At 42.2% G+C, this 1,109,287-nt stretch overlaps 6 protein-coding genes and 1 long non-coding RNA gene across 17 annotated transcripts; 4 read left to right on the top strand and 3 right to left on the bottom strand.

Moving 5' to 3' along the window:
• The first annotated feature begins 4,966 nt into the window (after positions 1–4,966).
• Positions 4,967–29,156, top strand: LOC140739822 (zinc finger protein 367-like). The gene is made up of 5 exons (XM_073068383.1): positions 4,967–5,253; positions 8,000–8,150; positions 20,067–20,186; positions 21,914–22,055; positions 25,716–29,156. The coding sequence occupies exons 1-5, from the start codon at positions 5,023–5,025 to the stop codon at positions 25,930–25,932; spliced, it is 861 nt and encodes a 286-aa protein (XP_072924484.1). The 5' UTR covers positions 4,967–5,022; the 3' UTR covers positions 25,933–29,156.
• Positions 29,157–69,361: 40,205 nt separating this feature from the next.
• s1pr4 (sphingosine-1-phosphate receptor 4) lies at positions 69,362–78,922 on the top strand. The gene is made up of 2 exons (XM_073068382.1): positions 69,362–69,529; positions 74,863–78,922. Exon 2 carries the CDS (start codon positions 74,956–74,958, stop codon positions 76,090–76,092), a length of 1,137 nt encoding a protein of 378 aa, XP_072924483.1. The 5' UTR covers positions 69,362–69,529; positions 74,863–74,955; the 3' UTR covers positions 76,093–78,922.
• Positions 78,923–79,872: 950 nt separating this feature from the next.
• On the bottom strand, positions 79,873–121,874 carry LOC140739821 (uncharacterized). 3 transcript variants are annotated; one of them, XR_012101758.1, is made up of 5 exons: positions 115,525–115,629; positions 97,890–98,039; positions 92,222–92,281; positions 83,799–83,975; positions 79,873–81,899 (listed from the first exon to the last, which is right to left on the bottom strand). It is a non-coding gene; the product is annotated as an uncharacterized lncRNA (long non-coding RNA). The 3 variants fall into 3 exon arrangements; XR_012101757.1 differs by lacking the exon at positions 115,525–115,629 and adding an exon at positions 121,638–121,874 and having other exon boundaries at positions 79,873–83,975; XR_012101756.1 differs by having other exon boundaries at positions 79,873–83,975.
• A 31,483-nt stretch (positions 121,875–153,357) lies between these two features.
• ncln (nicalin) lies at positions 153,358–202,874 on the bottom strand. 3 transcript variants are annotated; one of them, XM_073068378.1, is made up of 15 exons: positions 202,558–202,874; positions 193,884–194,074; positions 192,507–192,654; positions 181,126–181,220; positions 177,434–177,514; positions 174,676–174,779; positions 169,835–169,923; positions 167,537–167,679; positions 166,159–166,337; positions 163,197–163,284; positions 161,858–161,896; positions 160,255–160,418; positions 156,885–156,938; positions 155,560–155,638; positions 153,358–155,296 (listed from the first exon to the last, which is right to left on the bottom strand). In XM_073068378.1, exons 1-15 carry the CDS (start codon positions 202,730–202,732, stop codon positions 155,237–155,239), a joined length of 1,689 nt encoding a protein of 562 aa, XP_072924479.1. In that variant the 5' UTR covers positions 202,733–202,874; the 3' UTR covers positions 153,358–155,236. The 3 variants fall into 3 exon arrangements, with proteins under 3 accessions (XP_072924479.1, XP_072924480.1, XP_072924482.1); XM_073068379.1 differs by having other exon boundaries at positions 192,507–192,651; positions 202,558–202,873; XM_073068381.1 differs by lacking the exons at positions 192,507–192,654; positions 193,884–194,074.
• Positions 202,875–203,312: 438 nt separating this feature from the next.
• On the top strand, positions 203,313–276,499 carry haus8 (HAUS augmin like complex subunit 8). The gene is made up of 15 exons (XM_073068377.1): positions 203,313–203,436; positions 211,197–211,384; positions 221,361–221,391; positions 222,263–222,447; positions 224,877–224,907; positions 235,500–235,537; positions 236,293–236,357; positions 237,867–237,900; positions 240,004–240,102; positions 240,826–240,881; positions 247,905–248,000; positions 251,100–251,258; positions 259,133–259,274; positions 268,607–268,748; positions 276,275–276,499. The coding sequence occupies exons 1-15, from the start codon at positions 203,417–203,419 to the stop codon at positions 276,393–276,395; spliced, it is 1,407 nt and encodes a 468-aa protein (XP_072924478.1). The 5' UTR covers positions 203,313–203,416; the 3' UTR covers positions 276,396–276,499.
• Positions 276,500–333,549: 57,050 nt separating this feature from the next.
• On the top strand, positions 333,550–913,159 carry LOC140739817 (CUGBP Elav-like family member 4). 7 transcript variants are annotated; one of them, XM_073068372.1, is made up of 14 exons: positions 333,550–333,880; positions 379,110–379,192; positions 648,817–648,865; positions 847,184–847,309; positions 847,950–848,029; positions 852,168–852,260; positions 860,718–860,864; positions 892,771–892,918; positions 893,753–893,902; positions 894,805–894,867; positions 898,452–898,529; positions 902,191–902,334; positions 905,989–906,154; positions 909,024–913,159. In XM_073068372.1, the coding sequence occupies exons 1-13, from the start codon at positions 333,604–333,606 to the stop codon at positions 906,114–906,116; spliced, it is 1,566 nt and encodes a 521-aa protein (XP_072924473.1). In that variant the 5' UTR covers positions 333,550–333,603; the 3' UTR covers positions 906,117–906,154; positions 909,024–913,159. The 7 variants fall into 7 exon arrangements, with proteins under 7 accessions (XP_072924473.1, XP_072924472.1, XP_072924474.1 ...); XM_073068371.1 differs by having other exon boundaries at positions 847,181–847,309; XM_073068373.1 differs by having other exon boundaries at positions 648,817–648,868; positions 847,181–847,309; positions 893,771–893,902.
• Positions 913,160–956,847: 43,688 nt separating this feature from the next.
• On the bottom strand, positions 956,848–981,740 carry rgmd (RGM domain family, member D). The gene is made up of 3 exons (XM_073068368.1): positions 981,565–981,740; positions 980,775–981,304; positions 956,848–957,766 (listed from the first exon to the last, which is right to left on the bottom strand). The coding sequence occupies exons 1-3, from the start codon at positions 981,650–981,652 to the stop codon at positions 957,107–957,109; spliced, it is 1,278 nt and encodes a 425-aa protein (XP_072924469.1). The 5' UTR covers positions 981,653–981,740; the 3' UTR covers positions 956,848–957,106.
• Positions 981,741–1,109,287: the final 127,547 nt, after the last annotated feature.

Below are 1,109,287 nucleotides of genomic sequence, written 5' to 3'. Positions count from 1 at the left end.
ACTGGATGACCACAGTCTGCGGATTGGTGATAACATTTCCTCCTCGGTGACGATCAACACTGGTGCACCTCAGGGGTGGGTTTACTCGTAGACTACTGCTCTACTCTCTCTATACCCGTGACTGCATAGCTCAAATACCATCTATAAATTTGCTGATGATGCAGCCATCGTTGGTAGAATCTCAGATGGAGATGAGGGGGCGTACAGGAGTGAGATATAAGACAGACAGACATACTTTATTGATCCTGCAGGAAATTGGATTTCATTACAGCCGCACCAACCAAGAATAGTGAAGAAATATAGCAATATAAAACCATAAATAATTAAATAATAATAAGTTAATCATGCCCAGTGGAAATAAATCCAGGACCAGCCTATTGGCTCAGGGTGTCTGACACTCCTAGGGAGGAGTTGTAAAGTTTGATGGCCACAGGTAGGAATGACTTCCTATGACGCTCAGTGTTACATCTTGGTGGAATGAGTCTCTGGCTGAATGTACTCCTATGCCTAACCAGTACATTATGGAGTGGATGGGAGTCATTGTCCAAGATGGCATGCAACTTGGACATCATCCTCTTTTCAGACACCACCGTCAGAGAGTCAACTAGTGGAGTGGTGTTGCAGCAACAACCTGGCACTCAACATCAGTAAGATGAAAGAGCTGATTGTGGACTTCCGGAAGGGTAAGATGAAGGAACACATACCAATCCTCACATAGAGGGATCAGAAGTGGAGAGAGTGAGTAGTTTCAAGTTCCTGGGTGTCAAGATCTCTGAGGGCCTAACCTGGTCCCAACATAATGATGCAGCTATAAAGAAGGCAAGACAGCGGCTATGCTTCATTAGAAGTTTGAAGAGATTTGGTATCCCAACGGAAACACTCAAGAACTTATATACATGTACCATGGAGAGTTCAACAGATGTACTATGGAGAGCATTCTGACAGGCTGCATCACTGTCTGGTATGAGGGTGTTGGGGGGGGGGAGGGGTGACTGCACAGGACCGAAAGAAACTGCAGGAGGTCATAAATTTAGTCAGCTCCGTCTGGGTACTAGCCTGCAAAGTACCCAGGACATCTTCAAGGAATGGTAACCCAGAAAGGCAGCATCCAATATTATGGACTCCCAGCACTCAGGGCATGCTCTTTTCTACTGTTACCATCAGGAAGGAGGTACAGAAGCCTGAAGGCACACACTCAGCGATTCAGGAACAACTTCTTTCCCTCTGCCATCCGATTCCTAAATGGACATTAAACCCGTGAACACTACCTCACTTTAAAAATATATATTATTTGTTTTTGCATCATATTTAATCTATTCAATAGATGGATATTGTAATTGATTTACTTTATTCATTATTATTTTTTCTTCTATATTATGTATTGCATTGAGCTGCTGCTAAGTTAACAAGTGTCACAATACATGCCGGTGAAAATAAACCTGATTTCGATTCTGATTCAACATCCACTTTAAATTCATCTCTTTGACCAAACATTATTTTTGATATAATCATGTCACTTTCCCTGCCCCAGATTTTCCTTGTTTCAAACTACAACTGTGTGAAGAATCTAGGGGTAATTTTCTACATTAAATGTGCCATATAAATATAGATTATTGTTGATTTTCTATGTTGGTGTAATACCCCAGTCTTGTCAGCAGAGGGTGTCAAGTTATAAATTAAGATTAATGTTAAAGACAAATCCTGCCAGTGCTAGAAAGCTAAATGAAAATAACAAATTCTGTTTAAAAAAAAACAAAAAAACAGCGCAGCAGGTTAGCCCAGTTCTGTGGAAATAGATTAAAGGAACGAGGAGCAGTATTTTAGCCTGCACCTGCTGGCCAGGGTTGCCAATGGTGGTTTGTGGAGGAAGCTTGGATACAGAAACATCCATAAATAGTTTGACAACCAACAAGACTGGCACCCAGCTTTGCCAGCTGTCAATTGTTTTAATTATATTTAAATAATTTCAGTTAATTAAAAAATAAACATCTATTTTTTTAAATAATTTAAATCAAAATGATTGGAACTTTGTTTTATATCTACAGCCTTGTAATGTCCATCGAAATAAAAGCATCTTGGTTCCAGCATTAGATTAACAGCGCAGGATTTGAGAACTGCTTTCACAGTGATCCTGTGGAATCTTAGCTAGATTGAACTCTGCTTTTAGATTTCACTTTGGGAGCATTGCCTGTTTCAGTATTCCATATCTCAATAAATCCAAGATTTTCAGGATTGATAGTATTGTGAAGAAGTCGTAGCTTTGTATCCAGTTACTCACAAGATCCAGGCCAGCAGTTCAGGACAATGCTCTGGTGTCAAAACTGGGGTGGTGGTGGTGGTGGGGTGAGTATGTAATAATGTTTAAGATACAGAGAAACCAATGATTTGTTGCATTATCTCCTTCTACCTTGTGTAGTTACCCCTGGCTCCCATTCTGTCAAAGAGCTTTTCACTTTTTCCTCTTCCTGATGTCTGTATATATATTTTAAAGTGTCTAATCAATATGAAATACAAATCGATTTCACTCTGCAGGTGCTCTGCAACTTGCTGAGTGTTGTTAACATTTTTCTTTCTTTTTAATTTCATATTTACAGCATCTGCATTATTTTGCTTTCGAGGTGTGGTGTACTGTCATAACTTGTTATTCACCCCACTTCTATTTTTTAAAAAATGCCCGAATCTCTACATCTTATCTTGATCCGCCTTGATAGGAAAAGAAGAACAAGACTTCCTGTTTATTGTTGGGTTCTGTGATCCACACCAAGAATTGCAAACTTATGGACGCAGTCCAAGAATAGAGAACAAAAAACACATACCCCTCCACGAATGTTCCTCGACCTGCTGAGTTCCTTCAGTTTTTTTTGGATCCAGATTCCAGCATCTGCAGATTCTGGTTTCTCCAGAAGGATTATTCAGGAGAGAGCTTCCTGCAATAAATAACATGCATTGCACTCATGCAGAAAGAATGAATATTTTTCTGGAGAGATTTAAGCAGCCGGTATGAATCAGGGATGATTAGTGATAGCTGCTTTGCCTCTGAGTCAGAAGACCAAGTTAGGCTGGACCATTTATGGGTTGGTTGACTCACTCGCGGTGCATCTGAGGCTCAGAATCAGGTTTACTGATGCGTGTTGTGATATTAGTTGTTCTGCGGCAGCAGTACATTGCAACACATTTTTAAAAAATCTAAATTACGATAAAAAATGTATATTTTAATTAAGTAAGAAGAGCAAATTAAAAACAAATAGTGAGGTAGTGTACATGGGTTCATTGGAAGAAGCAATGAGAAGGCAGCATGTCCTAGGTGATGGGGTCCTTAATGATGGACGCTGCCTTTTTGAGGCGTTGCCTTTTGAAGGTGTTATCGATGCTGGGGCGGCTGGTGTCCATGATGGAACTGGCCGAGTTTGCAATTTTCTGCAGTTTTTTTCCGATCCTGTACAATGGCCTCTCCATACCAGGTGGTGATGCAGCGAGATAGAATGCTTTCCATGGCATATCTATAAAAATCTGCGATTGTCTTTTATGCAATACCGAGTCTCCAATTTATCACTAATCTGGGGAGACTGAGTGCGGTGTATCCAGTTTGCAGGTAGGATAGTGAGCTGGGGATTCCAGGAGTAATGCAAGGAGTCTTTTTAGGAGTGATTGAAGTGGATGGTATAGAAACATTCTAGAAGAAACTGCACACTGCTGTGAGATGGTGGTGGTGGCATCCGTCAGTCTTGAGAGACCATGGATCTGCGTCTGGAGTTTCCAGGGCGCAGGCCTGGGCAGGGTTGTATGGGAGACCAGCAATTGCCCAAGCTGCAGGCCTTCCCCTCTCCACGCCACCGTTGTTGTCCAAAGGACGGGCACTAGGACCCATGCAGCTTGGCATCTGTGATGTCGCAGAGCAATGTGTTGATAAGTGCCTTGCTCAAGGACACAAACATGCTGCCTCAGCTGAGGCTCGAACCAGTGACCTTCAGGTTACTAGTCTGATGCCTTGCCCACTAGGCCACGCGCTGTAGAATTAATAAATTTAGGCTTGGGGAAAGGGAGCACCATAAATTAGTTAAATGAAATGCCCCCCTTTCTGTGCCAGAAATTGTTTGTAATAATCTGAAACTAAAATAAGTCACAAGTAGCAGATGGAGTATGGAGATTACTGACATTGTTAGAAAAACAGAATTTATTTGGAAGGTGTATGTGGTTTTCAGAAGGGAAAGTGATGCACCTTTGTGATTAACGTAGGACACAAAGAATTCGGACTGCAAACAATTTGTTAGTTTTTATTACAAGGGATTAAAGTGAAAGAAAATGTTTTATTGCAATTATAGATATTGTGCATATTAAAATCTAAAGTCAACATGCTTTTAGATGCCAAGTCAAGTCACTTTTTTTTATTGTCATTTCGACCATAACTGCTGGTACAGTACACAGTAAAAATGAGACGTTTTTTCAGGACCATGGGGTTACATGACACAGTACAAAAACTAGACTGAGCTATGTAAAAAAGCAATACAGAAAAAACTACACTAGACTACAGCCAACAGATTGATTTTAGTAAATGGGATAAGAGGGAAAAAGCCATGTGACCTATTCCTGCCCCTACTTCTTAATCATGCACAAGGGTTACATAAGGATTATGTCGACAAAAGAATTGCCCCTTTAAACTGAAAACATACTGTATTCCAGATTGTTCGATGTTACTGTGCGTTAACTGTAAAGAAGGCGCTTTTTAAAAGCGTACTTTTCTTATTGCTAACACAGGATAATGACTGGTTCCGCATTAGCCTTGCCAGCACGTGAGTCATTTGGAGAGTTTTTAAAGGCGCTCACAGCTTTAAAGATCGATTTAAATGCCAGCTTTGACACACAAACTCAGCAGCTGATTGGGCGAAAAGCGCGGGTGCTCCCTCGTGTCTCTGGTCTGATTGGTCAATGAAATTTCCCAGAAGCCAAAAATACGCGGGAGAGACACGGAGGATAGGAGACTTTACAAGAACTGTACTTTTCTGTTTTTGAAACGAAAAATCAATGTATATCATTATGTCTGGCGCTGCAGGTTGCGATTCACCCAAACGGATGATCGTCTCTGTAATTAAATCTACGTGCAATGCAGAGGAGGTAAATCTGGGTCACTTGTCAATGTATTTACCATGCCAATGGCCGGAAAGTTCCAACAGCATGAGCCCCAGTCCGACTCCCAGCATCGGATCGGCAGGATCACTCTCGCCCGGGCAGAGTCCTGACCTCCCCGCCTACAAGGTAAATGAAAGTTGCCTTTCTGGCAATCGTTTCTGTCTATTGAACGATTCTCGAAGAGGAGTTCTGCAGAGATAAGGGGATGTCAAACAGGATTTTAATATCTTATCTGCGGAAAAAAATAGAAAGACATTTAACAAAGACATTTAACCAAGATCCGTTTGTGTATTAAATCGTTATTAATGTTAAGTTACTTAAAAGTGTTTCCGTAGTTTCAGTTACAGATGTGCGTTTGGTCCGTTGCCAAGCAAGTTTGCTGGAAATCTTAGTTTCATTTCCTCCGCTCAAAGCAATGTGCCTTTCATATGCTTTTAAATTTAAGAAAACACATGATTGTGGTTTCTAAACAGAACGGTACTTTTACAGATATTATTATTTTTCAATTAAACGTAAGCAAACCCACAGCTTGCAAAGTCTCCTCTTTTCTGATCATCGTTGTGATTGTTAAACGTAGTTTACGAAGATTTTAAAATCGAAATTAATATTGTTGCTGAATATGCTGGGGTGTCGTTTTGCTTTTGTTATTGAATGACCTTATGTTGCAAAATATCCGCCTAGAACCCGCCAAAACTGCGGGCGCCATCATTCTATCGCCATGGAGACGCGTGGCCCCGTCCCGAACGGAGACGTAATTGATTGGCTATCGTGGGAGCGCCAATTTAAAGTGACTGTCAACCTAGAGGAAATTTAGGGACTTTCTGCAGTGTTGATCTGAAACAAAACTACTGCCTTTTGAATTTGCTAATTTTGATTTTTTTAAAATTAAAAGTTACTTTGTATTCATAATCTGATCCCTCTCAGTCACTCAGTGCGTTGAAATAACTTTTTCAAAACTCCGAGATTTCCACCAAACAGACACACAATCCCGACTGTAATGGCAATAGCTTAAAAAAAAACTAGCATTTATTTAACATCCTCAGCCGGTATTTTTAATCAAAAGATATTCATTAGTTTGTGTCACAGAAATTCTGGCTTTTATTTCCCTTCGTATTCGCTTTTACACAGCAAATAATTTGTGGTCTTGGAGGCACGTTCATAATGCACTCTGAAGGGAGTGGGATAATCTGAAATGGAAGATCTTACAAGTTTATTGAGAGCGGGCAGGGGAGTGATTTTAGTTGGATTGTTCTCATTTAGACTTGGTACCTTGATGGTTTAATATCTCCTGGCATTCTGTGATCACAAGGAGGCGGTAGTGAGCCGCCTTTCAGTTCAATATGTAGCCGTTTCAGATTATCTGATTTATAATGTCTATCTAATGTTTGAATGCAACAAGGTTCTGCCTCTGGCATCTTTTTCCACCCTCTGAGAGGTCTTTTCTAATTTTGTTATCCCCATAGGTAAGGGGTTCACTGTCACAGTTATATATAAAAAAAACAGTCTTTGTCCTTTCTTCATTAATAAATTCTTTTAAAGCCTACAAGTTTTTGATGATTTGCCCAAATAATTTTTTGGGAGTTTGGGGTTAGTTTTTAAAGTCACTGGTGTGTCACGTCTGAGCATTCTACTTCGTTTGAAAATATAGTTGAACCAAATGGAAGTGGTTATTTTCGTGACCTGGTACCAGTATGTTTCAGATAAATTTGTTAAGCAGTGTGAAAGGAATGGGACCCTGATGGGCAATTTGCATCTTTTTTTAATTCAACCTTCTTGGTTCAGTGGTGTTCAAGCCCATTGGAATATGCAATCCTATTCACCTAGTACATTATCTCTTTTACCTCTTTCATATCTCCAATTTGCTTCAAAGATTTACAAACATTTAGCATGGGTCAGCAGAAATATCCTCCAACTAAATACGGGGGAAGTCTAAAGCTAGTGTCTGAGAACTTAGCAACAAATAATTTTGTTCCCTGGATATTGATAACCAGGAAATTGTTTGAAACTGACCTGGACTATTTACAACCTACAGAACTACAACCTACAACCTACAACCTACAACCTACAACCTACAACCTACAACCCTTGAACTACAACCTACAACCTACAACCTACAACCTACAACCTACAACCCTTGAATTAAGCTCTGGACCACCTGTGCCTTTTGCCAGCCCCTGCTTTCCTGGTCAGTCTTCCTGACATCTACACACTTGTTACCCAATGTTCTGGCATCTTTTAAGCTCAAGAGATTCTGTGCACGCTGGAAATCCTGAGTGACACATACAAAATGCTGGAGGAACTCGGCAGGTCAGTCAGCATCTGTGGAGGGGGATAAAGAGCCAGTGTTTCAGGTTGAGACCTGTCACTCAGGGATGAAGGGTCTTGGCCCAGAGTGTTGACCTTTCTACTGAGTTCCTTCAGTGTGTCATTCTGGTGTGTCTGTTCCAATTCAAGGTAAGTCCTGTTCACCTATCACTCCAATATTCAAAAAAAAATTAAATTCTCCTTGATTCTGTGTTTCTCCACAGCCTTGCCTCTCTGTATGTCTGTAACCTTCTCTAAGCTTTTCAGCTTCCCGAGATATCCATGCTCTTTGCAGTCATCCCAGACTCCAGAATTAGTGGCTTTGCCTTCAACTGTCAGAGTTTCCCAGTTCCCTCTGCCTCCTGTACTCTGTCCTCTTTTGCTCATTTTCTTTAAACACCTATTTGTGTTGATTTCTTGTTTTGTGATGCTCTTGAGTATTACTTTGGGGCAGTAAAGTTTCTGCATAAATAGAGGTTAGTGTGATAACCCTCAGTTCATTCAGGGAGGTTTTCAACCTGGCAATGTCAGGATTTCACTGCTGATGCCCTCGGCTTGTGTGTTTCAGGATGGCATGCGGCGTGGCCGTCCAAGAGCGGAGATTGTCCGTGATTTGATCACCGAAGGCAATTTGTCCACCAGCCGGATCCGCTGTCACGTCTGCAACCGGGTTTTCCCACGGGAAAAATCACTACAAGCTCACAAAAGGACGCACACCGGTAAGCAAGAGAGGAGAGCACAGCCAACTTTTAACAAACTTTCAAAATGTCTATAACGCCTGCAGTTACCCCAAAACATTGCCACCTTCTCAGCTTCCATTGCAAGGCCCGAGTGATGGATCTCTTTCGATTTTGATCTTGCCTTCTTTTTGTGATCTGAAAAGTCTTGGCAATGTACAGTCGACCCTCCTTATCCGCAGATTCTGGATGCGCGAATTCAACCAACCGCGAATCATGAAAACCCGGAAGTGCTCTTCCAGTGCTTGTTGTTTTGAGCATGTACAGACTTTTTTTCTTGTCATTATTCCCTAAACAATGCAGTGTACCAACTGTTTTACATAGCATTTACATTGTATTAGGTATTATAAGTAATCTGGAGATGATTTAAAGTATTCGGGAGGATGTGCGTGGGTTATTGTGGATCGGGATCGAAATAAATTGGAAGTTCTCTTACTAAGTAAGTCAGAACAGGTACATCCGGTATTATTTAGCGTCAGTTAGTCAAATGTTCGTCTTAGTATATAGTATATATTTTACCTTTCTATGCATATAAAACACTTAAGAACGTATGTTTCAGCGCTGGGCTGGGGAACGGAAGTTCAGTCCAGTGACAGACCGCTCCCTAGCGCACTCTCCACTGTGCTGGGTTGATGTGAGGATCAAAAACCCAAAACACAATAATTAAACCACTGTGTTGCTTAGTAATAATTGTAGCTTTCATTGGGGCAGAGCCTTTCTCACTTTATCGTTTAAAATTGTTCTGATCGTTGACCGACGTAGCCTAACACTTTTCCAATGACCGATGACGTTTCACCTCTTTCCGATCGTTTTATTATTTCCACTTTATTTTCAATCGTGATTGTGATTATTTTCGTGAACAGAAACACTGCGGATTCAGAGTTCTGCTGCCGGGTCCTAATGTCCACCGCACTGAGACAGGTTAAATAAGGTCTGGGGTTCCGCTGGGTCCTAAGATCCACTGTATTGAGACAGGTTGAATAAGGGACTTGAGCATCCGCGAATTTTGGTATCCGCAAGGGGTCCCGGAACCAATCCCTGTGGATAAGGAGGGCCGACTGTAATTAAAATTGTATCAGATTGTTCCCTATGAATTAGGAGCACTGACCTTTCCAGTGAATTTCATTACGTTATGTCCATGCTAAAAGAAGGGAGATATCTGGCCTACTCCCACATTTCAGCTCCTGTACCACCACCTGTAGGTTGTAGTACTTCAGTTGCTTATCATTGGACTTGAGGGTTAAATATGATAAAGGTTCCTGCCTCCACTACCACTTCCAAAAGTGGCTTCCAGCTCATCACCACCCTCAGTGAAATCTATTTTTTTCACTTGCCATCTAATCCTTTTCCCACACATGGTAAATCTAATTTCCCTAGTTATTGACCCATCCTTTCTACTCACCATTGTCTAGACCACTCATTAGTTTATACACAGTAGATACAAATTGCCCATCAGGTCCCATTCCGTTCACGCTGTTAGCAACTTTAACTTGATTAAGTTTTAGCTTTTGTTCTGAAGGAACCAATGCTAGCGTAGCCAATGTTTCCTAAACCAGGCTGTTAATTACTTTTTGAGGTTAGCTTTTGTTTCATCTGCAGGCTTTAAAATTTGGTTATCACTCAACACTGAAACCTCTCTTGGGCTACTGTGGTGCCTAAGTCTTGAACTTTAGGCTCTCTTTCTGTCTCTCTACTTCCTCAAGACCCCATTCCTCCTAATTTGAAAGCAAACGAAATCAGGCTGAAACTTCTCGGTGAGCCAGACAACTTCTGCAGTAGAGAAGCAAAGTTAATATTTCAGGTCAGTTCTGCTGGGAAGTTACTGATCTGAAGAGGAATCAATTTCTGTCTCCATAGAATGATAAGTGTTTCACTTCCGATTTCCAGAACCTTCTTATCAATAATAAGTAAATTGCTGGGCCAGCAGCCAGAAATTCAGGCTGTTGATCTAGACAGGAGTTTAAAGTTTCACCTTAGCAGAGGTGGATATTAATTAAATAAACCAGTATTTCAAAATCTAGTAACAGTAAGCACAATACTGGATTTTGGTAAAAGGCATTCTAGGTCACTGATGTGCATTTCGGAAGGAAATTTGCTGTCCTTGCCCAGTATTGTTGATAGATTCTTAATTAGTAAGTGTATGAGATGGATAATAAATCAGCAATGATGGAGCAGACTCGATGGGCTGAATGGCCTAATTCTGCTCCTATATTTTATGGACTCCAGGCACACCATTGTGGTTGGCTACTAACTACCTTCTCAAAAAATGCTGGAAATGAAAACTAAGTTCAAATCCAACTAATGGATAAATGTAGGAATTTGCCAAATAAGCAAATCATGCCCACCTTAGCCTGATCTCTGCTGTTAACAGATTTAGCTAGGAATTGGCTTTGCTGATTTTGGAACAGCAGAGCTAAAATTTAAATCCATTCCTTCTGGTTGTGCAGCAATCTTCTCATAAGTATGCAATCCTGATCTGCTCTTGAAGTTTCTGTTTTTGTCCAAACTTCTTGGGTATGAATGAAATGAGGATTGATTTTCACTGCTTCTGCCTGGTGTTGGGGGTAAGGGGCTGAAGGACAATTGCTCCATATGAGGGAGTCAGTATTTATGGTCCCTTTAATATGGTTGATGAAACCAACAGTTTTATGTTTTAAAGGGATGGAGATTTACACTTGACCTTGCTACCAGGTCTCCTTGCCTACCTTTATCTGGGTACCATGACTACTGTGTTCTGGGATCTAGTAGGTTCTGGACAATCACTTCTGATCAGAACTGCACCTGCATTCAGACCAGAAATTGAACACAGGAGCTGAGATCCAAGGGAGGTGCAGGATTGTCGGTTCCTTTAGATAAATTATAAATAAGTGAATAACTCCTTCTGACTTCAGTTGGCTGTTGTTGGCCTTGTATCTTTATTTCCAGATCTTGAGAGTAGAATTAAGGAACTTACAATGGAGCAGGAGGCAATCTGGCCAGTCCCGATTGTGTCGCCGTTTGGAAAGGACATCATCCTTGTTCTTCACTCTGCTCTAGACCTGATTCTTCCTGACTGTAACTCCCGTTCCTTAACATTCAGATTCAGGTTTATTTATCACGTACATTGAAACATACAGCGAAATGTGTCGTTTGCATTAACCACCAACACACCTAAGGATGTGGTGGGAGCAGTCTAGAAGTGATTAAGGTGCCAACGTAGCGCACCCACAATGCTCGGCAGAATGCAACAAACAACATAACAAGCCCTCTTCCTCTCTTCCACCCTCACACATGGACAGTCCTTCAACTCCAGTGCAGGCCTCCAATCCTCTAGGCTTTGACCATCAGGCTATGACTTCTGGACTTCCAATCAACCTTTGGTATCAACCCCCTTTCTAGCCGAGGGTGGGAGCCCATGGCTCTAACTCTGAGTGTGCTGACTGACCAGCACTCGTGCCTCCTGATCTCACAAACATGTACTGATCTGGGACAGCCAACAACCACGGATGTCCTCTGTCTCCATGTCCTTTCGAGCGTGGAGTGGACATCTGGATTTTGGATGTCCTTCGTCCCATGTCCACATTACCTTTCGAGTGTGGAGTAGACGTCTGGACTCTGGATGTCCTTTGTCCCATGTCCACGTTACCGGCCTATCGAGCATGGAGTGGACGTCTGAACTCCAATGTCTTTCGTCCCATTTCCACGTTGCTGCCCTTTCAAGCACAGAGCAGAGGCGTTGATTAAATTTTTGATCCACTGCCATTTTCTTTTTACAATATTTTTATTCAGAAGAAAAAAAAACCCAAGATTTACAGAGTGCAACACATAGATACATCTCAACATAACTTGTGTACATTCATATATTGTGATAAAATTGATCAAAATGTTATAGCATAACACATAAAGGTATACCACTCTGTAATCAAAAATTTAAAGACAGGTCATACATCATAAAATAAATTTTTTATATAAAAAAAAGTCAACCCCCTACCAACTACCAAAGCAAAAAGCTGATAGATGATCATGGATAAGTTAGAAAAGAAAACGTATTCGCTTAAGAAGAGAAGATAAAAATATACATAAAAGTCTGTGCACTGTTAAACTTTATAAATTGGAAAGTAATTTAGGAAAGGTCCCCAGATATCATAAAAAGATTGTTTTGAATTTAAGACTGAGCAGCGGATCTTTTCTAAATTTAAATAAGACATAATATCATGTAGCCATTGAAGATGTGTAGGAGGGGTAAACTCCTTCCATTTAAGCAAGATTTCTCTTCTTGCTAAAAGAGTGGTAAAAACTAAAACCTGTAGGTTAGGAGTATTTAAAGTTATATCTTCATCTGCAATAATACCAAACAAGGCAGTAAGGGGATTTGGGTCAAATTGGATCCTAAAAAGTTGTGAAAAGGTATGGAATACTTCCCGCCAAAACTTTTCAATTTTAGGGCAAAACCAAAACATATGAATTAAAGAGGCATCAGCAGAGTTGCATTTATTACAAAGTGGAGAAACATTTGGATAAAAACTGGACAGCTTCTGTTTAGAAATGTAAGCTCTATGAACCACTTTAAATTGTAGAAGAGAATGACGAGCACAGAAAGATGATTTATTAGCCCGTTTAAGAATTTTATTCCATCTATCATCAGAAATCTGACAATTTAGGTCATCCTCCCAAGCTTTTTTTTTTATCTAATAAGTCTTGTCTAGATTCAATCAACAAGTTATAGATACCGGTAATAGAACCATTAACAAAAGGTTTTAAATTTAAAAGATTGTCCAGTAAATTTTTATCAGGACCTATAGGAAAAGTAGTTAATTGGAAACGTAAGAAATCTCTAATTTGGAGGTATCTGTAAAAATGTGTTTTTGGGAGTGCAAATTTAGTTCACAATTGGTCAAATGAAGCAAGAGATCCTGAAATAAACAGGTCCCAAAAACACTTAATACCTGGTTCATCCCAATCCTTAAAGACTTTGTCAGTTATGGAAGGGATAAAAAAAAAATTAAGGAGAATGGGAGATGATAATGAAAAATTCGCTAAACCAAAAAATTTCCTAAATTGAGACCAAATCCTTAAAGTTTGCTTAACAATTATGTTATCTGTTATTTTATTTGCTGAAAAAGAAGAATATGATCCAAGAAGAGAGACAATAGAGGAATTTTTTACAGAATTAGCTTCTAAGGAGACCCACGATGGGCAATCTTTACGATAAATATAGTAAGACCAGAAAGTAATATTCCTTATATTGGCAGCCCAATAGTAAAACCTAAAATTGGGTAGGGCTAATCCACCCATCTCTTTATTTCTTTGTAGGTAAACTTTACTTAAACGAGCTTGCTTATTATTCCAAATATAAGATGTTAAAATTGAACCTAAAGAATCAAAGTAGGTCTTACGAATAAAAATAGGTAAGGCCTGAAAAAGATATAAAAATTTAGGGAGAATCTTCATTTCAGTCGAATTAATTCAGCCAATTAGAGATAAAGAAAGAGGAGACCATTTAGAAAGCGTCTTTTTCACATAATTCAATAAGGGGTTTAAGTTTTCTTTAAATAAATTCTTGAAGTTTTTAGTAATTGTTACACCTAGATATGTAAATTGACTTGTAACAACTTGGAACAGAAATTTGGCATTTGATGACATTAGGTCATTTAAAGAAAATAGCTCACTTTTATGTAAGTTCAGCTTATATCCTGAAAAAGAACTAAACTGGGAAATTAAAGAAAGAACCGAAGATAAAGAAGTTTCAGTGTTCGAGATAAGAAGTAAAATATCATCAGAATATAATGAAATTTTATGAGTCATACCTTCCCTTAGTATACCAGAAATGTCCTTAGATTCTCAAAATGCTATTGCTAAGGGTTCTCTAGCTAAAGCAAAAAGTAAAGGACTAAGAGGGCAACCTTGTCTAGTTCCCCGCTGTAATTTAAAGGGCTTAGAAATTTGAGAGTTAGTAATAACCTGAGTGCTAGGAGACAAGTAAATTAATTTAACCCAACGAATAAAATTAGGCCCAAAATTAAACTTTTCTAAGGTCTTAAAAAAATAATTCCACTCAATCCTATCAAAGGCTTTTTCTGCATCTAAGGATAATATACACTCTGATATTTTTTTGGATGGTGAATATATCACATTCAATAACCGACGTATATTAAAATGTGAGTAACGATTTTTAATAAATCCTGTCTGGTCATGTGATATAATAGATGGTAAAATATTTTCAAGTCTTCGAGCTAAGATTTTGGATAAGATTTTTGCATCAACATTTAATAAAGAGATTGGTCTGTATGAAGAACATTCAGCTGGAATTTTATTTTTTTAAGAATAAGAGAAATAAAAGCTTCATAAAAAGATTGAGGGAGTTTACCTGATTTAAAGGACTCTGATAAAACAGAGGATAAATAAGGTGTAAGTAACATAGTGAAAGTTTTATAAAACTCCCCAGGGAAAGCCATCAGGTCCTGGGGTCTTACCAGAATGTAAAGCACGTATAGCCTCAGCCACTTCTTCATTGGAAATAGGCTGATCTAACTGTGTTAGGCTATCAGCGGACAATGTAGGAATGTTGATATTACTGAAAAAAGCATTCATATAGGTATCATCTAAAGAAGAGTCAGACTGATACAACTTAAGGTAAAAGTCTTTAAATACGTTGTTAATTTCAGAATGGTCGGATATCTTAGTACCATTATCTTTAAAAATTTCTGTGATTTGACGATTAACTGTAAAAGATTTTAAGCGTTTGGCTAATAAACTACCAGTTCCATCCCCGTGAATGTAAAATTGAGTTTAATCTCTCAACAGCTGTCATTCAATTGGGTAAGTCAGCAGAAGATTATACTTGGATTGGATTTCAATACGCTTATATATAGTTGGATCTGGAGATAGGGCATATTTTCGATCAAGATCTTTTAATATCGCTGCTAGGTCAGACCTTTCTTTATCAGCTTTTTTCTTTATATAGGTAGAGTAAGAGATAATTTCTCCACGAATATATGCTTTAAAAGTATTCCAGACTAGTACCAGCAGTATCTCCTTTAAAATTTTCTTTTAAAGAAAAAAGTAATATGGTTTTCCAAAAACTTTAGAAAATTTTTATCAGATAACAATGATAAGTTAAAACACCAACTTCTATTTGGTACAGAGTAAACAGGTAATCTTAAAGCCAGAAGCACAGGTGCATGATCAGACAAAGCAATCTCCTTATAATCACAGGATCGAACCAGTGGAAGCAAGTTTCTATCTATAAAAAAGTAGTCAATCCGAGAGTACATATGATGAACCTGAGAGAAATATGAATATTCCTTTTCTTGGGGGTGTAAAAAACGCCACACGTCGAGAATACCACATTGAAATAGAAAAGATTTTAAAAGTAGGACTGATTTATTAGTGACAGGGGTTTTACTTGAAGAGCGATCTAATATAGGGTCAAGCCAAAAATTAAAATCTCCACCCATCACTAAGGAATACCAATTCAAATCAGGCAGAAAAGAGAAAAGACATTCAAAGAACAAGGAGTCATCTGTATTTGGAGCGTATACATTCGCAAATACGATTAGTTTATTCCCAAGACTACCCGAAACAATAACAAAGTGCTTATTTGTATCAGAAATTACATTATGTTGAATAAAGGATACATTCTGATCAAACAGGATAGAGACGCCTCTCGATCTAGATTGAGAGGGTGAGTGAAAATGTATACCCTTCCATCCTTTGAAAAAGCGTGAAATATCATCTTTATGAATATAGGTTTCTTGGAGAAAGATTATACGAGTTTTAAGTTTCTGGATATAAGAGAAAATCTTATTTTGTTTAACAGGGTTACTTAGACATTTCACATTAAAACTGAGTATATTAATAAAAGAATCCATCAAGTATCCTTTAGTATTGTATAAAAGGTAATCACAGACATGTAGATAGCAATAAATAAAACAGTAAAAACCTCCAATCAGCTTTCTGGAAGAACCCATTTCCCCCCTTCCCCCCAAAGAGAGAAATCAGCCAAGGGAGGCTGAAGACTAATTCTAACATTCCCAACTCAAAACTCCGGTGGCTCCAAAAAATATATATGTATAGCTGAGCTGAGTAAATGATTGTAAATATATGTATACAAAAACAAAATATCAAAATAAATAAGTTCACTATTTATGAGAAAAAACCATGGGAAAATATAAGTATTAATCTTGGTAAAAAGGAAAGACATAAGGAAAATCAATAAGTAAAAACAACATATACTTATGGGTGCAAAGAAAAGGAGTAAAGAAACAAATAGAAAATAATTAGAAAGGGAAGCGGTTTAGATAACTTCCTACATGACTAGTTTAAGGCATTCAAGGGAGAAAAAAAATCAAAATGACAAAATGTAAAATAATGGAAAAAAACAAAAACCAGCAATAGAATATTGTATACTATTGAAAAACAGTAAAAGACTGAAAAGTGTATAATCAAAAGATAAGAAAAATCTGATTGAATTTAAAGTAAAGCAAAACACCCTATAGTTTCATTCCTCAGTAATTACTACATGTATACCCTACATAATTACTTTCAGTCAAATTACTAAAAGGAAGGTAAAAATAAAAATAACACTGAGAGAATATAATGTTTTGTTTAAAAAGAGCTGCGAGAAAGTAACATTAGAGGACCCATATAAAGGCGGAAAACAACAAAAGAGAAAATGGATGCAATCTGCCTGCATATTTTGCATCGTTTGAAAGATAACAAGGCGCCAGTTACTTAATCAAACAAATGATTAAAACTTCGTAAAACAAAGAAACCTTGTCATCAACAAAGCGCCAATTACTTGATTGAACACCTGAAATTAAAACATTTAGCATAAAGCAACTCAAGGTTGAATTTAAGCATGGAGACTATGTAAAAATTTCTTAGCTTCTTCAGGCTTCATAAACCAAGAAACCTTATTATCAGGAGTAGTAACCTTGAGTTTACACGGATCTCTGAGAGAAAGGTGACAGCCAAGCTTAAAAAGATCCAGACATGACCTCTTTAAAAGCTCTTAGAACTTCCGGTGGATAATCTTGAACAATCTGAAACTGTTGATCACGAAATTGTAATATGCGTTTCTTCCTTGATTCACAAAGGATCTGTTCTTTAATCTGATAGTCATAAAAGCGAATGATAATAGAGCGGGGTTTGGCAGGATCCCAATTAGGCGGGGTAACTCGGTGAACGTGCTCAAATTTTGGTAGTTCTGATAATATATCAGGGAATAAATCTTTCAGCATTTGAGCACAAAAATTGATAGGTTGATTACCCTCCAGTTTTTCAGGAAGCCCAAGAATTCTGATATTGCACCTTCGGTTCCTGGTCTCCAAATCTGTCAGTTTCTTCAGTAACGCGTCATATTTTAAAAAGTTGTTCCTTAGAAATTTTCTTGAAACCTTCGATATCCGTTTGCAACACCAGCAGAGATTCTTCGTGTAGCTTAATACGAATTTCATGGTCATTCACAATCTGCTGTATATTTCCAAGTTTCCGATTAAGCGTTTTCAGTTCAGATTTAACCAGGTCGAAGGAATTCCAAGTCATCCAGTTTATCCAATTTTTTGAGTCCCTCTGACATTTGTTGAGACATTTCAGCCAAAGTCTCTAAAGTAACCTTTTTTCTAGAGTGTTTTGTACTCATGGTGCCCTCACTGAGATAGGTTTAAACAGCAAAGTAAGCGAATAATGTAGTAAGCGAATAATGTAGTAGTAAGCTACTACAACCTACTCCATTACAGCCACCGGAAGTCCTCCCCCACTGCCATTTTTATCATAATTTTGGAGAGTTGCAGGTTCTGTATATTTTTTAAAAAATCTCTAGATCTTTTTTCTCCCCCTAGTGATCTTAACTGTTTGTAATTGAGATCTGGTTATTAACCAACTTGCACAGGGAGTGGGTTTTTATTAATTAGACTTCCCTCAAAAATACATGCTGCAAGAGGATCTCAGAGGTTGGGTTCTAGCTCCTGACTTACAAATTACCTGTTGGAGGTGTGATGAAATTCTTTCCATTTACTTGGATTGGTACAACCCAACAACCCAACAACCCAACAACCCAACAACCCAACAACCCAACAACCCAACAACCCAACACCAAGGAAGACGTTTGCACCCCTACAGAACGAAGCTACTGAACATCTGTCTGGCACTTCATTCCCCACATTAACCACCCATTCCTTCTGTCGCTGTGGCCACAATGTGCCTTATCTACCAAAAGTTCTGCAGTAACCAAGGCTTCTTCCCTAGTGCTTCACAAGTCCACGACTGTTGCCAGCTCAAAAGAACAGAGACAGGAAGCACATTGGGGAAAGTCACAGTGAACAAATTCTCTAGAAGTCTCACACCATATTGATTGACTATACACTCAGTGGCCACTTTATTAGGTAACTCCTGTAACTAATAAAGTGGCCACTGAGTGTGTATTTGTGATCTTCTACCGCTGTAGCCCATCCATTTCAAGATTCGATGTGTTGTGTGTTCCGAGATGCTCTCCTGCACACCACTGTTGTCACACTTGATTACTTGAATTACTGTTGCATTCCTGTCGGTTTGAAACAGCCTGGCCATTTCTCCTCTGACCGCTCTCATTAACAAGGCATTTTCGCCCACGGAACTGCCACTCACTGGATGTCTTTTTTTTTGTTTCTTGCATCATTCTCTGTAAACTCTAGAGACTGTTGTGCTTGAAAACCCAGGGAGTTCGGTAGTTTTTGAGTTACTCAAATCACCTCTTCTGGCACTAGCAATTATTCCACAGTCAAAGTCACTTGGGTCCCATTTTTTCCCTATTCTGATGTTGGGTCTGAACAACAACTGAACCTCCTGGCCATGCTTTTATGCATTGAATTGCTGTCATATGATTGGCTGATTAGTTATTTTCATTAATGAGCAGGTGTACTTAATAAAGTGGTCGATGAATATATATGACAGTTTCTTCATTGTTGCTGGGGTTTCTTCCCCTCCACTTCTGTCACACCTTCACAACTGCCACGGATCAAGAAAGCACTTTCCACCGCCGTCTCAAATGCCACTAAGAATGGGCACTATATCCCTCGTCCCAGGAAGGAATTAATAAAAGCAAGTTGCTTTCAATTTGAGTATTTTCTTACTTTCCATTTCTCAAGCAGAATTGTGGAGTGTTTTCAAAACCCCTTTAACTGATCTCTCGTTGCCCTGAAAATGTTATCCCTCAGGAGGGGTATGATTAATACAGGCAGGTGTTTTCCACTGAGTACAAACAAGCTGGATGAACTCAGCAGGTCAGGCAGCATCCGTCGAAAGGAGCAGTCAACGTTTCGGGCCGAGACCCTTCATCAGGACTGAAGAAGGAGGGGGCAGGGGCTGTATAACAACTGCTCATTTCAACGGCTGCTGCCCGACCTGCTGAGTTGATCCAGCTTGTTTGTACGTGTTGATTTGACCACAGCATCTGCAGTGTACTTTGTGAGGTTGGGTGAGACTAGATATAAGGTAAAAGGTTAAGAGTGAAAGGTGAAATGTATAACAAAAACCTGACAGGAAACTCCTTCACTCAGAGGGTGGTGTGTGAGAGTGGAACGGGCTGCCAGCAGAAATGGACGATGCAGATTCAATTGCAACCTTTAATAGAAACATGGATGGGTGGGGTATGGAAGGCTATGATCCAGATGGGGGCCGAGAAGACTAGGCAGAAGGGTAGTTTGGCATGGATCAGATGGGCTGAAGGGCCCGTTTCTGTGCAGTAGTTCTCCATGTATGCCTGACGCCGGCCCCCTAGGCCTGAGTCGACGTAGTAGTTCTCCATGACTGTGTGGTAGCTATAATATGTTTAGCATTTTTGATGTTTATGATGTCCGTATCATGTGCTGAAGTGATTTCTTTTTAAATTGTGTAACTTTACCTTGGCATTCTTTCCCCTACCTTTCTGTGTGGCATTAGGTGAGCGTCCGTACATTTGTGACTACCCCAGCTGTGGGAAAGCGTTCGTGCAGAGCGGGCAGCTCAAGACCCACCAGCGCCTACACACCGGTGAGAAGCCCTTCATCTGTTCCGAGCCAGGTGAGTGCGTGAGAGGCCGAGGACTGGTGGGGTGGACGTGGATTATGTGGCAACCCTACAGTTAGGTGCAGGGGTAGATCGTGGAGTCTCAGGACTGATCCACCATTCAGTTAGATCATATCGATCTGACCTTGGCTTCATTTCCCTCCCTGATCATGATAACCGTTGAAGACAGGCTTTTGGATTAAATGGATGTCAGCTTGTTATAAGAAATGGAAGCAGGATGTTTGTCTCTCTATCATTTACGCAACAACCTCCTGTATTAATCTAAGGTCCCGCCATTCACGTAAGATCTAAAAGACTATCGATCTGAAATATTTTAGTTAAGTGCTTACCCTTCACTGTTGCTGGATTTGTGAACTCTATGGGATTTGGTGGGAACCACTGAGAATGGAGGCTTGAGAGAAGGACCACCTTATGTGATCGAATAGCCAGTGCATTCTCCAGGAGCGTTCTGCCCTATTCTTGTATCGGTATCTAAAATTCATCCTCAATCTCATCGCTCCTTTCTCTAACCCTCTGCAGCGTGCAGATATCCAGAAACCCAGTCCCCAACCATAGCCGATTCACGCCTGCTCATCCATTGTACCCACAAAGCTTTTGCTCACCATCCACTTATCCATGGATGCAAATATGGTGCTTGGGATGCTCCGGTGTTGTACTTTCTTCTGTTGTCTGTGACAGTGAGAGGCTGCATAGGGAGAGAAGACAAAGCTCGATCTCTTTTGGGTTTGTGTAATACCCTGTGTGTGTATTGCTGTTGATCAGGATGGCCTCTGTAACTGTTGAGCTTAATACACTTAGTCACACACGGGATGTGGATGCCACTGGTAGTGCTTTCGTTTAATGTCCATCCTAACTGAGGAGCTATAAAAGGTAGATCTGGAGTCACGTATAGTCAGAAGGGTATGGAGGACAGATTTCCTTCTCAAGTGAAGTCACTTTTTATTGTCATTTCGACCATAACTGCTGGTACAGTACACAGTAAAAATGAGACAATGTTTTTCAGGACCATGGTGTTACATGACACAGTACAAAAACTAGACTGAACTACGTAAAAAAACAACACAGAAAAAAAACTACACTAGACTACAGACCTACCCAGGACTGCATAAAGTGCACAAAACAGTGCAGACATTACAATAAATAATAAACAAGACAATAGGGTAGTAAGGTGTCAGTTCAGGCTCTGGGTATTGAGGAGTTTGATAGCTTGGGGGAAGAAACTGTTGCGTAGTCTGGTCGTGAGAGCCCAAATGCTTCAGTGCCTTTTCCCAGACAACAGGAGGGAGAAGAGATTGTATGAAGGGTGCGTGGGATCCTTCATAATGCTGTTTGCTTTGCAGATGCAGCGTGTAGTGTAAATGTCTGTAATGGCGGGAAGAAATGACAGATGTTAGTGAACCCAATAGGGTTTATTTATAGCGTTATGGTGGGTACCATGGCAGCATAGCCGTTAGCGTTGACGCTATTACAGCTCGGGGTGTCAGAGTTCAAAGTTCAGTCCCGGGGTCTGTAAGGAGTCTCTGTACGTTCTCGCCTCAGAATGCATGATTTTCTCCGGGTTCTCTGGTTTCCTCCCACAACCCAAAGATGTACCGGCAGGTTAATTGGCCATATCTCTAATAAAAAAAAGTACTTTAATTTATTCAGATCCAAGTATGTCATTTATAATTTATTTATTTTAATTAAAATAATATTGAAACTTTTCCTTCTAATGTCACCAGGCTGTGCCACAAAGTTCGCCCATGCCAATCGGCACTGTGCCAAGCATCCGTATGCCAGGCTGAGGCGGCAGGAGGGTGCATCGGACCAGGACCGTGTCACGGCTATCGAAGAGGACAAGGCAGTGGCGGCGTGGCTTGCAAGGTAAAGGATTAAGTGCCTGATCCAAACCTCGCATCATACAGGTATCAAGGTGTAAGGGAGCCCACTCAGAGCCTTGGTGCCTGCTCGTGCTGCCCTTCAGTTGCTTCCACCCCACCACACTGAAGTTCACCACAGTGATCCCCCTTCTGCTTGTGAAAGTTGGTGAGCCTCAGGGTGATGGAAGGGTTGGTGATAATCGGTCTTCCAACCAAATGCGCCTGATAGGGACTGGATATGGAATCCTTGGTGGGTGATTATTGAAATACCACCAACACATCACGCAACCAGAGGAACAGAGTGAAGTCCATGGTGAAGAGAAAGGAAGTTACATAAATGAAGTGATGGTTAAACCTCAGTTCCTCAGATCTGAACAAAGTCTACAGTGCAGTAATAGGCCATTCAGCCCATCTGGTTCTTGCTGTGCCTGTGCTTGTTTCTCCCTACTATATCGATCTCCATTGGTAGAAACGTCTAATCCTTTCTGCTTTCTCTGTTTTTCTCCTTAAATATCTTAATGCTGCTTCCTCAACTCCTGACCACAACACATGGGAGTATTGTGTGTGCAGGGACACAATCCACTCCCCAACAGTAATCACGTTAACGACGAGCACATGTGTGTAATATGCATAACCATTTCACCCCCCCCCCCCCCCCAGAAGAGATGATTTAACATTCCTCTACATAGCCCTCTTGGAGTGAGTTCATGTTCTCAGGGGAACAGTTTATCATCCATCCCTTCACCCGCTTCCCTCCTGTTTGGAGGCCCAGTCACTGGGTATATTTAAAGTTGAGGTTGATAGATCCTTGATTTGTGATGGTGTCAAAGGTTATAGGGGAGAATGCAAGGGAATGGGGTTGAGAGGGATAATAAATTAATCACAATGAAATGGGGGAGCAAACTCAGAACGGCCCTGTGTCTTGTGGTCTTTTTATAGGATTCTTTAAAGCCCAGCCTTTTGGTCAAGCCTTTTGCATTTGTCCATATGTTTTTGGGTGATTTTCCTTGTTAAAGTTGTTATGTGACTTCAGCTGTAGCGGAAATACAACCCGTTGGAATAGGGCCGAGACAGTGGGGTGCAGTGTGAAGTCCAGGAGTGATGGGGCTTTTCCAGTTGAAAACAAGTGCTGTCAGACTTAGCTTTGTAGAATGTTTCCAATACAGAGGAAACCCTTTTGACCCATCACGTTATTGCCAGTTCTCTATTAATACCTCATGGGTTATCATTTAAATACCACTTCCATGCCTCTCCCAACCAGAATGGAGTGAATTCCATGGGGATTTATCCAATCAAGTGATGGTTTAAGTGTCAGTGATTTTACCACCCCATGCTTGGCCCCTTCTATGCAGTTCCGCAAATTTTTATTCGGCATAACTTTTATCTACTTCACTCTCGAAGACCACAACAAACTCTGCTTCCACTGCATCTGCAGGTCGTGTATTTCATGGTCTCATATAACACTGCTTAAAAATCATTTTCCCTCTTGCCACTCTTAATTCTGTTCCATGTTTATTTTATATCTGTCCTTGAACCCTGTACCATTGGAAGCAGCACTCCCTCCCCAGCCACCCCCACCACCATCTGCTCTGCCCAGACTCCTCGTTACTGTATTTACTATTACCAAGTCTCCCTTCATCTCTTTAAGGCAGTCTGCACATCTGCAGATGCACAATTCCTTGAAAGTGGAATCACAGGAAGATAAAGTAGTGAAGAGAGCCTTTGAAAACTGTATTGAAATCACGGATTGGATGAGCCAAAATTTCCTCCAGTTAAACAAAGGGAAAACTGAAATAATTGTTTTTGGTGTCAAAGATGAACAATTAAAAGTCAGTGCTCACTTAGAATCCCTGTCATCTAGACCACAAACCAAGCCAGAAACATTGGTTTGGTGATGGATTCAGACTTAAGTTGCGACAATTACAAAGTCAGCCTACTACCATCTTACAAATATAGTGAGAGTTAAAGTGCTTCTGTCTCGGCAAAATCTAGAAAAACTAGTCCATGCATTTATTTTAGTAAGCTTGACTACTGTAATAGCATTTTCACAAGTCCCTGTAAAAAGAAAAATCCCTCAGATAGCTACAGTTCATTCTGAACACTGCAGTTCATTCCGAACTCTGCTGCTAGAGTCCCGAGACCAAGAAAATAGAACACGTCACTCCAGTTCTCAGATCGCTACACTGGCTTCCTGTCCATCAGAGAATTGACTTTAAAACATTACTACTGAATGGTCTAGGGCCAAAATGTATCTCCGATCTTGCTGCATTACGAACCTTCCCGAGCTTTCAGGTCATCTGGGGTGGGTCTGCTTACCGTCCCCAGGGTCAAAACTAAACATGGTGAAGCAGCTTTTAGTTACTAAGCTCCATGTATCTGGAATAGCAGTCCAGAGCATCTGAAATCTGCCCCAGCTTTAAGTTCTTTTAAATTGAGGCTTAAAACTTTTCTTTTTGCTCTAGCTTTTAATTAGAATCTCCTGCACTGTAACTTACATTTATCATATCTACTCTTGTGTGATTTTATTCTCTTATATATTTTCTGAAATTTGATGCTTGATTTTTATATCGTGTTCTATGTAAAGCACTTTGAACTGCCTTGTGTTTGAAAAATGCTAAACAAATAAACTTGCTTGCTTGCTTTTAGTACACTGGCCTTCATAAATCTAGATGTTGAGTTAAGGATGTTATGTTGTTGTTGTGGAAGACGTTGGTCAGGCTAAATTTATAGTATTGTGTGCAATTCTGATCACCTACCTATATGAAAGATGCCAATAAGCTTGAAAGAGTGCAGACAAAATTTACAAGGATGTTGCTGGGACTTGAGGATCTGAGTTATAGGGAAAAATTGAGTAGGTTAGGACTGACTGGACTTTATAGCAGTGTAGGAGAATTTTCATAGCGGTATAGAAAATTACGAGGGATATAGTGTGAATGCATGTGCACTTGGGTTAGATGAGACTAGATCAAGATTAGGTTTAGGGTGAAAGGTTAAATATTTAAGGGGAATCCAAGGGTGGCACGAGTGTATAATGAGCTGCCAGAGGAATTAGTAGATGTGGGTTCAATTGTAGCATTTACAAGAAATTTGGATAGGTACTTGGATGGGAGGGGTTTGTAGGGATGTGATCTGGATGCAGATAAATTCGATTAGAGTGAAGATCGGGTCTGCATGGATTGGATAGGCTGAAGATCGGGTCTCCATGGATTGGATAGGCTGAAGGTCGGGTCTGCATGGATTGGATAGGCTGAAGGTCGGTTCTGCATGGATTGGATAGGCTGAAGGTCGGGTCTGCATGGATTGGATAGGCTGAAGGTCGGGTCTCCATGGATTGGATAGGCTGAAGGTCGGGTCTCCATGGATTGGATAGGCTGAAGGTCGGGTCTCCATGGATTGGAAAGGCTGAAGGTCGATTCTGCATGGATTGGATAGGCTGAAGGGCTTCTTTCTGTGCTGTAGTGCCCTACGACATGCAAATTTTTCTTTGTAAATGTGTTCCTTCATCCCAGGAAGCATTCTTGTAACTCTTTTATGGACCCCTCTGAATCTTTCTGGTTATAGGTGACAGAAATGAACACAGTTTAATAAAGGATCAGTCCAACTTTCTTGCTTTAATACTGTTTGCCCCAGCTTGACGTCCTTCTTCAATTTGTGACTCTCTCAGGTACTGGCAGAGCCGGGAGCAGAGGCAGACCCCTATGAAGGAGGGGACAGGTTTCCAGAAATCTGACCAGGAGCAGAAGAACTCAACGTACAGCCATCCGGAGGAGGAAGAGTTGGCCCCCTATTCTGGCCACCAATTGCAAGAGCAGAAGGAGCGCTGGCACGGAGCCCTGGCACTTATCCAACTGGCAAGCCTCTGCTCGGCTCAGCCGCTCTGAGTCACATAACCCCTCCCTCCTAGTGTTTGCTCATCCACCCTTTGCAATTCCCCAGCTCCTCAAACAGAACCACAATCCTTTTCTTGCCCACCTCATTCCCACTCTCCCTCCTGGCCATTCTTCTGCCTCTTCTACCCCACTTCGCCTGAGAATCTATAGGGGTAGGAGTCTATAGGGAAATCAGCACGGAACTTTGCACACTGTTTGATGTTGTTTTCCCAGTGGATCAGTCCCATAATTATTCTGAATCACCAAGTCCCTTATAATCTGTAGCTTTTCCTTGACCTGAACTCATTTTAGTTAATTTTGTGTTTATCTTTTGTGTGACAAAAATGAGGACTTTAACAGATCCCACTTTTTTGATCCTTTACTGAGTCTTAATTAAGGTTGCATTGACTCTGAATGCCACCACTGCTATTTTAATTTTAAAATAGAAAATTTAATATATAATTATTAATTCTTTGCAACTACTCCCATTGATTCCTTAAACTGTGAAGCTCATGCCCACCTCTGGCTGAGTTACTACGGTATCTGTTCATCTCTCCTCTGAAACTTCCACTTATAAAGCACTTTCATGTCTTCAGGGACTCCCAAAGCATTTTGCATCAAATTAATTCTTTTCGAGATGGACAGTCACTGAGAGTGATGAGAGGATTTCAATGCAGCAGGGAGATAATCGCCAGATATTCCATCTTTGTTGTTTATATGAGGGGTGAATATTAGCTAGAGCACCTTTTTCAAAATAGTGGGGCAGATCTTTTCCATTTTCCAAAAAGAACAAATACGTGTGAAAATGGTATCAGGAAATGGTCACTTGGCTACTCAAGCGTATCCACCATTCAATATTATCGTGGCTGATCTATACTCGTATTAGTAGCAAAAACATTTCACTCTACCACATCCAGCCATATTATATTCAAACATTATGTTTGAATAAGGCTAATTTTGGCCTTGGATTTAGAACAACATTTTGTCTGCAATATCTGCACATTATTCAGGGTGCTAGAGTGTTAACTTGGGTTATTTGCTGGAGGGCTGCTTGAACACACAATCTTTGGCATGAGGTCAGAGAACAAACCATTGAAAGTTAATGGTTAAATCACTGATCTCCAATTCCAAGAAAATGGTTAAATGAAACTAGTTAATGTAGGGGTTGAAAAAGTTGGGCAGAGCCATCAGAGGTGGAGCTATTTAAACATTGTCACTTCTGTGTAGTTCTGACCACAGAGACAATAACTGTCAGGATATACTGCCACCATCTGCTGTGCTCAGAAACTGCAGCACGTAACCCCTTTCCACATTACACTTGTTAATTACAACTTTTCTTGCTCTTCATTCAGCTAATTGTCACCTTTATCGTTTTGCTCACGTGTTCAAGGTTTTAACCATAATGTTTGACTTTGTGCTCTTGTGTTGTGGATCAAAGGTTTCGTGGTAGCTCAACCCTCTTGGACTATGGTGGCGGGAGGGTTTTGGACGTGTCCGGGATCTGGGATGTTGCAAAATGACAGATTTTGTAACTGTTTGAAATTACAGAATGTTAGAGGAGTCTGGTACAATTTGTTGCACATTGCTTGCATGTTTTTTTTGCTCATTGGTGAGGGCAAGCTGAGAAGGTAGTGTAGCAGCAAGAAAATGGGGAAATGCCGGAGGAGGGAATAGAATTAAGGGTAGTGGACCAATAATGTTACAAGCCACATCAAAATGCCCCAGGACTCGAGCACTTAAAATAGTCCCTGCTACATTATTTGCTTAATCCATACATTTCTCTGACAGAATACAGTGAAGTTCTGTTTCTTAGAACAGAGACAAGTAAGGTTTTAGTGATGGGATTAAATGCACGTTAAAAAGTGTGCAAGGGATTGGGGAAGAGATGATAGTGATGAGTCGATGAAGATTTTCATTCCAGTGATATCTAATACAGCCAATGAAGTACTTTTGCAAGTGATAATCTGGCACACAGGAAGGACTCTGAAGGACAAGAGCTTATTACAAGTGGGTGAGAGCAGAGGTTGATAGGCAGGGGGCTGAGGGCAAGTGAGGCAAGAAAAAGGAGTTGTAGAGGAGGAAACAGGAGGGGAAGGGAGAATACAGTTTGGATCTGAAATGTAAAGTGGGAGAGAGCAGGTGAGAAGGGCAGAAGCTGTGGAGTAATAAAGATGAGGACAAGGGATCGTTCTGTAGAATTAAAACAGGTTTTGAGCTTTGCAGGTCATACCCCTGCAGATTTGTTCACAATTATGGTGAGACCTATGTTTTTAAAAAAATTTTAGAACAGCAAAAATAGCACTTTTTTAAATGAGAAATTAAGCTAGTACATCCTGATGAATTAGTGATAAACCCAGGAAGAGCAGTGGGTTTATTCACAATTTAATAGTAATTGCAACCAAGCTTTTGTTTGTGATTTGCACAGAAAATCACACTTATTGGAACAGCAGTGAGATTTTTAAGTTCCAACTTTTGCACTACAGGGTAAAACCACTGCTGTCTGTGCAAGGTGGGGTGAAAGGTACTGAATAGGGTCCTGTGAGGAGAGTGGAAAACAAACTGGTGGTCGTTGCAACTTTTTAAGTGCACTCTACCGCTGCATTATTTTGTTTTGCTGAGTGGTACATGTTAAAAAGGTATCCAAGGAGCAAGTTCCTTCTCCAGTCGTTGAAACGGAGTGGAACCAAGATTTAAGTCCTTGTGTTCCATGGGGAGAAAGAGGCCAGCGCAGTGGTTCAGTGTGACTGAAGGCTGCAGGTCTGGCAATTCAGGATTTTGTGTACAAAACTTTGTTTTTGAGAAAGGTTGTTTTATAAATTAGGAGAAAGATTAAATTTATCCTGAATCCCTTTAAACTGTACATAAATATTCAGGAAGGGGAAGACTGATCCACATAATGATCTTCTGAAATTAAGCTCTTTAAAATATGTAGGGTTTAAAGAACCTTCAGTTCCATGACAATTTGAAAATCAAAGAGTTTAACTCTTGGACAGATCTTACTGCACCAGGTTGTGGATTAAAACATTTAGGGTGAGCAGGGCTGACAGTAATTGGGAGAAGCTTCCAAAGCATTAATGTCCTGGATCTAACTCATTCCTTTATGTACTACAGAGATGTGGGCTGGGGTGACCAAAATGCAAGAATTTGGGGCTTGGCTTCTGTGAATGTGTAATTAGTTTGTTAAAGTGATTCTGCAAAGATGACTAATTTGATTGCACTGTATATAAACTATTTAATAAATGGTGAAAGAAATTTAATAAAATATCTCTTTAGTTTAAGAAACCTGGCTTGTTTTTTTTCCTCCTCTTCAGGGATCCGGGTTTTTAGTACAGGCTCTTCCAGCAGCGTTCACCTTGTAGGATCACAGAAAGGATACAGCATGGCAAGAGATCATTTGGCCCTTCAAGACTGGACCAGGCTCGCATAGGAGCAACCCAGCTGATTCACTCCCAGTAGTCCTGGAGAGTCCTTCCTTTCCTGTACTCACCCATCTCACCTTGAATATCACAATGGGATCTGCCTCCACTAAAATTCCTCGTCTTGTTCTTATCCCGAGGCTAGGCGCCTTAGTTTCAATCTTCCCTCACCCGAACACGCTTACGGTATTTACCTTTAAAGCTTCTGCATAGTCTTGTGTAGGATAACCACCTCTCATTCTTCCAAACCCTGGAGAGAAAAGAGCCAGCCTGCTTAATATCCCCTCATACGATAATCCTTTCATGCTTGGAATTGAACTAATTAACCTGTCTGTGTGTTTCCATCAAAGCTAGTATACCTTTTCCTGAAAAAAGACAATAGAACTCTAGGTGTAGCCTCACTAAAGTCCTTCATACAGTAACTAAGCTTCCTTCATGTGGATTCCAACAGAAATTCCATTTTTATGTTTTGGATCCACCTATGATTACAACTTTCTTAATGCAAGTTGTCTTCCTCAAGTAAGATTATCAGTCTGAACTTTCCCTGTTCTTCAATGTTGTCTACCATCTTGAGTATATCTGGCATTTTCCATTTTGAGTTTGGAACGTGCCTGCATTGGAAAACCAGGCTTCCCATTGTTAACAAATCTCACAGTATCCAAAATTCATTATTCTCCTGCCCCACAAACAGAATGCAGTAATGAAGGAATTACTATTTTCTCTGCTAGATTATGTATTGCATTGAACTGCTGCTGCTAAGTTAACAAGTTTCACGCCACATGCCGGTGTTAATAAACCTGATTCTGACTACTGAATGAGCCAGTCAAGGTCCATGTTGAGTGATCTTTCTGTCCATCTCTGCATTTTTTTCAAAATCTCTGATGTCCCTCTGAAAGTCATTGAATTACCAGTTGACCTTTCAACCTTCGTAATCCATTGAAATTATAGAGTTGTTTGTGTTGAGGGAAGCTCTTGCACCCAGTGAAGCTGTGACTGCTTTATCCAGGGGTATAACCTCAGTCCTACTTCCTGGTTCTTTGTAGTTCTGCATTTTCATTCATTTTGAAGAACTTTACTGAATTATTTTTGGAAGTTATGATTGCACCTACCTCCACCTGCATTAAGGTAATCAGTTCTGTATCACAACTACTCATTTGTCAGAAGGTGTTTTTCTTTGAATATTTGTTGACAACCACTTTGCGCCATCAGGTGTAATTCCCTTCTGCCAATGGTTAAAGTTTTATTATATTTAACCCTTCATCATTTTGAATACCTTTATCATAACTACCTTGACACTTTTTTCCTGCTCTAAGGAATATTCCCACTCTCCCCATTCCCTCATGTAACTGAAGTCCATCTCAGAAAATTGACTGTTGGAGGAAGTGCAGGCGGAGGCTTATGTGAGACATACATGCCAACATGGGCCTTCTGGACTCAATGGCCCGTTTCTATTGCTCTAAATAATAGGGAATGACTTCTCCAGGTCCTTGAAGCTCTCTGTAAACCATTATCAACTCTGATCAAAGCCCCAGGCTGAGAAATAGTTCAAGCTGTCGGCACTGATTTCAGCATCTCACCACTCTTTGTGTAGCAGACAGAGGAGGAAGGGGGAAAGAGGACATATTAAGTCCTATCTCTTTCCCCCTTTGCACAACGTGGATTTCCCCAGGTCGCTAAGTCTTTATCCAAGTGAAGCGGTCCCTAATCTGTGGATTCTGCCTCTTCTTTGTCAGCAAGGCAATCACTGCAAGTGTCCCCGATTGTCGCCTCATAGACTTAATTTGACAGGAATGCATTCAGAATCCTGGAGGAACTCAGCAAAGAGACAAATGTCCTTTTTTTTAAAAAAAAAGGAGAAATAAAATACTGATTAAGTTTGCAACTTATCATCCAAAACCTTGAACAGAGGTTTGAATTTCATCATGGATTAAAAACTTCAGTAAACAGAAATTTAAAAAAAACTAGTCCCAGCAACTGTCGCCATGAAACAGATTTAAACATCACTAGTGCACCAATACCTTTTAGAGAATATTCTTCACAAAGTACACTGCAGATGCTGTGGTCAAATCAACACGTACAAACACGCTGGAGGAACTCAGCAGGTCGGGCAGCATCCGTGGAAACGAGCAGTCAACGTTTCGGGCCGAGACCCTTCGTCAGGACTGAAGAAGGAGGGGGCAGGGGCCCTATAAAGAAGGTGGGGGGAGAGGGAAGGTGCAGGTGAAAAACCAATCGGAGGAAAGATCAAGGGGTGGGGGAGGGGAAGCAGGGAGGGGCTAGGAGAAGGAATGTAAGGGGAAAGCACTATGGGTAGTAGAAGAGGGCAGAATCATGAGAGAGGTGATAGGCAGCTGGAGGAGGAGGCAGAGTGAAAGTGGGATGGGGAAGGGAGAGGGAGGGAATTACCAGAAGTTGGAGAATTCGATGTTTATACCAAGGGGCTGGAGACTACCCAGATGGTATATGAGGTGTTGCTCCTCCAATCTGAGTTTGGCCTCATCATGGCAGTAGAGGAGGCCATGTATGGACATATCTGAATGGGAATGTGAAGCAGAGTTGAAGTGGGTGGCAACCAGGAGATCCTGTCCGTTGTGGCGGACGGAGCGTAGTGTAACTGATTCTTAATGGCCTCCTGTGATCAGTGATAATTAGGGATGAACAATCAATATGAACGTGGACCTCGCTTTATCCTACTGTTATTAGACTCTGGAACAGATCACCTTTACACTAAAAGGGTCTCGGCCCAAAACGTCAACTGTTCTCTTTACCATAGATGCTGCCTGGCCTGCTGAGTTCCTCCAGCATTTTGCCTGAGTTGCTTTACACGAAAGATGAACTCTTGATCTCTGTCTACTTTGTTGTGGCCTTTGCATTTTATTCCATCTTCATGGTACTTTCTCTGTAACCGTAATGCTATATTCTGCAATTTATTGTATTACCTCGATGTCCTTGTGTAAGAAAGTATCTATCTAGATGACACACAAGCAAAAACATTTCACTGTATCTCGCAACATGCAACAATAATAAACCAATTACATTTATGTCTGGGTAAAGTATCATTAGTCCTCAGCATGCCAAGATCTGGGCATTTTAAGTGTTCAGCTGAATCCTTCATGCCTGTTCTTACCCTTCCAAAAACTACAAATCTGATCTGTATTGTGTTTGTAGCGATCCAATTGCCGCTGCGGGCAACCCTACAGATTTGATATACTTGCAGGACGTCCCCCCAGCTCCAACAATGATCGCTTCAAAGGTCGAATCCATTATTACTCATCAGCAAACATACGATCGTGGAGCGATGAAACATAAAGTGCACCCACGTGTAAGCTAAGCGTCAGCCAAAGATATGACAACAAACTCTGATGAACAAAGCATGAAGGTGCAACTTATTCCCTCCGTTTTCAGCACGCCCCCACTCATGAGATGAGTTCCTATAATGAATGCTCAATGCAGATAGAGAGCAGATGCATGGCTCCTTCAGCACTGTTGCCAACCATCCAGCACTCTCCACTCTTGGGATTAGTCTCCAAGACAGAATGGAAAATGCATTTAGCAAACTGGATGCTTTTTTTTTTTAAATTCCCCCTCCCCTCCTTTTCATTTCCTTTGGTTCATTTGCAGTATGTTTTGCAGGTGGAAACTTCTGTTTCTGGGTGGGTAAGGTGGCTTGTGAATCTAATTTCCAGAATTAGTGTTCTTGGCACGTACCGAGATATAGTGAAAAACTTTTGTTTGTTTGCCATCCAGACACATCATTCCATACGTAAGCACACTGAGGTAGTATCAAAAGGAAAGAATGCATAATAACACACAAAATTTAGCAGAATATAGTGTTACAGTTACAGAGAAAGTGGGGTGCAGATAGACAGAAAAGAAAGACTTGGCATTACTAATTAGCAGTGGAGCTGAGAAGCTTAGCAATAAGTGCTTACTGAATCTCACAAGCCTGCTGCGTAAGATTATCATTGATCACATGTTATCATCTCCCTGCAATAGATAGATAACTTGTGTCTGAAGTGAGCGAATAAACAAATTTGGCTTCTCAGATGCCCTCCACCTAAAGGGAGGGAGCTTCATGACCAGACAGTAGTGTGATGTAACTGTCCGTATCAGTGATCACCACCGTGATATCCAGGAAGTAGTTAACGCTGCCGGTTCAAGAGAGGCAGAACTGGGGAGAGTGGGGTGGGGGTGGAGGGTGGTTGCCGAGCTTTGCTGCTGGATAGTGGGGAACATGACATGTAGAGAAGAGTGACTCAGCTATAACATGACAAACATTTAATTCACAAATGAGTAATGACAAAAATCCAGGTGTTTATTGACTCCAATGTTTGTTTCTTTAAAAAAAGACAGATTATTTAATTATATTTCAATTCTAAAGCCCTTAGTGTGTGTGCTTTTAAGAGACACAACACAGTAACAGGCCATTCTGGCCCAAAGCGCCTGCACTTCTCCGTAATCAATTAACCTGCTAACCCTCAAACACGAGGGAATCTGCAGATGCTGGAAATTCAAGCAACACACACAAAACGCTGGTGGAACGCAGCAGGCCAGGCAGCATCTATAGGAAGAAGCACTGTCGACGTTTCGGGCCGAGACCCTTCGTCAGGTGCTTCTTCCTATAGATGCTGCCGAGTCCTGACGAAGGGTCTCGGCCCAAAACGTCGACAATGCTTCTCCCTATAGATGCTGCCTGGCCTGCTGCGTTCCACCAGCGTTTTGTGTGTGTAACCTGCTAACCCTTATGGCTTTGGAATGTGGGAGGAAACTGGAACACCCAGAGGAAAGCCACGCGGTCATGGGGAGAACATACAAGATCCTTACAAACAGCGGCAGTACTGAAACCTGGGCCGCTAGCTCCGTGATAACAACAGGCTAAACACTAGGCTACTGTGCCATACATATTAAAAGTTATTTCTGAGGATTGTTGGACCAGCCCTTTGGTTTACTGGACAGGCAGTGTGAGAACTGCACCTTTGCCATAAGGATTATAAATTAAAGTTCTGTTATCTGGAGTCATGAGCAGTGGTTGGCATCTGTCTCTCTCAAAGGACAAGGGTGATTATCGTCATCACCACAAGCCTAGGCAGAAGGTATGGAGATCCTGAGATGCCCAGTCATCAAGATCCCCCTCTTGGACCCACCAGTGTTGTCCAAAGGAAAGCTTATGAAGCAATGTTTGGTATCAGCTTGGCTGCAGGAGCTGCTGGAATAATGTTCAAAGACAGCTAGTCCACTCTGGATTTAGAAACATAGAAAATAGGTGCAGGAGTAGGCCATTCGGCCCTTTGAGCCTGCACCGCCATTCAGTATGATCATGGCTGATCATCCAACTCAGAACCCTGTACCTGCTTTCCCTCCATACCCCCGATCCCTTTAGCCACAAGGGCCATATCTAACTTCCTCTTAAATATAGCCAATGAACCGGCCTCAATTGTTTCCTGTGGCAGAGAATTCCACAGATTCACCACTCTGTGTGAAGAAGTTTTTCCTCATCTCGGTCCTAAAAGGCTTCCCCTTTATCCTTAAACTGTGACCCCTCATTCTGGACTTCCCCAACATCAGAAACAATCTTCCTGCATCTAGCCTGTCCAATCCCTTTAGAATTTTATACGTTTCAATAAGATCCCCCCTCAATTTTCTAATTTCCAGTGAGTATAAGCCTAGTCGATCCAGTCTTTCTTCAAATGAAAGTCCTGTCATCCCAGGAATCAATCTGGTGAACCTTCTTTGTACTCCCTCTATGGCAAGAATGTCTTTCCTCAGATTAGGGGACCAAAACTGCACACAATACTCTAGGTGTGGTCTCACCAAGGCCTTGTACATCTGCAGTAGAACCTCCCTGCTCCTGTACTCAAATCCTTTTGCTATGAATGCCAACATACCATTTGCCTTTTTCACCGCCTGCTGTACCTGCATGCCCACCTTCAATGACTGGTGTACAATGACACCCAGGTCTCGTTGCACCTCCCCTTTTCCTAATCGGCCATCATTCAGATAATAATCTGTTTTCCTGTTCTTGCAACCAAAGTGGATAACCTCACATTTATCCACATTAAATTGCATCTGCCATGTATTTGCCCCCTCACCTAACCTATCCAAGTCACCCTGCATCCTCTTAGCATCCTCCTCACAGCTAACACCACTGCCCAGCTTCGTGTCATCCGCAAACTTGGAGATGCTGCATTTAATTCCCTCATCTAAATCATTAATATATATTGTAAACAACTGGGGTCCCAGCACTGAGCCTTGCGGTACCCCACTAGTCACTGCCTGCCATTCTGAAAAGGTCCCGTTTATTCCCACTCTTTGCTTCCTGTCTGCCAACCAATTCTCTATCCACATCAATACCATACCCCCAATACCGTGTGCTTTAAGTTTGCACACTAATCTCCTGTGTGGGACCTTGTCAAAACCCTTTTGAAAATCTAAATATACCATATCCACTGGCTCTCCCCTATCCACTCTACTAGTTACATCTTCAAAAAATTCTATAAGATTCGTCAGACATGATTTTCCTTTCACAAATCCATGCTGACTTTGTCCGATGATTTCACCTCTTTCCAAATGTGCTGTTATCACATCTTTGATAACCGACTCTAGCATTTTCCCCACCACCGATGTCAGACTAACCGGTCTATAATTCCCCGGTTTCTCTCTCCCTCCTTTTTTAAAAAGTGGGGTTACATTAGCCACCCTCCAATCCTCAGGAACTAATACAGAATCTAAAGAGTTTTGAAAAATTATCACTAATGCATCCACTATTTCTTGGGCTACTTCCTTAAGCACTCTGGGATGCAGACCATCTGGCCCTGGGGATTTATCTGCCTTTAATCCCTTCAATTTACCCAACACTACTTCCCTACTAACATGTATTTCCCTCAGTTCCTCCATCTCACTAGACCCTCTGTCCCTTACTATTTCCGGAAGATTATGTCCTCCTTAGTGAAGACAGAACCAAAGTAGTTATTCAATTGGTCTGCCATGTCTTTGTTCCCTATGATCAATACACCTGTTTCTGACTGTAAAGGACCTACATTTGTCTTGACCAATCTTTTTCTTTTCACGTATCTATAAAAGCTTTTACAGTCAGTTTTTATGTTCCCTGCCAGCTTTCTCTCATAATCTTTTTTCCCTTTCCTAATTAAGCCCTTTGTCCTCCTCTGCTGGTCTCTGAATTTCTCCCAGTCCTCAGGTGTGCCGCTTTTTTTTGCTAATTTATTTGTTTCTTCTTTGGACTTGATACGATCCCTAATTTCCCTTGTCAGCCATGGATGCACTACCTTCCCTGGTTTATTCTTTTGCCAAACTGGGATGAACAATTGTTATAGTTCATGCATGCGATCTTTAAATGCTTGCCATTGCATATCCACCGTCAACCCTTTAAGTATCATTTGCCAGTCTATCTTAGCTAATTCACGTCTCATACCTTCAAAGTTACCCTTCTTTAAGTTCAGAACCTTTGTTTCTGAATTAACTATGTCACTCTCCATCTTAATGAAGAATTCCACCATATTATGGTCACTCTTACCCAAGGGGCCTCACACGCCAATATTGCTAACTAACCCTTCCTCATTACTCAATACCCAATCTAGAATGGCCTGCTCTCTAGTTGGTTCCTCGACATGTTGGTTCAGAAAACCATCCCGCATACATTCCAAGAAACCCTCTTCCTCAGCACCCTTACCAATTTGGTTCACCCAGTCTATATGTAGATTGAAGTCACCCATTAACTGTTCCTTTTTTGCACACATTTCTAATTTCCTGTTTAATGCCATCCCCAACCTCACTACTACTGTTAGGTGGCCTGTACACAACTCCCACCAACATTTTCTGCCCCTTAGTGTTATGCAGTTCTACCCATCCTCCAGGCTAATGTCCTTACTTTCTATTGCATTAATCTCTTCTCTAACCAGCAATGCTACCCCACCTCCTTTTCTTTCCTGTCTATCCCTCCTGAATATTGAATATCCCTGGATGTTGAGCTCCCATCCTTGGTCACCCTGGAGCCATGTCTCTGTGATCCCAACTATATCATATTCATTAATAACTATCTGCACATTCAATTCATCCACCTTGTTACGAATGCTCCTCGCATTGACACACAAAGCCTTCAGGCTTGTTTTTACAACACTCTTAGCCCTTATACAATTATGTTGAAAAGTGGCTCTTTTTGCTTTTTGCCCTGGATTTGCCCACCTGCCACTTTTACTTTTCACCTTACTACTTTTTGCTTCTACCCTCATTTTACACCCCTCTGTTTCTCTGCACTTGTTCCCATCCCCCTGCCACATTAGTTTAAAACCTCCTGAACAGCAGTAGCAAACGCTCCCCCTAGGACATTGGTTCCAGTCCAGCCCAGGTGCAGACCGTCCTGTTATACCTGTCCCACCTCCCCCAGAACTGGTTCCAATGCCCCAGAAATTTGAATCCCTCCCCCTTGCACCATTTTTCAAGCCATGTATTCAACTGAAATATCCTCCTATTTCTACTCTGACTAGCACGTGGCACTGGTAGTAATCCAGAGATTATTACCTTTGTTGTCCTACTTTTTAGTTTTATCTCCTAACTCCCTAAATTCACCTTGTAGGACCTCATCCCATTTTTTACCTATATCGTTGGTACCTATGTGCACCACGACCACTGGCTGTTCACCCTCCCATTCCAGAATGTCCTGCAGCCGCTCAGAGACATCCTTGACCCTTGCACCAGGGAGGCAACATACCATCCTGGAGTCTCGTTTGCGGCCACAGAAATGCCTGTCTATTCCCCTTACAATCGAATCCCCTATCACTATAGCTCTCCCACTCCTTTTCCTTCCCTCCTGTGCCGCAGAGCCACCCATGGTGCAATGAACTCGGCTGCTGCTGCCTTCCCCTGATGAGACATCTCCCCCAACAGTATCCAAAACAGTATATCTGTTTAGGAGGGAGATGACCTCAGGGGACTCCTGCACTACCTGCCTACTGCTACGCTGTCTAGTGGCTACCCCTTCCCTTTCTGCCTGTGTAGCCTTTACCTGTGGTGTGGCCAACTCACTGAACGTGCTATTCATGACTTTCTTAGCATCACAGATGCTCCAGTATGAATCCAATCGCAGCTCCAGCCGCTCAATGCGGTCTGCCAGAAGCTGCAGCTGGACACACTTCCTGCACACACAGTCGTCAGGGACACTGGAAGTATCCCTGATTTCCCACATGCTGCAGGATGAACAAACCACGGGGCCGATCTCAGCTGCCATGACCTACCCAATACTTGCCTCAACTTTTGAAACTTTCTCCTTTGAAAGGAACTTATCCGGCCTTACCTCACTTGGAGTGAAGCTCGTCCTCAGCCTCTTCCTGTCGAAGCCTCTTGAGTCAAAGCCTCAAATCTCCACTCCTTCACTGGCCCACTCACTCACTGGCCGCTTTCCTGTCTGGGTTTACTCCTGCAGCTTTCATCTCTCCTGAGGCTGCCCACAGGGCAGTGGGGCTATTTACCCTTAGCAGGGGAATCTGGTTCACGAGCAGCAGGGCGTGTCCACACACCAGTGGGCCTGCGTGCTACGTGTGCAGGGGCCAGACCTCCTCCCCGTCCTCTGTAGCTCAGCCTGAGTCCGAAAGGAGTTCCGTTTCTGTGAGGAGGCACTGTATGAGGCTTGCCTTTGGAGAGGCTGTGTACTGGCAGGGGGAGACTTCCACATTCAGCTCTCCTTTTCACAAGACTGCTAGCCAGCGGTGGAAGCTGAAAGTGAGAGTGACAAGCACTCCCCACTACATTACCACATTAGATGCATCACAACAACCATTTTGACAGCATGAGCAGTAAAATGTAGGTACTGTGAAAAGCTGGGTGATACCGTTTGGATTTTACAAGATAAAAGCAAAAGGGCATGAACTTTCAGGCCAGGTAAGGGATGGTGAGATAGACAAGCAAACACAAGAGAATTTCAGATGCTGGAAATTCAGCGTAACACACACAAAATTCTGCAGGGACTCAACAGGTCAGACAGCATCTACAGAAAGGAATAAGGAGATGATGTTTACGGCTGAGATCCTTCAGTAGGACAGTCCAATCTCATTGAAATTTTTATTATGATGAAAGATTTCAACAGAGTAGATGTGGCAAAGATAACTTCCAGTGATAAGATAAGCGCAAATAAAACCAAGGAAAACATATAAACCTGAAGAGTGGTTAAAATACGGACGTCACTATAGTGTGATGTAGTTGAGGCAATGACTGCTGATGCACTCAAGGGGAAGTAAGACAAATACACAAGGGAGAAATGAATAGCACAGAATTTGGATACTAAATTACTGTTTAGGGTGGAGAGTCTAGAATTAGAAGGCACAGTCTCCAAATGGCAGGTAAATTCTAATTCACTGAGGACTGAGTTGTGGAATGACAAATAATTATCAATGAGCACAAGCAGTCTCTTCTTCCCATTACTTATGTTATTATAGTATATTACTCAATGAAGATGGGTGGCAGTAAACTTGAGCAGAGTTTTAACGCCCAGATCAGTTGAACCATTCTACTGTAATAATTCCTAAAAATGCTTAACTACCAAATAAAATAAACTGTGTACAGAAGGTACAGGGTCCTGAGGTCCAACACTAGCAGATGCAGGAACAGATATTACTCCACAACCATCAGACTCCTAGACCAGCATGCCATACTAAACTGACTCTTCAACCTGTAGACTCACTGTCAAGGACTCTCCAAATCATCTTCTCAGCATTAAAACAAGGTCAATAAGTTATTGCATTTAGGTGGAACCTTTAGCATAGCTGAGTATTTATGGTTACTTTTATTTCACAAACCAAATTTGATGCTGGGCCTGAGAGAGAGGCGCTGGGACGCGTCCAAAAGTGGTGGTCCAATTGGTAGGTTATTAGAAGGGAAAGGAAAGGTGGAGAGGTAAAAATTGCATTCTGAAGCTGTGACCTCTAGTCCTAGACTTTCCCACTATAGAAAACATCCTCTTCGCTTCCACTCTATCTGGACCTTTCAATATTCAATTGGTTTCAATGAGATTACACCCCCCCATTCTTATGTAGATATCTATCTTCTGCATCCTCCTCTCTCCCTAATCTAGTCATCTGTGGTAATGATCTCCACAGGTTCGCCACCTTCTGTCTAAAGAAGTTCCAAATTTAATAACATAAAATTTAGGGAAGAAATTCCAGACCTTGGAATGATGGCAGCTGAGGCCACAGTGGCCTGTGGTGGAACATTTAAACCTATGGATGTGCAAGAGGTAGAACTGGAAGCACACCAAGGTTCCAGAGGAGTAGTGACTTCACAAGGGTAGGAACATCATGAGAAACTATGAATAATGAGCAGGAGTAGGCCACTTGATATTTTGACTGTTCTATATTTTGTAAGAATGTGCTAACATGATCTTCAACTATACCTATGTACCTACGGTAAGCTTTCAAAAATATTTAACTACTTCTGCTTTAAAATTATCGAAGGATCTTGCTTCCACTTCCCTTTGAGAAAGAGATATCCAAAGATTTAAGACTTCTGAAAGAAAAAGAAAATCACCTAATAAGTGTCTTAAATGACAACCTCTTATTTTTTTTGCCGCAAACACGAGGAAATCTGCAGATGCTGGAAGTTCAAGCCATACACACACAAAATGCTGGTGGAACCTGCTGCAGACCAGGCAGCATCTATAGGGAGAAGTACTGTCGACATTTCGGGCTGAGACCCTTCATCAGGACTAACCGAAAGAATAGATAGTAAGAGACTTGAAAGTGGGAGGGGGAGGGGGAGGGGGAGATCCAAAATGATAAGAGAAGATGGGGGTGAGGGGGTGGGGATGAAGCTAAGAGCTGGAAAGTTGATTGGCAAAAGGGATACACAGCTGGAGAAGGGAAAGGATCATGGGACTCACAATCACTCCTTGCCTGATCTCCATCTCCCTCTGGTGCTCCCCTCCCCCTTTCTTTCTCCCTAGGCCTCCCGTCCCATGATCCTTTCCCTTCCACCAGCATTTTGTGTGTGCATTCTGGGTCCATACACAAGAGGGAACATATCTTCCAAATCCACCTTCTCAAGGCAGAGGCCAAATGGCCAGAACTGTTTGCAATTCTTGCACTCTTATGTTTAGTCAACATCAGAGCAAAACTACCCATGCCTAGCCTTGCTTCCCAACTCCACCCTAACCGCCTCTTCCTGTGTGGGTAGCTGTGTTTCTGTTCAGAGTGAGCTATTTATACCTAGAGAATATTTCATTTACTAGTCCTATTTTGAGAATTCTACTCTATCTAAGCCACTGAAAGTGGAGGAATGTCCAAATGTTTTTGCTAAGTGCTGTCTATGCCCTTTGCTCCTTAAAGGAATTTAGTCTACAAGCACCCACTGGCCACAAACAACTGGCCAATTAGAAGGCTGCAGCTGGAGTTGCAAAATCCCCCGACTGCCTGGGCTCTCTCGAAATGAAACATTATTTTCCACATTTAGAACATAGAACAGTACAGGCACAGTACAGTACACAGTACAGGCACTTCTACAAGGACAAAACCCAGGAACATTAACAACATATTTTTCATTTAATGTTGTCTAAGAGTTATATAGTCATAGAGCTCTACAGAACAGAAAAAGGCCCTTCAACTCATCCAGTCCCTGCCTAACTGTTATTCTGCCTAGACTAATCAAACTGCACCTGGACCATAGCCCTCCATACCCTTCCTATCCTCATATACGTATCCAAACTTCTCTTAAATAATTCAATCAAACTTGGATACACCACTTCCTCTAGCAGCTCAACTCGCACTTCCCTTTGAGTAAAGAAGTTTCCCCTCAGGTTTCCCTTAAATCTCACCTTTCAGCTTTAACCTATGACCTCTGTCCTAGTCTCACCCGGCTTCTGCTTATCGTATCTATACCCCCCTCATCATTTTGTATACCTTTATCAAATTCTCCTTCCTATTGCTACACTTCAGAGAATAAAGTCCTAACCAATTCAGCCTTTGCCTATAACTAAAGTCCTCAGATCCCAGCAACAACCTTGTAAATTTTCTCTGAACTCTTTCAATCTTATTGATATCTTTCCTGAAGGTAGGTGATCAGAAATGCACACAATACTCCAAATTTGGCCTCACCAATGTCTTATACAACTTCAGTACAACATCACAGCTGCTCTGATTTATGAAAGTCAATGTACAAAAAGCTCTTTTACAACCTTATCTACCTGTGACTCATGATCCTATCTTTCTGTTTTCCTTACCTGTCTTAACATTGAAAATGTGGAAAAGATAAAAGGAAATTTGACCAAAAATCAATGGTTGTCCAATCAGATAAGACAGTGAGATTCTGTTTTCTGATTGGGAGTTAGTAGGTGATATACCATGTACAACTCTCATTGGCCAACTACTGGCATAAACAATGAAGCTTGACATGTTGAAGTCAAAAAGACCTGTGATGAAGCTTCTAGAATATTTGCTCCTTCTTAGACAATTCCTTGAGATCAAGGATGATTTGATCCTACTCAGATCCATGGGGTCTGATGTGGCTGAAACCTTAGGTGGGATCTTCAGACAGTTGAAGGGGTGAATAACATGAGAGCTTGTGTGTTTCTCCCTGTTCTGCCTGCACTTCTCATAGCCCTCATGAAGAACCTTAAGATTCTCAGGGCTATCCTGGATGTTGCTTCTCTCTCTTGAGTGGTCCTGAGCCATGACTTCCCAATGATCAGTAGAGATGCTACTATTTTTTTTTGAAGGAGACTCTGAAAACATCCTTAAATTATTGCCGCTGTCCCCAATAATGCTGGACAACAAAGATTTTGCTTCCTGAATACTTTTGGGTGTAGCTTATGGATTTGGGACTGCTGGTCATGAAACTCAGCATGATATTTCCCTGTTACATAACATTGTTTTGAAATTGCCTATATTTGTTATTTCAATTCATAATTCAAGTCAATTAAACTGTAAGCTGAGAGGTTTTCTATCTTGTCTAGGCATACTAAGGCAGAGCAGATGCTGTACGGCAGGTTTTAGAAAGGCTGCTACTAGGAATCTTGCTTAGGTACACCAAGTACTATTTCATTTGTGAACGGGACAGCCATGCTAAAGAATCCCATTACATCAAAGAGGATTGGCCACTTCACTCCATGAGCAGCTGGTCCCAGGGCAGAAAACTGTGGCACATAAGCCACTTGTAGACCCAAAGATATTTTTACTCCTCTTCATAAAAAACCGGGGCTTATGTCAAATTTTGTGAAAGTGATGAATAAGGAAAGTGAAGGATTTCAATATTTCGTATAGATGTTTCCCCAAAATAACTGATGTTAAGATTAAGGAAGACATTTTTCTTGGTCCACAAATCAATCAGGTCATCAATGACAGGCAATTTGGAGAACTTTAAGTAGAACTGGAGAAAATCACATGGAAGGCATTCAAGAATGTTGTTGAAAAATTTCTTGGCAACTACAGAGCACCAAGCTGTGTGCAGCTGGTTGACAACATGCTTCAAGCATACAAAACCATGAAGTGCAACAAATCACTAAAGATTCATTTTCTGCACTCCCCCCCCCCCCCCCCCCGCAAATCCTGGCGCTGTCAGTGATGAGTCTGGTGAAAGCTTTTACCAGGACATTGTAGTAATGAAGAAATGGTATCAGGGAAACTGCAATCTATCAATGCTGGCTGATTACTGTTGGACACTTAGGCGAGAAGCCTCGGGCACTGAGTAGGAACAAAAATCATCAACAGAACATTTTTAACTTTGTTGAACTGTTGCAAAGCATCAGCACCGTAAATACAATTAAGTACATTATATTCAATAAAAGTTAGTTTCTTGTTTCTCCAAATTCCTACATGATACAAATAGTCTGAAATTATATTTGTGTTCAGCTTCAAGTAATTTATCATAAACAAAAAATAATCCTGAAGAAACAGCACTTCTGAAAAAATTAGCTACCAGTGTAATCCGTGAATCTGATGGAGCTCAGAAGAGTATTTGTTCTGGAAGTTTGGTTTTGAGCAGTGAGCAAAAGGTATAGGGGAAGGTGTAGGCCATTTGGTCCCTCATTCCTGTTGTCCCACCATGTTTAATCTTTCACCTCAAGAATATCCACATGAAACCATATAGTATTTAATATCTACGCCTGATGTCCCGCTCACTCAGGGAAAGTGCACATGCAACACATCACCTCTCCTTTCCTGGTGTAGTGATCACCACATGGTCATTGTCTGGCTTGCTAGGCAGGAGGCCACTGCAAATGGCCTCTCCTACACTACTGCGTCCGTAGCAACACCTTCTCATTGGTGCCCCCCGTTTCCACCGAGTTTGCTACGTCATGGCGCGGCTGAGTGTCTGGCGGTATAACTGGATGCGTAGGCTGGGCTTGTTAGCCTTGGTTGGCAGCCAGCCTGAGAAGGACAACTCTGACTCCAAACCTGGGCAGGTGGGGCTCGTCAGCCTTGTCAGGCCATCCACCTAGGAGAAGGACACTTCGATGTAACTCCTACGACCCGAGGACCTCGCTGTCACCGTCCCAGTTTGCTAGGCTACGGCAGATGAACCATAAAGAGTGTAAGGAGTGGGGCCAGTACTGCACACACTGCACTCCACCTAAAAAAAACCATTGCGCAGGCCAAAGTGGACACATGTCCATGTCTACGACCATCCTTGCAGCATCTGCGGCCAGGTCTGCCTGTCCCGTATTGGCCTTGTCAGCTACCAGCGAGCCTACAGTAGACGTGGGCAGCCCCCTTCCTAAATCTTCATTCATGTAGCCAAGCCATGATGATAATGAAATATTCATTACCACAGATAGCTTAGTCTCCACAGCCTTCCTGGATCAAGAATGTCAAAGGTCCACCATCTTCTGGAGAAAGACATTTCTGTTCATTTTCTCTCTGGACCTGGTTCCAGACAACCAGCCAGTCAAATTATGGTCCCATCTCCAAATTCATTTAGTATGCTTCAATGACATCACCTCTTAATCTAAGCTAAATAAATTATTCTTTGACTGCTTATAGGTAGTCAGGGAAAACTAGTGGGTGTGTGCATTGGTATGCAGTTGTGTAAACACACGTTTGTTAATTGAACCAATGAAGCTATTTTCCAGTTAGTATAAATTCTCTGTGTCTAACTGATCATTATTGTTGTGGGTTGGTACCTGTGAAAAGAGAGCATCCATTTAGAACCGAGGTGAGTGGAATTTCTTTAGCCAGTAGATGGTGAATCTGTGGAATTCAGTTGTAGAGGCCAAATCATTGGGTATAATTGAAGTAGGTTCTTGATTAGTAAGGGCTTCAAAGATTACAGGGAGGAGGCAGGAGAATAAGATACGAGTGGGAAAATAAGTGAGTGGCACAGCAGACTTGATGAGCCAAATGGCCTAATTTTGCTCTATGTCATATGGTCTTATGGTAAGATAGCTTAAGCATAATTAACTTGTTTTTAACCTTTCCCAAATCTGATGAAAGAACATTGTCCTGAAACTTTAACTCTCCCCAGATGTTGCTGCAGCTGCTGATTAACTTTTGGTCTCTGTAATTTCTCATTGCTAAGTTATTTGAGCTCTTCATTAACCCTAAGCCTCCATTATTTCTGGGAGGTTGTTTTTGTATCTTCTATGAAGACAGACACAAAGTATTTGTTCAATTCTGTCCTTGCCAGCAAATAGAAGCATCTCCACACATTCCTTTAACTACCCTACCAAAATCTATTGTCTAAAACAATCTCCTCATCTTCTCTTTCCTGGAGAAAAGAGGCTGAATTCAATTCAACATTTCATGACCTCTGTATAAAAGTTTAGCTAAACTACACCTGGAGTATTCTATGAAGTTCTGATCGCCACACAACAGGAGGATCTAGAGGCTTTGGGAGAGAGTATAGAGAAGGTTCAGCAGGATGTTGTCTGGACTAGAGAGTATCATCCATAAAAAAAGACTGTACAAAATTGTATTGCTTTCTCTAGTGTGGCTGAGGAGCAAGTTAATGAAGCGTAACACAAAATGCTGGAGGAACTCAGCAGGTCAAACAGCATCTATGAAAATGAATAAACAGCTTCATTCTGAGAGGGGAAAACACCAGAATAAAAAGGTGCGGGGAGGGGAAGGAGGACAAGTTAGGTGATAGGTGGAAAATGTAAAGGGCTGAAGTGGAAGGAAGCTGATATGAGAGGAGAGTGGACCGAGGGAGAAAGGGAAGGAGGACACGAGGGGGGTGAGAAGAGGCAAGAGGCCAAAGTGGGGAATAGAAGAAGAGGAAGAGGGAGGGAAAAAAGAGAAAAAAAATACCAGAAGGAGAAGAGTAGATGGTCAGAGTAGAAATGTCCAACACTAGAGGGCATACTTTTAAGGTGAGAAGAGGACAATTTCAAGGTGATTTGTGAGAAAGCAAGTAGGCACCTGAAATGAAACACCATTGCCAGGGAAGTGGTAGAAGCAGATATAATAGCTGCATTTAGGAGATATTCAGCCAGACACTTGAACAGGCAGGAAACAGAGGGATATGGACCAGGTGCTGGCACAGACTTGATGTGTTGCAGGATCTATTCCTGTGCTGTACTGCTCTGTTCTATGTATGTTCTGACCTATAAATTGTGTATAGTTCAACAAAATCTTTTGGCAACTTTTGAAAGCACGTTTGTAGGAGCCATGCATCTGTTTTCTACCTGCATTGTATTCTGTGTTGTGAGTTTATTAGACTTCTTATGGTAGTTAGTCACATGGGTAGCGGGGTGTGGTAAAGGCAAAGGGAAGGAGTTATATTTATGCTTGATTTTGGACAGTTTTAGAGACGGGGCCGGTGGATGTCATATCTTTTGCTGACCACTTAGTTACGCTTAACTTTGCTTAGTTACATTTGAAATCGATTAACTCTGCTTAACTTCGCTTAAGTATGTTACATATTGCTAGTTTAGTTTCATAAGCTTTATTGCTTCAAGATTGTATGTTTCGCTAGTTGCTGCTAAAGGATAAAATGCACTTCTTCGACTATGTGGAACTTTATTATTGGATGGATCAGAGGACGTGTCATACAAGGATAACAATCCATTGGTTTGCTAGCAGTTTTGTTTGTTTGAGTTGCTGCTACAATGTTTATAAAATGGCAGTGCTTCAATCGTGGTCCAACTAGGATTTTATCTGTTTAATACAATTTCTCCGCAATTCAGCTCAAATCCTCTGGGAATTAACAAAGCATCTGTGAAAAGACGAACAGTTTTTACATTTCTGGTTGAAAATCCTCCATCAAAACAACATGAGGCAGTCTATCAGATATTGATAATGGATACGTGATGCTGATGGAGCATACAGTAATATTGCCTGACCAATCCTGAACCAGTTCCACTGTCCATCTCCCATTCCCACAGCCTGCTGTCCTGAACCACTGTCCATCTCCCATTCCCACAGCCTGGTGTCCTCCCTTGCAGTCAGCTTTCTGTTGTTGCCTTCCATTCTTACAAAAGAGGAAATACCTGTTTATCACAAAGTACTGATAGGGCCGTACATGAGGAGTTCACTTTCCTTATTCTTAGAATTTTAACTTGTTACCAAGAAACATTTGACCACATCAAGATTAAATGCTCCAAATTATTTGTTAAAGTGACCAATTCTAAGAAAAATGAAAAGCCTACTTTTATTTATTTGTGTAACACACCAAAAAGGTTATCTGTTTAACTTCTCTGTTGCTCGATGCTAATGCACTAAAACAGAGTGCTCGAGTTCAAAATGAGATGCAGGCTTACAGTTCAACAGCTTTAACATCAAGCCCCATGAGGACATTAGGGCAGTGCATCTCCAGATGATGAACAACCACAGAAGTATCATCAGGAGCAAAGTCACTTTTGTAATAAAGGAAAATATGGCTTTTCCACCACCGGCACAGCGGCCCAGGCAGTGTCAATTTTGGCACTGCAGGTCATCTGATTTTAAATTATTAGTTTAGGGAGAGATTCAGTCGGTTTATTGGAGATAACATGCCCGCTTCTCACTTATCCATGAGTCCATAAGACATAGGAACAGAATTAGGCCATTCAGTCCATCATCCGCTCCACCATTCGATCATGTCTGATTTATATTCCCTCTCAACCCCATTTTCCTGCTTTCTCCCTGTTACCTTTGACACCCTTACTAATTAAGAACCTATCAACTTTAAATACATCCAAGGACTTGGTCTGCACAGCCATCTGCGTCAATGAATTCTATAGATTCACTACTCTCTGGCTAAAGAAATCCATCCTCATCCCCGTTCTAAAGAGACGTCCTTCTACTCTGAGGTGGTGCCTTCCACTCTTCATATTGAGTTACAGGATTGTCTTACATGCCAACAGGTATAGGTGTCAAACGTACTAGACCATGACAGCATAAGACACAGGAGCAGAATTAGACCATTCAGCCCATCGGGCCTGCTCTACCATTCTATCATGGCTGATCCTGGATCCCACTCAACCCCATACACCTGCCTTCTCACCATATTCTTTCAGGGAATCAGGAAACTATCAAATTCCACCTTAACTATATGCATGGACTTGGCCTTCACCGCAGTCTGTGGCAGAGCTTTCCACATAGATTCACTACTCTCTGGCTAAAAATTTCTCCTTTCCTCTGTTTTAAAAGGTCACCCCTCAATTTTGAAGCTGTGCCCTCTAGTCATGGATACTCCCACCATAAGAAACGTCCTCTCCACATCCACCCGATCTAGTCCTTTTAACATTTGGTGGGTTTTTGATCAAAGATGGAATAAGAGGAGGAAAGAAAGAAAAGCTTCTCAGTGAAATGTTATCCTAATATTGAGGGGAGTCACTCATCACATTGTTGAAGTTCAGCTTTTAGGCCAATGTTTGGACCTTCCCTTTGATGTAGCCCTGGTGAAACCCAAACTGAGCATCTGATGTCAAGCGAGGATTCCAAAAGACACCCAATATCCTGAAACCTGATTAGCAGTAATCACTTAGGTACACATTTCTGCCTTCCCATTTTTAATATAACCTGTTCGTCTGCTCCAAAAGTTTTGGTTCAAGTAATGGAAATCTGCAGTATGTGAACTACTCAATATCCGATACATTTTATAGCCCAAGTCATGAAGGAAAACTAGCAGCTGTTTTGTGTATAGAATGCTCCCCTGCAAAAAATGCATTTGAAATAATCTTTGCGCAGTGGTTTTGGCATTCTACAAAATAGTAAAATATTATCTCAATATGTCTTATCTAAAAATAGCACAGCAGATAGTGCAGTGCTCTCTCAGAATTTGAAAGTGTTTAATTTCCTGGAGATAGGATTCAAACCCACTATCATTTCACTCATACACATAGACACCAACTAACGCTTAAAACTCCACTCAGAAACTGGGTGGATCCTGCCCATTCAGGTACTCCTGTGCATGGGAGTAGAGGGAAACTAAAGTGTCCCCATTTCCCTGCTGCATGTCAAATGGATCAACTTGGAGTATTGACAACAAACAATAACTCTTGGAAGCACATCCAGAATAAATCAATAGTTCTATCGAGAACCTTAGCAGATAAATGCTTGCAAGAAGGTAGCTAGTTGTTGCGATACTTGTAGAACTGTGTGCAATCTGTTAAAGGGAAATTTATGTTGAAATGTTTCAGCCAAGTCAGCAATACTGTTTACCGACTAGAAGTGCAATTTCACCCATGGAGTTATTGTGAAAAATTCTGGGCAAGTTCATGAAAAGATAGAACATGAAGTTTTATTCGCACCCATAGTACTCTTGCTTTTCCAATTTTATTTCCTCTTCCATGTTGGATGAGCTGTTTGCCATAAAACATTTCTTCTGCATTGACAGTAATTGATGAGGACAAGCACATTCATAATCAGTGACAATTTATGCAATGAGGGTCCTGTTTTCTATTAAGATTCATGCAGACTAAATAAAGCATGATGATTGCAATTATGTAATACCTGCATTAAATGGAAAAAGGTTCAGGAAACAACTTTTGAAGTGATCTAAGATTATGTTTTTGTCATCAGAGGGTCAAATGATAAGAACCAGGAACAGGAGTAGAACATTCAGCCCCTCAAGCTTGCCCACCAATCAATGGTTGACGCTCCTTTCCTCAGGTCCCTATCCCTTGACTCCCTTATTAATTAAAAATCAATCTAGCTCAGCCTTCAACATATTGAATAATTAAGTCTCCATTATTTTCTGAAGCATAATGGGTATGGACAAGGTTGGTTAATGTTGTTTGGATGCACATGAGCCATAGTCTTCAAAGATTACATTGTATGGAAAGACTAGCCAAACCATTGTTGTTACAAGGTAACCTAGTGGTTTGATAATGATTTCATGATATGGAGTTGTGAAGATAAGGAGAAATTATTACTGGTGCTGGGAAGTCTAGAGAGAAGGAACAAGATCTAAAACTCAAAGGCAAGAGAAAATTGGGGATCATTCCTATGAATAGAATGTGGTGGAACTTCCAAAATTCTCTTCTGCAAACAGCCATTGGTGCGTGGCTAATTTTTGAAGATTTTTAAAGATTTAAAGATCAACTTTATTTGTCACATGTACGTTGAAACATACAATGAAAGGTGCATTTGCATCAAGTCAAATCAGCAAGGATTCTGCTGAGCAGCCAGCCAAGTGTCACCACAATTCCAGCGCCAATGCAACGTGCCCACAGTTCACTAACCTGAACTACACACCTTTGGAATGTGGGAGGAAACTGGAGCTCCTGGAGGAAACTCACATGGTCACAGGGAGAAGGTACAAACCCCTGAGAGACAGCAGTGGGAACCAAACACAAATTGGTGATTGGTGGCACTGTAAAGCAATTACACTAACCATTACACTACCATACTGCCCATTCCTCAATGTGAATGTGGTGAATATTGGTTAATACAGGGTAAAGCTATATATGAAGAGTTAGATCAGAGATAACTAAAATGGTGTAATGTGTAATTGCTCATTGATTAGTGTTCTATTACAGCTAACAACCTATTAACCTTTTACCCAGAAAGCAGCAAGGACATGGAGAGGACTGAGAACATCTGGAGGCTATGCTGAGTGGGCTGATCTCCATGGTAACAACTGGCCTTCCAGAAATTGGCTTAACTAGTCAGAGGTTAGGAAGAAGAAAGAGAATTGTCTGTGTATTAAGTTCTATAGATAGCAGGTAAGTTCCACCACAATGATACACATACATAACCATTAGCACTTACTGTCAGACCTCACATATAAACAAAAAGTGCATCATGACCAGGGAGTATCAACAGACCTGTGCAGTGAGGTAATAGGAACATAGGAAGCAATTTAATGCATTCAGACTCTCAAACCTATTCTCCCAATCAATTTTTAAAAAAAGGCACAGGAAGAAATCATTTACCTCCCACGCTCCTACCTGGGGTGTTTAAGAACATAAGCAATGAATTGGGACATCAGGTCCTTCGAGCCTGTTCCTCCATTCATGGGGACGAGAGCACAGTGTAATGAGCTTTTCAGGCTTGTGTGGGGAGCAAAAGAGTGTTAGACTCTGAGGTTTTTAAGAGCACCTGAATTGGTTAATTGTTATTTAATGACAGTTGTTAATTATTTAGAGTTCCTTGTGTTTTTTCTCAAGCAAATTGCTCTTTGTAATGCAGTTTCCTAGAGCTTTCTGTTTAAACCTAATCAGTTTATTTTGATAGGTTTGGGGATGCCATATTATTTGCATTATTTAAGTGGATGCCTGAGTAGTGCTAACCACAGGGTCCTAGTTTTAAGAATGTTACGTCTCGTGATGTCACTCGGGCGAACCACTGATGTTCTGTTGGAATTCTGATGAATAAGCTCTGGTCACCATCTCTACATTGGGAATCTGTCTTTCCTCTGCACTTGGGCTCCGACATTGCCGGCGTGCACAGTGACAGCTCAGTGTAACACTCTTGCGGCGACCTGGGTTCAATTCAACCACTATGTATAAAGAGTTTATCTATTCTCCTCATGACCACATGGGTGTCCTCTGGGTGCTCTAGTTTCCTCCAAGTTCCAAACTTGTATGGGCTAGTAGGTTAAAATGGTCACCTAGGTGTAATTGGGTGGCATAGCTGAAAGGGCCTGTTACCATCCTGTATCTATAAATTAAAAAAAAAGATAAAACTATCATGGGTGATTTTCTACTTCATTTTCCCAGCACAATCCTCACACCACCTGATTCTCTTAATGTCCAGAAATCTATGGATTTGTGCTTTGATAAGCTCTGTGGCCAAGTCTCCACAGCCACCTGGACCAGAAACTTCCAAAGACTCAGCAGCCACTTAGAGAAGAAACTTGTCATCTCAGTCCTGAATGTTAGTCCTTAGTCCTTAATCTGAAACCGTGTTCTGATCCTGGAACTCAGATGCGGGACATGTCTTTCCTTCATCGACCGCTAAGCTCATTAAGTAATTTGTAAGTTTCAACAGGATCTTTGCTCCTCACTCCAAACTTAAAAGACTGCTGTAGTAACCTACTCAATCTGTCCTCACACGGCCAATCCGCTAGTCTACATTGGTAAAATGTTAATACAAGGGGGCATAACTTCAACGTTTGGAAAAATAGTGGCCAGCACAACGCTTTACAGTCCCAGCAACCCGGGTTCAATTTCCGCCACTACCTGAAAGGAGTTTGTATGTTCTCTCCGTAACAATGTGTGTTTCCTCCGGGTGCTGTGGTTTCCTCCTACAGTCCAAGGATATACTGTTTGGTAGGCTAATTGGTCATTGTAAGTTGTCCCATGATTAGGTGAGGATTGAATTGGTGATTGCTGGGCTGTGTAGCTCCAAGTGCTGGCTGTACCTCAATAAAAAATAAAATAAAAAAAACAATCGGACTGAGCAAATCCTACATGTATTCATGAAAGCAAAATCCTGTTTGACTATTCTGCAGGTCCAGAATAGACATGAAAAGGAACCAGTGAACGTGGTAGTTTTGGAAGGTGTTGTACAACATCCTGCATATGGAGGTATCAGCAATGTTAAAGGACCTGCAACTGGAGATAACATATTAGCAAAGAATTAGAATAATTAATCAAACAGAAGGCAATGGGTTTGGCCAGCTATGAGCAATGCGCACAAAATGCTGGAGGAACTCAACAAGTCAGGCAACATCTATGGAGGGAATAAACAATTGACATTTTTGGGCAAGGCCTTTCATCAGGACTGGAAAGGGAGGGGGAGGAAGCCAGAATTAGAAGATGGGTGGGGGGGGGGAAGAAAGAGTTCTAACTGGCAGGTGAGGGGGGAAGATGGGTGGATGGGGGAGGGAGGCTTGAAGTAAGAATGCGGGCAGTGATAGGTGGAAGAAGTTAAGGGCCATAGAGGAAGGAATCTAATAAGCGAGGATAGTAGACCATGGAAGAAAAGGAAGGGGAACCAGAGGGAGGTGATGGACAGGTGAGGAGAAGAGAAGGGGCAACCAGAATGAGGAATGGCAAAAGAGAGAAGAGGAAGAAATTACTGGAAATGAGAGAAACTGATGGTCATGCCATCGGATTGGAGGCTACCCAGATAGAAAATAAGGTGTTTCTCCTTCAACCTATGTTTGGCCACTTCATGGCAGTAGAGGAGGCCACGTCAGAATGGGAATGAAAAGTCAACTTGTAATGAGTAGTCACCAGAAAATCACCTGGAGACTTGGTAAGCTTTGAGCAGTTGAATATTTCTCTGATCTTTGGCCACCAAAGATCAATGGTTTGGCTCAGGCAGAATATGTCAGATTCTCAAGTTTAGCAATGATACAAAGCTAGGTGGTAATGTGAGTAGGACAGAGGTTGTTAGGAGGCTTTCATGGATTATGGGCACTGAGTGAGGGGGTGAGAACATGCTCAGTGAAACCTAATATAAACAAATGTAAGGCCATTCTCCTTGGTGTATATAACAAAGTAGAGCATTTGTTAATTAGTGAGAGATTGGGAGGTGTTAAAGTTCAAAGAGACCCAGGTGTACTTGTGCACATGTCACTAAAGACAAACATTCAAGTGTCATTTTAGCCTTTATTATAAGAAGATTTGAATACAAGATTAAAGAAATATAGGTTTTAGTGAGACCACTGCATCCAGTTTTGTGCTTTTTTGTTTGGGAATTGTCAGATATGAGACATCTCTTAGCAGTTACAGAAAAGGGATAACAAACAAGAAACCACCAATGTTAATCATAAACTTTTTGAAATGTAAGAGCAGTAATCAGTTTTGAAATCAGATGTTTACAGAGCACTGGCTGCTGGCTGCTCAAGATATGGTTTTTAAACGTACAAAAACACAAGACATTCCTGACTGACATCTATGTCAGATCTATGTTAATTGACCTATATCAAACAAAGCACTTACAGCATAAGTTACTTTGCACCCTTCTTCTAGAGATGAAGTGGGGATGTCGGACAAGACTAAATGTTGTAGCTTAGCATATCAAACATAGACATAGGCATACATATTCTACCAGGAGTTGGGACACAAACTGCTGACACAAAGTTCAACACCATTGTACCTATTGAAAGTGTATTGAGTCACCTTCTGTTACTATTGTCCTTAAGAGTGTAATGTTTTGATGTACTGAGTTTGTGAGACTCTACTGACAGGGTCTCCAAGAGGATGTCTGCTTGTTATGATGAATAAAGATTTCAGATCCACTGGTTTCATAGAATAGTGTAGCATGATAGAAACCCTTCAACTCTCAATGTCCTGACACATTAACCTAGTCCAAGACCAATCTAACCCTCCTTTACCACATAGCCCTCCATTTTTCTTTTATCCATGTGCCTTGCTAGGAGTCTCTTATTGCCCCTATTGTATCTCCCTTGACCACCACCCCAGTAGCACGTTTCAGGTACCTGCCTCTCTCTGTGTTTAAAAAAAATCATACCTCTGCCATTTCCTCTATACTTCCCTCCAAGCACCTTAAAATTATGCCTCATGTGCTTTCTTCTGTGAAGGTCTCAAAATGACTCAGCCATTCAGGACCATGAAGACATTTCCTTACAAAGAAGCTAGTGGCTTTTTGGAGGTTCATTTGCTGAGTACATTCAAGGCAAAGATGGATGGAGTTTTGTACATTAAGAAAATGAAGGGATATGGAGTTAATTCAGAAAAATGGAGCCAAGGTAAAAGATCAATCATGATCTTTTAAAATGGCAGACTCCCTGTCCAACAAGTTTTTCTCTTCATCTTTGCAAACAGCTCCCCTTAATATCTCAAGAAAATCTAAACTGCAGGGGATATTTCAGTTTATGTAACTTATCCTTGGGGGTGAATGCTAATGAATTCAGACCCCATAGATTCTTAGCAATCAAAAGTCTATTACTCTCTCATTTGAAATTGCAGAGTGCCTGCTGACATTTAGATATACAAAAGTAATTCCAGGCATTTTGCTCATGACCAATAGTGCCATGGCTGTTTAATAGCGAGTAACTTGGTGACACAGTAGTGTAGGAGTTATCGTAATGCTTTACAGCACCAGCTGTAAGATCGCGATACAATTCCCACCGCTGTTTGTATGTGACCATGTGGGTTTCCTCCGAATGCTCTGGTTTCCACCCCAAAATTCCAAAGACATGCAGGTTAATCAGTTGCGGGCATCCTATGTTAGCACCAGAAGCGTGACAGTGCTCGCGGGCTGTCCCCAGTGCATCCTTGACGCAAACACTGCATTCTGCTGTGTGATTTGGTGTTTCAATGGACATGTGACAAAATAAGCTTATCTTTGTTTCATGCCTGACATACTACTGGGTTTACAGCATACTGTCAATTATACTCCAAAGTTAATTTACTTAGAAAAAGGTATTGTCTAAAAAATTGATTGAAATGCATTTTCCTGTGCCATGTAAATGAGAAGCTCTTTATTTTTGTTGAGTGAAGCATGACAATGACCACTTTTTCGGGCATCTTCTTTCACTGTAAAAATTCAACAAGAATCACATATTATCCTAACAGAATTTTTACAGCAGGGTTTTGTTCCCTATGCAATACTCTGGTTTTACCAGGTGCCCTTCTGAAATTAGTGGAGATCTTAGCTTCCATCCTTCTGACATCCAGCTCAGATTCAGATTTAGATTTACTGTATTTATCACATGTACATTGAAGCAAACAGTGAAATGTGTTGTTTGCATTAACAACTAACACACCCAAGAATGTGCTGGGGGCAGCTTGCAAATGTTGCCACACATTCCTGCACCAACACAGCTTGCCCACAATTCTCAGCAGAACAACACAGAACACAACAAGCAACAAAACAGCAACAACAGCAATGTAGGCCCTGTTCCTCCCCAGGACAGGCTGTGTTAGGCCTCCAGGTTCAAGTAGATTCATGGCTTTGGACTTGCGGAGATTTGCGGGCTTGGTGTCCGGCGATCAGGCCTTCACTTCTGGACTTTCGATTGACCTTCAGGCTTCAGTCTTTGGTATCGACCTGGGATTCGCTGATGACGATGAATGAGGGCCCTGGATGCAGACCCGAACTCCAGGCCTCGAGCACCAGACTTGCCAGTGACGGGACCCCAAACACTAGGCCTCAAACTCTGGTTTCACTGATTTGCATACCCAGAGGCTCAGAATCGCTCATGCCTCTTGCCCGCAAGGAACTCTGATCCTGGAACCCGCCGGCAATTGGCTGCCCCAGCAGGGGTGGGGGAATGAGGTGGGGGCACCAACCCTCATTCATGCTGATCTGCTGGCCTGACATCTGATCACGCCTACATCACTGGCCTTCAAATGCGGGGCAGAGGCATCGATGCCAACCTGCCCCTAAATCCTAATCTGACCTTTAACACTCCTCTGTCCCCAAAGACGTCCCAACGAGCCTTTAAAAAAAAGCAATTGTCTGAGCCATAGTCTCCCAGTACTCACTTGATCTGATGTCCTAATTCTTTGATCTACTATCAGCACACCTCTCTCTAAGCTAAGGGTTCTCAACGTGGGGTCCATGGACCCCTTGCTCAATGGCATTAGTCCATGGCATAAAAAAAAGTTTGTAATCCCTAAGCTATCAATTAACATGAACATAATCCTGATTCCACCTGTACACAGACCTGTGAACGTCAACCTTTCTGAACCCAGCTTTGGGGTATCAGGCACCATAACTTCAAACTCAAAGTTGTGCAGTTTCTGGTTAGTGGCATCCAAAACCCTTACTTTATACTAGAACTTCTAGATCAGTTTGTTGCGGTGGTGGAAGCTAAAGTTATGAAGACGTTTCATAGCCAGTGCCTGCATAACCAAATCCAAGTCCGCTGGAGGCTGAAGAAGTTGGCTTGCCTTGGGGTTGGAGGATCGTGTATGTGCACGCTTTGCTGTTGATGGTTTTTATTTTTGCTCGTTGTTGTTCTGCTCGGTTGTGTTCTGTGTTGCTCTGCCAGACATTTGGGCCACGCTATGCTGGCCATCGAATGTATGGTGACATCTTTAGGCTATCCCAAGTGCACCTTCGAGCGTGTTGCATGTCAAGGTAATTGATGCATTTCACTGTATGCGTGATAAACTTGAATCTTGATCTTGATATTGAATTTTGAAACTGCGCAACCTTCTTTCATTGGAAGTGTTGCAACTTCTACAGAAAAATGCAATGAATGAAGCATGGTTATGTCTAGTATTTCTACCAAAGTGTCCAGTGACCTTGACCAACAAGGAATTATCTAATCATTCCTCTCTGACTGGAAATAGTATCATCATTGGCAACCTTACAGTTATTAATTGAGCTGACATCTAATGTTGTTTGTGGCACAGAGGTATATATGTTTTCTGATGATTGTTTCCTGAAGGGAGATGCATTGGAGGAGGGGTGCATGAGGGGGAAAGGCAGAGCGAGGGAGTAGGGCAGTCCCTTGACATTATGGATCAATATCCTGTACCTCATCACAGAGAGACTATGAAGAGAGTAAACAGGAAGACCTTGTATGTTTTTCATTTTTGCACAAGACGAATGACGTTGGGAGTTGGTGCAATAAGGGTGTTGTTTGCTAGAAGCATTCTCAGAACGTCAGCGGCTCCTCACGCTCACCATTCAATACTATTCTTTAACACCCACCCCCCCTCCCTTCATTTTCTTCGGTTCCCCATGTCAGTTAAGTTAACCTTTGCACAGGGCTGAGGTGCAGACTGAACACTGGTCTGGTTGCACTTTCTCTATGACTTGCTGATGAAAACAAAAACCAACCCAGGTAATAGAATGACAGGGAGCACAACATGGTCCAGGCCCTTCAGCCCATCATGCCCACACTGACCTTCAAACAGCCACTTACATTGATCCTACACTAATCCCACTTTACTCTCCCTACATTCCCCTCGGATTCTGCCGGCCACTAAGGACAACTTACAGCGGCCAGTTAACCTAAATCCTCATATGTCTTTGGCACGCTCAGGGAAATTGGAGCACTCGGAAAAAAAACCTTACACAGTCACAGGGAGAATGTGTGAGCAGCATGTATGCAGCACCAGAGATCAGACTGAACCCAGCTCACTGGACTTTTATGCCTGTGATGCTGCTGCAAGAAAGATTTCCATTGCACGTACTTGACAATGAACTCAGCTTGATTTGACCTTTAACTCAGTGAACACTCTTCACATAGACAGGTTACATGTGCCTTGAGCACATTATACACAAAATGTAGTATCGCACACGGACTATAATGTAGATTGTCATCCCACGCACCCAAACATTTGCATTTCCCACATATAGTTCATTGCACCCACTTTCGCTGCTGTCTATCATGGGTCTGGGCTGCCGCACTTGCACCAGAAGCCCAGATTGTTACGAGATTAACGATTAGTATTATTTGCCACATTGAAGCGTACAGCGAAATGCGTCATTTGTGTCAGCGACCAACACAGTCCGAGGATGTTCTGGGGGGCAGCCTGCAAGTTTTACCGTGCCTCTGGTGCCAACATAGCATGCCCACAGCTTACTACCCATACGTCATTTGAATATGGGAGGAACACAGAGCATCTGGAGGAAACCCATGCGATCACAAGGAGAATGTACAACATTCTTTACAGACTGCAGTGTGAATTGAACCGCAATGGCTGGCACTGTGAAGCATTTTGCTAACTGCTATGCTACCACGCTAGCATTTCATGATGTGTGCTGGCAACAGCTGAACCCGGGGCGAAGGAACGACAGAATCACATGTAGTGTCACGGTATACGCTGGCAATGACTGGACCCAGGTGCGGAGGAATGACAGGCTCCCACTTAGAGACAGAAACAAGAGTTTTTTCATAGGAATTTCAACATCGGTGGAATGTTCCAATCCAGAACATCAGTGGCTCGCCTGAGCAACACTGCAAGACAAATTATTCTAGAAACACAACGACCCCATGATAAGCACTAGTTGGGAGTCCACTTTAAATAATCATAATACATGGAAAACCTATGCACTTGACAAGATTACAAAGAAAGCACAAGGGCTTAACAGCTCTAGAAGAAGAAGAAGGATAGCTCTTAACTCAGCAGTGGAGTCATCGGGGCACCACCATGACGGTGTTTCCGTAGCAAGCTATTCTTGTTTTTACGAGGCTGATTTGCTAGCTCGACGCTCAACCCGACTTGGATTCAAACTCAGGAACCTTCGCCCTGGAGTCCGGCGCTGATATTACTGCACCACCAAGCCGGACTAATGACTCTAGAGAAGGTACTAATTAATGTATATAGGCGCACAAGCCTTGCAGGGCTCAAGACACACCATCCATGTTGATCCGTGGACACAAGTTCAATGAAATTCATAATGTCTCAGGAATCCATGAAACTTCTGAGCTGCTGTTAAAACCCACCTGAAATCTGCCATCCTCACCAGATATGTTCCGTGCAGACTCTAGATTCACCCCCATGACAGTCCCTCAATTTCAGGGGCAATTAGGGGCGGACAATAAATGCCAGCATTTTCAGCATATTGAATGAACAGATAAATACAAGACTATGATGGCCAGAAGTTCTGCCTCAGGTTTGGGTCCCTGAAACAGAATAGACCAGCATTTACAAATAGTCCACACCAAATCCCTATGACTGGTGCTGGAGTTTCCTGGGCCAACATCTCTTGTTCTGCACATCACCGTCCTACAACGACCCATGACGGACCTGCATCTCCCTTACCAAAGAGAAAAGTCTTTCTTCTCCATTCACAAACAAGAGAAAATCTGCAGATGCAAGGAATCCAAGCAACACACACAAAATGCTGGAGGAACTCAGCAGGCTAGGCAGTATTTTTGGAAAAGAGTATAGTCGACGGTTTGGGCCGAGACCCTTCATCAGAACTGGAGAAAAAAAGACGAGAGGTCAGAGTAAGAAGATGGTGGGAGGGAGGAAAACACACAGTGATAGGTGAAACTGGAAGGGGCGGACTGGTGAAGGAAAAAGCCGGGAAGTTGATTGGGGAAAGAGATACAGGGCTGGAGAAGGGGGAATCTTATAAGGGAGGACAAGGCCATGGAGAAAAGAAAAAGGGGAGGAGTACCAGAGGGAGGTGATGGGCAGATAAGGAGATAAGGTGAGAGAGGGAAATAGGAATGGGCAATGGTGAACAGAATGGGCCATTAATGGAAGTTCGAGAAATCAATGTTCATGCCATTAGTCCATGGCCTCCTCTACTGAGGCTACACTCAGGTTGGAGGAGCAATACCTTATATTCTGTCTGGGTAGCTTCCAACCTGATGACATGAACATCATCTCCCTCTGGCGATCCTCCTCTTTCAGTAAATGTACTTGTGTTCTGGAGCAACAAACACAAAATGGAGGAACACAGCAGATCAGGCAGCGTCTGTGGAAAGGAATAAAGAGAGAGAGAAGAAATGGGCTAAAAATTCTATATCTGAACGCACGAAGTGTCAGGAATAAGGCGGATGAGCTTGAAGCTCAGGCGCGAATGGGTAACTATGATGTTGTTGGGATAACGGAGACATGGCTGCAGGGAGATCAGACCTGGGAAATGAATGTACAAGGGTGTACGTGCTATCGTGGGGACAGAAATGTGGGGTGGGGTGGCCCTGTTGGTGAGGAATGAGATTCAGTCCTTTGCAAGGGGGGACATAAGATCAGGAGAAGTGGAGTCTGTGTGGATAGAATTGAGGAACAGTAAGGGCAAAAGGACCCTAATGGGTGTTGTCTATAGGCCACCAAACAGTAGCATGGATATTGGGTGCAAGTTGAATAGGGAGTTAACATTGGCATGTGGCAAAGGTAATGTCACAGTAGTTATGGGGGATTTCAACATGCAGGTGAACTGGGAGAATCAGGTTGGTGCTGGACCACAGGATAGGGAGTTTGTAGAGTGCCTAAGGGATGCATTCTTGGAACAGCTTGTATGAGAGCTGACCAGGGACAAGGCTATTCTGGATTTAGTGTTATGTAATGAACAGGATTTGATAAGCGATCTTGAAGTAAAGGAGCCATTAGGAGGTAGTGACCATAATATGATGTTTTTATCTGCAATTTGAGAAGGATAAGGGCAGCTCGGAGGTGTCAGTGTTGCAGTTGAACAAAGGAGACTATGGAGCCATGAGGGAGTAGCTGGCCAAAGTTAACTGGACGGATATCCTAGCAGAAAAGACAGTGGAACAGCAATGGCAGGTATTCTTGGGAATAATGCACAAGGTGCAAAATCAGTTCATCCCCCGGAGAAGGAAGGATTCAAAGGGGGGAAAGGGGCCACAGTGGTTGACAAAGGAAGTCAGAGATTGCATAGCATTAAAAAAAAGGAAGTATGGCAGAGCTAAGGTGAGTGGGAGGACAGATGATTGGGAAATTTGTAAGGAACAACAGAACTTAACTAAAAAGGCAATACAGGGAGAAAAGATGAGGTACAAACGCAAGCTAGCCAGGAATATAAAGGAGGATAGCAAAAGCTTTTTTAGGTATGTGAAGAAAAAGAAGATAGTTAAAAACAATGTTGGGCCCTTGAAGAATGAATTGGGTGAAATTGTTATGGGAAACAGAGAAATGGCAGAAGAATTTAATAAGTACTTTAGATCTGTCTTCACTAAGGAAGACACAAGCAATCTCCCAGATGTATGGATGGGCCAAGGACATAGGGTAACAGAAGAAATGAAATAGATTGACATTAGGAAGGAAACGGTGATGAGTAGACTGATGGGACTGAAGGCTGACAAATCCCCAGGTCCAGATGGTCTGCATCCTAGGGTACTAAAGGAGGTGGCCCTGGAAATTGCGGATGCATTGGTAATCATTTTCCAATGTTCCTTAGATTCAGGATCATTTCCTGAGGTTTGGAGAATGGCTAATGTTATCCCACTTTTTAAGAAAGGAGGGAGGGAGAAAACAGAGAACTATTGACCTGTCAGCCTAACATCAGTAGTGGGGAAGATGGTAGAGTCCATTATTAAAGATGAAATAGTGGCATATCTAGATAGCAGTGATAGGATTGGGCCGAGCCAGCATGGATTTACCAAGGAAAAATCATGCTTGACTAATCTATTGGAGTTTTTCGAGGATGTAACCAGGAAGTTAGACAAGGGAGATCCAGTGGATGTAGTGTACCTTGATTTTCAGAAGGCATTTGATAAGGTCCCACATAGGAGATTGGTGGGTAAAATCAAAGCTCATGGCATCGGGGGGATGACATTGACATGGATAGAAAACTGGTCAGCAGATAGAAAGCAAAGGGTAGCGGTGAATGGGTGTTTCTCGGAATGGCAGGTGGTGACTAGTGGGGTGCCACAGGGCTCGGTATTGGGACCACAGCTGTTTATGATTTACGTCAACGATTTAGATGAAGGCATTGAGAATAACATCAGCAAATTTGCTGATGATACTAAGCTGGGTGGCAGTGTGACATGTGATGAGGATGTTAGGAGAATTCAGGGTGACTTGGATAGGCTGGGTGAGTGGGCAGATTCTTGGCAGATGATGTTTAATGTGCATAAGTGTGAGGTTATCCACTTTGGGAGTAAGAACAGGAAGGCAGATTATCATCTGAACGGTGTAAAGTTAGGTAAGGGAGAAATACAAAGAGATCTCGGAGTCCTTGTTCATCAGTCACTGAAGGTGAATGAGCAAGTGCAGCAGGCAGTGAAGAAGGCTAATGGAATGTTGGCCTTTATTACAAAGGGAATTGAGTACAAGAGCAAGGAAATCCTCTTGCATTTGTACAGGGCCCTGGTGAGACCACACCTGGAGTATTGTGTACAGTTTTGGTCTCCAGGGTTAAGGAAGGACATCCTGGCTGTAAAGGAAGTGCAGCGTAGATTCACAAGGTTAATTCCTGGGATGTCGGGACTGTCTTACGCAGAGAGGTTAGAGAGACTGGGCTTGTACACGCTGGAATTAAGGAGATTGAGAGGGGATCTGATTGCAACATATAAGATTATTAAGGGATTGGACAAGATAGAGGCAGGAAATATGTTCCAGATTCTGGGAGAGTCCAGTACCAGAGGGCATGGTTTGAGAATAAGGGGTAGGTCATTTAGGACAGAGTTAAGGAAATATTTCTTCTCCCAGAGAGTTGTGGGGGTCTGGAATGCACTGCCTTGGAAGGCAGTGGAGGCCAATTCTCTGGATGCTTTCAAGAAGGAGCTAGATAGGTATCTTATGGACAGGGGAGTCAAGGGATATGGGGACAAGGCAGGAACCGGGTATTGATAGTAGATGATCAGCCATGATCTCAAAATGGCGGTGCAGGCTCGAAGGGCCGAATGGTCTACTTCTGCACCTGTTGTCTATTGTCTATTGACTTTTCGGGCTGAGATCCTTCATCAGGACACAAACAAGAGAAAATCTGCAGATGCTGTAAATCGGAGCAACACACACCAAATGCTGGAGGAGCTCAACGGGCCAGGCAGCATCTGTGGAAAAAAGCACAGTCGACATTTTGGGCTGAAACCCTTTGGCAGGACTGGAGAAAAAAAGCTGAGGAGTAGATTTGAGAGGTGGAGGGAGGGAGAGAGAAATGTCATAGGTGAAACTTAGAGGGGGAGAGATGAAGCAAAGAAGTTGGTTGGAGAAAGAGACAGAAGGCCATGGAAGAAAGAAGTAAGAGGGGGGGGGGGTGGAGAGCACTAGAGGGAGGCGATGGGCAGGCAAAGAGATAACATGCGAGAGGGACAAAAGGATGGGAAATGGTGAAGGGTGAGGGATTGTGGAGGCATTACTGGAAGTTTGAGAAATCGATGGTCATGCCATCATGTTGGAGGCTACCCAACCAGAATATAAGGTGTTGTTTCTCCAACCTAAGCGTGACCTTCTCCCAACAGTGGAGGAGGCCATGGATGGACATATTGGAATGGGAGTGGGAAGTGAAATTAAAGTAAGTGGCCACTGGGAGATCCCACTTGAACTGGTGGATGGAGCATAGGTGCTCGGTGAAGCGGTCTCCCAATCTACATCAGGTGTCACCAATATACAAGAGGCTACACCACTCACTCCATCAGGACCTCTTTTGTTTATTATTTCTTCCTCATAGCACACTTGACAATTCTACAGCCAATGAAGTGCTTCACAAATACAGTTATAAACTACAGCAACATACACAAAATGCTGGAGGAACTTAACTTCAGTGGTTGGTAAGTTGATGGAGAAGATCCTGAGAGGCAGGACTTACGCACACTTGGAGAGGCATAACGTGATTAGGAATAGTCAGCATGGCTTTGTCAAAGGCAAGTCGTGAATTACGAGCCTGATTGAATTTTTTCAGGATGTGGCTAAACACATTGATGAAGGTAGAGCAATAGATGTAGTGTATATTGATTTCAGTAAGGCATTTGATAAGGTACCCCATGCAAAGCTTATTGAGAAAGTAAGGAGGCACGGGATTCATGGGGACATTGCTTTGTGGATCCAGAATTGGCTTGCCACAGAAGGCAAAGAGTGGTTTTAGACGGGTCATATTCTGCAAGGAGGCTGGTGACCAGTGGTGTGCCTCAGAGATCTGTTCTAGGATCCCTTCTCTTCGTGACTTTTATAAATGATCTGGATGAGAAAGTGGAGGGATGGGTTAGTAAATTTGCTGATGACACAAAAGTTGGGGGTGTTGTGGATAGTGTGGAGGGCTGTCAGAGGTTACAGAAGGACATTGATAGGATGCAAAACTGGGCTGAGAAGTGGCAGATGGAGTTCAACCCAGATAAGTGTGAGGTGGTCCATTTTGATAGGTCAAATATGATGGCAGAATATACTATTAATGGTAAGATTCTTGGCAGTGTGGAGGATTGGAGGGATCTTGGGGTCCAAGTCCATAGGACACTCAAAGCAGCTATGCAGGTTGACTCTGTGGTTAAGAAGGCTTATGGTGTATTGGCCTTCATCAATCGTGGAATTGAATTTAGGAGCCGAGAGGTAATGTTGCATCAATCAGTGCAAGCTGGCGAGCACTGTGAAGGTCATGTTTTTTGACTTCTCCAGTGCGTTCAACACAATCCGCCCTGCTCTGCTGGATGAGAAGCTGACAGTGATGCAGGTGGATGCTTCCCTGGTGTCATGGATTATTGATTACCTGACTGGCAGACCACAGTACGTGCGCTTGCAACACTGTGTGTCAGAGAGTGGTCAGCAGCACTGGGGCTCCACAGGGGACTGTCCTGTCTCCCTTTCTCTTCACCATCTACACCTCAGACTTCAACTACAACACAGAGTCTTGCCATCTTCAGAAGTTTTCTGATGACTCTGCCATAGTTGGATGCATCAGCAAGGGAGATGAGGCTGAGTACAGGGCTATGGTGGGAAACTTTGTCACATGGTGTGAGCAGAATCATCTGCAGCTTAATGTGAAAAAGACTAAGGAGCTGGTGGTGGACCTGAGGAGGGCTAAGGCACTGTTGACCCCTGTTTCCATCCAAGGGGTCAGTGTGGACATGGTGGAGGATTACAAATACCTGGGGTTATGAATTGACAATAAACTGGACTGGTCAAAGTACACTGAGGTTGTCTACAAGAAGGGTCAGAGCCGTCTCTATTTCCTGAGGAGACTGAGGTCCTTTAACATCTGCTGGACGATGCTGAGCATGTTCTATATGGATGTGGTGGCCAGTGCTATCATGTTTGCTGTTGTGTGCTGGGGCAGCAGGCTGAGGGTAGCAGACACCAACAGAATCAACAAACTCATTCGTAAGGCCAGTGATGTTGTGGGGGTGGAACTGGACTCTCTGACGGTGGTGCCTGAAAAGAGGATGCTGTCCAAGTTGCATGCCATCTTGGACAATGTCTCCCATCCACTCCATAATGTACTGGTTAGGCACAGGAGTACATTCAGCCAGAGACTCATTCCACCGAGATGTAACACTGAGCGTCATAGGAAGTCATTCCTACCTGTGGCCATCAAACTTTACAACTCCTCCCTCGGAGTGTCAGACACCCTGTGCCAATAGGCTGGTCCTGGACTTATTTCCACTTGGCATGATTCACTTATTATTATTTAATTATTTATGGTTTTATATTGCTATATTTCTACACTATTCTTGGTGCAGCTGTAATGAAACCCAATTTCCCTCGGGATCAATAAAGTATGTCTGTCTGTCTGATATAGGACCCTGGTCAGACCCCACTTGGAGTACTGTGCTCATTTCTGGTCACCTCACTACAGGAAAGATGTGGAAATCATAGAAAGGGTGCAGAGGAGATTTACAAGGATATTGCCTGGATTGGGAAGCATGCCTTATGAGAATACACTGAGTGAACTTGGCCTTTTCTGCTTGGAGTGACGAAGGATGAGAGGTGACCTGATGGAGGTGTATAAGATGATGAGAGGCATTGATTGTGTGGATAGTTAGAGGCTTCTTCCCAGGGCTGAAATAGCTAGCATGAGAAGGCACAGTTTTAAGGTCCTTGAAAGTAAGTATAGAGCATATGTTTGGGGTAAGTTTTTACGCAGAGAGTGGTGAGTGCCTGGAATAGGCTGCCAGTGACAGTGGTGGAGTCAGATACGATAGGGACTTTTAAGAGACTCCTGAATAGGTACATGGAACTTAGAAAAATAGAGGGCTATGGGTAAGCCTAGGTAATTTCTAAAGTATGTACATGTTCAGCACAGCATTGTGGGCCGAAGGGCCTGTATTATGCTGTAGATTTTCTATGTTTCTATGTTTCTACCAGGTCAGGCAGCATCTAGGGAGAGGAATAAAAAGTCAACATTTTGGCCTGGAAGAGCTTTGACTGTTTATTCCTCTCTATAGATTCTGCCTGACTTGTTGACTTCCTCAAGCATTTTGTGTGTGTTGCTCAACATTTTCAGCGTCTGCATATTGTGTTTACAGTTAGGTTCTAGTATAAAGAGCAAAGATGTTAATACCTGTGCAGCAAGAACCCATTTACAGGAATGTGATAAAGTCTGGATAAACTAGTTTTGCAATTGAGGAATACACATTGACCAGAAGATGATCAACAATTTCCTTCTAGATAGTTGTACCTGATCTTTTACATTCGTCTGAGAACGCTGTCGAAGGTTTCAGTTTGATATCACTCTGAAAGGTTGTGCCGCTGGCATTAATGTCTTTCCACAGTATTGCCTTGAAGCACCAGGTCTGCTTTTCTGCCAAGCCCCTGGAGTGGGATTTGAACTCATGCCGGGCAGTCAATAGAGTGATGAGCCTGGCATCTGGTGCAAAAGGCAAACTGCTGGAGGAATATCACGAGTCAGGCAACATCTGGGAAGGGAAATGGACAGCTGTCATTTCAGGTCTCGGCGATTCTTGGGTTCCTTCCGCAGATACTGTCTGACCTGCTGAGCTCCTCCAGCAGTTAGTTTTTATCTTCCATTTGAATTCATTTCCAACTCAGGTAGGAGTGCTAACATCGAGCCTCAAAGTGCAGCTGCATGGATTTTAGTAAGGCATTTGACAAGGTTCCACACGGTAGGCTTATTCAGAAAGTCAAAAGGCATGGGATCCAGGGAAGTTTGGCCAGGTGGATTCAGAATTGGCTTGCCTGTAGAAAGCAGAAGGTCATGATGGAGGGAGTACATTCGGATTGGAGGGTTGTGACTAGTGGTGTCCCACAAGGATCGGTTCTGGGACCTCTATTTTTTGTGATTTTTATTAACGACCTGGGTGTGGGGGTAGAAGGGTGGGTTGGCAAGTTTGCATAGGACACAAAGGTTGGTGGTGTTGTGGATAGTGTACAGGATTGTCGAAAGTTGCAGAGAGTCATTGATAGGATGCAGAAGTGGGCTGAGAAGTGGCAGATGGAGTTCAACCCGGAGAAGTGTGAGGTGGTACATTTTGGAAGGACAAACTCCAAGGCAGAGTACAAAGTAAATGGCAGGATACTTGGAAGTGTGGAGGAGCAGAGGGATCTGGGGGTACATGTCCACAGATCCCTGAAAGTTGCCTCACAGGTAGGTAGGGTAGTTAAGAAAGCTTACGGGGTGTTAGCTTTCATAAGTCAAGGGATAGAGTTTAAGAGTCGCAAGGTAATGATGCAGCTCTATAAAACTTTGGTTAGGCCACACTTGGAGTACTGTGTCCAGTTCTGGTCGCCTCACTATAGGAAGGATGTGGAAGCATTGGAAAGGGTACAAAGGAGATTTACCAGGATGCTGCCTGGTTTAGAGAGTATGCATTATGATCAGAGATTAGGGGAGCTAGGGCTTTACTCTTTGGAGAGAAGGAGGATGAGAGGAGACACGATAGAGGTATACAAGATATTAAGAGGAATAGATAGAGTGGACAGCCAGTGCCTCTTCCCAGGGCATCACTGCTCAATACAAGAGGACATGGCTTTAAGGTAAGGAGTGGGAAGTTCAAGGGGGATATTAGAGGAAGGTTTTTTACTCAGAGAGTGGTTGGTGCAAGGAATGCACTGCCTGAGTCGGTGGTAGATGCAGGTAGACTAGTGAAATTTAAGAGACTACTAGACAGATACATGGAGGAATTTAAGGTGGGGTGGTTATATGGGAGGCAGGGTTTAAGGGTCAGCACAACATTGTGGGCTGAAGAGCCTGTACTGTGCTGTACTATTCTATGTTCTATGTACCTCTAATAAAGTGGATCACTACACTGTATACTTAATGGCATCTTGGAAAAATCCCTACAGGGAAGAAATATCTTTCCAGAGAAAGTCAGCAGCTAACAGGTTAAGCTGGACAGGGGAGTTGTTTCTATCCTGAACGGTGCAGCTGCATGAAGTTCATGTGCAAGGACTACGAGTCTTATCAGTCCTTTCGGTCTGTCTTGTCATCCTGGGTGGAGTAGACTGTTCACAACAAGTCTGCTTGCAACTTCTGTAATTTGAAGAGACCATGTGTGCAGTCAGAGCAGCTGCGGTGAGTGGAGGCTGCTGCAATGTCAGCACAGAGTGTGTAGCAGCTCAGATCATGAAACAACAAGTTGTCAGTATTACTGTGGTAAGTTCAACTTTCCCTATGATTGTACTAAATAACTACAAGTAAAATTATTGTTGCCTTAACTTTACAGCAAATTTACAGCATTTCACTTGTCAGAAAGAACTTAAATTGATTTAAGCTCTGTTACCTGTGGATTCAACCTCTTTGCACTGATAGGCACCAGTGACATAATTAAGTCTGTATCCAAGTTTTAAGAAAAAAATTATGTATAGTTCAGTTTTTAAAATTTTTTTAGACTTTCTTTACATATACTGAAAAAAAATCCATGTTACCATCATGAATATATGAGTTGTAAAAACGTGGATTTGTTATGTGGAAATATGTCAGAATGGAGAAATAGTGCGAAAAAGGAAAGGACTTGCAGATGTAAAGAATCTTTTACAGACTTGAGACAGCTCAAAGCACTTTACAGCCAATGAAGTTCTTTGCACGGTATACAGAGAGTTGGAACGACTCCAGGTGATTAGTGCACACCGAGCCCCCAGTGAACCCTGGTGCAGCAAATGCCATGTCATCTGTTTCAGAGATTAGGTTGAGAGACATTTAATGCCCAGGGCATTGGGGATGGCTTCCCTAGTCTGCTTTTAAAATATTGTCGTGGATCTGACCCATCCAGCTGAGAGTGCAGGTAAGGTCTTAGCTTAGGGCAAGTTCTTTCGGCCACGGTGGGAATTTATATCATTGGGCTGAAACACTAATGTAAGATGCTGGAGTGGGATTTCCGTGTGTGACAATATAATTCAAAGGTAAGGGTCCTGTGTAGGTGTCCTTCTATTTTCCCCAGCATCTTGTACTCTACCTCCTTTACTTTTCACTCTCTGGATTCATTATCATCCCAACTTGATTCCTTCCTCATTTCTTCAACCTCTGTTTTCCTCTCTTTCCTTTTTGTGCCTCTCCTTTCCTTTCTCTGCTTCTGTCCAATCCCTTTCATTTCTCCAGTCCATCTCCCTGCTTTTCTTGTTTCTCTGATCTCCTTCTACCTCTCCCCCCCACATCATCAACCCACTCTACACACTCTCCCTTCTTCCTACCCATTCTCTTCATGTCTCTCTCTCACACACACCCACACACAGACACACGTATGAATGTATGTATCCTTCTATTCTCTGCATAATGTCCAGGCCAACCTCTCTGAACAGGGCATTTCGATATTTGTTACTGAGCTAAAGGGCGTAGTGCGAACTGGAGAATGAACTTGTCAACAAGTAGAGGTGTGATTAGTGGTAAATGCAGAGGTTAAGTAAGTGAGTCAGAGGTGAATATAAAACCGTTCACACCCAAGAGCACAGATAATCTGAGAGTCATCTAGTTTAATCAGTCTGCTGAACTGTAGGCTATATGTTTTTTTGCGACGTCAGCTAGGTATGTTTTATTCCGTTGCCATGATCTAAAATAAAGCCAAAATAAAATGGGTGTGTGGGGGCTCTGGCATTTCATGTGCCCATCCCACTATTTTCAACTATGGTGCAAGCTCCTGTCTCCACCATCCTTTCAGACCGAGCTCAAATCCCACCAGCTCTTGAATGGACCATTTTCCCTCAGCTACTCTCCAATCCTAATCCCTGCTTTAATTTGCTGTCGCCATTGTCAGTGAGATCAGATAGCTCCACCGCTATCTCTGTAAATGTAGGGATCCACTCTACCTGCTCACTCTGCTGACAGATTTCCGTACAGTACCACAAACGCCGGTGGGTCACAAAGCTGTGGGTGCTTGGGAGCGTGCCAAGATGATGATCAGTGCTGTGTTAGTACAGGGCCAACGAGTGAACAATGAAAATTCTTGTGCTGAAATGTAAGACAAACGAAAGGGAGAAAGAGAGAAAGCTGAGAGGGCCTCCCTTCCCTTGCCAGTTTTGTGTAGACCTAGAAAGGATGCATATCTGGGGGAGGAATGTGTTCCACTGACACCCGGCACACAGCAGAAATTCTGATGCAAGAAGTTAAAGCGTACAAATGAAGTGACCAAGCAGATTCACCAAGTTACAGCTATTGTTAAAGAGGAAGTTGAATTGTGCAATGAAACCTGACTGGTTGTGCTTCCAATCTGCCAGTCATGACAGCAGCGTGCACAATGGAGTGCTGGCCTCTTGTTTTGTCAGGGCTTATAGTTGAAAAGTGCAAAAATAGAACTCTCAAAGCATTTTGTGTGTGTTCTCTTACAGCATTGCTAGTCAGTCACCCAGCCATTGCAAAATTTTTATCCTGGCCGTTTTCAGATGGAGTAATATCAGGATTATACCTAGATGCCTCAATGGGAGACTCACTAATCCGAAGGTAGCGGGTTCAAATCCCACTCCAGGGACAAGAGCGCAGATCTACACTGACAGAGATGGAGAGAGCTGTAGATGCTCGGATACTGTTAAGGGACGTCATATTTTGCACACAGAAGGAATGAGAGATAAGGGGATCAGGGAGGCGAGTGGTATCTAAGTCAAAAGGCAAACATAATCGAACTGGATGTTTGAAAATTTTCAGAAATATTTCTTTACTTTCCTCTAAATGCCTGCAAGTAAAACACTTTGATAATAAATTAACTTTGACTTTGAATAATGGGGTGGTTTTGAGAGGCAGAGTAACTACTGCTCCTACTTTATTATATTGGCTGTATTACACATTAGAACCAAGGCTGGGGAACATATTGTATAAATTCAAATAATTTCTTTCTTTAAGTTTGTATGTCTCCCATGCATTTTATTTATCTTTCTCTGCTACAAGAAGCAGCTTCATGACACCCCTTCACTGGGTCAAGATGATTCCCTTGAGTGCCATGCGGTAAACTATATTTACAACATCTTAAAACACACATGCGCCTGTTTCTTCATGTTCTTGATGCTTTCGTGGTTTATACACAGCTCAATGTATAACAGGGTTTGAAAGCAAATTTAGTTTTCTTGCAATAAGTCTGTGTTCAAAAGTATGGATGATATCGTCAACAAAAAGACCAAAGAGGCTTTGTTTACAAGAGCAGTCAGTGATATATTGAGTGCTTCAAACATAATAGGGTCACTCCAACAATGGTGCCACTAAGGAATAGGTATTGATTGCCTACGTAGGAAAGATTCTGTGTTTCTATAGCCCTTTTTATAATATTCCAAAGCAGTTTGCAGCCAGAGATGTACTGCAGGAAGATAGGCAGGCAGTTCGTGTACAGCTAGTTTCCACAAACAGCATCATTATAACGACTACATTATCTGCGATGTTGAGTGGGGGAGGGGGGAAATATTGGCCAAGGCTCTGGGGAAAACTCTGAAACAGTGTGATAGTTCTGATGAGCGGGCAGAAAGGCCTTGCGTTAACGCTTCGTGCACAAAGTGCACGGTTCCCTCAGGGCTGCCCTGGAGCTTCCTTATCGCCGTCATTAGCGCTCAGCAGGTCAGGCAGCGGCTGTGGAGAGAGAGGCCAATTTATTGTTTCACTTCAATTAACTTATACCAGGCGTCGTTGCGTGAACGAAGTCACCGAAGAAAAGTACTGGTAGACGTGAAAAAGCCTCTTTACTCGACAAAACAAGATACAGCAGGTATCATATGGAAACGCTTCCAATAGAAAGGTCGGCCTGTGCCCAGCACAACACAAATCATATGTGCTAAGGAATGAAGAAAATTCAGGACAATTCAAACAAATCCATATTTACGATCTTCCCACCGCCACACCCACAACAAGAGTTGATCACTGTCACATCCATGCAAGCGGAATGCTGATTGGACATGTGCATATGTAGATAATCAGCTAAGTGGCTGTTTCCTCGTCTGCTTGGTCTGTGAACCTATTCAGAGCGGCATTAAAATCAAATCCACAGTCCATATTCAGATGTGAAGATTGGGAGCTGAAGTCAATTGCTAAATTTAAACGTGCTAAACCCAAAAATCACTCTGAAAGATCAGCTGTTTTGTGTCAGGTGTAGCAACAGGAAATTGTGGGGTTGAAAAGGGTGGAGTGCTGTGAAGTAAATGGGTGAGGTACTGGAGTGATGATAATGATAAGAAATGAAATGATACACGGTAGCAGGGAGGTTGAGAGTGGCATAGTAGCGCCACACGATTACAGTTACAGATTACGGGTTTATTTTGCTCCAACATTCTTCTCATGATTGTGTGGGTTTCCTCAGGGAGCTCTGGTTTCCTCCCATATTCCAAAGACGCATGCATGGGTGTAATTGTGCAGCATGTGCTCATTGGGCCAGAAAGGCCTTTTACTGTGCTGTAGCTCTAAAATATAAAACAAAAGGGAGGAGAGAAAATTTTCCATTTATATCTCAGAGAGTTTTTGTTAAAATAAACTAAGTTAGGTTTCCTGGAACGCTTATGAATGTTAGAGTAATCCAGGACAAGGTAGGCTGCTTGATTGGCACCCGTCCTCTCCATCACTGGCATACAAGGCTGTGGTGTGGACCAACTCCACGTATGCACGGCAGTTGCTCGTCCTGGCTACTCTGGAAGCACTTTCTAAACTTTCCTCCCCCCCCCACCCCACCATTCTTCTAAACTTCTGTGAGTACGGGCCCAGAGTCATCAACCATTACTCACATATAACCCTTTCATTCCCAGGACCATGCTTGTAAATTTCCTCTGGACCCTCTCCAATGCCAACACGCCCTTTCTTAGATAAAGGGTCCAAAACTGCTCACAATACTCCAAAATGTTGTCTGACCAATGGCTTATAAAGCCTCAGCTTTATCAACTGACCCCAGTCCCTCTCCCAGCCTCCCCTGACCCAACCATCCTTCACCAACTTGACACCTTTACAATGCCAACAACATAGGCAGGACAAAATTGAATTGTTCTACTGTTGCCAGTTGTAGCTTCACTCCCCGTGCCCCAGGCTGTAGAATCCCAACCCTAAATCCCCCCCTCTACTTCCTTTTAAGAGATTCTTAAAACTTGCATCTTTAACCCAATGTTTGGCCTCTGATGCCTCCTTATTGGACCCGATTTGGAATTTCACCTTAGGAAATACCAATAAACACCATTAAATTTCATACATAAAAAGCTGCCTCACTGCGTCAGTGTTTGCACTTTAGGAGCTCTCCAGCCACAGGTTTCCTCTGTTATCGTTGGGTAACCGATCAATCATATATATGAAAAAATCTACTAGGTGCTGTGTACCCTGAGACAGAGTGTCAACATTCTGGATGGTGAGAGTATCAACAGTTGAACAATGAATAATACAACCAACATATCAGAACAAAAATTCAACGTTAGACCACAATCACGTGAACACTTTAGTTTCTGGTACCAGCACTTGACAACAATTGCATTGACTTTATCTATACAGATATGAGATAATGTTATCAATGAAGCTGGTGATAATGTCCCTCACTTTGCTTGCAGGATCTTTGAAGTTTGACACCCCGGGTCAAAGGTCTGCAGGCTCCGTTGGCCACGTGCATTCACTGTTCCTCTGCACCATCGCCTTTCAACAAAATGAAGAACATCAGTGAATGCATGGCATTGTTTGCCAGGCAGGAAGCAAGCATCATCCTCCAACATTATAACCACACCGGGAAGCTGGATAAAAGGCGGCTTCCTGGTGAGGGCATGGACGTCATCAGAATCATTTTCGTGATCGTCAGTTGCTTCGTTGTCATAGAGAACCTGCTGGTCTTCTTCGCCATCCTGAATAACCGACGCTTCCGGAGCTGGGTTTACTACTGCATTGCCAACATTACCCTCTGCGACCTGTTGACCGGCACCGCCTACATCGTGAACTTGTGCCTATCCGGCGAAAAGACCTTTCACCTCTCGCCTACGCTCTGGTTCCTCAGGGAAGGGGTCCTGTTCTTCGCCCTGGCTGCCTCGACATTCAGTCTGCTTATCACAGCCATCGAGAGATACGCGACCATGATCAGACCTGTACCATACGCTTCGGCAAACAAAACGTACCGTGTCTACTGCCTGATTGGCTTGTGCTGGCTGCTGGCTTCCCTCATCGGTCTCCTGCCGCTGCTGGGCTGGAACTGCGTGTGCAACTTTGAAGAGTGCTCCACCTTGCTGCCTCTGTACTCCAAGAGCTACATCCTCTTCTGTATTGCGATGTTCATCATCATCATCATTGGGATTGTGCTCCTGTACAGCGGCATCTACCACCTGGTCCGCAACAGCGCCAAGTCCGCGTGCAGTAGCAAGAGCAGGCAGAAGTCAGTGCGGCTGCTCAAGACCGTCTTCATGATAGTGGCGGCCTTCGTGGTCTGTTGGAGCCCTCTGTTTGTGCTCCTTCTTCTGGACGTCTTCTGCAACTCACCGCTTTGCATTAAGCTGCACACCATGGAGTGGACTATTACCTTGGCGGTGGTCAACTCGGCCATCAACCCCATCATTTACTCCTTTGGCAGCAAGGACGTGAGACGGGCCATCCTCAGGCTTCTGTGCTTCTGCTTCATCAAGGCCGGCACTCCCTTACCCAACTTCCTGAGCCGCAGCGAGTCGATGCTCGGGGCCTCCACCGACAGCTCCTACAGACTGAGGGAGAGCTTCCGAAACTCAAAAATGATGAGCCCAAAGAAGACCTTGCCCAATCCAGAAGAGAAGCAAATGATTCCAAATGATGCCCCCCCCGCATGAACCTCACCACTAGAATTAGTGACATCATGGCAGCCCAAGCCAGTGAGAGAATTTTCTCAGCCTACCTAATGGCTGCATATTCCTGGCTCTCTACTGAGCCACAGACTGTTAGATTCAAGCCTCACTCCAGAATTTTTGGCATGTGGTCCTGGTGACATTATTGAAGGAGCAGTGCCTGAAGGGAGGAACTGTTTTTCAAATCAGATGTTGACTGAAAGGTTGGCTGCTCTTTCAGGTAACAGATACTGAACTTCATCTGTTAATACTCCTGTGAAGAGTTTCGAGAACTTCTTTTCATGACTCCAGTTTTGTTGTTGGAGTAATACTGTGAAGAATGGGACAGTTCTCTCTGTAAACAAATAAAAAGGCAGAAACAAAAACAGGTAATGCTGGAAGAACTCAACTACTGAAGTGGCATCAGGGAAGCTATGTCCGCCTTTTCGTAGGCTACGTGGAACAGCTCGTGCTCCAGTCCGACTCTGGTAGCGTTCCTCGATTCTCCCTACACTGGAAAATGCATTTGTGCCGCTTCCTGCAGCCAAGCTGATCTAATCAGTTTCATCAGCTTTGTCTCCAAATTTCTGCCCTGCCCTCAAATTTACTTGGTTTATTTCTTGCGCCTCTCTCCCCTTTCTCGATCTCTCTGTATCCTTCTCTGGAGACAGACTATCTAGTGATAACTTTTACTGACTCTCACAGTTATCTTGACCATAATTCTTCTCGCCCTGTCACTTGTGAAGATTTTACTGCCTTTTCTCAGCTCCTCCATCTCCACTGTACCTGTTCTTAGGATGGGGCTTTGCATCTTAGAAGATCTGAGATAAACATTTTCAAAGAATAGGGATTCCCTTCCACCACATCAATGCTGCCCTCATGTCCATTACCCAAACATAATGGGGAGAGAGTTCCACTTGACCTTGCCTACCAACCCACGATCCTCTATATCCAGCACATCATTCGTCGCAACTTCCATCATCTACAATGGAATCTTACCACAAAGCATATCCCCTCCCCCGCCACACTCTCCATTACTTTTTCCATATCCAACACGTCATCTTCCACAATGTCCGCCATCTTTAATGAGATCCTACCTCCAAATGCTTCTTTACCTCCCCTGTCCCACTCTTCACTTTCTGTGGCGATTACTCTCTCTATGATCCCCTTGTCCCTCCCCACTGATCTCCCTCCTAGCACTTGAAAGCAGTGCTACACCTGCCCCACGCCTCATCTCTCACCACCATTCAGGGCCCCTGTCCTTCCAGGTGCGGTGACACTTCACCTGCGGGATTGTTGGGGTCTACTGTATCCAGTTCTCCCAGCGCGGCCTCCGATGAGACCCGACGTAGTCTGGGGGATCTGCTTCTTCATTTGCCACAAAAGGCAGGATGCCACGGTGGCCACCCATTTCAAATCGACATCTCATTCTCATTCTGACACGTCAGCTCATAGCCCCTTTACTGGCACGATGAGGCCACACTCAGGATGGAGCAGCAATACCTCATATACCATCTGGGTAAACTCCAACCTGATCACATGAACATTGACTTCTCTAACTTGCAGTAATTTCTCTCCCCTGCACATTCTGTCTTTTCCCATTCCTCATTCTGGCTTCCCTCTTACATCACACCTGTCCCATCACTTCTTCCCTTTCTTCCATGTCCCGTTATCCTCTTATATTGGATTCCTTCTTCTTCAGCCCTTTATCCCCTAGACCTATCACCTCCCAGTACCTTGCTTCACTCCTCTTCCTCATCCATTCTTCCTCCACCTCACCTGCCAGCTTGTACTTCTTCCCCTCCCGTCATCCCCGCATACTATTCTGGCTTCTGCCCTCTTCCTTTCTAGTCCTGACGAAGTGTCTCGTTCCAAAATGTCAACTGTTTATTCCTCTGCATAGATGCTACTTGACTTGTTGAATTCCTCCAGCATTTTGCAGGCTTGTTTCTGCAGAATCTGTTGTGTTTAGAAACCCATTAATGTTTCAGTCCGGTACCCTTCCTCAGATCCCATGTTGAGGCTTTAATCGGTTAATCTCATTGCTTTGCAGAATTCTGCTGCATTATCAATTAACCGACTTTTTTCCCAGCATGACAGCAACAGTTTTACTTTAGTGGAGAGACTGAAGATCTGACTGGTGCTGCAAACTCTTGGTACCTCAGAATGCACTGCTATTATGATTTTTAAAATGTTTTGATAAGATTTTACAGCCAATGTCCTCCAATTATTAAAACCATATGATGGGAATAAGTTTTAAGCTGAATGTATCTAAAAAGATTATTGGAAGGTTCTGTAAACCAACATAGCCACATGAGAATATCTTTACTGGACATTGCAAATAATTGTATTAGGATACATTACAGCAGCATTAAAAAAGATTGGCTGTAGATATTGAGCAAACTCTTGTTATTGTAAACAGAAATCTCATTTGTATATAATAGCAATTGCTCTTGGAGATGAGAGGTGCATAGTAGACATATTCATTGGGATGGAGCAATACAAGAGGCTGTTCAGCCCTCGAGCCCCTTCTACCACCTACAGCTGAACCTTTTCCCTGTCTTTGCATGATGACTCTCACTAGCCGACTGACTGGTGTTTCAGAAGCCCGAGCTGTTGAGCAGCATCCCTGGACTTTTCATCATCACTGCTGAGGGTGTTGCAACTCCGCTCGTTTCAAAATGTGTTTTGACATGAAATGTATGGCTCCACATGGCCACTTGGTAGAGAGAGAGTTGAGAAGCACTTTCAAAGGGGAATTGGTTAAGAAGCTAAATGGAAGAAATTTGCCTAGGTGGGAAGTAGGGGGAATTACTGGAGGGCTTATTCAAAATGGTTAACGTTGAGGGCTAAGTATCTTCTTAGAAGTGACTGCCCCTGTACTATGTAACATCTAAAGGGGGAAATCAGTCTTTGGTCATGACTGCAAAGCAGGTGTAATATAATGTGTGGGTGGTTGTATCACTTCCCACATTGAATCCACACCAGATTAAACACGTGGGAGGTGAACACAACTGACGGCTGCTGCTGGAACATATACTTTGCACTTACCCAAAGACATTTTGTCAAGCTCTTGCTTTATAGATGGGACGCTGGAATGCCTGAACCACCTTTAGGCTCTTTACACAGGTGGTCTTAACAATAAATGATACATTGGTCATATAGGAGCCTGGGCTGTATTTATGTGAAAGCTAAACAACCCTTGGTAGTTTCAGCATTGTGGCTCTCTGAAATACCAGGCTGGAAACTTGAGTTCCATGTTCCCCACGGCATAAAGATTTAACATCCATGGGGAAAACTGGTGAACCAAAATGGGAGGAATAGAAAGCCAAGGTGGGTGGGTATTGATAGTGTGGAGCATGAAGAGCAGACAGGCTAAGAGCAAATTGCATTTTATAAATTATGTATTGAGTCTATACATTTATTTCGCATTAAGACTGTTAACAATCATTTTCCTAATTTTGGACATATAAATTTAAATGCCTTTATATTGAGAGTTTGAGAGGTCAATTATATTGGTGTTACCTATAGTTCCTATATTTTGCCAGGTTAAAATTTAGTTTAACAAGAAGCATCAGCGCACATAACAGTTCACGAGGGCAAGTCACCACTATATCATCAACATCGGCAACTGTGGTCGGACTGCAAAATTTCAGCTTTCTATGCCCAAAGTGCGAATCATTTTTAAAGAGACTCTGACTTAAGATTTCATAATTTCCACATTGATCCATTTACCTCAGGATGTGCCAATATTATAATGTATGCAGATACAGTGAAATAGTCAAATGCTGTTCAAGGGTTCATTTATTATATGCAACAATGCAGTTTGATATCACTTGACACTCACGTGCAAACATCTCCCTCGTATGGAGAGCTTCCTTCAAGTGCCACAGTGATCGCTTGTGATACTAACAAGATGGATGCATTGTTTATGGCTTATGTGCGGTGGTACAGTATTAAAGAATTATGGCATTTCTGTATTTTCTCCATTAAATGCCATCAGATTGTATTAAAACATCTCATTTTTTGTCACAATTGTTATCTACTTTGTAAACTGTGAATAAATATTTTTGAACAATAAAAAACACTATTGTGTATTTAATAAAAACACAATGCTGGCAGAACTCAGCAGGCCAGACAGCATCTATGGGAGGAGGTAGTGACGACGTTTCGGGCCGAAACCCTTCATCAGGAGTGAAGTAACATGGGATGGTCGAGGGGGGATAAGAAGTGGGGGGGGGGTTTGAAGTAGAGAGCTGAGAAGTGATAGGCTGAAGGGAAATGGGCTAGGGGGAAGGTGGAGAATTATGGGAAATAAAAGAGAAAGAAAGGTAGGACTGGGGGAGATTATAGTGAGGGGGGAAAAGAGAGAGAAAGAGAACCAGACTAAAATTATAGAGGGCAGGGGTATCAACGGAGGTCTGTGAGTTGAATGTTCATGCTGGCAGGTAGGAGGCTACCTAGGCGGGAGATAAGGTATTGCTCCATCAACCTGCATGTGGCCTCATCTTGACGGTAGAGTAGTGGGAGTGGTCTGTGGAATTGAAGTGTGTGGCCACAGGCCACAGGTGTATTCAACCTTGCCTTGTGTGAGTCACTGCAGACATACTCTGTATAATTCTAATTGTTGAGATTCACAGATGATCGGAACATGTGTTGGGTTTCAGTGGGAAAGGATAGTGCACTAAGGAGAGCTGTATGGTGGATGATGCCATCATCGATCCCAAGTCTTACCTGAGCAGGAAAAGAGATGTTATCAAATCATTGGTCAGCAGGAACTACATTTCACTGTTCTCCTGCTAGTCATTGTTAATCAGGAACTAATTCTAAAGTAAAGATATTCCAAAGAACTCAGCATAAAAAATCTACACTGACTTTGCATTCTGACGCAGAGAGCATTGTACCATTGTAGGCGTGACCTTTCAGGTGAGATGTTAAATAGAAGGATCATCTTACTATCTTCTGGGCACAAAAGATCTTGCAGCACTATTACAAAGCAGAGCAGAAAAATCATTTCTAGCGTCTTAAGCAATAGTTACCATTAAAATTAACATTTGAGAAAAAGATTAGATTATCATATTGCTCTTTTGTGGGAAATTGCTGCGAATACATAGGCTGTATTGTTTCTAACACCACCACAACAGGGTATGTTGCAAAAACACTTCAAAACAACCTGGGGCTGTGATAGACGATATATAGGTACAAGTCTTTTTCTCATTAATGTCTGAAAGTGTACAGTATTTTATTTGTGCTGGAGAGTTCAGGAACTAAGTTTTCAACTCCATTCATTATGAAAATATTGAAGCATCAAATTGTCCGATTATTAGTGAAGAGTCTGTTCTCCATTTGCTGCTGGATCTTATCGATGGTTGTGCCTAGGAACCACTGACAGGAGAGGGTGAGAGGTAGATGGTCAAGTAATGAAAGATTTTGATGACCCTAACCAGATTTAGAACTCTAGATCACAGATTCCACAGAACTCACCTTTCAAAGGCAGAAATTGGTCCAAACCTTTGGACATATGCCCCTAAACCTTTATGACAGCTTTTACATAAATCTCCATCAAAATATAGTCATCTGTTTTACTTCAAGATTTTCCCCTTCAGTTCACTGAAATATCCAAGGATAACCAGCAGAGGGACCAAATCACAGCAGTGGGACTTAATTCCATTTAATGCCCTTTTATTGCTTAGAAGAATATCTTCATCTGACTTACTTTCTTGATTATGTTGGAGGATGGTTACCATTTTATCCACGTGGTTCTTCACAACCAAGATTTAACAGAAACTTCAAAATTACATCTCAGGTAATTCCTTGGGATCAGAATGAAAATTGGGATTATCATCACTGAAATTATCACATGAAATTTACTGTTTGGTAGTAGCGGGACAGTGCAAAGACATAAATTACAAAATAAATATTGAGAGAAGGAATAACAAGGTAGTCTTCATGGTTTCATTAACTGTTTCGAAATCTGATAATGGAAGGGAAGAAGCTGTTCCTGGATCGTTGTGTGGGTATCAGGATAGAACATGACCTACTATCATTCCAGTCATGTGGGTAATGAGGTGGCCAGTGAAGCCAAAGTGGAAATGATGGGCTTTTCCACTGTTGAGGCTGGTGTAGCTGATGGGGTAGGTAGGTAGATAGGTTGTGATTTTATATTAACATAGGGCTTCTACAGTATTGTGCAAAAGTCTTAGGCACCTGTAAGAAATTCTTTGAAGCAAGGATGCTTTAAAAATATTGCAAAGTTTCTAAATATCAAAACAATACTATGAAGAGCAGTAAATAGTAAAAAAACTAAATCAAGTCAATATTTGGTGTGACCACCCTTTGACTTTAAAACTCCCATCAATTCTCTCAGGTACACTGTCGTGCAGTTTTATTAAGAAAATTGGTTGGTAGGTTGTTCCAAGCATCTTGGAGAACTTGCTGTAGTTCTGCAGACTTTGGCTGTCTCGCTGGCTTCTGTCTCTCCAGGTAATCACAAACAGCCTCGATGATATTGAGATCAGGGATCTGTGGAGGCCATACCATTTGAGGCCATATAAAAATCTGGTGTGTCCAAGATTTTCCCACAATACTGTTTATACTCTTGAAGCATGGCCTCACTTTCTCAACAACTATCCACTTGGAGTTGACATGGGCTGGGGCATTCCTTAACGGAGGCTTTGAGACATCCTGGGAGCTCTTCCTCTGACTACCTGTTTATCTCAGCCTATGAATGAGCTTGGGATAGGGTGCCTGTTTTAGAAGTCTGCTGTTGGGTCTGCAAAGGAGTGTGGCCTTCCAATGTAGGCAAGTAGGTGTAACCAGGAACTTAATACTGGGGATGTTAACTTGGGCGAGGTACTGGTTAACGCACACACAATAATGCTGGAGGAACGCAACAGGTCAGGCAACATCTATGGAAAGGAATAAACAGTCAACATTACTGTGGTGAACTACATATACCTGTCTGGACACGCCCCCCCCGCTGACTGCTCCTGTGGCTCCTCCCACAGACCCCGGTATAAAGGCGATTGGAGCCTGGGCCCTGCCCTCAGTCTCCAGGATGTAGTATGGTGGTCAATTGCTGCTTGTTCTTTCTTCCAGCCAATAAAAGCTGATATCTCGCCTCACGTCTCGGAGAGTTATCGATGGTGCATCAATTACACAGCTTCATCGGGCACTGGAAAAGAAGGGCAGAAGGGGGGTGGGAGGAGAGAAACCTGGCAGATGAAAACTGAGACCAGGTGAAGGGGAGGCTGGGTGAATAGAGGATGGGATGGGTGGAAGAGGTAAAATCTGAAGTAAGGAATCTAATAGGAGTGGACAGTGGATCATGGAAGAAGGGAAGGATGTGAACCAGAGGGAGGTGATGAACAGGTGGTGAGAAAGAAGGAGTGAGAAGGGTTTATTCCCCCTCCACAGATGCTGCCTGAATTGTTCAGTTCCTCCAGCGTGTTGCTGAGGATTTCCAGTACCTGCAGCTTCTCTGGTATTCATGAGAGAATATTGATGCTGGTCTGCTTATCCTTCCAGAGAGCTGAGAGGATTTTGCATCAACAACATTACTGATATTTTTCCAGCACCTTGAGGCGTCTGCTATGGGAGAGCAAGTTCTGAACCCAGCAGAGCTTTGTGCCAAGTGTGAGGTTTGGATTTTCAAATGCTTTTTTTTTTCCCCCTCAGCGGACCACATTGAAGACTGTAGTATTAACATTTACCTTTCCCTTGGCTCGATCTTACCACATGGGAAGTGGTCTGAGTTTTTCAGGGTCTGTTTGCGAAGCTTTACTGTCAAAGTACATCATGATACCAGTAGAGGATGTTTGTCTGCCAGATGCTGAGTGTATCCTCTCGTACGCCTCAGTGAATGTGCCAGAGATGTCTCGGACCTCAGTCTGTGAACATGAGCAAGCACACACATCATCTGTATACAAAGGCTCAACTACTCAGGTACAGTGTTGTAGAGGCCACATCGTCTGATAACCAGAGGCTTTGTATTAAGATGAGGTCAAATCCCACCACAACAACAGGAAAATTTAATTTCTGTAACCCAAATTCTGAATTAGACAGTATACTGTTTAAGGATTTGTGTTTAAAAACTTTATATTCAGTTGTATTCATTTTTATTCTTTATACTTCACTTTTTCTGTCATCTCAGCAACTCCAAAAAGTCATTCGGGCAAGTTGGCGTTCCAGTGATAGCAAGTATTTTGAAGTAGTACATTGCTTGAATTGTATGCTCTGAAAAATCTAGGGAAATATTAAACGGATGCCCAGGAATGACACACACATAGATGGGCACGAAGTGATGGCTGCATCTTCTAAAAGAATATTCAACACAGAGACAAAAATCACAGTTAAACAGACTGGGAGATACAAGGTATTTGACTGGCTGCCATATTGCAGAGAAGCTTCAGATATTGACCATCATTTGTGCAAGACGGGCTGGACTCCCGATTTCTCCCCTAAATATCTTAGCAATGTTTTTTCCCATCAAAGAAAGGCATAATTCCTTTGTATGTGCTATGCACATCCTGACACAGGAATTTATTGGTGACTGGGACAATGGAAATGTCCCAGAGGCACTGCAAGGGATCTCCTTCCATTGTCTTGGTTAAGGAAGGTTTACCAAGCCAGGAGGAGGAGGGTCCTGGCAAGAAACTTTCTCAATCAACACTGCAGGTACCAAAATATCTGACCATTTTAGCTTCTCTGTCATTTTCAAGTTCTTGCTTATCATAAAAAACACTGCTGCATTTGTTATAACTGTTGATTCCACTTCACAGGTGTCAAAGCAGTTAATTGGCTGGAACAGGTTTCTTATTGAAACATAGGTCTTTTTGTTCACCTGCTTACCTCCATGGATATCGTTAGGCCCGACTCCAGTTCCTGCTGAACTGAGCCAGCACTTCACAGACTCACTGTTATCAGCTCAGTAGGCACAGGAGATCATGGTCTGTTTCAGTGACATCACCCGCTGCTACCACTGGGGCCTGGTTCAGTCTGCAGGCCTCCACGAAGAGTTTGCAATATCTGGAAAGTATCCTTGGAGTTCTTCAAAATGAGGCCATTCAGCCCCTCTAGTCTAAAACAGCCTTACTTGAAAGCCTATAAATGGCACCCTCTCCATCATTAGTGTTCAACACATCAATCTAGTTCCAAAGAATATATCAGAAAGTGCAAGATTCCTTCTATTTCAACTTGGTTCAGTCAACTAACATCAATCCCAATCAGCTTCTAGGGTTTCTCAAACTAAAGTGTTGAAAGGAAGTTTAAAGAACAGGTATTGGACTCAACTTGGGACATTTCCCTTGCATGGATCTCTGTCATACCCAGGGGTTGAATTTCCAGTTCCCTAAATCTGCAAGATAATCCTGAGGGGTCAGCAAGCCGAAATCCAATTTGAATATAGTCTTTAGTACTCCATAAATGTCTAGAGGCGAGCCCTAGGAGCATCACCAAACATATACTGTTCCCTCCTTCATTTGGTTATATCTTAGAAATATAATGGGAAGAAAGAGTAGTTGTCAAACTAAGTCAATGTGAAGTTTCTACGGAAAAATTCATTCAGTCTTAGTTCCCTTTGTTTCTTCTTCATAGTCCTGCAAATTAGTTAAATGTCCTTTGAAAGTCCAAATGTCCTCCTAAATATTCTTTCTGAAAGTTCCAGTTGTTCTCTACGACTCTTATATGGCTTATTGTCACGTTTTTAAATGTTCCTGCAAAGAACTTTGGGAAATTTTTGCTACATTTACCGATGCTGTTTCCCAACTTCTGCAAACCAACTCTGGTGTGGGAACAGTTAACGGAAAGGGAAAGGCTTTTTCTTCGATGGAACTGAACTTAGCCACTGTGAACAGGATTTTAGACGAGGCTCTGCTCTCCAAATAGCTCAGTTCTGTGCCAGTCTGAAGAACACATTCTTTGGACATCAGAAGATGGAAGAACAGAGAGAGGAATCTCTGCCTCAGGAAGTAATTGGGGGTCACCAACAATTGTTGCACCAGAAGACCACACATGTCAAGTAGAATCAGATGCAAATAAATCTATTCAATTCTGCCCAAAAAGCAGAAGGCCAGCTACATGTCCATCATGGTACACAGCACCATTTTGCTATCTCCAGGTCTTAATGCATTTGACAAGTGACTCAATAGAACAAAACTATGGTTTACAGCCTTCTAATGGATGATTCAAATCTCATTATCCCAAGGCTTGATTTGCTACCCCAATCTTTCTAACCATTAATACAGAATACAGCATTAATACCATTAATGCAGTATTCTGCATTAATGGTAAGACTCTTGGCAGTGTGGCTCCAAGTCGATGGGACACATAAAGCTGCTATGAAGTTGACTCTGTGATTAAGAAGGTATGTGGTGCATTGGCCTTCATCAACCGTGGGATTGAGTTCAAGAGCCGAGAGGTAATGTTGCAGCTATATAGGACCCTGGTCAGGCCCCACTTGGAGTACTGTGCTCAGTTTTGGTTGCTTCCCCGCAGGAAGGACATGGAAACCCTAGAAAGGGTGTGGAGGAGATCTACAAGGATGTTGCCTGGACTGGGGAGCACACCTGATGAGAATAGGTTGAGTGAACCCAGCCTTTTCTCCTTGGAGCGACAAAGGATGAGAGGTGACCTGATGAAGGTGTAAAAGATAATGAGAAGCATTGATCATGTGGATAGTCAGAGGCTTTGTCCCAGAGCTGAAATGGCTAGCATGAGAGAGCATAGGTTTAAGGTGCTTGGAAGTAGGTACAGAGGAGATGTCAGGGGTAAGTTTTTTTTTTACGCAGTGAGTGGTGAGTGCGTGGAATGGGCTGCCAGCGGCGGCGGTGGAGGCGGAAACAATAGGATCTTTTAGGAGACTGCTGGATAGGTACATGGAGCTTAGAAAAATAGGGGGCTATGGGTAAGCCCAGGTAGTTCAAAAGTAAGGACATGTTCAGAACAGCTGTAGGCTTTTTATGTTTCTGTGCAACTAGACAGCCATGGTGGTCAACTACCCAGAAGTGGGTGCAATTAAGATATGTAGGATGAGTCTATATTCTAGCACATCCATAATACAAGAGATTCTGCAGATGCTGGAAATCCAGAATAACACACACACACAAAATGCTAGAGGAACTCAGGAATAAAGAGTAAATGTTTTGGACCAAGGCCCTTCATCAGGACTCAGGTCTTAAGCCCACACCTTTTATCACATAAAACTACTACACGCCTCAGAGTCACTCACATCTGACCCTCACCTACTCATTATGTCAGCTATGGCTAAGTAGGTAGCAGCTTTAAGACCATCTCCTGTTGGAGTGCACCCATGCATTGAAGGTATTACATTCTACTGGTATGTGTATTCCGTCACTGGAAGCTTGATAGCACGGAATTGCGTTGACTGCTCCCAGGACAGACATTAATTACTGCTGATCATCAGCTCTGAGGAAGGGTGTTGAGGTCCAGCTGGACCCTGAATTCCTCCGGCCAAGGGGACCTTCTGCCACTGTGCATCATTGTCCAGCAGAGTCCATGGTCCAAGGGAATGTGCTCTAGAACACACTCAAACAGGTTCTACAGTAGGGGGTGGTAAATTCACAGTGAATTTTTGGTTCTGTGGCACAGCACAGAGAGAAGGGAGGGGGTAAGCATGTTGCAGAAAGATAAAAAGGTTAGTACGAGGCAATGAAACTCTGTAACAGGCTCAACAGGCCTGAGCTACGGACTGTAGTCTGAGTGAACTCCTGCTCGGTTAGTAGCCTAGCAAGAGCTTTATAAGACTCCAAGATGGGAGTCTGCAAGGCAAGGCAAGGCAAAAATAGAACTGCTCACAGCTCGCATAGAAGATGGGCACTGAAACTTGACACTACCTCACTGTGTGTATACATAGCACATGCAGGGTAGAGATAGTGGGGATGGAGGTAGATAAGAAATAATATACAAATAATCAAAACTTTGGATGGGGAGCATTTATTCTAGGACGAGTAACTCCCCCTGTTGATGTCACCTTGTAATAAAGAGAACGCTCATACAGATGGGAAACCCCAGACTCTGTGTGAACATTTCTCATGTACTGGGTCCAAACAACACAACTAGCACAGTAACTTTACAGTGCTAGCAACCTGGGTTCAATTCCCACCGCCGTCTGTAAGGAGTTTCTACGTTCTCCCTGTGACTGTGTGGGTTTCCTCCGGGTGCTCTAGATTCCTCTCCAGTCCAATGATGTACCTGTTGATAGGTTAATTAGTGGTTGTAAATTGTCCCATGATAAGGCCAGGGTGATTCTTTTAATTTATTGAGATACAAAAGTGGAATAAGCCCTTCGAATCACGCCACCCAGCTATCACCCAATGTAATCCTAGCCTAATCACGGGACAATCTGCAGTGTCCAATTAACCAACTGGTACGTCTTTGAACTGCGGGAGGAAATCAGAGCACCTGGACGAACCGCATACGGTTACGGGGAGAGCGTTACAGGCAGTGGGAGGAATTGAACCTCGGTCACTGGTGCTGTAAAGCATCGTGCTAACCACTATGCTACTGTGTTATATCAGGGTTTACTGAGCAGCGCGGTTCGAAAAGCCAGAAGGGCCTATTCTGTGCTGTATCCCAATGAATAAATAAATTTGGGGTAAAGCTACTGTGCAATCCTTCTCTCACCAAACATTCTTTACATTCAACTGAAATGTTAAACTGAGTCCTACCTGATCTCTACAGTGGACATTGGGCATTAATTCAAAGATGACTAGAAGTCTTTGTCCCAGTATCCAGGCCAGTGTTTCCATCTTACCCACTATCAGTGAAAAAAAATTTGAAGTCAAAGACAAACATCTACACAGGCTGGACATCTGAAGCAAAAATCAGAAAATACTGGAAGTTTTAGTATCCCAGAAAGCATCCGTGGAAAGAGAAACAGTTAATGTTTTGGGCTGAAGATGCCTTATCACACCGGCACAGATACGGCAAAAGGAGAAAAATAGTTGTCTTGAAGTTGCAGGGAGCTTGGGGAAGGATGGAGAGGACAAAGAAGGCCAGCGATGTGGGCGTGGGGTAACAATGGCAGAGTGCGACCATTTGAGTTGAGCATGATATTCACCCAAGGGGTTGTCCAATGGTGGATCTTCAGGGGGCTGTACAGGCTGATCCAGGATCTACATATTCTGAATTGAAGGGCTTCTAGAACTCACTATGCTGCCTCTTTTGCTACTTGTTGATTGCCACAGTATTTAATCCAGGCTGTTAGGGTGGATTCTCTAAATGGAGTACGCCACTGCATTCCTTGGTTTAACATGGAGAAGCTGATGAACAGGCAGTCGCCACACTGTCTTTGACAGATCGGGGTCAGGGTCCAGTGGGATGGAATGCAAAATGACTAAGGATCCTGCACTGCTTTGGGATGTGTTATCATCTTCTGCCAGCTTCACCACTGAGGTCTTGGTTGGATCGCTCTTGGCCTGGAACCTCTCCCTTGACCTTTACTGCGATGGGTGACTCTACCAGGAGCTAAATGCCAGATGGCGTCACCCTCTGGATCTCACAAGCATCTCCACCACGATAAGGTGGCAATCCTCGGAGAATGAAGGATACCCTTCAAACTACATCATCCGGTTAATGGGTGAATGGAGTTAGTTAGAGACTTGCACAAAAGACCATACAAGTGGAAGAGCAAGGACACAAATGCTGCTGCACTAGCAGGGACAGAAAACACAGAGCAGTTATCATCGATGGACTGGATATAGATAGAGGAGGTACGTTAAATAAAGCTGATGGTCGACTGAGTCCGGAGAGGCTGAAACTTGCCCGGATTGAAGATGAGGGCTGTTCAAGTTCATGTTGGGCCTCTTTATAACAATGCAAGAGGTTACAGGGTGGTACGGTAGCGTAGTAGTTAGCACAATGCTCTATGGTACCAGTAACCGGGGTACAATTCCTGTTGCTGCCTGTAAGGAGTTTGTACGATCTCCCCATGACTGCGTGGGTTTCCTCCCACAGTCCAAAGGTGTACCAGTTGGTAGTTTAATTGGTCATTGTAAACTGTCCCATGATTAGGCTCACGCTAAATCAGGGGTTGCTGGGCAGCATAGCTCGAAGGACCAGCGTTCTGCACTGTATCTCAATAAATAACATGATAGGATGGAGAATTAAAGTGACAGACAACAGGAAACTCAGCATTGCTTACTACAGACTGGACCCAGACGCTCCATTAAATGGTCGGTTAACCTGCATTTGGTTTGCCTCTGTAGAGACACTTCGTGAGTGGAGGAAGTGCCAGTGAATCATTGCTTCAGCAGGAAGGACTATTAAGTACCTGGATGGTGAAACGGGAGTAGGTGAAAAGACAGATGCAAGTAAGATTAGCTTCATTGGTCAAGTGTATATTGAAGCATCAAAACATACGGTGAAAAGCATTGACTGACATAGTCTAAGATGTGCTTGGCAGCCCACAAATGTCACTGTGCTTTCAGCACCAATACTGAATGCTCTTAACTTAGTAATCCTAACTCGTAGGTCTTTAGAAGGTAGGAGGAATCTGGGGCACCTGGATGAAACCTATGTGGTCATGGAGAGAATGCACAAACTCCTTACAGACAATGGCGGAAATTGAACCCCGCTGTAAAGTGTTATGCTAGTGACCTCTTGCAAGAAAACTGCTACAAGAAGGGGAGAGGTTGGCGGAGAAGGAAGTAACATAGGGAATGTTTTCTTCACACTGTAGAAAGGGGAGAAGAGAGGGAAGTCCATTTGGTGGTGGAATTTCATAGAAGGTGTGTGACGTTGTGAAGAATGATCAGTTGATTTCAAAAGCTGGTACGAAGGAAGGTGATGACAAGAGATCTCTGCCTTTGCTCTATCCAGGAAAGAGGGCAAGAACAGTGGGTGGGAAATGGATGAGATGCAGTCAAGGGCACTGTCAGTGATGGTGGTTGAAGGAGGAGGAAACTATCTTGTAGCCACACACTCATACAGTGGGTTGACGTTATTCCTGTGTGATAGCTTGCCAAACCATAACTGCACTGTCACTGATGGTTTGATGGTGTTATTGGGGGTGGTTGTTAGTGTACCAATTTATTTGGCCATTGTCTCAGTTTTCTGTGTATAATCCACCATTCTATTTTGCACAATATGGCAGTGAGTACACTTCCAAAGGACATTTTTGACAGTGAAGCCCTTTGGGAGCCAAGGAACTAAAGAAATGTGGGCATTTCTTAAACACAAGAGATTCTGCAGGTACATACACAAAAGGGTCTTGGCCCGAAATGTTGACTCTTTATTCCTCTCCATACATGCTGCCTGATATGCCGAGTTCCTCCAGCATTTTGTGTGTGTTACTCTGCAAGCATTTCTATTCGTTCAGTGATGCCAGACCTCATCCATAGCCAGGAAATTAACTCCAACTCCAAACAGATTCTGCTCCAGTCGTGTGCGCTATCGAGCTACCCATTTAAGCACAGATCTCAGGGCTGACCAGATGTATGGGCTGTTAAAAGGACTCCACGGCTAAAGGAACTGTTTCTGTTCTGAGCTGATGAACACTTAATACTCTCTGCAGAGCAATACAGTTGTGCACACACATTTAAGAACAAATTTAAATAAAATATTTTCTAATTCAAAACCTCCTTCTTCATGAACCTAGGATGAAATTGACATGAAGGATAGCGATCTCCTGCTTCCAGTCTAAGGGCAAAACTTTCATCACAGTCACATTATTTATCTTGTTTCTTCTAAAAAAAGTCATTGGGAGTTCGACTTAAAAAACAAGCCAATGACCTCACACCCTGTGACTCACTTTAACAGGAAAACATTACTTTGCAAGCTTTAAGTTTTGCTGCTAGGTCTGTTTTGCTACAGCTGGCCATGTCTGCAACTGTGTGGTAATCCCTGGCAATGTGATTTCCCATATTCCTTTAATTACTAAATCACGATGCCAGGAACCCCCACAATCACAGTGAGTGAGTAGGCACATCTTCCACGCTGAGCAGCGAGAGCTTTTAAGCTTCCATCCAAGATGAGCAAGTGGGCAAACTTGATCTTTGTGAGGTTGAGAAAGGGAGAGCAAAACACATCTTAATACAGATAATCACAGATCACTTTAAATAATCATAACACAGGAAACAGTAGTATAACATACAATTTCATTATGTGTACCTCTTACCCAATCATGCACTGTTCTGCAGCAAGTTTCAGTCCTCACTCTGCGTGAAGCGTGCAGACACTAAAAAGGGAGTGAAACAAACGTTCACTGTGGTGAAATGATGGATTTCAGACACAGGGTATGACTGGAGAAGCTGGATCGATCTGTTCTTGAAGCAAAGGAGGTTGAAAAGAGATTTGACACAGGTTACAGCCTCAAGACTACTTAAGATGGAATGGCTAAAAGCTGTTCCCAAGCACCAGGGAACACAGACTCAGAATATGGAGCAAATAATACCAAATTGGAGAGGATCTTCCCTTAAATGCAGATCGTTACGATCTGAAATTCACTGCCTATTGGCTTTGGGAAAACAGAAACATTTGGGGCTCTGAAGAGGAATTGGAGAAGGGTTTGAGAGAAAATAATTTGTAGGGCTATAGGGAACAGGATTGACGGGATTGCTAACCCAGAATCAATGGGCTGAGTGGCCTTTGTTACATAATGATTCTATCGGACATTGAGAACATAACTGCTTTAATTTATTCTGTTTACAATTCAATAGAATTCTTGTTACCTAAAGTGTCTCATTTCTAATGGAGTTTCACTTCTGCGTGTATCACTACCTGCTTTCGAGAGCAGTCATTTTGCACTACAGTGTGTTTCTAGACCAGCAGATCCCAACCTTCTCTATGTCAGGGACCCCTACCATTAACTGAGGGGTCTGTTGTCCCCCAGTTTGGGAACCCCTGCTCTACAGGGAAGCGCCAAGTCTGTCAGTCCAAGCTGCAGAACCACAAGAGAACGATGCACACCTGCACATGTTCCAGCAGCGTCATTCAACCCAGAGATCAGGAACAGAAACCTTTGGGACCTACTTCCTCATCTCCAGCACAGCGAGTTAAAATAATTGACAAAAGAGACATCAGAGGAAGATAAATGAAGTGACTTTAATTTGTGGGCATCAAATGTATTACCCGAGAGGATTATGGATACAAATTCAATTACAATGGGTCTGTTTTTCCCAAGTTCACTAATATTGTTTGGAACCCTGAAAGCCAATCCATTTCTAAATAATGAGGTCCTGCACTGCGTCAGGTTTTCCTGGGATACAAAGAGAATCTTTGCAAGAGTTCCAGTGTCCCAGGTCTTCAGTCACTTCCCTGCCATCCAACAAGTGGTCAGTAGTGGGGTGTTTGCCACTGATTGCACAGTTTTCAATGGCATTCACAAGGAATGGTAGCCATGTGTGCGTGCTTGCAGTAAGACCCAGGCAACATTCAGGCATGGGATAAGTGGCAAGCAACATTTGCACTACAGAGGTGTCAGGCAATAGTTATCTCCAGCAAGAGAGAGTGTATCTGCCTGTCTTTACCATTCAATGCATTACCATTATTGGGTCCTTATCCATTAATATCTTGTAGTGTCCAATGGCCAGAAGCTCAGTTGGACCCACCAATGGCAACAAGAGTGGTCAGTGGCTGGGTGCCCTGTGGTAAGTGAGTAACCTCCTGACATACGACCATAAAACATAGGCCATTCAGCCCATCGAATCTACTCCACTTTTCCTCCATGGCTGATTTTTTTCCCCTCTCAACCCCATTCTCCTGCCTTCTCTCTGTAACCCTTGATGTTTTACTAATCAAGAACCTATCAACCTCTGCTTTAAGTATACCCAATGGCTTGGCCTCCACTGACATCTGTGGCAATTAATTCTACAGATTCCCTATCTTCTGGCTAAATAAATTCCTCCTCATCTCTGTTCTAAAGGGACATCCTTATGTCTTGAGGCTGTGCCCTCATGCCTAGACTCTTCCATTATTGGAAACATCCTTTCCATATCAACTCTATCCAGGCCTTCCAATATTCAGTAGGTTTCAAGAGATCCCCCCCCCCCCCATTCTTATAAACACCAGAGAGTATAGGCCCGGAGCCATCAAATGCTCCTCATGTGTTTACCCTTTCATTGCCAGGATCATTCTTGTAAACCTCCCCTGGACCCTCTCCAATGCTGGCAATCCTTCCTTTAATATGGGGACATCTCAAGGCCTTTCTGTCATCTGCAAGGCACAAGTCATGACAGATTACTGTCCACTCTCCAGTGGTACTCCACCAACCATCTCAACTGCTCCTTCTCTTGCCTATTAGCAAATAACGGTTGCCGTGTCAATGCTCCGAAAAATGCATTGTGGTTGTTCAGGACATTTGAATGATTCATCCCAAATTCATGACTCTTACCACCAGGGAGGAATAGAGCAGCACGTGCCTGGGAAAGCCACTGCCTACAGGTCACACATCACCCATACTAGGAAATATATTACTGATCCTTCACAGCCACTGGGCCTAAATCTTAGCAACACCGTGAGGCTCCTTTCATTGGAAAGATTCCAGTCATTAATCTTCTGGTTCACCATTACTTTTTCAAGGGCAATTAGGAGCAGTAATAAAAAGCTAGTAACATGTCCAGATCCCAAAAATGAATACAAAAACACAATGTCATGTGGATGACAATCCGACACTTCCAACCCTTCAATGAAAGAAAATGTTTTGAGCCTTTTATGGAACACTAGTCTTTGTCAGTTTCTAACGAAGTAAACTCTGAAGATTTCTAAGAAGCATTCAAAAATTATTATTAAGCATATACACAACTAAAATGTGTTCAAATTAATAGATGGCTTTTAAAAATATTAAAGCAAATTCACTGATTCAAAGAAGTTACAGTATGCTTCCAACTGTACTGCACAGCCTCATCTCAGAATCAGATTTAATATCACTGGCATATGGTACAGTGCAAAATTATAAGATACACACCCCCCCTCCCCCCAACCAGGGTGCCTAAGAATTTTGCACAGTGCTGTAGTAATTTTACATATTTCACTGTAAAAGGGAAGGGAGAGGGGAAGGAGTGGGAAGCACCAGAGAGAAATTCTGTAATGATCAATAAACCAATTGTTTGGAATCAAATGACCTTGCCTGGTGCCTCAAGGCTGTGTGTGTCTGCAACCGTTCCCCCCCCCGCCCCCACCTTTACACTCCTTCTCTGCTACCTGCCCCACACCCTTCCTGTGGCGCTCCACCTTTGCCATTCCCAACATACTTTGCTCCCGTCAGATTTACAAACTCGTTCTCCAGTCCACGTTGACAAATACAGAACTGCGCATGCCTTAAACACCGTAGCTGCATACATATGCCTACGACTTTTGCACAGTACTGTATGTCATGAAATATATTTTGTGGCAGCACTGCATTGCAATACATAATTTAAAAAACTATAAAGTACAATAAGAAATACTTATTTCTTATTACACACAAATTAAATAAGTAGTGTTCATTAGAGTGCACACATCTAACCTTGCATGGGTTCAGTAGATAGATTCTCTAAAATAAGCAATTAAGTTCATGCTTTGTGCCATGATGGAGCACAGTCAGGAAAATGACAAGACATTTGGAAGGGAATCTTACACTGGGAATTTCTGCCAGTCCCCAGTGGAACTGCTACCTTTCCCCCAGAAGTTCTAAAAAGTCAATTTTCTCAAGGAACTGGATATCTACTTAAGGGGAAATTTGTAGAACTATGGGAATAACACTTTTAAAAGACAAAGTCCTAATGGGTCAAGCAACACACACAAAATGCTGGTGGAACACAGCAGGCCAGGAAGCATCTATAAGGAGAAGTCCTGACGAAGGGTCTCAGCCTGAAATGTCGACAGTGCTTCTCCCTATAGATGCTACCTGGCCTGCTGTGTTCCACCAGCATTTTGTGTGTGTTGTTTGAATTTCCAGCATCTGCAGATTTCCTCGTGTTTGCTCCTAATGGGTCAATTATCTTTCTTGGCTGGCTGTATTAATTGATGATCACTCAATCTTTCAAGAATAGCTTCTTCCCCTCTGCCATCAGATTTCTGAATGGACAATGAACCCATGAACACTACCTCAGTATTACTTCTCCCTTTTTGCACTACTTACCTAATTTTTATATATCCTTCCTATTGTAATTTATAGTTTTTATTATTATATATTGCAAGGTACTGATACCACAAAACATATTTCATGACATACAGTACTGTGCAAAAGTTTTAGGCACATATATGTCGCTAGAGTGTTTAAGACTTTTGTACAGTGCTGTGGAGCAAAGAGTGAGTTTGTAAATCTGGTGGTAGTTTAACGTGTATCGTAGATAAGATAATGGAAACATCAATAAAGAATGAGTTGGAAAAGCAGCTGATAAGAACAGGCATGTTAGCAGAAAGCCAGCATGAGTTCAGAAAGGGGAAATCATGCTTTACTAATATGCTGGAGCTCTATGAAGAGGCAACTAAAATTTATAATAACAATAGAGCAGTTGATACCATTTACTTGGACTTTCAGAAAGCTTTTGACAGAGTACCCTCATCAGAGGTTACAGGAGGTAGGGATTCAGGGTCAGGTGTACGAACGGGTGCAGAATTGGCTCAAAAACAGAAAACGACGAGTTACGGTGAGAGGATCATTTTCACACCTAGAGATGTTAAAAGTGGGGTTCCGCAGGGATCAGTTTTGGGGCTGCTGCTGTTTGTAATTTACACTAATTATTGGGATAAGCACATAACAAATAAACTATTAAAGTTTGCTGATGACACAAAATTAGGGAGATGGGCTGATAATGTTCAGGCAGCAGAATCAATACAGTTAGATCTAACAAAGTCCAGATGTGGGCAGATAAATGGCAGATGTAACTTAATGCAAGTAAATGTAAAATATTACATATAGGAAGTAGAAATATTAGATATAAATATACATTGAGTTAGAAAGTGCACTGTATGAGAAGGATTTGGGCGTCCTGGCAGACCCATCACTATCAACATCTAGACAATGTACAGAAGCGATTAGGAAGGCCAATAGAATGCTGGGCTATATAATGCGCTCTGTGGAGTTCAACTCAAGAGATGTTCTCCTTAAGCTGCATAATGCACTTGTGAGGCCACACCTTGAGTACCGTGTGCAGTTTTGGTCTGTATTGTGTGAGGAATGTGAAGGCACTGGAGAGTTCAGAGAAGGGCAACGAGACTCATTCCTGGTCTGCAGGGTATGAACTATGAAGACAGATTGAAGGAATTAAATCATTTTAGTCTAAGTAGACACAGAATGAGAGGAGACTTGATGGAAGTGTTCAAAATCATGAAGGGTATAAGTAAGGTGGATGCCAGCTACTAATTCAAAATTAATCTGTCATTCAAGGACACAGGGCCATGGGTGGAGACTGGTTAAAGGAAGATTTCAGACTAACATTTCTTTACACAGCAAGTTGTGGACACATGAAACAAACTACATAGGGTGTTGTTGAGAGTATTACCTTAGAGGCTTTCAAATCTAAACTCAATAGTTATTTCAACACACTATATGAATAGGAATGTGACAAGCTTTGTTGGGCCAAATGGTTTGTTCTTGTCAAAAGCTTTCTAATGTTCTCAAAACAACACATTTCATGACATATGTCAGTGATATTAAACCTGATTTTGATTCTGTACAGAATGATTGGCAACGATTAATGTTCAGGTTACAGCCAAGGCTTGGAAACCATACCTGCTGAAGTGACAGTACTTCCAGCTGGGACTAGCTGACACACACAAGGTAGATAATATAAAATACACAAAAGGCTCCACAAACCAATAAATCTATTTACTCCAGAAGTCAGCTCAAGGTTGCATCTTACCCAACCTCATGGAGCAGGCAACTAATCATAAGCAAATTGTCCATGAAGTTGAATAGCTGTGAAATTTGTTCCCCAACTTCAGTCTCCAGGACTTGCTGCAACTTCTGCAAGCAGAAATTCAGCCCCTCTCCGTACAGTTTCTCCGCTTACCTGAAAGAAAAGTAAAATGTCTATGAGACATTTGATTGTTCCTTGCACACACTTTCACAGACTGCAAATAAACACTCAAAATATCTCGCATCCAGCTTAAATCAACACAGTTTAGTTTTTTGAAAAGTTAGTAACTTGTGAATCACGGTGAGAAAAGTCAACAGATCATTCAGTTATAAAGAAGTATGGAGCTTTGCACATCCTCCTGGGTTTAATATGACATTTTTTTGGTGTTAGCTATGGCTAGACTTGTCAGCATTAGAAAGAACACCAAAATTTAGGCTGACCTTCCAATGCAGTGGTGAGGGAGTTCTGCACTATCAGAAGTGATATCTTCTAGAGGAGATAATGAGCCAAACTTTGACTGCAATGAGCCAAATCTTTGACTGCCGTCTTGCCGATGTTACAGGTGCAACTGTGCCAATTCAGTAGGGAGCATGCAGAATTTTACTGGTATACCAAAGAAGAGGAGTGGTGAAAGCAGAGTCTGAGGTGATTGGTGGACTGGTGGGTGGTGGGGGAGGGGGAATGACAAGAAGGGTGTATCAGGTAGGGAGTGGAAGCAGGGGTAGAGTTAGGATACAGTGTCAGGTGAATAAAATTCAAGTTCAAAGTACGTTTATTATCAAAGTATGAAGTGAAAGCCAGCATATTCTTTTTTCATAAAGCAAATAACATCCGGTGAAGTATCAAAGTTCAAAAGTTCTTTGATAGATGATTAAAGAGAAAGAGGGAGAGCAAAGAGGAAAATGGAAAAAGTACACAAGAACAAATCTTGCTTCATCCATTTTGTTTCTTACCCCTCACCTTCTTCTCTCTATCCTGGCCACCTCGCCTCAACACTGTCAGTTTGGCTGCAGGGTTTCGACCCAATTCCTTTCTTCCCAGAGATGCTGCTAGACCTGCTGAATTCCTTCAGCAAATTGCTTGTCACCCTGGGTTGGTGAAGGAGAGTTACACTGAGATACAACTAGAAGCTCGAGAAGGCCTTTGCAGACTAGGCCGCAGTGATGGTTGGTTTCAAGTGTTTCACTATTGAAGAGGAAGCCACATTATGACCAAGGAATGCAGTAGATAAGGATGGAAGAGGCACAAGTGAATTTGTGCCCTGTCTAGAAGGACCATTTGGCTCTTCTATGGAAGTGAGGAAGGAGATAAAGGAACAAGTGTTGCACCTTCGAAAGGTGCAAAAGAGCACACCAGTGGAAAGGGAGGAGTAGGTGGGGAAGGATGAGCAGACCAAGGAGTCACAAAGACTCCTGAAAGAGGGCAAAGGGGAAAGATGTGACTGAAGGTGGGATCATGTTGGAGCTGGCAGGAATGGTTGATGGTGGATGCAGAAGCTGGTGGATGAAAGGTGAGGAACAAGGAACTCTATTATCGGGCAAGATGGTGTGAAAAGTGTGATGGCAGGAGGATAGTGAGGAGAAAGAAGGGCTGGGATAGTGTCTCCTCTCTCGTGTAGTCCATCAGGACAGGGAACTGTTTACTTCCATTCCATTTTTGTGAGTTATAAAGCGACCGATCATCAGATGGGGAGTCTATGTGGTGCTGTTTCTTCCACTGTTTACACACCAATTCAGTGTGCCTACGGTTCCCAATATTCTCTCTAATCCTCCCTATCCACTGAGGTTTTTAAAAATGTGGCCACAACTGAAGAGTAGGGGCTGCAGTAATCAATTTACATGCAGTAAAACCAACAATGTGATAAAACTGTTTTTAGAGTTGACGACTGAGGGATAAAAAAAGTGACACCATTACTGCGCCAGCTTTAAGACCCTGGTTCAATTCCCACCACTGCCTGTTAGGCGTTTGTACATTCCCCACATGACCACGTGGTGGATTTCCTCCGGGTGTTCTAGTTTCATCCCACAGTCCAAAGGCAAATGGTTAGTGTCAGTGAACTGTGGGCATGCCATCCTGGTGCTGGAAGCACAGTGACACTTGCAGGATGCCCAGCACAATCCTCGCTGGTTTGATGCAAGCGACATCTTTCACTACAACACGCACAAAATGCTGGTGGAACACAGCAAGCCCAGGCAGCGTCTATAGGGAGAAGTACAGATGTCCTCGTGTTGACGTTTTTCACTATATGTTTTGATGTACATGCGATGAAAAAGTAAAGCTCACCTTACCTCATCTGAAGTATTGAGCAAGACACAAGAAGAACTCCTCTACTCTTCAAAGAAGAGTCTTGGGATCCTGAGCATTGAATTCAAGACGGCATATGGGCCAGACCTTAACACCCCATTCAAAAGGCTCTGATGCCAACAACACAGCATTGCCTGAGTACGAGTTACAGCCAGGAGTTTTTTGCATTGATGTCTCCGAATTCATGATTCTGGTTCCAAAATGGGTACATTACTAACTGCGCCCCGGTTGATGCACAGGTACAGAAAAATAGAGCTGTGTTATCTTTACACTCCATGCGACACCAATGCAAAAAGAAATCTTGTATGACACAAACAGACAGGAAGCAAAATAATGCATTTATGGACTCCAATTCAATTACTGGGAAGCTGGTCTGAGTACTTGGTCGATTTGCTGAGCCGTAGTTTCATATTTAATGAGATTCTCTGGCTGAGAGGCATCATTTATATGAATATTGTGAAGACTGTATTGATGGATTGGAAACAAAACCAGATTGCACTTACAATCCATTTCCTTACATAAAAGCAAAAAATGAAAGAACCACAAATAATCAACAGAAATTGCCACGAGGCTGATTTTCTCTACTGTATAATAGAGTGGATTTCATGTTTCCCTCCAATGTTTTCTTTCTCCTGCAATCGGAAGGTGCTGGCAGATGTCAATGGATTTTTGAAAGGTATCTGGTCATCCAGATATGCACATGTGGTACATTTCTCACTTTGATTTCACTAAGTTCCCACCGACACATCCATATTTCATCACGGGACACTGGATTAGAAACAAGGACAATTTTATTGATTTGTCACTTTCCATTCCAACATTCCCATTAAATTGGGATTATGGAAACAGAATTCAGTCATTCAGTGTTGATACCATTTGATTGGACCATTGGATCAAAGGCTAACATCATTTGAAATCTATCTATCTGCCTTGGTTCAATCATCTCTATTACCCATGCAATACCTTTCATCTGTTCACTGAACGAACAGGGTTTAGGGTTACAGAGATGCCAAATCAAAGCTTACAGTTGGCCTGCCATTGGGACAATGTACTATAATTTTGATGGATGGACAGACGGTAGCGGCTATGCTATCATTCGCAGTTTTGAAAATTGTTTTGCTGACTGCTAGCATCAAGGTTACACGGAGAAATTAGTTCCTAGTTTCTGCTCTTTTGATGTGAAGCAGTGCTCTTGACATCATCCATGAAAGAATTTGCTCCCTTGTTTCTGAAGTGGCCTAGTAGATGAAAGGGCTTATCTTTACCAAATGTCAATTCTTCATTAGAAGTCCTGCAAGTCTCCTGTATTGTTTGGACCAGTCAAAGCAACCTACACACACACACACACACACACACACACACACACACACACACACACACACACACACACACACACACACACACACACACACACACACACACACACACACACACACACACACACACACACACACACACACACACACACACACACACACAGTCTGGCAGTATCTATGGTTTGGGCCAAGACTCTTCATCCAATCCAGCCAGCTGCCTGCATGCTTTCCATCTTTCCATGGGTTGAGCTTTCCAGTACAGCAAACAAAAACACGCAATCTCACTGAGGTGTGCTATACACTTCCTCAATGGGAACGATTGCCTTGATACTCATCACAACTCACTAGAGAGGAAGAAATGGAGGGAAATTCAATAGGAACAGTGGATGGGAAATCAAGCAGTTCTGCAAACCACAGAGAAAATCTCTTTATAGAACTTCTCCCGTATTTAGATATAACAAACACTCAAAGAGACTGAACACACACAAAGTGCTGATGTAAGGTCTCAGCCCAAAATGTCAACTGTTTATTCCCATCTCTAGATGCTGCTTGATGTGCTGAGTCCCTACAGCATTTTGTCTGGGTTACCAACATCTGCAGAATCTCTTGTGGTTACTGAGAGGAACTGGCTTGTATATTCATGGACTTTCATACTAGTGCTCATTGTGTGGGTATAGTTTTAAGGTAATTGGTGGAAAGAATAGGGGGCATGTTAAAGTTAAATTCTTTTTCATGGAGAGTAGTGAGTGTGTGGAATACCCTGTCAAGGGTGACCATTAGGCCATAAGACATAGCAACAAATTTAGGCCATTCAGCCCATCGAGTGTGGTCCACCATTCCATCATGGCTGATTTATTAACCCTCTCAGCTCCAGTCTCCTGCCTTCACCAGTAATCTTTGACACCCTTACTAATTAAGAACCTATCAACCTCCGCTTTAAATGTATCCAATGACTTGGCCTCCACAGCTGCCTGTGGCAATGAATTCCACAGATTCACCACCCTCTGGCTAAAGAAATTCCTCTTCGTCTCTGTTCAAAAGGTGGTGGTAGAGGCAAATACATTATGGTATTTAAGGCACATGGATGATAGGAAAATGGAGGGCTATGTAGGAGGGAAAGGGGGTAGATTGATCTTATAGTAGGCTAAAGAGTCAGCTCAACATCGTGGTCTGAAGGGCGTCCACTGTTCTGTAAAAATCTGAAATGTAACTTAACTCAATGCATTCTTGACTCTGAGTGAGAAGATTGTTGGACTAAGCTTCAGGACAGAGGCTGTATTAAGAGAGTGCCGCGTGCCATCTTTCGGAGAAGATGTTAAACTGAGGCCCTGCCTTGTTTCTTTCTGGTGAATGGACGCAGAATATCCCATTGCACTGATTCTGAAGCACCAGCCAGCGTATCCAATAATTATCCTCCAAGCAGCAAGATTAAAATAGATTATTTGGCCATTGTCACAATAGAGTTTGTTAAACCTTGCCATGTACAAATTGGCTGCCAAGTTCTGTACAAGACAACAATGAGTACACGTCTACATTACTTCATTGGCTGAAAGGAGCTTTGAGAACTCAAAGCTTTAGAAATCCAAATCATTCATCCCCTTTACACATCACAATATGATCACCCCGTTTCCAAGAGATTCACAGAACAAAATAATCCTAGCTGGTACAAATAATAAATGCCATGCCGAAAGATAAGACAAGGAGTAGGAGGTTCTTTGAGCTATTTGATTTCCCCTGAAACAATGGTGCTGGCCTGCAGGTATCCTGGTTTAGATAACAGACTCAGTTGCCCTTTACAATCTTCACTTCTTTTTTGGCTTTTATCCCTAGGCTGCGATGCTGTGAGCCTTTTTTTGTTGTTGCAATGGGCTTGGTGTCAACACAAAGTCTCAGTCATCTACACCGCTCAGTCTGGATTTACTATCCACCACCCCGCTCCACAATTATTCGCAGCCCCCCCCTCTCCCATTTCTGTATTGGCCTTCAATCTTGCAATCGTCCAGAATTTGAGCTGCTCCCAATTTAGCTCCTGCCTCTTTCCCAAATTCTTAAAGCGTTTTAACATCCATAGCGAATCACAAGAGGTTCTGCAGTGGCTGGAAACCATGAGGAAGTGCAGGAGGAAATCAGCAGGGCAAGCAGCATGCACAAAGAGGGGTAAACGGCTGACAATTCAGGCTGAGACCCTTCATCGGGCCTGGAAAGGAAGAGGGAAGAAGCCAGAATAAAAAGAGGGGGGAGGGTAGGAAGTACAACCTGGCAAGTGATAATTGAAACCAGGTGAGGGGGAAGGTGGGTGGCTGGGGAAGTGGGGAGGAGTTGAACTAAGAAGCTGGGATGTGACAGGTGGAAGAGGTAATGGACTGAAGAAGAAGTAATCTCACAGGAAAGACAGAAACCACAGAAGAAAGTGAAGGAGAAGGTGTACCGGACGGTTTGTGATGGGTAGGTGAGGAGAAGAGGTGAGGGAGGGTCCAAATTGGGAATGGAAAAAGAGAGAAGGGGAGGGGGAGAAATTCACCATAATTTAGAGAAATCAATGTTCACGCCATCGGATTGGAGGTTACCCAGACGGAAAATGAGGTGTTGCCCCTCCAACATGAATGTGGCCTCATTGTGGCATTAGAGGAGGTCAAGGACCAGCATATCGCAATGGGAATGGGAAGTCGAATTGAAATGGGTGGCCAGGAAACTAAGCCTATTGTGGCAGGCAAGTAAAGGTGTTGTGTCTTCAGGTGTCCGGGTCGCAAGCTCTGGAACTTCCTCTGTCCTCCTTTAAAACTCTCCCTAAAGTCTATTTCAGAATATCTTTTTGGTTGCCTGTTTTTAGTATATCCTTCTATGGCTGTAGGTGAAAAATTATATGATAGATAAACCACTAGGCTGGGAGATAGATGATAGATACAACACTAGACTGGGGGATATTTAGAAAGAAATTTGCTTTGTCCTTTGCATAACATGTCAAAACACTTGACAAAATGACTGCACTTCATTAGCTGTAATGCAGGAAATGCAATATCCATTTATTACATTGCAAGATCCCAAAAACTGCAATCTTTTAAGCCACTGCTACTGGCAGATTTGGTGGGCTATACAGTGTTTCCTGGTACCTAATGGCAGCATGTTACTTTCATGGTAACATAGACAAATGATTTATGGTTATCGGTTCATATTCCTGAGAAAGTAAATCATAAATAAAAACAAAATGCCATCCGTAATGCTGACCGGACACTGCAGAACTGTTGTGTAAATTTGGTTGACTAATGTCTTTCAGGAAGAGGTATCTTCCATCCGCACCTGACCTATGGGGCAATGCTTATTTGTTAACCCAACATCAACAGGAAGGAAAATGCTGGCACCTATTACTAAGGAAGTGGTAGTAGTGTAATTAGAAAACAGTATCATCAGATAGATTCAGCATGGATTTATAAAATGGGAAATAATGTTCGACATATCAATTAAGTGTTTTTTTTTTAAGATGATAATGAGCAGAAGATGGAGCTGATGATCTATTTAGACTAACAGAGAGCATTTAATTACAAATTAAGCAAGAATTTAGTAAAGAGAATTAGACCATGTGGAATTGGGGATAACACATCGGCAAAGATTGAGAAATGGATAGAAAATCAGCCAAAATAAACATTCGTTTTTAAAAAAAAAGTAGGCTTTCACAATAGACAATGCACAGTTTGACAGTGGTGGGTAACAGAGGAATGTTAATAGTAATGGTGCGATCATTCGAGCGAAGTATGATGTCCACCTAAGGGGTTGCCCATTGGTGGGTCGTCAGGTGGAGTAGAGGCCAACCGGGATGTCAAATATCCTGATGCAGCGTGGGCGCGTCTAAGTGGTGGCTGTGGTCGGTGGTTGGGTTTTTTGATTGCTCAGTCTTTCCTTTTGCAGCTGCCACTTGCTCTGAGGCACGGCACAGGCTGCCCTCCTATGCTGCTGCTCTCACGTGAACAGATTCTCTCCAGGTCCATCTATTATGTGCAATGTCTTCCCAGTTTTTATGCTGTCATGTTCAATTTCTCCGGACTGATTTTGATGTTATCCTTGAAGCATTTCCTTTGGCCTACAGGGGCTTGCTGATCTTCCTTCAACTAGGAGTAAGGGATCTGTTTGGGGAGATGCAAGCTCGGCATCTGTGGTGAACTACATATACCTGTCTGGACACGCCCCCCTGCTGACTGCTCCTATGGCTCCTCCCACATACCGTGGCTCCTCCCACAGACCCCGGTATAAAGGCGATTGGAGGCACTGCTCCTCCCTCAGTCTCCAGGATGTTGTGTGATGGTCTCTTGCTGCTGACAGTGCTCTCTTCCAGCTAATAAAAGCCTATCTCTCGCCTCACATCTCCGAGAGTTATTGATGGTGCATCAGCATCCGAACGACATGACCTATCCATTGGAGTTGATGTTGCTTTATTGTAGTGGAGACGCTGTTCTTGTTGGCCTCCTCCAGCATACTGGTGTCAGTGGGCCTGTCCTTTCAGCTGATCCTCAAAATCTTTCCCAAGATTCTTTGGTGGTATTGTTCCAGTGCTTTTAGTTGTCTACTGTAGGAATACTAACCCTAGACAACAGAACACCCTTCTCTTCTTGGACTAGTGCCAAGGGAGGGACACCTGAATGCACCAAAGCCTTTCTGCCCAAAGACCAATGTGAAACATAACACTGTACATCCTCAAATTATCATCGACTGGATAATGATTGAATGCCTCTAAGTCAGAATCCCACCTAATCATAACAGGCTACGCGAAGCAGGACCCTAGGGTGGCACAGTGACAAAGCCACTGCCTCACTCTTCCAGCATCCCAGGTTCGACTTGGACCTGTTGGGCTTGAAATTCTGCCCTGTGTTCGTTTAGGAAGAGAGACAACCAACACCGGAATATTACAAAACTTGGGTTTATTGCAGAATTCGTAATCGACGGAGTCGCTGGAGAAGGCGCGTTCCGACTTCCCCTTACAATCTGCTCTTATTTATATCCCTTTCCCCCCCAGCACAACCCCCCGCTACATATTAGGTAATATCGGGCACTTGTGTCCATCTTATTGGCCCGCAGCCATATGCTCACGAGTTACCTGTTTCTTTTGTTTACTGAATCGCGTGACACTAGTAGTTTCGGTGTAGCGGGGTCCCCAGTTTCGCTCCCCCCTCCCTCGCATTCCGGCCTCCTACTATTACGTGAGCCACTCCTGACCTGTAATGGCGGTCTCGAATTAACCCTAACATTAACCCTAACAGACCTCAGGTGCTGTTTGTTTACACATTCTCCTTGTGCCCACAAGCTCTGGCTTCCTCCCACATCTCAAAGACATCAGAACCACAATCAGGTTTAATATCACCAGCAGATGTTATTGTCTTTGTGGCAGCAGCACATTGCAATACACGACAATACTGCAGGAAACAAACCTGTAAATTACAGTAAATATAACTATTCCATTTAGCTAGTGCAAAAATAGAGGGAAGAAAAAGTAGTGAGGTGGTGTTCAGGGGTTCAGTGTCCATTCAGAAATTGGATGGCAGAGAGGAAGCAGCTGTTTCTGAATGGCTGAGTGTGTGCCTTTAAGCGTCAGTACCTTCTTGATGGTAGCAAGAGAACAAGGGATGAACTGAGTGCTGGGTGTCCTTGATGATGGATGTCGCCTTTTTTGAGGCTTTGCTCCTTGAAGATATCCTGGAGGCTGGTGCCCATGATGGAGCAAAGTTTACAACCCTTGCAGCTTATTTCCATCCTGTACAGTAGCAGTAGCCCCCCCCCCCCCCCCCCCCACCCACCACACCAGACGGTGATGCAGCCAGGTAGAATACTCTCCACGGTACAATTGTAGAAACTTGCGAGTGTCTTTGGTGACATATCAAATCTCCTCAAACTAAGATGAAATATAGCCACTATTGAGCCTTCTTTGTAGCTGTATTGATATGTTGGGTCTAGGTTAGATCCTCAGAGGTACTGATGCCCAGGAACTTGAAATTGTTAGCAATGGGTTAGGTAGGAAGAGCTAATCGGAATGTGCAGATAATGAAGTGGAATACACTCAGTAGCCACTTTATTCTGTCCATTCTGTACAAAAAGGCCATTGAATGTACATTCGAGGTCTGCTGCTGTAGCCCACCCACTTCAAGGTTCGACGTGTTGTGCGTTCAGAGATGCTCTTCTGTACGATACTGTTGTAATGCATGGTTATTTGAGTTTATGTCACCTTGAAGCAGTCTGGTCATTCTCCTCTGACCTCTCTCATTAACAAGGTGTTCTCGACTACAGAACTGCCATTCACTGGATGCTTTTTGTTTATTGCATCACCCTCTGTAAACTCTAGAGGCTGTTATGCATGAAAATCCCAAAGAGATCAGCCATTTCTGAGATACTCAAACCACCCCATCTGGCACCAACAATCATTCCACAGTCAAAGTCACTTAGATCACATTTCTTCCCTATTCTGATGTTTGCTCTGAACAACGATTGAACCTCTTGACCATGTCTGCATGCTTTTATGCATTGAGTTGCTGCCACATGATTGGCTGTTTAGATATTTGCATTAACAAGCAGGTGTACAGATTATTCAATAAAGTAGTCACTGAGTGTAGATTTTGCCCACTTTGTTTTCAAGGGGGTCAGAGAGCAATAAAAATTATAACATTAGGAAATTAGCATTCTAGAATAAGTCATCTACCAATATTGCCAGGTAGTAAATTTAAAATGTGAGTCCATTAACAAGATATATCTATGGACAAATCCCACCAAGATTTTCACTGTCAGCAAGTTTGCTTATTCATATATAATTCATCATTTTTAATTGGGAGGCCATTTACCAAGCTGTGTGAATACTAATAGGCGAATGGGTAATGGCTGGCAGTCTAATGCTTAGTGCTGAGACATTGATGGAAAAAAAATCTCAACAGCACTTAACATCTATTGCCTTGTATAGTCAATGTCTGTGGTGACTGCTGGGCTGTATAAATAAACAGTGATACATATTACTTCACTAATCCTGTAAAAGTTCTTCAGTGAGAAGCGAGAGACTGACACATGGGCAGCTCCTAGCTGAAAAATCACATCGAGATCACAAAGAACTGAGCATGCAAATGGCAGATTAAATATAAAACAAAATGACATGCACTGGGTCTCGATGCTCTGAATACAGACACCTCCCACTCCCAATAGACTTTAATGAGTACAAATGTGAAAGGAATTTGAAATGCCCTGAAAATATTATGAACAGAAATTTTATTGAAATATTCAAACTATTAGGCGAAGCCCCATTGACGGGGCTGACAGTAACGGAGAGAAGATATTTCCACGGGCTCACGGCTCATTGCTGCAGCCGGCTGTGGAGGTGAGGTCACTGGGTATATTTAAAGTGGATGTCACTAGATTCTTGACTGGTAAGGATGTCATGGGGAGATGGCAGCAGAATGAGGTTGAGAGGGAAAATAAATCAGACGATCGATTGGCAGAGCAGACTTGATGGCTAAATGGTCAAATTCTTACGGTCAATGTCTTATGGTGTTGTGGTCTTTTTTAACAGGAGCTGCTGAACAGCAGTTGGATGGGAGGGTGGTGGAAATTGAATACCAAAAACAGTAACAGATGATTTTGGTATTTCCTATCCAGAATTTCATTATCACCAGGTGCGGGCAAGATGTCGTTCGTTTAAAGCTGTGTGTGTGTCCTCTCCTCAGCCTCCTGTACCTCCTCTCTGATAGCAGTAATAAGAAGAGAACTTGTCCTGTGTGATGAGGGTCCTTGATGATGTCTATTGTGTACAGTTCTGGTCGCCCCACTATAGGAAGGATGTTGAGGCTTTGGAGAGGGTGCAGAAGAGGTTCACCAGGATGCTGCCTGGTTTAGAGGGCGTGTGCTATCATGAGAGGCTGGATAAATGTGGATTGTTTTCTCTGGAGTGCTGGGGGCTGAAGGGAGATCTGATAGAGGTTTACAAGATTATGAGAGGCATAGATCGAGTAGACAAAGAATATCTGTTTCCCAGGACTGGAATGTTTAATACCAGAGGGCTTGAAGGTGAGAGACAGTAGGTTCAAAGGGAATGTGAGGGGCAAGTTTTTTTTTACCTAGAGAGTGGTGGATGTCTGGAATGCGCTGCCTGGTATGGAGGTAGAGGCAAATACATTAGAGGCTTTTAAGAGATGTGAGGAAAATGGAGGGATTATGGACATGGCGTAGGTAGGAGGGATTAGTGTTTGGGTGTTTTTGATTTCTTAGCTGGTTCAGCACAACACTGTGGGCCGAATGGCCTGTTCATGAGCTGTACTGTTCTATATTCTATGACGGATGCCGCCTTTTTGAGGCATCGCCATTGGAAGATGTTCTCGATGCTTGGGAGGCTAGTGCGCATGATGGAGCTCGTTGGGTTTGCAACCTGCTGCAGCTTTTACCAGTCACATGCAGTGGCTCTTTTACGTAGTCTCTCAGACCACTATTTGTGGGAACTTGCTGTGTACAAGGTGGTTTCTGTATCTCTTACATTTTAACCTGACTATATTTCAAGAGAGCATGATTGAAACTGCATTATGGAAGTGCACACAAATTAGACTGTGTAAATGAATACCACCGTGGCCTCTGGCCGAGATGTCTCCTTCACAAATTGGTACAGAAACCTGCTCAGAACGAATTGCAGTGCAATCTCTTCAAACAACAAGGAATCAGGTTTTGAAAATAATGGAAAAATTAAAAAAAATACTAAAGATCTGGGACAGGACTTTGTTTCTTTAAGTTAAAAAAAAAAATCCTTATTCCTTCTTCAAAAACAAACAGAAAGCTTGCCAGCGTTCCAGGAGGAAACATCCGGAATAAGAATCAATGTTGTTTTTTTGCACCGTAATCCAAACAGGAACTCAGATTTCGGATTCAGAAATCCATTAAACACAAACCCTTCCAGGCATTATTTACAAAAAAATATTCCTTCCTGTTTTATTTAAACATTTAAATCTTGCAAGATATTGTCAATGCCAAGAAGTACCAAATGGATATCATTTAGAATAGGAAAGATAATCAGCCTCATAAACACAAGAGATTCTGTAGGTGCAATGTTTACAAAATGCTGGAGGAACTCAGCAGGTCAGGCAGCATCTATGGAAAGGAAACAGGAATCGACATTTTTGGCCGAGACTCTTCATCAGGACTGGAAAGGAAGGGGGAAGAAGCCAGAATAAAAAAGCGAGGGGAGGGGAGGAAGTACAAGCTAGAGGGTGATAGGTGAAGCCATGTGAGGGGGAAGGTAAGTGAGCAGGGGAGGGGGGATGAAGTGAGAAGCTGGGAGGTGATGTGTGGAAAAGTTAAAGGGCTGAAGAAGAAGGAATCTGATAGGGGAGGAGAGTGGACCATGGGAGAAAGGGTGGGAGGAGGGGCATAAGAGTGAGGTGATAGGCAGGTGAGGAGAGGTAAGAGGAGAGCCAAAATGGGGAATGGAAGATGGAAGAAGAGAGAAGGTGGTGGGGGGGGGGGGGGGGAGAGAAACTAATGGACGTTAGAGAAAGTTAGATGCTACCTGACCTGCTGAGTTCCTCCAGCATTTCGTACGTGTTACTTAAGATAATCAACCTCTTCCATTTTGTGGTGCTAGATCCAAACTGAAAAAAAATGTCCTCATCCTCCCACTGCTCCTTATTTTATCTCTTTGGTCTCAGTCTGGCACGTGATCCTGCAAGTGTTCAAATTGTCGGAGGCATTGATAAGGTCTGGTTGGTCAGCGAGATGGCAATACATTCTACCGAGAAAGGTCAGAGGAGATGTTTTGTTTATGACGAGCCCCGTGACTGTGACAACAGCAAAAATGCCTAATCCCATATGTGGACAGGAGTAAGATCCATGATAGGTTTAAAATGGAAAGGTTAACATATGAGCATGTACATGTTTATAGTGTTGTCACACACACACACACACACACACACACACACACACACACACACACACACACACACACACACACACACACACACACACACACACACACACACACACACACACACACACACACACACACCCCCCCCCCCCCCCCCCCCCCCCCCTACCTGGTGTGCCTAGGACTTTTAAACACAAGAAAATCTGCAGATGCTGGAAATCCAAGGTAGCACACAGAAAACCCTGCAGGAACTCAGCAGATCAGGCAGCATCAATGGAAATCAATAAACACTTAATGTTTCAGGCTGAGACCCTTCATCAGGACTGTCCAGGAGTCCTGATGAAGGCTCTCAGCCCAAAATGTCACCTGTTTATCAATTTCCACAGATGCTGCCTGACCTGCTGAGTTCCTCCAGCATTTTGTGTGTGCAGCCCAAGAGCTTTGCACTGTACTCTAGTCATTTTATGTACTGCATTGTACTGGTGCCACAGTAAAAACTGCATGACATATGTGAGTGACGATAAACCTGGTTCTGATCTGGGTCTCCATGTGGACTGAAAGTGGGAGGGGGACAGCGAGGGGGGGATTATGTTAGGGAAAGGGGGGAAGAGAGAGAGGGAAGGGAGCGTGAAGCACCAGAGAGACCTTCTGTAATGATCAATTAACCAATTTATTTATTTAACAATACAGTGTGGAGTAGGCCCTTCTGGCTCTTGAAGCCAGGCTGCTCCAGCAATCCCCTGCAAACCCAATTAACCCTAACCTAATCACGGGACAATTTACAATGCCCAATTAACCTACAAACCGGCATGTCTTTGGACTGTGGGGGTAAACTGGGGCACCTGGGGAAAACCCATGCATTCTACGGGGAGAATGTACACACATGCCTTACAGAACGACGTCCGGATTGAACAAACAATCTGAGCAGTAACAGCATTGTGCTAATCACTGTATCGCCATGGCACCCACTCAAACTTCTTTTGACCCCATATTGATGAGCTGGAACAAATTTAATGGGTAAATATCATCCTTTTGTGCCATGATATATTTGGAGAGGCTGCAGATGAAATTTCCAAGAATTATTTGAGGGCTGGAGAGTTATAGTTATGAGGAGTGATTGTTCAAACTGAAGAAGTTTAATTTGGAACAATGGAAACTGAGTGAATATTTAACTGAAGTGTATTAAATGATAAGAAGAGTAACAGAGGTAAACAGAAGGGATGTATTTACCTTAGTAGACAGATCAGTTACCAGGGGACATAAAAGTGTAGGACAGATATTCATTCAGTGAGTGGTGGGAATCTGTAATTTATAGCCTAATGAGTTGTGGAGGCAGAGGTGTTGGTCACATTTAAAGGGTAATGACTTCCAAATGATCTGGCCAGGCACTAGAAGAGTCAATCAGGACTGCAGGAACTGGAAAGTGGAACCAATGTTATAGCTGGCTTCAACATAATTGAAGGGCACAAAGGCTTAGCAGTTGGTGTAACACCTTACAACACTCTACAGCACCAGCGATCGGGGTTCAATTCCTGTTGCTCTTGTAAGGAGTCTGCACGTTCTGCCCCTGAGTGTGTAGGTTTCCTCTGGGTGCTCTGGTTTCCTCCCATATTCCAAAGACATACAGGCTCGTGAATTCTGGGCAGGTTTGGTTGGCATCGGAAACATGGTGATACTTGCAGGCAGCCTCCAGCACATCCTCTGACTGTGTGGGTTGTTGACACAAATTACACATTTCACTGTATGTTTCAATGTACATTTTACAAATGATACTAAATCCTTATAATCGGTTCAGTGGACTATTTCTGTTAGTTGACTTACTTACGATTTCAATGTTAAATATTGTCCAGTATTGTTTCCTAAATTATGAACTTAAGACAACAAACCTTAGTGAAATATTTGAAAGCAGAAAGCATCACACCAAAATAAATTCAAATGTCACCCAAATATAACGACTTCTCTGTAGTGAATCATTAGATCATGATCTGAAGTCTCAGAAACTGCTGTTCTTAGTAATATCTGGATGTATTATTTAGGATATTTTACAGCAGGAATTCCAGCAGGCTGTGTAGTCATGAATAGGTTCCCCAAGTTTTCATAAGTATCTTAATTAGTAAACATTAGCAAATGAGAACATCTTTGTGTGTTTACAGTATCAACGTCAATAGAAAACTTTCTCGTCACATTTCCATTATTTTCATTGTGGAAACTGCAAGCTATTAAATTGGGAAGCAGCCAAATAAGTAAAATTGGGTCAGTTGTTTGTCGTAACTCCCACCTCATCTGACTCTCCTTTTCAACAAAGTCTCAGAAACAAATAATTATACCAAAAATGTAGTGGGATAGGAATGCAGTTGATATAAAGCGTAATCTTCCTTCAGTCTGAGGAATGAAAGGGATTGAAAGGTTGAAGTGAAGGAAGAAATATATGGTGCTGATTTATTTCTCAAGCTTCCACCATAGATTTTTCTGCTGTCTTCACCCAGCTCCTTCTCCCGGTGGTCTAAGCATCTTGTTTCCTTTTGATGCCTTGCAAGTTATAAGCCTACATCACTTTATGCTCAGGGTACCATTCCCAAATTAAAATGCACAACTACGGTGCTCTCTAACTACTCTCCACCACTATCAGATCCCTTCTTCGTCACCCTTTTGCCTTTTCTGCCATCACCTCCCAACTTCCACTGCATCCCCTCGCCCCCACTCACCAATCTTCCCCCCACATGGGTTCACCCATCACCTGCCAGATTGTACTCCTTTCCCCTCCCCACTTTCTTATTCTGGGCTCCTCCCTCTTCCTTTCAAGTTCTGGTGAAGGTTCTTGGATTGAAACATCAACTCTTTATTCCTCTCCACAGATGCCGCCCGACTTGCTGAGTTTCTCCAGCTTTTTGTGTTTGTTGCCAACGCTAGAAATCCAGAGTAAAAACCAAAAAAATGCTGCAAACACTCAGCATGTCGAGGAACAAACGTGGAAATAGGAACCAAGATAATTGAAAATTAATACTGTCCCTTTTTCCACAGATGCTGCCTGATCTCCTGAGCATTTCCAAAATTTTCTGTTTATAAACTGTTCTTGAATCACCCCTGGCTGAATGAAAGCATTGTACACCAAACAGGCACTACCACTCTTGCTAATCCTCTCACCCACAACACCTTAGCTCTGTAGAGACATAATGGGAGCATCAGGTTGTGATCAGCTTTTGGGAACACTACCAGATAGTTCGGATTGGCAAAAACATCTCCTCCACAATCTCCATCAGCACAGGTGCATCACAAGGCTGTGTGCTTAGCCCCTGCTCTACTCACTTTACACTTATGACTGTAGCTAAGTACAGCTCCAGCACCATATACAAGTTTGCTGGTGACACCGCCGTTGTGGGCTGTATCAGTGGGGGTGATGAATCGGCATACAGGAGGGAGACTGAAAAGTTGGCTGAGTGGTGTATAGTAACAATCGCCTCTCACACAAAGTCAATACGACCAAGGAACTGATTGTAGATTTCAGGAGAGGGAAACCAGAGGTCCATGAGCCAGTAATAATTGGAGGATCAGAGGTGGAGAGGGTCAGTAACTTTAAATTCTTGGGTGTTATTATCTCAGAGGACCTGTCCTGGACCCATCATATAAATATTATTGTAAGAAAGCACGACAGCGCCTCTACATTTCTCAGGAGACTGTGGAGATTCAGCATGTCATCAAAAACCTTGGCAACATTTTATAAACGTATTGTGGAAAGGGTGCTGACTGGCTGCATTACGGCCTGGGTATGGGAACACTAATGCCTTTGAGTGAAAAATCACACAAAAGGTAGTGGATTCGGCCAGTACATCAGGGGTAAAACCCTCCCAACCACTGAACACATTAACATAAAATGTTGCTATAAAAAAGCAGCATTCATCATCAAAGATCCTCAGCACTCAGGCCGTGATCTTTTCTCACTGCTGCCATCAGGCAGAAGGTACAAGTGCCTCAGGACTCATACCACCAGGCTCAGGAACAGCTACTACCCCTCAATCCTCAGGCTCTTGAACAAAAGGGAATATCTACACTCATTCTACTTCTGGTGCTCCCACAAACGATGGTCTCATTTTATGGAATCTATAACCTGTTATTTCATACTCATTATTTATTGTTATTTAATTATACTTACATTTGCACAGTTTGTTGTCCATTGATCCTGTTTACAGTTACTATTCAATAGATTTACAAAGTATTCCTGCAGAAAAAGTATCTTGAGGTTGTATGTGGAGACATGTAGTACTCTGGTAATAAATTTTACTTTGAACTTTGGTATTGGCACGGAAGATCTTAAATTAACTGTGTCAAAGCGTCTGGTGTGACGACTGTTTTTGTCAAATGCAAAGTTAATAATTAAATTCTCACTTCTTCTAGCAAGATTAAAATGAATCTGGTATGCAGATATAAAGGCATTTCTTATGAAGGCACATAGGGCAAAATCTCACTAACAACAGTGAAATAAGTGAGCTGTTATTCAGTGTTTGATGTCTGTTCTCTATTTTCCACTATCTACTGCTATAACCTGCACTTCTGCCCTGCACTCACTGATCTCAGGGTCAACTATCTAGCAACATCATAATTTAAAAATTCTCATCCTCCAGTTCAGATCTCCTCATGACCTTGTCCTTCCTATCTCTGTATCGTCCTCCAGTCCTACTCCTCTCCAGAGATTTCTGCTCTCAGTTCATACAGTATATCTGTAAATCTCTGGAATCCTGCCAGAAAACTTCTCGCTTTTCCTCCCAGACTCTTCCTAGAAACCATTTTTGGACCAAACTCCTGTAAAAACAACTGCTGATGAGACATTGTGTCAGGTTTTGTTTAGATGAATCATAATGTTTTTCACAGGACAGGAACAGCCTCTTTCAGCCCTTCTCATCCATGCTGAATGTGAAACCTATCTGCACTAATCCCATTTGCCCACATTAGGCCCTGGATGCCTTCCCATTGGCATCTATCCAAATGCATTTTAAACATTGCAATTGTATCTGCCTCCAGCACATCCTACACAGCTTGTTCCAGATATTCACCACCCTGTGTGTGCAAAGCCTACTCCTCAGATCTACCCTCTCATCTTAACACTGTGCCATTTAGTTCTAGATTCTCTTACCCTAGGATAAAAGGATTCTGATTGTTTATCCTATCGATGTCCTCAGGAATTCTATAAACATCAAATGGGCCACACTTCATCTTCCTATGTTCGAGTTTGAAAAATCCCAGCCTATCCAATCTCCCCTTACAACTACAGCCCTCCATTCCGAGCCATATCTTGCACTCTCTCTATTCCACCACATCCTTCCTGTAATGTGGCAACCACAATTCCACATTATGCTCAAAGTGCTATCTAAACAATGTTTTGGGCAGATGCAACACGACACCCCAACTCTTATACACAGTGATTTGGTCTATGAGGGCATGCATACCAAATCTAAGCTATACTGCGTGGGTAGCCTACAGCCCAATGGTATGAATTTTCCAATCTTACGCTGTGTTGTGTTTCCCACTCACATCAGTCCACCCGGGGTACGTCTGCCTTTGTTCAACATTTCTACGGCTCCTCCCTTGTTACCTGAGCATCATCTTCCCCCTTCTACCTCCATCTGTCCATCATTCACATACCCACCTAGCTATGTTTCTTTTCCCTTGACTCGCCTTTCCTCTCCCCTCTCACACCTCGGTCCATCAGCACATCACTCCTCATGTATCTGGTTCCACCTATTGTCCTCTGTCTCACCACCCCTCTCTCTTTTATCTACTGACCATCATCCTTCTACACTCAGTCTGGATGCAGGGTCTCGGCCCCCAAAACATCAGCCATCCCTTCGCCTCCACAGATGCTGCTTGCCCTGTTTAGTTTAGATTTGCCCCTGATTTTAGCATCTGCAGCCTCTTGTGTATCCAAAAATACCAAATGCCTTTTCCATTACCTCATTTGCCCGTGCCACCACTTTCAGGGTGTTCGCCATTTGCTCCCCAAAGTAGCTCAACATTCCTGCGGTCCCTGACATTTACTCTATACGTCCTTCCAGAAATTAGCTTACCACAGTGCATTAGTCATTCTTTTCTGGATTAAATTCCACCAGCAGCCACTCCACCCAATTTTCCAGGGGATCTATGTCCCACTCTATCTACTTCACCATTCACAACTCCATATCTGCAAACAGACTAATCAGATCACCGACATTCTCAGTCAAGTTATTTACATATATTACAATAACAAGGATCTACTGATCCTTTGTACACATTTCCAGTCGGAGGGCCTCAGAGTCAAAGTCATAGAATTGTTCAGGATACAAATGGGCCCTTCAGCCCTTCACATCAATGCCAGTCCTTTAGCCCATCTACAGCAATCCATTTGCCTGTTTTAGGAAAGTATTTGTCCTTGTTTTGCCTGAAGTGTCTGTCTGGATCAGCAGTTCCCAATCTGTTTTTTTATCATGGACACCCTACAATTAACCAAAGGGTCTGCGGACCCCAGACTGGAAGCTGCTGGTCTAGATGTTTCTTAAACATTATAGTTGTATCTGATTCCGCTATCTTCTCCAGCACCATGTTCCAGATATAAACTTTCCCTCATATCTTCTTTAAAACTCATCTTAAATCTATGCTTCTTGTCTTTAATACTCATTTCATGGGAAAAAAAGATTCTAACCATCTACTCTATCTATCAATCTTATAATTTTATATGCCTCCATCAGGTCACCCCTCAGCTTCTTTCACTCCAGGGAAACCACAATCTACCCAGTCTTTCCCCAAAAATATAGTTCTCCAGTCCACGCAACATCCTGGTACATCTCCTCCACCCTCCTTTCAGAGCAATCATACACTTCGTATTGTGTGGTGACTCAAAATACACACAATTCTTCAGTGGCAAGTTGCAACATAATGTTCCAGCTTTTATATTCTATTCCCAGACCTCTGATCGTAGCACACCACATCCTATCTACCGTGCTGCTGGAAAGTTTGTGAACCCTGTCGAATTTTCTCTATTTCTGCATAAATATGGCCTAAAATGTGATCAGGTCATCACACGAGTCCTAAAACTAGATAAAGAGAACCCAATTAAATAAGCACAAAATATTATACTTGTTCATTTATTTATTGAGAGAAATGATCCAATATTACATGTATTTCTTGGAAAAAGTATGCAAACCTTTGCTTTCAATGACTGGTATGACCCCAATGTACAGCAATAACTTCAACCAAAAGTTCCTGGTAACTGTTGATCATCCTGCACATCAGATTGGAGGAATTTTAGCTCATTTCTCTTTACAAAGCTGCTTGAACTCTGGGATATTGGTGGGCTTCCTTGCATGAACTGCTTACTTCAGGTCCTTCTGCAACATTCTATAGGATTAAGGTCAGAATCCTGACTCAGCCATTCCAAAACACAATTTACCCTTGCCTTTTGGATCATTGTCTGTTGTATTATCCAACTTCTATTAAGCTTCAAGTGACGGGCTGCTACCCTGACATTCTCCCGTAAAATGTCTTGATACAAGTTTGAACTCATTGTTCCCTCAATGATTGCAAGCTGTCCAGGCCCAGAGGCAGCAAAGCAGCCCCAAACCACGATACTCCTTCGAAGAAGCTTCATAGTTGGGACGAGGTTTTGGCGTTGGTGTGCAGTGCCTTTTTTCCTTCAAACAGAGCAATTAGCATTTCTGCCAAAAAGTTCAACTTTTGTCTCATCTGTCCACAGAATGTTGTCCCAGAAACATTGTAGAACATCCAGGTGGTCTTTTGCAAACTTGAGATGTGCAGTAATGGTTTTTTTTGGGAGAGCTGTGGTTTCTTCCTTGATGTCCTTCTATGACCACCATTCTTGTTCAGAGTTTTTCTTATAGAGGACACATGAACAGAGACTTTAGCAAGTTCTAGAGATTTCTGCAGATCTTTTGCTGTTACCCTTGGGTTCTTTTTCACCTCCTCCAGCATTGCACGTTGTGCTCTTGGTGTGATCTTTGCAGGACGCCCATTCCTAGGGACAGCAGCAACAGTACTGAGTTTTCTTCATTTGTAAACGATTTCACCTAGTGGACTGATGAACACTCGGGTCTTCAGAAATGCTTTTGTAGCTTTTTCCAGCTTCATTCATCTCTACAATTGTTCTTTTAAGGTCATCCGAAAGCTGGTTTGGTCGAGACATGGTGCACTTAAACAAATCTTTCTTGAGAAGAGCAGGCTCTGTCAGTAACCTAACTTTGTGTGTCTTTTTTACAGGGCAGGGCTCCTCTACAACTCACACCTCCACTCTCATCTTACTGATTGGAACAGCTGATCCCAAATAGCTTTTATAGAAGGCAGACCTTCACATACTTTTTCCAACAAATACATGTAATATTTGATCATTTTTCTTAATAAATGAATAAGCATAAGGTTTTTGTGTTATTTATTTAATTGAGTTCTCTTTATCTTGTTTTAGGATTTACATGAAGATCTGAGCACATTTTAGGTCATATTTATGAGAAAATTCTACAGGGTTCACAAACTTTCCAACACCAGTGTATCAGTGTTACTGCTTTCAGAGAACTATAGACTTGAAAGCAAAGTATCTTTGTTCATAACACAAAATAACACAAAAACCTTATGCCTGTTCATTGCTTATCACCCCACCTTTTACTATACGTGTCCTACTCCTGCCTGACTTCCCCAAAAGCATCACCTTACACTTGTCAGCAGGTGGAACATAACCCCAATGCTCTGCCTAACCTTGCATCTGATGGAGGTCTTGCTGTAGCCTTGGTTGATCTTCCTCATCATCCACAACTCCGCCATTGTTTTGTGTCTCCTGCAAACACACATTATTCTGCAAACACTTTAATCTGACGTTCACATCCAAGATATCTCACAACTTCTTTAAAGGCTGCCATATAAATGCAGGTTGTTAATGCATAGGCTAAAAGATAATAGGATGATAGACTTCACTCTGTTTTGAACAGTGCCATGAATTTTACCATCCGTGTGTACACCTTCCCCAAGTTCCAGCAGGGCTCGACTGAGACTAGTTATGTTAACTCTGTTGTCCAGCTTGCCGTACATCCCGTTTCTGCTTGCTGTCTCTCCCAAGATGAATGATTTGAAGTGGGCAGTGTAAACCGGTTGGCTAGCCTTTTAATATAATGGAGCAAATTACCTCATCCCTACTTATAATGAATCCGACTACTTAATACAGACTGAAACAGAAGCATCCTTAGCAAATCCTTACTTGGTCAAATAACCAGTTTACAATTACTACCAAGTTAAATTTTGGAATCGACATTATGAGCAAGGAGAGGCGAGAGATGGGAGTGTCGGTCACAGTTAAAAGCGCAAAGATTGAACTACACAGATTTAAAGTTCGGGGCCAGATACGAAGGGGGCATTGAGGAATACATTTTCTTTTCAAAATCCGCAGAGTGGTTCTGTTATTGGACTCACCGTCAGTCACAGCAGCGGTAACGGGAAAAAGAGCGGTGTTGGGCTGAGAGAAACGAGGGCACGATTCGCCCGCTTTGAGGAGCACCCTGTGATTGGTGGGAGTTCCCCGGAGGGAGAACCATGCATCCATTTAGTCATTTAAACAGCACATCCAGGCATCTGAATTTGAGCCATTTGAAGAAGCCAGTGAAATCCAGATATTCTCGAGAAGTAGAGGGAGGACGATGCCGGGAATAAATTAATTGGAAGCCAGAGACAAAATATGCGCGTCCAACAAACGCAAGCTTTCCAAAGTTAACTTGCTTTCTTGAGAACGCAAGACCTGTTTAGTAAGGCAGTACTCGGACAAGTTTTATGACACAGTTTCAGCTTGACCCATAAAACGCAGGCGCACGTTACAGGCAATTATGTCCGTTTATATCGCCAGCTTTATCACCAGAACGCATTTACATTACAACGAGGCCTCTTTTGGGGAGGAGAAGAGTCAGGGATTTGTACAGAGAACGTTTACAATTATCTACGCCCTAATTCTCCCGTCCACTAAAATAACTCTCACACACATAGTGCAACTTTAAGAACCAACTCAACATTCCTCCTGCAGTCGATAGATTTAATCCGAAATCTATTTACCTGCACAGATCCGAAATTAAAAACAACGAAAGTGCAGAGGAACGGCCGTTTTCGATCAAAATTGCAGTCAATTACCGACAACCTCTACTAGGTAAATCTTCCGTTCCCACGGAGCTGACACTCCGTGGCTTTTTAAATCGTTCGTTTTTACGCAAATTAGTGCAAATTTCGTCGGAGCCGTGACACGCCACTTACTGACAACTCCGTCTCGTTAATGCAACTTGTTAAAGGTTGTCGATCCCCGCGGGAGAACAAAGGCTCCAACCCCGCGGTCCGGTGCGTCCGATCGACCCCTCTCTCAGCCCATTTAGCAGCGCTGCGCTCGGCTCCTCAGAGACTCGCGATCTCGTGGTTCGGCTGCAATCAAATTAGCTTGCAATTTGAGAGACAGAGGAGCCCAGCACGGTTATATGATGCACCCGGGACGCTGAATCATTGTGTTCTCTCTCTTCGAAGAACCATTAGAATTTCTTTCAGGGAATGGGTCACAGCTGCAGCAAATATTCATATTTATACAGCATCTTGAACGTGATAAAATATCCCAAAGAATGAACGAAAAGATGAAACCAATCTCGCTTTTCCCATTTCTGCTTAATACAGTTCCTGACCTACCCTCTTGAAGGCTGTTGGCACATTTAATAGAATATACTGCCGTTGCCAATCCCTTGGTCTCACCACCCATTAAGTGAGGAAATTTTCCCTCATTTCTGCCCTAAATGGCCATCCCCGTTTTCTGATATGATGACCGGTGCATCGGGATTGGTCAATCAGGAGAGACAACTCTTCCTGATTCCCAGTCAGAATGTTTCGAGTTTCAATGGGATCTCCTCTCATTTTTCCAAAGTCTAGTGCGGCACCGTAAGCGGGGCGATTAGAGACCCGGGTTCGATCCCGATGCTGGCGCTGTAAGAGAACTGCGCTATTACATAGCGTATGGAACTCATTGAAGAAGGAGGGGTGTGCGTACGTTCTCCCCGAGACCGTGAGGGTTTCCTCTGGAAGCAACCGTTCCCTCTCGCATCCCAAAGATGTACATTACGGACATGATATATTGGCGCCGGAAGAGTGGCGAAACTTGCGGGCTGCCCCCAGCACATTCTTGGACTGTGTTGGTAGTTGACACAAACGACGCATTTCACTGGATGTTTCAATATACCTGTGACAAATAAAACGAAACTATAATCTCTACCACAGGCCCAGGCTGCTCAATCATTGCTCCTGTAGCAAACCTGAAAACAGTGTAGTGGAACTCTACCACATTTCCTCTCAGGCAACACATTCTTTGAAGACCAATATTACAAATACAGGCTCACCAGAGCCCTGTGCAATTGCATTGAAACATATTTATTCCTGTACTTTAATGCCCTTGTAATAAAGGCCAATATTGCGTTTGCTCTCCTCATTGGCCATTGGTTTAATTGCCTATGTGCAAGGACATCAAGTTGGTTGTAAACACACGAAAGTCTGCAGATGCTGTAAATTGAAAGCAGCACATACAAAATGCTGGTGGAACTCAGCAGATCAAGCAGCATCTATGGAAATGAATCGATGGTCGACGTTTTGGGCCAAGACCCTTCTTCAGGACTGAGAAGGAAGGAGGAGGATGCAGAAATAATAAGGGGGATGGGAGGAAGGTGATAGATGAAGCCAGATGGATGGGAAAAGTCAGGGGCTGGAGAAGAAGGAATCTGTTAGGAGATCCAGCCTAGTTCAGTTGGATGACATTACCTAATCTCCCACCATATAAAATATACTTTGCATTTCCATTTCATGCACCAAAGTGGAGACATTACAGTGCCCCAGAATCAGACAGCCCAGTCCTTTAGCCCATCATGTTCACATTGACCATTGTAATTCATCACATTTACCACATCTGCCAAGTTCTTGGCCACTTACTCAGCTTGACTACGTCCTCCTACCTACTTATGATCCCAGACAGTTTTATATCACCAGCAACCTTGGAAATACTACATCTGGTCTTCCAAGGACATCATTAATCAGGACTAGAAACTAACAATTTGGCTTCAATGAGATTAGGAACATTGTGGTGAATATTCAACTCACCAAAATCTGCCCACCATCTACAAAGCTCCAGTCAGGAGAATGTGGAATACTCTTCACTTGCATGGGGTTCAACAGCACTCAAGAAGCTTGATGTCATAGCAGCCCTCTTCATAGGCAACCCATCCATAACCATTCACTCACTCTGACAGTGACATGGTTTATGCCATCTGCAACAACTTGCCAAGCTCCCTTAGACAGCTCCTTCCAAACCCATGACCTCTGCCAGCCGGAAGGACAATGGCAGCAACACATAGGAACACCTCCAGCTCAAAGTTGGGGTCTAAACCACTCATCATGCTGACTTGGAAATATTGCATATTGTTGTTCCTTCGCCACTACTGGGTCAAAATCCTGAAACTCTCTCCCTAGCCGCATTACGGGCATACTGTATTTACAGCTCAAAGACTTAATGGTTGAAGAAAGCTCACTATCACCTTCTCAAGAGCAATTAAGGGTGGGAAATTAAATGCCAGCCCAGCCTGTTAAGTCCACTTCTATTTAATGAATGAAACAGAAGTGAGCTTCAAACACTGATCCCTGTGGTACCCCATGTGAAATTAAGAAAAATCCGTTTCTTTCCACTCTTTGCTTTCTGACTGATGAGCACATGTATTTTTTCTGACCAACCTACACTGGATTTCATCTGAAGCTTTTGCAAACCCAGATGCAGCACATCATATCCACAGGTTCCACTTTACTAGTCACGTCAACAGAATACTTGAGTTGATTAATCCAACACGATTTTCCTTTCCATAGATCTGTGCTGACTCTGCTCAACCCTACTACCCTTTTCAAAGTGTTCTGTAGTTACAGAATTGCAGTTGAAAAGAAACCTGCAATTTAGCAGTATGGACCCAATGTGGAAGTGAGTTTTCTTCAGTAGATACTTAACCACCAACCTCTGTGACAAGTAGTTACTTCCAGATGGCTGCAAGTCCAGAATGTCAGCCATCAAATGTGGGAGCATCAAAAAATCATGAGAATAATGAAAGTCAAGCATTAGCAATTAGTTGGGGCAGCAGGGCAAAGTTCTGGCTTGAATTCTGAACAGACAAGGCAGGTCTACAAACTTATCAGAAGAGATGTCCATTCTGAGGAACTGATAAGCCAGATCTTTAATCTTATTTTCCATCTTCATAAATGTTATTAGAGTCTTCCCATTATTTCTACAGTAGTTCCCCCCCCCCCCCAGGAGTTTTGTTTAAATTACTTTTCAGGGAAGAAAGCAAAACTTTGTGGAATCTTCTCCTCAATAGAAAGAAAATTAAGATAGGTTTATTCTTCTGTAGTAACTTTTATTCATTCCTAAGTGCTTCACAGCCTGTGAGCTACTTTTGAAGTGCAGTCACTGATGTAAAGTGGCAAGGTTAAGTGAGTATGGTAATCTCGGTGATGGATCATGCTATTATATCTTTAAGTGCAGAGAGTGGAACTATTGGGCTGAATGGTGTTTTAGTGTTCAGTTTGTTGTCTCCGTCTTTGCAAGGCTATCCCAATGAGAGCTACTTCTTTGACAAAAATCTCATTGCTTTTACAGCTAGCTCAAGTACCAGCCTAAATAGGTTCATCATTTCACAGCACTGAGCAATAAAACAGCATTTCCAATGAGCGACATAAACAAGACACTAACTTATTGTTGTTCCCATCAGAACGAGCATTGCCAGTTGACATACACAGAGTGAACTGTGCCCACCGCAATTAATCTGGAACGAATGACTCAAATTTCTTACTCTTCATCTGGCTGAGTAAATGAATCCATTCATGTTGTCTTTCCGATCAAGAGCTACTGGTGGGAGGTCAGCTGCTGCCCATTATCAGAACCTTGCTTGTCCCATTAAGCATCCTGCTCTGGTTGGCTTGTGTGTTGGAACAGAGGACAACATTTAGAACAATGCCGTGCCTGCCTAGTTTCTCTGGGATCTGTGGAGAATATGCATCGTCACCAACAGTGGATTCTCAGTGCTTTTCACATATTTATTCCATTTCCTTCCACGGGGTTTGCTGACATATCCTGTGCCATGATGTTGACAGACTGTCACACCTCATTCAGGTGCAGGCGAGGTATTAGCACAGTGGTGAACTTACTGGACCAGTATCTGAAGAGTGGGTCTACTGATCTGGAGATTCTCTCAGAGTGACCAGGGAATAAATTGCAGTTTGATGATCAAAAATAATGATTATGAACCTACCAAATTTTCATGAAGACATGCCTGACTCATGAATGCCCTTTTGGAAAGGTGGCCTGACACTCTTACCTGCCGTAGTCCAAGTGTGATCCCAGATTTAGCAACATCGTTGATCCGTATCTGATTCTTGAGGATTTTTAATGGCCTTCTGAAACTGCTCAGTGAGCCATTATATTGAGTGGGGAATTGGAGGGGGGCAGTAAATTTAGTTATTTTTTTATGTAGAGCTCCAGACCAACAAGCCCGCACTCGTTGGGAAGGAGCTGCAGCACCCAGGGAAAATCCATGTGATCATGGGCCGAATGCACAAACTCCTTACCGATAGCAGCAGAACTGACCCTGAGACATAAACACAAGAAATTCTGCACAGAGTGGAAACACAGAGTAACACACACAAAATTCCGGAGGAACTCAGCAGGTCAAGCAGCATCTACCCTTTATTCCTTTCCATAGATGCTGCTTGACCTATTGAGGTCCTCCAGCATTTGGACTGAATCTGGGTTGCTGGTGCTAGTCACGCCAACCGTTACGCGACTGTGCCACCCACAAGTGTTGCCCTTGGTAGCAATATTCATGCCCTGTGTAGAAATGATTGAAAAAAAATCAGACAGCACAGTAGCAGAACTACTGGAATTGCTGCCTCACAGTTTCAGTAACCCAGGTTCAATCCTCACCTCTGGTGCTCTTTGTGTAAACATTGCACATTCTTCCCATAACTATGTTGGTGTCCTTTAAAAACTCCGGTCTTTACCCATATCCCATAGCTGATTGGTGAGGTAATTGGTTACTGTAAATTGTCCCTGGTGTGTTGGTGTGTGCTGGAATTTGTGAGGAGTTTCTGTAACTGTGGGAAGAATAGTACTGGTGGATATTACATGGAGCCAGAATTGACTCTGAGTCTATGTATGGACAAAGAATGACATATGAGCTTGTGAAAGCATAGTTTTGTATTTGCTGGAAATATGAAATAACAAATTTAAAAACACAGGAATTAAAGTAATTGCTGAGCTGTTAACTCCATTTCTCTGCTGTTTGAATTGTTGAGTATTTACAACATTTATTTGCAGTACAGTTTTTATATTTTATTGAAAAAGAGAGCTCACTGTTGGACAGTGTGGAGCATTGGAGTACATCCTGCTCCAGGTTTTGGCAACATGAAGCCAATTTTTCCCCGTAATGTTTACTGGATAATGAGCCCTAGCTGAATATATTTTTTGCCTTGAGATATTGAACATAGAACATAGTACAGTACAGGCCATTCAGCCCACAATGTTGTGCTGACCCTTTAACCTACTCTAAGATCAATCTAATCCTTCACTCCCGCATAGTGCTCCATTTTTCTTTCATCCATGTGCACATTTAAGAGTCTCTTAAATATCCCTAATTTGTCACCCCTGGCAGTGCATTCCATGCACCTACCACACTCTGAGTAAAAGATCTACTTCTGACACCTCCCCCCATACTTTGCTCCAATCACCTTAATTGAAGTTAATTGTTTTACTCCTGATGGAAATATGGGGCAGCATGGGTGAACAAGTTTCACGCGAACTCGATAGCTGAACTAAATGACTTACACAGAATGTCACCTAACACCTCACTAAAGTAATAATGTTTTGTAGTTCGGGCTAGAAATCATGTTGCAAAGATAGGAAATGAACCACAGGACTATACCTGTGGGTAACAACAGTGCCCCCCCAATATCCTTTGGGTATTATGGTCATAGACTGTGCCCCCATCTGCATGGTGGCATAGGTGGCATCCTGGTTCAGTTAGTGACCAGCAGTAGAAGTTCTCACAATTGATCGAGAAAGATGAGCTTCAGATCTCAGCATAGCAGCATGAAGGGTGAATACTTAAGTAAACAGATCTGAAATAAAGGTTGAATATCATCAATGATGATTATGTTATTATACCCATCTTTAAAACTCCTCTAGTTCAGTAATCTTTTTGGAAATCTTCAGGCCATTACCTGATCTGGCATTTGTGTTGGACTCCAAACTACCCTCTAAAATTGTTCGTTAAACCAATTATAAATGCCACCCTTTCAAATGATGACCATCATCTTATTACATCATCATATTACTGAATAGGAAAATCCACCCTGGTGACTGCTGTCAAAGATGGTTTGTACTGTCGAAGAATGTCTGACTGCATTTGTATGGGAATTGCTCTATTACTTTCCCAAGTGGGATGCATCCTAACCTGAGGTGTAACAACACACGGCAATAATAAACACACGAGCTTCTGCAGATGTTGGAAATCTTGAGCAACACACTCACAATGATGGAGAAACTCAGTAAGTCAGAAGGCACCTTTGGAGGACAATAAACAGGTGGCATTTCAGGCTGAGATTCTTCATTAGGAGGAATAATATAAAGGGTTTAAGGTAAAATAACTAGAGGCACCATGAAGAGAAAAAGTTAAATCAAAGTTGACTGTACCACTCACGACAAAAGGTTCTAAGGAGAAATGGATAATGCATGAAAGAGAAAAGCATTTTTTTCAGGGCTTGATAGAAGGAGCAATCATCTGCCAACTCTTTCAGAGAACTGGCACAGATATGATGGGCCAGGTGTCTTCCTCCCTGTTGTGTGGTTCTACGGTTATCTGAGATTCCATACTTGTTTCTGGTTGAACATGATCAAAGAATTGAGAATTAGATCGCAAACTTCGCAGCCATTTAATGGTTCCCAGTGCCAAACCAATCCAAAAGTAGGGAGAGGAAAAGGCATGAAATAGATGTAAATGGGACAATGGAAAGTGGAAAATAAACACAAAATACTGGAGGGACTCAGCAGGCCAAGTGGTATCCAGGGAGAGGAATACACAGTCGATGTTTCGGGCTGAGACGCTTCATCTGCACCAAAATGTTGACTGTTTATTCCTCTCCTCAGATGCTGACTGACCTGCTGAGTTCCTGCATTATCTTGCGTGTGTTCTTCTGGACTTCCAGTATCTCTTGCATTAATAAAACTGACAAGAGACAAATATTGGCAATATGCACGTTTATTTACTGAACATTAAACACCTTAATGGAAGTTGGGGTTATACTAAAGGAATCAAAGAGGAATTTTGCAGGTTTACAAAGTGAATGCACAATAGAATGTGTCAGCCTTGGAATATAATGGGGTTAATTCTGTTAAAATACAAAGCAAACCCTGGAATATTACTTCATATCATTAGTGATTGAAGACATAGGTTCAAAGCAAGACAAGTGCCATTCACTCCTGAATAGCTCAGAAGGTTTCTGAAACTTGGGGATTTTTCAATCCCAGACAGGACCAAAACAGATATTAAAGCAACAAAGGCTGGAACTTCTTAGCAGGTCATGCAGCATCTGTGGAGAGAGAAGTAGAGAATACTTTGGGCTGACTGACATCAGGACTGTGATTAACAGCTGGAACAGATTTTCTGAATGGTTGGAGAGCCAAATACTCCAATGAGTCATTTACAGTAAAAGACAACAAATGTTTTGATGAGGTTGTTGCAGTTTATTGTTAGCAGACAAACTTAAATATGATGTTTGCCAGTGGCTCTCACAGGAATTAATTAAATAAATAAAATAAGTAAATCCAGAGCATATGATTTCTACTTATCTGTTTAGTGAGGCAACTGTGCGACTGCGATCAGATATGCCCTGTCCTTTTCCTGCATCTGCACTCTAGGAAGACGTTCTGACATAGTCAAGAATCCCTTCAAAACTATATTGCCACACCCAGCCCCACTTTACAATCCAATATCTGTTCTCAGAGCCACTACGTTCCTGGGGGGCATGATTCCACTCTGCAAATACAACTCAATCTCTGCTTTTAGACTTAAATGTTGATTAGAATTCAGTTCATTGGTTTGGACCCTTACCGTGAATAGAACAACAACAACTGCACTTGAAACATTAATTACTGATAGTGAATAGTGGAGAAGTCACTATATAAATGCAAATTCTATCAAGTCAAGTCACTTTTATCGTCATTTCAACCACAACTGCTGGTACAGTACATAGTAAAAATGAGACAACGTTTTTCAGGACCAAGGTGTTATATGACAGAGTACAAAAACTAGACTGAACTACGTAAAACACAACACAGAGAAAAAAAATTCACAACAACTGCACTAGACTACAGACCTACACTGGACTGCATAAAGTGCACAAAACATTACAATAAATAATAAACAGGACAGTAGGGCAAGGTGTCAGTCCAGGCTTCGGGTATTGAGGAATCTGATAGCTTGGGGGAAGAAACTGTTACATAATCTGGTCATGAGAGCCCGAATGTTTCGGAGCCTTTTCCCAGACGGCAGGAGGGTGAAGAGTTTGTATGACGGGTGCATGGGGTCCTTCATAATGCTATTTGCTTTGCGGATGCAGCGTGTAGTGTAAATGTCCGTGATGGCGGGAAGAGAGACCCCGATGATCTTCTCAGCTGACCTCACTATCTGCTGCAGGGTCTTGCGATCTGAGATGGTGCAATTTCCGAACCAGGCAGTGATGCAGCTGCTCAGGATGCTCTCAATACAACCCCTGTAGAATGTGATGAGGATGGGGTTGAGACAAACTTAAATACGATGTTTGCCAGTGGCTTGCACAGGAATTAATTAAATAAATAAAATAAGTAAATCTAGAGCATATGATTTCTACTTATCTGTTTAGTGAGGCAACTGTGCGACTGTGCCTTCGCCAACTTTCTCCTCAGCCTTCGCAGAAAGTAGAGACACTGCTGGGCTTTCTTTGCTATGGAGCTGGTGTTGAGGGACCAGGTGAGATTCTCTGCCAGGTGAACACCAAGAAATTTGGTGCTCTTAACGATCTCTACCAAGGAGCCGTCGATGTTCAGCGGGGAGTGGTCACTCTGTGCCCTCCTGAAGTCAACAACCATCTCTTTTGTTTTGTTCACATTCAGAGACAGGTTGTTGGCTCTGCACCAGTCCGTTAGCCCCTGCACCTCTTCTCTGTAAGCTGACTCGTCGTTCTTGTCATTGCCACCACTGTCGTGTCATTGGTGAACTTGATGTGGTGCGAGCTGTGTGTTGCAGCACAGTCGTGGGTCAGCAGAGTGAACAGCAGTGGACTGAGCACGCAGCCCTGGGGGACCCCCGTGCTCAGTGTGATGGTGTTGGAGATGCTGCTCCCAATCTGGACTGACTGAGGTCTCCCAGTCAGGAAGTCTAGGATCCAGTTGCAGAGGGAGGTGTTCAGGCCCAGTAGGCTCAGCTTTCCAATCAGTTTCTGAGGGATGATTGTGTTGAATGCTGAACTGAAGTCTATGAACTGCATCTGAACGTATGTGTCTTTTTTGCCCAGGTGGAGGGTGGTGGCCATGGCGTCATCTGTTGAACGGTTTGGACAGTACGCAAACTGCAGGTTCTTCAGTGAAGGGGGCAGCAGGGTCTTGATATGCCTCATGACGAGCCTCTCGAAACACTTCATGATGGATGTAAGTGCAACGGGATGGTAGTCATCTAGGCAGAACCCTGAAGACTTCTTCTCGTACGGGGATGATGGTGGCGGCCTTGAAGCACATTGGAATGGTGGCGCTGCTCAGGGAGATGTTGAAGATGTCAGTGAGAACATCTGCTAGCTGGTCTGCACATCATCTGAGCACTCTACCAGGAATGTTGTATGGTCCAGCAGCCTTCCGTGGGTTGACCTTGCACAGGGTTCTTCTCACATCGGCCATGGTGAGACCCAGCACCTGGTCATTTGTAGGAGGGGTGTACTTCCTCGCCGCCACATCATTTTCCGCCTCAAAACGTATCTTTTGTCTTATAAACATAAGAAATAGCTTCTATTTCTATTCCTTTATGTCAAAATAACCTTCTTCCTTTTCGCTGCTGACATCATGAAGAAGCTACAGGAGCCTCAGAACTCGTACCACCAGGATCAGGAACAGTTACTACCTCTCAACCATCAGGCTGTTCAACCAAAAGGTATAGCCTTTCTCAACTTCACTCGCCCCCTCATTGAAATGTTCCCACAACTAATGGACTCATTTTCAAGACTCTTCATCTCATCTTCTCAATACTTATTGCTTACTTATTTATTTATATCATGGTTTCTTCTTTTTGTATTTGCAGAGTTTGTTGTCTTCTGCACTTTGGTTCAATGCCCTAGTTGGGCAGTCTTTTATTGATTCTGTTATAATTATTACTCTCTAGATTTTTGAGTATGCTCAGAAGGAAATGAATCTCAGGGTTGTATTTGGTAACATACATACACTTAGATAAGAAAATTTACTTTGGACTTTGAACTTAAATTTTATCCATAATAAAAAGTATTTACATGAATAACCTGTGCAATATCTTTCATTCTTACATTCATAGACAATGTTCGACTACATTCCTTAAAACCAATAGGACTGCTGCCTCTCGTGTGACTCTCTGGGGTGATACACTACTACTATAACTGAGGGGCTTCCTCACTCAACCTAGTCCCTCCCTTTTCAGTAGCAGAAGAACTTTATACTGTGGTCCTCTCACTGAGACCTGAAGCAGGGCTAGATTCATTCAGCCTCTGGTGTGTTGGATCCAGATGTTCTTGCGATCCAAGGTTCTTCGGAATTCAAAAATGATGCATAAAATTTGTTGCTTATGATCTTTTTATTAAGCTCTGCAAGAATGGAGACAGTGAAGATCAAAAGCAAAGCATAGAGAACAGAGACAAAAGAGAGAAGAAGAGACGAGGAGAACAAATCAAGGTGGTTTGGCTTTCGTATACCAGGCTACTTGATAACACACAGTTCATTCAAATTCCACTGCTTAAATTAACCAATAAAATGGCCCCTATTCATGTAATGCAATACCCGCCACTGAAACTGTGAAGTTTCCAAGTAGATACAAAGAGAACTGCAAACACACTGAACAATTACGAGTATATACTGTAGGTAATTATATAAAAATACAATAGCTAAATTACATGGAAATGAGCAATTAAAAAGTCCAATCCCACAGGTGCCTACCTCAGTTTTCAATAAGAAAATCACTAATTCTTCGCCTCAGTGCTGCCTACTTGGCCTGTTCCCCATTGTACAAGGCAGAGTAACAGTTCAGCATGGATTAGATGGGCCAAAGTGCCTGTTTCAGTGTTTCGTGATTCCATGATGTGGATTTTCATTCTCAGATTTATCTGTACTCTCAGCTGTTACTCCCCAGAAATACTCGAGTTTGGAAACACAAAATTGACAATTATTGAGAAAACATTGGATAGCCTAGGCTTGCATGTCTTGGAACAATGGAAGACTTACTGGAGGTGTGTAAGCTTAGTAAAGATTTAGGAAGCACCGCCAAATGCTACAGGAGATCCTTCCTCCCTGTGGCTATAAGACTCTACAACTCCTCCTCCTTAAGTACATGAGTATATGGTTTCACTGCACATCTGTATTTTGCATGATTACTTTTTAATGCACATTTTGTATCTATTTTTGTACCTCAATGCTTACATTTTTTTTTAAAGTACATACTTCTGACTGAGCAACCTTGCAACAGTAACTTCCTTCTGGATAAATAAAGTTTCACCTCATCGTGAGTCAAAAAGTAATTATTGGGAAGGTGAGGGTGGAGATAAGGAATTTTTTTTAATCAAGAGGGTGGAAGGCATTGGAGATTCACTTCCTAAAAGACTGTTTTTTTTGGCAGAAACTATCCCATCTTTAAACAGAACTTAAATGTGTACTTGAGAAGCCATGATCGACAGGGCAAAGGACCGGAAGCTTGGGTGAGCTGGACAAACCGACATGGCACAGATGAGGCAGATATCCTCTTTTTGGGTCAGAAATTTTCTCAGCTTCTATGTGGTACTGTACCTTTTCACATGGTGAGCGGATGCAGAATGTGGGGTGCCTGTTGCCGATAACATGAGTGATAGTGGTGTGAACGAAAGACAAATCAAAACTGTACAACTGAGCAAAGCTCACTTCCGACCTTAGATGGTTGATTGTGAATCCAGAGGCCCAGAGAGAGTATTTCACATGATGGGCACTCTTCAGTGTCATTATCACTTGAGACTTTCTTAAGTGTGACCAAATCACTTCTTACTTCAACTGAAAGTGACGGTAAGAAAATTAAAGAACAAAGGATGGGTAAGGAGAAGGAGGGGGCTGTAGTATCATGATTCGTGAGCTGATGCTCCTAATATAAGAAAACAAAAATACTGAAATGCTCCCTGCATCTCCACTAATGTTAACATAACTCTCTCTCACTGCTGCCAGTAGCTTTCATCAGCACATTGTGGCTGGTTTCATGTGTTCATCTGGTAACTGATTTCAAAACTTACATCATTTGTTCTGAAAAGCAATAGGGATAAATGTGGAATAAATATCAAGTTCCAGAATTACTTAGGCAGCATCAGTGGACGCTAATCAATAGGTGACATTTTGTGTTCATTTCTTTCCATAGATGCTGCATCCTGACCCATTGATTTCCTCCAGCAGTTTGTTTTGTGCTCTGGATTTCAGCATCTGCCGTGTACTATGTCTCAATTTGTGGAATAATTATATTTCCGATAGGGTATTGTGAGATTATAGGCTTTTTATTGTGTTCTTTATGCTTATTTTTTTGAGCCCTTAACCATCAGGCTTTTGAACTCTCTGGCTCTTAGGAGACCTGCATCCATCATCAAGGACCCCGACCACTCAGGACGTGCTGCTGCCACCAGGTAGAAGGTACAGGAGCCTCAGGTCTCACACCACCAGGTTCAAGAGCAGCAACCACCTCTCAACCATCAGGCTCTTGAACCAAAGGGGATAACTTCACTCAACTTCACTCATCCCATCACTGAAATGTTCCCATAACCTATGGACTCCCTTTCAAGGACTCTTCATCTCATGGTCTCGATATATATCGCTTATCTATCTATCTATCTATCTATCTATCTATCTATCTATTTATTTATTTATTTATTTATTTATTTATTTATTTATTTATTTATTTATTATTTCTTTCCTTTTGTATTTGCACAGTTGGTTGTCTTTTCCACACAGGTTGAATGCCCAGGTTGGTGCGGCCTTTCATTGACTCTATTATGGTTATTATTCTATAGATTTATTGAGCATGCTCGCAAAGAAATGAATTTCAGGGTTGTATATGGTAACATATATGTACTCAGATAATAAATTCACTTTGACCTTCTGAACAATTTTTTATGCTGCATCAGATCCGGAGTGACAATTTGTTTGTCTTTACACTTGTGTGCTGAAAAACGATAATAAACTATCTTCAATCTTGAATTATTTTAGATAGAAATAACATTAAGCATCATTGGAATGACAATATTTAATCCTAAACCAATATCACTGAAGCAAATAATCTAGCTATTATCATAAAGATCTTTATGATATCATTCTAAATGAAAACCAGCAGCAGTGTTTTCCACATTGTAGCAGTGACAATGCCCAACCCACTTTGTTGACTGTAAAGTGATTTGGGATCTCTTGTAGAAAGAAGCAAAAGATTTAACGCAACACGAGTGAATCTGCAGATGCTAGAAATACCGTAAATAAAAACACAAAATGCTGGCAGAACTCAGCAGGCCAGACAGCATCTATGGGAGGAGGCAGTGACGACGTTTCGGGCCGAAACCCTTCATCAGGTTAAGGGGTTCTGATGAAGGGTTTTGGCCCGAAACGTCGTCACTACCTCCTCCCATAGATGCTGTCTGGCCTGCTGAGTTCTGTCAGTATTTTATGTTTTTAAAAGATTTAAGGACTTCTTTGTGTTATATTAATCTATGTAACAATGCTACTTCTGACACTGGTAATGTAAGTAGTTCAAAGTTCAAAGTACACTTATTATCAAAGCATGTTTGCGATATACGACTTTGAGATTCATCTCCTTACAGGCAGTCACAAAACAAAACAACCCAGTAGAACCCATTAAAAAAAAGACAGTCAAACATCCAATGTGCAGAAAAACAAATCGTGCAAACAACACATGTAAGCAGATAACATTCGTAGCTGAAATTCACCAAAGTGAGTCCATGGCCATGAAGCCAATCACAATCGATCCAGGAGCCAATTACTTGCTGGCCACAGGCTCAGTTCAGCACAGAGCTGAGTAAACCTTGCCGAGCAGTGAACTGAACAACAGACTGTCCCTCGCCTCCGGTCCCAACACCCTGATCTTTTTAATCTAGCTTGGCACTTAAAATGGCCGAAGAGCAGGTTGTTCCTCAGTCTCGGACCTGGGCCCTGCCTCTTTGATATGCTCTCGGGCCTGGGATCCACTGCCTTGATTTGGCTCATTCCCGACCTTTCCAATCTGGCCTGGCACTTAATTCAGCCAAGCATTGGCTCGTTCCTCACTCTCAGACCCCGGGCCCTGCCACCTCGATTCTGCCTCCCCTCGGATCTGCCACTTTGAATCGGCTCTAGGTCCATTCCAGCAATGGCTGTACCTTGGCTCATTCCTCACTCGCAGGACACAGCCCCGCCGCCTCGATTCAGCCCGTACACACCACACCACAACTGCCCTGTGCCTTTGAGACTTCAGCTCATCCAAAAATGCTGGGTCGTACAGGCAGTTCAAAAGCTCAACTTCGAAAACAAAGTTAAAAGCAATTGCTTTTGAGAAAAAGAGAGAGGAATAAAGCAGTCAGGAGTTTTGTTCGCTACCAGTATGTCGTCACTGTATTTCACCAGCACCATCTTAAACCATAGGTCGATTGAAATCTGTGCCTTAGAGGACATGAAGAGTGCCTGTGAATGAATTTATGCTTCTGAAGGGTCTTGTAAGTACAGCTGTCATTAATGGCCACTGTGAATAGAGTCAATCACCACTGCCTCATTGGATTTGGCAAGATAGGAGTTGAATGAAGATCCGCTGAAACTTGGTGACCTAATCCACAAAATTACAATGCAGCTGTGTTTCCAAATGCATTTCCTGAAAGTCACACCTACAGACTTAGAAAGAACGGACTTGTGCATAATTCACTAACCTGTGGAGCTGGTTGGAGATGAGTTTTGGAATGAGGGTTTAATCCTCTGCAGTGGAAATACTCAATCTGTGGCTGTGAGGGAAAAAGTGTTCTCTACCATGTCCTGGCCAAAATATCTCTCTCCTTCACACACAAGTGGGCATTTTCACATTGCTGTTTAAAATTGGTTAATGCACTTCCTGCTTTATTGCATGTTAAAAGTACAGTACATCATTGTCTATAATGCGCCTGGGGACATTGTGAAAGAAGCACAACTTTCATTTTCTTACTAATTGCTCTGCAGTGTGATTGGGATATTAATAGGAAAATAGCAAGTGAAATGATCCTTGAGCAACCTGGCAACCTGCAAGTTCCTCTCAGCCAGAACAGAACTGATTCAAGGACTGAGTATGTTCATTAAGTTAACTTTAGAGTTAGAGAGATTCTGCAATTATCCTCTGAAGTGTAGGACCCAAGATGAAATATCATTAAGGATAGGAAAGGATTAGACTACGTGGCTCTCTGGGCTGCTTCAGTGTTTTGAAAGAAAGTGATGGCTGGTCTTCCCTCAGTACTTTCTTGCTAACAGCCTGCATTCTACATTTCCAATCTCTGCCCTGTTATCCTCCCCTCCCCATTTACTGACAAGCATGGCCCGGAGGATATTACCTTTGCTTAGAAGTGACAAATTGAGGGTTTTGATCCAGCACGAACCCAGACTGACACTCGGTTGTTTAGATTTTTATGCTTTATTTAGAAATACAGCAAGGTAACAGGCCCTTCTGGCCTAATGAGCCCGCTGCTGCCCATTTACACCAGCGTGAACAATTAACCGACTAATTCCCTTTGTAATGTGGGAGGAAACCAGAGCACCCAGAGGAAACTTACATGGTCACGGGGAGAATGTACGAACTCCACGCAGACAGCGGCGGGAATTGAACCTGGGTAGCCGGCACTGCAAAAGCGGAACGCTACTGTGCGGCCCTAATGTTGTACAAGGAGGTGCTGGCTTTCAGTAAAAGGATAAACTGAGGCCTCGTTCACTCTCTCGGGCGGATGGCAATGGTGCTAACTGAACCCCAAAAACAGTAAAATGGATCATCTAGTCATTATTGTGGTGCTGTTTGTGGGTCCTTACATATTTTGGATCCTGGTGTTATTGTGATCTGGAAGTTCTTTGGAGGACGAGAATGAGGGGTAAAACCTGCTGCTTAGGGCCGTTTTATTAAGTGTTACAAGAACACATAAATGGACAAAGGGGAAAAGCCAACAGAGTGCAGAAACTGTGGTCGTCTTCGACAAAAATTAGCTTCCACAAAAAAATACAACATTCTAGTGGTAAGAATTAATCTATAGATTCAAGTGGTGTGAAACCTACTACAGAAAATCTGAGCAGCTTCTAGAAAAAAATACAGAAGCAGCCATTCCACAATTGGTAGAAAATTCACTGAACAATTACACGTACACAGATAATAACGTAAAAATATAAGCAAGCATCAGAACATGCATCAGAACATGCTGAGGTTCTGAAAGATGCTGAAGAAATAGAAGTCTTTCTTTGCTGGAATACACATATCATCAGGATGGATATAAATGGAGATTTATGCTTTAAAATGCTTTCCTTGTGCTTTAAAGTTTGGCTGACATCACAGACCCAGATGATATAAGGTGTATGTCCCATGATGAGGTGACTCATGTCACAGTTTAGTGGCCTGTCTTCAAGAGGTTCGCTATTACTTCAGCAGATAGTGGCGTTGGGAGGAAATCAGTTACTGATTCTCACCCCTTTTCCAGATGACAGACAGTCATCTCTGGACACTGTGCACAGCAGAATGAATCTATATCGTAATTCCCATCAGAGTGGAATTGTCTTTCAGCTAAAGCTGTGGAGGTGCATGGGTGAAGAAACATTTCTTGCTTGGGGCAATGTTCTGGGAGGACCGAAGAGAAGAAAGGAGAAAAGAGGGGCCAAGGGCATTTTTAAACAAATTTGCATAGAGGCTCTGATAAGCACGAATCTTCTTCTCAGCTTATGTTTGAAATAGAGTTCACTTTTTAATGTTTTCCATCAAGTGAATTCTTTTTTTATGCACAAGACAAGACAAAGCATGGAAACAATTGAAGCCAAGTTCCATTAACTCAGAATATCCAACATCACCCATCCATTATTCATCCATTTATATCATTATAAACAGTTCATTATTTTTCTTTCAGTATCACAGCCCTTTCATTCCAGCAAGCCAGTCAAAGAGGCTCTTATTGTGTTTTTACAGCCAGAAAGCCCTTTTAAGCACATTAATTCCCTGTAGGTGTATTGCGTGACTGGTGGAGAGCTTTAGCTTTTGGAAAATAAGGTCTCCTTCATCCAATTTGACTTGGCATTTGTACAGGACAAGCGAGCAAAAGAAGGAAATTGATCTTTGAATTGAGCAGCTGTCTGTGTACTGGCAGAGTTATGGGAAGGAATCTACTGTTTTCTACTGAATTAAAAAAAATCTACAGAAAGAAACTGCACTGAGTGGAATTTTAACCTCTGAACGGATGTAGCTAATCTTCTGTAACCTGCTTCCTCTTGTCTTTGAGAAGATGAGGTGCTATTTGATAGCCAGCTTTTGTTGAATATTATAGAATCACATAATCTGTCATTTGAAGTTCAAAGTTCAAAGTAACTTTATTATGTAGATGTCACCATATACTATCCTGAGACTGATTTTTGCAGGCAATCAGTGTAGAATTAAAAAATACAACGAAGTCAGTGAAAAACTACACACATAGACGGGCAAACAATTAATACGCAAAAGAAGATAATTTGTGGAAATACAAAATAAAACAAACAAATAAATAAATGAATAATACTGAGAAAATGAGTCATGGAGTCCTTGAAAGTGAGTTTGTAGGTTGTTGAATCGGTTCAGTGTTGAGTGAAGTTATCCACACTGACTTAGGAGACGCTTTAATGTGAAAACCTCAGTCTTTAGGTTTGATTGGTGTTAGTTGGCATGGACTGACGCATAAATTTGCAAAACCTTTGTTTTTTTAAATTTCAAACAACATCTTGCCTTAGCATTCAGCTGATTGATGCAGGAGCTGTCTAGTTCATTTATCTAAAATGTTAATTCTGTTTCTCTCTTCAGAGATGTTGTTTGATCTGCTGACATTTTCTGGTCTCTGGGACATTGCTAGAGAACAGGCCCTCGGATTGCATTGGTGCTTCCTTCCCAAATGTTACCTTTTCTGGATGATTGTGAGTTAATTAATTTTAACTATGGCAGTCATTATAATTGTAAGGCCAATTACAGTGACTGTTGATGTAATCCAGGGATCTCTTTCCGCTGCCAAGGCCATAAGCACTGGAAAAGAAAATACCGTAGATATTAGCAGTTCAAAAAAAAGCAAGATTTTCCGCAGCCAGGCAGCATCTGAGGAGCAAAGAACTTTCTACCTGAAACTGACATGAAATGTTATGTTTGTCTCTTCATAGACACTACCTGTTCTGCTGGTCATTTCCAGTATTTCTTTTTTTATGACCCAAGGTTTAAAAATCCTCTCCAATCCAGTCTACTCATCTCTCTTTCCTTAAAACACTTCCCACAACTAACCACTTTGGCCAAATGTTTTACCACCATGTGAGATTACTGAGAGATTTAATGTCAAATTTTGTTTAGTATGCATTTTGCAAAGTACCTTTAAATGTTTTGCTATATCAAAGGCAGTTTTTAAATTCAGGCTTTTCTTTTTGCACTGCGAACGTGTCTATTGTGTGTGATGTTAGGAAGGAGCTCATTTGTAAGATCTGATTTGTGCAAGGGAGTACTGGTGACTTGGATGAAGAAGGGTCACAGAAAGTGGGAAATTTATAGGTATCTTAACCTAATATCTGTCATTGAGAAAGTGCTGCAGTTTATTATTAAGGATAATTAGATAATTAGAAGATCAAGAGACACTCCAGCAGAATCGACATGGTGACAAGAAAGTGAGATCCTGTTTGACAAATATCTTTGAAGATGAAACTAAAGAGGGTGGATAAAGGGGGACCAGTGGATGCTACATATTTGGCTTTCTAGAAGGGATTTGGCAAGATACAACATGAAAAGTTATAGCACAGACTAAGAGCATACAGATTGGGGTAATATATTTGAATGGATAACAGATTGCCTAACTAAAATAAAGTCAGAATAAATGGGTCACTTTCATATTGGCCATTAGTGCATATTCTGCTGCTACTATTCAAAACCTACATTAATGGCTTGGATGAAAGGATGAAATGTAATTCCACCAGATACAAGGACAGGAGAACTAGTAAGCAGGGATACAGATAGGCTAACTGAATGGGTGGCAAGTTGACCAATGAAGCATATCCACTTTTGGAAGGAAGCTTGAGAAAGAAACGTGTTACTTAAATGAAGAGAGATTACACCATGTTGTAACACCATTGTCTGAGTACATGATTCACACAAGGGGTTAGCACACAGGTACGGCAAGTAATTAGGAAGGCGAACAGAATGTTGACATTTATTACAAGGGTGGGGTTAAAATAGGGACATTTTGATGCAACTTTAAAGGCTGCTGGTGTAACCTCATTTGGAAAGATGTACTTGCTTTTGTGGAAGGTTCAACAGGTTGACTCCTGGGTTCAAGTTCAAGTTTATTGCCATCTGACTGTATGTATATACACAACCAAATAAAACAATGCTCCTCCTGACAATGGTGCACCCACAAAACATATATCGCACACAGCACATAAAGCAAAATATTATCATAAATAAGTTAATACAGTATTATTCAAAATGTGTGTAGAGTGCAGCACAGATGAACGGTAATCAGCTTGCTGTCCTAGTGACGAGACCTTGCTGGTGGCAGGGTGTTTGTTAGTCTCACAGCTTGAGGAAAAAATCTGTTAACCAGTCTGCTTTCCCAGTCCTGATGCTCCTGCACGTCCTTTCTGATGGTAGTGGCTCAAAGAGATTGTGGGATAGGTTGTAAGGATCCTTAACAATGCTTCTTGCCCTTCAGCTACAATGTCACAAAGAGTTGGAGGGACACCCCAGTGAAACTCTCAGCGGTATTTATTATCTTCTATAGGGTCTTGTTGGTCCAGTGCCCTGCAGCTCCTGTAACACACAATGATGTAGCCAGCCAGGACACTTGATGGTGCTCCTGTAGAAAGTTGTTAGAATGGGGGCGGGGAGCCTTGCATGCCTCAATCTCTTCATAAAATGTAGATGTTGTTGTGCCTTCTTGACTAGTATGGAGGTGTGGGTGTAGGTTAGATTGTCAATAATGTGGACGTCGAGGAACTTTGTGCTCTTCTGTGCAGAGTGGTCGACCTGCAACTTCTTGAAGTTCACAGTCATCTCTTTCGTCTTGTCCACTTGGAGACTCAGGTTGTTGTTCTCCCACCATTTGACAAGCCTCTCCAGCTCCTCTCTGTGTGCACGACTCATCATTTTGCTGATGAGGCCAACCGCTGTTGTATCACCATCGAACCTAATGATGCGGTTTGAGCTGGATCTGGCAGTGCAGTCGTGAGTCAGCAGCGTGAACAGTGAGGCTGAGCAGACAGCCCTGGGGGGGTGGGACCAGGGCTCAGTGTGAAGGAGCTTGAGATACTGCTGCCATCTCAGGCTGAATGGATCTGTTCATCAAGAAGACAAAGATGGGTTTAATGATAGGAGTGTTGAGTCCCAATGAGGATAGTTTACTCACCAGCCTCTGAGGGATGATCATGGTGAATATCAATGAAGTCGATGAACAACCTCCTGGAGTGTGAGGCAAACACAAAGTACACTGCAGATGCTGTGGTCAAGTCCTGACAAAGGGTCTCGGCCCGAAACGTTGACTGCTCCTTTCAACGGATGCTGCCCGACCTGCTGAGTTCTTCCTGCTTTTTTGTACGTCTGGCGTATGAGACATTGTTTCCTAGGTGGGATAGGATAGAGAGGAGGGCCAAGACTATGGAATCTTCAGTGTCCAATGTTGGAAGCTGGCATTTTATACGATCCATTACCAGCCGCTCAAAGCACTTCATGATTGCTGAAGTCAATGCCACTGGGTGGTAATTGTTTAGGCCAGTTACCGTCACTCTCTTGGGCACCAGGATGATGGTGGTTGCGTTGATGCCCGCAGGGAGAGTGGATGTTTCAAAAAGATATTAAAGATATCCATTAAGAACTCTTGTTAGCTGGGCTGCACAGATCCTCAGCACATGACCAGCTATGTTATAACAACTTTACATCTGAAAGGTTGAGCAGTTTTGGCCTGTATTCATTGGCATACAGAAGAAGAGGAGGAAGAGAATCTATTGAAAAATTTAAATACTATATCTGAAGGGATGGACATTTATGATGCTGAGAGGATGTTATCCCTGGCGGGGATATCAAGAATGATTTCAGAATAAGGGGCTTTACACCTCAGAAACAGATGAGGAGGAATTTCTTCTCTCAGAGGATTGTGTGCCTTTGAAATCCTCTAGCTCAGGAAGCTGTGGAGGATGAGTCACTGAATATACTTGAGACAGAGATGAACAACATTTGAACTGTAAAGGGAGTGGAAAGATGATGTTGAAGCCATAACTGGATTGGCCATGGTTTTATTGAGGAGTATATTGGCTGATGCAACGCTCCAAAGAACAGTATGGAGTCTCTAAGAACTGAAGGGAATTTCTAGCTATGGATAATCTGCAGGAGAAACAAAATAATCATGGACTGTGTTTCTCATTTTTGTGTCAACATTTATCTTAAATATCAAAAATAAACTGAAGAGTCCCACACTCACAGTTGTTCTATGTCCCTTTGCACGTTTGTGATAGAGGAAGAAAGGACACTTCAGATATCTTTTGAAACTACTTCACTTACGCTTGTTGGTAGCAATTGATATCAGAAATTGATAGTAATTGAAATTAATATTTATTGTTTATTTATTTATTGTTATTATTATTTTCTTTTTTGTATTTGCACAGTTTGATCTCTTTTGCTCACTGGTTGCTTGTCTATCTTTGTTGTGTGTGGTTTTTCATTGATTTAATTGCGTTTCTTGTACTTACTGCAAATGTCCATAAGAAAATGAATCTCAGAGCAAATTATAGTGATTGAGATATATATATCAATAAATAAATGTGTGTGTGTATGTGTGTGTGTGTGTGTACTTAGATAATAAACTTACTTTGAAATTTGAACTTTGAGCTTATTTTATGCAACAGCTTTTGAAGCCTTGGGTGCCAGCTGAGGCTTAGCTGGTAGTATTCTTATCTCTTTGTCTGAAGATTGAAATTACAAGCCACTCTAGAGACTTGAGCACAAATGATAGTCTGTCACACTTGACCATTGTTCTGAAGAAGTTCTGTATATCTGATGTTTTTCAGTTAAGACATAAACTGTGACCCCTGTGATTTATAAAAAGTCAAATGGACGTGTCACTGCCTGTTATAGGAACACACCGGAGTTGGTGGTTGAAGGTGGTGTGCAGTCTAACTGCCAATGATTTTCTTGCATGTTTCTCTTGCAATTGTTGGACATTGCTAATGTAAAATGTTGCAAGTCTGTTTCCCTTGTTTATTGACAAGACAGATGGCGAGGGAGCTGCGTGGCTTCGGTTGTAGCAAGGACTAGGCCTCAAGCCGTGGGCTTACCTGTTGCAGCAATCCAGGAGAGGAGATGCCAAAGGCAGTGTAGTGTGGCACCCATGCTGAGTTGGGGGCTGGCCCCTCCTATCAGTGCTGCCCTCCAGCGTTCTATCAGTGGAATGACAAGCTGGATTGCGTGCGTGTGTGTTTCTGTGTGTGCATATGTTCATCTGTGGATTGCTCATAATGCCACACCCATGCTGTTTTGTTTGGCTATATTTACAGGTATTCATGTATAGTTGACTGATAATTGAACTTACCTTACTTATGGCACCATTTCTTGATAACTATTCCCAGCCAATCACAAACACTGGCAGCTCTTGAATTCCAGTACCCCTCCAAATCTTCTTTGCCCCTTGATGTTCCTCTTATTCCACTCCCCTTGTTCTACCATATCATGCTTTCACCATCCCTTCTGACTTTCCCTTCTCTAGTCCTAGATGCTTCCTCAGAGATGTCAGTTCCACCCCCATCTAAATGAATTGCAATGAATTCCCTCTCAGTCACAAAAGACCCCACGATATTTCTTCCTCATCAACGCTTCAGACGAGCGGTCTACAACCTGAATGATTAACACTGTTTCTTTGCCCACACATACTACCTGGCCTGCTGAGAGTTTCCGGATTTTCTGTTTATTTTTCAAATTTCCAGTCAGTTTTTCAGTTTCGCATTTCTTACCAAAATGTGATGCGACGTGAACTTGATTGCCTATCTTTTTGTTGCCCGTTGCGCATAAGGTAATGGTGGTGTTTGTTGCATTGCAACATTGACTGTGTTACCCAGATTGGCCTGGGATATCTTGAGGCCTTGAAAAATGAAATGGAAAAGCCTTTGTTTATAGTCTTACATCCATCAAATCCACTCCAACCATGCCACACTAATTTATTCCTCCTCACAATCCCCTTAACTTCCCTCAATCCTACCACTCACCTACACACGAGGAACAATTACAGGGTCAATTAACCTACGTTTAACCCACATGTCTTTGGGATGTGGGAGGAAGGCCGAACACCTATAGGGAAAACGTGCAAACCCCACACAGACATTCCACAAGGCCAGGATTGAATCTGGGTGGAGAGCTGAGAGATAGTAGCCCGGCTGACTGCGTCGCTGAGCTGCCTGAGTTCTCCGATGTGATTTGCTTTCACTCTGAAGGGAATACTATTGGGTTGTGTACTACTAAGCATTGCACAGCCTACGATACTTTATAACTGCTGAATTATTACTTCAACGATCAGTCACATCTGATACATTTATCCCAGGGATTTGTTTTTCCCTGATAGCCGCCTCTTTTGTGGTTCTTTCCCTGGTGCTGACTGAACAGCTTTTGATTCACTTGCAGAACAGAAGCAGGAAAATGTAACTGATGGGATTGCTTTATTTGAAGATGGCACAGGTTCAACGGGCCTAATGGCCTCCCTTGCGCCATGACAGTTTAATGATACTTCTGTTCAGAGACTACATTTTCGAACTTAATTGGTGTAAAGTGCTTTGAGACATACTGAGGTGATATAAGGCATTATATAAATGTAAGATTAATCACTGCTCTGATATAACTGCTAGGATAACCTGATTACCATGATTTTATCTGCTCTGTAAAATACATTTGTAGTGAAATACCATGTTAACATTAAGATAGAAATGCATAAAACTACAGATGCTGGAAATATTCAGAAGGTCAGGCAGAATTTGTGGAGTGGGAAACAGAGTTGACATTCCATACATTCGATTCCTAATGATCAAAGGGTCATTTTCTACCAGAAGCATTAGCTTTGTCTAAACTAACAGAGCTGAAACTACTTGGGTTAACACTTGGCTTATTAAACATCAGCAGTTGTAGAGAAATACAGTATGGAAAAAGGTCCTTTAGTCCAATACACCCATCCCAACCGTGGTGCCCATGAAGGAAGTCCTATTTGCCTCATTAGACCCATGTTTCCGTAAACCTTTCCTATTGATGAACTTATCCAAATGCCCAAATAAGGACTTTACAGCTCAAAAGTGGGTCATTTAACCCACTGAAGAGCCAAGACTCTGTCCAGCCTACTCCATCTCAAGCTTTCAGAACAATCCCCTGACAAAAGAGAGATGAGGCCCGGGTAAGGCCAGCCATGATTATATCTTCCAGATTGCATTAAGTTGGTTATGGCTTGAAATTATCGTGGGACAAACGATTCATAGAACTTTCTGAGGCAGGTTATATGAAGAGTTTGGATATGTAACTCAGTCACTCCCCAGCACTTTGCACTACAGCATTGAGAACAGGAAGCCTGGATACATCTTGCAAAGTTTAGTGTTGTATTTTGATTTCCAGCTTCTGTGGAGGTTCCCAATGGTGTTGATTGTTCCAGATGGAAGAGCAATGAAGATGATCTTTATTCACTATCATCTCTTTGAAACTTATCACTAAACACCAAGACCAGGGCCTCAGTACCTGTCTGTGCAACTGCATCTTTGAGTTGCTAACTGGCAGACCTAGTTAGTCCGGATTAGCAACATCTCCTCCACACTCATCATCAGCCCAGGTGTGCTACAAGGCTGTTTACTTAGCCCCCTGCTTTACTCAGCTTATACATATGATTGTGTGGCCAAGTACCACTCCAATACAGCACTTAAGTTTGCCGATGACACCACTGCTGTAGGCCAGATCAAAGGTGGTGAAGAATCTGCATATAGGAGGGAGATTGAAAATCTGGTTGAGTGGTGCCACAACAATCTCTTACTCAATGTCAGCAAAACCAAGGAGATAATTATCGACTGCAGGAGGAAGAAGGTGAAGGTCCATGAGCCTGTTGTCGTCAGGGGATCAGAGGTGGAGAGGGTGAGTAGCTTCAAATCCCTTAGAATTACCATATCAGATGATCTGTCCTGCATCCAGCATGTAAATGCCATCACAAAGAATGCAGAATGTGCCTCTACTTCGAAAATTGCATAGATTTGGCAAGACACCAAACTATAGATACAGAGTGGAGAGTATCCTAACTGGTTGCATCATGGCCTGGAAGGGAACAGAAAAAGAAACTACAGAAAGTGGTAGATATAGCCTCGTCCATCACAGGCTAGTTTGCTCCACCACTGAGTATATTTACATGGAGCATTGCCACAAAAAAGCAGCATCCATTATCAAAGACCCCCATCGTCCAGGTCATACTCTCTTCTCACTGCCGCTATTGAGATAGAGGTACAAAAATTAATCAAACTCATTCTCCAACCTGCAGACTCACTTTCAAGGACACTTTTATAACTCATGTTCTCAGTATTTTTAAAATTATTTCCCCGGTTTTTCATATTTTGCACGCTGTTTTTTTTTTGTCAGTCTTTGTCTATGTATTTTTCATGGATTCTATTGAATTTCTCCTGTAAATGCCTGCAAGAAAATGGATCTCTAGGTCATATATGGTAACGTACACGTACTCCCACTGAGAGTACGTGTGTGGTATTCCACGACTGTACCCATCCACTTCGAGGTTCAATGAGTTGATATTTAGAGGTAATTTTCTGCACACCACTGTTGTGATGCATGGTTATTTGGATATTGTCGCCTTCCTGTCAGCTCGAACCAGTCTGGCCATTCTCATCAGACCTGACTCATTAACAGGTATTTTCACCCACAGAACTGCTGCTCACTGGATTTTTTTTTTTGTCTTTCACACCATTGTCTAGAAACTCTAGAGACTGTTATGTGTAAAAATCCGAGGAGATCAAACCACCCTACCCAGTGCTAACAGCTTCAGGATGTTGGTCTCAATACCTCCTTGTGCAATTGGATCGTTGATTTCCTCACTTGCAGACTCCAGTCAGTTTGGATTGGCAACAACGTCTCCTCCACAATCTCCATCAGCACAGGTGCACCACCATGCCACAAGGATCTATGCTTATTCCCTGCTCTGCTCGCTTTATACTAATGGCTATGAGGCTAAGCTCAGTTCCATTGTCACATCTAAGTTTGCTGATGACACCACTGTCACAGGCTGAATTAAGAGGTGATGACGAGTCAGCATTTTGGAGGGAGAATGAAATCTGGCTGAGTGGTGCTACAATAATGCCTCACTCAATGTCAGCAGGAATAAAGAGATGATTATTGACTTCAGGAGGAGGAAATGAGAGGTCCCTGAACCAGTCTTCATCAGGGGATCAGAGATGGAGAAGGGCAGAACTTTTAAATTTCTCGGCTTCTCATTTCAGAGGACCTGTCCTGGGGCCAATACATAAATGCAATTACAGAGGAAGCACAGCTTCCTTAGTTTGTGAAAATTTAGCATGACATATAAAACTTCAACAAACTTCTATAGATGTGCGGTGGAGAGTTTATGGACCGGTTGCATCACTGCCTGGTCTGGGAACATCAATTCCCTAGAATGGGAAACCCTACAAAAAGTAGTGGATATGGGTGAGTCCATCATGGGTAAAGCCACCCCACCAATGAGCACATCTTCAAGGAGCACTGCCATAGGAAAGCAGCATCTGTCATCAAGGACCCACCACCTAGGCACTGTTTTCTTCTCACTGCTACCATCAGGAAGACAGTACAGGAGCCTCAGGACCCACAGCACGGGGTTCAGGAAGTTATTAACCCTCAGCCATCAAGTTCTTGAACAATTGGGGATAACTTCTGGACTCACTTTCAAGGACACTTCATCTCATGTTTTCTATTTATTTATTACTATTATTTTTTCTCTATTGTATTTGCAGTTTTGCTGTCCTTTGCACATTGGTTGTTTGTCCATCCTGTTGTGTGCAGTCTTTCATTGATTCTATTGTTTCTTGGATTTACTGTGTATGCCCACAAGAAAACAACTCTCAGAGTTTGTGAGATGTATTACCAAAGTGCATATATTTGCTTTGAACATTAAACAATCATTTCACGATCAAAGTCACTCAGATCATATTTCTTCCCCATTCTGATGTTCATTCTGAACAATGACTGAACCTCTTGACCATGTCTGCATGCTTTTATGCATTGAGTTCCTGCCACATTATTGGCTGATTAGATATTTGCAGTAATGAGCAGGTGTACCCGATAAAATGGCCTCTGAGTGCATTTGGATAATAAATTTACTTTGAACTTTGGTGCAGCTCAAGTACGTGATTGTTTCTGTTTTAGTGGGAATGTAATTCTATATCTGTATTGGCAATGGAGACAAATTATTTGCTTTGTTACAGTTAATTTTCGGCCTGTTGCTCTGGCTGTATCCTAAGTGTATTGAGGCAGATTGTGGTGTTTGATTTGAAATAGGAGCACAAGATTATCTGCAAACGAAGGCCTTCAAAGGATCTTAAGGCTATCCATCTGACTTACCTGGTATGCTGTGTGCTTTACACAGCATTATCCGATTGATGTCAATACATAAGAGAATTGCTGGTGTGGCATATCCTTGAAATGGTTCTATTTCAGTTCATAACTGAGCTTATCATGACTAACAATGCGTATAAAATTGACGTACAAGACCATAAGATATAGGAACAGAATTGGGCCATTCAATCATGGCTGAATTATTTTCCCTCTTCATAAACTTTGGTATCCTTATTAATGAAGAAGCTATTAACTTCCGTTTAAATATACTCAGTGGCTTGGCCTCCATAGCTGCCAATGGCAATGAATTCCACAGATTCGCCATCCTTTGGCTAAAGAAATCGCTCCTCATTCATTCTAAAGTGACATCCTGCTATTCTGATGCTGTATCCTCCGGTCCTAGACTACCCACAAAAGAAACATACTCTCCGCATCCACTCTTCAGCTAGGATTTTCAACATTTGATAGGTCTCAATGAAATTTCCCCCCCCCCCACCCCGCCCGCCTCATTCTTCAAAACTGCAGTGAGTACAGGCCCACATCCATCTAATGCTCCTCAGATGTTAATCCTTTTATTCCAGGGATCATTCTGGCAAACTTCCTCTGTGCCCTCTCCAGTACCAGCTCATGCTTTCTCTGATATGAGGCCCAAAAATGTGGAACAACATCATGTTGATAATACCAGGGAGGATTCTGTTCACCCGCTGGATGTGCAACAGGCTGGTTCCATAATAAACTACGATTATTTTTTCTAAACCTATGTATTTATATTTATTTAGAAATATAGTGCAGAACAAGCCATCCTGGCCCTTTGAGCTACACTACCCAGCAACTGACAGATTTAATCCTAATCATGGACAATGACTTAATGACCAATTAACTTATTGAACAGCTCATCTTTGGACTGTAGGAGGAAACCAGAGCACCCAGAAGAAATCCATGTGCATACTTGAAAAAATGTACAAGTTTGCTTACAGAGGATGTCAAAAGTGAAATCAGAACACTAATGCCCCAAGGTGCAAGCGTTGCTCTAACTGATATGCTACTGTGACAACCATATTAAGATACTTTGCCTATCGAAGAATTGATCTATTATGGAGAGAAACAAATAGTTGATATTTTGGGTCAAGACCCTTCATTAGGACCCAAGATAGAGGGGAGATGGTCAATACGAAAAATTGAAGAGGTGAAACGAGCTAGTGAGCAATAGGCAGATTCAGGTAAGAAGGGGTAATGAACAAACGGAGAAGGGGAGAGTGAAATAGCAACAGAAGCTGGGAAGTGATAGGTGGAAATGACACAGGGTTAAAGATGTTGAATCTGAGAAGAGAGGTCAGTGGAGCATGAAATCAAGTGAAGGAGATGGGGAAGGCAAATAGGAACAGTGCGGGAAGATAAGAAAATATGCAGATGCTGGAAATCCAATCAACACACACAAAATGCCTGAGGAACTCAGCAGGTCATGCAGCATCTATGGAAAAGACTAAGCAGTTGATGTTTTAGGCCGAGACCCTTCATCAGGACTGGAAATAAATGGATGAGAAGTTAGAGCAAGGTAATGGGGAGGGGAGGAAGAAGTACAAGGTGGTGGGGAGAGGGGGAGGGGTGAAGTAAAAGAGCTGGGAGCAGATAGGTGAAAGAGATAAAAGGCTAGAGAAGGGAGGAATCTGACAAGAGAGGGTAGAAGACCATGGTAGAAAGGGAAGGGGAGGAGCACCAGAGAGAGGCGAGGGGCAGGTAAGGAGATGAGGTGAGGGGGGAAGAAATAGGAATGGGAATGTTGAAGGGGGAGTGCAGTTGCTGGAAGTTTGAGAAATTGGATATTTATGCCATCAGGTTGAAGGCTACCCAGACGGAATATAAGGTGATGCTCCTCCAACCTGAGTGTGGCCTCATTGCAGCAGTAGAGGCTGCCATGGACTGACTGACATGGATGAACAGTGCAGGTTTTGAGTTGGTATTACTAAGTATATTCACTGTGACGAGAAAGAATGTTCAAACAAAAATCCATTGACTTTTGGACATTCAAGGGAGTCAGGGCCACGTGGGGTTTGTACGAATTAATGGCATTGAGACTGATGATTAGCCATGATTTTATTGAATGGTAAAGTAGGTGAAAGGTTTAATCCTGTGTCTGATTACCTTCTTATCTAATCATATTAGTGGTAATCAGTGAATTCCAGAAAAAGTTCCAATTTACCACTTACTCTAAAAAACTTCAAAGGAAAATATAATCCTACACACAATTTGTGAAAAACATGAAAGCAGATAATTCGGCACAAGTCTTATGTCGTTATTGCCACATAGTACATAGGTCAATGGATGGGAATACTGCACCCTCTCCTGGCTGTACTGTGGTACTTTAAGTTTACAAGCTGAGTCAGAAATGATCAAAGTTCATTCACATTGTGCTTTTTATTCCTCACCAGCCGCCAACTTTAGACTTCTGCAAGCATACAACAGCCCTGCACTGGCTTGTCAGCCGCCCATTCCACAGCAAAACTCCGATAATGTGGCGGGACTTCAGTCACACTGGATCTGCAGATTACTGGATGCTATTAATACCCAATGTTTTTTAAAATTTACTTTTAAGATGTTGCAGTTTGATAAAATTTCCTTGTGAACCTGTTAAACTTTAAGGGCAGAGTGGGGAGAAGGGAGGCATGATAGCGTAAAGGTTGACATGTTTTACAGCACCAGTGACCTGCGTTCAATTCTCACCACTGTCTGGAAGTTCATACGTTCGTCCTGTTAATGCAAGTATTTCCTCTGGATGCTCTGGTTTTCTCCTACATTCCAGACGTTCACTTTGCAGGTTAATTGGTCACAGAGGTGTAATTGGGCGGCACATGCTTGTTCGGCCAGAAAGGCCTGTAACGCTGCTGCATCTCTAAATAAAATTAAAAAAAAATAAGGGCCCAGGTGATTTAGAAGAGAGTATGGCATATATTACCCAGTGAGCCAGATGTAAACTGTCAGGAATTCCAAATGGTGGAATAATGGATTATTGGCATTTTACTCAACAATCATCATATAGACTAATTCTCTATGCACGCACATTCTTGTAGCCCCATGATATGTCTTGTTTTTCCTCTCTTGCCAAGTCTTAAAGACATCCACTTTTATGGCAGTGATGGCTCTACAAATTAGAGCAGAATCACACAAACATGCCATTGAGTAGAGGTCCACTTGATATGATCAGGAGTGGATATTTTTTTCTTTGGGTCAGTTATGCCAGCTGGTTCAAGTCATTAAAGACTAAGAACTACATTGAAGACTGGAAGTGAAGTTATCTCAAGTGATATGCTTATATTTATCCTTACACACAGTTTATTTTCATGTTCAAATAAAATACCTAGCAGTAAAATTCTTATAGCCATCTTATGGTGAGAAGGCAAGAGAATGGGTTTGAGAGGAAAATTGGATCAGCCATGATGGAATGGCCTAATTCTGCTCCTATATCTTATGAAGGTCGTAATATTCAAGATTGTTTAATGTCATATCTGCTACACAAGTGTAAAGAAAAACAAAAAATAATTGTTACTCTGGATGCAATATCGCACAAAAGACACAATAGTTAAAAAACACATTAGATATAAATACACAAGTTAGCTTATGCATTATTGCATGAAGGCAGTTAGTAAAGTTGTTTCAAGGCAAGTTAGCAATGAGTGTGCAGGAATGCAAGAGGTGAGTGAGAGGTTTAGAGAGAACGTAGGGATGTCAGAGAAGAATTCAATGAGCACAGACATCCTTATTGACTGTAGATGGCAAAGACAGGTGGTAGAACTGGAACTGGGGGGGAAAAAACAAAATTCAATAAAAATGATCACACATCAACTGCTGAGTCCATTTTCCAATCAATTTATTGTTTCCCTTCTATGTATAGAAGTCATGATGAATGTCGGTGTTCAATACAACTCCACTGTTATCCCATAATTCTTTTCATTACAAATTAGAAAAAAACATCAATGCCAATAATTTTCAACAAATAACCAATGCAGACATAAATAACAGTTTTGACGATGCAGCAATTCATATGGAAAGAAAAGGCCCATCAAGTTCCTACAAAATATGCTTTGCACTGACTGCAATATATGACTGAGAATGAAATAATATACTGGACATTTAGGTTAAAAGCTGCCATTTCTTACAGGTTAAAAAAGGTGGGTGGATACTTTAGAGGTTTTGTTCTTAATAGTACAGTTATCATTCCATATCGCTTCACAGAAACTGGGTCTGTATGAGGAGGATCAGGACATGTCAATTGACCTAGCTGTCAATGGCCTGGCAGATGAATGCAGATTCAGATTCAAAACCTGGTCAGTGCAGAACTAACATGTATAGCTAATGCTAGCTGCTTCATTTTGCCCACATGACACCTGTCCCACTGATTTTTAACTTGAATTTCTAACATCCACAAGATTTTGCGTAATATGGCCATTATATGTCATGGGCGAGGCTAAAGAAGTCAGCTAGGTTTTCCACCTGATTCTCAACTGTTCAGACATGTTGTGTTACCAATGCACCTGGGCCAATTTAAACCTTTGAACAGCTTTGCACTGTGATTCACTGAAGAATAAAACTTTATATTGCACCCCAAGCAGATGCAATCTGAGCATAGAAGGGCTTTTAAACAAATTTAGTATTGCAATTAACTAATTTCAATGATCTTTATCAAGAAGTTAGAAGAAAAATAATGCCAATAGATTAAATCCTGAGGTTTCTGGTGTGCTCATAAAAAAGATGAAACCTGGAAATGCTGGGAAATGGAGCTCTCTACCCTTCGGGCAGCAATCTTTACCAGGCACATTTAGATTAGGGTCAGCTTCACCCATCATAGAATAATTTCCACTTCTGTACACAGCAGTAAGCTATAATGTACCCCCCTGTGCAAAGAGTGTAATATGCATGCAAGGATTGCACACAGAGAAAAGGAAAACTGGCTCTCTTCAAATCCAAACAACTTCAGTAATCAGACTTTTTCCCATTGCAAGCTTTTGGTCTTGCATATTCTGTAAGAAAATTTCTTCAAATAGGCTCACACTATAAACTTAGAAAACAAAAATTAATAAGAGTGTGAATTTATCTATTATGGAATTCCATGGCACTCAAAGCTCTTCATCCAAGTGCACATGGCAATGCAAATTTATACAGTTCAAGATGAAAAAAAGACTTCCGTATCACGAGACAACTTCTGTACAAGCATCTCTCCGCTTGTACTGAAGTCACCTCTCTGAATGTTCTGTAGAGACAACTTCTCTGTACAGAACTTGCGCAGTACAAACTTCTACACAAGTATTTTTTAAAATTAACAAGTGTACCAAACGTTGGGTAGCTTTGTGCTCACAGTTTAATTTACTCGGGAGCTTTAAAGTGGCAGCCGAACAGATTATAACCAAACATACCTTCATGCATTCAAGCCATGACTGCTTTCATTCTACAGGAAACCTTTAAATCTATGTATTATATTAGAGGGCAAGTGGCCCAGTTTGAGTAGTGCTTAATGTGGATTGTATTTGGATTAACATAGAAGAGAATTTTGTGGTACATCAAACAGTAACAGTGCTGTTATTTATGGAACATCTTCCAACACTTAAGTTGCCGATGCTGCATAATCAGAGTTTTGGCTCAGTGCTGTAGGTCAGATCCAGACACATCAACAAAACGATGTTGCACAGGAAGAATCCAACCACCGCGTGAAGGTGCTAATACAGGGTAATGTTGTTAATGCTGCTTCTGCTTCAGAGTGATTCTTCGAACCGTATTGTAAATAAAGCCAAAATTCTGCAAAAGAAGTACATATTGGACATTAACCGTGAGTGATACCTCCAGTCAGTGGGAGCATCTGAATTAATCCAAATTCAGCCCTTGACGGATTCCCACTTTCTTGATTTTTGAGAGGTGCATAGCAATCTTTTAATTATGCAGATAAATATATCAATAATTAGCAATACTTTTCCTACCCCATTCTTATGCTGGGCAGCTTCACCTCACTGAAGTTGAGCACTATACTCCCCATTTATTGTCTACTTGCAGATATTTCTTACCTGAGCAACTAAATAAGTAAGTCCAAGATATGCTGCTATACATAATGCCAACAGCAGATCGAAGATGGCAGGTTTAACCCTGTAAAAGAAAGAAAATTAGTGGCAGCATATAGGAAAATCTAAGATAAAAGGAGACAAAATTGTTTTGTGGTACTCATTTTCAGTGTTTGAGGTGCACCACAAAACAACCACCAGGCCAGTATTCAGAACAAGGATCTTATATGGACTCTTCAATGTAATAAAATAACTGACACTGTGGCTAGAGGAGGGCAGGATTGGGGGAGAGCTTTGAGGACAAAACAAATGAAAAACCAGTCATGAAGGTGACTGGTCATCTTCATAGAAAATGTAGTATTCTGATGCTTTATAAATGCAAAGACTAGTATGGAGTAAGATGACATAACTTGAGAAAGATTGCAAACTTTGCCACAAAAATTAAAGTGAAAAGTGCATAATCTATGGTTATACCAATAAGAATGAGGGAAATGGAACCCAGGAGTAAACAGAGGTTTTTGAGATTAGGGAACTTAATAACCATATATACCTTCTTTATAGGACAGTATGTGGGGGAGTCTGTATATTTCATCCATAGCGAAAACCATACACCTGTTGTAATTGGTCAAAGGTCTGGGTGTATTTAATGAATATTTAAAATTCTACAACCTGTTCATTGTACTAAGCCTAACAGGTGTGTACTGAAGCCATTCTATTGATCTCAACAGATACATCACCATATTTTTCCTTTCCTTGAAATGATTACAGGGATGTTGGCATTGTTACCCTGGTTTGAATGTCCAATCTTGTTCTGATTATACTGCAAAATAAAAACTACACAAGGAAATGGTGCTGGGAGAGAGAGAGTGTAAGATCAGAAAATATGAAAACAATTTCTGGCATCTGTGACCATCAATCAAGTACTACTGGTAAACAGCCTGTTTTTTTTGTGGATGTGTCACAATATGCCATGTCCCTCTAATCGGTCAGCTGGTGGCACACTTCCAAGATAATAACATTCCCCATCTTCCGGTAACTCACCAATTTCTAGTTTTGGAAATTATTCAACCATGGATAACGTCACAGCTGAACCTGATCTAGTATTCACGCAACATCCACACAGATGTCTTTAGTAATAATTATTAGTTCTGACCTAATAATCAGCACTAATAATTCATACAGACTTTTCCAACCCAAACACACAAATCCACTTCTTTCCACTAGTCGTCCCAACCTGCTATGATGGGGAGTTTCTAAACCTGGGTACCATGTTTTCAGTATGGCCATGCACTGGATCAAAGTAGTAATGACTTCTGGACTGTGTTCTGTACCTGTATGCGTTCATGGTTTGCTTCAGTTGATCGTAGAAGAGAAATTCTGGATCTCTGCAAATCAACATAAAATGATTTAATCAACCATTCCAATTGAACTTTAAAAAACTTGGCTGACTTGCAAGTTAACATCCAGCTTCAAAAGGAAAAAAAAACACACAGATTTTTAGACCCATTAGGATTGATCCCAGCCGTCTACATATACTGTTACCTATATTTAGCTGAATTTTGTGGAACAATTTAATTTTGCGATGGAGGTAGGTGTAAGTAAATTCAATCTGCTGCCATGGTTACCCCATTTGCTTGAAGGCATCTTTTAAAGAAAGTAGCTCAATTTATGTGGCAACTTCTTTCAACCATCTTAAGTATTAATCAATAGCATCCAGGACACAGAACAATATGGTCTTTTAAGAGACATGGAGCTTAGAAAAATGCTATTGGTAACCCTAGGTAATTTCTAAAGTAAGTACATGTTTGGCACAGCACTGTGGGCCAAAGGGCCTGTATTGTGTTGCAGATTTTCTATGTTTCTAACAGCTTTAGTAGTGCCGAGAAATCTTTAGCACTCATGTTGAGGGAGCACACAACTACTTTACTGCACCAATGAAAAAAAATATATCCATGTTCACAGAATCTTGGCAGTTTTTTGCTAAAACCAAAATTTATTACTCATTCTTAATAGGCTTTGAGAAACCGACAGTGAATCATTTTTTGAATATTTATAGCCCTTTTAGTGAAGGTAAATGCACTGTGCTGCTGGGTAGCCAATTCCAGGATTTACTGTAGATCCTGCACCAGTGAAGGAGTGAGGTACATTTCTAAGTCACAATGGTGCGTGAATTAGAGAGTCCGCAAGCGCTAGCATTCTCTTATGTCCTGAGGAAGGGTCTCCTCCTGAAACGGTGACTGCTTCTTCCCTCCATAGATACTGAGGTCTTCCAGCATTTTGTGTATGAATCTCATCTGAAGCCTTTCCCCTTCCCAGTGATAGGGATCACAAGGTTGGGAAGCACTGCCAAAGTAGCCAAGGTGAGAATCAGTAGTACATTTTGTAGATGGTCCAGACTTTAGTAACCTGGACTAGTGACAAGTCCAAAGGAAATTCACATGCTAATTCCTGTGATGAAAGAGCTGTCCTGTTAAGATAAGCTAAACCATTTGGGTCAGTATTTCTTGGGAGTTAAGAATGAGAGGAGATTTTATTCAAACATACAAGATCCTAAGAGGAATTGACAGAGTAGATGTTAAGATATTTTCAGCAATGCAAGAGTCACAAACAAGGGGATGGGACCAGTCATATAAAACTGAGATGAATAGAAATTTCTTCCCAGCAAGAAAAAAATGAATCTGGAAATTATGCTCTTCAGAGGGTAGATGCCAGATTATTAGACATAATTCAAAGTACATTTATTATTAAATTATGTATCTAATATACAACTGAGATTTGTCTCCTTACCGGCAACCATAAAGCAAAGAAACTCAATAGAATCCACTAAATAAGGATTGTCAAACACCCAATGTACAAAAAAAAGTACAGAACTCATCGTGCAAACAATAAAAAAGTAAGCAAATAACCTTCCGTTCACGAAAGTGAGTTCACAGCTACAACGCCAATCACCACTGCAGCAGGTCCAAGAACCCGTTATTGCAGGCTACAGTCTCAGTTCAGCACGGACGCTGGCTTGTCACTCGCTTCCAGTTCTGACACCCTGACCTTTCTGCTCTGGCCCAGCGCTTAAGTTGGCCAAACATCAGCTCGTTCCTTGCTATTGGGCCCGGGACCTGCCGCCTTGACTCTGCCTCATCTCTGATCTGCTGCTTCAAATTGGTTCCAAGTCCACTCCAGCAATGGGCAAACATCAGCTTGTTCCACTGCCTCGATTCACCCCACACGTCATACCACAATCACCCTGCAGCTTCAAGACTTCAGTTCACACTGCAAAAATGCCAGGTCATGCCGGCGGTTCAAAAGCTCAACTCTGAAAGGGAAGTTACAGGCTATTGATTGCAGCGATCATTGTTAAGAAAAAGTATGATTAAGAGTAATTTGTAGTTTTGTATGCTGCCAGTAAGGTGTCGCTGTGTTTCACCAGGGCCACCTTAAACTGTCATGTCATGTCACGTAGTCTGTTAAGGTGGAGAGAGATAAATCTTTGAAAGATCGAGGAATTGAGGGTTTTGGGGAACAGGCACATAAGATTTGTTGAGCCCAGCATAGATTAGCCATGATCATATTGACTGGTGGGGCAGCTTTGAAGAGTTTGAGGCAGTCTACTCTATTCTCTCATGTCCCTGTGTAATGATTCAGAAGTAGTAGTTCAAATTGCACAACTGCTTGAGAATCTAAACTGCAAATGAAATATACCTGGAATTGCAGAAGTAATGCTCATCAGAAACAAAGCTAGTGAATTGTTGCAAACAGTCATCTGATTATCCAATGCCCTTTAAAAAGGCAAACTGTTGTCCTTAATCAGATTGTTGTTAATCTTAGAGCCAGGGAGCAATAGTGGAGAAGTGTCCTTTATACTGGCATAATAAACCACTCAATCCCAGGGCAACAGGGGTTATGCAACAGAAGTTTAAAATTCATCCACAACTGAGAGTAAACAGAACTTCATCTGGCAGTTAAGACCTTGATGTATCAAGAAAGTGTGGTCACTTAGCAAGGTACTATTGTGCCAACTTTGGTGATACACTTAGGTCAAGGATTGTGGAGGCCATTGACAGTACTTGGACAAGAGAGAATCTGCAGTTACTGGAAATCCAAAGCAACACACACACACAAAATGTTGGAGGAACCTAGCAGATCAGGCAGCATCTACGGAAATGAACAGATGGTCGATGTTTTGGGCTGAGAAGGAAAGGGGGAAAGACGCCATAATAAAGAGGTGTGCGGGGGGGGGGAATGGGAAGGAGGCTAGCTGAAAGGTGATGGGTGAAGACAGGTGGGTGGGAAAGGTCAAGGACTGGAGAAGAAGGAATCTGATAGGAGAGGAGAGTGCACCATAGGAGAAAGGGAAAAGGAAGGGACGGGGGAAGTAATAGTCAGGTGAGAAGCAGTACAAGGTCAGAGTGGGGAAGGAATGGGAGGGGGGAGGGCAGGGTAATTGCTGGCTGGAAGGAGAAATAGATATTTATGCCATCAGGTTGGTGGAATATGAGGTGTTGTTCCTCCACCCTCAAGGTGGCCACATCTTGGCACAAAAGGAGGTCATGGACCAACTTGTTGGAATGGGAATGGGAATCAGAATTAAAAGGTTTGGTCAATGGGAAGTCCTGCTTGTGGTGGATGGTGCAGAGGTGCTCGACATCTCCGACTACATGGAACCTGTCCTACTGATACGGTAACTTAATAAAAACTAGAGAGTACCTTTTGTCTGCCTTCACATAATGACGCTTGACATCTTTCAAGTATCGATTCATGTAATACTCCAATGTGGAGATCAGGGTGCTATCCTTATCGATGAGCTGTGCTGCTCTTGGCTGTGCTGTTAGCCAGTCAAGTACTGATGACAGCTGGTCCTCTTGTAGTTGCTGAATTAGGAAAAAAAGAAACCAACAATGAGTTGCAAGCACTTTTGGAGTATGTCCTTTCTTTTTTTGTGCTTGATTTTAAGTTGTCAAGCATGCTAGAATTTGAATAGTGAATTACTGCTGGTTAAGAGTGATACTTTTAACAGGTCAAGGCTCACAAACACCAGGAAACGAGCTGAAAAGCAGATTCAACTCAATCCCTTCATTTTAACTTCTAAAGATGAGCTAATTCTAACCCTCACAAAACAATATTCACACTTTACTTTTGTCCTGCACTGTTTAGACAAAGCCTCCATTTAAAAATGATCACTCTTTTTACAATCAGTTCTGGCCTTGCCACCTCTCCTTCCAAAATCCCTTCCAGCACTACAATTGTTCCTCATGCTTCTCTAGTTTTGGCGTTTGACTGATCTGAAATGACTAACTTCAGCAATGTCATTCGCTGCTTTGGTTCCTCCAGCTCAGAGCTCTGGTACAGAGACAGAGGTTTCAGAGATGTTTCCACTCTTTTTTCTTTTAGATTGCTCCTAAAAAATGATCCCTTTTCAAGGAGGCTGCTTGGGCAGCTGATTAAAACCTGACCACAGCCATTCTGAACCAGATCAGAACTTGAGAACTGATCACGCCTGACTTTACATGAATCCAACAAATGTGGTGGGCTCCATTGAATCTAGAGGCAGCCAGGCTTTAATCCCGTTGACCAAGGTTATCAAATTGATCTAGGTTATATACTTCAGTGTCGATACCATTAGATAACATACCACGGTCAAATTAGTGGCAAATAAAATTTAATAGTGAGAAGTATGAAGCATTATATCTTAGGATAAATAAAAAGCCCTGATGGATTAAAGAATTTAGGGCAGTTCAGTGAGAGAGAGTTTAGAGAGCAGCTGCCTTGGCACCAGAGTGCCAGGTTCAATCCTGGAGCTTGCATATTCTCCACGTTGCCTAGGTACTCCAGTTTCTACCCACATCCCCAATGCACACAGATTGGCAGATTAAATGGCCACTGTTAAAATGCCCTTAGAATGCAGGCAAGTGATAGGATCTCTAGGGGGTGGGGCAGAACTCCAATAGAAGCGGATTTGCAAAAAATAAAAGTTGGATTAGTGTAGATGGAAGCTCGATAGTCACCACAAGATCAGTGGACCAAGAGGCCTGTTTATGTGCTCTATGACTCAGTAAAAGCTAAAAGACAATGGGAGAAAGTTTCAAATAATATCCATGGTTGGTTAGTTTTCACAAAAGCTGATACTAATGGTTTGGGACATCAACACCAACTTCATTCTCTTCTTGTACATTAATATAGAACATTATTTCTATTCCCTTGATATAGACTCACTGTAGCTACCAAGCAATTCAAAAGTGAGAAGCAGTAACTGGGATTTCTTTTTTGAAGAGAGATAAGTGTGAATGTTACAGAAATGCTTTCTGCTTACCATTTGTTCTGTGAAGATTTGCAGGTCCTCTGGGGCACCCTACAAAATGGAAACAAACAGAAAACTCTAAAAATTAATCAGGAAAACAAGACACCTCTGGAACTACACAAGCCTGCACTCTTCACTAATGATTACCTCCTCATTCAACTTGTGTCTTTAGTGGCCTAATCACTCAAGCTGCGATATGTATCTGGGTCTGAAAACCGGTACAAGTTTATTGCACTTCAGAGAGAATGTATTTAAGAAAGAAGTTAGAAGTTAATTGGAGCAGGAACAGGCTTTTTGGACCCTTGACCCTGCTTGATGGCTGACTTTTAAAACCAACATTTTCACACTTTATCCTCATCTACATCGATTCCTCAAACATCCAAAAATCTATCCAATACCTCCATTGCCTCCCAAAGGAAAAGACAGGGTAAAATTCAGTTAGAACACTTCATGCTTTTTCCAATCTATTTATTTATTTAGTGATAAAGTACACAGTAAGCTCTACCAGCCCTTTAAGCCACATTGCCCCAACAACCCCACAACCCTGAGTAACCTTAATTTCATCGCAGGACAATTTACAGTGACCAATTAACCTACCCCGTTATGTCTTTGGACTGTGGGAGAGAACCCAAGTACCCAGGGAAGGCCCCAAAATTCTTACAGAACAGCATCAGAATAACTTTTAAATGAATAGGTACTGGTTGAATTTTGCCTCCTTTTCACTAAAAACGCTTCTACTTGTGCCCATACCATCTCCATGTTTATATGCTCTTTGGAGTGTTCAGAAACATCCCAGAGATGGGCCTGGAAATTATTCCAATTCTGAGCACATGCATCAAGCCATTAAGTGGAGAAACTGAAGCAACAGCAGCAACTTGACTAATTTAAATCACGGATATTCATCCAAGAGAGGTGAAACAGGCATTAATCAAAAGATTAAAGTACACTATTATTAAAAGGAACAAAGAAGAAGGGGGTGGGGTGGGTAGGAGGTCCAGTAAGTAGCTTTATAAGAGGGTTTGGAAGGAAACCCAGGGTAGTAGCAAAGCATTTCTGACACCCCCTTTTCCCTTTAAGCAAATGCATTTCCCTAATGTTTGACTGAAGTAGGTTACACAATGGGGTAAAATTATAGGTAGGAGGTTGTATTCTAGTACTTCACTGCAGAATACAGGGGAATTTCATATCAAGGGACACCTTTTATTTCAGGCATTCATGAACGGGTGCATAACCCAACGGAAAAGCAAATCCTCCCAACCAAGGAGCATGTTATGTCATTTCATTAAAAGAAATACATTTTTCTGCAATAAATTGCAAAAAGTAAAAATTAAAGAAATTAAAACACCTGTACCTTCTCTGTTAAGTTGTAAATTACTCGTGCCAGTGCCTCAGCAATTACTTTGGTATTGCGACACAGCTTCTGAATATTGATTTGTGACCTAAATTCGAGAGGACAAAGAACACTTTACATTCGTTACAAGACACAGAGAATGCCTGCTGCCAGCATTTGAGGGGCAAATCCCTATTTATTTTTGGATAGGTCAGTACTGTGTTCTAATGTCTTTTCTTTAGTCCTCTCTATCATCCGTCTCAAATTCATTAAGACATGTTTCAATAATCTTCCTCGAATTTTTCATTTTTCCCTCCCTCCAGTACCACACTTAACATTTGGGAGCAAATATCCACAAAAGTGCACATAAATTGACTATTCATACAAGGTATGATTTGAATCATTCACTTCCACTCAGCAATTTATTTTCATTTCTTTCCCCCATTGCAATCTTATAAGTTTCAGTTTTATAACCCATTCTCCTCTCAGGCTTCTCCCCCAGTGCAACATTGCCATAATATAGAGGAAAGGGCACCCTTTCTAGATAAGAACAGGTTTCCTTATTTAGGGAATCTATGCAACGACTGCTTTCAAACAATTATATAAGCTTTTGGTTAGCAGGGTCTTCAGGATTTTGCATGGATATCTTTATTAAACCAGCAACCAATTCCAAAAAGGAAGTTCCATGAGTTTAGAATGGGGAATTTGCATATTCAGTTGGATATTCAAACAATTTGTCAGTGATTAACCCTCTATGACCTTTTCCTGCTCCCCTGCAAGTTTGCTATTGGACTAATCAGTGAGTCACACTGCACAGCGTTCCCCTAATTTACTCGGACAACCAGAGAAGCAGGGTCACTTTAATTTAAATTAAAACAAAATTCAAGCACAATTTAACAAATTGCAGAGAAATCAAAATATTAACTTAATGGCCAAACTTGTGGTGTGGCCACAGAATGCACTGCTGCACAGAAAGGTGGGAACAGAACTGGAAGAGGGGATGCTGTGATGCGCAGAAGAGGTAGTTGCTTTTGTGGCTACTCTGGTGCTAGGGTCAAGGATGTCTGAAGCAACTGCAGGCCTTTCTGAAGGAAGAAAATGCTGCATGTAAGTACTAATGACAAAGGTAAGGGATGATATCTTACAACAAGAGTTCAGGAAGCTAAGCAATCATTTTAGGAACAGTTTCTTCCCTTCTGTCATCAGATTTCTGAACAATCCATGAACACCATCTCATAAATCCTCTTCACACTAATTAATTTATTTCTTTTTGTAATTTTTAATAATTTTTGATGTCAGGCACTGCACTGCTGCCACAAAACTGCCGGTAATCTCATGACATACATCAAGGATAATAAAGCTAATTCTGGTTTTGTTTAAAGAGTGGAATTCCTGGATTGCCTCCAGTGCGTGGAACTCACGAGAATAGGAATAGGATTGGTGAAATGAATGTGTGGCTGAAGGGATGGTGCAAGAGAACAGGCTTCTGGTTCCTGGATTACTGGGACCATTTCTGGGAAAGATGGGACCTATACATGAGAGATGGGTTACACCTTAACCTTAATGTTGCAATATTTTTGCAGGGTGGTTTACAAGCACTATTAATCTAAGTTGGCAGGGTGTGAGGCTCAGAGCAAATGCTTGGCTGGGGAAATAGAATCACCTAGAAGTGAAACAGCTTTAAGCTCAGTTGTCAGCAGGCAAATGCACAACAAGGGAATTCCAAGCTAAGTTACATCAACTTCAATGCAAGGACTCTAACCAGTTATAGAGTCATACAACATGGAACTAGGCTCTTTGGTCTAAGTGGTCCAAGCCAACAACAATTCCCATCTAAGCTGGTCCCATTTGCCTGCAATTGACCCTTAATTTTCTGAACCCTTGCTATCCATGTACCTGCACAAGTACCTTTTAAATGGATTCTTATGATTGATTAACTTAATGCTTCAATAAATGCAGGGATTGATACTGTTGTATCACTAAGACCTGGTGGGGTGGGGGAGGGACGGACTGAAAACTCAATATTCCATGTGGGTGCTGATTCACATTACAGTAATGTGCAAAAGTCTTAAGCGGACATATATATAGCGAGGGTGCTGAAGACTTTTATGTTTTATGTATTGCACTGTACTGCTGCAGTAAAAAAGAATAGGTTTCATGACTTAAGTGAATGATGATAAACCTGATTCTGATATGGGTCTCTGTTGTGGACTGAGAATGGGAAGGGGCCAGGGAGAGAGGAATCACGGATGGGAAAAGGGGAAGGAAGAGGGCAGGGTGCAGGAAGCACCAGAGAGAGACTCTGTAATAATCAATAAACCAACTGTTTGGAATCAAATGACCTTGCCCAGTATCTCAGGGTTGGGTGTGTGTCTGCACCTGCGCTAACCTCCCCCCCGTTCCTGGCACTCCTTCTCTGCCACATGTCCAATACTCCACCCTCGCCATTTCCAACATTCTTTGCTCCTGCCAGATTTACAAACTCGCTCTCCATTCCATGTTGACAGATATAGAACTATGCAAAAGTCTTAGTCACACTAGATATACATATATATTAGTGGTTGAGCTTTACTTCTTAATTATTTTTACTTCAGATTTCCAGCATCCACAGTAATTTGCTTCTACCCCATTTATTTGCTGGCTTGAAGTTTATGGGATTTGAGATAATTTTGACTGATGATAAATTGGAAGTCAACGTAGTATTGAGATCTATTGAAGTGGCTTGGGACAAATTCAGCACGAGGATGCTCTAGTAAAACTTCTTTGACAATTTGGCTAATTTAATTTTTTCAAATAAATGCAAGTTGTTGTAAGAAGCTGGAAGTGGGAAAAATGAATCTACCTATTACTTTACAGGCAACAAGTGCAAAAAGTTAGGACTTTTGTTGTTTTTCTGGTTGTTTTGGAAACATACAATGGACCCTCAAACATTCTAATAAAACACACCAAGCAAAATAACCGAAGCAGCAGTTATGAATCTCACCTCATGTCCATAATACTGGTTCGCAAGCTGTTTCTATGGCTTTCTAAGCGGGATACTGTGAATGCTGGTAATCGGCGAATCCCAAATCGCTCATGCTCCCAGGCCAACATGTCCTCTGCCAAGTTGATTTTTTTATGGATCATAGAGAATTTGACTTCTGGAAACCTGTTGGAGGTCACCTGCATTTTAAGATTCAAAATGGTTCAGATTTTCAACAAGTAATTAATCTTATAGTTCAGATACTTAACTATGCAATCTTTCCTTGACACGCAAGGACTAGCTCCAACTTCCATGTTAACTCACGTGCTCCATACACACCAACCCAACCTTGTGGTTAGGTGGAGGTGAAGAACTAATGAATGGTAATCGAGAACATTAATTTAGGGTGCTGTAACCCAAAACTATAGAGATTGATTCAACTGGTACATGCCACACCGCAGTGCTCCTCAGTCTGAGTTTTAATAAATGCAGATTTTTTTCCTTTTAATTATGGGTATTAATTGTTGCCTCACCCAAAAGGTGTATTTGGATTCCAGGATGGTGTGAAGGATGAGTTCAAAGAGAAAATGCTGTAACTTGTGACCCAGCAATTCACTTGCACTTTTTTCAGAACACTGCATTATATCTGATGTGGTCTCCTCACTGTAAATACCAAATGTAATCTGGACAAGTGTTTTGCAGAATTCCTTTGTACAGACTACTAGTAAGACCCTGAGCTTCTAGTCCCCCTTCACTTTAATTCTTCATCCTATTCTCACTCTGATCCATCCTTTTAAGGTCTTCTGAACTGTTTCAACAAATTCCAACACAAGCATGATTAAGAGCACCTCACCTACTTTCTGGTTCACTGCAGCCTTTGTGACTCAATATCAAATTAACCTGTTTCAGTTAACTGCCTTTGTTGTTTCAGAACTAGCCAGTTTTCCTACAAAGTTTATTGTAATATTATCCCAGGTTTCCTCTATCTGCAGATAATACTTAATCTGCTGGGCATTTTAAATATTTTCTTTTTAGGTTTGATATCTGAAACAGTTTTACCTACATTTGACTTCTATGTCCCTCTGTTTTCACTCTTGCTAACTTTTTCATTAATCTATCAACCAGACGGCATTATAAATAGTGCATCACCATGACAATTCTGGCAGCAGATCAGATACTCTCTTTGTCCCATCCATCCCTCTCTAACCTATAATCAACTCACTTTATCACTTTTCTAGTTCTAGCAAAGAATGTTCAATCTGAAATGTTAGCTCCACTCTCTTTTGACAGATCTGTCAAGTGTTTCCAGCATTTTTAATTTGATCTACTGCTACATGTTACAATTTGTTAGAACTTCAAATTCTCTGGGAACCTTGACAATGAGGTAATATGCACTTACTGTTTCTAGCTCCTTCAAGAATGCATGTTGGGGCGTGGCTTCTTTAGGCGGCTTTGAAACATGGAGATACAGGCTATCATCACTGCCACCCAATGTGTCAAGGCACAAGACAAAAGCAACATTATCCTGAAGAAGGCTCGAATCTGGAAAACATGGTGCCCAATCACAAGTTTACAGCCAAATTTACACATCGATAAACACCTTTATCGTCTCCCAAAAGGCAAATACAAGTCATTTTAACTGGTACATGGTATCATATAATTGTACAATGCATAAAACATGGAGTTAGGTCCCCAGGAGTGCTTACAGACATTTTTAAATCTCTCCCTCTCCCAGTGTAGAGTGCCCTCCTGCTTCAAAACATCCACCATTGTTCCTGTACCTAAAAAGACTAAGGTAACATGTCTGAACGACTGGTGTCCTGTCACACTCATCTCAATAATAAGCAAATGCTTTGAGAGGCTGGTCAAGGACTGCATCTGCAGCATGCTGCCACCCACACTGGACCCACCACAATTGATCAACAGATGATGCAATAGCCACAGCTCTGCACAATGTCCTTACATATCTGGAGAAGAGGGATGCTTATATGAGAATGCTGCTCTTGGACTATAGTTCCGCATTCAACACCATAATTCCATCCAGGCTCATTAAGAAGTTCAGAGACCTTGGCCTTCACCCTGCCTTGTGTAGCTGGATCCTGGACTTCCTGTCAGATCGCCGGCAGGTGGTAAGAGTGGGCTCCCTCACTTCTGCCCCCTAACCCTCAATACAGGAGACCCTCAGGGCTCTGTACAAAGCCCCCTCCTTTACTCTCTGTATACCCATGACTGTGTCGCCACCCACAGGTCCAATATTCTAATTAAATTTGCTGACGAAACTACACTGATAGGCCCAATCTCAAATGATAATGAGGCAGCCTGCAGAGAGGAAGTCATCATCCTGACACAGTGGCGTCAAGAAAACAACCTCTCCCTCAATGTTGCAAAAATACAGGAGCTGGTTGTGGGTTATAGGAGGAATGGAAACAGACTAGGTCCTATTGACATCAATGGATCTGGGGTTGAGAGGGTGAACAGCTTTAAGTTCCTTGGCATAAACATCACCTTCCTCAATCGCAAGACTCTGCAGAGAGTGGTGCGGACAGCCCAGTGCACCTGTAGATGTGAACTTCCCAACTATTCAGGACATTTACAAAGATAGGTATGCAAAAAGGGCCCGAAGGATCATTGGGGAACCAAATCACCCTAACCACAAGCTGTTCCAGCTGCTACCATCCAGGAAACGGAACCGCAGCATAAAAGCCAGGATCAACAGGTTCTGGGACAGCTTCTTCCACCAGGCCAACAGACTGCTTAACTCATGCTGACACAACTGTATTTCTATGTTTTACTGACTATCCTGTCGTACATACATTGATTATAAATTACTATAAATTGCACATTGCACATTTGGATGGAGACATAATGTAAAGATTTTTACTCCTTGTGTGTACGAAGGATGTAAGTAATAAAGTCAGTTCAATGGGTTTATGTAATTATCTTTAATCTAACCCCATTTTACATCTTACTTGTGTGTTTTTAACTTCTTCAATACACCCATGCTGCCTGCCTCAAACTCCCCATGAGGACTGAACCCCACTTTTTCAGTACATCTGAAAAGTTACTCAAAAAATGTTCTTTTAAAAAAAAAATATGGGGCTTTATTGCAAGTCCACATCATAAAAGGCACAACTATTTGCATTATTTAAACAACAGCCTGCATCACTAGCAGAATTAACAGGGTTCCGTTATAAGCAATGGAACTTATTGATTACAGTATGCAAACCTCCCATATCCTTATCAATGCAGGAAGGTACTGATGGCTTTATTTTTAAAAATTCAATCCAAGTAATTCTCAGTTTGATACGAGAACACAATTAACCAAAAGAAACTTAACAACACTTCGTAGTCCTATAGTTTATTTACTGCAGCTGAATGCCCCAGGGTCATTTATAGAAAGATAATGTAGCATCAAGCTATATAATACAAGTATGGATGATTATATTTCTTTATTTTAGTGATGTGCAAGCTACTGGTTGAACAACAGTTTATGGCCAAACAGCCCACGTTATAAGCAGCAATAGTGTTGATTGAAAACTGCTTGTCGTATTTGTTGCATTTAAGTGTGGATAGCTAATACGAGGAGGATTGTAATTTGACTTCTGTAACACAAACTCCATTTTCAGTAGGATTTGCAGCTTTTCTGAAGAATCTTGATACCCTTCCCAATTCACAGACATACAACCTTACACTTTACCTGTATGATCTAGGTTATCCTCCAGCCAGCGTTTTGTGCCCTGATAATTGAATTTTCCACCACCCGATACAAAAAACATTATATTATACCTAAAGAATTATTGAAGAGAAAGTAATATTTTAGCAAATATTTTACCAAATCACATTTATAAATACCCAAATGCTTGACCAAGATTTTATAAATTCTATTTCCATAAGTCCAAACGTTCTCTAATGTTTTGCTGACGGAGTGAAATTCAGCTCTATCTTCATTCCCACCCCTCAATGGAAACAGCAAACAACATTTGTGTGCCCTTTCACACGTGGGCCAATAACATGACATTCTCTATAACCGTGCACGGACAAAGAGAACATGATTCCAATTAGATTTTTTTTTTAACATAAATGAATAGCAAAACCGTTATCCTACTCAGTAACTTGGTAACTGCTAGACCCAAGTGCTCATATAGCCCTACTGCTGTCATGGATAAGATCAGCTCTGAATGGGAAGCAAAACACACAAAATCCTGGAGGAACCTAGCATGCCAAGCAGCATCTATGGAAATAGATAAACAGCCGACATTTCGGGCCGAGACCCTTCTTCAGGACTGGAAAGGAAGGGGGAAGACAAAGGAACAAAAAGGTGTGGGAAGGGGAATAAGGACTAGATGGAAGGTGATAGGTGAAGCCAGATGGATGGGAAAGGTAAAGAGCACAAGAAGAAAGAATCTGATAGGAGAGAGGGGACCATGGGAGAATGGGAAGGAGGGGCACCATGGGGAGGTAATAAGTTGATGAAGAGAAGAGGTAAGAGTCCAGTGTGGGAAATAGAAGCAGGGGAGGGGACTGGAAATCGATGTTCAAGCCATCAAGTTGGAATACGAAGGGTTGCTCTTTCACTCTGAAAGTGGCCTTATTGTGTTAAGAGAGGAGGCAAATGAACCGACATGCTGAACAGGAATGGGGATAGGCATTAAAATGGTTGGTCACTGGGAAATTCTGTTTTTGGCAGAAAGATCAGAGGTCCCCCCCCAATTTAAACCTGGTCTCACCAATGAAGAGGAGGCCACATCAAGAGCATCGGATATAACAGATGACCCCAACACATTTGCAGGTGAAGTGTTGCCTCACCTAGAAGGCCTGTTTGCCACCCTGAATGGAGGGAAGGAAGAGACTGGCAGGTATGACGTTGTGGACATCACTCAGACATGGCTGAAAGAAGGTCATAGTTGGGAGTGTCGGCCAGAAGAAATTACAGTCTAATCAAGGACAGGGGAAACAGATAAGCCAGTTCTCTTTGTTTCCCCCCATTTTGTGGGCTCTGAACTGATTCTTGCTCTTGGTTAATCTAATCAGAGCAACTGAAAGTGGACAAAGGAAGCTTCAGGTAAAGATCTTCTAAACCCGAGACCATTCTCAAACAAGTAGTTATTTGTTACGTAAAGGGCGTGGACTCTGGACTGATTCTTAAACAATGTAATCAGAGCAATAAATCCGAGACCATCCTCGGAGGAGTAGCTACTTGTTATGTAAAATGCCAGACCTACCAAAGAAGCAATCTAATCTCATTGCCTCATTTAACTGGTTTGGACCAATCTGAATGTAAAGACACAAATATCAAGCGGAGTTGGGCAGAATCATGAAACAATGTTGGTTGAAGCCCAGTACAATGACCAGTAAGTAGGTGACCTAGGTAGGTCAGGTGACCCTGATTCAATGGGATGGAGATCCAATGGTTCAATTGATGAGGAACAGTACAAGACTCAGGAGCTTCAAATATGCAGGGGCGATAACTCTCCAGCAGCCAGAGACCAACCATCGTGGGTGGAGATTGGGACCACGAGGGACGCCTGGCCAGTGTAGACTCCTTTCCAGGGTAATACTTCTTCTCTTCATTGACTGTCAGGGAATTCTAGTAGGGTGCACACAGGGAGATAGTTTATGAACTTACACGCTTTTTAGTTGAAACAATAAAAGTTACTTGTAACAGGAGCTTAACATCCAAGGATACACCTTGTATCGAAAGGACCAGCAATTATGCAGAGGAGCTGGGGTGGCTCTGCTGGTAAAAAATGAAATCAAATCCTTAGAAAGAGGAGAAATAGGATTGAAAGATGTAGAATCCTTGTGGGTAGAGTTAAGAAAGTGCAAGGGTAACGATACCCCAACTGAAGTCTTATACGGGCCTCTGAACAGTAGCCAGGATGTGGGGTACAACAGGAAACAAAAAAGGCATGTAAAAAGGGCAATAATATGATAGTCATGGAATATTTCAATATGCAGGTAGATTAGGAAAATCAGGTTGGCATTGGATCCCAAAAGAGGGAATTTGTAGAATGCTTATGAGATGGCTTTTTAAAGCAGTTTTTAGTTAAGCCTACTAGTGGAAATGCAATTCTGGATTGGGTGTTGTGTAATGAAATAAATTTGATTAGGGAGCTTAAGGTAAAGGACCCTTAGGTAGCAGTGATTATAATAAATAGAATTCACCCTGCAGTTGGAGGGGGAAAGTCAGATGTATCAGTATTGCAGTGGAGTAAAGGGAATTACAGTGACATGAGAGAGGAGCTGGCCACAATTGATTGGAAGGGGACACTAGCAAGGATGACGGCAGAACAACAATGGCTGCAATTTCTGGGGACAATTCAGAAAGCGTAGGATAAGGCAACCGTGGCTGACAAGGAAGTTAAAGACAGTATAAAACCAAAGGAGAGGGTATTACAATATAGCAAAAATTTTTGGGAAGTTAGTGGATTGGGAAGCTTTTAAAAATCAACAGGTGGCAGCAAGGAAAAACATAAGGAGACAAAAAAATGAAATAAAAAAATGGAAGCGTGCCAATAATATAAAAGAGGACACCAAAAGATTTTATCAAATATATATACAGTGGAAAAAAAAGAGGCGAGCGCAGATTATCGGATTGCTGGAAATTGATAACGGAGAGTTAATTATGGAGAACAAAGAAATGGTGGAGGAACTTAATAAATATTTTGTCGGTTTTCACTATGGAAGACACTAGCAGTATGCCAGAAATTTGAATGTGTCAGGGAGCAGAAATGAGTGTTTTTGTTATTACTCCGGTGAAGGTGCTTGGGAAGATGAAAGGTCTGAAGATAGATAAATCACATGGACCAGCTGAACTACACTCCAGGGTTCTGAAAGAGATAGCTGAAGAGATTGTGGAGGCGTTTGTAATGATCTTTCAAGAGTCACCAAATTCTAGGATGGTTCTGGAGGATTGGAAAATTGCAATGTCACTCCACTCTAAGAAGGGAGGGAGGCAGAAGAGAGGAACTTATAGGCCAGTTAGCCTGACATCAGTGATTGGGAAGATGTTAGAGCCCATTATTAAGGATGAAATTTCAGGGTACTTTGGAAGGACATAATAAAATAGGTAAAAATCAATATAGTTTCCTTAGGGAGAAATCAATCCCAAAAAAATCTGTTGGAATTCTTTGAGGAAACAACAGGTAGGATAGACAAAGGAGAATCAGTGGATGTTATTTACTTGGATTTTCAGAAGGCCTCTGAAAGGTGCTGCAAAGGAGGCTGCTTAACAAGATCAGAGCCCTTAGAGCCCATGGTATTACAGCATAGATAGAAGATTGGCTGCTGGCAGGAGGCAAAGAGTGGGAATAAAGGAGGCCTTTTCTGGTTGGCTGCGAGTGAATAGTGGTGTTCCGCAAGCGTTGGGTGTTGGGACTGCTTCTTTTCACGTTGTATGTGAATGATTTGGATGACGGAATTGACAACTTTGTGGCTGAGTTTGCAGATGATACGAAAATAGGTGGAGGGGAAATTAGTGCTAAGGAAGCAGGAGTTGTGCAGAAGGACAGACAGATTTGGAAAATGGACAAAGAAATGGCAGACAGAATAAGGTGCAGGGAAGTGTAAAGTCATGCACTTTGGTAGAAGGAATAAAGGTGTATATTATTTTCTAAACATGGAGAAAATTCAAAAATCAGAGGTGCAAAGGGATTTGGGAGTCTTTGTGCAAGATTCTACATAGGTTAACTTGCAAGTTGAGTGGGTTGTAAGGAAGGCAAATGAAATGCTAGCATTCATTCTGAGACAACTAGAATACAAGAGCAAGGATGTAATGCTGAAGCTTTACAAGACATTGGTCAGACCACACTTGGGAGTATTGGAAGCAGTTTTAGGCCCCTTATCTTAGAAAAGATGTGCTGGTATTGGAGATGGTCTGGAGGTTCATGAGGAAGATTCTGGGAATGCAAGTGTTAATACATCAGGAGCTTTTGATGGCTCTGGGCCTGTACTTGCTGGAGTTTGGAAGAATGAGGGTGGGGTGGGGGTGGAAATCGCATTGAAAACTATCAAATATTGAAATGTCTGGATAGGGGGATGTAGGGAATATGTTTCATAAAGTGGGTGAGTCTACGATTAGAGGGCACAGCCTCAGACTAGAGGGGCATCCAGTTAGGACGGAGATGAGGAATTTCTTTAGTCAAAGGATAGTGAATCTGTGGTATTCATTGCCACAGGCGGCTGTGGAGGCCAAGTCACTGAGTATATTTAAAACAGACATTGACAGGTTCTTGATTAGTCAGAATGATAAAGGATACAGGGAGAAGGCAGGACAAAAGGTACTGAGATGGATAATAAATTAGCCATGATGGAATGGCCGAGCAGTCTTGATGGGCCAAATGGCCTAATCCTGCTCCTATGTTTTATGGTCTATACAAGTAATTTATTTAAATAAATTGTACTTAGGTGGAGTAGAAGTAAAAAAATCTCTCCCAGGTTTTGATTTCCATTCCGCTGAACATGACAAATCAATATAAATTGAGAACATAAATGAGCCAAAAATGTAAGAAAATTAGTTGTTGACATTTTTGCACTTACCCAGCATGTGTCCTCTTGTAAGTATAGAGTTTGGAAAATAGCCTAGCCAGTTCCAGTAAAGCTGCAACACCACTACCGTTGGAATCGGCACCATAAGACAACCACTGTTAGGTTAGAGCAAGGGGCAAGGGATGGAAAATAATGCAAAAAATAAATTCCATATCCTAGTTTTAAGATATACTGTAAAAAGCAAGAACAACAAATCCCAACCCTATCTACCCAATGACCCAACTTATCCAGTCTAGGTGTTAACTTACCCTTAGGACGCCTCAATGCTAATGCTTTAAATATCCTGAGTGATATATTGTTCCTATGTGTTGTTAATTTTTGTCTGAGTAACAATTTTCTCAGGCTGTCCACATGGAATAGAGTTGATCAAGGCTGAGATGCACAGTGAAATGCAGTACCTCTTTTCAATATACAATTGCCCGGTACATCTGATTCAGTATTTCGTCATTGTCAGCCTTGATGATTGAACAGATTCATTAAGTGATCAACTTAATGAAGGCCTCCCCTAACTCTGACCTTGAAAATATTCTGTTACTTCAGTTACACTAATGCAATTGGCATGTGTGGGAAGGTAGTTAATATTCCTGCTGAAGTCCTGATGAAGAGCCTTGGGCTGAAAAATCAACCGTTTATTCATTTCCATAGATGCTCCAGATCTGCCAAGTAACTCAAGCATTTTGTGTGTGTTACACTGGATTCACAGCATCTGCAGAAACTCTTGTGTTTACTCAGAATTCTTGACTAGTTTTATTTAACAGTTTATGCAGATAATCTTAGGTGCAGTGTGCAGAAGTGAGATGTCACCAATTCTCATTCCCAATCCCTCTCCGTCCTCTCCCAATGCTCTAACAAAGCCCACAATCAGATTAAGGTACAGTATCTCACTTCCTGACCGGGCACGTTTCAGTTCTCAGTAAAACATGGAACTTATCATGTCAGATAATTGGACATTCCATTCTGCATCAGAAAAGGGTAGTTTTCATGAAAGTTCATCCACCTGTACCATTAACCATCTTGAATCACTCTATAGATACTACCTGACCTGCTGAACAGTTCTAGCATTCTATTTAATTTTAGATTTTGTTTCCCTTCTCTGTTTTCATCTGCATTCTGTTTAAATTCCCTGCAGACAGATCAGCTTTTGGTGGTTGTGATTGAGATAGCAAAGTTCACAAGCAACACTGTGGCACAGCAGTTAGCGTAATGCTTTACATCACCAGCGATTAGGGTTCAGCTCCTGCCACTGCCTGTAAGGAAATTGTTTGATTGTAACATCGTGGGTTTCCCCCAGATGCTCTGGTCTCCTCCCAAATTCAAAGGCGTATGGATTAGCGTTAGTAAGTTGTGGTCATGCTCTGTTGGCACTGTAAGCATGGCAACACTTGCAGGCTGCTCCCCCACCCCACAGCACATCTCCAGACTGTGTTAGTCATTTACACTAATGACATTTCACTGTGCGTTGCCAAACTAATCTTTAATTCTTAAAGTTTCTTAGCTGTCTTAGTCATCACCACTACCTGGGTCTCACTTTCTCTACCTTCTCATAGAAACTGCCGGTGCTTTCTTTCTTTCTACTGTTCTATGCAACATGAAATGTTTCATTTCTAACTTTTCCCAATTCTGATAAAAAGCCATTGATCTGATATATTGTTTATCTCTCTTCAAATGATGCATAAACCTGTTGTGAATTTCAACATTTTTCTTTTTTTATTTCAAAATTTTAGCACCCATCATCCATTGTTTTTCAGTTTTAGGAACTATTTATTCATTTACATACTGCATGGAGTAGGCCCTTCCAATCCTTCGAGCCGCACAGCCCAGTAATCCCCTGATTTAATCCTTGGCCTAATCATGGGACAATTTACAATGACCAAATAACCTACCAACCGATACATCTCTGGAGTGCGGGAGGAACCCGGAACACCCGGAAGAAACCCATGCGGTCATGGAGAGAGCATACAGACTCTTTACAGGCAACGATGGGAACTGTACCCGGGTCGCTGGTAGTGTAAAGCGTTGTGCTAACCACCATGCTAAAATGCTACCCATTGTTTGAAGTGATCCACAATTAGACATGATTATACACAATACAGTTTAAACAGTAGAAATGCTCATCCTTCCCATGACCGAGAAGCTCAACTGATTAAGCAATATACTTATTATAGAAGCAAAAGCTTAAAATAACAAGCAACATAGTAATGTCCAAGTTATGAGAGATAAAAAGCTAATGTTTTTTTTAAAGCTCTCCACATGCTCTGCAGAGCTATTATACCTTGCTGGGTAATGGTTCTGTAGCAAATGTCTGGAAGTTTTCACATACAAATCTAGACTAACTGTCAACATGATATTTGAGTATAGGAAAACATATAATTAAGTGCAAATGTAATCACATTCATTTATTTTTCAGCCAACAGTACAAAATTTGGGACTAAAACAAACCTTAATCCCTCAACCCAAGATAATTAATGCCAGTTTAGTCATATTGCTTTAGACTGCAACAGTTCAGATCACAATCCAAATGACATGACTCAATACTACAACATTTAGTTCCATTATCTGCCACAATGTTGTCTGATAACCCAAGTACTCAGAGTAAAGGTTAGCTTTTGAATACAGGATAAAGTCCACATACAATAAACTCTAGACCTCACAGAAACCTTTTTGTCAGTGAAAAGCTTCAGAAGACAGATTTAAAATACACTATTAACAGCAATAATTATCCACTGAAGTGATAAAGAATGGTACTTACAGGAGCCACTCCAAAGGAGTCATAGTGTGCTACAATTACAATAGTGGGAAGGTCCTCTCCACCCAGACCAGTCAATCTGCCCTACATGAAGAACAGAGGTATAGATTATCATGACATACACTGCTCATAGTTTTAGGAGTTACATTTGTTTAATTTGCTTAAAAAGGAATCACAAAGGGTAGAGCAAAAAGACTAAAATAAGGGATGCTAAATTAATAACTGAAACAGATGTATTTCTGTGAATATATTGTAAATGAGAACATAATTCTGTAACTGTAGAAGTCAAGTCAACATTAAGATATACAAGTGAAGTGCAAATGCCTACAGCATTAGTCAAGTGGAAGCCAAAAGAAGAAAGTAAAGAGAACCAAAAGCAGAAATGTGAGACAATTTCACGCTGCGGTTTTAAAATCATTCAGACCCAGTTCATGCTATGGTAGTCCACTCTTACTGTCACATTTATAGATCCCAAGTTCAATCAATAATGTTACTCTTTCAGCTGGTGCTACTTTAAAAGCTGCTCAATATCTAGTTCTTCAACCACATTTAGCCACTCCTCCTACTCCCTCTGTACTCATCAGGATTTTCTTTGTATCAACAGAATTATAACAAAAGCTGAGCAATGTTGCAAGAAAATTAACTATGTTTGATTCTGACTCTCAAGATATTCTACAAGAAGCACTTAATCTTACTGAAACAAATGTCCCTTCACTACACAGCCGATCTCTCTGATATTTATTTATCCCAACAAACAAACAAACAAACAAATAAATAAATAAGAACTAAACATTTGCATTTTGATTATTGGACATGGAAGTGTTGTAGAGAATGAAACCTTCATGATGCTGATTTAGATTTCAAGGTAAAATTTCTGATATTGTCCACCTGTCAGATCTTCCTGTCTGCTGGTAAGTGGTAACAGTGGGCTCCCTCACCTCTGCCCCTCAACATAAGTGCCCCACGGGGCTGTGTCCTAAGCACCCTCCTTTACTCTCTGTATACCCATAACTGTGTCGCACCCACAGCTCCAATCTGCTAATTAAATTTGCTGCCGATACTACATTGATTGGCCCAATCACAAATAATAATGAGGCAGTCTACACCCTGACACTGTGATGTCAAGAAAACAACCTCTCCCTCAATGTTGCAAAAACAAAACAGCTGGTTATGGACTACAGGAGGAATGGAGACAGGTTAACCCCTATAGACATAAATGGACCTGGGATTGAGAGGGTGAGCAGCTTTAAGTTCCTTGGCATACACATCACTGAAGATCTCATGTGCTCTGTACATACCGGCTGTGTGGTGAAAAAAGCACAGCAGCATCTCCTTCACCTCAGACGGTTGAAGAAGCTTGGTATGGGCCCCCAAATCCTAAGAACTTCCTACAGGGGCACAATTGAGAGCATCCTGACTGGCTGCATCACTGCCTGGTATAGGAACTGTACTTCCCACAATTGCAGGATTCTGCAGAGTGGAGTGGATAGCCCAGCACATCTGTAGATGTGAACTTCCCACTATTCAGGACATTTACAAAGACCGGTGTGTATAAAAGGCTCGAAGGATCATTGGGGACCTGAGTCACCCCAACCACAAGCTGTTCCAGCTGCTACCATCTGGGAAACGGTACCGCAGCATAAAAGCCAGGACCAACAGGCTCTGGGACAGCTTCTTCCACCAGGCTATCAGACTGATTATTTCATGCTGATACAATTGTATTTCTGTGTTATACTGACTGTCCTGTTGTACACACTATTTATTATAAATTGCACAAGATTTTTACTCATGTATATGAAGGATGTAAGTAATAAAGTCAATTCAATTCAATCAAGTTTCAGCAATGGTGAGAAAGACAGAGTCAATTACTTTGCAGCAGAACTGCTGGAGGCGGAGTGAAGTTAAGATGGTGCTAAACAGCGATTCCTTTGCTTGCATCTTCAGAAACAGCTCTATTGCCATCTTTAATATCTTTATTTTTTCCCTTTCAGGGTTCTTTTGAAGACCCTGATCTGGAGCTACATGTGGAATTCAGTTCTTTGCCGGAATGGGACCCGTTCTCGGGGATTCAGGACCGGCCGTTGTTCGCACACCAAGGGCTCGGCCTGAGAGTCCAGCTCAGATTTGGAAGCCTAAGATCTTGGGGCTCTGGAGACGGGCGAATCGAGGATCGGTGACATGGTAGGAGACCTGTGTGTTGTCGGGGGAGTTGGAAAATCTACTGCTGTGTGCCCAAAGACCCTGGATCTTTGAGAACAGAGCTCGGAAAAAGTGACGTAATGGACTTATTTCATTGCAAACCAGTGCGTTGGTTATTATGTCTCCCCACTTGCTAGGAGAAATGGAGACACCCCCTTATGAGGGGGGGAGGAGAGAGAGAAAAGAGGGGGGGAGGGAGAGGGAGAGAGAGGGGGGGAGAGGGGGGGAGAGGGGGGGAGAGGGGGGGAGAGGGGGGAGAGGGGGGGAGAGGGGGGGAGAGGGGGGGAGAGGGGGGGAGAGAGAGGGAGAGAGAGGGAGGGGAGAGAGAGGAGAGAGAGAGGAGAGAGAGGAGAGAGAGGAGAGAGAGGAGAGAGAGGAGAGAGAGGAGAGAGAGGAGAGAGAGGAGAGAGAGGAGAGAGAGGAGAGAGAGGAGAGAGAGGAGAGAGAGGAGAGAGAGGAGAGAGAGGAGAGAGAGGAGAGAGAGGAGAGAGAGTGGGAGAGAGTGGGAGAGAGTGGGGGAGAGAGGGAGAGAGGGAGAGAGGGAGAGAGGGAGAGAGGGAGAGAGGGAGAGAGGGAGAGAGGGAGAGAGGGAGAGAGGGAGAGAGGGGGAGAGGGAGAGAGAGAGAGAGACAGACAGAGACTGTGGTATGTCGAATGCCCAGTGAACAATGTAGTTTTTTGGGTAATGCAAGTCTGTGTCTTTGCTATTGCTTTGCTCATGCTTGAGTGCTTGGTGGAGGGTGCTGATACATTTCTTTTGCTGGTGGGAAAAGGGGGGATCGTTGCTTGCTGCTGCTTATGTGCGGGAGGGAGGGGAGCTGGGGGAGGGACTTTGGGGTTCTTACATTTAACTGTTGTTCATTCTTTGGGACTCTCCTCTGTTTTTTGTGGATGTTTGCAAAGAAAAAGTGTTTCAAGGTGTACATTGTATACATTTCTCTGCCATTAAATTGGACCTTTGAACTTTGATGTCTGTTATGATGGAATGCTATTGGTCTGAAATATTAACTGCTTCTCCATAGATGCTGCCTGATTACTTCCAACATTTGTTTTTAATTAAAATTTTCCACCATCTTTGGTATTTTGCTTATCTATCATTAGATTCTTGTTGGGTAAGTATATAAAGGGATTAGGGAAACATGTTAAGTAAAATGGAGCTGAAGAAATCAGTCATAACCCAATTTCAATGGCTGGACAGAATGCAGTTCAATCTCCATATTCTTGTGCCTAATAGATATGGAAGGTGCCACATGTTCAGTGAGGGAAAGCATCTTTGAACACCAGCTGAAGTCTGTGATGAGGAAAAATATACAATTTAAGCCATAAGAAAAACACGCTATGGGATTAGATTTCACACCTAGCCTTTGGTCTGTTTTATTTTAAATAACTTCAGACCAGCCAAGTGTTTGGTGATGGTACTATCTGGCAGTATATATTTCGCGTAGCATCATCACCAATTATTCAGAAATGCAATGAGTAGAGTAATTCCAGTTTACCTCAAGGCTGGTTATTGACCAGTCATTAATGGCTTTGCTCTGGGCTCCACTCGTAACCATCTGAAAGCCATTAGCTGTGGCTGTATGCAAGAGAACTGAGGGAGAAACAAATTGCATTTTATTCATTCTATCACGGTACTGGTAGAGTCAAGAAACACAAAATACACAGAACAGTAAACCTTCAATATTTCACTTTCTGACTATTCAAAAATTTCAATGATTCAGCATCTGCTCACCATGTGATGCTTCCTGTATTCCCCAAAACTTGCTGGCGGCCTAGCTCCTGCACTCCACAGAAATTCACTGGGGTGACTGAAATGTTTATCATACTATGTAAAACAAAGTGCATTAGGATATTAATAAGAATAATATCCAATAGTCTAGAAAATCTGTGAATCCCGATCACGCCAAATTAATCTATTAGTATTAACACATTATGGGCATAAAATTACTCAAATATTTCAAACTGTGCCACCACTAGCACCTGCAGAATGATGAACACAGCTCAGAATGCCCCAGACAGGAATCAAGTCTGGCAATACAGTGCTTTATTTTAATTAAATGGACGTTATGGCAATTTTGGAAACAGTTTATTCCAGGGGACAGGACATAGAAGTATTTGTATACGAGGGCCTGATAAGGGATAGTCAACATTGTTTTGTGTGTGAACCGATCTTACAGTTTTTCTAGGAGGTTACCTGGAAAATCGATGAACGAAAGGAACTTTAGTAAGGCCTCTGACGAAATCCTGCATGAGTGGCTGGTCCAAAAGGGTCAGTCACTTGGCATTCTGGATGAAGTAGTAAATTAGATTCAATATTGGCTCCGTGGGAGAAGCCAAAGGGTGGTTGTAGATGGTTGATTATCTGACTAGAAGCCTGTGGCTAGTGGTGCATCGCAGGGATCAATGCTGGTCTGAGGTTGTTATCTATATTATGGATGTGGATGACAATGTTATAAACTGGATCAACAAATTTGCAGATGACACCAAGACTGGGGGCATAGTGGACAGCAAGGAAGGCTATCAAAACTTGCAGTGAAATCTGGACTAGCTGGAAACAACATGCTGAAAAATTGGCAGATGGAATTCAATGCAGACAAGTGTGAGGTGTTGCTCTTCATAAGGACAAACCATGGTAAGGTTTACACAATGAATGATAGGGAACTGAGGAGTACGGTACAACAAAGGGACCTGGGAATACAGATCCATAATCCCTTGAAAGCAACTTAACAGGTAGACAGGCTAGTGAAGAGAGTTTTTGGCACATGACCTTCAAATATAAAAGTATTGAGTGCAGGGTTGAGATGCTATGTTGAGGTTGTTGAGACGTTGGTGAGGCTGAATTTGGAGTATTGTGTACAGTTTCTGGTCACCTACCTACAGGAAAGATATCAACAAGATTGAAAGAGTACGGAGAAAATTTACTGGGATGTGCCGAGACTCGAGGACCTGAGTTATAGGGAAAGATGTAATAGGTTAGGACTTTATTCCCTGGAACTTAAGAGAATAAGAGGGGAATTGATACAGGCATACACCATTATGAAGGGTACAGACAGGGTAAATGCAAGCAGGCTTTTCCCACTAATGTTGGGTGAGACTAGAACTGGTGGTCATAGGGTGAAAAGTGAAGTATTTTAAAATGGGACTTGTTCACTCAGAGGGTGATGCAAGTGTGGAATGAACTGCCACCAGAAGTGGCGGATGCAGGTTTCATTGCAACATCGAGGAAGAATTTGGATAAGAGGGATATGGAGGACTACGGCCCAGGTGCAGACTAGGCAGAAAAACAGTTCAGCATGGACTAGATGGGCCAAAGGGCCTGTTTCTGTGCTTTAGTGCTCTACGACTCTGCCTTTATGATTTTAATTTATGCACATTACAAACAATTGATATGGATTGCTACTAAAACCAAAATCACTTCTAAGTATTCAGCAATCTTATGAGCACCTAAAAGGTGGTACAGGTTAATGTTTCAAGTAGAAATCAGTCCAGATTTGAAGCTACTTTCAGTCACTGCCAGAAATTGGTTGACTATTGCTGGAAGCTTCTGTTTTCAGTTCAGGCTTAGTATCTTCTGCAGCCTTAGACGAACAGCTTGATGTGAAAAGCTGGTAAAGACATGGCTCTGTGTTGTACTTAACTGATTAAGATAACAACATCATGTTCAATTCCTGCCATTTTTGCCATTTTCAGAAACCTTGGCTGGAAAAAAGAAAGGAATTTACTTTGGGTGTAAAAAAGTGTGAAACAAAAGATGCTCAGTCCTTGTGACTGATTGCCATCCAACGAACCCTGCTATGGTTATGTGGACAGTGGACACAGAAAAGATTAGAATCAGCTATGGGCATTCCACAGTCAAATGCGAGATACCAGAACTCATTATCTGTGAATTGTACCAAGATACAAAGCTCCTAGGAGAAAAGGAGGAAAGACAGCGTAGCATTTTCACTAGATAAATACACTTTATAAGTATATTATATATAATACATGTTTGCCCCTTTTAGAGTCATGGACCACTACAGCACAGAAATAGATCTTTTGGCCCATCTAGACAGTGCTGAACTGTTTTTTGCCTAATATTATCGACTTGCACTTGGACTAAAGTCCACCATACCCCTCCAATCCATGTACTTATTCAAACTTCTCTTAAATGTTGCACTCGAACCCGCAGCCACTACTTCCACTGGCAACTCATTCCACACTTGCATCACCCTGAGTGAAGAAGTTTCTCTCAGGTTCCCCTTAAATTCTCTTTTGATATTACTATACACAACTCACAATGTCGTGTTGAACTAATTAAATCATACTTGCTTTATGCACGTGGTCCAAACCCCTCAATCTTAGGCGTATTGAAGTTCCTATCTAGAAGCCCCCTACCACCTACCTCGACCACCACCACTCCTGGCAGTACATACCAGGGATGATTTTACTCTATGTTAATAAAAATCTTGCCTGTATACTCTTCTGAGCTCCATCACTTCACCTAAAATGCATGTCTTCTGGTATGAGAGATTTTAACCATGAAAAAAAAGGTGCTGGCTGTCCACTCTATGTTTCTCTTAAGAATATCAGCTCCTTTTTGAATTAAAATTTCTATTTCTTTAGATTTCGGCAATAACATTGTTTGACCTAGTTTTTCTCTTATATAAGCCCTTAATTGAAAGTAACAAAATAAAGTGTTATTTGATATTTTATATTTATTCTTTAGTTGATCAAATGACATTAATATACCTCCTTCAAAACAATCTCCTATATATTTAATCCCTTGTTGAAACCAATTATATAAAAGTTGGTTATCCATTGTAAAAGGAATAAGTCTATTTTGAATTAAAGATCTCTTTGCTAATAAAGATTTTTTTGTCTCATCATCAACATTTATCTTATTCCATAAATCAATCAAATGTTTTAATATAGGAGATTCTTTCTTTTCCCGTATCCATTTAGATTCCCATTTATATATAAAATCTTCTGGTACGTTTTCTCCTATTTTGTCCATTTCTATTCTAATCCATGCCGGTTTATCTTTCTCAAAAAAAGATGCAATAAATCTAAGTTGATTTGCTTTATAATAGTTCTTAAAATTTGGAAGTTGTAACCCTCCTAGATCAAATTTCCATGTCAGTTTTTCCAACGATAAAGGAAATATTAAAAAATTTATATCTTGTATGTATAATTTGATTCAAAACCAGGCAAATAAACAAGGAGTCCATAAGTCAAGACAAAAATGGGAAAGTGATTTGAATATTAAAATTGAAGAAACAAATTGGTCAAGACTGTGTCTTGACAGTATGACAAATACAATAAATGTTCGGTTAAGATTAGTGCAATATAATTTTTTACATCAATTATATATTACACCACAAAAAATAAATAAATTAAATCCAAGTTTATCTGATCAGTGTTTCCGATGTAACCAAGAAACTGGTACATTTTTACATTCTACATGGTCTTGCTCTAAAATTCAACCTTTTTGGACAAATTTAAGACTTTTATTGGAACAAATTACGGGAATAAAACTTCCTCATAATCCAATATTACTTTTACTAGGTGATATTGAAGGGACAAAACCAAAACTCAAACTTAATAAATATCAGAAAGAATTTATAAAAACTGCGCTGGCTGTAGCCAAAAAGGCTATTGCAATTACTTGGAAATCAGATACATATTTAAGTATAGATTGTTGGAAAAAAGAAATCTATGGCTGTATTCCATTAGAAAAAATTACTTATAACTTAAGAGATAAATATGAAACATTTTTGAAAATCTGGGGCCCTTATTTACAAAAGACAGGATTAAATATATAGGTGCTCTGAAGAGAAAATTAATGGCTACTTGGGGAAAAAAAAATAAATATATATACTAAAGTTATTAAGAACTCCATGGAGCATGTGGAGACCTACCAACAACCAGGCACTCTTTCTTTCTTTCTTTTCTTTCTTTCTTAATTTTTTTTTATATAGGGTAGTTAGGGGGGAGGGATTAAGGGGAGGGGGGAAGGGTCACATATCTTTTTTTTTCTTCACTTGTAATCATTTAAAAATTTAAATAAAATTTAGAAAAAAAAAAAAGAATATCAGCTCCCATCAGATCTGCCCCATAGTCTCTGCCACTTAAACCATAGTTTAATCTAACCTACTCCTTACAGCACATGCCCTCTAATACAGGCATTATCTTGGTAAACCTCTTCTGAACTCTGTCCACTGCCTCCACATCCTTCTTACAATGGGGAGATCAGAATACAGACTAACCGGAGTTCTATACAGCTACAACACAACTCCTTGATTCTTGAACTCAATGCTTTGACTAATAAAGGCAAGCATGCTATGTGCCTCCTCTATTATCCCATTGAATTATACAGCCACTTTCATCAAGCTATGAACTTGAACTTCAAGAACCCTCTGTGCATCAATGTTACTAAAGGTCCTGCCATTAACCGTGCACTTCCCATTACATTTGATCTCCCAAAGTGCAACAGATTAGACTCCATCTGTGGTCTCACTGTCTATATCTGCAACTCATTCATATTCTGCTGTACCTTTTGGCAAGTTGACAGAGTCACACCCATGAGGGCATACAATGATTTACCAAAAACTATTTTACATAGAAATTCATGTCTCCGGCAGAATTATATCTAAAATGGTTATCAGTAATGAAGGAAGATCTAACCTGGTAGTCAACTGTACAATCATTGTATGTTAAATATTAACATAACATTTTCCAGTTGTACTGCAGCACATTTTCACTGATTTATTCAACAATTAAAAGTAGTAACATGAACAAAGTGATCATTTGGCATACACTTCAAAGTATCTTTTACTGTCAGCCTTTAAATGATACATTTCCTGTTGTGTTCTTTTCCCTGCAATAGTGCCACATATTTTATTTATATATAATACACTATCCCCCTCCCATTGTATCATATTAATCCCAATCTCAAACAGTTGCATTTTCATCACATTTCCAACACCATCTACTGTCCTTTGCTGCTGGGGTTTCAGAAGAGATGCTATCGAAATGGCAGCGACTGTTAAGTTCTACACATTTTTTGTTCTATTCAGGAGCCCTACAATAGACAGTTCAGCTGTCACATGAGCAGCCAAATACATTTGCTTGAACCAGAATTACACAAATAGCAAAAGAAGAGTACAATCACAACTTGGATCACTCATTCCTCTTACTACCTCTTGCAAACTGAAGGACATAATTGGGTGGAAAGTGAAAATCCCGCCAATCACCAAATTTTACTCCTATCTTAACAGTGTTGTTGGGCATTTTTTGTTGAAGTTTATACTTTAGGCCATAACATTACAGTTTTCCCACTTTTAGAAGGCTAGAATAAGGGATATAGCAGCACTTTAGTATTAACTGGAAGCAAGCATCCTTAAGTGCATGGATAATGCTGGACTGTTCATGGAGATCTTTAACCCCTCGCTTTGGCAGTGTGTGGTACCCACCTGCTTGAAGGAGGCTTCAATTATACCCAAGAGGAACATAGTGACCTGTCTCAATGACTATTGCCCAGTAGCAGTTACTTCCACAATGATGAAGTGCTCTGAGAGGTTAGTGATGAAACTTCTGCCCGAGAAGCAACTTGGATCCACTCTAATTGGCCTACCACAGCAACAGGTCCACAGCAGACACCATCTCATTGGCTCTTCTCTCAACCATGGACCACCTGGACAGCAAAGAGCATCAAGATGCTCTTTATTGACTACAGCTCAGCATTCAAGACCATCATCCCCTCAAGACTCATCAGTAAGTTCCAAGACCTTCGCCTCAATACCTCCTTGTGCAATTGGATTCTCGATTTCCTCTGTTGCAGTCCACAGTCAGTTCAGATTGGCAACAAAATCTCCTCCACAATCACCATCAGCACAGGTGCTTAGTCCCTTATTTTATTCACTTTAAACTTATGACTGTGGGGCTATGCACAGCACCAATGCCATACTCAAGTTTGCTGATGATACCACTGTCATAGGCCAAGGTGCTGAGTCAGGAGGGAGGGAGATTGAAAACCTAGCTGAGTGGTGCCATAACAACAACGTCTACTCAATAACATCTTACTCAGCAACGTCTTACTCAGTATCAGTAAGACCAAGTAGCCAATCATAGACTTCAGGAGAAGGAAACCTGAGGTCCATGAGCCAGTCCTCAACAGAGGATCAGAGGTAGAGATGGTTAGCAATTTTAAAATCTTCAGTGTTCTATAGATGCACTGTGGAGAGTAAATTGACTGACTGCCTCACAGCCAGGTATGGAATCACCAATGCCCTTGCAAAGAAAATCCAACAAAGAGTAATGGATATGGTCTAGTCTATCACGGGTAAAGCCCAACCAACCACTGAGCACATCTATATGAAATGCGGTTGGAGGAAAGCAGCATCCATCGAGAGGGACCTCCACCACCCAGGACATGCTTTCTTCTCACTGCTGCCATCAGGCAGAAGGTACAGGAGCCTCAGGACTCACACTGTGTTCAGGAACAGTTACAACTCCTCACCCATCAGGGTCTTGAACCAAATGGGAAAAATCCCCTAAACTTCAATTGCCCCATGATTGAAATGTTCCCACAATCAATGGATTCACTCATTTGTTGATACTTATTGCTCATTTGTTTGTTTGTTGTCTTCTGCACTCAGGTTGAATGGCCTAGTTGGGCAGACTGACATTGATTTTGTCATGGTTACTATTCTATAGATTTGTTGAATATGCCCACAAGAAAATGTATGTGGTGACATATATATATATATATATATACACACACACACACTTTGATAACAAATTTACTTTGAACTTTGAAGAAGTGAAAAGTATGCCACTGTGCTTCTCAATAATTCACATAATTCATGAAAGCATGATTGGCTCGGCTCCGAATATCAACTCAGAGCAGGAGTACAATTTGCTCTGCTGTTACGATCCCAGTTAATCTGACTGTAACCACAACTCCACATTCCAGTCTACCCCAGTAACCTTTTAACCTCTCCCATATCAAGCACCTTTATTTATTTATTGTTTAAATATATAGGTGATTGTTTTGAAGGAGGTATATTGATGTTGTTTGATCAATTAAAAAATAAATATAAAATATCAAACAACACTCTTTTGTTATTTTCAATTAAAGGCTTATTTACAAGAAAAGCTGGGTCAAACAATGTTGATGCCAAAACCTAGTGAAATAGAAATATTAATTCAAAAAGGAAAAATTAAAAAAATTACTTGTATGTACAATTTGATTCAAAAACAGATAATTAAATCAGGAATTCATAAATCAAGACAAAAATGGGAATCTGATTTGAATATTAAAATTGATGGAAAAAGCTGGTCAAGATTATGTTCTGATAGTATGATAAATACAATAAATGTTTGACTTAGATTAGTACAATATAATTTTTTACATCAATTAACATATAACACCACAGAAAATAAATAGATTAAATTCAAATACGTCTGACCAATGTTTTCGATGTAATCAAGAAATCGGTACTTTTTTACATTCTACTTGGTCTTGTTTTAAAATTCAATCATTTTGGATAAATCCAAGACTTTTATTGGAACAAATTACTGGAGTACAACTCCCACATAGTCCAATATTATTTTTATTAGGAGACATTGAAAGGACAATACCGAAACTTAAATTGAATAAGTATCAGAAAAAATTTATAAAAATTGCATTGGCAGTAGCCAAAAAAGTTTACGCAGTTACTTGGAAATCTGATTTATACTTAACTATGGATCGTTGGAATAATGAAATATATAGTTAGAAATGAATATGATATATTTTTGAAAATTTGGCTCCCATGAAGATAAAATTATAAAGTAATTGGGGAAAGTAAAAATAAATATTAAAATTATTTTGAACTCCATGGAGCATGTGGGGGGATCCTCCGATATCCAGGCAATCTTTCTCTTCTTTCTTTCTTTTTTTCTTTAGACAAGGGTTAAGGGGGGGAGGGTTAATATTATTTTTCTCTTTCTTACTAATTACATTTATTCTTTGTAATTTTCTAAAAATTTAATAAATAAAAAAAGCACCTTTATTTTAAACATATCCAAAGAGAATTTTCATTTCCAATGAGGAAGGCAGCTCCAGAGATTGGATTGTCAGAGAAAAAAAAAGATTGTTTCATCCATCTTAAACAGCAGCGTCTTTTTGAAACAGTGAATTCCATTTATGATCTCCCCTTTAAGAAGAAGTTTCTTCTCTTCACACAGCCTGTCAAGACACATTTCAATCTAGTCCTGCTGCACCTTTCTAAATACCAGATACAAGTTTAACCTGTCTATCCTTCCTAATAAAGACAACCTGCCCATTCCAGATACTGGTGTAATAAATGTCTGGATTGCTTCCAATACATTAAAATAGAAAATGTTGGAAACACTCAAGGTCAAGCAGCACTTGTGGAAAAAGAAACAGAATTAATGATTCAGGCCTTAAGACCCATTGCCAGTTCCACAGTTAAGAATGTTGCCTCAGGGTGATCCTGGAGTGGGAGGGGAAATATCCATTTGTCAGTTCCCAGAGAGACCACCTGACAATTACATCAGACAAAGGAAAGTCTGCTGCAAGAATACAAATACAAACCAGTCACATGCAAATTAGTATTGCATGAATATGATCAGATAATATGGCTTAAAGGTTGGACCAGGAGAAAAGGGTTTTATTTTATGGCACTAATATACTAACTCAGGGGAAATTCACCCATCTTATGACTGATACATTGCATGCATTCAGAAAAAGGAACATTCAATTTTGTCTCTGTACTTTTTTTCAAAACCATGAATCTAATTAGAGTTATATTTGTGTGCACTGCCCTTTCTTGACAGACTTCAGTTATCATTATCCATTTCAATATCATACATAAGATAGAGTTTGAACTTAGCTGCATTAGGTGGCCTTGTATTACAAAGCAAAGCATTAAACCAAATGGGGTGAGGTGGTGGGTAACAGCTTCTGATAAGGGAAAATTTAGAACAGATAAAGATAAAACAAAGTGAAAGAGGAGAACACAAATAGAAAAAGATATTTGAGAAATATTCAGTGACTTCGTTTCTAAGTTTTCTATGGTACAGAATTACTTAAATTCATCACCTTCTCAGTGATGAAATTTCTCATCTCAGTTCCATTCACTTCACCTTGAGACTGTGGTGCCTGATTCTAGATTTTCCAGCCAGCAGAAAGATTCCTCCTACATCTTGCCAAGGCAGATTGTTGTTTCATTTCACTGAGGTGAAGCTCTTATATTTTTCAGAACTCAAGTTTTTCCAAACTTTTTCTGAACCCAATACTGAGCAATTCCATCTCTCTTCAAACAACAGCCCCAACAGTCTGCTGAACCTTCACTAATCAGTATACGTCTGAGGAAGGATATCAAAGGAGAGGTTTTAATGGGATATACACTGGCTAAGTGAATGAGCAAAGGCACAGATAATGGAACATAATGTTGAAACAATACATGGTTGTCCACTTTTAAGACTAAAAAGTGTTGGTCAAATAGAGACAAATGTCTTACTTTCTAGAGTTAAATTTAGAACTTTACATAAGGAATCTAATGATGTTAGGGCATGACGAGATATTTTTATTAAATGACAGCCCTGTGAATGATGGTCCTACAGCTAGTAATAGAAGAGCATTCATACAAGAGACCAGGACAACTGATGTATTTGGCACATCACAAATCTAATTCTGCTCCATTGGGTTCCCACTCACTCTCTTTTACCTCAATACCTTTTTGTGCAACTGGATCTTGGACCCCAGTGAGATTACATTGAAAACAACACCTCCTCCATGATCTCTATCAGTCCAGGTGCATTACAGGGTTGTGTGCTTAGCTTCTTGCTCTACTCACTTTACACCCAACTGTATGGCTAAGCACAGCTCCAATGCCATATTCAAGTTTGCTGATGACACCACTGTTGTGGGCTGAATCAAAGGTGGTGATGAACAATCACACAGGAGGGAGATTGAAAACTGGCTGCGTAGTGTCATAACAACACTCAACGTCATTAAGACCAAGGAACTGATTATAGACTTCAGGAAAGGGAAACCAGAAGTCCATGAGCCAGTACTCATCAGAGGATCAGAGGTGGAGAGGGTTAGCAGCTTTAAATTCCTGTGTGTCACTATTTCAGTGGACCTGTCCGGGACCCAGCAAGCAAGTGATATATAGTAGAGTGTATTGACTGGTTGCATCACAGCCTGGTATGGAAACACCAAAACTTTTGATAGGGAAGATCCTACGAAAGGTAGTGGATTTGGCCCAGTATGTCACAGGTAAAGCCCTCCCAACCACTGACCATATCTACATGAAAAACTGTTGTAGAAAAGCAAGCATCCATCATCAGAGATCCCCACCACCCAGGCCATGCTCTCTTCTTGCTGCTGCCATTAGGCAGAAGGTACAAGAGCCTCAAGACTCACACCACCAGGTTCAAAAACAGTTACTACTCCTCAACCAATGATCTCACTATTAAGGACTCTTTACAGCACAGTTTGTCTTCTGCCCTCTGGTTGATCTTTGTTTGATCCTGTTATAATTACTATTCTATAGATTTGCTGAGTATGCCCACAAGAAAATTAATCTCGTAGTTGCATATGACTTATATGTATTTTGACAATAAAATTCACTTTGAACAATTAATATGTTAATGGCAGCCAGTTCCAGAATGGAGGCAACTCACTTGCTGTCCATTCTCTCAAAGTAAGACCAAACAAAGATTTCAACAGAATCCACTCAATGAAGCAAAATTTGAACCTTTAAAAAGGCATCGTCAAAGCAGGATCCACTTGCAGAGGGAAAGCAATCAGGTAATCGAACACAGGCTGTTGAAACTCTGCCTGCCTTGTCTTACTTGAAACTCAAATGAAATAGGTTCAACTTACCTTCTGCAGCTGAAGCAGTGCCCTGCGAGACAGAAGCCGAACGTGTTTGTTCATGTATAGATAAGAGCTCATCATCCTCCAAGGCAAAGTACACTGGTACAATTGTCTCTGTCGCCAAAAGTTCTGGCTCGATTTCCATAAACTGCTGCTAATTTAAAAAACGTCAGTCTAGTAATCACTATTAAATTAGGAAAGTGCCAAATTCCATCAATTTAAAATTACCCAAAATGCTGCTTTCCTGAAAATTATCACTAAATAAGGAATATGTAGTGAATCACTCAATAGTAACAAGCTTTAGTAAAATGTCTTTATTTTTAACTCCATTCAACTCAAAGCCAAAGGTAACATTATGTTGTACAACTCAGAAGAGGAACTATTATAGAAGATGATGTCTACTACTTGTTACCATATAAATTCTATTATTTACCTATTGAGCCAGAGGGCCCAGATGTCAAAGATTTTGAATTAAAAATTTAGGCCAAGTAAGATTTGGCATTACAAATATTCAAGGTACAAATCTTTTTATATATTTAAAAATATTTCACTGTGGGAAGTATGACATGCATTTAGTTTCATTTACTGTCATTCCTTAAGCTTCATTTTACAGTTTAAAAAAAAGAACTTTAAGTCCAAAAGTGGGGAATGTCAGTACAGGTGAGAACAGAAAACACTTATTTTAGATGTTCATCACTAGAATCATGCCTAGCAGACGCTCTCAATACTGTTTCATTAGACACAGATTAAAATAACTTCTTTTCCTGCCACAGAAACTTACTCATCTCCAACTTCAGAAGAACCAGCGTAATATTTCTCCAATTCATATATTTACTTGTCTAAGTAAAATGCCAAGGACCATTTTATGCTGTTGGACCCATTTTATATTGATTGGAAGCTGACAGTAGATGGACATTGACTCACAATACATGTCCCATTGCCTCTCAAAATTCCAACTCTACGTCCCCATTGTGAGAAGTGGAAATGGGTAAGGCTAGCCAACAGTACTCTGGTGAAGCTGTATAGGCCAATCTCCTGTATAGTAGATATAATGGATTCCAGAAACATTGATGAACTCTATCCACACCATCAACTTTAGACATGGAGATAGGAGGTCATCAATGGCGTTTGGTTCACTGGGAGCTACGAGGCTAAGAAGATATATCCCATTAACAAAACAAATTCACTGTGCTGCACACCATCTACTTATGTGTATATAAAACACAAATAAATTTTGGAAAATTTACTGCTGTAATGCTAACCAAGCAAATCAACAAAAACTGTAAGACTTGTAATTACTCCAAGGTATCTCTTAATCCTTTTGTGCTTCTATGTGATAGTTTTCTATAGAACAAATGATAAAATTAAAGAAAGCTGCATTACCTGAATAATATCCTGAGGCATCATTGACATGTTCTGGGGCAGAATTATCACCACTGCCCCAGCACTTTGTCGTATGGCTTCCTGAAATTTGTCAAATGAAAATTCTGCTAATCTCATGAGCACACACCTGCGGCTCAGCACGTCAGCTTCAATTGTTCGCGCTTCTGTGTTCAGCACAGCATTCCTTGTACCTGAAAATGAACAGCTTTTTAAGTAGCCATCAACAAACATCATGTCTGCAGTTGTCCACCTGGCAATGTGAAAGTAATTAGAACAAATTGGATGTGGGGTCAGTCACCCAATTCCTTTAAACAGGAGACAAAAAATACTCTGTACACAAAATGATCTCCCAGCAAGAGGGTAGTAGTGCATCTTGATGCACCTTGTTCTTTGCAATTGTGTGCACTTATGGTAAGGTCATTTGCTGCAAACAACAGTAAGTAAATTAAGGGCCTTTTAGGCAGTAGATTAGACCTTCTAACTTCTGCGACTGCAGTTATGCACTGTTCAGGGCATCAAATTTATCATCAGTAATGGTTGGGAAGTGTTAATAACCAATGATTATGGAATAGTAGCAGAGTGGTTATGTTATGAAAGTGGCAGTTGGAGTTCTGAAGCATCGATCCGGAGGCATTAACCAGGGCAGCTGCTGATGTTAATTTCAAACAACAAAATCAAGTTTGGAATTTTAAAAAAGCTCCCCCACAACGACTATGAAACTTCATTGCGTAAGAGCACCAGATTATGTCCTTTAAAGAAAGAAGCAAATCAGCCATTCTTTACCCAGTCCAGCCTGTACAAAAGTACAGATCCATCACTGTGGCGCACCTTGAATCGTTTCATGGGCAATGGGCAATAAACATTGGTATTATCAATAATATTCACACTCAGTGAGTTAATAAATAAATAGTGTGAAGTATATGCAAGTTATAGATAACCCAAGGACAGGAAAAAAAATAACTAGCACAGACTGGAGTTGGGTTGCAACATTTACTGCACTTTAAGTTAGTTATTACTTTTCTGTAACTTCCTCTTTCTCACAAGCTCCACTCTCTGTTTTGTGCTTTTATCCTTTTCATCATACATCCAGCAAGCCTTTGGCATTGAAATTAAAAATACACTCTAGATGCTGCAAATCTGAAATAAAACAGAAAATATTGGAACCACTCAGTAGGTCAGGCCACATCTGTGGGAAGAGAAACAGATATTTCATGTCAAAGATCCTTGATTAGAACTGGATATTAGAGCAAAGCCTCTTCCATTGCCTTCTATGGCAATTTATTAATTTTCAGGATCTCAAGAGAATGAAGCTGTACCTGTCATGGGATCTCCTACCTACTAATTTCCACAACTTTGAACTAATGGTCGGCATTATCTTCTTGATGACTTAATCAACTTCTTTGATACTCTTTACAGCCCGTTATGGTACTCTCATATAAAATTTAGCTTAAAGTTAAAAAGTCAACGATTTTATTGTATTTGTTTCAGGTGTCCAGTCATTCATTTTTTAATTTCCTTCACACTATGATTGAGTGATCTATAATTATGATAACTATGATGAACTAGCAGAAATACAAATCAAGCAGCTCATAATGGGATCTTTTCACTCAGTTGTTCGGGATTACATTTCCAGGATTAATGTGTTTCAGGATATCATAAAGACTGTCTATACGCTTGCTCACTTGCAAAGGGGAGTTAAGAACAACAGTCAATTGCGTAGTTGAATTCAGGAAAATAGAACAATAGCAACGTGCAGTATTGTATGGCGTCTGTTTAGATATTTGCATTGACACTCAAGTGAGGAAAGTAATATCACTTAATATATTGATACTAAGTACTACATTTCGAACTGATGCCTATGTCAAGAACAGTGAGTGGTCTGTTGCAATACAATTTAAGTTTGGATCAGATTGTTCATATATGCCTATTTCCCTCTGACTTAATTTAGTAATGGTTTTGTTGCATAGATGATAATTTGAAGTAATATATGAAAAGGAAGTTATTTCTGTGGCTATTACTAATGATATTATCATAATATTATTGGAGTCTCTAATCAATAATAAAAAAGATAGCTATGGCTGCCATTAGGAGTAGCAGCCTGCTGCACCATTTAGTAAGATAACAATTCATCAGACTGCAACCTCACTGCAAACCAAGCTGATTGTAACTTTACATCTATCCCATAAACACAAATGGAACAATGAAATGCCAACTCCAACAAAGCTCTGAAGATCATATGGATCTGCATTCCTAAACCTGAATTGTAGACATTCAGATTTTTCAGCACACACAGAACCTACATACATCCAAACAATGAACGTCATTTGCGGTAACACATTCTGTGCTATCTCTTGTAGATTAAATGACATGCTGCATTTCATTCCACTCTCTAATTATAGGGCCTATAGTTACATTACTGTCTGATAGAAATATCTAACATCTTTTTAACTGACACCTTCAGCCATGTAATTATAACAAAAAAGGATATTAAATGAAGGGCACTAAATATATGCATTTTAATATCTGTTGAACACTTTGTGTCCCCAACAAAGGTTCAATTGAATACAACTTGTAAGTTCAAGATTCAATTGCAATCCAACCAACCCATTACTGCAACATGCTTCACAACTATGACCATTCAGGTATTAGTATAAGCTAACAGTAGCATTCCAGCTTTTATGTCATATATCCTTACTCCAGAGAACTTGTATCGGAGCCAGTAATGTATTACTAGTGATATCACCTAAGGAGTGTGACATGAAACCACATGAAAAGTGTATAAACCACTGCTTATACACTTTACTGGCAACTCACCATTGCCAAACCTTAATTCTCTTTGCCTACCATGGTGTGCATCTATAATATGTTGCAAAATCTTGTCTGGATTACTGTGAGCTGTATGATGCAGTACAGAAGTATGATAATATGTTTTCAAATTGGGGTGGGCACATATTGGAAGGGAACTGCCTGCAAGTTTTCTTCCAAAATGTACTGATCCCAATTTGTAAATATATAATTCCTTCATTGTCACTGGCCTAAATCCTGGAATTCCCTACCCAATAGCATTGCAGGAGTACTTTCATCAGAAAACAACAATGATTCAAAAAGGTTGCTCACCACTCTCTTTTCAAGGGGATTATGGATGAGCATTGCTTCCCTAATATTAATGTTTGGATCCTAGAAAAAGAATGAATTATTTGAAAGATCCAAATGGCTGGATTTAAAGAAAGCAGTACTGAAGATAACTAAATTACTTTTAAGATATAAATGGGCATCACAGAAAGTGTTCTGTTGCATTTACCCACAAGTCAACGACGACATTTTGAATTCAATTAATTGTATATTTATTTCATGCCTTTCATTCAATCATCTTTTTTTTGTCGGTTCTAATTATATAACTGAAGGTATCTGTTAAAAGGATGCACGACATTTTCAACAGACAGAAATTTAACTATAGGTCTTATAATTACAGAGTAGAATGAAGTGGAGCATGTCACTTCATTTACAAAAGAGAGCACAGAATGAACAGAAGAACTTCAGTAATATTCCATTTATAATACAGAACCCATGGTGCTTGATGCCAAATCCAACAAAGTCAGACACTGCAAAAGCAGGGTAACTTTTGGAAAATGATTTTCATTCAAGTGGGATTTAATAGAACAGAGATATGTAAAGTGGAATGGCAAACAGTTAGATTTATTTTACCTAGACCAAATTTCATGCTTTCCCTGAAGCATGACAGAATGGGTCTCACATTCAACATTTACAAGACAAAGTTCTTCTACCAAATTGCCCCTGCTGTATAAAATTATCCTTCAATGAAGATTCACAGTGAGACCCTCAGAAATGCCAAGCCATTCCGAAATCTCAAGAGCCATCACAATCTTACAAAGACAGACAGAGACAGTGACTTTTAATGCTGTATGCAAACTTGCCAGGACAGCCTTTAGCCAGTGGAGTTAGAAGGTCCTTGAGGATCCACAACTTACACCTGGCACAAATGTCATGGTCTACCAGGCAGCATTGATCCCTATCCACAGCAGGCATCTCATGGGGCTAGGAAAATGACAGTAATACCATTTCGTCAAAATCCTCCAAAACACTGGAAGACCAAGAGAATCAACATTAATGTCTCGCTCCAGGACAACATCCCGAGTAATGATGCTCTCGGCTTCTTTGGCAGTGAAATCCAGCTCCGAAGCGAACTGCTTGGCGGTGTGTTCTGGGCCTGGAGTGTTTTGACACAGAGAGGCCAGGGTCCTAATGCAAGGTACAATCTGAACACCAGTCTGTATAGACTGGAAGGGCAGGGCGTCGAGAGTCGGGCGAGGTTGGATCACTTTGGGCACCGAGCTGAGTTGGAGAGGCCAAGAACGGTTTCTTTGGCAGTGAAATCTATATCTAGAGCGATTTGCTGCAGCTGGGTCCAGGTCCTAGTGCAAAGTGTGATCTGCTGTTTGGGCAATTTAAACTTCTGTCCAAATACACTGGGGATTTCTCTCTCTGCAAAGCTAAGGCTGTACGACTGCCTGTGGCTGCTGTGCTTCATGGCTGACAACTCTGGAGATTTGCCCCACTAATGTCATGAACTGAATACTGAGGCTTTGAGCCTACTCCGGGGATTTGGATCTAAGGATTCAATTTGGTTCAGAACGCTGTTGTTGTTGCTCGCTTCAATTGTTTACATGATTTGCTCCCCCTCCCCGCATTTTCTCTGTGAACATTGATTGGTGGGGCGGGGGGGGGTTTGTTTTCGTACATTAAAAAAAAATTAGGTTCTTTCGGGTTTCTTGATTTGCAACTGCCTGTAAGCAAATAAATCTCAAAGTTGTTTAATTTATACATTTATTGATAATAAATGTACTTTGAAGTCTCTAAGTCAGGAACATGTCTGCCAAAGACTAGATTCCAAAAACTCCATCTTAAGCTCTGCCAGGGAAGAGACTACCAGGTGCACAGAGGAAAAAAAAACATTAAAGATGTGTTCAAAGCCAATGAGAAGAAATCTAACATCCTCACTGACTCCTGTGAATCTTTGGCCCAAAACCAAGCAAGGAGAGGCAGCAACAGTTAGAGCGCTATTGAAAAACTTATGGCCATGCATTGGGAGCACACAGAGGGCTTTGTGAAAGGAGACTTCACCATACATTATCCATCCAATGCTTTGACAGCAACCACCTGTTCCATCTACAGCAGTGTCTGTGGCTCTTAAATTGCCTCATTAGCCACCCCAGAATCCACAAACTAGAAGTGGAAGCAAGATGTTGTCAACTGCAAGGGTCTGCCTTAAAAAAACAACAGTTATCATTAAATGAAAAAAAAGATCAAAGTTGTCACATTATTTAAAAAAAAATCTCTCAACTGACACCCCCCCCATTGGATGAGAAAAAAAACTGGCCATCGGTGCTATAATCTTCTCAAAAATATTAAGCAAAAAACTTGTGCTTAAGAAAGTCAATCCACTTTGGGTATCTATTGGTTGACAACAAATGCAGTTTTATCAGTCAGCCACAACCTGATGATATTAAAATGGTTGTGCAAAATTTCACTTTTCTCCCTGTTAGGGCCCAACCCACACACGTCAGGAGTACTGAAACTCTTGCAGGCTTGCCATAAGATGATGCCAGCAATATCCATTCATTTGCACTAGCAAGATCAAGTAAAACCTGAAAATGGAATTCTAAATATCATTAATGCCAGGTGTAACATCTTGCTGTGCTGACACAGCAAATTCTGGGTATTTTTAATTACAAGCTCAGCTAACTTTCCACAAATCAGCAGGCTGTGGATGGAGACCACGAGGCAGACAGCATAGAAATGACAGTGAAAATGGCACCAATTCTAAATGCCTCTTCCCGCAAGGCCTTTTGTGGTAATCCAAATTTACTATTACTAGTTTTACAGATGCACTGTTTCTGCCATTCTTGGAACTTCCAGCTTTTCAAATTTAATTAAAATTCCTTTTAGTTGTTCTGTGAATAAAATTTTTGTTAATAGCTTTTCTTAAGTATCTATAGATAGATTTAAATTTGGGGAAAAATGCTACTGCCATTAAATTATCAAAGTTTAAACAAAAGTTTTATTTTAAAAATCATTAGCCAGTATTATAGTCAGCAAGTTACTCTTCACCCATCCCAGTCCAATATTTGTATTAGAAGAAAAAACAACCCACTCCCACAAGTGTCGATGCTCAGTCAAGTGTTTGAGCTGTGGTTGCTTATTCTCTCCCTTCAATATAGTTTACATGGAAACCTGGAAAAAAAGTATTAAAACGGACAAAGTTTCACATCGCTTGGCTCGGAGTCTATCCACTTAGGCTTGATTTCTTAGATTGTAGATTACCCATTAGATGTTTAGTGTGGCTACCTGACACACAGTACTAGTATTTTACTATTTAGAGCCAAGGCCTTTACTTGCCAAGGCATTAAGTTATGAAATACTTTGCGTTCCCCAATCTATTAACAAAATCCTGACAACTTACTTTTTAAAATCTCTAATCATTTACACATGAATCTCCTTACCTACTATTTGACAGTCTTCTCAAAGCAGCAAAATACTCATCTTCCCAACCCCAACCACCACTGATATAATTGTACAGACAGAATAGCTGAATTTACACTCAAATGACCCAAAGTTTCTTTAGACTAGATTGAATCACTGTATTTGGTTTGATCGACCAATGTACATAGAAAATATCACCACTGTCATTTCTACTTGTTCCAGGTAGGAAAAGTGAAGTTTTACTATACTGTAAACCAATAATGTGATTTTTAAAACCAACCCTTTTATGTTTACTTACATGTCATAGGATTTGATGGCATCAATTACGGTAGTATAGCTGTTGGCACCATAAATACACTTATTTTCAGCATGGTTGCCCTCTGAACTTGGTCAAAATGGACATTGACCATCCACTTATCACAGTGCCTATTCAGCACAAAGGAACAGAAAGAAACTTGCACCAAGACATTTTTAATGAATACTCAAATCTGTCATCTCAATTGCTTACTCTACCAGTAACAGATGGAGACCTGTATCAGATCCACAGTTACAACTAGTAGAATACTAGTAACAGATGATGAGACAATATTTCACCTGAGTATTACACAAATCAGGACTCTTGTCATAATATTTGAGGAAACAAAAAAATTAATAACACTTAATTTTTGTGTTATTTATTAGCTTACAATATTGCAAGGCTGTACAAGATAAATTGCTGATGCACTGCAGTGATTGTTATGCAATCAGATGCAGCAGCCATCCTGTGCTAGAACTGCCCTATGAAAAAACAATGAGATGTATTCCCATAGATGTGGTGATACTGGTTCAGATTCTGTAACCTACCTCCTACTCTTTATCAGGTAGTGACAGTTTTTAAATATACAACCAGACCAACTAAGAAATCAAAATTCAGTTTACATCTTGGCTTGGAGTTCTCATGGTGAGAACCTGAAATTCAAATGCATTTCGCCAGTATTATATTCAAATTTCCTGCAAATCCCATGAGAAAAGATGGAATATGAAATGAACATAAACGATTGCTGACCAAGCAAGTGCCAAATTCACTCCATAGTTCTTTGTAAACCAAAATTAAAGTTTCTTAACCATTATTCATGCACATTCAGGTACAGCACATTTGAGAACTTGCAATCAGAAAAGTGTCTCAATATTTAATATGACCTACACCATTAATGTGACTCATATTATTAAAGGGTACTCATTAAAAGAGGAAATATGGAGATCTTAGATGAAAGTTTATTTTGAATGCTTATAACATTAAAATAATAGAACATTAACTCATTTCAGAACAATTGTTTCATAAAATTGCTTCATCTATTTTCACATTGCTAATTGTTATGACAAACTGGTTACCCATTTCCAACCTCACAAAATAACAGCTCCACTTCATAAGAAGCAAATTGTCAGCAAAGTCCATTGACCATGTTAATGTCATATTATATTTCCCCCGTCACACTATCTATGCCTGATTTCATGTATCTAATACTTAAAATTTAATTTATGCTTCAGTTATGCCCAAAACTATTCCAATACTAACTTTCCACTTAACAGCGTTTAAAGTGAGACGATACAAACTTTTGCTAGACATACCCTCACCCCAAATCCCATTCACCAATTTCGCATGCTGCTGACCAATACTGGCCCTGGTCTAGCAATGACTTGCAATTAATTGTTACCATGGGCTCAGATCCCTTTACTACTTTACGTCCCCTTATCTCTATGACCAAGGTCAGTCAACAAACTTAAAATTCTGTTATATCTTCAATTACTGTCTCTCATGCAGCTCCTACTCCTCCAACCTAAAACCCAACACATTCTCCACCGTCCAGGAAAGAATTCGCTCTCTCTCTCGTGCGTACCCAATGCCTATTTCAGACTCTCGACTGGTTCTATTCCACCACTCATGTCGGCAATGAGTTTGAGATCGCACCACTCGCTACGTGACAAGTTCTTCCTCACGCATCCCAAGACACCTCTACACCTCCCACTTCTCCGCACCTACACAATGCACTTCTGGGAAGGGAAATAAGAAACCTTTCAGTCCGATGATCAAGAGGCTGCGTGAGGCGCTGAGCATTTTCTGTGCGCGCCGCGGGGCTTGTGCTTTTGCTCGGAATTTTAAAACGGGGTGGAAGGAAGCGGGTGAGGTACTCACCGTAAGCCTGGCCCTGTAGATCGTACTGCTGCATTCTGTACACTGTAAACTCGTGGGCCGCCTCTATGGGCAGCGGTGAGACCAGGATCAACACGGCAGGGATGAAGACGATGAAAGTCAACGGGAATGAACCCTTGAACATGTTGTCAAACACTTCACTTGCTTCCTCGAACATTCTCGGTCCTTCTTCTAACTAATCACTACTGTATCTAATTATTTGTATAATATTTCAAATACTATCATTTACACAGAAACGTACCCCTCCCCCGGTCCTAACCCACCCCTACACACACACACACGTTGCCACACTACCCCAGCGTCAGAGGACTTACAGGCATAACACGGACAACCCACTTGGAAGGGGGGGGCGGATCGAACATTATCCCCACCCCCTGCGGTTTGATAGGCTGGTCTGGATAATATTAGCATAACAGGACTATTGCATACATGCTTCCAGTTGGCTGATGAAATGCCAATCCCACACAACCCTGCCCGACGTCGCTTTACCTTAAATAATCTTGTTTTATTTGTTCTGCGTTTTTTTCACAATAACAGCCCTGTTTTGACTGAGAAACAAAATATAGCTTTATAAGCGCTCGGAAAACGATTGATGACAGAAATTTGCAGCGGCAGACTCGCATGCGTGCTAAGATTCGCCTTTACAAAGATTGACGTCTCCCCTGTCCAGTTAAAAATTCAAACCTTGAAGGGGCGGCCCCGAATCTAAGGGAGGATGGGGGGTGGGGTGGATGGGCTGGCGTGAATCGTCAGCGAAAGCGCGGCGGAACCCAGCGCTCGCGACCAGCGGGAGGCGGGATTTCCTGGCGTGAAGGGAAACGCGGCAGTTTTTGAAGTAAAAATGGCGGATCGGCCTAATCTGTGAGTGGAATTGGTCAATGTCTGTCACCAGATATCCAATAATTCGCAGGGCCTTGCTGTAGAAATTAGGGGGTGCATTCTTTGTATGTCGTAAAGTTGATGAGGAAGTTTCTCAGTCCGAAACGCGACTCTATTCCTGCCTGATCTGCTCTGCCCCTCAAGTATTTTGTATGTGCTACACAGGATTGCTAGCATTTACAGAATTTCTTGTGTTTGCCAGTGCCAGTATTGTATTATGGCATTCGACGAAGTTCTAAACGGGAGCTTAGTGAATAAAGTTAGAAAGAGGATATAGGATTTTTTTTTGGCGGAATGAGTTGGGAGTAGATGAAGGTAGTGAAGAAAGCTTTTGGTATGTTGGCCTTTATAAATCAGAGCATTGAATATAGGAGTTGGGATGTAATGTTAAAATTGTAGAAGGCATTGGTAAGGCCGAATTTGGAGTACTGTGTACAGTTCTGGTCACCGAATTATGGGAAAGATGTCAGCAAAATAGAGTACAGAGAAGATTTACTAGAATGTTATCTGGGTTTCAGCACCTAAGTTACAGGGAAAGATTGAACAAGTTAGGTCTTTATTCTTTGGAGTGTAGAAGGTTGCGGGGGGACTTGATAGAGGTATTTAAAATTATGAGGGGGATAGATAGAGTTGACGTGGATAGGCTTTTTCCATTGAGAGTAGGGGAGATTCAAACAAGGGGACATGAGTTGAGTCTTAGGGGGCAAAAGTATAAGGGTAACATGAGGGGGAATTTCTTTACTCAGAGAGTGGTAGCTGTGTGGAATGAGCTTCCAGTAGAAGTGGTAGAGGCAGGTTCGGTATTGTCATTTAAAGCAAAATTGGATAGGTATATGGACAGGAAAGGAATGGAGGGTTATGGGCTGAGTGCAGGCCAGTGGGACTAGGTGAGAGTAAGCGTTCGGCACGGACTAAAAGGGCCGAGATGGCCTGTTTCCTTGCTGTATTTGTTATATGGTTATATAGATAACATAAATGACCAGTCCTTTTTTGGAGTAGTAAGACTTTGATTAGTATCGTGCCTCAGAGATCTGTACTTGGACTCCAGAGATTTGTAAGCTGTCATTGGTTTTGCTAAGAATGGCCACAACATTTGCAGTCATGAAATGTAAGGAGCAATACAGATTGAAAAATGGCTGTAAGGGTATAAAGTAGTCTGGGCAACAACCTGTCAGATGGAGTACAGTATCAGGTATTTCCAATGTGGTCTCTACATTGGAGAGAGCCGACATAGCTTGGTCGAGCACTTCCGTTCCATTCACAAAAAACGGGATTTTCCGGCGCCCAACCATTTCAATCCTATCCCAGTACCCGTTCTGACATGGCGGTCTATGGCCTTCTCTTCTGCTGCGGGTTGGAGGAACACCTCATACTCTATCTTGGTAGCCTTCATTGGTTTCTTCAACTTCTGATAATCTTCCCCCTCTTTCTGCATTCTATTACCCACTCAGGTCTCTTGGCTCTTCCTCACCTGCCTATCACCTAACCCCTGGTGCTACTCCTTCCCTTTCTCCAATATCCACTCTCCTATTCGACCCCCCACTTCTTAAGTCCTTTAACTTTTCTACCTATCAACTCCCAGCTTCCTACTTCACTCTTCCCCCCCCCCCCCATCCACCTGGGTTGACTTAACACTTTCTAACTTGTCCTCCTTCCCCTCTTCGCACCTTAGAACATAGAACATCGAAATCTACAGCACATTACAGGCCTTTCGGCCCACAATGTTGTGCTGACCATGTAACCTTATTCTGACATCTTCACCCTTTCTTTCCAGTTCTGATGAAGGATTTCAGCCCAAAATGTTGACTGTTTATTCATTTCCATAGATGCTGCCTCATCTGATTTCCTCCAGCATTTTGTGTATGTTGCAGATGAAGTACAGTATTAAAAATTAGAAATACTGAGTATTTTTAAAAAGAAACAATGGGAAATTTAATTTTAGTGTGATGTTAATTCAAATATTTAAAGCTAACATGCGGATGCAGCAGTAAGTGACTGATGTGTTGGAATCTTCTGTTACAAAAATAAAGATATATCCTTGTATATGTTTTCAATGAGAACATACCTGGAATGTTGTATAAAATTTTGTTCTCCTTGTCCAGAAAAGATATATTTACTTGTGTTCAAAGATTCATCCATGAGGCTCTCCATTGTTTGGGGTTAAAGATGGGTATTGTGTGTAGCTGTCTTATATGATGTGCAAGCCAGGGCAGTATGACATGGAGAGCAAGTTGTTGCCCATGGAGAAGGTTCCCCTTCTCTATGCAGCTGATGAATCCAAAGGAACAGCAGTGTGGTAGCAGTGGCATTGCTGGAGTTGCCAGTCAACATTGAACTCAACTTGGGTCTCCCTTAGGGGCTCCAGATTTTTCCTAGGGGTTTAATTTTGAAGATTTTCCCCACGAGTGGATATAGCTACAAGGCAATGGAGGTTTGAAAAGTGAGTTTCTCTTCTAGATGAGCTGCCACCCATGGCTAACCGTGAAGAAGGGTTTTTGGTCTGAAATGATGACTATCTGTTCATTTCCATAGATGCTGCTTGACCTGCTGAGTTCCTCCAGCAGTTTATGTGTTGCTTTGGATTTCTAGCATCTGTAGACGTTCTCATGTTCATGGTTGATGAGCCCCATTTGCCTGAAACAACTTGTTTTGAAGTGCCAGTAACCCACCTTTGCCCATTCTGCCAGGCTTAGTAGCTAAGCCACACATAAAGACCAGGAGCTGGACTTGATTGTCAGAGGCGATTTGAGACACACACCATTGGGAGCATTTAATAGGCAGTGGGAGCTTATTCCCATTACCTCTGACGGTTATGACAACCTTACGGAACCAAAAAGATTAACCACTCTTTCTTATAATGGAAGGTCTGTCATTTGAATAGTTCAGGCCTCTCTTCTTTGGCAGTTAGAAACATAAGCAGTAATTCAATTGAAGAAAATAAGGTTTATTTTGACATTTTGAGCCCTCTTCTGGCTGAGCAGTGTGAATTTAAGAGGCTGTGTCTTAAAATTACAAGTCCAGCCTCTGCATCAATGACAGTGGTGCCTCATTTCCTGATAAGCCAAATGCTTTCTATTCATGATTTGACACAATGAATGATGTGACATCAAGGAAAGCCCTGTCACCCCCTGGGAAACAGGTACCCTCTCTGTCCACAGCTGAGGTGAGGAGAATCCTCGCCAGGGTAAACTCATGCAAAGCTGCAGGGCTAGACAACATACCTGGTCAGGTGCTGAGGGATTGTGTGGCCCAGCTAGCAGAGGTCTTAATGGACATCCTTAATATCTCTTTGAAATAGTCCACTGCCCCTGCTGTCTTCAAGGCAGCCATCATCATTCCCGTGCTCAGAAAGCGACAGTAACTGGCCTCAACAATTACCACCCAATGGCACTGACTTCAACAATGATGAAGTACTTTGAATGGCTTGTAATGGATTGCATAAAGTTCCACCTTCCGGCTGCACTGGACCCTTTATGGTTTGCATACCACTCAAACTGATCCATTGACGATGCCACCTCCACCTCGTCCTATCCTACCTAGAAAATGATTCCTCATATTAGCTCACTGTTTAATGCGATCAATCCTCAGATGCTGGTGGGTAAACTGGCCTTGTTGGGACTCAACACCCCTCTCTGAAATTGTATATTGGACTTCTTGACAGAAAGACCCCAGCTGGCAGCAACATCTCAAGCTCCAACAAGCTGAGCATGGGTGCCCCACCCCGATGCTGTGTGCTCATCCTGCTGCTGACTCGCAACTACACTGACAGGTTTAACTCAAACTGCATCATTAGGTTCGCTGATAGTATAATGGTGCTTGGCCTTATCAGCGACAGTGATGAATCAGCATACAGAGGATTGTCAAATCTGAGAACAATGACTTGAGAATCAACATGGACAAGGCAAAAGAGATGATTGTGGACTTCATGAAGGCACAGGTTGGCCACTCTCTGTTTCACATCAAAATCTCTGCCATGGAGAGAATAAAGAACACAGAGTTCCTTGGTGTGTACATAACAGGCAGTCTAATCTGGGCCCACAAGACCATGTCATTAGTCAAGAGGGCACAACAGTGTCTACACCTTCTGAGGAGATTAAGGCATGCAAGGCTCCCTGCCCCAATTCTAACAAACCTGCAGGAGCACCACTGAGGATGTCCTGTCTGGCTGCATCATTGTGCAATACAGAAGCTGCCAGGTATCCAAATGCAGAGGACAGTAAAAACCACTGAGAGGACAACCAACATCTCCATCCCACTATTTGTGACAGTTACTCGGAGCATTGTAGATGAAGGGCTTGAAGTGTTGTTGAGAATCCTTACCACCCATTCCACAATCTCTTTGACCCGCTACCATCAGGAAGGAGGTGTAAGAGCTTCAGGACTAGGACTGCCAGACTGTAACAGCTTCTTCCCCCAGACTGTGAGACTAGTGAATACTCTGCCACCACTGAGGTCTTGTCTCTAGGACAGTGAGCTGTTTAACAGTGTTGCACACTAGATGCTTTTTATTAACTTGTGGGAATATTTTTATGTGCTCTGTGTGATATGTTTTGCAGTCTGGAGGAACACTTTCATTTAGTTGTATGTACTTCCAGTCAGATGATAATAAACTTGAATTTGAAACTAAGTGTGTGCCACTTAGGACTATAATGAGCAAAATCTTTAGAATTTGTCATTTTGGACTGCCGGGTCTTAGTTATTATTTGCATTCAAAGCTGACATCAATAGATTTTTGTATTTTGAGGGAAATAAAGAAAAGGTGTAAAGGTAATAGAACTGTCGTGATCACATTAAGGTAAATAATGGATGACTCCTTTTTCTGGCAAAAGTTTGCATTGAAATATTCAAGACAAATCAAAAGTGCCCTCTGCCATAGTGACAATTGTTCTAATCCATATCTCCTAACAAGGCATTTATCTCTGTATTCATAATGTATAAAGTATCATGAGACAGGAAGATGAATTTTGTACTTTCGATATTTCAAGACTCCAAAACTGAATTAATTTCAAACCTAATCAAAGTTTCCTATGTTTGTCTTGTTTGTCAAATTAATTTGAAGGCTTAATTAGTTAATTTATGTTGTTATAACTGTACAATATATTATGTAATTCATGTGTAACTATAATAATTACTGCAGAATAGAAGATGCAATTAATCTATGCCTATTTCCTCTAGACAAGAGTAATTCATTCTGCCCTGTTTTGCTGCCTTGTGTGAATTATTTTCCCTTGAGTTCATTCCAAATTCTGTTTTGAAAGAGAAATAATTTTCACTGGTTGTCAGTAATTCTAGGTGTTGAATTAAAGAAAGGAGTGGTTTTTATTAGTATATTCAGTCTCAAAGTATTCCACACCTTTCAGTGTATTTCATTGACCATAGTATGGGAAATAAATATGCCAATTGTCATAAGAAGAATGGGGGGGGGGGGGGGGCAAGGGAGATCAGATGAATAACTTGAGAGTTTCTGGGAAGAGGTGTGGATAGATTGCAAGGAAATTTTTAAAACATGCAAAAAAGGGTAGGATGAAATCTGGAAAACAAGCATGGGTGATCTTTATCTCATTTAAAAATTTAGTATTATAATTAAACTGCTAAGTGCACTTAAATTTCATTGTGTAAAATTGAAGGATAAAATTTGGATCTATAGATGTTTCTTTTTTAGTAGAACTAAATGAGCATGTGTATATTGGACTTTTGAATTTGCCAGTGTAATGGGAGTTAATCCGTATCTAGGATGTGTCTGTAAGCCAAGGAAGGCCTGTATTGTTACGGAATGCAGTATTAATGGTAGAATTGATTCAAGAATGGTCATGGAATATGTATGGATATTTCTTGCTTGATAAATGTAAAAACTTGAAATTGAGTACTGTGACACTGGAGGTAAATATCTAGTTATGCACTGATGCCTAGGCCACTGTTTTTTTGTCAGTAGTCAAGTGTTGCATTGTGCTTCACAGTGCAATAATCAAACTCAACCGTTAATGCTTCATGTATTAGAAGGTGACCTTAGTTTGCCCAAAAATATTGGTTTTAATATGTATCTTTATGGGAGGGGGTTGAGAAATAGAAAGGATTAGTGAGGAGTTGAGGGCATGTCCTGATGCAGGTTTTGACCCAAAACATTGACAATTTCCTTCCTCCTACAGATGTTGCTTGACACTTAAGTTCCTCCAGCAGATTTTGTTGTTCTGGCCAAAGGCATAACTGCTCTTGTGGAAGTGATGAAAGTCTGTACTCTCCAACTAGTCTGGATTGGAGAAATCAGGATATCTCAATGAGAAGTCAGGAGTAAATTACAGACTGGGGGGAATGGGGGCCTGGAGGCTGATACTTTTCAAATAAGGCTATGCTGAACAAGGAGCAAAAATGAGTAAGGAAGCAAAGGTGGTGATGAACACACAAAAATTTTGCATATGTTGGAAATCCATAGCAAAACACACAAAATAATGGAGGAACTCAGCATGTCAGGCAGCCTCTATGGAAGTGATTAGATAGTTGACATTTTGATCCAAGCCCCTTCAACTGAAGAAGGGTCTTGGCCTGAAATGTTGACTGTTAAAGGTGATGACGAATGAGATTTAGTTCCAATTAAAATATTGCCTGAGGAGTTTTGAGTAAGCTCAACTTTGTGGGCTGTAAAAATTGTTACTGCTTTTTACTATTTTAAGTAGGCATATTATCTGCTAATGTGATCATGACAGATGTACAGTAAGTGTGATGGCAACTGTGAACATGAGATTCAGCGGATGCCAGATATCTTGAGCAACACACACAAAATACTGGAGATATTCTGCAAGTTGGGCAGCATCTATGGAGGGGTATAAACAGTTTACGTCACTGAACTTTGTTGCTGATATCTGTTGAAATGACAGTATTGCACCTTTTATCTAAAATGAGAGGTGATAGAACTGAAATACAGAGGAAACTTATTGACATTATGACACTGGACTAACGAAGGGTCTTGGCCCGAAACGTCGACAGTGCTTCTCCTATAGATGCTGCCTGGCCTGCTGTGTTCCACCAGCATTTTGTGTGTGTTGTTTGAATTTCCAGCATCTGCAGATTTTCTCGTGTTTGCTATTTGTCCTTTAACATCTCTTTGGTCGAATTCTTTTGGTTTTGCTATAGAATTTAAAATTTCTATCACTGGGTATACTTAATAAATTGACACATGGCTTAAGCTTTGGAAATTTTTTGGTAATTTAATATAGAAATTATTTTCTTTGCTGTAGGATTGTTAATTTTTTTTAATGCCTGGTGACATGTATCATGTGGCCAAATAAGGCACAACTGCTACAGAACATGTCTAAAACCCTGTTCAACAGTGTTCATTTGATCAACTGGCAAGCTTTTCAATAAACATGATATCATTAAAACTCAATATATTTTCATCATCTTTGCCTGGTAATCTCTCAAAACTGATGGTTGTTCACTATAAATATGATTGCCCACTAATTGAATGTGAAATTTAAAATTTAAAGTCTTATATCACCATGTAGTGTCAACTGCTAACTAATGAGTTATTAGCTTAAGAATAGCCTCTACCAGTCTTGCAGTATGCTATGTAATTGCAATCTTTTCAGTACTCTGGTCAGATCTTGCACAGATTATCTTCTGTACCTCTCCGCAAAAGTAAAACAAGTGTTTTAAGATGAGAGCAGTTGGGGTTCTTGTATAAATTTATACTCTGTATGCAAAACTGTGAAATCAAACATGTTTGAATTTTGTGACTTTATTTTAAGGAGAACGAGCAGATCTGCAAACCTGACTGCAAATAAACAGCTGAAGGCTGAGAATGAGCCAAAAACAGACCATAGATCTTCAAAACAATCTTCCCAAAAAATGGCCACGCAGGCTGCTTCAAAGCAGTTGACCAACAAGCCTAGCACACCAAATCCAAGGCAGAAAGGCTCTTTGGGACAAGACAAAAGTAAGTAATAAAATATTCCTTCCAGGTATCTTTTTTGCCTTTTGAGTCATTGATTTCTGCTTTGAAACAAATGATTGAGTTCCTGTAGTTTTTTGTTGTGCAACCAAAGTAGGTCACCCTGGAAGTCCGTCAGGAATGACGATTATGTCAGTGACGCCTCTGACAGCGAAGCTGAACTGGGAAGCACAGGTGTGCCTGCAGGTCGGGCATGTTACGTATGGCCATTGAAGGGTTGGGTAATTTCTCTTGCGGTCCTGGTTTTTGATTGAGGTCCTTCAGCCACTGCTCTTCAGATGTGCTGGTGCCTTTGTAGACTGCCAGGCGTGGCAGTCTTTGGCCAAGGACTCCCAGCCAGACACGGGGATTTTGCATGCCTTCAAGGACACTTTCACATAGACCTCTCTGTTTCCTGGTGCCATGTGCCTGCTCAAAAAGAATACCATCTTTGGAAGGCGATTGTCTTCCCTCTGGACCACACGTACAACCTATTGAAGATGAGCCTTCATGATTAGTGTCTCTGTGCCAGAGCTCTTGGCCTTTCATAGCATTTCTGTGGTGGGGACTCTGTCTTGCCATAAGATGCCCATGATCTTGCGAGGGCATCGCAGGTGGAACTGGTCAAGCATCTTCACGTGCCTGCAGTATGGGGTCCACATTCTACAGCCATACAGCAGAGAAGTCAGGGCGACTGCTCTGTAGACTGTCATCTTGGTCTTCAGCCGGATGCTACTTTCTCCCCACATGTGTCCATAACCTGCCAAAAGATGCCCCAGCTTTTGCAAGTCTGTTTGGGACCTCCCAATCTAGACTGCAGGAGTAGGTGAGGCAGCTTCCCAGGTGGGTGAAGGCATCAACATTGAGCTGTGTGCCTTCAATCTTATTCGTGGTTCCACAGGGTTGATATGGGGTGCGGGCTGAAAACTTCTGTTTTCTGCAGGCTGATGGTTAAGCTGAATTTTCTTGCAGGGCACTCAGTGAGCTCTTGTAGGTCCCTCTCACTGTGCGCTGCCAGAGCGCAATCATCTGCAAAGAGGAAGTCTCGTACTGTTGCTTCCAGTGCTTTGACCTTGGCCTTGAGGTGTCACAGATCAAAGTGTCCATCAGTCCTGCAGTGAATTGTTATTCCCACATCCTTCTGTGAGAGCAGAGAACAGCATTGCGGCAAACAGCCGCTGAACAGAGTAGGTGCAAAGACACAGCCCTGCTTGGCACATTTATTTTGTAGGAAGGGGTCAGAGGTGCAGCCAGATTTGATGACCCTGGCCTTCATGTTGTCGTGGAATAACCTGACCATACTGACCAGCCTTTAGGGGGCAGCTTAACTTGGTAAGGACGCGCCACGGGCCTGCGCAACTGATGGTATCAGATGCTTTTGTCAGGTCCACAAAGAGGATGTAGAGATTCTGGTTTCATTCCTGGCACTTCTCCAGGATCTGTCTGACACCAAAGATCATGTCCACTGTCCCTCTGTTAGTTCTGAAACCACATTGACTCTGAGACAATGTCATCAGGTGCTGAGGGGTAGTCCTGTTGAGTATGATACAGGCCATGATCTTCCCGGCTATGCTCAGGAGAGATGTGCCTCTGTGGTTGTCACAGGATGCCCTATCCCCCTTGTTCTTGTACAGTTGATGATGTTTGCATCCCTAAAGTCCTGTGGTACACAGGCTTTCTCCCAGAATTGCTGCATGAACTCTGTCAGCCTCTGAAGCAGGGTTTTGCCACCCTGCTTGGTGGGATCCCATCTGGGCCAGGGGCTTGCCTGGCTGCAGCTGGTTAACTGCCTTCCTAGCTTCTACCAACGTGGGGGATCATCAAGGGCCTCCAACACTGGCACTGAGACAAGTCTTCTATGACCTGGTTGTCTCTCTGGATGGCCTGTTCAGCAGCTGGTTAAAATGGTCTGGCCGGCGTTGGACGATGTCGCCTTTGTCAGTGAGGAGTGCTGCATCCAAGGAGCTGACTGGTATTATGATGTTGGAGGAAGGTCCGTACACTGCTTTTAGACCAGAAAAAGCTTCTTTGTGTTGTTCTGGTCAGTGTAGTGCTGAAGCTCTGCTGCTTTGGCCTCCCGCCACTGACTTTTCACCTTCCGCAGCTAAGCCTGGACCTTACATTGGTGGTGCTTCAAGTGGTCATGTTTGGCGGTTGACTGCTTATCACTGAGCCAGCTTGCAAAGGCTTCCCATTTCTGCCTGAGAAGGCTTACAATATCAGAGCTCTTCTCATCAAAACAATCCTGATGCTTCCTCTTGGGGTGCCCAAGAACAGCACTTGCAGTGTTGTGCCAGGTGTCTCTGAAGATGGCCCATGCTGTTTTTGGGTCTGTTTCCTCGGGCAGTTGCTTACGTTGTTTCTCCAGTTTGCTGATCAGATCTTTTTTGACGCTGGGGTCAACGAGCCGTTGAGTGATGAGCTTCTGCTTAGTGTCACCCTGCTGGCACCTGTGCACTCTGGCGATCTGAAATGACAGCTTGCTTCTCAGCAAGATGTGGTCAGTCCAGTTGTCTGCACCCCTCATCGTTCTGGTGATGATCACATTCCTGTTTTCCCGGCGCCTTGTGATCACGTAATCAATCAGGTGCCAGTTCTTGGAGTGCGGGTGCATCCAGGTTGCCTAGTGGGTGTCTGAAAACTGAAGGAGGGTGTTGGTGATTGTCAGCCCATTTTCTGCACAGAAGGTGAGTAGTAGCTGCCAATTTGAATTCTCCCTTCCAAGACCATGCTTGCCAATGACTTTTGGCCAAGACTGGCGGTCAGTGCCTACTCGGGCATTAAAGTCGCCAAGGAGCGGGATCTTTTCTTTGGGGACAGAGTGTAGTAGCTGGCTCAGTTCCCTGTAGAACAGTTCCTTATTGTTCAGAGGTGTAAGTCATGGTAGGTGCATAGGCACTGATCAGAGTCAAATGAGTCTTGGCTTTCAGAGGCAGCCTCATTACCATAAGGCGATTGTAGGTGCCTCTCGGGAGGGACTCCAGGTTCCTGACTATTATGGTCCGGATGGCAAAGCCAACTCTGGCTTCTCTAGCCTTGTCCTTGCCCATGCCACTCCAGAAAAACATGTAGCTAACCCCTACTTCTGTGATTTCAGCAGTCTCACTGAGTACTGCAATGTCAGCGTTGTACTTCTGAAGCACGCCCTATAAGTTCAGTTCACCTCTGATCTGCTACTGTTCACGTTGCCGGTGAGTGTCCCGATATTTCTGGCTCCACAACAGAATGTGTTCAGCTTTCTGGTGGTTCATTCTTTCATGGTTTTTGAGATAGTTCGACTGCATATAGATGTCCAGTCAGCTGCGGTATGCCTACAGGCTAGGGTAAGGCAAGCTTTCTTTAGGTTAATTTTCCCAGACCCTTTCCCATGAGGGGTGAGAGTGCAGTCCCTGAAGAGGGCTGCTCCATCACTAAGGTGGCAGCCAAACACTGTTCTTGCCTCGTGAGAAGAGAGTGACCATCCTACCTTGGCTGCCTGAGTGCAGGTCCTTGACTAGTGGCTCCCAACACCATCTTGTGCCTGCCACCATTGCCACTTGCCCATCGCCCCAGGTCTTGAGATGGTTGTGGAAATTGGCGTCACCAAACCCTGGGCAGGGGATGTATGAAGACCATGAGTTGCTCAAGCGTCACAAACCCCCTCTCGGTTCTTACGCTGATGACAGAAGGGATGCCAGGCATAATGTTTTGATGACACCTGAACTTCAGGAGCTGCCAGAATGATGTTGAATAGACATCAGAATGTCTTAGAGGCTCCGACTCCAGATTTCTTCCCCGGGGTTTACTCCTGAAGCCTTTCCCATGAGTGGGTATAGTTGCAAGGCAGCGTAAGTTTTAAATCAAGAGTTTTCTTCTAGGTGTACTGCCTTTCCAGGTTAATGAGCCCTACCTGCCCAAAGCAGTTTTTAAGGTGCCAGTGACCTGCCTTTGGCCCTTCTCCTGTCAGTGTTAGCAGTTCTGCCACGTGATGGCCAGGAACTCGACTTGGTTATCAGAGGTTAATTTGAGATGCATGCCTTTGGGAGCACTTTATAGGTAGTGGGAGCTTATCCCCACTACTACCCTGGCTATGACAACTGTTTGGAACCCGAAGTGAGTATTATATATGTGTAAATTATAGAGAGAGTAATATCTGGCTTTTTGTGGAGTACATTAGTCTTGGATTAATTAGGGTTGTTATAGCCGGGGATTAGCTCCCACTACCTAATTAAATGCATTCAATGGCGTGCGTCTGAAAACTAAATCGAGCTCAGGGCCTTCATGTGTGGCTTAGCTTTAAACCCAGCAGAACAATTTCTGCTGATAGAAGGGGTAAAGGCAGGTTACTGGTGCCTTAAAACAAGTCACTTTGGAGAGATGGGGCTCCTCAGCTGTAGTTGGCAGCTTATCTAGAAGGAAAACTATGATCTCAAACTTAAGCTGTCTTGTAGCTATACCCACTTGTGGCGAAAGCTTTGGATGTAAGCCCTGTGGGGGGTGGGGGTGGGAGATGGGAGATGGAATCCAGAGCTGGAATTCTTAAGGCTGTCCTATGTTGAGTTCAACACTGACTGGCAACTCCAGTGATGCTATTTTTGCCAAACTGTATCGTTTCTTTGGATTCATCAGCATCGTGGCGAGGGAGAGCCTGCTACATGGGCAACTCTTTGCTCTCTATATCATACTGCCTTGGCTTGCGTATCATGTAGACAGTTGGGACATCCCTGACCAATGGAACACCTCAGCATTACAGTGAAAGTGTGAAATATCTTGAGACAATGTTTTCCTTTCTAAGAAAATAATATTTTGTATTTTTTTTAATGCATCTCTGTATCTCCCCTTGCATTTAAAGTTAAATTCTCTCCCATGAAGGAGACTCACAAGTTTGTTGCTTGGATTGGAGAACTCTCAAAGTTCAAAGTAAATTTGTTATCAAAGTATGTATATGTCACCATATGCTATCCTGAGATTCATTTACTTGCAGGCATTTACAGGACAATAAGAAAATAGGTAAAATTTTTCATAAATTCTTATATAACAGAAGAGGAGGTGGAATTAGATAAGTTACCATTAAAATGTATTTAAACAAACACATGGGTAAGGCATAGAAGAATGCAGGCAAATGGTATTAGTGTAGATGGGCAGGGCTGCACAGTTGTTAACACAACGCTATTACCGCTTGGGGTGTTTTGGAGTTCAATTCTGATAAACTGTAAGTATGTCTTCCCTGTGGAATGCTTGGGTTTTCCCCGGGTGCTCAGGTCAGGTTTCCTCCCACTGTCCAAAAGCCTGCTGGGTAGGCTAATTGGTCATTGTAAGTGATTAGGTTAAGGTTGATCAGGTTTCGGGTTTGCTGGGATGCTGTAGCTCAAAAGGATGCAAGAGCCTACCTCGCACTGTATTGCTAAAATAAAATTTTTAAAAATAAAAGGTCAGCATGAACTTGGTTGGCTGAAGGGCTCATTTCTGTTGTGTATGACTCTACAGCTCTGTGTTAATTTCATAAAACCGAGCATCGTGCTTTAAGTGCTATGGTTGTGTAATATCACATTTGTCTATGTTTAACTATGCTCAGCTAGTCTAACTAAGTTTTTTGTCTATAGGATGCTGCTTTATGCCGTTGGTGCACTTGCTCATTGGTTTCCATCTACCTGTTTAGTGTTTTCTTTGCTCCTCTAATACCTGTTTGCCTTGTCTGCTCCTCTAGTATCAGTTATTTGTCATGTCATAGCTGGGTATGTTAAATGGCTGCTGTCAGCCTGATGGGTTAGTGGATTTAATTCTCAGAATTTGTGCAATAAAGATTAGTGAGTGGTGTTTTAAAATTTTAAGCTTGGAATGTAATCTGTGTGGCTGCCTGGTCTGCTAACTTGATGCCAACATTGAAAATTTAATCTTTAAGCAGCAGGCTGCATTGTGACTAATCATCGTTGCTTCAATCCTAAAAGATGTGCAAGGTAAATTGTGAGAATTTTGGTGGATTCGTTTATGAAAGATGCTTCATCTTGGTAACGGCAATGTGGCTGACTACCATCCATTCAAGCTTTTCCTTTGCTCCATTGCTATTTGAAAAGCATTTTGTGGGTTATATTTTGCCAGGGTAGTAATTGGATTTTAGTGGTCTTCTTGGGTTAGGAAAGATGGCTGATTTGCTTGGTAGTTGTAGCTTGTCTTGCATGAGAAGATCAGCTACATTGGCACTCCCTGTAATGCAATTAGTTGACCGCTAGAATCTTTAGTGAAGAATAGTTAGAAATTTGATGTCAAATTAAAATCACACATCATGGATGCAGCCGTTCGGCCAACTGAGTCCTCACTGACCATTAAGAACCTTCCTATGTAACCTTATTTTAATTTCTTCACGTGCCAATCAGCTGCCCTCAGATCTTAATACTTGTCTATGCATTGAGTAACTTGTAATGACCAATCAAACTACCACTCAGCATGTCACTGAATGTGGGATGAAACTGCAGAACTTGCAGGATATCCATGTGGTCACAGGAAGCAAATGCGAACTGCACATGGACAGCACTAGAGTCTGGGTCATTGGAGTGGAGAGGAAGTGAATCTCAGGGTAGCATATGGTGTCATATACATTGATCATAAATTTACTATGCTGTTTCTAAAGTTGTGAGCTGAGAGTTACTACAGTATATTTTTAAATGTATTCTTATTTTCTTCTGTGTTGGCACTGGCTATGTTTTAAGTAATCAGTCCAATGGATGTAGTTCATTTGTTCCTGGCAACTGCGACCGATAGTGACATATTATAGTAAATCTGCAACACATCTCTAATTTATAATTACAACAAGCTGTCAATACCAGCTTCAATAGATTATTCAGCTGGTAACTCAGCACAGAAGAAGAAAGTTGCTGACTTCATGGAAATGGTGTTTGTAATGTAAGGAGTTTGTATGTTCTCCCTGTGACTGTGTGGATTTCCTCTTGGTGCTCTGGTTCCCTCCCACATTCCAAAGCTGTACAGGCTAATTGGTCACATGGATGTAATTAGGCAGCATGGGCTCATTGGACCAAGGGACCTTTTACAATGCTGTATCTTTTAAAAAAAACACAAAATAAAATCACATTCTCCCTGTATGTTACACTCCAGCTGACTTGAGGCTGGAGAGCATCAGTTGGGGAGATGAGCATGACTGTTCACTTTGCAAATTATGTAGTTTGAAAATATATTTATCTTGCATTTAAAACAATTAAAACATGTTGACTGTCTTTGGAAAATGACATTTTATTTTAGGCTGATAGTTTACTTTCTGTCAATGGAATAATTGAGCAAGTGAGATTTTTACATCAAAAAGATGAATTCTAGACACTGGGCTATTAATCCTGTTAAGTATCCATTTGATCATCTGCTGAGCTGCAAATTTGAACTGTCCTGCAAACCAATCCCAGTCTGCTGCTGCCTGACCTGTGACTGCAATCATGGAAGTGCCCCTATGTCTAGCGATATTGCAGACTGTTTTGGAAATTGGTAGGGGAATTATATGAAACTTGATATGAAGTAACCATTGGACATGATTACTTGTCCGGCTGCATTGTTTAAACTCCCCAAGGCTTTTCATTACCTTTTTAAATGTCTCTTAGGATTTAAGTGATAGACTTCATAATTTGGAAAAATTGCAGCAGTGTAAAACTCTGCTGTGGTATTCAGTGGTGATTTAATCTAAAATGGCTTTTTTTTTAAATCAAACCTGGTCTCTTCAGTAACTTGTACAATAATACTTCAAACCAGTTCATTTTCTTGTATCAAGACAGTAAATGTTGGGAATTCTTAGCAAGTGGGTGGGGGTCCTAGATTCCGTTTTATTTTAAGGTTTCAAAGGAAGATCTGTCTAATAACTTTGTCATTTGCAAGCATATCCTTTTGGTACTTGAGTCTCATTTAGAGCTTACTGGTTATAGAACTAAGTGAGCCTATAAGCAGATATTTTGATAAAAGCAAGGCTGGATTTATGTTGGTTGAGTCCCTGGTCTTTAGACCTTTTTGATTTTTAAAAAAATGTAGCATATTGTGCCTTTTTACATTCTTGAGGATATAGATAGTGACCTGGAAAGGAGCTCCTGAGCATGTGGTCAATATAATTCCCCTGGCATGTTGATTAACAAAACAGATGTTGGCAGGATATAAAACTTTAGTTTTAGTTACTGCTGGCAATCCCTTGAAATCTTTTAAACGCAAAAATCTGCATTTTATAGATCACTAGCTATCTCACTCCCTCTCTTGAGGTTGCTCTTGTAACCTGTTTCTTTCAAGTAAATGAATTGTGATAGAGGTGACCCCCCCCCCCCCTTACAAAGGTAGAGCGTTCCTATGAAACCTTTCTTAAGCCGAAATGACGTAAAGCGAAGAACCATTAATTTATTTGGGGAAAATTTTCCTAAAAGCGAAAATCCTCTTTGTAATGCAAAAACAGGTTACTAATGTAGGTCTTTGTAAAAGCGAAGTGGCGTAAAGCGAACATTTGTAAAGTGGGGGGACACCTGTAAAGCAAAATGAAAAGTCACTGCTTGGGGTGATGCAGGTGGGCAGTTGGCATCTGAAAGAAATTGGGTTAGTTTTGATCAGATTTTGTGGGATTATGAAACAGTAAGTGAGCATCTCTGCATTTATTTGACCAGTATCGGTTTGCAGTTAACTCATTTTATCACTGTTGTCATCAAAGATCAAAGTGAATTTATAATCAAAGTACATATGTTACTATATAAAACCCTGAGTTTCATTTTCTTGTGGAGAATACTCAATAAGTCCATAATAGAATAACAACCATAACTGAATCAATGAAAGACTGCACAAACTTGGGTGTTCAACCAATGTGCCAAAGACAACAAACTGCCAATACAAAGAAAGTAATAATAATAAATGTTGAGAACATGAGATGAAGAATCCTCGAAAGGGAGTCCATTGGTTGTGGGAACAGTTCACTGATGTGGCAAGTGAAGTTGAGGGAAGTTATCCCGTTTGGTTCAAGAGCTTGATGGTTGAAGGGTAATAACTGTTCTTGAGCTTGGTGGTGTGAGTCCTGAGGCTCCTATATCTTCCTGATGGCAACAACAAGAAGCGAGCATGACCTGGGTGGTGGGGGCTGCATGATTAATGCTGATTTCCTGTGACAGCATTCCGTGCAGATGTGCTCAATGGTGGGGAGGGCTTTGCTTGTGAAGGACTGGGCTGTAACCACTTCTTTTTGGAGGATTTTCCATTTAAGGGCATTGGTGTTTCCAAACCAGGCTGTGATACAGCCAGTCAATATACTCTCTACCACACATCTTTCGAAGTTTGTAACAGTCAGACCAAATCTTTGCAAGCTCCTAAGGAAGTAGCGGTGTTGCTGTGCTGCTTTTGTTTTTTTGTGATTGTGTGCTGTGCCCAAGACAGGTCCTCTGAAATGATAACACTGAAGAATTTGAAGTTGCTGATCCTCTCCACCTCTGTTGCCACGATGAGGACTGCCTCTGATTTCCTCCTCCTGAAGTCAATTATCAGCTCCTTGGTCTCGCTGACATTGAGTGAAAGGTTGTTGTTGTAGTGGCACCACTTAGTCAGATTTTCAATCCCTCCTACATGATGATTCATCACTACCTTTGATTCTGCCTATGACAGTGGTGTCATTAGCAAACTTGAATATGACATTGGAGCCGTGCTTAGCCTCACAGCCGTACATGTAAAGCATCAAGAAACTTGAGGCTTGTTCACTGATGTTAATTTTTTTTGTTTGCTATTCTAACTCATTTAGTCTGTATTCTATGAAATGATGTTTGATAACTTAGTTTAAATGATTAAATTGTAAACTGGCATTAACTGGTTGCTTATTCATCAGTGTACCAACAATGGCAATTTTCTAGTAATGCAGAAATAGCTCTAATTCTGTATTGTTGAAATGTCTAGTTTTGTGTCCTTTTCAAATTTGTTTTTATTGAACTGTTTCTGTTCATAGTTGGCCAAAAATGCACGTGCCAGTGTAATTGTGGTTATCTTTGATTTGCAGCTTTAAAGGATGAATTAAGTGGGTCTGGCAGGTGAGTATACAGTTGTTTTCTTTGAATGGATATATGCACAAGTTTGCAAAAAAATGTGTGTTTCTATTAAAAAGATAATGGTGGCATAATGTAAAGTGTCATTGCTGAGGAATAAATGAAAAATCACTGAAGTTTATTTTATTAACTCTCTTCCATGTATTGTCTTGTAAAATATTTGACAGATTGAGGTAATTTTTCAGTATTTGGATTTCAGACCATGTGAATCTATCATATTTGACAATGACCATATGTGCAATTATGTTCTCTTGTGCAAATAAGGACTTTGGTTATTCTGGAGCAAGCATTTAAGCTCTACATTGATGGTAGTTAGTGTGAGTATTGTGATAGATTGAAATGTGCAGGTTTTCCATGGATATTTTCTGCAACATGGGCCCCATTGTGTTTTTTTACAGAACTTTCCGTAAGCCAAACAGTGTCTACCAATGTGTTGCAAAGAGATACCCTATTTAATTACTTGAGAATTAATTGTAATCTGTTTGTAGTAGAAACAGTTCTATAGTAGGGCACTATTTCAAAGACATTAAAACCAAACATAGTGAGGGGAAAATCATCTAGGAGTTTTCTTTTATGATATTATTTAAAATCTCTAGATTTAACTTGCTAGATCTTACATCTCAACATTAGGTGAATGTACTGTAGGGTTCTTGAGGGTCACTAATATTGTGCAACAGAAATGCAAGAATAGTGCCAACTGGAGGATAGTGTGGGAGGAAAACGATACTTGTTGCTTCAGTTATGACCGATTTCTATTTTGCTAACTATTAAGTATGCTGAATATTTGCAGTATTTGGTAGAAGTAAGTTTTATGGTACACTCTCACTGACATCCATCTTTTTTTATTCCCTCCTAGAAAGATTAGAAGTTCATTAAGTGTGCCTGATTTAAGTGAATCAAAGAACTTGCCCACTGCACAAAAATCATCCTTGACAGCAATGAGGCCGACTACGATACCAACTCCAACAAGGCTAAGCTTGAGTCGGTGTAGTTCTACACAAAAAAAGTATGGCACTTCTCAAAACAAAGCAATCAAAAAATGTAAGTGTTGTAGTTCTGCTCTAATCTAATCTTTTCTCATAGAGCTTCTGTGGACATATCAGTGGATTTTGCTGTGAATGCTGAGTTTGTGTATAATTCCCCTCCTTAGTTGCAAGTTTAAGCTTTACCAGGAGACGTAAGTGTCTTTTGGAATGCTAATAAAATAGCATACAGGCAGTCCCCGGGTTACGAATGAGTTCCGTTCCTGAGTCCGTCTTTAAGTTGGATTTGTACGTACGTTGGAACAAGTAAATCCAGTATTATTTAGTGTCAGTTAGTCAACCGTTTGTCTTAGTATATAGTATATATTTTACCTTTCTATGCATATAAAATACTTAAGAAGCATATGTATTCCAATAATTAAACCACTACGTTGCTTAGTAATAATTGTAGCTTTCATCGGGGCAGGGCCTTTCACATGCTCCATTATTCCCACTTTATCCTTTATCCTTTAAAATTGTTCTGATCGTTGACCGACTGTAGCCTAATGCTTTTCCAATGACCGATGGCGTTTCACCTCTTTCCAAACGCTTTATTATTTCCACTTTATATTCAATCGTGATCACTTCCCGTCAATGGAATAGAAACACTGCGGGCGGCAGGTCCCGACCTCCATCGGCTCCCCAGATCCACCAGGTCCTAAGAACCACCACAATGAATTCCCCGGGTCCTAAGGACCACTGCACTGAATTCCCTGGGTCCTGAAGTCCACCGCACTGAAACAGGTTAAATGGGACAAGTGGGGGCTGTGCTAGGTTTGGGTATTTCATCCTTCACAATATTCTGCATGGGAGTTTAAACTGGAGGTGGCAGTGTATTTTTTACGAGGTCAAGTGCGAGCTCGACATCAACCTGGCACGGATGGTATGGGAGTCACTGGATTGACATCAACCTGGCACGGGAGCGGTCTGTTACTGGATCGAACTCAGGAACCTTTGTTCTCAAGTCTGGCACTGATCTCACTGCACCACCAGCCGACCAGAATGGGGGGGGGGGGGGGGGGTCAGGGGGAATCTTGCTAAGAAAAATTTAAACCAAATACAAAGTTACACACTCAACACAGTGTCGACGGCAATGACTTAAATGGCGGACAGCGTTCTCCTTCCTCGGTTCGTAAGTATGAGTTGTCCGTAAGTCGGACGTTTGTAACTCGGGGACTACCTGTATTTGTTTGTTTCTTATTATTGTTGTACATAACAGGATTGCTATAGTTTCCTGCAATAAAGCAATATTTTAAGTGCTTTAGCTTTGAGGTTTGCTATGGACGGCATCAAAGAAGTGTAAGTTCATGGGTTTGATCTTTTAATCCTCATATCTTTCTCAAGATAGGGAAGTTTTGATTTTTCATTTTGTCTTTTCATCACTTGTCCTTGTTGTCTTTATTTCTTCATCAGAAAAGATGCTGACACATGAACAAAACTTGAACTAGTACAATGGCAAGGAGTCAAGATGCTGATCTTTTTGTTCCTCTTGCAGTAAAATAAATTTAAATATAGCAGTGGAATGTAATGAATTAAAAAAAAAGTTCTTGCATCTCATGAATCTAGTTATAACTATCAGGCAATCCTAGAATCATCATTGCTCCTGAGTTTCATTTCTCTTGATGCCCTGTTTTCCATTTTTCTCTTGATTTATTGTATTGTTTCCTCTTTACACTGATGGTAAAGATTTGAGTAATGTTCCTGCTGTTGCAACTGCTGGATAAGTAATGAGAAACTTCGAATATACTCAGAATTCCTAAAATGTTTTGCTGGTGCTTGGTAGCCTTGTATTAATGCAGTATTGATTTATAGAACTAACTAGCATTGTAGCAATTGCCTTCAAAACCAATCATGGGAAGTTATGAAATTGAATTCAATACATTTATGGGTAACTGCCAAAAAAATCTTGAGCACTAAATTCTTTTTATTAAAAAAAAAAGAAAATTCTCTGGTTCAAGGAAACTACTAATATTTTAAAACTGCATCAAAATGCTTAACTAATGAACAACTTGTTATTTTTAAAATATTTGTTAATGATATGCTTAATCATCTCCAAAGATTCTGGTGATAACACTAAGTCTGGTAATGTTTATGTATTATGAATAAATATTTAAAAAATGTGGGCAAGGGGATTCAGGGTCTTTAAAGTCAAAGGAAGTATAGTTCTTCAGCCATTATGTAATTATGCTTGGCAAAGTCATTTGCCCTCTTCAGCATTTCAAAGTAGTTGCTTTCTAATACAGAAATTACTGCCTGAATTTTATTGAATGTTTGTCAGAATTTTACAATTTAGCTAGTGGACAGCAGATTAAACTTCATATAATTGAAGCACTCAAATGATTATATAAATGTGACAATTTTATTGGAGTGGTCTGCATGTCATATTTCGGATATACTGATGCAATCTTGGTAGTTAGAATCTGTTACTATGATTTTTGTATTTTGCAGCAACTAAAGAAGAAAATGAAGTGTCGGACTTGTAAGTGTTAAAAATGCTTATATGGATTCTTTGCTGCTATTGAAGTGGGATGTTAAGAATGCTCCTTGACTGCTTAATGAGTGTTTTACTTTATGAAACTACTGCATCAATATTTTATATTAGATAGTAAGGGTGTGTATTCGTCTCGGCAGGTCTTGTATACCAACTTGGCTCATTGGCTAACTCCTAACAGTCACTTGATTTAGCAGTGAGAAGGTCGCCTTTCATAAGCAATATACGTCTAGGGTCAGTGTGATTTGGGGTTCAACCAGAAAGGAATGATGTGAACCTCTATTGAATGAATGCTGTGTAAATACTGCCGATACAGTTATCGCTAGCCCAGAAATGACAGATCATACGCCAGCATAAAATTATAAAGTGTATTTGCCAAATTTACAGTTACAGGAAAAAAGGACCTCAACCAGTACACTGTGCACATAAACATCAGAGCTTATTTCTGGAGTAGTTGGGGCATATCACTTTACTCATGCACTGGACCCATGGCCTGTGTGAAAGCACCTGCCATAGTCTGAATTTCCCTTGAAGACCATCTTGAGCAAACTGGCTCTCTCAGGAGTATTGGCCCTTCCTCCCTAGAGCCATTCATTTTCACAAAGCACTCCTTGCACTGGGGACTCTCTTAATAGCTTTTTGCAGCATCTTTCCTTGTGCACCACTCCGTAACTCCTGCCAAAAGGACTCCAAACTAGACTGCTGTCCTTCAGAAATCTCTTCTTGCCCAGCTCTCTAGAAACTTCTCTACATCCCAAATTCCTGACACAACATTCCGAAGTTGGACGACATTGCTCCTTGTCTTTAGCTGAAGCCAAAGCGCTGTTACCAGCAGGGCACACTGCTTTTACAGAAAGCTGCCAAAATAAAATGCCTCACAGCATAGCAGTGGAAATTTTAACCAGGTGAATGCAGTTGCAATAAGAATTTGGACTATGTAGGGTAGTAGGATGATAAAAAATTGGCTGGAACCACACTGATCAATGCATATCAAGTCAGCAGGAGATATTTTCAGTTATCAGATGTAGTAGATTTTTATTATATAGCAGTTACATTTTTATGGAGTTAGACAACATACTTACTGAAAAAGGGCAAAAGGCAAATGTATTCCATGATGTGATCCTAAGTGATCACCTAAGTGGTGCTTTGGAAGGATAGATTAGAGAGCTCCTCTAGGGAGGCTATTTGGGTGGAATTGAGGAATGGGAAAGGTGTAGTAACACTGATAGGAGTGTATTATAGGCCACCTAATGGGGAGCATGAGTTAGAAGAGCAAATGTGTAAAGAGATAGCAGATATTTGTAGTAAATACAAGGTGGTGATTGTGGGAGATTTTAATTTTCCACACATAGATTGGGAAGCTCATTCTGTAAAAGGGCTGGATGGTTTAGAGTTTGTGAAATGTGTGCAGGATAGTTTTTTGCAACAATACATAGAAGTACCGACTAGAGATGGGGCAGTGTTGGATCTCCTGTTAGGGAATGCGATAGGTTAGCTGACAGATGTATGTGTTGGGGAGCACTTCGGGTCCAGTGATCACAATAGCATTAGCTTCAATATAATTATGGAGAAGGACAGGACTGGACCTAGAGTTGAGATTTTTGATTGGAGAAAGGCTAACTTTGAGGAGATGCGAAGGGATTTAGAGAGAATGGATTGGGTCAAGTTGTTTTATGGGAAGGATGTAATAGAGAAATGGAGGTCATTTAAGGGTGAAATTATGAGGGTACAGAATCTTTATGTTCCTGTTAGGTTGAAAGGAAAGGTTAAAGGTTTGAAAGCGCCATCGTTTTCAAGGGATATTAGAAACTTGGTTCGGAAAAAGAGGGATGTCTACAATAGATATAGGCAGCATGGAGTAAAGGAATTGCTCGAGGAATATAAAGAATGTAAAAGGAATCTTAAGAAAGAGATTAGAAAAGCTAAAAGAAGATACGAGTTTGGTTTGGCAAATAAGGTGGAAGTAAATCTGAAAGGTTTCTACAGTTATATTAAAAGCAAGAGGATAGTGAGGGATAAAATTGGACCCTTAGAGAATCAGGGTGGTCAGCTATGTGTGGAGCCGAGGGAGATGGGAGAGATTTTGAACGATTTCTTCTCTTCGGTATTCACTAAGGAGAAGGATATTGAATTGTGTAAGGTGTGGGAAACAAGATAGATAGATAGATACTTTATTCATCCCCATGGGGAAATTCAACTTTTTTCCAATGTCCCATACACTTGGGAAGTTATGGAACCTATGACAATTAAAGAGGTGGAAGTACTGGCACTTTTAAGAAATTTAAAAGTGGATAAATCTCCGGGTCCTGACAGGATATTCCCCAGGACCTTGAGGGAAGTTTGTGTAGAGATAGCAGGTGCTCTGACGGAGATCTTTCAGATGTCATTAGAAACGGGGATTGTGCCGGAGGATTGGCGTATTGCTCATGTGGTTCCATTGTTTAAAAAGGGTTCTAGAAGTAAGCCTAGCAATTATAGACCTGTCAGTTTGACATCAGTGGTGGGTAAATTAATGGAAAGTATTCTTAGAGATAGTATTTATAATTATCAGGATAGACAGGATCTGATTAGGAGTAGCCAGCATGGATTTGTGCGTGGAAGGTCATGTTTGACAAACCTTATTGAATTTTTTGAAGAAGTTACGAGGAATGTTGACGAGGGTAAGGCAGTGGATGTAGTCTATATGGACTTCAGCAAGGCCTTTGACAAAGTTCCACATGGAAGGTTAGTTAAGAAGGTTCAGTCGTTAGGTATTAATGCTGGAGTAATAAAATGGATTCAATAGTGGCTAGATGGGAGATGCCAGAGAGTAGTGGTGGATAATTGTTTATCGGGATGGAGGCCGGTGACTAGCGGGGTGCCTCAGGGATCTGTTTTGGGCCCAATGTTGTTTGTAATATACATAAATGATCTGGATGATGGGGTGGTAAATTGGATTAGTAAGTATGCCGATGATACTAAGGTAGGAGGTGTTGTGGATAATGAGGTGGGTTTTCAAAGCTTGCTGGGAGATTTATGCTGGTTAGAAGAATGGGCTGAACGTTGGCAGATGGAGTTTAATGCTAAGAAGTGTGAGGTTCTACATTTTGGCAGGAATAATCCAAATAGAACATACAGGGTAAATGGTAGGGCATTGAGGAATGCAGTGGAACAGAGAGATCTAGGAATAACAGTGCATAGTTCCCTGAAGGTGGAGTCTCATGTAGATAGGGTGGTGAAGAAGGCTTTTGGAACGCTGGCCTTTATAAATCAGAGCATTGAGTACAGAAGTTGGGATGTAATGTTAAAATTGTACAAGGCATTGGTAAGGCCAAATTTGGAATATTGTGTACAGTTCTGGTCACCGAATTATAGGAAAGATATCAATAAATTAGAGAGAGTGCAGAGACGATTTACTAGGATGTTACCTGGGTTTCAGCACTTAAGTTACAGAGAAAGGTTGAACAAGTTAGGTCTCTATTCATTGGAGCGTAGAAGGTTGAGGGGGGATTTGATCGAGGTATTTAAAATTTTGAGAGGGATAGATAGAGTTGACGTGAATAGGCTGTTTCCATTGAGAGTAGGGGAGATTCAAACGAGAGGACATGATTTGAGAGTTAGGGGGCAAAAGTTTAAGGGAAACACGAGGGGGTATTTCTTTACTCAGAGAGTGATAGCTGTGTGGAATGAGCTTCCTGTAGAAGTAGTAGAGGCCAGTTCAGTTGTGTCATTTAAGGTAAAATTGGATAGGTATATGGACAGGAAAGGAGTGCAGGGTTATGGGCTGAGTGCGGGTAGGTGGGACTAGGTGAGATTAAGAGTTCGGCACGGACTAGGATGGCCTGTGATTGTTATATGGTTATATGGTGATAACACATCATGTAATATTGTCTGAGGATCACAAGCAGGAATTGCCAGACTAAATGTCCTCTTAACAAATATGGGCAAGGTTCAAGGGTAGTAGGAGACAGATCTAGGCAGCCTCCAAATGCCTAGTTGATTTAGCCTTGGAGAAGAGACCACATTGAGGTTAACGATGTTAAAAATTACTTTAACCTGATTGGTTCAGTGCTGATAAGAGGATAACTGCATTGGATGGAGATGCCATCACTCGACATAATGTATTTTAGAATGTTGTGAATCAAAATGTGTGGTACATACTTTGTAAGATGAATGCAGGTGCAGCATCAGAGAAAATAAGGGTGTTTGTGCTTGGCTTAAGGATGGATTGTGTGAGTGATCAGTTTCTCAGACCTGGTGGAAAAAAAAACTCTTGTCTACTTGACAGCAGAGATTCCTGCTTTTCTGACTTTGACACTCTATAGCATATATGTCAAACTCAAGGCCCTCGGGCCAAATCCGGCCCGCGGTGGAATTATCTTTGGCCCGCGAGATAATATCTAATTACTATTAAAGCTGGCCCCAGTAATCGAAGCGCCTATGGTGTATGATATGGCTAATGCTGAGTTTATTCAGGTACCTGGTTTTCAGGGTTTTTAGTGTTTATTTGGCAGTCTTCTTCATAAGAAACGGAATTTGTAAAGTGAAACACTTTGTAGTTATAGCAGAGACTGAGACACATGAGAGCAGGCTGAAAAAACGGAGGCAACGAAAGCTGCGTTCGCACGCGTCCGACTGATCCGGCCCGCATGAAGCTGCATTTTGCTCAATCTGGCCCGTGACCTAAAATGAGTTTGACACCCCTGCTCTATAGTAAGCATCACAAAGCACTGGAAAAATGCTGCTAATGCTGTTTCTGTAAAGCTCTCCAATTTTTTTTTTATTTTGGCTTGTCCTCTCCCAGCCCAACGGCCTCCAAATGGAGGCTCCAGTTGCATATGGTTGGCTTTGTTTGGTAGCTTGCATTGCTCTAACACTTGATTCCTGAAACAGGCAGTTTGTTTGGAGCTCTGTCATGGGAAGATATTACCAAATGGACAGGAAAAGATTCAAGTATGTTCCTAAAGCCTCAAAGACATCCCACATCCCCATATACTCATGAGAAGCTATCTTCAGGATGGTATTGAGAACCTTACATCCATGCATTTGGAACATACCAAAGCCGTGCTTAAGTGGCAGAAACCATTGCACTTTCCCAACTGGAAAAGCAAGGACTTAGTTTGCCATCTCTAGTTCCACCTGTGGGAGAGTCTACTTCCACATTTGGTCTCATCGGCTATCTTGGTAGCCACAAAATTAGATAATTTATTCTGAGGAACTACTAAATGAGGAAGGTTCCTCCTTCAGTTTTCCCCATGAATTTGGTGTTTGAAATTGAATTTGAGGGTGTAAACTAATTTGTGTATAGAACAGGATAAACTTTTGGGAAATGAAATATTATAAAGAGAAGTGATAGCAAAATTTAGAAGTCCTCTTGAACTTTGGTTAGAATATGAAAAACACTATATCTGCAGATTTGGTGGAGTTAGATGAGGACTAGAGAGAGCTGGAGGGTGGGATGAATTTGTTGCACTGCTAGAGAGTCAGCATTAACAGGGTGGACTGAATGGTGGGCTTTACAAGTTCAAGTATATTGTCACTTCAACCACACAAAGCAATGTTTTTCTGGACCAATGTGCACAGCATGATACATGCTGTCACACAAAACGTAAAGAAGTATTGTCACAAATTAACAAATAAGATGCATTTGTGTCGCAAGTTTAAAAAATAAACAGTACACTGCTACTGGCACTTCATCTGTGGTGAGAGCTGGGTGATGGCTGGGAGTTCTTTTGTCTTTCTGCCTGGGAGAAGAAGCTGTTTCCCATCCTAACTGTTCTTATCCTAATGCTGTGGTGCCTTCTGCCTGATGGTAGGGGTTCAAAGATTGTGGGATGGATGATGTGGATTATTGACAATGCTAAGGGCTCTGCGTATGCAATGCTTACTCATTCAATGATTCTATCAACTCATAAGTGCTGTAATTGGCTTTAAGTATTGCAAAGACAGCTTGCTGATGTGTACAATAAAATTTGCAACTGGCCCATTAATTTCACACATGGGTATACATACAGGCTGGAAATTTGGAGATCTTGACTTTATTTTTACATTGACTATAAACAGTTTAATCAACATGGGTTCCTCTTGTACAACTTTTTTTTTGGAAATTTCCACTTGGCTTTGTATTCTGATACCTCTACAGCCCTCTGAATCCACACCAGACAGTCTTAACTGATATTTTGAGACCTCTAGGTAAGACAAACAATTCATAAATCATTCTTTTCAATGATAAATTTCAAATGTAAATGTTATCCCTTTTAAGCAGAGTTAGTGTTATTGCGAATAGAACTTCCCATCTATTGTTTAATCCAGTACGACCACTGAATATTCAGAATCAGGTTTAATATCATTGGCATATGTTGCGAAATTTGTTGATTTTTGTGGCAGCACTACATTACAATGCATTATAGAAAAAAGTTACAGTATGTATATATTAAATAGTGTAAAAATAGAAATGAAAAGTAATGAGGTGGTGTTCATGGGTTTAATGTTCATTCAGAAATTGGATAGCAGAGGGGAAGAAGCTGTTCCTGAACAGTGTGAAGGTTTAGTGTGCCTTCATGCTTCAGTATTTCCGCCCTGATGGGAGCAAAGAGGGCCAGGAATGACATGGGTATTCGGGGTCCTTAGTGATGGGTGCTGTCTTTTGGCATCATGGCTCCCTGAAGATGTCTTGGATACTACAGAGGTTAGTGCTCATGATGGAAATGACTAAGTTTACAACTCTCTGCAGCTTACATCAATCCTGTGCAGTAGTGCCCCCCTCCCAATGCCTAACAGTGATGCAGCTACTTGGAATGCTCTCCATGGCTCATCTGTAGAAATTTTCAAGTGCTTTTGGTGACATACCAAATCTCAAACTCCGAATGAAATGTAGTACTTGTTGTGTCTTTATAGCTGCATTGATATGTGAGGTCCAGGTTAGAGCCTCAGAGATATTGACACCCTGGAACTTGGAATTGCTCACTTTCTCTACTTCTGATCCCTCCGAGGACTGCCCGTTTTGAAGTCCACAATCAGTTTTTTGGTCTTACAAATGCTGAGTGCAATATTGTTGCTATGATGCCACTCAACTAGCTGATGTATTTTGCCTCTGTACGCCCTCTCATCACCATATGAAATTCTGCCAACAATGCCGTCAGCAAAGGTATAGACTGCATTTGTGCTGTGCCTAGCCACACAATCATGAGTGAGAGGGAGAGAGTAGTGCAGTGGGCTAAGAACGCATCTCTGAGATCTGCCAGTGTTGATTGTCAGCAAGGTGGAGATGTTTCTGATCCACATAGATTGAAGTCTACTGGTTAGGTAGGCAAGGATCCAGTTGCAGAGGGAGGTACAGAGGCCCAGGTTCTGGAGCTTTTTGATCAGAACTGTAGGAATGATTGTGTAGTCAATAAACAGAATCCTGACAAAGGTTTTGTATTCAACTGCTATGATGGAATGTCTAGATATTTTGGTAGATATCTTCCCACCCCACCCTCAGTGTATCTGTGTAATATGTATCCTTCCATCTGTGGCTTACTTTGCTATTGATTAAGGTTCATAAGCAATCTTATTTGCTGTCAGTATTTGCACTTAATCTTTTCTGTTTTTAATGTTTACTATTTAACTCTAACTAATTTTTACAGGTTGAGCTGATTAATGGAATTCAAATTTTTTTAAAAATCCAATTTTTTTCATTTACCTGTTCAGCTATGCTAGATAGTTTTAGATTTCCACTTTTTATTTGTTTGATGGGGGGTGGACAGTTCTCTTTGTTCCTAAATGGCCTAACTTTGATTTTAAAGTTGTGTCCCATCATTTTTAATTCCCCTGCATTTAAAATTTTACTTATTCTTTTACATTGCATCATCGTTAATTCACATCATCCGGCATTTGGAGAGGCTGACTTGAATGTTTTTTTTTTAAAAAGAAAAGGCGTCTGGTGAGAAGAGCAGATAGAGATAGGACAGGAAACATGAAAGAGCCACTAAGTTTAACTGCATTTATTTTAATGCAAAGTTCCTTGTACAGTGGTATTAAAAAATTTGTGAACCCTTTAGAATTTTCTCTGTATCTGCAAAAATATGACCTAAAATGTGATCAGATCTTCATGTGAGTCCTAAAACTAGATAACCCAAACCATGATGCTCCTTCCACATGCTTCATGGTTGTTATGAGGTGTTGGTGTACAGTGGCCTTTTTCCTCCAAACATAGCAGTGTGCATTTCTGCCATAAAGTTCAACTTTTGTCTCATCTGTCTACAGAATATTGTCCCACAAGTGTTGTGGAATATCCAGGTGATGCAAACTTGAGATGTGTAGCAATGTTTGTTTGTTTGTGTGATTTTATTTTTTTTGGAGAGCAGTGGTTTTCACCATGGTGTCCTACCATGAAAATCATTCTTGTTCAGTGTTTTTCTTGTAGTGGACACATGAACAGAGACTTCAAGCTTTAGAGATTTCTGCAGGTCTTTTACTGTTACCCTTTAGTTCTGTTTCACCTCCTTCAGCATTGCACCCTGTGCTTCTGTTGTGATCTTTGCAGGATGCCCTCTCTTGGGGAGAGTAGCAATAGTACTTAACTTCCTCCATTTGGAGACAATTTCTCTTATTGTGGACTGATGAACTCAGCTCTCTTGAGATATTTTTATAGTCTTTTCCAGCTTCATGCATATCTACAATTCATCTTCTAAGGTTCTCTAAAAGTTGATTTGATCGAGGCATGGTGCACATAAACAGATCTTTCTTGAGAAGAGCAGACTGTCTGTAACCTGACTATGTGTGCCTTTCTTTATAGGGCAGGGCACCTCTACAACCCACACCTCCAATCTCATCTCATTGATTGGAACACTGGACTCCAAATACATTTTATAGAAGGATTTGCCCCAGAGGTTCACATTTTTTTAATGAACCTTGACTGTAATTTTTTAAATGATGTACACCCTATCCACGTTATATGCCGGGTATACGTTCCTCGTAGTCGACGCATAATGTGAAATCGCATGATATAAATAATTATAAATAATTTAAATAATTATTTAAATGGAGAAAATAGGGATGTGTTCCAGAGGGCTTCCTGAATATGTTTTATCTGTAATTTATTCACATTTTCATACCAATATGCCACAAAAGCAGTACCACAAGGCAACATTTGTATTATATTTCATAAATTTAAGGTAATATTCAATGTAATAAATCATAGAAAGTTAACATACTAGGGTGTACAGTAGTGTAAAGTGCTGAGGGTTGTTTGCTTGGCAGTATTTTGTTTTTCAGCATAAATTTGCTTGTAGGGAAGAACGGTTGATGGCAGGGAACGACTGAAATGCTGACTCCATTCTAAACTTGGGTCTGTGTCCATTGCCATTTGTGCCAAGTGTTCCGACTTCCACCATTCCCTCACCGTTGGTAAACTCCAGGGATTTTCAAAATCGTCTGTTGCTTGCAGCATCTGAGAGATAGTACGCTGTAAAAAAAAACACGCCTTGAATGTGGATCACACCATGGTCGAGTGGTTGAATCAGCGATGTTGTATTAGGTGGCAGGAAACTCACTGTTATATTATGATGAATGCTGTCTAAGTGCTTAGGATGGGCTGGCGCATTGTCAAGCAACAGAAGAATTTTAAAGGCAAGTTTCTGTCCTGGCAGTAGCGTCCCAGAGCTGTGTTACTTTTACCAGATGTCGCTGTTTATAATTTCCAACTTTTTTTCAAATGTTAAAGCGGTTCTCTGCCGCTTGGCTGATGGCCCAGGACATGACATCGGATGCTTAGGAGGCACAGTTAAATACTTCAAGCACAAAATCACTGCACCGTAGGTAAAACCAACAAAAGTTTAAGAGCGCAAGATCGCACATCCACACCTTGCCAAAACCAATGCTGTGAGACTGTTGGGAGGGAGACTGAGTTGTGCACACCTGACTTGTATCGGCGGGAAAGCGGTGCTTCTTATCCCAACAGTGAGACTGTGAGGCGTGTGCACGTGACATGTATTGGTGGGAAAGCAGGGCTTCTCGCATAACTGTGAGTTTTGGACACATATAAGGAGACGTTGGTAGAAATATGTTCCTCGCATAACTGCGAATCTGCATAGTCTGAAGATGCATATAACGGGGATAGGGTTTACTCAGTATTGATGAGAAGTACAATTGTTTGTGCGTTATTAGTTTAGGCAGATTGTGCTCGTCTATTGTGACTTGGATGAAGATCAGACCACAGACCATGAGTAACTAATGCAGAAAACCAGGTAACTGCAAAGGGTTCTGAAACTTTTTATTGTAACTATAGGTATGATATGTATAAGGTTTCTAAAAATTTGCTGCTTGGATTGCTGCTAATAATGTAACAACTATTGTATTTACACTCTAACTTGGTGTGATGCCATTGCATATATTCAAGAGACAAATCTAAAGTTGAGAAGAGGAAAATATGTAATTTTATGGCTGGTTGTTTTTATAGCTGTAGTTGGGATAATATGATTTATCATGTACACTGTGGCATTAATTTTATTGTACAGTATTGCATTTCTTCACTAGGTTTTATTACTATTTGAACCATGAATGAATTTTTTCAGTCATCAGGTTAATGCTTTAATGCCTTATCTTATTTTCTTTTCCAGAGCATCCTCAATGGAGGTGTATAATAAAAAATTAAAAGGTGAGCGTTAGTTGTAATTATATTCCAAGGACATTTTTCAGTGATCATTAATTTAAAAAAATGGTTATTAATAACATCACCTACTATCTATGTTTGAGACAATGTGTTTAAATTATATAGGTTAGTTGGGTAAAGTTAGCTACTTTTTATTGGAAGACAAAGAAATGAAGGCTACACAGCTTGGGTCTATATTCCTTAAAGTTTAGAATAGTGAGGGGTGATATGTTCAAATATACTTGATCTTATTTGGAAGCCAGTGTAGAAGTTTGTTTTTAACTAATGGGCAAATTGCAAACAAGGGTATATGGTTACAAAATAAGGTGCTGGTCATTTAAAATTGAGTTCTGGAGCAATTTCTTGGAGAATATTGAATCTCTAGAAATCTCTACTTCAAGGGGAGTTGGAGAACAGATCATTAGATGCTTTGAAAATCACAATGGAGAAATACTAGAACACTTGAGGAATTGAGGGTTGTAGGAGCTGGCATAGAGAACTTGAGGCTGATGGAGATCAAGCATGATCATATTGAAAAGTGGAGCAGGCTTGAGGGACTTGGTGGCCTGCTGCGATTTTCTTGTGTGTAAGATTTAGTCGGAAGTTACTTATTGGTACTCAGTTGTGTTCCACCCACTCAGGCTATATAGTTATGATCTTCATCTGCTGAAACATTTGTATTTCTTTTGAGAAAAAAAATTAAAATATATCTTTTCCTGCATCTTAATTTTTGAATCATTTCCCCTCACATTTCCTTATAGGGGCCCGAGTTGTATCATCTCGCTTTCGAGAAGCTGCAGCCACGAGGAAGAAAGTGGTCAACAAGGTGAGAGGTGAACATAGGTTTACATTGTTTCCCAGCTTAAATCTAAGTATTTGTATTAAACTGGATAAAGAAAAGGTTCCCAACCCAGGCTCCATGGACCCCTCAGTTAATGGTAAGGCTCCATGGCATAAAAAAAGGGTTGGGAAACCCTGGGATAAAGAATGAATAACAGGTTTATAAAACCATTTTCATAATTTTACTTTCTTCATGATGTGATGATTTGATTCAGCAGATACTCCTTTCGGTGTTAATTTTGCTGAGCTTAAGAATGCTCAGATTTTTCTTTTGTATTGTTTCCATGAGACTCGGCACAAAGGATCCCATGTTTTTCCCTATCCTTGATATTTCTATTAATATTATGTATTTGTCAGATTATTTCTAAAGTTAATTTGTTGCAAGGTCTAGAGATAAAAAAGAATCTTAAGCAAAGTATATTTTGGGTAAGAGATCTCATCCTTGGAGATTTTGCATCTTAACTGTGGCCTCTATACGTAATGATTGGTAGTAAGAATTTGTTTGGATCAATAGCAGACCAAGATGTACTTTCTTTGAAGTAGACAATAGCTATTTCAGATTCATTATTTAGAATTTATGATAAAGTTTTCCTCATTGAATTTGAATATTGCTGGGCATTGTGTCAATAGTGCTGTGCAGAAATAATTTAAGGCATCCTGAACTCTTTGTTAATGCAGAGGTTAATATGCAGCCACCAAAGTGATTTCCAAGGGTTGCAAATGTACCAGAAATTAATTTGGAAGCAAATAGATATGTTACTTAACAATTCCTAAATCTTAACTTCACAGTTGTATAAATGGAATTTGAGTAAAGCACAAATTAAATATGACCGGATATGTCAATGTTTAGCCAAAATGTATTGACATATACTTAAGATGGATGAGTTGTTTAGAACTGGATTGGGGAGAAATGTCATCACTCAGTGAACATTTGAAATTCTCTGCCTTGATGTCTTGGCCACTACTCAATTGATGAATTTCAGGACATTTAGATAATCAAGATTATCAGGATTGGTGCTGAGGTAGATGATCAGCTATGATCTTATTTGTGGAACAGATTCAAAGGGATGAATGTTTTATTCCTCCTCTTATGACTCTTGGGAATCCATGGCCCATAACTATGTGGCAGAAAGGGAGCATTTGGGATGGCACTGATAACCATCAAATATTGGTTGGGAGCACACAGAAAGAAGTCCAGGTGAAATGGCAGAAGAAGTATGTTATCTGAAAATATCAATCCACTCATCCTATCAAGCACATCTTCCCCCTCTGCAAGTCCTACATTTTCCTCGGAACTTACAGAGCTGGAGTCAAAGCATGTAACTTTCAAGCTTGAGGGACTGCCTAAAGAAAAAGCCTCAGCATTGAGTGAAAAATTTGGTAAAGAGGATTATTAAAAAGGGGTTAAAATTGATTTCAAATCTGTCATATTAGAATACTAAAGACCTGATTGTTTTCCTGTTGGAAATCTGATTTTGTTGTGTGTATTTAATAGGGTCATGAGAAAAGTTCTGGACCTGAATTGAAACGTAAGTAGCTATAACCATTGGATAATTTGACCAGTACTACAGCCAAAAGCTTTTGCAAGTCAGTGACGCTGCTCAGAACTAGGTTTTCCTGTTTAACTTGTCGTGAATAATATTTAGGGTATGGTTTCCATAAGAGATGAACAATGCTTGATCTTAATAATAAAAATTGGCTGAAGCCTTTTCACTTGTACAGTGACTTCATTCTTTTAAAGTAGCTTTTAATGTGATTACTCTCCTGCCTTCAATTTGAGGTCAGTTATTCTACAGTTTTTCTCTTTTCCTTTCCTGAAGAGAGGCTTTGCTAAGGCTTTGTTCATAGATATTGCTTTACTTCAGTCTAGTGTTCAACTGAGTTGATGGGTAGGGATGAGAAGCTTTAATGCTCTTGATGGATTTTTATTACAACTGTAACCAAGATATGTTGGCTGTGAATCCCAGATCTGTGGCTCGAGTACTTGTTGCCTTAATTCATGATTTATTTCAGTAATACCAATTCATGAATCTTCTGTTATTTATCTCTTCTGAGGTTTATGGTAAATGTAGCTAATTCCTAAAGTCAGTGCAATACTACTTGCCTGACATTTTTTATTTAAAGAAAAATTTATCAACAATTATTGCAATTTTCCCAAACTAGCATTTTAACTTATGCTATCAGCTGTGTTCTGTCTATTTAAATGCTTATAAACATTGCATTTAAACAAACTAACCTTGCATTCTCCATTATCAGCTCCTCAGAAAAAGGTGGAGGAGGGGTGGAATCAGTCTCTTTTCTCCATTAAAAATTCCCTTTAAATCAGGGGTTCCCAACTTGGGTCTGTGGACCCCTTGCTTAATGGTATTGGTCCATGACACAAAGGTTGGGAACCCCTGCTGTAAGTGGAGGACCAGATAGTATCCATGAAGTCTACCCATCAGACCTCAGTTGACATGGGAGGGTAGTGTTCCAGAATTCTTTCTAAATACAACCATTACATTGACATCTAATCTAGGACTCTCAGCCTATCATACAGTATATTGAACACCAGTAAATAATTACTGATCATTAGATGTCATACAAACCTCTTAATGATGATTTGGTTCAAATGTTTAGTTATTGACAATTTGATATAATACCTTTGATAATTGCTTCCCAAATAACTCCCATCCTATGTAATCTTAAAGGAGCAAAGCCAATATTTTTAAAAGGAGCATGTTGTAATGATGGCAATATGCAAACGTGATTTGAGAGGAGAAAATACTACATTTTATGTAATTTGGTTTGGGGGAATAAATGGTTTAATTGACTGTATGTTTCAACACACCACTTCTGCTTTATTTTCCATAAAACGTTAGAAACTTTGTACCTTTCCATAAGAGAACTACAGTAAAATTCTGTTAATCCAGTGTGCTTGGAACTCTGATGCTTCATTGACAAATTTGCTGTCTATGTTGTTTGTTGATGTGAACATATTAATTTTCTGTTTAAAAATGTTACTGTGTAACATTTCAGAACTCCAGTGAAGTTTAAAGTGAACACAGGAATCAAGACCCTGACTATGGCAACATTGCCTGATGACCCAGTTACTGAATCATTTGGGTTTCTGAATGATTACTTACTGCCCATTATACCGCTGACGTTTAGGGCAGCAATGAAGGTCCTCCATCTCCTGCAGTGTTCAGTGTTTCTTTCATCGTGTCAGTAGCTTCCTCTCAGTTTTCACTATTGTTAGTCATGCAAGTTCAGCATGGATACTCAGGAATACTGTTGCATTCAGGTGAAGAAGGATTCTTCACTGCTGTTTCTGTAACAATTTTATCTTGCCAGTCAGTTGTTGGCCCTGAGTTGAACCCCCAAGCCTGGAGGACCAGTGGAGGACTCTTGGTTTGGCTTCTACCCTTTGACCTATTTGGCATGAGTGGCCCTACCAAGTGCCAAAGCGTAAACCTCTGACTCCAGCCAACATAGGGTCATTGAGGCAATGCATGCCTCCAAACCCAACAACAACATTGTGGTCCTTTTGGAGGTTCTGAATGGTCACTTAGTGAGCTATCAGAGTTTTGCTGGATGTGAGATGTTGTGTTGAATAAATTTAACAATGGGTTGTTTGTAATTTATTTTAACAGGACTAAATACAGCAAAAAAGAACATAGCCCTGCACTCTACAGGTATTGAAGAAAGCATGCTTATGCCTTCTCTAGACTGGGATTTATCAGTAATGAAACGTAAGTACCACCTGCAGTACATTCCTTTCTCTTAATGCATCTTCGAGCTGAGTTTCATTAACAACAAATGATATAATAACCTTTTAAGATGTTAGGAATTGGGGTGGAAGTACTTTGTGGGATGAGGGTGTGTTTGAAAGTTTGAGCAGAATGGAAATAAGCTTTTTAGAGTAGTTTACAATTAAGGAGAGGTAATATGATTGAACTATAAAATTCAGTGACGCTTGTAGAGTAGATGCTGAGCAGATCTTACTTTATAAGAGAAACTAGAGCCAGGGGTTGTAGTATTGAGATGGAGGAGATGCATGCATTAGACTAAAAATGGAAAGAAATTTTTCTCTTAAAAGTTGTAGATACTTAGAATTCACTATACCAGAGCTGATGATGCTGAGTCATAAGTATGTTGAGGTTTGAGAGAAGGTTTTGGACTGGAAGGGTATGAAGAATTATGGGCTTCAGGTAAAAAAAAACCAGTTGAGACAAAAGACCAGATGAGCCTGTCATTCAATGAAATAATAGCTAGTGTACAGCTTTCTCATCAAGGAAAAGGAGCTAACATGAAGTTGTGTTGTATGTACATGTGTTTTTGGTGTGCCAATATGACCTTTGGGCTTTTACTGTTTATTGAAATGTAAATAAAACACTTTTTTGAAAATTTATGTTTTATGATTGCTGCTAGTAAAGGAGAAGATGATGAAAATAATTACCTACTGTGTATTTCAGCTGAAATTTCTCCAGTTGAAGTCCCAGAATGTACAGGCAATATGGAATCTGTTCTGGTAAGGATCTCCTTATCTTATGTAACAGGAACAGTTCTGTCTTGGGACTTGCTTAGGCTATTATTATCTATATTTCACCTGGACTGGGCTCCTTAGTGCCTCCTTAGGAGAAGAACTTAGAAGGAAGATTTAAGACTTTGATTTCTACTGCAAGCTCCCGACTTTTCCCTATTTATGTGAGCTTCCATTCTCATTGAGCAGAATTTTGTTATTGGCCAAAGTTCTATGAAATACATTATGGATATTTTAGTAGCACACAAAATGCTGGAAAAATTTGACGTCACATAGCATCTATGGAGGGGAGTAAAAGGTTGACATTTCAGGCTTAGACTCTTCATCAGGACTCATCTATGAACAAGACTTTTTGTGAGGACCAGCATCTGAAGAATCTCTTGTGTTTATAGATATTTCAGTACAGTATATTTCTGGGTTTGATGAGGTGTGTGATCCGTTGGAGTGGAAAAATTATTGTATAAATTCTTAAATTTAATGATTGGATTACAATGAGAATATTTTAGTTCTCTGATTTACAATAACCCTCATTAACATGGCAGTATATAGAGTCGTAGTTAAAGACCATGGAAGCAGACCCATCAGCCCACCTTGTGTATGCCAGCTGTGTTGCCCAGCAAGTTAGTCCTGTCAGCTTGTGTTTGACCCATAAACCTCTAAACCTCTTCTACTTAGATGGCCTTTAAATGTTGATAATCAACCACTATTTCTGGCAGCTCATTATAAATACCATCCTTTGCTTGAGGAAGCTTCGGATGATGTCTCTTCTTAAGTCTCTCAACTCTGATTCTAAAGCAATGTTTTGGTTTTGGGTCCCTTTCCATGCACCCAAGGAAAAGGTGTTCAAGCTCCCTTTCCTTGGAGAACAGAATGTATGTGATTTCACCTTGTTTATGCCATCTATCAGGTCACACTCACCCATTGTGCAAAGGAAGACAAATTTTTCAAAATAAGAATACTGAGAAGATGAGTTGTAAAGTGTCCTTGAAAGTGAGTCTATTGGTTGTAGAATCAGTTGAGTTGGTGGTGAATTAAGCTATCGACACCAGTTCAGGAGCTTGATGGTTTTAGGGTAATAACTGTTCCTGAGCTTGGTGGTGTGGGGCCTTTGGCTTCATGCCTCCTGCCCAGTAGTAGTGGGAAGAGCTATAGCAGTTATGTATCAATGGGCCTTCTTCAAGAGACCTTGATTAAAAATGTGTTTGGCGGTAGTGATGAGCAATCTGAGCAGCTCAATTGTATAATTGCAAGTTGCTGATCAAACTTTAATTTCATAGCTAAGTTGTAAAGTAAATGTAAACATTACGTTTCCAGCATTGGTTAAAATATGGATCTTTTATGAATATTCTCCCACCGCTGATTTTATTTTTCTTCCCTTCCTAGAGCTTTATGATTAGTTCTTGGGCTATTTTTTTATATAGGAAAATATAGTTGTTGTGCTTTGCTATGGACAAGACAAGATGCTGACAATAGGCCTGCTGTTGAAATACAATGATCAGGTGGTTGGTTGAGTGACAGGGATGCATTTCCTTGGGTGGTCAGATATTTCATCTGTGTGAACATTGATGCAGATGCCAGTAAAACCAACCTGCAATGGCAGAAAAGATTTGCATAAAACTGATCTAATGTTTGCATGTCATTTTTCAAAGATTTATGCCTAAGCAAGCAAACCTTTCCTGTTTTTCTTTTGTCCTTGTCAGTCAGCTTCAGCAATCAATTGTCCATGCCAGCAACTTCTTTCTTCTGTGGAAAGTGGGCTTGAGGCGGCAGTAGAGATGGGCGGGGCAGTTCATTTGTGTATAAAACTGATAATGGAGCAATTATTTGGGGAATTTATTGCTAATTTAGATATGGGAGCTTGCAGTGTCAATCTGGCCCTGCACCTTTCTGTACATTTTATGTTTGGGACTGAGATGTGGAAAACTGTGTGATGAATTGAATTTTGTGGAAGATAGATCATTTAATTTATTTGAAGCAGACTTTAGCTTAATAACAAAGTCTGGGAATATAGGGATGAGGCAGGAAGTTATGATGCTGAGATAGAAGATCAGCTATCATCTTAATGGCAGAACAGGCTCAAAGAGTTGGATGTCCTTGTCATGCTATTTCTTGTATCCTTGTATTAGTTTAGGATTGCTATCTACTAACCTCTTAGATGTTAATGGTATCTTTTAAATCGTAATAGTTAAAGTGCAACATCTGCCTGTTTAAATTGTTTAGCAATTCTGCTTTTCATTCTGGTGACCTTGATAAGATTATGGTTGACGGTAAGTCCCATTAAACAATTAATCTTAATTTGCATGATGTAGGAATGGTAGAAATAAATTTTGTTGGGCTGTGCACTTTTTATTTTGCTCTTACACTTGAAGATGCTGGAACTTGAACAAGTGCCAGTAACCCTCCTTGCAGTTCTGTCATGAGAAAATTAAGTTCTGTCTCAATTTACCTGATCCCTCAAAAGGATGTAGAAGTGAATTGAACATTTTCCTTTATTCCCTTTTTAAGATCTTGGTATTGCTGGCTAGGTCAGCATGTATAACTGTCCATGCTTAATTGCCCTTGAGAAGGAAGTAGTGAACCACATTGTGAATTGTGGCAGTTTCCTGTTAAAGATACCCCTAGCAGTGCTACTGGGGAGGAAGTAAATGATTGGCAATATATTTCCAAGTCAGGAGAGTGGGCAGCTTGAAGGGGAACATGCAGGTCATGGTTTGCAAGATGGGAGATGCTATCAGAATAGCTAATGCATAATTTCAGTGCATTTTGTGGGTGATGCACACTGCTACCCTTGTGTGTCAGTGGAGGAGGAGATGCATATGTGGTGGATGGAGAGTTTATCTTTTGTCCTGGATCATGTCAGCTTTATAAAGGTGTTGGAACTACATTCAAAGTAAATACAAAATATTTGATCATTCTCCTGACTTCTTGCAGATACTGGGAAGGGTTTGGGCTGTCAGTATGAGTCACTTGCTACAGGTTACCAAATCTCTCATCTGGCCTTGTTGTCATATTATTCATGTGGAAAGCCCAGTTGAGGTTTTGTTCTCCAGTGATTCTCCATGCCGTTGATAGTGGATAGCTCAGTGATATAGTGCTTTCCCGGCGTATATGATGAATAAACCCTTCTTGGGCTTCCATCCAGGTACAGGGATTGATTATAACTGGCGTTTTGATGACAAATTCTGCCATATTCATCAGGGATGATGCCAGGTCATGTCTAGACTGGTGGTATACCCCCATACTCAGTCATTTCTGATTGGTTAGTCCTCACCCAATCAAGTTTCCACTCTCTCATCTTGTTTACAATCAAATTCCAGTTCTTTTTTAGAGTAAGACCTTTGTCTTTGTTGAAATTCTTATTCTCTAGTCTTATTTCAATGGCTTCCTTCACCGGGCAGTCCAAAAAGCCATGTCCAGACATCATCCCTGATGAAGATGGCAGAGTTTGTCATCGAAACGTTGGTTATAATCGATTATAACTGTACCCAGATGGAAGCCAGAGAAGTGCTTATTTGTTACCTCTGATGTTTATACCACTGAGTGTTAAGTGTGGTGGTTAGACTCTCTTGGTGTGATCACATTCCCATTCGGATATGTCCATACATGGCCTCCTCTACTGCCATGATGAGGCCAAACTCCGGTTGGAGGAGCAACACCTCATATACTGTCTGGGTAGTCTCCAGCCCCTTGGTATGAACATCGAATTTTCCATCTTCTGGTAATTCCCTCCCTCTCCCTTCCCCCATCCCACTTTCACTCTGCCTCCTCTTCCAGCTGCCTATCACCTCTCTCATGATTCTGCCTTCTTCTACTACCCATAGTGCTTTCCCCTTACATTCCTTCTTCACCTCTCCTGCCTATCCCTTCCTGGCTTCCCCTCCCTCACCCCTTGATCTTTCCTCTGATTGGTTTTTCACCTGGCACATTCCACCCTCCCCCCACCTTCTTTATAGGGCCCCTGCCCCCTCCTCCTTCAGTCCTGACAAAGGGTCTCAGCCCGAAATGTTGACTGCTCCTTTCAACGGATGCTGCCCGACCTGCTGAGTTCATCCAGCTTGTTTGTACGTGTTTATTTGACCACAGCATCTGCAGTGTACTTTGTGTTTGGTGTGATCACTGCTTGGCACTTTAGTGTGAATTTTAATTGCTGCTTACAACCTAAATGCAGCAACATCTGGACAGCCTGCTGCAGTCATTTGCTGATTAGTCAATGAAACAAACATCCTAAATATTGTCAAACTTGAGTTGTGATACATATCTTGAATGTCTATCTTAATTGATCTTGCATTTGGATGTCATCTGTGCACACTCTTCTAGGAGAAGTAGGCTTTGAGTTCATCATACTTGTGTGGAATTCAGGCTAACACTCATTTATATGAAACATTAGTGAAAATGAGTGTTGGGTAGAAATAGCAATGCCAAGGGATTGTTTCAAGTACAGATATATATGTTTTTGACTAACAAATCTTTCACCTAAATTACTGGATTTGGTGATGTGGGAGGTGAGGATGGTGCTGGGGGGAAATAAAATCTTATCAGGTTGTCATCTTGTTATTGTTTAGAACTACTGTGTATGGATTGGCTGCCATGCTATCCAATACTATAGCAATGACTACACTTTAAAAAGTAATTCATTAGCTCTCTTTAATTCAGTTGTTTAAAGTTGTTAAAATTGTTTAAAGTCAAGTCTCTTATTTGATCAAGGAGTAACAAAGTTGTACAGCTTGGAAACTGGTCTTTTGTCCTAATTTATTCATGCTAACCAAGGGATCCACCTGAGCTATTCTCATTTATCTGCATTTGGCTCATATATCTCTACCTGTCTGGCTCATGTCCCTGTATCAATGTCTATAAAACATTGTAATTGTACTCCCAATACCAATTCCTTTGACAGCGTAATCTGTATTTGGTACCCACCTCAAAGGTTAAAAACTTACCCCTTACTACTACTACTACCACCACCACCACCACTAGGTGGCAGATAGCTCAGGGTGGCGTAGACAGTGCCCCGCTAGTTGCAGTCTTCTAGCCTCAATAGTGAGCATCGGTAGGTCGTCATAGAGCTCAATGTTCATCATGTGATGTTGCCAACTCATGTCCCTCAGGTCCCCTTTAAATATTTCCTTCTCACCTTGAACCTATGTTCTCTAGTTTTAGACTTTGCTACCTTAGAAAAAAAATTAATCATTACCTTATCTAGGCTCTGTGTGATTTTTGTATAGCTCTAAAGCCACCTCTTGGCTTCCTATGTTCCAACCTACCCAGGATTTACTTGTAACTCAAGCCAAGCAATCTTGGAAACGTAGGAGACTTTTAGGTACCCTTTCCAGTTTGACGACATTCTTCCTTTATTTAGGCAACCAGAGCTGTACACTATACTTGAACTGTCTTGTACAGCTGTAACATGATATTAGAACTTGTACTCAATTTCCTGACCATGTGTACCAAATGCTGCCTTTTCCACTGTCTGCCTGTACCACATTTAGTTAACTATGTGGTTGTTCCCCTATATCTCTCTGTTTGACAAAACTTTGCAGGAAGGACCCTGCCATTTACTGTACAAGTCAGCTCTAAGTGTATTTTCCCAAGTGCAACGTTTTGCATTTGTCTGAGCTGAATCCCATCTGCCATTCCTTGGCCCATTTGCTCAATTGATCTAGATTCTGCACTGATCTTGGGTCACCACCTTCATTGTTCAATATGCCATCAATTTTGGTATCATCAAACTTTCTAATCCTATCATCTGCCTTCTCACCTGAATCATTAATATAGATGACAAACAGAGGGCCCAACACAGATCATTCTGGCACGTCATTGGTCACAGGCTTCCAATCTGGAAAATAAACCTCCTCTATGACCTTCTGACTCCTACCATCGTGCCAACTTTATATCCAATTGGCTAGATTGACCTGATCTAACCTCCAAGACCTGCCACAATGATGAATATTGACAAAGGTCTTGTTAAAGTCCATTTAGACAGCATTTACCCTACCTGCCCTTGTAAGTCCTCTTGGTCATGTCTTTAAAAATCTGTCTGTGAGGCATGATATCCCATGTGCAAAGTCATGCTGACTATCGCTTATTGGTTCTTGTTTTTACAAATGTAGGTAGATCCTGTCTCTCAGAATCACCTCCAGTAACCTTTCATCATAAATTTTAGGTTCATTGACTTGTTTTTTGTAACTTATCCATGCAGCCTTTGTAAACAAAGGCACAATATTAGCCACCCTCCAGTCCTTTTGGGTGGGGGAGGAAGGAGGAGGGGAAAGCATTTGTTTGTAATGATGATATGAATCGGTTTGCCAGGGCTCGTGCCTTTTCTTCCCTTTACCTCCACAATGTTCTTGGATACACTTGTCAAATCTGTGGCTTGAACCACCTCATGTGCCGGCACTTCTGATTTTAGGGAAGAGAATACTGATATTCTGAAATGTACTCTGCAAGTATATTTCAGGGCAGCATTATTCTCTGTGTAACCTTCATGGCCACCTCCATGGTAAATATAGATAAAATGTATTCATTTCAGACCTCGCCTGTCTCCTGTTGCTCCACATGTAGATGACAATTTTGATCCCTAAGGAAATTTATTCTCTCCCAGTCACCTTTTTCTCTTAATATAGAGAATTTTTTTAGGATTTATCTTTATCTTGCTGCCAAAGTTATCTCGTGTCCTCTTTTTGTCCTTCGATTTCTCAAAGTATATTTCTAAATTCCTTGTAATACTCAAGAAGTTCACTTGATCTCAGCTTTTATACTTGATGTATGCCTCACTTTCTCTGACTAGAGCTTCAGTATCCCAGGTTTCCCTGGTTCTGCCAGTCTTACCCTTTGCTCCAGCAGGAATGTGTTGGTCATGAAATGTGGAGGATTGTCTTGCAGATTTGCTGATTTAAACTTGTATTGAAATGTTTTAAAATCTGAAGCTTCAATGATCACATTTTTGAATAATGCTTTATTCATGAAAATTTTTATGTGTTAATTGTCCTTATTTCACCCCACCCCCTCCCAAAGAACGTCACTTCTCAGATGGCTCCTATCTTGTCTGAAGAAGACAACATTGAACAAATGGATTTTGATGAATTGCTGTTCTCCTATATGACCATTAAGGTGAGATAAAATACTTGATCTAATGTTTGTTTTCTCAGATGTCCCATACTCTTGCAAAAGAAAATGATTAGAAATGTGTGGATATACCTGTTTGATAAAGACTGTTGAGTGTTTGAAAACAAGCCACATCAGGAAACTCAATGTAGCTTTTTCTTGCATGCTTTGAACCCTTTAGCACATGCCTTATTCAGAATTTATAATTTAAAAAAAAACTTTTTTTTTAAACATGGGAGACCATGACTATGATTCATCTTCTCCATTTCCTTCTGACTTCATATATTGTCTTCAGCAAAGACCTTACATTAATTTCTGTGCAACTGCAGCTGAATTAGCTTAGAGCTATTCTGTCATCTTCCTAACTGATGACTTGGTTGTCTTTCCACCTCACTGCACAGAAGAGTCTTTGATGTATTTAATTTTTTTAGGAATGAAAATCCTTTCTCCAGTCCCACCCTCCCTGCAACTTTCAAACTTTTTTGTCCCCTTACCAGTTCTGATGAAAGGTCTTCAGCCCAAAATGTTACATCCGATTCTCTTCCGAGGATGTATTGTGACCTCGGACTACTTCCAGCATTTTCTGCTATTACTTCAGTTGTGATGCTTGAGGCCATACCTGGCATATTTTCAAACCAAGTATTAACCTTATTACTTTCATTATTTAGTTATGAACTATGCTCTAATTGGGAATCCTTTCTTTACTCTCCCCTTCCCTATTTTCATGATCTTGCATTAGCTTTAAAGCTACTGATATGTATTTTTCCCAATTCTGATTAATTGGCATAGACTTCAAATGAAAAGCCCTAGCTTCCTCTTTATCTGAACTGAGCATTTCCAGTTTTCATTATTTACTCAAGTCCTCTCTTTAGCTACTAATTTATCTTTTACACTCACCCCTCGGGTTTTCTTGGAACTTTTGGTTTCTATATATTGTTTTGAATGACAGCTGTAGGTTCCTACAATCTAAAATATTCCACTTGTCGTCTTGGTCAGTGTGATTAGTAGAGTGAATGTTGGTCATTCCTCAGTGCCAGTTTGTGAAGTGTTGGGCATTGTGTGTGAATAGTGGGGAGATAATGTTTCCATCTTCTATGTACAGTTACTACTTTGTGGAAGGGAAGCAGATTAATGGACCCTGGTGTATCAAACATCAGGATGCAAATACTGCTATAAAAGCACTTGCTCTCTACCATGATATTCCCCCAGCTTGTCTTCAGCTACTGGGTTTCCCAAAGTTCTGCTATCTAACAAGCAGCTGTTAAAGCTGAATAGCTTAAGTCAGTGACTTCAAGCCTTGCCAAATTATTCAACTCTCAATTACCATATGGGAGCACATTGGATGTCTGCCCTAGTTGGTCCACTTAAGACATGAAATGAGTGGATTGGTGCTGGATATCTGATGTTTTAAAGTCTAATGACTTGGCTAATTCCAGTTCAGTGGCTTCTAAAATTGTTTCCAAAAATCAGCAGTTCAATCAAGACAAGGCAAGGCTGAAATGCCACTGAAAATTTAGGCCAGTTTATGAATTGGTAATTTATTGAGTGCATTTCAAGTAACTATTGTGTTAAATATGGTTTGTATTATTTACTTCATAATCTATTACTAATGGCATTTCACAAGAAATGTGTTGGCCCATAGTGACTGGAAAAAGACTGATTTAGGTTTGTATGGTGAAGTGAATCTGCACATATTTAAGTATACTGGGTATTATATACATAACTTCTGCTAGTCTTAACGAGGTGAGTTGTAGTGAAATGATTCCCTACAGATTGATGTCCTGACAGAAATCTATCCAAAGCATTCCACCAACTCTAGTCTGTTGCTGCTTTGATATTCCCACCAGGATATTAGAGGATGATTGCATCAAAAAAAAGAAATTGCTGTTCTGATGCAATATCCACAGTTTGAGCTGAATGTATAAAAATATTTATTTTGTAGCCAAATGTAGAGTCTTCCCCGATATTAGATCTGGAAATAAAAATGTTCCATTCTTTAGACTTGACATCTTATCAGTTTTAGAAGTTCAATTTTGTTGTGGTCTTTGAAACTGTAGTGGAGGAAGCAGGTGTTTAGATGTAGAGAGTGTTCAGTGTCTGAGAATTCTGTTGGGAAATGGAAAAGAATAACATGGTTAAATTAATTTGTCCCTACACTCAGTTAGCTTTGTTTTCTGTAGAATGTTAATTTGAATAAATAATACTCAATTAATATTGCAAGATTTGAAGGCTTTTTTGGGTGAAGCAATTATTGAGTTCTCAACTTCCTGAGTGGAAAAGTTAGTTTGAAATTTTATTCATATCCCTTACCAAATTTCATTTCCCTGTCTTGCTTCTGTTTCAATTCGAGACATTTCAAAATGGTAGTGAACTCCTTGGTAGTGAACTCCAAGGTAGTGAATGATAGCACTGCTGCTGCTATCACAATGGTCTATAAATTGGTGCTGAGTATTCCTAAGAACTTCCCTACATAGAACCTCATTTGTTGTTTTACTCCAGTATTTTTTTTCTGTATGTAGTGTATAGTCTACTCAGTAGTCCATAGATGGATGAAGGTTAAATCAAAATGAATCATTTTTAGGAGGGATGCCAACTGGCAGCCTACTGATTTTTTTCATTTTACCAGCATTTTATCTTAATTGTGGATCTGCTGTTCATACTGAGGAAAATTATATCTAAACCTGACCATTGTCCTTGTCCAGTGATTTGGAGCAGGATATTCTATTATGTAGCCCAAAGGAAGTGAGACCAATTGTAGTACACAACAATAAGTCAGGGTTTTGAGCTTGGGATCTTCTGGCCTGTGGTTACTGATTAAGTCCAAGGCTGATCTGGTTGTTCCTTTTCTCAAAAATATTCTAAAAATATTTGAAGGCTTATATCAATCAGAAGTAGCTACTTGGAGCTAGGAGCTAATAATCCAGTAACTTCATTGGCGTATTTTCCTCTGTTCACCTTGTATCGTTGTCAGTGAGTAACTGACAATGCTCTTTGTTGATGCTATCTTTTTTTTAAATCTTAAGCTCCTGAATATTTATTGTAGTGCACATTAGTATGATGAAGGTCTCAGAAATGAACTTTTTTTTTTCTTTCTCCATTTCCTAGAGGGAAAACTCTTTGGAAAAATACCAAGATGATGCAGAACGGAACTTGCTGCTGCTTGATGAACAAAACCAGCGTTTGCGCAGAGAGATATTTGAATACAAACAAGAGTACATTATGCGGGAAAAGAAAAAGCAGTTGAGTTTGATAATAGAGCAGCAGGTGAGTTAACATTAACTGGCTGCAGTAAGAGCATGATAGGTTTTAGAGATCCTATCCATTGTGTAATATCTCTTCACTATTCTGCTATGATAGACTGACATTTAAAGATGTCTTCAGTTCTGCTTATAAATAATTTGCAGCAGATTGATAACCTTAAATACAGCAGAAGCTAGAAATCTAAACTAAAACTAAAGGCTTGAGACATTCAGCAGATCAATCAGTGACCTTGGAGAGCGTAATTGTTAGCATTCTAGACTTTGTTTAGAACTGGGGAGAAGTTAGTTTGAAACCAAACAGTGACTAATTGGCAGATTGTTTTGTTCAGTCCTTGAAGGTGAACTCAAGCTTTCAGTTGCTTGTTACTTAAATTTTCTACTCCATCCTTACTCCAGTTTGTCCTCCTATTCTATACCAGTGAAGCTCAAAAGTAGAGTTCATTGTCATCTGCACAAGTACATGGACAATGCAAATTTTACACAGGCATATAGCAACATTTACAAGAAAAACATGGATTAAACATAAATTATATATTATTTTTACAAGAAATTAGAACAAACTCTATTTTAGTGCAAAGTGATCAGTGGTCATAAAGTGATTGTGGTTGAAAAACAATAGTTGAAAAGCTATTCTTCAACCTAGTGGTGTGGGATTTTTGTTTTCTGTGCCTCTTGACTGATGGTAGCAGAGAGAATATTGCATAGCCTGCATGATGGAGATTTTTGGTGGATATTGAGACAGTGTCTCCTGTAGATGGGGAGGGATGTTCTCAGTGTAAACTGAAAGAGCAAGTACTTTGATCATTTTGGACTAAAATTGACTTTTTGTTCTAATTGTTCCTTTTTGTAAAGATTGTGTAATTTAATTTGTTTTTCTTGTGGATGCTGCTTATGATGGTATGTGACTGATGCTGCTGTAAGTATCTCTGTGCATACGTGAGCTTATGCAATAAATTCAACTTTGACTACAATCTTTGAGACACATTACAACCTTCTCTCTACTGTAATTAGCCATTCCCTAAACATCTCCTTTTAGATAGTTTTGCCAGCAGTTTTGTCGTCAAGATTCCTGATTTCACTCCTATCACTCTACCTTTAATTTTGTCTATGTGCAAATGAAGAATTTGTTTATTTTTAAATTTCTAGTATAGGGTATTGACTTAAAATGTTAGCTTCTTTGGCTGTAGATGGCATAACCTCTGGAGAGTGCATGCAGCATTCTACTTTCAGGTGGTATCATTTGCCATTCTTTGAAATGTATCCATCTATCCACCACCTCACTTCTGTCTCCCAAAACTGCTTTGGGTATATGGGCTGTCTTTTATAATCCTAATGATCTGACTAGTTCTAAGTGCAAATGTGGATAAACTATCTTGATATTCTAATATCAATTATATGCCCTCTGACTCTCGTTACTATTCGACTATATCCTCTCCCACCTGTTCTTGTAAGAGCACTATTCCATTTAGTTTCTGTAAATCCATTGTATTTTGATCTGGTGAAGTGACTTTTCCAACTAGTTGAATTCTTCCTTAATCATTGGTTCTCCTCCACATTTGGCAGTGCTCTCATGCTTTTGCTCCATTTCTTGCACTTCTGCTGTCACCCTCTCCTTCCACCCAGAGAAGGATTATGTTCCTTTTATCCTTGCTTTCTACCCAATTATCCACTCTAATTTCTGCTATCTTCAGCAACATGTTACCAACAGACAAATAATTTCTTTCCCCTCCCATTTCAGGGTTCCAAAGGCCATTATGCTTCAAGCCTCTTCCATTTCTACTGTCCAAGGACCCAAACAGTCCTTTAGGGTGACGTAGGAAGGAGCAGTACTCAGTTTAATGAACTGCATTTAGTGCCCAGGATGTAATATCTATATATGAGGCAACAAAACTATGTTGTTTTGCTAGTCAGTAGAACACATTTTCAGTCTGCACGGGTGACGATATTCCAGTTGCTTTTTACTTGAGTTGAACTATTTCAGATAATTGGCTTTTCCTGTATGTCACACCTTGCCAGTTCTGAGTCAAGGCCCTCCATTTGTAGCACTAACTCAGGCCAGGTAGCAGTTTCTCCACAGATGCTAAGTGTTTCTAGTGGGCTATATTTTGTTTTTTTTTAAAATTTCCATTATAAAGTTGAAGGAAGCCATTTGCATTAGAGGTAATTTAAGGTAGCTGGTTAATTTACCAAATAGCAGGTCTTTGTGATGTAGGAAGAAAGCACGAGCACCCAGGGGAGATCTATACAGTCATAGGGAAGATGTGCAACTTTAATACAGATGGCTTTGGAGCTGAGCCCAGGTCTCTGGAGTTGTGAGACAGCTGCACTATAATAGGTTGCCTAGTCTTCAGCAGCTGCTGTGTTCTGCAACTTACAAATTCAGCCTCATCTTTCCCTCTGCTCCTTTATCCATTTAAACAGATGGAATAGCTACAATTAACAAATATTCTGTTTCTCACTGACTTCATGACCTCCACCCTATCTGAAACTTTTTCTGTTTCCCATTTTGCTCTCTTCTCTGTAGTTTAAATTTCTTCACTTTTTAAAATCTGATAAAGGGTCACCATCCTGAAGCATTAATGGTTTTTCTTCGGTGTCTGATCTGAGTTTTTCCTTAATTTTCTATTATTTATTTGTTTTTAAATTTATGAATGGGGTGTGGATGTGTCTGCAATTTTTGTCCATCCCTAATGGCTCCTAAACCAAGGAAGCAGTTTGGAAAGAACCACAATGGGTTTAGAGCTAAATATAGTCCAGACAGGGCAATTAAACAGACAAACCACAAGCTAGGTGAGGTTTTATGACAATACAGTAGCTTTTTGATTACATGTTAATGTTGGCATTGGAATGTGATGAACATAGAACATAGAATAGTACAGCACAGTACAGGCTCTTCGGCCCACAATGTTGTGCCAACCCTTAAACCCTGCCTCCCGTATATTTCCCCACCTTAAATTCCTCCATATACCTGTCTAGTAGTCTCTTAAATTTCACTGGTGTATCTGCCTCCACCACAGACTTAGGCAGTGCATTCCACGCACCAACCACTCTGATGGTGGAAAAACCTTCCTCTAATATCCCCCCTTGAACTTCCCACCCCTTACCTTAAAGCCATGTCCTCTTGTATTGAGCAGTGGTGCCCTGGGGAAGAGGTGCTGGCTGTCCACTCTATCAATTCCTCTTAATATCTTGTATACTTCTATCATGTCTCCTCTCATCCTCTTCCTATCCAAAGAGTAAAGCCCTAGCTCCCTTAATCTCTGATCATAATGCATACTCTCTAAACCAGGCAGCATCCTGGTAAATCTCCTCTGTACCCTTTCCAATGCTTCCACATCCTTCTTATAGTGAGGCGACCAGAACTGGACAGAGTACTCCAAGTGTGGCCTAACCAGAGTTTTACAGCGTTGCATCATTACCTTGAGACTCTTAAACTCTATCCCTTGACTTATGAAAGCTAACATCCCATAAGCTTTCTTAACTACCCTATCTACCTGTGAGGCAACTTTCAGGGATCTGTAGACATGTACCCTCTGATCCCTCTGCTCCTCTACACTACCAAGTATCCTGCCATTTACTTTGTACTCTGCCTTGGAGTTTGTCCTTCCAAAGTGTACCACCTCACACTTCTCTGGGTTGAACTCCATCTTCCACTTCTCAGCCCACTTCTGCATCCTATCAATGTCTCCCTGCAATCTTCGACAATCCTCTGCACTATCCACAACACCCCCAACCTTTGTGTCTTCTGCAAACTTGCCAACTCACCCTTCTACCCCCACTTCCAGGTCGTTAATAAAAATCATGAAAAGTAAGGGTCCCAGAACCGATCCTTATGGGGCACCACTAGTCACAACTGTCCAATCCAAATGTACTCCCTCCACCACGACCCTCTGCTTTCTACAGGCAAGCCAATTCTGAATCCACCTGGCCAAACTTCCCTGGATCCCATGCCTTCTAACTTTCTGAATAAGCCTACTGTGTGGAACCTTATCAAATGCCTTACTAAAATCCATGTAGATCACATCCACTGCACTACCCTCATCTATATGCCTGGTCACCTCCTCAAAGAACTCTATCAGGCTTGTTAGACATGATCTCTCCTTCACAAAGCCATGCTGACTGTCCTTGATCAGACCATGATTCTCTAAATGCCCATAGATCCTATCTCTAAGAATCTTTTTCAACAGCTTTCCCCACCAGAGACGTAAGGCTCACTGGTCTATAATTACCTGGACTATCCCTACTACCTTTTTTGAATAAGGGGACAACATTCGCCTTCCTCCAATCCTCCGGTACCATTCCCGTGGACAACAAGAACATAAAGATCCTAGCCAGAGGCTCAGCAATCTCTTCCCTCGCCTCGTGGAGCAGTCTGGGGAATATTCCATCAGGCTCCAGGGACTTGTTCGTCCTAATGTATTTTAAGAGCTCCAACACCTCCTCTCCCTTATTATCAACATGATCCAGAACTTCAACCTCACTTATATTGTCCTCACCGTCACCAAGTTCCCTCACATTGGTGAATACCGAAGAGAAGTATTCATTGAGGTCCTCGCTCACTTCCACAGCTTCCAGGCACATCTTCCCACCTTTATCTCTAATCGGTCCTACCTTCACTCCTGTCATCCTTTTGTTTTTCACATAATTGAACAATGCCTTGGGGTTTTCCTTTACCCTACTTGCCAAGGCCTTCTCATGCCCCCTTCTTGCTCTCCTCAGCCCCTTCTTAAGCTCCTTTCTTGCTACCCTATATTCCTCAATAGCCCCATCTGATCCTTGCTTCCTAAACCTCATGTATGCTGCCTTCTTCCACCTGACTGGATTTTCCACCTCACTTGTCACCCATGGTTCCTTCACCCTACCATTCTTTATCTTCCTCACCGGGACAAATTTATCCCTAACATACTGCAAGAGATCCCTAAACATTGACCACATGTCCTTAGTACTTGCAGGCTACCCCAGCACATCTTTAGGTGTGTTGGTTGTTAATGCAAATGACTCATTTCACTGTATGTTTAGATGTACATGTGATGAATCTAATTCTGAAGCCAACACCATTTTGTCTTGTACTTTAGTTAAAACCTTAAAGTACCTATTCTCTTTTAATTGTGTGACTATAGAGAGATACAGCAATAATTTTGACTATAAAGTTTCACCAATTTCTGTCGAGGGAATCTTTCATTTTAATTCTATTTAAAACTACTGGCCATTCTATATCCAGAATCATTCATTCCATTTGTGCAACCTTTTGAATGCAGATATGGGTTATTCTACTATCAGAGTACAACTATAGAATTTGAATATCCGTCAGCCAAACAATAAAATTGCTGTTGTTTTATCCAGTCTGTCACATGAGGCTTGCTGGTATATCATCGTTATCTAGCAGTTGGATGCTTTACTACTCATTTATGCGGAAATAGCTGAGACAACATGGCAGGATATAATTCTGAAATGGGTGTGCAGACTCAGTTTGGACTTTTTCAGAATGTGCATATGCAATCATTTTACAGTAAACCATTTGAATTTTGCATTGATCAAGATTTTCTGCGGTGGAGACATAGAACAATCATTCACAATGTCTTCAAGACTGGATTTTAGATGAATTATGCTACTTTCAGAAATTTTGCACGCTGGCCAATTATGAGAATTCTGGACAATTTGGTTTCAATATTTAGTTTGTCGAAAACAAAAAATGAAAATGCTGATGACACCACCACTGACGTGAAGGTGCCTGATGCAACAATTTTGTGTTGATTTTTCTCAAGTTGACAAGAATTTTATGGTTTTTAGTGATTTTTCATTTCAGCCAGATTGAGGTTAAGCATGTGAGATCACACTGCAGCAGAGCATGCAGCTGAGGAGCCAAGATTGACTTTTGCCACAGTGTGGCTGAAAAGTTAGTTTATGAAAACTTTGACATACAAGTGTTATATGTTCCATTTTCCCCCATACCATCTAGCTTCTAATGATGAGGCCAAGAAGGTTGTTTGTTTTCTTGCGGTAACCTTGAAGATGTGTGAGTTTCCCATGAATCATTTGTTAAATTTACTAAATTATTGTGCCATGTTCTGCCACAAGTTTCACCTGGTAATTTGTTGACGCTCTGAAGGTGCTGAAGTTTTATACAGCCTAGTCAGAGGGATTTGAATTTACAGCAGTTGAAATGAAGTCAAAATCTCAACTCGTAACCTTACTTTGGAAATAGACAAAGAGAAGCCATTCAGACAATGAATGGGAGAAAGTATGAAGGCTGAACAGGTGTGACATGCAGAAGTGAGATATTGGTGAGTGTACTTCTGCAATGATAGCCAATTTCTTATGAGCATTGCAGGTAAAGTGAAATGTATCCATCACTGTATTAATGAAAATACCAAAACATGGACAAGAAATATGAAGTTAATTTATTCCATGGCTAGTTTTCAGGGAAGCTGTTGTTGAAGAAGAGGCACAAGTCAACGGTGAGTTGAGTCAGGATGTCACATGTTCTTCAGATCAAGAAATAATTACAATCCCAGAGTTCCAAGCACTCAGTAAGATCTAAGTGTTTGAAAAAGCTAGTTAATAGGCTGAAGGTATAATTACTAAGTCTGATTGAAACACTTTATGGAAAAGCTGTCCAAATACAAGTTGTGCAGATAATGTCATGTATGTTGTTGTCATGTATATAATGCTGCTGGTCTGTAATAAAGTACTCGCCCTTGTTTTAAAATTTTCTGCGGTCTCCTGGAGATTATTATGATTAGAATTTACCAGCGTGCAAGACCTTTTCAGACCATCTCCACATCTTCAATGCAACACTGTAAACAGGATGTCAAATCTTATTTATGACACACTTGTCACCTGGCAAAGGATTTGTTCTGCAATGTAATTGAAAAGGAACTTGTAAAGATAAATCATATTACCATTTCAGTGTACTTCACAAATTTCTGTTTTTGTTCCTTTTGTCAATTTTAAATTTCTAATGATTTTGCATCCATGCCAACATAGTAAAACATTCAATTTGTGATTCTGTCAGTAATGATAAACAGAATTCCTGAACCATAGATCATAAGTGTGTAAATATTTATCATAAGGGAGTTCCATTTTAATTGGATTTGTGAACAGTCATTGTGTGCTACATGTGAACATAGACCATAGTACAGTACAGGCCCGTCAGCCCACGATGTTGTGCCAACTTTTAAAATGCAATATCTGGGTTCCTTTGCTGTAGGGAAACCCAATAAGCATTTACATTTAATGATTACCTATTTATTAAACATCAATGTTCTATGCTGGCTGGAACTGCACTGATTACTTCATTGTCAGCTCTTACTTGTTTCCACCTATCATCCTCCTACTTCTAATGAATAGTCCCACTCTCTCCTCCATCTGCATCTCTGCTTTCCTCACATGGATTCACCATTGCTTGCTAGCTATTGTTTCACCCCTTCCCTCCGCTTTTTTAAAACACTGGTTATCTACTTCATAGCTTTCAATCCAGATGAAGGGGCTCGACTTGAACCATTGACTTTCTGTAGATGCTGCCTAATCTGCTGAGTTCCTCCAGTGTGTTGTCTGTTTTAACAGAATTGACATTTATTGGTCCCATTGAAACAAGGGTCCTGTCTTGACTGTATCTGTGAGCTGAGATTGAAGATCATGACTTTGGCACTACTGTCCATAGTCAAAATGAATTCTTAATAAAAAGCTGTGGCACCTGTATTTGTTCAGCTGTGCTGAATATCCATTTTTTTTGAGGAAGGTGAATTATAGAGAACAATTGTACTAATTTTAATTTTTAATATTTTTTATTTCATAACCGGTACGCATTTTCACTTACTGTATTTGATCTTATTGTAGTCAATGTTTTTGTAATGACTGAATTCATTTTACTTGCAGATGGAACTTTTAAAACAAGTGGTGCCATGTCTCAAACAATTCAAAGTTCAGTACAAATCTTTGGGTCAAGCTCTTGATGCTACAAGGCATAGCCTTCCAGTGCAGAACATATATATTTCAGAAGACCCAAGAGAGGACTTGGGTAAGTTAACATAATTGGCCACATTCAGCTGGATGATGTGGAATATTCAATAGTTTTATATTTTGATTTTCTGACGGCCAAGCTGATCAGAACAAAGAGCATTAATACAGTGCAAAACTGAAAATGTCGGTATCATTTCCAGCTTGTGCTAAAAGGGCTGACCTTTGGTTGGCAGTTCAAGTTTATCATTCAAACCATACACATGTTATTTAGCTAAGTGAAGCATCGTGCCTCTGGGGCCAAGGTGCAAAACAGTGCATACAGTTAGATGGCACATGTAATTATGATATATATAGTCACAAATTAATATTTAGTGCGTCCCTGAGTGCCATGGCCTGTAGATTGATGGTGCATGGGATGTTGACTTAGAGCCACGTTTCTGCAGGAACAAGTATGCAGCAGTTTCCCATCTCGTGCTGGTTCAGCTGCAGACAAAGACAATCCAGCTTGTCTTCCAGGAAGTGAACACTGGAGAGCGGTGCTGACGGGAGAGCTGGCCTTCAGGGCCAGCCTCCAACACAGCACAGATTCCAGAGCGCCACTGCACCTGTCCTCTCCCAAACGGCCTCCTTTTGGTGGCTGCGACAGGCGATGCTGTCGCATGAGAGCCTGGTCCATGCAACGACTTGAGGCAGACTTGAGTTCCTCTGTCATCAGTTACACTGATGAAATAATGAAACAGATTTATAGTATGTTTTTATTATCAATGTCGAACAGGGTCTTGTGGTCACAAGAAAAACATTTAAGACAAATATTTGCATTATTTGTTAGTGTAGTGAGGCCGCTGTGACTGAGCGTGCTGCCATCTTACAGGAAGTATAACAAGTTGATTGTAGAACATTTGCATCTTGCTCTCACTTTCCTCAAACTCTTAAGCTAATCACTGTTTGATAATCTTTAATGGAAAATGGGTACACACAGAAAGGAATTGAGATTTAGAAGTGATATCTTCTGTAGTAAAATCTTACTGGCCATTGGGTCTCAACATTTGTCTTTATACTAAAGTACCTGTGAATACCGATGATCAATGATGAATCAGGAAGTTGTTTAAATGGAAAACATGTAAATTCCCTGTTCTGAAATGAACTTTAATTTGGATTTTTCAAAGCCTATCTCCTGTAAATTAATAAAAAATAATCATGGCTCTGTTCTGCTTGGCTGATATGACCTTTGCTGCAGTCACATCATTGCATTTCACAGAAAGGAAAACAAAGTCAGGCATGAGCATAAAATGTTAGAGACATAGACTGGCTTCATAATGTGGATGTCCTTGCATTTTTCAGCATAATATTTCATTTGGCTTTTCTTTGGTAATTCACTTAGCTTCATTGTGTCCCCGTGAAGTCTCTCCATCTCATTCTCACAACTCTCACTTTGGCTCTCTTTGTTGTCATAGCACATTTGGATTTTGTACTTGATTATTTTTATTCAAATCTTCAATGCACATTTGGAACAGGTGGGTCCCCAGCACATCAATTTGGCATCCTAGTCGTCATAAAATCCCCAAATGATCTATTTATTATTCCAACACACAAAAAATGCTGGTGGAACGCAGCAGGCCAGGCAGCATCTATAGGAAGAAGTACAGTCGACATTTCGGGCCGAGACCCTTCGTCAGGACTAACTGAAAGAAGAGATAGTAAGAGATTTGAAAGGGGGAGGGGGAGATCCGAAATGATAGGAGACAGGAGGGGGAGGGATGAGGCTAAGAGCTGGAAAGTTGATTGGCAAAAGGGATACAGAGCTGGAGAAGGGAAAGGATCATGGGATGGGAGGCCTAGTGAGAAAGAAAGTGGGAGGGGAGCACCAGAGGGAGATGGAGAGCAGGCAAGGAGTGATTGTGAGAGGGAAAGAGAGAAAAAAGAGAGAGGGGGGGAAAAGGAGGTGGGGAAATAAATAAATAAGGGATGGGGTAAGAAAGGGAGGAGGAGCATTAATGGAAGTTAGAGAAATCAATGCTCATGCCATCAGGTTGGAGGCTGCCCAGACCCCACTAGGAGCACTAGGCCATTGTCTCCAAACCATCAGCAACCTCATCAGCTCTGGGGATCTCTCATCCACTGCAATCAACCTTATAGCTCCCACACCCCGCACTTCCCGTTTCTACCTCCTACCCAAGATCCACAAACCTGCCTGTCCAGGTAGACCCATTGTCTCAGCTTGCAACTGCCCCACCAAATTCATTTCTGCATACTTTGACACTGATTTATCCCCCCTTGTTCAATCCCTTCCCACCTATGTTCGTGACACTTCTCGCTCTGAATTTTTTCAATGATTTTAAGTTCTCTGGCTCCCACTGCCTTATTTTCACCATGGATATCCAGTCCGTATATACCTCCATCCCTTACCAGAAAGGTCTCAAAGCTTTCTGCTTCTTTTTGGATTCCAGACCTAACCAGTTCCCTTCTGCAACCACTCTCCTCTGTCTAGCGGAATTAGTCCTTACTCTTAATAATTTCTCCTTTGGCTCCTCCCACTTCCTCCAAACTAAAGGTGTAGCTATATGGGTCCCAGCTATGCTTGCCTTTTTTGTTGGCTTTGTGGGACAGTCCATGTTCCAAGCTGATACTGGTATCCATCCCCCACTTTTCCTTCGCTACATCGACGACTGCATTGGCGCTGCTTCCTGCATGCATGCTGAGCTTGTTGACTTCATTAACTTTGCCTCCAACTTTCACCCTGCCCTCAAATTTACCTCGTCCATTTCTGACATCTCCCTCCTTTTCTTGATCTTTCTGTCTCTATCTCTAGAGACAGCTTATCTACTGATGTCTACTTATAAGCCTACTCTTACAGCTACCTGGACTATTCCTTTTCCCACCCTATCTCTTGCAAAAATGCCATCCCCTTCTCGCAATTCTTCCATCTCTGCTGCATCTGCTCTCAGGATGAGGTTTTTCATTCCAGGACAAAGGAGATGGCTTCGTTTTTTAAAGAAGGGGGCTTACCTTCCTCCACCATCAACTCTGCTCTCAAACGCATCTCTCCCATTTCACGCACATCTGCTCTCACCCCATCCTCCCACCACCCCACTCGGGATAGGGTTCCCCTTGTCCTCACCTACCACCCCACCAGCCTCCGGGTCCAACATATAATTCTCTGTAACTTCCGCCACCTGCAACGGGATCCCACCACCAAGCACATCTTTCCCTCTCCCACCTTTCTGCTTTCCGCAGGGATCACTCTCTACGCAACTCCCTTGTCCATTCGTTTCCCCCCCCCACCCCCCCCCCCCCCATCCCGTCCCACCAATCTCCCTCCCGGCATTTATCCTTGTAAGCAGAACAAGTGCTACACCTGCCCTTACACTTCCTCCCTCACCATCATTCAAGGCCCCAGACAGTCCTTCCAGGTGAGGCGACACTTCACCTGTGAATCAGCTGGTGTGGTGTACTGCGTCCGGTGCTCCCGGTGTGGCCTTCTATAGATTGGTGAGACCAGATGCAGACTAGGAGACCGTTTCGCTGAACACCTACGCTCTGTCTGCCAGAGAAAGCAGGATCTCCCAGTGGCCACACATTTTAATTCCACGTCCCATTCCCATTCTGATATGTCTATCCATGGCCTCCTCTACTGTCAAGATGAAGCCACACTCAGTTTGGAGGAACAACACCTTGTATTCTGTCTGGGTAGCCTCCAACCTGATGGCATGAACATTGATTTCTCTGAATTCTGTTAATGTCCCTCCTCCCCTTCTTACTCCATCCCTTATTTATTTATTATTCCCCCTTTTTTTTCTCTCTTTGTCCCTCTCACAATCACTCCTTGCCTGCTCCCCATCTTTCTCTGGTGCTGCCCTCCCCCTTTCTTTCTCCCTAGGCCTCCCGTCCCATAATCCTCCCCCTTCTTCAGCTCTGTATCCCTTTTGCCAATCAACTTTCCAGCTCTTGGCTTCATTCCTCCCCCTCCGGTCTTCTCCTATCATTTCAGAATCCCCCTCCCCCTCCCACTTTCAAATCTCTTACCATCTCTTCTTTCAGTTAGTCCTGACGAAGGGTCTCAGCCCGAAACATTGACTGTACTTCTTCCTATAGATGCTGCCTGGTCTGCTGTGTTCCACCGGCATTTTGTGTGTGTTGCTTGAATTACCAGCATCTGCAGATTTTCTCGTGTTTGCGTATTTATTACTCCCCCTTTTTTTAAAAAAAAACACAAACCCGAATTTCAAAAAGATCAATGGCTTGACTGTAGAAAACTGTCAGTTGAGCTCTCATGATTACCCATGAAATATAAAAGGGGGGGATTTGAGTGTAAATTATGATTGTGCCAATGTCAAAAGTTGGTTCTTGATTCACTTGTGAGTTGTAACCCATGGCGTGAGATTTGCTGGTCTGGACTCCAAGATCTAAGTAATTTGTCTGAGTTACCTAGCTTCTGACATTAATGGGGCTATATATCCTAGCAAAAGAATGCATCATTAGGAAAAAGTAAGAGAATATTTTATGGAAATGGAAAATAAGATCCCTTGACATACAAAAAAGTTGGACGTACTCAGCAGGTCGGGCAGCATCCCTTGAAAGAAGCAGTCACTGTTTCGGTTCGAGACCCTTCGTCAGGACTAAAGAAGGAGGGGGCAGGGGGCCTATAAAGAAGGTGGGGCGAGGGTGGAAAACCAATCAGAGGAAAGATCAAGGGGTGGGGGAGGGGAAGCGGGGGGAATAGGCAGGAGAGGTGAAGAAGGAATCTAAGGGGAAAGCACTATGGGTAGTAGAAGAAGGCAGAGTCATGAGAGGTGATAGGCAGCTAGAAGAGGAGAGAGTAGAGGTGGGATGGGGAAGGGAGAGTCTGGGTAGTCTGCAGCCCCTTGTTATGAACATAGAATTCTCCAACTTCTGGTAATTCCCTCTCTCTCTCTTCCCCATCCCACCTCTACTCTGTCTCCTTTTCTAGCTGCCTATCACCTCTCATGACTCTGCCTTCTTCTACTACCCATAGTGCTTTCCCCTTAGATTCCTTCTTCACCTCTCCTGCCTATCCCCTCCCTGCTTCCCCTCCCCCACCCCTTGATCTTTCCTCTGATTGGTTTTCCGCCCTCTCCCCACCTTCTTTATAGGGCCCCTGCCCCCTTCTTCTTTAGTCCTGACGAAGGGTCTCGACCCAAAACGTTGACTGCTTCTTTCAACGGATGCTGCCCGACCTGCTGAGTTCGTCCAGCTTTTTTGTATGTCTTGATTTGACCACAGCATCTGCAGTGTACTTTGTGTTTAAGATCCCTTGATATCTTCATATAAATACATTATCTGGAAAATGTCATGCACTATGATTATTATTTGGAATATGGGAATCATTGTCAAGGCAAACATTTATTGCCCTTCCTTAATAGCCATTGAGATGAGCTATCACCCTGAACTAGTTGAAGCAGTTTTAGTGAAGCTTCTTTGACAATACTTTGGGATAGACAATTCAAGGGTTTAGACACAATATTGAAAGATGAACAATAGGTTTCCAAATCAGAATGATGTACAGCATGAAGGCAGACCTGTAAGTGTAGTGCTATTGCTTTTTGCTGTCTTGGTGGTGGAGATCATATATTTATGAGGTTCAGTTGGGCTTGCCTGGGTGAATGATTGCAGTAGATATTGTCAGTGGTGCCTGACTGTGTTGGTGGTATAGAAAAGTTAGAGGTACCATTCAGTTTGGCTTCTGTTTTCTTGTTAGTACTGAGCTGCTTGACTTGTTGGAGTTCTGGTCATCCATGTAAGTGGAGAGTATCTCTTTACATTCCGGATTTATACCTTGTAGGAGTGGTAACTAGGGTTAAGTCACTGAATGCAGGTGAGCCAGCCTCTGACCTGCTCTTCTAGCCATTGTATTTGTGACTGGTCCATTTTCTGGTCATTTGGTAATACCCTGTGATGCTGATACCAAGGTACCTGGCAAGGGTAATGCCATTGAATTCAAGGGTAGGTGGTTAATCTCCCTTGTTGAAAGTTATTATTGCCTGACAGTTTAGTGGAGTCCATGTTACTTCCCACTTATCAGCCCATTCCAGAGTATGTTGAGCTCTTGGTACTTGTAGGCATCAACTATTTTGTATATTGCGTTAGGTTATAACGGAGATTGAGCATTGTGCATAATCAAGGAACATGCCTTTTTTCTGACATTAAGATGAAAGAAGGGTCTTTGAAGGAGCAGCTGAAAATGCATTGGCCTAGCACACTGCCTTGAGGAACTTATGCAGTGGTTATACTTTGGTTGAATGATTCACCTTCACCAACCATATCTTTCGTGCAAAAAATACCTTCAATCAATTTTGTGGATGACATTGACTTCATTTATTACCAGGGCTCTTTGATACCACACGTTGTTAAATGATATCAAAGGCAATCATGCTTCTGTTACCGCTAGAATTTAAGTCTAGCACAAGGCAGTGATGAGATGTGGAGTAAACTGGTCTTGGAAAATCACAAACCTGGGTATTAGTGAGCAAGTTATTGGTCAATGAATAATGGTTGATGGCAGTGTTGCTATCACCTTCCATCACATTATGGTTGATTGAAAGTAGACTTGCTGTGTATCATGATGGAATTGTCATGATTTTTTTTCAAATAGAACATGTCTGAGCAGTTTTCAACATTGTTTTAGTCGATGATGTTGTAATTGTACTGGCATAACTTGGCTAGTTCTAGAGCAATAATGAGGGATCTTGTTTTGTCTCAATGCTTTTGCTGTATTTGGTACTCTTGAGTGCATCATGACACTAGAAAGAGTTAATATTAAACCTTTGCAATTTATATCATTGTATGTTGATAGCATTAACTTATCTGCATTTTATTCTTGGCTTCCTTAAACTCTATTGTACCCATGTCTCTCAATATTTGTTGTGTATTGTATTCATCATGGCGATCCAATATATAATAGATAGATAATAGTCACATACTTACTAGAATTTGCAAAAGCTACCTGACTACTGTGCTATGGTAGTACTTTGTATCTTCCCCTTTGGTACTATTTGCTTAATTCTGGAATTCTGTTCAATATCTTTCATTTGCCATTTGTGAATGCCAAGAAATTATTCAACTGATGGCATTACACCCTAAATGAGTATATTATACATGTCCTAGAGACTGTGATTTTTTTCCCTCTCTCCTCTTCCAGCATGGCGAGTTAGACAGTGATCCGAGCAGCTGGGCAATGATCTAGGGAAGGATGCTGCCCAGTGAATCGCTGTATGGGTATTTTATTTAATCACCTCATTGAAAGAGTCTTGTAACTTGCAAATTTTCCATTAAATGTAGTTCCATACTTCTGCCATTTCAACAAATTAATGTAGTTGTCATGAATGGATTTGGCTTGGGGAAACACTGATAATCTCACACCGGTCAAAATTTATTTTGCAAAGCAATATTCCATTCTTGCAAGATCTTCTTTGGTATCTTTTATTGTCCAACTGTTTTAACTATTGACCTTGGGCATTTCATCATAACCAGGTTTATTAAGTGTTTATTTCATTTTATAGGGTGTTTATTATACTTCAGTGCCAAACTGAAACTCTTGAGCTAGTTATGAGCCCTTGATAGTGATGCTGAAGGACAAGCACATCAAGGCTCACTTTCTAAGGCTTTCTCTTCATTATGGTTGATGACTTGTGTTTTGGGAAATCTACACTTCCTTTCATCCTCCTTTAGGTGCTGGCTTCTGTAGCGATATAGCATGCATTAATAGCTGATTTACAGTGTCAACCATGTGTTGTAGCAAAACACTTAATACTGCTCTGGAGTTATACATTGCTAAGATTGCTAATTAAGTGCTCAGTGGGGATTGCTTTGAGCTGTGGGCTGGTTTCCAGTATTGCCTGGATCACAACTGCCCAAACTCTTATGTAGGATCTTTGCATTTAGAGGCCTTTTTTGTGTAACCTTATTATGATTTAAATACAGGCAGTCCCCGGGTTACGTACGAGTTCCGTTCCTGAGTCCGTCTTTAAGTCGGATTTGTACGTAAGTCGGAACAAGTACATCCGGTATTATTTAGCGTCAGTTAGTCAAATGTTTGTCTTAGTATATAGTATATATTTTACCTTTCTATGCATATAAAACACTTAAGAAATGTATGTATTCCGATAATTAAACCACTGCGGTGCTTAGTAATAATTGTAGCTTTCATTGGGGCAGGGCTTTTCACATGCTCCATTATTCTCACTTTATCTGTTATCCTTTAAAATTGTTTCGATCATTGACCGACTGTAGCCTAACGCTTTTCTAATGACCGATGGCGTTTCACCTCTTTCCAAACGCTTTATTATTTCCACTTTATATTCAATTGCGATGGCTTCCCATCAATGGAACAGAAACACTGCGGGCGTCGGGTCCTGACCTCCACCGGCTGCTGAGGTCCGCTGGGTCTTAAGGACCACCTCACACTGTCAGTGGAACAGAAACACTGCTGGCATCGGGTTCCGACCTCCACTGGCTCCCGAGGTCCGCTGGGTCTTAAGGACCACCGCACACCATCAACGGAACAGAAACACTGCTGGCATCGGGTTCCGACCTCCACCGGCTCCCGAGGTCCGCTGGGTCTTAAGGACCACCTCACACCATCAGTGGAACAGAAACACTGCGGGCGTTGGGTCCCGACCTCCGCTGGGTCCTAATGACCACCGCACTGAGACAGGCTGAATGGGACAAGTGGGGGCTGTGCTGGGTTTGGGTATTTGATCATCCACAATGTTCCGTGTGGGAGTTTAAACTGGAGGTGGCTGTGTTTTTTTTTTTACGAGGTTGAGTTGCGAGCTCAATATCAACCCGGTACGGATGGTATGGGAGTCACTGGATTGACATCAACCTGGCACGGTTGCAGTCTGTCACTGGAACCGTTCTCCAGCCTGGCGCTGATCTCACTGCGCCACCAGCCGATCAGAACGGGGGGGGCGGGCGGGGTCAGGATGAATCTTACTAAGAAAATTTTAAGCCAAATACAAAGTTACACGCTCAACACAGTGTCAATGGCGACGACTTAAAATGGCGGACGGCATTCTCCTTCCTCGGTTCGTAAGTACGAGTTGTCCGTAAGTTGGACATTCGTAACTCGGGGACTGCCTGTACAAGAAATGTGTATTTCAAACCATACTGTAAAACTATAGCATATGCAATTCTGGTATTTTAATATGGAATTGATTTGAGGCTGTCTGGGCAGGCTGAATCAGTTGCTTATGGGAATGGCTGTGCTGTGCATTGTACTTTTTGTTTATATGTGTGTAGTTTGCACAGGCTGGCCAAGTGTGGCTTGCATTCATCTAATTTCCCTTTAGAAGAAAAAAAACTGATATTTTCCAATTGTCCTATGGTAGTTGTATTATTGTAGAGATTTGTAATGTTGTTCTCCTTTTGTAGCAAAGTTGAAAATTGACCTGGAAACAACACAACAGCTTCTAAATGGACTTAGACTTGGAGTGGACAAAGGAAATTCCAATGCTTTGGCTGTATTTAAGGAGCTCGGGGTGACTGTTGAAAATACAGTTAAAGAGATGAGAAGGTACTGGTTTCTGAAATTTGTTTTGAGTTATTCTGTATCATTGACTGATCTATTTTGCTGTAATCTTAACTCAATTTGCTAATTGTAAAGCTGTTAAATTTAACTGATGAATATCAAAACTTTAAAATTATAGTTGTTTCCTTTTCTCTTTCAAATTACTCTGCCTCTTCAGTGTTTCATCTAGTTTTATCTGTAACAAGACAACAGAGGGAATGTACCTACTGATCTAATTAATTGGAAAAGTTCAGCTTTGGATAATATTGCTAATGGATTAGCACAGTCCAGTTAAGTCAGCCAAGTTTCAGTTATGGTAATACATAAAATGGGGTAACTTTAATTGTAACACTTTTGCCCACATTTGTTTTTGAGGAGTGATAGGAGTGAATTGCAAAATGGTTACTCCAACAGGCATCTGACACTTCGCCTCATGGTCAACATGCTTTTGTGTTTTCTGTTTAAATTATTTGCCACATTTAAGATGTTCACAGTTAAAGACTAAGGTGGCAATATACAATAGGAAAGTTAAGTACAGCACACAAAATGATGGAGAAACTCGGCAATTCAGGCAGCATTTTGGAAATGAATAAGTAGTCAACATTTCGGGCTGAGACCATTCATTGGGACTGGCAGAAATTTAAATGTTATTTTATGATGAGTGATTATACATGATGGTACTTTACTTAAGTGGACGGTAGAACAGAGGAGTTATATTTAGGAGAAAAGTTGGATTTCAGTCTCAAAACACCTTGTAAGTATAGAATAACATTAATGGGTTGAAACATCCAGGAAAATTGACATAATGAACATGACCACAGGGAAGTGAAGATTATTTATGGAGTTGTTAAAAACTCTAAATTATTGTCAGTGATTATTGTTAAATGACCTCCATACAGAAATTCTCCTTTCTGGCTGGCAGTCTAAGTAGATATTTCTCTTGATCACTATACTTCTTGTTTACAGAAAGCAAAGACCATTAAATTGAAACTCACTTTTCAATTTTGACAGGGAATGTTAAAGATTACAACCTTTTTTTTGTTTAAGTGGTTATATCAGAAGCTGAGTCAAAGCTATTTGTGCTACCTTTTTAAAGTAGTGAACTGGAGTGAAAGCAAAATCCTGAATGTGCTGGACTCATTAAGTAATGAACAGAAGGTCATGTTTCTCCACTACAGCACAGTTAACTTGAGTGATCTAGACCACAAAGGAACAATTAAACTGGAGTGCTCTGGTTCTATCTCCAATACCTACTTCTCCTTTAGCAATCAACACAACAAAATGCGGGAGGATCTCAGCAGGTCAAGTAGCATCTATGGAAAAGAGTACAGTCGACCCTTGGGTAGGACTGGTTGGGGAAAAAATCAGAATCAGTTTTATTATCATCAGCATGTGACGTGAAATTTGTTAACTTAGCAGTAGCAGTTCAATGCAATACATAATCTAGAAGAGAAAAAAAATAATAATTACAGTATGCGTATATTAAATAGATTAAAAAACGTGCAAAACACAGAAATACTCTATATTTAAAAAAGTGAGGTAGTATCCAAGGGTTCAATGTCCATTTAGGAGTCGGATGGCAGAGGGAAAGAAGCTGTTCCTGAATTGCTGAGTGTGTGCCTTCAGGCTTCTGTACCTCCTTCCTGATGGTAACAGTGAGAATAGGGCATGCCCCAGGTGCTAGAGGTCCTTAATAACGGACGCTGCCTTTCTGAGACAATGCTCCCTGAAGAAATCCTGGGTACTTTGTAGGCTAGTACCCAAGATGGAGCTGACTAGATTTACAACCCTCTGCAGCTGCTTTCAGTCCTGTGCAGCAGCCTCCCCCCCCCCCCCCCCCCCATACCAAACAGTGATGCAGCCTGTCAGAATACTCTCCATGGTACATCTGTAGAAGTTTTTGAGCGTATTTGTTGACATTCCAAATCTGTTCAAGCTCCTAATGAAGTGTAGCCACTGTCTTGCTTTCTTTATAACTACGTCGATATGTTGGGACCAGGTTAGATCCTCTGAGATCGTGACACCCAGGAACTTGAAGCTGCTCACTCTCTCCATTTCTGATCCCTCTGAGGATTGGTATGTGTTCCTTCCTCTTACCCTTCTGGAAGTTCACTATCAGTTCTTTTGTCTTACTGACACTGAGTGCCAGGTTGTTGCTATGGCACCACTCCACTAGTTGACATATCTCACTCCTGTACGCCCTCTCATCGCCACCTGAAGTAAAGAGCTGGGAAGTTGATTGATGAAAGAGATACAAGACTGGAGAAGGGGGGAGTCTGATAGGAGAGGACAGAAGGCCATGGAAGAAAGAAAAGGGAGGAGGACACCAGAGAGAGGAGATAAGGTGAGAGAGGGAATGGTGAAGTGGGTGGGGGGGACATTACTGGACGTTTGAGAAATCAATGTTCGTGCCATCAGGTTGGAGGCTACCCTAACGGCATACAAGGTGTTGTTCCTCCAACTCCGGGTGTGGCCTCATCGTGACAGTAGACGAGGCCATGAATTGACATATCAGAATGGGAAATGTAATTAAAAAGTGTGGCCACTGGGAGATCCTACTTTTTCTGACAGATGGAGTGTAGGTGCTCGGCGAAATGGTCTCCCAATCTACATTGGGTCTCACTGATACAAAGGAGGCCACACTGCAAGCACTGGGTGCAGTATATGATCCCAACAGACTCACATGTGAAGTGTTGCCTCACCAGGAAGGACTGTTTTGAGCCCTGAATGATAGTGAGGGAGGAGGTATTGGGGCAGGTTTGGCACTTGTTCTGCTTGCAAGGATGAGCGCCAGGAGTGAGATCAGTGGGGAGGGATGAATGGATAAGGGAATTGCGTAGGGAGCGTGGCGGAAGTTTCATAGAATCATGTGCTCATGCGGAGGCTGGTGGGATGGTAAATGAGGATAAGGGGAACTCTAGCCTTGGTAGGGTGTTGGGAAGATGGGGTAAGAGCAGACGTGCGTGAAGTGGAAGGGATAAGCTTGAGGGCAGAGTTGATGGAGGAAGGGAAGCCCCTTTGAAATAGGAGTTCTTGAATGAAAATCCCCATCCTGAGAGCAGATGTGGCGGAGACTAAAGAATTGAGAGAAGGGGATGGCGTTTTAACAAGTAACAGGGTAGGAAGAGGTATAGTCCAGGTAGCTGTGAGAGTCTGTGGGTTTATAATAGACATCAGTGGATAAACTGTCTCTGGAGATAGAGACAGTGAGATTGAGAATTGGGAGGGAGGTGTCTGAAATGGACCAGGTAAATTTGAGGGCAGGGTGAAAGTTAGAGGCAAAGCTGATGATGTTGATGAGCTCTGTGTGGGTGCAGGAAGCAGCACCAATGTAGTTGTTGATGTGATGTAGGAAAAGTGGGGATAGACACCAGTGTGGGCTTGGAACATAGACTGTTCCATGTAGCTCTTTTAGCAATACCTTCCTGTACAACTACAAGAAATGTAGCATCTTTCCTTTGCCTGCTGCAGGGCGCCAAACACACATTCCAGTTGATGCAGAGATTTTCCCTGTACTATTTAACAATTTAGTATTTGGTGCTTATTGTGTGGCTTGGAAATCAAACCGAGATTGAGTGATTTATATTTTGGTTCAACTTCCTTCAGAAAACACCTTAATTCTCCATGCCATTCCCAGTTTGACCTTTGTTATCTCTCTTGCATTGCTCAGTTGAATCCCAATGTAAGCTTGAGGGAAAGAACCCCTTAATTTCGTAGCACCCATTCTGCCTTGTATCACATTTATATTGTTTTCTGCCCGTCTTGTAATTTTGGATTTCACATGGTCTTCTATTTACATCATTTGGCAGACATACCTTCTGCAATTCGCTTGCCTTTGCCACCCTCTTGGCTTGTACAATCACCACATGTATGGTGTAACTTAAAACTTTTTCCCTCAGCGTTTCCCATTTCTGATGCAAGGTAATCAAATGAAATGTTTAAGTGCTAGAAATAAACCTCTGGCAGCATCTATAGAGTGAAATGGAAAGTTGACGTTTCAGATGGAGCTTTTCATCAGGTCAGACTGAAGGTCTGCATTTCCTGCTACTGATGCTGCCTGATGTTGTTTTTCTCCAGCAGTTTGCTCTTTGTTTCCATAGGCATTGACTAGAATGCTATTTCCAACACTTTCTCTTTTTATTCTATGAACAGTTATACCTGTAATCACATTCAGTGCTGAGATCTGAAATTGTTCTGATATAAAAATGGAATATCTGTGAGTTTATTCTCAAATGCACACTAACTGCCCTAGAGATGCACTAACTTATGGAAGTAATTTTATTTATTGATAAATGTAAAGTAAGTTTTGACAAACTTGTGTCCAGAATAAGCCTGATTTAAGCCTGCAATATCTGCAGTCTTTCCAAATTAAGTTTGTTGAAAACTGCATCTGATCTAAAAACATTGAGTTTCTTTCACTGTGGTCAAAGAAGCAATTGATTATCAATCTAACTCTTGCAGTTTCATGACAGAGAGAGATAGCATGGCGATGCAATGAATGCATCCACACTGTGAATTAAATAATTTTCCTTTAGTAAGTAACTTTATAGATGGTGCTCACCCTAAGTGAAGGGAAAAAATAAAACTTGTTGTGGGAGTACTCAGTAATTAAGGCAGCACCTGGGGACGAAGATTAGAAACAGAAAGTACAACTACTTGATTGGTAAGGCAACAGGTGGATGGAGAAAACAGAAGTTGATATTTTGGGTCTGATTAAAGTTGTTTGACCTGAAATATTAACTCTTGTTTCTTTATCCACAGATGTAGCCTAGCTTGTCAAGCATTTTATGCAATTTCTCTTATTACAGAATTTCCAGTATCAAGTTTTTCAATTCCCCATTCCTCTGGGGAAAGGGTTAGAGCTAATATTTTACACTACAATTGAGAAGTTAAAAATCAACCATGTTTTAAGTTGCAGAGAAGTTGAAAAAATGAAATATCTGTGGGGTTCAGACCTAGAGACTGGTTAAAGTAATGGTGCTGGTTGAGGGAAGAAATGGGATATTTGTTTATAATCTGCCTGAAGATGAGTGGAGAAATGTAAACAGGAGATAGAAAAACAACACTGCTGGAGGTCTGATATGAAAGACTTCAGATAATAAAAGTTTGAAATAGAACAATGAACAGGAGGTTCAGTAACATGCCTGAAGATACTGCTTTCATTGGAACAGGTAATTCTGAATGAACTGCTGAAGGAATTCAGCAGCTCAGCGAGCATTTCCGGGAAGAAGTTGTCTGATGAAGGGTCTTGTCCCGCAACAAACATAGGCTCATTATTCCTCTCCATGGATGCTGCCAGACTTGCTGAGTTCCTCCAGCATTTTGTGAGTTTCTCTTGTTTTCCAGCATCTGCAGAATCTCTTGTGTTTACACAATTCTGATAAACTGGAACGGCAAATTTATATTAATCTATTGAATTCAGTAAGTTCAGATCTCTGCACAGTGGACTGATAGGAAAATTCCCAAGCTTGGGCTTCATTGGAGGAAAGCAAAGGTAGTTTAGAGTAGGACAAAGGATTTATGACAGGCAAATAAAAGCTTGGAATTGTATCACACCGCACTGTGATATTTTACAAAGCAGTTGGCTACTCTGTTTAGGCACCATGTGCGGTCCATTATATCTAGCTAAGTACCTGTAGTTTGTTCCATGGGTGGGAAGTAGCGTTTTGGTACATGGATGGGAAGACAGAGTGAAAAGACTGGTGTTGCTGTACCTGTGGCTGCATGGAAAAAGTTGATGGAGATGGGTGAGTGCACAAAAAGTTGCAGAGAAATAGTTCCTCAATGCTGAAAGAAGAGTGGAATTGTCTTGTAGTGTAATTTGCAGATGAGCATCTGTTGAAGATGAGGTAAAAGGTGAAGTCAGTGGGAATATTATGCTGAGAGCAAGAAAAGAGGTTATAGGCAAAAGTATGGGAAGTAGAGCAGATCTGGTTGAAAGCTCTTTCAGTTATGGTAGAGGAGATCGCACAACTAAGAAAAAGGGATGGCCACTCTGAAATAGTTCTGATGCAGGAGGAATTGAACGAATGGAATGGAATCGTAAGAGGATGCAGGTTCAAGGAGGTTTAATCAAGATAACTGCAAATCTAATGACATCGAGTGAATACTGATTTGCTTCTCAAAGAACTTGCTAGTTCTGATGAAAAATCATCAATCTTAATGTAGCTGTTTTTTCTTTATCTGTCAATTGCTGTTTGATCTTGATTTTTTTTCTCTTATTCTGATACATAGCTTCTGCTGTGATTTGCTTACAGTGAAATGAGAAATGGACAACCTTTTCTCAAATCTGTCACCTGGAAAAGTATGTGTGCCATGCGCAGGAGTGGGCTGTAGTGCTAGTTTGACATTCAGGCCTAGATTAGCTGCACTTCCTCCATTTAAGCACTGGGTAGACTGATGACATTATATTTGACTTCACAATCTCATTAGCTATGATCTCCCTCCTGGCTAATGATTTGTTTGTTTTTCTCAGATTTATTTATCAATGCCTTCTTTTGTCCCTGCTGAGCTGTGAAACAAACCATCATTGAAAAAAAATAGCAAATTGCTTGTCTGTATATAACATTGCCTGTCTGCTACACCCTCAGACATGGTAATTCCCTTCAAGCTTGTCTAGTCCAGCATTGTCTTGGCCAGCCTCCTATCCTCCATGATTCATAAACTACAGCTGTCTCAGAGCAGATTGCCTTTATTCTATACTGCTCACCAATATAGCACATTTAGAACTTTTATTCAGTATAACCGTTATTGCCCTCTCTGAAATATTTACGCAACCTACAAGTTTCTGAGACCTTCTAAGTCTGGACAACTATGCATCTCCATTCCCCTTGTCCCATCGCAAGAGGCCATGTCTTCAAGCATTTGAGCCCACTCTCTGGAATTTCTTCCTAACATTGTACACCACTATTTTTCACTCTTTACCTTGAACATTTTTGTTTTCGATACCTTTTGACCAAACTGCACATCAAATCTCTTAATAACTTACCCCTGTGGGATAGTGTGAGTTTTGCTCTGTGCCTAAATAACCTGTACTGTACATAATGTACAAGTGGCAATTGTCACTATTGTCATGCTCACAGCTGACTGGCTTGATGATGTTTGTTATCTTGAATTTCCACATAGAAACTAAATGCTTGGATAAATTGATGAAAAATGGTCAGTATTTGTGAAACAATATTGCTTGGATTGGTGTGTTCAGGAACAAATGGAGAGCTTCTGAGACTGAGAAACTACAATAGCAAATTCCCACAAAGTTCTCTCTGGTTGTATCCATATATGTATCTTGATGATAATGGATATAAATTCCAATGATATTAAAATGATGCTATTTTGTTTCTTTCTGTGTTAAGCTAGACTCTCATTTTGTTTTCCTTTGGGCAATGCACAGTTCTGCAGTAAACACTTCTGGGTTGTCATCTCAATTGTTTGCTTGGTGTGAAAATGTCAGTTTTTAGAAAAATGTATTTCTGATCCATTGACTAGGCTATCTCATTACATTTTGTGGAAAAAAATCTTCTTTTATTTTGCAGTTTTTTCCGGAATATTGAAGAAATGGCCTCTTTCATTAGTAGAGAGACTGCTCTGATTCACCAAGAACTAGACGAAGACGTTTTGGGGATGGATGTCTCGATGAAAGGAATTTTCAAATAGCCCATTCCTTTTTGTATTAATTTAATTGCACACATGCTGCATTCTAGATTATATTGTGCACAACATTTGCTTTGTAAATAACATGAATAAAATGTAGCTTTGCATATCATAGTTTGTATTTGTTATTGACGAAGAGTAGATGCTTCTCCATGGCGAGCAGGGCAAATCTCAGGTACAGGTAGTTGATGGGCAGCCTTTTTCTTTTGAAAAGGTGTTGCAGGCAGTTCCTTACTTTTGATTTTAGGGTAGCTGTCATGGGGTCAATCAAGTATGGGACAATGATTACATTTGTTAATTTGTAAAAAGCCATTCTGTTGATCTTTATTTTGTCATCTAATGAATATTTTGAAATTGTCACCAGTTAACTTAAACTAAACTTCAGGATGCCCACAGTTAGGAAATCATTAGGTAAATAATCTCCAAAGCTGCCTATATCTAGTAATTCCTTTTTAAAGAACTGGCAATTACCAGAAAGCCAACACTGAATGCAAATATCTTCCATTTTTAATTTAATGGGAACTCGCACTTCCGAGATATAGCATTTGACTGCAGTTGGTTCTATGAGCTGTTCTCTCTTAATATTTATACATTCAATCAGGTGAAAAGTTCATTGGTAATAAGCTCCAGTTTGAGATGGTTTTCAACTAAATATTTTAACAAGAGATTCTGTTTGGTAGGCTTGTTTTTTTTTGTATTTGGGTTTTGTGCAAAATAATGATTTGAAGTTGTATTTTTAAGGTAAATCCTGTTTTGGGTATTTAAAAAAAAAAATTATACTGCAATGCTAAATCTCCATAGGCTTTTCTGACTAAGCCATAAACATCTGTTTTGCAATTCAATTGGGCCCAGACAGAATAATCAATCCCAGCAGTAGAGTGCTGTAAGGACTTTAGAAGAAATCGCTGTTGTCCATTAAAGCCAGTTCCCGAACTTGCAATAAAGTAGTTTTATTCCTGTGTTGTGTATCATTAAAGATTACTAATAGTAATTACATCTTTGTTTACACTTAAGTACAGTTTTGTGGATTGGTATGAATCCTGAAATTCATAAAGGATGTAAAAATAGTTGTCCAATTTTCCCAGGTTGACTTTTTTTGAATCAGACATAAAGAGAACATTGGCAGAAGTCAACTGTCTTAACCTCTGATTCTGCTTTCAGGAACAGGCTGTTTGACTAGGTGTAATTTATACTTTTACTTTGTTTTCTTGCTTTTGGCATCATGCCTGGTCTCTGGTGTGCCATCATGGGCAAAAGCAGCACTAAAGTAAAGGTTGTTTTGTGAGCTTATTGCAGATAGAAAATTGCATTGCAATTGGTTATCTTCTCACAAACTACATAGTGTGCATTGGCAGGGTCTTCTGCAGAAGATTGAAATGGAAGATGATCTACTGCCAAACCTATTTGTTCACTTCCATTCCATTTCCAACAAATGTCAATAAATTGTCAGCAGAATCCTTTAATTTTATACTTATTAATCTTCTCAACTTGGGATTTCTAATACTGTACATTGGAAGTGCAGTATGCTAATTAGTCACTTGAGGATGTCCCGTCATTTTTCATATTGGTTCCAAATCTTTGTTTATTTACTTTTTGGGATGTGAGCATCACTGGCAAGGACAGTCCATCCCTAAGTGACTTTAAGAAGCAAGATACCCTAATCCAGGGGCTCCCAACCTTTCTCATGCCATGGATCCCTACCATTAATTGAGGGGTCTGTGGACCCCAGATTGGGAACTCCTGCCCCAAGCCTTTGCAGTCATTCTAGTGAAGGTATTCAGGCAATGTTGTTGAGTAGTGACTTCTAGGATTTAGACTAGACGATGAATAAAGAACAATGGTATTGTTCCAAATCTAGATGGAATGTGATTTGGAGGAGAATCGCTGAGTGGAGATGTACCCATATCTCTCCTGCTCTTCAAAGTAGTAGTATTTGCATGGGAGGGTGCTGTTAGATTCCTCAAGGTAAGTAATTACGGTCGCGTTGTGCCAAAGCTGTGGGGAAGTAAGATTTTTAGGGTGGTGTATGGGATGCTTTTCAAGTAACTTGCTTTGTCCTGGAATGTGCCAAGTTGTTAAAATTGCACTCGTCCAGGCAGATTATAAAACTAACAAGGTGGTGATTTGCACATTGTAGGTCATGGTGTTCAGTATGTATATGACTAAAACAATTTTAAGTATTGTTTTAATGATAATTGGGGTGGGGCAGAGACACTTCTCCATTAGAAATGGGAGCATAATTAGGCCATTTGGCCCATCGACACTGCTCCATCATTTGATCATGGCACCTCTTTCCCTCTCAATGCCATTCTCCTGCCTTCTTCCGGTAACCTTTCATGCTCTGACTGATCAAGAACCTATTAAACTCTGCCTTAAATACACCCAATGACCTGGTCTTTACAGCCACTTGTGGCAACAAATTCCACAGATTCACCACCCTCTGGCTAAAGAAATTCATTGTCATCCTGCTTTAGTGTGTATGGCCCAGTCTATCATGGGTAAAGCTTTATCTACCATTAAGAACATCTTCACAAAGCATTGTTGCAGGAAAGCAGCATCCATGATCAAGGGACCCCCACCACTTAGGACGTGCTCATCTCACTGCAACCACCCAGGGAGAAGGTATGGGAGCCTTCAGATTCAGGAACAGTTATTACCCCTCAACCAGCAGGTTTTTGAACCAGAAGGAATATCTTCACTTAACTTCACTTGCCCCATCATTGAAGTATTCTCATAAGCTATGGACTTACTTCAAAGGGAATCCATCTCATGTTTTTGATATTTATTGCTTACTTGTTTATTATTATTATTATTTTCTTTGTTGATTTCACAATTTGTGCTTTGCACACTGATTTGATGGCCTTGTTGGTGCAGTCTTCCATTAATTCTATTATGGTTATTATTCTTTATGGGTTTATTGTGTATGCCCATAAGAAAATGAATCTCAGGGTTTATATGGTGACAATTTATTTTAAACTTCCAAATGGATGTCCCTCTATTAAGGCTCTGCCCTCTGGTCCTTGACTTCCCCCATTATAGGAAACATCCACTCCACATCAACTCTGTCTCGGCCTTTCAACATTTGTTAGGTTTCATTGAGAACCCCACTCATTCTTCTAAATTACAGTGAGTACTGACCCAGAGCCATCAAATACTTCTCATACAATAACCCTTTCATTCCTAGAATAATTTTCATGAACCTCCTTTAAACCCTCTCCAGTTTCAGCACATCCTTTCTTAGATAAGGGGCCAAAAACTGCTCATAATACGCCAAATGAGGCTTCACTAGTGCCTTATAAAGTTTCAGCATTACATCCTTGCTTTTGTATTCTAGCCCCTTGAAATGAATGCTAGCATTGTTTTTGCCTTTCTCACCACAGGCTCAATCTGTAAGTTAACGTTTAGGGAATTCTGCACGAGGACTCCCCAAGTCCTTTTGCACTCTGAATTTTTGTATTTTCTGCCAGTTTAGAAAATAGTCCACAACTTTATGTCTTCTACCGAACACTTCCAGACACTGTATTCCATTTGCTACTTCTTTGCCAATTTTCCTAATCTTAGTCCTTATGAGGTCCCTTGCCTCAACCTTATCTGCCCTCCATCTATCGACATATCATCCACAAACTCATCAATTCCATCATCCAAATCGTTGACAAAAAATTAAAAAGAAGCAGTCCCAACACCAACCGCTGTGGAACATTCCTTGTCACCAGCAGCCAACCAGAAAAGGCTCTCCTATTTCCCACTTTTTAACCTGCAAATCAGCCAATCCTCTATTCATGCTTGTTACGTACATGCAACCCTGTAAATGTATCAGCAACAATAGAACACACCTAGAGTCTGGTTTTGCTGTTAACAAAACACTATCTTATTAGTAACTACGTCATATAGTAACTTAAACCAGTTAAATCAAGAGTTAACGGTGTTAGGCATATATAGGTGTAAATATATAAATCCCCAAACTTTTTCAAGCTTAGGTGGTAAGCGATACAGTCTTATGAAGGTATATAAGAAAATTCAGTTCAAATGCACAGGTTAATTAATGTGAGATGTTTGTAATCCACAGGCAAATGATGTGAGAAGGCAATTATGTCGATATTCCCCAGATTCCATGACAGCAGTACAAAATAACAATAGCAGTAGGTTTTATCTCTGAAGTTGTTCCACTCCACACACAAAATATCACCAACAGTGATCTTCAACGAATATCCTTTCAAAGCAAGTGGTACCACACTTGAATCCAGCTACGGGATATCTCAAAGTGGTGGCCACAGGATACTCAAATGGAATCCACGTATGGATTATCACCAACAGTAGCTTATCACAAAGGGGACCATCTTCAAGGGAACCGAACTCTCAGGCAAGGGTTGACACACCAGTAGTTTCCACAAGGTTACCCCAATCACACAACGTGATAGCCACTAATCCAGTTCCATGACATACGAAATAACTCCAGTAGTGATTTGCCACAGGGGTGCCTTTCTTCAGTGAACTACCACACCCAGACAAAGGGTAAACACACACATGGTATTCACAGAGGTTCCCCCCCACCAGAGAACTCATTCCTGCGGATTAACTAAGTGACAATCACAACTTTGTAGTCGAAAGAAAACAAACTCACCCTCACGGGCTACTTAGAGAGTCCAAACAGTGATCTCTTTGTCATTAAGTTTCTTCTGTTTCAAACCTTCCTCTCCTCTCTCATCTTCTCTCTTCTCTGCAAACTTCTATTTGCAGCAAACTTGTGAGAGTCATTTATCAATACTCTGGATCGAAGTCAACTCACCCCTTTTGGGCTACTGAAAGTTTAAACCAGCGACTGACTCACTGGTGTCTTCCATTGAGCGAATCTATCTTGACTCTGAGCATGTGTGTCTAGGTCTGTGACTGTCCTTGTAAAAAGTAAACAAGCTGCAGAGAAACCATAACATTGATTGTCCATCAAATAACTCCATACCCCTCTCCCCCCAGTGTCCAAAAGTCAGTATGATTTTCTTGGCATTTTAAAGTGACAGTCCACTGAAAATATGAACCCTAGGGGTATATAACAATGCTAATTTTCCTGTAATGCCATGAGTTCTTGTTAAGCAGCCTTATGTGGCACATTGTCATAGGCCTTCTGAAAATCTAAGTAAGCAATGTCCACTGACTCCATTGTCTATCCTGCTTGTTACTTCCTCAAAGAATTGCAACAGATATGTCAGGCAAGATTTTCCCTTAAGGAAACCATGCTGACTTTGACTTGTTTTATCATGTGCCTCCAAGTACTCTGAGACTTCATCCTTGCAATGGGAATGCTCAATACTTTTTTTTTCCAGATGTGTCTCTAGTTTTGAAATTGTCCCATTGGGTGAAAGCATTCCAACATTCTGAGCAGCCCACCTCCAAAACTTTTTAAAAGTTGATTGAACCAATGTAAGTTTACAGTAAGTCCACAATATGTCTACAATAGTATAACATGAGAAGAAATTGCAAAAGGCTTGTCATATTATCCTGTATCATATAACAGTACAAAGTATGAAATATCCCAATAGCATTTATTTTTTAAGCTATCTTCCACAAATTTTATCACTCTGGTATTAACCCCCATCTGTATAGGTTGGTTGTTTTGTTTTTTGCAAAGCTGTCTAGAGTTGCTTCTAGACTCCCCTTTTTAACAAAACAAAAAAAAAATCACATTTAAGATGATTGATGCAAATCAATCATTGATTTTTTTAAAAACTCCTTTCCAAGGCTAGCTCTGAGTTTAACCACGTTTGGAGAAGTTATTCACAATCTAAAAAGCTTACCATGTACAGCCTGTTTGCAGAATCTTTGTGGAGAAAATGGATCATGTAATCACAATGACACAATTTTCTTTGGATATTTTCCTTGCAGTAAAGGACTCTTTCCTCTCAGCCTTTCTCAACTCTCCATTTCAAAGGTTCATTTATTATCAAAGCATATATCCATATACAACTCTGAAATTTGTATATGGATACATATCTGGATAATAAATGAACCTTTGAAATGGTGAGTTGAAAAGGTTTTTTTTTCCCTTTTTAAAAAAAGCAACATGTTGGGTAGAATTTCGTCTATGCTGGTCAATTGGATGTTGCCCTACTGGTATTTTAATAACTCTGGTTATTAAACATGTGACCAGTGTATCCTTTGTAATGTGTGGTTTCCAGAACTACATAGTATTTTAATTGCTGTCCAATAGGAGTCTTCTATTTTTTTGTAGTATTTTATGTCCCTTTTGGACCCAGACCTCTAGATATAAAGGCCAACCTCCCTTTAGTCTACATGATTATTTTTCTGTTCCTGTACCACTTTAATGACAAGTGTCGAATCTCCTGCATCTCCACTGCTACCTTTTCACCATTTAGTAAGCACTTCATTTTATCGTTTTTATTTACAAAGGTGATGATCTTGCATTTGCCTAGTGAATGGCAGGAATTTCAAAGTTAACTTTCAAAAAGGAAATTGGATAAATATCTGCAATAGTAATAATATGACCTGTCATAATGAGAAAGTAAAATTAATGGAATTGCTTTTTTAAAGAGTTGGCACTGGTATAATGAGTAAATAGTATTCTTCATATTGTTTCATCCTAATTTTGAGTTGGCGTGCCAAGTTATCACAATATTTCTCCGAAGTTGTGTTCAACCAACTGCAATTAACATCAAACTGGGAACCTTTAGTTCACAGTTAATCCAGTTTCAGTTGAAACTTGGCCATGTGAAAATTTCAGAGGCACATTGTTACCTTTAAACAAAAGTTTCTTGTAATGCTCTTTGAGGGCCTTTAGATTCATTTAGTCTTTATGATTATGGCTTTAATACCATGAGCTAATAGCCTCATAATGGAACTTATAATGTGCAAGTCTAGCTGTTCTATTACATTTCATGATGTTCTGTATTTACTGCCTTATTCAGAGGCTTAAATATAGGAATGTTTATGTAAGCTGTGCGTGAATGAATTAGAAACATTATAATACATGTGAGATAAGTGCCTGAATTATAAAAGGAACCTGTATTCCAGATATGCAAGAAGTTTTTTTGGAAGAAAGCTCAATTCTGCTTCTGCAGAGTTTGGCCTTTTTATTCTTGTGGTCATTTTATTAAACAGCGTTGCAATAGTTTATACCTCAGTTTTATCACATTTGACATCAGCGCTGTAGAAATTGCTCTTCTTCCTTTAGTGAAAGTCCCAGGCTCCCACATTGGCTTTAGCAATGGCAGAATTGATGGCTGACCGATTGCTAAAGGCAGGACTAGGGGTCTCTAAATTGTCTCAGGAATGAGAACAGAAGCTAAGAGTAATACAGCACGGAAATGGGCCTTTCAGCCCAACTACTTAATGCTAATTACAGCATCCTCCTTCTTAGTCACAGTTGCTCAGGTTTGGCACATAACCTTCCAAGCCCCTTCCCTCCATATGCCCATCCAAATGTATCTTAATATCAGGCAAAATTCTAGGGGCGTGTGTCTGGAGTGAACAGGCAATCAAATGTAGCCATTACAAAACCTATTAATGGTTGTTCTGGCACAGTAAACAGAAAAATTACAGTTCCACAGAGTTCTCAGAATATCTGAATGATACCAAGAAAGCAAGGGTTACTCGATTTGTAATGAGTTAGTAGAACAGATCAGATTGATTTCTGGTAGGCTACTGGTTCCTTTCCGATGAGCAAAGCGGTTTCCATTTTCCCCCAATTAATGCAGATGAAGCAGAACTGATTATCTTAATTATATATCAGTTCAAATTAAATTTGAGTGTACGTGTACTTCTGCAAGTGGACATAACTTTTGGCGAGCCATTCCTCTCAAGAGCCTCTTGAGGGAGCTGTTTGTATGTTAAATGGTAAAAGCCACTCGCTATCGTGCATTTAGATCTGATGTTCTTGTCAGTGTGTCAGGCCATATGTTGTGTCTGCTTCTTGAGTGCAGGTAATTCATATGGCACCAGCCATTTTGCTGAATGAGACTGCGTGTTTTTCCCCCTTAAACTCATTCCCGTCTTCTCCCACCTTGTGGCGTAGACCACCCTCTCCAAACGTCCAGTTCCTCGCATGTGAGCTTAAGTAATTCATAAAAGTTAAAGTATCTTTAATTCTAAAACTTAAAAGATACAGATTCTAGTGTCATTTTTTAGAAAAAGAAATAATGTCCTGCACCAAATGTTGATATAAAAGTTGAAATAAACTTATTTACTATGATTGACTTAACTTCACCCTTTTCTAATGTAGTGTTTCCCAACTTGTTAAGATCTCCTTTCATTTGCTTTTCTTTGCTGTTTCATTTCCTCTATTTTCATATGTAAATATCACTATTTTAATTTGGCAACGATACTTGAATTTAGTATTACTGTACAATCAGTAACTAGCTTCCTGATTAGTTGCTTTTGGAAATATTAAAGAAATGGTTATTGAGGTACTATTGAACAGATTTAATTATAAAACAGAATTTTAAAGAAGCAAGACTGCACTTCCAAGCTTTTTAATGTATTTACAATTCACTGAAGACTGGAGTATTCCTGTTTAAAAATGTTGCATGTTAATCTGTAGTTTTATTTAAACCCTGAAGTTTGCTGGAATGCTTGGCCTGTCTTAATGCTGTAGTACAGAGCTCAAATTATCTACCAGTAAACTGCTGTAAATCAAGCAACTTTTAAGTGTTGTAGCCAAAATCTTAAGGAAAAATAGTGTATGGTGGCTTGCTTTTATGGTTCAGCTGGATAGAGCAGTGTGTAGTTGAGTAATAAGAGGTGAGGATATGCCAAGTTTGGTTACTCGGTCTGTACAGGCAGCCCTTGTATATGACCGATGGGTTAGTAAAACTTGCTCCTGCAAATCTCTACCCAAAAAATTGAGGTACGGAATAAAATTTGTTTCATGCAATTTGCATGGAAAGCTAAAAGTAAACGAATCCATACCTTTTTTAAAAAAAAAACTTGCATTTCATGGCGATGTGGCTTCACATTATGAATTGTAAATACAGATAGTTTTCTAAGAATTCAGTTTAGCATAGCAAGGGGGTTGCCTGTACTGGGTTAACTAATTTGTGAAGAAGCAGTCGCTTGAGCAGGAAATGATAATCAGACTCTATTCTAGGGTGTTCTTTTTCCTCTGGGGGCATTGTGAGTAGTCATAAATAGATTAATGTGGAAAACCTAGTTATTGTTATCCAAATTCTTTCTTGGATGTGGAAATAGGACATCTTGCGCCTAATCAATTCCAGCTCATAAACTTAATACTACTGCAGCAAGACGAAGAGAAAATGAGGGTTGCATGATGCTACTATCTGATAAGTTTACTTGCATCTTCAACAAATTTAGATGCTGAATAGAGCTTTACTGAATTTTTTGGTACATTTCCTGAGTTATTTTTATTTAATTAAATTTCCAGTATATTCATATTAGTTTAAATATTAGTGTTCCCTTTTAATGAATGAAAAAATATCTTGCAATAAGCTATACAGTCCTATTTCACTGGCAGAACTAGTTTGTAGGCCAAACTTGTGATCAGTGCAAAACTTAATGTGCTTATCTTCAAGAGCAAACATGCTTTGCATATAGTCATTATCCACCCTCCTATTATTTGTATGTTCCCCATTCAATGTTGAAATATTGAGCAAATTATTACTTCAGGCAAATCGAACTTGGAAGACCTGTTCTTCATGACATGGCTCTAAATTGGCTCAAGGGCAGACAATGCCTCAAACTGAAGCTATTTCCAGCCTGGGAATGCATGGTTGTTTGTTTTCATTTATAGGTTGCCTGGTTGTGCGCTCTTGACCAAATTGTCGTTGAGCTTCACTTCTTGCTCCTTTTAAGCAGATATCATTAAAATTAGGATGCTGACGGTAATTTAACTTGCATTAAACTAGATGTACGTGTAGGTGGTAAGTTTTGCAGATAGAATTTTCCATGTTACCTATTATTCCTAAGTGAACACTTTGGAAGGAAAGAGTTCTGCTCTTTTTGTGTTTATCCATGCTCTCTGATGACCTTTGACAGCTCTGGACTTATTTAAAAAATGTTATTCAATTTCAACCGATTTTAGATACCCAGTGTGATTTATTTCATTCAAATTTAAGAAGCATTTACTTTAAAACATTTCACTGTATATGTTTCTAGTTATGAAAAACAAATCAAAACTCTTCAAATGTTGCTGGCCCTTTTCAAATGTATTGTGCTGCACCAGAAAACCCAATTATGATTGATATAATGCTGAGGGGTGACGTATAAAGTTAATGTGGCCCATGAACTCGGTGATGTCCATGGAGATGGTGGAAATTCGTATATGTTGACCGTCACAAAATGCTGGAGGAACTCAGTGGTTCAGGTGGTTTTAATGGAGGGAATTGAACAGTTAATGTTTTGGGCCAAGACCAATTGCCCAAAACATTGATGCTGCCTGCCCTGCTGAGTTCCTCCAGCATTTTGTGTGCTGATTCAGATTTCAGAATCTGCGGTCAATCTTGTGATTCAGATATGTTGATCTTTGACTTCCAGCACCTTCCATACCTTTCATGTAGAATGCAGAAGTTCAGCGTGGTAAAGCTGAATTTTTGAGTGTGTTAACTGTTCTCCATGTTATGATATTGATGGAGACCCTGCAACCAAACCAATCAAATATGATGGTTTTGGTCGATGCTGGATACCAAATGGGGAGGCACAACAAGAACAACTGATGTTGAGGATTTCTGCTGCTTTCTACTTGTAAGAATATTTCTAGATTTCCGTCAACCACAATATAATTAGACCCTAGGATACTAAAATTTGCCCTTGTGCAACCTTAGGTGTTGCTGTGCATTAAAGGGAAAGTAGAGATGAGCTGTTTAGTGTGAAATTGAAAATGGAATGGAGTTACAGAAGATAAAATAACAATTCGCACGTCTTTGAATCCTTGCCCTTTCATCCCTATTATCCTAGATCTATGTTTGATTGCCTTCGGATCTGCTGAAAGTTGCGTGTTTAATTTGTTTTGGGAGACCCCAAAACAAGCCACAATGGGCACTTGCTCTTTTTTTTAGCAGTTTTGTTGTGAGTTAAAGTAAGAGGCACGGAAGTCTCAGATGCTCTATTTCAGGGCAATTTGAATGCATCTTGCATTATCAATATTGTCTTGCAGCTTGATAAGTTTGTGTTTGTAAATGAAGAAATGGCACATTATAGATTCCAGTTTCATAAAGAAATGCAACGTGCCATATTGCCTTGTTAAGTTGCCAACAAGGTACTATTTACACATTGATTTATTATCAATCTAATGTATTAATCTCTCTATGTCATTACTTGTTAAATTTACGTGCAGTGCAGAGACTCATAATAAAATAGATGCAGAGTTAAATTGTGTTACATTGTTAATGCCTGTTCATAAACTAAATTAACTACCACAATTTAGGGAAGCTTAAAAGGTGCCTTCTATATTTTCTTTGCATAAATGTACAATAAAACAAAACTGAATTGCTCTAGTTAGGTATTTAATGTTGTTTTATTACACTTTTTCATCTTTTTTCCCACCCAAGTGTCTGTCTTTTTTGCCATACAAACAGTGTGTTGGCTTTATTGTAAAATAGGTGAAAGTATGTAGTTGTCACATCCTATTCTTAAATGATAGACTTATCTGCTGAGGTAATTACTCCATTAAATAATTATTTTGGATTCAATGGGTTTTTAAATGTATTTTTGAAAGGTAACCTTAATTTTTATAATGAAGCCTCATACAGTGGTTACCTTGAATTGATTTGGCTTCCACTGGTTAGCTTAAAATATGCCAACGGATATAAGAAATTGAAGTTTAGCTATAGATTGGAAAGATGTGAAGAGGCTCTTTGAAAGATTGAAAATTGCAACAAGGCGAAAAGGACTGGAGAATTTAAGGCTGTGCCGTTGACGATGTGAGAGGAGGGCTCTAATACCCTGGACTACAGAGCAGAGTATGTAAGCTTTGAGATCAGATGCACTAAGTCCATGCAATCTAAAGTAGGTGAGATAGGGAGAAATCAGAGATCTTGGTGAATGATGCAGGAAGTTTGGTACTGAAAGACCAACTGCTTGTTTATGCTCCCTATTGTTCTGCCATCAAAATAGAACTTACAGCTTCTTTATTGTGTAATTTACTTGGGCATACCTTGTATGAATTTACCTTAAGTAACACACCATTAAAAAGTTCTACTTTATTTTTTCAGTACTTTATCTTAATTTTTAATCATGGGTTATCTGCGGTTTTGTTTATTAGAAATCTAGCTAAGATGGTTAGCTGACCTGGCCCTTTCAAGTCATTCCTATAAATGAGTAAATCATAATTACCTCTAAACTGCAGAGATGAATTTTAATGTTTCTTTATTGCTACGTTTATGTGAAGAGTAAATCTGAACGGTTGTAAATGCTGGTAAATTTCAGACTCTGGGTCAATAACTTGCTTTTTGGAGGTTGGTCTGCAAAATCTAGTTGCAACTGCAGGTGATGGCCACATTGCTCCCTTTTACAGATCTATATTATGGCAATTATGACAAAATTAAAGAATGATAGTAAATTTGTTGAAAGAAAACTCATTACATTAAGTTTTATCATTGCCAAGGGTGAGTTCATTAGAACCATAAAGAATAAGTCTGTTTTGATATCTTCACTCTTGGAATTTCTGTGTTATTTTAATTCAATTATTTTTCTTGTCCCTGCAACAATTTTCCAAAATAAATTTATTTTTTGCCTACTTTTTTATTCTCTTGATGGCTGCCTTCTAGACATAAACAGTGCCAGGGGTTTTACAACCTTCAAGGACTGTCATTGCAAATAAATGTTTTAAAACAACCATATCAAGCAAGACTTTTTAATATTATATAGACTGAATAACTTTTGTATGGGGAGGTTTTTTCACATTCTCTTGTGTTAAATCTTCAATTCTTCCCATGTGTCCCTTAGCAAAACTCCATTATGGCAATGATGTAGATAATGTATGAGTCCTGGCTCAGTGTTGTCCTCAGATCATGAGATTGAGTTCAAACCTCACTCCTGTGAATTTAGCACTTAATCTGTCATAAGATCAGAATGAATTGAAGTATGAGGAGGCATTCAGTTCCTTATCTGGTTGATCTGTGATCTTCCTTTTGTGGAGCTATCCTGAACCAAACCCGTATCATAAATGTGAAGTGTTGCACATTGTTAGAGCAGATGCAAGGAGACATTACACTGTTAAGGGCAAGACCCTTAACAGTATTGCTAAGCAGAAAGGTTTTGGGGTCCAAGTTCATAGCTCCATGAAAGTGGTTACACAGGTTTATAGGGTGATTAAGAAGGCTTATGGAATGCTTACTTTTATTAGTCAAGGCATTGAGTTCACAAGTCAAGAGGTTATGTTGCAATTTAATAAAACACTGCTTAGACCATATCTGGAGTATTGCATGTAGGCTTGTTGCCCCACTTTAGGAAGGATGTTGAGGCTTTGGTAAGGGTGCAGAATGGGTTAACCAGGATTCTGCCTGGTTTAGAGGGCATGAGCTACCACGAGAGACTGGACAAACTTGGGTTGTTTTCTTTGGAGCAGTGGAGGCTAAGGGGAGATCTAATAGAGGTTTATAAGATTATGAGAGGAATAGATAGAGTGGACAGGGAGTATCTTTTTTTTCCCAGCAGGGTAAAAATGTCTAATACCAGAGGGCATGTATTGAAGGTGTGAGGGATCAGTTTTCATTTTACTCAGAGAGTCATGGACGCCTGATATGCGCTGCCTGGTATGGTGGTAGAGGCAAGTACATCAGAGGCTTTTAAGAAACATTTGGATAGGCACATGAATGTGAGGAAGATGAATGGATATAGTAAGAGGGATTAGTTGTTTTGGATTTTTTGATCTACTTTTTAAATGGTTCAGCACAACACTGCAGTCGAAGGGCCTGTGCCTGTGCTGTACTCTTCCATGTTCTGAAATTGCGTCAGTATCTGGAGTTCCTTTACAATATTTTGGAGGTGCCGACTTTAGCCTCGGAGGACGGATAGACTTCTGTGGAACATTTTATTCATTCTGAACTGTTTTGTAAATGAACAGAGATGGTTTATCTGGTTCTGATGAGAGGTCTTTGACCTGAAGCTGCCTGGCCTGCTGAGTATCTCCAGCACTTCCTGGTCTTGTTCCAAATATTTCACCCGCTGCGGCATTCTGCTTTTCTATAACAGTATTTTTGTTCCTTCGCCATATTTAAATGTGGACACAAAGGAGTCGTGATGTGCAAGTAGTTCACCCATGACTTCATTAAATGAAGCAAGCTTGAAGGGTATGGAGCCAATTGCTATTTGTTCTGATTGCTGTCGTCATAGCTCCCTCTGCACATGAGGCAAGCCTTCTAAGCTTCAGAGAGTGCAGCTTCCTGAATCTTGTATCTACAGCAACTCTTAATGTATATTCCTTTAGTTTTGAGTGCTAGCATATGGAGTGGTGTATCAAGACTTGGTCTCAAAATAACATTTACAAGGGAAGAAGACACTTGACTTCAAACAGGAAAATGTAGAATGGTCAGTAGGAAAAGCACTGAGTGAACAACCTACACAGACCAGCCTCCTGCCCTGCAGAGGTCTAGGCATATTGAAAATTTAGGGCATCTTGCGGAATAGTATCAATTTTAATATGATTGATTAATTTCCATATCAGAGGTAGTGTTGCCGAGCTGTCAGCATGCATATGTCTTGAAAGAGTCAATAACTATAAATCGAGTGCATCTCATTTATTAGTGTTCATCTCAGTAACTACAGTTCTATTAGGAATATGGTCTTACTAATCCACGTTCAACTTCAGTTCCTTCAACTTGGGATAAATGTGTGAAATGGTAGTGTGTTTCAATTATGCTGGCCGGTGGTGTAGTGGGGGACTTCGAGGCAAGTGGTCCCGGGTTCGAATCCAGCCTACTTTGCTGGGTTGAGCATCAATCTAGCAATTTGGTCTTATTAAAAAAAAACCAGACAAAATGCTAAAGAAATGGCAAGTTGCCGCCCAAGGCACCACAAGGCACGTAGAGGAATAACACAGGTGTGTTTCAGTGGTACATTTCAATATTTCCCATTATGTATGACGGTGAAAATTAGCTATATTTGACCCAAGAACCTGAAATAGGAAAAGATGCAAGTTACAATAATGGAGTGAAAACTCCCTAATTCTTTCACTCATTACCAAATTCAACATGGTTTTTTTGCTCGCATTTAAGTTTATTTACTAAGAAACACATGAAGATCATGAAATTAAATACAGATTTTGGGAGGATCGATATCTATGCATTTGCACTCCTAAGATCCGGCAAGTATTTGTGAACCTTTTGGAACTATCTTGCATCAGATGTATATATTTAATAGAGTCATAGAACACTACAGCCCATAAACAGGCCCTTTGGCTTCTAAAGTCTCTGCTCCACTACTTAACTGCCTAGTCCCATGGACCTGCATCCAGATTATAGCTTCCAGACCCCTCCCATCCATGTACCTATTCAAATTTATCTTCAATGTTGAAATTGACCCTGCTTTCACCACTACCACAGTCAGTTCATTCCACCCTCCTATCAGCCTCTGAGTGACGAAGTCCCCTCTTGTGTTGCCTTTAAATATTTCTCCTTCCACCCTTAAACCATGATTTCTAGTTGTAGTCTCACCCAAACTCGGTGGAAAAAGCCTGCTTTCATTTACCCTATTTAAATCCCTCCTGTTTTCTATACCTCTGTGAAATCTCCCCTTCGTCTTCTACATTCTAGGGAATAAACCCCTAACCTATTCAATCTTTTCCAATAACACAGGGCCTCAAGTCCTGGCTGCATCTTTGTAAATTTCCTCTGCACTCTTTCAATCTTATTTACATTTTTCTTGTAGGAAGGTGACCAAAACTGCACACAATACTCCTAATTGGACTTCACCAACGCGCTATACAAATTCAACATAACATCCCAACTCCTGTACTCAATACATCGATCTATGAAGGCCAATTGGCCAAAGCTTTCTTTATGACCCTATCTACCTGTGATACCACTTTTTATGAATTGTGCACCTGTATTCCCAGATCCCTTTGTTCTACCACACTCCTCTGTGCCCTAGTGCTTACCATGCAAGACTATCCTGCTTGGTCCTCCCAAAGTGTAACAGCTCATACTTGCCTGCATTAAATTCTATCTGCCATTTTACAGGCCATTTTTCCAGCTGGTCCAGATCCCAGTGCAAACTTTGATAACCTTCCTTGAAAAAATATTGATTTAATAAGTGTTAAGCATCTTGCTTCAAGGGAACTGAAATGACCTAACTGCATGTATTGCTTCTATTTTACCATATTGGTGATATCTTGCTACTGGTAAGTGTCATGCAATGTGGGAATTCCTTCTGTGTTCATTGTCCATTTTTCCATGTAAATTTACTATCAAAATACATATGTCACAGTTTAAACCCTGAAATTCATTTTCTTGTGGGCATACTCAATATATCCATAATAAAGTAACAACCATCATAGAATTGATGAAAAATCATTTGTCTTGTTCAAACAGTCTGCAAAAGATAACACTGCAATTACAAAAAGAAATATAAATAAATAAATAAATAAATAAGCAATATATATCGAGAACATGAGATGAAAAATCCTTGAAAATGAGTTCATAAGCTGTGGGAACATTTCAATGATGGGGCAAGTTAAGCTTAGCGGTTACCCCATTTTGGTTCAAGAGCCTGTTTGTTGAGAGGTAATAATTGTTCCTGAACCAGGTGGTGAGTCCTGAGGCTCCTCTACCACCTTCCTGATGGCAGCAGCAAGAAGAGAGCATGTCCTGGGTGTTGAGGGGAGTCCAAGATGATTGATGACGCTTTCCTGCAAGGCTTTCATGTAGATGTACTCAACGGTGAGGGTAGCTTTACCTGTGATGGACTGGGCTGTATCCACTACCTTTTGTGGGATTTTCTATTCAAGGGCATTGGTGTTTCCATACTAGTCTGTGATGCAGCCAGTCTATACATTCACTACTACACGCCTATAGAAATATTGTCAAGGTTTTAGATGTCATACTGAATCCTCGCAAACTCTGAATAAAGTAGAGGCACTGCAGTGCTTTGTAATTGCTCTTGTGATTATACAGATTAATATGTGGCTAAGGAGTTGGCTAGGAGGAAGAGCATAAGATTTTTGGATCATTGGTATTTCTTTCTCTAATGGTGGGACCTGTACAGAAGGGACAGTTCACATTAGAATTGGAGGGGGACTAATATCCTATCGGGAAGGTTTGTAATGCTTCATGGTGGGGTTTAAACTAGAGTTGCAGGGGTATAGGAACCAGAGTGTCAGAACAGTTAGTGGAGAGGTTGTGGAGGCAGATGTTGGTAAGACCTCAGACAAAGTTAGGAATCAAAAGGTTGAGCATGGTGCAACAAAATGGAGAAAGGTGTATACAGGACTGAAGGCATTGTATCTGCGTGCAGTATACAGAATAAGGTAGATGAACTTGCAGCACAGTTACAGATTGGCAGATGTGATGTTGTAGGCATCACTGAATCATTGCTGAAAGATTATAGCTGGGAGCTCAGTGTACAAGGATGTACACTCTATTGAAAGGATGAGCAGGAAGGTGGGGGGGGGATTGCTCTGATGGTAAAAAATGAAATCAAATAATTAGAAAGAGGTAACATAGGACCAGAAGATGTTGAATAACTGTGTATAGAGCTAAGGAACTGCAAGGGTAAAAAGATCCTGATGGGAGTTGTATATAGAGCCCTCCACCCCCCAAACAGTAGTCAGGATATTGCCTACAAATTATAATGGGAGATAGAAAATGCATGCTAAAAGGGCAATAGTCATGGGGGACTTCAATATGCAGGTAGATTGGGGAAAATCAGGTTGGTGCTAGATTCCAGGAGGAGGAATTTCTAGAGTGCCTACGAGATGGCTTTTAGAGCAACTCAAGGTTGAGCTAACTAGAGGATCAGCTATTCTGGATTGGGTGTTGTGCAATGAACCAGAATTGATTAGAGAGCTTAAGGTAAATGAACCCTTAGTGGAAAGAGATCATAATATGATCGAATCCGCCCTGAAACTTGAGAAGGAGAAGCTAAAGTCAGATATATCAGCATTACCGTGGAGTAAAGGGAATTACAGAGGCATGAGAGAGGAGTTGGCCAGAATTGATTGGGAAAGAACACTGGCAGGGATGACGGCAGAGCAGCGATGGCTGGAATTTCCAGAAGCATTTTATAAGGCACAGGATATATACATCCCAAAGAGGAAGTAATATTCTAAAGGAAAGGTGACATAACCATGGCTAACAAGAGAAGTCAAAGCCAACGCAAAAGCCAAAGATGGCATATACTGTAAAAGAACAAAGATTAGTGGGAAGTTAGAGGATTGTGAAGCTTTTTAAAAAAAACTAACAGAAGGCACCAAATAAAGTCATTAAGAAGGTAAAATTGGAATTTGAAAGTAAGCTAGCTAGTAATATTGAAGAGGATTCCAAAATTTTCTTCAGATGTATAAAGTGTAAAAGAGAGGTTAGAGTGGATAATGGACTGCTGGAAAACTATGCTGGAGAGGGAGTAATGGGGCACAACAAAATGGCGTATGAACTGAATAAGTATTTTATATCAGTCTTCACTGTTGAAGACCATAATAGTATGGTGGAAGTTCCAGGTGTCGGGGCATGAAATATGTGAAGTTACCATTATTAGAGAGAAGGTTCTTGGGGAAACTGACAGGTTGGAAGGTAGATAAGTCACTTAGACCAGATGGTGTACACCCCAGGGTTCTGAAAGTAGTTCTGGAAAATTGCAAATGTCACTCCACTCTTCAAGAAGGGAGAGAGGCAGAAGAAAGGAATCTATAGGCTAGTGGTTGGGAAGATGTTGTAGTCCATTATTATGGATGAGGTCGCAGGGTACTTGGAGGCATATGATAAAATAGACTGTAGTCAGCATGGTTTCCTCAAGGTAATATCCTGCCTGACAAACCTTTTGGAATTCTTTGAAGAAGTAGCAAGCAGGATAGACAAAGAAGAATCGGTTGCTGTTGTGTATATGGATTTTCAAAAGGCCTTTGACAAGGTGCCACACATGAGGCTGCTTAACAAGCTATGAGCCCATGGTATTGCAGGAAAAAGATTCTAGCATGGATAAAGCGGTGGCTAATTGGCGGGAGGCAAAGAGTGGGAATAAAGCTAGCCTTTTCTGACTGGCTGCCAGTGACTAGTGGTGTACCACAGGGGTCTGTGTTGGGACTGATTCTTTTTACATTATATGTCAATGATTTAGGTGATGGAGTTCATGGCTTTGTTGCAAAGTTTGCAGATGATATGAAGATAGGTGGAAGGGCAGGTAGTTTTGAGGAAGCAGAGAGGCTACAGAAAGAGTTAGATTAGGATAATAGGCAAAAAGTGGCAGATGGAATGAAGTATTGGGATGTGTATGGTCCTGCATTTTGGTAGAAGGAATGAAAGGATTGAATATTTTCTAAATGGAGAGAAAATACAAAAACATGAGATGCAAAGAGACTTGGGAGTTCTTGTGCAGGATTCCCTGAAGCTTAATTTACAGGTTCTGTCTGTGATGTGATGTTAGTATTCATTCCAGGAGGACTAGAATATAAAAGTAAGGATGTAATGCTGAGACTTTATAAATCACTAGTGAAACCTCACTTGCAGCATTGTGAGCATGTTTTGGCCCCTTATCTTAGAAATGATGTGCTGAAACTGGAGAAGATTTAAAGGAGGTTCACAAAAATGATTCCAGGATTGAATGGCTTATCATATGAAGAGCATCTGATGGCTTTTGGCCTGTATTCACTACAATTCAGAAGAATGAGGAGTGACCTCATTGAAACCTATCAAATGGTGAAAGGACTTGACAGAGTGGATGTGAAAAGGATGTTTCCTATGGTGGGAGAGTCTAAGACCAGAGACAGGCCTCAGAATAGAGGGGTGTTGTTCTAGAATGGAGATGAGGGATTTCTTTAGCCAGAGAGTAGTGAGTCCATGGAACTCTTTGCCACAGGCAGCTGTGGAGGCCAAGTCTTTATGTATGTTTAAGGCAGAGGTTGATAGATTCTTGATTTGTCGGGGCATGAAGGGATACGGGGAGAAGACAAGAGATTGGGGCACAGAGGAAAATTGGATCAGCTGCGATGAAATGGCGGGTAGACTTGAAGGGGTCAAATTTCCTAGTTTTGCTCCTGTATCTTATGGTCTTAGTTCCATCCACAGCTACGCAGTTTACTGGCAATCTAGCTGATGATTGGAAACGCTTCATACAGTGTTTCAATATATATTTAGCAGTGAGCAGAGCCGGAGGCACGGAGGAAATATTGAAAGCGTCTATCTTTCTACATGTACTTGGCGAAGATGCTTTGGATGTCTATAAAAACTTTCAAATTGATATGACAGGTTTTACATTGGACACTGATGACAAAATTTGAGGAGTATTTTGTTCCAAGTAAAAACATCGTGTTTGAAAGATATAAATTATTTTCCTGTGAACAGAAACAAGGTGTTAGCTTTGACCAATACTGAGCTTCACACACTGAATCAGTCCCGTGAGTTTGGAGACTTGAGAGACTCCCAAGTCAGAGACAAAATAGTTTGTGGACCCCCAGATGATGGACTCGGAGAAAGCTTTTTCCAGGAAAAGATTTGACGCTATGAGTAGATATGTGTAGGGCAGTGGAGACCACACAAGCATAAGCTAAAGAGCTGCACAGGGCAGAAACAACAGTGCATGCTGTGAAAACAGGGACAAAGCACACAACGTCTCCTAAAGGCACTGCAAAGCAAAAAGGAAGGTTTAAACAGCAAATGTGGAGGTAGGTACATCCCAATGAAGTGTCTTGCTCATGACAAGTCCTCCATTAATTTGGGAAGAGGAATTATTTTGTTAAGTACTGCAAAGCTACCAAGAAGGTGCACACTATTGAGAAGGAAACTGAGCTAGGTTTTGTAGATTTCTTGCAGACTGTTGGTACTGGTAAGACAGAATGGATTGTTCCACTGTCTGTGAATGAGATAGTAATTCCATTCAAGTATGACACTGGAGCTCAGGTGAATCTGTTGTCTATGGATGATCACAAGACTCAAAATAAAGAGTAAGATTTACCCAGTGAAGTTGAAAGTGGCAGGTTGTACTGAAGAGAACATTCCAATAAACGGAGCTGTATGTGACCTTCAAGCATAAGAGGTAGCACCTAGAAGCTACTGATTGTTGAAAAGCAAGCACAGCCAATATTAGGTCTGAGTGCACGTGAAAAGCTCAACCTGGGGAAAAGTGTTTTTGTAGTGGCTTCACAGATCAAAGATGACCATATGGAAGAGTATGCAGATGTTTTTGAGGGGCTCAGATGCTTATCTGGTGTACACAAAATTCATGTAGGTGAGACAGTTGTTCATGTTGTCCATGCATGCAGGAAAGTCCGTTTGCTCTTCGAGACAAACTCAAACAAGAACTAGCACGCTTGGAATGGATCAATGTCGTACAGAAAACTGAAGAACCGCCAGATTGGGTGAGCTCACTGGTCATTGTGCAAAAGAAAAATGGAGCATTGTGGATATGTCTGGACCTAAGAGATCTCAGTAAACCCATCAAGAGAGAACATTTTAAATTGGCAATAGGGGAGGAGATCATATTCTGGTTTGCAGGTGCCAAGTGGTTTAGCAAACTCGATGCATCATGTGGGTTTTGCTAGATGAGGCAAGTTCAAGAATGTGTACTTTTAATAAACCCAGGGAAGATGTCGCTTTCTTTGGTTACCGTATAGGATTCTGTCCGCACCAGAAATCTACCATAAAACCATCCACATGATCTCTGAGGGCATACCTGGTGAAAAGACCATGATGGAGGACATCATCAGCTGGGGGTCCACCAAGGAAGAACATGAAGCAGGACTGAGACAAGTGCTAGATGTGACACAGAATGTCAATTTGAAATTTGGAAAAATGTGAGTTCGGTGTTAAAACACTGATTGTCATAGATGTCATATTGGAAGAGGAAGTGAAGCCTGACCCAAGAAAGACGTCAGCCATTGAGAATATAGAGAGGACCCAAAACAAAGTGGACTACATTCATCCCTTGACTGTCTACTGCATCAGCACCACTTAGGTTACACCTGGAACAGCAAACTGAGTGGATTTGGTCTCATGGGCAAGAAGAGTGTTTCCAGAGGCTGGAAAGAATCCTAACTGAAGAGCCTATGCTGAAGTTTTATGATCTGGAGAGGTGTACTATGATCTTGGCTGATGCATTCTGGTATGGCCTTGGAGCTGTACTACTACAGCAGAATGATGACACAAGGCAACCTCTGGCTTATGCATCATGGGTTTTAACAAGTGTGGAAGCCAACTATGCATAGACAGAGGAAGAGTTTCTTGCCAGCACACATGCATGTGAAAGGTTTTATCAGTATATCTATGAACAAACTTTCGAAGTGGAGACAGACCACAAACCACTGAATGACTGTCCCATGAGGATTCAGCGCATGTTGATAAGGCTGAAGAAATATGATACGAAGATGACCTATACACTGGGAAAATATGTTTGCTGCTGAGGCGTTGTCTAGAGCAGCCAACAAGAATGAAAAGAGTGACCAAGAGATTAAGGCGGACATTCAGGGCTTTGTGGACATGATTGTCACCTCCATTCCAGTATCTCTCAATAGAACGGAAGATTCAGACAGCAGTAGAGACAGATGAAACCAAGTATTCAAAGAGACAATACAGAAAAGATACCCAACAGCTAAGAACAACTGTCCAATGTGTATTCAGGATGATTGGGCTTGCAGAGCTGAAACGTCAGTAGAGGAAGATATGGTTTTCAAAGGGTACAGGTTTGTGATTCCAGTGTTGCTATGCAAGGAAGTGCTCCAGAAGATACATGAAGGGTATCTTGGTGAGGAGAAATGAAAAACAAAGAGCTTGTGAAGGGATGTACTGGCCAAGAATGAATTGAGACATCACCAGATCACTGCTTCATGTGTGATGTGTCTTACCTACAGACCAAAGCAGCAAGCAGAACTGCTTACACCACACCCTGTACCAGACAGGCCGTACTTCAAAGTTGTAGTGGATTTGTTTGAATGTAATGGGAAGGGTCACATTGTTGTAACAGACTACTTTTCCAGTTACCCAGAGGTTGCAACACTGCAATCAACATCCAGCAAAGCAGCCATCACCTTCCTGAAAGCTGTGTTTGTGAGGCATGGAGTTCCATGTGAAAAGGTATCAGACAATGGTCCACAATTTTCGAGCTGTGAATTTGAGTCCTTTGTCAATGATTGGGGGCTTCAACATGAACTTCAAGCCCACATCACCCAAAATCTAATGGCCTAGCAGAGAGTTTAGTCAAGGTAATGAAGGGCCTCATGAAGAAGGCGCAAGGTGGATGAGAGGACTCCCACAAAAGCCCGGCAGTTTACAGAAGTGTGCCACTGCAGAATGGACTTTTGCCGGCCCAAATGCTGATGGTATGACATATATGCTTTAACATCCTGTGCAGGAAAACCTGTAGACACCCAAGGTCAAATTGGCTAAGGAGAAAGGGAAAGAAAATCAAAGAGATCATGACAAGACTGTGAAAAGCCTACCAGTCCTGAAAATTGGAGATCGTGCGAATCTGAGATCGCAATACATCTGTAGAGACAAATAGCAGACCAAAAAGGATCATCAAACCCACCTCAGAGTTGATGAATGAGTATGGGACTGTATTTGCTTGTTACAATTGAAGTTAATGAAAATATCTTTGTTGGAAAGCATTATTCTGGCTTAAAGGTTTATGTGGATGTACTATGTGTTATTATATCTGTACATAATAAGGAATTTCAGTACCCCATATGCAATGTGGTCAGTTCACCCAGAGCAGGAAGTGATGTAGGTCGAGGGACACACATACGCTCTTGGTAGGCTGAAGGTCCGAAGTAAAATGTGGCTGAACTGGAGCCTTTCTGTAAATCTGTAATCAAATAGTTCTCATGGTTTTACCCACACAAGTTTGCCTTGGTTAAAGAACAAACATAGCACCAATTGCACAAGGAGGTATTAGGGTTAAGGCTTTGGAGCTTATTGATTAGTTTTGAGGGGAAGATGGTTTTGAATGTTGAGCTGTAATTTGTAAAGAGCATCCTGATGTATGTATCTGCTGTTCAGATGTTCCAGAGTTGAGTGAAGAGTCAATGAGAAGGTATCTGCTGTGATCCGTTGCTCCTGTAAGCAAATTGGAGTACATCTGTCACTTCTTTGGTAGGAGTTGATAGGTTTTATCACCAACCTCTCAAAATACTCGATCACTGTGGATGTAAGTGCTACTGGGTGATGGTCATTAAGGCAGATTGCTACATTCTTCTTGGGCACTGGTATAATTGTAGCCTGCCAAAGTGAGGTTTAAGATCTCAGTGAACACTCAGTCAGTTGATCAGCACAGGCCTTTAGTACTTGGCCAGGTACCCCATCTGGGTCAGATGGTTTTTGTGGATTCACCCTCCTGAAGGCTGCTCACACATTGGCCTCAGAAACTGAAATCACAGGATCATTGGAAGGCTGTGGGAGTTCATGATGGTTCCTCCATGTTTTGACATTCAAAACGAGCATTGAGCTCACCTGGAAGCAAAGCCCTGTTGTCACCTGCATAAGAGATGATAATATTCAAGTCCTGCCACAACTACCAAGCGTCCTTTGTTGATTCAGGTTTAGTCTAGAATTGCCACTTCACCCATGAGATGGCTTTCTGGAGATCGTACCTGGAACTTCCTTAATCACCAGACTTGAATGCCTCTGATCTGGTCCTCAGCAGACTGTGGATCTCGTGGTTCAATGAGGGCTTCTGTTTGAGGAATACTCTGAACGATTTTGTGGGACACACTTGCAAAGGACTCTGTTTCAATAAAGTCAGTGATAACCATGGTGCATCCATTCCAATCCATAGAGTCCTTGACTGGAAGCAATCCCGTAGCTGCTCCTCTGCCTCTCGCGACCAATTCTTCATCGTCCTAAATGCCGGAGCTTTGCTCTTTAGCTTCGGCCAGAAGGCAGGTAGGAAAAAGACAACCACATAATCAGATTTACTGAAATGTGGTCTGGGCATGGAATGATGAGCATTCCTTAACTTTGTATAACAGAGATTATAGAGTCATTGAGTAGTGCAGCACAGAATCAGACCCTTTGGCTGATCCAGTCCATGCTGAAACCATTTAAACAGCCTACTCCCATTGATCTGCACTGGGACCATAGCCCTCCATACCCCTACTATCCATGTATCTATCCAAACATTGAAATCACACTCATATGCAGCACTTGTACTGGCAGCTCATTTCACACTCTCGCCATCCTCTGTACTCTTTCAACCTTATTTACATCTTTCTTGTAGGTAGGCAACCAAAACTACACAATACTCCAAACTGGGCCTCACCAATGTCTTATACAACTTCAACATAACATTATATCTCCTGTACTCAGTACTTTGATTTATGAAGGCCAATGTGCCAAGAACTTTCTTTACAACCTTATCTCCTGGTGATGCCACTTTCAATGAATTACGGACCTGTATTCCCAGATCCCTTTGTTCTACCGCGCTCCTCAATGTCCTACCATTCACTGTGTAATGTTATGACCCGGCAACAATGAATATAGAATTGAGACAGGTTTTTATTAACAAATAAAACATTTATTTAAACACTGCTCTGTAAAAATGAAAAGTAAACAAACGACTAACTTAAATGGAAGTTAACTGCTATATGGCAACTCGAACAGTTCTCAAAGCGATGAATGCGAACACAGTTCTTAAAGCAATAAATGCAAAAGTCCAAGTGATTTATATAGTCAATTAGGAGAGACTTTCCTGAAGTAACAAACTCCTCGACAACGTGATGTTACTGCTGATCCTAGCCAAAATATGCCTTGCCCAAAGGATTTATGATGAAGGAGATAAAAACGGCTTAAAGGAACTGACCTTTTTCCTTTGGCAAATAACACACTGCCCCAGCTCTTTCTGCTCTTACAGCAGGGACTATCTCAGGTGCAGGTTACTATCTTCTGAATGAAGATTCAATAAGTTTGATCCTGTATTACCGCCGACGACACCAACTTTACTCAATCCTTCGGCTTCCCGAACTTCGATAATTCTTCACTCTCCGAGTGGACTAAAACTGGCAGTGTTGTAGCGAAACTGCCGGCAGTACCCTTTTGAGACTTAAGATAGAAATTAAAACTCCACTTTAAAACAAAATCTGCGTCATGAGATGAATACGCAGCATAACGGAGTCACTGATGAATTAAACAACGAACTGACCTGCGTCACAGCAAGGTTTTCCCCTTTCATACCTGTTGAAACAGGTCATCACGTGACCTCAAGCTGGTGGGAAACTACATCACTCCACCATCACAAGACCATTACATCATGCTCACCAGATACTCAATTACATCATGGAAATAAGACAGTCACAAGATACCCACAGGGTATGTAACAGTAAGACCTACCCTCCTTGGTCCTACCAAGTGCAACCCTTTGCACTTGTGTGCGTTAAAGTCCATCTGCCATTTTTCAGCCCATTTTTCCAGCTGATGCGGATCCCTCTGCAAGCCATGATGGTCTTCCTCGGTGTCCACTCCACCTCCAATCTTGGCGTCATCTGCAAATTTGCAGATCCAATTAACCGCATTATCATCCAGGTCATTGAGACAGATGACAAACAACAATGGACACAGCACTGGGACCTCTAGTGCTACAGGTTATATGGTAATTGGCAGGGTTTCCTTCAAAGAAGCCTGGCTGAAGTCCCTGACTATGATTTGAAATGTGTTGGGATGGACTGTTTGTTGTCTGGAGATAACAATATGCAGTATTTCAAATGCTCGATAATAGTTGGCCGCTGGTGATGTGTAAACTGCAGTCAGGATTATGGAGGAGAATTCCCTAGGTAAATACTGTTTGACCATTTTACCAATAGGCGTTCAAGATCAGGGGAACACGAGTTCAACCAAGCCACCACATTAGAGCACCACCAAGAGTTTATCATGAAACATACTCCTCCACCTTCTGTCTTTTCTGAACTAGCAGTTCAGTCCTTTCTGTAAATTCAAGCCTACAGGTCTGATCGCTGATTGGGGCACCTTAAAAAGAAACATTTACTATGCACAGTGGCCTGGTACATATCCATAAAATGGATCAAGCTACACGTTATTGAAATTGTATACCCAGCATCCAATTTATATTTATTTGCAGTATATAATGAATTCATTGAGTGGCAGTGAGCTGATAGAAGTATATTTTCAAGGAACATCAATTCAAAGCTTTTTATTGTAGCTGTCCATAGAATGTCAGTGCCAAAAACATGTCACTAATCCATATTTATCGGTTATGAATCTCAGATTTCCACCACCCATGATAATCTGGTTATCATAACTTGTTAAAGCCTCTTCCTGCTTAAGGGTAAATGTACTGAGTCCTACAAGCAAGCAACCTTACAAATAAAATTTTTGGGTAGAGCAAGTCTTTGTGGGCAAAATGTATCTCAACAATTGCAATTGGCAAGTCTCCGGTGCATTACGTTTAGGCCATTGGGAGAATGGGATGTGAAAGTGCCTGATCACATTTGATCTCAGAAGATAAACAGCCTCTGTCCTGCCTTGTCTGGGAGTCCACCTGGGAACACCAAGTATCCTTGGGTTAGATTTCCAGTAGCCTGCGTTCAATTCTGCTGCTGCCTATAAGGAGTTTACATGTTCTCCTCATAACCACATGGGTTTCCTCTCACAATCGAAGGACATACAGATTAGGGTTAGTAAGTTGTGTCCATTCTATGTTGGTGCTGGAAGCATAGCAACGTTTACAGCCTGCCCCCAGCATGTCCTCAGATGTTGTTGGCCATTGACACGAATAACAAATTTAATTGTAAGTTTCAATGTACATGTGACAGTTAGAGCTAATCTTAAGAAAAGGTTAGATTTGTTTTTGAGTAATTGATAGCCTGAAGTTTATAGCACATGTAGGAGAGCATGGTGGAATATTATACTATATATTCATTAAATACTTCGAGGTCTTCTGTTGGACAAAGACCATTTTGTAATTATATTGATGTGACCAAGTACTGCTAGTTATATCATGGTGGTAATTATTTCCTTGAATTATGCACATGAGCACTTAGTTGCAGTTATAATACTTGATTGAAGTGTTCCTGTCAGTTAAGATTAATCCTACCTTCTCATGATTGTCAACAACTTGCTTTAATGTTGTAAAGGATAAACATGAGATTCTGCAGAAGCTGGAAATCCAGAGTAACACACTCAAAAGGTTGGAGGAACTCAGCAAATCAGGCAGCAGTTCTGGCTTTTCCTCCTTTCTTTCTTCCTGATGAAGTTTCTTGGCTTAAAATGCTGACTGTTTATTCTCCTCCATGAATGCTGCTTGACCTGCTGAGTAAATAGAATCATTGAGCACTACAGGCCTTCAGCCCATCTGATCTATATCGGACCATTAATCTATCTGGTCCCATTGACTTGCAGCTGGACCACAACTCTCCATACCTTTCCTATCCATGTTGTACCTATCCACATTTTTCTTGCATGCTGAAATTGAACTCACATTTACCACTTCCATTCACATAAAGATGAGAAAATCTGCAGATGCTGGAAATCCAAGAAACACACGCAAAGTGTTGGAGAACTCATCAGCCCTGTTGAAGGGTCTTAGTTCAAAACGTTGACTGTTTACTCTTTTCCATAGATCCTGCCTTGCCTGCTGAGTTCCTTCAGCATTCTGCGTGTGTGTTACTTCCATTAGCAGCTCATTCCACATTCTCACCACCCTCTGGGTGAAGAAGCTCCCCATCATATTCCCCATAAACATTTGACCTTTCACTCTTAACCCATGACCTCTAGTTCTAGTCTTACCCAACCTCAGTGGGAAAGGGCTGCTTGCATTTACTTTATCTATACCCCTCATCATTTTGTATACCTCTATCAAATCTCCCCTCATTCTCCTACACTCTTAAGGAATAAAGTACTAATCTGTTCAATCTTCCCCTATAACTTGAAGTTTAAAGTTCAAATTTGTTGAAGTATCTTTACCATCTACAGCCTTGAGATTCATCGCCTTGCAGGCACTCACAAAACAAATAAACTCAGTAGAATTCATGAAAAAGCTAAAGTTCCCTATACCTGTTATCTTTGCATACAAACATACAAGGACAGGAGCATATAAACCCTCAAAATTTCACGTTTGAAGGCCTCCTATTTACTAAGGACACACGTCAGAAATCAGCCTGCCCCAATCCACAGTTGCCAGATCCATTCTGATACCATCAAAATTGGCCTTTCTCCAATTTAGAATCTAAACCTGAGCACCAGACCTATCCTTCCCCATAGCTGTCTTGAAAATAATGGTATTATGATCACTAGTGTTCCCCTACACCAATTTCTAATTTCTCATTTCTCTAATAAGAGATCTAGTATTGTGCTCTCTCTATCATTGGAATCTCTATGTACTGATTAGGGAAACTTTTCTGAACACATTTGACAAATTCTATCCCTTCCAGCCCTTTTACTGTATGGGAGACCTAGTCAATATATGAAAAGTTTAAAATCACCTACTATTCCAACCTTGTGTTTCTTACAGCAGTCTGCGATTTCTCTACAAATTTGCTCCTCTAACTATTGGGTGGTCTATACTATAATCCCATTAACTTGGGCATCCCTTTCTTATTCTTCAATTCCACCTATATAGCCTCAGTAGGAAAATCTCCAGCCTGTTCTGTCTGAGCACTGCCATAATGTTTCCCTGACCTGTAATGCCATCCCTCCTGCTCTATGACATCTGAAGCAGTGGAAACCTGGAATACTGAGGTGACAATCCTGCCCCTCCTGCACGCAAGTCTCACTAATGGCTGCAATGTCATAATTCCACATGCTGATCCGTGCCCAAAGCTCATCAGCCCATCCTACAATACTTGCATTGAAATGTACATAATTACGAAGAAAACATGCTAGTGCCTCTACTTCCTTGGGCGTTTGCGAAGATCACAAGACAAAGTAGCAGAAGTAGGCCATTCGGCCCATCGAGTCTGCTCCGCCACTCCACCATGAGCTGAACTATTCTCCCATCTAATTCCAATTTCTGGTTTTTTCCCCATATCCCTTGATACCCTGACTAATTAGATACCTATCAATCTCCTCCTTAAACACCCTCAATGATTGGGCCTCCACAGCTGTATGTGACAATGAATTCCATAAATCCACCACCCTCTGGCTAAAAAATTTCTCCTCATCTCTGTTTTAAATGGGTACCCTCTAATTCTAAGACTGTGACCTCTTGTCCTGGACTCACCCACCAAGGGAAACAGCCTTTCCACATCTACTCTGCCCAACCCTTTCAACATTCGAAATGTTTCTATGAGATCCCCTCTCATTCTTCAATACTCTGATGAATACAATCCAAGAGCCGACAAGCACTCCTCATATGTTAGTCCCTGCATTCCAGGAATCATTCTAGTGAATCTTCTCTGAACCCTCTCCAACATCAGCACATCCTTTCTAAGATAGGGGGCCCAAATCTGCACACAGATTTGGAATGTCATCTAATGCTCTGTCAAACTCTATAGATGTGTAGTGGAGAATGTATTGACTGGCTGCATCACAACCTAGTACGGGAACACTAATGCACTTGCATGGAAGTTCCTACAAAAAGTAGTAGATACGGCCCAGTCCATCACGGGTAAAGTTTTACCAACTATTGAGCATGTCTATATGAAATGCTGTCACAGGAAAGCATCTTCCATCATCGGGGATCCCCACCATGCAGGACGTGCTCCCTTCCCATTGCTGAAGATTCTCAGGACTCACACCACCAGGTTAATGAAAGTTGTTTACCCCTCAGCCATCCAGTTCTTGAACCAGATGGGATAACTTCACTCAACTTCACCTGCCCCATCATTGAAGTGTTCCCATAACCAATGGACTCAATTTTAAAGACTTTTTACTTCATGTTCTTGATATTTATTGTTTATTTATTTCAAGGTTTCAAAGGTATATTTAATGTCAGAGAAATGTATACAACGTATATCCTGAAATGCTTTTTCTTCGCAACCATCCACAAAAACAGAGGAGTGCCCCCAAATGAATGACAGTTAATTGTTAGAACCCCAAAGTCACCCCCCCCAGCTCCCCTCCCTCCTGCGCATAAGCGGCAGCAAGCAACGATCGCCCTCCCCCCACCGGCAAAAAAAAGCATCGGCACCCACCACCAAGCGCTCAAACGTGAGCAAAGCAACAGCAAAGACACAGACTTGCAGTACTCCAAAGACTACTTGTTCACCCAGTACTTGACATAACACAGGCTTTCTCTCTCCCTAATAAGGGAGAAAGAGGCGTCTCCGTTTCACAGCGAGAGGGGAGACATAACAAACAACTCGCTGGTTTACAATGTTAAAAGTCCATTTCACCACTGTTTCCAAGCTCTGTTCCCAAAGATCTCTGGGCACACAGCCTTAGATCTTCCATCTCCCACAACGTACCGATCTGCCCGGACACCAACCTTTGATCTCCCTTCTCCAGAGCCAGGAGATCTCAGCCATCCGAAGGTGAGCTGAGCCCTTGGTGTGCCGAATAATCGCCAGTCATGAAACCCTGACAGTGGGTCCCATTCCCGCAAAAGAACGAAGTCAGCGTGTAACTCCAGGTCAGGGTCTTCAAAAGAACCCTGAAAGAGAAAAATAGAGATATTAAAGATGGAAGTAGAGATGTTTCCAAAGATGCAAGCAAAGGAGTTGCTGTTAGGCACCATTAATCCTCCTAAGCTCCTCCTTTATTATTATTATTTGTTTCTGTTTGTATTTGTACAGTTCGTTGTCTTCTGTGGTTGGATACCCGCATAGGTGAGGTCTTTAATTGATTCTATTATGATTATTATTCTATAGATTTATTGAGTGTGCCCACAACAAAGTGAACCTTGGGGTTCTGTATAGTGTCATATATGTACTTTAATAATAAATTCACTTTGAACTCAGAACCTAGTCCCACCATACTCAACATTTTGATCCCTGACTTTGTAGGTTTAATGACATCTTTCTCCCCAACCACTCCACTATCTGCTCTGGCGCTCTGGTATCCATCCCCTTGCAGATCGAGATAAACCCACCCCTCTCACTCCGGAGGAGTGCGAGCAAACATTCCCGGAAGGCTATTAGTCCTCCTGTAATTCAAGTGCAAACCATCCTACCTGTACAGGTCCCACCTTCCCTGGAAGAGAGCAAAATGATCCAAAAATCTGAAGCCCTCCAGCATTTTGTGTGTGTTAACGTAGCAAACCATGCTTGTTTACATCACCAGAGTAGTGCCATAGAAAACTTAATACTAAGCTTCCTATAGGTTATTCAAACACAAACAAAATCTGAGTCACTGAGGTATATATTCACTAGATATTAAGGACAAGTGGTTGAAAATATCAATTGGAAAAGTTACAGATACCAGTTTGAGAAATGCCATTATTATGGAAGGTTGATTCGAGATGGGAAGATAGGCAGTTGAGGGAATTGAAAAGCATGTTTAAAACACAAGATTTTCTTGGATTTGGAGCCAACAGAGACTACTGTGAATCTGGGCCTTTGGGCATGGAAGTTAGAAACAAGTACCTTGCTACTTTTAACGGCACCTGAAGGAAACTAACATGCCAATTGAATGCTTAGCTGAGATCAGTTTACACAAGTTATGCCAAAATCTCCTTAGATTTTGGAAAGTACATTCTTTCCATACTATTTCTATTCATTAAAAAAAAACTAATACAGGATCCCTTTGCTTCATTTTAAATCCCTTTCCTAACCTGCCCTGCAACTTTCAACAAACTCCAATTACTCTTAGAATTGTGATCTCCCATTTATATCGCTCTTCCTGCCAAACTCATCAGTTTTACCATTCTCAGCATTAAAATTCATCTGCTCATTCCACCAGCCTGTCTATATCTTCGTGAAGTCCATTGCAATCCTCGCAGTTCACTACATTGCCAAACTTTATATCCTCAAAGTTTGAAAAGTGCATTCTGCACACCCAAGTTTGAGTCTTGAATATGTTTCAGTAGAAGTAGTGGGGTTAATGTGTTCCACTAGGAAATTTTACTCTACTCCTCCCTCCAGCCTCAAAATAATAATCCATCTCTATCTCTGTTCCCTGTTACTTAGTTAATTTTCCAGCCTTTTGGTTCCACTGCCTTTAGTTTTGAGGATAAGACCCATTTTCTCATTAATTTCTATGTACCTCAAGGAGCATAAACTGGTACATATGCACATGTATATCTATATCTGGCTGACAATGCAAGGAACTGGAGCTGAAACTGGATGTATGTGGGACCGTGCGGGAGGCTGAAAAACTCATAGCTGTAACTTTTACTCAGCTGGTCATACCCAGTATACAGGTTTCAGACAGTAGATGGCTACCCACCAGTAGATGTAAGGGGAGTAAACAATCGGTGAAGGGATTCCCTGTGATCATTCCCTTCAGCAACAAGTATGGCCCTTTGAATACTGTTGGGGAGGGGGCTTGACCGGGCCAGTGGCAGCGTGTCTGGCTCTGAGGCTCAGCAGGGAAGGGCAAAGTCAGTCAGAGCGATAGTGATAAGAGACTCGATTGTTAGGGGGAACAGACTGTGACCGCAACAGAGATGCCAGGGCGGTGTGTTGCCTCCTAGGTGCTCAGGTTTAGGATGTCTCCGAGTGGCTGCAGAAGGGGGAGGGTGAGAAGCCTGAAGTTGTGGTGCGATTTGACATGGGCAGGAAGAGGGAAGAGGTCCTGCGTAGTGAGTATAGGGAGTTAGGAAACAGGCCGAAGAGAAGGACATCCAAAGTAGTAATCTCTAGATTACTCCCAGTGCCATGTGCTAGTCAGGACAGGAAGAGGATGATAGTACAGATGAATGAGTGACTCAGGAACTGGTGCAGGGGCCAGGGTTTCAGGTTCTTGGATCATTGCAACCTTTTCTGGGGGGCGGTTGGCCTGTACAAGAGGAATGGGTTGCGTCTAAATGGAAGGGAAGCAATATCCTGGCCGGGAGGTTTGCTGAAGCTACTTGGGAGGACTTAAAATAGTTTGGCAGGGGGATGGGAACCAGAGCAACAGGTCAGAAAGTGGAGGGATAGAGAGAAAGGTGGATGTCGGAGCCAGTAAAACCAAGCAGGATCAAAATAATAGATATGATGGGACAGATAGTTTAATGTATGTGTAATTTAATGCTAGACAATAGGTGCAGGAGTAGGCCATTTGGCCCTTCAAGCCAGCACCACCATTCAATGTGATCATGGCTGATCATCCGTAATCAGTACCTCGTTCCTGCCTTCTTCCCATATCCCTTGACTCCGCTATCTTTAAGAGCTCTATCTAACTCTTTCTTGAAAGCATCCAGAGAATTGGCCTCCACTGCCTTCTGAGGCAGAGCATTCCATAGATCCACAACTCTCTGGGTGAAAAAGTTTTTCCTCAACTTTGTTCTAAATGGCCCACCCCTTATTTTTAAACTATGGCCTCTGGTTCTGGACTCACCCATCAGCGGGAACATGCTTCCTGCCTCTAGCGTGTCCAAGAGCATAGAGCATGGATCAGTTCATGGAACTATGATGTTGTGGCCATTACAGAGACTTGGTTGAAAGAGGGACAGGAATGAGTGCTTAATGTCCCAGGGTTTCAATGCTCTAGAAGAGAGAGGGGGACAAGGTAAAAGAGGTGGAGGAATTGTTATACTAATAAGGGACAATATCAGAGGGGCACTCAGGGGACATAATGAAGGATTCGTCCACTGAATCTATATGGGTAGAACTCAAAAATAGGAAGGGTACAATCACTAATGGGATTGTACTACAGGCCACCTCTTCCCCACCAATAGCCACCGGGACGTTGAGGAACAGATAAGCAAGCAGATTAAGGAAAGGTGTAAAAACAATAGGGCTGTTGTCATATGGTACTTCAACTTCCCTCCTGTAAACTGGAATCTTCTGAGTGCAAGAGGTTTAGACAGGGCAGAGTTTATTAGGGGCATCTAGGAGGGTTTTTAAAATCAATATGGAGATAGTCCAATAGGAGGAGGGGCTGTTCTGGACCTGATGTTGGGTAATGAGCCTGGCCAGGTGGCCAAACCTTCTGTGAGTGCGTAGTTGAGGTACAGTGACCAGAGCTCCTTAACTTTTAAGATAGCTGTAGATAAGGATAATAATGGACCTTGGAGGAGAGCATTAAATTGGAGCAGGGCAAATTACGAGAGCATTAGGCAGGAACTTGGGAGAGTTCATTGGGGGCAGCTGTTTTGAGCATGTCCCCATCTGTCATGTGGAATGTGTTTAAACTCCAAATGCAGAGAGTACAGGATAGGTATGTGCTGGTCAAAAGAAAGGACAAGGATGGTAACGTAAGAGAACCTCAGATGTGAAAAGAGGTGGTGAATTTAGTCAACAAGAAAATGGAAAGTTATGTAAAGATTAGGAAGCTAAAATCAAACGGAGTCCTTGAGGATTGTAAAGAAGTCAGAAAAGAACTCAAGAAAGGAATTCTTAAAGCCAGGAGGAGCCATGAAAAGTCATTGGCAAGTAGGATTTAAAAAAAATCTCAAGGCATTCAATATACATCAAGAGCAAGAGGATAATGAGGAAGAAGGTAGGACCATGCAAGGATAAGAGGAGAACACTTGCTTGGATGTGGAAGATGCTGGTGAGGTCCTTAATGAGAATTTTGCATCAGTATTTACCAAGGAGAAGGACTTGGAGGATGGGGAGATCAGTGTGAATGTATTGATAAGCTAGGGCATTTTGAGGTGAAGGAGGAGGTAGTGTTGGGTCTCTTAAAGAGCATTAAGGTGGATATCTCCCCAGGACCTGTTGGGATATACTCAAACTTATTGAGCGAGGCAAGAGAAGAGAATACTGTGCCTTGATAATATCTTTGAATTCTCTCTAACCACAGGTAAAGTCTCGGAGAACTGGTGAGTAGCTAATATTCCATTATTCAAGAAGAGAACCAGGGATACTCCTGGAAACTGTAGACCAGTGAATATCATGCCAGTGGTAGGGTGGTTATTGGAGAGAATTCTTAAGGATAGGATTTGTGTATCTGGAAAACCATGGCTTCATTAGGGAGAGCCAGTATGGATTTGTATGGGGCAAGTTATGTCTTACTAACTTGATTGAGTTTTTTTGATGAGGTGATGAAGACGATTGATGAAGGTAGAGCTGTGGATGTTGTTTACATGTATTTTAGTAAGACCTTTGATAAGGTCCCTCATGGGAGGCTCGTCCTGAAGATTAAGATGCATGGGATCCATGGTGAAATGGCCATTTGCCCATAGAAGACAGAGGGTGGTGGTCAAAGGGACTTCTTCTAGCTGGAGGATTAGTGGTGTTCCACTGGGATCTATACTGGGACCTTTGCAGTTTGTGATATATATAAATGACCTGGGTGAAAATGTAGATGGGTGGGTTAATAAGTTTTCAGATGATACGAAGATTTGTGGTGTTCTGGATAGCATAGAGGATTGGCATGGAATACAATGGGATATATATCAGTTGCAGATATGGGCAGAGAAATGGCAGATTGCGTTTAACCCAGTCAAATGTGAAGTGTTGGTAGGTCAAACGTTGGTAGGTACACTTTTAAGAGCAAGATCCTTAACAGTGTTGAGCAGAGAGATCTTGGGGTTCAAGTTGGAAGCTCCTTGAAAGTGGCTACACAGGTTGATAGGGGGGTTAAGAGGGTCTATGACATGCTTACCTTTATAAGTCAAGACGTTGTGTTTAAAAGTCAGGCAGCTATGTTGCAGTGTTTTAAAAGTCCAGTTAGGCTGCCGCTGGAATATTGCATACAGTTCTGGTCGCACCATTATGAGAAGGTCGGTGAGGCTTTGGAGAGGATGCAGAAGACAATTACCAGGATGTTGCCCCTGACCAGAAGGCATGTGCTATAGTGAGAGGCTGGATAAACCTGGGTTGTTTTCTCTGGAGTGGCGGAGGCTGAGGAGAGATCCGATAGAGGTTCATAAGATTATGGGAGGTGTAGACAGACAGTATCTTGTTCCCAGGGTTGAAAGGTGTAATACTAGAGGGCATGCATTTAAATATGAGAAGGGGTCACTTCAAGGGCAATGTAAGGGAGAAGTTTTTTTTTACAGAGAGTGGAGTGTACCTGGAATCTGCTGCCTGTGGTGGTGCTAGAGGCGGAAACATTAGGGATTTTTAGGGGACATTTAGATAAGCACATGAAAGAAAATAGAAGGATATGGACATAGTTTAGGCAGGAGAGATTAATTTTGTTAGCCATTTGATTACTAATTTAGTTGACTAATTTATTACTAATTTAGTTCTTGTGCTGTACAGTAAGTTCTATACAGTAAGTACAGTACTGTGCAAAAGTCTTGGGCACATGTAAAAAAAATTTGTAAAGCGAAGATGCTTTCAAAATAATGACATTAAAAGTTTCCAAATATCAAAAAGTTTACTATAAAGGGCAGTAAACAGTTAAAAAAATCAAAATCAAATCAATATTTGGTGTGACTACCTTTAAAACTGTATCAGTTCTCTCAGATACACTGTCATGCAGTTTTATAAGAAAGTCGTCTAGTAGGTTGTTACAAGCATCTTAGAGAACTTGCTACGGTTCTTCTGCAGACTTTGGCTATCTCTCCAGATAATCCCAGACAGCCTCGATGATGCTAAGATCAGGGCTCTGTGGAGGTCATACCATCTGTTGCAAAACTCCTTTTCACTGAAAAAGCTTTATGGCTGTGTGTTTGGGGTTATTGTCCTGCTGCGGAATGAGATTGGGACCAACCAGATGCCTCCCTGATGGTGCTGTGTGATGGATGAGAATCTGCTTCTTAGCATTGAGGATTTCATTAATTATGATCAGATCACCAACCCTCTTTGCAGAAATGTAACCCCAGAGCTGCAGCGAAGCTCCACCGAGCTTCATCGTTGGCTGCAGACACTCATCCACGTAGTGCTCTCCAGCTCTTCTACGACCAAGCTACCTCCTGCGTGAGCCAAAAATTTCAACTTTTGACATGTCAGTCCAGAGCACTTCTTGGCATTGTTCAGCACCCCAGTTCTTGTGCACAGGTGAGTCCCATGGCTTTCTTTCCACCAGAGGAATGGCTTTTTGGCAGCAACTCTTTGATGAAGACCACTTCTGACAAGACCTCTCTGGACTGTAGACGGGTATAGTTAGATTCCAATGGTTTCTGTGAGTTCAGAGCTGATAGAAATGCTGGACTTCTGATTTAAAAGTGACGCCAGGTTGATGTATCCCTTGTCTGCTGCATTTCTTTGTGCCTCTTCAGAAGAGCTTGGTCAGCCCACATATTGGAACTCCTGTCTGCCTTGTAAGTTCTGCTTGGGAGAGACCTTAATGATGCGGGATGACCAGCTTATGACTTGTTACTGTGCTCAATCTTGGCGTGGTGTAAGAATTGATGATTTGAAGGTTAAACTGTCTCATCTGTCGCACCCTCACCCTTTTAATTTGGTTGTCCTTCACCCAGTTTGTTTCCTTTTACACCCATTTCTGTTTCAGTTAATCAGTTTATTTAATTTCTATTCTTTGTTTAGTAGGCTATATATCTGTAAAATAATCAAGTTTTTAGGTTTTTATTTGACCCCATCTTTACCCAATCTTCCCGTCACCTTAACAGTGATAGAGTTTCCATTGTCCTTACCTACCACCACATGAGCCTCCACAACCAACACATCATTCTCCGCATCTTCCACCATCTGTAAAGGAATCCTACCCCCAAACATATCTTTACCTCCCTCCCCCTCCACTTTCCACAAAGATCACTCCCTCCATGATTTCCTTGTCCATTCGTCCCTCCCCACTAATCTCCCTCCTGGCTCTTATCCCTGCAAGTGGCTAAAGTGCTATACCCGCCCATTCACCTTCTCCCTCACCTCCATTCAGGGCCCCAATCAGTCCTTCCAGGTGGGGCAACGCTTCACCTGTAGATCTGCTGGGTTCATCTATTGTGTCCTGTGTTCCCGATGCAGCCTGCTCTATATTGGTGAGACTCGTTGTAAGTTGGAGGACCACTTTGTCAAGCACTTCCACTCCATCCGCCAAAAGCAGAACTTCTCAGTAGCCAAACATTTTAAATCCGATTTCCATTTCTGTTCCATGGCCGCCTCTTGGGACACAATGAGACCACACTCAGGGTGGAGGAGCAACACCTTATATTCCGTCTGGGTTGCCTCCAACCTGATGGTATAAATATTTATTTCACCTTCTGGTAAAAAAAATAATTTCATCCCACCTCCTCCCCTCTTCCTGTATTCCGGTCTCTGGCCTCTTTCCTCTTCTCACCTGCCTATCACTTCCCCCGGGTCCTCTTCTCTTTCACTTTCTCTGATGGTTCACTCTTCTCTCCTGTCAGATTCCTTCCTCTCCAGCCCTTTACCTTTCCTACCACCTTCTGGCTTTCCTCCTTCTCTTCTCACCATTTTTTATTCTGGCATCTTCCCCGTTCTTCTCCAGTCCTAAAGAAGAGTTGTGGCCCAAAAGGTTGACTACTTATTTCCATGGATGCTGCCTGACCTGCTGAATTTCTCCAACATTTTGTGCGTGTTGCTATTACTTACTGTGTTACTTCCTTTAATGAAATAAAAAAAAGATCTCTGTGACATTTAATTTTTTGAAAAATGAATGTTTGAAAATATAAAATTTGCTCTTTTCTACTGACATGCTAATGCAGAAGACAAAAAAAATCTAAAAAAATTTATAAATAATCTAAGGTGCCTAAGACTTTTGCTCAGTATTGTATGCTAGAACCAGTTATCTCCAAACCGATAGGCTCATTAAAATCGAAAAGGACAAACCAATGATCAAATAATTGTAATACTAATGAGCTGCTGGTGCTTTGAGGATTAACTGAGTCAGTTTTGATGGCTACACAGGACCATTAGTTGACTTACTAATATGTTATAGTAAATCAAATTTTCCAATAGGTACAGGTTATATTTTCAGGAGAGATTCCAGAATGCGTAGTTATGGTAATCATATTTATCTTTTTCTAATCAGCCTTTTTAAAGTTCTACCAATAGTATTTTTAGAAAGTCTAGGAAATAAGAAGTTTCAGGAATGTTTTAAAAATTGTGTCTTTTTAAAGCTACAATAAAGCAGAAGTAAAGCTATATACATTCATTGAAAGTGTTTCTGGTACTTGTATACAGACACATTCTTAGAAAACTTGCCTTGTTGAGAGTTTAACCTTTGTATTTCTTTTCCCTTTTTTAAAAAGCATTTTCACTCATGAGACCAGCAGCAATCTGTGCTGCTGACATTTTGAAAAAGTGGGCTGAGCCATGGAGTAATTAGATTGGAGGGGATTTTGAATGAGGAGAGATATACTTGGATAGAGTAGATTGTGGCATTGCTTTGTTAAGCACCTCTGCTCCAACCACAACAAGCAGGATTTCCAGATGGCCAACTATTTTAATTCCACTGCCCATTTCCATTCTGACATGTCAGCCCATGGTCTCCTTTACTGCCACAATGAGACCACTCTAAAGTTGGAGGAACAACACATCATATTCCATCTCAATAGCCTCCAACCTGATGACACAAACATCAATTTCACTAACTTTCAGTAATTTCTCCCCATTCTCCCTCCTTTCTTTTTTTATTCCCAATTCTGGTTCCCTTTTAACTCCTCTTCTCCTCACCTGCATATCACTCTACACTCCCAACAGATCCCTCCTCCTTTAGCCTCTCATCTTTTCCACCTCTCACCTTCCAGCTTCTTCCTCATTTATTATCTTCTAGTTTGTATTCCTTCCCCTAAACCCCACCACCTTATTCTGGCGTCTTCCGCCTTCCTTCCCAGTCCTGATGAAAGGTCTCAGCCCAAATTGTCAACTCCTTATTCCTTTTCATAGATGCTGCCTGACTTGTGCAGTTCCTCCACCTTTTTGTGTATGTTACTCTGGATTTCCAGCATTAACAGTCTCTAAACATGGATGGCAGTCTGATCCTGTTATAAGTGGTCAAATGCAGAGAAAACTGTGCTTCTCTAGTGCAATAAAAGACATTAATGAGCAGAAGTTCACAGGGGCAGAGTGCAATTTCCAGCTGTGTACCAAATGTCCCATTTATTCCCAAGAACACTGCTCCATTTCAAGTACTACACTAAATATAGCCAGTAGTATATTGAGGGTAATAGTTATATTCTGGGCCTTGTTTGATTATTTCAGGGAGTTGAAGAGTTGTTTCCTAAATTTTCCTTTGGTCAGATTCTCTTCTCTCTCTCACTTATTTTCCTCTACAAATGGAGGTGAATGAATGAATGAATGACTGAATGAATGAATGACTGAATGAATGAATGAATGAAATTAATTTATTTTGGTCAGTACAAACTTAACAATAAACATCATTTACAACGATGATTTCATAGGACAAAATTACAGCAAAAAACATAGATATTCTTTAAAACAGACCGAAAAGGTGTAGGCTGAAGCTACAGCTTATTACACCTACCCCTCTTACTTATACAACAACGTATTTGACCTCAATCATCACATCAAAAACAAAAAATTTCATAATCTTTTCACACAAAATCCAATTCCAAATATAATTTATTTACATTACTCCCATTCATTTTAAATAATGTATTTTACATTTGTTCATTAAATAATTTTTAAAATTAAGTGTGGTGCATGTTTTTAAATTCTTACTACAACTGTTCCATAGGTTCACCCCTCTGACTGAAATACAATGATTTTTTACATTTGTTCTTATCCTTTGTTTTTGAAATATACCTGTTCCTCTCAAATCATGTTGACTTTCTCTCATTTTAAACAACCTTTGGATACTTTATGGTAGTTGTCCATTTTTTACTTTATACGTAATTTGTATTATTTTAAAATCTACAAAATCTCTGAATTTTAAAGTGTTTAGTTGAATAAGTAGTGGATTGGTTGGCTCATAATAACTTGTCTTATTTACAATTCATATAACTTTCTTTTGGAGTAGAATAATTGAGTTTGTATTTGAGGTCATGTACAATAAGAAATATTGGTATTGTGTATTTATTATTTCAGCAATATTGTAAATATACTGTTTTATTAAGTATTCTTTGTTTACATATTTCATTATGGGTTATATGTAAAATTACGTGAATGGCACAGGTTATTATGCTACCATATCACATGTGTGCGCCATGCTAAATTAAAACAAGATTAAGACGCGCATTCCCTGGTTCTGTCTTTTTATTTCAATTAGTTTTATGCTTTGGAATTACAAAACACAATGGTGGCACAAGTAAGAGTTAAAGCAAACCCACCACGACTACCTACCTGTTGAAGCACAGCATGAATTTTTCTTCACAAAGGAAAAAGAGACATTTGAGTTAATAAAAAGAGCACAGCACATAGTTTCTTCAGAAAAGGAAATATTATCGAGATTTTTAAAATGGCATAAAATGGATGAATTCACAGTGAGTACTAGGTGATAATGCATCATGAATTAAAAAGAGCAGAAGTGGCTGGCTACATCAGAAAGATAGACGTGTTCAATTGCGCAAGAGAAAACTGAATATTGTATGCTGAGGGAAGTGAGCATTATTTTGAAGCAAATGAAATAACCAATGAGAAGCAAGTGCAGATTTGCTGAGTGCATTGGGTGGAAGAGTATACAGTTTGTTTAGAAGTTTGACTGGTCCAATCAAACCAGCCGAAATGAGGTTTGTTGATATTCTGAAAGTAATGCAGGAACATTTAGAACCAAATCCATTGTTGATTGCAGAATGCTTTGGATTTCATAAGTTGAATCAAAAGGAAGAGAGTCTATTTTTGCTTACATGATTGAATTGAGCATTATTAGTTCAATCATGGGCTTAATGATGCACTGAGAGATCATTTAGTTTGTGGAATATTACAAGAAAGCATTCAAAAATGACTCCTATCTGCAACACAGTTCACATTTATAAAGAGCAGTTGAAATCACTGTATCAATGGAAAAGGCAGACAGGGGTACAACTGAGTTGCAGTCAGGAATGAAAGTGAGCAAGAACAAAATTGCAAGGTCTGAACAAACTGAGCTGGATGAATAAATTTCTTTACTGTTGTGGAAGGAGTTCACAGGCACCAGCTTTAAAGACAAAACTTGCAGAAAATGCAGTAAAGTAGGACCATGTTGGACAGACAAAAATAAATGGTCTGCACAGAGAAGAGAGAATGATAAGTGAAGTGACAGTTTCAAAAAGTGCACTGATCTGCATGTTGTTGATAAAGAATCTGATAATAACACCATAAAACATTGGAACAGAATTAGGCCATTCACCCCACTGAGTCTGCTCTGCCATTTGATCATGACTGATCCATTTCCCTCTCAACTCCATTCTCCTGGCTTAGAAGGAATCTATCAACCTCTGGCTTAAATACACTCAGTGACCTGACCTCAACAGCCGCCAACAAATTCCACAGATTCACCACCCTCTTGCTGGATTGTCTCGTTTTGGAAAAGGAAATTCCTGAAAAATTTATAAAAGAGCATTTTCCTCTTGACATATTCTTCCTAATGCAAATCGAAAGTCTCCCTATTACGGCAGAGGTGATCCAAAGGGAAACCAGAAAAGACACCACAATGTTTTGTATCTGCATGGCCACCCAAATTGGCTGGAATATGTAGTGGAGTCTCCAATTCCCCTATTTATACCAGTGCTGTGATTAACTTACCCTTGACGGAGGTTGCTTTATGTGGGGATAGAGAGCTGTTGTACCATCCGAGCTGAGGGAGAAGCCATGTGTTGGGTATTTAGGCGTGGTCAAAGTAAAAGTGTTGGCTTGATGCCTGGTCAAGTGGCCTGGGATAGATCAGCAGATCGAGCAGCTTGCCACGCACTGTTTGGGCTGCCAGCACGTCCAGAAGAAAGGAGTCCGGAGCTGTCAGAACACTTATTGCAGTCCTAGAATCAACCTCTACAACCACCACAGAGGAGGCCCCAGAACTTAAGTTTGTTTCACAGTCACAAATCTCAATTGATAAACAGAGTGACCCCTTATCAGGAAAGATGTTATCCCACAAGAGTAAGAAATCCTCTACAGTGATTGCATCTTCTTGCCTGAATAAGACAATTTAAAATTTACTATGCTCTGGATGTCTATATCATAGTTGTATTATATAAAATACTACATATAGGCATCCCTCCCTTTACAAAGGTACAGCGTTCCTACGAAACCTTTCTTAAGCCGAAATGGCGTAAAGCGAAGAACCATTAAATTATATGGGAAAAATTTTCTTTAAAGCGAAAATCCTCTTTGTAATGCGAAAACAGGTTACTAATGTAGGTCTTTTGTAAAAGCAAAGTGGCGTAAAGCGAACATTCGTAAAACTTTATACATATGTATATAACTTGAGATGCATTTTATATTGAGCTGGAGTTTATAGCTAAGCAAGGAAGAGTGTTGTGTATTTAATATTTCAGTAATATTTGAGTAATATTGTAAATATATTGTTTGATTAAGCATCCCTTGTTTACATAATTAATTGCAGGTTATATGTAAAAGTATGTGAATGGCATGCATTATTATGTCACCACCTCATTTCTGTGTGCCTCGCTAAAGTAAAACAAAACTATGACACGCAATATCCGGCTCCATGTTTTGCTTTCAATTAGTTTTATGTTTTAGAGTTATGAAACATGACAATTGGGAATAATTTTTATCTTGTTCTGTACATCGGAAAGTTACTATGTACTCTCTGCTTGGGTGGGAGAAATTTTCCCTATGCCAGATGTCTGAAAATTATTGCATATTTTATAAAGAAACGATGTATGATTTTATGTTGGCATAATTGCTCATGCTAATTGCGTGCCCTATCCAGTAGGGGCCAGTGTTTACCTAAAGAGGGAAAATGTGGGTTTCCACTCTTTGGCAGCCCCTCCCTCTGTCCTCCCGTCCCTCAGAAGCTGACACATCGTCTAAATGCAGTTTTTCTTTTGCAATGTTGCCCCAGTCACAATCAGCTCACTCAGCACATGAATGTCACATTTCACTTAGCCTGGACTCTGTTCTCCGCTGTACCATCCATTAAGCCATTGAGGCACTTCATGGCTCAGCAAGGTACATTAACCAGGGGATAGCAAAAGAAAGTGAACTCTAAGCATTGAGCTTGCTCAATGTAATTTTCTTTGCCTTCCACTCATTAGGTTTAGGTGAAACTATAACAGTTCTCTAAGTTATGCTGCTGTGAGTAAATTTCAGATTCAAATTCAGATTCACTTACCACATGCACATCAAAACATACAGTGAAACGCATTAACGGCTAACACAACCTATGGAAGTGCTGGGAACAGCCTGCAAATGTCGCCACACATTCTGGCGCCAGCACAGCATGCCCAGAACACTCAGCAGAATAACCCAGAAGACAATTTCTCTTTGCACCTGTGCGTACATGCTGCCACGATAGCACACAACGACACAATTGCAGCTGGGAGTGTCTGAGTTTGGAGTTCAATCCTGGTGTCCTCTGTAAGGAATTTGTACATCCTCCTCGCGGAACGTGAAGGCTTCCTCCGGGTTCTCTGGGTTCCTCCCACCTTCTGAAGATGTACCGGTTAGTAGGTCATTGTAAATTGGCCCATGATTAGGCTGGGATTAAAATCGGGGGTTGCTTGCCACGTGGTTTGAAGGGCCGAAAGGGCCTGTTTCGTGCTGTATCTGTAAATAAAATAAAAACATAGTGTACATGACAACAAACCCAACTTTGAAAGTTCAGAAAGTAGAGGGTAGGAGATGTGCTTACATGCATTAGTTGGCATGAGGCTGTTTTCCTTAATCAGCCAGGTAAATAAAATAAATATTTTTGGGTTGAAAAGTTCATTTTTAGTCCTCCAATCCAGCAAGACCTTAACAAACAATAATTTATTCATAATCTTCCTTTTCCCTTCCCTTGCTCTCAATGCCCCCGACCCCATAGCCATCATTAAACCCAAGTCCGATAATCCTATTTTTTCATATTAGTCCCGACCAAACACACGCAACATTAAATCTCATAACAATAGCTGTTTATTCTCCTGACTTGTTGCCAGTCTTGTTCTGGTTCATGAACCTCATCAGGACAATGAATATATCTCAGTTACAGTGGCGGCAAAGCTGACCCTGATAGCAAGATGACAACTTGGTCGATATTTCTCAATACTATCCTGGGGACCTTAATGCTAATAGAAGCACTGCCTGTTAACATTCTCACTCAATAAATACAACAAATCCTGGGTCCATACCCTGGAGATTATTGGCAGCTTAAAGACTTAATGTTGCAATAGTTCCTAGTAACTACATAGTGCTCATTCTGCCCAGACACTGATCCTTTGATATTGGTAAACAGAGCTATCTGATACCACCTGTACACCTCCAGGTAAACACTAAAGATCTATCCTGTTGTGTTATTTCAAAGAAGAGTACTCTGGTGTGCTATCAGTCAAGATCACTAACATTACTGAGTATTGTCATATTTTTTTTGGGGGGGCTTACAAATTGTGAGCAGAATTAACTCGATAAAATTCTTTGGGAGGTTGAGAAGCTGCAAAAGATGCTATAGAAATGCAATAAAGAATCAGTGGGTCGAGCAGCATCTGTAGGAAGAAAGGAATTATTAATGTTTCAGGTTGGAACTGTGCATCAGGGCTCCATTAAAGGAGTCATCAAACTCTCAGTAAAGAGCTTCAACCTGAAATGTCAACGACTTCTTTCTTCTACAGATGCTGCCTGAGCTGCTCACTTCCTCCTGCAGGTGCTGGGAGCTGAAGCAACAGTTTTTTGTGTCTCGTCTGTGTTTGAAAACAATTCTTTTAATCAGGACTAGAGACTTCTGTGCATTGAAGTTCAAAATCATGTGTTATCTAAATATGTTAATAATTTTGGTATATTTTGGGATGAACTATCTTTCAGATGGTTCCAAGGATATGACTTCTAAAAGGGCCATTTTCCTGAATCCCTGAATCTGAACTTATAATGTAATAATGATGAACATAGAACGTTGCAGCCCAGTACAGACTCTTTGCCTTGCATTGTGTCAACTTCTTAATCTACTCTAAGATCAGTCTAACCCTCCATTTTCCTAATATCCATGTGCCATAACTTGCATACCATCTTCATTAATTGAAAAATTCCAAAGTAGAGTCAGAGAGGCAGAGGGGGTAAAAAGAAGACATGCAAACAAAAAAGGGGGACATGAAAACTGACAAATGTTGGCTTAAAAATTGATTTTTTTAGGTAGTCTTGAATGAAGAAAGGTAGAGTGATTAAGATTTTTTATATATAAAAAGATTGAAGATATTGGACCAATGGGTGTAAACAGTTGTAGGCATAACTGTAAAGAGAAGGGAGAAAGAGGCAAGGAAGCACTAGCTGTTCAAGGGAATAAAGGGTTTGAGGATGTTTTGGGCCTGGAAGAGGTCATAGAGAGCCAAACCAATAAACAGATCTACACACAATGCTGAAACTTTAATTAGGAGTTGTTGTGTGACTGAGAGTCAATATATTTCAAAAAGAACAAGAGAAGGATTGTTTGAGAGTCAACTTGGATTAACAGAATTACATTTTAAGGTTTATGTTAAATAAATGGAGTTTGAAGTTGGGATGATGGTTTGCAAGGGCAGGGAAGTTCAAAATAGACATTTTTCAGGTCTGGTGAATTTGGCAGATTTGAAAGGACTTAGAATTTATTATTGATAATAGCACTATTTATGTGGGTGTTGTAGGGAAATTGGATGGTTGTGGGTTCAAAAGGTCAGGCTGGGTCACAGAAAGTACCGGAGAAAATATAGAGTCTAACAGATTCTGACAGAGAATCACTAAAGTGATGAAACAGTTGAATGAATTGACTTTATTTCTTACATCCTTCACATACATGAGGAGTAAAAATCTTTACATTATGTCTCTGTCTAAATGTGCAATGTGCAATCATAGTAATTTATAATAAATAGAACAGTCAGTGTAATATAGAGTACACTCAAATCAGTGTGAGTTCATCAGTCTGATGGCCTGGTGGAAGAAGCTGTCCTGGAGCCTGTTGGTCCTGGCTGTTATGCTGCAGGACCGTTTCCCGTATGGTAGCAGCTGGAATAGATTGTGGTTGGGGTGTCTCGGGACCCCGATGATCCTACGGGCCCTTTTTACACACCTGTCCTTGTAAATGTTCTGAATCATGGGAAGTTCACAACTACAGAGGCACTGGGCTGTCTGCACCACTCTCTGCAGAGTCCTGCGATTAAGTACAGTTCCCATACCAGGCAGTGATGCAGCCAGTCAGGATGTTCTCAATTGTGCCCCTGTAGAAAATTCTTAGGATTTGGGAGCCCATACCAAACTTCCTCAACCGTCTGAGGTGAAAGAGGTGCTGTTGTGCCCTTTCCGCCACACAGCTGGTGTGTACAGACCACGTGAGGTCCTCGGTGATGTGGATGCCGAGGAACTTAAAGCTATTTACCCTCTCAACCCCAGGTCCATTGATGCCGATAGGGGTTAGCCCGTCCCCATTCCTCCTGCAATCCATAACCAGCTCCTTTGTTTTTGTGACTTTGAGAGAGAGGTTGTTTTCCTGACACCACTCTGTCAGAGAGATGACTTCTTCCCTGTAGGCCACCTCATTATTGTTGAGGGTTTAGCTGCAGGAATGAGAAGCACTGGTGCCTCCAGGTAAACAAATTGGCTGAATATGTTTAGCAGGGAAGTTCTGGCAGACTTGCAAGATGACACCAAGATGTATTTCTCATTTCCATTTCTGTTGGTACATAGTTGGTGTACATTCCAGAAATAACTATGTGGAGATGGAAGAGCCATGCATCAGGAGGCTAAATTTTAATAGATTGACTAAGATATATATTCTTTCCCAAGGAAACACTACAAATCTTGTGCAATCCAGAAGGCTCTGTAGACTTGAATATTTATGCTTCAGTCTGGAAACATTGGCACTGTAACCCAATCTAGTTGCTTATAGATGCATCATAATGACAAATACTTTATTGGGGGACTAAAACTTTGATGATGTTTAGCAGTGTTTCAGGACTGCACATCTTGATAATCCTGAGGGATGCACAGGATGGCATTCATGAACTGTAACCACCTGATATGGTGAATATGGTCTAACTGGTCCATTTTCAATGATCATAAACAAGGGGAAAAACTGAAAAAAATCTCTCATCTAGCACCCACAAAAACAATTATGATATATAACCTCTTTAATATAGAAAAATATCCCAAAGCGTTTTATTGCAGTATTATCAATCACGCTGTGATATGAGGGCAGATGAACAACATGTTGGTTTAATAAGCTCAGGAGATTCTGCAGATGCTAGAAATCCAGAGCAACACACACAAAATGCTGAAGGAACTCAGCAGGTCAGGCAGCATCTAAGGAGATAAATACACAGTTGGTGTTTCAGCCTGAGACCCTTCCTCAGGACTGGAAAGGAAGGGGGAAGAAGGTGGGGGGGAGGGGAAGGAGAAGGTGATAGGTAAAGCTGGGTGGGTGGGGGAGGGGGAATGGATGAAATATGAATCTGCGAGGTGAAAGGTGTAAAAAGGCTGGAAAAGAAAGAATCTGGTAAGAGAGAAGAGAGGACCACAGGAGATGGGGACGGAGGAGAGGCACTAGAGGGAGTTAATACGTAGGTGAGGAGAAGCGGTGAAGGAGGGGTGTGCTGGAATAGGGAATTGGAAAAGAGGGAAAGAGGAGACATTACCAAAAGTTGGAGAAATCGATGTTTGTGCCATCAAGTTGGAGGGTAGCTGGACAGAGTATGAGGTATTTGCACCTCCAGCTTGAGAGTGGTCTCATATTGGCAGTAGAGGAGGCCATTAACCAACATGTTGGAATGGGAATAGGGATTGGAATTAAGATGGTTGGCCACCGGAACATTTTTTTTTTGTCGATGGAGTGAAGGTGTTCGACAAGGCAGTCCCCCAGTCTATGTCAGACACTGCATTGGGAGCACTGGATACAGTTGGTGATCTCAGCAGATTTGCAGGTGAAGTGTTGCCTCACCTGAGCGGAGGTGAGAGTTTGTGTCCCTGAATGGAGATGAGAGAGGAAGTGAATGGGCAGGTGCAGCACTTATACTGCTTGGAGGAATGAGTGCCAGGAGAGAGATTGGTGGGAGTGAATGAATGTCAATGGAATCGCAGAGGGAGCAATCCCTACAGAAAGTAGTGGGAGGGTGGGGGAGGTACAGATGTGTTTGGTGGTAGCGTCCTGTTGAAGGTGGTGGAGGTTCCACCATCTTCAATGGGATCCTACCACTAAACACATTATTACTTTCCTTTCAACCAGGATTGCTCCCTCCATAATTCCCTAGTGCATTTGTCCCTCTCCACTGATCTTCCTCACCTCCATTCAAGACCCTAAACAGTCCGTCTAGGTGAGGCAATACTTCACCTGCAAATTTGTGGGGGTCATCTGTTGTATCCAGAGCTCCTGATGTGACTTCCTCCACACTGGTGGACCCTTCTGCAAAAAAGCAGGATTTCTGGTGGCCAAGCATTTTATTTCCAATCCTCATTCCCATTCCAACATGTCGGTCTATGGCCTCCTCTATGCCTCAGTGAGGCCACTCTTAGGTTGAAGGAGCACCACCTCATATTCCATCTAGGTAGGTTCCAACCTATTGGCACGTTCATTTCTCCAGCTTTCAGCAATATTTTCCCCCTCCCCCTTCTCTCTTCACCAATACCCTACTCTGGCTCTCAGCTTACCTCTTCCCCTCACCTGCTTATCACCTCCCCCCGGTGCCCATCCTCCTTCCCTTTCTCCTATGGTCCATTCTCTTCTCCTATCAGATTCTTTCTTCTCCAGCCCTTCAGCTTTTCCACCTATCACCTCCCAGATTCTTATTTCATAACCCCCCCCCCCCCCCCCCCCCCCCAACCCCGTCCCAGCCACCTGGCTTCACTTCTTCACTTATCACCTTTTAGCTTGTACTCCGTCCCTCCCCACCCATCATCTTATTCTGGCATCCTCCCCCTTCCTTTTCAGTCTTGATGAAGGGTCTCGGCCCAAAATGCCGACTGTTTATTCACTTCCATGGATGCTGCCTGATCTGCTCATTTCCTCCAGCATTCTGTGTGCTGGTTAACAAGAGGTTTTAAATATAATCAGAGAGGCGGACATGGGAGCATGCACAACAGCAACTAAAGTTCGCTAGCCTCTCCATTGACCAGAACCTTTCAGAAAGTGAGTATTTGGACATGAGCATTTTTTTCCCATAACAAGGACAGATATATGTATCTCCTATAACTTCTCCGGTTAAAGTTTCAGCATCTAAGCACGGGTGGAAAGGATTAGGGAGAATTTGTGTCTTGGATATTAAAGGCACAGAATTCAGTGGTGAAACAGTCAAAGTCTGGGAAGTGCAGAAATCCGAACTTGGAGGAGCTGGAGGAGTTTGCAGCCACAGGTAATGTTGAACCAGTAGAGCGATTTGAGAAGAATGACAAGAATTTTAAAATAGAGATGTTGCTTAATACTAAGCCAGTGAGCACTGCTGAGTGTGACTAGGTGTGAGCAGCAGCATGGCAGCAGAACATTTTATGACCTCAGGATTACAGAAAGTGGGGGGGGGGGGGGGGGGTGGAATACTGGCCAGATACAATGGAACAATCAATACTGGAGACAAAATGTTTCAGCAGCCAGTGACCTGAGGCAAAAGCACCGAGGCTGAAAAGGGTGGGTGTAGGGATGGCAAATAGCTGCTTAGTCTGGAGTCAAAGTCGAGTTTATTGTCATATGCACAAGTGCACGTATCCACAGGCGCAATGAAAATCTTAGTCGCAGCAGGAATGCAACTAGATAAGCACCAATATTCACAAGAAAAGCAACTTAACATAAATGATGCAAAAAAGGATACAATTGGAGAAAACTGTAAGAAAATAAAATCTATTGTAGTGCAAAGTGGCCATGATGTTGCTCCACTGAGGTAGTGACTAAGGAGTCCTGACGAAGGGTCTCGGCCTGAAACGTTGACTGTACTTCTTCCTATAGATGCTGCCTGGCCTGCTGTGTGCGTTCCACCAGCGTTTTGTGTGTGTAGCGACTAAGGTTGTCTGGGTTGATGAAGAACCAAATGACTGAAGTGAAGTAAGTAGCCGTTCTTGAACCAGGTGGTGTGGGACTTCTGTATTTCATACCTGACAGTAGCTGTGAGATTGCGGCATGGCCTGGGTGGTAAGGACCATCGATAATAGATATTGCCTTCTGGAGGCAGCATCTCCTGTAGATTCTACTGATGGTGGGGATGGATGTATCGGGCAAAGTCTGCTACTCTCTGCGGCTTATTATGTTCCTGGGCATTTGATTTGCCATACTGAACTATGGCACTAATTTGGAGAAGAGAAGCATAGTTGTCCACACAGTACTCTTATGCCTCAAATAATATAATTGACTATCACTGGTATGGTGTTATATTCTTGAGTCAGTGCCTCATAATGTCAGTAAGGTTTCACACAGTCTGGTTCTGCTTCAGCTGGTTGCCAGGGAGACAGAAGAAATCAATGATGAGGAAACAGAGTTTGTGACAGAACAACGGCATTGACTTCCGTTTTTCCCAGCGTTTAGTTGGATAAAACCTTTGGCCATCCATCTCTCTTTTTTTTTGTCAGATGGATACAAGAACCGAGAGTTGTCAATATCCAGGTCTGTGGTGTCTATCTGCTGTACAAAGCAATTTTGGAAGGAGAGACTGTAAAGCAAGAGGATTCTTTATCTTACTCTACTTGAAGGCTTGCTCTGCTTGGCTGGTCAGCTGGCATTCCTTTACCCTTCCCACAATCACAGCCCTTTGGCAGCAATTATACATGGGACTTACTTCTATCTATTCTTCCCAGGATCCTCTGCACTACTGGCTCAACTAAAACGGACCTACCATCCTGCTGAAGTCTCCTACTTACAGCCGACTAATAGACTATTTTCCTCTTTTGATTGGCTGGACAGAATCTTGGGAGTTATGGAATATTATGATGAAGAAAGGGGATGTTCAGGCTATTGGTCTAAGCTGGACATGGATTGCATTTAAACACAATCATTCAGTGTTCAGATCATGTTACTTGGATGCTGGTAAAAGAAGTCATTCTCATTCACCTTTGAAACCCAGAGTGACTTCTAGGCTTAGTTCCAACCCAAGCCTTGACTTACTGAAACAATGGTAGGAGATTCAGTGGGCCAGTTAGCAGCTGTGAAGTGAAGGGGCAATCGAACACATTTGCATAATATGCATTATTTTAGATGAGGAATGCAAGTGAAGCAAATGAGTCCTGAACCTATTGTATCAGTCTGTTTGAGAGGTTATTCACTAGGCTAATTCCTGAGGTGGAGGGATGTCCTAACATGAATGGCTAAGAAAGTAAGTTCTCTGTTCATAGAAAAAATGAGAGCTGATATTATTGAAACATGTATCATCATAAATGGCCATGATAAGATAAATGGGTAAATGTTTCTGAGAGGGGGATGGACGTAACTACAGGATAAAGGGATGGAGGACGGAGAATCTCTGGGGTTCTCCTCTTCTTCGGAGGGCTTGGAGTGCAAAATCATAAGAGGTGTTTAAAGAGGAGGTATATAAATTTTTAAAAGATCAGGGAATTCAAAACAATGGGGAGATGGCACAGAAGTGGTGCTGAGGCAAATCAGTCATGATCATATTGGATGGCAGGGCAAGCTCAAGGGACCAAGTGTTCTACTCCTGCTCCCATTTTCCTGTATTCATGTGTTGACAGTCAGATTCATGCATATAATTTGCTAAAATGTTACCTTGATTGCTAGTATATACTCTGGCTCTGTCAACATGATATCAGTTTCATGAACAAGGGTCCCATTTGGGGCTAGGTGTCCTGCTGGGAGGAGTGTTGGTTCCATTTTAGCTGCTACATTCACTTTGCTGTCAGCAAAAAGAAATTAATATTGTTGCCTTTGCTTGTTTGAGGTCAGGACCAGTATCTTGATTGCACTTGGGGATTGAGCTTCAAGTCAGTTACTTACCCTGCCAACACCTGCTTATCTCTCTGAATAGTCTATGTTTAGTAAGGAATGGCAGCTATTAAACAGCATCAACACTGAAAGCAGCTGCAGTGTACAGAGAAAACAATGCTTAAGTGCCAAGTGCCTACCTGTGAAATTAACCCTTTCAGTATACTGAAAACTGCCATTTCCCCTCAGGAGTGGAACTAATCCACTGGGTGAAGGAGACGCAGTTCAGACGGTGCCATCTCCCCTCCAGATCCAAGATGGCTCTGACCTCAGTGGTTGAGATACAATATGCAGGCGACCTCACGTTCGTGAGCAAATTGCCGTTCACCTAGATGACAGGTCTGACGCTCAATATCCACAAAGCAAAGCTCTTTAACCAACCTACCCCCTTTAACCATAAAGTTCTAAGATCAGAGGGTGAGAAGCACGGACTATCCCATAACTTGGTAACAACCTCTCCTTACAGACATCAGTGATAAAATTTACCAACTGTTTTCAATATTCCAGTGCGGTGATTAGAAGGAAAAGGGTTCTGAAGATCAGGATTCCATATAGTTTAACGGGTGTACACTTGGGCTACAACTGGCAGGCATTTCAAAGTATTGGAGACACTCTGCTAATACTGGTTCCACAAAACTATCCAAAACCACTGGCAGGATAAGAGGACCAATATCAGTGTCTTCCCACAGACCAACATCCCCAGCATTAAAGACTTTGTTCATGCAGTTGCTTCCAGTTGGAAAGCCACAATGGTTGCACACCCAATACCAGTTTTCTGAACGCAGGAGATTTTTCAGATGTTGGAAATCTTGAGCAACACACACAATATGTCAGAACAACTCAGCAAAGTCAGGTAACATCGATGGAGGGGAATAAGCAGTTGATGTTGGGCCAAGACCTTTCATCAGGATTAGAAAGGAAGGGGGAAAATGCCAGAATAAGTAAGTTGGGGGGAGGGGAGGACTACAGGCTGGCAGGTGATAGGTGAAACCAGGTGAGGGGGAAGGTCACTGGTTCGGGGAGGGGGTACGAAATAAAAAGTTCGGAAGTGATAGGTGGAAGAAGTAAAGAGCTGAAGAAGAAAGAATTTCTCAGGAGAGGATAGTTTACGATAGAAGAAAGGAAAGGAGAGGGGCACCAGAGGGAGGTGATGGGTAGGTGAGATGAAGGGAAGAGTTGAAAGGGGAACCAGAATGGGAAACAATTTTCTGCATCAGACACCCAATTCTGAACTTGGTTATGGGAAGACATTAGCAAGTCAACAGACGAAAAGTTTCAAGAGTTTTCTTTAAAGGATTTCCTTGAATGAGACAACATCACTATTGACTCATGGCAAACCCAACTCATGGCTGTTCAAAGTGGAGAAGGAACATTTGACAACCTCAAGCCTGTGTGTTGGGAGCACACAGAAACCCGTTGTAAACAGTAGAGAGAGCAGATGACCTCACCAACTATCCACTCTGCTCTGCAGAGAACTGGCATGGATTCAGTAGGCCAAATGGCCTTTGGCTGTGCCTTATTGTGTTGAATACCCTCACCTTTGTTCTAAGATCTTAGTAGACACTGTAGAGGTGCAGAATTCCCCTTCCATAAAGGCACCACTTGATTAGAGTAGGCTAAATTATACACAGACTTTCCTATGAAATATCATTCATTGGAGACAGGTTTTTATGTCTGCAGATTCATTCCAGTTTGATCCATTTTAGCTGTGGCACTGAGTAAAGACGCTACCTTCTTTAAAAATTGAAAAAAAGTGATGCATATCTATTACTAGTAGACTACCAAACTGGATTAGTCTGTCCCAGCTCCAATAATGCATGGACTAGAGTAGAAGGATTTACTGCTTCAAAAGGTTAGATACTGTCTTTTTATCCCTGGGGCTAGGGTTCAAATCTGGCAAAAACTGATAAAAGTCTGCTGTCTTTAAAGGTCTTGTGTGAAATAAATTTGTGCAATCTCAATTCAGAAGCCGGTAGGGGTGGGTGTTGGTATTAAATTGGTAATCTCCCATAGAGATTGCAAGGGTTTTGGAATGGGGCAATCATAGTGGTGCAGGAAATAATCCTTAAGAAAATGATCTAGAGGGATGTGGTTGGAGCAGAGAGTGGAAGCACTGGTCCCTGCCTCAGGGATTATCTGCTGCTGCTGGGAAACTGAAATGGAAAGTGTGTTACTGCTAAGCTTTATGATCCCTCAACCCTGTGAGTTTAAACTAAAGGACGAAGGAAATTATTCAATTATTACGAATGATAAATTATATTACTTTTTCTCTTGGAAGAAACTATTAGCAAGTGTTAATTGGTTAATGTATACATTTTTAAAGCCAAAATTCACTGTTTCGTGTTCTGCCCCCTTTCTTCCTGTGGGGGTGAATAATCCTGTGTCCCGTGCTTGTCTCAATGGATTGTCATTATCTTGATGTTCGGATGAGAACATTTAAAAAAAATATCTTCTTCCCTCTCCCTTACTCTGTGGGGGATTTGGAGGTGGGGGTGGGGGGTAGTGATTAGGTTGTGCGATTCAAAGGTGAGCTCAAATAATAATTGCTGCTGGGTATAAAAAGGGCTCAGCTCGAGCAGACATCTGAAGATCTGCGCGCCGGTGTTCTATTTTGTACAGACTGTAAAGCAGTGACAGCGAATGAAGCCGCGTGCCACCCGAACAACCACAGTAGCCCCTCTCAGCAACAACACCCCCCCCCACCCCGCCCACCGACCCTGGAAAGAACAGCTCATCCAAACCAGAAGTCGGTGACCGGAAACTAATTTTAAATGGCAAATTTGAAATTTGGATCACCCGAGCGTTCAGTCTCCTGTGGCGTCCATAAGGTTTGCAGTGAACCGGATTTTACACTTCCATATTCCATGGTCAGTGGGGTGTACGCCAAATGACTAAAATGGGCAGGATTTAAGCAACGCAGCTTGACTAGCTAACTGATGTACACACAAGCCCTCTTGTATGTCACAAGATGCATGTGATAGATTTTATTTTGATCACTCTCTCGCAGTCTTAATTTCTCCTTTGCATTTCATGTCTGATATTATGCACTTGCTTCCCACATGCGCTGCGCAAAAGTTTCTGATGGAGGCTCAAAAAATATTCCATCTTCCCTGGATTAATTAAAAGCGATCTCTTTAAACCCCGCTTGTTGCTAAACTGAACGGGAACATACAAGCTGCCTTTCCAGACAGCCAGTCCTCAAGGGGTGTCACCACTGAGCGCGCAGGCTGAAACAGGAAGTCTTTCTTTTCTCTACAGCTGAGTGGTGCCTCCTGTGCTCTTCATTCTGTGGGTTAGCGATGGCCAGACTGAGAGAGGCAGACGGAGCTCAGCAACAACAGCAGCAGCAGCAACAACAGCAGCAGCAGCAGCCGCCCCAGCACCAGCTAAAGCCCATGAACGGAGCTGATCTCCAGCACAACCACAGCCAGATGAAGGACCACGACGCCATTAAGCTGTTCATTGGCCAGATCCCACGGAATCTGGAGGAGAATGATCTGAAGCCCCTCTTTGAGGAATTTGGGAAGATATACGAGTTAACTGTGTTGAAGGACCGATTCACAGGCATGCACAAAGGTTTGAACAGCATCAGCACCACCTACAGCATAGGGCAGCATAGCAGTTAATGGGAAATCATAAAGAGAGTGATATTAATAGAATTTTAAGCATTATTTCTTTAGTATTATAAGATATTTCAATTCAGTTCTTTTTAGTTTTTTTTTATTAAAATGGCAATACTAATCAGAATAAATTTATTTCTTGAACATAATAATGATGAAATTAAAAGACACGAATTAATCAAGGCATAAAAGTATTTGATTAAAATTACATTTAAAATGTCGCCACTCAATGTTTTTGTTTCTCTTTAGACTAATTGGTAACATAGGGAATTGTCATTTATATCTGCTCTTATCTAAATAATATTTCGGGGTTTCGTCAAGTTATCAAGAAGCACAATTTCTCTTTTTTTTTCCAAAAGAGGTGTAAGTGTTAAAGACTTAATTTAAAACTGATAATTTATTTGCAATTTACTAAAAATTCTAAGGGAATGAACTAAATACATTCTATGTATTAATGTAAATGTTGCAGGTTAACAGTTAAAATAACCTTACACAATTTTAAGGTTTGCAAGTTACATTGATTCCAGAATCGTCGTTCACGTTTGCAGCCGAGTTTAAAGAGGCATCGTGTTTAGCGAGAACCGCCGTACATTATCCCTCTCTTTCACTGTAACATCCCATGAAAGTAACCCAACATCGAAAGATCATTTCTTTTACAAATCAATCCCAAGATTTGCTGCAATTTACTTGCTGGCTCTGCAGATTTACTGTTCACTTTTACTACAAAGAGACGAAACCCTTTAAATGAATGTCGAGCCACATTGTTTTTTTTTGTATTGTTCTCCACTTTCCATATCTCTTTAATGACAATACTACTGCTTTGGACTTTAGGAGATTTTCCATTTTAAACTTATTACAGTAAAAGCCGGTGGGATAACCAGGAAACCCCATTTTAAAGTCGACCTGTGCCAGAAGCCCGTCTATGATGAGGGATATGTCACAAATATTTATTTTCTGTTCTTACTTCGATTCTCGCTCAATAGGCAAAGCTGAACCATTCATTGCGTGTCACGTAAGCGGGCCAAGTGCAACCTGGAAATGTGTGCTAGATAGATTTTTCTCTACAAATGCGAATGCCACTAAGAATGTAAGGTTGTGGTTTGTGAGTATTATGGCAAGGGGTGTGCTACGGCGAGATGCGTTAGCTGGTTCCTGTGTTAATGGCTGATTATAAACAAAGCACACTACTTCCAAGGTTGTAGTTCATCACAGGGCATTTTGGAATAAATTCGCTGCGTATGAGTGATGTTAGCATAGAATCCTGGTGAAGTGTTCTGCGTTGAGATAGAATATTTACAGTTGAGATATTTTACAGTTAACATTTATAGTGTGATCCATGGCGGTGTAATTTTTAAACCAATTTTCTGCTTTACTGCTTAAAAGCCTTGTTTACCAAATGGTACAATATGTAGTAATGAGTTCCCTGCATGAAAACACTTGCACAAATACTATCCCAACTGTTTCTCTCATTATTTGCTTTATATAATGGCACGTACCATTTTAGGAGCAGCACCTGCCAGATGTTTGATAGGGCTATTTTTTCCTCTATGTGGTCTTTAGTCAAGAAGCAAGTGGTTCAATGCTTTGGTATCAAATTTATATTAAACAGAGAAATAATGTTTGTATTGTATGTCAGCATTGGGGTGATTGGCATTCTTGGCTCAAGGGACGGCCTGCCAGTTAATCTGACATTCCAAGGACCAGCCAGTCAAATCCATATATTCATTCCTGTCTTGCAATGTGTTGTTGATGTGTACAACTCCGAGAATGGATTGTTTTGCAATGATACATCCTTTCCTAAATATCTCGAAGGATTTCAGACTTGGGATTTCATTTCTAGACAAAGCCCCTTTGGGTGACAAACTTCTGCCAAATTTCTTCACATACTCCAAACATTTGGAAGAAATCTCTTTTTTTTCCCCCACAGTTTGAGTCTATGTATTTGATCTGACTTTTCTGGTTTCTGCATGCCTGAATGAACCAGTTCCTTACTTTTGATATACTCATTTGTATCTATTTTGCATTTTCACGCAGTGGGGATTACGTCCTTGTCAGTGCCCTCCTTGGGTTTAAGATTTAGTCAACAGTCATTTTCTTTGCCTTTAGAAAAGTTTTAATTGCAACAAGTAAATTGCTGTGAATGTACCATATACACTAGTATATTTTCAGCTTTAAGATCAGTGTGGTCTAATGTCTGCTTCTTTATCCTTTTCAGTCTTAGTGCTGGTCTGTATTATCAGGCATGGTCCTTTGCTTTCATTTTCTAAAGTACAAATGCAGAATTGGATCAGTGTAAAATTGATGCCTTAACAATGAATGACTATGATTAAAAGTCTTGTTCCCCCACTCTAACCCACAGGTCTGCTTCCTTCCTTCGTTATTTCATTGTTATTTTCATTGTGAACCATTTTGTTAAAAACATGAAGTAGCTTACTGTGGTAGTGACAACAGATGTAGCATTGCATCAGTAATTTACTATAGTTCCAGGTAAGGTTGCTGTGGTTTGAGGAAGGAATTGGAGGTAATACAATAGAGTCTTTCCAGTTCCTAATGGAATTGACTCCAGTAAATGGTTTACAGTGCTGAAGGATTCAGAGAGAAGGACATCACATTTTAAAAAGACTAACAACATAAGCATTCAACAGAACTTTCCACCCAAAGAGTAACAAGCTTGAGGAATACATTTTAACAAATGTACAATTGGTTTGGCCTTCTTGCATTTTTGTGACTAAACTTTAAAAATACTTCGGTTATTACAATTCAGGAGAGGAGCAGGGAGAGCTGTTACATTGCATTTTGATAGCAGGGGTCACAATAAGTTGTCTCCTTGCATCCTTCAATCCTCTGTATTAAAAACACAGATCAGCAGCCTTTTTATCGCACCTTTCATGTCCCTTTCAGGATGTCCTGAAGTATTTTAAAGCCAATAAAATATTTTTAAAGTTTAGTCGCAAAAATGCACGAAGGACAAAACAATTGCATATTTGTCAAAATGTATTCCTCAAGCTTGTTACTCACTGGGTGAAAAGTTCTGTTGAATGCTCTTCATAAACCCAGTTTACGTTTTTTTAATGTGATGTCCTTCTCCCTGCAAGCCCCAGCTCTGTAAACCATTTACTGGAGTCAACTCCATTAGGAATTGTGAAGACTCCATGGCATTACCTCCAATTCCTTCCTCCAAAGAGAGCAATCTTAACCTGGAGTTGTCGTAGTTACCCAACCTCCTCAAAAGGATAGCCACTGAAATTGGTCTTTGATTGTAAATGTGAAACAAGACATGGGCAACCCTTCTTGCTCCATAGCTGGCTTTTTTTATCCCCCCAGTGACGTCAGGAACATGAAACATGGTATAAAAATGTTAGATTTTGTTATTGCCTATTTTGTGCTATCAAGTACGTCCAATTTCGCCCATTTTGCCCTCACTGTGATTAGGAGGCCAACATAGCACACTAAATCTATTCAATATGTATAAACTATTGATTCAATAAAAAATGAATGTCATTTATTAAAGTGTGTTTGATTTCTATAGCTATCAATATGGAGAATTAGATTCAGTTATATTTTAATATTAAATGCATGTTTTAGAGTCTTTAACCTATTTTATTGGATTTAAACATAGGATCAGTCTCACAGATTAATTGATCAGGTTTCTAGTTGCCAGTCTTTTGATGGACTGAAGTCTACGTAGTGAGATTTTGTATTGATTGTTCACTCCTGGTTCCACACTGTTGTCTGGTTTGGTAAATGAATAGGACTTAAATTTGGCAGCATATTCTGAACCCCTCCTTTCTGAATCTAGGTAATCACTTGCTTCATTTCTGTGTATTTAAGGTGGTGCATCATAATGCTGGACACTTAACTGGAGAAACTGTGCTGGAGATCAAAAAGTATTCATTTGTCTGAAACGGGGCTTTTGAGTTCAGGAGATTGTCACTGCCTTCATGTATATTTTTATATAAGAAGGTAGCCAGTTTAGTGGAAAATCCATTATCAGTAAGAAGTGTTGAGAAGCCCATACTTGGAGAATGAGTGTTTACCTGCATGTTCATTCTCCCTCTTTAGGAATATAAGGAACTTGGGTTTCAGAATTAATAAGATGTCCTCCTCCTTCAAAGAAAGGGACTTTCCTTCCTCCACCATCAACGGTGCCCTCACCATAATCTCTTACATTTCGCGGACGTCTTCCCTCACCCCATCCTGCCACCACCCCACTGGGGATAGGGTTCCTCTTGTCCTCACCTACCATCCCAGTAGCTTCTGTGCAGGCACATATTTCTCTGTAACTTCCGCCATCTCCAGTGGGATCCCTGCATCAAGCACATCTTTCACACTCCCCCTTACTTCCCGTTTTCTGCAGGGATCACTCACTATGCGACTCCCTTGTCCATTCATCCCTCCCCATTGTTCTCTCTCTCCTGGTACTTGTACTTGCAAGCAGAATAAGTGCCATACCTGCCCTATGCCCTTCTCCTCACTCCTATTCAGTGCCCCAAGCAGTCCTTCCAGGTGAGGTAACATGTGAATCTGTTGGGGTCATCTATTGTATCTGGTGCTTCCGGTGTGGCTCCTGTAGATCAGTGAGATCTGACGTAGATTTGGAGACCACTTCACAGAACACCTACGCTCCATCTGCAGAAAAAGCGGGATCTCCCGGTGCCCATCCATTTCACTTCTACTTCCCATTCCCATTCTACTTCCCATTCCCATTCCAACATGTCAGTCGTTGGCCTCCTTGACTGCTGCGATGAGGCCACACTCAGGTTGGAGGAGCAACACCTTATATTCTGTCTGGATAGCCTCCAACCTGATGGCATGAACATCAATTTCTTGAACTTCTAGTAATTGTTTCTCCCCCTTCCCATTCCATTCCTGTTTCTCTTTCTCACCTTATCTCCTTACCTGCCCATCACCTCCCTCTGGTGCTGCTCCTTCCCTTTGTTCCATGATCTTCTACTCTCTCCTATCAGATTCCCTCTTCTCCAGCCCTTTATCTCTTTCACCTATCACCTTCCCAGCTCTTTACTTCACCCCTCCCCTTCTCCCCTCCCCTTCTCCCGGTTTCACCCATCACCCTGTACTTCTTCCTCCCCTACTCCCCAATTTCTTGCTCTGACGTCTCATCTGTTTTTCCAGTCCAGATGAAGGGCCTTGGCCTGAAACGTCAACTGTTTACTCTTTTCCATAGATACTGCCTGGCCTGCTGAGTTCCTCCAGCATTTTGTGTGTATTGCTTGGATTCCTAGCATCTGCAGGTTTTCTTGTCTTAGGTTGTAGTTGCTGGCTTAGGTGAGGCCAGGGTTTAGTACCATTCAGGTATTGCTGGTCTCACTGTTTGATACGCGTGGTATGTATAAAAGAAAATGCCACCAGACCAATCATTAATGCCAGTGGTAGGTTGGAGTCGTCCTTGCTCTCTGAAATGAGCTGCCAGTATCTGAGAAATGCTGTGTATACTGATTATCAAAAAGGTGAAACAAATTAAAAACTCATCTCAATGTAGAACTCTGCCTGACCAACTTGTAGAGTTAGTGAATTGTACATAACTATTTGCCGATTAGCATGTGAGATGCAGGGATATGCACTCACCAGATTGATAGTAGGGCAAAGTTCAGTGTGAACTGCCTTAATTCATTGAATCTATCCCAGTAAATATTATACTGAAATGGCAAAATTCTTGGAGGGGAAGGGGTGTAGCTCTAACCTAACCCTGCATTGGGTAGAAGATTGGTTTTTCACCAAAGTACTTCCGAAGAAAGCACACTTTAAAGCTCTGGTGAATAACGTTGCCTAATTAATTAATGGGGTGGAGAAGACTCTCAATGAAATGACTTAATACTTCCCCTGAAGCCGAGGACAGGGGTTAGCCATGGTTCAGCAGTGGCATTGTGCCTTTGAGTCAGAAGTCAAAGATATCTAATAAGCCTGGCACTTACTGCCACGCTGAGAGAGCCGAACAGAAACAGAGATGCCATATTTTTAATATATGAAACATCGAACTAAATCTGCCCCTCCAAGTGGATATGCAATGTCCCGAGTGGATTATTCAAAGATGGCATCGAATTTTTACCCCTGTCCGATCTGACTCTGATTTCAACAGAAAGGAAAGTGGGGTGTAAAGGCAGCTCTCTCGGCGGCTGGGATTTATCACTAAACCATAATCACTAACGTTTGCCATTTAGTCTGTTGCTGTTGATCGGACTCTGTAAGGTCTGAAGTTCAAAGGCACTTGATTGAAGTCTGTATAAATGCAAGACCTTTTTCCTTTATCAAGACCAAATCATAGGTCACTAAAATATCAGAGAAGCCACACATTCCAAGTTTATGCTCCTGACGCATTGCTCGTGATGATGGGAGCATCGGACGGGAATATAGGTACAGAGGTTAACAAGCTACACAGAAAAATTTTGTCCATTAACTTGTGCGATGCAAGGACTTCCACTCCCTGGATTCATAATACATACTCTCAGTAGGTGCCCAGAGCACCAATTCATTAAATCTGCTCCAGTAAGTGGATGATCTTGGCGTGTAGGGCAATTCCAACTTTAACTCAGCCTTTGGGAAAATGCTTTTCCATCACATCTGTCTTTCCTGTTTTCTTTTTAATTTTTATTAATTAGAGATACAGCAAGGCCCAGTGAGTCCACGCTGCCCAATTACATGCATGCGACAATTAATCTACTTAACGCGCAAGTCTTTGAAATGTGGGAGGAAACTGGAGCATCCGGAGGATGCCTCCTGCAGATCCGTGGAAATCTGGAGAAAACGCACACGGTTATGGGGAGAACATCCTTACAGACAGTGGTGGGAATTGAACTTGGGTCACTGATGTTGTAATGGCTTTGCTACCATGCCACCCTATACTGCAGTCAATGGACTGAAATGAACATTCCACTTCATCTCATGGGTTTGCCGCACGGCAAATCAGATTAACATTACCCCCTATATGACACAACATAAACAGAACAATGGAATGCAGTCACATTGTATGTCATTATAAAACCATGCAACCCAATTAGCTTCACACAGAGCAGATTATTTTGTAGTGTAGATGATTTTGTTGCATGTGCAAACACTTTGTGCATAACAAGACTCCACAATGAGCAATGTGCTGAATTTACTGCCGTGTCTTGCTGGGAAGATGTTGGCTAGGATGTTGGGAAAACTCATTCCTCTTCTTTGAATAATAACGCTGGCTCCTCATTTTGCTGAATGTTGGAGTAGGTGGTTGTGAAATGCAAATTTTCAAAAGGTGGCCGGACCTGTGCAACCAACAGAAAGAGTTGCAAACAGCTCTCTAGGTCTAAAATGTTCACTGCAGTCTTAAAAATGCTTGATAAAGATGTGTATTGGTAAGTGCAAAGAAAAGAAGGAAGATTTGCACACACAAGAGATACTGTAGATGCTAGTAATCTAGAGCAGTACACACAATGTGCTGGAGGAGCTCAGCAGGTCAGGCAGCATCTATGGATAGGAGTAAACAATCGACGTTTCAGGCCGAGTCCCTTGACCAACTGAGCTCCTCAAGCAAGTTGAAGGAAGATTTGCATTAATATAGAACCTTACAGAACAGCATGAAGTCCTTTACAATTGAATTAAAATCATGGTGTTTCGGAAATGCAATGAGAATTCATTTGCTGAGCTTTTTTTAATTGATCCTTTTTCTTTTGTTTGAGCATCACTGGCAAGGCCAGGTATCTTTACCAATCCTTAACCACCCTTTAAGAACAAAGTGGTGAGGAACCTTCTTGAATTTTTGCAGTCTGTCTCATGAAGGTACTCTCATAGAGTGCTGAGGAAGGAGTTCCAGGATTTAGACCTAGGGACAATGCAGGAACTGTGCAATTTCCAATTATCTCTATGCAGCTTGGAGGGGAATCTGCAGGTGGTGGTGTTCCCAGGTGCCTGAAGCCTTTGTCTTTGGTGGTGTGGGAGGCTCTGTTGGAGTAATCTAGGCAAGTAACTGCTGTGCATTTTTGTAGATGGTGCACTTTTCAACTGCTGAGGATGGTGGGCAGGTACCACTCAAATGCATTGCTTTGTTCTAGATGGTGTCAAGCCTCTCGGGAGTCATCGGCACTCCACTGATCTGGGCAAGAGGTCAGTAATCTATCAACTCCTGACTTGTGCCTTGTAGAAGGCGGAAAGGTATTGGGGTGTCAGAAAGTGAGTCACTTACCACAAGACATCCAACCTCTGACCTGCTATTGTAGCTGTCATATTTGTATGGCTGGTCAGAGTTTCTAGTCAATGGTGACTCCATATTGTTGATGGTGGGACATTTACATAGAACAAAGAACAGTACAGCATAGTACAGGCCTTTCAGTCCACAATGTTGTGCTGACCTTTTAAACTACTCTAAGATCAATCTACCTTTCCCTCCTACATACCTTTCCATTTTTCTTGTGCCTACCTAGAGGTCTCTTAAATGTCTCTAATATAGCTGCCATTCCTGACAGCATCTTCCACACACTTACACTCTTTGTTTATAAAAAAAACCTACCTCTGTCATTCACCCTCTGCTTTCCTCCAGTCGTTTCAAAATCATGCCCCTTTGATTTAGTTGATTCTGCCCTGGGGAAAAATGCACTTGCATTTATGTCTCTCATCTTCTTATATACTGTATCTCTGTCTAGTCACCTTTAATCTTCCTTCGCTCCAAAGAGAAAAGCCATAGCTTGCTTAACGTAACCTCATAAGACGTGCTCTCTAATCCAGGCAGTATCCTGGTAAATCTCCTCTGCACTCTCTCTGGAGCTCCCACATCCGTCCTAGAATGAAGTGACCAGAACTGAACATAACACTCCCAAGTAGGCTGTAACCAGAGTTTTATGGAGCTGCTTTTACATTACCTCATGTACTGAGACCCCTGACTAATGAAGGCCATAGTTAAAAAAAGTTAAAGTCTGTCTCGAGCCTTATAGGCTCACCAGGCTGGTGCTTATGCTGGTTTCCGTGGCGTGAAGCGACTGAGAGTAGGAGACACCCCCCACCCCCACCCAATAGGACGCCGGTCTATTGTGAGGTTAACCTCCAGCATTTTGCCGGTACCCATTTTCAGTTGTATCCTTAAGTGCCTCAAGAGTACAACACGCTGTCTCGGCTGGGGCTCGAACTCACGACCTTCAGATCGCTAGTCCAACGCCTTAACCACTTGACAATGAAGGCCATACACCTTCTTTAACAGCCTATCAATGTGTGCAGCAACTTAAGGTATCTGTGGGCCCAAGGTCCCACTGGTAAGAATCGTGCCATTAACATTGTACTCTGCCTTTAAGTTTGACCTTCACACTTTCTGGATTGAACTCCATCTGCCACTTCTCAGCTGAGTTCTGCACCCTACCACTGTGTGTGAAGGGTAGTTGGTTAAATTGTCTTTTTATTGTGATGGTCATTTGTGGTGCAAATGTTACTTTTCACTCAGCAGCCCATGCCTGAATGTTGCCTGGGTTTTCTGTCTGAATGTTGTTGGTTGATGTTTTATTTTGCCTGAACGCTGGACTGGTCCATTTGCTGAAGAGTGCATTTAACTTTTCTACTTTTTCAAAAAAAGATAAAGACTGGTTATTTCACCAAACTGGTGCACGATTAAGTTTAAGGCTGCGCTTAATGACAACACTGTAATCAATCAGACTGGAAATATTTGGACAATTTCTCCGTCAATCAAGATTAGTAAACACTTAATTGTAAGATTAATTTTATTAACTTTATTTAAGTACCTTTCAATTGCTGCACTTTATCCAGAGAAGATATTTGGCTTTTATCAGAAGTTGCTGCATTTAGAGCAATGCACACAAAATACTGGAGGAACTCAGCAGGCCAGGCAGCATCTATGGAAAAAAGTACAGTCGATGTTTCGGGCTGAAACCCTTCGGCAGTTGCTCAGATTTCCAACATCTGCAGATTTTCTCTTGTTTGTTGGTATTTAGATTTTATTTTCTAGATGAAATGACACTGCTTGGTGTACCATTGACTGCTTTCTTACCATCGCCGCCACCCACTTCTATTTATCAGGGTGAAGCAGTGTTGTCACTACACATTCTGTAAATTCTCGCCCAATATATTCTTCCTTCACATCTGTAAGCTCTGACTCTGGGTTATTCAGCACAGGCCTGGAATCTTCCAGTTCCTCCAACAGTGGCAGTTATCAAGTAGCTTTAATGTGGGAGGTGGGAACACAATAGCCAGAGCTGGTTTCATTCCCCTTGTTTGCTGACTACACCTGTAGAGGTTATTGCATAGTATTTGGGAGCAGGGACACCAAAGGAAGCTTAATATCAAAGTACATATACATCACCATATACTACCTTGAGAATCATTTTCTTGCAGGCATTCACAGTAAGTACAAAGAAACACAACAGAATCATTGAGAAACCGCACACAACAAAGACCCACAAACAACCAACCTGTAAAAGCCAACAAACTGTAGAAATACAAAAAGCGAAATAAAAAATAAATAAACAATAAATATTGAGCATTTAGATGGTTCAAGTGCACGTTACTTAATTTAATTTATATAATTCATGTTAGTCATATTTGTAATGTGCTATGCTGTTGATCGAGCCACACTGATCCACTGATTGTCTTTGGAGCCTGTATAATAGGATGATAACAGCATCCGGGTGAGGAAATAAATTACTCATAATTAAACTCAGAGTAAGTTTATTATAAAAGTACATATTGTACACGTCACCATCATACGACCTTGAGATTATTTTCTTGCAGGCGTTCACAGAAATACAAAGAAACACAATAGACTTAAACCAGCTTGACTTTAGCACTCCTCACTCCTTGAAACTTTCCCCTTTGAATGCACTGACCTCCATTTTGTCTGCACCATTCCCAACCTTACCATCAAACCCGCAGACAAAGGGAGTGCTGCTGGCCAGGTGGCAACTCTCAGACACCTCATCATAATTACCCCTTGAAGAGGACCCCAGTCCGGACCATCAGAAAACTGTCTCCAACACCATCACTGAACTCATTCACTCTGGAGAACTCCCATCCACTGCCACCAAACTCATAGTTCTCTTAGCCTGCATTGCTCACTTCTACTTCCCACCCAAGATCCACAAACCTGACCATCCGGATAGACTCATTGTTCCTGCTTGTTCCTGCCCCACTGAACTCATGACTCCATTCCATCCCCATTCAGTCCCTTCCCACCTACATTCTCAACACTTCTCATGCTCTCCATCTCCTCACTAACTTTCAGTTCCCTAGCCCTGACTGTCTGGTTTTCAACATGGATGTACAGTCCCTATACACTTCTATCCCACATCAAGAAGGCTTTAAAGCTCTCTGCTTCCTTCTCAATAAAAGAGCCAACCTGTTCCCATCCTCCACCACCACCCTTCTCCGTCTGGTGGAACTCGATCTCACCCTCAACAATTTTTCCTCGGCTCCTCCCACTTTTTCCAACTCGAGGGGTAGCCATGGGCACCTGCACTGTTGTTCCTTCTCGTGCCTTGTTTTTGCCATTTCTGTAGCATTTTGACTTTTTTTTTTAAATGAGGCCAAGTTGCTAGCTCGATGCTCAACCCAGCACGGATGGAAAGTATACAAAGAGCCGGCAGGATTACTTTGAGTCAGTGCTACAATTGTTGCAGATTAGCAACAAGCATTATTTTTTATATGTCTGTACATCAGAGTTAGCGAACACGGTGGAAGCCCCCATTTATATTAAAGAACTGCCACTTAGTGCCTATGTTGTTGTAGTTGGCCATTTCAATTCCCTTTGGCTGGCCTTATCCAGTGTTTCACCATGCAGATTGCATAGGGATGTGCTTTCTACTGTGTGTTTAATTCTGTGCTTTGTTGAAATGTTTCCCCTTCCCAAGCAGATTGGTCTGAGGTGCAGCACGTTGGCCTATGCAGTTGTTTAACGATCTGAGCAGCCGCTTTCCATGCTGGGACCGTAAACAGGGAGAATTGTGTTTCCTTTGTTCATTGAGTTGCTAATTTGATCACACAATTTTAAGATAATCAAAATAAGAGAAACTCTTGTATCTTTGATTAAAATCACTGGAGACAGGCTGAAGCTAGTGAATATAGCAGTGGTTTATTCAGCAAAAATGAGTAACAGGCATCACATTGAGATACTCTTGTAAGGAGAGGCCTCCTTGGCCCAATATTACATGACATTTTTATATGCTAAACCTCAAAAGTAACAGCAAGACAGTTCTATAGTTACAATGTATCTACAGTGCTTCCTTTGAATTGCATATAGCTTTCAAACACATCCTTCTTCATACCCACAGTCCAGACACCCAAAATGAATGTTAGTCTTAGCTCTTTGGATTCACGCGTATGCGTATATCCAGTGAATGGGTGTTTCCTGGTTTGTAACCAATCCCAATCTGCGGCTCCAGGGAGGCTTTTGTTCGGAGCTGCATTTAAAATCCAGTCTACAACCCACATTCAAATCTGAAGATTGGATGCGGCTGAAATTAATATCCCCTAACTCCAGAATACATTCTAACAGAAACCTATTTATAAGAAAAGATTGTGAGCAAAGAGCAGGGGAGAATGGTTCGCACAAGGTCAGAAAGATTCAGTTGTTCTCTATAATGCTGTAGAATGCTCTGATTTAATGTACAAGCCCGGACAGTATTTGTCATGAAGTTGTTCATCTTTGTGGATCATTGCGATTAGGGTGTACACTCTTTCCACCCAATGTATGTACGCACACTCTCTACTGATAACCCTGAAGCATATCAGCCCTGGCAGAGTTCAGCAAGCCTAGCCTGGACCAGTACTCAGATCTGGAACCAACCCCTCCATCCTTGAAAACTGGAAGCTGCATGTATTGAGATGGTTTAACATTTTAAGCCATCATTCTAGAACTAAATACAGGCAAATAACTGCCAGCTAACATCAGACCAGTAATTCACTGGATTTTGAAAAATATTCCTTTATTGAGTCTGTACACCACTGACTCACCAAGCAGCTGTGCCTGGCTTAATAACTTGAGGGAATGTCTGGGCCTCTGCCCCCACCCATATTGTGTATAGGAGTCACTGAGGAGAGCATGGTTTAAGGAATTATAGGAATATTTTACTGAAAATTCATGTTTCTTTTTGTGCTTTGCAGATGAATATTTCTATTTTGAATACAAAGAGTTAATGATGTGAGGGTCAAGGGTCAGACAGCTGACATTTCGAAAGTTGCTACTATGCAGTGCTGAATTAGCGACTGCAAAATATGTAAACAAAAGTAGGGATTAAATTTGCTTTGACATTTCTTGAGTATGGCAGCATGAAGGTTCTGCGACTGGGCTGGTAACTGGACTGGCCACGGTGATTTCGAGACATGGTTTCAAATCCTACCACGGCAATTACAGAATTTAAATTCAGTTAATTAAATATTCTGGAATTTAAAAAAATAGGATTAATGATGCTGACCTTATTGTTATTTGCCTCACGGATGTTTTTGATGGAAGCAATTCTGAGAACCTCTTCTGGTCTGGCCTATGTTTCCAGATATAGATAAACATATTGATTCATAGTTGCCCTTTGAAATAGCTCAGTTTGCCACTTGGCTCGATGCTAATTAGGTAACTGAGCAATCAACAAATAGAAACGGCTTCCTTACTCCTGAGGTAAACCAATGCAAAGCAGAAAGACAAGCAGATGTTCAAATTAATTTTTAAAACTCTTCCATGAATAACTTCAAGTAGGAGATGGCAGTTTGAGGGTCTGATTTGTGCCTGATGCAGGGTTTCAACCCAAAACATCAACCATTCCTTCCCCCACAGATTGTTCTGGGCCTGCTGAGTTTCTCCAGCATTTTGTTTCTTGCTTCAGATTCCAGTCTTTCTTCTGTCTACACAGATCTATGCTGAGTTAGATAAGCTTGGTAATAGAAACAGTGATGTGCTTTATACAGGGTTCGTGCTGTAGACCACTAAAGTGTGTTTGCATGGGAAATAGCATACTTATGTTGAAAAGCAAAAAAAAAGAAATGGCACAAAATTTGAAGGGAATCTTGGAAAATGCCAAACATCCTCAATATGCACGGTATCTGTGGAGAATGGAACAGAGTTATCACCCCAGTAGATGATCTTTCATCGGGATTTGATAAATGGGGAAACTTGTAATCCTTAATTTGGAGAAAACTGGGAGGGGTGGCAAGAACGAGTAGGATGCCTCTAGATAGGGTGGAGACGGTGATGCAGCTGGTGATGATATCAGTTGGGAGATGTGTTGAAGGCATCTTAATTACAGCTCATCAGTCTGGAGGAGGTGTAAGAAATGAATAAGAACAGAAGTGGGGAAAACATGCTGGAATTAATGAGATAAAAATATGTAGCTGCTTGAAATTAAAATGTTAGAAATATCCAGCAGCTCAGGCAGCATCTGTGGAGGGAGAAAAAAAACTTGTGATGATGTAACAGGTTGCTGACCTTCCTGCAGAATAGTTAGATCAGATGGATATTGGCAATTCTGAAGTGGTTGAATTCAATATTGACTCCTTAGAGGGTATTTACATGTGTATGTTTGTGGTGTGGCAAAGGCTTCCAATCAACTGAATTCACTGACAAGTTGCAGTAGAATTCAAAAATAATTGTTCAGTGATTTCCCTCAGAATTTTATTTTGTGTGGTAACATTGTGTGTTGTGCAATAAAGCTGTAGAGAAAAATAAACTAAGATTTGATGCCTACAACCTTGACCTTGGGCAGTAGTCGGTGAGATACAATCAGCTTTTGTGTCTGAGACTGGAATAAGGAAACTGGCCTGGTTTCCATTCCTCTATCGTATTTACCATACTCTTTTGAGTTTTAAGTGATAGGCAGGTTTAGGCCAATTTTGTTGATTAACCAGAGTATGTTGACAAAATGGCAATGAAAGTCAGTGTTTTTGGTCTTTATCATGGGAAATTTTTCCTAACAAAATGATGATCCAAATAATTCACTGTGTTGTCAAATTCTAATTCAGATCATGCAGTCATCAGATAAACCTGTTGGAGTGGACAATAATAAACCAATTTCAATTCCTAAGATTGCTTTTCAATATTTGGACCTTTTAAGGGCCAAGTTTGTAAGTTAATAGAAAATCAAGGGCACCATGTGCAGTTTCCTGTCATTGTGTAGGACTGCCAGCTTTGATGGCATGTATCTCCCGGAGATTCACATCCCACGGCCTCTCACCTCTTCCAAGCCCACACCCACTCTTATCATCAGTTTTATTTTAGAAAAAAAGCTATTAACCTTTCAGGATCCGGGCGTCAATGGCACTTACTCTTGAACTTGCTAGCTTATTCATATAGTAAATGTTTAGGAGCCTATTACGAGACATCAGAACATACCAACATTAGGAACAGAGGCTGGTAGTAGGCCAGTTTGCCCTTTGTGCTTGTTCTATCATTCATCAAAAACAAGGCTGGTCTTTACCCTCAATGTATTTCCCTGCTCTGACCCCGTATTGCTTGATCCCTTGAGATCTAGAAACCTCTTTACCTCGTTCTTGAATGGACTTGGAGAGCCATCTTCCACAGCTCTCAGGGGTAGATAATGCTGAGCGTTTAGCACTTTCAGTGTGAGGAACTTTCTCATTGTCTCCTTTTATTCTCTGACTGTGACCTCTATTTCTAGACTTCTCACCCTGGGGAAACATCCTACATCTAGCCTGTCTTGTAAAAAAAAAATTGTGGATATTTCTATTTAAGCTCTAGAGAATATAGGTCCATTCTACACAATCTCTCATTATATGCCAAATGCACCATCCCAGGAATTAGACTTGTGAACTCCCTCCGTGTAAAAATGGTACGTCCATTTTTGGGTAAGTAACCAAATCTGCTGTATGTGCAGCACCCAGGGAGCCTCCTCACCAAGGCCCTTTTATCATTTCAGTAAAGGGCTCTTGAACTCAAATACAGAGTACATATTATTTGCCTTCCTCATCACTTTCTGGACTGGCACGTTGCCTTTCAACGTGCAAGAATTCCTAGGTCCCTTTGATCATCAACATTACCCTGTCTTTCACCATCTAAGAACACTGATTTTCTGACGACTGGTGCACCAAAGTTGCTAATGTCACATTGTCACACAATATATTGCATCGGCCAAGTTCCTGCTGACCCACTCTATTTCCCTCTATCTCTTTAAAGTATGGTTGACTTACTTGCAGTCTCTCATTGGTAGTCCTGAGGCCCCACAAAGTAAGAATGGCAGGCTGCTTCTTCTGAAGGACGTCAATGAACCAGATGGGTTCAACGCACACAAAATAGAGGACTATGCGGTAGGGAAATTCTAGGCAGTTTCTAGAGTAGGTTACGTGGTTCTGCACAACATTGTGGGCCAAAGGGCCTGTAATGTGCTGCAGATTTCTAAGTTTCTAAAACGCTGGAGCAACTCAGCAGGTCAGACGGTGAATAAATGAGTCCTGCTGAAGGGTTTCAGCCGGAAATGTCGACTGAACTCTTTTCCATAGACGCTGCCTGGCCTGCTGAGTTCCTCCAGCATTTTGTGGGCATTGCTCAGATTTCCAGCACCTGCAGATTTTTTCTTGTCAAGTGAATAAGTGGTTGATGTTTGGGCTGAGGCCCTTCATAAGGACTGGAAAGGAAAGGGGAAGGGTGGAGAAGGAGAACAAGTTAGAAAGAGATAGATTAAGCTGGGTGGGTGGGAAAGGTAAAGGGCTGGACCACGGGACAAAGGGAAGATGGAGGGGCAGCAGGGGGAGGTGATAGGCAGGTGAGGCGAAGTGGTAAGGAGCTAGAGTGGGGAATAGAAGTAGAGGGAAGTGGGAGAGGAAAAGCAAACAAAATACTGGAAGGAGAAATCGATGGTCACGCCATCACATTGGAGGCTACTTAGAATATGAGATGTTGCTCGTTAACCCTGAGAGTGGCCTCATCTGGCAAAAGAGGCTATAGATTGACATGTCCAAAAGGGAATGGAGATAGCAATTAAAATAGTTGGCCACCACTTTTGGCGGATGGAGCAGAGGTGCTTGATAAAGCGGTCCCCCAATTTATGTCAGGTCTCACCAATGTAGATGAGGCCACATCGGGAGCATTGGATACGATAGATAGCCCGAACAGGTAGCAGATGAAGTGTTGTCTCACCTGTAAAGACTGTTTGGAGCTCTAAATGGAGGTGAGGAAGGAGGTGAATGGGCAGGTGTATCATTTCTGATTCTTGCAGGGATATGTCCCTGGAGAGAAATTATAGGGAAGGACAGATGGACAATAGAATCACGGAGGGAGTGATTCCTGTGGAAAGCAGAGAGTGGGAGGGAGAGGTAAAGACGTGTTTGGTGGTAGGATCCTGTTGAAGATGGCGCAAGCTGTGGAGAAAGATCAGTTGGATGCAGAGGCTCATGGGGTGGTCAGTGAGGACAAGAGGGACTCTATCCCTGTGAAGGCAGCAGGAAATTGGAGTGAACCCGGATGTCCAGGAAATGGAGGAGATGCGGGTGAGGGCATCATTACGTGGGATTTCACAGATTTTGCATTCATTATTACTAATGAATAGTTTTTGTTTTGAACTCCAGGATTACTAACTGAACATAAACCTCACAGCTGCTGTGGTGACATTAATCTCCTGTCTATGAATGGTCAGTCCACACCTCTGGATTACACATCTGGTAATTTTACTGCTGTGTCACCATGGGCCCAAAATTCACACAATCTAGTACGCAAAGAACACGTCATTGCAACTATTAGTATCATTAGCCTCAAAATTAAGCGTTAATACTGTGAGATTCCAAGGCAATCCTGGACACACCATAAGACCATAAGAATAGCTCCTTTCGACCCTTTGAGCCAGGCTGCCCAGCAGTCCCCCTAGCCTAATCATGGGACACTTTGCAATGACCAATTAACCTACTAACTGGTACGCGTTTGGGCTTTGAGAGGAAACCAACTCGGTCACGGGGAGAATATAAAAACTCATTACAGACAGTGTTGGGAAATGAAGCCAGATTGCTGGTGGTGTAAAGCATTTTGCTAACTTCTACACTACCTTCCCGTTCATAAGACAAAGGAGCAGTATCAGGCCATTCGGCCTATCAAATCCTCTCTGCCGTTCCTTCATGGCTGATTTATTGTCTTTCTCAACCCCAAACTCCTGCCTTCTCCCTGTAATGTTTGACACCCTGGCTAATCAAGAACCTACCAATCTCCATTTTAAGTATACCCAATGACTAGGCTTCCGAAGCTGTCTGTAGCAATGAATTCCACAGATTCACCAGCCTCTGGCTAAAGAGATGACCTCATCTGATAAGATTCGCATTGGCTGTTGGAACTTGGAAATTTCCCATGTATAGTGAGTAAAAATTATAGTTTCTGATTTCTTTGTGTGAATGCAGGAAATTTTTCAGAGGTGTGAAAATCTTGCCAATCAGAAGCACCGTGGGTTGCATTAATTAGGAATCTGTCTTGTGTGAAAAACGTCTTTAATGTACTGCTGCTAATGTGATATTCTTTTTGCAGTACAACCTTTCCTGAGCCCCAGGAAAGTAATTCACGTAGGATGTGGGATGTGAACAGGAGAGGTGTGAATTCAGGAACGTGGTTGTATTTTATTCATGTTATTTTGCAGCATATGTACACTGCTATATTGATTGCTCATTACTGACTGAGTGACACTTCAAAGGGAGTAGAGTCCTGTTTGGAACCAGACTTTTATATCAGCCAGAATAGGACAGCCGGCTCACTTCTTTTGAAGAACGTGAGCAAAATGAAATGTCTGACTATCCAGCAGCTTCCCTTAACTGCCAGCTTAATGTTGCAAATTCACAAATGATCATCTTTATCGCGTCAAAATTTCCTGTGCTGCTATTGAACATACACTCTTTAGGATCTTAACTGTAGTATCATGACCTCTATAGTACTTGGTCAACAGTGCTCCAAATTCAACTTTGCCCCTCAGATTTTCTCCAGTTTGCACCTTAGATGGAGGGTATAAATTCCTCACCTATTATTTGTTGCCCTCCTGTGACTCAAGCGAGTGGACTAGAGGTAAATTGTGCCCTTGCTCATAACACTTGAACCTTCTAGGTTAGAGTACCACACCGGGTTCATGCTTTAGTACTGCTCTGAGGGAATTCTGTGATGTTAGAGATGGTGGTAAATGTAATGATTGCTGTTGGTGGGATAAAACACACAGTGATGGGCCAGTTGCCTGTTATTTCCATGACGATCAGTAGTTGTAAATAGTCAGACTTGCTTTGTAATGGGTCACACTAATGAGAATCACTGAGTTAATATGAAGCAATTAGAAAGGCAAATGGTACGTTGGCCTTTACTGCAAGAGGATTTGAGTATAAGAGTTGAGATGTATTTTCCCAATTATGTGGAGCTCTGGAAAGACTGCATTTAGAATATCGTGTACAGATCTGGCTTTCCCCGCCTGAGAAGAGCCATACTTGCAATAGATGAAATGGAATGAAGGTTTGCCTGATTGATTCTTGGGCTTACCAAATTTCACAACATAGGTAATAAGTCTGATTCTGACGATCATTTCAATGTTCAAAGTAAATTTATTACCAAAGTAGACCATATGCAATCCTGAGATTCATTTTCTTGTGGGCATACTCAATAAATCTGTAGAATAATAACCATAACAGAATCAATGAGCGATCGCAGCAACTTGGGCGTTCAGCCAGTGTGCAAATGATAACAAGCTGCCCAAATATAGAAAAAAAGTAACAATAATAATCAATAAATATTGAAAACATGAGATGACGAGTCTTTGAAAGTGAGTCCTTAGGTTGTGGGAACATTTCATTTCAATGAAGTTCAGTGAAGTTATCCCCTTTGGTTCAAGGGACTGATAGATGAGGGGTAAAGCTGTTCCTGGACCTGATGGTATGCGCTCTGAGGCTCCTGTACCACCTTCCTGATGGGAGCAGTGAAAAGAAAGCAAGACCTAGGTGGAAAGGGGTCCCTGAACAAGAGATTAAGCTTGTACTCTTTAGAGTTTAGAAGAATGATAAATGTAGAGAATTCTTAAGAGCTTGGTCAGGTGGATATGGAGCTGATGGTCCCCTGATTAGGAATGATAGTCCCCAAATAAGGGCCTCATGATTTAGGAGAAGAAATTTCTTCAGCAAGGGGGTAATGAATATTTGGAATTATTTATGCAATAGGACTGTGGAAGCTCAAAGTTGAGGGGTATCTTCAAGGCATAAATTAATATGGTTTTAGATATTAAGGGAAATGGGGAGGTGTATGAGGTTAGTGCAAGGAAAAAGCGCTGACTCCTGGATGCACAAACAGAAAATAAACCTCCTCCAGTCTGTGAATGCCAGCACCCAAATCAAACATGGGGTATGTACCAATGTCTGGTGCACGAATATGAAGTGGGTATCATGGCGACAAACTGTTGTTCGTGATCCAGTTGTCAGGATCGCCCACCCGAATGTAACATCATATTTGATATTCTGTAACCGCATCCGCAACGAGAAAGGAGTGAATAAAGAATAGAGAGGAGCTACGGCTGAATAATGCATTTTCCGTAGATATTCAGCATAAAATCAGGATTGCTTAGGTAGCTCATGGAATTCGAGAAAGTTGCAATATTTTTGGCCCATTAAGTTTGCACTGATGATTATCTCTATTTCTGAAGCTGTAGCCGATGTAAAATGTGCAGGCAGCATGGTAGGTGTCAATGTGTAGATCATGAGTAATTGATTTCCATGAATGCACCTTCAGGTTAAAGCATTAAATTTGCTGTATTTGCATTGAAGATGGCAATTAGGTTCATAATTTCTACAGTGAGAGTTGAATGCAATGGGCACCTTGAATGTGAATCGAAGAGGGAGCTGTACAGTGCTGGGGAAGTGGTCTTTCTCAACAGATGCAGTGGGAGATAGACATTGTATGAAGTAGATCTACCAAACATTCTATGATAGAACCATTGGAACGTGCGGCATGGGTGAAGGAGGCACTATTTGTTTCATGTTAGTCGTACCTTTTTCTGTTCGTATAATTCAGACCTAATCCAAAACTCAAGAGTTTCTGCTGATGCTGGAAACTCAGAGCGGCACACACAAAACACTGGAGGAACTCAGCAGGTCAGGCAGCATCCAGGGAGGGGAATAAACAGTTGATGTTTAGGGCTGAGCCCCTTCACCAGGACTCAAGAAGGGTCTCGGCCTGAAACTCCGACAGTTTACTCTTCTCCATAGATGCTGCCTGACCTGCTCCAGGATTTTGCCTGTGTTTCTCTGAACTACTCCAAATGCATTGCTTTATCCCCCTGATCAGCAACTTTCAGTGCTTGAGCCGCTTATCCAATTTTACATTGAATGATACAATGGCGTCTGGTCTAACTGCACCCTTTGATAGGCATGTCATGCTCAAACAATACCCTGCTAAAGCGGATTTTCATTACCTCTTTCTTCGAGCAGAGTGATCGTTTTAACTCGATGACTCATCATCACCATCTTCTTTGCCATTTAAAAAGTACCTTATTCGATACTCTATTAAAATGTTCATAATTTTTAAAATCTCATTAAATCTCCTTTTAGTCATCTCAGTACAAATTGTTCTGATAGATTGAGTTTGTCCTTAGAAGTGTAGCTTCCTACTCCTGGTATCATCTTGCTGAATCTACACTCTACCCTCCATATAGTTTTAACTCCCTCTCCGTATAGGTGCCAAAAAGAGAATGCAGTGTTGAAACAGTGGCCCATTCAATACATAACGCAGCTTCATTATTTCTTTGTTCTTGTAAGGAGCACCACTGTTTCTTGAAACTGGAGCCAAATATTGAAAAATACGTTTTTTTTGCAACGGATGTGCCTCAGCAAGGAACTAGGCATTTTTTTTTTGTTGGGTGGTTCGAAGAGGCACCTGTTCAAAGAAGATGAAAAATGTAACAGGAGGTGTCTGGAAGTTGGTAAACACATCTGATCTGATCTGTCAGATGGTGCAGGATGAGCTAATGATCTCTACCACTGTTGAAGCATCTTTTATGGAGAATTGTTACATATATTATCCCAGCCTAGTCTTTGGTATAGCAGTCTAGTGATGGAAATCCAGCTAATTCCATCTAGTGATGGAAATGGAGAACCATTGAGCTGTGGCAATCCCTTCTGAGGGGCTCTGGAATTTTTATGAACTACACTGTACTTTTAAGCAATCCATTTTGAACCAAACAAAAATACTGTTGGATAAAAAATGAATTATGAATTTGAGTTTCAGTATCTTGAAAGCATTTGCTTAATTGGCAAAGGGCTCCATGATTATATTTTATGACTGAATTGTTCATTACAATAGTAAACCTGTGTCAAAAGAAATTGAAGGACTGATTTCAAAACAATAAATACTAATGGTTGATACAAATCTTTAGTACTTACGGAAGTTAGAACTGAGGGAATATGACAGGAAAACAGAAAACAACTAAAATACATAGCATGGCCCGAGAGAAGATGAACTGTGATGTTAGAAATGCTAATGTTTTTGATGAAATTAGTTCTCTTTCACCTTATATACCGGCTGGGTAGCCTCCAACCTGATGGCATGAACATTGACTTCTCTAACTTCCGTTAATGCCCCTTCTCCCCTTCTTACCCCATCCCTGACATATTTAGTTGTTTGCCTGTTCTCCATCTCCCTCTGGTGCTACCCCCCTTTCTTTCTCCTGAGGCCTCCCGTCCCATGATCCTTTCCCTTCTCCAGCTCGGTATCACTTTTGCCAATCACCTTTCCAGCTCTTAGCTTCATCCCACCCCCTCCGGTCTTCTCCCATCATTCCGCATTTCCCCCTCCCCCCACTACTTTCAAATCTCTTACTATCTTTCCTTTCGGTTAGTCCTGACGAAGGGTCTCGGCCCGAAACGTTGACAGCGCTTCTCCTTATAGATGCTGCCTGGCCTGCTGTGTTCCACCAGCATTTTGTGTGTGTTGTTGTTCTCTTTCCCCCTTATTTCTTCAACTGAAATGTTATCCAGTATCCAGGAAGTACATTGCTGGAGGCTGTTTATGGAGTTAGACAAGTCTAAGAGGATGGGTGGAAGCAAATAAATGTCACCAGCCATAGGTTCTTAGGAGATGCTGAGTCCTTCCTCTCTGAGGAACTTCTGGCCAAAGCATTCTGGCATTAGAGCAGGTGGAGAAACTAAAGGATCTCCTGGTCCAAAGGCCTGGAGAATTGAAATTACTGGATTGTTTTAAAAACTCATCCTGTTCTGAGGGAAGGAAATTAGCTGTTTCTGGTAACATACACAAAATACCGGAAGAACTCAGCAGATCAGGCAGCGTCTATGGAGGGGAATAAACAGTTAACGTTTTGGGCTGAGACCCCTTATCAGAACAGTTGATCTGCAATCTGCTGTTAAAACCCACTTGCTCTCCATGTGGTTCCAGACCCACAGAGATATGGCTGATTGTTAAAACTGGTCTTGCCGTGAGTACTTTTTGAAAATCTGCTCAAAACGGAAAACTTTGAAGACATGGAAGCGCGAATGGAGCCAATCTGAAACAAAAACATGGCAAAAATGACAGCAGTGACCAAGCGAAGACATCTGTGTTGGTAGTAAAATGGTAATGTGTTGCCATACTTTGACCTGATGTTCCTCTGAGAGGGAGAGATCAGTATCCCTGAGGAATTTACTGTAGATGACCTTTCTTTGATCTCAGTCCCTCCTCTTTGCCCTGCCTAACTCTATAAGCAGCCTGCAGCATTTTTGCCATCTGATTACACCCACCAACGAGTTTTCCCTCTGTCTCCTCGGATACTGGTGATTTTGCAGCCGAAAGAGGATGGGGTGGGGGGGGGGGTGTAGGTGGGAGAGTGGGGAAGAACTAAAAAACATTAACAGGTTTAAAGCATCAGATTTAGAGGGTGTGTACAGAGTTGTACTTAAATAGAATTGGCGCTTCTTCAATATGTTGATAAAGGACGCACTGGAAAAGGGACCTGGTACATATCGTTGAACACATCGAAGCTCCATCACCTGACTGGGTATGCAGGAGCCACTGAGTTAATTGCTCGTATTTTGTAGTCAGTGACAAGCCAGTAGCAATTGTCCCTGACCTTGAAGCAAGCTGCCTGCAAAGACCATGCAAAGCTAGTGTCCTAGACCAACTTTGTCCATTGCTTTCAGGCATCAGTTCAAGGAGATCAATGGTGTGCAGCAGTTATAGTGTCTTTCGTTAGATTGAACAGTCAGTCACATTGAAGAATTCTCATAGAGCAAACCCGGGAGTAGAATTTTCAACTTGGATTTTACTTTAGAGATTACAAAGTAATGATTGAAACATTCTCATGAGATCAAGCTAGAAGGTGAAATATATTTTAATTATTTTGAAATATTTGCTTGACAGGAGTTGTAATCTAAATAAACAAAATTAGTTTTCCCTTTTGGAGAGTTTTCTGTCATAATTATAACTTAACCATTAAAAATTCAAAGAACTTATGTAACCGAGTGACTGTTGAATATCAGGTTTATAGCTGAAGCCACAGACAGCTATTTTAGCATTACCAGGCCGAATACATAAGTGCACTTTAACAATAAAAAAATATATTCAACGGTCACCTGCTTACACTTATTTTAAAAAGTTTTATATTTTCAGGGTATTTTACAGAAACAATAATATAAAACTAAAGTGGGGTCTGGAAACTATAGCCTGAAATGAGTAGAGGAAGAAACCCTTGTATAAATTACTTTGATGCGTGCTCGAAGGCCTGTGACTTGCGCGGCTTATGAATTGAGTGTTGAACGGTGGGATTTATCTGAGCATTTTGTTTATGACTAGCACAGGCACAGTGGGCTGAATGGCCCCCCTGTGACTTGCATCTGATTGGCGTCAGTTCCCTGATATTTGGAGCTCTTTCAGCAGAGACAATGAAAGCAGGTCGCCCAGTGTGGAGGAGCAGAGATCACCTCCATGTTCCAGAAGTTTCTGTCAGCGTCGTGGCATCGTGGAAGCAAGCTCTGTCACAGTTTCTCTGCCATTATGACTGCAAGGTCTGGTCCACTGCCATTTTCTTCGTGTTGTCATTTGGAAGCTGCTCCCAAGCTTCATTACCTTTAGTCTTTGGGAAAAAAATTACAATCTGTGGGATCATACAGCATGAAATTGCCTTTCTCAGTCGTCTGTTTAACCTGTCCCTCCCTGGGGTGATGTGTGAGCCAACTAACTCCAAGCACTGGCTCATCTCCTCTCTCAACTCCCATAGCCCTCTCCTGAGATTTCTCTAAATATATTTTAAATTTTATGGGTTTCTCTTACAGCACCATAGGTTAAAAGGTTGATATTGTGCTATCCCTATCAGTTAAATGACTCGATCTTTTTTTAGTAAAAGCCACTTAGTCATTTAGCAATTGTTTAGGTATTTTGCAATAGATTGTAAAATCATTTCAGATTGCCTTGTCTTGTAAAAAGCTTTTAGCACCTTACTGTAAAAACAATTTTACATTCGCCTGTAGCCATTTTGTCTGTTTCTATTAGTTTACAGCTTAACCTTCGTTCTGCTGCGGAACATCTTAAGGATGGTATTACAGTGTGTGATTTTCCTTCAGCCTTTGGTAATCCACATGTTCTTAAACTCCTATTATTGACTTCATTTACATTTTTTCATTTGAATTTTCAATGCTTATAGTACTGTGTCCAGTCCTGCCTCTGTAGAGAGATGGTGCAGGCTTAGGCAGAAATGCTAGGAGTCCATTGACTCCACAGCAATGATTTACAAGGAACCACTTGTTTTTGCTTTATAGAAACAATTGACAATTACAATTATGAAAGAAATATACAACAGAACAAAAAAAATCTAAACCCAGTGTATCAGTTCTAAGTAGGAGGGTCATCTATACGTATGGAAACAGGGCATTTTGGCCCACAGGTCCATGCTGAACAAGATTCCCCATCTAAGCTTGTTCCATTTACCCAGTTTGACCTTTATACCATGTACCTGTCAATGTGCCTATTAAATATTGTTGTGTCTGCCTCAACCACTTCGTCTGGCAGCTCATTCCATACGTAGACCTCCCTCAGGTGATAATGTTGCTCCTCAGGTTCCTCTTAAATCCCTCCCCTCTCTCCCTAAACCTATGCTGATTCCTCAACTCTGGGAAAAGACTGTGTGCATTCACCCTAACCATTACGATTTTACACACTTCCATGAGACAGCTTCTCAGTCTCCTCCGCTCTACAGACTGAAGTCCTAGTCCATCCAATATAGCTTAGTGCCTCAATCCTGGCAGCATCCTTGTAAATCCTTTCTCCAGTCTTTCCAGTTTACTACTAGGTTGACCAAAGCTGAACACAATACTCAGTGCGGCCTCACCAGCATCCAGGCAACTGCACTATGACCTCCCAACGTTTACAGAGTGCCCTGACTGAAGGCCAGCATGCCAACAGCCTTCTGCACCAATTTCTCACACACTCATACTCCAAAGTCCTTCTGTTTTCCAACGTTCCCCAGGGACCTACTGTGAACATTGTTACTTTCAGTTTAAAAACAATTTATGACTGACTTGAAAAAACCCGTTCTGTGGTGACTGATCAGTGTGTTGGAAGAACTTCATGACAAACCAGTCCAGGAAAAGCTATTGCATCGATTAGACTCTATACTTCCAGAACCTAGAATACATTTTGAACACCCTGGAGTCCTCTGGAATCTGGAATGGCTCAAATCTGCTCATCGTTTTCTTTCTCTTGTGGCGCAATGAATTAACAGTGAAAAGGTCAATTCCTCCTGAAAGATACTTCTTGTTCTTTCATGGGAGGTGGGTGTTGCCGATAAGGCCAGCGTATTTTATCATCCTTGTTTGCCTTAAACTGCAATCTTAAGCCAACCATTTGATGGGTCTTGAGTTCCAAATACAACAGAATGGATAAGAGGACCCATTTCTTTCCCTAATAATGTACAATTTATGAATCAGTTGCTTTTTTTATTATGTTACTCCATTTTTTAATTCCAGATATACTTGATTACCTGAACTTAAGTTCCCTTGTTTCCATGGTAGGATTTTCCCTTGGATGAGGCGGGATGCAAGAGTTTTGCATTCTCTTGTGAGCAGTTTATGCAGTGTAACTATTTTGGCTTGAAGATATTGTGTATATCTTGGCTAGGAGTACTGGATCTTTGACGATATTCCTGTGTGGATGCGTCCATCTTACACTGTCTTCATCTGGTATAGACTTGCCCCTGCCGATTGAATCGAGGGGAAAGGTGAAATCTGTTGAGAACTAATTAATTTCTAAATTCTAACGAAGTCTCAGTTGTGGCCTAACATGGAAGAGCAGCATGTTGCACTTAACCTGTGTCTTATTGTACAATCTCACTAGGTGAGAGCAAGTGGAGGAGAAGAATTTGGGAATTTAACAGAACAATGAGACAGTTTTAAGAAGGGCTTTAAAGGTGGAAAGGGAAACTGCTTGATGATGAAATTTGAGAAAAGCAATTCTGTAGAACAGGATTGGTAAGCAGTGTTCTGGAAACTGGAATATTGGTTACTACGATCTTGGTAAAGAATTATAGGAAGGTTGTAGAAGTTTTGAGAGGGTGCAGCAGAGATTTACCAAGTAAAAAGAGCATATCTTATGAGGATAGTTTGAGCGAGCTATGGCTTTTCTCTGTGGACTGAAGGAGGATGAGAAGTGACTCGATAGAGCTGTATAACACAGTAAGAGGCATAAATCAAGTGGATTTCCAGAGTCTTTTTTTCCCCCAGGGTAGAAATGGCAAATACCAGGGGGCATAACTTTAAGGTGATTGGAGGAGTACATAAGGGTTCTTTACACAGAGAGGTGTGAATGCATGGAACGTCCTGCCAGGGGTGGTTGGAGAGGCAAATAAACTTGGAGTATTTAAGAAACTGTTAGATGGGCACATGGGTGATGGAAGGCTACGTAGGAGGGAAGGGTTAGATTGAGCTTAGAGTAGGTTCAAAGGTCGGCATAACATTGTGGACTGAAGTGCCTGTACTGTGCTGTAGTGTTCCCTGTTCGAAGGTGCACCTAAGATAGGATACAGGTGGGAAAATATGTCTGGAATGGTTTATTATTGTCAGCTATACTGAAATACAGTGAAATGCTTTTATTTGTACACCATCCAGGTAGCCCATAACATTTTAAAAAACATTGAGGTAGTAAAAAGGAAAAAACCAGAATGTGAATAGTGTAAACACGAGGAAATCTGCAGATGCTGGAAATTCAAACAACACACACAAAATGCTGGTGGAACACAGCAGGCCAGGCAGCATCTATAGGGAGAAGCACTGTCGACGTTTCGGGCCGAGACCCTTCATCAGAATCTAATCAAGTCTTTCCTTTCGGTTAGTTCTGACGAAGGGTCTTGGCCCGAAACGTCGACAGCGCTTCTCCCTATGTGAATAGTGTGTTGCAGTTAGAGAGTTCAAAGTTCGAAGTTCAAAATAAAGGATAAAGTGCAGTATGGGTAGGCAGCCAAAGTAAAATGGCCTCACCAAAGTAGTTTAGGACCACAAAATTCTGTGGATGCTGGAAATCTAGAGCAAAGCACACACAACATGCTTTTTGTGTATGTTGCTCTAGATTTCCAGCAAACAGTGTTTTCTGCATGTTGAGGTAGATTAGGAGATCAGAGTTTAATTTTAACATACTGTATGAGAGGTCCATTCAAGAGTTTGATAAATGGGGATGGGGTGGGGCGGTAGAAGCTGTCCTTCAGCCTGGCGTATACATATACCATATTGGCAATTGGCTGTTGTCCTCCCTGTTCTCATTCAGGGTACCAACATGATTGCCCCAAATTTTACCCACGATCCGAGAATTCTGGTGGCTATCGACCCAAATTTCATGCACAATGTCAATTCTCTACTGCAAAATCTTCTTGGGCGAATGTTGGATAAGGATTTGCTTATAGCCAAGTAACTTCTTGCTCATCCCCTAGGCTTCAGTGTGAAGGCTGGCCAATGGGCTGTATTCTTGGTTTAAGGGTTACCGGTCTCCATGGTACGGCTTTCCCATCATCAGAGTGACGCACCATCAATAACTCACTCTGAGACGTAAGAAGCGAGATATCGGCTTTTATTGACTGGAAGAATGAACAACACTACATCCTGGAGACTGAGGGCAGGGCTCAGGCCTCAATCGCCTTTATACAGGGGTCTGTGGGAGGAGCCACAGGAGCAGTCAGCAGGGGGTCTGTGGGAGGGGCCACAGGAGCAGTCAGCAGGGGGTCTGTGGGAGGAGCCACAGGAGCAGTCAGCAGGGGTCTGTGGGAGGAGCCACAGGAGCTGTCAGCAGGGGTCTGTGGGAGGAGCCACAGGAGCAGTCAGCAGGGTCTGTGGGAGGAGCCACAGGAGCAGTCAGCAGGGGTCTGTGGGAGGAGCCACAGGAGCAGTCAGCAGGGGGTCTGTGGGAGGAGCCACAGGAGCAGTCAGCAGGGGGTCTGTGGGAGGAGCCACAGGAGCAGTCAGCAGGGGGTCTGTGGGAGGGGCCACAGGAGCAGTCAGCAGGGGTCTGTGGGAGGGGCCACAGGAGCAGTCAGCAGGGGTCTGTGGGAGGAGCCACAGGAGCAGTCAGCAGTGGGTCTGTGGGAGGAGCCACAGGAGCAGTCAGCAGGGGTCTGTGGGAGGAGCCACAGGAGCTGTCAGCAGGGGTCTGTGGGAGGAGCCACAGGAGCAGTCAGCGGGGGTCTGTGGGAGGAGCCACAGGAGCAGTCAGCAGGGGTCTGTGGGAGGAGCCACAGGAGCAGTCAGCGGGGGTCTGTGGGAGGAGCCACAGGAGCAGTCAGCGGGGGTCTGTGGGAGGAGCCACAGGAGCAGTCAGCAGGGGTCTGTGGGAGGAGTCACAGGAGCAGGGGTCTGTGGGAGGAGCCACAGGAGCAGTCAGCAGGGGGTCTGTGGGAGGAGCCACAGGAGCAGTCAGCAGGGGTCTGTGGGAGGAGCCACAGGAGCAGTCAGCAGGGGTCTGTGGGAGGAGTCACAGGAGCAGGGGTCTGTGGGAGGAGCCACAGAAGCAGTCAGCAGGGGTCTGTGGGAGGAGCCACAGGAGCAGTCAGCGGGGGTCTGTGGGAGGAGCCACAGGAGCAGTCAGCAGGGGTCTGTGGGAGGAGCCACAGGAGCAGTCAGCAGGGGTCAGTGGGAGGAGTCACAGGAGCTGTCAGCAGGGGGTCTGTGGGAGGAGTCACAGGAGCTGTCAGCAGAGGGTCTGTGGGAGGAGCCACAGGAGCAGTCCAGACAGGTATATCTAGTTCACCACACAGAGTAAAGCACACTGAGGAGAAAATGAATGGAGAATTGCCACCCAGATTAAGACTTGTGTATGCCCTGCGTTAGATAAACCAGATCTTGAATTACCACTGAATGCATTTGACAATGTTTAAATGTCAGTTACCTTTTTCTAATAGCCTATCTTTATTAGTGTTCCATTTTCTAGCCAATCGCCATTACCTGTCTGCCATAATGAGGAATAGGGTTCAAAGGTCAGTACAACAGCACATTACTCGGTTGATGACAGTTGTTAATACTCCAGTCACTCCCCCCATAAAGATAATCAACGTAGCTGTAATTTATCAATAATGGAAATTGCTTGGAGAACACACTGCACAGTAGTGTATGTCACTATTTGTTGTAAATCCTTAAAATGTGCTTAAGGATAAGAATGGTCCTTTGCGGGTTTGCTTTAAAGAAATCCATTGAATAGGTTTGGTTTGCTTGTGCTTATATTAATGTAGACGATTATGCGTGGGTCCTGTCAGATAGTCTATAGCTGGGAGAGAAATACAGCTCTTGCTGTACTGCAGTCATGAGGCACAAGAACTCGACGGCCCCACAGTGCTTCAGGGTGCTGATACCGATGGCTTAGTTGGCTGCTGGGCTTCGAGGCCGGATGTGTGCAAGGGAGGAGTTTATTCCTGCAACTTCAGATAACTCTGCAGGTCAAAGGCTCAGTCGGTGAAAGTACTTGCACCGATATACTCTCATCACCATTTCAGTATTATGCAAAGGAGATTGCGTACACTGAAGTGCGTTTGAAGTGTAGTCACCGTCTTAACATGAGAAATGTGGCAGCCAATTTGAGCGTAGCAAGATAACGCTGACAGCGGTACGATAATGATCTGGTCATTTAAATGAGTGATAAATAGTTGCCGGGACATCAGGGTATGTCACCTGCTCATTTTAGAGCCATAGAGGCATACAGTGCAGAATCAGACCCTTTGGCCCATTGAATCCGTGTTGACCGTTAAGCATCTTTTAAACTACTCCTATACTATTCCCACTCCATCCTTCCAACGTTCCCTTTAACTCCACCCAGATTCTACCACGCATCTACACTAGCGGCAATTCAAAGTTCAAGGTAAATTTATTATCAAAGAATATAGTATCACTATACAATACACTGAGATTCATTAATCTTGCAGGCGTTCACAGCAGAACAAAGAAATACAATAGAATCTGCTGTGTCTGTGCACAACAACATACCAAATAAATAAAAGCACGCACGTGGGAGATGGGTTTAACAGCTGTATTCACATTGCAGCGAGAGAGAGAGAGAGAGGAATGTGTATATGCAGACAACAGATCAATATGTAGTGCTGGGGGGGGGGGTCATTGCTCTGAAAGAAATAGATCCATATATTACACTTCCTCCCCCTTTATATTAATACAACATAAAACTGTATATGTACAAAACATTCAATTTCCCTTTCATAAACCCATATCCCAAATAAACATGCTTTCACAATAATGGTCCGTAACTGACTTCACAGTTCTAAACGTTCAGTCTTTTGGGTGGCGCTCTGTTTCTTTCAGGATAGCGCCTCTGGACCTGTGGAGTGGCATCAGGTTTGGCAGGTGTCTTGTCTAAGACGACGTTCTCAGTTTCCGGTGTCACGTTGTTGTCAGTGGCATCATAACTGAGAGGTAAGTCTGGTGACTGTAATGTGTCCGTCTTGTTGGATGAATTCAACTCAGGTGTGTTCTTCGGTTGAGCATCCAGTATCTGGTCCACATGACGTCTCCATATCTGATCTCCAACATCCACTGTGTACATCAGCGGTCCAGTCCTTGTAGCTATCCTATTGGGTGGGTGTCCACTTGTCTTCTCGGTAATCATGCACTAGGACTTCCTGTCCAATCTCGAAGCTCCTTGCTGCTTCACTTGGCAACTGGCTGAACTGTTTATTCTGCACTTCCCTCTGTAGATCTGGTTTCAGGAGGTTTATGAGAGATCTCAGATTCCTGTTCATGAACAGCATTGCAGGTGTTTGATTTCTCGTCGCATGCACAGAGTTCCAATACGCAAAAAGGAAGTTGTCCACTTTGTGCTGTAGAGAACTGTCCTCTTTGCCTTTCGCTTTAATGGACTTCTTGAAGGTTGGGATAAACCTTTCAGCTAATCCATTCGTTGCTGGGTGGTGAAGAACTGATTGAAATGTCCATGCCATTCTTCTTCATGAATAGTCAGAACCCTACCTTTTCCATAGGTGGGAGGAAGGGGAATGAGAACAGAACTTTGGGAAATGGAGCAGGGACCCAAGTGCAAATGAATCGCTCTTACTCCTGAAACGATACTAGGGCATGGTCTATTTTCTTGTCAGAACAGTTCAACATTTTGTAGTATCAACTCATTTTTGTTCACTCTGCAGATTATTGTGTAGGGTAATGTAATAGGTGGAAACATACATAATTCACAACCACCAGCATTGTGTTGGAGTTCACTTGAAGAGGCTAGTCAGATGTGATGATCTATTACATTAAGATCTGTTACTGCACTCTTTGCGTTCAGCGTTTGGAGTACAATAAATGAGTTGTTAAGGATTTTCTTAAACATAAAATGCCTCACGTTTTATTTGTGAAAACCTGCATTAGCATCCTCTTATATTGCAAATTTCCAACGTACTATGTTCTGAATCTGTCTCTTCGAGAACTGTTTGCTTTTTTCCATTCTTTCTCATATATAATTTGAAAATCAAAAACTGCATCTGCTGGAAATCTGAAGTAAAATCAGAAAGTGCTGAAAATACTTATCAATCAGGCAGCACTTGTGGGAAGAGAAATACAGTTAACATTTCAGGTCAAAGACATTTTATCACAGCATAAATAGCTCTTGAGTAATTGCTGAAAGTGCATTAAAATGCTTCTTCATGGAAAAGAGAAGCTGGAAAAAATGTTACTAAACATGATCTGAAACATTGATAGAAAGAAACTATTTCCTCTATGATTGATTCAGTAACCAGAAGCTACAAATTAAAATCTATTGCAAAAATTCTTAAAAGGAGATGAGTAGAAATTTTATATGTTGTTCCAGATGCCATCGGGAACCCTTAACCAGATCATGGAAACTGATACCAAAAATAAAATGAAATTTGACAGCTACACCGATGCTAGAAAGTTTCTGAACCCTGTAGAATTTTTTCTATTCAGATCTTCACATAAGTATAATGTTTTTTGTGTTATTTATTTAATTGGGTTCCCTTTATCTAGTTTTAGGACTTACGTGAAGACCTGATTACATTTTAGGTCATATTTATGCAGAAACAGAGAAAATTCTACAGGGTTCACAAACTTTCTTGCACCACTAAATACTATGCAGTTTTAGGCATGACAGGTCACCTTTGTCTGACTCTCTGTTGTCTGATTATGTTTTACATTGAGTAAGTTTATGCATTTGCTTAGTTTGTGTTTGGGACTTTTCACCCAGTGGGGCTTTTTGTCTGCATTGCACATTCTTTCTGTGTGACCTTGTCTGTAACACATTCTACAGACTTTTCTTTGAGCCAACAGTTATTTGCATCATGGGAGATTTGCCATATCTATAACATCTTTGGCTTTTTGCACCATTCAGTGACATTTTGCGCATTTCATATCCGAACCTTTTCTGTGGACTGCTGCAGCCTCTAACAGTATTGCAATGGTTAATGCCTGTTCTAAGGTTAGGTCTCTTTCTGTAAGTAGCTTTGTTTGAGTGCTTTGATTATGCATGCCACATACAAGCTTGTCCCTTAGTGGATCAGAAAGTCTATCTCTGAAGTCACAGTACTGGGAAAGTTTGCACAGTTCTGCGATGTATTCAGTAATGTTTTTATCTTTTGACTGGTTCCTTTTGTAATATCTAAATCTCTCAGCTATTACTAGTGGTTTAGGGCTCAAGTGATTTTATAAAGTAACAATTCATCGAATGTCTTAAACACAAAGTACACTGCAGATGCTGGGGTCAAAGCAACACGTACAACATGCTGGAGGAACTCAGCAGGTCGGGCAGCATCCGTGGAAACGTTGACTGCTCGTTTCCACGGATGCTGCCCGACCTGCTGAGTTCCTCCAGCGTGTTGTACGTGCCGGATCGAATGTCTTGCTTGCTGGCTTTGTAGGGGGTTACTATGTTGCATAAGAGACTGTTCGTTCTCGGGCCCATTAACTTAAGAAGTACAGAGGCTTTCTTTTGCTCTTCCACATTGTTTGCTTTACAAAACAGTTCCACCATCTCAATATACAACTCCCAGTCTTCAATAGTGCTATAAAATTTGTCAACTTTCTGGACTGAAGCCATCGCAACGTTTTGTTCACTTTAAATTCAGCATGTCTTTCACTGTTACTATGCACTGTACTCACCCGTTTATTAGCATCTGTGACGGCTTTCTCGTCCTGTTTAACTCTTGTTGTTTTGTCCCATAACTGTCGGTGCTGTTCATGCTATTTTCCAACAGTCGGATTTGTACTCGTGGCACACCTACTTAATCAATTAATAAAAAGCATGTGCGCCAGAGATGGCTTTAATTGGTGTATTCACGTTGTAGTGAGAGAGAGGCGGCAATGCGCATGGGTAGAAAACAGCATATGTGCAGACAACAGATCAATACGTAGCGCTAAGTGGGGGGGGGGGTATTGCTCTAAAAGAAATAGATCCATACATTACAGAATCAATGAAAAACTATACACAAAGACTGACAAGGAACCAATGTGCAAAATAAGACCAACAAATAATAATAATAAGATAATAGATTTTGTAATTCTAAATCAAGCCCGGAGAAAAAGCAGAAATCTTTCATGTTGCCCTATTGACTACCAAAAAGCGTTTGATTCTGTCCCACACTCATGGTTAATAGAAGTTCTTAATATATATGAGCTACATCCAATACTTGTGAAACTCCTACAACATCTGATGAAGCATGCTCTAATCACCTTATCTATAAGCAACCAGAAAATGACAACCACTGTTATCAAAATAAACCATGGCATTTTCCGGGATGACTATCTAAGCCCCCTGTAGTTTTGTCTAGCTTTAAACCCACTCTCTACTGAATTGGATGAAAACAGGGTACCAAACCAGAAGCAACCAAATGAATTGTACCTTGACCCACACCTTCTATACATGGACAACTGGAAATTCATCAGTAAAGCTACAGCAATTTACTCAAATAGTAGAACTATTTTCTAAAGTTATAAACATGAACTTCGGACAAGATAAGTGGAGAACATTAAACATAAAGAAAGATGCAATATTGAATTGAATTGACTTTTTTTAGTAACATCCTTCATATACATGAGAAGTAAAAACCTTTACATTACATCTCCGTCTAACTCTGCAATTTATATTAATTTATAATAAATAGTATCTACAACAGAACAGTCAATATAGCATAGAAATACAGTTGTGTCAGCATGAGTTAATCAATCTGATGGCCTGGTGGAAGAAGCTGTCCCAGAGCCTGTTGGTCCTGGCTTTTATGCTGTGGTACCATTCCCGGATGGTAGCCGCTGGAACAGTTTGTGTTTTTGCAGTGACTTGGGTCCCCAATGATCCTTTGGGGCCTTTTTGCGCACCTGTCTTTGTAAATTTCCTAAATGGTTGGGAAGTTCACATCTACAGATTTGCTGGGCTGTCCGCGCCACTCTCTGCAGAGCCCTGTGATTGAGAGAAGTACAGTTCCTGTACCAGACAGTGATGCAGCCAGTCAGGATGCTCTCAATTGTGTCCCTATAGTAAGTTCTTAGATTTGAGGGCCCACACCAAACTTCTTCAATTTTCTTAGGTGAAAGAAGCACTGTTGTGCCCTTTTCACCACACAGCCGGTGTGTACAGACCACGTGAGATCCTCGGTGATGTTTATGCCGAGAAACTTAAACCTATTCACCCTATCAACCCCGGATCCATTGATGTCAATAGGGGCTATCCTGACTCCATTCCTCCTATAATCCACAACCATCTCTTTTGTTTTTTGCGACATTGAGGAAGAGGTTGTTTTCTTGACACCGCTGTGTCAGGGTAGAATATAAAACAGAGCAGCTAGATACAGTACAACCGATGCAAGAATGTGATACATTTAAGTATTCGGGATGTCAACAAGCAAGGAAAATAGATCATACTGCGATAAAGGGAAAATGTTTGACAGAATTTACTTCAAGGCTTAAGAAAATCTGCTAAACAGAACTCTAGAGTAAAAAAATAAAAATGGTGATAAACACTTTAACTATACCTATATTCATGTATTTATTTAGATAGATAGATACCGGTAGATACTTTATTCATCCCCATGGGGAAATTCAACTTTTTTTCCAATGTCCCATACACTTGTTGTAGCAAAACTAATTACATACAATACTTAACTCAGTAAAAAATATGATATGCATCTAAATCACTATCTCAAAAAGCATTAATAATAGCTTTTAAAAAGTTCTTAAGTCCTGGCGGTAGAATTGTAAAGCCGAATGGCATTGGGGAGTATTGACCTCTTCATCCTGTCTGAGGAGCATTGCATCGATAGTAACCTGTCGCTGAAACTGCTTCTCTGTCTCTGGATGGTGCTATGTAGAGGATGTTCAGAGTTTTCCATAATTGACCGTAGCCTACTCAGCGCCCTTCGCTCAGCTACCGATGTTAAACTCTCCAGTACTTTGCCCACGACAGAGCCCGCCTTCCTTACCAGCTTATTAAGACGTGAGGCGTCCCTCTTCTTAATGCTTCCTCCCCAACACGCCACCACAAAGAAGAGGGCGCTCTCCACAACTGACCTATAGAACATCTTCAGCATCTCACTACAGACATTGAATGACGCCAACCTTCTTAGGAAGTACAGATATTTGGCATAATATCTTGGTCTGAAACCGATCTGGAAAATTTACAAAGAAAAATAAGAGCTGAAAAGACAAATGTTAGAAAATACTATGTATGCTTAAATGTACTTAGATTAACACTACCTAGGACAGAAGGAGGAAGAGGAATAACAGACATAAAATATTTACACAACAGTCAGATAAAACTTCTAAGGATATGCTTTCATCAATGAAAACAGGATTCAGCATTCCGAGCGAGCATAAGCAATTCTGATAAAAGTCCACGCCACTAAACTTAAGTGAAAGCACAGCCCAGAAAAATAAAGAAATTATCACTATAGAAGGAAAAGTTACCCAATGGAAGAGCATGGCCCTCCATGGAAGACATTCCCATAATCTGAGCAGGCTGGATGTTGACAAGGAAGCGTTGGCTCAGAGTTGGAGACCTCTTCCCAGAAAAACGAGGGTGCCTTGTGGCAATGTAGGACAAGGTGATTAACACAAAAAATATCAAAAATATTAATAAAAGACCAACAAATTCAAGATGATAAATGCAGAAAATATCAAGAGAATCCAAAAACAATCCAACACATCCTGCAGCAGTTTAACTCAAACTGACTGATACAGGCACAGTCAAGTGGCAAACATCATTCACCAAAATTTTGCTTTAAGGTACAAACTCATAACAAACACCGTAAGTTAGTATAAATGCAAGCCTGATCCAGTTTTAGAGTCAGAATCCTCCAAATTATATTACGACCAATCCGTTATTAGAGATAGGACAATCCATAATATCCATCCGGATACAGGATAAACAAGCACGAATAACTTACTTAAAAGATATCGCCATTCCAAACACACAGAACATACAGAAATCAGTGAGTGAAAAACGCCAGAAATATGCTGAATTAAAGAAGGAAATTGAGAGACTGTGGAACATGAACAGGGTATACATTGTAAAAATACATTAATAATAATAAATAAGTGAATAAATAATAATATTGTGGACATGAGTTGCAGAGCCATTGAAAGTGAGTCCATAAGATGTGATCAGTTCAGCGTTGTGGTGTGTGAAGTTAGTGACTAACCAGGTTAGTTCCTGAACCTGATGGTATGGTAGCAGCAAGAAGAGAGCATGGCCTCTTCTCACCAACTACCAAAAACTAAACAGGGAACACACCTGGTTACAGAGTGTGGTGAACTACATATACCTGTCTGGACACGCCCCCCCCGCCGTTGACTGCTCCTGTGGCTCCTCCCACAGACCCCGGTATAAAGGCGATTGGGGCCTGAGCCCTGTCTCTCAGTCTCCAGGATGTAGCATGGTGGTCAATTGCTGCTTGTTCTTTCTTCCAGTCAATAAAAGCCGATATCTAGCCTCACGTCTCAGAGAGTTATTGATGGTGCATCACAGAGAGAACATGCATAGTCCACACAGACAGCACTAAAGGTCAGAATAAAACCTCGGTCACTAGAACTGGGAGCCAGCATCCCTACCAGCTGTGCCAATGTACTTATTATTTTCTATAACAGAAAGCTTAGAGGTTGGAGGAGGGCCTTGGTTTAACTGTTCATTTGAAAAATCTTAACTTCAGCACCACATCACCTTGCCAGTATATGCACGGAAGAGTTAGACTAGATTTTTATGGCCACTTCTCTGGTGTTGGATTTAAACCCACAATATTGTGAGTCAGTGGCTAGTGAGTTACCCATTGAGTCCTAGCTAGAAGAGTTGGTCTGGCCCATATTGTTTCAGCTGGGTATAGTTTGCAATGCTTCTTCTAAATTTTGCCTGTTCATTCCCATTTTATCAATGCACCATATGTGTGGTTGCCTAATGGCTTGATATGGTAACTGCTCTGCATGTGACCGCAAGAAATTGCAGAGAGTGTGGACGCAGCACAGAAAATTACAAGAACCAAACTTCCCCCCCCCCCATGGACTCCATCTACAGTCCACTTCCTGCTGCCTCCAGCATAATTAGAGGCCCACCCACCCCAGACTAAAAGCATGTACAACCAAACTCAAGAACAGCTTCTGTCATACAGTTGTCATACTCTTGATTGGACCTCTTGTACGACAAAGTAGATTCTTGGCCTCAGAATTTACCTGTTATGATCTTGCACTTTATCGTTTACCCACACTGCACTTTTTTGGTAGGTAGCTTTTACACTTTATTCTGCATTTTTATTGTTTTATCTTATTCTAACTCAAAGCACTGTGCGATGATTTGATCTGTATAAACAGTAGGCAGCTTCTCGCTGTATCTTGGTACATGTGACAATAATAAGTTAATACCAATGGTTTGGGATGATGTTTTCCTCTGTAGGTGAGTGTACAAATTTTGATTAAGTGAACAGAAATTCAACATAGAAGTGGGAAATACAGCAAGTCAGGCATCTTCAATGGAGAAAGAGAAAGAGTTGATGTTTAATCTCAAGTACCCTTCATCAGAATCCAAAAGTGAGAAATCAAACTCAGAAAAGGGGAATGGTGGGTGGGCTGAATAGAGGGGGCATCTGTGAAAGGTTGCAGACCAAACTTTTTTATGATAAAAAAAAGAGAGAATGCAGATGCTGGAATCTGGAGCAAAGAACCATCTGATGGAGGAACTCAGTGGGTCAAACAGCATCTGTGAGAGGAAATGAATTGATGATGTTTGGGACCAAAACCCTGCATCAAACATGCATTGAATCTTGATGCAGGATTTTAACTGCAGACACTGACAATTCACTTCCTCTCACAGATGCAGCCTGAATCTGCAGAGTTCCTCCACAAGATTGTTTATTTATCCAGATTGCAGCATCTGTCCCTCTTATATCTCCCTTGTATTTCTCCACTGCAGTCTCTTCAAGATACACCGTACCGACTTGAAGAGTTTTTCTTCCTCACTCAGACAGATCTGTGAGTTCCTCTCTCACTGCTCCCTCTCTGAGATTTCCACAGTTACTTTAAGATTAAGTTATTGGAGACTAAAAAAAAGATTGTACAGAGATCTACAGCCAGAACTGCGAAGGGAGATAGTAAGCCAATAGTATTTAACTGAAATTGTTCGTTGCAATATTGATGTACAAGAGCTGCAGGTTCCCAGGTGACGATGGGTGCAGCTCCTCAGAACCATCATTGCAGCAACATAGAGAGTCAATGACAGAGTTTTGAGTGGACTGAGGACTGAACAAAGTTCTACAAAGCTATCACTCAATCAGTATTCGGTTTTGCCAGTGTGGAGAAGAGCTTGCCTTTTCTGATCACCTCCATTCGGCCTGCAATGATGACCTTCAGCTTTCAGTGTTGCATTAAGTGCTCATGACGTGGTCATCTCTCCATTGCTGCTTTTCCCTTTTGCTCAGTTGACCTGGTGTAACTCATTACCTGACTGTAGGAAACTTTGTATAACGGTCCACCAAATATCTAAAGTACTGCATTCCAGTTAGTGGCAGCAGCTGGCGCCTTGTGTGTAATTCACCAGTAGCCATCTGGCGTCTTGTGTATAACTGAATTGCCTTGTATAAGTCATTGCCAACCATCCGATGCCCTCTGTTTAACTCTGCCAACCATCTGTTGTTCCATGTATGATACCCTACCAGTCATCTAGTGCCCTTGGAACTGACTGCCTTGCATAAATCATTTCTTATTCTCTAATACCCTGCTTATAGTTCCTTGCCAGTTCTCTAATGCCCAGCGTACACCATTTGCCAGCTCCCTAATGCCATGCTGTGCAGATAGCTCGCTATCAGAGATCCAGTGCTTTCAATCAATCGATGAGCTTCCCTTGCATCGTGACAGTTGGTCTGTGACCATCTTGTATAATACTCAGTGCGCTCTCTATTAATCTGAATTAAAGGTAGTAGTTTTGGAGTTACCACAAAACAAATTCCCCATGAATACAGTGGAACCAATCTATAGCAAAGAGAAAGATCCCTGGCCAGTATAAGACCATAAAATATACCAGCAGAATTAGGCCATTTGACCAATCGAGTCTGCTCTGCCATTTCATCACGGCTGATCCAATCTCCTGCCTTCTCCCCGTATCTCTTCATCCCCTGAATAATCAAGAATCTATCAACCTTGCCTTAAACATACTCAATGACTTATCCTCCATGGTCATCTGTGGCAACGAATTCCACAGATTCGCCACTCTCTGTTTAAAGAAATTTCTGCTCATCTCCATTCTAAAAGGACACCCCTCTGTTCTGAGGCTGTGTCCCCTGGTCTTAGACTACCCTACTAAAGGAAACATCCTCTCCACAGCCACTCTGTCAAGACCTTTCAACATCTTAGGGATATTTGTTGGATTGAGGGACCCAGCGCTTGAAGGGGAAACTCAGATAGATTACTGCTTCTCAATATGGCCTGCTTATAAATAATATATTGGTGGAAATCATGTTGGAACTAGGTTAGACTTTGCAATGCCACCTTTTGTGGTTGGGTAGATTCTAATGCATGCTGCCTGGACATCAAGAAACAGAACATAATGTGGATGCCACAATAGCGTAGTGATTAGCATGACGCTCTTACAACTCGGTGTCCCAGAGTTCAGAGCTCAATTCCAGTGCTGTTCTGTAAGGAGTCTCTGTACGTTCTCCTCGTGGAATGGGTGCGCTGGTCCCCCACCCCAGTCCAAAGGATTATCGGTTGAGTTAATTAGTCATTGTAAATTGTTCTGTTATTAGTTTAGGGTTAGTTGGGTTTGTTGTTGGTTGCTGGGGCTGCATGGCTCAAAGGGACAGAAGGGCCTTCTCTGTGCTGTATTGTTGAATAAATGAGTAAACAAACATTATCAATTTAAAAATAACTAAATTAAACTGAAAGCCATAGAATAACAGAAGGCTGTAGGAAACAGAGCACAAATAATATATTTTCTCCACTTCCACCTATAGATCCATTTATTCAGATTTGACTCCCTAAGTTACTTTACATCTTGAGGAAAATTCTGAGGTAGAGTTATCAACTGCATTTAATTATTATCGTTTATAATCTCAGTCATTCTACTCCCTCCACCACCCACACCAAAAGCATTGCAGGTATGGTAACACAGTGGTACCATTTCTGGATTAATAACACTTAGGTTTAGCTCGCAGTCTGGAGGCAGCAGTGCAAATCCCACTGTGGTCATGGGAATAAATTATATTAATCTGGAGTGAATTGTTGTTAACAGTGACGGTGACCATGAAGCTGCTAAGTTACTGCAAAACCGTATCTGACTCACTAACATCACTTACAAAGAAGGAAAATTGTTGTCCTTACCTGGTTAGTCAGATTTGCCTCCAAGGACTAACTATTAACTAGCCTCTGAAATGGACCACACATCACTCAGCTGTGATAAAATTGTTATATACTGTGGGACTGTTGCAGTTCTAAAATTGGCTCCTGACTGCTTTCTCTAGATCAATTGCAAATGGGCGTCCCGTAAATAAATTAAGAAAATGTAATCATGCTTGTAAATTAAGGTAGGAGCCAATTTATGCGCAATAAGATATCACAAGCAACAATAAATTAGCTGGATTATCTGCTTTAGTCGTCAATTGATAGATATTGGCTGAGACACTTCTTTGACTACAGTGAACTCTTCATCAACAAGGTGCCACCCTACAGGGAAGACTTCCCTCAGTATTACACAAAATGCCAATTGTGATTAGATAAACTTAAATTCATACCTGCTGATACAGAGATGAGAATACCACCTTTGGGCCAAGGCTGTTACCTAATAGGCATGGGAATGAGTTAAACTATCCGGGAAATGAAGGATGGTTGAACAGACTGCTTTAAAATCCAAGAAGATGCAATATTCCAGATGATGCAAAATGTAATAAGGGTCTGAAATACAGGTTTCCCCCGCTATCCGAAGGTAGAGCGTTCCTATGAAACAGTTTGTAAGCCAAGATGTCATAAAGCCAAGAAACAATTACCATTAATTTATATGGGAAAAATTTTTGAGTATTCCAGACCCAAAAAATAACCTACCAAATCATGCCAAATAACACATAAAACTTAAAATAACATGAACATATAGTAAAAGCAGGAATTATATGATAAACATACAGCCTATATAAAGTAGAAATATTGTATGTATGGTGTAGTTTCACTTATCAAAATCAGGACGACAGCGAGCCAAAATCAATGTGGAGGAAAAAGTTTGGCACATACATGCATGCGCACATACACGCATACGCACGTACACGCATGCACACACAACTGCCCGCACAAGGCTTCAGGGTCAGGGTAGTCTTTCTCAGGGTAAACACAAGAATAAAGCGGGCGTCTTTTTTTCGTAAAAGCGAAAATCCTCTTTGGTTAGCGAAATCAGGTACTAATGTAGGTCTTTCGTAACAGCGAGCTGTCGTAAAGCTAATGTTCGAAAAACGGGGGCCACCTGTAGTTGTAATTATAAAAGATCGGAGCAGAACTATCTGCTTAAACACATGTTTAATTCCTCAAGTGAATAAAATGTTCATTCTTTGCAATTCTTTTGTGTTATTCCTGCCTTAATCAAGGTTTGAATACACGGAGACAATTGTTTTTGATTCTGCATATCAAACTGTTCTGCATGAGAAAGGGAGAGGGAGTGGGAGAGGATGCTGGATTAGTTTGAAGCTTGCCAAGATTCACGAAGAAGTTTATAGTCATGAGTATACATATCCAAAGTAAAAAATCATGAAAATGAGCTTTAGCAGCCAGAGCGCAGTATTTGGCACACATGACAAACATAACTTACAAACAAGTAAATTAATATAAATTATACATAACTTATATGGCAAAATGAACAACATAAACATAATGGCAGTAGTGCAAGTTGAGGGAAATATAGCCTGAGGTAGAATAAGGGGCTTTCAGTTGCATCCACGAACTTGATGGCAATGGGGAAAAAGCTGCTGTTGAATCTAGAGGTGTGGCTCTTCAGTCTCCTGTACCTCCCGTGTGTTGGTAGTAACAAGAAGAGTGCAGAACTCGATTGGTAGAGGTCCTGCAGATGTCCTTGATGTGGGGAGAGCCGAAGCCATGATGGAATTGGCTGAGGCCATCTTTCTGTGCGGCCTCTTGCATTTTTGTGTATTGGAGCTTCCATACCAGTCTGTGATGCAAAATGATGCATCAAGGATATTATGGTCTCCTGTAACCTCCAGCTTTATAACTTTGGGACAATTTTTTAAGAAAAATACTTGTGATGTGCTTTGGGCTGTTTTGCTGTATTGTAGATACTAACGTAAAAAACAAAATCAGGAGTAGGAGTTCTTAAACCAGCTCTACCATTCAATAATATAATGACTGACCCAATCCTGGCTTCAACACCACTATCCTGTCTTCTCTCTATATTCCTGGACAGTATAGAAATATAAGCTGTTGTGCTTGTTGATTCTTTTAAAAAGTTAGAGATGAAAGATCAGTTTTTTGAAATTCCCCAGAGATTGCTTTTAACTCTTGTAGAAGTTAGGCATGAAGATAGTCAAGGTTGTGTAGCAGGATAGGGGTATCCTATCAACATCACCATGTGGGTGTCAACATTTGCGTGGATCTATCCTGGGTTCAACATATTGGTTCAATTACAAAGAAGGCATGACAATGGCTGCATTTCATTGGGAGTTTGAGCAGAATTGGAATGCCACCAAGGGCACTTGCAAATTTCTGCAGATATTCGGTGGAGAGCGTTCTAACTAATAGCATCACTGTCTGCTATGGAGGGGCCAAGATTGGAAAGAGCTGCAGAAAGTTTTCAGTTCAGCCAGCTCCATCAGGCGCCATCATTCCTAGCATTCAGGGTGCCCTCAAAAGACAATGCCTTACGGACCCTCCTCCCTCAGGGCATGCCCTCTTCTCATTGCTACCATCAATGAGGAGGTCCAGGAGCCTAAGACATGCACTCGATGTTTCAGGAACAGTTTTTTCCCCACTGCTATCAGATTTCTGAATGGACAATGGACCCATGAACTCTTCCTTAGTATTTTTCCCCTCTCTTATTGCACTACTAATTTAATTTATCTTTTTTAATATATTCTTACTGTAATTTATAGTTTTTATTATTATGTATTACCTTATACTGGCTGCCGTAAAACAACGAATTTCATGGTATATGCTGGTGATGTTAAATCCGATTCTGATTATTGCAATTTTATGAGGTTTTCACTACCTAATCAATTAGCTTGGTTACGTGTTCTCACCTCATTTCCCTTATATTTAAATCATTACTTGTCATTAAGTTTTTTTTAGTGGAATATTATTTCTTTTCACACTGTACATCTCTTTCCCTCCAGGCTGTGCTTTCCTTACATACTGTGCAAGAGAATCTGCTATCAAGGCACAGAATGCATTACATGAACAGAAGACGCTGCCTGGGGTAAGAAAGGCTTTTATTTTGTTGTTTGTTTTTCCAGTTAGAACTGGATTCTGATGCCTTTTGTTAATCGGCAAGAGCCTTGACAAACCTTAAGCAAAGCACTGCTTGTTTACAGCTGAGTGTGGCTCAGATATGTATTTTTGTGGCGCCTTTGTTGTAATTAATGTAAAATAGGGGCCCCTCAGGGATAATTTTTGTCTGGGTAACTGCAGGAGATTATGATTACAGGGCTGCTTTGATGCCAACTACTTTTGCTTTCTATTAATGTTGCAGGTTTTCAACGTGACCAATTTGGGATCAATTTAGGCAATGCTTGCAAAACTGTAGGGGTTGGCCTTTCCATTGGTTTATGGTTCCTTTAGAACTGCAGCCCTCGGTCCGTGGTTCGCTGATCTGCCTCTATGTGCTCTTGCACGACTTTCCTGCAGCAAACAAGCAAATTACAATTGCACCTTACAATCGACACTTGCCTTGACTTACTTATCCAAAAATAATCCATTTTGTCTTGAAATGGCTTCAAAAATTTGTGAGGTTTTTTTTGTATCTTTAAAAAAGGGAAAATGATCTTGGATAAAATATTAAACCAGGGAACTGCCTTTCCTTAAAGAATCATTGCAGGTAACATTCCTGGTGTTCAAGACAATAATTCATTCCTTCCCCCTTCTGGATACCGACCAAACAAATTAAAATGTCTGGATGGCATGCAAACAGACGTTTTTCACTGTATCTCCAGTACATGTGATAATAATAAACCAATTATCACCATCCAAGCATGCTCTCTGGAAGGAGGTACAACACCAGGTTCAGGAGCATTTATGGCTCCTCAGCCATCAGGCTCTTAAACCAGAGTGGGTAACTTCACTCACTCCAACACTGAACTGCACCCATAACTTTGGACTCACGTTTAAGAACTCTGCAACTCATGTTCTGGATATTTATTGCTTATTTATTTATTATTATGTTTTCTTTCTTTTTGTATTTGTTCAGTTTATTGTCTTTTGCACATTAGTTGTTGGTCCATCTCTACTGTGTGTGGATTTTCATGGATTCCATTGTGTTCCTTTGTATTTACTGTGCACGCCCGCAAGAAAATGCATCTCAGGATAGTATATGGTGACATATATGTATTTTGATAATGAAGTTACTTAGAACTTTATGAACTTTGAGTTAACAATTGAACAGGTAAATCGGTTTTGCGCCTGTTCACTTACTGTTGTGGACTTTCACTATGTATGAAAATAACATTTATATACCATTGGCTAGGCCTCAGTCTTTCAGAATAGATGATTACTTGTGAACTACTGTGTTGTAATAAGGTACTGTCTGTCTTTATAAGTTATCTATTGGACAGTTGTATCAGGTTTAACCATCCTGACATTCAAGAAGTCGATCTGTGTATGACTGGATTGGTTATTGGTGTACTGGGACTAGACACAGTGTAATAACAGGGAGACAAATACATTCTATCCACTTAGAAACTTTGTGCCATTGTTCATGTCTAGCCCCAGATATCAGTTGTCTGTTGAAAATGCAGCACAGGAATTGGAAATTCTAGAAACATAGAAAACCTACAGCACAATACCGGCCCTTCCACCCACAAAATTGTGCTGAACACATCCCTACCTTAGAAATTACTAGGCTTACCTATAGCCCTCTATTTTACTAAGCTCCATGTACCTATCTAAAAGCCTCTTAAAAGACCCTATCGTATCCGCCTCCACCACCGTTGCTGACAGCCCATTCCATGCACTCACCACTCTCTGAGTAAAAAACTTACCCCTGACATCTCCTCTGTACCTACTCCCCAGCACTTTAAACCTGTGTCCTCTTGTGGCAACCATTTCAGCCCTGGGAAAAAGCCTTTGACTATCCACACGATCAATGCCTCTTATCATCTTATACACCTCTATCAGGTCACCTCTCATCCTCCTTCGCTCCAAGGAGAAAAGGCCGAGTTCACTCAACCTATTCTCATAAGGCATGCTCCCCAAACCAGGCAAAATCCTTGTAAATCTCCCTGCACCCTTTCTATGGTTTCCACATCCTTCCTGTAGTGAGGCGACCGGAACTGAGCACAGTATTCCAAAGTGGGGCCTGACCAGGATCCTATATAGCTGCAACATTGCCTCTCGGCTCCTAAGTTCAATTCCACGATTGATGAAAGCCAATACATCGTGTACTTACGCCTTCTTAACCACAGAGTCAACCTGTGCAGCTGCTTTGAACGTCCTATGGACTCAGACCCCAAGATCGCTCTGATCCTCCACACTACCAAGAGTCTTACCATTAATACTATATTCTGCCATCATATATGAGCGTTTGTATTTTTTCTGCTGTCTTGACTGTAAGTATTAGAATTCCCTCCTTAAATACTTTACTGAGCCACTCATTAAAACCTATCTTGTTGACTATGCATTTTGTTCACCTTTCCCAATATGCAACCTGGGTTCAGATTTTTTCTGGAGTACAGCTGTAAAGTGACCTGACATTTTAGACCAAGTTAAGGATGTTACAGTATTGGATGCAAGTTATTGTTGGTAATCTTGGTTGACAATTATTGATAGGCTTGCTTTGTGATTCTTTTCCATTTCTCAGCTACTCTTAACCTGCTTCACAGGTGGAAAAAAATAGATCTCTTATTGCAAGTTGTGCTTGCAGTCTGTTGGTAGATGAAGAATTAGAAAGTTAAGTTTCTTTTTTAAAATCTTACCTTTATGTGGAACCAGAAGGAGTAGAAATACCGCTCCTGACACGGGATAGGTGCTGGCCTGGGCTATCCCATACCATCCCATCCTCTTTCTCTTGCCTACCAGGTCCCAAATATTGACTGCTGCTGGCATTATGGTCTACCCAGACTTCTGGGAACCTCTAGATCAGGGGTCCCCTACCTGGAGTCCATGGACCCCTTGCTTAATGGTATTGGTTCATGGCATAAAAAAGGCTCGAAAACCTTGCTCTAGATGATTTAAAATGCACCGTTCCTTAGCCAAACTATAACCTGATTTTGGACACACATGGGTCATGGGATGGACCTTGAATTGTCAGGCCCAAGATCAATTATACCTGATCAATGAAGGCTGGCTAGATATTCAGAACCTTGCTTGGTATAATTTTGGAGAAAATGACAGAGTTGTCATGTGATCAATGGAAGGAGCAAGTTCAATAGGTTAAAATAGTTCTGGCTTTCTTCTGTACTTTAGTCAAATGAGACCTGTTTAGGTACATAAAAAGAAATACCTCAGATTTTGGAAGCTGAAATAAAAATGGAAAATCTGTGGTCTTAAGCCTGTAATATCCTATCCCTTAGAAGTAAGCTTGTGGAGAGTAGACAGGCTCGTTAGAACTGAAGCTACCAGGCTGCTACACCCCTGAGTTCTGGAAAATTAAGCTGCCCCCTGCCTCCTGACTTTAAAATAGGGTATTGATCCCATCTCTGAGGAAAGCATTGTCATTCTCCAAGCATATTTCCTAAAGTTTAACTTTAACCATTAATGATATTTTGAAACTAGATAGTGATTGATTTTAAGTTGTACAATTTTCTTCTACGTGGAAGGATCATTTTAGGTGTTTGAAGGAATCTTCAAATTGTCCTTTAATTATCTTTTGCAAGTATTCTAGGACGCTGGTAGATTTAAATGAAATGCCCTTTGCAGAGTTTCAAAATCTACACCTGTTCTCCGCTAACAATGAGTTGATGTCTGATTTTATAGTGTTGCATTTAATGGGAAATTTCAGGTGTCATAGGAACATTATCATCTCCAAGTTGGGCATAACTTGCTTTACTTTCAATGGTACTGGGTACAATTCCTGTCTAATAAAAGCCATTGTGGAAAATTTAGAGGTAGTTGATACCTTCTAATACTTTATCATGATGACAAAAGATGGGAATCAAGTGTATCTTCCCAGTATTGTCTCACTTCCAGGAAAAAAATAGTTGAAAACATTTGCATTGCCAATAATGGGCTGAATTGAGCTGACTAAGATCAAGCGGTTCCATAAGAATTGGCTGTTTGTCATTCAAGGCTGAGCTCTTTCCAGACTTCTACAAATGCTTGGCCAAAGGCAGGAGTCATTTCAGAAGTCTGAAATGACTTCAGGCAACAACTTCTAGTTCCCAGTTGGAGGGGTTCTGTAGGCACTTTGCACTCATTTCCCATCTTTACATCATGGAAGGCAACTCCCTTACTGGAGAGATTGGTGGTAGCAGAACATTGCACTCACAATGGCCATAGGATTGACTTCTATGGCATAAAACTACTGAGCTGTGCCATTGACATTTGGGATTGCTCGGTGAAGGTTGCCATTGAAATAAAAGTAGAGTACAGAACTGGTATTTGATTGTAAACAAGGTAGGACAGCAGAATCCTGATTGGATGAGGATTAACCAATCAGAGGACAGACTACAAGGGTATAAATACCACTGTACGAGACATGCTCAGGCATCATCCCTGATGAAGTTGGCAGAGTTTGTCATCAAAATGTCGGTTAAAATAGATACCTGTACCTGGCTGGAAGCCTGAGACAAGTTTATTTATTAAACCCTTAAATTTTTGGATGACCATTAACTGTCCATTCATAATGTCCTCGAATGCTTTACAGCCAATGAAATAATTTCAATTACTCTTGTACCCTTGGATCACAACGGGCAATTTGCACACAGGAAGTTAGCACTAACTGCTAATTAAGTAATGGCCAGAAAAACTACTGATGGTGATTGAAGAATCGGTATTGGCCAAGTTACAAAGAAGACACCACAGTAGCATAGCGGTAACCGTGACACTATTACAGCACGGGACGTTCCAGAGTTCGGAGTTCAATAAGGAGTCTCTGTATGTCCTCACCATGGAATGTGTGGGTTTTCCCCAGGTGCTTTAGTTTCCTCCCATGGTCCAAAGACTAGTGGATGGGTTAATTGGTCATTGTAAATTGTCCCGTGATCAGGTTAGAGTTGATCAGGGTTGTCAGGGCTTGATGGGGTGGCACAGTTCGAAGGGCCAGAAGGGCCTACTCTGTGATGTATCACTCAATAAATAAATAAGTCTCCCTGTTGTTCATCAGATTATCTTCTCAAGTGAGACCAGGGACTTTAACAGCTCATTTAAAAGACAGTCAGTTGGCACTGCAGCACCCACACAGTGCTGGCATCACATCGAAGCCAGGTTTCAGTGGTGGAGCTGGGCAAAGATGATAACTCTTCACAGTAGCAGTGAAGCTGGAGGAAGGCTGCAACAGTGAAGAATCCCTAGAGATCTTGTACTCCAAGCCACTAGACTCTGACCCTGATCTATCTAGGACCATGTGGTGGCTGCTCATGCATCAGTTTCCCCACAATAAACAAAGTCACGCATAGGCATTCTCCGTTAAAGGAATCCACCCTAACACCCCTGATGATCAGCAAGTGGCAAAGTGCACAGATTTATGAGATCTGGAAGCCTCTCAAATTATGTGGATCCTGGATCAACCTCTGCAGCCACCTAAAGACCCACCAGTAAAAATAGACAACCCCTTAGGAGAACATCATACTCGACGCAAGCGATTGCACTACCAGTGGGACAGGAACTTGCAAACCTCCACTCAGAGGGAAGTGTGTCACCCACTGAGGATTGAGCATTCAAAGGCTAAAAGTTGTAGATGATGGAAATCTGAATAACACAGAGCAGGCTCTGTAGCATCTATGAAAAGTGAAACGTTTTCACTTTTTGGATGATGGCTGTTCATCAAAGAATTGAATATCTTTTGGTTTTCTTTTGGAGTCGAAGTAGAATGTCGGAAGAGCCTCTCAAAGTCTGGAAGCAGAATCAAAAGTTTCATAGCACACAAGTACTCTGCACACTTACAATAAAGCAAGAAGTGAACTGCAGCCGAAATCTGGAGATAAGGATCACACAGGGAGCAATTCGAAGAAAGAATTAGCATCCTCAGATTTGCCCGCTGGGATTGTGTCTTTAATCTATCAACGCAAAATCTATCATCTTCTTTGCTGGGCTAGAAGAAAACTCAAGTTATTTCACATACTTGTTCTGTTCACAAAAACTTTTGATCCAAGTCGATTTCACACAAAATCTAACATGCAAGAGCACAAAAGTTCATCCACCCAGAAGTGATGGCTTTAGACTACCATTCCCTGTATTTATGAATTGGACACTGTTTCCAGAAAGTAATATGGGTTTCTGTCAGAAAATTGTGGCCTTCATAAGGCAAAACTATGCAATGGCATTCACAAAGTGGTCAACAACGTTCACCATTGAGCAACACAATTAGCTAACAGGACAGATGGCCAAAAGGCTTGTCAAAGAGGTAGGACTTAAGATAGGTCTGTATTGAGGAAAGGCAGTTATAGAAGTGGGGAGGCACAGGGAGAAGAAGTGATGGCTGTCAGTAGCAGAGAGCTGAAAGCATGCAAGTTGCTGGGACTCTAGGCCCAAACATCTCAGAGGCTTTGTGTGGGGTATAATTCTGCTGTCGGGAATGAGCAGGCAATGGAAAGGTTTAAAAGTGATGTTAATGGCTTCAAAATCAGGAAATATCTTCCATGTTGCTTCAGTATTTCAGGTATTAGAGGTCAGTTTTCCGCTAATCGTTAAGGTGAACCGATTGGTTGTTGTGAGTGTAAAATGCGAAATATGCTTCATATTCACAGCCATTTAACTCACATTAATGCTTGTGGTAAAGGATCAGATTGGCATAACCTGCTCTAGACCCAATTCAGAATCAGAATCAGGCTAATAATCACTGACATATGTTGTGAAATTTGTTGTTTTGTGGCATCAGTACTGTGCAATATATACAATTTTCTGTAAGTTACAATAAGAAATATTAAAATAGAGCAAAAATGTGTAATAGTGGTGACAAATCAGCATATAAGAGGGAGAATGAATATCTGGCTTAATGCTGCCACAACAATACCCCCTCACTCGATGTCAGCAAGACCAAGGAGCTGATTATTGACTTCAGGCAGAGGAAACTGATGGTCCATAAGCCAATCTTCATCAGAGAATCAGAAGTTGAGAGTGTCAGCAACTTTAAATTTATCTATGTTATTATTTTAGAGGACCTGCTCTGGGCCCAGCACATAAGTGCAATTATGAAGAAACCACGGCAGCTCCCCTACTTCCTTAGGAGTTTGCGAAGATTTAGCATGACATTTAAAACTTTGACAAACTTCTGTAGATGTGTGGTGGAGAGTATAATGGCTAGCTGCATCACAGTTTGGAACGGGAACAGCAAAGCACTTGAACAGAAACTACAAAAAGTAATGGTTATGGCCCAGTCCACCACAGTAAAATCCTCCCCATCATCGAGCACATCTTCAAGGAGCACTGTCGCAGGAAAGCAGCGTCCATCATCAGGGACCCTCACCACCCAGGTCCTGCTCTCTCCTCACTGCTGCCTTTAGGAAGAATGTACAGGAGCTTCAGGAACCACCCCCCCCCCAACCATCAGGCTCTTTGAACCAAAAGGGGGTAACTTCACTTGCCCCATCATGAAATGTCCCCACATTTGCGTGCAGCAAAGCATCAATAAGGGCACAGACTTGCAGTACCCTAAAGACTACTTGTTCACCTGGTAATTCGACATATCACAGGCTCTCTCTCTCTCCCTAATAAGGGATAAAGAGGTGTCTCCGTTTCACAGCGAGAGGGGAGAAATAACAAAGCACCTCGCTGATTTATGGTGTTAAAAGTCTGTTGCATCACTTCTTTCGAGCTCTATGCCCAAAGAACTCGGGTCTCTGGGCACGCGGCCAGCAGCCAGCTCGCTGCTTGCGATCTTCCGTCTCCCACGCTGCATCAGGTGGCAGCGGTGCCAGCCTTGAATCCACCTGCCTCCAGAGCCACGAAAACCTGGCATCCTGAAGGTGTGCTAGTCTTCCAGGCCACATCCTTGGCACATCAAAAGGCAGCTGGTCGTGAGGCCCCGAGAACGGGTCCCATTTCCGCAAAGAACTGAAGTCAGAGTGTAGCTCCAGGTCGGGTCTTCAAAAGAACCCTGAAAAGGAAAAACAAAAGAGATATCAAAGATAGAAATAGAGGTGCTTCCGAAGATGCAAGCAAAGGAGTTGCCGTTAAGTACCATCATCCGCCTAATGTTATTTCCGATCTGCACTGACTATGGTCTCCTGGTGAAGTCAAGGATCTAGCTACAGAGGGAGGCACAAAGGCCCAGTTTTTGAAGCTTGTTGATTGGTACTGAGGAGATGATGGGCGTTGAACTCTAAACTGTAATCAATAATCAGTAGCTGATGTAGGTATTGCTTTATTGATGCAGTTGTTACTTGCATCAGCAAAGTAAGGCCTTTACTCCTGTCCTTACCCTGTACAATGAATAAGCATCAGATGAGCGAGAAAGCTCTCAAACTGTTCACAATTATTGGTGGAATTGGCTCTCTTCCTCGACTACCACCCATTTTAGAAAAGTCCCTATGGGTTTTCACTTGCGTAATGCTGTTTCTTTCAGCTTCTTGTGAATGGAAAATGACATCAGAGTGAAACAGGATAATTTCCATTTCCAATTAATTAAATCATTCCAGAAATTTGGCAGGTGCTTCTGGCCGTGAGTTGGCCTTAGAGCAGGGAATGATATTACCCCCATAAAAGTGCCGGTGACATCATTCTCCGTTGCCATGCTCCTGTTGAGGTATTGTAGAGTATTCTAGAGGTGGCACAGTGGTGCAGCTAATCGAGCCGTCTTTCACAGAGACCCAGACTCAATCCTGATCTCAGGTGCTTAAGGTGTGACATTTGCAAGATGTGTAAGGTTAGTGTAAAATTCAGTGCTTGATGAGTAGCACAGGCACATTGGGCAGAAGGGCCTTTTTTTCATGCCGTATCTCTCTATGACTCAGTGAAAACATTGTTAGGTACCTGGGTTATGACCAAAGAAAAAAATGGCTGCAGTCGTTTAGCACTTTAGTGCAAGGCTGTTTATTACGTGTGTCAAAAATCAAACTTACAACAATTAGCAAAAATAGAGAAAACTGCCAATATTTACAAGAAGATAATCTACCTGAAAACACAATAATATCTCCGTACTTACATTTGTCCAGTGTGAACTCTGGGTAGCCCTGATCTATCTCCCCTACTGCGGGCGATCAGCCCCTCTGTTTTACACGAGGACATGCCATCTTTAATTACCAACAAAGTTAACTTAAGACTGCACCTGAATTAGAATAAGATGCACCCCATAATGTAGTTACAATCATATTACAAAATAAACAGACGTATCCACATAAAATACAGAATACAAACAGCAGAAACATATTTACATACCCCAATTACTAAGGAAAAGGAATATTCCACCGTGTATGACAGGAAAGGCACCATAAAGCCAACCCGAGCGTATCAGCTCAGTTTAGGACCCATTATGAGAATGTACCGGGGAAGATGTTGAAGAACGTGCACTTGGTGCAATGGCAGCAGAATGACGGCGGGGGGGCGGAGCTGTGTGTGTGTGTGTGTGTGTGTGTGTGTGTGTGTGTGTGTGTGTGTGTGTGTGTGTGTGTGTGTGTGTGTGTGTGTGTGTGTGTGTGTGTGTGTGTGTGTAAGGAGTGCAATTACTGAGTGCTCTCCATCACAAACATGTTGGGCATTTCTTGGATAATCTGCTCTTTCCAGTGCATTGCTGGACGTTACCTCGCTTTCCTTGAGTATCCCCTGTCAACCCAGCCTCACGACTCTACTAATACCTCCAATGTCCTTCAGTGTTGCTGCTGCTCCTGTGTTTCCCTCCAAGGTCCCGGACCCCATCGAACATTCCTGTGACTTTCGTTCTTCCTGAGGCCCCAAAGAGGCTTTGATATGCAATTAGTTTCCCCCTCTCCATTCTATCTCTGTCCTTAGTGCAGCCCAGCCCTTCTTTCACCACCCCCACCAGATCATCATGTCTGTAGGCACTTGGCTTGCCTCCCCTCCCAATCAACCATCAGAGCCAAAGCCCCTGATGTCACCACCGGTGCTGTCAAAGCACAGGGCATTGATGCCCCCTCCATCAGGCACTGTATATAGGGCATGTTGGCTCTCTACTACTGCCTCAACCACAGCTGATCAGGCTGTGGACCGTCCCAATCATATCCATACAGTGGCACCCAAACCAGCCCCTGAGCCAACACACAGTTGGTACAACATCAGTGAGGAAAATGGGCAAGACTGGTGCAGTGTTCTCATGGTCTAGGGCAGAACCAAAACATGCACGAGGATAAGAAGGTGAATGAGCAAGACGATTGCTGGTGCCCTGCTACAGTGCCTATCGAAGGACATGGTGTAGGGTGCTGCAGAATTTCTGGGTCAGTATCTTTGTGCAGTCAGATGTGGGAAGCCTCCTATTAGTTTATGAATGACGCACCCAATTGAAAAAAGTCTTTCACCTGAAACTGTATCTCCCTTTCTGTTCCCATGGATGTGGCCTTGCCCACTGAGAACTTGCACCATTTTCTGTTTTTGTTTCAGATTTCCAGTATCTGTGATTTTATTTTTCATTTTGGCAATGCCATGCCTCTTGATTCAAGTAACCCTCAATTGTCTTAACAAATTGTTGAGAAAGGAATCAAACTCTGAAAACTACAGATTTACTGCTTTTAAGAAAGGAATGACTTTTTAGATTAGTATTCTGATCGAATCGGCATTTCCAAATAATAGAGATCGAGGCAGTTGATTGCTAAGCCAGCACATTTAATCAGCCGTCGAGCAGCTGAGTCTCATCGCCAGCAGAAGACTCTTGATGAAAATATATCTTGCCCGGCGGACGATGTCATGTCTCGAAGGTGTGGTTGCCTGGGTGAAACTGAGCATTTGACTGGCCTTGTTACAGATCAGGCTGTTTAGAATCGGGACTGGTTTTTCACCAGAATTCGGCGGGAGGGAATTGGAAAGGGTGTGGGGTGGGAGTGGGCTTTGACTCTGCACTGTTCTGCCGGGATCAGGTAACTATGCTTAGCTGGCGCCCACTGTGCCCAAACAGCTGTCACTAGACTATGTGGGCATGACTGAGCCTGCAGGCTGTTGACAGATTGTGGTGCCCATGAGTCATACTCACGTGGATGACTTATTATTCACAGATAAACAAGTACAGGAACCTTTACATCCCTTTATCCCAGCGGAATTAAAAGCTGATTTCCTTTTTAAAGTAGGTGCTATTTTGAGTCAGGTCTGAGTACCATTTCCCTTTAAGCAATGAAATAATCGGAAGATTTTAACCTTAATAATATGCTTTCCTCATTTTTTTTTCTTCCTGTACAAGCACTGAGACCTTTAAATGATTCTAAGGAATTGTTGAGCCCAGCAGCATGAGCAGCTCAATAATCATTAATGATATTTTCATTAAACCCAACTAAATAATGTTCTCATATTGTTTATAAGGTTCTCATCAATGGGGTAATAAATGAAAAACAACTAGCCTACCTGCACCTTATGAATGCAGCTTATTTCCTCTGGTTCTGACTATAGTTCAGAGCTAAGCTGCATTTCCTAATTACATTATGGTGGTATTTACAGAATCATGGCGTAATAGAGATGCTTGCAATTCCCATTTTGGCGGCTGATTGTGTTCAGTATGGATTAAACAGATGCCTAATTACAACTGATGTAGTAGCTATTGGTATTCTTAGAGTTACACAAATTAAGGGCCTGTGCCATGGTAGGTATCAAACTTACAAACAATTTTTCTGTCTTTTTCTAGTAAGAGAATAATTCTAAACACTCAAATAGCCGAACGATAATAAATGGCAAGATAACATTTATCCTTGGATTTTAAATGATAATGGCCTGAAATTTTGTTCCATTAACATTAAAAGGATCAAACTGAAATTTGAAGACAATAGACAATAGGTGCAGAAGTAGACCATTCAGCCCTTCGAGCCTGAACTGCCATTTTGAGATCATGGCTGATCATCTACTATCAATACCCGGTTCCTGCCTTGTCCCCATATCCCTTGATTCCCCTATCCATAAGATACCTATCTAGCTCCTTCTTGAAAGCCATAAGGCATAGGTGCAGAATTAGGCCATTTGGCCCATTGAGTCTGCTCTGCTATTCCATCATGGTGGATTTATTAAAGATTCAGAGTATGTTATCATCAAAGTATGTATACAATATATAACCCTGAGATTTGTCTTTCCATAAACAACTATGAAATCAAGAATACCATGGAACCTGTTCAAAGAAAGGCATCAAACTCCCAATGTGCAAAACAAAAGAGCAAGAAACATAGAGTATAAAGCGTCAAACCACAAGCTCAACGAAACAGCCTAGGAATGTTCAGTTTCAGCTCAGTTCAGTTCAGTCTGTGTTGTTCACTGACTGCAGGCTGCAGTGCCAAAATTGTAACAAAGAAAGGAGTACCCAGGAACAAGAAGCACATCATAACATGAACTATAGAGGTCAGTCTGTGAACTTTCTGTAGGATGTCCCTCTCAGTCGCATTATCCTGCCTTCTCCCATTATCTTTGATGCATTTATTACTCAAGAACCTAACTATCTCCACTTTAAATATATCCAAAGAATCGTCCTCCACGGCTATCTGTGGCAATGAATTCCACAGATTCACCACCCTCTGGCTAAAGAAATTCCACCTCATCCATTCTAAAAAGATGTCCTTCTATTCTGCGGCTGTGCCCTCTCATTCTTCTAAACCCCAGTGAGTACAGACCCAGAGGCATCAAAATTTCCTCATATGTTAACCCTTTCACTCCCTGGATCACTCTTGTGAATCTCTTCAATGCCAGCGCAACCTTTCTTCGATAAGGGGCCTGTACTGCTCACAATACTCCAAGTGCAGCCTGACCAATGCTTTATAAAGCCTCAGCCTTGTAAGGCATTATAAATTAACGACAGCAGAAAAGAACACAGAGCTGCCACCATGTTGTCTGTTCGGTGCATGGGGCTGGGGCGATTGTTTCTCTCTGCTGTACACATCCAGTCGTTTCATTGAATTGTGATACAATATTGAAGAAGGCTATTTGACCCATTGTGCAAGCACATCACCTCTTTGGTAGAGCTGGCCAACTTCCCTCTTCTGCTCCCACAGACCCTGAATTATTCCCTTTGGCTGTCTATTCAATTTTCTTTTGAGAATTACAATTGAGTCTGTTGCCATTGGCAGTGCATTGTCAGCCACAAGGACTGAAATTTCCCTCATGTCGATCTGGAGACTGTGCCAATCACCTAAAATCTGTGTGCACTGCTTACTGTTTTCTGCTTATTTGTTGTATCAAAATGATTCAAGAGTTTAGACATCTCTATTGATCCTCTTTTTGAGAAATGCTGCTTTAAGTCCAGCCTTGCCAAGTAGCTGAGGCATCTATCCTTGACACTATTCTAGTAAAAATATTTTGCGTCCTCGCCCAACACTCAGTTTTCACTCTTCTCTTGGATGAGATGCCCACAATTGATCACAAGATGTCAACGATTCTGATCTTCGTTTTGAAGTCACCTCAGATCTCCTGCCACCTTCAAATGCTTCCAGGTTCCTTCAGAAATCACGCCATGTGGTATGATCCTGTCTGTCCTCAGTCTTCCAACCGAGATGTACTTCACCAGCTGTGATTTCTGTTTCATTAGTTTGCCCATTTCCCCTTTATGTGTCCTTCTTAACCGATGATGTCATCAGTGTTTGCTGTGCAAGCAGAAGTCTATTTACTTGTAAAAAATTCAGAGTTACAGACTATTACTCAGTGAGCATTTTTTCAAGCTTGACTGTAATAACTTCCAAGCAGATAAGTCAATCGATGATGTATTAAGATTGTTGTTTAGCAACAGAGACCTGTTTAATAGCGTTACCACATAGATTAGCTTTATTTGTCACAGGTACATTGAAACTTTGAAACATCCAGTGAAATGCTTCATTTTGCCTCTGAGAGATGTGCTGGCGGCAGCCTGCAAGTGTTGTCGTGCTTCCGGTGCCATTATTGCATGCGCAAAATTTACCAAACCAAAGCCGTACGTCTTTAGATTGTGGGAGGAAACCATAGCACCTGGAGAAAGGCCACGTGGTCACGAGGAGAACATGCAGACTCCTTACGGACAGTAGCGGGAAATAAACCCTAATTGGTGATTGCTGTTAACCACTACAATACCGTGCCACCCTTGTCAAAGTGTAAAGCTCATGGAGTTACAATTCTGGTGGTTTCCTCTCTTCGTCCCTCATTTCCAAAGGCATTGGCAATCCCTTTATTATCTCGCCCGAATGCACTGCTCGATGTGGAAGCCTCTCAGGAAGAGGCTGAAATAAAAGCAGACTACGCTTGTGATATTCCACAAGTCAGGCAACACTTATGTAGAGAGAAACCGACCTGATGTTGTAATTCGATGGTTTTTCATCAGACCACGAAGAGTGGAAATGAAGAGTGCTTTACGTTGCAAAGGGAGGTAGGGAATGGGAGAATAATAAGAATCTCCATGATAGGTTGAGATCTGTGCAGTCCAGGTGACTCAAGTGCTGTGATGCTAGGAGAGGGTGATGGATTTTGGCCAGTTCCGGCACCAGCAGGAGAAGTTAGCTATTCAAAATTCTTGAACTCAATAATTAAATACTGTGGCTGCCAGACACCTAAGGTGGAAGGCAAGGTGCTGCTTTCGTGCCTCCACGGGACACGTAACATCCGTCTCTCACTACAGCTGCCACCTGATCTGATGAGTATTTCTAACATTCCCTTTTATTTTGGGTTTCCAGCAGCTGCCAGGTTGCACATCTCACAGTCTGAGCATTATGCTTTCCTCTGTATATCGATTAGCATTATTTATTACATGTACCTCGAAACATTGAAACATGCGGCGAGATGTGTTGTTTGCATCAAATCAGACCAGTGAGGATTGTGCTGGGGGCAGCCCACGTGTCACTATGTTTATGGCGCCAACATACAATGCCCACAACTCACTAACCAGAACCTGTATGTCTTTGGAATGGGGGAGGAAACCACAGCACTCAGAGGAGACCCGTGTGGTCACGGGGAGAGTGTGCCAACTCCTTACAGGTAATGGCAGGAATTAAACCCTGATCAATGATTGCTGACACTACAAAGTGATTATGCTAACTGCCACACTATGGTGCCTCACTTACTCGTATACAACTACTGTCTGGCACTCCTTCATCTCCCTGTATCTGCACATCTCCAGCAAATCTGCTGTTAGTAACAATCATTATCTTCCACCATTAAGCTGAACTGAATATGCCTGGACTTCTTTGATTGTGTATTGCAGTATATTCTGCGTTTTTCATTCATATTATTTTGCCGTTTGCACAATTTGTTGGGTTTTCTTTTGCATGTTGTGGGGTGGGTGGGGTTTGATGTTTATCTTTGAATGGGTTCCTTGGTTTTCTTTGTGTCACGGCTGTCTATGGCAAGATGAATCTCAGGGCTGTATACTACATACATACTTTGATAATGTTCTTTGAAACTTTGGAGTGGCACTAATTACATTGGAGCCAGCTGGACAATCCTAGTCTCCACTGGCATTCCCTTTCTTCTCCACATCTCTTCCTCTTTCTGTAGCTTCAAACATTTTTTCTGTTCTGAGGCAAGGTCATCAATCTGAAACATTTAACTCGTTTTGTCCTTCTCCAGATCATGTGTGACATGGCAAGTATCTCCAGCGTTTTCCATTTTTATTTCAGATTTCCAGCGTTTGCAGATAGTTTTTGTTTGTTTTTTTAACACTGCAGTGTGATCTTGTCTTTTTTTATTTTATCTGAGGGAGAATAAGATTTGAAACAAAAAAGTGGGATGGGTAAAGTGCCACTTTTAAGAAGCCCAACCATTATTACGCTCAAAAGCTAATTAATGCTTTCTGTTTTTTTCTTAACTCATAACAACCTTTCACTCCAATCCTTGCTTTCTGTTGGTGCTCTTGCCATCTTCTATGTGATGCTTTTCTCAGTTGCTAGCTCTATCATCAAAAAGTCATACATTTAACAGTTGCCCTTATTCAAGAGTGCAAACTTACTGTCTGTTACACCACTGGCATTTAGGGCAACAATCTCTCTCTGTTCTTTGACCAATGCTGTTGCACAAAGGTATAGAAGGATTTTTCATGACTGTTTCCGTAACATTTTTTTGATCAGTCGGTTGTTAGCCCTGAGCTGAACCCCCAAACCTGAAGGGCTGGTGGACCACTCTTAGTCTGCCTCCATCCATTGACCTGTTTGGCATGGGTGACCCTACCAAGAGCCTAAGCACAAGGCGCTGAATCCGGCCAACGTAGCTCTCTGGGTCATTGAGGCATGCAAGCCTCCAAAACCTATGGCAAGGTTATGGTCCTCTTGGAATTGTCCAGAGTGCAAAATCTAAGCTATTGCTAGGAAGTTGCACTAATGGAGGCTTTTCACTGGGACAATATAGCAAGTCCCAATGGGTACCGGATATCCCACAACACTCTTTAAAGAACAGGATGTTTCACCAATACATTTGTTTCAATGAATAGCATCAAAAGTAGTTTAGAAAATCAACCATATAACAATTACAGCACAGAAACAGGCCATGCCGAACGCTTACTCTCACCTAGTCCCACTGACTCGCACTCAGCCCATATCCCTCCATTCCTTTCCTGTCCATATACCTATCCAATTTTACTTTAAATGACAATACCGAATCTGCCTCTACCACTTCTACTGGAAGCTCATTCCACACAGCTACCACTCTCTGAGTAAAGAAATTCCCCCTTGTGTTACCCTTAAACTTTTGCCCCCTGTCTCAACTCATGTCCTCTTGTTTGAATCTCCCCTACTCTCAATGGAAAAAGCCTATCCACGTCAACTCTATCTATCCCCCTCATAATTTTAAATACCTCTATCAAGTCCCCCCTCAACCTTCTATGCTCCAAAGAATAAAGACCTAACTTGTTCAACCTTTCTCTGTAACTTAGGTGCTGAAACCCAGGTAACATTCTAGTAAATCTTCTCTGTACTCTCTCTATTTTGTTGACATCTTTCCTATAATTCGGTGACCAGAACTGTACACAATGAATGTACACTTGCACCAGAAGAAGCAGCGAACCCCCCCCCCCACCTCCCACATGCAAGCAAGAGCAAAAGCCCCCAAAGAGGGTTTTGATCCAGAGTCCATCAAAATCTACAGCACATACCCAGCACTTCAGTATCTCAGACAGGCTTTCCTATAATTCGGTGACCAGAACTGTACACAATACTCCAAATTAGGCCTCGCCAATGCCTTGTACAATTTTAACATTACATCCCAACTCAATGCTCTGATTTATAAAGGCCAACATACCAAAAGCTTTCTTCACCACCCTATCCACATGAGATTCCACCTTCAGGATACTATGTACCATTATTCCTAGATCACTCTGTTCTACTGCATTCTTCAATGCCCTACCATTTACCATGTATGTCCTATTTGGATTATTCCTACCAAAATGTAGCACCTCACACTTATCAGCATTAAACTCCATCTGCCATTGTTCAGCCCACTCTTCTAACTGGCCTAAATCTCTCTGCAAACTTTGAAAACCTACTTCATTATCCACAACACCACCTACCTTAGTATCACCTGCAAGGAAATCCCCTTTCCTTGATGCACATTGGCTTCTCAGCTGGGAAACCCTTAGTTTTAAAATTCTTGTTCTTGTTAATAAGTAGAACTAAAACCATTAGAATAGACTTTTAGAACTAGAAGTCATGGGTTAAGGGTGGACTATTTAAGGGGAGTATGAGGGGAAATTTCTTCATTCAGAGGGTAGTGAGAGTGTGGTATGAGCTGCCACTGGAAGTGATGGATTCAGGTTTGATTCAAACAATTAAGAGAAATTTGGATGGGTACATGTATGGGAGAGGTATGGAGGGCTATGGTCCTGCTGCAGGTTGATGGGACTGGGCAGATTAATAGTTTAGCATGCATTAGATAGGCTGAAGGGCCAGCTTCTGTGCTATAGTATTCTATTACTCTAAATCCTTCAGAGTTTTGGTCCCTCCTTCACTGTAACCTCTTCCAGCACTACAACTGCTCCACCAATTATGTGTTCAACAGCCTAGACCCTTAGTTCTGTTTCCTCTAAACCTCTCAGCATACACTTCTTCCTGTCTCTCTTTACAAGGCAAACAGGGTTAGCTGAGGAGATATGCCGTTACTTGGCAAATTTTGTCTGATAACATCCTTGTGAATCACATTGAGATATTTGACCAGATCGGATGTTGTGAAGTGAATTAACAACTGAAAATGCTGGGAGCACTCCGAAGGTCAGGCAGCGCATGCGGAGAGAGAAAAAGTTAACATTCCAATTTGCAGACCTTTCACTAGAAACTGAGCAAAAGTGGTCACTGTTAATCATTATGTGGCCGTGTGCCAGATTATTGCCATGTTCACTTTCATAATAAAAACACTCCAAAGCAATTCATTACTATGAGGGACTTTGAAATGACCTGAAAAAAATGTATGGTAACGTAAAGCAACTGGTCTCTTTCTTGCTGGTTCCAATGCTACTATGTGCTGTTTCTTCCCCAGTTATTTGGCTAGCTCTTGATCTGTCAGAGAGTCCACTTCATTATGGGGCATAATAGAGGTTCAACCTAAGAACCAAGTTTTCAGTTCCAGTTTCATTCTAAGCCAAACAATTGTGTTCCCGGAGGAAGCAAAACAGAGAAAGCAATTACAGGATTGATTTCATTTAGCGTCTTTTATAACTTAAAAATGAGATACTATTCTTTAAAAACGCATGTTGGTGACTGCACTGGGAGCAGCAGGCCCGGGAGACTTAGTGATTGTGGGCTGTTTAACAGATATGATTTAATAGGTTAATATGCATGATGCAATTGCTGACACTCAGGGGGTTAATGACCATCTTTGCTGATGATTAATTTTCTTCGATGTGCTGGACCTGGCAACTCCTTGTTAAGCCCTCAGGGAGGTCATCTTCACTGACTGTTTAAATAAGAATATTTCCTTCAAAAATTCAGTGGATGGAAATAAATAGAAATGTTGCTCAAATTCATGGAAATTACTAACATCCCTTCAGAAGAAAGCAGCCCTGTGGATGATGCTGTTTGTTTCCCGTTGTCCTGTCACTGAGGTTTTAACACACTTTCACATCGCATGGTAAGCATCCTACTCCCCTGCTTGCTGTTACTTCGCCTTGCAAGCCGCCTTTCTATATTTCATCAAAACCCCTCCCGCGTCTGAGCTTGTCTATCAAACCTCCCTTAACCCATGTTGGTTGAAAGGATCTGAAAATGAAGCTTATGCGGCTATTTGGATTAAAATGTAGGAAAGACATGGTTGACAGGGTGGTGAGTGTGGAAAAAGGAAGCAGAGGCTGGTTTGAGTTGGAGGCAAAGGAAGGTGGATAGAACAGTAAGAAAACAAAGCAGTAAAGAGGGGAAAGAGACAAGCAAGCCAATAATTTAAAAGAGGATACCAAAAGTTTTTTCAGGACCCTGGGGTGCAGTCCATCTGGTCCTGGTGATTTATCTACTTTCAGACCTTCAAGGTCCCCAAGCACCTTCTCCTTAGTAATAGCAACTACAGTCATCTGATCACTGGCACTCTCAAAGTGTTTTCAGATATATAAAGAGTAAAAGAGAGGTGAGAGTGGATCTTGGACTGTTGGGGAGGTAGTAATGGGAGACAAAGAAATGGTGGGCAAACTCAGTAAGTATTTTGCATCGGGCTTTGCTGTGGAAGACACCAGCAGTATGCCAGAAATTCTAGAGCGTCCGGGGGCAGAAGTGAGTATAGTCGCCATTACCAAGGAGAAGGTGCTTGTGAAGCTGAATGGTCTGAAGGTAAATAAGTCACATGGACCAGATGGACTGCACCCCAGGGTTCTGAAAGAGGTAGCTGAAGAGAATGCGGGGGCATTAGTAGCAATCTTCGAAGAATCACAAGGTTCTGGAATGGTTCCAGAGGACTGGAAATTATCAAATGTCAACTCTGCTCTTTAAGAAGAGAGGAAGTCAAAAGACAGGAAATTATAGGCCAATTTGCCTGACGATAATGCATGTCCCGGCTAGTGGTGGGTCCTTAATGATGGATGCTGACTTCTTGAAGCACCTCCTTTTGAAGATGTCCTGAAAGGTGCGGGAGGGTTGTGCCCATGATAAAGCTGCCCTAGTCTACAACCCTCTGCAGCTTCTTGTGATCCTGAGAATTGGAGGCTCCATGTCAGAATGTGATGCAACCAGTCAGAATGCTCCCCAGGGCAAATCTACAGAAATCTGCAAGTTTTTGGTGACATAGTAAATCTCCTCAAACTCCTAGAAGAGTAAAGCCGCTGGCTTACCATCTTCTTGATTGAATCAATGTTTTGAGTACAGTTCAAGTGGATGTAACAGGATTTGTAAAATAATAGACAGTGGCCTCACTGGCAATAAATGAAAGCAGCAAATACTAAAAACCACTCTGCTGGTCAGGTAACATCTGTGCAAAGAGACACTGACCGGTAATAGTAACGGTTTCTCTTTCCATACACCAAATCTTTCTTGTTTTTTTTGTGTGGGGGAGTGTGATTTGGCAGTTGACGTTCCTGTTCCATTTTTGTTCGTTATTTTGTGCAGGGAGGGGGGATTTGGGAGTTGATGATCATATTTCTGTTCTTTCCTTTCTTGGTTTCATGACTATCTGGAGAAGAAGAATCTCAGAGTTGTATGCTCTGATAATAAACAAACCTTTGAATAAATGAGCATTTGAACATTCTGCCTGGTCTCTTGAGAGTTTAGTTTTCATTCAGATTTTCAGCATTGCTTTTTTAATTTTTATGCCTTCATCAAAATTTCCCACAGCCAACATCAATAAAAATGATTATCCAGTCATTATATTACTGCTTCTTACAGCTTGCTTTGCAAAGACTGACTGTTACTTTACCTTCAATAATGTCGGTGACTACACTTCAAAAGTACTTTCAAGGTTCAAAGGACATTGATTATCAAAATATGTATACATTATACAGCCTTGAGATCCGTCTCCTTACAGGCAGCCACAAAGCAAGAAACCCAGAAGAACCCATTAAAAAAAATCCAATGGGGAGGGAGGGAGAGGGAGAGGGAGAACACAAAACGTGCAAGCAATAAGAGCAAACAACCCAGCATTCAGATCAAAAGTGAGTCCACAGAAACAAAGCCTGGAGCAGGCCCACAGCCTCAACCTCAGTTCATCACACAGCTGAGCCAAACGTCACGGAGCTTTGACTTTGAATTCAAGGCCAAATTCAAAGTAAACTTATTATCCGAACCACCATATACTACTTCGAGATTCATTTTCTTGCAGGCATTTACAAGAAAATAAAGGAATACAACAGAATTTATGAAAACTACACATAAACACGGTTTATACTTAAAAAGATAGTTCTCATAAATATGTTTTACATAAACAGAGAGTTTATGCATATTTTTCATAAATCCTATTTAATGTCCTATAAATACTTAAACTTAATTGATTCCAAAGTGTTTGTGAAGTTCAGACACTGGTGAGCTGCTGGGTAAATGCAAAGCTACTTTGCTTTTGTTCTGCAATCATTGGAGAAATTGTCATCATTGGAACAGAAAGGGTTAAGGGGAGAGCTGATCAAAGTTACAGGGGTTTTTCATACTCTGTCCATCGGCAAAGTGTCAGTAACCGGGTGGCACAGATAATTTGTGATTAAAGAAAGGCGAGATGAGGGGAGATCTTGTTTGAATACCCTGTGTTGTTATGATCCAGGATACCCTGGAAGAAGATTAGACTATGAATCTGTAAGAGGAAATGAGATAAATGTTCAAAAGGAAAAAAAATACAGAGACAGAACTAAAAGCTAGATGTGAGGGGAAGGGGGATTAACTGAATAACTCTTTCGCAGAACTGTTCGCCGTAGTCAGCCAAATAGCCACCCTACTGTTATTGTGTGATTCTATATTCTGAGAAGTAAGAAGTAAGGAAATAAATGCCAGGAAGAAATTTTATTTATTGCTAATATCAACAAGATAAACTGATAATATCTGATGGAAATAGAGATCTGTCTCAAGATTGCAGTTCTTTCTTCCCCTCCCAAAAGGCATCCCCATGCACTGCTCCCTGATCTCTTTTCAGTGATCTCTTTCTAAGGTTTTCTTCTACATTCTGGCCAGTACCAATTCTTTCCACTTAAGTTACATTGTGATTATCTTGCATGGGAATAAAATGCTAAACAAATATACCTTCGCATCGCCAGGATGAAGAACAGTTATCACCTCTCAACCATCAGGCTCTTGAACAAAAGGGGATCACTACAGTCGTTTAAGGACTCTTTTATCTTGTTATTTCATGCTCATTATTTATTGCTATTTATTTATATCTGCATTTGCACAGTTTGTTTACAGTTTACAGTTCCTGATGTTTACAGATCCTGTCTACAGTCACTGTTCTACAGATTTGCTAACTATGCCTGCAGGAAAGAATCTCGAGATTTTATGTGGTGACATGTATGCATTCTGATAATAAATTTTACTTTGAACGTCGAACTTTTTGAAGGATGCGAAGGTTTTTTATTCATTGAAAAGGGATGTAGTCCTGATATTAAGAGATGGTTTTCCATTCGGTTCTTTCACCTCTCCCAGGGGACTCAAGACTCCGGGTGGATAGGGAATGTCTTAGTTACAATGCATGGGACTTTGTCGTCATATTGGTCAGGATAGATGGACCAGCTGGTTTGCTCCTTTCTGTCACCTTCATTTGCTAGTATGTAGCTGGGGGTAGGTGAACTCAGGCAGCAGAGCAGTGGGACACCATACCGAACGTTCATACCCCAGTAAATGGAGTAGCTGTCAGCTTAGGACAACTCCCAGCTGAGAATGGTTTAGAGCACACCTTGAAGTCAGTTAGCAGTGACCTTAATTCACACACAACCCTTCGTAAATTGATTCCCAATGAAGAGCTTCTAAACCTCCAGGTTCTGATTTTGCTGACCAGAGTCTCTTGCTTGAGCGACGAGGAATTTGAATTTCAAACAAGACATATTATGAATAGAGTGTCACTACACAAAAATCATGTTGTAAAGTGTCAGTGTAGTAATTTCATTTTTGAGGACTAACCTTCTCCTTTTCCCTGTTCTCTTCTCGAGCTACAGCTTTCAACGTTTTCCCACTGGCCACAGATTAGAGGGTGTTTATTATACTGTCAGGCTCTGTGTTTTGACAGGACACTGGTGATATCACAGCTGAACCCCAGTCTCGCAACCAGACTAGAAAGAGAACTAGAGAACTGAAGGGTGCAGTCTAAGGACAGGGTGCTGATCATTTAACTCTGAGAAGAATGCACACAAAATGATTTAGGGACTCAGCAAGTCAGGCAGCTTCTACGGAGAGTGTTGTTGTGTGAACAAAGTCTCTGGAAAGGAAAAATGGTGGATATGAAACAATCTCTTAATTTGACAAAGTGAGACAGAGCTGTCATCATTTTGAGACCCCCATCCAGAGGAAAAAGGCCTGACTGACCCAACATTACTCCACATTTTATGTGCCAGATGTCCCAGGATAATTCCATATTTACAATGCATCCACAACGATTTCTTTGAACTACACACAATCGTGACACCTCCTACTTGGCACCCACACTACAGACATCTGAATGAATTTTAATCAGCATTGTCTGGTCTTCCAAAAATAAGTGGTGTTCGCGGTTCTTTGGAACCCATTGTTCAGAGGTGCTTTTTTGATTTAATCTCCAGTTCATATTCACGTCTGAAAACTGGTGACTGAAGGCAGTTGTTGAAGTTATTTGCTCTATGTGCTGACCAGGTCTGAGGAGCCAAATGGCCAATACCCATTCACTGTCTCAAGCGCACTTTCCACATGATATGCAACCGCAGGATCTCTGGCTGATATTCGTCACCCTTGGCCTGATGTAATGTTATCATAGTATTATCGCTGACCCAACTGAGATCAGCTCACATCAGATAGAGAGTGGATTTATTCTTGGATCCTGTGGTTTAGTTTAACAATGGGTGGATGCCAAGGTAGAAGAATCAGAAGAGCTGCTTAGGGGAGTGAGGGCTGGCAGTGCGGCACATGAAAGGAATGCTGATTGTGTCTTGCTCTTTGCATGATGAGAAAAGCAAAGAAGGGGTTAAGATTTTGACAGTAAATCTAAATCTAAGCAAATTGAGTGGCATGGAAAGTGGTGGTTTGGTGTTGGCTCTGCAAAGGGGGTTGTACTAAATGTGCAGAATAAAACAAACAAGAATGAATGTAAACACCTTGTTGTGCTGTCAATATTTATTATCTCCAGGAACGTTCTCTGACATTTTATGTAAATGATATCACTTTCTTCCAGGTCCTCTCAGGCTTTATTTCCCCCATTATAAGACCATAAGATATAGGAGCAGAATTAAGCCATTTGGCCCATCAAGTCTGCTGTGCCATTTCATCATGATCCATTTTCCTCTCAGCCCCAACATCCTGCCTTCTCTCCATATCCTTCCATGCCCTGACCAATCAAGAATCTATCAAACTCTGCCTTAACTATACCCAATAGCTTGGCCTCCACAGCTGCCTGTGGCAAAGAATTCCACAGATTCACCACTCTCTGGCTAAAGAAATTCCTCCTCAATTCCATTCTAAGTGGATGTCCCTCTATTCTGAGGTTGTCCTCTGGTTTTAGGCTCTCCCACCACAGGAGGCATCTTCTCCACGTCCACTCTATCGAGGCTTTTCAACATTCGATAAGTTTCAAAGAGATTCCCGCTCATTCTTCTGAATTCTAGAGAGTTATGATGGCAAGTAAGAGAATCAATTTACAGACTGTGTCCACGAGTTGCTATTAGACAGGAATCTTCTCTCAATCTTTTTCCTTTCTGTTAATTAATAATAAATTACTTAAAAATCACTGGGAATCAAATGCCAGGTAGTACAACACAAACTGCAAATCAAATGAAAGCAGCTCAGCATTGTTTGGGAATTAAAACAATGACCATTCTTAATAAATCACATCTATAGCACATTGAAGCCTGAAAGAGAGTTTGAAATACAAGGGGTGATTGATAAGTTTGTGACCTAAGGTAGAAGGAGTCAATTTTAGAAAACCTAGCGCATTTATTTTCGCTACGTTTACACACTTAGTCCAGCGGTCGTGGAGCACACGGATCCCTTCTTTGTAGAAGTCGGCGTCTTGGACCTCCAGAAGTGGTCCACAGCATAGGGTGATTGATAAGTTCATGGCCTAAGGTAGAAGGACATGAGTTACTAACTTCAAACTTTCTGCTTTTTCACTCAAAAAGTTGAACTGCACGTGCATGTAACGAGAGCTGTATAACTCATCTCCTTCTAACCTAGGCCACTAACTTATCAATCACCCCTCGTAAAGTGCAAAGTATCTTCACATTCAGATTTATTTATTACATCTACATTGAGTGATACGATGAAATGCGATATTTGCATTAACAAATAACTTTCCTAGGGATGTGCTGGGGGCAGCTCGAAAGTGTTGCCACACATTTTGGCGCCAACGTAGCATGTTCACAATGCTCGTCGGAACTACACAGATCACAGCAAGCCACAAAACAGCAACAGCAAAGCAAGTTCCTTTCCTCCCTCCCATCCACCCACACACATGGACAGTCCCCCAATTCCAGGACAGGCCCCTGGACCTCCAGGCTTTAGCTATTGGACTTCAACTTCCGGATTTGATTGACTCAGATCCTTGGTATCAACCCCTAGGCTAGCCAAAAGCGGGGCCCCGAATTCTTGCTCAAAATGTGGGCATGCTGACTGTCCAACCCTCATGCCTCCTGTTCACACAGACATCCGATTCTGGGGACCTGGTGCCTGACATCTGTGGATATCTTTTGTTACCTGCTATGTCATAATGGAGACCACAGCTCGGTGTCAGTATAACTTTTGTTTGATTTCATGGGATCACAATTGCTTAAAAGGTCAGGATAGAGGAATCTTGTCGGGTAGCCAGCAATTTTAGCAAAATAAAGTGAATGATTTATTTTTGTTTGAAGCTGTTTGAGCTTTTCATTTCTATTTTCTGATCTCTCATTTTTGCTGATACTGTATACTACTCCTGATGTGGCTTTCGGTAAAAAATACACGTGAATATGCTGCTGTGTAGCACCTTGGGATGCTTTTCCATATTATGGGCACTGAATAAATGCAAGCTGTTATTGCTGTTGAATTAACTAACTAGGCTATGAAATAATGTTGGATTGGTACTTGCAAAGTCTGCCAATCAGTGGAAATTGACCATTGTTAGTATGCACAGTTCAGAACAGAATTCCCTTCAGCTTAAACAAATGCAGAAAAAGCCTAGAACTTTGGCTTCAGCTTTCACCTCATTTAATAAGGAGATCAGAAAATACAATTAGACATATTGGCTTTGGAAAGTCTAAGACTTGTATTGAAAACTCAATGGAGACCCGCACACGTTATAAAACAAACAATAAAGGCACAATGGTGACTCCCTAGCTACCATTTGCACCCCATCACCAGCAACCTGGAGAGGAAATGTTGGGGTTCAGACCAGAATCATGACCTGAGCTGCAAGGAGAAAAAAGGAAAGAAAATTGAAGATAACTGTTTGCTCAAATCTGATAGTTTTACCAAGGTGGGGCATGGCATTCCCCACCCTGGATCTTGCACACTCCACTAGATTCTCCAGCCTGTGGGCAGCCAAGAGTCATGCTTCAGAATGCCAGCGTTCTGCTGAAAGTTAGATGATGATCTCCAACCCTGCATATCCCACCAATAGAAGATGCAGAAGCATATTTGCAGCAATAATTTTCAGATCTATCAGGGATTTTTTTGGAAATATTTCTTGTGTAAACGATAGGAATTGCATTTGATCAATTTCCAGCCCACAGGAGACTAAAGAACAGGAGTTCCTTGCTAGGAACTGATTGGGGTTTTTTTTTTGATGAAGTGATTGCTAAGCACAGCCTATAATCATTTGCCCTATAGATGATGGAGGCAACCTCAAGCAGTGACATTAGAAGGAGCTGACCTTGGTGCTGATTTACATAAGTAGGGTGAGGGTTAAATTTGCTAGGAAATGTTTCATAAGCCAGGCACAAAGGAAGGATACATTTTGCTGCAGTGCGTATTTTCAAGTATAATGTTATCCTTTTATGTTCATGAATATTTGTAATGATAGGGTACCAATTTATGGATCTGTGCTCTTTTCTGTAACTGCCTATTAATCTATTCAGACCTTTTATCTGAAAGCTTGTGTCTTGATATTAGTAATCTGACTGTTAAGCTGTCTTCCTTTTCTTAATACTAAAGGAATAACCCTGTATTTTGAGTAATAGGGCAGAGGTTTTTATATTGATGAGGAGTGGTACTCATATTCAGAGGTAGGAAGAGTGTAACAAACTGGGGAATGTGAGGTATGACTTTCTTTGCATTGTTCATCTCTACCTCTTCTAGTTCAGTTTTTCCAATCTGCTGGATGGACCCTGCTGAAAAACCACATACATTCCTTTGCTTACACCTTAACTTAAAATAGCATTTAGAGCCGAGCTTCTATCGTTAATGAAGGACCAAGCTGTAGTATTTTCATGCAGTTATCTCTCCTTGCTGTTCAGATAGAATCAGAATCGGGTTTAATATCACCAGCATATATCGTGAAATTTGTTAACTTAGTGGCAGGAACTTAGATGAGCAGGGAGGTGAGTCAGCAGCACTTGTTGACCATTTAGTGAAGGAGCTAGATGCTTGGATTAGTGAGCCAGCGAGGCTGAAAAAGGGTTTATTTTCCTTAATTGGTAAATGCATCAGAATCAGGTTTAATATCACCAGCATGTGTCATGAAATTTGTTAACTTCGTGGCAGCAGACATAATAATAGGAAAAAAGTCTGTAAGTTACAGTAAGTATGTGTGTATACGTACATACAGCAGGCATACACACAAAATAGTTAAATAAGTAGTGCAAATATAGAAATATAAAAAGTAGTGAGGGATTGTTCATGGGTTCAATGTCTATTCTGAAACTGGATGGCAGAGGGGAAGAAGCTGTTCTTGAATGATCGAGTGTGTGCCTTCAGGCTTCTGTACCTCCTACCTGATGGTAGCAATGAGAAGAGGGCATGTCCTGGGTGATGGGGGTCCTCAATGGTGGACGCTGCCTTTTTGGGGCATTGCTCCCTGAAGACATCCTGGATGCTATGGAGACTAGTGCCCATGATAGAGCTGACTAATTTTACAACTCTCTGCTGCTTATTTCGATCCTGTGCAGTAGCGCCCCACCCCCATACCAGAGAGTGATGTAGCCAGTCAAAATGCTCACCATGGTACATCTGTAGAAATTTGCGAGTGCTTAGATGATATAGCAAATCTCTTCAAACTCCTGATGAGTTATCACTGCAGTCATGCCTTCTTGTGGCTGCATCAGTATATTGGGCCCAGGTTCGGTCCTCAGAGATACTCACACCCAGGAACTTGAAATTCCTCACTCTCTCCTCTTCTAATTCCTCAGTGAGCATTTTGCAGTCTGAGCATTTTAATATGCAAGGTGTAAGTTAAATTTAAGAGAGTTATATGTTACAATTAGTGGAGAAGTAATAAAAGGAAAGAACATCTAACAGTTATTCTACCTAACAGTATACGAACAAGATGCTTGGTCACTGTATTTGCGTATGTAACTCTGGTTCAGGAAAAACGAAAAGAGGGAAGCTGTGAACCGAAAGCTGGAAATAGCAACACAAAGTGCTACAGGTACAAATGATCAGAAACAAACAAGGAAGTTTTCTTTTTGCTGCAAACGTCCAGTAGTGATGTGATAAGGGAAACATCTCCATCTGATTCTGAGAGAAAAAAAGACAACTGTTGGAAGGTTCAACGCCAGCTACAACATCTTCCACTGACCTATAATGTAAAAGTTATGGGTCGGTAGTGTTGTAGTTAGTGCAATCACTTTACAGCGTCAGCGATCACCAAATTGGGTTCAGTTCCTGCCACTGTTGTAAGGAGTTTGCACCTCCTCCCTGGGACTGTGTGGGTTATCTGTGTGTTTTTCTCCCACATTCCAAAGCTGTACAACATGTGTAACAGTATGGTTAGCGTTAGTCTGTTACAAGCATGCTATGTTGGTGCCAGAAATGTGGCGGCACTTGCAGGCTGCCGCAGCACGTTCCTCACTGATTTGGTTTGATGCAAATGATGCATTTCACGGTATGCTTCAATGTTTTGATGTACCAATGACAAATAAATTTAATAAAGCCAAGCTTTATCTTTATAATGCAGAGTGTTATCATTAAAAACAAAAATGCCAGGCTTTGTAAGGATTTGTTGGGGTATTTGATCAAAAGATGGCAGGGAGGGAGATTTTAAGGAGTATGATGAGAGAGGGGCAATGAAGTTGAGAAAGTTGACTTTCGCTGCCTTAGGACTTATTAGCTGGAAACTCAGCTGCCAGTGTTGGAGTGGTTAAATTTGTTATTGATCAAGGGGGCAGAATTAAAGAATCAGGAGATTAGTGGAAATCATAATGCTGGACGAGACAAGCTCTTGAGGAAATTGAAATCAAGGCGTTCCTTAACCAAGCTCTATGTGAGTCAGTGAAATGAGCTCATAAGTGACGGGTAAATGGATCTTGCTGTAGTTAGGATAAAGACAGTGCAGTAGGATGGATTTTTTTTTCAGAAGGTAGTATGAGGAAGATGGCCAGGTTGTTGGAGCAGCAAAGCCTGGAAATAGAGGATTGAGTCAGGATTGTTACTGTGGAGGGTAGGAAGACTAAAACCAGGATTTAGTATGACTTTAGTGTCAGGTATTGGTTCAGAAGTCCAGCATTTGAACTTAGTAAAATTTCCACATGAATGTTGATCGAAAGCCATAAGTCTAAACCAGGGATCCCAACAGGTCACGGTTTAAACTAGCTTTGGCTGGAAGAGTGATGAAAAGTTTATGTGGCAAAGGAACCTACAGTTGCAACAACCTTTATATGTGTATCTCTTTCACCAGCGCAAAGCAGAAAGAGTTCCACAGGAGCATCCTGAGGTAAAGGAAACCAAATTCTAGAGGGCAGAGGTTTACGGTGCAAGTGAAAAGATTTAAAAGAGATTGTAAGAGGAAACCTCTTCACACAGAAAGTGTTGCCAGAGGATGTGGTTGAGGCAGGTACAATAATGAAAATTAAAAGAGATTTGGATGGATAGATGGGTAAGAAACGTTTGGAGGGGTATGTGCTAAATGCAGGCCAATCGGACTAGCTTAAATGAGCATCCTGGTCTGTATGGATGTTAGACTGAAGGACCTTTTTCTATGCTGTCTAACTCTCTGACTCCTTTAAACTGCCCTCCACGATCGCCCTCGTATATTGTGTCCATCGCTATGAGTGGATCTAAGTTGTGTGCTCCATTCAGGCTGGTCACAATGTACCCTAACCCTAATGCTGTGTGTGATTAAAAGACTTTGTAGTGGAATACGTATGTGTACCAAATAAAACAGATATGGGCACATGTAGACAGCAACACATTGATTCACAATTCATCACGGGCTCTGGAACTTGTTTTATTGGGAATTATAAATGAAAGTTGCAGGCTTCACCTTATATGGGAGAAAAGGAGGAATGACCTTAGCCCATCTTGATACACCAATGATGTTATCAAACGCATGATCGTTGATCATGTACACCAATGATTCCAGAGTAAACGGAGGCAAGCCCAGGTGAATGGTGCCCGCTCTAATTTCCCAATGGTCCAAGATGATTGCAGTTGCATCAAAAACTTCTAAATGACTTTATGAGCACAAATAGATCCAATCACTAGGCAGTTAGATGTTAATGAGTGTTTAAGGAAAATGGAATTCTAAAGGTGGAGAGATATCTGAAATGTTGACAAGCTTACATAGATGTGTGGTGGAGAGTATATTCATTGGTTTTATAGCCTGGTAAGGAAAAAACAATACCACTGAATAGAGAATCCTACAAAAATTAGTGGATATGTCCCAATTCATCATGGGTAAAACCCTCCCCACCATTGAGCACATCTACATGGAGCACTATTGCAGGAAAGCTGTACCCAGCATCAAATGCACCCACACCCTGGCCATGCACTCCTGTCATTGCTGCCACCAAGAAGAAGGTACAGAGGCCTCAGAACCCATATTACCAAGTTCATGAACAGTTATCACCCCTCAACCATCAGGCACTTGAGAACCAATGGAGATAACTTCCCTCAACTTCATCTGTCCCATCACAGAACTGTTCCTATAACGTATAGACTCATTTTGAAGACTCTTCATCTCATGTTCTCAATATTTATTGCTTATTTTTTATTATTATTTCTTTTTTTCCCTTTGTGTTTGTGCAGTTTGCTGTCTTCTGCACATTGGTTGTTTGTCCATCCTGTTGGGCGCAGTTGGGCAAGAAACATTTTATTATGTTTCTTGGACTTTCTGACTATACCCGCAAGAAAACGAATCTCAGGGTTGGATATGGTGACATACATGTTCTTTGATAATTTACTGTGAACTTTGAACATTGGGAGTAATTCCCAGAACTTTGAGCTTTGGAAGGTGTTGATTAGATTGCCAAAGGTGAAACTGAAAATGGGGGAAGCTGAAGTGGTCAGAATTTAAGGAGTGTGTAGATTGAGTGGCGTTGAAGGGAATTTCGGTGACAAGAAGGGGCGAGTCCATGGATAGATTTGACAGCAAGAATGGTAATTTTTAAAATGAGGCAAAGCTCAACTGAGAGCCAATGTAGGTCAGCAAGCATGGCAAGATATTCTCTTCACAAGAGTAGAAGTCAGTGCAAATAAATTGTAACGCTTGCAGTGAATACTTCTAGTCTGCTGTTACACAGTAGTTACCACTATTTATGAAGTGTAATGTACAGCCTACAGTAAAGTTTCAATTATTCTGATAAGGTCAACTATAAAGCTTCAGTGTGTGTTCAATCTTGAACCTATGGTTCAGGTCTTCATTCTGAAACCCAATTTCATGTAATGTTAGGAGAGAACAGATTTGTAAACAATTTTGTGGAAAGTTTCACTGTTCTTAAGGGCAAATCTAATGCTGAATTGGAGTTGTGCAGGAGATAATTAGATGTGATGTATTGCAGGCTGTCTTTCTTGTGGTAGCCTCCTGGGACAAATTGTGCCACTCGATGTACAAAACCTCCCACCAGCTTCCTGCTGAATTTTGTCTGCAAGGGTTCCTACAGTGTATCAGGGACTATTTTTTTCTATCATTACATTTCTTCCTTCCTGGGATTCCCTTATTCCCTAGATTTTGCTTTATCCCTCTCGGATGCTAACAATTAATCATTTTGCTATTGCTTAATATCTGACCCCAGGTCACCAATACATTTCATGATCGATTGCCACTTTTGAGGAAGGGGCAGTATAACTTCAGTTCCAGTGCATCAGTCATTTGTTGTGAGTGCCCAGATCTTGTATGTGACCCTTCATATAAGATACCCTCTTATCCCTTCTCTTGTCCATGCCTGCCTTTCTCTTCCCTCTGGTGCTTCTCCCTGCTCCCTTTTTCTCATGGTCCACGCTCCTGCTCTATCAGATTCCCTCCTCTTCAGCTCTTTACATTTTCCACCTTTCACCTATCAGCTTCTCACTTCATCCACCTCACCTGGCCTCACCTATCACCTGCCAGTTCGTACTCTTTCCCCTCCCTTTATAATTTGGCTTCATCCCCCTTCCATTCCAGTCCTAATAAAGGGACTTGCCTGAAATGTCGACTGTGTATTCCGCTCCATAGCTGCTGCCTGACCTGCAGAGTTCCTCCAGTGTTTTGTGTGTGCAAGTCTTGTTATTAGGTACTGTTATACCAGTGCTGGGAGAATGATAACTGTGCCCATTTCTCCTCTTTTCACTGGTGTTGTGAAGCATACAGGTGCTCTGTCCGAAAAAGGGTTTTGAGCTTGCGTCCTGCTTATCAGAGGAAACCAAATCTCAGTCACGGGAGGTGAACTCATACTCCACACTGTTGGATGTTTTGCCTGTAACTTGTAGAGCTGTGAATTAAAAATCAATAATTCGGTTTCTGGCTCTTAAATTAAAATGTTACCATATCAATATAAATAGTTCCCTGTCCCTTACTTTAGTGCCTGTTTTTGTCTGAGATGTATGCCTGATAAATGCCTGCGCTTGTTGTTGAAGGCCAGCACGTTATTCATGTTTACCGGGTGGCCAATGACATTTTAAATTGCCAGCATCACTTTAATTTTGTCAGTGAACCAAACTGAATGGAAGAAATAAATGCAAATTTCTCCCACAAATCCAGCACCTCGAAAGGACAATAGGTGCACAAGAGACTGTGGAAGCTGGAATCTGGAGCAACTGAAGAATCTCAGTGGGTTGAGCAGAAACTGTGAGAGGAAGTAAGTAAGAATGCACGGTGTAGACCCGAGATGTAAACTATTGCCGCCTGATCCGCGGAGTTGCCCCACCTAACGGGTGCAGTTCCATGAGGATAAGGAGTAGGTGGTACAGTGGAAGTCTAAAGGGGTCTGAACCCTCGGCAATAATGAGTGAACTGACCTCAGCTGGAAGGCAGCAGGTGATGTAATAATAATAATAATAATAATAATAACTTAATTTATAGAGCACCTTTGATGCAGATGATGTTTGTAGCTCAAAGTGCTTCACAATGGGATAAAAGTACAAACATGAAGATAAAATAAAAATAATGAAAATAAACATGAAAATAAAAGACAAAGCATTGTTAGTTAAATCAGGGTTAAATAACAAGGTTTTCAGCTGGTGTACAAAAGTGTCAACTAAGTCTACATCCCTTATAGTTTTAGGTATTGAATTCTACAGTTTAGGAGCATAGTTTATACAAGCTGGCCTGCCAATTATCTTTTGAGGGAGATGGTTTAAATTTAATAGTCTGGCAGAAGAGGACCTAAGAGTTCAAGCTGGATTATAAAACAAAAACGATTCTGTGTTGTACCCGAGTCCTAGACCATCAAGAACTTAAAGACAAGTTAGAGCGCCTTGAAGTCAATTCTAAAAGACAGAGGAAGGCAATGTAGGGTAGCAAGTATGGGAGTGATACGTAGCCTTACCCTGGTTTTGATTAAAAGTCTTAAGAGCAGCATTCTGAATGATTTGAAGTTTGTCAATAGATTACTTTGGAAGGCCAGTAAAAAGCGCATTGCAGTAATCTAGTCTATTAGATATAAAGGTGTTAATTAGCTTTTCAACATCATTGACAGAAACAAATGTACCTTTGCGATATTTCTTAAGTGTAGAAATGCTGCTCTGGTCACTTTCATTATGTGGAATTTAAAATTCAAATCTGAATCAAGGATAACACCCAGTCTGGTTACTTCTGATTTTACAAGGGAAATCAGGTTCCCAAGTTTATCAAGAAGTTTATCTCTTTTGGCTTTGGGACCAACTAAAAATATTTCATTTTTATCTTCATTTAGTTTTAGGAAATTATTCCTCATCCATTTGTTTATTGCAGCCAAACCAGAAGTCAGAGAAGACAGGGTGATGTCATTGTTAGCCTCAACTGAGACATAGAATTGTGTATCATCTGCATAACTGTGGAAATCAAGTTTATGCCCTCTAATGATGTCTCCTAAGGGGATTATGTATAAGGAGAAGAGCAGGGGACCAAGACAGCTTTCCTGAGCAACACCAAAAGGCACATTGTATCTCTTAGAAAATTGGTCTCCAAGACAGACAAAAAAATGTTCTCTCTAAGATACGTATATGAACAAAATCAATTAAGGGCAAGACCAAAGAGGCCAACCCAGTTCTCAAGGCAATAAAGGAGAATGTTGTAGTCAATTGTGTCAAAGACAGCACTTAAGTCAGAGAATTAGAACTGAGACTCTGTTGGCATTAGCGCTGAGCCTAAGGTTGCTGACGGTTTTGGTAAGAGCTGTCTCCTTGCTGTGATTTGCTCTAAAATCTGATTGAAAATTTTCTAGAATATTGTTCTCATTCAGAAAGTTGTTGAGTTAGTTAAAAATGACTTCCTCAAGATCCTTGCCTAGGAAGGGAAGATTTGATACAGATCTGTAGTTAGCTAGTACCTCACTATCAAGGTTTGGCTTTTTAAGCACGAGTTTGACAGCTGTAGTTTTGGAGGCATCTGGAAAAATTCCAGTTTCAAGGGATGTATTAATAGTTTTCTTAACAGAATTGAAAACACTATTAAAAGTATACTTAAACATATGTAAGGATAGGGTCAAGACAGCAAGCAGATGGTTAACTCTTGGTTACAATCTTACAGAATTCTGAATCAGAAATACTTGTAAATTTTGTCATGTCTTTTTAAGAGGTTGGCTGTTGAGGTACCAGTATCTGTAGCTATACTTTCCTTAAAGGATGTAATTTTGTTGATAAAATATATTGCAAATCCTTCACATTTCGTGGCAGATGCTTGACTGAGGACATTATAGGTTGGGTCAGTTTATAGTTGAGATTAATATTCTTCAGTCACTGCTGTTCTCTTTAATAATCTTGGAAAATGGGCTCTTCTTACAGGGCATTTGGCAGCATAAAGGGTGCCTAGTTTTTTCTTGAGATTATTATGGTGGACTTCTAGTCCAGTTTTCCTACATTTTCTCTCATGATCTACTGAGTTCGCAGACTGATTTGTTTAACCATGGTAACATTTTACTGTGATTTTTGTTTAACCCTAAGTGGGACCACTGTGTTTAATATATTTGTCAAGTTATTGTTGAAAGAATCAACCATTTCATCTACTGAGTGGTTTAAGTCACATGGATCAGATAAACTAGCCAACACAGAGAACTTAAGTTGTGATGCAGCATCAAGACACCATTTTTCAACTGCAGTTTCGGTCTAGATGTTTGACTCCACTGGCCCTGGGCTGGAGGATGTTGGAATGAGTCTGGGGGAGAAGTAGCTGAGAAAAACACCAGAATCTCAAACCTAGACTACAATTCAGTGCTTCCTCTGGAGACATTGTTATGTTGACTATCTGCCATCATTTTCCATATGGTAAAATAACCCCTTGCTGGGGTCTATAGTAGCAGAACAGTAGCCAGAAAGTTGGATGTTGTTCCAGAGACACGACTGGATCCCAACATGGGGAATTCAGCTTCAAGTAATTAATTAAATATCTAGGATTAATTCAAGCTAGTCTCATTTATGGTATCCATAAACCACCTGGTTTATCAGTAAATCGTACCTGGCCTCATGTTCGTCAGGGAAGAGAATCCCTAAATCTGAGCTGGTCTGGCTCATGTATAACACCATCCTCCATTTCTGTGGTTAATCTCTATCTGTCTTCTCAGTTCAGAGGCCTTTAGCGATGAATTGACAGCGACATCCACTTGCCATGAACAACTATTATAAGAAGCTTCCCAGTGAGGGATTTATCCTTCGGGTGGGGCATTAGCTTGCAGCTCCCTTCTCCCGCACAGAAGCCTGGAAAATGTCAACTCACTCAGAGAAGTGAAAGAGCAGGGGGAAAGAAAAGAATCAAGTTTGAAATCAGATGAGCTCTTTGCAAGAGGATGCTAGCATTTTAGAAGAATGAAGGGGGATTTTGTTGATACCTATTGAATATTGAAAGACCTCGATGGAGTGGATGTGGAGAGGATATTTCCTATTGTGGGGGAGTCTTGAACCGGTGGGCACAGTCTCAGAATAGAGGGACGTCCATTTAGAACAGAGGTGAGGTGGAATTTCTTTAGGCAGGGGTGGTGAATCTGTGGAATTCACTGCACATGTCTGTGGAGGCCAAGTCATTGAATATATTTAAAGCAGAAGCAGATAGATCCTTGATTAGTCAGGGCATCAAAAGTTACAGGGAAACAGCAGGAGAATGGGGTTGAGACTGATAATAAATTAGTTATGATGGAATGGTGCAGCAAACTGAATAGGCGGAGTGGCCTCATTCTGCTCCTATATCATATGGTCTTATTAAATTTAATATTATCGGTTGTAAAAACTCCTCAGACATAAGCAGATTTCTTAAAAATGCGTTTGAGACATTACGCAAGGATCGCAGGCTAAATTATACACTGTAGTATTCAAAATTCAAGCCTGGCTGAATAATGATCTATACTGAAATATGAAAATTGAACAAGTTAGGACTTGGGGACTAACATGAGATGGTTCACAGGTCAATAATCTCCACAATGTAGTGAAAATAACTTTAGAAGAATTGCTACAAATGCCAGATAGCAAATTAGACATATGGGGACTGAGAATATAGTATTTCCAAACCCCACTGCTCCCCACCCCTTTATATTGCATGCGACTATGTTTGAATTAAATACATTAATGCGAAAGCACCATCTTTGCAATCTCTTGTCTCTTTCTCTGCCACTTCACTGGTTCAGTCAGTGCGAGCCCTGATTCACAGTCTCTTTGCTTTAAAAAAAAAGAGAGAAGCTAAGATTAGTCTTTGTTGCAGAGTCCTGGTGAGATTGAGTCTCTGTGGAAAAAATGATGACATCTGCTTCAGAGAGGATTGCATTGAATTGCCAGATAATCACAGCAGGAGAGACTGAAGATAATTAGCATTATTACGGGTGAGGGCTTTAACCCCAGCAGCTAGACCTTTGCCTGGATAGCTGGGCTGGCAGATGGGTTAGTTTAATAAATGTATTGTGTTCCTAGGTTCTGATGCATGAATAATTAGACTGCTGTGAATTCACCCACTGATTACTCATTAACTAAAGCTGGATACTAGGAACATACAAAGGAACATTGTGGTGAGGATGCAGTCAATCAAATCATCAGCTCTGTTAACATGAACTTTTTAATATTCTGATTGGATTTGAATTTATGCATATCCCTAAATAGAATCCAGCATGTAAGAGATGATGCCTTCCTTTTATGAACATCGCAGGGTGTATTTTAAGTGCAGGCTTGGGGTGTTTTCCATCTCGCCACAGATTTGGCAGCTACTTTGATTGCGAGCTATTAGATTGGGCTCGATCTGCCCGCGCGCCGAGCACGGCCCCTTGCCAAAGGGGCAGGAGAACATCGCTGGAGGGGTGAACCACATTATGATTGACGATCGCGATGGGATGCACAGATTTAGGTGCAGGTCCGGGCTCAGTTGGTAACAGCATTGCTCCCGTGTTAGTGTGTTGCCTGCTCAATCTCTGGTCCTCTGAGGCAACACCCCTATTAGAAGACATACTGCTTGGAAACAACCTTAAACTGAGTTGTCACCTACCCTCTGAGATGCTCTTAGACCTCCCCATCGAGCATTTGAAAAGCTGCACTGTAGCGTCCCACCTAATATTCATCCATCAGCACTTTGTGGGATTGGCTGCCAGGAACCTGCCTGATGAGAATGTGCTTTACAATTATTGCTTTGCCACGCCCTAAGATAGAAAGTGCTGTATAAGTTCCATTTGTTTTCAGGGCTAGTTCCAGTTTAGCAGTGCACTCTGAACACCTTCGTTGTGATGGCAGCCAAGGACCATTGTCACAGAGTTGAGGAGAGGAGATTATAAGCTCTTACTATCCCCGTGGTGACTGTGGTGAAAAGTCTGAGGCTGAATGCCCGCGTGGAGGAGCACCACCTGACTCTCAGCAGGGTGGCAAGTTAATGAAGCTCTGGTTAAAACATGGTAGCTCCTGCTCTCTGATTGACTCCCATGATAACTCGTGTAGTGGGATTTATGTTGTAATTCTTGGAACAGCATCAAAGCATCCACCTCTGAATCAATTGCATGATTCTGAAGCTAAACCCAGTGGACGGCACTGTAGCCTTAATGTCGACTACTTGAGTTGGTAATGTTTGGCCACGGACCTTACTTCTTGTGCTGTTCGTGTGGAGTTTGCACATTCTCCCTGTTAACCTATGATTTCCCCCCATATGTTCAGGTTTCTTCCTATGTCCCAAAGGCACATGGAATGTGAGGTTGATTGGCCACAGTAAATTGCCCTAGTGAGTGATAGAATTTGGGAGAGTGATAAGAACATGGAATTAATGCAGGATTAAATGGGGGTTCATTGACCAGCATAGACTCAGTGGGCTGAAGGGCCTGTTTCATGTTGTATTTTCTCAGGTCCTTTGACTCTGTGACCACTTGACTGTCTAATTTTTTTTTAACCTTCACCATAGCCAATGTTTTTAGAACAAAAAGAAATAAGTAAAGAAATTGAAAAATGGAAAATTTATTTCTGAAATGCACTGATCAATTTTTATAGGATTACCACAGCAGTGACTCAGATGCCAACCTTTAATTTTGCCTTCTTGTGACAGAGGAAATTATTGCCTGTGCCACATAATTCAATGATTTAGTAATTTCACATTTGCCTAGATTATATGAAACCCCCTCCGCTGCCTGTAAGGAGTTTGTACATACTCCTCTTGACTGCTTGGATTTCCTCCAGGTGCTCCAGTTTTCTCCCACAGTCCGAAGACATACTGGTTGGTAGCTTAATTGGTCATTCTAAATTATCCCGTAATTAGACTAGGGTTAAATCGGGGGATTGCTAGACAGCGTGGCTTGAAGGGTCCAAAGGGCCTATTCTGTTCTATATGTCAATCAATCAATCAATTGATCAATAAAATAAAAGCAGAAATCCTGGAAGAACAAGGAGCATCTGTGGAAAGGAAAACTGGTTAACGTTTCAGGTCAAAGACCCATCAGAACTGAGAAGCAGGGGAAACAACACAAAAAATACTGGAGGAACTCAGCATGTCAGGCAGCATCTGTGGAAGGAAATGAAAGTAGAGGGAAGCAGGTGAGTCTAAGTAACAGCGAAGCTGGAAGAGAGCCACAGGTGGAACAAAGAGAATGTTTCTAATAGGGTAAAATGATGGACAGCCATTACGTCGACAGTTAACTCCTTTATATGTAAATATGAGCAACACATACAAAATGCTGGAGGAACTCAGCAGGGGAATAAACAGTCAATGTTTTCATCCTTCAGTAGATTTATTTATTTCTTTTTATTTAGAGATACAGCATGGTAACACGTCCTTCCAGCCCAATGAGCACGCGTGGTCCAATTACACCCATGTGACCAATTAACCTACTAACCCGAATATTTTCGGAATGAGGGAAGAAACCAGAGCAGCTGAAGAAGATCCACACGATCGCGGGCAGAACGCTCAAACTCCTTGCATACAGCGGGTCGCTGGCATTACGCTAACCGCCACACCGATGTGCAGGTAGTTGTTTCCCAACCTGCATTCTGGGCTCAAGTAAGCAGGCGACTGGAAATTCTCAGCTGACTTGAAAATGGTTTATAATTTCAAGGCAATAACTTCGCATCAGAATTTTGAAAAGTCATTAATCAGAAAGTTACTTCACTTTCTTTCTCCTCGGAGGCTGCCTGACCTGTCAAATCTATGCAGTATTTTCTGCTTTTACTTTAATTTGCTAGCTATTTGTAGTTATTTTGTATCATCATTACTTATGGGTTTGGTGCATAGAGTAGGGCTCAGGTCTATTGTTATCTGAATCAGGAGTAGAGGCTGTTGCCACAGAACCTTGGCTTATACCTCAGAGGGGATTATGAGTACAGTACAGCATCTTTGCACAAGGCAGGGTAACAGTGTGATCTTGGAGTGCATTCCTGCAGATTGCTGAAGTTACATCAGCATGCTGACAAGATGATTAAGAAGGCACAGATACACTTGCCTCTTTTGTTTAATGCTCAGAAGAGTGGGGTGATTATGTGAAGACAGTATAAAACATTAGCTGCTGTTCTATAACATCACACAAAAAGCTGGAGGAACTCAGTGAGCCAGGCAGCATCTATAGAAGGTCACACACAAAATGCTGTAGGTACCCACAGTTCAGGGACAGTCTGGGGAGAAAAAATAAACAATCAAGGTTTTGGGTTGAGACCCTTCTTGGAAGAAAGGTCTCCCTGATCACATCCTCCCAGAAACATGCGTAACGCCTTTACGCAGGTAAAGGTTCTCGACCTGCAAGGTCAACTGTCCATTTCCCCCCATTCTGCAGAGATTTCTCTCTGTAAAGGCTGCCAGGCCTGCATTTTGCGTGTGTTGCTCTGGATTTACAGCATCTGCAGAATCTTTTGTTTCTATCCAGGGAGATGGACAGTTGACCTTTCAGGCGAAGGGATTTTACCTGGATGGTGGCAGTGCTGCATGTATTTCTGGGAGGATGTAATAACCTTGGGGGAACATGCAGAGGAGATTTTGAGGGTGATGTGGCCAAGAGTGGAGAATTACAGTTATGAGGGGAGACTGACTAAACTGAGACTTGGAATGAAAGAGACAATGGGGAGATGTATAACATTATGAGAGAATGAAAGAACAGGAAGGAACTGTTACCCTTGTCAGAAGGTTAATAACGGTGGGACAAAGATTTAAGATAATTGGTGGAAGGTTTAGTATTGGGATCACTCGAGTCGAGTATGATATTTTCCGAAGGCGTTATTCCCTCAATGGAGAACGTCTGTGTGTGACATAGGGAGGCTGTTGTACGGGCAGCCACTACCCAGTCCTTGACAGATTGGGATCAGAGCGCAGTGGCCTGGAATGCAAGATGTCCGGGGAACCTTCACTGCTATCACTGCCGTGGCGATATGTATTCATCTTCCACTATCGAGGTCTTGGTTGGACCACTCTTTGTCTGTAACCTTGCCCTTAACCTTTCTGCCATGGGTGACCCTACCAGGTGCCAGGCTCCAGACAGCATCGCCCTCAGGATCTCAGGAACTCACAAACCTCTCCACCATGACAAGGTGACAATGCTCAGAGATGGAAAGTTTGTGTGTGTGTGTGTGGGGGGGGGGGGGGGGGGTTAAAATGAATATTTCTGTGGTGTGGTTTGGAACTTGCTGTTTGAAAGTATGGAGTAGTCAAAAACCCTCACCACGTTTAAATACCTAGATAAGCACTTGAAGAGCTAAAAATCTGTAGCACTATGGACCAAGAGCTGTGATGTAGGATTGACCTAAATCCCATTTTTGTTCTGCACGATTGGCTGATTTGCCCGTTCTACGTCATAAGTTTCTATGATTCTGATTTTGTGTCGTTTCTTGAGGGTTTGCAACTTCCTTTGCGTAACTGCCCGCTAACTCTCTGATTCCAAAGCTTGACACTTGCGTTTGAGTATTGGTTGAATTGTACCCCAATAAAAGTAAATGGGGTAGAAATTTGTCCTCAGTCAGCAGTGCTATGTTAATGGAATTGGGTTTCTGAACCACAGTACGATTCATGCTGGTCATTTAGTGCAAATGACTGAGGTTGAATTTCTGAATGTCCTCAAGTAGAGGTGGTAGGGATAGTCTCCTCCAGGGATGTCTACTCTGAAGGAGTTTAAATCTTCCCTTGAATGAGAGTTCAGTGAAACCCTCTCTCACTACTCCCCTCCGTGATAGTCTCTTGCAGGGATAAAAATCCCTCAGTAAAATGTGGAACAGTTTCTGAATTTGAGGTTAGGACAGCTACAGTCTAAAAACAATACAAAACTTGTCCTAATGTGAGATACTGATTGCATTAGTCTATCTACATCAATTCAGATGCAATACCTTGTGCAGAAAAACAGATTTATTGGATTGATTTCTCTATATATCACAAACCCTTCATAATGGATAAGTTGCTTGAATAAGACTCTCAAGTTCATTGAATATTTCCCTGAATGTAAAACCATACAGAGAGTAAAGTCTAATGTATTTCATGAATTGATATCTTTAAAAGTAAGCCTGTCCCCAAATATGGTGTTTGCACTTGCTTAATTTAATAGCTAGAACATATCCACCCTGAATGATGAAAGGGCACAGGGAAACTGTTAACGGAAATAAAGGGGGCAAAGAGAGAGTTGGGACAGATCAATAGGTAATGGAGAATAGATTCTGAAATAAAACTTTAATACACACTCAGTAGCCACTTTCTTAAGCACCTCCTATAGCTAACAAAATGGCCACTGAGTGTATGTTCATGGTCTTGATCTTGTGCTGCTGTAACCCAACCACTGCAAGATTCAGCATGTTGTGCGTTCAGAGATGCTCTTCTGCACACTGCTGTTGAAATGCATGGTTATTTGAGTTGACTGTTGCCTTTCTGTCAGCTTGGACTAGTCGGGCCATTCCCCTCTGCCCTCACAGAATTGCTAATTACTGGCTGTTTTCTGTTTCTCACACTATTCTCTGTAAACTCAAGAGACTTGTGTGTGAAAATCCCAGGAGATCAGCAGTTTCTGAGATACTCAAACCACCCTGTCTGGCACCAACAATCATTCCACAGTCAAAATCACTTAGATTGCATTTCTCTCCCATTATGACGTTTGCTCTGAACAGCACCTGAATCTCTTGTCTGCATGCTTTTATGCATTGAGTTGCTGCCACATGATTGGCAGATTATATATTTGTACTAATGAGCAGGTATACAGGTCTGCCTAGTAAAGTAGTCACTGAATGTATAAATAATAAAATGGTTTTCAAATTATTGGTGCCTATCATGAAGCAAGAAGGAAATCGGCTGAGGTCCAAACACTTATTTTGCTTCTTTTATTGGAGAATTGTGGCAATATCACCAGAAAAGAGAATGGAGAAACTCGATAGGAGAAAACCAGATTAAGAATAATTCACTTGGTCCAAGGGAAGAAATGGTAAAGATTCTGGTCAAGATACGGTGCTAGTGATGGAAGATTGGAGAAGAGCAAATGTTTCATCTCATGTTCAAAGAAAATAGAAAAACACAAAAGAGTAATCACTCTGGACAACAAATTTTTTCAGAAGTGTTGCTTCCTCAGAATATTTTTTGTTTATGATAGACACCTTGAAGCTGAACACAAATATAATTTCAGACTACTTGTATCACATAGGAATTTGGAATTTGAATATAATGTGTTTAACTGCATAATGGTGTTGACACTTCACAATAGTAGAACTAAGCTAAAAATGTATTTGTATTCGGTGTCTAAGGCTTCTTGCTTAAGTGTCCAACAATAATCATCCAGCATTGATGGATTCCAGTTGCCCTGATACTGTTTCACCATAACTGCAATGTCCTGGTGAAACCTTTAACTATACTCGCCAAGGCTTGTAGGGAAGAAGTCTAACCAGGAATGTAGAAAAGGAATCTTTAGTGACATGTTGCACCTCATGGCTTTGTATTCTTGAAGTATGTTGTCAATCAGCTGCATGAAGTTTGGTGCTCTGTAGTTGCCAAGAAAATACTCAACAGCATCCTTGAACGCCTTCCATAATGTTGACATGAATTATGAATTGAAATGAGAGGGGACTTGATAGAGGTCTACAAGATTATGAGAGGCATAGATAGGGTGAATAGTCAGTACCTGTTTCCCAGGGCACCAATAGCAAACACCAGAGGGCATATGTACAAAATTAAGGGAGGGAAGTTTAGGGGAGACATCAGGGGTAAATTTTTTACGCAGAGGGTTGTGAGTGCCTGGAATGACTTGCCAGGGATGGTGGTGGAGGCTAAAACATTAAGGTTATTTAAGAGCCTCTTGGACAGGCACATGGATGAATGAAAAATACAGGGTTATGGGGTAGTGTGGGTTTAGTACTTTTTTTAAGGATTATATGGGTCAGCACAACATGGAGGGCTGAAGGGCCTGTACTGTGCTGTAGTGTTCTATGGTTCTAAATAACAAATATAGGTGATTTTTAAAAAATGGTGTGTGATAGGGAAATATCATGGCAATTTTCATGATCAGCAGCCCAAAATCTGTAAGATACACCCAAAAGTATTCTGGAAATGAAATCTTTGTTGTCCAGTGTTACTTGCTGCAGAGACCTTTAGAGACAACATTCTGAGATCTGGGTCAGGAATGAATCAGTATGGGTTTATTAATGCACCTTCATGTTTGACTAATTTCTTTGATTTCTTTAATGAAATGTCTATATTCATAAGACTGTATGAAATTTCAAAAAATGTTCGGGGAAGTAACAGAGGAAAAACCTGTTTGAAAAATTGAAGCACACCAGGTCGGAAGGGCAGTGCCCGCATCGGGAGGAAGTACGTTGAGGACAGAATACAGAGACCATTGTTGATCGGTTATTTTGCAGATCCAGGTATGGTATTGTTCTTCAGTGGGGGGTGTAAAGATTCCTGCTCTCTTTAATATCTATAAGTATCTGACCCTGAGTCTTCAGAGACAATGCTTACAGCATTAGGCATGGTGAAATGGGCAGACAGAAGGCAGACAAAACTTGGACAGCAAAATCTGAAGAGATTCATTTTGGTCTGAGATATGAGAAGGTGCAAGGTAGATTACGTGGGGCAATTTGAAAAGAACCAAGATGGAAATAATAACTATTGGATTTTTATTTTCTCTCACATTGCTTCATTATCCAGATAAAGCATTTTAAATATATATCCTCTGGTTACCAAACCTTTTGCCACTAGAAACTATTTAGGCACATTTATTCTATCAAACCCTTCATAATATTAAATGCATTATTAATTTTTCCTAAAACTTTATTTTTGCAAGGAGAACAGTCCCATTTTTCATTGTCTCTTCGTGTTACTGAGATTCCATGTCCTTGCTAGTGTTTCAGTAAATCTTCTCCCCAGGGCCTTGATATCCATCCTAAAGCTTAGTATTGGGAATAATATTTTATAAACATTATCTAACCTTTTTCCATGATTATGCATCAGTTTAGAGCTGGCTTTTTAGCAGCCTTCTCAACTGTGCTGTCATCTCTAAAGATTTGCAAACCAAACTCTAGGCATTATTACAACACAATGAATTTGCATTTATGTAAGCCCTTAAACATTCCCAGGGCTGTCAAAAGCAATGTTGTGCCAAACCCACCATAAGGGCATAATGGCTAGGACAACAGTGTCACCAATCAGTGTTCAATTTCCTGCCTGCAAGGAGTTTGCACGTTCTCCCCATAACCACCTGGGTTTCCTCTGGGTGCACCACGTTTGAAAGATGTATGGGTTAGTAAATTGAGGGCATCCTATGTTGATACTGAAAGCATGGTGACACATCCTTGGGCTGTGTCAGTCATAGACCTAAATGAGATACTTCACTGTATGTTTCAATATTTTGGTGTACATGTGACAAAGTAAAACAAAACTTTATTTAAAATTAGTGTTCCAGCTCTGACTCTACCCTTTCTCAACTCTTCACCCCTACCTGGGAGTGACAGTGGTGCAGCTGCCCCTCAGCTCCAGCGATTCCGGTTCAATCCCGACTTTTGGTGCTGTTTGTGTGGGGTCCGTACATTGTGTTTGCAAAATGGATTTCCTCCTGGTGCTCCTTTTTCATTCCACATCCCCAATACACTACTGATTCTCCTAATATGTAGGTGAGTGACAGAATGTGAAAGGAATTGATGGGAATAAGGGAAGAATAGAATGCATTGTTGTAATTGGGTCCCTGATGGTCACCATGGGCCATTGGTCTGGGGGACAGTTCCTCATAGTCTCTCTGAGACCATGATTCTTTGGAAAGTGGTTAACGACCAAGTGAAAGGATGGAAGATTAACGATCTGAAAAATTAATTCTCTTTGTCACTCGAGAGGCGCTGCCTGACTAGCAGTGAATTCTTAGCATTTTCAGTTTTACTTTACACTTTCAGCCTCTGCAGTTTCTGCTTGTTTTAGTTACTTGATAATTGAATGGGTAACTAACATTCTGGTCGGAAACTGATTTATTAAGGAGGATGCTATAGGTAGGTTAGTTATTTAGATATGACCACATCCGGAGGGCAAGGTTTTAAAGTAAGGAATAAGAGGGTCGGAAGGGATCAGAGGGAAAAATATTTCACCCAGAGGGTGGTTGCATTGTGGAAGTTCTTGCCAGAGAAAGTAGTGGAGACAAGTTATTATCATCTTTATGTGCCAATTCGTATGATGACGGCAATCATGATCTATCCATGACCATGATTAATTTTGGCAAATTTTTCCACAGAAGTGGTTTGCCATTGCTTTCTTCTGGGCAGTAACTATACAAGACAGGTAACCCAAGCCATTATCAATATTCCCCAGAGATTGCCTGCCTGGCATCAGTGGTCACATAACCAGGACTTGTGATATGCTCCAGCTGTTCATAAGACCATCTACCACCAGCTCCCATGGCTTCACAGGCCTTTGATCAACAGTATAAGCAAGTGCTACACCTTGCCCAAGGGAGACCTGCAGGCTAGCGGAGGGAAGGAGCACCTTACCCCTCCTTTGGTAGAGATGTATCTCCACCCTGTCTCCCAGGAAACAAGTACTCCCACAAAATTTAAGAAATACCTTGCCAAGCACTTGAATCACCAAAACACAGAAGGCAATGGACGAAGTGGTGTTAAATGGGATTCGTATAGATGATTCTTGATTGTTGACCTGGAAATAATGGGCCATGGTGTTTCTATTCTGTATGACTATGGTTCTAGGATAGGTCATGGCTGGTGCTGAGAGCTAGCAGATAGCCTGGATGAAAGTTTGCATTTAACATGGAAAGAAGAGTTGTTCCAACCTTTACTCAGCAATAACTTGCACGCAACATCTTCTCCCACAGTTATACCAAATACTACGAACATCATTGCCTCTCCTCTTGGTCATCAAGATTTTGGATAGTCTTCTAATATGATTTGAAATGCCTGTCCTTCCACCATGAATAACTTTATGCTAAGCTATAAATGGTGAATAAAGTTAAGAAAATGCTGCTTCTCTCTCACTTAATTCTCTATCTAAATTTCAACTCTGTTTCGATCTTAAATATTCATCCTCTGTCTGGTACACATGCAATGAAGTTCAGGAAACAAGTAAGGCCTTTGCATTCCATGGGTGATTCTTTTCTCATTGCACGTCCTCTCTTCACTACAGCCACTTTCATTCTTTATTAAATTGATAGTTTGTTCATCACTGCTTGAAAAGCTCCTTTCATGTTCTACCCCCTCTTTAACTTTTCAGGAAGCCATTTTCAGTTTCACTGTAAGATCTCAAAGCTCTGGGAAGTTAATGTTCCATTTCTTCTGAATCCAAGGGTCTTTGACAAGAAGTCAGTACTTTATTTTCAACTTCCTCCCCCACATGTTAAGACACATCTTTCTCTCATATGTTCTCCCATTTATTCTAAGCACCTCTTTTTGACGTGTCTCCTCATTTCACTTTCCCACAAGGTACAAAGTATCTGTTTGGACAGAGGAGATGATTTTAATTGAATTTTAGAAATTACCTATGAACGAAGACAAATACAGTTAGCATGAAATTGAATTACTTTGTACAATATATATTTTGGAATAGAATTGCAGCAGATAAAAGTGAATTCTTGATTCTATTAATTCCAGAGGACATAATCTCCACTGAATTTCTGTGTTATACTGTTGCATCATTGGTCTTATTTTCCTGTAGATGTTAAATGGTGTAATAGCCAGGTTGATATTCTTCAAGGCTGAGATCAAATGAGTCTTCGCTGACCAATCTGGGAAGATAATAACTAACAATCTTATAAGGAGGAAAGAAACTATGAAACAAGATTCTGTCCTGCATAAATTCTGGTAATCAACGAGAAATGCTTAGAAATATGTATTCTATACTGTATCTTTATTATATAAAAGTGTTGTGACCTAGAAATTCCCAAGTACAACTCAAACAAATGGTGTTGTGTAGATGAAAATAAACTTGAATTGGAGGCTTATTTCTGACTTCTCAGAACTCAGCTTTGAGTTTCCAGGCATTAAAAAAAATATTTTTCTGTATTTTTTTTGGGTAAGCTCATCCTAAGTAACAGGTACCAAATACAAAAGCTCCTCTGTTTTTTAATTGCAGAAGACACTGGTGTTTGTTCAAAGGTTCAAAGGTTTGTGTTATTATCAAAGCATGTATCCATATACAACCCTGAAATTTGTCTTCTCCAGATAGCCACGAAACAAAGAAAGAACAGGAAGGTCATTCAGAGAGAAACATCAAACCCCCCCCCCAACTAAAAAGGAATGGTATTCCAACCATCATGCCCCGAAACCCCTTTCCCCTGCACAAAAATGGAACAAGAACGTCAACCGCCCCCCCAAAAAAACAACCCCTCTCCCATACAAAAAAAACTAACAGAGCATCAACTCCCAAGCACCCCCCTTCCACAACAAAACATTACAGCAACAGCACGTTAGCTTAATACTGCTTTTAAATGTCCCATGAAGGTTATGAATTTGAATTGTGAGATTCCCTGAGGAATATTGTCAATAATTGGAGTCTGGACAATGGAGATTTTACTTTGTAATGAAAGATTGGTACAATAAGACTATTGTGGTGGTTAACAACCTCTGTTTAGTTCAGCATGGTGAAGACAGACCTCACACAAGGTATTATTGTCCAAAATGTAAGTGATCTTTAAATGGTGAGTCATGGAAAATTCCTTCCAGGTTGGTTTAGGATTGACAGGGATACAAGTTCTGTTAATTCCCATCCACGTACTTGTACTTACAATTCCCTGTGTGGGCTTTTTTTTTGCATGAGGCTGTCAGAATGTAGTAGGGCAATGATTCTGTCAAGCCTTGGAACATCTTCAAGCCATTAAATATGCAGCAATTTGCATTCACTGTTTTTAAAATGTGTTCCTTTCCACACAATATAAAAGGGAGGTAGAAAGCAGTAGGAAATGTTTATGTCAAGGCAACTGTTGCATCACGACATTGTTTCCTTGGCAACAGAAAATTAATTAAGACCTACATCAAGTACCATAATGATTGTGAGCGCTTTCGTGAGCTGCAACAATGGAAACAAATAATTAGCAACTTCTTTCCCTGATGGAAGATCATGCTATCATTACCCACGACATTTCTGTACCATCAGTGTTCTCCAATTTTCATAAAAGAAAGTTTTTTAAAAATACAGCAGTTAAATTTTAATGGGAATGCATTTATGAATAGCTCCCTGAATAGATTTATGAGGAATATGAAACTTAATTCTACAGGAATAAATGATCTGCAAGACGGTAGTTATTTCTTTTAAGAGCCAAAGAGCATCTCCTAAGAGTCCCATGTACACAGAAGGTAGAACATTGCAACAAAAGCACATGTCCTTCAGCCCACTGGGTCTGTGCAAAGCAAAATGTAATTTCATCTGCCTGCACATGATTTGTGCCCCTGTTTCCTGCCTGTTCATGTGCCAGTCTAAATGCCTCGTAAACAATAGCATCTCCCTTGGCAGGACGATCTATGTACAGTACCTACTTGGTTGCACTTCTCCTATAAGCTTGCCTCTCTCACTTTAGACCTACAGCATTGTGCAGAAGTCTAGGGTACATACAGTATATCTTTCAGCATTTGGCATTTCCACCCTGAGAAAATGACTGACTATCTAACTTACCCTTTCAGAATCAGGTTTATTGTCGCTGACATATGTTGTGAAACTTATTGTTTTGTTGCAGTGGTACAGAGCAAGACATTAAAAAAACACTATAAATCATAAGTAAATAGTGCAAAAGCAGAATAGTGAGGTAATGTTCATGAGTTTATGGACCATTTAGAGATCTGCTGGTGGAAGGGAAGAAGCTGTTCCGAAAATGTTGACTGTGGTTCTTCAGGCTCCTGCACCTCCTCCCCAGTGGGAGATGCAAGAAAAGGGCATGCAGAGAATACTTAATGATGGAAGCTGTCTTCTTCAGGCACCACCTTTTAAAGATGTCCTCGATGGTGGGGGTTGTGCTCATGATGGAACTGGTTAGGTCTGCAACCTAGCCTCTTTTGATCTTGTATAATGGAGCCTCCATACCTGGTGATGATGCAACCACTTAGAATGCTCTCCATGGTATATCTATATTAATTTGCAGGAGTCTTTGGTGACATGCCTTATCTCCTCAAGTGTTGGCACGTGGCCAAGTGGTTAAGGTGTTTGTCTAGTGATCTGTAGGTTGCTAGTTCGAGCCTTGGCTGAGGCTGCATGTGTGTCCTTGAGCAAGGCACTTAACCACACATTGCTCTGCGATGACACCGGTGCCAAGCTGCTTGGGTCCTAATGCCCATCCCTTGGACAACATCGATGGCATGGAGAAGGGAGACTTGCAGCATGGGCAACTGCCGGTCTTCCATTAAAAAAAACCTTGCCCAGGCTTGCGCCCTGGAAACTTTCCAAGGCTCAAATCCATGGTCTATCGAGACTAACGGAGGCCTACACGCCATCTCTTCAAGAGAGTAGAGAGAGTAGAGCATTGGACTGAACATGCATCCTTGTGGTGTGCCTGTGTTGATTATCAGTGAGGAGGAAGTGTTATTATTGATCCATCCTCCCTTACTTGTATGTATTTCTAATATTTATTCTGCTGGTGGTTCGTAGCTTGTATCTCCACCCTGGTCTCTGTAAACGTTTCTGAACTAAATACTTGTTCTTGTTTATTCCTGGGGAACAGGGACAGTTTATCTGTTACCCATCCTAAGTGATGTGCTGCCTTTCATACAACTGAGTGACCCCTTCAGAGGGCAATCAGTGATCGGTCATGATGCCTAGTGATCAAGTTACTGGACTAGCAGCCAGAGTTCCAGCCCATTAATCCAAGGTTGAATGAGTTTGATCTCACCATACCAGAGGTGGAATTTGTTCAAGAAATGAAATAAATATGGAATTTATTCTACCTGGCACCACAAAACAATTTTACTATTATAAAAACCCATTCAAAGATAAAGATCTTAAAGGTTAGCTTTATTTGTCACGTGTGCATTGAAACATACAATGAAATGCGTCGTTTGCATCATTGACCAACATGGTCCAAGGATTGTGAATTGGGGGCAAGTGTTGCTATACTTCTGGTGCCAATCTAGCATGCCCACAACTTACTAAACCTTACTGCGTGCACGTCATTGGAATATGGGAGGAAACCGGAGCATTCGGAGAGAATCCACGCAGTCACGGGAGAATGTATAAACTTCTTAAAGGCAGCGGCGGGAATTGAACCCCATTTGCTGGCGGTGTAAAATGTTCATTTTTCAATCTTTTTTATTGATTTTCAAATAAAGAATATACAAATTGGAAGAGGAGGTTAACAAGTAGATAATATAAAAGACATATAAACAGCAATAGTAAAAACAGAAAGTATATAATGTCAAAATCAAATAGATAAAATATTATGCTGTTATATATACAATGGTCAAAAAAAACCTACAACTCCTCATAGCAATCATAAAAAAGAAGATTGGAAATTTTATTGATAAGGAAAAAAACCCCACTAACTAAACTGAAACAAAAAAAAAGAGAAAGAGAAAAAAAAGAAAGATTGGGCAGTCCAATTGAGGATAAAATTAGAATAAAAAGAGAGAGAGAAAAAAAACACACCCTTCCAGTCATCTCTCTGAACCTTCATGGATAAGGATTTTCCCCAAAGAGAATAAAGAAAAATAAATTTTAAAAAATAAATTAAATCATGTGAAAATATTGAATAAAGGGTCGCCAGACTTGTTCAAAATTAAAGGATGTATCAAATGCCCGGCTTCGAATTTTCTCCAAGCTTAGACATGATATAATAGAAAACAGTAGGCGGATTAGATTCTTTCCAGTGTAGCAAAATAGCTCTCCTAGCCAGTAAAGTTGAAAAAGCTATCACATGTTGGACGGAAACAGACACTTTGCTTGCTTCCTCTGGAGTAATCCCAAAAATTGCTGTAAGTGGATTAGGTTGAACATCCATATCTAGGTGTAAAGCGTTTTGCTTATCACTATGCTTCCATGCTATCTTCCTCTACTGTCCTTTAGGGAGACAGTCGATACTTGGACCCACCAATGTGACTGGCTGTGAAGTGCCTTTTCATTCACAGCAATTAGAAATGGACAATAAATGCTGGCATTGTCAGCCATGTCCACATTCCCTAAATTAACATAAGGAACTTTGGTACGTGGGTCAGGAGTTCAGCGTGGTAGCGAAGTGGTTAGCGCAATGCTTTACAGTACTAGTAAACCGGGTTCAATTCCCACTGCTGCCTTAAGGAGTTTGTATGTTCTCCCCGTGACTGCGTGGGTTTCCTCCGGGTGCTACCGTTTCCTCCCTACATCTAAAGCCGTACTGGCTGGTAGGTTAATTGGTCCAGTGTAAATTGTCCTGAGATTAGGTTGGGATTAAATCAGATGATTGCTGGGCCATAAGGCTCGAAGGCCTGAAGGGCCTACCCCGCGCTGTATGTCAATCAATCAATAAATAAATAAACAAACAAACAAACAAGCAATCCAGCCTGGGTAAGTCATGGGTTTCTTATCTTAAAGGGTATTTAGTGAGCCTTGTGGAGTTTTACAGTGGTTTTGCAGCTCTGTGGCTCCTTTCATGCTAACTGGGATTTTAATTCATAACTTTTTCAAAATATTTGCTTTGGATTTTTAAGGTATGTAGCAGTTTCAGACGAGAGGCTACAACAACATAGCACCATTCACTAAAATGTCACAAGGCATTTCACAGGGGTGCTGTCAAACAGAATTTAACACTGAAATGCATAGTGAGGATAGGTTATCAGAAGTGTCACTAAACCTGGAAGTGTTAGGCAACACGCAGAAACCGGAGGAATTCAGCAGATCGGCCAGCACCTGTAGATGGAAATGGACAGTCGATGGTTTAGGTCGAGCTCCTGCATTTGGAGAGCCCAGGTGAAGTGTCTTGACCGGAAACTTGACTGTCCATTTCCCTGCATAGATACTGCCTGACTCACTGAGTTCCTCCAGCAGCAACTTGTGTGTTGCTCTAGATTCCAGCATATGCAGATTGTGTCTCCATGGGTCGTGTTAAGAACCGTCTTAAAGTGCAGGGGAAGAGAGAAAGGGGGGCAGTTCATCAAAAGTTCAAAGTCTTAAGATTTAAAAAGTTTTAAAAATTCTGGAGTCTAGGATAAAAATCGATAGTGGCACCAAATCATTTAGTGAGCAGTGGGATTTGAGGTTTTACTAAACGCCTTACTGAAGGAGTGCTAAATAATGTTGCACAAGGCTTCCAATTTGGAGAGAGATATGCGAATGCAGGGTACATGCCTTTAGCATAGGAGGGGCTCACTCCATTGAGTAAGGAAGTAGACCCCTTGATGAAATTACAATTAAAAAGAAAGATGTAACATCCTGCCAAAGAGTTTCAGCCTGAAACGTCAACTGTACTTTTTTTCCATAGATGCTGCCTGGCCTGCTGATTTCCTCCAGCATCTTGTGTGTTGCTCGGATTTCTAACATCTGCAGATTTTCCCTTGTAAGGATAGAAAGGATTTAATTTGGATGTGAAAAAATAGACAATGGGGCTTTTATGGAACAAATATTAAAAGAAAACCTAATAGAGTATTTGAAATAATGGAGCAAAGATAAGAAATGAATAATTTCCATTCATCAGTGAGATAGCAGCTAAATTCCATAAAGTTAATGTCCACACTAACGAATGAAGGGAGATCTTAGGCAAATACATGTTCTACACAGGGAATCATTAAAACATAAAATTAGAATTTTCCTTAAAAAGGACTGAATGAGTATCTGAAAAATAAACAGTTTAATAGACTGTAGTCAGATGAATGAGGCTGAGCAGGTGAGACTGAATGAATTCTTCCTGCGCTGTAAAATTCTATGATCCAGTAAATAAAGAGATTTGGCCATATTATATAAAAAACTGCATTAAATTCATGCAATGAAAGGAATTCATCACAAAGACTGGCTTTTTAACACTTCTGGTAGGAAATTGTGAGCCTTCCTAATTGTTCTTGTTATTAGTAATGTAATTATTCTCTGTCCCATTGTAAGAATTCAATGGCTGAGCAGCATAGATTCAATCTTCATTGGAGCGCCTTAAATGGAGATCTGCTTTTGTCTATTTTGTCTCCTTGTGTAGCTCAGTGTTAAATTTTGTTTCTTGATGCTCCTGAGAGACACTTTGTCTTACTATATGTCTGATTCTGTTGAACCTAACTATCACCAGCCAAGGGGCCCATCCTGACCTTTTCTGGATGTGGAGGGTCAACTTGGCTGACTTTCCCACCCCAAGAAGCATCCTGGGAGATGGAGAAGGGCTCAAGTGGTGAGGTGACCTCGGGTGAAATATCCCAAGGCCCTGCCCCAGCTGACAGCTGTCAAAGGAGTTTAAGTTATTTTGAATAATTTTTAGTAATTTTAAAAAGCATTTTAACAAATAAGTACATTAAATAAAATTGAGTAAAGGAAAGTAATACAAATTGCACTCATTACCCAACAGGTCGTGGGGTGGTGGGGTGGAGATACGTCTCTACCAAAGGAGGTATAAGGCACTCCTTCCCTCTGCTAGCCTGTAGGCCACCCTTGGGCAAGGTGTAGCACCTGCTTCGACCCCCGATCAGGGTCACATGAAGCCATGGGAGCAGGTGGTGAGTGGTCGTATGAGCAGCAGGTGCATATCGCAAGTCCTGGCTATGCGATTACTGACACCAGAGAGACGATCTCTGAGGAATATTGATAAAGGCTGGGGTCACCCAAGCCATTTACAAGGCACAGCCCAGAAGAAGGCAATGGCAAACCACTTCTGTGGAAAAAATTTGCCAAGAACAATCGTGGTCACAGAAAGACCATGATCACCTATGTCATATGACACGACACATAACGAATGAACAAACCCCACAGAGTTGCACACCTCCTGAGTGAGGAAGACTCTGCCCTCCTGTGGACCTCCCCTGTGTAAAGAGGAAGGACGATGACAAAGCAGGAAGTTGGACAAAATAGGATATGATCTGATGGGTCACAATGCACAAGTCCCTGGACAATGGGGGCAAAAACGTACCCGGTGTCACCCTCACCCCGATGATCACGTTCATGTGTGGCAGAGTCAGGCTGTGTGCGAATCCTAAATACATGGGCACCAAGTGCCAACTGAGGGATGTAGCCACCAGAAGGGCTCAGTGGGGAGGACCATTGTGTAGTGTTCTTCTCCTACTGGGCCAGGTTGGGGAGGAATTCTCTCAATTATTGTACCAGTATACCACCCCAGAGTGGCAACAATGCTATTGATGTGTAGGAATGTAATAGAATAGTACTGAAAGCATTGACCATGTAATGAATGAAAAGGCATTGAATGGCTTATTCTTGTATGTGAATAAAGTTTATTTTATAGAACATAGAGTAGTACAGCACAGTACAGGCCCTTCGGCCCACAATGTTGTGCCGACCCTTAAATCCTGCCTCCCTTATAACCCCCCACTTAGATTCCTCCACATACTTGTCTAGTAGTCTCTTAAATTTCACTGGTGTATCTGCCTCCACCACTGACTCAGGCAGTGCATTCCGTGCACCAACCACTCTCTGAGTGAAAAACCTTCCTCTAATATTCCCCTTGAACTTTCCATCCCTTACCTTAAAGCCATGTCCTCTAGTATTGAGCAGTGGTGCCCTGGGGAAGAGAGGTGGCTGGCTGTCCACTCTATCTATTCCTCTTAATATCTTGTATACCTCTATCATGTCTCCTCTCATCCTCCTTCTCTCCAGAGAGTAAAGCCCTAGCTCCCTTAATCTCTGATCATAATCCATACTCTCTAAACCAGGCAGCATCCTGGTAAATCTCCTCTGTACCCTTTCCACATCCTTCCCATAGTGAGGCGACCAGAACTGGACGCAGTACTCCAAGTGTGGCCTAACCAGAGTTTTATAGAGCTTTTTTTTGTAAAGTGATGCGATTTGATCTCCTGCCTGTCTGACTCTCTTGAGATGAGCTGAGCCACATACTGTTGAGGCTCAGTGATTCTCTATATCTGCCGGTTGGCCCTGATTTTGTTGTTTCCCTTGACGTTTGGTAGGGTATTATTGCCACCCTATCAGACTGGAGATGAAACGAGGGGTTCCTGAATGAGAGCAGCGTGTGATCCTGAAACGGCCGTCCCACAGCATTATTTTGTGAGGAAGATCTCTCCTTTCTTATCGACCATTTTGGTTTTTTTTTAAGTTAATTATTGAAATTAATCAACAAAAAAATCTTGCTTTTACATAAAATGCCCCTGATTTAGGAAAATTAGCATGGTACGGTAGCATCGCGGTTAATGTAACGCTATTATAGCACCAGCCACCCAGGTTCAATTCCTGCTGCTGTCGGTAAGGAGTTTGCAAGTTCTCCCCGTGACCACATGGATTTCCTCCAGTTGTTGTTGTTTCCTTCCACATTCCAAAGATGTACAAGTTACGGTTAGTAAGTTGTGGGCACACTATGTTGGCACTGGAAGCATGGCAAGTTCTGCAGGCTTCCCCACACATCTGCAGATTGTATCGGTCATTGACGTAAATGGCATATTTTTAAATGTTTTGATGCACATGTGACAAATAAAGCAAATAAAGCTAATCTTTATCTTTTGGATACTTCCCCAGCTCCCTTCTGAACACCACTTCTACTCTTGGTTGTGCATTCCACACTTAAACACTGGGTGTCAAAATAGTTCACCTTTGTGAAGGGTCTGCTTGACCCCTCTGCCAGTGGGTGCTATCATTCACCCTCTCCCTTTCACTGTCGGATCCTCTTAAGCCTGCTCTGTTCCAGGAACAGCACCAGATTCTCCAGTCAAAGTTCAAAGTAAATTTACAATCCAAGTACATAAATGTCACCATGTAGTGATGTACTACATACAGAGCTAGAGACGACACGCAGTCGGTAAGTCGTTTTGAGACTAGTTTATTCAAACTTCGCGGCGCTGGCATTTAATCCCTAGCGCCCGCCCTCTCCGGGCAGAAATGACGTCAGAGGTGTATTACCAAAGTCTCTCCCCACGCGCTGGCTATTTGTGAGCCGGTTCGCCTGCACAGAAAGTGGGTCGCCACATAACCCCCCCCCCCCCCAGAACCGGCGATACACCCCCCCAATGTCCACAGTCTGGATCGGCCTCTGTTTGGGAGGTCTGCCTCTTCGCCGCGGTGCCTGAACCTCAAAGTCCACATGGGCTGGTTTGAGTCAGTCCACCGTGAAAACCTCCTCTTTCCCCCCAATGTCCAGAATATACGTGGACCCGTTGTTGTTGATCACCTTGAACGGCCCCTCGTACGGCCACTGTAGCGGTGCCCGGTGTTCACCCCTTCGTACAAACACAAACTTACAGTACTGCAGGTCTTTGGGTACATGGGTCAGGGTCCGTCCGTGCTGTGAAGTTGGTACGGGGGCCAGGTTGCCGAGCCTTTCGTGTAGTCTGTCCAGGATTGCTGCGGGTTCCTCCTCTTGCCCCCTTGGGACTGGTATGAACTCTCCTGGGACGGCCAGGGGTGCGCCATACACCAACTCGGCCGACGAGGCGTGCAGATCCTCTTTGGGCGCTGTGCGAATTCCAAGCAGGACCCAAGGAAGCTCGTCCACCCAGTTAGGTCCTCTCAGGTGGGCCATGAGAGCCGACTTCAAGTGACGGTGGAAGCGTTCCACTAGTCCGTTCGACTGTGAGTGGTAGGCAGTAGTGTGGTGTAGCTGCGTTCCCAACAGGCTGGCCACAGCCGACCACAGGCTGGAGGTGAACTGGGTGCCTCTGTTGGAGGTAATGTGGGCCGGTACCCCGAAACGTGCTACCCAGGTTGCAATCAGTGCTCGGGCGCAGGAATCGGCAGATGTGTCGGTGAGCGGGATCGCCTCTGGCCACCTCGTGAACCGGTCTACCATAGTTAGGAGGTACCGCGCTCCTCGGGACACTGGTAAGGGGCCCACGACATCCACATGAATGTGGTCGAACCTCCGGTGGGTGGGTTCAAACTGCTGTGGCGGGGCTTTAGTGTGCCGCTATACCTTGGCTGTTTGGCACTGCGTGCACGTTCTGGCCCATTCACTGACCTGCTTGCGAAGTCCGTGCCACGCGAACTTGCTGGAGACCAGCCGAACGGTTGTCCTGATAGATGGGTGCGCTAAACCGTGTATGGAGTCAAAAACTCGCCGCCTCCAGGCTGCCGGGACGATGGGGCGAGGTTGGCCAGTAGCCACGTCGCACAGGAGGGTCCTCTCACCTGGTCCTACGAGAAAGTCCTGCAGCTGCAAAGCCGTGACTGCGGTCCTGTAGCTGGACATCTCGTTGTCTGCCTGCTGCGCCTCCGCCAATGCTGCATAGTCCACCCCCAGGGACAGGGCCTGGACAGCTGGTCTGGAGAGTGCGTCCGCCACGACGTTGTCCTTCCCCGAGACATGCTGGATGTCCGTCGTGTACTCCGAGATGTAGGACAGACGTCACTGCTGGTGAGCCGACCAGGGATCGGATATCTTCGTGAACGCGAAGGTCAAAGGTTTGTGGTCTGTGAACGCGGTGAACGGCCTGCCTTCTAAGAAGTACCTGAAATGCCGGATTGCCAGATACAGTGCCAACAGCTCCCGGTCGAAAGCACTGTACTTGAGTTCGGGTGGTTGTAGGTGCTTGCTGAAGAACGCTAGGGGTTGCCAGCGCCCCTCGATGAGCTGCTCCAGCACCCCACCCACTGCTGTGTCGGATGCATCCACCATGAGGGCGGTCGGAACGTCTGTTCTGGGGTGCACCAGCATTGCGGCATCTGCCAAGGCTTCCTTGGCTTTAACAAAAGCGGCCGCGGCCTCCTCGTCCCTAGTAATGTCCTTGTCTTTACCCGACATCATCAGGGTGTACAAAGGGCGCATGACACAGGCTGCTGAGGGGAGGAAATGGTGGTAGAAGTTCACCATACCAACGAAATCTCGCAGGCCTTTGACCGTGTTGGGCCGGGCAAAGTGGCAGATCGCGTCTACCTTGGTGGGCAGAGGTGTTGCCCTGTCTTTGGTAATCCTGTGGCCCAGGAAGTCGATGGTATCGAGACCGAACTGGCATTTGGCCGGGATGAACATGAGGCCGAAATCACTCAGGTGGGAGTAGAGCTGGCGGAGGTGGGACAGATGCTCCTGGCGACTACTGCTGGCTATAAGGATGTTGTCCAAATAGATGAACGCAAAGTCCAGGTCGCGTCCCACCGCGTCCATTAGCCGCTGGAACGTCTGTGTGGCATTCTTCAAGCCGAACGGCATTCGGAGGAACTCAAACAGGCCGAACGGGGTGATGAGTGCTGTTTTGGGGATGTCTTCAGGGTGCACCGGGATTTGATGGTATCCCCGGATGAGGTCTATTTTGGAAAAGATGCTTGCCACGTGCAGGTTTGCTGCAAAGTCCTGTATGTGTGGCACGGGGGTAGCGGTCTGGAGTTGTAGCCTTGTTCAGTCTGCGGTAGTCGCCGCATGGTCTCTAACCCCCGGCTGCTTTGGGCACCATGTGCAGGGGGGAGGCCCATGGGCTGTCGGACCTCCGTACGATCCCCAATTCCTCCATCCTCTTGAACTCTTCCTTCACCAGGCGGAGCTTTTCCGGGGGGAGACTTTGTGCATGGGCGTGGAGGGGTGGTCCCTGGGTCGGAATGTGGTGCTGTACCCCGTGTCTGGGCATGGCTGCCGTGAATTGCGGTGCCAGAATCGATGGAAAGTCCACCAGGATTCTGGTGAATTCGTTGTCCGACAGCGTGATGGAGTCCAGGTGTGGGGCCGGCAACTTGGCTTCACCCAGGGAGAACGTCTGGAAAGTCTCAGCATGTACCAGTCTTTTCCCTTGCAAGTCGACCAGCAGGCTGTGAGCTCACAAGAAGTCCGCCCCCAGGAGTGGTTGGGCCACCGCGGCCAGTGTGAAGTCCCACATGAACCGGCTGGCGCCGAACTGCAGCTGCACTGTACGGGTGCCATAGGTCCGTATCGTGCTGCCGTTTGTGGCCCTCAGGGTGGGTCCTGGCTTCCTGTTGCGGGTGTCGTACCCTGTCGGGGGCAAGACGCTGATTTCCGCTCCAGTGTCGACCAAGAAGCGGCGTCCCGACTGTTTGTCCCAGACGTACAAGAGGCTGTCCTGGTGGCCAGCTGCCATAGTCATTAGCGGCTGCTGGCCCTGGCCCTGGCCCTTGCAGGGCGGCCGACAACGGCGGGCTTCTGTGCCCCACCGCTGGTGGTAGAAACACCACTGCTCACTGGCCTCCTCACTCCTGCCTCTGTGTTGTGTGCGCTCCCCTGCCGGGCCTGGTCTGGTCTGATGTTGGCTGCGTGGCCTGGTAATCTGACTGATGGACGCCACGCTCTCCCTCTTGGCTTTCCACAGCACGTCTGCCTGGGCTGCCACCTTCCAGGGGTCGCTGAAATCTGCGTCGGCCAGCAGCAGATGTATGTCCTCGGGCAGTTGCTCTAGGAACGCTTGCTCGAACATGAGGCAGGGCTTGTGTCCGTTAGCCAGGGACAGCATCTTGTTCATCAATGCTGACGGCAGTCTGTCTCCCAAACCGTCCAGGTGAAGCAGGTGGGCACCCCGCTCACGCCGTGAGAGGCCGAAGGTCCCAATGAGCAGTGCCTTGAATGCTTCATATTTGCCTTCTTCCGGGGGCGACTGTATGAAATCCGCAACCTGGGCGGCCATCTCCTGGTCAAGGGCGCTCACCACATGGTAGTAACGCGTGGAATCAGAGGATATCTGCCGAATCTGGAACTGGGCTTCTGCTTGGCTAAACCACACACGTGGTCGCAGCGTCCAGAAAGTTGGCAGTTTTAGTGAAACTGCGTGAACAGATGAAGAGTCGGTCATCTTTGGTCCAAATCCCGTTTGGACTGTCAGGGTCACCAATGTAGCAATGTACTACATACAGAGCTAGAGACGACACGCAGTCGGTAAGCCGTTTTGAGACTAGTTTATTCAAACTTTACGGCGCTGGCATTTAATCCCTAGCGCCCGCCCTCTCCGGGCGGAAATGACATCAGAGGTGCATTACCAAAGTCTCTCCCCGCGCGCTGGCTATTTGTGAGCCGGTTCGCCTGCACAGTAAGTGGGTCGCCACAACCACATATAACCCTGAGATTCATTTTCTTGAGGGCATACTCAACAAATCTATAGCTATAGCAAAACCAACTATCTACCCAACCAGGGTGTTCAAACAAATTGCAGAAGACAACAAACTATGCAAATACAAAAAGGAGAAACAATAATAATAACTAAATAAGGAATAAATATCAAGACCATGAGATGAAGAACAATCACATAACTAAAGTCCTTCTCCTTGGAATTATTTAGTAATTTCATCTGCACTCACTGTAAAGATCCTGTAGCACTATTTTGAAGCAGTTTTCAGGCCAATTTTAATCCTTCAGTCAATGTCACAAAATATATCATTTAGTCATTATAGCATGTGTTGCTTTTAGGTAGGGTTAGGGTATTCCAATTAGCTGCTAAGTTTCCTACAATAGTGATCATAGCTGCTATGTTTTCATTGTCTGTGAAGTGCATAGGGTTGTAGAAGGTAATACATATTGCAAGTGTGTTCTCAGTTTGTGTTTCACCTCATTCAGGGTCTGTTGGCATGGTAGGGTGCTGTACTGCTGGAAGACCATTTCTTCACAGCAGTTCTCCAATGTGTTTCTGATACTCACCTTGGTCTTATTCTCAAAGTTTGGATGGGATCAACATCATCACCTGTTGGTGGCCATAAGGTTCCAGGGTGCTGACATATGGAACTCTGGAAGTTTAGGAGTTACCTCCATGTTGAAGCCCTGAATATGAGATACACATTAAGAGGAGTTGAGGAAGGAGAAGAAAGTATGAGGCATGCCAATTGTTCTGAAGCCTGTTTATTGTCTTGCTTGCATTTCTTCCTCTCTGTTTGAATGCTTCCCTGGGGATATGCTGGGTTTATGTTTCGGAAATACTCAGGCCAAGGAGAAGTAGTCCACTGCTCAATCATCTTCAAAAGCAGCACCAGGTCAGCTTACCACCACCAGATGTCTTCTGAATGATATCTTTTCCTTTGTGTCTTTGGATAAATCTTCTCTTCGATACCAGCAAGATGACCTGTGCTGGTAAAAAAGGCTTATAACATAGTTTGTTTATTTATTTACTGAGACAGAGTGCAGAATAGGCCCTTCTGGCCCTTTGAGCCACGCCACCCAGCAATCCCCCAATCTAACCCTAGCCTAATCACGGGACAATTTACAATGACCAATTAACCTACCAATCGTTATGTCTTTGGACTGTGGAAGGAAACCGGAGCACTGAGAGGAAACCCACGAGGTCACGGGGAGAACGTACAAACTCCTTACAGGCAGTGGAGGGAATTGAACCTGGATCGCCTGTACTGCAAAGCGTTGTGCTAACCAGTACACTACCGTGCTGCCCCCTATATCCATTAACGTGGCTTGTCTTACGACATGAATATGTATAGATCTTGACATATGCCTAATTTATTTTGCATAGATGTAAGTTATCCTATTACAACTGAGTTTTAAACTGCCCCTGCTGTTCAGTGGGAGAGAAGCTACTTAATGAACGAGAAAGATTATTCCTTAACTGTTTGCAGTTTACAATGAGTATTTTCATTTATAAGTACCTGTGATTTGTTGGTAGCCTCAGTACTTTTTCCCTCAGGATCATGTGGATATTTTGGAGGCTTTTTTGTTTGCATTGCACACTGAGCAGAATAAATTTATCTCCAGCTGACTTTAAAACATTACCACGTGTGGGAGGCTAATCTCTGCCTCTCCTCACTCCTCCCACCTCTTATCTCACTGCAGAAGTGCAGAGTAAACAATCATAGAAGGAGGTTGTCTAATGTTAGTGTTTATACAGTGCCTTTAATGTAGAATGTTACTTCAGGGGAAGGTTAGCAAACAGAAATCGCCTCCGATCTCAATAGGGAGATTTTTAGGGCCCCGAGAGAACTGATTAACTGAGCTATAGAGACAGATGAGGGAGTGCAGGGGTTTAGGGGTGGAACTGAAGTATCTAAGTCAAATGAGAGGTCATGCATGAGGAGGGTGAGCAGAGACCATCCACCTTTAATCATCACTATTCACGTTAAGTACCTGTGTGTATGTACATGATATGGCATCTACTCAAAAAAAAAGCTGGTTAAGTTTAAACTTCCACACCCATTCCTAGACTCATGTGCTTGAAAACTCAATGACATCAATTGAAGTCGGGGAAGTACAAGAGGCTAGAACTGGAAAAGAGTTCAAGGGTTGAATTTTTTTGGGGGGCCCCAGCTCTGCACTGACTTCTTTGTTTCATTTCAAAGACCTCACTTTTGAACGTCTCCCAGTCCAACCAAATTTGGAGTACCTCATGCATCAAGTTGAAGTGATGTTCCAAGGTTTGAAATTATGACCTCAATGACAATTTGGGCCAGTGAGCATCTTACATCTTTAGAGCATGACGCAACTACATTGTGACTTGATGTCAACTTTGTCAAAGGACTTTGCCCAGGACTTCCATGCAGTATTAGAGTTAAGATACTAAGTCCATACATTGCATGAGTCCTGTAGTTCTTTCCATTTGTATAATAATTTGTATATAACAGCAGAACAGATGTTATTTACTATTTCCCAGAATAGCCAGCATGCTTTAAAAAATTTTTCCTGGTTTTTCTGCCAAGTCTTTGCGAGTAGGAAGTTTGGTGCTGATCATCTCTCGCTGAGGACATTGGAACTGCAGTTGGCTGGGGGCAAGTTGGAGTTGATTTAAGGGTCCCCATCACCATTTGTGTGGCACTATGTGGCTGAGCATCTAAAATCGCTGTAGGTCAACGGCAGGACCAGGAGATAGAGCAGTATCTCAAATTTCCTACCAGCATGCTGTGGGTCCAATCTCGGGAATCAAGGCCCAAAAAATCACTGATTGTGTAACCTTTAAATCCCAGCGAGGGTATGTACCAAAAGGATCAAAGAACTGATGCTGGAGCGGTCTAACTCTCTAATTCAGAGCTCTGTTATGTACAGTTTTTCATAAGTTCGGGTGTATTTCTTGATTTTCCTGCAAGTGCCTGCAAGAAAATGAATCTCAGCATTGTATATGGTGACGTACTGTATACATACAGTACTTCGATAATAAATTTATTTTGAACTGAACTTCAAGCATGCAATCCCTTGCTAGGATGGTTAGATTGGTGAATATAACCAAGAGGGAGAAAATTAGATGAATGTTGCAGGTTAGACGGTGGGAAGATTATTTGGTTACTTACTGGTTAAACAGTAATCATCTGCCATATAGGATTTCATCAGATCTGCGTAAAGGTTACTAGGAGGCATTATTAACACAAGTCAAATAAAACATTGAAATCCGGAAGAATTTATCCAAACACTCATTGCAAGCACAATATTGCAATGAATTATGATAAAAAGAATAGATCTATAGCCTTTGAACAGGATCTTGAATCATTTAACATTACATTATAAAAAATACAAGTCATTGTTAATATTTTCATGAAGAAAGGGATAGAGTTACAGAGTGCTGATTCTAAAGAGGGCAATAAAAAACTCGCATTCACTCTAGCCTCTATCTACGACCAATCCAGCCAACAGAGAGAGCCATCTTTTATCCGATGGGCCGGCTCCTGTTCTTAAAATGTAAAGGCCCATGTTTAAAGCCAGTGTATAGCTGGTCTTGACGCTAGTTCATTACAATGGAATATCTAACTGGATTGTCTGAGAAAAGGATCCAAATGTCTAACTGGCTGCATCCTATCTAAAACTGTGGCTGTACATTGCTAGGCTGAGGTGTTGCTGACTGTGTGTGGATCTGAGTCACAAGCATGCTTTGAATTTAAAGGAGGAGCAGATCCAGTTGTTAGGGACGAGGAGGCAGGCAGCAACTCTCCACAGGCTGTGCTAATGCACTACATAAAAGGTTAGTTTTTATTTCATCTTGACTGCCATTTGCAGCTCAGAGGGTGTTCTTAGAATTGTTCATTTCCTTACTGTAGTTTAAGTCCAATGAAAGGACAGTGGTTGGGTAGAAACAGGCCTTAAATTGTGTGTGTGTGTGTGTGTGTGTGTGTGTGTGTGTGTGTGTGTGTGTGTGTGTGTGTGTGTGTGTGTGTGTGTGTGTGTGTGTGTGTGTGTGTGTGTGTGTGTGTGTGTGTGTGTGTGTGTGTGTGTGTGTGTGTGTGTGTATAAAAAAGAGAGGGAGAGAAAGGGGACAGATGAAGATAAAACACAGGATTATAATACGGCCTGTAGCAGCTCAAGTGCCTGCCTGTTAATGGAAATAGAGATTTGATTGGATTAACTTGCTGATTAAACTGACCTAATATTGTGTAAGCCATAATATCAACATTCGGATTTGGCTGAAAGCTCAACATGTCTCCATTCATTATACAGACATTAAATGGGTCACTGATTGTAAACTCTTCCACCCTTAAATGCAGCTATAAGTAGGGTTGAACATGTTCCTGGTGGTGGCAGCACATGTCCTAGTGTTTCCAATCAAACCGGCTCCAGTCTCTTACTACTGGTCACCACTCAATTCATGGTACCCCTGCCCCCCTCCCTTAACAGAATCCTGCAACCAACAGGAAGATTCTTGGCTCCCCCTCAGAGATTCCCCCTTCAATCGCTCTCACACCCTTATTATAATTGACAGACATTCAGACGTTGTTTTTACTTCAGTTTTGCTTGTTCAGTGATTAGTCTTTAATAACTTGGAGATTGACCAGCCAAGCTGTGACCACAAGTGAACTCTTTTGTTGTTATTTTATAAACAGTCTAGCAATGATTTTGATGGCAGTGACTTGGTTTTCTCATCTCCTAATAATTTAAATTTATTATATTGAGCAGTTCTATGTGAGTTAGACCTGTGATAGGTTTTTCAGCATTAGTCATTGGACTTCTGGTGAGTCCCGCGGTCCCAATCATTTCCTATTAGACATAAGAGCAAGAACTAGTCCATTTGGTCTAACAAGTCCATCTGGAATTCCACATCCAACATTCTGCACTATGAAACACGAGGTCACACTGCAGTCTCACTTTAGTGAAATTAATTGATATTAGTGGCTCTTCATAAGAATAAAAAGAATCTAAAGGACAAATAGTTCTACTCAATGGCTTTAATTTTAATAATGTCATTAGTGTATTTACAGAGATAACTCTGGTACATAATGGAGATAATTTGTTGTGTTTTGCATTTTTAAAAATTCAAATATGGAATATGGATGTTACTGGTATGGGCACCAATTACTGCCTACTTTTACTTGCCCCTGAGAAGTTGGTGGTTTTGCTGCCGTCTTGGACTACTGTGATCCAAGTATCTCTAAGTTAAAGGTTTCCAGATTTTACCCCAGTGACAGCGAAGGAACGGCCGTGTGAATGCAAGTCATCATGGGATATGATTCGGAAGGGACAGTTCAAGGTGGCAGCATTCCTGGGCGTCTGCTATTTTCGTGCATCTAAGTTAAGAGCCGTTGGTGAGTTCTTGCATTGCTTCTTGTAGAACACCGTAGCGAAAGGAGGTAAGGGAAACAGAAGTTCAATGGACTGAATGTAAAGCAATCTCTCTCTTATGGAAGGGGAATACAAAGAAGACAATCTTAAACACAAGCGATTCTACAGATGCAGGATACCTATAGCAGCATACTCAAAATACTGGAGGAGCACACCAGGTCAGGAAGCTTCTGTGGAGGGGAATAAGAAGTCAACATTTTGGGCTGGGACTCTTCATCAGGACTGGAAGGAAGGGGAAGAAGCCAAAATAAGAAGGTGGGGCAGGTATTACAGGAAAGTTACTAACATGGTTAGAGCATTGGCTGATTGGTGGGAGGCAGCGAGTGGGAATAGAAGGATCCTTTTCTTGTTGGCTACCAGTGACTAGTGGTGTACCGCAGGGGTCGGTGTTGGGACTGATTCTTTTTATGTTGTATATAAATGATTTAGATGATGGAATTGCTGGCTTTGTTGCCAAGTTTGCAGATGAAACGAAGATTGGTGGAGGAGCAGGAAGTGTTGAAAAACAGGTCGGATGACTTAGACAGATGAGGAGGATGGCCAAGAAAGTGGCAAATGAAATACAGTGTTGGAAAATGCATGGTCATGCACTTTGGTAGTAGAAATAAGTGTACAGACTGTTTTCCCAATGGGGAGGAAATCCAGGAATCTGAGATGCAGAGGGACTTGGGAGTCCTTGTGCAGAACACCCTAAAGGTTAATTTGCAGGTTGAGTCGGTGGTGACGAAGGCAAATGCCATGTTAGCATTTGGTTCAAGAGGTCCAGGATACAAGAGCAAGAATGTGATGGTCAGGCTTTATAAAGCACTGGTGAGGCCTCACCTTGAGTATTGTGAACAGTTTTGGGCCTTTCATCTTAGAAAAGATGTGCTGGCATTGGAGAGGGTCCAGAGGAGGTTCACAAGGATGATTCCAGGATTGAAAAGGTTATCATACGAGGAACGTTTGATGCCTGTAGGTCTGTACTCACTGGAATTCAGAAGGATGAGGGGGGATCTCATTGAAACCTTTCAAATGTTGAAAGGCCTAGACAGCATAAATGTAGAAAGGATGTTTCCCACGGTGGGAGAGTCTAGGACAAGAGGTCACAGCCTCAGGATAGAGGGGTGCCCTTTCAAAACAGAGATGCGGAGAAATTTCTTCAGCCAAAGGGTGGTGAATTTAGAAGAATTTGTTGCCACATGCAGCTGTGGAGGCCAGGTCATTGGACGTATTTAAGGCAGAGATTGATAGATTCTTGATTGGACATGGCATCAAAGGTTACGGGGGGAAGGCAGGGAACTAGGATTGAGGAGGAGTTAAAAAAAAGGATCAGCCATGATTGAATGGTGGAGCAGATTCGAATAGTCAGATGGCCTAATTCTGCTCCTATGTCTTATGGTTTTATGTCAGTGGTCCCCAAACACCGGGCCGCAAAGCATGTGCTACCAGGCCGTGAGGAAATGATATGATTTGGCGATATGAAACAATATGAGTCAGCTGCACCTTTCCTCATTCCCTGTCACGCCCACTGTTGAACTTGAACGCACACAAAGTCATTACCCACGTGAGGTCATCAGTCACCTAAATGCAGTGATACCCTAGCGCCAGGGATCACTGGTTGGCCTCGGGTAACCGGCTGCCTTGCAAGAAGTGCCGTTGAAACTGACCTGGAGCGTGGACAGATGGGTGCCGCCTCTAAACCTGTTTAGCACACCGAATGTTCACGGGGAACCCGGTGCTAAAATATTCGCAGACGACCTAATTCGGGCTCAGGGTTTCGGAAGTAGCAGAGCAGCTACCTCGCTGCGATCTACTGAAAGTCATCCCTCGAGCCAAACTTTTGTTGGCCGATGGATCCTACCTACCTACAAGGGGGGGCGGGCACATGCTCTGTCGCACTCCTCGCTCGCTCGGTCGCTCTCTCCAGACTGCGAGCGCCGCGGCCCCAGCACGGGGACCTCCGGCCCTTACCTTGCCCTCTCACTGGTGCGTTGCAATGATTTTATATGTTCATACGAGGAAAAGATGTGCTGTGTGTTTAATATCCAAACATTACTTAAAATGTTATGATGCTATTGACTTCTAAGTGAGTTATAATTGACTTATCACTATGTTCATGCGAGGCAAATATGTGCTGTGTGTTTAATATTAAATTCGTTAGATAAACCCTTTTAGAAACAAAATTGAGTGTATTAGCCATTTATAAGTGACTTATTGTTGACTTATCACCTATATTCCTGTCGTGATTAACACCTCCCCTCCCCCGTCAGCCGGTCCACAAGAATATTGTCAATATTAAACCGGTCCGCGGTGTAAGAAGGTTAGTGACCCCCTGTCTTATGTAATAGGTGAGATGAGGTGAGGGGGAAGGTGGGTGAGTGGAGGACATTCAAGATTGTTTATTGTTATTCTTCAGTACAAGTGTGTAAGGGGGAACAAACTGATTAAAGATGAACTTTATGCAGATGTGGTCAGCTGAGGGTGTGGAGTGGCTTTGTAAGTGCCATGTCTGTTCATATAAGCATGGCCCAGTCTGGAGAGTCGGGGTAATGATAGGTGGAAGAGATGAAAGGGCTGACGAAAAGGGAGTCTGATAGGAGAGGACAGTGGACCATGGAAGAAAGGGAAGGAGGAGGGGTGCCAGTGGGAGGTGATAGGCACATGAGGACAAGAGGTGAGGAGGAACCAGAAAGGGAATGCAAAAGGAGAGAAGGGAGAGAGGGGAGGAATAATTGCAAGTTAGAGAAATCGATGTCCATGCTTTCAGGTTGGAAGCTACAGAGATGGGATATGAGGTGTTGCTCTTCCGACCTGAGTGTGACCTCATCGTGGTAGTGGAGAAGGGCATGGAATGGGAAGTAGAATTGCAAAGTGTGATCACCAGGAATCCCGCCTTTTGTGGTAGACGGAGTGAAGGTGCTTGAGATCTTTTAAGATGATTTTAAAAGTAGAGCTAGGTGCTTGAGTGAAACCGTGAAACACGGAACCCACTTCCTTACCTCTGATGTTTGGGGTCAGTCAAATCTTTCCAGACTGGGGTTGACAGGATACAAATCAAATAGGACAAGGACGGATAAATGGAGCTGAATAGTGAAATTAGCTTTAGGGCCTGAGTGGTTTTCTTCATTTCCTGCAGTTCTACACTCCCTGCTGTCTGCAGCTTGATTAACAGGCTGTAGGTATGTCCAAAGGCTCCGGCACTGAGAACGATGCCAAAGGTCAGGAGATACTGGAGTGATGTGGTTTCCAGACGTCACTATGTTCAGCAGGCAGACCAAACACACATTATAGCAAAATCGCATCCATATTGTGGACTGCCAGTGCCTTCTTCCTAGGGCAGGGATGGTTAATATGAGGGGGCATAACTTTAAGGTGGCAGATTTAGATTAGATTCAACTTTATTGTCATTGTGCTGAGTATGGATACCAAGCCAAATGAAACGCAGTTAGCATCTAACCAGAAATGCAAAGAATAGTGTTATTTACAAAATAACTGCGAATAAAAAGTAAGTGCTACAGCACACAAATATAAAAGTACTGAGACAGTACAATATGGGTGCAATACTGCTTAGCGCTGTGATGTGAGGTTCAGCAGGGTCACAGCTTCAGGGAAGAAGCTCTTCCTGTGCCTGCTGGTGCGGGAGCGGAGGCTCCTGTAGCGCCTACCGGATGGGAGGAGAGTAAAAAGTCCATGGTTAGAGTGAGATGCATCCTTGATAATGCTTTTCGCCCTGCCCAGGCAGCGTTTATGGTAGATGTTCTCAATGGTGGGCAATTGGGTGCCGATAATCCGCTGGGCAGTTTTCACCACATGCTGGAGTGCTTTGCGGTCCGATATGGGACAATTGCCATACCACACTGAGAAGGTATAGGGGGATGTCAGAGGTAGGTTTTTTACATAGAGTGTGGTTAGAACGCACAGCTAGAATAGTGGTAGAGACAGATACTGTACGGACATTTAAAATACTCTTAGATAGGCACATGGATGAAAGAAAAATGGAGGTCAAAGAAGGAAGGAAGAGTTAGATTGATCTTGGAGTAGGTTCAAAGGTTGGCCTAGAATTATGGGCTGAAGGGCTTGTACTGATCTATGTTCTATATGGATTACATTTACAATAAGGAAAGACTTCTTTTCAGTGAGCTTTTACTGAATAAGTTTATATCATGGAAAGATATAAGAAAAATGATAACGAGAAAGTTGCTATATTGGTCCAACTGGAACTGGATTCCCCACAGTGGTGTCTCTCAATTTTTGAAATATTCAAGGAAGTATTTGTAATTCATTTTGTATCATCACATTCTAGCTCTGTAATTGAATATATGATTTTTTTTTTAATGTAGATTTTGCTTTGGGCACTTTCATGGTTTTTGATGTCTTGATGTTTCGAGCATTGGTACCCAAACGTAGATGGTCTATGTCCAAAATAAAAGCTCTTGATCATATGTTCTATTTTTGGTAATGTTGCTGATGAACTTTTCATTAAACTGCACCAAATACTAGTGACTTTTAATTATTTGGGATGGGTGTAATACAGTTTGGGATACTGCTGTAAAGATAATGGTTTTAATCCAGACACTTTGTCCAAAAATCCTTTCTTTTTTCACTGTGAATCTATGTTTCATTCTGTTTGCAGGGTCATGGGGGAAAGAATGACAGATGGAGACTAACTCTCCACATATCTTTGTCTTCAATGCTGCTCAGTGAAAGAATGAAAAAAATGCAAATCTCCAAAACCTTCAAAATCTTGGAATGTCCCAGTGTTTATAGTCAATGAACTTCTTTTGAAGTATGGCTGGTGTTGAAGTGGATGAAACATGGTACATAATTTTCTGGAGAAACTCAGCAAATCAAACAGCATCTATGGAGGGGAATAGATACTCGACCCTCTTCCTCCCTTTCTTCCATGGTTTATGGTCCACTGTACTGGATTCTTTCTTCTTCAGCTCTCTGCCTCTTTCACCTACCCCCTCTGAGCATCTTATTCATCCTCCCTCCCCCACCCAACTACTTCACCCTCACCTGATCTCACCTACCACCTGCCAGCTTGTGCTCCTTCCCTCCTTCACCTTCTTATTCCGGCTTCTGCCCCTTCCTTTACAGTCTTGATGAAGGGTCTTGGCCTGCAACTTTGATTATTCCTCTCCGTAGATGCAGCCTTACCTGCTGAGCTCCTCCAACATTTTAGAGCACAGAAAGCCTACAGCACAATTCAGCCCACAGTGCTGTGCCGAACAGGTACTTACTTCAGAAATTACCTAGGGTTACCCATAGCCCTCTGTTTTTCTAAGCTCCGTGTATCTATCCAAGAGTCTCTTAAAAGACCCTATTGTATCCGCAATACCCTATTGTACCCTATTTCGTGTGTGTTGTTCCTACTGTTGCTGGTTTGGCAATTCAGAGACAGTTCAGTAAAGGAGTTTTAAACTAAAGTATACCGATCAACACCATAGCCAGGGAGTTGGAGGTGGGGTAAGGACATAACCACACCTGGCAAATTCAATTTATGAAGAGCAGAACAAATAGAAACTATGGCAGCTTTTCCAAGTAAGAAGTTGGTAATTTCTCCAGAAAAATGCAATGTGGACTCTTCACCTGGTCCACCAGACTCTTCACCTGGTGAAGAGTCTCGGCCCACAACGTTGACTGTTTATTCCCCTCCATAGCTGACATTTGTCCTTCTGACACTTTGTGTGTGTTGCTCAAGATTTCCAACATCTGCAGAATCTCTTGTGTTTATGGCATGCACAGTAATTTGTATGGGGGCATCCGGGGTACCCTTGTATAAGTCACAGAATTTTAACATGCTGCTGCAACAAATGGTAAAGTTGGCCTTCATTGTAAAAGGGATAAAATACCAAAGTAATGAATGTGATAGTGTGACTCTACAGAGCTTTCGAAAGACCACACCTGGAGCACTGCATAGAGTCTCAGTCTCCTTACTGATGGATCCATTGGCTTTGGAGATGGTACAGGAAAGCTTGGTTCCTAGGATGACCTTGACAAGAAAAAAAAGTTCAGCTGAGTATGTGTAAACTCTCTGAAATTCAGAATCGGAGGGGATCACAGTGAAACAAAAACAGATTGTGAGGGTGACAGACAGGGGAGATATGATGAGGATGTGTCCTATGCTAGGGAAAAAAAACAAAGTTAGAGGCCTCAATCACTTATGACTGAGATGAATTCTAAATTCCAAAAAGATGTGGATGTTGAATCATATATTATAGCCAGGGCTGGAATAGACATAAATTGGAAGATTTTAGAGGAACTGAGGGTTATTGGACTGGGTTGCAAAGAAGAGCTGAGACCAAAGATGAGATCAGCCATGAAGTCAGCACATTGCCTGCTTTTACTCCATATTCTTATTCTAAACAAACACTCAGAAATGCTGTCTACTGGGATCGAATGTTACGAGTATGTCTCCTGATCTCGGTAATGGTGGGAAGGAGAGGTTATGGTGACCTGAGCAGATTATATGAATGCAGCAGGGATTGTGTATAGAAGCAGAGGAGCTCACTACAACTGTGCTGGATGATGGTGAGACCACACCTGGAATACTACGTAAAATTAAATCTTTTTAGGAAGAATGTGCTTGCAATAACTATGGTTCTGAGGCATTGGTGGTTTGAAGAAGATTTCATATGGGGAAAGGTTGTAAATGTTTGGAATTCCCTTTGTTGGAGAGCTCTGGAGGCTACTCCATTGAAATATTCAAAGCTGAGAAGGATTTTTGATTTATGGAATTCAAAGGTTGTGAGGAACAGGAAAGTGAGATGCGGCCTAGATTGGATTCATGATCTCAGCGAATGGCAGAGTTGGCTTTAGGTCACATGGCCAACCCCGCTCTTATTTTTTATATATGCTTATGAGCCCAATGGTTACCTTTGGTGCTCCATGATTTTATATTTTAGGGTAGCTCTCTTCTGGTTTTAATGATTGTTCTCAGCGAAGTTTGTGGTGAAGTGGATTGTGGAAAGTAGTGCAAATGGCGGTGGTGAATTCTGTGAATGAAGGCTAGGCTGTTCAATATCATCACGTTTTGTGCCAAAAACTTAAGACAACATCATCTCTCTTTGTGACCTCAGTACCTGTAGGACTCTTGATGTAACCGATTATTTGAATCTAGCCGTAACCATCAATCGGTATCAATCTTAAGTGAGGCCTCACTGTTGATACCTGGTGGGAGCTTCATGGATCTGTCCCCAGGGTCCCTTTCAACACTTGTCCTCAGTTTACACTTACTGGTCAAGCACTGAGCAGGCACTGTTGTGCTCTACTCTCTGCTGGCTTGTCAGTGTCGTGTGATCTTACACAATTAATTCTAAATTAGAAGAAATTCAGTGAATATCAGAATCAGAATCAGGTTTAATATCACCTGCATATGTCATGAAATTTGTTGTCTTTGTGGCAGCAGTACAATGAAATACATAATAATGAAAAAAATTGTGAATTACGGTGAGTATATATCTAAAAATATATAGAGTAGTTAAATTAAAATAAGTAGTGCAAAAACAGAAATAATGATAATGCCCAAAAAAGTTTTGTGAAAAGTAAAATTTGCTGACTTTAACCACTCTGATTTTATTGTAACGCAGAATAATTCCTATCTACACAGGTTGCTTATATAGGTCACAAAAGCTTTAATATATTCTTTTGCATAATTGTGCACTTTCAGGAATCTCAGTGGGGGTATTATAGCCCATTGGTCCCCCTTCTAATTTTCTGACTTGAAAGCATATTAAGATAAAACTTGAGTTTTTTGAAAATAATTTACTATATTTGCAGATCAAAGAACTGCTGAAATGAATAAATAGCAGCCAATATCTTTCTTAGGTCTTTTATGTTCAAGTCTACACACAATTGTTAAATCACTGCTTAGGATTGAGTGTGTGGTTTAATTAAATAAGTACTGAATTTGCATTCAGGGCGTGTGAATAGATCTGGAATTCGGGAGACTGGGCAATGTAGTTTGAAGATCAGAGATTTTTGGGTGGAATCCATATGCTGCACCATTCAGCCAATTACTTCTAGTCACTGTAAGGTTCTGGAGTGAAATCATATCCGTCATGGAAGAAATGTCCCCAGCTTTGGGCCTGATGCACCATCAATAACTCTCTGAGACGTGAGGCGAGATATAGGCTTTTATTGACTGGAAGAAAGAACAAGCAGCAATTGACCACCACACTACATCCTGGAGACTGAGGGCAGGGCTCATGCCCCAATGGCCTTTATACCGGGGTCTGTGGGAGGAGCCACAGGAGCAGTCAGCGGGGGGGGGGGGGGGGGGCGTGTCCAGACAGGTATATGTAGTTCACCACAGGGCCTCAAACAGGTGGCATCTGTCATTTATGACTCCCATCACCCAGGACTTGCCCTCTTCCCATCAGGGATGAAGTACAGGAGCCTGAATATATACACTCAATGTTTTAGGAACTGCTTCTTCCCTTATGCCATCAGATTTCTAAACGGACAATGAACCAACCCATGAACACCCCCTCACTATTCTGGCCCTTTTTTTTGCACTACCTATTTAATTTTGTAATTTACGGTTTTTTTGTGGGTATTGCATTGTACTGTTGCCGCAAAACAACACATTTTACGACATATGCCGGTGATTCTGAGATATGTCGGTATAAATGCTTATTTTGAATGTGGCGTAGCACATTGAGAAAGTGGTTAGTAAAGCACGTGGGTTCTGGGCTTTGTAAGTAGATATAAAATATGGGGGTTTATGTAGAATCTATGTAAAACATTGTGCCGCATATGGAAGACGGCATTCATTTCTGATCACTTCACTATAGGAAGGGTGTGAAAGTCTTAAAGAGGGCATGGGAAAGATTAGCTGGATTAAGACATGTCCTCAAAGGGCTGAGGGTGGAGAACTGGGTTTGTTTTCTTTGGAGCAGGGAAGCTTCAGAGGAGATTTAGATGAGGTGAACAGAATTATATCTGATTTAAGGAGGGCAAATAGTGGTAAGTTATTTCCACTGGTAGGATAATTCAGTGACCAGAGGCACAGACTTAAAATGTGTGGAAATCTGAGGAAAAACCCTTTTAAAGTAGCAGTTATAAAAAAAACTAAAAAACCAATAGCAGTTATACAATAGATTCCCCCCCCCCCACCCCCAGCCATAATGGAAATTGAGTCAGTCACGGTTTTCTACTTTAAAGTTCAAAGTATATTTTTTTATTAAAGTATGTATACTTTATACAACTCTGAGTTTCGGCTCCTTACAGGCTGCCACAAAACAAGAAACCCAAAAGAGCTCATAAAATAAAAAAAGACCATCAAGCACCCAATGTGCAGAGAGAGAGAGAGAGAGAGAGAGAGTGAGAGAGAGAGAGAACAAATGAGTTCTCAGACATGAAGCCTGGAGCAGATGAGGCAAGCACCAGCCCCAGCATCAGTGCAGCACATTGTGCAGTAAACGTCGCAGAGCCTGGAGCAGGCCCAGAGCCTGGTGCAGGCCCACAGCCTCAGGCTCAGTTTATCACACAGTGGAGTAAATGTAGTGGAGCCCAGAGCAGCTTCACTGCAGCGAAGAATGGAATAAAAATCGCAGAGCAGCGAGCAGAACCGGCTCGACCCTCGCCTCTGGTCCCGACACCCTTTCCTAACACCATCTTGCCCAGCGTTTAAATCATCCAAACATCGGGTCATACCTTGCACTAAGAACTTGGGTCTTGTTGCATCGATATACTCTGGGCCTGGACCCTGCCACCACGTTTCAGCCCCTACCCGGCCTTTCCAAATTGGCCCAGCACTTCAATTGATCAAACCTTGCTCTCAGCTTAGGTGAACAGGCCCAAATCTGCCTCTCCTCTGCTCCGAGTTTGCACTGCTCCACTCACCCCAAATTCACCTTGAACATGCCTCGATCTCACCTCAACTTCTCCCCGAGCGTGCTTTGGCCTTGTCCTGATTTCACCTCACACCCGCACACTTTGACCCTTGACTCAGCCTCGAATGCACTTGCCACTTCATCATTTGCAATAACCGTTTGCCATAATTTTTTTTACCGAAAAGGTGATATTAATAAAGTATTTAGTTGTATTTCTTGTTTTGTTAACTGCTGGTACGTTGTCACTCACCTTCAGCAGCACCATCTTAGACCGGAAGTTGATTAGACACTTAAGGGAAAATAATTTGTAGAGTAAAGGGGAAAATAGATACTGAAATGTGACAGACACTCACCAACTGGGATACGCCCTTTTCTTGCAAATGCCATCAGAGAGGAGGTACAGGAGCCTGAAGACCCACACCAAACGATTCAGAAACAGCTTCTTTTCTTTCACCATCAGATTTATGCACAGTCCTTGAAGGCTCATTATTTCTTTTATTTTCATTATTTACTTAATTTTATGATTTACAGTAATATTGTGCGTTTGCACTGCATCACTGCCATAAAAAAATTCACATCATATATATGATTGTGGTTTGGAATGACTGGATTACGCCACAAGGATTTAGCAATGGCTCGGTTGTCTCCTTCTGAACCCTAACAATACCATGACTTCATTTTATTTCTGGTTAGATTACAGATCCAAATAATGTGAGACGTTCTGCTCTTGTGAAGTGAATTTCAAGACAGTCTACTAATTTTACCTTCCCAGTGCTGCCTGTATCATGTAGATTTTAGGTCCTTTATTTACACGCGCACAGGATATATTTTTTTCCGCGTGGGCCTTGGATGCATCTTTTTCATTTCTTTGCCAATATGGCACTATGAGCATCAAGTGCACAGACACAGAGCTGCTAAATTTATAGACCACTAACTGTTTCTCCAACCCATTTACATAAGAAGTAAGAGCATATGTAGGTCAAAAGGCCCCTTGAGCCTGCTCCACTATGCAATATGTTAGTTCATTTTTCCCCTCAACTCTAATTTCCCACTTAATTTCTATTCTCTTTCATTTCCACATGTGGGCTCTTCATTTGGTCTTGATAAGTTATCCCAAATAGTGATAGTAGTGTTTGTGAAAACCACTCTGCTTGAATGTTCTTCCTAATCACTATTTTTCTAATTATAATTTGAATCCTCTGGTAATTGATGTGTGTAACACTGGAAGGGTCAATGTTATCAATTCCCTTTCAAAATGGCACATGGAAGCCATCAAGTAAAATCCTTCCCAGTCTCCAGTTAAGGACTATAACTTACAATGATATTCCTGGGAGAAAATACCTTGAGCGTAAAGAAAGGAAGAGATATGGCGATGAAATGTTTGCAAATAGATTCCCCAGATAGACGAACAGCTCAACACAACCATCAACCACCCAAGCGACCCATTTTCCAAGTTATTTCCAAGGGATTTGTTGGCCTGCTGTTATGCTAATGAGTAGAGCCAGGCAAAAATAAAGAATTTTATAATCTGGTATTGTTATCGCTTTAATATTGTCACATGTATCAAGACACAGTGAAAAGATTATCTTGCATTCTGTTCACACAGGTTAAGTCATTACACAGGATAGAACAATAGAATAAAGTGTAAAAATAACTGAAAATGTGCAGGTTGTGAGGCCAAGAGTCTAGCATTTTGCACAAGAGGTCTGTCCAAGAGTTTGATAACAGTGGGATGGAGGCTGACCTCGAGTTTATTCATTATGAAGTGGCCTCTGCCTCAGCAAAGAAAACTCATTTCCAATTTTGTGAAGTTTGTTTGGATATATCTCACACACCCTAACCTTGACATATGGTTGAAATTAGACCTGTAAGTTTACAGTCTTGGTACTATATTAGATATTCAAAAGAGTCTTCTACTTCATGCACATGTTATCATTAAGACAGTCTATGTCCAAATTTGTAAAATATCTATCCTGTCTCAATGCAGCATGGTAGGATAGTGGTTAGCACAACAGTTTAGAATGTAGGTGATCCAGGTTCAATTCCCACATTCTTCCTGTGACCTCCCACAGTCCAAAGATGTGCTGGTTGGTTGGTAGGTCATTTAGTCATTGCAAATTATTCCATGATTAAGCTGGGGTTAGGTCGGGGGATTTCTGGACAGTATGGCTTGAAGGGCCTATTCCACACTGTATCTAAATAAATAAATAAGTAAGTAAGTGCATCCATTGCTAAAACACTAGTCAGGCTTCTGTTACCCTTATTTCAAAGTTTAAAGTACATTTACTATTAAAGTATGTATACGGTTTACAACCTTGAGGTTCTCTTTCGTCTTCTTTGAAAGCACTTTAAGTCATCCTCCTTTCTTTGGGCTGTGCTGTCTTCCTCAGAAAGGAGTAGGTTCTTTAATGAATGTTGAACCAGGGGCTAACACAGCAATAACATTCTGCTTCCACTTTTATAGTTCACTCCCTTCACAAGGTGTGTCATTGGGCTAGAATATTGCAAATGACAACCATTATGCTTCCAGCCCCATGCTGTAGGGATGAATATATTTTCTTAGGAAAGAAATTTTCATCTCCAAACTCTTTATAATAAACAAGAAAATTAGCTGTTCTGTCAGCTTCCAAGTTCAAGGCATTCCCACTGAGACATTGATAAGTTCATCACTCACACAGTAAACAGAAGATATCGTGGAAAAAGATTCCCAGCTGTTTCAATGTTGTTTTGTGTAGGCCATCTCCAATACCAGCACATCCTTTCTTAGATAAGGAGCCCAAAACCGCTCACAATACTCCAAGTGCAGTCTGACCAATGCCTTATAAAGCCTCAGCATTACATCCTGTGGGGTCTCAAATGTCTAGTGTGTTCACAAATAATAACCTAACTTGGTCCAGCTGTGGTGTAGACCATTGACTCATAAGGATGTCATCCAGTCAGATGAAATACTAATATAATCAAAGACTTAAAATTCAATTTTTTTTCCTAAATAAAACTATACAGATGGTGTGACATAATGATTTAAAAGAAAATAAGTGAATGGGGACAGCTAGGAAGAAGTGAATTGTTTTGGGTGATTGAGAGACCCAGAAGGAGGGATTATAGTCCAAGGTTAAAAAGGAAAAGAAATTTTAGATTCTTAACAAAATCTTTCACCGCCATTTTAGGATGTCCCAAAGTGCTTCACCTCCAATGGAACGTCATAAAATATTATCAGTATTATAACATACGAATCACACCAGCCAATCTGTGCATTTAAGGCTCTTTCTACTGCAATATAATAGATTAGCTGCTTTAGTGATTTTAATTGAAGGCTAAATATTGGGAGAGTCACTAAAGAGAGTTTCTGCTGCTCTTTGCAATTGTACCTTGAGATCATTCACTTTTACTCAAGGGAACAGATGGATCTTATATTCAAAATATAAATTTGCTCTATTTAAGTTTGCTGATGGTATTGCTGCTGTTGGACAAATCAAGGGTGGGGATGAATAAGAGGGAGATTGAAAATTTGGCTGAGTGGTGTCACACAGCAATCTCTCACTCAGTGTCAGCAAGAGCAAGGAGCTGATGATTAACTTCAGGAGGAGGAAATCAGAGGTCCATGAACCAGTCCTCTTTGGAGGATCAGAGGTGGAGAGAGTCAGTGACTTTAAATTCCTCAGTATTATCATTTCAGAGGGGCCCAGCATACAAGTGCAATTAGAAAGAAATCACGGCAGTGCCTCCACTGCTTTCGAAGTTTGCGAAGATTCGGCATGACATCTAAAGCTTTGACAAACTTCTATAGATGTGTGGTGGAGAGTATATTGACTGGTTCCATTACAGCCTGGTATGGAAGCATCAATGCTCTTGAACAGAAAATCCTAGAAAAAGTAGTGGATATGGCCCAGTTCATCACAGGTAAAGTCCTGCCCACCAGTCATAACATCTACATGGAGCATTGTCCCAGGAAAGCAGCATCCAGCATCAGGGACCCCCACCGACCAGACTATGCTGGCATCAGGAAGAAGGTACAGGAGCCTCAGGACTCGCCCCACCTAGTTCAGGAACAGTTATTACCCTCAACCATCAGACTCTTGAACCAGAGGGGGTAACTTCACTCAACTTCACTCGCCCCATCACTGAACGGTTCCATCAACCTATGGACTCCCTTTCAAGGATTCTTCATCTCATGCTGTTGATATTATTTATTTATTATTATCGTTATTTACATTTCTTTTCTGTATTTGGACAGTTTGCTGACCTTAGCACATTAGTTGTTTGTCTTTCACTGATTCTATTGTACTTCTTGGAGTTTCTGTGTGTGTCCACAAGAAAACAATTCTCAAGGTTGTATATGATGGCATATATGCAGTTTGATAATAAATTTAATTTGAATTTTGAAATCTTGCTTGAATGTTCGACAGTGGAACACTCCCTGAGTACTGCACTGGACCGTTAGCATAAACCATGAGTTCAGTCATTGGAAAAGACATTGATCCCCCAGGAACCGGGTTCAAAGGGAGTAACCTAACCAAATGATCTGCAACCAACACTATAGATTCAAATGTTAGGGGGAGAAAAAGCTTTGTAGAGATTGATGTAAGGCTGTGTCCAGTGCAGCAGGATCTGGGTCAGGATTTGTTTTGATTGGATTGTCGGATGAAGTTAGGCACCAAGGAAAAAAGTGGAAAATGGAGTTAGATTGCTTTCTTTGTACGGGAGCTAAGAAGCGAATTTCAATTTTGGTGTTGTGACTTCTGTACGCAGTGGCTACCTGCAAATATTTCATCAGCCAGTCATGTGGCAGCAACTCAGTGAATAAGAGCATGCAGTCACGGTCAAGAAGCTCAGTTGTTGTTGAGACAAACATCAGAATGGGAGGAAAAGTGACCCAAGTGACTTTGACCGTGGAATAGTTGTTGGTGCCAGACGGGGTGGTTTGAGTATCTCAGAAACTGCTGATCTCCTGGGATTTTGATGCACTGGAGTACCTAGAGTATACAGAGAATGGTGCAAAATAAACCCCAAAAACATCCAGTGAGCAGCAATTCTGTGGGTGAAAACGTCTTGATAATGAGAGTGGGCAGAGGAGAATGGTTCAAGCTGACAGGAAGGTGACAGTAACTCAAATAATCAGGTTCGATTTTGTCATTTAAAAAAAAATTGGATGGGTATATGGACAGGAAAGGAATGGAGGGTTATGGGCTGAGTGCAGGTAGGTGGGACTAGGTGAGAGTAAGCGTTCGGCATGGACTAGAAGGGCCGAGATGGCCTGTTTCCGTGCTGTAATTGTTATATGGTTATATGTTAGATGGTTAATCACACGTTGCAACAGTGGTGTTCAGAAGAGCATCTCTGAATGCACAACACATTGAAACTTGAAATTTTTGGGCTGCAGCTGCAGAGGACCGCACCAAGCTCCATTCCTGTCCCTGGTAAAGTGGCCACTGAGTGTATGTTCCATGGATCTACTCCCCTACAGTACTTTGTTCCATTAATACCTTCCCCTTTTAATTCTCTGCCGAGTATCATGCTTGGTTCTGAATCAGTAGCCACTTACAAGTAAGTATTCTATAACGTAATGACCTTTTCATAGAAAATTCCTTCCTAACCCTCACTTTCAGGTTCTGACATTTCAGTTTAACATAAATCAAAGAAATAGGCAAGTGGTTTGCATTTAAATTGCTCACCATCCTAGAAATTCTACAGCACCGGAGAAGGTTTATTGAATTGGTAATATGCTGAGGACCTCCACCTAGTTAATGTGATATAGGGGTGGCAATACTCCAGCGTGCAGTGGAACCTGCACGTCAGATCTGCACAAAGACCTTTCTTTTGCATGGTCCACAAATGCGGAGCCTATTCCTTCCTAATTTATTCCACATTATAAAAAGCAGTCAGCATTTTTCATATTTCTTTGCCACTCATCCCACTGACTGAAATTTTGCCCTATCATGCGCCTGTCCTTCCTCACAGTGTCACTACACACTAAATCTACTTTACTTATTTATTGAGATACAGTGCAGAATAGGCCCTTCCAGCCCTCTGAGTTGTGCTACCCAATAACCCCCGAGTTTTAAAACCTAGCCTAATCACGGGACAATTTACAATTTGCTCATGGAGTCTTGAGAGATACTGTGCAGAGTCTGGGTGAGTCTTCATTTACTCATTACATCCTACATTAATCTTGTGATTTATTTACCCCACATTCTCACCACTGCCCCCCAGATCCTGAGACTGACCTGTACACTTGGGGCAATTTACTGTAGCCGTTTAAGTTACTTTTTTAGGATGTGGGAGGAAATCGGAGCATCCAAAGGAAACCCACGCTGCTCGAAGAAGAACAGACAGCACCCATGGGTAGTCTGAACCCAGGTCTTTGGCTGTAAGCCAGTGGCACTACTGGTTACTCTATTAGCTGTCGATATTCCTTCTGAAATGTCTCTTTTGCCTAGGTTCAGTAATAGGATCGACAATTTAGCATCTAAGTAATTCTTTTACATGGTGCAATGTATTAACGTTTTAGCAAAATAAGCTCAACTAAAACATCATCATCATATGACCAGGTGCTCCCTGAACAATTTTCAGAGTTTGGTAAATTGGCTCTGCGTTCCCTGGATTTTAAATGCACGTGCATGAAGTCCAAAATGTGGAGTGAAGTAACTAGGCTATTTGGAGACAAAGCGAGAGAGAGAGAGAGAGAGAGAGAGGGAGAGAGGGGAGGAATATTTGGAAATTTTGGGGGGCTTTGCGAGGTAGCATTGTCTAGAATATTACTGGATGGTTGTGGAAACTTTGAAAAAGCTGTAGAAGAAGTTGGACAATCTTGGCTTGTTTTTTGGGGGGTATCAGCGGCTGTAGGACGACCTGTTAGAACTATATAAAGTTTTGCAATGGATAGATTGAGTAGATAGTGAGGGTCTTTTTCTTAGGGTGGAAATGCCAAATACTAGAGGCAAAGGGGGAAAGTTGGAAGGGGATTTATAAGACAGGATTTTTTTTGTGCAGAAAATGGTAGGTGCCTGAAATATGCTGCCAGTGAAGTGGTGGAAGCTAATAAAGTAATACTGTTTAAGACGTATATTTAAAAAGCATACAAATGGATGCATAACGTCTTGGTACTGCAACTGTTCTGCGTGTGGCCCCAATAAACTGTGGAGAGTTGTGGACACAGCACATCACAGGAACCAGAGGAAGAATAGCCCTTAAGTCGGCAGTAGAGTTATCGGGGCACCACCATGACGGTGTTTCCGTAGCAAGCTATTCTTGTTTTAACGAGGCCGAGTTGCTAGCTTGACGCTCAACCCGACTTGGATTTGAACTTGGGAACCTTCGCTCCAGAGTCTGGCACTGATATTATTGTACCACCAGGCGGGCCACAGGAACCAGCCTCCCCTCTATCGACTCTGTCTATACTTCTTGCTGCCTCAGTAAAGCACCTAGTGAATCAAAGACTCCACCTAGCCTGGACATTCCCTCTTTTCCCCTCTCCCAATGGGCAAAAGATACAAAAGCCTGAAAGCCTGAACCACCAGGCCCAAGGACAGCTTCTATCTCTCTATTGTCAGACTCTTTTGAATGGACCTCTTCTATGAAGAAGTGGACTCTTGACCTCATGATCTACCTTGTACTTTAACATTTACCTGTATTGCACTTTATTTTGGTAGCTTTTGAACTTCATTCAGCACTTTTTAACCTTATTCTAACTCAATACCCTGTTAGTAATTTGACCTGTACAGTGTGCAATACAAGCTTTTCATTGTACAGGCAGTCCCCGGGTTACGAACGAGTTCCGTTCCTGAGTCTGTTTTTAAGTCAAATTTGTACGTAAGTCAGAACAAGTACATCCGGTATTATTTAGCGTCACTTAATCAAACATTTGTCTTAGTATATAGTATATATTTTACCTTTCTATGCATATAAAACACTTAAGAAAAGTATGTATTCCAATAATTAAACCACTGCATTGCTTAGTAATAATTGTAGCTTTCATTGGGGCAGGGCCTTTCACATGCTCCATTATTCTCACTTTATCCGTTATCCTTTAAAATTGTTCCGATTGTTGACCGACTGTGGCCTAACGCTTTTCCAATGACTGATGGCGTTTCACCTCTTTCGAAACGCTTTATTATTTCCACTTTATTTTCAATCGCGATCGCTTCCCGTCAATGGAACAGAAACAATGAGGGTGGCGAGTCCCGAGCTGTGCCAGCTCCCGAGGTCTGCTGGGTCCTAAGGACCACTGTAGTAAATTCCCTGGGTCCTGAAGTCCATCGCACTGAGACAGGTTAAATGGGACAAGTGGGGGCTGTGCTGGGTTTGGGTATTTGATCCTCCACAATATTCCGCGTGGGAATTTGAACTGGAGGTGGCAGTGCTTTTTTTATGAGTTCGAGTTGCGAGCTCGACATCAACCTGGCACGGATGGTACGGGAGTCATTGGATCGACATCAACCCGGCACGGGAGCGTTCTGTCGCTGGATCGTACTCGGGAAACTCTGTTCTCGAGCCTGGCACTGATCTCACTGCGCCACCAGCCGACCAGAATGGGGAGGTGGTGCAGGGTCAGGGTGAATCTCACTAAGAAAAATTTAAGCCAAATACAAAGTTAAACACTCAACACAATGTCAATGGCAACAACTTAAAATGGCAGATGGCATCGCAATCCGACTTAAAATGGCGGACGGCGTTCTCCTTCCTCAGTTCGCAAGTACGAGTTGTCTGTAAATCAGACGTTCGTAACTCAGGGACTACCTGTGTCTTGGTACTTATGACAATAAAAAGCCAATACTAATACCGTTGTAGGCAGAAACCTCAGCAGACAGAGAGTGGAGGGATAAAGACCTCATTCGGGCAGACAGGATTACTTAAAATTAGTGTAATTATCAGCACAGATATGGCAGGCTAAAGGTTAGAGCTGAAAAGTTTGAAGGGGATCTTTAAGGCAAGTTTTATTTTTATATCCAGAAAGAGATAGATGCCTGGAATATGGTGCCAGGGAAGTAGTGGAAGCAGGTAACTGTTCAACGTTCTATAAAGAGAGCCAGAGAAGCAGTCAGACTGAATTCTAGTGGTGAAGCATTGAAGAAGCTTGTAAGGTGGGTGACATTGTCAGGGAGGGAGAGGAGGATGGAAGTGAGGTGTGTGCAATGATCAAGGAAACTATCTTCAAGATGCAAAACACACAAAGTGCTGGAGGAACTCAGCAGGTCAGGCAGCATCTATGGAAATGAATAAACAGTGGACGTTTCAGACCAAGATCCTTCATCAGGACTGGAATAAAAGATGAGAAGCCAGAGCAAAAAAGGTAGGGGGAGGGGCAAGAGTCCCTATTTGAGAGAAAAGAGACCTATCTTCAAGAGGAAATATTTGAGAGAAGAAGCATTGGACTTCACACCTTGGGATAGGTAGGTTTGGTCTCCTTTAAATAATTTGGATGCAAGCCTCAATTGCTTGTCAAGGCCCCAGACAAGCAAATAAATGTTGCAGATAACATCAAAATGTGAATTGGCTGCAGATTGGTAACAGTGTGGACTGTGCACATCTGGTGGTCCACATCGCCTGTTTGAAATGCATGGAAAATCTAGAAAAAATGTATTCAATTCTAGCATTGTATAGACATGGGCTGGTCAGAATTTGTGATCAGGTTTCAGGATAAGTTTGCTTGTTAATACACGCACAAGGTAAAAGAATTTATTGGCAACTATCTATTGTTACTTCTTCCTCCTTGATTCCTCCCTTTTCTGCTGTGCCTTCAGCCAGTGTTTTGCAAACTGTTCTATTGTGTTGTTTGAACTTCTCGAGAAGATGGTTACTGCTTCCTACGCTAAGCTTTATGCATTTGCTGAAGCCGCTATGTTGGTGCACTTTGGGAAGTTGCAAAGCATTATCGTCCCTCATGTTGCTGAGCACAGGAACACAAAAATGATTGCTTGATAGTTTTCAGATATGGCTGATGTGCAGGCCTATAAAACCCGATATTGTCTTTTTAAAAGACTTGGTTAGGACAGTACTTCATTCTACAGATTTACCCAGAACCAAGAATAACTGAACAGCTGCTGTATTAGAAAGATAAGTGCTCTGATGAACTGGATAAGTATTGATTATTCTGTGAAAACATCACCCCCTCAAAGTGGAAACCAATGCAGATTAAATAGGTTTTTCCATTTCATTCCTATCTGTTGTAATGTGCAGATGTCTATTATTTGATGAGATGGTTTACCACAGACAGGCATTTACTTACATGTAATTCTGTCAGCGATCAATAGAGTAAGAAAATTTGTTGCTTACATCTGCCTGGAGTTGTTGGGAAGTGAAAAGTGGTTTCTCGCTACAAAGCACAGTTATTAGCTCCACTTGTCATTTGAGAAATCGTGTTATAGCCCATTCTGCTTTCGAGTAAATAAGCTTTCCTTGTAATATGTTCGGTCACAAGAAGCATTAACCTTTATCTGATTGAATGGGTACTAGCTTCTCTCCACACACCATGGGTTCAAGAAATCCTTCTACTTCAGGAACTACTCCTTTTAGAACTTCCATGACAAGAGGTGAGGATCTTGGCATAAGGGTTTGGGACCTCCAGGTTAGACGTCACTGGATTTGAACAGTATTGAACACAATGGTCACAAGCTCTATGTGAGTAATAAGAAATCAAGATGTGGCTAACTAGATTTAAGTTGAGTTGGTTGCTAACTATAATTAAGTTAATGATGAATGGATAGTACAATTTCTGGCTGCAATCTCCATATTGATTCACGCAGGAGTGTGTATGTACAATTTAACCTTGTTGGCAAAACGGCAAGATGAAAAAGAAAATATGCACTCATTCTGAATGTCTTAATCAGTTTGTAACTTGAGGAGTTGTAAATGTTAAGCAGGTAGAATTTAACAACAATGGAGTATTGTAAAGGAGATTCAGAAGTCCAAAGGCACACACTCAGCGATTCAGGAACAGCTTCTTCCTCTTTGCCATTGATTCCTAAATGGACATTGAACCCATGAACACCACCTCCCCTTTTTGTTATTTCTGTTTTTGCAATATTTTTAATTCAACTATTTAACATACATATATACTTATTGTAATTGATTTACTTATTCATTTTTTCTGTATTATCATGTATTGCATTGTACTGCTGACACTAAATTAACAAATTTCATGACATATGCCGGTGATATTAAACCTGATTCTAATTCTGATTATCAGTAATTTGGTGTGGTGACAACCAGCTGACTAATTTCTTCATGCTAGAAGAGAGCATATCCAATCAAATCAAGTGTTTCAAAAAGGCCGAATCCTACTGCTTTCTCGATGGAGAGTGGGGCAGGGCTGGTCAGGACAGAAGTGGAGTGGGGAGGGTTTGGATGGGGGTTCAGAATAGTTCAGCATCAAGATGGAGGCTAAGTGTTAGGTGATTCTTGGAAACACTAGGGGTGTATGTAGGTGAAGAATAGGATTGGGCATGGAGAGGAGGCTTAAAAGAATGGTGTTGAGAAGAGATGGTTGGGGATGTAGAGGAAGGTGTTGGGGTGGGGAGTGGTTGCTGAGTCTGGATAGAAACTGGAGGTTGCTCTGGCTTGTCTCATTTTCTACAACAATGCTTTCAGTTGTTACACTTTTGATGCTTGAATGCTGATTTGCAATTTCTGAATAAAAACAAAACAGCTTCATGAAGATGTGCTGTATTTGATACATTTGTGTCAGGTCTCCAAACACTGGTTAATGAGAGAGACCACAAGGTTTTGCATCAATGATGGAAGATTTTCATAAATGAAGTAAATATCTCAATAATGTGGAAAGGTTCTTCAATGAAAGCCAACTCTTGTCACTACCCACATTTGACAAATCAACTCATTTCCATTAGCTCATCAAGCATGATAACTGGAATTGAAAAATACTTTTTGAGAGTCTTGACTTATAAGTATGTCCTTTTTTTGTCTTTTGGGAAATCTGACCACCTTCAACACTAATCTTTTGAACATTTCAAATTTTGAAAGTCATGCCTTCAAACACTGATGCCTTAAACTCTAGAGCAAGGGTTCCCAACCTGGAGTCCACAGACCCCTTGCTTAATGACATTGGGTCATGGCATAAAAAAAGGTTGGGAACCCCTCCCTACTCTAGAGCATTTTCTCTGGAAAAGAAATCTCTTCACCTCTTTCTAGTATTGTTTTTAAAGCAAACTCCTTAAACTGAGTTTTGACGATCCATTGATTCTGTAGTTTAGTGTCACAAGTGTTTGATAACATTTCAGTGAAGTGTTTTGGATGTCTTGCTACACCAAAAATTGTATATATTCATTCAAATCGTGGGACAACAAGAGGCGATTATACTTTCCATTGTCCACCATACTGGTCTCAATCCAGATATTGCTCAGAACATTCCAAAAAGCGGTGATAAGGAAATGCAAGTCCTGCCAGCTTTTCTGCGCCTGGCCCATGATGGAAAAGGGGTGTCAGCTATAAAATGGCTGATAGATCATGTGGGCAATTGCCATGTTATGTGCAGGTCAGTTACCTCAGTGCAGGTGATGCCATATAACTAGAGCCAATGACCTAATACTGATCCATTTGAATATTAGAGTAAACTCAAAGGGATGGAAAATCTGTTCCACTTTCTTTGTCCATACGACCTTAGGAAAGAAGTGAACAAAAGTGAATTAGGAGTGGGGATGATAAAGAAAGGAGGCCGTTTGTTTGAGGCAGCTGCATTCATCATCAATAATGAGTTGCCATGATGGCAAAACATATAGACCAGGTGAGATATTTGTAATTTATTCCATCTCATAGCATTTCAGCACATTCAGTTATATATTACTGTGCCACTGAGGTTCAATCTGATTTATATTTTTTTCCCTTAACAAATCTCCTTGCATCCTCTTAAGAAACCAATGTCTTTTGACCTTACAAAACACCAGCATGCAAGGATTGGTTAAATATTTGACTTCACTCAAAGACAGAAATCATCAATTCTCATCTTAGCATTTGAGTCGATTTTTTTTTTTGAAATGTCACCTCTCCTCTTATAGCTGCTCTGTTTTCATTGATCTGTGCGTGACGCTTAGGCAAAACCTAGCCTGATAAAAAGACTGAGGATCCCATTGCTGTAAGATGTGGATTCAGTTCTGTGAAAAAGTATTAAGAATTTAGCCGGGCACAACCATAGATGTTTTCTCCTTTTTCAAGCAATGGTGTGGAAAAGGGGAAAAATCTCTCCTTGTTTCTCGTGTTTCCATGTGGTTGTTTGCCGTTGACCGTAAGCTAGGGATGGCTCAGAGGTTGAACGAAGAAAAATGAATGTGAGCACAAGCCATTGCACAAACCTTTCCACCAAATTCCTCTACCTTGATAAAAATAAGATTTTTTTCTGGTAAATTCTTCTATTAAGATAATGGAGGCAAAAAGTTGGAACGTTTCTACTCAAAATGTAAATAGAAGTCTGGATTTGTTATGCTAATTTTTCTGCTCAATTTGCATGTGTTGTGGTTTATTAGCATTCAGCAAAACTTACATTATTTTCCCACAATGGATTGATATTTAATGCAGTATGATCACTGGAGGGTATTTAGGAATGTTCTGGACAAAGTTATAATTATCTGGATGCTGTCCTTTTGGAGCTGATTGTTTGTCCATTGTAGAATATAACCAATTCTTTTTCTAATAAAATGCATGAGCAATTTCAGGCTCATTCTTTGCCAAGGAACACTCATCATTTTGGGAACAGCTTCTTTCCCTCTGCTGTCAGATTTCTGAATGGACAATGAACCAACCCATGAACAGTACCTCATTATTATTGCTCTCCTTTTGCACTCTTTATTTGATTTTTAATATATATTTCTTATTGTAATTTACATTTTTCTTATGTATTGTGCCACCGCAAAAATCAAATTTCACGACATATATCAATGGTGTTAAATCAGATTTTGATTCTGACTCTGATCTACTCTAGCATATTAGTAGGGTATGATGTTAAAAATAATCCCTTGCTTCCAAAATTTGATATTGCGTATGTCAGAATTACAATCTAATCCTTGAATTATTTGCAATTAAGTTTCATTCTTTTCAAACCGTAAGTCGATAAGGGTAGATGAAGGTTCATGTGAGCCATAAGTTATTATGACAAAGAGTCTATTCCAGTCCTTTAAGTTCTAAAGAGTTCTCTGTCGATTTAGTACCAAGCATTGTATTCCTAAATTTCTCATTAAGGCTTAATGAAAAGAAAATGTTCACCAATCACTAAATTAACATGTAGTTAGTAGTTACTAAATCTTAAACAGTAGGAAATGCTTAGCAGATCAAGCAAGAACTACAGAAAGAGAAATTGAGTTTACATCTGGGGTTGAAACCCAATTTTCAGAAGGGTTCTGACAAAATGCCTTCAAACAGAAATGTTGATGATTTTTCTTTCTTCACAGACGCTGTCTGATTTGATGGGTGTTTCCACCATTTTCTGCTTTTAATTCAGAATTATAGCACTTGCAGTTTTTTTTTCATATTTACAGCCAGCCACCAATTCTTGGCTCTGTATTTGTCACTGTAACACATAGGCACTAGAAAACTGCGTTAAATGTTCCTAATTCTCTCTGATTGATTTGTATCAGGCTGCAGGACATAGTTATTAACAGGCTACACAATCTTATGCGTCTGTGTCCCGAGCCTATTCTGGAAGGTGCATAATTGGAGGTTTCACTGCTAGGAGCTGGGGTTAATCGGTTCTTTTAAAATCGAGGCAGACTCATGCTTTTGAGCAGAGAGACTGGATGTTGTAGTGGCATTAACTGCATTATTTGTTGCAAAGAGGCAGAGAAGTAAATTGAAGGCAAACATTTAGCCAGATGAGTCATGCAGTTCAGTGATTGCCGTTCTTGGCTGGTGCTGGAAGTGCCAAAGTGGGAGATCTAATGACTGATATCTCCTGAAGTCAATGGTGCTGATGGAGAGAATTCATGATGAAGGAGGCGACGTGGATGAAATATCCTCACTTTGTTTGATTTATTCATTCAAGGGATGTGGATGCCAGTATTTAATGCCTGTCCCTAACGGCCTTTGAGAAGGTGGTGATGGGCCATCTTCTCGAAGTAGAATGATAGGCTTAGCTCCTGCTGGCAATGATCTTCCTCTGTTTCTGTGAATGATGTGCTTCAGTTAATAATTTATACTAAACTTTCACCATGATATAAGGTACATAATTTTAAAAACATAAGCAGCACACACAAAATGCTAGAGGAACTCAGCAGGTTGGGCAGCATCTATGGAAATGAATAGATAGTCGACGTTTCAGGCCGAGACCCTTCTTCAGGACCGAAGAGTGGTCCTTGCCTGAAACATCAGCTATGCTCCACTTACAAAGATGCTGCCTGGCCTGCTGAGTTCCTCCAGCATTTTGTGTGTGTTGCTTTGGAATTCCAGCCTCTGCGGACTTTCTCGTGTTTATAATTTTTAAGAGCATGTTTTTTCTCCCCTTTCAAACTAATCAGATAAATCTGATCATGCCTTCATTTCCTTTGTCCCAACCGCTCTTTGAAAATGTGCTGTTTCATGCAACTCTGGCTACTGTCTGTGAAAGCACTTCTTTTGGTTGCTAAGGAACTGTTAGATTTTCACAGTTGGCACTTCAGATGTCTCAGGATTTTAAAACTTAGCCTCTGTCAAAGCTTGCCTTCACATCATTCCTTTCACCCTTTTTTTCAGGACGCAGCTGTTGCTAGCAATGCCATCATTTATTGCCCATCCCTGACTACTTGAGAAGGCAGTGTGGAACTACTGCAGTCCTCCTAGTGAAGGAACTCTACCCTACTGTCGGGTCAGGAGTTCCAGGAGTTCGACGAAGGGATAGTGTGTAACTAGGAGGGAAGTCTGCAAGTTGTACCCCATGTACCCACTTCAACTCTGCCTCTCATTTCCATTCAGTTATGTCCATACATGGCCTCCTCTACTGCCATGATGAGGCCAAACTCAGGTTGGAGGAGCAACACCTCATCTACCGTCTGGGTAGCCTCCAGCCTGGTGGTATGAACATTGAATTCTCCAATTTCCGGTAATTCCCTCCCCCTCCCCCTTCCCCTATCCCAGGTCCCTCTCTGCCTCTCTCCCCTTTCAACTTTCTGCTTCTTTATCTCTACAGTTCTTTCATGCTTATCCCCTCCCCATCCCCCTTTATCTTTCCTCTGATTGGTTCTCCACCTGGCGCCTCTAGGCCCTACCCCCTCCCCTATCTCTATTACTGGGCTTTGGCCCTCTCTTCCCCCCCCCCCCCCCATTCCTGATGAAGGGTCTCGGCCCGAAACGTTGGCTACTCTTTTCTCATGGATGCTGCCTGACCTGCTGAGTTCTTCCAACGTTGTGTATGTATTCTTTGATCCACAGCATCTGCAGTTGTATTTTTGTGTTTTGTACCCCATGTGTCTGATGCTGTATTTTCCTCATGTACTTGGGATATGCTACTGGACTAGTCTTGTTCAATAACTGCTTATGCTTTTATTTTAAAGTCAGCACTTTATAGTGTAGAGAATGGTTTCTCTACACTTAGTTTAAAAAAAATTTAGTGACACAGCATGGTGGTAGCCCCTTCTGACCCAACGAGCCCATGACACCCAATTACACCTCAGTGTCTAATTAACCTACTAACTCCCGTACATCTTTGGAATGTGGGAGGAAACCAGAGCACTCCGAGGAAACCCGGGCAGTCACATAGAGAACGTCCAAACTCCTTACAGACAGCGATGGGAATTGAACCTGGGCCACCGGTGTTATGCTAACGTGCCACACCACTCATTATTTTGGTGACTAGGTCTAGATATAATACTCAGTGTATAGTTCAATTAGAATACTGTGTAGATTGCTACTTTCTCTAGATGTTAGTGCTTTTGACAATGGAGTTCAATAGTCTATTGGCACTTTTGATTGCTGTTCCGTATTAGGGGGAGTTTTGAGTCTGCAGAGACCTAGATCCTAAATTATTTTGACACATTCATGAAGTAGTGTTATCCATTATCCCATCCCACCCCTGTAATACTTTCCTTGATTGCACTTCAAGGGTCTGTTTTTGGCAGTTTTCATATTTCAAGCCTGCTGGCTTCAGTTCTAGCAGGGTTCAAATGTGTTTATTGTGTTCAAAGCCCGCAGTTCTGTCTAGTTGGAAGTCCCACACATGAGGTTCTTCACCAATTACAAAAAGAGACGTGGTGACCTCTTACAACGTCCATGCAGTTTTATCCCATAGTATTTTCTCCTAAAGGTCTCAAGCCAAAAAGAAAGCTATTGAACTTTATAATGAAGAGTAGTTTATTGATGAAGATCCTGTCATGGGTTGCTGACAGATGACTGCAAACTAGACAAAGACTAGCAGAGTCAGTCTATTACACTCTGCCAGTTTGCAACCTTCTCCAAATGCATCATGTTTGCATTGAGATGCTAGATCCAAATCCTCAGCGTTGGAAGTAGTAGCTACTCAACAATCTCCACCCTCCATGCTTCCCATCCTTCCCATCCATTACCCATCCAACCAGTGTCCTTAAGCTAGTTTCTAATCCATGACAAAATTTTGCCCAAGACACTTTAATTAGTAGTTTCTGGCGTGCAACCATGTCAAATGCCTGAAGGCATCTTCTTGCAGATTTAAGTTGATGTCACAGAGTTTAGTGGATGAATTGACCAGAAAGGGAATAAATAAAGGGATGAAAATGTGAAAAGCCTCCAAGGCTTAAAAGTCCATCATTCCACTGTCAGAAAATAACACGCTGTTGTGAAAATTCATCCTCCCTCCTACCTTCACTGTAGAAGATTTATTTTTGGTGACTGAATGATATAAAATGCTTACAACTAAACCGGAATTACGAACTTTAGGAGAATAAAGTGGTACAACAATAAACCCAAACATCATCTATTTGATTGGTCCATCGATAACCATTGCATTAACCTTAACAGTGTTCTTTACAGAAAATAATCCATACTACAAAATGCTTTGGGTCTTTCTACTCTGATGAGGCCTCGTATGAAGGTAAGTGTGATAGTTGGCACACTCCTGCTACATTAGTATATATTGATGACCCTTGAGACAAGACAATGAGCCTCCAAACATGATCAATAACCTACCGTTAACATAATCAATTCAGGGAAGTGTGTGCCAGGCACAAGTGAAACAGACTCTTTGGGAATTTCCTTAATTACCTTAAACAGTAGTCAAAGATTTTCAGATCTTACCAATCCTTCCCACCTCAGCTCACTCCCCCTACAATAAGCTCTACTGATGTTATGGTGGCCTGTTGGAGAATTCCCAGTGGCTGTTTAAAAAGGACAAAGACAAACCTTTGTATTCATGCCAGGAGAAAATGTTAACAGAGGGGATGACAATGGGGGAGCAGTACAATATTATCTTGACTGGAATGACATGGCTTTCGGGGTCAGTTCATTCTGTAAGTGTTTGTTTCTTTATTTTGAATGTTGAAAGTACTTATTACATCTCACAGATGTCTACAAATTATTATAGCTAAAATATTGACCTGATTGCGCACAGCAAGATTCATAGGTGAATTAGCCATTGTAAAATGTCCCTTTGACAGAGGCAAGTGGTAGAATCTGGAGGGAGAATAGGATGGCAGTGTGGGGAAAATAAAATGTGTTTAATATAGGGTTGATGTGTGCATGGATGTGTGGGTGGAGCGAGGAATGGGTTTGTTTTGTTGTTGTTGTTTTGTTACTTTTGTTGATTGTGTTGGTCTGTCAACATGGTGGGCAGACTATCATGTGGACTGTGTTGGCAACACTTGGTGGACTGCCCCCAGCACATCCTATTGTTAACGCAAACTACGCATTTCACTGTATTCTTCGATGTACGTATGATGAATAAATCTGAATCTACTGTGGATTGGTTCTTGATGATTGGCACAGACTAGGTGGGTCAGAATGCCCATTTCTCTGCTGTATGAATACCACTAATTTGTTTTTGATGGTAGGAAGTATCAGGTTGGAAGCAAAGGGCACTCTTGTTCTGCTAACTGTGCCTCCTGACAGCTAGGTCCAGGTATAACCACTGTTCTGTTCCCAGTTTGCTAATCTCAGTTAGGAAAACAACCAGGATTGCTTAATTGATCAGACCACCCTTTGGCAGAATACTTCTCACAGTTCATTCTTAGAAAGGCAATCCTGGGACCTCTTTGACAAAGCACATTGGTTGGGAGTGGCGCTGGGATTAGTGAAGAGCAAGAGTTGGCTGGCTGTGAAGAGACTCCAGAAGCTGATCCTATCAAGTTCTATCCGGTCTGTGTTTAGCTAGGATAACTCCCTCCCCCGCCAAAGCTGACTTGAGTGGAGAAGGGAGATTTGGAATGGTGGCAAGAATCTTGGAGGCCATGCTCAGATGTACCCTAGGTAAGAAGAAGAAAGGGGACTGCACCTCATGAATTTTCCACCCACCCCATCTGCCACCTCCTATATGTGGGTGAGTTTGCTGCTCCAAAATTGGCCTTATTGACCACCAAACTAGAGAAGAACCTCAGGAATGGCTTCAGAAGAGGATGAAATTAGACTCACTATTCCCCTCCACCTCCTCCCCTAGTCCTCCTGCCACTTTCAGGTCCAGAGAAATGCTGCTGGATGCAGCTATACTAGATCCATAGCATTCCAGAGACACAGAGCAGGGAAATAGACCCTTTGCTCTTCAGCTTACTGTCTGTCATCCATTTGCACTAATCCGACATTGATATTTAATGTTTGTGCTCCTGAAATCAACCCCCTCACCCAGATTCTGTTACTCATGGGGGTAATTTGCAGTGACCAGTTAACCAAACAACCCGCACGCCTCTGGGAAGTCGAAGAAAACTTGAGGAGAAATCCATGAATTCACAGGGAGAAGGTACAAGCAACCATACAAGCTGCACCTGAGATCAGGATTGAACTTGGGTCCCTGGACATTTAAGTCAGCACCTCTACTCATTGCACCATAGTGCTGCCCTTCCTAGTTGGGTGATCCAGATTCATCCGTAAAACGTGGTCACTTGAAACTCACAAGGGCTCTTGCTGCCAATTCAATAGCAAATTAGGGCTTTCAGAGCAGGAAGGAAGAAGATAAGTAGGGGATGAGGTATGGAGCGGGAGAGAGGAATAGAGGTAAAGACAGGACACAACCAATATGTTGGATTTTCGATCTGTCTGAGAATGCAGTGTCAATGAAGCACAGATGTCGAGCCAATCTTATTCCTATTGTCAGAATGAACAATCTGCTTGTCTGGTATTCCATACATCAGAAGGGAAATGGTTCAAAAGGTCACATTAAAATATGTGTGAGAGAAAAGAAACATCACAGCTGATCCCTATGTCCCGCATACTATTTTTTCCCTACCAATTAGACCAGGAAATGGGGCATGGAAGGTACAGGGTTGCCGGGGGCACCCTGGCACAAGTTGGTGTGACAATTTTTTTATGGCTTCTCAGCTGGTTGTTGGCTCCCTGGGGTACAGTGAATATAGCAGGTTAAAGTCACCACAGTAAACACATGCATTAAACTTCTATAGCAGCTGCGGGTTCTGTGGGAGGATTGTTTAGTACCATCTGTCTATCACACTGATTCCATGGGCCATTTGCTGGATTCTTGAATGCATGCCTCCAATCCCAGAAAATGCAAGGGTGAGGCAGCGTACTAGTCTGCCTCACTATCTTGTTGAGTATCTCTGACTTTGCCTCCAAAGTGTGACATTGAATAGTAAATTGGTGGCTGTAATCTAAATTTGGGGTTTTTTGGTGTTCTTTTAAACGTTTGTGTTAAAAATGTATCATTACCTTTGAAGTCTGCAGACTTAGCTAAATCAGAATTCAGAATCAGGTTTATTATCACTGACATGTCATGGATCTTGTTTTGCAACAGCAGTGCAGTGCAATACATAAAAAGAATACTATAATTTACAACAAGTAATATATGAAAAGTAAGTAGCAAAAAAAGAGAGCAAAATAGTGAGGTAGCAAAATAATGAACAGCTCAAATTTCTCTGGTATTTTTGATTCTCTGGCCTTTTGCTTTGGAGTTTCAGTGGGTAAGTGCACCACCAGGCTTATTATACAGATTCTAGAGGAAATAGGATTAACTAGGAGGGAGGTGGGGTGGAATTAAATGGCAACATTCAAAATCAAGAGGGTTTTTGATAAAATAAACCTGAAGGAAATTTGCTTCCACTTGTAGCAGAGTCAAAATCAAAGCATGAACGTAAGATAATTGGCCAATGATATCGGCAATAAGAACTGGCAGAGGCAAAGGGAAGGAGTTAAGGATGATGTTTTAATGATGTTTTTATTATCAAAGCCACAACAGTCAATGAGTTGGAATTGGCACAATATAAATGAGTGACTGTAACAAGTGTAATGCAGAGCAAAATGCAATATTTGGAAAATTGATATATTTACAGTACATAAAAGTGTATATATGTGTATATATACAGTATATAGAAGTTTTAGGTATATATATATATGCCTAAGACATATGCATAGTAGTGTAATGATTTTATTTAGTACACTGTGCTGCTGCCACAAAAATAATTATGACATACGTGAGTGATGAAAATCCTGATTCAGATATGGTTCACTATTGTGGACTGAGAGTGGGGAGGGGGCAGGGAGAGGGGAACCATGGTCAGGAAAAGGGGAAGGGAGAGGAGAGGGAACAGGAAGCACCAGAGAGACATTCTGTAACCCTTGATCAATGATCGATAAACCAATTGTTAGGAATCAAGTGGACTTGTCTGGTGTTGTAGGGTTGGGTGTGCCTGCATCAGCACAACCGCTTGCCCTGGTGCTTCTTCTCTACCAGCTGTCCTTCACCTCTCCTGAGTTGCTCCGCCGTCGCCGTTCCCAACATCCTTTCCTCCCATCAGATTTACAAACTTGGTCTCTGCTCCACGTTGACAAATACACTATTGTGCAAAAGTCTTAGTCACACTAGATATAGCTTGGGTGCCTGAAACTTTTGCACAGGAGTGTACCTAGTAAAGGAATCAGAAACAAAGGCAACTCCTGCTAATAAAACAGGGTGACATCCTCATTGACATATTTGCATAAGGAGTTTTCTGCAAGATAGTGGTGATGAGCCGGGGTGTGGTATAACAATAGTATTTATAAAGTACCTTTAATACAGGTAAATATCCCAACAAAGCAATCTGGTGGTGATATTCGAATGGCCCATCAAAATTTGGTCAAAGAGGTTGCTTTTAAAAATCTGTTTTAGAGGAGGCAAAGGAGGCAAAGAAGTTTTGGAGGCTTTTTATGCATTTATAAGATGAGGGCATCTCAGAACAGGACCATATTTATTGCTCATCTCTGCTTACTCTTGACAAGGTGGTGGAGAACTACCTTCTTGAACCTGGTGAAGGAACTCCACTCCATGTATTGGATTGGGAATTCCATTGTGACACTGAAGGGATAAATTCCAGAGTAAATAATCCTGGCAATTTAAGGCTCAAGGGCCTGACATGGAAATATTTAATTTGGGGTGATGTAGTCAGTACTTAGAGGGTTTGAGTTATATGGAGAGTTTGGGAAGACTAAGTCTTTATTTCTAGCATTGGAGAACAGTGGATAACCTTGTAAAAGGATAAATAAAATCAAAGGGGCATAGATCAAGTGAATGCATACAGGTTTTTTCCCCATAGGGAAAGAGAATCAAAAATTAGAGGGCACAGGTTTAATATGAGAGTGAAAAGATTTGAAAAGGACCTGAGAAGCAACTTCACACAGAGAAAACATTTGAGAGGAGTTCAATAATAAATTCAAAGGACGTTTGGATAAGTATATGGAGGGGAAAGGTTTAGAAGGATAGGGGCCAGATGTCAGCAATGGGACCAGTTTGGTGGCACCTTGGTCAGCATGGATGAGTTAGGTGAAGGGACTTGTTTCTATGCTGTATGACTCCATTATTGTATAATAGAGAAGGCTGAATTAGAGGAGGATGGATCTCTTAGTAGGGATTATGAAAAAACGAGACGTTAAGACTGTGATGTGTGGTTGTAAACTGGGAGTCTTGGTGATGACTTGGAGATGTGGTCTATTCCTCATGTTCGGGTCAGTTTCAAAAGTATAGTGGCTTTGTCCAGGTTTAGATAGCTGCCATGGAAAGAATAGAAACTTGCGACTGAGATACAGAGTTTGTGATGTGAACCATTATTTACTATGAGGAAATTCCTGCTCATCCAGCATTATATGTTGAACAAGCAGTCTGACAACTTAAACAAATGTGATCAGAGAGGTGATTGTGAGGTATAGCTGGCTGTCATCAATACTCTTGGAAGCTAATGCCATATTTTCAAGGGTTATAGATGAGAAACAACATGTAGTTTAGAAATAAAACCAGAAAAAAATAACTGGAACCACTCAGCTGGTCAGGCAGCAACAATGAAAAGAGAAATAGAGTTAATATTTCAAGTCTAAGATCTTTCCTCAGAACTGAGAAGTAAAAGGGGAGAAGGGATACTTTTCTGCGTACCATTTTCTGTTCAGCACATCATTGCATAGATCTATCAAAGAGCAAGCTCAAGCATGGTGGGCCAAATAGTGAGGTTCTATCAAAGTGTCATGTTCAATTTCCCTTTGTTGTCTCTCTGCCTGCTCCTGTGAAAGCACTGACTCAAGAAAGGATCCAGCGCACATCCATAAGAAACCGTTACTGTAGTAAGTACTCTTCCTTCGCGCGTGACGCTGGATTCACTTACGCTGGCACATGCCCTCCGATGATGTGGAGAAGTGGGAGATCAATCACCAGCGATCTGTGCTGCTTTGGTCATGACACCAGATGTGTAACATCACTTCATTCACCTGATCACTGAACACAACCTATAGACTTACTTTCAAGGACTCTGCACTCATCTTCTCAGTATAATCTATTTATTTATTTGTTTGCTTATTATTATTATTATAATTTTTTTTGTATTTTCACAGTTTGACCTTTGCACAATGGTTGCTTGTCAATTTTTGTATGTGTACTTTTTCATTGATTCTAGTTTTTTTTTTAAACTGTGAATGCCTGCAAGAAAATGAATCTCAGGTAGTATATAGTGACATGTGTGTACACTCAGTGGCTATTTTATTGGCAATCTCCTGTACCTGAGTTACTGTCAGCTTGAACCAGTCTGGACACATCCCTCTGAGTTCTCTCATCAACTAGGCCTTTTCACCTACAGAGCTGCCACTCCCTGGGTGTTTTTCTGTTTTTTGCACCATTCTCTGTAAACTCTAGTGACTGTTGTGCGTGAAAATCCCAGGAGATCAGCAGTTTCTGAGATACTCCAACCACCCTGTCTGGTGCCAACAATCATTCCATGATCAAAGTCACTTAGATCATATTTCTTCCCAATTCTAATGTTTACTCTGAATAACAACTGAACCTCTTGACCATGCCTGCATGCTCTTATGCACTGAGTAGCTGCCACGTGACTGGCTGATTAGATATTTTCATTAACGAGCAGGTGTACAGGTGTACCTAATAAAGTGATCGGTGAGTTGACAGTACTTTGATAATAAACTTACTTTCAACTTTGAAGATCATAACTTCAGCTCTTTCAAAGCCAACCCTCAATAAATCTGGTCATTACTGGGCTGGCGCTATATTCCTTCAGAATCAAATCGATGGGGAATGACCAACACCAGAAAAAAATGAAGCAAGACCTCTAATCTAATGTTGGAGGAACTCAGCAGGTCTGACAGCATCTATCGAAATGAATAAACAGTCGACGTTTTGGGCCAAGACCCTTCGTAAGGACTGGAAAGGAAAGGGAAGGTGTCAGAATAAAAAGGTGGTGGTGGGGGGGGGGGGGGGGGGGAGGAGGATAGGTAGAAGGTGATAGGTGAAGCCTGGCGGGTGAGAAAGGTAAAGGGCTGGAGAGGAAGGACTCTGATAGGAGAGGAGAGTGGACCCTAGGAGAAAGGGAAGGTTGAGGGGCACAAGGGGGAGGTGATAGGCAGGTGAGAAGAGGTAAGAAGCTGGAGTGAGGAATGGAAGACGGGAGGGGGATGGAAAAACTTTATTGACAGAATGAGAAATCAATATTCATGCCATCAGATTGGAGGCTACCCAGATGGAATATAAGGTGTTGTTCCTCCACCCTGAGGGTGGTCTGATCATGGCACAAGAGGAGGTCATGGACTGACTTGTTGGAACACAGCTGGGAATTGGAATTAAAATGTTTGACCACCGGGAAGTTCCGCTTTTGGCGGTTGGAACGGAGGTGTTGGAGGAAGCAGTCCCCTATTCATGAAGGGTCTCACTAATATAGAGGAGGCCGCTGGATACAATAGACGGCCCCAACTGATTCACAGGTGAAGTGTTGCCTCATTTGGAAGGACTATTTGGGGCCCTGAATGGAGGTGAAGGGGCAAGTATAGCACTTTAGCCACTTTCAGGGATAGGTGCCAGGAGGGAGATTAGTGGGGAGGGATGAATGGACAGGGAAACCATGGAGGAAGCTATCCTGCAGAAAGTTGAGATTGAAGGGTTGTAAAGATGTGTTTGATGGTAGGATTTCTTTGGAGATGGTGGAGCTTGTGGAGCATGATGTGTTGGATTTGGAATGATGTGTTGGTGGTCGCAGCAACAACCTGGCACTCAACGTCAGCAAGACCAAAGAACTGATTGTGGACTTCAGGAAGGGTAAGATGAGGGAACACAAACCAATCCTCAAAGAGGGATCTAAAGTGGAGAGAGTGAGCAGTTTCAAGTTCCTGGGTGTCAAAATCTCGGAGGACCTAATGTGAATGCAAAATATTGATGCAGCTATAAAGAAGGCAAGACAGCAGCTAAATTTCATTAGGGAGTTTGAGGAGATTTGGTTTGTCAACTAAAACACTTAAAACTTCTACAAATGTACTGTGGAGAGCATTCTGACAGGCTGCCTCGCCGCCTGCCATGGGGGGGGGGGGGAAGGGTAGTGGGCTACTACACAAGATCAAAATAAGTTGCAGAAACTTGTTAGTCAGCTCTGTCACGGCTACCAACTTCTGTAGTGTCTAAGAAGCGGTGCAGTGTCCATCACTAAGGTTCCCCACCAGCTGGGACATGCTCTCTTCATACTTGGAAGGAGGTACAGAAGCCTGAAGGCACACACTCAGAGACTTGGGAACAGCTTCTTCCCCTCTGCCATCCGATTTCTAATCGGACATTGAACCCGTGAACACTACCTCACTACTTTTTTATTTCTGTTATTTTTGCACTACTTATTTTAACTTAACTATTTAAAAATACACACACACACACACACACACACACACACACACACACACACACACACACACACACACACACACACACACACACACACACACACACACACACACACACACACACACACACACACACACACACACACACACACATTACGAATATTCGCTTTACACAACTTCGCTTTTACAAAAGACCTGCATTAGTAACCTGTTTTCGTATTACAAAGAGGATTTTTGCTTTTATGAACATTTTCCCCATATAGATTAACGGTTCTTCGCTTCACACCATTTCGGCTTAAGAAAGGTATCATAGGAACGCTCTACCTTTGTAAAGGGGGGGGGGGGGGGACATCTGTGCTTAATGTAACTCGGTTTTTTTTCTCTATATTTATTGATCACATACTTCATTGTACTGCTGCCGTAAAGTTAACAAATTTCAGGACATATGCCGGTGATATTAAATCTGATTCTGGATGCAGAGGCTCATGGGGTGGTAGGTAAGGATAAGAAGAACTCTAACACTGTTAAGGCGGTGGAAAGATGCAGTGGGTGTGGATGTCCGGGAGGAGATGCTGGCGAGGGCAGCATCAATGGTCTAAGCCTCTTCAGCCTGGGCATGTCGGTCTTACGCCACGATGAGGTCACCCTCAGGGTGGAGGAGCATTTTGTCTGGATAGCCTCCAACCTGATGGCATGAACATCAGAATCAGGTTTATTATCACCAGCATGTGTTGTGAAATTTGTTAACTTAGCAGCAGGAGTACAATGCAATACATGATAATATAGGGGAAAATATAAATCAATCAATTACAGTAAGTATATATATGCATATTAAATAGATTGAAAATAGTGCAAAACAGAAGTAATATATGTATAAAAAAAGAGAGGTAGTGTTCATAGGTTCAATGTCCAATTAGGAATTTGGCAGAGGGGAAGAAGCTGTTCCTGAATCACTGAGTGTGTGCCTTCAGGATTCTGTACCTCCCTCCTGATAGTAACAGTGAGAAGAGGGCATGTCCTGGGTGCTGGGGGTAGATAATAATGGACACCGCCTTTCTGAGGCACCGCTCCTTGAAGATGTCTTGGGTACTATGGAGACTGGTACCCAAGATGGAGCGGACTAATTGTACAACTTTCTGTTGCTTCTTTCGATCCTGTGCAGTAGCCCCTCCCATCCCCGTACCAGACTGTGATGCAGCCTGTCAGAGTGCTCTCCACGGTAAATCTACAATTTTCAAGTGTTTTAGGTGACTAACCAAATCTCTTCAGACTGTTAACGAAATATTACCACTGTCTTGCCGTCTTTATAGCTGCATTAACTTCTCCTTCCAGTAAAAAAAATTGCTCCTCCTCCCCTTTTCTTCTATTCCCCATAGGAGGAGAGGTCTCTTGTTGGTTCTGTTGGTTCATCTCCATGGATGCTGCCTGACCTGCTGAGTTCCTTCAGCATTTTTCTTGTGCTTTGCTTTGGATCTCCAGAATTTCTTTCATTTAATAACTCATCTTTCAAGATTTCAAAGTTTACGTCCAATAAAAAAATATACTTAATTCATAGCAGGGCCACTGGCTTATTGTGGAAGATGCTGAACATTGGCAGATTCCCCTGCCCCCACTCTGAGAACTTCTAGTCTGTATGCCTCAGCGACAAACCAAATGGTGCATTTATTCACTGAGACATCAGGACAATGATTGATGTTGGACAGTATAAAAAAAGCATTGAGACAGATGAGCCTCCATAGCTATGACTGGTCTATGATTACTGCTGCCAGTCAGACTTTGCTACCTTAATAGAGGCACTAACCTGTTTATTTTAGAGTACAAGGAGAGGACAGCCCATCACTCCATTAAGATGTGATCACCAGCAGGTATTTCTATGCTCCCTTGTTTTCTTTGAAAACAAAATGGTTTCGCAGCAGGTAATGTGGTTCTTGTTTTGAAGCTGTCAGAACCCAAAGCTGGTACGAAATTCAGCTGGTCAAATTGTTTGTCAATTCCCAGGATCAGGGTTTCTTCAGCCTGGCTTCAGAGGGAAGGTTGTGCCAGTACACAAATAAACCAGCTCTTCAGAAAGGGGGTGGGAGACCACTGGTAAAATTGTAAGAGATCATTTCAAAATCTGCTGTTCAGTAATGTTAACAAATGTGGAAGAAAGGTGAAAAGTTGGCATATTTCTGGTTAACGTTTTTTTTTTGCTATACCATATACCAGGATGTAAATTTCTCCTTGTGGCTACACAGCTTATTACTGTGAAGTAAAACTCAGGCCATGAAATTTAAAGGATAATATCATGGTTATAGATTGCTTGGTCGTATTGATTTCAGGAGTGAAATGTTCGCGATAGCAATTGCATTTTTTGACTTGCTTCTTAGGCTGTCACCTCTGGTGAAGCAAAAAAGCCTAAGTGGCACTTGGATCAGGAAAGGAGGAAAGGCTGGGAATGTGGATGGACCAGAACTGTGATGGGGTAGTGAGTGAGAGTAGTGATGGAAATGTGATTGAGGAATGAGTAACATTGGGAACGGAGTATGAGATCTAGCACCACTGATGGAAAAGGGTTGGGGTTTGAAACGAATGAGGTTTGGGATTGCTCCTAGACCAAATGTTGATGTGGAGCAGTGTCTGGGACAAATTTGCACACTTGAGTTTCAAAGTAATTAATTGTGTTTGAGGCATATTAAAGCGTTCCCGCCCTTGGTATGTTGCAAGTGCAATAAATATATCTTCCTTCCGGTAATTTCTTCCCCTTCCCAACCCTATTTTTTCCCCATTCCCCATTGTGGCTCATGCCTTACCCCTTCTCCCCACCTGCTTATCACCCTCCTCCTTCCCACTCTTCTCTCCTACCAGATTCCTTCTTCTTCAGCCCTTTACCCATGAGACCGTAAGATGAAGGAGCAGAATTTGGCCCATCGAGTCTGTGCCGCCATTTCATCTTTTCGCCGTTTCTCCTCTCAGCCCCAATCTCCTGCCTTCCCCCTTTTACCTTTTCCGCCTATCACTTCCCAGCTTCTTACTTCATCCCCACTCCCTCACCCGCTTACCTTTCCCCTCACCTGGCTTCACCTATCACCTCCAGTTTGTCCTTCTTCCCCACCTCCCACCTTCTTACTCTAGTTTCTTCCCCTTTCCTTTCCAGTCCTGATGAAGGGTCTCAGCCCGAAATATCGACCCTTATTCCTTTTCATGGGTGCTGCCTGACCTGCTGAGTTCCACTAGCATTTTGTATGTGTTACTCTGGATTTACAGCATCTGCAGAATCTCTTGTGTTTAATATATCTTTCTTTTTGCTTGTACTTCTGGTGTTAGCTTTGCTGCTGATGAAAATTCATTGAAATCTTTAATAATTAATGTGTCCACAGAAGTAAAGAGAAATGAAGTTTTATTTCAAGGAATATGCTTTTGGATCTGCTTGTATCTTTACAATTCTAAGAAAACCCACTGAAGGACTGTCCAATTTCTTTCAGCCCTTGTCAGGCCTCCTTTTCGATTTTAATTGCTGTCAGCAATTGTCAGCCTTTCCTAATTCCCCTGGTCAACGCAGGGACTGCTTGATCATTTAGACTGTTTCAGTCCGTCTGACAAGCCTTCGCTTCCCGCAAAAGAATTGTGGTGTTAGTTTGTTCCAGCTCAATTAGAAACCCATTCTCATTTGAGAAGACAAGCCTCTCACCAATTCTGCACGGGAGGCTGTAAAATTCTTGGTGGCACCATTGTGACACAGGCCCACTGAGGCAATATCATGGCCAATTAATAACACAAGAACAAGGAATGACCATTCTTCTTATCACTGGTCAGAAATTGGAATGTTTTGTTTTTCTCTCTCTAGATGAGCCTTACTGCAGTTACTCTTTACAGTAACCAGTTCAGTCTGGGTCACCCCTGGACACTGGAAGGACTTGACACACTGAATCAAGTAGGAAGCAATGTGTTCTTTAATATATTAAATAATGATATATATGCAGTTGCAGTATGGGCATAAGGCAATTTTCAGCGTTGAATCAGTAATCTATCTGATATTAACACAGCCCCAGAAACACATAGAAGTATCACCCTAATTTAGGAAGTAGCAGTCTTGCAGATTCTTGGGAGGCATTTTTGGAATTTACAGACATCTAATAATTTGTGCCGATGTGTTTGTATTTTGGAAGAGGTGTTTTTCAGGCAGTACCTCAATTTTGTTTTAATCTATCAGACACCGAGTCCATTCCCCATGAGAGATAGGCAGTAAAATGGCCCTTCCATTTTCTCCCCCTTGGGCTGTAATCATGTTGGGGAAAGTGAAAAATTTATTGTCCCTTTTCTCCCCAGGGGCTGACAGATTTTACTAGTTTTGTCACTGGCTGCAGGCCTCCAAGGTGATTAAATGTCAACTTTTAATTGATGAACAAAGATACCCAGTTCAGAATTGTCTCGTTCCCCCTGAGTGTGCCTTAAAGCTGGTGCGTGTTTATAGCAAGCAATTTTCAGCAAAGTTTTAGCGCGGACACTGTAATTTGTCTCATTTTTACAAGATGTATCAAGGCTTCCACAACAATAAACCAGCTTCAGGGAAAACCTTAAAAAGTAATAAACGTGACTGTTTAACTCCGTGTGTGTGAGTGTGTGAGTGTGTCATCTCTGGGCATTTGTGCATTTATGTCTCTTTGCATGAGTGTATCTCTGTGGTACAAGTATGGTGGGTGAATGAGACTATTTCTAGCTGCCTAATTTCTTATGGAAACTCATGAGACCTAAGTAGTCTCTACAAAACATAAAATAGGCTTATCCAAATTTATTTTATACTCTTTGAAACTTATTTCTGCTCTGAAGATGACAGCAGTGACTCAACACTTCATCTACCTTTTTGCTGCAAGTCTGCCTTTGACTAAGACATCTAGAAGTAGGAAATCCATTTGATTTCTCAGCTGAGTCCTTACCTACAACCCCCAGCACCGTTGACCCACCCGTGAATTTCATTGTGAACACAACCTCAATCTGAATGTTCCTATCAGATCTCTGTTGGTTTTTTTGTTACTTTAGACGACCAGTTTCCCTAACCTTACATGACCATTCCTTGTTTCCTAACTCCACACTAGAGCCATAGAAAATAGGTGCAGGAGTAGGCCATTCAGCCCTTCGAGCCTGCACTGCCATTCAGTATGATCATGGCTGATCATCCAACTCAGAACCCGCTTTCTCTCCATACCCCCTGATCCCTTTAGCCACAAGGGCCATATCTAACTCCCTCTTAGATATAGCCAATGAACTGGCCTCAACTGTTTCCTGTGGCAGAGAATTCCACAGATTCACCACTCTCTGTGTGAAGAAGTTTTTCCTCATCTCGGTCCTAAAAGGCTTCCCCTTTATCCTTAAACTGTGACCCCTCGTTCTGGACTTCCCCAACATCGGAAACAATCTTCCTGCATCTAGCCTGTCCAATCCCTTTAGAATTTTATACGTTTCAATAAGATCCCCCCTCAATCTTCTAAATTCCAGTGAGTATAAGCCTAGTCAATCCAGTCTTTCTTCATATGAAAGTCCTGCCATCCCAGGAATCAATCTGGTGAATCCATAAACACACAGCGGCCACTTTATTCTGCGGAACCTGGTGTGCACTTCTGCTGCCGTAGCCCACCCACTTCGAGGTTCGACATTTCATCCATTCAGAGATGCTCCTCCATGCACTACTGACGTAATGTGACGTAATTTGAGTTACTGTCACCTTCCTGTCAGCTTCAACCAGTCTGGCCATTCCCCACTGACCTCTCTCGTTAACAGGTGTTTTCACCCACAGAACTGCCACTGGATTTTTTGTTTGTTTATCGCACCATTTTCTGTAAGTTCTAGAGTCTGTTATGGGTGAAAATCCCAGGAGGTCATCAGTTTCTGAGATACTCAATCCACCCCGCCTGACACTAACGATCATTACACAGTTAAAGTTACTTAGATCACATTTCTTGCCCATTCTGATGTTTGGTCTGAACAACACCTGAACCTCTTGACCATGTCTGCCTGCTTTTATGAATTGAGTTGCCGCCACATAATTGGCTGATGAAATGTTTCCATTAACCTGCAGGTGTACCTAATAAAGTGGCCACTGAATGTAATATGATCCATTTTTCATTGTGGTCCCTGCTTCAGCCCATTCAGCTATTTTAGCATTGTATTTAACAGCTCACTAACCTTCACTCGTTCGTTTGGTATGTGCCATGTTGTATGACGTGAGCGATTGCGGTCTTTCCAGGACCATGATTGTTCATGGCATATTTTTCTGCAGAAGTGGTTTGTCATTGGCTTCTTCTGGGCATTGTCTTGACAAGACGGGTGACTCCAAACATTATCGATACTCTTCAGAGATTGTCTGCCTGTCGCGTAACCAGGGCTTGTGATATGCACCAGCTGCTCACACGGCCATCCACCAACTGCTCCCATGTCTTCACGTGACCCTGACAAGGGGGCTAAGCTGGTGCTACACCTTGCCCAAGGGTGACCTGCGGGCTAACAGGAGAGAGGAGTCCCTCACACCTCCTTTGGTAGAGCCGTATCTCCAACCTGCCACCCAGTCACTAACCTTAAGGTAAATTAAAGCTTTCTCATGCTGTCTACCCTAAATCTCTTCCACCTGATCTTATGCCTTTATATCTCTCTTTGATTCAAATTAAGGAAGGAATTTACTGAATTAAAGATAAGCTTACATGAGGGAAAACAACTTTGCTGTGGTTTACTCTCATGCGGGTAGATCAGTTCTATTCTGTTCTACACTGAAACATCCATTTCATCATAATGCCGTTGTTTTTTACACACCAACACACCAACATTACATAAGCTGCATATGCTACACCTTCTGCCAATGCCCCTGTTGTGTGGAGCCCTCAATCACTGGGAACAGTTCCATCCCATCCCTTTATAATTTTAGCTGCCTCACTTAAGTGCATCCTGCATTCTAAAGTCTCTCTAGTCTCTTAAAGAAAGGTTCATGATAATTTTATGAGTTTAAATTCATCATTTAATATCAATGAAAATTAAACAATTGAAGCTAAAGAGGGATATTTACAGAACCCAGTTTTTTCGTTGTTAAATTTCTGTTAACATTTTACGGAGTGAGAAGTCATGGTTGCCATAGATTTTAAGATGAAGGTATTGGATATCAGTCCCCATTAATCCCCATTGTGCTTTGACGTAAAGTCCAGCAGATGATGGCGTTGATTAGTGAAAAGACTGCATTACAGCAGAGATACCCTTGGTGAGTCACTGCAGATGACACTCGCGGCAGCTCCTATCCATTAGTGTGATTCATCCCACCTGGATCAAGCTGGCAAGAGCTCTTTGCCGCTATATAACCCTGAGCTACTGATGTGCTCTAAGAAATGATGAACAAAGAAATAAGCACGGCAGAGAAAGAGGGAAGAAAGAAAAAGAGAGGGGAGAGACAAAGAGAAGGAATGCCTAGTCCTACTGAACCACTAAATTGCAAGTTTAATTTTGTGCGTGCCTAACATAAACAACGATCACGTTACCGCTGTATGTGGTTGACCAATCCATATTCTTGTTACCTGTTAACATTATTTCAATTGTTTCCCTGTCAGGTGTTTACACAAGGCCCAGACGGTGATGGGGAGCCTCCTAATAACTGTTATGCATCAGGTATAAAACTAGCCAGGATTCCTGCTGTCCACTGACCTCTGCTGGTTGGTGTGTGAAGGTGGCACATAGTGAGGATCATGTACAGCAGTCAAAAAGCCTGCTAACCAAGTGCAAAGAGGCATTAACAATCCAAGGCAATTATAGTGCTATGTTAATTTAAATGAGAGGAGTTTATGAGCAAAGGTTTGGTGGGAATAAATTAGACGTATGCCAGTCCAGGTGAAGGGTCTTGACGTGAAACATCGCGTGTCCTTCTCTCTCCACAGGTGCTGGAATCTGGAGCAAAAAAACAAACAGCTGGTGGAACTCTGGGTCAGGGAGCATCCGTAGAGGGAAATGGGCAATTGACTTTCTGGAACAAGAGCATGTCTGCAGATTTTCTGGAAATCCAAGCAACACGCGCAAAATGCTGGAGGAACTCAGCAGGCCAGGCAGCATCTATGGAAGAAAGTACAGTCGACGTTTTGGGCCTGAAATGTCGACTGTACTTTTTTCTTTAGAAATTGGCTTTTTGGGTTGAGAGCCTTCGTCCGGGTTAGAAGAAGTATGCTCTCCGTACGTCTGAACTCCTGGCTCAAAAGTACCCTTTCTGAACAGTTGCAGGGCTGAAACAATGGAGAGCTCTTTCCATCAGTGACATTGCACACTTGTACAGAAAGAACATCTTTACGGAATCTTTTTACCTTATTTAGAGATAACAGGTCCTTCTGGCTCAATGGGTCTTTGCCACCAAATTACACCCATACGACCAATTAACCTACTAACCTGTACATCTTTGGAACGTGGGAGGAAACCAGCGCACCTGGAGAAAAGCCAGGTGGTCACAGGGAGAATGTAACAACTCCTTACAGACAGTGGCTAGAGATGTACCTTGGTTGTTGGCCCTGTAATGACGTTACACTACAATGCTGCCCTAAAGCCACAGATGCCATTCAAACTATTGTGACTGAACTAGCTGGGAAAAAAAGAGCTACCCAGTATAATCTCTCCACCAGCACCAAGTCCACAAACAGTGCAGATCACAGCTTTTCAGGTATACACATAATCCCTTTTTAAATGTAACGCAGTATCCTATTTCTGCCTCCTCGGGTAATAAGTTCTGGGCCCCTGCCAGTCTCCAGATGGAAGTCCAGCACTTTGTGCTTGTTGCTCAAGATTTTCTGCATCTGCAGAATCACTTGTGTTTAAGGCATTTTTCCCCCTTCTCTCTAATCCTCTCCTAATCACTATAAATCCATACCCCTGATTTTTGACCCCCTTCGCTAACAGATGTAGGTGGTTCCTACTCACTCCATCAATTAGATCGTCACTGTACGTTTCCTATGGCAGAGGTGGGAAATAAAACTGAACGGGGAGGGGGGAGAAAGAGAAGTCATATGCATGATGGTGAAAGCATGCTGTTCAATTAATTTAAGTGCACGTTGGGGGGGAGGGTGTGGGGGGAGGTTGGGAGATGCAAAAGGTGATGTAAGTGGTTTGGCAAAGTCAGCACTTTCATCTTCCTACTTTGAAGCTAACAGCATAATGGAGGCTACCACTACTGTAATATGAAAATGCAAATGAATGATATTGACAGAGAAAATCCAGCCTGAGAGGGGGGAAGAGGCAATCCGGACGATTCATTTCCTTCTGAAGATTGATGGCAACACAAAGTGTGAGACATGGAATGCACCACAGATTCAGCAGGGGTGGAGGAGACCTGACTAGGGTTTTGTTCAGCCTGCCATGGGCTCCAGGTTTTAAAGAAAGGAAGCATTAAAAACCTTCTCAAAAAGCATTGGCCTTTAAAATATCTACACTCACAGAAAATGAAGAGACCTCTCAGCCCATCGCAGTCTGTACTGCTATTAAATGAGATCCTGATTGTTGTATATCTCTGGTCCCTTGTTCCTCTCTCCTTGACACAGTTTTTTAAACCTGCTTACCTTTTCAGTGGAGAATATTTCTTATTTTTGTCAGATGAGGGAATCAAGAAGAGAAAAAGACTAAGAGAAAAAAATCTTGAATTCATGCAGTAGCCTCTATTTCATTCACAGTTATTGCCGAGGTAATTTACAGCTTGGGTACACTTTTATTTAAGTGTAATCACCTCCATGGGTAAAGTGGCAAGTGACTCTCAGCGGGGCAGGCTCCCTTGTACACTAATCTGAGAATGACCAGGAGACATAATGATTGATAGATTGATAGAGCTCCTCTTTCAAATGATGGCCCTTCTGACAGCACAGCACTCCCCAGTACATCGTGGGCTTTTGAGCTTAAATCCCAGTGGTGGGCCTTGAACCCACAAAGCTTTGGCACCAAGGCATCAGTGCTACCCAGTGAGGCAAGAGTGAAGGAGGGAGAGAGTGTGAGGGAGAGATCGAGAGTAATGATTACTAAATGTACTTACGTAGTGCCTTTCATCATCTCAAGACAATCCAAAGTGTTCTACAGCCAACTAAGTAATCTTGAAGTGCAATTACTACGTGGCAAGCTCTTACAAATGGTAATAACCAGACACTGGTTATATGTTGAATATTGACCAGACAATGGGGAAAATCTCTCCTGTTTTACAGAATCGTCTCATTTATGCTCACCTCAGAGGGAAGATGAAGCTTCAGGGTAGGATTTGGTGGCACATCCAGCAGGGCAGTATCCCCCCCTGGAACATTAGCCTAGGTTATGGCCCAGAATTTTTAAATATCCCAATTGTTGCATTTGCTAGTCTCAGCATTGGCCAGTCAATAGGCAGCTGGCATGTGGCTCCAAATGTGGGGTTCTTTTGGGGAGGCGCCTGACGGTCATGACCCTCCTCAGGGCCTGGGGCGGGGAAGATGCTCGGATCAGTATAGTTTTGGGGATGGGTGGGGGCAATGGCGTTGGAGAGCAGTAATGCTGCTGGAATAATGAGGAAGATGTTAAATGGGATCGATTTAACATCATGAGTGCCATCAGCGAGCAATATCAGGGTAATTTGAGTGGTGGTTGTGGGCAATAAGTTTCAGCAACTGCAACTGATACAGAAGCAGTTGGGGAACATTAACATTGTGGCAGGGGAAGTGGTCAGAGAGCTGGGGCAGGTATTGTTGGGAGAAAATTTGGCAATGATGGTGGCTCCCAGGACAACTTGATCTAACTCCTTTCGCAATGCTGCAAGTAATCACTGCAAATAAATTCTCCCACGATTACTGGAAATGATGTAGTTTGATGGTTTTCTGCTGGGAAGTGCCCTGATGAATTTCTGTAACATTGTAAAATGATGTAGCTGTAACCATTAACACATTCCTCTCAGTGGTTTGAATTGTGCATTGCTAAAGTGAATGATCTAACTTCTAGTGAGCGGAGGCACAAGAGACTGCAGATGCTGGAATCTATAGTCCTCAGTTCCTTAAGGGAGTCCTGATGGACTGTTTCAACTCAAACATTCCAGTTCTTCCCTCCCCCCTCATAGATGCTGATCCTTTTCTTCTCCCTGTACTTCATTTCCTTCCTCTCCCCCCCCCCCCCCCCGTTTCAACCAGAAATATTGCCAGTTCCTCCCCCTCCTCACTCAATGCTGTTTGATCTGCTGAGTTCCTCCAGCAGATTGATTGTTACTTCAGGTTCCAGCATCTGCAATCTCTGCACTCATTGAGCCATGGCTGATGTTAGAAGAACCCTTCAAAATGTGAAATTCTATTGGCAGCAGACTTGATAGACAGAGAATGTATGCTACTGGCGTGGTCAAAGAGGTAGATGCTTGAAGAGAAGAGAGCGTTACGGGGCAGAGATGGTTAAAGGTGAAATTCTAGAACTTAGATCCTTGGAAACCGATCTTTGAGCAGGAGTAGGAGTCTCGAGAGACGAAACTGAAAAGGGCTCAGATATTCAATGTTCAAAGTTCAAAGTAAACTTATTATCGAAGTACATATGCAACCCTAAGATTTATTTTCTTGCAGGCATACTCAAATCCATGATAGAATAATAACCATAATAGAATCAATGACAAACCCTGCAAACTCTGGCATTTAACCAGAGTGCAAAAGACAACACACTGTGCAAATACAAAAAGAAAGAAATAATAATAATAAATAACTAAACGATAAATACCGAAGGTATGAAATGAAGAGTCCTCCAAAGTGAGTCCATAGGTTGTGGCAACATGCCAATAATGGGAGCAAGTGAAGTTGAGTGAAGTTATCTCCTTTGGTTCAAGAGCCTGATGGTTGAGGGTTAATAACTGTTCCTGAACTTGGTGGTGTGAGCCCTGAGGCTCCTGTACTTTCTTCCTGATGCCAGCAGCAAGAAGAGAGCATGACCTGGATGTCGGACAGTTACACTGCTGGAGGATAGAGATAGAGTTACACTGCTGGAAGATTTGCTGCCTCACCTCTCCAGTAACTGAGGTCCTCAGAAGCTACCTGGCAGGGAAATCTCAATGTAGATGGGTGTGTGATTTAGTATGTGCTCTACTGGGTAAAGGACCTGTTTCCATGTGATAATTCTATGAGATTGCAGGGGTTGAGAAAGTCAATTCCACAGTTGGGTTTGAAACTCAATACTCAATTGAGTGTCATTGGACGGGGAGAACAGTGAATCTGCTAAGCTTTTGACAAGCTGTGTGATTGCATGGATGGGGGTTCAGTGCCTGTGGCAGGGACCCGCACGCAGAGATGGAAGCAAGAGTTTGTGAATCAATCAGTTAAAATAAAAGAACTTCCCAGAAAATCTCAACAGAAACCTTAACCAGTTTACAGTTATACTGTTGGCAGGCACCAAGCCTCTCTGCTTGACCCGTTCACTCAAACGCACAGTGTTTGAACCATGTAGCAGAACTTCCTCCGAACGCACAGCTAAGACAAAAGCAACCACTGTGCTCTTGGTACTTAATTGCTCATCCCTGCTGTGTTTGAACAGCCTGCTGACCCTGACTGCCGAGGCTTCTCATGAATAATGGCCCCTTTGATGCTGTACCTTACAGCAAGCAGCGTCCATGGAACTGGACCCCAGTGAGGTGCTGATGCCTTCAGGACAGTTGGGGAAGAAAATTGATGGGAGAAAAGAAAAAAAAGAGACTAATTAAAATGGAAAAATCTTTCAAGTTTTAATTGAATAACAATAATAGACTTCTTGTGAAGTGTCTTAATTGCCAGGCTGATAGACTGGATGATTGACAGCCTTGACCTTTTTGCTTGATCTTCAGTCATCGAACCTGTCCTTGCTTTAGCAACATGATGCACGCGTACATCTGCAATTGCCTAATTAATACAACGGGGAGATCTCATGTGCGCAGAGAAGCATTATGTGGATCTAAGTGACAGTGATCTAAACACTTTTAGATATGGAACAGCGCGTTGAGAACGAAAGCTGTTAAAATTTACTGTAAGGTTCCCAGGCGGTTCGGGTGCTTAAGAGAGTAGCTTGCGGAGCTGGGTGGGGCATGAAGTTAACTGGTCAGCATGTGCTAAAGGTTATTTCTTTCCTTTTCATGCCTTGTGGCGCATCGGGTGGAACTTTTGCCGTTTCTGTAGCATTTGACTTTTTTTTTTACGGGGCCGAGTTGCCAGCTCGGAATGGAATGGAAAGCGTGCGAGGAGCTGGCTGGATTCGAACTCGGGACCATTCGCCTCGAAGTCCAGTGCTGATGCCACTGCACCACCGGCCAGCAATGTGTTAAGGTTGAGGGCTGAGATACAGTTTAGCCACGTTTCCTGCTTCTGATTTCAACCCAGTGGCTGTCACTGAGTTCCAGAAAATTAGCTCCAGTAGGTCGACAGATTGGTGCAGCTAGTAAGCTGCTGCCTCATGGTGTCCGAGAGCTGTTGGGTTCAATCCTGACCTTGGGTGCTGTCTGTCAGGGGTTTACACGCTGTCGCTGTGATGCATGGGTTTCTTCTGAGTGCTTCTGTTTCCTCCCACGTCCCAAAGCTGTGCAGGTGAGTAGATCACTGGGCCACTGTAAGTTGCCCCTTGGGTGCATGGAAACAGTAGAATTTAGGGGGGAGTGGGATGAAGAGAGCGTAGGGAGATTAAGAAAGTGGGATTACTGTATGATCAGCATAACGACTGGTGGTGGTGGTGGTGGTTGATAGCTTGTGGGCCAAGAGGCCTATTTCTCTCTCTGACTGTATAAAGATCTTTCCTGTTCCAAAGATCTGCTGTTGTTCACTGTTGCATCATTCTATATGATGTCTCAGGAAAGCAAAGGAAAAATACATCAGGCATTGGGGGTTCAAGATGCAGTGCTGTATTCAGAATCAGAATCAGGTTTATTATCACCGACAGGTTATGGAATTTGTTGTTTTGTGGCAGCAGAAGGGTGCAATGCATGCTGTCAATGACATTAAGAATGTTTATAAAAATAGTGAAAAAGGTAGCAAAATAGTGAGGAAGTGTTCATGGGTTCATGGACCATTCAGAAATCCGATGGTGGTGGGGAAGAAGCTGTTCCTAAAACATTGAGTGTTCATCTTCAAGCTCCTGTGCCTCTTCCCTGATGGTAGTAATGAGAAGAGGGCATGGCCTGGATGGTGAGATTCCTTCACAATGGATGCCGCCTTCTCGAGCCATTGCCTTTTGAAGATGGCCTTGAGGAGGAGTGGGGATGGCTAGTGCCCATGATGGAGCTGGCTGAATTTACAACTCTCTGCAGCTTTTTCTGATATCAGAGGGTGATGGCAACCAGCCAGAATTCTCTTCATGGTACATCTGTAGTGATTTGCTAGAGTCCTTGGTGACACACCAAATCTCTCAAACTCCTAAGGATGAGTGGGAAGGATTTTATCAAGAAATGCACGTTAACTGTTCAACATTTTCTCTGCCACTCTGTATATTATGGCCTATTTCCTCTCTGATTTGTACTTAAGGTTGTTCTGGTCAACTTCCAGTGTTACATATGGTTGACTAGCTTGGCAACTAAACACGTTCTTGGAGTATGCTGTCTATCTTTGCTTTCAGCTTCCAAGCCCCAAATTCCCTTGGAATTTCCTTGCATCACATTGCAGCATTTTAACTGCTTCAGGTGATCAGGAGAATGGGGAGAGGGCAAGATAGAAATTAGAGGGAAGAACTCCTGTGTTTTACCATTGGTTTACAGAGCCCTTTAGTGTGTTATCTACTAATGCTCACTTAAGCAGCTGCTTACAGGTTTGTGTCCTTAAAAAAAGTCTTTGGCAGTCAGGCAATGCATTCTGTTCCTTTTGAAATAGCTCATCATTTAAGACCATAAGACATAGGAGAAGAATTAGCCATTTGACCCATCAATTCTGCTCTGCCATTTCATCATGGCTGATTTATTTTCTCTCTTAATCCCATTCTGTCTTCTCCCCATATCCTTTGATGCCCTTGCTAATCAAAAACCTATCAACTTCTGCTTTAGATATACCCAATAATTTGGCCTCCATCGTCATCTGTGGAAATGAATTCTATAGATTCATCACCGTCCTGCTAAGGACATTCCTCCTTACCTTTGTTCTAAAAGAACATCCTTTTATTCTGAAGCCGTGCCCTCTGGCCCTAGATTCTCTCACTATCGGAAACATCCTCTACAATTCCATTCTGTTTCGGCCTTTCAGTGTTCAGTAAGTTTCAATGAGATCCATTATTCTTTTAAACTGCAGTGAGTACGGGCCCAGAGCCATCATATGCTCCTCATTCATTAACTTTTTCATTGCTGGGTTCATTCTCATGAACCTCCTCTGAAGCCTCTCCAGTGCCAGCACATCCTTTTATAAATATGGGGACCAAAACTGCTCACAATACTCCAAATGCAGTCTGACCAATTTCTTTTAAAGTCTTAGAATTGAGGTGAGGTGTGGGCCTCCACTGGTCAGGTTGACCATGGATATTGCGCCCTGGCTGTCTAGATACGTGAGCCTGGGCAGTATGATATGGGGAGCAAGCTATTTCCCATGTAGCAAGCTCCCCCTCTCCACGCATCTGATGAACCCAAAGGAATGGCATAGAATGATACAGTTTGGTACCAGCAGGGTTGCAGGAGTTGCCAGTCAGCGTTGAACTCAATGTAGGACTGTCTTAGGGACCCCAGCTCCGGATTTTTCCCATGGGGCTTACTCCTGAATCCTTCCTCGTGAGTAGGTATAGCTGCAAGGCAGCAGAGGTTTGAGATCAGAATTTTCCTTCCCCTAGAACTGCCAACCATGACTGATGAGCCCCAAAGCGGCTCGTCTTAAGGTGCCGGTAACCCAACTTTGCCCCTTCTCCTGTCAGTAAAAACGGTTCTGCTAGGCTTAGTAGCTGAGACAAGTGCTGTCCAACCATTGTCTTTTAAAGTCTCTGCATTATATCCTTGTTTCATATTCTAGTCCTCTTGAAATGAATGCTACCATTGCATTAGCCTTCCTTACTACTAACTCAGCCTGTAAGTTAACCCTTAGGGAATCCTGCACTGGGATTCCCCAGTTCCTTTGCACCTCCGATTTCTGAATTTGCTCCCCCTTTACAAGATAGTTTATGCCTTTATTCCTTCAAAGGTCATGACTATACACTTACTTACATTATCTTCCATCAGCCACCTCTTTGTCCATTTTCCTAATCTGTCTAAGTCCTTCTGCATACTCCTTGCTTAGAAACATAGAAACATAGAAAATAGGTGCAGGAGTAGGCCATTTGGCCCTTTGAGCCTGCACCGCCATTCAGTATGATCATGGCTGATCATCCAACTCAGAACCCTGTACCTGCTTTCTCTCCATACCCCCTGATCCCTTTAGCCGCAAGGGCCATATCTAACTTCCTCTTAAATATAGCCAATGAACCAACCTCAACTGTTTCCTGTGGCAGAGAATTCCACAGATTCACCACTCTCTGTGTGAAGAAGTTTTTCCTCATCTCGGTCCTAGAAGGCTTCCCCTTTATCCTTAAACTGTGACCCCTCATTCTGGACTTCCCCAACATCGGAAACAATCTTCCTGCATCTAGCCTGTCCAATCCCTTTAGAATTTTATACGTTTCAATAAGATCCCCCCTCAATCTTCTAAATTCCAATGAGTATAAGCCTAGTCGATCCAGTCTTTCTTCATATGAAAGTCCTGCCATCCCAGGAATCAATCTGGTGAACCTTCTCTGTACTCCTTCTATGGCAAGAATGTCTTTCCTCAGATTAGGGGACCAAAACTGCACACAATATTCTAGGTGCGGTCTCACCAAGGCCTTGTACAACTGCAGTAGAACCTCCCTGCTCCTGTACTCAAATCCTTTTGCTATGAATGCCAATGGTATCCTTTTGCTTCAATGGTATCTGCCCCTCCACCTATTTTTGTCTCTTCTGTAAACTTGGCTACAAAGCCACCAATTCCATCATCCAGTTCATTAACATATAACAGGAAAAAGTAACGCACCCAACATCAACCCCTGTGGAACACCACTAGTTACTGGCAGCCAATCAGAAAGGCTCCCTTTATTCTCCCTCTTTGCCTTCTGTAATCTTTTGACCATGCTGGTATAACTCTTATAAAATCATGGGCTCTTGCCTTGTTTAGCAGCATCATGTGTGGCAACTTCTAACCTTAAGTTAGTATCGGCACCAGAATCTGCAATTTTATCTAAAAACCTAGAGTGTGCCCCGGGTGAACAATTTGGGAATAGTAACCACATCTCCTTAAGTTTTAAGATAGGATAGATAAGGATTGGTATAGACCTTGCAGGAGAGTATTAAATTGGAACAGGGAAAATGACAAGAGCATTGGGCAAGAATTAGGGAGAGTTATTTGGGAACAGCTCTTTTTGGGCATGTCCACCTCTGACATGTGGAGGGTGTTTAAAGACCAACTGTACAGAGTACAGGACAGTTATTCCCGTCAGAAGGAAGGACAGTGCTGGTAAGGTAAGAAAACCTTAGATGTCGAGGTCAAGAGTTTAGTAAAGAAGGAAAAGTATGTAAAGCTTAGGAAACTAGAATCAAACAGCGCCCTTGAGGATTATAAGGAAGACAGAAAAGAACTCAAGAGAGAATTAGGAAAGCTAGGAAGGATCGTGAAATGTCGTTGGCAAGTAGGATTAAAGAGAATCCCAAAGCATTCTATACATACATCAGGAGCAAAAGGATAACTAGGAAGAGGGTAGGACCACCAAATGAAAAAGGGGGAAACATTTGCTTGGATGATAAAGACGTGGATGGGGTCCTTAGTGAGTACTTTACATCAGTATTGATGTGGAGGATCAGTGCTAGCATATTGATTTGCTAGGATATTTCAAGGTAAAAGAGGAGGTAGTGTTGGGTCTCTTAAAGGATATTAAGGTGGATAAGTCCCCAGGGTCTGATGGGATATTCCCAGGTTATTGAGAGAAATTATTGCTAGGGCCTTGATCAATATCTTGTGTCCTCTCTAGACATAGGTGAGGTCCTGGAGTTACTGGAGAAAATTCTTAGGGATAGGATTTATAAGCATTTGGAAATTCATGGCCTAATTAGGGAGAACCAGCTTTGTGCAGGGCAAGTCTTGACTTAATAACTTGACTGAGTTTTTTGACACGGGTGACGAAGGTGATTGATGAAGGATTCGGAACTAGCTTGCCCACTGAAGACAGAGGTTGGTGGTCAAAGGGACGTATTCTAGCTGGAGGTCTGATAATTGGTGTTCCATAGGGCTCTGTACTGGGACCTCTGCTGTTTGTGATATATATAAATGACTTGGAAGAAATTGTAGATTAGTAAGTTTGAAGACTGATATGAAGATTGGTGGTGTTGTGGATAGTGTAGAAGTCTGGTAAAGAATAGATCAGTTGCACAAATGGCAGAGGAATTGCAGATGGTGTTTAACCCGGCCAAATGTGAAGTGATGCACCTTGGCAGATCGAATGCAAAGAGACAGTATGCTGTTAAGGGCAAGATGCTTAACAATGTTGGTGAGCAGAGGGATCTTGGGGTCCAAGTTCATAGCTCCCTGAAAGTGGCTACTCAGGTTGAAAGGGTGTTTAAGAAAGTATATGACGTGCTTGCCTTTATTATTCGAAGCATTTGAGTTCAAAAATCGGGAAGTTATGTTGCAACTTTATAAAACTGTAGTTAGGCTGCACTTGGAGCACTGCATACAGTTCAGGCCACCCCATTATAGGAAGGATGTTGAGGCTTTGGAGAGGCTGCAGAAGAGGTTTACCAGGATACTGCCTGCATTAGAGGGCATGTGCTATTTACACTACACGGTGCATCCGCAAAGGAAACAGCGTTGTGAAGGACCCCATGCACCCCTCATACAATCTCTTCTCCCTCCTGCCGTCTGGGAAAAGGCTCCAAAGCATTCGGGCTCTCACGGCCAGACTATGTAGCAGTTTCTTCCCCCAAGCTATCAGACTCCACAATACCCGAAGCCTGGACTGACACCTTGCCTTATTGTCCTGTTTATTATTTATTGTAATGCCTGCACTGATTTTGTGCACTTTATGCAGTCCTGTGTAGGTCTGTAGTCTAGTGTAGCTTTCTCTGTGTTGTTTTTTTTAACGTAGTTCAGTCTAGTTTTTGTACTGTGTCATGTAAGACCATGGTCCTGAAAAACATTGTCTCATTTTTACTATGTACTTTACCAGCAGTTATGGTCAAAATGACAATAAAACAATTAAACAAGGAGTCCATAAGTCAAGACAAAAATGGGAAGGGGACCTGAATATTAAAATTGAAGAAAAAAATTGGTCAAGACTATGTCTTGAGAGTATGACAAATACAATAAATGTCCGATTAAGATTAGTGCAATACAATTTTTTTACATCAATTATATATTACACCACAAAAATTAAATAAATTAAACCCAAATTTATCTGATCAGTGTTTCTGATGTAACCAAGAAATTGGTACTTTTTTACATTCTACTTGGTCTTGTTCTAAAATTCAACCTTTTTGGACAAATTTAAGAGTTTTATTGGAACAAATTATTGGAATACAACTTCCACATAATCCAATATTACTTTTACTAGGTGATATTGAAGTGATAAAACCGATATCCAAATTGAATAAATATCAGAAAGAATTTATAAAAATTGCATTGGCAGTAGCCAAAAAGGCTATTGCAGTTACTTGGAAATCGGATACATATTTAAGTATAGATCGTTGGAAGAAAGAAATTTATGGCTGTATTCCACTTGAAAAAATTACTTATAATTTAAGAGATAAATATGAAACATTTTTGAAAATTTGGCGCCCTTATTTACAAAAGATAGGATTAAATATATTGGTGCTCCGAAGATGAAATAATTGGTTACTTGGGGAAAGAAATAAATATATATACTAAAGTTATTACGAACTCCATGGAGCATGTGGGGATCTTCCAATATCCAGGCATTCCTTCTTTTTTTTCTTTCTTTCTTTCTTCTTTTTTTTTCTATAGGGATGTTAGGGGGGAGGGGTTAAGGGGAGGGGGGATGGGTAACATACATTTTCTTTTCCATACACTTTTATTCTGTAACTACTTGAAAACACAATAAAAAAAAGTTTTTTAAAAAAATGACAATAAAAATGACTTGACTTGAAGAGAAGTTGGACAAAAGCAGAGGCTGAGGAGAGATCTGATAGAGGTTTATAAGATTATGAGAAGCATAGATAGGGTAGATGGACCGTATCTTTTTCCAAGGGTTGAAATGTCTAATACCAGAAGGCATGCATTTAAGGTGAGAGAGGATAATTTCAAAAAAGATGTGAGAGGCTTGTTTTTGTACTGAATGGTGGGTGCCTGGAATGATCTGCTTGGGTTGGTGACAGAGGCAGAAGCATTAGAGGCTTTTAAGAGACGTTTAGATAGACACATGAATGTAAGGAAAGTGGAAGGATTTGGACATTGTGTAGGCAGAAAAGATTACCGTAGTTTTATTCAGAATCAGAATCGGGTTTATTATCACCGGCATGTGACGTGAAATTTGTTAACTTAGCAGCAGCAGATCAATGCAATACACAATCTAGAAGAAAAGAAGTAACCATAAATAAATAAGTAAAGCAATTACAATATATGTATATTGAATAGATTAAAAATCATGCAAAAAAACAGAAAGAGTATGTATTAAAAAAAGTGAGGTCGTGTCCAAGGATTCAATGTCCATTTAGGAATCGGATGGCAGAGGGGAAGAAGCTGTTCCTGAATTACTGAATGTGTTCCTTCAGGCTTCTGTACCTCCTACCTGATGATAACGGTGAAAATTTTCATGTTGAAATTTCTTTGAGCTTGCATTCAAATCTGTATATATCTAGAGAAGCAGCATGGGTAACAGGCCCTTCTGGAATTTGAGAGAAAATCAGAGTGCCTGAAGAAACCTATTCAGTCATAGGGAGAATGTACAGTGCCCTGGGTGCTGGAGGTCCTTAATAATGGACGCTGCCTTTCTGAGACACCGCTCCTTGAAAATGACCTGTGTACTTTATAGTCTAGTACCCAAGATGGAGCCAACTAAATTTACGACCCTCTGCAGCTTCTTTCAGTCCTGTGCAGTAGCTCCCCTCCCCCCCCCCCATACCAGACAGTGATGCGGCCTGTCAGAATACTCTCCACAGTATATCTATAGAAGTTTTTGTGTTGGCTATTTGATTGCTAATTTAATTAGTTCGGCACAACATGTGGGCGTAGGGCCTATTCCTGTGCTGTACTGTTCTATGTTTAATGTCCTATTTGTAACTCCAAAATCCTACAAGTGTGTAATCCACTGCACAAGACCCGAACAAATCACACTCTGAAATCTTTCAAAAGTACACAGAAAGAGACAGTGCAATTTCCTGCTGTTTTATCTGACCTCGAGATAACCTGCAGAAAGGTTGTTGAGATAACAAGATGAGGCAAGGAGCTGCCAATATAACAAAATATCCAACAGCAGCAATAATTAGCCTCTAATTCAACTCAGAATTTATTTAGACCACATCTCCACGGGGAATGCTTGTGCAGTGGCTGTAGTGTGACAGGTCAGGCAACCAACTGAACACATCAAACGCACTTCACTCTACTGGTCAGCTGGTGTGTCAAATTAAAATATAGCCTGAATCTGACATGACCATGGCCAATCTGATCCTAATCCATACTTGGCAACTTATAATTCTTTACTCTATGCGACCTGACCTGACTTGATCATCAATATAAAAATAAAATACTCAAACGGTTTTGCAGAAGACGCCTTTCATCCACAATTTATGATTTCATCATTGGGGGTAATTTCAGGACAGACTCACACGTCCAGGCATAAAACTGAATCTGTGACCCATCACATCCTGGATGTAAATGCACGTGATGAGATTCAGACCTGAGTGAAGGATGGACTGAACTTATCTGACCCAAGCCCAAAGGTATCACACAGGATATGCATCAGATTTGACCTTAACTCAAAGAGAGATGCATGACACTACCTGTCCTGACCCAAACCAGAGTGTAAAACAAAGAATATGTGCCCAATCTTCTCTGGGTGAATGACAGAATATTCATCTGACCCCACCAAAAACTTAATTATATGATGCAGGAATAGACACGAGCTGGTCTATCCCAGGCCAGAGTGGATGACACAGGGTAAACATTCAATCTGAGGGGAAAGTAAATATCTGGCACTGAATATACATCAAACCCAAGCTAAATCCAAATGAATTGCACAGAATATAATAGCAGTTATAGTATGATCACTCCAGTTGAGTATGATGTTAGAAGATTTCGGAATTAGAAGATTGAGGGGGGATCTTATTGAAACGTATAAAATTCTAAATGGATTAGACAGGCTAGATGCAGGAAGATTGTTTCCGATGTTGGGGAAGTCCAGAACGAGGGGTCACAGTTTAAGGATAAAGAGGAAGCCTTTTAGGACCGAGATCAGGAAAAACTTCTTCACACAGAGAGTGGTGAATCTGTGGAATTCTCTGCCACAGGAAACAGTTGAGGCCGGTTCATTGGCTCTATTTAAGAGGAAGTTAGATATGGCCCTTGTGGCTAAAGGGATCGGGGGTATGGAGAGAAAGCAGGTACAGGGTTCTGAGTTGGATGATCAGCCATGATCATACTGAATGGCGGTGCAGGCTCGAAGGGCCAAACGGCCTACTCCTGCACCTATTTTCTGTGTTCTCCAAAGGGGTCGTCTATTGGTGGCTGTCCAGGTAGTTGTAGAACCGATCCAGGATTCACATAAATGGAGAATGCCTGTGCTTGATTTTGTTTAACTTGGGGGGGGGGGGGGGCTGATACACAGGCAGATGTAACACGGTCTTTGACGGATCTGAGCCAGGGTCCACTTGCATGGAATTCAAGATGACTGAGGACCATTCTTCGTTGTTGTGATGTGTCTTCATCTTCTGCCAACTCCACCGGCGAGGTCTTGGTTGGATCACTGTTCATCTGCAAACTCCCCCTTGACCATACCGCCACGGGACACCCTACCAGGAGTAAAGTGCCAGATGGCTAAACTCTAGAGCGCATAGCTCTCAGGATTGTGAGAACTCACAGGTCTCTCCGCCACGACGAGGATCCTTGGAGAAGGGCATAGAATATATACAGGACCTTATCTATATCCAAATGTAAGATCCAGAATGTACATTGACCTGACTGGGACACATATGGCCAGGCAGTACCCACCTGACTCACACAAAACTGAACGAACAACACACAATATGTACCCAATCCCACCTGAAGGTGGACTTGTTAAAGAGGACGTACAAATGAAATGACTGCTTATCATAGACTGTACACTTTATCTGACCTGAATCCATATGAGTGTCACAGAACAGGCACTGGGCTTGTGCTGAAGGCAATGATAATGAATGTACAACTGATGAGGCTCAAAGTTCAAAGTAAATTTATTATCAAAGTACATCTATGCCACTCTATACAACCCTGAGATTTATTTTCTTGCAGGTATTCACAGTAAGTACAAAGAAACACCATAGAATCAATGAAAAACTGCACACAATCATACAGACAAACAACCAATGTGCAAAAAACAACAAAGTGTGCAAATACAAAAATAAGCCAAAATAATAATAGTAAATAAATAAGCAATATTGAGGACATAATCGGCTGGTGGCGTAGTGGCATCAGCGCCGGACTTCAGAGCGAAGGCTCCCGAGTTCGAATCCAGCCGGCCCCCTTGCATGTTTTCCATCCGTGCTGAGTTGAGCGTCAAACTAGCAATTCGGCCTTGTAAAAGCAAGAAAGCCTTTTAAAAAAAACACTGTGTTGACGGCGTCCTGATGACTCCACTTGGAGTTAAGGGCTTTCTTCTTCTTCAATATCGAGCACATGAAATGACGAGTCCTAGAAAGTGAGTCCATAGGTTGTGGGAACAGTTTGGTGTTAGGGGTGAGTGAAGTTATCCCGTCTGGTTCAGTAGCTTGATGGTTAAGGGGTAATAACTATTCCTGAAATTGGTGGTATGGGTCCTGAGGCTCCTATGCCTCCTTCCTGATGGCAGCAGCAAGAAGAGAGCCTGGCCTGGAAGCATGGGTTAAGCCCTGTGAGACAAAACATACATCTGAACTGAGCTGGAAAGAAGGGGTCTGGATCAAATGTAATATTTCCCAGTCTGCCAAGGGGAACTAATGTGGGTCAAAGGGTTTGTACTCTACCGTCTGATTCTATGTTCTGTTACTAACTAGGAATGTGAGTAGTGGTGATGATGCAGACAAGGTATTAACAAGCTGAGGGAGGAGGCAGCAACACTGCTACTCCTGATTCTGTTCCGTTACTCTTAAACACCCGACACAGAGCCAAAGCGAATGAATGGTGCCGAATAATCACCTGACCCATCAGAAAATGTAGGCGCATGGAAATGGACCCATCTTGAGCTAGAATGAATGACACAGAGCAAACGTAACGTTTCCATATTTGCTGGTGACATGAAACTAGTGTGAATGTGAATGAAGCTGAGCCAGTCCAAACAAGACATAAGCACTCAATCTGACCCCTATCTAAATTAATTAATATACCCAACTGGACCTTTAACTAAATCCATGATATAGAACACTACAGCACAGGAACAGGCCCTTTGGCCACACTGTTGTGCCCAACTAATTGGTAATCAAGTGGCCAACTAGGCTAATCCCTTGTGCCTATGCAATGTCTATATCCTTCCATTCCCTTCATGTCCATGTGCCCATCTAATAGCCTCTTTAACACTTCTATTGTATTTGTTTCTGTCATCTCCCCAGGCAGCGCATTCCAGGCTACCACCACTCTGTGTCCATTTCCTATGAACTTACCCACTCTCTCCTTAAATGTAGGCTCTAGGGGTATCTGACATTTCAAAAGATATCAGCTATCTACTCTATCCATGCCTCTCATAAACTTACAAACCTCTATCAGATTTTCCCTCACCAGTCCCGCAAAAACAACCCACATTTCTCCAACCTGTCCTTATAGCACATGACCGCTAATCCAGGCAACGTCCTTGTAAACTTCTTCTGCGCCCTGTCCAAAGTCTTGTCGTCCTTCCTATAATGGGGCACCCAGAAATGAACGCAATACTCCAGATGTGGCTTATCTCAAGTTTTATAAAGCTGCACCATAACTTCAGTTCCTTAACTAACAAAGGCAAGTATGCCATTTGCCTTCTTTACCACCCTGGTAACCTATGTAATAACTTCCATGGAGCAATGGACTTGAACCCCAAGATTCTTCTGCACATCACTACTGTTAAGGGCCCTGCCATTGACCTCGTAAAGTGAAACACTTCATACTTGCCATTTCTACGCCCATATCTGCAACTATATCCCACTGTATTATTTGCTAGTGTTCTCCATTATCCACACCACCACCAATCTCTGTATTGTTTGAAAACTTACTAATCCCCTCATCTACATGTTCATGTAGGTTTATATATATGTCACAAACAGCAGAGATCCCAGTATGGATCCCTGTAGAACCTCATTAGTTAAAGTCTTTCAGTCAGAATAAGTTCCATCGACCACTAGCCTCTGTCTTCTATGAGCAAATCAATTCTGAATCCAAATGGCCAATTCACTGTAGATCCCAAGCATCCCAGACTTCCCATAAGAAACCTTGTCAAATGCCCCAGTAAAATCCATGTAGGCAAAATCCACAGCTTCACCTTCATCAGTTAGCTTTGTGACCTCCTTAAAAAAATCAATCAAGTTTATGAGACAGAACTTGACTGTCACTTTCCAAATGCTCACAATTCCTATCGCTAATAATCCTTTCCAGTAACTTTCCTACAACTGACGTGAGACTCTCTGGTCTAAAGTTTCCAGGATTATCCCCATTTCCCTTTTTACATAATGGAACAACATTAACTACTCATCCATCCTTGGTGGCATGGAAGGTATATCTACCGGAATGGGACCCTAATGTATGATACAATGTCTGTATCTGATTGAAGACAAACTTGAATATATCACATGGAAATTAAACTGACAGGCTTCATCATGATCATATATATCCAAGCCACCCTAAAAGTGAATAAATGATGCAAAATTTAGATCCATTATGTTCCAATCCAACGCAGAATGGGATCCCCAAACAGGGATAAACCCAAATATTTGCCACAGAGTAAATACCAGATCAAAACCTGTGAGTTTTGAGCTTGCAGGAATGAAACAAGATATACACTCAACCCCACACAAATCTAAATATACAATGTAGAGTACATACCTGAGCTTGTCCAAACACTTTGTTTTTGCCATTGAGTCATACCAAGTCCACACTGACTATTAGGCGCCCATTTACAGAAACTCAGAGTGAATTATGCAGAATATATCCCTGCTTTGACCTTTGTCCTAAAGTATAACTCAGAATATAAACTGTGAAGCCATGTGTACAACACAGAACATGCTGACCCAAGGTCACAGAATGTATATGTCCAAGCTGAGCTAAACCTTAAATAATCTGACTCGGAATGTAATTCCAATGCAATCTGAACCCAAGTGTACATTCAGTGTGACTGAAACTCAAATATGGCACCTGATCTAACCGATAACACAAATGTATGTCACAATATGTGCACCTAGTTCAATCCTAGAATCCAACTTGTACAGTTGTGTCCCATCAGGCTTGGGTTGGGTAATCAAGCCCTGTTCACTCCCTGGGTATCCGCAAGCAACGGTGCAGCAGATAAGTTAATTTTATAATAAAACAAAATCTTTATAGCAGCAGTTTTTATCTCGACTGGGTATATTGTCGTTTTTGATAAAGTAGCGGTACTTTGTAGTGTTTTCATTAACTGTTTTGATGGCCCTCATGAGATCTTTCAAAGCATTTAATGAAAATATTGGGAAGTGTCCGTATTTTATTAAGGGGCACGTCAAATCCAAACAACTGCTCATCCGTAATATTGAGACTAAAGAGCTAAAGTGAAATAATGGTCTTCCTGGAAAAGAATTACACGTTCAATTGCTGCATACTTGCTGTTTCTCCTGAATTTAACTTGATTGAAATTTCCATTCATCTTTGATATGCAAAATCAAATTTTCCAGTGCACGTATAGTAATTCTCCGTTCACCGGTTTAACCTCCTCATCTATAAACTGAAACCTGAAAGTTGGTGCTTTGTGGTTTCACTCAGAGGCTATTAAGTAGTCTTTGGATTTGTCTAGTACATAATTTGCACCATTTGTTTTGGTGTCGTGAGGAACGTATGGATGCAGTTATGAGGGGACGGGCTGTAGAGTTTTATTGAGTGGTTATAAAGATCAGCTGAATGGCCTCCCCCTCAGTAATTACACTCTGTGGCCACTTTATTAGGTACACCTGCTCGTTAATGCAAGTTTCTCATCAGCGGATCATGTGGCAGCAACTCAGTGCATAAAAGCATGCTGGTGGCGATGGTTGTTGTTCTGATCAAGCATGGTGAGATAAACAAAGAAAAACATTAAGTGAGCGGCCGTCCTGCGGGTGAAAATGCCTCATTAATGAGAGAGGCCAGAGGAAAGTGGCCCGACTGGTTCAAGCTGACAGGAAGGCGACAGTAACTCAAGTAACTACACGTTACAACAGTGGTGTGCAGAAGAGCATCTCTGAATGCAGAACATGTTGAATCTTGAAGTGGATGGGCTCAGGGGGCAGAAGACCACGAACATATTGAAATACACTCAGTGGCTACTTTTTTTAGGTACCTTCTGTATCTAATAAAGTGGGCATTGAGTGTATTTTGTAATTATGGTGAATCCTTCTCTGAATCTGGAATATTTTGTTATCCTCATGCAGTGTGTGACTTCAACAAGCTGTGCTGAGGCCTGACAAATTGTCAAGATGCTTCCAAGAACCGAAAAAAAAGCAAATTGCAGTTCTCTTAAATCTTTCTCCATCTCAGGATATCCCAAAGTCTTTTACACCTAAAGATACGCGAGAGGTGAATTCACTAAGATTCAAGATGGAATGACTGAGTAATTGCTGACACGGGTTCCCCAAGCTGAGGGATAAAGATCTAAGGAGCATATTCCCAGGATAAGGGATGAAATGAAGAGAGAGATCCCTTCAGTGGAGAGTCACGCATCTTTGGAATTCTCCGTGCTAGAGGCTGTGGATGCTGCCATTGAGTAAATATAAGACTGATGTCGATAGAATCACGTCATGAGGATTGAATTGAAGGGTGGATCTGAAGCCTATGATTAGCCATGATTTCACTGACTGATGGAGAAGTCAGAGGGCTGAATGGGCTTCTTCTATTTATTTGGTTCTTCTCATGTATCGTCACTGGTATGATGCAATGAGCCATGTAAATGCATTCATAGTGCGGAATTCTGTGGCCACTGCTGTTGATCTCGATTTAGTGATTATTATTACTTTCCCTGAAAGATCAAACAATGTTCTAAAAGGAGTATTCTAAAAACAATGGTATGTAGGTGTTGGAAATCTGATGGAAACTCATCAACTCAAAATGCTAACTCTATTTTCTGGTTATATTTTTGAACAATTTGCATCTTGTGTACATGTGCTGAAAATGTAAAGAGTATATATAGGTTATCCTGTTGATCATGCTGCCTTCTCACTGCTAAATTCCCAATGCAATTTGGAATTGTTAATGTAGAAAGGCTCTCTGAAGTGGCTATCCCCAGCCACAATAAGGTAGATCTGGAGATCAGGAGTTTATTTTTAGTGTATAAGAGGTCTATTTTGACTCAGTCTCATTCTAGCACTCAGTCTACTGAACCCTTGTTGCGTCCTTTCCCTGCTAAGGACACTTAATGTGTGATCTCAGGAAAGCCCTTTATGATTGCAGAAGTACTTTGTTACTAGACTATAAGACCTAGGAGCAGAATTAGACCATTCGGCCCATCAAGTCTGCTCTACATCACACATGGCTGATTTATTTATCCCCCACAACTCCATTCTCCTGCCTTCTCCCTGTAACCTTTGATGCCCTGATTAATTAAGAATGTATCAACTTCCACCTTAAATATACCCAATGATTTGGCCTGCACAACCATCTGTGGCAAAGAATTCCACAGATTCTCCACCCTCTGAATAGAGAAATGTTTCCTCATCTCTTTTCTAAGTGGATATCCCTTAATTCTTAGGTTGTGCCCTCTGGTACTAGACTCCTTCACATTAAGAAACATCCTCTCCACATCCACTCTATCCAGATCATTCAATATTTGATAGGTTTCAATGAGATCCCCCACCCCTTCTTTCTTGTAATCCCTAGCCAGTACAGTCCCAGGGCCATCAAACATTCCTCACATGTTAACCCTTTCATTCCTGGAATAATTCTCGTGAACCTCCGCTGGACTCTGTCCAATGCCAGTCCATACTTTCCTAGATAAGGGGTCTAAAAGCACTATAAAGGATACATCTCTCCCTAACCATCGACTTTTTACTCTCCTCCCATCTGATAGGTGCTACAGGAGCCTCTGCTCTCCCATCAGCAGGCACAGGAAGAGCTTCTTCCCTGAGGTTGTGACCCTCCTGAACCTCCCATCACAGCTTTAAGCAGTATTGCACCATATTGTACTGTCCCAGTACTTTTATAATTGTGTGCTGTAGCACTTTCTTTTTATTCACAGTTATTTTGTAAATAACACTATTCTTTGCATTTCTGGTTAGATGCTAACTGCATTTCATTTGGCTTTGTATCTGTACTTGGCACAATGACAATACAGTTGAATCTGATCTAATCTAAAAACCGCTCACAATATTCCAAGTGCAGTCTGGACCATTGCCTTATAAAGCCTCAGCATTACACCCTTGCTTTTGTATTCTGGTCCTCTCAAAATGAAAGCAAACATTGCATTTGCCTTCCTTGCCGCCGACTCAACCGGCAAGATAACCTATAGTGAATCCTGCACAAGGACTCTGAAGTCCCTCTGCACCTCTGATTTCTGAATTTTCTCCCCATTTACAAAATAGTCCATGCCTTTATCTCTTTTGCAAAGTGCATAGCCATGCACCTGCCTACATTATATTCCATCTGACTCTTCTTTGCCATTCCCCCAGTCTGCCTAAGCTCTTCTGCAGACACACTGCTTCCTCAGCACTAACTGCTCTCACACCTTATCTACATATCGTCCGCAAACTTGGTCACAAAGCCATCGATTCCTTTATCCAAATCATTGACATACAGCATGAAAAGAAGAGGTCCCAGCACTATACGGCACACTGCTAGCCAAGCAGAAAAGACGCCCTTGTATTCTTTCTCTTTGCCTCCTGCCAATTAGCCAATCTTCTGTCCATTCCAGTTCCTTTCCCATAATACCACGGGCTCTTATTTTGTTAAGTAGCCTCATGTACAGCGCCTTACCAAAGACTTTCTGAAAATCCAAATTATAAACACGTTAGTTTACTAAAATTCGCATGCAATGAACTATTCCTCTCCTTATTGAGTGTTGCACTTGTGCATTAATATCATGATTTATGGTACTTTGCTTTGAGCAATTGGCTGCTGAATTTCCTTACTCTGAAACAGCAACTACATTTCCAAAGATTTTCATTGGCTGCAAGGTATTTTTGTGTCATCATGAGCTTCCACACATACATTATCTTTTGATGTGTTGTCATTCATAGAACTGTGTGTGGGGAATGAGTATTAACACAGAGAAAATAAAATATAGAAGACTTAGCAACTATTAGTTGGCAGTTATTTCATTACGTTAGCATTAAAGATCTCCAAGGAGTCCAGGAATCTTTACATGTTTTAATCTATATTGTGTTTTGTCATTCTCTATTTGTTTATCTGCTGAGATATTCCATTAGGACCTCAAAGGATTAAAAGCATCCTGTGCACAGGATTCTGAGTGAGCTGTTGTAGCTGCAAGAAGCGTGATTAGCAGTAGGACAAGGTGCTTTAAGTGCATCGTATAATGAGTTCCTTGCATGTCACAGGAGCAAGAAGGGTCCACGGCTTTGTCCTTTGTCAGTGCTCTGAGTCCAGCCTTCAAAGGTTGCATTGAAGTGTCAGAGATCTAAAAATTAATTTCCTGGAGAGTGCTGTGAAGAAAAATATCGGGGAGTGAAAAAACACCAGGATCCTTGAATAGATGTGATTTTTAAGAAATAAAGAACAGGAACAGGTGAAGGCAGTCAGGCTGTTGATTCCCACCATTTAATAAGCTTGTGACTGACCATATATCTGAAATCCACTTTCCTGCTGAGTCTCCATGCAAATTGATACTTGTAGTGCTCAAAATCTATTACTCAGCCTTAAATAAACTGTCTCCCCAATTTCAGAGTTGGATATAGGGAAAAGATTGTTTTGCAGAATGTGGCAGCAAGAGACCAGCACTACCATTGAAACGTATAGTGCAGTAAGAGGCCATTTAGCCCATATTTCTTTTGGGAACCTTTGAAGTATTGGTCATGATTGGTGCTGGATCCCAATATTTTGTTTTCAACCCTGATGTTCCTCATCTATAAACATTACCTCAATTCCATATTTACACTCTTATGCATTCAGTTTTAACCATACTTCTTGGGTTCTGTGGAAATACAACGCAGATATGCAATAAACCAGGGACTTGGCTTTGATTCTGACTTCAAGTTACTGTCTATATGGATTTGCATGTCCTTCTTGGCCATGCAAATCCATATTTGTATGTTGCTCTAGTTTCTTCACATGTTCCAAACATGTTCTGGTATAGCGGTAAATTGTCCTTTAGCATAGGTAAGTAGCAAAATAATCAATGAAGTTGGTGGGCATGTGAGAGGAAATACTTTGCAGAGTGAAAATGGAATAGCTAAACAGGAAGTGGAACCAACAGAGTTGCTCTGCTGGGAGCTGGCATGGACTTGATGGCCTAAGTGTCTTCCTCCTGTATGGTAATAACTATGAAAGCTTTTGGTCCGAGGAATCCATACTGGCAGTTTTGAAGAGAAATCCTGTTGATCTCAAATTGCTTTTTTTCCCCATATTTTGTATCTTTTTTTTGTTTATCAGAATTTGTATTGAAGCCTACTGTTGATTCTGTGGGCCAGATCATGTATAATTCTGAGACTGTTGCTCCTAAGCCATGTCATTTATTCCAACATCACGGAGGGCTTAGTCTTCTGCCCGGAGTCCAGGTCTTTGACTTATCACTTCAGCCATATGAAACAGTTTTTCAATTTATTCTGTCTAAAAACTTTTATTAACATCACCTCCATCCCAGCTCTCCTAGGACAGGGGTTCCCAAACTGGGATCCATGGACCTCGTGCTTCATAGTATTGGTCCATGACAAAAAAATAGGTAGTGAACCCCTGCACAAGGTCTTCCTGTTCTAAGGAGAACAACCTGTTCTTGCAATATAACTCAAGTCTCTAACCCTTGAAGTTTGTCTGTTCTAACCACAAAAGTTACAGCCACAAAAGTGAGGTTCCACCATTGGCCTTGCCACATTTTAAGATTTTTTCAAAAGAACGGAATTAGAATATTTGAGTTAATATGAAAAAAAATCTTCTGGAACAACTCAGCAGGCCAGGCAGCATCCATGGAGGCAGAGAGATGTTTTGTGTCGAGATCCTGAATCAGGATTGTTGAAATTAATGTTTGTTTTGAAGGAATTCACTGCTCAGAAGAAGGGTATCTGGAGCAAGTCAGGTGGAAATACACTATCCAGAAGTTTTCCTCTGAAGCACTTCCCTGGGGTTGAGGATAACTTGCTTTCCCTCTGATACTGAGACATCTTCGGTGGCTAAGGAGGTAATGTGGTAATGTGGTCTCTGTCTGTGAAGAGGAAGGAGATACTTGATTTGGGGACGGGGAGTGGAAAAGCGGGAAGGAATGGAATAAGAGAAGTGGTGTGCACTTTCTGCTGTTTTTGCTGAATTTCTGCATCTCCCATTAAAGAGAGTTGACATACCTACCCAAATGCTGCTTCTTCATTTTGACCAGGGATTTCCATGAGTCAATGATGATGTTACATGTTCTCAAGGTATCTTTAGGTATCTCCTTGAAGTGGTTACACTGTGTTGTGACACAGTTCGGAGATGAGTGCACGTATCAAAGATCTGGTGTCATATGATCTTCCTATTGAATGTAGTTTGAGCTTGATCGCTATTGGTGATGAATAAGCATTTCTGTGCATTGGGGCAGATCTTCTCCTTAGGAAAATCTTGTTCTCTGTGAGGTGTGTGTGGAACAAACTGAGATAGGTGATTTTACTATAATATCAGGGGGGAAACAAAATATGGCTTAAGATCAGAGGGGAAGTTTCTGTGCTGTTATTTCTGTCCTGTTGTGGTTTTGGGATCCATTCTAGAAATTTAAATTGCAGAAATAATTTAATTACAGAAATGGGACCTGGGAATACAGATCCGTAATTCCTTGAAAGTGGCATCACAGGTAAATAGGGTCCTAAAGAGAGCTTTTAGCACGTGGGCCTTCATAAATCAGAGCATTGAATCCAAGAGTTGGGATATTATGTTGACTTTATTCCCTGGAGACCAGGGGAATGAAGTGAGATTTTATAGAGATATAGAAAATTATGATGGATATTGATAAGGTGAATACATGCAGGCTCGCACCCCCCCCCCCCCATTATTACAGAAATCCTAGATATGGGTGGGGTGCCTTGGTTTTAAAGTTGCAATCCTAATGTAAAATGATTCTATAGTCTCAGTACTCCCTGTTTCTAAAACTGCTTCAGCCATATCTTTTTGAAAAAAAAACTCCAGATTGCTCCAGTTCTGACCTCATGTGCTTTCTGCAGCCTGAACATTGGACCTCAGCTACAGATCTGGAACTTTCTGCTGAAACCTCATTGGCATTATCTTACTTCATCAGAGATCTCCCATAAGGTTTTTATCTTTCACCAACATATTTTGTCGTGTGTCCTTAAAATCCTTTGATCTTGTGTTTAATTATTGTCTAATTGCTTTCCTGAGGTCACATTAGGCATCTCCCACATCTAAGATGCTATACATATTCAAGTTGCTGTTGGTGAGAAAACGAGGCAGCCACTTAGTAACTTGATTATCACTAAGGCAGCCATTGTCTGACAGCAGCCAACATTTATTTAAGTAAAGTCAGACTATGCTCTGCAACCATTGAATCTCAAAAGCTGAGAAGGTGCTAGATCTGAATTTGTTTTAGATCAGAGAAACAAATCAGTTACCAACAACTCCACCTGATTCCTGAAGTCAGTGGGGAATTGGAACAATGACCTGAATTTGAACTTCCAAAGTAGAGTTTGATCTGCATTGCCAAATGTACCAGAAAATCGTGGGTGGGCACTCCACAATTTCCAGTTGGTTTTCAAAGATGAATGAGACCTTCAAAAGTTGTGAAGTTTCTCCCAGCTGATTGCACCATCAATAAGCCCTGTTCAGGATCTTGCATTAAGATTCCACACAAGATGTCCATGGCCCAACAAGGTATCTGTAACTGGTCAGGAGTGAATGCATTCGTGATAGATCGCAGTAGATCCTGAAGATGGGAAGTGACATTGGAGAAGGCTGAGAGATTAAACATAAGGTTATTATCAGAAGTTAAAGGGGCAGATATGTCTCTTCATTATACAGTGTTCTCCCATAAAGGAGCTGATGCTGAGGACAGGGATGTGGTCGTAAATGTATTTGTTAGGGTTCCTCCTTTCAAAATATGTCCATTGATCTTTGATCATAGTTTCCTTACATGTGCTCCTTTCAATCCTGGGAGTGCAAATTTGTAACCACCGTTTCTAAACACTAAATGTCATCTTCAGTAGGTGGCATTCTCACCCCATCAGAGGTTTGTGGTTTCAGCATCCACTCCAAAAATTTAAATCACAGAAATGATTAAATGCCGAGATGGGACCTGGGAATACAGATCTATAATTCTCTGAAGGAGGCAGCACAGGTGTATAAGGTCATAAAGAAAGCTTTTAGCACTTTGGCCTTCATAAATCAGGGCACAGAGTACAGGAGTTGGGATGTCATGCTGCAGCTGTATGAGACGTTGATGAGAGAGAATTTTAAGAGTATTGTGTGCAGTTCTGGGCACCTACCTACAGGAAAGGTGTCAATAAGCATGAAAGAGTGCAGAGAAAATTAACAAGGATGTTGCCAAAACTTGAGGATCTGAGTTATAGGGAAGGGTTAAAATATGGTTTGGACTTTATTCCCTGGAGTGTAGGAGAATGAGGGGAGATTTTATTATGTAGATGTATACAAAATTATGATGGTTTTGAAAGAGTGAATGCTTGCAGGCTTTTCCCTCTTAGGTTTGATGAGACTAGAACTAGAAGTCACAGGTTTAGGATGAAAGCTGTAAAGTTTCTGGGGAATCTAAGGGGAAACATCTTCACTCAGAGGGGGGTGCAAGGTTGCAACCAGTTGCCAACAGAAGTGGTAAATGCAAAATCAATTGTAAGATTTAAGAGAGGTTTGGATGAGAGGTGTTTGGGGTGATATGATCCATATGTAGGTAGATGGAACTAAACAGACAATCAATGACTAGATGGGCCAAAGGGTCTGTTTCTGTGCTGTGATACTCTGACTCCAAATCTAGGTTAATACACCAGTGCATCCCAGAGCTGTGGTCATTCAGCTATGTTAAATGGAAACCCTTCTGGTGGGTATAACATTTCACTTAGGAAGTTACTGTAAAGAACGAGATGTTTCATGACATCCTGATCAATATACAGTCTATTCCTTCAGGTTAAGGAATGTCACAGATTGTCCCTGTGAGACTCTTCATGAGTTTTGGATCCAATGTAATTATTAAAGGCAATTAAATATAAACCAACCATGGATGTGATTGTATTAGAAAGGATGCAAAAAGAGCATATTGACATATTTTGGATTTATTTTGACTCCAGGGAAAATTGGATAAGCTGAGGTTGACTTTTGATGCAATAAAAGAGCCATGGTAAAAATCTAAAATTATGGAGACCTGGACAGGTACTGATAGGAAGGGTCCTTTCCCTTAACAAACAAGATCAATAGCCAGTGGATATTCACTCAATGAATACTTTATTAAGTATCTCTCTGTAAACTCTGTGCATCCTAGGAGATCAGCAATTTCTGAGATACTCAAACCACCCCATCTGGCACCAGCAACCATTCCAAGGTCAAAATCACTTAGTAGATCACATTTCTTCCTCATTCAGATGTTTGATCTGAACAGCAACTGAATCTCTTGACCATGTCTGCATGCTTTTATGCATTGAGTTGCTGCCATATGATTGGCTGATTTGATAGTTGCTTTAATGAGCAGGTGTACAAATACCTAATAAGGTAGCTACTGAGCGTAGGGTTGGAGTAAAGACAGAGAGATCATCATTTTGGCTTAGAAATGTATCACCTTTGTTGTTGCTAGGTCTAAGTTTTAGAATTCCCTACCGAATAATACTTTAAAGACACTTTCGCTAGCAGTAGTTCAAAAAAGCAGCTCACCACCGCCTTCTCAAAGATAATTGAGCTTGGAGTTAAATGCTGACCTTGCCAGCAGTTTAAAAAAATAGAATAAAATAATAAGAAAAGTGACTGAGGCTTGATGAAAATGCTTTATTTTCCAAGGAGGAAAGGGTGAAGAAGAGGTGGTGGATGCAACCATCTTTTAAAAGTATTTGGACATACACTCAGAGTGTTGCAACCTTCTGGACTATGAACTTATGTTGAGAAAGTGTATTAGGATGATAATTCTCCATGACTGGCATGGAATTAAATGCTTCTGTACTGTGGATCTCCTACATCCCAAATATCTGGAGATGTCAAGCATAGATTCCCTAAGTCATGGTCAGTGTTTGCCCATTGCTTCCAGCATTAGCTACACGTATTGCAATTCTGGCATTCTATGTACTCATGTAGCGCTCTCCTTGCTTGACCAACCATTTTCTTTTTTTTTTAAAGATTCTGTGTCTGTATTCATCATCATCAGGGATTCTGTACTAACTTGTTGATTAATAAGCATCCTTAAGCCACTGTGCTGAAAAAAATTTCATCACCCAATGATGTTCCTTAAACCTAACCTCCAAGGAGCTGATGGTGTTTCTGCAAACACTAAAACCTCATCTTGCCAGACCCACTGTCCATGCATTTGCAAAATCTGGCATTTTCCATTGGAAGGTGTGCTTCATTGCAGAGACATGTTTCTGACAGGTGCTTATTTAGGATGAATAGCACAGATTCAAAGCTGTTAACTTCACTGGTCATGGTTGGTCTTTTGTTCCACTTGTATCTCTTGCTACTCAGCTTCATCGCACCCCATCTGGATCAGTTGTACGTGTACATTCTGTGGTGAACTACATATACCTGTCTGGACTGCTCCTGTGGCTCCTCCCACAGACCCCTGCTGACTGCTCCTGTGGCTCCTCCCACTGACCCCTGCTGACTGCTCCTGTGGCTCCTCCCACAGACCCCTGCTGACTGCTCCTGTGGCTCCTCCCACAGACCCCCCCCGCTGACTGCTCCTGTGGCTCCTCCCACAGACCCCCTGCTGACTGCTCCTGTGGCTCCTCCCACAGACCCCTGCTGACTGCTCCTGTGGCTCCTCCCACAGACCCCCCGCTGACTGCTCCTGTGGCTCCTCCCACTGACCCCCCCTGCTGACTGCTCCTGTGGCCCCTCCCACAGACCCCCGCTGACTGCTCCTGTGGCTCCTCCCACTGACCCCCGCTGACTGCTCCTGTGACTCTTCCCACAGACCCCCGCTGACTGCTCCTGTGGCTCCTCCCACAGAACCCCTGCTGACTGCTCCTGTGGCTCCTCCCACAGACCCCTGCTGACTGTTCCTGTGGCTCCTCCCACAGACCCCTGCTGACTGCTCCTGTGACTCCTCCCACAGACCCCCTGCTGACTGCTCCTGTGGCTCCTCCCACAGACCCCCGCTGACTGCTCCTGTGGCCCCTCCCACTGACCCCCCCTGCTGACTGCTCCTGTGGCTCCTCCCACAGACCCCTGTATAAAGGCGATTGAGGCCTGATGCCCAGCCTCATTCCCCAGGATGTAGTGTTGTTCATTCTTCCAGTCAATAAAAGCCAATATCTCACTTCTTACGTCTCAGAGTGAGTTATTGATGGTGCATCACATTCCCTCTTCTGTCAGAAAATGGTTCAAGTCGCATTCTTTAAGTAGAAAGATCAAGGTTGACACTCCACTAAACTGTCGTGGGAGTTCTTAACCAATGGAATTGTTTTTTCCCCAAGTGAGCCTTTAAAAGGATGCCCTTTGTACTTATTCTAAGGCATTACTTCAAGGAACAATGGGGGTCAGTGGGTAGGGGAAGGGATACTTTCTCATCTCCCATTAAGAGATTATCTGTTTGATGCGCCATCAATAACTCTCGGAGATGGGGGGGCGAACGATAGGCTTTTATTAGCTGCAAGAGACCACAATTAGTAGCAAGAGACCACCACACAACATCTTGGAGACTGAGGGAGGAGCAGTGCCTCCAACCGCCTTTATACAGGGGTCTGTGGGAGGAGCCACAGGAGCAGTCAGCAGAGGGGTGTGTCCAGACAGGTATATGTAGTTCACCACACTGTTCCACATTGCTCAGTATTTATATGAGTTTGTTGTGTACAAATTAGCAGTGGCATTTCCTATTTTTAACAGTGGTCACAAGTCAAAAGTACCTCACTGGCTGTAAATTCTTTGGGATGGGCCTGAGGCAGAGAAAGGTGCCCTATAAATGAACAAGTTACTTGCATATCTTTTTGTTCTTTAAATACTGAGAGGATGTTTCCCCGGTTTGGAAAATTTAGGGCTAGCGAAATTCTCCAAAACTGAAATAAACTGAATATAAACTGAATATTACTGGTTTGATGTCTGATAGTCTATGTGTCGTTCGCTTGCTTTCTGCTGTTCGCACAATTTGTTCCTTTTATTTCACTTTGGGTGTTTGATGTTTTCTTGAATAGGTTCCATAGTGCTTCTTTGTTTTGTAGCTGTGTGCAGGAGAGTGAATCTCAGAATTGTTTTCTGTATACATACTTTGATAATAAATGTACTTTGAATCAAAGGATTATGAACCCTGGGGAATCTCTTCCTCAGGGAGATGTGGGTGGTCGGTTGTCGTGTATACTCAATATTTGATTTTTGATTTTCTTCTGGATATGAAGGGATATGGGGGCCATCGAAGTGGGTAGAATGTGGTTGAAAACTGGGCACGGCTTTACTAATTAGCAGAACTGGAAAGACAAAATCATACGGAAAACCAGCCCTCATTTTTTATCTTGCGAGGTTCGTATCTTCACCATGCATTCAGTTTTCTTTAAATGCCTTTTGCCTAAACTCTCCCTATGGTAGCGATTCCCAGTTTTCTGCGGGTAAGAATATAATCTGCAGTTAATGCACCATACTCTTCTTCTTGATCTTGTTTTAACATGAAGACACACACTCAGTGATTCAGGAACAGCTTCTTGCCCTCTACCATCTGATTTCTAAATGGACGCTGAACCCATGAACACTACCTCACTACTTTTTTGCACTATTTATTTAATTTATTATATATATACATTTACTACAATTCAGTTTATTATTATGTATTGCATTGTAATGCTGCTGCAAAGTTACCAAATTTCACGACACATGCCAGTGATATTAAACCTGATTCAGATTCGGATTTTTCTTAACAATTCTGGAATTAAGGAGCATTAAAGAACTTAACACGAGTTCAGTTGAATGGATTGGAAAAGTCAAATCTCTGTCAGCTTGGCGTCTTGTTTTGAGGCAGATGCTGAGACAAGTTGCTGGGATGTTGTGGAGAGACAGGCTGACTGACCAAGCTGTGGTTAAGTGATGCCAGTGTATTTAAGTAAGGATTTCACTCGCCTGCTTTTGAAAATTCAGCAGGAGAGCAGTGACAACACAGCCTCCCTGTTCCTTCCACGAGATCTCTGCCGAAGTTACAGCAGACAAGTAGGATCAGCCTTCCAGAAACTTATTTCTTCGTGTGTCTGAACAGGGAGGGGTTTTCTTTTACCTGCACTGCCATTCCTCAACATAATGAGTACAAAATTCACAAAAAGAAAGACTTAGACACGATAGGAGTTCATTATTTTATATTTATTAAAAAGGTACTGTGTAGTGGGATTCTTAATTATTTAATAAATTTAAGGTTGTCAAATAAATTATAAAACAGAGGATCACAATATCCATGAATATATGAATAAGTCATTAAATAAATAATGTAAAGATGAAATCATTAAATCAATAAATCATCAAATATGGCCTTATAAATAAATTAGCACAAATAAACGCCATCCTGGCCTGAAAGGAAGAATGAAAGAAACAGAAATTATCATTCAATGGCATTTTTCCATAAAACTTGTACTTTGGAATCGTGGCCCCGGTGAAATTTTGGGATTGTCCAGGTTGATTGCTCCGTAAATGCTAGTAAACTGTGTGGACAATGCAGGAAAGAAAATGCTAAATGGATATTTTTGTGCCTCATCCATTGGAATCCAGATTAACTTGGGTTGCTTGTTAGTCCTTTGCATCTCTTTCATTCATTCTTTCTGCATTTCCACAAAGCACAAATCACTGAAAGGTAATTCATCACTCTAGAAGCACGTTTAGATATTTTAATATTTGTGGTGACACAGTGATGAATTCAGTAGAGCTGCTGCATCACAGCTCCAGTGATGTGTCTAAAGCCCGATTCAGGTGCTGTCCGTGCAGCATTTGCATGTTCTGCGTGTGTCTCCCTCTAATTATCTGGTATCCTCCAACATCAGGAAGGTGTGCATATCGGTAGGTTAATTGGCCATTGTTCGTTGTACATAGAGTATAAGTGAGTGATAGAATCTGAATGCGATCGTTGGTAATATGGGGAGAATATAATAGAATAAAATATAATGATATATTGGAGCAGACTCAACGGGCCACATGATTGTTCCTGCTCATATTTCTTGTGTTCTTACGTTGTGTGTATAGTGGTTTGGCGCAGAAGGTGATTTGCAGTCCCTTTTCTGCCCTGTACAATATTAACTGTAACTGATTCTATATAAATGGAAGATTTTCCTCTCTTCTTCCTTCCCCTCTTCTCATCTCTCTCCTTTAATTCCTTTTCTTCCTCTCTTCTTTTCTCCTTCCCCTCCCGTTTTCCCTCAGCCCATCTCCATCCTCTTATTCCCTTCCCTCCTTACTACTTCCATCTCCTCTTCTTCCCCTCCTTCTGTCCTTGCTTCTGTTGTAGCTAGGCTGAGTGGGGATTCTTCAATTTAGTGATTGTGGTCCTGTCTGTATTAAGCTCTCATTTCAAATATGGAGTAGCATCTAACCCAAAATGCATAGCATCAGTGTGCAAGTGTTTCCATATGATTCATCTGGAGCCTTCACACCAGCCTTACTCCTCACCCTCTAATCCCATTAACCAGAATTAACGGGAAATCCAAAATGATGGTAAGAATGTGAGAGTGATTGAGAAGAACGAGCCATCAAATGACTGTCTCAGTCTAACACCTCCCAAGTACTTTGCTTGGATAGAAGTAAGCTGAGGAGAGGACTCTTCACTCTATAGATGTAGGTTCACTTTTGACCTACTACCCCTTAAGCTGGTGGCACTTAGGGCAGCAATGAAGGTCCAACATCTCTGGTGGAGTTCAGGACTTCTTTCATCGTGTCAGTCACTCAGTTTTCACTATTGTCAGTCATGCAAGTTTCGGGTGGAATACTGTTGCATTCAGATGTAGAAGGATGCTGTTTTGCTGTTTCCAAAACAATTTTGTTTTTCCAGTCAGGGTTATTAGTCTTGAGCTGAACCCCTGAACCTGAAGGAGCGATTGACCACTAGGCCTCTACCCTTTGACCTGTTTGGCATGGGTGACCCTACCAAGAGCTAAAGCATAAAGCGCTGAGTCAAGCCAACTTATTTCTCCAGGTCCTTGAGGCACACAAGTCTCCAAACCTCAACGTGGTTGTCGTTCTCTTGGAGGTAACACAATTGAACAAAGAGATAATATCTGCCAGGTTGAGTTGGAGAAATTGATCTGACAGTACAGCTCATTGTGTGGAGAATCCATCAAATGAGGGATAACATGATCCAAGTATTAGAAGAATGTAGTCTTGAGGTTCATGAGAAAGGAGATTCCTTGGGTGAAGTTGAGAATGATGCAAGGACTTGAACAAGGTCTTCTGAATGATATTTGACCTGTGGTGTGATTGCTATCACTAAAGTGTTTTGCTTTTATACCACCTCTGTGTACATATGTATGGAAAGATCTGTGTACATATGTATGGAAAGATTTGTATACATCTGTATCTAAGAGATTGCCATTGGAATTATTCTGAGGTTCACCCGCAGCTATGGCCATCATATGGCTATAAGTTGTAGTCCTGGCATGGACATAACAGTCTCCTTCTCAGAATTAACTTTCTATGGATAAAAGGTGCCATCTCTTTTCCTCTTCCATCCACACTTCAGTTAAAGCACAAATAGGAAGGTCCATGAAAGGCCATAGGTCTGTGGTAAAGGGGAGCAATAAAATAAACTGGTGACTGTTGACAGATCAGGGTAAGGGTCCATGCTACTGAGCTAGACCCTGATCCTGGTCTGTCAAGGGCTGTGTGCCTATCAGCCTCCACACGTTAAACAAAGTCACGTGCAGGAATCCTCCGTTAAGAGAATCCACCCTAACGTCCTGGATTAAGTCCCACTTGGCGATCAGCAAGTGGCGAAGGAGGCAGGACTGTGAGGTCTGGACAAGCACAGGATCCTTAGTGTTGGGTTTCCAAGGACAACTGAAGGAGGAGAAAGGTTAATCTTGCACTAGAATATGCGTATCCTGGATCGTTCTCTACAGCCACCTGAAGACCGACCAATGGACACCCCTTTTGGAGAACGTCATACTCGACTCAAGTGATTGCTGTACTACTAAACAAAATAGATTGCTGGCTGTCAAATAATCTCAGCACACGGGAGTATTCTCTTTGGCTAGCTAACATTATCTTCTTGTTCCATGGACAAAGAGCTAATTTGGTGATGAAAAGTGTAATTATATATCATAGAATGACAGCCGTGTGGAGAAGTCCATTGTATGCACAGTGCATTTGCGCACAATGCCTGCCTAATGGGTAGAGTAATAAGACAATGCTGAATGTCTCTGTAAACCACAGCAACCCTACTGACCTGCAGAATGAATGAGGTTAGAGAGCTTTCATCTATATGCAAATGGATCTCTCCCTGTTCCAGAATCAGGGGATTTTATTTTACTTTGTTTTCTGTTGCCCTGGATGAGTCTTTCCACTGATTTTGCTTGGTGGCTTTAACTAATAACAGCTTTATTTACATTTTAAAAAATGCTCCTTCCTCTTGATGTTCCTGGCTTGGCAGGTATGTCGATCTTTGGCCAAGTGCCAGTTCTGTGATGGAGTGTTGGTTGGCTGCTTGACTGCAAAAGATGCATCGCAGTCAAGGTTGAGCCTGCCTCCACTTTCCATGCATAAAGACAGTCAAATACACATTCAAGTTATGAATACATATTCTGTTAAACATTCTCCGTGGCCACTTTATTAGGCACACCTGTGCACCTGCTTGTTAATGAATATATTTAATCAGCCAGTTCTGTAGCAGCAACTCATTGCATAAAAGCATGCAGACATGGTCACGAGGTTCAGTTGTTGTTAAGATCAAATATCAGAATGGGGAAGAAAAGTTCAGACTTCAAAGTCAATTTATCATCAAAGTAGATATATGTCATAATACACAGCCCTGAGATTCATTTTCTTGTGGGCATACTCAATAAATCCAATGCAGCAGACTAGGCAGTATCTATGGAAAAGAGCAAACAGTTGGCGTTTTGGGCCAAGATCCTTCAGTCTTGATGAAGGGTCTCGGCCTGAAATGTCGACTGTTTACTCTTTTCCATAGAAGCTGCCTGGCCTGCTGAGTCCCTCCAGCGTTCTGAGGGTGTTGCTTTGTTTTTATTGTCAGATTTTCCCGTGTCAATAAATCTAGCAAGCATAATAGAATCAACGAAAGACAGGGCGAACAACCAGCGTGCAAAAGGTAACTGTGCAAATTCAGAAAGAAATAATAATAAATAAATAAGCAATAAATATTAAGAGCATGAGATGAAGAATCCTTGAATGTGAGTCCATAAGTTGTGGGAACAGTTCGGTGATGGGGTGAGTGAAGTTGAGTTAAGTTATCCCCTTTAGTTCAAGAGCCTGATGGGTTGAAGCTGGTGGTGTGAGTCCTGAGACTTCTGCACCTTCTTCCTGATGGCAGCAGTGGGAAGAGTTCATGACTTGGATGATGGATGCTGCTTTTCTGTGACAATGCTCTGTGTAGATGTGCTCAGTGGTGGGGATGGCTTTACCCATGATGGAGTGCATTGTACCCTCTATCTTTTTGTAGGATTTTCCATTCAAGGGCATTGGTGTTTCCATAGCAGTTTGTGGTGCAGCCAGTCAACATACTCTCCACCACACATCTGTAGAAGTTTGTCAAAGTTTTAGATGTCATGCTGAGTCTTTGCAAATGCCTAAGAAAGTATCAGTGCTGTCGTGCTTTCTTTGTAATTGTACTTGCATGCTGGGCCCAGGATAGGTCCTCCGAATTGATAACATTGGACAATTTAAAGTTGCTGACCCTGTCCAACTCTGATTCCCTGATGAGAACTGGTTCATTGTCCTCTGTTTTCCTCCTCCTAAAGTCAATAATCAGCTCCTTGGTCTTGCTGACATTGAGTAAGAGGTTCTTGTTGTGCTGCCACTCAGCCAGATTTTCATTCCCTCCTATATGCTGATTCATCACCACCTTAGATTCGGCCCATGACAGTGGTGTTGTCAACAAACTTAAGTATGGCATTGGAGCTGTGCTTAGCCACACTGTCGTAAGTGTAAAGTGAGAAGAGTAGGGGCTAAGCACACAGCTTTGTGGTGCACTTCAGTGAAATGTAATCTAAGTGACTTTGGAATAATTGTTGGTGCCAGACAGGGTTGCTTGAGTATCTCAGAAACTGTTGATCTCCTGGGACTTTAACACACAGTGGAAATAACAAAAAAAATCCAGTGAGTGGCATTTCTGTGGGTGAAAATGCCTTGTAAGTGAGAGAGGTCAGAGGAGAATGGCCAGATTGTTTCAAGCTGACAGGAAGGTGACAGTAACTCAAATAACCATGTGGTGTGCAGAAGAGCATCTCTGAAAGCACAGCACATTGAAGCTTGAAGTGGATGGGCTACAGCAGCAGAAGACCACGAACATACACTCAGTGGCCACTTTGCAAGGTACAAGAGATACCTAATAAACTGGTAACTGAATATATATTCGCTTGCACTCCAGGACTGGATGGCAATGAAATTTGTTCAACTTCTATTTCACTATGGGATTCAGGTTTATTGCAATGCCTCTACTGCTGTCTAGCTGAGATAGACCGCAGTTTAAACCTGGGAGCCTCTTGATTTCTCTGGCAAAATTACTATCTAACTATTGAAGAGAATTCATTGTCGTTCCTTTATGCTGTCTCTTGGAAACCCTGACCAATTATTTCCTCTCCCCTCTTTGTTTGAATTTATAGCTGGTTCCCTTCTGGAAGAAGTCCTTATCTGCTTGCACCACCACTCTCACAGATCGTTAAAAACTCACTGCGTTAAAAAAAATCCTTGGCTTTATTCCAATTACCTTTAATCTGTGTCCTCTGATTATCATCCCTCCTGCTAGTTGAAACTGTTTCTTCTGATCTACTCTGCCCATAAATTTGAGTGCCCCAATCAAATCTCTCTTAGCTCTCTTTGCTCCAAGGAGATCCTCAGTGTTGTCTGCAATGTCTCCACACAATAGCATTAACCCGGTCCTGAGCAGCCATGAAAGCAGGTCTGTTAGATTTGACATTCAGGCTTATTGAAACTGGGAAGTACTGTGATGCAGGAAGGAGAAACAAGCTGGTGCTTGCTGCGTTCAGTGGGCTGAGCTTTGCTTTGCAGTTTGGTATTTGATGCACCATCAATAACTCTCTCTGAGACGTGAAGGCGAGATATCGCCATACTACATCCTGGAGACTGAGGGCCGGGCTCAGACCTCAATCGCCTTTATACCGGGGTCTGTGGGAGGAGCCACAGGAGCAGTCAGCAGGGGGCGTGTCCAGACAGGTATATGTAGTTCACCACATTCACCCCCCCCTTTGTTTTAAAAGAGAGTCCCCATGGGGCGAAGTTTCTTACAAGTATATTTACAGGTTAAGTCTATCAGGTGGTCGAATCTGTCGCTGCGATCTACGTAGCACCGGCTGTGATCGCACAGGTGCCGGTGGTGATTGCACCGGAGATGGTGGTTGTGCTGGTTCCGGCCTAACTGGAGGTGTCAGCCCACTAGGCGTCAGTGATCCCTCATGCGTGTGCAAGGCACCCGGTATATGCGCGTATGAGACGCCCGGTATAGGAGTGTCATGAGGAGTCTGTGTAGGGCTCGGTGTGCGCGGTGTCACTTCGGGTACAGGGTTCATAGTTACCGTGGAGTGTTTGGGGTAGTGGTCTGCTGCTCCTGCGGGCGCCAGGTCGCGGACGGAGACCGTGTCCTCCCGCCCATCAGGTAAGACCATGTAAGCATACTGGGGGTTTGCATGTAGAAGGTGAACCCTCTCGACCAGCGGGGAGTATTTATTGCTCCTCACATGTTTCCGGAGCAGCACTGGCCCTGGGGACGTCAGCCAAGCCGGTAGGGTGGTCCCAGTGGCAGACTTCCTGGGAAAAGAGAATAGGCGCTCGTGAGGGGTGGCATTGGTGGACGTACATAACAGGGAGCGGATAGAGTGGAGTGCCTCAGGGAGGGCATCCTGCCATCGAGAGACCGGCAACCCTTTTGACTTAAGGGCCAAAAGTGTGGCCTTCCACACTGTGGCATTCTCCCTCTCCACCTGTCCATTTCCCCGGGGATTATAACTCGTGGTCCGACTAGTAGCAATGCCCCTAGCCAGCAGGCGGCGCAGCTCGTCACTCATAAAGGAGGACCCTCTATCACTGTGGATATAGCAGGGATATCCGAACAGAGTGATGAGCTGAAACAGGGCTTTTATGACGGACATGGTAGTGGTGTCAGGGCAGGGGATGGCAAAGGGGAACCGCGAGTACTCGTCGATAATATTGAGAAAGTAGACATTGCGATCGGTGGAGGGAAGGGGGCCCTTAAAGTCAACACTCAGTCGCTCAAAGGGGCGGGTGGCCTTGATAAGTTGCGCCGTGTCAGGACTGTAGAAGTGCGGTTTGCACTCAGCGCAGACTTGGCAGTCCCTGGTCATCGTCCTGATGTCCTCAAGGGAGTACGGCAGGTTCCGGGCTTTCACGAAATGGTAAAATCGGGTGACCCCTGGATGGCAAAGATGTACATGGAGGGTGTATAGCTGGTTGAGCTGCGCGCTGGCACACGCTCCCTGGGATAGGGCATCAGGGGGCTCATTGAGCCTTCCAGGCTGGTACAGGATATCATAGTTGTAGGTGGAGAGTTCTATTCTCCACCGCAAAATTTTATCATTTTTGATTTTGCCCCGCTGTTGGTTGCTGAACATGAACACAACTGAGCACTGGTCGGTCAGCAAGGTGAACCTTTTGCCGGTGAGATAGTGCCTCCAGTGCCTAATAGCTTCCACTATGGCCTGGGCTTCTTTCTCCACCGTGGAGTGCCGAAGTTCAGAGCCTTGAAGGGTACGAGAAAAGAATGCTACTGGCCTGCCTGCCTGATTGAGGGTAGCAGCAAGCGCGAAATCGGAGGCGTCACTCTCTACTTGGAAGGGAATGGTCTCGTCCACCACATGCATCGTTGCTTTGGCAATGTCCCCTTTAATGCGGCTGAAGGCCGCGCGGGCCTCAGCTGAGAGGGGAAATGTGGTGGACTTGACCAGGGGGCGGGCCTTGACTGCGTAATGAGGAACCCATTGGGCGTAATAGGAAAAGAAGCCCAGGCACCGTCTGAGGGCTCTGAGGGTGGTGGGAAGAGGGAGTTCTAACAGGGGGCGCATACGGTCAGGATCAGGGCCAATGACCCCGTTCTCCACGACATACCCAAGGATAACGAGTCGGGTGGTTCCGAACACACACTTGTCCCTGTTATAAGTAAGGTTCAGGGCTTTGGCCACTTGGAAAAATCGTTGGAGGTTGGCGTTGTGATCCGGCCAGTCGTGACCACAAAAGGTGATGTTATCCAGATAGGGAAATGTGGCCTTCAGTTGGCACTGGTCCACCATCCGGTCCATTTCCCTCTGGAAGACCGAGACACCATTCGTGACACTGAATGGGACGCGCAGGAAGTGATAGAGCCTGCCGCCCGCCTCGAAGGCAGTGTAGAGGCGGTCCTCTGGGCGGATGGGGAGCTGGTGATAAGCGGATTTCAGATCTATTGTCGAGTACACCTTGTACTGAGCTATCTGGTTGACCATATCCGCGATGCGGGGTAGGGGGTACGCGTCAAGCTGCGTGAACCTATTGATGGTTTGACTATAGTCCACGACCATCCTATTTTTCTGCCCGGTCCGAACAACAATCACCTGGGCCCTCCAAGGACTTGTGCTTGGCTCAATGATCCCCTCCCTGAGCAGCCGCTGCACCTCTGACTGAATGAAGGCCCTGTCCCCCGCGCTGTACCTCCTGCTTTTGGTTGCCACAGGTTTATAGTCGGGGGTCAGGTTGGCGAACAGCGGTGGGGGAGGGATCTTGAGGGTGGAGAGTCTGCAAGTGGTGTCAGTGGCGCAGCTGTTGGCATGGTGCTGGGTGGGATGTGTGGTTCGGTGTGTGTGTGTGGTCAGTAGCGGGGTATATGGCGAGGTCCCACAAAACTGAGGATTCCTGACAGTGATTGGTGGGAGGGGCCCGTCATATGCCATAGTCACACTTTCGAGGTGGCTCTGGAAGTCCAGCCCCAATAGCACAGGCGCGCACAGTTGAGGCATGACCAGTAGTGCAAAGTTCCGATATTCTGTGCCCTGCACCACCAATGTCGCTACACAACCCACCCGGATGTCTGTGGAATACGACCCAGAAGCCAAGGTGACCCTCTGGCTTACCGGCTGTGTCACAAGTCCGCAGCGTTGCACTGTCAATAAAACTCTCAGTGCTGCCCGTGTCAAACAGGCAGCTAGTCCTGTGCCCCTCCACCAGGATGTCCATCATTGACCTTGCAAGCTGGTCGAGGGTTACGGTGGCAAGAGTTGAACTGCCGTCTTGGTGCCCGGTAAGCACCGGTGGGTAGGGGGCGGGGCATGTTGGCGCCGACAAAGATGGCCGCCCCCATCCAGGCATGCAAGATGGCGGCCCCCATGCCTCACACGCAGCGCTGCCTGACCCCGCTCATGGTTTAGACTTACAGACCTTGGCAAAATGGCCCTTCTTCCCGCAGCTGGAGCAGGTCACTTCTCGGGCCGAGCAGTGTTTTCGGGGGTGCTTTTCGAGTCCGCAGAAGTAACACTGCGCGGGCTTGTGACTGGCAGCAGCTGTAGTTGGGTTCGGGGAGTTCGTGGAATCGCGACTGGCAGCAGCGTTGGCGAATTCGCTCGCGGGAACCAGCGGCGGCGGGGTCTGAGGTGTCCACGGAACCGGCGGGGGATCGCGCGGCTGGACAGCGTCAGCATTGTGCAGAGCAGCCTCCAGCATGTCGGCCATCTCGATCGCCGAGCGTAAGGTAAGATCGGCATTTTCCAGCAGCTGCTGGCGCACATACACTGACCTGATTCCTGTAACAAAGGCGTCTCGTACGAGGAGCTCCGCATGCTGTTCCGCTGTGAGTGTTTTGCAATTGCAAGTCCGCACGAGTGTCTGTAGGGCTCAGAGAAACTCGGTGCTCGACTCTGGAGGGCGCTGTCGTTGCGTAGCTAAGCGATGTCTTGCGTAGACGGTGTTCACTGGCTGCAGGTACTGTCTTTTGAGGGCGTCCAGTGCCCCTTCGTAGGTCGGCAGGCCTCTGATAAGTGAGTAAACTTTCGGGGTGACCCTCGAGGGGAGAATTCGGTGTATAACAGTGGGTTCAGTTGCACTAACCACCTCCAAGTACGATTGGAAGCATGCAAACCAGAGTTCAAAGGCAAGAGCTGCTTCAGGGTCTTGGGGGTCCAAATCCAATCTTTCCAGACGTAAAACGCTTTCCATGTTTTAAAACTTCCAGTCAATAAAATTGATGCACCATCAATAACTCTCTCTGAGATGTGAAGTCGAGATATCGGCTTTTATTGACTGGAAGAAAGAACAAGCAGTAGTTGACCACCATACTACATCCTGGAGAATGAGGGCCGGGCTCAGGCCTCAATCGCCTTTATACTGGGGTCTGTGGGAGGAGCCACAGGAGCAGTCAGCAGGGGGCATGTCCAGACAGGTATATGTAGTTCACCACAGTATTGGGGTGGACTAAGGTGAGTTTTATTCTACATTCAGCCCAACCTGAAATCTAAGTGCATGAAGCTGGGAAACTAAAACGTAGAAACGCTGCTCCCCCTCCTTCCAGATCACCAGTTAGCGACAATTCCCTATTTTCAATAACATTGGTTCCAGTATAATCATTCCTTTTCAATTTATTTTTCTTTTTCCTGAGTGAAGTTTTGAAATTACGCAATTCTCACTTATTTCATTTGAGGAGATTGATTTGTGTTAGTGGATTTTTGACTCCGTCATTAAAGCAATGGGCTGTGATTGTTGTGCTGTCTGCGGCCTGGTTTATATGTAAAGCATTGCTTAGCAGAATGTTTTATCCAAGTTTTCTCCTTCCACTTCCTGTGCAAATGTTTCTCAGATAGAAACATAGGAGCAAAAGTAGGCTGTTCAGCCCCTCAAGTCTGGTAATACTATACAATGAGATAATGCTAAACCCTCCATTCCTGTTGCCATTGTGTAAGCCCGGACAGTGACTGTCAATGGGCAACTCCAGTATTAGAGTCCTGTTCAGACCTCCCCTTCCACATGTCCCTGAGTTTACAGGGGTGCAGGAAGAAGATAAAGCTGACAAAGAAGTCACTGAATGGTGGCCAAGGGAGACAGATCCGTGTTATTGTTCCAGCTTTAACGTCCATTATAAAAAAGTTTGAAGTCTGTCCTGGGCCTTCAGGCTCACCAGGCCGGTGCTTATGCTGGTTTCTGTGGCGTGAAGCGACTGAGAGTACGGGAATCCTCCCCGGATAGGACGCCAACCTATCGCGAGGTTAACCCCCAGCGGTTCTGCCGGTACCCATTTTCAGCTGGGTGGACTGGAGCAGTGTCCATTATAAGGACTCCCAAAATATTATATGTCTGTAAGGAGTTTGTACGTTTTCTCCGTGACCACGTGAGTTTCCTTGGGCGCTCCGCTTTCCTCCCACATCCCAAAGGTTTCCGGGTTAGTGAGTTGTAGGAATGCTATGTTGGCACATGTGTGTTCCACCAGCACATCCTCGGATGAAATTAGTCATTGACGCAAATGGCTCATTTCGCTATATGTGTCGATGTGCATGTAACAAATAAAGCTAATCTTTATTCTTTATCTTTAAAAGTTATTCCAACCACCAATGCCAACTTTAATGTGCAGTAATATTCTATGTTATGTGTTCTAAACCTCTCATAACACGTGCAAGTGCTTTTTAAATGTTATAAATAGTACCTACCTCAACCACTTCCTGTAGCAGCTCATTCTGTAATCTGACTGCTCTCTGTGTAGAATCATGCCCCTCAGGTTCCTATTAAATTTCCCCCCTCTCACCTTAAACCCATTCTTCCTAGTTCTTGATTCCTCAACTCAGGACACCAAGGAGAACTTCCCTGATCCTCTTTGCAAAGTAGTGTGACAATATCAGTTATATGCACTAAAGAGGTCTCAGTTTAACATTATCTTCAAGGCAAATAGAGAGCAGTTACCCTCTTTCTTGCCCATTAAGATGTGACTATTTATAATTCACCTGTGGCGATCAAAACTGAGATTAGCTAAGAATACAGGCCTTTGCTGGGGAGAGCTACACTGTTGGAGGAGCATGAATCCAGAAGAATGACACTATCAGGGCCACGATGTTGAGTGAGAACTACACACTTAGACTGACTGTGCTGAGAGAGAACTACACTGTGATGGAGATCGTTCCGATGAAGTGCTGCACTGTCAAAGGGGTAATACCAAGGGAGAACTGCATTCTTCTCTGTGTGTTTATAGTCATTGACCATTCCCTTTGTTTGTACATGAGTTACTAGGCACTGCCTAGACCACACCCCCTGACTGTACACTTCCATAACCTTTTCAGATTATGAACAAATCCCATAGCCTGGTGTAGAGGAAGACTTACATTAACATCTCAAGCATATTTCTCAACAATTAATGAATGAACATTGCAACTAATTACAGCAGCAAATGAAACAAAGTATTTGAGGCCCTCCATTGGTTGGGTCGACCATGGATATTGCACTCTAGATGTCCATGTAAGTACAAGCCAGGGCAGTGCAATATAGAGAGCAAGTGTTGCGCTGATGCATCCAAAGGAACGGCAGAGTCTGATACAGTTTGGCACCAGTTTGGCAGGATCACCTCAGGGACTCCAGCTCTGGAGTCTTCCTCGGGGTTTACTCCTGAAGCTTTCCCAATGAGTGGGTTGAGCCACAAGGCAGTGGATGCTTGAGATCAGAGTTTTCCTACTCCAAGATGAGCTACCAACCCTGGCTGCCCAGAACAGCTGATTTTAGGTACACCCGTAACTTGCCATTGCTTCTTCTCCTGTCAGTAGAAATAGTTCCACTGGGCTTAATAGCTAAAGCACACATTAAGACCAGGAGCTAGACTCCATTAGCAGAGGCTGTATGAGACTCACACTGTTGGGAGTATTTAATAGGTAGTGGGAGCTCATCCCCAATGACCACCACCACCCTTCCAGTTATGACAACCTTAAGGAACCAATGAAGTAGTAACATTGGTAAATATATTTGAAAAGGCAGCACTTTTTTGTACAAATACCATGGTTGAGAAGTTGGGTTGAGGCACACACTTCAAAACACTCATTTCCACTCAGTCACACATTCCTGGCAATAACTGGTCTAACTCGGGCCCGATGCATATGCAAATAATAGGGATCACATTTAAACTTCCATCCGATTATCTTTACTTGAGAAATGGAGATAACAGAGCAAATTCCAGAGGAGGAAAATGGCAGTCAAAATAGAAATGCAAATCAAGTAGTAATGTAGAAGACCTGATTTAAGAAAAAAAATCTGGAGTTTGTTAAAAGAATGGAAAGTAGCAGTTTTCAGGGATGAGTTGGAGTAGGAAATATTCTAGTGTCGAAGTAGTGATCTTACTCTAGAGCAAGTGTTCCCAACCTTTTTTATGTCATAGACCCCTATCATTAAATGTGAACCTCAGGTTCCAAACCCTTGCTGCATGGTTTATCAAAAAACTTCCATTGATACACTATGCCAAGGCTGTTCATAAGAAAATAATGAAGCAAAAGTTAATACAATTGGGGCACGTGACCCAAAGTTTGGACAAAGAGATTGGTAACAACTATATTAGCTGCAGCCCTTCCAAAAAGACGCAGTAGAGACAGCTTCTAGCAGAGAGACCTGAGATGTGATGATCAGAATGGTGATTGAACAGATCATGGTTGAGACAAGCTAGAGTCGAGAGGTGTGAATGTAAGCTGAATTTCCATTTTGTCCCCTAGAACTGGAGTTGTTATGTTGAACCAAAGGAGGTTGATAGAGGTATGTGATCATTAGCAAATTGATGTATTTCTGGGAAAAAAGTACATGGGAAATGAGAAGAAAATGCTTCTTATCTAAGAGATAATTGCTTATTGAGGTGGTAGAAATAGATCTTCAATGTGGAAGGACACTTGAGCGAGAATAATTTGCAAGGCTACTAAAAGAGTTCAGGGAATAGGGATTGATGGGATTACCCTGCTAGGAGCCAGAATGGACAATTTTACAAATAGCTTCCTTCCTTGCTCTTCATTGTTTATTTCCATGATACTTTGTAAGGGTTGTCCCACGCCTTTTCGACAAGGAAGCATATTCATGTCTATGATGGTCTTACCTGCAGTTTGAGCATTTTGGCCAATCTATGAGGAGCTTAAGCAGCTGAGTAGTGAGGCTTTAGTGTGGGCAGCACAAAAGATTCAGATGCCGCTGTAAGACGATTACTGAGATAGAACTGAGGATCCCCACTGGGTGCTTACACAATCGGAGGTAAGCAGACTTCATGCAGAAACATGGACGACCTGACCTTGGCATCCTACAGTTAAATAAGAATTGAAAAGGGGAGAACGAAGTGATTTGTGCTGTCCAGACAAATCATTGCACTCCGTGAGAACTCCCACAGGGAGAATGCTTACCGGTCAGCCCAGTCCTCATAATATATTGTTACATCTTGTGTGATATGCAGTAAATATTAGTGACATGGAGAAGTGGAAATGGAAGGAGCTGTAAACAGGTTGGGGTCACTGTAAGGTTGAAGCAGCATGGGCTTTATGTGGAATTTTTATCGACACATTCCACTGCTTATTACATTTTCAGTCTTTGACAGAAGTGCACAGCCATTGATTCAGGATTTCCATAACCCACCATCACTAATTTATTAATTTCTGTTTCTTCAGCATCTAAGTAGCCTTTCGATACTGCCCAATCACCTCTGCCACATCAACCAGCGTGAATAACTTCCCTCACCACAACTGTGAACTGATTCCACAACCTATGGACTAACTTTCAAAGACTCTACAGCTCGTGTTGTCAGTGTTATTTATTTATTTTTATTTGCAGTTTATCTTCTTTTGTCTGTCATCTTTGTTTTTGTGAAGTTTTTCATTGACTCTATTGTATTTCTTTGTTTTGCTGTAAATACCTGCAAGTAAATGAATCTCAAGGTTGTAAATGGCAACAGATATGTGCCTTGATAATAAATTTACTTTCAACTTTGAACTTTGATTTGTTTGCTGGGCATCACCTTTGACTGTGAGTCTAATCAGCCAGAATAGCCTCATAGTGTTGTCTAACTCAATTCAGGGCCATTGTTTGTACTCTTTACTGAGCTGTAGTTAGGGTCGGAATTATAGCTGATTGCTTCCCTGCTCCCCAATCTGGGAATATTGGAGGTGTCAGAGCTCTACCCCAGTTGGGATCATATAACCCAAGGATAAAATCTGGGATCTTTCTGCCGATACTCAATTGCTCACATGCTTAAACTCTCCATGGCTTGGCCACAGCTCTCAAGCACAATGAATCAAATATATTTAAACACTTGCAGAGCCTCTTTTGGTTGAAGTGAACCAAAACAATGAAAAAAAGACACATTTTTCAAGTGCCTTTTCACCCTCAGGTGAATAGACAGCCAATTAGTTACCTTTCAAGTGTAGTCAATGCTGTAATGTAGTTTACCACAGCAGGTTCCCATTTTCATGCACTACTTATTTAATTCAACAGTTGTATATATATATATATATTCATACAGTAATTCACATATTTTCCCTCTACTATTACATATTGCATTGTACTGCTGCTGCAAATTTAACAAATTTTCTGATTAGCTAACTTAGACCAGTGAGACTTTAATGCTGGCAAGGACATCAAGAGTATTCTCAGCCCTCTTCAGAATAGCATACCAGACCTTTTATGTCAAGTGCTTGTGGAGTTTAATGCCAGTGTGATTGTCTCGAACACTGCTAATGCACTGTTTCCGGAATGAGACGAGTCCACAACTTCATATTCAGAGTCCACGGTAAGATCTATTGTAGCTATTCTGCCATAAAGACATCACTGCGAGGTCTGGTCCTGTCTACACCTGAGTTAAGGCCAAATTGTAGAACATTAGTCAGAAAAAAAAGCCTCATATTTATTTCCTTTGTCTGCTCTCTATTGATCCCATTGCTCTGCAGAGGTCGGTGAACTTCAATGTGAACTGTGATTTAGATATGGAGTTTTTTGATTTGTACACATCAGTGCATCTAACCATGGGAGGACTTAATGGTCAATACAAACTTGCAAAAGGTGTGGAAAATTGACAAATCTTTTACACTTGTTGACCCAGACTAAATAAGCCGCTTCAATAAGATCATAGAGGAACCTTCAGTTTAGCATTTTTGTTCTGCACTAAGGTCATATCCATTAATTCCCTTTTTATTGAAAAGTCCATTGATTGAACTTATCCAATGACTGAACCTCCACTGCTCTCTAAGATTCACTACCTTCTGGGTGGTAACATTTCTTCTCATGTCACCCTACGTGGCCAACCCCTTATTTAAAAACAAATGATCCTTGATTTTAGGCACCTCAATCATGCAAACATTATCCTTGCATTAACCCTGCCAAACCCTGTATGAATGAAATCACCTTTCGTTTTTATTAATTCAGCGAGGGTAAGTCCAGTCTGTTTATATGAGAAACCCTTGACCCAGGAATTATTCTGACAGACCTTTATTTTTTCAATGTACTTTTTCCTCAGGCTGAGAGACCTCTACACCGTATTTCAGGAGTTGTCTCATTTGGGCCCTATATAGTTGCATTAAGACATCTTTCCCTTTCCACTTCAGCTCTTTGCAATGGAGGCCAACATATTACATGCATTCCTTGGTGCTTTATGTTACTGTCCAGTAATTTGACAATAAAACACCCCAGTCCTTCTGAAGACCAATACCTTTTAAACTCTTTACTATTTAAAAAAAGTATTGTCTTTCTATTTTTTCCGCTACAGTGGAAGACATCACACTTCCCATTTTATGTTCCATCTGCCATTTCCTCATCAATTTACTTATCTTGTCTTTATTGTCCCAAAGTCGCAAGGCATTCTTTTCACAACCTGCACTGGCAAACTTAGATATATTACGAACAGGAGAAAATCTGCAGGTGCTGGAAATCCAAAGCAATACACACAAAATGCTGGAGGAAGTCAGTAGATCAGGCAGCATCTGTGGAAAAGAGTAAACAGTCGATATTTCAGGCTGAGACTCTTCCTCAGGACTGGAAAGGAAGGGGAGAAGTCAGAGTGAGAAAGTGGGGGGAGGAGAGTACAAGGTGGCAGGTGATAGGTGAAACCAGGAGAGGGGGAGGGTGTGAAGTAAAGAGCTAGGAAGTTGATTGGTGAAAGAGATAAAGGACTGGAGATAGGAGAGGTCAGAGGATTGTGGAAATTCTACTTCCCATTCCCATTCTGACAGGTCAGTCCATGGCTCCTGTACTGCCACGATAACACCACACTCAGGGTGGTGGAGCAACACCTTACACTCCATCGGGGTAGCCTCCAACCTGATGGCATGAACATCGATTTCTCGAACTTCTGGTAATTTCCTCCCCCCTCCCCCCCCCAACCTATTCCTGTTTAACTTTCTCACCTTATCTCCCATCTGCCCATCACCTCCCTCTGGTGCTCCTCCCCCTTTCCATTCTTCCATGGTCTTCTGTCCTCTCCTGTCAGATTTCCCCCTCTCCAAACCCTTTACTTCTTTCACCAATCAACTTCCCAGCCCTTTACTTCACCCCCACCCCCTCTCCCACTTTTACCTATCACCTGCCATCTTGTACTTCTTCGTGCCCTGTCCCCACCTTCTTACTCAGAATTCCCCCCTTCCTTTCCAGTCCTGAGGAAGGGTCTCGGCCCAAAACGTCACCTGATTACTATTTTCTGTGGAAACTCATGGGCCTGCTGAGTTCCTCCAGCATTCTGTCTGTGTGTTGCTTTAGATATATGTATAACACCTTGTCCTCTTAGCTAAATTATTAATGTACATTTTGAATGCCTAGGCCCCATAACCCATCCATCGTGAAGCCTCTGCATCAACCCGAGTTGTTTATTCTGTTTTCTGTTTATTAACGTGTCTTCATTTCCTTGTTCTCTAATTTTGTTTGACAACTTCTTGTGCGGAGTCTCATCAAGGATAAGGTTCAACTTTATTTGCTATATACATTTACATCTATTAGGAATTTGCTGAGGTGTGTTGGCACGACGTTCAACAAAAACAAAACAGCAACATTCAACAATTATAAAGAATTACATAAAATAAAGTTGATCTTCTTTAGGTTATGAATGGTTTTCTAAAAATCCAAATTAATCATATCTGCTGGATCCTCCTTATCTATTTTACCAGGAATGATTAAAAAATCTCTTTCAATGTCCTTAGCAGATGTCAACCATGATTTCTCTTTAATAACTCCATGTTGATTCTGTCCCGTTCTGTTATCATTTTATAAGTGACCTGTAGCTATCGCCATACAATAGCTTCCAGCAGTTTCCTTTCAATTTATGTCAGGTTGTGGTTTTCCTTGTTCACTCTTAGCTTTTTTTTAAATAATGAAGTTACATTTGCTACTTTCTGTGGGAATTGTTCCAGAATCTATAGAATTCTGGAATATGACAGCCAGTGCATTCACTATCTCTCCTGCCATCTCTTTGAAAGTCTTGAGATGCAGGTCATCAGGTCTTAAGGAATTTATGAGCTTTCAATGTCATTAATTTCCCAGCAGTTATTTTATTACAATGCTCGCTTCAGCTACATGTTCACTCCAGTCCTATTGTTCTCCACTGTTTCCAGCAGGTTTACTGTATCTGCTGTCAAGACGGACGCGGCATATTTATTTAATTTCTGTGTTTTCTTTACAATTCGCCCTGTCTCAAATGAGCTGGAGGAGGCCACTTACTCAGCTCTTTGAGTAATAAGTGAATCAAGGGAGATAAGGTTAGTGCAGACAGGTTCAGCCATGACCTCCGTGATTAGCAAAGGCACTCTTACTTCAATTTCTTAAATTCTAATATGCCTATTTTAACTGTTACTCCATGAGTTAACAATCTGTATGCAAATTAACAGACACAAATGCTGGAGGAACTTAGTGGGTCAGACAGCATGTATGGAGAGGTATAAAGAAGTGATGATCTGGGCCAACACCCTTCATCAGGACTTTGTTAACCTTATGCACGTTAACCTTCTTTATTCTAAATTCCTTGGTGTTTTTATAGAACAATACAGCACAGGCTCTTCAGTCCACAATGTTGTGCCAACTTTTTAACCTACGCCAAGATCAATCTAATGCTTCCCCCCCCCCCCCCCATAGAGCCTTCCATTACTCCTTCATCTATCTGCCTACCCAAGAGTCTCTGAAATGCCTCTAATGCCTCTGCCTCTACTGCCACTCCCGACAGCCCATTCCGCTCACCCACCACTCTTTTGTCCAATCACCTTAAAATTAAGCCCTCTTAAAGTTCAAGGTAAATTTATTACTGAAGTACATGTACGTCTCCATATTAGGCCTTTTGTTGGTCAGGGCCAACCATGGCTGCTGCGGAATACTCAAGCTGTCTATGTGATACTCGAGTCAAGGCAGTACGATATGGAGAGCAAGTTGTTGCCCATGTAGCAGGCTGCCCTTCTCCTTGCGGCTGATGAATCCAAAGGACCGGCAGAGACCAATATAGTATGGCGCCAGCGGCATCCAGGAGTTGCCACTCAGCGTTGAACTGAACGTAGGTCTGTCTTAGGGACCTGAGCTCTGAATTTTTCCTTTGGGGTTTACTCCTGAAGCCTTCTGCATGAGTGAGTATAGCTGCACGGCAGTGGAGGTTTGAAATCAGAGTTCTCCTGGGTGAGCTGCCAACCATGGCTGATGACCCCCATCTGCCCGAAGCAACTGGTTTTAAGGTGCCAGTAAGAGGTCTTTGCTCCTTCTCTTGTCACTAGAAACGGTTCAATTGTCAGAAGCTATTTGAGGTGAACACTTTTGGGAACATTTAATAGGTAGTGAGAACTTATCCCCACAAACTCCGCCACTATGACAACCTTAAGGAACCATATATCACCATACCATGCCTTGAAATTAATTTTCTTGCATCTCTAGGTTGTGGGGGTCAGTTCAGAATTGAGGTGAGAGAAGTTATCTGTGCTGTTTCAGGAGTCTGATAGTTGAAGGGTAATAATTGTTTCTGTACCTGATGGTGTGGGACCTAAGGTTTCTCCACCTCCTTCTTGATGGCAGCAGTGAGAAGAGAGCATGGCCTTGATGGTGAGGGACCTGATGGTTGACCCCAACGTCCAGATCATTTCTGCCTTGGGAGGAAGATGCTGGTCTTACACTTTATCAATGCCTTTTATCATCTTATACCCCTTTGTTTTCTAGTTAACAGAAATCTACCCGTCTCAGACTTAAAATCATCAATTCACCTGACATTGCCTTTGATTTGCGATCTTTGGCATTGTTCTTCACTATCGTGACATTAAGGTAGGAACCCATAAAGGAGTGATGTTCAATGGTGTCCTGACAAAGGGTCTCGGCCCGAAACGTTGACTGCTCATTTCAACGGATGCTGCCCGACCTGCTGAGTTCATCCAGCTTTTGTATGTGTTCAATAGCACGCACTACCGAGACCAGTGAGAAATTTCCGTTGGGACTGGTGCCGAGGTGAACTCAGAGACGGGCACCTATTGCTCTGACAATGACTTTAAGTCATGGTGGCAAAATTAGTCATAGATAGTAGACCAGAATGCTCGGCACAATCTGTAGCTTAACCTGAATATGATTTAGTACTGAAGTTAGCTGACTCCATCAATCCCTGCTCTAATGGAATTCTCAACTATAATTTTGGTTTATGGAACCCCTTTAAGCAAGTCCTTCTTTCCAGAGTGTGGCCCAGCGTGTGAGTTTGCAGCAGAGGCTTACGATCTTCATTGCTTGACAGCTGATCTCACAGTTGCGTGTCAAGCACCTCCACACCGTGCACAGTGAAGCCTGTGATCCAACATTTCCATCTGCGCTGTGTGCATTATCAGGTCCCGATCATGTTTGGTCATCAGTGTTACAGTGTGATTCAGCTGGCTGCGTGTAAAAGAAATCCATGTGCAGCTTGCTTTGAATTCCTTGCCCATTGGTTGTGGCCGAGTGGTCATCCTCAGGTATTTGAGTCTGGTGGTCGTGAAATGAAGAACTGGTGTGAAGATTTAGCACATGAGTGCAGGCTGACTGAAGGAGTCATAACCTTCTCCAGGTGCCATTCTTCCGATGAGATGGTTGACACTGCTGGTGAAAGTCAGTGATCTTGGGGCACTGTTCAAGGAGGAACAACTAATACTTCAAGACAATAATTTAGACATTGACTATAGAGCTGCATGTGAGGGTTGCAGAGTATAAATTGCCTGCAATGCTTACCACTTACAAATGTAACTACATTCAAAAGTACTTTGGCTGAGAACTTCATTTCCCCTGCTTGGAATTGCCAAAAGTCCTATACATCTGAGTCAGCAGATTGTACTCTGCTTCAGAAATTTACTCTCATGAAATTGAAGAAATGTATTTCCCAGGCAGAATATAACATCCATTGCTATAATGGCACATTTCACTACCCAGAGGGGTGAATTTATGGAAATTGATTGACTCCTGAGAACATGGAATGGTACAGCACAGGAATGGGCCCTTTGGCCCACAATGTGGTGCCAGACCGTTAAAATGGAAATCAAATGGCCAACTAAATTAATCCCTTTTGCCTACACGATGTTCATATCCTTCCATTTCCCTCACATTCATGTGTCTATCTAATGAATCTTAAAAGTCCCTAATGTATCTACCTCTACCTTCACCCCAGGCAGAGCATTAAAGGCCTCCACCACACTTTGAAAAAAAATTCCCCTCACATCTCCTTTACTTCCCCCCCCCCCCCCCATTTTACCTTAAAAGTATGCCCTTTGGTATTAGATACTTCATCCCTGGGGAAAAAAGATAAACACAAGAAAGTCCGCAGATGCTGGAAATCCAAACCAACACACAGAAAATGCTGGAGGAACTCAGCAGGTCAGGCAGCATCTGCAGAAATGAATAGATAGTTGACATTTTGGGCTGAGACCCTTCTTCGGGGCTGGAAAAAGACATTGTATCTCTACTCTATCTATGCCTCTCATAATCTTATAAACTTTCGACTTTATTGAGTTTATCTTTGAGAGATGGGGGCTGATGGTTGAAGTTATGATCACCGCATTGCTTATGGAGTTCAAGGGGATGTGAACCAGTAACTGAGGGGTGCATTGTTGTATCAGACCATCACATTAAGCAGTTCTCCGTCAGAGAAAAAAATGCAGAGCTCATTCTCTGGTTTACTGTTTTTTTCCAGGTATATTTGCTTTCTACTCCCTACAATTCTTTAAAAGTGAGCTTTCTTGGAATTAGTCCAGGTTATCTTTTTGTATTTACGGAATGTGGGCATTGCTAGCTAAGCCAGCCAGCCAGGCATCGGTGAAGCCAAATTTGGAGTATTGTGTACAGTTCTAGTCACCGAATTGTAGGAAAGATGTCAACAAAATAGAGAGAGTACAGAGGAGATTTACTAGAATGTTACCTGGGTTTCAGCACCTACGTTACAGAGAAAGGTTGAACAAGTTAGGTCTTTATTCTTTGGAGCGTAGAAGGTTGAGGGGGGACTTGATAGAGGTATTTAAAATTATGAGGGGGATAGATAGAATTGACCTGGATAGGCTTTTTCCATTGAGAGCAGGGGAGATTCAAACAAGAGGACATGAGTTGAGAGTTAGGGGGCAAAAGTGTAGGGGTAACATGAGGGGGAACTTCTTTACTCAGAGAATGGTAGCTGTGTGGAATGAGCTTCCAGTAGAAGTGGTAGAGGCAGGTTCGATATTGTCATTTAAAAAAAAATTGGTTAGGTATATGGACAGGAAGGGAATGGAGGGTTATGGGCTGAGTACAGGTTGGTGGGACTAGGTGAGAGTAAGCGTTCGGCACGGACTAGAAGGGCCGAGATGGCCTGTTTCTGGGCTGTAATTGTAATTGTTGTTAATTGTTAATTTATTGCCCATCCCTAGTTGCCCTTGAGAAGGTGGTGATGAGCTGCCTTCTTGAACACAACAGTCCCTGGGGTGTAGGTACACCTACAGTGCTGTAAGGGAGGAGATTCCATGATTTTGACCCAGCGACAATGAAGGAACGGCGATATGTTTCCGAGTCAGGATGGTGAGTGACTTGGAGGGGGATTTCCAGGTGGTGGTGTTCCCAGGTATCTGCTGTTCTCGTCCTTCCAGATGGTAGTGGTCGTGGGTCTGAAAGGTGCTGCCTTAGGAACTTTGGTGTGTCGTTACAGTGCCTCTTGTAGGTAGTACACACTGCTGCAACTGTTCGTCAGTGGTGGAGGGATTGGATGATTGTGGAAGGGGGACCAATCAGGTGGGCTGCCTTGTACTGGATGGTGTCAAGCTTCTTGAGTGTTGATGGGGCTGCAGTCATCCAGGCGAGTGGCGAGTATTCCATTACACTCCTGACCAGAGCCTTGCAGATGGTGGACAGGCTTTGGGGTGTCAGGGGGTGAGTTACACGCTGCAGGATTCCTAGCCTTTGACCTGAAAGATCCCAGCCCATGGTAATGAGAATTACTTTTCAGTTCTGAAGTGTTGCTCTGCAGAATGGAGCTAATGTTTCCCCTTGTGGCATGGTATAAGGTTTTAGCTCACTCTCTGACAATCTGCTTAATATTGAAAGCTGTCATATAACTCGCTTCTTTTTACTTGGGTCAGCAGCTGTAGTTCAGCAGTGTGTTACAAGGAGCACAATGGTTCTGGGGCATAAACGCAAATCCATGGTTTGGGCATGATGGGGGGGGGGGTGTTGGTGATGTAAATATGGATTTGTGCTAACCAAATTTAATTTCATTTTTAACCCCAAGTATATTGCTCTCCTTCTGTTTATTTAGTAAATAATAAATGCACCTTCTGTGAATTTGGTAATTAATGCTAAATTATGGGCAGGTTTATAGATACTTACATTTGCAGGTACTGCAACTCCAGTGTGGGGAGATGAATTAGCATGCACATACTATGAATGATTTGTGCTGAAGCACCTAGGGTTAATGACTGAATCTGTTGATGATTTTGATACAGCTCACTTGCACTGCTGTGCTCAGTAACTCCTTGGAGCAATTCTCACCCAGTCATTATTAATCTGTGCACACCAGGGAGTGTGTAGAAGGCTGAGATCTAATGGAGGAGATTTTGGATGTACTTACGATTGTGGATCAGCTAGTCAGTTACAAACTGGCTATTCTGTCCGTTCTCATCCATATGCCTTTGTGTCTCCCAGACTTAATGGTTCCAAAGTACCCTGGCCAGAAGCTTCCACTAGCTTGTTCTTTTTAAACAAACTCATCCAAAATATTATACTATCTTTCACCATTCACCCATCATCGCTGTGCTTGGTATCCACTATTGGTTTAATACTCTCTGTTCAAATCCAATCATAAGTTCACACTTACAAATCTGTGCAACATTCTCCATTGTGATCTGTCCCCATTCTGTCCTCTCCTCACTTTCCTTCTCCCTGCAAAAGACAATTTTTCTTTGATGGCAGTGCAGTACACCCTCTCTTATTGCCCCCCCCCCCCGTGATCTCCGCTGCTCCCTGATTCTTTGACCTATCACCTGCCAGCTAGTCCACCTTCTACCTCCCCCCACCTTTTTATTCTGGCATCTTCCCCCTTCCTTCTCCGCCCTGAAGAAGGGTCTCAGCCAGAAAGGTGGACTTCCACAGATGCTGCCTGACCTGCTAGGTTCCTCCAGCGTTTTGTGTGTTTGGCAGTTGTGCTTTCTTTCATTCTCCTTCATTCACCACTGCAATCTCTCCTACTTGAAGGAGCTCCTTTAAACTTTCTCGTTCACAAAGTTCCTGCTCACCCATCCAATGTATTCATTGGCACTCTATTTTTGCCAATAACATTTGTGCGAAGTGCTGAGGGTTATTTCCTCAAACTAAAGTGTGATATATGGTACTTCAGCTGAATCCAACAAATTTATGCAAAGAATAACAGACACCAGAACTGCATTACAAACTGGAACCAAATCAAGAGATTCGTGTAGTTGAAGTATAAAATACGGGATATCTACAAGTGAATTGGAGGCTAGGGCTAAATAAAATCAAAAGTTTCAGACTGTTGAAATATGGAATAATAGATATCTGCGAGTAGGTTACAGGCTGGAATCTTATCGAGGACTTTGGATAGTTTTTATATAGGATAACAGAAACGAGAGTGAATTACTGGGCAGAATCATGTTGGAGGATTTTATTGGTTTTATATGGTGCAGTGGATGACTGGGAGTGAGGTATAGAATAGGATTTAATCGAGGGTTTGAATGAAATCATAACCTGGGAAATTGAGTTGTGTGCAGGTTATAACCACTATCAAGAGTTCTCAATTAGATCATTGTTTTGAACCCCCCCCCCCCAAAACCACCCCCCCCACCCCCCAGTTATCTTACACTGTGACTTTTGCAGGGCAGCTTAAGCAACACACACAAAGTGCTGGTGGAACGCAGCAGGCCAGGCAGCACCTATAGGAAGAAGCACAGTCGACGTTTCGGGCCGAGACCCTAACGTCGACTGTGCTTCTTCCTATAGACGCTGCCTGGCCTGCTGCGTTCCACCAGCATTTTGTGGGTGTTGCTTGAATTTCCAGCATCTGCAGATTTCCTCGTGCAGGGCAGTTTAAATTGGCTTCTGGTTGGCGGCTATCTCAAGCTGCCACTAACAGTGCAGAGATAATAACAGTAGGCTCCTTCAACCTTTAAGGATGTATATTAAAAAGGTCTCCAGTAATTGTTAGTGGTTTCTCAGGTCAGTATTTTGAATTATTAAAATCATATATTATGTATGGTAAATATTGTTGTTTATGGAAAGTGCTGATTGACCGTGGCACATTCCTCAAAGCTGGAGAGGCCACATAACAGTACAGACAATATTCCACAAATCTTTTCAGCAATTTCATTTCTTCCAGGGTCAAGACCTTCAGTTTATCTAATCTGGTTTGATGTATGTTCTAACGTCACCCTGTGTATTCCTTGCACCATGTAAAGAATTTGCTGAGATGCACCTTTCTGAACTTCCTGAGGGCTGGATGTTTGGAGACAGCATTGTCAAACTGGTCTCCCCCTCTCCAGCAGACACCAGGCTGAGTCTCTGCTCAATGTCTATGATCTTTAGAGATAGGTGTCAGGTGAATGCTGGAAGGGTTCACATCCATGAACTTATGGGAAATGTCAAGCAAAGGGATGTGAGGAATATAGGGGTGGTGAGGAAAGGACAACTGCTGAAAGAAAGGGGCAAGAATTTTTAGTTTCCTTAGCTGGTTCACTCCAGGGTCTTGAATTCAATTCTCCAAAGAGATTTGCCCATGAGCCCTGAATGATACCATTGGACTGACTGCCATGTTTAATTACAGCCGTGGCCATCCACAGACAAGGGCCACACACACAGAACTGAGTGTGGCATGGGCTGTGTGTGAGCCCTCATCTCTGCTGGAGGTGGTGATAGAGGCTGACACAAGAGGGATGTTTAAAAGACTCTCATATATGTGTAGCCCCCTGCTAAGCCTCAGGCTAGCTCAGCTCGCTTCTGTCTAGGGGGAGCAGCCTTCGGCCCCACCAAACTGGGTAATCAGCTTGTGTAGACGCTGTGTGATGTCCTCACCCCGCCCAATAACAGACAGTACACCATATGCGATTAAATTATTACACTTTATAGATCTTACTGCAACTATGTACTTAATAGAGATGCAATATAAAAGGAAAAGTAAAAGTCTTCTTGACACTGTTCGATCCCCTCTGACCTCCTCGACCCCTGGGACCAACCACAGTGGTCAACCAGACGCTCCACACGAATCTGTCCTTGTCTCCTCTCCTCGCTGAAAACCCTGGGCCTCGGACCCCCGCTCAGGGTCCGTTCCGTCACCCAGCTTACAACATCGCGTCTTCTCCCTTTAACCGCCTCGCGCCGACTCCCCAAAAGCCCGCGCGACACTAGCTTACAGATCAGCAAGAAAGAATAACAGCTGTCCCAACTGGTTAACAAATGAATACAATTCTCGTTATCAGTAATTATAACCCAAACAAGCTGCGAGAGAAAGCTCTCTCTCACCGGTTAACATAACAAAGAAGCATTTTTACTTTTAACATAACAAAGAAGCCATTTTATTAGCCTTAGCAGTAACATAACAGAAGAAACTCCTTACATATGCATGTTAAATAATGGACGTTTACAGGCTGTGTAGGAGGGAAGGGTCAGATTGATCGTGGAGCCGGTTTATATAGGTTGGCAGAGCGTCATGAGAACACTGTTCTTTGGGCCCAGAGCTCGGAAAAAGCAACGCAGCAGACTTTTAACACCATAAATCGGCGAGTTTGTTATGCCTCCCCTCTCGCTGTTAAACGGGGACACCTCTTTTACCCTTATTAGTGAGAAAGAGAGAGCTTGCGGTATGTCGAATTCCCGGGTGAAGGAGTAGTCTTTGGGGTACTGCGTCTGCGTCTGTGTCTTTATTGATGCTTTGCTGCACACTTGAGTGCTCGTTGGGGGGTGCAGACACTTTTTTGCTGGTGGGGGAGGGGGGTTTGCTGCTACTCATGTGTGGAACGGGGGAGTTGGGGAGGGGCTTTGAGGTTCTAGCATTTAACTGTCATTCATTCTTTGGGGCACTCCTCTGTTTTCGTGGATGGTTGCAAAGAAAAAGAATTTCAGGATTTATATTCTCTGACATTAAATGTACCTATTGAAACGTATTGAACTAAAGGGCCCCTATGGTACTGTACTGTTTGATGTTCTGTGATCTATGTTCTGTTTTAAACTCCCTCATCATCAATTCTCCAGGTTAAATCCGGGACCAACAGCATTATACTGATGTCATTAGTACTTCATATTTTCAGAACTGAAAGCGACGTTCTTTAGTAGAATAGCAGCACACTCCTCGCTGTAGTTTAGCAGGAAGCACTCCGAGTCAGCATGTTCTACATCTGAGTCCTGCTGTAGAGGTAGACATCGTGGCTTACCAGCACAATCCTGAGGGAGTATTGTCCAAGCTGCCAGCCTTCAGATGAGACATTGGCGTGAACATCTAATGGCACTAGTTTCAACGGGAGCCATGGGATCGTCCGCAATGCCCGGGCAAATCTTTATTTCTGAACTGACATCAGCAAAATAGATGATCAGGTTGTTATCGTGCCACTGTTTATGGAAGCTTGCTATGCACTAATCGAAACTACATTTCCCTCATGATGACACTGACTTTGGAAGTAGCTCATTGGTTGTGAACTCATTAGGATGACAGATCAGACAATATATAAATGAAATTCTTCAACCAATGTTATATTTAGGGTCTCAGCCCGAAACGTCGACAGCACTTCTCCCTATAGATGCTGCCTGGCCTGCTGTGTTCCACCAGCATTTTGTGTGTGTTGTTGTTTATATTTATCGTTGTCAGTGTTTCAGAATATAAGGGCATTTTCTTTAATAAAACAGATGACCTTTATAGACTTCACCTTCTGATTTTTATATATGAATGGACCTCAACCCACGCTCCCAGTACCTTTCTCAGGCAGGTTATTAGCTATGTGGTGAGGGACAACAGCCCCTTATTTACAGAGTGGCTTCAGTGGAATGAAAGTGACCCGAAGTACTTTGAGATGTTTAGTGAAAAGATGGAACTTAAGAAAAAAGACCATTAAGAAACCTAGGCAAAGAGAGCAAATATGGGTTGAAAAAGTGGAAGGGGTCACAGAGAAAGGGCTTTGGTGGATTAAGGGTATGGCAGCTAATCATTGGATGAAGGGGATGAAGAGCTGGAGCTTGTGGAATCAGAAGAGGCTATCAGTGGGGGAGTGGCAAGTAAAAGAGAGAGAAAGATAATAGTTTGCGCAATGTACATTATTAAAGTCAGGACAGATAGCCAGTTGTGTTATAATTTTGGAGGTCAAGAAGGGGTGGTGAAAGATTGTCAATTAAATTGTCTGGATTTGATGAAAACATGTTCTGCTGTGCAAGTCATCACAGTTGAGCTTTTTTTCCAAAATCAGGTTTATTATCATTATTTTACATGATTAAAATTAGTTGTTTTGTAACAGCAATACATTGCAAACACGTAAATTTATTATGAATTATGAAATAAATAGTTTAAAATGGAATAATGAGGGAATGTACAAAGATTCATGGACCATTCAGATATCTGGTGATGGTGGAGAAGAACTGTTCAGGACTTTGTGATATGGTGCAACTCAAACTACCTGCGTCTCAATATCACCAAGACCAAGGAGATGGTGGTGGACTTTAGGAGATCTAGGCCTCATATGGAGCCAGTGATCATTAATGGAGAATGTGTGGAGCAGGTTAAGACCTACAAGTATCTGGGAGTACAGTTAGACGAGAAGCTAGACTGGACTGCCAACACAGATGCCTTGTGCAGGAAGGCACAGAGTCGACTGTACTTCCTTAGAAGGTTGGCGTCATTCAATGTCTGTAGTGAGATGCTGAAGATGTTCTATAGGTCAGTTGTGGAGAGCGCCCTCTTCTTTGTGGTGGCGTGTTGGGGAGGAAGCATTAAGAAGAGGGACGCCTCACGTCTTAATAAGCTGGTAAGGAAGGCGGGCTCTGTCGTGGGCAAAGTACTGGAGAGTTTAACATCGGTAGCTGAGTGAAGGGCGCTGAGTAGGCTACGGTCAATTATGGATAACTCTGAACATCCTCTACATAGCACCATCCAGAGACAGAGAAGCAGTTTCAGCGACAGGTTACTATCGATGCAATGCTCCTCAGATAGGATGAAGAGGTCAATACTCCCCAATGCCATTAGGCTTTACAATTCTACCGCCAGGACTTAAGAACTTTTAAAAAGCTATTATTAATGCTTTTTGAGATAGTGATTTAGATGCATATCATATTTTTTACTGAGTTAAGTATTGTATGTAATTAGTTTTGCTACAACAAGTGTATGGGACATTGGAAAAAAGTTGAATTTCCCCATGGGGATGAATAAAGTATCTATCTATCTATCTATCTGTTCCTGAATGGAATCTGATCACAGAGTGGAAGAAGCTGTTCTTCAATCTATTACAGTGGATTTTGGTTAATTGGGCCAGTTGTTAGTCAGGGCAACCGCTTATTTGGGACAAATCTTAAAGAGCAAAAACTAAACGATAAAATATCCTGGAGTCTCTTGGTTTATTTGGGACACTATTCTACTTAATTAGGACAGAAGACTGTTGTTAACCAGATTCTAATGAGCATCAGTTGCATGCGCTTGTGAGGCCTTCGACTACATTGTGCTTAAAGTGAACTGCTTTTAATTAGCATCAGTTACATGTGTTTGTGTTGAAAAAGCAGTGATTTTTGTCACTGATCATTGGTGAGAAATAAGCATTAAGACAATTAAGAATTGTTTTGCTCACTGCAGTTTCAGCCATTCAGGCTAGGAGATGCCAGAAACAACCGTTAGACATTACAGAGTGAACAGTTTTTAAATAGCGTCAGTCGAATGTGTTTGTGTTGAAAAAGCAGTGATTTTTGTCACTGATCATTGGTGAGAAATAAGCAGGAAGACAATTCAGAACTGTTTTGCTGACTGCAGTTTCAGCAGTCAGGCTTGGAAATGCCAGAAACGACCATTAGACATTACAGAGCAAACGGTTTTTAAGTAGCATCAAACAGTTTTTAAATAGCATCAAATGGTTTTTAAGTTCTGTTTATGTTGTGTTATCCATTTGGGCTGATGGACACTGATTCAAAAAGCAGTGATTTTTGATAATTTTGTTTTTTTTAATTAGACTTTATGCAGGGAAGCAATGAAGGAATCCATTCATGAAGGTGTCTGCACTGATTTTGTTCATTTACAGTCAATGAAAAAGACCACGACAGCGGTGAATTCTTCCGTCAATAGCTATTAGAAAGTAATACACAGTTTTATAGAACTGTAGTAGTATCGGTAGTATTCTAATTTGTTCTGTATTTCATTTAAATACAGAATTTATTACTCAGTTAAATGGCAGTTTATCTTTTTATACATTTTTAACTATTTCTGTTTAACTTCTGATGTGCCCAAATTTACTAAAATACACTGTATTGTAAGTTTTTCTTCAATTGACTGTATAGGTAGCTTTATTTATTCATGACACAGCCAACTTCTATGAACCCATTTCTTCGGAGACCATAGGTTTAATGGATTCTTTTGATTTTGTGTTTTATATTCTGTGTTTTTACTCTTTTATTTCTTGTTGCCATTTGCATGATTTTTTTTTGTGAATGGGGTGGTGGGGGGGTTGATGTTTTTCTTCAAATGGATTCCATGGTTTCCTTTGTTTTGTGGCTGTCTGTGGAGAATATGAATCTCAGGGTTGTGTACTGCGTTCATACTTTGATAATAAATGTACTTTGAATCCTTTGAATGAATATGCAAACACATTATTTCTTCTTACTAAGTTCTGTGTCCTCCTGCAGCCTCAAGTATGATCTCTTGTGTGTACCTGGACTTCTCCCTATCTATAGAAGTCAATGTTCAAAGTACATTTATTATTGAAGTATGTTTACCATTTACAAACTTGAGATTTGTCTCCTTATAGGCAGCCACAAAACAAAGAAACCCAGTAGAACCCATCTGAAAAAAGATGGTCAAACACTCAATATGTGGGGGGAAAAATCAAGTTGTGCAGGCAATAAAAGTAAGCAAATAACATTCAGCACTGGAGTTCACTAAAATAAGTCGACAGCCATGAAGCCAGTCACAGCCAATATAGAAGTCCACTAGCTGTAGACCACCGCCCCAGCTCAGCCCAGACACGAAGAGCAGGGAGCTAAACTCTGGCCCATCCTTTGCTTCGGACCCCAACTCCCTGAACTTTTCAGTCTGGCCCAGCACATAAATTGGGCAAACGTTGGGTTGTTGCTCGCTCTTGTCCCTGGGCTTTGCCTCGTCGATACGCTTGTACCGCCTTAATTCAGCCTGTACCCAACCTTTCCACTCTGGCCTGGTGCTTAGATCAGTCGAACGTCGGGTCATTCATCACTCTCAGACCTGGGCCCTCATTCATTGATCCAGCCCATACCCGACCTTCCCAATTTGTAATTTTCTGCCGGGAATATCTGGCTGAGTCCCATGAACAATTCTATGCCCCTGTAAATAACAATATGTCGCCCAAGGCGACAATATGCATTGTTCTCCTCCTCTGACCTTTTGCAAGCAACCTCCCAACCCTTTCCATCATTGCAACATCTCTTCATTCAGAAGCGACATTCCCTTGTAACTGGAAGTGGATCCTCATATGGTGGCATTTTGCTTTATGAGCTGGATGTAAAGATGGCACCTGTTGTGTTAATTGTAATTATTGCAAGAACTTGTAGTGCATAGCAGAAAACCAGAGGAGAATCACACTGTACTGATCTATGAAGCTTGCAGTTGAGGTCCTGTCTCCTTCTGCTGTCCTTGCAACAAAACACTTGGTTCTGATGAAGCATCCCATCCTGAAATGTTGACTCTTCACTCCTTTCCGTTGATGCTGACTGACCCGCTGAGTTCCTTTAGCATTTTGTGTATGTTACTCTGGATTTCCAGTATCTACAGAACCTGTTTAGAAATGTTTTAACACCCAAATAAATGGTGTGAAATAATTTCCAGTATAGATCATTCATATTGTTGTGGGTCTGGGGTCACATATAGGACACAATAAGTCATTTTTTTAAATCATTATTTAGAAATACCGCATGGTTAGAGGCTCTTCCAGCCTAACAATCTCACACTACCCAGTTACACCCATCTGAACAATTAACCTACTAACCTGTACGTTTTTGGAAAGTGAGAGGAAACCAAAGCACCTGGAGAAACTCCTTGCATAGAAGAACAGTGTAAAGCATTACAGTACCATGCTGTCACATGGCTCAGACTGGATAAGGATGGAAGATTCATTTTCCTACAGGACTTTAGTGAACCAGATCTGCTTTATAGTTTCACATTTAATGATCTTCTGATTATGTTTTAATTCCAGATTCATTTGATTACATAAATATAAGTCCTTCAATTGCTCTGGTCTTAGCTCAGATCTGTTAATTAATAATAGTTCATTAAGTCAACATCTACCATTCTGCACCCCTTAGGCAGGATTACTCTTCTACCTTGAGTATTTGGATATTAACTAGCATGGACTATTTTAGACTTTTCTCCTTCCTTACCCTCAGGTTGAAGAGTCAAATAGAGTGTGACCAAGGACGGGAAGGTAGGATAAAAGGCAAGATAATAGACCGGTGATATCCAGTGCTAACTCTAGATGTTGATACCTTGTAGATTTTGCGATCTCGAGAAAGATTCAAGGAATAGTTTGATGAGCTTTCATTTCCGAAACAGTGCAACAAAGACAGAGAAGGTGAAAGAAGATCTAGAGTAACTAAGAGGACTCAGTTCACGGAGGAAGAAATATAATGGATAAGGGAAAATACAGAGCAAAATTGTGGAGAGAAAGGGGTGGATGTCTGAGGGGCGGATGAATCACAGCAAAATACTGTCAACTGTAATTCTGTACAGAATTGAAGAGGAATTTGGTGGGATGAATGCGCAGTTGGACTCCCAGGAGAAAGGCATCTTATTAGATCATCCTGGCACAGGCCTGAAGTATTCAGCCAAGGAGCTGAAGGGTAGTGAATGAGAACGTTCAATGCAGTGAATGGTTGCAATGTTAAAAAAAAAACCCACACACACACAGTTTTAAATGCACTGTCAGAAAACAAGCTCATTTCAGAATGGAATTGGATATAAAGGACTGAATGTGGTGGGTGGTCTCAGAGTGTGCAGTCATTCAAAAGAGGAAACATTTTCCTTCAGTGTGCTCTGTGGGTTCAGGACTTACTGCTGATTTGGGGTGATGGGGGTAGATGGGGAGTGGGAATTGACTTACATTTAGCTTCTCTGCTAGCTCCCAGAAATGCTGCTGGATTACACTGAGAATCAAAACTCGGATCCTGTGCCAAGTCAAACCAGGTATGGGATTGGAGACCGCAGGCTGAGGCAGCGACTCAGTCTTGTAAGACTAAGTGTCCGATAGATTATGTGAATCCTAAAATGCCCTCAGAAACACAAAACTGGGCAGAAGTTTGTCAAAGCTGTTGTTGATCATAGCGGTTTAAAATCCTTTGACACTGGGAGTCTTTGAACTGCTATCATTGAATAATAGGATCAATTATTAAAATTTTTACCACTTAAACATTGAATAATAGAAATAAATTAAAACTTGAAACAAAAACTAAATACCTGTAAAAAGCAACTTACTTTCCACTTTACTTTGTAATTCTATACCCTACAAACTCCACTGAAAGCAGCTGGTCACCTACCTTGAGACTGTAGAGCATCTTCTTCATCCACCTGGGTTAAGTATAGAGCCCCCTGGTGGCAATTCTCTTCAAAGGGCCAGGTCCAGAAAGATCTGTGGTGAGTCCCACATAATCGCAACAGGGTTCATCTCAGGGGTTCACAATATGCCAACGATGCTATGGTTGCTTTTTAAACTTTCTTTAAGGCTTACACTACGTAATGTACTGACCAAGAATGTTGAGGTTTTTTTTTACCATTTCTTCCCTTTGTGTGTATATTTATATTTTAATGGCAAATACAACTCATTTTTGAAGTAAAAATGTCCAGCATCATCTGGGCTACTGAATTAAAGATCTGTACATTTAGAAAGAGGCCAATTACCCATTGAGTTCTTGCTTGGCTTTTGAAGAATCTCTCCAAAAGTGCCATACCCTGCTTGTTCCCTTTTGCTTTGTATTATTTTTCTTATTTAATTTATTTATATAGAGATACAGTGAGTAACAGTTTCTTTCAGCCCAATGAGTCTCACCACCTAGTAATCTACTTATTTAACACTAACCCAATCACACCACAATTTACAATGATCAATTAACCTACCAATTGGTACATCTTTGGACTGTGGGCAGAAACCAGAACACTGATGAAAGCACGTGATCGCGGGGAGAACATACAAACTCCTTACATATGGCGCTGGAATCGAACTCTGAACTCTGACACCTGAGCTGTAATAGCATTGCACTAACCACTACGCTACCATGGCACCCAGTAATTTCGGTGAAAAATGACGGTGACCACCTTTCTCTTGGAATCTGTGTCGTAGATCATAACAGATAGCGTGCTGAAAAAGGGAAATGTACAAGGTTGTACGGGAGAAAAGACAGGGTGTTGAACAAATGGGACACTTGCTACCTTGGGAATGAGGAGCTGAATGGTGTGTTATTTCAGTTCTCACTGGAGGCAGGTTTGATCTAAGGATGGATTCCCACCACAAAGTTTAAGAATCATTGGGTATAAAGCTAAAAAATTGATCAGGTACAATGTTTGTATCCTGGGGACTCCATCATGAAAAAGCAAGATGAGCACAAATTACTTTGACCAGTTAGACCTCTCATGGGGCTGCACCTTGGAACCAGAGAGCCACTACTGGCAGTGCACCCATCCTTAGTCTATTGGACACCTTCCCCTACCTTTGCTGTTGCTACAGAGAGAATGAACAGGCCCTGATCAGACAAGGAATAGTGTTACACAGGGGTGAGCATGTGCTTCAGCTCTCCCTAGAGGAAGCCTTGCTAGTAGGAGACAATATAGACAGATGGTCGGGAGAAGAGAGAAGATCAAAATCATAGCCTTCCTTGCCAAAACAAAACAAAGAAACACTTTGATATGCAGCATGTAAGATATTATTCAGAACAGAGAAATGCAAAAGAGCATCGATCAAACATTCGGATAAATATAAGGCCTGGTGAATTTCATCTGTGAATTTTGGAATTCCCAGAAAGAGAGAGAGAGATTAGGAGAGATTGAGAGAGAGAGAGAGATGCATACACCTCAAGCCTTTAGCATTTAGGCTGTGCCATCAGTCTGAGGGATTTCCATGAGTAGTTGTCTAATTTTGTTGAAAGATCAAGAACAAATGGCCAAGTATGGATCAATGGTACCTAGTTAATTTGTTGATCTTTTGCTAGGTGCTGGGACGCATTGAGTTACTGTCACTGTTAATTCCCTTTGCTCCCTCAACAGTCTGCTTTGTTCCTTTAATGGTCATCCGAGCCGTTCTATGGACGCGATTTAGAATCAGCCAGTTGCAAGTGCTCCAAGCTCTTTGGCAGCCAAGTTGCAAAGGTGTGATTTTTTTGAAGTGTGTCACTCACACAAGTGCCCGATCACAGGTATATTCATTGGTCATTGTGTATGGGATAAATCCCTGATGTAGGGTCTCGGCCCGAAACATCGACTGTACTCTTTTCAGTAGTTGCTGCCTGGCCTACTGAGATCCTTCAGCTCTTTGTGTGTGCTCCTTGGATTTCCAGTGTCTGCAGATATTCTCTTGTTTGTGATGGGATAAATTTGTTGCCTGTGGTTGCCATGAGAACTGCTTGCCCTGATGACTCTGTGGATGCTGCTTAATTCCTTCTCTCCAGCCTTGGTATCAGAATGTAAGAAATAAGAGGATTGTAGGCCTTGTAACCCTTCAAGCCTGCTCTGCCATTTGGTTAATCTTGTCAAGGCAGCCGGATGTGGCCCAAGTGCGGAGAGAGAGACACACTGAAGTGAGTTGTTAGTGCATGGTCTTTAATGTGAAGAGAATTTTAAGGGAAAGGGAAACAATAAATGCTTGGTCAAACAGGGCTGTTGACTAAAACTCTCAAATGGAAAATGAGAGGCCAATGCCGTGACTGAAAGAGATATCTCAATATAAAATCAATACCGCTAGTCTCCAGCGCCAGTTGCCTCGATAGTCCATTTTCTCAGACAAGGCCGAATGCAAGCAGGAAACATAATGTTGCTGTGCTTTGCTCAAGTCTGGACAAGTGCTACAAAGAAAAGAAGGGAGTTAAATACCGACATAATGGAATAGTAATTAGCCACAACGTGCATTTTCATGAGCGCAATTGCCAAATCTACTGCACAGCCCACCTACGAAGCCTTGTGGACCTTGCAGTAGAGTTCGTGGTTGTGACAAATCTGCCTCAGCACCATTTTCCTGCCCTATCTCGACACCCCTTAATTCCTCTAATGTCCGCTGGTCTTGAACCCAGTCTTTCCCTTCACTTCATCTCATCCTGGAGGGTGAATATAGATAGCTGGAGAAGGTTTTTTATTTCTAGGCTGGTTAGGTACCAGAGCAGAAAGTACAAAACTGGGCTGATTTCTCTCGGTACCTCTGGCATCGCTTAGTGATTCAGGCTGTAATTACATCAAAACCGCAGTAAATGTCTACCCTCACAGGAAGTACAGAGAGAAATGGTCTTCTGTCTGGCCATTTTACAACATATTCTTATTAATGTGCTCTGGTGTTTTGTTCTGGGTACCTTGGTTCTTCACCCACACAGCAAATAAAATGTTCCATAATCTAGGGCGGTTTGTGCATTCACAGAAGATAAGTGCAGGTAATGACTGAAGATGAGTTGGCCCACAAAGTGTGGGTAAGGCTGCCAAGGACTGAACAGGAACCTGCAAGAAACAGAGATGCATCACCGAAACTCTGCTGTAAACAAGTCAGAGAGCAGTCAAAAAATGGCATAAACAAAAATTAAATGTGGAAATGCATTTGGAGATTATTGCAGATGTTTGTAGGGGGGTGGCGCGTGAGCAAACTGAGTGGGCAGGACTGCTGGAGGCAGGAACGTCTCTGCTGAATATGTGCAGAGAGTTGACAACTTAACATACTAGTTCAAAATAAAGCTAGCCATAAATTTAGTGTGTACCAGGCATCATTTTAACTACCACTGGGTAACCGCACAGCTATTTACAAGCTGCTACCCTTCAACCTTAATGACTGTACAATTATTATCAAATGTGTGTTTTATTTTCAAATGTCTCTGAATTTGTCTTCTTTATGCAGCTTCTGGGTTGACCACAGGTATCCTGTAAAATATCGGTGATTCTTTCTCTATATTGCTGGTGATGCTGCATGCTTGATGGATGAGTTAGGTACCTCAGCCAGGGACAGTGTGCAAGTGGAAGATAGCTGACTCACTCAATGAGAGGGTGATATCACAGGGCCGTCTGGAGTCGTGTCTGACATTTTCGCTTCCACTTAATCGACAATCTTGCATCTCCAAGAGAGTCAGGCTCAGCATACATCAAAACTGCAGTAAATGGCAGACGTCGCCGGAGACCCAGGGAGAAGTGGTCCTGGTGCTTGGATGTTTGATAAAATATTTCAGAGTTGCCAGGTGACACGTGTGTGTGTGTGTGTGTGTGTGTGTGTGTGTGTGTGTGTGTGTGTGTGTGTGTGTGTGTGTGTGTGTGTGTGTGTGTGTGTGTGTGTGTGTGTGTGTGTGTGTGTGTGTGTGTGTGTGTGTGAGAGAGAGAGAGAGAGAGAGAAAAATAACTCAAATCAAGAAAAGTCTATGTGCTCCAAGAGAAAACAGCAGATTGGATTCAGAATTGCTCAGAAAGCAAAGGGTGACGGTGATGAAATGGCTGCATTAAGGGTGTACAGAGGGTTTGGCACGTCTCTGTACTAGGCCTGGCTTTATTGTGCACCATCCAAGAACCACAAGTGAGAAATGCATGGACTGCAGCAGAATTGTCAGAGAAGAACGAAGTTCCATGCTGTAGGACTGATTGAGTAAGCACAAAGCTGACAAATATTTAACCTGGAGGAATATCATACAGAGTGATAGACTCATACAGCAGGGATACAGGCTCTTTGGCCCATTGATTCCATACTGACCATAGTGCCTACCCAGCTAACACCAAATTCCTGTGTTCAGGCCATATACTTCTCAACCCTGCCCCTCTGTATAACTATACAAATGTTTCTTAAATTATACTATTGTATCTGACTTAGCCACTTCTTCTGGCAGCTCATTCCATACTCTGCATGAAAAAAGTGGAGATCATGGGGAAAGTCAACAAGGACATTAAAAACTATAGAGGAACAGGAGGACCCCAGAATGTAAGTCCATGTACACACACAGACTATTGTAGCCATAGCCTAAAATAACTTTGTGAAGAAGTGTGGGACATTGGCTTGTGTTTGCTGAGGCATAGCAGGGAGGACATCCTAGTTCAGTGTACAACACCAGCTGGATTTGGGTTTGGTACTGTGTATCTAGTTACCGGACGCAAGACGAATGTGCTAGCCAAGGGAAATGTGACCGATCGAGGGACATAGCCGGGGCAAGAAAATTTTACCTGCAAGAAGCCACTTTAAGCTATGGTTGTTTCCTGTGGAAGTCAGGAGCTTTTGTGGGCGGGGGGGGGGGGGGGGAGTTGAATAAAATGATGAGAGATCTCATCAGGATAAGCAAAGAGGCTCTATTATCTTCGAGGGGTCATTAAGCAAGGAAAGGAGATTTTACTTAATTTAGTTGGTCGAGAGATTAGTTGTGCCCCTGGATTTTAGCTCTCCAGTCTGATGGAAAAGCTCCTCAACAACCACTCAACCCTTCTCAACACCATTATTTATTTCAGTAAGGTCACTCCACATCCCTCTTACCCCCAATCAATTTAGACTTGTTTTGTTTAATTCCCTTCATTTAACCTAGTGAATAGGCACTCGCTTTCATTTTCTTCCCTTCATTTAATCCGGTGAATATATTTGTCCTAGACAAATGTTGCCTTCCTAAGAGCCGCAGTATACAGTACTAACCAAAGCCTATAAAACTGCTGCCGAGCTTTCTTACTTCTACATTCCAACCCCTTTCCGATAAATGGGTCTGCTTTTCTGATTGCTATGCTAGCATGCTCACTTTCTTCATTTCCTCTGTCAGGGTTATTGGACCTCCTGAACAGCAACATTTAGTAGCGTCTCGTCATGTAAAAAAGATGTTCGAAATGCCCAGTTGCACTCACCCCCATCATTGCAAAGTGCTTTGAGAGACTGGTTCTATCACATCTGAAATCCTGTCTGCCCACTACCCTGGACCCCCATCAATCTGCCTATCGCACCAACAGGTCAACAGAGGACGCCATCTCCACGGCACTTCACTCTGCCCTGACCCACCTGGACAGCCCCAACTCTTACGTCAGAATACTATTCATTGGCTTTATTTCGGCATTCAATACTGTGACTCCCTCCAAGCTAATCACCAAACTTCACCAGCTTGATATCAGCTCATCGCTCTGTAATTGGACCTTGGACTTTCTGACTAACAGACCCCAATCTGTTAAGTTAGACAACCTGTCCTCCTCCACTCTCACCCCGAACACCGGCATGCCTCAAGGCTGTGTGCTGAGCCCTCTTCTGTACTCCTTTTTCACCTATGACTGTGTTCTTGTACATGGTTCTAACTTCATAATCAAGTTTGCAGACAACACCATGGTGGTTGGCCTGATCAGAGGGGATGATGAGACGGCCTACAGGGATGAGGTCCAGCACCTGGCCACGTGGTGTGCCGACAACAACCTGGCCCTTAACACTCAGAAGACCAAAAAGATCATTGTGAACTTCAGGCATGCTAGGAGCCACACTCACGTCCCCATCTACATCAATGGAGCTGTAGTGGAGCGTGTTTCAAGCTTCAAATTCCTTGGTGTCCACAATTCCGAGGATCTCGCCTGGTCCCTGAACTCCTCCATCCTGATCAAAATGGCACAACAGCACCTTTATTTCCTGCAGAGCATCAAGAAAGCTCACCTCTGTCCCAGGATACTGACGGACTTTTACCGCTGTACCATTGAGAGCATACTCACCAACTGCATCTCAGTGTGGTATGGCAATTGTCCTGTATTGGACAGCAAAGCACTCCAGCGTGTGGTGAAAACTGCCCAGCGGATTATCGGCACCCAATTGCCCACCATTGAGAACATCTACCATAACCGCTGCCTGGGCAGGGAGAAAAGCATTATCAAGGATGCATCTCACCCTAACCATGGACTTTTTACTCTCCTCCCACACCAGCAGGCACAGGAAGAGCTTCTTCCCTGAGGCTGTGACCCTGCTGAACCTCACATCATAGCGCTAAGCAGTATTGCACCCATATTGTACTGTCTCAGTACTTTTATATTTGTGTGCTGTAGCACTTACTTTTTATTCGCAGTTATTTTGTAAATAACACTACTCTTTGCATTTCTGGTTAGATGCTAACTGCATTTCATTTGGCTTTGTATCTGTACTCAGCACAATGACAATAAAGTTGAATCTAATCTAATCTAATATACAACTGGAGCCAGGGACTGGTACCCTGGCAGCTCAGGAAAATACATTTCTCAGTCCCGATTTCAGTTGTATTTGAAGCCCAAGTCTGGACTGATGGGTTCTCTGGTGTGGTCAGAGGTGTGGAAGGGCAAAGAGTCAGGAACAATATTTGGATTGGGATATGGGAGTGTATTGTGACTGAGGATCATGTCCTGGGATTGTGGGTGGTAATCAGTTGTGGCCAGGAGAGGTGGGATGGGGTTAGGTAGTGAGAGGTTAGTTAGAGGTCAAGGCCTCTGCTGGGCATGTTAGTCCATCTGCCACCTCTTTTCCCAGTTCGCCAGCTTGTCTAGATCTCTTGAAGGTCGTTTGCGTACTTCTTCACTGTGCATTGGACATCACACTCATCACCACTGCTGAAAAGTCATCTTCCTGAAACATTAACTGTTTTGGTAACCACAGATTCTGCCTGACCTCTTGAATATCTCAAACACTAAATTGCTTTTCAACAAATCACACTTCCTTTTTTCTAAACAGACTGCAAAAGCTAAGGCCCCAGTTCCGACCTCTGTGGGTCCCCAAAGCTAACAGCCTGCCAACCTGAAATAAGCCACTTTTTTCCTATTCTCTGCTTTTTTTTTTGCCTTTTCGCTCGTCATCCAAGCCAATATATTTGTAACCCCCTGGGAAGGGTTTCACTGCTGACGCAATGGTCTTTCTGTAGAAGCAGCATTTGGGTTATGGTTAGAGGTGAACGTGGGCTATCCAATCAGGGGGAGTGGGTTTTTTGTGTTGTGTGCCTGACACTGGTGTGGTGTGAGCTCGGGTCCTTTGTTCAGCGGGAGATGAAGGGAGGAGATGCTGGAGAGAACCGTCATAGGATTCAACCTGGTGGGGGGGCCGTGATTCGATGGAGCAAGGTGCCAAGGTCTACTGAGGATCAGTGAATATTACTTTGGGAAGAATTGAGCTCCAACTAGTGCACATTTGACTGTTTAATTATAATGGGTCCTTTTTGCTTATTTCTTTCTTTTCTTTACTAATCCTTTAGTTAAGATTCATAAATATAACTGCTTTAGTCGTATACAGTGTGGTGTCTGTTATTTCTTGGCACTGAGTTGTAACAGCGTAGCAAAGTACACAGCATCCACACAAAAAAGGAAGAGTAGTAGATGTAGTGTATATGGATTTCAGCAAGGCATTTGATAAGGTACCCCATGCAAGGCTTATTGAGAAAGTAAGGAGGCATGGGATCCAAGGGGACATTGCTTTGTGGATCCAGAACTGGCTTGCCCACAGAAGGCAAGGAGTGCTTGTAGATGGGTCATATTCAGCATGGATGTCGGTCACCAATGGAGTGCCTCAGGGATCTTTTCTGGGACCCCCACTCTTCGTGATTTTTATAAATGACCTGGATGAGGAAGTGGAGGGATGAGTTAGTAAGTTTGCTGATGACACAAAGTTTGGGGGTGCTGTGGATAGTGTGGAGGGCTGTCAGAGGTTACAGTGGGACATTGATAGGATGCAAAACTGGGCTGAGAAGTGGCAGATGGAGTTCAACCCAGATAATTGTGAAGTGGTTCATTTTAGTAGGTCAAATATGATGGCAGAATATAGTATTAATGATAAGACTCTTGGCAGTGCGGAGGATCAGAGGGATCTTGGGGTCCAAGTCAATAGGATGCTCAAAGCAGCTGCGCAGGTTGACTCTGTGGTTAAGAAGGCGTATGGTGTATTGGCCTTCATCAATCGTGGAATTGAATTTAGGAGCCGAGAGGTAATGTTGCAGCTATATAGGACCGTGGTCAGACCCTACTTGGAGTACTGTGCTCATTTCTGGTCACTTCACTGGAGAAAGGATGTAGAAACCATAGAAAGGGTACAGAGGATATTTACAGAGATGTTGCCTGGATTGGGGAGCATACCTTATGAAAGCAGGTTGAGTGAACTTGGCCTTTTCTCCGTGGAGTGACAGAGGATGAGAGGTGACCTGACAGAGGTGTATAAGATGATGAGAGGCATTGATCGTGTAGATAGTCAGAGGCTTTTTCCCAAGGCTGAAATGGCTGCCACAAGAGGGCACAGGTTTAAGGTGCTGGGGAGTAGGTACAGAGGAGATGTCAGGGGTAAGTTTTTTTACTCAGAGAGTGGTAAGTGAGTGGAATGGGCTGCTTGCAATGGTGGTGGAGGCAGATACAATAGGGTCTTTTAAGAGACTTTTGGATAGGTACATGGAGCTTAGAAAAATAAGGGCTGTGGGTAACCTTAATAACGGCCTGTATTGTGTCGTAGGTTTTCTATGTTTCTATGCTTCTCAACTGGGTTTTGGGGTGAGAGAGCCATCTCAATGAGTTTGGTGAGATCAGAGTGTGTATTTCTTAGACCTATGTAGGCAAGGAAACCGGGAAACCGGTGGGGGGGGCGGGGCGGGGGGGGTCATATTATTTCCAAAACTGAGTTTTTTAAATTTTATCCACAACTTAAATGTGTGGCCCTTTGTCAAATGGCTTTTAAAAAAAATCCAGGTGTCCCAATTTCACTGCTTTCTCTGCTAGTAAGAAGAATCTTATTGCATTTCTCAAGCATAATTTCCCTTTCGAACAGCCACTGGCTCTGCCGAATCAGATTATGGTTCTCTAGGTGCCTCGTTACTTGTTCTTAATAATGAATTCAAGCATTTTCTCTGCAACTGATGTCAGGCTAACTAATTTCTCTTATTCTCCTTTGTTAAGCAGCAGTGCTAGATTTGCAACGGGAATATTATATTTATGAAGGCACACTGCAGTTATGAAAGTCGGTACCCTGCACTTTTATTTTGCTTACTAATGGCTGATCTGATGGTCCAGTCGTTGCCGAGCACCAGTGATCCAAATGGACCTGAGCACAGCCCCAAGAAAAATCACCCCTCATGCTGTGTAGATCATCCCAGTGCCACAAACAACTGGCATTTAATTATGTATCTTATGCAGCCCTTTTCTAATCCTTTGTGTTTCTTGATGAATCTTTAAGTGCCTAGGTGGTTTCACTCAATTTTCCAGCCTGAAATGTGAACATTTGACAAATGCTCTCTGACAAGTATTGGGAATAGACCCGCTGTGTTATGTGTAGTGATGCAAATTTGGGATAATGTCTACACTGATTCATTGAGTCATTAGCTTAATACAAGGCAGAAGGAGGCTATGTGGCCTATCAAGTTTCTGCCCCACATCTAGTAGAGCATTCATCCTCATTCCGTTCTCTGGCTTGTGTCCACGTTGAACCTCATAAAATTATCATTGACCTCAAAGGCCAAAACTGTCTTTGCATTCCTGCCTCCACTGCGGAAGGTGGAATGTATAAATAATGACAGAATAATGAAAATAATATATGTAATATGGGAATAGCAGCACAGTACTCGGTCCAAACGGTCTGTGATGGTGCTTATGCTCTGCATTATGTAAGAAGTTGAAACAGGAGGAGGTGTTTTGGCTCTTTGTTCTACTCTTTTATTCAGAAAAATTACAGCTAATCTTATATCTCTACACAACTTCCCTGCACTGCCCCTACATACCTTGATTCCTTTACTGCACAAAAATCTATTAATCTCTGTCTGGAATATGTTCAGCAACTGAGTTTCCTCAACCCTCTTGGGTAAAAAATTCTGAAGATTCAGTATCTCAGTCTACTCTGTACTAAATGGCTGATCCATTATTTTGAGACTGTGACTTCTGGTTCTAGAGTCCCCAATCAGGGGAAACATTAGATCTGAACCTATCATGTCAAAACGCTTAACAATTCTGTACATTTCATTGAGATTGTTGCTCTTTCTTTTAAACTCCAGAGAATTTAAGTCCAATCTGCTTAATCACTCTTCATGTAAAAACGATTGTCACAGAAAGCAAACTGTTGAACCTTTGCTGCATAGCTTCCATCTTCAGCATGTCCTACTTTAGGCAGGGAGACCAATCTATGCACAATATTCCAGATGCAGTCACATTGGGCTTTATACAATAGGAAGAAAATGTGCCTATGCATGCACTCAAATCCTCTTGCAGTAAATGTTAATGTACTATTTGCATGCCTAATTGCTTGCTAAAGCTGCATGTATAGAAGAAATATCCAGGACCCTCTGAACATCAATACCTTTCGATCTTTCACTACCTGAAACGATTTTTCTATTTTTTCCTACCACTGTGAATGCCCTTACACTTTTCCATCTTTTATTCTTTTGCTACGTCCTTGCCATTTCACATAGCTTGCCTATATCCCCAAAAGTCTTTTTATATCCACTTCACATCCCAGACTAGTCTTTCATCTCCTGTTATGTCTGGCATTTTACCTTTATATCTTCTCCTTCCCTTACCATTGTGTGTTGATCTAGATTCCCCTCAAATATATCTATTTTATTCAATTCAGCCATTCTGTGTGGTAGTAGGATCCACAATTACTGGTGTACACAAGTTCTTATTTAGTTTATTCATTTAGAGATATGGCACAGTAGGTGACCTTTCTGGCCCAAAGTCTGGAAGGGCCAATTAACCTACTAACCCATAAATCTTTGGAATGTGGAAGGAAACCAGAGCACCCAGAGGAAACCCACGTTGTCACAGGAAGAACATACAAACTCCTTACAGACATTGGCAGAATTGAACCTCTGTCACTGGCGCTGTAATAGCATTATACAAAATGCTACGCTACCTGAGTCCTAGAAAGTTATCAGGAAGAGGAAGTAAGTAATTAAGAAGGAAAGTAAGACATTAGTTGCAAGAGAAATGGAATACAAGAGCAGAGAAATCTTGCTGTATCTGCACGAGGCTCTGGTGAGATCACAACTGGAGTACTGGACTGTTTTTTTAAGGAAACCCATGCTTGCCTTGGAGGTAGAAAAGAGTTGGTTGATTAAGTAGATTCCTTGGTTGAGTGAGTTGATTTATAAGGAAATATTAAGCAGAATAGGTTCATAGTCTCTGTAATTTAGAAGAATTATAGATGACCAAAGTGAAGCACTTAAAATTATATGGAGATTTGACAGAGTAGGTGCTGTAACAGTATTTCTCTAGGTGGGATTGTGGAACAAAATGGGGAAGATAGGGGACTTAGATGAGAGCTTGGCAGATTAAAATTTAAATTGAAAAGGAATTTCTTCTTTCACAGTGTTGAAAGTGTTTGGAGTTTGCTATCCCTAAAGACCATGAATGCCGAGTTAGTAAGGATATTAAAGACTGAGAGGTAACAATTTTGTACTTTAGAAGTATGAAGAGTTATGGGAATTGTCTGGTAAAATGGATCTGTGAAAAATGTCATGCCAGCTGTGATCTTTGTAAAACAGCAAAGCGGGCTAGAGGGACCATATAGCTGAATCATGCTCCTAATTCTTGTGCGTTTGTTCTGTTATCTGAGCTGGGGGTGGGGGAATAATTTCTGCTGAGTTAATCTCTCCTTGTATATTCTGTCCATTCCCTTCATAATTAAAAAATAATCTCCCATTATAATATAGATCTAATTTAAACCTAAAGATATTTGCAAGGTGTAAGATTATGGCAGCAGATCACTATCCCTGATGTGTTTGTTCTCTTTACTGGAGATTCAGTCTCACTAGATCCTCTACATTGCTAAGCCCCATGCCTTCTTCACCCATGTCCATCTTCACTTGCCTTTATTGGTATCCGTGCTTTATTGTTTGTTTTCATTAGGGGAGGAAAGAAATCCGGAGCACTGTGGTACTTGTGGGTGGTGGGGAGGGTTTAGATCAGGGATCAATAAAGATTATTAGTCTTTGAACTTAAATCAGATATGATGGTTTAGCTGTGACCAGACTGGGTCTGGTTTGGGAGTATCTGTCTTAGGCCAGCAATGGTCTATTCACACTTGAACTTAAATCACATCATGTCATTCATACACATGAAAGAATTAGAGTGGAAGGCAATGAGTTTTGGTGAGCTGGTGGCAATGGAAGGCGTTTTTGTAGCAGAAACAAGTTATGGTCGATGCAGATTATATGAAGGAAATGTTAACCAGAGCACCTTGACAACTTTTACTTCCCTTTGAATTGTGTCATGGGGGAAGTGAATCACCAATTGAGGTTTTTTTAACCACCCTTTTCAACATTGACGAAAATCCACAGATACCTCAGATACATATGTGATTTCTGTGGTTCTTTAACTGACTGGACAGTGAGAACTCTTCCAGTATCTTCATCATTTGCCTTGCCTGGGACAGGGGAAGGGGTAAGAAGGATTGGCAGATGTTGTTTTACACAGTTATTTGACTAATGCAAATTGCCCCCAGCATGTAGTTGACTGGTAGAAGTTGATGAGAATATGGAGAAAACAAAATAGGATTAGAGTTGGATGACTGTAAATGGTCACTTGATGGTCAGGATGGATGTGCTGGACCCCTGGGACTGTTTCCATTCTGGGCAACTCTGTAACTGAGGCCTAATTTGGAGTACTGCGTGCAGTTCTGGTCACCTACCTATGGGAAAGATAATCAATAAGATTGAAAGAGTACACAGAAAATTTACAAGCATGTTGTCAGAACTGGAAGACCTGAGTTTTAGGAAAAGGTTGAATGGGTTAGGAACACACACAAAACGCTGGAGGAACTCAGCAGGCCAGGCAGCATCTATGGAAAAGAGTACAATCAACGTTTTGGGTTGAGACCATTCAGCAGGATTGGAGAAAAATCCTGCTGAAGGGTCTTGGCCTGAAATGTCGACTATTTACTCTTTTCCATAGACGCTGCCTGGCCTGCTGAGTTCCTCCAGCATCTGCAGATTTTCTCTTGTTTGTGATTTAATAGGTTAGGACTTTATTCCCTAGAGAATAGGAAAATGACGAGAGATTTGATAAGAGCTATACAGAATTATGAGGGGTATAGATAAAGTTAATGCAAGCAGCTTTCTTCTGCTGAGGGTGGGTGAGACTAGAACTAGAGGTCATGGGTTAAGGGTGAAAGGTGAAATATTTAAAAGGATCATGAGGGGGAAATTCTTTACTCAGAGAGTGGTGAGAGTGTGAAACGTGCTACCAGTGGAAATGGTGATGCAGGTTCAATTAAAACAATTAAGGGAAGTTTAGATAAATGCATGGATGGGAGCGGTATGGAGCGTTATGGCCAATGGGATTAGCAGAATAACAGTTTGCACAAACTAGATGGGCCAAAGGGCCTGTTTCTGTGCTGTGGTGCTCTATGACTCTATGTAACTCTAAATAATGTGCTCCCATTGCATCTTTTCACTCCTTGAATCTGACCCAATAAAAACCCCGATTGAAAATGGATGACACGCCCTCTGAAACAATCCTGATCATTCAGTGTGAAATTAGTGTGGGTTTAGGGTGTATATTTAATGGAAGTATTGGAGATATTTTGCAGTGGAATTCCTGAGATTAGGACCATGGCATCTGGAAGATTCAGCCATCAAGGGAGATTAAATCCAGATCTGCTGAAGTTTACAGAAGTGCTTGGGCTGGATAAGGACCGCAGAATTCCTTCCCTGGAATGAACTGTTTTTACAACAAACGTGTAACTCTTACTTTAATTTTCTGGCCCATTTAGGCCAAATGGTCTGTGTCCCTGGAGTAGTTACTGTATAAATCATTGGATCTACATGGAACAGCCAGAAGTTAATTGAATCACAATGCTATGATTCTGGACTTTTCTCCATTTGCTGACTGTAGTTTAGATCTGTTTCTATCAGTCCAAACCCCTCAAAACGTCATTAGCCCAGATAATTGAATAAAATATTACTACTAGACTTCCATGCCCACTATAACTTAATTCTTGTAATATTTTGATATTAGTTGACAGGCATTGATGACGCCCCCCCCCCCCCCAGCAAGGATGTATGGGCACTATTCTATTTAAAACCCTCCTCCCTATTTCGAGGCTATCTTCCTCTTCTTTCTTGGGTTATCCCATGAGTTCGCCACATCTCGGTTGTTAACCATGATGAAGATGTGAGGTGAATCGATTAAAAAGTTTAGATCTAATTCTCTTGAAACCTTCCTGTAGTGACTTAGTAATGCAGTGTGCTTTCAGTAATGGAGCTATTGATGTTTATATGTTTAGGAATGCGAGTAGTGGGAATGTATAAATGTAACTCTGCCTCTTTGTATGATTCTGAAAGACGGTTCTACATGGTGGAAGCCCACTTTAAGAAGAGAGCATAGATTAAGTGAAGCTTTTCTTTTCACCACAGGGTGTTCCTATTGAACAGACTTCTGCAGAAGCACAGATGGTATAGTGGCAGTGCTGATAATACTCTTGACCATTCATGGCATAGTTACAGGAGACATAAGGAATTGAGAGAAATGCCATAACTGGCAAACAACATGTGACTAAACCACAGGGATTTCTGGAGGCAATTTCAACAAGACATTAAGTAAAATTGAGATAATTAAACACTGAAAGTCTATCGACTGACGCAGGTCTAGTGTGAAAGGACCAAAGGTTCTTTTACTGTATAGAACAGAAGAAGTGCCATGAGAACATAAGAGGGAAGGGGAAGGACAGATTTACAGGGGGTAGGGCAAAACTGAGAACATGGAAGAGAAAGTGACTGGCAAGTCAGAATCAGGTTTAACATCACCGGCATATGTTGTGAAATTTGTTAGCAGTGGTACAATGAAATACATGATAAATAAATATAGAGGGGAAAAAACTGAATTGCATTAAATATATATATCTCATAAATAGTTAAATTAAGTATAGCTAAAATAAGCAGATATTAAAACGTAGTGAGGTAGTGTTCACGGGTTCAATGTCCATTTAGAAATCGGATGGCAGAGGGGAAGAAGCTGCCCCTGAATCGCTGAGTGTGTGCCTTCAGACTCCTGTACCTTCTTCCCAATGGTAACGGTGTGAAGAGGGCATGTCCTGGGTGGGTGGGGGTCCTTAATGATGGATGCCACCTTCCTAAGGCACCACTCCTTGAAGATACTATGATGGCGCTGACGGATTTTACGAAGTGAGTAGAGAATCAGAGAGAAAGTGAAAGGGAGAGGATGCAGAGATAGACAGAAACCAAGAGATACACAGTGACGGGCAGATTGGAAACAAAGAAAGAGATAGAAATTACCAGAGTCAGGGCAGAGAAAGAATGCAAGGAAGAGAACTGGATGGGAGGAAGATGGAGGGAATGTGTGTAAAAACCAAAGGCAAAAAACCAAAGGCTGGTGCTGGGAAAACACAAACTCCTGGAAATACTTAGCAGCTTAGGAGGCAAATGTGGAGAGAATAAACTTTTCTGGTCAATGATCTTTGAAAGCGATCGATATCAGGTTTCAGAGATAGATTGTAGAATGCAATCCCTGATGTATTGGTGGGAGAGTCTAAGACCAGAGGACACAGTCTCAGACTAAAGGGACGTTGTTTTAGAATGGAAATGAGGAGGAATTTCTTCAGTCGGAGAGCGGTAAATCTGCGGAATTTGTTGCCACTGGCGGCTGTGGAGGCCAGGTCATTGGGTGCATTTAAGGTAGAGGTTTATAGATTCTTGATTACTCAGGGCATGAAGGGATACGGGGAGAAGGCAGGGGATTGGGGCTGAGAGGGAAAATGGATCAGCCATGATGAAATGGCAGAGCAGGCTCGATGGCCCAAGTGGAATTATCCTGCTCCTATATCTAATGGTCTTACGATATTGAGCACTAAAGCAGGCCTCTGACGATGGATTTCTTCCTTGTATGTTTTACCAGCACACATTGTGCATCTGCACATAGGACAAAGGACAATGGCATTTGGGAAGAAAGCATTGAAATGGATGGTATCTCGTATGGAGTACCGGCCATGACAGGGACAAATTGGATCAATTGGTCTGATTCTCTGTTGTGGTTAGTTACCATTATAACTCATTAGATTAGTTATCAGTCAGTTGAATCTTAGCGCTATGACCATGGACTTCCCCTCTCTTCATTTTGCTGACATTGGCATTGTGGTTGCATAGATTTTCATCATTTCCAGAAGATACTCCTGCAAATCCGGATGTGATTGTTGCTGGGCTTGAGGTGGTTTTGGCAATACCCTGGGAGGATGGGCGCTGGACTTTCTTAAGACCTCAGTAAGACCCATCAGTTCTGAATAAAAGTGGTTTGCCATTTTAACATGGATGTCACAATTCAAGATTTAAGATTGTTTATTGTCATTCTTTAAGCACACACGTGTAAAGAAAAATGTAATGATTGTTACCCCAGATCTTTAGAGCAATGTGCATAGAACAGGTCATTCAGCCTGCAATGTTGTGCCAAACCAACTAAAAGACAAATCAAAAGCATCCAAACACTAATCCCTCCGACCTACACCATGTCAAATGCAGCATATATATGACAAAAAATTGCAATAAACATTAATATCACAATTTTAAAACCACAATAAATATGAATACATAAGATTAGCTCATATACATAGACGTGAAGTGACACTAGGCACAGGAGTATCTGTACATAAGGTGACTCTGACAGGTGATGATAAAGTAGTGGTGGTGGGGTGGGTAAATGGATGGGGGTGTTGATCTCCAATATGAATGTTTATACTGCTTAATCATCCAGTGGAAGTTCAAGTCCCAAGCCGGAAGAGTCACATTCATCCTATAGATTTATGGTCATCTGAAAAGCAGGACACTTCTTGGATTGCCAGGAGTTCTGTATGTCAAATTAAAGTAAAAGTTTCAGCAGGAATTTTGGCCTTTTTACATCTACTGAAAATATAGTTCTGTCATTCAGGAATGTAATATCTGATTAAACACTATCAGCCCTAACATGTCTCCATTCTTCTCTACACAATGGGCACAAGTCGTATGAAAGAGTCCTGACCATCTTCATCACTGTAATATCCCAAACCAGATGATAAGTGGTGAATCTTTGTTCATTTTAATGTCAGATCACTTTGATGGCAAATTCCCATTCTAATCTGCCCCTGAGCATGCAGTTCTGGACAAAGAAAGATAAAGAAAGTGGTGTGTACCTTTTACTGCTTCATTTTATTCCTAAGCTGCTGTCAAAAGATGGCCCCTGCACTTGAGTGATATCTCTCTCTCTTTCTCTCCCCCCCCCCCCCCCCCACCCCCCGATGGTGACTGAGAATCTGCTGGTCCTCGAGTTGGGGAATTTGGACAAGTGACTGCAGCAGACTGTAACATTGAAACATCGAGCTGTTGGTCTCCCCTGTCGGTGTTATAGGAGCAGTAGTTCTCACTCCCTTGCTAGAGAGGAAGAGAGGGAAAGCCTGTCTGAGATGTCAAAATGTTGGGATGGACAGTAGTTTTCGATGGACTCAGATCATACTGTCTGGGGACTTGCATGGTGGATGCTGAGGGGGTTTGATGTTTTTGCTAGAACAAGTGGAGGGGGAGTTCTAATGCTTTCTGTTATTCATTCTTTGGGTGTTTTCTGTTTTGTGGGTGCCTGTGAAGAGTAAGAATTTGAGGTTGTATGTGATTAACATTCTCTGATACTAATTGGAACCATCGAACCTCTTTCCACCCGAGGAGATATGCTTAACACTCTGGAAGTATGAATCTGTGCAGAACAAGCTTTTGCTGAAAGCACTGAGACAATGCCCATATCACTGATATTGATGTTGGTTAGGGTACATTGTACCAATGGTAATGTAGTTAAATCTTCATCTCCACTGTGGGCTTATAACTTACTGTAACTAGAGTACTGATGGTGAAGAGATGAATTAAAAGGATTGAAGTGGCATCTATGAGGCTAAGGGCCAAGGAAGTACAATTAGGCTGGATAGCTCTCTCCTGTGATATAAATAGTGGTGTCCATATACTGTTTGCAAGTAGCCATATTAATGGGATAAGAATTGACCTATTTGTCTGACACTCAGTTATTTTAGCAGAGACCTTAATTAACCTGGTTCACATTAACAGGCTTCATTGCAAAGGCAAGCTGAACACTGTGTTATGAATGTACTAATGTTAGTATGCCATCTTCTCCCCTTAGAATGTGGAGTTCTGTCCACCAATGGCTTCACCCATTGAATGCTCTTAAGTGTCCCGACTGTGGTTATGTAGGCTAAGCCTTAGCAGCACTTTTCTGCTTTGGGAGCATCCCATTATTCTTCTTCCTTTGATGTGGCAACCAAATAGTCATGGATAAGTTGGAATACACGAGAATGCAGATGCTGGAATCTGGAGCACAAGCAATCTGCTGTAAGAACTCAGCAGGTCAAGCAGCATCTGTGTGAGGAAAGGAACTGTTGATGTCTTGGTTCAAAACCTTTTATCAGGACTGAGATTGGATAGGGGAGATGAGCAGTGTCATCTGTCTCTCATTCTGGCTTTCTCCTCTCTCTACTCTCGGTCCGAATGTAGGGTTTTAGCTCAAAATATCAACAGCTCCCTTCCGTCCTCGGATGCTACTCGACCCTTTGAGTTACTCTACTGATGGATAAAGGTTCTCTTAAAAATATTACTTGTATACTTACAAGTAAAATAGGTCACAGAGCCAGTTTGATTGTAACCACAGAGATCTTTCCTGACTCGAGTACTGATTTCAGTACAGAGGGGGATATTTTAAATTAAGTCTGGATCAGATGGCCATTAGCAGGAGCTTACAAGGTCTGACAGTGTGAGTGCCAGAGTCTGCAAGGGATCCTACGTCAGAAGAGCTTCATTCGCCTTTACTCTCAGCTGCATATTGAACCAAGTCTGCAGGAAGCATTTTGGAAGTAGTACAATTATGTTGCAGAGTTTCACTCTCTCACAAATGAGTCCTCATTTTTCTGTTGCTCCTTTCACTCATTTTACTTGATGCTTGGCCTAGTGGATTTAAATTGTCTTCACCCTCGTGGAAAATCACTCACTATAGGCGTAGTTTTGCGGGTCTAGCAACTATCAAATTTTTTTCGCTTCACACCTCAGTTACATGTGGGCAACCTGACTGTGGAGCAACTGTCAAATTTTCCTTCTTCAAAGATTCAAAGTATATTTGTTATCAAAGTACGTATGCAGTGTATAATCCTGAGATTCGTCTTCCCGTAGACAGCCATGAAACAAAGAAGCACGTTCAAAGAAAACATCAAACACCCAATGTGCCAAAAAAATGAACAAATCATGCAAATGGCTTAAAAAAGGAGCAAAAAACACAAAATATAAAATATCAGACCACACAATTTAGCACTCTGCCGTTCGTTGACTGGAAGCCACAGAGCCAGTGTGATATTGATTGGGGTGATCAATATTGCACAAAATAGCAATTTTTTAAAAAAAGGAGTAATCAGAAACCACAAGAACATTATAACATGAACTACGGACCGCGTTGATTAAACCTTGCTGTCCTCATTGATTTTAATCTTGCTTGATGCTTTAATTGGCGAGATTGGTGTGAAATGGAGTCACTTATGGTGACCAGGCTTCTTGGCCTCCAGGCCACACACTTCGCTTGAAACCTCACCTAACTCTCTCGCAGGCAGCAAAGCTCCAGGTCACTCAATCAGCCTGAAGACGCAGCATCAAAACATAGATCACAGGCTCCAATAGTCGCAGGATCATATTTGAGAGAAGTAGAAGTGAAGGAAGTAAGTGTGTTGTCCACTGGTGCCATTTTACTCAATCCTTCAGCTCCGCTCCTTCCAAGTTGTTTCATCTCCTCTAACATTGGTCTCTTCATCATCCCTGTTTTTAGTGTCCTCAGCATGGAGTGTTTTGTACATCAACTGTACTTAAGGAAGTCTAAAAGTGTGGCAAGAATTGCAATTGCATTGTGTTATTAATTTCACTGATACTTGATTGCAAATGCACTTTTCCTGTAGTCATTGTATCACCTTGGAAATTGACCGGGCACTTCCTGGCTTGAATCATCCTGAGTGTCTGATACCCACATTGGATGCCCAGGAGCTAATCCCAGATTGGTCCAGATTGTTCTCACACCATCCATTGGAGACTCCCAGAAGCAGTAACGCATGAGACGCTGCAGATGCTACAAATCTTGAGGAATACACACAAAATGCTGGGGGATCTCAGCAAGTCAGGCAGTATCTAGGGAGGGATTGAATAATCAATTCTTCGGTATGAGATTCTTCATCAGGACTGGAAAGAAAGGGGGCAAAAGCCAGAATAAGAAAGTGTGGTGGCGGGGGGTGTGGGAGAAGGAGTACAAGCTGGCAGGTGAAAGGTTGGAGAGCAGCAGAGATCACAGAGGGGAGCAGTGAGGCAGCCTCTCACGGAACTCCTGTTGAAGAGAACATTTAAACTTCTCATGGGTCAGCACACCTCGAGGAGCAGCAGATCATAAATGCGAGGGATTCTGCAAGTGTTGACTGATTATTGTCCTCCATGGATGCTGACTGACTTACTGAGAACCTCCAGTATTTTGTATGCATCAAATAATATTCATTAACCATTCACCAACTCTGTTTCTCAGTCCATAGAATGCTGCATGATCTGCAAGAGTATTTCCAGCACATTCATTTATGTTTTACTAGTGTTGTGTTGGACTGCAACCCCACATAGGTCAACATCATTATTTATCCAGGTAATGGCATCGATACTAGCATTCACAATCTATCATCGGTGTTATTATCTAACACCACTATTAGAATACCCTCAGTGGCCACTTTATCAGGTATTAGGTACACCTGCTCATTAATGCAATCATGTGGCAACAACTCAGTTCATTAAAGCATCCAGACATGGTCAAGAGGTTGATTTGTTGTTCAGACCATACATCAGAATGGGGACAAAATGTGATCTAAATGACTTTGACGGTGGAATGATTGTTGGTGCCAGATGGGGTGGTTTGAGTATCTCAGGAACAGCTGATCTTTTGGGATTTCCATGCAGAACAAGTCTATAGACTTTACAAGAATGGTGTGAAAAATGAAAACAACGTCCAGCGAGTGGTCGTTCCATGGGCTTACACGCTTTGTTAATGAGAGAGGTCAGAGGAGAATATCCAGGCTGGTTCGAGTTGACAGGAAGGCAGCAGTAACTCAAATAGCCAGTGTTACACCATTACTGTGCAAAAGGCATCTCTGAACACACAGCACATTGAACCTTAGAGTGAGATGGGCTACAACAGCAGAAGGCAGCAAGTCAGGAGGTACTTTTTTTAAATTAAAAAAAAATTAATTGAATTTTCAAATAGGTTAAAGAAGGAAAAAAAAATTATCAACCCTTCCCCCTCCCCCCTAACATATCCTTATAGAAAAAAAAAGAGAAGAAAAAAGAAAGAAAGAAAGAAAAAAGAAAGAAAGAATGCCTGGATATCAGAAGATCCCCACATGCTCCACAGAGTTCATAATAGCTTTAATATGTATATTTATTTCTTTCCCCAGATAAACCAATAATTTTATCTTCAGAGCACCTATATATTTAATCCTATTTTTTGTAAATAAGGGTGCCAAATTTTCAGAAATATTTCATATTTATCTCTTAAATTATAAGTAATTTTTTCAAGTGGAATGCAGCTAAAAATTTCATTCTTCCAACGGTCTATACTTAAGTAACTGCAATAGCCTTTTTGGCTACTGCCAATGCAATTTTTATGAATTCTTTCTGATATTTATTCAATTTGGATTTCAATTTTATCCTTTCAATATCACCTAGTAAAATTAATGTTGGATTATGTGGAAGTTGTACTCCAATAATTTGTTCCGGTAAAACTCTTAAATTTGTCCAAAAAGGTTGAATTTTAAAACAAGACCAAGTAGAGTGTAAAAAAGTACCAATTTCGTGATTACATCGAAAACATTGATCAGATAAATTTGAGTTTAATCTATTTATTTTTTGTGGTGTAACATATATTTGATGTAAAAAGTTATATTGTACTAATCTTAGTCGAACATTTATTGTATTTGTCATACTGTCAAGACATAATCTTGACCAACTTGTTTCATCAATTTTAATATTCAAATCAGTTTCCCATTTTTGTCTTGACTTATGAATTCCTTGTTTAATTGCCTGTTTTTGAATCAAATTATACATACCAGAAATATTTTTTTTAATTTTTCCTTTATGAATTAAAGTTTCTATTTCATTAGGTTTCGGCAATAACATTGTTTGACCCAGTTTATCTCTTAAATAAGCCCTTAAATGGAAATAACAGAAAAGAGTGTTATTTGATATTTTATATTTATTCTTTAATTGGTCAAATGACATTAATATACCTCCTTCAAAACAATCTCCTATATATCTAATCCCTTTGTGAAACCAGTTATATAAAAGTTGATTATCCATTGTAAAAGGGATAAGTTTATTTTGAATTAAATGTCTCTTTGCTAATAAAGATTTCTTTATCTCATCATCAACATTTATCTTATTCCATAAATCAATCAAATGTTTTAGTATAGGAGATTCTTTCTTTTCCCATATCCATTTAGATTCCCATTTATATATAAAATCTTCTGGTATATTTTCTCCTATTTTATCTAATTCTATTCTAATCCATGCCGGTTCATCTTCATCAAAAAAAGATGCATTAAATCTAAGTTGATTTGCTTTGTAATAATTCTTAAAATTTGGTAATTGTAACCCTCCTAGGTCAAATTTCCATGTCAATTTTTCCAGCGATATTCTTGACATCTTACCTTTCCAAAGGAATTTCCTCACACATTTATTTAACTCTTGAAAAAACTTCTGCGGTAATTGTATTGGTAGTGTTTGGAATAAATATTGTAATCTAGGAAAGGAGGTACTTAATAAAGTAGGTCGGGAGGTACTTAATAAAGTGGCCACTCAGTGTTTATTCCCATATTGGCTCCAATAGTTCTGGAAGGTGGCTCCGTACCACCTGCTCAAATAAAATGAAAGCTGGACTTTGAGTGATGGTCTTGCCAGCCATTGACATATCTCAAAAGAGAATTATGTTGAAGGGCCTTGGACCTACAACATTACTTCTGTTCCACTACCTACTGAGTTTTTCCACCATAGCCTGCTAGTATTTCAGATTTTCAGTGTCTGCAGTATTGCTGAATTTCATTTGCAGAAAAAAAAAGACTATATGGCCCTTCATGGCTATGCCAGTTTTTGGAAGCACTTCAGAATCAGGTTTAATATCACAGGACACAAACTTGAGGAAATCTGCAGATGCTGGAAATTCAAGCAACCTGAAACGTTGACTATACTTCTTCCTATAGATGCTGCCTGGCCTGCTGCACTCCACTAGCATTTTGTGTGTGTTGCTTTAATATCACAGGTATTTGATGTGAAATTTGCTAACTTTGCAGCAGCAGTACAATGTAATACATGATAAATATAGAAAAAATATAGAAGTACAGTAAGTATATATCTGTATATTAAATAGTTAAATATTCAAATATTGTGCAGAAAAATTTAAAAATGTAGCAAAGTAGTGTTCATGGGTTCAATGTCTATTTAAAAATCGGATGGCAGAGGGGTAGTTTTCCAACTATTTGACTCATTCTACTTTTCCCAAAGTGCTGCAAGTCTTATTCTTTTGAATTATCAATCAATCTCACTTAAAAAGTCTCTTATTTGGCATAAATGCACCTTAAAATTGACTAACACCATATGATAAATGCTAAAAGGCTTTTTTTTGAGTTTGGAACTAGCACAGATTTCATAGTCAGATGACATTGCTAATATCCCTGGGATAACAGATAGGTTACTTTCAAATAATGTGGTGGAACTTACAAAAGTCCTAATTGCAGGGAATAAAGTAGAATCAGAATCAGGTTTATTATCACTGTCATATGTTGTAAAATTTGTTGTAGTGGGGCAGCAGTTCAGTGCAAGACATAAATGATTTAAGATAAGTTATAACAGAAATAAATAAATAGTGCAATAGATGAATAATGAAGTGGTGTCCATGGGCTATTCAGAAATTTGATGGCAGAGGGGAAGAAATTGTTCCTAAAATGTTGAGTGTGTGTGTTCAGGCTCCTGTACCTCTTCCGTGATGGTAAGGGAACCAAATGATGGAAGTTGCCTTTGTGAGGCACTGCCCTTTGAAAATGTTCTTGATGGTGAAGGGGCTTGTGCCCATGATGGGGCTGGCTACGTCTACAACCCTCTACAGCCTCTTGGATCCTGTGGTTTAGTTGCAACCAGTCAGGATGCTCTCCACTGTACATTGGTAGAAATGTTGCTTGAGTCTTTGGTGACACACCAAATTTCCTCAAGCTTCTAATGAAGAACTGGCACTTCCATACCTTCTTCATGCCTGCATCAATATGTTGGGCCCAGGATTGATGCTCTGAGATGTTGATGCCTAGGAATTTGAATCTGCTCACTCTTTCCATCATTGACCCCTCAATGAGGACTGATGAGTTTTCTCCCAACTACCACTTTCTGAAGTCCACCATCTTTCCATGATTGATGCTGAGTGCAAGATTCTTGTTGCGACTCCACAGAAGCAACCAGTCTAACTCCCCTACGCTTCCTTGCCACCATCTGAGATTCTGCCAACAGCTGTAGAGTCACTGGCAAATTTATAGACAGGGTTTGAGCTGTGCCTAGCCACACAGTCATGAATGTAGAGAAAGTAGAGCAGTGGGCTTAGCATGCATTCTTGAAGTGTGCCTGCATTGGCAGTTCAAGTTTATTGTCACTCAACCGTACACAAGTATACAACTAAATGAAATATCGTTCCTCTGGGGCCATGGTTCAAAACACAGCACATATAGTCATACAAAGCACATATATTCGTGATCCATCACATACGTTCACAAAAATATTAACACATCTTTGACAGGTTGATATAAAGTGTGAGGTGCATGGTTATGTAAGACTATAATGTTACTGGCACTATTATAAGAAAACAAGTAAATTTGTGAAGCTTAGTGAGGAGGAGATGTTATTACCGACCTGCACTGATTGTGGTCTCTCAATGAGGAAGTCAAGGATCCAGTTGCAGAGGGAGGTAATGAGGCTCAGGTTCTGAAACTTTTTGAGGTATTGGAGAAGTTCAGGGGCAAATCACCAGAACTCAATGGGCTGCACACAGGGGCTGTGAAGGAAGTGGCTGCAGAGACAGTGGACTCATTGGTTGAAAATGTTCATAAAATTACCGAGCTCTAGTTGTATACCAGACAACTGGAAAGCAGCCAATGTGACTCCTCTGTTCAACAAAGGAGAAATGCAGAAAGCAGGGAACCAGTTGCCTGTTATTTTAGCAGCTTTTATTGGCAAGATGCTAGAGTCAATAATCAAAGGGGAAATGGCTAATCATTTAGAAAAGCTGAATATAATTAAATCTAGTCAGCGTAGTTTTTTGCAAAATGAATCATGTTTGACAATTTTTTTCATTTTCTTTGAGGATGTAACATAAAGTGTTGAAGGAGAGGAACATATAGATGTAGCGTATTTAGATTTCACAAGGTGCCATATAAATTATAAGCTCATGTTATCAGAGGAAGTGTATTAGAATGGATTGAAAACCCAGCTGTCCCATATAAAACAGAGAGTTAAGACGAATGGATTACATTCAGACTGGAAATGAGTTCTCTAGTTCTTGGCTCACAATTGTCCACTGTGCACATTACTGACCTGGAGGAAGGAAACACATGTATGGTTTTCAAATTTGTCTATGAGATGAAAATAGATAGAAGGGCACGTTGTGATAAGGATACTGAGATGCTGCAATGAGATATGGATAGTTTGAGTGAGTGCGCAAGAGACTGACAAACAGAGTTTTATGTAGGGAAGTGTGAGGTCTTGCACTTCAGTGATAGAAATCAAACTGCAGATTATTATCTAAATAGAAAAACTAAAAATGACTGAAGTAGACGGGATCTAGGTGCTCTAGTGTACTGCAGAAATCCCAAAAGGTTAGCAGGCATGCCTAACAAGTACATAAGTAAGAAAATGGCATTTTGGCCTTTATTGTGAAAGGGACTGGAGTTTAAAAAGAGAAGGATCTTGTTGCCATTGTATAATGTTGGTGAAGTGTCATCTGGAATACTGTGTACACTTTTGGTCCCTTTACCTAAATAAAAGATAAAGTACTTTTGGTGGCAGTACAAAGTAGATTCTTCAGACTCATTCCTGGGTTGAGAGGGTTATCTGAATAAGAGAGACTAAATAACTTAGGACTTGGATTTTAGCAGAATGAGGGTGACTGTATTCAAACATATAAGATCCTAAGGGAGCTTGATCGGGTGTTGCTGGGATGTTTTCACTCGTGGGAGAGACTTGAACAAGGGGCCATATCTGCAAGATAAAGAGCCGATCATTAATGCTGAGGTGTAAAGAAATTTCTTCTCACAGAAGGTGGTAAATTTCTGGATTTCTCTGCTCTGGCATGTGGTGGAAGCTGGATCATTAAAAGATTTTAAAATGGAAGTGGACAGATAGATAATTGATAGATTGAGGAATAGAAGAGCATGAAGAGATGTCTCAGAAGATGAAATGAAGCGGAAGTGGATCAGCCATGATTATATTAAATGTAGGGACAGGCCTGATGGTCCTGATGTACTACTCCCTGCTCATATTTTCTCGTGTCCTTGGGTTGTCCAAATATTGGAATCTCCAGGGAATAAAAAAAAGCATTTCAGTGAGTCGATGAATAACAATGATGCCTATAGATAGGACTGCTTTGAGTTGATGGGTCTCTGTTGAGATGCATGTGTTGGTGAATCCACAAACCACTATTTGATCTTCAGAATTATAGAGGACACAACCTTAATCTCTTCATATTTTCATATCTCTTATCTTCATATCTCTTCATAACACTGAGATTCCAGTATAATGCTAGTAAGTCCACACAGCTTCCCATCCAATATCACTCCTTTCTTAGGTGTGGTGCCCAGAATAATAGACTGCACATCAAAATTGCTCTAACTATGGGTTTGTACATTTGTAACTTACATTATACACCCACTACACAGAGAATGATTTCAAAAAAGGCCACAAAAATATAATGAGTTGGTGGGGGATATCTAGGATTAAGCAATGTGGTTAATTGTTTCAGGAGTGAAATGGGTAATTAATTGTACACTCAGAGTGTGGTAGAATTTTGGAATCTTTTCAATAAAAACAATTGATACCAAATGGATCTTTAATTTTAAGTATAAGATTGAGAGACTTTGATAATCAAAGCATTATATGAACTGGGGAAGAAGCAGGGAGGGATGTGTGGTAGCTGAGCTGCCTACTGCATGGTGGAAAAGGATTGAAGATCTAAACTGTCCAGACCTTTTCTTCAGACTTACGTTTAAATTGTGTTTCTATACAATGGATCATGGGATGTTTGTTGTGATGCCACGATGTGGTTACAGGGTCTCTGCAAGGTTTCCTGAGCTTTTGAGGTTTTTGGATCCAGTTGGTTAGTTTGCTTGTTAGTATTCATTGAGCTGTCATTACAGGACCTCTTGCCTCCAACTGCCCCTTCCTGCACCTTCCCCAGTGCTTTCTAGCAAAGTCCATCTTTCGTCACCAGCCCCATTGCCTGACTGTAAGGCAGCTTCAGTTCCACATCTGATACATCTAGTGAACTGCAAAGTTTGAATAAAGAAAGATTAGCCTTATTTGTCACATGTACTTTGAAACATCAAAACCTACAGTGAAATGTGTCACTTGGCACCCATGCTTAATAACCCTAAGCGTATGTCTTTGGAATATAGGAGGAAATTGATTGGTGCACCCAGTGGAAACCCATGCAGCTGCAGGGAGAACGTGCAAACTCCTTATAGACAGTAGTGGGAATTGAACTCCAGTCAGTGATCACTTTAACAATCATTGCCCTTTTTCAGACCTTGATCATATTTTTCCCAACAGTGCGTTTTTACATCAGAGTTCATAAAAGCCCTTGGAAACTAGAATTAATACAGAGCCGGTGACCAGCCTTGGTAGTGTGTTATGCTGTGTTTGTCGTTGATGGTATGAAGTTCCTTGCTAGGGGATGTGGCCACACTGGCAGGTCTCTCGGAAAAGCACCGGCATCCCCTTGTCATTGCAGATTCTCACTTGGCCTCCAGGTGGCACCAGGGGTGAGTGGTTTCAGCTGGAGGGATGATCTGGAGGAGCTGGAGTTGCTCTCAGAGTAAAGCGAATTGCAAGGAGATTTGACTGAGGTGGAAAAGAACGTTTAAACTGGTTGGGGAGGGGGGGGGGATAGGAAATCCATTCCCAATTGTAGACCGAGCTCAAGGGCCTAGGATTGAAGAAGTGGATGAAAGATAGAGGAGAGATGTGAGGAGGAGTGTGATTAAGATATGGATCTCACTACCTGGATGATTATGGGAACAGAATCAATTAGGTATGAAAAGGAGAAAGGGGGAGGGAATGATGTTAGTGCACAGGGAAGCATATGGCATTAATGGACAGAAAGGTATCCCTCAACGCTATAAGGATACTGATTCTGAATGTTCACGTAGCTTGGCAGAATTTCGCCTGCAGTCAAAGGAAGGCTTTGCTTTGAATTTATTCCACATGCTGAGTCTAGTGTTGTTATTTGAGGAATAAAATTTCAACAATAGAGCCCAAAGGCAGCCAGAGATACAATTATTCCTTATGTTCTTTTTTAAAAGTTTTATCTCAGAAAAAGTGAACACTGTTTGCAAAGCTGTAAGTTTTATTCTTTTTAATAAAATTTATTTGATAAATAAGAGACGGGCATTATTGACTAGGCTAGCATTTATTATCCATCCCAAACTGTCGCCGAATTGAGGCCTCCTGGGCAATTTCACAGGGTTGTTCAGAGTCAATCACCTTAGATTAAGTCTGGAGTCACTATAAGTGCAGACTCTGTATTTCCAACTCTTCATATACTACAGTACACTTGTTTCATTAGAATCTGCACATTAGATTCTCAGTTCTGAAGAATTTCATTTTCTAACTGCTTGAAATCAATCCCTCAACCTAACCCCAAGAAACTCTCCACACCTCCCCAAATTATTGGTGGGATTTGAACTTCTGTTCTAAGTTCATCTACTACATTTCGTTCCACACTTGCACCACCTTCTGAGTGAAGTTCCCCCTCAGGTTCCCCTTAAATATTTAATCCATCACCCTTAACTTATGACCTCTAGTTCCAGTCTCACCCATACCTCTATAAAACCTCCCCTCTTTCTCCCATACTCCAGGGAAAAAAGTCCTAACCTATTCAACCTATAACTCAGGTGCTCAAGTCCTGGCAACATTCTTATAAAATGACTCTGGACTCTTTCAATGATGACCAGAGCTAAATAGGTAGGTGAATGATATCACTAGATATTATTAGGATCACCTTTTAATCATGTCACTTAGTATCCCCACCACCACTCATCCATGACCTTCCCATCATTCAGCCCTACCCAAACAAGCAGGAAGAGAAATTGCATCAGCTTTCTTATTAAATATTCTTTTCTTAAATCCCCAAAGTGAGTTAAACAGCACTCAAAGACCTTGCAAACTGATGAGTATTCAAAAGAAGGGTGGGTCTATATCATTTATTATTATATAGAAATTTGTCCTCTACTGTGCCTATTGTCTTGTTTATTATTAATTAATTAATTATTATACTGCCCTGCACTGTTTTGTGCACTTTATCTAGTCCTGTGTAGGTCTGTAGTCTGGTATAGTTTTTGTGTTGTTTTACGTAGTCTAGTGTCTCACATAGTCTAGTGTAGTTTTGTGTTGTTTCATGTAGCACCAGGGTCCTGGAGGAATGTTGTTTCATTTTTACTGTGTACTGTACCAGAAGTTTATGGTCGAAATGACAATAAAAAGTGACTTGGCTTGACTTGGGTACAGAAAGGGTAAATGCAAGCAGGCTTTGTCTACTGAGGTTGGGTGAGGCTAAAACTAGAGGTCATGGGATAAGATCAAATGTTAAAGAGGATCATGAGGGGGAACTTCTTCATTCAGAGGATGGTGGAAAGAGCTGCTAATTGAAGTGGTGGATGTGGGTTCAGTTTCAACATGTAAGATAACATTAGGTAGGTACATGGACGGAGGGGTATGGAAGGATATGGTCTGAGTGCAGCTCGATGGGACTAGGCAGAATAATAGTTTGGCAAGGACAAGATGGGCCAAAGGGTCTGTTTCTGTGCTGTAGTGTTCTATGACTCTAAACTTGGCATACATTGACAAATGAAAAGATGCTAATTACTTCTGTTCTGGACTCTCCAGGATATTACATATTGGTCGCCCAGGATGTCAGGATAGTAAAAGACATAAAAATAAATCAAAATTTTTAAGGGTTGTTGGACTAACAGGATGATGTTTCCTCCTGTAGGAGAATCGACAATGGGGAGTCACTGTTTAAAAGTGAGGGGTCACCCATTTAAGATACATAAAACTACTTTTATTTTCTCTCAGCAGGCCATGAGTCTTCACAACTCAAAGTCTTAAGGAGCAATGGTACCTGAGTCTTTGCCTATTTTTTAAGTAAATGGATGTCTGAATGAAATGAGATGGGTTAAAAGTTGACTGTAGGTCGACAGAAGCACAAAACTGAGGTTGTAATCAGATCGACAATGATCATATTGAATGGCGGAGCAAGCTCGAGGGGGCTGAATGCCCTACTGCTGCTCCTAATTCGTATTCCAAAAATCAGAAAATAGTCTGTGTTGTCGGAAATTTCAAAAAAGGTAATGCAGTGGCAACGGACCGGACCTTTTGGGGAATCATCTCTTAGGAGACTTCTAAACGCCACTAATGGTGAGTGTAATTAGAGCCACTGCACTGGTGTGTTGTAATAATGTCTTGTGTTCTCCTGCTATTAGTCATTCTGAACCAGGACTCCTCAATAAGCTCGGAAGATAAATGATGGGAATTAGCAGGCTGCGACAGCGTTTGATGGCTCCTTCTTTGTGCTGCTATTTATTCACTGCGTCGTGTGAGCGTGCAGAGACCTAGAACTAGCTAATGCCCACACAATGCGGTTAATCCAGCTTGTACAGCAGCCGTTTTATTTAGCTGAAGACCTGGAAGTCCCTTTTTATTCAATTCTTTGCTCTTGAAGGGTCCACTACGTGTTGGAATAATGGTTCCCACTATTGCTCCAGTTCCCCAGTCCTAGTGTCAGCAGGATTTTGGACTGCGGATGCCATTGCAGCCGAGATCTGACTCCATCCTTGATTTTGTGGCATCCTTTGTGCGCACGCATTAATTTGCATTTCTGCAATGAAACATGTGTTAAACGCATGCCAGCTGCAGATGCCAACTGCACTCCCTCACAAACAGGAGGGACCTGGAATTTACATGGCTCGTGGGCATATGCCAGGAATGATCCTGTTTTCTGCTGGAAGATGTAAACACCAGTTGTGGCTCAGTGGGTAGCATTCTTACCTCGGAGTCAGATGGTTGTGGGTTCAAGTCCCCCTGAGTACAAACATCTGTGCTGATGCCTTCGAGCTGAACTGTCAGAGGTGCAATCTCTTGGATGTGATGTTAATCGCAATACCCCTGAGTCACATCAAGCAGAGTGAGAGGTGATGTTATTGAAACATATGTAAGGTTCTGAGGGGGTTTGACGGGGTAGAAGCCGAGAAAATGTTGTTTTTGCGAAGGGAGCAGTTTCAGAACGAAAAATATCCCGTTATGATGGAGACTGGAAGAATTCTTTCTTCTCTCAGACAATGGTGAATCTTTGGAACTCGGCATCTCAGAGAAGTTACGATGGCTGAATTACTGAATATTTACATAGCTGAGAAGCATAGTGAGGAACAGTTTGCTGGGGGAAGTTGGCAGGTTGAGGTGCATCTGTGGAAGGGAAGGAACTATCGAGGTTACAGGACGAAGCCCTGCGTTGAGGTTTGTTACTCCAAACACAGTTGCTGCTTGGCTCGCTGCATTCCCCCAACAGGATACTTGGTGCTCCAGATTCCAGCATCTGCACAGTGGGGTAGCGTTTTATCGTAGCGGTTTTTCGTAGCACTTTAAAGCACCAACAGTTGCAATCAGGGTTCAATTCCTGTTATAAGGTGGTTGTATGTTCTTCAATGTGATTTGCTGGAAAAGTCGTGGACCTTCATTTAGACTGTTGGTGTTTCCACGTAAGGCACTGAGCCCAGCAGCTTTACGTTGGAATATCAGCGCACTTTGCAAGATAGCGGTTATTACAAGAATAAATTAAGCTATAATGCTAGGCTGGTGCTATGATGGCTGATTCCAGTGTTGGTGTGGTTTGGGTCATCAATGTTGTCTGGAGATGGTAGGTTAGAGCATGTGAGGGCCCAAATCAGGCAAGATTGGTCTCCTTGGTGATAATGTCACATGGTGTACAGGTCCTTTACATGTGAAGTACAGAGTTCACGATGGGCACTGAGAGGCTTGACCGATGGACGGTCAGTTACTGAGTATTTTCAGGATGCACTTTAATAACTATTGGGCAGTCAGGAAGCTGAGGAATGGAGAAAGAGAATGAGGTAGGAGTTCAGCAAAAAAGACCAAGTGGGTGATTCCTCACATTGATTAAAGTGCTTTCAACAAGATGTGACCTGCTCAAGAGAGGTAAAGATGGAGCTCTCAAAAAAATTAACTCACGAGCCAGGTCAGGTAAACAAGTTATGTTTTATTTTAGGCAAATCCTCCTAATGTGTTTGAGGCAAAGCATTTATTTTATTTGATTTTGTGTGGTTCAATGGACCATACTTGGGTTAGAACAAGTGATGAAGATAATTGCTCCAACATTGAAAAATGGGAGTTAGTGATTGCATTAGCCGCTGTAGGCTTGCTGGTTAGAACTCGCATTTAGTCACTGGAGCTAAATGTGTGAAGGCATCAGCTGCCAGTTTGTACTCTTCCCCCTTCCCCACACGATCCTATTCCATTGAAGTCACTTCATTGACTGCTGCAGATTATGCTGGTGAAGGCTGCAAATCACAACACCCTGAGCAGGAGCTGGTAATAGCTACCATGAACATCTGGTTTTCTGTACTTAACTCTGTATGTCTAGTATTTGATGCCTTATTCTCTCATCCCAACAGTAAGTATCCATACCCCTATTATTCTCAGCAAAAATTTTGTATATACACATCACACTTACCTTTATGAGTACTTCAATCATAACAGGCTGTTGGAAAAAAAGGAAGCTGGACTGAAGGGGGTTGAATAAGACTTGAGGGGAAAAACGGACAAAGATATGGGAGCTGATGACACGTTCAGCAGTCTTGGACAGGAAATGAAAATAAGGTTACGGTAGCATGACAGGGTAGGGAGGTGGTGAGTGATTTTTCTGAGAAGGAGGCTAGCTGAAGATGAGGGAGTGATATCATGGCAACGAAAGGAATAGAAGCAAGGCAGGGGAATAGAGCGTCTCTCACCTGCTCCACCATTCAATGAAGTGATACCATTGGCCTTTGCTCTAGTTTGTTGTCTGTTCTTCATAACCCCTGACCTTATGGATCAGAAACCTCTCCACCTCACATTATCCCCCATCTCACATTTGAATATACGTAAAACCACAGCTCTTCAGGGAAAGAAATATAAAGATCCATTCATCTCTAAGAAAAGAAATTTCACTTCACTTTTTGGCTCCAAACTCAACTGCTCTATCTTACTTCATATGTCTTCTTTGTCAACTATGAACATTCTTTAAACTGTGCTCAATTCAAGTATGCCCCTTATTAAGTAAGGAGATTAAAATTACAAACAGTTATTTAGGTGTGTTGTATACAGCTGCAGCATGATTTCCTCACTTTCACTCAACTCCCATTGTGCACATATGAACGGTGCACTTGCCGTGCTAATTACTTGCTGTTTCTGCAGACCAATATTTGGTGTTCCATGTTGTAAGATTCTTCCCCCCCTCCCCCACTTAGCAGAGCAGAATGCAACTTCCATAAGATGGAAGCATCGTAAATGATGAAGACTTGGATAGGGAGAGAGGCGTCTCACTGAAGGTTGACCTAAGAAGGGCTAAGGGGGACATAATGCAATGTCAAATGAAGAGGTTGAAACAAGGCCAAGGACGGGATGGGAAAGTGCTTTGACAGAAGCAATTATTTAATTAGTTGCAGCCTTAGAAATGAAAATGTTGTAAGGCTCCTCACTCACACGATACTTGAAGTCAGTGGGAAGAGGACTGAGTGCGTTGATTCATTACCTTAAAAGCTGATCCTGAAGGAGGAGGAGGATTGTCTATCACAACTGAGCATTTTCAGCATTGTTGGAGGTAATTAATCCAGAACTGGAGGTGGCAGACATACACCAGAAACACTTGAGCTTGCACCCTGTGAGTAGCTGGGCGCAGGAGTGAAGCGACTTTGTATAAAAGAATATCAAATGCAAGACCTCCTGAGATGCTGGGTGATTCGTGATGATGGTCTGGAGGATGATTGGCTGGACATGAGCTGGAGGATGATTGGCTGGACATGTGTACTGGACCGTGTGCCAACAAGGAAAGAAGTGAGAACTTGAGCCACCCATTTTTGTACAGTACTTACAGCTCTTGAACTCTCCTTTTCTCTCTCTTCCACCACAGTCCATTATCTGTAGCAGTCAAGCAGAACAGAGTGTGTGTGTGTGTGTGTGTGTGAGAGAGAGAGTGTGTGTGTGCGTGTGTGTGTGTGAGCGTGCGTGTGTTTGTGTGTATGTGAGTGTGTGTGGGCGGAGAGCGAAAAAAATAAATAACATCTTCAGAAAATGGAATTACTTGGAAAAAAATGTATCCCATTAACATCAACATCTCAGAACTGCCTTTTGTTGCTAAATGTTTGTATTATTGAGGTTGTAACATAATCCACTTGAATATATGTAGGGGCTTTGTCAGGTTTGTTGTGTGATCATATATCTTATTAATGAAGTTTAACAGGATGCCAGAACATCTGAGCTTTGTTTTATTATTAAAATACAACAGAAATGTTATTACAGTACTCATAGGATTATAAGTCGTATTGCATCTATCTCCATAAACATTAATCCTTCATTTTAATAAACTATGTTAAACATATCAACTACTGATATATGCATATGCTCACTCTGATATGTCACTGTATCTTGCTCATTATTTTTAAAGTATAGTTCTGCCATCTGAAACCTCTTCCTTTCCTCTTCTCTCTTGCACCCATCTCCTACTCATTGTTTTCCCGGGTTTACTCCTCTATGGGGATCTTGGGGATATGTTTTTTTTACAAAGAAAGTGGTTGGTATCTGGAAACCCCTTTCAGTGGAGGTGGTGGAATCAGATACAATTACTATTTACTGTATAAGAGGCATTGAAATAGGGAAGTCATTGAGGGATATGGTCCTCATGCAGGCAAATGAAATTAGTGTAGGTGGATCAAAAGGTGAGCATGAAGATGATGGGCCGAAGAGCCTGCTCCTGTGTTGTGCAACCCTGTGACTCTGGTTCTATGACTGGCGAGGTTATCCTCTGGAATTTAGAAACAAGGTCTTGCATCATCAAATCTGTTGGGAACCATGATAATTGAAGGGTGAGGTCGCCAGGGGTTGATTAGTCTTTTCCTGTTCCTATGCCATGTGTGTAATGCAGCATGGAAAGAGACTCCTCAGCCCAATTTACCCATGCCAACCAGAGCATTCGCCCTCCTAATCCTGGCTACTTACCTTCAGCCCGTAACTTCACAAACCCCTCCCCTCCGTGTACCTATCTGAATGACTGAATTGAGTGTCCAACCTCACACGTAGCAAAGTTGAAATCCGTTTGCTATCCCTCAATTCCTAACTGATCAACATCTCTTTGTAATTCATTGTAGCCTTATTCACTATCAGCAGGACCCCTAATTTAGTATCTTCAGCAAACCTGCTGATTGTGCCAGCCCCAAGATTGTGCAGGGCTTTACTGAAAGTGAACACCTGTTGGAGTATCAGAGTTTTACTTAAAAGAGTCTTGTTGTGATTCTGTGGGAAGTTCAGACTCTTACCACACCCATTCCCCACTATTTTCACAAAACACCACCCTATCCCATCTCCTCCACACAATCATGGCATACCCAGGAGATGAAAAAAGAACCAAAAAAACAGGTATGAGCCAATAAGGAAAAAAGAGTGATCCTCAAAGAATTCTTTCAGATGACAAAGTGGTAGTATATAGACCACATATTCATGATAAATGTCCAGTTGGTATGTCTAGTTAAGCTACAGAATTTTCTCTCTCTCTCTCTCTCTCTCTCTCTCTCTCTCTCTCTCTCTCACTCTCTCTCTCTCTCTCTCCCCCCCCCTCTCTCTCTCTCTCTTCCCCCCTCTCTTTCCTCCTCTCTCTCCCCCTCTCTCTCCCCCTCTCTCTCCTCCTCTCTCTCCCCCCTCTCTCCCCCCTCTCTCCCCCCTCTCTCCCCCCTCTCTCTCTCCCCCTCTCTCTCTCCCTCCCTCTCTCTCTCTCCCCCTCCCCCTTTTCCCTCTCCCTCTCCCTCTGCTCTAGTACCTCCTTGTGTTGCTTGCTGTCGAATGCTGTTTGACAATGAATCTATCCACACCTTGTGTCATCTTGCCATGTTAATTCAACTTTGTTGATTCAGGTTGTAGTAGGGTGGGGAGGGGTGGTGCCAGAGGTAAGCTTTATATCCAGAGATTGATGCATGAATGGAGCATGCCTCCAGGGGTGGAGGGGTGGTGTTGGAGACAGATACATTAGGGACATTTAGGAGACCCTCAGATAGGCACTTGGATGATAGAAACATGGAGTGCTATGCGGGAGGGAAGATTTAGATTGATCTTAGAGTAGGTTAAAAGGTTGGCATAACATTGTGGGCCGAAGGGCCTACACTGTGCTGTACTGTTCTAGGTTTTATGTTCTTGAGGTGGAAATCCTAAAACTTCAGAATTCCCAAGTAACCACCAGGAAATCCAAAGTACTGAGAGCACAGATGTTTTCGGTTCCTTGTTACCTGTTGGCAGATCACTTGCTTTGAACTGGTCCATAATTCAGCTGTTCAGCCCATCATATCTGTGCAAACATTGAGGACCTTTTCCTGCAACCTTGCAGTTTTTCTAAATGTAAATTTATAGTTTCCTCCTGAAAATCACAATGGCAATGCATCCACCACACCCATAGGTAGTCCATTCTAGATTCTAACTACATCATTACATAAAAAAGTTTCTCATAGTTTATAGAGGGAGTCAAGTCAGGGTTTGGTAAGGAGTAGACCATAAGACATAGCAGCAGAATTAGGCCTTCAGCCAATTGAGTCTGCTCAGCCATTCCATCATGGCTGACTTATCATCACTCTCAACCCAATTCTCCTGCCTTCTCTCGGTAACCTTTGATGTCCTTATTAATCAAGAACTTATCAACCCCTGCTTTAAGTAAACCAAGTGACTTGGCCTCCACAGCCACCTGCGGCAATAACTTCCATTGATTCACTGCTCTCTGGAGCAATTCTTCCTAATCTCTGTTCTAAAGGGATGTCCTTGTATTTTGAGGCTGTGCCCTCTGGTTCTAGACTCCCCCACTATCAGAAACGTCCTTTCCATGTCCACTGTCATCTAAGCCTTTCAATACCTGATAGGTTTCAATGTGATCCGCCCCCCCCCCCCCCATCATTCTTCTAAGCTCCACCAAGTACAGGCCCTGAGTTCACTAAATATCTTCTACACAACTTGTCTGGAATGGGAAAAATCATGCTGAATTCTGACTTCTGATTGTTATTGGCAGATCTAATTTGGACTAGTGTGGAAGGTATGCAAGGTTGGATAATTGGGCATTGCTTTGATGTGACGCATTTGAGAACATAGCTGTAATTTACAAATAATGGCTACTGGACCAGAGGTACTGTACTCATGAAAGAAAGGAACTGTAACCAGAGTGAATGAGGACATTGTACTGAAGTCACACTTTGGAAAAAGAGAAACATATTTAAAGCACCTTTTGCAATCTCAGCATATCCCAATATTGAATAGGCAATAATCCGGTGGACGGAGTATTTTGTTGGGAAACAAGGATTCTGCCTTTGGAAGAAGAGAATAACAATGTTTGTTTCAGATAAGAAGAGTGAGTCTGAGGCATAGGGAGAGGTTGTGCAGCCTGCGACTTCATTCATTGGAGTGCAGAGACTAAGGGGTGAATTAAATCACGAGTGGCATGGTTAATGTGGTGAACTACATATACCTGTCTCCCCCCCGCTGACTGCTCCTGTGGCTCCTCCCACACACCCCTGTATAAAGGCGATTGGAGGCACTGCTCCCCCCCTCAGTCTCCAAGATGTTGTGTGGTGGTCTCTTGCTGCTGACGGTGCTTCCTTCCAGCTAATAAAAGCCTATCTCGACTCACGTCTCCGACAGTTATTGATGGTGCATCAGTTAGGATGAATGTACAAGGTCTCTTTTTCCCAGGGATTGGGAACCACATTTGGATAAGTGCATGGATAGAAAAGATTAGATGGAATATGGGCCAAACGCAGGCAAATAGTGACAGCTGAGATGAGGTCCTTGTTCAGCATGGGACAGTTGGGCAGGAGGGCTTCCCTTTATTTTATATTACAGATTTCTAGTTCTTCACTCCTCCATCATAGGAAAAAGCTGCCCACTATCCACTCTGACCAGACCACTCATTGTTTTTATTACTTCTATTTGGCTTCTCCCTCAGCCTTTCCTTTGAGCAAATCAGCTCCGAGACTCTCTAACCTATCTTGGCAGTCGTCGCCTGTTATCCTAAGCACCATTCCAAAAAAATAATCTGTGGACCCGCTCTAATGATTCCATATCCTTCCAATAACCTAGCAAACAGAATTGAACACAAATTCTAATTGAGACCAAGCTGCTTGGGGATTTAAAATAAGCAAAGCTGCCAAATGAAAGAAAAGGTTATGCTATTTAAACATAGATTTGATAAAAAAAAATTAGATTTTGTGTCTGTTGATTGTTGCAATGCATTCTTTTAGCCAGCTTGCTTGTCATATGTGCATTGATTTTACAACTGGACTTGAGTATCCCACAATCAGGACCCATCACTATAGCCAGGAGGTATTGAGAAGAATTAATTCATAGTAAACAATTGTCCCCTAATTATGTTATTGACCACTAGACATCACATTGATGTTTTTCTGTCTTGCTAAGAAGCCATGACACGCCATCAGGCTGGTGTGTACTGGTTTAAAACTAATAGACTTACTGAAAGCAAGAATACAGTGAAATACAGGGAGTACTAACCTGGAGAAAAATAAGATAGCATCAATTCTTGAGGTTAGATCATTCCTTTAAAAGGTTTCCATGCACAGCGCAGAATGTAATGTAATGTTTGATTAATGCACTCTGTATCGTTGAAATGTGATTGCATATGCGCATGAGGTAAATTTCCAGTCCACAGATTACAACTGCTTTCCTGGGATCATCATACAATTATCATGGGACACAGTAGACCATTTGCCAGTTGAGTCTGTGCTAGATTCTGATAGGGTGATTGCACCAGTTCCATTTCCTTATTCCTTTCCCACAACCCCACAAATTATTATCCCGTTATGTTGTTGACCAATTCCGTTATGAATGTCCTGATTGATCCTGTTTCCATCACCCCTACTGCCACTGGTACCCACATCAGAACTACTGTTTATGTTACATCTTTTGCCAAAAATTTTAAAGTTGTACCCTTTGTTCCTTGAACCATCCATTAATAGGAACAGCTTTTCCATAATTTTTCCCATCTTTTCCATCATTTTTCCCATCTTGTCATCTCGTCATTATTCTTTCAACCTTCTTTTCTCCAAGGAGAATATCCCAACTTTTCCATTTTAACCATATAGCTCAGTGTTTCCCAACTTGTTTAAGCCCAATGCCCCCCTAAATCACTTCCGTACTTGCCAACACCCCTCTTAAATACAGTATACTTTCCAGCTCCCCCATAGTGTAAAAACATGGCTACCATATGCTAATATGAGAAAAATGATTCTGATTTAAATTTTTATTTGTCTTTAAACCTAGTTTACACAGTACCCATGTGCTGTACAGCAGCTTCAATATCAATGTGATCCTTGAGCTTAATGGTTTTAAGCAAGTTGAAATATTTGGCTCAAGATGTGACAGTAAATGCCTTAAATCCCCATGCATAACTATGTCCAAGTGGTTTCTGTTTTTTGTTGGTATGAAAGACTGCACAGAAACCTCTTTCAACAAGGTAAGAGGATGGAAATGCAATGAAGAGCAGTTTGCTCTTATCCAAAGACCAGTAAACTTCATATGACAGTGTGGCCACATACCACAAAAGTTGACATTTTTGAAAAGCATTTTTGCTTCTTTATCATTCTGACTTTTGATAATTTCTTCTTTCAAGTTTATTTCCTGTTTTTTTCACCTTGCAAAGAAATGGGTTCTTTACCCCGTCTGGAAATTTCAGATCATTCAAATCCTTGAATCAGTTCTGAAAATCCTTCTTCAGTGACTGCAGGTGTAAGTAGTACTCTTGCAAATCACTGTCTGTGAAAAAGAGAGTGTCATACTTTCCATGCAGGGAAACTGTGGTAACAGTCTTCCCTCAACGTTTTGCTTATATATTTCCAATTTTCCGATAAAAGTAGACATTACACTTTTTGCATGGATTAAATTGAAATTCTCACCCTGTAGCTTCATATTTAGAATGTTCATTTTGACATACAGATTGGCTAGGTATGCCACATCTCCACGTAGAATTTCAATCTTGTTTCCCAAGCTCTTGTTGAATTTGAACAAAAATTCAACTACAGTGTCAAAAAGATCAAAGAAATGTTTTAATCAGCAATCTTTTGACAGACAATGCACTTCAGTGTGAAGAAGCAAGCATTCAACTCTTCATTGTTATTTTGCATAACTGGTGAAATATTTTGCTATTTAATGGATGAGCGTTAATTTTGTTGATAGCAGATATTACAAGAATCAGGCTTGAAAAAAGTCACTGGCTGAGGTTTATGGCTGCGAGATATTGATGATGAATTACACAATGGATTGCAAACAGTCTTAGAATTTCTGTTTTTCATAAATGCCGCTAAACCAGCATGGTGACCTGTCATACATGGTGCTTCATCTGTTGCAAAAGAAACAATGTTCCTGTTGGAATACTTTTATATCAATATACATTTTGAGCTCATTATAGATTGATTCTCCATTGATACTTGTTTTTAACTTCTTACAAAAGGGAATTTCTTCATAAACTTTTCCATTTTTGAAAAACCATACATATCAGCAATGTTTTGTTGTCTCAAACAGTTGACTCATCCAGTTGTAAACCAAATTCTGCTTTTTGTAATTCTGTGCATAGTTGATATTCAATGTCTTCACTCCTTTTGTCAGTACGATGAGCTACAGAGTTATTACTCAGAGGAATTGATTTTAAAATACAGGTATCCATTTTGAGAACAATGGTGAGCACTTCTGACACAGCAGGCATTATTAATCTTTCACCAATTGTATGAGATTTTCCACACTTTGCTATCATTTTGGAAATGTTATAAGAAGCAATGAGACCACTATCAAGGTCATTTTTAGCTTTCTTGACAAATGACTCAAGTGTGCAATGCTTTTCAAATGCTTCTTTCTTCTTCTGGAACTGAGTAATACCATAAGAATCCTTTTCAGGGTGTCTTTTATGGGAGTGCTCCTGCAATCTTGATGGTTTCATGGCTTCATTAGACAGTACAGTATTAAAATAAGATGCATGGGGCGCCATTGATCTGACAGAAATGGAATAAAACCATACTCCAGGTATGTAATATTGCATTGACGTACATTCTGTTTCTTAGCAAGATTAAAATTCAAGGCTTCACTGCCTTCAGACTCAGAGATTGCGCGTATGTATTTATCCATCATTAACGAGGCTAAATTAAAATAAAAAGTTAACACAAACTGGGAATGCCTATCGGGTGTTGATGAATACTGAGAGTTGACATGAATGGAACGATAGTAATGGCACACAAAGGAATGGCAAGGCGACGAAGAAGATAGATAAAATTAAAATTACATTGACAAAAGGTCAGACTGGAGTCTGAATATTACTCGGGATAGACCTGGTGCTCGGCAAGCTGCCCTTTATACTATTCCATTTAGTGCGATTGACCAATCACGTAAGGTCTCAAAATCCTCAAAGATGGTTCTACACCACACATATGAAGCCAAGGTAACTTTGAACACCTCAAGAGGAATCCTCAGGGTCAGCAGGTTCACTGATTGTCTCTATTTCACTGTTTGGTTCCAGCCAGCGCCGTATCGTTGCGTGACTTGTTTTCCGTGGGTCAGTAGAGAAAACTGAGATGGTGTATTTGACTTACCAACTGATAAATTGCATGAAGTCATTCCATGAGGCAAGTCTTGTGGAACAGTTGAGCACCCTTGATGCTAATTTATGCATCCCCAATGATGTCTATTTGGTTGCTAAGGTCAGATGGGATTACCAAGTTTCAGACACGTTGTGACGATGAGAGCTCATTGCCTGCAGAGCAATGGGTCTTCCTGTATTCCAGTGCCTCATCCTTTTTTTTTGTAAGTGCTGGCTCTACTAACGTTCAGTCAGGTACCATGCCTCAAGTTAGGGTGCTGTTTACTGTCCCTCCTCCCTAAGAATCTTGAACGCTCCCCAATGACTTCTATTTCCCCTATCATGTAACTCACCCATTGGGAGTCACTGTTATAGCCAACCTCTCAACATTTTCGGTCATTTCATGGCCTTTTGAACATGTGGTGGCCAGAATTGGGAATATATCAATGCAACACTCTGGCTGCAGTCTAATCAGTGTAAGAGAGTTGAGAAAATTATCCATACATATGTAAATAATGCAAAGACGTCTAGTCTGAATTCATTTAATCACTCTTGATGTCTAAATGGATTTCTGCAGTGAAGAGCAAATGATGCAGTTGTTTGCATTGGTTCTTTGGAGCATCTCTCAGGGTCATCTCCCTTACCAGACAAAGCTTGACTGGAGTCAGTTATGGGTACGTGATCAAAGGTTTGGTCATGGTGATCATTTTCAATGAGGTTTCCTTTAGTGCATTTACATCAGTACCTGTTCGTTTGGAGGTATTGATGGCAAAGTCAACATTTATTGCCCATGATATGACAATGAACCACTGGTCACCATCAGAACAGGTGACCTACTCTCCTCACTTTATACTTACGACGGTGTGGTTAAATACAGCTGCAATGCTGTATTTTAAGTGTCCTGAGGACACCGTTATTGTTGGCCAAATTAGAGGTGGTGATGAATCAGCACATAGGAGGGAGACTGAAAATCTGGTTGATTGGTGCCACACAACAACCTCTCACGATGTCAGCAAAGGCCAAGAGTTGATTGTTGACTACAGGAGGAAGAAGCTGGAGCTCCTTGAGCCGGTACTTATAAGGGGATTAGAGGTGGAGAGGGTCAGTAACTTTTAATTTCTTTGGTGTCAACATATTAGAGGATCTCCTGGGATCAGAACTTAAGTATCTGGTGCATGGGGCGAATGAGGAGAACCCAAGTGCAGGACACCAGCACATCGACTGAGTTGGGGATGCTGGTGTAGACATGAACATAGAACAGCAAACCGGAGGAATCTTGACAAGGAGACGGGGTTTACAGGGACTATCTTGAAACTAGAGCTGAACTTAGAACTAATGGTTCTAATCAGACAAGGGAATGAAGTATCACACAAGAATAGACCAACAAACTGGCAACCTGTGATAGTGACGCCATCGTACTTATTTCACAGTCTCTGATGAAAACCAGGTGTACTGTAATTAAGTAAACTAGAAGCAATTGGAAATCTAATGACTGAAATTAGGGCATAATCAGGGAGAAAGGAATGTTAAAGGGGAGCAGCCAATTGGAACCATGACAGTGTCACCACATTCCCTCTACTTTCTTAGACATTTGTGTAGACTCAACATCTCACCAAAAAGTGGAGAGTATCCTAACTTGCATCACAGCCTGGTATGGAAACACCAATGTGCAGGAACAGAAAAGGCTTCAGAAAGTGGTGGATACAACCCAGACCATCACAGGGAAAGTCCTCCCCACCATTAAGTACATTCACAGGGAGCACAGCCACAGGAAAGCAGCATCCATCAATGAAGGTCCTCACCATCTAGGCCATGCCCTCTTCTCACTACTACCATGGAGCAGGAGGCGTAGAAACTTCAGGTCCCAGACCACCAGGTTCAGGAATGGTTATCACTCTGCGAACATCAGGTTCCTGAACTAGTGTGGCTAACTTCATTCACCACTACTCAGGACTGACTCCAAACCTACAGATTCACTTTCAAGTACTCTTTACAACCGATGTTCATGGTAATATTTTTATTTTTACATTTTATCTTCTTTTGCACATTGATTGTCAGTCTTTATCTGTTTATGTATAGTTTGTCGTGAAATTCTATTGTATTTCTGTTTTCCTGTAACTGCCTACAAGAAAATGAATCTCATGGTGGTAGTATATTCAAACAGTCAGGTGTATGTACTGTAGGTAACAGTTGGCAGGATGCAGAGTTCTCTGTATTATAAAGCATCACTACTCTTCATCCTAATGAGTGCAAAATTCATTGAGCATTTTCATCCAAGTTCATGAGCACAGCAAAGTCACTTAGGAAAAAATTGTGAACTATGAAATGGTTGTATGTTTATCAACAACTATACCCTTTGCCAGCCACGTTTATTTCCAATTTGCTACATTGAGTTTTCCTACTCTTTGTAATTTAATTATAAAGTAACTAAAGACAATGTGTGGTCTTCTTAAGACGGAAGAGTTAATTGTAGAATACTGCCCAGCACATGTTCTAAGATGTTTTGCTGTTCCATTTTGGGTTAATATTACTGGTCTGCATCCTTTATCATTATTTGATCAGTTAGGAATTAGGAATAGAGGTTTATACTGGAAAATTGTATTTGCTGAAACAGAGAAAGGAAATTTTATAAGTGAAGGATTTCTGCAGCTGAATGCTGAGATATTGGTTTCAAACCACGAAACTCCATGTAATCAGAATTTCCTATCTGATTAACTGTCATTCAATGGATATCAATAAATTCTCACTCTTTGATCTAGAAAATATTTTTTAAAACTTATTTTATTGCTAATATTATAAGAATCACCATTCCTAACCCTCATACTATGCCATTACACTTCTTCCCTTTTATCTATATCTCTGAAGTCTTGAGGAACAACATTTCATATTCCACCTGGTTAGAAATAACCAAGTACAGTAGAGTGAATACTAAAGTTTCCAACTTCAAGTAAACCTTTACCCCCCTGTATTCCTCTCTGTCTCCTTCCTCCCACTCTCTTTTTAGAAACATCTTTCTCACCCACAGTGCTCCCCCACCTCATCCTCATTTGTCCTCCCACTACCACAAAAACGTTCCAGCACCTAGCGCCCACACACCTTTCTCCTTGTGTATCTGGTACCAGTTCCCACCAACCCCGTTTATCTGGTTCTACTTGTCACTTTCCTTACATATCAGAGTCCTGCATTAAAGCCCCCTGTATCTCTGCTTACCACCCTCCAGCCCTTGTATCCATTTTTACTCTCCTCTCTCCCCACATCTCCTTCTGCTTGACATCCCGCACTCAACTTAAGTCCCCATATTTCCTACTAGGCCTTGCTCAACACTCTCTGTTCTCTCAGTCTTGATGCAACGCCTCGACCCAAAGCATCAACCATTCCACTCTCTGCACATCTGCTGCCTGAGCCATTGAGCCTCTTCAACAGTTAGCTTCTTCTCTGCTGCAGATTCTAGCACCTTCAGGCTCCTGTGTCTCTTGAGTCTATGATTTGTTTTCTATCAAGGTGAGTGACAATTTGAATAATTGGATAAACTCTCCAAGAACAGTAAATCTCAGAGTCACAATGTCTGCAGTGTTCCTAATTGACTTTCCCACAAAGGAAACCAAATATCTGATATCTACTCCAATTAGAAATTAATTTTTGATTGGGCTTATCCACTGATGCAAATTAAACTTGATTGGACTCCCACCTTTCCATTTGCAGTAGTGTACTGCAGCATTCTCTACATAATATAGCACTTGAAGGCAACAGGGAACCAGATATCATAGCAATTCTGTGACCACATTCATACTGGAAACTGACTGTGAAGGATATTGTTCCATGGCAACTGTACCCTTTCCTAGTGATGATGCAGTAACGCTGCCAGTGACATTGTTTGTACAAACTTACCGATCCTTTGGCAATGTGGGTGTGGGGTTTTATAATGGGCACTTGAAGAGCAGTGAGAAACTTGTATTTCTATAGCATTCTTAATGACTTTGAACTATCCCAGATGGAATATTGCTAGTGTAACACCCTGGGAAAGGTTTCATTGCTACCGTAATGGTCGTTCTGCAGAAGCAGTGCTTGTGTTATGGTTAGAGGTAACGAGTGCTTTGGAACGTGAGCTGGGTCCTTTGTTCAGTGGGAGATGAAGAGGGAAGACGCTGAAGGAAAGGACTCGGTGGGGTGATCGTAATTCGATGGAGCCAGGAGGCAAGATCGACTGAGGATCTGTGAATTGAGCTCCAAATGGGGCACGTTTAATTATAATTTTCTTTTTGTCTTTTCTTTCTTTTCTAACCCTTTAGTTAAGATTCATAAATATAATTCCTTTAATTCTATGCAGTGTGCTGTCTGTTGTTTCTTGGCACTGGGTTGTGACAGGGTTGTAGGTTACCTAGCGTCCACACAAACCGGGGTTTGGGGTGAGAGAGCCGTCTCAATCTCACAGGTTTGGCGGGACCTGAATGGTTCTTCCCTAGACTTATGCAGCCAAGGAAGCCTGCGGGGTTTCACTAATGAAGGGTTGTGAAATGTGGGAAACATCATCATCATCAAGCTCCCACAAACAGCAGATAATTGGGTTAGCAAACTCAGCAGGTCGAGCAGCATCCATTGGAGGAAAGGAATTGAAAAGATAAAGATTAAAGATTAACATTTAATGTTATTTGTTACATATATATTCAGACATAACAGTGAAATGTGCCATTTATGTCGATGACCAGTGCACTCCAAGGATGTGTTGGGGGCAGCCTGCTAGTGGTGTCACGTTTCCAGCGCCAACATAGCATATGGCCACAATTTGCTAACCGTAGCCTATGTCTTTTGGAATGTGGGAGGAAACTGGAGCAGCCGGGGGAGATCCACACAGTTACGGGAGGAATGCACGCGCTCCTTACCGACAGCAGCCGGAATTGAACTCTGATCTTCTGATCTGGTACCGTGCCAAAACATGTTGTCACCGTTTTGGATTGAAACTATGCTTTCCAAACTTCCTGTGAGATGAGTTGCACTACTGAAGGTTTGGAAAGTGCATCAATGAGGGATGTATGACTGCAAATGGTGCTGAGGTATGTTATTGGGGTCCTATTGAATTTGAAGATGTCTTTTTGGCTGATTTCCTATGAGGCCGTGGACAGGTGGTGATGTATCACCGTGTGGGTTGCCAGGTTATTGGAGTCTGCTTGAAGGCCCCAGTGATGCAGTGGACACCAACAGGCCAAGCTTAGTTCAAAATACACAAGGGCAAAAATATAAATTCTCTTCATAAAAATATACCCAAGAAATACATATCAGTACATCGAATTCTTTCCATTCTCAGTCCAGTTTATACATTTGCAATGCCATCAAGTTAGTACTTGCTATGTTCATGTCACACTTTGGAGAATACGCCATCTATGTGTTTATGGGACTGTTACACAAGACCCAGCCCCTCTGTCAAGAGGTGGCCGGACTTTGGACTGCAGTCCTTCCCCACAGAGATGTTGCATTGGCTGCACCGAGCCTCAGCAGGTAATCCTGCATCCTGGAATGTGCCAGTTGGCAGTATTCATTCCTGGGCATTGTCCTACACCAGGGAACCAGCAAGCTTCAGGCAGATCACAGTGTGTCCCTCGCTCAGTTGATGGTCGTTATGCAAAGGCTGGCGTTTATCTCAGTATACATTCCTATGTGCGGCCCATAGAACAGGGAACAATATGCATCTGTTCGCATGAGCCTATACGAAGTTTGCAGATACTGATTCATCTGCAGAATGTCTGTAGACTGAGCAGATGAGAGTGTCATTGTTCATGTAAAGGGAGAATTTGATCTGAATGTCATAGAGTTCAGCTGAAATTGGTTGGAGATTCCCGAGGCAACCATCAAAACCATTTGGCAGAATGCCTCATCTCCAAAACTCACCGACAAGCACTGATACCTTTCTTGATTGGCAGTGACAGGAGCCCTGGGAATTTTCCAGCACTATCAGGATCTCTCTGCAATTACCTACTGCCCTCCAGACAGATGCAGCAAGGATAAGGCAATCATCCAACTCTTGGTGGACTATATGTTTGCAAAAAGGTCTAGGAAAGGATTCAAAGGTCCTTGTCCAAGTTTGTACTGAACAGTTGCATAGCAGAAGACTCTTTGATCTATGGTCTGTTCCCAGAAATGCATGCAGCGATGAATATCAAGAACTACTGGAAAATCATCAGCTAAATGAAAGGTGCACTTTGGTCTGCTTAAAACTTGTTGGACTTCCAGTGGAAAGAGATGCTGGTTGGCGAGTGCTAGTTCAGGTTGCAGGAGCATGTTGCTAAGGGACATACTGGAACTTGGTGCAGCCAATGCAAAGCCTTTGTTGGGAAAGGTTGAAATCTAAATTTGTGGCGTGACTGAAAACTGAATCCTGTGCAACAGTACCCCAGACACTTGAAGGATGCATTGCTTAAAGAGGCCACAGCTTTGGCATTAGAACTTTGCACATTAAAATGTAATAGCTTGGTGACATGTATTGACTTGACAGTGCTGTGGAAGTATAGACTGGATAGACTGTAAAGAAAGCCATGTACTGTTAAACCTTGTATTTTTGATATATTTTTATGAATAAAATTTATTTTTGAGAATAAAAAAATACTCTACACTGAGTATTTTTTTATTTTCAAAAAGAAATTTTATTTATAGATTGCTGACTCTGTTTATGCATAGGATATGGATGCTGCTGGCAATTCCAACATCTTTTCTCTATCCCTAATTGCTCCTGAGCCGATGAGTAAAGTTGGAGTTGAGCACAATGGTGGTCTGGAGTCAGATGTATGCCAGATTGTGTAAGGATGCCAGGCATACCCTCCCAGATGGTTTCTCGATGAATATGGTTACTGTGACAGTGATCAGCTTCACTTCCAGATATATTCGAATGCTGCCATGGTGGGATTCAAACTCATGTCCTGGATCAAGGATCCAGAACTCCAGCTGATATCCCTCCCACTAAATTGCAATGCTGGCAGTAGATAGTTCCTGAGAGCTTCAGCTTCAGAACTTTAAGGAGCCTGCACTGGTCTCGATTTGCTTAGGAAATCAGCTTTTATGTGTGGAATTTGAGTGAAAATTTGTAAAATAATTTCAAGAGATAGGGAAGGAGACTTTATCATACACTGCCTAGTGGTACAGTCGTGTAGTAACTGGACTACTAGCTAAAGGCATCAATCATTGACCTGTGATGCAAATTTGAATATCAGCATTCAAAAGTGTTAAACAAATCTGGATTTTCTTTTAAAGAAGGCTATTCTCAGTGTCAATGACCAACACATTACTGGATTTTTATTTTTACAAAAAGCTCATTAATGTTTTAAACAAAATGAATAAACAGTTAAATTTTTGGGGTGAGACCCTTCTTCAAGATGGAGAAAGAAGTGGGAAGATGCCAGAATAAAAAGGTGGAGGGAGGGGAAAGAGGATAGCTGGAAAGTGATAGGTGAAGCCAGGTGGGTGGGAAAGGTAAAGTGCAGGCGAAGCGGGAACCTGATGGGAGAGGAGCGTGGATCATAGGTCAAAGAGAAGGATGAGGAAACCCAGGGGAAAGTAATAGGTAGGTGAGAAGAGGTGAATGGTCAGAGTGGGGAGTAAAGGAAGGGGGGAGTTCTTCTCCAACTCTTGACCTTTCTCATCCACCTGGCCTCACCTATCACCTTCCAGCTAGCCTCCTTCCCCTCCCCCACCTTTTTATTCTGCCATCTTCCCCGTCCTCAGTACTGAAGAAGTGTCTCAGCTGATAGAACTGTAGATAGTGCCTAGATACATTTTTGTAGATACTGCCTGACAAGCTGAGTTCCTTCAGCATTTTGTGTGGTGTTGCTTTGGATTTCCAACCTCTGCAGACTTTCTCATGTTTATTATTAGTACCTTTGCCCATTTTCAGCTATATCTGACCCCAGGCTCAGCCAGGTAGGTGGTTGACTTTTAACTGTCTCAGATTCAGGAGAAATTAGGGATGGACAATAAATGCTGGCGTTGCCATCCATAGCCTGTGAATGAATAAATAAGGGAAAAGAGTAGTTCACGGCTTTCCAAAGGAAACAGGGTAGGCACTTAAGGGAAAGTAATATTCAGAGCTTCAGGAAATGAGAAGGAGAATGGAATAGGGTGAAACAAACTTGATAAACCAAATCCCATGTAGCTATGATCATATGATACCATGACAACTCTGAAAGCAACAGAACATTGCCTGGTACATTGGTCTCAAATTACTTCGGGTTACTTATTTCACAGAAAATTTTATCTGAAATTCAGGTGGAGCCAGGAAGTAGGATCTTGAGCTGGAAATTGATTCACATTTCTTTTGCTGTTAGGGCACTAATGTCTATATCATTCATTGTGAAACCTGTGTAAAGGAAAATGCCTATTGCAAGGTTCAAGAGCAATATAAGACAAAGGAACAGAATTGAACAGGTCTGCTGATGGCTATTTATTATCCTTCTCAAAGCCATTCTTCTACCTTTGCCCTGTAACCTTTGACACCCTGACTAACCAAGAACCTATCAACTTCTGATTAACATATACTTAATGGCTTGGCCTCCCAGCCTCCGTGGCAATGAATTCCACAGATTCACCACCCTCTGGCTAAAGAAATTCCTTCTCACCTTGGTTCAAAATGGACATCTCTCAGTTCAGAGGCTGTGCTCTGATCCTAGATTCACCCACTATAAGAAACATCCTCTCCACATCCACTCTGTGTAGGCCTTTCAATATTCAATAGGATTAAATGAGATTCCCCATCAATCTTCTAAACTCCAGCAAGTACAGACCTAAAGCCATCAAATGCTTCTTGTATGGTATTCCTTTCATCCTGGAATTGTTCTCATGAACTTCCTGTGTACCCTTTCTAATGCCAGCACATCCTTTCTTAGATAAGAGACCCAAAACTACTCACAATATTCCAAGTGTGCTCTGACCAATGCCTTAGTAAGCCTCACATCCTTGCTCTGACATTCTAGAAATGAATGCTAACATTACATTTGCTTTTCATATCACCAACTCAACTTGCAAGTTAATATTAAGCGAATCCTGCATAAGGACTCCCAAGTCCCCTTGCATCTCTGATTTTTGCATTTTCTCTCTGTTTAAAAAATAGTCTACACTTTTATTCCTTTTACCAAAGTGCATGACTATACACTTCCCTACACTATATTCCATCTGTAACTTCTTTGCCAATTCTCCTAATCTTGTCTAAATCCTTCTGCAGACTCCTTGCTTCCTCAACACTACAAACCTATGTTGGTATTGGCTGTAAACTTGGCCAAGAAGCCATCAATTCCATCATCCAAATCGTTGAATAGAAGCAGTCCCAATACCAACCCCTGTGGAACCCCACTTGTCAGTGGCAGCCAACCAACGTAGGACCCCTTTATTCCGACTCTTTATCTCCTGCCAGTCAGCCAATCTGCTACCCATACTAGTATCTTTCCTGTAATATCATGGGCTCTTATCTTGTTAAGCAGCATCACATATGGCTATTTGTCAAAGGGCTTCTGACAATCCATGTAAACAAAATCCACTGACTCTCCTTTGTCTATCCTGCCTGTTATTTCCTTAAAGAACTACAACTGGTTTGCCAGCCAAGATTTCCCCTTAAGGAAACCATGCTGACTTTGGCCTACTTTATTGTGTTCCTCCAAGTACCCCAATACCTTATCCTTTATAATAGACTCCACCATCTTCCCAAACACTGAAGTCAGGCTAACTAGCATATAATTACCTTTCTTCTGCCTCTCTCTGTACATTACTCATTAAGTTTGTCCTCCATTACTACCTCTCCAGTGTAATTTTCCAGCTGCCCAATATCCACGGCCACTTGTCTTTCATTCTTTATATATATGAAAAATCTTTTGGTATCCTCTTTATTTTTTTGGCTAGCTTATCTTTATATTTCATCTTTTCTTTGCTTATGCTTTTTTTAGTTGCCCTCTGTTAGTGTTTAAAATCTTCCCAAGCCTCTAAATTCCCATTGTTTTTTGCTATGTTTTATGCCCTCTCTTTTGCTTTAATGCTGTCTTTGACTTTCCTTGTCACCCGTGGTTGCCTCAAACTCCTTTTAGAATACTTCTTCATCTTTGGAATGTATCTATCCTGCACCTTCCAAATTTCCTACATAAATTCCAGCCATTACTGTTCTGCCGTCATCCGTGCTCGTGTTCCCTTCCGATCACTTTGGTCAGATGCTCTCTCATGCCTCTGTAATTCCCTCTACTCCACTGTAATGATCCTAATGATCCAGAAATCTGAAACCCTGCTCTCTGCACCACTTCCTCAGCCACTCATCCATCCGTATCATCATCCTATTCCTGCGTTGACTGTGAGTAATCCAGAGATCACAACCTTGGAGGTCCTGTTGTTCAGCCTTTTCTGTAACTTCCTGAACTCATTGCACAGGACGTCTTCCCCCTTTCTTCATATGTCACTGGGGCCAATGTTCACCACAATCTCTGGCTGCTCACCCTCCCTCTTTAGAATCTTCTGCAGCTGCCCTGAGACATCCTGGACCCTAGCACCTGGGGGGGCCACGCACCACCCTAGCTTCTCTTTTATGGCCACAGAATCTCTTGTCCGTCCCCCTAACCATTGAGTCTCCTTTCACTATCGCTCTGCCTGACTTTACCCTTCCCTGCAGAGCCTCAGGGCCAGCCACAGTACCACTGGCTTGGCTGCTGCTGCTGTGCCCTGATAGGTCATTCCCACCCCCCCAGCAGTATCTAAAGGGGTATACTTGTCGCTGAGGGGAATGGCCACAGGGGAACCCTACACCGACTGCTTACTCCCCTTACTGCTCATGGAAGCTACAACCACTATCTGAAGCCTGCACTCTGGGTGCGACCACCTCAGAAAGAGGCTCATTGGTCCAGGTTGTTATGTTGAAGTTGTATAAAATATTGGTGAGGCCTAATATGGAGTAGTGTGTGTAGTTTTGGTCATCTACCTACAGGAAAGATGTGAATAAGATTGAAAGCATATAGAGAAAATTTACAAGGATGTTGCCGGGTCTGGAGGAAAAAATTGAATAGGCGAGGGCTTTATTCCTTGGAACACAGAAGATTGAGAGTAAATTTGATAGAGATATACAAAATCATAAGGGGTATAGATAGAGTAAATGCAAGCAGACTTTTTCCATTGAATTTGGGTGAGACTACAATCAGAGGTCATAGGTTAAGGGTGAAAGGTGAAACATTTAAGGTGGGGCTTGAAGGGAAACTTCACTCAAAAGGTCGTGAGAGTGTGGAATGAACTGCCATTACAAGTGGTGCATGCAAGCTTGATTTCAATGCTTAAGAGCAGTTTGGATAGGTACATGGATGGTAGGGGTATCGGCAGGCTATGGTCCCAGTGCAGACCGATGGGAGAAGGCAGTTTAAATGATTCGACACGGACTAGGTAGGCCCAAGGACCTGTTTCTGTGCTTCTATGAAGCTCTCAACCTCCTGGATGGTGTTGAGAGCATCCAGTTCCAGCTCCAGTTCCTTGGCCTTGCCAGTCAGGAGCTGAAGTTGGGTGTAGTTATCAGGGAGAAAGTTAGGTATCATGAAATCCCAAACCTCGAAGGAAGTGCATCTCTCTGCTTGAACTACCATCCTGCCTACACTTGATAGGCCTCTAACTTCTCAAACTTAAGTACTAGTCTGCGTCTGTTCTCATCCGAGCATGCTGAGCTAAAGCCTGACCACGATGATTGCCTGGACATTTTGGGAAGGCTACACTAAAGGCACAAAAAAACATTCGTTTGCTGCTGGTTCTTTTGACTTGAAAGAAGAGTAGATGAAGTCTCGTCTTCGTGACTTCCCCTCATGCACGTGTGAGCAACAGGCTGTGAGCAGTGGGCAGTGGCATAGATTATCAGAAGCTGCATGGAATAATCCCGAGTAGCAAACGATCTGCTAGATTTTTGGTAGGAAGGGAATTGTTGAAACTCAGCATCAGGACCCTACATCTCTGGAAGAATCCTGAAGCTAGGAAGTTGACGGTGACCATGGCATCCATGAGCAGAGCTGCCCAGGCATGTATGTGAGACTGCATTTGAGGTCGTAGGAGGTGAGAGATTTTAGTGAGGACAAAGAACTTGGGTTGAGTATTGGTATTTTAAGAAGCACAGCTTTAGGGTAAACAAGCCTTGAAACCCTTACTGTTTTGTGAATACATTCAAATCATTGATTGAAAATCTTACTGCAGACAATGTTGCACAAGCAGTGATAAAACTTGGGAGGAGATTTACATTACAAAAAAAATTGTAAAGGAGGAGAAAAGTCTGGCCAAGAAACGAGGAACTGAATTTCCCAACAGTTGCCAAGTCTGGCAGAAATATGTGTAAAATTACTATAGGTTAATTGAATTTTTGACTGCAAAATCCTTTTGGTGTTATTAGGAATAATTTTCAAACTCTTTGTAAATAATTCCATTTGGGTCCTTGATATAAGGTGCTTCAGAATGAATTAATTACTTTAATAATAGACCATCTTTATCTTTAATGGGTAGCCAACCTGAACGCAGTGTGGTCTTCTGTGGACTAAGGAGACTAAGGAGCAGGTGGTGGACCTGTGGAGGGCTAAGGCACCGGTGACCCCTGTTTCCATCCAAGGGGTCAGTGTGGACATGGTGGAGGATTACAAATACCTGGGGATACTAATTGACAATAAACTGGACTAATCAAAGAACACTGAGGCTGTCTACAAGAAGGGTCAGAGCCGTCTCTATTTCCTGAGGAGACTGAGGTCCTTTAACATCTGCCGGACGATGCTGAGGATGTTCTACGAGTCTGTGGTGACCGGTGCTCTCATGTTTGCTGTTGTGTGCTGGGGCAGTAGGCTGAGGGTAGCAGACACCAACAGAATCAACAAACTCATTCGTAAGGCCAGTGATGTTGTTGGTGTGGAACTGGACTCTCTGACGGTGGTGTCTGAAGAGAGGATGCTGTCCAAGTTGCATGCCATCTTGGACAATGACTCCCATCTACTCCATAATCTACTGGTTAGGCACAGGAGTACATTCAGCCAGAGACTCATTCCACTGAGATGTAACACTGAGCGTCATAGGAAGTCATTCCTGCCTGTGGCCATCAAACTTTACAACTCCTCCCTCGGAGTGTCAGACACCCTGAGCCAATAGGCTGGTCCTGGACTTATTTCCACTTGGCATGATTAACTTATTATTTAATTATTTATGGTTTTATATTGCTATATTTCTTCACTATTCTTGGTTGGTGCAGCTGTAACAAAACCCAATTTCCCTCGGGATCAATAAAGTATGTCTGTCTGTCTTTAAAAATTTTGAGCTACGTTCTGTAAAATGTTGGGTTGGGTTGGTAATTGGAGGAATGCTGTGCAGGGTCTTGAGGAGACCAGTCCCAGACTAGGACCTGACATTGCTGATTCTGGGCTTTTGTTTCTAAGTGTTAACCTGGGACAATTTCAGCGAGATGTCCAGGTTCCATGTCAATATATTCCCATTTAAATTGTGGGACTGAATTTAAATTGTTCTGTCTGACAGCATTGGTGGTGGACATGATACTGTGAACCCGGGATTAATTCTGTTCTAATGTTCATTCAAGAAATGACAGAAGAATTTGTCTTCATTTCCATGTGCTATCCTTAGTATCCAGCCAATTTAATAACATTAAGATTGGACTCCGGTAGCACAAATAAAAATAACTTGAAAGTCACATAGTAGTTTATTTGAATGCTTTTGAGAAACCTTGATTTAACCACACCCCTCACTACAGTATTTCATTTTAATTTTGTCATACATTTTGCTGTTCCATGGGAATATTGAAACATAGAAAAAGGAGGAAACAACTTAGCCTCACTAGATAAGAGGTAATCCATTCCCCTTATCACTATAACTTCTATTCACAATACAAGGTGAACCTGCATTATAGAGGAGCTACATTCAAAGTATGTGGTCCATATTGCAATTTCCCACACGTTTGTCAAGAAATACAAGTTGAAAAATGAGCTTTATTTATTTTTTCCATATAAATTTCATGAGCAAATTTTTATTCCATACCCTGCCCCAGATTTTTTTTTTTTGGCAGTGATTTGTGAATTCTGTAAGGGTGAATTTTCATTTCCCAAACTGCCATAATTCAGGGGTCGCCTGTAGTCTATCACTCTCTGATTTAAGATTAACAGCTGTTCCTGCATCAGCGGTTGTTTCTAGAAGAGATTGGTATCATTCCCTTTGTCTGGAAAGGCTCCTAACTCCAGTCCTGAAAAGATTTGTCTCTAATTTTCAGACGCTGTCCTTGTTTTTGATTTACCCAAAGGAATGAAGCTGCTCCTCTCTGTCCAGTCTGTCAGTTCTCCAATACGTCATGCTAAGATTTAATTGGAAATTCACCAGTAATGCTCTTGAATATTTCTTTGTCCCTCTGCAGCATTTGTATGCTCTTTGATGTTACTGATTGCTAGGTAAATAGCAAAGATAGAATCACCAACAAAGTATTCTTCATTGAAAGCAGTCAACTCATAAATATAACAGTAGTGGCTGGTGAAAGAGTGTGTCAAAAACCTTATTATATGGTTCACTCAGTTCTTAAAGGCATGGTAAGTACAATACTGCTTCCTGCTAAAAATTGTAATGAACTATAGTATCAACTACCGTATTTACATTGTTAAAGTTATGTCTTTAGGTATTTATTTACATAGCTTTACATTTAACCAAACAAAATTCATCCAGTTCTTACTCTTCTCAATGATTAAACTTGTTGCTTATTTAACACATCTACGGTATCCACTCCAGGTATAGACAACTCCAGTGGGTCACTTCCCGAATAGCGTTTGCTGATTCCATATCCTTTGATATAATTGTTACTTCAGCATCATTATCTTCATAATTATGCATAACAATAAGTTTTCTGTATTCTGAAAATCCAGAGCAACACAGGCAAAATGCTGGAAGAACTCAGCAGGTTGTGCAAGTTCTATGAAGAGGAATAGAGTTGATGTTTTGGGCCGAGACCCTTCATCAGGAATTGAAAGGAAGAGGGAGAAAGCTAGAATGAGCCAAAAATATATTGCATTATATATTTTCTAAACATCAACCATTGGCATCAAGAGCATACTGCAAAGAACAAAGCTAATCACATTTATCAGTTCTACACTAGCTACAATTATATATCGTGCTCCATACATTATTAGATATCATGAACTCCATCATGACAAACTTTGCTTGTTTCTAAAGACTTTCCATCTTTGTGTCTCTGTTTCCATATTGTCTTGCATCTTGATTTCCATTCAGACTCCCTGTAGGCAGCAGATCTCTCTTCTTTCCCTCTCTGGATTGTCTCCAAGGCTGACAATTCTGTCAGGACTATTTCCAGCCTCTCCTGATGCACCCTGGTGATGCTGCATTGAGCAGATATCAGTAAGCCCATGCATAATGAGACAGAGTTTTTGAACTGCAGTTGCAATGAAATCTTCTCATGCAACTCAATCAGGACACAGCGAATGTTTGTGGACTTGGAGCTCTTCTCTTCCTCAAGTTTCACAGCCGAATTGTCTGTGCCGGTCTCAGTTAGAGACACAAGAGATTCTGCAGATGCTGGAAATCTTCAGCAACCACTTAAAATGCTGGAGGAACTCAGCAGGTCAGGCAGCATCCGCAGAGTGGAATAAACAGTCAACGTTTTGAGCCAAGACCTTCCATCCAGCATTTTGTGTGTGCTGCGCAACTGAGGTTAGTTTGCCCAGCTCACCTCTCCTGAGCATTTACTTCCATATGGTTGTTCTGAAATTTCAGCAAAGTGGCTCTTTTATTCTGTCCAATATAAACTCTGAAGTACTTGCTATTGAGGACTGCAAATACTCCCATTGTTCTGAAAATGATGAATCACTGTCCAGTTGATGCTCTAGGTTCAGACTGCACCTAATGGATTGGCCTTCACTCTGGTAGAATTCTTTGGCCTGCTTATCACCTCTCATTGAAAACTTGACTCTCAACCATATGGTGCTCTTTGCAGATGGTTCTGTAATGGACACCATCTGGCCTGGTAGCTCTCTGCCATCTGCCTTGGTAGCTCTTCACCATCTGTCCTTGAACCTCACTGCCATCGTGATACTTACGTCACCTGCTGACCTGCAGTGAAGCAGTCATGTGCTCAGCCTTGCCAGCCAAAACTTAACAGTTCATCATTGCAAACCCCTGTTTTTTGAAACATGCTAGTAATATACTAGTTATGTCACTGAATGTTTATTCCTTGTGGTTAGTAATGCCACCTCACATTACAAACCTGCCTCTGGATATATCACATTCCCATTCACTACCATGCGATTTCATCACAGTTTGCCAGATCTGGGCACCTGAGTAATAAGGGAAGATTGAATAGGTTAGGACTGTATTCCTTAGGATGTAGAAGATTGAGAGGAGATTTGATAGAGGTATACAAAATAATGAGGGGTACGGATAGGTTAAGTGCAAGCAGGCTTTTTCCACTGATGTTGGGTGAGATTACAACCAGAGATTATGGCTTAAGGGTGAAAGATGGGAAGTTTAAGGGGAACATGAGGGGAAACTTCTTCAGTCAGAGGGTCGTGAGAGTGTGGAATGAGCTGCCTGCACAACTGGTCCATGAGAGCTCGATTTCAACATTTAAGAGAAGTTTGAATAGGTACATGTATTGTAGGGAAGTGGAGGGCAATGGTCCTGGAGTAGGTCATTGTGAATAGACAGTTTAAATGGTTTTCAGCATGGACTAGATGGGCCAAAGGGCCTGTTTTGTACTGTACTTCTCTAGGACTCTATGTATTTCAATCTTTATCTTCATCTCTTGCATCCATTGACCCTTGGATTTATTTCCTCTCTGGAAATTCTTGCGTTTAGCTACTCTCCTTTCACATTCCTCTTCAGGGAGATTCTCCTCAAATTCTAACTCCAGTGGTGCTGCTGGACCATTATCCATTCCTTGGTCACTACTCCTGGCCTTGTGGAGAAAGCTGCCTACATTCACTGCACCTTCTTGCTGAGTTAAGCTGCCTTTGACAGGCAGCGAGGCATCATCGTCATTGATCTCTCCATCACCGTGACTGCTTCACAGCAGCCACATCAAGTGACACTCGTCTGGTAGCATCTGTGAGTTTTATCCTCTCATGCCCATTTAAATAGGAATCTTTTTAGCTGGGGCGTCCCCACTCTGAAGCCTGAGAGCTTCACTGCCCAATGCTACGATTCTCTCAAACACATGACCTTTCCATTCAAGTGACTTAGTTCCACCTCTTCTCATTATCATTAGTGTGAAATCTTGCTCCATGACAATAAGGAGTAATTATACCTCTAGTGCCTATTGGCAACCCAACAGCATATTTCCTTAATCACTTATGCTGTTCCTCCTGAATAGGGGTCCAACATGGTTTTGCTCTGCTGTTTCCAGTACACATCCTGGTCTACAAGTAGATATTTTGAAGAGCCTTCTCCATATCGGTGGCTATTCATCAGGCTCCCTCAAATGTTAGGTCCAGAATGACAAGCAGGCTCACCTTATATGTCAACTTCTACATTGAGTGATCCAGCAGCAGACATAACAGGTCCTGTAACTGCATCTTTTTTTCCAGTGTCTTTAGCCGGGCCACGCGTGCTCTGCTTCTTGATAGCAGGTACCAGCTTCCGAATTAGAACACCCCCTAGCATCTTGTCCATAGCTTGTGGTTCTGAAGATGCACTGAAGTTTCATATACAGTTTGCCCTCAACCAGCAACCTAATGGCCAAACTCGTTTCACATATGCTCTGTACATTGTCCTCCTCTGGGACTTTTTGACAACACCCATCACACTCAGGAATATTTCCACTGTTTTCATGCATAGGACATTTTCCTCATGCTCACTGACATGCCTACTTCCCTCTCACCATGCAGTTGTCGCTACCTCAACCATCAGACTCATTTTGTACTGCTCTGCTACTCTCTCAGATAGAAACACCTCAGACTGGTTTCCAGTGTAGCATCTGTCGGCTCTTCCTTATTGCTGCTTACTAAGGGCAAATAACAGAGATAATGCTACCAGCAAATCCTCCTTAATTGAAGGCGGTGGATTCTCTCTAACAGCAGTGGCTGGTAAAACAATGTGTTGAAAGGTATACCACTCCATTCTTAAAGGTACACACACTATACCATCCAACTTCATTCATTTACTTTCATGCTTTTGGATTTAAGAGTTGAGAGCATGGCTCAGCTAATCTTTGTTCAGAATTGTTGGGTTTAAGCACTGCACTGGGAACTTCAGCATCTACGTTTCTAGACTGACATCCTGCTGTGGCGTTGAGGGATTCCTACATTGTCATTCTTTAGCTGATAGAACAAAATGAGAGCGTGTCTATTGTTTAAGGAAGATGGTAAAGATCTCATGACACTATTAAAAGATCATAAGGGCTATTCTGATCAATATTTGTCCCTCAGGCAGGTTAATTGGTCATTCATCTCATTGATGTCTGTGAGCATAAAATGGCTGCGTCATTTGGCTGCATAACCACAGTAACACGTTGCCAAGTGACTTTGAGATATTTCTGAGAGCTGTGACTGAGGGCTGTACAAAAACTAAACCTTCCTTTCACAATTGAACCTTTGTTGTGACTGTGCGTGTGACCTATTCTCATCACTAATAAAATCAATTGTGGAACTCTTGCAAAATGGCTGTTTCCAGAACGAAGCAGGGCTTGGTTGGAAGAATAAGGGAAAATTAAAGCTGTAGCGAATATTTTTTAAATTCCTGAGAGGAAGGTGGTTGGGGGAAGTTCAGTGTTCCTTCCAGAATTCCTCTGTAAAGATAAATTACCGGATTAAATACAGCATGATACACAACAGGGCTGCAGTCACTACGTGAACATTCTGCTGAAATATTTTCAGTTGATTTTATTTTTGTTTGCATCCAGATATTCAAGAGCCTTTGGCATTCTGTGCTGTCAGGAGACAAGTCAGAGCCACATTGAAGCCTTTTGGCACGACTCTATAATTAGTCTTCTTTAGGTAAAACCTTATAAGTAGATTTGGCTTTGAGAATGCTAAATGCATCGTCAAACTTTTATATTACCTTCACTCCCACTCCTACTCTTTCTCATAGCTGGAGTGCTTTGCTTCTGCCATCTTAAGCTCCTTTCCGTGGATAGCTGAAGGCAAAGCATACAGAGATGGGAAAATGACAAACTGTTTTCTTCCCTGCCCAGGGCTGGTCGATACCTTGGAGATAAGGATGTTTGCTTTAACCAGCCAGACATTGTCACCTAATGCAGCAGATGCTGCTTTAAGCAGTCTGTTAGGGAATCAATTTTTGCCAAACATTTTTTTTTAATTGCAGTTTTTTGCTGGGATGGGTTTACAGCTGGCGTGAGGGAGGGAGAAAGGCAGGGAGAGTGAGATTTTTTCATAACAGTGAGAGATAGAAATCTGTGCGGGATTGTTTGGCTGATATAGATACAGTAACAATGGTTGTAAAGGTCCTTACCAGCATCTAAACCTCCAACTGATACACAGGCATTGCACACAAACGAGCATTTGAGAGACTGGGGCAATGGGCTGCTGGCTGCTGTGGGCTCTTCTACCTTGTGAGAATGTGGTTCATGCTGCCTTTCCACCTTGTGAACTGTTTGGGTTACTAACAAGCTTACAGGAATGGAACCCTGATGTCACCCAGGAAGGGCCTGCAGTTGCCTACCAATTTTGGCACCAATTAGATTCTATGTTGGGCAGAAATTACTATCAGCACTCAGTACTCAAGCACACAGTTCAGATTTCAGATCTATTTATCTATCATATGTAGATCAAAACATGTGTCATTAACAGTCAATATAACCTAAGGATGTGCTGGTGGCAGCTAGCAAATGTCACCACACAATATAGCATGCCTGCAATGTTCATCAAAACAACAGAAACAACAGCACAACAAAACAATAACAGCAAAACAAACCCCTTCTCAACCTCCATCCACTCCCACCCACACTCACAGACAGGCCTCCAGCCCCAGGACTGGCCACCTCTAGGCCTTGACCTTAGTCCCTGCCGTGGACTTACAGACTTAGGGCCTCTGACCTTCCAACAAGTCGACCCAGACGTTTTGATCTTTGAGTCTCGACTTCTGGAATCGCTGACTTTGTTCTTCATCCTTCGGGCTTTGACCTCTGGGTATCAACCCCAGACTCACCGATCATTGACTTTAACCTCTGGGCCATGACCTCCTGACTCACAAAGACCTTCAACCAAAAGGACTTGCGGACTGGGGGGTGGGGGGGGGGGGGGAGAGATGTGTCACTGTCCCACTAACCGCGATTCTTGTGAACTGTTCGCGGATCGCTGGTCTTCATCCTCAGCGCCTGCCAACTCGACCTTTGTCCTTGAGGATCACTGGCCTTTGACTGTAGAGCACACTGACCTCTGTCTCATGCCCTTGACTCCTTATTTACTTTACCCCCAGAAAAATCTATGGTTGCTTGGTGGGGATAGCCTTTCGGGGATTGGTCGGAATGGGAGCTCTCTGTTCCTCCTTTGGGCACTGAACAGTGTCTTTTTTTTCCAAGGAGGTGAATATTGCATCATTCTCACACAATATAAAATCCTGAGGCTGAGATAAATCCAGGCAGAGGAGGAAGCCATTTTGCCATCTATTGAGTTCTTGGCTCTCTGTATCTTAATGCTATTTACATGCTTTGGTTCTATGCCCGTTAATTCCTTTGGCTAGCAGAAATGTATTGATCTCCAATTTAAAGCGATTAATTGAGCTGGCATCTAACATTTCTTCAAGGGGATACAAGAAGATACAGATACTAGAATATAAAGCAACCAACAGACAGCTGGAGAATGTCAGTGGTCAGCGGGTATCTGATGAGGGAAAGGAATGGCCAATGTTTAGGTCAAGAGTAACACAGACACAAAATGCTGGTGGAACTCAGCAGGTCAGGCAGCATCTATGGAGAGGAATTAAGAGCCAGCATTTTGGGCAGAGACTCTTTAGCAGGACTGCCTTCCATCCAGTACGTGATTAACATGTTATGGGTGACATCAGTTATGCAACAATTAATTCACTCTGAGTTAGTTAGATTGTTTAGCTGTTCTAGTGGCTTGGGTAGATGTTAAAGAAGAAGATCAGGAAATTTTCTTTACCTATATATCTCCCTAACCAATGGAACCTAGTGGAAGTTAACTAGTCATTCATCTGCTTATGGGATCTTGCCATATGCAAAGTGACAGCCATGTTTGCTTATAGCACAGTTAATGCACTTCATTTTAAGTGTAGAAAATTAAGACATTTCTGATTGTTGGGACCAAGAGCTGTATAATAGTGTCCTTCAATATGGACTGCTAAAGGAGCACACTGTACATTGAGTGAGATACAGTGGAATTGATACTTGACTTCAGCCAAGGTGTTCCCTGGATATTTCAGAACGGCAGTTTTATTTTAGCCCAAAAGTTTGATTAAAAACTTATGAGGTTAATAAATTGTCTGTGATCTACAGGTACAAATGTAGATTAATAAAGAGAGGACATACAATTTATGCTCAAGCCTCTCTGGCTGTTTGTTTTTCACACTTAATCACTCTGCACGCCGTACATCTTATCTTACGTGTTATGACGCAGACAGGGGCCATTTGTGCCTTTGGCTTATAAAGCAGCATGCATGCTCTTTCAGATTTGCATCCTTTATGTAACATGTAATGCAAATCAGGAAGCAGTGCATGAATGTGGGATGCTGCTTACATAGCCTAACAAACAAAACGTTTCTGGTTGATATATTTTAGCTATCAAAATTCATAGACATGCTGGTAACATAAAGGCACAGATTCGGTGTAATCTTTGTATTGCTGATCTATCTGTCTATCTATCTATCTATATTCATCTATCTGCCTCTCTGGCACTATGTTGGTCAATTTATCTATCTGTCTCTCTATCCATCCAATGGCACATCCATCTCTGTCTCTTTATCAGTGCATCTATCTACTCTCTCTCAGCTTCTATTCTAGTTCAGTGTTTCAATATCCCTACAGCCCGACCAGAGGACGGAGAAGGAGAGAGTTTCTCATTATCTGAGTGACTTATTGCTTCTTTCCTGCTCGAACCCTCAACACCCCCCCTACCCCCACCCCCACCCCCAGTCCACTTCCCTAGGCTCCTTCTCGTGGAATGAAATGAAGAATGCCAGAAATGCTCAGCAGGTCAGGCAGATTCTAAGGAGAGAACAGAACTTATAAGTCAGGTTGCTGACAGACGCCACAGAAGGGAAGGTCTGTCACTGGTCAAGATCAGTGAATAACAAGTGGGGGCGGGCCAGGTTTGGAGAATGTGTTATTTAGAAGAAGACAAATAAATTCTGAAATAACATGCAAAGGTGAAACAAAACAAGGCAGAAATGGCTAATACCGGGGGCATAATTTTAACATGATTGAAAGAAAGTATGGGTGGGGGCATAGGACTTTGATAGAGCCATAGAGTCATATGGCAGGATTCAATAAAGATTACAAAAAAAGCAAGTCCCTTTTTCCCAATGTAAGCTCATATCCCTCAAAACCTTTCCTATCCAAGTACCTTTTAAAGGTTATTAATGAGATCACTGCCTCAGCTACTTGCTCTGGCAGCTCATACTGACCATCCTCTAGGTGTAAATGTTGCCCCTTGAGCTCCTTTTAAATCTTTTCCCTCTCACCTTAAATCTATGCCCTCTATCTTTTGATTCCCCAACCCTGGGAGAAAAGACTGGGTGTCTTTCATGAAGTTATACCCCTCCATACAACTCCTCCCTCGGAGTGTCAGACACCCTGAGCCAATAGGCTGGTCCTGGACTTATTTCCACTTGGCATAATTAACTTATTATTATTTAATTATTTATGGTTTAATATTGCTATATTTCTACACCATTCTTGGTTGGTGCGACTGTAACGAAACCCAGTTTCCCTCGGGATCAATAAAGTATGTCTGTCATAAAATTCTCATTCTCCTATGCTCTGGTGAAGAAAATCCCAGTCTGCTCAACCATTCTCCTTTGTCTCTCAAGCCCCAGTAATGTTCTCATAAGTCTCCTTCGCACTCATTCCAGCTTAATGGCATCCTTCCTATAGTGGATAATCAAAACTAAACACATTATTCCAAACGCAGCCTCACCAAAGTCTTGTATTAACTGCAACGTAACATCCCCATTTCTATACTCAGTGCGTTGACTTATGCAGGCCAGTGTACCAAAAGCCTTCTTCACCACCCTGTCTATCTGCAGCAACACTTTGAGAGAACCATAATCTTGTATACCTAGGTCCTTCTATTAGAGAGGAAAAAATAGCCTCCATTGATAGGATATTGCAGGTTGGAGTTAATTTGCAGGAAAATTGATGGAAGTCCTAGGAGAGTGTTTATTTAAAAAAACATTTTAAAAAGATGAAGTTGTGCAATCTGAATACCTTTAAAAGAAAAATAAATAAGTCTATGAAGGAGAAAAGTTGGAGGGGAGACAGAATTATGAAGAAGAGAAATGGGACTAATTGAATGCTTCGTTCAAAGAGCTGGCACAGATGTAAGGACCCAAATAGCCACCTCCTGCGCTGTTAGTTTCTACCTCTCATGTCATTACTCAAGTTATAGACTGGGCGTGGTATTTGGAGCTGGAGTATTCCTTTAGGTTTACTGCTTAGGCAATTTCTTTATAGGTCTATGGCTGCTTGTAAATTATTGAGATCAAGCTAAAACTGTGTACACACCATGCAAATTTCAGACTGCAGGTTAGTAAAATCTGGAATTAATTGTCTGGTTTCATCCAATTTAAAATAAAGTCGTGACTGCAATATAGTGGATTATGGCAGGTTTTATTAATTTTAAGAACATGATACAATAGACGTAAAGTGTGGTTTAAGATATGGTGCACAGTTTACATATTATTTGTGCAGTTTTAAATATTTGGCATATGAAGATGTAAATTGCACACTGTTTTAACATTATCTAGTTTGCTTAAGAATGAGGTATCATGTAATGGCAACTTATTAACCAAATTTTACGGTGCATGTAAATAGCAGCGTGTTTAAATCACTGGAGTCTGGTCTACCGAACTAGGGGGTAGGAGTTCAAACCCCGTTGTAGTAGTAGGAAATTTAAATTCACGTAATTAACTAAACTCAAAAGTTGAAGTATTAGTAATGACGACCGTGAAACTAGCAGATGGTTGTATACAGTAAATTCATCTGCCAGCAACACTCAGTCTGGCCAACACGTGACTCCAGTCCCGGCAAAGCAGCAAGAGCTGGGCAACAGTTCTGGTTTTCCTCTATCCCATGAATGAATAATAGAGGGGTGCAATTCATGCAGCTGGATTAGGAACTTCCACAGTCTGGTCTCTTGCCTATGCCGAATACAGCCAAGCTAATGGTTGACAAGGCAGAGAGCATAGAGAAGGAAATAAATGGGGCTTGAGGTGATTAAACACACAGATTGCTGCTCAGTAAAATGGAGATGTCATGCTGCTTCTTTATTACCTTGTCCTATCTACTGCACATGCTCTAACTTATATACAGTGTTCTTAAAAGGGAAACACATCCTGTCCTTAAAGGAGATGGTGCAACCCAACAAAGCCACATTGACTGATGAGATACCACAGCAAGCACTTTCTACGACTAAATGTCTCTGACACAAGATGCCCAATGGCAGCACCACACACTGTGAACCATTAGCTGGGCAAATGAGGAGGTTACTTTCAGGGGTATTCCTCAGAATTTCTGTCTACCCGACTTCTGGAGGGGCACACTTGTGTGACGTTATTATAGAGGCTGAAAATGCACACATGTAAAATCTATATTTAGGTGTTTATTGGACAGGGGCCTGCTCTAGTTCAAATCTCCTATTTTCCCAATCCTTCAAGGGTAAGTGAGGACATTTTATCAAAATGAATGTTAACTAGTGTGGTAAACTATGTGTATACCTGTCTGGACACGCCCCTCTGCTGACTGCTGCTGTGGCTCCTCCCACAGACCCCTGTATAAAAGCGGTCCCTCAGTCTCCAAGATGTTGTGGTCACGTTTGCAGCTAATAAAAGCCTATCTTTTGCCTCCCGTCTCCGAGAGTTATTGATGGTGCATCAGCCAGCATTGTCTGGTTTGCAATCAATGCCAGTCTGCAGCTCCAGGAAAACTATTCTTCAGGGCTGCGTTTTAAATTCAATCTACAATCCATGTCCTTGTCTGAAGATTGGTTGCTGATGAAATTAATATTTGCATGTCTTGAAAGTGGTGACCAGGGTAAGCTGGAGAGGATGGTGCTGTCACTGAACGTGGGCAGTGTGGAACCCAAGGTACTGAGGGCTGCACTGCTAATTGGCCCAGTGGAAGGTGGAGAGCCGGTTCTGCTGGTGTACTCCATTTGTATAGATTAAAATGGGCTACCCATGCAGGATCCATACCTGTGGTTCCTACCCACCTGCAGGACTAGAGGCACTGGGCTGATTTTGCTAGCTATCTGTTCACTGGAATTACACAGTGAGAGTTAACTAATAGTTAATGTCTAACCTTTAGGAGGCATGCCCTGTGAATCTGTGTCCTGGGTCTCTTTTTTCCCCTAACCCACAATATAGAGGATGGGATATTTTGATGATTAATTTTGACCACTGTCAGCCTGTGGGAAGCTAACTGAGAATCTCTTAATATAGTGTACCTGGTAGACACCTCATTTTCAAAATTCATATCTTCGATTCCTGTTCACAGCCTGCTTGAGCCCCTGTTTATCTCTGTAAACTGCAGTCTCACCACTCTTCAAAAGCCTCATGAAGTTCTAATTTTGCCCTTTGAGCTCCTCAAAGTTAGTTCTCCTTTGTAGTTGACTGTATTTTCAGCTCCTGGGGCGTTACGTATGGAATCATTGCGATCCTTTACCCCGTAGAGTTGTGACACCTGGACCATTAAATATTTTCAAAGCTAAAATTGATCAATGTTTGGTCCATCTCTTGTGAAGTCAAGGGTACTGGAGACCGGGAAGTGCCGCTGAGGCAAAGATGCTTCATCTGTTGACAGAGGTGCTAATGTGACTGACTCCTAATCTTTTCACTCATGTGCTAATTTTATTTATTTATTTAGTGATACAGCGCAGAGTAGGCCCTTCCAGCCCTTCAACACTCACTGCCCCAACAAACCCCTGTCAAACTCGATTAATCCTAACCTAATTATGGGACGATTTACATTGACCAATTAACCTACCGGGATGTCTTTGGACTGTGGGAGGAAACTGGAGCACTTGGACAAAACCCAAGCATGGAATCCTCACAGAACGGCGCAGGGAACTGAGCTCTGAACATAACTCTTAGCTGATGTTAACTCCCCTAAGCAAGAGAAAGTTCGATGTGCAGAGCCCTCCCGTGAAGGTCACCTGACTTTGTGCCTCTTGTCTCCGTGACACTCCAATCTCTCTGATCTCTGACATTTTGCAATAGGACCCTGAGGGAGATTCACTGGGGGAAAATACGTTCCCATGGCAACAGCCAGAACAACCTCATCACGCATTCAAAGGAGGCTGTGACAACAGCGCAGAAGGGACAAACAAGCAGGTTCAGAGTGGTGAAAGGCAAATTCAGGACTGATGTCAGACAGTTCTTATTTACACAAGGGATTTATTGTCACTTGAGTTCTGGTTAAAGCATGAGCTTAGAATTATGTGAAAGACTAGTTAGACTACTGCTTCTCCATGTTCACATTTCTGGTCACTGCATTATGGGAAGGATGTGATTACACCTGAGAGAGTGCCAAGGATATTTATAGGATATTCCCAGGGCAATGAGGAAAGATTGGACAGGCTAAGCTTGTTTTAATTGGAATGGACAAAAATTTCATTGGAGTGGAGAAAAATGTGGGTAAACTATTGATGTGTATAAAATAATGGGTGGAGCAGGCAGATTAAATAGGAAGGACCTATGTCATTAAGCTGGAAGGTAAAAGTTTAAATTAACTAAAGGAAGAATAACGTGAGGAATTGAGGATCTGGAATTTAGTGGCAACAGGATGACAATGATGGAAAGCCTCATCAGATTTAAACAGTAGTTCAACGTGCATGAGAAACATAAGGGTGTGGAATTACGCTGGTGAGCTCATTTTGGACATGCACAAACTTGAGGGGCTGACTAAGCTTTCCATGTTTATATTTTGCATCTGGGCACTTTACCCCAGATTTAAAGAAGAATGTGTCGAGATACGTACATTACACAAGAAGAAGAGCAGACACTGAGGCCTGAGACACAGGAATTTATTATATTTCCATTTCTTCATGATCCTCGCTTGTAAAGATCCATAGGCTGATGGATGGCCATGTTCTTGCCTCGCCCCGACCATCTTTGTGTTTATTTATTCAATGTAACAAACAGTCTGTTGGAAGAGCTCAGCAGATTGAGCAGCAATCTGTGAGTGGAAGGAAAGTGACAATGTTTTTGGCTTGAAATCCTGCATCAGGCTCCTGCTAGGGGGCCGTCCATGCTTGATGGGTCAAGTGGCCTCCTTTTGTGCCTGAACTGCCTTAAGATTCTATCTGCTTTAATATTAAGCAGCTTGGACTTAAACGTTTGATAAAATTTCTGTAAGTGCATTTTAGCACGTTGTTGGTATTTTATTAAGGAAATTTGGTGTTTTGGAGCTGAGTTGCATGTGCCTAGTTTTACTCGCAGAGTATGGTGCTGTCAGTGTGAAGTAGTTGGAGGCAGGGACAAGAGATGGAGCTCAACACTGGAGATATGCTAAATAGAAGCCCAATTATGTCTTTATAGATACCAACTTCAACTGGCATGTTCAACGTTCAAAGTACTTTTATTTATCAAAGTATGTATGCAGTATACAAGTCTGAAATTTGTCTTCCTCATAGATAATCATGAAACAAGAAGAACCATGGAACAAACCCACCCAACGAAAAGCGTTAAACCCCCACCCCCCTGCAAAAAATTGTGCAAACAGCAACAAAAAAAATGAGTGAAAACACAGAATATAATACAGAAAATCAAAAGGCATGTTTTAGTACAGTTTAGGCCAGTGTTCGTTATCTACAGGATGCCCCCATTCAAAAATTGCCCAAAAGTAGTACCAAAACAGAGCGACCAGAACTAGAACACATCACTGACTTGAGAGCCCAAATCTACAATCCGCATTGATTGCACCTTACTCGAAAGCAGAGGGTCAATGTTTGCTGGTTTGACTCCTGTTGTATTCTCTGGACGTTAAGATTAGTCCAGCAAAATCAAGCAGCATTTATGCACTTACCATAAAAATTCAAGCCCTTCAGCTCCACGAGTCCGCACTGACCATCAACCGCACATTATTTCTGCAATAATCCTATTTTATTCTTTCGTCCGACCGTAAGCACAAGTGGGTGACATGAAATAAGGAAATGCCAGTCTGAGATAATGTAGGGTGCGTGGCATTCTGTGGGGTGTGAGAAAAGATTGAGCTTTGTACTTTTTATTTTTTACTTTTGGTTCAGTTCTTCTGTGGATACCCAGCTTTTCTTGTCGTTCAGCAAAATAAGGCGCATTTGATTTTTTTAAAATGCAAGGAATACATAAACTTTCACTTTCCATAAAGTGCAACAGAGGCAGACCTTGTAATGACAACAATTAAAGATTACTTTACCTTAATTATTTCTTTAACAGAGCCTTCATTGTTTTACATTATTGTCGATCCATAGAACATGATGAATGGACCATGAGTAAGCCATTCAGCCCCTCATGCTTGCTCTGCTATTCACTGAAATCCTGGCTGTTGTTTTTACCTAAGCACTTATTTCCTGCACTAACACCACATCCCTTGATGCTTTTAATATTTAAAAATTTATCGATCTTTGATTTGAATACATTCAGCAACTGAGCCCCATGGCCACTTGGTAAGATTCACTACCCTGCTGGTGAAGAAATATCTTCTTATACCTTTCCTTAATGTCTGACCCCTTACTTTGACACTGCAACCTTTGATTCTAGATACACCAGCCAGGGGAAACATCGACTCCACATCTACCTTGTTAGGCCTCAAAATAATTTTAGTTTTCTTTGATATCACCTTCCATTCTTTTGAAGATAGACTGAAGTTGGAATATTTTCCTCTGTTGATAACCAGATTTGGAAAGATTTAAGAGAAAATTTTACATTTCCATGGTACCACTTGCTCCTTTTAAGATTTCTCAAGGTATTTTACACCCAGTGAAATACTGTGTAGTCAATCAGCATTGTGATGCAGGATTGCTGTTTGCATAGAAAGCTCCTACGGGACCACAACCAGACAACGTACTTCTTGTTTTGTCTGTGATTTTCCTCATGGTTGCTATGATGAGGATGGATTTAGGCTCAAGCAGATCTCAACTAACACATTCAAGCTAGTCCTGAAATGTATCCGTTCCACCAGATGGTATCGTTCAGTTCTTAAAGCATTCTAAACATATATACGTGACACTTTTTGTAATGTTGATTGTAGAAGAAATATAGGCTTGAGTGCTGGGGAGAAGTCCTCAACGCGTCTTTGAAATAGTTCACCTGGACTGAATCCAGATCCAAATGTCCAAACCTAAAAGATCCTGTTCCTGATCTAACTATAACTCCTCTTCCAAAGTTCAACTGTGGACACTGGAACATTCCCTCAGAACTGCACTGGAAAGTCAGCCTGATGCTTAATACTTAAGTCTCTGGAGTTTGTTTTAAACATTTCATTCAGAGAGGAGCTTACTGAGAAATACCTAAGGTGGGTCATGTCCTTACTGACCTCTTCTCTTGCAGTCTCTTAGGGTTCAGGATGACTTGCGTCCAGTCTATTTTTTTTTGGTTCTGAGATGGGTAATGAGGCCCCTTTGGGAGCTACTGTGTACTCTGCATAGGGAGCAGAAGGTGTCTGATGGAATTTAGGAGGCTGGTAGTTTTTGAAGTGGTACTTTCCTTCCACTTCAAAAGGGCAACAATCATACCAGTGCCCAAGATCTACCTCAATGACTATCACCCAGTGGCACTCACATTTCCTGTAAAGAAGTGATTTGAGAGGTTAGTTGTGGCTAGAATCATCTTCTGGCTAAGGAATTTGCCTATCGTCACAATAGGTCTACAGTGGATAAAATATCACTGGATCTTCACTCAGCCTTGGATCACTCCGTCAGGTTGCTGTTTATTGATTACAGATCAGCGTTCATCCCAATCATACCCTCAGTTCTAATCATCAAGCTCCAAAACCTGAGCCTCTGTACTTTCTTCTGCAACTGGATCCTTGACTTCCTCACTGGGAGACCACAGTCTGTGTGGATTGGATATAACATCCTCCTCGGGGACACTGGCACACCTCAGAGATGCACGCTTAGCCCACTGCTCTGCTCTCTCTACCCCCATGACTGTGTGACTAGGTACAGCTCAAACACCATCTATAAATTTGCCAGTGGTATAACTGTTGCAGGCAAAATTTCAGATGGTGACGAGAAGTCGTACAGGATAGAGATAGACCAGCTTTTGAGTGGTGTTGCAACGACCTTGCTGTCAATGTCAGTAAGATCAAGGAATTGATTATGGACGTCAGGAAAGGGAGGTCAGGGCATACACACACCAATTCTCATTGAGGGATCAGCAGTGGAAAGGAGAGCAGTTTCAAATTCCTGGGTGTCAACATCTCTGAAGATCTCTCCTGGACCCAACATATTGATGCAGTTACAAATAAGGCAATGGCTGTATTTCATTCAGAGTTTGAGGAGAATTGGAAAGTCACCAAAGGCACTCACAAATCTCCAGACTCAAGGAGAGCATTCTAACTGGTTGTATCACCATCTGGTATGGAGGGGCCACTGCAAGGGATTGGAGAAAGCTGCAGAAAGTTGTAAACTCAGCCAACTCGATCATGGGCACTAGCCTCCCCAGCATCCAAGACACCTTCAGAAGGCAATGCTTCAAAATGGTGGGGTCCATTATTAAGGACCCCCATCACCCTGGATTGCTACCATCAAGGAGGAGTACAGGAGCCTGAAGACACACAGTCAAACCATCAGATTTCTGAATGGACAATGAACCCATGAACACTGCTATATTGTAATTTATACTTTTTTTATCTTTATGTATTGCAATGTACTGCTGACGCATAACAACAAATTTCACGACATGTGGCAGTGACATTAAACCTGAATCAGTTTCTGGCCTGTGGAGAGGTTGCATTTCTTCAAGAAAACTTGGAGCACTCCACTGAATCCTTTTCTCTCTGCCTGTTGATATACTTCCACAACAGCTCAGAAAGGAGCACTTGTTTCAGCAGGCATCTCAAGGAGCTGGGAAAACACCATCATTGCTGCCTCCACTAAATCTTCCAAATTCTCTGGAAGGATATGCAAGCAAATGTCAGCATCTTCATCAAGGCCACCATCCTTAACACTGAGGGCTTAGCAGGCCTAATAAGCAAGCCCGTCCAGCAGGCCTTTTTGTTCACATCTCCTGTTCCAAACTGCTGACATCAGAGTTCTGATGAAGGATGTCATCCCAAAACGCTGACTCTTTGTTCTTTTCCATAGTTGCTGCCTGATCTGCTGAGTTCCTCCTGCATTTTGTGTGCACTACTCTGGATTTCCAGCATCTACAGAATTGTGGCTCTCAAAGTGTAAGCTGTCTTGTGCAAACAGGCCAGCAACATGTCAAAAGTGGGTCACAGCTGCGGAATTATAGCCTTCGGCAGGTGGAAGGATATTAAGCTCATTGGTGGGCTTTGCCCTTTAAACATATACATTAATATACAGTAATGTCTGAATGTATTAATATATGTATGTTTGTCATATACATTAATGATCTGGATGATGGGGTGATAAATTGGATTAGTAAGTATGCAGATGATACTAAGATAGGTGGCGTTGTGGATAATGAAGTAGGTTTTCAAAGCTTGCAGAGAGATTTAGGCCAGTTAGAAGAGTGGGCTGAAAGATGGTAGATGGAGTTTAATGCTGATAAGTGTGAGGTGCTACATTTTGGTCGGAATAATCAAAACAGGACATACATGGTAAATGGTAGGGCATTGAAGAATGCAGTAGAACAGAGTGATCTAGGAATAATGGTGCATAGTTCCCTGAAGGTGGAATCTCATGTGGATAGGGTGGTGAAGAAAGCTTTTGGTATGCTGGCCTTTATACATCAGAGCATTGAGTATAGGAGTTGGGATGTAATGTTAAAATTGTACAAGGCATTGGTAAGGCCGAATTTGGAGTATTGTGTACAGTTCTGGTCACCGAATTATAGGAAAGATGTCAACAAAATAGAGAGAGTACAGAGAAGATTTACTAGAATGTTACCTGGGTTTCAGCACCTAAATTACAGGGAAAGATTGAACAAGTTAGGTCTTTATTCTTTGGAGCGTAGAAGGTTGAGGGGGGACTTGATAGAGGTATTTAAAATTATGAGGGGGATAGATAGAGTTGATGTGGATAGGCTTTTTCCATTGAGAGTAGGGGAGATTCAAACAAGAGGACATGAGTTGAGACTTAGGTGGCAAAAGTTTAAAGGTAACACGAGGGGGAATTTCTTTACTCAGAGAGTGGTAGCTGTGTGGAATGAGCTTCCATTAAAAGTGGTAGAGGCAGGTTCGGTATTGTCATTTAAAGCAAAATTGGATAGGTATGTGAACAGGAAAGGAATGGAGGGTTATGGGCTGAGTGCAGGTCAGTGGGACTAGGTGAGAGTAAGCGTTCGGCACGGACTAGAAGGGCTGAGATGGCCTGTTTCCGTGCTGTAATTGTTATATGGTTATATGGTTAAACCACTACTGAAAAGATAAATGTAAGGGACATAGATTGGGTGAACATGTACAACATTTTTCCCAGGGTTGAGGAGTCAAGAACTAGAAGACATAGGTTTAAGATTAAAGGGGAGAAGTTTAACAAGAAACTGAGGGCCAACCTTTTTACCAGAGGCTGGTCGGTATATGAAAAGAGCTGCCAGAGAAAGTGGTTGAGGCAAATATATTCACAACATTTAAAAGATATTTGGGCAGGTACATGGATAGGAAAGGTTTAGATATATAAGATAGGTTCCAAACCTGGGCAGATGGGCCGAGCTTAGACAGGCATCTTAGTCAGCATGGATGAACCGAGTTCAAGGGTCCATTTCTGTGCTCTGTGACTCCATGACTCTAAAGGAAAGTTGAGGCATTTCTTGCTGTAAATGGAGCAAGCGGTTGGGTTGGATTGAGCTTCCGTGAGAAGACAGTGCCTTTTGCTGCTTGTGGTGCAACTCATTTGCAGCCTTTGTGTGAGCTCAGCTCAACTCAGCTGGACCTGCTGAAAGGTCTCGGCCCGAAACGTCGACTGTTTACTCTTTTCCATAGATGCTGCCTGACCTGCTGTGTTCCTCCAGCATCTTGTGTGTGCGTTGCTTTGGGATTTCCAGCATCTGCAGATTTCCGTGTGTGTGTGAACACAGATGGAGACAGGTTCTGTTGTACCGGATCTAGCTCAAGACTGCTGAACTTTCATTGAAGCAGGGGACAGCACACGGAATTGTTGGAGAGGCCCCAGGGATGCCTCTCACTTTATGGCAGGGAAGGCTGATGTATAGATGGTGACAACAAATATTGAAATAGGTTGACAATCAGTAGAAAAAAGATGACTTTCAGATGAATGTTTCGTATTGTATTTTTTTACACTTTAATATTTTTGCACTTTAAATTGTTAACACTTTACAGTTTTTAATATTTATTTAAAAGTATTTGAACTGCTGTGGAAAGTGTATGTAAAAGCCATTAAGCTCTCAAAGGCCGTGAGGGCTTATTCAATGTACTCTGCCTAAGGCCTGGTCACTGCTTGGAACATTTGCTGCCTCAGGAGACTCCTCTCGGGAACAGAGGGTCATCTCGGTCAGCCCTCCACCTCGGAAGAGTTCCGCATGGACGGCTAATGAACACGGGAGGCAGCTGTGCCCATCAATACCTGGAACGCAGCACTGCAAGCACGTTCAATAGTAACTTTCCCAAAGCCTTTCGCTGCAGGGTATAAATTTTCAGGACTATGGGGAGAGAGCCGGGTCTGCAGGACTAATTACGTGACGTGTGGGATTATGGGTTGAAGGGTCTCCTTCTGTACAGCAGCGTGCAGTGCTTCCATGAAACAAATGTCAATAAATGCACACAGAATAAAGGACTGTGTAAACAAAGCACTTCCAGGGAGCGTAGCTGCCTCTGCCAGTATGTGGGTCATCGGGCTCGCAGTACCAGTGCTGTGCCAATAACGACGGTGCCAAGCCCTAGATTCAGACCAGCTCTTGTCAGCCTGTGCTGGGATGCAGCAGTGCGATCGGGAAGGACGTGACTGAGTCCTCACCAAGGCTTACGCTGCAGGTGCAGAATCTTTAGGCAGCAACGTCAGTTCTGCCGTGTTCGCAGGCAGTTCTAGTGAGTATTTACGGCGGCTGAATTTATGGGCTAATGTTCCAGCGCTGGGTTTAGACATTCTCAAGGTGAGGCTGGCTGGCCACAATCAGCATTAAACAAAGTCATTCCTGCCTGCTCCCCATCTATCAGATATATATTAGGAGGTTTTGAAAACCTATTATGGTGCTCTCCTTGAGGAAGTGTTTATGAGATTGTAATGCCAGTAAAACAGATCTTTCCCTCTTCTGTGTTGTGACTCTTCGGAGGTTACAGCAGCAGGCAGGGTAGGTGATGCTCCCTTCAGAGTTCTAAGATCCATATCTAAGCACTGTTTGAAGTGGAAATTTATGTTTTCAGCCGCTGACAGTGACTGAATACGATTAAGAATACACTCCTGGTTTTTATTTTCTTTACAGAGTCCAACACAAAATTGAACGACTGTATAAACCTTGGTAAGACTGAGAATTGATGAAGATAATAGTGGCCACATGGTTAATGTATTTGCAGCGCACTTCTCTTGCACCGGCTATTTTAAGGGAGCGATTAACCCACTTATTTCTAACAAAGAACTCAAGCCTCATGCCAGGAACTGAGCGCATAATGTAGGCCGATGGTCTGATGCAATGCTGTGTTGTTGATGAGACGTTAAACTGAGGTTCTGCCTGCCATCTCAGCGGAGCATTAAAGATTCCATTGCCACTATTTGGAAATAAAATGTTACCCTGGCCAGTACTTACCCTCAACCAATAGCACTATCATATTGTTTGTGGGAGTTTGTGCACAAATTGGATGCTATGTTTTTTTTTTAAACGCTACTACAGTCAGTAGTATTTTGTTGATTATGGACTAGTTTCTTGGGGTATTCTCTGAGCAATTCTATCTATATGCAATTTTCTTTATTAAGGGAGTTCTGCATGAAAAATTAGATCTATTTTTGATGAAGGTTTAAACTGAGGCCCTGTTATTAAAGGTCTCAAGAAAAAGCTGAGTTTACTGTCAGTGACCTGACCAGTCAACAGTCCTCCCTGGCGGAGCTGAGCAAACAGATGAACTGGTCGTTTATTTTAATTTGCTCATTCCGTTGCACCATACCTTGTGCGATTAGCTTGTGTCCACACGGCAGCACGTCACCACGGTGGCGTGTCGCCACTACAGCTCGGGGCGTTCCAGAGTTCGGAGTTCAATTCCAGTGTAAGCAGTTTGTACGTTCTCCCTGTAAACCGTGTGGGTTTTCTCCAGGTGCACTGGCTCCCTCCCACAGTCCAAATGCATAACAGTTAGTAGGTTAATTGGTCATTGTAAGTTATCCTGTGATTAGGCTTAGTATTAAATAGGTGGGTCGCTGGGCGATGCAGCTCATTGGACCTGTTCCATGTTGTGTCTCTAAATAAATAAGTAAACAAACAAACAAACAAATAATTAAACCTTTGGCTACACGGATTTTCAATTCCCTTGGGGTGTAAGGTGAAGCTCTTGCTATTAATGGATAAAACAAGACATTGCATGAGCTGTGTCACTAAGATTTGATCCTCATCGTTATCTTCTTAAACTACAGTGCAGAATGAGACCATATGGTGAATCATGCATGTGTCATTCCCTGTAAAGAAGTTACCATTCAGGTCCATTCACCTGCTCTTACCCCATAGGCCAGTTTGTTGTTTCTGCTAGAAGATGGTTTACACAGGTTTGTCTATACATGAGCTTTTAAGGTTTGGGAGGATAGAGATTAAAATTACTGGACCAGAGTTCAGATATGAGAATCTAAATCCCATCAGCTCAGCTGGAGATTTCATTGCTGGAACGGGATAAATAAAAGTCCAGCCATGTAACTATCAGGTTGCTATAAAAACTCATTTCAGGTTTACACATGGTCTTCAAGGAAGAAATTCTACTGCTTCTACCCGGTCTGGCCTAAATACAACTCTGCATCTCACCAACCGTTGACTCCTAACCATCTCTTCAGTTACAAATAGATAATAAATAATAAACAAAAGGAATAACTGTGCCTACTGTACCGTATAAAGCCCACAAAAAGATACTGGTCATTCAATATCTTTTGATCTTTTGGAGGTTATTTCTGTTGCTGTATGTAGCTTGGTTTCCATTGGTCCTGTTAAACTTGAGAATGCATTAATATTCACAGAAAGCTCCCAGGACAGTCCTAATCTCCAGGAATGTGTCAAGATTTGGAAAGGGGTTCAAAAAAATATGTCTTACGATGGATAGATAGTTCCAAGGAATAATTATAGCAGGTATCCTGGTCTGGGGTGTGTTAATGCTTCAAGAAATGTTATGTATATGTATGTTCCATGAACCCTTGTAATTAGCTACATGTAAGTATTTGGGGTAACACACACAAAACGCTGGAGGAACTCAGCAGGCCAGGCAGCATCCATGGAAAAGAGTAAACAGTTGACGTCTCGGGCTGAGACCCTTCGTTGACCCGAAACCTTGACCGTTTACCCTTTTCTGTAGATGCTGCCTGGCCTGCTGAGTTCCTCCAGCATTTTGTGTGCATTGCTTTGATTTCCAGCATCTGCAGGTTTTCTCCTGTACGTGTGATTATTTTCAAGGCTCCGTGGAACATGCTGTACATATATGTAACATTTTCTGAAGCATTTCTGTGCTTACAGCACAGTCCTGTGAGTGAATCAGTTGTAGCAGGGGACCTCAGGATAGTGTTTATTCAGAGATACAGTGCAGAACAGGCCCTTTAGGGCAACTGAGGCATACAGCCCAGCAACCCTCCAAATTAACCTCCGCCTAAGTATTGGACAATTTACAATGACCAATTAACCTATTAACTGATACACTTTTGGTCTGTGGGAGGAAGCCAGAACACCCGGAGGAAATCCACGTGTACACACTTGAAGAACGGACAGATTTTCTTACTGAGGATGCCGGAATTGAACTCTGACTACCCGAGCTGTAACAGCGTTGTGCTGACCACTACGCTACTGTGGCGCCTCAGGGATTGTGTTAATGTATATATAGGATGTTCCCTGGAACATATCTGTATTTAGATGGCATTCCCCAGAGAGTGTAAGCATTTACAGGTCACTTTTAGGAATTCGTGAGAATTTAGAGCGTTCCCACAGGAACGTGCTAGCAGAGATAGCCAGGAACATTTCATAATTTGTAGGACATTCCCATGATGCATTAGCCTTTACAATGTGTTCTCAAGAAAATGGTAATTTTCTAGATGATCGCCAGGAGTTTATAAATGTTCACCAATAGAGTCATAGAGTGTAACAAGCCCTTTGTTCCGTCAATCCGTGCCAAACTTTTATTGTGTCTAGTCTCATTGAGATGCACCTGCACGATTGCCCTCCATGCCACTCAGCTGCCCCTTAAATATTTCACCTTTCACCCTTAACTTATGACCTCTAGTTCCTGTCTCAGTCTACCTCAGTGCATTGCCTGCATTCACCCCTATCTATACCCCTCATAATTTTCTAATCCGCTATCAAATCTCTCCTCATTCTCCTACCAACAGCAAATAACGTCCTAAGCTATTCAACCATTCCCTATGACTCAGCAACATACTCGTAAATTTTCTCTGTACTCTTTCAATCTTATTTACATCTTTCCATTAGGTAGGTGGCCAGAACTGTACACCGCTCTCCAAATTTGCCCTCAAATCTTATACATATCATCCCAACTTCTGCACTCAGTACTGCAGTGTATGAAGGCTAATACACCAAAAGCTCTTTTTATGACCTGATCTATCTGTGATGCCACTTTCAAGGACTTATGGGTCTGTTTTCCCAAAATGGATTCCAGAATGTGATAATATCCAGCTAACGTCCTGAGGATTTCCAGGAGAATATTAATTTTGCAGGATTACCCTGAATTTATCATTGATTATAGGAGATTCCTGGGAAGGTGCAAACGTCTATGGTGCCTCTTCAGGAGAGGTCCCCACAAATGTGTCAATATTTATTGATGTCCCCAGTCCTTCTGGTGGAGTTGGTCTCATGGTACATTTAGAGAGACAGTTCCGGGACCTTCACAGAGTGACAGGACTGATTATATTCACTTTAAACACAAAGTGCAATTTGCAGAGTGTCTGCCCTCTTCTTCCCTTGTGGCGGGGGTTGTAGGTTTGGAAGGTGCTGGCAGAGCAGCCTTGATAACTACCCTGCAGTGCATTTTCAAGATTAGGCACATTGCAGCCACTGTGTGCCAATGGTGTAGGGACTGAATGCTTAGAGTGATGAATAGGGTGCCAATCAAACTGCATACTTTGCCTGGATGGTGTCGAGCTTCTTGATGGTTGCCAGAGCTATACTTCTTTAGGCAAGAGCGATGGATTGCATTATGTTCCTGATTTATGCCTGTTAGATGGGGAAAAGGCATAAACCAGGCAAATGTGTATAGGGTTCCACGGTGGCAAGGTGGCTAGCAAGATGCTGTTACAGCTCGGGCATTCTGGAGTTCAGAGTTCAATTCCAGCGCCATCTGTAAAGAGCCTGGTGTACGTTCTCCCCGTGGACTGTGTGGGTTTTCTCCAGGGTGCTCGGGTTTCCTCCCAGAATCCAAAGGCATTAGTAGATTAATTGGTCGTTGTAAATTGTCCTGTGATTAGGCTAGTGTTAAATAAGTGGGTTGCTGGGCCGTGCGACTCATGGGTCTGTTCCGTGCTCAATCGCAAAAGAAATGAAAGAATTCGGCATGTCAGAGGATGAGTCACTCAGCACAGGATACTCAGCTTCTAGCATAGAAACCTACAGCACGTTACAAGCCCTGCGGCCCACAATGTTGTGCCAACCATGTAACCTACTCTAGAAACTGCCTAGGATTACCCTACCGCACAGCCCTCTATTTTTCGAAGCTCCATGTACCTATCTAAGAGTCTCTTAAAAGACTCTATCGCATCCGCCTCCACCGCCGTTGCCGGCAGCCCATTCCATGCACTCACCACTCTCTGTGTGAAAATATTTCCCCTAACATCCCCCTCGTACCTACTTCCAAGTGCCTTAAAACTATAACCCCTTGTGTTAGCCATTTCACCCCTGGGAAAAAGCCTTCAGCTATCCACACAATCAATGCCCGTCATCATCTTATACAGCTCTATCAGATCACCTCTCATCCTCTGTCACTCCAAGGAGAAAAGGCTAAGTTCACTCAATATATTCTCAGAAGGTATGCTCTCCAATCCAGGCAACATCCTTGTAAATCTCCTCTGCACTCTATTTCTATTGTAGCCACATCCTTCCTGTAGTGAGGTGACCTGAACTGAACACAGTACTTCATGTGGGGTCTAACTAAGTTCTTATATAGCTGTAACATTACCTCACAGCTCTTGAACTCAATCCCTTGATGAAGGCCAAGACAACATATGCCTTCTTAACAACACTATCAATCTGTGCTGCAGCTTTGAATTTCCTATGGACACAGTCCCCCAAGATCTCTCTGATCCTCCACACTGTCAAGAATCTTACCGTTAGTACTTTATTCTGTCTTCAAATTTAATGTACCGAAATGAACCACTTCACACTTATCTGGTTTGAACTCCATCTGCCACTTATCAGCCCAGTTCTGCATCCTATTGATGTCTTGCTGTAACCTCTGACAACCCTCCAGACTATCCACAACACCCCCAACCTTTGTCTCATCAGCAAAGTTACTAACCCACAAACTGCAGTGATTCTAAGCTGCCTTTGTAGCCATGATATTTGTGTGGGTTAGTCCAGCCTGGAACATTAATGGTGGGAAATTAGTATTATGGTAGTAACACTGAATGTCAGAAGTAAGTAATTGGACTCTCCTGTTGATCATAACATGGTCTTTTGAGGCTGTTATGCTACTTGCCACTTTTTAGCTCATGCTTGAAAGCTGTCTCGCTCTGTGTAGATAGGGGCTGCTTGATTTGCTGAGAAGTTGTGAATGGAATTGAATGTTATGCAATCATCAGGGAGCAACCCTACTTCTCACCTCATGAGGTTCATTGATGAAGCTGTTGAAGACAGTTGGGCTGAGGACGCTGACTCTAGGAGCTCCTGCAGTAATCTCCTGGGATTGGGCTGATCGACCTCCAGTAACCACAACCAAGCAAGGTTTGACTCCAGCTACTGAACTGTTTCCTTCTTGCTGCCCATGGACTTCAATTTTACCAGGTTCCTTGAAATTACATTTAATGCCTACAGTATTTATAGACAGTTCCTCGTATTGCGTCTGTGTCCACAACGAACCCCTGGGTATGCCTCAATATTTACAGGGATCGTGCCAGTGTCTACTAACAGTCTTTAGACTTGGGTCAGTATTACAGGTGTGGAGGAAGAATCTTTTCGCCCATAAGGGGGTTGGATTCTCGAGTGCACTGCTGGAGGTGGGGTGGGGAGGCAGAGACTCTGCCAACGTTCAAGTACCTGGATGGAATTATCGAGGCTCAGAAAGCCCAAGTGTGTTGGTTCAGACAGATACTTGATGGTTGGTCAAAGGGCCAATCTCTGTGCTCTATGGTTCTATGACTGTTTTGCATTTGTCTTTAAGGAAAAGATGATGTTGACAGAGAATTTGACATTAAGAAGGAAATATATTAAATTGTAGAAATGGTAAACGAGGAGAGAGGAAATTTCAATGGCTCATACACCTTTAGAATGGATGCATTGCTAGGCTTGGATAATAGGTATCTCAGTGAATAGGTATCCCTTCTTTTACAAGAAGCAATTTATTGTCTGAGGCAAAGATTGCAAGTGCAAGAGAACTCACGGTGAACTGTGTCAAACAATAACTAAACCACAGCTGGAGTTCAGTGTACATTTATCATCACCATGCTACAGGAACACTACAAATGGAAATTTACAAAGCTTATTTTCAGGAGAATTACAGCCATGAAGAGACATTGGTAAGGCCGGGGTCATTTTTATGGAATCAATGGTGATAAAAGATTTAATTGTGCGGTATAAAATGATAAGAGGTCTAAGCAGGATGACCAGAAAGGAAATAGAAAAACAAAAATATTGGAAAAATCGGCAGGTCAGGCAGGATATATTATGTTTAATCACACTTCCCAGTGAAACGGAATTAATGCATCAGTCTGAAAGACCTCTCACTAGCAAGGATTTGTTTTCCTTAGTAGAGAGAGCAATATCTAAGGGGTGGAAATTTTTGTTAATGGGTAAATAGGTTGGAAGGCAGCTGAGGAAATACCTTTTTACCCAACAAGTGTTGGAAATTGGGAACCCACTTCCTGAGGGGATTGAGGAAACCCTCTGTAAGTTTGAAAAGAATCCAGATGTTCTTACTTAGGATCATAGACTTTATTGTGGTAAATAAAGATGAAAGAAATATGATTAACCAAAATGGTCCATTTTTATCTGGAATGTACACAACTTCGTTTGAGTTGTAAATATCTATGACTCTCTAAGATTTACCATTGGTGCTTTGGAGAGTGTCATCATTTCTGGTTGGTCCTTGGACATTTATCACTGTCAGCAAAAACATCAGAGGGGTCTTACTCAGATTCAGTTTATTGTCATTTAGAAACCGCAAATGCAATGCAGTTAAAAAATGAGACAACGTTCCCCCAGAATGATATCACAAAAGCATATGACAAAGCAGACTACAATAGAAAATCAACATAACGTTTGGCAATCCCCAATCCAGAGTCCGGAGAGGCTGCTGCGTATTAATATCACGCTACCGTCTAGCGCGTTCCCCGGAAAGGAGCTCCAAATCCACCAGACAAAAACAGGACCAAAAACTAAAGCTACAAGACCTGCACAAAACCACATAATTACAACATATAGTTACAACAGTGCAAACAATAGCATAATTGATTTTAAAAAAAGACTATGGGCACAGTAAAAATAGTCTAAGATGTTAAAGGACTGTAAGTTCAAGAGAAATCACCAAAGTTTCCACAAGTCCCCAGGGTCCCGACAGACTCGCCATCCCACGCCGGCGGCAGTTTTACATTATAGTATACATTATATAGTATAATATATATATACACACACACACACACACACACACACACACACACACACACATTATATATATATAATATAGTATATATATAATATATATATATAGTAAACATTATAGTGTTTACAGAGGGTTTTGACAAGTGTGCACTTTTCATAATGGGTGCGGATGTCCTAGGACACTGCCTGGATTAAACGGTATGAGCTATAAGGAGAGGCTGGACAGATTTGGGTTGTTTTTGCGGGAGGATCAGAGACAGAAGAGAGACCTCAAAATTATGAGAGGTGTAGATAGGGTAAATGGTCTTGAATCATTTTCCTCTGGTAGAAATATCAAATGTCAGAGTCTATGCATTTAAGGTGAGAGAGGAAAAGTTCACGGAGATGTGCAGGACAGACTTCTCACACAGAAGGTGAGAGATGTTTTTGAACAAGCAGCCAAGTTTGTTAGTGAAAGCAGATATGATAGTGGAAATTGGGAACTCACTTCCCTTCATATCTGCTTTCACCACTACACTTGGCTGCCTGCTCGAAACATCTTCCGCTCTCTGTGTAAAAAAAACTGTCCGACATATCTCCATAAACTTTTCCCCTTTCACCTTAAATGCATAGTGTCTGAGAGGGTGTTAGACCCATGAATATGCAGGAAATGGAGGGATATGGATAATGAACAGACAAAAGAGATTTAGTGTAATTGGCATAATATTTAGCACAGACATTGAGGGAGAAAGGCTTTTTCCTGTGCTGTACTGTACTGTATTTTAGTTTTATATGGCAGTATTACATAGGGTCCCCAGAAGCATGTCAGTGTTTCTAACAGGTTCCTGGAGAATACACTAGTATTACAATTAGTCTGCTAAATCTTTTTGGAAACGTTTGGAGCAGCATTTATAATTGGATCAGAGGTGTCTAAGGCTTGTAGGCCACTGTGTAAACCTTTCAGGAAGGAAATTTATAGCAAAAGTTTCCAAAATGGAATATTTATGAACGGTGGGAAGCAATGTTCCCTCTAATTTTTAGTAGTCAATGTGCGCAAAATCCTTATGTTGTGCAATTTTTTTTTCCTGTGACAAAAGTACGTGCGCACTAAATGCACACATGGCACAGTTTATGTAGGTTTACAAAATATTTGACATAAAACTGCACAGAATAACAACAAAATAACATACATATTTAAGTCACTCAGTTATTTTTTCTCTCTCCTGTCTTTGGCATTTACCCATTCTTTGTAAACTCTATCTGGACTAATAGAACTTCCATCCAATTAACAGCTTTTGATTCTCATTAACGTATCCAAATGACATTCACCTAAACGGTTTCTCAGCTTGTTTTTGAGTTGATTCATGAGGCTAAAACCTCGCTCACAGTCAGCAATAGATGCAAGAAAGGTTCCCCCAATGTCCATCAACTGTGCAAGGTTGCAAAACTGTTCATTTTGAAGTACAAATGCCACCATTTAAGCAAAGTTTGAAATCAGTTTGGACTTAATTTTTTTCTTGCACGGAAAATTTGAAATCATTAAACTGTCTAACTATTACAGTATTTTCAGCTAGAAAATCATGATATTTTAGACATAAGGCAGTAACTTGTTCATCGCCAAATGTGAAGTTTATGATATGAACACTGACCACCAAAGATGGCTGCCGCTGTGATGCAGCTGTACAAACCGGAACAGGAAAGGTGAGGTGACGTAAATTAGTGACGTGCATTGTGGTATTTGAAAAACTGACTAACTAGTTAACAGAAAAATTTAGCTAAAAGATTATTTTCAGTAAGTATAATTATTAATTACTACATTATTTTAGGTAACTAACCTTTTATGCGCACATTAATTTCCTTTATGCACTGGTTGAAAAACGTGTGTGTGTTGGAGGGAACATAGGTGGGAAGTGATTATCAAGGGTGTTATTGATTCATTCAAAGGAAGAGGATAGTTTGATTAACTGCGTTTGCATAAACTGACCATAACACTCATGTGTTTAGAAGCTGGTGAGCCAGGGGGCCTTGCTTTTGGGTTCAGAATGAGTTCCTTGTATCTGGCAAGCTTAACAGTCCAAGGTTTATTGCATTCATCATCGCTGCTGGTATTCACAAAGTGAGGTTTGTGAACCCAAACATTTCCTGAAATCGTCTGGTGATTTGGAGGGGAGGCTGCTGAAGGATGCTACTATATAACTGTGAAATCACATTCATTGTTGAAGTAATGTTGGTCAAAGAGATATAGGTAGCTGGGAAATTCCTAACTGTGAGTGATATCTTGGGCATATCAGGATTGGAATTGCCATGGATAGGGGTTAGTGGTTTAAGAATGAGGTAGAATAGCAGGAAGAAGCTCTGCTTTGGTACACACCCACTGCTTAGGGAGGGATAGGCTCTGGAAATAGTGGAGACCCTGTGACAGGGTGAACAGCAAGCTGCTGCATTCTCTGTCCTGAATGCTCTGTGTTGCATGAAAACCAAGAACAAGACAGAGAATTTTAAAAAAAACTTTTGATTTGTAACTTTTCAATCTTCAATTTCTTTTGCAATTTTGTGGCTTTTGCAGCAATAAGCAATCATTAATGACACTAAAAACACATAATGGGAAAGTTAGGGCATTGATATATTAAGCCTCAATGAACCTCTTTGCATCCTAACTGTCTGAAGTAGCTCACGGAATGGGCTACACAGAAGAAGTAACTTGGGCTTTCAGTCTGGGAAAATATGTTGCCTAATCGCTGAAGGTGAATATTTAACGCAATGTCTTCTACTAATGGGATTGCATGCAAAAATGGACAATTATAGAACACCTTTCACATTCAAAGATCATTTCAAAGTGGTTTCCAACCAATGAATCATTCTTGAACTGCAGTCACTTCTGTTATTTGGCAAATGCAGCAGCTAATTAACATGCAACAAAGTCCTCCACACAGCAAGGACAGCAAGATCCAGGATTTATATGGTGATTTAATGTAGGAAAATACCTCAAGGTGTTTCATGGTACCAATGTTAGACGTTTGCTGAAGATTCGTTTACTTTAGCTTGACGAGCTTGTGCACTTGGATTGATGTGACATGGTAGTCTGAGGAAAGAGGGGGAAGGAATGGATCCTCTGTGTCTGATAGTTAAGGGAGCTCTTGTAATTCTATCATTAGGCAGCTTCTGCACCGCTGCGGCACTCTCTCATTCTTCTGTTGACCTGGATTATGCCTTGAAACCGTGCAGTGGGTTTGAACCCTTGCTCAGAAAGAAGCTTTCTCCGTCTGATGTAATGTTGGACCCTTCCAACCCAACCCGCGCTTGACAGGACCCAACGCTCTCTGCGCTTCAGTCAAGACCAGTTGTACATTCTGCCAAAACAGTCAGGTTAGGTCATGCGGTGGCCATGTTGTGCTTTCCCAGCTCCATATTGTAAACAGGTCAAAAGGAATTGCCTGATATTATTGTGTATGTCCTCTGCTCTTGATCGATCTTTAGTATTCTATCCTCAAGAAGCAATAGCAACAATTCACGATGACCAATTAACCTACTATCTGGCCACATCTTTGGACTTCGGGAGGAAACTGGAGCAGTAGCATGTTTGAGATATTTATGGCAATGCTTGGGTTATCTTTTTAAGAACATTTCTATGCCTCAGACTCAGCACAGTTTTTATCAGACCTCCTAGAGACAGGCCCAATGGAAAATGTTATTTCCCTCGGATGTGTGAGGCTTGCAGCTAGCTGCTCACCCCCTCCTTCCCCAACAAAGAGAATGCGAGCTGGACCATACTTTGATTTCCCAGAGTAAACTGGGTTCAAACCTAATCAAAGCAAATAGGACGAATGCCTCGTAAAGTCATTGAACCATGATAAAGAACAGGTGGCCACCAGCCCCGTGCTCCCCCTTTAAATCTAGATGAGTAATCCCACTTCTCTGCTTTGTCCCCACAGTCTGTAAATCCTTTATTTTTCTTCAATTATGTATCAAATTCCCTTCCAAAACTTAATATTGAATCGGTTCCCTCCAGCAGTGTGTTCCAAATCACAACAACTCATGTGAAAAGATATTTCCTCGTGTCTAGTTATTTTGCCAATCAAATATGTGTCCTCCAGTTACCATCCCTTCTACCGGTGGAAACTGTTTCTCCGACTTACTCAATCAAAACCCTTAATGATTTCAAACACTTTTATTAAACCTCCTCTGCTCTACAGAGAACAACCCCACAGTCCTCATATAAATGAAGTCCCATATCCCTCGTATCATTCCAGTAAATTCTGTTTCTCAGTTACCTTTAAGGGTTGAATTTAAAATGAGTTTGATCACACTGTTATCTACTGCCAAGATAACACAACAAGCCTAAATAGAAATTTCATTCAGAGATGTCACAGGGAATGAGAAAAGGAAAAGAAAAAAAAAGCTCTCAGCACCTCGTTTAGGCTCCTCTCTTTAAAGCTGGAAGTGAGGCATGGTGTTCAGTCAAAAGGGAGGGAGTTTTCATCATGTTGGTGTTGGGCTGTAAGTATTCAATACTGGCCTAGCCTGATGGAGGAGGTGAGAGGAAGGCTTATGGAAATTTCTCTTTTATAGAGCTATTATAGAGGAAAGTACCGGTGGGGTAAAGGCCACCGCTGTTTATCCATTTGCTCAGGACGTCTCTCTCCTTACTGGCTCCATATATTGAATTGACTTTATTACTTACATCCTTCATACACATGAGGAGTAAAAATCGTCACGTTACGTCTCCGTCTAAATGTGCAATATGCAATTTATAATAATTTATAATAAATAGTATGTACAACAACACAGTCAATATGACATAGAAATACAGTTGTGTCAGCATGAATTAAGCAGTCTGAAGCTGACCCAGACCCTGTTGGTCCTGGCTTTTATGCTGCAGTACCGTTTCCTGGATGGATGCAGCTGGAACAGTTTATGGTCAGGGTGACTCAGGTTCCTAATGATCCTTCAGGCCCTCTTTACACACCTGTCCTTGTAAATGTCCTGAGTCATGGGAAGTTCATATTTACAGATGCACTGGGGTGTCTGCACCACTCTCTGCAGAATCTTGCAATTGAGGGAAGTACAGTTCCCATACCAGGCAGTGATGCAGCCAGTCAGGATGCTCTCAATGGTGCCCCTGTAGAAAGTCCTTAGGATTTGGGGGCCCATACCAAACTTCTTCAACCATCTGAGCTGAAAGAGGCACTGTTGTGCTTTTTTCACCGCACAGCTGGTGTGTACAGACCATGTGAGATCCTCGGTGATGTTTATGCTGAGGAACTTAAAGCTGTTCACCCTCTCAACCCCAGATCCATTGATGTCAATAGGGGTTAGCTTGTCTTCATTCCTCCTGTAGTCCACAACCAGCTCCTTTGTTTTTGTAACATTGAGGGAGAGGTTGTTTTCTTGACACCACTGTGTCAGAGTGATGACTTCTTCTCTGTAGGCTGCCTCATTATTATTTGAGATTAGGCCAATCAGTGTAGTATTGTCAGCAAATTTAATTAGCAGATTGGAGTTATGGCTGGCAACACACTCATGGGTATACAGAGAGTAAAGAAGGGGGCTTAGTACACAGTCCTCAGGGGCACCTGTGTTGAGGATCAGAGGGGCAGAGGTGAAGGGGCCCACTCTTGCCACCTGCCGGCGATCTGACAAGAAGTCTAGGATCCAGCTACATAAGGCCAAGGTCTCTGAGCTTCTTGTCGAGCCTGGAGGGAATTATGGTGTTGAATGCTGAACTGTAGTCCAAGAACAGCATATGAATATGGATAGAGATTTCCTATCTGAGGTTCATTTTAAAGTCACAAATGCTTCTTATTCCCAAATGGACAATTGGAAGTGGTGAAAACAGTCCTAAGATGATCTGATTGGATGAGAAGAGTTTTGCCTTCGCTCCTTCCCCACCACCTTTGTTTTCCCACTTGCCAGTCCAAACTCATTAATGCCCCAGTCTTAGTTGGATCTCAGAGTGCTCTGAAATAAAAGCAGCAACTGCTGTGAATGCTCAGCAGGTCAGTCTGAATTAGCGGATAAAAGGAGTGTTAACACATCAGGTCGCTGAGCACTGCATGTAAAACGTTGGAGGAACTCAACAGGTCAGGCAGCATCTGTGGGGGGAGATTCCTTCTTCAGCCCCTTACCTCTTCAATCTTTCATCCCCTAGCTTCTTGCTTCATTTACCTCCACCACCCACCCACCCGGTCTCACCTATTGCCTTCCTGCTTATACTCCTTCCTGTCCTCTGACCTTTTTATATACTGGTTTCACCTTTTCAGTCCTGATGAAAGATCGGCCCAAAACTTTTATTACCCTCCATAGATGCTGCCTGACTTGCCGAGTTCCTTCAGCATACTGTGTGTGTTCCTCAGGATTTACAGCATCTGCAGTTTCTCTTGCGTGAATGAACCGTCGACATCTTGGGCCAAGATCAGGAATCTGTATCTGAGCTGAAAATTAACAATGTTCCAAGTCTAAATCAGAGAAATTATGATGAGGAGGAAGAAAGTGATGGGGAAGAACAGGGAAAAAGATATCTGTTGATGAAGTAAATAAAATGATGATGGTTTCAAGGCAAAATGGTACAGTTTGTGATGGGGAAACAATAACTATCATTTGTAGGCCATGGAAAGTGGAATAACAGAAACATTACCTGGAATTTCTAAACTCTCTGTTGAGTCCAGAATACTGCAGTGTTGAAACCTCTATGGTCTTGCCCTGATGAGCTTCTTCCACAATGTGCGAATGTCATTGGGATCCTGCTGTGCATACTCATTGACCGCCATTGCTTGGGGAGATACAGTATGGAAGGGAGATCCTTGCTGGATCTCTATCCCACAGAAACGAACCTCCCCTCCCATGTCACCACTCACCCCGCATCTACCCCTCTGGTATCCTGAATTAAGGAAGGTCAGTGCAGATGAAATGCTTTGGCTTCTGTAACTTGGGAGAGTCAGTGGCAACTCCCCAGTCAGACAGAGTACTCTGCCACAGGAAAGCCCCAGCCTGGGTGTTCCAAAGGGACAATACTTTTCATGTCAATTGCTAGTCTAACATAAGGTGACAGAACAATACACACAATGTGCTGGAGGAACTCAGCAGGTCAGGCAGCATCTATGGATGGGAATTCCTGTTCTACTCCCATCCGTAGATGTTGCCTGACCTGCTGAGTTCCTCCAACACATTGTGTGTATTGCTGTAGATGTCCAGCATCTACAGTACCTCTTGTGTCTATGAGACGGATACTGGATTTATACAGCCCCAATTCTTGAGATTGGTTTTGTTCATCATGTACATCGAAACATGCAGTGAAATGTATAGTTTGCATCAAATCAAATGAATGAGAATTATGGTGGAGGCAGCCCACAAGTGTCAACATAGCATGACCACAATTTACTAACCCTCTCTGTATGTCTTTGGACGGTGGGAGAAAACTGGAGCACCCATAGGAAATCCACACGGTCATGGGGAGAATGTACAAACTCCTCTCAGACAGTGGCAGGAATCGAACCCTGAAGGGTGATTGCAGGCACTGTAAAGCCATTGTGTTAACCCTTGAGAAGCAGTTGACTGGGCTGCAGAGTGAGAATACTGGTGAGATGACCAAGAGTTGTGTGAGTCGCCTACTTCTCCAGAAGCAGCTTATTAAAAGAACCCAGATAATAGGCTCTGAAGAAAACATTTATTAAGTCAAAACAAATCTATTTTTTTCTCCCAACGTCTAACCCCTCCAGTAGGAGTGATAATGTCTGGGAAATAATTCTGCTGCAAGTACTGTGAATTCTAATTTTTTCTTTTGTAATGTAAGACATTGTCAAAGATTTCAAATGTGCAGCCAGTGCCTTGAAGTGACATTGTGATTTATGACTTGCTAAAGACACCGTTTTCAATTGACATTCTAATCCACAATTCCTCTTTCTCTTCTTTATCTTCCAGATGAATCGACCCATTCAGGTGAAGCCTGCGGACAGCGAGAGTCGTGGAGGTAGTTGTAACTGATATTTTATTGAGCTAGAGATATCAGCCATGGGACTTCCTTGATATTTTAATTAATGATGACTGAATACATTTGGTTGAGTGGATTTAAGTGCTCTCCCTATTGACAACTCTTTTCTATCTTCCTACTCCTTTACCCATTCTCTGGAGGTACTGCTGCTTGATGAGGATTAAGAGTACAGAGGCAACTGGTCATTCCTCTTGGCTTCATTGATCGGGGGGAGTATCACAGCTGAGCAGCTCCCAGAATCCCTTGGGTCCATCCTCTTTCTACTTGACATCCAACCCTTGGCATATAGCTCAACATTAGCAACAGTGAAGGGCAGCTGGAGTCTGTTCTTTCCATGAGAGCTATGCATCATTAACCGGGACTAATTGTTGCATGCCAGGCTTTACCCTGATTGAAGCTGGATAACCTAGCACTGGCTGGAGTTTGATCATAAACCATCCCATCAGGCAGATTTCATTACCACAACAGGAAGTGAATCAGCTATTGAGGCATGGAGAAAGAATGACTTCTCTTAATGATTACCCAAGTAAGGGGCAATACTTTTGATGGCGGAGGTTATGGGACAAAGTGTACTTGTGGCATATAGCTATGGTGACTGCATTTATGCTGCTCTTTAACTGTTCTTGAAATGATATTCAAATGTATTTAATAATTAATTTGTATTAAACTTACATTAGGTTTCCCCTGTGCCTCTGTGGGGAGTTCTGGCATATGGTTCTCTTCAGAAAGTGGAAAATGAACACAGATTTTACTCTAGTCAGTAAGAAGTCTTGTAGAATCATACTGCATGATGAGACCATTTGTCCCATTATCCTTATGGTGTATTTATTGAAAGTGTAGTCAAGTTACCCTTCAGCATCATCTGCTCAAACCTACAGTGTTTCCCCATAGCAGTAGCATGATCAGTTGAGTCAAGTATGATGTTTTCTTAAGGGGTTGGCTATTGGTGGGTCCTCAGATAGAGGCAGTAGAGGCAGATACAGGATTCACGTATTCAGGTGCAGTGTGGGCACATGGAAGTGGTGTCTGAGATTAGTGATTGGGTCTTTTCGTTGTTCAGTCTCCCCTTCCGCAGAATGCCACTTATTCTCTGTGGCACAGCGGATGTTGGCCTCGCGTAATGCAGCCCCCTCTTGAACAGATTTCCTCCAGCTTCATCTATTGAGTGCAATTTCTTCCCAGTTTTTAGAAGTAACGTTGAATTTCTTCAGGCTGATTTTGAAGTTGTCTTTGAAACGTTTCCTTTCCCTATCAGGGGCTCACTGACCTTCCTTCAATTGGGAGTAAAGGATCAGTTTGGGGACATGTGATTTAGGCATAGTTGCCCCATAGATCACTCCATCTTGTGGATACAGGAATTCTCTTCTTGATGGCAACTGCTGATTCTTCCTTCTATTGGCTAGTGGCAGTCTGATCTACACAGGGTTTTGCAGGTTTACCACAGGTTTTCACTGAGATCACAAATGGTTTGGAATTCAAGATTCATGGTTGTTCAATGTCATTTCCTGTATACAAGTGTAAAAAAGAGTGAAGTAATTGTTACTCAGGATCCAATGCAGCAAAAAAACACACAAAGGAGAAAGAAAACAATAATAATAGTAAAAAAACAGTAAATATTAATACATAAAATTGCTTATACACGTAGATTGATTGTATGTCCATAAAGTGACGCTGGGCACAGGAATGTCTGTGCATAAGGTGACTGACAGGAAATGAAAAAGTTGTGGTGGTTAGGGGTGTGGAGGGGTGGGTTAGTGGGTGGAGATGTTGATCAGCCTTACTGCTTGGGGAAGTAACTGTTTTTGAGTGTGGTGGCCCTGGCGTAGATGCTATGCAGCCTCCTTCCTGATAGGAGTGCAACAAACATTCTGTATGCCGAGTGGATGAGATCCTACATGATGTCAGTGGCCCTTTTCTTCCAATGTTCTGTATCAAGCAATGATGCAACTTGTTAGGATGTTCTCCATTGCACATCAGTTGAATGATGTGAGTATGGATGTGCATAGTCCAACTCTCTTTGGCCTCCTCAGGAAGTAGAGGTGCTGGTGAGCGTTCCTGACTGTGTAGAATATGTTCTGGGACCGTGAGACGTTGTATGAGATGTACACCCTCAGGAGTTCGAAACTGCTTGCAGTTTTCACTTCTGTGGCACCGAATGGTGCAAGTTCTCCTGAAGTCAATAACCATCTCCTTTGTCCTGTTGACTTTGAGGAAGAGGTTATTTGCCTGACACCAGGCCTCGAGATCTTCCAACTCCTCTTTGTAGGCTGTCTCATCGTTGTTGGTGATGAGCCCCACCACTGTTGTGTCATCAGCGAACTTGACAATGTGATTACTCCAGAAGTGTTATGACAAAGATAGTGACATTTGGCTCAGCATAGCAATATTTGGGAAGATCTACCTGATCTTGTTGCCATTAAGCTCAAGTAAGGTATGGTACCGAGGGATGATTGCTACAGTTTCTCTTGAAACTGCCCAAGTATGGAGCTAGGGTATGAATATAATTGAGCTTCTTCCTGATGAAACCCCATCCCACCTTCCTATAATGATCACATAGATGCCCACACTCAAAATTGGATTGGGAAGGCATGGAACTGGGTCCTAAGGGAAGGGAGAGTTGCTTCTTTGAGATGATTCTAAGGTCTAATTATATTGATGTGCGTCAATGGCATGGCATTCTTTGTGTAATATGATGTCTGACAAGAATCTTCACCAGACTGGAATGTCCTTGAACAGTTGTTTTAATATCCTGCCTACAAACTCCTATAGCAAGCTTTGTCTTATGGAGTGTCGGGCTGATTGGTGAGAGGTATTACTGTATTGTGGACTCAAAGTACACTGCAGATGCTGTGGTCAAATCAAAACATACAAACAAGCTGGAGGAACTCAGCAGGTTGGGCAGCAACCGTTGAAACAAGCAGTCAACATTTCGATACCTAGTCCTGGCGAAGGGTCTCGGCCCGAAACTTTGACTGCTCATTTCAACGGATGCTGCTCGACCTGCTAAGTTCCTCCAGCTTGTTTGTACGTGTTACTGTATTATGGATTTGATCTCATTAAATGAGCAACAACATTGTTAAAACAACTTAAGCACAGGAAAGGTGTTTGGTTGTTGAAGCTAAACATGTGAGAATATCAGACCCAGCTAAAGTTTCTTCTCATGCAGTCATTTCAGTTCAAGACAATGGAACTGAGTGTTGGGAGACAAGTACCTCTCCTGGCCAGTACCTCCTCACTGTCCAGTACTGCTAACCAAAGGACAAATTTCTCCCTAAGTGTGCTTTATTTTGAGTAATGAACTGATCTGAAAATCAATAAGAGAATCTATGAACTGTTGCAGACAATGCAAAGCTTGTTTAGGATCTTGCTGGATTTAAACTTCTGATCTAACAATGTGCAAAATTTTACTAATATGGTACTTCTTTGATAAAATGACAACCTCAAAATTCCATATCCTTGAGGTGCACTGTTGAAATTCTTTGGTTAGCTTGCTGTCGTTTTCTTGCTGTGCTTTGAGATGAACAATGAGACAACACCCAGGGCAGAGAACGGAGCAATGTTGCCTTGGAAAGAAGGTGTTAGGAACGTGAAATACAGTCGTGGCGTTAGTTTTTACTGGCACCTAGTCTGAGGAGGATATGGTCACTTCCGTGAGTGAGCTGAGTTCTTATGGTTAATTATCCTAATCAGAATCGGATTTGTGCACAATCAGAGCAGGAATTATAATCAGTTGGGTTTCAATTCTTGGCTGATGGTTGCCTTACCATTCATCCACCTAATGCCTACTTGGAGTTAAAATTGGTACTTAATGTTCCTCAATTTATTAGTTTTTCTTTTATTTATCATGATTTTTGTTGATGTTCCTGTCCACCTTCCCAACAAGTATGATTCTTAGGGCACTAAAAAGATTAGGTTTTGATATAAATTCTTATTATTTCACAAGTTCATCATGTGATCTTTTGGTTTCTAGCTTCACATCGAATAGTCTCACAATTGCATTACCACCCCGTGCCCAGGCAGATGCCAAGCAGATTAGACTGGGACATGTGAGAGAGCCTCAGGCTGGTTCTTAGCCAGGGATGTTGAATGGTGTTAAAAAGCCAGGGGCCCACAGAGCGAAAGGTTGCAATGTTGCCCACACTTCAGTCGCGAGGAGAATGCCAGCAGTGCATTCAGATGCAGATGCAGCCAGTCAGACTTCTAACTCCTCTTCACTGCTGGCTTGACCTGCCCACTCAGGATTCAGTCTGGGAGTTACGAGAACTGGCTGCACCATGATAGGAAATTGACTTAAAAACGTTACATACATATTAACAAAGATACATATATTTTGAAGTGCTGCCTAATAATTAAAGAGAAGAGGCACTACATATAGGAATGACTGGAAAAGTCAGGTTGGCACAGTAGCATAGTGGTTAGTGTAAAACTTTACAGCCCCAGCGATCTGGGTTCAATTCCTACACTGTCGTTAGAAGTTTGTATGTTTTCCCTGTGATTGTGTGGGTTTTCTCTAGGTGCGCTGGTTCCACATTCCAATGATGCGCGGGTTAGGGTTAGTGAGCTTTGGGCATGCTGTCTTGGTACCGAAAGCATGGTGATATTTGTGGGGTGCCTCAACTACATTCTCAGACTGTGTCGGTTATTGATGCAAATGATGCATTTCACTGCATGTTTCGATGCACGTGTTCAAAGTAAATTTATTATCAAAGTGTATATATTACCACGCCATCACAAGATTCACTTTCTTGATGACATTCACAGTAGGTAAAAAAAACACAATAAAATAGATGAAAAATTGCATGCAACAGGGACAGACAACCAAAAGACAACAAATTTTGCAAATGCAGAAAAATAAGAAAATAAATAAGTATTGAGATTACAAGTTGTAGGGTCCTTGAGAGCGAGTCCATAGATTGTGGAATCAGTTATGTGTTGGGGTGATTTAAATTATCCCCTCTGGTACAAGAGCCTTATGGTTGAGAGCTAAAAACTCTTCCTGAACCAGGTGGTGTGGAACCTGAGGCCATTATACCTCCTTCCTGATGGTAACGGCAAGAAGAGAGCAAGGTCTGAATGGTTTGGGTCCTCGATGGTGGATACTGATATCCTGTGATGGCTCCCCTTGTAGATGTGCTCAGTGGTGGGGAGCCCATTACCTGTACCAACTACGTTTTGTAGGTTTTTCTGTTTAAAGGCATCGGTGTTCCCACACCAGACCATGATGCAACCAGTCAGGGCACTCTCCACTCTTCTTCTACAGAAGATTCTCAATGTTTTAGATGGCATGCCAGGTCTGTGCAGATGTAGTGGTAATGGTAAGAAGAGAGCATAACCTAGATCAGGGGTGGGCAAACTTTTTGACTTGTGGGCCACAAAGGGTTCTAAAATTTGACAGGGGGGCCAGACCAGGAGCAGATGGACGGAGTGTTTTGGTAATACACCTCATAAGAGAAAATAAAATATCATGGGATATGTAGAAAACATGTGCTTTAATTTCAATTGAAAATGAACAAATGCATTACAACAAAATATCTGTCTTTGAAGTCCCATGGTATTTAGCTATTTATTGAAATGACTTTTAAAACACTGAAAATTAAATGAATAAAATACAGCTTTTTTTAATAGTAACAGTTATTATTTTAAAGCACTGAAAATTCTGTTATCCTTCAAGATATTATCATCATCACTCTCCTCCTGACTGTCTTTATTTCAAAAACGGTAGGAGATGCAGGTCTACTTGTCCTGCTCCTTCTTATTCAATTGTCCCCTGTGCCAAAACTCAACAACGACCAGCACAAGGACAGAACAGTGACAGCGCGCCAGTATGCGGAGCGCGTTATTTGATCTGGAGCGCATTTTTTATTTTGAGAACGTATGTGCACCTGCGCACTACTCATGTCCATCACTTAACAGAAATGACATGTAACATGTAAGGCTTATTGAAAAAAATATTTTCAAATGCATTTTTTACATAACACAACGAAGAAACTTATTTTTAATTTCAGTGGGAACAGTGTTGTTGGTCTCCCTTTTTAGCCAGCGCATCAAAGTCTGGATTTAGTTTTGTTGTGGCGAAAACGCCAGAATTGCGGGGAAAAAAACGTTAACAAGGTTTATTAATATAATTTCATCAAGTTCTGCGGGCCGGATTAAAAAGCTTAACGGGCCGCATATGGCCCCCGGGCCGTAGTTTGCCCATGCCTGACCTAGATGGTTTGGGTAGAAAGTAGAGGTTCTACTGTGTCTTCTTTGTAATGACAGTTGCATGCTCGGCCCAGCACAAATCCTCTGAATTGATGACACCAAGGAATTTAAAGTTGCTGACCCTCTCCACCCCTAATCCTTTAATGAAGCCTGGATCATGGTCCTCTGGTTTTCTCCCCCTGCAGTCAATAATCAGGGGGATTATTTTTGCTGACATTGAGTGAGAGATTGTTGCTGTTGCACCATTCTGCCAGGTTTTTAATCTCCCTCCTCATCTGATTTGCGCAGCAATAGTGGTGTCATCAGCAAACTTAAACATGGCCTTCGACCTGTACTTAGCCTCATAAGTGTAAAGCGGGTAGAGCAAGGGGTAAGCACGGTGTCTTGTAGTACACCTGTGCTGACGTGATTGTGGAGGAGGTGCTGCCAACCTGAACTGACTGGGGTCTGCAAGGGAGGAAATCGAGAATCCAGTTGATCAAGGGGGTATTGAGGCTCAGGACGTGGAGACTGAGGGAACGATAGAATTGAATGCTGAGCTGTAGTCAATGAAGAGCATCCTGCTGTATGCATCTTCACTATCCAGATGTTCCAAGGCCAATGAAATGGCATCTGCTGTTGACCTGTAGTGACGGTGGACAAATTGGAGTGACAAATAAAGCTAATCTTTGTTGTTTTCTTAGAATAGAGCAGGTTTAGAGGAAATTGGATAGACATGCATGAATAGATGAATGGGTTTGATAAAATTAACATGGCTGAAGGAGTGATGAACAAAGGATACAGATTTAAGACTAGGAGAAATAGCCTAATGAAGCATCTTTTTTCAAAACCAGTGAGCTGTTCCTTAAAATTCTAGTGGAAGCAGATTCAATAATAACTTCAAAATTGAACACTGGTAGAAAAATCAAATTACAGGGTGATGGAAAAAGAGCAGGATAAAGTACTTTTAAGCATTGCCACAAGCATGACAAGCTAAATAGCCTACTTTTATGCTGTGTTATAATATTATCTTCAAGGAAAGAAAGATTACACACAGTGGCCATTTTATTAGGTATCTCCTTACCTAATAAAGTGGCCACTAAGAGTATGTTCATGGTCTTCCGCTGCTGTAGCCAATCCAGTTTAAGGTTCGAAAAGCTATGCATTCAGAGATGCTCGTCTGCACAGCGCTGTTGTAACACATGGTTATTTGTGCTACCCTCGCCTTCCTGTCAGCTTGAACCAGTCTGCTCTGACCTCTCTCATTAACGAGGCATTTTCACCCACAAAATTGCTGCTCACTGGACGTTTTCTTGCTTTCCACACCATTGTCTGTAAACTCCAGAGACTGTTGTGCGCGAAAATCCCAGGAGGTCAGCAGTTTCTGCGAGACTCAAACCACCCCATCAGGCGCCAACAATCATTCCACCGTCAAAGTCATTTAGATCATATTTCTTCCCCATTCTGATGTTTGGTCTGAACCTCTTGACCATGTCTGCATTGAATTTCTGCCACTTGTTTGGCTAATTAGTTATTTGTATTATCAACCAGGTGTACAGTTAGCCACTACTAGTATATCTGTATAATAGTTTCATGGTTGCATAATACCCCAAAGCCCTAGGTAGGCAATGAAGTACTGTTGAAGTATAGTCACAGTTTGAGGAACAATAGCAGCCAATTAGCACATAGCAAGTCCCACGAACAACAATATCAGCCATCTATTTTAGTGATTGAGTGTTCAGTATTGACTGGAGCACTGGAAAGAACAGATGGGCAATTAGTTTAACGTTGCAACAGAACACTGGCATTTCTGATGCTACAGATTGTAGAGGAATGGTTGGCCAGGTGGAATACTCGTGAGTGGTGTGAGGGTCAGTGATGTGGGGTCAATTAAAGGGAAGTAGAAGACTGATCTGGAAGGGGCCCAGTCATCAATGCATCGGGAAGACCTTGTGGTCCCCGAGGTGTGCAATGAAAAACAGCATTGCAAAGAGAATGATATTCCAGACATAAAGAAAATTGAATTTTTGGGATGGCATACAGCTACATGGAAGTTATCATTACTACATTGTACTCTGGAGAAAGGAGAATTATAAAGAAAAGAGCATCACTGAAGGGTTGAGTTTCCAGTGATTTATCCTTAAGGCTTCAATCAAACTTCTTTGCATTGGTTTGTAGACTAGGCCTTGTCAGACTTATCAGGAGATTTGAATAATAACCTTCATAAACATCTCTCTTTTCTGAAAATTTATGGAATTGCCTAATAAAAAGTTAGGCTATGCTTACCAGGAGGCTTGAAGATTAATTCCTCTTGAGAGCCGTCAATGTTGTTAGATCTCTTGGAGTGGAGGAACCATGTGCCTTTCAATTTAACGAACGATTTTGTCTTTAGAAGGCCGTTCACAAAATGTGTTGCTTTGACTGTAAATTCCCCTACGATAGTAACATACTAACTAACTAAGTGGCCACCATTCTGCAATAACCTAGAGTCTGACTACTAAAACAAGCCCAACACAATTTGGATTTGTGTTGAATTTGGGCTTTGATGGAGCTTAGTTTGGTCATAGTTGAAATGGTTTTAATTTCATACCTGAGCAGATTTCTAAACCAGGAAACACCACACCCCACCTCGATGCAACCCATTAACATCTGGGCACTAAGACATTTCCTTATTACAGAGGAAATTACCTCATTTCATTTCAGTTATTTTAGCAAAGGCATGGCCAAGACTTCTTGCATAAGTTTCCATACATTGATGATGGGATTTTATAGGAAAACCCTACCAACATTTTCAATAGAAACATATTCAGCTTTGGACTTATTTTTCAAAGAAACATTTTTACCTTTAGACTTGTTGCATTTAATTGGAGCAAATAAACAGCCTTGCAAGCTTTTACAGTATATCAAATATCACCCTTTTTTTCTCTCACTGAGGTTGTCCCATTTCCTGATGGGACAATATGATAGGTGGAGGGAAAGAGGAACTACTGAGTATAGAGTATTACAAAAGGGATCTAGTGCCTATGAAATGTTACAAAAAGGAAGTAATTAATAACAGGATGGAATACATATTGTTGCATTACAAAAGTAGCATTACAGAAATCCTGGGCCACAGAAATACTGCCAATCACAGCTTGTGAATGATCTCACTTCAATATTCTTTTCTGCGTTAATAGTTAAATCAATGCGAATCTCCTCAGCTGAAAGTTGCAATGCTAGAAGGTTTGAGGTGTTTGGGGACAGCTGGGAATTTTGCTGCTTCTGGGGAGGCACAGTAAGTAGCTTAGTGGTTAAGTCGATGCTTTACAGCAGCTAGCTGTAAGTTTGGGGTTCGATTTGTGCCACTCTCTGTAGGGAGTTTGAAAGTTTTCCCTGTGCCCACGTGGGTTTCCTCCATGTGCTCTGGTTTCCTTCCTCATTCTAAAGACATTTGGTAGGCTTAGTGAGCTTTAGGCACCAGAAACATGGCAACTCCTGTGAGCTGCCCAGCACAATCTTCACCAATTGAACACAAACGACACCATTCACTGTATGTTTCAATGTACATGTGACAAATAAAGCTGACCTTTAATCTTCATCAAAACTGATTAAACGAGAACTACGTCACAGGCAACTCCTGGTCTTCCATGCTAGTCTGGATTACATGTAGGCCCTAGTCCCTTTCCGGGATTGAGATAGTGCTTTCCACCTTCTTTGTTATCTTTTGACTTTGTGGACCATAAAGGGTGAAACTTGCCCACTGTTAGATGCCCAAGATGCTTGGTGATATCACCCTCCTTATGCTGACCTGATACACACCCCTTAAAAAATGATCCTCCACCACCTCTCCCATACTGCCAGGGATAGTAAATCAGACCTCAGAGAAAGTGTAAGGGCAATTGCTTAATCTCTGTTTAGTCAATTTCAGTGAAAAAGTAAGGTATGTTTATATTGAAGGTCCCATTTTAGGAATATCACATTAATTACTGGTTATGTGACTCAAATAGGTAGAGGGACAGCTTTAGAAAATTGCTTCGTATTTCCAAGTAAAAATAAAAAAGCAGATACTGGAAATTTAAAATATAAATAAAACCTAGAAATACTCAGCTGCTTGGTCAAGCTGTGGGAAGATGAGCAAATTAACATTTCAGGTTGAAGGCCCTTCGCTGGGCCTGAGTAACCTGAAGCGTCATTTCTGTTTCTCAGACCACATGTGCAGTTTGGCCTGCGGAATATTCCCAGCCCTTGCTGACATTATTTTATTTCTAAGTAGGTTGGTTGCTGTAATATTCGGGTCTGCTTCCACTTCAACTGCTTGTAGTGCTGCAACCCTTTCCCAATAGGCGTTTTCCAAAGCACCTTTCTGAACTCTCCCAACATCAGATTTGCAAACTTTCCAAGGCACTTCATCAGAAAAACTTGAGGCTAAGCGTCATGAGGACAAGTAATCCGATTATTGCACACGATGTATTAAAAACAAACTCACTTCCCTCCGAGTGCACCTGGGTCCAGGAACTAAGCAATCACTCTGCATTTCTGAACGGACAAGGAGCCAGCCCCGGCATTACCTCACTATTTTTGCTTGCTTTTTGAACTACATATTTAATTTAATTTTTAAAATATATATATGTACAATATTTCGTATTGTAATTGATAGCTTTTTCAGTGTATTGCAATGTACTGCTGCCACGAAACAACAAATTTATAACCATATAACCATATAACAATCACAGCACGGAAACAGGCCATTCCGGCCCTCCTAGTCCATGCCGAACTCTTAATCTCACCTAGTCCCACCTACCCGCACTCAGCCCATAACCCTTCACTCCCTTCCTGTCCATATACCTATCCAATTTTACCTTAAATGACACAACTGAACTGGCCTCTAGTACTTCTACAGGAAGCTCATTCCACACAGCTATCGCTCTCTGAGTAAAGAAATACCCCCTCGTGTTTCCCTTAAACTTTTGCCCCCTAACTCTCAAATCATGTCCTCTCGTTTGAATCTCCCCACTCTCAATGGAAACAGCCTATTCCCGTCAACTCTATCTATCCCTCTCAAAATTTTAAATACCTCGTTCAAATCCCCCCTCAACCTTCTACGCTCCAATGAATAGAGACCTAACTTGTTCAACCTTTCTCTGTAACTTAAGTGCTGAAACCCAGGTAACAGCCTAGTAAATCGTCTCTGCACTCTCTCTAATTTATTGATATATTTCCTATAATTTGGTGACCAGAACTGTACACAATATTCCAAATTTGGCCTTACCAATGCCTTGTACAATTTTAACATTACATCCCAACTTCTGTACTCAATGCTTTGATTTATAAAGGCCAGCGTTCCAAAAGCCTTCTTCACCACCCTATCTACATGAGACTCCACCTTCAGGGAACTATGCACTGTTATTCCTAGATCTCTCTGTTCCACTGCATTCCTCAATGCCCTACCATTTACCCTGTATGTTCTATTTGGATTATTCCTGCCAAAATGTAGAACCTCACACTTCTCAGCATTAAACTCCATCTGCCAACGTTCAGCCCATTCTTCTAACTGGCATAAATCTCCCTGCAAGCTTTGAAAACCCACCTCATTATCCACAACACCTCCTACCTTAGTATCATCGGCATACTTACTAATCCAATTTACCACCCCATCATCCAGATTTCATGACATATGTCAGTGATAATAAATCTGATTCTGATTGTGATTCTTAGACCTGATATATTCTCAAACTGTTTGCTGGACAACCATGGCCAAAGGCCCGTCCGGTCCAGATTCATGTTGTTGAAGCACAGATGGATTGGTCATTGCAATAAGTTTCTGGTCCAGAACATTACATCGGGGGGGGGGGGGGGATGAGTGGGGAGGGGGTTTCCAATCCCAGAAATAGTCGTACAGTGATTTTATGAGGATGTGTTGATTAATTTACTTTTCTTCACACAAGCTCTATGAGTTAAATTTCTGTGAATCTGCAAGGGTAAATTTCAACAGCCTGAACGACCGTAAAGCAGGGGTTGCACATGCACTATAAACTGAATGCAAGGATAAAAGAGGCAATGAGGAGCCCAGTACGGAAAATGATCTTTTCTCTTGTAGAGGTGAGGTGACAATTTACACTTGCCTTGACAAGCAGCAGTATATTTGATTGTGTTGCTGTGCCAGGTGTTGTGTGGTTGCAGTTACTGGCTATAAATTAGGAAAGGGTAAAAGGAAGATGTTGTTACTCGTCCACAGGACAGCAAAAGATGGAATTGGGTGTGACCTTTTTACTGGAACCTCCGATGCCAGGCAGCGATTGGTTTCACAAGGCTTACCTGTTTGCTGGCAACACGAGTGAATCTGCAGATGCTGGAAATAAATAAAAAAACACGAAATGCTGGCAGAACTCAGCAGGCCAGACAGCATCTATGGGAGGAGGTAATAACGACGTTTCGGGCCGAAACCCTTCAGCAGGAGTGAAGTAACATCCCATGTTACCTCCTCCCATAGATGCTGTCTGGCCTGCTGAGTTCTGCCAGCATTTTGTGTTTTTTTTACCCGTTTGCTGCTGTTTGAAAGGGAAGGACCAATGACATCAGCTTTGTTCAAGCTCTGGTACACCATGGGGTTCTGTTTCTCCACCTCTTTCTAATCCCGTCGCCTTTGAGCAGCGAGATGATTTATTGTTGTTGAAACCCCAGGAGGAAAGTGTAAATTAGTTTTATTTTCCTTTGTGAGGTTGAAGCAGGCAAACGCAGCTTGAGCAGCGACTGCTTGGGGTCTACAGCAAAGGCTTTATATCTTAAAACTGATAGAGATTTCCTTGTGTCGTGTTCCAGGGAGGCTTCTGCTACACGTTAGACTGCTCTTATATAGAAACAAGCAGCCAGTCCAGTCTTTATGCATGCAAAGCAGGAATTACAGCATGAAGAACTTATCTCGGCTGTGCTTAGTCACGTTTTGTTTTGTGCTTGCTGGACAGTGGTTTTCTGAATAAGACCACAAGACCATAAGTCATAGGAACAGAATTAAGCTATTTGGACCATCACGTCTGCTCCACCGTTCGATTATGACTGATTTATTTTCCCTCTCAACACCATTCTCCTGCCTTCCCCCCCCCCCCCCAGTATCTTTGCTGCTCTTAGTAATCAAGAACCTATCGACCTCTGCATTAAAAATACCCAGTGACTTAGCCTCCACAGCCATCTGTGGCAATGAAGTTTATAGATTCATCACCCTCTGGCTAATTCATTCTCATCTCTGTCCTAAAGGTATGCCCTCTGGTCCTAGGCTCTCCCACTATTTGAAACATCCTCTCCACATCCACTCTATCCAGGCCTTCCAATATCTTGTATGCAATGCAATGAGATCCATCCCACCCCCACCATCGCTTTTCTACATTCCAGCAAGTATAAGAAGTATAGGCCCAGAGCTATCAAATGCTTCTCATAAGTTAATCCTTCCAGTCCTGGAATCATTCTCCTGAACCTCCTCAGGGCCCTCTTCAATACCTACACGTCTTTTCTTAGATGAGGGGCCCAAGAATACTCACAATGCTTTATATGTGGTCTGACCAATGTCTTTAATCCTTTGTAAATGAATGCTGTCATTGCAAATGCCTTTCTTTCTACTTAATCAACCTGCAACTAAACCTTTAAGGAATCCTGCACTTGGACTCCCAAGTCTGACTCCTGATTTCTTAATTTGCTCCCGAATTGGTACATTTCTACCAAAGTGCATGACCATACGTTTCCCTACACTCTGTTTCACTTGCCAATCCTTTGGCCATGCTCTTAATCTGTCCATGTCCTTTTGCTGAATCTCTGAATTCCCAATATTCTACTTGATGCAATTACAGAGAACTTTGAGACAACTGTGTAGGAAATAAATGGTGGAACGAGGCTGCAGAGAGAGGGATAAAAACGCAGAAGGCAGGAGGTGCAGACAGAGAATGAGAGAGTGGATGGGGCAGATGAGAGAGTGTGGTGCTTGGGGGAGAGAGGAAGAGGAATGTAGAGTGAAGAGAACATGGAAAGAGAGGAAGAGTGAGGGATAGGAGGCAAGGAGGAATAGTAAATTGCAGACAAGAGAGTTGAGGAGATTGGACAGAACAATCGGAAAAAGAAAGGATAGAGATGGATGAAGCTTGGGGTAATGAGCAGCTGATCCCGCCATCCCCCTACCACCCACATGAACTTTATAATATTTGAACATGATTTTAACAGTTTTAAAATATGTTTTTTATAAAGTTCATGTCAGTAATGATGACTCACAAAGGAGGAACCGTGTATAACATAAACACCAGCATGGTTCAGATAGAATTAATGGCCACTGTTCTTTGTGAATTCTACAGACTGTTCAGAAAAATCCCAGGAGATCAAAGGCTGTTGTAAATCTAGTCAAGAAGAAAAGGGCTTATGAAAGGTTCAAAAAACTAGGTAATGGAGAGATCTAGAAAAGTATATGGCTAGCAGGAAGGAGCTTACTAAAAAAAAATTAGGAGAGCCAGAAGGGGCCATGAGAAGGCCTTGGTGAACAGGATTAAGGAAAACCCCCAAGGCATTCTACAAATATGTGAAGAACAAGAGGATAAGGTGTGAGAGAATAGGACCAATCAAGTGTGACAGTGGAAAAGTGTGTATGGAACCGGAGGAGATAGCAGAGGTACTTAATGAATACTTTACTTCAGTATTCACGATGGAAAAGGATCTTGGTGATTGTAGGGATGACTGAAAAGCCTGAGCATGCAGATATTAAGAAAGAGGATGTGCTGGAGCTTTTGGAAAGCATCAAGCTGGATAAGTCACCGGGACCGGATGAGATGTACCCCAGGCTACTGTGGGAGGCAAGGAAGGAGACTGCTGAGCCTCTGGCGATGACCTTTGCTTCGTCAATGGGGACAGGAGAGGTTCCAGAGGATTGGAGGGTTGTGGACATTGTTCCTTTATTCAAGAAAGGGAGTAAAGATAGCCCAGGAAATTAAAGACCAGTGAGTCTTACTTCAGTGGTTGGTAAGTTGATGGAAGAGATCCTGAGAAGCAGGATTTATGAACATTTGGAGAGGCATAATATGAATAGGAATAGTCAGCATGGCTTTGTCAAAGGCAGGTCGTGCCTTACAAGCCTCATTGAATTTTCTGAGGATGTGATTAAACACATTGATGAAGGTAGAGCAGTAGATCAGTAGATGTAGTGTATATGGATTTCAGCGAGGCATTTGACAAGGTAATCCATGCAAGGCTTATTGAGAAAGTAAGGAGGCATGGGATCCAAGGGGACATTGCTTTGTGGATCCAGAACTGGCTGGCCCACAGAAGGCAAAGAGTGGTTTTAGACGGGTCATATTCTGCATGGAGGTTGGTGACCAGTGGTGTGCCTCAGGGATCTGTTCTGGGACCCCTACTCTTCGTGATTTTTATAAATGACCTGGATGAGGAAGTGGAGGGATGGGTTAGTAAATCTGCTGATGACACAAAGGTTGGGGGTGTTGTGGATAGTGTGGAGGGCTGTCAGCGGTTACAGCAGGACATTGATAGGATGCAAAACTGGTCTGAGATGTGGCAGATGGAGTTCAACCCAGATAAGTGTGAGGTGGTTCATTTAGGTAGGTCAAATATGATGGCAGAATATAGTATTAATGGTAAGACTCTCTTGGCAGTGTGGAGGATCAGAGGGATCTTGGGGTCCGTCCATAGGATGCTCAAAGCAGCTATGCAGGTTGACTCTGTGGTTAAGAAAGCTTACAGTGCATTGGCCTTCAAAAATCGTGGAACTGAATTTAGGAGCCGAGAGGTAATGTTAAAGCTATCTTGGACTCTGGTAAGACACCACTTGGAGTACTATGCTCAGCTCTGGTCACCTCACTACAGGAAGGATGTGGAAACTATAGAAAGGGTGCAGAGGAGATTTACAAGGATGTTGCCTGGATTGGGGAGCATGCCTTATGAGAATAGGTTGAGTGAACTCGGCCTTTTCTCCTTGGAAAGAAGGAGGATGAGAGGTGACCTGATAGAGGTGTATAAGATGATGAGAGGCATTGATCATGTGGATAGTCAGAGGCTTTTTCCCAGGGCTGAAATGGCTAACACGAGAGGACACTGTTTTAAGGTGCTTGGAAGGAGGTACAGAGGGGATGTCAGGGGTAAGTTTTTTACATAGAGTGTGTCGAGTGCGTGGAATTGCTGCCAGCGATGGTGGTGGAGGCGGATATGATAGGATCTTTTAAGAGACTTCTGGACAGGTACTTGGATCTCAGAAAAATAGAGGGTATAGGTAACCCTAGGTAATTTCTAAGGTAAGGATGTTTTCGGCACAGCTTTGTGGGCCAAAGGGCCTGTATTGTGCTGTAGGTTTTCTATGTTTCTGTGTTTCTAGATCAGCAGTTTCTGAGAACTCAAACCACCCCTTCAGACATCAAGAATCATTCCACGGTCAAAGTCACTTAGATCACACTTCTTCCCCATTCTGATGATTGGTCTGGACAACAACTGAACCTCTTGACCATGTCTGCATTGAGTTGCTGCCACATGATGGGCTGATTAGATATTTGTATTGACATACAGCTGTACCTAATAAAGTGGCCACTGAGTGTAGTTTGTTCTCATCACTGGGATGTTGTACATGGATTATCCTCCCAATGACACCATTAGGCTTCCCAGGAAGCTGCTTCAGTAATTGTCCTTCACCCACTAGCTCCTCCTTTGTCAACAATCTGTCTTCACCTCTTCTTCTATTCCTCACTCTGGCCTTTTACCTCTTCTCACCTGCCTATCACCTCCCCCGGGTCCCCTCCTCCTTCTCTTTCTCCTACTCTCCACTCTCCTCTCCTTTCACATTCCTTCCTCTCCAGCCCTTTACCAATCCTACGCACCTGGCTTCACGTATCACCTTGCAGCTAGCCTCCTTCCGCACCCACCTCATCTTCTTATTCTGGCATCAGCCCCCTTCCCTTTCAGTCCTGAAGGAGAGTCTTAGCTTGAAATGTCGTCTGTTTATTCACTTCAGTAGATGCTGCCTAACCTGCTGAGTCCTTCCAGCATTTTATGTGTGTTGCCTTGGATTTCCAGCATCTGCAGAATTTTTAGTGTTTATGATCGAACTTTTTGTCCAGTTCCCTCATCATCAACCTTGGGTCTCTGAGTGAGTCTCAGGCCATCGTTACAAGCTCCTATCAGAGATGCCGGCTTGCACACTCGGATATGTATTACACTGCTGCCTCTCTGCCCTCCCAGTGCTGGCTCTGACCTGTTTGAAAACATTTGTTATTTCGGGTAACAGTGGCAGCCACTGCTTGGCGTGACTGCGCTCAATATCATATGCAGAGTTGGACGCTCCCTGTAGAACCTGGCTGAAACCGACCCAACAAGCTGCAGATAACAGCTGGCACAGTGAGAAGGTATCATCAGCCTGTCAGGCCGAGCTGGATTCAAGCCTAGATCCAGTGACTAAAGGGCAGGATGCTAACCCACTGCGCAGTTCATCTTACATCATGATTTAACAAAAGCATCGAATAGTTACAGACCAGTAAACAATTATTCGTGCCGTCAAATCCATGCTGGCTCTTTGTAGAATAAGCCTGTCAGTCTTATTCTCTATGCTAAGGCCGTGCCCTCTTCTCATTGCTATCATCAGGGAGGAGGTACAAAAGCTTGAAAACAGACACTCAGCCTTTTTGGAACAGTTTCTTCACCTCTACCATTAGGATTTGAATGACCTATGAACCCATGAACACTACCTTACTATTTTGCTCTCTTTCTGTACTGTTTTTCTTTTAAAAAATACCTCCTTATTGTAACTGGTAGCAATTTTTATGTATTGGCACCATATTGTTGCAGAAAAACACAAATTTCATGACATATGTCAGTGATATTAAACCTGATCTGATTCTGAAGTTTTTCCGTCCAGGTATTTATCCAAATCCCTTGTAGCAAAGAAGCACAAAACTTCAGGGCACTGTCTCAACTGATCATCAACGCAAATTTTGCTCAGATCCCATTTTGTTCTCTTCACATCCCCACCAGCTCTGCCTGATGTTACTTCTCACCTAGGGGCATGATACACCATCAATAACTCTCTGAGACGTCAGGCGAGATATTGGCTTTTATTGACTGGAAGAAAGAACAAGCAGCAATTGACCACCATACTACATCCTGGAGACTGAGAGGCAGGGCTCAGGCCCCAATCGCCTTTATACCGGGGTCTGTGGGAGGAGCCACAGTCCGTGGGAGGAGCCACAGGAGCAGTCAGCGGGGGGGGCGTGTCCAGACAGGTATATGTAGTTCACCACAGGGCAAATGGCAGAGGGCAAAAAGCCCGCTAGCCCTCATATCTTTGGGACGCAGTATGAAACAAGAGCTCCTGAAGGAAGGCCATGCAGTCAGAGGAAGAATGTGCAAACTCCACACACACAAGGCCAAAGGTCAGAATTGAACTGGGCTCATTGGAGCTGTGAATCAACAGCTCCCTTAGCTGCACCACTGTGCTGCAACGCCAGACTTACCTGCATCCATCAAACAGTAAATTCCAGTTCATACTTGTCCCTTGCATGTAACAGGTTGACCTTATGTCACCCCTGGATCTTTTGTCACATATTGCAAGTCTCTCTCCTCTGGTCTAAATGGGAACAGCTCCATCCCCAAAACATCCAGTTTATTTAAAATCAAATTCCCTCACAGCCTTCTTTCTCCAACAGAGAAAAATGCCAAATACTAAATCTATCCCTCATAACTAAAATTCCTCATCCCGGATGCATTCCGGTGAAAATATTCTCCAAGTAGCAGGTGGTCAAGTAACAGGTTCTTAGTTTTCTGTGAATTGTCTCAATTTGCTTCACTTCCTGTCCCTCACCACTCTACCCTGCCATTTCCTCTTCTTCCTGATTTCCAGTGCTTTACAACTGTAATCTGCACATTCCTAATCATAATTCCTGGAATTCCCTCTTCCAGGCTCTCCATTGTCCATGATTTTAGCCGCCTGTTCTGACATCTTTCTCAAATGCTTGATGTGACCATTTTCACATTAGGGCTTGGAGACTGGCAAAGGTGCAGAATAGGTAACACGTGCATCCTACGGAAATGAGGGCCTTTGGGAAGGCTTATCGATCTGGACTCAGTACTACAGAAGAGAGAGAGAAAGAAAGGATTGTCCATATAATGGTTTGATAATGTAGGGTGCAGAGAAAATATGTTTAATTTGAAATGAGAGGGCAAAAATATAGGCTGCTGAGGGAATTCAAAAGAAGCTTCCTCCAAGGGGAGGTGATAATATGAAACTCAGTCCATGGAGGGAGGTTGAGGTGAACACTGGAGACATGGTTCAGGAAAACAATTCTCCTTACAGTTTCTTCTCATCACTGTAAGATTCCAGACTTGACAACGTAAACACCCTTTGTGCCCTCTCCAGTCTTTTTAACTTTTAAAAAAACTGCAGATGCTGAAAATCAGAAATAAAAACAGAATATGGCAGAGACACGCACCAGGTGAGGCAGAAACTTTGGGAAAAGATGCAGCATTAACCTTTCAGGTTCAGATTGTTAGAATTGAGGAAGAGCTTAAAACAAGATACCGGTACTTGTAATTCGGAGAGTGGGTAAGACAAAAGGAATGGCTCTGAAAGGGTGAGTCCGGACTAGTCATGAAGATGAGAAGGCAGGTGGTTGATGGAGGCAGACGAGTGAATTAGGGAGATGTGAAGGGAATGGTCCCTGTGAAATGGTGATTGGTGAGGGAAGTGGAAGGTGTGTCTGCTGGTGGAACCTTACTGAAACGCCGTGCTGTGGAAGCTGGTATTAAACAACTTGGCTGGTCTATTTCATACATTAGAAATAACCCCTCACTACAAAAGTACTTGAACGGCTGTCAAAACACCGGGATATCCTGAAGCTGCAAGAGACGCTACATAAATCCAAGACGCGCGTTCTTTCTGATGAGGCAGAGCACAAATGTTGATGTAAACTTGTTGGGTCAGATGGCCTGCTTCTACTATTGTGTATTTGACATAGTCTGCTTGGTGGTCAGCTCAGGGCTGGTATATGAAGATATGGAAGATGCAAACACAACTGAATTGGTGCTCCATTTTATCAAAGCTTGTAGTCAGAGGCTGATGATTTAATGATGGGTCTCGGGTGGGAGGGGGGGGAATAAAGTATGTCCATGCCATCTTTGGCAGCACCATGGTTGTTTACATTTTAGGAATGCCACAGATAGAATAAGAAACATGTAATGCCTCCAACAACTCTCCATAAAAGGCAAATGTGCTTTCACTTGGCAGGGCTGTTTCCCCTTCCCCTCTGAAATGCTTCATGCACCACCTTGTGGCCTGGAGGTGGAATTACTAGCCTGTTAATACATTGGGTTTGAGGGTTCAGGCCCACCAAGTCGTTCTATGGCTCAGACCTTATGATTCAGCATTGTGAAGGATTGTTGTCATTAGATTCCTTCAAACATGGGAAGTAAAACAGTCAACTCCTATACTGTTTTGACAGAATTCTGATTCCTACTCAAATGAGACATAAACTTCTACATTATCAAAGTATTTTATTTCCCTTTCTCCAAATCCCATTTGTTCACTAATGTTCCCAGTATATGTAGCTTCATCATATCCACCAATGCAAGCACCCTCCATAAACTCCAACGGGACACTGCCTGTACCACGACCCCCCACTTGGTCACACCCCTGTCCCTCACAGGATCTCAGTACCTCCAACTCAGCCAGTAGCTTGAATTTAGATCTTGGAAAAAACTTGGATTCTTTGCATTCACTCCTGTATCCATCCACCTCTACTTTGCCTCTTCTAGGGCTAACCTGCTGTAGATATGGATCACAAATCGGGAGTCAGTGCTTTCTGCGATAGCGACCCTACTTTTCCTAACTTTTGTGAGAGGAATATCCACTCAATTAACAGACATAAAGGGCCGCTACTCCCTTGCTCTGTGTCACAGCTATTTGTTCTTCCTTGTGTACCAGAATTATTGAATCATTATATCATTGAAATGTTACAGCACAGAAGGAGTCCATTTGGCCCATTGTGTCCATGCCAGTTTCTAGTCAGACGTACTTGCACACACTTTCCCAGTAGCCCTGTGTGTTATTGCTGCTGCTGCATCTAATTCTTTGCACAAATTCCCTCTTATTGTCTTATCGGCTCTGTGAAAAACAAGTTTTAAAATGGGCTGTTTTTCTTACACATGACATTAATGCTCTGGGGAGATCACTAACCGATGCTCTTTGCCAGAAGATATTGCTCAGAGATTACCTGCTCCTGATAGACAAAAAAAAAGCTGGAAATGCTCATTTCCTTTTGTAAAAGGAAAATGGATCCCATTAAATCAGAATACTCTTCTATTTTCAATCCCTCCCTCCTCCCCTCTCCCAAGTGTGCCAAACATACAAGATTATGGTTACATAAGTGCTGCTTAGTATTATGTAGTTATTATTCACAAGAAACATGAGTGTTGACAGACTATTCAACTGATGAGGACATAACCAAGGGCAGAAATTATTGAGCTTACTTGCAATGTCTCTATTCCCACATCTGTACCCTTTTGCTCTGAAAACTTCCTCTACCATCAACTCTTGGCCGTTTATATAATGAACCCCTTTGCAGCTCGGTACCCGACTTTGCCTTTCAGTGATGCTGTGGAGCATCTTGGGACGTTTGCTGCAAGAGAGACTATATTGTTCCAAGTTGTTAACCCTCAATGCGTTCTGCTAAGTCATCCCTAAGCTGTAATTAAACGGACTCATCATACGAAAAAGATAGGAAAAAGAAACTGCAAGGGCTTTTTGGAATGGATTCCAAACAACTTACTTTTATCCTTTTATGGGATGTGGGCATGCCTGGCAAGGCTCTTGTTTATTATCCATCCCTTTATTGCTCTTGAGCTGCTTTCTTGAAAGGCAGCAGCCAACGTACTGAAGATACAACAGTTCCAGGAATCTGATGCAGTAACGATGTAAGGATGTGGTAGATTTCCAAGTCACGGTGGTGTGTGACTCAGTGGGGAAAATGTAGGTGGTGGTGCTTCATTGCTCAGTTCCTCATTGTGGTAGAGGCTTAGGAAGGAAGCCTTGGTGAGTCGATGTGATATAGATTATTGACATTCATTGTGGTATATTCAATAATGTTGATGCTATTGTTAGTCAATAGGAGATATTTAGGCCATGTCTTATTGGAGCTCCTTACTTTGTAGTGAGGCATGAATGTTTCCTCTGCCTTACCATCTCAGACCTTGACAAGATCCAGATTCACGTGGGTGTAGACTGCTTTGTTATCCAAAAGACTTTAATCTTCCCCATTTGTGGTGGTGTAACTTTATGTTGTCATATTATTTTATCTTCTTGTGCCCACTTTTTAATCCACCATCAAGTTCCCTTTAAGCAGGCAATGCTTAGGTCAAATCAGTGAAAGAGTAGCACATATCCACATAACCAAGTAGCAACATGTGTATGAGTGAGCTGAGCTGCCAGTGTTTACACCAGCCTTCAACCTCCTTCCCCACCCTCACTCCATCTCAAAGCATCATCATTGTGAATACGGCTTTTCTCTTTGGAGTGATGGAGTTTGAGAGGTGATTTGATAGAAGTGCATATGGTGATAAGAAGCATTGATAGAATGGACAGATAGAGACTGGATCAAAGTGACTAACGTAAGGGGAAATGAAGAGACGGCGTTATGAACTGAGGCCCTTTGCTCATCATTCCCTTATCAGAGACCAATCCTAATAAATTGTTCATTTCCCTCCACTGACCTGCTGTGCTCCTCTAGTCTTTTGCGTGCATTGCGCCAGGTGTTCAGGGACTGAAGTACTGGTAAGAGGACAAGGAACGTGGAAACCTTGGCCTTGGTGGGTAATCAGGGTCGAAGTGAACTGGGCTCTGAGGGAGCATATGAACCAGGGCCCCAGTGAGAGGACAGTGAGCACAGCAATCATTACCTGGTGAGCCAGACGCTGAATCATTGGACTTTCTGAATAGTCAGATTGCATATTATCACAGTTTTAGTGTAATGACCAAACCTTCCTGGCCTGGATCGAGTGCTGGCCCAGTATGGAATGGCCTGTCCCAAACTACATGCAGGTGTTTCAGCAGAATATGCTCCCAGCCTGAGTTCAGCCAACTGGATACATTGCCAGATCCCACCGGCTTGTGTTGGGTAGCCAAGCTCGAACTTATAACTCATTAATCATCACATTTTCACTATGATTGAGTCTATGCTGTGGGTCCAAGAGGGAGCAAATTGAGACACCTTTATTTATCTCACTGAGATGCTTCATCAAAAACACTTTTCCTATCATTCTAGATATGAAAGGTCAGTGTCAATCCCAGTTAATTTTAATGAAGTTTCAAAAATCAATTTTAAGCTGTTGGCTTTTTACATTTTGAATGCTATTTCAACAACAACTTGGATTTAATTGCCATTTAATGTAGTAAAAGATCTTCGAGGAGCATAATCAGACAAGTTTCTGAATCCAAGAAAATACTGAGGTAGATAACACAGAAGTTCAAAGTAAAATTAATTATCAAGAGTACATATAAGTCACCACATACAGCCGTGAGATTCTTTTTCCTGCAGGCATACTCAACAAATCTATAGAACAGTAACCATAAACATAGAAACATAGAAAATAGGTGCAGGAGTAGGCCATTCGGCCCTTCGAGCTTGCACCGCCATTCCGTATGATCATGGCTGATCATCCAACTCAGAACCCTGTACCTGCTTTCTCTCCATACCCCCGATCCCTTTAGCCACAAGGGCCATATCTAACTTCCTCTTAAATATAGCCAATGAACCGGCCTCAACTGTTTCCTGTGGCAGAGAATTCCACAGATTCACCACTCTCTGTGTGAAGAAGTTTTTCCTCATCTCAGTCCTAAAAGGCTTCCCCTTTATCCTTAAACTGTGACCCCTTGTTCTGGACTTCCCCAACATCGGAAACAATCTTCCTGCATCTAGCCTGTCCAATCCCTTTAGAATTTTATACGTTTCAATAAGATCCCCCCTCAATCTTCTAAATTCCAGTGAGTATAAGCCTAGTCAATCCAGTCTTTCTTCATATGAAAGTCCTGCCATCCCAGGAATCAATCTGGTGAAATTTCTCTGTACTCCTTCTATGGCAAGAATGTCTTTCCTCAGATTAGGGGACCAAAACTGCACACAATATTCTAGGTGCGGTCTCACCAAGGCCTTGTACAACTGCAGTAGAACCTCCCTGCTCCTGTACTCAAATCCTTTTGCTATAAATGCCAACATACCATTTGCCTTTTTCACCCACTGCTGTACCTGCATGCCCACCTTCAATGACTGGTGTACAATGACACCCAGGTCTCGTTGCATCTCCCCTTTTCCTAATCAGCCACTGTTCAGATAATAATCTGTTTTCCTGTTCTTGCAACCAAAGTGGATAACCTCGCATTTATCCACATTAAATTGCATCTGCCATGAATTCGCCTGCTCACCTAACCTATCCAAGTCACCCTGCATCCTCTTAGCATCCTCCTCACAGCTAACACCGCCGCCCAGCTTCGTGTCATCCGCAAACTTGGAGATGCTGCATTTAATTCCCTCGTCTAAATCATTAATATATATTGTAAACAACTGGGGTCCCAGCACTGAGCCTTGCGGTACCCCACTAGTCACTGCCTGCCATTCTGAAAAGGTCCCGTTTACTCCCACTCTTTGCTTCCTGTCTGCCAACCAATTCTCTATCCACATCAATACCATACCCCCATTACCGTGTGCTTTAAGTTTGCACACTAATCTCCTGTGTGGGACCTTGTCAAAAGCCTTTTGAAAATCTAAATATACCACATCCACTGGCTCTCCCCTATCCACTCTACTAGTTACATCTTCAAAAAATTCTATAAGATTCGTCAGACATGATATTCCTTTCACAAATCCATGCTGACTTTGTCCAATGATTTCACCTCTTTCCAAATGTGCTGTTATCACATCTTTGATAACCGACTCTAGCATTTTCCCCACCACCGATGTCAGACTAACCGGTCTATAATTCCCTGGTTTTTCTCTCCCTCCTTTTTTAAAAAGTGGGGTTACATTAGCCACCCTCCAATCCTCAGGAACTAATCCAGAATCTAAGGAGTTTTGAAAAATTATCACTAATGCATCCACTATTTCTTGGGCTACTTCCTTAAGCAGTCTGGGATGCAGACCATCTGGCCCTGGGGATTTATCTGCTTTTAATCCCTTCAATTTACCTAACACCACTTCCCTACTAACATGTATTTCCCTCAGTTCTCCATCTCACTAGACCCTCAGTCCCTTACTATTTCCGAAAGATTATTTATGTCCTCCTTAGTGAAGACAGAACCAAAGTAGTTATTCAATTGGTTTGCCACGTCTTTGTTCCCTATGATCAATACACCTGTTTCTGACTGTAAAGAACCTACATATGTCTTGACCAATCTTTTTCTTTTCAGGTATCTATAAAAGCTTTTACAGTCAGTTGTTATGTTCCCTGCCAGCTTTCTCTCATAATCTTTTTTCCCTTTCCTAATTAAGCCCTTTGTCCTCCTCTGCTGGTCTCTGAATTTCTCCCAGTCCTCAGGTGTGCCGCTTTTTTTTTGCTAATTTATATGTTTCTTCTTTGGACTTGATACTATCCCTAATTTCCCTTGTCAGCCACGGGTGCACTACCTTCCCTGGTTTATTCTTTTGCCAAACTGGGATGAACAATTGTTGTAATTCATCCATGCGATCTTTAAATGCTTGCCATTGCATATCCACCGTCAACCCTTTAAGTATCATGAGCATTGCCAGAAGAAAGCAGCATCCATCATCAAGATACCCCATCATCCAGGCCATGCTCTCTTCTCACTACTACCATCAGGCAGGAGGTGAAGGAGCCTTTGGTCCTACAGAACTGGGTTCAGGAACCTTTGTTACCTTACATCTATCAGAGTGGATAACTTCACTCACCTCAGTACTGAACAGGTTCCCTAACCTATGGACTTACTTTTTAAGGACTACAACTCATGTTCTTAGTATTATTTATTTATCTGTCTGTCTATCTATTTATTATCATTTATCTATCTATTTATTTATTTACTATTTGCATGAATTCTCTTCTTTTGCACATTGGCTGCTTGGCTGTCCTTCTGCATAGTTTTTATAAATTCTATTGTATTTCTTTATTTTCCTGTAAGTGCCTGCAAGCAAGTTAATCTCAAGGTAGTATATGGTGACATATGCATACTTCGATATTAAATTTACTTTGAACTTTCAGAGAGAAGTGCTAGAGAGGTTTAGGAAGAGAACTTCAGAGTTCAAGGTCTTGAGGCTTGAAGGCACAGATAATAATACAGGAGGGCATAAAATCAAAGATACATACAAGCCTAGAGTTAGAGAAGCTCAGAGAACTTGTGAGGTGGTAGGATGAAATGAAGGTTACGGAGGCAGTGAAAGCCAAGGATTAGGCGAACAAGTGAGGGTATTGAAGATTTATATTAGGCCTTCCGCTGAACCTAGGACTGGGAATCAGTAGGATTCCTGCAAGGTTCAACCCCTCAGCATTCAGCTTCAGTTTCTTCCAGTTCTGAATTTGATGAGATTCCAGACTCAAGCAAACTGAATAACCAAAATGAACACTGAAGCAAGGTGAGGGAATCTTATTAAACAGCAACCTGCAGTGGACTAATTGCAAAAAGATTTTTTTTAATGCAATTACTGGAAATCGATATGATGTTCCAATTGATCGGCACAGAGCTAGTTTTAATAGTAAAGCGCCCAGAAGATCTGTTATACTTGCTTCTCAGTATCTAGAGTACAGGTACTTGCATTTGGGAATGGTTACATCTTCCCCCTCCTTCAGAAGGAACAAAATCAATTCCAGGAATCGATGATTGTTTGCTGCTTTAAGAAAGCCGGGGAACGAGGAAGGAAGTTGTTGCAAACCTGCGGGGGACTGTATCCAGTACCCCAGGAATAGCGCACGATGCAGATGTGCTTCTGTGCGTCTATCGTCCAGGGCAGGCTGAGCTAGTGGAGCAGATGGTCTGAGACATGAGGGCATGTCACTGGGATTGAAAAGTCATTTCCAGAGCGCGTGCCTTTTGCTGCCTTCAAGATACTTCATGCAGCAGCTCAATCCTGCAGTTAGGTCATTGTCAAGGTTGTTACTTGAAACTTTTTGCTGCTTGATAGATTCCTCCTGTTCCTCATGTCCCCTGAAAGTACTGAGTCAGCACTGAACTCACCTCCCCCACCCTTAACAAAGAAGACCCCCCCCCCCCCCGAGATGGTGCTCAGAGGCAATAGCAAACTTGAGTCCAGTTACACCTGCGCAAAATTTCCTGCCCTTCGCGCATTTGATGGTCCCTCTTATATGAATGTGGAGCCAGGGTTGTTGGCCTGAGAGACGCCACAAATCTTGGCCTCACACGTGCACACTTTCCACCAAGTGTTCCTATAACGCTGCTGGGAATGGGCCTCCCAGGTGGCGCGCAGCAGAGGATTTAATTATGGGCTTCCCTGTGAACTTCAATTGATTGCACGCTAGGTGTTATATTTACCCTCTGCGTCACTGGCAGATGCTGTTTCAGCAACCGAGAGAATATCAGAGACAGTTAGAGAAGAGCAGTTTCCTTGAATGTCAGGTTTTGCAGCCTCTTTAGTATTCAATCAGATTGGCACGTCATCCATTGCAATAAACTTTCAATCTACTTTCTCTGAGACTCAGCCTGTGTGGCTGCAATGTGCAAAGTGCAAGTTAGGCCTCAGGCTAACTCCAAACCTTGCAGGTTCTTGTGCCAGTCACACACCTTCTTAATTTGGAAGAGTATCACCCTTTCTTTGTTGCTGCTAGGCCAAGATCTTGAAAAACTTGACATACACCATCGTGGGAGGACATTTACCTACACTGCAGACGTCAATCGCTGTTTTCTCAAGGGCTGTTTGGTATGACCAATAAACAGTGACATTGCCAGCAATGCACAGGTCCTGAAAGTAAAACAAATACAGTACTTCAGTACTTTGCATTTTTACAACAACTTATGTAACTTACTGGAAAATGAAATACGCCTACCGAATATTGAAAGGCCTGGATAGACTGGCCATGTGGAGGATGTTTCCAATAGTGAGAGAGTATGGGACCAGAGGACCTGAGGACAGAATGGAAGGATGTCTTTTCAGAACAGAGATGACAAAGAATGTCTTTAACAAAAGGCTGGCAAAACTGTGAAATTCATTGTCATAGATGGCACTGGAGGCCAAGTCATTGGGTATATTTGAAGTGGAGGTTGATAGGTTCTTGATTAGTCAGGGGAGAAGGCAGGGGAATAGGGTTGAGTGGGAAAATAAACCAGCCATGATTGCATGATGGAGCAGACATGATGGTCCATATGGCCTAATTCTGCTCTTCTGTGTTATGGTCTCATGGTCTTTTTTAACATGTTTAGGCATGGGCTGGGGGTATAATGGTCTTACACCAGTTATGGAATCCTGATTTCACAGAGGAATGCGTGCAGGACTCTAGTCCTGGAGCTTGCACACCCTAACCAATGGATTTTAAAAGGCCCCAATCATTTTGATTTTACATCTTTACAGGTTCCAGCTCAACTCACCACTTCCCCGACCCAGTGAAATGCAACAGAGCCTTTGTTTGCCATCTGTTCCCTATTTGTGATCTCTCAATAAAGCAAAGCCAATGCTGCACCTACTTTGGGCCCAACTTGGAAAATCCACCAGGACCTGAAACATTCACCAAGAATAGAATTGGTTAATTGGTTTATTATTGTCACATGTACAGTGAAACATTTTGTCTTGCATAGCAACAAAACAGATCAATTCAGCAGTACGGTGCATTGAGGTAGTTCATGGGAAAACAATACCATCGCAGAAGAAAGTGTTACACTGCAGAGAAAGCGCAGTGCAGGTGTAGAACATGGGCAGTGGAGGTACATTGGCAATGAGAGGCAGAATGACCACTTGAAAGTAGCATTGGTGGCTGATTGAAACTGTGCTCCACAAAGGGTCATTGTGACTAGAACAGTGGAGAAAATGAAAGCCGTGTTGACAGCAAGGAAGAACAATTTGGAAATGGAAGTGGTCTCAAGAGCAAATTGAAGAGGATCTTTTGTAGCTGCTTAGTTTGCTCTGAGGTTCAAAGACAAGCTGAACCATTGGCCACTTCAGCTCATCTGTTGGACACCATTGTCCATAACAGAAAAGGTAGCTATGTATAGTGCAAGCACACTTTTTCACCACAACAATGTCTTTTTTGCGTGCATGGTGGCCTCCGAAACATAAATGTTTAACTCATAGTAAACACAAAGTGCACTGCAGATGCTGTGGTCAAATCAAGACGTGCAAAAAAGCTGGATGAACTCAGCAGGTCGAGCAGTATCTGTTGAAAGAAGCAGTCAACGTTTCGGGTCGAAACCCTTCGTCAGGACTAAAGAAGGAGGGGGCAGGGGCCCTATAAAGAAGGTGGGGAGAGGGTGGAAAACCAATCAGAGGAAAGATCAAGGGGTGGGGGAGGGGAAGCAGGGAGGGGATAGGCAGGAGAGGTGAAGAAGGAATCTAAGGGGAAAGCACTATGGGTAGTAGAAGAAGGCAGAGTCATGAGAGGTGATAGGCAGCTAGAAGAGGAGACAGAGTAGAGGTGGGATGGGGAAGGGAGAGGGAGGGAATTACTGGAAGTTGGAGAATTTGATGTTCATACCAAGGGGCTGGAGACTATGCAGATGGTATATGAGATGTTGTTCCTCCAACCGAAGTTTGGCCTCATCATGGCAGTAGAGGAGGCCATGTATGGACATATCCGAATGGGAATGAGAAGGAGAGTTGAAGTGGAGATCCTGTCTGTTGTGGCGGACTGAGTGTAGGTGCTCAACGAACTCATATTGGCTATGCTGGGACTTCCATCCTTTGATCATGTTTGTGGTGATCAGGTGAGCTCCTCCTTATGCTTGCCACACACTTCCTCAGGAAAATGCAGTCTGAAGGTGTGACACATGGCTTTGATTCTTAGCAGCTTAAACTCCACTGACTGAAGGCTCCAAAGAGTAATGTCTCTTTTCGATAAATTTGATCACAGCAAATGTCAATAAAACTATAGGATTTGAGGCTGCCGAGGGGACTGTAAAATCACTATTGTGACATTTAAAATAAATCTCTTCAAAGAAAGAATTCCATATAGGCCAGCCCCTAGAAAAATGTTTCCCTGGAGATCTCTTCAATGAAGAATAATTGCAATGTGCAGTGTCAGTGTGGCTGCAACTCCACGGGGTGATGGAGCCCATCGTCCTCACAACCTGAAGAAAATACCACGGAGGAGTTTCAATGAGCGATTATAATATCAGCCACAATATATAAGTGAAGCAGGAATAAATTATTTAAATCTTTTCATTCTGCTCACATACTTTCCAAAATTAATGTCCATGAATTTTAGGATCCTATTTCTTATGTGATTTTCTTCAGCAGTTCTAGGAAATAAAATCCTTCACTGTTATGCACCCGGATCCAACATTTTCAGAACAAATTTGCAACCTTTGCTCATCTCCAACAGCAGCTGTTAACCCAACACAGCTGAAGAAGGAGTGTGTATTTCTTCATTCACAGTACCCAACATCCAGACACCCTCTCAGACAGGCAAAGTTTCTGGGCTATTGGCAAAGCTTGCAACAAGGTGAAGTTTGGTAACATCCCTGGTTGTGGTCATGGTGGAAATGCAACTTGGCCATGGACTCTTGAGGAGGTAGTCATCAGATGAGTTGTTAAGCCAATGTTTCAAGTACCTATGGTACTATTTTGAGGAAGAACAGGACTTCTGTATTCCAGAAAAATCACAACCAATTTCTGTAAAGATTGATTACCTAGTTATTAAGAAGATGACTTGACTCCATCAAAATCATGGGGGTTCTCAGTTGGATCCAAACTGGGAATTTATTTTCAATTTATTATATTTTGAGTACTAGCCATCACTGCCAGGGGCAGAATTTATTGCACATCCTTAATTGCCATTGAGGAGGTAGACTTTCATGAGCGTAGAAGGTTGAGGGGGGACTTGATAGAGGTATTTAAAATTATGAGGGGATAGATAGAATTGACGTGGATAGGCTTTTTCCATTGAGAGTAAGGGAGATTCAAACAAGAGGACATGAGTTGAGAGTTAAGGGGCAAAAGTTTAGGGGTAACACAAGGGGGAACTTTTTTACTCAGAGAGTGGTAGCTGTGTGGAACGAGCTTACAGTAGAAGTGGTAGAGGCAGGTTCAATATTGTCATTTTTAAAAAATTGGATAGGTATATGGACAGGAAAGGAATGGAGGGTTATGGGCTGAGTGCAGGTAGGTGGGACTAGGTGAGAGTAAGGTTTGGCACAGACTAGAAGGGCCGAGATGGCCTGTTTCCATGCTGTAGTTGTTGTATTGTTATATGGTTATATAACTGCAGCTCATTTATTGAAGGCTCTGCAGTGCTACTGTCAGATCAGATCAGATTCAGTTTATTGTCATTTAGAAACCACAAATGCAATGCAGTTAAAAAATGAGACAACGTTCCCCCAGAATGATATCACAAAAGCATATGACAAAACAGACTACACCAGAAAATCCACATAACGTTTGGCAATCCTCAATCCAGAGTCCGGAGAGGTTGCTGTGTATTAATATCGCGTTACCATCTAGCGCGTTCCCCAGAAAGGAGCTCCAAATCCACCAGTCAAAAACAAGACCAAAAACTAAAGCTACAAGTCCTGCACAAAACCACATAATTACAACATATAGTTACAACAGTGCAAACAATAGCATAATTGATTAAAAAAACAGACTATGGGCACAGTAAAAATAGTCCAAGATGTTAAAGGACTGTAAGTTCAAAAGAAATCACCACACAGTTTCCACAAGTCCCCAGGGCCCCGACAGACTTGCCATCCCACGCCGGTGGCAGAAGGGAATACCCTCATTATGGACTTCCAAGGCGCTGCCCGACTCAGCCTCGCAGACGCAGCACACACCGAAAGCGACCTGAGTCCGTCGAAAGGACTCCGAGTCCGTCGAACCTCCGAGCAGACGACCATCCCCTCCGGCACAGCTTCTCCGAGCACCATCCTCTGCCGAGCGTATTAAGACGGCCCCGCCAACGGCCATCGGCAACGCGACCCCGAGGACTGGGGGCCTGTTCTTCCCAGCAGAGTCCCGGACCTCACAGCAGCAGCAGCAGCACCGAAGAAGGTCTTCCTGGTATTTCCCGATGTTCCTCCATGCTCCCACGTCCGTTTTCAATCGATTATGATTGCGCACGGCACCCCACTTCACAAATAACAGATAATCATTTCCGGAGTATTGTGTAGGGAGCTTCACAGTATAACTCAACAACAGTGCAGGAAATGTGCTTACCTTTTCAAGGCAGCATGATTTGGAACTGATGGACCTGGAGGGGCCTTGGGAGGTGGGGGGGGGGGAGGTCTAGTTGGTGGTGTATCTAAATGTCTGAAACCCTTGTACTTCTTGGTGATAGAGTCCGCCGATTAGGTAGTTGATGATGATGCAGCATAAGTAAGAAGCATGGTACACTTTGATTAGATGGTTTTGCTACAACTGATGGAAAGAATAATCGTGAATTACCAGTCAAGTGAATTGTTTTGAAACTAGCTTCTTGAGTGTTATAGGAGCTGCACTCATCCAGACAGGTGGAAGGCATTCTATCTTTCTCCGGACATGTGTTTTGAGAAGATAAAAAGCTTTGGGGCTTTAGAAGTTCATCAGCAGCTGTAGGATACGCAGTGTCTTATCAGATCTTATAGCTGTGGTGTTTAGTCTGGTGAGGGTGGAGCGCCGCAGAAGGGGTGTGGGACAGGTGGCAGGGAAGGAGTACCGGGGTGGGAGATGGTGTGGATGCACACACACCCAGCCCTGAGTCACCAGGCAAGGTAATTTGATTCCACACAATTGGTGCTTCCCACTCACTCCTCCCTTTCCCTTTTCCCAACCACAATTTCCCTCTCCCGGCCCCTTTCCCACTCTCAGTCCACATTTGAGAGCCATATCAGAATCGGGGTTATCATCACTCTTTGTTCCTTTTTTGTGGCAACAGTACAGTGCAATACATAAAATTATGATAGTACTGTGCAAAAGTCTTAAGCACTGTAGCTATATATTTGTGCCTACGACTCTTGCACAGTACTGTATATGTATGGCCCAATTGAATTTCTGGTCAGTGGTGACCCGTGATGTTGTTGTTGCAGACTTGGTGATGGCAATATTAATGAATGTCAAGGGTAAGTGTTCAGACTGTCACTGTTGGATATAGTCGTTCGCATTTTTTTGGTGTAAATATTATTTGCTATATGTCAGCCCGTACTTGAATTCTTTCTAGTCCTTGCTGCAGGTGGACACAAGGCTGTTTCACTTTCCGAAAGATTGTGAATGGAATTGATCACCTCCACTACTGAACATAATGGAAGGACAATCATTGATGAGGCAGCTGAAGATGATTGGATCTAGGACAGTTCCCTGAAGAACTTCTTTTTGTGATGTCCTGGGACTGGGATAATTGACCTTAATCTTTCTTAATGCAAAGCCATCTCCAAGTATTGGTATATTTTCCCTCTGATGCCCTTTGACTTCAATTATATAAGACTTCTCAATGCTGCACTAGATCTAGGACCAGGCTGTGATAACAACAGGTGCTTAATAGTGCGGACAAAATTCAAATTGGACTTCATTGAGGTTATTGTGAACATGGGCTGCTTGATAGCACTGTAGATAGCACATTTGATCACTGCCTAACTTGTTGTATCGCAGTTCATTGTGACTGTGATAATTTTTTGAAAGACCCATCCAATGTAACTCCTTGATGCTAGCACTTCCCCTCACTGTTTCAGTCCTTCGTTCTTTAATTTTCCTTTCAGTGTCATACAGACGTTTAATTTGCACAAAGTGATTGTTTTTAGTTGCACAATCTAAAGTCAGGAAGTTAATGATCTAGTAAAGGAATTCATCTACAGGCCAGTACAATAGAAAATCTCTTGTTCAAATGGGACCAAGCAATGTTCTAAGTGGGAATATATTCAGATTATGTAGACTGATATTTGTTGGCCTTTATATTGTGCTTTTCTAATTCTTAAATGTCACTAGTATGTACTCTACCTTACATATAGTAATACACTATATAAAGCATGTAAAAACATTAAATTATTTTATTTACCTGAATTCATGAGATCATGTAGGACACAGAGCTTATGATCCAGCTTGGATGGGATTCCTGAATGTACCAACATTGAAGTTTCAGAGTATGCGGTAACATTTTTAATAACTCACTGTAATAGGAAGATAACTCTAATGACCTACTCACAGATATCAGTAACCCAATACTTCTACAAGAAGAGCATGTAAGTCAAAATATGCAAATGTTTAGGATAGACCCAAGAGTTACTGCAGATGCTGGAAATCAAGAGCAATATGTAAACAGTGTGCTGGAGGAGCTCGGCAGGTCAGGTAGCATCTATGGATGGGAATAAACAGTTGATGTTTCAGACCAAGACCCTCTCTTAGGACACCTAATTGTTTAGGATGCCGTCTGGTCTGTGAGTACTTCCAACGACTTCTGATTTTATTTCAGAGTTCCGGCATCTGCAGTATTTTATCTTGTGTGTATATCAGAAATAATGATAAATAAATCTAAAATTAGAGACAATTATAGGATAATTATGACAATTATGAGGTATGTGTTTCTGCCTATGTCCGGTCCTGAAATGATGGCTTTAGACATCACTCCCTCACCTAATGTGAGCCAACTTCAGATTGGAATTAAAGAGAAGGGACATTAATTTAGCGAGGGCCATTAACCAAGCTGTATGTTAGATTGTCATGCTTCGGTATATGCAGTTTGTGGGAGCATTGGTTAGTTCAACTTTAAGTATTAAGTTGAAAAAGAAAATCAGTTTTCACAGATTTTTATGAGGAGTTTATTCGTTGTTACCTGAATTGAATTCCCAAGCTACTTGGTTCATTCACAATATTTGACACAGTACAACCACCTTTGACAAAATCCTTAGCTGACATCTTTCTTTGGAATTGTCTAAGGCGTTCCAGATTTGTCGGGATTTTGGCATATCACATTTGCATTCTAGAGTTCTTGATCAAATCCGGAATGAATTTACAGATATCATTAGCTCCATCGACCTAAGCACAAATGAAAAAGGTGCACCATGATAAAGCCTCGCTTTCAGCTTTCTCCTGCATCAGTTCTGCTCCTTTAACAGAGTACCTGCTATTACCATAGTCTAATATGCCCTCTCACTCTTAATGGCAGAACTTGTGTGCTTTGTTTAATGGTGTTTGCTCTACCATTAGAGGTAAGATTTCAATTGCCTGGGACGTGAGAATTATTTTACTAAATACTGTACCATCAACAATCTAATTCCCTCTTTCTTCCTCAAAGATGTTTCATAAAACCCACATATTTGATCATTTGTCCTAATATCTCTTAGAAGTATCAAATATTCAAATATTTAGAAGTATCAAATATGCCTTGAGATATTTCACTATATTAACAGTATGACATAAATCCTGTTGTCTAAATTTCCATCTTTTGTGTCAGACCTTAAACTAAGGGGCTTATGTTCCATCCACGTGAGTTAAATAGTTGCCAAGACTCTCAAGCAGATAATAAATTACGTTTCCCATCGTAGCTCCTCAATCAAATGTACTAACCCTCCCAGTTCGCCCAGTGCCAGGGTTATTCTGAAGTTCCCCACTTTGGCCATCCTTCAGCGGTCCCCTCTTTTCATCAGGTCATTGGAACATAAACTCCTACCCAGTGGAATGGCAATTTATACTGGAAAGGATCACATGGTAGGATAAGGGAATGGGGAGGAGAAAAAGTAGTCAAGGAAGCTGTGTCTCTAGTGACATCTCTGTGTGGTCACTGACTTGGGTACACGATGCTGATCATATAAAGACTAATTTAAAAATGAAGAAAGACAGAATGCCAAAAATTATAGCCAGTTAACCTAATACCTGTCATTGGGAGAACTATACAAGGTATTGAGATGGCCAGGCCTAGGATATTGCAAGCAGTTTTTCTCTTATTTACAGAGGGATATATTTGCATTAGAGGAAGTTCAAAGAAGGTTAATTAGGCTGACTTACGTTGTCTGATGAGGAAAGTTGAGTAGGCTCATTCTCTACTCATTTAGAGTAGGGTTGGGCTGCAGCATAGCCCTGGACTATTTATACTCTTCATGAGCCTCCTGCGCCTCTGTATATCTTCAGCTTAGGTACATTTATAGAAATGATCAGGTTGGGTTAGCTGTTGAAAAGAATGTAAGCTCTCAGGCTCCAGCTGTGGTCAGGTTTGGTTCAAGTAGGTTTGAATATTGTACACCAGCAAATCTTTGCCATGTGATCAACCTTTTGGTGGGACCTCTTCAGGCCACAAGCAGCAAAACTCTCTGCAGTGCTCAGGCCTCAAATAATATTAGTGGTTGGGTCAAAATAAGTTAAATCCATTAAGTTCCCTTAAAACCCTTTGTAATAAACAATGAACCAATTTTTAAATTAAAAAAAAGACACATAAAAAGAAGATTAAAGTAAGTACAAACATTCAAGTAAGTGAAAATATTCAAAAGAAATGTGATTTAGATTTTTAAAAATTGTCCTTGTATGCCTACCATCATTTTTTCGGACAGCTGGGTTCAGAGGTTACCATGGAAACAGGCTCTTTGGCCCATCAAGTCGCACTGTTCATCAAGCATCCATTTACTCTGAGATCACATGAGTCACAGTTGGCCTTCACATATTTTCATTGATGTCCAATTCACAGCGGCTGATGAACCCACTGATCCCACACGTCACTGGAACATGGAAGGCCCTTTGCTTGGTTTAACTGAAGGAGACCAGATTTACCAGTATGAACTCTGGGGAATGCCAGCAACCTCTGCTCCACCAACTGACTCCATGCAGAATAACCCCCTACCTATGCCGGAGAGTCCCAAACCTACAGACGCTCATGGCTAAATACCAACCACTCCATGTAAATCTCACAGGACAACTCAGGAAAATCTGGGCCATTCTGAGTTACCAAACAATGAGTGTCGCCACTGTGGAGGGTTCTTGCTTCTACATCATTACATCAGGGTTATCGAGTCACCTAGACCATTGACCAATGACGTGAATTCAAATCCCACTGTAATAACCAGCAAATTTAAATTCAGCTAATTGAATAGATATGGAAAAAATTAGTAACAGTGATCTTAAAATGACTTTTGTGTAAAATCTGTCTGGTTTATTCATGTCGTTTAGGGAAGGAAATCTGCCATGCTTACTTAGCTTGGCTTATATTATCTGGAGTTCAGACTGTAGATGACTCTTAACTACCCTTTGAAATGATCCAGCACATCCCTCATTTCAAGGCCAATTAGGGATGGTCAATTAATTCTAGCCTTGCTAATGCTGTTCATATCCTATGAATGAATGGAGAAAACTCATAATTTCATTTTGTTGTTTTGGGATTTTGTGTACAGATTGATGGAAACATTTGGCAAGAAGGCTAGAGTATTCAGTATCTTAAAACATATTAGGAAGTCTAAAGATTATTATTGCTATGATTGAAATAGATGAGATACAGAGAGAGTATGTGAGCATGTATTTATCAGCATGGTGAACATCTAGTAGTAACCTTTAAGAAAGAAAGAATTGAGGACAATGAAGTTGTGTCATTAAAACTGTGGGATTACACTTCTCATCAGCATTCACCCAATTGATGAATATAACTTGGAAACAATTCTGTTGATTGTAGATACCAGAAGCAAAAGTGGAAAAAAAAAAATCATCTGCTGGAGGAACTCAATGGGTCAGCCTGCATCTGTAACAGGAAATGGACAGTCACCATTTTGGATCAAGATTCCTCATTTGGATTTCGATGAAGGGTCTTGACATGGAATGTCAACTGTCCATTTCCCTCTGAAGATGCTTCCTGATTGGCTAAGGTCCTCCAGTAATTTTTTTTCTCTCTTTCTGTTGAATATCGTTCATTGGAAGGCCATGAAACCACAGTGTGGTATCCTTTCCCTGCCTCTCCATTGTTCTATCAACCAAGTTGGAAGGAAGTGAGTAAGAACTCCTGCAGAAAGACTCAGGCTATGGCACTGATGATGATAGAGAAGGATTGTCAATTAGATAATGTAATAAAAATCACGATTCAGACAAAATAATTATAAAATGGGATTATGATACAGAATTCCTTTGAGATATGGAGAGAATGGAGTTTTGACAGTACAATTCTTGTTCTTAATATACTGTTCTAGTTAATGTGTCAGGTTTGGGTTGAGCATCGAGCTAGCAACTCGGCCTCATAAAAACAAGAAAAGCTTGCTACGGAAACACTGCCATGATGGTGCCCCGATAACTCCACTGCTGAGTTAAGGGCTATTCTTCTTCTTATTATTCTATGTACATCCTACAGAATATTTTTTCACAAAAGAACTTCTTCACTAGCCAAAAACAATAAAGCCACAAGATGAGTGAAAATTGCATTTTATATAATCTCCCTAATCAGCAACTCTACCTCCAAACTGAACATACTCTCTGAGCTTACATACAGTCAAATATGTTGCAGAATATTCTTCACAGTAACTAAACCTAAATCTATTTCCTTTGCTAATGGGCACCTTTCCACTGCGTGCACATTTTCTGTTTCCTGTTCCTCTGTGCCTTACTTTGTATTTATTTTGCCACTCTGATACCATGCATTAGGCCACATTTTTCATCGGGAAACAATCAAGGCATGTTGTAGCTCATCACGTTACTTGTCCTGCAGTTTATAAACCTGGTCAGAGTGCTTCCAAAGGGCCAGTTTAGCAGACAGACGCTGTGGTAAACTCATGGCTCAGCCACTCCAAATTTTAGAAGGACTTATTTGTCACTTTCAGAGGGACAGGACAACCCTGTTACTGCAGCTCTGGATGCTTCTGTGTGAAGTATGGCCTCATGTCTGATCCTACCTGTTGAGCCAGAAATCTTGTTTTCCAGCAGCAACCTTAAGCAAAGGGGGTTGATGATGACACTGATAATAATAATTTCCATTTATATAGTGCCTTTGATGTAGTGAAACATCCCTAGATTCTTCACAGGCAGGTCATCAAATTAAATTAGATGTGAGGCCACACGAACAGCAGTCAGGGTAAATGGCTATCTAGGCTTTAGGAAGTGACTTAAAGAGAGATAGAGAGGTTTAATCAGGAAACTTCGGAACTTTGGAAGCTGGAAGATGTCACTGGGATTCCGAGGCCCTCCGTTGGTCAGGGTCAACCTTGGATGTTGTGTGCCAATGTCTACATGCAAGCCAGGACAGTATGATACGGAGAGTAAGTTGTTGCCCATGTGGCAGGCTCCACCTCGCCATGCAGCTGATGAATCCAAAAGAACCAGCAGCGTGCCAGTCAGCGTTGGACTGCAGCTCTGGATTTTTCCTCGGGGTTCACTCCCAAAGCCTTTCCCATGTGTGGGTATAGCTGCAAGGCAGTGGAGTTTGAAATCAGAGATTTCCTCCTCTTTAGATAAGCTGCCAGGCACGGCAGATGAACACCATCTGCCTGAAGCGACTGGTTTTAAGATGCCAACAACCCACCTTTGCCCCTTCTCCTGGCAGTAGAAATGGTTTCGCTGGCTTTGTAGCCAAGCCACATGTGAAGGCCAGGAGCTGGACCTGGATGTGAGATACAGACCATTGAGAAATTTTATTAGGTTTTAGAAGCTTTACCACTCCTGGCTATAGCAGCCTTAAGGAACCTCATTGGAACAGTAAATACCAGGGGCAGGAGATGGCGTGGGTGCACACAGACCCAGCCCTGAGACACCAGATGAAGTCATTTGATTCCAAACAATTTGTTTATTGATCATTACAGAATGTCTCCCTGGTGCTTCCCACTCTCTCCCCTTTTCCCAACCATGATTCCCCTCTTTCTTCCCCCTTCCCATTCTCACTCCACAATAGAGACCCATATCAGAAGCAGGTTTATCATCACTCACATATGTCATGAAGTTTGTGTCTTTTTGGCGGCAGCAATAGAGTGCATTATGTAAAATCAAGTATATATATATATATATATATATATATATATATATATATATATATATATATATATAGATGTGCCTAAGACTTTTGCACAGTACTGTAGGTCTGGAACAGATTATAAAGATTGTGAGGGATGATAATTCTAAAACTGAAGTCTTGCTTGATCCTGAGCCAGTGTTGAATGATTAGCAGAGAGGTGAATGGGCTTTCTCTGATTCAGGAGAGAGAGTGGAGTTTTAGACATTCCCAGAGATAGAATGAGTAAGGTCTAACAGCAGTGCAGTGGGACAGACAAATCTAATCAATTTCTGTTGGAAAATAAGCTGCATAGAATCAGAGTCTTTGCAAAACCAACGTTGGAAGCAATAAAATTATCAGAAGCTTGGACTGAACCATTCTTCTCAAGTGTTGGAGCACTGTTGAGTGACTGCAGCAGATGTTTGTAGTTACCTTACTAACTGCCTAGAGACTGAGATGTTTCCTCTCTGAGGAGAATCTCAAACCAGGGAGCACAGTTGCAAAACAAAGGCTGGTTTATTTCTGACAGTGATAAGGGTGAATTTCTTCTCTTAAAGTGTTGTGACTCTTTTGAATTTTCTGCCCCAGAGAGGAATGGAAGCTGAGACCAAATGCACAAGGCTAAAGCAGAAAGAATTTTGGACCATAATGTGGGGTTAAGGCTAAGACTTTATCATCCATGACTTTTGGTCTACTCCAGTTCCTATTTCTGATGTTCTTCACATCAAAAACAGCCATTACCTATCCATCGGGAAATAATTATTTTCTCAGTAGGGTAAACTTAGGGAGATCACTTTGTAACTGATGATGAGGTGATTGTCATTATTCTTATAAGACAGGGGTTCCCAACCTGGGGTCTATGGATCCCTCAGTTAATGGTAAGGCTTCACGGCATAAAAAAGGTTGGAACCCCTGTTCTCAGAGATTGATTTGAATTGCCTCCAGTAATGCAGAGGAAATCCCTGGTGGTACTCAGTTCCCATAGCATCACAATCAGGTGTGGGGAACCGAGGGATGTGTAGATAACAATTTTTACACTGGACAAATAGTCTTGCAAATGGATTTAAGAGAGTAAAAAGTAGCAAAACCCCAGAGATGCTAAAATACTGAGCAAGTCAGAGAGCATCTGTGAAGAGATAACCATGGTTGATATTTCAGGTCAGTCAACCATGGAAAGATGGGGGAAAAAAGTCTTAATTTGCAGAGAGGGTATGAAAGGGATGGGTAGGACAAAGTGAATATCTACAACAGGCTGAAGCCAATGTTGCGTTAGTGTGGTGGGCTGTTAATGGGAACAGTTAGAGGTGACAGAGAAGTGTGGTGTATTGCCATAGCAGGTCAGGGTGTGCTAATGAAGAGGAGGAGGAAACTGAGCCAATATCACAGATAGATAGCAAGCAACAACAAAGGCTAGTTGTGATGTAGACAGAGTAAATAAATTTTCAGATGTCTGTGAATCTAACACTGTGTCCAAAAGGCTGTAACTTACCCAGACAGAAAAAGAAACAGTTTCTCAAGCTTCCATTAGACCTAATGGAGAATATATTTTAAAGAGGGCACATTTGAATATCAAGTAGTAACAAATTTCACGACATATGCCGGTGGTATTACACCTGATTCTGATTCTAATATGAGTTCATTATATTTGACGAAGTGCAAGTGAATTACCACTTCGCCTAGGAGGGCAGTTGGGTCCCTGGATGGTGGAAAGGGAAGAGATAAAAAGGTAAGTGTTAGTGTGGTTACATGGGGAGTGGTCAGTGGGGATAGGAAACTGGACTAGCGAGTCCACAAAGGGAGTGGTCCTTTGAAATTTCTCAGAATCAGCTCTATTATTACTGATATATGTCAAGAAATGTGTTATTTTGAGGTAGCGATACAGTGCAATATATAAAATACACTACAAACCACAATAAGAAATTTACATAAAATTACCAAATAAACAGTGCAAAAAGAGAGCAAAAGTAGTGAGTTTGGTCATGAGTTTATTGTCTGTTCAGAAATCTGATGGTGGGGGGGGGAAGCTGTTGCTAAAACGTTGAGAGGCAGTACAGGAGTCTGAAGACACACACTCAACAAGCTGAAAGAGGAGGTGAGGAATAGATGTTGTCTGATGCTGGAATCTAGTTGGTACTGGCAGAAATTATGAAGGATTATTGAATCCTGATGCCGGTAGGAAGGAAGGAATGAACCAGGGGAGTTCTGACTTCACTTCGTGTGCGGGGAGATAAGGTGAACAGCGAGCTGGGGAATAGATGAAATGTGAACACTAGGATTTGGCTGACGCTGGAAGTCCAGAGTGTCCACACACACACACACACACACACGGCAGCTTCTATGGAGAGGAATAAGCAGTCAACGCTTCGGGCCGACACTCTTCATCAGGATGAGATGGGATCAAGGGCTCTGACCAAAGTGGCAGAGGGGAGTCCAGTTTCGAAGAGAAGGAGAACATTTCAGAGGCACCTTTGTGGAAAGTCCCATTGGAACAAATACAATAGAGATGAACAAGGAGGCAGGGTGAGGAGGTAGCATAGCCAGGAGTTCATGGGTTTGTAATGATGCATCTCCTGAACTGAAAGTTAGAAACAGTACCAGCTTTAACAAATATGGGTGTGGGGAAATTTGCTCTGTTGCTCTCACCGTGAAGCATTCCAACATCTGATGCAGTTGCGTTTTACCTCTCAGATTTTCCTTAAAGCTCCTAGACTAAGTTGCAGAGCATTTATAAGCTGTCAGCCTGCTGTGCTTTTGATTGACAGACTTGAAGTTTTAAACCTTCTGAAGGACAAGCAGAGTTTTTTCTGGAAAAAAAAACAATCTTTGAATTATCTATGTGAAACAGGTCTGTTTTTTTTTAACAAGATCCGATTTTGTCTGGATTGTGGCCGAAATCCTCAGCTGTATTTTGAGCCGGTGCTTGATGGGAAAGCAGCGCCTGTCTGCTCTGAGAGCTGAGCGGTGAAGGGCCCATTAATCTCTGCTGAGACAGTTCTGGCACTTGGCTCAAGCTGCTGTGAATTCACCAGCAGCTGCTGATCTCAAACTTTGCAATGTTTAAGCTAGTTGAAGGGATGGTCAATTTTCCCTGCTCAGGTCCACTCTCAGAAGTTCCACGGTGAACTAAAAAGCCAAGATTCTTCATAAAAACCAAAGGAAAGGCAAAGGTTACTTTTGAATATCTTGGGAAATATTAGTTTGTTAATCCCATGCACTGATTCACTGAGCGTTGATATTGATGCCCAATGTAGATTCCCCTTTGCCTCGAGCTTCAATACAGGCTCTCTACATAGAACATAGAGTATACATAATTGAACATTGAAAATGTAACTTTGAAGCTAGAACATAGGACATTGAATTTAGGACATAGAAAATTAAACATTGAAAATAGTACATAGAACACAGTAGAGCACAAGAGTGGTCCTTCAGCTCACCATGTCTGTGATGTCAATGCCATCTAATCCCATCTGCTTGCACATGGTCTTTATCCCTCCATTCTCTGCTTGTTCAGGTGTCTAAATGCCTTTGAAACATTGCTATTGGATCTGCTTCCACCATGCACAGACTTCCAGGTACCTACCACTCATTAGGGGTTTGAGATGTGGTATGTCGCCAAAGCTTCTTACAAATTTCTGTAGATGTGTGGTAGAGAGAGTTCTCATTTGTTGCACCACAGCCTGGTATTGTGCCTCCAAATGCAAGAGGCTGAAGAGGGTTATAGACTCAACCCTCTCCGTCATGGGCACAACCCTTCCCTCCAGAGGACATCTTCGAGTGGTTGTGCCTCAAGAAGATGGCATCTATCACAAAGGACTTTCATCTACCAGGGTGTAAGACCATAAGACATAGGAGTGGAATTAGGCCATTCGGCCCATTGAGTCTGCTCCGCCATTCCATCATGGCTGATTTATTATCCCTGTCAACCCCATTCTCCTGCCTACTCCCAGTAACCTTTGAAGCCCTGACTAATCAAGACCTATCAAACTCTGCTTTAAATATACGCCATGACTTGTACTCCACAGTTGTCCGTGGCAATGAATTCCACAGATTCACTACCCTCTGGCTAAAGAAATTTCTTCTCATCTCTGATTTAAATGGACATCCTTCTAGTCTGTGGCTGAACCCTCTGGTCCTAGACACCCACTATTGGAAACATCCTCTCCACATCCACTCTATCCAGACCTTTCAATATTCAATAGTTTTCAATATGATCCCCCTAATTTTTCTAAGCTTTAGTGAATACAGGCCCAGCGCCATCAAATGCTCCTCATGGATTAACCCTTCCATTCCTGAAAACATTCTCATGAACCTCCTCTGGACCCACTCGAATGGTACCACATCTTTTTTCAGATAAGGAGATCAAAACTCACAATACTCCAAGTGCAGTCCTTTGTAATAGCATTACATCCTTGTTTTTACATTCTAGTCCTCCAAAAATGAATACTGATATTGCATTTGCCTTCCTTACCACTGACTCAATTTTCAAGTTAACCTGTAGCTCCTATCTGTCACCTCCTCATTCTCCCATATGAGCTGAAGGTCATTGAGCTGCAGCTCCAGTTCCTTAACGTGGTCTCTAAGGAACTTCAGCTAAGTGCAACACATGCAGATGTAGTTATCAAGGAGACTGGAGGTCTCCCAAAGCTCCCACACCTCACACAAGGAACGTACCACTAAATTTGGACCCATTCTCAGCACATTAGCTATGTACCAACAGAAAAAAAGTGACTGGAAACTTATTTAGAGCCTGCATTTGTGCTTGCCCAAACCTATTCTTGCTAAAGCCTGGTGAGCCAAAGTCAGATCACTCTAAACTCCACCCCACTCCAACAATGGCCACTCCGCTTACATCTCCTTTCTATTTATTGGCTCAAATAATACTCACTCCCAACGAGACTTGCAGTTTTCAAATGGCTCCCACCCTGCAAGATGTCACTCTCTCACCCACTGCTTCAAACAATGTGATGTGCCCTCTTCTCATTATTACCATCAGAGAAGTACAGAAACCTGGAGACCAGCACTCAATGGTTCAGAAGTGTCTTTTTCCCTTCCGTCATCAGATTTCTGAATGATCCATGAGTCCATGAATCATTATTTCTTTAGCACTCTTTTTGTATTTTTGCAATTTACAGATATATCAGTGATCTTTAATCTAATTCTGATTCTCTGTGTGCTTATAAATTTCTTTTAAACTTTCATCCTTTCACCCTCAAGTTATGCACTCTACTTCTTGGCATTTTCCTGCTGGGGAAAATATTCTGACCATCTACCCTATCTATACCCATTTATAAGTATATAATTTTATATATAGGTTGCGTACCCCTTTTCCAAAAATCCAAAATCCGAAAACCTCCAAAATGTTTTTGAGCGCTGAGGAGTCACAAATGGAAAGATTCACAAGGTGCTGGGAAGGCTCCCAGACTGTGCACAGGTCTCTGCGTACCACAGATATTTCTTGCTTTTTATCTGTCTATCTAGTTAGATAGTGATACAACACAGAGTAGGCCCCTCTATCCCTTTGAGTAAATCCAGGCAATATCCTGATAAACCGCTTCTGCATCCTTTCCAGAATCTCCTCATCCTTCCTATAATGTGGCCGCCCTGTCTTCATGAAATGCTTCAAATGCTTCAAACTGACCCTCGATGATCTTCCATCCCTTTATTCAAAACCCTGACTTGCTATGAAACCTTTAATCCTTCTTTTTATTAGAAACACTGACCCACCCCAACCCCTCCCCTTATTACAAACACTGGCCAATTGATCCCTTCTAACCACACTCTTCATTAGAAACTGGAGCCTCTGTGAGCCTCTCTCTCCCTCGTTCTCCCTTCACCAGCTACCAAAGGGGTGACTGCGACATGTTCCTCTGTGCGCATCCTGCAGTTGTTGCCACGGTTGCGATGGGCTGCTTTTTGCAGCCGTATTGAGGCAGTGAGAGATTACAAATGTCAAGATGGCATGCCGTAACATCCAAATGTTAGCAGGCAGCCTCCACTTGGTGTGATAACATGTACATGCATAACTCCGTTAATTAGATGTGAGAATTCTCTTGGACTGAAAGCACTCAAGGATGAAAGTGAAGGAACACCTCCAGCTGAAGACAGATTTAAAAGACAACCTAAGTTACATGACACTGTACAATAGTGAGCGGAGAGTAATATTTAGTGTTATGTATACTTAAGTAGGATGTAATTAAGGTATGTTATAGTATGCAGAGCAGACTTGATGGGCCAAATAGCCTAATTCTGTTCCTATATCTTACGGTTTAATAGTTATCTTACCTTAAATAACCCAGTCAAATCACTCAACCTTCTCTGCCACCTCTTTCATTCTCATTGTCCTTGATGACATGTTACACTCGCTTTTGGAGCGATAGGATTGGAGAAAACAAACTGTCACCAGAACTGTTTCATACTTTTCTGAAAATGTATTTTACATGGTTTTATAAATTATAGCATGCTTAAAAAATATCTAATCCCACACAAGACTTTAAATCCTGCAGCATTAAATGGTTTCCCACTTTCTACCATGGCCAGCTCCCCTGCTGTACACAGCTCCCACACCCAGAGGAAAGCGAAATGCTGACAAAATTGACACTGAAGTATGTGCCATTTATACAGAAAGTGCGGTTTGCCCAATTCTAGCACTCGTTTCTAGTTTGGAGTATGCCCATCAGAAAATGGGGGTGTTATTTTAAAAATTGAAATAGATTTTTTTGGACTCATTTGTGGGTGTGTATGTATCGGTACTGGTATTGGTTTATTATTGTCACAGGTACCAAGACACAATGAAAAGCTGGTCATGCATACTGTTTATACAGAGCAAATCATTACACTGTGCATTGAGCTAGAATAAGGTAAAACATTCACTGTGCAGAATACAATGTAGAAGCTGCGGAAATGTGCAGGTGCAGGTAAATGAAAAAATGTAAGGTCATAGCGAGGTATATCGTGAGGCCAAAGATCCATCTTATCATACTAGAGGTCCATTCAAGAGGCTTGTTACAGTGGAATAGAAGCTGTCCTTGAGCCTGGTGGTAGGTGTTTTCAGGCTTTTCTATTTGCCGGTCGATGGGAGAGGGGAAGAGAGAGAATGCCCAAGGTGGGTAGGGTCTTTGATTATGCTGGCTGCATTATTAAGGCAGTGAGAAGTTTAGATGGAGTCCATAGAGGGGAGGCTGGTTCCTGTGAAGTGCTGAGCTGTGTCCATAACTCTCTGCAGTTTCTCGCAGTCACATGCAGAGCAGTTGCCATACTCAGCTGTTATGCATGCAGACAGATTGTCATCTATGGTGCATTGATAACAATTGGTAAGAGTCAACGAGGACATGCCAAATTTCTTTAGCCTCCTGAAGAAGTACAGGCATTGGCGAGCTTTCTTGACTGTGGCATCTGCATGATTGATCTAGGTCAGCCTATTGGTGAAGCTCATACCAAGGAATTTGAAGCTATCAACTCTCTCAACCTCAGCACTGTTGATATAGGCAGCAGCATGGGCTCTGCCTGCCTTTCTGAAGTCAATAACCAGCTCTTTTGTTGACATTTGGGAAAGGGCGTTGCTATGGCATCATGTCACTAGGCTCTCAATCTCCTTCCTCTACTCCGATGCATCGTTATTTGAGGTGCCACTCGCTACAGTGGTATCATCTGCAAAATTGTATATGGGATTAAATAGATGCACTAGGAACACCCAACACTTATCAAATCCTTATTTGCTCTTGAGGAGTTATAACAACTGGTGGCTTGCAAGGTGTTTCAGACGGAAGTTAAAAGTCAATCTTTTGGTGCAGGATTGAAATCGCATTAGACCTTAAGACATAGGAGTAGAATCAGGCCATTAGGCCCATCGAGTCTGCTCTGCAATTCCTCCATGGCTGTTTATTATTCATCTCATCCTCATTCTCCTGCCTTCTCCCCATAATCTTTGACTCCCTTACTAATCAAGAACCTATCAGCCTCTGCTTTAAATATATTCAATGACTTGGCCTTTACAGCCATCTATAGCAATGAATTCCACAGATTCACCATCCTCTGGCAAAAGAAATTCCTCCTCATCTCTGTCCTCTAGGGAAATATTTGCATTCTGACGCTGTGTCCTTTGGTCTTATTCCCACTATTGGAAACATCCCCATCATGTCCACTCTGTCTAGGCCTTTCAATATTTGATAGCTTTCACTGAGATCCCCCTCATTCTTCTAAACTCCAGTGACTATACTCCTAGAGTCATCAAACACTGTTCATACATTAATCCAAGCAACACACACAAAATGCTGGAGGAACTCAGCAAACCAGGCAGCATCTATGAAAAAAGAGTAAACAATCGACGTTTCGGGCGGAGACCCTTCATCAGAACTGAACCGAAAAAGTTATGATTGTTTCTAGGTTTTGTCTCCTTGGTAATTTGCACTTTTACTCATTTTGTGGATTTCGCCACCAAGGTCCATCTCCAATTGCTCTTGAGAAGGTGAAGGTGTGTTGTCTTCTTAAGCTGCTCCAGTCCATGTGGTGAACATGGTTCTCACAGATGTTGGTGGGTAAGGAGCTCCAGGAGTTGTTTTATTTATTTGACAATAAATAATTGTCTATTTCCAAATCAGGTTGTGCATAACTTGAAGGTTGTAGATGTAAAGAATTCATATAACCATATAACAATTACAGCACGGAAACAGGTCATCTCGGCCTTTCTAGTTCGTGCCGAACACTTACTCTCACCTAGTCTCACTGACCTGCACTAAGCCCATAACCCTCCATTCCTTTCCTGTCCATATACCTATCCAATTTTGCTTTAAATGACAATGCCGAACCTGCCTCTACCACTTTTAATGGAAGCTCATTCCACACAGCTACCACTCTCTGAGTAAAGGAATTCCCCCTCATGTTACCCTTAAGTACTTTTGCCCCCTAAGTCTCAACTTATGTCCTCTTGTTTGAATCTCCCCTACTCTCAATGGAAAAAGTCTATCCACATCAACTCTATCTATCCCCCTCATAATTTTAAATACTTCTATCAAGTCCCCCCTCAACCTTCTATGCTTCAAAGAATAAAGACCTAACTTGTTCAATCTTTCCCTGTAACTTAGGTACTGAAACCCAGGTAACATTCTAGTAAATCTTCTCTGTACTCTCTCTATTTTGTTGACATCTTTCCTATAATTCGGTGACCAGAACTGTACACAATACTCCAAATTCAGCTTTACCAATGCCTTGTACAATTTTAACATTACATCCCAACTCCTATACTCAATGCTCTGATTTATAAAGGCCAACATACCAAAAGCTTTCTTCACCACCCTATCCACATGAGATTCCACCTTCAGGGAACTATGCACCATTATTCCTAGATCACTCTGTTCTACTGCATTCTTCAATGCCCTACCATTTACCATGTATGTCCTATTTGGATTATTCCTACCAAAATGTAGCACCTCACATTTATCAGCATTAAACTCCATCTGCCATCGCTCAGCCCACTCTTCTAACTGGCCTAAATCTCTCTGCAAGCTTTGAAAACCTACTTCATTATCCACAACACCACCTACCTTAGTATCATCTGCATACTTACTAATCCAATTTACCACCCCATCATCCAGATCATTAACGTATATGATAAACAACATTGGACCCAGTTCAGATCCCTGAGGCACACCACTAGTCACCGGCCTCCAACCTGACAAACAGTTATCCACCACTACTCTCTGGCATCTCCCATCCAGCCACTTCAATATTAATACCTAACGACTGAACCTTCCTAACTAACCTTCCGTGCGGAACCTTGTCAACGGCCTTACTGAAGTCCATATAGACAACATCCACTGCTTTACCCTCATCAACTTTCCTCGTAACCTCTTCAAAAAATTCTATAAGATTTGTCAAACATGACCTTCCACGCACAAATCCATGTTGACTGTTCCTAATCAGACCCTGTCTATCCAGATAATTATATATATCATCTCTAAGAATACTTTCCATTAATTTACCCGCCACTGATGTCAAACTGACAGGCCTATAATTGCTAGGTTTACTCTTAGAACCCTTTTTAAACAATGGAACCACATGAGCAATACGCCAATCCTCCGGCACCATCCCCGTTTCTAATGACATTTGAAATATTTCTGTCAGAGCCCCTGCTATTTCTACACTAACCTCCCTCAAGGACCTAGGGAATATCCTATCAGGACCCGGAGATTTATCCACTTCTATATTCCTTAAAAGCGCCCATACTTCCTCCTCTTTAATCGTCATAGTTTCTATAACTTCCCTACTTGTTTCCCTTACCTTACACAATACAATATCCTTCTCCTTAGTGAATACTGAAGAAAAGAAATTGTTCAAAATCTCCCCCATCTCTTTTGGCTCCACACATAGCTGTCCACTCTGATTCTCTAAGGGACCAATTTTATCCCTTACTACCCTTTTGCTATTAATATAACTATAGAAACCCTTTGGATTTATTTTCACCTTACTTGCCAAAGCAACCTCGTATCTTCTTTTAGCTTTTCTAATTTCTTTCTTAAGATTGTTCTTACATTCTTTATATTCCTCAAGCACCTCATTTACTCCATGCTGCCTATATTTATTGTAGATATCTCTCTTTTTCCTAACCAAGTTTCCAATATCCTTTGAAAACCATGTGTCTCTCAAACTTTTAACCTTTTCTTTCAACCTAACAGGAACATAAAGATTCTGTACCCTCAAAATTTCACTTTTAAATGACTGCCATTTCTCTATTACATCCTTCCCATAAAACAAATTGTTCCAATCCACTCCTTCTAAATCCTTTTGCATCGCCTCAAAGTTAGCCTTTCTCCAATCAAAAATCTCAACCCTGGGTCCAGTCCTATCCTTCTCCATAGTTATATTGAAACTAATGGCATTGTGATCACTGGACCCGAAGTGCTCCCCAACACATACCTCCGTCACCTGACCTATTTCATTCCCTAACAGAAGATCCAACACTGCCCCTTCTCTAGTTGGTACCTCTATGTATTGCTGCAAAAAACTATCCTGCACACATTTTACAAACTCCAAACCATCCATCCCTTTTACAGTATGGGCTTCCCAGTCTATGTGTGGAAATTAAAATCTCCCACAATCACAACCCTGTCCTTACTACAAATAATTACTACAATCATTTGGAGTAAAGATTTTACCCTGAGAACAAACTTTGCTAAAAGCTGATTTTAATAGAGGAGTTAGTTGTCCTGGAAAGATTGCTCCCTGATCAAACATTTTCATTATTCTTATACGTTATACTATTTCTAATTTATTTTTCCCTTCTTTTTCTTTATCCCTTATATGATGTGTGTATACATAGAGTGAGGTAAGCATTTTGCAGCATTAAGATTCAGTGCGCATGTTCTATTTGGAGCAGAGATGAGGAGGAATTTCTTTAGCCGGAGGATGGTGAATCTGTGGAATTCATTGCCACAGATGGCTGTGGATGCCTAGACTTTGGGTGCATCTAAAGAGGAGGTTGATGGGTTCTTGATTATTAAGGGTGTCAAATGTTATGGGAAGATGGTTGAGAGGGTTTATAAATCAGACACGATGAAATGACAGAGCAGACTCAATCGGCCAAATGCCTTAATTCTGCTCCTATGTCTCATGCTGTTATGTGAGCAATCAATCTTGAACAACTCAAGTTATGCTCGTGAACTGTGTACAGTTCTGTTTTTACCTTATATATACAATGGCAATCTTCCATCCCGGAGTTGATGCGATGGTTGTTAGGTTGGTAACCAGGTTATTTGAGCTTGCTACCATTTACTTTAGCCTGCAGTTCATAGTTCAGGTTGGTTTGAACCAGGTCCAGACTCTCTTTCTGGTACCAATCCTGTAGATTCCCTCTTTATTTTTCTGCTAAGAGCACCCCCTGTTTTCTATCACATTGCTACAGAGGTATTTTACTATTTCCTACTACAAAGATGAACCTGCAGAAGGAGATTTTCCCTTTCGATTGTTGCCTTTGTCCTCTTTGGTGTGAGAGATTGTGGTCTGAGAGGTGGTGTAAAAGATATCTTGGCAGATAGGTTGTTTAGTGCAGCAGCAGATGGCAGATACGACAGTCACCAACATCAGTAACACAACCAACGTTGAAGGGAGCAAATGTTTTTGATGATAGTGGATTGGATGTCAAGTGACTAAAGTGTGTTGCCCTGGATGAGAATTGCCTCTGATGGGGATTGGGACTGCCTTACACAGCATTATCATCATCACAAATTCCTGTATCATCAGCAAAGAAGACCCTCCATCCAAGTATGTGGTCAGCTATTGATGCCACAAGGACATTCTGTAACTGTGCCAACAACTCATGTCTGCCTTTGTGAGTGAGATTGTCAGTTCACTGCCAACTGAGCAAATTGGGCCCATCTCATTTCGATTTGGACTCTTATTGTAACTCACAGAAAGAGGTATTAATACAATCAGAGATGGATTTTTTGTACAGTGCGTTTGACATTAAATTGATATTCATAAACAGTTTGCAAAGACTACTTCTGATGCACGGGTTTGCTGAGTGTGTAAAATATCTACCAAATAAATCAGTACAAACACTTCAAATCCTTGCTACTTAGTATAAACTAATGTTGTTGTTCAGTCCATGCTCCTGGGCAAAGCACTGCCAAAAATTTGTGATATATTACCTCAGCAATGGGCCACAAATGTTCTTAACTTTCCTTCCTCCTAAACTGAAATGCACCACTTCAAACACTCTTCCTTTCCCTGCCCAATACACCCTGTCACACCTTATGAAATTATTTTTCTTTGATTCTTCTTTTTCCATCTCTTATCATCCCAGAATTCTGCAAATCTCTGTCTACCCTGTAACCCCATAACCTCGGTGCGTAGAACCCTCGTTGCCAATATTTTATTTATTAATGAAGAGGTTCAGCATGGTTTCAGGGTCCTTCCAGCACAATGAGCCCACACTGCCCATTTACACCCATATGATGAAGTGACCTAATAACCTGTACGTCTTTAGAATGTGGGAGGAAACCAGAGCAGTGGGAACCCCCACAGTCATGGGGAGAAGATACAAACTCCTTACAGACAGTGGCAGGAATTGACCTCTGGTTACTGGTGCTATAGTAGCACTGTGCTAACCAGTTTACTACCATACCGCCACATATACTTGCTCTTTTTGTTCCTTTGCTTTTTGATTTCCTCCTGAACTGTCCTCTCCTTAGTTTCAGACCTGGAGTTTCAATATGGGCCATTTTGAAGTGTTAATTATGCATTCATTATTTATCATCTCTCTCAATGCTCTTTTCCAAAGAACGTTTCTCCACCTTCATAGTGTCAGTCTTTATTTGCTCTTTGTGAGTATCATTTATTGTTTCTGTGATAAATTTATTTAGTAAAGGGGCAAGTTCCTAATTTTCCTCTTTTTTAATCCTAAATCTTCAGTCGGTCTTTGTCACGTTACGAATTTCTTTAGGATAATTCTTTTCAGTCTCCTTCCCCTTTTTCTTTTCCTTTTTTTCCATCTGCCTTTCGGACTCTCCCTAACCTGTCAAGAGTCTCTGTGATAATTTTAAATTTCAGCACTGGGGTAAAACCAACAGTGCTGATTTTTACTTGCACTGACCTCATTAGAAAGCCCTTTTGGATTGGTTGTAAAATTGAGTAAAAGCTATTTTCAACATCTTTGTTCATAGTTAAAATTATCTCCTCTCTCTTGCACACAGTTGCTGTCTGGGTGGTTATTGCTTTTCATGGGCTTTTTTTCTGCTACTTATTTATGGCTTTCGCTGTCACGTCCCCAAACGTGTATCTCATTCCTCCCTCTTTGTTGCTTGTTCTCTCTGGATTACTTCCTCACTTGTCCTTACGATCTATCTGCTCTGTCATCGCTCATTTTCTCCTCTTGACGTTGATATGATTCTCACTTTTCTATCTCAATGTGCGATGGGTCAGTTTTCCCATTATGGAACTTGATATGAACTGCACTTTATTTATTGAACTCAAGAGGGCTTGACAATGGGAGAGAACACATCGGAGCAATGTGTTGAGTGTTATATTCATCCATTTGCCAGCTGTGACGTTCCGTAGCATTTTTTACAACTCAGACTACCTGTGGGTTCAAGTCTGACTGTTGAAACTTACTCGACAGAATCCAGGCACATACCTGTCAGTATGAGGCAGCTCATGGCAATATGATGAAAAATTAAACTGAGCCCTCACTTACCTTCTCGAATGAATCTCCCATGTCACAATACCTCGTAGAACTGCCCTCTTGTGCAACCCATCTCGTCTATGCACCACCACCATTTTAACCCTTCTACCTCCCACATCCTCCTTGAAACAATCCTTTTTTCTACCAGGCTTACTCACCATGACTAATTCATTTTGTTTGATTGTGCTTCTGCGAGCACCTTAATATACTTTTCAACCTTAAACACCCCATTTAAATGTGTGCTCATGGTGCTACTGCTTTGATCATGGACAGAGGAACTAATTCATTGCTGCTACTCAAAATTTATTTCTCCTCCACACAGTCAATGCAGCAAAGTCATCTTTTCACCAGGCCATGTTGGCAAGTGGGAATTTCTAATGTCAGACTCTAATTAGCAGCAAACTTATTGACAAAGTTCACCTCTCTCTGTGTTCACATGCCAATGCTTCATTCGCTGTTTCATCAATACCATCATTGGCCTTAATTCTGATCATTTTTCTTTTTGCTGGAAGAGAAGGAAATGTTGCTGGCGGCAACCCAGTCCCAGCTGTCAAGAAGGAGATTCAGACTGCCTATATGCATCACTTTGCCTAAGTTATGTGGCTATTTAGCTATTCCATCTGTTTTGGCTGAGATTGGAAGCAAATTGATTGGACTTCTCATAAAAAAAAAGACTTTATCTAGGTTGGGAGCAGGAATACTGTGTCTTTAAGTTAAATCTTTCTCTGCTGTGCCCCATGCTAATGACATTGGTTGAACTGAGAAGACAATGAATGCGAAACTATTGGTGTAAATTCTCATGCATCCATCTGTCATGTCAATCTTATTTCCATCTACGAGCTTGCAGGAGATAATTGTCTTCTCCCCAGGTCCTGTGTGGAAGGGGTTCATTAGCTAGATTAGTGCAGATATAAAGGATTCTTGTCTGCACTGGCTTAATGGCGGATCTGAATTCGAGCACTCTACAGCTTCAGTCTCCTTTTATTTTTTTCTTTCGTTCCACTGGGACACTGATGAAAATGGTGCTAATGACTGCTGAAGGAAAATAAAACCTTGACAGAATGAAAGGGGGCAGAGTTATCTCTGCACAGTGTGAAGAGCTGGAGCCCGCCCAAGTGTGAGCAATGCCAGCGCAGAACTTTGAAGCAACATTTCTTCAAAAGCAAAATGCTATGGATGCCGTAAGTCTCAAATAAAAAGGGAAATATCAAAGTTCAAAATATTTATTATTTAAGTACATATATGTCACTATAGATAACCCTGGGATTTCATTTTATTGCAGGCATACTCAATAAATCCAATAACTATATTAGAATCGATGAAAGGCCGCATCCAACCACACAACCAGTGTGTGAAAGACAACAAACTGTGTGTAAATCCAAAAAGAAAAAAATAATAATCGTAAATAAATAAGCAATAAATATTGAGAATGTGAGATGAAGAGTCCTTGAAATTCAGTCCACAGGTTGTGGGAATATTTCAGTGATGGGGCAAGTGGAGTTATCTATTTGGTTCAAGAGCTTGATGTTTGAGGAGTAATAACTGTTCCTGAACTCAGTATTGTGAGCCCTGAGGCTCCTGTAGCTTTGTCCTGATGGCAACACTGAGAAGAAAGCATGTCCTGGGTGGTGGGAGTCCCTGATGATGGATGCTCCTTTCCAGCGACAATGTTCTGCTTGGCTGTGCTCAATGATGGGGAGGGCTTTACCTGTGATGGACTGGGCCCTATTCATCATTTTTTGTAGGCTTTTCCATTCGAGAGCATTTGTGTTTCCATACCAGTCAATATACTCTCCGCCTCACATCTATGGAAGTTTGTCAAAGTTTTAGATGTCAGCCCAAATCTTTGCAAACTCCTGAGGAAGCATAGGAGCTGCCATGCTTACTTCATAATTGCACTTACATGCTGGGTCCACGACAAGTCCTCTGCAAAGATAACTCCGAGAAATTTAAAGTTGCTTACCCTCTCCGTCTCTGATCCCCAATTAAGACTGGCTCATGAACCTCTGCTTCCTCCTCTTGAAGCCAATAATCAGCTTCATAGGCTTGCCGACATTGAGTAAGAGGTTGGTGTTGTGGCACCACTCAGCCAGATTTTCAATCTCCCTCTGATATGCTGATTCATCTTTACCTTAGATTTGGCCTACAACGGTGGTGTTGTCAGCAAACTTGAATATTGCATTGCTCAGCCGCACATCCATAGGAGCTGCAGGGCTTGCACAGTCATAAATGCACTGCAGGGCGGGCAGCATCTGTGGAAAGAGGAGTAGGTTTACTGTGAGTAATCATTCTGAATCCACCCCACTCCCTGCGGTTGCCACTCACAGTTGTTTGTGAAATGGAAAGCTCAATGAGCAGCCAACTCCACACCCAAGAAGTGGGGCAACCATTATCAGGGACTGGACACCAGCTGGTGGATCCTGAGGCTCTACCCCAAGAATATATAGACTGCCTTGCAAAAGTCTTTTAGTTGTATGTAATTATCCCTGATACAATATACTTAGATAAATATAAATAAAAGGCAAAGCAATTAACAGTATTTTAAAATATCAATCAGATGGTCGATCACTTATGATCAATTAAATAATTAAGTTAAAATGAATTACATTAACCATTTTTTTCACTGGATCAGTGTTACGTACCCCGTAACTGGGTCACTTACCAGCAAAGATAGAGAGGTCCGTTGAAGTCTGATGGTACTATTTTTAACAGTATTTATTGGTAAAAATACACAAAAATAATATCAATGCAAACACACAGATAATATACGTCATCAATACTAAATCTAAAAAGCGCGGGTATAATAATAATCAATAAGAAATAGCTCTATCGTTGTCTAGGGGATAATGTATTGTCCGATGGAAATATAAAAGTCACTTTAGTTCAGTCAAGCTGTAGGCTGCAGCCTTTTTGGTTGGAGAGAAAGATGGAGGTTTAACTTGCCCATTCCTTTTATGATGTCAATCCTTCGAGAGTCTTTGGGGGACTGATTTCCCCTTCGAGGTTAGCTAAAGCCGTGCTTCCGTGGCAAGACCCACCAATTCCGAGGCAAATGGAAAAGGACGCACGTGGGCTGGTTCCACTGGCTTTTGCTGTTACGCTGTTACAGGAGTTCTAGCATTTCTTCTGGTGCGTCTGAGGGGCTGTTCCCACAGACCCTCTTTTTATCCTGACTCACGGGGTCTCAGATGTCAATCAGGTTGGGATGATGCAATCCCTCCACCAACCAGCCCACTTTGCCTGAGGGCTTCCACGAAGCACAGTATTTTAATACACAATCCCGTCTCCAAGAGACAATGGCCATTTCCCGTAGCTTTATATCGCCCGGGGGGGGGGGGGGGGTCAAGACATTCCAAACGTCTCTCTCTCATTTCCTGGGTCTCCTGACCCAAATCAATAGCGATCCTGCGATTCTCAAAAAGGAGGGGGCTGCAGGCGTAACACCCCCTTTCTTCAACACGTTTTTACCATCGGTAAAAACGGAGTAATACAGAGTCTCACAGGATTTCAGAATCTAACACAATACAAAAGCTTTTCTTTTCACTACAGAGTAATACAGTTATACATTCAATTCAGTATCTAGATGGTTACCGATTACAATTGTCACTTCCTTTAATATCTTAACATCTTGTACCCTACTAAAGTCTTGTAGCATCAGACTCCAATTGAATAACCACCTATTTGTAGGTCTTATTTTTCTTTAGCCAACAAAACTAAAGAGTTGTGATCTTAGTTTACGAGTATACTACAACAGTTCATGCAAATACTAATCTTTATGTTGCTTTCAAACTTAACAGGCAGGCTTCCATGGGGGTTGTCTTTTATTATTCACAGGCTTTGTCGAAATCCCTTAAAACCGGTTTCTGCCATTTAAAAATGGCGTCCCCATTAACCCTCGCCTCTTTTCCGGTTAGTTCCCACGTTGGGAGCTTGGGTACCCTGGCGAACTAGGCTTTCGCCCGCTTCTTCCATAGGAGTTATTTTATCAACAATGTGTTCCAAACTTAGCCCATTTCCCGAATTTCCACCCAATTCCTTAATTTTACTCAAGTTGCTAGTTTTCTCTTCAGGACCCCTGAGGCTATTGGGTCTCGATACCAACGATCCCTCTTTGTTCAAACAGCATTTCGAATTCTGCGGTTTCACACCACACTCTGGAATAACAATAGCGTGTGGGGCCCCTTTTCCTTCCACTTCAATCTGTAATTGATCCATAGATGCTGCGATACCAAGCCTTTGTCCCTGTAGCCTGGTGGCTGCTTCTAACATCAAATCAGACTTTAAATTTTCTTCATTCAATTTGGGAACTACATATTTCCCTTTTCCTTCAATAATAATATTCATCTCCCCACTAACTTTTAACACACCTTTGAGCACAAACACCTGGGAACTCTCACTTCCCACTATTACCAAGGTTAACCCTTTCTTCACTGAACCAAGTCTATCTGACCCACAAGGACTGCATTCCTTTTCAACTGAATCAAATACCTCAGACTTTTTCTGAGCTCCATTACTAGGTTCAGTACCATGTGCATCCACATCTTGGACACACTCAAATGGGACATTTGCCTCCTCCAGGCTTTCAATACCCGTACCCGGTCCAAATCCTAAATTCCCCTGATTCTCCCAGCTACTCTCTGGGCAACTCCCTTCCGGAGTAAACTCAACCCCGCGGGCTGAAACAACCTCATCTGCCAACCCAGCAGACTTCTTCAAGGTAAGGGTACCCTTTTCATCTAGGACTGCCCTCATTTCATTATCGGGAACACCTTTAGAATTTTCAACTTCTTCAAACAGTTCTGCCAAACCAGACAGATCATCCATGTCCAACTCTGGACCTTTTAACAGCTCTATCTGTTTCTCATCTTTATCTCCTGCCTCTAGAACTTTTCTCCTCACTAAGGGCAGGTCTGCCTCCTCTCCCTTACTCTCTTACACTTTACTCCTCTTCGTTTTACCACCTTCTAAACCCTCGTGGTACAGGGTCGGTAAAAACATCTCAGCCAAATCGATACTGGCCTGATTTAAACTGCTCTCTGTCTCAGTGGCCTTTCTCGACATGTTGCGAGTGACCGTACATGCGGGAAAGATCTTGGAATCTAGGGGCGGAGCCTCAACACTCACAGGCCGACTTGTCAGCGTCATTGCTGACCAAACCTTACCACTGGCTAAATCATTACCCAGAAGGATGTCCGCGTCAGTTCTCGGGAATTCTGATCACACCCCCATTTCAACTGGTCCAGAGACTAGCTCACAATTCATAATGACCCTATGCAAGGGCACCATTTCCGTCCCTTTGCCTATTCCTTTCACAGCTACCATTCCCGTCTTGCAACCAAAATCTAGTACCTTACTGCTGATCAATGATAATTCAGCCCCCGTGTCTCTCCAGATCCGTACTGGAACTGGGGTATCTCCCTCCCTCACAGACACGGTTCTGTTTGACATACAAGTCTCAGACCCTTCTCGTACTCAGTCTACCCGGGGCTCTCTTGTCGATTTACTGATTACCACGGCACATCTGATAGGGACTGCTGCTTTCCCTTTTCCTGTCTCTTTCCTTGGAGCAAAGCACCTAGATGCAATATGCCCCCCCCCCCCTTTCCACAATTAAAACAGGTCAAGCCTGGAAATCTCTGGCCGTCTTGCCTTTCCCCCTCAATCTTACCACTAGCTCCCAGCGGGACCTCTGCCTCAGCCGGTGGGCTTTCTCGATCGTTCCCACGGTCTCTCTGGGAACTTTTATTCGAGGAAAACTTTGTCTTGTGGGTTAGGGCATATTCATCTGCGAACCTAGCAAATTCTGAGATGGATTTATTCGGTTTCTCATTCAAATACATCCGAATATCCTCCGAAACACAACCTTTAAATTCCTCAATCAGAATTAACTCCCTGAGACACCAATAATCCTCTTCCACTATCTCTGCTGTGCACCAACGGTCCAAGAGTACACCCTTCTCATAGGCAAACTCGGTATACGTCTGATTCCACCCTTTTTTTAAATTTCTGAACTTTTGTCTATACGCTTCAGGTACTAACTCATAACTCCGGAGAATGGCCGCCCTTACTTTGTCATAACTCTCCTCCTCTTCCTCCTCCATGGACAATGCCGTATATGCCTGCTGTGCCTTCCCTTTTAACACACTTTGTAACAACGCCACCCACTGATCTCTGGGCCACTTCTGATTCACTGCCACCTTTTCAAAAAGCAAGAAATAACTATCAACATCCGTCTCCTCAAACAGAGGTACTAACCTCAACTCCCGACTAACATTAAACTGCTCCTCTCGGTCTGACCCCTGAACTCGTTGCTCTTGCCTTAACTTCTCCATCTCCAAGTCATGATTCCTCTGTTTCTTTGCCTCCCTCTCCTTCTCGGCCCTTTCCTTCTCTTTCTCAGCTCTTTCCCTCTCTTTCTCTCTCTCTCTCTCTCGGCTCTTTCTTTCTCCTTCTCAGCTGCTTCCAGCTGTTTTAACTGAATTTTGTGCTCTCTTTGTTTCTCAGCTCTTTCCTGCTCCCGTTTCACCTCTAACTCCTTTAGCTGGAGCGCATGCTCCCTTTCTCTCTCGGCCCTTTCTTTCTCCTTCTCAGCTCTTTCCCTCTCTTTCCCTCTCTTTCTCTCTCTCTCTCTCTCTCTCTCTCTCTCGGCCCTTTCTTTCTCCTTCTCAGCTCTTTCCCCCCCCCTCTCTCTCTCTCTCTCTCTCTCTCTCTCTCTCTCTCTCTCTCTCTCTCTCTCTCTCTCTCTCTCTCTCCTCTGTCTTTCTCCTTCTCAGCTGCTTCCAGCTGCTTTAATTTAATTGCATGTTCCAACCTTAATTTCTCCAACTCTAACTGAGCCGTCCCACTAGCTGGTACCTTTTCAGGGATATTTTCCAATACCTCAGCTGCAAACACATTCTTCCCAATATAATACTGAGTTATTGCCCTTCGCACCTCCCGCTTTTTCATTGACAACCTCACCTCTGTGAGGTTTAACCCCTTCGCCAAATTTATCAAGTCTGATTTGGTGGCCACCTCTAGTGCCTCCAGAGTCAGGTTTTCTATAAATTCACCCACGTCCATCTTTGCTGGTTTCCCGTCTGGCTACCCGCGTAACCAGATCCAAGTTTGGACTTACAAGCCGGATTCACTGGCCTCCCAATTTGGTGTCAAATCCTGAGACGAGAACCCCAATTGTTACGTACCCCGTAACTGGGTCACTTACCAGCAAAGATAGAGAGGTCCATTGAAGTCTGATGGTGCTATTTTTAACAGTATTTATTGATAAAAATACACAAAAATAATATCAATGCAAACACACAGATAATATACGTCGTCAATACTAAATCTAAAAAGCGCGGGTATAATAATAATCAATAAGAAATAGCTCTATCGTTGTCTAGGGGATAATGTATTGTCCAATGGAAATATAAAAGTCACTTTAGTTCATTCAAGCTGTAGGCTGCAGCCTTTTTGGTTGGAGAGAAAGATGGAGGTTTAACTTGCCCATTCCTTTTATGATGTCAATCCTTCGAGAGTCGTTGGGGGACTGATTTCCCCTTCGAGGTTAGCTAAAGCCATGCTTCCGTGGCAAGACCCACCAATTCTGAGGCAAATGGAAAAGGACGCACGTGGGCTGGTTCCACTGGCTTTCGCTGTTACGCTGTTACAGGAGTTCTAGCATTTCTTCTGGTGCGTCTGAGGGGCTGTTCCCACAGACCCTCTTTTATCCTGACTCACAGGGTCTCAGATGTCAATCAGGTTGGGATGATGCAATCCCTCCACCAACCAGCCCACTTTGCCTGAGGGCTTCCACGAAGCACAGTATTTTAATATACAATCCCGTCTCCAAGAGACAATGGCCGTTTCCCGTAGCTTTATATCGCCGGGGGGGGGGGGTGGTCAAGACATTCCAAACGTCTCTCTCTCATTTCCTGGGTCTCCTGACCCAAATCAATAGCGATCCTGCGATTCTCAAAAAGGAGGGGGCTGCAGGCGTAACAATCAGCAACAACTTTCAGGAATTTCTTAATCAGTCCTAGTGTAAAGCTAAGGATCGGATGTTATCTTTTCAAAGCTGTCGGTCACTCACAAAATCTGACTGAAAAATGTGGATCAATGGCCTTTCGTCAGAACAGTTCTAATTAAAGGTCATTGACCAGAAATGTTGATTTTACTTTGCTAGGGAGCATTTCTTTACGGCTTTTGAATCTCTAACGAAACAAAATGCTTTGCCGTGTTCCGTAATCCCAACATAGGGCACAATACTGCTTCTCCCACAATGCTCTGGTGAATCTTTATCTACATTCCAGGCCATCATCGTGCCATTACTAATATCTCTGGTTTTTGTGATGGATCTCTTCTTTGTCTCCACCTATTTCTCATCTAAACATTGCTTCTCACTAAATTTTCATGTCTGCAGTGACAGCACTCATGTTTTCCTCACTTCTACCTTCCAAAAACACAGTTCCCCACCACACCTGTGTGGCAAAAAGTGTCACCAGATTGCTGACTGTATGCCTTTCAGAGTCGGACGACTAGAAATCCCACTAACTAAATAATGGAAACGCTGAAGCCTTTATCTTCAGTCATCACCATAAAGTGAATGCCTTTCCAGGCCATTTCAGAAGTTAATGCCATTCCTGTGACTCTGAGCTCACATAAAGACCAGACAGGAGAAGATGGCATTTTTCTATCCTTCAGGCATAGTAGTGAACTAAATATATTTTAATGATGGTCCAGTAGTTTCACAGACACCCATGGTTTATTGTCCTTCTGTCTGTTCATTCTTCTGTCCACTTTCGTCATCATTCCTGGCTTAGTGACAGGGCCCTTCCTCCTGGTTTTAGGCTGTGGATTCACAGTGCCTCTCGGAACAAATTCTTCAGTAATTGGACAGAGGAGCTACTGCAGAATTGGAGGCAGCTTTGTAAATGCTTACCCTGAGTTGTAGACTAAATAGTTCTGGAAACTTTTCACTTCATCCGTCCACCGCCACTCACCTACCTTCCCCCTCACCTGGCTTCGCCTATCACCTCCTAGCTTGTACTCCTTCTCCTCCCCCACCTTCCTCCCCCTTCCTTTCCAGTCCTGATGAAAGGTCTTGGCCCAAAATGTCGACTGTTCACTCTTTTCCATAGATGCTGCCTGACCTGCTGAGTTCCTCCAGTATTTTGTGTGCATACTTAGCTTTTTAGCATCAGTGTACTTCACCTCACCTTTCACTGTCAACACTGTTAAGTTAGTTTGGTGTTACTAACTATGAATGAATTTCTTGACAATTTCTTGTTTAGAAACATTTCCTGGCAAGGTTTATACTCCTTTATCAATATTAGTACCTAATCACTCTTAGTGAAAATGGACTACGATTGTTGTTCACGAGGGTTTGCTCTATGCATAATTTTTCATTACAACAGTATTCAGTAGCTGTGAAGTGTATTAGTTTGTTCTGGAGTTGTGAAGGTTCTTGTAAAGATTCAAAATTATTGTTTGAAATATTAAAACATAGTCCAGTCTTGATAAAATATTTTATGGTAGTGTTATGTTGCATAATAATTCTCTGGTTAATGTACAATACATGGTATTCCAAAATATCTGTAGCAAAAGCACTAGCCAGAATATCAGTGCTGGAGTTTATGGCTTATGCTAGCCTCCTCTTTGCCCTTCTTTCAAACCCATCACCACATCTTCCTCTTGTTCTATTCATCAGTCTCTCACTGGCTGCTTCTGGCACTGAATTCCACATTCTCACTGCTGTTTGATAGAAGTTCCTCCTCAATTCCCTTCTGAATTAGTGACTGTGATCAAACTAAATCAGTTGGCCCAGATTGACAGAAATATCTTTGGAACAGTTGGCTGTCCGAGTACTTAAAGCCTAAAAGGTTCAGAATCAATGTTTGGCACACTGCTAAGTTATAATTAAGAAATCTGAAATAAGGCTTGCCCTTCCCCAGTGCAGATGCTCAGGGAATTGGAAGGTCCCACACTTGCTGCCATGTTAAGCTCAGAACTTGACTATCTATTCGAATGGATGACACTGCTTCAAAAAGAATAGGTAGTACTCCTGTTGTCTTTCCCTGGTGTCCCAGTCTCACTGTAGCTTCCAAGACAATCATAGAGTTATAAAATCATGTACTTTTAAAGGACAAGAAGAAGCCATTTATTCTACGTTATCATTTGGCTAAGAAGAAATTGGGCAATTTAGGTTTATCTCACTTCCCGTATCTTTTGTCTGTAGGCTATGGTTCCATACTCTTTAAGGGTTCTATCAAAATTACTCATGGGCGGAGGTCTACCACCCTTTAAGGTGTTTTTAAGGTTATGAATTCAAACCTGTGTTATGAATTTCTCCAGCAAGGACGTTGGTCCTATCTGTTTACCTTTCTTCATCCTTTTATATTGTTACAAACTTCAATTAAATCTTTATCCAGTCTCCTCTGTTTCAATCAATCGCAGCTTAGTGATTTTATTCTGTCGTGTACTGTTCAGCTAGCTCTCCTAAATAGGCAGTAACAGACTACAACAAAACTCAGAGTGGATCAAATTATAAGCACGTTTTTTACCTTCAAGGGAAGACTACCTCTGTACGCTGTTATCGGTAGACAGCTTCAATCGTACAGTTCAAAACAGATCATTTTTATAAGCTTATAGAGTCCAGTAATTCATCAACTTCGTGCCTTTGAGGTCATTCCATCCTTTCATTGCATTCCTGACTTTTGTCGCATTTGTCTTGAATGAGCCCATTTCATTTTGAGGCCTCTCCCCCCCCCCCCCCCCACCCCCAACAGCTGTGTCTCGTTTTTCTGCTTTTAGTCCTGTACTGACAAAACACTTCCTGCTCTAAATTACATACACCTGCAAGCTTCTTGTCCAGATGCATCAGGAAATTAGCAAAGCACTCTGGGGTTATACAGGTTCCATTTTGTCATATTGCAACTTACAAAAGTTATAAATTCATAAAGACTTACAGGTATACTTCCACAACCCTCGTAGCTATAATACTCCCGCCCTGGCTACAACCTGGTCAATTTCTTCTGCACTGTTTCTAATGCTATAATATCCTCCCTGCAATGTGCTTTCTGAACTGAGTGTTATGCTGTGGTCCAGCCAGTGTCTTTCATATTCTAGTCTGACTCCCGTTCTTATATTTTCTTTATTTGTCAATACTCCTTTATCGTAATTGTCTTATCGATTAGACCTGTTAACTTCAAGAATATTGCAGACATACATTCCAAGGATTCTGTGTGCCTTTGTATTTCTTATACCTTAACTCTCCTGGATGGTTGGTAGTTTCACTTAAGAGCTTTCACTTATGTATAATTCCTGTAACAGCCCTTCTATAATTACATGGGAAGGAACTCATGAAGTGCAGATTTGTCTGTTGGATAATAATTTAGAACAATGTTCCTGTTCAAAGGAAATGTGAAATATCCTTTAACACTATCTAAGAAGTGCAAGGAATTCTGCTAGAGTTTGACCCAATCCACTTATCCCCAAGCCAGTACCTGCAGCGTCATTTATCACATTGCTACTTGGGCATCTGTGGTGCAGAAATTTGTTACTTTGCTCTGCTCTCAAGACAACAATGTTTGGCTATCAAAAGTAACTTATCTGTAATGAAGAAGCTTGTGAGTGCTTTAGGGAAGTAAAAAAATGCATAAATATCAGCTTTTTCTTTCATGAGTTGGCGAAGATATAGATGGAATATTGGGGTGATGGTTTCCAGCCTCACCTTTTCCTTAAGTTTTATAATCTGTTCCCAGTCTTAAAAGATCCACACTACTGTTTTCTGCTATACCATATGTGGTGTAGTAATATTGAGTATGTTTGCCCTTTAAGGAGTGTGCCATGTGATCATTTTTTTCCATGCATATATTGGTTTATTGTTTGTATTGGGTGAGTTTGAAATTATTGCCTGCCTGTGAGTCAATGCAAGAAAAGAAGTGATCTCCCTCCTTCTCTGTGTTTTAGTTTATTAATAAAATACTTTGTCAGTTTAACCTACCAGTTGTCCTCCAGTAGCCTAGTACTTGAAACTGATATACTTCACCCAACCAGTTTCAGAATCCTGAGCTATTCTTTTGCACTAGAAGGCAACAATAAACTAGATAGTCTTAATGCAAAAGGTCATCCGGAGGCTGGTGAGCACGTGGTCATGAGAAGGGTGGCTAGTGAATTGAGTGTGGGTACAGTACGCAAGATGCTTCAACACTGAGGTTGCAGCATGACGATTCCAACCTGGCTTGATGCCTTGATTCCTGCAGGGTCAGAGGTTCAGGAGAAGCCATGAGCTTCCCATCTGATCAATAAGTTATTGTGATCAATACAGCAACATAATGAATAAGCCCAACTGTTTTCCCAATCGATTCCCTTTTCCTTTCTGTGGAGAAGTAGATTGCAGGGAGAGGGAGATAAAATCACTTCCTCTTCTTTATGAGGTGGAAGATCTACTCCAGATTAATGTTTTGCATGTCAGGGTAGAGGGTGGAATTTAAATAATTTTTAAGAAGCTGGATAGTGTTGGATGTTTCAGGGCTACAATTCATTAAAAGGGAAAGAGAAACTACAGGGGGACCACAGGATCGTGGAATTGTCGCAGCATGATTTGATCCATTTAATCAAGTGCTAGATACTCACATTCACTCATTCTTTCTCCACAGCCCTGGAAGTTATTTTCCTTAAATGCACATCTGTTAAGTTCCTGACAGCCCTGATGACCTTTGGTTTCTCAATATGTACTTGTAATGAATTTCAAATCCTTATTATTCTTGTGAGAGCAAAAGAATTTCCCCTAATCCCCCTCTCCCCATCATATATCGCATTATTTTCAGTCTTCAGATTCAGACTTATTTATGGCATGTACATCAAAACATACAGTGAAATGTGTCATTTGCACTAACAGCTACCACACTCAAGGATGTGCTGGGACAGACTGCAAGAGTTGCCGTACATTCTGGTGCCAACACAGCTCGAGAGAACAAAGCAGAATACAACAGACCAAATGACAAAGCAACATCAATGAAATTAACCCCATTCCTCCCTACCTATCTTCAAAAAGTCTCTATCCTCTGGTCCTTGAAGCATCCTCTAAAGGGAAGAGATTGCCTCTACTTATTCTATCTAATCCAGAACTTCTACCTCTTCTGACAGTCTCTTTTTCTCAGAGGATGATAACCCTGGTTTTCCCAGTCTAGACTTTGCAGCTGAATTCCCCTTCCCTGGAGCCATACTATTACAGAATGGATCAAAGAGAAGGTGAATGTCAAACACCAGAGAGTTTCTCCGTATGGCTCACTTCACCATTACGAAGAACATCTAGGAACTCATGATAGATCACTGCAAAAGAATTAGTTAACAAAAGCACATCTGAAGCTGTTAAATTACTTTTCAAGAGTGCTACAATCTGAGGTTAATGGTGTGATCAAGCTGTATGCCTCCTATTTTACACAGTGTGAGAAAAATTAATATCATTCCGCTGAAGTGAGATTGGAAAAATGTTTTACTCCCGTAGGATTTCATGTCTGGGAAACATATGGTTGTGGTCAAAGGGTATAAGGCAAGGGAGCTGGAATGAGACATTTTAAAGGTGAAATCCAAAGCTCCAGGGGTTCAGACAGGAGGAAATGCATGGGGTGGGATGGACCACAATTTGCAATCTCATCAATGGCTCCCAGGGCTAATTTGCATATATAAATTGGCCACCATCGAACTACAGATCAAAGCCTCAGAAGTGTCTGGAAACTGGAGAGAGGCATCCATTGGCTGCTGGCCTTTCGCCCCGACGTGGAACGGGAAGCTCTCAAACATTTACCGGTTTGCAAACTTCTCTTTTGAAACAGTAATTATCATCTAATGGGCGCGAGAATTCCCTGTTAGACACTGTGGCCTCGAGGGAATTGGTTAGGTTAAACACAGCTGCAACCTGGCAGTACTGCGCTACAGTACAAGCTTCATGCCTGAGGTTATCAGACAGGGCAGCACTGGCAAGCAGTGCGACAGGATATCCACTTTTTGACAGGTCAATAACAATGGATGAACGTTAAAGTATAAGTTCTTTACCCAGGGATTGTTCCCTCCGCGATTCCCTTGTCCGTTTGTCCCTCCTCACAAATCTCCCTCCTGGCACTTACCCTTGCAAGCAGCCAAAGTGCTACACCTGCCCATTCACCTCCTCCCTCACCTCCATTCAGGGCCCCGAACAGTCCGTGCAGGTGAGGCAACACTTCACCTGTGAATCTGCTGGGTTCATCTATTGCGTCTGGTGCTCTTGAAGCGGCCTCATCTACAGTAGTGAGACCCATCATAAATTGGGAGACTGCTTCGTCGAGCACCTCTCCTCCATCCGCCAAAAGTGGAATTTCCAGTTGGTTAAAAAATTTTAATTCCAATTTCCATTCCTGTTCTGACATGTCAGTCCATGGTCTCCTCTTTTGCCAAGATGAGGCCACTCACAGGATGGAGGAGCAACATCTTATATTCCATCTGGGTAGCCTTCAACCTGGTGACATGAATATTGATTTCTCCTTCCGATATAAAAAAATTCCTTTACCCTCCCCTCTTTTTCTATTCCCCACTCTGGCATCTCTTCTCTCCTGCCTGTCTCCTCTCCCTAGGTCCCCCTATCCTTCCCTTTCTCCTATGGTCCACTCTCCTCTCCTACCGGATTCCTTCATCTCCAGACCTTTATCTTCTCCATCCACCTGGCTTCACCTATCACCTATCCTCCTTCCTCTCCCTCACCTTGGCATCTTCCCCCCTTCCTTTCCAGTCTTGAAAAAGGTTCTCAGCCTGAAACGTCAACTATTTATTCATTTCCATGGATGCTGTCTGACCTGCTGAGTTCCTCCAGCATTTTGTGTGTGTCACTATAAATTCTTCAGTGTGGCTTTGGATGTTTTACCAATAGAAAAATGAACATTTGGGTGTGAATACAGAACAGAATCTAAACCATAGATTGGATGTCTTAATGTGCAGATTATTGGATTCCCAACTACGAGGTGACAATTGGTGCTTAATTAAAGAGTTTAGATGACTTGTCTGAAGGTATAATGGCTGGCCAGAAATGAATTGCTATTGGAATTTAACTGAAAGACTCACATAGATTAAATATGGAATAATGGAAGGCTCAGCAGTGTTTACAAACTGAAATCTAAGCAAGGGGTTTGAACAATTGCTACAGAGAATATACATCTGTAAGTGATAATGTGCTGGAGTCTGACTGAGAGGTTAGATGATTCATATATTGCGTAGTGCAAATCTGCAAATGGGTCTCAGACTAGAATCTAATTCAGATCATTTATGTCCAAAATAATGTATAGCTTGGAATGAGCTAGTGGGTGAAGCTGTAGGTAGAATTGTAGCTACTCAGGAATGAATTACAGGGATTCAGATCATTTTTATATAACGTATGGCCATGATTGAATTGCAGGCTTGAATTGAATCCAGGGTTTGAATACCATGTATGCGGAATATTGAATATCCGGACTAAGTAATTTGAGATTCAGAACATTTATATGGTTACCTAGGAATGAGTTATGGTCTGAGATCTAATAGAAGACCTCAGAAATTGTGTGGCCATGATGAGCCTTGTTAAGATTACTGTTCTGAAGTCACCATATGCCAAGTTTCTAATTCAGGGATAATACTTCTTTTTGCCATTTTCATCGCATTTTGTTTGGTCTACGTTTTATGCTTTTTGTCCTTTTTGTTATGATAAATCACATGCAAAGATTAATGATCGTCCAATTGGTAATTTGCTGTTAGCTAATGAGCTATTTGAAGATCAGTACAAGTTTTGGCCAGTGCATGGAATAATCCCATCCATTATTCCAGCAATAAACTATCCTCGATCCTCAACTGGGCCAGCCTACAATTCGCATTCTGCACTCTAACTAAACTTCTTGATAAGATTCCAGCGCAATAACTAATGGACTAATGGATATCAACTACTCTGTGCAGAATTTATCTGAAACCTGACAAAAACATTTTCCTTCTCACTGGCTAGATATTCCAAGAATACGTTGATTCCAATCTTCAATATCACCACACGTCACTGGGAAGCCTTTATGACATATTAATGTGCTTTGATCCAAATGAGTTCAATGTTCAAAGTATATTTATTATCAAAATATTTTTACATTATATTACCTTGAGATTCATCTCCGTACAGGCAGCCACACAACAAGAAACCGAAAAGAATCCTTAAAAAAAGTGACTAACACCCAATGTGGAGGGAGGGAGACAGAGAGAGGGAGAGGGAGGGAGAGAGAAAGGGAGAGTGAGTGGGAGAGGGGGGAGAGAGAGAAAGAAAGGGAGAGAAAGGGGGAGAGAGTGAAAGAAAGGGAGAGAAAGGGAGAGAGAGAAAGAAAGGGAGAGAAAGGGAGAGAGGGAGAGAAAGGGAGAGAGAGAGAGAGAGAAAGAGAAAAAAAACAAATTGTGCAAACAATAAAAGGAAGCAAATAGCATTTAAAGCAAAAGTGAGTCCTCAGACACGGAGCCTGGATTAGCTGGAGCAGGCCGCAGCCTCCGCCTCAGTTCACTACATAGCAGAGTAAATGTCACGGAGCCCACAGACACAGAGCCCGGAGCAACTAGAGGAGGTCCACAACCTCAGCCTCTATTGAAACGTATTCATTCAGGTATTTCAATCAGAATAGATATCAGGAATTAGGTTATTGTTTTAGTCAGCATTCTTTTTGAAATGTGGTGCTTGACTTGTCTGGTCAATGCATTTATGCCCAAGTGAATAGGGTGCTCTGGGTTGAATTCCAGGACTTGACCTGTTTGCTAGCAACAATCGGCTCAACAAACAACCTGGCTTAGGGGAAGTAAATTCAATCTAATCGCTATCCACCCACTGTAATATTGTTATTGTCAATGTTATGAATTTCCCCTTTAACAAGCATGTGTTTTCTTTTGAAGACTTGGTACAGTTTTGAGCATGTCCAGTAGTTGAGTGCAGCGTTAAAGTCACATGATGGTCAGCGTGAGACTCTGGACAATAAACACAAACTGCATAGAAAGGCTAAAATGGTTTGTAGTGACCTCCATGTGTTTGCGTGCAGATATTTCATGAAGGTGGGGCTAATGCCATCCATGGACAAAAGCTGGCGTTCCTAGTCTAGGCTCATATCTAAAGAAACCGTCCCTCTTACAAGAGACAGTGCATTCTGGGATAAAAGGGAGAGCAAATGTGGGTGGAACTGTAACGCAGCAGGTAAGAGCTGTTGCCCCACAGCTCAGAGAGTTTTACCTTCAATCTTAACTATTGTCTCTGTGGAGTTTTCTCTTCTCACTGTAACAACATGGGTTTTCTTCAGAGAGTCCAGTTTCCTCCCACGTCCCAAAGACATGGGGTTAACATGTTAATTAGCCACCCTAAATTACCCCCAGTGTAATTGAATGGTGGGAGAATTGGGAAAACACTGATGGAGTTCCTGAGAGAAAAGAGAGTAAGACTGAAGGAATTGCTCTGAGATTCAGCATAGACTGAATGGGCTGAATGGTCTTCTATGTTGTAAGGAAATATTAAACAAATATATGAAGTGGCAGGGGATTCAGATGGTGCCAACTACTTTCTGCATCATGAGTCCATTACCTTTCAGACGCTTGGGAAGATCTCTCCAAGTCGTCAAGTCACTTTTATTGTCATTTCGACCATAACTGCTGGTACAGTACATAGTAAAAATGAGAAAATGTTTTTCAGGACCATGGTGTTACATGACACATTACAAAAACTAGGCTGAACTACATTAAAAAAAAACAACACAGAGAAAAAAAAACACACAACAACTACACTACCCAGGACAGCATAATGTGCACAAAACAGTGCAGGCATTACAATAAATAATAAACAGGACAGTAGGGCAAGGTGTCAGTCCAGGCTTCGGGTATTGAGGAGTCTGTTAGCTTGGAGGAAGAAACTGTTACATAGTCTGGTTGTGAGAGCCCGAATGCTTCAGTGCCTTTTCCCAGACGGCAGGAGGGAGAAGAGTTTGTATGAGGGGTGTGAGGGGTCCTTCATAATGCTGTTTGCTTTGTGGATGCAGCGTGTAGTGTAAATGTCCGTGATGGCGGGAAGAGAGACCCCGATGATCTTCTCAGCTGACCTCACTATCCACTGCAGGGTCTTGCGATCCGAGATGGTGCAATTTCCAAACCAGGCAGTGATGCAGCTGCTCAGGATGCTCTCAATACAACCCCTGTAGAATGTGATGAGGATGGGGGGTGGGAGATGGACTTTCCTCAGCCTTCGCAGAAAGTAGAGACGCTGCTGAGCTTTCTTTGCTATGGAGCTGGTGTTGAGGGACCAGGTGAGATTCTCTGCCAGGTAAACACCAAGAAGTTTGGTGTTCTTAACGATCTCTACCGAGGAGCTGTCTATGTTCAGCAGGGAGTGGTCGCTCTGTGCCCTCCTGAAGTCAACAACCATCTCTTTTGTTTTGTTCACATTAAGAGACAGGTTGTTGACTCTGCACCAGTCTGTTAGCCGCTGCACCTCCTCTCTGTAAGCTGACTGGTCGTTCTTGCTGATGAGACCCACCACGGTCGTGTTATCGGCGAACTTGATGATGTGGTTCGAGCTGTGTGTTGCAGCACAGTCGTGGGTCAGCAGAGTGAACAGCAGTGGACTGAGCACACAGCCCTGAGGAGCCCCCGTGCTCAGTGTGATGGTTTTGGAGATGCTGCTCCCATTCCGGACTGACTGAGGTCTCCCAGTCAGGAAGTCTAGGATCCAATTGCAGAGGGAGATGTTCAGGCCCAGTAGGCTCAGCTTTCCAATCAGTTTCTGAGGGATGATTCTGTTGAATGCTGAACTGAAGTCTATGAACAGCATCCGAACGTATGTAACTTTTTTGTCCAGGTGGAGGGTGATGGCAATGGCGTCATCTGTTGAGCGGTTTGGACGGTACGCAAACTGCAGGGGATCCAGTGAGGGGGGCAGCAGGGTCTTGATATGCCTTATGATGAGCCTCTCGAAGCACTTCATGATGATGGATGTGAGTGCAACGGGACGGTAGTCATTTAGGCAGAACACTGAAGACTTCTCGTACGGGGATGATGGTGGCGGCTTTGAAGCACGTTGGAACAGTGGCGCTGCTCAGGGAGATGTTGAAGATGTCAGTGAGAACATCTGCTAGCTGGTCTGCACATCCTCTGGGCACTCTACCAGGGATGTTCCAGTGTCTTGGCCAATACTTATCTCTCATTCAACATCATAAAAACAAGAGATTAACCAGTTACCATTGTTAATGAATAATTTGGTAGCCTGCTGTGCACAACTGGCTGCCAAGTTGCTGCCTGACAATTGTGACCATTGTTTTTAAAAACAATTCATTGGCTGAGAAGCAAACAGTGCATTCTGCATTGATAAAAGTTGTGATATAAATGTAATTTCTATTGTGGTGAATCTGTGGAATTTGTTGCAATGGGCTGCAGTGGGGGCCAAGTCTTTACAGATATTTAAGGCGGAGGTTAATGGATTCTTGATTGGTCAGGTTTTGAAGGGATACAGGGAGAAGGCTGGAGATTGGGGCTGAGAGGGAAAATGGATCAGCCATGATCAAACGTTGGCACAAACTCAATGGGCCGACTGGCATAATTCTTCTCCTATGTCTTGTGGTCATATTTTATAGCTAGGACCAGAGCTTGTTAAAACACAGCAGAATAAATAACTTTGGAATTTGGGATTCAGTAGAAATGGCAGAAAGAAAACAAACAGAAGCAACATATTCCTGCCAATAATGGTTGGTCAGCTGTCTGAGCACCTCAGCATGAAGTAGGAACAGATGGCAACACTGGGATCTCACAAACAAGTGGTTTGATCAGGAGAGCTGAGGGGGAACTGGGTACACCAGTGAACAAAATGACTCCGCAGAGATTAACAGATGGCTTGGAGCATGCTGCTGCTTCTAAAACTATCCCAGCTGAGAACTGTTTCCCTGATTTCTTCTGTTACTTTTTCCACAACTGCTGATCATTACACTAGTCCACTCCATTTTGTCCTCGCCGTTGCTCACCATCCATTCTAGGAAAGGCTGTGTGCCATTGGCCAATGTTTTCATCTGGCTTTCTTCGATTGTCATGGCTGGAGTTGCAGTTACAGTTGGATGAGTTCCAAGCTATTTTCTTCTCAAATAAGGACTCAGTTTAGGTAGATTTTACAAGCATTGAAGAGCAGAGACAAGAGACTGGAGACTTGAGGCCTGGAGGCCTAGGGTTGGAGGGCTGTCTGTGTATGTGACTGGGTGGGTGTGAGGGAGGAAAGGGGTTTGTTTTGCAGATGTAATGCTGTAATGTTCTATGTTCTTTGCTATGGAGTTTGAAAAAGGCTGTGAGGAAAGAAAATGAAAATGGTTCTGCGATCCATGGTAAAGCCATATTAAACTATCTCCTCCATAGCCATCTTAGGATACAGTGATACAGTTTGAAACAAAACAGGTGAATTATCACTGGTACATTGCCAATACTTATCCTTCAATTAACCTTCCTAAAGTAGATAATTCCAAACTACCTCTTTCTGGAATCTTGCTGTACAAAAAATGCTATTTACTTTTACAACAATGGACAAATCTTCAATAAAGTATTTTATTGGCTTCAAAGAGCTCAGGGATATTCTACGGTTGCAAAAGGCACTATGCAATTTCTTAACAAAGTTAGAAGCTCACAGCTGAGAAACTCATGTTTCAGTCAAAATGGTGGAGGAACTCAGCAGGCCAGGCAGCACCTATGGAAAAGAGTAAACACTCGATCTTTTGGGACAAGACCCTTCATCAGGACCGGTGAAGGGGTTCGGCCCAAAACGTTTACTCTTTTCCATAGATGCTGCCTGGCCTGCTGAATTCCTCCAGCATTTTGTGCGTATTACTTTGATTTCCAGCGTCTGCAGATTTCCTCTTGTAAGTCGCGTTTCAGATTTTGTTCGGGGTTGAGCACTTCATTTAGGAGCAAAATGCAGAGTGTGGCGCAGGAATAGAGGTGGGATGGGGGCAGACCCTGTGCCTGGTGAGGCACAGCTCTTAAAGGAACAGCAAATCCAACCGGGCAGAATCCCTGTTGTTTGATTTTACCACTCAAAGGGTTAAATGATGAAATGAGGAAACAAGTGAGGTAGTTGGTGGAGTTCACTCTGAAAGGTCTTATCCAAACATATCATGCAGCTAATGTACTGGACCATTGGCAGATGGATGAACAGTATGAGCCCTCATTAGCCGACCATGCAGCTCCACGTAATTGAGAAACCTTCATTAAAGCTTCATCTGCAGAAACAGGGGAAGGACCATTACAAGCTCAAAGTGCATTTTATAACACTCATATCATAATTAGCTTCAATTTGTATGACAAAATAGCACAGAGTGCAGACAGTGATATAAATCTGTAAAGTGACTCACCACTACCCTGATCTCGCTTACATATTCACCGTAAAATGGGCCACATGTTAGCAGTTCTTAATAGAGGGGAAAAATAAATGAGCCATTTACTATTTAACTAAACACTTAATTCTGTGGTAGTCTTTTCAATTGCCCACATCCTTTCGCAGGAATATTTTTACCTTAGAATGTTAACCTAATAAAAAAAAACACCTCAATGCGCCTGGTTGTAAAATGGTTGAGTAAGAAACGAGAAGCCACTCCAACATCATTCGATGGAGAGGGAAGGTGTGTTAGTGTTTCTGCTTTGACAGAATTATATCTCTGCTTCTGGGAGCATGCAGCCAAAGTGAAAGGAAAAAGGATTCAGCTACACTTTTCCACTCATTCCTGGGATGGAATGCTCACAAGCGCGTCATACAAGTGAAGCAAGTTTCCTAATCTACTGTTTGGAAAGGAAGGCTGGCCAGTGTGTGCACAGGAAGAACCCACAAAGAGCTAGAGTCTGTTCTGCTGTAGGGTTGGCTAAGAGAGGAGCCTCGGCTAAAATGGTGGCCGGGATCTTTGACAAAGCAGGATTGCACTCTCTCTCTGGAGCAGCATTACCTGTCTGTGCAGTGTGCAACAAAGTGTATACCAGTTTCTGAAGTATGTTGTACAGTTTCTTTGCAGGCAGGGTACACAATAACAAGAAAGGAAGAAAGATTAGATTTATTTATCACGTGTACATCAAATCTCCAAGCCTCCAACACTTCATGACCTGACTTTCCTGGGAAACACGGACAAATATCGTCAATACAAATAGGATGAAGTGGGGACAAAAACAGCAGGAAAGTCTAACGACAAGGCTACAGGGACAATGCTTTTTTTATTTTGGTGGGATTTTAATGAGGTTTATACGCTTAGGACTACAGGTGTCCCCCGCTTTACGAATGTTCGCTTTACACCACTTCGCTTTTACAAAAGACCTAGGTTAGTAACCTGTTTTTGCATTACAAAGAGGATTTTCGCTTTTACGAAAATTTTTCCCCTTATAAATTAATGGTTCTTGGCTTTATGCCATTTCAGCTTAAGAAAGGTTTCATAGGAACGCTCCACCTTTGTAAAGGGTGGACACTTGTATAATAATGCAAAAAGAGAGTGCTGGGGAAAAACTTTCACGCAGCATCTCTGGAAGGAGAAATAGCTTCCAGTATGGGATCTTTCATCAGATCTGAAGTTTTCAACACCTGCAATTTTTTTTTTCAATTATAATTGCTGAGACCACACTTGGAGTACTACCTAAATTTTGGTCTCTAATCTTAAAAAAAAAGATCTGCTTGTGATTGCAGCAGCTGAGGGGAGATTCACTAGGTTGACTCCTGGAATGAGGGGGCTGCCCAAAGAAGAGATTAGTAGGTTAGAACAATAGTCTCTGGAACTTAGATAAATGGGAGGTGATATTGCTGAAATATTTTTGATTCTGAGGGGCTTGACAGGTGAGAGGAGGAATTGTGGTGGAACCTAGAACTCGGGGGCTTCAGTTTAGATTAAGGGGTTCACATATTTAAGGGTGATGAGAGGGAATTTCTACCCTCAGAAGACAGTGAATTATTGGGATTCTCTACCCCAGTGGAGTAGAGAGTCTAATAAGGTTAACTCATCAGCTACGTTCAAGGCTTAACTCGGTAGAATTTAGAATTTAGAGGGTTAAGGATTATTCAGATTAGGCAGGAGAATGGAGCAAGGGTCAGCTTCTTCAACCAGGCCATCAGACTGATTAATTTATGCTGATATAACTGTTATATTGACTGTCCTGTTATTTATTATAACCACTATATATTGCGCATTGCATATTTAGACAGAGACGGAATGTAAAGATGTTTACTCCTCGTGTATATGAAGGATGTAAGTAAAAAGGCAATTCAGTTCAATTAAATCAACTATAATCTTTGTCATTTTGTGAAGCAGGCTTCAGGAACTGAATGGTCTATTTTACGGGTAAATGGTGTGGGGAAACAGGTGTGTTGAAAGGAGCTGAACTGGGTTACAGATCATGGGAAAGAGTGGATGCATGGTCGATCCCTTCTTTTTGAATAATAAGCCAGGGTGGGATCGATAGGTGCATTGTAACAGCAGCAAAAATATATTCAAAATTCTGCTCAGTGCCACACTGTGAAGGTTAAGACCCAAAAAAATAAGAAGCAAAAGGCTTTTCTCATTCTTGAACTTTCTGAGCAATGCCTGCCGAGTCTACAGAAGTAAGGGAGGCAGCTGATCTAATCAGTCCAAGTAAATTAATAGAAAATTGGTAATTCTGAAAGATGAATGAGGGGACAGATTAATACATAACACACTAGAGTGCATCTTCTTGGTTGGTTGAAGGAGCTAATAACAGGAGATGCTTTGGAAACATTTTGATCCCACATGTCCCAGCTGAGTGGACTTAATGACCTGGCTTTGTCAACAATACTTTATCCTGTTACATTTTCTGTTTGCACAGTGAGTGCTTTACATTCTGCTGAACTATGATGCCTAGGAATTGGATCCAGTACACAGTGTCACCCTTAAAGAATGCTTCCTTTTAATTTATTTTACGATAAGTTGCAAAATGTTACTGAAAAATAATCAATATCACATGAGCCAAATTCGGTCTTACACACTATAGATCCTGTTAGTAAACTTTTTTTTGAGTGGAACTCCAGAATTGTTTGGGGAATTCCTGTCTGCAGATCTAAGCCTTTCCCGATGTCCTCTATTGTAGTGGGAAAATAAACTGATGCAAAGCCGTGCTGTAGGCTGCATTCCTCGTGATCCTGAATCTGTACATCAAGGCAGTGCTTACCGCTAAAAATATCCGTGCATCGGAGACTCCCTCAGGAATCATGTGTTTCCCAGGACTACAGCCTTCACTTTGGATATGGCTGCAACCAAATTGCAGAGTGAACTTCACAGAAAAAAATTGTATTGGTGACAATGGTTAACTTCATAAAAAACTGATTTGTCTTTAGTTCCAGCAATAATTTGCAAAATGCTGTAGGGATATCCATTTTTGAGAGAAAAGAAAACAGGATTTCATTCCTTGGAGCATCATAGACGAAGGGGCAACCTTCCTGTGGTATTCAAAATCATGAGGGGCATAGACAAGTTGAATGGACACAGTCTTTTTTCCCAAGGGGGAGAGGATCACAAACTAGAGGGCAAAAGTTTAAGGTGAGTGGAAAAAGATTTAAGAGGGAAGTGAGGGGCAAGCTTCATTCTGAGGGTAGTGAGTATATGGAAAGAGCTGCCAGAGGACATATGGCAAGTACAATAACAGCATTGGTAGATGGGTAGTAAAGGTTTAGAAGGGCATGGGTCAAATTTGGGTAAGTGGGACTAGCTTGATAGACAACATGGTTGGAAGAGAAGAGATGGGCCAAAGGGCCTTTTTCGTGCTGCACTATTCCAAGACTTTATGACAGCTGGCAGCATCTGGAAAGAGAAACACAATTAACTTTTCATGTCCCCTCTCAGATGCTGCCTGACCGGCTGAGTGTTTCTAGCATTTTCTGATTTCCAGTGTCTGTACTACTTCTCACTCTCATTGACCTTGGCCTATTTGCAAATATTTTGACGAAGAGTCGATTTGAAATTTTCACTGAATGTAATGCTGTTTTAGCTCATCAGAAAAGTTCCAATCCTGTTCCTAGTCATGAGATTTTAAAGTAGACTGATCTTCCATCACCCATATCCTTAAATCTGTATCCCAAACCTCAACCACGGACAAATCCGGGGAAGATCATTACCGTTTCCGTGACAATTCTTTGGTTTTGATTCCCTTCCTTTTGTGTCTTGAAGTGCTAGCTAATTATTTCCATTACTGGATGATAATTAAAAATAAGTTGCAAAGTCAGTGCTTTTCCTCAGGGTTGCTGACAATTGTCCTTTCATAATTAGAACAGGGATTTCTTGGGACCGTGTCAGTATTTTGCAAAAAGAGCTACGATTAAGTCAGTACTTTGCACGAGGTCTCTGGGAGTGTGCCATTGCTTACATACAGGAAGACAAATATATGAATTAGAAGAAGGAGCAGGCCGTTTGAGCCCTCCGGCTACTCTGCTACTTATTAAAATCACAGTTGATTGATGATAACCTCAAATCTACACTCTCAACAACCTTTGATAACCTTTCACCCCTCTTTTATTGATATCCGCCATCATTTTTTTCAAAGACTCTACTTCCTCCACCTTTTGTGAAAGAGGGTTCCGAAGACTCCTTACAGGGAGCGGCTAAGCAAAGAAACACAATATCAGACAGTCACACAGTCAACGTGCAGGGAGAGAAAAAACAAATTGTGCAAACAATAAAAGTAAGCAAATAGTATTCAGGACTGAAGTTCAGTAAAGGGAGTCACAGACATGAAGCCAGGCATCACTGCAGCCGATTCATTAGCCCGGTAGTCGCGGGCCACAGCGTCAGATCGCGGAGCCGCCAGCTGAACTGGCCTGTCCTTTGCCTTTGGCCCAACACCTTGACCTTTTCATTCTGGCCAGCACTTAAATTGTCCAAACCTCAAGTTGTTTCTTGTTCTCAGACCCGGGCCCAACCGCTTTCATCCTCTCTCAGGCCCGACCAGCGCTGCCTTGACTCGGCCCGTACCCAACTTTTCCAATTCAGCCTGGCACTATACGAAAAATATTTTCACCCCATCTCTGTCTCTAACAGGTGACCCTAATTTTTTTTAAACAGTGGACTTTGTTTTTTGTTTGTTTCAATCATGTTCTTCCTTGCATAACTTGTTCAAATTAAGTTCTTGTGAATGTGTTTTAATGCTATGCACTGAGCGATAATGCTACAAATAAGCTTTTCATTACACTCCAGCCTACAGGTGATTGTGCAAATGACAAGAAACTAGACTTTCTCTTTGACACTCCACATCCATTCTGCGAAAAAACACAAAAAAACCTTTCCTAGCGTCCTACAAGTTTCAATCAATTCCCTTTTTTCATTTGCAAATGCCAGCAAGTACTGTATAAACTTATCTTTGTCAAGCCTCTCCTCACAAGATGCCTCACTCATTCCAGGTTTTGCTCCAGTAAATTTCTGAATTGTGTCCAGTGCTTTAACATTCTCCCTTCACTGAGGAGACCTGTAAGCAAGATTAGGTCTCAACACTGCCCTATATAACTGAAGCATATTCTCCCAACTTTTGTGTTCAATTCACTGCACAATAAGCAATCACTTTCTGTTAGCTTTCTTAATTATATGTTAGCACAACATACTAGCTTATTCTGAATCGTAAACTAGAAAAACCAAGATCCCTCTGCATCTCGGAGCTCTGTAATTTGTTGCCATTTAGATAATTTGATACTTTTTAAATTTTCCTTTCAAAATGGACAATTTTATATTTTCTACTTCATACTCCATTTGCCAGATCTTTGCCCAAACATTTAACCCACCTCTTTGTGGACTCCTAATGTTTGTTTCATAATTTACCTTCCCGTTTTCAGAATAAGAATCGGGTTTATTATCACTGTTTTGGACAATGTGAAATATGTGGTTTTGTGGCAGCAGCTCAGTGCAATGACATAAAATTACTATAAATTGCAAGATAAATGAATAGTGCAAAAAACAAAGAAATCATGAAGTAGTAAACACAAGTAATTCTGTAGATGATGGAAATCCAGAGCAACGCACACAAACTATTGGAGGAGCTCAGCAGGTCAAGCAACATCTGTGGAAGGGAATAAACAGTTGACTTTTCAGGCTGAGAACCTTTATCAGTCCTGATGAATGTAGAACATAGAAATTTATAGCACATTACAGGCCCTTCGGCCCACAATATTGTGCTAACCATGTAACCTACTCCAGAAACTGCCTAGAATTTCCCTAGCACATAGCCCTCTATTTTTCTAAGCTCCATGTAACTGTCGTAAGAGGCTCTTAAAAGAAGTGTCTCGACCCAAACTTTGACTGTTTATTGCCTTCCATATGTAATGCCCTGATAAGATTTTTACTGCTGTGCTGTAGGTATTTCATTTTAACCGTTCTGTAAGAGCAGTCTGTTCTGCTTTCAGCCTGTTTGGGTTTGAACTGAGTTATAAGGGGCTTTGTTGTTTCTACTTAGGCATGTGGTGTCAGCCAGTCAGGATGGTGGAACTGGGAGAAGGTTCTAGAGAACGCTTGGTGGAGAGGGCTTTGTGAGGGACACTGGTGGGGGTCGAGTGGTTGACAGGAGCTGGGAGTAGACAGGAGGGAAGACGGATGAGTGCTGCCCTGTTGCACTAGGAATGCCTTCAAGGAGGCAGGACTAATACTCCCATGGGATACCCCGATTGTTTGGTATGGATTTCGAGTGATATTTGGGAGGTGGTGTGTCTTTTCATGCAGACCGAGGGTCCAGCTAAAGACAACTTCAAGAGGAGCTCCAACTTATGTGCACATTTGACTGTTCAATTATAATCAGCCTTTTGTTTTTTTTTTCTTTAATAACTTTTTGGTTAAGTTAACATTCGTAAATATGCTTTCTTTATAACTGTATGTAGGACTTCCGGTAAGATGGCGATTGCTTAGCTCCTCCGAACTTTTGTTCCGTTATTGTCGCTATCTTTGCACTAAATGTCTCCATTTTTTAAACCTTAGTTAGGAACTTTTTCGGTTTCTTTTACTTGCCTGTGAACACATCTACCTTACAATGTCTAGCAAGAGTTCTAAATCCGGGAGAAAGGAAGTTCCGGCTCTCTTACTTTATTCTATAACTGTATGTAGTGTATGATCTGTGATTTCTTGCCAATATGCAATTGCATGGGGCAGTAAGGAGCACAGTATTCATACTAACTGGGGTATGGGTGTGTGAGACATCCCAAACTCATGGGTTTGACGGAACCCGAGTCATACTTACTCTAGACGTACGGAGTCTGATAAAGGTAAGTCTGGTGGCTGTCAGCGAAGGGCTAACGAGCCGCATCTTTAGAGACACCCGGTAAAAAGGGGTTTCACATGAACTATGAATCCCAATGATGGGTTCATTGAAAATTCTGAAATCTGGTGGTGGAGGGGAGGAAGTTGTTCCTGATTCATTGAATGTGAGTCTTCAGGTTCCTCACTGACAGCCTGATGGTAATAACAAGAAGTAGTCATGTCCTGGATGGTGAAGGTCCTTAATGATGAATACTGTCTTCTTCAGGCATTGCCTCATGTGTTCAATGGTGAGGTGGGTTGTGCGCGTGTTGGAGCTGGCTGAATCTGCAACTCTACAACATCTTGTGATCTTGTGTATTGGAGCCTCCATGCCAAGCTGTGATGTAACTTGATAGAATGCTCTTCACTGTACATCTTTAGAAATTTGTAAGATTCTTCAGTGTCGTACCAATTCTCTTCAAACTCCGAATGAAGTGCTGGTGTACTTGCTTGATTGCAATTATTTTCTTTATGCCACCAGTAAATTTAACAATAATACCTTAAGTTCCTTCATCCAGTTCACTTAAATGTAGATGCCCCAGCACCAGTCCCTGTGGCACATCATCCCTCTTGTCTCCCCATCCGAGCTTGTCAATATTCTGTCCAAATTAATAGGTTATGTCCTATACCATGAGCTTTTCCTATCTGCAATAACCTTTGATGCGGCACCTTATAAATGCAAATGGAAAAATAAATATTGTACATCAACCAGCTTCCCTTTATCGCTCAGCATTTTATTGCTTTGAAGAACTCAAAATCAAACATTATTTCCCTTTTAAAGCTGTTGACTTTCCCTGAATTCACAAAGTACCCTGCTGCAGCATCTTTAGTAATAGTTTCTAATGTTTGCCTATGACATTAGTTCATCTCACTGGCCTGTAGTCTGCTACTTTCTGGCATCTTGCCTTTATGATTAAAGGAGTTACATTCACTATGTTCCAATCTAAAGGAACATTCTCTGAAGATAGGAATTTTGAAAAATTAATATCAATGTATCAATATCTCACTAGTTACTTCTTTTAAGATGTAATCTGAAGCCCATTGAGACCAAGGGATTTATCAGCCCACATCTCCAGCAATGTGACAGTGCCACTTCGCTGATGCCTGTAAATTTCTTGATTTCCTCATTCCCAATTCCCAATGTATAGCTATTTCTGTGGTTTTTCTTATATCTCTATAGTACTCAGATGTAAAATACTGGTTTAATACATCAGCTTGCATTAATCCCCCAGATTTACTATCTATAGGACCAGTGCTCAGTCTGTTAACTTTTTCACATTTCTGTAGAAGCACTTGATATGTTTTTACTTTCCTAGCCAGCTTTGTGTCCTGCTCTATTTTTTGTTCCCTTGTTTTTGTTTTGTCTCCTTTTAAATTATTTTTTTTTCTGTTTTGTCCAATCTCCCTCTAGCTATGTCCAACAAAACACTTTGGCATTAAGTTTGATATATTTGGGGTGGCACTGGTAGCATTAGGATTAATGTAATGCTATTTCAGCACCTGCGAATGGGGTTCGATCCCACCCCCCGTCTGTAAGCAGTTTGTACGTCCTTCCCGTGACTGTGTGGGTTTCCTGCACGTGCTCTGGTTTCCTCCCACATTCCAAAGACGTACTGGTTAGCAGCTTGATTGGTCACATGGGTGTAATTTGGCAGCATGGGCTCATCGGGTGGGAAGGGTCTTTTACCATGCTGTAGCTCCAAATAAATAATAAATAAGTAAATCGTTTTAATAGTCAACTCTAGATGGTAAGTCCTCCCCTTGGATTTTATTTTCTTTTTCATGGGAACCTATCTATTTCACATCATCTGAAAGATCCCCTTATGTACTTGCTGCTGCATCATGACTGACCAATCCCTTAACCTAATTTGCAGCTCACTCTGCTTTTTGCCTTCATGGTTACTCTTCCTTAGGTTCAAACCATAGGTCCATTTGGCAGGAGATTATTGGGAGCACCAGCATACTGCAGGACATATGTAAGCACTTGCTGATATACAAGAGAAAATGCTGCATATACGTGCTCATAAAATGGCCATTAACCATTGTAATAGTATCTGCCTCTACCAGCTTCTTCAGATGGCCAACAGTTTCTGTGGCAAGATACATCCCCCACCCTCAGTCTCCTATGCAATAAGTCCAGCCTATCTAATCTCTACTTCCAACTACAGATTTCCATTCCAGGCAACCTCTTGTTAATCTCGTCTGCACTCCCTCTATTGCCACCAGGGTCCTCCATAGTGTAATGACCAGAAGTGTACACAATGCTCTGATGTTCCTAATCTTACATTCAATAACTGTCTATGAAGCAAGCAAGCAAGTTAAATCCCTTCCTCACAACCCTATCCACCTGTGTTTCCATTTTCAGGAGTTTAGTTTTTCACACAGAGGTTGATGGTTCTCTGGAATGAGCTGCCAGAGGATATGATAGAGGCAGATGCAATTACAATGTTGAAAGGCATTTGAGCAGGTACTTAGATAGGAGAGACATAGAGAGATATAGCTCTAATGCAGTCAAATGGGATTAAATTGGTCGATTCTATGATTTTATGATTCACTATGAAGTCTTTCTTTTCATAATTCAGAATGTTAATAGCTTTTTGAATACTCAACCTGAATCTTGTTCCAGGTCAGATTCCCAAGGCAATGTAATTAAATGTTGCAACATTTACCATGTTGATATCAAAGATTAATTCATGTGCAAAAAGGTGCTCAGGAATGGTAAGTTGGTGCCTTGGCGGTGCACTTCTCAGCTTGTATTCTGCAAAAGAGCCCCTAGTTTCTTGTTCTAAAACCTGCCCTCTATTTGTCAAGTCTTTAACAAGCCTTTCCACCTTAGGTTGCCCTTTCATTTAACTTTGTGCAGTACACAATTCATCTTCTGTGCTTCAAATGCTTGTGAGTAAAATGAGGGGGGAGAAGGAGGGAGCTCTCCCTTCTGAGGTATTAGACTAAACATTCTATTCAAACTAACAATCTGGCTGGCAAGTTGCATTAAAAACAAGGAAACATAGAAACCCACAGCCCTTCTGCCCTCAAAGTTGTGCCGAACACGTCCCTACCATAGAAATTACTAGGCTTACCCATAGCCCTGTATTTTACTAAGCTCCATGTACCTATCCAAAAGTCTCTTAAAAGACCCTATCGTATCCACCTCCACCACCTTTGCTGACAGCCCATTCCACGCACTCACCACTCTCTGAGTAAAAAACTTACCCCTGACATCTCCTCTGTACCTACTCCCCAGCACCTTAAACCTGTGTCCTCTTGTGGTAACCATTGTAGCACTGGGAAAAAGCCTTTGACTATCCACACAATCAATGCCTCTCATCACCTTATATACCTCTATCAGATCACCTCTCATCCTCTGTCGCTCCAAGGAGAAAAGGCCGAGTTCACTCAACCTGTTTTCATTAGTCATGCTCCCCAATCCAGGCAACATCCTTGTAAATCTCCTCTTCACCCTTTCTAATGTTTCCACATCCTTCCTGTAGTGAGGCAACCAGAACTGAGCCCAGTACTCCAAGTGGGATTTGACCAGGGTCCTATATAGCTGCAACATTACCTCTCGGCTCCTAAATTCAATTCCACGATCGATGAAGGCCAATACACCATATGCCTTCTTAACCACAGAGTCAAACTGCGTAGCTGCTTTGAGCGTCCTGTGGACTCGAACCCCAAGATCCCTCTGATCCTCCACACTGCCAAGAGTCCTACCATTAATACTATATTCTACCATCATATTTGACCTACCAAAATGAACCACTTCACACTTACCTGGGTTGAACTCCTTCTGCCACTTCTCAGCCCAGTTTTGCATCCTATCAATGTCCTGCTGTAACCTCTGACAGCCCTCCACACTGTCCATACCACCTCCAACATTTGTGTCATCAGCAAACGTACTAGCCTACTAACACTTCCTCATCCAGATCAAACTTACTAACCCATCCCCCACTTCCTCATCCAGGTCAAAAGGGGTGAATCTGTGTGGGGGATCTAAGTCTTACTCAGAATCCTTCTCGAGCTAGAAAAATAGTCTGGTTGCAGATTTAATGCTGTGACCTTTAATTAAGGATGTAATGCTGAGACTTTATAAGGCATTCCTAAGACAGCTCATGGAGTATTGTGAGCAGTTTTGGGTCCCTTTTCTAAGAAAGAATATGTTGACATAGGAGAAGGTCCAGGGGAGGTTCACGAGAATGATCTCAGGAATGAATGGGTTAATGTATGAGGAGCATTTGATGGCTCTGGCCCTGTACCTGCTGGAGTTCAGAAGAATGAGGGCTATCTCATTGCAGCCTATCAAATCTTAAAAAGCATTTAACAGAGTGGCCATAGAGAGGATATTCCCTATAGTGGGGAAGTCTAGGACTAGAGGGCACAGTCTCAGACTACAAGGACGTTCAAAAGTTTAGAACGAAGATGAGGAAAAACTTCATTAGCCAGCGGGTGGTGAATCTGTGGAATTCGTTGCCCCAGTCAGCTATGGGTGTAAGTCATTGGGTATATTTAAAGTGGAGGTTGAAGGTTCCTGATTAGTAAGGATATCAAACATTATGGGAGAATAGGGCGGAGAGCAACAATAAATTATCCATGATGAGATAGCAGAGCAGATCCAATGGGCCTGATTCTGCTCCTATATCCTATGATTTTATGATCTTATTTTTTTGCTTTTTAACATTGTCCACTTTTGGCTTGGCAGCCCATTGCATCCGGAGGATCAAAATTTCCAGAGTAAGCTTGCAAGTTTGTTCTTCGCACCAAGCGTGCAAGATGTTTATGTATATGCATTGAGATGTGGTTCCCTTGAAGTTTGTGGAGTTTAATGCAGATATGTTTTTGCATTGGGCATATAACCTGGGAGCTTGAATTAGAAGTGTAAATTTCTACCTCTGGCATTCCAACATGTGTTCCGACTGCTGATTCCCTGCTGGTTTCACCATCACCTGCTCAGATTTGTATCTTGCTGTCTCTCTTCATCCTTGTTCTTTTGAAGGTGTTGCTAAGGTAATGAGAATTTTTAAAAACTGCAGATGCTGGAAATATAAGCTAAAAACAGAAAATGCTTGAAATGATCAGCTAGTTAAACAGCATCCATGGAAAGCAAAAAATAAGAATCAATCTTTTAGGTCTGAGAAGCTTCATCAGAATAGCTACACTAATGCATTGGTTACTGGCTGGGCTTTAGTATGTTATCAGTTCTTCAACAGCCTATGGTGAGAGTTCTCTCCAAAACCCATCTGTTTGCCTTAGAAAATTTCCTACAGAATCCGATTTTGCCACCCACTGAGATAATATGTTAGTGCATGGCAACTCTCTTGGCAAAGTGAATTCCCCTCATCTCTTTTCTGGTTTCTTTCCCTCTAGACATACACAGTGCAATCTTGATGAAAACCTATCGGGATCGTGTCAGAGATTACACCTGTCCTTAGAGAAATAGGCTCAAGCCAATTTGGCATCCCATAATTATCAATATCTAGAGAGATTCAGAGAGACCCTGAGTTCTGGACCAATGATTCAAAGACCCAATTTCAAATCTCACCATGAGAAAAAGATCATTTAAATTTTAGTAACCTAATAAGTCTGAAATTTAGCAAAATAGTCTCAGTGATAACAGCCAAGTAAACACTGGACTGTTGTTAAAAACCCATCTGGTTTATTCTTAACCTTAAGAGAAGGAAATCTGCCTAATGTACCTGATCAGGATGAGGTAGTAGAGGTACCAGAGCCATGAACATGGTTGAATCTTAACTACCTTCTTAGCTCTGGGGCAATTGGAGATGGACAGTTCCAGCATCACTTACTTTCTGAGAATGAATAAAAAAGATTGGAAGTGGAGTATAGATATTCATTCCAAAACTCAACTAAGTGCACAGTTTTTCTCCATGCTCAGCTAATGTTCTCATTGGGTAAGCCAATGTTTGAAAGCCCATCCCTTTTTTAAAATTCATTCAGAGGATAGTGTATATCGTGATGCTTGTGCTGAAGCGTCCTTCGTTTGATCCACTTGCTGGGTCCTTTCATGAACACCTAAGAGGCAATCACATTGCTGTGGATCTGGAGACACATAACGTTTGATAGCATTAAAAGAATGATTTCCTTCAATAAAGCATATTTGTCAACCAAATGTGCCTACAATGATGTGATGGCTTTCATAGTTATAATCTCAGTATTTTCTAAATGCAAATTTTATTCAATTAACTGATTTTGAACTTTGAAATTGCCATAGTGAAATAGAGTCATAGAGCACTACAGCACTGAAAGGCCCTTCTGCCCATCTAGTCCATACTGAACTATTATTCTGCCTAGTCCCATCAACCTGTACCTGGATCATAGCCCTCCATACCCCTCCCATCCATGTACCTACCCAAATTCCTCTCAAATGTTGAAATTGAACCCTGCATCCAACACTTCCACTCTCGTTCATGTCATTAGATTTTGGTCCAGATCTCTGAATCACTGGCTATGTTATCATCCATCTCTATTCATTCTTCTCCTCTTCTCCGTTGGGCAGAAAATACAGATGCCTGAAAGCATATACCACCAGGTTAAAGAACAGCTTCTAACCTGCTGTTATAAGACTATGAAATAGTTCCCTAGTAGGATAAAATGGACTTGTGACCTCACACTCTACCTTGTTATGCACCTTATTGCTTCCCTGCACTGCACTCTCTCTGTAGCTGTTACACTTTATTCTGCATTCTGTTATTCTTTACCCTGTTCTACCTCAATACATTTTATAATGGTTTGATCCATATGAAGAACATACAAGACAAACTTTTCACTGTATCTTGGTACGTATGACAATAATAAACCAATTTCAAACGATAACAGAATGCAGAATAAAGTGTTTGTTATAAAGTGCAGTGCAGGCAAACAATAAAAGTGATGATGGGGCTAACTGTGAGGTTAGCTGTCTGAGAGTAGACTCTGCACCATTACTTGGAATTTCTTCATGAAGATAGTCAGTCTCCTGAAATATAGAAACATGAAGTGTTATCGAACACCTTACTAAAGGTGGGAATTTCAGGAAAGTTTGATAACTTTTAGAGTTTGCATTGTGAAGGATGAGAATTCATCAGTGGAACATAGAGAATCTGTTTAATGTCCCACAGAATTTTCAGGCCCCAAGAGAATTCTTCATGGCCCCTTACTCTCAGCTGAAACTGTTTCTTAGGACATTAACCTTAAAGATCTATCCTGCATAAAAAAAATAAAAGTGATGGAAATTTTTTTGTGTGTTTGTGCAGAATTTTTTCCTGTTGATGTCTAGTGAGGACTCCCACGATGAATGTTGACTGTTTATTGAGTAAAAAGTAACTCCCCTTCATTTCCTATCGACATGAATGTTAGTGCAAGGTTAGCACAACAGTGTTCTACCTCTGAGGCAAGAGTTCCAGCTGCAGCCCTGGTCTTGAGTCCATAACCAAAGCTGAGACTTTTCACGAAATGGATTTAGAGACAACCCCATCTTCCCTTGTGTTGAGGTGCGACTCCAATCACTGCAGTAGTCTCCTTTCATGCGCGTTTCCTGCAGCTCTGTCACATTTGATCAAGTATTGCTTTGAACTTAAGGGTGTTATTCAAGCATCATTTCAGCATTTCAGCTTTTTGGTCCATGTTAAGACTGTAGGAGTGATGGGTTATGGAGCTGAGTGTTCCTGGCAAAGCTCAAACTGAGCATTGGTGAGTAAGTACTGCTTCATAGTACATTGACAATCTTATTTTGCTGATGATTGAACGAGCACTGATCAGTTGGTAATTAGTTGGACTGGATTTGATCTGCTTTTTCTCGACATACCTGGGCAATTTTCCACATTGCCGGGTGGGTGCCAATGTAATAACTGTACTGGAGTAGCTTGGCTAGAGATGTTTCTGCATTTGGAGCACATCATCCAGTACTGCAGCTGGGCTCTTGTCTGGTCCTGCAGCCTTTTGCTGTATCCAGTTTTTCAAGTCATTTCTTGATATCGTGCAGAGTGAATCACATTGGCTGAAGAATGGCTTCTGAGATGGTGGCTGTCTCAGGAGAAAGCTGAGAGACAGCGTCTAATCAGCCCTTCTGGCTGAATGCGATTCCAAGTGCTTCAGCCTTGTCTTTAGCACTCATACCCTGGGCCCTGCCATCACTGAAGAAGGAAATGTTCTTGGAGCCTTAACCTGCTCCTGTTAGCTGTTTAATAAGTAACACCATTCATGACTAGATGTGGTTGATGAGCAGGGCCTTGACATGATTCATTGATTGTGAGGTTGCTGTTTGTATTAGGCTGTTTATGCTCATTAATAATCATGTAGTCCCATACACTGCATCTTCACTAGCCTTGTTTGCACTCTGCATTGAATCAGGGCTGATTTCTCGGCTTGATAGCAATAGTAAAGTAGGGATATGCTGAGCCAGAAGGTTATAGGTTGGGTGGTACACATTTCAGCTTCTTCAGTCATCTGCAGTGCCTTATTGGTTCTGAACTGAAGTTGGAAGTTCCATAAAATTTTGTTGAGATATATGTCGGTTCAGAGTGACTTGAGAGGTTTCGTGCAAATATCCACAAATCATGGAGGTCTCTTGGTGCTGCACAAGATACAATCTAATTAACTACATATTCATTGCCTTTGCCCATACTGAGATCTTGCAGAGCACAGTTTTTTTTTATCATACTCAATTTATAACTGGCATTGGAGAGAGTCCGGAAGAGTTTCACGAGAGTGATCCTGGGAATGAAAGAGTTAATATATGATGAGCTTTTGGGCTATGGGTCTGTAATTGCTGAAGTTGAGAAGAATGAGGGAGGAATCTCATTGAGACCTATCAAATATTGAAAGGCCTAGATAGAGTGGATGTGGAGTGGAGGAGTCTGTTCTCAGAATAGAAGGAAGGCCCTTTAGAACAGAGATGAAAGGTAATTTCTTTAGCCAGGGGGTGGTGAATCTGTGAAATTCATTGCCATTGACGGCTGAGGAGGCCAAGTCATTGGGTATATTTAAAGTGGAGGTTGATGGGTTTTCAATCAGTAAGGTATTCATAGGTTACAGGGAGAAGATAGGGGAATGAGGTTATGAGGGTTAATAAATCAGCCATGATGGAATGATGGAGCAGACTTGATTGGTCAAATGGTCTTGTTTTGCTTCTATGCCTTGTAATCATTTGTCCCACAATATTGACAGCACTTTGAAAGGAAACCATTGCCCATGAAGATCTTTGATATATCCTCAGGAAGTGTTAAAATGCTATGTGAGTACAAGCCATTTCTCAGTTTCTCAGTTATAGAATTAAGCTTGCTCTCAGTTATAGAATTCTCAGTTATAGAATTAAGCTTGCTGTTGACATTACAAATATTAGTGAATGCTCAAATTTCAACAATAGCTGACCTTTCTTATTGGACTGTCTACTAGAGTATCACTGGGCTCATTCAATAGGGAAACTTTGGTTAAGCTGGAATGGTTTTAAAATTTCTCTACTTAAGTGAAAGCCGGATAAGCATACGAGAGAGAAAGTGAAAGGCTTTTATTGTGGGCTTAGAAAAGGTAGAGTGGGAAGAATTTGTGCGTAGCATGATGTATGCAGACCTGTTGGGCTGAATGACTAGTTCTAGCGCTCACTGTAACTGGATGCTACATTACTCGAGTCTGTTTTTTTATTCTGAGCTTACTGTCCAGCTCTTTGGAAGGAATATGTCAACCAGGTTCATGGGCTTTGGTGTCGCTGAGATTTTGTTCACTCAGTCTTTCTTCCCTTGGAGGTTTGGGGGAGAGTAGTGGCAGCTTACTGCCACTACTTGAAGATATTTGTAACCTGGGCTTTTCAGGGATGTTGGTAAGTGGGAGGGGAATTCTTTCTGATTAACTGTCTACTTCCTGTGCTAGCTTGAGAATGGTAAGGTTATATCCAACTCCCTAAACAACAGGGATATCCGATAACTTGGCACAGAGTAAATTTATTAGCAAAGTACAAATGTATATGTCACTATAGACTACCCTGAGATTCATTTTCTTTCAGGCGTTCACAGTAGAATAAAAAATACAATGGACTCAATGAAAAACTACACACAAACCAACAAACAACTAATGTGCAACAGAAGACAAATCGTGCAAGTACAAAATAATAGTAATAATAAATAAATACGTGCAGTACTATGCCAAAGTTTTAGGTACATGTAGTATATATAGCTAGGGTGCCTAAGACTTCTGCACAGTACTGTATAAAGACAGATAAATTGGGACTGTCAGGTAGGGAAGAGCACCCCTGTCATTCTCCCCTTCAACAATAAGTATCCATTTTGAGTACTGTTGGCGGGGGACCTACTTGGGGGAAGCAACAGTGGCTGTGCCTCTGGCACTGAGTTAAAGGAAGAGGATGGCATCAGTAATCGGGGACTCTATAGTTAGAGGGAGAAATAGGTGATTCTGTGGGCGTGAAAAAGAAACACGGATGGTAGCTTGCCTCCCAGGTGCCAGGGTCCGTGATGTTTCTGAACGCATCCACAATATCCTGAAAAGGGAGGGTGAGCAGCCAGAAGTCGTGGTGTATATTGATACCAACGACATAGGTAGAAAAATGGAGGGGGTCCTGAAAACAGAACACAGGGCATTAGGAAGGAAGCTGAGAAGCAGGACCTCAAGGGTAGTAATCTCAGGATTGCTGCCTTTGCCACGCGACAGTGAGGGTAGGAATAGACTGAGGTGGCAGATAAATGTGTGGCTGAAGAATTGGAGCACAGGGCAGGGACTCAGATTTCTGGATAACTGGGACCTCTTCTGGGGCAGGTATGACCTGTAAAAAAAGGGACAGGTTGCATTAGAAGCCGAGAGGGACCAATATTCTTGTGGGCAGGTTCACTAGAGCTATTGGGAGTGGTTAAAGCTAATATGGCGGGGGGGGGGGGGGATGGGAGCCAGTATGGCAGAGCTGAGGATGGGCCAGCAGGTTTACAAGCAGCTGTTGGTGTAACACGAATGTAAGGAAGGACAAGCCAATAATTTGCAGACAGAGCAAAGAGTTAAATTATACCACAGAGGTAACATTCAAAAGAGCAAAGAATGCAGGTGCTGTATTTCAATGCATGTAGCATTCGGAATAAGGTGGACAAACCTATGGCACAATTAGAGATTGGTTGGTACAACATTGTAGGCATCACAGAGTCGTGGCTGAAAGAAGGCCATAGTTGGGAACTTAATATCAAAGGATATAGTTTGTAATGAAAGGACAGGCAGGAAGGAATAGGCAGTGGTGTGGCTCTGTTGGTAAGAGATGGAGTTACAACTTTGTGGGTGGAACTAAGAAATTGCAAGGGTGAAAAAAACATAATGGGAATCATATATAGATCTCCAAATAGTAGCCCAGATGTGGGGTTGAAATTGCAAAAGGAGCTGGAAAAGGCATGTAATAAGAGTAATGTCACAATTGTAATGGAGGACTTCAATATGCAAGGGGATTGGGAAAATCAGGTTGGTGTTGGTTTGCAAGAGAGGGAATTTGTTGATTGCCTATGAGATGGCCTTTAGAGCAGCTCGTGTTTGAGCCTGCTAGGGGAAAGGCTTTCTTAGACTGGGTGTTGTGTAATAACCCAGATCTTATTAGGGAGCCTAACGTAAATTAACCCTTAGGGGACAGGGGAAGAAGTTCTCAAGTGGCAGTATTAGACAACCGTGGCTGACGAGAGAAGGCAAGGTCTGTATAAAAGCCAAGGAAAGGGCATATAAGGTAGCAAAAGTCAATGGGAAGTTGGACAATTGGGAAACTTTTAAAGTCCAATAAAAGGCAACTGAAAAAGCCATAAGGGAAAATATGAAATATGAGTGCAGACTAGCCAATAATATAAAGCAGGATACCAAAAGATTTTTCAGTTCTATTAAGAGTAAAAGGGAGGTAGGATAGTGAATATTGGATCACTGGAAAATGATGCTGGTGAAGTAGTAATGAGGGACAAAGAAATGGCAGATGAATTTAGTAAGTACTTTGCATCAGTCTTTACTGTGGAAGCTGCTAGAGGTCTGTGAGTGTCAGGGAGCAGAAGTGAGTACCTTTCCTATTACAAGGGATAAAGTGCTAGGCAAACTCAAAGGCTTTAAGATGGATAAGTCACCTGGACCAGATGACTACATCCCAGAGTCCTGAGAGAGGTTACTGAAGAAATAACTGATGCATTGGTCATGATCTTTCAAGAATCTTGATTCTGACATGGTCTCGGAGGACTGAAAAATTGCATATGTCACTCCAGTCTTTAAGAAGGGAGGCCTCATCTCAGTGGCTGGGAAAGTGTTGAAGTCTATTATTAAGGATGAGGCTTTGTGGTACTTGGAGACTAAAATAAAATAAGTCAAAGTCAGCATTGTTTCTGTCAAGGGAAATCTTACCTGACAAATCTGTTCAGAGTCTTCGAGGAAGTACCAAGCAGAGTGGACAAAGGAGAAGTAGTGGATGTCATTTACCTGGATTTTCAGAAGGCATTTGATAAGGCAAGATAAAACCCTATGGCATTAGAAGAAAGGTACTGGCATGGATAGAGGAATAGTTGACAGGCATGAGGCAATGAGTGGGAATAATGGGGCCTTTTCTGGTTGGCTGCCATTGACTAGTTGTGTTCCTCATGGGTCAGTATTGGGACTGCTGCTTTCACGTTGTTTGTCAATAGTCTAGATAATGGAATCGATGGCTTTGTGGTAAAGTTTGTGGATGATACAAAGAAGATGAAGGGGTAGGTAGTGCTGAGAAAGTAAAGCGATTGCAGCTGGACTAAGACAGATTGAAAGAAAGGGCAAAAACATGGTAGATGGAATACTGTGCTGGGAAATGTATGATAATGCATTTTGGTAAAAGGAACATTTGTGCAGAGTAATATCTAAATGGGGAGAAATTCAAGCATCAGAGTTGCAGAGGGACATAGGAGTCCTCTTGCAAGACCCACAGAAGGTTAATTTACAGGTTGAGTCTGTGGTAAAGAAGGCAAATGCAATGTTGGCATTTATTTCAAGGGGAATAGAATATAAAAGCAAGGAGATAATGCTAAGCCTCTATAAGACACTGGTCAGGCCGCACATGGAGTATTGTCAACAGTTTTGGACCCCATATCTCAGAACAGATATGCTGTCATTGGGGAGAGTCCAGAGGAGGTTCACAATGCTGATCCCAGGAATGAAGGGGTTAACATATGAGGAGCATTTGGCAGCTTTGGGTCTCTATTCTCTGGAATTTAGAAGAATGCTGGGGGGGGGATCACATTAAAACCTACGGAATGTTGAAAGGACTAGATAAGGGCAATGTGGAAAGGATGTTTCCTATCACGAGGGTATCCAGAACTAGAGGGCACAGCCTCAAAATTGATGGGACGACCTTTTAGAATAGAGGTAAGGAAGATTTTTTTTTAGCCAGAGCATAATCAATCTGTGGATTGCTCTGCCACAGACTATGGTGGAGGCCAAATCCGTGGATATATTTAAAGGGGAGGTTGACTGATGCCCTGACCAATCAGGAAACTAAGGATACGGCAAGAAGGTAGGTGTATGGGGTTGAGTAGGATCCAGGATCAGCCACGATGGAATGGCAGAGCAGACTCAATGGTCTGAATGGCCTAATTCTCTTATAAATAATATTGAGAACATGGGTTGTAGAGTTCTTGAAAGTGAGTCCATAGTTTATGGAATAAGTTTCATATTGTGTTGAGTTATCCACACTGGTTCAGGAGCATGCTGACTCAAGGATTGTACTGTTTCTGAACCTGGACTGGGATCCAAGGCTTCTGTACCTCTTTCTCAATGATAGCAGTGAGGAGAGAGCACGGCCTGGATGATAGGTGTCCTCAGTGATGGATGCCGTTTTCACGTGGCAACACTCCTTGTAGCTGTGCTCAGTGACGGGGAGGGGTTTCCTGTGATGGTCTGGAACGGTGACTGGATTCTTCTGGGTCTCTGCATTCCACACTGACGGTGCTGCCATGCTTCAAGCAGCAAAGCAGAGTGGAGTAGTTTAATGAGTGGGGATGCTGGGGGGGAAAGAAATTACATCTCGAAGCTGATGTTTGCTTGGTTGATAGTATGATTCCATTGAGAATCTTAACAAAACTTGCGTTCCTTTGAGATCCACCAGAGCTCTTTGGATCCAACAAATGCATTTTTAATCACAGTCCACATGTAATGTAGGAAATGAGACAGGGAACCTGCGCATGGCAAGATCCTGCAAAAATAGTGTGAAAAGATCAGATACCCTGTTTTAAGATATTAATTGTGGTATAGATACTGGTCACACATTCAGGGGAAACTCCAGACTCCTTCATTATAGTATCTTAGGATTTATTACATTCATTTGAGCCAGCAGATTGACTCTCATTTAACATCTCATCCAAAACATGTGTCATCAGCACAGGACCTTTTCAGAGCTGAGTTTAACCACACAGGATTAGCATTTGTGATAATTATTAGTATATCTTCAAATCACAAGAGATGGTACAGAGCAGAAGACTTCAGATATTCATAAGAAATAAAATTGCTTCTGGTGTCATTGTACCTTGGGAATTTTCAGGCATCCTACCACTAAACTGATCTCATTTTATCAAATACCAGCTGGGGGAACATTAAAGAAATACTTTTAATTGGAAAATGAGGACTGTACAGAGCAAGTCTGCATCCAACAGGGAACAGCAGTAACAGAGAATACATCTGGAAAGTTCCAGAGAATGTGGCTTCTGAAGCACATGAGTATTGTCCTCAGCTGCCCAGTTTTACGTGTCCCTGCATGATGTGTGTAGTAGGAGAGGGTTACTCGGCTCCAAGGGAGTGTCAACCACAAGTTCTTCTTCGATGACTTTACAATTTCCTTTTAACAACCTTCTGAGGACCCCATGCACCCCTCATACAATCTCTTCTCCCTCCTGCCGTCTGGGAAAAGGCTCCGAAGCATTCGAGCTCTCCTGACCAGACTATGTAGCAGTTTCTTCCCCCAAGCTATCAGACTCCTCAATACCCGAAGCCTGGACTGACACCTTGCCCTATTGTCCTGTTTATTATTTATTGTAATGCCTGCACTGTTCTTGTGCACTTTATGCAGTCCAGTGTAGGTCTGCAGTCTAGTGTAGCTTTCTCTGTGTTGTTTTTTTTTACGTAGTTCAGTCTAGTTATTGTATTGTGTCATGTAACACCATGGTCCTGAAAAACGTTGTCTCATTTTTACTATGTACTGTACCAGCAGTTATGGTCGAAATGACAATAAAAGTGACTTGACTTGAGATACAGTGCTCCTCCAACACTGAGCTTTCTTCAAACTGAGTCACTCCAGCAGTCATAGTGTAGGTTCCATTCACCCTCTAAACTTGCTTGCCCCCACACTTTTCCCCTGAAATTGGTCATCTGCTCTTTTTCAGTGTTGGGACTTGAAGTCTATTTTTTTGTTGGTAACCTTTTGTGAAGTATCTTGAACCAGTGTTCAAATGGGCTAAGTATATGTTGTCTCCAAAAATTGCAAATGTTACCCACCTTTGCACGGTGAATTCTCTGCTTTGGATTCTGTTGCTAATATTCAATATTACAACCTCTGTTTCATCTGCCCTCCACTCATTATTTAAATATTCCTAATGCATTACAGTCTTCGTTCAGTGGAAAATGAGCAGAAAATTAACTGCTCTCTGCTAACTTTCTGCCAGCTATGTTTTTTCCGATCGCTCCAAGACCATGTTCTCCTGCTTAGTTCCCATAAAATGTTCTGCTTATGCATGCTAGAAATCGCTAGTCTAAAATAGGTACCAGGGCACGACCACTGATTAATTTTCAGCCTGGCAGGGGTCCTCTGCTGCAGTGGCAAACTCTGATGGCTCAGTCAGGGTGCACTGAGTGGAAATGAGTAGCTCGGCTGATCCACCAAATGATAAACACAGGCTTCCTGCAGAGATCTTTAAAAGGAAATCAAAGGGAGCGAGCCCCGTGACTTCTGCTGTTTACTGATTTTTGTCAAGCAAAGTGAGATTAGCATCTTACTTCACGTCAGAACCCACCGAACTAAACTGTTCACTGAAATCACTCTGCTCTGCAAATTTGCAAAAGGTCAAAGAGTGTGGACTAGCAATTCATTACATTCAGACTGCTAAATCTTCCCAAATTCAATCCATTCTTTGAATGGTGTTATTTCTCCATGAGTCCTCGAAATGTTCATTATTCCATGAGTTGGGGCTTAATACTGTCCTTGCTTTGGAAGTTGAGTTAGAATCAGATATCCCTGTATTTGTACATGACTGGAAACAGGTGAATGAAACAAATGGCCCAGTCCTGAACTCATTTTCTATATTCTTGTGACCAGAGCATCCATGGGCTCATCAGAGTTTGCCAGATTCCTATGCAAGCGTTTGGTGTGTTCAAAAGGTCTTTGCACTGTTCTGTAGATGAAAATATGGTTCCCAGCGTTAAGGCTGGGTCTGCGGTTCCAGGGTGGAGAAAGAGAGTAGCTGTCTCTGGCTAGAGAATCAGATTTGAAGTCAGGCTGGCCAGCCAAGTATGTAGTCAATGGCGGGGTCTGGTGTCAGACAGGTAGATGGAGATAGTGTGGGAAAGATCAAAGCTACTATTAGGTATGTGACCAGTGATTGGCATCTGTTGGGACAAGGTGGTGGGTGGAGAAGATGGTATAGTCTGTGACAAAGGGGAGTGGGGTATGACCTAATGGATTAAAGAAATTTATTAATCAACTTTCAGAGGTCCCAATCCAGTGTTGTGCATTTAAAACCTAATTATCCTGGTAGTCAGGGACAGTTTTGATACAATTTCTAGCACATTGCTCCACAGAAGCATGGAACAGTGAATGATATCATCCCATAGATAAATGTCCCAAAATTACATTAGTTGCACAAAAGGGAATCACTGGGAACATCTGGATTCATGCAAAATGACCTGAAAGATATTCTCACATTTAACTTCAAGTAGTCTTTAAAACACCATGATATTGATTAAAGCAGTATTATAAATTGCAATTCCAGGCCCTAGTGTCTTCTTTGATGTTTATATATGAAAGTGTTTTACATTTAACAAGGTACTTCTGAATCATGGACTCTGTTGTAATGTGGGGTTCATTAAATGCATGTGATTGTCACTGGAGTGAGTCATCTAGCCTTCGCTTACTTCATCCTTGTGGTGGGCAGACAGCCCTACAATGGTATGATGTTCACTCAGTGCTTCAGGGCTGCAATGCAGAATACTGTCTGTGACATCTTCACTGAAATGACTGCTTTTGGAATTTTTCTATTACTGTCACTGAAGCAGACACAAAAGAGAGAGAGAGACTCACAACGGGCCATCTCGGCAAATTTTAGGAGCGGAGCCCATGGCTTTCAGCCCACTAAAATGAAGGAAGCAAGATTTCCGAAAGATGTTGATTTAAGACGGAGGGACTTTGTGGTGCAAGTCCATAGCTCCCTGAGAGTGGCAACGCAAGTGAAGAAGGCATATGGGATGCTTGCTTTTATCAGTGGTGGAACAGAATACGAGAGCAGAGGTGTCTCATTACAACTTCATAAAATATTGGTTCAGATACGTATAACATATTGTGTGCAGTTTGGGTTGTCATGCATTAGGAAAGACTTCAATGTGCTGAAGAAGGCGCAGAGGGGATTCACCAAGATGTTGTCTAGACTGGAGCATTTTGGTTATGCAAGATTGTAGGAATAATGGTGCATAGTTCCCTGAAGGTGAAATCTCATGTGGATAGGGTGGTGAAGAAAGCTTTTGGTATGCTGGCCTTTATAAATCAGAGCATTGAGTATAGGAGTTGGGACGTAATGTTAAAATTGTACAAGGCATTAGTGAGGCCAAATTTGGAGTATTGTGTACAGTTCTGGTCACCGAATTATAGGAAAGATGTCAACAAAATAGAGAGAGTACAGAGGAGAGTTACTAGAATGTTACCTGGGTTTCAGCACCTAAGTTACAGAGAAAGATTGAACAAGTTAAGTCTTTATTCTTTGGAGTGTAGAAGGTTGAGGGGGGACTTGATAGAGGTATTTAAAATTATGGGGGGATAGATAGAATTGATGTGGATAGGCTTTCTCCATTGAGAGTAGGGGAGATTCAAACAAGAGGACATGAGTTAAGAGTTAGGGGGCAAAAGTTTAGGGGTAACACGAGGGGGAACTTCTTTACTCAGCGAGTGGTAGCTGTGTGGAACGAGCTTCCAGTAGAAGTGGTAGAGGCAGGTTCGATACTGTCATTTTAAAAAAAAAATTGGATAGGTATATGGACAGGAAAGGAATGGAGGGTTATGGGCTGAGTGCAGGTTGGTGGAACTAGGTGAGAGTAAGCATTCAGGACGGACTAGAAGGGCCGAGATGGCCTGTTTCCGGGCTGTAATTGTTATATGGTTATATGGTGCCACAACAACAAGCTCTCACTCAATATCAGAAGACTGAGGAGCTGATTTTTGACTTCAAGAGGAAGGAACCAGAGGTCCATGAGCCAGTCCTCATCGGAGGATCAGAGGTGGAGAGAGTCAGTGACTTTAAATTCCTCAGTGTTATCATTTCGGAGGACCTGTCCTGGGCCCATCACCTAAGTGCAATTATGAAGAAAACACATCTCTACTTCCTTAAGAGTTTGCGAAGATTTGGCATGACATCTAAAACTTTGACGAACTTCTATAGACGTGGTGGAGAGTATATTGACTGGCTACTTCACAGCCTGGTATGGAAGCACAAATGCCCTTGAATGGAAATTCCTACAGAAAGTAGTGGATACGGCCCAGTCCATCACAGGTAAAGCCCTCCCCACCACTGAGCGGATCTACATGGAGTGTTGTTGCAGGAAAGCAGCATCCATCATCTGGGACCCCCCTTGCTCCCTTCTCGTTGCTGCCATCAGGAAGGAGGTACAGGAGCGTCAAGACTCACACCACCAGATTCAGGAACAGTTATTGCCCTTCAACTATCAGGCTCTTGAACCAAAGTGGATAAGTTCACTCAACTTGACTGAAATGAAATGTATCCACAACCTATGGACTCTCTTTCAAGGACTCTTCCTCTCATGTTCTTGATATTTATTGTTTATTTATTATTATTATTATCATTTCTTTATTTTTGTATTTGCCCAGTTTGATGTCTTTTGCACACTAGTTGAACAACCAAGTTGGTGCGACCTTTCGTTGATTCCATTATGGTTATTATTCTATTATGGATTTTTGAGCATGCCTGCAAGAAAAAGATTCTCAGGGTCGTATACAGTGACAATATAATAAATTTCCTTTGAACATTTTGAACTTTGAACACTTCTTAAGAAACATCTAGATAAGCCATTTCCCATTTCTTAAGCCTCCCCTCCCTCATGCTGCCATTGTCCACTCCTGAAACTGCCACCCTACAGAAGTGCCACTGCCCTAGACTGCCACTTGAAAGGGCTGTCATTCTTTACTCCACTCCTTGCTTTCCAGCCCCCAGAATTCTCACTCCTGAGTTGAGCACAAGCTCAGAGGAGGGCGGGGCTGGTGGGGAGACAGGGAGAGGCAGCACTGTGGAAGGAGATGAACACAGGGTGAGAGTTCAAAGACTGAAACAATGGTTAACAAGGAACTACTATAGGCCAGCAAACATGGGGGCCGTGGATAAATGGTAAGCAGTTCAAGTTAGGATACAGATGGTAGTTTAGACAGTAAAATTGGAACGTGAGAGGGGAGTGGATGAGGATTTGAATAACAGAAGAATTTTAGAGGGAAAAGAATAGGGCAGTGTTTTGGAGATGGAAATAAGGTAATTTCAAGGATATCACTGAAGTGTGGTTTATAGCCTGTCTTGGGGTTAAATGTCACATCAAGGTTGCAGACAGGGAGAGGAGGGAGTCAGAGGCCAGGGAATGAAGATTTTGACAGGGAGAAAGGACAATGGCCTCTCTGTCCTCAAAATTCAGTAGGACAAGGTTTCCATTTCAGTACTGGATGTCACTCAAGCATTCTGGCTATTTAGAGGTGGAAGTGCGGGAGGTGGGTGGTGCTGTGATAATGGGAGGGCTTGTCAAGTTGTAAGTGGAGCAAAGTTGTTAACTGAGGAGCAGTTTGTCAAGGTGTAGGAGAATCAAAGCATTAACTAGAATTTCAGATGGAAGAAAGCTGTGTGTATTTAATGCTGACTCACAGCCTTCCACTCTAACACAATAACCAATTAAATATACTTTTTAAAATCTCTTGCTTTTTTTTGCTTCTGTCAGCATTGGTAGGCACCTTTAACTAAGTGTAAAGAACCTTCATTCTTAAAGGTTCAGTCACCATTTAAATCAAGAAGTGGCTCAGGAGAAACAGTAAAATGCCAGAACTGGTCAGATTAATCTCCAGGTTCCTTAATTTGTTCTGATCACTTTAGGAAGGCCAAGGTTTTAATAAATGGGTCATAATCATAGCATAGTGTAGATGTTGATCAGTCTGAGTTTCCTCACTGTCACCTGGGGAAGTTCATCAAAATCTTATTTGAGATAATGCAATGGTAGCAGAACCATGATAAGGACATCTCACTGCTTAAATCCAGCAAAATGCGGTGAACTGAGCCATTACAGGTGGTTTACATGTATTCCCCATGCCTCTCTGCACACTCCTATCCTGTCTCCAAAAGTCCTTTCGTTTTGGAGACAAGATCTGAAGGTTGCATCATTTCAGTATGTCCCTCAAGTGTTGAAGGAGGGAAACGAACAAGACATGAAAGAACTATGCTCATAACATTTCATACAGTAAATTATAGTGAACTAATGCACAATTCCACGGTTGTTAAGCCGAGGAGTGGTAGTGGGGACAGGCTCCCACTACCTAAAAGTGCTCCTCACAGCATGCGCCTCAAATAGCCTCTAACAACCAAGTCCAACTCCTGGCCTTCTCGTGTGGCTTAGCCTCTAAGCCCGGCGGAACTGTTTCTACTGACATGAGAAGAGGTGAAGATGGGTCCTGGCGCCTTAAAACCAGTGCTTCAGGTAGATGGAGCTCGTCAGCTTGGGAAGGCAGTCCATCTAAGAGAGGGAAAACTCTGATTTCAAACGTCCGTTGCATTGCGGCCATACCCACTTACGGGAAAGGCTTTCGGAGTAAACCCTGAGGACAAATCTGGAGCTGGTCCCTAAGGCAGTCCGACGTTGCCTTCAACCTCACTCTGGCAACTCCTGCGATGCACCAGTGCCAAGCTGTATCAGCCCTTGCCCTTCCCTTGGACAACATCGGTGGCGTGAAGAGGGGAGACTTGCTGCTTAGGCAACTGCCGGTCTTCCATACAACCTTGCCCAGGCCTACGTCCTGGAGAGGACACTTCAGCGTTGCCTCACCATGACACAGACTGAAGCAAGACTTTCCAGGCACAGATCCATGGTCTCACAAAACTAACGGATGCCATCAGAATGCACAATTACATTGAATTTATACATTTGGACTTCTGATGATGCTGAAAATTTTATTCCTCACGAAACTTCTGCCCTTGCTCCTTACAAAACTCAATTATTTCCTTCCTCATTCACTTTTTTAGAAACATAGAAAACCTTCAGCACAATACAGGCCTTTTAGCCCACAAGGTTGTGCTGAACATTTTCCTACCCTAGAAATTACTAGGCTTACCTAAAGCCTTCTATTTTTCTAAGCTCCATGTACCTGTCCAAAAGTCTCTTAAAAGATCCTATCGTATCCGCCTCCACCACCATTGCTGGCAGCCCATTCCACACACTCACCACTCTCTGAGTAAAAAACTTACCCCTGACATCTCCTCTGTACCTACTCCCCAGCACCTTAAACGGCCACATAAAGTTTTCTAAATGATCACGACCACAAATAAAAAGTAAGTAAAGTTTTTTAAGTCTCCTTTAGCTTTATCACATTAGGCTGAATATGAAAGTGTAGGAGAAAGGGAGCTTTCAGAAGCTTCCCAACTGGAATCAGTTCAGTTTGTGAACTGCACTGGCATTGTAATGTTAAGGTTGGCTCTGCGACAGATTTGAGTTTAAGTACAAATTATAACAGAGCAATGATTATGGCTGAACTGGAAATTAGCTTGTGCTCAGTCCTCACATTGCTGATCCCCGTGATTACTGAAAGGTGTGTGGAAAATAACTGGAATGCTTTGTCGTTCGATGGAAGGAAGGAAGGAGGAAGATTTCTTCCCTGTAGCAAGACTGGAAGTGGTCTTAACAGGCAACATTTCATAATCACATTTATCCAAAGCACTGGAAATGACAGAGGAAATGTGCTTGTCATTGAAATAATGTGTTTAACATGACTTGGGAAAGGAAGGAAAGCATTGCGATTCTGACCCTCAAATCTTTTCTTAAGTGTCAGGGAAAAGGTGCAAAGTGAAAAGAGAGAGCAACTGAAATCTGAAACAGGTAGAGGGGGAAGACATGGATGTGAAAGGCAGAATAAAGAAGAAAGGAGACAGGAATAATAGAAAAAGTGAAAACTGAAGAAGGGAGACAGGAAGGTGGATGGAGACAGAGGAGGACAAGGTGGAAGCAAGAGAGACAAAGGGGAAAACAGTGAAGATGGGAGGAATGTTAAACTCAGAAAGTTCTAAGTTCAAAGCAAATTTATTATCAAAGTACATATATATCACCATATACAACCCTGAGATTCATTTTCTTGTGGGTGTTTATAATAAATCCAAGAAACATAATAGAATCAATTAAAGACTGCACCCAACGGGAGGGCAAAACAACCAATGTGCAAAAGACAACAAACTGTGCAAATATAAAAGAAAAAAAATGAATAAGCAATAAATATCAAGGACATGAGATGAAGAGTCTTTGAAGGTGAGTCCATAGATTGTGAGAACAGTTCAGTGATGGGGCGAGTGAAGTTATCCTCACTGGTTCAAGAGCCTGATGGTTGAGGGGTAACATGAATTAGCAAGGTATGTAAACTATAAACAGCCTTGAGATTCATCTCTGTACAGGCAGCCACAAAACAAAGAAACCCAATAGAACCCGTTAAAAGAAGAAGACTGTCAAATGTATAATGTGCAGAAAAGTAATAAACTGTGTGAACAATAAAGGTAAGCAAATAACATTCAGAATTGAAATTCGTCAAAGTAAGTCCACAGTCATGAAGCCAGTCTTCACTAGCAGTTGTTTCAGGGGCCCGGAAGTTGCATGCCACAGCCTCAGTTCTGTGCAGAGACGAGTGAAACTCGTGATGCATCCTGATGTGTGCATGAGTAATTGAGAGAAATGCAGACAGAAAGAGAAAGAAGATGGTTGAGAGAATGAGGAAGCACCAAGAGAAAGAAAGAGAATTGACAAAAGGAGCCACAGAGGGAGAGAATGTTGGTTATTGTAGCTGAGAGATAAAACCAGCATAGGTACAATTAACAGCATGAGAAATCAGCAAGGTAAGTGTTAGGTTCTCTCACTCACCATTAGTCTCCAATGATGCCATTGTATTATTTTGCCCTATATTTATTGTGCTATCAATCTTGGAGGCATTGCTGCTCTTGAGGAAGTGGTGGTGAACCTTATCCTTGACCGGTTGTACTGTGAGAGGTGGAGATGTTTCCATGGTGATGTTACATACATAATACAATATGGTGTATAGTGTATAATGGGTTGGAGATTCTCTGATTCGTGGCTGCTCGAGGTGGTGAAGGAGTAATTGGTTTGTGATTGAAAATCTCAAGTTTCTTCACTGAAAGTGTACAGGAGCTCAACATCAATGGCAGGACGAACTGTCATCAACCAGACTATTCCCCTTTCCACAGATATCCACAATCACCTCCTGCCCTACCTGTGGCAGAATAAGCCCCACATTGGCCTCAATAATCATAGTAGCAAAGTGGAAGCAAGATGTTCTTGACCTCAAGAGACTATCTAAGAAGAACATAATTTGTTTTCGTATCCTCCTTCATCCGACTCTTCAGAGTGAAATATTTTGTCAGCACAAATTTTACTTTGCACTTCAGCTATTGTTGCCTAACTTGCTCATGTACTTTGTGTGCAACTCCTTACAGTAATGAGGTCTGTGAAGTACTGAAATGCACACTTGAAGGGACATGCCCTGCTGAAACATGAACCAAGAGCTGGGAAGTGAGAATATCCTATTTTTGCCCAGGATAGGCTTGATAGGTTGAATGGCCTTCTTTTGTGCTACAAATTTCTATAATCACGTGACATCCTGCAGTAATCTCTACAACATTTTCAGCCCCATTAATAAAATATTTTTTCAGGAGAAAATTAGAACGTGTTGGAGGGAGGGAGAGTCAGTGTGATGATACACCTTTCTGGCACTTTATTTTGAGCTTCTATATGTTCTCAATGTAGAAACCTTTTCAATTTTGAACAAATTATTCCCTTACCATTTTGCCAATAGATAAACCAAAACAGCAATTTTAATGCTTTATATTACTTTTGAACCTCTAACCCATCCTGCAGTGGATTCTCTCCAGACATTCTGCATCCTTGAGGTATTTGTTGTTGTCTGGCTCTCCTGCCAAGTACCTGTTCCCAGTAATATTGGCTGGGACTGACTTTGGATGCTGATCCAGATTGTTTGTAGTTAGAGTTGGATCTTTCTCCACAAATATTGCATACTCCATAGTTAATAGAAGTTCTTCATGACATTTATTTCTATCAAAGCTCTTTGACAGATGCCATTTTTCCACTATTTCCAATACAACAGGACTTTTCAAAAGTACGTTGCTGTTGGTTTTGTGTTAATTTGTTAATTAACATGAGAAAATTAATGTTTCAGGAGAAAGCTTGGATTGCTTTCCTTTAGAGGAAGGCTGATATATAGAAACAGAAAGTGTAAATGGTTGGAGGTGAATCTAATATGGTGTGGACAATTCCAATTTACAAAGATACCATCCCGTTCTTGCACTGAATAAAAGTGGAATAGAACTTGTTCTACAGGTATATGCGTCGCTTAACGTCCATGATACGTTCTGTGAAATCAGACTTTATGTGATTTGGATGTTGTGCGAACGCCATATTATATACTTTGCCTCTTGTTGCTGCTATCACTAGGAGTGGTTTTGCTGCTTTTGGAAGCCATGATGCACTTTACGGTAATATTTTTGAAACAAAATTAAACAGAGAGATAACACTACTATGCTCAAGGGACGCGCGATACATGAGATTGGTTACGTCCGCTACGTCACGTTCTCCGAATGGGACTACGGACGTTGTCCGAATGGCGCACACCTGTACTGACATCACGTTCTGACAGATACTTCAATCTGGTCACTTATCAGTCCTGTCTGCTGTTCCAGTCAAAGTTGTCTTTCCTAACTCTAGCTGCCATCAGATTTCCCACTTTGTTCAGGCTGACATCTTTAATTCTTAGAGAAAGCCACACCTCCACCTCAACTTTTAACTGATACTATTGGTCAGGAATTAAGGCCTGCCCATATTAGAAGACAACAGCGGGAGATAAAGCTGGGATGGTGATAATGATGGGGGTGGGGGTAGGTACGGAGACCTTGGGGAAGGAGAGGCAGCAGGCTTGGGGGAGAGTGAAGTGGGTAGCAGTTGCCAGGGGCGATTGCCACCATCTCTGTGAGACGTAATACCCAATCTGGTCACTATATGATTGAAGTGTAGAAAAATATGGTTGACCTTAAACCCCTTTCTGCACCAAATGAGTAAGCCATCCTGTTGTATTAGAATAGCTAGATCAATGGACTACTGTGGCTTGAGAAGGTGACCCAGCAGCTCTTTAGGGGTGGGTATTAATTTATTTATTTATTGAAACAGCACTGATTAGGCTCTTTAGGCACTTTGAGCCACACCACCCAGCAACACCCCCTACCCCAATCACGGGACAATTTGCAATCACCAATTAACGTACCAACTGGTCCGTCTTTGGACCGTGGAAGGAAACCGGAGCACCCGGAGGAAACTGCGTGGTCATGGGGAGAACATAGAAATGCCTTACAGGCAGTGGCAGCAATTAAACCTGGGTTCACCTGTACTACAAAGCATTGTGCTACCATGGGGCTACTCGGCTATCCTGCTGTCCTATTTCTGACCTTGCAAAAAACATCCCGTACATAAATACAAAGTGCATCGTGCAAAATACTTTCAGCTCAGATGGAATCATTACAAAGCTTACTCAGTGTCTGCTGTTATGTAGGAAGCTATGCCCAACCAATAAGAAACAATTATGAGGCACATTTACTGTAAACTTTCTTGAACTGCACAGCAAAATAGAAGTCAATTTCAATAGAAGTCAAAGTCAATTATTAGCCTCTTTCATCCTGGAGACTAATTATTATACTTCGACTCTGGCTAATAGCTGCAGATGACCTTGTTGAGAGTTTATCTCCATGATCACACTGGTTTTACCTACAAAAACATTCCTCCTCCCCTGCCATCACTGCAGCTTAACAAGCTTCTTTGTCTTTTTTCCCAGTTTTACCAAAGATTCTTCAACTTGAAGCATTAGCTTTGTTTTTCTTTCCACAGATGTGGCCTGACTGCTAACTACTCCCAACAGTTTCTGTTTTGTGTCAGGTGACCTGGTTCGGTTAGCACAAGTCAGAGCTGAATGGTGCCAGTGTATAAACTTGCCTTTCCATGTACCTGCTCCAGGAGTTGCTAGAGATGTTGGTTTAACAGCTGTTCTCCAAGAAACTTTATTAACAGGAGCAGCGATTCAGTCATTTACCCTGATAAAGAAATCAAATTATCCACTAATTTGAACAAAACATTGTTAATGGCACAATGCTGTAAGATTTTCACGCCCAGTGGATGGAACTGAACCAGATTTGAATTGAGAGAACTGAAATTTAGACAGATTGTAGTTGTGAGATATATCACCATAGTCATATATTTTACAAATGAACCAGACTAGAAGCTCCTCAATGTAGCCAACATTAACAAGTTCCTGTAAAGTTTGGGGAATTAAAACCTGAAAATTTATTTTGTATGAACAAATTACTGATGGCTCCTAGTTTGCATTGCTTAGAGACATAATGTTAGAGGAATTAATTATCCTAGTGTTGAAGCGTTCATCAATACTTGAGATAGGATCAGCAGTTCATCTTTCCCATCCTAGGTACTTCCTTCTGCTGTCTTTCTCTACCCACCACTGTCCTCAATTATGTCTTTTCCTCATTTTCTTCCTAAGATCTCTTTATCCTACCCCCCCCCCCCCCAAATTTTTCCAGCCATTGGAAAGTTGGAAATAATTCATAAGATGTGTAGCTTGAGTGGTTGATGGTTGGGTTGAGTTGTTTTTCCGATCTTGGCAATTTACTTGCAAATGTTTCGTCACCATGCGAGCAACAGCACACTGAGAGTGGTGATGAAACATTTGCAAGTAAATTGCCAAAGATAGCAACACATTGCCTCACAGTGCCAGAGACCCGATTGGGGTGTTGTGTGTGGGGTTTGCATGTTCACCTTGTCACTATGCGTGTTACTTTCAGATGCTCCAGTTTTCTCCCTGATGTCTCCCAAAGGTGTGCAGAGTAGTAGATTGTTTGGTACTTTAGATTGCCACTTGTGTCTAGGTAGAAGTTGGGGAAGATATTGAGAACATGGTGAGAATAAATAAAATGGGATTTGTGTAGGATTAGTGTGGATGTTGATTGCTGGCACAGACTCGGTTGGACAAATGGCGTGAATCAATGCTATATCTTTCTAAGACTCTATGATTAAAGCTTTGGAATTTCTTGATCCGTTTCAATATTCAGTATTTATATAATCTCCTTGGTCAATACTTGTCTTGCTGTCTCACTATTTTGGTTCAGAAATCCTTTTCATCTGACTATACTCCTGCAAGACCCTTTGATGTGTTTTACAAGTCTCTATATCAATGCAATCACCACACCAATCTTCACTGAGGAGACATTGGGGGAGCAGTTTCAAATTCCTGGGCATCAACATCTTAGAGGATCTATCCTGGGTCCACTATATTGATGCCATCGTAACGAAGGCATGTCAGCGACTATACTTCATTAGGTGTTTGAGTAGATTTGTTGTGTCATCAAAGACTCTTATCGAATTTCTGTAGATGTGCCATGGAGAGTATTCTGACCGGTTTGGGGGATGCCAATGTAAGATCATAAGAGGCTTCAGAGGGTTGTTGACTCAGCCTGCTCCATTACAGCAACAAGACATTGAGGACACCTTCAAAAGGTGATACCTCAAGAAGATGGTAGCTCTCATGATGGACCCTCACCAACCAGGACATGCCCCCTTCTGATTACTACCAAAAGGGAGGAGAAACAGGAGCCTGAAGAAACCACGCTCAATGTTTCAGGAACAGTTTCTTCCCCCTTGGAATCAGATTTCTGAACAGTCCATGAACTCATGAACATTACCTCACTATTCCTTGTCTGTATGACTTATTTTTTTAGATTGTATTTTATTATGGCTGCACTGTACTGCTGCCACAAAAACAACAAACTTAGTGACTTATGTTAGTGACAATAAACCTGATGCTGATTCTGACGCAGTGACTGTTTCTTTACCCATCTTGAATCACATGCAAATCAGATTTTTGATAGGGAAGACTGAACTTGCACTTTTGCTACAGGATTGGAAACCAGATCATTGAGAAGGTAACGACTTTACCTTAGATCTGACTAATGCACTGGCCTAGAACTGGAAGACCTCAAATCATGTGGTACATAAGTCCAAATTGTGAATATCCTATCGTAGAGATGTATGGTACTCTCAATGCCGTCTTGAACACTTCTTCTCCATGTTCAATGGTGACAAGCCAAAGATACTCAAGGATTGATAAAGATGATACAGCTTTAAGAGAATTTTGTGAACATTCTTCAAGTGTTTTCTTGGAATCTTATTTGTGTGATTGAACTCAGAGAAGAATGCTTGCTGTTGTTGGACATATAGATAATCTGGCACATTCTCTTGAAATGGTCAAGTGTGGCCTGGGACAAGACGCTGATATTTATTTACCTATCCTACCAGTGGATTGGTTGACTTCGTCCACACAGTGTTTATGGTATTTTTCAAGTGCATTGAAGTGCCTTGAATTGCTAACCTTTAAGTTAAAAGGTTACTGACCAAGCCACAGTTGGCACTATACCGCTGGAACAAAGTTTGCTTTACACTAAAAGGTTAACTCAAAACAGCCACTGTTTAAGAATGTAAGCAAAGAAGATTAGTCTTGGTTGAGGAGTAAATCATTTGCCCCTTGTGCCTGCTCCACTATGCAGTAAGATTGTGATAGACCCTTTACCTCAGTGCCACTTACATCCTATCCCCATACCCCATCATTCCCTTAATATTTAAAAATCTATTAATTTTTTTTCTTGCAAACACACCGTGACTGATCCTCCGTATCACTCTTGGGTAAGGACTCCCTGAATAGTTCATTCCTTATTTTGCAATGAAGACCTATGGATATCCAACCAGGTTAAAATCATCCCTGCATCTTCCCTGAAAAATTGCAAACGAAAATGTATACATCTTCAATGAGATGGCCTGGCATTCTCCTAAGCTCTCAATACATTAGGCCTAAACTGCTTGATCGAGCCTTAGAGGACAAGCTTTCTGGTGAACCCTACAGTACATTCCCTCATCCCCTCTGTTGTTTCTGCATAGTTCCTCAGGCAGGGAGACCAGAAACATGTGCCATCTCACCAGGGTTCAATGTAATAGCTGTAAGATGACTTTACTCTTGTACTCAAATCTTTCAGGAATAACAGCCAACATAGCACTTACCTTCATAATTGCTTGCTGTACTTGCTTGATAATCTTCAGTGGTTCATATACAAGTGTTTCCAGGAACCTCTGAATATCTTCCAAACACCTATCATTGGTGAATGAATAGGAGAGTGAATAAGCGAACTGATTACCAATGTGAACGTCCATTCAGGTCTGTTGATAGATTGTGATTGGTCAAGTGCAATTCAGTTTTTCTTTCCTCACCACACTCTTCTCTCCTCTCCTGTTCAAAGAACTTATTCCACAGCCTGGACTACAATGCCACAAGAATCAGAACTGGGGTCTGTTGGATCCTGGGGGCATCCATTTATGAGCACCTCCTTGCAGCACCTGATGGAAATTGCAGGAGGTCCCGAAGTCAATACTGTATATGTCTTGTTGAAGACGTGTCTTAAGTTACATGTTCAAGTGACACTTAAGATCCTTGTATATGAAGTGTAGTTTTCTGGGAGAAGCTGTACGAAGCCTCCCTGTTGCTATGGTACTGCATTGTGCCATAAATCTACACAAAAATTCTTTTAATTTCATCACCATTGTTCTGCTTCCCACCTCACCCAAGGCATCTGTGATTTATTGTGTCCACAACAGATGGGATTAGTCATCTCATTGATAATGATTCTTTGTTCTGAAGATTCAGATCCTCCCAACAAATGGACATTTTTGCACACCTCCCACTTCCCCTCAGCTCTGCTGTCTTGAAGCCGACCATTGAAGTGTCACAGACTGGCACAGGAAATGATCAAGAGTGGATATGGGAACACTGGCCTTTACTCCTAGACCAGGTGTGTGCCAGTGGTGCAGACAGAAAGCTCAGAATTCTGTTAAAGAGCTCCATCGGATAATCCTATTCGTAACTTAATCTTAAAGGGTTTTAATAGAATGGCACCTGGAGTGGATAGGGAGGGAGAAGAAATTCACTATCAATCATTTGCACTGAATATGAAATATAGAATCATTTAGCTGGGCAGAATGGCCAATTTTGGCACTATACCCTCCATGTAACCCTGTGACTTCACTGGAATTGAATATAAAGTGTCTCTGTTACCATATTGCCTGTTCTGTGAATGTGTCTGAGAAGGAACTTCTATTCCCTGGACTCTTGTCTGAACAACCAGAAACTAGAGTAATCTTCCCTACAATTTAGAAGGTCATGGGATAGCCTGATCGAAATTCTCGAGATACCAAGGAGAAGCAACAGATTATTTCTTTTCATGTAAGACTGAAAGAAAAAGTCAAAATTTTAAAGCCAAGCCTATCAGGAATGAAGTTAGAAATCACATCTACATACAAAAGATGGAAGATATTCCTTTGAAAATAGCATTTAATGGTTGGCTATTTTTTACTGTCAAAGTTGTGATTACTAGATTTGCTACCCAAAACAGTGAAGAGATGTAAGACAATAGACAATAGACAGTAGGTGCAGGAATAGGCCATTCGGCCCTTCTAGCCAGCACCACCATTCACTGTGATCATGGCTGATCATACACAATCAGTACCCCGTTCCTGCCCTCTCCCCATATCCCTTGACCCCGCTATCTATAAGAGCTCTATCTAACTCTCTCTTGAAAGCATCCAGACACTTGGCCTCCACTGCCTTCTGGGGCAGAGCATTCCACATATCCACCACTCTCTGGGTGAAAAAGTTTTTCCGCATCTCTGTTCTAAATGGCCTACCCCTTATTCTTAAACTGTGGCCTCTAGTTCTGGACTCACCATCAGCGGGAACATGCTTCCTGCCTCCAGCATGTCCAATCCCTTAATAATCTTATATGTTTCAAGACAAAGCTGGGGCATTAGGTTAGGTCACAGAAAACCTCATTCAATACTGTGAAGGAATGGATGGGTTAAATGGTGCCTTGTGGCGCTTCGGGTGGCAAACTCGCCATTTCTTTAGCATTTGTCTGTTCTTTACCATGCTGAATTACCAGCTCAGTGCTCAGCCCTGCACAGATGGAAAGTGTGAGAGGAGCCGGCTGGATTCGAACCAGGGACCACTCACCTCGAAGTCCAGTGTGGATGTTACTCCACTAGCGGCCAGCTTATCACAGTATTGATGAAGGGAGAAAATAGTCATGATGATCACCAGTGTACGGACACAATTTAGTCTGGATAAGCAGGAACTATGATAAAGCCACTACACAGCACTCTTGGTACAGATAGCGTTTGAAGTAAAATTGCATTGTATCCAAACAACCCTAAATCATAAAAATGAAATAAATCAATAGTGCCTTCTCCTCTCATTCTGACTTTGACTGATTCCGACTTTGATGAATTCCCTGAAGAATTCCTAAATGCCTGTGAGCATGTTCTGTGCACCAGAAGATAATTCACACTCAAGTGCCTTTATTGCCTTTCTGCAAATCTGCCCTGCAATTTTTTATCCTTCCTTCACGCAGTTGCTAGCTTGCTCCTTTCTGGGTCAGGAGGTTGTGAGTTCCATTTCCACACCAGAATCTGAGTTTGCAGTCCAGGCTGACAGCCTGTTCCAACATCGAGGGAGGGTGAGATATCAAAATGCCACTCTGCTGAAAGGCTATTAAAGCTTGCATCCGTCTGCCTGTCCCAATGATTCAGGTACATACTAAAGCTCCAGGAGCACTACATGAAGAACAAGGGTTCTCCTACACACTGCTCAACATGTCTCCTCAAGGCAGCCACACAAAGTAAACGGATTAATGTGGGCCGCCTTCTTGTGGATGTTGCTGGTGCAAAAATGACTTCTGCACGTTCTCTCACTGTCCTCAGCATTTAGGCCTCAGGTATCCAATGGAGCAGATGTGGCAGCCAGCATGGAACCACCTGGGGGGAGGCTAGAGTGGTAAATGGAGGAGAATTTGCCTACAGTTCGTTAACCAAGCATAAGCATAGCATCTTTATAAGCAGTAGGGAATACGGCGTAAATACAGATTAGGCAGCATCTATGGAGAGGAATAAGCGATTGATGTTTCAGGCTGAGGTTGTTCATCAGGATTTGGATAACATACACAGAATACTGGTGGAACACAGCAGGTCAGGCAGTATCTGTGGAGGGAAATAAACAGTTGATGTTTTGGGCCAAGGCATTTCATCAGGACTGGAAAGGAGAAGGCAAAATAATAAGGCGGGAGGAGGGGAAGGATTACAAGCCGTCGGGTGATAGATGAGACCAGACCAGCTGAAGGAGGACAAGGAAAGGTGGGCAAAACCCTTCATCAGGAATAGCTACTGAAATGTTGATCGTTCATTCCCCTCCATCGATCCTGCCTGACCTGTTGAGTTCCTCCAGCATATTGTGTGTTACTATAAACACAACAGAGACCAGCGGCCTGTTCAGTGCCGTCCTTTCGATATATGTTACAAAGAAGATCCTAGAGAGCTTTTGAGAGATCTGGTACGCACACTGTAGATGGAAATGATATTTATGGGATGCCACAGTGGTACAGTTGGCAGAGCTGCTGCCTTGCAGTGCCAGAGACGTGGGTTCAACTCTGAACTCAGGTGCTTTCTCTGTGGAGTTTGCAGGTCCTTCCTCTGATTGTGTGGGTTTCCTCTGGGCTCCCCATTTCCTCTCACATCCCAAAGACTGTAAATTACTCCTAGAGTGCCAGGCAATAGTAGAATCCGGGGGAATTAATAATGTGTGTTGAATACAGGATTAATGTGGGATTACTGTAATTGGATGGCTGGTGATCAGTTTGACCTCAACAGGATGAAAGACCTGTTTATGTGCCGTATCTCTCTATGACTCCATGGCTCAATGATAGTTTCTAATGGTAGACATTAGAAAGTTAACTGGTCATTGTAAACTGTCCGATGATTAGGCGAGGATTAAATCAGGGGATTTTTTGGGCAGCCTGACTCAAAGGGCTGGGAGGGCCTATCTTGTGCTGTATCTCAATAAATAAGAATAAATGAGCATCACCCAGAAACATTAATTCTGTTTTACCATGTTGTAGTGTCAATCCTTCACCTGCGATATCAAGGAATGCAAATATCAACATTATTGCTGGAGCGCACTGCAGAAACTGCTAAAGCGGGGCGATTAATGATTAAATATCTAAGTTAGACCAGTTAGACAGGGATTGGTAACATACTTTGAGATAGAATGCATAAGCACACAGCTAAGTCTACACATCTAAAGCCGTCAATATCTCTGCCAAGCTCTGGATACAGAGCCACTAAACTACCAGAAAATTTTGTATGTGGCTACTAAATGATTAGATTGTGGGTTTGCATTTTAGAGACACGTACACACACACACTGGGAAAGCTGTATGTCATGGAGACAAGCTTATAGGTGATAAATTTAATGGGTCAGAAGAATCTATGGCAGAAACTTAGGTGAGTTGCTTCTGCGTATCTTGTAGATGGTACATAATGGTGCATTTACTGTACGTTCTTCATGCACTGAAGCAAGTTCCTACACAAAACAATCTGGGACGGGGGGTGGGTTTGAGTGCAGATTGGTAGGTAAGATCAGGCTGAGGATGAGTGCTTAAAATAAAGCAGAAAATTCTGGAAGAGCTGAACAGGTCAGGCAACATTCATGGAGATTAAAAAATAGAATTAGTGTTTTAAGATTACATTTTTCAATGAGACATTTGAAGATTAAAAAATTCAGGAGATGAATCAGGGTAGAGAGAGTATCGGGGAAAGGACAGTGATGGGGTGGGCAGTAAGACAGAATGATAAAAATGATGGTTAAAGAAGGTCAACAGAGGCAGGTGAATAACTTGTTTCTGGAACTGTATCTGTTGCTCAGTCATGTCAAAAAGGGTTGCTTTGCAATTCTGAGGAGACCATTATCAAAGCCTCCTCATCTTGGGCTGTCTCTAGCACAGCTGCAGCCTTCCTCTCCCTTCGCTAGTTTATGCCCGACCACAGGTCTCAGGCAAGCGTGTGGGAAATGATTGCTTTGATTTTCAACGAACAAACAGAATAGGATGACTTCAACATTTCCTTATTGAGCACGTTTCCAGTCTTGGTTATTTTCTTATTAAAAATAACTTGTGCTGCAAGATGGAGTGACAACGCTTTTGACTTTGTGCAACTTTTTGAAGAAGTGTGCCATTGCTGGCACGTCTCTGTTTCTCATCTAACATTGCAGTTGCTTCTGAAGTTGCCTCACTGTCAGACTCCAACCAGGTGTGCCACTGTTCCTGCAGATCTGCTCGTGCCCATGGACACACTTCCTGCTAGATTATACACTGATTGTAGAGCTTGGTTAGCAGAGTCTGCAGGAAGAAAAAGTGATGGGCACAGAGCCTGCAAAATGGTGATGGGTAGAAAAGTAAAACTTCCAGAGTTCAAGTCCTACTGCAGAGAGACTTAAGCATAATAACTATGACCGAGACTTCAGAACAGTACTGATGAAGGCTTGAGTTCTCAGAAGGGAAATAAACTAGGGTCTCACCAACGCACCAGGGAAGGTGCAGAAATCCCAGTGCGCTGTTCAAAAGTGAGCAAGGGAACAAGAGAGTTGTTCTGACTAATATTTATCCATTAACTTATGTTACAGAGTTGGGTTAGCTGAGCGTCATCACATTGCTGTAGACTAAAGTGGCTGCACATGCCGAAATCTGGAGCAACTCACTAAGTGCTGGAGGAGCTCAATGAATCGGACAGCATCTATCGAGGGAAATAGACAGTTTTGTTTCAGCTCGAGACCCTTCATTAGGACTCTGAACTCTTCACATGGTCCCTTCAATCAACTCATAATCTGATTTAATATCACTGGCATACATCGTGAAATTTGTTTTGTGGCAGCAGTAGATTGCAATACATAATAATAAAATACAATAAGAAATATATACATATAAATTAGGTAAACAGTGCAAAAAGAAAGTAAAACAGAAATAGTGATGTAGAATAATGATAGGTTCATTGTCCATTCAGAAATTCAATGGTGGAGAAGAAGGAGCTGTTCCTGAAACATTGAATATGTATCTTCAGGCTCCTGTAACTCTCTCTTGATGGTAGCAATGAGAAGGGGGCATGTCCTGGATGATTGAAGTCCATAATGATGGATACCACCTTTTTGAGGCATTGCTCTTTGAAGGTGTTCTTGATGATAGGAAGGCTAGTGCCCATGACGGAGCTAGCTGAGTTTACACATTTCTGCAGCTTTTTCTGATCCCGTGCAGTGGCCCCTCCATACCAGACAGTGATGCAATCGGTTAGAAAGCTCTCAATCTGTAGTAATTTGCAAGAGTCTTTGGTGGCGTACCAAGTTTCCTCAAACTCTTATTGAATGTTAGCTCTGTTGTGTCTTCTTTGTAATTGTATGAATATATTGGAGCCAGGATAGACCTTCAGAGATGTTGACACCCAGGAACTTAAAACTGCTCACCCTTACCACTGCTGATCCCTTGATGAGGATGGGTGTGTGTTCTGTCGACTGCCCTTTCCTGAAGCCCATAATCAATTGCTTGGTCTTACTGGCATTGAGTGCAAGGTTGTTGTTGCAACACCCCTCAATTAGCTGGTCTACAGTATCTCGCTCCTCGTAACATTCTGAAATTCTGCCAACAATAGTTGTGTCATTGGCAAATTCAGAGATTCAGAGTTTGAGCTGTGCCTAGTTGTGGGTGTAGAATAGAGCAGAGCAGTGGGCTAAGCATGCATCCTTGAAGTAGACCAGCGTTGAATGCCAGCGAGGAGGTGAGGTTATTTCCAATTGCACAGACTCTGGTCTCCTAGTTAGGAAGTCAAGGATCCAGTTACAGAGGATGGTACAGAAGCCCAAGTTTAGGAGCTTTTTGATTAAAATTGAGGGTATGATTATGTAGATATGAGCTGCAGTCAATAGACGGCAGACTGGTGTAAGTGTTACTGTTGTCCAGATGATCTGAGGCCCAGTGGAGAGCCAATAAGATTGCATCCGCTGTGGACCTATTGTGGCAATAGACAAATTGGAGCAGGTCTAGATCCTTGCTTAAGCAGAAGTTGATTCTCACCATGACCAATCTGTAAAAGCATTTCATCACAGTAGATGTGAGTGCCACTGGGCGACAGTCATTGAGGCAGCTCACTCTGCTCTTCTTGGACACTGGTATGACTATTGCCGTTTTGAAGCAGTTTGGAATTTCTGACTGCAGCAGTGAGAGACTGAATATGTCCTTGAACAGTCCCGCTAGTTGATTGGCACAGGTTTTGGGAGTTCTACTAGGTACATTACGCCTGACGCCTTGCGAGAGTTCACCCTCTGGAAAGATGCTCTGACATTTGCCTCTGAGAGAGAGATCACAGGGTTACCAGATGCAGCAGGGATTCATACAGGTGTTGTTGTTTTTTTCTCTTTCAAACTGAGCATAAAAGGCATTAAGTTAATTTGGGAATGAAGCATCATAGCCATTCATGATGTTAGGTTTTGCCTTGGAGGAGGTAACGGCCTGCAAACTCTGTCGGAGCTATGTACATCCGACTTAAACTATAATCAGAATTGGTTTTTTTGCTCTTGAAATAACCTTCTGTAGCTCGTACCTGGATTTCTTGTATAGTTCCGGATCACCGGTCTATGGAAATTAATAGATAGTCGACAATTCGGGCCAAGACCCTTCTTTAGGACTTGCTTTTCCTTTTTCCTTCCTGCAAAAATCTGCAGGTATATTACAATATCACTGAAAGCGTTGTAGAGGAGTTTGACATACATGTTGCCTGGGAAATAATGAGGAGATACCCCTTGGAGCAAATCTCCTGAGTGGAGATTTGATAGAAGTTTAAAAAAATCACGAGGGGCATCGGCTGTATAGATAACAGAAAATTTGTTCCCATGGAAAAGGTGTCCAAAATTAGATGGCACAGTTGAGAACAGGGGCTCCCAATCTTTTTAATGCCATGGAGTCCTACCATTAACCAAGGGGACCGTGGACCCCAGGTTGGGAACTCCTGGGCTAGAACAAGAGTAAGAAATTGAATTTCTTCACCTAGAGGCTGGTTGGAATCTGAAATACGCTACTTGATTGGGCAATGAAGTCATGTACTCTCCAAGCATTTAGGAAACATTTGAATGTGAAAATATGAGCACATAGCAGGTAAATGGGATGATCATGGATAGTTATAGATGATCGTAATGACATGATAGGCCAAATGGCATGTTTCTCTGCTATAGCACTCTACGATTCAAGCATCTAGTATAAAAATTAATCAAAAAAGCCCTACTACTCAGAATTAAAATGTTGCTGTGGTGAGTAGTCAGGTTGTATTGATCCACACAATGAATGGTTCTATGGGGACCCTCGCTTTTTATGCACAGTTAGTATATTTTTTCATCATTGTTATTATCAACTTTTTTGGGCATGCATCACACCAATAAATCCATCATTTCGTTTTGGTGTTATTACTCTCAGATTATCAGTCAGAGGACACTGGCAAGTCAATATTGTGCTGGGCACTCTTTCACGATGATATATTCAATGGGACTGCGCGAGTATCCGTCTATACTTCAGAGTGCAGAACGGTTTCGTTATTTTAAGAGCAAACACGAGGACATCTGCAGATGCTGGACGTTCAAACAACACACACAAAATGCTGGTGGAACACAGCAGGCCAGGCAGCATCTATAGGGAGAAGTGCTGTCAACGTTTCGGGTGATGGGCAGAGAGTGAGAAAAAAACAAATGCCCCTCCTCCCCTTCTTACCCCATCCCTGACATATTTAGTTGTTTGTTTTTTTTTCTCTCTCTCTGCCCATCACTCTGCCTGTTCTCCATCTCCCTTTGGTGCTCCCCTCCCCCTTTCTTTCTCCCTAGGCCTCCCATCCCATGATCCTTTCCCTTCTCCAGCTCTGTATCCCTTTTGCCAATCACCTTTCCAGCTCTCAGCTTCACCCCACCCCCTCCGGTCTTCTCCTATCATTTTGCATTTCCCCCTCCCCCTCCTACTTTCAAATCTCTTACTATCTTTCCTTTCAGTTAGTTCAGTTAGGGTCTCGGCCCGAAACGTCGACAGTGCTTCTTCCTATAGATGCTGCCTGGCCTGCTGTGTTCCACCAGCATTTTGTGTGTGCCGTTTAGTTATCTCTGGGCTGTTGCTTTTCATGGATCATTTTTTTCATTCTTCCTTTTGCCCCTTGAATGGAAAGCAAAAGTAAATTTGGAAAGTTTGGAGCAGTTTTATGCCTTTGTCATATTTTGTATTCCTTGTCCAATGCTTCCTGGATCAAAATCCTCCCAAGAATCATCTGAGGACAAAACACTGGCATAGTATACCATTGTGTCGAAGCAACTGTGACAGTCAGAACGTTAAAGTAGAGCTGAAGGAGGTTATTGATCCCACTGAATTAATTCTGCAATTTTCCCATCAGACTTAACCCCTCCTTAACGTCTGGTATTATTTTCTGGAAGTATTCCTGGTGCTAATCCCTTTCTGAAGGTATGTTGTTTTGTTACATGCATTCTCTTGCTTTGAAGCTGTCCTTTAACTTGCGATGGTGCTCTAGATTAATGCTTAATATCTTATTTCTTACTATGACAGCTGCAATATCTGAGGGCTTCTGTAACGGAATAAAAGAGACCACATAAATCAAGGTTCTATTCCCTTCGATAGAGAGAGTTAAGGAATGATTTGACTTTTTATTAGGATGGTAAAGGGAATTGATCAGGTAGCTGGCAAGAAGAGTCCGAGAGTTTGGTATTTGTGGAGTAAAGTTAGCAAGCACTTTACAGACATAGTCTTATGATATGGAAACAACCAACCGTTGAGCATGCATTAACAGTATTCGTATTTTATTCTCCCCATATTCCACTCAAACTACCCCCAGATTCACTCACTCACCTGTTCAACAGGGACAATGTTCATTACCACTCTTCCCTCTCTCACCATATCTCCTTATCTGCTGATCACCTCCCTCTGGTGCTCCTTCCCCTTTTCTTTCTTCCATGCCTTTCTGTCCTCTCCTATCAGATTCCCCCTTCTCCAGCCCTGTTTCTCATTCACCAATCAACTTCCCAGCTCTTTATTCACCTCTTCTCCCCCTCCCACCCCACCTCCCAGTTTCAGCTTGTGGTTCTTCCTCCCCTCCCCTCACTTTCTTGCTCTTGAATCTTCATCTTTTTTTCCAGTACCGATGAAGGGTCTCAGCTCAAAATGTTGACTGTACAATTTTCCGTAGATGCTGCCTGGCCTGCTGAGATCCTCCAGCATTTTGTGAGTGCTGCTTAGTATTCAAGCATCTGCAGACTTTCTCTTGTCTGCCGCTTATCCTACCAACTTGCCTGCCTTTGAGGTACAGAAGGAAACCAGACCACCCTAAGAAGCCCATGAGATCAAAAGAACTGTATTCTTTATGTGGGCATTACCAGAGACCAGCATTGAACCTGGGTCAATGAAATTATAAGGCTCTACTAAAAGCACCTCACCAGCCCCAAATTCGTGAAGAGAGAGGTTGATGTTTGAAGCTGTTCTGCAAGTAACAATTGATGCCAGGGCAGCAGGTAATTTTAAATTTCAAACTAACAGATTTTCTAATGTGAACTTATAAGGGACTTGGGGAAAAGGTGATAGTTGGACATAAGCACAAAATATTCTGCAGATGCTGGAAATCAACACACACAAAGTTTCAGGGGTTCTCAACCTGGTGTTTGCAGACCCCTTGCTTATTGAGATTGGTCCATGGCATAATAAAGGCTCCCCTGGCCTTGAGGAATTCAGCAAGTCAGGCAGTATCCATGAACCCATGCACCTTTTCCCTCTTTTACTCTATTTATTTATTTTATTTCTTATTGCAACTTATAGTAACTTTTTATGTCATGTCTTGTACTGCTACTACAAAACAACAAATTTCATGACATAAGTCAGTGATATAAACCTGATTTTGATTCCTTTACAAGCAGTGAGCTCCAGCACCTTGCACCCTCTGAATGAAAATTTTCCTCAACTCCCCTCTAACGCTCCTACAATTCTCTGTCCCTTTGATATTTTACCCCTCTGCTGTGGGGTCATAGGTCCTGGCTGATACTGAATTTCTTGAGTTCTGTGGAACTACTCTCATCCAGGGAAGTAGATTGAGTAAGAAATAAAATAACAGCATAATGCAAAAATGGAGTAGTGATGAAGCATTCATGGACTGTTCAGAAATTTGATGGCAGAGGGGAAGAAGCTGTTCCTAACATGTTGAGTGTGTGTCTTCAGGCTCCTGTACCTCCTCCCTGATGAGAATAGGGCATGTCCCGGATGGTGAGGGTCCATATGATGGATACCCCTGCTTGAGAACCTGCCTTTTGAAGGTGTCTTTGATGCTGGCTCATGCCATAGTAGATAGAAGCTAGGCTCTGGGGCATCAAGAGCTGACTCACTTGCTGCAGAGTACTGAGACGACTTACTCTGTATCCAATCTTTATGTGGTAGCCTGTGCTTTGCTGGACTATTCAGCAGAGAGGTGGCATCAGCTCACGTGAGAATAGAAACTTTGATGAGTTCTTTAGTTCTTAAACTTTTGACAGCCTCTGGTGAACTTCTTTGAAAATTCTAACTGTGAGGAAAGAAACACCTTCTGCCTGACGTAACAAGATTGTGTTTCAGACAAGTAGTCATGCTACCTGACATGTAACATTTGCTGCAAAAGACAGTTCTTTTTTTCGTTAGATGAAGCTGTCCTGTCCCTTCACCTCAGGCATTTGTCTAATTCTGAGCAATTAATAATCGGTACGAGAGAACAGCTAATACCAATGTATGCCTGCGGCTCAGTCCAATACTCTACAACTGCTTAGAACATAATAAGATCACATATATAATTCAACGATCATTTATCTGTGCCACATACCATTTGGGTTGGCAGCTGAGGTCCGGAGTATTACACAGCACTTACAGACACCATTTGTTTGCATCAAAAATGACATAGTGCTGATGAAGTCAGAATTCTCTCTTGGAGTAACTTGGGTGTCGTGCAGAGAAAGGGTGATCTCAGAATGTGTGGACCTGATAACCATCAAAGAAATCCTCTCTGATTAACATCCCCTGTCAATCCAGGGCATGCTCTCGTCTCATTACCGCCATCAGAGAGGATATAGAAGAGCCTGAAGACATACATATATATACACACACACACACACACACACACACACACACACACACACACACACACACACACACACACACACACACACACACACACACACACACACACACACACACACACACACACACACACACACACACACACACACACACACACACACACACACACACACACACACCTTTAAGAACAGCTTCTTCCTTTCTCTCCACCATCAGATTTCTGAACGGACAATGGACCAACCCATGAACAGTACTGCACTATTTTTGCTCTCTTCATGCACTAATTGTTTAATTTAATTATATATATTATTGTAATTGATTGTATTTTTATGCGATGCTCTATACTGCTGCCACAAAACAACAAGTTTTACATATGTCAGTGATATTAAACCTGATTCTGATTTTGATCCCTTGTCCTTACTCCTGAATTTTACTGGTCTTCATCATCACTCATTGTCTTCATTAGTGTCCTGGGTACAGTGCAGGGGGTAATTGAGAAGCAAGAAGCAGTGGATACTAGAACACCAGTCAGGCAGTGTCTGTGCAGAGAGAAACAGGGCTAGCATTTCAAGTTGATGGCATTGAGTAAGATTATCACAGGAGAGCCACAAGAATGGATGGGATATCAGCTTTGCACTCAGCCCAACATACGTCATTGATTAGGTGTTGAAGTATTTATTGTTATTGTTATTTTAAAGGTCTGTTATTATGTTTATATATTTCCTTTTATGTAGTCTTTCCAAGTATTTGCATGATTTGTATTTACTTTACTTTATTGTCACCAAACAATTGATACTAGAGCATACAATCATCACAGCAGTGTTTGATTCTGCACTTCGCACTCTCCGAAGTACAAATCGAAGTAAATATAATAAAAATTTAAATTATAAAGCATAATTAGAAAATAGAAAAGGGGAAGTATGGTAGTGCAAGTCAGGTCCGGATATTTGGAAGGTATGGCCCAGATCCGGGTCAGGATCCGTTCAGCAGTCTTATCACAGTTGGAAAGAAGTGGTTCCCAAATTTGGCCAAACGAATCTTCATGCTCCTGAACCTTCTCCCAGAGGGAAGAGGGACAAAAAGTGTGTTGGCTGGGTGGGTCATGTCCATGATTTTCCTGGCAGCACTGCTCCGACAGCGTGCGGTGTAGAGTGAGTCCAAGGATAGAAGATTGGTTTGTGTGATGTGCTGGGGTATGTTCACGATCTTCTGCAGCTTCTTCCGGTCTTGGACAGGACAACTTCCATACCAGGTTGTGATGCACCCTAGAAGAATGCTTTCTCCAGTGCATCTTTTAAAATTAGTGAGGGTTTTGGGGGACAGGCCAAATTTCTTCAGCTTTCTCAGGAAGTAAAGGTGCTGGTGGGCCTTCTTGGGAATGGACTCTCTCTACATATGCATCTTTATTCTCCAGGTGTTCTAAGAAGGAATGTAGTGCCAGAGAGATGGCATCTGCTGTTGCTACGGTAGGCGAATTGCAAAGCATCGAGGTTGACCGGTAGGTTATGGTTGATGTGTGCCATAACCAATCGCCGAGACACTTCATTGCAATTGATGTCAGAGCCACAGGTCGATAGTCATTCAGGCATGCCACCTTGCTTTTCTTCGGCACCGGGATTATCGTTGCCTTCTTAAAACACAAGGGGATCTTAGACTGAAGCTGGGAGCAGTTGAAGATGTCAGCAAACACTCCAGCTAGCTCGCTTGCACAGGCCCGGAGAACCCGTCCCGGGACGCCATCTGGGCCCGTCGCCTTCCTTGGATTTATCTTCAGGAAGGCTCTTCTAACGTCTTCCTCGGTGATGTTGCGTAGAATACATTAAGTTCATCAGGAAGAGAGGCGCTACAGTTATTGATATTCCTAGCCTTTTCTTTGTGCCCAGTGATCTCATTTAGACCCTGCCATAGTCTACTGGCATCCCTCTGGTTAGCCTGGGCTTCCAACTTGGCTCGATATTGCCTCTTGGTGCCCTTAATGGCTTTCCGGAGTTCACGCCTGGATTCCGTGTAGCGATTGGTATCCCCGGACCTAAAAGCTGTAGCTCTAGCCTTCAAAAGGGACTGGACCTCATAATTCATCCAAGGTTTCCGGTTAGGGAATACCCGGATCGCCTTGCGAGACACACTGTGCATTTCCAGATAAAGTCCATGACAGCTGAGGCATACTCATCGAGCTTAGCTGTCGAGTCTTTGAATACTAACCAGTCCCCCGATTCAAAGCAGTCACGGATGACCTCATCCGTTTCCTCTGTCCAACGTGACACCACTTTTGACACTGTGACCTCGCGCTTCAGTTTCTGTTTGTAAGCTGGGAGGAGTACGGCCTGATGGTCCAATTTTCCGAAGTGGGGTTGTTGGATGGAACGGTAGGCATCCTTGACTGCTGTGTAGCAGTGGTCAAGTATATTCGAGCCTCTAGTGGAGCAGGAGACATGTTGGTATAACTTTGACAGTGCTTTGCTGAGTTTGGCCTGGTTAAAGTCCCCGGCCGTAATGAGCAAAGCCTCCGGATACCTGGTCTCAGGTTCACTGATGTTGGCATAAAGTGTATTCACAGCACACTCCACTTCCACCTGGGGTGGAATGTAGACCACTGTCAGTATGACTGAGGTGAATTCCCGTGGCAGATAATAAGGATGACACTTCACCGACAGATGTTCCAGGTCCAGACTGCAGGAGCTTGTCAGTGCCACTGTGCCCGAGCACCACGCAGTGTTGATCAGTAGGCAGACACCACCTCCCTTCGTCTTGCCCGAAGACGCCGTGTGGTCCATCCAATGGATCGAAAATCCCTCTGGTCGGATGGCACAGTCGGGGGTGGCAGGGGAGAGCCAGGTTTCTATGAAACCTTTACAGGCAAGGGGCGTGTAAATAATTCTGCAGGGATGTTAAGTGAAAACTTACTCCCCTTTGAAGATTCTTTCTTTTTAGTTCCCTACAGTGGGAACGAAGACCATCAAATAAAAAAGAAAGAAAAGTTAATTTGATTCTAAAAGCATTAGTTTAGGAAGGACAGAAGGAGGATATCTAAAGAACTCTGAAATTTCTTCAAGCTGTGCCCAAATACTCTACATAGTCACCCAGCAGATTAGCTCCTCAGTCAGCAGCACCTCTATTTGTGGAATCACTGCGTTTGAGGAAAGGAGAGAAGCAGATTGGACAGGCTGGGATTATTTGTCAGATCCATATTTGAAATGAGGTTCATCATTAGATTCCATCATGGCTGATTTATTATTTTTATCTATTTTTTCTTTCTCTCTGCACCGAGTATTGGTCTTTTATTTTTATTCTTCTTTTTCCTTAATTGGGTTCTTTCGGATTTCTTGCTTTGTGGCTACCTGTGAGCAGACAAATCCCAAGGTTGTATAATTCATACATTCGGTGATAATAAATATTGCATCCATCCATCCATCCATCCATCTCAGTTGCAAAAGTATCCAACTTCAACTAGGCATTCAAGGCCTATAACCAAAGTAATTTTATGTTGCTGTTCATTGGACAAGAGGGTAAGATAAAAAAGTATTAGCCCATTCAGCTGGGCATCAAAAGCTTTCTTCTCAATGCTGCCAGGAAGAAGGTACAGGAGCCTCAGGACCTACACCTGAAGATTCAGGAACATCGAGCTCTTAAACCAGAGGGAATAACTTCACTCATCTTTACCCACTATATCACAGAACTGTTCCCACAACCTATGGACTTATTTTCAAGGACTCTTCATCTCATGTTCTCAATACTTATTGCTTATTTATTTACTTTATTTATTATTTCTTTTTTCTTTTTGTGTTTGCAAAGTTTATTGTCTTTAGCACATTGGTTGTTTGTCCATCAGTTTGGGTGCAGTCCTTCCATTGTGTTTCTTGTATTTACTGTAAATGCCCACAAGAAAATGAATCTCAGGGTTGTACATAGTGACACATACATACTTTGATAATAAATGTATACTTTGAACTTAGTCTGTGGTCTATCAAGACTAATGAGATGTCCCATTGTAAACAAGAAAATTAGAAATGAACCTCATTTCGAATATGGATCTGATAGATAATCCCAGCCTGTCCAATCTGCTTCTCTCCTTTCCTCAAACACAGTAATTCCACCAACAGAGGCGCTGCTGACTGAGGAGCTAATATGCTGGGTGACTATGTAGAGTATATGGGGACAGCTTGAAGGAATTTCAGAGTTCTTTAGATATCCTGCTTCTGGCCTTCCTAAACTAATGCTTTTAGAATCTAATTAACTTTTCTCTCTTTTATTTGATGGTCTTGGTTCCCACTGTAGGGAACTATAAAGAAAGAATCTTCAAAGGGGAGTAATTTTTTATTTAACATGCCTGCAGCATTATTTACACACCCCGGCCTGTAAAGGAAGTATTTTGTGCCCTCAGAAGTCCACATACCATGGTTCACGGACTGACTAGACTCAACTAGTGTTTTAGTTGTTTAGGTTAGACCATAAGATATAGGAGCAGAATTAGGCTACTCAACCCATCAAGTCTGCTCTGCCATTCCATCATGGCTGATTTATTATTCTGTCAACCCCATTCTCCTATCTTCACCCTATAACCTGTGATGCTTTGACTAATCTTGAACTTATCAACCTTCACTTTAAATGTACCCTAAGACTTGGCCCTGACAGGTGTCACTGGCAATGAATTCCACAGATTCACCACCCTCTGGCTAAAGCAATTCCTCCTCAGCTCTGTTCTAAGGAGACGTCCTTGTATTCTGAGGCTGTGCCCTTTGGTCCCAGATTCCCCCACTATAGGAAACATCCTCCCCACATTTACTCTATCTAGGCCTTTCAATATTCAATAGGTTTCAATGAGATTCCCCCTCATTCTTCTAAACTCCAGGGAGTACAGATCCCAGGCATTCAAATGGTCCTCATACATTAACCCTTTCCTTCCTGGGATCATTCTCATAAACCTCCTCCGGATCCTCTCCAGTGCCATCACATGGGCCAAAACTGCTCATAATCCTCCAAGTGCAGTCTGACTAATGTCCTTTTAACACCTCAGCATCATATCTTTTCTTTTATATTCTAGTCCTCTTGAGATGAATGCTTATATTGCACTTGCCTTCGCTACCACCGCCTCAGCCTGCTAGGTAACCTTTAGGGAATCCTGCTCAAGACTCCATGTTGCTTTTTACCACTGATTTCAGAATTTTCTCCCTGTTTAGAATAGTCTATGCCTTTATTCCTTCTACAATAGTGCATGACCATACACTTCCCTATACTATATTCCATCTGCAAATTCTTCACCGATCCTCCTAATCTATCGAAGTCCTTCTGCAAACTCCCTACTTCCTCAGCATTATCTGCCCCTCTACCTATCTTTCTCTAGTCCAGAAATTTGGCCACAAAGGATCAATCAATTCTGTCATCCAAATCATTGACATATAACATGAAAAGAAGCAGACCCAACACTAACCCCCACCACTGGTCACTAGCAGCCAACCAGAGAAGGCCCCCTTTATTGCCACTCTTTGCCTCCTGCCAGTCAGCTGATCTTCTATCCATGCTAGTATCTTTCCTGTAATGCCAAAGGCTCTTGTTTACCAGCCTCATGTGCAGCACCTTGTAAAAAGCCTTCTGAAAATCCAAGTAAACAACATACACTGACTCTCCTTTGTCTATCCCACCTGTTATTTTCTCAAAGAATTCCAACAAATTTGTAAGACAAGATTTTCCCTTAAGGAATCCATGCTGACTTTGGCCTATTTTATCATTTGCCTCCAAGTACTTCAAAACCCAAGAAGACTAAAAGATATAGTACCAGAATTAAGCCATTTGGCCCATTGAGTTTGCTCTGCCTTTTCATCATGGCTGAACTGAACCAATTTTCCTCAGCCCCATTCTCCTGCCTTCTCCAATATTCCTTCATGCCCTGATCAATCAAGAATCTATCAACCTTTGCCTTAAATATACATAAAGCCTTGGCCTCCACAACTGCCTGTGGCAAAGAATTCCACAGATTCACCACTCCCTGGCTAAATAAATTCCTCCTCATCTCTGTTCTGAAAGGACACCCCTATATTCTGAGGCTGTGTCCTCTGGTCTTAGACTCTCCCATCATAGAAAACATCCTCTCCACATCCACTCTATCAACACCATTCACCATTCGATAAGTTTCAATGAGATCACCTCTCATTCTTCTGAATTCTATTGAATACAGGCCCAGAGCCATCATATGCTCTTCATGTGACAAGACATTCAATTCTGAAATCATTTTCATGAACCTCCTTTGAACCCTCTCCAGTTTCAGCACATCCTTCCTAAGATGAAGGGCCAAAACTGCTCACAGTACTCCATGTGAGGCCTCACCAGTGCATTATAAAGCTTCAACTTAATATTTCCTCTTGAAATGAATGTTAACATCACATTTGCCTTCCTCATTGCAGAGTCAACCTGCAAATTAACCTTTAGGGAATCCTGCACAAGGATTCCCAATTCCCTTTGTGCCTCAGATTTTTGCATTTTCTCTCCATTTAGAAAATAGTCAACCCCTTAATTTCTTCTACCAAAATGTGTAACCATACACTTCCCGACACTGTACTCCGTTTGCCATTTCTTTGCCATTCTCCTAATCTCTCTAAGTCCTTCTGTAGCCTCAAAACTTCCTGTCCCTCCACTTTTCTTCATATCATCTGCAAACCTTGCAAAAGGCTCCCTTCATTCCCACTCTTTGCCTCCTGCCAATCAGCCACTGCTTTATCCATGCTGGAATCTTTCCTGTAATACCATGGGCTCACAGCTTGTTAAGCAGCCTCATCTGTGGCACCTTGTCAATGGCCTTCTGAAAATCCAAGTACATAACATCAACTGATTCTCCTTTGTCTATCCTGCTTGTTATATCTTCAAAGAATTTCAACAGATTTGTCAGGCAAGATTTTCCTTTGAGGAAAACATGCTGACTACGGCCTAAGATATCAGGTGCCTCCAAGTACCCTGAGACCTCACCCTTAATAATCAACTCCAACATCTTCCCAACCACTGACATCAGACTAACTGGCTTATAGATTCCTTTCTTCTGCCTCTCTCCCTTCTTGAAGAGTGGAGTGATATTTGCAATTTTCCAGTCTTCCGTAACCATTCCAGAATCTAGTGATTCTTGAAAGATCATTAATAATGCCTCCACAATCTCTTCAGCCACCTTTTTTCAGAACACTGGGGTGTCCACCATCTGGTCCAGGTTGCTTATATAACTTTAGACCTCTCGATTTTCCAAGAACCTTCTCTCTAGTAATGATAACTTCACACACTTCATGACCCCTGACACCTTGAACTTCAGCCGTACTGCTCGTGTCTTCCATGATGCAAAATACTTATTCAGTTTGTCTGCCATTTCCTTGTCCCCATCTTCAATAATGGATTTGCGTGAGCTGAGCTTAGCAGGGAAGCAGCAAGGAATGTTACCATTGGTTGAAACAATTCAAAAATGAAGGAAGTGAAGTTCAACAAGTGCAGCTTCTTGGTTGTTAATCAGTGACCTTTACCAGAGTTTCTAGATTTCTTGTGGTGTTCTACAGTCTCTGAGGTGCCATCTTGCAGATGAGTTGGTGGAGGTCCTCCTTCAAAGTCAGAAGGGTTCATGGCTCAGTATAGTAACTCGGGCACAAAATGTGGGCTATGTCTTCAATCCAGTCATGAGGGAACAGTGGCACATTGTTAAACTGAAAAGCCCCCACCTCTCCTCAGTTAGATTAGAAATCTCACAAGATTCTGTTTCAGAGAAGTGTGGGGGAAGATATCCTTGAACTAGATACAAAATACTAAACAGGAAATGCTCATTAGGTCAGACAGCAATTTGTGACAAGAGGAAAGAGAGTTAATATTTCAGGATAATGACCTTTCATCAGATCTCCCCTCTCTGTGGATGCTGTCAGACCTGCTGAGCACTAACAGCTTTCAGTGTTTTATTTAAGTTATCCCCGCTGTCCAATACTTATCCTTAATCAACATTATGGAAAGAGATTGTCACATTGCTGAGTGTAGCAGCATTTTAGCTGCTGCCTGTTCTACATTACAACCATGAGCGCAGTTCAGCAACTATTTCACTGTTGGTATAAAGGTTTGGGACTCTGTGAAAGGCTGGTGCAGAGAACAAACCTGACAGATTCAATTTTACAATACAAAAAATTGTTGGAAGCAGCACTTGAGCAGCATCTGTATAAAGAGAAGCTAGTCGACATTTCAGGTCAGCGGCTGCCCCTCTGAGCATGGCCTCAAAACCTTGACTATCAGCCAGTCGTCGTTGATCAGATATTGGCTGAATTAGACTCATAGAATCATTCAGCAAGGAAACGGGTCCTTTGGCCCAATTGGTCCATGCCAATGGCAAAATCACCCCTACTCCAGTTCCCACATTCAGACCATGACCCTCCAAACCCAAATCTGATGACAGAAGGGAAGAAGTTGTTCCTAAAATATTGAGTGTGTGAGTTTTAGGAGGCATTGGATAGCTACCTGAGGGAAGGGGTTTGGAGGGTGAACACTACCTCAATGAACAATGAGCACTACCTCACTATTTCTGCTCTCCCTTCGCACTACATACAGTATTTAATTTAATTTTTTCTATATATTTATTTTAATTTAAAGTATTTTTTATGTATTGCATTGTACTGCTGCCACAAAACAAAGGTTCACGATGTACGTCAGTAATATTAAACCTGATTCTGGTTCTGATTCTGAATGTGACAATCAGCCTTGGCAGCTGTTTCCAAGTTCTTACTACCCCCTTTGTAAAGAAGTTACCTTTCGGGTCACCCTTAAATCTCTTCCCTCTTAACTTGTAACTGTGCTCTCTAGTTTTGGACTCCTCAGTCCTGGGGAGAGGACTATGATCATCCACCTTTATCCATAAACTTCTATAAACTTTTATAAACTTCTCTGAGGTCATTCTGTGCTCCAGGGAATAAAGATCCAGTGTGGCCAACCTCTCCCTATTTCTCAGGCCCTCTGGTCCAGGCAATATCTTTGTTAATGTCTTCTGCACCTTCTCCATTTTGATAATGTCTTTCCTGTGGCAGGGTGGCTAAAACCGTACACAATACTTCTTCCAGCATTTCTGGTTTTGATTCGGCTTCCAATATCTGCAATCTTATCTGTTTTCTGTTGTGCTTCGGCCTCCCTCTGGGAGACTGGTACAATCAGCAGAGGTGAGGGCAGAGGGGTGTCTAACTTGACATCTGGCCGTTGACCTTCATCTCAATGTGCCTCCCTTTCCCACCGCACGTCCAAGGTTATCAGCAGATTTCAGGAAAGTGTGGTGTCTGGATCACCTTAATCTAGCCTTGGTGGAGAGGCAGTGTGTTAGTCACATTTGTCACACCTTCCAGCTTTCACCTGCCAAGGCTGAGACCAATGAATTAGTGGCACATTGGGTACAATTTACAACGGCAAACTCCCAGCGCTGATTTCCATTTGGAACTGGATTGAGAGCATCACAAATCATTTCACCTGTGAATCTTAATAGCTGCCAGGAAGTTGGGACATCCATCCTCCCTGTCTGGTACAGAATCAAACCCCCGTCCCCGGGGAAAGGCAACCAATTGTAATGGGCTGTGGAAGATTTTCTACTTTAACATCTAGTGACAATATTAAAGGTTCTTAAATCAGATATGGCAATGTGACTATTATACCACTGATCCCTGAGGCATGGCTACCAGGCAGTTTCATGTATGGCAGAATTACATAGATCTCTGTCCGAAATCTCAGATGGAATTCCATAACATTTCCAAAGAACTAAATGGATTACTCAATGTCCGTACTGCCTGGCTGTTAAAAGGGAAATGCTTCCTGCTAAAATGTCTTGCTTCTCTTCTCTTTCTAATGCTTGCTCCTGTTTAAGTTACTATGAGCCCGCACTGGCTCACTTAAATGGTCATTCTCGATGTGTGAGGCCATACAACACAGTGAAGGTCATTATAACCATACTTTCTAAATCTACCAGATAACAGTTAAAAGCAATAAATACTGCTAGTGTTACTTCCTGCCACCTAAACCCCACCATTCACATACCTCAAATAGGCCAGCGTCCCAACTTTTCCTGAAACAATTATATCAGATTTTTCTGCTCCACCATCAAAGATCAACAAACGCCAGCCTAAAACTACAAGAGCAGGGACATTATGTAAGAACTGTATAAAATGAAGTTCGTCCACAGCTTAATTATTTAGTACAGTTTTGGCTGCCTCATACAGGAATGTTGTGATAACACTGGAGAGGGTGCAGGCAAGATAAAGAATGTCTGCAGAGCAGGAGGGTTGTACAAACGTGTACTTATAAGAAGAACCTTGAGTTGCCCTCTTTGAAACAAAAGAGAATGGGCAAAGATTTAGTTGAAAAATATAAAATTATAATACAAACAGGATGAAAATAAAAAGTATTTGTTTCTCATTATCGAGAGCTCAGTAATAAAGGCTCCAAATTTAAGAGAGTTAGGTAAAGGGGTAGACAGGATTTGATGAAAAAACACTTTGGTCAACAAGTGAGACCATAATAAGACCATTCAGCCTATCAAGTATCCTCTGTGATTCCATCATGGCTGATTTATTATCTCTCTCAACCCCATTCTCCTTCCTTCTCCTCCATAACCTTTAATGCTCTTATTAATCAAGAATCTGTCAAACTCGGCTTGAAACTCCAGCCAATAAATTGACCTCCACTGCCGTCTGTTGCAATGAATTTCACAGATTCACCAGCCTCTGGTTTAAGAAATTCTTCCTCATCTCTGTTCTAAATGAACATCCCTCTATTCTGAGGCTGTGCCCTCTGGTCCAAGACTCCCCCAATGATGGAAACATCTCTCCATTTCTACTCTATCTGGGCCTTTTAGTATTTTACAGGCTTCAATGAGATACCACCTCATTCTTCTAGACTTCAGTGAGTACAGGCCCAGAGCCACCAAATGCTCCTGATTCATTAACTCTTTCATTCCAGGGATCATTCTTGGAAACCTCAAGTACATGGGATCCACAGTGAAGCAGTAAATTGGATGTAAAATTGACTTGGTAATAGGAGATAGAGGGTAGTAATGGAGTTTTGCTTTTCAGATTGGAGATCTGTACCAGAGGGGTGTCACAGAGATCAGTCTGTGTCCTTTTTTGTTTGTCAAATATATGAATGAATTGGAAAAGAGTATAAGTGGAAAAATCAGTAAATTTGCAGATGACACCAAAACTGAAAAAGTGAGGAGTATAGTGGAGGCAGAATGCACCACATCTAAAAAGTGTCAGGATGAGAACCTGCAGACAGTGAGCTAAGCAGTGTCATTAACTCAGAGTTCATTTGTGGCTGAAAAGGGACAATTTGCCTCTTCCTGGTCCATGAATTGTTCAGATTCTTGATAACATGGAACCTTTCTGTGTTCAAATCGTAGGAATGTTAAAGCACAGAAGAGAGCCATTCAGTCCATCAAGGCAGCGCTTGCATTCTGTAAGGGAAAACCAGTTAGCCCTCAGACTGTGTATTTCCCCAACAGTTCTGCATTTTCTTAAATCGTTCAGTCACTTTTGAAAATCATGATCAAACTTGGTTCTACTGCTTTTTCAGGTACACAGCTCCAGGTAACAGAATCATAGAATAGCTTCAGCATAGAAAGCCATTCAGCCTGTCGAGTCTGTACTGGGTCCTTAATGGACACTTTGTCCCTTCATCTGGTTCCACCTACTACCCATCTGCCTCTGCCCCACCTCATTTCTACCTTCTGGCTGTCTTCCCTCTAGGCACTCAGGATCTTGATCCCGAACATCAGTCACCTATTTGCTGCTTGACCCTTGGAATTGGATCCGGAAATGGTTTATTATTGTCACGTGTATCTTGAGTTCCTTCAGCAGTTTATTCTTTGCTTTATATTTTCCTCATGACTTCTTTGACTTCCTTATGCCAATCAGCTTCAGTCTGCAAGCTTTGGATCTGGGGCAGTACGATAATGCAGTGGTTATGTTGTTCCTTTCCTTGTTGTTTCTATAACGTCTTTGTTTTTTTATGAGGCCAAGTGGCTAGCTCGACGCTTAACCCAGCACGAATGGAAAGCGTGCAAGGAGCTGGCCGACTCGAACTTGGGACCACTCACTTCAAAGTCCGGTGTGGATGCCACTACACCACTGGCCAGCTAAATGTAGTGCTTAGCGTAATGCTTTACAGCAGGGTTCAGCTCCTCCCGCAGTTTGTAAGGAATAGGTACATTCTCCCTGTGACCGCATATGTTGCCACCGGGCGCTCCAATTCCCTGTTGCATTCCATTGATCTACAGGTTAGGGTTCGTAAGTCGTGGACATGCTACGTTGGCACCAGAAGATTCAAGATTCAAGATTCAAAAACTTTATTGTCGTTCTAACCGTACATCAGCTCTGCAGGGCAGAATGAGACAGCGTTTCCCAGGGGCAGTGCAATCATAACATAACAAACGCAACACCAAATAATAAACATAACAATAAGTAGTAAAACACAACAGCCACAAGTCAGTTAAAAATAAGTTATAAGTGTCCAGTGCAAGTTAAAAGTGTCCAAAGCAGAGTCAGGTAGAGCAGCTATTTAGCAGTCTGACTGCCTGTGGGAGGAAGCTGTTTAGTAGAAGCAAGGCAACATGCATCTAGCACATTCTCAGACTGTGTTGCTGTTCGTACAAATGGCTCTTTTCATTGTGTGTTTCAAACTTTTTGACCTGCATGTGACAAATAATGCTAATGTTTGAAATTTTTTTTAATGTTAATTCACTCTTTCCAAACCCTTAGTGAATTTGATCCTTTTAATCGAATTTCCTCTTAATCTTTTCTGGCATAAGGAGAACAATCTTCCCCAGTCTATATCTATCCATTCTTCTCCAGTCTATACAGCATCAAATGTGCTGTTGTACAGACGCTCCGCAACGTTACTTAATGCCAGACATCACACGTGCATTGACAAATAGGGATGGGCAATAAATGCTGGCTCACCTGGCGACTCCCACATCCCATAAGTGAATAAATAAAAAAAAACAGATGGTCCAATGCATTGGTATTAACTGTAATCTCTAGGTGATCTCAGCCATTACAGAGGAATGAATGGTGGAATTAGCCTTTGTCGCAGTCTGCGGAGGCAGGAAATTAGTTAACATCATGTCCTGGTGTGTGAGCTGGAGAATGTGCTTAGATAACTTGACTCTGGAGGGTGATTTTCCATTCGATATCAGGTCTCTGGAGCCCCTTGGTTGACATTTGAAGGACAGAAAGTGCTGAGGGGAAGACTGTATGAAAAGACTCTTTGTTTGCAGTGTAATTTGTGGTTCAGTTGCTGTGCATCTCACTTTTAGTTGACTCCTAATCTTGTAACTCTATCCCCTTGTTTGACATTCTTCCTCCTGGTGGAAAATCGTGGTATTTACTCTGTTGTGCCCCCTTATGGATGGTGTATGTTCTGGTAGGATAACCCCTCATTCTCCGAAACTCCAAAGAGCATCGGTCTAATTGCTTTAGTTACTTATTTCAGGAATTTGCTTAGTGAATTTTTTTGGACTGCCTGTAATGTTGCTTTGTTCTTTCTTAAATAAGGGAGCCAAATATGTGCACAGTACTCCAGTTGTAGCCTCACCTATAGACTCAACAATGGTAATAATACTTCCCTATATCAAATCTCCAATTAATCAAGGGTAACACATCTTTTTTGCCTTCTTAACCACTTGCTAACCTGCCTGATATTTGTGCACAATTAGACCCAGATCACGATGCATCTCACTTATCTATAATCTTTCTCCATTTAGTTAATCGCCTGCCTTCAACGTCCACTTACTGAAATATAACCATGCTCTTTTGCACACTGGTTGAACGCCCAAGCTGGTGTGGTTTTTCATTGATTCTGTTACGGTTATTATTCTATCATAGATTTACTGAGTATGCTCACAAGAAAATTCATCTCAGGGCTCTTTATGGTAACATTATATGTACTTTGATAATAAATTTTTGAACTTTGAACTTTCTCAATTTATGCTATGTTACTGCAATACCTGATTGCCTGGGAAACAATTTGGGATATTCTTGGGTTCTGTACAGTACCCAGGAAATGCTAGTCTGTTTTCTCGTTGAGAAACAGAGACACTTCTCTCCCTGAAATTGTGCACATCTTTTAAGAATAATAAGAAACATAAAAAGGAGCATGTCTATAAGCCCCTGGTAGTGAACTGTTTGTACTATCAGTTAAATTTAAGTGCAGTATCTGCAGCTGCGAAAATAAAAGCAGGAGCCATTTTGTGCACAGGGAAGACATTTCATTGAGCTTCTTTCCAAACTGTTCCTGGACGAACATTTAATCATTCTGCTTCTGGGGTTGCTGGTTTAAGGAGGGTGGGGATCACTGAGGTCCTGCAGTCAGTCACAGTGCTTAACCTGGGTGAAGAGTCCCTTTTGCCAAGAGAATCCTTTTCGATTGCGACCATCCATTTAATGCTTGCCGAACCCTTCAGTTGAACCTTCAGCATTTAACTCTGGCACTAGCAGCCCAAATGGCAAACAACAAGCCTTTAGTCAAGATACTGTTAAATAATGAATTAAGTGGTAATCACAAAATATTAATCAACAGAGCAGCCACTGGCCAATTTTTGCTGCTGTTTTGAGCTTCAATGTAAATAGCTCCCCTCTGACAATTAACAAGTAAATTACTTGAGTTACTGACATAATATTGGCAGAGTATCATGGCCCAAACGAACAGTAGCTTATGACGACATTAGCAAAGCATGCAGGAAGCCAGAACTCCATTTCTTTTCATATAGGGTTGATTTAAGCGCTTTGCCAATATTTATCCTTCAATTATTTAAAATTAGGGGGTCACCATTTAAAAAATAGATGAGGTGATATTTTTTCTCTTGTGAGTGTTCTGAAATTAATTCCTGTAAAAAGCAGTGGAATGGGAATTTTTAAGGCAGAACTAGATCGATCCTTTAAAAGCAAGGAGGAACGAAAGGTTTCTGAGTCATACGACATAGAAGCAGGCCCTTCAGCCCAACTTGTCCATGCTTGCCAAGATGCCTATTTCAGCTGGTGCGATTTGTCTGCATTGGGGCCATATCCCTCTAAACCAGAGGCTCCCAACCTGGGGTCCATGGCATAAAAAAGGATGAGAACCCTTACTCTAAACCTTTCCTATCCATGTATCTGTCCAAATGTCTTTAAACTTTTATTATTGTAATAAACTAGAGTAAGATAAGAATGCAAAATTCAGTTTATGGTCAGTTTAATTGAGATCAATATTGGATGACAGAAGAGTTTGGTGGGACCAAGTGGCTTGCTCGTATTCATCTTCGAATATTTCCTTCTGTAATTTATTGTCATTTTTTAAAATATATTGCACTGTACTGCTGCCAGAAAACACATAATTTCACGGCATATGTCAGGTCAGTGATAATAAACATATGATAATAATAATCAAATATGAAAGAATTCCCCCCCCCCCAACAATACTCTTTCCATGCCATCCTCTCTCCTCACTTCTATCATTGGTCAGGAGGTACAGGAGCCTTCGATGCCACACCACCCGGTTCAGGAACTGTTACTATAAGGCTCCTGAGCCAGTGTGGATAACTTCACTCGCCTGAAATCTGAACTGATAACACAACGTATAGACTCTCAAATTCATGTTCTCAGTATACTTTTTTTTAAAAATTGCACTATTTGTCTTCTTTTGCACATTGGTTGTTTGTTTGTCTTTGTTTATCTTTAGATATTCATAAATTCTATTGTATGTATTTATTTTCTGGTAATGCCTGCAAGGAAATTAATCTCAATGTACTATATGGTACGTACTTTGATTCTAATTGTGATTCCATCCACTCCATTCTGATTTCCTACTGCTCACCCATACTGGAAATAATGTATAACAGCCAGTTAACCCATAAATTTTAGAAACAAAATAGTGGCCTGTCTTAATAATAATGACACAGAACCATAAAATTGTTGTAACATCCATTCAATTTAATAATGTTCTTTGGAAGAATGTCTATCATATACTGTATGTGATATCATATGTGACTCCAGACTCACAACAATATTGACGTTGATTCTTAATGTCCGCTGAAGCGGACTGAAGCCATTATATTCTGGACATTGAATGCTGGCATAGCTAATGAGGCTACAGAAGTCTAAAGCTGGTACACCAAAGACAAAATAATTACTTTTGGAGATCCCACTACACACATCACAGAAGCTCCCCCTTTAGAAGTTTTCATGTTTTGTTGTTTTACACCATTGAATCACAGTGGATTTAATTTGGGGGTTTTTTTTGACACTGATCAACAGAAAAAGATTCTTTTGTGTCAAAGTAAAAACAGATCTCTACAAAGTGAACTAAATTTATTACAATTATTAAACACAAAATAATTGAGTGCAAAATTACTCATTGCCTACAAGTCAGTATTTAGTAGATGCACCTTTGGCAGTAATTACAGCCGTGTGTGGATAGGTCTCTATCAGCTTTGCACATCTGGACACTGCAATTTTTCCCCATTCTTCTTTACAAAACTGCTCAAGCTCAGTCAGATTGCATGGGGATCGTGAGAGAACACCCCTTTTCAAGTCCATCAACAAATTCTCAATTGGATTGAGGTTTGGACTCTGACTTTGCCACTCCAGGACATTAACTTTGCTGTTCTTAAGCCATTCCCAAGTAGCTTTGGCTCTGTGCTTGGTGTCCTTGTCTTGCTGGAAAATAAATCTTCTCCCAAGTCACAGTTCTTTTGTAGACTGCATGAGGTTTTCCTCCAGGATTTTTCTGTATTTTGCTCTATTTATTTTACCCTCCACAGGCTTCCATGGCCTGCTGGAGTGAAGCATCCCCACAGCATGATGCAGCCACCACCATGCTTAATAGTGGGGATGGTGTGTTTTTGATGATGTGCGGTGTTTGTTTCACACCAAACATAGTGTTTAATCTGATGGCCAAAAAGCTCGACTTTGGTTTCATCAGAGCATAGAACTTTCTTCCCGCTGACTTCAGAGTCTCCCATATGCCTTCTGGCAAACTCTAGCCAAGAGTTCTTCTGAGTTTTTTTTTTCAACAATGGCTTTCTCTTTGCCACTCTCCCTAAAAAGCTGCGACTGATGAACAGTTATATGCGCAGTCTCTCCCATTTCAGCTACTGAAGCTCGTAACTCCTCCAGAGTTGTCATAGGTCTCTTGCTAGCCTCCCTTATTAGTCCCCTTCTTGCACGGTCACTCAGTTTTTGAGGGCAGCCTGCTCTTGGCAAAATGTGCCACTTTCTTTCCATTTCTTGATGATTGACATATCTGTACTCCAAGGGATTTTCAGTGACTTGGACATTTTCTTGTATCCATCTCCTGACTTGTGCTTTTCAGTAACCTTTTCACAGAAGGGACTGAGAGGGACAAGATTCCACCCCCCCCCCCCCCCCGGATAGGGGGCCAGTCTATCGCAAGGTTAATATTTTGTGTTACCTTTTCACAGAGTTGCTTGGAGTGATCTTTTGGCTTCATGATGTAGTTTTTGCCAGAACACTGACTCACCAGCAGTTGGTCCTTCCGGATACAGATGTATTTTTACTAGAATCAATTGAAACACCTTGACTCTCCATTTGGAGATGTGAAGGTGATCTCCATTTAACTAATTATGTGACTTCTAAAAACAATTGGGTTCACCACTGTTGATTTGGTGTGTCATACTAAAGGGCGGTGAATAGTTATGCAATCAATTATTTTGTGTTTTGTATTTGAAATTAATTAGATCACTTTGTAGAGATCGGTTTTCACTGGACATGAAAGAGTCCTTTTCTGTTGATCAGTATCAAAAAAGCCAAATAAAATCCACTGTGATTCAATGTTGTAAAATAATAAAACTTGAAAACTTCCAAGGGGGTGAATACTTTTTATAGGCAGTGTATATTTTATGGGTGCACCATGGTCTGGAGGAACATTGTTGGATTTGTTTGTGTACATATGTACAGACGGATGACAGTGAACTTGAACTTGAGATGAATAAAAGCCCAGAACTATTTGAGCCATCAGTCTTTGAAAGGATTTAAGGAATGGCTTGAATGAATAGGGAGTGTAATTGGGCACCAGACCTTTCAAAAGTTAGGAAACATATCAAGCAATATGAAATGTTTAGATGTCTCTGAAATACTAACTCAATTGTTAATTTTAAATGCTGATAGATATTTAGCTGTTAAGAAAAGCAGAGCAACATTGATCAGTAAATGAGCCACAGAAGACTCAAGGACTAAAGAAAACAGGAGGGAAATATTTTTCATTGGGCACACAATGTGGACTGGGAGGAGGATAGTTATCTTACTGAAGACTTAAGGATCTATTCCTGTTGCTGTGCTCCTTTGAGAAACTGTTTTGTTCTCAAACAAGGTATGGGATATCACTTCAGGGAACCAATCACACTTGCCACTGATTATGACCACCAGGGGTCTGCAGGCCTGCTATGGAATGAAAGTGAATAAATTAAGTGCTACTTGAATTAACAAAGTGCATGAGCTTCTCCAGTGAGCTCAGCAGTCCAACTTGTTGAGCACTCATTTGTCAACAGTGAGGAACACAGGTGACCATAACTGGTGCATGGTCAGATGGGAATTACTGGGGGAGGGGATAATTTTAAATTGGCAATAACAAGATTTTTATTCTCCTTTCTTCCACGACTTCACACAATGAAAGGTTGCCCTAAGGTGAAAGCCACATTAGTCAATGTAGACAAATCTAAAATTAGGTTCAGTTCTGTGCATCACTCCAGAGGCACCTTTAATATTGACCTGAAGAAGGAAAATCCTCTGAGGGAGATTTCAATAGCACAGCTACAGAAAGCCCCATTCACCTATCACTTCCACATTCTCCACGTTAGGCAGTGTTGCAGTTTTAAAATTCTCTCTGTGTTTTCAAATCCTTCTGTGGACTGGCCCCTCACTGTGATCCTTTCCAAAACTCAACCTTGTGCATTCTCTGGATTTTTATACATCTTCAAAAGTAATCACTTCAACCTTCAGCTGCCAGGGTTTGCACTCTAGACCTCTTCAATTTTTCAGTTTTCTTTTTGCGATGTGGTTCTATTGGCAATGCGAGTATTTATAGCCCAGAATAGAATGGGTTGCTAATCCACTTCAGAGGACATTTAAGATGCAACCACATTCTTGTTGGTATGGAGTCACATTTAGGCCATGCTGGGTAAAGATGATAGACATCTTTCACAAAGAGCATTGGATTTTGAACTATTGTATGGTATTTTGTCATTAACTATGTTTAAATTCCACAGTAGTGTAGCAGTTAGTGTGACGCTGTTACAGCTTGGGGTGATCCGGAGTTCAGAGTTCAATTCCGGAACTGTCTGTAGTTCCTCTCCATGGAATTCATGGATGTTCCCCAGCTGCTCCGGTTTCCTCCCATAGTTCAAAGACATACTAGGTAGGGTTATTGGTTATTGTAAATTGTCCCATGATTAGGTTAGGGTCAATTGGGTTTTTTGGGGAGTTGCTGGGGGTGGCATGGCTTGAATGGCCAGAAGGGTCTACTCCACAGTGCTCACTTGTTATGTGTTGTGCGTGTGACGTGGGCGAACATACTATGATCTTGTTCTTGGCAAACTTTTCTACAGAAATGGTTTGCCATTGCTCTCTTCTGGGCAGTGTCTTTACAAGACAGGTGACCCCAGCCATTATCAAAACTCTTCAGAGATTGCCCGCCTGGAGTCAGTGGTCACATAACCAGGACTTGTGATATGCACCAGCTGCTCATATGACCTTCCACCTGCTCCCATGGCTTCATGTGACCCTGATTGGGGCAGGGGGGGTGATGGGAGCAAAGCAGGTTCTACACCTTGGCCAAGGGTGACCTGCAGGCTAGTGGAGGGAAGGTGGAGTCTTAGATTCCCTTTGATAGAGATGTATAGGTGTATAAGATGATGAGAGGAATTGATCATGCAGATAGTCAGAGGCTTTTTCCTAGGGCTGAAATGGCTAGCACAAGAGGGCACAGTTTTAAAGTGCTTGGAAGCAGGTGTCAGGGGTAAGTTTTTTACGCAGAGAGTGGTGAGTGTGTGGAATGGGCTGCCGGCGATGGTGGTGGAGGCAGATATGATAGGGTCTTTTAAGAGACTTCTGGACAGGTACATGAAGCTCAGAAAAATAGAGGGTGCTATTGGTAACCCTAGGTAATTTCTAAGGTAAGGACATGTTCGGCACAGCTTTGTGGGCTGAAGGGTCTGTATTATGCTGTAGTTTTTCTGTGTTTCTATGTATCTCCACCCAGCCACCCTACTCCACATTGTATTCCTCAATAAAATTAATCAAACTTGGATTGACTGTAACGCTAAGTTCAGGGTATCTGGGTTACCAGTTCAGTAAATTAGCCACTACCAAGACCCTTCTAGATCTCCACACCCTTTCTTCATCTAAATCACTCCTTAAAACTACTTCTAAGTCTAAGATTTTGGCAATCTGGCCCAATATGCTGGATGGTGCAGTGTTGATTTTAAAATTTCAGAATATTCCTTTCATGTTTCTTGAGCTGTCGGGCTGCATTACAGATTCTGTGGTATGAAAACACTGGATCAATTCATTGACAAAAACCAACCTGAATCATCCATTGCTGTCCTTAGAGAAAGCTCTGCGATATTAAACATACATTTCTTTTAAGAGAAAAGAAGAATTATTAAAATAAAATTAATTATTTAAGAAAAGAACCTGAAGGAATGGATTCAAATCATTGCACATTCAGAGTGGCTGTAGTTTCTTAAAAATGCTAACATCAATTATTGAGAATATTGAATGGTGATCTCAATAAAGTGTGAACGAATCTAAGGAGGGTTGATGGGGTAGAGACAGATGGACTTTTACCACTGGTTGCAGTACCTAGAGTCAGATAGTATTAGAAACATAGAAAACCTACAGCACAATACAGGCCCTTCGGCCCACAAAGTTGTGCCAAACATGTCCCTACCTTAGAAATTACTAGGCTTACCCATAGCCCTCTATTTTTCTGAGCTCCATATACCTGTGCAGGAGTCTCTTAAAAGACCCTATCGAATCCGCCTCCACCAACGTTGCCGGCAGCCCATTCCAAGCATTCACCACTCTCTGAGTAAAGAACTTACCCCTGACATCTCCTCTGTATCTACTCCCCAGCACCTTAAACCTCTGTCCTCTTGTGGCAATCATTTCAGCCCTGGGAAAAAAGCCTCTGACTATCCACATGATCAATGCCTCTCATCATCTTGTACACCTCTATCAGATCACCTCTCATCCTCCTTTGCTCCAAAGAGAAAAGGCTGAGTTCACTCAACCTATTCTCATAAGGCATGCTCCCCAATCCAGGCAACATCCTTGTAAATCTCCTCTTCACCCTTTCTATAGTTTCCACATCCTTCCTGTAGTGAGGCAACCAGAACTGAGCACAGTACTCCAAGTGGGGTCTGACCAGGGTCCTATATAGCTGCAACATTACCTCTCGGCTCCTAAATTCAATTCCATGATTGATGAAGGCCAATACACCATATGCCTTCTTAACCACAGAGTCAACCTGCGCAGCTGCTTTGAGCGTCTTATGGACTCGGACCCCAAGATCCCTCTGATCCTCCACACTGCCAAGAGTCTTACCATTAATACTATATTCTGCCATCATATTTGACCTACCAAAATGAACCACTTCACACTTATCTGGGTTAAACTCCATCTGCCACTTCTCAGCCCAGTTTTGCATCCTATCAATGTCCCGTTATAACCTCTGACAGCCCTCCACTCTATCCACAACACCTCCAACTTTTGAGTCATCAGCAAACTTACTAACCCATCCCTCCACTTCCTCATCCAGGTTATTTATAAAAATCACCAGGAGTAAGGGTCCCAGAACAGATCCCTGAGGCACTCCACTGGTGACCGACCTCCATGAAGAATATGATCTGTCTACAACCACTCTTTGTCTTCTGTGGGCAAACCAGTTCTTGTCTCAGAGTAAGTGGTCAGTTGATTAAGAAAGAGATGAGAAGGAATTCCCTCTCTAATTCAAAGAGGTGTGGATGCTTGAAGTATATATTTCAGGAGGAGCGGCATATTAGCTTACAATAGGTATGATCATATTCCTTGACTTTGGAGATTAGGTCTGGAAATTGGGACCTTAGTCAATAAGGAGGTGTGAACCTGAAGAGTAGAATTGGATGTTGGGCACGGCACCAGATCTTCACAGAGAACATTATGATATGATGGACAAAATATCCAAGTGTTGCCACTAACACTAACATCTGTGAACAAATAAAGAAAAATACCATTTTTAAAGAAATGTAGCATTTTTACAGCACTGAAGATCTGAGGATAATGCAAAGAGCTTGAGAACCCTTTACAGACTTTGTTTCAATTTGGCTTTCTGCTTTGTCTTTTTAACTCATTCACTACTGTGTTGAATGGCTTTTCTCTAATTCCGCGTAAACTGTACCATTTTATTCTTCCCTAGCCATTTTGTACTTGCATTGAGATGTGAGTTGCACTAGTTAAGGTCACGAGGTTGGTTCATGGTTCGAACCACTGGAACCACCAATACTGTTTCCCAAATGTCATTCCTGACAATGAAGGAAATCTTCCATTTCTGAAGCAGCTTTTAAAGCCCAAGAATGTCCCAAGTGCTTAACATAGGCTGAGATGCACTTCTCTAAAGTTAAGAGAGCCTAAAATGAGCATAAAGAGCTATACCAACAAACTTCAACACTTAGAAACAATTTCCTGTTCTCCAGAATCAGTCCTTAGGACCATAACGCATAGGAGCAGAATTAGGCCATCCGGCCAGTCGAATTTGCTCCACCATTCCATCATGGCTGATCCCAGATCCTACCCAACCCCATACACCTGCCTTCTCGCCATAACCTTTGATGCCCTGACCAATCAGAAAACTATCAATTTTCGCTTTAAGTATACCCACGGTCTTGGCCTCCACCACGGTCTGTGGCAGCGCATTCCACAGATTCACCACTATTTGGCAAAAAAAAATTCTTTCTTACCTTTGTTCTAAAGGGTTGCCCGTCAATTCTGAAGCTGTACCCTCTAGTTCTGGACACCCCGACCATAGGAAACATCCTCTCCACATCCACCTTATCTAGTCCTTTCAACATTCGGTAGGTTTCAATGAGATCCCCCTGCATTCTTCTAAGTTCCAGTGAGTACAGGCCCAAAGCTGCCAAATGTTCCTCATATGTTAACTCCTTAATTCCCAGAATCATCCTTGTGAACTTCCTCTGGACTCCATCCAATTACAACACATTCTTTCTGAGATATAGGGCCTGAAATTGTTGAGAATACTCCAAGTATGGCCTGACCACTGTCTAATAAAGCCTCAGCATCATCTCCTTGTTTTTATATTCTATTCCCCTTGAAATAAATGCCAACATTGCATTGCCTTCTTTACCACAAACTCAATCAGTAAATTAATCTTCTGGGAGTTTTGCATGAGGACTAAGTCCCTTTGCATCTCTGATGTTTGAATTTTCTCCCCATTTAGATAATAGTCTGCACTTCTGTTCCTTTTACCAAAGTGTATTATCATACATTTCCCAACACTGTATTCCATCCGCTACTTTTTGCCCATTCTTCCAATATGTCTTAAGACGTTCTGCAATTGTGTTTCTTCTTCAGCACTACCTACCCCTCTGCCTATCTTCATATCATCTGCAAACTTTGTCACAAAACCATCAATTCCAGTATCTAAATCATTGACAATGTAAAAAGCAGTGGTCCCAATACTAACACCTGAAGAACACCACTAGTCACTGGAAGCCTACCAGAACAGACCCTCTTTATTCCCACTCACTGCTTCCTACCTGTCAGCCATTCCTCTATCTATGCCAGTATCTTTCCTGTAAAGCCATTGGATTATATCTCGTTAAGCAGCCTAATGTTTGACACCTTATCAAATGCCTTCTGAAAATCCACTGCCTCGCCTTTGTTCATCTTCCTTGGTACTTCCTTGAAGAACAGGTCAGGCAAGAAAGATTTCCCATTACAGAAATCATGCTGACTGACTTATTTTATCATTAGTCTCCAATTACCCAAAAAAACTCATCCTTAATGATGGATTCCAACTCTTTACCAACCACTGAAGTCAGGCTAATTGGCCTATAGTTTTCTTTCTTTTGCCTTCCTCCCTTCTTAAAGAGAGGAGTGATATTTGCAATATTCCAGTACTTGAAAGATCATAACTAATGCATTTGCTATCTCTTCAGCATCCTCTTTCAGAACTTTGGGATGTAGTCCATCTGGCCCAGGTGACTTGTCCAGCTTAAGACCTTTTAGTTTACCTGGCATTTTTTCTTTTGTAATGGTAATGGCACTCACTCCTGCTCCCTAATATTCATGGACCTCTGGTACACTGCTAGTGTCTTCCACAGAGAAGACTAATGCAAAATACTTATTAAGCTTATCCATCATTTCTTTGTCTCTCATTACCACCTCATCAGCACCATTTTCCAGTGGTCCATTATCAACTCTCACCTCCATTTTACTTTTTTATATAATTGAAAAAACTTTTAGTATCCTGTTTTATATTATTGTGTAGTTTGACCTCATTTTTCATCTTTTCCCTCATTATGGCTCTTTAGTTGCCTTTTGTTGAATTTTAAAAACTTCCCAATCATCCAACTTCCCACTCACTTTTGCTTCATTATATGCCTTTTCCTTGGCTTTTATACAGTATTTAACTTCGCTTGTCAGCCATGGTTGCCTATCCCTGCCATTTGAGAACTTTTCCTTCTGTGGGTTATATCTATCCTGCGCCCTGTGAACTATTCCCAGAAATTTCAGCCACCTCTGCTCTGCCGTCATCTTTGCCAGTATCCTCCTCCAATCTGCCTGGACAAGCTCCTCTCTCATGCCTCTGTAATTCCCTTTATTCCATTGTGATACTGATACATGTGAGTTATGCTTCTCCCTCACAAACTGCACTATGAATTCAATCATATTATGATCACTGCCTCCTACGGGTTCCTTTACCCTAAGTTCCGTAATAAGATCTGGGTTATTACACAACACCCAATCTGAGAAACCATTTCCCCTAGTAGGCTCAAGCACATGTTGCTCTAAAAAGCAAACCCATGGGTATTCAACAAATACCCTCTCTTCCAATCTGAACCAATCTAATTTTCCCAATCCCCTTGCATATTGAAGTCCCCCATTACAATTCTGACATTACCCTTGCTACGTGCCTTTTCCAGCTCCCTTTGCAACCTCAGACCCACATCTTGGCTACTATTTGGAGGCCTATGTATGTTTCCCATAATGGTTTATTCACCCTGGCATTTTCTTAACTCCACCCACAAAGATTCAACTTTCTCTGACCATATGTCACCTCTTTCTAAAGATGTAATTCCATCTTTTACCAACAGAGCCACACCACCGCCTATGCCTTCCTGCCTGTCATTTTGATACAAAGTATGTCCTTTGATGTTAAGCTTCCAACTCTGGCTTTCTCTCAGCCATGACTCAGTGATGCCCACAACATCATACCGACCAATCTCTAACTGCGGCACGAGTTCATCCACCTTATTCCGAATGCTGCATGCATTTAAATACAGCACCTTCAGTCCTGCATTCTTCGCCCATTTGAATTGTGCCTCTGCGGTACTCTTTGCTCTGTCTGCATTTGTACCCAATCTTTGGCTTGTCCTTCCTTATATTCATGTTACATCCATCATCTATTTGTAAACCTGCTGGCTCACCCTCAGCTCTATCAACCCGGTTCCTATCTCCCTGCCGTATTAGTTTAAATCACTCCCAACGGTTCTAGCAAACCTGCCTGCAAGAATATTGGTCCCCTTCGAATTCAAGCACAACCTGTCACATTTTGTTTAGGTCACACTTGCCACAGAAGAGGTCCCAATATTCCAGAAATCTGAATCCCTGCCCTTTGCTCCAATTCTTCAGCCATGCATTTATCTGCCAACTCATTCTATTCCTATCTCCACTGTTCGTGGCACAGGCTGCAATCCTGAGATTACTACCCTTGGGATTCTGTTTCTCAATTTCCTTCCTAACTCCCAGCATTCTGTTTTCAGGACCTCCTCCCTCTTTCGACCTATATCTTCGGTACCAATTTGTACCATGACTTCCGTCTGCTCTTCTACCCTTTTCAAGGTAATGTGGATGCATTCAGAAAAATGGCGGACCCTGGTACGTCCGAGGGAAACTACCATCCATGTTTTTTTTTGCATCCACGGAATCACCTATCTGTCCCCCTAACTATAGAGTTCTCTATTACTGCTGCCATCCTCTATTGAGCCACAGGGCCAGACTGAGTGCCAGACACACGGCCGCTGTTGCTTCCCCCCCCCCCCCCAACAAACAATACTCAAAATAGAGAACTTATTGTTGATGGGGATAGCCACAGGGATGCTCTTCACTATCTGATGTTTTCTCTTCCCTCTCCTGACAGTCACCCATTTATCTGTCTTCTGTAACTTTAGGGTGATTACCTCCCTGTAGCTTCTGTCTATCACCTCCTCACTTTCCCTAACAAGCCAAAGGTCATCGAGCTGCAGCTCTAGTTCCCTAACATGGTCTGTAAGGAACTGCATCTCAATGCCCCTGGTGCAGATGGGCCCATCATAGAGGCCGGAAGTCTCCTGGAAATTTCACATCTGACACCCAGAACACAACACTGGCCCTGCAGAAATTCCCCCAATTATTTCATGAGCTAAAAAAAAGAAATATACTTACCTACTTACCTCATCTCCACCTGTTCTCACTTAAGCCTGTTGAGTCAAAGCATTACTACTCTGACTCAGACTATTCAGATGATGACCGCTCCACAAAGCAGTTCCTCTCTTGTATGGAGACTAGGATTTTCAAGCTCCTGCTCCAGACCTGCATGGGAACATTTCTACTGCATCTGTGCCATTGTCCAATCAAAGAAAAAGTCCTGACAAAGGAAAATCCAGTGGGTTTTGGAAAAGGATCAGATCTGGGGGACTTGCGAACAGAGAAAATTAACTGGATTTTGGGTGCCTCACTTGGGTGCTGAAGGTGGGGTAGTATCCAGAGATCAGGATGCTGTCCAGAGATGGAGACTTGAAGATTTCCAAAGCTCGGAGCCTGTGACCATAGAGTTGACCAGAGTCACTGAAGATGGAATGGGTGCAGTTGCTCAAGGAGGTGAGGCGAGTGATGGTTTGTGGGGGGCGAGGTTTGGGTGAGTTTCTGGAAAGTCAGTCTATGGTGCAGAGAAGTCCAGCGAATGGAACCTGGATCCACGGTGCGATGTGAGTGTCGCCATCAGCTAATGATCAGTGTCCGATTCTGTAAATCAGTTTCTGGGCCTGTGGTAAAGCTGACAGTGGTCAGAACCCATTGCCCGGTCTGAAGATCAAGGCCTGATTCTGTAGGCTGGGACCAAGGTCCATGGTATGTGGAGGGAAGATGGCTGAATCACAGTACTTGGGCCTGGAGCATAAGGTGTTGATGCAGGATGTTGTGGCCAGCGGGTGTCCTTTTGCAGGGCATTCCCCCTTTGTGCTCCTTCCCCCCTATCTTCAGATAATGAGGTTGCAGGGAGCTTGGAGTTATTCATACCAGGTGCTTCCAAGAGATGTTTATTGATCAGTTGCTGGATTATTTAGTGAGCCATACTCTCCTCCATTGCTTATCATACTGCAAAAACTCATCCTGGTTTTAACACATGGTAGATCAGATGAGGGGTTGAATGGCCTGTATTCACTGACTTTCAATGTATAAGGCGTAACTTAATGGAAGATTTACATCTGTTTCCAGATACCGCCAGCTATCTTATGATTTTATTTCAGGTATTTGCATCTGCCATGTTCTCCTCTGTTTCTATCTACTTACATCTGCTTGAGTCAGATCATCATTAGTTAAGGGCTACTCTTAGCCACTCAGATTGGTCATAGTCTGAGCTTTCATAGCCCTGTCTCAGCTGACACCAAGAATATCTGTGTCATTTTTCTCTACCCCACTACAGACACCTTCTTTGTTCCCTTCAGCCTTCCCCTTCCTTGAAGCATAGCATTCTTCACCTGAAACATTAGCCAACATAGCAACCAGAGGCAAATTTTACAATATAGGGCAGCAGAGCATCTTAGTACAGGTGGTATGGTAGTGTACGACTCCAGCAACCCAGGTTTGATTTCCCCCGCTAACTCCGTTACAGTGTGGGTTTCCTCCAGGTACTCTGGTTTCCTCCAACATATGGGTTAATACAAGGTTGGCCAACCTATGGCGCATGTGCCAAAAGTGGCGCATTGGATGATTAGAAGTGGCACATTGCACCCCAGTGATAGTAATAAAAAAGTAATCCTACTCATGCAAAAAGTATTAACCAAAAACCGATTTGTAGAAAAAAAATCTATTAACAGGAATTCAAGTAGCTTAGAGCTAGAAATGGGTTTTACTGAGAATAAATCTAAAACTTAGCAATTATTTTTAGTGATTTTATTATTTCATGCACATCTTTTGGCAAATGTTATCTTCTTTCACATTAATCTGTTTTCAATTTAAAAAAATATTCAATGAGTCAAACTAGGAAAGAAGGACTTTTGTTCTGCAATTGTTCCATAACTGTTCAATACGCGTTTGATACTGAGGCGCCAGGCATCTGCACCATTGGCGCGTCGCAGGATTTTGCCAGTCAGTTTACAACCGACACTCGCACGCTATGGAGTTGTGCTTTGTTCGTCCTTTGTGAGCATTTGCAGTTTTGTACTTTCTTGAAAATTAAGCCTTGTTTTTACATTCAGTTACGCATCACAGTGCAAAAGAAAATGAACAAAAGAAAAGCAGAAAGTGATAGTAAGTGTGAATTCAATGAACAGTGGGGAAATGAGTCCTTATTTATAGTGGGTCCGTCAGGTAAATCATTGTGCATTGTTTGTGAAAACACTTTCTCACATAATAGAAGACATGATCTTAATAGACACTACAAAACATAACATCAGACTGAAATAGAAGGAAAACTGAAGCTAGTGCTTGGGTCTGAGTTACGGAAAGAATATGTGATTAAGAAAAAGGAAGAAATCAAAAGAAGACAAAATATATTTGTTAAAAGTCTCATTAAGGTAAGTAATGTTCATCTTGTTTTTATATTAAATCAATATATCATGTAAAAATGCTAAATATGTCTACATTCACATATTTTTACAAGAATTGAATGGGGGTACAAGAGTTGTATGGCGCATCTGAATTCGTGTGTGAAAAAATTGATGCGTGGAATGTAAAAGGTTGGCCACCCCTGGGTTAGTAGGTCACGGACATGGTATGTTGGCATGGGAAGCAGGGCGACACTAATGGGCTGCCCTCACTATATCCTCAGATGTTTTGGTCGTTGGTGCAAATGACCTATTACACTGCATGTTTTGATGCTTCAATGTATGTGTGACAAATAAAGCTAATCTTTAATTTATCTCTTTTAATTTAACAGCTGAACTGAGTTTTAATGTAAATAGCTCCACTCTGATCATTAAAAAGTAAATTACTCCACAGTCGTGACCTGACTTGCTGAGTATCTCCGTTGTTTTCTGGTTTACTTCAGATTACCAGAATCTGCAGATTTTTATCATTGCCTGCCGTAGGGTACAGTTCCATGTTTGTACCAGCAGTGGGTCTGAAGTGTGGGACGTGATGGTACAACATCAGGCTTTGCTGTCTTTGAGCTGCCAGGAACAAAGCAACCTTAATCCCAGAAGATGCCCACAAGCTGTTACTTGCTTGTAAGAGTTACTGGCAGACCTACCTAGAGAACACCTGAGATTAGCAAAAAGCCAGCAATGAGCTTCTGAGGCACTCTGTGATGGAATTGAAACTCAAACCATCTAATTTCCGTCCATCCCACCCCGGCCTTACGCACACTATTCCTTCTGTAACGCATTCCCAATCATCAGGTTTCAGTGACATCCTATAAAATTATAACAGATACATCCACAATGAAAATAATTATTTTGATGCTATTACTCTACCTTGTATCTTATTTTGACTGTGTTAAAATTATGCACCTACAAAGCAGGAAGGTTTTACTATGAAAATGTCCTTGCACAATGAGTCAGGACATATGACATCTGATGCCCCACCACCAACAACTGTACAAAAGTATATATATTGTGCAGGCAGCTAGTTGCCTGCCTTCTGTAGCAGGAAGTAGCTGAGATATGCAAGGTAACAGTGTCAGTATTGGTTAATAACCAAAGGACCAAGGGCATAGAGTTTGTAGAAGGATAAGGTGGTAGTTAAAGAAGAAAACGTTCTTTTATTCAGTTGGTGGGACTGATGGGGTTTAGTTTGGAACTCACTGTCTGTCACAAGGACGTGGCTGGGGACAAACCCAGGTGTAGGACACAGGCACTGAGGCAGAGTCGTTAGGCGTTAGCACCACTGCGAACGGAGAGCCAGTATCTCGGAAAGTCTTTATACAGAGACAAGGTTCACGTGGAGAATCCAGGAGATGATGCAGAACATAGAACTGCCAGTCCTAAATAACCATGAAACAAAGTTGACCAACAAACTGGCAGTTCCTTGTTGTGATTTCAGGGTTTTTATCCTACATTTACTGATGGGAAGCAGGTGTGTGTAATTTGCTGAACTGGGAATGATTGGAAATCAGGCAAGGGGGTCAGGGCCCAATTAAAGAGATAATGGGGAATTGCCAGATGGGACCATGACGCTGTCAGAAAATCTGAGAATGGCAAACGCTGGCGTTCACAGAAGAACTTGAGCGTACAATCGGAATCAGAGTCAGGTTTATTATCAGTGACATACGTGAAAGTTGTTGTTTTGTGGCAGCAGTACAGTGCAATATATAAAACATAACTTACGATAGGAAATACTATGTATACAAGTATATAGAGATACAAAATAAGTAGTGATAAAAGAGAGCAAAACATCTTATTTTTAATCTATTACTGCTATAATATATAAGACTATGGCGGAAGAGTTCAGAAATAAGATTTGACGAGATATCACTATATTGACTGAAATTGACTTGATAGGCTCAATGGCCTCTTTCTGTACCATAATTTTTATAATGCCATGACTCTGGATTTATGTGAGTGTAGTATTACAGTCATTGGGCATATTTTTGACTTCCCTATTGTAAAAGCGACCTTCCAATATTCACTTTTAATCACTGTCTCCGCCTGCAAATGAGTAGAGAAATGAGGCATGAGTCTTTGAGAAACTCGACCAATGGAACCGAATATTCAGAGCCGAGTCCATTAAAACAATACATGACTTAATGAAGACATTAAATGTATTAATAATCTAGTATTGGAGTGCTCTATTATACCCAAAAGAAAATGCATTGAAGTTCCATGTATACCAATGTAATTATAAAGTGATAATTTAATAATTACATTTGTTGTTGGTAATCCCTTCACACAATTAACAATGCATTAGATAAACTGTAATGAATAGTTGTTGAAATGGAAATAGATTCAGCTGTGTTGAGTATGTAATAGTGCTCCATAGGCCCATTTAGTTGTCAAAGGGTTAGGTGCCTAGGTTCTTCATCCTTTCCCTATTCCAGATATTCACATCAATGTCCCTGGACCTGCTGGGATAGTAACCTCCATTATCTTTATGTCCATTCACTTGAATTTATTAAGTACCATTCACGTTCCTTTCAGACAATCCCAAAGCACTTTCCGGCTAATGAAGCAGTTCTTGAAATGCAATCATAGTCACGTAGCCAATATACATACAGCAAGCTCCCACATCACCAGAATAACCAAACGTGATGTAAATTCAAAGTGGCCAAGAAATTTGGCAGAATTCCACTTCTATTCTTCAAAATAGTGCCGATGTACTTTTGCACCCATCTTAGCCAACAATATTTCATTTCGTGCGCTGCACTGGAGCACCACTCTCAATTTTGTGCTGTGGAGTGAGCCTTCAGCCACAGTTCTCTCACTAAAAGGCAAGACTGCTAACACTGCATCACAGCTGACACGAAGTGTGACAAAGTTAAAGGTGGTGCCCATTCATTAGAACAAGCAGAAGACAGGGATTTTTAAAAAAATTATGCACAAAGCAGATCCAGGGGAAAGATAAAGCTGAGCAGCAACAACACTGGGGAAGAGTTGATGGGCCCACAGTCGTGTTGCTATTATCACTGAATTTATGAGAAAATGTGCAATTTTTTCTTCATCTTCTTTTCTATTGGTTATACTTATACCAGAAAAAGAGATGTAAAAGCAAAGAATGTTTGACTGAAGCTCCACTCAGTTGGACGGTGGCAAGTTCATTTGCTTTCCCATCGGATAAAGGAAAACATTGAATCATAACAATGAGAAGTCAGCCAGCCAATGGTATGGGGATAGCAAAGCCAGGAAGTCACATGACCAAACCTCTGCTGATGCATCCAATTTAAAATGGCAACCTCATGGTATAGGTGCTGATTTGAGATTAAATTGGATAAAATGGGGATACAAGACCATCAGACACAAAGATTTACCTAATAAGGTCCTTTCTCTGGTCTGTGGAAGCTGGATAACCTGAATGAAATTCTTTCTCTTTGCTTTTGCAAGGAAGGGTAAGAGGTTGGGAGGACAATTGAACTGGCGAATACTCCATTGGCTGCCAGCTCAACATGCAGTAGATATATGAGGGAGTTGATGAGGGAACATGAGGATATTAGGAAAACTTAGTGGGAACATGGGATTTTTCTGTGAGCTGGTAAAAACCCAATGAATAAATGGCTTCTTTGTATTATCATAAGGAAGTATGGAAAACTGCATTGACAACTTCAAATGGGATCGAGCTATGTAACAATCCAGCTGATGTGATTTCAATCCTTAGTTCCCACCCAGATACCCAATAGTTTCTACAAGTTAATCTTTGCTTATAGACTGGATTATAGAATGTAAATTCTATAGATTATAAATATCTTATACTTAGTGTTTAATCAGTATGAATCTGGCTTGTATTAATCTTATATAATCTTTATATCACATCTCTTTTATTCAGCTATTGGGTAATAGCTTAGCATATCCTTTTGTGTTTTGGTGACAGTTTTTTTCCTGATCACACTCTTAATCTTAAACTTCCCAAATTTTCCCGTAAAAATATGCGTTTTAGATTCACAAGAGTGCTAATGCCTGGCAGTGCTTTACGTCATAAGGGTGCTGGATAAATGTAAGCTGTTGCTATGATTGAGGGAGTGCTTGTATGTATGTATACATGATATACCTGTATACAGTGCAACAGTGATTGATGAACAGTATTTATCACATAAATATTTAGTTGCTTGATCTGCATCTTAACACTGTGTCTGATTACACTGATGAATTTTTAATTTGATCTTAAGTGGAGAATTTCTATGGTTGTGTAGTAGGCGATGAACTAACTCAAAGAGCGCTGGTAGGAAATTACAGGGAATGCTTACTTCAGGAAGCAAAGTCATCAATTATTGGCCACAGCTGAGAATGAGTTGACCTCAGTTGTAGTGGATCACTTTACAGTAAGAGCTGTGAGACAATTATTCTCATGAAAAGCACAGCAAACTGCTCCAATCCTTCCTGCATGTTCTGGTCACCCTCCTTAAAGTTATTCTATAAATCTAAGTTAATTGTTGGTGGTATAGATTGAATTCAGGTCCTAAACCCCGAAGCTAAGCTCATTTGTCTTGAAAAGCTGTAATTAATACTCAGAATGTTGCTAACTAGGCCTTTCTGCCCTTGACAGAGAAGCTTCCTAGTTAATGGAATGATGGAATGGTGGAGCTGAATCAATGGGCTGACTGGCCTAATTCTACTCCTATGTCTAATGGTTTTAACAGGGTAGTTTAGACTCCACGCCTGAAGTGATGTGAAGGACAGACCAGGATGCAAAAGAACAGGAAGTGTAGATGGAGAAGGCCATTTGGCCCTCCATTCTGTTCCATCATTCAAAGAGGTCATGACTGACCTTTTCTTTCAGAGCCACTTCCCTGCCCTAACCCCTTATACCTTGATTTCCTTGATATCTAAAAATCTATTGATCTCGCTCTCTTGAATTTACTCAGCACCTGAGCCTCCAAGAAGGGAATTCCAATGATTCACTACCACTGGGTGAAGATATTGCTTCTCATCACTGTCCTGAATGAATGACCCTTTACTTTGAAAACATGACTCCTGATACTCCGGCCAAAGGATACATTTATTCTGCAGAATCCCTGTCTAAAATCTGTAAAGACTTTAACAGTTCAATGAGCTCTCTTCTTGTTCTCCTCAATATAAGGACAGTATACAATACTGTGTAAAAGTCTTAGGAACGCATAAGTCTGTAGTAATTTTATGCATTGCACTATACCACTATCACAAAAAAAAACAAATTTCATGACATACTATATGTGTGTGACGATAAACCTGCTTCTGATATGGGTCATGAATGTGGACTGAGAGAGGGAAGAGGGCAGGAAGAAGGGAATCATGGTTGGGAAAAGGGGAATGGAGAGCGAAGTGCCAAAGAGACATTCTGTAATGATCAATAAACAAATTGTTTGGAATCAAGTGACCTTGCCTGGTGTCTCAGGGCTGAGTGTGTCTGCATCTGCCCCATCCCCAGCCTCAGCATTCCTTCTCTGCCTCTCTCCTGCCTCTCTCCTGTGGTGCTCCATCCTCTGCCATTGCCAACATCCTTTGCTCCCGCCAGAGTTACAGATGTGCTCTCCCCTCCATGTTGGAAAAATACAGCACTGTGCAAAAGTCTTAAGCACGAGAGCTACATTAGATGTTTTTATGTCTTGTCATATGACAAACCAACCATCCCATGAAGCAATCTGGTGATCTATTCACTCTTTCAAATGCAATAGCAGATTTTCTTCTCTGGAGGGCATCACTGAGCCAGTGAGGGTTTTACAACAGTACTAAAACTACATTATATTCCAATTGTTTTACACTGATCTCTTATTTCCCATATGTCATGTTGAAATACCACTTTGCATTTGGAACTCATCAGATCTGCCTCTAGATTTTTTTAGACTGCTAAATGTAAGTCCAATGGTACCATTTCCCAGGCAGTCCCTGCAGCGCACTCAAAAATTTCAGCTCAGCTGGAAGATCGCCTTGAAGATGAAATAAAAGTAGAAAAAGCTAAAGTCTCAGTAGGTTGGGCAGCATCTACGGAGAAAGAGAGTGTACATTGGAGAGGTTTAATTCTTCGGCTCAATGACTTTTCCATAGAAGGTGGTATGGATTAGTTTTGTATGAAACCCATAATTCATTTATTATAACTATGTGACTGAATGTCATCAGATAACTATAAGAGCATAAGACCATAAAACATAGGAGCAGAATTAGGCTGTTTGGCTCAGGGAGCCTGCTGCACCATTTCATCATGGCTTCATCTATTTTCTTTCTCGGCCCCAATCTCCCAACTTCTCCCCATATCCCTTCACGCCCTGACCAATCAAGAATCTATCAACCTCTGCCTTAAATATACCCAATGACTTGGTCTCCACAACTGCACATGGCAACGTATTCCACAAATTCACTAATCCTGGGCTAAAAAAATTTCTCCTCATCCCCATTCTAAAAGGAAACCCTTGTATTCTGAGGCTGTGTCCTCTGGTCCTAGACTCCCCCACTGTAGCAAAAACATCTCCTCCACATCCACTCTATTGAGACCTTTCAACATTCGACAGATTTCAATTCGGTCACCCTTCATTTGTGTGAGGTCCAGAGTCATCAAACCCTTTTCCTATGAAAAGCCTTTCAATCCCAGAATTGTGAACCTGCTTTGAATCCTCTCCAATGTCTGAAAATTCTTTCTTTGATAAGGGACCCAAAATTGCTCAGAATACTCTTAAGTGAGACCTCTCCAGCGCTTTATGAAGCCTCAACATTACATCCTTGTTTTTATATTCTAGTAACTTGGCTTGAAATCCAAGGAATGCTTGCCCCATGTAAGAATTCAATTTATTACCTCCTTCAAAAGACAGCACCACCTGGCAAGGTAGCATTGTCTCTTTGCTGTTCTGGAGTCCCAGCTTAAATTTTTGTGCTCAGGTCTGCAGAGGAAACTTCAACCCAGTCCTTTCTAATTCAGAAGCACATGTTCCACACAGTGAGTATAGGAGATCAATGCTGTGCGGTTGAGGTTGGTGTAGGAGTGAGACAGAGTTAAAGTTCAAAAAAGGTTCAAAAGTTCAAAAAGCAAATTTATTATCAAAGTCCATTTGTGTCACCATATACTAAACAGAGATTCATTATCCTGCAGACATTCACAGTAAGTACAGGGAGACACAATAGAATCAATGAAAATCTGCACACTCACAAAGACAGATGAACAATCAATGTACAAAAGACAACACATTGTGCAAATACAAAAAAGAAATAAAAGAAATAAAAATAAATGATAAATATTGAGAACATGAGTTGTAGAGTCTTTGAAAGTGGGTCCATAGGTTGTGGTATCCGTTCTGTGTTGGGGTGAGTGAAGATATCCACTTTGGTTTAGGAGCCTGATGGCTGAGGGATAACTAACTGTTCCTGAACCTAGTGGTGAGGGACCTTAGCCTCCCATACATCCTACCTGTTGGCAGCAGTGAAAAGAGAGCAGGTCCTTGGGGGTGGAGGGGAATGAGGGAGGTTCCTTACTGATGGACCGACTTGGTACCTTTGTTATTTAAAAATCTCTCGGTCACATCAGGCAGGGAAGAGTGTAAGAATTACCATTTGGTAAGAGTTGGGTGGAAACTGATGAAATTTTCGAGTCAAGTATGAGTGCAAGGAGCAGCTTCCATGCATTGTCAATGTGGCGGATAAAGAGAAGAGGGAGAGGGCACGAGTAAGGTTGAGGCAACAGCTATTTCACTGTCCCACTAAAAGAATGGTGCTGCTTCACACATCGACGAGTGCCTATAAGTAACCTTTGATCTGGAGAAAGTGGGTGTAGTTAAAGGAGAGATTGTTCAACTTGAGGGCAGTTCAGCCAAAATAAATGAGTGTGTTAATGCAGGGGAAGTAGTTGGGCCTCTATACAAGGAAGGAGTATGGGGCTGTCAGACCCTACTGATGTTGGATGGACCTATAGAGGACTTCCACATCCATGTTGAAGATGAACGGATTGTCAGCAGGGAATTGGAAAATGTATTGGAGAGGCATCTTAAGTGTCACAGATGTCAGTGAGGAGAGAATGGACCTGGAGAAACAGGATGGAATCAAGATAAGAAGAAATGTTCAGTGGGACATGAGCAGGCTGAAACAATACTGGGACCATGGCTTCTGTGCCTAAACTCCAGCCTGAGGAAATAATCTCTATCCCACGGGTCCATGGACCCCTGCCATTAAACCAGGGGTGTCCATGGACCCGAGGTTGGGAAGTTCTGCTCTAACCTATCAGTCCCTCTTAAGTTGCTTATGACTTAGTGAGATCACACCTCCGATTCCACTGTGCATCACAGGTTGAGGGAAAACTGTGTGCATTTTGCATGAAATATGTGCATTACAGATTTATAACCAATCAGACTCACTGGTATAGATGTTTTTCAAAGTCACTTTACTTTGAACTTCATTTTCATTATATAATTTTCACAGTTTTAGACCATCCTGGCCAGGCATTCCCTCATAATTGCACCATCATATCTTTATATGATGTTTCAGATTCACTTCTGCTCCCAGGGTCACTGCTTTGCCAAGGGTGGAGTTATACTGTTGGAGTTGCAAACTATTAGTTTAAGTACCGTACTCTATTCTCTCTACACAGATGGTAATTGAAGAGGGGTTCTAAACAATGGGATTAAGTGCTAAAGGCATATAGCTTTGTGGTTAGGTCACAGGTCTATCAATCTGCTCATTCTGATGGTTCAGAAGTATGAGTTGAAATCCCAACAGGGGAATTTCAATAGAATAAATCTGCAATAAAAAGATGGTGTTAGTTAAAATGTTGCCTCCTAAATGCTTTCTGAAATGGTCCAACCAGCCTCTTAGTTTAGGGGCAATTAAATTCTAGCCTTGCCGGTGACTGGGTTTTATCTAATATGATAATTAATGACTTTGAAGTGGTATGGGGGATAATATTTCAAGATTTCCAAATGACACCAGGCTTGGGGATTTGGAGAAGATAGTTATACACTGCAAGCAGACATGGATGAGCAGACGAACGAGGTGAAGTTTAATACAGGGAAGTGTTAGAGCTTGGCAGAAAGAACAAGAGTAGACATTACAAGTGGTGCTGTTTTGAAGGCTGGGAAGGATCAAAGGGACCTGAGTGCATAAAACCTTGGGAACGGCAGTCGAAGTGGTAAGTGAAGTGCAAGAAAAGCCCGCTAATCCAAGGCTCTGGCGATGCCAGGCGAGCAGATTTTTTGGGATTGTTGGAAACCGCTCTTATATATACCCCACCACTCATTTGTTTCACTTTTCCGACATGCTAGACAACGACATCGTAATTTTCTCAGTGAACCTGTGTGGGAAACACAACTTGCTGAGCTTCAGCCGAATTATCCCTGAAATATACCCTGCATCCAGATAAAAACTATTCCATCTTCCAGATCTGGGGGGGTGCAAGGGGGTGTTCCTGATTTTAGCTCCAGCCACACTCCCTGCTCTCACACCAAATTACCGAGTCTGAATGCTGAACCTTTGGGACCTCTGGCCAGTAAGATGGTTGATTATCAGAGTTTTATTCTGCTGTATGAGGTAATAAGATTCATATTCTGTCATGGAGGATAAAGGAGGGAAGCTACATTGAAAAGTTATATAACACTAATTAGGCAGCCAGTATTACATCTAATTCTAGTCACCATATTTTAAGGAGAGTGTGAAATACTTGAGAAAATGTGGGAAAGGCTTACTGGAATGGTTCAGACATGAAGAACTTCAGCTGCAGTGTTATACTGGATAAGCTGTGGTAGTTCTTTTGAAGGCAAAGAAAATTGAGGGATGATTATATAAGGCAGGACACCACAATAGTGGGAATAGACAGGGTAGGTAAAAGGAAGCTGTTCTCATTATTTGATGATGAGGGGACTCAGATTTAAACCAATGGGCAAAAGAGGAAGATATGAAGAAAGACAGAGAGTGATCTGGAACTCACTGCCTATGGTGGAAGCAGAGTCAATTGGCCATTCCCAGTGATTGGGGCAGCATGGTAGCATAATGGATAGCACAACACTTTACACCACAGGTGACCCGGTTCAAATCCCGCCACTGCCTGTAAGGAGTTTGTGTGTTCTCCCTGTGACTGTATGGGTTTCCTCCCACAGTCCAAAGATGTGCAGTTGGTAAGTTAATTGGTTGTTATAAACTGTCCTGTGATTAGGCTAGGATTAAATCAGGGGATTGATGAACAGTGTGGCTTGAAGGGCCTATTCCGCATTGCATCTCAATAAATAAATAAATAAACAAACAAACAAATGAATGGAAAGGCAGTTGAGAGGAAAGTAATTTTTATATTTATGGGGAAAGAGCAGGAGAACCAATGTGGATAATTTCACTCACCTCAACTGTGAATTGACCCCACACATTGTGAACTCAACTTTCAAGGACTCTACAACTCATGTTCTCAGTATTATTTTTTTACTTATTTATTAATAATTTATAACATTGATTGTTTGCCAGTCTTTGTGTGTGGTTTTTCAATGATTCTCTTGTATTTCTTTGTTCTACTATGAATACCTGCAAGAAAGTGAATCTCAAGGTGGTACGTATGTGGTGACATATATGTACGTTGATTATCAATTTACTCTGAACTTTCAGATTTGTCAGGGTTGCTCTACCAGCTGCTGGTACAGAATCAATGGGCTGAATGGCCTCTTGCTTTCCTCTCCTATAATTCAAGAATGCTAGGCCTCACTGCCTCACTGTGCCATAGACCTGGATGCAATCCTGACCTCTGCTGCTCTCCGTGTGGAGTTTGCAAGTTCTCTGAATGACTTCTTGGGCTTCTTTGGTGTGCCCAAGTTTCCCAGAGACATACAGTTTGGTGGGTTCATTGACCACTATAAATTGTGCCTCGGGTGCAGGTGAATGATAAAATCTGGGAGAGCTGATGGGAATGTAGGGAGAACAAAAAAAAAAGATGGGATTAATTCAGGATTAATGTAGATACTTGTTAATGACTGGTGTGAATTGGTTGGCCATGCCCTATCTCTTCATGGCCCTATATCTCAACACAATAAATTACCCCATCTGTTTTTTGTCCGGGTCCTTAAACGTAGGGTTGTCTGCTCCAATGAGGTCTCCTCCTAACATGCTCATGCAGGAAATTAATGATGTATTCTTGCCAGCTCAGGTTTTGTTAAACACCAGAGCAGTCTCTGTGTCCCTTGGGGTACGTTGGCACAGTGCAAGTTAAATCCTTTAGCTCAGCTTCTGTGGAGCTCTGTTCCTTCGACTGTGACAAGCGACAAGCTCAATTAGGAAAACAAAACAGAGGCAAATGAAAGTATTAGGCCCCCAAATTCAAAAACTAGCCTGAATCTGCAGAGAAAACATTAATATTTCATCCTGGCACTGTAGCTTTTCCAGGAAATCTGTGAATTAAATGAAAACAGCTCGGAATCCTGGCCTTACTCAAAAAGCATTCATCCTGGAAATCATCTCACACCTCTGTTTTAAATCAGTAGTTTTCAAAGTTCAAATAAATTTATTATCAAAGTACATATATGTCATTACATACAACACTGAGATTCAATTTCTTGCGGGCATTGTCAATAAAACCATTATAGAATAATAACCATGATAGAATCAATGAAAGAGTGCACCAACTTGGGTGTCCAACCAGTGTACAAAAGACAACTAACAGTGCAAATACAAAAAGAAAGAAAGAATAATAATAAATTGATAAGCAATAAATATCTTGAACATGAGATGAAGAGTGTTTGAAAGTGAGTCCATAGGTTGTGGGAACAATTCAATGGTGGGCAAGGGAAGTTGAGCAAAGTTATCCCCTTTGGTTCAAGAGCCTGATGGTTGAGGAATAGTAACTGTCATGAAACTGATAGTGTGGGCCCTGAGGCTCCTGTACTTCCTTCCTGATGACAGCAGTGAGAAGAGAGCATGATCTGGGTAGTGGGGGACCCTGATGAACTAAATTTAACTTGGTTAATATTTTTGTTAAATTACATGTTGACAAGAAGATTGATTACATTTTAAATTATTCATTCAGGGGACGTGAATGTCACTAGCAATGTCGTATTTATAGTCCATCCCTAATTGTCCCGGAACTGTGGAGGGAATTAAGAGTCAGCCACATTGGTGGGTCTGGAATCACTCAAGAAAAACTAAGGAAGATGGCATATCTCCAACTCTGAAGGACGTTAGTGCAGTAGATGTGTTTGTTACAGCCACCCAGTGGTCATGCTAACACAACTGAAATTAGCTTTAATTCCAGATTTATGTTATTACTGCTAGGGCGGAATGGGGTACCATGATAGTGTAGTGGTTAATGCAACACTATTACAGCTATTACAGGGCATCGGAGTTTGGAGTTCAATCCTTGTGTCGTCTGTAAGGATTTTGAATGTCCTCCCCATGAAATGCGTTAGCTTCCTCTGAGTGTTCTGATTTCCTCCCACAGTCATAAGTCGTACCGTGTTAGAACATAGAACATAGAAATCTACAGCACAGTACAGGCCCTTCGGCCCACAATGTTGTGCTGACCATGTAACCTACCTAATAACTGCCTAGAATTTCCCTGTCACATAGCTCCCTGTTTTTCTAAGCTCCATGTACCCATCTAAGAAGTTCTTAAAAGACCCTATTGTATCTGCGTCCATCACCACCACCGGCAGTGCATTCCACGCACCCACCACTCTGTGTGAAAAACTTATCCCTGACATCTCCTCCGTACCTACTTCCAAGCACCTTAAACCTGTGTCCTCTCGTGTTAGCCATTTCAGCCCTGGGGAAAAGCCTCTGATTATCCTCATGATCAATAGCTCTCATTATGTTTGTCACCTCTAACAGGCCACCTCTCATCCTCCGTTGCTCCAAGGAGAAAAGGCTGAGTTCATTCAACCTATTCCCATAAGGCATGCTCTCCAATCCAGGCAACATCCTTGTAAATCACCTCTGCACTGTAGGTTAATTGGTCACTGTAAATTGTCCCGTGATTAGGCTGGGGTTAAATCCGGTTTGCTGGTGGCACAGCTCAAAGGCCCAGAAGGGCTAGTTCTGCACTGTTTCTCGAATTAAAAATAAAGTAAATTTGAATATGCCTCTCACTTAAACCTTGGGCTACCTATGTAGTAGTATAATCAGCATCCCACCCTATGACAACAAACAACAGGGTTGTCCATTTCCTACCCCTTGGGCCCATCCAGGCATTCAACTAGACCATGCCCGATCTTGTGTTAATCAGAATCAGGTTTAATATCACTGGCATATGTCATAAAATTCATTAATTTTATGGCAGCAGTACAATAAAATACATGAAAAGTCAATATAGGGGGAAAAACTGAATTATATTCAGTATATATATGTATGTGTATGTATGTATGTATGTGTGTATATATATATATATATCTATTAAATAGTTAAGTTAAAATGAATAGTGCAAACAAAAACAGAGATAAAAAATAGTGAGGATCCATTGCCCATTTAGAAATTGGATGGCAGAGGGGAAGAAGCTTTTACTGAATCACTGGGCAATTCCCAGTCCCTGCACTGTCCTATGTCCCTGCCTCACAGAAATCTATCCAGCTTTTGAAATTTTCAATTGACCCTGTAGTTCCTTCTTTCATATGGAGGGGAATATTCTAGAAATTCATCCTAAGTTTTTGTCCTTATCTTCTGAACTCACATTACAAGATGTAATGATTTCTTTTAATCCAGCCCACAAAGTCCTTCACTCTACTTAATCACCCATGGAATAATGCCTTCATCATCAATTAATCATTAAAATTTGAGTGTGCATTTTTTCTGAATGTTGGCTGTCCAATATATAAAAGGAGGAGGCTATATTTATTAAAGTTCTTTCTTCTCTAGGAAATAGTTCAGTGAATGCAGGAATGATTCTCGGTTTGTTTGGGCTAAATATAGTACAGCAGATATCCCAGCCGACCATCCCCACTTCCTCCCCCACCATTCATCCTACTGCTTTAGCACTTATGTTCCAAAAATTGCAGCGGAGAAGTCACCGTGTTGGTGGTTCCATGCTGCTGTGGCAAATTGGAATAATCTCCATCTGTGTGTTTCAGCTCTGACTCCAGGCCCGCCATGTCTGTTGGCTATTGGGGTCTCACCTAATGCCCCCTCTCAGCCCAGCTGATTGGTGACCCCACAATTCACATTCAGCAGCAAAGGGACAGAGGTTTTAGTGCAGAGACCTCTAAAATGAGTTGTATTCACATCAGAATCAAATGGTGGTTTGAAGGGCTTCCAAGATGGCGCTGAAGTGTGGCGACTCATTGCAAACTGCTCGCTCCAGATCCAGTCATTATTTATACAATAATGGTTCTACTCTTTTAAATCTGATTTCTCTGTCTGTAAGAATTATTACGACGTTGCTCTTTATCATTTACCTGCATTGCACTTTTTGGTAATATTACGCTTTATTCTGCATTGCTATTGTTTTACCCTATTTGAGCTAAGTTCTCTGTGAATTGATTTGATCTGTATGAACAGTATGCAAGTATCTGGGTGCACGTGACAACAATAAACTGATACCAATAAATCTCGCTGCACACTCGTGAGCCTGTTGCGTATTATTGAGCGAGAGCTGCACTGTCGGAGGTGTTAAACCTATCGGCACTCTCACGTGGATGTAAAATTACACAGCACTCATCTGAGGAGCGAGGTTGGTTCACCCACAACCAACCTTGCTGAACAAAATGTGTCAAATGGTCTTGTCACTCTTTGTGGGATCTTGCTGTGCACCCATTACCCACCATGCTGCCTGCAGTACAACAGTTCCTATGCTTAAAATGTACTTCATCAGGATGCCCTGATATTGTTGAAGGCTCTGCATAAATACAAAATGATTCTTTCGTTAGTGCCCAAAGGCACTCAGGAAGAAATACTGCCTTATTTATAATAGCTGTTATCACATTCTCCCAGAAAGCGGCTCTACTCTTTTCCTCTCATTATTATTCAGATATTGACCACAATTAAGAACTTACTCCAAGTAGGTTTTCCACAAGCAACGATGTTTAATGCTGACATCGAAGGCAAAGAATAGTTATCGCACTGTCAAGCTTCCTTCAATAAACCAATGCCAGTGGTTTACTAACTGCAGCTCAAAGTGCGTTCAATATTTGAATTGATTTTACCTTTGCATTAAACAAACATCTTCACCAATCTGTGCTTAGTTTGATAAGATGAATTTTTGTCTTAAATGTGTTGTTGAAGACTATGAATCAATTTTCCTATTGGGTTACCCCAAGAGTTAAGACCTGCTCTGTTGGCTCACATTCCTGGACCCCAAATGCCTGAGTAAAACAGGAACTTTTCCAAACCAATTTCCAAAAGCAAAGTATCGCAGGTTGTGGAAATCCAATATATATAAAAAATGTTGGAAATATTGTATCTTCTGCTTCAGATATATCCATGTGCATATTGCTGTAGCAGTTTCCTACTTGTAACCTGCCAAGAAAATACACAAATTTAGTAGTTGATAAGTGCAATTTCTGTTAATGAAGATCCAACTCAAATGATATGTTTTTTTTAAAATGTGTTCTTTTGAGGTAAGGTACTTGATAATTAGTCAGGCCTGTTCCAAGAGGCTGATGGTGTTCAAACGCAATGAATTTCACAATAAGTCTCTGCTACAGAATTTTTATTTTGGGCAGGATATTTCATGACTGGATGGTGGTGGGAGAAATGGCCAGATCATTTAAGGGAACAGGCCATAATCTGAAAACTTTGCATTGCAAAGAAACATGAAGGCACTGGAGAAGATTCATGTGTATGTACCAAGACTGGGAGGTTATTACAGTCTTCATTGAAGAGGCTGGTGGGAGGTGGGTGCTTTAGAAAAGGGAAAAGATAGAGATCAGACTATAGTACTTACATGCAATAGATGTGTTTTCACTTGTATGAGAGTCCATAGAGTCATAAACCTCGGATATATATATATTGATTATTAGAATGTGGAACTAAATACCATTTGGAGTGCTCAGCAAGTCAGGCAGCATCTGTGGTAAGGAAAATACTAAATGTTTCAGACTAGTGCGCTGAAGAAAGGTCACTAATCTGAAACATTATCTCTTTTCCTCTCTCCTGCTGTTTTTCTTTCAAATCCCTGGCATCTAGAGCATTTTATTTTTGGACCCCATGGAACAGTGAGGTGAACAGAAGAATTGCATTCGAGGGCTAGGTAGTCAAATGTGTCGGAGAAAGTAACGGAAGATACAGTGGCAGGGTTAGTGAAAGCAGTGTGGAGCATGAACACCAATGGGAATAGGTTGGGCAAACTTGGCCAATTTTGTGTCATTCTATGCCTTGATATATCCTGAATGACACACAGTTCCTATCATTTTAAGTCATATTGCATGGATTTTTAGCAGTGGTTTTAGTGAGGAACTTGACAACCATCCTAATGATGCATTGTTACATAAAGCACTGCAATGAACTTTCAAAGTGACATTATGGCATTGCTGCAAACCATTAATAAGGTAATACATAGTTTACTCTTACATCACATGGAGGCTCAAGATTTGTGTCCAAATGCCTCTTTGTCTCTCTGCATCCCAATTTCCCTCCATCTTTTGATAACTGTACTGGAATTAAGTATCAATTGATCCTTCAATTAACACAAATAGAGTGGAGGAAACCAATTAATTTCTGCTCCTTTTGTTTCTCTGGCTTGTAGTTTGCTCTTCAAATCTGCAGAAAAGAATTGTGCACAGAATTGTCCTCCAATGAATAACTCAGCTTGCTAAAGCAGAGATGAAACCACAATGCATCCTGGCCGCAATTCGTATTAGGCACAGATAGGTGTGTTAACACAGGAGAATCTGCAGATGCTGGAAAATCCAGAGTAACACACACAAAATGCTGGAGGAATCAGAATCAGGTTTAATATTACCAATGTGTGTCATGAAATTTATTAACTGAGAAGCAGCAGTGCAATGCAATACATGATAATGTAGAAAAAATTACTAAATCAATTACATTAAGTATGTATATGTATATTAAATAGTGCAAAAGAGAAGTAATAAAAGTGAGCTGGTGTTCATGGGTTCAAAGTCCATTTAGGAATCGGATGGCAGAGGGGAAGAAGCTGTTCCTGAATTGCTGAGTGTGTGACTTTAGGCTTCTGTGCTTCTTTTGCCTGGACTTCAGCAGGTCAGGCAGCTTTGATAGACAGGAATAAAAAGTTGATGTTTCAGGAAAATGTGGCAACAAGGTTATGATTGCAACAAGATTCAGATTATGCTCATGGCTATTTGAACCACTTTGGCCAATTCTAGACCATATGGGCTACACATTCTGAAAAATTATCTCCCTCTCCCATCCCTTCCCCTCCTGGTCATCACAGCAGTCAACATTACCTGAAATGGTGTGTTTTTTCATTTCCTCAACTGTTCCAAATCAAACACACTTCTCTTTGACTAAGACTTCCTGGCATCACTCCAAATTCCACCCTTCAGCAGGACAGGCACTGTGCTTTCAACACATTGTCTCTGTTGGATGGAGTTTCAAACTGTGATACTCGCCTGATGTGCTTATGGGAATTGATTGATTTTCTTTGCCTGAGTTGAACTAAAGTGAAAATCAGGTGCTTTTCGATCTTGTCAGATCTACAGTGGAACTCATAAGTGAAATTTGAAAGAGGTATCACGCTCACTCACTCCTCACACTCTTGCTTCTTCTCACTCACTTCCTCTCTTTTGCCCTCTGCTTTGCTCTTTCTTATAGTGTCTTAAGCCTATTTAATTGTTTCTATTTCCCTGTTGTTTTTACTTTACGGTGATAGACTGAAATGCTTCATCAGTCAGTTTTTCTCCCCGCTCTTTCCTGTGTCACTCTAGCCTCTCTCTCTGTCTATTATCAACAATAATTGCATTTAACAAAGAGCAAAAAGCAAGAAATGACAATGAAGACAAAATTAGGAAGGGTGACCATAAATTGGTCAAGAAGTGGTGTTTAAAGAGAATTTTTAGGTATTTGTTTTTTCAAGGCAGCAAGATAGAACAGTTTTAGGGGGCTGCAAGCAGAATAAAAGAAGGCTTTGTGGTGCTCTAATAAAAGATTATTCATTTAAAACATTGGGTCCATTTCATTCTCCACAGATGCTGCCTGACCTGCAGACTATTTCTAGCATTTTTGGTTTTCATTTTCTCCAGCTTCTGCAATACTTTGTTACAATCAACCTTTCAATACGAATGGGGAATGGGTATCAATGATTTACAAGGATGGTATCAGAATAAAGTTTCACAAAAGTTCGTGCAGTCTCTTTTCTCCAGAAAAGAGAAGTCTGACCCATAACCCAGAAGGCCTTTAAAAATATGGAGCAAAGAAGCAGAGATATTTGAACTTGGAGACTCCATGATTCAGGGTCATAAACAAGAAATGGTTACTAATAAATCAAACAAGGTATTAAAAGAGAGAGACTTTTACACAGAGAATGTTTAGAATGTGGAATTTACTAGCATGTGAAATACATTCAGTGGCCACTTTATTTGGTACCTCCTGTATCTAATAAAATGCCCATTGATTGGACAAAATGTTCGTGGTCTTCTGCTGCTGTAGCCCATCCACTTCAACATTTCAGATGTTGTGCATTCAGAGATGATCTTCAGCACACCACTGGTTATTTGAGTTACTGTCACCTTCTTGTCAGCTTGAACCAGTCTGGCCATTCTCCTCTAACTTCTCTCATTAACAAGGCGTTTTCACCCACAGAACTGCCACTCACTGGATGTCTTTTTTTTTTGTTTTTCACACCATTCTCTGTAAACTCTAGAGACTGCTCTGCGTGAAAATCCCAGGAGATCAGCAGTTTCTGAGATACTCGAGCTACCTGTCTGGCATCATTCATCATTCCATGCTCAAAGTCGCTTAGATCACATCTCTTCCCCATTCTGATGTTTGACCTGAACAACTGAAACACTTGACCTTTTATACATTCAGTTGTTGTCACATGATTGGCTGATTAGATATTTTTATTTAAGATTAGCTGGACAGGTGTACCTAATGAAGTAGCCACTGAGTGCGGCTGAAGCAAATAACAAAGATATATTTATGATGATACTCAATTAACACATGAGTAGAAAGGAATAGAAAAAAAGATATCGTATTTATGAGCACTACACTATATGCTTTTCAGGATGCCCTAAACTCCTTTACATCCAGTTTGGAGTATAGTCATTGTTGCTTTGGAAGTTTTAGCTGATGGTTCTATCATCACCTACTCACAATTAATTGCTCATTTTGGGTTTCATCAGAAAATCTTGACCACAGATCTCACTGCAGCTTTGGTCCTTGCGTGTGCTTCAAAGAACCTCAGTCTGTGGAGATCAAACTTCCTGCTGGCTTAAGACCTTCCTCACACAAAGGAAGATGAAGGTACTCATATGGGCATCAGAACATTGTTCCTGGACTTCCTGAGAATTGTGCCCTCCTGCTAAATATCTTCAGTGCCATATATAGATATATAATAACAAAAAATTATCAAGAGTTATTATGGGTTCCTTACCCAGAATGGGGACATTATGAAATAATAAGGAAAAGGCAGAGAAAATAAACCAATATTTTCTGTTAAAGTTTTCTCAAAATGGTGTGCTCTAGAGTAAGTGAGCAGCGCAGAAATATTAGCATTAATTAAGAACTAGTGCTGAAGGAATGAATGAGCTGAAGGCCGATAGCTGACCTGCATCCAAATAAAGAACCATCAACTGTCAGTAGAAGGGAGATGCTGAAGTTTGTTATGAAGGGAATGGAAAACATTTAACAGAGCTGTTTATGGAGTTTATTGATGTTTAACAGCAGAATAACACAACAGTGAACCAGTTAATATGGTGCATTTAGATTTTCAGAAGGTCTTCAACAAAATGCCATGCAAGGGAATATTAAACAAATCTTGTGCGCACGGTACTGGAACTAATATACTGTTGTGGACGGAGAGTTTTTGAATGGAAAGGAAATAGAGAGTGGGAGTAAGCAGATCATTTTTGGGTTGGGAGGCTCTGCCACAGGGTTGGGTACCTGGGCCCCAATTGGTCATGCTTGGTTATCAGAGACTTGGGTAAGAGAATTATGCTTTCCAAAAGTGAGTTCCCCATTTTGCACTTCTCACAATGTAGAAAGGGACACAGTTAGTGTTTCCTCTGATGGAGTCATAGCCAAAGAGCCAGAGGCTACAGTGTCAAAAAGAAGACCCATCAGGACACAGACAAGAAGTAATCTCATTATCCAGATGCAGCAAAGCTCTGGAGCTCACCAATCAAGTGAGCAGTAGAGGTTGCGTTACAGGATTATATGAAGACAGTGTATGATGATCGGTTTTGAAGGAATGATGGGATGTGTCGTCAGTGCAGGAAAGTGGTGCTGAGCTAAAAGATCAGTCATGATATAATTGGATCAGACACAAGGCTGAATGGCCCACTTCTGATTCTATATTACACGGTAGTGTAAGGCTATTACATTGCCAGCAATTGGGGTTCAATTTCCACTGCTATCTTTAACGAGTTTGTACGTTCTCTCTGTGACCACATGAGTTTCCTCCCACATTCCAAAAACTTACTTAGGAGTTTGTAAGCTGTGAACATGCTATGTTGGCACAAGAAGCAAGCTGACACTTGCAGGCTGCCCCTCACATATTCTTAGACTGTGTTGGCTGTTTAACACAAACAAATAATGCCACTGTATGTTTCAACAGTTCAATGTACATATGACAAAGTTGATCTTTATCTTTTCTACAATCTTTCTCGGTCAATAGCCTATCATCTGTTAGACAAGCAATGTTTATAATATACAAACATCAGACAAGGACCATGTCCATTAAGGGTCAGTCTAAACACAATCAATGAAATTACCATCGCCAAGTCTATCACTGTCAACATCAGAACAGGGATGATTGGAGATAAAGGCAAAATAAAATTAGGTGGGAGGGTGATGAAATGTGGAGCAGACCTCCACCAAGAACTAGATGGCCAAATGGCTTCTTTTTGTCCTGCAAATTTAGTAACCTTGATACTACATTGGAAAATAAAACATTAGTAGATATCATGTGTACAAAAGTGTCTTGTACATCTTTTGAAACATATGGCAGATATTCCACTTTCACCACAAAAACTGAATTGTGATTTTAAGCTAAAATTTAACCTAATGCAGATCTTATTTTCCTTTCACGTTCTGAGCATGTCATTACATCATCAGTGGCACAACTTTCCTACTGATCAACATTAATTGTATAAAAGGGTTGTAACCTTCATAGCTGACTTACAATTAAATGAAGAAGCAAATTAAACAGCAAGTCATACAGCAAGAATTTGAGCTGCCCTGAGGACACAGTTTTTACTCTGCTGAACGCTTCACATTTCCATAGCAACACACACAAAATGCTGGAGGAACTCAGCAGGCCAGGCAGCATCTACAGAAAAGAGTAAACAGTCGACGATTCGGGCCAAGACCCTTCTTCTCAGCCCAAAACATCCACTGTTTACTCTTTTCCATGGATACTGCTTGGCCTGCTGAGTTCCTCCAGCATTTTGTATGTGATGCTTTGGATTTCTGGCATCTGCAGATTTTCTCGCGTTTTCATATCCTGCCCTTTTGCAAATAGGAAGCACTGAGAAAGATCACCAGTCATTGCACAGGATGCTCCAAACTCTGTTCTCACTTATCGCCATGACAAACATTGATTACACCATACCACTGTGGAATGGTAATCCATTCTAAAGCACTGTGCTACTTAATGCCATGCCCTCACTTTTTCCCCCTGCCCCCATTATCTCTCCATTCATCTTCACACTCTCCCACCATCTATTAATCTGCATAAACTCTAATGCTTTTAAATTTAAAAATAGCAATTTATTAAGAGTAGATATCCTAATTTAGCTATTTTTTTGGCAACTAACATTTTGGTTTTAAGGCTTTGCGGCCTATTTAGCACACCATAAATGTCTGAATTTCAGTTTCTAGGTGCCTGTCATTAATTCAGTAAAAAAAACTGTCTGAATCTTAAGAAGTGTATGAGCTCACTTCTTAGTGCCTTGTGGGAATGGTTTTAATTCTCATTTCCCCTTCCCTGACGCAATTGATTTCAAAAATTCATGCCATGTGCTTGATGATGAAAGGTTTAAAGTACTGGACTAGTAACCCACAGAACAAAATTCAAATCCCAACATGGCAGCTCTGAAAGCATTAGTAAAAGTTTTTATGTTTGAGATGAAGGGTACTAGACTGTTATAAAAAAGTAAACCACCAGATTAGAATCACAAGGGACTGCAGACGCTGGAATCCAAAGATTAAAATTCAAAGTTCAAAGTGAATTTTATTATCAAAGTATGTATAGGTCACCATATACAACCCTGAGATTCATTTTCTCTGGGCATATTCTACAAATCTGGAATAATAACTATAACAGAATCAATGAAAAACCACCTAACTAGGGTGTTCAACCAATGTGCAGAAGGCAACAAACTGCGCAAATAAAAAATGAAGCAACAATAATAATAAATAAATAAGCAATAAATATCGAGAACGTGAGATGAAGAGTCCTAGAAAGTGAGTCCATTGGTTGTAGGAACTTTTCAGTGATGGGCAAGTGAAGTTGAGAGAAGTTATCCCCTTTGGTTCAAGAGCCTGATGGTTAAGGGGTAATAACTGTTCCTGAATCTAGGGGTTTGAATCCCGAGACTCCTCTACATTCTACTTGATGGAAGAAATAAGAAGAAAGGCATGTGCTGGGTGGTGGGGGTCCCTGATGATGGATGCTGTTTTCCTGTGACAATGTAGATGTACTCAACAGTTGGATATACTGGGCCGTATCCATTACTCTTTGTAGGATTTTCCATTCAATGGCATTGGTGTGTCCAAATAATAAAATGCTAGAGGGACTCACGTGGGTTAAACAGCAACAGAGGGCAAGGCAGGGGGAAGGAAGTCTCAAAGTTTTGGCTTGAAACCCTGTGGCAGGATGATCAGATCATGAACGTCCATTTGGCAGAGCAGATCTGCTGTCCTTAAATATCTGACTCCAGACCTACCGAATGTGCTCTTATATAGCCTATTTTCTCATACCCAGGGGCAATAAGGCCTTGGGTTATTGATATTAGGATGCTGGAGCTTTCCTTTGATTCTTATTTCTAATTTAAAAATATTTAAAAAAATACTTGCAACATGCAAAAGGTGGGAGGAAAAGAGCTTCATTGAAGGCTGCACAAATGCTGTGGCATTTTTGTGCCAAGGGCCTGGTTGCTTTGTATGTGCTGTAGCAGCTCAAATCCATGTGATTGTGTAATCTTTCATCATGTCAATTAATGCTGGTAATTCTTTTGCTACATGTGTATCTGTCTGAGAGAAAAAAAAAGATCAATTTCCTTAACAATGAGTCAGCAATAGACGGATAATGCTATTTCGCACATTGTACCTGGTGAATGACAGGCTCAAAGTAGTGAGTTACCATGGCAACTGCCACTGACAAATGGGAGGCCTAGGCCTGGCTCACGTGTCAACTCCACTTGAAGGCTCCAAGACGATGAAGGCTGCACAACCCTTAGAATCACCAATTTAGTGTTGCCGAACAAGAATTAAATCAGTTTTAGCATGGATACATTGGCTTAAACGTACACTGTTCTTAATTCCATCACAAGCTCAGGTCAAGATAATAGGAGTTTGCTCAATTCTGCCTGGTGTTTCACTGCTGGGAAAGTGCGATAACTAATTATGCCTTACCCATTCTCCACTTTTGAGCACAGCAGGTGTGACTTACTTACTTACTGCCTGTTACGTTACTGGCGTTTAGGGAAACAATGAAGGTCCTCCATCTCTGGCGGTGTTCAGGGCTTCCTTCATCATGTCAGTAGCCTCCTCTTGCTTTTCACTACTGACAGTCATGCAAGTCCTGGGTAGAGGCTAAAGAATACTGTCGAACTCAGATATAGAAGGATTTTGCATTGCTGTTTTGGTAACAATTTTGTTTTACCAGTCAGGGTTGATAGCCCTGAGCTGTACCCCTGAACCTGGAGGACCAGTGGACCACTCTTAGTCTGTCCTCTACCCTTTGACCTGTGTGGCATGGATGACCCGACCAAGAGCGAGAGCATAAAGCCCTGATTCCAGCCAACATAGCTGTCTGGGTCACTGAGGCATGTAAGCCTCCAAACCACGACAAGGTTGTGGTCCTCTTGAAGGACAGCCTGTATGAGTTAGCAGAATATTTGTTGTGTTCTTCACAGCTTAACCTCGTCTCTCCCTCATTTTTCCCTAGATTTACAGACACAGGGACAGACATCCTCTGTTGTAAGATTTTGCCCCTATCCCAGTGGTTCTGCAGCTAGTCTGAGTATATAAATACTTTTCGGTCTGAGGTAGGTCTTTTATACAGAGAGTGGTAGGTCCCTGCAATGCACTGCCAGGGGAGGTGGTTGAGGTTGATACAGTAGGGACTCTTAAAGCTGTTGGATCTCCTTGCCTGTGAATCAGTGGTTCTGCAACTAAACTCTGAGTGTATGTCCTGAGTCTATGCACTGCCAGGGTTGGTGATAATGGATGAAGCAATAGGGAAATGTAAGAGACTTGTAGATAGGCATATGATGTAAGAAAAATGGGGATGGGGGCATTGGACTATGTAGGAGGGAAGAGTTATATTGATCATGGAGTAGATTTATACGTAGAAACATAGAAAACCTACAGCACAGTACAGGCCCTTCGGCCCACAAAGTTGTGCCGAACATGTCCCTACCTTAGAAATTACTAAGCTTATCTATAGTCCTCCATTTTTCTAAGCTCCGTGTACCTATCCAAAAATCTCTTAAAAGATCCTATTGTATCCGCCTCCACCACCGTTGCCGGCAGCCCATTCCACGCACTCACCACTCTCTGAGTAAAAAACTTAACCCTGACATCTCCTTTGTACCTACTCCCCAGCACCTTAAACCTGTGTGCTCTTGTGGCAACCATTTCAGCCCTGGGAAAAAGCCTCTGACTATCCACACGATCAATGCCTCTCATCATCTTATAATGGGCCAGATGGGTTATGTTGTACTGTATTGTGCTGTTCTATTTTTTATGTACAGAATTTCAGTGTAGATGGGGAATGTATTTCTCTACTCTGTGTGACTTGATGGCATATTGTACATTGTCTCTTACTAAGACCTCACCCAAATGTTTCTGCAAGACTAAAGGTCAAGTGCACTTATGTTACAGTAATTGTACTTTAAGTGTCTAAAAGTGAAGAGAGAAATGATAAAAGAGAATTAAAAGCAAATGGGAAACATCATTCTTAGTAAAAACTCCGATTATCCATTATCTGATGATTGGGGAAACTTGATGGTTCAGCATTTGATTCAGTGGTAGTGCTTTCTGAACTCCACGGAAATTCTGAAGGGCCCAGTTCCTTCACTCCCTTTACCAGGGTCACTGGAAAATTTATGACAATACAGTACTGTGTAACATTTTTAAAAAGTGAACTTAATAAATTTTTAGGAATAACATCCAACGGCCCAGAAAACTTGTCAACCCAGCCCCAAGTCCTGAGTGTATTGTCTACCAGCAACGTAGGTAACATCCTTTCCTTCATTCCCCTGCCACAAGAGTAATCCTAAAGAAAAATGCTGTGTGGCATATTAGATCCACCCTTTATCTCAGAATCCATTCAGGTGTGTGTCGTCTACATACGCCAAGGTCATCTAATCTTTTTGATGAAAGATTATTGACGTGAAATATTAAGTGTTCCTCTCTCCACAGGTACTGTCTGAAATACTGAGTATTTCTAGTATGCTTTCTTATGTCTAACATGAGCTTATGGATGTGTGTGTGTGCTTGGTTTGTACATAGATCTTCCATAGTTTTGAGGATTCCTGTGTCTAGCCCCCAGAATTTGTTCAGTTTGATATTCCTGCACTCTGATGCTGCTTTCCATTGGCTTTTACTACTGACTGTCAAGTTAGGTTTTAAGATAAAGATTAGCTTTATTTGTCACATGTACATCAAAATATACAGTAAAATGGATCATTTGTGTCACAGAATTGAGCGTGTATCAAGTAAAGTTCACTGCCTGATTCATCAGCCAACCTGATAACTTGAGTTGTAGGACAATGAGAAAGGAATATTGGTTGATGGGAGTGAGAGGTTAAATGAATCTGTTGACATCATCTATTGTAGTCAAGTCAAGTCTATTGTCATTTTGATCATAAACTGCTGGTACAGTACACAGTAAAAACAAAACAACGTTCCTCCAGGACCCTGGTGCTACATGAAACAACACAAAACGACACTAGACTATGTGAGACAGCACAAGGTTACACTAGACTACGTAAAACAACATAAAAACTGCACTAGACTACAGACCTGCACAGGACTACATAAAGTGCACAAAACAGTGCAGGGCAGTACCATAATTAATAAACAAGACAATAGGCACAGTAGAGAACAAACTACCATATAATAATAAATGATGTAGATGTCAGTCTAGACTCTGAGTATTGAGGAGTCTGATGGCGTCGGGTAAGAAACTGTTGCCCAGTCTGGTCGTGAGAGCCCGAATGCTTCGGTACCTTTTGCCAGATGGCAGGAGGGAGAAGAGTTTGTATGAGGGGTGCGTGGGGTCCTTCATAATGCTGTTAGCTCTGTGGATGCAGCATGTGGTGTAAATGTCTGTAATGGCGGGAAGAGAGACCCCGATGATCTTCTCAGCTGACCTCACTATCCGCTGCAGGGTCTTGCAATCCGAGACGGTGCAATTCCCGAACCAGGCAGTGATGCAGCTGCTCGGGATGCTCTCGATACAACGTCTGTAGAATGTGCTGAGGATGGGGGGGTGGGAGATGGACTATTGGATGCTCCTGAAACACCCTCCTCTACGTTGGTGAGTCTGTCCTAAATCAGGGGACTGCTTTGTCAGGCACCTCTGCTCCATCCACTAAAAGCGGAATTTCTCAGTGGCCAATTGTTTTATTTCCTATCCCCACTCCCGTTCTAACATGTCAGCTCATGGCCACCTCTTGTGGCATGATGAGGCCACTGTCAGGGTGGAGGAGCAACACCTTAGGTTCTGTCTGGGTAGCCTCCAACCTGACTCCATAAGCATTTATTTCCATAAGACCATAAGAAAAAGGAGCAGAAGTTGGTCATTCGGCCCATCGAGTCTGCTCCGCCATTTCATCATGAGTTGATCCAATCTCCCCTTTAGTCCCATTCCCCCGCCTTCTCACCATAACCTTTGATGCCCTGACTACTCAGATACCTATCAATCTCTGCCTTAAATACACCCGATGACTTGGCCTCCACTGCCGCCCGTGGCAATACATTCCATAGATTCACCACCCTCAGGCTAAAAAACTTTTTTCGCATCCCTGTTCTGAATGGACGCCCTTCTCCTTACTGTAAAAAAATCTCTTTCCCTTCCCCTTCTTCCTATTCCATAATCTGGCCTCTTACCCCTTCTCACCTCCTATCACCACCTTCTTCCCTTTCTCCTATGATCCACTCTCCTCTCCTGTCAGAGTCTATCCTCTCCAGCCCTTTACCTTTCCAACCTATCTGGCATCACCTGTCACCTTCTAGCTATCCTCATTTCCCCTCCCCTCATCTTTTTATTCTTGTGTCTTCCCCTTCCTTCCCCTTCCTTTCTAGTCCTGGAGGAGCGCCTCATTCCGAAACATTACCTGTTTATTCATCTCCATAGGTGCTGCCTGACCTGCTTTGTTTTCCCAGCATTTTGTGTGTGTTGCATAATAAGTTGTTCACCTAATTTTTGAGAATATCGATATGGAGACAGTATGCATTACTTTAAAGCAAGATCTTTCTGGGTAATCTGCTACCATGCCTCGAGTACTTAAAGCAGTGGTTCATACAGTAAAAAAAATTAAGGACAGATTTTCCTCTAGGTAATGTATGGGTGACAGGAGAGGGCAACACACCCCTCACAGCTGGGAATCAGAGATATAGTCTGCACCCCTTCCATCAAAGGGCTGCAGAACTTCATTCATAATGATATTATCGAGGTTGGCAGCTGAGGTAGTGACAGAACTTCAGAACCAGAATTAGAATCAGGCTTAAAATCACACAAATCTGTGTCAGAATCAGAATCAGGTTTAATATTACTGGTATATGTCATGAAATTTGTTGCCTTTGTAGGAGCAGAACAATGCATTACATAATAATAGAGAAAAAACATGAATTGCAGTAAGAATATATATTATTATTATGGCATCCGTTAGTCTCACGAGACCATCGATCAGCGCCTGGAAAGTCTTGGAGTGTCCTCTCCAGGGCGTAGGCCTGGGCAGGGTTGTATGGAAGACCGGCAGTTGCCCATGCTGCAAGTCTCCCCTCTCCATGACACCAATGTTGTCCAAGGGCCGATACAGCTTGGCACTGGTGTTGTCGCAGGAGTTGCCAGAGTGAGGTTGAAGGCAACGTCGGACTGCCTTAGGGACCAGCTCCGGATTTGTCCTCAGGGTTTACTCCCGAAGCCTTTCCCATAAGTGGGTATGGCTGCAAGGCAGCGGGGGTTTGAAATCAAAGTTTTCCCTCTCTTAGATAGACTGCCTTCCCAGGCTGACGAGCTCCATCTACACGAAGCACTGGTTTTAAGGTGCCAGGATCCGCCTTCGCCCCTTCTCCTGTCAGTAGAAACAGTTCCGCCAGGTTTAGAAGCTAAGCCACATGAGAAGGCCACGAGTTGGACTTGGTTGTCAGAGGCTATTTGAGGCGCATGCCGTGAGGAGCACTTTTAGGTAGTGATGCACCATCAATAACTCACGCTGAGACGTAGGAAGCGAGGTATCGGCTTTTATTGACTGGAAGAATGAGGCAGAGCAACAGGCCACAGTCGCCTTTATACAGGGGTCTGTGGGAGGAGCCACAGGAGCAGTCAGCAGGGGTCTATGGGAGGAGCCACAGGAGCTGTCCAGACAGGTATATCTAGTTCACCACAGGTAGTGGGAGCTTGTCCCCACCACCACCCCTTGGCTTGACAACCTTGGAACCAAGAATATATATATTAAATACTTAAATTAAATAAGTAGTGCAAAAATAGAAATAAAAGAGTAGTGAGGTAGTGTTCATGGGTTCAATATCTATTCAGAAATCATTGATGGAGGGGAAGAAGCTGTTCCTGAATTGCTGAGTGTGTGTCTTCATGCTTCTGTGCCTCCTTCCTGATGGTAACAATGAGAACAAGGCATGACCTTGGTGATGGGGGTCCTTAATAATGGATGCCACCTTTATGAGGCATTGCTTCTAGACGATGTCCTGGATACTATGGAAGCTAGTGCCCATGATGGAGCTGATTAATTTTGCAAGTTTCTACAGCTTGTTTCAATACTTTGCAGTAGCACCCCCTGCCTCAGTACTAGATGGTGATGCAGCCAGTTTGAATAAGAATATATATCGATAGATTAATAGTGTAAAAGGGGAGCAAAATAGTTAAATAGTGTTCATGGGTACATGGACTATTCAGAAATTTGACGTTGGAGGGGACGAAACAGTTCCTAATACGTTAGGTGTACATTTTCAGGCTCCTGTACCTGCTGGCTGATGGTAGTGATGACAGAGGGGCCTTGTGGATGGTGAGGGTCCTTTATGATGGATGCTGCCTCCTTGAGGCATTGCCTTTTGATGATGTCATCAATGATACAGAGGCTAGTGGTGAGCCTACAGCTCTGTGCAGCTTTTTCTGATCCTGTTCATTGACGCCTCTGTATCCGAAAGTGATGCAACCAGTCAGAAAGCTTTCCATGGTACATCTGTGGAAATTTGCTAATCCTCACTGACCTGCTAAATTGCCTCAATACCCTAATGAAGCCTCTGGCATGCCTTCTTTACAATTGCAAAAATATGTTGGGCCCAGAATAGATCTTCTAAGACATTGACACTCAGGAACTTGAAGCTGCTCACCCTTTGCGTTGCTGATCCTCGATAAAGATTGAGTGTGTTCTCCCAAATTCCCCTGCCTCCAGGCCTCTAGTCCTTGGCCCTGGACTCTCAGACTTCCAGACTTCAGGCCTTCAACCTCCTGTCCTTGGCCAGGCTCACAGACTCGATCTTCGGGCCTCTGCCGCCGGACTTGCAGACTTTGGTTTCCAACCTTTCGGCTTCCACCTCCAGACTCGCTGAGCCCTGGACTTCGACCATCGGCTTTTTCCTCCGGACTTCACTGACCTCGGGGTGGCGACCCCCCTCAACTTGCCAGTCGACCTTCAGGCTTAAACGTTGTTTACAAAAAACACATGGAAGAATTGAAAAAGAGAACACGTTTGATATTGGATAGCAGGGCAGATTTATTAGGCTGCACAGCCTATGCTGTTTCTGGCCCACATATATTAATTTAATTTTATTTTATTTACCGATACAACACAGAGCCTTCTGGCCCTTTGAGCCATGCCACGCGACCTCCGACAAACCCGATTAACCGTAACCTAATCACGGGACAGTTTACAATGGCCAGTTAACTTACCCGGTACATCTTGGGACTGGGGGAGGAAACTGAAGCACCAGAGGAAAACTCACGCGTTCCACGGGGTGGACACAGAGAGACTCCATACCGAGCAGCACCAGAATTGAACACCGAAACGTCCCGAGCGGTAACAGCATCACGCTTACCGCTACACCACTGTCTTGCAATTATGTTCTTCAAAGCTCCTGCTTTCAGCAAAGTCTTCCTGATTTAACTGTCCCCTGATCATTTGCCTTCATTAAACATTATCTTTCTCCGCTAGAGTTATTAGATCCTTCCAGCCATGTTTATTACCTCAGCCAACGTTCCACCTTCTTCATTCATGCTTGATGTCATTATCGCCACTTATTTCCTTGCACAAGTAGTTCTTGTACGTAACACCCAGGCACTAAAACCAGAAGATAAGCCTGTTTTCTCTCTGTATGCTTCAAAGACATTCTGTAATCTTAGAAAGCTCGTTGCTACAGGATTTTGAAATTCAACCATTAACCCTTGACTGCCCAGCATGCCTCACACATAACTCCCCAGATGATCCAGCGAGCAATAATAATCATCAGGTTATTGAATGTGAAGTGTTTACAATCATTCTGAGATGTGAGAAAGGGCTGAGTGAATACTGACCTTGTTTTATGTCGATATTTATCCTCAGCTGTGTTCATTTCCTTTTGTCCTCGTGCTGTCGCTCATTCCTGCCCTTTTCACCATTCTTCAGGGTCTCTTCAGACTGACAGCCGGACTCCTGATCAAGACACCAAAAATATTTGTCTGCATTATTTTTTTCATCTGAAACATGTTTACCACTGCCTTGGACTAATATGCTGACTGGGATGGGGGGAGGGGGGAGGGAGGGGTGGGATCCTTAACCAGCAGTGGTGAGCAGATAAGGGAAGGAAGGTGGAAGGAGTTTTGTTACCTGTCCCTCCAAACCGATCTGCAAATCACATAGGAGCCGTGAAAGTTACATGACATTTCTATCATTGCACAGATTGAGCTTTACCAGGGGTGATTGATAAGTTCGTGGCCTAAGGTAGAAGGAGACAATTTTAGAAAACCTAGCACATTTATTTTTCAGCATAGTCCCCTCCTACATTTACACACTTAGTCCAGCGGTCGTGGAGCATACGGATCTTGGACCTGCAGGAAGTGTCCACAGCAGGGGTGATTGATAAGTTCGTGGCCTAAGGTAGAAGGAGATGAGTTATACAGCTCTCGTCACATGCACATGTAATTCAACTCTTTGAATGATTATGCAGAAAGTTTGAAGTTAATAACTCATCAGTTAATAACTCATTGGGGTGATTAATAAGTTCGTGGCCTAAAGGAGATGAGTTATTAACTTCAAACATTCTGCATTATCACTCAAAGAGTTGAATTACATGTGCATGTGACGAAAGCTGTATAACTCATCTCCTTCTACCTTAGGCCACGAACTTATCAATCACCCCTGCTGTGGACACTTTCAGGAGGTCCAAGATCCGTATGCTCCACAACCGCTGGACTAAGTGTGTAAATGTAGGAGGGGACTATGTTGAAAAATAAATGTGCTAGGTTTTCTAAAATTGACTCCTTCTACCTTAGGCCACGAACTTATCAATCACCCCTCGTAGATTCAAGATTTTTATTGTCATTCTTCAGTACATGTGTGTAAAAAGAACAAACTTTTACTCTAGTCAGAGGGTGCTAAATCTGTGGACTTTGTTGCTACGAGCGGCTGTGGAGGCCAAGTCACTGGGTGCATTTAAAGCAGAGATAGATAGGTTCTTGATTAGCCAGGGCATCAAAGGGTATGGGGAGAAGACAGTGGAGCAGGGATAACTGGAAAGATTGGATCAGTCCATAATTGAATGGTGGAGCAGACTCGATGGACCAAATGGCCTACTTCTCCTCCTATATCTTATGGTCTTAAAATGATTGTTTCTCTGGATCCAATGCAGCAAAAGAACATAATAAGCATAAAGAACACAATAAAAAACAAAAAAAGATAAAAGCAATCCTATAAAACACAATGTACAAGTAACTGTTATATAGATAGACTGATTGTATGAATAAAGTGACGCTAGGTGATGTATATTTAGTGCTGGGGATAGGGCGGGGTTAGATTAATAAGTGGAAGTGTTGATCAGTCTGACAGCTTGGGGAAGTAACTGATTTTTGAGTCTAGTGGGCCTGGTGTGGATTCTGCATAGCCTGCTCGCCAGTGGGAGTGGGACAAACAGTCTGTAAGCAGGGTGTTTGGGATCCTTCATGATATTGCCAGCTTTTTGCCAGCACCTTTGTGTGTATATGTCCTTGATGGTGGGTAGGCATTGGGCAGTTTTAACTACCTGTTCTGGAGCCCTCTTAATAACCTCTGAGCCCAATTGTAAACCTTGCCTTTGCCCTGCCAGTCCACACTGTATTGGGGCGGGGTCCAATGGTTCAGGAGAAGCCATGCAAGTTGTTTTGAAGCAGCAGTTTGTCCTTTGCTGTTGGCATCTAAGGAACAAGGTGATGATAATGCCTGCACATTGCACTCCACTACTGAAATTTGGTCTCAGTGAAGTCAATAAATGAATTCCAGGAGATGGAATTTGATGCGCATTCAGCACATGCAATAAAGAATGAATATTTACCTCTGCGTTTTATTCGATGTTTCTCGAGGGTTTTGAAGGGAGAAAAGCTCCTTCAGCTCCATGAACATAAGAACATAAGAAATAGTAGTGAGAGTTGGTCATTTGGTCCCTGTGGCTGCTCTGTCATTGAATAAGAAAATGAATGACCTTTCCACACCACTGACACCTTCCCAAACCAACCACATGTCTCTCAATTCCCTTAATTTCTAAATATTAATCTCGGTCAAATATACAGAATGACTAAGCTTCTCCTACCCTTTTAGTTTGGGTCTTGGCCCGAAACATCAACTATTTATTCCCTCCATAGATACTGCCTGACATGCTGAGTTCCTCCAGCATTTTGTATGTTGATCCAAGAATTGTTATCTTCCCTCCATGCAGGTTTCTCCTAATTTGCGCTGACGGAGATCTCTCCCCCACTTAATTCCAATGCCCCCTCCCACCCCACCTTCCCCCACCCATAAGGACTTTGGTCACTTGCTGAAAAACTGGATACCTTTCCTTCAGCTGATCTTACTGGCCTGTCTGCCTTATGGTGTGGAGGTTGGGGAGTGGCTTGTAAGTAAGTCCCTGCTGCTAGCAATCGTCTGGGCCTCTCAGACAAGCTGGCCCATGAAGCCAAGGTCTTATCTGTGAGTTACTTACTCTCTGCTGCAGCTTGCATGAGGTTGGATGAGGGAGAGATGCTCAATATCACGGATAGTCCCGGAGTTTCCTAGGATTCCAGCAGAGAGAAAAAAGGTGCTTTCAAAATTGCTTTTTTTAACATTTTATTTAAACTTCTGTATCTGCTAATTATTGAAATATTGGAGAAGAAGCTGTTTACCAAATAGAATCACCCTACCAGGTAATGAAATTTGTTCTCCTTCTATTTGGTTTGGGGGAAGGTTGTGGTTGGTATTAGAATGACTTGTTATGCATCCAACGGTGTCAGCTTGTAATCAAAATGTATGAAGGTCTTGTATAACCTTATTAGAGGAGTCAAAGGGTATGAAGTATGTGGAGCTTGGCCTAAGATCAAGTGAGCCTGATCAGGGCGGAGTTGGTTAATTTGGGGAAAGGAGGCTTTGGAGAGAATTAATCGAAGATTTTACAGATATGAGAACCTAGGCAATTCCCCTTCATGGAGAGGCCAGTATCAAGGGGATATTGATTTAAGATATGCTGCAGTAGATCAGAAGGGAGATGAGGAAAGAAAGGCTCACCCAGAGGCTGGTAAGGATCTGGAAATCTCTACAAGAAAGGGCAGTGGAGGCAAATGCACTAATTCACTGAAAAAGCATGAGGAACAAACCCCTCAAGGAAATGAACCAGGAGGGTGGGATTACCCTCAATAGCTGAACGGCCTTGTCCTATACCATAAATTAGAATGATTTCTATGATTTAACTTTCAGAAGTATATCTGTCCAGAGATGGCAATTCTATACGTTGGCTATACTGTTCATTTGTACTGGAAATCTCTGACTAGTGGTGAACCACAGCAAATGATTCTGGAACCCTGGTCATTTATGATATACATTAATATCTTGGATATGAATGTAGGAGGAATATTTGGTAGTTTGCTGAATGATATGAAAATCATTTCATGTTGTTTATTTATTTATTTATTTAGAGATACAGCACGGTAACAGGCTTTACCAGCCCATGTTCCTGTGCCACCCAATTACACCCATGTGACCAATTAACCTACTAACCCATTCTTTGAAATACGGGAGGAAACTGGACCATCCGGAGGAAACCCATGTAGTTATAGGGAGAACATATAAACTTATTGACAATGGTGGGAATTGAATCCAGGTTGCTAGCACTGTAATAGTGTTGTACTAACCAGTACACTACCATACCACTCCAGATTGGCGGAGTTGTGGATAGTAAGGAAAGTTGTCTCAGGCAACAGTAGAATAAAGTTAGGTAAGGCATTAGAAAATGGTATTTAATCTCAGCATGTGTGAGGTGATTCATTTTGAGAAGTCAAATAGAGGTAGGACATATTAAGTGAATGGTAGGACACTAAGATATGTCGATGAACAGGGAGATCTAGGGATTCAAGTCCAGAGTTCCTTGAAAATAGCAACACAGGGCGATACAGTGGTGCAGGTAGATGCTATGCTTCACAATCTTAAAGCTGGGATGTGTTGTGCAACTTTACAAAAGACTGGATAGATGGCATTTGGAGTATTATGAGCAATTTTTGTCTGTACACAATAGGAAGTAGGTGGCTGCACTGGAGAGAGTGCAGAGGAGATTCACCAGGATGTTGCCAGGACTGGTGGGTTTTAGCTATGGGGAAAGATTTGATATGATGGGCTTGTTTTCCTGGCGTGCAGGAGGCTGAGGGGTGACCTAATAGGTGTATATGAGACCATGGGGCATAGATGAGGTAAATAAGATTATTTTCTGCGATTTGGATAGCAAAATCAAAAGGACACAAATTTAAGGAGTTTTAAAAGGGATAAGGGGGAGGTTTTTAACATACTGAGTTGTTGAAATCAGTTTCCTGCTGCCAAAGAAGGTAGTGGGGTCATATATGGATCTACATTTAAGCGACATTAAGAAAGGCACTTGCCTGGCAAGGCAAAGGACTTAATTGGATCAAATGGTTTTGGTGTAGATGGTCTAAAGTTCAGCATAGGTATGTTTGGCCAAATGGTCTATTTCTGTGCAGTACAACTCTATGTCTATTGTGGGTTGTGGTGGAGAGGCAAAACTAGACCCTATAAAAAATCGACCCTGTGTTACAGTGAGTCTCACAACCTCAAGTTGCTCTAGCAATGATGATGACTTGCACTTATTTGCATTCATTTAATGTAGCAAAGCTTCCCCCACGTCTTTTCCAATAGTGTTGGTTGGCATCCGTCTGTCTCGAAGGACAGTGGATAATGATGATCATCATCACAAGCCTGGGTGGGAGGTACAGAGCTCTGGAGTTGCCTGGCCGTCAAGATCTCCTTCTCAGCCTCATCAGTGTAATCCAAAGGAAAGCTTATGAAGCAATATGTTTGGCACCAGTTTGGCTGCAGGAGCTGCCGGCAGGATGTTCAATGACATCCACCCGCCTTAGGGGGTCCAGTTCGGATTTATTGTCTGAGTTTACTCCTATAACCTTTGTCTCTCCTGAGGCTGCTCACAAGGCAGTGGGGCTGTTTACCCATAATTGCGGACACCGGCAGGCCTGTGTGCTACATGTGCAGGGGCCAGATCTCCTCTCCGTCCTCTGTAGTTCAGTTTTCGTGTGTCGTCAGCGAGGAGGCGCTACATGAGGCTTGCTGTAGGAGAGGCTGCGTACTGGCAGGGAGACATCCAGCTCTCCTTTTTTTCGCAAGACTGCTAGCCAGCGGTGGAAGCTGAAAGTGAGAGCGACAAGCACTACCCGCTACACTACCACGCAAGACACATCACAACAACCATTTTGACAGTAGTGTAACTAAACAAAAATTACGCTGGACCATTCAAAGATACATTTAAGCAGCTGAGCAAAGCTTCTGATGTAGAGGGAGGTTTGAAGGAGACACGGGAAATTTAGATGCTGGAATCTGAAGCAAAAAACTCAGCACATCAAGCAGCATCTGTAGAGTCAAAGAGATCATCAATGTTTTGGATCAAGACGTACCTTTGGTTTTAAAGAGCGTCTAATTGGAAAAGGGGTTTAGGGAATTCCAAAGTACATGGCCTTTGTAATTGATGGCAGGGTTGCTAATGGTAGGAATTTCGTTCAGGAATAATTGGATGAGCACAGTGGGAAGGATTACAGAAAAACAGATGTGGAGAGAACCACGAAATCAAAACAAAAAAGCCTTCTTGAAATAGGAAGGTAGAAACTTATGCCTTCAGATGAAAGAAAAATGAACTGAACAGACAGAACAATATTATTTTTAAGCAAGCATGACAAGATCAAAAGCCAGTTGAAAAGAGATGCACTTTGGTAGAATAAAACCTTCTGCTCCTCTTCCCCCTTTGACAATGATGAGCTTTGTCTTGCTAAACATTCATAAAACCACCCAAGTCTAATTCTGTAAGGTGACCTATGGTTTCCAAGCTTAGCTCCTGATGCTGATAACATAAATACTTGATTATCTTGTGTGACAGTACCCGGCATTGCTGACGTGCATTGTGACACTTCCACTTGGATGCTGTCACAAACAATAAGCAATTTTGTTTTTACTTTTTAGCACCTTCAAGAAGCTCTTAGCAACACTTATTTTCAGCAAAGCCTTGGTGTATTCCTGTGAGCTGTTCAGCAGCCACTGCTATGATGGTTGACAAGATGTTAAAGGACTTGAGCAGTCCTGGGCGGGAAGTTGTGTGTCATGTTTACTTCACTCACCAAATTCCTATCATCTTTATTTGGTTGGGCATAGCTTACAGTATATCCCTGCCACGTGCACAGACCGTTGGTTTTCTAAATTTCTGAGCTATGGGTATCTTACTGCAGTAACAGCTTCAGCCAGTCAGAATCAGTGCTACAACTATTGTCACAAACTAGTCTTGAACTGGCTATTTCAAGCATCCCTAACTAGTTCAGTTAGGGAGAGACAGAGGACAACAATGAGTTCTGTTCAGAGACAGTATTGAGCAGTATCATGGCCCAGGAGGCTATGGTTTTGTGTTGTGCTTCTGAGAGTCAAACACATAGTTAGGCTGATGCTGTGCTTCAACATTGATGAAGATGTTGTTTTTCAGACAAGCCCTTCGTTCTTCTCTTAAGAGGATTTAAAACATCAACTGCCACTAAGTGAGCTGCCTGGCGATATTTCTCTCAGTGTTAAGTACTAGTAATACTGTGAACCATCTGTAAATGTCGCCATATATGGCCTGCACATTTTGGTGGATACAGTTCAGTCCATCACAGAAAAACCCTTCCCCACCATTGAGCCAGTCTACAGGGAGTGCTGCCACAAGAAAGCATCATCCATCATCAACAACCTCCACCATCCAGGCCATGCTCTCTTCGTGCTGCTGCCTTTGGGAAGGAAGTACATGAGCATTAAGTCCCACACCACCAGGTACAAGAACCGCTATTATACTTCTACCATCAGGGCCCTGAACCAGTGTGGATAACTTCACTCACCTCAACGCTGAACTGGTTCTACAAACTCCGGACTCACTTTCAAGGACACTACAACTCATATTCTCAGCGTCATTAGTTTATTTGTTATTATCATCATTTGATTTTGTTTGTATTTGCACCATTTGTCTTATTTTGCCATTGGTTGTTTGTAGGGCTTTATTTGTGTATAGTTTTACATTGATTCAAGTCTCTTTCTTTGTTCTACTGTGAAGGCATGCAAGAAAATGAATTGCAGGGTAATATATGGTGACATGTACACTGTAGCCACTTTATTAGGTACGCCTGTACACCTGCTCATTAATGCAAATATCCAATCAGCCAATCATGTAGTAGCAACTCAGGGTAGTATGAGGTTGAGTTGTTGTTCTGTACAAACATCAGAATATGGAAAAAATGTGATCTAAATGACTTTGACTGGAATGATTGTTGGTGCCAGATGGGGTGGTTTGAATATCTCAGAAATCCCTGATCTCTTGGGATTTTTGTGCACAACAGTCTCTAGAGTTTACAAAGAATGGTGTGACAAACAAAAACACTTCCAGTGCGCGGTACTTATCTGGGTGAAAATGTCTTATGAATGAGAGAAGTCAGAGGAGATTGGCCAGACTAGTTCAAGCTGAAAAACGACAGAAAAGTGACAAAAACTCAAATAACCACCCATTACAACAGTGTGTGCAGAAGAGCATATCTGAATGCATAACATGTTGAACTTTGAAGTGGATGGGTACGGCAGCAGAAGATCACAAACATCCACTCAGTAGGTACTGGAGGTATCTAATAATGTGGCCACTGAGTGGATGTACTTTGACATTAAATTTACTTTGAACATTGATCTATGATGCACTTGAACATCAGTTTAAGCTGAAGCAAGTCATTTTATGTTTCAAGTTGACAAACACTACTTATTGTGAGTCTTCATGATTCTGTTGTAACTCTGCATCGGGAATGCATGTGAAGACTCCACTCCTTGGATTTTGGGCTTTGTGGGGAAACTTGGATCATTTTTTCCTGGGGAACATGTAGCTGGGCAGTCCCTAGATAGCCTAACCACAAGAGGTTCTGTAGATGCTGGAAAGTAGGTAAGGTAGCATCTTTGGAGAGGAATACACAGTTAACGTTTCAGGCCAAGACTCTTAATCTGGAATTCACCAGTCCTGACGAAGGGTCCCAGCCTGAAACTTCCTTTGGTTATTCCTCTCCGTGGACTCTGCTCACCTGCTGAGTTTCTCCACCATTTTGTGTTTGTTATCCTGCATAACCTTTGTCTTAAAATGACAGAACTTCTCTGGAAGCCACCCAGTAAGCGAAAGACTCATCTAAACTGTCAGGCCATCTCCAAATACTCCAATCTAGCAGTCCAACCTCACACAACATCACCCCCCATCACTACCCTCCAGCTCCCCATCACAGTGCTACTGATACCTCCATCCCCTTCAGCTTTCATCTCTCATCTTCCTGCCAGTTCAGCATTAATGCCAGCTTCCTCAATATCCTCCCTCCCATCGTGGCTGGCTATTTCCCCAATCTCAACCCCCCGCATGGCCAGTCATTCAGACAGTCTCCTCTCCTGTCAGCATGAAATCCCCCTCCCTCCCATCCATTCATCACCAACAGTGCTCTCCCCACGAAACAAACACGTGCCCACCTCAGTAAGTACAGCGAAGGAGCCCATCACTGGCCTAAAACCCCGGTCAGGTCAGTGGCCAAGCCCGAACTAGATGTTGCAGAAGTGGGACCAGACAAGTTATGCAGTGTGAGCTTGTGGTGGAGGCAGGGAAACTATCACCGAACCCTGGGTCTCTGTTACACCATGATACAGTTGGACACTGGCTGCTCCTCCTTTCTATCAATATCATTCCAGCACATTGTGGGAAAGCAGCTTGGCCCAATGTGTGAAATAAGATCAAACAGCTGCAGATGCCAGAAGTCTGAAATAAAATTTGAAACTGCTGGAAACACTCAATAGGTCAGGTAGCATCAGTGGAGACAGAAACAGATTTGAGGTTTCAGGTCAATGACCTTTTATCAGAGCATCAATATGAAGCGTTAATTCTGTTTTTCTCACCACAGATGCTGCCTGACCTGCTGGGTGTCCAAGTGGCAGTAAGTTCTATATTCTAACCATCTCTGGGTTTATATCCTAAATTATGACCCCTTATTGTGGGCTCCCATGGAAATGAAACACACCTCCATGTCCATTTTGTAAAACCCTTGAAACAAATAGCCTTTATCAAGATGGCTGTCCAACTTTTTCTCATCTTTTTGCATCTTCATATTCCTTTGATGTGCAGACTGTTGACTACAGCGAGACTACTGTTGTTGATGGTCAAAAGGGAATACACTTTGCTCATTGCCTGCAAGTAATGGCTCTTCAAGCAATCTTCAAATCATCTTCTAGGTGCAGAGGAAAATTCTGGTTCCACCACACTTTTAGTCAGTGAGTTCCAGACCTCTAATATTTTGTGAGCCCTGGAAGGACGATTTATCCTCTGGCTTGGGGCTTCACAAGCTCAGTAACCTTCATTTGACTTTGCCCTAGAATGAAATGGCTTATCTGCATTCAGTGGCCACTTTGTTAGGTACTTCCTGGTCTTCTGCTGCTGTAGCCCATTGTCTTCGAGGTTTGACATGCTGTGCGTTCAGAGATGCTGTTCTGCACACCACTGTTGTAACGCATGGTTATGTGAGTTAATGGTCAATGTCTTTTGGAAAGTCAAATACATTACAGAGACTGGCTCCTCTCTATCAACTTTCCCTGTTATATATTTAAAGAAGTTAAGCAAATTTCTCAAGCATGATTTATCTTACTTTAAAACTTTCTTGGCTATGTTTAATTATATATCAGGTTTCCTAAATTATTTGTTAATTCATCTTTGATTATTGAGTGCAGCATCTTGCCATTAATAGCTGTTAAGCTAATGGGCATGTGGTTTCCTACTTTCTGCCTTTGCCCTTCTCTGAACAATGGAATCACATTGGTTATTTTCCTGTCTTCTGATACCCTCCCAGTATTTAATAGGGTATGAAAATTTTTGTCCAGTACCTTTGCATCCACCTTCTTTACGATACAAATGTGTGGTCCGTTGCATCCTGGTGACTTGCCTACCTTTAGCCCAGTGAGTCCTCCAGTACTTTATCTCTTATAATTATAGTTTTCATAAGATCTACCAGATAATTCGAAATTAACCTGAGTGACATCTTAAAGGTTTTAACATTTTCCACAAGCATACTTAGCGGAGAGCAGAGAAAACAAATTACAGCAACTTCTTTGAGTAAAAGCACTGTAATTTCTCCAGAGATATGCAGTGAGTGGAGAATTATTACTCATAAACTCCTTGAATAGAATTGATTGCAGTCAGTGCAGGGTCTAAAGTTAGATGGAGAGGGAAATTACCCAATCATCTCTTTGCTGTCTAATTGGAGAGTTTCCGCCAAAGGCAGCCAAACAAAGAAAGCTGTAAACATTCAGTCGGTCAAGAAATGTGGGGAGAAAGTCGCAGTTGGCAATTCAAGTCAATGACTTCTCATTCAGTCAATGAAGAGTTAGCAACTTGACTCAATAATTATTCCTCTTCTGTTAAAAACATAATGATTGGAATTCTGTCCCTAGAGCTTACTGCCTTTGTCCTTTCCTCCAAGTTGGTACTCAAAACCTATTTCACACCTTTCTCTCAATTCTATTTCTTTTTTGATTGAAGTCCTATGGAGCACTTTGCTGTGTTTCACAAAACAATATAAACAAATGTAAGTCACATAGTGCCTTTTAGCTGGTATACAATTCAAAGGGACTTCATAGTAGCGTTATCAACAAGTCCAACAGTAGGTTACATAATGTCTGAATCTTGCTACCTGCGGTCGGCCATGGCAAGTGCAATGAACTATTCCAACTGAAGTTTGAACTGGACTTAACATGCACGTGCTGTGAGTCTTGGATTTACGGATGGAAGTAGAAGGTTAAATTTATAAATCTTCTTCATAGCCAGTTTTCCCACAAAATCCAGTGTCACTTGTCTTTAAAATCACGCAGTCTCATATCCAATGTCAATTCTACGCATGGCATTTAAATCATATTCCACTATCTTTGACTTGGAATTACTCCTCACCAAATTAGTTGCCAGCACCAATCTATTTAGCTCCACTATCTGCCACACTTATTAATTATCTCAGGCAAATTCTTTACATTTCCTCAACAGTCTGCAATATACTCCCAGTTGTTACATGTCAGGACAATCCTATTTAATGTGATGAGATCATGAGACCTCTTGATATTTCCATCCTCTATATCACCAGTCCCGCTTGGGTTACTGCCTTCCTAATATCTTTCAGGTTTCTTCGATGTAAAGTTGATGTTAAAGTTATGTCTCTCTAATCTTCGCTTCTCAACGTATTTTACATTTTTCCTCCTGGGTTTCAAAGTTGGTATTTTTATTTTATTACTTATCTGGAGATGCAGCACATTAACAGGCCCTTCTGGCCCAACAACCATGCATGGCCCAATTAAACCCATGTGACCAATTTACCTACTAACCTGTACATCTTTGGAATGTGTGAAGAAACCAGAGCACCCGGAGGAAACCCTCCATAGTCCTGGGAAGAGCATACCAGATCCTTACAGATGGCGGGGAGTGAACCCGAGGACGCTTGTGCTGTAATGGCATTACGCTAACCACCACACGACCGTGCCACCTGTCACCCTCTTGGGTGAAATTCCAACAGGCTTCTTCATTAATAGCGTGTGTGATCTGTTTTGGGGTGAAGATTCTGTGATTAAGTGAAATGCCCCTGTGACATTAGGCCAGAAACAATGTGGATTTTTTAATATATATATCAGAGCAGCCTTCGTTCATTGTAGCTGGGTTCTGTGATGTTTTTCTTCATTCCTTTCACCGATGACACAGATCCTTCCACTGACATGCACAATGCTATTAGTTTGCTTGTTGAATGATGATCGCAGAAGCTGCAGTCAGAAAGATTCCCAGAGCTATGATGTGAACACTCCCGTGGCCCCAGGCTTGTCTTGATGCAGCGTGACAGAAAGGGAATGAAAAACCATATTGTCACATTTGCCGCATCGTATTATTTGTGAATATATTGGGATGTCATTAGAGGAAGGTTTATTGCTGTCAGTGTTTTGTTTTGATGATTCACTCTTTTTTGAGCAGTTCACAAGATCACAAGTTAAAGTAAATGAAAAAGACCATGCTGTCTATCCAAATAAATCTGGCTGGTCATCCAGCTGTCTGACTTCTGTGTTCCTTGAAGTACTATGAGCAAGCAATGTGACGGTCTTGTAGGCATTTCTAGCTTTTCTCTGTGACAGACAATTCATGTATTCAGTACATATTAGAATAATTTCTGAATTTTGCACTCAGTGGCCACTTTATTAGGGCTGCTGTACACCTGTTTGCTAATGCAAATATTTAATCAGCCAATCATGTGGCAGCAACTCAATGCATAAAAGTATGCAGACATGGTCAAGAGGCTCAGTTGTTGTTGAGACCAAACATCAGAATGGGGAAGAAATGTGATCTAAGTGACTTTGACCTTGGAATGATTGTTGGTGCCTGGCAGGGTGGTTTGCGTATCTCAGAAGCTGCTGATTTCCTGGGATTTTCATGCACAGCCTTTAGCATTTATAGGAATGGTGCAGGAAATAAAAATCATCCAGCGTACAACAGGTCTGTGGGCGGAAACACCTTATTAATGAGAGGGGTCAGAGGAGAATGGCCAGACTGGCTTCAAGCTGACAGGAAGGTGACAGTAACTCAAATAACCAGGTGGTGTACAGAAGAGCATCTCTGAATGCACAATATGTCGAACCTTGAAGATAATGGGACAGTAGAGATGACCATGAACATACACTCAGTGGCCACTTTATTAGGTACAAGAGGTAGCTAACGAAGTGGCCACGCAGTACATGTGGTTGAATTGAAAAGATCAGAGCAGTTAAAGCTTCCCTCAAAACCCTTTTGTTCCTTTTCCATCTGCCTTCAGTGGTTGGCACCAGAACATCATAAATTCCAGGCACTGGGAATTCCCTTGAGCATTTTTGCAGACCTGCCCTCTAAACAAGCAAAAGTTTAATTAAAGGGAGTTACTCCAATCTCGCAATAGCTGGGTTGGACAATTTCTTGCAAATGTAGAGCCCGCTACCTAACTTGAGCCTGACAAGATGTGACCACATGTGCTAAATTCAGGTCAAGTCTGTTTTATGCCATAGGAGGATAGAAACATAGAAAACCCACAGCACAATACAGGCCCTTCGGCCCACAAAGTTGTGCCAAACATGTCCCTACCTTAGAAATTACTTAGGGTTACCCATAGCCCTCTATTTTCCTAAGCTCAATAGGAAATGGAAGACAGGTTGAGCAAGCCAGGGCTTTTCTGTCTGGAGTGAAGGAAGATGAGAGATGACTTGATAGAGGTATAGAAGATGATAAGAGGCATAGATCTAGTGGATAGCCAAAGACTTTTTCCCAGGGTGGAAATGGCTAATACCAGGGGGGATAATTTTAAGGTATTTGGACTAAATGGGCTGAAAGGCCTGTTTCTGTGCTGTACTCTTCTATGACTCTATGACGGCCTCTTTTTAAGACTCTGCTATAAGATCAATGGAGCAGACAGGAAATGTAACACTGAAACAGGAGGCTATGCCTTGCAGACAGGATGGACATTTGTTTGAATAGACAGGTAGCGTTGAACTCTACTCTAACTAGGTCTTGAGTATTTCTGATTTCCAGATTATAAAAACACTAGGTGTTTGTGTTATCTGGAGGTGAGAAATATTCAACCTCCACCCCACTTCACACCACCTTCCTCCTGACAGACAATGTTTACCGAGCAGGGCTTGAACAAAACTGTAATCATAGCCCCACCTAAACAACCTGACCCCAGGTGTGAACCCTGTGCTTTACTAAACAATATGTCTTTTTGTTTCAGAAGACAGAAAATTATTTGTAGGCATGTTAAACAAGCAGCAAACAGAAGACGACGTGTACAGGCTCTTTGAATCTTTTGGCGTCATAGAGGAGTGCACAGTTCTACGAGGACCAGACGGGAACAGTAAAGGTGAGTCCACTCTTTGTGGGTGTGGGAAATCATCAGTTTAAAATGATACCAGAGCTGAGAAGTCAGGAGAGTTTGATCAGACCAGGGCTGTCTTATCTGGAAGCAGCTTATTTAGAAAATAAGATGGATGTGGCATGCAGCTGGTGTAATGCTATCACAGTGCCAGTGACACAAGTTTATTTTCCGCCACTGTCTGTGAGGAGTTTGTACATTCCCTCCTTGACCCGCGGGATGTGCTTCCGTTTCTTCGCACATTCTAAAGGCATACAGGTGAGAAAGTTAATTGGTCACAAGGGTGTAATTGGGCAGTGTGGGCTGGAAGGACCTGTCACCGCGTTTCCTTTCTTGCAAAGGGGTGAGAAGATCCTTTGATATTGATATAATATGGTCACTAGTAGATCCAATGGGAATCTCAGAATAAGTGCCTTTTCTGAGGTATTGTTAGAGTCCTGGGACCAATTACCAAAGGGGGTAGCTGGGACAAATAGATTTAGAATATTTAACGAGACGTTTGGCTTGTGCAGGAGGTGCTGAAGGGCCACGGTGAAGTAAAGCATGAAGAGGCTCTTGTGGACCATTGGATTTATTTCTGCACCATTAATGTTCTCTGTGCTCCCCACCCCTCTTCATTTCTGCGTAGGTTGCGCATTTGTGAAGTTCTCCACACACACTGAAGCCCAGGCGGCCATTAACGCACTACACGGCAGTCAGACAATGGCGGTAAGTTTTGTCCTGTCAGGGAGAGAGTGTAAACTCCCTGCGTTTCTGAGAGCTGCTGCAGTGTGTGTCTGGATTACATGGACTGATGGTAGTTTAAAAAAGACTGGTACAGTTCTTGCTATCTGCAAATCATAGTAAATGTCCTTAAATTAACAAGGGAGTGTTATGTTCTACAGACAAGAAACAAAATCATATTTTGATTTAAAATAGAGTAAATATGAGCAGCTTGGTAGAGTAGTAGCAGGCATAATGCTTTACAGCATCAGCAACCTGGGTTCAGTTCTACTGCTGGCTGTAAGGAGTTTGAACGTTCTCCCTGACCTCATGGGATTCCTCCAAATGCTCCACTTTCCTCTTACATTCCAAATATATACGGTTCACCAAGGGTTAATAAATTGTTGGTCTACTATGCTGGCATTGGAAGTATGGTGTCACTTGCCTCCAGCATATCCTCAGATATTTGGTGATTGATGCAAACGACACATTGCACTGCATGTTTCGATGTTTCAGTACACACTGTACATGCAACAAGTAAATCCAAACTTCAATCTTTAGAAACATAAAGTGTTGGAAATGCACAGTAGGTCAGTCAGCTTCTGTGGGGAGAGATAGATACCATTTCAGGTTCATGACATGCCATCAGAACTGGGAAAAGTTGGGGATTTTAAAAAAAAATGAACTTTAAAATGCAAAGTAAATGGGCGAGGTGAAGAGACAATTTTCTTTTAGTGACTTTTACTCTGCTTTCATAAATTCATAAGGTGCTTGGAGAACCCTCCCACACAGAGGCTCTGGCTGTGATGTGATGACAAGTTTAGGGCACAGCACAGTGCGGGAAAATATTTTGCAGCCTGGATGCTAATTGTTAGCAAGAGCCACTTTACAGAGAGAAAACCAGGAACAGGCAGAGCTCGCGAATGGCGCGCAGAACCCAAAGTAGAAATATTCCGGACTCTGATGCTAATGTCTCTTGATAATTGGCAGGGGTTGGGGGTGTGATAAAGCCTACAATGAGTGGAAAACTGATAATCTGAAAGCTGTAATGAACTCATTTTGCACGGCCTAATCACAGTTGTACCTGGAACCTTGCTGTGCAAAAACCAATTATAAACCTTTCCTTTTGTTTGTAATTATTCACACGGTGCGCATTTCAGCAGAGTCCTCATTCACAGAGGCATGAGCATTAATCGACAAAACCGTGAATAATATTTTGAAATAAGTGCATTCAGCTTAATGGCTCAAGTATTAGGAAGCAATTGGCTGTTAAAGATACCAAGACACAGACCGGCAGGCAGCCCATTAAGTAATTAAGTCGGCTGCTAGCTACCTGGCCTGGATCATTGCTTTTAGTGCTCCCCAGACCTCAGTCAGACTGCGTTGGTGATTTGTACCTTCGATAGAGGGCAGCCTGCTGTTTCTCAGGTCAGGACACTCTCTCTTTATGAGAGTCTCTGAGAGCACTGGCTGAGGAAAAAATGCTCACACCTGTGAAGTCAACAATGGATAGGCAGTCCCGCCATATTGTGTAGTAGAATAGTGTCTTGTTTCAATTCAGTGCAAGACATTTCACATCCTCCACGTGGCCACACTGCAGTCCTCAACAAAATCTTCTTCAACAGCACCTCCCAACCTTACAGACTCTGTTCCCAGAAGGACAAGAGTCAGTAAGAAATGGGAGCCCCATCTCTTCCAACCTCTCTCCCAGTCAGCACATCAGCCTGCGTCAGAAATATATCACCGCTGGATCTAAGCCCTGAAATTTACTCGAGTGCGGCACCGTTGGAGCCTCTTCATCACATAGATTGCAATGGTTCAAGAAATCAGTTTGTCACATCTTAGAGGAAAGAAGCAAGCCCTTGGCTCATCAAGCTAGTCATCAAACACTCGATTACACAAATCCTACACTATTCCCATTTTGTTCTTCCCACATTCCCATTAACTCACCCCTCCCCAACTCACCGACACGTTAGGCACAATTTACAACCGGTAAATAGCTTAACAGCCTGCACACTTTTCGGATGTGGGAGGAATCCGGAGCACCCAGGGGAAACCTATGTAAATTCCAAACAATCAGTTGTCAGGAAAGGATAAATGTTTAAGGGTGATTGGAGAAGGGCAACAAATACTTGCAATCTCAAGACATCCACCTCCCAATGGAAAGTGCTCCTGCATAGGAAGGCAGTTTCACATGCAAAATGCAAGAGGAGAGAGGTCAGGTAGTGTCTATGGAAATGAATGAACAGTTGATGCTTCGGGCTGAGACCCTTCACGAGGAGTTTCAGTGGTTGATAGAAATTTTCTTTATCTCAACCTTCTCAAATTAGGAAATCAGTCTTTCATATTCCCAGTCATTAGCCACTCGCGTCTGCTGCTTTTGTGCAAAACCAGAAAGGGAGTTTACTTTGATTCCTCCTGTGACCAAATATTGTGCTCATGTCTGAATTTTGAATGTAGATTTCTTGATTTAATGTGGAGACGATGGCCTGAATAGCCTCTTTCTATGCTGTAGTACTTTATTGTTCTATGAGGAAAAATGATACTTTGAGGTAATGGAAAAGGATATTACCTCAGCAAAAGGGCAAGAAAAAAACTGAGGAAGTCCCTATTAGTTCCTTGCAAATCCTTTAATTTCCTCTGGGATCTGAATCCAATTTTCCATGAACAAAAGGATTTGACTGCATTTCTCTGTCTTCTAATCGTTGCCTCTCAAGAGAAACAGCTGATTTGTATTCATGATCGCCAAAAAAAATAAAGCAGTGAAATCATGTTTGACTCTTACATTTGCCCCACAACAACCTTCCGCACCGCTGCTGTGTGATCTCCATGGCAGCATTAATCTTTGGTAGCTCAGCAGACTGCACTGTATTGGAGACATCATTCTACGTCCCCGTTATAAAGCAAGGCAGGCTACAGGCAGCAACCAGGTCTCAGGTGGCAGAATCCTAGGACCTGTCATCTCCAGGACTGCACCTTTGACCTTGGACAACTCACTGTCATCAAAGGCAGACCTCGCTGGGTATACGTGACAGCAATTTTGGAGATTGTGGCAATTAAAAGAAATGAAGAACTTTAAAAAAAAAATAATGGAAACTGTAATACAATAAATTTAATTAAAAATACATCAAGTACTGAAAATGTATTACAAAAACATAAAGGGAAATAAAACAAAATTAATCCAGTCTTACAATGACGATTGGTTGCCCTCCCTGGAGTGAACGTAAGAACAAATGAAGACATTTGAACAGATGGGACATTTGGATGTTCTTCTACCTTGTAATATTTTCTTGCCTATTTCCATATCCTTCAACTCCTCGAATACCCAGAGTACTCAGACTCAGTTGTGAATAAAATCAATAACTGAACTCACCTAAAGTGCTCCAGGATTGAGACTTCAAGGATTCACAACCCTCTGAGTAAAGAAATTTCTCCTCACTTCAGTCCTAAATGGCCATCCCCAGTTTCTGTCTCTAATGTCCAATACAAGACTTTAGCCAAGGGAAACATCACCCCTGTTTCTTAGCCCTTTGAGAATATTGTATATTTAAATGAAGTCACGCGCGATCCTTCTGAATTCTAAAGGAGTAACTAACTCTGCATTTGACACACCTGCCTTCCATGGAACTGGTTTTGTGAATGTTTGCTGCAATTCTGTTATAGCAAGTCTATCCTTTCCCTAAGTTAGTAGAGCAAAGTTATACACAGTGCACCATGCCAGTGCAGAACTTCTCCAGAGTTATGTGCTTGAGAACTGTTGGCAGTTCAAACAGACTGGAAATGAACAAGAACTGTGTGTGGGAGAGGATCACAGAGACAGTGGTTACAGGGGGACGAGCAGGCACGGGAAGAGCAGCTGACAGCCGGCTTCACTGATTCAGTGAGTGGGCGAGTCTGATCAGAGCCCCCGACTGTTGTGGCTGAGGTTGGGTAGGGGTGGGGAGGGAAGACACATGGAAATGCCCCATTCCCACCCAGCAGAAATACCTTCAGCCCCACAACAGCCAGAAAATCCATCTACATTCATTCCACCTGTCTCCCAAATGCTAATTTGTATGTATGCAGTGTTTATACATCAGATGTTTGTAAACTGGGGTGGATTTGTATATAATTATAGTAAGTCTTCTTTACTCTTACACTGAAGTCTTGTAGCAACGAAGGTGAAGGTGAAGGACGGGATGAGAGGAACATTCAGCCCCCAACTCTCTACGGTCCCAACTTACCACTGGAGGCTCTGGTGAGTCCAGTGGGGAGTCAGGATGTGCTGGAGCTGATCCAAGCACATTTCGAACTTTGATGTGGCAGTGTGTATGTGTGGAGGTCAAAGGACAAGGAACAGTCACACATGTCGGATTTTGAACTGCCCCGTTCCTTCCCCGTATCCTCTGTGTTCAAACTATCCACCTTAGATGAAGCACAGTCCTTGAGTTCAAACACTACTCACTGAGCTAGAACCCTTCCACTGAGCCAGAATAGCAACCATCCACTGAGTATATTCTCACCATTTACATGACAACAGAGCCCTTCCCACAACTCAGTTGGCACCCTGTTGCCCATGGAATATTTGTGTGCTGGTCATGCAAAGAAATCTGACAGGTGTAATGACCAAGTTCTGTTGGGCGTGAATCCAGCCGCGCAGGTGCGTGTATGCGTGTGCACATACACAAATTCATCAATATTTTTAATGGTATGTATGTATATACATACATACAGTGGCATGCAAAAGTTTGGGCACCCCGGTCAAAATTTCTGTTACTGTGAATAGTTAAGTGAGTAGAAGATGAACTGATCTCCAAAAGTCACAAGGTTAAAGATGAAACATTCTTTTCAACATTTTAGGCAAGATTAGTGTATTATTTTTGTGCAATTTTAGAGTGAAAAAAAGGAAAGGAGCACCATGCAGAAGTTTGGGCACCCTAAGAGATTTGAGCTCTCAGGTAACTTTTACCAAGGTCTCAGACCTTAATTAGCTTGTTAGGGCTATGGCTTGTTCACAGTCATTGTTAGGAAAGGCCAGGTGATGCAAATTTCAAAGCTTTATAAATACCCTGACTCCTCAAACCTTGTCCCAACAATCAGCAGCCATGGGCTCCTCTAAGCAGCTGCCAAGCAATCTGAAAATTAAAATAAATGATGCCCACAAAGCAGGAGAAGGCTATAAGAAGATAGCAAAGTGTTTTCAGGTAGCCGTTTCCTCAGTTCGTAATGTAATTAAGAAATGGCAGTTAACAGGAACGGTTGAGGTCAAGTTGAGGTCAGGAAGACTAAGAAAACTTTCCAAGAGAACTGCTTGTAGGATTGCTAGAAAGGCAAATCAAAACCCCAGTTTGACTGCAAAAGACCTTCAGGAAGATTTAGCAGACTCCGGAGTGGTGGTGCACTGTTCTACTGTGAAGCGACACCTGCACAAATATGACCTTCATGGAAGAGTCATCAGAAGAAAACCTTTCCTGCATCCTCACCACAAAATTCAGCATCAGAAGTCTGCAAAGGAACATCTAAACAAGCCTGATGCATTTTGGAAACAAGTCCTGGGGAATGATGAAGTTAAAATAGAACCTTTTGGCCGCAATGAGCAAAGGTGTGCTTGGAGAAAAAAGGGTGCAGAATTTCATGAAAATAACACCTCTCCAACTGTTAAGCACGGGGGTGGATCGATCATGCTTTGGGCTTGTGTTGCAGCCAGTGGCATGTGGAACATTTCACTGGTAAAGGAAAGAATGAATTCAATCAAATACCTGCAAATTCCAGAAGCAAACATCACGCCGTCTGTAAAAAAGCTGATGATGAAAAGAGGATGGCTTCTATAACAGGATAATGATCCTAAACACGCCTCAAAATCCACAATGGACTACCTCAAGAGGCACAAGCTGAAGGTCTTGCCATGGCCCTCACAATCCCCTGACCTAAACATCATCAAAAATCTGTGGATAGACCTCAAAAGAGCAGTGCATGCAAGACGGCCCAAGAATCTCATAGAACTAGAAGCCTTTTGCAAGGAAGAATGGGCGAAAATCCCCCAAACAAGAATTGAAAGACTCTTAGCTGGGTACAGAAAGCATTTACAAGCTGTGATACTTGCCAAAGGGGGTGTTACGAACTACTGACCATGCAGGGTGTCCAAACTTTTGCTTCGCGCCCTTTTCCTTTTTTGTTATTTTGAAACTGGAAAAGATGGAAATTAAAAAAATAATCTTGCTTAAAATATTAAAGAAATGTGTCATCTTTAACGTTATGCCTTTTGGAAATCAGGTAATCTTTTACTCGCTTAGCTACTCACAGTAACAGAAATTTTGACCAGGGGTGCCAAAACTTTTGCATGCCTCTGTATATATACACACCCACAGCCTCACACACACAAAACACACACACTCTCTTTCAAGGTGAGCTGTGCATTTGAATTTCTTCCAAAGTTAATGAGGCACACTTTAACCACTAACTTTTACCCTGTTTGGAATAGCCCCACTCAGTGTGGACCAGAGCGATGGAGCCTTGTCCTATGGTTGCCAAACAGTCTACCTGTGTAATTGGATTCAACCCCTGTGGTAGATCTGAAGTTCGAAGAGAGTCATATTCCCATAAGAATCCTGGTGACCTATCAACTGTTTTCTTTTACATTGGGTCTCAATCCTTAGGTACCATGCAGTCTTTTACCTTATGAATAATGGGTGTGGTGACAGCATTAATAGAAACGAATCTGTTTGGGAGCTTCAGGCTAAGCTATAAACTATAAGTCACCTGAGTTAGATACAAGTGCTTTTTTTCTCCCCGAAAACTGAGATGATCATATTAATCTGAAAGACACCCACCCACTCGTAAACTTGGATATTATGTGCAGAGCAGCCTTATTTATAACCCGATAACTAGTTGTTGCAGTGTAATCGATAGATCTGTGAGGAGGTTAATGTGAATAAGATGTGCAGTGGGATTTTAATTTTCTTCCTGCCCAGAGGAAAGACTTGCTTGGTTAGCTGGAAAACAATTTGGCTCTTTGAAGCTATCCTTCAGCCATTAAAGCATCAGTTTCTCCGGAGTGTGTTCTATTGGATAGTGAGTCTGGGGAAGATGTCCTGGTCGAAGAGACACAAACAGCTTTGGAAGATTTTGAGGAGTTTAAGGTGAGACATTATTTCCAGTGGCTGAAGGACACAGCTGGAAAGTAATTGCAACGAAGGAAGGGCAGGAAGTGGAAAGATGTTATAATTCAGTAGATGGTGGTTGTCTGGTGTGTCTGTCATTGGCAGGAAACCTGCGCAGGAGAGTTTTTAAAGTGGAAAAGCCATTGCACTGGGAAATTTCCACTCTCTTGTCCTCAGGAATCAGGTCCAGTGGTACGAATAAGTGTCACAAACTGGGGTCTTCAATGATCATGACATCTTCAGTGCCTTGTCCTTTGCTCTCTACAGAGTGTTACAGTACTGCCTTCCTGACTATTGGATCTCACTGTAGATCTTATCCACCCATTCCATTGGAGCTGACATTGCGTGCTAGGACAGGCATGTACCTATCTCACTGGGGTATGAGGCCACTAGCTACCCTCACCTGGGTTGGTTAGCCCATCTGTTGAAGCGGAGTACTGAGGTGTGGCCGCCATCAGATGCAAACAGCAACTTGGAGCCGCAGGTGAGAGCTGAGTGCCTGGTCTGAACGAAAGATGAGTGAGCTGCCCCAGAATGGACATGACAAGCCCCTTCACCAGAGGTGTTACCCCTCCCTGGACACACTATACACCCCAATTCAGTAGATGATTATTGGGTGAATAATTAGTCTTATCTACGTGCATCCATTAGTGTTCTTCAATGGGGAACTGGATAAATATTTGAAGAGGAAATTTGCCGGTCATTCAGAAGTTGCAAAGAGAACTTGATTGCTGAGGTTCTATTCACCAGTGTTGCCATGAATGGCTTTGATGTTCAAGGAGTTAGTAACAGCAATGTGTTCAGTTGAGCTGAGTATGACGTTGTCCAGAGGGGTTGTCTACTCGTGGGTGCTCAGGTGGACATAGAGACCAATCTGGGATCTGCATATTTAGGGTGGATTCCCTTAATAGCGAATGCTTTTGCTGCTTTTGTTTAACATGGGTAAGATGATGCACTGGCAGCCACCACACAGTCCTTGACAGATCGGGGTCAGGGTCCAGTTGCGTGGAAGGCAAGACGACTGAGGACCCTTCATTGCTGCAGCCTTCCTCTGCCTTCACTGCAGCTCTGATGCGTCATCTTTTTCCGCGGCTCCACCTTTGAGGTCTTAGTTGGATCACTCTTTGTCTTAAATCTTCTCCTTGACCTTATCACCATGGATGACCCTGTCAGGAACTTACCATCAGACGGATAAACTGTGCATCGAGTTAGGACACAGATCAGCCTTGGTCTCATTGCATAGAAGAATATCTGACTGGTTTGCATGGCCTCTTTCTATTCCTATTCTAGAAGTACTGTGTCCAGGCTAAAAAAAATATAACTATGAGGGAATAAAAGGCCTGGGATTATTTTCCTTCACTCAGTGGGTGGTTTTCAATGAGATTTGTGAGGGCCTTGACAGAGGGAAAAAATCAAAACCAAGAGGCCTGGATTTAAAGTGATTTGTAGATGTCTTAAAGGGAGTGTGAAGAGAGGCTGGATGAGGTTTGGAACTTATTGTCTGAAAGGACGGTAAAGGCAGAAATCTTTGGTGTCAAAGTGAGGCCCAATGTGTATATTGGAAGAGGCATGACCTTCAGGGCCATTGATGTAGTGCTAGGAGGAGGGTCATGCATCCAAAAGGCAACAATTATACCAGTGCCAAAGAAGAATAAGGTGAGCTGCCTAGATGACTACCGCCCGGTAGCACTCACATCAACAGTGATGAAATGCTTTGAGAGGTTGGTCATGACTAGACTGAACTCCTGCTTCAGCGAGGACCTGGACCCATTGCAATTTGCCTATCACCACAATAGGTCAACGCAATCTCAATGGCTCTCCACACAGCCTTTAGACCACCCAGACAACACAAACACCTACGTCAGCATGCTGTTCTTTGACTATAGCTCAGCATTTAATACCATCAGTCCCACAATCCTGATTGAGAAGTTGCAGAACCTGGGCCTCTATATCTCCCTCTGCAATTGGATCCTCGATTTCCTAACTGGAAGACCACAATCTGTGTGGATTGGTGAAAACATCTCCTCCTCGCTGATGATCAACACTGGTGCACCTCAGGGGTGTGTGCTTTGCCCACTGCTCTACTCTTTATATACACGACTGTGTGGCTAGGCATAGCTCAAATACCATCTACAAATTTGGGGACAATACAGCCATTGTTGGTAGAATCTCAGGTGGTGACGAGAGGGCGTACAGGAGTGAGATATGCCAACTAGTGGAATGGTGCCACAGCAACAACGTCAGTAAGACGAAAGAGCTGATTGTGGACTTCAGGAAGGGTAGCACAAAGGAACACATACCAGTCCTCATAGAGGGATCAGAAGTGGAGAGAGTGAGCAGCTTCAAGTTCTTGGGTGTCAAGATCTCTGAGGATCTAACCTGGTCCCGACATATTGATGTAGTCATAAAGAAGGCAAGACAGTGGCTATACTTTATTAGGCATTTGAAGAGATTTGGCATGTCAACAAATACACTCAAAAACATCTGTAGTTGTACCGTGGAGAGCATTCTGACAGGCTGCATCACTGTCTGGTATGGAGGGGCTACACAGAACCGAAAGAAGCTGCAAAAGGTTGTAAATCTAGTCAGCTCTATCTTGGGCACTAGCCTACTAAGTACCCAGGACATCTTCAGGGAGTGGTGTCTCAGAAAGGCAGCGTCCATTATTAAGGACCTCCAGCACCCAGGGCATGCCCTTTTCTCACTGTTACCATCAGGTAGGAGATACAGAAGCCTGAAGGCACACACTCAGCGATTCAGGAACAGCTTCTTCCCCTCTGCCATCTGATTCCTAAATGGACATTGAAGCTTTGGACACTACCTCATTTTTTATAATATAGGGTATTGCTGCTTCTGCACATTTTAAAAAATTTATTCAATATACGTAATTGATTTACTTGTTTATTTATTATTATGTTTTATTTATTATTTTTTCTCTCTCTCGCTGCTGGATTATGTATTGCATTGAACTGCTGCTGCTAAGTTAACAAATTTCATGTCACATGCCGGTGATAATAAACCCGATTCTGATTCTGATTCTGATGGTTAGGAGCTCTTTATTGACTAACATAGACCAGATGAGCAGAATGCTTACCTCTGTGTTATTAATTTTGTATGATTCCTCAAACCCATGATAACAATGATTGATTCTGTGATGCCTCGTCCTTGATCAGTTGTCTGAGTTAACTGACTTGCAATGAAACATGCTGAAGAGGGCCTCTAGCCTCTAGTATGTTGAACTGGACACCTTTACTTGGTCTCAGTATCATTGGGCTATGAATGGACTATGGCTATGAATGGACTATGGCTATGAATGGACTATGGCTCTGCTCCAGTGTATAGAACCCTTGATGAATTTTGTGTGACCCAGAAATCATCAGAGTGTGTGATAGCATGTGGAGGAACCAGGCAGAGTGGAATTAACCATAATAGTGTTAGAATTTATTTACTTGATTTTATGCCTATCATTTGTTCAAACTGATACAACTGATGGAGGATCAGCAGCAAAGGGTTTGGGTGGTCATGCACTTTGGTAGAAGAAAAAAAATGTGCAGACTATTTTCTAAATGGGGAGAAAATCCAAAAATCTGAGATGCAAAGGGATTTGCGAGTCCTTGCGCGGAAGGTTAAAGTGCAGGTTGAATCAAAGGTGAGGAAGGCAAATACAATGTTAGCATTTATTTCAAGAGGTCTAGAATACAAGAGCAGGGATGTGATGCTGAGGCTTTATAAGGCACTGGTGAGGCCTCACCTTGAGTATTGAGAACAGTTTTAGGCTCCTCATCTAAGAAAAGATGTGTTGGCATTGGAGAGGATCCAAAGGAGGTTCACAAGGATGATTCCAGGAATGAAAGGGTTATCAAATGAGGACGGTTTGATAGCTCTGGGTCTGTACTCATTGGAATTTAGAAGGATGAGGGGGATCTCATTTAAACCTTTCAAATGTTGAAAGGCCTAGGCAGAATAGCTGTGGAAAGGACGTTTCCCATGGTGGGGGAGTCTAGGACAAGAAGGCACAGCCTTAGGATAGAGGGACATCCATTTAAAAAAGAGATGTGGAGAAATTTCATTGCCAGAGGGTGGTGAATTTGTGGAATTTATTACCACAGCCAGCTGTGGAGGCCAGGTTGTTGGGTGTATTTAAGGCAGAGCTTGATAGGTTCTTGATTTGACACAGCATCAAGGTTATTGGGAAAAGGCTGGGGAGTAGGGCTGAGGAGGAAAAATAAGAGGCAGCCATGATTGAATGGTGGAGCAGACTCGATGGTCCAAATGGCCTAATTCTGCTCCTATGTCATATGGTTTTATAGTCTATGGAGGCTGAAACCAGTTCCTCTTAGCCCATAAACATCCATTTCTTGGAGTCAGCAGTCCTCACCTTTAATTCCATGTGGGAATCCTGGCCCTGGGTGGGTGTAGCTGCCTTGAGGTGCATAACAACCACACTCCTCACTGGTAACGTTAGCAGTGTGCCATGCCTCTCCAAGATATACAGTATGCCACCCATTATTACAAAAATGCCAACACTGCCTTGAGCTTCACTGGCTCAGTTATTGGGTTTAAACAACTCTCCAGTCACCTTTGGCTCTGTTGTGTGAAGAGGACAGCATGCTAACATCAAGGACTTTGAGGCTGGATGGTGTGGGGTGATGGCCCTGTTACCCTGGACAGTGATGCCTTTGACAGGCTTGCAACCTGTTATCAAAGGTTCACGAGCAAAGGGCATTGGCAAGTTAGCCTGTCTTCAACCTGTTGAGAGCCTTTGGCTCTTTTATTCAAAGCGTGAGCTCACCATTGGACACTTCTACAAGGAGTGCTGCCATAAGAAAGCACCATCCATCATCAAGGACCTCCACCGTCTGATGCACCATCAATAACTCTCTGAGACGTGAGGCGAGATATAGGCTTTTATTGACTGGAAGAAAGAACAAGCAGCAATTGACCACCATACTGCATCCTGGAGACTGAGGGCAGGGCTCAGGCCCCAATCGCCTTTATACCGGGGTCTGTGGGAGGAGCCACAGTCAGTGGGAGGAGCCACAGGAGCAGTCAGCGGGGGGGCGTGTCCAGACAGGTATACGTAGTTCAGCACACCGTCAAAGCCACACTCTCTTCTTGCTGCTGTCATCAGGAAGGAGTCTTAGGTCCCACACTATCAGGTTCAGGAAGAGTTACTACCCTTCGACCACAGGGCTCCAGAACCAGAGTGGATAACTTTTGTCTTAACACTACACTGATTTCACAACCTATGGACTCACTTTCAAGGACTCTACAACTCATTTTCTCAATAGTCATTCATTTACTTATTTATTAATTATTGGTTTTCCTTTTTGTATTTGCAGTTTGGCTCCTTTGCACGTTAGTTGTTTGACTTTGTGTGTAGCTTTTCATTGATTCAATTGTGTTTCTTTGTATCTACTGTGAAAGCCTGTAAGAAAACGAGTCCCATGGTAGTATATAGTTACACATATGTACTTCGATAATACTTTGAATTTTGCGATGGGACGTGAAGCTCTACTCCCCATGGTTGTCAGCAGTTCTCTGTGTATTTTCAGGGTGCGTCCTCCAGCCTTGTGGTGAAGTTTGCGGACACAGACAAGGAACGCACACTGCGACGCATGCAGCACATGGTGGGCCAGTTCGGGATGTTCAACCCGATACCCCTCCACTTTAACAACACCTACAGCTCTTACGCTCACGCGGTACGTATCTTATGTCAAGCCTACAGCAGTGTACAAACTCTCCTGTCGTATACTTTAATTCCCACAGTTCCCAATTCACACCCTTCCTACAGTTTCAAGGAAAGGGTTTGCATTTCCATTTTGTCTTTCAGCACATCCCAAGCACTGGAATTAAAGTTCTTTGGAAGGGTGATCACCTTTTACTATGGGGAAACATGATAACTAATTATTGTGCAATGTTGGCTGGTAATCCTGAGGCTGAGATGGGCAAGCCAGAGACCTGAATTTACATCCCACTATCCCAGTTGTAGGATTTAAAGTCTGTTAATAATCTGGAGTTTAAACAGAGTATTGCAATGAACATTATAGCACAGTGCAGTTCTTTCACCCCGCAATATTGTGTCGACCTTTTAACTGTCTCTAAGATTAATCTAACCCTTTCCTCCTACATATTCTTCCACTCTTCTATCATCCATGTGCTTACTTAAGAGTTTTTTAGAGGTTCCTAATGCATTGGCCTTTACCATCACCCTGGCAGGGCTTTTCACACACCTACTATTTCAAGTTCAAGTTCAAGTTCAAGTTTAATTGTCATTCAACTGTACATGAATACCCATGAACACAGCCAAACAAAACATATTACTCTGGGACCAAGGTGTAAAACACCATATCAAAGGTCACACACAGCACAAGGCACATAAAGCACATAAAAGGTATCAGTAAAATACAGTCACACAAAAAAAATTTAGTCCAAAAATATTTAGTCCATGAATGTTGCAGCAGTCTTCAGTCAGACACAATATAGCTTGTCTTCTGATGAGTGAACACTGGGGGGCAGGACTGATTCCAGCTTGGACGCCACACCACACTGCCTCTCCAACCTCTCTCTCCTGGGCGGCTGTAAACAGGCGACACTGTGGCTCGAGGCCTAGTCCTTGCTACGACCAAGACCACACAGCTCCCCCACCATCCATCCCTCTCTGTGTAAACCAACATAACTATGACATTCCCCCTATACTTTAATTGAATCACCTTAAAATTATGCCCTGTCATGTTAGTCATTTCCACCCTGGGAAAAAGTCTCTGGCTATCCGTTTGATTTTTGTCCCTTATCTTGGACACCCCCATCAAGACACCTCCCATCCATCTTTCAAAAGGGAAAAGCCCTAGCTCGTTCAACCAGTCTTCATGACATCCTCCCTAATCCTGATAAATCTCCTCTGCACCTTTTCTAAAGCTTCTACACCCAGGAGCCAAAACTGAACACAATACTCCAAGGGTCTGGTAGAGCTGCAACATTACCTTCCAGCTCTTGAACTCAGTCCCCCGACTAATGAAGGCCAACACGCCATGCACCTTCTTAACAAAACCACTGAATCGTCATAAATACCTCCCTAGCTCTCTCTGGGAAAGGTGGGCACCAGAAGGAAAGGCATGTCCATGTTTTCATCTACCATTGAAGGAGGCCCTTTGGGCCATGAAGTTTACAGTGGTTATCAGGACCATCCTATCATTCCCATTCCCCACATTTTTTTCCCTGAAACCTATTATCCTACTCTATCTCACATGCCCATTAACACTTCCAAATTATAACACCTACTCCCCTACCCACACCCTGAATTCTCCCACCGACCTCCTACACCTAATGTAACTTACAGTAACCAATTGACAGCAGCCATTTACACCAAAATGTAATGTACAGTAATTAATTGACTTAGCAACAAAGTTTTGGGATGGCGGAGAAACATGAGCACTTGGAGAAAACCCAGACCGCCGTCACAGACTGCACATAGCCATGCAAACACCATATAGACAGCACTGGAAGTCAGAATTAAGCCCATGTCATTGAAGCTGCGGTCCAGTCGCACTTCCTGCAGTGTCACAGCTCTGCACCGGTTTGCCGAGAACAGAATCAGCGGCCGTCGATACACAAAATCAAACAGGTAATTATAAAGAGAAGGTCAAGAATATGGGATTTACTACCACAGAGCAGAGCCTTGAGAAACTGCAGAAATGCATTTGAGGGAAAGTGCATGCACTATGTACACAAGGGAAAATGCAGTGGAATAAATTCATATCCTAAGGCGGAAGGATGGGAAGAAGTTAATGTGTTTGCATAGACTGGGTATTGTTTAGGATTGCCCCTGTTTCCTCTGTGGCAGAATGTACCGAGAACACGGAACTGCATCAACTCTGCAGAGCCCAGTGGATTCACTGACTGATGTTTGAAGAAATGAACACTGTGTTATAAACCGTATTCTGCTCCCTCTGAAAACAGATTTGAGATTATGATCATTAAATTTGCTTTTGAGTGGTAAACCATTTGTTGTTTGTTTAAAGCTCTTTAGTTATCGTTAAAGTCTTGGGCTGTGGCTTTAAGAACCTCATGGATGTTGTTCTGTTTTTGTTGGCAACCATCATTTAATCCCTGTGCAAACATTTGTTTCTAAACTCTGGGCATCTGAAGCAGGCTTATTATCATGTCCACTTCTCAAATGCCAGTAGGGAACCGGCAATCTCGTGCCTGGAGGTTGTAGCCTTTACGACCAAAATACAGCGTTACGAAAATAAAACCCCACAGCCAATCAAGCCACTGCAATAATTGGCGAGAGGTGAAAGTGCAATAGCACCTCTGTGACAAGCACCACGGGGTAGGGACAGAGTAGCCCTTGCATAACACTGCAACAGAATGTGCGCTGATTTAGTCCGTTTCTCAGAAATGGTCCCTAAACACCATATGGTGAAGTGAATTAATTCCGAAGGGCAGTCGCTGCTAAGGCAGATGGGGAGTGGCTGGAACATATTGTGCACAGCAAGATCCCGTCGACAGCGTTGCTTCGAGTAGCTAGTAGGGTCATAGTTTCTTGGTGCTGTTGACTGGGGGGGCAAAGGCCAGCCAGGAGACTGGGGATTGCTCCTGGCTCCACTGGTGGTTGGAATCAGGAGATCTCCTGAGCCAAGAGGTTGACCAGGACTCACTGTAAGTGCAGAATATTGAGAAGTACAGAAACCACTCGGTGACGCAGTGAAGCTCCTTGGTGCTAAGCCGTGGTGATTAACAAGTTATGGCTCTTTCAGTCAGCTCTCTGGTTGGCCATCTCACCTCTGAAGCAGTAGGTTCTGCGTTCAAGAATCACTCCAGACACTTGGGAACACAAATCTAGGCTGGTCTCTTGTGGTAAAACTTTGTTGCTAAGTACTACTGCTCAACTGGAGGAGCTGTCTTTCAGACATAAAGATCTCTCTGCTGTCATATGCAGTAGAATGGCATGGCATCATTCTGAAGGAAGACAGTGAAGTTCCTTCATAAAATAATTAAGCCCAAATGGAACACCAATCTGCTGGAGCAACTCTGTGGGTCGGGCAGGATCTGAGGGAGGAAAGAAATTGCTGACATTATGGGTTGAAATCCTGATGCAGGATTTCGACCCAAACCATTGGCAATTTATTTCCTCCTTCAGGTGCTGCCTGACCTGCTGAGTTCCTTCAGTAGATTGTTTGTTGCTCTAGATTCCAGTCTCTTACATCACCAAGCACAGATAAAAACGATTTAACCCATCTAGTTCCTTTCTGGATTTCTGTAGAGTAGTCAGTCAGTCCCATTCTCCCACTAGAATGTGGCAGCCTTGCCATTTATTTCCCTCAAGTAGTGTCAACTTTTTTTTAATCATTAATCATTTCTCCTTCCACCACTCTTGCTGGCTGAGAGATCCAGGTCATTACCAACAGTGCGTAACTATGTTATTCCTCACAACAGCTCTGCAAATCTTATGACAAACCATAAGTCTGTGTTCTAAGTTCAACATAAGTTTATCATCAATGTACATAGACTGTATGTCACTATATACTCTGCCATTCATTTCCTTGCAGGCATTCACATACTTGCATTAGACTAAAGAAATACAACAGAACCAATGAAAAAATACACAGGAAATCTGACAAACAACCAATGTGAAAAAGAAGAAGCACTGTGCAAATAAAAAAAATGAATGAATAAATAAATAGATAGCTAGATCATTAATTAATTAATTTATACTGAGAACATCAGTTGTAGAGTCCTTAGGTTGTGGAATCAGTTCAGTGTCGAGGTGAATGAAGTTATCCATGTCAGTTCAGGATCCTGATGGTTGAGGGGTAATAATTATTTCTGAACCTGGTGGTGAGGGGCCTAAGGCTCCTGTACCTCCTTCCTGATGGCAGCAGCAAAAAGAGAGCATGGTCTGGAATGTGAGCGTCCTTGATGATGGATGCTGCATTCTTGTGGCGTATTCACCAATTTTTGTAGGCTTTTCCGTTCTTGGGCATTGAAGTTTCCATACCAGGCTGAGGTGCAATCAGTCAGGATACACTCCACTGTGCGTGTATAGAAGCTTGTCAAAGTTTTAGATGTCATGCCGAACCTGCACAAACTTTGAAGGAAGTTTGCTGCTGTAATGGCACTTACCTACTGGTACCGGGACTGATCTTCTGAAAGGAATTTAAAGTAACTGGCTGTCTCCACCTCCAATCCCCTAATGTCCCCAAATCATTGTACTTCAGCTAAAAGGAGGAGCTTTACTTTGTCTGTCTTAGCTGAAGCTCTCATAACGTTGAAAAAAGTTTAAAGTCCTTCCTAAAAGAGGAGATGTGGCACTGTTTTAGTGAGGGGGTTGCAGAGCCTATAATCCTGTAATGCACAGCTTCCAATAGTACTGTATATCAATTAATTCCAAGGAAGAGAAAGGCTAGAATAAGACGAGCAATGACATTTTAGAGGTTTGGAGGTCGGAGCATTAACAAAGTCAAACATTGTGGCAACACAGAGCAGTTAGTGTTACGCTGTATAGTGCCAGCAAGTCTGGTTCAATTCCTGCCCCTGTCTGTAAGGAGTTAATGATTTCTCTCCATGTAAGGCATACGGGTTAGTAGTTTAATTGGTCACATGGGTGCGGTTCCGTGGTGTGTGCTCATTGAACTTGAAGGGCCTGTTACCGTGCTTGTTTCTCTAAATAAAATAAAAGATAGAGACAAAATCATGGAAGGAATTGGAAATGAGGGTGAAAACTTTCAAATCTTAAACCCAAGGTCATGCATTGTGCTGGGTCCTGTACTCCAGATATCAGTCTGAGGCATTTCAGGATGTGCAATCTGGCATTGGGTAATTAATAATGATAAATGGATTATGATTTGGAGCAATATTATAACAAGTAGGCTTCACTGTTTTCTTTTGTAACAGATTATCTTGTCAGATTTGTTAATTCGGTGTCAACCATTTGACACCCATCTGTTGGATACAATTGATAAACAACACACTGCAGCCTGTCTGAAAGAAGCTACAGAACACAGAACAGAGCAGTGTCTTTCACAGGTGACTTTGCACAGGGCTCCGTGGTGGGAGGGTGGCCTATTATGGAGCCTGAACTGTGCTCAACAAGTATAAGCTCGGTGATTCCGTTAAGTATTTATTTATTGAGATACAGCATGGAATAGGCCTTCCAGCCCTTTGAGCCATGTTGCCCAGCAACTCCCCCGACTTAACCCTAGCCTAATCACGGGGCATTTACAATGACCAGTTAACCTTCCAACATGTATGTCTTTGGACTGTGGGAGGAAACCGAAGCGCCTGGAGGAAACCCGCGCGGTCGCGGGGAGAACGTACAAACTCCTCACAGGCAGCAGCGGGAATTGAACCCAGACCTCTGATACTGCAAAGCGTTGTGCTAGCCACAACACTACCATGCCCATGGAGGCAGGTTTGTCTCTAAGTTGGAAATTAGGGCTTCAGGTTCCTTCCAGTGGCTTTAGCAGAAACTCTAGACTGGCATTTCATTGCTAAATCTCAGAACTGCTGCTGTTTGAATCAGACATGAACCCACCTTTGATCTGCAGGATCCAATGTTACTATTTAAAGAAGGGCAGGGCAGTTCCTCCTGATGTCCTGGCTATCCAACAAATGTGATAAAAAGCAGACTAATTGGCTACTTAAAACTAAAATAAAGATTAGCTTTATTTGTCATTTGTCCGTCAAAATATACAGTAAATTGCGTCATTTGGTCAATGGCGAATGCAGTCTGAATATGTGCTGGGGGCTGCCCGCGAGTGTTGCCGCATTTCCAGTGCAAACATAGCACAGCCACAATTTACTAATCCTTGCTAATCCATATACCTTTGGAATGCAGGAGGGAACTCGAGCACCCGGAGCGCAAGGTCACGGGCAGGACATACTAACTCCTTGCAGATAGCGGTAGGAATTGGACAGTGATTGCTGCCACCGTAAAGCATTAGTGCATTCCACCCCCCCCCCCCCTTACGGCGTGGGATTCATTTCTATTAATGAGAGTCTGTTCCTTAAGTTACAAGAAGGGCTACACTTCAGAATTGACTGGGCATCATGGTGTAGCAGTTAGTGCAGCACTCCACAGTGACAGCAATCGCCAAGAAGGGTTCAATTCCCGCTGCTATTTGTTAGAAGTTTGCATTTTCTCCATGTGGCTGCTTGGGTTTCTTCTGGGTGCTCTGATTTCCCCCCAAATTCCAAAGCCATACGGTTAGAGTTAGGGTTAGTGAGTATGCTATCTTAGTGCTGGAAACTCAGGGGATCCTTGGTCTGCGTTGGTCACTGATGAAAACAATGCATTTCACTGTACTGTTTTGTTGTTACGATACGTGGGTTATGACTGAAGAAAATTGATGGCTAGAGTTGCTTAGCACTTTCATGTCAGGGTGTTTATTAGGTGCATCAAAAATCAAACTTTCAACAATTTACCAAAGTAGTGAAAAAACTGCCAATATTTATGAAATAATATCTACCAGAAAACAAAATTATAGCTATATGCTATATCCAGTGTGAACTTCTGGCAGCTCACTCTCCCTCTCCTTGCTAGTGAGGGCAACCTGCCTCACTTTATTTTTTAGGCACCAGGACATACCATCTTTAATTACCCTCAAAGTTAACTTAAGATTACACATGACTCAAAATACGATGCGCCCCACAATGTAGTTACAGTCAGACTACAAAATAAACAGAAGTGTCTACCTTAAATACAGTATACAAACAACATGTACATATTTACATATCCCCACTACTAAAAAAATGGAATACTCTGAAGTGTATGGCGGAAAAGGGACCATAAAGCCAACCCATTATAAGAACATACTGGGGGAAGACATTGGAGTGCACACACTCAGCGCAACGACAGCAGAATGACGGGGGGGGGGGGGGGGGGGTGTGTGTGTGTGTGTGTGTGTGTGTGTGTGTGTGTGTGTGTGTGTGTGTGTGTGTGTGTGTGTGTGTGTGTGTGTGTGTGAGAGAGAATCTGGCTGTAAACACACTGAGATTGTGTGGAGGCCAAATGATTGGGTGTATTTAAAGTGGAAGCTCACAGGCTCTTGATTAGTAAGGTCATCAAAGGCAGGAAAATGGTTTTCAAAAGGAAAATGAATCAGCCATGATTGAATGATGTAGTAGACTCAATGGGCTGAATGGTCTAATTCTGCTCTAATGCCTTGTGTTCTTCTATTACATAAATCTTCTAGTATGCTTACAGGTTTAAGTCTCAGTCAGTACCTGTTGGACTTGTCTGGGCCCCTATTACTCACTGTTACACAGTGATAACTTATCCATGGAAATAGACGTTGCCCGCAATGCCAGCATTTATTGTCCATCCCTAGTTATATTTGAACTGATGAAGCAGTTAACAGTCCACTGCATTGGAGTCAGGTAGAGGCCAGATCAGATTAATGATCCGCATGAGTTTTTATGTGTCTGGTATTTTTATGGTCATGGTTACTGAGCCAAGCTTTTCATTGTAGTTAAAACTTTTATTTACTTATTTGAATTTAAATTCCTCAGCTGCTACGGTGGTCACCTGAACTCACATCTCTGGATAGATACTCCATAACTCTGGATACAAGTCCCGTACCTTAGCCCAGTATTCCCATTCCGCTGGCAAACCCTACGTGAAGTCTGCAGTAGATTGATGGGTATAAGGTTTTAGGATGATTCTCTTTGAATCAGTACTCTGTTGGCTCAGAATGTAAGACCATACCCTCACAACACATCGTATCAGAACATGGCCGAGATCTTCAAATAGCATGGTACAGTGAGGTCAGATGCTTACCTAGCCTGGTAGTCTTACTAATACCGATTACTGATGGTGTATCTAGATTAAAAGAACTTTGCTCAAGCAATATGTAGACCAGCACCAAAATTGGTGCTTCAACTGAGGGTTCAGCGAAGATTGGTACTGGAAAGGTATATTGATTATGGTGGTATTAGATCTTTCTCTCAGGTAAGAGTTGTTTAAAAACATAATATGACAAGACTGAGAATCAAGCTATCAAAATTAATGATTTAGGGACATTAGTTCAAATGTCATCAGAGGAACTTGGGGAATTTAAAATGCTAATTAAGTAATCATGAATAAAGAAGTTAGTATCAGAAATGGTGACCATGAAACTAGCTCATCAGGTTTGTTAATTTCCTTGTGGAATGGATATCTGCCATTCTTAAGTGTCCCTGCCTATGTGTGACTCCAGAGTGTGCACACTCCAAGAGTGTGCTTGATTCTTAACTGCCCTGTTGGAATGGGTCAACAAGCAGAGGCAATTAGTGACAAGCCACATTCACAGAGTACAGAAGAATTATTTTTGATGCTGGAGCAGGGCATCAAAAGGAGCCAATAAAAATACCTGGCCTTTTATTTGGACCAGCTGCCTGCTGGTAAAGTTGGCAGCCTGAAACACCAAGTCTATGGCCTTAAAAAGTAACAAGGGAATCTGTGCGATCAGAACGTGGCCACAGTGCTGTACAAATCCAACGTGCTGAGTAGTGGCCAGAGTCAGAATCTGCCTCGTCACCCTAAGCCTAATCTGGACCAGGTGCAGCTCCAGTCCTGTGTTACGAGTCTTAGCAAAATCTGCCCATGTCCTGAGCACATATTAGAAAGAATGTGGAAAAGATTTACCAGGATGTTGCCTGGACTTGGGCGCCCGAGTTACAAGGAGAGATTGCATAGAGTAGGACTTGGGAATGTAAGAGTTTGGGGGGGGGGGGGGGTGACCTGACAGAGGTATGTCAGATCATGAGATCAGGGTGAAGCACATTGCCTTTCTTCCAGGGAGGGGTGTACAAAATAAGGAGGAATAGCCTTAAGATCAAAGACAGAATTACAGTATTGTGCAAAAGTCTTAGGCGCATATATGTAGGTAGGGTACCTAAGACTTTTGCACAGTACTGTATTTGTCAATGTGGAACGGACAGTGTGTTTGTAAATCTGGCGGGAACAAAGGGAGGGTAGTGGGGTAGTGGGACAGGTGGCAGAAAAGGAGTGCCAAGGTTTGGGGGGGGAGGGTGTGTGGCGTGAGTGCAGATACACCCAGCCATGAGACAGCAGGCAAAGTCATTTGATTCCAAACAATGGGTTTATTGATCATTACAGAATGTCTCTCTGGTGCTTCCCTCTCCCTCGCCTCTCCCTTCCCCTGTTTCCAACCATGATCCCCCTCTCCCTTCCTCCTTCTCACTCTCAGTCCACAATAGAGACCCATATCAGAATCAGGTTTATCATCACTCACATATGTCATAAAAGTTTTTTTTTTGCAGCAGTAGCAGTACAATGCAATACATAAAATTTCTTAAGTACAGAAGTCTTTAGGCACCCTAGCTATATACGTATATGTGCCTAAGACTTTTGCACAGTCCTGTATATGGGACATCAAGGGCAACTTCTTTTCACAAAGGGTGGTGCGAACTTGGAATGATGTTTGAGTGGGCACATTAGCAAAATTTTAAATCTTTCGAGATAAGTACATGGATAGTAGTAATAAGAGGGCTAAAGGACAAATGCAGACTCACTGGGCATTGCTGTTGGCATGGGTGATATGGACCAAAGGGCTTGTTTCTATGCTAAAACACTCTATAATTTCTCACACAAAGTGAATTTATGAGGGACTGTAATAAGATAGACATTGCACTGAGCAGTAGAAAGGGAACTCAGGGAAGACTGAATGTACAGTGAAGAAAAATGAGCTTTCAACATATCTTAGCGATCTCAATGTATGGTATCTCACAAAGGCCCAGGAACTTGCATGGATATAATATGTCTGACAAAAGTGCTCAAATTTAAGTCCATGGTGGGGCCTAGGAAAGCAATGTTCCAAAATGTGGAATTAGAAAATAAGTTCATTTATTCATAACATGCATTTCAAACCATGAACCCATACAATGTAATGGTGGTGAGGCCTCAAATCCCTCCTTGGGATACAGATTATGTGACCTCAAAATGATCATTCCAGCAAATTCAGCATTGATTTTAACCCTTTATGTAGGTTAATATCTCTGTTATCATAGAAGGCAGGCAGAAGTTGCAGTCACACATATTACACCAAGGTGAAATTTCAGTGCAGAAAGGGTTAATTGATCTGTTCCTTTTGGACAATAGAGAGCTGCCTATTGTCAGCTTGAAGCAACATTATTTATGCATATTAAAAATGACAAATATCCATACTTCATAATGATCCACAGAGTGGTGCTGACATCATCGAGACAAGCCAAGGAATATTCACCCCAATAAGCAATTAAAATGCATATCAGCAAGGATCCATCAGTTTCCATTTCCACAGTAATTTATCTTGGTAAATAGACAACGGATGTCCCTCATTCATCAAGATGATAAAATTATGCAAATGATAAATGAGTTTATAGAAAGCTTTGCTGTGTCTTATTTTAATAGATGATACAATGCAGATGATGATTCCGTCAGGCATGACCTAGGCAGCTTTTTCCCTTTTCCCACTTATGTGACAGTCTTACCAAACAGAAATAATTGTTTACTGAAGACAACGCTCTATAATTTGGGCATTAGTTTTGTGTGTTTATAATTTTCTTTTAGCACGCTGTGGACAGAAGAAGAAAGTTGTCACTCAACTTAAGCACCACGATAGGGGGAGGGAAAAATCCTCTAATCCTCGTGTCTGCTCTGCACAGTTTCTGTTTGGTAAAGGTGATGTAACATTGAACAGGGCGTACTTCTCCAGACTGTATCCTGTCAAGTAGTGGGGGTTGTTAAGGTATAGAGGCAGGCATTATAACTTAGTAACATGATGGTATCGAGCTCCTTTCATTGGTGGTTTGATGATATGAGCTTTATCAGTACATCACTGGAAGACCTATCTCTTCTCAGCCCATAGCACTACTGCATCTGCCATGTCTCACCCCAGCAGGGAAGGTCTTTTGTATCTGAACCAGAGATAAATACAGAGGAGGGCGTAGCATCCAGGTAACAGGTGAACAAATCTTACCTTGGTGACCACGGCTACATTCCAAGAAAAGTAATTGGCTATATGATACTTTTGGACATCCTGAAGGCAAAGGAGATCTCCTTCCATTTTTTAGAATTATTTACCTACATCATAAATCTAAATTTTCTAAAAGCCTGGTTTTAATCAGGTTGCTCTGTCAGTGCACAGTTTCTGGATTACAACACGAAGAGCCATTACCACGTGCATCTTGAGGTTCCTTCGATGGAACGTTGAGCAGAATTGTGCAAGGTCACTGGAATTCAGCTGCTCCTCTGGGTGAAGAAATGTTGGGAGCGCTTTGCTGGTCAGGCGATATCTGTGCAAAGAGGAACACCCTTTGAGAGTACTCAGTTTCTCACTCCACAGGTGCTGTCCGACCTGTTCGGTGTTTCAGTACTCTTTGTTTTAATTTAAATTTTCAGCAAGTGCAATGTTTTTGGTTTTTCTCATCTTTGTTCTACACACCCATGCTAGTGAAACTTTAACTCTGCATCTGCACTGCAAAACTCTGTAATAAAATTGTATGTTGACCTCCTCCCTCACTCATCTAAACTTATTGACTATGGTCCATTATATTTAGAATAGAGATGAGGAGGAATTTCTTTAGCCAGCAGGTGGTGAACCTGTAGAATTTGTTGCCTGAAATGGCTGTAGAGGCCACCTCATTGGGTAGATTTAAAGTGGAGGTTGACAGGTTTTTGATTAGTAATGGTGTCAAAGGTTAAGGGGAGAAGGCAGGATAATGTGGAATATCTAGTGGTCAAGTATCATCCATTTTATCTGCCAAGGGAGTTTTCCATCATCAAGTGTGCGTTTCACACCAGGCCATCGTCAGGCAGGCACTGGAGGAGCTGAGCCCGTGATCAGCAATCAAGAAAGAGCGAACCCTGATGTCTTCCCTATCATTGTGGGGTATTTCAACCAGGCTAGTTTGAAGAAGTCTTTGAACAGCAACCACCAACATATCACCTGCGGAACCAGAGGAGCCAATACACTTGACCACTGTTATTCTACAATCTAGAATGCTTACCATGCCATCCCACACCTGCACTTTGGAAAGTCCAATCACCTCCTACTCCTACTTCTACTCCTGACATACAGGCAGAGACGAAAGATTGCAGTACAGGTGGCGAGGACAAGGATGGTATGGTCAAGGGAGACACAGGAGCACTTACTAGACTGCTTTGAGTGGATAGACTGGACAATATTCAGGCATTCATCCTCGAATCTGAATGAGTACACCACAGTTGTCACTGGCTTCATCAAGACCTGTGTGGATGAGCGTGTGCCTTCAAGAACATACCAGACATACCAAATCAAATCAAAAGCCATGGACAAACCAGGAAATTCATAGTCTGCTGAGGGCTAGATCTGTGGCATTCAAGATCAGTGATCTAGAACTATACAAGAAGTCCAGGAACGACCTATGGAAGGCTATCTTAGGAGTGTAAAAGCAATTCAAAATGAGATGGTATCGGATGCAGGTCAGCCCTGGCAGGGTTTGCAGTCTATTACTTCCTACAAAGTGAAACCTGACATAAATGACTGTGATGCTTCATTCGCAGATGGGCTCAACGTCATTTGTGCACACTTTGAAACAGAGAATAAGACGACAGCTGTGTGAATCCCTGTAGCATCCAATGATACTGTGATCTCTGTCTCAGAGGCCGATGTCAGAACATCCTTCATAAGGGTGAATTCTCGAGTGGTGTCAGGCCCTAATAGTATATGGTAGGGCACCGAAATCCTGTGCCAACCAACTGGCATGAATGTTCAAGGATATCTTCAATTTCTCATTGCTGCAGTTGGAGGTTCCCACCTGCTTCAAAAAGGCAACAATCCTACCCGTGCCCAAGAAGGGCAGGGTGAGCTGCCTCAAAGACTATCACCCAGTTTCACTCACGTCCACTGTGATGAAGTGCTTTGAGAGGCTGGTTCATGACTGGAATCAACTCCTGCCTAAGCACGGACCTGGACCCACTGCCATTTGTCTATCGTCACAGTGGGTCTCTGACTAGCTCTCCACTCGGCCTTGGACCTCCTGGAAATTGCCTACTTCAGGCTGCCGTTTATTGATTATAGCTCAGTGTTTGACACCATCATACCTTCAGTGCCAATCAACAAGCTTCAAAACTTGGGCCCTTGTACCTCCCTCTGCAACTAGATCCTTGACTTCCTACTCTGCTCTGTTTACACCCACGACTGTGTGGCCAGGCCCAGCTCAAATGGCATTTATAGATTTGCCGATGACACAACTATTGTTGGCAGACTTTCAGATGATGATGAGGTGGTGTACAGGAACGAGATAGATCATCTGGTTGAGCAGTGCTGCAGCAACAACCTTGCACTCAACATTAGTAAGACCAAATACTTGATTGTGGACTTTGGGAAGGGGAAGTCAAGGAAACACACACCAGTCATCATCAAGGGATCAGAAGTGGAAAGGGTGAGTAGTTTCAAGTTCCTGTGAGACAACATCTCTGAAGGTCAATGCTTGGCCCAACATATTGATGCAGTCACAATAAAAGGCGCAACAGTGGCTATGTTTCATTAGGAATCTGAGGACAATTGATATGTCACTAAAAACTCTTGCAAATTTCTACAGATGTACCGTGGAGAGTATTCTAACTGGTTGTATCATCACCTGTTATGGAAGGACCACTGCACAGGATCGGAAAAAAAGTTGAAAGCTGAAGTTTGCAAACTCAGCTAGCTCCATCATGGGCATGAGCTTCCCTGGCAGCGAGGACACCTTCAAAAGATTTTGTCGCAAAAAGGCGGCATCCATCATTAAGGACTGCCATTACCCAGGACATGCACTCTTCTTATTGTTACAATCAAGGAGGAGGTACAGGAGCCTAAAGACACACATTCAATGTTTTAGGAACAGCTTCTTCTCCACTACCATCAGAACCCACGTACACTATCTCACACTTGTTTTCTTTTCTTTTTTTGCAGTCTTTTTGCACTACATAGTCCTAGCTATCAACTTCCTAGCTCTTTGCTTCATCCCTCCCCCTCCAAGCATCACCTATCGCCTGGCATTTCTCTCTCTCTTCCCCCCATCTTTCAAATATACTCCTCAGTTTTTTTATCTTCAGTCCTGCCGAAGGGTTTCAGCACGAAACATTGACTGTACTGTTTTCCATAAATGCTGCCTGGCCTGCTGAGTTCCTCCAGCATTTTGTGTGTGTTGTTCAGATTTCCAGTATCTACAGATTTTCTCGTTTATGAACAAAGAAGCATATTCACTCGGGAGAAAAAAACATATATAGTCCAAGACCCTGAGCGACAATGTCCAGCGCTGGATGGTGCAGTCTCCCTGTAGTTTACAGACTCACGCAGTCCAGCCTGTCATTCCACCACTTGAACAAGGGAGGGCAGCACTGACGGGAGAGGCCAGGCCCCAGCCAAGCTCAACCACGCTGTAGCACTTCCACGTCTCTCAGCTGGTCTGTAGCAGCAGGCAAGCCTGAAGATTGAAGTCTAGTTCCCATCATAGATGAGGCTACACAGCTCCCAGGTCGACTGTCCCTCCACCAGACAAGGGCAACAAGCCTATGATAACTTACATTATCATTGTCCAACAGAGTCTCGCAATCGCAAATGAAATGTCCAAGACAATCTATCACGGTACACTACACCAACTCCGATGCTAATAAGTTTACCTTGTTAATTATTCAGGACAAGTACAACTATTACAAAGACTCACAGGCATGAAAATGGAGACTGCTCTTTCCTCACCTTGCCTCCTGTTATAGACTGTCAAAAAGTTCCAGGGGCCTGGTGCTCAGCACAGTGCTGTTAGTGGTTTAGTTGAAGCTGAGGCCTTTCTTTGCCTTTCCACCTAACTCCAAGATGAGTCCAGATCAGGTAAGTATGGTGGGTGAGACCATGGCTATTAATCCACACTCAGTTAGAAGTCGTTCTGAATGTGTTAAACTTTAAAATTTCACAAAGAATCAGAGTCAGAATCAGGTTTAATATCACAGATATAAATGTCATGAAGTTTGTTGACTTTACAGAGGCAGTAGAATGCAATACATAATCATAGAAAAAATGTGTATTGCAGTATATATATTTTTTAATAGTTAAATTAAATAAGTAGTGCAAAAATAGAAATAAAGAAGTAGTGAGGTAGTGTTCATGGGTTCAATGTCCATTCAGAAATCTGATGGCAGAGGGGATGAAGCTGTTCCTGTATCATTGAGTGTGTACCTTCACACTTCTGTACCTCTTTCCTGATGGTAGTAATGAGAACAAGGCATGCCCTGGGAGATGGGAGTCCTTAATGATAGACACTGCCTTTTTGAGGCATCACTCCTTGAAAATGTTTAGTCGAGTTTATTGTCATATGCATAGGAGTAATGAGAAGGTTACTTCCTGCAACATTACAAGCATCATGGCACTAATCACAAGAAAAACCTAAATTAAGTATGAATTATATACAATTTTTATAAGAAAGAATTCAAACCAAGAAGTCCATTTTAGTGCAAAGTGATCAGAATGGCAACAGTGTTGGCAAACTTTATTAATTAGGGTTTTGCTGGTTTGTTAAAATTCTTGGAGCAGGATTCCAAGTGCCATTCCAGATTCCAGAAGTTTAATGTCACCTTCCTAACCATGAAAAGGGGGAAAGATCTTTATTCATTTAGAAGCAGTCAGAAGGAATGAGATAATCATGCAAGGTGGAAATGTAAAATTAAAGGAGATAGATACAAGATGGGAGGAAGCTTCTGTGGACTATAAGCACTGGCATAAGTTAACTGAACAGTTTTTGTGTTGTAAATGCTGAGTTTTAGTTGGAAATAAATGGCTTACAGCAATAAAGAGTGAACATTCTCTGGAAGCTAAATGATTCCTTTGTTGCTGTTGAAATGTGATTACCAAAGAATGCTTTCTATTCCTATGAGCTATGAAATAATCCCTTCATTAACCATTAATCATCAGGTGTTTGATCTATCATCACCATTTTTTTCCACTAAACCTTTGTTCTGGCCTTCTTTTTGTTGTGCTTTTTGTTTTGTGTTGTGGGATTAATTTGCTATTCATTTCTTCCGGTTACTCTCTCCTGGTGTTGATCTGAACTTCAAGAGGTGAAGCAAGCATCTCTGCCGTAACCTCTGTCGGAATCTGAATGCATACCACATTATGAAAGGACAGATCCTTGGAGGATGTTTCCCTTGGGGGGACGGGTTTCTGGAATCAGAGGGGATTGTTTCAGAAGAAAATGGTGTCCATTTAAAAAGAGGGTTAATCTTTGGAATTTCCTAGCTCCAAAATGTTGTAGGCTGAGTCATTGAATATACTAGGATTACTGAGTCAAATATAATGTTCTCGAAAGTGGTTGACTATCGGTGGGTCCTCAGATGGCTGTAGAGGCTGACCCTAGAACCACATAGAGTACTGTGCAAAGAGTCTTGGGCACATGTATATAGCTCAGGTGCTTATGACTTTTGCACAGCACTGTATCTGCTAAATCTTGAACAATATTTTTAAAAAGGCTCACAGTTATTGCTGTTTCAAGGGCAAATAAAGAGAGGATGAGGATGGATGTCTTTCCACAGTTGGGCTTCAAATCAAATCAAAATATCCCATGTGAGAAATGATATAAAAAACAGCTTACTATCCTGTGGAAACCTCTTAGGTATCCTGACTACAGTATATGTGCCTAAGACTTTTTCACAGTAGTGTGGGCAAGAGTAGGTGGTGGCTGTGATTTGTGGTTGGGTCTTTTGGTTTTTCCATCTCTCCTTTCACAGCTGCTGTTTGTTCTCTGGGACAGCAGGGACTGTTCTCATGTAGCATAGATCCTCTTCAACGGATTTCCTCAAATACAATTTATATATTCAAAACGTATGTTGAATACACATTCAAGAAGAAGTAGATTTTGTACTATAGAAGAATCAACAGTTGAGGGAGGGGATCAGACAGGAACGTGGGGCTGATGTGATCAAATTTGATGGCAGAGCAGAGTTAAGGTGATCCCGTAACCCATACTTGTTCTTATTTCTTAGGTTTTAATGTATTATAAAAGATAATTTGCTAAAAGTAAGAAAGAACTACCCCCCCCCCAAGTTAAAACTCTCTCTCTCTTCCCCATGAGTGGTTTAGATGGAGAAAATATTCTACATGGCACGGTTTTGAGCTCTACCATTTTGGAAGTTTCCACCATTGGACTGTGCTGAACGAGATCAGTGAAACTGGCTTCGAAGGAGCACCATTTGATTTTGATATCTACTGAATTGGGATAAATAGAAACTATTTAAGTTTGCTGCTTCTAACATCTCTCCAATGACATCTGGAAAAGGAAAAGATGCATTTAGATGGAACTTTTACAGTCCCAGGATATCCTTAAGTACTTTAGAGTCAATTAACTGTAATTATTAAATTAAATACAATAGCCAATTTAAACCAAGCAAGCTCCCACAAAGAGCAATCAGATAATTTGTTGATAGCCTCAGCTTCTTTCAAGGTCATAGGAACATCAACAGTAGGAGGAGAAGTAAGCCACTCAACTTCTTGCCAGTTCCATTATCCAATGTGTTCATGGCTGATCATTTTTCTCAAACCATATTCCCCTTCTTTCCCCAGAATCTTTGATGCCTTTTGCATCTAGATGTTCATCTGTCTCCTTCTCAAAAAGAGACTTTGTTTCTACTACCTTTGTGGTGGTGAATTCCATAGGCTCAGCACCCACTGAGTGAAGAAATTTCTCCTCATATCTGTTCTAAATTCCTTGCCCTTTGCTCTGAGACTATAGTGGCTGATTCCACAGGCTCCAGATAGAGGAAACACCCTTCCGGCATCCGGTTTGCCTGGGCCTGTTAGAATTTTCAAATTAGATCCACTGTTATTCTTCTAAACTCTCATGAAAAAAACAGAGTTCTTGAAGAAGGGTCTTGGCCTGAAATGTTGACTGTTAGTTCATTTCCATAGATGCTGCCTGACTTGTTGAGTTACTCCAGTATTTTGTGTGTGTGTGCTATGGATTTCCAGCATCTGTAGACTTTCTTGTGTTTTTGACTTAATCTTGCCTTGTGCAACAGTCAACCCATAATTAGTCTGGTGAATATTTGCTGCACTCCCTCAGTGACAAATATATCCTTTCTTGGATAAGGAGACCAAGTCTACACCCAACACTCCCAATATGATCTTGCTAAATTCCCTATATAGTTATAGCAAGATAGGCTTGCTCCTGTCTTTCATATTTCTTCTGATAAAGGCCAAAATGCCACTTGTCTTTTTAATTGCTTGCTCCATCTGCATGCATATTTTGTACTAAGGTTTTCTACCATGGCCTCCAGATAAGAATTAAATCCGGAACCCTCCAAATCAGAGGCAAAAGAGCCATCCACTGAGCCAGCAAGAAGTTGCTAGTAGCTGGGTGAGGGTAAGATCAAGCTTAGCTTTGAAGCAACCTAAGATCCAATTCCCCACCAAGAGTAAATGTCAATTTTTAGAAGCGAAGAGGACAAGTTAACTAACACAGCAGAAAGCTTGGCGTCTATTAAACATCTCAAAGAAAGTTTCAGCAGCTAGAGAAAAAATTGATATTATACTAGAAACAAAGATAAATTATAGGTGGTAGTATTTTTCCCAAAGATAAGGGAGTCTAAAGCTAGAGGGAATAGTTTTAAAGTGAGAGGGGAAAAATTGAAAGGTGATGTGAGGGGAGATTTTCCACACATAGGGTGGTGGGTCTGTGGAATGAGTCACCTGGAAAAGTGGTAGCAATTACAATGTTTTTACGGATACATGGGCAGGAAAGTTTAGAGATATAAGGGGCAAAACACAGGCCAGTGGGATGAGCGCAGGTGGGCAGCTTGGTCAGAATGGACAAGTTGCACTGAAGGCGATAAATGCAATATTGAAGGCTTTTCATCGAGTCATGAACATGGACTCTCTGACTCTATAAAAAGCCTTCAATACTGTATTTATTGACAACACTGAGTTGGAATGAGGGAGGAGTATACAACGCAGCAAATTCAAGCCCTCTATGGATAACAACATCAGTTCACCTGAAAAGCAACAGTCTATTCAAGGAGTTCTGAAATGAGAAACAACAGTATGTTAACCTAGTATGTTTTCCAGCAAAAGCAGTACACGGAAAATAGCTACATAAAACATATTTGGATAAAATCACCCTCAGCCACTTTTTGACTGTGTCAAGCTTAATTGACAGAGGAATTGCTCAGTCATTTCTACTCGGCTTGCTGCAGCATTGTAGGCTAAGTTTAAACGATAAAGTATTTCCACTTGCCAAATAAGGAAATATTCTGCCTATACTCCAAATAGTGCTGTTGCCAAAGTCAATGTCGAAGTTAACTCCACGCAGCATCAGCTTCTTACTTCATTAACTTTGACACCAAGTGAACAGGGACTTTAAATAACTGGAAAAACTGATGATAAAAGAAATGAGGGCTGCTTTGTGGAAAATTAGATCAGCTGAATTCCTTTCTGCGCAATACAGGTACACCTGATCACTACTCATTTCTTATGTGATATTGTCCTCACACAGGAAGCAAGTTTTGTTCCCATGGGACCTTGCTGTAACTAATTTGGAAAATCCAGAATAGGTAATTGCACAAGATTGGTGGTGCTGTGAGACGAAGGTGCATTGTGAGCTGTGAGTGTCAAAAGCCTGCACAAATATAATGCCAGCGAGAGGGTGAAATGTCCCAAGACAATATTTGACAATCCTGCATAAGGTTCCAAACATTCAGTCAAAGGGATTTAGTGTTGAAGGAGTGGAGACTGAGAGATGGAGGAAGTTTTATGGTGGGAATTCAAGAGCTTACGAGTGGGACAGTTAATGATATAGCTGCCACTGATAAAGGAATTGGTCATTGGAGATGTGTAAAGGATTAAAAATGAAAGAATTCAGAGCACTTTGAAGATGAAGAGAAGTGTGACCATGAAGTGACTGGAACATAGAAAATAATATTAAAGTTGATGCATTTGCTGATTGGGGAACAAATAAAAGTTACAGAATATAGAGCTGTGTCATGGTGTCATACAGATAGAAATAGGCTATTTGGCTTGTGGGCATTCATCCATAGTAATTCCAGCTTCCAGCACCTGGCCCTATGTCTTCAATGACTAGGTGATTCAAAATTTATTCACCTATGGTATGAGGAAAATCATTCTTGCACTTTACCCCATCTATACCCCTCTTAATTTTTTATACCTTAATCATGCCTCCTCTTAATGTCCTCTATATTTGTGCTTTCACCTTCAAGAATGTGTGGATTCAGACTTCCAAGTCCCTCTGTTACTCAGTACCAGATAGGACCTGAAAATCACATCTACACTGTCCTCATCAAAACACTTTGTTACCTCCTCAAAAAATTCAGACAAGATCTGCCCTTCACACAATCCTTACCAGTTATCCCATTAATCACGACCCTCAGAATGTTTTTTCAAATAATTTCTCTAATACCGATGTTAGACTCATTGGTCTTTAATTACCAAGCTTTTCTCTGTGTTGCCCTTCTAGAAAAAAAAACTGAACCACATTTGTCATCCTGCAGTCATCTGTTCCTATAGTCGTGGCCGGCAAAGATGTAAAATCTCAGCTAAAGCATCGGCAATCACTTCTTGCAGCTGGAGGAGAAAATCTGCAGATGCTGGAGATCCAAGCGACACACACAAAATGCGGGAGGAACTCAGCAGGCCAGGCAGCATCTATGGAAAAGAGTAAACAGTCGATGTTTCAGGCTGAGACCCTTCATCAGGACCCTGATAAAAAGTCTCTGCCCAAAATGTTGACTGTTAACTCTTTTCCATATTTTGTAGCCTGGGGAAAATTACATACGCAGGACAACAAATACTTTTTCGGGTCTGAAATTCCTTTATCTGTTTTAGATGTTTTATTGCAGAAACAGGCTATCAAAATAAAAACTACAAATAAATTTTATAAAACAGTTCCCGCCATTACAATCTCAGTTTAACTTCAGACCCACCCTTGTTACGTGTGCAGTACAAAAATAACTAAAACAAAATATACAAAACCATTACTTTAGTGGCAATTATTTGGCACACACGTGCTTAACTTCCAAATACATATAGGCTGGACCTTGAAATGGGTTTTTCTCACTCGCGCTAGTAGGCCGATTAAGGAACTTCACAATCACGCTATTCCAGCATTGATCAATTTTACCTGCGAAAATCTTTCCCTCACTAACACCTGGGAAAAGCATTCGAACGTCGTCCTTTCTAGAACATGGCAACTCTTCGTTCTACTCCACCCATGCAAAATGACATTACTGCTTTTTCTTAAAGGCCCAGGTAGCTAATTTAGCATTACCAAGGTGAATACCTAAGTGCGCTTTAACAATAAAAAATTATACTCAATGGTCACCTGGTTACACTAGATGCTGTCTGGCCTTCTGCCTGGGAGAAATCTCATCCCATCTGACATCTTATCCACAATCAAGACTGTGAAGGCATTGAGTACCCCCTCTTTAATTATGGAGACTTGCTTTAGAATTTCACCTTCCCTCGCAATGAGTTCTTCAGCCTTAACGTCCAATTGATTCTTTGTGAACACCAATGAAAAGTATTTATTCAGGACCTCACCTATGGCCATGGGCTTCACTTACAGATTGGCCCTGTTTTCCCTTATGGGTTCTTCTTTTCTTTGACTTTTATTTTATCTTTAATATACACTGAGTAGTGTTTTGTACCTAATAAAGTGGCCACTGAGTGTATGTTCATGGTCTTCTGCTGTAGCCCACCCACTTCAAGGCCTGATGTGTTGTGCATTCAGAGATGCTCTTCTGCACACCACTGTTGTGATGCACAGTTATATGAGTTACTGCTGCCTTCCTGTCAGCTTGAACCGTCTGGGTTTCTCCTCTGATCTTTCTTAGCTAAAGGACATTTTCACTCTCTGAACTGCCACTCATTGGATGTTGTTTTTGTTTTTCACAACATTCTCTGTTATCTCTAGAAACTGTTGTGCATGAGAATCCCAGGAGATAAGCCATTTCTGAGACACTCAAACCACCCTATCTGGCACCAACAATCATTCCACAGTCAAATGCTCTTAGATCACATTTCTTCCCCTTTCTGACGTTTTCTCTGAATAATAACGGAACCTGTTCTTCTTCTTTTGACTTTGCATTACCACCACCAAATGGACTGGAGTAGAGAACTGGGGAAAAATACCCTTACTGTTTTTTTTTTCAAATGAAGGCTAAATTACCCCCAAAAGATCTACAGATGGTAAATAGTGAAAGATGATATTATGAATTAAATTAAAGTCAGTTGCATAACTTAATTTTTTAAATGATAACTATCAATCCCCAAAGATTGTAATGAAGGCTGTGTTTGATTTTTTTCAACGTTATATTCGTCACACTGTAATAGTATATGCTCAATCGCTTCAAAATGATGACAAAACCTACACAACCCAGAATGTTGTTCCCCAGTAAGATAACAGGAATAATTTAGCATATTATGCCCAATCCTAAATCATATCAAAATAATTCCTTCCCTTCTTATTGTAACCCCTTCTCCCATAAACCCAACAGTTTTATGTATTCGGTAAAGGTGTCTCCCTTTATGCTCATTATCCGAGAAGTCTTGGCATAATACTCTAATTCTTAACCCTACCAACCCCCTTAGCTTCTGATTTGCTAAGTCGAAGGTAGAGAACTTTTAACAGATTTTTAGCTGAACAATCAATCTGGTCATTCCCCTCAGCACCTCTATGTGCAGGGACCATGAGAAGAAAACATGTACTTTGTACGTGAAAAGACGTTTGATGAGCTTCCAACAGTAGCCTACTGCTAGAATGACCTGTTTTAAGACTGATCAAAACTGAAAAGGAAAATGAACAAATTACAATTTTGTAAGATCAAATTTCCTCCTCCCACTGTAGGTCTAAATGGACGGCAACCAGCTCTGCTGTCTGTACTGATAAGTGGGTAGTAAGCTACTTTTTTTTATCATTACTTGTAATTCAGGCAAAAAAACAGCCACACCAACACTCCCAGTTAAAATATGATCCAACCATAAAAGTGGTAAACATATCATAATAATTTTCCTTAATGCATTGATGAACCAACAGACTCTCAGGCATAATAGAATCCTTGGACCTTATTAAATCATGTAAGCTACAATCAACTAAAGTCATTGGAACAAAAACCAAGGTGAGGGTATCAAAAAAACTACAGTAGGTCATAACACAACAAACCCATATTCCTAGCAAGATAAGCCACCCAACACTCTTCTTGTGATGTTCCCAACAGCCCTCCAGGGCTTTTTACAGGATGATCTTTGCCCCCTCAAGCTAATCCAGTATGTTAACATCAACTTAGCCCTCTGCAGATGTAAGGGTAATTGTCCCATTTCAACCAGTAACACTGAAAGAGGGGAAGACTTTACTATAACACAATCTTAAAGCATGTGTATGTATCACGCCCAAACATTTTAAAGTTAACATGGCCTGTTAACTATGCCTGCATGTTTTATCCATTGATTGGCTGATTAGATATTTGCATTAACAAGTAGATGTACATAATAAAATGGCCACTGAGTGTACTTATCCAATCATGTAGAAGAGAAAATCTGCAGACGCTGGAAATCCAAGCGACACGCACAAAATGCTGGAGGAACTCAGCAGGCCAGGCAGCATCTATCGAAAAGAGTACAGTCAACATTTTGGGCTGAGAAGGTCTCGGCCTGAAATGTCGACTGTACTCTTTTCCATAGATGCTGCCTGGCCTGCTGAGTTCCTCCAGCATACTGCGTGTACTTAAATTAAATGGCTATGTATTGGTGCAGATGGGAATTTGGGCAGCAGAATCCAGCTCAAAGTTTATGGAGAGTTTAATGATAGGAGGCCAACTAAGGGCACCCATAAGCAGAAGGAACTGAATTAGGTCATTTGGCCCATCAAATCTGCTCTGCCATTCTATCACAGCTGGTTTATCATCTCTCTGAACCCTATTCTCCTGCCTTCTTCCCATAACCTTTGACATCCTTACCAATCAAACACCTATCGACCTCCACTTTAAAGTAGGGATCGTTGTGGTAGTTGAGAATGAACGTGTAAGGGTTTCAGTGTTTGAGGTGGTGGCACAGATGTTGAGGTGCACAACGGTGGAGGGATGGAAGTAGGTATTTTAAACATGTTTCTCCAGCTATGCACAGATAAGGTCACAAATTTTTCCCCTAGAGTAGGGATGTCCAAAACTCGAGGGCACAAGTTTAAAGGGAACCTGAGGGGAATGATTTTTATACAAGGATAGCAAATATATGGAATGAGATGCCAGAGGATGTTGTAGAGGCAGGTACAATTACAATTTTTGAAAGACAATTGGTCAGATTCGATAGTAGAAAATGTTTAGTGAGATATGAGCCAAATTCAGGCAAATGGGACTCAGCTCAGGAAGATACACTGGTCAGCAGGGATGAGTTGGGCCATAGAGACTGCTCGATCTGTATAACTGGCTCTATCCCACCCAGACTTTATTTGCCCGAAAGTCGATGCGTAATTATTTCCACTGACTGATAACTAAGTAAAAAGAGAACAAAGCACAAACAAAAATCGACTATTTGTAGAAATCCCAAATTAGTGCTCCAGAAGATACTAATTAGAAAGTATGTTTTTTTTTCCCAGAGAAAGCATTATTAGAATGGGGAACACAACGTCACAAGAGATTATTGGTCAATTGTAATTACTTGAATACTAAAAGAAAACTATTTAAACCTTCAGCAAGGAAGCGAAGATATTGCATTGAAGTGGACATCTGGCTCATGGGATTGTTGCTGATGTGAATTCAAAACTGTGCCACTTAGTGTGCTGGAATTCCTGTGTGGAAGCCATGCAGTCAGGGACAGAGCTTGAGTGCAGAGTGCCTTTGAGATCAAGGGATTTGAAAATGGAGTGGATAGTTAAAAAATGGCCTTTCACCATTGTCATGAAGCCATTAATCAAAAGCAGTGTACACACCAGCCGGCCACTATCTAACAAGCCTTGACAAATCCAGTGTTATATATAATAGTGGGAAATATTTGAAAAACACTTGGAAGTAAGATCCTTTGTAAAAAAAAACAGAACAAGTTCAGCCTATCAAAAAAAAAAGCCAAACACCATGAAACAGTAAGATTGTGTTTCTGCTGGAATCTGGGCAAAGCTTCCCGCTTTACATTGGCCGGATCCTGCCAATAATAATGCTGTCTGCCAACCATCTGTATAGGAGCTGCACTGGCGTCAATTATGTGTGATGTGAACAGATGCATGTGGCTGGGGGCATTGGATTTAAATCTAATTTTTACCTAGGGTATTTCAAAATGTAAGGTTGTCACAAGAAGCAGTATTTCAAAATGAAATGCACTGAGAGGCAATGGATTTCTTAAATGAAACTAATGAACCATTGCTATACAGTGAAGACTTTTTTGGAGATTAGATTAGGGAATGAATCAGCCAAAGAACTAGTACGGGCAGGATGAACTGAATGACCTCTGGTGTGTGTGAAATTTTATTTTGGTCATTTGAGTATACTTTGGCTCTTAGTCAGAAGTTTAAGGGTTCAAGACCAACTCTGGATAGGTCCCTTACCCTTTCACAGGTGGATGTAAATTGGCACAAACATGAAGAAACCTGCAGATTCTGGAAATCAAAAGCAACACACACAAAATGCTAGAGGAACTCAGCAGGTTAGGCAGCATCTATGGAAAAAAGTCTCAGTCCGAAACATCAACTATATTTCATCAAAAAAAATTAGGATAGCTTATGGTGGGAAAAGGCAACTAAAAACAAAGAAAAACAATTATTACAAACAGGTGTGTTTTATGACAAAGAAATGCAAGATTGTAGTATATATTGTTAGTTTGTTACATCAATATCTAGAGAAAGGGTATATTCTGGGAGTGTTCCCAATCTTTATCAACGCTCATCTGCAACTAGGGTGGAGATTTCATCAGCCCTGAATGAGAAATGCCATGTTGACTACCTGAAGGACCAATTCAGCAAAGTTTTAATCCCCCACCCTTCACCCATCACTCTCCACCCTGCTCAATTCTATCACCCAGCAGTCTCTTGTTGTTTATATTGTTTACAATCCTGAAACACAAGAGAGTGCAAATGCTATAATCTGGAATAGCAACAATATGCTGTGGGTTTTGTCCTACCTGCTGAATCCCTCTAGAACAGGGCTTCTCTACCCTTTCTATGCTATGGACCCCTCCCATTAACCGAGGGGTCTGCGTTCCCTGGGTTGGGAACCTCTGCTCTAGAAAATTGTTGCCTTATTGAGTGCTGCTTGTAGGAAGAGAAGTTTCTGAATATTCATCCTAAAATCATTTCTTTATGAGTTGTTCAAATCACTATTTCCTACACTTTTAATAGCTGATATATCTCAATAAGATTATTCCCAACCAGCATAGGAATGACGATATGAACGATTTCCCTTTGTGTCCAATATTTTCATGCTTCTGCGACATTAGCATTATCCTCAAAAGATTTTCCTTCCGTAAAAGAGGAAAATAAGATAGAGAACTGGCTACAGCATCTTAGCACCTGGTGAATACTCTGCCAGATCTCAGTGCTTCTGTGTTTCGCCTTAGTGTCCAAGAATCTATCAACATGCTATTCAACTGAACCTCTAGTTACTTCTTAGTAGAGAATTTCAAAGGTTCACTCACCTCAGCGTGAAGAAATCTCATCCTCAATAGCTGATCCTTTACCCTCAGGGATAGTTTTGCACAAAAAGAAATCCAGGACACATCATCCCTGTGTCTGCCTGTCAAGCCCTGTAAGATTTTTATGTTTCCATGACATTCTTAACATTTAATCACTCAAGGTTATTTTTAGACTTCTTTTGTAGAATTATGAAAATTAGCACTAGCACTGCGGCCGTTAACTTGAGCCTCATTCCCTTGTACCTTGGCAACCAGAGTTCAAGGTGTGGGTCTGACCTTTCTCCCTGCTGCTGCGTTCCCTGGCCATACCTGCCAATGGCGCAGAAGCGTACTGTCCAGAGGGCCAGATAGCTCCTAACCCAGGTAAAAGAACAATGTTCAACAGAGGGGCTTTATGCATTGGGCAGTAGCAAATAAGAATATTATACTGGTGTAGAAATGGTTTTATTAATTAGCCCTGTGTGTGGTTGAATATGTTGGGTCTTGAATCTGTCCCAATCTCTCAGCTACATCCTTTCCCACATCAACGCTTTTTGTCAAATCGGCATCCTGTTTTCCTAACTTGCCTGCTTTAAACTGCTTGAGATGGTATATGGTTTGAAAAGCCTGACAGGGTAAATGTGAAGTTGCTACTTCTCTGCATATAGAGCAGAATCGGAGTCAGATTTAATATCACCCACATATGTATTGAAATTTGTTAACTTTATGGCAGCAATACAATGAAATATATGACAAATAAATATAGAGAAAAAACTGTAATACATTAAGTATATATTTGTCTATTAACTAGTTACATAAGTTAAATAAGTAGTGCAAAAAAAAAACCAAATAAAAAAGTAGTGAGGTAGTGTTCATGGGTTCAATGTGCATTCAGAAATCAGATGGCAGAGGGGAAGAAGCTGTTCCTGAATCACTGAGCGTGTGCCTTCAGGCTCCTGTACCTCCTTCCTGATGGTAACAATGAGTAGAGGACATGTTGTGTGGTGGGAGTCCTTAAGTCAAAATAAGGAATCAGCCATTCAAAACTGAGATAGAGGGAAATTTCATCACCTGGATGGCAGTGAATCTATGGAATTTGCTCCCTAATACTCTTTAAAGGTTTAGTCTTTGAGTATTAAGTTAGTAATCAATAGCTATCTAGACATGAAAGGAATCAAGAGTCATTGTTAAGGGCTGAGATCCTGGATAGTCTCAGCCCGAAATGGAGACTCTTTATTCTTCTCCATGGATGCTGCCTGACCTGCTGAGTTCCTCCACCATTTTGTGTGAGTTACTTTAGTACAGAAAAGTAGGCTGAGGTAGATCAACTGTGATCTCATTGAATGGTAGAGCAGATACACGGGCCAAAATTGCTAACACCTGTTTTTATTCCTAGTGGTCTTACTTTTTCATTCCTTGCCCGATTCTTTCTCTAATTTCTGATCTCCTTCCTCCAATTCCACTGCCCTTCTTACTTGTGAATCATTTAGGATGAGAGGGTGTAGGGAATGAGGGTGGTGTGGCAGGATTGTGGTTAATATCTAAGGTCAGTTTCCAAGTTTCCTGTGATCTGGATTTAATCCTACCAAGGGAGTTCAAATCCTACCTTGGCAATGGGGGTAAATAATTTCAATTAATTAAAAAAAGTATGAAATTTGGTAATGACTAGTATTCAAAATGGTGGCCTGAAGCTATTGGATTGTCATTAAATGTCTAATTGGTTCATGTTGTCATAGACAGTTTGGGATCTTTTTAATGTGTTTCAAAGTGCTTTACAGTCAATGCAATGTTTTCCAAAAGTAGTCACTGCTGTGATAAAATAAGCTCATCATTTTTTTTTTTGCACAGCAAGTTCCCCCAAATAGTGGTTAACAACCAGATGTTTGCGTGATGTTGTTTGAGTGATAAATGTTAATCAGGACACCATGAGTAGCTCTTCTGTTCCTCGTCAAAATGTTGTGGTATTTTTTTTTGCTGTCTGTCCCTGGTGGTCTTATATCTCAGTCAAAAGAAGGCACACCCAACGCTGCAGTCCTGTCTCAATCCTTCAGTGGAGTGTTAGTTCTTTCATGTCCTTCTGTGAAAGAAATCTGTCAACTTTAACCAGATGAGAAGGTTGAGAAGTGTCTATGTTCAGAGAGATCTGAAAGTCCTTGTACACAAGTCACTGAAAGTTAACATGTAACAAGTAGCTAAGAATGCATTGATATAGGACATAGAATACAGAACAGTGCAGCATAAAAACAGGCTTTCAGTTGACCCATGTCTGTGCCCAGGCTTTCAGTTGACCCATGTCTTAGATAATTCCATCTCCCAGCACATCATCTACAGTATATTCCTCTATTCCCTGCTGTTCAGATGTTTGTCTAAATGCTTCTTAAATGTTACTATTGTATCCACCTCCACCACAAGTAATATTTTGCACTCTTATTTTTAGAGTATTTGAGTATAAGAATAATTAACTCTCAGTACAATTACAAGGGCCTTGGTGAGACCACATCTGAAGTGTCAAGTAAATTTTAAGATGTGGTCTTATCATGCACAACTTTGACTTATTTGCTTATAAGAGGAGCTATAATAGAGGGAATGTAGCAAAGGTTTCACCAAAAAGGTTTGAGGGATGGCATGTTGGTCACATGAGGAGGGATTGAGTAAGTTACTTAGAATTCGGAAGAATGAGAAGTGACCCTATGAAACAAGCAAATTTTTGAAGAGGAATCAGGATCATAAAATCAGCAATGATGTTTCTCCCGGTTGACAAGTCAAGAACCAGAGACCTGCTGAAGGGTCTCAGCCCGAAACGTCAACTATACTCTTTCCATAGATGCTGCCTGGCTTGCTGAGTTCCTTCAGCACTTTGTGTGTGTTACCATAGTAAACGCTAGGCCATTTTGAACTGAAACAAGAAAAATTTCTTCATCAAAGACAGGTAAACCGTTGGAATTCTCTGTTGCAGGTGATAAATTAATGCATTCAGAAATAAGACCATTAAGTTTCTTAGATGAAACAAAATATATGGAGATAGAATAGATTGGTGTAGAGGTGGAAGATCAGCCATTCTTATGTTCAAAGGCAAGGCATGTTCAAGAGGCAAAATGTTGTCCTGTTCTTCTGTCTTGGGGTGTTTCATTCCAGTCCATATTGAAGCCAGACCTATAGTAGTATGGTTTATATGTATTTATTATTTCAGTAATATTGAAAATATATTGTTTGATTAAGCATTCTTTGTTTAAGTATTACATTACAGGTTATATGTAAAAGTATGTAAATGGCAAATGTTATCACGCTACTACATCTCGCTGAAAGTAAAAACAAAGTTAGACTTACACTCCCAGCTCTGCATTTTTGCTTTTAATTAATTTTAGGATTTGGACTTACAAAACATACAGTTGACTCTGAATTGTTGATCATATTGCCAATCAAGCTACACTATTCATGGGCATTTAAGGATAGGCGTAAACCCCAACATCAATATGAATATCCATAGCTTTCTTATGTGGGTGTACTGTGATTTTCAAATGTCACTGACCAATAATTTCAGCAAGAAGAGTGAAGGTTACTGCCTAATGAAATCTTAAGGTCCTCAAAGGTGAGGCTCAGTCTATCATTTGGGTGGATTCAATGTCTGTGTAACATAAATCACAAAGGTAAGGTTATATGAAGCAATGGGCCAGTTCTGAAGCCCAAAACCAATGTAATTGTTGTTAAGATGCATTTACATCACATGAAAATCAAAAACTTACAGATGCTAGAAATCTGATATAAAAACAGGAGAAGCTAGAAGCTTCATAGTTTAGGCAGCATCTGTAGAAAGCAAAACCAGGAATTAGGGTTAACATTTCAGGTCAAGGACCCTTCATATGAATGTTCCTCTGCCAAAAAGTCAGTGGTTTTGAAAAGTTAATTCTGCTTCCTGTGGAAAGTGTTGTAATTCAGTTAAGATGAGGAGATGCAGGAGAGCTTATCGGCAATGTTCTGGGGAGCATTTATTGCTCAGCTTGCAACTTTGAAATGATGATCTAGTCATTGGCACGTTTTTTGCTTGTGGGATCTTCCTGTGCACAGATTACCTGTCATATTTCCTATGTTACAACAGGATTTAATTCCAGAATTGACTGTAGTATTGACTATAGACCTTGGGAAGTCCTGAGCTTATGATAGCTGCTATTGTATTGTGAGTCCTTTATTTTCCAACCAGGATCAAATTCCCTAACCCACTGTACAACAGGAAAATAGCTGCTGTTGTGATGCTGGAAAGGCTGTGGGTGTCTGAGAGAGTTAGGGTTATGTGAATAAATACTCAGCAGCTTCAGTACGAGGTGATAGTGATGGAGCAAGGCTGTATTATCTCCAGAGCTCTACAGCTCTGACCACTCTCTGAAGAGGAGCTCGAAGGAAGGGGCAGCAGTAAATGAGAATGTTACACTGGTTTGGAAAGGGGACAGGTATTAGAGCAGAGTTCATGTCTCAGATCAAGAACTCCCATTCAATAAGGGGATGATGGGACCAAGGAAAAGAAAGCAAAAGAGAAGGCCTAGATTGGAGGAAAACAGGAGGAGTTATGGTGTCAGGCAAAGTGGGAGGGTGAGCAATGGGTCAGAAATAAAGTTGGGCCTGAAAGGTTTTGATGATGAACTATTGTTAAATTGAATTCTGGGACACTCTGTGTGTGTGTGTGTGTGTGTGTGTGTGAGTGTGCCTGATTTTGTGTGTGTGCGTGCGCATGTAGATTGGCAAATATCTTCTAAATCTTCAGCTGAGCTGCAACGTCATACCCCTTGTATAAATACTGCTTTTGGACTTTACAAACGGAAAAGTAACTGCTTAAAGGCAGGTTAAATACCGGTGTGAAGAAGCGAGGTGCTGGGGCTAATCTGGGGACTGATTCAGACCGCAGCTCCGCTGCAGCGGCTGGGGTGGTCTCGTGCCGTGATTCTGCACATGGTTTGATTCCGGTGAAGGTCAGCCTGGAGGAGGCGTCTGATTAACTTGTGCATTCCTTTTGCCTGCGCAGCTGATGCAGCAACAAGCAGCCATCATGGCAGCCAGCACGCACACCGGATACTTAAACCCAACCGCTGCCTTTCCAGCGGCACAGATGCACCACATGGCAGCCATCAACCTGAATGGACTGGCAGCGGCACCCCTGACACCCACATCAGGTGAGGCCTCTCTCCTTCGCCCACTCCGGTTGAACATGGAAGGAAGAGCCGAGAAACCAGTTGAAGGGAGCCAGCTTCCGTAAGGCATAAGAGCAGAAATATGCCATTTGGCTCATGGTGGCATTCTGCCATTCCATCACGGCACAGGAACAAAACAGAAGTGTTTTAACTGGATACTGAACATCCGAGCCAATGGTCTTGGAAAGAATCATGGCAGCTTAGTGGGGTTTTACCATGATGGAATGGCAGAGCAGACTTGGTAGGCCAAATGCCCTAACTCTGCTCCCATCCCTTATGGTCCTTGGTTGTGGATACCACTGGGAAGGCTAGCATTTATTACCCAACCCTTGGGGACTTTAATGATGGCGGTGAACCACTGTCTTTGCCAACAGGCCTAATCCTTGTGGTGAAGATACTCCGACAAGCATATTGATTGTTTCGGGATGCCAACCAAATGGTGAGCGACATCAATTATACTGAGGAAGGGCAACTTGAGCAGGGTCAGTGGGGCAAAGTTCCTCTGGATGTTGGCTCTCTTCTCTTGGCTAGTTCTGTGATTGAAGGCTCTGGACATAAAAATCTGGACAACAAAGCCGGGAACTGAAATCACATGGGACAATTAAAAAGGGATTATGTGTTCTTGTCTCATTTTGTTTGAGCATTTAGGTTAGAGATTGTGGGAGTTGGCTAAGACAGGATGTTTTAACAAGCAAAGTGGTTGGTGATGGAAGATGATGTGCCTTAATTTCTCAGGAGTATGCCAATTAGAGATGAGAGTTGGAGGATAGTGTTGATTTAAATCCATGGAGTTTTCACATATGTTGTACCTTACAGGGTTGTCCTCTCCCCCAGGAATTGCAGCTCCTGCTGTGCCTAGTATTGTGTCTCCGATCGGGGTAAATGGCTACACTGGACTATCTGCCCAGCCCAATGGACACCCTGCGGTGGAGGCCGTCTACACCAATGGAATTCACCCGTACCCAGGTATTGCAATCTACACTGCAAATCCCTCCTTTCTGACCTCATTCTTGTAGTAATGTAACTCCTCTCCACGGTACCACGTGGTATAAATGCATCTAGCAGCTGTGTAGCATAACCTAAAAGTGAATTTATAATACCAGACACGTCAATGAAAAAGTTGTAATATCTTCATTAACTGAGTATGTCAAAACACTATTGATGGCAGGTGAATCAGTGTTAGAGTCGGGTTCATACACTAACTTGTTTCTTTATCTTTTCGCTCCAATTTCTTTCCCTTCCTCTTCAATTTATATTTCATTCCCTCCCCTTCCTTCCAATGATTTCCCTTCCTTACACTTGCTTGACACACTGACATTTTACTGGTGTTTTTGTCTTCCTCAAATGTCTTCTGTCAAAATTGATAACTTATTTTGCTTTCTATTGGTTTAAAATTTCCTTCTCATTCTTTCTCCATTGTTTTTCCTCTGTCGTTCTTGTTTTTAATTCAATTATTGTTCTGCCCCTTTTCTCTTTTCATCCTATCACTTATTTCAACATTCTTCCTCTAATATCTATCCTTTCTTCATTATTTCTTACTTATTTTTATTTGTTCCTTTTATTACACTTCCATGACCATTTTCTTCAATCTAACTTGCTGTTCTCTCTCCTCTCTTGCTGTCCTCTCTGCATTGCACTCATCTCTCACCTACTCTCCATCCCTTTTGTCTCCCACTCTTGCTTCATCGCTTCTGTCTCTCTAACATTCTGTCTTTCATTCCTTGTAAGTTTTTCCTGTCTCTCAACTTCTCACACTTCACCTTCTCCCTTTCGCTTCTGCTTATCATCCCGACATCAAATACCTTTCCCACCTTGCCTCCATCTCTCCTTTCTCCTGACTTCTTTCCATCCTCCCCATCTCTCTTTAGCTCAAAGCCCTTCTGCAGCTGATGCCTTGCAGCAGGCTTTCACCGGGGTGCAACAATACACAGGTATTTTGAAATTATTTCTTTTTCAGTGCCTTTCTGTAAACCTGCTCTGCTTTTGTAATGTTGTTTGCCTACAAGAGACATGAATCCTTGAATACACAAGAGATACTGTTAATCAATGCGTGAGCATTCAGAAAACAGCCAAATTGCAAAACAGGTAGGAATACTTGACATTTAAATTCTGTTTCTGAGATATTTTTAAATCTGCTGCTGTTCATCAGATCTGAATGATTTGATGTAGTGGAAAAGTGAGAGTAACCTAGCTGTAAAAAAAGTTTGACTTCCAAAGGTGCATATACCTTGAAATAGACAATGGTGGTTTGTTACAAAATATAGATAGAATGAGGAAGGTCCCTAAGGACCTTAGACATTATCGTAGGAATTACACCAATAACACACACTGGCTTTTTGAGAAATTCGGTTTTAAGAAAAGCACATAAGAAACGAAGGCATGATTTGGCCATTTGGCACCTCAAAACTGTTTGACCATTGAGTAAGTTCACAACTAACCTTTTACCTCAGTACCATTTTCCTCCACAAAATTCACCAAGTATTCAATCTTTTGCTTTGAGGTCTGTTAAACAGAAAGATCCTCTACATTCTAGATGAAGAAATCTCTTCTTATTCTAGACCTGAATGGCCATTTCCCTTTTTTTGAGACGGTGACACTTACTTCCAATCTCCCCAGTGATTACTCCACCACCGTCATGGCAAGCTGCATAAGAATTTAATACATTTCAATTAGATCATCTTACATTTTGTGCTGGCCCCATCTGCTCTATCTCTCCACCCACCCACACACACACAAATCCCAGGAGACATTTTAGTGAGCCTCAGGTTGTACTCCTTCAGATTCTTGAAGTGGACTCTTGATTTTTCTGTCTGTGTCAGTCATTCATCTGTGATATTGACTCAACTTGTTTCTTTCTCCATTTTTTAAAATCATAGTCATACAGTTATATGGCACAGAAACAGGTCCTTCAGCCCAAATCATCCATGCTAGTCAAGGTGTCTTCCTGGGCTCGTCTCCTTCGCCTGTATTTGCCTCTAAGTCTTCCCTGTTCATGAACTAGCCTTTTTCCTTTACTTTGGGAGTGGCGGATGTGCCCAGCCTGAGCTGCCAGGCATGTCTCCCTTCACTATATTTTAAAATTCCTATATTCTTTCACTCTTTCACTACTGCCATTTACTCAATAACCAGATAAGCTTGTTTGTAGGATATCCCCATGGTTACCCTGCCTGTCAGAGACATTCCGCCTTCTCCCACACTCCCCACACTTTTTTCTCCTTCCCAAATCTTTCCACGAGCCTGCCAGTGGCATAGTGGCATCTGTACCAGACTTCAAGGTGAGTTGTCCCAGATTCGAATCCGGCCGGCTCCTCGCACACTTTCCATCCGTGCTGGGTTGAGCATCATTAAAAAAAAGAAAGACAAACTGCTAAAGAAATGGCAGGGTTTTTGTCCAATGCACCATAAGGCACAGAGAGGAGCAACACAATTCCCTCCACAGATGGTAACTGGCCTGCTGAGTGTTTCCAGCAGTTTCCGTACATTTGCCAGAATCAATAATCTCAAATTATTCCATGTTGGGTTTCATTCGTTACATTCTTTCCCAATCACTGAGACTGTCTTGCATCCTCCTCCAATGAAACTCAGTGATACAATGAGTTTGTATCATTGGCAAACTCAAATATACTGTGCTTTATTATCTCAAGGACATAGATTGTGAATGGTTGAGGTCCCAGTGCCATCCCAACAGCATCCCACTCGTCATAGCCTCCCAAATGGAAACATATCCTTCTATTCATTTCAATCCATTAACCCATTTTCAATCCGTGAAAGAATATTATGCACAATCCCTTGTACTCTAATTTCATTGTGTGGTATCTAATTGAAGGTCTACTGCAAGTTGAAATACACCATAATTTACTGATGATGTGATGAGGCACAGCCTCTGGTGACTGACTAGGTCATCTTTCCGTAACTTCAGAAACCCTTCAAGGCCGAGGTTTGTCATTTATATGGTCAAACTCCAATGGCTAATATCATAATTGCAAATTCGTCTTTGATCTCTGCCCCCCGCCCCCCCAACCTTTATCCTTTTTGGAGAAAGTAGCATTTCAGCTTGGACCCACTCTTTTCTGGCTGGTATCTGGGTCAACTTTCAGATAGTATTTTCTGACGAAATCGCCATTTACAGGTGATAAAATACAATTTTAATATTGATAAGATGGTTACATTTACTATGAGGCTTCACTTTAAGTGACAAGACTATCACAACAGAACTGTATATTTAAAGTGGGGTTACGTTTCCAGCGGGAAAACACAAATTAGACAACCCTCAACCACTTGCTTTCCCAACTTCACTGGGACTGATCGAGACCATCTCAGAGACCGCTAAGTGTGCCTCCAGATGGCTAAGGATCAAGAGGTGTGACCTGTGGACCATAGCTGCTAGGACACAAACCCAGGGCCTGATCATCCCTGGCTGGATCACTTGGGTAAGAGTGTCTGATGTTGAAAGACCCAAAACACCTGATGACCCCAGGTTACATCACTAATGATGTGTCTCAGCATCTCCTTATTTGTTTGTTGAAATAACTGCATTACTGAAATGCCCTTTATAAACAAAGCTACCATTAAACACATGTTGGAGTTTTGATTGCAGAAGCTTTATTTGGATAGTTGAAGTGCTCCTTAATTTAAAAAAAATAAACTCTACTCTGGCTTTCAGCTGGGTACTGGTATCAATTTTGGTATCAAATGGTATCAAAACTGACATTTCGGTGGCAAAACTTTGCCATCTTTATCAGGGATGATGCCTGGGCATGTCTAGTCCGGTGGTATATATACCTCCGTCTTCCGTCCCTCCTGATTGGTTAGTTCTCATCCAATCAGGATTCCATGGTCCAATTTTGTTTACAATCGAATTCCAGTTCTTACTTAGAGTGAGTGGAGTTTGTCATCAAAAAGTCGGTTAAAATCAACACCTGTACCCGGCTAAAAGCCCGAGAAGAGTTCATTCTTCATAGATGCAGGAAAGCACTAGATCGTTTTTCTGCTCTTTAATAGATTTTAACTGGACAATCCTGGACTCTTTAACATTTCCAAAGCTCTAGAACTCAAGAAGAGACATTTTGGTACACTGCTTATAAATTTATTTAGCACTGGGAGTCAGAGAAGAAAACACATGGGTACTCCTAGCAAAAATGTTTCCATGTCTCTCTCTGTCTTTTATTACATCTTGTTTGTAACAGAGCCCTGAAATCACTAATTGCATGCTGAGGTATTAAATTTTGGCCACTTTCTAGTCATATGGGCTTGAGCCCATCTATACAGTACACCGGATGCTGTTAATGTACAAAGTTAGTCACAGTCTAATACAGAAATGACTACAATGGACTTCAGCTTTTATGGTATGTCTTCCCACAGGGATAAGGTTCTAAAGTTCTGCTTTGAATGTCTTTTGGCCATATCTCTGAATGGTAAGGTAATGGCTGTTGGGGATAAACATGAATGAGCCAATCACAGTCTGAGATCCAACGGCCTAATTGACAATTTCATTCTCTTGTGATTTTATGGGCAGCCATGTATCCGACAGCGATTGCCCAGATCAGCCAAGCGTTTCCTCAGCCACCGCCTGTCGTAACACAGCAAAGAGAAGGTGAGTTAAATCTACAAATGTCCATAGTCACAACTCCTTCCCCGGAACTTGCCTTCTTCGGCACCGGCTCGGCATTTCCTAAAGGTGTGGCCACTGCCACCAAGTCTGGCAAGGGCCCCTGATGCCTGGCAACACTGTAGGTTGCCCTCCAAGTGCCGTGCCATCCTGACTCACACCTACCTCACTGTGTCTTCATTACTGATGTGCCCAAGCCCTGGTGAGTCATGGTGGCGGTTAACACAATGCTTTACAATGCAAACAATCACCAACCGGGATTCAATTTGCGCTGTAAGGAGTTTCTTTGTTCTCCCTGTAACCGCGTGGGTTTCTTCCAGGTGCTTTGGTGTCCTCCTACATCCCAAAGACGTATGGTTAGAATTAGGGTTAGTTAGTTGCGGGCATGATATATCAGTGCCAGAAGCATAGCAACAGTGCAGGCTGCCCCCAGCATATCCTCGGACTGCATTGGTGATTGACACAAACAACACACTTCACTGTATATTTCGATGTAGTAAGATGACGTAGGCGATCGTGGTCTTTCCATGACCATGGTGGTCCTTGGCAATCTTTTCTATGCAGTAGTTTCCCGTTGCCTTCTTCTGGGCAGCGTCTTTACAAGACAGGTGACCCCAGCCATTATCAATACTCTTCAGAGATCGTATGCCTGGTGTCAGTGGTCGCATAACCAGGTCATGTGATATGCACCGGCCGCTCATACGACCGTCCACCACCTGCTTCTATGGTTTCACATGACCCTGATGTGAGCAGGTGCTGCACCTTGCCCAACCAAGAGTGAACTGCAAGCTAGTGGATGGAAGGAATGCCTTACACCTCTTTTGGTAGCCATATCTCCACCCTGCCACCCTATGATGTATATTGACAACTAAAGCTCATCTTTAGAACATCCTCCACAACAGCGCAATGGGAAGGCCATCTGCAGAGAGATTGGAATGGTTCCAAACATGTGATTTGTCATCATTTTCTCTTGGGTGGGTAATAAAATCTGGGCCTGAGGAAGGGGATGAATGAGCAACGGGAAGTTGGGTCAAATGGCTTGGGTACAGAAGCTCGGGGCGCAGGAGGGATGGGATTCAGTGATGGAGTTCAGGAACTGGAGGGATGAGTTTTTCTGAGGGAGCTATAGTAGTGAAATCTAGTTTACAAATTATTTAGCAACTTGACTTTTCACGGGAGTGTTCTAGGCCAAAATCAGATTCAGAGTTACAGTATTTATCACATGTACATCAAAACATTCAGTAAAATGCAGATGTGGTCCAAGTGCCCAAAATATAAAGACTTACCACATGTGCCTTCAACTGGTCTCACATCAGACCAGGCCTCCTGAATGGGTAGGTGAAACATTCCTGTCGCCTGTCACTGTGAATCACAATACTGCTGCCAAACACATTTACTTGCTCTGCCATTGAGGCATATTTGGGCAAGAGGAGGGGAGGAAAGGAGGACAGAGGGCTAAGAAAGACAGAAAGTAAGGCATTCCAGAGCTTGGTGCCTTGTCTGCTGAAGTCTTGAGTTTGCTCAATATTTGCTTGAACTTCCTTGATGGGTTATCACTGTAGTTTGAGTTCTTTGGATTTTTGCTTCAATTGGATTGAGACAATACAGTTGACTTAATTCATTCCTCTGTGTCCTGATGGTTCAGCACAATCACACAGAAAGTGTAAAGGACCGATCCAATATGCCATATTTACCAGCACCGTCAGAACCAGAGTCAAACTCATTCCCTCAGAGAGGAGGACGCTATCTCTCCCAGTCAACTTCAGTTTTATGAAGGATTGGTGATAAATGTTTGGCACAATAACCCGAAGTGCGTGAGGTGTTTAGGATGTGGTGGAATGCGGAATGAGAGAGATGTGTTTTTGACATACGAGATTCAATGCATTTAAAACCATTTCACTAAAATGCAAACTTCCATATGCCTGGTTTTAACAGCTCCTCAAATGACAATCATACTTTTGCCTTTCAAGATCTTTATATATCTCTCTGTACCTCCGTATGCCTCCGCCTGTGCCTTGCTCTTACCCTCTGAGATATTTTCTGAAAACCGATTCTTCCCCCAAGCTTTTGGTCAGGTATCTTACACTCATCCTTTGCTTAGTATTTTTTCCTGATAACATGATTGTGAATGTTGAAGAAATTTTAATAACCAAGTAAAGCTCAACCCAGGAGTGGTCTTACTACCCAGTGAAAGCCCCTCTAATGTACTAATTCCCCCAGTGAACCCCATCCCTCTGGTATCAGTACCCCTTCAATGAAGCCAGGACTCCATAACTGAACCCATCCTTCTGGTGCCTAAACCCATCCCGAAGCCCTTTACTGAACCATCCCTCACCATCCCACTGAAACCCATCCCTCCATTACTGAACCCTCCCTCTGGTACCTAACTTCCCCACTGAAATGCTCAGTGAAACTCATCCAAAACATCTTCACCGGAAAAACTTCCATCCAGTACCCTAACTTGTTATGTATGCGTGGAGCAAGAACGGCAATGGTGCAGTAGGATTAAATGTTCTTAGTAAGTCAAGTTGGCCACTGTACACGCTGGGCAGCTTACAGTGCGAGAGCTACGAACCAAGCCTGCCGAGATGAAAACGTGTGCGCTCGAAAGCCCTCCACGCGTAGGACGTCAATCGGTACACTGCACGATCAATTGGCCACATGCACACTGACACACTCTCACAATTAATCTGATACAGTTCATCACTCACTCCCTGGCACTCACCTCTCTGGTACTCCACCCCATGCTGAAGAGACACCAAGAACCCCCCCCCCCCCACCCCTTTGAAGCCCATAAGTTTATCCTGTATCTGAAGTTCGTTCTTTGCATGTCAGCTCTCCTAGTCGAGCTGAACCCTCTACCTTCCTATTTCCCCCACTGAAGCTCCTCTGTCTAGTCCCTCTCCAGCCGAGTGCTCATTACACTACTGCGTTTAGGGCAACAATGAAGGTCCTCCACCTGTGGCGGTGTTCAGGGCTTCCTTCATCGTGTCAGTAGCTTCCTCTCAGTTTTCACTACTGTCAGTCATGAAAGTCCCAGGTGGAGACTTTGGAATACCATCTCACTCAAATGTAGAAGGAGTCTTCATCGCGATTTCTGTAACAATTTTGTTTTACCGGTCAGTGTTAGCCCCGAGCTGAACCCCTGAACCTGGAGGACCAGTGGACCACTTTTAGTCTGGCCTCTACCCTTTGACCTGTTTGGCATGGGTGACCCTCCCAGAAGCCAATGCATAAAGCTTTGACTCAAGCCAACATAGCTCTCGGGGTCACTGAAGCATGCAAGCCTCCGAACGCTACAATAAAGTTGTGGTCCTCTTGGAGGCTGGTCCCTTAATTTTCCTTTAAGTCCATGATATGTGACTGTTTTCTGTTATTTGCTTGAATACTATCTCATCTGTGCTGTCAAATATTTCTCTCAGGTTATAAGTTGGGTTATTTGATAATGCAAATGAATATAGTTTTAAATCTCATTGACCGCCTGCCCCAACCTCTCCATTCGCAGTTGCAGTGTTAGAATTCCTTTAAGCTATCCTCACTGCTCCTGACCTTTACTCTGGCATCAGGTTTGCCCTTCACCTCCGCTCCTTCGCTGCTCTGTGGATACCCTTCCCTGATGATTTCTCTTTGCTTTGTTGTAATCCAGGACCGGAAGGCTGCAATCTTTTCATTTACCACCTCCCGCAGGAGTTTGGAGACAGTGAGCTCATGCAGATGTTCCTGCCCTTTGGGTCCGTCATCTCGTCAAAGGTTTTCATGGACCGCGCCACCAATCAGAGTAAATGTTTTGGTGAGTGTTGCCGACAAGTCCAAGGCACCCCTCTCCCTAAAAGCTTACGTTCAATTTCTTAAGGCAAGGAAGGTGGATATATCCATGGAAGGTTTGGTGCCTTGGAAAGGTCGAGTTTCACAAGTTAATGCTGCACCAGACAGGAGGGAAACTGGGGTAACCTTCACGTGCAAAATTGGGGGCGTTGGAGGCGGGCAGAAATCTGGAAGAATGGGATCAATTGAGTTTTTTTGTGCATCAAGATTTGAGTCTAACTAAACAGTAGAACTTTGGGGGTCCTAAATGGACTTCAGTAAGGCCTTTGACAAGGTTCCACATGGACAGTTAGTTAGGAAGGTTCAATCTTTAGGTATTAATATTGAAGTAGTAAAATGGATTCAACAGTGGCTGGATGGGAGATGCCAGAGAGTAGTGGTGGATAACTGTTTGTCAGGTTGGAGGCCGGTGACTAGTTGTGTGTCTCAGGGATCTGTACTGGGTCCAATGTTGTTTCTCATATACATTAATGATCTGGATGATGGGGTGGTAAATTGGATTAGTAAGTATGCAGATGGTACTAAGATAGGTGGCGTTGTGGATAATGAAGTAGGTTTTCAAAGCTTGCAGAGAGATTTAGGCCAGTTAGAAGAGTGGGTTGAAAGATGGCAGATGGAGTTTAATGCTGATAAGTGTGAGGTGCTACATTTTGGTAGGAATAATCCAAATAGGACATACATCGTAAATGGTATGGCATTGAGGAATGCAGTAGAACAGAGTGATCTAGGAATAATGGTGCATAGTTCCCTGAAGGTGGAATCTCATGTGGATAGGGTGGTGAAGAAAGCTTTTGGTATGTTGGCCTTTATAAATCAGAGCATTGAGTATAGGAGTTGGGATGTAATGTTAAGATTGTACAAGGCATTCGTGAGGCGTAATTTGGAGTATTGTGTACAGTTCTGGTCACCGAATTTTAGGAAAGATGTCAACAAAGTAGAGAGAGTACAGAGGAGATTTACTAGAATGTTACCTGGGTTTCAGCACCTAAGTTACAGAGAAAGGTTGAACAAGTTAGGTCTTTTTTCTTTGGAGCGTAGAAGGTTGAAGGGGGACATGATAGAGGTATTTAAAATTATAAGGGGGATAGATAGAGCTTACATGGATAGGCTTTTTCCATTGAGAGTAGGGGAAATTCAAACAAGAGGACATGTTGAGAGTTAAGGGGCAAAGGTTTAGGGGTAACACGAGGGGGAACTTCTTTACTCAGAGAGTGGTAGCTGTGTGGAACGAGCTTCCAGTAGAAGTGGTACAGGCAGGTTCGATTTTGTCATTTAAAAAAAAATTGGATAGATATATATGGACAGGAAAGGAATGGAAGGTTATGGGCTGAGTGCAGGTAGGTGGGACTAGGTGAAAGTAAGTGTTTGGCACAGACTAGAAGGGCCGAGATGGCCTATTTCCGTGCTGTAATCGTTATATGGTTATATGGTTAAAGACTCCCCAATTCCCCCCCCCCCCACCTTCCTTGTGGACCTGGAGAATGAGACAGTGGATGGACTGAACAAGCAAAGAAGCTCCAGGGGAGTCAGAATCAGGTTTAATATCAGTTGTTTTGCATCAGCAGTACAACACAATGAATATAAAACTATATATTACAATATATATAATTTTAAGTAAGTAATGCATTTTTAAGAGAGCAAAAAATAGTGAGGTAGTGTTCATGTGTTGGCTTAATGTCTGTTCAGAAATCCACTGGTGGAGGGGGGAAAGGGAAGAAGTTTTTAGTCGTATGCTAAAATCTCCAGGGATATATCCAACTGGAGTCAACAAGCTTGCATGAACAACCTTGCACAATGTAACTGGACAAAGTTCCTTATTCACTATAATATTTTACGGTTAAAATAGAGTGGCTTATTTTCTCAGCTACACTGACTCCCTTAGCAATGCACCAAACACTCCCCTCCTCCCCCGACCCAACCCAGTCCCACAAAATCCTGCTTGGGTCCTTCCCAAAGTAAGATCTGATGCCAGCAGGTAGTTTGTTTTATCAACGTTGCCTTACGTGTTGATAAAGAAGGCATAAGATGTTGGATTGAATTTAAGAGTCACAAGGTAATGTTGTAAAACCCTGGTTAGACCGCACTTGGAATATTGTGTTCGGTTCTGGTCACCTCATTATTGGTAGGACGTGGAAGCTTTAGAGAGCGTGCAGAGGAGATATACCAGGCTTCTTTCTGATCCAGACAGCATGTCTTATGAAGATTGATTGAGTTAGCGAAGGAGGATGAGAGGTGACCTGATAGAGGTGTACAAGATGATGAGGTGTCTGCACAGAGTGAATTGCCAGAAATTGTCCCAGCACTGAAATGGCTAATACAAGGGTCATCATTTTAATGAGGAAAGTATAGGGGTGTTGTCAGAGTTGTGAGTGTGTGGAATGCCTTGCCAGAGGTGGTGGTAGAAACAGGTATATTAGGAGCATTTAAGAAATTCTGAGGTAGGCACATACCTGGTAGAAAAATGGTTACGTTGGAAGGAAAGCTTAGATTGACCTTAGAGTAGGTTAGAAGGTCGGCACTACGTCATGGGCTGAAGGGCCTGTATTGTGCTGTACTGGTCCATGTTTGATGATATACTCAGCTGCCCTCCTGCAGTTACCAGGAATCCAGTTTGTTAGCTAAGTCAACTCCTGGGCACTGTTTTGCCTGTTCAGTAAACGGAGGGAAAGTTGCTTTGAAGTGGATGGCAAGAAAGTTGTTAAGAAAATGCAAGATATGCTCTTTGTGGGATCTCCGGAAAAGATGCTGAGAGGTTATTTCCTCAGGCAGATGCATAAAGAGTTGGGTACTGATGTCTGAAATGAGAACAAATACCTTCCCTCAGCAGGTTCTAATTCACTATCTCAGATGATGTGAATGCTGAGTGAATTCAACACTCACTGGGATTTTTGGACTCCAAGGGGTACAGCATTTGGATGAATAAGTATATTTGAGAAACAGAATCAGCCATGTTCTTGAATGGTGAAGTAGATTCAAGAGGTCACATGGTGCTACTTCTTATTGTTTAAAATGGGGAGCAAACATTTAATTGTATCATTTAATCTCAAATTACAAGGTATGGACTTTCAAAATCTCCTTCAGTGATTCAGTTAAGCTGATGTGACGGTATCCAGGCTGTGATGGGGTCCCAATCTTGGTGAGCCCACCACAGGGTGTTCACACCTCCCCTTCTCCATCTTCTCGCCCTCTGTGGCTTTGCTATACAGTGGACAACAGCACCACCAAGTGGCCCAGCTGTGAAACATGCTAACAGGGTGACTAGCAGAAGTGATCTGAGTATCTAATGGGTGGAACTCTGCCCTTCATACAGAGTTTCCTCCCCCCAGTGCATAAGGATCTGCTATTTCTCATTTTTTACCCTGAGGGCAACCCTACAGACAGCCGCGTTGAAAGGAACCAGCTCGGTACCTGCCTGTGAGGACCTCGTGATAGATAATTACCTTCATCCTGCCAGTGTAACTGAGAATGGAGGAAAAGAGCAAACAAGTTCTTGCAGCTGCAGAGGTGCTTTGGATAGAATTGGGGTGGGAGAGTGAATGGGACTGGGACCTTCCTATATGTTGGGAAATGTGGCCTTGTGTGCAAATTGTCAACCTTGCTCCCTTTCTGTTCCCTGAAGGTTTTGTGAGTTTTGATAACCCCACTAGTGCCCAGGCTGCCATCCAGGCCATGAACGGTTTTCAGATTGGCATGAAGAGGTTAAAAGTCCAGCTAAAGCGGCCAAAGGACACCAGTCGCCCATACTGACGGACTGTGTTTCAGGGCATGAATTTCTGATTTTCTAGGTAAGCCGAGAGTTGCTAAATTCTGACCTCTTGGGTCTTAAAGAGTCATGGAACTGTTATGGTGCAGAGATTGCCCTTTCATCCCACTGAGTCCATGCTGGATACTGATACAACAATTCCTCAAGTTCCTATCCCTTTCCCCTCGGAAGCCCCCATTAATTCTATTTCCACCACAGGTCTTCTCAGGAGCCTTAGCTCCCACATCACCAGCTTCAGGAGCAGCCATTTTACAGACGCATCTATCAGAGTACTGAACATGTTCACCTAGATCAGCACTAAACTGATTGCACACACAAGGGCTCACTTTCAAGGACTCTGCAACTCATGTCCTCAGTATTATTTACTCACTTATTCTTAGGTTTTTTTTTGTATTTGCGCAGTTTGCCTTCATTTGGTTGTTTGTCTTTGTGTGTAGCTTTTCATCGATTCTATTGTGTTTTGTTGTATCTACGATGAATGCCTGCAAGAAAATGAACTTCAGGGGAGTTTATGGTGACATATACACACTTCGATACAAATTTACTTTGAACTTTGAGTTACCAATGCCTGACTTTTGGATGCCCTGTACCTTGGATCAAGTGTTTGGGAGACCAGCAGGGTGGGGATGGATTTGCTGTCCGCTATGGGACTGCAGGCATCTTCTGCTGGGTGGGGAAGGGCATTTGTGAGTGCCTTCTCTCCCCACTCCCCAGCCTCATGCCTCAACAATCAGGGGCTGGGGAACACCGAGCAGAGCCGGGTGTATGGAGGAGGCTCACTCACCGACCGAGCCAGTGGGTCTGGCTGGCGGCTGCTCCTCCCGTGCTTGCCCACCCTCTCGTCGCTGCTGTTCGTGATCGGCTCCCACGCACAGCTTTCATGCATTTCCATCTTAACAAACGGTTCAGGTTACTGACCAGTCTTGGGGACGGAGCCCTGTTGTAGTTTTGGGACTGTGAGCTTCCCAAGCCCACGTTGATGTTAAGCAGAAATGGTGCAAGGGACAGTTTGTGTCCAAGAAAGGATTTGTGTTTCCACAGAAACGGGGAATTCCTCTCTTTTAGGGCATCACCAGTGGGAGGTGGTGGGACGGGCAGGCCCACCAAATTTCAAAACCAAGATGGATGGAACTTTTTCATTGAGGTGCTTAACCAGGACAAGTTATAGGATTAAGATGAAGGTCAGCCATGGTCTGATGAACTGAGGGGTTGAGCAGCGTCCTCCCATATGCAGTCTGATGTACTGGTCAAGTAAACTGATGATTCAGTGGAAGTGTCTTGCTCTACATGTGTCCTGAGAAATGATCAGTCCATAATAGCCCTTTATGGACTAAATCACCATTTGAAGGAATTTTGAGATTCTGATGGCCATGTAGTTATTGTGCTGGATAATTAGAAGATCTTCGATTGGCAGTCTTAATGAGAAAATATCTCCTGTATAGACACGGGAAAGTCTGCAGATGCTGGAAATCCAAACACACACAGAATGCTGGGGGATCTCAGCAGGTCGGGCAGCATCTCTGGAAATGAATAACCAATCAACGGCTTGGGCCAAGACCCTTCTTCAGGGCGGAGAAGGAAGGGGGGAGATGCCAGAATAAAAAGGTGGAGGGAGGGAAAGGAGGCCAGCTGGAAGGTGATAGGTGAAGCCAAGTGGACGGGAAAGGTCTAGGGCTGGAGAAGAAGGAATCTGATAGGAGATGAGAGTGGACAATAGGAGAAAGGGAAGGAGGAGGGATTCAGGGGAAATGATAGGCAGGTATCTCTTCTATAGGAAGAAATTCAGCTGTCATCACAACATATGTGTGGGAGAAGCAGGGTGCAAAGTCAGTTATATTGCTGACTAGAATGATTAAGAGCAGCTAAGTTCCAGGGTGATTTTGCAGAAAACAGGTAGAATGGAGCCCAACTCTTAGGAAAGGAAGGATCCAGCCTATTGGCTGCTGTGTTTCTGCACTGGAAGAAACAAATGGCTGGTAATCCCATTTCTAAACCGAACACCCATAGGACAGGTGCATGTGTGACCATGAGTGAGGACATGATCCCAAATGGAGGGAATATCCACCACTGATGATCCTATTTGAAGTTTCCTGTTTGAATTGCTTCACTTAGCCAGAACTTGGAGCCCTCTGCCAAATTCCCCAATAATCAGTGGCCCCAGTATATCAATGTAAGTACCCTGTGACAAATGTCTAAAGCTGATCATGTGCACTCACTGGCCACTTTAGTAGGTACCTCCAGCAACTAATAAAGTGGCTACTTAGTGTATGTTTGTAGTATTCTACTACTATAGCCCATCCTCTTCAAGGTTTGACATGTCATGCATTCAGAGATGCTCTTCTGCACACCACTGTTGTAACACGAGTTACTGTTGCCTTCCTGTCAGCTTGAGCCAGTCTGGCCATTCTCTACTGACCTCTCTGTTAACAAGGCATTTTCACCCACTGAACTGCCAGTCACTGGATGTTTTCTGTTTTTCGCGCAATTCACTGTAAACGCTAGTGGCTGTTCGCATGAAAATCCCAGGAGATCAGCAGTTTCTGAGATACTCAAACCACCCCGTCTGGCACCGACAATCATTCCATGGTCAAAGTCAGTTAGGTCACATTTCTTCCCCACTTTGACATTTGGTCTGAACAACAACTGAACCTCTCGACCGTGCCTGCATACTTTTTTATGCATCGAGTTGCTGCCACATGATTAGATATTTGCATTAATAAGCAGGTTACAGATATACCTAATAAAGTGGCCACTGAGTGCACTGTATTTATCTTAGAAAAACTTCATTTTAATAAGTGGAGGTTGTCTTCACCTTTAGCAGCAGGGGAGCTTTGAGTAGGATGTTATGTAATCTTTATGCATTCAACACGTTGTGTTTCCTCTTTCACCAGGGCAGAGACGATGAGGAATATGAGCACGTACCTTTTGAGATGGCTGTTTCTGAGTTACCAGTGCAGAGAGGGAGAGATAACAGAAATACAAACTTCAAGAAAACATTTAAAGAACCCTGAAAATGTGAAAATTCATTGCAGCTATTCAAGAAGGCTCAATCGATCTTACATAGCAACAACATGTGATGAAGATGTGACGTAATACGACGTAGGGAAGGACAGCTGTCTTAAAGGTTGCAGAGGAAGCTGCTTTGGCGCAGTTCTGTGTCATCGAGCACACAGCCAGATCTCCTAGGTGATAGTTGCCATGGCTGAGGGTTTCTGTGTGCGTGTTAGTGTGCGTGCGTGCATGTGAGAGTGCGTGAGCAAACGTACGTTTGTGTGTGTGTGTGTGTGTGTGTGTGTGAGCGTGTGGCTTGTGTGAATCCACATGATTGACATGGTACCGCAGAACGTATTGAAACTTTAGCTCTTAGACATTCAGGGACCAAATGGACCAAACAGATTTTTTAAAGTTTATTATTGCGGCCTGTATATGTAATATACAAGTTCAGCTTTCCTTATCTAATCTTGAGAGTTGAAACATGGGTGAAAAAATAAGAGCTAAACTGTTTTAAACAAAAAAAAATCAATGCTTCAGTGGTCTTAGAATAGTATTATACACTGGGAAATTTAAACAAGGAGCAAAATATAGTGGAAGCTTTCCAGGGGTTAGTTTTAAGAAGAAAACAAAGACTAAAATGTACCTTACACCTCATGTCCTTCTTAGGAGATGTGATAGTACTGCATGCAAATGTGACCGAAAATATTATACATATAGATATTCTGCTCCTTATATTTCTGAAGAGGTTGCTTTAAAAGGGAGAGAAAGAAATTGAAGCCTGCTTGCTTTTTCACAGTGAAGGTGGGCTTTGTCTGACCATTTGAGGACTTTTTAATTGCCGCATTGATGAATTGAGTTGCCTCGTCTGACAGCTTTGTTCAACGGGTAAGCCTGGAAGAACGTTGCTCTGAAATCTGTGTTTTAAAGGGGAAAAAAAGTGTCGAAAAAGCAAAAATCCTTGTAGTGTAGCTTTCCTTAAAAATTACATTGTAAATAATCCCTGGAATAACAGCACATTGTTTCTGATAACTGGCGAGGGTCTTTATATAAATCCTCAGGCGTTAAGATATTTATATATTACCAAAAGGCGGAGGAGGATTTGGTCAGGGAACATTGGCACAGTGTCACATTGCCAGGAGCTCATTGCGTGAGGTGGGATTCACAGCTGCCCGAGTGTTGACTGCGGAGCCTCGTGAGGTCAATCTCTGGTCCGTGTTTGGCACTGCAGTGGGTTCTACCCTTGTCAGACCTGGGGAAAATTCCTTTCCCTCCTGCCCTTCATCTCCAAGTTCCCTATTATAAGTTTGTTTGTGGCTTTTGTGTCCCTTCTCCACAACTCTACCCCAGCCCAGTTAATCAGCTAATAGCACAAAGTCACCCTTAATTTCAAACTAATTATTAGTGGAAAACAAGACTGATATATGTTATTTTTGTACATTTCACAAATCTGGGATTCCCAAATTGCTTTTGTACTTAACTGTACTGAATCCCCTTCAAAAAGCGACCGCCAGATTGTTTGGCAGACTCCCACAGAAATAGTTCATCTGCCTGAGCTGTTGACAGAGGGGCTAATTTCGGCTTGAGCAACAGAACTGCCTTCCCACCTCCTTCAGAATGGCGCACGGGTTTCAGTTCAACAAGTCATTCATGTGGAGCACTCTCTCAGTATGGTGCTGGGCATTTTATGGTCTCGTCCCCAAAGCTGGACTTCAACCCTGAACCCCTTCTGGAGGTGGGAGTGCAGCCCAAAAACCCATAGCTGATATCTCCTTCCAGTAAGCTATTTTCCCCCTCTTCCTTTTTTTTTCTTAACCTCTCCCCCTTTCCTGTTCCTCTGTTGCCCACTTTCCTCTCCCTGGTGCCCCTCTTCCTTTTCCTTCTCCCATAGTCCACTCTCCTCTCCTATCAGATTCCTTCTTCTCCAGCCGTTTTCCTTTCCCACCCACCTGGCTTCACATATCGCCTTTAGCTTCCCCTCCCCCCATCTTTTTATTCCTGCATCTTCTCCCTTCCGTTCCAGTCCCGGTGAAGGGTCTCAGCCCAGGAACTCAAATATTTATTAACTTCCATAGATGCTGCCTAACCTGCTGTGTTCCTTCAGGATTTTTATGTGTGTTGTTCCCACTGTTGCCGGTTTGACAATTCAGAGAAAGATTGGTACGAGAGTTGTTCTGATTCCTTTTGAACTAAAGTGTACCGATCAACACCACAGCCAGTGAGTAGGAGGTGGGGCAAGGGCACATAACCACACCTGGCAAAGCCAATTTATTCAGAAAACACGCAGAAACTGCGGCAGCTTCTCCAAATAAATACTTCCCACCTCCTTCAGAATGAAGGAGATTCATTTCTCCAGAAAAATGCCATGTGGAGGATAATTACTGATGAAGTATTTGCATTGTTAATCTCAGTCACCTACTGCAGAATGATCACAATGTTTCATTCATAGGGAAATTTTACCCCGTTTTCTCCACTCTGCTTGACTACAGCGTTTTCACCATTTTTAAATTTTCCCTTCTTTTTGTATCTTCACTTACTAAATGCTAAGGGTGTCACCATCACTGGCAAAGACAGCGATTCATGCTGACCTCTAACTGCCCTTGGAGAATCACCCCAGTCCTTGTCCTAAAGGTACTCCTATAATGTATCAGATTCTACACAAACAACCCCAGTCACTGAATATGTAATTCAATTTACAATTTTTATCCCTGTTTTGATTCACCCATGGCAATGCCTCTCTCTCAGATCCTTCTCCTCCGCTTAATTTTATTTAGAGATACAGCACGGTAACAAACCCTTCTGGACCAACCAGCTCACACTGCCCAATTCCACCCATGTCACCAATTAACCTGCTAACCCGTACGTCGCCGGGAGGAGGCCAGAGCACTCAGAGGAAACCCACGCGGTTGCAAAAACATAAAAACTCCTCACAGGTTCTCCCCGCGACCGCGTGGGTTTCCTCTGGGGGCTCCGGTTTCCTCCCACATCCCAAAGATGTACGGGTTCGTAGGTCAATATGTCACATGGGTGTAATTGGGTGGCACGGGCTCGTTGGGCGGAAGGAGCCCGTTATCCTGCTGAATCGCTAAATAAACAAATCTTCCCGTTGTAAACCTTTGGATACCCCCGTATTTGGCCACTGGTACAATCTTGCTTCTACTTGCTCCACTGAAGTCCATAACTCGGCCACCTGGGTTCTAGGCTGTGACATTCCTAACTAAACCTGACCATCTCTATCTCTATCTCTCTCTCTCTCTCTCTCCCCCCCCCCCACACTCTCTCTCTCTCTCTCTCTCTCTCTGTCCCCCTTTCTAACACTTCCAGCCTTCTTGTTAGCTCCATATCGCACATTGATTCTGCTCCTGCAAAGCACCTAGGGATGTTTTTGTTACATAGCAGGTGCTAAGTAAATGCAAGGGCCTACAACAGGCTTCTAGGACCATCTTATGCCAGCGGGCTATTGTTAATTTTAATAAACGAATCTGCAATTTTTGTTTTGATTGCCTGTTATCTGGTTTGGGGCATCCTTGAGCAGAAGTGTGTCCGTAACCAGAGGCTTGTGCTTAAGTTATACAGAATTAGCATTGAAAGGGTAAGTTCCATCTTGGCTGTTTTACCTACTTGTGTGTATAAAAGGGACTGGCACTGGTTGGGATGTATTGACAACAAAGGCATCAGCAGTGCAGTGTTCTGGTCCCTTGTCTTTGAGAATTAAACCTGAAACTTCAAGCACTGTTGGGTTCTCAGTGTGGAAGGACATTGTTCCCAGGAAGGGGCCTTACTTTCCCAAAGGTAAACATTTCCCTCACTACTTTGACCCAGACCGACCTCTCTGTAAATAAAGGGACGATGCTTTTTTTGTGTGTGTGAACAATTTGTACCCATGACACAAGAGATTCTGCAGATGCTGGGAATCTTGAGCGACTTGCACAGAATGCTGGAGGAACTCAGCAGGTCGGGCAGATGCTGCGTGACCTGCTGAACACCTCCGGCGTCTTGTGCTTGTGTCCATGTTCTGATCTGCAGAAGGCAAATAGCGGGGGGGGGGGGGGGGGGGGCGGGGTGACTGTGACATCTGTGCCATCTCCCTCATCATGTCGCAAATCGGGCGTCATGTTTTTGTGCCACGCTTGCTTGAACGTGAGCTTGGGTGTACAGGCAGCAGGTGGGAAACCTACTTGCTTACTTGGGCTCTTTGCTCCCAGTGGAGCATGGGCCATCGATGACCTCCCACCTCCATTGCCCTCTGGAGCCAGTGGTATGGTTGGAGTTCATTAACGCTTCTGCATCCATTGCATCCACTCTACAGGGGATTGGCCTATACAGCTTCACCAGAGCCCTGTAGGCTCGACTTACCCGTTTCCACCTCTCAACACGGGGACATTCAGGTTGGACTTTAAGAGGCTCGGGAAACCGACTGATGAACAATTAGGAACTCGGAAACATTGACAGCCAGTTCCATCTCATATGTCAGCCTCACTGCATTGGGAATCGTCAAACAGACACTGTTAGAGTTTAAGCACAATTATACTGCTCTAATTAGGCACTCGGTGACCTGGAGCTGTCCCTTACTGCTGCAGTCACGACCTGTACAAGTAAAGGGCACGTCGGGGGTTAGCACAGTTCCACAATGCCACCCACTCATCGCCTTGCACTCTTGTTGTTGAAAAAAGAGCAGCTGCGAGGTTTCTTTCTGCAACTGCGTTGGCAGACGGATGCCTAGAAACCTGACAGGTCCCTGCCTCCTTCTCCCAAAACTAGCACTGCTGAGGGAAGCAGCAGCTCAGAGGACCTTCACATGAGCAATGACGGGACACATGCAACAATGCAGTCCACTTTAAAAAGACAAAAAAAAAGAAATGTCAGACTATTAAAAGCAAGGTTTGATATTCAAATTAACGTTGTAGAGCCACTCAGTGACATCCTTGGCAACGGGAATGCCTGGCCTGCCTTTAAGTTCATACCTGACCTTGGTTAGAGCTTCAAGATGTAGTGAGAGGGTAACTCCACTTGGGTGGAGGCAGAATAAGGGGCGAGAGGGAATGTACGTCACTTCTGAATGGAGATTTATTCTCTTTCGCTGGCGCTGAATAAGTTCACAGCTGTCTATTGAGATCCATTTCCGAAAACGGGTTCCATTGAAGACAGTAGAGGCAAGTTTCAGAAGCAGAGTTGGGAGGACAGGAGCTGACGTTTAACGCGCTTGGTGCCCCTGACTGACGACGAGTTTCTCGGCCTTAATCTAGGTGGAACTAGGAATGTTTGTCAGAGCAGACTTGTTACAAGATGAGGGGCAAGCCGTTTACATTGAGTTGCATGGAAATCTCTTCTCTCAGAGGTAGTGAATCTCTGGAATTCATTGCCTCAGAGGGTCTTGGAGGCCAGAAAATTAGATATATTGAGCATGGAGATGGAGAAGTATTTCAATGATCAAGGAATTGAGGGCTACGGGGAATTTGCACAGGAGAGTAGTTGAGGCAAGCATAGATCAGGCATGGCAGTATCAAACGATGGGACAGGCTTGAGAGGGGCTGATCACCTACTCCTCCTCCTAGTTATTTGTGCTCGCACAATATTGTGTGGAGGGAGGTGATATGCAGAGGGCCACTGGAATAATTTTTAAGGTTTTGCCCAGCTGAAAACAACAGTTGCAAGTTGAGTCATCCATAATTGCCAGAAGTAGGGCAGTCTCCCTAATAGACCCATAACTTGCATTGCCAGGTTTGAACTTGAAAATGCAGCATGGCAAAATAAACGAAGGATAATCAGGGGTCGAGCAAACACAGGCCTGGTACAGCGTGGGTGAAGACCCCCTTCTGCTCTGTGTAGCCTAATGCCACAGCACAGGAAGTGAATGCCAAGCCAAGCTACAAGTGGAATTTTCGATTCCCCCTCCCACCCCTGCCAAACTGTATTCTACGTAGCCTCGTGCAGTGAGATTTCCAATCCTAGTGCTAAAAAAAGATCTGCGGGGAACCAGGCTGTGTTTGATTTGATGATTGGCTCCTCCCAGCTTGCAAAGTGAGAAAGTGGAGAGTTTCATACCATCTGCCTGGGCTGCGTTTGCGCTCAGCCGTTGGTGAACCCAACGACGGCGCCCACTCTCTGTGAAACTGCCCAGGTATTTTACGTAGAGATTAAACAAAGCCAGGCTGACGCTCCTGCTGGTGTTCTTGCCTACTCAGAGCTCTCTGAAGACAGCGCTGGAAAATTCTGCTTTTCTGACATTGTTTATTGTTTACAATTTAAAATTGCTCGAATACCATTCCTGCAGATGGAAGACTGGTGGAGATTTCACTTGTTCCATTGATCAACGAACTCGAAACTGCGTCATTCAATTTGTAATTATCTGGATATTTTAACCTGAGTGATGAAAGGTTCTGGTTATTTCTGTACATATTTTGACTTCTCTTTATAATTTATATATTTATTGTAATGTTTTAGTTGCTGGAGAGCTTTATTTAATTGGTACTTCTTGGCTGACCTTGACAATGGTACAGTACTTTTTTTATATATAAATATATTTGAATTATTTGTATAACGTGTTATCATTTCCGTGTCACATATTCATGACAGATGAGGTTCTGATATAAAAAAAATAAGCAAAACAATGCTCTATTCACTCAGGCGGACAAGAAATACTGTATCATACATTAAAGAAATTTAAATAACATTAAGTATTGAGTCTGAGTGTCTTCTGTGTTGTTGTGAGGAGCCTGTAGGTGAGAATCTTAATTAGGGTTCGCGGCAGTAATGTAAGTCTATCATGCAGTCCCAGAATGGCTCTAATACTTTTCCCCTTAGAGTCGTAGAATAACACACGATGGAAACCAGCCCTTTGGCCCAATGTATCCATACTGGCCTAGGTGCGCACCTAAGCTAGTCCAGCTTGTCTGTGTTTTGCCCCATCTCAATAAAACTTTCCGATTCATTTGCGTACCTTATGGCTTTTAAATGTTGTTATTGTACCTGCCTCAACCATGTCCGTTTTTAAAACTTATTGCGCCCCTAACCCAATTTAACCCTAGCCTAATCACGGGACAATTTGCAATGACCAATTAACCTACCAACCAGTACATCTTTGCACTGTGGGAGGAAACCGGTGCACCAGGAGGAAACCCGCGCGGTCACAGGGAGAACGTACAAACTCCTTACAGATAGCGGCGGTAATTGAGCCCTGGTTGTTAGTACTGTAAAGCATTGTGCCACCCTCTGTGCCACTGGACCTTCATTTGGCAGCTCGTTCCATTTATACATCATCGTCTGCATGAAGAAGCTGCCCTTCAGATCCCATATAAATCTTTCTCCTCTCACCTTAAACCTAAGCACTCTTTATTTTTGATTAGCTTTCCCTGGGAAGAAGACTGTGTACAGTAACCATATCAGAATCATGTTTACTATCACGGAAATTTCTTATATTGTGACGGCAGTACAGAACAAGAATTTTAAAAATTACAATAATGAATAAATAGTGCAAATGAGGAATAGCAAGTAGTGTTCATGGGTTCATTGATCATTCGGAAATCTTAACAGTGGGGAAGAAGCTGTTCCTGAAACATTCAGTGGGGGCATTCAGGCTCCAGTACCTCTTCCTCGATGGCCGTAATGAGATGAGGGCATATCCCTGACAGCCCTCAATGATGGATGCTGCCTTCCGGAGGCACTGCTTCTTGAAAATGCCCTCATTGGTGAGGAGGATTGTGCCCGTGATGGAGCTGGCTGAGTTTACAATGCTCTAGAGCAGGCGTTCCCAACCTGGTGTCCTCGGACCCCTTGCGTAATAGTATTGGTCCATGGCATGAGAAAGGTTGGGAACTTCTGCTCTATCGCTTTGGAGCCCCCATACTAGTGCAGCCAGTCAGAATTCTCTCCATTGTCTTCACCCATCATGATTTTATGCACTTCTATAAAATCACTCCTCGGTCTCCTATGTTCCTACTTAGCATGCCCAATCTCTCCTTTGAATCCAGGCAACTTCTCGCAAACCCTCATTGCATTCTCCGCAGCTCAAGCGAGGTGGGCTTTATCCGTCACACGTACATCAAAGCATTGAGACACAGAGGGAAATATGCCCTTCCGTCAGTCCGAGGCTGTGCTGGGAGCAACCTGCAAATGCACCCACCTTCCCAATACACAACTTACTAACTCCTATGTCTTTAGGGTGCAGGAGGACACCAAAGCACCCGGAGGAAACCCACGCAGTGAAGGGGGGAGAAGGTACAAGCTCCTTCCAGAGAGCACCGGGAATTGAACCCTGATCACTGACACTGTAAATTGTTACGCTAGTTGCTACGCATCTGTGTCGCCTGTACTGTGCCAAGCATAATAACATCTTCCCCAAAACGGGTGACCAAAGATTTACACAACACTCCAGGTTCAGTCTCACCGACATCTTGTACAACTGCAACACGATATCCCATAAGGTGCCCTTCTCTGCCTGCGTTCAACCCCATTCATAGCCTGTGTGCTTCCCTTGCCCTTTTACAGAGAAGGGAAGACATTTCCATCAGAATAACCAAAGCCAAATCCATTGTTAGTCATTTAGGAGACTGAGTGGTCCTTCATAAGTATTGCAAATAAAGCTCGTGTAACCCTCTCAAATCATAATCAGAGTTAAAAAGAGGGATTTGCATTTCAATGGTGCCTTTCAAAGGGTCTCAAAGCAGTTTAGTTTTAAATGCAGAGACTGTTGTAATTTAGGAACCATGGCAGTAAAATCTCACAGTGAGAGAACTGGGCAACAGGTGGTGATTGAGGAGTGAATGCAGGCCTGGAGCTGGGGAACATACCCCTAATCTGCTTTCAGATGGGACTGGGGGAGTTATGCATGCCCATTGGAGAGAGCAGAAGAGTCTTGCTCTGCTGTCTCCTCCACTAATGGTGGAACGTTTTATGTAATGCTGTTACAGCAACAGCAATCGGGGTTCAATTCTTGTCGATGATCTCCCCATGACAGATTTCCTCCAGGTGCTCACGTTTCCACCCATATTCCAAAGGAGCACAGGTATGTTAGCATTACTAAGTTGTGGCCATGCTATTTTGGCACCAGACACATGGCAACAATTTCAGGCTGCCCCAGCACATCCGTGGTCCTGATGAAGGGTCTTGGTTTGAAATGTCAATTCTCTATTCCTTCCCATAGATGCTGTGTGACCTGCTGAGTTCCTCCAGCATCTGGTGTGTGTTACCTGGGAGCGCGTTGGTTGTTGTCACAATCCTGATTGTACGTTTCCATGTTTCAGTGTGCACGTGACAAATAAAGCTAATCTTTATATAAAAAGATGAACCAGGAGGTACGTCGTCTGCTGAAGCCTAGATCTGTGGCATTCAAGTCTGGCGACCCAGGCCTGTACCAGAAAACCAGGTATGATTTGTGGAGGGCTATTTCAAGGGCAGAGGGACAATTTCGAATGAGGTTGGAGGCAACATCGGATGCATGGCAACTCCAGCAGGGTTTGCAAGACATTACTTCCTACAAAGCAAAACCCAATAGCATGAATGGCAGCGATGTTTTACTGCCAGATGAACTTCTATGCCCACTTTGAAAGGGAGAACACAACTACAGTTGTGAAGATCCCTGCTGCACTTGATGACCCTGTGATCTCTGACTCGGAGGCCGATGTTAGGCTGTCTTTAAAGAGAGTGAACCCTCGCAAGGCGGAAGGTCCTGATGGAGTACCTGGTAAGGCTCTGAAAACTTGTGCCAACCAACTAGTGGGAGTATTCAAGGACATTTTCAACCTCTCACTGCTAAGGGTGGGAGTTCCCACTTGGTTCAAAAAGGCAACAATCATACCAGTGCCAACGAAGAAGAATATGAGCTGCCTTAATGACTATCGTCCGGTAGCACTCACATCATCAGTGATGAAATGCTTTGAGAGGTTGGTCATTACTAGACTGAACTCCTCCCTCAGCAAGGGCCTGGACCCATTGCAATTTGCCTATCGCCACAATAGGTCAATGGCAAACGCAATCTCAATGGCTCTCCACGAGGCTTCAGACCACCTGAACAACATAAACACCTATGTCAGGATGCTGTTCATCGACTATAATTTAATCAACGTTTAATACCATCATTCTCACAATCCTGATTGACAAATTGCAGAAACTGGGCCTCTGGACTTCCCTCTGCAATTGGATCCTTGACTTCCTAATCGGAAGACCATAATCTGTGTGGATTGGTGATAACATATCCCCCCTCGCTGACAATCAATGCTGGCCCACTGCTCTACTCTCTATATACACATAACTGTGTGGCTAGGCATAGCTCAAACACCATCTATAAATTTGCTGATGATACAACCATTGTTGGTAGAATCTCAGGTGATGATGAGAGGGCGTACAGGAGTGAGATATGCCAGTTAGTGGAATGGTGCCGCAGCAACAACCTAGCACTCAACGTCAGTAAGATGAAAGAGCTGATTGTGGACTTCAGGAAGGGTAAGACGAAGGAACACATACCAATCCTCAGAGGGATCAGAAGTGGAGAGAGTGAGTAGTTTCAAGTTCCTGGGTGTCAAGATCTCTGAGGATCTAATCTGGTCCCAACATATCAATGCAGTTATAAAGAAGGTAAGACAGCGGCTATACTTCATTAGGAGTTTGAAGAGATTTGGTATGTCAACAAATACACTCAAAAACTTCTATAGATATACCGTGGAGAGCATTCTGACAGGCTGCATCACTGTCTGGTATGGGGGGTGAGGGTTGGGGAGGATGTCTACTACACAGGACCAAAAGAAGCTGCAGAGGGTTGTAAATCTAATCAGCTCCATCTTGGGTACTAGCCTACAACATACCCAGGACATCTTCAGGGAGCGGTGTCTCAGAAAGGCAGTGTTCATTATTAGGGACTTCCAGCACCCAGGTCATGTCCTTTTCTCACAGTTACCACCAGGTAGGAGGTACAGAAGCCTGAAGGCACACACTCAGCGATTCAGGAACAGCTTCTTCCCCTCTGCCATCCGATTCCTAAATGGACATTGAACCTTTGGACTCTACCTCACTTTTTTAATATTTGTTTTTGCACGTTTTTAATCTATGCAATATATGTAATTGATTTACTTCTTTATTATTATTATTTTTTTAATTTATTATTTTTTTTTAAAAAAAAATTCTCTCTGCTAGATTATATATTGCATTGAACTGCTGCTGCTAAGTTAAAAAAAAATTCACGTCACATGTCGGTAATAATAAACCTGATTCTGATTCTGAAAGCAAATCAGTTTCCACTGGAATAGAGAACTGTGCCACTTTGAATACACAATAGACAATAGGTGCAGGAGTAGGCCATTTGGCCCTTCGAGCCTGCGCCGCCATTCAGTCTGATCATGGCTGATCATCCACAATCAGTACCCTGTTCCTGCCTTCTCCCCATATCCCTTGACTCCGCTATCTTTAAGAGCTCTATCTAACTCTTTCTTGAAAGCATCCAGAGAATTGGTCTCCACTGCCTTTTGAGGCAGAGCATTCCATAGATCCACAACTCTCTGGGTGAAAAAGTTTTTTCCTCAATTCCATCCTAAATGGCCTACCCCTTATTCTTAAACTGTGGCCTCTGGTTCTGGACTCCCCCAACATCGAGAACATGTTTCCTGCCTCTAGCGTGTCCAATCCCTTAATAATCTTATATGTTTCAATCAGATCCCCTCTCATCCTTCTAAATTCCAGTGTATACAAGCCCAGTCGCTCCAATCTTTCAACATATGACAGTCCCGAATGAGCTGTAATGTAGTAGGATCATGAAGATTGGGAGGAGGGGAAGTCCAAACCAGTGTCTCAGTACAGCCCTGCGCATTTGCTGCATTGCTGTTGGGGAATGGTGAGACAAGTGGAGTTTGCCTCCCACCACAGGACTCCGTGCATTGCCTGCATTTAGCCCATTTCCTTTCAAACCTTTCCTATCCATGAACCTGTCCAAACGTTATTGAAATATTGTAATTGTACTCTGCTCCATTTATCCCATTTCCTCTGGCAGTTCATTCCAAATACCCACCACTCTCTGTGTGAAAATTTTGCCCCTCAGTTTCCCTTTAAATCTATGCTCTCTAGCTTTAGACTTCCCTTTCCTAGGGGAAAAATCAAGGCAGCATTGACTATGCTCCCTATGATTTTATTATCCTTTTACTCAGGGAAAACAGTCCCTGCTAATCCAGGCTCTCTTTATAAATTAAAACCTGGCAATATTCATCTGAATCTTTTCTGAACGCTTTCTAGCTTAGTCTTATCTTCCCTATAGTATAGTGACCAGAACTGCATACAATGTTCCAGGTGCAGTCTCACAACTATCTTATACAGCTGGAACAAGACAGCCCAGCTCTTGTACTCTTAATGAAGGCATGCATGCCCCATGACTTCTTTGCCAGCTTTCTCTCTGGGATATTTATTCATTCATTTATTTATTTTGCTTAGAGATGCAGTACAGAACAAGCACTTCCAGCCCAACAAGCTGCACAGCCCAAAACCCACCTATTTCACCCGAGCCTTATCACAGGACAATTTCGAATGACCAATTAGCTTACTAACCAATACAGTCGGCCCTCCTTATCCGTGGGGGATTGGTTCCAGGACTCCCCATGGATACCAAGAAACGCGGATGCTCAAGTCCCTTATTTGAAATGGCGTGGTATTTGCATATAACCTACGCACATCCTCCCGTATACTTTAAATCATCTCATGATTACTTATAATACCTAATACAATGTAAATGCTATGTAAATAGTTGTTATATTGTATTGTTTAGGGAATAATGACAAGAACAAAAAGTCTGTACACGAGATGCGAGGCGAACTATGCTCAAACAACGAGTGCTGGAGAGAGAACTTCCGGGTTTTCCCGTTCCGCGGTTGGTTGAATCCGCACATGCGGAACCCGCGGATAAGGGGGGCCGACTGTATGCCTTGGGACTGTGGGAAACTAGAGACCCAGGCAGTCATGGAGAGAAAGTACAAACTTCTTGCAGGTGGTGGCAGGATTAAACTCTAAACTCTGTAACACCTCAAGCTAAAATAGCGCCACGTTGATCACCAGACGGTGGTGTAGAGGCATCCGCACCGGAGCGAGTGATCCTGGGCTCGAGTTTGGCTGGCTCCTTGCACATCTCCCATCCACGCCAGGCTGAGCATCGAGCTAGCAACCGGGCCTCGTGAAACAGACAAAATGGTAACGAAATGACAAGGTCACCACCCAATGCACCAAATTTTTTTAAACAAAATATACTTTATTCAAAAATATAATTATGTACAATAAACCATTCAATGTCTCTCAATCCTTTACAAATGTTTCCCTTACAGTCTTTACATTTCCACACTTTTAGCCACCCATGTGGCACTCTGTTGTTTCATATTTACATATACTCCCCCACTACCACTCAACTCCCACGGGAGAAGAACCCTAGACTGTGGTCCTTCCCCACCGGGCCCTTGCGGTGGCTGCACTGAGTTTGAGTGCGTCCCTCAGCACGTACTCCTGCAGCCGAGAATGTGCCAGTCAGCAGCGTTCCCCCACGGACATCTCCATGTGCTGGTAGATCACCAAGTTTCGGTCCGACCAAAGAGCGTCTTTGACTGAGTTGCTGATCTGCCAGCAGCACCGGATGTTGGTTTCGGTGTGCGTCCCCGGGAACAGCCCGTAGATCAGAGAGTCCTCTGTCACGCAGCTGCTGGGGATGAACCTTGACACTGTCCCTTCCATCCTCCTCCACACCTTCTCCGCGAACCCACAGTGTGCAAAGAGGTGGGTCACCGACTCCTCCTCTCTGCAGTCCTCCGTGGGCAGTGAGGTGTGGAGACGACGTTCCGGACGTACAGGAGGGATCGGACTGGGAGGGCCCCTCTCACCGCCAGCCAGCCAAGGTCTTGGTGCCTGTTGGTGAGGTCTGGCGATGAGGCATTTTGCCAGATGAACTGGACGGTCTGCTCAGGGAACCACCCCACTGTGTCCATCACGTCCTTCTCCTGCAGTGCCTGCAGGACCTTACGTGCTGACCACTGCCTGATGGCCCTGTGGTCAAAGGCGTTGACCTGAAAGAACTTCTCTACGAAGGACAGGTATGGCGGCAACGACCAGCTGACTGGGGCGTTGCGCGGTAGTGGGGCCAGACCCATCCTTCGTAGCCAGGGCAACAGGTAGAACCTGGGCACATAGTGGTACTTGGTGCCCACGTACCTGGGATCCACACACAGCCTGATGCAGCTACACACGAAGCTGGCCATCAGGGTGAGGACGACATTGGGGATGTTTTTGCCCCCGTTGTCCAGGGACTTGTGCATGGTGGTCCGTCTGACCCGCTCCATCTTGGATCCCCAGACGAATCTGAAGACAGCTCGGGTGATTTCCGAGCTGAAGGAGCGGGGGACTGGCCACACCTGCGCCAAGTACAGCAGCCCTGAGAGCACCTCACACCTGATTACCAGGTTCTTGCCCGTTATCGAAAGGGAGCGCCCTTCCCACAGTCCCAGTTTCTTGGCAGTCCGCTCCTGCCAGTTCTCGTTGCATGCCTCGGCCCCTCCGAACCAGATCCCCAGCACCTAATAAGGTGCAGTGAGGACCTATATTTAATCGCTACACTACTGTGGTGCCCCAGTTCTACCGGGCTCTCTGGTTTCCAGACACATCTCAGAGGTGTGCTGGTTTCTAAGTTAATTGTCCATTGTAAATCGATCCTAATGTGCAGGTTGAGTGGTAGAATCTGTATGGAGTTGACAGGAATGATGCACTGTTCCCGCTAAGCTGCACGGGTGCACAGCCACACAGTAACTGAAATGCTCCCTTGCACATAGCCTTTGTTGCCGCACAGGTGGAATTGGATGCAGCTGGAAAAAGTTCATGAAACAATAAAGATTTTCTCTGCTGTACTCTACTTTAAATTAATAAATAAAATCAAAAGTATGTGATTTTACTATTTTCATTCTAAATATTCATAGTATACATATTACAAAAAAAAAACATTTGAAGTGCAGCACAGCTTCAGGCGGTGTAAAAATTTCCTGCTCAGAACAATGGTTGGTTCAGTCGGCTGTAAAAACATTAGAGGCGATGCTAGAGTAGGGGTAAAACAAGGGAGTATCATTAGTGTAAGTGGTCTTTGCACACTTGGTGAGCCAAGGCATCTGTTTCTGTACTGCACAACTCTGTAACAGCAACAGCAAACTTTGGAGAAGTATTTTTAAAACTGCAGAGCAGTAGAAATTCTTCCTGTGCAGCACAAGAATGAATGGCAGTTGTATCCTCCCTCCTTCCACCATTGGACTCCATCAAAGTCAATGGAATTTTGGAGGCAGAATACAACATATGGCTGTTACTGTATGCTGAATTTAGTCAATTCCAAAATTCTACTCTAATGACTTACCGTGCTGATTATTCAATGCACCTGGGGAGTGTAATTCCTGGATGTAGTGCGCAGTTAATTCTGTTTTACATCCAACTCCCACCATTGATAGCAGATTCCTCACAGAAGTGTAATCTTGCTCGTGAGAGCCCTCTCCTGGTGAAAAGGTGAAAGTACAGCTGATGGGAATCTGTTAAAGGGCAAAATCAGAATCAGGCTCAATATCACTAGCAAATGTCGTGAAATTTGTTGACTTAGTGGAGCAACACAATGCGATACATGATAATAGAGAAGAAAGACTGAATTATAGTAAGGAAATACTGTATAAAATCTTTTCTCAGTCTTATAGTTTTTATATTCTGTGTTCTTTTTCGGCTGATCTTCTTAGGATATTTTGTCCAGGGAAGGGGATTTGGGGGTCGATGTGCCTGATCTGTTTTGTCTGTTTTTTTTGTGTGGGAGAGGGATTTGCGGGTCGATGTGCCTGATCTGTTTTGTTTGTTTTTTGTGTGGGTGGAGGGGTCTGGAGTGGAGGTTCCTGATCCATTTTGATCGTTTTTTTCGTGTAGGAGGAGGGATTTGGGGGTTGATGATCTTTTCTTTCTTGGTTTCATGGCTACCCAGAGAATTGAAGAATTTCTGAGATGTGTACTTTGATAACAAAATGGACATTTGAACCTTTGTGTGTGTATATGTATGTAATAGGAATAAAAAAAAGTAGTGAGACAGTTTTCATGAGTTCAATGTCCATTCAGAAATCGGATGGCACAGGGGAAAAAGCTATTCCTGAATTGTTGAGTGTGTGCCTTTAGGCTCCTGTACCTCCACCCTGATGGTAGCAATGAGAAGAGGGCATGTCCTGGGTGATGGGGGTACTTAATGATAGGTGGGACTAAGAATGAATCCACTATCTGGGTGATGTGGGTTCTTAATGATGGACGGCGCCCTTTTGAGGCATCGCTCCTTGAAGATGTCCTGGATACTACAGAGGCTAGTGCCCAAGATGGAGCTGACTAAGTTTACAAGTGTCTGCAGCTTACTTCGATCCTGTGCAGTAGCCCCGCTCACTCATACCAGATGGTGGTGCAGCTGGTTAAAATATTCTCCACAGTGCATCTGTGGACATTTGAGTGTTTTTGGAGACATGCCAAATCTTCTCAAACACTTAATGAAATATAGGCACTACCATACCTTCTTTGTACTTGCATCAACATGGAGGGTTCAGGTTAGATCCTCAGGGATCTTGACACCCAGGAATTTGCAATTGCTTACTCATTGCACTTCTGATCCCCCTTTGAGGACTGGTGTGTGTTCCCTTATCATACCCTTTCTGAAGTTCACATTCAGTTCTTTGGTCTTACTGACATTGAGTGCAAGATTGTTGCTGTGACACCATTCTACCAGTTGATATATCTCACTCCTGCACACCCTCTCGTCACCATCTGACATTCTGCCAACAATGGTTGTATCATCGGCAAATTTATAGGTGGCATTTGAGCTGTTCCTATCCACACAGTCATGAGTGTAGAGCATAGAAAGTCTTGCAGTCCCTGGGGGCAGCTGTTCCTCTGCCACTCAGTGTGGCCTTGTCTGAGAAGATGCCTCATCTCCACTCTCCCTCCTGATCTGTCGATCTCAGTCGTGAAAATTCTCGAGGTTAATGGTGCACGGTCATGCTCTTTGGTAGAAGGAATAAATAAATAAATCTATTTATTTATTTATTGAGATACAGTGCAGAACAGGGCCTTCCTCCCCTTCGATCCACGTTGCCTAGCAACCCCTAATCTAACACTAGCCGAATCACAGGACAATTGACAATGGCCAATTAACCTGCCATCGGTATGTCTTTGGATGGTGGGAGGAAAACGGAACACCCAGAGGAAGCCCACTTGGGCATGGGGAGAAGGTACAAGCTCCTTACGGTGGGAAATGAATCTGGGTCACTGGTACTGTGAAGCATTGTGCTAACCACTATGCTACCATAGCGTAGACTATTTTCTAAATGGGGAACAAATTCAAAGATCAGAGGTGCGTTCTAAATGGGGAACAAATTCAAAGATCAGAGGTGCGAAGGGGCTTGGGAGTCCTCGTGCAGGACTGCTCAAAGCTCAACCTGCAATATGAGTCGGTGTTAAGGAAGGCAAATGCAATGTTAGCATTCATTTTGAGAGGACTGGAATACAAAAGCAAGGATGCAATGCGGAGGTTTTACAAGACCGTACTAGGAATATTGTAAGCAATTTTTGGGCCTCTTATCTAAGAAAATACGTGCTGGCATTGGAAAGGATCTAAAGGAGGTTCATAATTGTTAAATCATTGTGGATAGAGTGAAGGAACTGCCAGTGTTGAGTCATTGTGCATAGAGCTAAGAAACTGCAAGGGTAAAAAGACCCTGATGGGAGTTGTTACAGACCCCCAAACTGTAATAAGCATGTGGCCTACAAATTACAACGGGAGATGGAAAATGCATGCCAAATGGGCAATGTTACAACAGTCATGGGAGCCTTCAATATGCAGGTAAATTGGGGAAAATCAGATTGGTGCTGGATTACAGGAGGGGGGGCTTTCTAGAGTGCCTATGAGATGACATTTTAGAGCAGCTCGTGGTAGAGCCCACTAGGGGATCAGCTATTCTGGACTGGGTGTTGTGTAATGGACCAGAATTGATCAGAGAGCTTAAGGTAACAGAACCCTTAGGGGAAATTGATCATAATATGATCGAATTCACCCTGAAACTTGAGAAGGAGAAGCTAAAGTCAGATGTATCAGTGTTACAGTGGAGTAAAGGGAATTACAGAGGCATGAGAGAGGAGTTGGTCAGAATTGATTGGAAAAGAACACTGGCAGGGATAATGGCAGATCAGCAATGGCTGGAATTTCTGGAAGCAATTCGAAAGGCAAAGGATATATGTAACCCAAGTTAATTAAACTCAAAGATGTAATGTTAGAAAGCTCCACCTGCAGAGGGATGAAAACAAGGTTTACTGCTTTAACAAAAAAGAGAATTTGGAAAAAAAACTATGTGAGAAGAGTCATGGCTGACAAAGAGAGGGTGGACAAAGAGAAACACAGCAATGATTAGAAGCTAAAGACATGAACTGTTAAGAGTGGAATTAACCCTACTAACTTGAAAACCTCAGGCTGAACCCCCTGGAGGGGAGACAATAATGATAAAAGATTTATTGAAGCTATGGCTGTAACACAAAGCAGCTATAATGAGACAATACCAGCAGAGATGAGTACCCAACATCCCTATTGTGTAGTCAGAATTCGTTCTGTAGAATCAGACCAAGGCATTTGGTCAAGTTTTTGTACGAGTTTGTGAACTGACTTGCCATGGATGATCAACTGTTTCATCCAACGAACCAAGAAACAAGATGACGAGCCACCCAAGATGAAGAAGCAGCGCGGGAACAAAATATGTAATGATGATTTAATATGCTTGGATGTATAGTTTATTTTCATTGGAAGAATCTGAATTAGATTTTCTGCAAGAACTGATTATTTTTCCAAAGACTTTGATAAGTTACTGAATGAGATTTACTTGGTTTAAAAGTTGTGATGTTGGAGAATTGTGAAAGGAATTAAACTGCGTGTATATAATTTTTTGAATTTGAATTTAAACTTGCAGATATGCTCCCTGGAACTGAAACTGAAGTTAACAATAATACTTAAGATTGGAATTATAGTTGGCTTTCTAGCTAACTAGGGATAAGTAAAAAGGAAAGTTTAGTCTGTTATCTTTAAAAAAGGGAATAACACTAGATCTAATTAGTTAGAGAAATTGGAATAACAAAGGTTGTTCTAATGAATCTCACTGATTCTAATTACAAAGGAATTTGTTTTGGTTTGATATATAAGATTTAACAGAATGTTGGAATTTTTAATTGTTCTCACATGTAAATATCTTGTACATATTGTTTTTTTCTTATAAACAATACCTATTTCTAGAAGTGTGTGGTTTCTATTCACTGCCTGCTTCCAATACTAGAATCTTCTGATGGCCTACTAGCATCTAGTGTAATTTGATTTTTCTGAAAAAGTGTGGCAACTAGTCGCGCGTGATAAGACCGGTGCTACACAGGTGTTACATAAATATATACATACACACACATATTCCAAAGAGGAAGAAATATTCTAAAGGAAAGCAGACACAACCTAACAAGACAAGTCAAAGCCAGCATAAAAGCCAAAGAGAGGGCATATAATGGAGCAAAGATTAGTAGGAAGTGGGAGGATAGGGAAGCTTTTAAAAACCAACCGAAGGCAACTAAAAACGTCATTCAGAAGGTAAAGATAGAGTATGAAAGTGAGCTAGCCAATGATATTAAAGAGGATACAAAAACGTTTCTTCAGATACTTAAAGTGTAAAAGAGAAGCGAGAGTGGATATCGGACCGCTGGAAAACAGTGCTGGAGAGACAGTAATGGGAGACAATGACATAGTGGATGAACTGAATAAGTATTCTGTATCAGTCTTTACTGTGGAAGACACTAGCATTATGGTGGAAGTTCCATGAAGGAGCACACAGACAATTTAAAAGGATGTTGCCGGGATTTGAAGACCTGAGTTATAGGGGAAAGTTGAATAGGTTAGAACTTTATTCAAAGAGTGAGGGGAGGTCAAAGTTCATAGTAAATTTATTATCAAACTACATATATGCTAGCATATAAAACCCTGAGATTCATTGTCTTGTAGGCATACTCAATAAATCCATAATAGAATAAATGAAAGACCGCAGCAACTTGAATGTTCAACCAGTGTGCAAAAGAGAACAAACTGTGCAAATACAAAATGAAATAAATAATAATAAATAAATAAGTAAGCAATAAGCAACGAGAATGTGATATGAAAAGTCCTTGAAAGTGAGTCCATAGGCTGAGGGAACATTTCACTGATGGGGCAAGTGATGTTGAGTGAAGTTATCCACTTTGATTCAAGAGCCTGATGGTTGAGGGGTAGTAACTGTTCTTGAACCTGGTGGTGTGAGTCCTGAGGCTCCCTACATTCCCCCTGAAGGCAGCAGTGAGAAGAGAGCGTGACTTGGCTGGTGGGGTTCCCTGGTGATCGATGCAACTTTCCTGTGACAACGCTTTGTGCAGATGTGCTCAATGATGGGGAGGGCTTTACCCGCGATGGAGTGGACCATATCCATTACATTTTGTAGGATTTTCCGTTCAAGGGCATTGGTGTTTCCATACCAGGCTGTGATTCAGCCAGTCAATACACTCTCCACCACACATCTACAGAAGTTTTTCAAGGTTTTTGTTGTCATGCCAAAACTTCGCAAACACCGAAGGAAGTAGAGGTGCTGCCATGCTTTCTTTGTAATTATACTTAAGTGCTGGGTCCAGGACAGATCTTCTGAAATGATAACACCAAAGAACTTAAATTCACTGACCCTCTCAACCTCTGATCTTTCAAAGAAGATTGGCTCATGAACCTCTGGTTTTCTCCTTTTGAAGTCAATAATAAGCTCCTTGGTCTTGCTGACATTGAGGGAGAGTTTCTTATTGTTACGTTACTCAGCTAAGTCTTCTACCTCCCTCCTATATGCTGATTCATCACCGCATTTGATTTGCTGTTAGCAAACCTGACCATGGCCTTGGAGCTGTGTTTAGCCCACAGTCGTAAGCGTAAAGCGAGTAGAGGAGGGGGCTAAGCACACAGCCTTGTGGTGCACCTGTGTTGATGGAGATTGTGGAGGAGATGTTGTTGCCAATCCAAACTGACTGCGGTCTGCAAGTGAGGAAATTGAGGATCTAAGTGCACAGGGAGGTATTGAGGCCAAACTCTGAAGCTTATTGATTAGTTTTGAGAGGATGATGATATTGAATGCAGAGCTGTCATCGATAAAAAGCATCCTGATATATGTATCTTTGCTCTCCAGATGTTCCAGGGTTGAGTGAAGAGCCAATGAGATGGCATCTGCTGTGGAACTGTTGTGCTGTGGGCAAGTTGGAGCAGATCAAAGACACTTCTCAGGCAGGAGTTGATATGTTCCATCATCAACCTCTGAAAACACATCATCTCTGTGAACATAATTGCTGCTGGATGATAGTCATTGAGGCAGGTTACCATGTTCTTCAGAGGCATGGTACAAGTGAAGCCTGCTTGAAGCAGGTGGGTGCGTCAGACTGCTGAAGCGAGAGGTTAAACATCTCTGAACACTCCAGTCAGTTGATCAGCAGGGGTCTTCAGTGTTTGGCCAGGTACCCCTTCTGGGCCAGGTGCTTTTCGTGGGTTCATCCTCCTGAAGACTGCTCAGAGATTGAAATAACATGGTCACTGGGGGGCTGTGGGAGTTTGTGATGGTTCCTCCATGTTTTGACGGTCAAAGTGAGCGTAGAAGGCATTGATCTGATCTGGAAGTGAGGCCTTGTTGTCACCTACGTCACCCGAGTTAGATTTATAAGAGGTGATAATATTCATGGATAGTGACCACTATCGTGTTGTCTTGAGCAATGAGAATAAAGTTCTATTCTATTCAAGCCCTGCCATAAGTGTCGAGAATCCTTTGTTGATTGAAGTTTAGTCTGGAATTGACATTTTGCCCGAGAGATGACTTTCCGGAGATCATACCTGGACCTCTTGTAACTTTCTTGGTCACCAGACTTGAATGCCCCTGATCTGGCCCTCGGCAAATGCGGACCTTAAGGTTCATCCAGAGCTTCTGGTTGAGGAAGACACTGAATGATATTGTGGGGACACACTCATCTACAACTGTTTTTATGAAGTCTGTGACAACCGTGGTGAATTCATTCAGATCCACACACGAGTCCTTGAACACAGCCCAGTCCACCAACTTAAAGCAATCCCATAGCCGCTCTTCTGCCTCCCATGGCCACCTCGGTGTTGCCCTAATCTCTGAAGCCTTGCTCTTTAGCCTCTACCTGTATGCAGATAGGAGACAGACAGTCAAGTGATTAGATTTCCGGAAATGCAGTCTGGGCATGGAACGGTAGGCATTTCTTAGCTTAGTATAACAGTTGTCTAGTGTGTTGGGAACTCTGGTGTTACAGGTTATATGCTGATGGTAATTGGGCAGGGATTTTTTTCATACAAGCCTGGCTGAAGTTCCCGACTATGATTTGAAATGTGTCAGGATGGACTGCTTCTTGTTTGGAGAGGACATCATGCTGTATCTCAAGCCTTTGATTATAGTCGGCCAATGGTGGCATGTAAACTCTGGTGAGGATCACGGATGAGAGCTCCCCTAGGTAAATAGGACGGACGGCATTTGATCATTACGTGTTCAAGGTCGGGGAAACAGGAGAGGATTTCATATGAGGGGTATGGATAGGGTGAATACTTGCAGGCTTTTTCCTCTCGGGTTGGGTGAGTCTAGAACTAGAGATGATCGGCTTAGATGAAAGGTGAAATATTTAACGTGAATCTGAGGGGGGACTTCTTCACAGAGGGTGGTGCAAATGTGGGATGAGCCACCAGCAGAAGTGGTAGATATAGATTCAATTTTAACACTTAAGGGAAGTTTGGATAGCTAGAGAGATGCGTGGAAGGCTATGGTCCAGGTGCAGGTAGATGGGACTAAGCAGAAGACCAAACTGGCATGGACTAAACGGGCCGAAGAGCCTGTTTCTGTGCTGTAGTGTTCTATGACCATGTGACGCAGACCTTACACTTTCCTTGCCAGCTATCAAAACGTATAATGGAGTTTTGCTCTCCTATGCCAGGGAGGGAAGCATCTTCCAGAGATGCCCTCAGTTCATCTGGTATCTCTGAGGGACATTTAATAGGAGTGCATTCATGGAAAAGGTATAAGAGGGTCATAAAAGCAGGTCATGGTGATCGGGTGAGATAGGGCAAATGGAAAAGGACATGATCACAATTTGGCATTCAGATATATATATATTCCCATTCTATATATAGGTTAAAGAAAACTTGATTCCATTGGCTAGAGGGTCAAAACTGGGGATACTCGATAAGGCAACCACAGTGGAGGAAAAAAGGAATGAATTATTAAGCAATTTTGTTTTGGCTTGGAATAATCAGTTGATAACAGATCGATAATCGGTTTCAAAATGAAAACCAATTAGAAATGAAAAATATGCAAGATCATGGCTAGAATTAATTAGGCAGTTTATTCAGAGGTCAAGTGTGACTGTGATGGGCAGAATGGCCTCTTCCAGCATTATGTGATTCTATCATCTTGCTGGGAAGATGCCAGGTGAGTATCCCAGAAGAGATCACTGAGACTAAAGTCTGGACTATATCCAAATTCATGGTGTTGATCCGTTGAGTGGGAAATAGCAGGAGGTCCATGTCAGAGAATCTCTCCCAAGGAAGCTCCCCATAGATAATATCCCAATATCCTGGCATGCAGACAACAGCCATCAATCATGCCCAAGTGAAACAGGAATAAAGGAGTGGCAGGTGGTGGTGGAAAAGGCACAGGAATATTGTGATAACTGGATTTCTGCCATTTTACAGCCTGCCTGCTTTCTTCCCTGGCACAGGAGAGCAAAACCCAATGATAAGAATTGATTTCAGGCAAGGAAAGCATAAGGTCATGGTCAGAGAGCACTACAGCACAGAAATACACTCTTCGGCCTATCTCATCCATGCCAGCCTAATATTCTGCCCAGTCCCATCTACTGTACCTGCACCAGGACCATACCTCCATACCTCTCTCCTCCGTATACCTATCCAAACTTCTCTTAAATGTTATAATCGAATCTGCATCTACCACTTCTGCTGGAAGCTCGTTCCACACTTGCACCATCCTCTGAGTAAAGAAGTTCTTCCTCGGATTTCCGTTAAATATTTTCCTTAGGAACTTTGTTTCAACTGTTTTAAATTAAACATGCACATATTCTGTTTCGAGGTGGAGACATGATGAATAAAGAGGCCTTTCCTTCTTCCTTGTTTCTGACATCATTTGACACGTTTATCTGTACTCATCAGAAGGCCGATGCTTATGAGAACAAATCTTCCATAGGGCCAATTTGCCTCATACCCACACACTGCAAAGGGGAACTCAGAGGTAAGCAGGACCACAGCCACCAGTGCATCTGACTTCCTGCTGCAACACAGAATGGGCCATTGACTTCAGGGGTGGAGCACATAACCTCTGAACCAAGGAGCCCCTCAGCTTTTAAGCTAGAAATGGTTGGCTGATATGGTTCAACCGCACTCATGTGCATGAAGGGCAGAACATCCTCAAACTACCCTGTGTGTCAGGCAGCATCTGTGGAGAGAGAAATGGCGTTGAAGTCTCAGGCTGATCCAAACTGGAGTCCACTTGAATAAGGCCATTGAAAGTCCAAGTACAGGTGAGTGATTTCTTTCTTTTTTTATATACTTTAGAATTAACTTCCAGCACTGTGAGATCTTCTTAATAAATCAACTGTTTCCAATTATCACTGATTGTCAGAGACAATTTAAAATAATTCATATTTTTTTTCATAGTGGTGAGCTATCAGAAGGATACCGAGCCTTACTGAGGGCAGGGCCAAGATCCACTGACTGAGCCTTGCTGACTGCCTGTGGTCAGCTCTGCTGCAGGGACAGCTACAGCAGCGAGGACTCAGACTGGTATTGGAATTGGTTTATTATCGTCACATTTACAGGTTTCCCCGAAAGTAGAGCGTTCCTATGAAACCGTGTGTAAGCCGAAATGGCGTAAAGCAAAGAAGCAATTACCATTAATTTATACGGGAAAAATTTTTGAGCATTCCCAGACCCAAAAAAATAACCTACCAAATCATATCAAATAACACACAAAAACTAAAATAACACTAATGTATAGTAAAAGCAGGAATACACAGCCTGTATAAAGTAGAAATAATGTATGTACAGTGTAGTTTCACTTACCAGAATCGGGAAGACAGCGAGCACACTGGAAGGTTCACACATTTTACTATCATACAGTTCTTTGTAAGCGCTCAAAACATCCTGCAAACCTGCCCTAAACCTACGTGCCCTTTCAAAATTAAAGTCATACTTTTCTGCAATCTTTGCAGCACTGTCAATTGTAGTGCAAATCTCATGCCGTTCAAAGCTATGGTGGCTTGATGCGGAGGTGCTCAGTGTTTGTTTTGCTGAGAGCAGAACAAATGCTGAGCGCTATTTCCGCTTTTAGCCTTTTTTCGTAAAAGCGAAAATCCTCTTCAGATTTCCTTAGGTTAGCGAAAACAGGTACTAATGTAGGTCTTTCGTAAAAGCGAAGTGGCGTAAAGTGAACTTTCGTAAAGCAGGGGACACCTGTACCAAGATACAGTGAAAAGCTTGTCGTGCAAACTATTCATAAAGATCAAATCATTACATAGTGCATTGAGCTAAAATAAGATACAACAACAATAAAGCAGAATAAAGTGTAAAAGCTACTGATAAAATGCAGTTCAGGTAAACAGTAAGGTGCCAGATCATAGCAAGATAGATTATGAGGTCAGGCTTCAATCTTGTCGTACAAGCGTTCCATTGAAGTGTCTGTTAACAGCGGAACAGAAGCTCTGCTTGTGCCTCATGGTAAGTGCTTTCAGGATGTTGTATCTTCAGCCCATTGGGAGAGTGGAGAAGAGGGAATGTCTGGCGGGGCCTTTTATTATTCTGGCTGCTTTACTGATGCGGCAGGATTCGTAGATAGAGTCTACAGAGGGTAGGCTGGTTCCTGAGCTGTGTCGAAACTCTGCAGTTTCTTGCTGTCATGTGCAGAGCAGTTGCCATACCAAACCATTATTGATCAGACCCACAGGGTCATGGGACAAGGCTGTGGCAGGGGAAGGAGGAGGGAGTGGGGCTGTTGTGATATTCAAGTTGCCCAATACCGTAAGAAGAAAAATTCTTGGATGAAGTGAATACTGCAGGGAGGTTTAGGTCCCTGAGCTCATTTCACCAGTCAGGCTGTAAAGGAGGAATTAATTGAAGTCCCAAGCTGTTTCAACAATCTCTTATGTCTTCACAGTTCCCCAAGGTCATTGTGTGGTTCCACTCTGTTTTTGTGCCATGACTGATTGCAATTACAAAGTCAGAGAGACAGAGCCCAGAAACTGGCCTGAGGCCCACCAAGTCCACACTGACTAACAGACACTCGTTTTACTCCAGTCTTGTATTAATCCTATTGTTTATAGTGTCCACAATCGCTTCAACTCCTCCGCAGTCTACTACTCACAGCACTCTGGATGAACAAGCAGATCAGGTAGCCTCTGTGGAGGAAAAGGGATTATCGACAATGAGAGTTGAAACCTTGCACCAGTTCTGATACAGGATTTCGACCTGCAACAATTCCTTTCTGCCCCGCAGATGCTGTCTGACTTCCAGAGCTTCTCCAACAGATTGTCTGTTACTCCAGATTCCAGCATCTGCACTCTATCATGTCTCCCCACTGAACAAGCTGGACAGAGGGCCTGCTTCCCTGCAGTATAACTTTACGATTCCATGACGAGAGACATAAATTTATAAGTTATCAAATAACCAACCAGTCCACATATCTTTGGGATGTGGGAGGATATCCGTGCAGTCACAGCAAGTACATACACTCAGAGTCCACTTTATTGGGTACCTCCTCCTCCTGCACCTTATAAAGTGGACACTGAGTGGATGTTCATGGTCTTCTGCTGCAGTAGCCCGTCCAGTTCAAGTTTCAACATGTTGTGCATTGAAATATGTTCTTCTGCACGCCACAAACTTTTGCCTCCCTGTCAGCTTGAAACAGTCCGGCCGTTCTCCTCTGACCTCTCTCATTAACAAGGCATTTTTGCTCACAGAACAGCCATTCACTGGATGCTTTTTCTTCTGCTTTTCCCACCATTCTCTGAAAGTTTAGAGACTGTTGTGCGTGAAAATCACAGGAGATAAGCAGTTTCTGAGATACTCAAACCACCCCATCTAGCACCAACAATCACAGTCACTTACATTACACTTCTTCCCCATTCTGATGTTTGGTCTGAGCAAGAACTGAACCTCTTGACCATGTCTGCATGCTTTTATGCATTGAGTTGCTGCCACATGATTGGTTGATTAGATATTTGCAATAATGAAGAGGTGTACAGGTGTACCTAATAAAGTGGCCACTGAATGTATAAACCAGACAATCAGCACCTGAGATCAGATTGTACCCTGGTAACAGCTGATGTAAGGCTATGACTCTACCAGTTGTATCCCTTTGTAGTTCATCATTCATTGCTTTGCCTTTGATTGGCCTCAGTCAAGCACTTCATAGTGCAAAAATGCAGCAACCTATTTGTGCACGGAAGATTATATAACTTTACCTGGATTATTGATTTAAACCTCATTAGTTGGGACAAAAAGAATGGCCAGAATTTGAGGAGAACTTCTCTGCTCTTCAGTAAGATCATGTTTGTTAATCCCAGGGAATCCTCAATCATATCTCATCAAGTTAACTTTTCAGCAATTTTTCCTCTCCCCATTCCCTCTTCTTCCATTCCCAATTTTGGTTCCTATCTTTTGGTTCCTCTTTTCCTCACCTGCCAATCACTTCCCCCTGGTGTCCCTCCTCCTTCCCTTTCTCCCATGGTCCACCCTCCTCTCCTATCAGATTCCTTCTTCTCCAGCTCTTTTCCTTTTCCATCTATCACCTCCCGGCTTATAATTTCATACCCACCTGGCTTCACTTATCACCTTCTATCTTGTATTCATTCCCCTCCCCCCACCTTCTTATTCTGGCTTCTTCTCCCCTTCCTTTCCAGTCCTGATGAAGGGTCTTGGCCCAAAACATTGACTGCTTATTCATTTCCACAGATGTTGCCTGACCTGCTGAGTTCCTCCACCATTTTCTATGTGTTGCTCTGGATTTCCAGCATCTGCAGAATCTCTTGTATTCGTCAAGTATACTCTGCCGACAGTGTGACAAGCCCTTGGCACTGCTTGAGGGGCGTCAGCCTTATTTTTGCACTTGAGTCTCTTGTATCCACAATCTGTGTCCTTGGAGGCAAGAGTGACCCTTGCTTGTTAAATTCAATTTCACCCTGTAATTCCACTCACACACCAGTATTTTGCATTACTTGTGGTATTTGAGCAAAAACTGAGTGGACAAAATGTAAAGAGCCAAAGGTCACCTTGCACTGGGGCCATTTCAATTCTTGAACCAATGTACACAACTAGTACCTCAGTACAGCACACCATGACCACTTTGATCATTATACACGATAGCAGACTTTAGATTTTTTTGTTCTGTGTCCTTTGTAAAAATCATGTATAACACTGGACAACACAAATTTTGCTTCCTGAATACTTTTGGATGTATCCTATGGATTTTGGATGGCTGATCATGAAAACCACCATGAAGTTTCCCTATCATGCACCATTTTTTAAAAATTGCCTATATTTGTTATGTCAATTCATAATTCAAGTTAGAATAATTGATGCCAAGGTTAATAAAGGCATTTTTGTTGGTCCATAAATCAAACAGGCCATCAATGACAGGCAAATGGAAGAACTTTTACTGGGACCGGAGAAAATCACATGGAAGGCATTCAAGGATGTCGTTGAAAATTTTCTTGTCAACTACAGAGCAACAAACTACGTGCAGCTGGTTGACAAAATGCTTCAAGCATATAGAACCATGAATGGCAACATGTCACTAAAGACTCATTTTCTGCATTCCCATTTTGACTTCTTCTGTGCAAATCTCGCCAGTGTCAGTGACGAGCACAGTGAAAAGCTTCATCAGGACATTGTTGTCATGGAGAAATGGTATCAGGGAAACTGGAATCCATCAATGCAGGCAGATTATTGTTGGACACTTAAATGGTAACCCTCAGACACTTAGTACAAATGGAAATCATCAACGAAATGTTTTAGCTTAGTTGAACTACTATTGCAAAGTGTCATTAGAGTAATGCAGCTAAATGCATTATATTCAATAAAGTTAATTTCTCGTCTATCGAAATTCTACGTGATATAAGTAGTATGAAATTATATTTGTGTTCAGCTTCAAGCAGTCTATTGTCAGCAAAATAAAAATTCAGAGGAAGCAACACCTTCAAAAAAATTTGTTGTTTCTTAAAACTTACTGTATGTTTAACCCTTACATACTGTTTGGGTCAAATATGACCCGTTTTGACATTTGACAGCAGTAAAAACGCCCTAAATGCCATTTTTTTAGCCAAAATTTGATGACTTTTCCTAAAGTGACCCAAAATGCGCAAAAATGAAAATATTTTAAAATTTTACACTTTTGTACAGGTGCTACAAATTTTTGTACGTTGAGGCTGTTCCAGCTCAAATTTGACTCGTATCTATTGAAATGGATTTTAGATCTCTGAAACATTAATTAAGGATTAATCACCCATTTATTAATGTCAGATAGGCAGTTTATACATTCTAAATAGATCTGTGGTTCAGAATTTGGTATAGACACTTGTTATGAGGGGATTCTTGGGCCGGGTCAAAATTGACCCAGACCATACTGTGAAGGTATAGGATGTGAACAGTATGTAAGGGTTAATTTATGGTTTTCATGTGAATGCTGCTTATATGATGCTGTTGCAAGTAAATTTTTCTTTTCCACTATGCCGACATGTACTTGGGTGTATGACATAACTCAACTTTGAAGAGCCTCAGGTCAGTTTTCCCAACAGGAATGGCAGAAGACTATTGTTCCTTGCCTGGCCTCTGCTGGAAAGGAAAAGTCCAAGGTGTGAAGGAAATTTCCACCTGGGCTTTCAGGAATTGTGCAGGGTAAAGCAAGTCCTTAAGAAATATTTAAATTCCTCTGCATGTCCCCAATCCAGAGTGCAATGGCCTCAAGAGGAACTTTTCAAGAACCACTTGAAACAATGGCCAGAGTTTCACTTCTCACGGGGAATATCAGGAGTGGATGGGAATGGGGAAGTTACAAGACCAGCCACTAGTTTATTGGTTGATAGAGCAGCCTTGAGGGTGGTGTTACTGCTGCTGTTTCTTACATCTGGAGGTTCAATGCCTTGGCTGGGTCCACTATACCACAGCACTTTTCCTAGAGCTCAGGTGTTTTGTTCTGAACTGCTGACACCTTCTAGAGATTTTATTGCTGTTTTAGCTGAGTGGAGTATTGAATAAATCGCCTGGATTTTTAGCTGACTATTTACCTAAAGATGATCCACTAGCTTAGATGCTATAGATCTGTGACTAGCTGTGTAATCTTCCAGTTACTGAGTAATAGATCCTCCAGATAGATAGGCTAACTAATCTTCTCCATTTCGGGTCCCTTGATGATCCAAGAACATCATCGCTGCTTTAGTAAAACAGCCAGTATGATCAAAGACCCATCCACCCCACCCATTCTCACTTCTCCTGTCTTCCATCAGACAGAAAAATACAAAAGCCTGATAGCACATACCAACAGAATATAAGGTGTTGCTCCTCCAACTTGAGTGTGGCCATATCATGACACCTTATATTCCGTCAGGGCAGCCTCCAACTTCATAGCATAAGCGTTGATTTCTAGAACTTCCGGTAATTACACCCCCTACCTCTTGTCCTTCACCATTCCGCATTTGTCTTTCCCTCTCACACCTTCTCTTCTTACCTGCCCATCACCTCCCTCTGGTGCTCCTCCCCCTTCCCTTTCTTCCATGGTCTTCTGTCCTCTCCTATCAGATTCCCCTTCTCCAGCCCTTTATCTCTTTCACCAATCAGCTTCCCAGCTCTTTACTTCACCCCTCCCCCTTTCCCATTTCACCTATCACCGACCACTTTGTACTTCTTCCTCCCACCCCCCACCTTCTCACAACTAGATCACAACCTTCAAACACTGGAGGCAAAATATTAAAAATCAATGCTACAGGTCCTCATAATTTAATATTATTTTGCATTAACAGGTGGACATCTCTGTTAGTTTCAACATTCATTGCCCACCCATAATTGCTTCTGAAACCCAACCATTAGTAGGTCCAGTATCAACCCAGGTAAGGACAGCAGATTCTCTTCCCAAAGAACAAAGGTGAACCAAAAGATAAATTAATGACAATATAATTATCCTGTTGTCATCTTTACTAATTTCAGCTTTTAATTCAGGTTTTATTTGCTGACAGGAATTAAAATTCCTCATTTGCCATGGTGGGATTTGAACTCATTGCCCTCTGGATGAACGGTCCAGATTGCTGCTTGTTAGTCCAGTAATTCAAACACGATTCCCTGTAGGACTGGTACCAGTTTGGTGAATGTATGACCCAACGTGGTTGAAATTTGAATACTAAAAGGTGGATACTTAGAGAAAGCTGAGTTCATTTGTTCCAGTGATATTTGCTTCTGAGTTTTATATGCATGTACCTCAAATCAAGATTAGCCTTGATAGGCGGAGAGGCCTCCTTCTATGACATAACCATTCTGAGATTCTGTGAGCTATGTACTTTACTAACACCAATTGCGAATTTTTTTCCACATTAAAGCAGAATAACAGGTAATAATTTCAGGGATCATGTGCACCATAATCTGCAGTGATTGCAGCCACGCCCACAACTCTCATCGCAGTTTCTCACATTGCTGGAAGCCTGTGCACAGATGGGGATCACTCAGGGAAACCAGGGCATGCCAGACTGAGCTGGCACCTTGCGATATAGATTTCACAAACAGCACGCGAGTTAGTCAAGGGTCCCTGGGTCTGGACAGCCTCTTTGGAAAAGGTCCCACCCATCTCCCCCAGGTCTGATAAGCTCCATTCATTCAACCAATGCAGATTTCAGCAAAAGATTTGTCAAGATATATTGCACATGACTGAAAACAACTGCAAAGAGCCACTTCAGCAGCTGGATCATTTATTGAGGTGTTATGGTCAAGGCAGCTAATCTTCCATATAAGAAAGATATGAGGGATTATGTTATCCTGGCTCCTTCAGAACTGCAATTCTGTTGGTCAAATGCTTTAGTGCTCTAAGTTTAAACTACTGGTGACCCGACTCAGGATTTTGTACTCTGTTCAAAGTCCAGAGTAAATTTACAATCAAAGTATGTATATGTTGCTATTCACTACTTTGAGGTTTATTTTCTTGCAGGATTCACAGGAAAATAAGGAAATACAATCAAATCTATGGAAATCTGTACATAAGCAAAGACTGACAAACAAGCCAAGTACAAAAGAAGACAAACTGTGCCAATTAAAAAATAAGTAAATAAATAATACTGAGAATATGAGTTGTAGGGTCCTTGAAAGTGAGTTCATAGGTTGTGCCATAGAGTCAGAGAGACACAGTTCTGAAACAGGCCCATCGGCCCATCTGAATCTGTGCTGACCATCAACCACCCTACACTAATCCTACATTAATCCTGTCCTTTATTTCCCCCCCACACTCTCATCAACCTTCTTCAGATCCTACCACACATCACCATCCTAGGGGCAATTATCCTACTAACCCAGATGTCTTTAGGATGTGTAACAAAACCAGATTTTTGGGAGAAACCCCTGCTGTCAGAATACAAACTCCACACAGAGAGCACTCAGGGTCAGGACTGAAGCTAGACCTACTGTGATATTAAGCGGAAAGAGTTTGTTTGTCCGGACTGTAGTCTATCATTTAGAAAGCTCTTTTACAACGGTATTAGTGACTCCCTTATTGTTCCTCTTTGCATTGTTCAGCTTCGAGATGAGGCTGCCGTGGACTCTGTGTTGCTATGTTGTTAGACTTTGTGGCTAACGGTGTTCATGAAATACTTGGACTGTTACAAAAACCCACGTGGTTCACTAATCCCTTCAGCAGTTCAGCAATGTGTCTCCCTACTCAATAGTTGACTCTGAACAGTCCAGTTCAGGAGGGATTAAGGATGTACAATAAACATCAGAGAAAGCAGACGGAGTCAAGTCACAGGTCATCCACGTTCTCGTTGCGAAGTAGAAGAGTCCTCAGCAACTGAATATCCTCCTGCCTCTCCTTATCTCTAGCTGTTGAGCTGGTTCACTCGAAGGGTCAGACTCTGTTACAATTCAGATTCATTTATTTATCACATGTACATTGAAACATACGGTGAAATGCATCATTTCTGTTAATAATCAACACACACAGAGGATGTGCTGGGGACAAGCCGAAGGTGTTGCCACACATTCTGGTGCCAACAAGGCATCCCCACAATGCACAGCAGAACAACACAGAACATAACGAGCATCAAAACAACAACAAAACAAGCCCCTTTCCTTCCCCCCACCCACCCACACAGACTGTCGTCCATCTCTCAAGGCAGGCCTCCAGTCTCTAGACTCTGCTGTCGGGCTTCGACTCCCAGACCTCCAGTTGACCCTTGGGCTTCAATCTTCAATATTAACCACCAGACTGGCCGGTGATGGGACCACAAACTCCAGGCCCTGAATTCTCAACTCATTGACTCATGCCTCTTGCTCACACTGATCCTGGGATCCGGTGGCCTAAGAAAACTTGAACATCCATAGACACACTTCTATAGTTGCCAGATTTTCAGATAGCAATGAGGGGCCATACAGGAGCAAGATATATCAACTAGTTAAATGGTGTCACAGCAACAACCTTGCACTCCGTGTCAGTAAGACCAAAGAACTGATTGTGGATACAGAAAGGGTAACACACACCAGACCTCATAGGAGGATCAGAAGTGGAAAGAGTGAGCAATTTCAAATTCTTGGGTGTCAATATCTCAGAGGATCTGACCTGGACCCAACATATCAATACATCTACAAAGAAGCATGACAGTGGCTATATTTCATTAGGAGTTTGAGGAGATTTGGCATGCTCGCTAATTTCTACAGATGTACCATGAGCAGTTTTCTAACTGGCTACATGACGGTCTGATATGGGTGGGGGGGGGGGGGGTTGCTACGGAACAGGATTGAAATAAGCTGCAGAGAGTTGTAAAATCAGTCAGCTCCATCGTGGGCACTCATCACCTTGGTATCCAGGACATCTTCCAGAAGCAATGTCTCAAAAAGGTGGCATCCATCATTAAGGACCCCAATCAGCCAGTTCTTTCTTTGTTCTCATTGCAGCCATCGAGAAGGAGGTACAGAAACCTAAAGGCACACACTCAGCGATTCAGGAGCAGCTTCTTCCCCTCTGCCATCCCATTTCTAAATGGACATTGAACCCACAAACACTACCTCACTACTTTTTTATTTCTATTTTTGCACTACTTAGTTAACTATTTATATATATATATAAGACTATTTATACATATTCTGATGTCCTTCGTCACCATTGTTGGTCTTCAAGCTCAGACTGGTACCATTTGTAACACTCTGGGCCAGAGGAATAAGCTTTGGGAAAACCCTCTCCATCCATAGCACACTCTCAAATCTCCTTTGGTAGCTGTGCTTCATGTAATGTGAAACTGAGGAATTGTTTTGCAAAGGAGTTCATTGTATCTGCACATGGAAACCCAGTTACCAAGTCCTGTTGTCTCGCTCTTTCCCCGTGACTTTTTAATTTATCTGCTTTCACCCTTAAACAGAGAGAAGGATACATCACCGTCAGCCAAAGAATGGTTTACTCTGTGCTCCCTTGTGAAGCTGGACCCAGTTTTATGTCAAAACTAGTGAGGAAAGGGTAGGCAGAAGACAGCCTACAGGAGAGCTAATTATTCACTGGATCAGCCTAAGAATAAATTCTCAATTCCTGCATTTAAACCAGATCACACTGTGCACCTGTGTAATGTTGATATTAGTTGTGCTTTCTAAGTACATGATGTTCTTACAATACAAACTCACACATCAGTGGCTTGGACACATTGTGAAGGGCATCAGCACATTGGGTAAAGTCCTCCGCACCATTGAGCATATCTACACAGAGTGTTGTCACAGGAAAGCAGGGCATCCTACCACCCCAGATATGCTCTCTTCATGCTACTGCTATCAGGAAGAAGATATAAGAGCCTCAGGACCTGCACCACCAGGTTCAGGTACAGTTATTACTCCTCAACCATCAGGCTCTTGAACCAAAGGGGATAACTTCGCTCAACTTCACTCGTCCCAACATTGAAATGTTCCCACAACCAATGGACTCACCTTCAAGGACTCTTCATCTCATGTTCTCAATTTATTTATTGTTATTATTTCTTTTTTATTTGTAGTTGCACAACTTGTTGCCTGTGGCACACGGGTTGTTCGTCTTCTCTGTTTAGTGCATTCATTCATTCATTCTATTAAGCTTCTTTGATTTACTGAGTATGCCTGCAAGAAATCTCAGGGTTGTATTTGGTGCCATATATGGACATTGATAATAAATTTACTTTGATCTTTCAGGTTCTTTTCACCTAGTATTTTGCAATGCAGTAAAAGGTAATAAGGTTCTCCATGAGAAGGTTCAAAGTTCAGAGTAATTTCCTTGCAGGCAAGAAAGTAATAACCTTAAAAGAATCATTGAAAGACTGCACCAACTTGGGCATTCAACCAGTGTGCAAAACAAACTGTTCAAGTATGAAAATAAAGAGATAATAATAAATAAGTAAGCAATAAATATGGAGAATGTGAGATGAAGAGTCCTTGAAAGTGAGTCCATTGGTTGTGGGAGCATTTCAATGATGGAACAATTGAAGTTGAGTGAAGTTATCTCCTTTGGTTCAAGAGCCTGATGGTTGAGGAGTAATAACTGTTCCTGAACCTGGTGGTGTGAGTCCTGAGGCTCCAGTACCTTCTGTCTGATGGCAGCAGCGAAAAGAACGGTGTAACACTATGTAAGGAGATACTAGGACAGGGGTGTGAAAGCTTGGACAAAGAGCTGGGTATTAAGGTGTGTTTTAAAGATAATGAAGAGATTTAGGGAGGGAATTCAGGTCTATAGCTCTAAGCAGCTGCAGGAGTGCCCAGCAACGGAGAAGCAATTGTAATTTGGACACATCTAATCCAAGTTGGAGGAGCACTTATTGGTACAAATAAAATGATTGAGGAAGACAGGATTGTCTGGAGACATTGATGCTGGTAGAACACACTGTTTGTGGGGTCTTTTGGGGGCTGATATAATCCCCTCTTTGTTCATCTGGTGCTTTGGTCAGCTAATCTTTCTTCCAGGATGAGCAGTTGACCAAATGCAGTATGTTTGAGTGTAGACTTCAGAAGGACTCTAGTGTGTTCTGACTGTATGTACCACAACAGTTCCTGGGAGAGGAGGGATTATATGGGAGTAGGCTCAAGTGCCTACCGCAGGGAAGTGTCACATCTTGAGCCAAACCTCATTCACTGCATCAAAACCACATAACCTCAGTTTCCTAAAGACTCTAAGAACATGGATAGGGGAATCAAGGGATATGGGGACAAGGCAGGAACCGGGTATTGATAGGAATTGATCGGCCATGATCTCAAAATGGCGGTGCAGGCTCGAAGGGCCGAATGGTCTACTTCTGCACCTATTGTCTATTGTCTATTGTCTATAAGACATGGGAGCAGAATTGGGCCATTCAGACTTTGCCATTTAATCATGGCTGATATGTTATCCTTCTCAACACCATTCTTCTGCCTTCTCCTCATAACCTTTGACGCCCTTACTAATTAAGAACCTAGCAACCTCCACTTTAAAAACACCTTGATGATTGGGCTCCACAGTCACCTGTGGCAATGAATTCCACAGATTCACCACCTTTTGGCTCAAGAAATTCTTCCTCATCTCTGTTCTGAAGGGACACCCTTCTCTTCTGAGGCTGTGCCATCAAACCCTGGACTCTCCTATGATCCTTAATCCTCTCCCCATATGCTGAGATCTTCAAACTTCATATCAGCTGCTTGATTGGTGTTCCAATTGACTGGGCCAAACTGACCCAGGAAAAGCACAGATGTAGCACCTGGTATCATAGGAAGGAAGTAGTCCTTTAGAGCACTAGTCCATAAACATAAACTCCTATTACAACCACCCACTTGCGCTATCCAAAACTAGTCCCATTTTACTTCCCCAAAATTCTCATCCTCCCCCCCAATATTCTATCACTCACCTACACACTAGAGACAACATACAGTGGCCAATCAGCCTCCCACCCACATGTCCTTGGGATGTGGGAGAAAACACATACAGTTAGCTGGGGAATGTAGAGAGACATCACAGAGGTTAGGATTGAACCCAAGTCGCAGGTGGCTGTAGGGCAGCAACTCCACCAGCTGTGCCACATGCCAGTCCAATGGTAAGTGTAGAAATGGCTGCCGTCAGTTGTGGCAACGAGAGGGGCATGACATGGACCCTTGGCACATGGGGAAAGAACTTGCACCGGCACCATCCATTACCTCTGGGTGTTCAACACACTCAGCAGGCAAGTCAATATTTTTAAAGTGTAATGAACTCTTTTTGTACTTGTGGGCAAACACAGCACCCAATGCAAGAACCCTCTGACAGGAAATGAACTAAAGAGGTACAAATCTGATCTCAGTTACATGAGCTAAGAGTTTCAAGTTTCAAGGGTACGCAGAGTATAAATGCCATGATAATTAGCCTTTTGCATCAGCAGCATGATACATTAAAAGAAAAAGACAAACATAAGTTAACATATATTAACATAAATTACACATAAGAGTACAATATAATCATACTATTGCATTGTACATCCCATCAGAAGTTCATATCCTTTCAAGTTAAGGGACCAAAACTTGGGGGGACAAAGTTCCTGCCAGGCCACAAGTTCACTGAAGATGTATTTAAATATCAAAATATTACATTTTCATTTGAGAGGCAATGATCAGTCTGGAGGTGGAACTGCTCCTTTCCTTTGTAAATAGTGTCTAAATTGTGTTTCCCTGAGCTCACTGGTGACCATAAAACCATGGGAGCAGAATTAGGCCATTCAGCCCATCAAGACTGTTCCACCATTCGATCATGGGTGATTTACCTTCACTTTCAATCCCACTCTCCTGCCTTCTCCCAGTAATCTTTGTGCCCTTACTAATCAAGAACTTTTCAGCCTCCGCTATAAGTATAGGACAGATTCGCCCTCTGGCTAAAGAAATTCACCCTCTTCTCTGTTTCTAAGGATTCAGCACCAACAGCTGATTGTCTTGTCATTGGTGTCTATGGGAGCTTGCTGTGCAGTCTGGCTGCTGTGTGACTACGCTCAACTAATGATTCATTAAGAACGTAAGCCATAGGAACAGATTTAAGCCATTCTGCTTAGCGAGTCAGTTCTGCCATTCGATCCAGGCTTATTTATCATCTCTCTTGACCCCATTCTGCCTTCTCCCCATAACCTCCGACTGGAAAATACTTTCGCATTTACCCAGGTTTGAAAAATAAATATATTATGTCACTATATATATATGCAAGTGTTTCAATTTTTGCAGTGTATTCCCTCTGAGCACTCCTGGGAGCCAAGTACACCAAGAACAGATGCTGACTTGCGGCTGACCCCGTCCGCTGGAGTGGAAACAAGGTGTGGCAGCACCATTCATTTGCAAGCAAAGTGACAGGTACATTAAATCATAACTGGCTTTTAAATCAAGATGGGTGATAGACACATCCAAATAGCAGCACTTGGCAGCTCTGAATTATCTGAGCTGTTCCAAGGAGCGTTCTGATGGCCTGTCATAAAGGTTGTTAGAGCGGGATTATCAGGACAAAGTTGCAAGGTAGTTCTGAACCAGTTATCAGATTATACACTGCAGAGCTATCAACACTGATGTGCTACAGAGGGATTGTTGTGTGGCAATATTTGACAGCCTTCATCTTTTTATAATATTCCATCCTCTACTGTATTCTTGGCAAGGCAATTGATCTCATTTACTAAATTTTGTCCCTACTTCTTCTCTTCAAGACTTATTGTGCCTCTTTAGCATAGTGAATCAGAATCAGGTTTAATATCACTGGCACATGTCGAGAAATTTGTTAACTTTGCAGCAGCATTACAACGTGATAATACAGAAAAAAATCTGAATTACAAGTAGTATCTATATGTATATTAAATAGTTAAGTTAAAGTAAGTAATGAAAAACAGGTATAAAAAAAACATTGAGGTAGTGTTCATGGGTTCAATGTCCATTTAGAAATTGGATGGCAGAGGGGAAGAAGCTGTTCCTGAACCACTGAGTGTGTGTCTTCAGGCTTCTGTACCTCCTCCCTAACGGTAACAATGAGAAGAGGGTGTTCCTTAATGAGGAACACTGCCTTCCTGAGGCAACACTCCTTGAAGCTGTAGATCCTAGACCAACAAACCACACAAGCACACTATGAAATCATGGCCATATTGGAATTTACTGGCCATTGGGCTATCTCAAACATAAGGCATACTGCAGATGCTGGAAATCAAGACCCACCGTCTTGGCCCAAAATCTCAACTGTTTAGTCCTCTCTATAGATGTGGTCTGACCTCACGAGTTCCTCCAGCATTTTGTGTCTGTTGAAATTAGGTATTTCCCTACCACTAGAGACCTGGATTGGTGTTGTGAAGTCAGCCCCAGACCATTACTCAAGAAGAAGCAATAGTTGGCCTTTGGGCCGTTTGAGCCTGTTCCACTGAGATCTTGGCCTTTGTTCTAGTTCTGCTTCTACTTCTGATTTGTTAGGAATCTGAGGAGGTTTGGTATGTCACCAAAGCTCTTACAAATTTCTATAGTTGGATGGTGGAGAGCATTCTGACTGGTTGCTACATTGCCTAGTGTGGAAGCTCCAATGCCCAGGATCATAAGATGCTGAGAGGGTTATAGATTCAGCCAGCTCCATCATGGGCATAACCTTCCCCATCATCGAGGACATTTTCAAGGGGCAATACCTCCTTAAGGTCCTTTACCATCTGGGTCATGCCCCCTGTTATTACTACCATCAGAATGGAGGATAAAGATCATGTGCAATTTCTTCCCCTCTGTCATCAGATATCTGAATAGTGCATGAACCTATAAACACTATTTACTTATTCCTTTTTGTTGCATTATTTGTTTATTTTTGTAGTTTATTGAACTCTTGTCTTTGTGCTGAAGTGGTGCCACAAAACAACACATTTCATGACTTAGAGTACTGTGAGCAGCTTTGGGCACTTTATTTAAGGAAGAATATGTTGGCATTGGAGAGGGTCCAGAAGAGGTTCACGAGAACGATCCCGGGAATGAATGGTTAACATATAGAGAGTATTTGATGGCTCCGGGCTTCTATTTGCTAGAGTTTAGAAGAATGTGGGGGGGATTTCATTGAAACTTATTGATTATCGAAAGGCCTAGATAAAGTGGATGCGGAGAGGATATTTCCTATAGTGGGGGAATATCGGACCGGAAAGCACAGCCTCGGAAGACGAGGACGTCCCTTTAGAACAGAGATGGAGAGGAATTTCTTTATCCAGAGGGTGGTGAATTTGTGAATCATTTGGCTGTGAAGACCAAGTCATTGGGTATGCAATATTTAAAGTGGAGATTAATAGGTTCTTGATCAGTAATGGTGTCAAAGGTTACAGGGAGAAGATAGGAGAATGGGGTTGAGAGGGATAATAAATCAACTATGATAGAATGATTGAGCAGCCTGGCCAGGCTGAAAGGTCTAATTTTCTCCTATGTCTTGTAGTCTAATGGTCAGCGATAATCAATCTGACTTTGATTCTAATTCTCTAAACTGGAAGTGAGGCCACTCATTCCAGATTCCCCAATGTGGTGAAGTATTTTCTCAACATCCATTGTGTCAGATACACACTCAGAATATTCTGTGCTCTTATGAGATCACCTCCTGTCCTGCTAAATCCCAAAGAACCCCAATCGTTGAGCGTCTTCTCTTTATGTTTGCTCTAGGACTCAAAGACAGTGTGCACTTGACTGTCTCTCTCTCCCTCTCATTTGATGCTGCCGGAGTCCTGGGTCTTGGACAAGATTTAATTGATGCACTTTGTGGACTGGAGTCAGTAGGTCATGTTATGATGTGTTTCTGGAATCTGGTCATTCCTTTTTTTGTTGCTATCTTGTACGATTTTGATCAGGACGGACTGGATTTGGTATGGAAACACCAATGAAAGGAAGACCCTACAACAGGGAGTTGATTTGGCTCAGTACACCACAGGTAAAGCCCTTCCAACCATCGAGCACATCTACACGAAACGCTGTCGTAGGAAAATAGCATCCATCATCAGAGATCCTCACCACCCAGGCTATGTTCTTGCTGTTGCCATCAGGTAGAAGGTAGAAGAACCTCAGGACTCACACCATCAGGTTCAAGAACAGTTACTACCCCACGCCCATCAGGCTCTTGAACCACAGGGGAGAACTACACTCACTTGCCCATTCATTGAGGTGTTCCCACAACCAGTGATCTCACTTTAAGGACTCTTTATCTTGTTATTTCATGTTCTCGTTGTTTATTGCTAATTATTTGTATTTGCATTTGCACAGTGTGTTGCACTCTAGTTGACCTTTCATTCATTCTGTTATAGTTACTAGTCAATAGATTAACTGAGAATGCTCCCAGGAAAATGAATCTCAGGGTTGTATGTGGTGACATATATGTACTTTGATAATAAAATTTACTTTGAACTTTGAATTTTGATCTGGGAGTCTTTTAAATATCCCTATTGCATCAACCTCCACTACCATCCCTGGGCAATGTGTTCCAGACACTCTCTGTTTAAAAAAAAACCCACTACAAGTGCTCGTTTCCGGTCGCCTCACTACAGGAAGGATGTGGAAGCCATAGAAAGGGCGCAGAGGAGATTTACAAGGATGTTGCCTGGATTGGGGAGCATGCTTTATGAGACTAGGTTGAGTGAACTCGGCCTTTTCTCATTGGAGCGACAGAGGATGAGAGGTGACCTGATAGAGGTGTCTAAGATGAGAGGCATTGATTGTGTGGATAGTCAGAGGCTTTTTCCCAGGGCTGAAATGATTGCCACAAGAGGTCACAGGTTTCAGGTGCTGGGGAGGAGATGTCAGGGGTAGGTTTTTTACTCAGAGAGTGCTGAGCACGTGGAATGGGCTGCCAGCAACGGTGGTGGAGGTGGATACAATAGGGTCTTTTAAGAGACTTTTGGATAGGTACATGGAGCTTAGAAAAATAGAGGGCTATAGTTAAGCCTAGTAATTTCTAAGGAAGGGACATGTTCGGCACAACATTGTGGGCCAAAGGGCCTGTATTGTGCTGTAGGTTTTCTATGTTTCTTTGTTTCTAAACTTCCCTCCATTCACCTTAAACCAGGGGTTCCCACCTTTTTTATGCCAGGGGCCCCTACCATTAACCGAGGGGTCTGTGGACACCACGTGGCCTCTAGCATTGGCCACTGCTGCTCTGGGAAAAAGACATTGGCTGTCCATTCTATCTATGGCACTCATGACCTTACACACCTCTGTCAAGTCACATCTCATCCTTCATTGCTGCAAAAAGAAAAGCACTAGCTCACGCAACCTTTCCTCGCGAGGTATGCTCTTTATTCCAGACAATATCCTGGTAAATCTCCTCTGCACCCTCTCTAAAGCTTCCACATCCTTCCAATATTGAGGGGATCAGATGTGAACGTAATACTCCAAGTATGGTCTGAAATGGATTTTGCCAAAAGATCTGTCTAAGCAATTTTCCATCTGATTCTTTCCTGAGACAAAGATCATTTAGTTTTGGTTAGGGAGCCACCAACCTGATCCTCTCCTATCAAATTCCATTTTCTTCAGCCTTTTATCTTTTTTTACCTATCACCTTCCAACTTTTCACATCGTTCCCTTTCATCCCCTTCCCCCCATCACCATCAACCTTCTCCCTCACTTGGTCTCACCTATCTCTTTCCAGCTTGTACTCCTCTCTTCCACTACTTTCTTATTTTGTTTTTTTTACCCTTCCTTTCCAGTCCTGGTAAAGTGTCTCGGCACAAACTGCCAACTGTTTATTCCCCTGCCTGACCTGCTGAATTCCTCCGGCAGTTTGTGCGTGTCACTCAAGGTTTCCAACATCTGCAGAATCCCTCGTGTTTCCTGATCACTTTCAGCAATTATCTCTTCCAACAACTGCACTAAGCATAATGGAATTATCATCAGTTTTGTTATTCTCCCATAACTGTTCCTGACACAACAGTGGGAAAGCTCAGGATGTGCTGTGAAAATTAGAATTAAACAGCGGTGGAAATGATTAACGGTATCACTGAGTGAGCTCTCCAAGTGATTGCTCATCTCTCTTCCAATCTGTTCCTTCAGCTCTGAACTATTTCTTTCAAAGGGGAGATCAGCATCCCCATGTTAAACATAGATCAGTCAGGCGGAGGAATTTTACTCAGTAGCTCAATCACAGACACGAGGAAATCTGCAGATGCTGGAAATCCAAGCAACACACACAAAAAGCTGGAGGAACTCAACATGCCAGGCAGCATCTATAGAAAAGAGTGTGGTTGACGCTTCGGGCCAAGACACTTCATTAAGACCCATGAAGGCTCCCGGCCCGAAACGTCGACTGTCCTCTTTTCCATAGATGCTGCCTGGTGTGTGTGTGTGTGTGTGTGTGTGTGTGTGTGTGTGTGTGTGTGTGTGTGTGTGTGTGTGTGTGTGTGTGTGTGTGTGTGTGTGTGTGTGTGTGTGTGTGTGTGTGTGTGTGTGTGTGTGTGTGTGTGTGTGTGTGTGTGTGTGTGTGTGTTACTCAGCAGGTAGCTGTTTCCAATATGAGGGGAAGAAAAGAATAGATGGAAACAGTAACCAGTGAGATGAACCGGGGTGGGAGGATGCGCTTCAAGTATGTACTAGAGATATTTCAATCGTAGCATTCAGTGACTGATTGGGTTTCTTCTGAGTGTTCCGGTTTCTTCTAAAGCACAGTTAGTAAGTTAATTGGACACGTGGGTGTAATTGGATGGCGCGGGCTCTTTGGGCCGAACGGGCCCGTAACTGTGCTAAATATATAATAAAACTAATGAAAGATATACATACAGTATCTGACTCCCGTGCTGCAGTACCGGCAGCCGCCCGCAGATACCGCTGTTGCTGAGCGAATGTTTTCCCTTTCTGCCTCAGCAGCGCCATCAGCAGGAATATCGAGGTACAGCAGCTATTTAGCAAGGGGCTCAAACAACTTGGTGAGCTGTTCTGTTCCAATTTTTTTTACCAGCCTTTACTCTATATTTAACCCAAGCACAACTTGCCATGGGAGTGTTTGTTATGGCAGTTGTGTCCCTCCCCCTCCCACTTTCAAATATCTTACTATCTCTTCTTTCAGTTAGTCCTGACGAAGGGTCTCGGCTCGAAACGTCGACTTTGCTTCTTCCTATAGATGCTGCCTGGCCTGCTGTGTTCCACCAGCATTTTGTGTGTGTTGGCTTGAATTTCCAGCATCTGTAGATTTTCTCGTGTTTGTGATGTTGTGATTAGGTTTTTTTTCAAAATTATTTTATTTCACAAGAAATGCAACATACTAAGTTGCTCTGCTGCCGTATGTGAAATTCCTACTGGTGTTGGCTGGGGTGGCAGTTCCTGCATTTGAATCAGGGGTCAATGAAGGAAAGACGATAAACTCAACGTCTGGACTGCGGGTGTTTTGAGGTGAAGGTGTCCTACTGATGGAGTGGGGGCCATGGGCTTGGGAGGTGCTTTTGAAGAATGTTGCTGGTGTAAGTTATAGATGCCATATCTTTCAGTGGTAACGTGGCAGATACAGTAACACTTTACAGCGCCGCGATCGGAAGATCGGGGTTCAATTCCCGCCGCTCTATGGAGTTTGTGCGTTCTCACACACTCCAAAGACGAACTGGCCAGGGTTGGTAAATTGTGGGCATACTATATCGGGGCCGGAAGCATGGCGACACTGGCTGGGATGCCCTCGGCCTTTGACGCAACCTACGTGCTTCACTGTCTGTTTCGATGTACATCACGTGGAAAAAAAAGCTTTAGTTCCGTGATCTCAAGACTACATCTGAATTTCCTTGAGGAGCAGCCGAATAGCAGCTTAATAGGATGATGGTGGTCGGGGAGGGGAGGGGAGGGGTTATGTTTCCATTACTGGAGAAGGGATTTAGCATGGACTATCGAGACAGGAATGTCACCAAAAGACAATTCAGTAGTGAATTCAGACAAAATGTCTTCACCTCCAAACCAGGGGGAATGACTAGCACCAGGGCACACATAAAAGGTAGGGTGACTATATGTTACTCTGGAGAGCCAGGCAAATATATTCAAGGCAATCTATTTTCTCCAGTCCCGATGAAGGGTCTCGGCCATTCTCTTTTCCATGGATACTGCCTGGGGCTGCTGAGTTCCCCCGCCCCGCGTGTGTTGCCTGGATTTCCATCACCTGCAAATTTTCACTTGTTTGTAGATTCAAGGGAGCTGAGGCAAGACTGTCCGGCACAGCATGGTTGGGCCGAACAATCTGCTCCTCTGCCTCATCCCCTGTGCAATCGGCACGATTGCTCTGGAAGCAAACGGAATGCATTCAAATACGCCGGAGAACCGTTAGCTTGGTATCCCCTAAGCTTCACAGGAAGGTGCCCCAGTGCAATTATTGTCAGAATTACAGAAGGCAGTTTTGTCTATCTAGTACCGACTCCATACTGGAGCAATCCCTTGCTTACTCTCCCCCGGCCATGCAATTCTTTCATGTGTTTCTGTGATACTTAACCACCCCCCTCCCCCCAACACCACCATCAAATCTGTCTCTGTCGCCATTGGTGACCACACATCCCACTGGCTGCTTAGCAGAGCTTTTCCTCACCTCACGCTCGATCCCTTTGCCAGTCACTTTCGTTCTATGTGTACCCCCCCCCCCCCACCCCACCCCACCCCGGAACTGGGAACGCTGTCAGTGCCTGCACGTTTCATGGTTTTAATCGCCGCAAAACGATGACTTAAACTAAATCCCTTCAGCCTCCATACCCCTCAATTCACTGCATATCCACATATCTAAAATGCTCTTAAAAACCATCATGGTACCTGCTTCCTTCACTGCCCATTCCAAACACATCCCTTTTAAAAGCTCTCCCTCTCACTTCAAATGCACATGGAAATAACACTACCAGGCTTATTTAAGGCATGTGGTGTATTAGTGAGATATGGCCCTTGTGGCTAAAGGGATCAGGGGGTATGGAGAGAAAGCAGGTACAGGGTTCTGAGTTGGATGATCAGCCATGATCATACTGAATGGCGGTGCAGGCTTGAAGGGCTGAATGGCCTACTCCTGCACCTATTTTCTATGTTTCTATTCTTACCACAAGCCTGGCCTGTCATTGCTGGCTTTTAATTCCTACCTCACCGCCCTGGCACACTTGGCCTGGAACAACTACACCAGATTTCAGGAAGCTGCTCGCCACCAGCTTCTCAGAGCTAAATAGAGGTGGGCCCTACATGTTAAAGATATCCCAGTGATGGCCCCATCCTGAACAATGTGCCAGCCCAACGTCCTCAAACAGCAGGGATCATCAAGTTGGTCTGCTTTTACTGGATTAATCTTTGAGCAAGGATATGCCCAAGGTAGTGAGTGGCTCCAGCATTTCCTCTTCTGCTATTATGTTCAAGCTAACACAGGCAGGGTCCAGAAAACAATCGAAGGCAACTACGTACTCGCAAAATGCTGGAGGGTGTGCGCGTCTGCAGGGTTCCTCCAGCATCTTGGGCGTGTCTATTCTGGATTTCCAGCATCTGCTGAACTTCTTGTCTTCACCAGAGCAGTTACTGCCACTCAAACTCTTCCGTAAATGGTAACTGAGACGAGGCCAGGTGTTAGGCCAATTAAGATAGCAGACAATTATGAGAAAAAGCAGGCACATGGTGTCAGCCAGAGGTGACCAACGGTGTCAAAACAAAACTAGAGGAGGCCTGCTCAGAAAAGAAAATGTTAACTCGCCATCACATGGAAGGCAATAGACCAAGTATAACAAATGAATTGGATGAGGACTTTATTATCAGCACGGATTCTGTGCTGCCTGGCTATTACAAATGCAGGCAGACTGACGTCTTCAGCCCGAGTTAGTAGCTCTGTTTTACCAGATGCTGTCTGACCAGCTGAGTGTTTGCAGCATGTTCTGTTTTTATTTTAGGCTCCCAGCTTCAGCAGCTTCATTTTTAAAACAGCAATTTTCTACTTCAAAGAATACTCCGCGTTTGCCCATCGTTATAACTACAGCCTGGGATTTCACAAGACCTGTTGCACAAATTAACACCCCAACTTCTTTAGGTACCTGAATCTGGGAACTCGTTGGCTGGAAAGCATAAGGGTTGTGACCCACAAGCCATTAATGCACTTCCAATCTATCTATTAAGGAATTGTGAGGCTATTTTTAGGAGGTTAAAGCATAACACATCTGTCTGCTAAACAGATAGTGGAGTGTTAAGCCAACCCAACCTGGAGGGCACTCAGATACACAAAGAGGTTCTGCAGATGCTGAAAATCCAGAGTAACACACACAAAATGCTGGAGGAACTCAGCAGGACAGGCAGCATCTGAGGAAAGAAATAAAGATTCGACATTTTGGCCCAAAATGTTGATTCTATATTCCTTTCCACAGATGCCACCTGACCTGCTGAGTTCCTAAAGGATTTTCTGTGGGACATATTGGAGGGGGTGGGCAGACTGCTGGTGGTGCGAGAACTTGCAGATAAATGAAGCATCATATCTCATAGAAATGAAGCTGCAGAGACGGTTCTTTAGGTCTATAGCTGGAGACATTTAATAGGCAAAGTTTAGATGCCGCTTGGAACCACATCCCCAAAAATAACAAGGTTCTTAAAATCAAGAGTACACAAAAGAAAACACAAGTCACTAACAGAAAGCCTCTCAACATACAATAATTCATACAATACAACTATATATACAGGCACTTTACACTTCATTTTCACATATGTACATTTCTCAATATATTATTATATAGACAATTTGCAATCTGAAGGTATACACATTCACTACATGAAGATTATGAGGAAGGCAAGACATGCCAGGTAAATGGGGTATGGCGGGCGATTGGTTGGAGTGCCATTTTTCCCTGTCCCTGTCCTGGGAGAACTGTGCTGCTTGAGAACATTGAGATGCAGTGCTTTGAGGTCCTCCAGGGCTCCATGTGCAGCCATGGAGAATGCCGGGTCCCCGGTCGTCAGGAGATCGAAGACGCAGGACTGGAAGTAGACGTCCTCCACTTGGAGGATCTCCCGGCACTTGGAGGTGGCGCTCTCCACCGTGTAGACCTGCTTGGGGCCCTGCATCCTGGCACCAGACAACTGCCCGGACAAGGTGTGCTCCTGGATGAGCTCGCTCCTGGGGCAGCCATGGACGCACAGCTGCAGGCACACGCTCTCGTCCGCAAAGTTCAAGGTCTCTTCGGGGACCCTGATGGCAAAGGTCAGGTACTTGCCCACCTGGCGCACAATGATGGTGGTCCCAATGTATCTGGCTTGGATCTCCACCTGATCGCTGCCCACCTTCTCCAAGATCCTCAGGCTGTTCCCTCCGTTCCGCTCGCTGCCGACTTTTGTGCCGTCCACAAACGCTGGCGGGAGGCCGTCTGTGGTTGCCTGGTAGACCTTCTGCTCCGTGCAGCCATGAAAGCTCTTGAAAATTATCGTGATCTGTAAGGAAGCACAAGACAAACTTGATTAGTGCCTTTACAATGCCATCTCCAGAAGCCAGTCACAAAAGGCATTCATGTTCAGGGAATGTGAGTAATTAGATTTTTTTTTAGTTGACAGCTAGTATATCATCATAGACCAAAGGGTCTACTTCTGGGTTGAATTAGTTGGTGGGTTTGTAGGTTAATTAGTTATTGTAAACGGTCTCTGTTGTGAATCTCAGGCCTCCAAGAGGACCAAAAATTTGTCGTTAAGGTATGAAGGCTTTTGTGCCTCAATGACCTGAAGGGCTACGTTGGTTGGAGTTGGGGCCTTGTGCTTTGGCTCTTGGTACAGTCACCCATGCCAAAATGGTCAAAGACTAGATGCCAGACTAGGAGTGGTCCACCGGTCCTCCAGGTTCGGGGGTTCAGCTCAGGGCTAACCACCCTGAGTGGTTAAAAAGAAGTTACGGATACAGCAATGAAGAATGCTTCTCTATCTGTGTGCAACTGAGGACCCTGAGCCATACCTAGGGCGAAATAGAGGAAGATGGCCAAGGACAGACAGAGACAGAGGATCTTCAAGGCTGCCCTCAAACGCCAGCAGCGTAATGGGCAGTAAGTAGTAAATAACTGAATCTCAGGGAAGCAAATAGAAATGGGATTAATGTAGGATTAGTGTAATTGGTTGCTTGATTGTCAGCCCAGACGCAGTAGGCTGAAAGGCCCGTTTCTGTGCTATATTTTATATATATATATATATATATATATATATATATATATATATATATACACACGTCACCCACAGACCTTGCCCACCCAACAAGGTGTATGATTGTGGAACCAAACAAGAGAGGTGAAGGGGGGAAATGAATTGTGCAATCTACAGGGAGCAAAGCGGCTTGAGCAATAGCTCCACCAACTCCCCAGATTCAATCCTGATTGCATGAAGACAAGAAATAAAAGCAGGAGTAGACCAGCTGGCCTGTCGAGCCTGCTCCACCATAAAGACCAAGGCTGATTTGGCTCCACCTACCCACCTTTCCCCCTAGATACTTAATCCCACCATTATGCAAAAACCTACTTATATTTTATTTATTTATTGAGATAGAGCTTGGAACAGGCCCTTCTGGCCCCTCGAGCCACGCCACTCAGTAACCACTGGTTTAACCCCAGTCTAATCATGGGTCAGTTTGCAATGACTAATTAACCTATCAACCAGCATGTCTTTAGACTGTGGAAAGAACCCGGAGCACCCAGAGGAAACCCATGTGTTCACGGGTGAGAGGGGAACATACAAGTTCCTCACAGGCAACAGCAGGAATTGAACCTGGGTCGCTGATACTGCAAAGTGTTGTGCTAACCACTAAGCTGTTCTCTCTGTGTCTCATATTTATTTAATGAGGCAGCATCCACTGCTTCTCTGGGCAGAAATTCCACATACGCTTTTCTCTGAGAAATGCCATTCCTCCTCATCTCTGTCCTAAATCTACTACCACAAATCTTGAGGCTATGTCCCCTAGTTCTAGTCTCACCTAGAGGTGGGAAAAAACCTTTCTTCCCACCATCTTATCTATCCCTTTTTTGATTTTGTTTCTATAAGATCCCCTCTCATTCTTATGAATTCCAGCAAGTATAGTCCTAGGCAACTCGATCGCTCCGCGTAGTTTAATCCCCTCATCTCAGGAATCAACTTGGTGAATCTCCCCTGCACTGCCTCAAGGCTAGTATATCTTTTTCCTCAAGGAAGGAGACCAGAACTGCACTCAGTACTCCTGGTATGGCCTCACCAGTACCCTGTACTGTTGCAGCATAACCTCCCTGCTCTTAAATTCAACCCTTCTAGCAATGAAGACCTACACTCCATTTGCTTTCTTGATAGCCCACTGTATCTGAGAACTAACCTCATGCCATTCATGTACAAGCAGTATCAATTCCTTCTGCATAATAGCACGATGCTGCTATCTTTCACCATTTAAATATCTTTTCCTTCCAAAATGGTTGACTTCACATTTACCAACATGGTACTCCATCTGCCTATATCTCTCTGCATCCGCTGCACTACTTTACACTCAGATTCGTGTCATCAGCAAACTTGCATATGCTACACTCTGTCCCCTTTTCTAAATCATTAATGTACATTGTGAAGTTACTGGCACAGCAACCCTGTAGCACTCTGCTCTCTAGGGTGTTATCTGCGTGGAGTTTGCATGTTTTCCACCGATTCTGTGGGTATCCTCGGTTTTCTACCACATTGAAAAGCTGTGTGTGGGTAGGTAGGTTAAAGTAAATGTGTAACATATGTACAGGTAAACTGCACTTTTAAAGGGTAACAACTTGAAGTACAAGACCTCCCTCTGGCTGGTAAACAATAAATTGCTTGTGGAAGTGAATGCCTGTTGAATAGAATCCATTGGTTCACAAGGATGCTCAATGAATTGGGCCCATGACTCAAAAGACATTGCTCTGAAACAGTAATTGTGCACCACTCTCCACACACACTGCCTGACCTGCTGAAAGCTTCAACATTCTTTGTAATCCAACGTTTCAAGCAGTAAACCAAATGACCTCTCTTTAAAAAAAAGCTTCCTGCCCCCAGCCCGCTCTTTCTGCAGAACATGAAGACATTGATCAGCGAGCTAGCGGTGTAGCGCTCATAAACTCTTACAGATCATTATCCAGAAAACATTTGGCTTCTAATGCCAGGCTGTTTTACTCAAGGGCTTCCACTATTTAGTTGGCAAACTTCACTGGTTGGACTGGATGTCCGCAGGACAAAATGGAGCCTGCGAAGGAAAGTACCAACAAACAATCCACCATTACACTCCAGTACAAAGCAAAACAGAGTTAACTTTTCAGGTAATAGATACCTCGTCAGGCCCTGATCAAGGATCCTCAGCCTGGAACGTTAACCATTTCATTTTCCACAGATACCACTTGTAGTGTTGAGTGTTTCCAATTTTTTTGTTTCCATTTCAGATTTCCAGCACATGTAGCTTTTTTTTTTTTAAATTTCATTCCTGGCACTCCACTGGAAATTAGTGCATATATCTGACCCCAGAGTGCCTGCCACACAAGTACACACAGTAAACTGAGAAGAGCTCATAGTTCGTCCCACTCCCATCAGGGAGGAAGCTACACCAGGACCTCCAGACTCAAAAACAGTTACTTCCTGCAAGCAGTAAGGCTGATCAATATCTCCAGCCACTAACCAAGCCCACCACACCCCTCATCACCACTACTTCATCACTTGTTGTTATGTACATGTAATTAATCTAAGTATTTATATTCGTTGTACTTCCTTATTTTCATTATCGTATTCTTTTTCTTATTGTGTATTTTTTATGCTGTATCAGATCCCGAATAACAATGATGTCATTCTTTTTTACAATTCCATACTGGAGATTCCATTCAACAATTTTGAGTCCTGAATCTTTAATTATTTGCCCCTGGGGGATCTAAATACAGAACACCTCTATTCAGTCTCTAATAGATGCCCCTGAGCTTCCAGCAGCTCATAAATTTAGTTTCCCATTCCACTCCTATCCTGATCACTGACGTTCACCCTTGCATTGTTCCAATGAAGCTCAACACAGGATTCAAGAACAACACAAGAAAAACACATCTTCTGAGCCCTCTGAGACCTGGAGCTGAGTTTAACAACTCTAGATAAAACAGCAATTGATGCCTTAGATTCCCACATTTACAGCATTCACAATGTTACTCCCATGGTCATTCAGATAATCTATCCTATTTACACCCCCTCCCGAATCATTTGTTAATTCCATCTCCGCTCTCACTTCTCTGCACCATCAACATTTAATCTCCCATCTTCTAATCCATGACACTGCCTTTCTGTGTTTCCATCCCACCCAACATTCCCTGCATTTTAAAAGTAATACCTCCAACTTTCCTCATTCTCGAAGGTTGTTTCTCTCTCCGTGGACGCTGCCAGCAACCTATTTTATATGCGTGGTGTTCAATGTGCAAACTGATCAAACAACTCCACTTCCATTCCCTCCAATCTAAATCACCGCAGGTCCGTCTGGGGCTGAATATTGCTATAGGCAACAAGGATGTAACAACTCGATGCTGTAACAAGGCAACCTGTGTGCATTGATTTATCTATCGAGATACAGCGCAGAATCTAGCTGCACCACACAGAAATCTGACTTAATCCTAACCGAATCATGGGACACTTTACAACGACTACCAACCAGTACACCCTTGGACTGTGGGAGGAAACCGGAGCACCCGAAGGAAATCCACGCAGTCACAGGGAGAAGGTACAAACTCCTTACAGGCAGTGGTGGGAATTGAACCTGGGTCACTGGCACTGTAAAGTGGCGTGCTAACCACTACGCTACACTACCGTGCCGCCTAGCCCCTGTATGGAACTAAAACTGCCTACTTAATGTACAGAGGACGATTTTCTAACTTGCTTTAAAAAGGTTACAGAAAGAATGACATAACCTAACTTTAAAAAGACCCACTTGATTAAAAGATCTTTAGGTGACAGGAGCAGCCCATGTTGTTAATTTAACAATGACTCCCATTCTTCCAAGCTAATTTCAGACCAACGTCAGTTCACCACTGCCAAGAGCGGCTGCCACTCCTAACTTCTATTTACTGACCGATAAAACAACCTTATTTTATGATTACAAGTACCTCTGGGAAATTGTGCGCCCACGCGCGTATGCATGACTGAGTTTTTGCGTGTGTGGGCCTAGACTTCATCCCATAGGATTCAATACAGAGGCAGCATGAAAGCAACTCCAGCTTGCCATCAATTGAAGCCTTCATGTTGCCTGGATTAATGGGTTCTTTTGATGCCTTCAGCTTGTGTGGGGAGAGGGGATAGAGAGAAGGGAAAGGTCCACGTGGACCCAGTGAATGTAACAGGACAAGCTCAAATCCATCAAATCTGGGGATGGATACGGTAAATGACTTCAATAAGTTACTTTGTTTAGAGATACAGCATGGTAACAGGACCTTCTGGCCCAACGAGCCCAATTACACACGTGACCAATTAACCTACTAACCTGTACGTCTTGGGAATGTGGGAAGAAACCGAAGCACCTGGAGGAAACCCACGTGGTCACGGGGAGAGTTTACAAACTCCTTACGAAAAGCAGCAGAAGGAACCCAGACCGATGGAGCTGTAATATTGATGGGCTAACCTCTACGCTACTTCTTCCTCTTCGAGAGGAACACGAGGAGGATGACAGGTTAGACGACTGACTCCTCCACCATCACAGCTGATCACACAAACACAGATAATGACCCAGAGCTCACTGCTTGCAAGAGTATAGGAGGCACAGATTGCCGGCAATTTCAAAAGGAAATTAGAATGGCACCTTGAGGTAAACACTATGGGCTATGGGACAGAGCCAGGGAATGAGACAGATTGGATTGCTTCCCACTTTCTCACTACACTCAGGGGTAAAGAAGTCTCCCTCGAACTCCCTCCCAGTGACTCAAGAATTTACAAGTGTATTGTCTTCTTTAATAACTTGTAAGATGTTAGCTTTGGTAGTAAGGCCAGCAGTTTATTCCTTATCCCAAATTGTCTTCAGCAGCTTCTCGGTGTGAGCCAACTTCTTGAACTTCTGTAGTGCTTCCGATGAAGAAGCTTCTACAGAGGTACTGGGTAGGGTATTCCAGGACTTGGACCCAGAGTTGATAAAGAAACTGTCCACATCTACAAGGAGCACTGCCATGAGAAAGCAACATCCATCTAGAACCCTGACCATCCAGACTATGCTCTCCTCTGGTTGCTGCCATTGGGAAGGAGGCAAGAGGAGCCTTGGGTCCCTCATCACCAGATTCAGGAATAGTTGTTACCCTTCCACCATCTTGCTCCTGATGAGCATGGATAACTTCACTCACCTCAACTCTGAACTGATTCCACAACCTATGGGCTCACTTTCAATTACAATTCATGTTCTCGGTATTAACTATCTGCTCACCCATCCATCTACCCATCTACTGTATCTGTGTGTTTGCTTACTTCTGTCTTTTGCACATTGGTTGTTTGTCAGTCATTGCTTGTGTGTAGCTTTTAAACTGATTCTAGATTTCTTTGTTCTATTGTGAATGCCTGCAAGAAATTGAATCTCAAGGTAGTATATTGTGACATGTACATATTTTGATAATACATTTAATTTGAAACTTTGACATTTCTAAGGAGGTGAAGGGGAAGCTTCAGCTCTTTACTTTTCTTGGTGAGAAAGGCTGCAGACTTGCAAGGTTTGGACAAAGCAAACTTTGAAAGCAACTACAGTGTACTCCAGATGATGCACACACTGGCCTCGTCATACAGAGAGTGTAAGTTTAATTCTGGGCACAATTTACGATCTTGACAAGTTGATTCCCATTTATCTGTGAACCAGAAAAGGCCTTCTCCAAAAATAATTGCTGTTTACCTTGGAAATGAGTTGACAGAGAAAACTTGTGAGTGACCCTGGTTGAGGACATTCTGCTGGGGTTAAAGAGTTGCAGATTAGACAATCGGAGGCAACAATTGTCCAAGTGGTGAGAAGCCAAGCAGCTCCTTCACGATGAACCTCAATTCACTGACATCTGTACGACACAATGATATGGGGTGCAAGGGGCACACTGAATGAGGGACCCTTTCTCACACAGCACAATACATGCACTAAGCTTATGGTGGGGCAGCAGGGAGAAGAGGCGGTCACAAGTGATGCATAAAAAATATTTGCATTGTATCCCAAAGAGCATTTCAGCCAATGAAGTACTCTTGAAGAAGAGTCTCTGTTGTAATGAAGAAAATTCAATATCCAATCACAGTAAGCTCCATCACTGACGATGATGCTAGTATCCATCTGTCTTGAAGGACAATGGCCAGTGGCGCCGGAGTGACCCCTCCAGGGCAGAAGCTATGGAGATCCTGGGATGCCCAGTCGCCCTTCTCACCCTCACCGGTGTCGTCCAAAGGAAAGCGAAGCAATTCGGCACCAGCTTGGTTGCAGGAGCTGCTGGAAGGATGTTCAGTGACGTCCAGGGGCTCCACTCTGGATTTCCTGTTTGGATTTACTCTTTGTCAAGCATTTAATAGTAATGAGGGGGTGGCTAGCAAATCAACAACAGAAGCCCAGGTTTGATCCTGATCTTTGGTTGTCCGCGTGGAGCGTGCATGCCCTTCCTTCCTGTGACCAAATGGGTTTCTTCCAGGTTCTCATGCTTCCTCCCACATCCCCAAACCATGTGGGTCAGGGGGGGTTAAATGGCTACTGTAAATTGCCACAAGGGTATCGATGAATGGTAGAATCAAGGAGGCATTGATGGAAATGAGAAGAAAATAATATAGATAAGCATAAGATTAATGAAAAGTGGGTTCTTAATGGTAGGTGGAATGGTGGCAGAAAGATCGGTCCCGGCGTTGTATCTCCCTATGGCTCCATGAGATCGTCATTTTGAGATTTAAACGATAAGTCAATCTAACTCAGAGGTTCCCAACTTGGAGTCCACAGACCCCTCGGTCTGGGTCCATGGCACAAGAAGGTTGGGAACCCCTGATCTAACTCTTTAAAGCAGATCTGAGCTCCCCGCCACCATCCCCGCCCCCACACAGAGAGTGGTGAACATTTGTAATGAACTGCCAGAGAAAGCAGTGGAGACAAATACAATTGCAAAGTTGGAAAGGTATTTAGATGGACAGGAAAGGTGTAGAGGGATAGGGGCCCAAGTGAATTTAGCAGGCAGTCTTTGTGGTCAGTGTGGACAAGCTGGGCCAGAAAGGTCCTTTCCTGTGCTGTATACAGTATTTCTACGATTCCACAGTGCGCCTATAAGGGTGCACTGGATTGGGTGCTTTATCGGAAAGGTGGCATCTCCCTATGGTCAGTGTGAAGACATTTACAGGCTGAAGTTGCCACAGTGTGACTCCAAACACACAGAATCCTGGCTCAGTGGTGAGAGTTCCATTCTTTGAGCCACAAATGCCATGTTTTAAACCCACAAAGACCTGAACAGGGCAAATTACACCCAGATTCTCTAACTTACATGCAGCAACAGATCTGGGGGCATTTGGATTTCACCAGTGGTGAACTAAACATGCCCCTTCCAAATCTCCAGACATGTTACGGGACTTTGTTAAGTTGCTTCTTTCTGGACAGCGTCGGCACCTGGCATTTCATCCAGGGACAGGTTCTCACAGGAAAAAGCAGCTGAGAACTGGAGGCAGGCCAATCCGTCTCAACAGCGACCACAACCCCAATCAATACCTAGCTACCATCCTACCATTCTAAAGCACAGGGCAATTAACAGTACTGGCCGACATCAGCTACCTTAAAGATCACACAACAACTTTTGAACTTCCTGTCCCACAAGACTACTAAGTGCATTTTAAACAGTACAACTGTGTTGATGTTCCCTACACCTCGTAAAGTGTTTTTAGAATGATGCTGCAGCTTTAATGCAGGAAAATACCACAGCCAGCAAGCACTAAGAAAGAATATGATAATGACAAGATAACCTGTTTGGAGGATGTTGGTGGAAACTTCTTCCTCTCCACCACCTGTTTTCTGAATTGTCTGTGAACCGCTGAACACCACCATCTCATTATTTCTCTTTTGCACTATTTGTTTTTGTAAGTTATAGTAATTTTCGTGTCTTGCACTGCTGCTGCAAAACAACAAACTTCACAACATACGCCAGCGCTAATAAACGCAACTCTGATTTAAACATGAGAGTTTACTCATTAGCATCACCTAGCGTATTTCACACTTGGAAATGAGATAATTAAGGTATGTGAAAGAACAAAATTAAACTGTACATTTAGTTACTGTCAGAGCTAAGCAAAATGATATTGAAGAGTCGTGTGATGATGGGTGTCTTTCAAAAGCTGATGCAGTGGAAGAAACAAGATTCGAATGAACCGAATTTTAAAAATGGCACCTTGCTCACAGCAAAGCGTGGATGCAATACCATACACAAGTTCCTTCGAGACGACCTGTGAACGGGTTAAATCTGCGAATTTGAAAAGCGCTTGGCCACACAGAGTCTAGAACTGCAGCATTGAAGAATGAGAGGAGACCTCACAGAAGTTGATAAAGATCATGAGAGGTATGGGTAAGACCAATCAGTCTTTTCCCCAGTGTTGGGAGTCCAAAACTAGAGGGCACAGATACAACATAAAGGAGAAGAGGTGTGAAAGAGCCCTGAGGGGTAACTTCTTTACACAGAACATAGTGAATACCTGGAATGACTTGCCAGAGTTGCCCAGCTCTGCCGGTGGAACTCGATGTATTTCTCCAGGGAAGGTAATCTGTTTCCTCACCTGGAATGCCGCTCAAGAAGCACAGAAAACGGTTGACCTAAAATTATCTTCTTAGTTCAAGGACAATTAGGAGTTGGCCATAAATGCTAGCTTTGTGTGTGAAGTCTACACCCCTTGGAGACTCCACGTAAGGAAAGGCTGGACAATAAATCTTTCCTCACTGACCACTAGTGAAGTTCTGGAGAAGAACCCACTGATGTGGAATCTAAACTGGACAACCGTTTCTCACTTTGCATAAGTAGCTGGAAATGTTTTAACAGTTGTAAATTGATTGGAATATCTGGAATCAATATAAACTAAGGCATCTCCATTTTCCCCAAAGGAAACTACTACTGCCACCCCACAACACTCCCAGCTGCAGTTACATCAACCAACCTACAAATGGACTACTGCAATTTGCCTTTTGATTTTTGTCAATAATTCTGTAATTGAAAGGAGGGAGACAATGAAAGAAGTTCCACCAATATTCCCAGTCAACACTTCTGGCATGGCATCTCCGACCATGGAGAGCAAGGGAGGGACTGGGGGCAGATGCCTGCCACCTTCTCCCCACAGAAATACTGAAGTAAGAAGTCATGTTGGATGGGAAGGGGTCCCAAATGAGGGAGAGAGGAATAAATGAGGTCGCAGACAGTTGCTGAGGGCCTGCTGCACAAGCTGTGTGTGTCTGCGGTTTGTTTGTAAACACAACACGACCACAAACACGTGCGCACATTTTTCCCCAGCCTACAAAGTTAAATTTTGTGAGCAGCCTCAGTGTAACTCATGAGCACTGGGCCCAGCTCCTGCTCATTGTCACTGCAGTCTAGACCAGCAATAAGCATCTATACAAAGATGGCCAAAAGGCAAAGTTCATTGCTTTAGAAATGTCTGCAGCATTTCAAGACTCTCGTGGCTGCCATGAAAATCTGTGCCTCCCACTGGAGAGAAATTTTTTTTTTTTTAAATTTGAGATGGGTGTTAAGAAAAATTCTCACTTGAATTCAACTCAAAGTAACCACAGCGGATCCAAATACAGAATCCTTGTGAATTCGAAGTATGACTGATCCAATAGCTTAACAGAATTCCTGATCCACTAACACTTTGCTGGTCTCAACTAAGCTTGCGTTGCTTATGCGCAATCAATTCCCAGACAGAGGTGAGACAACGGCAATGACAGGGAGGTGGGTGGGGGCTACTGCTGCATCGTCATTGGTGGAAGGCAGCTTCCCTTAAGCCAAACCAGTGACACAATGTACTGCAGTCACCAACGCCAAGAGAAAACTCCATAGCACCGTGAAGTTTGGAGGCATTACTTGCAAAGTAAAGGCTGATTTATACTTGTGTGTTGCATCTACGTCGTAGGTACCGCGTACCCTACGCCGTAAGGTGACGTGCACCTCTGCAGAAAAGTTACTCGCACGTCGTGGCGATGCAGACCACAACTGTGATTGGTCCGCTTGGTAGCATCGCATTTCCGGTTGCTTCTTCTCCGCCATGTCTGTAGGCTGTGCATACACCGATGCGAAATAGATGAACCAAATTGTCAAATCTACCTGCTGACATGTGAAAATGTTTGAAATGCATTTCATGTCTCTAACGAAGAAATTCAACACAGTGGCATAGAAACCCCACCGTCAACTAGCGTTTTGGCGCACACCAACGCATGCTCGCTATGGCGTAGAGCAACGCAGAAGTGAACATCAGGGTTATGGTGTAGGCCGCCGTGTAGCCCGTATGCACAAGTATAAATCAGCCTTAAGTCTTGTACGTAAGTGGCATTTTTCGCACTATCAGTTCCCACAAACAGTACTTTCGACTAGGTAATCTACTTCAGTGTCTTTTATTCACCTTGACCAGGGCAGTAGAAAGAATTCCCTTACATTCATTGAAAATAGTAATATGGGATCACTCAACGGACATCTCATACCAGAAGACATCTCTGTCCACAGTGCAGCTCACTCGCATTGCTGCACAGGAGGGACCAGCTTCTTCCCCTCCGCACCAGATTTCTGATCAGTGCATGAACCCATGAACACGACCTCGTTTTTCCTGTTGTTTTGCAACATCTATTTTTTGTAATTTATAGATTTTTGTGTGTTTGCAGGGCACTGCTGCCACAAAGCATATTTCATGTCCTACATCAGTTAAATAAATCTGATTCTAAGGAGCCTCAATTTTTGTGTCTAAGAGCGAAACTTGAACCACCTGTACTGAGGAGAAGAGCACAACAAACCAAGTAGAAACTAGCACTTCAGATTACACTGCACAATACTACTTGCTGCATCAGAAACATGATGTGCTTGGGTTAGCTGAATCAAATGTGATCTATTCCAAATTTAAAATTTTACTCTGATCTAGTGCAAGCCACGTCACCTCTGGTGTAAAGGCATTAAACAGAAGAGCATCAGAGGACATCATTGATTTATGAGGGGGTGGTCATTTAAGATGAAGAGGCATGGGAATTTCAACTTACAGATGGTGATAAATTGTTGGAATTATGCACTTCAGAGGCTGGGTCACTGGAGGTAGCTAGAGAGGTGGCAAATAAATTTTTGAACTTGTGTGATTCAAGGTTATGGGGGACTAGCCAAGAAGCCTGGAGATCAAACCATGTTCACATTGAGTAGGGAAGGTTTGAGGGACCAACTGGTCGACTCCTCCTGATCTCTCAAGTTCTATCAGGATGGCATTTAATGGAATTACTCTGTTGGTGCCTCAGCTAATATTCAAAATTGGTTCAATATTACTTCAAATCCCAATTATTTGCTTGTTATAGTGCCTATAAAAGGTATTCACCAATCTTGGAAGTGTTCATATTTTATTGTTTACAGCATTGAATCACAGTGGATTTAATTTGGCTTTTTTGACACTTCAACAGAAAAAGATTATTTCATGTCAAAGTGAAAATTGACCTCTACAAAGTGATCTAAATTAATTATAAATATAAAACACAAAATAATTGATTGCTTAAGTATTCACCCCCTTTAATATGACACACCAAATCATCACTGGTGCAGCCAACTGGTTTTAGAAGTCATATAATTGGTTAAATGGAGATGTTCTTGAAGACCCGTGTGCAGTCAAGGTGTTTCAATTGATTGTAGTAAAAATATATCTGTATCTGGAAGTCAGTATCCTGGCAAAAGCTACACCATGAAGATAAAAGAACACTCCAAGCAACTCCGTGAAAAGGTTATTAAAAAGCAAAAGACAGGAGCTGGATACAAGAACATTTCTAAGTCACCAAATACCCCTTGGAGTACTGTTAAGTCAATCATTAAGAAAATGGAATGAATATTGCATAGCTGTAAATCTGCCTCGAGCAGGCCGCCTCAAAAACTGAGTGACCGTGCAAGAAAGAAACTAGTGAGGGAGGCCACCAAGAGACCCATGACAACTCTGGAGGAGTTACAAGCTTCAGTGGCTGAGATGGGAGAGACTGCGTATATAACTGTTGCCTGGGTGCTTCACCAGTCTCAGCTTTATGGAAGAGTGGCAAAGAGAAAGTCACTGTTGATCTCAAATGAAATCTCAGCTAGAATTTGCCAAAGGACATGTGGGAGGCTCCAAAGTCAGCTGGAAAAAGGACCCACGGTCTGATGAAACCAAAATTGAGCTTTTTGGTCATAAGATAAAACACTATGTTTGGTGTAAGCCAAACACAGCTCATTATCAAAAACACACCATCCCTACCATGAAGCAAGGTGGTGGCTACATCATGCTGTGGGGATGCTTCACTGCAGCAGGTCCTGGGAGGTAGAGGGTACAATGAATGCAGCAAAATACAGGGTAATCCTGGTGGAAAACCTGATTCAGTCTGCAACAGAACTACAACTTGGGAGGAGATTTATTTTCCAGCAAAATGATGATCCCAAGCATAAAGTCAAAGCTACACAGGAATGGCTTAAAAATAACAAAGTTATGTCCTGGAGTGGCCAAGTCAGAGTCCAGACCTCAATCCAATTGAGAATTTGTGACTAGACTTGAAAAGGGCTGTTCACTCACGATCCCCATGCAATCTGACAGAGCTTGAGCAGTTTTGCAAAGAAGAATGGGAGGAAAATACAGTGTCCAGATATGCAAAGCTAGAGACTTGTCCAGACTCAAGGCTGTAATTGCTGCCAAAGATGCATCTACTAAATACCGACTTGAAGGGGGTGAATACTTATGCAATCAATTATTTTGCTTTAAATTTGTAATTAACTCCGTAGAGATCTGTTTGTACTTTGACGTGAAAAAGTCTCTTTCTGTTGATCAGTGTCATTAAAGCCAAATTAAATCCACTATAAAGTCAATGCTGTAAAACAATAAAACATGAAAACTGTCAAGAGGGGGTGTGAATACTTTTTATAAACACTGTATTACACCACCCATTGTGGTATCTTGTTGTTTTCAAACATAAACTATTACAGTAAGATATAGGAGCAGAAATAGGTCATTTGGCCCGTTGCGTCTGCTCCGCAACAGAGAAATTACAACAGAGAACACAGTTCAAACATACTAGTCCAGCTGCAAGGGGCTTTTGTGTATCCGGAAAGACACATGAACCATCCAGAGAAATGCACATCCTCCACTTCATGGATTCCAATGTTGATGTTATTTTTAAAGCAGCCAAAAACTTGTTTAGTCCTCTCAGTTTAAACTCAGAAACGCAAGCAATTCTCACAGTATTAATTCTAGTTTGCTGTGAAGCTAGAGCTGCTTAATTCAATCAATCGGATCAATCTGTATTAGTAGTAACTGCCCATTGAGACAGCATCTTCCAAGCCTTTAAAAAGGTGCCTGATACTTGTTTGTAAAGGAACAAGACGAAAAGCAGTATTCCCCCCCCCCCACCTCAAAATGAAAAGCAAAATTAAAATGAAAGTTTTGTTAAGGGCCAGAAACATCTGGGAAGGACTGGGAGTTCAACTGCACTGCCATTTTGTACCCGAGACCCCAAAGATGAATACAGCTAGGATTGAGGGCAATGAAACAGAAGGACTCCTTAGTGGAATGAGTGCAGGGCCAGCTCCCAGAGGATTAGAATCCAGAGCACAACACTGCTTATTCACCACTAATTGGAAGTCCGTTTGTGTTACCAATTTAGTTCCGCAGGGACGCCTGCCCCAATGGCAAGAAAGAAAAAAAACTGGCAAATATCCAGCTTCTGGCTGGACACCACTGTAAAAAAAAGCTGCTTCTGTTCATGCACAAGAGAGTGGTTTAAATATACTGCAGAAACCGCACTTTTCTCTTGTTTTCTCATCAGAGACAGATTAGGGGTTTGTTTTAGTAACTGCAGATCTCCCAATCCCACCTCTGTGTTACTCCAGACTATTAAGCAGACTTTTTTTTATTATTCCAATTTTCCATTTACATTTAATCAATTAACTAAATTTACAGTACTTTTTATACGCTGCTGAGTTTCTCCTGCAAATTCCCTTTTCAACACTGCTGCAACAATTTGCCTGTATTTTCCAGTTCTCTTAATTATCAATGCGGCAGTTAATGATTGAATTGTCTTGTGGATTGACTGAATATGATGGAACTAACTGGTTACAGACAGGTAGAATGAAACTCCTCATTCAATAAAATGTCCCTAATAAAACAAACAACAATTTAAAGAGCTTGACAAGGCAACAAAAAAAAAGAATTTTATTATAGCAACATCAAGTATATGATTTAGGATCACAGTTAAGATTCTTAATAAAATACCTGCACTCAAGAGGCCACCTTCTTTACACTGGGAGGCCAGTCTCCTTGCATAGAAATCCCACAGGAGATTGGCCTCTAGTCAGAACCTGGCCTCTATTGTTTAGGTTTGTTCCTTGTGGGCCTCTTAAAGGGGCCAACTCGAAATTTACCAAACGTAACATGGAGTTTTGCACAGAGTAATGCCACTAGCAGTTCATTCTTAAGGAGTCAGCTGTGGTTGCTGCCTCAGTCAGAAAGATTTGAATCTCGCTCCTGGGGGCTGAGCACACACACAAAAAAAAAATCCAGTACAGCACTCCGGTCCAGTACATAGGGAGTGCTGTGTCCCTGGAGTTTCAGCTTCTTGGATGAGCTATTAAACCATCTGCAAGAGATCCCATGGTACTATTTCAAGGAAAAGGAGAGCAACCCTTCTCACTGTGCCAACCAATCCCTGAATTAAAGAAAAAAAATCAGTGGAGGCAAAAGGTATACATTGACACCTTGGGTCAAAAATCTACATTGGGGTCTCAACCTGAAATGTCAACGTACACCTTTTGCCTCCATAGATGCTGCTTGATCTGCTCAGATTTTGCAACATTCTGTTGAAAGACCATAAGACACAGGAGAAGAATTAGGCCATTCAGTCCATTGAGTCTGCTCTGCCATTCAATCATCCCTCTCAATCCCATTTTACTGTCTTCTCCACATAACCTTTAATGTCCCTACTAATCAAGAATCATATCAAACTCAGTTGTAAGCCATGACTTGGCCTCCAAATATCTGCAGTCTATTTTGCCTTTATCTCTTGGCCTACGCCACCAAAAGATTATTTGATTATTACCTTCTGTGTGTGAGAGCTTGCCGAGTACAAACTGGCAGCTCATTTCCAACAGTGACGGCACCTCAAAGAATGAGCTGTAAAGCACTTTGGGATCCTGGACGATTGCGACAGATGCCGTAAGAGTCATCATTCTTCTTTCTCAATCAGATCACTCAGTGCCAAGTGGCCTATTCCTGATCACGTACTCTGTGGAATAAATCTCATGAATTTGGCACTTGCTATTTAATAATCTAAGTTAACACACCTTGAGGCTTGTAACAAAATAGGCAAGAACCGAACCATTCCTGCGGGATCTGAACTGCCAGATATCTTGGTCAATCTAGATGTTGATTGCTCCCGTGATTTTGGCTTGTTTGCACCATACAACCACAAGCCTGCAACCCACTACACTCCTAGACTGCTTTCCTGAGATAAACAGCTTGGACCTGCGACACTCACAACTTCTGACCCATTTTGTCAAGCACCAACTAAGATGATGACAGAGGTGCTGTCCTCCTAGGCACAGTCTGATCTGCTTCACGTAAATGGAAAATACTTGTACATCATCTCCTCCTACGCCAAATATTTCCTACCCCAGACCTTGGAACTCAACACACAGAATGTGATTCCAGCAGAAGCCCACAGTCTGTTGAGAAGATGCAGTTCAGCTGCTTGTATTGCTGGGTTATGCTGTGAGAAGAAAATACTTATGATAATTCCCCTTTTCTTCTCTAAAATGCTGCCTTTCACATCAGTCAGGTTGAGACTATGGAGATTCTGTTTAGCTCCTCATCTGAGGGGCTCACCTCAGACTGTGCAGCACTCCCTCAGCCCCTCTGGGTTTTGAGATTCCCATTAAAAAAAAAATATTTCTGGAAAATTTCCAAAAAAAAAAACCCAGTAAACAACAATGGGAATTTCCATTGATTTAGTGGTCAAATACATCAATGCAACAGAGTTCAAGTGCTTGAAGTTACAGCTCATTTGGCTGACCTTCTCCATCGCACACAGACTGCTGGACCACACAGGCTGATAGAGCACATCTCTGTCACCAATGATGCCGGTGGTAAAGATCCACCCATTTTCAGTAATTCTGCTGCGGCACACTCAGTAAAATGTTGCTCTGTAAACAGAAACTTACCCAACTAATGTTTTGGAAAATAAACTTGCATTCAGTAAGTGATAAAGTGTACAATTTTAGAGAACGCATGCACTAAATTAACATTTGATATCACATACTTAAAACCAACCATAAGCCCCGAAATGATTTTTATACATTTCTTGACCTTTCCCCATTTAACAAGCCTGCAACCTTAGGATTCAATCTGGTGAATCTTCAGACTAACCTGGATCAATAAGGTCCTGATGAAGGATCTCCGATATGTCGACTGTTTATTCCTCTCCATAGATGCTGCCTGACCTGCTGAGTCCCTCCAGCATTTCAATTGTGCTAATGAAATCTGTCTCTCTACCTCTCACACTCTTTCTGCAGGTGCTGTCTGATCCATTGAGTGTTGTTCAACACCTACTATTTTTAAGACCTAGGCTTCAAACAAATAACTTCTACCTCATCAATTGCACTGGGACTCTCAAACAACACACGCGACACTAATGTACTTTTACAAAGTGTACTCCTTTCCCCGCCCCTCGCAATACTTCTGTCTTGAGGGACCTGGAGTAATTGTTCCGAATTTGGTTTCAGCTGCTGATGGAAGATCTGCATGTGCCCGCTCCCCCCTTTGAACCCACAGAGCCGGGCACACACAGTTAATGCAAGCCAAGACCAAATGGGGCTTGCAGCAGTACAAAGTCCTGGCGTTTCCTGGAATCTGCACACAGACACACCGATCCTTGGCACTCTCAGCAAAATACATAGTGTAAATGAAACCACATTCACATAACGTGCCAGGATATAGTGATGCATACCTTAATGTTTAAATAAATGGTTCTTTGGTTCCAGTGCAGACTTAAACCAAAAGAATTTGGATCAGCCACAACCAAGCTAATCTACCACAGAACTGTTCTGCCTCAGGAAGCCACTCGTCCCATCGACTATGCTAGCTTCTAGCACTGTAAACCTATCAGTTCCACCATATCCTCAGAACCTTGCAAATGATTCTCTTTCAAGTGCCTAAACCGCTATGTGAAAGGTGACTGACTATGCTTCCACTTTCTCGACAAGCAATAACTTCCATTCAGGATTTTGCATTAGAAACTTTTCACTCATCTTCCCTTGTAAGATTTGGGAAAATGTGTAAATTCCGCTAAGGAGGACAACTTGCTTCATGTAAAGAATAGTAATGGGCTGAATGGCCAGCCCATTCTATATCAATTTACACCCTTCACTTCAAACTCCACCCACTCCAGCCTCAAGCATTTTCAGTTGAAAAATGGGACTGAAAATATCAGCTGTTTCATCTACTGGGCAGCGCTCTGTGGAAGCTGCAGATCTGCACCAGGAGTTGGGGAGACTGTTAATCACTGCTCCCTCTGAAAAGCAGTGCAAAGCTTGCAAAATACTGAAGCTAGAATCACAGGCCCAGTACAAAATAATCAATACTTCTACCATGAGAGCACTGTCACAGGTTTGTACTTATTACCATCTTGGATTATTCTCTACGTTAAGCACTTGGGGAATTCAGCAGTCCTCCCATAATAACAAGCCCTGAATATATATTTTCCCTTCATGCTTTAGGTAAAAGTGCGTTCAAAGTATGAAGTTTTGTGCTGCTGAAGATCACTGCATCAGAGTCAATCACCAATGATGCAGGTCAAAGGCAAAGCACAACATTTCTAACTGTGACCAACTGCATAGGAGCAGAATTAGGCCATTTAGCCCACTACACCATTTCATCATGGTTGATTTATTTTCTCTCTCCATCCTATTCTCTTGCCTTCTCCCTATAATCTTTGACACCCTTACTAATCATGAATTTATCAACTTTCACTTTAAGTATACCCAATGACGTGGATTCCACAGCTGTCTGTGGCAATGAATTCCACAGATTCATCATCCTCGGGCTAAAGAAATTTCACCTCATCTGTTCTAAAGGGGTGTCATTCCATTCTGAGGCTGTGTCCTCAGGCCCTATACTCCCCCACCATAGGAAACATCCTCTGCATGTCCACTCTATCTAGGCCTTTCATTATTCAATAGGCTTCAATGAAATTCCACCTCCCCCTCCCCACTCTCCAGCATGTACAGGCCCAGAGCCATCAAACAATCTTCATATGTTAACCTCTTCATTTTCATCATCATTCTCATGGACCTCCTCTGGCCTGTCTCTGATGACAGTGCTTCCTTTCTTAGAAAAAGATTTGGGTTTGGCACATATTCTGAAAATAAAATTGGGTTTGGGTTGAGCGCATTTTCTGATAAGACAATTAAGCTAATGCCAAGCCAGACAGCCAGTTCAGCATCACATTCAGATCAGAATAAACATCTTCTTAGTACTGTGGATGCCATGACAAATAATGGCCACAAACCTGTGCATACGTATTTGCGTCTTCCTTGTCTTTCAGTGGAAGAGATCAGCCAACCTTCCCTCATTGGGCTTAAATATGAAACTAGGCCAATCAACATGGTGACGCTTGAACGGCCAACTACGCCACTTGTATTAATGTTGGTCTAGCAATGACGTCGAGATTCCAACAGAATAAATTAAAGAAGTGTCCCTGGGTCAAACAAAGGAAGGAAAATATAACAAACCCTTGGGCTCAGATTGGTTGCATCTAATTTCACACCCAAGCAGACTAGAGATCCCAGATAGCTTGAATGGCAATGCCTGGGGGGGGGGGGGGGGGGGGTGGAAATGGCCTCCTGACAAATTCCCCTTGCATTTTCTGATCACCCTTCTTCAGACTCTGTGTTGGCTTGGCTCAGCAGGCAAGCTCAAGGGTCAGAGTCTGAAGGGTGTGGTTTCTGAAATCCCGTGATGATTAAGGGAAATAAAATTTAGTCCAAGCTCTGTATTTTTCCAAACCTCCTTTCTTCTCTTTTAGATTTTTTTAAAAAAAATTACTTATTCACTCACAACGTCATCATTTTATTTTTTATCTCTACTTGCCACTCAACTGAGCAGCCCAGATACATTGGTAGAAGTGGAGTTACATGTAGGTTGGATCAGTAAGGGAAGGGACAGGGGAAGTATCCCTCACCTTTCCAGCCAAAACCTTCAGCCATCACCAAAATCTCATCAACTAGGCTGTCATCTGATTGCTGAGCGCGTAACCTTGCTTTGTACAAACAGAGTGTTTTGGAGGCACAACAAAAATAGTGAAAGCACTTTGAAAGAGATCTGCTAATTAAAAAGCTATTTTGAACTTGCTGGGTATTTTGTTGAACAGGTAAACTAACGTGACATGTACAGCACTGCAATTTATACACCATTGAACTGTCCAATAAAATTAAGCTTGACTGAATATAAACTCTTCCACTCCAATTTCTCCTTGTTAATCCTTATACTTTTATACATTACTTGTACTTTCCTAAACCTCAAAAATAAAATCGGTAAGCAGTACTTTCTGAATGGAATTAATTGTTACAAAAAGTTTAAAGTTTATATGGAAAAGTTAAATATACTAGGAAGTCCCAGAAAGGTGTGTTCTCAAAATAAAAAGTCCCCCAAGAGGGAGTAGAGGGGCATTAATACTTTGACCTTTTATGGTAATTAATTGTTGAGCCAGTGTAATTCCCACTTGTGCATATAACAGCTTGCAAACCACAGATCTAACATACACAGACTTAATGTGAAGAGCTTTGGGATATTAAGAAAGTTACTGGATAAAATCAAGTCTTCTATTCAAGACGAAAGTGGAAAATAACAAACAATGTAAGTTCAAAAATTTATAAAAATTTCATTACAAGGGAATACACATTAAAGTACACATGAAGTAAGCAAAGAGGCCTTCGCCACTAAAGGGTTAACAGAGCTGTGCTAACTGAACACTCTGAAGTCCGGAAGGATTGGTGTGAAAAGCGCTTTAAGGCTTTCCAGGTAGAGCGGGAGGGATCTGATTACAGTGCAAGACTCCACTCTTCCAATCTGTCATGACTATTGCTGTTTTATGAGACTAAAAGACAGCGAAAGCACAACAAACCACAACCACTGTAATCACCATTAAAATTAGGAATGCTACTTGGAGTTCAACACTGGTTCACAACTGATGAGGACCAGTTCCAATTGTTACAGACTTTTTACAATAAATTATTAAATGTGAATTCTTTTAGGAAAGGTTTAAATTACCAACCCCTTCTGGAAGCAAACAAAACCCTTTGTGTAATCAAGGCTTTTGTTATAGAATGTAAGACTTTTCTGCATATTAATTTTAGATGAAGTAAAAGCTCTATTGTTAAAAGTTTATGAATAGTCACATTGGCACTGAAGTATTTTTAATCACAGATTTTTCCCTGAAGCAATTTTTAAATTATAGTCCCACCCCCCTCCACTGTTTCTTATGACAAAACCTAATTCAAATAATATCTGCCCTACCATACGCCACATCTCAGCACCTTCCAAAACACATGGTGGCCACAAGTCGCCATAGAAAGGGTGCACTTATTCAGCTTCATCATAACGCTCCCTCCGCAAATAGACTTCCAACACAAGAAGATGCAGGAGCGGGCTGCCCCACTATGCCAATGGGAGTAAATGATGAAAACTCCGCTGTAGTCAGCCCCTCAAAAGAGTAAAGGACACCAGCCAAAAACCTCACCAGATCTTCAGCATTTGCAAGGAAATTGAAAGGGGAACAAACGCCTCTCAAAACTGTACAAGTGATCTTTGATGGCAAGGGAACTGAGCTGTGCCAACTCAATGTATCCCCCCCCCCCCCAGTACAAAGATGTTGACATACAAAGAAAATCTTCAGTCACCACACTTAAGAGAATACAATTATAACGTAAAGGGTGCATCCTTCAAAGTGTAGTAATCCATCAACATCAATTAAACTTGGAATTATAACCCTCATTATGTTTGAAAAGCTCAGGACTGATGCTTTATTCTTTTCAAGACCTGATTTACACTTTTTAAGCAATGTCCATGGTAAAATTTGTTCAATGAAGGGCGGGCAGGGAGGAGGTAAATAAAATTCAAGCTTTTCAAACCCCAAAAGAAAATCTAATTCAATGGATCCTCAGCATTCCTATACACTGTGCGTGAAGATAAGTAGCAGTTGTATTTTTCACCGTTTCATTGCCATGGCCACCCGATGTCATTTGAAAGTCACAAAGTGGGCCTGTGCTGGCAAGCCCACTGCCGTCTTTGGACAGGGATGCTGTGTTCTTTTTAATGTTCACTGCAGTCTGTCCTTTATACAACTTCTGTTTTTGTTACCGCTTCAGATTTAGCGGGGGAATGGAGGAGATACAGCTCTAGCAGCAAACTTAATCCATTCACAGAAAAAAGGTAAAAAAAAACAATTAATTGTGGAAATTTAGTCACTTAACCCATTATGTCCGACCAGGAGAAATAAATGACTGTGGATTATATATACTTATATTTAAATGAAGTGCTTAAAGTTAAATCTTTATTTAAGAGACAGAATAATATTTTCTTCAATAAAGTGCATCCATAACTGATTCGAGTTAAATCCATATATTCGGGAAAATTACGTAACAAGCCAACTATAAAGGCAGCATTCTATGGCTTAGAGGGATTCTTTTGGAGGAGTGAGGTTGTTTGACAAAAGAAATAGTTATGGGCCAGTGATTAATCAAGTCTGTGGCAGACTAAAAGGTAATTTTTTTTTTTAAAAAAGCACTCATACACCTTCCAAAAACTATTTTTTAACAATCCACTCCAGCTGCTTTTTTTTTGAGGGATAAAACACATCCAAACATTAAGCAAGAGAGGCAACCATCCACACGTTCACACTTACGAGTTTTGAAAGTGTAGTCCAATTAATCCCACTACCCCGATGTGTCCCAAAACTTCCTTTTCCCTCCTCCTCAACCATGAATTCATTTTGTAAGTTATCACGACCGGGTTCCAATGCAATTCATTCCCGGAACACAACTCTCTGTGCACTGTGAACCAAAATCTAACTCGTCCTTCGTTTGGGTTCTTTCAACAATTAAAAATATATATCAGTATGTTGCTTGGATAGGCTCCTAGATCCCATATTAATTCGGCAGAGGGCACTCGCATTTCAGTCCCTTGGAAACAAAAGCGTAGGAAGGGAAAGGGGGTTGAATGTGTGAGCAATGTGGAGGGGTTTCGCTTGACTTTGCAAAAGCACATTTACCTTACTGGTGGCCGTGGCGCTAGAGTCCTGCACCACAGGTACATTGGTGACTTGAACAGACAGGTAGTCGCTGTCGATCAAGGGCCAAGCCCCTTCCACTTTGCACGTTTGGAACTCGTCCCGGAATGTCCTGAGATGGGGGTCGCCGAACAAGCCACAGTGTGCAAACTTCGGGGGCTTTTGCCCACCGTCTCTTAGCGAGTTGACCCTGCCCTGGTAGCTACACAGCTCCGGCAGCCGGCTCCGCTCCGTGCCCGCCGGCTTCACGGGGGCCGTGGGTCCCGTTTTGGAGCAGTTGTGCTGCGCCATGAGATCGTTGATGCCCAGCACCGCCGAGTGATAGACCAGGTCCCCTCGGCAGTACTTGGCCGTCTTCTTGGTACATTGCGAGTAAGCTCGCAACGCGATGCAGAAATCGCCGCCGTTTCCACCTCCTCCTCCCTCCGATTCCTCTTGCAACCCAATCCCTGGAGAAGTAGCAGCCACAAACTCGGCGTTACATCGCTGGATCCTACACTGCTGGCAATGCACTGCGAGCAACAAGAGCAAGGAGTTAGCAAAAGAGCGAGGGAACAACTTTACAACTTTTAAAATACTTTTTTCCAAACTACCAAAAGTTTTTGCGAATTTAAAATAAACTTCAGAATCTGCAAGATACTTTTGCAAGCTACTTTTAAAAGGGCTTCCAAATTCCGTGATACGTGAATATAGTCTCCTAAAGCATTGCAAGTTAAAGTTGCTTATTTTCAAAATGTTTAATGTTTCTTTCATAAATACACGATTTTTTTACCTGAATTCAGGCACATTGAGAGAACAAGCATAGCAAAGACAGACGAGTAAAGCTTTTTAGCCAAAGGGTAACGGCTTCCTTTCCCCATGCCAATCCATCCAGCGCGGCTTGAGTCTGTCGACTGCTCGGCGAAGTGGACGGCCCTCCTTCTGTGGGAAGAAAAGCTCAAGAATTTCAGCCTCAGCCTGTCGCTCAAAACGTCTGAGACAACCCAACTGCCGGGCGAACCTGGTTGACAGCCGCTCTGGCCAATCACGAACGACTAGATCCTTTACAATTAAAGGGGTGAGTCGTCCGATTTAAAAAGCGGGAAAATAAAAGGCCACAATATCCCACCACATTGTCCCTTAAACCACTGCTTATTGCGAATTCTAGCTATTCTGCGGTATTGAAACGTCTATACTAAGAGCGTTCATTTAACTCCCCAATGTTCTTAGAGATACAAGATACTGTAGATGCTGGAATCTGTAGCAACAAGCTGCTGTGGGAATTCAGCAGGTCAGGCAACGTCCGTGGAGGATGTCGACGGTTCGGCTCGGCACCCTTCATCTACACTGGAACGTCGACTGTCCATTCCCCTCCACGGATGCTGCCTGAACCATTTTCTTCGTCGCCCTTTAGTGGGTGGTCTCCGTAGAAACCGGAGAGAACCCAGAGGAATAAAACTAATCAATTGCCAATAAAATATGATGATATTTATTAACACTTCCAGAAAATGGGAAGACGGTCTAGGTTGGTGTTTTCTTTTGAAGGCTCAGTGAAAAGTTAGGTAAGGTGAAGAAAATCACGAGTAGCTTATATAGGGCGAACAGCAAGGTCCTGGTTCCCATTGCAGACATCGGTAACCAGGAGGTTTAAGTTCATTGACGAGAGAAATGCCACTCAGAAAGCGGTGAGGAATGAAAATTCTGTACCCGTGAGGGTGGTGGAGGTAGGAGCCCACGCTGAAAAAACAAGATGGGAACTTGGGAAGTGTGGACTGGTGGAAACGTACAGAACTCACAGCTTTGTGAAAAACTACAGGACCTGCGAGGTTGTGGACTGCAAGCCAGAGAGTTGAGATTGACCATTTTTGTTTGCCTCGCATGGTCAAAGTGAACTGAAAGTGTGTCATAAAATGTCTATGATCGTATGCCAATAAAAGGAGTGTGAATTACAAATGACGTTAAATGTAATCTGTAATTATTCGACAAAAAACTTATAAGAACCTAGCTATACGTGAAATATGTGTTAAATATTGTTGGCTATGGGCAGTGGGTCGCTGAGCTGCTGCCATGTCTCGCTGTCCAGTGGATTTACGGGGGTTGTGCTGCATCGTCAGAAGTCCTGAATTTCGGTTAAAGCTTAGACGATGTTAAACAGCGTGCACTATTTCGAATAAAGGCGGGGGAGTTCTCGTCGATGTTCTGGCCAGTGTAAATAAAAGAGAACATTCATCTCGCCATTGCCGTTGGCTGTGGGATTTAGTTAATCTCCGCGTTTTGTGTAAATTTCGTGTCAAGAAAGCAGCAAAAAAAAGTTATTCTCCCAAAAAAAAGAGGTGAAAGGTGCTCTAAATATTTTTTTTGCCGTCTTCGTGGGTTTCATTCCCCACCTCCCCTTTAAATGCCTGGTTAGCCCTGTCCATGTGAAATGGGCGGGGATGCAACATGTTAGTTTGAGGTTGCAAGATCTGGGAAGCTAGTGCTTCTCTTAGCCTCGTTCAGTCTCCGCCTTGCAGTCGGCGCTATTGGCGCACAGCAGCCTATAATAAGTGCAATCAACAGTACTGACGAGTATTTACAAGCGCATAATCTGCAACCCCTTTATCAGGGTTGAGATCAGTGAAGGAAGGTTGTTAGTTAGAGGCAATCATCAAGCCAATCTTGTCTTCAAAGGCATTGGTGGCCTCCGAGGTGTAAAGTTTGCCTGGCGATGAAATATTGTTCTTTGTTCTCGTTGCAGACTTCCCACATTTTAAATGAGAGGTTTTTGTTAGCATAATTGAATGGAAAGATATATTTTCCCTGTATTCGTACAAACTGTTTTCAGCAATGGGTTCAAAGCTCCCTATTTCTCCCTCCCCCCCCCCCCCGTTGTTTTGCAATGGTGTGAATTCTTGGCAATGTGGACCTTTCTCCCGGCTGGATATTGCTTGCGTTGTTTACTTGATGATGGGATTCACGCACACACACAAATTAACAGCAAGTGTAGTTGCATTCGAAAATAAAAACAGGAAATGGTATGAATTCTCGGCACGTTAGAGAACAACTGTGGCGGGAGAAGTAATTACTAGTGCATCATCTCGGATAAATTCTGATGCAGAGTAATCTCCAGAGCGGCCCCTCTCTCTGTATATGCAGTCCGACCTGCGAAGAAGTTTCAGCGTTCTTTTATTTTAGTATCCGGCAACTGTAATACTTGATTGGTGTTACCTTGTTGAATTTTCTGTTGCTAGACAGTTACTAGGGCAATGGCATTTTGTTTTGGACCAGCTCAGTTCGAAGTAGGTGGGAATCATGTGCGCGGGAAAGAATGCAGCAAACACGAGAAAATCTGCAGATGCTGGAAATCCAAAGCAACACACACACACACAAAATGCTGGAGGAACTCAGCAGGCCAAGCAGCATCTATGGAAAAGAGTAAACAGTCGACATTTCGGGCCGACACCCTTTATCAGAATGCAACGAGGTCTCTAGACAGGGCTGTAGAAAACTCTGAACTCCGTTTAACTACAGCAACTGCCCCAGTGTTTCCTTATATAGCTTGGCCGCAGTTTTATTTAATTAAACTTCGAAAAGGCACCATGGAAAGCACTTGCTATGTTAAAGGCGCTATACAAACTGAAGTTGTAAATCACCTCACCATCATTTTTGGACTTGGAAGCTTAACGGTGTCCAGCGATGGGCCGCTCCGCTCTGGAGGGTAAGGCATTGCGTATAATTAAAGCGAAGTTTGACAGGTTCTTGATGGGTAAGGAGATCAAAGGTTACAGGGAGAAGGCTGGAGAATGGTGATGAGAGGGATAGTAAATCAGCCATTACGGAACGGCAGAGCAGTTGAGCCGAACGGCCTAATTCTGCTCCTATGTCTTATAGTCCTAGAATTTCGACTTCTGACTTATGGAGAGTGTCGTAATTTGCAAGAGACGATTCAAATATTCACACAGTGAAGATGAAGCATTTTCTCTGGTAAGACAGAAGACTGTCCAGAGTAATTGCCAAATGAACTTGTCTATTTTGCCAATCACCATCTCATGTTTACATAGTACAAATATTATGGTATTCCCACCTGAAAGTCCAGATGTAAAGCAAGCTAATTTCTAGAGGAGAACTCTGGTCCAAAGGTACCTGTCCTCCCAAACCAGAAGACACAGGAGCAAAATGAAGCCATTCAGCCCATCGAGTCTGTTCCACCAGTCAATGGTGGCTGATTTATTCTCCCTGTCAACCCCATTCTCCTGCCTTCTCCCTGTAACCATTTATGTTCTCGCTAATGAAGGACCTGATGAGATATTAAGCTGATGCTGCATCTACTTGGAAGACGAAATGGAGGAGTTCCCTAGGCACAACTCCCACCAAGATCATGGCAGCTCTTTCCGGTAGACCAGCCTACACAGTAAGACCTTAGCAACACACAAAATGCTAGAGGGACGCAGCAGGCCAGGCAGCATCCACGGAGGGAAGCAAGTAGTCAACTTCATGAGCCAAAATCCTTCACCATAACCTTCACCAGTGTTTTGTCCCAAATCACCGACTGCCCACCTCCCTCCAAGCTCCTCCATCTTGTGTGCATTGCTCAAGATTTCCAGCATCGCAAACATGCTAATCCTATGATGTGTCACGTGAAGTTATTCATTTAGAAGTACAAAATTTCTTCTACGACTTGTAAAATAGCAAGTATTATTCTTACACTTGCTGTTGCCATCAGGTAGAAGGTACAAGAACTTTAGGATTCACACCACCAGGTTCAAGAACCATTACTGCCCCTCAACCGTCAGGCTCTTCAACAAAAGGGAAAAGCTACGCTCATTTGCTCATCCATTGAGATGTTCCAACAACCAATGATCTCACTTTAGGGACTCTTTATCTTGTTATTTCATGTTCTCATTATTTATTGCTATTTATGTATATTTGTCTTCTGCACTTTAGTTAATCTTTCGTTGACTAGATGAAAGATTGCTGGAAATCAAAGTAATACACACACAAGTGCTGGAGGAACTCAGCAGGCTGGGCAGCATCTATGGAAAAGAGCAAACAGACGATGTTTTATGCCGACGCCTTTCATGAGGTCTGGAAAAAAAGAGATTAGAAGTTAGAGTAAGAAGGTCGGGGAGGAGAGGAAGAAGTCCAAGGTACTAGGTGTTAAGTGTAACAGGGGAAGGAGTGATGTAGACCTGGGAAGTCGAGTGGCGTAAGAGATAAAGGGCTGGAGACAGGGGAAGTTGATCGGAGAGGATAGAAGGACATGGAAGGGGAGGAGCACCAGAGGAAGGTAAGGAATTTAGGTGAGAGAGGGAAATGGGAATGGGGAATAGTGAAGGAGAATTGGGGGGGGGGGGTGGCAATTACTGGAAGTTCAAGAAATCAATGTTCCTGTCATCAGGTTGGAGGCTACCCAAAGGGAATAGAAGGTGCTGCTCCTCCAACTTGAGTGTGGCCTCATCGTGGCAGTACAGAGGCCATGGACTGATATGTCGGAATGAAAATGGGAAGAATTGAAATGGGTGGCCACCGGGAGATCCCACTTTTTCTGGTGTAGGTGCTCGGCAAAGCAGTCTCCCAATCTATGTAAACACAAAGTATACTGCAGATGCTGCGGTCAAATAAACACGTACAAACAAGCTGGGTGAACTCAGCAGGTCGGGCAGCATCCGATCTATGTCACGTCTCACTGACATACAGGAGCCTAGCTGGGAGCACAAGAAACAGTATGAGTCCAACAGATTCACAGGTGAAGTGTTGCCTCACCTGGAAGGACTGTTTGGGGCCCTGACTGGCAATGAGGGAGGAGGTGGAGGGGCAAGTGTGGCACTTGTGCTTGCGAGGATAAGTGCTGGGAGAGAGATCAGTGGGGAGGGATGAATCGACAAGGGAGCTGCAGAAGGAGTGGTCCCTGCAGAAAGCAGACAGTGTGGGGGGGCGGGGAGGGAAAAATGTTCTTGGTGGTGGGATCCCGTTGGAGACAGTGGAAGTTTTAGAAAATTATGTGCTGGTCTTGGAGGCTGATGGGGTGGTAGGACAAGAGGAACCTTATCCCTCTTGGTGATGGTGGGTGGATGGGGTGAGGGTGGAGAGCAGATGTGCGTGCAATGAAAGAGATGCGGGTCAGGGCAGTATTGATGGTGGAAGAAGAAAAAAACCCTTTCTTTGAAGAAGGAGGACATTTTGTTAGTTCTGGAATGAAAAGCCTCATCCTAGAGCAGATGCAGTGGACTTGGAGGAATTGGGAGAAGAAGATGGCAGTTTTTCAAGTGGCAGGGTGGGAAGAGGGATAGTCCAGATAGCTGTGAGAATCAGTGGGTTGCTAAAAGATATCAGTGGATAAACTGTCTCCAGGGATAGAGACAAAGAGGTTGAGAAAGGGGAGGGAGGAGTCATAAATGGACCTGGAAAAATGGAGGCAGGGTAGAAATTGGAGGCAAAGTTGATGAAGTCGACAAGCTCAGCATCGATGTAGGAAGCAGCACCAGTGCAGCTGTCGATGTAGCGTAGGAAAAGTTGGGGAGCGATTGTTTTGTAGCTGACAAAATGGCAGGCATAGGTGGGACCTATGCGAGTTTGAAGGAAGCAGGTGGAGCGAACGGAGAAATTTTGAGAATGAGGACCATTTCTGCCAGACGATGGAGAGTGGTGGTGGAGGGAAACTGGTCTTCAAAAAGAAGCAGACAGCTTTTAGGCCTTCCTGATGGGGGGTGGAAGAGTATAGGGTCTGGACATCCACAGTGAAAGTGAGACGACTAGGGCCAGGGTACCTGAAGTAATTGAAAAAGATCAAGAGTGTGTGAAGTGTCACAGATGTAGGTAGGAAGGAACTGAGTCAGCGGGGGGGGGGGGGGGGGGTTAAAACAAGTCAAAGTATGCAGATATAAGTCAGGTGGGGCAGAAAGAAGCAGAAACAATGGGTCTACCTGGACAGGCAGGATTATAGATCTTGGGAAGGAGGTAAAAATGGGAGGTGTGGGGTAAGGGATCTATGAGCTTCGTGGCAATGGATGGGAGATCCCCAGAGTTAATAAGATCAGTGATGGTCGTATGACAATGGCCTGGTGCTCCTTAGTGAGGTCCTTTTGAAGGGGTTAAATGAGAGGAGGTGTCTGAAAGTTGTCACCTGGCCTCAGCAAGGTAAAAGTCAGTCCACCAGACTCTACACCACCCTTCATTATCTGCAGGTTTGATGGTCAGGTTAGGATTAGTGCAGAGAGAGTGGAGAGCAGCCCGTTCCATAGGAGTGAGGTTAGGATTGGAGAGAGGAGTAGTAAATTCGAGACGACTTTGATGTCCCGTTGGCAGTTGCAATGAAAAGATCCAGAGCAGGCGGAAGACCAGGGCGGGGTGTCCAGAAAGAGGGTTGGAGACAGGAGAAGGGGTCATCAGTACGGGGTGGAGAGTCCTTGTCGAAGAAGAAGACACAGAGACAGAGGCGGCGGAAGAAGATATCAGCGTCATGATGGGCGTGGAGCTCACTGAGGTGTGGGCACAGGAGGACAAAGGTGAGTCCGATACTGAGGACAGAACATTCCACCTCGGACAGGAGAAGGTCACAGGCAATTGTGAAGACCCAGCATGGATGAGAGCTGGGATCGGAGGGGGAGGGGTGAAGTGGGATGGTAGTGTCTGAGTAGAGGGGTGGATTGGAGTATTCGGGGAAGGTGGGCTGAGAGGAGGTGGAGTCTCTGAGGACCCTGGAGCTGGCGGTGGAATCTGAGAGAAACAAGATGGTAAAGAGATGGGGGGGGGGGGCAGAGGGGAGATGGGGGTTTCTGTGGCAGCATGAAGGTCTTGGCCTGGAGGTGCTGACGGTCAAGGTCCAGGCTGGCATTGGAGATGGAAATTGTGCAGTAGGCTGATGTCCAGGTTCATTGGTACTCACATTGATAGCAGTGATCAATGTGGGCTGATCTTTCCAGGCCAGATCCTGACCATTGTAGGCAGCATCTTTTATTGATCTGGTTATAGTTACCATTCTATAGCTTTGCTGAGTATGCCTGTAGGAAAATGAATCTCACGGCTGCATGTGATGACACTTAAGTATTCTGATAATAAAATTGACTTTGAACTTTGGAATATTTCAATCAAAGACCGTGCTACAACAGAAAATAGAAGATTACCAAAGAGAATAGATTAAGGAAAAATAGTTTGTATCACAGAGTCTGCATTAAGAAACAACTGAAGGATATCCAAACTCTGCAATGAAATATTTTTGAAGCAACGTCCCTGTTGTAACATGGACAACTTCTGCACAGCAAATTCTTTCATGATTTCAACCATTAGTTCAGTCTGAGGATCGAATTTTTGATTTTCTTAGCCAATAATTCAGGTTAAAGAAGGCTTCTTTCCATTCCATTTCTGTGAGGGCCAGGTGTGGGGTCCACATGCAGTACCACAGGTGGGAAAGAAGGTGCTTAATGGGACAAATAGTCTGTTTCTCTACCTATTATAGATGCTCCCGGTAGAAAGACTAGAGATTCCTCATATCTACTCAAGCAACCTCTCAGTGTATCACCACTGTTTCAGCATAGATTTCATGCTCAGGTCTCTGGAGTGGACTTGAACCTAACTTCAATGAACACAAAGTATACTGCAGATGCTGTGGTCAAATTAAGACATACAAAAAAGCTGGATGAACTCAGCAGGTCGGGCAGCATCCGTTGAAAGAAGCAGTCAACGTTTCGGGTCGAGACCCTTCGTCAGGACTAAAGAAGGAGGGGGCAGGGGCCCTGCTTCTTTCAACGGATGCTGCCCAACCTGCTGAGTTCATCCAGTTTGTTTGTACGTCTTAACTTCAATAAAGCTGTGTTATCCAACGTGTCCCAGCTGACACTCTTCGGTCAACACCAATACCTAGAATGAATGAGAAGCTAGGGACTGAAACAATCTGTGAGTCAGGTCTTACAAGCAACTCGATTAAATTTTATGGGCTATTGTGCCAACCTGGTGTGCTGAGGAAACTAACCTGGGAATTGCTGCTTCCTGATGCTCATCTCAGGGCTGCCCTGGCTCTTGGTGGTGTGACTGCTCTACTACACAGACTTGAGCCTAACATCTAGACTGATACTGTAGGGATAGACTGAGGGAGTGTTTTCTGGTACTTGGTGGACATAAGTCCTGTCTCTCTTTTGGGAGTAAGTTTAAGTGTCAGAAAGGCACCCCGCCAACTGCTCCATCATGCATGCTCAGACCTGATGTGTGATAATGTCTGTGGAACCCTCATTGCCCTTATCAACTACCAGTGGGAGTAAGAGTTAGCAGTCTTGATCCTGAAGACGAAGGACTGGATCAAAGATCCCAGTGTACTACCTCTTTTGAGGTGGCAGTGAAAATTTCTGCTCTTTCAATGGCTTAGGAATTCCAACCTCTTGTCTATCACCCAGTAACACTCACATCAACAGTGATGAAATGCTTTGAGAGTTTGGTCATGACTAGACTGAACTCCTGTCTCGGCAAGGACCTGGACCCATTGCAATTTGCCTATCGCCACAATAGGTCAATGGCAGACGCCATCACAATGGCTCTCCACACGGCTTTAGACCACCTGGACAACACAAACACCTACGTCAGGATGCTGTTTATCGATTGTAGCTCAGTATTTAATACCATCATTCCCACAATCCTGATTGAGATGTTGCAGAGCCTGGGCCTCTGTACCTCCCTCTGCAATTGGATCCTCGACTTCCTAACCAGAAGACCACAATCTATGCGGATTGGTGATAACATCTCCTCCTTGCTGACAATCAACACTGGTGCACCTCAGGGGTGTGTGCTTACTCTCTGCTCTCCTGTCTTATATACACATGACTGTGTGGCTACACATGGCTCAGATATTATCTTGTCAGGGCACTGGAGCAGGGATCCAATCGCAGACCCAGGACTGTGCACACAGCGATATTAATTGAGTAACAAATCCCGAGGCACAAACAAAGTTGGCATCAAAGTTCAGGCAGAGATCAAAACATCTAGAAAAATACAAAAACCAGAATCAGGAAACAGGCAGAATTGATATTCAGATGGACAGAGTACAGATATGAATGCTCAGGAAAATTCACTGGCACAATCTAACAACAAATGGGTGAAAACACAGGACTGAAATACACTGAGCAATAAACAGGGAGGCAGATGATAGGTGGAGCACAATGAGACACAGGTGGCAGCAATACAGGTAATAATGAGAAACAGATGAGACACGGAGTACTCAGTAATACAGGGGTCAGAGTAAAGCAGGAGCGGGGATAGGACCAAATGGCAATACAAAACCACAAACTGACAGCCGGGGGAAACACACAAAAAGACAGAGTTCAACTGGAGGTACTGACACATCTATAAGTTTGCTGACAATACAACCATTGTTGGTAGAATCTCAGGTGGTGGCGAGAGGGCGTACAGGAGTGAGATGTGCCAACTAGTGGAGTGGTGCTGCAGCAACAACCTGGCACTCAACATCAGTAAGATGAAAGAGCTGATTGTGGACTTCAGGAAGGGTAAGACAAAGGAACACATACCAATCCTCACAGAGGGATCAGAAGTAGAGAGAGTGAGCAGCTTCAAGTTCTTGGGTGTCAAGATCTCTGAGGATCTAATCTGGTCCCAACATATTGATGCAGTTATAAAGAAGGCAAAGAGTGGTTATACTTCATTAGGAGGTTGAAAATATTTGGGATGTCAACAAATACATTCAAAAACTTCTATAGTTATACTGTTGAGAGCATTCTGACAGGCTGTATCATTGTCTGGTATGGAGAGGCTACTGCACAGGATGGAAAGAAGCTGCAGAAGGTTGTAAATCTAGTCGGCTCCATCTTGGGACTAGCCTACAAAGTATCCAGGACATCTTCAGGGAGCGGTGTCTCAGAAAGGCAGAGTCCATTATTAAAGACCTCCAGCACCCAGAGCATGCCCTTTCCTCACTGTTCCCATCAGGGAGGAGGTACAGAAGCCTGAAGGCACACACTCAGTGATTCAAGAACAGCTTCTTCCCCTCTGCCATCAAATTCCTAAATGGACATTGAATCTTTGGACACTACCTCACTTTATTTAATGTACAGTATTTCTGTTTTTGCACATTTTTAAAAAATCTATTCAATATACGTCATTGATTTACTTGTTCATTTATTATTATTATTATTTTATTTCTTTTTTTTCTCTGCTAGATTATGTATTGCATTGAACTGCTTCTGCTAAGTTAACAAATTTCACGTCACATGCCGGTGATAATAAACCTGATTCTGATTCTGAAATAACACAAGGAACATCAGGATACAAGGGCAGTCGAGAGGGAGATAGAGGAAGAATATTACCTAAAATGAAATGCGTTTTGGAACTGAGGGGCTGTAGATCGGTGAAAAATTCCACTAACAACCAAAGCAGACTGAAAGGCAACCACTGTCTTTGTGACTTATTGGATGAGTTTGTAAACATTATTTCCTGAAGGAAGAACAATCTTGTGCTGTTCTGTTGGATTATGGCTAGCCGAACCCCACTATCTGCCTTGGTTTTATCACAAGACTTGCACTTATACCCCACTCACATCGCTTTTTCTGAATCTACCCAAAATATTTTACAGCAATCTAAGCTATTTTGAAGGATTGTTGCTGTATAGCAAGATCCCACAAAAAAACAGTGATTTAATGTCTAGATTGTGTTTCTTGCAGAAATGTTGATTTGATGTTAAATATTGGCTTCAGGATAGCCATGTTTCCAAATACGGAAGGTATTAATGGAAAGTAATGTTTTCTGGTCTGTTGGGAATAGCTTAATCTAAGTACCGTACAGAAGTCTTAGAAATGTATATAGCTAGGGTATCTAAGACTTTTGCACAGTACTGTATTTGTCAACATGGTGGTGGGTGGTGTGAGTCCAGACGCACCCAGCCCTGAGACACCAGGCAAGGTCATTTAATTCCAAACAATTGCTTTATTGATTATTACAGAATGTCTCCCTGGTGCTTCCCACTCCCTCCCCTCTCCCCGTCCCTTTCCCTCTCTCAGTCCATAAAACAGACCCAAATCAGAATCAGGTTTATCATCACTCCCATCGCATGTTTTTTGTTTGCGGCAGCAGTGCAATGCAGTACTAAAATTACTAGAATACTGTGCAAAAATCTTAGGCAGCCTAGCTATATACATTATATGTGCCTAAGACTTTAACACGTTAATGTAAATGCATCTTACACGTCCTATCAATTACATTCTTGAAGAATAAAATTCATTTGCAATGCTTAAAGGAGGTCATTAACTTCAGCATGGTATTGCAAATCTAGTGTAAAAGCTCATCTTTTTGGTTGCACAGGTCTGGTGATTCCTCTGTCATCCTCCGCCCAGGAATGCATGCAAACACTGGGCAGAACATGGAACAATTGTGCAGATTTGAAAACGCCCTCTGCAGGTGGGTTCTAGTATCACGAGCCATTAAAAAGGGAAACAGGAGGAAACTTTCTTAATTCTGATGAAGGGTGTCGCCCGAAACGTTGACTGTACTTTTTTTTCATAAAATGCTGCCTACCCTGCTGAGTTCCTCCAGCATTTTGTGTGTGTTGCTTGGATTTCCAGCATCTGCAGATTTTCTCTTGTTTGTGATTGGTCTATAGAACTATAGAACATTACAGCACAGAAACAGGCCTTTTGGCCCTTCTTGGCTGTGCCGAACCATTTTTCTGCCTAGTTCCACTGACCTGCACCTGGACCATATCCCTCTCATACTCCATACTCCTCGCATCCATGTACCTGTCCAAGTTTTTCTTAAATGGTAAAAGTGAGCCCACATTCACCACTTCATCTGGCAGCTCATTCCACACTCCCACCACTCTCTGTGTGAAGAAGCCCCCCGAATGTTCCCTTTAAACTTTTCCCCCTTCACCCTTAACCCATGTCCTCTGGTTTTTTCTCCGCTAGCCTCAGTGGAAAAAGCCTGCTTGCATTCACTCTATCTATACCCATCATAATTTTATATACCTCTATCAAATCTCCCCTCATTCTTCTGCACTCCAGGGAATAAAGTCCTAACCTATTCAACCTTTCTCTGTAACTCAGTTTCTCAAGTCCCGGCAACATCCTTGTAAACCTTCTCTGCACTATTTCAACCTTATTAATATCCTTCCTGTAACTCAGTGACCAAAACTGCACACAATACTCCAAATTCAGCCTCACTGCGAAGTCTCGTCCAGTGATGCCTACCCTGAAGAAGCTCATAGAATGCTGCCTGGCCTGCTGAGTTCCTCCAGCATTTTGTGTGTGAAACTTTCTTCAACAAGTGTCGGCAGGGGGTGGCGGGGGGAGACAAAAGTACTAATTCTTGCGCAGCTGGAATGCACCTGATGCGGATCAATTTAATTTTATACAGTGTGGTATCTTCACTCTAGCTGAATCCATAGTCTGCGTGACTATCTGCAAATTATTCACAGCTACATTGGCTCATTATTCCGAGTGGCTGTGGGAAAGGAAGGACTGATGCTGAAAGTTTTAGGTACGGATTGTGGATGGGTAAGCAGATCTACACTCAGTGCCCACTTCATTAGCTACACCTGCATACCTGGTCATTTATGCAAATATCTAATCAGCCAATCATATGAAAGCAGCTCAATGCATAAAACCATGCAGACATGCCCAAGAGCTTCAGTTGTTGTTCAGACTAAATGTCAGAATGGGGAAGAAATGTAATCGAAGTGACTTTGTCTGTGAAATGACTGTTGGTGCCAGATGAGGTGGCTTGAGTATCTCAGAAATTGCTGATCTTCTGGGATTTTCACATGCAACAGTCTCTAGTGTTTACAGAGAATGGTGCAAAAAACCGATACAAACATCCAGTAAAGTGGAAGTTCTGTGGGTGAAAATGCCTTATTGAAGAGGGAGGTCAGGGGAGAATGACCAAGCTGGTTCAAGCTTGCAGGAAGGTGATAGTAACTGAAATAATCATGTGTTAGAACAGTGGTGTATAGAAGACCAACTCTGAATGCACAACACGTTGAACGTTGATGGGCTACGGCTGCAGAAGACCATGAACATACACTCAGAAGCCATTTTATTAGGTATCTTTCAATAGACTTTGCGTGAAAAAATATCGTCCTGCTCTCCCGTAGTTTGTTTAAATCTGTAACTGTGGTAAATCTGCTCCTTCAGGGAAAGGACACTAATTAAAGGCACAGTATCCCTGGGATTGTCCTATTAATCTCATTATACTTTTATCATATTAATGCTAACTGATGAGCACTGGCCTTCACTACAAATAAAACTGTTACTTTTAATGGGGCACAATTTTCAAATTGGAGTTTTAAATATTCAATTACTTTCCTTTAAAATATAAAATTAAGCATATGATTATGCTAAGGGGAGGGGCTGTCACAGAGATTGTTTTTTATGAGACGGAACAAACAGCCACTGTAGGCCAAACAAAAGCGATACTGTCTCTTTAAACTTCTCGACAGCCATCTGCTAAAGGCTGTAAAGCACAGATGTTCTAGTACTGCAGGAGAATCACCAGCCTCTGAAACGTGGTCAGTTTCACCTCTTTAACCCTTTGGCTGGCTGCCTGCCTGACTGTGGTTCATTGATTCTCACTCTCTCTCTCTCTGTTTCTTCCTGACTCTCTCTCTCTCTCTCTCTCTCTCTCTCTCTCTCTCTCTCTCTCTATCTCTCTCTCTCTCTCTCTATCTCTCTATCTCTCTCTCTCTCTATCTCTCTATCTCTCTATCTCTCTATCTCTCTATCTCTCTCTCTCTCTCTCTCTCTCTCTCTCTCTCTCTATCTATCTCTTTATTTCTCTCTAACTTTATCTATCCATTTCTATCTCTATCTCTCTTTTTCTCTGTCTCTCTATCACTATCTATTCTATCTCTTTCTCTCTTTTTGTATTTATCTATTGCTCTATCTTTCTCTATCAATCCATCCACCTCTCTCTCAAACAAGAGAAAATCTGCAGATGCTGGAAATCCAAGTAACACACACAAAATGCTGGAGGAGCTCAGCAGGCCAGGCCACATCTATGGAAAAGAGTACAGTCGATGTTTCAGGCTTAAACCTTTTGGCAGGACACATTTCTCTCTCACTATCTATCTATCTATCTCTACTCCTTGCTGGCTGTGTTTTGGGTCAGCTCCCTTAGCTCCTGCCCTTTTCCTCATTGACTTTCTTCCCTACATCACCATATCATGTGAATTATATCAGATGTCAATGAAAGCAGTAATAATTCATCAAGGACATTTTGAACATAGTGAAGGTCATGATCTTGGGAATTCTCAGAATGATATGTAACCTAAAGGGTGCTAATGAATTTGTAGAATGATTATGGCCTAGGAAGAGGCCATGTGTCTGTTGGAATCTGTGCCAGCTCTCAGCAGTAATCCAGTCAGTTCCTTTTCCCATAACCCTGCAGGTTCTTTCCACTCAAGCACTATTCCAATTTCCTTCGGAAGGCTCTGATTGATTTTGTTTCCATCACTGCTCTACACAGTTAATTTCAGACCAGAATCATGGAAAGACAAACAGAGTTAATGTCTCAGGTCAAAGTGTCTTGGTAAAGGAACCTCATGCAAAAAATATTTCTGTTTCTGTTTCCACAGATGCTGCCTGATCTACTGAATGCTTCCGTGTTTTTCTCTTTATAGGTTTTCGTCATCAGCAGGTTTTTTTTTGTTTTCCAGATCATTATTCCCCGCGTAATAAAGTCTCATCTCTCCTTTTCATCCCCCCAAATGTTTGTTTCTTCCTCCAGTCTTTGAACTGTTGCTAATAAGAACATCTTCCCTCTAATTAACCCATCGTGATCTCGCAAACCTTTATGAAAAGCTCAGTGTGTCAGCGTTCAGAGTTCAGTTCTGATGCTCTCTGCAAGAAGTTTGCAAGTCCTTCCCATGAGTGCGTGAGTTTTCTCTGGGTGCTCAGGCACCCTCCCACATTCCAAAAATGTACGGGTCAGTAGATTAATTGGTCATTGTGAATTGTCCTGTCATTAGGCTAGGGTTCAAAAGGTGGGTTGCTGAGCAGTGTGGCTTGTTGGTCTGGAAAGGGCTGTTCAGCACTGTATCCCTAAAAAAAAATCAATAAGTAGATAGATAGTTAAATGATAAATATGTATTCAATGATTTTTGTCCAGGCAGAACAACCCCTGCATCTTCAGAGTATGGCTAAAACCCTGCAACCATTATAGTACCCACCATTTCTGTCTCTTCTATAGATCTTTGCATCCTTCCTAAAGTGAAGGAACATGGATGCATTTTTAGCCTCACCAATGTTACACACATGTTCAATATAACCTTCTTGTTCTTGTAGTCTTTGTTTCCATTTATGAATCCTAAAACCCTGTGCGGGCCACTAATCAATCTCCCAAGGTGCTCCACCACGTTCAAGGATTTATTCGCATGTGTATCCAGGCCCCTCTGTCACTGCATAGCTTTCAGAAACGTGCCATTTAGTGTTCTTAATTTCCTTAATTTCACACAGTTTTGTATTAAAAATTTATCTCCCACTTGTTTGTCCATTTTCTGCTAGCCCATCTAAGTCAATTTACAGTTGATTACTACTGTGGTTGAATGTTGGATGTCAGGCTGGCAGAGAGTGGATGAGGCTCCCCTCCCTCCAGGTAAGTGAATTGTCAATGGATTCTGGAGTCAGACTTCCGTATGGGCAGGAGGAACGAGTTCCCATGACCTCCCGGAATCATGAATCGTTGAGACCGGGTGCTTGAGACCTAGTGTTGTGGGATCAGTGCCGAGGATCAAGGCCTGAGGGTCAAATCAGAAGCCGGCCGGACGGAGCCAAGTGTCCGAATCTCAGCGAGTCGGCTGGGGAAATCAAAGCCCAGTGTCTACGGGCCCGAGTCTGCTATTGGAGACTGGTGGCTGGAAGCCCATCTTGGGGTTAAAGAACTGTTCGTATGCATGAGGAGGGACGAATGGAGTTTGTTTTGCTGTTGCTTTTTGTGCTCTGTGTTGTTCTGCCAAGCATTATGGGCATGCTAATTTATTTATTTACTTGTTGAGATACAGCTCAGAATAGGCCCCTCCGGCCCTGCGATCCTTAACCTCCACCCCCCCCCCCCCATTTAACCCTAGCCCAATAATAGTTTACAATGACCGATTAACCTAGCAACCGGTATGTCTTTGGACTGTAGGAGGAAACCAGAGCACCTTGAAGAAACCCTTAGAGGAGAATATGGGGAGAACGTACAAAATCCTTACAGGCAGCGGCAGGACTTGAACCCAGGTTGCTGGTACTGAAAAGCATTGTGCTAACCACTACGCTACTGTGCTGCGCTTGGTACCAGAATGCGTGGCGACACGTGCATCCTGCCCCCAGTACACCCTCAGGTGTGTTGGTTATTAACGCCAATGACGCATTTCACCGTAATTTTTTTATGCACGCATGACAAATAAACTTGAAGATTGAATCTTGGATATTGCTGTTCATCTGAATGTCAATTGCACATCCAGGCTTTATGTAATTTATAAACTTTTAAATTTGTGAATTTTATTCTTTGCGTCTGTGTCTTTGCTAGTGATTTCAGTCAATATCAGCAGTGGGTTCAGGTTCTCTGTGCAAGTGCAATAACACCTTCTGAAAGGAAACTGGATAATTACTTGTGGTGGGAAAGTTTATGCTGCTATGACGATTGGGGAGTGGGCAACTGATTGATAGCTCTTTTAAAGAGCCAGCCCAGCTATAGTGGACTGAATAGACACCTTCTGTGCTAAATCATTCTGCGATTCATTGAAATCTGGAATCCTTAAAAGTAATGCAGGGAGTTAATGTAATCTCTGACTGAAGCATCACAGCCCTTTTTAAACCAAGCTGATTGTTTCTTTCACACTGCAAAGGAACGGGCCTTTCAGCCCTCAAGCATCCAGTTACACCATTTCTACACTGATTTTACTTTAGTCCCCTTTTCTGTGTACGCCTTGTGCTGTGTGTGACTGTTGGTACTGTGTTGTACACACTGACTCCAGACTGACGCTGTCTCGTTTGGCTGTATTCATGAGTACTCATCTGTGGGTGAACGATGATTAAACTTGAATTGAACTGAATTATATTCTCCTCAACTCCTCCTAGATCCTACTTACAATGACCAATTACCTTATTAAAATGTGCATCTTTGGGATGTGGAAGGAAACCGGAGGATCTAGGGCAGGGGGTTCCCAGCCTCTTTCATGCCATGGAGCCTCCCAATTAACCGAGGGGTCCGTGGACCCCAGGTTGGGAACTTCTGATCTAGAAGAATCCCATATGGTCACAGTGAAAACGTGCCAACACCACTTGGAAAGCTTCGGAGGGTGAGGGCTGAACCTGGGTGGCCCGAGGTAAGAGTCTGCCACTCTGCTAGCTTTGCCACTGTGTCACCACAGGGAACTCCTGGGCGATCTGTAATATTTATGGGTGGTGCTATTCCAGCGTAGGATCTGGCCACCAATATAAAAGCAGGCAGCTTGTACCTGCCCCAGATATTTCTGTTGTCTCTCATCCCACAGTTTTTTATGCCTTTATTTTAACACCCAGCCTTGAATTCACATTGACCTTTCTTAATATAATAAAATTGAATAAAAGAAACCTGTACCATTCGTTCACCCAACTCTCCAGAGAACATATCGCGCGCGGTGCACTGCCGAACACATCAGCATAAGATGGTAACAGAATTAAGGGATTCTCATGAAGACAGGAGCTTCATTTGCATCTGGATGTAACCAAAGAAACAGGGTCCCAGGGAACGAAGGAAACCCAAGTGGAACGGATGCCCTCAGCACCAGCTGTTCCTCTTGGAATTCTCCCCTGCTCTAGGAAATGAAACCTTAGACTTCACGGTACAAACCCTAAGCTAATCACTTATAGCACACTGGATGGTATTAACCCCTCTTCCTCTGACAGAGTGAGGGAGGAAACGTAACTGAAAGGTGGTTAGAAACACCAGATTTATTAATCACACTTGGAAAGTTAGCAACGCATCACTTACAGGCAATAGGACACTATATAGAAGAGAACAAAGACTTGCCGCAATTGAGCAACTTTGAAAAAGTTCCAAGTCTCTTCACAGTGATGAATTATTTCTTAAGTTTTTCTGGGGCACTAGGGAATTAACAGGGAAGTGGAGATGAGAATGAAGAAGGACAGCTGTATTGACACTGAGTGCAAAGCGGACTCAACACTGTGGCCTCTTCCTCCTCCTCCTCCTCCTTCTATTCTCTCAAGTCATTATGTTTATGGGTTCTTAAGTACTTGGAAGAATAGGAAATGTAGCAATCAGTAAACTCAAGCTCTCTGAGCAACCCCCACCACCCCGTCACAAAAATCACGAACAAATAATCTATCTTAATTATTCTGAGTGAGGCGTAAGGATTTGCCAGGATAGTGAGAACTCCCTAGCCTTTTCAGTGCTCGAGGACCCACCACCAGTGCCCACCTTAGATAATAAAATTTCAAAGACTTTTCTGATCAACGTTTCATAGATTTGTTCTTACACTTGAATCAGACATTCATTGTTGCTAAGATGTTCTTGAATCAGTTAGAAAAGAAGTGTTTTGGTTTGATGAGTAACATGCTTAGTTCAAGGTCAAATGGTTGTGAAATTAAGTCCATTTTGATTCTAATTCTGATTCTCAAGAAAATGAAGCACAAGGCATGGTCCCAGAACACATTCTGCACAATCAGGAAAGCTTGTAATCCCGCTACTGTCTGAGGAGGCTGAAGAGAGCTGGACTATGCACACGTAATAGTCAGGTCATTCCTCAGATGTGCAGGAGAGAGTACCCTAACAAGCTGCATCACTGCATGGTTTGGAAAAAACAATGAGTCAGACAGGAAGGCTCTATGATAGGTAGTCAAAAATGCCCAATGCATCACCGGCAGCAGTCTACACACCATCTAAGACATATATACAGAAAGGTGCAGGAAAAGGGCCAGTAATTGCCAGAGAAGGGTTCTGTGAATGGCCTATCACTGTGTGGCTCACTGTGGCAGGCGGGTAGGCCTCTCCGCCTCGTGTGGTGTCCCTGTCTTTCAACAAGTGTCGGTATTATTGTAGGATGGTATCGTGGTTCTTTGTTTATGGATTGGACTATTGGGCTGTGGACTTTTTCAGACTCATGGTTTTTATATTCTGTGTTTTTATATTCAACCCACTAACCCACCCATTGACATCCCCAACCACCATTACTTTATCAGTTCCTGTCAGTCACTTTATGTATAATCATTCTTGTGCCTAGTGTCACTTTATGGACACACAATCAATTTATGCTTATAAGCGATCTTGGGTACTTATTGTGTTTTTTAAATTATTATTGTGCTCTAATCTTATTGTGTTTCTTTTGTGCTGCAATCTTATTGGAGTCAGGGTAACAATTATTTCATTCTCTTTTGCACTTGTGTATTGGAAATGACATCTTGAATCTTCTCCTGCTCAGCACTGACGGAGGACTGCTGGAGGTGCAATCTTTTGAATAACAGTTCAGTCTGAAGGTATGTTACTACAAAGGATCCCATAGCAACACATAAAAATGCTGGAGGAACTCATGAATAAAAAGGTGTGAGAAATCTAGCAATCCTGTCACAGCTTTCACTTCTTCAGGAAAGTAAAGTACAATGATTGTGTAGACCACATTGTAACGTAAACAACAGACACAAAACGTCAGAGGGACTCAACAAAGCTGGCAGCACCTGTGGAGGGAAATAAACAGCTGACGCTTCAGGCTGAGACCTTTCATCAGGTCTAGAAAGGAGGGGGGGCCAGAATAAAGTGAGGGAGGGTGGAGTACAAGTTGGTAGGTGAGACCAAGTGAGGGGAAAGATGGGTAAATGTGGGATGATGTCAGAAGCTAGAAGGTGATCAATGGTCAAGGTAAAGGGCTGAAGAAGGAGGAATTTGATCGGAGGGGACAGTGGAATAAAGGGAAGGAGGTGGTGAAGCTGAGGGAGGTGATGGGCAGGTCAGTCATGCAGGCAGGAGGAGAGAAGAGAATGGGTGTGAGGCCACCAGAAATGGGTGTGTAGGGGGACAGGATTGAGCAGAGGCAAGTGGTTACTGGAAGTTAGACAGATCGATGTTCATAGCATTAGTTTGGAGACTACCCAGACAGAATATGAGGCATTGCTCCTCCACCCAGCATTTGGTCTCGATGTGGCAGAAGAGGAGGCCATGGACAGACATGTCAGTATAGGACTGGGAAGTCCCATGGCAATCATTCTGATGATCAAGGGAGTTATCCTCTGTGTCCTGCCCAACATTTCTCCTCCAATAAATATAATGGAATCAGAATATCTGGTCTTTGTTGTTTGTGGAAACTTTCTGCGAACAAATTATTTTCCATGTTGCCTACATTCAGTGGCCACTTTATTAGGTTCCTCCTGTACCTAATAAAGTGGCCACTGAGTGCACCTCTGTACGTTCATGGTGCTAACCTGCTGTATCTCATCCATTTTAAGGTCCAATATGTTGAGTGTTCAGAGATGCTCTTCTGAACACCACTGTTGTAACACATGGTTATTTGAGGTACTTTTGCCTTCTGGTTAGCGTGAACCAATACCTCCCTCATTAACAAGGCATTTTCACCCTCAGAATTGCTGCTCACTGGACGTTTTTGTTTGTTTCTCATTGCATTCTCTGTCAAGTTCGCCGATGACACGTCCGTGGTGGGTCTCATCAGCAAGAACGACGAGTCAGCTTACAGAGAGGAGGTGCAGCGGCTAACGGACTGGTTCAGAGCCAACAACCTGTCCCTGAATGTGAACAAAACAAAAGAGATGGTTGTTGACTTCAGGAGGGCATGGAGCGACCACTCCCCGCTGAACATCGACGGCTCCTCGGTAGAGATCGTTAAGAGCACCAAATTTCTTGGTGTTCACCTGATGGAGAATCTCACCTGGTCCCTCAACACCAGCTCCATAGCAAAGAAAGCCCAGCAGCATCTCTACTTTCTGCAAAGGTTGAGGAAAGTCCATCTCTCACCCCCCATCCTCATCACATTCTATAGGGGTTGTATTGAGAGTATCCTGAGCAGCTGCATCACTGCCTGGTTCGGAAATTGCACCATCTCGGATCACAAGACCCTGCAGCAGATAGTGAGGTCATCGGGGTCTCTCTTCTTACCATTACGGACATTTACACTGCACGCTGCATCCGCAAAGCAAACCGCATTATGAAAGGCCCCACGCACCCCTAATACAAACTTTTCTCCCTCCTGCCATCTGGGAAAAGGCACCGAAGCATTCCGGCTCCCACGACCAGACTATGTAACAGTTTCTTCCCCCAAGCTATCAGACTCCTTAATACCTAGAGCCTGGACTGACACCTTACTGCCCTATTGTCTTGTTTATTATTTATTGTAATGCCTGCACTGTTGTGTGCACTTTATGCAGTCCTGGGTAGGTCTGTAGTCTAGAGTAGTTTTTTTTCTGTGTTGTTTTTTACGTAGTTCAGACTAGTTTTTGTACTGTGTCATGTAACACCATGGTCCTGAAAAAACATTGTCTCATTTTTACTATGTACTGTACCAGCAGTTATGGTCGAAATGACAATAAAAAGTGAGTTGACTTGACTTGAAAAACTAGAGACTGCTGTGTGTGAAAATTCCAGGAGATCAGTAGTTTCTGAGATAATCAAACTACCCCATATAACACCAACAATCATTCTACTCACAAAGTCACTTAGATCATGTTTCTTCCCCATTCTGATATTTAGTCTCAACAACATCTGTACCTCTTGACAATAAACTGGACTGGTCAAAGAACACTGAGGCTGTCTACAAGAAGGGTCAGAGCTGTCTCTATTTCCCGAGGAGACTGAGGTCCTTTAACATCTGCCAGACGATGCTGAGGATCTTCTACGAGTCTGTGGTGGCCGGTGGTATCATGTTTGCTGTTGTGTGCTGGGGCAGCAGGCTGAGGGTAGCAGACACCAACAGAATCAACAAACTCATTCGTAAGGCCAGTGATGTTGTGGGGGTGGATCTGGACTCTCTGACGGTGGTGTCTGAAGAGAGGATGCTGTCCAAGTTGCATGCCATCCTGGACAATGTCTCCCATCCACTCCTTAATGTACTGGTTAGGCACAGGAGTACATTCAGCCAGAGACTCATTCCACCGAGATGCAACACTGAGCGTCATAGGAAGTCATTCCTACCTGTGGCCATCAAACTTTACAACTCTTCCCTCGGAGTGTCAGACACCCTGAGCCAATAGGCTGGTCCTGGACCTATTTCCACTTGGCATAAGTGACCTATTATTATTTAATTATTTATGGTTTTATATTGCTATATTTCTTCACTATTCTTGGTTGGTGCGACTGTAATGAAACCCAGTTTCCCTCGGGATCAATAAAGTATGTCTGTCTGTCTGTTTGTCTTGACCATGTCTGCATGCTCTTATGCATTGAGTTGCTGCAATATGATTGGCTGATTAAATATTTGCATTAACAAGCAGGCGTACAAGTGTACCTAATAAAGTGGCCACCGTATGTATGTGCGAAAGTGGCTGTGATTGAAAAGTGCTTTGGTTGCAAGTTTACTGCATTTAAATTCATAGCATTGGGGTAATATATTAGCATGAATAGAGGATAGCCAAACTAACAGAAAACAGAGTGATGTAATAAATGGGTCATTTTCAACTGGCAAGCTGTAACTAATGTGGTGCCACAGGGATCTGTGCTACGAGCCTCAATTGCATTAATGGCTTAAGTAAAGGAATTGAATGCATTGTAGTCAAATATGTCAATACCATATGTGAAGTAATGCAGAAAACACACCAGCATTGGAATATACACTTAGCCTAAATCAGTGATACGATTATGTATTTGGCAGATGAAGTATTATGAAAAAATGTTAATTTATCTACTTCAGTGGAAAACATTGAATCAAAGAATGTTGAACGAAGTAAAGAAAGCACAATGTTGTTGAAATTACAAGAGACAACAGATTGTACTATATGCTGGATGCCTTCATAAAGGGACTATAGAATGTTAGCACTCAGTACACCAATACTCAAGAAAGCGAATGGAATGCTGAACCAAAACATTGTATTGTGATTGGTACTCATATATGCAAAGGAGGACTCAGACAGTGAAAAACGTTTGACCCAATAGTTGCATAAAAATTGTGAATTCTCAGCTGTAGTTTCAGACTGTCCTGGCGACAGGGGCTGAACCAGTCTCCTTGTGCACAAGTAAATAAAGTACGATTGAGAAACGAGTGCCAGTGGTCAGAGTCCAGTTGATCGGTGATGACAAATGGGATGTTGGACTTTATTGGATTTATTTGATGGATTATAAAAGTAAGGGCTTCTGAGGTGCCATGCAAGATGCTGGTGAATGTAGTTTCACCCATTCTTAATGGAAATGGGAATGGACAATAAATATAGCTTTTCCTGAGGAACCTGAATCCTGAGAGCAAATATAAAGAAAACCCCCAACTACTGATCATCTGCTATCGCTTAGGAGAATAAGAGGTGATTGGAGCTTGACAGACTATACACTGAGTAGATATGGGGAATCTGGAACTAGGGAGCATTGTTTTAGGATAAGGACCCTCATATTTAAGATAGGGATGAGGAGGAATTTCGTCTCTCAGTGGCTACATTTCATTAGGAGCTTGAGGAGTCTTAGGATGTTACCAAAGACAGTTGCAAATTTCTACAGATATACTGTGGAGAGCTTTCTAACTGGCTGCATCATCATCTGGTATGGGCGGGGGGCACTGCACAGGATTGAAATAAGCTGCAGAAAGTTGTAAACTCAGTCAGCTCCATCAGGGACAATAGCGTCCCCAGCGTCCAGGACATCTTCAAGGAGCGATACCTCAATAAGCCAGCATCCATCACTAAGGACCCCCATCATTGAGGACATGCCCTCTTCTTATTGATATCATCAGGGAGGAGGTACAGGAACCTGAAGGCAAACACTCAATGATTCAGGAATGGCTTCTTCCCCTCTGCCATCAGATTTCTGAATGGACATTGAACTCATGAACACTACCTCAATACTTTTTTTCACTATTTGTTTAATTTAACATTATATATTTTGTTTTATATACACACACACTTCTTACTGTACAGTTTTTATTATCACGTATTGCAATGTCCTGCTGCCACATAACAGCAAATTTCACGACATATACCAGTGATATTAAACTGGATTCTGATTCTGAACAGAGAATCTTTGGCTTTCTCAACCCTAGAGAGCTGTAGAGGATGAATCACTGAAAATATTTAAGGTAGAGATGGAAAGTATTTATTCCACAGAGGAATCAAGGTTTATGGAGAACTGGCAGGAAAGTGGAACTGAGGCATAGATCGGATCAGCCACGAATTCAGTGAAAACTCCTGGTCCTATTTATTATGTTCTTTCGTAACCAGAATGTGCTGAAGTTTTGAAAATACTACATGAGCTCTTTTTAAAAACAGCTGTTGGTTTACCTTTCTTCTGTGTGCAGAATTTGTTCTTTTTTCGCATTGGATGTTTGATGGTCTTTGTTGTGTGGAATTTTCTCATAGATTCTGTTGTGTTTCTTTGTTTTGTAGGCGCCTGGAAGAAGATAAATCTCAAGGTTGTATACTTCGATAATAACTGTACTTTAAACTTTATGCACTCTTCAACTAAGGTGGCATCAGGCTGACTTCCTTTCAGTTATTTAGTATGTTACCCTGGATATGAAATACAAAATATTTTTTGCTGTTGGAGAAGGCCTTGATAGAGTGGATGTTTACAATAATGGGAGTGTCTAGGACATGAGGGAGCCTTAGAATAGAAGGACATCCCTTTAGAACAGAGATGAGGAGGAATTTCTTTAGCTAGAGGATGGCAAATCTGTGTAATTGTTGCCACAAATGGCTGTTGAAGCCAAATCATTGCATAAATTTACAGTGGAAGTCGATTGGTTCTTGATTAGAAGGGCATCAAAGGTTATGGGGAGAAGGCAAGAATTGGAGTCGAGAGGGAAAATAAATCAAACGGTGGAGCAGACTCGAGGGTTGGATGGCTCAATTGTGCTCCTATGTCTTTTGGTCTTCTGGTCTTCTGTACGTAGATGTGTATCATTATGATACGTGGGTTGTTGGTGAGCTGAGTTTTACACAGTTGATGGATGATAGGCATTGAATCTAGAAATTGAAAAGTGGTCCACATAGATACAGAAGACATTCTGTTGCGTACCATAATTAACCATTTCTCTGTTCCACCATTGAATTGTAGTTGGCACCAGAAATGATAGAACACGGTTACTGGAAAAGGTTGAAGTGACTGGAGCTTTTACTTTAGAAAAGAGAAAACCTGGTAACGATGAGATAGGGGTCTTTGAAATCATGAATGAATTGGACAGGGTAGATGTGGAGATAACTTTTCCATATAAGGGGCAAATGGGAACTACAGCTCATGAATAAAAGGTTATTACTAAAGTTCAAAAGCTCAAAGTTCAAAGTAAATTTTATTTTCAAAGCCCTGAGATTTGTTTTCTTGCAGGCATACTCAATAAATCTACACACTAATAACCATAACAAAATCAATGAAAGACCGCCTATCTAAGGCGTTCAAACAGAGTGCAGAAGACAACAAACTGCAAATATAAACAGAAGACCTAATAATAATAATAATAAGTAAACAAGCTATAAATATTGGGAACAATAGATGAAGAGTCTTTGAAAGTGAGTCCATTGCTTGTGGGAACATTTCAATGATGGGGCAAGTGAAATTGGTTGGAATTGGAGAGCGGTTGGAATGGGGAGGCCTTGACCATGCTATACCACCGCAGACTGAAGGATGCCCTTGCCTTGGGAGACCCAGCAGAGAATTTCGAGGTTCTCATCGACCACTCCATCTGTCTCGATAATCATCTGGCAGAGCGTAAATGGGACTACGTCACAAGGTTGAGGAGGGCTAGCCCGAGCCCAGATTCAATGCCTCGTTGTTCCACTCCCCAACCTTGGACCATGATCAGCCTGTCACCTGCTCAAGATCCAGCTGAACCTGTGTAGACTGGTTGCACTAGACTCTCCGCCGATGAAAGGTTCCGGCGTCAGAGTCAAGGTTGCTGCTTTTACTGTGAGGAAACAGGTCACCTGTGGGCCGAATGTCTGAAGCTGCAGCCACCTGGTGAAGACTATCCAGTGTCGGGAGGACTGTGATGGTTGGAACAGAGCCTCATATTCTGCCTGTGCATCCTACAACCTGGCAGTACAAACTGCAGGACACTAAGTTGGAGATCCTTGAAACTTAGTCCCAGGAGAATAAGGACCATTGTCGAACCTCGCTGTCAATGTCTGAGGAGACTGATAAGGATTTGAACTGCGATTTGGCTTCTGTTTTCACTAAGGACTCTCGTGGACCTATGGGGGAAACTCTGGGGTCTGCTGAAGCACCCCTGCTACCGACAGAGTCCGAGAAGTCATCCTCAGAGGAAGGTTCGTAGGTAACTGCTGCACCCAAGCTGGTAGAAATCCCTTCCATTTACAGGAATTTGCAAGCGGTCTTTAGTAAAGGAAAGGCCTTGACTCTTCCACCACAGCGGCCCTACAACTGTGCAATAGATCTTCTGTCAGGTACGTGTTCCCTGTGGTGTCGATTGTACACCCAGAAAGAAGAAGAGCAATGGAGGAATATATAAAGGAAACTCTTGCCACAGGCTTCATTCGTCCCTCACCTGCCAGTGCAGGCTTCTTCTTCATACAGAAGAAAGATGGGAGCCTGTGGCCGTGCATAGATTATAAGGGATTAAACTGCATAATAGCCAAGAATCACTAACCCTTTCCACTCCTGGATATGGCTTTTGACATACTCCAAGAAGCAAGGGTACTCATAACAGTAGACATATGGAGTGCACGTTATCAAGTCCTTATTAAGGAAGGCAATGAGTGGAAGACTGAGTTCAATACATCAACAGGTTATGCCCTTTGGCCTTGCAAACACTCCAACCACTTTCCAAGACTTTATATATGATGTGCTCCGGGATACTCTCCATAGGTATGCCTTTGTCTGCCTGGATGATATCCTAATTGTAAAGGGGGGTTCTTCTTTTCTTTGTTACTGCGTATGTTAATCAAAATAGCTTATTTGTTTTGTTAAAAGTAGGAATGCTTCTTTGTTGCGAGAGAGTGCTGGAAGCTTGTTTGGGTTAAAATTTACTGATAACGAGAACTGTATTCCTTTGTTAACCAACTGGGATTAATGTTGTTCTTTCTTCTGAGTCTGTAAGCTATTGTTGGCGGGCTTTTGGGGAGATCGGCGCAAGGGAGTGAGAGAGAGGACGCGATGCTGTAAACTGGGCGAGGAACGGACCCCAAGCGGGGGTCCGAGGCCAGGAAGTACCCTGAGGAGAGGAGACGAAGATAGATGTGCTTGGTTGACCATTTCAGGTGGTCTTGAGCTGCGAGTCGAGGAGTTCGGAAGGGATCGAATGGTGGCCAGAAGACTTCAGTAATTGAGCTCCAACGGTTGTGCACGAAGTGGTTTGAACTTTGATAAGTTTGGCGCCTTTTCTTTATTTTCTTTTCCTTCATATATACTGTATGGTTATTAATCACTTAGTTATAGTAATCTTTATAAATTGTAATCACTTAATTGCATATGGTGTCCTGTCTGTTCTTTGGCGAGGCGGGGACATCACACAGCATCCACACAAGCTGATTACCCAGTTTGGCGGGGCCGAAGGCTGCTCCCCCTAGAGGAGAATGAGCTGAGCAAGCCTGAGGCGACCCAGGGGGTTACATAATCTTCTCAAGGTCCACGGAGGAGCATGTCGCTCATGTCAGGGACTTTTTAAAGAAACTTCTAGACCAGGGGCTTCAAGTTGTTTCATTTTTGGGTTTCATCATCTCCCATGGCAATTTTTACTGACCAAAGAACCTGGCCTATATTCAGGAGGTCAAGAGGCTGAATTCCAGGTAGGCCAGGTGGGCTTTGTTCATAACTGCTTTGAAGTCATCCTGACCTACTGACCGGGGTTGAAAAATCAGAAGCAGATGCCCTGCCCCATCAGTTTGATGAACCGGAATGAGAAGAGCAGCCTACAGCCATTTTGCCCCAGGGCAGGGTGGTAGCACCAATTCATTGGGGTATTGACTCTCTTGATCACAAGGCCCAAGCACAAGGGGAGATTCCTAAGACCAGTCCTCCAGGTCGGCTGTTCGACCTGGAAGACTCCAAGGACATTTGTCAAGAATGACCACATACCCTGGGATTGTCAGGACCCTCGAGTTTACCAAGAGGAAGTATTGGTGGCCTGGAATGATGAAAGAAGTTCAGGTGTGCACATAGAACAAGGAATGCCCATACCCAGCCTCAAGGGCTCCTCTATTCCCTACCTGTTCTGGAAAGATCTTGGGCACACGTCTCCACAGACCTTATCATGGGTCTCCCGCCATCCAAGGAGAAGTCAATCTTCATGGTAGTCGTTGATCGGTTTTCGAAAACCTGCAAGTTCATTGCCTTGGAGAAGCTACCGTTTCTGGTGAAGATGGCTGAGATTGTCCTGGACCAGGTCTTCAGGAACTATGGATTTCCACTAGACATTGTGTCGGATCATGGTCCACAATTCTCACCACATTTCTGGAGACCATTCTGCAAACTGATAGGGGCAACAACAAGCCTTTCCTCTGGGTTTCACCCACAGTCCAACAGCTAGAGGGAGTGGACCGATCAGGATTAAGAACACACCCTAAGATGCCCGATTCGGAAAGATCGGTCGAGTGGTGTGACTATTTGATGTGGGCAGAGGTCGCACACAACAACTTGCAGCACTCGGTGCACAGGATGTCAATATTTGAGTGCCAGTCGGTTATCCTCTGCCTCTCTTTCCAGAACATGAGGCCGAGGGTGCAGTTCCTGTTGCAATAGATCTTGTCCAAAGCTACAATCAAAGATGGATTAGGGCAAGAGGGATTTTGCTAGACTCTACCCAGAAAGTGAAGACCAAGGTAAACGGAAAGAGAAGTCAGGGACCTGCTTTACAGCCTGGGCAACAGGACTGGCTGTCCACTCATGATTTGCCCCTCTGAGTGGAATCTAGAAAGTTGGCGCCCAAGTTCATTGGACCCCTTCAAGATCCTGAGGAAAGTAACCCAGTGGCTTACACCTTGCAGCTCCTCAAGACCCTAAAGATCAACCTCACCTTCTACATCTCTAAATTAAAACCTGTCTGCACCAGCCCCTTAGCCCCACCACAATCAGCCCCGCTGCCACCCAGGTTTATCAAGGGGGAAACAGGTCTTCAGGGTGAAAAGACTCTTGGACTCACGTATTGTTCAAGGGGTTCGGCAATTCCTTGTGGACTGGGAAGGATTCAGACCCGAGGAGGAGTTCTGGGTGCCCGGAAGAGACAACCTGGATCCAGCTCTCATCCATGATTACCACCACTGCCTCTCCCAGCAGCCAGGGCTGTCAGGAGTCGACCGTTGGGGAAAGGGTCCCGTTAGGAGACACTCCCAATTGTGGTAGCTTCCGGGACTTAGACGCTCAAACTCTCTGGAGTACGGATAGCTGATGCGGCCCCTTTAAGGGTTCAGAACGGTCCCGCTAATTGTTAGTCATGTTATGAGCGCCAAGGATCGAGTATTTAAACAACACCTGAACTGTGGTTGGGTGCTTAATTGTAAGCCTACTTGTGATATCGCCTGGTGTTTGCTTTGAGCTCAGATCCAGTGTAATACCATGTCTCAGACCTTTCTTCAGATATCCCAGCAGTTGGGTCCAATTCACCCTCACCAAGGACTCTTGGCACAGATACCCTATCCTCCTCTCCTGCTTTCTGTATTCATTTGACCTCAACATCATGTTACTCTGTTTAAATTCTCCGCAAATTAATCTTCAGGTCCAGGGTGGATGAGTAAATGAAAAAGACCTCAACATTTTAGGAATAGCTTCTTCCCCACCAGCATCAGGTGTCTGAACATTCCATGAATACTATCTCACTTATTTTCTCACCTTCTGCACTGCTTATTTACAGTCAGTGGCCAGTTTATTAGGTACACCAGTATACTTGCACGTTAATGCAAATATCTAAATAGGCAATCATGTGGCAGTAACTCAATGCATAAGAGCATGCTAGCATGGTTAGGAGGTTTAGTTGTTGCTCAGACCAAACATCAAAATGAGGAAGAAATGTGATCTATGTGACTTTGACTGTGGAATATTTGTTGGTGCTAGACGAGATGGTTTGAGTATCTCAGAAACCTCTGATCTCCTGGGATTTTCACACACAGCTGTCTCTAAAGTTGACCCGACGCAGATTGGGGGACCACTTCGTTGAGCACCTACGCTCCGTCCGCCACAACAGACAGGATCTCCCGGTTGCCACTCACTTCAACTGTCCCTCTCATTCCCATTCAGATATGTCCATACATGGCCTCCTCTACTGCCATGATGAGGCCAAACTTCGGTTGGAGGAACAACATCTCATATACCATCTGGGTCGTCTCCAGCTCCTTGGTATGAACATCGAATTCTCCCACTTCCAGTAATTCCCTTCCTCTCCCTTCCCCCATCCCACCTTCACTCTGTCTCCTCTTTTAGCTGCCTATCACCTCTAATGACTCTGCCTTCTTCTACTACCCATAGTGCTTTCCCCTTAGATTCCTTCTTCACCTCTCCTGCCTATCCCCTCCCTGATTCTCCTACCCCACCCCTTGATCTTTCCTCTGATTGGTTTTCCACCCTCTCCCCACCTTCTTTATAGGACCCCTGCCCCCTCCTTCTTTAGTTCTGACAAAGGGTCTCGACCCGAAATGTTGCCTGCTCGTTTCAACAGATGCTGCCCGACCTGCTGAGTTCATCCAGCTTTTTTGTACGTCTTGATTTGACCACAGCATCTGCAGTGCACTTTGTGTCTCTAAAGGTTACAGAGAATGGTGCAATAACAAAAAAAAATCCATTGAGTGGTAGTTTTTGTGGGTGAAAGCACCTTATTAATGAGAGAGGTCAGAGGAGAATGGCCAGACTGGTTCAAACTGACAGAAATGCAACAGTAACTCAAAGAATCATGCAGTGATGTTCAGAAGAGCATTTCTGAAAGCTCAACACGTTGAACCTTGAAGGAGATCGGCTACCGCAGCAGAAGACCATGAACACACACTCAGTGGCCATTTTATTAGGTGCTTGAGGTACCTAATAAAGTGGCCACTGTGTGTATTTTTTATATTTCTTGTTGTAATTTATGGTATAAATTATATATTGCACAGTACTTCTGCCAGGAAAGAACTAATTTTGCGACATATGTCAGTGATAATAAATCTGATTCTGATTCTGATAAAAGGAAAAAGAAAGATGGATCAGATGCCTGGGGTGAGACAGATAGTGCGGGAATAACTTTCCCACACAGTATTAACCCATCCCATACAGACGCAGACTTTTTAACAGGGAGTGGAAACCCTGGTCTCTGCAATATTCCCTTCCTCTATTTTTGCAGAAATGTTGCAGACTCTAATTTGGTCTTTAAAGTTTGGCTACTCATTGGGTAAACTTGCTGGGGGATCTGCAGGCACAGCTGAAAGGACTAACTCAGATAAGCCAAATTTCTTTTCTGATCATACACCGGATTGGTTCCATTGAAAGATAACTGATGGGGATGGTCAGTCACCAAGCACTGGATACTAGAGGGTCACAAAAGTCCATATGACGGAGTTACTTCAACAAAATTCTAGCAGGCCTCAGACACACATGCTTGAACTGAGAAGGGACTTGGCAGGGTGGTGATTGTGCGGTCTCATCAGCATAACCAGCAGTAAAAGTAGAGGTCTAACTCTTTCAAAGGGAAGGAGAGGCCCCTTTAAGCAGTTACTTCCTAGCATACAGCACGAAAAAGCCCATTTATACTGATAAAGCTGCTTCCCTTGGCTTCACAATGAGATCTCAGGATACTGCCATATGGAAACACTTCACAGGAAGTCGGACTTTTTTGAAACTTAATAAGGAAGTGATTGTTAAGAAAAAACAGGTGCAGAGAAGATTGCGCATAGTTTCTTTAATCGCAGTGAAACCTCCATTCTCCCTCCTCCTATTATCACCATCTCCTTTTCCATGTGTGTGGGACATTTGGTTTATTCACAGCCTCTTTTGTCATTTGGATTCTGTCTGCTTTTCATGCTGAAGACACCCGCACATTTGCTGCTGGTTTGCTGCCTGTATTCAGTGAGCCAGCTGTGTCTCAGTTGGTGGCTCTCCTGCCTTGGAGCCACAGAGGAGCCAGACCCTACTCCTGACACATCCAGATCACCCGTGTAAAGCCGAGGGAGCACCAGCCTCTCAGAGGTACCGGCTTTCAGAGCTCACAATCTGAGGTCCCTCTGAGATTTCAATTCCACAATCTCACAATTTTAAGAGTAGATACTCCCCTCTTGTCCCAAAATGTCGACTGTTTATTTCCCTCCATAGACGCTGTCTGACCTGCTGAGTTCCTCCAGCATCAGAATCAGAATCAGGTTTAATATCACCGGCATATGTCGTGAAATTTGTTGTGTGTTGCTTAAATAGAGCTAACTTTTTTCCCTTTTCACTCTTTTTCTCTCTATCTCTCTGAATTTCATTTTTACAGAACCTGAGTGCACTCTTTTAAATGGAAGCATTTCTCCTGTTCACACTCTTACTGAAAGTATTAGAGCACAATAAATGGAACAATGAAATTCGGGGACCTTGTTCACCCTTTAGTTTCTGTTGTCTATTTGACAGAGGTCTGCTTCAAAATTTTAATTATTCTGCCATACATATCAAAAACAAAGATTGTAGTCATTGGGTCATACAGAACAGAAATCAGCCCTTCTCGCTGATCACCAAACACCATTTTACATCAGTATAATAATTTTCACATCAATATAATAATATATATACAATAATTTTAAATTACACAATTTGTCTTCTTTTGCATATTTCTTGTTTGACTGTCTTTGTTTATGCATAGTTTTCAAAAATTCTATTGTAGTTCTTTATTTTCCTGTAAATGCCTGCAAGAAAATTAATCTCGAGGCAGTATATGATGACATATATGTACATTGCCAATACCTTGACTTTGAACAGAATGGTATCTGGTCTCCCAGGCACATCTGTGGGTGTGGCATAGCCAGGATTGTTGGATTCATATTTAAATTGAATTATGCGTGTGAGATGCAAGGAGGCACTTGTGCAACAGCGGCTCACTGGGAGTTCAGATGTGATTCTGAGAGCGGTAGGCAAATGCAGATTCAGTAAGTTTAATTTCAGTGTGTGTACTTCGAGTGATGAAAGGCACGGTGGATTAGGGATGTGAAATACAAAAAAATACAAGTCCCTCTGGAGTAGGCTGCAGTGAAAGAAAACGTTTGGGAACCTCTGCTTAGTCACATCCTGAGATCAGTGATTGCTGAGGGAAGTTTTGGTAAATGACAGCTGTTGTAAAGTCTGCCCTTAAGAGGGGAAGGTCCACGTTACTGAGACCAGGAAATGAGAGGGAAATAGCAGGTCCACTGTTTTGTATATGTGTGGAGTGAGTGTGTGTGAGTTTATGTGTCTTGTGTGAGTGTGTACATGAATGAAGAATGTGTGATGATATACCGGTGATGGGTGTGTGAGTACGTGGGTATAATGTAAACTCTGATGGCATCTGACTCCATGAATATAAATTACATGTGAGTGGAGGAAGGGCACTTAGGTATGCTTGGTGTGATTTTATATATTGTTATTTCGATGTTGCGGTGGCATAGTAATCATGTTATCGTGCTAGCAGTTCAAAGGCGGAGACTAATTTATAATGAGATAACATTTAAACTCCACTTTGGATTTAAATTCAGTGAAATAAATAAATCTGGAATTAAACAACAGCATCAGCATGCCAAGAAACTGATAAACACCCATATGATTCCCAAATATTTTTAGTGCCAAGCAAATAACCTCTTCCTCAATGTCAATAAGACAAAGGAGATGGTTACTGACGTCGGAAGAACTCGCACCACTCACATCCTTCTTTATGTCGGTGGCACAGCGGTGGGAACTGCAAGCAGTGTCGGACTCCTGGCTGTGCACATCTCACACAACCTCTCACGGGCCCTGAACACACCCTACACAATCGGGAAAGCTCACTAGTGCCTTCCTTTAATTCCTGAGGAGGATGAAGAGAGCTGGACTATGCATACCAATACTCAAGACCGTCATTAGATACACAGCCAGAGAGCATCCGAATGTGCAGCATCACTGCATCGTAAAGGCAGTGCAGTGCAGCAGACAGGAGGGCTCTACAACATGGAGTCAAAAACTGCCCAATGCATCACTGGGATCAGCCTACCCACCATCAAGGACATACAGTGCTGTGCAAAAGTCTTAGGCACATATATATATCTATAGGGTGCCTAAGACATTTGCACAGTACTGTATTTGTCTACATGGAATGGAGAGTTTGTTTGTAAATCTGGTGGGAGCAAAGGATGTTGGGAATGGAGCGCCGCGGGAGGGGTGTGGGACAGGTGGCAGAGAAGGGCGGGCGAGGGGTGTGTGGTATGGGTGCAGATACATCCAATCCTGGTCATTTGATTCCAAACTCTTGGCTTAATGATCATTACAGAATGTCTCTCTGGTGCTTCCTGCTCCCTCCCCTCTTCCCACTCTCAGTCCACAATAGAGACCCACATCAGAATCAGGTTTATCATCACTCAGATATGTCATGAAATTTGTTTTTATTTGTGGCAGCAGTATAGCGCAATACATAAAGTTACTACAGCACCGTGCAAAGGTCTAAGGTACCCTAGCTCCATATATGTGCCCAAGACTTTTTTTGCAGTACTGTATGTAGAGAAAGGTGCCAGATAAAGGCCAGCAATATCATGAAAGATCCCACTGACCCTGCTCATGGACTATTTGACCCACTCCTATCAGGGAGGAATCTATGTAGCATCTACACCAGGACCACCAGACTGCAAAACAGTTGCTTTCCCTTAACAGAAAGACCAACCAACACCTCCTCCCACTAACCCACCCCACCACCACTCGTTTATTGTTTCCTATCAATAGACAATAGACAGTAGGTGCAGGAGTAGGCCATTCGGCCCTTCTAGCCAGCACCACCATATCAGAATCACCTTATGTACAGAAATTCCTAAGCCTAGCATTACAATCAATCTATGTACAAATACTATCTTATCTATTAATATATATTGTAGTTTTTCCGTGCTGCATCAGATCCAGATTTACAATTATTTAGTTCCCCTTTCTTTTGTGTACTGAAAATGACATTAAGCAGTCTTGAACATTGAACCTTGATTCTTCAGGTGAAGTGAGTCCACACACACACTTGCCCACATGCACTCCAGACTTACAGATATGTGGTTAATATCTAATTGCTCTCTGAAATAGTCAATAAGACAATAAGATCAAAGGCAATTAATGCTGGCCTGGCAACTCCTACATCTAGTAAATGAGTCAATCAAATTTGCTTGAACCCTCTGAAGATCTCATGTTGACACCTAGAGTAAAGCAGAACTTCAAGGAGATAAAGAGAACTTACACCAGTGAGCACATCTGGGTCCTCGCCAAGCTCTTCATTGCCTAAATGGGAAAGAGAAAAGGCTTCTGTGAGAATGTCACTTGGACATATTTTAACCTCCTCTCCATTTGAGTTCACTGAAAAAAAATTATTTCTGGTTCCAGTAGTGCTGAGTTTTCTTAACGCTGCCTGGCCTGCTGAGTTCCTCCAGCATTTTGTGTGTGTTGCTAGGATTTTTCTTTGACCTCTTTTCTATTTCCACACATGTTTATTTAATTTTTGTGGAATTGTGATTAGCAAAGAAAATAAAAACCCCGAAACATTGTATCAAGAACAGAGGATGCTTTCTCTAGCACCATGCCCAAAATTTGTCCCTTGACCAACTGTACTAAAGAAGATTATTTGGCCTTCATATTGTTACAACACCAATCATAACTTAACTTGACATGGCAGCAACGTGAACGAAGCTTGCCAGGAGCATTTTCAAACAAAGAGTTGGCACTACTGAATTTCTTCATTATTTTCTAGCTTTGAATAATGAACCGAATTATTGGTTCTTTGCTTCATTCAGCTGGTATCATCTATGTAACAGAAAACTGGGGGTTTAAATCCCATAGACAGCTGCTCATAAACTCAGCCCTAAGGTCAAGACCATAGTAACATGTCCAGGAAATAAGAAGGAAATAACAGGCTTACTGTTTGGTGTGAAGGGAGTGTGTGGCTTTTTTTGTCAGCGTGTCGGGTGACTCAGCCACTAGCCATGTTGAGAAGGAGATGCACATTCAGATCTACTGTCCTTAGTGATGTGTGATACCAACACTCTCTCTACCCATACACATTTCAGAGGATAATTGAAGTGCCTGTGGCAATATTCATCGAGGGTCAGTTCTCCAGGTGTACAGTTTAGTACGGCTACATCCACACAACGCCGCATAAATCCGTAACCGAAGCTTTTTCTTTTCGTTTTTACCCTCCGTCCACACTAAAATGGTGTTTTCGTCCCCCGAAACCGGAGCTTTTCAGAAACCCTTTCCAGGGTGGGTATTTTTGAAAACGCTGCTCAGGCAGATCAGTGTGGATGGGGTAACTGGAGACTTTTGAAAATGCTATCAGATGGCAGCGCGCTATTTCATTGTTTTCTAGAACGCAACCTAACAATTTCAGAACAGACGGCAAAGAGACTGAAGCCAGAAGAGTTAGAAATGTACTCACCAAATACTTTGACCCATAACTTACTGAATAAATAAGTATACTGTACTCACTTTGCCCTGTTTTCTATCCTTGCTTGTATGAAGGTGGTTTATCCATTTATGCAAGTACTTCTCTGACAATAGATGTCTGACAGCCTAATGTAACATTGTATGGAAATACAAGATAACACTGATGCAGACATGTTTTACATATTTAACAAGGTGCTTTATTAATGCAACAGAGTTAGTCAGTTTTTCAATGTTCCTCGTCAGCCGGGTCAATCTGTCTGTGAGCTCCCTGTCGATTGCCGTCATATGCTCCAGTATTTGTTTTTTTAGTTTTAAGTTCTCCTGCGCGAGAGCCAACAGCTGTCCATCATTTTAAGTTTTTCTAATCTGTAACCACACAAATGCGCACTTCTACGGCGAGATTCGACACCAAACATGTCGCTTGTTTTCGGTAGATGTGTCCTGCACGTGTTAAATGTGGATGAGATTACTAAACTTTCTGGGATCTTGCTGAACAAATGAGTGCTACCTCTAAGTAATTGTATAGCAAATTAGTGTGGAAGCGAATTGCATTGATGGACACAGATGGACTAAAGGTAGGATATCTGAGATTATGTAAAATTTACAGACAATAGAACAAGATAGAGGAATGTAGAACTAATGGCAGTTCAGCAGCTATGTTACCAGGTTAGTAATCAGTTCAAAGTTCAAAGTAAATTTATTATCAAAGTACATATATGTCACCATATACAATCCTGAGATTAATTTTTTTTTACGGGGTGGCTCAATAAGTCCATAATAGAATAATATCCACAATAAAATCATCAAAAGACCGCATCAACAGTGTGCAAAAGACAACAAACAGTGCCAATACAAAAAATAAAGAATAATAGAAACATAGAAAACTTGCGGCACAAACAGGCCCTTCGGCCCACAAAGTTGTGCCAAACATGTCCCTACCTTAGAAATTACTAATAAATACCAAGAATGTGAGATGAAGAGTCCTTGAAAGTGAGTCCACAGACCATAAGAACATTTCAATGATAGACTCGTGATTTAAAATTTCATGGCACCTGTGACTTTAAATTCAGTCAATAATCTAAAATTCTGAGGGAAACACCAACTAGATATCAGTAAAGATGAGCAGAAAAGTATAGATCATTTTAAAAAAAACATTTGTTTTCACTGTACAAAGGACAAAACTGCCCTCTTTACATCATCTAGTCAGTGAGTGACTGCTGATGAAACAGTGTGGCTGACTGATCGCTCAGTTGTATGCCAACTGCAGTGCTGAGATAGGAAAAATGATTAAAATGAATGGATTGCTTGGCACCAAATTAGGATCAAAACTGAAGTGTTTATCGTTCAGCTAACTTTACAAAATGTTCTCTTCACAGATGTCTAGAGATTGGTGTCTAAAGTGGGAGGGAGTGACTGGTCAAGAAGCAACCTAACAGGGTTAACCATTCAGATAGTATTCTGCTCCAGAGTTCGGTGGCATGTCCTGTTCCATCAGAGAGCGCAGCAGTGACATACAAATGAGAGAGAGTAGTCAATGTGTTAACTCCGTTTCCCATGAGTTCATGTGGCATCTATCATCTTCACTAGACCGATGACTCAGGTCTCCTTGATGTTGAAGAATACTTGGAAAAAGCGGCAGAGAACAAGGCTACAGAATGCACTCTGAGTGGGAGAATGCAATGTCCATCACAATGTACTGTTAATGGCTGAATTCTTAAGGGCAGCCAGATAGGTCTGTGGAGATGCTTTTCTCATTCCGGAGGTCGATGTATCATTTGAATTCTTTACCATGGAAGTTTTCAGTGTTCAGTCATTTGATTTAATTCAAAAACAGAGGTTGGTAGATTTTTGGACAATCAGATGATATGGAACAGAGAAGGACGAGGTAGAAGGAAGTTGGTTCACGGCCCACTTCGTTGACTGTTTATGTTCCTCCATGGATGTTAGCCTGACCTACTGAGTTCCTCCAGCATGTTGTGTGCGTGTTTCTTTGGTTTTCAGCATGTGACGAATCATGTGACGAATAGTAGCCATCATTTTGTTGAATGGCCTCGTTCCATTCCCATTTCCTATGCCCTTATATTTATTGCTCCTGGTCTGCCATGAAACTCTGCTTCGAACTGCACATTTGGCGTGTTTTCACCAGAAGGACTGCAGTATTCACCAAACTAGCCCCAATACAACATTCTCAAGGATATTTATGCTTAGGGAATCGGTTCTGGTGCTTACCAGTGAAACTTGAATCCCAAAAACAAGTGAATAAATGGAAAACAAGGAAAAAGCTAATGTTATTCAAGGTAGAAAATACAAATTAAATTTATTATCAAAGTATACTACCCTAAGATTCATTTTCTTGTAGGCATTCACAGTAGAACAAAGAATTACAACAGAATCAATGAAAGATGGCACAAAAACAATCAACGTGTAAAAGACAAACTGTACAAATACAATAATAATAATAATAAGTAAATAAATAAAGAAAACAAATGTGATTTGTAGAGTCCTTGAAAGTGACTCGATAAGTTGTGGAATCAGTTCAGAGTTGAGGTGAGTGACGCTGAATCAGCAGCCCGATGGTTGAAGGATAGTTCTTCAATCTGGAGATAACAAAGGCATGGATGAGGGTCAGTAGCAAATAGACTGAGGCAGGGGTTAAGAAGAAGGCAGGGTCTCTCCTTGGAAGATGGGCATAAGAGCCCTTGACAACCACCGTCAATGGTGTTGAAGACAGATGACGGATTCTGTCCTTGCTCCAGTCCATTTATCCACGTCATGCCAGGCCACACAACATCTGCAGGTGCGGGTGAGAGACTAAAACATTCCACACATCTCTTGCATTCTAATTAAATGCTTTGCTATACCTGCTCATTGTGCAACCTGATATTGTGCAGCAAGAGGATTGCTGTATAATGCAGAAGAAATCAACGGCAGCACAGTCTTACAATATCAGAATCAGAAACAAAATCAGGTTTCATATCACCTGCTCTTGCATTTCAGGATGTTTATTGTGTACATTTCTCTGACATTAAATTGGACCTTTGAACCCTTGAATCTTTGAACATGTTGTGAAATTTGTTAACTTAGCAGCAGCAGTACAATTCAATACATGATAATATAGAAAGATGAAATACAGTAAATGAATTACAGTAATTAAATACATGTCAATCGAATAGTTCAATTGAAAATAGTGTGAGGTAGTGTTCAAGATCATTTAGAAATCGGATGGTAGAAGGGAAGCAGCTGGTCCTGAATCATGAGCGTGTGCCTTCAAGCTTCTATACCTCCTTCCTGATGGTAACAGAGAGAAGACGGCATGTCGTGGGTGACTGGATAATAATGAACATCACCTTTCTGAGGCACCGCTCCTTGACGATGTCCTGGATACTATCCATGATGGAGCTGATTGATGTTACAACTTTCTGCAGCTTCTTTCAATCCTATGCAGTAGGGCCCCCCCCCCCCATTCTAGACAGTGATGCAGCCTATCGAAATGCTCTCCACTGTACATCTGTAGATGTTTTCAAGTGTCCTAATCAAATACAGCCGCTGTTTTGCTTCAAGTAGTAAAAGTTTATCCCAAAAGGAAAATTTATCCTAAGCTGGGGGTTGTGTGGGTGGGGGGAACAATGCAGGGGAAAAGTGATATCGTTTTGGAATCACGCACTGGGGTTTGACCTTGGCTACCTAATTGCAGACCGTTGATTTTTTCTGACTGAAGATTGAGCTGATTGTCAGGAGCCCTGGGACAAGGTTGAAGACAGGCAGTGTGTAGACAAGGTGGAGACATTTTAAGCAGCAAGTTGTGATACTGCGGAAGCCCCTTTCTGAAGGTTGTGGTAACAAGATCAGAGGATCACTGCGATGTCACAAAATGGAAGAAGGTGACTTCGGATTCCGATTCAGAGTCATGACATCTACATTGAAACATACAGTGAAAAGGGTCATTCAAGTTAGCAACCAACACACCCAAGGGTTTGCTGGAGGCAGCTCGCAATTGGTGCCACACATTCCAACATCAACATAGGATGCCCATAGTGTTCAACACAACAACAACAACAACAGAACAACATGCACAATATAGAATAACACAGGCAGTAACTACTACAGAAAAAAACCTTTTCCCCTCTCTCCCCCTCCCCCACCTCCACACTCACAGGCCTCCAACCCCAGGATGCGATATTTGACCCACAAGCTCCACACCAGCTTCACCGCCAGAGCTGTCCAGCTAATCCTACCTCTCTGCCTTTTCCCCTGCAATGTAAAAAAAGTTTTGAAGTGCTTTTCCAGTTCCCTGGAGAACATTATAATTCACTCTGCCTTCACTATTTCAACAGTACACTCAAGATTCAAACCACTCCCTGCATTAAAAAAAATTCTCAACAGTTTTGATTTATTTGCCAATAACCTTCATTCCGGTTCTCTGGTTTTGAGCTCTCCTCTACTGTGAACAATTCTTCTTCATCCTGGTTGTTCATGACTTTAAATGCCTCTATTAGATCTGCTCCTAACTATTCCAAGGAGAAAAGTACTCCAGTCTATGTGTAATACCGAAGTCTCTCATCGTTGGAAATATTACACCCTGTTTATTCTTTCCTAAAATCTAAATAATGGTAATCACTTGAGTTTAAGCAATACTATGACCATGATGATCAGTTTATATTAACATAGACTTTCATTTTTTTCTCTTTCAATCTTGTAAAAATTATTTATCGTTAATTTGGTTATTCTTATGAATGTTGATTATTTGATGTTGTGATGTTGCTGCATGCTTTTAGTGCACCAGCGCATGAATGTACTTGTGCATATGACAGTAAACTAGACCTTGCATTCGAAATAGATTCAGCAGCAATTTTAGAGGTGAGGACGCTTGAAATATGCGCACGTCTCTGGAAAGAAAAGGTTAGAAGGACTGATGGGATAGTTTGTTCATAGAAGCATGGAGGCATGATAGGCAAAGTTGTAACCTCCTCCAACTGTGTGGATGCTATGAAGATAAGGAAAGGGAATTGAAATCCACGGAGACAATAGTTCCTTTGGTGAAGGCATGAAAGAAAGCGAGTAATCAGTGCTGCTTATGAAGGAACAAAGACATGCGGTGAAATAATCTTTATTCATGAACTCAGGACATCTCAAAGAACCTCAAGGACAATTAAATTCTTTTTGATAGCATCTTGCATTTACATGGTGTCATTACTGTGACAAAGATTTCAAAGATACTTCACAGAAGTGTTATCAAACCAAAATTAACACCAAGCCACAGATTAGGGAAATGAGTAGAAGCTTTGTAAAAGAATTTTAAGCAGCTTTTTAGGGATGGTTCAGCAGGGTGTTTGATTGTTTGATTGTGTACAGCGTTATACAAAATGGTGTAAATTAAGACACATTATTCCAATTGGTAGAGGCTCAAGGAGCAGAGGACGTTGATTTACAATGGCTGACAATGAATCTAGGGAATGACGTGATCAAAATCTTTTTAACAGGTTTGATTTGATTGCAGTGCTCAAAAGAGTGGTGGATGCTCATTCAAAGTGTACCTTTCAGAATCAGAATCAGGTTCAATATCATAAGAATATGTCTTGAAAATTATTGTTTCGTGGCAGCAATACATTGCAATAAATAATAATACAACTATAAATTACAATAAGAAGTACATATAAAAATGAAAATTAAATTAAATATGTAGTGCAAAAAGAGAGGGGAAAATGTTGAGGTAATGTGCATGGGTTCATTATCCATTCAGAAGTCTGATTGCGGCAGAGTGGAAGAAGCTGTTCCTGAATTGTTGATTGTGTGCCTTCAGGCACTTGTACCTCCTCCTTGATGGTAGCAATGAGAAGAAGGCACATCCTGGGTAATGGGGGTCCTTAATGATGGATATCGTCTTTTTGAGGCATCACCTTTTGAAGATGTCCTGGACGCTGGGGAGGCTAGTGCCCATGAGGGAGCTGGCTATGTTTACAATTTTATGTAGCTTTTTCTGATCTGTGCCCCTTCATACCAGATGGTGATGTATCCAGTTAGAATGCTCACCACAGTACATCTGTAAAAATTTGTGAGTGTCTTTGGTGACATACCAATTCTTCTCAAACGAAATATAGCCACTGTTGTGCATCAATGTGTTGGGCCCAGGATAGATCCCAGAGACATTGACACTCAAGAACTTGAACCTGCTCACCTTGTCCACTTCTGATCCCTCACTGAGGACAGGTGTGTGTTCCCATCAACTCCCAATTCCAGAAGCCCACAATCAATTGTTGAGTGCAGGGTTGTTGTTGTGACACCACTCTAATAGCTGATCTATCTATCTAGATAGATAGATAGATAGATAGATAGATAGATAGATAGATAGATAGATACTTTATTCATCCCCATGGGGAAATTCAACATTTTTTCCAATGTCCCATACACTTGTTTTAGCAAAACTAATTACATACAATACTTAACTCAGTAAAAATATGATATGCATCTAAATCACTCTCTCAAAAAGCATTAATAATAGCTTTTAAAAAGTTCTTAAGTAGTTTACAGATACATTAAATACAATCAACCCCGGCACTTTAACATATCTTACTCCTGGCAGTTGAATTGTAAAGCCTAATGGCATTGGGGAGTATTGACCTCTTCATCCTGTCTGAAGAGCATTGCATCGATAGCAACCTGTCGCTGAAACTGCTTCTCTGTCTCTGGATGGTGCTATGTAGAGGATGTTCAGGGTTTTCCATAATTGACCGTAGCCTACTCAGTGCCCTTCGCTCAGCTACCGATATTATACTCTCCAGTACTTTGCCCACGACAGAGCCCGCCTTCCTTACCAGCTTATTAAGACGTGAGGCGTCCCTCTTCTTAATGCTTCCTCCCCAACACGCCACCACAAAGAAGAGGGCGCTCTCCACAACTGACCTATAGAACATCTTCAGCATCTCACTACAGACATTGAATGACGCCAACCTTCTAAGGAAGTACAGTCGACTCTGAGATTCTGCCAACAATAATTTTACCATCAAAAAACTTATAGATGGTGTTTGAGCTGTGCCAATCCACAGAGTCATGAATGTAGGAAGAGTAGAGCAGTGGGCTAAGCACGCATCCTTGAGGTGTGCCAGTGTTGATTGTCAATGAAGAGGAGATGTTATTTCTGACCGTGGTCTCCCAGTGAGAAAGTCTAGGATCCAGTTGTAGAGGGAGATATGGAGGCCCAAGTTTTGGATTAGAACTGAGGGTACAATTGTGTTGAATGCTGAGCTGAATTCAATAACCAACAGCCTGAGTGGAGTGCCAGTGGGATTGCACTGCGGTAGACTTGTGGCGAAAGGCAAATAATAGCGGGTCATAAATAAATAAAATAGGACAAATGGGGAATGGATAAATACATGAAGGCAAGAAGTTGCAGAGCTAAGAAGAACAAGCAGGGAAATGGGACTGATTGGGTTGGTCGATAAAATGCCAGACAGAATCAATGAGCTGAAAGGTCACTTACTGTTCACTAACAATTTCATGACTCTACGAAAGACATTTAGAGATGCAGAGGGGTTAAGGGAAGGCTCTTCAGAGTTTGACAGCTGAATCCACCACCACCAGTGGTGAAGTGCTTATATCTGGAGATAATCAAAGATTCCAGTTGGAGGAACACAAAGTGCTCAGATGACTTTCAGATTGAGGGAGATTATTGAAGTCGAAGTCATAGTCACAGTTGCTTATGTGTATGCATAGGTGTAATGAAAAGCTTACTTGCAGAATCTTCACAGGCACACTGAATCAGACACAGCTTTCACAAGCATTGATCAGACAAAATTATATAAGAAAGAACACAATTAGAACAAAGAAACAAAGACAATTTTGTATAAAGTGGTCAACATGATCTGAAGACACTTTCTCCAACTTTCTTTCTGATGCTACTAACTTTTTAGCATCTACCTCTTTGGCCAAAGACTTGATAATCTATCCTATCTCTATTCATGGATCACCATGAAATATTTCATAGAATGCTTCTTGGGAATTTTTTGTTAAATAAATGAGGATTGCTATTAATATTATTATTAATCAGAGGCAGAGAAGTGGAAAGGGTTGGTAACCTTAAATTCCATGGCATTATCATATCAGAAGATCTGTCCTGGGACCAGCATGTAAGTGCTGTCACAAAAAAGGTATGATAATGCTTCGAATGTTGCGCAGATTTCACATGTCATCTAAAATTTTGTCAAATTTCTATAGATGCACAGTGACTGGATGCATCATGGCCTGGTATGGAAACACCAATGCCAATGAATGGAAAAAAGACACAAAAAGTGTTGGACACAGCCCAGTCCGTCACAGGCAAAGCCTTCCCCATCATTGAGCACATCTACAAGGGGCTCTGCCACAGGAAAGTAACATCCACCATCAAGGACCCCCACCATCCAGACCTTCATGACGGAGGTACAGGAAAGTTAAGTTCCACACCACCAGGTTCAAGAGCAGTTAAGTGACATATACGTACTTTGATAAATATTTACTTTGAACTTTGAATAGCCTGTTGAAAGGCTATTGAGTGGTTTATATTTGAGGCTACGTCCACACTACACCGGATAAATCCATAACCGAAGCTTTTTCTCCTCGTTTTTACCCTCTGTCCACACTAAAATGGCGTTTTCGTCCCTCGAAACCGGAGCTTTTCAGAAACACTCTCCAAAGTGTGTAATTTTGAAAACACCGGATTGGCTGGAGCAGTGTGGATGGGGTAACTGGAGACTTTTGAAAATGCTATCAGATGGCAGCGCGCTATTTCATTGTTTTCTTGAACGCAACCTAACAATTTCAGAACAGACGGCAAAGAGACTGAAGCCAGAAGAGTTAGAAATGTACTCAACAAATACTTTGACCCATAACTTACTGAATAAATAAGTATACTCACTTTGCCTTGTTTTCTGTTTTTGCTCGTATGAAGGTGGTTTACCTATTTATGCAAGTACTTCTCTGACAATAGATGTCTGACAGCCTAATGTAACATTGTATGTAAATACAAGATAACATTGATGCAGACATGTTTTATACATTTAACAAGGTGCTTTATTAATGCAACAGAGTTAGTCAGTTTTTCAATGTTCGTCGTCAGCCAGGTCAATCTGTCCGTGAACCCCCCGTCGGTTGCCGTCATACGCTCCAGTATTTTTTTTTACTTTTAAGTTCTCCTGCGTGAGAGCCAACAGCTGTCCATCATTTTAAGTTTTTCTAGTCTGTAACTACACAAATGCGTACTTCCACGGCGAGATTCGACACCAAACATGTCACTTGTTTTTGGTAGATGCGTCCTGCACATGCGCAGTAGGAGGAGATTCGCCGAAATCTCCAATTCAATGTGGACAGAGATATTTTTTAAAATGCCTAGTATGGATGCCTACCATTTTTACGCAAAACTGGCATTTTCAAAATTATCCGGTTTAGTGTGGATGTAGCCTAAGAGTAGCATAATTAACATCTTCTTGCATTGTATTCCTTGGCTATCAGCAAAATGCTTCTCTGGGTAGCGGAACTGAAATCAGAATCAGAATCAGGTTAAATATCACTGGCATATGTTGTGAAATTTATTAACTTAGTGGCGGCAGTGCAATGTAATACATTATAACAGAGAGTAAAATAAATATGTAAATCAATTTCAGTAAGTATATATATGTATATTAAATAGTTAAATTAAAAATAGTGCAAAACCAGAAATAATAAAAATGAAGTAGTGTTCACGGGTTCAAAGTCCATTTTGGAATCGGATGGCAGAGGGAAAGAAGCTGTTCCTGAATCATTGAGAGTGTGCCTTCGGGCTTCCGTATCTCCTCCCTAATGGTAACAATGAGAAGAGGGCATGTCCTGGGTGATGGGGGTCTTTAATGATGAACACTGACTTTCTGAGGCACCGCTACTTGCAGATGTCTTGGATACTATGGAGGCTAGTACCCAAGATGGAGCTGACTAAAGTTACAACTTTCTGTAGCTTCTTTGATCCTGTAGCAGACACCAACAGAATCAACAAACTCATTCGTAAGGCCAGTGATGTTGTGGGGGTGGAACTGGACTCTCTGACAGTGGTGTCTGAAAAGAGGATGCTGTCCAAGTTGCATGCCATCTTGGACAATGACTCCCATCCACTCCATAATGTACTGGTTAGGCACAGGAGTACATTCAGCCAGAGACTCATTCCACCGAGATGCAACACTGAGCGTCATAGGAAGTCATTCCTGTCTGTGGCCATCAAACTTTACATCTCCTCCCTCGGAGTGTCAGACACCCTGAGCCAATAGGCTGGTCCTGGACTTATTTCCACTTGGCATAATTTACCTATTATTATTTAATTATTTATGGTTTTATATTGCTGCATTTCTCCACTATTCTTGGTTGGTGCGACTGTAACAAAATTCAATTTCCCTCAGGATCAATAAAGTATGTCTGTCTGTCTGTCTGAAATAGGTCCCCCCTCCATACCAGTGATTCAGCCTGTCAGAATCTGTTGAGGTTTTCGAGTGTCTTAGGTGACAAACCAAATCTCCTGAAACTCCTAATGCAATATAACTGTTATCTTGCCTTCTTTATAGCTGCATCAATGTGTTGGGGCCAGGTTAGATCCTCAAAGATCTTGACACCCAAGAACTTGAAATTGCTCACTCTCTTTACTTCTGATCCTTCTACAAAGATTGGCTTGTGATCCCTCGTCCTACCTTTCCACAAAGTCCATGATCAGCTCTTTCTGAAATTGAACCACAAAATTATGGGTATAGAGCGAGTAGAGTGGTGGGTTAAGCACACACCCCTGAGGTGCGCCAGTGTTGATTGTCAACGAGGAGGAGATATCAATACAATCAGCACAGACTGTGATCTTCTGGTTAGGAAGTCGAGGATCCAATCCCAGAAGGAGGTACAGAGACCCAGGTTCCGTAGTTTATTAATCATGACTGTAGGAATGATGGTGTTAAATGCTAAATTATAGTCAACAAACATCAGGGTGACTTTATTCACTGTAACACATTCACAGGACAAGCCCAAGTGCGAGTCGTTGACATTGAAGTATCCTATTTATCATTCCACCTGCTTTTTACCTCTCGGAATCCCTTTAATAAAAGTAACAAACTCATTTCAACTGACCAGACAACTGCTTATCTACATTAATACCCTTCAAATTCAGGGCTGTTAGTCAGCCTGCAATGATCTGACCTGAAGCTGCTCTCTTCATAGCTTAACTCCCCATGGCTTGACATGATTACACGGAGATGAAATCACTTTGTTTGTACTTGAGTATCGTGTTTGTTCTTTGATCTCAGGATGTCAGTTCTATGTATAAATGCTTAACTTGCTAGCTGACACCATTGAAGAAAGTCTACTGAATTCTGGCTAATGACAATCTTCTATCAGGCCAATCAGTAAGTCCTGTTACTTCCCTCCTCCCCATCAAACTCTTCTCTCCTCTTCTCTTGATGGGGTTTAGGCACAATCCATAGGCCCATATGCAATCCCACAGGCTCAGGCTCACTCACTTCAGATCAAATCTGATAAGATTAGTTTAATTTATATACATCAGAATGTAATGAATTCCTTGCTCACTCGCATGAAGCTCACATAATTTATATATGTATATGTATATGATTGAAGATTTAAGAGTTAGATGTATTATCACTGACATATGACATGAAAACATCTAAATTACAAAAATAAATGAATTGTACAAAAAGAAAAAAAATAATAAGGTAAACACGAGAAAATATGCAGATGCTGGAAATTCAAGCAACCCACACAAAATGCTGGTGGAACACAGCAGGCCAGGCAGCATCTATAATATTATAGGTAACATTATAGATGCTGCCTGGCCTGCTGCCTTCCACTAGCATTTTGTAAATAATGAGGTAGTTGTGTTTATCATTTCAGTAATATTTGAGTCATATTGTAAATATATTGTTTGATAAAGCATTCTTTGTTTTTTAAATAATTCATTATGAGATATATGTAAAAGTATGTGAATGACATACGTCATCATGCCACTTACATCATAAGTGAGTGTCTTGTTTAAAGTAAAACTAAAAATGTGCACGAGTCATCCTGGCTCTGTGTTTTTCTGTCAATTAGTTTTTATGTTTTGGACATAACAATGGCGACAAGGAAGTTTTAAATGAACCTGAGATAACTACCTACTTGTTGAAGACAGTTGAGTAAAAAAAGAGGCAAAAGACGGTCAAAGTCACAGGTTTATAAACAGCGAGTACCAGGAGATAATAATAAATTTAAATATCAGAGAAATGGCTGGCTTCATTGGAGAGATGGATGTGTTCAATTGCGCAAAACATAACTGGCTGCTGTATATGACAAATTTGAGCAGTATTTTGAAGCAAATTAAGTAGCCAATGAGAAGAAAGTGCCGATTTTGTTAAATTCATTAGGTGAGAGAGCGTACAGTTTGCTTAGAAGTTTGACAGCTCCAAACAAACCTGCCGAAATGAACTTTGCTAATATTGTGAAAGTAATGCAGGAACACTTAGAATCGAAACCACTGTTGGGGAATCAAAAAGAAGGGGCTTCTGTTTCAGCTTATTGGCTGATTTGAAAAAAAAATCTGAGCATTGTCAGTTCTGTAATGGGCTTAATGATGCACTGAGAAATTGTTTAGTTTGTGGAATCTTACAGAAAGCATTCAAATCAGCACCTAACTGAAGCACAACTTACATATAAAAGTGGAATAGAAATTGCTGTATCAATAGAAAGAGCAGACGAAGACACAATTGAGTTGCAGTCAAAAATTGAAGTGAGTGGGAATAATTTGCAATGTCTAAAGAGAAAGCAGACGGCTGACCAAATTGTGCCAGGGGTTCACATACAACTAACCAATTCAAATTTAAAGGCGAAACTTGCAGAAAATGCAACAAAGTAGGACACATATGAAGAGCATGTGGGGCAGACAAAAATAAATGGACTGCACAGGGAAGAGTAAAGATAAAAAGTCAAGCTGCACTTTCAAAAAGAGCCCTAATCTGCATGCTGTTGATGAAAAATCCGATAATGATGAGATGACACAGGACTGCGTAGCCTTGAGATTTACAATGTGAAAACTGACAATAGACGAGCAATATGGCTTACACCAGAAGTGAACGGAAAATTAATTAAAATGGAATTGGACACTAGTTTGGCTGTTTCATTATTCCACAAAATGAGTTTGAATGGCATTTCATGTATACTGAACTGAAGCTTGCAGATATCCAAAAAAGACCTTATACTGGAGAAAAGATAACTCCTGTGGGAAAGATATTTGAAACAGCGAAATATAACAACCAACAAGCCACATAGTGGGAAAAAAACAGGAGGGCCAGCATTGTGGGGCCATGATTGGCTGAGACAACTATAACTTAGTTGGAGATCTATCCACTGTATACATGCCACACTCCCTGAAATAGAGTCAATTGAATGTGAATTAAGAATGGTACAGGAAGATGCCACAACAGTGTTCAAGGATGGCATTGGAAAACACAAACATATCAAGGACAAATTATTATAAATAAAAATGCCACACCCAAGTTTTACTAAGCTTGTCTGGTTCCTTATACCATCTGTAATAAAATAGCCAGTGAGCTAGATTGCATGGAGACCGAAGGAATTCTTTCCAAGGATGAGTGGAGCCCATGGGCAATGCCAGTGATCCCAGTAGCCTTGAAGAATGGGTCTGTCAGGGTCTGTGGTGTTTGAAGGTCACCATCAACCCAGTGCTGAAAGTAGATCAATACCCTCTCCACAGAATAGAGAATACCTTTGCAAGCTTCGCTGGAGGAAATCACTTTAACAGAGTGGATGGTGAGGCTCACCTATAGATGGAGATGGGATAAGAGTCCAAAGTGTTTCTCACCATCAACACTCACAAAGGGCTTTATCACTATAACAGGCTTATTTTTTGAGTAGTGTCTGCACCTGCACTCTGGTAGAAAGCTATAGAAACATAGAAACATAGAAAATAGGTGCAGGCGTAGGCCATTCGGCCCTTCAAGTCTGCACCACCATTCAGTATGATCATGGCTGACCATCCAACTCAGAACCCTGTACCTGCTTTCTCTCCATACCCCCTGATCCCTTTAACCACAAGGGCCATATCTAACTTCCTCTTAAATATAGCCAATGAACCGGCCTCAATTGTTTATGAACCAAGTGCTGCAAAGTTACCCAGGCACTTAGTGTTACCCGGATGACACCATTGTTACCAATAAGGAAGACAAGGGACAACTCCAAAATTTCAAGACAGCATTAGAAAGATTCTAAGATACTAGGCTCAGAGTTCATTGTGACGAATGTGCACCCTTTAAGCCAATCCTCATTTGCTGTGGTCGCATCATTGAGGTTCAACTTCATGCTATTGTGCCATCTGCCTGCTGATAGGTGCAACAAGAAGGCATGGCCCAAAATACGGGTTTCTTTGATGGTAGCTGTTGCCTTCCTGAGGTAGCACCTTTTGTAAGTATTACCGATGGCGGGGAGCAATGTGCCTGTGATGTATTGGGCTCAGTCCCTGACTCTTTGCAGATTCCTACATTCCTGAACATTTTATTAGCCGTACTAAACCATGATGTGACCTGTCAGAACCAGTGGAGAAGGATGCAAGGGTCCTCGTCACAGTTCATCCCAAACTGTTGCATGACAGTGGGTTGTTCCTCGTGATGCATGCATAGATGGATGTCAAGTGCTGCAGGAAGATTATCAACTAGATGAAAGATGCTCTTTGTTCAGCCTGAACCTTAGTGATCTTCTAGTAAGTACAGTGAGATTTCTGCAAGGGAATACTGCTGATTAGCTGTAGAGTACATGCTGAGGGATGCACTGAAGCCAGGTGCAGCTAATGCAAAGACCCAGTGGGACACATCACCATCTAAGCTCCTTTGCTACTGGATGTGGAAGAACTGAGTCTGGTGGGAAAGCCCCTCAAACATCACAAATGTGTACTACTCCAGGGGGGCACAAATGCTATGGAGAACAAAATCCTTGAGCACTTCTGAATGTATTGACCAAATGACACTAAGAACATACAGAGATTTGTACTCTGTTTATTCATTTGTATATATTTTTGTGGTTGGCTGGCAATTTTCCAAAGTCCTGGTGAAATCAGTTTCCTCCGCTCGTTTATAAGATTCTAGATAATTTCTGAAGAATATTCTACTGGGGTTCAGCTACTCAACAATCCTCAGACAACTCACTCATTCTGGCAATCACCAACATCTGCTGAACATCTTGAAGCTAGAAAACTCCAAGACCAATGCCTATTCCATATACAAGCATAGAGATGAGCAAGTCTACAGATGCTGGAAATCCGAGTGACACACACAAAATGCTGGAGGAACTCAGAAGGCCAGGCAGCATCCATGGAAAAAACTACAGTCGACGTTTGTGTGTTACAAGCATAGAGTTAATCTTTATTATTTTCATGAATTATTGACACTTTTAAAGACAAAGAACTATGTTAATATTGCTGAGTTGTGTTTGTGCATAAGTGTGTGAATGTGTGTGTGTGTGTGTGTGTGTGTGTGTGTGTGTGTGTGTGTGTGTGTGTGTGTGTGTGTGTGTGTGTGTGTGTGTGTGTGTGTGTGTGTGTGTGTGTTTGGGATTATATACTGTATGTGTGTGTGTATTTGAGCCTGATTGTACGTGTGTGTATGTGTATTTGCAAGTACATGTGTTTGAGTGTGACCATGAATGCGTGTGCATAAGTGTGTTGGTGTGTGCATAACTGTGTGTGTCCATATGCATATCTGTGAGTATGGATCCAGGTCAGTGAGTGTCTAGATCAGCATTTATTGCCTTTCCCTAAATTACTTCTGAGAAGATGGTGTTGAGCCCCTTTCTTAAGCTGCTGCAGTCCTTTTATTTATTCATTGAGATGCAGCACAGAAGATAGATACTTTATTGATCCCAAAGGAAATTACAGTGTCACAGTAGCATTACAAGTGCACAGATATATAAATATCAGAAGAGAAGTAAGAAAGAATAAAAAATAAGTTACCTCAAACAGTCTAACAGAAGGGGGGGGGGTGGTCATCACTTCCCTTTATTCATTGAAAAGCCCATTGGCTGATGGCCTCAAATAGTGCTCTTTGGAGCAGTACAGTTGTCCTCGTCTATTACTAAAAATGCTCCTCTGTTCAGTCAAGGTAGCATGCAGGGGGTGAGAAATATTGTTCAGAACAGGACCATCCAGTCCTTTGAGCTGTGCTGCCCAGCAACCCCCGATTTAGCCGAAAGTACAATTTGCAATGAACAATTAAACTACCAACCGGTATGTCCTTGGATTGTGGAAACTGGAGCACCCGGAGGAAACCCATGCGGTCATGGGAAGAACTTACAAACTCCTTATAGACAGTGGCGGGAATTGAACGTGGGTCGCTAGTACTGTAAAGAGTTGTGCTAACTACTACACTACCATGCCGCCCCACAGGTGCTCCCAGAGTGCTACTGGAAAGGGAATTGCAGGATTTACACCAGGCAGTAGTGAGGGATTGGTGAGCAATACTGTGTGATTGGGGCAGCATGGTAATGTAGCGTTTGTACTAGCGACCCGGGTTCAATTCCCACCATTGCCTGTAAGGAGTTTGTACGTTCTCCCCGTGTGTTTCCTTAGATTGCTCCGATTTCCTCCCACAGTTCAAGGATGTACCTGTTGGTAGGTTAATTGGTCACTGTAAATTGTCTGGTGATTAGGCTAGGATTAAATCAGGGGATTGACGAGGGCCTATTCTATGCAGTATCTCAATAAATAAATAAATAAATAGCCCTCTGGAACAGGTCCTCCCAGAGTGTTACTGGATATGAAACTCAAAGATTTACACCAGGTGATAGTGAGGGATTGGGGAGCATTTCTAAGTCAAGATGCTTTGAGGGAAATCTACTGGTGGTGGTATTTTCATATGCTCATTGCTCCTGTTTTCCGTCGTGATAGGAAGTATTATTAGGACAGGCTGTCAGAGTGGCCTTGGAGAATTACAGCAGCACACTTTGTGCATGTTGCACACTGCAGCCATAATGCGACTGCGGTGGGTTGGATCGTGATCAAATGTGCTCTTTAGTGTTGAGATTTTTTGTGGAGCTACATTCAGTCAGGAGAAGGATATTAGCAAGACACCAGGGGTACTGCAGATGCTGGAAATCTAGAGCAAAACACACAATGCGCTAGAGGAGATCAGCAGGTCAGGCAGCGTCCATGAACAGTCAACGTTTCGGGCTGAGACCCTTCATCGGGATTGGATATTAGCAAGGTTTTGGGGAGCCAGAGGCTAGTGTGGAATATACTAATACTAATCCTCTGTGATGCTGGTGCAGTTTCTGGGTAATGAATACCTTAGGGATTTTGATGGAACCTTAAGGGTTAAAGAAGTCACTACTGCTACAGAGAAGAGGCTACTGTCATTCTGCCAATTTACAAATGATGAGATAAGTAGATGTGGGATCAGTCAGGATTAAATCTTGATCAAATACTGTATTGTGCCCAGCAAATAAGATGTAACTCTGACAGGGTTTCATGATCGTTAAGACAACAATAATTGTATTGTCCGGTGCACCTTAATAAGTGAGACATTCCGCTGCTGTGTCTTATCTGAGGTACAGTGTATCTGCTTACCTATATTGCAGAGATAAGGGGCCTGTTTTGCTCGAAGTTCACGCGGGCGTACAATAAAGCAGATCTATCTCACTGATAACTCCCCAGAGGAGTGAAAATTCCCACCAGCAAATAGGGCAGGGGGATAGTTTAGAATGAGATAACATTTACTTTTTATAAACTGTTAACTTTTAGTCATCTGCCCAAACATAAGTTCAGAGGAAAACTATGTCATTACCTGATAACTCTATGTGATTTCATCTTTCTGTATTAGTTCTCAAAGATAAAAACAGAAACTTGCAAACACATAATAAATGAGGATAATGGTACAATAATCTAGCCTTTCTTTACCTTGCACAATAGACCTTGCTCACTTTCTCACTCCTGTTACCTACCCACCGATGTGGATTGGTAGACTGCTTAGAAACGTAGAAACATAGAAAACTACAGCACAATACAGGCCTTTCGGCCCACGATGCTGTGCCAAACATATACTTACTTCAGAAATTACCTGGGGTTACCCATAGCCCTCTATTTTTCTAAGCTCCATGTACCTATCCAGGAGTCTCTTAAAAAAACCTATCGTATCCGCCTCCACTACCGTCGCCGGCAGCCCATTCCACGCACTCACCACTCTCTGTGTAAAAAACTTACCCCTGACATCCCCTCTGTACCTACTTCCAAGCACCTTAAAACTGTGCCCTCCCGTGTTAGCCATTTCAGCCCTGGGGAAAAGCCTCTGACCATCCACATGATCAATGCCTCTCATCATCTTATACACCTCTATCAGGTCACCTCTCATCCTCCATCGTTCCAAGGAGAAAAGGCCAAGTTCACTCAACCTGTTCTCATAAGGCATGCTCCCCAATCCAGACAACATCCTTGTAAATCTCCTCTTCACCCTTTCTATAGTTTCTACTATGGTTGCCTTCTTAACCACAGAGTCAACCTGTGCAGCAGCTTTGAGTGTCCTATGGACTTGGACCCCAAGATCCCTCTGATCCTCCATCATATTTGACCTACCAAAATGAACCATCTCACAGTTATCTGGGTTGAACTCCATCTGCCACTTCTCAGCCCAGTTTTGCATCCTATCAATGTCCCGCTATAACCTCTGACAGCCCTCCACACTATCCACAACACCCCCAAACTTTGTGTCATCAGCAAATTTACTAACCCACCCTTCCACTTCCTCATCCAGGTCATTTATAAAAATCATGAAGAGTAACAGTCCCAGAACAAATCTCTGAGGCATACCACTTGTCACCAACCTCCACGCAGAATATGACCTGTCTACAACCACTCTTTGCCTTCTGTGGGCAAGCCAATTCTGTATCCAAAATGGAAGGTCCCCTTGGATCCCACGCCTCCTTACTTTCTCAATAAACCTTGCATGGGATACCTTATCAAAAGACTTGCTGAAATCCATATATACTACATTTACTGCTCTACCTTCATCAATGTGTTTAGTCACATCCTCAAAAAATTCAATCAGGCTCGTAAGGCACGACCTGCCTTTGACAAAGCCATACTGACTATTCCTAATCATATTATACCTCTCCAAATGTTCATAAATCCTGCCTCTCAGGATCTTCTCCATCAACTTACCAACCACTGAAGTAAGCCTCACAGGTCTATAATTTTGTGGGCTATCTCTACACTCTTCCTTGAATAAGGGACCAGCAATCAAAGGAGCGGTCATCAACGGAGCTTCGCTGAGCACTTACGCTCGGTCCGCCAGAAGAAGTGGGATCTCCCAGTGGCCACCCATTTTAATTCCACTTTCAATTCCCCCACTGTTGTAATGAGGTCACACTCAGGTTGGAAGAACAATACCTTATATTCTGTCTGGGTAGCCTCCAACCTGATGGCATGAACATTGATCGCTCAAACTTCTGGCAATGACCCCCCCACCCCCTTCACCATTCCCCATCCCCTTTTCCTTTTCTCACCTTATCAACTTGCCCGTCCATCAGCCCCTCCCCCTTTTCTTTCTTTCATGGCCTTCTGCCCTCTTCATTGAGGTTCCTCCTTCTCTGGCCCTGTATCTCTTTCACCAATCAACTTCCCCTCTCTTACTTCACCCCACCCTCCTAGTTTCGCCTATCACCTTGTGTTTCTCCATCCCCTCCCCCCACCTTTTAAATCTAGTCCTCATCTTTTTTTTCCTCCAATTCTGCTAAAAGGTCTCAGCTTGAAACATCGACTGTACTCTTTTCCACAGATGCTGCCTGGCCTGCTGAGTTCCTCCGGCATTTTGTCTGTATTTGGGTTTTCCTCCTTTTCCTATTGTCTTTTCTGGGATCATCACTACCTTCAAGCATTTTTGTAACTGTGAGGTTCGCTTTGCTGGTATTTGCCAGCATCTTTTTGCCCTTCCCTAACAGTCTTTGAAATGGTTGTGGTTATTTCCCTTCTTGCGTTGATGGAGGCCTCCTGACAAAGATTTTCCCACAATGCCATGGGGTAGGGAATGAATGACGATGAAGGAAAAGTGATATCATTCCAGGATGGAATGGTGAGACCTGCTGTGTAAAATGCAGGCAGCAATGAAATACCATAGGGGCGGTTTAGGTGAACAACTACATTATAATTTGTAGATGGTACACACTCCTGTATAATGGCGGTGGAGGAAATGAAGGCTGATGCTGATAGAATGCCAATCAAGCAAACTACTTTATCAGGTCTCAACCTTTATTATGCCATGGACTCATCCCATTAAGCAAGGGATCCATGGTCCTCAGGTTGGGAAACTCTGTGTTAGACAGTGTTGAGTTTCTTGGAGAGCGGGTGCTGTATTTATCCAGGGAAATGGTCTGTTGTGATATCACCACAATGCCGCTGGCAATGGCTGTCGATGGCTGTCATCGATTACTGTTATCTCTCTAAATTCCTTCTGGAACTGAGAGGTGGTTATTGACATGTATCATTGCTCCTGCTCTATTCATTGACTTTTCCTTGTCATCATGAATCATAAATAGGTGGACAACATTAAGTGGCATCTGCTCCGGACGTTGAGGCGAGTGAGTCCAGGTTCGAATCCGGCTGGCTGCTTGTACTCTTTCTGTTGGTGTTGGGTTGAACGTCAAGCTAGCAACTTGGACTCGTAAAAAAAGACAGACAAATGCTAAAGAAACAGCAAGGCTGCTGCCTGATGCACCACAAGGCACGGAAAGGAACACTGACTAAAAGAGCTGGTGTCACCGACAGTGAAGGTGGACATCTGGAATTACAGAGAGATCTTGATCAGCTGGGCAAGTGGCCCAACGATTGGCAAATAGAGTTTTATTCGGATGTGTGAGGAGTTAGGATGACAAAGCAGGGTAGGACTTTCACAGTGAATGTTAGGGACTGTATAAGAACAGAGGGATTTAGAAATGCAAGTACATGGCTCTTTGAAAAGAGTGGCATAAGTAGAGAAGTTGACCTGCGTCAGTCAGGGCACTGAATATAGAAGTTAGGATGCTGTGTTGCAGTCATACTAGATGTTGGTGAAACCACATTTGGAATATTGTGTTCATTTTTGCTTATCCTGAGATAAATGCTATTAAGATGGAAAGAGTACAGGTGAGATTTAGAAGGATGTTGCCGAGATTCGAGGAGTTAGAGGAAGGATGAGTGGGTTTGATTTATATTCATTGGAGCCTAGGAAAATGTGCGGTGATATTATAGAAGTGTATAACATCTTGAGAGACATAAATAGGGGTGAATGTGAACAGTCTTTTCTCACGGTTGGGGTATTAAGAAGTAGAGAACATAGGTTTAGTGTGAGAGGAGACTTAATAGGCACCCGAGGGGAATTATTTTCAAGAAGAGAATGGTCATAATATGGAATTCACTGCCAGACAGAGTGTTTGACAACATTTAAAATACATGGACTGGTACATAGATAGGATAGGTTTAGAGGGACATAGGCCAAATGTGGACAAATGGGACTACCTGAAATTGGTATCTTGGTTGGCATGGAGCAGTTGTTCTGAACGACCAAGTTCTATGCTGTAAGATTCAGTGCGTCTATAAGTTGGGAGGGAATCAGTACATTGCTCAGAAATATCAATAACCTGGTGTAGGGAGTTTGAATATGGCATTGGAGGGACAGTAAACTTTGAGGATGGGGTGGAAGAGGGGGAAGTGGAAAGGACCTGGGCCTACCATCATGGGTATTGAACAGATATTGTGGCATTCAGTCATGTCAGGGTCACTCTTGAGTAAACACCACTGCCTTCACTGGCCAATGGATTACTTCTTCAATCTGTCCCTTCTCATTTCCATATGCCCCAACAGATTCAGGGAGACACACCCAACTTCACTGTAAGAAGTCACTCACTGCACCAATATCCCAAGAGTTGATTGATTTTTCTGTCTTGATAGCAATTGGCCTTCGTAGCCTGCCTCCTGAAGAGCTCCAGTCTACGACCGGTGAACACAAAGTACACTGCAGATGCTGTGGTCAAATCAACACATACAAACAAGCTGGATGAACTCAGGTCAACTCAACTCAACGGATGCTGCCCCACCTGCTGAGTTCATCCAGCTTGTTTGTATGTGTTGACTACTACCAGTGAGCTGGTTGATTGCTCTGACTAATATCCTGAGAAGATTATTACTCTAACTGCTGTGAGCCCTTCAGGCAAGCTGTAGAGCATTGGACTTTGGGGTTTCTCAAGCACCTGTATTTATTAAATGTTAGCTTAACTAGAGCTGTTAGGCCCAGGTGCCGTCTGCTTAATCTGTTAAGTTAACTGTGACTGGCGTGGGTTTTCCACTTTCTATGAATATTTAAATGGGGACTCTCGTTCAGCACTGGCGCGGAGTCCTTGTGTTTGTGGAGAATGATTTGTCTTGTGGTATTGCTCAGTTGTGCCTCCAGTGCTCTGTCGGTATTCCTATGTCTTGTTTTCTTCTCTGCATGGGAGTCTGTCGTTCTTCGGCTCATGGTCCAAACCATTGCTGGCGGTCGCCATGACAGCATCTGCTGTTCCTCCACTCCTGGGTTGAGTCATTGCCAGCGCTTACTGTGAAAGAGTCTGCCGTTCCTCTGCACCTGGGTCTAGTCCTGCCAGTGACCACTGTGACACTAACCCAAATCCTTAAAGCGAATTGTTTCTCTGACCCTCCTCCTGAAAGTGATCGGTTGCTCCAAAACACCTCTGGAGAAGGGGTGTTTCAAGAATCAAGTTTATAGGTTTGGTAATTGAGACAGAAGACACTGATTACAAAAAGCACATTAATAATTTATTTACAGAAAAACAGTGAAACACTCAACCAAACTTCTAAGCCACCCTAAATACACAAATTATAGTACTAAATATTCATTTCAAACTCAACAGGTGCCTCATTAAGTCTCTCCATGTTACACAACTACAAAACTAAACATTTAACAGATACTTAGCTAAGAGTGCGCATTGGCCCTCCAGCACACTTTCCTAATGGTTCTTCAGCACTGGTCGTGATCGTTGTGAAGATGAGTGGCCAGAGACAAGGGAAATCCCCGAGGTGACAGGAACTGGACACTGGTGCCGTGGCACACAAGGCAACCAATGGGAAAGTGCTGTTGCGTCCTTCGAATGGGCCCATCGATGATTGGCACAGCAGAAGCGGTTTTTGACTGACATTGGACTAATCCTTCACATTCCAGTGGGAACACGAGAGACAGTGGATGCTGGAATCTGGAGCAATGAGCTGTCAGCTGGAGGAACCCAGCAAGTCAGGGAGCATTTGTGTCAGGAAGTCAATGCGGGTTGAGGCCCTTATCTGGACTGGGAGATAACCAGCGCATAAAGGGTGGAGGGAAGGGATGGAGTGAGAGCTGGCAGGTGATAGGCGGATGCAGGCGAGGGGCAGAAAGTGACAGACAGGTGGGAAGGAGAGAACGGGAACAGCGTCAGATGCTGGGAGGTGATAGGTATGAGTGACAACGGACTGAAAAGGCATGGCATCAGAGGTGGGCAGTGGGTTAGAGGGCCCATGAAGTTGAGGTGGTCAGAAGAGGATGGTTCTGAGGAGTGGAGGGAGGCCCAGGGGTCGGTGGTAGTGTGAAGGACCAGGGAAGGGTGAGTAGTGGCAGTGTGATGAGTGTGAGAATGATAGGTCGCCCCTGCCCGCTTCTGTTACTGGGATAATTAGAGCCAGGTTTGGGAATTTTAAAATCCTTATCTTCTCACATGCAGCCCACCTGTCCTTGGGGCTTAAGTTGCACCCACTCCTCCCCCTCTCCCCATCAACTCTTGAGTCTTTTCTGCCATTAAATGAGATCACGGCTGATTTGTATCCTAATTCCATCCACCTGCTTTTGCTTCATATGCCTTAATTCCCTGGGCCAGCAAAATTCCATCGGTCTCAGATTTAAAATGATTAATTGAGTTAGCATCCACAGCTTTGTGTGGGAGAGAGTTTCACATTTTTTCCGTCAATTGAGTGAAGAAGTGTTTCCTGAAAGCCTCGGTCCCTGATTTTAATTTTACATCTTGCTGGCTGAGACTTCCTTCAATAGGAAAGTTTCTGTGAATGGAACCCAAGAGGATGCTAATAACCTCAATCAAATCATGACCTCTATCCTTCTAAACAATGGAGAGATAGTTTGTTATAATTGTTTTGCGGTCACTATTACTGAAACTCTTTGAAAGTCCAGCTTCATTGAATTGCTTGAATATAAATTCTTCCACCACTGTATTGGGATTCAATCTGTGTCACTGGATCAATGGCTCAGGCCTTTGCATGAGTCTCTGATGAGTTAACCACACTGCCACTTTATCGTCTTCGCCCCAGCTCAATCTGACATGTTGAAATGCACTGTTTTACTAAATAGTCTCACAATCCTTCAACCCCAACTGTTAGGAAGGAGGAAAAAGGGACCGTTTTCCTCCCTAGGCTTCTGTCCTTTGCAAAAAGCAAGACTTGCATTTCCACAGAGCCTGCCATAACTTCTGGCAATGCCAAAACTTTCAACCACCAATGAGTTTCGGGTCGTGCTGCAGCCACTAATGTAACACAGAAAACAACAAAGTAACATGGTGCACGACAAGCTTCCATAAATATATCGAATCAACCAACAAAACCCCAATCATCGTAGTTCAGCTACACTGTGAACACTTGACCACTTTGCACTGAAATGGATAATCATATTTACTTGTAAAAATTGCGTATAATTTATGTTTTTATTCTTGTGAATGCCACTTATATGATGCTATGTGCTTGTGATTCTGCTGCAAGTGAGCTTCTCATTTCACCTATGCATACAGGTACTTGTGCAACAAATTTGACTATGATTTCTGGTCATATTGGTCGAAGGATAAATATTGTACTTGGAATATTGTTAGCAGTTCTGGGATCCTTATCTAGGAAAGGACATACTAGCATAGGAGTGTGCCCAGAGGTATTTCAGAAGAATGATCCTGGAATGAACAGGTTAAAATATGCCCTGGGCCTGTACTTGCTGGAGTTAGAAGACTGAGGTAGGAACTTATTGAACCCTACCAAATATTGAAAGGTCTAGATAAAGTGGATGTGGAGAAGATGTTTCCTATAGTGGGGAGGTCTAGGACCAGAGGGTACAGTCTCAGAATCCCTTTATGAGGAGTAATTTCTCTAGTTGGGGGTGGTGAATCTGTGGAATTCATTGCCACAGATGGCTGTGGAGGCCAAGTCATTGGCTATATTTAAAGTGGAGGTTGATTGGTTCTTGATTAGTAAGTGCATCAAAGGTTACAGTGAGAAGACAGCAGAATGGAGTTGAGAAGGATAATAAATCAGCCATGATGGAATGGTGGAGAAAACTCAATGGGCTGAATGGCCTAATTCAGCTCCTGTGTCTTATGGTCTTATACAGTCGGCCCTCCTTATCTGCGGGTTCCGCATGCGTGGATTGAACCAACCGCGGATCAGGAAAACCCAGTAGTTCTCTCTCCAGCACTCGTTGTTTGATCATGTACAGACTTTTTTTTTCTTGTCTTTATTCCCTAAACAGTACAGTATAACAACTATTTACATAGCATTAACTTTGTAATAGGTATTATAAGTAAGTTGAAACAGGTACATCCAGTATTATTTAGCGTCAGTTGGTCAAAAGTTTGTCTTAGTATATAGTATTTATTTTATCTTTCTATGCATATAAAACACTTAAGAAATGTATGTATTTCAGTAATTAAACCACTGTGTTGCTTAGTAATAATTGGAGCTTTCATCGGGTCTGGGCCTTTCACATGCTCTATTATTCTCACTTTATCCTTTAAAATTGTTCTGATCGTTGACCGACTGTAGCCTAATGCTTTCCCAATGATCGCTGGCATTTCACCTCTTTCCGATCGCTTTATTATTTCCACTTTATTTTCAAAACGAAACAGAAACACAGTGGGTGGCGGGTCCCAAGCTCCACCGGATCCTAAAGTCCACCGCACTGAGACAGGTTAAATAAGGTTCGGAGCTCCCCGGGTCCTAAAGTCCACCACACTGAGACAGGTTAAATAAGGTCCAGAGCTCCCCTGGGTCCTAAAGTCCACTGTACTGAGACAGGTTAAATAAGGTTCGGAGCTCCCTGGGTCCTAAAGTCCACTCCACTGAGACAGGTTAAATAAGGGACTTGAGCATCCGCGTTTTCTGGTATCTGCTGGGGGGAGGGGGGGGGGGTCCTGGAAACAATCCCCCGTGGATAAGGAGGGCTGACTGTACTCTTATTGTCTGGAATGGATTTGCTCTCTTTAAAAAAAAGGCTTTTTGCATTCATTAAGAAAACACTTAAGGGATGAAGTGGCAAGGTAGCACTTCCATCCAAATAGCATTTTCTGAGCCAGAAAACTTGAACCAGCAGCCTCTGTAAGTGAGTCTGGCTGTGGGTGTTGGGGGCACAGGGCTGTGCTACGTTCCGTGCACCAACAGCATAGGCTGCAATTAAACTGCAACATTCAACACCACACATACTTCTATCCCCAGTTTCACTGAGGGAAAACTCCTGGTCCCCATTTGGGAAATGGCAGCCAGTGCAAAGCAAGTTATCTCAAGCTGCTTGCTCTGACCTGCGACCCTTGCACTGTGCTTGCCTGTGACGGACCAACAAATGAGGTGCTCACTGGGATGGTGGAGCTTGGCAGAACGTCTATAAATGCACTATTCTCTCCCAAGGGTCAGGGCTAAGCCAGATTTCCCTGGAAAATAAGAGGAGCCAAAAAAATCTTCACGCTGTTTGGCGGCAGGACCACAGATTGTTTTGCACGTGTTGGAATAGATTTCTGAGTGGAGCATACTTATTTCATAGAGAAATTAATCCTTTCTTGTTCTAAATGAAAAAAAAACACAACATTCTGATGTGTCTGCAGTCTGTCTCTCTGTGTAAGTTAAACCTCAGCAGCACTCTTCACTTTGAATGAGTTTGCAATCTGTCAGGCTGCTCTTCGTCTCTGTGCTGGCACTCAGCTTCTCTTGGCATGTGTCTGTAACTTTTAGACCAAAGGTATTGTTCAACAAAGGTTTCAGCATCCGGAAACTTAGATTTTTTTTTGTTAAATTCTGAAAAACATTTTCTTTTTGGCTTAATTTTTACTTCTCCTTTTCAAAGAGTCAGTTAAAAATGTAAAACTTATGTCGAAGTGTCAGTCAGCAGTTTTGTAACAGCAGAAAGTCTCCGATTTTTCAAAGCATAACAAACAGGCTTTACATTTGCTCTCCAGATGTAACTAAAGCCCCAAAAGCTGACTTGCATTCAACAAAGCCAAAATAAAGCCTCTTGCTCCAAGCTTTACTAAGGCTGAGAAGGCCAACCTCAATGACCTGCACCTGAGCTCAGGTACAGAGCGTTCCTTTGGGTATTGGTGGGCTTGAAAAGATAAGACAAGGATTGGTTTACAAGCAGCGTACAAATGACAACTAGGTCAGAGTTCAAGCTCCCTCTGCAAAGAGGTCCTCCTTAATCCTCACATTCAAAACTTACTTTCCTGCCATCTTTTTAAACTCATCAAATGCTTGGAGATCAGTAGGTCACTAGGAATTTTATTAAGGAGCTATAGGAAAGTAAACAAGTGCCTTTCTAACAAACTTTGAAATGCTTGTGAATGAGTGGTTGGAACAAAAAGAGGCTATTCAACCCCAGATTCTATCCTAACATTCAATGAAATGGTTCCATATTCCAACTCCCTCCATCCACCTTTGGCTAGTCGTGACTCAGTTTTAGAATTATTCATTGAGTTGGCATCCTCCGTTTTATTTTGAGGGAGAATCACAAGGGTGTTCTCCCTACACTTCCTGTCAAGTAATCTCCACCAAATCACTCGTCAATCCTCTATAATCCAATGAATCCAGACTCAGCTTTCTGGCGGTTTTGTTTAGAAATTCATCTCTGGTCAGCATAGTCACATCAATACACAGTACACTGCTCCTGAAAATCATTCTGTCAAGTTCAATGGATTGAATTTTTGAGACAGGCTGCAACACACAGAAGCCATCATACATTATATGTCATGTTATTGAATGGAATGAATTACTTGGCACTTTTCTTTTTCCACCAGGATTAGGATGATGAAGATGAGGTGCTCCCATATTATGCTTGGCATTTTTATTTATTGAGATGGAGTAGGCCCTTCCGGCCCCTCGAGCCATGCTGCCCGGCAACCCCTGCTTTAACCCTAGACTAATCACGGGACAATTTACAATGACCAGTTAATCTATCAACCAGTATGTCTTTGGACTGTGGGAGGAAACCAGAGCACCTTGAGGACACCCACTTGGTCACGGGAAGAATGTACGAACTCCTTACAGTTAGCAGTGGGAATTGAACCTGGATCACTGGGACTGTAAAGCGTTGTGCTAACCACTATGCTACCGTGCAGGCTGATAGAAAGTGAGACTGTTTCATCAACTATTAAAGTCCAGCTTATTGCATTCCATAATGAACTGAAGTTAGAATCAAAACTCTTCAGTATCATCTAATCCTGGGAATTACTTGGCGTGAACGGGTGCCTCACACTGAAATACTTGTAAAGATCAACTGCAGAAGTATTGAAGCCATAATCACACAGCGTCAGCTGCAGTGGCTGGGGCACGTGATAAGGATGCCCCCATATCGGCTACCCTGCAGAATGTTATACGACCAGCTGCATCATGGTCGATGCTCAGCTGGAGGGTCGAAGGAGCGCTATAAGGATCAGATGAAGAATGCTTTAAGGAAGTGCAAGATCAGACCTGAGGACCCGGAGGATGTTGCTGCTGACTGTATCACTTGGCGACAGCTATGTAGGGACGGGGTTCGTATTCTGAAGATGGAAAGAACAACCAGAAGACAGCAGAAGAGAGCCAGGAGAAATGCAGCCATGGCTGCCATCACTATCACCACTACCACATATACATGTCCCACCTGCAATAGAACTTGTGGGTCCAGGATAGGACTGCATAGTCATCAAAGATCTCACCGTTAAAGGAGTGGACGTCGTCATTGGATTCCGATGGACAACCGAAGAAGAAGATCTTGCCATTATTTCCTAGTTGTGCATCCTCCTGATTTTGCAAGCTACTTTTGTCCCTGGTGAAACAGTGCCACAGTGCCTCAGTTTATTAATAGTTGAGCTTAAATCCTGCTGTTGTGCCAAGCCTTCACAACCTTCACCATCACCCCAGGTTCTTGTCCCTTCAGCCCTTGCCAAACTCTCCTGTTAATGCCTTCACCACCAGTAATTCTCCCTTCAGGTAGTCTCAAGGTACCATACCAATCGTGGGTAGATGAGTAGCATGCTTGTCTCGGGGTCAGAACGTTGTGAGTTCAGATTCCTCTCTGTGGATTTAATTACATACTAAAGCTGGAACTTAAGTGCCGTACTGCCCTGCCAGGGTGCCACATTGTTGGAGGTCTTATCTTTGGGGTGAGATAACATTTACTCAATTATATAGCAACTTAAACAAACAGATGAGTGTATTAGCATGTAATTACAAATAATCAGCAACATAAAGAGATAATAGAGTATATGACCAAAATGTTGGCAGGCTTTAAGGGGTGTCTTGAAAGAGGGAAATACTCTTGCAGACATTAAGGGGAAGGAATTCCATAGCTTAAGGCCTTGGCAGCAGTCCATATATCAGTCCATGATGGGGAATTACATTTGAGGCCTGAATTAAAGAGTAAAGAATTGGAAGTTGTTTGGCTGTTGGGGGCAGAAGGCCAAATTGGGGTTGAAGATACCTGTAAGGTGTAAGGACAGTGTCACATTTAATGGAATCAGTTGATCTTTACGTCGTCCATCGAACCTGCACTCCAATGGAAGAACTGTAACCAAGCTCCCCTGTCAGTATTGGCAGAATTAATTTGAATGTGTTCTGCAGAGGCTGACATGTGTTTTGAGTTGGCCACAGCTGGAACTCCCATTTGGTGGTGTAAGCAAGTTGTAGCATGGTCACTAGTGACTTATAAATACCAGGGTGAAGGTTTCACAGGGCTTAGTCCTGAATGTAGATGTCCTGTTCGACATGCTTGGAATTAAAAAAAGTATTTCCATACTAAAACTCAGTCCATTTGGATTTATCTACATCCTTATGGATTTGTTGGTTACGAATGAAATCAGACAATTGGAATCTGATGGGGCTAAAATTGGGATTTTCCTAACCAGGAGGTTTGGATTTGGAGGGTTCCGGCCATCTGGATTAAATCAAAATTCTTCCCCAATGGCTCATTTGTTACGTCTCACTTCCCAGGTGGAGCTGAGTCAGGCATGGATCCGAGTTCTGATTCCTGCTCTGTGCTGGATGAAAAGATCTCAGCTGAAGGAGCAACACACACACAAAATGCTGGAGGAAATCAGCAGGTCAGGCAGCATCTATGGAGGGAAATGAACAGTTGAAGTTTTGGGCTGAGTCCCTTCATCGGGACTGGAGAGAAAGGAAGAAGCCAGAATAAGAAGGTTGGGGGGGGGGGGGGGTGGGTGGGTAGGGGAAGTAGCAAAAGCTGGCAAGTGATTGGTGAAGCCAGATGAGGGGGAAAAGTAGGTTGATGGGGGAGGAGGGAATGAAGCAAAAAGCTGGGGACTGATAGGTGGAAAAGGTATCTGGCTGAAGAAGAAGGAATTTGATAGGAGAGGAAAGTGGACCATGGGAGAAAGGGAAGGAGAGAGGGCAAGAGGAAAGGGTTGGGCAGGTGGAAGAGGCGATCCAGAATGGGGACGAGAAAAAGAGAGAAGAGGGAGGTGCGAAAATTTACCAGAAGTTAGAGAAGTCGATACTGGAGGCTACCCAGATGGAATATAAGGTGTTACTCCTCTAACCTAAGGATGCCTCTTCATGGCAGTAGAGGAGATTATGGACTGACATGTCGGGATGGGAATGGGACGTGGGGTTAAAATGAGTGGCTACTGGGAAAGCTCACCTTTTGTGATTATTCAGCTCCTTGTTTTTTGCAAAAGCTTGCTGTATGCAAATAGATGTGGGGCCCACTACATCGAAATAAAGCGAGAGCTGGAAAAAAATTACCTCACTGGCTCGGGTGCTTTCAGCTCTTGAGAGGGACAATGGAGTTGCGGATTTTATCCTATGAGACAGAAAATTATTTATACAGAAGATAAGGTGAGGCGTGATCATTTCAGATTAATTTTGAAAAGCTGAGTAACTTTCTTGACGTGTTATAATTTATTTAGTTAGAGAGATACAGCATGGAATAGGCCCTTCCAGTCACACCACAAAGTAACCCTGAAAACTGTGATTTAGCGCTAACCTAATCAAGGGGCAATTTACAATGACCAATTAACCTACCCGGTACATCTTTAGACTGTGTGAAGAAACCGGAGGTCCCAGAGAAAAACCCACACGTTCCACGGGAGGACATACAGAGATCCCCGCTTGGTGGCGCAATAATATCAGCGCCGGGCTCTGGAGCAAAGGCTCCCGAGTTCGAATCCAAGTCGGGTTGAGCGTCGAGCTAGCAAAAAACAAGAATAGCTTGCTACGGAAACACCGTCATGACGGTACCCCGATAACTCCACTGCCGAGTTAAGGGCTATTCTTCTTCTTCTTTACAGAGATCACTGGAACTGAACTCCGAACTTCGACGTCCTGGCTGTAATAGCACCATGCTATCCACTATGCTACCAATTGCAATTGGATTGTTTACAGATGTGTCACAGCCATGCTTCGGAACCACTGACTGGCATATTGGGCTAGTTCCAGAGGGTGTTTAAGAAACAATCACAGTCGTGGGTTTGGCATCACGTCTACATGGAGTGCTGCCACAGGAAACCAGCATCCATTATCAAGGACCCCAACCATCCAGGCCATGCTCTCTTCTCGCGGTTGCCGTCAGGAAAGAGGTACAGAAGCCCTAGGTCCCACACCACCTGATTCAGGACCATTATTACCCTTCAACCATCAGGCTCCTGAACCAGCGTGGATGACTTCACTCGACACCGAACTGATTCCACAACCTATGGACTCACTTTCAAGGACACTGTGGCTCATGTTCTCAGTATTATTTATTTACTTATTTATTATTAGTAGTACTATTTGCACCATTTGTCTTCTTTTGCACATTGATTGTTTGACAGTCTTCATGTGCAGGTTTTCAATGATCCTGTTGTATTTCTTTGTTCTACCGTGAATGCCTGCAGGTCAATGAATCTTAGGGTAGTATATGGTGACATACAGTATATGCACTTTGATAATAAATTTACTTTGCACTTGGGTTTGAGGAAAAGGTTTAAGACATTCTTAAAGCCTCTCTGTAAAAGTTCAGTATTCACACTGATTCCTGGTAATCCCAAGACTGAACAAAATGGAGGAAGAAATTAGGACATGAAGCCCTTATGATGGATTTACTTGGAGGCCAAGTGAAAACAATGGAAGGGCTGCACCTCTGTCAAAATACTTGTCTTCCCAACCCATCAAGCACCTCCTGCCCCATCTGTGGAAGAGTCAGCAGGTCACAGATTGGCCTCAAGGATCACCTCAGGACCCACAGAACTGGAGTGGAATAAAGTCATTCTTGACTCCAGGGGATAGTTTAGGAAGAAGGAAGAGAAATAATTAGAACCAAAGGTGATTCACTTACAAAAAGTGCTGGCCTGGATATGGCAGGGTGCAAACAGACCAAAAGTCCTGAAGAAACACACACAATATGCAGGAGGAACTCAGCAGGCCAGTCAGCATCTATGGAAAAGAGTACAGTTGATGTTTCGGGCCGAGACCCTTCATCAGCATTTTGTGTGTGTTGCTTGGATTTCCAGCGTCTGCAGATTAGGCCAGAAGTAAATTGGGGGACTACGGGGCGGCGCGGCTTGAAGTTTCGGAAGTGCCTAGTCCACATTGTGAATCAATAAGTAAATAAATAAGCAAGCAAGTAAATAAATAAATAAATAAAGGATTAAATCATCACCTCTCCTTACCCTCCTTCCCCCAGTGTTTTCAGTGTAATGTCCCTCATTCGACCATGAGGAGTCGGGGAGGGGGAAAAATGTAGAGGAAGAAAATGCACAGTAACTTAAGAGTGGTTTTGTTTTATTTTTGGGACCCTTTTCTGAAGTCAAACCTGCGGTCAGAGTTACAAGTGTCCCTTTCTCCCGACAACAACGCTACAGCTGGAGCGAGGATAAGGAAATTAAGCAAAATAAGGGCATGACTCACCCACTCTTAAAAAGTTAAATTTACTTTATGAAAGAAAGAAAGCCAAAAATAGGTTAGTCATAACAGAGTGATTGCAAAAACTATAAATAGCTAGCGTTAGTTGGTGGGTAGGAGTTGGTGCAGTACTTGGCTCTCATGTTAAATTGCACCTCAGTAATGGGTCCCTTTATGGAGCTTTAGCCTTCAGTCTCAAAATCTATGAGGATTTAACAAGCCAGAGAGGTCTCTGGATTATAGCACAGAAACTTCAGTTAAGTGTCGAATCTATCACACTCCATATAGAATTTTCCTATTGGTAATTTTAGAAATTCCCATTTGACGCCTGTTCTTTATAACCGAAGCTGGAACAGCTGGGCCTTCCGGGGCTGTGTCTGTGCTAATTATGCAGTTACAGTGGAAAATGAAAATGGCTGTGTGTTTTATTTACTGACTTACACTGGGCAACCGGGACGGAGCAGACGGGAGGTGCAAATCAGCAGCTTTTAGTGTGTCTCATTAAACAACTATTAGAGCTAAATTTCCAGGACCATTCTCTGCACAAAGCAAAACACAGCCACTTCTTTTGATGATTTCCTAATTTCTTCTCTCTCCAATTTCATCCTGTTACATGAGCTCGATGTTTCCAAACACAGCTCAGACTGTGGTCCTTTGCTGTATTTTGCAGTCACAGGTTCTCACACTTACAGTTGTACACATACACACTCACTCACACACACACACACACATGCACACACAGGCAACGTCTGTCTCACATACACACATCTCCTTCAGACACCAACAGAGACAGAAATACACACACACACGCGTGTGCAAAGACCGTCCCACACACAGATACATATGCCCACACACTTTCATCTCTTCCAGACATAGAGAGAGAAACATACATAGACACACACACGCACACACACAAACATGCGCATGCACGCATAGACAGTCTCTCTCTCTCTCTCTCACACACACACACACACACACACACACACACACACACACACACACATCCAGGCACACCTAAAAATACACAGAATCTCACACACAGGCACAGTCTTACACACACAGACATGCACATGCATGCATAAACAATGTCTCTCTCTCTCTTTCTCACTCACACACACACAGACACACACACACACACACACACACACACACACAGGCACAATGAAAAATACAGAATCTCTCACACACACACACACACACACACACACTCACACACACACACACACACACACACACACTCACACACACATCCAGGCACAATGAAAAATACAGAATCTCTCACACACACACACATATCACATATCCAGGCACAATGAAAAATACAGAGTCTCTCTCACACACACACACATATCACATATCCAGGCACAATGAAAAATACAGAATCTCTCACACACACACACACACACACACACACACACACACACGCATGCATGCATAGACAGACAGACAGGCAGACAGACAGACACACACACACACATGCACAGACAGACAGACACACACACACACACACACACACACACACACACATGCACAGACAGACAGACAGACACTACAGATTCTCACAGACAGACACACACACACACAGACACTATAGATTCTCACAGACACAAGTCCTCAAGGCGCATGCTCACATACCTCAGCCGTGAGCTGAGTTGCTTGCCACCTGTTAAAAGGCCTCATTTTAACTTGCCCACTGAGACTGGTTTATGGGAAATATTTCACTGGGTCCCCTCCCACCTTGGCTGCAATGAATAGCTTCATTCTGCTGCCGGCTTTCAATAGATACATTATTGCCTCGCCTGCAGTACAGTGGTGCCCATCCATCATCGGAGCATCTCGGTGTAAGGGCTCTCTGTGCAGAAACATTTCAACTTAAACGCTTGGGCGCTTGCAAAGAGCCACTGTAAGGTTTCTGAAAATTTCTCTCACTGCACGAAACTGAACATTAAGATTTACAGTTAATTTTGTCTGAGGGGCATTTAGTTTAGTGCTGAAGCAATTTCCTAACTTCATCTCCCTCCTCCGTAGGAATTAGCAGGACTTGAATTTTCACATTAGACATAGATGACATGTCCAAGTGGAAAGAAGCCACACCTGTGGATGCTGCTGGACTACTCACCTTCTGGAGCATCGCACATCTCAACGTGTTCCCTTCTTGGCACAGCTCCAGTCCGAAACTACCACACAAACATACATGAGAGGCCACATACACCCGCTGAAAATACACATCCATATGGATGACTGGATACAGGCACAAGCACACACACACTGACAACATATACGTAAGTGCTCTGTCTCACACACACACACACACACACACACACACACACACACACACACACACACACACACACACACACACATCCCCCCCCCCCCTCCCCACTGTAAACAGGAGCAAGTGCTACAACCTCCAGCCATGTCCTGTGTCCTGGCAAAATGACAATTATCTCTCATGGAAATACTGATCTAGTTGATGAGATTCAATTAGATGCCTATTTGTGGGGCCTGGTATTTCTTTTGGTTTCTGCCTCTTCTTTGATGCCAGTTTGACAGAAAACATGAAACTCCCTTGCTACACCATGCACTGAGAAGTGGTTCATGGTGATTGATCACTGGAACTCAGTTCCAATGTATCAATGAACATGGGAACCAGACAAAGCTCATTCAACGAGATTATGGCTGATCACTACCTCAGGTCTAATTAGCTCCCATTGCTGAGTTTCTCTCAGTACACCACCATCTGTTGGTTTGATCTGATAACACTTCTCTCTCAAAGAGAAAAGACTGAGCAATCACTTCATGGGAAATTTCAACTTGTGAAGGTCTTGACTTTAAAATCATAAATCCTTTTGTGTGTGCCTGGTGAGTGAAGGCTCAAGTGATGCATGAGCCTTGACTATTGGGCCAGTAGCCTGCTTCTAGTTGTAATTCTCAATGTTGTGCAGGTCCCCCTTCTCTGCTTGGAGTTCTTTCTTGCCTTTACCCAGCTGCAAAGACTGGGACTATTCATATTGCTACCATCTGCTCATAATTTAACAGCGTGGGTTGTCCACCTCCGGAAAACCCTTCTCATTGATTCAGCTTCAGCTAAGTTGCCCAGATGATAAAGGTTTAACACTCTCCATTGAGCTAGCACACAAGCTGAGTCCTCTCAAGACAGCCAGAGGCAAGATCCTTTATTCCAGCTCCACAGATCTATCCCAAGTGTCAAAATCTGTTCTGTTTCTGCCTGTGAAGATGCACCATGGTTTTCAACATTCTGCCATCTTCTTCTCATGATGTCTATCCAAACTCCAATCACATGACAGGATATTTTCCTTACTTCTGGAATTTGAACAGACAGAAAAAAAAATGCTTGGACTCTCAACTTCCTATGCTTCTTAAACCACAGCTCCACAGGGTCTTTCCTCAATTGGCAAACTGCCATGAAAAGTTCAGAGTAGTCAGTTCAAATGAGGTGAAGGCACTTATCCCATCAGACTCACGCTGTCCTTCAATGAGATGGCAATGGATGTGTACCCTGCCTCCAGTTACCATATTCCTAAATGCTGGAATGTGGCGGTAAGGGTATCAAAAGCAACATTGCCGAAAAATGCCTTGTTGGAATGGTAAGATCATCTGTTAATAGATGATGGCAGACAGCCGAATGTTGGTTAGGACTGCTGGGAGAATTTGCTTGCTTTTCTTTGAGCTGTGGCTGAGGGATTTCTCTCAGTATTGCTCTTGGGGGTTGACGGCAATCCTGAATAAAATGCTCAGGACTCTGAGTTAGAAGGAAAGATGCTCGAGACACAAATAACTTCAAACCAACCATGAAGTACTATGTAGGTGGGAATGTGGGCAGTTCCCATCACACCCTCTCAGATTGGTGCTAGTAGGACCAAACCCATGTCGATCTCAGCCAACTGCCTGTGCGTAATCTGACCTCACGAGGTAAATCTTTAACTTACAGCCTTCCAGTTACTGTTCTTTTTCCCGCTCTCACACGGCCTTTGAAAGGATCAGTTACTCCGACAAGCCTGGTTCAGAGGCTCACGGTGTGTCTGCTGATCGCTACTATCATCTGTCTTTCAAGACCTTCAGAAGCTGCAATTATGGTCTCGTTTGTCAGGGGATGCTGTGACAGCCCAGGCCTGTTGGCAAGGACTGCAGCCTGAAGGCAAGTAGGAAACAACAGACAGCAAACAAATTGTTCTGTAATGACTATTGAGTTATTGCTCAACTCAGCTGCCAAATCTGACTGTGAATCTTTAAAGTCTTTATTAGACAATAACGGATAATTATAGGGATGGCGGATTGCACTAAAGCAAACTGATTTTTCACCGATATTTGCTTTACACCGAACAGTCATAATTCTGCCAGCCTATCTGTGGTGGTGCTTTTTAAGCATCCCATGGTTCATCCAGATATAGATTTTGTTCTTACCCCCAACTGTCAGCCTACAGCCACCCTCAGTCTGTCTTAAGGGTCTCTTACTTCCAACCTGATGGTATATTATCCATATAAAGTGAAGGGATTTGAAGAAAGGAATACTCAGAACTTAGCCAAAAATGGTCATTGTGACTGCACCAATCCCTCAGTATTAATGAAGTACCATGACAGATTCTCAGGTGACTCACTCTCAAACATAAATGTACCTTTCTGTATCAGCTAAAGCACGCCATTCACTCATTGAGCCTAATTCCAGTGATCGCTGCAGCTAGCAGGCCCTGTGTGGTTTCTGAATGACTACATCCTCTTTAACCTTCTAAGTGTACCATGGTTTATGTGGCTCTCAGTATATTAGTGGGGATTTCGGCACAATGACAAATTATACCAAAGTAAGCTGCAGAGAGTTGTAAACTTAGTCAGCTCCATCATGGGCACTGTCCTCTGTAGTATCCAGGACATCTTCAAGCAGTGATGCCTCAGAAAGGCGGTGTCCATCATTAAGGACACCCACCACCCAGGACATGCCCTCTTCTCATTGTTACCATCAGGAAGGAGGTACAGAAACCTGAAGGCACACACTCAATGATTCAGGAACAGCTTCTTCCTCTTTGCCATCCGATTCCTAAATGGACATTGAACCCATGAACACTACCTCACTATTTTATATTTCTATTTTTGCACTATTTATTTAATTTAACTATGTAATATATATATATATATACATATTGCATTGTACTGCTACTGCAAAGTCAACAAATTTCATGACATATGCGGGTGATACTAAACCTGATTCTGAACTTTTTTGAAACATGCCCCATTTATAAGTTTGATCTGGTTTACCTGTCTCAGCTGTTAGTTTACTCGGAGCCTATTGCCATACTTGTTAGTTATTGCTTGACTGACGAACTATAGGAGAAAATGTTTTCAGCGTACGTACATTTCATAAGCTCATTTTGTACCAGCCCGCCCTTCAGAAGGTCAACAGTGTTTCTGAAGCACAAGGTGAGCCGCCTTGATGGCTGTTGCCCAGTTGCACTCACATTTACTGTGATGAAGTGCTTCGAGTGGATCATTATGGCCAGCGTCAACTCTTGCCTAAGAAAGGACCTGGACCCTTTCTTATCACAACAGGTGGAATCTCACTGGCTCTCCACTCAGGCTTGGATCTCTTGGACAATCGCAATACCCACATCAGGCTGCCATTTATTGATTACAGCTCAGCGTTTAACGCAATCATGCCCTCAGTTCTAATCAACAAGCTCCAAAATCTGGGCCTCCCTCTACAACTAGATCCTTGACGTCCTCCCCAGGAGAGCACAGTCTATTCAGGTCAGAAATAACATCTCCTCATGGACAACCAACACTAGCTCACCTCAAGGATGTGCACTTGTCCCACCGCTTCACTCTCTCTACACCCACGACCGTGTGGCTAGGCACAGCTCAGACGCCATCTATAAACTTTCTGTTGACACAACTATTGTTGATAGAATTTCAGATGGTGATGAGGAGGCATACAGGAGTGAGATGGACCAGCTGTTAGAGAGGTGTTGCCGCAACAACCTTGCACTCAACATCAGTAAGACCAAGGAATTGTCTGTGCATTTCAGGAAGAAGCTGGGGCAGAACTTACCAGTCCTCATCAAGGGATCAGGAGTGGAAAGGGTGAGCAGTTTCAAGTACCTGTGTGTCAACATCTCTGAAGATCTATCCTGGGCCCATCATATCATTGCAATTTCAAAGAAGGCATGAGAGTGGCTACATTTCATTAGGAGTTTTAGGAGACTTGGTATTACTGGAAAGACTCTAGTAAATTTTTACGGATGGACTGTTGCATCACCATCTGGAGGGGCACTACACAAGATCAAAACGTGCTGCAGAAAGCTGTAAATCAGGCAGCTCCATCATGGGCACTGGCCTCCCGAGTACTGAGACATCTTCAATGCCTCGATAAGGCGGCATCCACCATTGAGGACCCCCATCACCCAGGAGACGCCCTCTTCTCATTGCGACCATCAAGGAGGAGGTACTGGAGCCTTAAGATGCACACTCAACGTTTCAACGCTTCTTCCCCTCTGCTATCAGATTTCTGAATGGACAATGAACACACGAACACCACATCATTTTTTTTCTGCTCTCATTTTGAACTACTTACTTAATTGAATTTATAGTTTAAAAAATTATTATGTATTACAACGTACTGCTGTTGTAAAACAACAAATCTTATGACATATACCAATGATATTAAACTTGATTCTGATTCTGGGACAAACTGTAGCCACTATCACGCGGTAAGAAATACAGGAGCCAATTTACTCATAGTGAGCTCTCACAAACAGGAATATGATATTGTTACAAGACACACCCAACCGCACCAGCTTCCTGGGCTTAGTCGCTATAACTCTCTGGAGTATGGCCAGCTGGCATGCCACTTTAAAGGTTGCCTGCTAATTGCCAATCATGTTTTGTGTGGCAAGAATTGAGTATTTAAAGAGCACCTGAACGGAGAGTTAGTGCTCAATCATATACCTAACCAGAGAAATTGTCTAGCACTTTGTTTTGTGCTCAGTTCTTGATCCAGTTTTATTCCATGTCTTGATCCTAGCCTCGGATACTCCAGCACTTGGGTCCAATTCAACCTCGTCAAGGACTCTGGTCACAGTACGATTGAGTGGGTATGGACCCAGTGGGGTTTCAGAGTCTTTCGTCTGCTGTGACCAACCACAGCGAGAAGATTTCCAGACGGAGCCTGGAGATACACAACCTCTAGATAGCCATTTGTCAAGAGTCGCAAGGAGGATGCTGGAGTTGCTCGGGATGGTCAGTTGGTTACTTTGCGGACTCAGCACCTCGTCCAATATCAGAGAGATTTGATGGTGACCTGGGCTCTTGTCGCAGCCTCCTCATCCAATGCTCATCAGTGTTTGAACTCCAGCCGTCATGGTTCTCTTCAGGGTGCAGAAAGGTGGCCTCTATTATCTCTCTTCTGACTGGAAGAGCCCTGGCCTGGGTCACTGCGCTTCGGGAGCAGAGGTTTGCTCGAGTTCAGAGGAAAACACGGCCGCAATGAATTCCATCACCCTGCTGCAGCTAGCTGAGCCTCGGACTGTCTGATGAAGTATCAACAGGACAGACGGTCAGCAGCCAACTACGATAACGAGTTTCAGAGCTTGGTCCAAGAGAGTGGCTGGAACGAGGAGGCCTTGGCCACTCTAAACCACCATGGAAACTGAGATGAACTGAAGGATGCCCTCGCCTTGGGAGAGCCAGCAGAGGACTTAGAGGTTCTGATTGACCAATATATTTGTCTCGATAATCAGCTGGCAGAGTGTAAGTGGATCTACATCAAGAGAATAAAGAGGGCTTACCCAAGCCCTGTCTCAATGTGTTATGGTTCTAACCTCCCCCCCCCCCCCCACCACAAACTCGGACCATGACCAGCCCGGCTCCTGTTCAAGATCTTTTCAAGCTCATGCAAATTGACCGCATAAGAATCTCCGCCTACGAGAGGTTCCCGCATCAGAGTCAAGGTTGCTGCTATTACTGCGGGGAAGCAGGTCACCAGCGGGCCGAATGTCCAAAGCTGCAGCCGTCAGGAGAACTGTTCAGACCGTCCGGTGTCGGGAAGATTGAGACAGAAGCAGCCACTATTCCCAACCTCACGGATTTTGGTGTCACGCTGAGGGCGGCGATCTCCTAGGGTATGAATCGATGAGAGGTGAGGGCTGTTTTGGACTCTGGGGCAGCGGGAAATTTCCTGAACTTGGGGAGTCGGCTCAACAGACCACTGCAGGAATTGAGCCAGCCCATGCTTGCAACTGTCTTGGGCAGCGGTCCACTTGGTTCCGGGCAGATCCGGCAGCAGACATTCCTCTTGCAGATGAGGATAGAGGATCATGCGAAGGACATGGGTTTCCATATCATTGAGTCTCCTCTGCCACCCTTAGAAGTCCCAGCATAACCCTTCCATGAACTGGAAGGAGGGGAGGATCATTGCAAGGTCCAGACGCTGCAGGAAGGTATGTTTTTGGCTTGGTGTTCTGACCTCCAGACTTCCCCGAGACCTGGAGCCGACAGAGGGCAGACCTCTGTTTAGTGTAACCTGGAGCCTCCAGGAAACCCAGTCCTACCTTCAAGGGCAGACAGACCAACAGGGCCATGCAAGTCAGAGACCCTTGGAGTCTAGTTCCAGGAGCACAAGGACCATTCATTATGCCTTGCTGCCTACGTCTGAGGATAACGACGAGGATTTGGACTGTGATTTGGCCTCTGTTTTCACTAAAGACTCTTGTGAAGCTGTGGAGGAGTCTCTGGGCTCTGCTGAATCACCCCTGCTGCCTAAGGAGCCTCAGGAGTTGTCTTTGCAAGAAGGTTCGGGGGCCATTGCAGCACCTAAGCTGTTAGAAATCCCTTCCATCTACAAGGGTTTGGAAGAGATCTTCAGCAAGGGGAAGGACTCGACTCTTCCACCGCACCGATCCTACAACTGTGCTGTAGATCTATTGCCTGGTTCTTGTCCTCTGCAGGGTCGAGAATACACGCCCTCAGGCCCAACAGAAGGGTTATATAAAGGAGGCTCTTGCCCTGGGGATTCATTTGGCCCTCCACCTCTCTAGCCGGTGCTGGGTTCTTCTTCACACAACAAAAAGACAGGAGCCTGTGGCTTAGCGTTGATTACACAGGGCTGAATCACATAATGGTCAAGAATCGTTACCCTCTTCCACTCATGAACACTGCCTTCGAGATTCTCCAAGAGTGTTCTCGAAACTAGACCTGATGTGTGCATACAATCTGGTTCACACAGAGGAGGCTGATGAGTGGAAGACTGCGTTCAGTACACCGACAGGGCACCATGAGTACCTGGTCATGTCCTTTGTTCTCGAGAATGCACCAGCAGTTTTCCAGGCCTTTATAAACGACATGCTCTGAGATGCTCTCTATAAGTACGCTTTCATCTACTAGGATGACATCTTAATTTTCTCCGAGTCCATAAAGGAGCACGTTGTTCACGTCGGAGATATCCTAAAGAGAAGTCTGAATTTCATGTAACCACCAATTCACTTTTGGGTTTCATCATCTGTAATGGCAATATCACGATGGACCCTAGTAAGACACCAACATTTGGAAACTGGCCACAACCATCCAGGGTGAAACAAGTCCAGTGATTCCTGGGATTTGCCAACTTTTACTGAAAGTTCATCAGAAACTTCAAATCTGTGGAGGCTCTGCTGACTCACGGGCCCTTTTGTTTGGGCTACCAAAGCGGAGAGTGCTTTCAGAGCTCAAACAGCGGTTCATGACAGCTGCCATTTTGGTTGCACCGAACGCAGACCTTCCCTTCACGGTGGAGGTGGATGTCGGAGTGAGTGCAATGTTGTTCTAATGGACACCTTTGGACGATAAACTACAACTGTGTGTGTTCTTTTTCAGGTGGCTATTCCCGGCATAGGTGAACTACGACATTGGAAATAGAGAGCTACTTGTGGTCAAGTTGTCTCTGGAGGAATGGCATCACTGGCTTGAGGGGGTCAAGAACCTTTTTATCATATGGACAGACCACAAGAACCTGGCTTATATTCAGGAGGTCAAGAGACTGTATTCCAGGCAGGCTAGAAGGTCTCTTTTCTTTAATTTTGTCCTGACCTATTGTCCGGTGTCAAAGAACCAGAAGCCAGATGCCCTGGCCTGTCAGTTCAACAAATCTGCACAAGGGAAGCAGCCTGCTACCATTTTGCCCCAAATCGAGGTGATGGTGCCAGCTTGCCAGGGAATCGGCACACTTGTTTGCAAGGCCTATGTGTACGGGGGTGAGTCCTCAGAACTGCCCTCCAGGTCGGCTGATTTTTCCTAGTCCTGCCCAGTCTCAGGTTATAGACAATAGACAATAGGTGCAGAAGTAGCCCATTCGGCCCTTTGAGCCTGCACCGCCATTTTGAGATTATGGCTGATCATCTACTATCAATACTCGGTTCCTGCCTTGTCCCCATATCCCTTGATTCCCCTATCCATAAGATACCTATCTAGCTCCTTCTTGAAAGCATCCAGAGAATTGGCCTCCACTGCCTTCCGAGGCAGTGCATTCCAGAGCCCCACAACTCTCTGGGAGAAGAAGTTTTTCCTTAACTCTGTCCTAAATGACCTACCCCTTATTCTCAAACCATGCCCTCTGGTACTGGACTCTCCCAGCATCTGGAACATATTTCCTGCCTCTATCTTGCCCAATCCCTTAATAATCTTATATGTTGCAATCAGAGCCCCTCTCAATCTCCTTAATTCCAGCGTGTACAGGTTCTTCAATAGGGACAGGCATCGAGAATGACCTCTCTCCTACTGACTGCCGGGACCCCGGAGTTCATTAAAAGAAGATACTGGTGGCTTGGAATGACGAGGAGGTCTGTCAATATGTGCAGGCATGCGAGATGCATGCCCGGAACAAGGACCTGCACACTCAACCTCAAGGGCTCCTTCACCCTCTGCCTGTTCTGGACAGACCATGGGTGCACATCTCCATGGGCTTTGTCACGGATCTTCCTCCTTCCAAGGGGGAAGACCATTATCATGGTAACGGTGGATTGTTTGTCAAAGGCTTGCAAATTCATCACCTTGGACAGACAACCATCTATGGTAGAGACGTCCGAAATTGTCCTGAACCAGGTCTTTGGGATCCATGGTTCTCCAGCAGACATTGTGTCCGTTCACAGTCCACAATTCATGTCATTCTTTTGGAGGGTGTTCTGGAAGCTGGTTGGGGCATGAGCGAGTCTTCCTTGTGGGTTTCACTCGCAGTCCAACAGCTAGACGGAACGGGTGAACCAAGATTTGAAACAAACCCTAAGATGTCTGGCCTCTGAAAGACCGGATGAGTGGTGCAACTCTTTGATGTGAGCAGAGGTCACCCACATCACTTTTGACATTCAGCACAAAGGGTGCCCTCTTCCAAATGCCAATTTGGGTATTCTCCGCTACCCTTCCCTGAACAGGAGACCAAAGTTGGGGTTCCTGTGGTCGAAGATCTCATCTGATGCTGCAAGGAGAAATGGACTAGGCCAAAAATTGAGTATTTGTTAGCTTCTACCCGGAATGCTGAAATAAAGGCTAACTGCAAGAGAGGACAGGGACCAGTTTTGCAGCCTGGGCAACAGGTCTGGCTGTTGACTCAGGATTTACCTCTCCGAGTGGAGTCTATGAAATTGGCGCCCAAGTTCATTGGACCCTTCAAGATTCTCGGGAAAGTAAACCTTGCAGCTCCTCAAGACCCTCAAGATCAATAACACATTCCACATTTTCAAATTAAAACCTGTAAACATCTGTCCTTTAACACCCCTGCACTATCAGTCCTGCCGCCACCCAGGTTTGTCGATGGGGAACACGTCTTCACCATGAGAAGAATTTTGGATCCACAAACTGTTCAGGGTGTTCGGCAGTTCATCGCGGACTGGGAAGGATTCGAATCCGAGGAATAGTGCTGGGTTCACGAAAGGGACGTCTTAGATCCAGCTCTCATCCTTGACTACTATCATTGTCACTCCGAGCAGCTAGGGACGTCAGGAGTCAGCTGTAGGGGAGTATGACCTGTTACAACACGAACTCAACCACGCTAGCTTCTGGGGTTTGGATGCTCTAGCTCTCTGGAATATGGACAGCTGGCACCGTCCTTTTAAAGATTCAGGATTGTCCCACTAATTGGAAATCATGTTTTGGGAGCCAAGAACTGAGTATTTAGAGAGCACTTGAACAGAACCTCAGTGCTCAATCCTAAACCGAAGCAGAGATATCCTCTTGCGTTTTGCTTTGTGCTCAGTTCTCGGTCCAGTTTTATTCCGTATCTCAATCCTAGCCTTGGATACTCCAGCACTTGGGTCCAATCAATCCTCGTCAAGGACTCTCATCACAGATATATAATTCTGAGGCATTGGCTAAAGATAAATACTAACCAGGACTTCAAGGATAAATTACCCACTCTTTAAAATGGGGATCTTAATTGTCTATCAGGACATAACTTACTTTTTTCCATTGACCCACACTGGTTCCTGGCTAAACAATGCCTTACTTTTAACATTCTCCTCTGATCTTGAGGGTTTTGATTCCAGTTATTAATTATCCAGGGGCTGGGTATCACTATCATGCCACCCCTTAAATGTTCTTGAACTGTCTAGTTTGCTGGGCTATATTAATGTCAATTTTTTTGAGCCGAGAGTCACATGTCAGATTGAGTAAGCAGAACAGATGTCTGCCCATAAAGGACATTAGTGACCAGTTGTGTCATGGTCACCATCTCTAAAGAAATTTTTTTTTCCCCTGAAGTTGAAGATAATCAGCTAAATTTAAATTCCTCAATTGACACGGTGGGATTTGAACTTACATCGCTTGAGTGTTGGCTCAAACCCCTAGATTACCAGTCTGGTGACTTAATCATAGTATCACTACCATATCCATTAACTAACTGACTTGCCCGTCCCTGCCACTGTGAATTCCTGTAGTCCAGCGTTTCTCTGAGGCATTCAACTCTGCACAATTAATCATATCTGATTTCATTTCACTGCCAGTTGTGCCTACAGCTGCCAGAAATCTCAGCTCTGAAATCCCCTCCCCTGATACCTTAGCCTTTTGATCTTGCTCTTTTCCTTTCATCTGCTCCTCAAGACCAATAGTTTTGGCTAAGTGTTTGGTCAACTCTCCTGCTTTGAAAGGGAGAATACAACTACAGCCGTGAAGATCCCTGCTGCACCCGGTGACCCTGTGATCTCTGACTCGGAGGCCGATGTTAGGCTGCCTTTAAAGAGGGTGAACCCTCGCAAGGCGGAAGGTCCTGATGGAGTACCTGGAAAGGCTCTGAAAACCTGTGCCAACCAACTGGTGGGAGTATTCAAGGACATTTTCAACCTCTCACTGCTATGGGCGGAAGTTTCCACTTGCTTCAAAAAAGCAACAATTATACGAGTGTCTAAGAAGAATAATGTGGGCTGCATTAGTGACTATCACCTGGTAGCACTCACATCAACAGTGATGAAATGCTTTGAGAGTTTGGTTATGACTAGACTGAACTCCTGCCTTAGAAAGGATCTGGACCCACTGTAATTTGCCTATCATCACAATAAGTCAACAGCAGACACAATCTCAATGGCTCTTCACATGGCTTTAGACCACCCAGACAATAAAAACGCCTACAGTACGTCAGGATTCTGTTCATCGACTATAGCTCAGCATTTAACACCAGCATTCTCACAATCCTGATTGAGAAGTTATAGAACCTGGGCCTCTGTACCTCCCTCTGCAATTGGGTCCTTGACTTCTTAACCAGAAGACCAGTGTGGATTGGTGATAATATCTCCTCCTCGCTGACGATTAACACTGGTGCCCCACAGGGGTGTGTGTTTAGCCCACTGCTCTACTCTGTCTATACCCACAACTGTGTGGTTAGGCATAACTCAAATACCATCTATAAATGTGCTGATGATACAACCATTGTTGGTAGAATCTCAGATGGAGATGAGAGGGTGTACAGGAGTGAGATATGCCAACTAGTGGAGTGGTGTCGCAGCAACAACCTTGCACTCAACGTCAGTAAGATGAAAGAGCTGATTGTGGACCAGGAAGGGTGAGACAAAGGAACACAAACCAATCCTTATAGAGGGATCAGAAGTGGAGAGAGTGAGCAGCTTCAAGTTCCTGGGTGTCAAGATCTCTGAGGATCTAACCTGGTCCCAACACATCGATACAGCTATAAAGAAGGCAAGACAGCAACTATACTTCATTAGGAGTTTGAAGGGATTTGGTATGTCAACAAATACACTCAAACTTCTATAGGTGAACCATAGAGAGCATTCTGACAGGCTGCATCACTGTCTGATATGGAGGGGCTACTGCACAGGACTGAAAGAAGCTGCAGAGAGTTGTAAATTTAGTTGGCTCCATCTTGAGTACTAGCCTACAAGGTACCCAGGACATCTTCAAGGAGCGGTGTCTCAGAAAGCCAGCACCCAGGGCGTGCCCTTTTCTCATTGTTACCATCAGGTAGGAGGTACAGAAGCCTGAAGGCACACACTCAACGATTCAGGAACAGCTTCTTCCCCTCTGCCATCCGATTCCTAAATGGACATAAAACCTGTGAACTACCTCACTTTTAAAATGTATATTATTTCTGTTTTTGCATGATTTTTAATCTATACAATATATGTATACTGTAATAGATTTATTATTATTTTTCTTCTATATTATGTATTGCATTGTATTGTATTGCTGTTAATTTAACAAATTTCACGACACATGCTGGTGATAATAAACCTGATTCTGATAGTTCTGAGTGCCAGATTGTATTCTGAAGGCTCTTACACTTTGCTATACCAAAGGTGAGAAATAACGAGTATCTCTGAATGACTTTTATAATATAGTGACCAAAATTTTGCACTGTACTGTTAAATGTGGATTAACCTCAGTTTAATACAAGTTTAACATGACTTCCTTACCTTCCAGTTCAAGGACTGGGAATAAAGCAAGCAACGAGGTTTTCTTCTTTGTGGCCTTGTTGTGGTACAACTTGTTGTTGTTTGTGGTGCTTCCGCTCCAAGGTCCCTTTTTGTCTTTTCTCATCTAGATTAACACCTTCTAAGCACAAAGTAACCTCCTTGTTCTTCCCAAGGTACCACATCTCATTAATATGCTGAACTTCTAGCAATTAAGTACCATTCACCAAGTTTATTAATGCCCCTCTATAACTTTTTGCCTTCTACCTCAGTACTAAAAAATACCCCATTTGGGTGCTACCTGCAAATTTAGAAATGGTGTTTTGATTCCATTGTTAAATTGTTAGCAGCAGAACACTAGTCCCAGCCCCGATCTCTGTAGAACACTACTTTCCAACTTCTTTCATTGTGAACAGCTACCTTTTAGTCTCATGTACTGGTTTGCCTTGGAGAGAGTTAGCTTTTCATTCTGTTACATGGTCCCTGATGCTACAGTACATTCTCAGACCTTGTTCAATAGTCTGTAATCGGATACCTGGGGCAACCTGCAATTGACTCTGTTGGGACCACATTCGCCTTTGAGGTAGAAAATTAATGTGTGGAAGTTTCATTTTGAAGTTGAGACACAGTGGAGAGTATTCTGACTGGTGGTATCACGGCCTAGTTTGGGAATACCAACGCCCATGAATGGAAAAGCTGACAAAGTGTTGTGGATGCAGCCCTATCAATCGCAGGAAAAGCTCTCCCCACCATTGAGCACATCTACAAGGAAGGCTGCCACAAGAAAACAGCATCCATCACCAAGGACCCACTCATGATTCAGACCATTCTCATTCCTGCCATTAGGCTCTATAATGAGTCAACCTATAGTCGAGGAAGTGATGACCCCCTCCTGTTAGACTGTTTGTGGTAACTTATTTTTTATTCTTTCTACTTCTCTTCTAATATTTATATCTGTGCACTTGTGATGCTACCATGACACTGTAATTTCCCTTGTGATCCATAAAGTATTTACCTATCTATCTATACCCTCTTCTCACTACTACAATCAGGCAAGAGGTGTAGGATCCTTAGGTCCCACTCTTCATTTGCTGTTCTGGTTTTTGTACAGCACTTATGGGTGTCTTCTTATAGGGGAAATGTCAAGCAAATCCTGTTCACTTTCTCAATGTAAGAGTACAAGAAAAACAGAATCAGAATACACCATTTTGTTCACTGTTCTGCCGTTCAATAAAATCATGACTGATTGTAATAAGCACAGCACACTTGAATTCCTTATTTCCGTCCTGAAGGAATATAAAATATGCCTTTGAATTATCAATAGAAGCACTTAAGAGTTTCTTAGATAGATCCGTGAATATAGAGGGATATGGATATGTGCAGGCAGAGGTACTAGTTTAATTAGGTGTCATCGGCTAATCAGTTCAGCCCAACATTGTGGGCTGAGTGGCCTGTGCTGCTCTATCTTCTAACTTGAGGAAAAGTAAGGCAGTGTTCCGGATAATACCAATTTGTATTTCAACATAAATCAACATATTTGATCTTTATTTGTCATTTGCGAGATCTAGCAGTAGCAGACCAGTTTGTCATATTACATGGCTGGTTATACTTCAGAAGAATTTCATTGGCTGGAGAGCACTTGTGCTGAAAGACCGGTGAAAGGTACTATGGAAATGAAAGCATGCTCTTTTAACTTTTTACAGCTTCACATCATTGGTTATCCAGCTGAGACACGAAGGATGGCAGATGCGAGGATCTGGAGCAAAAAAGTACGAGCTGCTGAAAGAACACAGCTGGTCAGGCAGCATCAGTGGGAGGAAAGAAATTGTCGATAGTTCAGATGCAGTTGCGAGGCTTCCACCAGAAACGGCAACTCCTTTCCTCCTGCAGATGCTGCTCGACCTGCTGAGTACCAGCAGTGGCCCATTTTCTGCAATGATTGTCAAGTGTCCATCCGTTTTGAGCAACAGAGAGGAGTAAGAGCTCAAAGTAACAGCCCATAGTCTGAATAGTTCTGTTCAGCATGGCACAAGAGAGATGTGACTGCATTGAAGAGGATGAAGAATTTCAGGAAAATATTGGATAGGCAGGGATTGTAACTGAGGAGACTGAAAGAAGATTTAGAGATATGGTGGTGGTGGCATCCGTCGGTCTCGAGAGACCATGGATCTGCACCTGGAGTTTCCAGGGCGCAGGCCTGGGCAGGGTTGTATGGGAGACCGACAGTTGCCCAAGCTGCAGGCCTTCCCCTCTCCGCGCCACCGATGTTGTCCAAGGGAAGGGCACTAGGACCCATGCAGCTTGGCATCAGTGACGTCGCAGAGCAATGTGTTGTTAAGTGCCTTGCTCAAGGACACAAACACGCTGCCTCAGCTGAGGCTCGAACCAGTGACCTTCAGGTTACTAATCTGATGCCTTGCCCACTAGGCCACGCGCCAACACTTTTAGAGATATACAAACATATTAACGATGTAGAAAAAAATAGGATCTATTTCTATTAATAGAGGGATCAAGAATAAAGGGCATACATTTAAAGTAATTGGTTAAAGGGTTAGAGGGAAAATGAGGAAAAGCATGTGCAACCAGAGGATGTAGGGATCTGGAAATCTTATTGCCTGAAAGGATGCTAGAGCCAGAAATCTCCCTTAGAGCAGGGACAGGAGCACATGGCAATACAACGCCACAGACTGACAGCCGGGGGAAACACACAAAAAGACAGAGTTCAACTGGAGGTACTGACAGTTATTTAGAAAATCAGACAGCATCGTTGGGGGGTGAAATTGAATTAACATTTTAGATCAATGACTTTTCATCAGAATTGAATATTCAACCTAAATTATTAATTCTGTTCCTGTGTCTCCAATGCTGCCTGATCTGTCACTTCCAACAATTCCTGTTTCTACATCAGATTTCTGACACCTGCATAATTTTGCTTATTAGGATTTACTGTCATTTTTACTTATTTTAGACTGACACATCCCAAAAACACCTAAATATACCCAATGCTAATAAATGTTGATACACATCCCAGACCTATACCAAAAGCAGAAGGCTCAAATTTCGAGCCTTGATCACAACTAACTAACACAGAGACTAGAACGTAGACAACATGTGAGCTGTGACCAGTGTGCGAAGCCTGTAGATGGTATTACAAAGAAGTGCATAGGTGAGGGACTAGAATCCCATTTGCGGCACTTGGGAATTGATGTCATTCTCGGAGTTGGAAGGAAACTTGCTCTTTGGATTTATCTGGTTTTCCTTGTCCATACCACGACACTGACAGAGGACAGGCCAAAATCCATTTCCTTCACCACTGTGGTTATATAGCACCACAGAAGGATTTCACAACCAATGTTTGAAGGACAATCACTGTTATAGTACAGTAGGTGCTGAATACAATGTAAGTGTGATCAGGCCATCTGGAATTGAGGAATAAATATTGAGAAGAATCCCAATGACGCAGCTTCTGCTCTTTTTTCTGAAATATGAGGCAACACTTCATGTGAATTTAAGGTGGAGGGGTGGAGAGACATCTCTACCAAAGGAGCTGTAAGGAAATCCTTAGACCACCACCCCCCCACCTCCCGATCAGGGTCATGTGAAGCCATAGGAGCAGGTGGTGAATCGTGTATGAGCAGCTGGTGCATATCACAAGTCCTGGTTATGTGACCACTGATGCCAGACAGACAATCTCTGAAGCGTCTTGATAATGGCTGGGGTCACCCATCTTGTAAAGACACTGCCCAGAAAAAAGCAATGGCAAGCAACTTCTGTAGAAAAATTTGTCAAGACCACGATCGTTCATGTCATACGACATAATATAACAAAATCTCTGTTGATCTAACCTGGTCCCAATATATCAAAGCAGCTATAAAGAAGGCAAGACAGAGGCTATATTTCATTAGGAGTTTAAAGAGATTTGGTTTGTCAACTAAAACACTTGAAAACTTCTGACCATGGACAGCATTCTGACAGGCTGCCTCACTATCCGGTATGAGGGCAAGGAAGGTTACTGCGCAGGACAGAAAGAAGCTATAGAAAATTGTAAAATTAGTCAGCTCCATTTCGGGTACTAGCCCCCATAGTACTCAGGACATCTTCAAGGAGCAGTGCCTCAGAAAGGTGATGGCCATTATTAAGGACCCCCATCACCCAGGACGTTCCCTCTTCTCATTGTTACGGTCAGGAAGGAGGTACAGAAGCCTGAAGGCACAAATTCAATGAGTCAGGAACAGCTTCTACCCCTCTGCTATCCAATTTCTAAATGGACATTGAACCCATGAACACTACATCACATTTTAAAAATATATATTATTTGTGTTTTGCACTATTCTTAATCTATTCAATATACACACACATACTTACCTCAATTGATTTACTTACTTATTTATTTTTCTTGCTATATTATCATGTATTGCATTGAATTGCTGCTCCTCAGGTAACAAATTTCACAACAGTTAACCTGACTCTGATTCTGATAATGATGATGACGATGAGGCAATATAAAATCTTGTTAAGAGATCTGATGAGACTGCGGCTTAATACCCCACCTGAAAGATGACACCTCCCACAGTGAGAATGGGATTAAGAGAGCAGGAAATGGAATTCTCGGAGAGGGTACTTGGGATTAAACCAGAAAGAGGAATGCAGCGGCTATGCCAAAGATGTTGAAAGGTTGGGCTTGGAAGATAGACCAAAGAGAATATCCTAAAATGCAAAAGAAAATGATCCAAATACTTTCAAAGTAAATTGCTAAAAATTGCCAAGAAAGAGATGTGCTTGAATAATTCATAATATATTTGCACATTATAACTACCATGGTTATACAAAATTTAAGAAGACTGCTATTTACACAGTAACACAGTTTCCGGCACAATTCCTAGCATGTCAAATTTACTTTCCAATTTGAGTTTTTTACAATTAAACTTACCAAGGAAGCTTCAACATGTGCCAGGTGCTCATAAATAAGATAAACAAGCCAGGTTCAATACCTAATTTGGGGGATGGACTTACAGACAATGATCATGTGAGCATGTGACTGGTTAAAATGGAGACTGAGCATTGTTAAAATAGGGATTGTCAGATTAAAGTGATGTAGAGGTTGTTACTGGTTTACAGATTGATTTTGTATATGATGAGTATGTCCTAAAAGAAATTAAGTCTGGGCCTATGCTTTTTTGAGTTTTGGAGAGTGATAGGTGATCCATTAAAACGTACAAAATCCTTACCTAGGCCTCGACAGGATGCAGGCCTAATGCTTCCTCTGGTTGATGATTCTTTGGAATTCTTTATCTGTGTAGATTCAGTATATTTATAGCAGAGACTGATGTACTTTTGAATATTCAGGAAATCAGGAAATATGGAGATGGTGCAAGAAAGTGGTGGTGAAATAAAGGTTCAGATATCAGAGCATTTCTGAGGGGCTGAATGTCTACTCCAGTTTTAATTGAACTGAGTGGGAGATTGAAGCTGAAAACTGATCACCTTTTACCCACAGATACACTCTATCCTCATTATATGCATCTTCAGACAATGCGGATTCACAGTTATGTGAGGAACCTATTTCTACTAACCTCTCCTTATATGCGTCCAAAACTCACAGTTATGCGAGGAGCACTGCTTTCCCGCCAATACAAGTCACGTGTGCACGCCTCACAGTCTCACTGTTGGGATGAGAAGCACCGCTTTCCTGCTAATACAAGTCACGTGCGCGTGCCTCACAGTCTCACTCCCGCCAGTCTTGCATTGGTTTTGGTAACGTGTGGATTTGCGATCTTGCGCTCTTAAACTTTTGTTGTTTTTACCTACGGTGCAGTGATTTTGTGTTTGAAATATTTAACTCCTGGATTCTCATGATGAAGAATTAAATGTGGATGACCTTCTGCATTTAACTCAGACTGAAGGTGATAACAATGATGAAGAAAGTGTCGAGTTGCAGGTGATGGATTTTACGGTGAAGCAACTGGCAGATTTTTTTAAGGCTGAGGAACACTTGGCGATGGACATGGACCCAAGTTTAGAACGGAGTCAGCAATTCAGTCGTTCCCTGCTGTCAACCCTTCTTCCCTACAAGCAAATTTATGCTGAAAAACAAAATGCCGCCAAGCAAACAACCCTCAGCACTTTCTTCAAACAGTCATCTCCTGCTGTTGCCAGTACTGAGAGTTCTGTGAGTCTTCCTTCACCTCTTGCTGTCCTTGATGATCCTGATGACACACAACCATCCACCTTATCCATGTAAAGCCGCCCAACACCACAACAACCACTCATCTTCCGGAGCGAACACACCTGCCACTGTTGGTGAGTACTGTACACCCTAGTATGTTAACTTTCTATGATTTATTACATTGAATATTACCTTAAACTGATGAAATATAATACGAATATTGCCTTGTGGTACTGCTTTTGTGGCATATTGGTATGAAAATGTGAATAAATTACAAATAAAACATATTTAGGAAGCCCTCTGAAATGCATCCCTATTTTCTCCATTTAAATAATTATTTATTCACATTATGCATCAACTGCGAGGAACGTATCCCCCGCATATAACGAGGATAGGGTGTACCAATCAGAACTCAGTGATGACTGGATTAGACCCTGTTGCTGTGTATAGTGACGGGGCAATTTGCCACTCCATTGCCCAAGCAACACCTGTCTTCTACTCTCTCCAACAATATTTTTGCTTGGGTGGAAGATTGAGCCTGTCATATCTCTGGCAATCTCACAGATGATTAATTCACGAGGAGAAATTCACTTAACAATTCCAGGTACAAACTGGATCTTTGAAACACGTAGTACTGCAATGATTTACAGGGATTTTAAGCAGCACTTCTAGTCAACAGGCAAGCCAGTGATGACCTAACCTCAACTCAGATAAACATTCTAGTTTCTTTGCAAAATGCTTTTAGCTCGTCACATCAAATGAGGAATGTGGAAAGTTATATTTAAATACATATAAATAAAGGTTGTCTCCTGTAGCCCATGAGCAGCTGAGGGGAGAGAAAAAAACACAGGGCCAATAAGTTACAGTCCATTTCTGCACTGCAGCTAAACCACGTCATTTAGGCATAAACTTTCTTTGCAATTTGCAAGGCTTTCCTTTTTTCCTGAGTCTAAAACAATTCAACCGTTTGCTAATTGCAAAAGATAAATTTTAATTTTATTGAGAAGTAATTTTCAATAGCTGTAACAACTGGTGCTCTGCATATAACATGCAAAGTGATTTTCAGGAATCAGGACACTGAACAAATTATGCATTCATTACTTTGCATTTTGGTTTATTTATCTCCTTATTTCTATCTGTTTCCTCAATCCAGAATTAAAAATACCATTGACCTTACATTTGTTTTGTTTCTAATCCCATTCACCAGATTGTGAAACTCTGGGCAGCCTGAGAATTACTTTCTGAAATTTAATAATTTCTTATTCACAATAGAAGAGTCCACAAGATGACTTCAGTTGTTGCTGGCTGAACACCTTGGTTTGCTATCAGGTCAGTTTTGGCACCTTTGACTTGAAAATTTGAGGACATTTGCCAGAAGATTTGAGAGTTTTGATGAAAACCTTTGAAAAGTTCCTTACAGGGATCTTAGTTGAGTATCTACTCTAAAGGACAGCTCTTCTGAGTATTTCCCATTTTGATTTGCCGTCTGCCTCGAGTGGGTGCCCAGAAATTAAATGGGACTCCTAGCTTCGAGGTAGAAAATAAAGGGGTACATCAAATTGAAATGTTGCCCATGATCTGCCTCACAGTCTTAAATGCAATGGAAATTTCATATCCTTTAATGACTAGGGGCTGAGCAACACAAGTTAGTTTAGGATGGTATTGAAAAGGATTCTAAATGTTGCTTAGATCATGATGTTATAGAAGGTGAAGAGAGACAGAGTAAAGCAGCCTTACCTTGATTGAAGTCTGAGTTGTTTCGTTGCGTTGGCAGAACAGTATCTCTCTTCGTGACATGGACTGGAGTGAGCTTTTAATCCAACGAAGATCAGAAAGCAAGATAGATTTTAAAAAGAGCAAATGACAACTGTTGGCTTTTGAAGACGCAAGGGTCGACTACTGAGAGGAAGGGTGCGCATTGGGAAGTGGGGGTGGAGCTGCGGGAGATCTTACAAATTACAGCAGTCGCTGAAGCCTGGGCAAGAGGGGTGGTAATTAAAAGTGAACATGTGTCACTTTGGGAGTTACCCTGTTGCATGAGGGCTTTTTCAAGCAGGGCACACTGATGGGAACAAGGACTGCTCCGAGCTTCTGCTGACTGGATTTATTCAGCCGAGCCCACACCTGCCAATAGGCTGATAGTACAAGGACAACTGGAGGGGACTTTCCCTGAGATCGTCTCTGGAGGGCTGCTGTGACTTTGGTGGAATTCTCCCCTGCCACCAGTCCTCTGTTTGCACTGTTCACATCACCATTTACATTCCTTCAATCATTCAGTTCTTGAACCAGACCGAGTCACTACCTCAGTGCAGCACTTCACACTCCAACGGACTTGGATTTGTTTTTGTTCTAATTGTGTTCTTTCTTGTAAAAATTATGTATAATTTTATTTAATTTATGTTCTTGTCAAAGCTTCTTACCTGACGCCGACTGCCTGTGATGCTGCTGCAAGGAAATTTATCATTGTACCAGTGCATACAGTACTGATGCATAGCACAGAAAACCTGACTTTGACTTTGACTAATGAAGCAAAATAAAACTGGAGTGTTTTAATTGTATAAATGCCAGTCTACATCTCTGTGAATGTTCCTCTGTCAGTCCTCCACCTTCTACTTGTTGGAAGCTTCAGTTTGTCACTGCATGTTGTTACTGTGTTAAAATATTTCACATAATTCACTCAAAAAATTGGTTGTTTACATTATAATCCCATTCCCATTCCGACATGTTGATCTATGGCCTCCTCTACCATCATGATGAGGCCACTCTCAGGTTAGAGAAGCAACACCTCATACTCTGTTTAGGTAGCCTCCAACCTGATGGAATAAGCATCAACTTCTCTAACTTCTGGTAATTTATTCCCCTCTCCCTTCTCCTTTTCCAATTCCCATTCTGTTTCTTCTCTCACCCCTTCTCTTCTTGTCACTTCCCTCTGATTCCCCTCCTCCTTCCCTTTCTTCCATGGTCCACTGTCCTCTCCTATTGGATTCCTTCTTCAGCCTCTCACCTCTTCCACCTATCATCTCCCAGTTTCTTCATCTCTCTTCTCCCAGCCACACACATGGTTTCACCTATCACCCGTCAGCTTGTACTCCTTCTGCTCCTCCCACTTTCTTATTCTGGCTTCCTCTCCCTCCTTTCCAGTCCTGATGAAGAGCCCAGCCCATAACTTCGACTTTGTATTCCCTCCAAAGACACTGTCTGACCTGCTGAGTTTTTCCTGCATTTTGCGTGTGCTGTTTACATTATAATGGGTCTACACAATCAATATACTTTGTGGATTTCCTGAAGAAGTAAAAGCTGTAACAGGTTGAGGGGTAGTAACTGTTCTTGAATCTGGTGGTGTGAATCCTGAGGCACTGGTACTTTCTACCTGGCGGCAGGAGTGAGAAGAGAGCATGGCCTGAATGGTGGGGATGCTGCTTTCCTTTAACGGTGTTTCATGTAGATGTGCTCAATGATTGGGAGGGTTTTACTTGTGTTGTACTGGGCCGAATCCACCACAGGATTTTCTGTCCAAAGGCCATGATGCAGCCAGTCAATATACTCTCACGTACTCATCTGTAGAAGTTTGTCAAACTTTCAGATATCATGCCAAATGTCTGCAAGCTCCTAAGGAAGTGGAGGTGCTGCCATGCTTTCTTTGCAATTGCACTTATGTGCTGAGTCCAGGACAAATCCTCTGAAATAATAGCACCCAGAAATTTAAAGTTGTAGCCCTCTCCACCTCTGATCCTCCAATAACGACTGGCTCATGGACCTCTGGTTTCCCTCTTCTGGTGTCTCCAATTAGTTGCTTGGTCTTGCTGACACTGAGTGACGGGTCGTTGCTTTGACACAACTCGGCCAGATTTTCGATCTCCCTCTTGTATATTGGTTCATCACCACTTTTGATTTGGCTCACAACAGTGGTGTCATCAACAAACTTGAATATGGCATTGGAGCTGTGCTTAGCCGCAAGGTCATAGGGGTAAAGGGAGTAGAGCAGGGAACTAAGCACGCAGGCCTGTTGTGCATCTGTTCTGATGGACATCATGGAGGAGATTTTGTTGCCAATCCAAACAGACTGGGGTCTACAGGTAAGGAAATCCAGGATCTAGTTGCAAAAGGAGGTATTGAGGCCAAAGTCTTGGAACTAACTTATTGTTTAGTTTAAAGGGGATGATGGTATTGAATGCCAAGCTATAAAGAGCATCCTGATGTATGTATCTTTGCTGTCCAGATGTTCCAGGATTCAGTGAAGAGCCAATGAGATGGCATCTGCTGTGGACTTATTGTTCTGGTAGGCAAATTGGAGTGGATCCAAGTTGCAGCTCAGGCAGAAACTGATCTGTTTGGTCTTCAGTGGGACAACTGGGATATTTTATAACCCTATAGTCCTTCCTATATCCAATAATATCAGCTTTTTCTTGAATTGAATCGATTTGACTGTAGACTTGCTTCTGAAATGGTGGACCATGAGCAAGCTGAGATGGAAACATACCATATGCAGTCAGAAGTGTTGAAGAAATGACCCATCTCTTTTATACTTCTGACATTTCCTCAGCATTAACATATCACAATTGAGAGTAGGGATATTCTTGGATCTTCCTCCTCCCTTCAGTATAAGTCATGATTTGTGAGAAATAGAAAGTTAATGCCTTTAACTAGTTGGGGGAGGATGGAACCTCTGGTATCTATTTAGTTTGAGCAAACTTGGGCTTCAGTGTTTGAGGCCCTTTACATTCATGGGGCATCTATGCAGAGTGGAAGTTTGCAAAGTGAGAGAGAAAAAAAACATTGCATGCCATTTGACATCCCAGCATGAGCTCAATGACCACATTGCAGAAGAACACTGTGCTTTCTGAGAGAGTTCCTATGCCTCACGCTTCCCTGGCTTCTAGTAAGATCCAAGCTTCACTAAATGCTTTACTTCCTTAAAAATAGGTGCAGGTTCAACACGTCATCAAAAACTTTGGCAAACCTCTACAGGTGTACAGTGGAGAGTATCCTAACCAGCTGCATCGTGGCTCAGCATGGAAACACTGCTGCTCAGGAATGGAAAAGGCTACAGAAAGTAGTGGACACAATTCAGTCCATCACAGGCAAAGCCAAATCCACCATCATTTACATGAAGCGCTGTCACAAGAACACAAGATAATCATCAAGGACTCCCACCAGACAGGCCACGTCCTCTTCTCTTCACTGGGCAAGACGTACAGAATCCTTAAATGCCACACCATGAGATTCAAGAATAGTTATTACCCTAGAACCATCAAGTTCCTAAACTGCCGTGGATAAATTCAATTACTGTTCCTCTGGACTGACTCTATGACTAACAGACTCCTTACAACTCGTGTTCACAGTATTATTTTGTATTTGCACAGTTTGTTTTCTTGTGCACATTGGTTGTCAGTCTTTATCTGTTTATGTATAGTTTTTTTTCATAAATTCTATTGTATTTCTTCTTTCCTGTAAATGCTTGCAAGAAAAGGAACCTTAATGTTGTATATGGTAACAAATACATACTTTGGAAATAAATTCAGCTTGAACTTTGAACTTCAAACTCAATGTCTGTTAACCCTATTCTAGGACTTGGCATCTAGGCTATTTTATTATAATAGTTATGCAATTTGACACCAATCCAGATGCCTTGACCAATGAGGTATATCTTAATTGATTTTTAGATACAGTATTGAGGGAATCAAGATATGTGGAGTTATTGCAGGGAAGTGATACTGATGTAATTGTAAGTTGCGATTCTATTGTACCTACAGGAAAGGTGTCAATAAGATTGAAAGGGTGCAGAGAAAATTTACAAGTATTTTATCAAGACTTGTGTTACAGGGAAAGGTTGAATAAATTAGGACTTTGTTCATTAGAGCTTAGAAGACTGAGAGGACATTTGATAGAGTTATACAAAATTATCAGGTTATAAATGTAAGCAGGCTTTTTCCACTTAGATTGGACAAGACTATGAATGAATGAATAAAATTTTATTTCGGTCAGTACAAACATAACAAAAAGCATCATTCTCAATAATGATTTCATAAAACAAAATTAAATAGTAAAAATCTTTACAACAGACCGAAAGGATGTAGGCTGAAGCTACAGCTTATTACACCTACCCCTCTTACTTATACAAAAACATATTTGGCATCAATCATCACATCAAAACAAAAAAATTTCATGAGCAAACACGAGGAAATCTGCAGATGCTGGAAATTCAAACAACAACACACACAAAATGCTGGTGGAACACAGCAGGCCAGGCAGCATCTATAAGGAGAAGCACTGTCGACGTTTCGGGCCAAGACCCTTCGTCAGGATTAACTGAAAGGAAAGATAGTAAGAGATTTGAAAGTACTGGGGGGAGGGGGAAGTGCAAAATGATAGGAGAAGACCGGAGGGGGTGGGATGAAGCTAAGGGCTGGAAAGGTGATTGGCGAAAGTGAAACAGAGCTGGAGAAGGGAAAGGATCATGGGACAGGAGGCCTCAGGAGAAAGAAAGGGGGGGAGCACCAGAGGGAGATGGAGAACAGGCAAACAACTAAATATGTCAGGGATGGGGTAAGAAGGGGAGGAGGGGCATTAACGGAAGTTAGAGAAGTCAATGTTCATGCCATCAGGTTGGCGGCTACCCAGCTGGTATACAAGATGTTGTTCCTCCAACCCGAGTTTGGATTCATTTTGACAATAGAAGAGGCCATGGATAGACATATCAGAATGGGAATGGGACGTGGAATTAAAATGTATAGCCACTGGGAGATCCTGCTTTTTCTGGCGGACCAAGCGTAGGTGTTCAGTGAAACGGTCTCCCAGTCTGCATCGGGTCTCACCAATATATAAAAGGCCAAACCGGGAGCACCGGACGCAGTATACCACACCAGCCGACTCACAGGTGAAGTGTCGCCTCACCTGGAAGGACTGTCTGGGGCCCTGAATGGTGGTGAGGGAGGAAGTGTAAGGGCAGGTGTAGCACTTGTTCTGTTTACAAGGATAAGTGCCAGGAGGGAGATTGGTGGGAAGGGATGGGGGGGGGGGGAACGAGTGGACAAGGGTGTCGCGTAGGGAGTGATCCCTGTGGAAAGCAGAAAGAGGGGGGAGGGAAAGATGTGCTTGGTAGTGGGATCCCGTTGCAGGTGGCAGAAGTTATGGAGAATTATACGTTGGACCTGGAAGCTGGTGGGGTGGTAGGCAAGGACAACGGGAACCCTATCCCGAGTGGGGTGGCAGGTGGATGGGGTGAGGGCAGATGTGCGGGAAATGGGAGAGATGCATTTGAGAGCAGAGTTGATGGTGGACGAAGGGAAGCCCCTTTGTTTAAAAAAGGAAGACATCTCCTTCGTCCTAGAATGAAAAGCCTCATCCTGAGAGCAGATGCGTTGGAGACGGAGGAATTGTGAGAAGGGGATAGCCTTTTTGCAAGAGACAGGGTGGGAAGAGGAAACAGGTAGCTGTGAGAGTCTGTAGGCTTATTGTAGATATCAGTAAACAGGCCGCCTCCAGAGATGGAGACAGAAAGATCAAGAAAGGGGAGGGAGGTGTCGGAAATGGACCAAGTAAATTTGAGGGCAGGGGGAAAGTTGGAGGCAAAGTTAATGAAGTTGACGAGCTCAGCATGTGTGCAGGAGGCAGCACCAATGCAGTCGTTGATGTAGTGAAGGAAAAGAGGGGGACGGATACCCGTATAGACTTGGAACATGGACTGTTCTACAAAGCCAACAAAAAGGCAGGCATAACTGGGACCCATACGGGTGCCCATGGCTACACCCTTGGTTTGGAGGAAGTGGGAGGAGCCAAAGGAGAAATTATTGAGAGTAAGAACTAATTGCGCTAGACGGAGGAGAGTGGTGGCAGAGGGGAATTGGTTAGGTTTGGAATCCAAAAAAAAGCGAAGAGCTTCGAGACCATCTCGGTGGGGGATGGAGGTATATAGGGACTGGACGTCCATGGTGAAAATAAGACGGTGGGGGCCAGGGAACTGAAAATAATTGAAAAAATTTAAAGCATGAGAAGTGTCACAAACATAGGTGGGAAGAGATTGAACAAGGGGGGATAAGACAGTGTCAAGGTATGCAGAAATGAGTTCAGTGGGGCAGGAGCAAGCTGAGACAATAGGTCTACCTGGACAGGCAGGTTTGTGGATCTTGGGTAGGAGGTAGAAACAGGAAGTGCGGGGTGTGAGAACTATGAGGTTGGTGGCAGTGGATGGGAGATCCCCAGAGCTGATAAGGTTGGTGATGGTATAGGAGACAATGGCCTGGTGCTCCTTAGTGGGGTCATGATCAAGGGGTAAATTTCATAATCTTTTAACACAAAATCCAATTCCAAATATCATTTATTTACATTACACCCATTCATTTTAAATCATGTATTTTATATTTGTTCAGTAAATTATTTTTAAATAATTTTTTAAGCTTGTTAAGTGTGGTGCATGTTTTTAAATTATCACTACAACTTTTCCATAAATTCACCCCTCTGACTGAAATACAATGATACTTTACATTTGTCCTTATCCTGGGCAAGACTAGAACTAGAGATCATGGGTTAAGGGTAAAAGGTGAGATGTTTAAGGGGACCATGAGGGGAAACTTCTTCACTCAGAGGGTGGTGAGAGTGAGGAACGAGCTGCAGGCAGATGTGGTGGACGCTGGTTCGATGTAAACGCTTAACAGAAAGTTGGATAGGTACACGGATGGGAGAGGTATGGAGGGCTGTGCTCCGAGTGCCGATCAATGGGAGTAGGCAGGTTAAATGTTTGCCATGGACTAGATAGGTTGAAGTACCAGTTTCAGAGCTATATGACTCTACTACTCTGTGAATGCCAAAGAAAGCATGAGGGGAACAATGTCGTATTACTGATTTTATTTTAATGTAAGATCATGGGTGATCTTCAACCTCAACACTGCTTTTTGCCTTAACATGAGTTTCAATCCCACTATGAAACAAGTAGAATCAAATTCAGTCATTTAAGTTGACTGCCATGGTAGCACAGCATTTAGCATGACGCCAGTCCCAGGGTTCAGAGCTCAATTCCGGCGCCGTTCTGTAAGGAGTCTCTGTACGTCCTGCCCGTGAAATGCTTGGGTTTCTCTGGGTGCTCCAGTTTCCTCCTACAGTCTAAAGATGTACCGGGTTAATAGGTCATTGTGACTGTGATTAGGTTAGGGTTAATTGGGTTTGTCGGGGGTTGTTGGGGAAGAATGGCTCAAAAGGGCCGGAAAGGCCTACTCCACGCAGTATCACTACATAAATAAAATAAATAGCTAATTAATTAAATCTAGAATTTAAATCTTCTAGTCTCAGTAATATAACTATAAAACAAACATTTTGTTATAAACTCCCCCATCCATTGAGAAAGGAAATCTGCTCTCTTTACTTGGTCTGACTTGATTGGAACACCAAAGTTCACCAATGTGGCTGTCACCAATATGCCTCTGAGATACTGTGCAGGCCATTGAGTCAACCAGCTATTCACTCGGGGAGAATCTTCACCACACAGAAGGCAGCTGGACATGTGGCTGGTTCACTGCTCAAGGGAGATAGGGATAGGTTTTGAATACTAAACACAAAAGGTTCTGCAGATACTAGAAATCCAGAGTGACACACACAAAAATGCTGGAGGAACTCAGCAGTCAGGCATCATCTATGGAGAGGAACAAACAGTCAGCATTTTGGGCCAAGACTCTTCAGCAGACATCTTGGCAATGCTGACATCTCATAAATAAATTTAACAAAATCTGTGTCTAAAGAGGTGCACTAAAACTGGGAAAAACAACAAAACTTTATTTTATTATTACAGGACACAAAGAAAAATATCTTATGACAAGTTATAAATTGGAACAGAATGACAGGCAGTATCAACAAAAGTTACAGATTAATGAATGTGTTTTCAGGAAGAGACGGACTGAGAGTTTTAGATTGGACAGCACATGCAAACAGTGTTAGAGAGGATTATGGACACTGCAAATTGATAAGTCATTCCAGCTGGAAATATTCAACGAAAGCAACTTCTAACGGTGCCAACCTCACAGCTACTTAACACCACAAAAACTACATTTCACATAAGCAATCTCCGAAACCTTACACTTTTTGAAATTAAGATGAGAATAACAAAAATGCCGATGGAGTTGGAGTCAATTGCTCACTCTCTAGGAAAGCTGAGTTCTTAGTAATAAGGCTTTGTTAGAGGCAGAGGTTGAGAGTTTTTCTCACCTGACTGGACTGTTTCTCAGGGATTTCATTTTAAAAGTGTTAACTTCAGATTATTGGGGAGAGGAAGGCTGATTTCCTTTCCTATGCTATTTCTGTTGAAAGCTGCTTTGTTGTTGTGTTGTCAGCGGGGTTAGGACTTGCTGGGGAGTGGGGAAGAGCCAGCTATGCACAGGGGGCTCCACTGAAACGTACTTCTGAGCTGCAAACATGACAACTATTTTTTTATATTTACCATGGTAAAATGTATCAGGTACGTACTTCACACGAGCCCCTTTTGAATATGTTTGGCATTGAAACATATGGAGAGATATTTGGTCAGGTATCCAAACGCTTAGTTCCCACTACTGTCTGTAGGAAGTTTGTACGTTCTCCTCGTGTCTGTGTGGGTTTCTTCCGGGTGGTCTGGTTTTCTCCCACAGTCCAAAGACATAGTGGTTAGGAGGTTAATTAGTTATTGTAAATTCTCCCATGATTAGACTAGAATTAAATCAGGGGTTTGCTGGGTAGCACAGCTCAAAGGGCTGGAATGGCCTATTCTGTGCTGTATCTCAATAAAGAAATAAATAGTACATCTATAAACACAGGCTGACTTCTAACAACCTTTGCATTCAGTTTTTAGAACTTTTGCAATAGAGTTGTAGAGACAACATGGATACAGAATCCTCAGCCCAAAAAATCTGCACTGACCATCAACCTGGTGAAGGGTCTCGGCCCAATAAGTCGACGTTTTATTCCCCTCCATAGATGCTGCCCGACCTGCTGAGTCCTTTCTGCATTTTGTGTGTGTTGCACTGACCACCAACCAGCCATTTACACTAATCCTACACTAATCATTTTTCTTTATTCTCCCCAGATTCTACCATCCACTGACACAATGGGGGAAATTTACCTCGGTTAATTAACCTACCAACCCACATAAGACGTGGGAGCAGAATTTGGCTAGTCAGCCCATCAAATTTGCTGCATCATGGCTGCTTTATCATCTCTGTCAATTTCATTCTCCTACCTTCTCTCCGTAACCTTTGGCCCCTTGACTAATCAAGAACTTATCAATCTCCACTTGGCCTTCACAGTTATCTGTGGCAATGAATCCCACAGATTCACCACACTCAGGCTAAAGAACCTCCTCCTTATCTCTGTTCTAAATTAATATTCTTCTATTCAAAGGCCATTTGATAGTGGGCAGGACCTTCTATTCTGGTTCTAGACTCCCCTGCTATAGGAAACATCTGCTCCACATCCACTCTTTCATCCAGCGAGTACAGGCCCAGAACAATCAACTGCTCCTCATATGTTAACCCTTTCATTCTTGGAACCTCCTCAGGATCTCTTCCAATCCCAGCACACCGATTCTTAGATGAGGGGCAAAAAGCTGCTCATTTGGGATTTCTTTGGGATGTGGGAGGAAACTGGAGCACCTGGAGAAAACCCATGTGGTTACAGGGAGAGCTTGTAAAATTCACCAGGTGACACCCTACATCAGGACTGAACCTGGGTCACCAAGGCTGCTGGTACTCAGTAAAAGGGGATAAAGCTTCCACAGATATGTCAATTACTACATAACTGCTTTTGTTGGTAATGCTAGCAGAGAAATAAGATATTGGCCAGACACTTGGGAGAACATTCTAATCTTTGAATGCCCAGGGGAGTGTTGTAGAACAGAGAGATCTGGAAATACAAGTACACGTTTCCTTGAAAGTGGTGATGCTGATGGAAAAGGTGGTAAAGAAGGCCTATGGCATCCTTGCCTTCATCAGGCAGGGCAATGAGCGCAAGAGCTGAGAAATCACGACGCAGTTGTACGAGATGTTTTTGAGACAGCGTCTGGAATACTGTGTGCAGTTCTGATTGCCATGCTATAGAAAGGATGTGATTAAACTAGAGAGGGTAGAGAAAAAAATTCACAAGAATGTTACTGGAACTGGAGGGCTTGAATTTTGAGAAGAGACAATTTACAATGACCAGTTAACCTTCTAACCAGTATGACTTTGACTGTGGGAGGAAGCTGAAGCACCTGGAGGAAACCCATGCGCGCAGGGGAAGAACGTTTAACCTTTCTTACCAAGGATGCTGGATTTGAATTCCAAACTCCAATGCCCGAGTTGTAATATTGCCGTGTTAATCGCTACACTACCATGGCACCTCATGATCAGCCATTGTCGAATGGTGGAACAGACTTGATGGGCTGAATGTCCTAAATTTTGCTCCTATATCTTAAACTCTTATCGTTCCACCGCAGATGCACAGTCGCAGAAGTCTGTACTATCTACAGGATGCACTGTAGAAACTTACCAAGACTCCTTAGATAGATCCTTCCAAAACCACGACCCCCTGTCAGCTAGAAGGGAAAAGGCAACAAAAATATGGGAACATGAGCCTCTGGAAATTTTCTTTCAAAGCCAGACACCATCTTGACTTGGAATTATTGTATACCACCGATCCTTTACTGTGACTGAGTCTAAAATTCTAGAACTCCCTCCTAACAGGATTGTGGATATATCCACACCTCAAGGACTGCAGTAGTTCTTGAAGGTAGCTCACCACTAACTACCTTCTCAAAGTCGATTAAGAAAGAGCAGTTCAACGCTGGCTCAACTTGCAAGGCCCTCATGCTTTGAATGAATAAAAAAATGAACACAGTTTAGGATTAAAATGAGGATAAAATTATCCTTCAGTTTCAGGAAGTCAAAATGAGTCTATTCTAGCCAATGACTGTTCTCTTTAATTAGCAGCAGGGATAGAGGCCTTGCGAAAAATCGAAAGATCAAAGAGCAGCAGGAATCCAGAAGTTTTTTTTTTCCCTTGTAATTCCCCTGTCAGCTGCACTGTCCTCATGAAAGACTTTGTTGGTATCAACCAGTCTTTCGACAGGACTCTGAGCGCTTTTGTGTTTTGTCCAGGTCGCTAATGTTACATGCCGTACTAGGACACAGGACTAGGAGCATCTGTCTCTAGAATTCCTCTGAGCAAATTTATTTGATCTGAAAAATCCTTTGTAATAAACTTTTATTTCCATTACAGGTTCTGGAGCAAGCGTTAAACCCCAAACAATGCAACTAGCCTCCCTAAAAAGCCTTTCTGTTTGTAGCCTGTTTTTGGCTAAATGTGAAGCTTCAGTGTGTGAAGGCAGCCACAAGGGAATTACTTTTGTCTCTTTGGTTTGACACTGGAGGTACTTGGGCTTCTAAACTGGGAATGAACTGCCAGTAAATTTGATTTATTGCATAATGTGGAAGATGGAGTGGGTTTTTCTCGTCTGCCTGCCTCTTTCTAAAATACAACAGGCAAAGAGCAGGCTCCAAATTGTCAGGCAGGCCTCTTGATAGTCTTAACAACCATAAGTGAAATCCAGGACAGGGTAGTATAACATTCCATTTCTACTCAAATAAATTAAAATTAGCTGATAAATAAGGCATGAATTTCTTGGCTTTTACTTTGATTATCATTTATTTTCTTTATTTGAAATATATTTTCAGCAATTCGAGAACATTTTAGGCAAATAAATCAGCCCTTGCTTTCTATTATTGCAACATAATTGGCCTTGACAAGAAATGTCCATTCAAAGTCATCCAAAGTCACCTGCAATTTTATTAATCTGTGTTTATCTCCCTGAAGTTACCCAAATGCGCCACTGATCAGTGTGTTCCATTATGTCTGCCAACAAATGCGGTCCATGAGCAATACGCCCATTTTAAAAGTCACTTTCTTAAAGTCAAAATGCACGGTTGATCTTACAAAATGTATCAGCAGCACAACGTAAAACAATAAAAACTGAATTATTAGCTTGGACTTTGGGGTCCTTTTATAGTATAATTGATAAAACCCCCAAAAATCCAGCTCAGTTTTGGGACGTTCACGCTTCAGGTGTCTGGTCTGAGGGAGGTGGTCAAAGCACGTTTCATCGAAGTGAAAGGTTTCCCAGAGATCAGATGCAGGTGCAACCAACCCCATGGTGGAATAATCTGTCAGCACTCACTAGTGCAGCTCACACCTGAGAAATGAATGAGAAAGTGCCAATGTCGGGAATCAGTGCATTCGAGAAACCGGGGGAAAGAGAATGGCGGGGGTGCAGGGCAGAGGAGAGGGAGGGGTGCATGAGGGAGGGTGAATGTGTCTGAGGGTTGGAGGATGAAGTGGGTGGGCAGAGGCATGATGGGATGTTTGGATGGAGAGAGAAAGGATGAAGCCCAAAAATGACTTGATTCAAGATTCAAGATAGTTTATCGTTATTCTTTAGCACACTAGTGTAAAGGAGAACAAATTGATTGTTACTCCGGATCTGATGTGGTATAAAAAATACAATAAGCATAAAGAACACAATAAAAACAAAAAAAAAAACCACACAATTAATATAAATATAAAAGCCATCCTGTAAAACACAATGTATAGTCATAAGCCCCATTATTAGGTACACCTGTACACCTGCTCGTTACTGCAAATATCTAATCAGTTAATCATGTTCCGGATTGTTTACTGTCATTTCCAGTGCACAAGTGTGAAGGAGAATGAAATAATTATTACTCCCGATCCGATGCAGCACAAAAACACAATAATACAGGCGTCCTCCACTTTACAACACTTTGTTTTTACAGAAGACTTACATTAGTAACCTGTTTTCGCATTACAAAGAGGATTTTCGCTTTAATGAAAATTTTTCCCATATAAGTTAATGGTTCTTTGCTTCATGCCAATTCGGTTTAAGAAAGGTTTCATAGGAACGCTCTACCTTTGTGGGGGGGGGGCACCTGTAAATGAACAAAAAGTATAAATATATAAGATAGCTTGTATACATAGATTGGTTTATGTACATTTAGTGATGCTAGGTACAGGAATGTTGCATATAAGGTGACTGACAGGAAATGATAAAGTAGTGATGGAAGGGTGGGTTAGTGGGTGGAGGTGTTGATCAGTCTTACTGCTCAGGGAATGTAACCATTTTTGAGTCTGACGGTCCTGCAGTGGACGTTATGTAGAATCCTCCCGATGGGAGTGGGACAAACAGTTCATGAGCAGGGTGGGTGGGATCTTTCATGGTACTGCTGGCTCCTTTCTGTATATGTATTCTAGATGACAAGTAGGCTGGTGCCAGTGTTGTGTTGGGCAGGTTGGACTACCTGTTGTAGAGATTTCCTGTCCGTCACAATGCAGTTTCGTACCATGCAGCGATGCAGCATGGTTGGATGTTCTCTACTGCAATCGGTAGAAGGTTGTGAGTATTAATGTGCATAGTCCTGTCTTCTTCATCCTCCTCAGAAAACACAGGCATTGGGGAGCTTCCTTGATTGTGTAAGATGTGTTCTAGCAGCAACTCAATACTTAGAACAATGCAGACATGGTCAAGAGGTTCAGTTCTTGTTCAGACTGAACGTCAGAATGGGGAAGAAATGTGATCTAAGTGACACTGGCTGTGGGATGATTGTTGGTGCCAAATGGGGCGGTTTGAGTCTCTCAGAAACTGGCGACCTCCTGGGATTTTCACACACAACGGTCTTTACAGTTTGCAGAAAATGGTGCAAAAAAAGATCAAAGAACTAGTGAGCGACAGTTCAGTAGACAAGACACAAGTCCCTTGTTAATGAGGGAGGTTAGAGGAGATTGGCCAGACTGGTTCAAACTGGCGGGAAGGTGACAATAACACAAATAACCATGCATTACAACAGTGGCGTTCAGAAGAGCATCTCTGAAGACACACCACGTTGAACCTTATATGCAAGATGGTGCTGGGCCCTTATTGCTTGTACATAGCGACGGAGACGCAACATAAAGATTTTTACTCCTTTGTGTTGTGAGGTGGATGTAAGAAATAAAACTCTAATTCTAATTCTTGAAATGGATGGGCTACAGCAGCAGAAGACCACAGATATACACTCAGTGGCAATTTACTAGTACAGGAGGTACCCAATAAAGTAGCCATTGAGTGTCCAAGAAACTGTTGTACACATGAATTTTATGTAGATAAAGTGACGCTAGGTGATGTGTGGAAGTATTGATCAGTCTGACGGCTTGGGGGAAGTAACTGATTTTTGAGTCTAGTGGTGCCGGTGTGGGCACTGCATAGCCTGTTCCCTGATGGGAGTGGGACAAACAGTCCATGAGCAGGGTGGGTTGGATCCTTGGTGATATTGCTGTTTTTCTTTCTGCCACCTTTCTGTATATATATCCTTGATGATAGGTCGGCTTGTGGCGGAGATACATGGGAAGTTTTAACTACCTGTTAGAGAGCCCTCCTGTCCGCTGTGGTGCACGTCCCATACCACACAGCGATGCAGCATGTTAGGATGCTCTGCACTGTGCAGCGTTCTCGCAGAGCTAAGAAAAAGTTACAGAATAATGATAGTTAGTAGTTCAGTTCCCACTGTATTTTATTTTCAGCCAAGTCCCACACTAGATTGTGAGGCATTTCTCAGAAAAGAAACTTACTTTCCCATCTGTAAAACAGCGCTTGTAGGTAAGATGCTTCCTCGCTCTCTCAAAGGGCCAATCTGTCTTGTGACTGAGGACATGGCTAGCATCCAGGGACTGTTCCCATGGAAACGATGGAGGGCTATGGGCTGCTTGTGAACATTTTGCAAAGTTAGTTTTAAAGGGTAAGAGCTGGGTGAACTAATAGATTCTAATGTAGATTCTTTCAAACAGTGCTGTGGATTTCTTTCAGCTTAAAAAAAATATTCAGGACATCTGTCTGATGGAGCAAATCACTTATAAACCCACAGCCTCCCTCCACACTTGCAAGACAGTGGCTACTTTAATGCTCTAAGTGGTTCTGTATCAGAACTCCACTTTATAGTCCAGACTAAAATTTAACAACATCAATAAATTATATAGAGTGGTACAAAGTCAAAAAAAGCTTCACAATCTTTATCAGAGAGACAATTACAGCTGTAGTATCAACAACATCATGTGACCTTTCTCATAACTTCATGCTCAAGCCTTTGGCTCCATCAGCTGAGAGAGACAGCAAAGCACACTCATTTCAACTGCCTACCTACCTACCTACCTCTTTCTTACTTTGGCTTCATGATGGCAACCAAGCCATGATCCTTATTACTATATCTACAACAGAACCAATCACAATGAAGACTGATCTTAAACAAGGCTGTGACTTTGCCCTGATACTTTCTCAGTCTTGCTCACCTCAATGTCGCACCTCACCTCTCGAAGCCTCCTGAGGGAGTGGAGCTCATGTTTGGAGCTCCTGAAAACCAAGGCGAATCAGACCTCAGTAGTTGAAAGACAAAACACAGACTCAGAGCCCAAGCACAATGCCACTTATTCATTGAGAGACAAGAGAATCACACCTGGTCCCTCAACACCAGCTCCATAGCAAAGAAAGCCCAGCAGCGTCTCTACTTTCTGCGAAGGCTGAGGAAAGTCCATCTCCCACCCCCATCCTCATCACATTCTACGGGGGTTGTATTGAGAGCATCCTGAGCAGTTGCATCACTGCCTGGTTTGGAAATTGCACCATCTCGGATCGCAAGACCCTGCAGCGGATAGTGAGGTCAGCTGAGAAGATCATCGGGGTCTCTCTTCCTGCCATCATGGACATTTACACTACACGCTGCATCCGCAAAGCTAACAGCATTATGAAGGACCCCACACACCCCTCATACAATCTCTTCTCCCTCCTGCCATCTGGGAAAAGGCTCCGAAGCATTCAGGCTCTCACGACCAGAGTATGTAACAGTTTCTTCCCCCAAGCTATCAGACTCCTCAATACCCAAAGCCTGGACTGACACCTTGCCCTACTGTCCTGTTTATTATTTATTGTAATGCCTGCACTGTTTTTGTGCACTTTATGCAGTCCAGTGTAGGTCTGTAGTCTAGTGTAGCTTTCTCTGTGTTGTTTTTTTTAATTACGTAGTTCACTCTAGTTTTTTGTACTGTGTCATATAACACCATGGTCCTGAAAAACGTTGTCTCATTTTTACTATGCACAGTTATGGTTGAAATGACAATAAAAGTTGACTTGACTTGAGAGAATACAGATGCTGGAAATCTGGAGCAACACATACAAACTCAATGGGTCAGGATCATCTACAAAGCGAAATGAGCAGTTGACATTTTGAGCCAAGATCCTTCACCAGGACTGAATGGTGAAGGGTCTGAGATTCCCTGGAGTCAATGGAGTTGGTACATTTTTTTTCCAAGGAGGTCTGAGCACAACTTTGGCTATTTCTTCTGTCTACTTGGCATTTATTTCCCCTGACAACACTGGGAATAGGGTATTGACTAGGACAACATTGGCCTGAAATGTCGACTGTTTACTCTTTTCTACAGATGCTGCCTGGCCTGCTGAGGTCATCCAGCATTTTATGTGTGTTACTGGGAATAGAGTCTGGTGTCAGGCACAGCATAGTCTATGTATGACTGATGAAGGGTCTTGGCCCATATCATTTCACTCCATAGATGCTGCCTGACCCACTGAGTACTTCCAGCATTCATTGAAGTTTATGAGAAGATGCTCCTTGCACTTAAATCCTGCAAGTAAAAGGTCTTCTTCCAACATACCCTTCATTAAGGTGATACTCTGGAAAACATTGCCACTTCCTCTATCTTGGGAAAGTTCACTCGTGGAAGACAGACATTGGTGATGAAAGTCACCATTACCTTCAATGTATCAGCTTTTGGTCAACTGACATGGTTTGAAGGTCAAAATGTCAAATCTGGCACAAAACTGAAGGACTACCAGGGAACAGTGATTCCCGCCCTCCTCCTATGGTTCTGACACCTGGATTATCTCTGGCATGACACCCACTGGAAGAATAAGAAGATTAATGTCTGTGTTCTGCCTGAGGCCAACATTTCCAGCTGCCTGACTGACACAGACCATGTTGTTTGTTTGCCTGGCTCCAGACACTATTCCCAGCGCTGCCTAGGGAAAGGAATGCCAGGTGGACTGAGGAAATAATCAAAGCTCAGAACCTCCTTGAAAAATTGCACCACCTCCATTGACTCCTGGTAAACCCAGGCCCCTGATTATTCAAGATGCAGAGGATCACTCAGGATGATATTGGGAAACTTGAGATCATTCATCGAAAGCACACAGAGACCTTGAATAAGCAATGGGAAGAGCAGATCACCTACCTACCTGCTAATCAGACACCTCCTACTCCGTCTGTGCAACATTTTGCAGTTCCCAGACTGGCTCCATCAGTCACATCTAAACTTACTGAACTGAAGGGGAAGCAAAATCACCCATCAAAGGAGAATGATGGGTGATCTGAGTGTATAAAATCATGAGGGGCATAGGTAGGGTTAAGACAGACAGTCTTTTACCCAGGATTGGGGAATCAAGAGTTAGAGGGCATAGATTAAATGTGTGAGAGATGAGATTTAATAGGAACCTGAAGGGCAATTTTTTTCATCCAGAGAGTGTTTAGTAAACAGAGTGAACACCGAGGAAGTGTCTAAGGCAAGTCTAGGAACAAGATGTAAAAGGACAATATTTACTAACATTTAGAAGGATAGTTATGTGGAAAAGAGTGGTTTAGAGGGATATAGGCCAAAAGTGAACAAATGGGACTAGCTTGGATGGGAACCTTGGTCAGCAAGGACCAGCTGGGCTAAGGATCTGATTTTGCTCTATATCACTTTATAACTCTGACAATCGTCGATCCCAAGGGACTGCCTAACAATAAGAAAATTAGCTAAGACTTAATTGACTTTCCTAGAAGGAATTTCAAGTCAGTTTTGTTTAGGACGTCCTAGGTTAGGTCACAAATGTTTTTAGGAGAACGTCTAAAGAGGCATCACAGAATCACACAGTAGTAACAGCTCAGAAAGACATTGAAACTATTGGGTCCATATCAGCTCTAAGTTAAAGCAATCCAGCTAGTTCCACTCCCTGGCCTCCTCCCCTATCCATGCCAATTTTTTATTCTCAGGTACTTTTCTCTGGCCTTTTCGAATGCTCTAATGAATCTGCATCTACTGTGGCCTCCAGCACCATTCCACATGCTCTGTAAAATGAGTGAGAAATGTTAAGGCTTAGAGAGAGAATTCCAGAGTTTCTGTTCTAGACACCTGAAGGCACGACCTTCAACGATAGAGTGAGAAAATCTGTGGGGAGCACAGATTTGGAGATTGGTCAGGCTGGAGTAGTTATAAGAATAAGGAGAAGGTAAAAATGAGCTCTATTTGTCAAATCAAATCAACAAGGATTGTGCTGGACAGCTTGCAAGTGTTGCCACACCTCTGGAGGCAAATATAACATTCTCACAACTCACCAAACCTAACTGTACATCTTTGGAATGTAGGAGGAATCCAGAGGACTGAGGAAACCCATGTGGTCATGGGGAAAATGTACAAACTCCATAGAAGCTATGTCAGGAATTGAACACTGACTTTACAGCTGGCGCTGTGAAGCATTGCGCTAACTGCTACGCTACCGTGCCACACTTAATACTGTACCACGTTAGTGTAGTACTGAGGTGGAGCTGCTGTACTTTGCACTGTCTTCTCATTCAAACTTACCTGAAGATGAGGAGCATGTTTCACTGGGCGTTCTGGCCAATACTGCTCCTTCAATCAACCAAAGTAAACAATTATCCCACTAGTACTTGTAGAAACTTGCTGTATGAGATTGACTGTAAAATTTGCCTACAAATCAATGATGACTGCATTTTAAATACAACTTTTTAATTGGAAAAACCTGGGGACATGGAGTACACCTAGAAATGTATCTTCCTTCTTAAAGAGGTAGCAAATCCTCAGCCATATAAAGAACTTTAATGAAGCTATACTTGGATTCATCAGAATCAGAATCAGACTTTAATCGCCAAGTACCTATGCACATACAAGGAATTTACTTCCAGCAGATGTTGTCTCTCTGCTCATAACAATAATAATGATAAATATAAATGAAAATATAGATTATCCATACAGGTAGTGCAATCCAAGTAATAGTTAGCCGACAGTTAACCGGCAGTTAACTGTTCAGCAAAGTGACCGCAGTAGGGAAAAAACTTCTCCAGTGCCTATTAAAATATCTACGTAGAGGCACAGTTTTGTTGGGTTGGACCACACTAAGAGCTTGCCATTAGCTCCATAGAGAGCCATAACCTGCAGCTAGCTTCTGTGTGAGGACCACTCCACAACATGATGATGCCAGGGGGGTGGTAAGCTGCACGAGGTCAGTGTAAGTGCAAACTACTACTGCATTTGAAACATAAACGTCTACCAACTTAGAAGTCTGTGAAGCCAAACTTCTCAAGTCAAATCAAGTCACTTTTTTGTCATGGTTCCAGTCGGCTGTTCCCCTTTAACACTCCTTTCTCCATGAACATGCCCCAATTTCAGTTAATTGCTGCTAGTTACCCAATTACCGTACATCTGGCTTTCAATCAGAGAATGGGAAATAAAAACGAAGACGACCCTACCACAGGTTGCCAGTTTGTTGGTCAATCCTTGTGTGATACTTCGTTCCCTATTCCGATTGGAATCGGCAATTCTAAGTTCCGCCCTAGTTCTAGAGAATCCCTGTGAATCCCATCTCCTTGTCAAGATCCCCCTGGTTTTCTGCTCTATGTTCAAGTCTACGACAGCCTCTCCAACTGAGTCGACGTGCCAGTGTCCTACACTTGGGTTCTCCTCCGTCGCCCCTTGTAACACTTTTATTGTCATTTTGACCATAACTGCTGGTACAGTACGTAGTAAAAATGAGACAACATTTTTCAGGACCATGGTGTTACATGACACAGTGCAAAAACTAGACTGAACTACGTAAAAAAAAAAACCACACAGAGAAAGCTACACTAGACTACAGACCTACACAGGACTACATAAAGTGCACAAAACAGTGCAGGCATTACAATAAATAATAAACAGGACAACAGGGCAAGGTGTCAGTCCAGGCTTTGGGTATTGAGGAGTCTGATAGCTTGGGGGAAGAAACTGTTACATAGTCTGGCCGTGTGAGCCCGAATGCTTCGGAGCCTTTTCCCAGACGGCAGGAGGGAGATGCAAAGTGGAGAGTATCCTGACTGGTTGCATCGTGGCAAGGTATGGATACACCAATGCTCTTGAATGGAAAAGCACTTACAAAAAGTAGTGGATACAGCCCAGTCCATCACCTCCGCACCATTGAGCACATCCACAAGGAGTGCTGTCACTGGAAAGCTGGAAAGCAGCATCCATAAACAAGGACCCCAGCTACCTAGGCCATGCTCTCTTCTTGTTGTTGCCTCAGGAAGGAGGTACAGAAGCTTCAGGACCCACACCACCAGGATCAGGAACAGTTATTACCCCTCAACTATCAGGCTCCTTAACCAGACTGGATAATTTCACTCACCCAACACTGAAATGATTCCACAACCTTGCTGATGACACTAAGCTGGGTGGCAGTGTGACATGTGATGAGGATGTTAGGAGAATTCAGGGTGACTTGGATAGGCTGGGTGAGTGGGCAGATACTTGGCAGATGACGTTTAATGTGAATAAGTGTGAGGTTATCCACTTTGGGAGTAAGAACAGGAAGGCAGATTATTATCTGAACGGTGTAGAGTTAGGTAAGGGAGAAATACAAAGAGATCTCGGAGTCCTTGTTCATCAGTCACGGAAGGTGAATGAGCAAGTGCAGCAGGCAGTGAAGAAGGCTAAAGGAATGTTGGCTTTTATTACAAAGGGAATTGAGTACAAGTTTTGGTCTCCAGGGTTAAGGAAGGACATGCTGACTGTAGAGGAAGTGCAGTGTAGATTCACGAGGTTAATTCCTGGGATGTCTGGACTGTCTTAAGCAGAGAGGTTAGAGAGACTGGGCTTGTACACGCTGGAATTAAGGAGATTGAGAGGGGATCTGATTGAAACATATAAGATTATTAAGGGATTGGACAAGATAGAGGCAGGAAATATGTTCCAGATGCTGGAAGGGTCCAATACCAGAGGGCATGGTTTGAGAATAAGGGGTGGGTCATTTCAGACAGAGTTAAGGAAAAACTTCTTCTCCCAGAGAGTTGTGGGGGTCTGGAATGCACTGCCTCGGAAGGTAGTGGAGGCCAATTCTCTGGATGCTTTCAAGAAGGAGCTAGATAGGTATCTTATGGATAGGGGAATCAAGGGATATGGGGACAAGGCAGGAACCGGGTATTGATAGTAGATGATCAGCCATGATCTCAAAATGGCGGTGCAGGCTCAAAGGGCCGAATGGTCTACTTCTGCACCTATTGTCTAAAACTCATGCTCTCGATATTATTTATTTATTATATCTTGTTTTTCTTTACTGTACTTGCTCAATTTGTTGCCTTTTGCACATTGGTTGTTTGTCTTTGTTTTGAACGTAGTTTTTAATTGTTTCCATTGTGTTTCTCTATATCTGCTGTGAATGCCTGGAAGAAAATTAATCTCAGGATAGTTGATGGTGACATATATGTATTTTGATAGTAAATTTTAGTTTGAACCTTGGGCATCCTATGAGAGGCAAATTTGAAAGAGAACCCCATTGAGGATAATCTGGCCCAGTATTGTTTACACTTAATTCCAGGTAAGTATCTTCACAGACATTCTTGTGTGGAAAAGGGTTTAGAAAAAGGAGTTAGAAATGGTAATACTTAGAGAGAGGGAATTCCAGAGTTTGCAATCTGGATGGCTTTAGGCATGACCTTCAACAATAAATCTGTGGATGTGCAAGAGTCCAGACTTGGAGATTGGTCAGACTGGAGTAAGTTATACGAATAAGGAGGCGATAAAAATGTAACATTATTTGTCACATGTACATCAAAACATACCGTAAAATGGCATGAACATAGCATGCCAACAACTGACTAGCACAATCCCTGATTGATTTCCTTAATTTTGCTCCCCATAAACAAGTGCATATAAAATTCCATTGACCATGTTCACCTGTCCAGTTATGCAATGCCTTGATTTTGAAGTCTGCAGCCTTGCATTCCAATCTATCTGCACTCTTACCCTTCCCTTCCCTTATTGCAGAGCTCCTTTAGCCTTAAAATATGTCCAGGATGTCTGTGTTCTTCCAACTCTTCATCATTTCCAATTCTAATTGTTCCACCACCAGCAGCTGTTGCTTAACCGCCATTCACTAGCCTCCGGAGTTCTTTGTTTCAGTCTCTTGTCTTCCTCCCCTGCTTTAAAATGCACGTTGACGTTAATCCTCTGATCAAGCTTGTGTTTATCTCCTTGTATGGACTAATATCTCCTTGTATGGACTGATGCCAAATTTTAGTTTATTATCCTTTTGGGGAGTGCCTCAGGATATTTGGATTAAAGGTGCTATATAACGATCAGTTGTGTTTTTTTAAACCAGATCAAGATTAGAGTGTGAAATCTTCCCAAAATCGGGCATCCTTGTGTCAAGTATTCTGAAGATAAGACACTTGGGCAAAAAAAATGGCTAAATCTCTTTCCAAATGCTAATTAGCATTATTTAACAACTAAATATGACAGAGAGAATAGTTAACAACTAACTAGCATCTTTTCACAGCTAAATAAGTCAAAGTGAATAGTATAATTTTATAACGATTTTTAAAAATAATTTCAATGCATTACCTCTTGGATTGATTGAAGGCAAATTATAGAGTGACTAGCTTGACTGTAGTGACAATGGCTTGCAAATTACCTATTCTAGTTGAGCAACACTTAAGATAAAACTAGCTTATCCTGGCAGATTCATCATGTGCTGATTTGAATTTTACTCCATATTCAAGCAAAGCAGTTGTAAAAACAGCTTTTTTTTCTTGGCAATGGGACAGAACTTCAGACAGTAAATTAATTTATGGAGTCACTGTTCACCAAGATTTAACTCTTGGGCTTACCTCATCCTCATGCAGTTTTTTGGGAGACTTTATAACCTGTAGTGTGCCAGATGGACAGAGCAACAGTGGGTACAGTTACAGGTCGTGACTTTCCTCTTCTCCCTACATATTGGCTGGCCCCTAACGATTCTAATTGCACACTGATGCAACTGAGAGAGGCTTACGTGTTGTTTGAGGTCAGATGCTGAGAGATGGGATGGCCAGCGTTCGGCTCTAAGTCACTGAGGGTTGGCAGAGAGCTGGACGGTGGTGACAGTGCCCGGTACTGATTAACAGTTGTCTGGAGATGAGCACTGGTGGATGGAATCAAGGAGCCTGGTCCTGATGGAAAGCGGGAATTGGGAAAGGGAAGCAGGGAGATTCTGGAAATAATGGAAGAGACCCGGAATTACATATAGACCTGGAGTCACATACCAGGAGACATTGGTTTGAAGTAATTGGTAGAATGATTAGAGGAGAGAAGAAGAAATGTTTTTCATCCATTGTGATAAGGATTTGGATCTCACTGTGTGAAACATTGGTTAAAGTAGAAACCTTCACCACATTCAAACAGAACTTGATGTGTTCCTGAAGAGTTCAACTTGCAGGGTTAAACACCTATTGCTTACAGGTAGGAGTGGGCTGGGAGTCACTTCTTGATGGAAGCCAAATGACCTCCTTCTGTATATTATAGATGTATTTCCTATGATTCTATGATGCAGAGACATGAGTCCAATTTCCACCCTGGTAGCTGGGCAATCTAAAATAAGTTAATAAATAAGTTTGAATGAAAATCTAGTATTAGATACAGGGTCCAAGAAGCTACTAATTGTAAAAGAACAAATGTGGTTCACTAATCTCTCTTAGTGAAGGAGATCTGCCATCCTTACCCAATCTGGGCCTATATGTGACTCGAGACACAAACAATGCAATTGACTGTTAAATGGATGGATAATAAGTGCTGTCCTTAGATCTTAGAATCATGGAAACCTATGATACAGAAGGGGGCGAACAAAAACGGTCTTTGAATTAACCCTGTTTCTCAGGTATTGGTCTGTTGGTGCAGATTCCTCAATTGCTTGTCCAGGTAATTAGTAAAAATGGTGAGAGTTGCTGTCCCTCAGATGGTGTGTTCCAGATCACCAACGCTGAACCAATCATGGAACGGTTAAGGCACAAAATGAGCCATTCAGCCCTTCAAGTTCCATGAAAAAGCTAGTCCCACTCCCTCCTTTTTCCCATAGTGACACAATATCCTCCCTTTCATATAATTCCCTATTTTTTGGGGTGGCATGATGGTGTCATGGTTAGCACAACGCTTTATAGTACCAGCGACCCAGGTTCAATTCCCGTCGCTGTCTATAAGGAGTTTGTATGTCCTCCCTGTGGTTCCTGCAGGTGCTCTAGTTTCCTCCCACTGTCCAAAGTTATACCAGTTGATAAGTTTATTGGTCACTGTAAATTGTTCTGTGATTATACTAGGGGTAAATAGTTTGGGCAGTGTGGCTCAAAGGGCCTGTTCCATGGTATCTCTCATAAATAAAACAAATTAAAAAACACTACAATTATTTCTTCCCCGCTTCTATCACTGGTAACACATTCCACACTTGCTACATTAAATACGACTATCCCTGTTTTATTTTAGGTTCTTTAGCCAATCACTTTCATTATATGCCTTCTAGTTCTTCACTTCCTACCAAATGAAATAATTTTTCTTCAGTTCCCCACTTATTCTTCTATTAACTAATTAAATCCATGTCCCCTGGTTTTTGAACCCTCTAGTCCCTGACCTCTGGTGCTTTGTCACTGATGTGTGTATCCTGTGAATGAATTAAAAAAATGCTAAAAAAAAAAGTGGCAACAAGCAATGAGATCGAGAGAACATTCCAGATGAATCTAATCATCTCCTTAGCCAAATTCCTAATTCATGCAAATGTATATGGTGAATAAAATTGATCCTCGTCATCTGATGATCGCAGGTAGATTGGGTGGGGAGCCATTGAATGTCGAGAAGGAGCTTGAATCATGCCTTGTTAATTCAGAAGCCACTTGATAGAACATCCTCAAAGTTCAAAGTACATTTGTTATCAAAGTATGTATGCAGTACACAACCCTGAGATTCGTCTTCCCAGACAGCCGTGAAGCAAAGAAAAAACATGGAGCTCATTCAAAGAAAAGTATCAGACCCACGCCCCCACCCCGTGCACAAAAAAAGACAAATCATGCAAATAGCAAAATTAACTAAAAAAACAAGTAAGTATCATCCCCTCTTCTCCAAGATGCATTAGTTCACTCAGGTTTTCACATATGTTTTCAGACTCTTGGGCTTCTTCATGCCTGTACAAGTGAAAGCTGATGCAGGCACCAACAACATTGATATACCTTAGGTCTGGAAAATATGCTAAAGGGAGTTGGCATCAGTTCAGTTAGTCACACGCTGGCATCAAGCTGCTGAAGGAGACTTTTGGATGAGCTAGTAAGGTTTTAAGCACTGTCTGTAAATAGGAAAGAAGCAGGGAATGGTGTTGGAAGGGAATTCCTGAGCTGCAGGTCCCAGGCAGCTGAAGATGCAGTCATCAGTGGCGGAGGTAATGAAACATAATGTGATGCACAGGTGCAAGGTCTAGCAAAAATATGTTCTCAACTTAACATAGTGTGGACTCTTTGAGGTTCTTCCCAACACGCCTCAATGACCCTCAACATTTGTTTCAGATTCCTCAGCTAGTTTAACAGGCGTTGGAACCTGTCCATAGTCTTCACTGAAAGACAGGTGTGAAGAATTAATTTAGCACATCTGAATTCATTTAACACACTTCACCAACATGAGTGATACTCCCTTCACTGAGCCTGCAGTACTTTTCAAACTGAGCAGTCTTTGAACGGTGGGCAAAGACCCAAAGAGAGCAAAGTGCCTCCTTGCTATGTCATTGGCAGTCCATATAGGATACCCAGGCTTTTCCAAGGATTTTAGGGGGGGTGGGGGGATCATGAGATGCTCCACTCAACAAAGTCAGAGCCCGTGCACTATTTCAGAAGATGAAAGATGGGATGCTGCATGGATGGGACGTTAAAATAAGGCCTTGAGTGCTGAAATCAGCTGGACATACAAGATTAGAAACATAGAAACATAGAAAACCTACAGCACAATACAGGCCCTTTGGCCCACAAAGTTGTGCCAAACATGTCCCCACCTTAGAAATTACTAGGCTTACCTATAGCCCACTATTTTTCTAAGCTCCATGTACCCATCCACAAGTCTCTTAAAAGACCCTATCATATCCGCCTCCACCACCATTGCCGGCAGCCCATTCCATGTACTCACCACTCCCTGAGTAAAAAATTTACCCTTGACATCTCCTTTGTACCTACTCCCCAGCACCTTAAACCTGTGTCCTCTTGTGGCAACCATTTAAGCTCTGGGAAAAAGCCTCTGACTATCCACACGATCAATGCCTCTCACCATCTTATACACCTCTATCAGGTCACCTCTCATCCTCTGTCATTCCAAGGAGGAAAGGCCAAGTTCACTCAACCTATTCTCATAAGGCATGCTCCCCAATCCAGGCAACATCCTCGTAAATCTCCTCTGCACCCTTTCTATGGCTTCCACATCCTTCCTGTAGTGAGGCAACCAGAACTGAGCACAATACTCCAAGTTGTGTCTGACCAGGGTCCTATATAGCCCCAACATTACCTCACGGCTCCTAAATTCAATTCCATGATTGATGAAGGCCAATACACCATATGCCTTCTTAACCAGAGTCAACCTGCACAGCTGCTTTGAGTGTCCTATGAACTCAGACCCCAAGATCCCTCTGATCCTCCACACTGCCAAGAGTCCTACCATTAATACTATATTCTGCCATCATATTTGACTTACCAAAATGAACCACTTCACACTTATCTGGGTTAAACTCCATCTGCCACTTCTCAGCCCAGTTTTGCATCCTATCAATGTCCTGCTGTAACCTCTGACAGCTCTCCACTCTATCCACAACACCTCCAACCTTTGTGTTATCAGCAAACTTACTAACCCATCTCTCCACTTCCTCATCCAGGTCATTTATAAAAATCAGGAAGAGTAGGGGTCCCAGAAGGCTCCTGAGGCATCCCGACCTCCATGAAGAATATGACTTGTCTACAACCACTCTTTGTCTTCTGTGGGCAAGCCAGTTCTGGATCCACAAACACGAGGAAATCGGCAGATCTGCAGAAATCTGACGAAGGGTCTCGGCCCGATACATCGACGGTACTTCTTCCTATAGATGCTGCCTGGCCTGTTGCATTCCACCAGCATTTTGTGTGTGTTGTTTGGATCCACAAAGCAATGTCCCCTTGGATCCCATGCCTCCTTACTTCCTCAATAAGCCTTGTTTGGGGTATCTTATCAAATGCCTTGCTGAAATCCATATACACTACACCTACTGCTCTTCCTTCATCAATGTGTTTAGTCACATCCTCAAAAAGTTCAATCAGGCTCGTAAGGCACGTGCTGCCCTTGACAAAGCCATGCTGACTATTCCTAATCATATCATACCTCTCCAAATGTTCATAAATCCTGCCTCTCAGGATCTTCTCCATCAACTTACCAACCACTGAAGTAAGACTCACTAGTCTATAATTTCCTGGGCTATCTCTACTCCCTTTCTTTACATCCTCAACCCTCCAATCCTCCGGAGCCTCTCTCATCCCCATTGATGATGCAAAGATCATCGCCAGAGGCTCAGCAATCTCCTCCCTCGCCTCCCACATTAGCCTGGGGTACTTCTCATCTGGTCCCGACGACTTATCCAACTTGATGCTTTCCAAGATTCCCAGACACTTTTTCACCAAAAAAAATCAAGTTATTCCCAGTGTCACCAATTCTTACTACGTGACAATTGTTGGTTGAGTTCTGTATGTAGCTGCATTTCAATAAACTTCTGATTCGCTGTGGTGGTGCCATTTGAGAGCTACCAAAATCTGTACAGGAGCACGTCCTTCTTTCCCTCTCTCACAGCAATATTCTTCACACTGTCTTGGAGCCAATGCTTATCCTTTAATCAACTGTTGATCCAATGATTATCACATTGATATTTGTGGAATCTTGCTATGTGCAAATTGACCTGCCACTTCTCCTACAATGGAACAGTGATTATACTTCAAAAGGATTCCATGCGCTGTAAGACAGTCTGATACATTGCACAAAGCCAAATCGTTTTTTCTTCACATGTGTTATTAATCATGTCTATAAAACCGGTTTCTATCTTTGTCTATAAAACAGCAGTGGTACAAATTGTATTGCCTGTACAGCACTTTGAGGTGCTCTGAGGATGCAGCAGCCCCTAGAGAAATGCAAGTTTTTCACTCACCAAAGATCGGGAAGATGAATTGATTTGCCGGTTCTCCATAAGCCAGCAAACCTGATTATGCTGAGGTCAAGATATTTTTGTCTGCCAAAAAAATGGTTATTCATCACAAGAAATGTGATGGATGTTAGCCAATAGAAAGATGTATTTCTACTCAGAGTATTGAATTATGTGATAGCAAACACGACCTGGAAGGAAGAGCCATCAAAAGGACTTCTCAGCAGTTTAGGAACGGCTTCTTCCCCTCCACCATCAGATTTCTGAACGGACAATGAACCATCCCATGAATGCTTTAGTTTTGCTTAAGCCCATTGGGACCTAGGCCACTGATAGCAGCTCAGTAGAGTCCCCTTTCCTGGGCCAGTCTTTCAAGTTATCCAGATGTAGCCCATGTTTTCCTTCCTCCCCCAGAGATGAGGTCTTTGGAGCTTCTATTGCTGTTTCTGCAGAACTGTTTTTTCCCAGGTTGGGGTTGGTAGCAGAATGTCCAACTCTCTTTCTTTTGCAACCAGGCTTGGGAATGTCCATGGCAGAGTTCTGTGAACACTACCTGACTATTATTGCTTTCATTTTGCTCTACTTATTTTAATTTTAAAACTATATATTTCTCATTGTAATTAATAGTTTTTTTTTATTGCACTGTACTGATGTTAGACGCTGTATAAAACCAGAAATCAGTAAAGAACAATGCGGTTTTGTGGAAAACACTGGAATGCAATTTTCATGCTACGGATGATCTGTGAATGAGCCATCCAGGTACAGTAAGACATCTACTTATGTTTCATCGACTATACAAAAGCTTTTGACACTGTCAGACACCAAGATCTCCTGGAAGTGCTTCAAGATCTTGACATAGATGGGAAAGATATATGTTTCTTAAGAAACTTATACTGGGACCAGGCAGCATTATCAGAATAGAAGGAGAAGGGAGTGAGTATGTGAATATCATGAGAGGAGTCAGGCAAGGTTATGTCTTTTCACCCGACTTATTCAACCTGTATAGTGAAAATATCTTGAGAAGTATCAAAGACATCAAAAGACTCACAATTGGAGGCCATAATATAAATAACATCAGCTATGCTGATGACATCGTACTAATAGCTGACTCAGAAACAAAACTTCAAGAACTACTCACTATAGTGGCAGCAGAAGGTAATCGCAGAGGCCTCTCAATCAACACCATGAAGACAGAAAGCATAGTCATCTCCAGAAAGACTAACAGCCCACAATGTGTGATCAAGATTGGAAGTACAAACATCAAACAAATCAACAAATTCAGTCATCTTGGCAGCCAAATAACAAGTGATGGCAGGTGTGACACAGATATCAACTACAGAATAGCAATGGTGAAAGAAGCTTTCCAGAAAATGAAGACCATGTTAACAGACAGAAAGATGAGCATGTACACTAAAATGGAATACTGCAGTGCTACATTTATTCTGTCCTGACTTATGGAAGTGAATGCTGAACCATTTCCCCAGCAATGGAAAAGAGACTAGAAGCAGCTGAATTATGGTTCTACAGGAGAATGTTAGAAATATCATGGACCACACACACATAAAATGATGAAGTTCTCAGAAGAGCCCAAGCCGTTAGATCACTCATACCGACAATAAGAGAAAGGCAACTCAGATTCCTAGGACACGTCGTGCGGAAAGGTGAACTAGGAAAACTCATTCTCTCTGGAAAGATCGAGGGGAGCAAACCTAGAGGAAGACCTTGGCTTCTGCACATCAATAGCCTAGCTAGGTGGCTACACTTTGAGTAAATAGAAGTCATCCAAAGAACAAGGGATAGATCTGTATGGAAAACCATGATCACCAACGTCCACATCAGATATAGTACCTAGACAAACAGTCAAACTGCTGTTGCAAAACAACAAATTTACAGCATACATCAGTGATATTAAACCCTTTTCTGGGGATTGTTAGAGGCTCTGCCTTCTGACACTTTATTCATTGTTTTTTAAAATACATATTTCAAGAGAGAGAGAGAGAGTGGGGGAGAGGGAGATGGGTGAGTTTAAAAGGCGTCATTCATTCATTAGCATAGCTAACGTTATTTAAACTAGCTGGTTAGCTGCTAAGGAGCTACTCTATTGTAGACATCCCACCTCTCCCAGAAGTCTCCCGCAAATTGATGGTGCTACCCCTCTGAAATGAGTTTTTGCAGGGTGGGATGTCTGTATTTCTTGTAGTAGTTCATTGTATATTTAATGTATTGTACTGTACTGTTGCCACAAAACCATAAATTTCACAACACTTGCCAGTGATATTAAACATGATTATGATCCTGAATAAACAAATCACATCTCCTAAAGGTCTCTAAGCTGTGAACTACAAATACATCATTTGCACCCACTCATTCATTTTCCCATTTGTTCTCGTATTTATCTTTCTTGTTCCCCCCCCCCCCAAATTTGTAGTTTTCCAATAAAATCTAATCACACACTGGTCATAAAGGCAGAAGTGTTGGGTGATAACCGAACTTAACAAAACCTGGTTATTTTCTGCAGTAAAGTGAGGAATTTTCCTTGTTGGCTTTCCATCATTTGTTCAACAGGATATGGTCAATGTATTCATGTTGTATGTTAGAACGGTCTTTGTTTTGTAAGCTGCAAAGAATGTGCCTATTTCAAGCAGCTAAATGCTATGTTTGGAGTAGTTGTGAGAATCTTTTCTATGTTTCCCAGATGTGAGTGGAGGCACTTGGTGAAGTTGGTCTTGTATGGAAGGGAGGGGAGGAAGTGCTTGAATCCATTGAGCCTGACTGTCTGCAGTGGCTGGGTTAGTTCTGGAAAGAGACAAGATTGTCTGCTTAGCTTCATGGAGGCTGGATGACATAACGAAGGATGGTTGGTCCTTACGTCAACTCGTGTGCCATGGTAGCAGGGGATTTTTTTTCCCACATAGAAGGAGGGAGTCTGAAATGACTGCCTGAAAGGTTGGTGATATCAAAGACACAAGTAGGCACTTGAGTTGCTAAGGCATAGAAGGCCGCGGATTAAATGGGATTAGTGTAGATTGGTACACTTGGCAGTTTGAATATAATGAGACAGAGGGTCTGCTTCTGAGCTGTAAGGCTTGACAGTACTGTGCAAAAGTCTTAGGTATGACTCCAGAAATCTCATGCATGGTTATACTCAGGGTCTTGTCCAATATTCATCAGCATTAGAAAAGCATTCTCACTGTTGATTGTCACACTGCAGATGTGGCACCTTGCTGGCCTGCAAAATGGAATTTCCTACAATAAAATGGTGAGAATGTATTGGTAATACATCATTGGGTGCAGAGTGCCTCCGGACATCCTGACCTTGTAGAACATGCAGACGTCTCTTTCTTTTCGGGTTACATGGCCAGCCTGTTTATGATTTCTCTGTTTTAGCTCACTAGTCTTGGCCAGGACTCTTTGGAAATGATGCCAAATTTTGGTTAGTGTCCTTGCATTTTTAATCCTCAGCCTCAGCTATTGCTTGGGAGTAAAAAATGACAAGTGTCTGCGAAAACTGTGTGAACAATGAAAAGAAGGACTTAGATTTATATCTTCTCCCTACTTATTCCTCCTGGTCACTCTCTTGAGATAGAGAGTGACTAGTTTCCATTTCTTGGTTGACAAGGCCAATGTAGGAATTTCAGACTCTACCACAGGTGAGGCAGAAGGTTCTTGATTATATGGGCCATTAGGATGTTTCATGTATAGCTTACTTATGAGGTCTTCCACAGTAACGCTCCCCAACTCTTCCTCTGCTACATTGACGATGTTGGTGCTGCTTCATGCACCCATGCTGAGCTTGTCCATTTCATCAACTTTGCCTCTAACTTCCACCTTGCCCTTAAATCCACTTGGTCAATTTCTGAAACTTCACTCCCCTTTCTTGAACCCTTTGTCTCCACCCCTGGAAAAAAGCTGTCAACGAGCAACTTTTATAAACCTACAAACTCCCATAGTTATCTTGACCATACCTCTTCCCACCCTACCTCCACTAAAAAATGTTATTTGCTTTTCTCAGTTCCTTTGCCTCCACCACATCTCTTCCCAGGATGCAGGTTTCCTTTCCTAGACATCAGAGATGACCTCCTTCTTCAAAGAATAGAGTTTCCCTTCCTCCACTTCCCTTCCTCGCCCGCATCTCCTCCATTTCCCGGACATCCGCGCTCATCCCAACTTCCCGTTGCCTCAACAGTGATAGAATTCCTCTTGTCCTTAGCTACCACTCCATGATCTCTGCATCGAGTGCATCATCTTCCGCCAAGTCCACAACCTCCAAAGCGATCCTACAACTAAACACATCTTTACCTTCCCCCCTTCCCCTCGCTTTCCACAGAGGTCGCTCCCTCCACGATTCCCTTGTCCATTCGTCCCACCCAGCATTTATCTCTGCAAGCAGAACAAGTGCAACACTTGCCCACTCAACTCCTCCCTCACCTCTATTCGGGGCCTAGGTGAAGTATCACTACACCTGATTCTTCCACAAAAAACCTGCTCAAGGACTGACAAGTCTAAGTTTTGATGTTGAATGGGGGACAGAAATTGGCTGTGACACTTGGAATATCTCTCTGCTCTGTCCTAATACTGTGAAGGGATATTTCATGTCCTCCTGAGGGACCAGATGAAAACTTGATTTAATGCAGGGATTCCCAACCTGGGATCCGTGGCATAAAAAACGGTAGGAGACCCTTGATTGAATGTCTCATTTGAACATTGGCATCTTCACTGATGAGAACCTGAGTGTGGGCTTTGAACTTTCGCCTCAGGCATACCTCAATTACAGAGCTCCTGGCTTGTTATTGTAACAGACTTGAGAGTGACTGTGGCTTTAATAATTTTGGCAGTCGGTTTTCTTCTATCCCCTGCGCTACACTCCCCCGTGCTACACTCCACTGCACCACCTCGTCCTGCCCCCACCACCCTCAGGCCCCAGCTCCACTGCAGGGAGAAGCAAGGATTCTACAAATAGCCCAAAGAGAGAGGGCAGGGAAGGTTTGCTTTTTCAGCTGTTGTCGTTGCTCAGTTCAGTGGAATCATCTCCACCTGTCTTTACTTTAGCAGTCAGACAGATAGCACACTGATGCGGCATGCCTAGATTTATCCTCCGTGGGAACATTCAGAGCCCTGCCTCCAGTCACAAGGCTGCTTTGATACCTCCTGCCTGTAGAAATTGTTAGCATTTCTCTCTTTGGCTTATTATAGATAGAATAGTGGGGTAGGGATGAAGGAGGAGGGGGTAGGGTGAGATTCAAATAGTCTCATTGACCTTGCAAATTGACATCAGTGACAAATGTCAGAAATCTGGAAACGATGATTCATATCACATTGAAAGCCTCTCAAGCTCCACATGTTCCAAATTAAGTTCCTTCATTTTCAAAGGTGGGGATTGTGGGGTCAGGAATTTTTGGCTTCAGTAAAGCAATATGTCTTGTGTGACTTGTGCTACCCATTACAATGTCTTCCCTATACTCCCTTCCTCTGCCTCTTCCTTTCTTACCTTCCGCCCTAAGCAGCTACTCAACCCTGGACATTGCCTTTTCCTTTTGTGAAGCTGCTGGATTTTAAACAGCAGTGCGTAGGGAGCAGCTGAACAAAGGGACTGAAGCATCAACAGGTGAGCTAGTCCTGTCGCTGGAGTGAGCAAGAAGTCACAAGGCACTTTTCGGAACCTTGGGATGTTCCTAAGTGGGTCACAGCTAATGGACATGTTTCTGAGGAAAGGTCATCATTGTAGTGCAGGAAATACAGATGTTAATTTACAGTCAGTGGCCGCTTTATTAGGTATAGGAGCAGAACCCCGTGTGATCTTCTGTTGTTGTAGTCCATCCACTTCAAGTTTTGATATGTTGTTTGTTCAGAGACGCTCTTCTGCTCACCACTGTTGTAACACATTGTTATCCAAGTTACTGTTGCCTTCCTGTTGGCTTGAACAAGTCTGGCCATTCTCCTCTGACCTCCCTCATTAACAAGGCATTGTAGCCCACAGAACGGCCACTCACTGGATGTCTTTGGTTTTCACACCATTCTCTCTATACTCTAGAGATCAGCAGTTTCTGAGATACTCAAACCACCCCATCTGGCACGAACAATCATTCCACAGTCAAAGTCACATAGAACACACTTCTTCCCCATTCTGATGTTTGGTCTGAAAAACAACTGACCTCTAGACCATGTTGGCATGCTTTTATGCATTGAATTGCTGTCACCTGATTGGCTGATTAGATATTTGCATTGACCAGCAAGTGTACAAGGGTACCTTACAAAGTAGCCACTGGGTGTATAAACCTAACACAGTTCAGAATGACCCATGTAACGGGCACTGTGACTCTACTAGCTGTGCCCCTGTGCTTCCCCTTTTTAGTTCATCATTCATCGCTTTGCCTTCAGTTAGCCTCTGTAATGTGCTTCACAGTGCAGAAATACAGC

Source organism: Hemitrygon akajei, chromosome 16 (genome assembly GCF_048418815.1).
Source record: "Hemitrygon akajei chromosome 16, sHemAka1.3, whole genome shotgun sequence".
Classification (NCBI taxonomy): domain Eukaryota; kingdom Metazoa; phylum Chordata; class Chondrichthyes; order Myliobatiformes; family Dasyatidae; genus Hemitrygon; species Hemitrygon akajei.
This window is presented reverse-complemented; position numbering and strand designations above follow the sequence as displayed.

Excerpts from the sequence above, each read along its gene's own strand:
- LOC140739822 (XM_073068383.1), top strand. The coding sequence starts at position 5,023 with ATGTATATCATTATGTCTGGCGCTGCAGGTTGCGATTCACCCAAACGG. Across the intron at positions 5,254-7,999 it reads CTGACCTCCCCGCCTACAAG|GATGGCATGCGGCGTGGCCG; the intron begins GTAAATGAAAGT and ends TGTGTGTTTCAG. Across the intron at positions 8,151-20,066 it reads TCACAAAAGGACGCACACCG|GTGAGCGTCCGTACATTTGT; the intron begins GTAAGCAAGAGA and ends GTGTGGCATTAG.
- s1pr4 (XM_073068382.1), top strand. The coding sequence starts at position 74,956 with ATGAAGAACATCAGTGAATGCATGGCATTGTTTGCCAGGCAGGAAGCA.
- ncln (XM_073068378.1), bottom strand. The coding sequence starts at position 202,732 with ATGTTCGAGGAAGCAAGTGAAGTGTTTGACAACATGTTCAAGGGTTCA. Across the intron at positions 194,075-202,557 it reads TCTACAGGGCCAGGCTTACG|GTACAAGGAATGCTGTGCTG; the intron begins GTGAGTACCTCA and ends GTTCATTTTCAG. Across the intron at positions 174,780-177,433 it reads ACTCCTTTGGAGTGGCTCCT|TGGTTGTCTTATGGTGCCGA; the intron begins GTAAGTACCATT and ends CTAACCTAACAG.
- haus8 (XM_073068377.1), top strand. The coding sequence starts at position 203,417 with ATGGCGGATCGGCCTAATCT. Across the intron at positions 237,901-240,003 it reads TTCTGGACCTGAATTGAAAC|GACTAAATACAGCAAAAAAG; the intron begins GTAAGTAGCTAT and ends TTATTTTAACAG. Across the intron at positions 268,749-276,274 it reads ACAGTTAAAGAGATGAGAAG|TTTTTTCCGGAATATTGAAG; the intron begins GTACTGGTTTCT and ends TTTATTTTGCAG.
- LOC140739817 (XM_073068369.1), top strand. The coding sequence starts at position 333,604 with ATGGCCAGACTGAGAGAGGCAGACGGAGCTCAGCAACAACAGCAGCAG. Across the intron at positions 333,881-379,109 it reads ATTCACAGGCATGCACAAAG|GCTGTGCTTTCCTTACATAC; the intron begins GTTTGAACAGCA and ends CTTTCCCTCCAG. Across the intron at positions 852,261-860,717 it reads ACTTACCACTGGAGGCTCTG|GGTGCGTCCTCCAGCCTTGT; the intron begins GTGAGTCCAGTG and ends GTGTATTTTCAG.
- rgmd (XM_073068368.1), bottom strand. The coding sequence starts at position 981,652 with ATGGGGAAAGGAAGCCGTTACCCTTTGGCTAAAAAGCTTTACTCGTCT. Across the intron at positions 981,305-981,564 it reads CTCAATGTGCCTGAATTCAG|TGCATTGCCAGCAGTGTAGG; the intron begins GTAAAAAAATCG and ends TGTTGCTCGCAG. Across the intron at positions 957,767-980,774 it reads GCGCCACGGCCACCAGTAAG|ATCACGATAATTTTCAAGAG; the intron begins GTAAATGTGCTT and ends GCTTCCTTACAG.